General features: G+C 32.8%; 11 protein-coding genes, 2 long non-coding RNA genes, 1 other non-coding gene and 1 pseudogene across 17 annotated transcripts; 4 read left to right on the top strand and 11 right to left on the bottom strand.

Annotated features, from left to right (window-relative positions):
• Positions 1-19,546: 19,546 nt before the first annotated feature.
• LOC115882598 lies at positions 19,547-21,208 on the bottom strand (annotated as a pseudogene).
• A 294-nt stretch (positions 21,209-21,502) lies between these two features.
• On the top strand, positions 21,503-32,312 carry LOC115882596. Its single transcript, XM_030900792.1, has 7 exons — positions 21,503-23,102; positions 23,160-23,307; positions 25,083-25,328; positions 25,391-25,558; positions 25,617-25,771; positions 27,682-27,963; positions 31,243-32,312. Exons 1-7 carry the CDS (start codon positions 21,826-21,828, stop codon positions 31,301-31,303), a joined length of 2,337 nt encoding a protein of 778 aa, XP_030756652.1. The 5' UTR covers positions 21,503-21,825; the 3' UTR covers positions 31,304-32,312.
• On the bottom strand, positions 32,305-33,174 carry LOC115882597 (40S ribosomal protein S26). The gene is made up of 3 exons (XM_030900793.1): positions 33,061-33,174; positions 32,642-32,819; positions 32,305-32,584 (listed from the first exon to the last, which is right to left on the bottom strand). The coding sequence occupies exons 1-3, from the start codon at positions 33,061-33,063 to the stop codon at positions 32,415-32,417; spliced, it is 351 nt and encodes a 116-aa protein (XP_030756653.1). The 5' UTR covers positions 33,064-33,174; the 3' UTR covers positions 32,305-32,414.
• Positions 33,175-34,025: 851 nt separating this feature from the next.
• Positions 34,026-34,908, bottom strand: LOC115882602 (PEST proteolytic signal-containing nuclear protein-like). Its single transcript, XM_030900795.1, has 3 exons — positions 34,777-34,908; positions 34,365-34,638; positions 34,026-34,312 (listed from the first exon to the last, which is right to left on the bottom strand). Exons 1-3 carry the CDS (start codon positions 34,814-34,816, stop codon positions 34,189-34,191), a joined length of 438 nt encoding a protein of 145 aa, XP_030756655.1. The 5' UTR covers positions 34,817-34,908; the 3' UTR covers positions 34,026-34,188.
• A 209-nt stretch (positions 34,909-35,117) lies between these two features.
• Positions 35,118-41,684, top strand: LOC115882601. The gene is made up of 3 exons (XR_004050216.1): positions 35,118-35,379; positions 35,898-36,077; positions 41,572-41,684. It is a non-coding gene; the product is annotated as an uncharacterized LOC115882601 (long non-coding RNA).
• Positions 35,834-41,950, bottom strand: LOC115882599 (transmembrane protease serine 3-like). Its single transcript, XM_030900794.1, has 4 exons — positions 41,594-41,950; positions 39,439-39,694; positions 38,178-38,420; positions 35,834-36,062 (listed from the first exon to the last, which is right to left on the bottom strand). The coding sequence occupies exons 1-4, from the start codon at positions 41,816-41,818 to the stop codon at positions 35,863-35,865; spliced, it is 924 nt and encodes a 307-aa protein (XP_030756654.1). The 5' UTR covers positions 41,819-41,950; the 3' UTR covers positions 35,834-35,862.
• A 4,427-nt stretch (positions 41,951-46,377) lies between these two features.
• On the bottom strand, positions 46,378-47,367 carry LOC115882623 (heparan sulfate 2-O-sulfotransferase pipe-like). Its single transcript, XM_030900817.1, has 2 exons — positions 47,090-47,367; positions 46,378-46,543 (listed from the first exon to the last, which is right to left on the bottom strand). Exons 1-2 carry the CDS (start codon positions 47,365-47,367, stop codon positions 46,378-46,380), a joined length of 444 nt encoding a protein of 147 aa, XP_030756677.1.
• Positions 47,368-49,078: 1,711 nt separating this feature from the next.
• LOC115882606 lies at positions 49,079-488,656 on the bottom strand. Of its 3 annotated transcripts, none has more exons than XM_030900799.1 (11): positions 488,267-488,656; positions 456,049-456,094; positions 63,332-63,608; positions 61,530-61,813; positions 61,097-61,288; positions 60,666-60,913; positions 57,179-57,396; positions 55,458-55,718; positions 53,283-53,605; positions 51,612-51,823; positions 49,079-49,844 (listed from the first exon to the last, which is right to left on the bottom strand). In XM_030900799.1, exons 1-11 carry the CDS (start codon positions 488,321-488,323, stop codon positions 49,656-49,658), a joined length of 2,307 nt encoding a protein of 768 aa, XP_030756659.1. In that variant the 5' UTR covers positions 488,324-488,656; the 3' UTR covers positions 49,079-49,655. The 3 variants fall into 3 exon arrangements, with proteins under 3 accessions (XP_030756659.1, XP_030756660.1, XP_030756661.1); XM_030900800.1 differs by having other exon boundaries at positions 53,283-53,584; XM_030900801.1 differs by lacking the exon at positions 456,049-456,094 and having other exon boundaries at positions 488,267-488,655.
• Positions 488,657-530,543: 41,887 nt separating this feature from the next.
• Positions 530,544-531,454, bottom strand: LOC115882622. The gene is made up of 2 exons (XM_030900816.1): positions 531,079-531,454; positions 530,544-530,971 (listed from the first exon to the last, which is right to left on the bottom strand). The coding sequence occupies exons 1-2, from the start codon at positions 531,452-531,454 to the stop codon at positions 530,544-530,546; spliced, it is 804 nt and encodes a 267-aa protein (XP_030756676.1).
• Positions 531,455-532,266: 812 nt separating this feature from the next.
• Positions 532,267-534,551, top strand: LOC115882621. The gene is made up of 2 exons (XM_030900815.1): positions 532,267-534,146; positions 534,212-534,551. Exons 1-2 carry the CDS (start codon positions 532,267-532,269, stop codon positions 534,549-534,551), a joined length of 2,220 nt encoding a protein of 739 aa, XP_030756675.1.
• A 70,306-nt stretch (positions 534,552-604,857) lies between these two features.
• On the bottom strand, positions 604,858-604,930 carry Trnam-cau. Its single transcript has one exon. It is a non-coding gene; the product is annotated as a tRNA-Met (tRNA).
• Positions 604,931-613,783: 8,853 nt separating this feature from the next.
• LOC115882609 lies at positions 613,784-615,907 on the bottom strand. Its single transcript, XR_004050218.1, has 2 exons — positions 615,756-615,907; positions 613,784-614,142 (listed from the first exon to the last, which is right to left on the bottom strand). It is a non-coding gene; the product is annotated as an uncharacterized LOC115882609 (long non-coding RNA).
• A 113,779-nt stretch (positions 615,908-729,686) lies between these two features.
• Positions 729,687-730,022, top strand: LOC115882620. Its single transcript, XM_030900813.1, has one exon. The coding sequence runs from the start codon at positions 729,687-729,689 to the stop codon at positions 730,020-730,022; it is 336 nt and encodes a 111-aa protein (XP_030756673.1).
• A 110,502-nt stretch (positions 730,023-840,524) lies between these two features.
• LOC115882619 (pheromone-processing carboxypeptidase KEX1-like) lies at positions 840,525-948,495 on the bottom strand. Its single transcript, XM_030900812.1, has 4 exons — positions 948,152-948,495; positions 918,888-919,111; positions 863,435-863,480; positions 840,525-840,652 (listed from the first exon to the last, which is right to left on the bottom strand). Exons 2-4 carry the CDS (start codon positions 919,095-919,097, stop codon positions 840,525-840,527), a joined length of 384 nt encoding a protein of 127 aa, XP_030756672.1. The 5' UTR covers positions 919,098-919,111; positions 948,152-948,495.
• Positions 948,496-977,760: 29,265 nt separating this feature from the next.
• LOC115882615 (somatostatin receptor type 5-like) lies at positions 977,761-982,563 on the bottom strand. Of its 2 annotated transcripts, none has more exons than XM_030900807.1 (5): positions 982,404-982,563; positions 981,553-981,698; positions 979,805-979,922; positions 978,902-979,091; positions 977,761-978,842 (listed from the first exon to the last, which is right to left on the bottom strand). In XM_030900807.1, exons 1-5 carry the CDS (start codon positions 982,422-982,424, stop codon positions 978,097-978,099), a joined length of 1,221 nt encoding a protein of 406 aa, XP_030756667.1. In that variant the 5' UTR covers positions 982,425-982,563; the 3' UTR covers positions 977,761-978,096. The 2 variants fall into 2 exon arrangements, with proteins under 2 accessions (XP_030756667.1, XP_030756668.1); XM_030900808.1 differs by lacking the exon at positions 982,404-982,563 and adding an exon at positions 981,756-981,862.
• Positions 982,564-991,872: the final 9,309 nt, after the last annotated feature.

The following is a 991,872-nucleotide window of genomic DNA, read 5'->3' as shown; positions in this document are numbered from 1 at the left end:
ACTAAAATTCGTAAAATAATTGGCAAATAATAATTATTATTTTTACACACACCACTGGCACTAGCAGTAGATTGCCCCGTAGTAGTTGTTTGTCGCCGAATATATGCCCCGGCCCGTCTATAATAGAATTACAGCATCTTTTATCTTCGTCTCTTCAACCCTAACCGCGCAGATCTCGCCTATCTCTTTCTCACAGGATTGATTGTTGGACGGGCCGGGAATCCACGAACTTGCGACGTTTGACATCTTGATAGACACTGCAGACCTGTCGTGTCTTTTCCGTGCTTTTAATGAACACAAATAGAAAAAAAAAACGCTTAAAACGGTAAAATCGCAAAAAACGCTTGAGATGCAAAAAACGCAAAACGCTAAAAACGCTTTCTGTGTGGCTGTGGGCTTAGACTACTGAGTGAAAAAATATACATTTCCGTCATTTTTTACGTAAAAAAAGTATCTTGGGAAAAATGCTGCTAGTAAACGATATGTACTTTTCCTTGTTTACGGGTAAAACAGAGATTTTTCCTGTAGTTTCAGCCAAGGCTTTTACCACTATATGTCCATCGTACGAACTGAGGTTATGGAATATTACAGGCACAGTATAGATGTCGCTGTAATTTAAGTTACCATTTTTATGAGCCGGACCACGATACTTTCCAGTGAGATGACAATGATCCCTAACTTTGTTATTATCATTGGCAAACGGCTGTTCACAAATGTGACAAATTTCGGCCTTATAAAAAGCATTCCTCTGTTGTGGCGTCATGGGATCCATAAGTAAATCGCAAAGAAAAACAGTCTCGGCATTTTCAGCAAAGTCCTCCAATTCTTGAACAAACCATTTCATACAATTCGGTCCTGTATACGATTTATAAAAGGAGAGTGTATCATTATAACTACATTTAACGTAGTATCCAATGCTATAGGGTTCATGATGCTGGTACTTTTGAGTATTTTTCTCCAAATTATCTTCGATAGGCATTAGGAAACATTCAGTGTCAGCATATATAACGAACGGTGCCTTTTCCTTAAAGTTAAAGTTCTTAAATCCAAGCATTTTCTTATCGTTCGTAGGCATCCTAGGAACAGTTTCGCCATTATTTAATTTTACACAATCATTTAAATGTGCCGTTAATTTGACTTCAGTCTTGAAATAATGAAGACATCTGTCGCATATATTCTTCTTTCTATGGTCCCTGTTTACTTGGCTTGAAAGTAGGCGTGATAAGTTCTTGATCCATAAATAGTGGGTATTAACAGGTGGTATATCATAGGCATCACCTTCAAGATAATTATCCTGCATCATTAACAGGTTCACATGCTTCTCCAGTTTATTTTTCGTTAGATATGTAGGAATAACAGTAAATTTATTCTTGTTTTTCTCGAGCCTGTATACGTTTACGGAAACGTTATTTGGTTTTTCAAATCTAGGAACTTGCCCTAAAGTCATAGGAAATTGGATTCCCATTAAATTTAATACTGTTTTAGGGTCCGGGTACGAAGAAGTTCTATCTGAATGTATACGGGTCGGATACAGACAGGAAAGCACAGCCCAAACAAAGCACATATTATCCGTATTTTGAACGTTTACACAGGCATGCTTAAGTTTGATTTGTTTTGGAAGGTCTATATAGGTACCAACACGTAGAGGATTGTATTGATTTATGTTTATGGTTAAATTAATCACTTTACCAAGGGCCCAACCTGAATCACGTTCTTGGAATTCATCCAGGTCTGTAAGTAAAGGATCCAACACATGTTTCTTGAACCAGACGTCCAAATTCGTAGTACGGTATACAGGAGCATTCTTGGTGTTTATGTACTTGGTTTCGGTCACGATATCATCACTTTTCATCATTTGAAATTCACCACAAAGCACTGTATTTATTTTAAGCGAAGATTCCTGTTTTAAAGCGTTTTGTATTCGCCTTTTAAACAGAACAGCACAATCTTCTAGGAATTTAGTAGGATCGATATGTTGAATATTGGTAATAACACCAGTTCTGATTCTTGAACCAAACGCAGCTTGAAGATCTTCCCACTGCACTCTACAGTTAGGTGTTTCCTTTGTAGGTTTTGTTGCTTGAATTCCTTTTCCTTTCTTCTGGCAATATTTTAGACGGCATCGTAAACTTTTTATCTGTCCTAGACAGCTCATTAGATGCTGCTTTTCACCTAGGGTTTTAGTACTTTTCATTGCTATATTAATTCTGCGTACACCTTTGTTGCATTCCACTAAACCCTCCCGAAGGGCCTCATCATTATTTCTAAGGGCAAACCCTAAAAGGGTTGCAATATGTTTGATTAAGTTCATAAAAATAGCCATTTTGATATTAGCGACAGCAGAGCTAAATCAATACTGATATCCCAAATCGATCAAGGTATATATTTATAAACCCTTAAAGGGTGCGTTGAGAAAATAAAGTCTAAAGGATATGTTCCATATAAAACGATTGGTTGACATCTGAAAGGAAAAAACTTATTATCTTAATTTTCAGAACAAATATATCACAGAAAAAAACAAAAAAAAAATAGGTTAATAAAAAAATATAATATTAAGTTATTTTGAAATTATATTATTTGAAAAAAATAGTTTTTTTTTTTACTTAAATAATGTATAGTATGAAAAAATAAATTGTAATATTTTAGATAATAATTGAGTATGAAAAAAATATATTCTATCACGTTTAAAGAAGTTGTAAAAGTGTTACCAATAAATAGGAAACCTGATTTCTTATCACTATTCAATGCATACCGCCATTAAAGTGCAAAGTTAATCTTCTCGAATAACATAAATAACATGATCACAATTTCCGATCAATACGCAAAAAGCTGTCAAATTAAAACTATAAATGACGCTTTATGAAAATATTTTTCATAGATCGGAAATAATAAAAAAAACAAGATATGTATACTCATCACAGAAAATACACTAAAATACACTACATAATACAGAAAAAAAAATGTACCTAACCAAACTAATAATATGCGGTATTTATTCAATTAATTGAGGCTGCCAGCTCAAAAAACAATCTAATCTACAAACTTGTAAATTTGAGCTGAATGATATTTATTTTATTGAATTCAATTTGTATCTAAATAAAAATAAAAGTTTTAAGCTAGAAAATTTACTCTATTAGTACACAAAATTGAACGAAGTACACAATAGTTTGCACAGTCTTCTCGATTTCCTTTTTAAAAAATCGTCGTGATATATGGTTTAAAAATCTTTTGGTACTTCTGCGCCATCTATGCACATCTGGAAGAGTTTTGTTATATATCGGTACAGATTTTCCGTCCCATATTTTATTAGTTCTCCTGGTATATCTCCCGAGCCTGCGGATTTACCATTTTAAATTTTTACATGCCCTTCTTTAATTTTGTTATTCTGAGGGAGATGCGGCTACTGTTATCCTTTCTTGTGTTTCTTTACCTGTCTCAAAATATGTTCTGTTCTCGGTAAGTAATGTTTTAAAATACGATTCCCATTTGTCCATTGTTACTGTCGATATTATGTCCTTATTTTCATTTTGTCTTAATTGTTTTATCATTTTCCAGCTTTCAGTACTTTTTCTTACTTTTTCCAATACTTTTTCCTTAGGAAGTATAATTTGTGAAAATTCTAAAAATAAAAAGTAAATATTTTGATATCTTCGGAAGGTATATGTAACTTGTGTTATAATTTATTATTCAAGCTAATAAAACTTTTTAGATGAGTTCAACTACGGTAGCTAGCATAGTTTTACGCACCGATTTGGCTAGCGGAGACATAACTGGTGCTATTCTAATTATAAGAAGAGAAAGAATTTAGAAGATTTTCATAAAAAAATTAAGCATGTATATCATTAATATTGCAAATTATAATTTATCCTCTCATAGAGCCGAGTGAATAAAAACTAAGCTTTTGCTCTTAGTATTAAGTAAAAGCTTTAGCTTGTACTAGGTAGATTTAGCTTTTGCTAATAGCATTTGCTGAAATTGAAGTGAATAACCTTTTGCTTTTACTTACTAGCAAAAGCTAGATATTTTAAGTATTTACTTAAAAATCTTATTTGGTAAATCATTTAAAAAAACATGTTTTTATACTGATAAGGCCTATATTTATATTTTTATGACTTGAATGGTTCGCGACGTGCAAAAAACTACAAAAATGCAATATCGAGCACATGAAAACTTTTTAAACCAGTATCACGAGTGCTATTAGCAATGGTGTTAATAGCCGTGGTGTTATGCCGTACCCTTCATCGCCTAAAATAAGCCCATAGTTCTGTTGACGTCTTCTCATCATACCAAAAATATTTAATTCTCTTAAAATACGACTGTCGTGAACCGAGCGAGGCCATTGAGCATCTACGGATGTAAAAATTTATTTTCCGTTACCAGTTGCTTGCACATTTATACTACACCAGCCTTTCCTATTGATATACTCGTCACCATGTAGCGATGGCTTTATTATTGGTACAAGAGTGCAATCAATTGCACCTAAAGCACAGGGAAATCTATACAACTCTGCCCATTCGTTAATTGCCTGGTTTCTGTAGGAAATTTAATCCAAATTCCTATCTTTTCAACTATTTTTGGTAAAACGTGAGATATCGTTTTGCATATTGTTCTATGAACTCCTTCTTCTTTTCCGATCCCTATTTGAAATCCAGGATCACTTAAAAATCACAAAAATATTTGCATTTGTTTTTTTGGGCTCAATGTACCACCTCTAGTTTCCACTTTTGGCTCCAAAAAATGCTTAGCTATCCACTATCAACATTTTCTTCACTAAATCTATACAAACCGTGGTATTCTTCGGCACGACTTTCTTTTCTTTCGGGATAAAATTTTACAGATCTTATATTCATAAAAGCAGCCATTTCTGCCAAACTGTTTAATAATACTAAATTTCTAAGCCAGGGTTTAACAAGCTTGCAAAAATGTAAGCTTTTCCTTAATATTCTTAGTAATTGCATACTTTTATTCACAGTATTCACACCATTTTTAGACAATGATAAAAACTTTTAGCTTTTGCTAATTGCATATTTAGTAAAAGCTAATACTTATTTTTATTCACTGCAAACTAAGCATTTGCTAGGAAAATGTAAGTTTTAGCTTTTACTAAATGTTTATTCACACTGCCCATAGTATATGCTTATTTAAATTTTTGAATATGTAATGGTCACTTTGTTTACTCATTTATTTCGTTGAGCTGCTCGAATCCATTTTTGTTTGTGATCAAATCGGTGTCAGAAACTATGAAGCTATAAAATGTTATTTTGGGGGAGTTGAATATCCGGGAAAATTTGAGTTATTAACTGTTATTGCACCCAACAACTACGTAATTGCGCCTTTCTTTACGTGTTAACATTTTTTCGACAATTTTATTAACGCTTGAAATTGTCACAACGATTTTAATATTATTTCAATGCGATCAACATTGGAACTGCATGAAATACAGAGCGAAAACTTCTAATTTCTGCCGTATCAAGCGTTGCGGTCGGAATTTTTAAAATCAACTGAAATGCACCAAGCCTATAAGAAGTCGAATCCTAGGTAATCCACTGTTTTGATTTTTTTTGGGTGTTTAATTTGACATAGTTTGCCCAACGAAAGACAGTATTACATCGACATTGTTCTCTGTCATTATAATTCAAAAGTAGAAACTGAAAAAAAACTTTCCTTTAATGAAGGAGAGGTTCACACACTTCTTGAAACATTAACTGTTGTTTACTGATACAGGCAAATATGTTTACAAACTTTTTTCTTTCTGATTTGTATGTTTCAACCTACCGAGCCTTTCAGCATAAATTTATCATCCTTGCTCTAAATCCTACAGAAATGACCATAGATGTGGTTAATTCCTCACATAAAAATTAGCGATGTAAAAAAGTTTACGGACAATAAACTAAGTAAATTAAACTTCGAGAGGGCACTTAGGAGCGAAGCAAAACATAAAATTATACATGCCTTTTCTTTTTCCTAGTTTTATATTAAATAATTCCATAGTGCTGGTCATAAATTACATTGTTTTACAGAATTATATCCATTTAAACAATTAAGGATAGCAGATAATTTTTTAAAGAAATATACAAGGTTACCACAAAACTGTGGTATAAACCATCTTTTAATTAATTTTTGTCGAATATATTTGGTACTTAGACTAATTTTTTATATGAAAAAAAATCACTTTTCTGGCATTTCCAGATATGATACAAATCTACCGCGGAAATTAGAAGTGTCCTGTTAGTAGTCCTGTTACCGTTCATGTTGATCGCATTTAAATAATATTAAAAATTACATTAGTTGTTGGGTGCAATAACATTCAATATCTCAACTTTCCCGGATATTCAACTCTCCCAAAACAACATTTATTAGCTTCACAACTTCTCGCACCGATTTTATCAAAAGCAAAAGTGGATTCAAGCAGTTCGACGGAACAAGTCTACATGTTCTACATGTTTTTCAAATTCTCATTTTTTTTTCGAGAATAATAAGAAAAAAAAATAACACTCGAAACGAAATGGTCTCACGGCTCTGAAAATTTTATATTTATTCAACTAAGACCGATCAAATGGTGATTTAACTGTAAGACACTTTTGTTTTCACCCGGTATCTTACAAGGGTATGCGTTAAAAACGAGCCAGACAATGTTGCCTTTTGCTGTATTACGCTTTCTTGAAACTTCTAAACAGTAAAAGTCAAATATTTATAAATTTACAATTCACTTGCTGCAGTAAAGCTTGTTGCTTCTAGTCGGCTCTGTGCACACGTAACTAATTCACAAATTAAAACTCCCATAAACAATAATGCAACAGCCATAGTTTCACCTGACGTAGATTTAAGTACAGGCCTTAAATAATAGTTGGTAGTGTGTTGCTAATATGTTTTTGTATACATTTGTTTTGTCCAAAGTACTATTCTAAACTTTAGAGTTAACAGATGCTTTATCTGCCTCTATAAGTATACAAAAAGGTTAGTTGTTACCTCTAGAAATAAATCTTAGTGTAACGGTAAAACTTTACAATACTGTATTTTATTTTTCTCAATAAGGATATTTTTGTTATTAAATAGACTTTATATAATGGAATATATATGTACAGGGTGTTTCAATAATAGCTTAAAACCCCCAACATCCACTGCCCGTGATACATAACCACAGATAGTAGAGGATGCCTGGTATGACGGACAGGGTAAAAAAAAGTAAAGTTTATATACAACATTGACACTAACGCATCATGTGTAAAGCCCTGTATATGGAGTTTCATCTACCGTAACCCATTCTCCACAAATTAATTAATTATATCCTTTCATGTTTTATGTTTACTTAAAACAATTTCGCGTCTCATTATGGCGACGTTTAAACCAACTAAACGTTGCCATTAAGACCTTGTTCCTAGAAAGAAGGTACGTGACAAATTCGGCTGGACTTTCTTTTCTTTTAAAAACCATTTTAATTAGATTATTCTTGGGAAGATACGAAATTTTTCAGCCGAGCAAACTGATGCTTTTCTAACCGCAACCAAATTAAATTTGTGGTCGGGTTAATGGCGTCCAATTTTCGGTAAAAACACGCAATTTATTCATGATGGATTAGCGACGCTTCTTGAAGGTAGGGCTGTTGAAAAATATCGATAATAGTTATTTTTTATACAAGACGATAAAATAGTATTTTATCGTCGACCGAAAAGATTAATTCTGAATTAATTTCGGGAGACGATAATGCAATTTTATCGTCGTGTATAAAACAATATTTTTTTTTTCATAGCGAGTTACGTTTTAAAAAAATATTCAGAAATTATTATTTCAAGGAATTTATTACGAGTAGAAAAAATATTGTGCTGGGTTGGCGTTGGTTTCTATGTAATTTGACAAATAAATAAAGCTGTCTCTATAGTTGTCAGTTTTGAGTCAATATTTTTTAATTCTCTTTCGTGTCGATTGCTGATTGAATTGGAGCCAGAAATGGCTCAAAACGAAATAAGTAAATTACCAACAGATATTCAGGCTGAGGCGACAAACGCCATATCCAAACTACTTCCATTTAAATCCCGAATAACTTATGAAAATGAATACAAAAATTTTCAAAAATGGAAGCAATTAAAAAATGTGCGAGAAGAAATAAATTGTTTAACCTATCCTCGCTGTTAAAGTATCATTTTTAATCTACCCTTGCCGTTAAAGTACTATTTTATCTACTATTTTTCATAAATATAGGGCAATTTTAACAGTTGCTATGGAAAAAAATAAACTAATTTGTACAGGGTGGGTCAAATTCGACGCTTTTAAATGGAAACACCCTTTTCTATAGGAGATAGACGAAAACTAATATCGGTGTCTGGAGCCCAATTTTCATCAAAAACATGATGGTGAAAACCGCACATCAATATCTGTTACCGTTTCGGAGTTACGGGGTGTTTTTCAAAAATGTGCATTTTTAACAAATCGCTGTAACTTTTTTCCTATGGAAAATTTTGTATTTCCATGAAAACATTTCCAAAGCACCTTTTTACGTAGAAGTTAATGGTTTAAGTATAATTTTTTTAAAATTAATAATTTAAGAGTTACCAACAGAAAAATTGATTTTTTATTTGCAACACCCTCTATATTTTTAATTAACTGAAAAGAATTTAAAATTGCCTTTCCAAGAATATAGCACACTTGATATTTTGTTATAATCCCCTTCGAAATACAGAATTTTTAAAAGTTCGCCACTTTTAACTAGTAGGCTTTGGACCCCTTATTGATGATATGCCCTTAATGGAACTCGAAAACATATTTTTCCAGCAAGACTTGAAGTTATCAGCAAATTTTTGCATCCAATTTCAAGAATAATTGAATAGCTAACCAAGATTCCAGCCGTTGGCCGTCGAGGCCGCGTGACTTAGTGCCCATGAATCTAATCCTATGGATATATTTGCGGAAAAATAAAGGTTTCTTATTCTTCCGTATAATCTAGACAAGAATTATAAATACTTAGCAGTTATGAGAGGGTATCTTTCACCCCTACTGAGTTAATGAATTCCGCTAGAAATGTTCAAAAACTGCCCCGTCTGTCCATAACAGAAGATCCAGGTCGATATGTCGAACACCTGTAGCAAAGTCTTATGTCTTGGTTTGCTATTTATTTTTATTGTTATTAGATATAGTTTAAATGTGTTGATGTTGGTTAAATATATTTTAAATAGTTATAAAATTCTGCATCTCTCATAGCAAATATTATTTTCGTTTTAATTGATGCTCACAGCTAGATTTTTTTGCCGGTTTACAGCCGGTGGCGTTCAAAGCTTACTCATTTAAAGCGGGCGAATTTTTATATACTCTATATCTCAAAGAGAAATCGAGCAAAATATCAAGTGTGTTATATTTTTGGAAAGGTAATTTTAAATTCTTTTCAATACATTAAAAATATACAGGGTGTCCTATATAAAAAATCAAATTTTCTGTTGATAATTCTTAAATTATTAATTTTAGAAAATTATACTTAAAACCATTAAATTCTACGTAAAAAGGTGCTTTGGAAATGTTTTATAAAAATACAAAATTTTCCATAGCAAAAAGTTACAGCGATTTGTTAAAAGTGCATATTTTTGAAAAACACCCCGTAACTCCGAAACGGTAACAGATATCGATATGCGGTTTTCACCATCATGTTTTTGACAAAAATTGAGCTCCAGACACCGATATTAGTTTTCGTCTATCTCCTCTAGAAAAGGGTGTTTCCATTTAAAAGCGTCGAAATTGACCCACCCTGTACATGGATCACTGAGCGATGCCTTCCTAACAAATACAGGAGTTAAACAGAGATATGTTTTAGCGCCTCTCCTATTCAACATATTCATGGCAGCACTCTCCATTATAGTGGACAGCAAACTACAGGAAAGAGGAATAGGTATTAAGATGTATTCCGGAATAAACAACGGACAATAAACAAGAGACAATTTATACAAAAATATTTGAGAAACTTAAAATACCCTATGATAAAAAAAAACGGCGTCAAATACGGCTGGGTATAGGGTTGCCACCTGTGCTTTTTTGAAAAGGACAGTTCTTTTTTGGAACAAATTGTCCTTTTGACTTTTTTTACCTAAAAATTCTTTTTATTAGCGTATTTTCCATGAGAAAATTAAGAGAAGCTGAATAAATTAGGCAAAGAAAACAAAGTCCTCCTACACTGGGTGCCTGCTCACCAAGGGATAGAAGGCAATGAAAAAGCAAATAATCTAGCTAGGAAAGGAGCGAACACTCCACTAACTGGACCAGAACCGTTCTGCTTTCCAAGTGGTAACCAACTCAAGGCGGAACTCAAGAACTTGGAAGATTCCATCCGCAACCTGGAATGGAAATCTTGCAATGGTCTAAGACACTCGAAGAAGTTTCTGAGGGCTTATGATCAAGAAAAATCACAGACCTTCCTGGGTCTGAGTAAGAACAATCTTCGGATTGTCACGGGGTTTTTAACAGGGCACTGTCTCCTCAATGAACACCTCAGTAGATTGAAACTAAGAAGAAACGGCGAATGCAGATTCTGTGGGGAAGATGGGAAACACCAGTACACCTCATCACTGAGTGCGCCGAGACGACAAACATTCGTGCCATGAATTTTGGTACGACTGATATTGGAGATGGAGAACTACCCTCTATAAAACCGTCCCAGATACTGGCTTTTGTCAAAGCCCTGGGACTGTATGATGAGTTATGATTCAAGAAAGGGGGACACAATGGATTTGTAAGGTCAAAGTGATTAACCCCCCTCCCACTCATTCTAAATTCTAAAAATTCTAATGAGAAAATTAGCTACAGTAACCAGCAATATTCCTTTCATCCAAATTTAATTAGACATGTTATAAAACCTATAAAAAAATGTTTTTTTTCCAAACGTCAAAAAAGTATTAGGCAGAGATGTGTCTTAGCGCCTCTCCTATTCAACATATTCATGGCAGCGCTCTCCATTATAGTGAACAGCAAACAGCAGGAAAGAGGAATTTGGTACAGATAGGTCTGTTCAACATAAAAAAACTCAGGGCATAAACACGTACAAAATTCATTACAGAACTTCAATACGCTGATGACTGCGCTCTAGTTGCAAAAACGTTACAGCAATTACAAGAAATGAAACGTCAATTACAAGAAAAACCTCGGCATACTAGGCTTTGTGACTTAAGCTGAACATCAATAAAACTAAAATCATGTGCACTCCCCCGGAAGATCACAGTAATGCTATAAAAATCGGAGAAGAACTATTGGAATATGTAGCGGAATTCAATTAGCTCGACAGTTTGATTTCGGGAAAGACCAATATCGACTCAGAAATTCAGCACAGGATTAGCAGCGCCGCAAAAGCATTCTGGAAATTAAAAGACTAGGGTTTTCTACAACCATGACTTGACCATAGAAATGAAACTTGCAGTGTACCGAGCAATAATAATCCCCACCATGTTATATGGAAGCGAAACCTGTGTGCCATACCGCCGACGCACGGATGCATTAAACAAGTTACAACAGAGACAACTTAGAAAACTTTTAAGAATCAAATGGTTTCACCATGTCTCAAACGTATCGGTCCTTGAAAAAGTTAACTGCGAGAGTATTGAAATCATGATTACAAAATCCCACTTAAGATGGGCTGGTATAACGGATGCAGGATCCAAGAAAACCACCTACCAAAATCTCTTCTTTACGGTGAGCTTGTATACGGTAAGAGGAAACCGGGACAACTCAAAAGGTACAAAGATATTTTCCACGAAAACTTAAATGGGATAAGCATGCAAGATCAGTGGGAAGAAGCATCGTACAATAAAACGGCAATGGGGAAGAATTGTAAACTCAGTTAATACCAGTTCAACTAAGTTTAACTAAAAAGTAAAGAGGCAACAAAGCAATGAGATTTTTGAATGTCCGGAGTGCGGAAAAGATATAGCATCATGTATTGGGTTTTTACAGTCACAGAAAAGCCCATGAAAGAAAACGCCTTGCGTAATCATCTGATGCGTGTCAAATACTTGTCAGCGAGTAATGACAGTACTAGTAGTAGTCTTTGGTAGTAGTAGTATTTACGGTGACGACTCTCTTGCACATTCTTCTGTCACTTTTGCCCATAAGTTTCCTTTGCTGTGATATTCTGTCTGTGATCCTGCATGTCTCCTTTTTGGTCTTTTTACACAAAAGCTGATGCAATGTGTAGATTTTGTTAATCAGAAGAAACATGGTAGAATCAAGTTTATGTCAGTGCGATAGCTTGGCAAATATCAAGAACGGTAAACTAATAGGATTGCTCATCCTCATAAGACGTACGTTCGCCTCTTCCCGCGCTTCAGCTGACAGTTGTGACGTCATTGTAGTCCTTGTCAAAGCCTTGTCATGATAGTGTGTATTATTAGTTGCCTATGGTAAACTTATAAAAATAACAGCTGAGAAATTTTGAGTTAATTATTTTGTCAATTTTAAATGTGAAAAAGTTAAAGTTTTTAGAGCTAAAACTTTAAAGTTTTTAGAGCTATAGAGTGTATAAATACGTTCATTTTGAGTTGTGGATTGTGACGAAGTGCTTACTAAGTGCCCACGATTTTGTTTATTAATTATTTTAAAGCAAAATATGGAAGTACTCTAAAAAGAATGCTTGCAAAAGGTGATGCTGGTAACTGCTGTTCTTAAACATGCATTATCCGAGTATTAAATACGATTTATGCAGTTAATTTTCTATACTGCATACATATAAGGTGTTTAAATAAATAAAATAAATAATGAACGTTTTGCATTTGGCAACCAATAATGCACGTGTGTGTATTATTGGTTGCCGGTATAAGGACTAATAACCATGACAAGGACTACAATGACGTCACAAAGCGAGTAGTTTTCGCATGCACCTGGCGGACACTTTTGGCTGAATGAGCAGTCCTATTAGGTTAACTGTTCTTGGGCAAATATGCGAATCTTTGTATTAGCCATTGATAAAGAGGTGTATGGAAGGTTCAGTCCCTATGTTATTATACCTTTTGAAAATGATAAGACTGGAGAATATAACCTAGAAATCAGAAGAAGACCACAACAGAAGACCTCAAAGAATCCTGTAAAGATCGTAGTGGAACAAGTTACTAGTCAAAATAAAAACACTAAATCACCACAATACACCAAAACACTTTTACTTTTACACTGGACGCGCGTTTCGCTAACCATGTTAGCATCATCAGCAGATGATTATAAACTAATTTTATTTTGCTGATGTGTAATACCAGAGGTTCCAACCCTCAACTGCAAGTTACCCAAAAAATCTAATTTAATTAATAAAAAATAACTTCTTCATTCTTGTTTTAATGTCTGCGTTCCATGACTGTAGGATTCAGTATGTACGAGTTTAGGTATATCGGATATAATGTGTGCATGATATTCGTAAATTCACCTGTTGATGATTTTACCAATATATCGAAAACCGGGGACATCATTCATTTTCACTGATATTACTCGCTGACGAGTATTTGACACGCATCAGAAGATGGTTACTCAAGGCGTTTTCTGTCATGAGCTAACTGAAAAGACCGATACGTGTTATCTCTCTTCCGCACTCCGGACATTCAAAAATCTTATTACTTTGTTCCCTCTTTACTTTTTGGTTGTTGTTGTTAATTGAGTTTACAATTCTTCTCCATTGCATTCTGTTGTGCGCTGATTCCTCCCACTGAGTCTACATGCTTATCCGTTTTAAGTTTTCATGGAAAATATCCTTGTATCTCTTGAGTTGTCCATCTGATTTCTTACCGTCTACAAGCTCACTGTAAAAAAGAGATTTCGGTAAGCGGTTTTCTTGCATCCTGCATACCTGACCAACTCAAAAGAAGAAATCCGGCGTATCGACAAAAGAAGCAAATCAAAACGATATATCATATCGATATTTCTTTAATAAAACAGCCAAAACAGCCATCCCTAATCGAGCATTCATTGAGACGTGCATTTTAATGATGGACGATGAATGCAAAAAAGTTGCAATATTGCCACTTCTTTTTTTGTGACATCGGCGTTATACATAATTTTTCTTGCTTTCTACGTCAACCGACCTAAACAAACAGCCGGACATCGAAATATGGGTTAAATTGTAAAACCGCACTGTTCTAGATCAAAATGCATTTTATACAGTTCTTCTCAATTATTTTTAATACGCTATGAACAAATAAAAAAGTCCAGATTAAAGGAAGTAATTGATGCTTGTATTCCAGAATAAACAAGGAGCAATAAATAAGTGACACTTTGTACAATTATTTATAAATATTTATGAAACTTAAAATACCCTATGACCGAAAAAAAAACAGCGTCAAAGACAGCTGGTGAATGACAATCGATGATAATTTTGGTGAGGTCAATCTCTACTAATAATTCACAGAAAACTTCAAAAATTAACGTTAATTATGGAAAGATTAAAAAAGGACACATTAATCTATTTCCAAAAATTTTTTTTTACTTAATGAAAATAAATTACATATCCTTCTTAAATCCAGCTGGCAGTAAGCTCCATTAAAAAATAACGAAGAGTACGGGCCAAGGAACGCCTATTCCCAGCTGTCTTTGACGCCATTTTTTTTATCGTATGGTATGTCTTAAAAGGCTGCAGTGGGTGTTCTATGTTAACTATACAGGGTGTTAAGTTGGGTGAAAGTCGTCTAACTTTAGTAAGAAACAATTATTATTACTTGCTGGAATTATTATATCTAGTAGTATAAGGAAGATTATACTTTGAATCACATTTCACCATAATTATACAGGGTGAGTCTTAAATAAGTGCAAATATTTTCAGGGTTGGTAAAAGAAACATATTTTCTCTCTACCGTTTTTCATATAAGTTCAAAATAATCGAGTTATTTTATTTTGAAAATTTCCAAAAAAATGTTTTTTGCTTAAATTTTGAGTGCTGGATCTTTTCTGGGTTTTCTTTCTTGTAAATTATGTTGACATATTTTCAAGAAATTATGTTTTTTAACTAAAAACTAAAGAAAACTAAAAATAATTTTTCAAAAAATTCCACAAAAATTTCAATTTTTTTCATGAAAAGAAATCTCATAATCGTGTTTCCTGGGGTCGAAATATACTACCCCTAAAAATTTTTGCACTTATTTAAGACCCACCCTGTATATAAATCACTATCGTTTAACATATAAAACAAATCAGCCAAGCAAAATTGAAAAAGATTTTTCCTCTTGCTTTTTCCATCACTTCCCTCATCAAATGTGATTCGATACACTTTCCAACATTATTCTGTCATAGAAAATAAAATTTAAATAATGTTACACTCCGTTTAAAGAACATAATAACATTATTATTCTTGAGCAGATTCAATAAAGAGACGTTTTTTGTTTCATCTCCATGGTTTTCGTGTTCTTTGTTGAGAAAATTAATTATTCTATTAGTTTTTATTCTAGTTTATTGATATTTTTTAAACACATCTTGTTAGGAGAACAAAATATGGAAAATTTATTCCGTAAACTTTCATTTTATGCATTGTCTTCGATACTTTCAATTTTGTATAGAGCTTTAATTGATATAGTATCCACAAAAAATATGCAGCATCAAAAAACTCGATTTTATGTGAAGGCACAAGAAAATGTAAAAGTGAATTTATTATACAGGGTGTTAAATAAATTACGCTTATCGAATGGCTGTGTAATATAACAGAAATACATCACGAGCAAAAAAAAATAGCGTCACAGTAGCCTTTAAAATTGCCATGGACATCAGAAGTATATTATTTCGTATATTTTTCATTTTATTGATTTTATGGAAAGCACTGTTCATTAAAATGTTGTGTCCTATGTTATAGGGCTTGTTTCTCTCTACAATTTCCTGTCTCACAATGTACCGTTTGTGTCCGGGAAGGGTTCATATTTTCATAGTTGTCGATTTTCGAAAGAAATCAGTACATGTATATTATTTCGTATATTTTTCATTTTATTAATTTTATGGAAACCACTGTTCATTAAAATGTTGTATCATATGTTATAGGGCTTGTTTCTCTCTACAATTTCCTGTCTCACAATGTACCGTTTGTGTCCGGGAAGGGATCATAGTTTCATAGTTGTCGATTTTTGAAAGAAATCAGTACATGTATATTATTTCGTATATTTTTTATTTTATTGATTTTATGAAAACCACTGTTCATTAAAATGTTGTATCCTATGTTATAGGGCTTGCTTCTCTCTACAATTTCCTGTCTCACAATGTACCGTTTGTGTCCGGGAAGGGTTCATAGTTTTATAGTTGTCGATTTTCGAAAGAAATCAGTACGTGCATATTATTTCGTATATTTTTCATTTTATTGATTTTATGGAAAGCACTGTTCATTAAAATGTTGTATCCTATGTTATAGGGCTTGTTTCTCTCTACAATTTCCTGTCTCACAATGTACTGTTTGTGTGCGGGAAGGGTTTATAGTTTCATAGTTGTCGATTTTCGAAAGAAATCAGTACGTGCATATTATTTCGTATATTTTTCATTTTATTGATTTTATGGAAAGCACTGTTCATTAAAATGTTGTATCCTATGTTATAGGGCTTGTTTCTCTCTACAATTTCCTGTCTCACAATGTACCGTTTGTGTCCGGGAAGGGTTCATAGTTTTATAGTTGTCGATTTTCGAAAGAAATCAGTACGTGCATATTATTTCGTATATTTTTCATTTTATTGATTTTATGGAAAGCACTGTTCATTAAAATGTTGTATACTATGTTATAGGGCTTGTTTCTCTCTACAATTTCCTGTCTCACAATGTACCGTTTGTATCTGGGAAGGGTTTATAATTTCATAGTTGTCGATTTTCGAAAGAAATCAGTACGTGCATATTATTTCGTATATTTTTCATTTTATTGATTTTATGGAAAGCACTGTTCATTAAAATGTTGTATCCTATTATAGGGCTTGTTTCTCTCTACAATTTCCTGTCTCACAATGTACCGTTTGTGTCGGGGAAGGGATCATAGTTTCATAGTTGTCGATTTTAGTTTTCATAGTTGTTAGATTTAGAAGTTTTTTAACGTTGTTGAATTTTTGTCACATTTTTTCTTTTAACAAATACTTTAGGCAAAAATCGTGACAGTAAAACTGTTTTTAGCAGAAAATTAATGATGCTTGGAACATGTCGACATTACCATAATCAGAAATTCCTTTTAAACATATTTCTGTTATAGCTACGTAACAAATCGTCCATCCATATGGTCTGAAAACTTAATAGCGTATTTGAAAAACTGTTATTTGTTACCATACCATTAGAGAAGGCACAAAAACATTAATTACTGGTCTAGTTATAACAGACTGTTCGGAAAAAGATATTACTTAAATATTCATTTATTATTTGTAATTATATAATATCTATATATACAGGAAAAGCAGTCTATTCTATAATACATCATCATCATATACATAAGTTGTATAGAACATTTTAAAAAATGTTTAAAAATAGATAATTATAATGGCATGAAAATCTCAAATTATCCGCTTTCACAAAAAATCTTGTATGAAATTCATTGCGAAAAGAGTGTTTTAACAATACCACCTAAACAAGTTGATATCTAGGTGGTATTGGTTTTAAGCATTCGACGCATTGTCCAACTCGCGGATTTCGCCTCGTTGGACAATTTTGCGTCCCGTGCTTAAAACACATTCATTTTGCAACTTGTTACATATATAGCTATTTACCAAAGACATTATAAAGCTATTTACTCAAGCTACACCATTTAGAAATAATTTTTATCCAATATAAAAATAATAACAAGCATTATAGGGCTTGACCTCGCCAAAATGATCATAGATTGTCACATTGTCATTCTCCAGCCATCTTGACGTCTTTTTTTTCGATCGTATACTAGCATCTGGCTGTTGATGATATTTATAGTGCGAATTATAACAATTATTTTGGAGAACATGTATGCAATTAAGTACTTAGAACATGTTCGTTAAGATCACGTATTTGTTCCATATTTTTATGCGGCACTAACGAACCCAAACTAATTCGGATCTTTAATTATAATAGAAGCCAATTAATGCGTAACTTTTGCCCGCCTTAACAAATTAACACCGCGTGCAATTTACACTTTTTCGTTGGTTTTCGCCCAATTTAACAACCAGAACACAAGATGCGACTGAGTGGCAAAGCGTTAAGACGTGACTCGAAACGAAATTCTTACTTTAATAAGAAGTTTTTAAAGAAATTGCGGTGGTCTCAAGCGATTAAGTATCTAAATTATTTCTTTAAAACAGTTGATGTTCAAACGTATTCAAGAAGTCGGCTATGATTTCGACCATCCAAAAACCCACAGATATACAATTTACCTATGAATTAAAATGACAGGCTGAATGTCTTGTATGCTCTCGTGGGACAGTCTTTAGCAATATAATATCTGCATAAAATGGGTGGAAAACCATTTAAAATAGAAGATGACACAGTTTGAATCTAAATTTTCCTAAAAATGTCATTTATGACATTGGTCTATGGGTCTCTGAAATATGTGATTCTATTTGGATTCTATTCAATGAGGCAACAATGAGGTAAGATCAAAGAGCTTAACATTTCTGTACCTAGGTATATGAATTTAGATGTGATAACCATATCAATCATCAATTTCTATTATAGTCTACTTAATTCTAATTTTGGCATTGCTAAAATCTATTCTATGTCCTGTGTCCCATGAACGTTGATAAATCCATAGATAAATGAAACAAGTTATAAATCATTCTCTATAAAATTTCTCACATTCACATATTTTGTATATCTCGTATATCTTACTTTGTTGCTCATATTTGGTTAGTTGCTCAATTTTTATGGGCCAAAATTGGTTTAAGTTATACTGCAAAAGTCAGCTTTAACATATTAGTTATTATTAATTGTTACTATTATTTTCTGTTAGACAACTTTTTTATTTATATTTTTACTTATATTGAAGAATTACGCCATTTCGCAAGCCAATTCAAAATTTTTAGAGCAACTCTGTATACAAAAAAATATACTAAAACAAATGTTGACTAGTCTAGATTGTGAGGTTGCAAATTTTTAACAAGATTTAATATTTCTTAAAAAAATATTTTTATACATAAATTAACAAATTACTTGTCACACAGAGATGATAATCATTATTAGCCAACTAAGAAAAATTTGGTAATTTATATTAATAATAAAATTGCTTGCTTTCTTTATAAAAGAAACTTTAACTAATAATATTCATTTTTATTGATACCTACTTAAAATTGTTTAAAACACTTATTTCATCACAAAATGGTGAACGCGCCCTACTTTACATCTGTTTTTAAACTGCTGCAGGTAATTCAAATTCTTTATTGGACTTGACATCTAAAAAAAAATCTCACACCTTATTCAAAGTCTCACACGAATTATTTATCTGTCATCAAACAAAGCACGCTTATCAGAAAATTTTTTTCTGATGAAGAAAAAAAAAACAAAGTTACCTTGAAAGTTGACTTAATGCCATGTTTTGTCGATCATATGCCATACTAAAATTAAAAAAAGGTAAAATGTGAGTTTACTACCAAAGAGTTCAATATGAAGTCAATAAAACTACAATATTAAAAAATTATTCAATTTTTTTTAATTTACAAAAATATGTAGGTCCATAATTTTGTTTCATAGAAGGTAAAACCAGATGTCCTAATTTAACTGTATCTCTTTTAGCAATATTATAAACATTCCTTCCTTGCAGTAAGGCTATAGATAAGTCCCTAGAATATAAACAAATTAATAAAACAACACATAAATCAAAAGAGATAATTTACTTCACTACAATATTAAACTTTGTTTCCTCCCCAAATTCTTCTCAGTGCCATAGATACAACACCATCATTCTGTATAGGGCTTAGAGAACAAGTGGAATATACAACTACTCCTCCAGGTTTAACAATTTCTTAGAGCATTAAACAATAATTCCGCTTGCAATTCGGACAGTTTCAACCTTTCTTTTATTCTGAAGGTTTGAATATATTATTGTCGTTTTCTTTCAAAGAATGTCTATCTGTTGTACAAGGAACATCCACAAGAATCCTATCATAATACAGGTCTTCTATAAAGCTGCAGCATCAGAATTTTGGAGTCTTATTTTTCTTGTGTGTCTAGCCATTTTTCATTAAAGTCGTATAAAAAACTGGTTAAAAACACTCTGAATCCTGTTAACTCTGGAGTTTGATAGATCATTTGATACCACTAATTCAGGATACAATGTTTGTATAGCTAGTAGGCTTTTTACCACCCGGTGCGGCACACATATCTAATACTTTAGAACCGGTTTAAGATCCAAAGCTAAAACCGGTAGTATTGAACCACCATCCATTAGATAATAATTTGACACACCGGTTGAACTTTTTTTTCACTGGTTCAAAATCGTTATAGTTATCCATTTCATAGCAATATACATTAAGGTTGTCTGGAAAATTTAGATTATAGTCTTTTTCTATCTTAACTTGTGAAGAAGCAGTGCTATCGAACATTTGGTAATAAGTCGATTCAGGAATAAAGTCTTCTTTGCCTTTTATTTTAGTGGCTGGCACGAATTCATTAAGAATCTCTGTAGATAAGGCGTTTTTGAATCTACTATTCTTAAGTGATCTAACTCTGCATGCTCTAATGAAGCTTCTAATGAATAATTTTTCGTATTTTCAATTTTTTCACTTGGTTTCTCCTCTGTCTTTTTCGATTGCCTTGCCTGTTTTTCCAGTTGCTTATCAAGATTCATTATTTGTTTTAATAATTGCTTATTTGAATTTTCCCGTAATTCTTCCTTCATATAGTCCTTTTCAAGATTAAATAACGTCCTCATATTTAGAGCTCCACTAAGTTCAAGTTTTGACATGGTTTGCTCGCAATCTCCGAAATTATTAATAACAGCAACATATTTTGGTTTTGCTAGCAAACCCTCCCTTATCGAAGGCCATTGTTTTTTAAAAACTTGCTTATAAAAATCGTCGAAGTGGTCTAAAGCTTTATCAATGGGGTGAACTTTTTTACGCACAACCGACTAAAAAAGGTAAAATTTAAGATAATTATTTATTTATAAATGATAATGAGTACCCAGTGGTGAGAAGGATTTTTGTATCTTCTGAATGTCTTCGAAACTTGATTAATTTCTCTTAAAACACTATAAGAAAACATTTTTTTAGGTAAAAATCTTTTTAAATTATTTCTAACCTAAAAATTTGAATTTTGATTTGAATCAGCTGTTGTAATCAGCGCGAAATTTAAGTTGTTGTCCCTTCAATCTTTTTTAATTTTTATTTTCACTAAAATCTGCTTCAGTATTGGAAAATCCTTTTGTAATATGAAAATTAAATATTTTTCTAATTAATTAATAGAATTTGTTGCATTTCTTTGCGTATATTTTCTGGTTATTTGTGAAAAAACTTAAATTATTTTTGGAGTCAATACTATGTACTAAGAACACACGTATGTCGCCCACTGCATTCCATTTTATTTCTTCAGTTGGAGTGCGACGGAGATAAAATCGATTTTGAATCTGAATACAAATATTCCCGGGGTTGAATAAAAATTGGGTCCCTTGCCAGTATTGATTATCTTATGTTTCAAATGCTCATATATTGTGTATAGAGTGCAAAACCTTGTTAATTGATTTGTTTATAGCGTTACCACGGCCTATATCACGAACAGAAAGTGTAAACTCGTTGAAATTAACGACTGTGATAAATGATTGCGTACGAAATTTAAAGTGACTACAAACACGGAAATTTTAGATGTCCATCTGGCACAAAAAAATTACGCGTTTAAACCAAATTAAAATTTCAAACCCGTTAATTAACTTCTAATTCAAGCTTTTAATTAGTGCAGTATGGATGAGGAGGTTTTAAAATGGATTTTGGGGTTGGTGTGTCTCAAAGTGGCGGACTGGAAACGGTAAGAGCCTTGCACCAAACTATCGTAGCTTTAAGAACAGCTTTAGAACAGAGTAAAAACGAAATTTTGGAATTGAAATCAAAGGCATGGCCTATAGAATCGGTACAAGATGTTATTAGGGATTTATCCATTGAAAATCATATTCTTAGACAAAAAATAATTGAACATGACTCAAGCTTGCACGGGTCTCAAGTTTTAAACTCTGACAATGAAATAGATGAATTGATTGAAGAAAAAAATATAGATTTAGTCGATGAACATACAGTAGAACAGGTTTTGTCTGAAAAAGAAACAGATAAACATGATACTGATGAAGAAATATTAGTTCAAACTGAAGAAGATGCGCAATTAAATGTATCACAGACTCTAGTTACAAATGAGCCTATAAAAACTGATAGTACTGCAAGTACAAAACAAAAAAATGTAAAAAAAGTCACCATAATTTCACCTCCAACATCATTTCAACCCACTCCAAGACAGCTAGAAACAAGAATCATAATTAAAGCACTTAAAAAGAACAATAAAAATTCGAGATCTTTAGAGAGCCTCACAGTTCTTAAATCGCCTTTGGATAAGAAAATATCATTGTCCAAGACAATCAGTTTTGCAAACTTACTGTCAATTAAAAGGGAGCTTAATTTCAACACTGAAAATACTACAATGACTGACCAAGAGGACATAGAAGAAAGAGCTACTGGGAATCAATACAATGAGGAAATGATAAGCCCGCAAAATGATATGGATCAGGAGGTTGATGATATTGAACTGATTTTTACGACGGATGAAACTAAAGATCAGGATTTTAAGGAGGAATTGGTGCCTATAGATGCTACAGAGTCTAATTCAAACCTCCTCAACTTACCTTTAAGTGATCTTGATCAGATATCAGATAGAGAGTTAGATGATGATGTTTTTAATGAAGGGGTAGATGAGAATGCTCAGGATTTTCAGAATCAGTCCTCCTTTGAGTTGAAGAGAGAAAACTCGATATTCAACTCTCGATCCGACAATTCAATCAATCACGAGAAGAGCTTGAAAAGTTACTATTCATATCAGGATTCAAGTTTTGAGAACAAGTCTTTGGAGAAGGACGAGAGTTTTGATAGGTTTGAAGAAAGAGTTAGAATTGTAGAAACAGATATTTCGAAGTGTGGAATCCATGAAGTTGAATACGTTGGTGGTAGAAGAAATACCTGTCCTAATCCAATACAATATAGGCCTCTATCACATAGGTACATTGTTTTTTAATTGAATTTTTATTGAATTTTTTTTGGTCCTTTCTTTCGTAGGGATGTAATGAGTAAAGGTATAAACTCCAAACGAGTTAGGCCTATTCTAACTCATTCGAATGCAGTTAGAAGGGAATCCGGGGCCCAAACTGACATCTCAGCTTTACCAGGATCAGCATGGCGATCTGAGAGCAGTTTAGCTCATAAGGTTATTTCAATTTTATTATAATATTCCTTAATTTAATTATACATTTTCATAGAATTTTTAATTACACATATTATTTCATAGTTAATTGTTATTATTTTGTATTCGAGATTTTTTATACAATTCAATATTCAAACATATTTTTAAAGTTGTGGTTTTTAAAAATGAGGGTGATTTTTTTCCTAGCGCATTCGCCATAAATTTTCTATTACTAAAATTTAAAAAATTAATCTCAAGCAGTTTTTAATAAAGTTAGCTTTAATTTAACACCAAAAATAAACTAAAAAGAAGGCAAATGGATGTTTTTTATCAAAAATAATATTCTTTTTACGTTTTTAATGTAATTTTTGTAGCAATTTTATGAGAATCCTGTATAATATTTAATAAATTGTTGTAAAAATCTATACGCCCTGTATAGATAAGATACACCCAGAAATAAGTGCAAGTTTTTCAACTGGTAGTATAGTTCAACCCCAGAGACACGCCTATGAGGTTTTTTTTCACGAAAAAAAAAATTGAAAATGCGGAATTTTTTGAAAAATTTTTTGGAACTTTTTTTAGTTTTTATTTAAAAAACATAATTTCTTGATAATATGGCAACATACGTAGTAGATTAAATTTACAAAAAAGAAAATCCAGAAAAGATTCAGTGGTTCTCAAAATTTTAGCAAAAAATATTTTTCTTTGGAAATTTTCAAAGTAAAATAACTCCGTTATTTTGGACTTATTTAAAAAACGACAAAGAGAAAATATGTTTCTTTTATCGAGATCTACCACCCCTTAAAATACTTGCACTTATTTCTGGGACACCCTGTATAGAGCAAGACATTTTCCAACAAAGAAATAAATTTATGAATAAAATTCACTGATGCTGAAAAATATTTAATTATTATTATTTCGCATATATGACAAAATCAAAATGATTTTAATAGATTGGTCCCATAGAGAAAGCAATGAAAAAATTATCTTTCTCTATGATTGATCCTAAAAACTTCTAATGAACAGTTCTTCATTTGCTCGAAAAACTCTGTATAATGGCCATATTTCAGAGAACACCCGGTGTAGATTATGATGGCCTATGGTATTTTGAGATAATGTATGGTAAAAAAATACAACTTTACATTAAACATATGAAAATATACTATAGTATGTTCTGGTCTTTATTACAAAAGGAAAATCTTTTATATTGATATTTTAAGAAAAATGCATTCTTCATAAAAATTTTTGCTTGTTCTAAAAAGGTTACTCCTGTTTCTACTTTTCCAAATTTCCATTCTTTCCATCGTTTTAGAGAAAATTTAAAAATAAACATGAGAAAAAAACAAAAAAGTCCTAAAGATCAAAATGCATTTCCATGGTAATATAATTTCGTTTTCATTTTTTGTTAGATTGTTATTGATAGCAGTTGATAGTTATCGGGAAAGACTATATTAACAACAAAAAATATGACGTTAATCATAATTAATATAACCATCTATCAAAGAATGAAATGTAGGACTTCTAGGAAAAAATCATCAAACCATATTTTCACGTTTTTTTCTTTTTCTTTTTCAAGCATTTTAAACATTTTTATGAAGAATGCATTTTTCTAAAAATGTCAATAATAAAAAAAGTTTTTTTTTCCTAGTAAAGACAATCCGGGGACATACTGTATTTTTTTTAAAAATAATTTCAATGATTTGTAAAGAAATCTTTTTTGTTTAAAAATCTCAAATAGGAAGTCTGATATTTAACTTTTTCAGAACAGTGGACCATCCTGTATATAACATTTATTTTAGGCTAAATTAGGTGATCATTTCACCACTCTTCCATCAAAGTATCCAATGCCAGGATCCCGTTTACGGTTGTCCGAAAAGACAGTCGAGGCCAGAAGAGTTCTATTGTCAGATATTGGTTTTACTAGCATGGTGCCAGAATTATCCAGATCTGCCGACCATCTATGCCCTGGCGCTTTAAAACCACCAACAGTAACAAACTATGGACAATTTTTGAAAGCCACTGATTTATACTCACCAGGCTGTTTGGTAAATATAATCTTCTAGAATAGAAATATGTATAAATATCTTTAAAATGTTTTCACTATTAGTCACAAAAATTTACTTGGACTGCCAATACTGCTACTCCTAGCGAGAGCAGTCAAACCCAATCGCGTTACAGCAGTATATATCCATTGTCTCCCCCAGCACCTTCAAGGAGATGCTCTGTACCAGTCTCGCCATCCAGGAGAGCTGTTTTGAAGTCTACGTCTTCAAGAGTTAGTTATTTTGATTTTTAAAAATTTTAGTTTATTGTATGACTTATTTTTTGAACAGGTGAGGTTTGCAAATGGTTCTTTGCCAGAACTACGAACAGACTGGATAACAGTTGATAGTGGAGATAGTACAGATTCTTTGGTGGATGAGGCTGAAAATTTTCTTAGAAGATCTATAGATTGCATAGTGACCAATAAAGGATCTGTCTCATATGGGTAGAAACACAACTATCCTGTAGTACCTATACAGGGTGGCGCACCTCATTCGCCTCGGTTGATTATACGAAAACGGAAAGATGTAGAAACAAAATATTTTATGGGTATATGTAGGGAGGTAATGTGCACAATTTAAAATTATTTTGATCTATCACTATTTGATCCATACCAAAGTTATATTTTTTCTTATGGAACAGTGTTAAACAAGTGTTAAATATGTTTAAAATCTTTAGTTTTTGAGATATTTAAAGATATTAAAATTTGCATGCTACAGTAATAGAATAGACTATTAACACCCTGTACAAAACTTTTCAGAATTAATTCTTATGCTGACTTTAAAGGTAGAAAAATACACTTTACTGAAAAATGGTATTGGTTCGTTAAATTTCTACAGGGCTATCAAAAGTTGCTGCATCTATTTTAGGGATATATTTTATATAAAAACTTCGTTATTTCAAATGCAACACCCTGTATTTTTCTAAATAAATCGAAGTAGATTCAAATGCTCTTTTAAACTATATTTGGGTGTCCTATACCTATCTAGCTCAGACTTTGAATAAAAAGCGATTTTTAAATAAAATTGTAATCAAGATGGCTGGTGTCGCCATGGCAATTTTTTTAGTGACAGTTAGTGACTATTTTCAAAGTCGACATTAGTTTATGGACATTATTATTTATAATTTGTAACAGTTTACTTAAATTTACCTACAATAGTTTAATAAGTAGGTATTCATTATTTTATCAAGAAAAATAAAGCAGTATCTGCTGGCGGAACGAATAGATATGTTACTAATAGTGATATTATTTTGTGAGGAAAATTGCTTCTTGGCCTCAAGGGCTTATATACCACAGAATATCTGGCTTGCGTAGCTAGATATTCAAAGATATCCAAATAGTGCTTATACTCAAAGATATCCAAATAGGTATCTTCCTGATAAGCGTTTCTTTGAAAAACTTCTTATCCTATTTCCTATTAGAAAAATTCCGAAAAACCTATTAGGCAGAAACCTGCCGTTGAAAGTGAAGAAAATGAATTTGCCGTAATTGGCTCTTTTATAGAAAATCCATACATGCAAGTCATCGTAAAATAATTCAAAGAACTACTTCTTCGTTTTTCTTGATAGAATAATAAACATATATTTAATAAATATTATTTATTAAACTATTGTAGATAAATTAAATAAAAGTAAACTGGTATAAAATTTAACTAAGTCCATAAACTAATTTCGATTTTGAAAATATGTAGCTACTGTCATTAGAAACTTGCCAGGACAACATTTATTGAAAAATCGCTTTTTATTCAAAATCTGAGAAAGATAGGTATAGGAAACCCTAATATAGTTTGAAAGAGCATTTAAATCTGCTTCGACTTATTTGAAAAAATACATAGTGTTGCATTTGAAATAACGAAGTTTTTATGTAAAATAAATATTTAAAATAGACCAGCAATTTTTGATACCCCTGTATACATTTAAGCAAGGAATAATATTTTTCTGTAAAGTTTATTTCTCTGGCATAAAAGTCAGTATAAGAATTAATTCTGAAAAGTAATGTACAGGGTACAATAATCTATTCTATTGTAGCATGCAAATTTAAATATCTTTAAATATCTCAAAAACCAAAGATTTTAAACATATTTAACCCTTATAATAAATACCTTTTTTGGGCACAAGAATCCAAAAATGAAATAAAATACCGGGTGTTCCATAAGAAAAAATCTAACTTTGGTATGGATCTTAGTTCTGAAACAACCTGTACATTTCAAAATAATTTTAAATTGTGCACATTACCTCCCCACATATATCCATAAAATATTTTGTTTCTACATCTTTCCATTTTCGTATAATCAACCGAGGCGAATGAGGTGCGCCATCCTGTATGATAATATAATAAAAAAAACATCTTTTTAGAGAAATTAAAAAGACTGTGCCTAGAAGAGCCTCAGCCCCAGAACCAGCAAGGGACAACGTTCCTCCACAGGGCTGGCAACCGTTTTTGCCACGATTACCAAGAGATTTAAAATTGGACAACTGGGTGAAAGTGATTACGCTGGAAGGTAGAGTCAGGGGAGGTAGAGTTAGGTATATTGGGGTTGTAGCAACACATGGACAAGAGCAATATGTTGGTGTTCAATTAGCTTGTCCAGAGGGCGTTAGTGATGGTGTTTATGGAGGGAGAAGGTACTTTCAGTGGTGAGTAAAGATGTAATGAAAGTCTTTGTGAGATACAGAGGCCTAACTGTTTTGACAATTCCTCCAAGTGACGTCAATGGACATTTAAAAAATGACAATAGACACAATAGAACTTACTTTTGAATTAAAATGACATACAACTATGACCTATTTATTATCTCTTTTGACAGTTATAATAGTTATTTATCACTTTTTTCATCTTTTTGTAGCCTCAAAAATTATTAATAAATATTAATATTCCTGCAAAATAAAAAATATAAAATTCTGTAATAATTTGGTGACGTCATAAATTGTGTCAGACTTTTCAGGCCTTTCATCTTACCAAGGTTGCAGTCTTCAGATAATTTTTTTTAATATTTTTTTTGATCTTAAGTTTTTTTTATTGATTTAGTGTTTCTCTACAAACTTATTTTAGTTCTATAGAGTGAACCTAAATAGTTATATTATACAGGGTGAGTCTTAAATAAGTGCAAATATTTTTAGGGGTAGTATATTTCGACCCCAGAAACACGATTATGAGGGTTTTTTCGCGAAAAATGTTGAAAATTTAAAAATTTTTGGAAAAAAGTTTTAGTTTTTAGTTAAAAAACATAATTTCTTGGTAATATGCAACATAGGTAGTAGATTAAATTTACAAGAAAGAAAATCCAGAAAAGATCCAGTGGTTCTCAAAATTTAAGGAAAAAATATTTTTTTTAGAAATTATCAAAATAAAATAATTTGTTTTTTTTTGAGCTTATTTGAAAAACGGCAAAAAGAAAATGTTTCTTTTATCGAGATCTACCAGCCCTGAAAATATTTGCACTTTGCAAGACTCACCTTGTATGTAGACATATATGTAATTCAAAAATAGTTTAAATTAAACAAATAAAATTTAGTTAATCAACTTGCGTTTTTAGATAGAATACTTGTTTTGGGATATACAGGGTGTTCAATCAGCGACACCACTTGCAAAATTATTATTATTAATTTATAATTTTAGAGTTTCAAACTTTTGGGGCTATATAGGGTGCTACAAATTCGAGGTACATTGGCTACATTCGAGAGCATTGGTATCTCGGAAACCGTAATAGAAACGAAGATGGTTAAATTGGGGTGAAGTTGCGCTTTGGGGTGTTCGCCAACATGCTATTAAAAAAGTTTCAATGATTACTGAGTTTTTTGAGATTAACGGATTTTTTGAAAATTGATTTTATTTTTTCCTGTCGTTGCTTTTTAGAAAATCAAAAATCTAATTGCACATTCTCGTAGCCACTTTATCAGGGCTATCTGATAGTATTTTTAGATTTCAAATTAGCTGACAATTTGTGAGATACATAGGCCAACTTAATTTTTTTAAATACGGACCTGCATTTGATGTTTGAGACTTTGAAAGAATTCAGTCTCCTGAGAATAAGCTTTTTGATTTTCTAAAAAGTAACGACAGGAAAAAATAAAATCGATTTTCAAAAAAATCCGTTTCTCCCAAAAAACTCAGTGATCCTTGAAATTTTTTTGATGACATTTTAGTGAACACCAAGGCGCAACTTTGCCCTAATTTAACCAGGTTCGTATCTATTACGGTTACCGACATACCAATGCTCGTACCCCGAATCTAGCACCCTGTATATATTTTTTGTACAGGGTGGGTCAAATTCGACGCTTTTAAATGGAAATACCCTTTTCTATAGGAGATAGACGAAAACTAATATCGGTGTCTGGAGCTCAATTTTCATCAAAAACATGATGGTGAAAACTGCACATCAATATCTGTTACCGTTTCGGAGTTACGGGGTGTTTCTCAAAAATGTGCATTTTTAACAAATCGCTGTAACTTTTTTGCTATGAAAAATTTTGTATTTCTATGAAAACATTTCCAAAGCACCTTTTTACGTAGAATTTAACGGTTTAAGTATAATTTTTTTAAAATTAATAATTTAAGAGTTATTAACAGAAAAAGTAATTTTTTATTTGGGACACCCTCTATATTTTTAATTAACTGAAAAGAATTTAAAATGACCTTTCCAAAAATATAGCACACTTGATATTTTGTTATAATCCCCTTTGAAATACAGGATTTATAAAAGTTTGCCACTTTTAACTAGTAGGCCTTGGACACTTTATTGATGATATGCCCTTAATGAAACTCGAAAACATATTTTTCCAGCAAGAGGATGCACCGCCTCTGAAAGCTGAAGTTATCAGAAAATTTTTGCAGTCAATTTCAAGAATAATTGAATAGCTAACCAAGATCCCAGCCGTTGGCCGTCGAGGCCGCCTGAGTGCCCATGGATAAAATCCTATGGATATATTTGCGGAAGATTAAAGGCTCCTTATTCTTCCGTATAATCTAGACAAGAATTAGAAATACTTAGCAGTTACGAGAGGATATTTTTCACCCTCACTAAGTTAATAAATTCCGCGAGAAATGTTCAAAAACTGCCCCGTCTGTCCATAACAGAAGACGGTTGATATGTCGAACACCTGTAGCAAAATCTCATGTCTTGTTTTCCTATTTATTTTTATTGTTATTAGATATAGTTTAAATGTGTTGATGTTGGTTGAATATATCTTAAGTTGTTATAAAATTCTGCATCTCTCATAGAAAATATTATTTTCGTTTTAATTATGCTCACAGCTAGAATTTTTTTGCATTACAGTCAGTGCCATTCAAAGCTTACTTATTTAAAGCGGGCGAATTTTTATATACTCTATATCTCGAAGAGGAATCGAGCAAAATATCAAGTGTGTTATATTTTCGGAAAGGTAATTTTAAATTCTTTTCAATAAATTAAAAATATACAGGGTGTCCCATATAAAAATCAAATTTTCTGTTGATAATTCTTAAATTATTAATTTTAAAAGAATTATACTTAAACCATTAAATTCTACGTAAAAAGGTGCTTTGGAAATGTTTTCATAAAAATACAAAATTTTACGTAGCAAAAAAGTTACAGCGATTTGTTAAAAATGCATATTTTTGAAAAACACCCCGTAACTCCGAAAAGGTAACAGATATCGATATGCGGTTTTCGCCATCATGTTTTTGACAAAAATTGAGCTCCAGACATCGATATTAGTTTTTGTCTATCTCCTATAGAAAAGGGTGTTTCCATTTAAAACCGTCGAATTTGACCCACCCTGTGCATAAGATCATTTAAAAAGGTGTCTTAATATTTAAAAAAATTACCTTTTAGACATAATTTTTTAAAATGCAATATAGTACCGAATTTTTGGCATTTATTTATTAACTCAGCTCCAGTTATTATTTTTTATACTTAATGTGAATTATTATTGCAGTGAACCATATCATGGTATATTTGTACCATTCAAAAAAGTGATTATGGGTTGGCGACCATAATTTTGAAAAAAAAGAGCTGCTGATCAAGGGAACAGTTTTGGTTGTTGAAGATAGGTTGTAGGTAGTTAATGCATCTGTGTATAAAAAAAAAGAAATAATATAAACAAAGTATATGTGCCATAAACTATTTTCCTATAACAATTTCTATCCAATCCAAAATTTCTAGATTTCTGTTACATTTAGGCCTAAAAAACCAAAGATATTTTAGAGGATATAAACTTTTAAACCCCTTACTCAATAAATCACTTTTTGTATATGTACAAAGTTAGTACAAATACAATTTAGAACAAGATCTTCCAATTTAAAATTGTCTCTATTCTTGTCCAATGTTGGTGATAATTTTTTCTACCTAAAATACTTTTTTAAGTCTATTTTAGTTAATATGGCTCTTTAAAAAACAATATTATAACCAAGATTTTAAAAAATGATGCTTTATGAACTGCCGCTGAAAGGGAATTTTTAAAAATTAATGATTTTTTTTAAATTAAGTACTAAATAATTGGAGAAATATACCTAGTCATTTATTGGTGTTCTTAGCTAGTAAGGTGCCCTAAATAAATATTAAAAATATATGTTAAAAGCACTATCGTATTGGTTAAGTCATTCTAAAAGTCAAGTTAATGTGATTTGAAATGTATCCAAAGAAATTCTATGAAATTTTCGAATCTCGGTCTATGCCAAAGTTTCCAAATGCACTTATTTGCTTAAAGAATATAAATAATACATTTGAGTAGCCTATTTGGAATTGAAATATGTATTTTTATTATTTAAAACTGTTATCTTGCTTATGTGATCAAGAAAAGTTATACTATCATATAGCAAAGGAATAAATACATATGTAAATTGTTATTTTTGTAAGTAACAAATACGTTAAATTTCAATTCAGTTCTTTGTAGGCATAGTGTTAAAATGGAGAGATATATAGAATGCTATCAGTATTAAAAAAAAGACTTGCAAATATGTTACAATATCTTAATAAATTTAAGATGGAAATAAATGTTAAACAATACTTTTGTTTTATTTTAGATTAAGAAACAAATAGTTTCAATAAAAAACCTTACTTTATATCCACATTTATTGGAAAATTTTACTTAAAATAAAAGTATAATAACTACTTTCTTTGAGCGGCTTGGGCTCTGTTGTTGTCACGTCCAGGATAGTTCCTTTGTGGTGGAGTCCTGATTCTCCTATCCTTTTTGCTCCTGTTACGCACTACTTTGCTATGGATAGCACAGGATACGCAATAGTGCAACTTTGCGTATAACTTGGGGAGAACGTATTCTGTAAAGATTTATTTTTGCATTAAAAAATCACAATTTTTATTAAAATTTTACTTACGTGGGTACACGGACGCGTCGGAAATATCTCTAACAGCTGCGGCTTCGACGATATTTCTAATCACGAACTTTTTGATGGCTTTATCCTTAGGGACACATCTAGCACAGTTGGTACAGCGTACTGGTTGTACGTGTCCTCTTCCGTGCTTAGCACGACCGCCATTCCTTCTTTTGCAAGTCTAAAACACATTTTACCTATTAATTAAACTATATAGTCATATTTTCCACAATAATCGTGGCATTCAACATGCTTTCAAACTTCTTTTAGGTTAAGTTAATGAAATAAGCTCATACAAGGCTATTATACTCAAACAAATACCCTCTTTAGAATCTTATTAAAACTACATTTTTATAATAACTGAAGACTAACATATTATCACATTATTTTAAGGATTTATTATAAAATTAGGAAAAATTTACCATTTTATGTTTTCACTTGCACCACTGACAATTCAAAAGAAATTTTACCGGAATGGCCTGTCATAATAGTAACATTCCAGATGGCACTACTACCGGTATGGTTTAAGCGCGAAATTTAAAATGAGAAATTTGAAAAATATTCAAAGGAAGGTTGATGAAATGAAGCATGAAGTGTTTCTCTATTTATGATAAACGAAATATATCTATAAAGAATAATAGGTGTTTTTCTTTAAACGATTTGCAACCACAAATGGAATTTTTCTTGTTTTGATACAGATTTGCCTTTTTTTACAAAATGTTGCAAAGCTTTCTCAATAATATAGTTTTCAGAGAAAGTAGTCGTTTTTGATATAAATAGTAGAGAAAAAGGCACATTAATTTTAGTTTTGTATTAAATCTATAGAATGAAATACGTAAGTATAAATTAGTTTTAAATTTTTACTGATATTTTATGATTTTTACTTCATTTGAAAGGTTTTAGCTCTTTTGTATATCCTGGGATGCCTGTGTTTATGGATAGCAGCTTACCCGTCAGATTCAGAAGACGAATCTGATAGCAATCGTCAACAAAGACATGCAGAAATTAACAATGATGATGTAGTAGATTTTGGAGCACATACCGGAGACAATGGGGCATTTGGGTGGTACGCAGACTTCCCTGTTTAAGCTGATTAAAGTTTTTTACCTACCTACTTCTACAACTACCATGTTTCATGTACCACTCATGTACTTACCTTATTAAAGCATTATTATATTGAAACAATGTTTGCAAACCAAAGATATTAGGATAATATTGTACTAGATTTACAGCTAGATTTGTTTTGTATACATAAACTTGCTTTTCTCTATACTTTTCTAATACTAACATTTCATTTATATATATATACTAACATTTGTTAATAAACTTCCTGCATGCAAACAGATACTTTTATTTGCCAAGTAGGTACCTTAGAAATAAAGGAAACTTTTCAGGTGACATCTGTTAATTTTTATTAACTTATGTATCTAACAACAACTTAAAAAATATAAAAAATCCACAATACTATCTCGATGTTTAAAACTTCTGGTACTATTATAAGGAATTCACACTCAAAAAAACATTATATTTGTACTATGTAGAAATCTAAGTCAGTCATCTGCTCTGGCAGCGTCCATTGCTTCTTTTAGGTTTTTTTCAAATATTTTTTTCGCATCTGAAAACCCATGCTTTGTTTTACCAAAGGAGTTTGGTCCTGACGAAGTAGGCGTGTTTCTAAAAAGAGATTGAGTTTACATACAATTAAATTACATAAAAAATGTTTTACCTTCCAATATTCCTCATTCGCATTCTTGCTTCAGGTGGCATTTGTTCTGGTTCCTCATCACTATCCTGATTAAATGCTGCGGCTACAGTTAATTTCGGTTTGTTTACTATTTCCTTTTTCACTGAGCCAAGTTTCATTTGAATTTTCATGTTTTTCAAGCGATTCTTCACCCCCAAACCGACATTTTCAATCTTTTTCTCTTCGGGTTTTTCATCTTTTTCTTCTTTTATGGTTCGACTAATCGGCGAACGACTTCTCGATCTATCTCTGTGCCCTAATAAACACTGACAAAATTTAAAATATCAATTAGAGAAGAAATGTAGCAAATACATGCAAAACAGTCCTTAAGGAAAACAAAATAATTAAGAGGGTGTTCATATTTACGTTAAATTTGAAGTGTTATAACTATTACCAGGTGAGGTTTTAAAGTCTCGTTCGTATTTTCCACTCATTCTGTCCTTACAAATTAAGTTAATAATTTATTAGAATTAATTTCTAAATAATTAGGATGCCACTTTTTGTTTTTCTGAATTCCATGAAAATTGTCAATCATGACAAATGTCACAAAGTAATAAAAAAAAAACTGTAATTTACAGTTTCCTATAAGCCGTGATTTAGCTGACGTTCTGAATATTTCTACGAGATGGCGCAAAGAATGGCGCAATTTTTTTTGAAATCTGATTTTTTTGTGGTCTAGAAAAAAAGTTTTTATGTAGATATTTTTATATTCCCTTTGTTTATGAGCGTAGGTTAGTGCTTGAAGTTAAAAAAATTATCTTGAAGTAATTTATCGATTAGAAATATTACATAACATATCTTATAGCAGTAAATTTATCGTAAAATATTTTAAAAAGAAAATACGATTGTGGAAAGAAAAGGAGGCTGTGATATATTTGTTTATTGGAAACATTAAGATAAATTTAAGTTTTCTGCGTATGTTGTGATTTAGTGTGATATTACGAATATTGTTCGAACATTTTGTGGAAGTGGAAAATAATTTTGGAATAAGTGAAGGGTAAGTTTTAAAATATTGTATATAATATCCAAACTGGATATTGTTTATTGAAATAACAATCAAAATATAAACCATCTCTGATGTAACCTGAGGATTATTTTTAAAAGAAATAGCACTGTGCGCTGTGAGGTGAGGAGGCTTTGGAGGTGGGGAGTGCAAGGGAGGCTTTGAAATGTTTTTTTAGTACAAATAAAAAAGCCTTCAAATTTTATATTGAAATGATATTTGTTATTGCTATTTCTCGGAACTATGTCCGATATTTTTTGGAATAAATTATAAATAAATCCTCTTGGAATATTGATAGTAAGTTTTAAAAGTTATTTTTAGTGAATTTTATTAGAGATTTGAATGGACATTTTACTTAGTTATACATATTATGTAATAATTAGAACAAAAAAATTGATTTTTTTTAAAGATAGCATGGTGTGGGAATAAAAGAACGCTTTGTGTTGACTTCTTTTATTAGACAAATTATGTAATATTTTATATTTCATAGCGAATGTTGTTATTTATTGCAGTCTCTCTGATCCACGTCAAGAAATTTGGTACGTTTGTGTATACTCCTGGCCGGTCCTTTTTGGCACATCCATCTCCCCATGAAACCAAACCGACCACTTCGTATCGTCCGTGGTTTTGACAAATTAGTGGACTGCCTGAGTCGCCTCCACATGCATCAATTCCACCTAGAATTTTTTTAGGTAAGTACGTACCACACAACATTATTACTTTTTTAATTTATAAAACACATAATCAGGCGTTTTATCAAATATAATTTTGGAATCTCTTATCTTCCAAAGCTGTGCTGAAAAAATTAGTTGATTGGATGTAAAAATTTATGAAAATGGCGTTAATTTAATTTGCTTAATATAATAGAGGTCTTTATTTTCTGAAAAAAATGGGTATTCGCCAATGAAAAAAGTTATTTTTTGTAAAATATCACTGCGTAGAATCCAGACGGAAACTAGCTTGTCGGTGGCTTTTTACTAGTAAAAAAATTGCTGTTGATCGACAAAAAACTCTTAATTTTTTAAGCGAGAAACAAAAAATAAAAATCAAAGATAAAAAATATTTAAAATGTCTATTTCAGGAAAAATATTTTAACTTCTACAGGGTGGCTTAAAAAAATGCGAGTGAATCGGGATGATTTTTTTTAATTGTAACACCCTATATATTATTGCGTTTTTGGTTGCCTTTCAGATCACTTTACATCCTCGATATGAGTAAATATATTTCGATAGTTTCAGAGATATTAATAAATAAATAATTTATACTTTTCAGTCTTTCTTAGAAAAATCATTAAAAATACAAAAACTGTCCTGAAATTAAAAACTATATTAGTCATTTTCTTTAGACGGTCTGTATTTACTTTGCTTTAAATATCGTAATATTATATAATACAGGATGTTCAAAATTCAACGTCAAAACTTATTTTTAAATGGAACACACTGTATATTATTTTTTTATTAGATGGAGAATTGAAAGATAAACATATCTTGTATATAGAGTATTTTAAAAATTTTAACGGTATTGCAGATACTCACGGTTTATTTCATATGGCACTTTCAATGGTAAAATACGAGAGAAAAATCATTGTGTGGCTTTGACAAAAATTTACTGTGGAAAAAAAAAATAATAATTATTATAAAATAAATTTCGCAAATATCTGCGGAACCGGTCAAAATTTTGAAATGCTCTAAATACAAAAAATATTAACTTTTTAATTCTCCATCTAACAAAAAAATAATATAGAGTGGGTTCCATTTAAAAACCCGAAAAAAATTATATTTTAGAAAGTTTGGCATAGAATTTTGAACATCCTGTATGATTTAAGATTACGATATTTATAGCAAAGTAAGTACAGACCAACTAAAGTAAAAACCTAATATAGTTTTGATTTCAGGACAGTTCGTGTATTTTTAATGTTTTTTTTTTAAGAAAGACCGAAAAAATATATTTTTTATTTATTTATTAATATCACCGAAAGTACCGAAATATATTTACTCATATCTTAGGGTTATGTAAAGTGATCTAAAAGGAAGCCAAAAATACAATAATATACAGGGTGTTCCGTTTAAAAAAATCATCCAGATCCACTCAAACCTTTTTGAGTCACCCTACTGAGGTTAAAGTATTTTCCTGAAATACATTTTAGTACATAATTTAGGTTTGCACTTAACAGCGTATTCAGATGGAGCGGAGCGTCCGCGACGGACCGTCCGCAACTTCAAGCAAGTACTATGAGTTTATGTGGACGATTTCACATGGGTCGCGTATGCTCCGTCCGGACGAGCTATATTGAAAAAACATCCCCGCGGACGCTCCGCGCGTACTGTCTACAGCGCTTTTCAGTTGGAGCTGTCACAGCGCTTTTCAGTTGGAGCGGAGCGTCCGCGACTTCGATCAAGTGCCATGAATTTATATGAACAATTTCACATGGGCGCGTATGCTCCGTCCGACGGTTATCTTGAAAAAAACACGACGGACGGAAAGCCCTGTAAACAATATTCCCAATTTATTCTAGGAACTACAGATAATGAAAATTTTGGAATAAATATATTCTGATAAAAAAAATTCTTTGTAAAAATGTATCTATGTATGCATATTCATCGTCTATATTTATGAAAATACTTTTAAAATTTTGTGTAAAAATTTCAAGTAAAAACTTCATAATGAGGCTTTATAGAAACAACGGGCAGCTCTGTATAACTTTAAATGTTAACTATTGACAAAACAATCTTAATTTACTGACGCTTACACTTTGTTACACGTTATAACTTTTAGTTTATATATAAAACTACCTTTTAAATGACCAGCGCATATCATACTGTCCAGTATAGACTGATATCTACCACCATACACTCCCTCCTTTCTACAGGTATCCAAGGACAGTATTGGCACAGCAGCTGATTTCAGTATAGGGGATATTTTACCGGGACTTCTGGCATCCTGGGAACCCCATCCAGAAATTTCGCACCAGGTTCCTGGCGTGGGCGTTTCTTGAGTCAAGCAGGCCGGTTTTACATTATCATTGAATTTAAAACCTAAAAATTTGAATTAATAAAGGTGTCTAATTTTTTTGTTATACAGGGTGTTCCAGAAATAAGTGCAGATATTTAAAGGGGTGGTAGATCTGGTCAAAAGAAACATCTTTTCTCTTTACCATTTTTAAAACAAATTGAAAATGACCGCGTCGCGTCGTTATTTAACTTTGAACATTTTAAAAAATAATGGCAACATTTTGAGTTAGGGTTAGTTTATTAAGGGGTTTTCAAGAGGTTTATCAACTTATTCGACGCCCTGTGTTGCCAGATAGTCAAAAGAAGTACATAGTATATAATAGGTACGTACCTATGCTATAATTTAGTAAAATCTAAAAAATGTTGTATTTTCTTTTATGTTATCTAATGAATGATATATGGTGAATTATTTCATTAAATTTAGTTCTAAATAAAGTTATTTTTCGGTTTAACCATGATTTTCGTAAACCTCATAAGAATAATTTTACCCAGTTTGGTCCTCAATGAAAAGGTAACTAGAAGCAAAATATTTAAAAGAATTTTTTTTATTGAAACTACTTCATAATGTGGCAATGTTAAGAGTTATTTTCTAACTATAGTTGAAAATAAATATAAAAATGTGGTATGCGTAAAAATAATTAATGTGGTTTGTTTCTAGAATTATTGTTAGTAATAGATACTGATACGATTAAAATTAATACTCGTAATTTTTGGTGTACAAATTTAAAATTACACCGAATACAAAAATATATTTCTGAATATAGATATAGAATATAGATTTTTTTGAATATAGATAATGTAGGAGGTGGCAACACTGCAAGGTTTAGATACACTGTAGAGAATCTCAAATGAATAAACAAGTAGCACTAAGAAGTTTTTTAAAATTTTACGGAAAATGTCAAATATATAAAATTTTCAACAATTCTTTTTCTCAAAAAAATCTCGTATGGGTGTTTCTTTAACCTATATAATAAAGAATTAATAATTATTTCTGAATATTCTTATAATTATTAGTATCTCTAGATCCTAGATATAAGTTTACCTGGTTCAGCTAAAATAAGGAGGGCAATATCATGACTGTAGGGACCCAGCTTTCTGAAATCTGGATGCACAAAACCATCTAGTACCTTAAGGGATTGTCGATTAACTGTCGATTCTATTGAGTTGAAGTACCGGTGCTCGTGGGTACCGGCTACTACAATCATGTTTTCCGTGTAACAATGCCCTGCGGTTAGTACTATCCTTTTGGAAATCAGTACTCCACCGCATCGATGTTTTCCACGGTATTCCAAAGAAACCTGAAATTAAATAGACTAAAATGACAAATTTAATAAAATACTTTTAAATATTTTAATTTTTTAAGACCTATTTTTTTATACAGGGTGTCCCAGAAATAAGTGCAAATATTTTAACTGGTAGTATAGTTCAACCCCAGAAACACGCCTATGAAGTTTTTTCGCGAAAAAAAAAAAATTGAACATTCGAAATTTTTTGAAAAATTTTTTTGATTTTTTTTAGTTTTTATATATACCGGGTGAGTCACAAAAATGGCTCACCGCTATAACTTTTTTATTCTTTCGGATAAAAAAACGAGATTTGGTATGTTAGTATATGACATAAATAATTGGAATTGATTGACGTATTCAAATGTTTTTGGTGACTTTGTTTCACCGGAAATGACTAATTACTTTTGATTTTTAAATGGCACCCCCGGTATATTTTTACTTTATTCGATAGAAAATGATATTCTGAATAGAATGACGTATCATATGTTAACTTTTGACATTCTCGCTTAATAAAAAATCGTATTTTAAATCTCAATCTAGAGTGCCAATGGCTATGTTTAAAACACTAATTCTTAATCAAGGAGCCTTGGAAAAATAGATTTGATCGTCTAATGTTTTTAGTGTCTTATTGTCCTGGCCGGTTAAAAAATGCCCAAATCGTATTTTTAATCATATCTCAATTTTTTCTCTCATTAGCATATTTGGAAAAAGTATTTTTTTACGAATAATTTGATACCACACACTTTGTATTTCAAGTCAAATTTTCGTTACGCAGCGCAAGTTATAATTTCAAATAAACCATATGCGAAAACGTCAAAAGTTGACATGTGATATGCCATTCTATTCAGAGTGTTATTTTCTATCGAATAAAGTAAAAAATACCGAGGGTAACATTTAAAAATCAAAAGTTGTAGTCATTTCCGGTGAAACAGGAAGTGACCCAAAACAATTGAATACGTCAATTAATCCCAATTTATGTCATAAATTAACATACCAAATCTCGTTTTTTTATCTGAAAAAATAAAAAATTTATAGGGGTGAACTTTTGAGACGCACCCGGTATATAATATGGCAACATAGGTATTAAATTAAATTTATAAAAAGAAAATCCAGAAAAGATCTAGAGGTTCTCAAAATTTTAGGTAAAAATATTTTTTTTTGGAAATTTTCAAAGTAAAATAACTCTGTTATTTTGGACTTATTTGAAAAACCTTTGAAAAATATTTGTACTTATTTCTGGGGCACCCTGTATAGTACAAAATGTATACAAATTAAAAAAAAAAAAAAATAAACATATCTATGGAAAAAACTCTATGAAAAATTGCTCTTTTTTGGCTATTTTTTTACTTGATTTCGGAGTGTCTACAAAAATAGTATAAATAATAGAAATATACAGGATTTGTAGGAAACTTTATGTACTTTTAGAATATATAAACATTTAAAAGGCTTTAATGCTATTATTTTATTATAAAGTCGATTTTTTCAACCCTTGTTCTAAAACAATTTTTAATGATGGCTGACAGTTCGTCTACATCTAGTGACGTACTCATACGACCAAAAAGGAATGTATTTTCTTATTTTACACCCTTTAATTAGTTATTAACACTATCCTTGTCAAAATCGGCGACTTGACCAAAATAAAAAAAATCAAATTTACAAGAGGAAAAACTTTTTTATTATTGACATTTTGAGAAAAATGCATTCTTTATAATTTTTTTTAAGAAATCCCATAAAACACAGAAAAATCGGACACCCTGTACATGAACAGCACAAAAAACAACTACCTACCATACATAAAAATCTTAATACGAACTAGTAATTCTATTAAATACTCCACTAGTATATGTATTTTTGGATTATGTCAGAAACACATCTCAATATTTTTTTAGGTAAGATAGAAATGGTACTTACTTGCCATGGTACAGCACCGTAAGGAGGTTCCTCACCACCAACAATCCTTGGTTCCCTCGTAGGATGCCAGGCTACAGACCTTTTTCCACAACTGCACTCAGGAACAGGAAATTTGGGGTACCCGCTCTTGGCAACTTTCGCACAGTCATAAGGTACGGCTTTTAAATTAAGTAGAAATACGTTCACTGTCAATATCAAAGCTGATTTTTGTATAAAAAGGTACATAATATTTAAACTCTATTCAATTATTAATGGATTGATCGAGTAATATGTTAAATAGTACGCCCGGTTATTGTATAATCGGTGTCATGGTACTACTGAGTTATTGAAGATGGTGGTGGTACTAAAAAAATCTCTTTTAGCGGCTTGCATTTTATACGTGGAGGTGAATCGTTGGGTTCTCCTGATTCAGATTGGTATCGTATACGGGGTGATTTAGAAAATAGTGGGAATTTTAATTCAAAAACGAAGCAAAAAATATTCACAATTTTGAACTTGTACTTATAGTATAGTATGAGGTCTTCCTTTTCAGTAGTATTAAAAGTTGCAGGAGTAGAGGTATATGTTGTCTCGAAATTTGACGTTAAATATAAAGTCTGTTTAATGAGACAGTATACTTTACATACACAGTTGCTTTCTGTTATTTTTCGGAGTCTTCTGTCGCAATCTTTCCTGATGGATAGATTTGAGATACGTTTTGACCTAAACAAAAAATTCTATGCATATGATATATTTTCTGGTTGACCGCATTATTAGGTTGTATTTAAAATACTTTGATTTTCGGGATAGATCTTTTTAGGTGTCCAAGGTGTCCCAGCAATAAGTACAGATATTTTAAGGGGTGGTAAGATCTCGATAAATTGGAAATTTCTAAAAAAAATGATTTTTTGCTTAAATTTTGAGAATCACTGGATCTTTTCAAGGTTTTCTTTCTTGTAAATTTAATCTACTACCTATGTTGCCACAGTGGCGCATCTAGAGATTGAGACTGGGAGCGGTAGTGTGAATATTCAAAAAAGTATTAAATCTGAATTAAATTTTTGCTGGAAGGTATTGTAACTGTGGAAAAAAATCTACTTGGATTGGTTTGGATATTCTGTTTTAATTTGTATTATTAACTTTTTTGTAACAATTTTATTTTATACCAAATTTTATCTTATTAATTAATTTCTTTCTGGGAGGGGTAATTACCCACATTACCCCGCCTGTATATGCGTCCCTGTATAGGGTTTGTTTCTCTCTACAATTTTCTGTTTCACAATGTACCGTTTGTGTCCGGGAAGGATTCATAGTTTCATAGTTGTCGATTTTCGAAAGAAATCAGTACATGTATATTATTTCGTATATTTTTCATTTTATTGATTTTATGGAAAGCACTGTTCATTAAAATGCTGTATCCTATGTCATAGGGCTTGTTTCTCTCTACAATTTCCTGTTTCACAATGTACCGTTTGTGTCTGGGAAGGGCTCATAGTTTTCATAGTTGTCGATTTTCGAAAGAAATCAGTGCATGTATATTATTTCGTATATTTTTCATTTTATTGAGTTTATGGAAAGCACTGTTCATTAAAATGTTGTATCCTATGTTATAGGGCTTGTTTCTCTTTACAATTTCCTGTCTCACAATCTACCGATTGTGTCCGGGAAGGGTTCATAGTTTCATAGTTGTCGATTTTCGAAAGACATCAGTACATGTATATTATTTCGTATATTTTTCATTTTATTGATTTTATTGAAAGAACTGTTCATTAAAATGTTGTATCCCATGTTATAGAGCCAGTGGCGCATCTAGAGATTGAGTCTGGGACGGGTAGTGTGAATATTCAAAAAAATACTAAATTTGAATTAAATTTTTACTGGAAGGTATTGTAACTATGAAAAAAATCTATTTGGATTGGTTTGGATATTCTGTTTTAATTTTTATTATTAACTTTTTTGTAACAATTTTATTTTACACTAAATTTTTGGTATAGGGGTAATTACCCCCATTACCCCTCCCGTATATGCGCCCCTGTGTTGCCATATTATCAAGAAATAATGTGTTTTAACTAATAACTAAAAAAAAATCCAAAAACTTTTTCAAAAAATTTCAAATTTTCAAAATTTTTTTTCGCGAAAAAAATATAGGCGTGTTTCTGGGGTCGAAATAGACTACCATGTAAATATATGTATTTATTTCTGGGACACCCTGTATAATATCCAGTCTGATTGAAAAAAAACTGCGTCGAGTTACTTTCGAAATGACGATAGACAGTTCAGAGAGAGATGGTCAGATTGTTTTCTAAAGTTGTAGTTCCATCTTAGATTATTATTATTATTGTCAGTTGTATTGCTAGGTGAGTTGTCTATTGTCATTAGCGTGATTTAATTCTGTAGATCACACGCTTGTTGCCCGTGTCTTCTGTTTATCTCTCTCCTCTTGTGGTATCTCTTTGTTATTTCAAACATACCTTCGCTCTATGTACTTTTAGGATACCGGTGTTCCCTTATATTGTTACTATAATTTCTTCTATTGGTAAATATTTACAATTTTTTATTATTGAATAATAAAGACTAGAAATCTACAGAAAAAAATATAGAGCAACTTTTAACAACAGCCATTTCTGTCATGTATTTTTAGGTAATAAATCATGCTGGAGCCAAAAGAAATTCACTTTTTGAATACTCCTTACTTTCCCCAACCTACATTCTTAAATTTGTTTTGATTTTTTAATGCCATCAACCATTTATGACTTTGCAAAGCCAGTTTCAGATTATATACATTTATTATATTTTTTCATGAATATTCATCACCTGTATAATGCATTTGCTAATTAACATACAGTAATTTGTCATATGAAAACGATAAATAAAAACAAATAACAGAGAATATGGGACATCGAAATGATTTTAAGTGCATGAAGTGAATTTTGCAATGGGATGGCCTTTTTTGCGAAAGTATAATTTCTTAATTTATCTTGGTTCGTGTTAATGACTTTTGGCTGCTGCATTTTTGGTGATTAGACAGTTTTTTGCTTTCCCTCTGATTCACTTTAATGCCATTTCTTTTTTCATTTAAAGGGTTAAAGTTAGATTTACTTAAGGAAATTATAGCAAATAGAACCACTGAACAATGTACTCAAATTATCTCTTTATTCATAAATTAAATTAGTATAGAAATATAAGAGCAAGAAATTTTATTAAGTAAAGACCGAAAATACAAAATGATCGAAAAAAACGGCCTCAACGATGGCTATGAAATGAAGATATGTGTGATTCTATCTGCAAAATTAGAAAAAAAAAATGGAGAATATATTTTTCCAAAGCAGACTTACAGGGAGTTAAAAAATACAGGGAGTTCCGATAGTCTGTGGATATAGAACTACTAGGTACGTATTTTTTTCATCAAAATAAGTTAATTGCACAAAGTAATATTTGAAAATTTAATAAAATATTTGAAAAAATGCTTCTTTTAAAGTTTGATCCCCTCTGACGGACAAACAAAGCACTTTTGTATAAAAATAAATTGTGTCCAATGAACTTATTTTGATTCCAAGAATACGCAGTAGTTCTATGTCCATGGAATTTTGGGAGACCCTGTATACAGGGTGTCCCAGGAATAAGTGTAAGTATTTTAAAGGGTGTTAGAGCTCGATTAAAAAAATCAAAAATTAAAAAAATATTTTTTGCAAAATTTTAAGAACCACTGGATCTTTTCTGGATTTTCTTTCTTGTAAATTTAATCTAATACCTATGTATGTTGCCATGTTATCAAGAAATGATATTTTTAAACAAAAAACTAAAAAAATTTTTAATTTTTTTTTCGCGAAAAAAACCTCATAGGCGTGCTTCTGGAGTTGAACTATACTACCAGTTAAAATACTTACACTTATTTCTGGGACACCCTGTATAATAAAAATTCAGAATTTTTTATACGAAAGAAAATCGCTATTATATAGTTTAATAGTTTTCAAAATTTATAAAGAAGTAAATTTCAACCTATTTTTTAACATTATCTTATCAGAGGGACGAATATATTTTTATTTAGTAATAAAAAATAATACAAGGCTAAATTATATGATGGTATTGTCCCACATAAGATAAAAAATAAATAGGAATATCACAAAAATACAATACAGTCAATAGACTAATAATTTGTATTGATTTAGATATAGACTATTTTATACTTTTAATATAAATATAAGCTGTGCTTAAGTCTTTATTCGACGAAGAATAAATTAAAGATATTATAAAAATATGTCAAATAAATTCGTTAGAGTAGATTGATAATTTGGATATCAGATCACACACTGGGTGAATTTTTTCAAGGGTAAAATTTTTGTTTATATACATAATATACAGGGTTGTTCACCACATACGACACGGGGTATTGTAGCTAAACGATGAGATTTTTACAAATTGTAAGTTTTGGGTTCGATGAAGGACTATTAGAGGTACAATTTAAAAATAATTTTACAAGATACAGAGTGTCCCAAATAAGTAAAAAATATCAAAGTTGTATTTTTTTAAATGGAACACCCTGTATATTATTACATTTTAAGTTTCTACGATTAAAATAAAGGTAAATTTGATTAAGGTTTATTATACTTAAACCTTACTGTTTTTGAAATATTTTCAATTTTGTGAAATGTCAGTTTAAGTTAAGTCAAGTTTTTTATTAATTTAATAATAAATAATAACCTAGCTTTATAATAATTAATAACCTAGCTTTACATTTATCCGACAATTCGAGAGAAAAGAAAACAATAATAAAAGTAATAGTTAACAGATATTTCATTACTAAGTCAAATTACCTTTTTAAGCCATTTGGGATCTGGTAATGGAATGTCCGGAAATGCAATTTTCCTTTCAACGTAGTACCAAGGCGCTCGAACATAATAGTACCAGGAAATTACTCGTTCCACAGGATCACGTACTAAATTAATATAAATCGGTTCGGGCAGACCAAATCTACAACAGAGAATTTAATCAGTTTTGTTTATGTCTTTGTGGTTGGTTTATTTCAATTTATTGATTGTTTTAGAGAAAGTGCGTTCAAGTGTAGATAATAAATTTAATTATTTTAGCAAGAAAGATAAGGATTAATAACGTTCATAAAGAAATTGAAAATATTGGGAAATTCTGTTATCTACCTAGCAAAGAATTTTGTTAAAAATATTATGTTGTTGATTTCTACTAAAATAAATTTTAAAATCCGGTTCGAAAGATTTTGAACTGTATTTAAATTATACATTAAAATTAATTTTTCTTCAGATTTTCCGAAATTTGAACCAATTCCAGCATTTTAACAAAGTATTTATTTTGGTAACACAAAACTTATGAGAAATGATCAAGAAATCTTATGGTTTGATGTCATTACTATGGGTAAGAGGTAAAAGATTACTAGTATTTTTGAATAAAAATATTATGGAGGGAGTATTTATGCATAGTAATCGGACATGAGGACCTAGGGTGTCTTTACTGAGCCTATTTACGAATAATGAATATATTACTTACGATGACACATTAGTGAAACAAACGTGTTTTATATAAACCGAAGGAGGTTCATAGCTGGATACTAGACCAGAGAGCACTGCTTGATCTTCTGGAGCTAATCTGATGGTTTCCACCCTTTGAACTCGGTCTTGATGAAATCCAAACTCGTTTCTAATGCTCAGTCTTCTTAAAAGCTCCATTAAGGTTTGAGATCCTACCTTCGGTACTCTGTTAAAGAACACTATGTCTTGTTGAGCTTTTCTGGTGTTGTTTAGTTGGTAAGGCGCTAAAGTTGACATCTAGTAAAAAAAATATATTAGAGATATTATAAAAATATAATTATTTCTGTACTACAAATGCCTGTGTAATAAATTTATCTATATTATATTCATTCACTAATGTTTTTCTCTCCATTAAAATATTTATTATGTTCTAAAATATTTTGTGTCAATGTTGTATATAATGTTTTTCCTGTCACGTACTTGTTGAGTCAAAACGTTCAAGTAAACCGATGTAGCAAAATAAAATACTAATTCACCACAATACACTAAGCCACTATATTTTTGCACTGGATGCTGAAAAATAAATAGGTATAGTTTTAATAAGATGATTAAAACTATTTCTAGTAAAACTAAAAGTAGTTTGAATCATATGCTGATGATGCTAACAAGATTAACGAAACGTGCGTCCAGTAAAAAAGGAAAATGTTTTCGTGTATTGTGGTGAATTAGTGTTTTATTTTGCTGTTATAACACCAAAACTTTTAACCTTCAACTGTAATATAACAATGTATAGACAAAAAAGCACCGTTTTGCTTTTTACTCCGAACTGAATTAAGACTGAAGATCGTCTAGAGAACTAACGAGATCAATCAGTTTTACAACATAAATTGCCTAAAAAACAACATTTGCCTACACCAAAGAAAATATACAGGGTGCGTCTCAAAAGTGGCTCACCCATATACACATAAAAGTACATATATGTCTAGTTGCGCCTCTGATTAGATGATCAAATCTATTTTTCCAAGGCTTCTTGATTAAAAATTAATGTTTTTTGAAAATGCCAAAAGTTGCCATGTGATATGTCATTCTTTTCAGAGTATCATTTTCTATTGAATAAAGTAAAAATATACCGAGGGTGCCATTTAAAAATCAAAAGTTGTAGTAATTTCCGGTGAAACAGAAAGTGACCAAAAAAATTAAATACGTCAATCAATACTAATTTATGTCATATACTAACATACCAAATCTAGTTTTTCTTTTATCTGAAAACATAAAAACGTTATAGGGGTGAGTCACTTTTGAGACGCACCCGGTATGTAAATTCACAAAATTAATGTAATTTTACAATTTTTTTAGATATATTTAATAATTATCTAATATCTAACCTACAGATCTGCCGAGATAATTTATATTTGCAACATAACTGTCGGTTTTCCTACACTAAAGAATATTATATTATGTAAATTTATAAAAATAATGTAACTTTACAAATTTCTACCTAAGATATTACTTTCACAATGAGTTTACGTCTTTACAAATGAAATTTAAACCATAAAACAATTTTGTAGTAAAATATCATGTTTTTTCTTCACTAAACACAATGCTATAATTGATAGAATCGCAGGTAAAACTTCCAGTGTATACACTAGTGTTTAATATGTGTAGAGGAAGCTAAGACCAAAGGTCGCCTACAGAACTGCCGTCAGTTCTCTAGACGGTCTTCTGTTTTAGTTGACAGGCAAATCTGACAGATATATATTTATGTGTAGAATGGGCTTTCCTTTGTGTTTTATTTCATCAATAGAATTTCTTAATTAGGTATTTAAAAATTCAAACACGCAAATAAAGTCATTTAAATAAAAGAATAGCTTTTAGTATCTAATAGTACTATTTTTTAATATGTCAACACAGTTGGCGCACGTATTAGGTATAATGAAAGAAAGAAAGTTAAACAATACCTAATGACAATGAAATAGTAAATTTAAACCGTGTCCAACGAGAGAATAATATTTGATACAGCGTGATGGAATAAAATCGATGTCGTAGTAGGCGTAGAATTGACTATTTTGTACAAGATTTACTATCTCTACCCATGAAGTTGTGGATAGCGACAAAAAAAAATAGACAAAGAAAATCAATAATAGTAAACTACGAACTGAAATGTCATTTCTCCGTCTAATATGACGTCATTTTTATTCCATTTTACGGTACTTCACACCTATGGGGAATGTAGAAAAAGCAAGTTGTTGTAATAAAATCATTCTTCTTACCAAATCAACACAAAACTAAGTATAATATACAGATAATTTTTCCTAAACTAAATTGATATGTCAAAGTAAGAAAAACAACTTTATAGAATAATTATTGTTTAGAGTTTATAGTATACTTTTATCTACATTTTACAATATTTTACTGAGCTGCCAAGACATTTAAAAAGGTTTTCGTTAAATCGTATTGTTGCTTTATCTACATTATACAAAATTAAAATATTCTAATCGAATTTAAAAATAATGGTATCCATTATTGCTTGCTATTTTTCTGTTTTCTTTCTTTAGTATGACTAGTTTCTTTTATTTTTATATCTTCTAATGGTGCTCTTCAGGCACTGGCGCTATAAGTCGTTGCATGCTCAAGTACTCGTTCCCCGACCGAGGTCGCAGGGTACAAGATGGCGGCGGTGGTTCCACGCTGGAACTGTGCGAGGACAGGGACAGCGTTTCGAAGTAGTCGGACATGTCCGAGGTACCGCTGCTCGTACTGCCGTTTGGACACACCTGGAACAATAAATAAATGTTTGGTTTGAAAACAGAACATAAAAATGATTTACTACTAAAAGATTGTCTTTGGACTTCTACTATCTTTATTTTTAATAGTCATGGTCATCATTATTCTCAGCTTATTCAGCCATTTCCAATTATGGCGTAGCATCCCTCACATATGATTTAGATAATCTCTTTGTAGTATAGCCAACAATAGACAACGACGGGCCCAAGTTCTCCCCGCTATTTTTCTAATATCATGATCCCAAAACAGGTTGGGTCTTCTTTTTGGTCTCCTAATTCCTCGTGGGTACCATCACAGATTATACAGATTATAAACTTTGTTTTTTCTTTATTGTTTTTCGTGGTTCCAATTTTCGGAATCGGGCACTAGTTAGGTTACTAGTTTGCGCACATAGCACGCCCACTTATGGCCTCTAAAATTGTGCACAGCGCTTGACCGGACCATTTATTATAGAGATATCGGAAAACCGAATAGCGTCATGCAGTATTTACGCGTACCTTATCATGGTTACGATATGCGCGAGTCAATTTTTAACGCAACACCTTCTAATAACGTTACCGCCTGACGTAATTTGCGGATCAATTACACCAAGCGCTATTTCTAAATAACGTTTAAAAATTGCTTAAATGGGCATGTGCGGGTATTTGACAACCGGGGCCGGCCGGCGAGATCTTTTATTTTAGGTTATGTTTGAATTGTTTTGAATTATTACTTGAGTTTTATTAGGTAATTTGATATTTAAGTAGCTGGTTTTAATTAAATAAATATGGCCCAAAGTATGGATTCCACCTCTTCCAATATTAAAGAACCTATAAAGAGACTTAGGTTTACAGCAGATGACGACTTAGCCCTTCTAAGAGAATTTGTTACTTGTTGCTACAATAAAGCACTGGAAATAAGCATTTTAGCCCTTTAGTTTTAAAATACCTAGTAAACAAAACAATTTCAAAGTTTTAAATTCAAAGTTAGGTTAAGTTTAAATAGAGGGCGCGACGCGAACAGAATTTTTTCTTATCCGATAACTATAAATGAAGAGAGTTGATTATCACCTCACGTAAAGGAAATACCACCTGGCCTTATTAACGTCCATGCACATTTAACGATATCTCTCTATTACGCTGTTTATTGTTATTTTTGCGCACAGGAAATTTTACTCGTTTGCACATCGTCATAAAAAACAATTTTCGTACCACGAATTAGGGACAAGATTTTTATCTGTATACTTATAGGATACCTAATCTGTGGTACCATGCTGTAATTTTTGTGGTCCATCTCTTGTCCGTCCTTCTTGCGAGGTGTACGCATAGGTTATGACTGGTAGTACACATTTTTAATAGTATAGTATAATATTTTGATTACTACATGGTATAACATATAAAGCAAGCAATATAACATATAAAGACTACACGAGAAAAACCAGATATGTCACAAGTTCGTAGAAATTAAGTTAGCGACACACACATTTAAAAAAAAGAGAAAAAAACTTAAGTGGCAAATGTTAACGATATTCAAGGCACCATCAAAGAAAGCAATAATACACCTTTTTCCCAGAGATATTACAGCTCAGTTTTTTTGCCGTACAAGGCAATAAACGGAGTAGTCGACGCGTAATTGAATTTTTATCGGCTCCAGTTAAAATGGACAAAGCTGGTTTTTCACGTGTAGTCTTCATATGCAATCGTTTTTAATTGTGAGATAGATAGATGATAGATAGACCGGAGAATGGTTATTTTGTAATGGATAAAAATGGTACTTACTGGTACTTCAGCTTCGGCACTGGCCGATTTTCCTTCGGCTGCTTTGTTGAATTGGAAACTTAGGTCTCGCAAAGGATCCGAACTTTTCGATCTTCTGGGCAGGGTAACGTTGGCAGAGAACTGAGGACGTCGAGGTAGTTCGAAGACACCGGAATCGTTGGAACTTGATGAATCTCGATTCGATTTGCAAGGAACACTGGACGAACGTCTCACTGAAACAGTATAATAAATATAAATTTTACTGTATAACAAGAAACCCACTGACGGACATACAAAACGAGACATTATAATTTGTGGTACTTTTTACGATATAATATCTTTAGATCAGCTTAATGGATTTTTAAGAATTTTTCACTGACATGTAGCCCCCACTGACTGACTACACAGTGCTGTAGTAAGTTTTCATTTTTCTGTTAATTTAATTTATTATACAGGATAAAATAGGAAGTAATATTTTTTAACTAAAATTTAAACTGAGATACCGTTCTTTTCCGGTACATCTTGTTGTAATATTTAATTATTTTAATTATATTTATGCTTCTTTCTTATGCAACCCAATATACCCGACTTGTCACAACTTCGAGGTATTATGAGGAGTATTATAGAAAATGCTGGAGAATCCTGATATCGAATGTACCTGTGTCTCGGGTGTAAGTCTGTGAGATTCTGTCAATAAAACCCTTCAAAAATTGTTTTTCAATCTCAAAAACACAAAAAGGGCGAAAACATGGGGCCCCACGTTGGGCGCCATAAAATACTCGCCTTTCTTCTGGTGTTTTAGAAATATTTTTTTTTCTTTAGATATTAATGTACTAGTAAGAATATAGCAAATATTATCCTATAAATAATTAATATCCGAAAAACAATATTATTTTTTCCTATTCTATTATATTTTTAAATTTTGTATTTTATAAAAAATAATTTTTTCCCATAGCAACTGTTAAAATTACCTTATATCTATCAAAAATAGTAGATAAAATAGTACTTTAACCGCAAGGGTAGATTAAATGGTACTTTAACAGCGAGGATAGGTTAAGAACTTTATTTCTTCTCGCACGTTTTTTAATTGCTTCCATTTTTGAAAATTTTTGTATTGCTTTTCATAAGTTATTCGGGATATAAATGGAAGCAGTTTGGATATGGCGTTTGTCGCCTCAGCCTGAATATCTGTTGGTAATTTACTTATTTCGTTTTGAGCCATTTCTGGCTCCAATTCAATCAGCAATTGGCACGAAAGAGAATTAAAAAATATTGATTCAAAACTGACAACTAAAGAGACAGCTTTATTTATTTGTCAAATTACATAGAAACCAACGCCAACCCAGCACAATATTTTTTCTACTCGTAATAAATTCCATGAAATAATAATATCTGAATATTTTTTAAAACGTAAGTCGCTATGGAAAAAATATTATTTTATACACACGATAAAATTGCATTATCGTCTCCCGAAATTTTTTTAAAGAATATTTTCTTGAATAACTATAATCTGTTTTGTAAAATGACATATACACAATAGAAAGACAGACGATTGGTCAGTCAGTATCAAAGACAAATACAAAGAATCGCTGACGTGTCTTCAATAAAAATGAAGCGAATTTACTTATCCACAGAGTTTATAAGATCTAAGACAAAAGCTAGTTTTTAATAAAAGACAATTTTCAATCTTACCCAACTGAGCAGCTTGTGTGGTCTGAACAGCGCATTTACAAGGCGATGCCACATCTGGTTCGGGTTCAGGTTCCACCCTACTAGTACTAGAATCCGCACTATTTGACCTCTTTCTTCTTGCACTGTCCAAATCATCCGCGTTGTCCATGATCTGCTTCCTCTGGTACACGTCGCCCGCGTGCAACATGGCTGACCCAGGAGCCGGTTTGCTGGACCTGTCCAATACCGGACCCAGGTTCGGATTGCTGTTCGACAGGACTTTGCTGAGACGCTGTTTCACCGCTGGAGACATCGGGATATACCTGAAACAATGCTTCAGTTGACTGCCGAAGAGAAAGGGTTAGAGTTAGTGAAAGAAGTATAGGTACAAAGTGATCACTGTTCAGTAAAAGAAGCTGTAAATTAAGTTTCCAGTTTTAGAGATAGTTTACTATTTTAAAAATATTCTGTTTTTAATATGCAAGTTCACAGGAACTCAGATATGGATGGTGACATTTTGAAATAGATAATTTTGATTGGTTAAAAAGTTTTGGTGTGAAAGTTTACTAAATTTATAGGCTTGGTGCATTTCAGTTGATTTTAACAAATTCCGACTGCAGCGCTTCAACGGCCAAAATCTGAAATTATCAGTACCTATTTCACGCCGCCGCGCCGTCATGTTGATCGTATATAATACTGAAATCATAGTTTTGTCATAATATTTAAGTATTTTAGTTGTTTGCTAGTGCAGTTATTGAGACTATATATAAAACACTTAAGTACGGGGTTTGTGTGATGTAACGCTGTTTCGGGTAGTAAAAAATTGGCCCCGGGAGGCACGTATAGCCGCCCATACTAAAATATGTTAAAGTTGGTAGGCAGTTCTTTTAGTTTCAAAGTAAAGCAATTTTTCCAATTTTTTTTTATCTCAAAAACTGCGACTTTGACTGATTTTGATGTCATTACAAATTTTGTTGCAAATATTATTCCTAATCTTAAATTGAAAACCGCGTTTCGCTAACTACTGTAATTTTGGAGATATGATTTTTTAAAATTTTTAACCCCCTCTAATGCCCCCTTACCAACCCCCCACCCCCACCAAAAGCTAATAACCAGATTCTCGGGTGCTACAGTATTTTTGTGCCAAATTTGGTTAAAATCAGTTTAGCGATTTTTGAGTTATCGTGTTACAGACGGACAGACAGACACCATGAAAATATTTTGTATTTAGGTCATTTATGATCCAAATAACTCATTTTGAGTGAAATTAAAAAAACTTTTTTTTTGCCGATCTTAATAGCCTACCATACCTGTTGGTATGGTCGGCTAAAAAATAAGTGAAAAAGAATTTGAACTGGACGTCGTGTTGTGTTGTGACAATTTCAAATGTTAATAAAATTGCCGAAAAGATGTTAACGCGTATAGGAGAGCGTAATTAGGGCGTTGTTGGGTGCAATAACATTCAATAACTCAACTTTCCCGGATATTTAACTCTCCCGAAACAACATTTTATAGCTTCATACTTTCTCACACCGATTTGATCCATAGCAAAAATGGATTCAAGGCTCAAGCAGTTTGACAAAACTAGTGAGTAAACAAACTGCTCGTTACATAATCAAAACATTAAATAGACTTATACTATGAGAGGATAAAATATAATTTGCAATATTAATAGTATACTTTTTTTAATTAACTAGTGACTAAATTTTTTATGAACATCTTCTAAAATTATAATTATGTACCTTTAAAAAATTTCGTTATAGCCGAAATTGCCCCAATTATGGCCCACTAGCAAAACCGCCGATTAAAACTATGCTCTCTACCGTAGTTGAACTCATCTAAAAAGATTTTTTTAACTGAAATAAACAATTATAATACAAGTTAGACCTTCTAAAGATATCAAAATATTTACTTTTTTGTTTTTATTTTTAGAATTTTCACAAATTATACTTCCTAACACTTTGGAATATTTAAATAATACATTTTTCGTATTCTCTCTGTTTAAACCCGTGTATTTGTAAGTACTAGTTGTTTACGATATTCTCCGGTGGTGGCAGCACCGGCGGAGAATGCACCAAGCCGATAGATTTTTTCTCGTAGAAATGATCGAAGTTATAATCTCAACCATCATACCTAATATAAAGCTTTTATTTTGGAACACTGTTTATGGATTATGGATCAGGATAAGACACTTACCCTGGATGTGGTTGACTAGCGGCTTTAGACGGTTCCATGAGCAGATAGTCGCTTTGAGCGTGTCCGCATTTCTGGCACAGCGTTCGGGCCTTTTCCGATATCTCTTTACTGTTTTCGTATAGCTGAAGTGTTTGAGCAAATTCCATGTTTTCGTAATTACTATCTTTCGACGTTTGATTCGTTGTAGACGTGTTGTTAGCGTTAGAAACGCTCACCGGGGTTAGGTTGGCGTAGTTCGTGGTTCCAGGATTTGGATGGCAGCTGAATAATAAAATAAGAAATCAAAATCGTGACGTCATCAGTGACGTCACATTAGTAGATCACATCTCTGTCATCATTTGATTACACATTCATATTCAAATGAAATACTTAATAAGTCGTTAGTCAAAATTAGAAAAAATCGTGTATGTAATAAGTTGGGGGGGGGGGGAATATCTATTTTCTGTAATATCCATTCGTTACATATAATAATAGGTATATATTACAAACAAAAAAATACAAATAAATACCAACCCCAAATTATAGAGAGAATACTCACAATGATAACAATACACAATACTAAGGGCTGGCAAAAAGTTAGTCTTGGGTCGAGATTTCCGTATGTAAGAAGAGTACAACGCGTTTATAATGTACTGAACAAAGAGAGAACAGTAAACACGTTGCCAAACATATAAAATAAACCGAGAAACTGTGCACATTGCTAAGAGACGTGGAAGGGGATATAGGAGATTTGTTGCAATCGATCGGTCGATCCAATCAGTACCTCTATCAGTACTTCAAGGGAACGATGTACACCATGCGTTCCGCTTCACGATTTAATTACGTCTCGTGATACTTTATTTGTTTATTTATTAACGAGTTGTTGTAATTCTCCCTATAGCTTGAAAATTTTTAAGTGCAAGTTAGAAACACTTGCATTTTTGGTAAAAATAAGTGGAATTGAGTTGGTGTTCGACAGTGGTCGCGCTATTACTCTGAATTCAAAAATCGATATCTCGAAATCTATTAGAATAATTGATTTTAATTATTTCATAAACTGTCTTAACATTTTTTCGCAGACAGTATATGTGAAAATCTTTATAAATAAAAAAATTACACGATTGCTGAAAAAATATGCACTAAAAGTGAACGGATGGGTTGTTTAAAATTTTTGAATGAAGAAAAAACAACCTTATCGAATTTTTCTTTAGTTAATTTTGAAGTTTAACTTGATATAATGTCATTTTAACAGAACGTCAACGGATTTTAAAGACATATCTGTTTGAAATAACTAAAATGTTCTAGAATAGTTGTATTTAGATATTTTAGTTCTTTTTCTTTGTTCTTTGTGTGTTTTTGCTTCCAACGACGGAAAGAGATATAATTCCCGAAACGTACAGTATTTTTTTGTCCGATAGGCAAATTTGTTTATTAATAAACCACTGCTGACATTTAGTCTCCGTTGGATTAACCCAGCAGTGTTTACAAAAAATAACTATTTTATTTGATAAATTTTCTTACAGTGGCCAAATACCCATAGTACTTTTTTGAAGAGAATAGCCTGTTTCCCAACTAGTTACATATTACTATTAATATTAAATAATTACTCATTAATTATTAATTAAAATTGTCAACAAAATCATTACATTTCCCTATACGAGATACGTAATGCATAGACCTACTATTGTGACGTCACACTTTGATATCCCAGGCATCTACGAGTCGGATACGACCCTACTTACCGATAAGTTTTCTTACTGTAATCGACAGTGGCGTAGACGGCGTGAACTGAATCTTCGGGCGCTGACCAGCAGCTCATCAGGCGTTGACAGACGCACGGCCTCTCCGGCTCGGGCTGTCGGATTCTCAGGATACAGCCGCACGGTTTCTGTACAGTCTCGAAACCGATACACTCTTTCAGTTTTCGCGGGGTATCGTAGTGTTCCGATTGCGACGGTTCCTGTATATAACAGAGAAAATGTCATAAAACTCTACTACTAGGCCAGTAAGCGAGGGTTTTAGGGTCCGAATTCTGAACACCTGCACCGATTGACGTGAAATTTTAATAGTGAATAGAGATATACAGATTGTTATCTGGACGGCTACTTATTGGGGAAAAGAATGGCAACACTGCATCCAATTCCAAATGAGTACTAAGCTAAGCTGCCGACTCGTCCCGTCGCACAGTGCTTCGAACATATCTCTCTAGAGGACAAAAATCCAAAACTTCTCTTTTATTGTAGGCAATTTATTCAAACTAGGTTTATTTGACACAAATGATGAGTACTCTCATTGTACTAAATGATGATGTTCTTAGTCCCACGTTTATGAAAAGAAATCTTATAAATAATAAAAATGTTGGAGCTGTGTTCCATCTAAGGAAATAATAATTTATAGTATGAAAACGGTGTAAGTATTAAATAAATCCCTGTGATAAAAAAGAATTGAAATAATATTAGAACATCATTCCTACAATATAAGCCTAATATAAGATAAAAATGGTTTTCTTTAATGAGAAAGAAAAATTAATGTTATATCTAATTAAAAAAAAACTTAAGATACTATAAATTTACTTTACGACAACAAAATGCATAGATCGTAACTACTCTGATTCAGAAGAATCACTGCTGACAGAATCTTCCAAATTTATAGTATCTAAATCACAGGTAGATGAAGTATCCTCAGATATAAGATATTTTTGTATCATTTTCTAATATGTTACTTTTTGGCGTTGTTACTGTTCTTTTTGTTGGTATGAGGGGTTCGGATGTTAATAGTTAATAGACCTCTTTAATAGACCATATCCATATATTATTTTTTCCTTTTCTTGGGTGTGAGGTTTTATAATAAATTGAAAGGATGGAACTTTTTTTATGCGACGCTTCGCTCCAACATAGTGGACTTTTTCAGGCACAAGTGGTGTCTCATTTGACTGAAAAGTTCATCAATATCTAATAAAGAACACATTTTTTGAAATATAAATAATTTTAAGTTCTTGTCCTTATGATCAAGCCAAGTATTAACCAGATCGGCATTGCTTATCAATTTTACTCCATCTGAAAAGTATTATAAAATAAAGTTCGTCGCAAGCAGACGCAGGTGAACTATACAAAAATTAAAAGTGTATTAATATGACAACAAAAATATTCAATAAATACGATATGTTTTGATATGTTTTTTTTTAAATACCTTTTTGAAGTTTGAAAACGTAAAATTTTTTTACCCATTTAAGAATCACCTTAAAAAATAAAGAAAAACTAAACAATCACGAACTTGTTTAGAAATAAATTTAAAGTACATACCTTGTTTAACAATATCCATAGTGGCTTTCAATTAAGTACGTACCGTTTAACTCCATAATATACAGAACTACTATGAATGTTATTCTTTTCACTGATAAGACAATGATCGCAAAATTTATTTTTAGTGAAAATATTTGCTAACAAAAAACGCTGTTTATGAAAAATAATATACAGGATGGTTGAACATTGCTATAAGTATAAAATTACATATTCAGGTATTAGTAAAGTTTAACTTTTTTTTCGATTTTTGTCCATGGGACGAAGCACTGTGCGTCGCGTCGTCTTTCGACGAGCGGGCTGAGGTTGCCATATTTCAACCATAAAACTCTTGCCGCGGGTAATAAACAAATTAACAACCTGTATGTAAGAAACAAAAGATACATTGTAGCGATGTGTAATTTCAGTTGAGTGCCACCTCTTCTCGGGGGTGGAAAATAAATCACCCATTTAAATTGCGAAAATCAATAAAGGGGTCAATTCTAAGCAAAAAATGTTCTATAATTTTTTTTCAGAAAATTAATATTTTCCTAGTTATTTAGGATTGAAAATGTTGATTTTTCATCTAAAAACTGCATATATTTCTGCCATTTTTTATAAATAACTCGAAAACCTTGCGTTTTAACGCAAAAATTAAGCTTTTGGAACAGCTAAACGATTCATTTTTTGTTAATTACCGTTGGTGTAATAATAGCCGATTTATCACTCTGTAAAGGTGTTTTTTTATTTTTCGAAAACTAAATTTGCAACTTTTACCGCAAAATATTGGTGAAAGAACACATTTTTCTATGACTAAAATCACAAAAATAAAAACTAAGCGTAATACATGTACATACAGTTGGCTATATTTAGGCACTAACAATGGGCTCTGCCAGTTCGAGCGGTTTAGAATGCCTAAATTTGGAAAAAAAAATATTTTTTTGACATATCTCAAAAACTAATCAAGATACGTAAAAATGCAACAGAGTAAAATTGAAGGTCTTTTTCTTGCAATATTTTTGCTCTCTTTCAATTTTTCTGTAGATCTCGTTATTTCGTAGATATTACGTTTTTTTAGTTTAACTTGCGTGTAAGGACCACCTTCTTTGAACCCTTAAAACACAATAATCTCGTAAAAATGAAGAGTTCGAGACTGTTCAATAATAGAAGTTAAGTTGTAACTCGTGTAATTTCCTACAAATTGATAGTTTTAATTTTGATCATGATTTTAGTCATAGATTTTGTTGTTAATTTTTTTCCGAAAAAATGAGATGACCATTTTTTTATCATAACTCCGCGAGTTTTTGAGCTACGAACTTTTTTAGAAAAGCATTTATAAGGTCTTTTCGAGCACTTTAAAAACGGTCATATTAATTTTCTTTGAAAAATGTGTTCTTTCGCCATTATTTTACAGTAAAAGGTTGCAATTTAGTTTTCGAAAAATAAAAAAATCACTTTTACAGAGTGATAACTCGGCTGTTATTGTACCTACAGTAATAAACAACAATGAATCGATTCGTTATTCCAAAAGCCTCATTTTTGCTTTAATTGAGTTTTGCGATAAAACGTAAGGTTTTCGAGTTATTTATAAAAAATGGCAGAAAAATATGCAGTTTTTAGATGAAAAATCAACATTTTCAATCCTAAATAACTCGGAAAATATTAATTTTCTGAAAAAATGTCGTAGAACATTTTTTGCTTAGAATTCATCCCTTTATTAATTTTTGCAATTAAAATGGGTGATTTATATTTCACCCCCGAGAAGGGGTGGCACTCATCCCCAGGATGAAAGCACACATTGCTACTATGTAACTTTTGTTTCTTACATATATCTCTATTCGCTATTAAAATTTCATGTCAATCGGTGAGGGTATAAAGAATTCGGAAGTAATACCCTATTTTTATTCTCGCTTACTGGCCTACTACAACCAATGAAGATGAATAAACCTACCACTGGGAAAGGTATCTTTGGAATATCGTAATTATCGTAACATGGTGACGGAGCTATGGGTTTCTTTGGCGAGGGGGAACTAGAGGCTGGTTTAGGAGGTCTCTGTGGAGGTCTGGTGACGGCTTGGCTCCATCCCGAGCTATCACTGGAGCTGCTGATGGAGTGACGGTCGCAGGTGTGCTCCCAACATGGTGGACCCATCGTGGGACCTACTGTCACCGTAGCGGTCGACGATCTAGACATAGCACCTAAAAATGATGAGTAGGATTGTGATATCGTTTGCATAATCTTGCAAATTATGATACACTGATTATAAATTTTAAACGTGATGATTATTGAATAATTTCACTGAAATGTTTGGCAGATTAAACCCATTTTTATAAATTTATATTAAAAGAAAAGGATAATAATATGATGTATTTTGCAGTTACCTAATTTACTTATACAACTCATGCATCTCTCTATTGAAGGTTGGTTCCATCCGTCGTTAGAGATGCTATCGCCACAGCCGTAATTGCTTTCTAAATCTGTATAGGGCGAGTCCGCTCGGGATGTCAGACTTGCTTCACTCTCTCGTAGTTCATTCGTTCGTATTGCTGGTCTTCTAGCAGGACTATCCATTACTACAAATTATGAAAAATTATTATTATTACATTTTTCAGATTTTAACTGTATAACCAATAATAAGAATTGTATAAGTATTAGAAAAATTGGTGGTAAAGAACTGTTGATTCGGCTTTTTTAACTTAGTCTTATAATTTTATACAAATACAAATTGCTTAAAAAATTATAAAAATCTTAAGAGCTTTATTAGCTGTCCGTTTTTCGTATCGGTCAGTGTATTAGTGTCATAATTATACTCACCTGACATATTCCTCGACACTGGCCTTTTTCTGGAAGCGTGTAGGTTCCCTGTTGCCGCAGCTTGTAGTGCTGCCATGATCTCTTCACCCTGATCCGCTATTAATATATACAATCCCTCACCCTTGAGGCACCTTGATCCACCTTCGAAGCAAAACCTTCCGTCCACCACGCCGTACCTTCTCAAGTCCGCTATCTGCCATTGGCCAGCGACGCGAGGTGGCACACCCGTGGTAATACAGAAACTACGTTCTTGGACGTGTAATCTGGCTGGACCTGGTGGAAGTCTAGAAGAAACAAAATAATTATTTGAATTTATTTTTGGTTGCGAAGATTTTTTTTAATTGTAATTTGATATAGTCCAAATTCGTTCTGCTGTTATGCCTCTCCACTCTTGTGGTTATGTTGGGTGAGTGTAGTAATATTACGTTAGCCTGGATAGGGGTACAAGGGTAACAAGGATAATGAAAATATACATGAAATGGTCAAACAAGGATCCTTAATGCCATTCACAGGCACAGAACCCATCTTCCTCGGCCACCAATAACGAAGCAACAATGATATATGTTAGGCAATGTTCAGAAGCTAGAGGTGTGTAGGTCGTAAAAAAACTAGTTCCAACGAACTATTCCGACCTCGGAATGAAAGGAACTAGTTCCCGGTTGCTCAAAGAACTAGTTCCTCAGGACCTATTCAGGGATATATAATAATATGCGATGGCGACGGATCGGCCAGCGCGATCGTAGCCCGATGCTGGGCAGGAGTGGGGAGTGCCAGCCGTATGTTATCGGATCCGGACCTAGAGGAACTAAATAAAAAACTAATTTACGTACGGATCGGCCTAGGCCCGATGCTAGGCGGGAGTGGAGAGTGCCATCAGTATGTTACCTGTCCCGGACCAAAAGGACTGACAGGAACTAGAGAAACTAATTAAACTACTAGTTCACGGGAATCTATTTAGTCGGCAGATCCGAGATATAATACAAGGCGACGACGATGGATTCGGCCTTGTCTATTGCCACAGCCGTAACCGGTGTAATTACCACAGAAAATTGTCGTGGATACTGTTTTTGATTTTTAGTTTGTTCTGTGAATATTTTACGGGAATGTTTCACTTTAGGTCCCTAAAATTAAGAAATATCTTATAAAACGAAGTAGATATTCTGAATTTTTAGACAAAAACAAAAAGTTTAAATTGAGGAAAAATGCAGTTTTTCGTAAAATTTTCGTATGATTTGCTCCAACTGATTTGTGATATAGTTTTTTAAACTCTGATTTGAGTTTCATTTTTAATTTTTTTATCTGCAATAAAACTTACCTATATATTTTTAACATACGCAATTACACGTCTCGTTATATTTCGTACATTATAAAAATTATACAGATCATACTGTGAATAGTTCTGACTGACAACGAAACCTATTAGTAAGCAACGGGGATGTTAATGTTAGTCGGGAACTATTGTGAACTAAATACCAAGTTCAAGGAACTAGTTCCTCTCAAGGAACTAGAATTCTCACCTTTATCAGAAGCAGTAATCAAACTGATTGAAGTTCATGGTCACACAATGAATTTAAGTAATATGTCGCTCTGGATAGGATGTAAACAGAAAGATGTGATAGTTTAACATAATCTATGTGACTATGTGCCTTGTGAGTATCAGATTCTATTCTATATAGAGTCTACGCTGCTTGGTCAATAAGTTAATCATAAATTTAATGTTATGACATGACCGCATTATTATAATCAGTAAGTTATTATTTTAAGAAACCCTAGATTTTCCTATAACTATTCGGCACACTTACTTTGTTTTCAATGGAGAACTGGATACTAAGACTAAAAAATGAGGCCCGTCGTTGAGGTGAGTGCTCAGCTTGATCTGCCATTGCATGAGCCTCTCGCGATTGTCGAATGCCAGCACCACCACCACGTCCTGACATACTATAGCTACAGTATGCGATTCTTTATCCAGGGTGAACCCACTCTCCAGCCCCAGGAAATGTTGAAGCGACAGGGAAGCTTTGGTTTGGCCTTGTTTGTAGCGGTCTTTGGAGTCTCTGTACAGCTGAAGATGGAGGCAGTCTGGAAGAAAAAATACATTGGTTATTTGATGCTGAAGATGAAGGTATTTTAGGAATATAAGTATACTATGTATTTTTGATTCTTGAAGAAGAATTATATAATTGTTTCAAGATAAATAGATTTGAAAATAAAAAATATGTTAGTCTTCTTGCATGACGATGAAGATGAAGTTATTTTGATGTTGATGATAAACATAACCTGATCAAAGATGATGCCAGATATGGTCTAAAAATTTACAATATATATGTTTCAAGTGAGTGTTGTAAAGGCTTTAAAGGGTTGTAACTTCCTCAGGTTTCAAGTTTAGAAAATACAATTTGACAATGACAAAATTATAGGATAATAGGAGTTGTCTATTATTAGCTTTGTCTATTATCCCTGCTAATTTCCTAATATCATGGTCCCATCTCAGGTTCGGTTTTTTGCTAGGCAAAATAAAACACTAAATCACCTCAATACACCAAAACACTTTTACTTTTACACTGGACGCGCGTTTCGCTTACCATGTTAGCATCATCAGCAGATGATTATAAACTAATGATTATATAACTAACTTTTAACAGTTTATAATCATCTGCTGATGATGCTAACATGGTTAGCGAAACGCGCGTCCACTCTAAAAGTAAAAGTGTTTTGGTGTATTGTGATGATTTAGTGTTTTATTTGCTGTGTAACACCAAAGGTTCCAACCCTCAACTGTAATTTTCTCCACCTTACACTCAACTGTAAGGTCTCTGAATTCCTCGTGGATACCATGCTGTAATTTTTGTGGTTCATCTGTTCTCCGTTCTTCTTGCCACGTATCCTGCCCATTGCCATTTGAGGGATTTGACTCTGTGGCTGACATCTATTACCTGGGTATTTTGTTGTATCCTCTCTATTCTTTTACGGTCTCTCTTGGTTATTCTGCAGTTTCCTTATGATGTTCGTTTTATGTGTCCAGGTTTCGCATGCATAGGTCATAACTGTTAGTACACTGTCGAATGTTTTCTTCTTTAGATCAAGTGCATTCAAGATTTGAATATGATTGAGTTTCTTCCATAAGTACTCATGCAAACTTAATTCTTTTGTTGATTTCTGGTAGTAAAGGTAGTTCAGAAAGGAAGCAAGAATATATTGACCTAAATATTTTTTCTGTGATATAAATATGAAAAGATCGGTTTCTCTGTAAAGACATTTTTCAATTTCAACACGAAAGCTTTTAATAATGGGTCCACGTCCGACTCATCAGGAATTATCCAGGCATAAATAACGCCACGCCAGCAATCATCACCATCCAGGCCGGACGAGATAATATGCTGACCGGCGCTGATTAAAAATCGAGACCAATCCAAACAGACGTGGCTGCTTTCTCCCTGATGGTGGTGGGATGGGGTTATTTGAAGGCGCAGACTGGGTGGGAGGGTTTCTGGCGCTCTTTCGAGCGTATTTTAATATCAAAATTACACACAGAGCGACTGACGGGGCCGGAGAAAGAGTAGTAGCGCCGCCGTAGCGAACAAGGGCTGAATTCTAATGTCGGAGCTCGCTGCGAGCGCCTAGGGGTTGTAGACGCGACGCACACAGCGTTAATAGTTAAGAGGGGTAGGCGTACCGGAGGACCGCAGAACGCTACATTATTTATCGGTAATTACTAAAGAACGGGTCAGATTTTTTTTCTATAATCGTGCGACTTGTTTGTTGTTCTTCGCCCTGAATTATGGTACTTGCTCCTGTTTGTTTGGTGAAGTCATATATAGTATATAGATACAGTCAATCTGGGCATCAAAAAGGTCTAGACTCCCATTAAAAAAGCTTAAATTCAAAAATTCGTATCTCCCCACCCCACCGTTTTTGAGAAACTCAAAAAAATTTTGGATTCAATTTTCTGGCTGAACCGTAGGTCCCACAGAAAATTTTATGGAACAAAAAAAGTAACAAACTTCTAAAACCTACGGGGACAAATATGTATTAGATGAAAATCCACCAATTCTTGACTAACCCAGCAAATTCTGTCCAAAATGTATCTACTAAATGTTAAAAGTATTTTTGATAGCTTACTTTTTTTATATAGTATAATTTTTTTCTATACATTGTCGTTTCTATACAGTTTCTGGTCAAATTAACTAAAAATTTCAACTTGAGTTCTCATATAAATTTACATATAAAATGGCAGCAACCTTCATTTCATAGTCATCGCTGACGCCGTTTTTTTTTTCGATCATACGGTATATTCTTCCATTTATCAGTGACATCATTCCTATACAGGGTGAATTTAAAATAAGTTATTTTTAGGGGTAGTATATTTTGACCCCAGAAAACACGCCTAAAACTCAAGTTGAAAAAAAATTATACAGGGTGAGTCTTAAATAAGGGTAAATATTTTCAGGGCTGGTAGATCTCGATAAAAGAAACATATTTTCTCTTTACCGTTTTTCAAATAAGTTCAAAATAACTGAGATATTTTACTTTTAAAATTTTAAAAAATATATTTTGCGCTTAAATTTTGAGAACCACTGGATTTTTTTCTGGGTTTTCTTTCTAGAAAATTTAATCTACTCCCTATGTTGCCAGATTATGAAGATATTATGTTTTTTGCCTAAAAATTAAAAAAAAAATCCAAAATTTTTATCAAAAAATTTCGAATTTTCAAAAAAAAAACTCATAGGCGTGTTTCTGGGGTCAAAATATACTATCCCTAAAAATACTTGCGCTAATTTAAGACTCACCCTGTATAGGAATGATGTCACTGATAAATGGAAGAATACATATACAAGGCGAGTCATAAATAAGTGCAAATATTTCCAGGGCTGGTAGATCTCGATAAAAGAATCTAAAATAATCGAGATATTTTACTTTGAAATTTCCAAAAAAATGTTTTTTGCTAAAAATTTGAGGACCGCTGGATCTTTTCTGGATTTTCTTTCTTGTAAATTTAATCTACTACCTATGCTGCCCTATTATCCACAGATTATATTTTTTAATTAAAAACTAAAAAAATTCCAAAACATTTTTTCTTTGAAAAATTGTTTCCCAATTTTCAATTTTTTTTTCGCGAAAAAAACCTCATAATCGTGTTTCTGGGGTCGAAATATACTACCCTTAGAAATATTTGCACTTATTTAAGACTCACCCTGTATAATTGAACAGTTCATAAAATAAATATTTTTTCCCATCTAAATACTATTTAACTAAATATCTATAAATAAACATTTGATTAACAAACGGGATACCGTCAGTTATTTTTGCTTCTACCATGAGAAAAGACTGCCACTGGTTAAAAAAACGGTATACAATTTAAAATTGATACACATTTATGTAGCGTTGACAAAGAAACAAATTTTTTATCTAAAGTTTTTGAAAATCCCGAGAATGATTTCCTTATATGGCAAATTTGTCAGATATACAGGGTGTCCCAGAAATAAGTGCAGATATTTTAAGGGGTGGTAGATCTGGTCAAACGAAACATCCTTCCTCTTTACCATTTTTAAAATAAATTGAAAATTACCGAGTTATTTAACTATGAAAATTTAAAAAAATATGGGCAACATTTTGAGAACCGCTGGCGATAGCGGCTATTAAGGATTTTTCACGAGGTTTTTCAGCTTATTCGACGCTTCAGGTGAATAAACAAGTGGCACTAAAACTTTTTTAAAATTTCCCGGAAAATGTCAAGAAAAATTTAAACATTTTTTCGCAAAAAAAACTTAAAGGCGTGTTTCTGGGGCCTAAATATACTACCAGTTAAAATATTGGCACTTATTTCTGGAACATCCTGTATAAACTACACAGAATATTTTTTATGTCATTTTTAATCCAATTCATAGCAAAAGCTATGGCTGAAGTCTTCAGGAAAATAAAACATTAATTCACCACAATACATCAAAGCGCTTTACTTTTGCACTGGACGTACATTTCGCTAACCATGTTAGCATCATCAGCACATGATTAAAACAATATTTGACAATGGGGTATGTTGTTCATAGTTTAAATTCAATTTAGACGTTAGTTTTTCGAAGCCAATTTTCTCTTGAAAATGATTATTTTACGTTATTCTATTTAACACTGCAATTTTCTAATTATTCTTCAACTTTTTTCTTCCTGATTACTAACGAGAAGTTTCCAGCCCCCTTCTAATTACCCCTAAGACGCAGCACCAGCGCCACCTAGCGACGCTGCTCGCTAGATCATTATCCAATAACGTCCGTCAAAAATCCGCTTTGATCTTCGGCAAGACGACGCGTTAATTTCATTAGCCCGGAAATTAAATTACACTCGAGAAAGGGCCCGCTACCCCTCAACAACACACCCCCAACCCCCTTGTTAAGTCGTTAAATAATCATGAGCGATCTCATGGGGGTCGCTATGATCGTTCTTGCGTTTCGATCATCCTAATACTTCCAGTGGCGTGTCCTAGATGAAAGGAGGAAGGCTACTTATTTACTTTTTTTCCATAGCAACTGTTAAAATTGCGCCTTATATCTATCAAAAATAGTAGATAAAATAGTACTTTAACCCCAAGGGTAGATTAATATAGAAACCAACGCCAACCCAGCACAATATGGACACATATTTTTCTACTCGTAACAAATTCCCTGAAATAATAATTTCTGAATATTTTTTAAAACGTAACTCGCTATGGAAAAAATATTGTTTTATACACGACGATAAAATTGCAATATCGTTTCCCGAAATTAAGTCACACACAAGACTTCTTAGACTCTTCTTCGCTCGTGAATTAACCTTTTCGGTCGCCGATAAAATACCATTTTGAAAGAGTGAGACTTTTTCTTTGCATAATTTGTTCAGCTTCTTTAGCTATTCTTTGACCAACTTCGAATTGACGGTTACTGAGTCGATCGCTCTTAATGCTGCTTGACTATCAGATAAGATGGCTAGGTGGGCTCTGTATCATTTGATATCACTGTATACTTGTAAATCCTAGGCCACCTGTCGCATGTAGTTGTGATGCGTTCATCAATTTTTCTGGTCTTAAGGCTCCCACAGGGAGTAGTACAGATTAAAATGCACAAACTGGTGCACAGTCAGCCTGTGCTAAAGAAATGAGTGTTTGTGGCGTCTGTAGTCGTCGTTAGCACTAGTTTGTTTGCCCTTAACCCTCTGATCGTGACAACTTCAAGCAATCGCTCTTTACAAGATTCTAAAGCTACATCCTCTAATTTTATACAAATCAAGGAGATAATAGTATCTAGGTCCCTCTATTAAATTGATGAATTGGATATTCCGTGAGATCATATAATAAAACTATTCATACAGTGGAGTTATTTTTGTCCAATAATCTTACTCATTTCTTACTTACAACGTATTAGACATCTGATCCGCCTCTGATTATCCCCCCAATTCAATCTCACCCTTGCCGTTCGGTATTTGTCTGTTGCATATTTAAAGGGCTCGTATAAACCTATTCGACACCTGTACTGGGGGCACAGTTACCTAATGCCCCGGTAAATAATCTATTTGGGAACATCCCCAGGTGCAAATCTGGATAGATTCCTGTGCGAATAGGCGAGTGCGAATGTATGTACCAGATAGAGAGTTGGTGAAATTTCGGTCGTTTTATTTTGATTTTAAACATCGACTAAAGATTAGAGAATTATATTTGATAGAGAAACTCATGTTCGTAGAGAAAAGTACTTGTTGATTTTCAGAAATTTATCATATGTAATCCATTTTAATACTACTATTTTGTATAAGCTTTTATTTCAGTCAACTATCTTATATTTTCCAATGGCTGTTTAAATTAGATTGGATTGTTTTGAGGTGGGCTGATTCCTCGGTAAACTTTATAGATCTATTGTGGTATTCTTCTGATCCTGTTGAATCCTGATCAAAAACCCAGAACTTGGACACTGAATCTTCCATATAACTCTTCGCCAAATCCTTCAGCTTTAAATGCTTCTTGAGCTCGCAAACCCTTTTAGTAGAGCTCCTACAGTTTTGACAGTATTCCTGTCTTTCCCTCAGTTCTGCCCTCTTCAGAACCCCCGTGTCCTAGTACCCAAGCTAATCTATTATTGCTACTTTTTCTCAATATATTTAAAGCAGACACACAAAATCATACTATTCTAGAATTGATTTGTATGGAATTGAGTGCTTTCAACGCTGCTTGGCGATCTGTGATGATGTGTAACGCATATCACCTTCTTTGGATACCAACTCGTTGCACTACTGAGAGAAGGAAACGATACAAGTTTGAGGAAGTAGATACATTCACATATCTAGGAACAGTATTTATAAGAAAACCAAATATAACTCTGGAAATTGTGGCAAGAAGAATGGCAGGAAATAGATGTGTTAGCGCACTACAGAAAATTATTAATAGTAAGAACATCTATAGAAGCTTAAAAATCAGAATGTACCAAACAGTGATACGACCAATAGTGCTGAATGCATATGAAACATGGACGTTCAATGCAACAGAAAATTCGAGGCTAAGGATTTGGAAGAGAAAAATACTGAGGAAGATTTTTGGAGGAAAGAAGGAAGACAACATATGGACCAGAAGAATACAAATGAAGAATTAAAGCAACTATATCGGGCACCAAGTATAACGGTAGTAACAAAAGCTCAAAGATTGAGATGGCTGAATCAAGAGCTCCTAGAATGATAATGAGACGTGAAATAGGAGGAAAGAGAAGGAGGGGTAGACCGAAAACCAGATGGAAAAAGGATGTAGAAGAGGATTTAAGGATAAGAGTGGATGGGAAGAGAATAAAGGCGAAAGACAGAAATAAGTGGAGAAAGGTAATCTATCAGCCATGGGCCTTTTAGGCTTTTAGAGCTACTATATATTAATATCGAGATAGACAACATATAATATGTAATAAAATTCAACTTCAAAAATATGCTTAAATCCGTCCAATATCGTTCAATTCAAAATTTTTATTATTGTTCTTCCCCTGTAAATCTAACCTCAATTGGCGGTCGTTTGTCTTTGGGACACGTCGGTTCGGGCGCCATTACCGAAACTATTTCGTTCACATAACCTCGAATTTATGCCTCGGCGTCGGTATTATCGGTAAGCGTTCGCGTATAGGTACGACGGTCCTTACGCCTTCCTTATCTCCACCTGCAGATTTTCGTCCTGCTGGATTTAGAGACATCGATAGGTATAGGATAATGTATCCTGAAAGCCGGATGGCAATGCATTTACCACGTTTTACATGCGGGATATAGTAGTATTTTTTTAGAGGGATTTATCGTTTTTGTACTATGATTTGTAGATGACAGTAGAATAGTTTGATAGTTGTTCTTCAAATATGGTGGGTATAAATGTTGAAAAAGTTTATAATTTGAAATAATTATTGTCTTGAACTATAAAAACTCTAAGACACATGATGTGAACATGCATATAAAAGGTTTTTTACCACCCCCTCACCAAAAAAAAATATATATAGTTATAATCCACTCTATTCTATCCAAACAGTCCCGTTTAGAGATCTCCTGATCATCCGCATGAAGATAATTCATTTAAAGATCTTACTAAGCTAGTCAATGTAATGGAAAATCCACAATACGCGCTCTAACCGCTCCAGTCCTCTAATATCAATATCTGAGCGCTTTGATCGACCACCTAAGTACATCTGGGCACACATATTCACACTCGGGACGTTTATGACGATTTTCTGTTTGCCGACGCGTATACACTCAACATTGCCATAGTATAAATGTACTAGTAGCGTCACTCTCCTGAATATTTTCCGCTTGTCGATAAATTTCGGCAGATTGTTAGTAGCATGTAGAGCGCTTCAGTTGATTTCTGCTGAAGTCGGGAGCCTTGTGTCCAAGAACAGAGACGGATTGGCAAAAATACTTTAAATATTGGCAATTACTGCTTTAAAATTAATTGTTCTTTGACATTTTTAGATATATTACTCAAACAAATATTAAAATGGTGTTAAATTTAGGTGAAGATTTATAAAATTTATAATACGGCCCAGAGAAGCTACAAATAAAGTACCAGCAAGAATCTTATTGTGTTATTGTCAAATTCGATGGCATATTTTGTTTACAAAAATTTGAAGGTACCAAATAGAGTAACTTTGTATAAAATAATTATGAATTATGAATTTCCTGAACCGGAGAAAGCGTGTGAAAGACCTAAAAAGACTTCGAAGGAGGGTATAACAGAAGCAGTGAGTGCTAGAGATTTAACTGAGGGACAATGATTGAATGCCCGAATGACGTGGAAGATAGGCAGCTGTTAACATTTATGCAAAAGGTTTGTCCAGGGGCGGGAAAGTGAAATAGCAAAAGCGGTTCCACCGTTTCCACGGTCACGGTCACAAATTTCAAAAAAAAAGTTCCAGCCTCAGGCGCTAGGTGGTAGTGCAATTAATTTTTAGGTTAAGAAGTTGCTACTAGTTATTGCCATATGGCGTTAAATCAGAATTTTTTTGTAGTTTCCATAGTTTCCAACGGCCATTGTCATACTATTGTCAAATTCTCAAAAAATATTGTCGTTGTCATAGCGCCAATCATAATTATCAAATGATTATCAAAACGTTTTTCAAACTATAATTTGTTATATGTGTTTTAATTAGACAATTTCATTTGTTTGTGGCCCTAAAAACATAATTAAGTCTTTTATTTTTGCCATCATTTAGGTACCTATTTATATTTACTCCATTTACAAAACTTTGGGCGTATTACGTTGGTCTTAATCATAAACGATGTTTAAATATTTGACTTAAAATAAAAACTTTTAATAATGAATAATATTTGCACATGTTTGGCTTTAATTTTATTTAATAAGTGTATAAATTATACTGTTAAATTTTATTTTTTACACATCACAACGATACTTGTTATTAGTATTGTTGAATTTGTATAAAAAATAAGATTTAATAATCAAATTTAATTATTTTAGAGTAAAATTCAATAAATATGCTCATTTAAAAATTTTTTGATCCATTTAAAACAAGCCCTACTCAATAGATGGCGCCACTTCTGTAGGACCATTTTTCAGTATGGCAGAGTCCATTCTTTTTCTAGCTAGGTATATTCTTTGGGATTGTCTATTTGTCTGAGCACGGTGTCTGACTATCCTCTATCAACCGAAGCGTTCGGAAACTTCCGCAATAATTCGGCCATATCCGTAGGCACTAGTGAAACAGATCAAACGATTTGACGAGGAGTGATGCTACTAGTGATTTTATACTTTCCCATTACCTTCGTATTAGTGCATATGGGCACTGTAAGGGACCGTAAATAGAGTAAATTCTATTATGTAAATGTAGTATCTGATGGTTATACATTGTTAATGTCGGATTGCGGCCGCGGCGAATCGATCATTTTTAATGAAAACGCCCCGATGGCATACGGGCGCTCCAAATTGAGCCTAATGCCTGTCAACGAGGCATTAGAGACATGTTTTTTTTTCCCGTTTGATGTGTCTTAATTTAATTCCGGCTCGATAAAGTGGTTGCGGTTGGTGTGTATATTGTTTAATTCAATTGTATTTTATATACAGGGTTGTTCACCACATACGACACGGAGTATTGTAGCTAAACAATTAGATTTTTACAAATTGTAAGTTTTGGGTTCGTTGAAGGACTATTAGAGCTACAATTTATTTTTTTCAATTCAATTTCCAAATATTTTTACAAGATACGGAGTGTCCCAAATAAATTAAAAATTACAAAGTTGTATTTTTTTGTTTCTACGATTAAAATAAAGGTAAATTTGATTAAGGTTTGTTACACTTAAACCTTACCGTTTTTGAAATATTTTTAATTTTGTAAAATTGCAGTAAAAGTTTTAAGGCTTCATTTCTCCGAGGGTATCAAAGTTTTTAATACTAAATATTTACTGAAGTTTATTTATTGATCAGTTATTGTGTTGCAATAATAAAAATTATACTATCTTATACAGCGTGTCTAAAAATTTATTTTAAATAATTGTTAGCTTTAAACGGCAATAACTTGTTTTGTTTCCAGACAAATTTTAACTATTTCGTTTTCAGACATTTCTGGCTCCAATTCAATCAGTAATCGACACGAAAGAGAATTAAAAAATATTGACTCAAAACCATAGACAAACAAACAAAAAGACACTGACAAATCTCATGATAAAGAGTGGGACCGCGTTCCCGTAGCGCAACTCAGAATAACAATTTTGACACCAATTAGCAAGACCATGGCAGGACGTACGTCTTTATTGCTATCTTTCTTTATTATGTGTGCTTTATATGAAAAAGAAAGAGATAGGTATAAAACGTATCGTAAGACATTATCGCACATTCTGGCTGGCGGAAAATTTAAATTAGCCATTATTAGTAGTATTCTTTCATTCTGAAACTGAAAATTTTCACTTAAATTGATTTATTCCCTATACCACGTAAAGGGAACGTGGTGTAGGGAATAAATCAGTGTAAGTGAAAATTTGCAGTTTCTTTCAGAACGAAAGAATACTATTATAAGGGAAATTATAAAAAAAGCAAAAATTGTACTGTTTTATTAACATATTTATTTATACATAAAAATAAATAAAAATTTTTATAATATAATAACAAAAAATAACAGTGTTTATTCCACCCACCTACCAATTTTAAATGCAGAAGAACTGACTGTTGCAGGAAACGATCGTCCAATTTTTTAAAGGACATTAAAAATCTCATTTTCGAAAAAACGGCGTAATTGCAATAACAAAGTGAATATATGGATAACATATCTATCAGAGAAAGGGGGCACCAATACATATAAAAAATAGATGATACTGGCTCCTGCAGCAAATAAAATAACAAATAGTATAACCTAAAATTATAAGTAACAAAATATAAATACCTATATGGAACAAAGGAATTTGTTCCCTATCCATATTCATAAGTCAATAAAATGGAGAGTTTAGAAAAAAAGTAAATCACCAAAAGAAAAATTAACAAACATGGCAAATTGTCATGATGTTGTCAATTTCTATTTAGAAATTACGTTTTACATGGCTGCTTCTTTCTCTCTTGTTATATTAGAATAAGATAGTGGACCCAATAGACGCAATGCGCAGATCAACATAAATAGAACGAAATTTTGCGTTCTGAGTTGCGCTACGGGAACGTTGTCCCTCTCTTTGCCATTTAATTTGCCAGTCTCTTTTTATTTGTTTGTCTATGCTCAAAACTGAAAACTAAAGAGACAGCTTTATTTATTTGTCAAATTACATAGAAACCAACGCCAGCCCAGCACAATATTTTTCTACTCGTAATAAATTCCTTGAAATAATAATATAATATAATTTTGTATAGAGATATATCTTAATAAGTATTTACAAAGAAAATTTTAAAAGTTTGTTATTCAATTCTTCTTTATGACATTATGTCCGTTAACTTCTTTTAAGCTCCTTCAAAGCTATTTGACACCTGTACTGAGTGTTCGATTACTTAATACTCTCGATAAATAATCCTTTAGGGAAGACCTTCAGGTTTAAGAAGAGTTCATATAGTGTGCATAATATGGAGTTGAATTTCGCGATAACTGTTAAACTGGATTATATTTTTCCTGTAACAAACAAGATAATTTAATATGTAGAGGAAAGATTCATGACTGATTTAGGCTTGAAGTAATACTATTAAAAGTCGTCGTCTAGTTGTTGTGATATTAAAAGGACTTATTTAAATGTTTATTTATTTATTTATATTATTTCATTGTTTGAATATGAGAAACATGCTGGAGAATAATGTTAGATCACAGATGCTTAAGCGGCCTATACAGGTCCAACACACGGGCCAACAAATGATGCCTCCACAGATGGGATGTTGCCTCCACACTACCCGATTTCACAATTTTTACAATTAATGCTTGTGCAGGTCCTTGATAGGATATGAGCATAGTTTCACCAATTCTAGTGTTGTGATGCAGTGACACATAACAAAGACTTCCTTGATTCAGGTTGAGCTTACTCAGATAGTACTTGACAGCCATGTTTCAAGAAACCTGTCGTAATCTGAACTTTATTTCTGCTGATCATTGGCAGTTCCTTTGTAGTTTTGGAATAAGGGCCAATAATAAAGAATGAACACTATGCCTGCGCCCCTGTTTGGTTCTCCAGTGGATGGTTTGATTTTTCCTGATCTAGAGTTTTACTGTACTAAGGGTTATAGCAGTACCCAGTACTAGCTCTGGACCACGATAGGATTTGGATGATCCTGGCTTTGCTAGTTAATTGCCTTTTTCGTTGCCTTGGATGACCGGGCACCTAGAATAACTTAATTTTGTTTGTTTCTGCCAGAGTTCCAACTTCATACAGGCATTCCCAGACGATACCTTGGGCTTATAAAAGCCTTAAGTGCTGCCTGTCTGAGCATATATTAGTGAGCTCACCTGTTCTTTTTACCTTCTTTGTTGTTTGAGTCTCGACTATACCTCGGGCTCATAAGCACTTTAAGGGCCACCTCTCTGAGCACATATTATTGGTGAGCTTACCTGTTCTTTTTACCTTTTTTATTGTTTACATATTTTCTAATCTGCCATTTTAAAACAAATATGTTTTTTATATTGAGATTCTAGTGCTTTAGTTTTTTCTATTTAATGGATAATGCATTAAATAGAGATAAACAAAATTTGTTCTAGCAAAAAATTCAATTTATTTTTCTCTGCCCAACAAAAACTCAACTTAACCAGCTGTTGATATAATTGAAACCAGTTATTACTCGTTCCCTTTAAAATTAAAAATATTTCTTCCATTAATAAAGCGGACCGGAAACGGAATTTTCCAATAATTTTTCCGCCAAATTAACCCAATCTTCAAAAACCGAGACCGACGAAAGGTCAAAAACGTCGAGGGGGAATCCCTCAAAAACCAATTAAATGTAAATTCGCGAAATCGAAACCGGCGCTAGCAATAAACATTACGGCCACAGATGGCACTGTCATTAGCACGCCGAGCTACTCTTCCTCTTCTTGGGGGGTTGAGAAGGGGGGAGGGGGTGTAGAGTTAAGAGGGCGCTGCAAGACCATCAATCTTGTGCAGTCCCGGCCCCCTTTCGGCGTCATTAAGAAGTTCGGTAATGTATTTTTCCGACATGTCAAACTACCCGCCCGTCGCGTCGGCTTGATGCCAAGGATCCCGAGGAAAACTAATAATTTTTTACAGGCCGGATGTGTATCGTTTGAGGGATGCTTGTGGGATCAGCAAAAATCCGTGGTAGTCCAAGGAAATACGCCTTTAAATACTAAGTTTTGGAAAAAAACTTGAATTTTTGATAAAGTTACTTTGAAAGATCTAAAAACGATTGTGAAAGATTTTTTAAATTCACCCCCGAGAAGGGGTGAAATAAATAATTAAAATTATTTTTCGAAATTTCGGAGAAACGGTAAGAACTAAAAAAAATATTTTTTATCTCTATAGTTTTTTTGCTCAGATCAAAATTAACTAGTGATGGGAAAAACCGATTAATTTCAATAATCGAGTACTCGAGTATCAAGCGATTGCAAGAACCGAGTGATCACTCGAGCTAAATATCGCTCGTATTTAAAAATACGGTTTTTTGTCCGTCGCATGTTGTAAGTACTCGTTAACGCCAAGCGCCAAGCAGTAAGCTGCGTGCGCAGGGCACATATTCTTCCGGTAATGAACGGGAAGTAGTAAGCGGCGAGCGATTCACTTGATCGTCTGGTTTAGTTTATTTCGAAGTATCGGCGATGTAGGTCGTAAAATTTTGTTCCTCAGATATGCAACGGTTAAATATACCGGGTGAGTTTCAAAAGTGGTTCACCCCTATAACTTTTTTATTTTTTCAGATAAAACAACGAGATTTGGTATGTTAGTATATGACGTAAATTAGGATTGATTGACATATTCAATTGTTTCCGGCACTTCCGGTTTCACCGGAAATGACAGCAACTTTTGATTTTTAAATCGCACCCTAGGTATTTTTTTATTTTATTCGGTAGAAAATGACATTCTGAATAGAATGACATATCACATGTCAACTTTTGACATTTTTGCATATGGTTTATTTGAAATTGTAACATGCAGGTCATAACGACAATTTGACTCGAAGTACCAAGTGTGTGGTATTAAATTATTCGTAAAAAAATCTTTTTCGAAATATGCTAATGAGCCACCCTCGTTCAATTTGAAAAAAATTGGGCATCTTTTAACAACGGCCAGGGCAAGACACTAAAAACATTAGACCATCAAATCTATTTTTCCAAGGCTCCTTGATTAAAAATTAGTGTTTTTAACACAGCCATGGCACTCTAGATTGAAATTTAAAAAAACTTTTGAGACGCACCCGGTATATACGGCGTCGTACAAATTTGCTACCTGCAATGTATATAGACAATTCGCTGGGCTTTTTATCGAGTATGTAACATTAAAAATATTGATTTATACACGACGATAAAATTGCATTATCGTTTCCTGAAATTAATTAATCTTTTCGGTTGACGATAAAATACCATTTTATCGTCTTGTATAAAAAATAACTATTATTTCACCCCTTCCCGGGGGTGAATTTAAAAAAATCTTTCACAATTCTGATCTGATCTTTCACAAAAATCTTTCACAATTCTACAGATATTTCGAAGTAACTTATTAAGTAAGTATTTGAAGGCCTATTTTCTTGGACTATGTAATCACAAAATTAACGAATATAATTCATACAATTGGAGATATAATGACGAAAAAAACTAGAAAGATCTCCTGCTCCAACAGCGTGAAATCGGTACACTAACCAATCCTCCAGGGCCGGAACGAACAATTTTACAAATACGCCTCACGTAAAATACCACTTTAGGCCCAGATTCCCGGCATCATCAGCTTTTCTATTTCGTCGCGAACAAACAAACGGCATGAAAAATAAGAAGAAAAAAAAACGGTGAAGGAAACGGGGGAAGGAAAACTCGTCCGAACACGTCCGTATCCTCGAAAGGGTTTTCTCTAAAACGGCGCCATCTATCGTCTGTTCCTAATGACGTCACGCAACATCCTCGTCAGGCGCTTTTAGGAGATCCAACAGCGATATAACTTTTCTCGGGAAGTTTTTCGTCTTGCATCTCAGTCTGTTCCTTGAAAATTGTTTAGTGTAAAATAATTAAGCCATTATTATCGTCTATTTATCGTTATTTTTTATACAAGACTATAAAATGGTATTTTATCGTCGGCCGAAAAGATTAATTCACGAGCGATGAAATCGCGAGTGAATTAATTTCGAGAGACGATAATGCAATTTTATCGTCGTATAAAACAATATTTTTTTTTCATAGCGAGTTACAAGTTTAAAAAATATTCAGAAATTATTATTTCAAGGAATTTATTACGAGTAGAAAAAATATTGTGTTGGGTTGGCGTTGGTTTCTATGAAATTTGACAAATAAATAAAGCTGTCTCTCTAGTTGTCAGTTTTGAGTCAATATTTTTTAATTCTCTTTTTCCTGTCGATTGCTGATTGAATTGGAGCCAGAAATGGCTCAAAACGAAATACGTAAACAACTCAAACTCATAGAATATGCATTTCTTTTGGATAATCAAAATTGCCAGTCTAAATCGCTGCCTTTTTTAGACAGATGTCACTTGTCTTGTCATTATTCAATTCATTATTCGAATTTTCAGAATGTTGTTAACAAAAGTTTCATCCTAAAATAAAATTTTAATCAATCACAATGGGCTTTTTCACTATATTTTGGAATTAGCATAAATGAATAAAACAATTAATTCTAGAATTTTCTGCTATCTCACTTTTGAAAAATTTGAAGTCGTTCTTAAGAAAATAAATACAAACAAAAAAGCCCAGAATAAAAATCCGCACTTTATTTTTAATACGTCACACCTGGCATGTTAAAAAGCGGCAACAGGGCCGCGGCCGGGCCACCATGCTGACCCACCACCATCTCCACTCAAGGCCATTCAACCTTTTCCAATATGGCGGAGATAGAAGTGCTTTATTTGGCGCGTATTTTAAAACCTGTTTTATTTCCAAATAGACATTTTTCATACAAATGTCGGGTTAGATTACGTAATATTTCACTAATTTTTTAATATACAGGGAGTCTAAAGTTCTCCACATAAGTATGGAATTTTTTGTATTATTACTTTTATGAAAACATTAGTTAGTTACTTTTTATAAAAAGGTCTGCTTTCTCAGAAAATAGGTAGGTAGTGTACTAGTGTGTAAATATTCAAACTTGAGGTAGCATATATAAGGTGTTCAAAATCTTACTTTTTATAAAAAGGTCTGCTTTCTCAGAAAATAGGCAGTGTTAAAATATTCAAACTTGAGTTAGCATATATAGGGTGTTCAAAATCATCGGAAAAAGAAATAACCAGAAATATATGACAGAAAATAGCAATATAAACTAAATATTCAATTGCAAACACTTACCTACCATAGTTTAGAATTTACTGGACGTTTGATAAATATATACTATTATGGCCAGTATAGGAAGTTACTTGTCTTAGTAAAAAAGCCTTGGTAAATGCTCTTGGAATTATAAACTACACTGGCTTGGGTCAAAAAATATGGAATATTTTTCATATGTTTTGCAGCATTACACAAATGGGAATAAATTTAAACTATAATAGGTGAGGATAAATAAAAAATATAATATGTATGTCATTTAGGTGTAATATCTTGATAAATACTTCTAGTTCTTACCTTAAAATAATTAATAATAGAGGAGTACGACAAGCACAAAAGTTTGAAGTTCCCTATGTGGAATGTCTGGTTTGGATTTTTATTACACTGTTATTTTATCACAATTTTCTGATCACACCATGCACTGAACACTAAGAACTAAACAAACGTGTTGCAGAAGCACAACAAACTAGTGATAATTAATTATTTCTGGTATGCAATCGGAACGAGAAACCACTACCGGCTTTTCAGGTTAAAGGTAAACAATTTAATAATGCGCTGCCTTCGCTGCCATATTTGCCTTGCCCATATCATGTTGATTGGCCTTGAGTTGAGGTGGTGCTGGTCAAATCAAATTGCAATGTTGCCAGTTGTTGGCTGGCACACGAGCACGGTTCTGCAATGTGATTGGGCGTGTTTTTCATACGTCATCAATTGGCACTTTAAAATTATTTCAAATTAAAGCAATTTTGAGGGCCTATAAAAATATTATTCAATGTCAAGGAACTATTTTTTTTGGATAAATATACTGAAAATTGTCTTCTATTTCAGATTTTGTCCTTGAATTGGGTATTTTATTTTTTGTGAAAGAGCCTATTGTTTATTTTTATCATAAACTACCGTCTGTAAAATCGTCCCAGATACTGGCAGATAAAGCTCTGGGACTGTATGATGGGTTATAACTCAAGAAAGGGGGACACAATAGATCTGTAAGGTCGCAGTGATTAACACCCCTCCTACTCATTTTAAATTCAAAAAAATTCTAATTATCTCCATCATTAGGAGTCCTTTTCGACAGAGTTAAGACTGATTCCTGGGTAACATTTTTTTCCAAAAATGTAAACATCGGGAAGATTGCAACAATATTTTGCAGGTGGATTTTGAGTTTTTGTTTGAGAGATAAGCATTCTAATTGCAGGTCTGATAAAACAGAACTGACAAAACTTAACGCCCCATATTTTACGACAAATTTCAAACGAGTCCAACAGAAACGAAAACGCCAACCGCTAACGACGCGGACAAGAACGATCGCTCGTTAAAAGGAACCGTTAAATCTGGTCCAGGAAAAAAGGAGCGGTAAAACGCAGGACCGGAGTAAAGTAAATTACGAGGGAGGAGGCGTCTGCGGCGGCGGTAAAAAACCCGGTCAAAAAGCACTTTGCGCCTCGACGGGGTCCGACAGGATAAAGGGGAGCGGAACGGGGGACACCATCCATTGTCCCCCCCAGTCCCCCGCGCTCTAGTCTTCGTCCGGCGACTGGTGCACCGAAATTCCGGCGTCATAAATAAAGCGTTTGTTTTCCGCGACAGGACGTTTTCGGGAGATTCATTTGGCGACGGGATTCGGCCGATGCTGCAAGCAGGAAGTGGGAGGAGGCGGAAGAAGAATTGGACTGTCAAAGGTCTGGTGTACTGTTGTAAGATGTCTAATGCGCGGATTAGAATATACGTACTTAGACATTGAGATTATTTCACTGTTTTATTCGTGTTTGTTTGAAGACTGCGTCTATCTATTAAAAATAAATTATTAAAATACATTTAAATACTGCATTCTAGAGGAAGTGCACGTAACCCGTAAAATTTTCTGCCCCCTCTTGAGAAAATTAACTGATTCAGCACAAATTAGATGGTTTGGTTTGGTGGTCTTTTGTTGGTCCAGTCCAGTTGACGGAAGATTTCTTCTAATGTTGCTGTAAACAGCTTTGGGGATATCGCGTCTCACTGTCCTATTTTTCATCTATCTATTTTATTCATTATCCTTTGTTTATTCCCTCACAGAATCCTGACTGATAATCCTGTTTAGAATGTACTAGCTAAAAAATATGACTAACAAGTAAGTCTCTTTTTTAACAAAGCTCTACTCTTTGTCTCCCGCTCTGAATTTTAAACCTCCATATTTTTTCCTCGTCCAATCCAATTATTTACGTAACAACCATAGAAGAAAGGGACCAAACAAAGCCGTTTCAGCGTCAAAATAAGGAACGCTGGAAATTCGTTCTCTCATTACCGAACATCTTACTTCTCCTCAGCCGCGTCGTACGGAGGCTCGTGAATATTCTTTTGCCGCTAACGAGTCCATTACCGTTTTCAATTCCTATTAGCGCCGCTTAACGGGTGGCATATTAAGTAGCTCCTCTAATTAATGGAGCTATTCCCGCTTCCCGACTGCATATTAAACTCGGCGCCGGGTAAGTTTCGTTAGTCAATCTGGCCGGAGCTAAACGGGACGGATTCTTCAAGTTTTTTGTTTTTCTCTAGGCTATAATAATCGTTTTCGCGCCTTTTGTTGTCGGTAAATGGATTGAAACGACTCATAATGGCGTTAGAATGTCTATAAAAAGTTTTAGAGGATTTGGTTTCTAAGCTTTAGCTTATAATGGATTTAGAATTCATTTTGATCCAGGGTCTAGGTTAAAAGTTGGAGATACGTAAAGATATACAGGGTGCAAATATTTTTAGGGGTAGTTTATTTCGACCCAGAACCACGATTATGAGGCCTTTTTCGCGAACAAAAAATTTTGAAAATTTGGAATTTTTTTTTGTAAAAATTTCTTGATTCTTTTTAGTTTTTAGTCAAAAAATAGAATTTCTTGAGAATATGGCAACATAGATAGTAGATCAATTTTCCAAGAAAGAAAACCTAGAAAAGATCCAGTGGTTCTCAAAATTTAAGCAAAAAATATTTTTTTTGGAAAGTAATTTAACTCGGTTATTTTGGGTTTATTTGAAAAACAGTAAAGAGTCCTGAAAATATTGATAAAAAGTTTTAGAGGATTTGTTTTAACGAATTTTGGATTCATTTTGATACAGGGTCTAGGTTAAAAGTTAGAGACATACAAGGGGATAACTTCCTTATTATCACTTTTTAATGGCAATGTAATGAAGACACTCTAAAATTACTGTCTTTTCACATTGTCTGAATAATTTTCATTGGATAACTTTTAAAAATCTTCAGTTCTTAGGAGGGACCTTAACTCTGACTAGGACCAAAAACAAAGACATGATTTTAATGTAAAAATTACGAAAAAATGTTAGTGCCTTATTAAAAAGCGAATATGTTCAACCAAAATAAAGCTATTGAGATGAACCAGAAAACAAATTATCGAGAAAAGATGTACCTAGATGATAACGTAATTTTTAAATTTCTTACTCTCTTAACATGTTCTACAGAGTGTTTCAAACTTTTGAGGGAAAACATTTTGTTAACTTAAACTTTCATCTTTAATTTAAAATTATACACTAAAAAGTCAAATAATTTAGCTACATATTGCTTAAAAAATCATCAAAATTGGCCCACTAGAACAAAATATATTGAACTTTAAAATACATCAAAATATAAAACTTAGGCGGAACTTTAAATAATGGACTTTTACTGTATCTCGCGAACTACACATCAATTTCGTTCACTCATCTAACTCTTTATATTCTATTTTTCGGTGCCAATAAGGCATTTCTCTAAACCCGTCGAACACATACAGAGGCCACACCATTCATTTCCGAGCAATCGTGGGGTGAACTATATATATTTTTTCAAAGAGATAAACAATAAAGTTTTCAACTCGCAAATCGAAAAAAGGAACATAAGAAAAATACGTTCGCGCTATCCATATTTGTTGGAAGAAAGAGAGTGAGAACAAATAGAAACTGGAAAAGGTCTGTCCTGAGGAGTATTTTTCCTTCGCATTGTAGTCATTTGTCATCTGTTTTTGCCGTTTGCCGAGTTTATTTTTGTTTATATATAAATTTAAAAATCGAACGAAGAAGAAAGTGTTTTATTATCGACGCTTTTTTGTGTATTTTTTTCTGTTTTCGAACAACTTCGAGGGTGTTTTGTTTGTGTGGGAACAAAATTGAAATCTGATTTTTTTTTATTACGAATTAAAGAATCAATAATTTTGTTTTTCAATTGATGAAATTAAAATTATTTACATTGTATTGATTAAAATAATATTTTTATTAACTTGAATGGATTTATAACGATCTAATGTTAGAATCTAAATGAATGAAATCATTGTTTACAAGAAGGGACCTCAGTGCGGATCTCAGAACTCGAATGGCCAGATGCTACGTCTTCTCTGTGTTACTCTATGGATGTAAGAGCTGGACACTGGATTCACAGACCGAGAAGAGAATATACTCTGTTTTTTTTCTCAGGTAAGATTTCGACAGACGATGACAGAAGAAAAGCAGATGACGTCCCATACCAATCTATTTATTTTACTAAAAAAAGTTTCTAATAATTTTTAAGTTATCTATGGATGGGTTTAAATATAAATCCGTCATACGTCGTGTCTTCTTGTTTTTAACCAGTTTTATTGGTTTATTTAGAAAATGACAGATCGTATTTCATTTTTATTGGTTTGACGAAACGATGAACGACAAATGGACACCGATGCGTATGAACTCAGCCTATAGATTTTTGTCATTTTTGACGCTTGTCAAAGTCTTGCCAAATTATAGGTTATAATTTTCTGTCAACTTTTGTTTAATACCTTACGCAATACCCTGCGTTTTGGAAGATGATGCATTTTGATTCGTATTATTACGTGTGTTTTGTGTCTTTTGAAGTCAAGTGGAGGAAAAATCTAGTGAAAATTAACTCTAGACCCAGAGCACAGTTTATGGTTAATACTCGCTGCCCAGGCAGAAAGTCTTATACACCAATGAAGTTGCCATCGATAAAGTTTGTATACCATTTCGTCGTAGATAAGTGCATCTCGTATATGGTAGAAGGATCAAACTAAACAATACTAAAAACTGAGTAGCTGTAAAATATCGACATCACACGAGAGGTAAATAATGGATTTTAGTACTGCAGAAAAATAATGTCAAAAGGTACTGGTTTAAAAAAATTAAGATTAAAGTTAATTAATCAACCTGTAAGGTATAAAATTTCGTAGGTGTTATTATTATTAAAATAGTTTGTTTTATTTACCTATGTTGTTTTATTTATTCCTGTGGAATATTACAAATTTGTATTTGTACATAAGTTATATTGATAAATATAATCATAAATGCGGTTAGTTTCATAAAGCTTGAAAGTAAATAATAGTTCTTTTTATATATTTTTTGGTATGTAGTGTCTTGTTCTTTTTGTTTTGTATTAACACATACCGTTTTTATTAAATAAAATAACTCGATTACATTTTTTCAGTTTTATACAGTTTTTTCACAATATTTTGAAGTAATCACTTGTCATCTTGTCAATCAAATTTTAAATATATCCTGCTATGCGTTCCAGTTGTACCAACTTATTTCTTTGTAAAATAAAATAAACTACTTTGAAATTAAAATGACAGACACATCTATCACTGTCAAGGATCTTCTCGTTGGACAGACTATAGAAGCCTTCGAAATGTATATATACAGACGGATGCTGCGAATCTCATGGGTACAAAGGATCACCAACAATGAAGTACTCCAGCGCATGCAGAAACAAAAAGAGATACTGAACACCATCAAGGAAAGAAAAATGCAATAACTGGGTCATGTGATGAGAGGTGGTAGATACGAAATACTGGGCCTCATAATAGAGGGCAAAGCGCAAGGGAAAAGATCAGTAGGAAGACGCCAGAACTCATGACTAAAAGATTTGAGGAGATGGTATGAACGCTCGTCTGCGGAAATCTTCCGGGCTGCAGTTTCCAGAGCCACAATTGCCATTTGGATCGCCAACCTTCGGCAGGAGAGGGCGTGATAAGAAGAAGAATGTTAGAATTTTGAGTCTTAGAAAAAGAACAGTCTGAATTTTTAACGAATTATAATAGAACAAATCACCATAAAAATATATACAGTCTTAAATAAGTGCAAATATTTCTAGAGGTAGTATATTTTGACTCCAAAAACACTTCTGTGAGGGTTTTTTCGCAAAAAAATTGAAAATTAGGAACTTTTTGAAAAAAAATTTGGGTTTTTTCAGGTAGAGTAAACTGACTACCATCGGATATTGTTTACTCTACCTGAAGAAACGGCTACTATTGCTTAAAGAACATGACAATGATATTTCATCGTACATAAAATTAAACAAACCACTTAAAACAATTTTATTAAATAAAGAATCTCTAAATTTGAACAAAACCAGTTTTTAAAAATTAATTATTTTAGATAGCCCTTAGGAGGTGGAAGAGGTCATGTCAAGGAATGGGTATTCCAATTAATGTGGAACATCTTCTGACACTTAATTTTACAGACGATCAAGCAGTATTTGCTCAAGATTCCTTTTACATGGAGTTTATGCTCAGAGGACTATATACTGAGTATCAGGAATGGGGTCTAGAAGTCAGTTTAGAAAAAACAGAATATTTGGTATTCAATTCCGACGCCAAATTTTATATTCTAATTGACGACAAGGCAGAAATACAACAGGTAGACACATTCAAATATGTAGGAGCTATAGTTGATAAAAATGGAATCGGTGGGACAGAGATACGACAGAGAATACAGAACGCGAGGAGAGTGGTAGGGGCACTTAACTCAATCTGGTGGGACAAACATATTAATATAAAGAATAAAAAACATATTGGCCAAACAATGGTAGAATATGTCTTATTGTCGTGATCCTGGATTGGACCACCGTCGTCACCAATCTTGTAGTCGCTGCCACCAAATGTTGTAGTTCTCTATTTGACTCGTATCACCACTTGTTGGGAATGTTATTCTTTATTTTTTTTATAATTAAATTCTTACTAAGTTGTTATTACTTTTTTATTTTAAACTTTTTAATACAAAATATAAATTTAGCAGTATTACGTCTATGAAAAATTTTATGAATGTCCCCGGTCCCTTCTGTGACCGTGCTTTTATGAGAATGCCCTCTCCGAAAACTATCACGGGCGTACCTACTATTTTCTTAATAATATTTTCAGGTAGGTTTGCAAAGGGACAAACATGACCATTTCTTAAGTAAATAGAAACCAGACATCGCGTCTGAAAAGTAAACGAATTACAAAGGAAAACTAAAATGATGCAACTATTTATGACTATTTCTTCCAAATTTCATCTTAAGGTAATGGTTCTGTTTATTTGCATCACCCATCTTTCTGAGAAGAATAATAATGTTGATGGTATTTTTCGTACCTTAAATTCTTTAGGCATAGCCGTAGAATAAGGGTAAAAATAATATTTTATACAATTTGTCGAATATACATATACATATAACCATATTAAATGTATGTTCACAAATACCTCCCCCTTAATGAGAGATTTCGCGAGGTGAAAGTGATATGAAATCTCAAAACAAATGTTTATATAATTAATTAGTATAACTCAGATGGAAATGAATAAAAGTACATATATAAAAGTATTATACAAGTCTTAACTACTAATTATAACTAACTTACATTCTAACTTAACTAACATTTTTTTTTTTATAACTATTGCAGATTTAAAAATGTATCAAATGCGGAAATTATTTTTCTTTTAATGGTCGCCTTGATGGTACATACCCAATGGGTCTGCGCGAGGGCGCCTGTAAATTAACATTCTCTTCTTCGGAGTTTTCATAGTTACCTACATTTTCAGAGTTTTGGCTAATATTACGATTATAATGAGCAACATATCTATCACTATTTCTAGAAGATGGTTCCACAGACTGATTAACTCTAATGCATAAGTTTGGAATAATTCCGCAACAGGCTGTCTTGTTAGTACATTTTGTATACAATTTATAAATAATAAAAATAATAGCAAGAAGAGCTAAGATATAGGCAATTACAGATGCTGGAAATGTATAATTGTTTACAAGTTTCCTTTTTAGAATTTCATCACCTAACTTTTCAATATCTTCTAGCTTATGGCTCGCTACATTAAGTTCGGGGATGTGCTTTGTTAATTTCCTATAATGTTCGTTGAGAAATATTTCACTAATGTTTATTTTTCTTCCTTTATCCTTTCGCAACAATTATCACTAATGTGAATGGTGGAATAAAATCACTTGAAATATTGGACTGGACTGTATTTCCATGAGGGATTAGCATTGATGATGCGCTATAAGCTTTACATTGTTTACCTATAGTGACACTACCGCAATTTTTTAGTATTACATCTACGTGATTTTTTTTATTATTACATGATATCGTAAGAGTTTCTGGATGAGGAACTGCAAATAACCAAGTGTTACTGGTTTGTAGTTGAATAAAAATTGCTCTATCTGACTGAATTATACGTTTGTCACAGATATCAGGTATGATATTTGTGAATTGCAATAATTTAACTTCGCAATTATCTGCCAAATGAGCAAGAGAAACTGGTTTTTGTTGCTTGCAAATAAATTTATTTTCTATAATTTTTAAACAAGTATTAAATTCTATTTCCGACAGTGTAATAAACTGCTGTTTGCTTTCGTCAATTGCTATATATTTAGATGAGGGTTGAATTAATATAAACTGGTTATTTGACATTAATTTTGGAAAGGGTGATATTTTATAAATATAGAATAAATTTGTTTCAATTAAAGGGATGTTTATAATATATATTAATCGTTTGTTTTCGAAATAAACTTGCAACTCGATAACATTTAGAATGAGATTTGCATTGAGCGGATCTAATGGTACAGGAAATTCTAATCCATGAGGTAGAGATTCGGACACATCTTTTAATTCGTTAATTAACCTTAATGGCGTTAATATTGAGGGGTGTAAAACTCCCTTTCTTGCTACTAAAATAGCATTCGTAATCGTCATGATTTCTAATTGTAATTGATTTAGCATCATATTTAAAATAGTGACGTGTTCTTCTATGCCGGTTTTTATATATAGAAAATGAAAATTTTCTTTGACTTTGCTTAATTCATCGCTAATCTTTTTTATATTATTTTTTAATAAATTTTCGTTAAAATCTAAAGTTCCAATAGTATTATTGAAATTAATTATTGTTGATTGAACAATTTTTGTTTGTTCTTTTAAAAGTTGAAGGACTGAAGTTTCGTCTTTATTCATTTGTGAAATTTTATCATTATAGTATTTAGCATCTTCTTCATCTAAAACGCCGAATAAAACTTTAGTTGCTTTTCCTACAATATTGAACCAACCTCGTTTTTGTCTACTTTCTGATAAATGACTATGACCGATCAATTCGTGTAAGACTTCTAGTTCTTTTTCAATTTTTTCGAAAGTGTATTTAGAACTTTTCAAAAATAACTGACAAATATAATAGTGATATTGAGCATTCTCATTATTGCATAAATCTGTAGTATACTTACGGTAATTCTTTAATGATAATAACTTATTACTAATATTTTCTAATTCTACAAAAGTTACTAGTTTCCATTTGTTATTAAAAAACCTTAGTTCGCCCAGGTGCTCAAAGTGTATTCCAGGGTTCAAGTCATAAGTGGTTATATTGTATTCTGAGTGGACTACTGCTAGGATACTGGTAATTATTATAAATAAATTAACCCCGTCATCATCTGGTGAAAACAAAAGCTTCCCTGGAGACTTGCTGCTGCGTCTGGCGCTCCTTCAGTGTCCCCAATGTCTACGTCTCGTGTCGGGCTTCTTGCTGCTGCTTCTTGGTGCACCTTCAAGAACTGCCTGTTGCCTCTATCTTCTTCCAAAAAACTGGTAGGTTTTCTGCTGCGTCTGGCGCACCTTCAGGAAACCTTGGTAGTTTTTTACCGCTGCCACCAATGTCGTGATCCTGGATTGGACCACCGTCGTCACCCAATCTTGTAGTCGCTGCCACCAAATGTTGTAGTTCTCTCTATTTGACTCTCGTATCACCACTTGTTGGGAATGTTATTCTTTATTTTTTTTATAATTAAATTCTTACTAAGTTGTTATTACTTTTTTATTTTTAAACTTTTAATACAAAATATAAATTTAGCAGTATTACGTCTATGAAAATTTTTATGAATGTCCCCGGTCCCTTCTGTGACCGTAAGCTTTTTATGAGAATGCCCTCTCCGAAAATCCACGGGCGTACCTACTATTTCTTAATAATATTTTCAGGTAGGTTTGCAAAGGGACAAACATGACCATTTCTTAAGTAAATAGAAACCAGACATCGCGTCTGAAAGTAAACTGAATTACAAAGGAAAACTAAAATGATGCAACTATTTATGACTATTTCTTCCAAATTTCATCTTAAGGTAATGGTTCTGTTTATTTGCATCACCCATCTTTCTGAGAAGAATAATAATGTTGATGGTATTTTTCGTACCTTAAATTCTTTAGGCATAGCCGTAGAATAAGGGTAAAAATAATATTTTATACAATTTGTCGAATATACATATACATATAACCATATTAAATGTATGTTCACAACATTATGCTATAGGAGTGAGATATGGGCCCTAAGAGAAGAAGATAAACGGAGAGTATTGGCTGTAGAGATGGATTACTTATGGTCACCCACTGGAAGAAACAAAAGGGGACGCCCGCCTTATTTATTCTAATCCAAAAAAAAAACTAATGCCAAAACCAAATTTAGGAAAGCTAGAAATTATTATTTAATAGAAAAAAAATATATTTCATACTCATTTACTAAGCTCTTTACAAATATTAATTATAACCACAAGCACACAAATACAAAATATTCCTTTCTCATGATCTTAATTAAATAAATTTACACTTCAGGAACGATACAACTCATCTCCATTCTATTTACTCCTTATACCGTTCCTCCTAATGGCGTATTGAAATTAACATCCTCCTCTATATGTAGATATATAATTCCCTATTCTGCGTATACTTATTACTATACACATTCAGTATCTCCCTCTTCCATCTATCTAATTAGTTTAGTTTTAGTGTTTTAGTTCGTTTTATGTAGTAAGTCGCTTGTTAGAGCCTTTTCCGCGATATTTACAAAACAGTCGCGTCGAAAACAAAAGAATACGCGCGCCCTTAGGGCTTCAAATAGACGTAAGACGGTGGAAAATAATTTTCTTTGCGCTTTGCGAAACCCTTCGGTGTGTAGAGGCTTCGGTTAGATTATATATGTATATTGTTTTGGGTTCTTCTGCATTGTATTTGTGTTTGAGAGGTCGTTGACGTTTGTTTGAAAGTGGTAGATAATAATGAATTGTCGAATAAAATATTTTCTTTGGCAGACTTTGTCTTTAATTTGGAAAAAAAATCGCAACGTTTTGGTCAGGTGTTTGCCTGATTGTTGATTGTTCTCAACTGCGAATTATCTAAATCTTAAAACTATTAGTTGGTGAATGCAGTGTGCATTCACCAATTAATAGAATACTTAAATGCTCCTGATTTTATCTAGTCTGGGCTTTTTTATGGGGATATGTTAAAGACAGTGTTTACAAAACTCGACCAGCTATTGTCGATAACATGAGAGAAATTATTGTAGCTGCTTTTCGAAGTAGAACTCCACATATGCCTTTTAAAATGAACAAAATATTTTGAAAAGACAATCATTTTATGCAGTTAACAGGAAAGGAAGCATTTTGAGCATTTGATTTCATCTAGCTATTTTTTGTCACATATAATTCACTCTACATCCTTTAATTTTTGTTAAATTAACAAAAGGTATATCACAGCCACCTAGATTTTTTCAAATAATAAAAATCTAGTGACGCAAAATCATAAAAATGAAAATATCTGGGAAACTCTTTGTCTGAGGGGTAGGCAACCTTAATAATATTTTCAAGATATATGAATTCCCCATTGAACACCGCAATAATATACTGGGTGTTCTATTTAAAATACAGGAGTAATTTGCTTTTAAAAGTGACTAATGTTCCATATTCATTTTGTCTCACCATGTATAACTTTTCAGGTCAAATTTGAATTTGGTTTAACATGTACAATGGTTACTTTAATTAAATGTCAGGCTATACAAGGTCAACTAAAATTTAGATAGATATTATTCAAATTTCTAATTTACTCTTCATTTTCACAAAATGTGAAATATATCAAAATCCTACGTTTTAGGTATATGCTTCTTTTATAAAATTCACCTTTATTTTTATCCTAGAATCCGAAAATAAATTAATATATAGGGTGTTCCATTACAAAAAACACAACTTTGATGTGCAACTTTTTTTGGGGACACCCTATATAACTCTATATATTCTTATAAAATGCTTTCAATTAACCTACATATATGCTGCCAAAATTTCATTTCGATAAAAACTACCGTTCTCCTTGGAGTCTCCGCGTCGTATGAGGGGCGCCACCCTGTACATTGTTCCCTCAAAATGAACAAAAGTAGAAGTAGCTTTCACTTTCACTGAAAGCATAACTATCACTATTCATTTTGAACTGAAAACGTAACGTTCCTCATATTATTATGCACTATCACAAATATTATATACCTACTCATTATTTTTCCAATATGGTCAAATTAACCGTTTCCCTGTCCCATCCCTACCCACTAATCACCGATCTACCCCACTTCCTTTACCCACACCGACGTGACGTCATCACTTCGTCACGCTCGGGTGCGTTCGGCGTCACCGCGTCATTTGTCGGCGTCCCAGTCACGTGATTTATGGGCCCATACAAAGCGCCCGCGCGCGACACGTGCCCGTTAGTTCCGCCGTTTGCGGTGCCACGTGGCGCCGACAATTTGGAGACTCGTTTAATCCGAAGACAATGGTTTTCGGAAAAAGAAAGTCAAAAGGGGTGGGGCGCAGTCGGTCGGATTAAAGAGGGTGGTTAGTGTGACGTATAGTGATAAGTTTATTTAATCGAAGGAATACGAGCGTGTAATATTGATAATCTTATCTGGGGATGGTAAGGGATTATAGAAGATTATAGAGCCTCTGGAAGATTAAAATTAAACGGCAGTTATATCCGTTGCCTTTATTTTTGACGTTTAATACACTTTTGACAATATGCCAAACATGATGTATGTCATATACTAACATACCAAATTTCGCTTTTTTTATCTAAAAAAAAAATAAAAACTTTTGAGAAACATCCGGTATTGTCGGGTTATTTGTAACAGAATGGGATAAAAATGTTATCGTTTACTACACTTCTTGCAAGCAATCAACAGACAAAATATTATAAATATAGATATTATAGATAATCATATACTGGGTGTTGCAATTGTGTATGTTAATACTAAGGGCAAAGGCTAGTTTTGGGTCGAGATTTCCGTATGTAAGAAAAGTACAATACGTTTATAATGTACTGAACAAAGAGAGAACAGTAAAAATGTTGCCAAACGTAGGAAATTAACCGAGAATCTGTACAAATCAGTACTTACAATTCTAGAGAAGGGTGTATATCATGCGTTCAGCTTAACGGTTTAATTATGTCTCGTGATACTTTATTTGTTTATTTATTAACGAGTCGTTGTAATTTTCCTATAGCTTGTAAATTTTTAAGTGCAAGTTAGAAACACTTGCATTTCTGGTAAAAATACGTGGAATTGAGTTGGTGTTCGACAGTGGTCGCGCTATTAGAACTCGCAAAATTGAATAGGGAAAGGCGTACCGGAGAAATGTGGCTACGCCGCAACAGCACACCGTCGCATTTCTCTCACTCTGACTTAATAAGATCCCTATGCGCTTCACTTCCACACATATCTATACACACATCCGCAAAAGTAAGAGTTGCTAGCACGCTTTTATGAACACCCTGTAAATATTTTAGCAATTACTTTTTTTAAGAAGAATAAAAGAATTAAGAAGGATTTAAGAAGAATAAAACCTTTTATAGAAATAAAAACATAATTTATTTGTAAATTTTAGGATTTTTTGCTATAATAAAGCGAATAAGTGAAAACAATATCGGTAAAAATATGACAATTAATAAACGTCAGTGAAAAACGACGAATTATTGATTGTGCCCGAAAATGGTTCTAACGTTTGGGGCTTGTTAGTTTTGATTAATGCATGTATTTGATTAAATTCTGAATATTTATATGTAAAATTTTTATCCAAACAGATGGTTTGCAATATTTATTAGCGTCATTCTAGCATATCGAAAAATAAAATCGTAAAAATGGCAGCGCGTCCCGATCGCCATGCTACGATTGAATAAAAAATCGTAAATCGTGATACAAATACAAAAATAACACTTTATACATTTTTAAAATTTACGGCGGACCGTAATATAAACAATTTGCTTTACGAATCACTTAGCTGGTTCGCAACGACGGAAAATTTATGTTTGTCTAGCTGGAAAATAAAAATTAAACATTAAACCATATAAAAGTTCAGAAATATTGTGTGAAAAAATATTTTATATGAAGGTAACGATTTAATTGAAAAATTGTTTCTTGTTTGTTATACCGCGTGACGACAAAATTGTTCTACACATTTTTTATTTTTTGAGCTAGAATATGATGAGTTAGAACGTCATTTTGTCAAATTTGACATTTAAAGTAAATAAAGTGGGTTTATGGTAGTAGTGGGAACTATCGAATGAATACTATCGAAACATTCGATAGTTGGAATTCATTCGAATAATTCGATAGCTAGTAAAAAAACATTCGTTGAAAACTATTCGAATAAAAATTATCGAATAGATGCGTCATCTGCCTTGAAATATTGTATTCTAGTAATTCGGCATCAAAAACCATTCATTTATAAAATTTATTCATTTATTCGTCAGGATCGCTTATGATAAAATATTAACTGGATTTTAGTTGTCGCCCGGCGACGTGGGCTTCTTTCCGAGAAACCCGACAGCGGTCGGTGGCAATGCTATGAAAGAAGTCGGCATCTTTGATTTTTTGCGGAGTCATATAAAGATAAGGACACATTATTTTTTTTTATTGAGGTGCTAGTATTTACAAAGAAAATACATTATGAAGGGCGCTGTTGCCATATATTGGTATTAGTTGATATTAGCAAAGAATATTATTGTTTGGCTTTAGTTAGTTAGGGATAGTATGTCTATATATTTTGCATTTTTTTTTATTAATATTCTGTTGTTACACTGCAATAATACTTGATATTTTGGATGTAGGAAAATGATTTTTAATGTTTTTAAGCAAAGACTGGTGTAATAAAAATAATAATAACAGTAATAATTTGTTATACCTATTAACAACAAAATTTAAAATAATTTAATATAAACATTTTTTTTACGTAATAGCAAAATATAAACAACAAATTAGATGTCAAAATTATTTATATTAGATCCTATTTAAAAATAAAATAGTCTTTAAATTTTTTGTGGCAACGTTGGTTTATTAAATATTAATAATTACAGAATTAATTTGTTATATTAACAACAAACTTTAAAATCATGATATATAAACATTTATTAATTTTCTAAGCATGCAGTGTAATGGAAGGAAAATATAAATAAAAAATTAGAAATCAAAATTATTTATATTAGGTACTTTATATTACTGTTTAAAAATAATATTTACTTTTACTGGCATTTACTTTAAAAAATAAATGAAATATTTCTTCGCAAAAAACTACATGTAAGAGAATTAGCATAAACAAAATGCAAACATCTTTAACTTATTTTTTTAAATTGGCACGTGTCAAACTTTCAATTTAATTTTCTCACCCCATAGTTTGAGTTCGATAACCATTTATTTAACCACATTACTTAAATATGATTATTAAGTTCAACTAATTCGTATTATTAAAACATATAAAATACAAATATGTATTTTTAAAATTAATTCTAAGTTCATCTCATCTCTCTTAAAAATTGCTACTTCTCAAAATTTCCCATTAAAAAATAGACCATATATAACATATAAAATAAAATAATTGAAAGATCGGGCTACGGAAAATCACACAAATTTTCGGAAAAATTTTGACACCTGCACACGCACACAATGGTCAATTAAAAAAAACTACTATTTTAGTATTTTAAATATTTTAAGAAACGCAAAAATAGCACAGTATTTATAAGGTGAAGTTATAAAAATTTGGAAGAACTAATAATGCACTGACGCACACAAAAATCAAACGAATACTCTGACTAAATTTCATTTATCAAAAGCATTCGATAGTCCTGGCTGAACGATAACCATTTAGTTGCACGGCGAGGTTGTCACATATGCTTTAGTATACAAATGAATGAATGATTTTATTCGAATAAAACCATTCGATAGTTGAAATCATTCATTCAGTAACCATTCGATAGTCTAATTCATTCGATAGTTCCCATCGCTAGTTTATGGGCCGAATTTTAAAAAAACTGAAAAGGTTGTTTCGTCTTTATTTTACATAAGTGTATAGTATTTCCAAAGTTAATTGGAAATATTGGGACTCTTATTTAGTTTGTAAAGACGATGCCTACAATAACGCCGACAAAAACAATGCCAAAATTAAGAGTCCCAACATAAATAAGGAAGTTATTCATATTCACGTAAAAATATGATTTATTTTTCATATCAACATATGATTCTGCTTTGTTTCATAGCTACAGGGTGTTAAAGTCTTAATATTTTTCCGATTTATTATAATTTTCTTCCAAGTATTTTTAGAGTTTCGAATAATATTTTGAGGGTAAAAGTTACTATAAATGTGACATATTTTAATGCTTAAAAAGTGTCGACATATTCACCAGGGACGTGCATATGGGTTATCACTGGAATATATTTCTGTAAAAAAAGCATGTACGCCACTCGTTTTTTATTTCCTGTTAGCGAAATAATGTAAACTGTTTAATGTCGATTAAAAGTTATCTCTTGATATTTTGTCGATTTTGGCCTCCTTAATGAGGTAAACGCAATTTTATTAATTTTTAATATCATTAACTTGCAAAAGTTTTAAAAAGTAGTCATTGATTCCGTCATTGATATTTTTTTATTTGAAATTGCTGTAGGTTGAACTAGTAGTAATAATATTTAATACTAAATTAGTTAAAATATATAATTTATTAATTTGATTTTAATGTTATTAAATGTGGTTAATAAAATTGCGTTTATCTCATCAAGGATGCCGAATTCGACAAAATATCAAGAGATAACTTTTAATTGGCATTAAATGACCTACATAATTTTGATATCAAAAGAAAAAAGTCAGTGGCGCACATGTTTTTTTTAATATTCCAGTGATAACCCATAGGCACGTCCATGATGAATTTATCAACACTTTTTTAGCATTAAAATATGTAGCACTTATAGTAACTTTTACCCTTAAACTTCATTCGAATCACTAAACGTACTTGGAAGAAAATTATAATAAATCGAAAGATTATTAAGACTCTAACACCCTGTAGTAGTTGACATGAAAAATAAATTTGGAGGAATCTCCCCATGAGGGATGGCACATGTTTTATAGATAATTAATTAATACCATTAGATAAATATTTGACTAACAAATGGACTAATATTAGTCATTTTTCTTCTATTACGAGAATCGGCTGTTATTGATCGATTTCTATACTTATGTAGAAATGAACACAACTATTTCCAATAAAGTTTTAAATTTCTTGCATTTATAGCATTACATATTCCTCCCATATCTTTCACAATAAAACTCTACACAAAAAGTTAAGATTCATATATATGTATTCCTTTTTTTTCTAAAAATACTATATAGTTTTCTTGAATTCTCTTTCAAAAACTTTTACTTTCTTTAAGCGGTCCGCGGACTCTATAAATCTCTTCTGAAACATTGACTCCGTATGCTCAGTCAGTGTATCTGAAGAAAAGCCACGCTATCTGAAAAATCTGGAAACGGTACAAAATGTCTTTTGATTTCTATTATGGGCAACCCCTGGCATATACACAGTCCATAAATAAAAATACCCTCGTCATTTTCGAGTGGAGATGAAGACTCCCCTTTTTTTGACTTCCGGTATATCAATTTGATTGATGAGCATGCGTAAGTATATTTTAAACAAGTTATAATTCTTAGAAATGATAGATTCCTCGAGATATTTAAGAATTAATACTAAATATGGGCTTGAAGAGGTAATACTAATAATAAAACATTTAAATATACAGGGTGGTCCGAACTGTATTCCGCAGCATATTCTACAGTTAAAAATAAGTGAAAAAGTTCGTATAAATGTATGTCCTAAAATGGCTTAGTTTCATAGATACAGGGTGTAGAAGTTTCATTTTTATTTCGATTTTTTTCTAAATAATTTCTGAAGTAACGTCAATATTTGGATGACAATTGGTGTCTGGGAGTTTTTTGACATGAGAAATTTAATTTTGATGTCAATATGACTGCTACTTGTAGAGGGCGCCACCTACATATTTTTTAACTATTTTGAAGAATAATAACTTTTTCGTCCGTACCTGTATAAAACTACTGAGTAAAAAAATATACATTTACGACGTTTTTTACGCAAAAAAGGTCTCAAAAATCGCTGTGAGTAATGGTCTTGAGATATTTGGAATCTAAATTATCAATACCTGTCATCATTGACATAAATTAAACATGTTGACTAAATAGTTATTAGACTGAAATCATAAATTTATAATGTTTTTGTGCCAAAAGTCCAACAGAAACTGTTTTATTGTCATTTTTTCGAAGAAAAATTTATGACTAATTTAAAAAAAAGTTCCCAAATTTATCATTTCAGTCAAATCACTATCTACTTAACATGTTTATTTTTTGTCAATATTGACATGTATTTACTATTACCATTCTAAATATATTTTGATTGAGAGAACGGTTGCTCGTAGCGATTTTTTACCAAGAGAGATTTTTTGAGTAAAAAGTCACAGAAATGTATATTTTTACACTCAGTAGTTTTATACAGGTACGGAAGAAAAGTTATTACTCTTCAAAACATTTAAAAAACATGTAGGTGGACTCCCTTACAGGAGTCATATTGACAATAAAATCAAGTTTCTCATGTCAAAAAACTCCCTGACATCAATTTTCATTCAAATATTGACGTTACTTCATAAATTATTTGGAAAAAATCGAAATAAAAATGAAACTTCCGCACCCTGTATCTGCAAAACTAAGCATTTTTGGACCTACATTTAGACGAACTTTTTTACTTATTTTTATTTGCAGAATAAGCGGCCGAAGTTTCAGGAAGACATTCGGATCACCCTGTATATTGGCTTTCCTGTTGACTTTAAGCGTCTGGTAAATACACATGCCAAAATTGACCTAATTTAAGAAAAACTTTATCTATTTTTAAATTAAAACTGAACAGGTAACAATTCAAAACGAGACAAATGCCAACACACCTTCAGCTTTCAAACTATGATTTTGTCAATGTCAAATCATATATCCCAAATGTTAAGCTTAATTATTGTGGTCAGCATAATCGAATGACCTTTGCTTTTTGTCCCCCCTTTTATGATAAATCGAAACTGGCCATTTAATACACTCGTTCTCGAGAGGCCTATTTCCGGTGTCAGAGTCGGTGACGTCACTTTGTCTTGGAGAAAAATGAGCGCATTTGTTCCTTGGGCGGACCTTAAGCACTCCCTACACCCTCCGGTCATCTCGGAATCCTAGTTCTCGTCTGTTCTTTGGTCCGGTGCCTTGGACATTTGTCACTTTCAGCGCTTTTATATAAATGACATAACAGGGAAAGACAAGTTTTTTTCTTTTTTCGTATATAATACAGAGGGAAACTGAACTTTCTCTTTAAGTCTTGACCAAATGTGGCCATTTTCTCGATATTTACAAGGTATTCATTACTTCTAAATACATTCTGAATTATTTGGAAAGTTTGAAATTGCTTAAAAAGTTATTTGTGTCGTTTGAAAAATATAGCATGTTCTATTCGGAGTAAAAATGACTTTTTATGTCAAATGTACAGCCTCGCCGGAAAAAGTATCATTTTTACTCCTAATAAAACAATATACTTAATTAATAGTTTATAAACAATAATCAAATGTTACAATACAAGACTCTTCAAATAAATTATTCGAAATTAACACTAAAGTCTATAAACCTGACTAACTGAAATTGTGACCAAAAATGTTAAATTAAAGCTGCAAAAATTAGTTTAAAGCAAATTTTATTATCGCTATGTTGGTCACATTGTGGCCGTGTTCAGCAACGTTGTCGTTTATTATTTGACAATTATCATAATGTCAGTCATTATTTTGTATAATATCGTATTGTTGAATATTTGCGAGTAATTCTGTTTTTTTTTGTCTATTTTCATAGTCTTTTTCTAAAAATTGTACTTTGAAGCACAAACATTTCTTTTAAGGACTACATTTTCGAGTTTTTATATTGTATTTATTGAAATTGTGTGTTGAAAATGTGCGAAGCACAAATAATAATATATTGTTTAACTTTAATAAACTATCCTTATATCTCCATAGTACATATCTCTATAGTACATACCGGGTGGCCCATCGAAAACGTTCCGCAAGGCATAACGGCCAGGGTAATTTTTTTTTCAGAAAATTCAAAGACACGTCAATTTTGTTTGTGAGGGGGACAACTTTTGCCCCAAAAATGATTGCAAAATCTTCAACCCTCTAAGCGGGGGTGTCATCCCCTAACTTTTTTCAAATGGGAAGGGGGGTCAAGTGGTACTGCAATGAAAAGGGCTTTTTATTCTCTATACTTTCCCGCTTCGTTTTTGAAAATCGGTCCAGTCATTGAGAAAATATGAAGGATTGAAATTTGAAAAGTTTATTTAAACATTTATCAGAGTAAATGATAAGGATAAATTCCTTCGACCAATTTGCTGTTTTTTCTTATTATTTCTAGATGTTTACGCATTTTTTTCACTTGCCACAAGGTTGAACGATCGAACGAACGAACGAAGTGGAAATAATCGAACTTTATCACTTGCAGAAAAGTGAAATAATCGAACTTTATTTTAAAAATAATGAATGTAGCAATCGGGTTCCGCAGATATTCAATGAATGCCATCCTGAAAAACACTTTTATGGCAAAATTGTTCGCGAGTTAGTAGCAAAATTTCGCGAAATTGGTTCCGTTATGAATAAAAAGAGGCAGAAGGAAAATCCTGTAGTAAATGAAGCTATGGAGGTATTCGTATTGGGCCAAGTTGCCATGGATAGTACGCTGAGTACAACAAAATTAGCCAATGCAAAATTGGCCGGCGTGAATCGTACCAGTGTCCAAAGGATATTAAAAAAACACAAGTTCCACCCGTACAAAATTCAGTTGGTACAAGAACTCAACGAAGATGATTTTGATCGTCGCTTGCAATTTTGTGAAACTGTGAGTGAACGAGTGGCAAATGATAATAATTTCCTATTTAATGTGTGTTTTTCGGATGAGTGTACTTTCTTTTTGAACGGTGTAGTTAATCGGCATAACTGTCGGTACTGGGCTGAGGGGTTTTTCACGATGTGCACACACAAAACCCTCAGAAATTGAACGTGTGGGCTGGTATTTTTGGAAATTCTATTTTGGGTCAGTTTAACGATATTGAGAAGAACTTCAATGCACAAGTCAGCTATCTAGCAACTGCTATCTAGCAACTGCTATCTAGCAACTGCCATCTAGCAACAGCTATCTAGCAACTGCCGCATCTGATCGTTCAACCTTGTGGCAAGTGAAAAAATGCGTAAACATCTAGAAATAATAAGAAAAAACAGCAAATTGGTCGAAGGAATTTATCCTTATCATTTACTCTGATAAATGTTTAAATAAACTTTTCAAATTTCAATCCTTCATATTTTCTCAATGACTCGACCGATTTTCAAAAACGAAGCGGGAAAGAATAGAGAATAAAAAGCCCTTTTCATTGCGGTACCACTTGACCCCCCTTCCCATTTGAACAAAGTTGGGGGATGACACCCCCGCTTAGAGGGTTGAAGATTTTGCAATCATTTTTGGGGCAAAAGTTGTCCCCCTCTCAAACAAAATTGACGTGTTTTTGGATTTAAAAAAAAATATCCTGGCCTTTATGCCTTGCGGAACGTTTTCGATGGGCCACCCTGTATATCTCTATAGTCCTTGTAACCGACCAACCCACAGTATCCCTTACTGGTGAGTTAGATATTAAACAAACAGTTCGTATTTTTTTGAAATAATTAATAACACCGAAACCAAGAGTTAATAACAGCCTTAAACTATTCCTCAACGTCACTTTTTTCGGTAACACAGCTTCGGAAAACTTTTCCCCATTCAATGGCGATCAATTTAAACCGGTGCAGCGAAAGTGCGGCGGGCGCTGTCACTGGAATTAAATTAAAAACCGCCGAACCGCAGCTTCCTATCGGGCGAGTGGAGCCGCAGACCGGAGAAAGTCTCGTCACCGGAGCCCGGAGCACGCCGTCGGCGGTGCGGCTCCGGGCCTGTTCTTTCCTCTGCAGTAGATTCGGTGGCGGTCCGGCTGGCCGTGAAATTTCCCACAGGGTTTCCCGTTAAATGGAAGACAAAAACCGGAGGATAATGGTAAATCTTCGTGATGTAGTGTAGATTTGATTTGTACGTTTTTTTTTGAATCAATATGTGCTTTTCTCTAATAATTACTCATTTACGTGGCATGGCACGAATGGTTGTCCTCTCGGCGTACTCAGTGATGAGTGTTTTGGTGTTTCCCCATTTTCCCCACAGAATCTGCATTTGCTGTTTTTTCTTAACTTCAATCTACTGAGACCTAGAAGAAGACTCAATCTGAGATGGGACCATGATATTAGGAAATTAGCAGGGATAACTTGGGCCAACAATGGACCCAACTACAAAGAGAGTATATAAATATGTGAGGGATATTTATAGCCAACAATAGAAGACAATGGGAGGCTACACCATAATAAAATTGGAAATGGTTGAATAAGTTGAAAATGGTGATAATAATAGCTCCCGTATGTAATGTTTAACGTCTTGGGAGTAGCAAGGTTTGATGCTTGCCATGCTAGAGTCGTTCGGTATACAAGGAAGGTAATGTGGCTAGCACTACGCTTCAACCGCCTATTATTACCACAGGATTGTGAATCCCAAGTACTCATTTAAGGCTGAGTCGACATAGGTACCCAAACTATTTTTATTTTAATAAAAATAGTCAGCTGATGAAATGCTGGCTGTAGGATTCGAACCCACAACCTTTAGATTGGTAGACGAGAGCTGTACCTCTACGCCACCGGGCACCAAATGATTATGATGGTGATGATGATGAAGATTAGCATATTTGAAGTATATCTCCAAAAAAATATACTTGGAAAAAAAATAATTAACTTACTATTGAAGTTAAACTACTAGAGAAAAGTTGTTCCCGGTTTTTCATATTTTTTGACTACTGTTTTTGAAGCCTCTTTCTAAAATTCACAATAATCTCACTGTAATTCAATTTTTGACACAAATTTTTTCAAAATCTGTACCTTCAACAGAAAATTACAGAATTAGTTTTATTTTTCTTGTATCATTTTTCTTCGAATAAATTAAAGAAAATATCCAGCAATGGTCATTCAGGCGAAACAAGCATCGGATTTTCGCGAATTCGACGAAGAAAAATCCTTTCACGAAATCGAACTGGTTTTCCGTGGATATCGACGCAATCGAGTAAAACGTCTTGTTAAGGAAAGCTCGCCTTTATGTCCCTCAGGACTGTGTCCAGAAAAACCGGCCGGTCAGCGCAATACGGGCCCTTTTGATGTCGGATTTGAGGAAAGGACGCGGACAAAGAGGCGACGCCATAATTATCCTTTGAGGTTGAGAAACGTTCATCGTAGCGGAAAAAATGCCCCGATGTTTTTCCAATCGCATTAAATCGGCCGTTAAAGTTCGGTGAAAAAGAGTTTAAGATTGGAAAAATCGGCTCTGTATTGATTTCGTTTATAGTTTAAGTTAAACCATTTTATGAAGAAAAAAGAAAAAAACTATAAGACTTATGGCAAAAGTTAATGAACCAGCAAAGGGTAGCCTTACGGGGGAAGTTAATCACCGCGACCTTAAAGGTCTATTTTGTTCCCCTTTCTTGAGTTATAACTCATCATACAGTCTTAGGTTTTTGACAAATGCCAGTATCTGATGTATCCAATATCTCTGCGTATATCCTGGATGGATAGAATGACAAATGAGGAGGTGCTCAGGTGGATGGGCAAAGATAAAGACCTCCTATCAACATTGAAGGAAAGGAAGTTACAGTACGTCGGTCATATCATGAGGGGTGATCGATGCGAGGTGCTCAGACTGGTTATCGAAGGCAAAATTGGGGGCAGGAGATCAGTGGGAAGAAGGCAAAACTCCTGACTTAAGGATCTGCGTCGTTTAACCGCACTCTTTGTACACATTTAGAATTAGAATAAGTGGGAGGGGGGTTAATCTCTGCGATCTATTGTGTCCCCCTTTCTTGAGTTATAACTCATCATACAGTCCCAGGACTTCCTACGGAGACTCGTGTCCCTCACAGTCGAGAAGCTACGACCCAGGCCGGGTAGACGAAACGGTAGTTTGTGTCGCCTGTTGGGTTTAGAGGTAGGAGGTAGGCTCCCGACCCTTGGAGGAGGTGGTAGCTTGTATGCCACTTGCGGAAGATGATCTCACGCAAGTGTCAGCCACCTCTCCTGTAGTTCTCTTTGGGTTTGGCCCCTTGGAAGTTTCATTGTTACTGATCCTAGTGTCGCTAGGGGGTTTCCCCACAGCTTCACCGGTGATGTTTTTATTACTATTATTACCAGATTTCATAGTGTTCCTATGAGTCGCTAAGGACAGTCGGTCCACTTCTACAGAGCCCCGCATGTAGAAGTAAGGGGTAAAATACCATGGGGTGCCCCAAGGTTGAGGCTGTCCGTAGCCCCGCCCGGTATCGTTATATGTCTTGGTGCAATTCCCTGGCCACGACACTACAGTCAGGGACAAGACGATGAGTGAGATGCTTCTTAGACCAAGCTATGTGCTAGAGGGGATTCCCCCCAGCACCTGACTAGGAGCTTTCCCACCAACGACAAGGTCTTGGTGGGGAAGCTCCTGGTTTCGTACACATGAAAATCGGCATCCACGACCAGAAATGCCGACCCTAGTATAGGTTTAATGCCAAATAAAAGATTCACCAAAGTTTTTGTGTATTCCTTTCAAGTGTATACCTTTTGTCGAATTGTTTTTGGAGTAAATAGAATTAATGACAGAATGATAAAATTAAATTAGTTTTTTTCTCAAATAAGGGCATTCAGACGCATCACCATTGCTTCAATATGACCTACACGACTATTAAGTTGTGTTACAAACATGTTTGTATCCAAGTTTAATTATTTTATTTAAAAATGATTAAGTTTATTTTAAAAAGGCCAATTTTCAGGAAACTCAAACCGGAAATATATTTTTCCATTGTGGTGGCCGTATTTGGAATGGAAACCTATTGAATTTTCCTGTCATCGACAGATATCCGTCAAGTATACACAGCTCACCTCCACAGTTCCATTTAGCGAAAATTATTTTATTCCCCGTGTTCGACGGAAAACCAGTTGTAGGTAAGTGGGAAATTTTACGTTAAAGTATTATTAAAGAATTTCCTATACGGGGTGTGACATTTTTCGGATGACTGTTGTCTTTGGAAGATAGCAATGTTTTGAAGCAAGGACAATGCATCAAATAATTATGATAATTTAAAAAATATACTTTGTATATTTTTTGCATATTTGCGTTGTTAATAATCTCTTTTAAATGATGAATTGCAAGTTTATATTTTAGTTCATAACAGCATTGAAGATTTTGGTGAAATCTCACCCAAAATATAGTTTTTTAATAACATTCAAAAAATTAAGAAGACACTTTTGTAGCACCTATTTTAAAATGTTAAACGAGGACAATAAACCTAAAATATCTACAGTATGTTCCCGGATTGTCTTTACAAGAAGAAAAACTCAAATGTTTGTGAACAGCAAAGCGGGCAGTTATCAGCTAGTATGAACTATTGGTGTAGCCAATTTAGTATTAGATTATCTAGAAATACAATATTTTTTTCCATAGCAACTGTTAAAATTGCCTTATATCTATCAAAAATAGTAGATAAAATAGTACTTTAACCGCAAGGGTAGATTAAATAATACTTTAACAGCGAGGATAGGTTAAAAACTCTTCTCGCACGTTTCTGAATTGCTTCCATTTTTGAAAATTTTTGTATTCCTTTTCATAAGTTATTCGGGATTTAAATGGAAGTAGTTTGGATATGGCGTTTGTCGCCTCAGCCTGAATATTTGTTGGTAACTTACTTATTTCGTTTTGAGCCATTTTTGGATCCAATTCAATCAGCAATCGACACGAAAGAGAATTAAAAAATATTGACTCAAAACTGACAACTAAAGAAAAACTTTATTTATTTGTCAAATTGCATAGAAACCAACGCCAACCCAGCACAATATTTTTTCTACTCGTAATAAATTCCTTGAAATAATAATTTCGGAATATTTTTTAAAACGTAACTCGCTATAGAAACAAAATATTGTTTTATACACGACGATAAAATGGTATTTTATCGTCTTGTATTAAAAATAACTATTAATAAGTTGAAACCAAGATTTTGGTTGAAATATCCAAAGATTCAGCTTTTATAACAACTATATTAAATTCCCACTGTCTTACTGCCTTTCCTAACATAGAAAATCGTATAGCCGTCGAATATCTGCCAAAGCTAAAATACCGAATGCGGCTTCCTCTCTCCGAAGGCTTTGCGCTACTTGCGACGAAGATCCTCTCCCATTGTACTTACGTCAGATTAAGGATTAAAGGATTAAATAAAGATGTTCCGTATCAAACGACGGCTAAGGCTAAGAGGATATATCCGGAGGAGAGAGGCGAGCGGCAATTTATTTGGAGGAACAAAATTGCGGAGCAATTGGAAAGCGATTCCGGAATGCCGACGTTGCCAAAGACTGGTGGAAAATTGTCACTTTAAGTTATGTGCAATTTTTGCAAGCAATAAAGGGCGGTCGTAGAGGTTTTATTTAGAATGTTTTTGCTTGGCGGGGTGTGGGAACAAAGCTTGTAAAGTCTGTTCAGTGAGAAACCGGACGAATTTGAGACACAGTATTCAAAATGACAGAAGAAATTAAATTTACAAGTTATGTTTTATTCAGAATTAGTTGGAATATCAAAATCAGTTGGAAATCAAAATTAGTTGGAATAAATTTGTGGTTGCAATTAGCGTAGAGGTGGCTACACACACTATTGCAAGCTTGACAAGCATGCATGAACAATCTTTTTGTACAAGCATGCATAATTTATCTTCGCCGCCACCACGGTACATGCATGCTTGAACAAGCTTCAGTTTATACCGCGAAAAAGAAGAAGGAAGTCAGCGAAAAAGAAGAAGGAATCCTGAAGGCATTTATCTTTTTTTTAATAACGGCATCCTTATCGGCTTGGCTGTAAATTAATCTATACTTATTAAGTAAAATTTTGTATGCTGCATCCTTCTTCACCCTATCATGATTTTCTGGTGATTTAATTCGCCAAAGACACAGCTGATTTTCGTATGCGCGAATAAAATCTTCCAATAATCCTCGATTGCTCCTTTTCAGATCGCTAGACATGATGGCGACGCGACGTACAGGCCATTTACGATTATGGACTGAACTAATTGCTTGTACAAGCTGAATACATGTGGTACACACGTACCGTTTCGCTTGCGCAAGCATGGCTTGTCCAAGCTTGCATGATTCAAATTTAATCAATCATCAAGCGGCTTGCACAGTTAAAATGCTTGCGCAAATTTTTCCTACGGACGCTACATTATATATTTGCTTGTACAAAAAGGTTGTTCATGCATGCTTGTCAAGCTTGCAGTAGTGTGTGTAGCCACCTTAGGAGTTTGTTCCTCCAATTTTAACTACTTTTTAGGACAATTATTAATTTTCAATAGAAAAAGTTAACAAAATCTTAACTTTTTCCACTAATTATATTTCAAAATTTGCAAGTATTGTCACTTTGGCTTTTGATTATCATCTGCCAATAGATTCTTATTCCAATGTCCAAAGCTTCGTTCAGAACCTCGCAATTAGCGGAATACATTAGTGGTTTCAATTATACTTTATACTTTTTAGTTTACGATCGTTCACAATGTTTAAAAAAACACAATTAAAATTAATAAAATATAACAACAGCTTGCGTTAATCAGTTGCATCCATAGAGAAACCCTAATATTTAGCTTATAGAACAATCAACTTTTGATTTCTAACCACAATTTTTCTTGACGGAAGATAATCAAATGCCAAAATGACATTTCTCGCAAATTTTGAAGTATAATTGGTGGAAAAGTTAAAAGTTTGATAACTTTTTCTACTAATTGAAAATGTCTACCACTAATTTTGACGTTCTGAATGCTTACATTGAAATTAAAAGAACAAACTTCTACGCTAATTGAAACCACTAATTTATTCCACTAATTGCAAGGTTCTGAATGAAGCTTAAAGGGCAAAATAAATAAAAATGACTAATTGGTAGATAAAAAAAATATATTATTTTTTTAAAAATCATATTAATTAAAGAGGTGCTTCAAAGTATGACAACGTTAATTGATACAAAACATTCGTCATCTTCATATCATCTCTGTTTATGATAGAAAATTGTAAAAATTGTATAAGATATTTTGGATTATCAAATTCTCTTGCCTTAAGCAAAGAAGTGTTTATTTTAAAATACGGCAACGTCGCTGTGGAGGAGATAAAACAAAGTAGGTGGTGGTTTTTCTTAAGGCTCGGGAAATAAAAGCCTCTTATAGGGAGATTATCCCGACACTCGAGCAAACCCGACTAGAAACTTATCAGTCGGCGATGTGGAGGGACAAATTGCGAGAAAACTCAGTTTTCCAACGAATTTCAAGATGGTATTGCATTATTTTATTTTTCCTCTGAAAATAACTATCTGATGGAATCCTACTTCTTTGGAAGTCAGATATAAAATACTTAGATATATAGTGAAAGATTTATAAAAATCGATAAAAATATAAACTAATTGACTAAAACGTTTGTTTTAAAAGGATGTGTATTAATATACGGTATTATATATATATATATATATATATATATATATATATATATATATATATATATATATATATATATATATATATATATATATATATATATATATATGTTTTCCTGTTTTGATCAAAAGTAAAACCACTTTAATGATTGTCCAAATTTTGATTTTATACTGCCTCATTTGTCTCTTATGCCGGGTCCAGACCAAGGTGACAAAAAGTAAACACGATTTTGAGACAGAAACAAGACAAACTTGAGACAAATTGTCTACACCGCAAGGACAAAAGTAAAACAAAGTCAAAAGAGTTCTTGCGAATGAGTTTTCTTGACCATGTGTGATTTCACTGGTCTCCTACAGTTGGCAGCACACGCCATTCCTTAGACAAGGAAAGAGAGGGGACAGGTAACACGGCAGCTGAAAGTGAGGCAAGTTGTCACCACGCGAAATTCTCCAATGGCGTAGCATAAGAAATTGGCTTGTACCTAGACGGTATAAAGTATTTATTAAAACGTAAACTAATATATCGTTCATTTTTGAATAATGCATATACAATTTTGTATTTTATAGTCTCATCTTTATAATATTAGAATATCTCAGTCGATAATGCAAAATTTATTTAACAGTCACAGTGGACTGATTATCAAGACAATTATTTATTTATTAACGTGTGTATAATGCATAATTAAATAAAAAATAATGTAAATATATATGTTTTAAATGTGTATATACATATTACCGTATGATCGAAAAAAACGGTGTCTTGTTTGTTTGGAAATGACAATTTCACAAATTAATATTAAAAATTACATTATTCATTGAATCCGTAAGCAAGTGTGAAGAGGATTAGCTAGATTCATTATTATACTGTATGATCGAAAAAAAAACCGACGGCCAGTTGGCTTGTAAATTACGATCAATGACATTCCCCATATAATTCTACATATAAAATGACAAAAACTATACAAAACGACATCGAAAAAAGACGGCGTCAGCGATGGCTATGAAATGAAGATCGCTGTCATTTTATATGTAAAATTATATGGGGAATGTTGTCGATCGTCATTTACAAGCCAACTGGACGTCGTTTTTTTTTCGATCATACGGTATAATAATGAATCTAGCCAATTCCCTTCACAGTTGCGTACGGATTCAATGAATAATGTAATTTTTAATATTTGTTACCTTCAATCATAAGAATATTCTTATATTCCACCAAAAAAAATAAACAATTCTAGAAGCTTTTTGTGTTATTTTATTTATTTTTAAATTTTTATTAATTGCTTACTGAAGAAACTGTTATTATACACCTAAATTAGCAAATTTCTTGAAAGAATATTTAAAAAAATATAGTAACAAGTAGCCCACCACAAGTTTGTCAACCCCCAGCAAATCTTGGCAGGTAAATTTAAGTTTTATATAACAACTATATACATATAAATTTTTTATCACTAGAATTTTTCATTTTTTTTATAGTTTACAATTATTTTACTATTTGATAACAATACTTTATACATTTTTTTAAGTGTAAAATATGTAAAAAATGTTTATTGCAGAAATTGTATTTCTCTAATTATAATTCCCTACGCCGCTGGAGAAATCCATGCTGAGTAGCGTTATTTATAGTTTCAAACATTAATTATAACACAGGATATTGAAAATACTATTTGGAATTATTAAAAATAGTTTTGTTAGGATGTGGTACAAGACATATTAAAAGCATTTTACATATTTTTACTGCTATAATGGAAAAAAATTACATTTTATGACCACATAACAAAAGTTGTGTGTCGATTTTTACCTGTGAAATGTAATTCCAGCCACTTTTTTCTCGCTTCGGCCTTTGCAGCCATACGCTGAACATTTCACCATACTAAACAACACAGTTTATAAATTTAAAACAAAACAGTATTCACAAAAAGCATAAAAATTCGCTTGGTGTCACCTCGAAATCTTGTCACCAAAGTATGGCCGCCGATCAAATTTTGGCCTCAAAAATTTTTCACTGAAGAATATGCGTGTTAGCTGTCCCCTCTCTTTCCTTGTCTAAGCGCCATCCACACTGCGCCGATAACTTGTCGTAAAATATACGAACAAAACATAGATATCTTGATCGGGACATTGAAAAGTCCCCGAATTTTGAAACAATACAAAAATGAGACGAAAGTGTCGCAGAGATGTATTGAATTTGTCGCAATTTTGTCGTAAAACATGAATGTTTCTGTCTTGTCGTTGTTTTGTCTGCTTGATCTGGACCCGGCATTACATTAATTCCAAGTGATAGTAAATTATGTAATGTAGAACCGTTTTCTTTCTTTTAACATCGACCAAGCAATTCGTGTGACCGAAACGACAACAAAATTCAATTAAGCCGTATCGTAAGACCGCACCTTTATTTTAGCACACGCCGATATAGGGGCGATCTAATAGCTTTTTATATACCTTCGTCTCTTGTACCGTACGCACAGACATGTATAAGGTTACGCTGTTTGAATTTGCCGTCCTTTCATTTGTACTCTTTTGTATCGTACATAGTTAGAGACTTGTAACCCGTTAGGATACAAGTTATACATCTTTAACATGCTGGTTTACCCTGTATTTATTAAGCAGTGTGGTGTATTTCAATATGTTTAGTTGTGAAGAGCACACTAATATAATACTTCAAGTTAAGAAGCCATTAATAGGTTGAAATTTTAGAATTCTCAGAGAGTTGATATTGTGATTTGGATCAAACTTTTAAATGTAAATGTTATATAGGGTGGTCTGAACTAGCGATGGGAACTATCGAATGAATTAGACTATCGAATGGTTACTGAATGAATGATTTCAACTATCGAATGGTTTTATTCGAATAAAATCAATCATTCATTCATTTGTATACTAAAGCATATGAGACAACCTCGCCGTGCGACTAAATGGTTATCGTTGAGCCACAACTATCGAATGCTTTTGATAAATGAAATTTAGTATTCGTTTGATTTTTGTGTGCGTCACTGCATTATCAGTTCTTCCAAATTTTTATAACTTCACCTTATAAATACTGTGCTATTTTTTCGTTTATTAAAATATTTAAAATACTAAAATAGTAGTTTTTTTTAATTGACGATTGTGTGCGTGTGCAGGTGTCAAAGTTTTTCCGAAAATTTGTGTGATTTTCCGTAGCCCGATCTTTCAATTATTTTATTTCATATGGTCTATAGGTCTATTTTTTAATGGGAAATTTTGAGAAGTAGCAATTTTTAAGAGAGATGAGATGAACTTAGAATTAATTTTAAAAATACATATTTGTATTTTAGATGTTTTAATAATACGAATTAGTTGAACTTAATAATCATATTTAAGTAATGTGGTTAAGTAAATGGGGTTCTCGAACTCAAACTATGGGGTGAGAAAATTAAATTGAAAGTTTTACACGTGCCAATTTAAAAAAAAAGTTAACAATGTTTGTTTTTTGTTTATACTAATTCTCTTACATGTAGTTTTTTGCGAAGAAATATTTCATTTATTTTTTAAAGTAAATGCCAGTAAAAGTAAATATTATTTTTAAATAGTAATATAAAGTACCTAATATAAATAATTTTGATTTCTAATTTTTTATTTATATTTTCCTTCCATTACACTGCATGCTTAGAAAATTAATAAATGTTTATATTTCATGATTTTAAAGTTTGTTGTTAATATAACAAATTAGTTCTGTAATTATTATTATTTAATAAACCAACGTTGCCACAAAAAATTTAAAGACTATATTATTTTTAAATAGGATCTAATATAAATAATTTTGACATCTAATTTGTTGTTTATATTTTGCTACTCTGTAAAAAAAATGTTTATATTAAATTATTTTAAATTTTGTTGTTATAGGTATAACAAATTATTACTGTTATTATTATTTTTATTAAACCAGTCTTTGCTTAAAAACATTATAAAAATAATTTTCCTACATCCAAAATATTTTATTATCTAACCTAACCTAACCTAACAACAGAATGTTAATAAAAAAAATGCAAAATATTTATACATACTATCGCTAACTAACTAAAGCCAAACAATAATATTCTTTGCTAATATGAACTAATACCAATATATGGCAACAGCGCCCTTCATAATGTATTTTCTGTGTAAATACTAGCACCTCAATAAAAAAAATAATGTGTCCTTATCTTTATATGACTCCGCAAAAAATCAAAGATGCCGGCTTTTTTCATAGCATTGCCATCGACCGCTGTCGGGTTTCTCGGAAAGAAACCTACGTCGCCGGGCGACAACTAAAATCCAGTTAATATTTTATTATAATCGATCCTTACGAATAAATGAATTTCATAAATGAATGAATTTTATAAATGAATGGTTTTTGCTGCCCAATTACTAGAATACAATATTTCAAGGCAGATGACGCATCTATTCGATAATTTTTATTCGAATAGTTTTCAACGAATGTTTTTTTACTAGCTATCGAATTATTCGAATGAATTCCAACTATCGAATGTTTCGATAGTATTCATTCGATAGTTCCCACTACTAGTTTAAGGACATACCTTTATACGAACTTTTTTTACTTATTTTTATCTGCAGAATATGCTGCCGAAGTTTCCGGAATTCAGTTTGGACCACCTTGTATATAAAAATCCAGTTAATCATAATGTATATAGCATTCCTTTAGAACAGTTTTGTGTAAAAATATGGTTAAATATCGGTCTATATTAGAAAAAAACTGCTCTAATCTGGATATCTAAGTGTCCCCTGAGTAGTTGTAGTGTTTTTCTTTATTGTTTTAGTTTTGTTGCTTCTCATGACAGCGGTGGCAGTTAACCCTCTGAAATGTGAAGTATTTTTTCCAATTGGTTTAGGAGTGAATTGGTTTACGAGTAAAATCACTGACAAGCTAGTTGCCACTTGGATTCTCCACACTAGCATAACAAAAAAATAAAAATAGTATATTGTTTTATTAGGAGTAAAAATGACACTTTTTTTGGCGAGGCTGTACGTTTGACGGACGAGCGTTAGCCGAGGCACAAAAAGTCATTTTTACTCCGAATAGAACATGCTATTTTTTTCAAACGCCACAAATAATTTTTTAAACAATTTCAAAAGTTCCCACTTTATGTCACTTTAATAATATATTTTCGTACTTTTATGCTTAGGCCAAAGCTTAGGCGTTAAAATGACTTTTTTATATTGTCAATCACGTCGCAAAAATTAATACTTTAGCGACGGTCGAAAAAAAAAATTCTGAAATGTACAGTTTTACTAAACTCACATCCCGTTTCAGTCTCTAACGAAAATAGAGCTCGCCTTTAAAAATAATTCAGTTATTACCCATCCGACGCCTCTCTAGTCTCTTCTTATCTTCCCGAAGCGTTTCGGAACAAGAAAATCCGAAGCGGACGCGGAAGACGGAAAAAAGCTCGTTAAAATCGGAGGCGCTTTCCGAAGATTAATCAGCTAAGTATCGCCGCCGAGGAGGAGATTTCCCGATGCAGATAAGGCCCTAATTAGTCAAACTAGGGTGTCATCCGGAGATTGGCAGGCCCGATACTGGGGAGCTGGTCCTTATCTCGAGCGTTAGACTCTAGAATCGGAAGAAAACAGCAGCAAACGAACGATTTGTTTCGTTTGTGTGTCTTTGCGAACGTTGAAAATATTATTATCCAGTTCGGGTTTAGTTCCTGATTGAATTTTGGTAATTTGTGACGTTAGTTTTATTTTCGTGTTATAAATAAATTAATAATGTTAAATTTGTTATTTATTGCAAGTGTTTCTGCAAGATTCTTTCTTCTGATGATTTCTTTTCGGTATCGTCTTTGTTAAAATGGACCATAAAACTTTAAAATATAATACACTTTAGACATTCGACAAATACAGCTAAAATTCAGCAGAGTTGTTCATTATTTTTATTGGTTAGGTTAATTTGTAAGTGAAGAGTTTAATCTGGACTTTTGTAGCATTTTCAAAACACAAGTTACAGTTACTTTCTTGTAATAAACTTGCTATAAAGATATAGGTTTGGTGCATTTCATTTGATTTCAACAAATTCCGATCGCAGCGCTTCAACGGCAGAAATCAAAAATTATCAGCATATTGATAGCATTAAAATAATATTGAAATTGTGGTTTTGTCATAATGTTTAAGTTTTTTTGCTAGTGTAATTCTTGAGACTATAAAAACTCAAGTACGAGGTTTGTGAGATGTAACGCTGTTTCAGGTAGTAAAAAAAAGTGAAAAAGAATTTGAACTAGGTGTCGTGTTGTGTTGTGACAATTTCATTGTTAATAAAATTGTCAAAAAAATGTTAACGCGTAAAGGAGAGCGTAATTAGGGTGTTGTTGGGTGCAATAACATTCAATAATTCAACTTTCCCGGATATTTCATTCTCCCGAAACAACATTTTATAGCTTCATAGTTTCTCACACCGATTTGATCAAAAGCAAAAATGGATTCAAGCAGTACGACGAAACAAGTGAGCAAACAATAAAAAAAACATACTATGAGAGGATAAGATATAATTTCCAATATTAATGGATACTTTTTTTTAATCTACTAGTGATTAAATATTTATGTACCTTCAAAAAAAAATCGTTATAGCCGAAATAGCCCCAATTATGACCCCACTAGCAAAACTGGTGATTAAAACTATGCTCGCTACCGCAGTTGAACTCATCTAAATTTTTTTTAGCTGGAATAATAAATTATAATGCAAGTTAGACCTTCTGAAGATATCAAAATATTAACTTTTTTATTTTTATTTTTAGAAATTTCACAAATTATACTTCCTAACATTTTTAGAATAATTATATACTAATTTTTTCGTTTACTCGCTATTTAAACCCGTGTATTTGTATGTATTCGTTATTTACGACAGCACCGGCGGAGAATGCATCAAGTCTATAGGTATTATTTCCATTGAACAATTGCTTCAGAAGCTTTATCCTTACCGCTATAGTATTTCATCCCTACGATCGATTTCAGCTCTACAACCCCGTCACTTTTTCACCCTTATCCCCCTACCACAGATCTCACCCTACCTCACCCCTATTTCCAGTTTCAATCGCTTCAATTAGGCCACTCTTCGACGTTTCAATTGCACCTTCCCATCCCGGTTCCGGCCGGCACAAATTAGCCAGAAATGGACCCAATCTCGATCCGAAAAGATCGAGTGTGCTGTGCGACGCTCCGACGCTTTCCACCAATGGAACGGACAAATGACCCCCCATTGCAAAGAAAGGAGATTGGAGAAAAAATGACGGAGGTCATTAGAGTGGATTGGGGTTGGTCAGTTATAATGCGATGGAAGGAGAAGAACGGACTTTGTTCAAGATGGAGTGAGAAGGCTATTAAGAAGATAGTCGTTGGAAGAATGTTTTTAAAAGTTGGTCTGTGATTAGTTAGGGTATGGCAATAGTTTCAAGTTGAAAACTTTTAACTGTATTAATAAGGAGATACAGGAAATTTTTCTAATAAACAATAAATATTATCCTTTATAATAACTTGTTAAGTTAGCATGGAGTACGTATGGAAGAAACTTAATCATATTTAAATCTATAATGCCACTCTATCTAAAGAAGAAAACATTCGACAAATGTGTACTACCAGTACATGCTGGACACTTAAAACGGACATCATAAGGAAACTGCAGGTCGCACAACGTTCAATGGAACGAAATATGCGGGTAATAACCAAGAAAGACCCTAAAAGAATAGAGTGGATACGACAAAAGACTCAGGTAATAGATGACATCCACAAAGTCAAATCCCTCAAATGGCAATGGGCAGGACACCTGGCAAGAAGAACGGACAACCGGGACAACAGATGGACCACAAAAATTACAGCATGGTGTCCACGAGGAATTAAGAGACCTAGAAGAAGACCGAAACTGAGATGGGACCATGATATTAGGAAATTAGCAGGGATAACTTGAGCCCGCATAGCCAAGAATAGACAACAATGGACCCAACTACAAAGAGAGTATGTGAATGAGGCTACACCATAATTGGAAATGGTTGAATAAGCTGAAAATGATGATGATGATGAAAATTTGTGTATACCAAAAATTAATCGGCTAATTATTAATTTATTTTTCATTGACATACTTCTGATAACGTTTCTTAGTACTACCTTTATTAATTTAGAGACCAAACAATCCATTACTAACGCATCACGGAAAGTCACCTCAAAATAACACTTTATCATCCGGCGACTTAATTCGAATTTGCAAATTAAGGCGAAACAGAGGGCCTTTCTAAAAGGCCCCAAGGCTCGGCCGGTTGCTCTCAATTAGGGCATTAGCAGTCAAACGACGACAACGGAACACCTTGGCGTCCCTTAATGCCCTTGTTATGTGTCACTTAATTCGCCCGTCCCTTCATATTCGCCGGTGGGAATATATTATATCCTGAGGGCATTCTTATTTTATAAGGAATGTGCTTAATTTCAATCGTAAATTACGAGATGGAAATGTGAAATTGGGAAACTATACAGAGGCTTCTACATGTTGTTCCATATCAATAGTGGACTACAGGGACGAATCAGGGTGACATGAGCACTTGGGCAGAGATTGAACAACAGATAAAAGAATGACATTAGTCTAATATTAAACTTTAGTACGTGATCTTGCGACTAGTGCTAAATTTTCTAATTAATAGTTGAACAAGTTTCAAGCGAAAAACCAAAGTAGATTATATTACTCTTTAGCTCCTACTATTATTTGAAATTGTCATTTTCTTTCATATTAGTGTCTGTAAGAGAGAAACACGAGTAAGTAAGGGAAAATTGAAATTTAATAGACCTCCCTGCAGCTTTCCTCTTTGCCACTTCATTTTTCTGATTTCAATTCGTTTCGTTTAATTTGCCGAACAAAAGAAAACGCAGATTTCGTGGAAAACGCGACAAACAAGCGACCTAAGGAAATTGCTTTCGAAACGTAAACACGAGTGATTTACCTTAAATGAAACCAATTAGGTGCGAAGCGTGTGTACAGAAGAGACATTCTGCAAATTGAGTAAATTAAATACTATTTAATTTACTCAGATTTGAGGTGTTAAATATCAAAATTATTTTATGTACCTTTGTATGTTAAAAGATGAATACATTCTCACCAAAATACTACAAACAAATATAAATTCTTCTGTTAGTCTTATCAGTTATAGATAAGAATTGGCAAATATTGCTTTTTTGTCTTGGACAAAAGTAGATGAACCAAATATTTTTAAAAATCGTTAGTTTCATTTGTTCTGCTTTTATGAACAATTGCGATTTAAAAACATTTGAGCTCTTGTGATATATCATGCCAAGTGGAATTAACTTGTCTGCAGATCTTAAGTTGCGAGTAGTGAATGCTTTTAAGTATGGTTTGAAGCAATCGGAAATCGCTAAGCAATTACGCCTTGGAAAATCAGCGGTACATTATATTTTAAAGAGATATAATGAGAGAGGATATGTCTCTATAAAAATAAAACCAGGACGACCTAAAAAAGTTGGTCCCAATGTGATAAAAGCCATAAAACGAATTTCTTCACAAGATCCATTTTTGTCGTCAACGAAGATAAAAGCAAAACTTGAAGAAATGGGCTATCCACCAGTGAGTACAAGGACGATCCGACGTTAATTAGTTGACCAGAAGTTATTTTCCCGAAGACCCGCCAAGAAACCACTGCTATCAAAAAAAAATTTGAAGGCCCGATTAGCATTTGCCAAGGAACATCAAAACTGGACTGTGACACAATGGAAAAAAGTTTGTTTTAGTGATGAATCAAAGTTTAATTTGGTGTCATCAGATGGAATTCAACATGTAAGAAGACCTCCCAACTCCCAACACACGATTGCTACCAAAGTACACGCGACCCACTGTAAAACATGATGCGGGCTCAATCATGGTATGGGGCTGTTTTTCTGGGTATGGGATGGGGCCTCTCCATAAAATTGAGGGCATAATGGATCGGTTTGGTTACAGAGACATTTTACAAAACCTTTTAGTGCCTTATTTGGAGGAAAAAATGCCAGTTGTACACTACTTCCAACATGATAACGACCCAAAACATGCCTCACAATTGGTTAAAAGGTTTTTGGAAGATGAAATGGTGACTGTTCTCAAATGGCCATCGCAATCCCCAGACCTGAATCCAACAGAAAATTTATGGGAAATTTTGGATCAACACATTAGGACCAAATTCTACAAAAATAAGCAAGAATTATTTGCAGCTTTGGAAGAGTCTTGGAAAAATATCGATTTTTCAATAATTGAAAATCTTCTGGGATCTATGCCTAAGCGATGTCTGAAAGTAATTAAGAATAAAGGTTATTACACTAAGTACTAGTAAATTATAAGTTAATTTTTCAGTTTTTGTTAACATAAGATTTTTTTTTATTAAATATATATTTTGTTCATCTACTTTTATCCAATAGTTTTTTCAATTTAAATTTTTTGCTATCTTATTAAAGCACATTTAAAAAAAAACAATGCTATTTATTTTTATAGCACTGACACTAGACTTCAAGTAAATATAGCTCAAATTTTAATTTTAAACATATTAGGAAAAACCCATTATTTTAACAAAGTTCATCCACTTATGGCCAATACTGTATAGTTAACGTGTGGTGTGGTTTAAAACTTGAACATTTTATTGTCAGGGTATAATAGTTATTTTTTATACAAGACGATAAAAGATAAAATGGTATTTTACGACCGTAAAGATTAATTCACGAGCGATGAAATCGCGAGTGAATTAATTTCGGGAGACGATAATGCAATTTTATCGTCGTGTATAAAATAATATTTTTTTTCATTTTTCCATAGCATTTAGTTACGTTTTAAAAAACGTTCAGAAATTATTATTTCAAGAAATTTATTGCGAGTAGAAAAAATATTGTGCTGGGTTGGCGTTGGTTTCTATGTAATTTGACAAATAAATAAAGCTGTCTCTTTAGTTGTCTGGAGTCAATATTTTTTAATTCTCTTTCGTGTCGATTGCTGATTGAATTGGAGCCAGAAATGGCTCAAAACGAAATAATTAAATTACCAACTACTTCCATTTAAATCCATTCTTCCCTTTAAATAAGGTATGGGCATTATTTGATGTTGAAAACTTATTTTGGACAACCCAGTAGATGTAAAAATAAGGAAAAGGATGCGTTAATGTTTGGATTTGACTACGGATTTAAACGACTACTGCAAAAATTGGAAAATGCTGAAGGAGGAAGCGAAGACGCTGCATCGGAAAAACGCCTTTCGTAGATTTTCTTCCGTCGGCCGAGGAAAAAGGCGTAAGTAAAGGCGTTGCGAGAAAGAAAATAAGGAAATGAAATAGTGGGACGAGAGGGGGCGCAATGATTAAATTGAAACTCTTTTGTGTCCCAGGGAGAGAGTGAGAGACGCGGAGGCGATTCTAAGGAAGAGCTCGTTTTCGATAGAAATTCGCTCCGGAGCTAAAAAATTGCTTTTTTATTTAATAAAATCGCAATCGGGATAAAACAGGCTTTTTCTGTTTGTAATACTTTGTGCGTTACGTGATAATATAGTTCCTCTGATGTAACTTTCGATAATATGAGGAAACAAGATATGCGAAAGCAATCAAAATTGCTAATACTTTTACACGAGAATAAGATGGTATAAATAATCTGGTAATTAGGACTATTAAGGGATTATTTTTACTATAAATGAAGTTATCAAGACGTTAACGACTGAGGATATATCGAAGGTTAACATATACGAGGCATGTTTTTTAAGTAAGTACCGTTTTGCGATTCCGCCGCCGCAGCGCTACGGTCGGCGTTCCGCGCATGCGCGCTTGTTACCTACATCTCTTGTCTATGCACAGACGCCAGTACAGTCTGATTCTTCATTGTATACGTTGTTTATTGAGTGTTTAAGATGCCTCCGACAATCGTGAGCCCCGCCGATTGTGAAGTACGGGCTGTCATACGATTTCTTAGTGCTAAAGGCGTAAAACCGATCGATATTCATCGTGAGATCTGTGAAGTTTACGGACAAAACATTATGAGTGATGGAATGGTAAGGAAATAGGTGAGAGCATTTAAAGATGGCCGCACAAATGTGCATGATGAAGAACGGAGTGGGCGTCCTTCGGTCGTTAATGAAGATTTGGTGCACAAAGTGGACGAAAAGGTGAAAGAAAACAGACGCTTTACAATTTCATCCTTGTGTGACTACTTTCCTCAATGTTCTCGTAGTGTTTTGTATCGCACTGTAACCGAGAACTTGAATTACCGGAAATTGTGTTCACGTTGGGTTCCGAAAATGTTGACGGATTTGCACAAAACCCAACGTTTAGGCAGTGCATTGACTTTCCTTGAGCAGTACCACAATGAAGGTGAAGATTTTTTAGACAAAATTGTTACTGGTGACGAAACATGGGTGGCCTACGTCACACCAGAATCGAAACAACAGTTCATGGAATGGCGACATTCATCATCACCCAAAACAGTGAAGTTTAAGCAAACAATTTCTGCCCGGAAAATCATGTGCACAGTTTTTTGGGACAGAAAAGGAGTATTGCTAGTGGAGTTTCTGCCTCGTAAAGAGACAATCAATGCAGCATCTTATTGTGAGACATTGAACAATCTGCGCCGTGCAATCCAAAACAAAAGACGTGGCAAGTTGAGTAAGGGTATTGTTTTGCTGCATGACAATTCCCGTCCACATGTGGCTAATCGGAGCAAAGATCTCATCAAATCTTTTAAATGGGAAACTCTAGATCATCCTCCATACAGCCCTGATCTGGTGCCCAGTGACTACCATTTATTCCTGCACTTGAAGAAACACCTGGGCGGTCAGCGTCTTCAAGACGATAACGAAGTCAAAACAGTTGTGATACAGTGGTTAACCAGTCAGGCGGCAGAATTTTATGAGGAGGGTATTGAAAAACTGGTGCCACGTTATGACAAGTGCCTCAATATTCACGGAAATTATGTAGAAAAGTAGATTAAGGTACAGGCTTTCATGTAAAAATAAAATTATTGCGATATCTTTGCACGTTTTTTTTTAATTCCAAAACGGTACTTACTTAAAAAACATGCCTCGTACTTAGATACTCTCTTGGTAGTTGGGCCCATTGTTGACTATTGTTGGCTCTGCGGGCCCAAGTTATCCCTGCTAATTTCCTAATATCATACTCCAGTATGGTCTTCCTCTAGGTCTCTTGATTCCTCGTGGGTACCATGCTGTAATTTTTGTAGTTCATCTGCTTTCGGTCCTTCTTGCTAGATGACCTGCCCATTTACACTTGAGGGATTTTACTCTGTGGACGACACCTATTACCTGGGTTTTTTGTCGCATCCACTATATTCTTCTACGATCTCCCTTGGTTATTCCTAGCATATTTCGTTCCATTGAGCGTTGTGCGACCTGCAGTTTCCTTATAATATCCGTTAAAAGTTCATATGCATAGGTCATGACAGGTAGTACACATTGGTTGAATGTTTTCTTCATTAGATAGAGTGACATTCGAGATTTAAATATGAATGAGTTTCTTGCATAGGTAGTGCATGCTAACTTAATTCTTCTGTTGAATACTAGTAGTAGAGATCCCGAGCGGTGTAATAGTTGTCCCAATTATGTGTACTCTTCTACTATTCCCAGTATTGTGTTATTGATTAGAATGTCCTTTCTTTCCACTAGTCTGTCATACATTACTCTAGTTTTTCCTAAATTTAATTTAATACACACTTTATTCCTGGTTGGATTAGTTCATTAATTTGTGCTAGTAGTTCTTCAGGTCTGTTGGCAATTACGACTATGTGCTCAGCGAATCTGAGATGGTTATGATAGTCTCCATCTATTTTTAATCCTTTGTTGGTCCAGTCTAGTTGAGGGAAGATTTCTTCTAGTGTTGCTGTAAACAGTTTTGGGGATATTGCGTCTCCCTGTCGTACTCGTTTGCCAGTTGGGAACTCTGGGGTTGTTTTATATATCATTATTCTTACTTTGGCTTCTTTTATATTGGCGAGAGTTTCTATGTAAGGCCTCCCAATACATTGATTCGATAGGGCTTTTTATCGGGATATTGGTGCTTAAATGTAAGAAACATTTTTGAAAACTAATAATTCTGACTTACTCTTAGACAGAATGAAATATGAAATATATAAAATCTTTCTGATAATATTTTTTCTAATAAAAATATTTCCGATTGCTACTTTTAAATTCGCCAACTGCACTACTCAAAAGAATTATCGCATATTTGAATAAAAGTAATTATTACACATTTTTAAATGAAGTATGCATTTTTCTGCCTCTTTCTTGTGAGTTTTTTTAGGATAATTAGGGTACGCACTGACATGTACTTTTTAGTCGGCCGACTATTATTTAGTTCTAAAAGTGAAAATAATACATTTTTATGGAGCCGATCGGCCCAATATTTGATTGCATTGCGTAGCCTTAGGATATACGCCGACATGCAATTTTTAATCGGCCGACTATTTAGTTGCATAGTTGTAACCCATATATTCCTATGGAGCCGTGCTCACATGCAATCAAATAGTCGGCCGATCGGCTCCATAATTATGTATTGTTTTCACTTTTGCAACTAAATAGTCGGCCGACTAAAAATTACAAGTCCACGCGTAGGCTTACTGTTTCGAATTTCCCTTCACAGTATCCAAACTATTTAAAACTGTAAGTCAAAGGGAATTCAAAGGGTCTTGTTTTTCAAAATAATATATTTTTTTTTAGAAAATATGCGATAAATTCATCTGAGTAGTTTATTATAATAAACCCAGTTTATCCATATTATACTCCCAATAGATTTTTTCAATGAATACTATTTACTTTATCAACCCGAGTATAACGATCCCCATTATTTCTGTATTTGCGTAAGCGTTTCGCGGGCGAACGACACCCAGCTCTTGAGGCCTCTCAACGAAAGGCCAATTATTTTAATGAAATCAGAACTGTCAATGGTGAAGTTCATTCCAAACATGGAGCGGGCCGAGAGGCAGTCTAGGTAACCTTTCCCAGCCGAAGTAATTAGGAGTTTTGGAGAAGAGACAGGAGTGTGGGGGAGATTGTTCCATTTTAGTAGGGGGAAACGACGAAACTGACGTGAGACAAAAGGGGAAAGATGGAGGCGTGAGGGAATGAGTAGTTTGTTTGTATTTTTTTGTAGGGTGGGAAAGTGAAATATGGGATAAGGTTGAGGGTTAAATTCTCTAAAAAAGTTATTATTAGTAATATTTATTGTTATATTTTTGTTATTTTTAGTCCTATTTTCATGATTTTTTTAGGAAACTGTATATAATTATATCAAATTTAATTCGTAAACTAAGTTTTTTATAAACTTTAGTATTTAGCATATTATACAGGGTTAATCGAAGGGTTGTTTTTTTTACCCAAATTTTAAAAAAACCTGCGCAATAGTTTCGTTTGTAAATTATCCTAAAATATAATTTCACCGTCAGAACCATGACTACTGAGCATTTTGTTTTTTGATTCATGTCAATACATGTTTTGGTTAATTTTTAAGAGCGAAATGAACTGATCACGATCAATTTGCAATCTTTTCAATTATTATCATGACTTTTTGATGTATTTTTTTAATGACGAGATGGTTTTGGTGACTATTATCGTAACGTCATATTACGCTGCATTGGATATTATATATTAAATTAAAAAAAACATTAAATATCTGGTTTTAATAATCATTAATAACGATATTAAAGAACATCTTAATACTCAAGCATACAAACAGAAAAAAATTGTAAAAAATACCCTAATACTTTGAATTGTCTCCCTTGACTGCTGTAACTGCCTGTATACATTCGTTCATACTGTCATTGAGGCTGCATATACCATATTGCGTTATGCTTTCCCATTCTTCTTTAGGAACTAAGCGAAGTTCATTTAATGAAGCTGGTACCGTTTCGCGACCTCTAACTCTCCTGCCAAGCATTTCCCAAACGTCGAACATGATGGGTACTTCATAGTAGTATATAGTTCACAATAATCACCAAATCCGCCTTGCCATATTGAAAAATAACTTCAAAAAGAAATGATAATTGAAAAAATTGCAAATTGTTGGTGGCAAGTCCATTTCACTCTTAAAAATTAATCAAGGCACGACATGATCCAAAAACAAAATTCCCAGGAGACATGGTTCTGACCATAAAATTATATTTTAGGAAATTTTACACACAAAATTATTGCAAAAGGTGTCTTAAAGTTAGGATAAAAAATCAACCCCTTGATTAATCCTGTATAATATGCCAAATACTGTATGTTTATAAAAAACTGAGTTTAAAAACGAATTAAAGTTGAAATAATTATATACAGCTTGCTAAAAAATTCATGAAAACAGGGCTAAAAATAACAAAATTATAACACTTTAAATTTGGTCAAAAATTTCTCCGTTGCGTTTTATTGCATCTGTGTGTATAAAAAAATAGGTAACAATGATAGTTGAGTATAATTTTAATTCAAAAGTAGATGATATTTTCTGTATTTTTTTTTATGTTACTTGCCTTTAGATCCTATCAACGTATGCAAGTATAATAAAAAAATTGTGTAGTTAGTTTTAAATTTTCAAAAAAGTTTCGCGAAACTAATGATGTTAAAGGATCGACCAGAAAGAGGTAGGAAAAGCTTACTATTGCAGTACAAGATCGTCAGTTATGAAATATATCTTACCAAGAGCTCTCCTAGCTATTCTAACTGTCGGCTTACCTGAAACAGAAAAGAAAACACATTTAGCAAAATTATTACCAACTTTGAAGACACAGGGCGTTACGTAAATATGATTCGAAAAATAAATGCGCCAAGGATTATGCAAACGAGGGCAGCGCACCGGTTGGCGGCGCTAAATCCTGTGTGCGTTATTCAGGAATAACGTATTTATGCTGACAGACCGGCGAGGACCTTTTGCTTTTAGCATAGGTGCAGCGAAATTCGGCTTTTGAATAATTTACATACATATTTGTTCATAACGTTATGCGACACGTGTTTTCGATTACAAGGGGGAAGAACAATCTCTTTTCTTCTTTAGATTTCTGGCTGTCGTCAGTTATTTTATAGGTCGATAAATATTAGTTAGTAACAGCACAGATTAAGTATACTATATGTATACAGATAAAAATCTTATCCCTAATTCGTGGTACAAAAATTGTTTTTTATGACGATGTGCAAACGAGTAAAATTTCCTGTGCGCAAAAATAAACTCGCGTAAAATAACAATAAACAGCGTAAGAGAGAGATATTGCTAAACCGAATAGCGTGCATGGACGTTAATAAGGCTAGGTGTTATTTTCTTTACGTGAGGTGGTATTAACTCTCTTCATTTATAGTTATCGTATCGGAAAGAATTCTGTTCGCGTCGCGTCCGCTATTTAAACTTAACCTAACTTTGAATTTAAAACTTTGAAATTGTTTTGTTTACTAGGTATTTTAAAACTAAAGGGCTAAAGTGCTTATTTCCAGTGCTTTATTGTTCAAGGTTTGCCAGTGGGTTTAGGGCAACAAGCAACAAATTCTCTTAGAAGGGCTAAGTCGTCATCTGCTGTAAACCTAAGCCTCTTTATAGGTTCTTTAATATTGGAAGAAGTGGAATCCATATTTTGGACCATATTTATTTAATTAAAACTAATCCCAGCTACTTAAATATCAAATTACCTAATAAAACTAAAGTAATAATTCAAAACAATTCAAACATAACCTAAAATAAAAGATCTCGCCGGCCAGCCTCGGTTGTCAAATACCCGCACATGCCCATTTAATCAATTTTTAAACGTTATTTCGAAATAGCGCTTGGTGTAACTGATCCGCAAATTACGTCAGGCGGTAACGTTATTAGCAGGTGCTGTGTTAAAAATTGACTCGCGCATATCGTAACCATGATAAGGAACACGTATCCGGTTTTCCGATATCTCTCTAATAACTGTGCCGGTCAGGCGCTGTCAACAATTTTAGAGGCCATAAGTGGGCGTGCTATGTGCGCAAACTAGTAACCTAACTAGTACCCGATTCCGAAAATTGGAACCACAAAAAACAATAAAGAAAAAACAAAGTTTATAATCTGTATAATCTGAGGTAACAGTGTCAGTTGCTTAATATGCCCAAAAGTGGCTCTTTTTGGGCGTATTTTTATCAATTTTTATAGCTTATTTCTTTATAAATCAAAATAAACCAAGCTGCAACAAATCATGATTTTTTTTTAATTTTAATCAGATTTTTTTTTTATTTTAGTCGGATTTTTCAATCAATTTCAATTAATCAATTTTCTATTTCTGTCCGATATTGACAATATTAACATTTCTACGGCACGTGTTATTTCTCCATATCGGTCACCGATATATTTTATTCTGTAAACTTTGCCGATGCCCCTATTTTCGCAAAAAAATCGGCCCCTTAGATCAAAGGGATTTTTTTTGGAAATAGTCATGACTGTCTTAAGTCGAGAATAAAATTAGTACCATCTAATGTTCAAAGTGCAAAGTACTTATTGCAAAATAAAATGTCGGTAAAAATTTGGAATGAACTAGAAGATAAATTAGGGAAGGTGGAAGTTAGCTTGATCAACATTCAGCTGTTTCAAAAATGGTATAAAACAGCCTTGACTGCAGCTTATCTTTTAACATTGATTAGTCCTCGGGAATAAAAATATAACCTGACATCAGAAGAAACTAGTTTTGCACTAGAGTTTGCGAATGAAATGTATTCAAATACCGGATTTCTGGTACTTCACAATTTCAGAATAAATCTCTGCCATTTATAAGTGTAATGGATTCACAATAAATAGCGTCAAAAATCGGTCCAATATTTTAATAGATGAATAGATATTATGGATATGTGTTATATCTTTTAACAATTATTTTTTAATTAATTAAAGTACCAATTTAAACGTTACAACAGCAATTGTAACTTTGTACTTATTTGATGAATAGATATAGGGTATATTACTTAGATATAGGAATACTTTTTTATAGCTACATAAGAAAAGTTTTTACAATTTTTACAGTTATCTTTCGATTTATCATTTATCAAGTTTTTAAACAAGTTGATTTTTTTATTTAAATCCATGATTAAAATAAATAAAATTCGTAACTTTAAATCACGATTTAAATCTTGATTTAAATCGAGTTGATTTAAATCATTGCACCCTGAAAGAAACTACTTTAAATTTAAAATGACAGACACATCTCACCTTGCCAAGGACTTTTTACGTTTACAAACATGTTACGACAAAAAACGATTATTCTGGCTGAATTATTTTTAATTCTGTGAAGTTTCAATCAATTCTACATACGTCCTGTACCACTAAAATCATCTTAACATCTCTATTATTTTACAGAGCCAAAAAGGACCCAATTCAAAAGTAGTTCAACTTTTCCCGCCAATCTTACAACCCAGACGCTAACATACAAGTTTCTCCATCATCGTATCCCCGACATCAAGTTACAGTCGCCTAATAGCTTCACGTCAAACCAGACTAGGCTAATTTTGGCGGATAGTTTTAGATGGAAAAGTTTCTCCTCTATCCCGAGAGATAATCTTCGAGACGTGCGGGTGGTAAGATGGAAACCAACCTGAGGACGAGAGGAAGGGAACAACCGAAACGAGACAGGGGAACAGTACACGCATCCTATTCGCTTCCAAGAGATAATCTTCGAGACGAGCGGTTGGTAAGATGGAAACCAACCTGAGGACGAGAGGAAGGGAACAACCGAAACGAGGCAGGGGAACAGAACACGCATCCTGTTCGCTTTAGTGAGGCAGTTTCCGCAATTAGGCGGAGGAAAATACAACAGAGAGGTAAAGAAAGGGGTTGTTTAGTTCTGGATAAACTGGATGCGAGGTTTTATACCTTGATATAATTAGAAGCATTAAGTGTAATGGTTTAGGGTAATAGGGTTTGGTCGATTACGGAAGAGAGTAATGTAGTAGAATAAACTGAGTTAAAGAAGCTTAAAAAACGGCATAGATACCAGAAAAAAAATCTCAAATCAAACGTTTTGCCAATGTTCTTAAAAATAAACAAATTATATTATTTTTATTTAACCTTTTTTTTAAAGGCTGTATTCTTCGCGAAGCATTTTGGGGCATATGTTCATAGGAACTTTTTATTTTATTTTTATCTGTAGAACAAATAATTAATCTGGTAATCAAAGAGGGTAAGAGAGTACTTAAGTAGACAAATGTTTGCTCAAATATTTAAAAAAGCTTATTCAAATTATGTTTAACTTATTAACTATTATTCATTTACAACTTATTTTGAATCAGTCTGTGTATTTAGAGTAATTTAGAAGCCTCTATATTATTTACAATGCCGCCAGGCAAGTCTAGTTTACAAATTTTATAAGAATTTCAATTTTTCTCAACTTCCATCTAAAGGCTGTACTCTCGTTCGCCAGGCTGATTGCATCAAGTCGAGCACATACAGTATAAAAATCGGAACTGATTTTTATGAAATATACCGAGCGGTCGATAAAGAGCGATACGCGATCAGAATACCGAATTTTGAGCGTTTTATAGGGTTAAACTTTAGACCATAAACATACTCTAGAACAGTAGTTCCCAAACTTATTTTTCTCGTGGACCACTTTCAAAATTTTACTGGTTTCGGTGGACCCCCTGCTGCTACATTTCTATCACATTCTTAAAGTCGCCAAAAAATAAAAATTGTGTCACTTCTGAGTTCTGTCCCTATATTCCGATATGTAAAATAAGAACGAAAAATGGTACATTTTATATCACTTTATTTATTAAAAGAATAGAATTACAAGAAAAAATATTAAGGTAATATAGGTTCAGGTCATAATTTTAATTAATGGGAAGGATGTATCTGATGGAGTGTCAGCAAACGATCAATGTTTGGCTTTATTTTTAGAGCAATAACCGCAAATCCCCGCTCTGTGATGTTTAATTTGTTCTTTTTTGTTAAGAAGTTTGTAACGGCACTAAAACTCCTTTCGACAAGGTATGACGAGGGAAAAGCTATTAAAAATTTCCTTGCGATTTCCCACAGTCCAGGATATTTTTCGGGTATTTCTGCTTGCAGCCAAAATGTTGGGTAGCCTTTTCTAAATTTCACCTTCAGCTCCTCATTAGTGCTTAGCTCGAGCAGCTCCTCTTGTAATACAACATTGGCCACTTCCGTTTCATCAAATGGATTTATGATCCATGGTGGTATATCCATCGTCAGTATATCTTCAAACCTGGTTTTGAAGTCATCATGCAGAGCACTTAAATGTTGACTGTAGGTATGGATATCCTCATCAATACATTCTACCTGCGACAAGTTTGGAAATTGAGAGAATTCGCGCCGACTAATGTTTTGCTTCATAAATTTCAATTTCCCAAGAAAAGCCGAAATTATCCCCTTTGTTTTTATTAAATTCAGGCTGTCCCCTTGTAACTGCAAGTTAATATCATTAAATTTTTTAAACAAATCTGTCAAATACGCAATGTCTGCTTTGAATTTGATCAAGTTTTCTTTTAAATCTGGATCTCTACTTTCTAAGAACTCTAATATGGAATCGAAAACAGAGTAAAATCTCGTTAAGCATGCACCTTTCGACAACCAGCGTACTTCAGTATGTAAGAGCAGTCGTTGGAAGTCTTCATCATTTTCGTCGCACAATTGAGCAAATAAACGCGTATTCAATGCATTGCTTCTGATTTTGTTGACAGCTTTTATTACAAAATGAAGAGATTGGTTCAACCTGTCACTTAAATGTTTTGCCACAAGATGTTGTCGGTGGATTACGCAATGAATAGCTGTAAGTCCTGGTATAATTCTTTTGAGATGACTTATAAACCCACGATATCGCCCGACCATTGCAGGAGCTCCGTCTGTTGCCACTGAAATAATGTTTGTAAATGGGATCGATTTTTCCGTAAAAAAATTACTCAGGACATTAAATATTGATTCGCCTTTAGTGTCAGTCTCCAAAGTTCTGGCAAATAGCAATTCTTCGTGAATTTCTTCCTCAACAATAAATCGGACATATGCCAATAGTAATGCTTCATTACTGGGTAACGTTGACTCGTCCAGTTGTATAGAAAAATGAGTTTTTTGCAGATGATTGCACAAAAAGCTTTCGATATCAGAGCTCATTTCATCAATGCGTCTTTGTACAGTATTGTTACTTAATGGAATTCTTTTTAGTACGTCAAATGGAGATTTGTGCAAAACAGTTTTTAAAACCTCTTCAACAGCGGGTAAAATTAATTGTTCTCCGATAGTGTGCGGTTTTCCAGATTTTGCTATAAGTAATGAGATATTGTAAGATGCCCGCAAGCCATCATCGTTACTTTGAGATGTTGAAGCGAACATACTGTGCATGGTGGGTCTCTTTCCATATTTTTCTTTCAATGTTTGAAAATATTTTAAATCTTTACCTATTTTATCAGTATGACACCTTTTTAGATGATCTTCGAGCTTTGATGGTTTCATAGAGTCATTGCTCAAAACTTTGTTGCATAATAGGCACATGGGCAATTGTTTGTCTGCCTCTGATGGAACAAAACCATATTTCAAATAATCGATACTATATTGTCGACATTTTTTCTTTGCTGTAGCCATGTTTCGTGTCAGTTACCTTACCTGTAAAAAAATGTTTTAGTAACCAAGTTTTTTCTGAATATAGGTATCACACCGCAGCCTTTGTCAGCACGCGGAAATAGAATTACGGCTTGTAAAGGACCAACTAATAAACAGCTGAGACAAATACAGACGTTTTCACAAAACGGTATCAATTTTAAAGTACATAATTTACCACTAATTTTTAATAGTATAAATAAAATTGGTGTACTCAGTATCGAATACTGATCATATTTGTGTAGGAAAAAATAAAAGTCGAAATCCCAAAATTGTCCATAAAAACGATAACTAACATTTTATTAAATCAATGAGTTCACGCGCTCCGTTTATTTGCGTATTTTTTGTCTGCGGCTTCATTGTTAAAACGTGACAAACTGGCATCGAAGTCCAAGCCCCGCCCTTTTCCCGTCGCCCGCGCACCGCTCGCTCTTTCCGAAAAGGAATAGTTTTGATAAAATAGTTACTTCAAAACCAATTTAAAATGATTATGAAATTACTGTTTTATAAAATTAGTAGTTATTTGCAAGAAAAATTACAAAATTAATTGCTCTGCAATATTGCTTATTCGGCCTTTTAGAGAGGCAGTGTTTCTCTCGTGAAAAACAATTGAATAAAACGTGCTGTGTTTGTCTTCAAATCGAAAGAGGACAATTAAAATATCTGTAAGTTACTAAGTTACCTATCTATACAGGCCGTTGTGATCAACCGACTAGTACACGTAAACAAAATACTTAAGTACTATAACAAAAAAGGTAGGTTACTTACTTTTCTCCGGCACTAGCAAACACAGATATAAATTTTCTCACAACTTTTTTTCCAAATTCCGCCTTTTTTTCGAAATTCCGGAAACAAATGAATGCGTTTGCCTTTGGCATCAAGTATTTATAGTGGTGATCAAGTTCATGTCTGAACAAGCATTAAGCATTGTCGGGCGGATAGCGCTTTGCAAGTCTGTACACGAAATTGTACGTAATATCGAATACGCAAGTTTGGACAAGTAACAGTCGCTTGCCTTATTAAAACATTATCTGCTTAGATAGGTACTTAAAACAATGTAGGTAGGCCCTTATAAAAACTATGCTTACATTTTTGCTCTTTACTATCAAAAGCAGATAAATTTTCGTGGACCCCCATTAACATCTTATGGACCCCCATTTTTTGTTCACGCCTACGTAGACCCCCAGCAAGTCTCCCGTGGACCCCTGGGGGTCCACCTGGACCACTTTGGGAATCACTGCTCTAGAACAATGTTTCAATATTTTCTTCTGAGGTTTTTTTTTCGCAAAAAAATGTTGAAAATTTTGTATTTTTCAAAAAAATGGATTTTTTTATTTTCAGTTAAAAATTATCCAAAAATATCCTTATGGGTTTTTCGCCACTGCGCTGCAAGAAAAATCTACAAAATAAAATAGTTATTTTTTGTAAACACTTCTGCGTTAAACCAAAACGCTGCTGCTTGTCAGAAGTTGTGTTTACAGTAATAAAAATTTGCCTAACAAAGAAAAAAATGCTTAACGTTTCGGAAAGTTTTCTCTTTCCGTCGTCGGAAGTAAAAAAATATAAAGAATCAAGAAAAAAACTATTTAAAATATTTAAATTGAACTATTCGAGAACACTTTACTTTTTAAAACAGATACGTCTACAAGAAATCGTTGACGTTCTGTTAAAATGACATTATATTAAGTTAAACTTCAAAATTAACAATTACTACCTGATAATTACTTAATAAGGTAAAACCAAAAAGCCCAAACTTTCTGTATGATTATTTTTAAATTTTACGTATGTTATGTTTATTTATGTAATGTTCTTTAAAATTAAAGAAGCGATTGCCATACATTACTAACATCTACAGATGCATGACCAATACATTTATTTTTATTAGATTGTATTAAAAAAGCCTCTTTTATTTATATATTTTAGAGGCTATCGCTTCTTTCATTATAATTTGGCGTTATTAAAATTTATTCTGTACCCTGTGTCCCATGAATGCTGACAAATCTTAGATTTGTGAAAATTTCCCTTTCTTAAATAATCTTTATGTTCTTTAATTCTAACATTTAAAGGTCTAGATGTTTCACCAATGTAAAATTTATCGCATTCACAGGGTATTTGGTATATTATGTAATATATGTAATGTATATTATATAATATATACTATTGTATATATTATATATATGTATGTATATGTATATTATATAATATATACTATTATGTAGTATATTATGTAATATACCAAATACCCTGTGAATGCGATAAATTTTACATTGGTGAAACAACTAGACATTTAAATGTTAGAATTAAAGAACATAAAGATTATTTAAGAAAGGGAGATTGTTATAGACGTATGCTCCGTATCCCATGATCATTTGAACGCCGTACAAACGTTTCCATTATAAATGAACTTAATATTACTAACAGGCTTTCTTGTAAAATCCGACTAAAACAACTAAAATATTTTGGACATATAATGAGGAAAAGTCCGGACCATATGGAAAGACTCATAATTCAAGAGAGCGAGAGAGAGAGCGAGAGAGAGAGAGAGAGAGAGAGAGAGAGAGAGAGCGAGAGAGCGAGAGAGAGAGAGAGAGAGAGAGAGCGCGAGCGCGAGAGAGAGAGAGCGAGAGAGAGAGAGAGAGAGAGAGAGAGAGAGAGAGAGAGAGAGAGAGCGAGAGAGCGAGAGAGAGAGAGAGCGAGAGAGCGAGAGAGCGAGAGAGCGAGAGAGAGAGAGAGAGCGAGAGCGAGAGAGAGAGAGAGCGAGAGAGCGAGAGAGCGAGAGAGAGAGAGAGAGAGAGAGAGAGAGAGAGAGAGAGAGAGAGAGAGAGAGAGAGAGAGAGAGAGAGAGAGAGAGAGAGAGAGAGAGAGAGAGAGAGAGAGAGAGAGAGAGAGAGAGAGAGAGAGAGAGAGAGAGAGAGAGAGAGAGAGAGAGAGAGAGAGAGAGAGAGAGAGAGAGAGAGAGAGAGATCCATGTATGCTATAGGAAGCAGACACTAATGTATCTATACTCTGTTTTTTTTCTCAGGTAAGATTTCGACAGACGATGACAGAAGAAAAGCAGATGACGTCCCATACCAATCTATTTATTTTACTAAAAAAAGTTTCTAATCATTTTTAAGTTATCTATGGATGGGTTTAAATATAAAACCGTCATACGTCGTGTCTTGTTGTTTTTAACAAGTTTTATTGGTTTATTTAAAAAATGACAGATCGTATTTCAATTTTATTGGTTTGACGGAACGATGTACGACAAACGGACGCCGATGCGTATGAACTCGCCTTTAGATTTTTGTCATTTTTGACGCTTGTCAAAGTCTTGCCAAGTTATAGGTTATAATTTTGTGTCAACTTTTGTTAAATACCCTGCGTTTTGGAAGATGATGCATTTTGATTCGTATTATTACGTGTGTTTTGTGTCTTTTGAAGTGAAGTAGAAAAAAAATCGAGTGAAAATTAACTGTAGAGCCAGAGCACAGTTTATGGTTAATACTCGCTGCCCAGGCAGAAAGTCTTATACACCATTATACACCAATGAAGTTGCCATCGATAAAGTTTGTATACCATTTCGTCGTAGATAAGTGCATCTCGTATATGGTAGAAGGATCAAACTAAACACATACTAAAAACTGACTAAAATATCGACATCACACGATAGGTAAATAGATTTTAGTACTGCAGAAAAATAATGTCAAAAGGTACTGGTTTAAAAAAATTAAGATTAAAGTTAATTAATCAACCTTTAAGGTAGAAAATTTGGTAGGTGTTATTATTAATAAAATAGTTTGTTTTATTTACCTATGTTGTTTTATTTATTCCTGTGGAATATTACAAATTTGTATTTGTACATAAGTTATATTGATAAATATAATCTAATAAATGCGGGTAGTTTCATAAAGCTTGAAAGTAAATAATAGTTCATTTTTATATTTTTTTGGTATGTAGTGTCTTGTTCTTGTTTCTTTTGTATTAACACATACCGTTTTTATTAAATAAAATAACTCTTATGATTACATTTTTTCAGTTTTATATAGTTTTTTTCACAATATTTTGAAGTAATCACTTGTCATCTTGTCAATCAAATTTTAAATATATCCTGCTATGCGTTACAGTTGTACCAACTTATTTCTTTGTAAAATAAAATAAACTACTTTGAAATTAAAATGACAGACACATCTATCACTGTCAAGGATCTTCTCGTTGGACAGACTATAATTAGTTATTATAGGTAGACTGAGGATTATTGTGCGGAGAAACCGTGAATGTTTTACAAGTTTTCCATTTTATTTTTTGGGTTGAAAATTCAGATGCCATTTTCATGCCGGTAGAATTGATAGGATTTTATCTTGTTAGCGTCAAATTTTGAGATCGGGAAAAATTAGCATAAGATCGAGAGGTGCGGAAGTTTAATGCCCATTGATGTTAAAATTTAATAATAAAGTTTTACAGGTAGATAGCGAAGACTGGCGTTCGAAGAGCACTGGAAGTTTTTCAATTTCTTGCTGATACAGGTCGACAGATATTTCATACAATCGAATATAATTTTAGTTTCCAATCTAGAATTTGTTTGATTTTATGTTTGCTATAATTGATGTTGTTACATAAGTAAATATGTCTGGTAAAAAAGGTAAATGTTCTGCCATTGAAACAGAAGTCTAAAGAATAAAATTATATATTTTTTTGTATTGAGCGTAATAATAAAATTAATCTGAACTACAAGTCATAATTAGCAAATTCTGGTTAATATCTCGTCCAAGTATGTCCAGCCGGTTGTCCCGTGTAGACCCTTAAGTAACTAATTAAGGTAAAGATATCGCGTGCCAATCTTGGGACGACACAGGGACAAATTAACCCTTTGCAGCTGAGCCTTGTCCGACCAGAGTCCCAAACACGGAGATATTAATCATGCGCTACTACAACGGGAATATAACTCTATCGCAATCTACCTGCAACGTTGCGTTGCCAGATTTACGACGCAGATATGCAAATTGTCACTTTTAACTTTAAATTGAACCGTACAGTCGTCCCAAATAAATTACACGGTTGTGGAAACACTGAGAAGTACAAATAATTAGATTTTCTTTCGAAGGAAAGTTTTTGGGATGTCTGCTAATATCTATCTATGATTAGAAATATTTTTTTTTAATGTCACAAAAGTATTAATTTTTGTAAATGAAATATGTGAGGTTATTTTAAATAGTAAATCCAAAAAAAAACATGATTGAATTTAAATAAATCTTAGAAGTAGGCGGAAGATTTATATGAAACTTGCATGGTGCTGAATAAACTCCCCATGGTAAACCCAGCAAGGGTAAAAACCCCAGGTAAAAATACCCGATCCCCCTCAACACCTGCGAATAATAAAATGCATCTATCCGGGCGATAATTCTGTTTGGATGGGGGACCGCCGCCATTTATAAGAAGCCCGGAGTAGAGGTAGTTAAATTCAAAGCAGACACACAAGATTAAAGAAATAATTTATCGCAGAAAGGGGAAAGGATTAATTAGAGTGTTAGGGGGTAGATTTTCATATAATTTCCCCCTTTGTGAAGATTTGTATGCCGTTGTTTGTATATGGAAAGTTGTAAACTAAAGTAATTTGCCAAATACTGGGCTAAATAGTAGGCAGTTTAGTTGAGTAGGTTATATTAATAACAATGACATTATTTACTACAATTGTAGGTTGTGGATTTAATGTATTGTTTAGGCTAATGCCTTTTGTCATGTTTCTTCGAATGTACTAGACAGTGACAATGACTCGGTAGAATGACTTGGTAAAAGAATTTCGGACTTCCATTGTCATAATTTATGTTAGTTTACGCAGCGGTTCAGGGCCGGATACAGGAATTTATTTTAAGGGGAGCCCGGGGTTTGTTTTAGGGGGGGGGGCAAATAAAAAGTAATGTAGAATATGCTTTTTAGAGCGTTATTTTTTACCCAAAAGCCTAATATTTAACCCAATTTATAAATTTTAGGGGGGGGGGGGGCCTTGGCCCCATGGGCTCCCTTCTGTATCCGCCACTGCAGCGGTTTGGTCAGATATTTCACTGACCGTTATAAGGTGTACACTAATCTAAGGCCTAAAACTATTGAAATTATACAGGGTGTCCCAGGCTGAATGTACATTAGAACTTTTTGGAGAACTACAATACCTAGATAGGAGATTTTTTGCACATCATTGTTTCACAACGAGATCTATCGATTAAAAATATTTTCAATATGGGGGCACTTTCGGAAATACCGGAAGTTGACAGTAACTTTCTTATTTTAAACTAAAAAACTATATATGTGTATTAGGGTGTCCGTTATTTACCAAGTTGATCATTTCTCTCACGACGCGACGCCCTCTAAATTTTTAGTTTATTGTCTAAATAAAAATAACAGACCATTGTAAACAGATTGTGTACAGAATTAAACGCTCTAGAAAAAAGGTCTCTTACAATTTTTCGAGAATCCTACTCTTTCAAAAGTTATTCACGTCTAAAGTTAACCACTCGGTAAATCACTAAATTTTTCAACTTTTTTGAAAAAATTATGATTATTTTTGAAAAATTTAATCTATTATTTGAAAAAATAGCAATTTTCATGATACCATGATAAACAATTTTAGATTATGGAAAACAATTGAATGCATAACAGGTTTTTAATTCTAATATAGTCTGTGAAACGAATAACTTTGAATTTGACAGTTCCCGCGGGCTTTTCTAGTGATAATTTTATTACGTTAGCAACTTGCGGCCATGCTAACGCAATGCCGTCTCTAATAGAACAGTCTCGGAGCAAGATTTATGACGTCACGCTAGTTAGATATTACGGATTAGTAAATATGTTATAGAATACATGGAAAACATAATTATTTTTCGTATTTATGGTTTGTATTTTAAAAATGATATAGTTTACAGTTAGTAAATACAATATATATACTTATTTATAGTAATAAATACTTTGGCAAATAAACTATGAACCATATAAATGCAGCAAATGTTTTACAGTATGGCTGAAATCATATTCCATAGTCAGTGTGGATAGTTTGTGTTAAGAATAATAATTTAAAAAAATATGTGGTTATCTTTTGACAAGTTTATATTAGTTTATTAATTGCAGTAAACATTATGTTGGGTGTGGGGTGAATATTTTATATGTAATTTTTTGGATTATATTTGACACTATTTTTTTCATATGACATACATGAAGGCTATAATGTTAGCGGAAACGTTTTTTTTTAACCAAATAAAAATAATGAAAAATCAAATGAAAACTTTATCAGCGTTTTTCCCGAACCTAAATCCCAAGAAAATCAAAAATTTTAGAATAATTTTACATATAAAATGACAGCGATCTTTATTTCCTAGCCATCGCTGACGCCTTTTTTCTATGATATTGTATTATTTGCAAATATAATTTTTCGAACATTAATAACAATACATCATTATTAGTAGATATTGAATATTTTTTGTAAAAATAAGATCGATTTTCAAACCCCAAAATTTAAAATATATTTAACATTTTACCCATTATCTTATGTACCTATTCATTATTTGTATATTGTAAAACATTTGCTGCATTTGTATGGTTCATAGTTTATTTGCCAAAGAATTTATTCCAATAAATAGGTATATTGTATTTATTAAATGTATATTATGTATATTTCATGTAAACTGTATCATTTTTAAAATACAAACAAAAAATACGAGGAATAATTATGTTTTCGATGTATTCTACAACATATTTATTAATCCGTAGTATCTAATTAGCGTGACGTCATAAATCTCGCTCCGAGGCTGTTCTACTAGAGACGGCATTGGTTTGATATTTAGAAATGCCCAAAGCTGATGACATTTTACTTTTGACAATTATGACATTTCGTGTTGATTTTTGCTTTGGAAGAGGAAGAACTGTCACGTGTTTTATTATTTTCCTTTTCTACTTCACGAAAGTAAAAAGGGTTACCTATTTGATTCGTTTAGGCATTCAATTTAAAGAATATCAGTAACTTTTTTGACAGAGGAATTTTATATTTGCCATGTTGGTAAAAAATAACGGTCAAATTTCAAAGTTATTCATTATATAGACTATACTTTATTATTTTTTTGACTATATTATTTTTGAGCTTGTATTCTTTTGCAGTACCTACTTAATTAACCAATTTTAAGTAAGTTCGGTAAATTTCTGTTATTTTCCTAACATTTTTTTCTACTGAGTTGACGATTTAAATTTATTTTTACAAACATTCTTGCCAACATACAAAAAAATATCAAATCCAACTAATCCAACTTTTAAAAACCTAACCAAGAATGTTTATTAAAATAAATCAGCTCTACTTAAATGGTTTAAACTTCATTAGACTTGAAGATTTCTTAATTCCCAACCTTAAAACCATCAGAATTGTATAGTTTGACAGTAATAGATTAAATTTTTCAAAAATATTCATAATTTTGTCAAAAAAGTCGAAAACTTTAGGAGTTTACCGAGTGGTTAACTTTAACCGTGAATAACTTTTGAAGGAGTAGGTTTATCTAAAAATTGTAAGAGACCGTTTTTGTGGAGCGTTCAATTCTGTATAAGATAGGTATTATGTTATGGCTCCGAGAGAACAAGATCGAGAGAAAAAAAATTATTTGCAAAAAGTGGCAAATTCCCATGTAATTTAAATGGTAAACGAATCGTCTTTGGGGCAAGGTTTGAAGTAAATATTCAGGGTTTACAATGGTCTGTTTTTTTAGACAATAACCTAAAAATTTAGAGGGCGTTGTGAGTGAAATGATCAACTGGTAATAACGGACACCCTAATGTGTATGGCTCCCTTTAACCGACATAAATTCTCATATTTTAAATTCAATTTTTCTTTTCAGTTTTCCCTTATTACAGGTGCTTAAGAGTCTTATTATTTCAAGATTTCGCATTCGAATATGGATTTGTTATTTCAACAGTCGACTTCTTTGCGTCCTCAACTTCTCCTCTCGACTTGAAAGTTAAATCTCTAAATAAACCCGCGCGCCGTAGTAAACTCCGTTTTAAGCTGTTTACATTAGTACCGGCGCTCGTTGTTATGGCGCTGCGGTTAAATCCAAATATAATTTGTTGTTTATGGGCAGAAAGTTTAGTGGAGGAGGGACTCCTCGGCTTTCCAGATTATATATTTAAGGAGTCCGTCCATATTTTCGGATTAAATTGGTGGAAAATTGGATTGCACGATGCTGATTGTATGGGTATTGAAAGTTTTTGTTTCGAAATGCATAATACAGGGTGTTCCAGAAATAAGTGCAAATATTTTAAGTGGTGGTAGATCTCGATAAAAGAAACATATTTTCTCTTTATCGTTTTTCAAATAAGTCCAAAATAACGGAGTTATTTTACTTTCAAAATTTCCAAAAAATGATTTTTTGCTCAAATTTTGAGAACCACTGGATCTTTTCTCGATTTTCTTTCTCGTAAATTTAATCTACTACCCATCTTGCCATATTATCAGGAAATTATGTTTTTTTAACTAAAAACTAAATAAAATTTTTTTCGCGAAAAAACCCTCATTGGCGTGTTTTATAATAAAAATAAAATACTTGCACTTATTTGTGGACACCTTGTATAGTCTGGGGGCTAGAGCCTAAATATTAGTGGAATTTTTGGAATACCTTTGTAACTTTTCTCTGTTGCTTAGTTATGGTGATGAACAAATGCAAGACCAAGACAAAAATTCCCATAGTCTTGGCCTTGTAGTCTAACCAATAATTTTGTTCTTAGTCTTGCTGCAAGATTCTTGCAAGTTTTGCATTTCTTTAATAGATTTTACCTCGGATTTTACTATAGGCACTTTGTACATAGAAAATCTTACAGAGTGTCCCAGAAATAAGTGCCAAGTTTTCTAACTGGTAGTATAATTCAACCCTAGAAACACGCCTATGAGTTTTTTTTGCAAATTTTTTTTGAAAATTCTTTATTTTTTGAAAAATGTTTTTGATTTTTTTTAGTTTTTAGTTAAAAAATATAATTTCTTGATAATATGCCAACATAGGTAGTTGATTAAATTTACTAGAAAGAAAACCCAGAAATGATCCAGTGGTTCTCAAAATTTTAGCAAAAAATATTTTTTTTTGGAAATTTTCAAAGTAAAATAACTCCGTTATTTTGGACTTATTTGAAAAACGGTAAAGAGAAAATATGTTCCTTTTATCAAGATCTACCACCCTTTAAAATACTTGCACTTATTCCTGGCATTGGCGTAAATACAGGGGTGCCAGGGAAATCCTCAATTATGACTCTTGGCTACGTATTAATTTTTATTTGCTTGTGATTCAGTAAAAATGACGTTTTCTAGTTTTGTTTAGTTAATATTATTTTGTTGTGTTCAAAAAATGTTTTTAGAAAATGGGTAGGTATTTAAGTAATCTACGGGAACACGGTTTGATAACCAAGTCTATGAAATTTATTGATAGAGAAATTCATGAAAACGTCTTATTCAAAAAATGTGTTTTTTTAAATTATTTTTAATTAAAAGAAAAAAAAACAAAAGCCCTATGCCCACCTGGGCTCAACCCCCCCCCCCTTAGTCGGATGAATCAAAATCGTCCATTTCATGACGACAGATTAAAGAAACACGCCGAACAAATTTTCGCAGAGAAAAAAAAATCAGAAATTGTATTTTTTTATTATGTTTCCCATAATAACACTTTTAAACTGTACAAGATTAAACATTCTTCTTGTAAAGGTAAACAACGTACCTACGTAAATTACATTTTGTAAAAAATTAATTTAAATCGAATTTTACGTTAACGTGCAATTTAATAATTTCTAGTTGGCGTTTTCTATGTTTGATTAAAAGCTGATTTGAAAAGTATGTTTGTCGCCAAATCTCATTATAAATTCAATCAGCGACACTGAAGTTGGCCCGTTTTCCATTTTGATTTCCGTGTGCCAATAAATAAATTTCGTTTAATAAAATTGCGTTTATTGGCCATTGTTTCATTGCAATCGAATGAAAAATATTATACCGTGAGATTTTTTATTATTACGATAAATACTTCATTGTTATTCATAATTTTTTGCTTATTTAACCATTTCTAATTATGGTGGAGCCTTCCTAACATTTTTAAATACTCTCTTTGTAGTTAGGCCCATCGTTGTCTATTGTTGGCTATGCGGGCCCAAGTTATCCCTGCTAATTTCCTAATATCATGGTCCCATCTCAGGTTTGGTCTTCACCTAGGTCTCTTCATTCCTCGTAGGTACCATGCTGTATTTTTTGTGGTTCGTCTGTTGTCCATCCTTCATGCCAGGTGTCTTGCCCATTGCGACTTGAGGGATTTGATTCTGTGGATTCTGTGGATGACATCTATTACCTGGGTCTTCTGTCGTATCCACTCTATTCTTTTACGGTTTCTCTTGATTATTCCCAGCATATTTAGTTCCATTGAGAGTTGTGCGACCTGCAGTTTCCTTATATGTTCGTTTTAAGTGTCCAGGTCTCGCATGCATAGGTCATGACTAGTAGTACACATTGATCGACAGTTTTCTTCTTAGGAAAAGTGGCATTCTAGATCAGCACATAAAATATTATCAAAGTAAAACCTCTGAAGGCGGGTAAGGGGACAAATAACTCACAATCTTTAAGATGTTTATTTAAATTTAAATGCTTCAAAAAAAAAGCACGGGACTTAAACAATTCCCATCATCAGGCCCAGAAAGCTAAAACAATTACAATCAGAATAATAGAAAATTCCAATAGTCAAACAGAGGTCAAAATTATAAAATACGATCAAAAAACAAATTAAAAAGTAAAAAAAAATTTTTTAAAGGTTAAAAGGTTATATCTATCACAATAATTGTTCAATCACAGATAACAATATGGTAAGCTTAATTTGAAAATTAAAACAACTAGACTAAAATCATAAGGTGAGGGGAGCCGTATAATCCACTATAATGAGGAAAATGCATGTTTTTAAATAATGGTTTTAAAAAATAGTTCATATAATTACAAATTGAACAAAAAAAAATCGTTGATATCGGTTAAGAAATGCCTCTAATATAAAATAATTAAATATTGTTAATTTAAATGGCCGGGCAAACGCTCTCTACCGCGCCTTGCCGCAGTGACGTCACCCGCCGTTCTTCTGGTTGAGTGGAGTCAGACGCGTGTTTATTTTACACAGTTTGCTTTTAAACGCGGTTGAATCCGAGTCAAAATTTTAGTTATTTGTGTTAATCAATACATAATTAGTAATTAGCGATATTTATAAATAGTAATGGATGAGCGAAAACAGAAAAAAATGGTCCAAGGCCATGAGAAGAGATGAAAAGAAAAACGTTAAATTATCCTCTATTTTTACGATTTATTGTTATGAAGATCATTTCATGTAAGTTCATATATTTATGTATATTGTCTTACATAGGTATATGAAATTTGAATGTACAGGGTTATTCAATATATTTTGACACCCACATACAGCCTTAACTGCAAGTTTTAGAAGAAAACATTAAATAAAAAAGTTGCACGGTTTTTCATATACTCTCTTTTAAAATTAATTCTAGTTATACAGGGTGACTCAAAAAAAGTGGTGCAGAAAATTGTAGGTATTTTTCGCTTTTCAACTGTCAATATTTCGTAAACATTTGAATTTTTATAGGATATTATACATGAAATATATCTAGAATATCTAGAAATTTCCGAAGAATCCAAAAATATATAGGGTGTTTCACTTAAAAAAGTAACTTAATTTTGGCGTTTGCTTATGGGACACCTTGTATAATATGTTCATTACTGATAAACAATTTATTTCCTATAATTTCGTAAAAAAACAATCTTTAAAAATAACATGGGTAAGGGGGTGTCAATATATAAAAAAAACTTTCTTTTTCACGCTGTTCTCTGGAGTTATTTTTCCGCGTACTAAACAAATATTTTTGTCTCTTTTCACTTCTACATAACCTACAGCATTATCTCCATACGTCTCCCTACCTGATCTGAAAAATTAGTTTATAACATTAATTTATAACTATATAAAAGTTCGTAACAGTAGGTACCTACTTATACTTAAATATGCCTCAGTACTACAAAGAATAAATGTTACATACCTCTCTGTTTTTTTCCTCGTAATTCAGCACCAATAAATTGGGAATTTGTATTTATAAAAGCAGCCAACATAAAAGCATCGACTTTTGGCAAGTTATCTGATTGTGCTTTTACAAACCCGGAATCTGCCAATACTTAAAAAATTCTCAGAACACACAACACATACAAATAATAACTGCACAAAAAAGCATAAAAAGCTCCTCGAATCAACGCTAAAAGCAACAAAAATATCTTGCTGGCCATCGCGCGTCGACGAGAACGGCGGGTGACGTCAGACCAATAGAATATCGTTTCAATTCGCGAGGCGTCGTTTGCGTTATCCGTAGTATTTTAATGGCCCGTTTTATAAAATTGTGGTACTGCTTTCAAGAAAAAAGTTTTTTTGCATTTACACATATTTATTCTAATAAATTGAACAGTTTCTCGCGAAAAATAAAATATATGCATCTTCCTCATTAGATAAATTGACAGAAAAAACAAACAAGGCAATAATCAAATCATACCTCAATGCACAATTCAAAGAAATTTACTTAAACATTAGTCAAATGTATTTTGAGGGATAAATTTTTTATGTTTTGTATTAGTCATGTAAGTTAAGAATTATGATTATTTCAATTTGTATATGTAGATATTTAATTTTGTAGGATAAATTTTTTAGTTATGTTAGTTAGGAGTAAGTTAAGAATTATGTTTATTTATATTAATTTGTATATGTAGAATTTTAATTTATATATTAATTTATATATTGTAGAAAATTAATGTTTATTTTAGTTTAATTTTTAGAAATTTAATTTTTATTTTAATTTACATATGTAGAAAATTATTTTTAATTTTAAAGAACACAAGTTTAATTAAATTAAATTAAAATTAAATTAAAATAAAAAAAAAATAAAAACTAAAAAAATGTAAATTAAAATAAAAATTAAATTTCTAAAAATTAAACTAAAATAAAAATTAATTTTCTACAATATATAAATTGAAATATAAATTAAAATTCTACATATACAAATTAATAAAAATAAACATAATTCTTAACTTAATAACTAAAAAAAATATCCTACAAAATTAAATATCTACATATACAAATTGAAATAATCATAATTCTTAACTTACATGACTAATACAAGACATAAAAAATTTATCCCTCAAAATACATTTGATTAATGTTTAAGTAAATTTTTTTGAATTGTGCATTGAGATATGATTTGATTATTGCCTTGTTTGTTTTTTCTGTCAATTTATCTAATTATAGTGGATTATACGGCTCCCCTCACCTTATGATTTTAGTCTAGTTGTTTTAATTTTCAAATTAAGCTTACAATATTGTTATCTGTGATTGAACAATTATTGTGATAGATATAACCTTTCAACCTTTAAATTTTTTTTTTAACTTTTTAATTTGTTTTGTGATCGTATTTTATAATTTTGACCTCTGTTTGACTATTGGAATTTTCTATTATTCTGATTGTAATTGTTTTAGCTTTCTGGGCCTGATGATGGGAATTGTTTAAGTCCCGAAATATGTCGCCCCCTGCTTTTTTTAAAGCATTTAAATTTAAATAAACATCTTAAAGATTGTGAGTTATTTGCCCCCTTACCCGCCTTCAGATGTTTTACTTTGATAATATGTACTCACACTGGATTAGAGAACGTTTAGTTTCATAAAATATTAAATTCTTTTTAATGATTTTAGAATATACTATATTATATTTGACCTAGTATAGTTATTTCCTGTATTGAGATAAAAAAAAGTGAAAATATAACATTAAATTTCGAATTTCCACCAATGTTTATTTAATTTTCGATCGGGAAAACTCGGGAAAATAATTTAAACAAAAACAAAACGTACGACAATTCGCGAATAAGTTCCTATACGACCGAAGAGAGTTTTATATTAGTTAATTAATTTAAAATACCCGCCACCTGCACGAATTAAAATGGCGTGAACGCTTGACGGTGGAAAACCGGCATGACGGGGACTGTCACGATTCTCACGCTTTCGGTTTGCGGAATTTTCCGAAACTACGTACTTTTCCGAGAGAAAAAACGACGAATAAAAATTTCCACACGGCACAACTTTTTAGTCACGTATAAACGCGGAACGTGGGTCTTCAATTTTACCAATTTTACCGAATTATGTCTCTTTTATTCGCTAAGTTTTGCCGTCTCGCTCTGTCCTGTTACGGTGAACTGGCTTGTCAGAACTGCGAAAACAAGAATTTGACTTTTTTTTCAAATTAGAAGTCAATAGAGCTATAATTACAATTGAATGTGTAAAAAACATATAAAACGTTAGATTCTTTATTCAGTGTTAAGCTCTGTACAGATCTAACATCTGACAACATCCAAAGAAATGACAGAATATACAATTTATGCGTGTATTAATACATATTTACGATACACAATTACGATTACGATCACAGCATCATTAAGATACGCGTTTGAAAGTTGCACACATTTTGTGTAACCACACAAGTAACTTAATGGAGTTAACTCGCGGGTATGAAGAATTTATAAAAACTTTACTACCGTTTTTAACTCAATTTTCGTAAAACAGACATCTATATCCTTGCGTAATATTATCCTTACTTTTTCCTTATCATTTAGTATCGTAATATCGCTTTAATTTTGCGTTCAGCTTCCATGATCGACTATTTTCGAACCATGTGCCCTTATTACCGAAATTCCGGGTATTAAGATTGTAATCGCGCAATTTAGTGGCGGCAGTCGACGGAAAACTGAAGGGTGGAGGAAAAAGCGAAAATTTATGCCCCAGGCCGGAAGGCATCTTGCCCTTATTCCCAACCAATGAGGAAATTAAAAATTATTTTACTTCATCCATTGCAAAAAAGTATTTCCGTTTTGAAAATGTTTTTTGTCCTCTGCGATAAAGAAAATTAAGAAATTTGACGATATCACTTATCTATACCACATCTATACTAATATACAGGGTGGCTCCATCGAAAACGTTCCGCAAGGCATAACGGCCAGGGTAATTTTTTTTTTTTCAGAAAATCAAAAACACGTCAATTTTTGTTTGTGAGGGGTCAACTTTGCCCCAAAAATGATTGCAAAATCTTCAACCCTCTAAGCGGGGGTGTCATCCCCCAACTTTTTTCAAATGGGAAGGGGGTCAAGTGGTACCGCAATGAAAAGGGCTTTTTATTCTCTATACTTTCCCGCTTCGTTTTTGAAAATCGGTCGAGTCATTGAGAAAATATAAAGCATTGAAATTTGAAAAGTTTATTTAAACATTTATCAGAGTAAATGATAAGGATAAATTCCTTCGACCAATTTGCTGTTTTTTCTAATTATTTCTGGATGTTTACGCATTTTTTCACTTGCCACAAGGTTGAACGATCAGGTGCGGCAGTTGCTAGATTGCTGTTCTGTGACTTGTGCGTTGAAGTTCTTCTCAATATCGTTAAACTTTTTAACAATTATAGTGTACTCACTTGCAGAAAAAGTGAAAATAATCGAACTTTATTTTAAAAATAATGAATGTAGCAATCGGGTTCCGCAGATATTCAATGAATTCCATCCTGAAAAACACCTTTATGGCAAAATTGTTCGCGAGTTAGCAGCAAAATTTCGCAAAACTGGTTCCGTTATGAATAAAAAAAAAGGCAGAGGGAAATCCCTGTAGTAAATGAAGCTATGGAGGTATTCGTATTGGGCCAAGTTGCCATGGATAGTACGCTGAGTACAAGAAAATTAGCCAATGCAAAATTAGCCGGCGTGAATCGTACCAGTGTCCAAAGGATATTAAAAAAACACAAGTTCCACCCGTACAAAATTCAATTGGTACAAGAACACAACGAAGACGATTTTGATCGTCGCTTGCAATTTTTTGAAACTGTGAGTGAACGAGTGGCGAATGATAATAATTTCCTATTTAATGCGTGTTTTTCGGATGAGTGTACTTTCTTTTTAAACGATGTAGTTAATCGTCATAACTGTCGGTACTGGGCTGAGGCGTTTTTCACGAGGTGAACACACAAAACCCTCAGAAATTGAACGTGTGGGCTGGTATTTTTTGAAATTCTATTTTGGGACAGTTTAACGATATTGAGAAGAACTTCAACGCACAAGTCACAGAACAGCAATCTAGCAACTGCCGCACCTGATCGATAAACCTTGTGGCAAGTGAAAAAATGCGTTTTGGGGCAAAAAGTTGTCCCCCCTCCCAAACAAAATTGACGTGTTTTTGGATTTTTGAAAAAATATCCTGGCCGTTATGCGGAACGTTTTCGATGGGCCACCCTGTATAAAATCCTTAGAGTGATTGACTCACTGATTAATCACGATCCTGCTCAAACCACTCAACGCAAGAAGCTCAATTTTGGCATACAGGTTGATTCTAGGGTGTAGAGTTTCGATAAGAAGGGATTTTTCGAAATTCCAGGTTCCAAGGGGGTGAAACCACCCCTCAAATATTACAATATTTTTTATTTAAAAAACGTTCAAGTTTCCGAAAAAAAACGATTATACACGTATATTTTATTTTGTTTTTTACATATTTTAAGATTTTTTAAAAATGTATACAGGGTGTTTCTTTGAAAAATCTCGTCATTGATTAATCATGATCCTGCTTAAAGCGCTTGATGTAAAAGCTGATTTTTGGACAACGGATTGACTTTAGGGTGTAGAGATTCGAAAAGAAAGGATTTTTCGAAACTCAAATTTAGGGTGAAACCACCCCTCAAATATTAGAATATTTTTATTTAAAAACCGGTGAGTTTTTCGGAAAACTCTTAAACACGTATATTTTATTTTGTTGTTTTACATATTTTAAGATTTTTTAAAAATTTATACAGGGTGTTTCATAAAATATGACCATTGAGTAATCACGATTCTGTTTAAACTGCTTGACGTTTAAAGCTGATTTTTGGTAAACGGATTGAGTGTGGGGTGTAGAGGTTCGATAAGGAGGGGTTTCTCGAATCTCAAATTCCAAGAGGGTGAAAACGCCCCTCAAATATTACAATATTTGTTATTTAAAAAACGGTTAGTCTTTCGGGAAAACGCTTGGACACCCATAATTTATTTTCTTTTTTTACATATTTTGAAATTTTTTAAAAAATCATACAGGGTGTTCCAAAATAACCACGATTCTGCATAAACTGCTTGACGTAAAAAACTTATTTTTAGCAAACGGATTTTTCGAAAGTCAAATTCCAACGAGATGAAACTACCCCTCAAATATTACCAAGTTATACATAATATCGCCATATTGTTTTTTCTCATGCTCACATAAATGTGAGAAAATTTTATCCAGTTTGTATGTTAATGGAAATTCTTGCTTTGCATTATTATCACCATTAAAAATGATTAATTCGACGCGAACGAAGTCGCGGGTACACGCTAGTAATATTTATATAGTAGTTTACGCCTTATTTGAGAGTCAAAGGATCCTAAACACCAGTTCAATGAAGTCAGAACCAACCAATCGAACAAACTTGATTAGACTGATTAATTAATAACTAGGGGGAACAAATGAAATCAACGAGTTTGTCCAAATATTTGAACGAAAATTTCGAAGGATCAACGGAGCTGATGGAAAATTAATGCGCGGAGCTATTTTATTATACGCTGCGGAGAGGCTTTGTAATTTAAAACAGTATCGTACTAACAGGGCCGTTTTATAAATATTAAATGCATTTTATCGAAGATATTAACGGTGTATATACATTATTACGTTAGCAAGTTCGTAATTTGATATTGGACAGAGTAATAAATAATTTATTCGCAAAATAATTCGACAATAAATTAAATACGTTTGTAAAAACAAACAGAATAAATTAAATACATTATTGTATAATTACAATTAGAGATAACAGATATTGCTTTTGCCGTTATCCCTACAACGTTATTAACAATGATGTATTTTTATTTATTGCCCGACATCAAGATTTTTGAACGTTTATTGTGTAAAATTTTATTGGTACATATTAGGTTAAAAGGGGAGAATATTATTCGGCGCCAGGTGCGGATTTCTTATTAAATATGTCCATAAAATAAGTCATTTGCGTTTAATATCTACTGGGAGGGATGCTGCGTCTTTGAAACGTCTGAGGGTGCAGAATATTTTAAGCCTCATATACAGATATACCGGCCAGCAAGTTGATTCTGATGGAGATCTGCAAAAAATCGCTAACTGTGATTTTTTCATAGTGAAATAATTTACAACCAAACCAATGCACAGCTCTTAACAATTTAAAAATAAACAATGAATGATTAAAACTATACCGGGTGATGCCAAATGGTGATGTAAAAACTGTCAAAATATTGGTTCCCCTGTTATTTTACACCGAATTTGTAAATAGGTTTTTAAAGATCTTTGTATGCTGAATAAAGTTGAACCAAAGTTGAAGAATTTTGGACCAGCCGATTTTAAGTAATTTAAAAGTTGTCATCCTATAATTTTGCCATTTACAAAAATAATGTCAAATTGTATTTTCTAAAAGTTATGCTTTTGCCTCATTGGAACCAGTTTTATTATTACAAATATACAGGGTGTATCAAAAAACATATGCCATCTCCCGTGGGGAGATTACTAGCGTAAAAATTAGATTTATTTTTCATATCAACATAGGTCCTATTTTGCTTTGTTTCGTAGGTACAAGGTGTTAAAATCTTAATAATTTTTCGATTTATTATAATTTTCTTCCAAGTACTTTTAGGTAAAAGTTATTGTAAGTGCTACATGTTTTAATGCTAAAGAAATGTTGATAAATTCATTAGGGACTGGAATCTTAATGCCAATTAAAAGTTATCTCCTCTTGATATTTTGTCGAATTCGGCCTCCTTGATGATGTAAACGCAACTTTAGTAATCACAATTAATAAAGATGATAAATATTTAAGATAATTACAATAACCATAATTTTAAAAAGTTTTAACATCCTGTAACTCTGAAACTATGTATTTCCATACCCATGTTTATAGGACCTTTTTTTCATATTTTTTGATGAGGAATCAATAAGTAGTTATTTAAAACTTTCGCAAGTGAATGATACTAATTTTTTTAAAGGTTTCTATTAGACTTGGATCAAGGAAAATTAATAAAATTGCGTTTATCTCATCAAGGAGGCCGAAATTAACAAGATATGAAAAGACAACTTCAATCGGCAATAAAAACACCCTGTATATTTCGGGGACGCTAAGCGTAGGTACTATATCATGTATAGACGGCACATTTGAAAACGATAAAATCATACACTGATAAAAAAGATAGATTTGAACTAAAGTCGTCATCGTTCTTGAAAAGAAAAATTTAGTGGCAAGAGAATTTATTTTAGTGTAAAAGAAAATATTTTGCCTGAAGAAAAACTCTCTTAACTCAAGAAAACTGGTTCTCTTGAAAAATTCGAAAATTTCTCTTGAACCTATTTTCATTCAACCAAGTGCAAGTTACTTTGTTTTAAGATAATAAGAAAAATACGCTAGGAAGTACTTCATTCAAGAAACATGGCCATTTTTCCAATAGCTAAATACTCTTTTGATGAAAAATAATAACGACACGCAAAGACGATGACGAAGGACGGTATATACAATCAGTCAGAAGTGTCTAGTTCTAGCAGTCAACTATTAAGCTTGACCAATCAGGTTCGTTAGCGTGGTTATTTGGAGTGTGTTAATTCATTTGTGTTTGTCAAAAACTCTAACGTGATTGGTCGGGCTTAACAGTTGCCTGCTAGGGCTAGACACAAGTCAATCAGTCGGCAGTCCGATCAGTCGTATGTCGCATTTCATAGGTCGCACATCATAGTACGCACGGGTTTTGTTGCTTGGAATTTTCCACTTGGAATTTTGCATAATTTGCTTTTTTAAGCGCATATCTTATAACAAATTAATGATCGTTATTAACATGCATTTGTCATTTTTATGGACAAATTTCAGGATATATGGATTTTTTAAAAAAGTTTCTGAAAAAAATGGAAATTAGAGCATTTATTTGCTATATATTTGAAGTAAGAGACATTTACCTAATGCACCTGTTTAGATAATGCATGCGTGACTATAGATAGAATAAGAATAATAAATAAGCAAATAATTACAAAAATTTTAGATTTTCAAGTCGTCGCGTCGTATTAAAAATTCAAAATGTGACCAAAGCTTATAATTTCAATAATTTATTTGCTTTACTTTGATTAATCGTGATGTAACATTTTTTTGTAATTTGAGAGTGATGAACCACCCCAAAAGATCCAAGGAGTGAAGAAGCAGAAATAACTACTATCGAGGAAAATAATACCACTTTACTTACTACAGACCAGGAAAACCTAAATTTATCAGAAAATAATATATCTCGTAATATGCCTGATATGATGTATAGACTTCTCTTAGATCAAAATAAATTTTAGTTGAGTCAATAGTATTCGCTATTGGTTTAAGAAAAGTGTCTCTTTAATCAAGAAATGTCTCTTTTCAATCAAGAATTTTTGCATGAATCAAAGAGACTATTGTTCTTGTAGCAAGAACTTCTTTGCATATTCATTTTGGGTCAAGAGTGAAATACTTTAGACAGATAGATTCTTTTATTCTCTAAAGTAATTTTTTAAAGCTTATGAAACGATAGTTAATGCTTTGGGCAAAGAAACGTCGTTCTTGGCCCTATTGAAAAGCGCCAATTTTTTGGGTCAAAGTCATATTCATTTCGACTGAGAGATCCTTTTTTTCAGTGTAGCTTGACAACTTATGATATGTTGACATTTGACTGAATTTGTACTGAATACTAAATAGATACAGTTTTACTTATGTTACCTGAAATCGGCTTATTTTATTTAAAGAAAAAACATTTCATCCACTAAAGTGTATTTTTTACCCTGTTTTTACCTTTTAGACTAAATACACGAAACTTTACCTCACCCCCACGCCATCCGATTTACTCCGGCCGACGAATTTGCGAGTAGGCCTTTCCCCCCAGCCAAACTTGTCTATTTAGGAAACAGATAGACTAAAGCCAACCGCCCCGGCAACAGCGGGGTAATCTCCCGTGGGCAACGGACACCTGTGCCCGAAAACCATCGGCCCCTCAAGTCGTATTTTACGTTTTCTTTGACCGGGCACGTTTAATTTTAGGCCAAATTGTACGTACGCCAAAGGGGAGGTCTGGCCTTAACTTTGACAGGGGAGAATGGGGAAGAGATAAGGGAGAAAACGGAAACGGTATTTGTTTTTTCCAAGTTTCGCTCTGGCTGCGGGTCTAACCGGAGGATTTTTTTATCTGCTGGGGGTTTGTTTCGCGTAACTGGGTTTTGATTGAGTTTGAATACGATGTTGTGATAATATTTTGGGGAGGGATTATGTTTGTGTGTTGAAGAATTTTTTTTTCGAAACAGAATTTTGTTAGTTTAATTTTTGTAGTTGCAGTCTTTTCAGAATACTTATATTTATCTGTTTATGTCTGTTCTATATAGGGTGAGTTTTCTACGATGTTCTCTATGGGTATCTCGGAAACAACTGGAGATAGAGAGTCGGTTAAATGAGGAACGAATTGCAGTTTTATGAGGTCATAAATATGGGCCTTTGAGATTTTTGAAAAATTTCATGGGTTACTAGATATTTCGAGAAAAACAAATTTCGGCTATTCTAAAAATTGTCCCTAATTTCATTATAATTTATTTTAGACAAAAAGGTTTCATATAAAAATGTAGATAACCACATCCTTAATGAGATTGTGTCCTCACATCATTGGTTTTTTCCAAAGCCTGTCATTTTTGACATTTGCAACAAACATATGTTGCTTTAAGTGAAAACCATAGTTGACCATGACTTATGAAAAGTGCTATTTTTTAAGCTTTCCAGCGATATAAGCTATAATATGTTTTTTTTTTCGAAAAATTACTGAATTATAGCCAATTCTTATCATTTTTAAACAATTTCACTAACTTGTTTCCATGGCTAACAAGTTCAATCGTCGTTGTTCTCAGAAATGTGAAACTGTCACATCCAAACTTTGTAAATTAAAATAAACAAAAATTGTAAATATGATTCTTTCGAATGAAGAAAAGCGTGTAGGACATGTTAGAAAAGTTAAATTTAGATACTCGCGCATCAGCAGAGTGGTCCCAATATGACTTTCATTATGACACCCCCCACCCCCATAATGAAAGAAATGTTAAAAATTATTTATATCATAATTATGCAAACTCAGGAATAGGAAGGGGTGGACCAATTGCATGGGCCTCCTCGGTCACTTGACCTATCCATATTAGATTTTTTTATGCCATATGGTTTAACAACAAGGTTTACAAAAGAATTTATGAATTAAGAGAGGCACTCGAAGAGGCAGTACTGAAGAAGTTTAATTAAGTCGACCGATCGTTCTGTGAGAATAGCTAGTAATTCAGTTTTAAAAAGATGCATTTATGTACTCAAAACAATGGCGGATTTTTTGAACATTTTCGAAAATAACTTAAAGTGTATGTAGTGATATAATTATTAAGATTTAGTGTTTATAATGTAAATTGTAAAGAATCGTTTAATAATATATTCTGTCTTTTATAAATTATAAATCATAACAGAATAAGAATATCATGGCAACTAAGTGAAATTAGTCAAGAAAAGAATTAGCTGTAACTCAGTAATTTTTCGAAAAAAACATATAGCTTATATCGCTGAAAAGTTTAAAAAATGGCACTTTTATGAAGTCATGGCCAACTATGGTTTCCGTTTAAAAAAAACATATGTGTGTGTCATACTCAAAAATGACAGGCTGTAGAAAAAATCGGAGAACACATACTCATTAGGGATGTTATTATCTACAATTTTTATCAGAAAACTTTTTGTCTGAAATAGATTATAATGGAATCAGGGACAATTTTAAAAATAGCCAATATTTGTTTTTTCGAAATATCTAGTAAGCCATAAACTTTTTCAAAAATCTGAAAGGCGCATACGTATGACCCTACAAAACGGCAATTCTTTCTATTTAACCGGATCTCTATCTCCATTAGTTTCCGAGATACCCATAGAGAACATCGTAGGAAACTTACTCTGTATAAAAGCAATAGATTTATTATAAAATAACCTAATTATTAAGGTAAATTTCAATACAATCTTCTGGAAATATGGCTATTAAAATACCATTTCTTAGTTAAAATACATCTTGAGGTACGGAATCCTAAAAAAGTACATTAGTAATTTGCAAGCAAATCATTCAGTAAAAACTATTTTTTGGAAATATATTTGTGCTATTATAAAATATGATGACGGAAATATTTAAAACCATGATATAATCCTCAACAGCGTCTTAAAATTTCCAGTTATTCTAAAGGAATCCTTAAAAAGACATTTATTCTCCTTTTACCACATGTATCCCGCTCGCGAACAACGTATAATATACTGCAGCCACTTGTTGCACGCCGCTGATAAAAACCAGAACATCTTCTAGTCATATTTAAGCTTGTAGTTACAGCACTAAGTTCCATAAAAGATCAGAGTTTCTAACTTTCGAAAATTATATCAAAGCGTCTCTGAAAGTCCGCAGTGTAAACGAAGATATTAATCATTCATTAAAGTTTCTGGGAAAAAAGTTGGTAAGAGATTTAAAACGTTAATTTTTTCGCTCTTTGAAGATGATAAAGTGGGGTAAAAAAGAGAGTAAGAAGGATATTAAGTAAAGAAGTAGTTAAAAATTTGTTAGTAAAACGCCTCTAGCCTTTTAAGTATTTTCTGTTGGGGATCTAAATTGCTGTAGAGCATGAAAGACATGCTTTAGCATTTCAGAAGGAAGTTTTCAATATTTTTTCCATAGCAACTGTTAAAATTGCCTTATATTTATCAAAAATAATAGACAAAATAATACTTTAACCGCAAGAATAGATTAAATGATACTTTAACAACGAGGATAATTTAAAAACTTTATTTGTTCTCGCACGTTTTTTAATTGCTTCCATTTTTGAAAATTTTTGTAGTCCTTTTCAAAAGTTATTCGGGATTTAAATGGAAGTAGTTTGGATATGGCGTTTGTCGCCTCAGCCTGAATATCTGTTGGTAATTTACTTATATCGTTTTGAGCCATTTCTGGCTCCAATTCAATCAGCAATCGACACGAAAGAGAATTCAAAAATATTGACTCAAAACTGACAACTAAAGAGACAGCTTTATTTATTTGTCAAATTACATAGAAATCAACGCCAACCCAGCACAATATTTTTTCTATTCGTAATAAATTGAACCCTTTATGCTAAGGTCAGCAGCAGGACAAAATAATGCAAGTATTGTATGTTGTAAAGAAAAACATTCCAAAAACAAAGTAACATTAAAAACATTTTATACTTTTTAATTTGAAAATCAGGACAAATAAAAAAATGATTAATTGAGTTTGATGTATTAATTAATTAGCAAATGTATCATTCAAGACGAGCCACGTTTGCTGTCAAAGATGGCGGTTTGGAAAATATGGAGGCGCCGCCCGCGCCGTTTAAGGGTAATGGCTAGAATAATTCGATACCGGCGGGCAATTAAGGGCTATAGAGAAGTTAGTTCTATCAGCGGTTTTACGTAATTGGCGTTTATTGGCTGGGGTTAAAAGGAGGTATCTAACAGCGAAAAACGAGCAGAGGGCAAAGGTAACGTAGAAGTTTGTTAGGTAATTTGTATAATCGGAAAATACTAGCTTATATACCGGGTGCTTCTCGAAAGTGGCTCACCCCTATAACTTTTTTTCTTTTTTGCAGATAAAAATGATTTTCCTCTTTTTATTTTTCTTTTAGAGGCTATCGCTTCTTTTCATGAATGCTGACGAATCTTAGATTTGTGAAATCTCCCTTTTCTTAAATAATCTTTATGTTCTTTAATTCGAACATTTAAGGGTCTAGATGTTTCACCAATGTAAAATTTATCGCATTCGCCTTCTCGCATGGTATTTTATATATTACATTTTTGTTTGTTATTCTGTATGCATTGGTTAATAAAATGGATCTAAGTGTATTTTGTGTTTTGAAAGATGTTCGTATGTTATATTGTTTTCCTATCTTTCATATTTTTCAAGAAACGCCTCGTATGTATGGAATTGTAAGTTGCATATATTGTGAATTATTATCATTGTGTCTATGATAATGTCTATTTTTTGTAGATTTTGTAGATTTTCTTGCTTGTGGTAACTAAGTTGTTTAGTATTGATACAAACAAAAGCTTGACGAAATAAAATTCGGAGCTTGTGCCATAAGAATTTGCAAAGGTTTCTTAAAAACCACGAAAAATGCAAAAAGATGATGATAATAGTCTTGGAACAATTTTAAGCTTATGAAGCGACTAGCCATTCACTGCCTGCGATGTTTAGAGATCATTAAGAAAATGTATTCTACTAGTGGAATAAGTTTATTTTAAAAATACGGCTTTTAAAAATGTTACATTAAATGCTACATATGATTATGGATAAAGGCTGATACTATATTTTTTCCTAAATTGGTCGAAATCATTCAACTAACTGAAAATTTAAAACAATATTCATGAATTAATATTTACTAAAGATAGCTGTATCGGAAAAGGGTCCGAAATGTAATTAAACCTTCAACCAATTGACGCTTTTTCGTTTTCCAAACACACACACCGTCCAGAAATACGTTTTACACACCATTAAGTATCCTTTCACTGGGTCACGGTCGTCCTTTTTCCCGATCGTGTTTTTTTTCGCGTAATTACCCACAAATAGCGAATAAAAATCCATTTATTTACTTGTATAGCCGTCCGTGAGTGCGTCCGTATTTTTATTTTCTCTCTATATCTAGCCTATCAAACGGGCCATCGGATCCGGCTAATTGCCGTGCAGTTGGCCCGGCCGACGAAAAACCTTTTGACGGTGATAATTGGCCAGCCTTTCTCCCAGAGGACGACCATTTCGTTCATTTAATAACAGTTTTTTCATTTCTGTTTGAATTAGTCGGTGTTCGTAGTAATTCAATTTCTCTGGAGCGAATGATTGTGAATAATAACGAGTAAATCGCGTTAAAGTTTCGTGAGGCTGGAAAATAATCGACAGTTTTTTTCGTTTGGTGAAGGGAATCATAGTTAAATATGGAATGGTCAAGAGTAAGAGAGAGCATCTTCCTTTGGGGGATGCTAATCATAAACAGTCACTATTTTATGTCTGGGACTATTCTAATGCCGCGTCCAGACCAAGACGACAAAAAGTAAACACGATTTTGAGACAAAAACAAGACAAACTTGTGACAAAAAATGGGGAATTCTGACAAGACAAATTGTCCACACCGCATCGCAAGGACAAAAGTACAACCAAATCAAAAGTTTAGTTGTTGCGAATGAGTTTAATTAACAATGTGTGATTTCACTGGTCTCCTACTGTTGGCAGCCACACGCCATCCACACTGCGCCGACAACTTGTAAAATATAGGAACAAAACATAGACACTTTGATCTTTACCGACTCGAGACGGGACATTGAAGTCTCCGAATTTTGAAACAAAACAAAAATGGGACAAAAATGTCGCAGAAATGTATTGGATGTGTCGCAATTTTGTCGTAAAACATGAATATTTCTGTCTTGTCGTTGTTTTGTCTGCTTGGTCTGGACCCGGCATAAGAAGTGTCTTAACATAAACAAAACCGGAGACATTAAAGCAAGAAAAAGAGTGTATCTACCAAGTACGTTGTGAGTACGAGTGAGGTGAGTCGTATATAGAAAGATAAAACGCTGTCCACCAGAAACCATATTGAAAGAAACAATAATTTAATGAAGTCGTTACTATATCAAACAATAACATTATTAGGAAATACGATGATGAAGATAGTAATGAAATGGAATTTACCATGTATATGATTGGATAGTCCCTAGTACCTACATGTCCTACATAGTGATGATATAGTCCTAATTACCAATAGTCCTGAAGAAGACATAGATTAATAAATAGATAAGTACAGAATAACAAACTAAGTACAATCAGCAATAAAGTAGATCTCAAAATGAATTTCGTAAAAGCTAAAGTAATGACAACGAATCGGTAGACGGAAAAGACATTCTAATAAATAACAAAACACTGGAAAGAGTAGAGGAATATAATATATATTTGGGACAATTAATACAGACCTCAGGATCTCTACTACCAGAAAAATCAAGATAACACAATTAAGTTAGTATAGAGTACATATAGCAGAAACTCAATCTTAATCAAATCTACAATGCCACCTTATCTAAAGAAGAAAACCAGGGCCGTATCTGGGTTTTTTTTTGGGGGGTTCAACCCCCCCCCCCCCCAAAAAGGACAAGATTTTGAATGTTGTGTGTTTTGCTGGTCATTAACGTGATTAAAGTTTGTTATTTTTCTGCTATTAGACAAAGAATTCTTGGACTTTGACACTTCAGCGGCAGAACTAGACTTGTGGCGGCAAAAATTGAAGCAGCTACTTGCAGTCGACCGACCTAAAAACACAATCGAAACGATAATCGGAGTGTAACCAGTGTATATTTCCAAATATTTACATTTTATTAATGATCCTAGCAACTCTACCAGTGTCAACAGCTACACCAGAAAGGTCTTTTTCAACCCTAATACCGCAACCGCACATGCGGTATTCGGCGATCTCCGATCGGGGCTTCGCCGATTTCCTATATGTGTGGATGAGGAAGTCGGAGTTCGGCGACTCGATCGGCGACGAGAACGAGCGCTTGTCTCTATGTTGTTGCTATCAGAGCCCGCATGTGTGGATGGAAAGGCGAAGTCCGATCACGAGCGTTCGGTAGTTGACGAGCGTTAGGAGTTCGCTAAATTGACGATTGAAGAACTTCCTACGTAACTCTACAGGTCAGGAGCGATTGACAGGACTTGCTCTATTAAGCGTACATAGAGAAATAAATATCGATATCGAAGAGGTAGTCAACCGTTTTTTCAGGGAAAAGACCAGTTTATCCTTTAAGATTAATAATTTTTACCTGTTACTTTTTTAAAATTTATTAAAATTTAATTTTCAATTAAGATTTGAGTGTAGCCCAAAGCGATTTTTTTGGCGATGCTTTTTTCCTAGCAGCTTTTGTACCCCCCTCAAGCCAAACTCCCCGAAAATTGGTCTAGATACGGCCCTGAAGAAAACAATGTATGACCTATGAATGAGGAACTTGGATACTTAGAACAGACATCGTACAGGAAACTGCATGCTACACAACGCTCGTTGGAACAAAATATTGTGGAGTAATAAGGAAAGACCGTAAAAGGATAGAGTGAATACGGCAAGAGACCCCGGGATATATGTCATTCATAGAATCAAACCTCTCAAGTGGCAATGAACAGGAAACCTAGCAAAAAAGACGGAAAATAGATATACCCCAAAAATTACAGCATGGTACCCACGAGGAATTAAGAACCTAGAAGAAGACCCAACCTAAGATGGGACCATAATATTAAGAAATCAGCAGGGATAACTTGGACCCAACTACAAAGAGAGTACTCATATGTGCGGGTGGTTACACCATAATTGGAAATGTTTGAACAAGCTTAAAATTATTATTAGATTATGACGAATCTCTAGTACTTTTTTTCTTTATCTCGAATTCAGTCTAATACGGATTTGGATTAAAAACAAAACTCATGGAAAAGCATATGTAAATAATTCAGGGAAGTACTTAATAGATGTATGATCCCGTAGATAGTACTAGTGTCTAACTACTACTAATATTGAACTGCACTAAGTAAGATGAATCTGGTAAGAGAAGTATTTTACTTCACACGGATTGAATTTATTAAAAGTACAAACACCCTCTATAACTCTCATACATTGTATACAATTTTGAGTGATACGAGCCTCAATTACACCGCACACAAACCCAAATCCCTCTTATCTTTACTTTGAAACTGTGGGGGATAAAGGCGCAACTCGACTATCGGAAATCGTGAAAATGTCTAGTGCAGTTTTAAAGCCGCCGCACCGCGGTAGCGAAATTGTTTGGCTTAAAGCCTCGCCGCAACTTCAAACCTCTCCAGTGCGGATGCATTTCGTCCCTCCACCATTTATCATCTAAAGTGTTTCGGATATTTTAGGAAATATATTTGCGGACGGCAACGTTCGTATCAAAGTGAAAATTTCATCGAAATTACAAACGAGAGAGATAAAAGCGGACGGACGGAACACACGGTTGCATTTGAATAATTTTCAAATTGCAAAGAAAATCATCTATTAAAATGGTAATGGGGAAAATAGTTTATGGCCCAGCCGGTAATGTTTATTGCCGCTGAAATAAGGTTTTGGGATGCGATGCATTAGTTTCTTTTCGCGTGGGAAGCTGCAAAGCGACGGATGTAATGGAAAGAGTGTAAGGAAGGGGTATCGTAAAGTGATGCTCAATAATAACCAGTTGTTAGTTTACTTTGAGTCGTTAATTTATAGATCTTACACCGTAAGGTTAAGAAACTGAAAGAGAGAGAGAGACCATGTTGGCTTTTTGAACAAAAAAAAATATTTTGGGAGTCGAACTTAAGCTAGTGTTAAAGTTCGTTTTTTTGCCTTTTGCTGCGTTTTTCAACAAAAAAAGTTATGAATAAATTGGTAGATAAATGAATTTTCTATAAGTTTGCGTAAGTAATCCTCTAAAAATTGCAATTAATTAACAAGAAGTGTCAAACATTATGATATGAATGTGTTTTCCCAGATTTCAATTATTTCTCTATAAATAAATAGCTTAGGTCCCATTAGTCTCAGCCATGATCCAAGAACAGATCGACTAACAACGGCAGTCATCCAGGAAAACATTGATGCTGTACGTAAGCCGATCCAAGAAGATCGACATTGCACATGTCGTGAAATTGAAGCAACATTGGGCATTTCAAAAAAGACGTCAATTTAAAAAAAATTACATGAATAATTATCTGAATAAAATTAGTTTCTCGTTGGATACTGCACCTGTTGACGGAAGAACCGACAATTACAGCAATTGGCACCAAAAAAACTCTACACCGGTTTAACGAAGAAAACTCAAAAAATATATAGAGTATATTATCAGTGGTGATGAATCCTAGATTTACTCTTATGAACTCCAAAATAAACGCCAATCGGCTGTTTGGGTGTTTCGAGATGAACCAAAACCGACCAAAGTTATCCCTTCTCCGAGTGTTTCCACAAAGATGGTGGGGATATTTACCTCAAAAGCAGGTCATATAGCAACAATTCCTCTGCAAGATCAAAGAACTGTTACTGTAACTGTTAAAAACCAAGCCTCCATGACGAATGATCCCTCACCAAGAAAATGCAAGGTCCCATACAGCTCGAAAAATAATCGAGTTTTTAAAGCAAGAAAACTTCGAATTGTTTAACTATCCTCCATACGGTCCCTGTGAATGTCTATGTCTTATCGACTTTTTACTTTTTCGAAACATAAGAATGAACCGCGTGATCAAAGGTTCCATTCCACAGAAAGTGCAGTCAGCGCCTTCAAAGATGTAATTTTGAAGGTACCAACAAGTGAGTGGAATGACTACTTTTTGAATTAGTTCCAGTAGATGCAAAAATGCATTTCTTACGAGAGAATACTTCGAAAAACAATAGGTTTTAAAAGTTATCTACTGTTTTCTACTACCTATAATAAGAAATATACAGGGCGTTTCCCAAAACATGTGCCATCTCTTGTGATGAGATTCTCCATTTAAAAATAAAATTTATTTTTCATATCAACATAGGTCCGATTCTGCTTTGTTCCCTAGCTACAGGGTGTTAAAGTCTTTATATTTTTTCGATTAATAAAAATAATAAATAATTTAAATAATTTTCTTCCGTGTACTTTTAGCGTTTCGAATGAAACTTTGAGGGTAAAAGTTACTATAAATGTGACATATTTTACAGCTAAAAAATGTCGACATATTCACCACGGACGTGCATATGGATTATCACTGGAATATTTTTGTAAAAAAAGCATGTACACCACTGACTTTTTTTTCTCTTGTTAGCGAAATAGTGTTAGCAATTTAATGCCGATTAAAAGTTGTCTCTTGATATTTTGTCGATTTCGGCCTCCTTGATGAGATAAACGCAATTTTATTAATTTGTCTTGATCCAAGTCTAATAGCAACCTTTAAAAAATATTAATATCATTTACTTGCGAAAGTTTTAAATAAGAACTCATTAATTTCTCATCAAAAAATCTGACAGAAAAGTTCCTATAAATATGGGTATGGAAATGCATAGTTTTAGAGTTACAGGATGTTAAAACTTTTTAAAATTAGGTTTTTTGTAATTATCTTAAATACCATTATTTTCTTATTTGAAATTGCTGTAGGTTGTACTAATAGTAATAATATTTAATAATAAATTAGGTAAACTATATACTTTATTAATTTAATTTTTATTTTAATTTTATTGTGATTAATAAAATTGCGTTTATCTATTCGACAATATATCAAAAGACAACTTTTAATTAAAAATATGTAGTACTTGTAGTAACACTTAACTCTCAAAATTTTAATCGAATCACTAAAAGTACTTAATATATAAAAATAATAAAGTATATAAATATAAAGTATATATACTTTATATTAGTAAGTATAAGCAGAATCGGACCTATGTTGATATGAGAAATAAATCTTTTTTAGGGCAGGAGTCTCCCCATGAGAGATGGCACATTTTTTTTGAAACATCCTTTATAAAAGACAAACCTCGTAATTGTAAAATAAAAACTAAATGCGTCAAAAGTTCCATCTGTCTAATTTTTTTGTTCAAAAAAAGCTAAAGTGATTGTAGATCAGTAAATTCGATCCTAGAAAATCTGGATCTGGCACATTTCCCAAAGGAGAGAAAATTAAAACGAACATAAACACGTCGACGGTGGCTCCTCGGCGAACTTTCAATATTCACCGGGAAAATCCCGCGAAGGAAAAAGCGATTTAATCCCTTTTCTGTACGTTTCCCCCGAAGGCAGAAGAAGTTCTTATCGTATTATGCGAGGTTATATATTTTACGACATTATCCCGAAGGCACTAAATTCGGAAGGCGGGACGGGATGCACATCGATGCCACGAATAAAACTAATTTCGAAATTCCGCTCGCGTCCCGAATATTTCCATACCCGACGCGCGGGATAGGTTCCTCTTTCCTATTATGATATTACGAAGTTTTTTTTATTAGGACGAGTTTATATAGAAAAAATAAGTAGGCTCGAGAGGAGACGTGGGAGTTTGAATAAGAAAGAGTTTGGAAAGCAGCGAAAAGACGTTTTGTTTATTGTTTTTACGGGAATGTAGGTATATTGCTATTTTTATGCTATCCGTTTTTTTTAATAGTGTAATGTAATACCACTTAAGCTGATATGAAAAATCAAAAAGAGTGTATTTAGAAAACAGTTACCGATGGTAGATTAAATTGGCCTTTCCTCTAAGGTCACACAAGAATGTTTAGTTTTAATCATTGTCAAACGTTATTAATTACAATATAATAAAAAATATATTTCCAAAACTTGAAATCGTAAAACTGCAGGGCAATACGCAATGACTAACTGTTCTGGCGGTCCGCCTTTTATAGGTTTATGATCCACGGTGTTAAACTTTTTAAAAAATCTTCTCATTATTTCTTATTTTTAAATGGATTTATATCAAACCATGTTATTATTATACATAAAAGTATCTTTTATTGACATCGGGTCAATCAGTAATTTTCTCAATCAGCTCGATATATTGATGATGTTGCCTGTATTACTCCTCAAGCAATACTACTGTTATATTAATCAATTAAGGCCGCGTAAACAAACATAACATATACAATTTTATATATTAATACATTATAATAAAATTAAATAACAAACATATTGTAATTATGTTCCTGCAGCTTGAGTAAAAAGTTTTGTTCTGAAATATCTACTCTACATATTATTAACGCGTGTTCAAATATTAATCTTGTGGAATATATATTAACATAAAACGAGATGCTATTTAGAAACGTCTAGGTTTACTTATTTCACTGAGATTTATGAAAAAAAAATCCTTTGCCTCGGGTACAGTACCGCCACGTTTTGGAAATAGTTCAAAACGAAACAAAATCGAACGAGGCAACAGGAAACGCCAAAAAAATAACCCCACGCCCTTCTCACGAGTAGTTATCAGGCGCTTTTAAGAATCGAAAGTAGGTCGAGGCAAACCGAAGTGGATCAAGATAACTGGAAATAAACCGAAATGCGACAAAGTTGGGCGAGGAAATGCGACCTTAACCTGCTTCGAAGAATTTTCCGTATACTGTAGAGGCTGTTTATGATATTAGATTAAAATTATATAATATTAAAGTTTATATTAAATTCACGAACATATTTTTTTGCGTATGCAACTTAATGTTGACAAATACTCAGTTTCAGGAGATTTCAAGTTTAAGATTTTCCAGAGTTACTTACTTTAAACGCGGCATCTATAAAGATCGAGATATACCTTGATGATGATTGCTGCACTTTCGCTACCACTACAATGTAGCGCTTGCCGGAGCCGATTTGAAGTCGTAAAACCGGGAGGCAAATGAATTCCATTAAGTTTATGGATGGCGTTCAATCGTAAACCGTCGAAAATTGCTTGTTCGTCGTATCTAAAATCACGTCGTTATCTGTAATATTTGATATTCCGTCGAAAAACAACCGTAAAACTGGGAAGGAGTACAAATTTTCCGGTGGAAATGCATTAAAACATGTTTTTCTCAAGTTTCAGTAATTTTCTAGAGTCTTAAAATAATCGTGATGACTTTAGCCGTAAAATTCAAAACTTATAGGACTAGAAGAGTGAGTCATTATCGATAAAGACAAATGTTATCGTCAGATTCTATTAACTCAACTCAACTAGTTTAGGAATAGATTATTATCTCAGACTGAATAATATTACTTTAAGATAAACTTTACCAACATCTGACAATCAGACCATCTCGTCTTTAGAGTCCATTAAAATTATACGAACCTCAATCAGCTTTATTAAACATTAGAACATAAAACTTATCAGAGATATAGGTGATTTCCAGTGGTATTGCAGTGCAATTCAGCTTAAAGACGCTATTAGACATAGAAGATTCATAGAACAATTTAAGAGATCAACAAAAATACTTTCAACCATGACATAGTCCACACGTTTAGCATGTATAATGAAAAAACTTCAATAAACACATCTACAGTTAGTTTTCAGTTTATTTTTCTTCTAAAGATCAACTCGGTTTTATAGTCCCTTACAATACTATACAAAATTATACCAGAATATAAACACTAATTTATGATAGTATTGTAGTGCACTTAAGCTTAAAAGACGCTATTAGACACCGAAGATTCAATCGACCAAATTTGCTAAACTCCCAACAATTAGCTGTAAGACTATTAACCAACAGGGGGGAGATTATTGAATATAACAATTCAGAACTTATAACTTGGCGCATCCCGAGTCAAATGGGCGCAATAGACAGACGAAGGCGTCCTTTCATTCACACCCTCTTCCCAATTGTTATTCTCTAGCCAGTTCCGCAAATTGTTACACAAGTAATTAGAGAATCGACCATAGAATCAACTTTATAAACTCGTTAGAGGCCAATTCTCTCGCTCTGGGTCCGGAACTCAAGATATTCCAAAAGGAACAATACATATTAAATCTCCATTACATTAATTTCGGGCGGTAAGAGCAGACCAGTAAGCAGTAGCAACGACGAGGAACTTTCTGGAGAATTTAAGAGATATGCGCCAATAAAAGCGGATCCGGATTTAAGGCGATTCGAGCAATTTCAATTTTCGATAATTAAATCTCATTTAAAGAATCTCCGGAGGATGAGGAGGGGCGAGGTAACGGGAGAATCGATAAGGAAAAGAATGAAAGCGTGCTTTAAATTTCAACTTTTACTTTTAGAACTTTTCCAGAATCGAGGTCTTTTAGTTAGAGTAATATTGGATGTTATTTTATGTTTTTTTTCCATAGCAACTGTTAAAATTGCCTTATATCTATCAAAAATAGTAGATAAAATATTATGATTATAACAATATATATAATGATTCTTTAACAGCGAGGATAGGTTAAAAACTTTATTTCTTCTCGCACGTTTTTTAATTGCTTCCATTTTTGAAATTTTTTGTATTCCTTTTCATAAGTTATTCGGGATTTAAATGGAAGTAGTTTGAATATGGCGTTTGTGGCCTCAGCCTGAATTTCTGTTGGTAATTTACTTATTTCGTTTTGAGCCATTTCTGGCTGCAATTCAATCGACACAAAAGAAAATTTAAAAATATTGACTCAAAGCTGATAACTAAAGAGACAGCTTTATTTATTTGTCAAATTACATAGAAACCAACGCCAACCCAGCACAATATTTTTTCTACCCGTAATAAATTCCTTGAAATAATAGTTTTTGAATATTTTTTAAAACGTAACTTTGGAAAAAAATATTGTTTTATAGTCGACGATAAAATTGCATTATCGTATAATTAATTCACTCGCGATTTCATTGCTCGGGAATTAATCTTTTCGGTCGATGATTAAATACCATTTTATCGTCTTGTATAAAAAATAACTATTATTTGCAGGGTTAAATGTTTCATTATTTAAATCATTTGAAATGTAAAATTACTACGACAAACTATAGTCGACACTCAAGGAATAATATTTTCTTTTCAAGTAAATACCTAATAAATTTCAGTTAGAGATTAATATTGATCTCTAACTTTTGCATAAAATCCTAATATTAAAAATTAATATACCCATTCTTGAAAAGATTATTGGTTCCTTTGGAATATCTTCTGCACAGTTTCGAAAACAAGAGAACTTAGTCGATTCTCTAATTGATTGTGTAACAAATTGCAGCACTGGCTAGCGAATAACAATTCGAGCAGGGTGTCAACGAAAGGAAGCTTTTGGGTTGTCTTCTGCGACAATTTCACTCGAAACTATATAAGTTATATAAGTTCTGTATTGTCATATTCAACAATATACGTCCTGCAGTTTAATAGTCTTAGGGCTAATTATTTGGAGTTTAACGATTTCAGTCGATTGGATCTTGTATGACTAATAGCGTTTCACAACTTCAATGCAGCGGTACATTAATGCAAATTTGCTAGTACTTTGATAAAAAACTAATTTAAACTTTGATTAAAACTAATTCCAGATTTTCATCAATAGAGTCGTCATGGGTTTGTTTGTGTCTCATTAGAGTATTGGGCGCTAGGCAAGATACCTACAAAAAAACAGCCATTAAAAAAGGGGAGACGATAATGCAATGTTATCGTCGTGTATAAAACAATATTTTTTTCCACAGCGAGTTACGTTTTAAAAAATATTCAGAAATTATTATTTCAAGGAATTTATTACGAGTAGAAAAAATATTGAGCTGGGCTGGCTGGTTTCTATATAATTTGACAAATAAATAAAGCTGTCTCTTTAGTTGTCAGTTTTGAGTCAATATTTTTTAATTCTCTTTCGTGTCGATTGCTGATTGAATTGGAGCCAGAAATGGCTCAAAACGAAATAAGTAAATTACCAACAGATATTCAGGCTGAGGCGACAAACGCCATATCCAAACTACTTCCATTTAAATCCCGAATAACTTACGAAATGGAATGCAAAAATTTTCAAAAATGGAAGCAATTAGAAAACGTACGAGAAGAAATAAAGTTTTGCGGTTAAAGTACTATTTATCTACTATTTTTGATAGAAATAAGGCAATTTTAACAGTTGCTATGAAAAAACTATACGTAAAAAAATACAGCAAAGCAATACCTAAGTTGCACTTTACTCAACAAAATAACTATTTATTTTGTGCGAAATCCTAATAACTTTAGCGTGTACAACGCAAACAAGAGAACTTCGGTTGTAAAGTCGATTGGTAATTGTGTGTAACTATTTGTAGACCTGCGAGTTAACATTTGTCGAACTATCGAGTGCGAACGGCGGAAGCCGCAAGCTGTGTACATCTCTAACTTTCAACAGTTTAGTAGATCTTATTGTGTTGGCTCATTTTATTAGCACAACCGTTAATATAAACGATAATCACGTTTACTATAATCGCATTTGCTCGAACTGTTCAAGTTAAACGAATCCATTAAGACTATTCAATGTTATTTTGGTTTCCTTTGTTAGGATTATGGCTTAGAAAATATTCTATTTTTTCTAGACCCCCCAATTTCATCATGATCATTTTCAGCTGATTCAACCATTTCTAATTAAGGTGTAGCCTCCCTCACATTTTTACATACTCTCTTTGTAGTTGGATCCATTGGTGTCTATTGTTGGCTATGCGGGCCCAAGTTATCTCTGCTAATTTCCTAATATTATGGCCCCATCTCTGGTTCGGTTTTCTTCTAGGTCTCTTAATTCCTCGTAGGTACCATGCTGTAATTTTTGTGGTTCATCTATTGTCCGTCCTTATTGCCAAATGTGTCCTACCCATTGCAACTTGAGGGATTTGGCTCTATTACTTGGGTCTTTTGTCGTATCCTCTCTATTTTATACGGTCTTTCTTGGTTATTCCCAACATATTTCGTTCCATTGAGCGTTGTGAGACCTGCAGTTTCCTTATAATGTCCCTTTTTAAGTGTCCAGGTTTCGCATGCATAGGTCATCACTGGTAGTACACACATTGGTCGAATGTTTTCTTCTTTAGATAAAGTGGCATTCCGGATTTGAATATGATAGACCCTCAATTTTTTATGTGATATTTTATATTTATCTAAATATAATTTTTCTTTAGGGAGACTTTTTTTAGTTAATCAATAATACACTGTGAAAATGACATTTCAACATGTTTAGAACTGATACCTTACGATCAATGGGATCAATTTTGGATATGAAGGTCGCTGTCATTTTATATGTAAAATTATATAGAGAATTTAATTTTCAAGCCAACTAGACGCCGGTTATTTTTTGAATTCTAAATTTTATCCAAAAAATATGAAATATGATTGCATAAAAAAATGAAACTATATTCAGGATTCTTAGTAATTTAATCTAACTGCATAAAAACTGTGCCGTTAAAATAAAAAGCAACTGTTAAAGCAATAATTATTCGAAACGTTTAAATAAAGCTTAAAATTACCTCTAGCTTCATTATTATTTTAGCCAGAGCTTACGTGAATGTGAAAACTCTAATTTAAAATAGAGTTTGTTCTTTTTACGTTCAACCCATATAATAATGAATTTTTAATCGCTATTCGCTCTCTCTGTCTCTCCCTCTCTCTTTTTCTGTACCAACGAAATTAGTTTCACACAGAGCCGTCACATATTGTGTTACAGAGAAGTTTCAGCTGGGCCTTTCAAGAGCACGTTAGCAAACTCTATCAAAACCAGGGTTGGAATATTTTAAAAAAGAATTTTTGTACTAAAATTTAAAGCTGAATATACTCGTATATCATAAAAGGGCTATATGTATATGGTGTGAACGTGCTATATTGTGAGTTCAGTCTCCAAGTTGCTAGACTTTTTGAAAAGGATAGGACTAAAGAATTTAACTTAAAACAGCCTCTACACTATGCGGAGAACTCTTAGAAGCAGGTCGAGGTCGCATTTCGTCGCTCAAATTTGTCGGCTTTCAATTTATTTCCAGTTGTCTTGACATACTTCTGTTTGCCTCGACCTAATTTCGATCCTTAAAAGCGCCTGAAAACTACTCATAAGGAGGGCGTGGGCGATCTTTTTGGCGTTTCCTGTTGCCTCGTTCAATTTTGTTTCGTTTCGAACTATTTCCAAAACGAGGCGGTATCTGTACCCGAGGCAAAGAACTTTTTTTCATAAATCTCAGTGAAATAAGTAAACTTGGACGTTTTTAAAATAGCTGTTGTTACGATGATATTTTGTTAATTACATCTCGTTTTACCCGTCATACCGACGTTGATTTTTGGCTGTGAAAGTTGGGTTTTAACTAAAAGATTGAAGAGTAAGATCCAAAGAATGGAGATGTTATATCTACGAAGAGTACTTGGGGTAACAAGGAAAGATAGACTAAGGAACAGCTTTATAAGAGAGGAACTAAAAGTAGATTCGATCCTGAATAAAATTGAGCAATGCTTAGGTGGTATGGACATTTGATCAGAATGAACAACGAGATACCAGTAAAAGGCGTATGGGAAGCTAAAATGCAGGGAAAGAGACCAAGGGGAAGACCAACTAAAAAAAGGAATGACACAATAGAGAAGATAGTGCAGGATAGAGGACTAACATTAACAGAGGCCAAACGTTTAGCAAGAGACAAAAATAAATGGAAACAATTTGTGTATAGTGTAGCAATTAAGTGATTTTATTTAATTTAGTATACCTTACACCTTAGGGTAGAAAGGTTTTTGATTATATACCGTATGATCGAATAAAAACGGCGTCAGCGATGGCTATGAAATGAAGATCGCTGTAATTTCGTATGTAAAATTATATGGAAAATGTCAGCGATCGTCATAACCCAGCCAACTGGACGTCAATCATACGGTATATATACATCTGGTTTTATGTTGATATATATTCTATAAGATTAATATTTGAACACGCGTTTATAACATGTAGATATTAATATTAGAACAAATAGATATTATAAAAAATAGATATTCTAACAAAACTTTTCACTCAATCTGTAGGAATATAATTACAATATGTTTATTATTTAATATTATTATGAATTAGTATATAACATTGTATGTTATGTTTGTTTACGCGGCCTTAATTGATTAATATAACACTAGTATTGCTTGATGAGTAATAATGGCAACATTATCAATATATCGAGCTGATTGGGAAAATTATTGATTGACTCGATATCAAAGAAATATATTTCTATTCTCGGAGATTGAAAACTTTAGGAAAGATCCTTAACTTATGAAAGTGGACCACAATAGATCTGTTTTACGGTCATACCCTTGATTATATTTCGTACTAAAAGCACTACTTGAACCTTGTTTGTTTCATCCCTGGTCGGAATATTTCGCTTTCTTTTGATGTTGCAGCTAACAGGCTTCTTCCGACATGGGCACGCTTGATCCCGGACCCTTAGGCAAATTACGTAATGGACCTTTCCTGATTTCTTTCTTTTCTCCCTTTCTCTGTGTAGATGTTGCACATCCTGCGTCGTTCTTTTGTAGATAGCGTGGCTGTCATAAAATGCTGATGAACCGGTTCGTTGAGAGGTTTGATTGTTTATTTTTGGTTGAATGGAATTGGAAATAAAAAAAGACAATATTTTTTTGTCGTGGTTATTTTTGTCTAAATAATTAAGTTATAAAAGGGTTAATTTATGAACAGTTTGTGTTTTGGCGTCATATTGTATTTAATTATTGTATAGATTATATGATATTGTTACAAAAGATAGTAGATAATTTTCTTTGAAAATGTTTGAACTGCTATTGGAATGACAAGTAAGATTGACTTATTTATTATTTGTTTGTAAAAAATTAAAATACTATGTTTTATTCTTGAAAAATTGAATAAAAAAAAACGTGCTTTTTCTTACTAAGAAAAGCACAATAAAAATTCTCCAAAATTCTAATAATTCATTGACACAACTGGAAATCGTAAGAAACTTTTTCCAACCGCCTCAAAGCATAAAAATGTCTCCATTCCTACCCTAAACTGCCCTCGAGATAAACGACAGCGTTCGAGGAAACCTCTTTTTTCCAATATAGCTCAGGCTTTCCCGAAACAATTCACCTAATGTACAGGGTGTCCTAGGAAGGTATGTTTAAAACTTTATCACAAATTCTCTCATTTGTTTGCTTATTGTAGAGTATTTGTAAATCTAATTTCATGCTATCGTAACCAGGTTTGAGCCTAGTACTCAGTGGTAACTTGAACATTAATAACATAGTTTGGAACAAGTGCATATACAGAGAAGACCAGGCTACTAGTAACATAGCAAGTTGCCGGACGAATTTACGTTTACCCGATTTGCGTTCGTAGTACGAACTTCGTACTCGAGATTCACTGCCGCCTAGTCGGCTGGTCAGACAGTACGCAGTACGCAGTTGCAGTTGTGCTTGGACGGGTCGGTCGTGACACTAGGAATACGACGCGAGGAGTGCAGAGTATTTATTATTTTCATTTTGAGTGTTTACCTTCACTTAAGGTAACATTTAAAAAAAAAATACTTAAATATTTATTATTTGAGTGTGTTTACAAGCCAAAACTAAAAATAAATAAATTCTCTAAACCCCAAAAAACTAAAATATTACTTTAAATAAAAAAAAAGTTATAACAAGTGTTCAAAAAGACCACCTGTGCTAGACAGAAGCCTAGGCGGTCGTAAAATCCCCGTCTGACATTGGCTAACATATTAGGACCAGTCATATGCTCCCATACAAAACCACCCCAAACACTTAGCTTTTGAGGATATTGCGTGCGTACCTCAAAATATCTGTCCAAATTTTCCCGAGACCAATATCGTACTTGTGTAGAGTTATGACGACTCAATAAAGGAAAACTTGATTCGTCGATGAAAACTATACGCCGAATAACAAATAAATCTAAATTGACCTTTTCCATTATAGATTCACAAAATGCCATACGCCGAAATTGGTCTTCATGGAAAATTTCTTGAGTTTTGAGCGCTTTATACGATCGGTATCCATTCTTATTAAGGACTCTTTTAACAGTACTAGATGTAGAATCTGTTACCTCAGCAATTTGATTACTTTAAAACGTGGGATTTTGATCCGCGGTAGCACAAACGAACACTTGTTTAACTCCTGTTCTTCATTAATCACCACATCAGGCTTTTTGTGTTTTTGAGGGGACACGCACCCATGTGTTTCAAAATTATTAATAACTCTTGATATAGTAGGTAAAGATGGAATTGGCCTGTTTACAAAAGTTTGTGGAAAAATTGTTTGTATATCCCGATAAGACCTATTTTGGAAATACCATTTTACAATTTGAACTTCGTAAACATCCATTATTTTACTTAAAAAATAAATTTTACACGAGAACTGTCGCGAGAATCTATGTATTCATTTTGACTATTAAAACACGAATAAATACAAATTCTGAAACATTCTTATCACATATCTACCTATTTTTATTTTATCGCATTTTTTCGCCTGCTTTTTATCCGGCGGACGGGTATACGCTAATTCGTCCGGTTCTGCCTATGTTACTACTACGGTGGTCCGGTCTGTATATAAATGCTTAGGACATGAGATCGGTATTAGAAGGGATAATCAGACACACGAAATTCTACAAAGAGTAGGTTTGTCGTGGGCGGCATTCGTTAAACTAAAGCATATATCTGATCTTCCAAAAGGTCTTTAACCAGTGTGTCTTGCCTGTCCTCACGTATGAAGCTGCAACACTTACTTTGACAAAAAAGAAAATACACAGAATACAGGTCATGCAACGGAAAATGGAAAGGCCCATGTTGGGAGCCTTGTGGAATGGAGACCAAGACACGATACTTTTAGAAGCAGGGGAAGACCTCCTAGTCGATGGAAAGATGATATTAAGAGAGTAGCTGGAAACTGGATTCAAGTGGCACAAAATAGGAAGAAATGGCTAGAGTTGAGGGAGGTTTTTGTTCAGCAGTGGACGGAATAAGCTAAGTGATGATGATGATGATGATGATGATAATAACCAGGTTTGAAATTGTCAGTCAAATAAATTGGGCCAAAAACTTAAAGTGAGCCTACCAAGATATTATCAGATATCCGTAAAAAAGACACGATATAAAACAAATCTTGTTGGTAGAAAAAAAACATCTCTACAAATCTTTCGTGGACACTCTGTACTATACACTAGGTACACTGGCAACGGTCCATTTCAATAAATCGGTGTGCGAAAGGGGGGGGGGGAGTTCCCCAGCCTAGTCACCAGCCGCCAGTTTCGCTATTAACGGAGGCAACGAAAAAAGACGGAAAAAAACGAGAAAATATAAATCAGAGCGGCGTCCAATAAGGCCGTCGGGGCGCCGAATAGCGTCGAGGTGCCGCTTTGTTTTTGCCGCCAAATAATTTCGGTCGAATTCGGCCCGGAGAGGAGTTGGGAGTAAGGGGGGAGAGTCTTTTGTGTTGTCTGACCCTCGTTTTGTAGCCCTACACGCAGAAAAAAAAGGATTACCTTGTTTTGGATTGTTTAGTTTAATTGGTTTATTTAGAACAACGTATCGTCGGTAAGATAAAACACTAATTCATTAAAATACACGAAAACATTTTACTTTTAACGCTGGCTACGCATTTCTTATTTGTTTTGGCGCTTTTTTTTCTGAGACGAATTTTGTCAAGCTTAGTCAGTACCAACCGAATGCCTATGTAAAGGTTCAATTTTTAGATAATAGTTTAGTTTAAATCATTTGCTGATGATGCTAACATGTTTAGCCTGCCGGATAGCCCTGGCAGCTGTGGCCATTGAACCAAAATACTATTAAATCTATATCTCTGAGTACTACGAACTGCTACTAAACAACAACTTGTTTTGTGTGGTCTGTGGTCTGTTTTTGTTTAAATGTTTTTTTCATTATCCATGTTCGGGATTTATTTTTAAACTAATGTTAATCGTTAGGCAACCAGTAAACTTATAGAATATGTATTTCTTTTGCATATTCAAAATTGTCAATCTAAATCGCTGTCTTTTTTAGACAGATGTCACTTGTCTTGTCATTATTCTATTAATTATTCAAATTCTTAGAATGTTGTTAACAAAAGTTTCAGGTTAAAATAAAATTTTAATCAATCACAATTGTTTATCTCCATCATTGTGCACGGCCTTGAATCGTGCGTCACGACCTTGAATTTTTACACCAACGCGCATAATTTCAAAATTCAAAAACACAGTCAAATAAGCCCAAAAACGAATAATTTGTTAATGCTCACCAACCCAGCACTTGGTTTTGGGACCATAGAAGCTATTAACATCCTTAATAAAAATTCGGTTTTAAAAAATGTTGATGATAGCAACTCAGAGAAGAGACGTCAGTTTGAAAACCTATTAACACCATCGTGTGGAACAAAAAAATAGCAATGATAATAATAATTTTAAATTTTTTTTATATCTATTCAAAAGAGGCTCCAAAGCTGTGTTATTCCAAAAATCCTTAACCAACCTCGCATCTCTTCTAGTCTCTGAGGTTCTAATGTTATTTGGGACACCTTATATAATGCTCAACCCTAATTCACTTCGTTGTTCGCACCAGACACTGAAAATGTTAAAAGTCAATTTTTTTCATGTACTTACATTATTTTAGAAACCCTATTTGTAACAAAATATTCCAGACACGATAACCCTCGTTATAGGCGACGCATCCTTTGAAAAATCCGATACTGTTTTCCAGCGTACTAACGCGGCGTACATCGAACAAATTTCGGCGCTCTCTTTTTGTGCGGATTCGCCTCCATGTTCCGCCGAACCATCCTATTTAATCTTTGGACTTGACAAAAGCTTTATAATTAGACCTTTCTTTTCATTATGCTCTAAAATTTCAAACGTATCGCGTACGGCGGTGAAACACTGCGCCTAACTTCATTCCATATAGTTTGTGTGTCGCTTTTGTGTTTCCATTGTATTGTTTTTGCATGGGATCGAATTGAAAAGTATTTTTTTCGTGTATCAGAGGTGGGATCTGTACGGGCGGTACAATTAGCACTGTTTCGGGTTTTGTGTTCTCTATTTGTCATTTTTTTTTGGAGTAGTTGTAGGTTTCAATTGGCTCTGAAAAAGTTTCGTTTGTCGATGTCGAATTTCAAAGACTGTATCCAATGTGTCTCTAAAAATATACCCTCAGATGCCAAAAAAAACGTAATGGAGAAATTTTTGGTCAAATTTAATAAAAATGTTACATTTTTGTTATTTTTTGCCCTATTTTCTTGAATAATTTAGTAAGCTGTATATAATTATATCAACTTAAATTCCTAAATTAAGTTTCTTATAAACTTTAGTATTTGGCATATTATACAGGGTTAATCGAGAGGTTGTTTTTTTACCTTAATTTTAAAACACCCTGTGCAATAATTTCGTGTGTAAATTTTCCTAAAATATGATTTTACGGTCAGAACCATGATTCCTGAACATTTTATTTTTTGAATCTTGTCAATACATGCTTTGATTAATTTTTAAGAGTGAAATGAACTGATCACGACCAACTTGCAATTTTTTCAATTATAATAATTACATTTTGATGTAATTTTTTAATATAACGAGATGATTTTGGTGACTATTGTCGTAACGTCATATTACGCTGCATTGGATAGTCATATACTAAACTAAAAAACATTTAGAGGATAATGATACAGTCCTGGTTTTAATAAACATTAACAACAACAACAGAATCAACGATATTATAGAAAACATCTGTAATACTCAAGTATACAAACAGAAAAAAAATTGTAAAAAATACCCTAATACTTTGTATTGCCTCCCTTGGATGCTATAACGTAATATATGTCCGTTCATACTGCCATTGAGTATTTTGATCCTAAAATTGTATTTTACGAAAATTTATAAACGAAATTATTGCACAGGGTGTTTTAAAGTTAAGGTAAAAAAAACAACCTCTCGATTAATCCTGTATAATATGCCAAATACTAAAGTTTATAAAAAACCGAGTTTAATAATTGAAGTTGATATCATTATATACAGCTTACTAAAAGATTCATAAAAATAGGAAAAAATAGAAAATATAAATGACCAAAATTTTCTCCGTTGCGTTTTTTTTTGCATCTGAGTCAATTTAGATTGTAGAGGGATGACTTTATCTCATAAAATCTTATTTATTGTTAAAAAAATAAACTCATTTTAAACATTGTTCAATTGGCTTTATTTTTGATGATTGAATAATGAGGCTTATTTTTTCCCAACCGGTACACTCCAGGGTAATTTCCGTGGTGCACGTTGCGAAAACCGAAAAGCCGCGGACGTTTGTGCGTACAACTGTAGCGACCGCGGCCGGGGAATCCCCGTTCTGTTGACTTCTATTAATATTTCGGTTCGGATTACTTTGTGTGCTTAGGTTATTTGCCTTTATGCCCCCGTAATTTCCCGTTTAATTAAATTTTACACACGGATTAATGAACGTAATTATGGCGCTTAAATAAGAAAACGTTCAACAGAATTAGAGAAAACGTGCGAATGAAATTTCGCTTTATACGAACGATATTGGGGAAATGAAGTTGAAAAACTTAGTTAGCTAATTCTATGTTTGCTCCCTACCAATACGATACTCCTAGTTTAATTTACCTGTATATTTTATATACAAATCTCTGGTATTTATCATGCAAATATAACGCTTCTATAAAGAAAATGAAGAAAGGTTCCTTTAATTCAAGAAAAAAAATGAATCTGCGAATCATAAATTCAAAGATTATGATGTGAAAGTAATTGTTAAGTGTAACTTATTTAAAAATGTCTAAAACATTTATTCAACTCTCATGAGCCATTATTTAACAAAAATTTAATATACTTTCATAGACAAGGAAAAATCAAATGATCTAGCTAGAAAAGGAGCGAGCACTCCACTAACTGGACCAGAACCGTTCTGTTTTCCAAACGGGAACCAACTGAAAGCGGAACTGAAGAATCTGGAAGACTCCATCCGTAACTTGGAATGAGTGTCCTCTAACGGTCTAAGACACTCGAAAAAGTTTCTCAGAACTTACGACCGAGAAAAATCAAAGGTTTTCCTTGATTTAAGTAAAAACAATCATCGGATTGTCACGAGGTTTCTAACAGGACACTGTGTCCTCAACGAACACCTCAGTAGGCTGAAGCTGAGAAACAACGGAATGCAGATTCTGTGGGGAAAATGGGGAAACACCAGAACCCCTTATCACTGATTGCGCCGAGACGACGACCATCCGTGCCATGAATTTTGGTACGGCTGATGTCGAGGATGGAGAGCTGGCCTTTGTGGAGCCGTCTCAGATACTGGCTTTTGTTAAAGCTCTGAGACTGTATGATTAGGTATGATTCGCTGTATAATTCGCTAAAGGGGAACACACAATAGATCTGTAAGGTCGCGGTGATTAACTCCCCTCCTAAACATTCTACATTCTAATATACTTTTCTACATAATTATGCTTCAACAGGAACAAATACCTTACAAAAATATTAACTTTAAAATATACCAATTTATTTGAAAGAAACATTTTTTGTTATTTATAGTGTAGTAGTAATCTTAAGTTAGTCAGCATTAGAGATGTAACTTAATATACGCAGCCAAAGCTTGTTATATTGATTAAAACTGCAGCTACTGAGATAAATAATGTTGCAAAGACATTGTTTGAAAATTACACCATCAAATTTGCAAGGTGGGACTTCTAGGACTGACTTTATAGGTCCTAACCCAGCAATATTATATCAGTGCATTTGATTGTTACCTTATCACTAAATGGCTTTTATAGAAAAACTAATTTTGTATTTAAATGGTGGTAATTAAAAAAAACTAAAAGTTTGAAACATGTCTTATTTTTACACCACTGATTCTTTGCAAAAAAAAAATTAGGAACAAAATAACACAAAATCAGACCGCAATTTTCTTCATTATATCGTATTATTCGACGTTTCTAAAATTGCCATTTCACACCGAGACTACCAGAACTTCGATAAAAATAAATTTTATTGCGCCGTATATAACCACCGAATCTAAACGTCTTCATCGAAATACAAAAGCTTCCGAAAGCTAAATTAACGCTCCTTATCGGGCGGCAATATCCCGAGCTTTAGCGCCATATTAGATGGTTCCGTCCAGATAACCGTTTAATTCGCTGATGTTTTACACGGTCCAATTCACTCCGAGGCGGAAAAGTGTAGTTTTGGCCAGATGGAAATCTTTTCCCAGTTAATTTTCGTTCCTTTTGTTACTATTCTTCACTTCGTTTAGTCAGTTTTATTAATATGTTAGATATATTATTGTAATTATGTTATATAAAATCACGATACACAAACAGCCGATGTCAACCTCTTTCCCAGAGAATCTGCATTCGCCGTTTTTTCTTCGCTTGAACATACTGAGGTGTTCATTATGAAGACCCGTGACAACCCAAAGATTGTTTTTATTTAAATCAACGAAAATCTTTGGTGTTTCTTGGTCATAAGTCCTGAGAAATTTTTAAGATAAATGTCTAGTTATATCTAATATTTCAATTCAATTATTTGTTATGGTCGTTCCATTCTTATACTTAATTTTGTCAATCAATATAAGAATTCAACGGTCGAAAAATCTGAGATGCCTTGAGAAAGATTTGCATAAAATATCGAAACGTCGCGTCGGCAAATATGATTGAAATGAAACCTATATCCAAGAAAAGCACAATTGAAATATTGAATAAAGGTTTAAGAAAAAGAAAGATATCTATAGTTATATCTAATTTAACTTACCTATCAAATCATGAGCATTAAATTGAAATGACAATGGATACTGACCTGAAACAAATATAAAAATTAATAACAATGAAAAAAAAAGCAACGCACGAGATATTTAACAAATTCTCCCCTCATCAATATCAATAAAAATTCGCTAACCAAAAAAAAAGCGATCTAAACAATGTCAAGGGTCAATCAAGCAGACAATTGTAACATTTTTACAGCTGTTTGAAGGACTAATTTTCGGCCAATCTATCATTCTAATCGTGACAGATTTGAGTGAGTTTTATTTAATATTCCGATTGGTTATTTGACACTTTGTGATTAATACCATCGGCAGAAATTACTTGGAAAAGATAATTCTTGATCTGTTATTGGGTTTGTTATAGAAAGGTTGATGACATGGGGTAAATTTTTAATGAAACAAATACTTTGTTTTTATAATACCTTACACTTAAAAGTATAAAGTAGTTTTTATTAGACTGAAGTCATAGAGTAAAAAAATAATAAATATAAATCAATTAAATAAAACTAAGTCGGGTTAGTACACTTCATGAATGGAAAATACAATGATTAATGGAAAATACATTACACAGGGTAAAGTCTGTCCACCGAAGGAAGGAACGATTCAGTAAAATGATATCCAAAAAATGAAAAAAAAGGTGGTTTTTCACAAAAGTACCTGACCCCTATAATAAGTTTTTTATTTTTTCAGATAAAATAACGAGATTTGGTACTTTAGTATATGACATAATTCAGCATAAATTGACGTATTCAATTGTTTTCGGTCGCTTCCTGTTTCACCGGAAATGGCTGCAACTTGAGTTTTAAATGACACTCTCGATATTCTTTTATTTTATTCAAAAAACTCAAAATTTAAGTGAGTATGCAGTCAATAATCACCACATAGGCTAATAAAACTACTTTTTGAAAATTTTCAAGCTATCGAGAATTTTATTCCCATCATCAGGACAGTTTGACTGAGTCACTGTTTGATCGAGCTCGAAAAAACAATGTAGAAATTAGTTTAGTAAATTTTATAAAAAAAATTGTTTTGTGTTAAAGAAAAGTAATGTCGTTGGATATGTATTTTAATACTTTATAAAGGAAATGTCCTTGTATTTCAATGTCATATGATGCTAGTTTTAAGGCCCTTTTGTGCAGAGTCAAACTGTCCTGATGATGGGAATAAAATTCTCGAAAGCTTGACAAATTTGAAAAAGTAGTTTTATTAGCTTATGTGGTGATTATTGACTGCATCCTCACTTAAATTTTGAGTTTTTTTTTCTTAACTTAGTCAGTCACGACTAACCTGCTATTTTTATTTTATTCTGTAGAAAGTGACACTGTGAATAGAATGCCATATTATTTGTCAATGAGGTTTTAAAATTTGATTAAATTTAATTTTTGTGGTACCAAATAATTCGTAAAAAATGCCTTTTCCAATTATGCTATTGAGTCACCCTCGTTCCATTTGAAAAAAATTGAGGTATGATTAAGAATACAATTTTGAGCATCTTTTGACCATCCAGGAAAAGATACGAAAAGCATTAGACGATCAAATCTATTTTTCCAAGGCTCCCCAATTAAAAATTAGTTTTTAACACAGCCATGGCATTCAAGATTGAAATTTAAAATACGATTTTTTAAGCGAAAATTTCATTCTATTCAGAGTGTCATTTTCTACGGAATAAAGTAAAAGAACCTAGGGTGTCATTTCAAAATCAAAAGTTGTAATCATTTCCGGTGAAATAGGAAGTGACCGAAAACAATTCAATACGGCAATTAACCCTAATTTATGTCATATACTAAAATACAAAATCTCGTTATTTTATCTGAAAAAATAAAAAAGTTATAGAGGTAAGCCACTTTTGAGTAACAATCGGTAGAAATGAAATAATATATTCTTCCTATATTAATAAATCTAGGGTACTTGCACATGGGAACCAAATAAACGAACTAAAACTATTTTAACTAAATCTGGTTGAGAGATTAACGTATATTTATAATTGCAGTTATTATTTGATTTTCGTGTATTTTAAAGATTAAATAATTAATTGGAAATGTTATAGATAATTAATTAATATTGGTAAATGCTTTCGAAATCGATTAAACATTACAAAACGGCTCTTTATATACGGAAAACGGTCCACAATGGTCGTTGTAAGTTGATTATTGCCATTACGGCGGTCGCTTTTGTTTGTTTTTAAATTCATTATTATAATCGTCAATATTTATTCGGTCAAAATTTGCGTTTTCGGATATGTACGAATTATAACAGGGTTGTTTTGGTTATAAAGGTAATTATATAGGTTAGTCTTAAATAAGTTCAATACAGGGTGTTCCTTAATGACATGCTAATATTTAAGGGGGTGATTCTATGAGAAAATCTTCATATGAATGTGTCCTAAACATCTTAATTTCTGAGATACAGGGTAGTAAAATTTTGGAAAAACTATTTTCCTCTATCTGCTAAAATAAAGTAGTGAGGGATTTAAATGTTAATAACTACGGACTGATTGATCGGAATCCAACAAATGAGAGCTCGTTGAAAAGAGCGTTTCTTACTCTATATTATACCACATAAACAATACAAATAAGCTTTTGAACGTAGACGCTAGGGGGCGCTGTCTTACAATTTAACAAACATTACACGTTTTTTCAAAAAAAAAATAAATGCGGTAGTATATGTAGTTTTACCTGATACTTATTAACTAAAGTTATTAGCAAAATTATAATAAACAGGAAAAAATAAGCCCTTAATTACCTTATTTTTTTAACACGGTATAACTAGCTCTCTTGATTATGACCATTCTAATAAAAAGTAAGATGAAAAAGCTAATTTTATTAAAAAATCGACAACGTGCTAGAATATTATAATACTAGGTGTATTAATATCTAATAATTAAGATAGCAATGACAGTGACTAAGAAACGAGGCCTCAGTGAATTCATGGTAGGCTTTGGAAAAAAGTCTCTTTTAAAGAGATAGTTTAAACATCAAAATATTATATATCAACATTTTAATAGTCTCAGCAGCGCTTTTTATCTTTTGATTGCTTTTCTAAAAATGCCTTTCTTCAAAAGAGAACAAAAACGCTGCTAAGACTCTCAAAATGTTGATTTAATAACGCTCTGACGTTTATACTAATAAGTCAAAAGCATATTTTTGTCCAAGGCCTACCATGACTTCACTGAGGCGTCGTTTCTTATTCACTGTAGTGATGGGCAAAACTGTTATTTTTAGATAACAGTTGAAACTGTTATAGTTATTTATAAAAAACAGCTTGAAAATAACAGGTTTCTTTATTTTACTGCTAAATATCTGAAAGAGTATGAGGCGGTCACCGCCAGGCGTATTAACGCAGTTGCAAGTAGCAACAATGACGTGCTTGGTGGTAGTATTTCCAGGGTGTCAAAACATTTCTAAATATCGATTGTTATCTAAAATACCTCTCTAAAAACGGTGGTTGTCTACAAATAAGCGCTGTTTACAAATTGCGATATAAAAAAAGCCAAAATTCCGCCACTCGTCTATACCTATACATTCCGATCTACCTACGCCCTGCCCCTCGATCCGCGTAGATCCTGAATTGAGTAGCAGTGTACAGGGTGCATCTCACAGGGCGAGAAGCTTTTAGTTATGATTTTACCATTTGCGGTCAAAAAATAGCAATATAAGAAAATGTGTAGTATATTCTTCATAAGTAAACCAACTACACATTAGAGTTCGAATTTATTGTACACTTAAACTAGCGTGTACCCGCGACTTCGTTCGCGTCGAATTAATAATTTCTAAGGGTGATGATAAAGCAAAACAAGAATTTCCATTAACATACAGACTGGATAAAATTTTCTCACATGCGCCAAAAATAAGCTTTAAACGTCGAGCAGTTTAAGCAGAATCGTGGTTAATCAATTACTCAACTTTCTGAAACACCCTGTATGATTTTTGAAAAAATTTCAAAATATGTAAAAAAACAAAATAACTTATGCGTGTCCAGGCGTTTTCCCGAAAGACTAACCGTTTTTCGACAATCGACCGATGCAGCAGCGTTCCTTTCCCACTCCGATTATCTCGACCACCGCCCTGTTATGCTCGTAACAGGTTGAAAAACAACGTATCTAAAATGACTGCTTCTCCAACCCGTTGCGAGCCTCCATCGACAATCGACCGATGCAGCAGCATTCCTTTCCCACTCCTGTTATCTCGACCGCCAGGCGTTATACCCGCAACTGTTTCAAAAAACCTGGTTCTTTTATATCCTATTATTTTTAAGCTGTTGCAAACCCAATACGACCATCGACGGTATCGACCGAAGCAGCTACGTTCGCCGTAGCGCATTCCCCACTCCGTTGTCCGTATCGATGGTTGACGAAATAACATGTTTTCCATCCATACTAGTTGTTTTTTGGAATTGCTTCGAGCAGCATATAATTTCGTTTCGTTTTCGTTTCACGAGCGGCCGATCTCTACGTGTCTTTATTTTATATCTGTTATTTTTTAGAAGTAGTACGGTTGCGTTATGCTATTTACAAATAATTGTTATAAAATAACAGATAGTTAAATAACAACCCATCACTAATTCACTGTCATTGATATCTTAATTATTAGATATTAAATACATCTGGTATTATAGTATTCTGGTATATTGTCGATTTTAGAATAAACTAATCGTTTCTATCTTACTTTTTATTAGAATAGTCATGATCAAGAGGGCTACTGTAACCGTGTTTATAAAAGTAAGGTAATTAAGGGATTATTTTTTGGTATTTATTATAATTTTGCTAATATCTTTGGTTTGAAAGAGGATATCAAGACGCAGATTTCGCTGACTTTTTAAGCTTTTATTACTCCTTACTATCAGCCAAAATTACATATACTATCGCATTTATTTATTTTTTTTGAAAATACGCGCAATCTTTGTTAAATTCTAAGACAGCGCCCCCTACATTAAAAAGCTTATTGTTTTGCTTGTTTATACGGTATAATATAGAGTAAGAAACGCTCCGTTCATCCAGTCCGGAGTTATTAATATTTAAATAAAAACAGATCTAACCTTTCCCTATCACTTTATTTTGGCAGATATGGGAACATGGTTCTAACAAAACATATTCAAAATTTACTGAATATTATGAATCTATTATTTATAGTACCCATTATCTAGGCAAAATGGTGTAAAAACCCAGTTTTCTTATTTTTTATAGCAGTTGCGCTCTCACAAACTAATAAAATAATTTCCAGCAATTTCTCATAGCCTCTTTAGTTATAAATATTTTTTTTTCCGCAGGTCCTAGGGCTAATATCTTCCGAGATACAGCCGAGAGCTATTCTTAGTGGGACACCCTGTATTTGTACGAATCCTAGAGACGATATTTTATGAGATAATTTGGTAATAGCGCATTAAACCCATTTGCTTTGATTATATTATTTTCTCCCATAATTATTCGCGTGCGTTTCAGCACAAAACGTTTTGTCAATTGAAAAGTTTCGATTCGGCTCTAATTCGATATTCGCCGATTGCGTAGATGAGCTGGAAATATCAACAACGTGTTTTGAGATAGAGAGAAACAGAACAGAGAGACAGAGAGGGTGGGAAAATAACGATAAATCCGATAAAACAGTTCGGTCTGTCATTAATATACGGAATCAGTTGAATAAATAAAGGTCGTGTATACACAAGCAGCCCTACAATGACGCGGTCCAGCTGTAATCTACTAGAGGATTCGTTGATGATATTAATTTTACCGCGTCAACGATTGGATGTATCTATTCAAAGTGGTTATGTTGTTTCTAGCACTGAAAGCTCTGATATTGCTTTTATAAAATTATTACTTTGAGAAAGTAAACAATTTTGTCTATTTTTCTCTCTTTCAAAGTCTTTTTTCGTACTTTCATTACATGGTGGGATATATAATTTGGTGGGATAATGTTAAACTGACAGGGAGCGAAATCTGGGTGCCGATGCCGTACCCCCGACACACGTACGCATTAAACAAGTTGCAACAGAGACACCTTAGACAACTCTTAAGAATCCGGTGGTTCCATCATGTCTCAAACGTATCAGTCCTTGAAAAAGCTAGCAGCGAGAGTATTGGAGTCATGGTTACAAAATCCCGCTTAAGATGGGCTGGTCACGTATGCAGATTGCAAGAAAACTGTATAACAAAATCTCTGCTTTACGGTGAGCTTGTAGAAGGTAAGAGGAGGCCGGGTGGACAACTGAAAAGGTACAAGGACATTTTCCACGAAAACTTAAAACGTATTAACATGCAGAATGAGTCGGAAGAAGTAGCTCACAATAGAACTCCATGGAGAAGAATTGTAAACTCAGTTAACAGCGACAACCAAAAAGTCATTAGGCAACAAAGCAATGAGATTTTTGAATGTCCGGAGTGCGGTAGACAGATAACATCACGTATCGGGCTTTTCAGTCACAGAAAAGCTCATGAAAGAAAACGCCTTGCGTGACCATCTTCTGATGCGTGTCGAATACTCGTCAGCGAGTAATGGCAGTATGTATGTATGTTTCAATTAGTATTATAGAGAAATATTTATCAATTATACTTCTCGGAGATATGGTGCAAATTAGAGATATTCGTACATAAAAAATCAACACCTAAAAACGTAATTTATTTTTCACGAGACTAACAAAGAGACGTTTGTTCTCGACAGTTCCGAAATTATTTTCTCAAATTATACCGTTACACCTTATAATCGTTTACGACCTCGTCCAACAATTACGTCTCCAGTCCTTTGATTTCCTCCGTTCCATTTTGCCATTCTCCTGCTCCACGACCGTCCGAGCCTTTGTTTGTTTACTCTTTTTCCGCCCCGGTGCACTTTTGTTAATTAGAAACCCTTAGAATCTCCTTCGAAACAACACTTTTTGAATTCCCATCCCGTTCCTGCCCTCGAGAAAATACCAAATTTCGAGAACCCTCCTGCAAAGAGCGAAATTATTATATTTCGGTATTCATATTCATTTGTGTGAGTCCGGAAAGTCGTGGCAAGACAATGACTCTTTGAAATAAAATTAAATTTCTTGACAAGATCATAAAAGTGGATTTTACCCTTTCACGCAGTTTTCGTTCTGTTTTATAACCCTTTAAAACCCAAAGAATAATTATTTTGACAGCTACGAATATAAGAGGTTAAGGTCACTGGTGGTTGCTTCTTCAATAGATTGTGTGAGAGGAGGAAGTTAAACACTACGATCTTACAGATCTATTGTGTTCCTCTTTCTAGAGTTATAACTCATCATACAGTAACAGGGCTGTGAAAAAATCCAGTATCTGACTCGGTTTTACAGAGGTTAGGTCTCCATCTCCGATATCTGTCGTACCAATGTTCATGGCACGAATGGTAGTCGTCTCGGCCCACTCAGTTATGAGGTCTTCTGGTGTTTCTCCATTTTTTCCACAGAATCTGCATTCTCCGTTGTTTCTTAGCTTCAATCTATTGAGGTGTTCATTGAGAAGACAATGTCCTGTTAAAGACCCCGTGACAATCCGAAGATTGTTCTTAGTTAAATCCAGAAAAAATAATTGATTTTTCTCTATCCTAAGTCTTGAGAAATTTCTTCCAGTGTCTTTGACCGGATAATTCCCATTTCGTGTTACGGACGAATAGTTTGACATTGAGAAGCTTGTTTCTGTCTGGGTTCCACGCAGTGTAACATACGGCCTTAAATGACGGCCGCGACACGGCCGTAACGCATGCGAGACGGCCGTGACGCGCGAGCTAGCGAGAGGTAAAGTGATAGCGGTAGTGTTGCCACAGCTACCCCATTCGGTGTAGATCTACCCCTTTGTAAAACAATTTAACCCCGTTATCTCTGATAATCTACCCTGATGAAAAATAAGCTTGTGGCAACACTGCGTAACGATCTGTTCCCCCCGATACGCGACTAAGAAAATTCCTATAATAAACTTAAGGTTAGGTTTGTAGCTTCTGAATAACGAGTATTGAATAATTGCTTCTGAATTCATTTTCTTCTGAATTTCATTTCGAATTAGGTTAGGTCAAGAACGGTAAACTAATAGGATTGCTTATCCCCATAAGACGTATGTTCGCCTCTTCTCGCGCTTCAGCTGACAGTTGTGACGTCATTGTAGTCCTTGTCAAAGCCTTGTCATGACAGTGCGTATTATTAGTTGCCTATGGTAAACTTATAAAAATAACAGCTGAGAAATTTTGAGTTAATTATTTTGTCAATTTTAAATGCGAAAAAGGTGTCTTTAAAGTTTTTAGAGCTATAGAGTGTCTAAATATGTTCATTTTGTGTTGTGGATTGTGACAAAGTGCTTACTAAGTACCCACGATATTGTTTATTAATTATTTTAAAGCAAAATATGGAAGTATTCTAAAAAGAATGCTTGCAAAAGGTGATGCTGGGAACTGCTGTTCTTAAAAACGCATTATTCGAGTATTTAATACGATTTATACAGTTAATTGTCTATACTGCATACATATAAGGTGTTTAAATAAATAAACTAAATAATGAACGTTTTGCAGTCGGCAACCAATAATGCACGTGTGTGTATTATTGGTTGCCGGATAAGGACTAATAATCATGACAAGGAATACAATGACGTCACAAAGCGAGTAGGTTTCGCATGCACCTGGCGGACACTTTTGGCTGAATGAGCAGTCCTATTAGGTTAACTGTTCTTGAGGTTAGGTAATTGCATTTTCATTGGAGGACACTATCATATTTATTTCAAACCAATAATCAACGAGAATATTCGTATAATTTAATAAAATTACTGTAAATCACTATAAATAATGAATTGTTTGTAATTGAGCTATAATTTCTGTATTATTATTCCGGTAAATGATGGAGATGAACAATTATTGTGATTGATTAAAATGTTATTTTAAGTTTAAAAATAACAACAAGACAAGTGACATGTGTCTAAAAAGACAGCGATTTAGAATTTTCTTGCAAAACTTTCTGTCTTTGGCAAAATATACAGTTTCTTGCGCCTTAAATTAGCGTAATCTACATTGCAAATTTTTCCATTAGCTCGTTGTTCATCCTGCGGACCAATCCCTTCCCTCTTAATAATGCTTAATGCGGATTCCCTCCCTTTTGTAGTTCCCCAGACGAGCCGCGTCGAGCATTCGCCCGATAGAAAATGCCGGGCCTGTAGTAGTTGCTGGGATTGCGCCCGGCAAATGAATACAAACAAGAAAAACTAAATAAGGACGAGGAAGGAGAAAAGGGAAACAAGTCACTAGCCCTGCCTCTCTGAGGATTTTCTTTCGAGCAAGTCCTAAACAAATACCACGGCTGATTGCCTCTTGTAAATCTACAAGGAATTTCTTGTATTTGTTTGGGTTTGATTGATGAGAAGGTTGGTCGAAGAACAACGGGTAAATGATGTATAAACTGTAAGAATTACTGGGTTGATTGTGTGTATCAGATACAAAATTAAGTGTGTCATATTTTATTATTATGATTACGTTCTGATGTAGAATGTAGAATGATTGGGAGGGGAGTTAATCACCGGGACCTTACAGATCTATTTTGTGTCCCATCCCCTTTCTTGAGTTATAACAAGTTATCATATCTCTCGTCATACAATCTCAAGGCTTTGACAAAAGCCAGTATCTAAGACGGCTTTAGAGAGGCTAGTTTTCCATCTACGATATTGTGTTACAGTGGTCCGATTTTGATAATTCTTAAGCAATTTGTAGCTAAATTATTTGGCTTTTTAGTATCTCTTTGGAAATTAAAAATTGAAGTTGCCATCTGTCAATTATACGATGAAAAAGAAAATGTTGATATTTTGGTGAAAGTTTGAAACACCCTGTGGAGTACGTTAACAAAGCAAGGAATATAAAAATCATTTTATCATGAGATATTCGCTTTTGAACAAGACACTAACATTTTTTCGTATTTTTTCATTAAAACCGTGCCTTTGCTTTTGGTCCTAGTCAACAGATCTATAAAGTAGTGTTTATGATTTATATAATGTCACTGTCTTTGAAAATTCATATTATTATTATGTCTGTTGAGCAGTTACTATAGCAGATATGGTTTAAAGTCCAAAAGTTGATCTTTACTATGATCAATAAAAGCAGCAATAGCCGATAATTCAGAACTTAAAACCATATCTACTAGAGTAAGCGTCAATAAACAATAATAATATGACTTTTCAAATAACAGTTATATTACAAAAACAATAAACACTATTTCATTCGTATAAGTGTGTGGATGAGGATACAAGATCAATGCTAAAGTTACTGTAAATAGTTACTGTCTTATTCAAAAGTGTATATCTCCAACAAAAATAAAGCTATTGCTTAGATTATACAGGGTGGTCCAAACTGTATCGTATAACATTATGTCCTAAAATGCTTACTTTCGGAAATACAGGGTGTAGAAATTTCATTTTTATTTCGATAGTTTCTAAATAATTTATGAAGTAACGTCAATATTTGGATGAAAATTGGTGTTTGGGGATGAGAAATTTGATTTTAATGTCAATATGACTCCTACTTATAGAGACTTATAGACACCTACATATTTTTTAACTGCTTTGAAGAGTAATAACTTTTCGTCCGTACCTGTATAAAACTACTGAGTAAAAAAATATACATTTACGACGTTTTTTACATAAAAAAGGTCTATAAAAATCGCTACGAGTGATGGTTTTCGGGATATTTGAAATCGAAATTATCAATACCTACCTGTCATCATTGACATAAATCAACTGTGTGACATGTTCACTAAATAGTTATGGGACTGAAATCATAAATTTAGAATGTTTTTGTGCCAAAAGTACAACAGAAACTTTTATGATCATTTTTTCGCAAAAAAACTTATGGTTAATTTAAAATAATACAAATTTTCAGTCAAATAACTATCTACTCAACGTGTTTATTTTTTGTCAGTAATGACATGTATTGACTGTTTCCATTCTAGATATCTTCAGAACGATTGCTCTAAAAATCACGGAAATGTACAGTGGCGGACAAAAGTATGGAAAGATTTTTTATTTCCTATTTTATCTCGCTCAAACAAATAATACAGCTTAAATATTTTCGTATGCTAACAACCGCATAAATATATCAAATATTCACAAGATAATTTTTTCATATTTTGTTTACGCTTCGGACAAAAGTATGGAAAGCTTTTTTTCTTGTTCATATTTTTGCTGTTGTGATCGATTTGTTTAGTTTGATTTTATTGCAAAGGCAAGCAACATATTGTTAAAAATGGGTAAAAATAAGTATTTGTCTAAGGACTTACGCAACAGAGTTATATAGTTAAAAAATAGAGGTGTTAAACAGTGTACAATTGCCAAATCATTAATGATTTCAGAAGGAGCAGTTTCGAAAATTTTAAAAAAGTATCGAACATTGGGAGCTACAACTAACCGGTCAAAATCGGGGCGTCCCCGATAAACTACCCCTTTGATAGAAAAATCCATTAAAACGATTTCTCTAGCAGACCCACACAAATCTTCCCGGCAAATAAAAGAGGAAATCTGTGACAATTTTAATATCAATGTTACTGATCGCACCGTGAGACGACGCTTGTGTGAGGTAGGACTTCTGGGAAGAGTGGCCGTTAAAAAACCTTTGCTCTCAAAAAGAAATCGGAAGGACAGAATTCGGTTTGCTCAAAACCATTTAAATTGGACATCTCAAAATTGGAACACAGTGCTCTGGAGTGATGAGAGTAAATTTAAAATATTTGGTTCTGATGGTAGATCATTTGTGAGAAGGCCAGTAGGTAAAAGATATGATGCAAAATACCAGAAGCCAACAGTAAAGCATGGTGGTGGTAGTGTTATGATCTGGGGGTGCTTTTCTCGAGCTGGGGTTGGTCCGCTAGTAAAGATAGAGGGAAAAATGGATCGCTTTATGTACAGAGACATTCTGCAAAATTCCATGTTACCATTTGCCGAAGAAGAGATGCCCCTAATATGGAGATTCCAGCAGGACAATGATCCCAAACACGCGTCACGATTGGTAAAAAAATGGTTTTTGGAGGCAAACGTGGATGTCTTGGAATGGCCTTCTCAGTCGCCAGACTGAAACCCAATTGAACACCTTTGGGAGCATTTAGAAAGAAAAATTCGATTAAGGGCTATTCACAATACGACAGATTTGTGGGAGATACTCCAAGATGAATGGCAGAACATTCCTTTGGAAATTTGTCAAAACCTTGCGGATTCCATGTCAAGAAGTTGTAAAGCAGTCCTTCAGGCCAAAGGTTACGCAACCAAATATGAGATTTTAGGATTTGTTCCTTTATAATTTTTTTTCCATACTTTTGTCCACAGTAATTTTTATGTTTTTTAGTAAAAGAAAAATAAGAAATTATTTTTGAAAATTAAAACTAAATATCCATAAATTACAAAAAGTTGTTTCATTTAATATATTTAAAATAAGTTTAAAAAGAAAGTTACACAAAATATTTTAGAAAAAAATCTTTCCATACATATATGTCCATCACTTTATATTTTTTCACTCAGTAGTTTTATACAGGTACGGACAAAAATTTATTACTATTCAAAACAGTTAAAACAAATGTAGGTGTCGCCCCCTACAAATAGAAACCATATTGACATAAAAATCAAATTTCTCATGTCAAAAAACACCCAGACACCAATTTTCATCCAAATATTGATGTTAATTGTACACCCTCTCTCCAAAACTAAGCAGTTTAGGACATACATTTATACGAACATTTTTTTGATCTGCAGAATATGCTGTCGAAGTTTCCGGAATACAGTTTGGACCACCCTGACATATTCCGAAGAAGATTTTGGTCGGGATGGCTGCTCCTCGAAACGACAATATTTATAATTATTAAGAGTTATGCGTCGCACGAAGACCCCGTTATATAGGCGGAACAAAGCCAAAAGCGAACGAAACGAGGAAACTTCAATTGCGTCAGCGGGAGTTCTTGGCTGGTTTTCCGGGCGGGCGCCCAGAAAAGACGTTTTCATTATTTTCCGGCTACAATAATTCATCATAGACAATGAAAACGTTACGGTTTTGACAAATCGCACAATCCTTCCCCCTTCGCGCTGTCTGTTCTCGAGATATTCGCGCTAATTTGTCCATGGAAATAATGATTATAATTGTATAAGCGTTGCGAGGATACAAATCCGATTTGTCTTCGAATTGAATCTGGTTATTGTTAGAGAAGTATACAAATTCATTGAAAAATATAAATATTTTTTTCTATAGCAACTGTTAAAATTGCCTTATATCTATCAAAAATAGTAGATAAAATAGTACCTACTTTAACCGCAAGGGTGGATTAAATTAAATGATACTTTAACAGCGAGGATAGCTTAAAAATTTTATTTCTTTTCGCACGTTATTTTATTGCTTCAATTTTTGAAAATTTTTGTATCCCTTTTCATAAGTTATTCGGGATTTAAATGGAAGTAGTTTGGATATGGCGTTTGTCGCCTCAGCCTGAATATCTGTTGGTAATTGACTTATTTCGTTTTGAGCCATTTCTGGCTCCAATTCCATCAGCAACCGACAAGAAAGAGAATTAAAAAATATTGATTCAAAACTGACAACTAAAGAGACAGCTTTATTTATTTGTCAAATTATATAGAAACTAACGCCAACCTAGCACAATATTTTTTCTACTCGTAATAAATTCCTTGAAATAATAATTTCTGAATATTTTTTAAAACGTAACTCGCCATGGAAAAAAATATTGTTTTATACACGACGATAAAATTGCATTATCGTCCCCGAAATTAATTAATCTTTTCGGTCGACGATAAAATACCATTTTATCGTCTTGTAGATATAAAAAATAACAACTTTTTTCAAACGTCACAAAAGTATTAATTTTTGCGACGGATGAAAGTAAAGTAGTTTTACGCCTAAGCATAAAAGTACGAAAATATATTATTAAACTGACATTAAGTGTCAAATTCAACGAGCGTAACCTTAGTTTTTCGATATATAATTACTTACAAGGTATTATTTTTAGTCATAAACAATATATGTACCTACTATTATTTTCAACTCTGGTGAATGAATAAAACTGTGTATGGAATAACATATATTTACGTTATATGACCGGTAAATCAACTTTTGCTGTATGAGTAAGATGTACAAACATCCTCCAAAGGTATTTCCAAAGGAATACTATAAAACTTAATTATGACGGAAGAATGACGTACAATGCTTTATTTTATAGGCTTGGTGCATTTCAGTTGATTTCAACAAACTCCGACCGCAGCGCTTCAACGGCAGAAATCAAAAATTATCAGTATGTATTTCACGCCGCCGAGCGCCGTCATGTTGATCGTATTAAAATAACAATTAAATCGTGGTTTTGTCATAATGGTACGTATACATTGGTGCGCTGCGCCGAGAACGAGCAGCGCGCGCGCCGAGCATTGTCCGCGCGTTACTTTTATTTTTTAACGAACATCCCGCGATCCATAAAAATCCCGCCATCATTCGTTTCGTCGTTAATCATGTCTCTATCGTCCGAGAAGAACTACGCAATTTTAGTGATGAGTAGTGCGACTCTTTAAACACTCCATTAATAAACAATATTCAAAAAAAGCCAAAAAAGGGAATTTATTCAAAGAAAATACACATAGTACACGATGTCTTCACCGGCCGTCCCAATTGAACAACGAACATAAAAAGCGGAGCGTCGAAAAACCGACTGGAGATTAGAGGTGTGTATATAGTTCGTGAACGAACTAGTTCCAATGAACTATTCCGACCCCGGAATGACAGGAACTAGTTCCTGGTTTCTCAAAGGACTAGTTCCTCAGGACCTATTCCGGGATCGAGACTGTGTCCGATATAGAATAATATGCGACGGATCGGCTAGCGCGCGTAGCCCGATGGTAGGCAGGAGTGGGGAGTGCCAGACGTACGTTATCGGATCCGGACCTAGAGGAACTAAACTAAATAAAAGACTAGTTTACGTACGAACGGATCGGGCCAGCGCGATCGATGCTGGGCAGGAGGGGGGAGTGTCAGCCTTATGCCGTATGTTATCGGATCCGGACCTAAAGGAACTAGAGGAACTAAATAAAAGACTAGTTTACGTATGGATCAGCCAGCGCGATTGATGCTAGGCAGGCGTGGGGAGTGCGAGCCGTATGTTATCGGATCCGGACATAGAGGAACTATTAAAAGACCATTTCACGGGAATCAATTCAGTCGGCAGATCCGAGATAAAATACAAGGCGACGACGATGGATTCGGCCTTGTCTATTGGCGCAGCCGGCGCGGCGTAATTACCACAGAAAATTGTCGTGGATACTGTTTTTGATTTTTAGTTTGTTTTTTAAATATTTTATGGGAATGTTTCACCTTAGGTCCCTAAAATTAAGAAATATCTTAGATATTCTGAATTTTTAGACAAAAACAAAAAGCTTGAAGTGAGGAAAAATGCAATTTTTCGTAAAATTTTTGTAATATTTGCTCCAATTGATTTGTGATATAGTTTCTTAAATTCTGATTTGATTTTTTTTTATAATTTTTTTTATCTGCTATAAAACTTACCTATATGTTTTTAACATACACAATTACACGTCTCATTATATCTCCGTACATTATAAAAATTATACAGATCATACTGTGAATAGTTCTGACTGACAACGAAACGCATTAGCGAGCAAGGGGAATATCAATGTTAGTCGGGAACTATTGTGAACTAAAGACCTAGTTCAAGGAACTATTTCTCTGGAGGAACTAGAACTAAGGAACTAGTTCCTCCCAAGGAACTAGAATTCCTACCTCTACTGGAGATGGCTCGCCGGTAGCTGTTTGCGCGCGGAGCGCGCGCAACTTGAAAACACGTACCAATAGAGGCGAATCGGTGAGCGCGTTTCGCGCTTTCGCGGCGCAGCGCGCCAATGTATACGTACCATAATACTTAAGTATTTTAGTTTTTTGCTAATGCAGATTTTGAGACTATAAAACGCTCAGGTGCGAGGTTTGTGTGATATAACGCTGCTTCGGGTAATAAAAAATAAGTGAAAAAGAATTCCAGAAACTGTGACAATTTCAAATGTTAATAAAATTACCAAAAAAAATGTTAACGCGTAAAGGAGAGCGTAATTAAGGCGTTGTTGGGTGCAATAACATTTAATAACTCAACTTTCCAGGATATTCAACTCTCCCGAAACAACATTTTATAGCTTCATAGTTTCGTACACCGATTTGATCAAAAGCAGAAATGGATTTAAACAGTTCGACGAAACAAGTGACTAAAATATATTTTGCAATAAATATAATTTGCAATATTAATGGTATACTTTTTTTTAATCAGCTAGTGATTAAATGTTTTATGAACATCTTCTAAAATTATAATTATGTACCTTTTAAAATTTCGTTATAGCCGAAATAGCCCCAATTATGCTTCACTAGCAAAACCGGTGATTTAAACTATGCTCGCTACCGTAGTTGAACATTCATCTAAAATTTTTTTTTAACTGGAATAATAAATTATAATACCTTGTGAAGATATATGATGAAAGTGAAGAAATATTTACTCTTTTATATTTATTTTGAGAATTTTCACAAATTATAACATTTCACTTCCTAACATTTTGAGAATAACTAAATAATAAATTTTTCGTATACTCGCTATTTAAACCAATGTATTTGTATCTACTAGTTGTTTACGATATTCTCCTATAGTGGCAGCACCGGCGGAGAATGCACCAAGCTTATACCAATAATTCACATAATAATATTTTCTTCTAATTTGATATATTTTTGACTGACATCACATTAAATTAAGACAATTTTTTTTTTCGTTACATACCATGTTTGTGTATAAAAGTCCATTTAACATGCCACCATTTACGTATTAAAACCAGCACCAAAAAAAGACAAGACAAAAAAAGACCGCAAAATAAAGCCACTGTTATGGCCGGCATGGAATAACGCGAGACAAGCGCCGCAAAAAAAAACAATTTTGTCGGCAATTTTCGTCGTTAAAATGACCAACCGTCGCCGTCACTCTAAATAGACGTCAAATCGACGTCCGAGAAATTAAATCGCCTCCACGGATCGGACGGCGAAAAATTGCTATCGATCAGCGGATAATTTCGAATCGTTCCCCTCCCGTTATATCCTTTTTCCCACCCAAAATACCCCTGTAACCTGAAGGGATGAAAATGACGGCCTGGAAAGAAAGGAGATAACTAGATTTCCTAATATGCGTATATCGGAAATGATTATTTTGCAGTTTGGGAAAGGGAAAGTCGGACTTCTGGTCGACCCTTGTCAGAGGTGTGTCATGATCGAAGTGGACATTTTCCGATTTATTTGTCCTAGAGTAGTCAGTAATTTCGAAATTGTATACAGTATGGGCCCGGATTGTCTTTACAAGATGATTTTTTCCAAAAAAATATTATGAACATGTTTTGAAAAATTCTATGAAAATATCTAATCAAAAGCAAAAACCAATTTAAACTCAGGCCAACTAAATTACTAACTTTCCCCTCCTAAAGGTCCGTGTTTTCCTCTCATTTCCGCCCGAAAAACACGAGTCTACGATAAGAAAGCCAAACGTGAAAGTGGGGAAATGCAACTTTAATGACCTGACCGTCGAGAACGGGCTTAAGTGAGCAGAAGGACTTGATTTCGCTTATCCCGAAGTAATACGTGGAAGGAACCGGCAACTTATCTGAATCGTTCTGGATGGCTAACTCGACGGTTAGCCAAGAGGGTGAGGTGAGGTTTCTGGATAAATATCCTCGATGCGGATTATATGGGAGAAACAGGAAGTGAGAAATCCTTCGGTATTTGACTAAAACAAGGATATATTTCTATTTAATTACTATGCAGGGAATATGTTTATTTTTTGTATGATGTCTTTTCGAAATATTCGCCCTTAAGGTCCATACATTTTTGCATACCCTCAAACCAATTCTGGAAAAAACTTTTCCATTCTGAAGCTGATATCATAGAAACATGGTTTTGAAAGTCTTGGTTTTGAAAAGCTTCTTGAGATGCTAAAAATCGCTGTCCGCGCATCTTCTGTTTGACAAAGGGAAACAAGAAAAATTCATTAGGCGATAAATGGGGTGAATACGGGCAATGAGACGTTAATTCGATGTTTTTCGCCTTCAAATATTGAGTTGTTTAACGTGCTTTATGGGAGCTGGCATTTTCGTGATGAAGAATGTTGCCACGTTTTTTATTCTTTTCATTTCACCGTTTCGTGAAGCGATTAAAAACCGCAAAGATCAAGACAGCGAATACCACAAAATTCAAAAGTTGTAGTCATTTCCCGTGAAACAGGAAGTGACCAAAAACAACTGAATACGTCAATCAACCCTAATTTATTTCATATACTAACGTACATGCCAAATCTCCCAAATCTCGTTTTTTTATCTAAAAAAATAAAAAAATTGTAGTGGTGAGCCACTTTTGAGACGCACCCGGTATATAAAAATGTTTTCTTCTACCATTATAAACATTGTTCTAATATTAAAATAACTTAATCTAAAGGTTATCAGTGTTTGAGGATATTTAAACTATGATATAGTTCAATTTGTCTTATTTTATGGCTACTTAAAAAGATAAAAAGTGTCATTATAAACTATAAAATAAACACACATGTAGATCTACAGAATTCTTCTTAATTAAAAACATATAAAATACATTTTATATTCATTTCATAACAAACTTTGACGATAATGTCAACACATTAAACACATTTTTAACATATTTTATTATAGATTTAACAATATTAACTGGTTTTCCAGTACACTGAAAAACAGTTAATATATTTCATAACATCATTTTTATTGTCTATCATAACCAAAGTAGTATACAATAATAGTATGTATTATTAATAGAAAACTATTAATAAATTATAGGTCCTCTAGAAGACTGACTAAATACAGGGTGAGTCTTAAATAACTACAAATATTATTGGGGTGGTATATTTCGACCCCAGAAACACGTCTATGGCCCTTTTTTCGCGAAGAAAAATCTTGATAGTTTGGAATTTTAGGAGAAAAGTTTTTTTTTAATTTTAAATTAAAAAAACATAATATCTTGATAATATGGCACCATAGGTAGTAGATTAAATTTACAAGAAAGAAAACCCAGAAAAGGTCTCTAGTGGTTCTCAAAATTTAAGCAAAAAAATTATTTTTTTGGAAATTTTCAAAGTAAAATAACAAGGTTATTTTGGAGTTATTTGAAAAACGGTAAAGATAAAATATGTTTCTTTTATCGAGATCTACCAGCCCTGAAATTACTTGCACTTATTTAAGACTCGCCCTGTATATATGAAACTGAAAGTAGACGATATTTATAAATCAACTAAAAGAGCAACTATCGATTTTTTTAAACAAAATTTGGTATGGAGTTTGTTAACTATAAGGTATGTATACTTTATTGCTTTAAGAGTAACGTTGCAATATTTTTTTAAGTTTAGTGATAATTTAAAATAGTTCAGACAAAAATACTCCAAAACCAAATAAATCGAAAAATGTCCGATCTTTCCAAATAAAATTCTCTTTTGGAAGAATTTTATTTTCCTATATCTAATCTTCGCTGACCGTTGTGCAAAGTTCTTTCGCTTCATTTCCATAACGAAATTCCTTCAACCCGTCAAACTCGCCCTCAAAAGGTCTTGTACCTTACGGGCAATTTGCCTTTTTTAGTTCCCTCTAACTTTACAAAAGGTCGGTCTTAACATATTCATCAGAAGAGTAAACACAATATAGGTTCACCATATCCAAGAGTCTCGGTGAAATATTAAATGAACAAATTATTCATAAATAGATTTTGTAATTGTATATTTTTTATGTTCAGACTACAAGTTATTACAAAAATATCTACATAGTGAAAGAAAATACGCCTTCAAATATGAAATTTTGGTTTTATATAAGTTACTTTGAAAGATCTAAAAACGAATTGTGAAAGATTTTTTTAAATTCACCCCGGAGAAGGGGTGAAATAAATAAATAAAATAATTATTTCGGAATTTCGGAGAAACGGTAAAGTCAAAGTGTCAAATCTTACATAAAAATGGTTTCTATACTTTTTTTGCTCAAATCAAAATTAGAAGCTAGGGGACATCTTTTATTGAAATATTTTTTCCGTACCGTTTCTCCGAAATTAAAAAAAACTCTTTATATTTTTCACAAAAAAGATTAATTCACGATCGCGAGTGAATTAAATTCGGGAGACGATAATGCAATTTTATCGTCGTGTATAAAACAATATTTCTTTCCATAGCGAGTTACGTTTTAAAAAATATTCAGAAATTATTATTTCAAGGAATTTATTACGAGTAAAAAAAATATTGTGCTGGGTTGGCGTTGGTTTCTATGTAATTTGACAAATAAATAAAGCTGTCTTTTTAGTTGTCAGTTTTGAGTCAATATTTTTTAATTCTCTTTCGTATCGATTGCTGATTGAATTGGAGCCAGAAATGGCTCAAAACGGTATAAGTAAATTACCAACAGATATTCAGGCTGAGGCGACAAACGCCATATCCAAACTACTTCCATTTACATCCCGAATAACCTATGAAAAGGAATATAAAAATTTTCAAAAATGGAAACAATTAAAAAACGTGCGAGAAGAAATAATGTTTTTAACCTATCCTCGCTGTTAAAGTATCATTTAATCTACCCTTCTGGTCAAAGTACTATTTTATCTACTATTTTTGATAGATATAAGGCAATTTCAACAGTTGCCATGGAAAAAAGGATATTATTAACATAAATAAAAATTCATTTATACTTTTCATTTTGCTCAAGAAGAAGAAAAGTGATAAATCTACCGGATCCCTAACCGAAGCCTCGTAATATTCTCTTCTTGGCATTACTAAAACTGTCCATTACCATATGGAAATTAACGTCTCTATCTAGCGCTACACAGAGAATCTCTGGCCCAATCTCTGTCTCTCTCTCACTCGTTTTTTTGCGTTCTGATTTATAGAGTCGGAGTCACGCTACACCCTGCCGGCCCTAACAAGCAAAAACCCCGTAAAATATTCCCCAGAACTACATTTCATGCGAAAAGGATGGGGCAAAAAATAAATAAAAACCAAGATGAACATTGTTAAACAAGATATGGAAAGCGGCGTTATGCCAGTGCATATTTTTTCCTCTACGGTTCGGTTTGCTGATAAAGTAACGTTAAAATTAAGAGATTAAAGCGTTTTGTAATCCTTTTTGTGACACAGTTTTATTTAATTTTGAAAATATGTTGATATTAACTCCCAACTATCATAATAAATGTGTTAAAACATATTTATTTCAAAATTTGGTAGAATCATAATTCAAAATAATAATTAGATTTTTATTAAAAAGCACATAGGTATTTGGTACCATATGATCGAAAAAAGAACTGGACCAACAAAGCCAAGAGAGACCGTAAAAAAATAGAGCGGATACGACAAAAGACCTAGGTAATACATGTCATCCATAGAATCAGAGAAGGACGGACAACAGATGGACCACAAAAATTACAGGTGCCCACGAGGAATCAAGAGACCTAGAGGAAGAACCCTGAGATGGGACCATGATATTAGGAAATTAGCAGCCCGCATAGCCAAGAATAGACAACAATGGGCTCAACTACAAAGAGAGTCTCTAAATATGTGGGGGAGGCTGCACCATAATTGGAAATGGTTGAATAAGCTGAAAATGATGATTGAAAAAAACAGCGTCAAGTTGACATTTAAATGATGATCGATGACGCTCCCCATATAATTTTACATATAAAATGACAGTGATCTTCATCTCAACGCTATCGCTGACGCGGTTTTTTTCGATCATATTGTATATGGTGTGATATAATTTACTAAAAGCTTGCTAGTTTATCTTACCGAATGCAGAATTGAATATTTTGACATACCTGAAAATAAAAATAAAAAATATATTAGCAAAGTTTTTTGACTTGTTACAAAAAAAAATAATTGTAGGTAGTAAAACAATATAGTTGTACAGGGTGATCCAAATTAGAGCCTCCTCATTGGTATCTCGGAAACTATATATTATAATACAAATCAAATCAAAAAGTAACGAAATGAAAAACCTTTTGGTCTGTTGACTAGGACCAAAAGCAAAGGTATGGTCTTAATGTAAAATATTAGTATATATAATAGTACTATACAACATTAGACACTATATTATTATAAACTTTTTTTCCGATTTAGCTGAAATTTTGTATGCGCGTATAAGTAAATTAAAAAAAATAAGAAGCACATTACTAAAAATTGTATTAATCAATAATAAATATGTAAAAAGTAAAAATAAATATGTAAACATATGTAAAAATTGAAAAAAAAACGATTAAAAAAAAGTCGCCTTGGCTAGGATTCAAAAACTGCCTTACTACGGCTCCAACGTCGTAGCAGCGTAAAGTCCTAACGCTTTAACCACGCGGCCACCGAGGACTTGAAAGATTCTATGTAAAATTCTTACTTAAAAAATAATATTTAGTGAAAGTACTTTTTAAAACAGAATTAAATAAATGTTTATAAATAAAACATTTATTTAATTCTGTTTTTAGTATTTGCTCTTATAGCGGCAACATAGATACATTATCTGTGAAAATTTCAACCGTTTAGCTATAACGGTTCATAAGATAGACCTTTGTAACAGACGGACGGACAGCGAAGTCTTAGTAATATGGTTCCCGTTTTTACCTTTTTACCCTTTGGGTACGGAACCCTAAAAATGTTAGTCTTCTTCAAAAGCGAATATCTCAGGTGAAATATTAAAGATACTTTTTTATATAAGATTTGAAAAAATAAATACATACTTAATAAAATTGTCTATTTACCTTGTATTAATTATAATTAAGTTAGATGCGAGGATAAAAGTAATGTATAATACGATTTTACAGGAATGTGCCGATTTTCATTAAAGTATAAAAGCTAAGTGATGTATTGGAAAAGCTCTATTTATAATAAGCTCTATTTTAAGTTCTATAGCTAGTCTCTAATGAGTAATCACAAAAATATATTTTAAAATTCATTTCTTTTATTTATACAGAATCCTGGCCATTTAGAGAACATGCCGCATCCCTTTTAATAACGTTCGCCGAAGTCGCAAGGACCCGAAAGAAGAAGAAACGGTCCTATATTTTCTACGCCGCTGTCCGGCTTTGTACAGAACCCGAAATCCTTTCCTCGGAGGCTACAACTTTGTAGATCTTGAAGATGTTGCTGGGAAGAGCATAAAGGATGTTTCCGTTACCTCAATACCATCGAATGGTTATAAATCATTCTGGAGCAAATTGAGGTTCAACAAGCGGTGGTATTCTCTACTTTAACCAAACGTTTTTTAACTGTAACCTCCAAGAGATTTGTTTTTTAAACGGTTTTATTTAGCTCGACCCGTACGGTATTTATTTGTTTGTTTATTTGGGTCAAAATTAGAAATTGAAATTTAAGTACCTTCCTGTTGTCAGATTGATCTGAAATTTGGTACACACTTTAAGTTCCGATGACATTACAATATAGTAATATCAATAACATTGTAAATCTAAGATGGCCGCCGGTATAAAATGGCGGATTTCATATTTTTCCACAACCCCCTCAATATGGGTATCCAATGAAAGGGCTACACTAGTAGAATACTGTGATTATGACAACATTTAAAATCCAAGATGGACGTTGTTACAAAATGACGTATTAGGTGAGGGCATGAGTAGTCGTGTCCAGAACAGTTGTGTCCAACATTGTGTGACGTTAGAAGGACAGATAAAAAAAATAGGTGATTAGATGTACCTACGTAGTTAGCGGTAGCTTTACCACCCAAGTTAAGGTAATAGGTTAAAACGTGCTGAGAACTGTATGGCATTAGGGTGGCTAAAAATGTAATATCGCAAGCGTTTTCCCCTCAAGATTGGGCGCCTCTTGTTGTATATTATAGCCTTGCCCCTCTACTGGACCTCTGGGGGGGGGTCGACCGTTAAAATTTCCATTACGGGTGGGAACAACATGGAAACAATAAATAAAAAAACAAACAAAAATAAAAACGAAACTACTACACAACGAAAAAGAAGGCTCGAAAAGGCGAACGCAAAGTATAGAACGAAACGTGCAAAAGAAAGTGAAAATGAAACCTATAGTCAACTACAGAAACGAAGAGAACGGTTAGCAACAGAAACACCTGAGCAACATGAAGCCAGGTTAATAGCACAACGTGAGAGACAAAGGCAGCTGGTAGAGTCAGAAACACCTGAGCGTCATGAGTCCAGGCTAGCATCACAACGTGACAGACAGAGAGAGTTGTTAGCGGTAGAAACACCTGAGCGTCATGAGTCTAGGCTGGCATCACAACGAGAGAGACAAAGAGAGTTGTTAGCGTCAGAAACACCTGAGCGTCATGAGTCTAGACTAGCATCAGAACGCGATAGACAGAGAGAGTTGTTAGCGTCAGAAACACCTGAGCGTCAGATTGTAATAAATTATCAGGTAAATAACCATGTAATAATGATGCACTAAATGAATTAAATAGAATGAGGAATATTCAGTAGGCATTTCCGTTAAATACTAAAAACTAGAAAATAAAAAATCGGTAAAAAAACTTTTAAGTTAAACGGTTTTATCTTATGTGCACTGAAAACTAGAAAATAATAATAAGAATTAGGTATTTTGAACTTCTAGTTCAGAAATATTTTAGTACTAGGCAGAATATAGCTTTTAGACATATTAGACTAAAATAAAAACGTGGGGCCCATTAATTATTGCTGTAATACTTTCTTCTATACTAAGTGTGGATTGCATCGACTTACTATAATCGTAACTGGAGATTTTGACATTCAATAACCAGCCGTGGCGGCTTCACCAGCGAACGCCGAGCTCATTATCTACCAAAGTATAAAGATATGCTTTGCCATAGGTAGGATTTCAGAGGGGCCCCACGTTTTTATTTTAGTCTAATATGCCTGAAAGCTATTCTGCCTAGTACTAAAATATTTCTGAACTAGAAGTTCAAAATACCTAATTGTTATTATTATTTTCTAGTTTTCAGTGCACATAAGATAAAACCGTTTAACTTAAAAGTTTTTTTACCGATTTTTTATGAACTTTCAACCCACTGGCTTTTTATAAAAAAAAACAAATATTTTATATTTGAACCATTATTTTTTGTTAAATTTATTTCTTTACTAAGGTTCATGTACGCCCATGCATATAATTCAGAAAAAGAATAAACACTGGCTTTCTCGAAATGCAGTTTTCTTGTTCCCTATTTATTTATCGACTTCTTCTTCTTCTTTCTTTTCCTTTGCCTTTCTTCTTGTTCTTCCCTTGTGGCAACCGACACAGTTAGCTGAAAAGTGACACAATTTTACGGTCATCGAAGCTCGCGACGACATTGTACGCAACATCCAGTTTGAATAGTCAATCTGATTGATTTTATCTTTTAACGGAAGTAATGGCAAAAAGTTTTTGCATTTAGATTCAGCGTCAAAGTAAATTGCAGTAAAGCAGTTTCTTTTTATCTTTGTTTTAACTTTGTTTTAAGTAGAACATTAGCTGTAAATACAAGTGAATGGATTAAATGGATTGAATCGTATGAATGGCATTTAGGATTCTCTTAATTATGATTGCATCCCGCCATCGGAAGTAGAGAATGGAAAATAATCAACGTAAACAAAGTGGTCCAATATGGGTCGTTGTTGATAAAATGTGAAATAAAATTAAGATAATAATATAGCCTATATTCCCAACCCTAATATTCTGGTTTCAGAGCTTCAGCATAAGCCATAAAATCGCCAGCAATTTGTTACAAAACCATATAAATTATATATCACTGTAATCACAAAACTTCAATCTATTTCCGTATTGTAATGGAATTTTAAATTATATCTTTATTTTCGAGAAAATTTAGTCCAAACATAAAAAAGAAGTTGTCTAAAAAATGTGCTACAATACGGATGTAGTATAATTCTTTATCTTTAATTTCCTTCTTCATTTGTGTAAAAATACCTAGCCAGTTATATACTATAAGACGTTAAATACCGAACGCTTATTTTGTTACTATTTCAAACTAGTGAACTGGGCTCTTAAGCTATAGTTGTTTTGTAAAAAAAAATAATTACTCTTGACTAAAATGATAGTTTGTTTTTATAATGGAAACATACGGTGTAGATAACGTATGGAGAATAAATTGTTGCAATTTATGTTTAGCGGCATTTTACATTTTTAATGTTCTTGTGCGCTGTTTCATCAGTGTGTGTTTTGCTTTTAAAGGTGAACATTATGTTTTAGTTGAGTTTTTCACACAGGCCTATAAATTTTAGATTCAAATTGATCGTTTGCGTTTGGCATCGATGCTAAACGAACGTAATAAGTATGAAAATTTAATGGCGATTTCGGAATGGCGAATAACGATCAGTATTTTTCACTAACGATGAATATTTTTACGGGGGACATTTGCATTTATTCCTCGTTAGAGGGTTTAGAGTAAATGTTTATCGATATTGTTCGGTTAAATCCAGCTGGTTATCCTCAATCACCGATAGAAGAGGTTTCAGGTCGGATGCTTAAAAATAATGCAAAGAAAATGAAGTTATTGAGGAAAATTTATTTCAGCTCTCTGGTGCGATAAAAAATACAATATTATGATTATTTTGTATAGTTTTTACTTTTAAGTTGCTTCTTGGGTTTATGTTGTTGCTTTAATGTAATGCTTAATAATTAATTTACCTTTTTTTAATTACCTTCTTCTCTATTCGGTCACAAGATTTTTTTTATTATACAGTATGTATCCTGATTGTCTTTCAAAAAGGAAAAACTTTTGCTTGTTCTAACATGGTTAATCCCGTTTATGCTTTTCCAAATTTCCATACCGTTTTAGAGAAAATTAGAAAAAAACATAAAAATATAGTACTTAAAGCAGAACTCAAGAACCTGGAAGACTCCATCAGTAACCCGTAATGGGAATCCTCCAACGGTCTAAGACACTCGAAGAAATTTCTTAGGACTTATAACTGAGAAAAATCAAAGATTTTATAATAATAGCTCCCGTATACAGAGAAGACCAGGCTACTAGTAACATAGCAAGTTGCCGGACGAATTTACGTTTACCCGATTTGCGTTCGTACTCGAAGTTCACTGCCGCCTAGTCGGCTGGTCAGGCAGTACGCAGTTGCAGTTGTGCTTCGACGGGTCGGTCGTGACAGACTAGAAATACGACGAGTGCCGAGTATTTATTATTTTCATTTTAAGTGTTTACCTTCACTTAAGGTAACATTTAAAATTAAAATAGTTTACAAGCCAAAACGAAAAATAAATAAATTCTCTAAACCCAAAAAATACTAAAATATTACTCTCAATAAAAAAAAAGTTATAACAAGTGTTAAATCCCGTCTGATATTAGCTAACATATTAGGGCTAATAGTTTGGGAAGCCTCTCGTATTTTTACTTGAAGCTCATCCAGATTATTAGCCCAATTATGACCATACACTTTGGATTTTACATAACCCCACAAAAATAAGTCATTGGGAGAAAGATCTGGTGATCTAGCGGGCCACAAAATAGTTCCATGTCCACTAATTAAACGGTTGGGAAAAGTATTGTTCAAATATTCGTGAACAATACGGGCATTGTGGGCAGGACAACCACCTCAGCAATTTGATTACTTGAAAACGTGGGATTTTGATCCGCGGTAGCACAAATGAACACTCTTGCTTTAATTCCTGTTCTTCATTAATCAACACATCAGGCTTTTTGTGTTTTTGTGGGAATACGCACCCATGTGTTTCAAAATTATTAATAACTCGATACAGTAGGTAAAGATGGAATTGGCCTCTCTACAAAAGTTTGTGGAAAAATTGTTTGTATATCCCGATAAGACCTATTTTGGAAATACCATTTTACAATTTGAATTTTCTCACGAACTTCGTAAACATCCATTATTTTACTTAAAAAATACATTTTACACGAGAACTGTCGCGAGAATCTATGTATTCGTTTTGGCTATTAAAACACGAATAAATACAAATTCTGAAACATTCTTATCACATATCTACCTATTTTATAATTCGTCCTATACTCTAATTCGTCCGGTTCTGCCTATGTTACTACTACGGTGGTCCGGTCTGTATAACGTTTAACGCCTTGGGAGTAGCAAGGTAGAGCTTGCCATGCTAGAGCCGTTCGGTATACAAGGAAGGTAATGTGGCTATCACTACCTCTGTAAAACCGTAGCTATCACCACCTCTGTAAAACCGTCTCAGTTACTGGTTTTTGTCAAAGCCCTGAGCTGCTAAACACAAGAAAGGGGGACTTGTATCGATTCCAAAAATACATAAAAAGTAGTTCTATGTCCACGGAACTTTAGAACACTGTATTGTAACCTTAATTTGTGAATTTTACCAATTATTATAAATAAACTTTTTTTTTATTTTTTGCTATTGTAAATTCCAACAACATTAACCATATTTAACATATAAAATAGCCAAAAAACGTCGATTTTCAGTGAGAAAGAAGCAGCCGTTTTCGTCATTCGCCAGAGGCCGTTAGTGGCGTCATAAATTTGACAATAAAATGCAGATTCTTACAGAAATCGCCGGGGATAATGGCGCACTCCTTTTAAGGCTTCTTTTTGCCACCGGAAATGTCCCGGATAAGTTTTTACATAAATCTGGTCCTTTGCCTTTGCTCAGAAGTGAGAATCCTCGTAGAAATTCGATGGTAAACACGCAAAACTCTTTGATTTATCGAAGGATAAATCTGTTTTATGTTTTAATCAATACGTTTAGGTATAAGCCGAGATTTTATATTTTTTAACCATCTGTGGAAATGTTAATTAATAGTTTAAAAATACATTTGTACAAAACAAATAGAGATAAAAGATTTAAAAATAAGTTTATCAATACTGGGTGCATCTCAAATGTGGCTCACACTTATATAATATACAGGGTGGTCCGAACTGTATTCCGGAAACTTCGGCAGCATATTCTGCAGATAAAAATAAGTAAAAAAAATGTATATAAATGTAGGTCCTAATATGCTTAGTTTCGGAGATACAGGGTGTAGAAGTTTCATTTTCATTACGATTTTTTCCTAATAATTTCTGAAGTAACGTCAATATTTGGATTAAAATTGGCGTGTGGTAGTTTTCTGACATGAGAAATTTGATTTTGGTGTCAATATAACTCCTATTTGTAGGGGGCGCCACCTACATGTGTTTTAACTCTTTAAAAGAGTAATAACTTTTCGTCCGTACCTGTATAAAACTATTGAGTGAAAAAATATTCATTTTCTTGACTTTCTACGTAAAAAATGTCTCTTGGTAAAACTCGCTACAAGCAACCGTTCTGAAGATATTTAGAACGGAAATAGTCAATACATGTCATTATTGACCAAAAATAAACACGTTGAGTAGATAGTTATTTGACTGAAATAATAAATTTGGGAAATGTTTATTTTTTTGTATCAATCATAAATTTTACTGCAAAAAAATGCTGAAAACTTTCTGTTGAACTTTTGGCACAAAAATATTTAAAATTCATGATTTTAGTCTAATAACTAATAAGTCAATATATGTTTAATTTATGTCAATGATGACAGGTATTGATAACTTCGATTCCAAATATCTCGAGAACAGTTACACGTAGCGATTTTTACCAAGAAACGTTTTTTACGTAAAAAAAGTCGGAAATGCATATTTTTTTATTCAGTAAATTTATACAGGTACCGACGAAACGTTATTATTCTTCAAACCAGTTAGAGAATAGGTAGGTGGCGCCCTCTTCAAGTAGGAGTCATATTGACATCAAAATCAAATTTCTCATGTCAAAAAACTCCCAGGCACAAATTTTCATCCAAATATTGACGTGACTTCATAAATTATTTCGAAAAAATCGAAATAAAAATGAAACTTCTACACCCTGTATTTCCGAAACTAAGCATTTTAGGACCTACATTTATACGAACTTTTTTACCTATTTTTATCTGCAGAATATGCTGCCGAAGTTTCCGGAATAGAGTCCGGACCACCCTGTATATTATATAACTTTATTATTTTTTCAGTAAAAAAAATGAGATTTGGTATGTGAGTGTATGAAATAAATTTGGGACGGATTCCATTGTTTTTGGTAACGTCAACTTTTGACATTCTCGCATATGGTTTTTTTGAATTTGTAACATGCGGTTCATAACGACAATTTGACTCGAAATACCAAGTGTGTATAGTACCAAAGTATTTGTAAAAAAATGCTTTTTCCAAATATGCTAATGAGCCACTCTGGTTCCGTTTGAAAAAATTGAGATATGATTAAAAATACGATTTGGGCATTTTTTAACCGGTCAGGAGAAGACACGAAAAACATTAGACTCTCAAAACTATTTTCCCAAGGCTCCTGGATTGAGTGTCATTTTCTATCGAATAAACTAAAAATATACCGAGGGTTCCATTTAAAAATTAAAAGTTGTAGTCATTTCCGGTGGAACAGAAAGCGACTAAAAATAACTGAATACTTCAATCAATCCTAATTTATGTCATATACCTACTAACATACCAAATCTGGTTTTTTATCTGAAAAATTGAAAAATTATAGGGCTGAGCCACTTTCGAGACGCACCCGGTATTGTTCAAATCCTTTGGATTTTATCGTTAATGGCAGGTTAATAACAACAACGCCCAACCTAGAGGTGGAGAGGGGGGGGGGCACATAAAAAAATGACTGATCAATATTGTTAAAGGCCGGTTTTACATCTTTGTCCTAAACATAGACATTATTTACACTTGGGTGGTCTAACGTATATATTTATCTCAATTTACACGACTTTGTTTTCACAATTTACGCACTTCCTAACAGAAAAACAGCAGTTTATTTTCATTTCGGTGACGATTAGGATGTAAACTATCTTACGCGCAAGTGGTTAAAGTTGTTTCCTAAAACAACACGAGACCTAAATAGTAAAAGTTCACTTCTTGTCGATCTAAAAACAAACAGGCAAACAAACAGATAATAGACCGATCAGTTGTGAAGCTCTTTAAATTGTTTGTCGTTGAACGATAGCAGTAATAACGTGTTAAAAGCTTGCATGCGCTTATCTTACGCAACGTAAGTGATGTTTCTTGTACCGGAACATTTGAGCGATTGGTTACCTAATAGGGTAAAAAGGAACGCATACGTGTATTTCATGAAAATAATAGTATATTGTTTTATTAGGAGTAAAAATGACACTTGCACAAAAAGTCATTTTTACTCCGAATAGAACATGCTATTTTTTTCAAACGCCACAAATAAGTTTTTAAACAATTTCAAAGGTTCCAAATAATATAAAAAAATTTAAGTCATATGTTGTATGTAAACTTTTTTATTTTTTCAGATAAAACAACGAGATTTGGTATGTTAGTATATGACATAAATTAGGATTGATTGACATATTCAATTGTTTTCGGTCACTTCCGGTTTCACCGGAAATGACTACAATTTTTAATTTTTAAATGGCACCGTCGGTATTTTTTTTTCTTTATTTGATAGAAAATGTTACTCTGAATAAAATGACATATCATATGTCAACTTTTGACATTTTCGCATATGGTTTATTTGAAATTATAACATGCGGTTTATAACGAAAACTTGACTCGAAATATCAAGTGTGTGATATCAAATTATTCGTAAAAAAATGATTTTTCCACATATGCTAATGAGCCACCCTCGTTTCATTTGAAGAAATTGAGATTATGATTAAAAATAAGATTTGGGCATTTTTTAACCACAAGACACTAAAACATTAGACGATCAAATCTATTTTTCCAAGACCCCTTGATTAAAAATTAGTGTTTTTAACATTGCCATGGCATTCTAGATTGAAATTTAAAATACGATTTTTTATTAAGCGAAAATATCAAAAGTTGACGTATGATATGTCATTCTATTCAGAATGTCATTTTCTATCGAATAAAATAAAAAAAATACCGAGTGTGCTATTTAAAAATCAAAAGTTGTAGTTACATCCGGCGAAACAGGAAGTGACCGAAAACAACTGAATACGTCAATCAATCCTAATATATTAGGTCATATACTACCATACCAAGTCTCGATTTGAGACGTATCCGGTATTGTCAATCACGTCGCAAAAATTAATACATTTGAAACGTTTGAAGAAAAACATGATTTTCTAGAGTTTCTTTTTGTTTTCCGTTTTTGAAAGAATGTTTTAAAATAATTAAAACGATCTACACGAAAAGAAAAACTCTCTTATCATAGCAAAGAAAAACTGTTTTAAGTATACAATCGTTGATTTTGGAAACAAGGGGTTTCAATAGTAGACTTTTCTTCGGTTTCAGCGCAGGAAAATTTTAATTTAAACTAAAATAGAGCGACTCGGTTTTGTTTTCTGGTGAAACTCGAATTTTTAATTCGAATGACGAAGGAAAGGCAGGGATCGAAAAAAAAGGAATAAGAGGTATAATTATATTTGGGAAAATTTCGTTAGCGAGCTACGTGAAGTAAAAGAAAAAGAAACTGATAACGCGGAATAATCAAGCTCACAAAATACATAATAAACACGCCGAGTTTTCCTGACTTGCTTTTTTCTTTTTAATAAAGAAAATACTAGAGAGAATTTTATATTCTGTTCGTGGCGGATGAAAAAGTTTTCGATATTTCCATGAATACTGAAAAGATAAATGGAATGTTGTAGTGTTGCAAGTTGTAGAACAGCGATGTTAACGCCATGTTTTAGACAATTTATTTTTGAAAATCAATTGATTTGGTAATCGACATGTCAAAATTAAAATTAACATATTCAAGAAAAACACTAAGAAACGGATTTAAATCATATTCTAATATTGATAAATTAAAGATGGAATATGGATAATTGTAGCTTTTTTGAAACATATTTTTAGTTTTATTTGACTTTTCTCTTGACATTTTTCACTTCTTGTAAGGCTGTTGCCTTTTTTGTATTTGTTAATAATGTAATATCTTTATTTATACCGGGCGAGTCTTAAATAAGAGCAAATATTTTTAGAGCTGGTAGATCTTGATAAAAGAAACAGATTTTCTCTTTATCATTTTCCAAATAACTCCAAAAAAATCGAATACTCAAAACAATTATCGCATATTTGAATAAAAGTAATTATTACATATTTATAAATAAAGCATGCATTTTTCTGCCTTTCTCTTGTGAGTTTTTTTAGGATAATTAGGGTGCGCACTGACATGTAATTTTTAGTCGGCCGAGTATTTAGTTGCAAAAGTGAAAACAATACATTCTTATGGAGCCGATCGGCCCAATATTTCATTACATTGCGTAACCTTAGGCTATGCGCTGACAGGCAATTTTTAATCGGCCGACTATTTAGTTGCATATTTGTAACAATATATCCTTATGGAGCCGTGCTCACATGCAATCAAATAGTCGGCGTTCGACTTCATAAGTGTGTATTGTTTCCACTTTTGCAACTAAATAGTCGGCCGACCAAATATTACAGGTCAGGAGAATTCAAAGTGTCTTGTTTTTCAAATTAATATTTTTTTACAAAATAGGCGATAATTGTTTTGAATAGTTTATTTTTAAAAAAATTGAGAGCAATCGGATTTTTTTTGCATTTGCATCCCTATTAGTACCGTAACTATACCAGAGATTAAGAAATTATACCAAATGTGGAAAAATTTGTACAGAACAGGCTTTTCTAAAATATACAGGAAAATTTAAAAGAAAATGCACGATTTTCTACTTCTTTTTTGCGAAAAAAAAACTCATAGACGTGTTCCTGGGGTCGAAATATACCACCCCCTAATATTTGCACTTATTTAATTTCTTTATTATTTGCAACCTGTATAATTACTAAAAATGCTTTATTTTTTATATTATTTCGTTTGAAATGGTTTGACTGAACTTCCATCGAGCAGTTGACGTAACTTCAAAAGAATCGTTGTTTAGTTTTATTATACAGTGACCAAAAGAAAACACAGGACATTACCTTCGTTTTATCATAAAATATTTTTTTTTCTGCTGCCGTCTACAAAGTAGCCGTTCTGTTTCTTTTAACATCGATGTTATCCTACCGCGAACAAGAGTAGACGAAATTTTAAACCCGAGATATTATTCTTCCTTTAATCTTTCCTCTTTTAAGAAATAAAGTAGAGAATTATACCCGAGCCATAAAGATAAAAGAAAACATTTGCATAAAGAAATAAAACCGAAAAAGTAGAACGTAAATACGATCCAGGAATAATACTAAGAAGAAAAAAAGTTAGAAAAGGGCACATTCTCATTGATCTTTACTGAGACAGAAAATTCTGTTTAGGTTTGATAATATGTATGAATATCTTCTATATCTTTATAATAAAATAATTCTATGTATTTAGAAATGTATCTATCGTATGATCGAAAAAAAAACGGCGTCAAAGACGGCTGCGGATTGACAATCCATAAAACAGCTTAAAAACAACAAATCAGCTGGCTGTGACGCGATCCCGGCGGAAATCTATAAGTGTGCAAGTAAAGAACTTATTGGTCATCTTAAGGCTCTCTTCGATGTCATATGGGAAAGCGGAGAGGTACCTCAGGACTTTTGCAACGGGAATATATTTAAGAACAAAGGAAGTGCATCAGACTGCGCAAATTACCGGGGAATTTCACTATTGGCTGTCGGAGGAAAAATTCTTGCAAGAATTATGTCAAATTGCATTCACCCACCTATAGAAAAAATCCTTCCAGAATCGCAAACGTGGTTTCGCACCAATCGTGGAACCGTCGATTCCATATTTTCCATCCGCCAACTACAGGAAAAAGTAAAAGAGCAGTCTAAACTTTATGTTGCATTCATCGATCTAACAAAAGCCTTCGACTCTGTGAACAGAGATGCACTTTGGGCAATTATGAAAAAGTTTCAAACCCACAAGTTTCTTACAGTGTGTAAAAGCCTCCATAACAACAACCAGTCAAGATTGTCACATCATGGATCACTGAGCGATCCTTGCCAAATACAGGAGTTAGGCAGGGATGTGTCTTAGCACCTCTCCTATTCAACATATTCATGGCAGAGCTCTCCATTATAGTGGACAGCAAACTGCAGGAGAGAGGATTGGGCATTAGATACAGATATGACGGCGGTCTGTTCAACCTAAAAATTCATCACAGAACTTCAATACGCTAATGACTGCGCTCTAGTTGCAAACACGTTACAACAATTACAAGAAATGTTGAACACATATAACACATATACTCTCACACTCAATGGAGAAGAATTGCAAACTCAGTTAACAGCGACAACCCAAAAATAAAGAGGCAACAAAACAATGAGATTTTTGAATGTCCGGAGTGCGGTAGGCAAATAACATCACGTATCGGGCTTTTCAGTCACAGAAAAGCTCATGAAAGAAAACGCCTTGCGTGACCATCTTCTGATGCGTGTCGAATACTCGTCAGCGAGTAATGGCAGTATGTATGTATGTATGTATTTGCTAAAAATTGACACAAAACTTAAAACTAATTATAAAAAGATTAAAAAAGGAGACGAGACACACAAATTTATTTCCAAAAATTACTTTCTTTCTCAAGAATACGGGTCAAGTAAAAGACGTCTAGAGCTTGACCTCGCCAAAATTATCATCGATTGTTATTGCCCAGCCGTCTTTGACGTCGTTTTTTTTTTCGTATAGGTGCTCTTAAAAGTAGTCACCAATAAAATCTCTAAGCTATATCGAAAAGAGCTGGATTTCAAACATTTTTTCTTTATTCTCCAATATTTACGAGCCGTCTGTCGTATTTTAATTTAAACATTAAAATAACACATGCTAGTGCGTGTAACACGTATAGAATCCAATAGGTCCCAGACAAACTTAAATCTTCCTATTTAAATTCAGTCAGAACGACAACAGTCTGATTTATAGAACTGTATCCAGAGTGAATAAAAAACTATTATTTCCTAGACCATCTCCCGCCTTTTTTTTATTAGTTCCATTTAAATTTACACACGTTAGGGAATAGGATTGTTAGACGGCCTAACTAGTTTGACGAGTAAGAATCAGTGACGTCACACATGTAGATCCTTTATTTATGTCTTTTACATGTGATTAAATTGTTTTTTGAATCTTTTCTTTCTCTACGAACTTTAATAATAATGTTACTTGGTAAATCATCATTAGCATATGCAGTTCCAATATAGCCTAAATTACGAGTGGTATCACTGGAATATTTATGTATTATCCCTGCTATTTTGGTATTCATTTTTAATGGAACCGCTACTCTAGAAAAGATGGATATATGTTAATCTGTTTAAAACGTTCTACGTCTTCCGATGCCATCTCTCCATGCCTGTCTGTCTCTCCGTGCACCGTCTCCGAGAGCTCTTTCCTCCATAAACTTGTCAATTCCTTCCTGCCAACTTCTTCTCAGTCTACCCGGTTTTCTTCTTCCTGCAGTTTTCGAGTTTATGATTTGCTTTGGGATTCTTATTTCTGCCATTATTTGGACATGCCCGTACCATAATATGAGTTGTCTGTTCTTTATCTCGTTCACTATTGTATGTTTAACTTCCATAATCTCTCTTATGCGTTTACTAGTTATTCGTTCGAGTCTTGGTTTGCCTGCTGCTCTCCTCCAAAAACCCATCTCTGTAGCTTCCAGCAGTCGTTTTGTTGTTTCCTTAATTGGCCACACTTCACAGCGGTATGTTGTTATACTCTTGATGATGGTGTTATATATTAATGTTTTGTTCCTGTTGTTTGTGCTTCTGTCCCACAGTATCCCATTTAATACCGTGACAGCATTACTTCCAAGTTGGTTTCGTTCTTTAATTGCTGTATCCAACAGCCCATCATTTGTGATTTACAAACATTGACATTACATTACAAAAGATTGATAAAGTGTATTATTTATATGGCCTCCAAGGCACATTTTGCATTTTGAGTCTTAAACTTTGCACGAAACAAAATTTACAGTAAATCCTACACTTATCATCGCTCTATGGATGATTCTTCCAAGATAATCATTAAAAGTGACAAACGTAAATGAGCCTTAAAGATCGCGCACACTATACCTACACGGACCAGTATGGACCAGCACAGCACAAACCTGCATCCTGCATGACGTCGCACACTTTACCGCCACAGACCAGCAACATAAGCGAGAGTTTCGAAAAAAGTACATTTGTCAAGGCTCAACTACTAGAGCGTATAACATAGAAGTATTGAAAATGAGTAGTTCAGAGAAAGAAATTATTATTTTAGCCATGTTGTGTGAAAAAGACGAGGAAGCTAAGAAAAAAAGAAGATTTTGGGTTCACCCTATAAATCAAAAGAGAAAGCAATATGGCGAATTTCATCATTTGTTTCCAGAATTAAAAAGATTCGAAGAAAAGTTTTTCCAATATTTTCGAATGTCACAAATCAAATTTGATTAGTTATTTTTTGCTAGCTCCTCCCATATTGCATCTTTTCATTCTTGGTCTCTATAAAATGCGTGGCTCGTATCCCACAGCTCTGGATACTTTTGTACCAGTAAAATAAGCTTTTCTTCATTCATATTTAAAACGATTTGAAGGTTCGAACAAAAATAAACGAAATCTAACCTACATCATGCGACTTGAGCCAGCTAGCGTACTCGAAATACTGACAAACCCTTCAATATTTGCATGTTTGTGTAGGTGTGCTGGTTCGCCGGTGCGCACATTAGGTCGGACCAGCACGACCAGGCATAAATATTGTTGGTCATATTTGTCCCTGACCGACACGACCTGTTTTGACGGTCGTGGCTTGTGGCGGTACGTGCTGGTGCTGGCCTAGTGTGCTCTACTCTATTAAATAACACGGTCACCTTCACCGGTAGATTCTACTGGTCTGGTCCGTGCCGGTCCGTGTAGGTATAGTGTGCGCGATCTTTTATTATTACATACGATAGATACGAGTCTACGTGTTCGACGTCATGGATTCTTTCCTTATGCCTCTTTCATCACGTGGGCGTCACCTAGACAAACCATCTCTCTCCCGCGTTTTATTTTCATTTAACTTTACAGACGGACGTTCGTCGAGAGTGGGCTTAACGAGTCTCGCGGCTTCCGAATGAAAGTGCGTCTGTGTGTGTGTGCATCGTCTCTATTATAGACGGTAATAAAATTGAAGGAAGTGTGGGACCACCTATACGCCTTGGCGCGTTAACGCGCTGGTGCTAATGATAGGACCAGTTTATTATTATATGCAAATTAATTCTACGAGCCACGCGACTCTAATATATGTTAATGACGATAAACAGAAAAATAATCGTAGGAGATGTAAAATAATAATTATCTTGGAATATCATTTAAGTTTTTAAGAGTTTAGTGTTTAGTGATTTTTTGTTGGATAAGTCACTTGAGTGTTAGAGTTAAATTATTTTTCCTGTAAAATTGTTATTGTTATAATTTACAAATATAATTCTTTGAATATTTTAAAACCGGTTTTTTGGAGTTTAGGTTTCTTGAAAAGAGTTCTAGTTTGTTCACCACTGGGAGAAAATCTACAAAATAAAAATGTATTTTATGTAAACACCTCTGTGTTGAATCCAAACGGAAACCAGCTAGTCAGTTCACTAGTCCAAAAAAGTAGCAAAATAAGCTTTCGGCATTTAACGTTTTATGTAAAACTGGCTAGGTATTTTTATACAAATGAAGAAAGAAATTAAAGATAAAGGAACTTCTTTATTTTTAAGATTTTGATGGTCAATCATCAACAAAATATTCTTTATGTTTGGACTAAATTTTCTCGAAAATAAAGAAATAATTTAAAACTCCCTTACAATACGGAATTAGATTGATGTTTTGTGATTACAGTGATATATAATTTGTATGGTTTTGTAATAAATTGCCCCCTATTTTATGGCAAATGCTGAAGCCTGCAAACCTTAATCAAGCCTTAATCAAAGCACGTGTGTTTGGAATTTTGGGTGTGACTTAATACGACAGGATCGGGCTAAGCCTTAGGCAGATTTCTGAAATATAATATATATTTTTTCGGCCACACTTATCCGATCCCTGAGAGCGACCTGAAAGTACAGCGCAGGGTCCAGTCACTCTTATGGAGCGTTAAATTAGAAATTAACGATACGGCCCACTATAGATGGCGCAACTAAAATCGTGTATATTTGGTTGCCTGACTATTGCATATCAATTTTAAACGTTATGATTGGTTCGATTGACTCCCCACTCTTCAAACCCTTATTCAAACCATTAGTTGCCCGCGCTCTTATGCGTTACGCGTCGCGTCAGTTTTATACGAGCGTTTACGTGTGTAGTTTGTTGTTTGGCCAGTTCCATTTTTCGTGTCTCGTCTTTACTTGTGTATGTGTCTCGATATTTATCCCGATAATAAGAATTCAATCGAGCAATTATTGTTATAATCCCGTCCTCATTTTAATCAAATTTGTAATATTAGTTTAGGAATGTCCCATCTCTAATAAAAACCTTCATACCTTAGAGGTCATAAACGACCCTACAATATAATTCTAATTGATAACTTTAACTATTACTGTTGGGAATTTTGATCATAAATTTATATAGCTTTCGCAGACGTCTGTCTATCTGAACAATGTAAGTTTAGGGCAGTGTCGTCCACTGCTCTGAATATTAGATTAAGGATATATAAATTGTACTGTACGCCTCTGGCATTTCTGTAGCTTAGATATTATTTAAGGAACTGCAAGACAGGCCCTCAATCTCTTTGCTAAAACCCTGTTTCAGTCACATACTTCTTTTGCTCAAAACTCTTTTGCTTTTGCTCTTCAACTCTCTTTTTACTCTTCAACACGTTATTATTTTTCACAGTTTCCCTCAGGGTAACTATTGTAATTAGTTTATCATAATTAAAGTTAAGTTATATTAAAAAACAACAGTGTACATTAATTCCACACCCGAAAAGACCCTCAACAAGTTGGCCCTTCTGAAGAGGACCACAACAAAAATTGGCGCTGCGGACAGGACGGGATAGTACGGGACAAAAGGATTCTCAAGGAGGAAAAACAGGAAACTGGTCCAGGAGAATACCGTTGGTAAGTGGAATTTGTATATTTGTTTAGATTTTGTATCGAGCGTTTTATATAACTTACTAGTATTTTTTTTAACTCCGTTAAAAAGTACTTTACAAAATTTTATTAATCATTTTTTTTAACTAAATTTATTAACAAAATTCATCATGAATACCAATTCGAATACTGATCCATTATCGTTAGATTTTATTTGTAAGTTGATTCCTTTCGGATTTAGCGGTGATAGAAACGAATTAGGACAATTTTTGGCAAATTGTAATAGTGCCAATGAGTTAGCCAGTCAAAATCAAAAATTGCCTCTATTATATTTTATATTATCAAGAATATCAGGTACAGCAAAAGAGCAACTAACAACACAAAGCTTTGAATCTTGGGAAATTTTACGACAAAAGTTAAAAGATTTATATAAAGAGCGAAAACATTATGTCCAATTAATAGAAGAACTAAATAACTGTAGACAGAATTCTAATGAATCCGTAGATGATTTCTTTCAACGTTTAGAAGTTTTATACCATCGTACGATTTCTTCTGCTCAGCAGAGTTATCGAAACGATGCCGAATTACCGGGTAAAACTCAAACAATACGCGAATTAACTTTAAACAGATTCATTTACCATTCTAAACCAGAAATTTCACAAATGTTAAGATATAAAGGATTTAATTGCATTAAGGAGGCTCATAATGCTGCCCTCTGTGAAGAAAGGATATTAAATATGTTAAAAACTAATAAAAGCAACCAATACTGTAAAATATGTCGTAACAATTCGCATTCTACAAATAATTGTTGTAAAAATTATCCGCAATCTAATGGAAATTACCGAGTTCATGTTAACAATTCTAATAAATCTAATAATCATAATTTTAATCATACATTTAATCAACCTTCTTCAAATAGTCAACATAATAATATTAAACAATGCAAATATTGTAAAAAGTACGGACATACAATAGATGAATGTAGGAAATTGCAATATAAAAATTCTTACAATGTATTTAACAAAAACAAAAATCCTAATGATATACAAAATAAAAATTTTAACAGGGTATCGAATCAGAATCAAATACCTAATGAAGTATCGAATATTAGATCCGTAACAAATAATCAACTATCTTTAAACTCCCATGCTCCTCTGGCGGAGAAGACCCCTCTGGAGGAATCGATCAAAATGTTACAGGTCTTCGAAAACTAAAAATTCTTAGTGACGATAACAACTCTATATTTTTAGAATTTAAGTCTGATTTTTCTAATAATAAAGATAAAATATTTCGATTTTTATTAGATACAGGTGCTAGTGTATCTTTAATCAAATTAGATAAGTTAAATCCTGAAATTACTAAATTTTTTCCTAGCGAGAAATTAACCTTACACGGTTTAAGTACAGATTCTCCTGTATTAACGGCGGGTAGTACTATAATTCCATTTAATATTAGAAATCATACATTGAAAATAAAGTTCCATATTCTAAATCAGAAAACAAACGTTCCTTATGACGGTCTGATCGGATACGACTTTATTAAATCACAAAACGCGCAAATTGATTTAAAAAAACAATTATTTTCTATTGACTCGCTACCTTTTCCGCTACATCTAAAAATGAATATTAATCCTTATAATAATAATTATCTTATTTTAAAGCCCAGAACAGAAACTGTTATTGAAGTTAATGTATTAAATTCTGATTTAAACGAAGGAATATTACCTAATCTAGAACTCGAAAGGGGTATTTACTTATCAAAAGCTATTACTAAGGTCAATTCTAATAAAAAGCTTTTGCTACAATTCTAAACACTAGAGTAACGGAATACGAATTAAAACCATTTTCAGTTTATTTAGAACCATTAAATAATAATGCTAAAACTCTTAATATCTTTACTAATTCAACAGATTTATTTAGCAGAAATAAATTATTAAATCAAAACCTTAGACTAGAACATTTAAATATTGAGGAAAAAGAACAGATTTTAAATTTATGTACGGAATATAATGATATTTTTCACCTACCTGGCGATAAATTAACTTGTACTCAAACTATGAAACACGAAATTAATTTAAGTAATGAAAAACCAATATCCGCTAAAACTTATAGATATCCGAAAAAACAAAATGTATCTGGACAACAAAACTTTCAGATTGTTTATAAACCAGGCAGAATAAACTCTAATGTAGATCCTCTATCACGAAATATCAACATTAATATAATATCTAAAGACGACAATTATCAAAATTTTATTAAATATCATTATCAAACCTCAGAAATTACCCCGAAACTTGATATTAAAAATTCAAATTTATTCGATAATTTACCTGCTGCTATTTATTTTTCTTCAGATTTGGACGAAGATAATCCATTTTCACAACATATTAAAGATAATTTCGACTACAATATTAATCAGATAATATCTCCTAACTTACATTCAATTTACAAATTAAAAAATCATAATAAATTATGCTATTTAATGATTACAAAACATTTTCATTTTGATAAATTAAGCTATAAGGATGTATTTTATTCTCTGCGTAATTTAAGAACTCAGTTAATAAAAGATGATATGAAAACAATAAATTTACCTGACATTTCACTTTATTGTACACATTTAAAAAAATCTATGTACTACGAAATAATTCATTATTTATTTAAAGATACTAATATTAACGTACATGTCATTAATAGAGAAAAGTATAAACCTGAGACTAGGGAAGAGATTGAACAAATATTAAAAGAAAATCACGATTCTAAATTAGCCGGACACTCTGGTTATACCAGAACTTATAAAAGGATTAAGGAAAGTTATAAATGGAACAATATGAAGAAAGATATCAAAAAATATATTAAACGCTGTCCTTCGTGTCAAATAAATAAAACTAATTATAAACCAAATAAGGCCCCTATGGAAATTACATCCACCAGCCAAAAGGCCTTCGAAAGATTAGCGATTGATATAGTTGGTCCATTACCCATTACCGAGAATGGAAACAGATTTATTCTTACAATGCAAGACGACCTAACTAAATACTCGTACGCTGTTCCAGTTCAAAATCACGAAGCGCATACTATAGCGAATGAACTCACTAAATTCATTGTACTGTTCGGAATACCAACTAAAATCCTTTCTGACCAGGGAAGTGATTTCATGTCCAAATTAATTAAAGAACTTTTTAAATTATTTAAAATAGGGCATTTAACCAGTAGCCCATATCATCCTCAAACAAACGGTGCTCTTGAGCGATCGCATCTTACGCTCAAGGAATATCTTAAACATTATATAAATAATAAACAAAATAATTGGGATGAACTTATACCATTTGCAATGTTTGCGTATAATACACATATTCATACTTCCACAAATTTTTCACCGTATGAATTATTATTCGGTAATAAAGCTTACCTTCCAACTACCTTAACTCAAGAACCAGAATTTAATTATTCATACGATGATTATGTAACTAGTCTCAAACAAAAACTTAATTTAACACAAACCCAAGCGAAAGAAAATATAATTAAATCAAAGCTTAAATCAAAAGAATATTACGATCAAAAAATTAAAACGACTATTTATAAACCTAATGACCTAGTATATATATTAAATAAACAAGTTTCTCCAGGCTTAAGCAAAAATTATCCCCTAATTTTAAAGGCCCGTATAAAATAACAAAAAGTACTTAATGAAAAAAATGTTCAAATTCAAATTGGGAAAAGACATATTATCTATCATACTAACATGATAAAACCCTTTGTTTCAGATTAAAATGTTCGCCTTATTTTTATACCTTATTGTACTTTTTCCATTAATCTACCTGGATAAACGGGAATATATTATCATAAATTGGGAAATGCAAAGATATCCGGTTCTGAAATCATTCTTTTCACACACCTAAATTTATCTTATTATAATGATAAACTAAATTCGTTCTCTCACGCATATTAAAAATCTTTTAAATTATGTCATAAGTAATGAAGATACAGGTCTCGATAATAATTTTTGATATAATAATTTGAAAAGAGGAATTTTTAATGGCACTTCATACGCTTTTAATTGATGGTTTGTATACCTGATGCAAAATTTTATGATCAAGCCATAAAATAACTATTTACCGTTAATTACGAAACTCGACTTACTATGAAACAACAAATAAGAATTATTTCAAATACTATTCAAAATTTTAAAGCTAGTATTCACAAGTTTTAACTTAAATTAACAATTTTTAAATATAAATACAAAATTCTTTAATCAATTCAGTAATCAAACTAGTAAGATATATTACGTAGCGATGTGGGATCTATCAAGTTGTACGAAAACCACCGAAAACGAATTCATATGCAAGCATCCTCAAGTTATAAGAATTCAAGAACTTAACTTAACCCCATCAAATCTCGAGCCAGTGAAGAGAACAAATTTAAAATTGGATGAACTGAACTTCGCTAATCACAAGCTTAAACAGATGGACGATCTTTTAGACATACAATTGAAGAAACCATTTATTGTGCAACATTCACACTGGTATACTGTTGGACTATCAGCAATTGGTTCAATTGTAACGATCATCTTATTGTATAATATTCTAAAATGGTGTGGACTGTTCAACCTGCTAAGAAGATTACTATGTTGTACCAAGGAGCCCAGGACCCTCTCTGAAGGTTGCTGTATTAAACTATTTAATACAAATATTAATACTCCAAATCCAATAACTCAGGCCCAATTCGAACAAATATTGGAAGAAGAAGCTGGAAGAAGTGGACTCCCAAGTAATCGTTCAGCCGTGGAATTTTTAAACTTAAGTGGTCGACGCTCGACTAGAACACCATCGGTTCATATGGACTAATTAAAGACTAAAATGTTCAGTGTATATTTAATTTTTTTTTATTTATGTTCAAACTTTTACTCTTAGAATAGTGTAGTTATTGTGTGTATTGTTTATTGTTTAATTTGACGATTTTTTTTTTCTCTTAATTTTTTTTTGTTATGAAAAAAATTTTTCTTAGGGGGGAGGTGTTATAATCCCGTCCTCATTTTAATCAAATTTGTAATATTAGTTTAGGAATGTCCCATCTCTAATAAAAACCTTCATACCTTAGAGGTCATAAACGACCCTACAATATAATTCTAATTGATAACTTTAACTATTACTGTTGGGAATTTTGATCATAAATTTATATAGCTTTCGCAGACGTCTGTCTATCTGAACAATGTAAGTTTAGGGCAGTGTCGTCCACTGCTCTGAATATTAGATTAAGGATATATAAATTGTACTGTACGCCTCTGGCATTTCTGTAGCTTAGATATTATTTAAGGAACTGCAAGACAGGCCCTCAATCTCTTTTGCTAAAACCCTGTTTCAGTCACATACTTCTTTTGCTCAAAACTCTTTTGCTTTTGCTCTTCAACTCTCTTTTTACTCTTCAACACGTTATTATTTTTCACAGTTTCCCTCAGGGTAACTATTGTAATTAGTTTATCATAATTAAAGTTAAGTTATATTAAAAAACAACAGTGTACATTAATTCCACACCCGAAAAGACCCTCAACAAGTTGGCCCTTCTGAAGAGGACCACAACATTATGTTCTAATATGTTTAGATCTAAAAAAACGACACAAAAGTAATAAATATATTATAATTAATTAATGTGTTTTATTTATTTAAAATAAAATTGTTATTACTCCGAATGGGCATCTAATTAAATAAAAAAAATTCAATATAGGTTCACGAGTAGGCCCGTGAGCCTATATTGACATTTTTTATTTAATAATAAGATGCCCATTCGGATTAATAACAATTCTGAATTAAATATGAAATTAAAATTTGATTTAGCGGGACGAGGAGCGAGGGGAGTGTACATAATTTAACCTTGAAGCCCGGAGCCGCACTCGGCCCACTATAGATGGCAGCAAAAATTTTGTTCGCTTTTTTATTACATTGACTGACCGTTCTGTAGTTATTCTGTGGTACAGCGTAATAGATTGTTAAATCTAAATTCTAAAGAATGCTTAACGTTTCAGCAGGTATATCTCCTCCCATCATTAGAATCAAAAAACAAAAAGAACAAAGAAAATAACTATTTAAAATATTTAAATACAACTATTCAAGAACACTCATTTTTAAGAGATACGTCTGTTACTAACAGATGGCTGAACAATACATTTGTTTAGGTATATTAAATTGGATCAAAAAAGCCTATTTTATTTTTATTTTAGACGCTATCTGTTCTTTCATTTTAATTTTTGCGTCGTTAAAATCTAGTCTGTGCCCTCTGTCCCAAGAAAGCTGAAAAATCTCCATTTTTTAAAATAATCTTAATGTTCTTTAATTCGTACATTTAAGGGTGTATATTATTATGTTTCATCAAAATAACACAAAATAACATTTCCCACATCTTTTGTTTGTTATTCAGTGTTCAGAATTTCAGTGTGAAGTATTTTTATTCTTTCAATTAGAAAACTTAACTTCTGGTTTTATCGTTTCTAATTTTAATTAAGACATGTTAAATTAGGATATACTCAATAGTTTGGTGGTTTTGTTTAATATTGTTCCATTATTTTCCATACTTTGTTGTCTGGGAACTATCACACGCTGTTCAAGCAAGTTTTTGAATACTCTTTACAGTAATTTCACTCTAATCCAAGTCCTGTCACAGTGTCTTTCAAAATTGCGACGCCTAGAATAAAACTAATTATAAATTAAACAAGAAATAACGTAAACCAAATTCGGAAAAAAAGCGTCTAACAAAACTGCCAAGAAATGGAGTATGTCGATTCCATCCCCAGTGCATGAAAATAAAAATAGGATCTATTACTTAAACTTATTTTTTTCTATTTTATTCAATGATATAGTTAAATATTAGTTCATTAATCAACCGAGTCAACACTAAACACTGCGCTATCGAAAAGATGCGAACAACTTATTTTAGATAGGAACTATCTGAAACAAGAAAGAGCCATCCTGTCCGATAGTCAAGCAGCCTTAAGAGCGATCAATTCAGTAACAATCAATTTGAAGTTGGTCAAAGAATGTCTAGAGAAGCTCAACAAATTAGACAAAGAAAATAAAGCCTTCCTACTCTGGATACCAGCTCACCAAGGGATGGAAATGAAAAATCAAACGAACTAGCCGAAAACAGGAGCGAACACTCCATTAACTGGACCAGAACCGTTTTGCTTCCCTAGTGGAAACCAACGTAAAACAGAACTAAAGAACCAGCAAGTCAAGTTTTTATTCAAAGATATAATTGAATTGTAGTACTTGTCATTAATCAACCACGTCAGTAGCTCGGTTTGATGCTTTCAACAAAAAGTCTACACCGAATTGTTACACGAATAAACAATCGAAAATCGTTCCGAGAAAGCCTACAATAAAACTTCCAAATTGCTCTCTCATTACACATTCGCGCCGTAATTCAAGTAGTCCCTTAAAAATTTAAATAATACTATTAAATTACTCGTAAAAATTTATTTATCTCAACATTTACATGACACTAAGCGGTAATCTTTTAAAAAGGAACCTCTTTACGAGCGCGGCGCATTTAATATTCTGACTGAGTAGAACGAAACAGAATACATTAGAAAAAAAAGTATGCAACTGGATATACAGGGTGGAATTAACGGAGTACCGCCAGAGATTGTTATACTACGATCAGTACGATATGACCATATTGAATAATTTTTAGCCGACCATACCAACAGGTATGGTAGGCTATTAGGATCGGCAAAAATAAAGTTTTTTAATTTCACTCAGACCTAAATACAAAATATTTTCATGGTGTCTGTCTGTCTGTCTGTAACACGATAACTCAAAAAACGCTAAACCGATTTTAACCAAATTTGGCACAAAAATACTGTGGCATCCGAGAATCTGGCTATTGGTTTTCGGTTGGGTGGGGGGTTGGTAAGGGGGCATGGGAGGGGGTTAAAAATTTTAAAAAATCGTAACTCCAAAATTACAGTAGCTAGCGAAACGCGGTTTTCAATTTAAGATTAGGAATAATATTTGCAACAAAATTTGTAATAACATCAAAATCAGTCAAAGTCGCAGTTTTTGAGATATTCCGTAGTCCGTTTTTGAGAAAATCCCTGTGGAGAACTCCAAACTCCCATCGGACGCGACCCCAGGTGGCGGATAGGGGAAATAACCGCGGGCCAAAATTGGAAAAATTCCTTTACTTTGAAACTAAAAGAACTGCCTACCAACTTTTTATTAACATATTTTAGTATGGGCGGCTATACGTGTCTCCCGGCGCCAATTTTTTTTATAGTAACATCGCTAATTTAAAATTTATAGAAAAATCAACAACGAACTCTTAAACAGTTATTAAAGTACAGTCGAACTTCAAGAGTATCCGGATTACTAGAGGAATATTTTTATAATGTTATTGTTTCATCCTTTTATTGTTTTCCACCTAAACACAAAGTTTAAACACATTTTTATTTAAACCAAAATGCAAAACACTTTATAAAACTTCATTTGGTTCTTATAAATCTTAAGTATTTGCGCACCTTAATACACATTAAATACTTACCGAAAATTGTCAATAAATGTGAAATTAGTATTTAATTTTAATTGAATTGATTGATTTGAATTAAATGTTTAAAAAATATATCTGCATATGTATTTATCGATTTTGCTGCCGCAACAGCCTTCTCTTTTACTCCTTTCGAAAGCAAAATATCTTGCGTACAAACATCGTTTTCTTCTACCCAGTTAATACATTTTCATAAAGATTTTACAGCATTGATAAGTTTAATTTTCAACACAACACTGTTATCCTTTGTTTTCAGTGCCTAGTATTTTCTATTCAATTTGTCTCTGCCTTATTACACTCTTCAGTCAAACCAAAAACATTTTTTTTCTCCTTTAGTTCATTTACAATTTTTTTTATTTTTATTTGTTCTTGGTAGATATGATTTTTTTGTTCTTGGTATGTTTGATTTTTTTTACATCTGAAATGTTAAATTTCGGAACAGCAAAAAATGGAATGTTACATACGGAATAGAAATTTTATGTATCCTTCCTTGTCAATGCAATCCAATATCTTGCATTTCCTCAGGAAGTGTCGTTTAGTTGGCTTTATTTTTTAACAATATGCGATAATCCTGACTCCTGTACTACAAAGAATAGACTACATACTGCATCTGTGTTCTCCATCTTCCAAGAAAAATGCGGACTTTCATTCATTTGTTTTTGAATTTTGTTGGCATCCGGAATAAAGAGGTAATGTTATCGTTGAGGCATATTATCTTCAACATAAATTGCGTATTTATGTTGTCTTGAATATGGATGACTTTTTTAAAGCCATTTTACTGATGCATCACCTGGTAAAACACGGGAACTCGAATGACATTTGAGATTTATTGCCTGCACACCTTCTGAAGCTTTATTACATGGAAGCCCACTTACAACTATTAAAAAATTAAGTACTAACTACTCGGAAACCGTGATTATATGGCTAGCATTTAAATCTTAATTATTATTTACCATTCGACTGTTTATTGATTAGTTACAGATAATCCATTAAAAATGTTGACTTTTACTACTAGTTCGTCCAGTAAATATTCATTTTATGGCCTCATTAAAATGAAATATGAATTATTTAAGACTGTCCAGCGAGTCAGGAAGGTATTCGATAAGCGATAGTTAAAAAATAACAGTTGCAACTGTTATTTACCTGACAGGGATTTTTTTCCGTCCTCTGCCGGAAACACTGTGACCTGTGAGGCCTATTGTGTATGTCCCATTTCTATATCTCCACCCATTCTCCTATTCATGTACCCTGCACTAACTTATGCAGGTCCTCGATAGGATAGGAGCATAGTTCCTCCGGTTCTAGCCTAGTTTTCCCAAATAAAAAGTGTCGCTTGCCATCCAGAGCCTCGCAGTGACATATTATGTGCTCCGCTTCCTTGATACAGGTTGAGCTTGTTCAGTTAACACTTGACAGCCGTGTGTCCTGTCAAGAGGCCTGTTGTAATCCGCACTTTATTAATGCTCAGCATTAGCAGTTCTTTTGCGGTTTGAGACTTAGGTCCTTGGATAAAAGCCTTGCTGTGCCTGTGCCCTTGTCTGTTTTTCCAGTGGAAATTCTGCCTTTCCCTGATCCAGAGTTTTAGTGCACTACGGACCATACATTTGGGTATTCCCAGTACTGGTTCTGGACGAAGATAGGATGCCGATGATCCTTGACTAGCTAGCTCATCGGCTTTTTCGTTGCCTTGAATGCCGCTGTGGCCCGGCACCCAGGATACCTTAATTCTGTTCCTTCGTACTCCCACTTCACCTAGCCTTTTCCAGACGAGTCTCGGCGATATCTTTGGGCTCATAAGTGCTCCAAGTGCCACCTGACTGACTTGACAGGGACAGGGATATTTGTACATATTGTAGTTATTGTGCATTGCAAAATAAAACAATATTACACCAAAAACACTGGGAACAGTGTTAAATGTAAAGATTTTTGTAAATTAAAAAAACTAACACCAAGGGTTTCAAAACTGATCTTTAAACGTTTATTGCTGTTTATAAAGTGAAGAAGCATCTGGATCCAGAACGTTGTCGGTTATCCAAGATATTAATCAATCTAATTACCCAGAATCGCAGCCCGAGGGAGAAAAACTACAAACTCCTAAAACAGTAGAGTTATTAAGTCACAATAGTATAGGAAATAGCAAAGATCTACTAAGGGAAGAAATACCGGATTCCGAAAGAAAACGCAAGGCGCAAGAGATACTAACATATTCCGTGAAGGGACCGCGAAACGGGCAGCTCCGTATCGGACTCGAGCAAATTCTAACAATTCGTCATAAATTATTTTTTGTAAAACTACTATAAAAAGATTGGGCTATTTTTAAATATAGATTAGTATTATTATGTTTTTTATTAGTTAAATGTTTTTTGTTGATAATTACTCTGTAAATTAAATTTTTAATGTATTTAAAGGAATGTTAATATAGATAATTGTAGATATTTATAGAAATATATGAAAAAGAAAGGTAATCTAAAATAGTGTATTAAATATTAGTCATTAAATCGGGATGGATACTTATATTAGAGAATTTACAGAGAATAAAGTAAAGCCTACTGTAATTGAAAAGATTGGGGAGTTTGACACAATTACTAAAGGAAAACAGTTATTTGGAGTGTTTCACACCAATATTCGTAGCTTGTCAAAGAATTTTGATAGCTTGAAAATATTTTTGGCGCGGATTACTGTTAGTTTTGATGTGATAGTTCTTACTGAAACTTACCAACTGCTAGATATTGATGTATTTAATATGGATGGTTATGATATTATCTACAACAACGGTAACATTAACAAGAATGATGGTGTCATTGTACTCATAAAAAATAATTTGGAATACACATACCAAATTGTTGAAATTGGACCTATAAATGCATTACAATTGAACATAAATGTAAATAAAATAAAATATGAAGTCCTCTGTATATATCGGCCCCCATCGACATGCATAGAGACATTCAATCGAAACCTATGTGATTGTTTAAGTAGTGAAAAATGCAATGTAATCCGTATACTAACGGGCGATATAAATATTGATATTTTGAATGACTGGGAGGCTACCGAGGAATATAAAAATATTCTAAGTTGTTTTGGATATACAGCGTATATTAATGAGTGTACCAGACCACTAACTGGGACGTGTTTAGATCATTTATATATTCAAAACGTTAGGGAAGGGATAAATGTTGAATCTTGTATATTTCATTACAATATAACAGATCATTATCCAATTGCTTTAATGATGGATCAAGAAAAGAATGTAACGAAAAATACTAAGGTAAAATTGGAAAAGAAATATGTAAACTATAAAAATTTAAGAAATGATTTGATAAACGAAAAATGGGAAAATTTATATAATACTTTTAATATTGAATCGGCTACTATTGCGTTTATTAACAAATTGAAAGATTATATCATGAAAAATACAAATACAGTTTCAAAAAATTGGAAAAATAAACCACGTAAAAGCTGGATAAATCAAAAAATAATAGAAGAAATAAATGTTAAAAATGACTTGTATAAACAGACACAGCAGTTTCCTAATAATCCTGAAATAGCGGCAAAGTATAAGAAACAGAAGTATGAAACACAAAAAATGATTACTATATCTAAGAAAAAGTATGCGGAAAAATTAATAGAAAAAAATCGTAACAAAACAAAAGGTCTTTGGGATACCGTTAACAATATACGAAACAAAACAAAACCTCAATCCAGCATAACGCGTATAATAACAGAGAGTGGAATAAACTTAAATAAGCAACAAGACATATGCAATGCATTCAATAGATATTTTAGTTCTATAGGGAAAAAACTGTCACAAAATATTACTGTTCCTAAAAATTACAAGGAAGAAAAGAAAAGTATTTTAGAATCAACAATGTACTTATTCAACACTACTGATTACGAAGTGGAAGATGTTATAAAACAGCTAAAGTCAAATAAAAAACCTGGATATGATGAAATCTATTCTGAAACATTAAAGGAAATTAAGTCGGAAATATCAAAACCTTTGGCATTTTTAATTAATCTCAGCTTTAACAATGGTTACTTCCCGGAGGTGTTAAAAACGGGTGTCGTTATACCCATCTACAAGAGTGGAGATAAGTATGATATTTCTAATTATCGGCCTATTTCGTTAATTTCTAATGTGTCTAAAATCTACGAAAAAATTATTAAATCGAGAATTGTTAAGTTTTTGGACAAACATCGAATAATATCAGAGAGACAGTTTGGATTTCGGAGGGGTAGATCCACAGAAGATGCAATACAATACGTTTCGTCTTGTATTTACAATGCCGTGGATAAAAAAATACCGGTCTTGGGTATCTTTGTAGATCTGTCAAAAGCTTTTGATACGGTGAGTCATGAGATATTACTAGAAAAATTAGAGAATTGCGGGCTTCGAGGTAATGTGTCAAAACTAATAAAAAGCTACTTATCTGGTAGAATGCAGGTAGTTAAGATTGGTGAGTATAAGAGTAATTACGAACGGATCTCTGTGGGTGTACCCCAAGGAACCGTGCTGGGACCTCTTCTGTTCACGCTTTATATAAATAATTTACTACTTATTGATAGTCCTGGACAAATTATTAGCTTTGCAGATGATACAACAATTCTTTATTCTGCAAATACTTGGGCGGAATTAAAAACTATAGCAGAAAGAGATTTTTTAGAAATAAAAAAGTGGTTCCAGTACAATAAATTAACGCTAAATGTGAAAAAAACCAAATACATCTCATTTACTTCGTATGCCAATAATCTTCCACATATGGGTTCTCTTATAATAGATAAAGAAACAACTATTCCAGAAGAACAATGTATTTCTTATTTGGGTGTTATGTTTGATAGTCATCTGCGTTGGAACAACCACATAACAACACTAGTAAATAAATTGCGTAGACTCGTGGGCACATTTAAATATTTACGCGAATATCTAGACGAAAGACATCTCATAACAATATACTATGCACTATTTCAATCACAAATTTGTTATGGAATAATTGGGTGGGGAGGCGTAGCTGATAAATATCTAAAAAAATTAACTGTTTTACAAAGGTGGGTATTAAAAATTATACTAAAAAAGCCCTTACTGTATCCATCTGATAGATTATTTTCTGATAGTAATGTTCTCGATGTTCGCAAATTACATTTTTTAAAATTAGTTATTTTGATACAGAGAGGAGGTTTAAAAAAAACAGAACTATCACATCAATATGACACCAGAAAAAAGTCGGAAAATCTACTAACACTAAGATGTAAGAAAGTAATTGGACAAAAAGGCTCGGAGTATCTTGCGCCGAAGTATTATTCGAAATTACCTGTTGAGATAAAAACTCTAAAGAACTTAAAACAATTTAAATTTTTAACAAAGAAATGGCTAATGGATTTAGATTCATATCAAATTGGAATTGTGACTTGTTAAATCAGGACATAAATGGTTGTGTCATTCTCTCCAATCAGGCAGAGCAAATACGTGTAATAATAATGGAAAAAAACTACTGTTTCATTTTCTATTTTTTATATGTATGTTGATTGTATTTGGTATTCAGGAGGTTTTTATTGTGGAAGTATTTTTTACATATTACCGGTTTGTTGAATTTTAGAGTGTATTTATAATTTAAGTGTTTTCTAAAATTATAGTTGTAAATCTATGCCTCGCACAAAAAATGTTTCATTTTTTCTGAGGTAAATTTATGTTTATTGTATGTTTATTTATTGTAACATTGTAATTTAATAGGTATATAAATAAACATTATTATTATTATTATTATTATTATTATTATAACACGAAAACCTTGGTTTCTCTGAGATTTCCAAATCATCCAAAGTTTCTGTTCACAAATCCAATTATTCTATTAAACCTACATATATGCACTGTAAAAAATCAGCCTGAGTGAACACATATTTCTCAGGGAGTGAATTTTTTGAGTGAAATAATTGAGTACATTTTTATCTAAAATAGAGTAAATTCATCATTTTACTCAAATATGATCTCTATTTAATCAATAGCTATTGAATAAGCTCATGTTCGAGTTATAACCCCTATCTTTGAGTAATGGACTAGAAAAAATTCACTTAAAAACTCATGTTATAGTTTTACACAATAAAAAAATTTGAGTGAAATCACCCAGTTTAGAGTATTTTCGCTCATTACTAATCATACGTCATACGCGCTTCTTCGATACCGAATAAGCTATTTCCCTGTTCCTCAGTTTTTAATTATCTGTTCGAGTCGTAGGTTGTCTTGTTCCTTCGAAGGTGCCCAGGTTACAAGTCCATAGTGTATGTGTGTGTGATGTAAAGTGTGACAGTGGCCGCGTGGCGTGGTGAAGCGAATACGAACTCATAACTCCTAAATATGTTTTATGTTAAGAACATTTTTTTTCACATCGCAGAAATCCGCCTAACATATATTCAAATTCGACTGCGTCTACTGATTGCCGCAATGCTCGGATGTTTCCTGGACTAATTAGCGTAGCGAAAATCTAGGTACTTTCCCTCAATCTGGAACTGGGAACTGGAACATTTGGCAGAATAACATTTTTTTTTAATTTTCAGGAGGAAAAGTATCTGGATTTTCCGGAGGATTTTCGTTATTAAAAGTTAGTTTAGAAATTAGAAATATTCGAGAATGTTGGTAGCCGAGCTGACGAATGCTCTTAATAAAGCGGATTTTTGCGATGTGATGCAACTTTTCTAGACATCTAGCTTAAAAAGTTCCTGTATTTTTTCCAAAAAGAGTTGAAAACTTTTTAAAATGTTTTTGATATTATAATAATAGTGTTATATTTGGTTTTATTTGTTTTTTTGTCAAATAAAAATGACAAATAAAAATATTTTTGAAGGTTCTACAGTTTTTTATTTGGTTTGTTAAAAAAAACGAAATATTCTAAATGATTTTTTTAAAAGCTATGTAAGCTAACTTGTTATTTTATTACAAGTGACCAGATGCCTCCCAAAAGTGAATTTTAGGAAATGGACATGTTCGAGACCATGTCCTAAACTGAAACTTACCTTTGAAAGGCACCTGCCCACCTGTTATAAAATAACAAGTTAGCTTACATATAGCTTTTAAAAAAATAATTTAGAATATATTTCTCAATACTGAGTGAAATTAATACTCAGATATGAGTACTAATCGAGTTAAGTGTAACACAAATTTGAGTAAAAGTCACTCAATAAAAGGTGTCTTGAACTCAACACTTAGTGAGTTCACTCATTTTAAAGTGAATAAATTATCAAAATCGATCAAAATCCTACTCAAGGTAAACAATAATGAGTAAAAAAGGAGTCTTTCGTCTAATCTCGATTGAGTGAAAACACTCAGTGCTTTTCACTCTGAGAATTGAAGATTCACTCGGTTCTGTAGAGTGGAAATTTCACTCAATCGGGTGTGGACAGAAATTGAGAAAGTATTGAGTGAAATCTGAGTGAAATTTCACTCATTTTTTTTTACAGTGTGGTAGGAGATTTCGCAAATAACAATGAGAATAACTAGTTAGAAATTTATTTAATCTAATTATAGTTATTGAACATACCACATCTCCGAAACTAGACAAATTTCTGTTCGAATTCAAAGCGAAATATAAAGGTCTAATACCCACAGAAGTAATCTTTCCTAAAACCTCGTTATAACTAGATCCGATAGTACGAATTTTACATAAAAGACCAGAGTAAAATATCCGGCCAATTTCTATATATACTCATACCCAAACATTCCAACTTCTCTCCGAGTATTCTCTAATTAAAGGAAATTAATCTGTGGCCGATCGATTCCAGCTTGTTCCAAACTTGCCCCCAGGACTAATTTAAATTTATTACTACCGGAAATGAAAGAGAATCGATAAAAAATTGTATAGCAAGAAAGTTTTACTTCTCCCGGAAAAATGATGCTAAGTAAGACGGATTTTAGGAAAAAGTTGGCAAGGCCAGAGTTAAAGTTCTTGGTTCGTTTTTGAAAAGTTCCCTGTTACTAGAGATAGTTTACTTCTATTAAATTAAGGGGAATTTAATCAAAGCCTTTCTTTTACGGAATTTCTAAAGGCATTGGTTTGGCGTCAAAGGAAATGTTTGCAACGGAAAGATTTTGAATAAATTATTCGGTTGTAGTAATTAGAATTCTTTAGTTATACAGGCTGGCCCGAATAGTATTCTTTCGTAACTTCGGCAGCATATTCTGCAGATAAAAATAAGTAAAAAAGTTCGTATAAATGTATGTCCTAAAATGCTTAGTTTCGGAGATAAGTGTTGAAGTTTTATTTTTATTTATATTTTTTCCAAATAATTACTGAAGTAACGTCAATATTTGGATGAAAATTGGTGTCTGGGAGTTTTTTGACATGAGAAATTTGATTTTGATGTCAATATAACTCCTACTTGATAATACCTACATTGATAATTTCGATTCCAAATATCTCGAGAATCATTACTCGTAGCGATTTCTACCAAGAGACTTTTTTTTACGTAAAAACGTCGAAAATGTATATTTTTTTACTCACTAGTTTTATACAGGTACTGACGAAAAGTTATTACTCTTCAAACTTGTTAAAAAATATGTAGGTGGCGCCCTCTACAAGTAGGAGTCATATTGACATCAAAATCAAATTTCTCATGTCAAAAAACTTCCTGACACCAACTTTCATCCAAATATTGACATTACTTCAGAAGTTATTTGGAAAAAATTGAAATAAAAATGAAACTTCTACACCCTGTAGCTTCGAAACCAAGCATTTTAGGACATACATTTACACGAACTTTTTTACTTATATTTATCTGCAGAATATGCTGCCGAAGTTTCCGGAATACAGTTTGGACTACCCTGTATACTGAGTATCTTGTTGGTATATTCTGATCATATATTACTGCAATAGTGTATGATTAAATATAGCACAATGATGATTATATTTTGTAAAAAAAGAAACAGAAATATATAAACTAAAAAAAGGCACATTCAGTTCATGTTCCAAGTAGCATTTTAAATATTTTTTTATCTATTATTTTTCCTCTGTGCTGCTGATGAGGTGATACTTCCTTCAGCTAGTATATTAATCTGGCATTTCTATAATTGGATATTAACACTCGGTTAATACTTAATAACTATATCACAAATAAACTAATTGTAATCCCAAATATGTAGATAACAATTAGTTACGACACATCCTAGATTTACGACAGTATTAATTCCGACGTCGTCTAGACATGAATAATGACCAATATCTTCGTTCCTAGTCTTATAAATAGAGTCGTAAAAAGACATAATAAATGTGCTTGCTGGAAAGAGTAGCAGGAAGTAGTAAAAAGTAATTAAGTACAAATAACCGAAAGGTCGAAATGAATACTCGTCTTTTTACTGGCAAGGGCTGGTCATTGAAAGGGGTGAAAAACTCATTTGCTGAGTGTAAACCTTTAGATGAAGTGAATAAAAATATACGTATACAGGGTGCTTCACTAACTTGGCATAAATTAATTAAGAGCGGCAAAATCCATATTTAGTCGGTGGAGTTCCTGTGAGACCAGTGCTGTGTACCGTTTTTGTCCGGGAAGGGTTCATAGTTTCATAGTTGTCGATTTTCGAAAGAAATCAGTACATGTATATTACTTCATATATTTTTCATTTAATTGATTTTATGGAAAGCACTGTTCATTAAAATGTTGTATCCTATGTTATAGGGCTTGTTTCTCTCTACAATTTCCTGTCTCACAATGAATCGTTTGTGTCCGGGAAGGGTTCATAGTTTCATAGTTGTCGATTTTCGAAAGAAATCTCTACATGTATATTATTTCGTATATTTTTCATTTTATTGATTTTATGGAAAGCACTGTTCATTAAAATGTTGTATCCTATGTTATAGGGCTTGTTTCTCTCTACAATTTCCTGTCTCACAATGAATCGTTTGTGTCCGGGAAGGGTTCATAGTTTCATAGTTGTCGATTTTCGAAAGAAATCAGTACATCTATATTATTTTATATATTTTTCATTTTATTGATTTTATGGAAAGCACTGTTCATTAAAATGTTGTATCCTATGTTATAGGGCTTATTTCTCTCTACAATTTCCTGTCTCACAATGTTATCGTTTGTGTCCGGGAAGGGTTCATAGTTTCATAGTTGTCGATTTTCGAAAGAAATCTCTACATGTATATTATTTCGTATATTTTTCATTTTATTGATTTTATGGAAAGCACTGTTCATTAAAATGTTGTATCATATGTTATAAGGCTTGTTTCTCTCTACAATTTTCTGTCTCACAATGTACCGTTTGTGTCCGGGAAGGGTTCATAGTTTCATAGTTGTCGATTTTCGAAAGAAATCAGTACATGTATATTATTTTATATATTTTTCATTTTATTGATTTTATGGAAAGCACTGTTCATTAAAATGTTGTATCCTATGTTATAGGGCTTGTTTCTCTCTACAATTTCCTGTGTCACAATGTTATCGTTTGTGTCCGGGAAGGGTTCATAGTTTCATAGTTGTCGATTTTCGAAAGAAATCTCTACATGTATATTATTTCGTATATTTTTCATTTTATTGATTTTATGGAAAGCACTGTTCATTAAAATGTTGTATCATATGTTATAAGGCTTGTTTCTCTCTACAATTTTCTGTCTCACAATGTACCGTTTGTATCCGGGAAGGGTTCATAGTTTCATAGTTGTCGATTTTCGAAAGAAATCAGTACATGTATATTATTTCGTATATTTTTCATTTTATTGATTTTATGGAAAGCACTGTTCATTAAAATGTTGTATCCTATGTTATAGGGCTTGTTTCTCTCTACAATTTCCTGTCTCACAATGAATCGTTTGTGTCCGGGAAGGGTTCATAGTTTCACAGTTGTCGATTTTCGAAAGAAATCTCTACATGTATATTATTTCGTATATTTTTCATTTTATTGATTTTATGGAAAGCACTGTTCATTAAAATGTTGTATCCTATGTTATAAGACTTGTTTCTCTCTACAATTTTCTGTCTCACAATGTACCGTTTGTGTCCGGGAAGGGTTCATAGTTTCATAGTTTTCGATTTTCGAAAGAAATCAGTACATGTATATTATTTCGTATATTTTTCATTTTATTGATTTTATGGAAAGCACTTTTCATTAAAATGTTGTATCCTATGTAATAGGGCTTGTTTCTCTCTAAAATTTTCTGTCTCACAATGTACCGTTCGTGTCCGGGAAGGGTTCATAGTTTAAAAAAACTCGACCAACTATTGTCGAGAGAGTAATACATAGCACCAGTTTCAATTTCGTTTAGGGTATTGTCTAATTAGTAGAAATACTAATAAAATATAGTTTTGTATAAGAAAAATGTACATATACATTTTTTAACCTACACAAATTTTATACGAACTATCCCCTTACACCAAAACCAACACTGTATTATTAGGAACTGTCAACAGACCCATATTTTTTCCTGCCATTTTATTAGTTATGCTCTATGGATTTTTTCGGGGCAGTATGGGGTGGGAAGGACAAAAAATGCCAGGTGGCGAACCTTTTTTGTTTGTGTGAACCCTAACTAACACGCGCGTATAGGGAGAGTTAGTTTTTGTTAATAATTGACCTTCGTGTAAGTGGGCAAGTGTGCCAGAACGGCATGTTTATGCACGCTCCGATCGTTTTAAATCATATTTGGACGGAAGAACTAGGGATGGTCATCTTTTTAAAAAAAATATCGATATTTGAATATCGATAACTTGGAAATTACACCGATGTATCTTTGAACATATTATTAGAGTATCACAAGCATATGTCAAGAATGACTAAACCCAACAGCAGCCTTTTATAATCTAGATCTAAACTTATATATACAGGGTGGCCCATTGAAAACATTCCGCAAGGCATAACAGCCAGGGTAATTTTTTTTCAGAAAATTCATAAACACGTCAATTTTGTTTGTGAGGGGGACAACTTTTGCCCCAAAAATGATTGCAAAATCTTCAACCCTCTAAGCGGGGGTGTCATCCCCCAACTTTTTGCAAATGGGAAGGGGGGTCAAGTGGTACCGCAATGAAAAGGGCTTTTTATTCTCTATACTTTCCCGCTTCGTTTTTGAAAATCGGTCGAGTCATTGAGAAAATATGATAGATTAAAATTTGAAAAGTTTATTTAAACATTTATCAGAGTAAATGATAAGGATAAATTCCTTCGACCAATTTGCTGTTTTTTCTTATTATTTCTAGATGTTTACGCAATTTTTCACTTGCCACAAGGTTGAATGATCAAGTGCGGCAATTGCTAGATAGCTGTTCTGTGACTTGTGCGTTGAAGTTCTTCTCAATATCGTTAAACTTTTTAACAATTATATACTTGTGTACTCACTTGCAGAGAAAGTGGAAATAATCGAACTTTATTTTAAAAATAATGAATGTAGCAATCGGGTTCCGCAGATATTCATTGAATGCCATCCTGAAAAACACCTTTATGGCAAAATTGTTCGCGAGTTAGTAGCAAAATTTCGCGAAACTGGTTCCGTTATGAATAAAAAGAGGCAGAGGGAAAACCCTGTTGTAAATGAAGCTATGGAGGTATTCGTATTGGGCCAAGTTGCCATGGATAGTACGCTGAGTACAAGAAAATTAGCCAATGCAAAATTAGCCGGCGTGAATCGTACCAGTGTCCAAAGGATATTAAAAATACACAAATTCCACCCGTACAAAATTCAGTTGGTACAAGAACTCAACGAATACAATTTTGATCGTCGCTTGCAATTTTCTGAAAATGTGAGTGAACGAGTGGCGAATGATAATAATTTCCTATTTAATGTGTGTTTTTCGGATGAGTGTACTTTCTTTTTGAACGGAGTAGTTAATCGGCATAACTGTCGGTACTGAGCTGAGGGGTTTTTCACGAGGTGCACACACAAAACCCTCAGAAATTGAACGTGTGGGTTGGTATTTTTGGAAATTCTATTTTGGGTCAGTTTAACGATATTGAGAAGAACTTCAACGCACAAGTCACAGAACAGCTATCTAGCAATTGCCGCCCCTGATCGTTCAACCTTGTGGCAAGTGAAAAAATGCGTAATCATCTAGAAATAATAAGAAAAAACAGCAAATTGGTCGAAGGAATTTATCCTTATCATTTACTCTGATAAATGTTTAAATAAACTTTTCAAATTTCAATCCTTCATATTTTCTCAATGACTTGACCGATTTTCAAAAACGAAGCGGGAAAGTATAGTGGTACCGCAATGAAAAAGCCCTTTTCATTGCGGTACCACTTCACCCCCCTTCCCATTTGAAAAAAGTTGGGGGATGACACCCCCGCTTAGAGGGTTATTGATTGATTCTTCTTATCGATATTTAAATCGAATCGATACATTTGGTACATCTCTAGTGAGAATCGGCAGGTGCTCTTTAACATTTGTCATCGCGTTAGCGAATGCTGTTGAGTTTTACGTACAAAGCATATAACGGGTTTGATTGCATATGCGAATTATGCACAGCCGATTTAAAATGGAATTGAATGATTAACTGATCTGCTTGTTACCAGCAAATATTGTGTACGGTTAAAACAGTATTGCGTTTCAAGCAGTAGCGGTTTTTCAATAAGCGCACATGGGCACGTAAACCTTCAAATTGAATGCCTCTTATACTATCCCAAAAACAATTCGTCATAGACTCTAAATTTATATACAAAAAACGTCTTTCCATATTTCCTCTGATCTCACTAACCACAAAAATGAAAAACTACATTAGCATACAATATTTAAATACAACAAATTCAGTTTTTTTCTAAATAAAATAAGATTCTCTAATTTTAAGCATTAGATTGACGATTTAATAGCTCAAAAAGAGTCTTTTCAGGACATGACAGCGTGACAACTCCTTTTAAGGTATTGCAGTCCCAAAGACCCACGCAGATTCACAAATTCCAAGTATAGGCTTTAAAAATTTATTGAAATTCAAATGTTGTCGTATCCTGTTTCGGTTTAGGTTTAAAAACCTGTTCCGCGTTACCATCTCTGTATTGGTCGTCCAATACTTCTCCTTCCTGGAGTGTAGCATTTTTTGTAGAATTCTATGGTCTGACATTCTTTCTACATGTTTCTTCAATTTGTTTTTATATACTCTCACTTTTTCTTCTAATGGTTGTATTTTAGTTCATTTCTTATTGTGTCATTTGTTATTCCATTTTCTCTACTTATTTCTTTTCTTCTTATTATCTCCGTTGTTCTGAGTCTTTGTTCTTTAACTTTTGTGGGAGTCCAGGCTTCACTTCCGTATAATACTATCGGTACCGCTAATGTATTATAAAGTCTTACTTGCATTTCTAGTCGTGCTTTGTTTTCAAAAGTTATTGCGATAGTTCCATACACTGATAGGATTTTTTTTCATGTAGTCATTATCTTTATCATAGGTTATGTGGCATCCTGTGGTTTATTTCTTAAAACTATTTTGGTGCGGTATTTTTAAAACATCTTTGCCCCAGTGTGCGATCACTTTTGTTTTTTCGGTAGATATTTTTTCATCATATTTTGTTATTATCTTGTCTAGGAGATGAACCTGGCTTTGTAAGGTATCCTCGTCTGGTGCGCTTGGTCGTCTGCAAACTGTAGTATATTCAGAAAATATGAACCTATTCAAACCAACTCTGCCTGCATGGTCACTGGGTGAATTGAGTAGCTCAGTATCCATGTTGCCGGTCCCAAGCCCGGATAAAAGAGGAGGGTTTTGCGACAGGGCTAATAACCTATCCATGTAAAAAAAAATATTAAAAACTTCACAAGTAGCCTAGGAAATGAAATTCAAAGGATATAAGTTAAAGCATTAAATTTTTTTTAATATTGCCTCAAATATCTAAATATTGATAGAATCAACTCGTCCGATTCCTAGATTCATCTGCTTGTAAGGAATAAAATTACATTTTTCGGAAAAAAAAAACTGTATTATTTGGTCGATTCGTATGCGCTCGTACAAAAGAGACTCTCGTTCAAAGCGGATTGGTTCGGAGAAAAAGCCGGGCTAGTAAAATATACTTCCGGATATCCGTAATAGGAGATCTGTTCCGAAATATTTATTATCAGTATTTTCCATCCTTTTGTGTACGCCGTTCCACTGAAATATTCATGCCATGCATCAGTGGGATAAGAATGTTGCAATGCTGGTATCTCTCTGTGTGTATGTGTCTGTTTTTTTTGGAAACGATGTTGTACAAACAGCATAATAACAGCAAATGGAATACTTTATGTAGATAACGCTAGGGTAATAAAAATGAAGATAAAATAATTTTTTCTCTAAATATAAAGTATTTAACACAGACTTTTAGTATCCAAACTGATTTTTTTTATACTGCTGTTAAACTCTTACTGCATAAATTTTATTTCTGTATATCTGGAGAATGACAGTCGATTATAATTTTGAGGAAGTCAACCTCTAGACGTCATTTACTAAAAACTGACATAAAACTTGTCAAAAATTAACACTAATTATAGCAATATTTGGACGATAGAAGGTTTCAAGATACACAAATCTATTTCCAAAAAGATATTTTTTCTCGAATTTTAAAAATAAATTAGAACCTTCTTAAGGCCTACTGCCAGTAAGCCCAATTAAAAAATAAAGAAGAATACGGGCTAAGTAAATGACTTCCAGGGTTTGACTTCGCCAAAATTATCATTGATGATCATTTCTCGGCCGTCTTTGACGCCGTGTTTTCCATTGTATGGCATAAATATACAATTTTTTTTAGTATATTGTTTGTATATGTTGAGTCAAAATCACTGCATATGGTTACTATATCTTTGATATATACAGGGTGGCCCATCGAAAACGTTCCGCAAGGCATAACGGCCAGGTTTTTTTTTCAAAAAATCCAAAAACATGTCAATTTTATTTGTGAGGGGGACTTTTGTGGCCCCAAAAGTGATTGCAAAATTTTCAACCCTCTAAACGGGGGTGTCATCCTCCATTTTTTTTCAAATGGAAAGGGGGGTCAAGTGGTACCGCAATGAAAAGGGATTTCTATTCTCTATACTTTCTCGCTTCGTTTTTGAAAATCGGTCGAGTCATTGAGAAAATATGAAGGATTGAAATTTGAAAAGTTTATTTAAACATTTATCAGAGTAAATGATAAGGATAAATTCCTTCGACCAATGCTGTTTTTCTTATTATTTCTAGATGTTTATGCATTTTTTCACCTGCCACAAGGTTGAAGGTGCGGTAGTTGCTAGATAGCTGCTGTTCTGTGACTTGTGCGTTGAAGTTCTTCTCAATATCGTTAAACTTTTTAACAATTATGGTGTACTCACTTGAAAAAAAAGTGGAAATAATCCAACATTATTTTAAAAATAAACTTTATTTTTCTTTATTTTAAAACGTCTTCGTTGAGTTCTTGTACTAACTGAATTTTGTACGGGTGGAACTTGTGTTTTTTTAATATCCTTTGGACGCTTGTACGATTCCGCGCAGCGTACTATCCATGGCAACTTGGCCCAATACGAATACCTCCATAGCTTCATGTAATACAGGATTTTCCCTCTGCCTCTTTTTATTCATAACGGAAATTAAAGGTGTTTGTCAGGATGGCGTTCATTGAATATCTGCGCAACCTGATTGCCACATTCATTATTTTTAAAATAAAGTTGGATTATTTCCACTTTTTCTGCAAGTGAGTACACCATAATTGTTAAAAAGTTTAACGATATTGAGAAGAACTTCAACGAACAAGTCACAGAACAGCTACCTAGCAACTATCGCACCTGATCGTTCAAACTTGTAGCAAGTGAAAAAATGCGTAAACGTCTAGAAATAATAAGAAAAAACAGCAAATTGATCGAAGTAATTTATCCTTATCATTTACTGTGATAAATGTTTAAATAAACTTTTCAAATTTCAATCCTTCATATTTTCTCAATGACTCGACCGATTTTCAAAAACGAAGCAGGAAAGTTTAGAGAATAGAAAGCCCTTTTCACTGCGGTATCACTTGACCCCCCTTCTCATTTGAAAAAAATTGGGGGATGACACCCCCGCTTAGAGGGTTGAAGATTTTGCAATAATTTTTGGAGCAAAAGTTGTCCCCCTCCCAAACAAAATTGAAGTGTTTTTGAATTTCCTGAAAAAAAATATTACCTTGGCCGTTATGCCTTGCGGAACGTTTTCGATGGGCCACCCTGTATATATAAAAATATACATTAAAGTCTGTTAATTTGAGGACTCATTCTACTTTTTTTTTTAATTTTGAACAGAATACCAATAACTATACCTAGCTCTAATTTTATATCTAGCCTTAAATACAGACAAAAAGTGATATAAGTAAGTGCAAAAAGAGATATAATAATTACTGAATTATTACATCACTTTATGCATAACTTTGCGCTTTTTCCACTTGAATATTTTCTTGAATAAAGGAAATACCACTCCTGCAACTCCCAGTGGACGATATGCCAAGAACGTACAACTTTGAGAAACATCTCAATGTAGTATTGAGCAATTTGAAGAACACATTGGCACAAAAAGGATTGGAAGAGCGAAACGCTTGCCCAGCAGTTAAAAGACCATACCATAACTTGGTATACTGATGCTTCCAAAACCAATACGGGAACAGGGATCGGAGTGTTTGGGTCGAGAGCTAAATACTCCGAACCAATGGGCACTTACCCTAGTATCCTACAGGCAGAAATCTACGCTATCGAAAGATGCGTACAACTTATCTTAGATAGGAACTATCGAAAGCAAGAAATAGCCATCTTGTCTGATAGTCAAGCAGCGTTAAAAGCGATCAACTCAGTATCAATCAATTCGAAATTGGTCAAAGAATGCATAGAGAATGAGAGGCAAAAAAAATAGAGGCAAAGAAAACAAAGTCCTCCTACTCTGGGTGCCTGCTCACCAAGGGATAGAAGGCAATGAAAAAGCAAATAATCTAGCTAGGAAAGGAGCGAACACTCCACTAACTGGACCAGAACCGTTCTGCTTTCCAAGTGGTAACCAACTCAAGGCGGAACTCAAGAACTTGGAAGATTCCATCCGCAACCTGGAATGGAAATCTTGCAACGGTCTAAGACACTCGAAGAAGTTTCTGAGGGCTTATGATCAAGAAAAATCACATATCTTCCTGGGTTTAAGTAAGAACAATCTTCGGATTGTCACGGGGTTTTTAACAGGACACTGTCTCCTCAATGAACACCTCAGTAGATTGAAACTAAGAAGAAACGGCGAATGCAGATTCTGTGGGGAAGATGGGGAAACACCAGTACACCTCATCACTGAGTGCGCCGAGACGACAACCATTCGTGCCATGAACTTTGGTACGACTGATATTGGAGATGGAGAACTACCCTCTATAAAACCGTCCCAGATACTGGCTTTTATCAAAGCCCTGGGACTGTATGATGAGTTATGACTCAAGAAAGGAGGACACAATGGATCTGTAAGGTCGCAGTGATTAACCCCCCTCCCACTCATTCTAAATTCTAATTCTGTTCTATTTGGCCAAGATTTTTGACCAAAATTTTAAATTAACAGAAGAGAAAAAATAATAGAATATAAACACTTCCACAAATTTATCCAAAATTCTTGAGGTTTCAATTAATATACTACATTAATTAATATTTTGAGAATCTTTAACCAAACAACTTCACAACAAACTTTAGTTATAACAGCACAACAGAGTAATAACAAATATAACGGTTATAGGCAAACTTTACATAATACTGTACATATATTACATAATACACCATAATCTAACATAATCCTCCATCTTACAAGGTTCTCATCTCCCCCGCTCAACACAAATTTCTTCCATGTCCCCCCTAGTATAATATAAATCGAATTCAATCACAGCCTATCCCCCTCCCCTGTTCTCTCCAATCTAACCCTGCTCGAAAATTCTCCAAACCACAAAATCCAGCGTATCAATTAAAGTTTAATAGCGATTCGTAAGTTAGTCGGTTATCGATTTTCAGCCATATCTATTCCGCCTATATCTCCCACGAACCCCCAGGATGGGGAACGTGGTACAATGCTATGTAGAGGAGAGACTGTATTAATAACGAAGCAAGTTGTTTCTTGTATGAGGAATATTGTTTTCCCTTTGATAAATTTTTGAAACTATATCCAGGAATTCTTTTTCCAGAAATGAATCGATCACAGAAGTATACATAGACATTATTTATATACATTTATTAGTTGTTTTAGTCTATCCAACGAGAGAATCCATGACAATGCCAGTTGTGTCTGTCATTTTAATTCACAGGTAAATGGTATTTTTCGTCAATTTTTGGGATGTCTGTCGAAATCTTCCCTGACTCGTTGAACGAATTTTACCATTAGAAACATACCCGTGAAAACAAATATATCAAATAAATGTCACAAATTCAGGTCACGTCTAGTTGAAAGAATAAGGTAACATAAATATATCTGAAAAAATATATTTATTTTAGGAATATTCTATTATTGAAAACGAGGTGTGTCCCACCCTCGAAAACCGTCAAAAACCGAATCGCTTTTGATAGATTACGTTTCCGTGTGTCACAGGCGGATATAAAAATAATTTCGCCAACACGTCGTTATATACGTTCGCCCCGTTTATCCAGTGGATCGAGGAAGAGCGACAACATGCGTTAGAAACGCCGCCAGACGAAGATAAATGGCGAATAAATAAAAATATAAACAGTTTTTTTTTCTCGGCCATATGCGTCTTATTATTGCAACCTTGCTGGAAAGGTGTACAAAATGGTAAAACATTTCGTTTTTAGAAATTGAACGCCGAGTTACACGTATCTAGTAGATACCTGGCGACAGTTTCACTGGTATAGTATTTCCGAAGTTAGTTGGAAGTACTGAGACTCGTAAGTCCTTTGTCCAGCCGACGCGATGCACGACGCCTACAAAGGCGCAGACAAAGACAGTGCCAAAATTAAGAGTCCCAATCTATTCCAACCAACTTCAGAAGAACACATTGGCTTGGTGGAGGCACCGTTTAAATGCTTTGTTTCGTATCAAATTAATAATTTCATCTAAATATTATGTACATGTATTTGTGGATAAAACGTTGCATTACATTCATCTTTTAATTGTATTTTATCCACATTATATCAACTCAGTATCTATCAATACCGAAGTTGGTCAAAGAATGCCTAGAGAACCTGAACAAACTAGGTAAAGAAACTAACGTCCCCCACTCTGGGTTCCAGCCCACCAAGGGATAGAAGGTAATGAAAAAGCAAACGATCTAGCTAGAAAAGGAGCGAACACTCCACTAACTGAACCACAACTTTCTGCTTGACAAGTGGAATTCAACTTAAATAGCTACTTAAGAACATGGAACGTAACTTGGAATGGGAATCCTCCAACGGTCTAAGACACTCGTAGAAATAGATATAGAAATAGATATACAGGGTTGTTCACCACATACGACACGGAGTATTGTAGCTAAACGATTAGATTTTTACAAATTGTAAGTTTTGGGTTCGTTGAAGGACTATTAGAGCTACAACTTAAAAATATTTTTACAAAATACAGAGTCTCCCAATTAAATAAAAAATATCAAAGTTGTACTTTGATAAAGGTTTATTACACTTAAACCTTACCGTTCTTGAAATATTTCCAATTTGGTGAATTTGCAGTCAAAATTTTAAGGCTTTATTTCTCCAAGGGTATTAAAGTTTTTAATACTAATTACTTACTGAAGTTTATTTATTGATCAGTTATTGTGTTGCAATAATAAAAATTATACTACCTTATACAGAGTGTCTAAAATTTTATTTTAAATAATTATTATTTTTAAACGGCAATAGCTTGTTTAATTTAAATAGAACACCCTGTATATTTTATGAGAATCAGATGCACAATTTAATTGTCTATCAAATTGTATTATTCCATTTTTTACCTATCGCTTCAAGTTTCCGTAGAAAATGCATTTTCTTGTAATTTTAAATTCATTTATCAATATACCCATGGAATACTGACATTTTAGATTATTTTTAAAGATGCACCAAATTTTTAAAAAGTACAGATACTAATATTGTCGATATAGTTTGTTTATTTCATTAAAAAATAAAAAAAACTGTTTAAATATTTGTTAAAGAGGACCAATTAATATGATTCCAGTATTCAAACTACATTAATTGACTGTTTGCGTTGATTAATAATAATTGCTCCAAATACTATAAGACTGAATTTTTTATGTGTATTAGACAGTGTGGTAAAAAGTAACACCTTAAAAATGATATTTAATTTTTTGACAAATGCTTATTTATAACAACAGAGACATTCATTTTTATAACTTATTATTATATTGATTTCTGATTCAAATCCATATTTTTTATTTAGAATAATTTATTAATGAACATAATTAAGTATGTAATTAATTAGTATTTGGGCGGAAATAATGGTGGTATATTTAATTAATGGTATACTCTTTTATAAAGATTTAAATAGTTTTCTTTTTGCATACAAATGGGCTAGTAATATTATTATTGTGCTAAAAACGATAATATTACTAGCCTGTACATTTTGTACATTTGTTGCTTTAAAAACAATCTAAAATGTCAATATTCCATGGGTATATTGATAAATGAGGCCTAAATTATAAGAAAATGCATTTTCTACGAAAACTTGAAGGGATAGGTAAAAAGTGGTATAATACAATTTGATAGACAATTAAATTATGCATCTGATTCTACTAAAATATACATTCGCGTTCCATTTAAATTAAACAAGTTATTGCCGTTTAAAGCTAGTAATTATATAAAATAAAATTTTAGACACTCTGTATAAGGTAGTATAATTTTTATTATTGCAACACAATAACTGATCAATAAATAAACTTCAGTAAATATTTAGTATTAAAAACTTTGACACCCTTGGAGAAATGAAGCCTTAAAATTTTTAGTGCAATTTGACAAAATTGAAAATATTTCAAAAAACGGTAAGGTTTAAGTGTAATAAACCTTAATCAAATTTACCTTTATTTTAACCGTAGAAACTAAAAATGTAATAATATACAGGGTGTTCCATTTAAAAAAATACAACTTTGATATTTTTTATTTATTTGGGACGCTCTGTATCTTGTAAAAATATTTTTAAATTGTAGCTCTAATAGTTCTTCAACGAACCCAAAACTTACAATTTGTAAAAATCTAATCGTTTAGCTACAATACTCCGTGTCGTATGTGGTGAACAACCCTGTATAGATTGAAGCTAAGAAACAACGACGAATGCAGATTCTGTGGGGAAAATGGGGAAACACCAGAACAACTCATCACATCCGCATCATAAACTTTGGTACCACTAATATCGGAGACCTAACCTCTGTAAAACCGTCTCAGATACCGGCTTTTGTCAAAGCCTTGAGACTGTATTCACTGCCAGAAAGAAAAAAAGTCCAAAATATTTTATGAGCTTCTATATCCAACCCAACATACACTCATATCTGAAACGTAGGAAAAAATATTTCGTATTTTAATTTCCTCTCGACAACGTTTTAGGAAATTCTGTCGCCATTTCACTCGTCTAATATCTAGAGGAAAAATCTCAATTTATTACATTTCGGCCCAGTGAAATACATCCAAGCAGAGCGTGCGGTGGAGGGGATGCGCGAGGTTGAAAATCCTCCCCTTTTTAATAAAAGTTTGAAGAACCTACTTTAGAGCATTAACTGCGCCAGAAACGCGTATAATAAAAAACTGAAACTTTAAAGGATGCATATAGAGATGTATTCGAGAGCTGTGAATTGAGCTTGGTTTTTAAAAAAAGTTATGTTAATTAATAATGTTGCATTAAAATGCGAGATATTTTATTTTAATGAAATTGGAGTAGTTTGAAATTAGGAATAATCGTACAGGCTAGTAGTGGGAACTATCGAATGAATACTATCGAAACATTCGATAGTTGCAATTCATTCGAATAATTCGATAGTTAGTAAGAAAACATTCGTTGAAAACTATTCGAATAAAAATTATCGAATAGATCCGTCATCTGCCTTGAAATATTGTATTCTAGTAATTCGGCAGCAAAAACCATTCATTTATAAAATTCATTCATTTATGAAATTCATTCATTCGTCAGGATCGATTATAATAAAATATTAACTGAATTTTAGTTGTCGCCCGGCGACGTTGTAACCCGACAGCGGTCGGTGGCAATGCTATGAAAGAAGCCGGCATCTTTGATTTTTTGCGGAGTCAGATATAGATAAGGACACATTATTTTTTTTATTGAGGTGCTAGTATTTACACAGAAAATACATTATGAAAGGCGCTGTTGCCATATTTTGGTATTAGTTGATATTAGCAAAGAATATTATTGTTTGGCTTTAGTTAATTAGGGATAGTATGTCTATATATTCTGCATTTTTTTATTAATATTCTGTTGTTACACTGCAATAATACTTGTTATTTTGGATGTAGGAAAATTATTTTTAATGTTTTTTAGCAAAGACTGGTTTAATAAATAATAATAACAGTAATAATTTGTTATACCTATTAACAACAAAATTTAAAATCATTTAATATAAATATTTTCTTTTAAGTAGTAGCAAAATATAAACAACAAATTAGATGTCAAAATTATTTATATTAGATCCTATTTAAAAATAATATACTCTCTAAATTTTTGGCAACGTTGGTTTGTTAATTAATAATAATTACAGAACTAATTTGTTATATTAACAACAAATTTTAAAATCATGAAATGTAAACATTTATTAATTTTCTAAGCATGCAGTGTAATGGAAGGAAAATATAAATAAAAAATTAGAAATCAAAATTATTTATATTAGGTGCTTTATATTACTATTTAAAATTATATTTACTTTTACTGGCATTTACTTTAAAAATAAATGAAATATTTTTTCTTCGCAAAAAACTACATGTAAGAGAATTAGCATAAATTAATACAAACATATAAAATACAAACATCGTCAACATTTTTTTTTAAATTGGCACGTGTAAAACTTTCATTTTAATTTTCTCACCCCATAGTTTGAGTTCGATAACCATTTACTTAAATATGATTATACAACCACATTACTTAAATATGATTATTAAGTTCAACTAATTCATATTATTAAAACATCTAAAATACAAATATGTATTTTTAAAATTAATTGTAAGTTCATCTCATCTCTCTTAAAAATTGCTACTTCCCAAAATTTCCCATTAAAAAATAGACCATATACCATATAAAATTAAATAATTGAAAGATCGGACTACGGAAAACCACACAAATTATCGAAAAAATTTTGACCACCTGCACATGCACACAATCGTCAATAAATAAAATTAAAAAATAACTACTATTTTAGTATTTTAACTATTTTAATAAACGCAAAAATAGCACAGTATTTATACGGCGAAGTTATAAAAATTTGGAAGAACCAATAATGCACTGACGCATACAAAAATCAAACGAATACTAAATTTCATTTATCAAAAGCATTCGATAGTCGTGGCTCAACGATAACCATTTAGTCGCACGGCGAGGTTGTCACGTATGCTTTAGTATACAAATGAATGAATGATTTTATTCGAATAAAACCATTCGATAGTTGAAATCATTCATTCATTAACCATTCGATAGTCTAATTCATTCGATAGTTCCCATCGCTAGTACAGGGTGGCGCTTCAACATACGCCGCGGAGGCTCCAAGGAGAACGACAGTTTGTATTGAAATGAAATTTTGCCAGCATATGTAGGTTAATTCAGAGCACTTTTTAAAAATATAGAGAGTTCTACAGGGTGTCCCCAAAAAAAGTTACATATCAAAGTTGTGCTTTTTGTAATGGAACACCTTATATATTAATTTCAGAATTAAAATTTTCGGATTCAATTTTTAAATTACAATAAAAGCTATCTAAATTGGAATTTACCGGGTATAGTCTAATATGTAGTTAAATTAACCATTGTACTTTAAATCAAATTAAAACTTGATCCAAAACGTTATACAGGGTGAGACAAAATTAATATTGAACATTGGTCACCTTTAAAAGCATGTTACTCTTTTATTTTAAATGGAACACCCAGTATATTATTCCGATATTCAATGGATAATTCATGTCTCTTCAAAATACTATTAAGGTTGCCTACCCCTCAAACAAAGATTTTCCTAAATATTTTCATTTACATGATTTGAGTAGATCTTTATTATTTGATAAAATCTAGGCTGTGATATGTCTGACGTTACCCCAGAGAGAAATGATATGATTCTATTAGTTGGTGAATGCAATGTTCATTCACCAATTAATAGAATACTTAAATGCTCCTAATTTTATCTAGTCTGGATTTTTTTATGGGGATATGTTAAAGAGAGTGTTTACAAAACTCGGCCAATTGTTGTCGACAATATGAGAGACATTATTGTAACTGCTTTTCGAGGTAGAACTCCACATATGGCTTTTAAAATGTAAAGATCCTTTTGAAAAGACAATTGTTTTATGCAGTTAACAGGAATGGAAGCATTTAGACCACTTGATTAGCTAATTTTTGTCACATAATTATACGTTTATATCTAGTTTTAATTCTGTAATTTAAAGTATGTTTTAAACCTGTATTTTTTATTACCGTTGCATATTTCACTCTACATCCTTTAATTTTTGTTAAATTACCAAAAGATATATCACAGCCACCTAGATTTTATCAAATAATAAAGATCTAATAACTAGTAGTGGGAACTATCGAATGAAAACTATCGAAACATTCGATAGTTGCAATTCATTCGAATAATTCGATAGCTAGTAAAAAACATTCGTTGAAAACTATTCGAATAAAAATTATCGAATAGATGCGTCATCTGCCTTGAAATATTGTGTTCTAGTAATTCGGCAGCAAAATCCATTCATTTAGAAAATCCATTCATTTATGAAATTCATTTATTCGTCAGGATCGATTATAATAAAATATTAACTGGATTTTAACGTAGGTTTCTTTCCGAGAAACCCGACACCGGTCGGTAGAATGCTATGAAAGAAGCCGGCATCTTTGATTTTTTGCGGAGTCATAAAGAGTATTGAGGTGCTAGTATTTACACAGAAAATACATTATGAAGGGCGCTGTTGCCATATATTGGTATTAGTTGATATTAGCAAAGAATATTATTGTTTGTCTTTAGTTAGTTAGGGATAGTATGTCTATATATTTTGCATTTTTTTATTAATATTCTGTTGTTACACTGCAATAATACTTGTTATTTTGGATGTAGGAAAATGATTTTTAATGTTTTTAAGCAAAGACTGGTTTAATAAAAATAATAACAACAGTAATAATTTGTTATACCTATTAACAACAAAATTTAAAATAATTTAATATAAACATTTTTTTTACGTAGTAGCAAAATATAAACAACAAATTAGATGTCAAAATTATTTATATTAGATCCGATTTAAAAATAATATAGTCTTTACATTTTTTGGCAACGTTGGTTTATTAAATAATAATAATTACAGAACTAATTTGTTATATTAACAACAAACTTTAAAATCATAAAATATAAACATTTATTAATTTTCTAAGCATGCAGTGTAATGGAAGGAAAATATAAATAAAAAATTAGAAATCAAAATTATTTATATTTGGTACTTTATATTACTATTTAAATATAATATTTACTTTTACTGGCATTTACTTTAAAAAATAAATGAAATATTTCTTCGCAAAAAACTACATGTAAGAGAATTAGCATAAACAAAATACAAACATCGTTAACTTTTTTTTTTAAATTGGCACGTGTAAAACTTTCAATTTAATTTTCTCACTCCATAGTTTGAGTTCGATAACCATTTACTTAACCACATTACTTAAATATGATTAAGTTCAACTATAATTCATATTATTAAAACATCTAAAATACAAATATGTATTTTTAAAATTAATTTTAAGTTCATCTCATCTCTCTTAAAAATTGCTACTTCTCAAAATTTCCCATTAAAAAATAGACCATATATACCATATAAAATAAAATAATTGAAAGATCGGGCGGGCTACGGAAAAGGGGAAAATCACACAAATTTTCGGAAAAATTTTGACACCTGTCCTTGTCAATTAAAAAAAAACTACTATTTTAGTATTTTAAATATTTTAATAAACGCAAAAATAGCACAGTATTTATAAGGTGATGTTATAAAAAGTTGGAAGAACTAATAATGCACTGACACACACAAAAATCAAACGAATACTAAATTTCATTTATCAAAAGCATTCGATAGTCGTGGCTCAACGATAACCATTTAGTTGCACGGCGAGGTTGTCACATATGCTTTAGTATACAAATGAATGAATGATTTTATTCGAATAAAACCCTTCGATAGTTGAAATCATTCATTCAGTAACTATTCGTTAGTCTAATTCATTCGATAGTTCCCATCGCTACTAATAACGCTAAATCATAAAAATAAAAATATCTAGGAAAATATTTGTCTGAAGGGTAGGCAACCTTAATAATATTTTGAAGCTATATAAATTCACTATTGAATACCGGAATAATATACTGGGTGTTTCATTTAAAATAAAGGAGTAACTTGCTTTTAAAAGTGACTAATGTTCACGTTGTTCATGTTGAGCAGAATACTTTAGAATCAAGTGTGATAACCGTCAGTGATATTTTCGACACACGTATTTTATTTCAAATATATTTAACTTGTAAAATAAAATAAAACAATTTAAACTTACGTGAACATTTCAATGTATCAAGCCAAACTATAGAGCCAAACAATTGAAACGACGAGCTTTCTTGACGGTTCGATTTTCATTCCGTGAATGAAACAGGCTTGCCACAATAATGGCGAGCTTGTCGAGAAGATCAGGATTTCCAGGCGAACGTTTTCCAGACCGGTTATTGTTTAATGTGAAGGTGCACGTTTATGCTGGATGACGACGGTTCTAGTCCGGGTGACATTGCCGTTCCGATGAATATGCAAGCCTAAACTGTGTCTTTGTATTCGGCGTGACGTCTAAAGCGCATTGTGTTATTTCAAGTGTCTCGTTTTAAGTAGATTTGTGTTTAAAAGTTTCTTCTGAAGCAGATTTCGCGGTATGTAATCGATGGTGATGGCAAAAACGTCATCAGCATGGATTACTATTCTCATAAGAGCAGTAAATAACAGCAGTTTTAACAAAATCGGTGTCAAAATGTAGTGTATGGAAAAAATTTTACAGCAAAAAAGCGCATTTTCGAAGGTGTTAGAAGGATTATAAACATAGTCACAAAATTATGAAAATTTCAACATTTAAAGAACATTTTATGTAAAATTAGAATATAGACACTATTGAAGGTTGGAATGTCTTGATTTTGTAAGAAAATTAATTTTGTGAACCTTTGTTGTTAAGTTATTTTTAATGACGTTTAAATCGTCCCCAGCATCCGTTACTGTTCTCGTAAGACTAGAATGGCGTTTTTTTTCTCATTCTACACATTTTAATTGATAAATAAAATCGGGAACATAATGGAAATCGCCAAAAAAGTCCATGGAAAAATGTCCATTTTTGGCGATTTGTCTACTCATTTTCAAACTTACTTTACTTTTTCGTGTCCGGATTATATTATAGTTATTAACCTAGTAATGGGCTACATCAAATGCTTCCCGTTTAGCCAGCCATAGGTCATCGAGGGTACATCTGTGGAGGCACGCAGGACACTGAAGAAGATGTTCCATGTCCTGAAAGGCACCGCAGTCGCATTTGTCGTCATTTCTTTCCAGAAAACCCCATTTGATCAAATTGGATTTTACTGGGGCCACCACAGTTCTGATTCGGTTGAGCATTCTCCAGGTTTTCCAGTCGCTAAAAACACCATTTGATGGGTCCTCTCTAAGTGGGTAGTGGGAGGGAGGTTCATCCAGGGGGTGGCTTAGGAAACGGCGTCTGGATTTAAGTCTACCTGGCCAAAAATTGAGTGACGAGCATCAAAGGTTTGTTTTAGCTTATCAGTATGTGTACATGAGCTTTTCTGCATAAATCGGGGCTTGTAAAACCTGCGGCTTTGTAAAGGTTTTCTAAGGGGGTGGGTTTCATACAACCTGTCACTATTCTGCATGTTTCATTCAGGCTGGTGTTCACCTTTTTTCCATGGGCAGATCTATACCACACTGGGCAGGCATATTCTGCCTGAGAAACATAGAGCTTGAGCAGAAGTTCATTTTCAAAGGCATTAGAAGAATAGAAAACATTGCCATAAAATGATGAAAATATCAATGTCTCAAGAAATTTTATGTTTATTTAGGATATATACATCGATGAGGACTTAGATGCTTTGGTTTTTTTAAGTTAAGTTATTTTTGGTGATGGTTGAGACGTTTGCTACATCCATTACAGTTCTCGTAAGACCATAATGATCTATATTTTCTTACTCTGCGCCTTTTAATTGGCAAATAACAGCAGTTTTAATAAAATCGGTGATTTCATACGGGAAAAAAATCGAAAAATCGCTAATTTTTAGCTATTTTTTCGTATTTTTTTGCACATTTTCAAAAATGTTATATAAATAGTAATATAGCCATAAAATTATTCTAAGAGATCAAACAGGATCATTTTTGAATCATGACAGGAAATTATGGTGTGTTTGTTTTATGATATAGACACAACATAGAAATATATTAAGATTCAAAGCTTAAAAAAAAAACAGGTGTCAAGAAAGTGAAAAGAAAAGCTTTTACCACAAACATGATTATAAAATATCGTAAAACAGTTATCATAAAGCAATAAACCTATAAAACAACCTTCTTACTGTTACTATTAGAAATGCGGCGAAATTTCCTTCTTTTTCCTTCCTGTTCGGAGACCTTATCTCTAGACTAGATTTACGACCTTAAAAGACCCCGGTACCCGCTTACTTTAACAGTCCTTGTGCCCCCTGGTGTCGGTACTACTTTGCAATAGTGCATCTTGCGATGTGAAAATCAAATAGACCGTGTTATGGTAGAGGTGGTGCGTGCAGTTAGTCGTATCAGATGTTCGAGTTGCACTTGCAGTCTTGCAGTGAATAGAGGCGTTGTCTGAAAACGTCGGATAGACATTTGTAAGGCGCTTGTTTAGGCGGTTCTAGGATTTATAAGAGAATGGAGTAGCTTCCTTTTCCCCTGTATACTGTTTCTGCTTGTTTGGTTTATTGGCGTTCGTCAGTGAAATTGTATTGAAAGAAAACAAATAAATATCTGTGCCCCCACTAAGTCGAGCACAGATGTACCATCCTTTTCTAGAAGCAACTTATGGCGCTTTTGATCCAAATATAAGTTCGTTGTGGATAGAGCCAGAATCTTAATTTTTGGTGGACAAGCTGACATACTATCGCTAGTCAAAAATCTTTAATTTTGACAGTGACTTACTCACTAATCATCAAAATTATAAGGTGCTTCTAGAAGTCTCTCAAACCTCAACTTACAAACTCCTAACTTTAACTTTAACTTAACTTTTTTTTTGAGTTTTTAACTTCTTTTTTGTTGACATTTTGAGAAAAATGCATTTACTTGTTTTAACTTATGGTTAATCCCGTTTATACTTTTCCAAATTTCCATACCGTTTTAAAGAAAACTAAACTAAAGAGACATGAAAATATGGATGGATTTTTCTGGATGAAAGTCCTAAAAATCAAAAGGCGTTTCTATGGTAAACGTAATTTAGATTTCATTGAATGTGGTAGACAATGATTAAAATAAATAAAGACAATGGAAGTCTGAAATTCTCTTAGTTTTAATATTAGATTTCATATAGATGAAATTTATAGATAGATCATTCTTTGATAGATGGATATTATTAACTTTGATTAACGTCATATTTTTTGCTGTTGTTAAAGTATCACATTTTTCATTTTTACATAAAACTGGCTAGACATTTTTACACAATCTTTAAATCATAACAGTCCTTTTATTGGAAGACTTTCTGTAGTAATTTGCACTTGTTTACTCAATATGACAGTTTGCATCTCCCATAAATACCTAGATACCATTTTCTCATCGAACACATCTAAACACTTAAGAAGAAATTAGATTTTCTTAAATATTGTCACAAAGCACACCGAAATTCGAAAAAGGCAAAGATAAACAGACCAGACCAGCAAAAAAACGGTGACAAAATAAGAGTGTGTATCGGCCGGCCCGGCCTATCTATCCGATCGAGGCGATTATTCCCGTAAATCTACTTTGTCTCGCTCGGATATCGTCCTCAGGGTCCGTTTTTCCTCCTCCTCCTCCTCCTCTTCTTTTGTCGGCCTTTTGTTCCAGAATTCCGGCTCTCCTTTCACTCGACTCACCCTCCTCCTTAATCTGGACCGCTCCGGATCGCCGGAATTTCGTTCCGGGTAAAATTTGTTGAGGAATTGGTTTCTGAGAGCGCCCGCCGTTGATTCCAAAGAGAAAAAGTTCTATGGCGCGATTGTGGGAAAGCTGATGGGAGAGGAAAAACAATATTGGAGTTTCTCGCAGAGGTCGGTTGGCTTGCGGTGTAGCTAAATATGTTATTAACACAATATCGATTGCAATTGTATTGATCTAAATAGTTGTATTTTCTCTCTGGCAGACATGGTTTTCAGAAGTTGATCTCCACCATGTTCAATTAAAGTTACACTAGCCGATTCAATTTCTAGGCTTAAAACTATCTGTGTTAGTGCAATTGCTGACAAACAACAATATTCTTTGTGTTGACTGGATAGTCAGTTCCAGCGGCTAGATGTTTGGTTTGGTCCGGATTGTCTTTACAAGAAAAATGCATTTTTCATATGGACTATATTTTCTCAAAAATAAAGACATAATTGAAAATTCCGTTACAATACGCAAATACCTCCTAAATAAGCAATAACAGGCCTTTCTTCCTTCACACTTTCGATATCTTGTTCAGAAATAGTAATGTAGATGTTAAACCAATCTGATTCGATGAGACTTGTATCGCGTGGTATTTCTTTAGACAAGGTATTGTCATCATAAAATCATAAAAAGTATCGATTTCTATAGAACCAAAACAAGTAGATTTTAGGGACATTAATCACTGAATCCTAAGTTTCTTTTCGCCGTCATATAAATGTCGAACACAAATATTGTACTGACTCCCAGCTAACTGTCTATATTTTCCAAACCTACTTCCAAGAAGATCAGGTTGCAAGTTCTCTAGTAAAACATACTTCATATTTTACTCATTAAAACAATATTTTATTACTTTAAGCTCAGCCTGTTACTCAACTGAAGTTAATAACTTTAATATTGAACACAGATAAAAGTTAGGAATTTATTATTTTCATCGCATTTAAAAGAATTTAGTAAATAATAAGCATAACTAATAATTTGATCAGTATTACTATTACTATTAGCTTTGTAAAACTAGAGAATCAAGTAATAAACTATCAATTTCATTTATAATAAATCTTTCAAATGGTGTTTTTAGTTCATTTACCTGGACTGTAGTATATTGGCCATATAGATAGGTTTCTAATTTCAGATCTAAATGTCCTATAAAATATTCCTTTATTAAATTTGATTGATAAAAAGTGAGAGATAAACATTTATTGACTGTTATGATTTTTTCCGTATTCTGTTAAAACTATTTTTATAGACTATAATATTTTTAAAAACTCAGATAAAGACATTTTAAAACTTCGAAACATATCTACCGAGTGAAAAAAGATCCACAATTTGAACTTTTATCGGGTAATTATCAACGCTGCTAAATAGAGGTACGCCTCCAGTTGGTGACGTCACGAGATTTTTACGTCACAGCTGGATAGCCTTGTTATTACGGTGGTTACGGCTTTACCCGACCCCTGAAAGCGACCTGAATAGTACAGCGTAATAGACACACAGACTTAAAAACATCGATTCAAATTTAACCCCCCCCCCCCCCAAACAATAACATTCGAAATCATTGTAGGAAAAAGAGAAAATGACTGGCGGCACTTTTCATAAACCCATAATCATCCAATTCCAATTCGTTTTTCAAAATAAAGAAACTCGACATCGGTTAACTAAGCCACTTAAGCGCTGTCCGACTAATTGACTCCATTTGCTCGAAACTTCGACAAAGGAATCGTTAGGAGATTATAATCGTGTCAGGATTTGTCGCCCATCATCCTCATTCCGTTGTAAAAAGTCGCGAGAACTTTTAATTGATCGGCAAAGTTCGGGACGTTTCGCGATTTGTGCCAGTTCATTCGTCTTGGCCTTGCCATCGAATCCATTATGGCCAGGGAACGGTTTTTTTTTGATCGCTAGAATTAGAGCCTTTTATTAAAAAAAGGATGATGGATGAAGTGATTGAAAAGGAAGCTTATGGAAATCAATTTGTCCTTGTATAATAAAGAAATATCCGTTCTAAGAAATGCCAAAAAATCGGCCGATATCTGCGAAAGAGAAGACTAAATAAACATCTTTTTAGAATATGAATTTATTTTTTTCTTTATTTACGAAATTCACAGTCCTTCAAAAATAATATACAGGGTGGGCCACTGAAAACTTACAATGGCTATAATTCTTAAACCAAAAAAGATATAAAAAAAAATTTTAATGAAAAAAGTGATTTTGTGACCCAGCTAAATTAGTCAAATGAGGTATTTTTCAAAGCATCCCGACCCACCCCTAGGTGGCACCCCCTCACTCCTAATCTCATCAATGCCATTTTGAAACCATTGCCATTTTGAAGCTAAAAATAAAAAATGTAGATAATAAGAAAGGCAACACAAAGATGTTTTACTAATCGTTCAGCCTAATTTTGCGATAACGCAAATTCTTTCTTATTTTTTTACTTTCAACAAACAGGAATCTTAAAACGTTTTCTTAAAAAATCTTGCGTTTTTGCGCTGTCTTCTATCGATTTTCAATCGTTTGCAAATTTGGTGTTATTTTAAACTTTTATTTGATTCGCTTATTTGAAAGAAAAATGGTTTAGACTGTGGAAGGTATGTGCTATTTGGAAACGGTTATGTTACGTTTATGTTAGAGATGTGATTCTAAAGTCTGGAGAAAGAAGAGATCAGAAACTGGATCGGTCAAAAATAAAAAAAGGACAGGGCCCAGGGTACTGAATGAAGAAATGCAGGTGGAAGTTATTGGTCAGGTATCGGTCAATCCAGAAGCATCAACACGCCAGTTGGCATCAATCACAGGTATACCTCGAACATCTGTCAGAAGAGTATTGAAAGTATTGCAAGTAGTGAAGAGTATTGCAGGTAGAACAAAAATATTTATTTTAAACCTTTATCAAAACTTTTTTTAATAAACACAAAATTACGACACGTTTGCCCCATATTTTTATATTAAAAAAAATCTTTATAAACCCGTACATAAATTTCCAGAAAATATTAAAACTCTCATTAAAGAAACCCCATTCATTAACAGCGCAATATAAGAGGGAAAGATAGAGAGAAAGAGAGAGAGAGGGAGAGAGAGCTATCATAGTACGAGAGAGACACCTAGCGAAAATTCATAAAAGATACACCCACCTTCTGATTTACTGAAAGCTAAATTAAGCGTCCTAATTTTTCAACGTCGTCATTTCAAAGATCTCTAAATTAAATTAAATTAATTATCGTTTTTGACGTTATATGCGGGATAGTATAAGGGTATTGTATGGTTGGAAATGCAAAAAATACGGATAATTGTTCCTACAAAGCGAGAGAGAAAGCTTATCTGTTTCCCATACATTATTATTAATAGTTGTTTTTATATACTGCATCTGGTGTATACGTTAGGGATGAAATGACTTTGTCGATGTATCAAAATATCGATGCAGTGTTTTCAAAAAATGTAAAAAAAATACTAATAAGAAAGAAGTAGACCGTAGCAGGAGTTAATTAAGACTATTTGCTGATATTCCCTTCACGCTTTTGCCTCCAAACCACAATGTCACCATATTTCACATAAATGGAGTGGTCAGAATTAAAATAGATCAAGTCCAAATTCCTATTTTAAGATAATCTAATCGTCTTTATCTATACTAATATATAAAATCCTTAAGTGACTGACATACTGATTAATCATGATCCTGCTCAAACTACTCAACGTAAGAAGCTCAATTTTGGCATACAGGTTGATTCTAGGGTGTAGAGGTTCGATAAGAAGGGATTTTTCGAAATTCCAGTTCCAAGAGGCTGAAACCACCCCTCAAATATTACAATATTTTTTATTTAAAAAACGGTCAAGTTTCCGAAAAAACGCTTAAACACGTATATTTTATTTTGTTTTTTTTACATATTTTAAGATTTTTTAAAAATGTATACAGGGTGTTTCGAAAAATCTGGTCATTGATTAATCACGATTCTGCTTAAAGGGCTTGATGTAAAAAACTGATTTTTGGAAACCAGATTGACTTTAGGGTGTAGAGGTTCGATAAGAAGGGATTTTTCGAAACTCGAATTCTAAGGGGGTGACACTATCCCCCAAATATTAAAATATTTTTTATTTAAAAAGCGGTGAGTTTTTCGGAAAAACTCTTAAACACGTATATTTTATTTTGTTGTTTTACATATTTTAAGATTTTTTATAAATTTCTACAGTGTGTTTCATAAAATATGACCATTGAGTAATCACGGTTCTGCTTAAACTGCTTGACGTTTAAAGCTGATTTTTGACAAACGGATTGACTGTGGGGTGTAGAGGTTCGATAAGGAGGGGTTTCTCGAATCTCAAATTCCAAGAGGGTGAAAAGGCCCCTCAAATATTACAATATTTGTTATTTAAAAAACGGTAGTCTTTCGGGAAAACGCTTGGACAAGCATAATTTATTTGCTTTTTTTTTAAATCATACAGGGTGTTCCAAAAAGTTGGGTAATTTCTTAACCACGATTCTGCTTAAAGTGCTTGACGTAAAAAGCTTATTTTGGGCAAACGGATTTTTCGAAAGTCAAATTCCAACGAGATGAAACTACCCCTCAAATATTACCAAGTTATATAATAATATCGAGATATTGTTTTTTCTCATGCTGACATAAATGTGAGAAAATTTTATCGAGTTTGTATGTTAATGGAAATTCTTGCTTTGCTTTATCATCACCATTACAAATGATTAATTCGACGCGAACGAAGTCGCTGGTACACGCTAGTACATTTATAAAATATTATTTTTTCCAGTAGAGAAATGAATCAAGTCATACTTCACGCATTAAGCAGCTATAGCTTATTGTTCCTGTTTGGTTTCTGAATATTCTGTGTGTTGATTCCTTTGAAAGAAGTGAACTGGATCACTCCAGAAAATTGAACGCTATGCACGATTTTAAACCACGTGCTAAATTTTAGAGCTAAAAAATATTTTTTTGATAAAATGGATGACAATGAAACAAAGTCTGAACCATTTGCACCAAGTCAATCAGATTATCAGCCATCTGAAAGGTCTGATTCTATCCATTCTAAAAGTATAGTTTGATTTATCATTATTGTCACTATTACTACATCAGTAAGTAAGGCTGTTTTTCTTACAAATACTTAACTGATATGTTATTGATCTGAATAAAACTGCACGAGGAAGAAAAATCTTATCATTTCATATAGACGTAACGTAACACACTCTAAACGGCAACACATGAAAGATCTTCTTCCCTTTATCCCGCCTGTACACCATAATTTTTATAAAAATCGAAGAAAAGACTATTAATAGACAATGTGAAGCCAACAAATCCCTTAATGACAAAGAAAAATGTACCCGTGAACCAATTTATATCTAGAATTTCAAATATTTTCCGAGATAAAATGGTTCAAGTCCAAAAAAGTATAAACAAACATTCTTAAAAATGACCACAGTTGTATTTTGAGTTACTTCAATACTCAATAGAAACCCAAAGTATCGATTTATTTATAAATATCCACATCCCTAATTTACATTGAGGCTGTATGTAGTAAGCTGTAATAGCACGCTTAAAAGATAATTTATCGCTGCACGTAAAAAAATGAGATATGAGATAGTGGGTGTGTAGAAATTAGACAGAACAAATTTATTACACATATATTTTTTGTCAGTAGGTTAATAAATGTGAGTAAAAATTAATTTATGTAGTAATATTTCTCGTCGCAAGTAAATAACAATTTTCGTTTGAGATTCTGATTATTATATACAGTTATGAAATGCAAAGCTGATTTTATTGTATGTTTTTGAAATATCAAAAAATAAAATGTTGCACTAATATTACTAAAGCTTATGAAATATTAAATTAACCCTTCAATTTTATCTTCAATGATAAGGTGTAGTAGTTTCATTTTGAGTAATGTGCTACATGTTCTGCTTCTAGAAGCAGAGGACGACCTCCTAGTCCAGGGTTTCTTAAACTTTTTGCAGTCACGGACCACTTTCGCAATTTGTACAATTCCACAGACCCCTATCAGAAATAATAGAGGAAAATAAAAAAAGCCTTATTTGCATAAAAAGAAAACGTTTACTAGTAGATTTATTACACGTAAATTAGTGAGAAGGATGCTGCTGTTTAGCCTCAATGAGAACGTTAAATTGTGGGGTTATCTTCGACAAGGCAATATATTTTATTTTTGTTTTTATTGAGACCAGAGCCGTGAACCCTGCCTCGGGCAAAGGTAAGTACTAGCAAATGGTATCAGAACGGACATAGCGTGCTTGACAAAAAGAGGGTAAGCTTGACTTAAAGAACACCAAAACGGCCAAGATCTTTTGCATGAACTTCAGCTTTCAAAACTTCTTTTGATCTCAGGTCAATTAAGTCATCTTTAATGAGATCTTCATCCCTGATATTATTCGTGTCGTTTATAAATGGACCCCGCGCCTACGTTTCATTTTCAAGCCATCCTAAGTTAAAGTAGCCTTCAAAAGAAGTTTGCAATGTATCCAAATGCTTAGACACCTCTTTCTGTAGCATTTTTGATATCGTGTTGCCGTCACCTTGTGCTATTAACTCTTCAAACATCGGAAAATTTTCAAAGTTACGAGATTCCACCCTATTTTTCCAAAGTGGCAGTTTACATATGAAACCTTTCAACCAGATATATTCACGATTGTCACCGCAGAGCCCTGAAGAGATAATAATCTCATTCAATTGAGTAAATATATCTGCCAAATACACTAGACCCCGTACAAAATCTTCGCTCTCAAGATATTCAGACAGTGAATTTCCTTTATCTTTTAGAAAAAGTAACACTTCTGTCCTCAACTCAAACAATCGCTTTTCGACCTGTCCCCTTGACAGCCAACGAACTTCTGTGCAGTAAAGCAGTACTTCATGTTCTGACCCCATTTCTTGACAAAGCCTTTTAAACAGGCGGTGCCGTGGTGGTTTAAGGTTCTTGCTCTGATGCAGATGATGAATTATTTTGACACATGTAGACATAACTTCCTTCAGAAATGTAGGTAAAGTCCGTGAAGCCAAGGCATGTCGATGTAAGACCCAATGAGTTATTATGACATGAGGGATCTTGACCAAAGCCGCGAAACCAGACGTATTACCAAGCATAGCGGGAGCTTCATCGGTGCAGATACTACCAAGTTTAGTCTTCCAGTCTATATTTTGTTCGTTGAAAAACCTTTTTGTCATTTCAAAAACATCTGAAGCCTTTGTAGGCTCCAAAAGTGAATTGCAAAAAAGAAACTTTTAATGCTACGTGTGTCTTGTTGTACGTAACGGACAAATACCAAGAGTTGGCTACATTGTGACAAATCGGTGCTTTCATCCAATTGAATGCTGAATGGAAACGGTGAAGCAATTAATTCTGCAACAACATGTAAAACATTTGACGACATTTCAACAATTCTAGAATGAATAACATCATTTGATAAGGGAACAGCTTCAACTTTGCTTTTTTTGATCCTTACGCGTAGTGTTTAGTAGTGATTAAATACCTACTGAATTCGCTGCCCTACACTATTTATTTTCTTAATAAATATGTTTACAGTTAACTGGCGTAATGCGGACCGCGGACCCCTGATACACTTGCTATGGACCCCCAAAGGGTCCGTGGACCACACTTTAAGAAACCCTGTCCTAGTCGATGAACAGATGATATTAAGAAAGTGACTGGAAACTGGATTCAAGTGGCACAAAATAGAAAGAAATGTCTGAGTTGAGGGAAGCTTTTGTTCAGCAGGGTACGGAATAAACTAAATGATGATGATGCTACATGCTAGCTCTATCCTGGCTCTAACCTCTACACTCTGATCTAAATCCTCAGTGATCCATTATTAAAAATACTGAGTCTAACACCAGCTATTGTTAAATTCATGTGGTAACTTTAATACGTTAAACTACGACATACAAAAAATACAACGCGCGAAATAAAAATTGAAAAAATGAACGAGCGAAACACGGGCAGCCGACGGACGTAAACGTGTAACGCTAAACCTACACGCTAATAAATTCATTGCCATAACCGTCTATTTCATTCTCCCCGGTTCGCGTTTCGTTTAAAGCGCGGCGACAACATCATCATTATCAATTTGAATGGTTTAAAATGTCAAAACTGTGAGCGGGTGAAGCTCGGCGTAAAAATACGGCCGAGCGCCGGGCTGCGAGGCCGCGAGTTTTTACCCAAGTGCGCCCTCTCGGGGTTGCCAAACCTTTCAAATTTAAAAAACTTAGTATAAAACTATCATTGAATATAGACTTGGTGTATTTCAGTTGATTTCAAAATATCGGCAGAAATTTTCACTATGTATTTCACGCCGTCTCGGTTACAGTTCATGTTAATCGCATTAAGATAATATTGAAATCGTGACTTTGTCATAAGTATTTTAGTTTTTTTTTGCTAAAGTGCCCGGTGGCGTAGAGGTACAGCTCTCATCTACCAATCCAAAGATTGTAGGTTCGATTCCTACAGCCGGCAGTTCATCAGCCGACTATTTTTAATAAAATAAAAATAGTTTAGGTACCTAGGTCGATTCAGCCTTAAATGAGTACTTGGGATTCACAATCTTGAGGTAATAATAAGCTGTTGAAGAGTTGAAGCATGGTGCTAGCCACATTACCTCCCTTGTATACCGAACGGCTCTAGTATGGCAAGCTATACTACTCCCAAGACGTCAGACGCTATATACGAGAGCTATTATTATTATTATCATAGTTTTTTGCTAGTGCAGTTAGGATTTAGGTGAGGTTTGTGTGATGTAACGGTGTTTCGGGTAGTAAAAATAAGTGAAAAAGAATTCTAACTAGGCGTTGTGTTGTGGGTTTGACAATTTCAAATGTTGATAAATTTGCCGAAAAAATGTTAACGCGTAAAGGAGAGCGTCAATTAGGGCGTTGTTGGGTGCAATAACATTCAATAACTCAACTTTCCCGGATATTCAACTCTCCCGAAACAACATTTTATAACTTTATAGTTTCTCACACCGATTTGATCAAAAGCAAAATTGGATTCAAGCAGTTTGACGAAACCAGTGAGTAAACAAAGTGCTCTTTACGTAATCAAACAATTAAATGGACATGAGAGGATAAAATATAATTTGCAATATTAAAGGTATAATTTTTTTAATCAACTAGTGATTAAATGTCTTATGAACATCTTCTAAAATTATATTTACACAATCTACAACCAGTCTCTACAAAAAAAAAACTTTCAAAACGTCAATACAATATGAATTAAAATATATCAAAACACCAAATACACAATAGTACCTACAGCCAAAATATCAGCAAAATTATATGAAAATAATGTTGAGACGATTTTTTACAAAGCATGGCAACGCTGAATATAGTTTTTTTCATTCTCATTTGACATATCGAATGGCGGCCGAACAGCTCAAATAGAGTATTTCGCCATTTTAGGTGTGCATATTGTGCAGAGTGCATTTTTTTTCGAGCACGGTGCATAGTTGACTCGATAAAAGAGCTCATTGTTTTCGGAACGTTGTTGTTGTTGTGACATCATAAAGAAAGTACGGAATTTATTTCTAGTTGAAAGAAAATTGCAAAAGTTTTGCAAAATATATAGTTGATAATGATAATATAAAATGCTTATTTGTAACAGTTCAGTAATTAAACATATCCTTCAAACATGCATATTTCTAGAAATATGGTAGTAGTATATTATTAACTTCTAAACTAACCCGCAGATTTGAAACTGGGATATGCCACTAAGATTTGAAGTTTGGAAATGTTTAACAAAAATAAACTCAACTTCCGCAATGAAGTTAGTGTAGTCGAGCCCCAAGTTTCCAGACAAATGTCTGAAGAACAGAAGTGACGGATTTCAGTAGGAAATTTATAATGAGGAATAACTAAATCTGGAAATTCAAAGTGCCAAGAATATCTTGAACTAGTTTCTTTATCTGCATATGGATCATGTTTATACACATATGCTGCTATAAACAACCAGAAAAATAATTATCAAATTTAATAAAGAAGTCTAGAAAGGTGGAGTGCAGAAAATTAATTGTTTGTTTATTTACCTAGAAACGTCATTCCTGGCTTTTTCTTCTGAATACGGCTATTACACTTGAAAATCATCATTGTCATAAAGTTTATATAAAGTTAACTACACACAAAAAACTATTTAAAATCGCTAAAGTTGTCCATGGTGTCACCTCTCTTGTTTGACATAAAAAAAACTGGCCCGAGCTAAGGTTCCAGCCCGAATATGTGAATTCGCGTCCTTGTATTCTTTTGTCATTGGTTGGAGACTATTTTTAATTAAGGGGATGAGATGAATATGTGTCAATGTGTCAAAATACATATATTTTTATTATTTTTAAGAATTTTTTAATTTTTTTAATTACTTATTGGTAGTCTTACACACAATTTAATGTCAAAGCGAATGGCGATAGTGTAAAACCTAACATATAGTCCCTAACAGCCCTGAAAGGGTACTTTCCGGAGGGTAGAGAGGACTACTGGTGGTACTATTTCATCCTTATAGCACAGTTTAAAGATACAGTAATTTCAATAACTGAAAATTAAAGCTGGGACTTTTTTTATGTAAATCGAACTAAACGAAGAGCACATTTTTTTCGTAAAAAAGTTCTAGCTTTTTGTTGAAATTATTGTATCCATAAGAATAAAAGAATTACCACCAGCAGTACTTTCTACCCTAATGGAAAGTACCCTTCCAGGGCTGTTAAGGCATTTTTCGCAACCGCCATTTTGCTTTGCCATTAAAATTTGTATAAGAGTGCCAAATTTTAGGAAAAACGGTTTACCAGTGTTCCTAAAAATAAACAAAATATATTATTTTTATTTAACCTTTCGAGGGCTCTAACTTCTTCGGGAGGCATTCTAGGGCATATGTTCATAGAAACTTTTTGTTTTATTTTTATCTCTAGAATATACTATATTTTGACATCCTGTATTTACCATTTTAGATTAAGATTTTTTAACTTTTACATAGTGAAATATATAGTCTGTCCAACGAGAAGATCCTTGACAGTGATAGATGTGTCTGTCATTTTAATTTCAAAGTAGTTTATTTTATTTTAGAAAGAAATAAGTTGGTACAACTGGAACGCATAGCAGGATATATTTAAAATTTGATTGACAAGATGACAAGTGATTACTTCAAAATATTGTGAAAAAAACTGTAAAAACTGAAAAAATGTAATCGAGTTATTTTATTTAATAAAAACGGTATATGTTAATACAAAACAAACAAGAACAAGACACTACATACCAAAAAAATATAAAAAAGAACTATTATTTACTTTCAAGCTTTATGAAACTACCCGCATTTATGATTATATTTATCAATATAACTTATGTACAAATACAAATTTGTAATATTTCACAGGAATAAATAAAACAACATAGGTAAATAAAACAAACTATTTTATTAATAATAACACCTACCAAATTTTATACCTTAAAGGTTGATTAATTAACTTTAATCATAATTTTTTTAAACCAGTACCTTTTGACATTATTTTTCTGCAGTACTAAAATCCATTATTTACCTATCGTGTGATGTCGATATTTTACAGCTACTCCAGTTTTTAGTATGTGTTTAGTTTGATCCTTCTACCATATACGAGATGCACTTATCTACGACGAAATGGTGTACAAACTTTATCGATGGCAACTTCATTGGTGTATAAGACTTTCTGCCTGGGCAGCGAGTATTAACCATAAACTGTGCTCTGGGTCTACAGTTAATTTTCACTCGATTTTTCCTCCACTTGACTTCAAAAGACACAAAACACACGTAATAATACGAATCAAAATGCATCATCTTCCAAAACGCAGGGTATGGTGTAAGGTATTAAACAAAAGTTGACAGAAAATTATAACCTATATTTGGCAAGACTTTGACAAGCGTCAAAAATGACAAAAATCTAAAGGCGAGTTCATACGCATCGGTGTCCGTTTGTCGTTCATCGTTCCGTCAAACCAATAAAAATGAAATACGATCTGTCATTTTTTAAATAAACCAATAAAACTGGTTAAAAACAACAAGACACGACGCATGACGGATGTATATTTAAACCCATCCATAGATAACTTAAAAATTATTAGAAACTTTTTTTAGTAAAATAAATAGCTTGGTATTGGACGTCATTTGCTTTTCTTCTGTCATCGTCTGTCGAAATCTTCACTGAGAAAAAAAAACAGAGTATAGTTAGCAGTAATGAATAAATACATATTGAAGAACTTTGCTTGAACTTTGAAATTTTTAGATAAGTTTTGCCTTTTTCTAGAACGATAAGAATAAGAGAGAAAAAAAAAGGAAATCGTATCTGTACCGGGGAAAAAGTCAAATGTTGGCGAAAATAAATGACCCAGGCCGAAAAAAATATCCCTCTCTCTGGACTGTTGACATAGAAAACATAATGATCTTGCGTTGGGGAATTCTAAAGTATCGGGGCCTCAAAGTCTGCCCGACTTTTTCTTTAGGGCTTCTTGGGTCATTTATCACCCACCACTATAAGTTTACACCCATTACCAAGTCAGAGCTTGGGAATGGGACATAGATTACTGCAGTATATGTCGCATTCCATAAAATGAAATAGATTCTCTTTATTTTCTAATAGAGGTTCGAAAATTTGACGAATTTTGGATTATTGACAAGAAATAATATACAGATAATAAAAAATTGTTTTTGGACCATCCAAACACCAAATCTTATGCCGGGTTCAGGTCCAGACCAAGGCGGCAATAAATAAACACGATTTTGAGCCAAAAACAAGACAAGCTTGCGACAAAAAATGGGGAATTCTGACAAAACAAACTTGAGACAAATTGTCCACACCGCCAAGACAAAAGTACAACAAAGTCAAAAGTTTAGTTGTTGCGAATTAGTTTTATTTACCATGTGTGATTTCATTGGTCTTCTACTGTTGGCAGTACACGCCATCTACACTGCGCTGACAACTTGTAAAATATACGAATAAAACATAGACACTTTGATCTTTACCGACTCGAGACGGGACATTGAAAAGTCTCCGAATTTTGAAACAAAATAAAAACGAGACAAAAATGTCGCAGAAATGTACTGGATTTGTCGCAATTTTGTCGTAAAACATGAATGTATCTGTCTTGTCGTTGTTTTGTCATCTGCCCGGCATTAGTTGCATATTTCAGTTTCAAATTTGCGAAACTAGGGTTAGTTAAGAAGTTAATAATGTACTATATTATTATATTTCTAGAAATATGCAGTAAAAAATATAGCTTTAAATTTTTAGCTTTCTACAGAATTTGTTAGTTGTGTTGTTTATTATTTTTAATTTGAGTTGAAATGCCAATGACAAAAAATAATTTTATGCAGATTCTACAAACTAATACCGCATGATCGAAAAAAAACGGCGTCTAGTTGGCTTAGAAGTGACGATCAATGAAAAATCAAGGATATTCAGTAAGGACAATCTTCGACGAATTGTCACGGGGTTTTTAACAGGACTCTGTCTCCTCAAGACATGTCTCCTCACATCTCAGTAGATTGAAGCTAAGAAAAAACAGCGAATGTAGATTCTGTAGGGATAATGTACAAACACCAGAACATCTCATCACCCTATATAATTTTACATATAAAATAAGAGAGATCTTTTCATTTTATAGCCATCGTTGACGCGGTTTTTTTTCGGATCATATTGTATTTCTTTTGAGGTCAATTATTGAGGGAATAGAAGAAGACCAAACGCCTATAACGTGAAGTGAAGTGAGACTCTTTTCTGTTAATCAGAGATTATTAAAACCACTTCAGCAGCTCGTGAGTAATAAATGGGGAATTAATAGTATTTAGACTGTATTTATTAAATAAAGAGTTACATAGTTATTGTTTGTTTAATTAGTAAAGCAAATAATTCTAATCGATTTAATTTATCAAATACTGATGAAAACACGCAAATAATAACAAAATCTATAACTAGAACCATTAATTAAGTACTCATCAAGTTATAATATTGGAAATTATTGCTGAATCTACTAATAATATAATAACAACAATTCAACTATCGGTTTTTGAATAAATTAATACCCAATAATTAAATCTGATTTAACCGAACAATATCTAGTTTATATATCCTTATTAGAATATTAATTTATGAATTTAGGTTGCAGGTTTTTTTCTCTTCCCTACACTCTGTATAAATGAATAAGGTATCTGGCCTGTTCCTATTGTTTGGTTTTGTATACGTACAACAGCATAAATTTTCAATAAAACCTGTATGCATCGCTTCACCTCGATAATGGCGATGCCCTTTAATAACAATAATAATTTTATTGCGTGTGATCTAGTGCAAACGTAATTGCACTCGATGGTATTTCATTTTGGCTCGTGAATTTTCATAATGTACGGAATTTGTTGGCTGGGGAATGTGAAATATTGTTCCGTAGCATATATATTTTTATAAAGGAATAATTATAGTATAATCAAGGATTTCATAAAACTGACCTTTCCTGAATGGTATATAATTTTAATTCTAGTATACGTTTGAAAAATTGTATTGGTGGGTATAGTCTAAGAGCTAGCCAACGTTTTCGAGAAAGTATTTTAAGACGTCTGGCTCTTTGATATATCTTTTAATATGCTCTCTGGAACAGCATGCGGCCCGTCTGGCTGCCGATACCCGTTGCGTTCACTACTGCGCATCGGAAGAAGATCCTATATTTTTTTATTAATTTAGTCCTATAAATTCTAGTATTGAATATAAATCGAACATGTCTCCATAGCGCAGTGCGTAGAGTTTCCGACCACGAACCGACGAGTCACAGTTCGAATCCGGGTCAGGGCAAAGTGGGGCAAAGACTTTTTTATTTTATTTTCGTTTATATTCTGATAGTAATTCTGGTAGTATTCTGATAGCAGTTTGAAAATAAAATAAAAAAAGTATTTGCCCTGACCTGGATTCGAACTCTGAATCGTTGTCGGAAACTCTACGCACAGCGCTATGGAGACATGTTCAATTTACATTCAATACTAGAATTTAAAGGACTAATGAAAATATAGGATCTTCTTTCAATGCGCAGTAGGGAACGCAACGTTTACCGGCAGCCAGACGGGCCGCATGCTGTTCTAGAGAGAATCGTAAAAAATATATCAAAGTGCCAGACCTAAAATACTTGTTTTTCCGACGTTGCTAGCTCTCGTACTAATACAACTAATGCCTGTCCCACACGCTGTGTCAAACGCCTTGAGGAGAATTATAAACTCAGTGATCAAACCACAACCAAAAAGTGAAGAGGCAACAAAGTAATGAGATGTCCGGAGTGCGGAAGAGAGTTAACATCACGTATTGGGCTTTTCAGTGACAGAAAAGCTCATGAAAGAAAATGCCTTGCGTGACCATCTTCTGATGCGTGTCAAATACTCGCCAGCGAGTAATGCCAGTAAGTAAGGAAGACTGTATGTTCACATGAACATTTACCACATCGTGTAGAAGACACACTTGTGAATTACAATATTGTCCAAGCATATGCCAAATGATACGTCCAGCGTTGGTTCCAACCAGGGGCGGATACAGAAATTTATTTTAGGGGGGGCCCAAAATAAAAAGTAATGTAGAATATGCTTTTTAGGGCGCCATTTTTAACCCAAAAACCAAATATTTAATATAATTTATGCTCCATGGGCCCCCCTCTGTATCCGCCACTGGTTCCAACGTTGGCACCAACGTTGGTACCAACGTGTAGGACCGGATTAACAGGGATGTTATAGATATTTATATAATTTTATTACTTTATGGATACACAGTGGCTGCCCTACGTCAAAATGACATAAGAAAATTTGTTGCTTTCCATTAAATTTGACATAATGGTCGTTTATATTCGTTGCCAGAACTTTGAAAAACTTTTTGTAAATTTTTTCACAGTTTCTCTCAAAATTTTTTCTCAAAAAAACAGAAAACAATTTTAGCCATTTATTTCTTTAAATGTCAAATTTGACAGACATCTGAAAGCAAAAGGTCAATTTTTAAATGGTATTTTTAATCAAAAACTATCACTGAAGCTACCTAAAGCAAGGCACAAAAAGACTCCCATAAGATGCGACCTTTATCTGTGACACTCTAATATAAAATTAATATACCGAGTGTGTCTCAAAAGTGGCTCATTCCTTTAACTTTTTTATTTTTTCAACCCCCGGTATATTTTTACTTTAGTCGATAGAAAATGATATTCTGGATAGAACATATCATAATATGAAATGTCAATAGATTTAATTAGTAGTATATAGAATAGGATATGAATGATATAGGTATATGATATGTCATTCTATATATGTAGTTGACATATTATTATGTCAACTTTTGATATTTTCGGATATGGTTTATTTGGAATTGTAATATGTGGTTCATAACGACAGTTTGACTTGAAATACCAAGTGTGTGGTACCAAATTATTCGTAAAAAATGCTTTTTTCTAAATATGTTAATGTTCCACCCTTGTTCCATTTGAAAAAATTGAGATATGATTAAAAGTACGACTTGGGCATCCTTTAATCGGCAGGACAAGACACGAAAAACATTAGATGATCAAAACTATTTGTCCAAGACTCCTTGTTTGAAAATTAACACAGCCATGGCACTCTAGATTGAAATTTAAAATACGATTTTTTAAGGGAAAATGTCAAAAATTGACATATATATGTGATTTTATTCAGAGTGTCATTTTCTATCGAATAAAATAAAAAAATATCGAGTGTGCCATTTAAAAATCAAAAGTTGTAGTCATTTCCAGTGAAACAGGAAGTGACCTAAAACAATTATTGAATACGTCAATCAATCCTAATTTATTTAAGATATTGACATATCAAATCTCGTTTTTTTTATCTGAAAAAATTAAAAAGTTATGGGGGTGAGTCACTTTCGAGACGCACCCAGTATAATATTAACAATTTTCGTTTTGCTCTGACACTGGCCAGAACTTTTCAATTAAATGGAAGAAAATCTCGCACTCCAGTGGTATTAACGTAAAACGTGCACCTATAGAAACCGTTCCCCTCCACGCGGACAATTCCAAATTCCGCACATGTTTCATTAATTTTTACCCCCGAACCGAGCAACATTAAATTGCTTTTCAACCCCTCCCCCAGTATGTGCGAGGGATTAAGTATTTATTGCCACCGGCCCTGCCCCCTTGAACCCCTCTTGTTTGTCGCACATTCTGTCATATTTTGCGGTCGTCAAATATTACTGAACTTTTAACACATTTTTATTTATTAATTTAAAAGTATTTCGAGGGAGTATAACATGAATATTGCTGGCAAAACTCACTTGAAACTGAGGTGAATCTTGGTTGTTTATGCAATTAAAATATTTTTTATAATAGTAGTTCATAATCATTAATCATTTTATGTTACTGCTGCACAATATAATAGTTATTTTTTATACAATACGATAATGCAATTTTATCGTCGTGTATAAAACAATATTTTTTCCATAGAGTGTTGCGTTTTAAAAAATATTTAGAAATTATTATTTCAAGGAATTTATTACGAGTAGAAAAAATATTGTGCTGGGTTGGCATTGGTTTCTATATAATTTGACAAATAAATAAAGCTGTCTCTTTAGTTGTCAGTTTTGAGTCAATATCATAGATAAATGCAACAAGTTTAGATTGGAAAGCCCGTAAAAATTTTGGGTCGCGAAATTATTTCGGGTCGCGACCGTTATACGCGATTTGGCGCTGCTATAGCGGTTGCTAAGAACAACGACAAACAGAAACAGAAATAATTTTCTCTTGTCAAAGTCAGGGTCTTCAAAAATCATAATATAATCTTTCAAAATCTAAACCGCTCTCATTAAAGAAATTCCGAAAAGTGTTTATAGCGTCCATTTCCAAAGTAATAATTGCTATCTTGTGAGTTTAATCCAAATTTTATTTACTCCAACCGGTGATAATTGTGAAAAAGTGGCATTAAAATCTTAAAAAGCTGTGCTGTGAACTGTGAACTGCAAAAACCATCGTGGATCGTGGCATAACGTCGGTTTCCAATGTTTCATAGGTATTTCATACATGTGTCCTAATATAAAATAAAGTTTCTTGTATGCAACACACTGTCTTTTATTTATAAAATTAAACGAAAATAATAATAAATTTGAATAAACAATATTTGGCGATATAATTCCGGAAAAAGCCGAACCGCTCCGAAATTTTCAAAAGTTTTGGGTCGCGACCGTTGCAAGAATAGCGCCAAATAGTGTTTACATTGTCCTTATGGGCACTCTCCAATCTAAACTTGTTTCATTTATCTATGGTCAATATTTTTTAATTCTCTTTCGTGTCGATTGCTGATTGAATTGGAGCCAGAAATGGCTCAAAACGAAATAAGTAAATTACCAACAGATATTCAGGCTGAGGCGACAAACGCCATATCCAAACTACTTCCATTTAAATCCGGAATAACTTATGAAAAGGAATACAAAAATTTTCAAAAATGGAAGCAATTAAAAAACGTGCGAGAAGAAATAAATTGAAGAAATCATTTAATCTACCTTGGCGGTTAAAGTACTATTTTATCTACTATTTTTGATAGATATAAGGCAATTCTAACAGCTGTTATGGAAAAAAGTAATATTTTTCACCTTACGCTATTATACAATATTCTTCTTATTTCTATATATATATATCCTTTACGTGTCGCACCAGTTTTGTTACAACGCTTTACAAACAACTTTAATCAATTCTTACACCTGTTCCACAACCACGATTTCTTGTCCTCTCCGTCTCATGTCCAAAATTAGCATCGGTGATATACGGGTTTTGTTGGCGAAATATGCGATGGCCTAACGAAATTAGCCCGTCCCGAAGAGGTAGACAAACTTTATCTTTCGACGTTCTTCGTTCGTGTTTCGACTTCCCGAAAATGCACAGAACGCATTCCGATTAGGTTTTCCTTCGGATAAGACTAATTAAAATGCTTGCAGCATGTTGTTCGTCTTTGGAACAAAGAAAAGGAATGGACGAAGAGAAGTTTTTTTTTGGTGCGGTTTAAGAGAATGCGCTTGCATGTGCAGCAATTAAAATTTCTGTTTAAAATTAGACTGAAGATGAAATATTTACTTGACATCCGATGGTTTAAATGAGATGGTGTTTTTTTTTCATTTTTACTGGCAAGCAATTCATTAGTAAAAAAAGTCAGAAGAGAAAATACAATAAACTGTAACGTTTTTAGTTCGTTACATGTCTTTTTTATATATAATATATGATGTCTGGCCTATCATCACCCGATTCCGTATCGTTCAGGCCTGATAATTTATTTGGCACGCTTGGCGTAATTTTTACGTTCCCTAGTCGCCAACCCTGCTATCGTTTCACTGTTCTGTGGAGGCGCGCGCTGTCAAGTTCCTTTCAAGACGCCTCTCCGTGCTTAACCTCACTTTTTGTCTGGCCTCGGGACAGACTGTCACCTTCAGAGCCCTGCTTTTAGAAATGGTGATTATTTAAATCTTGCCGTATAATCTGAATCAGCTGCTATTTTGAAGCAACAGGTAAAGATGAAATTTAGATTCGTTATTATTACTGCGTATTTTTAGGGTAGAGTTACGGATGTCCCAACCTAACTTGTATTTGTATTTTGCTGGCACGTTGGCATTCCTTCTCTTTTGTCCTCCAGAATGTCACATGGAAGAAAGGACAGGTTGTTTATTATTTATTGAGCCCTCGGAAGTATTTCGAGGTAGGTTCATTTTGTTTATTAGACCTTGTTTGATTTTAAACAAGAGTGTCATGTTTTTAGGGTCTTATGGACGGACATTATCTTATGGACGGACATTATCTTATGGACGGACTGTGTCCAAGGTTATAGTCCTAGGTTTTGGTCCAAGGTACGGTTAGTGTTCCGTTGTACCATTATCCTATGTACGGATGTCCTGTGGACGAGTGTCCCCAGTAGGAATGATTTTTCTTACATATAAAGTGCTCCAGCGTGGATGTAGCTTGAGCCCCCTGCTGCTTCGTTCCCATCTATAGGCTAGTTAGTTACGGCTGTATCAATTCATGGTGTCCTCATTCTGGCCCCTTTTGTTGTATTGGATGGCCGAGTACAGAGATGCGAGACCACCTCACGCTGTTACTGTTTGAAGCAAGATTACATAAAGAACAGCTAAGTGTAGATTTAAGTTCTAGTTTTACATTCAACATTTAAAACCTTTTCAGTCTTAAACAATAACGTACATCTTAAGTAATATCGTACAGACTATGTTTAGTGGTAAGATTGTTAAGAACATTCATGTCGATTTAATATTTAAAATATGATTTAGATCTTAGGTTTCATTACATTACGTCTTCTAATGGTATTACTTTCATAGATATTTAGTACAACTCTTAACACCATTTTTTTGATATATAACCACTGTATATTTATTAGAATTCTACAATGTCATGTACCAGCAAAGAACATCATGAAATATAGTCATTAGTTTCAAGTAATATACAACTGTGTTTTCTTTCTCTGTACATGCCTGGCGCCCAATATCTATATTTTTTTGTTTATTGTTATTGATTGGTTTTCTCTCTAGTGAAATACCTTACCCACGAATGCTCTCCGATGAAAAGCTGCCGTTCCCAGTGGTAATGTTTATAAAAAACGCTACAAAACAGTAGTTTTACACTTTTGGAAAACTTGAATATGAAGAAAATATCGTTGTATTTCGAAAACTATTTTTCTTACACCTACAGTACGTCTATCCGTTCTGTAGCTACGGGGCATCCATAAGGGGGGAAACGATATTCTCTGTTATCGTTTAATCGATGTTTCTCGTAAAAAAAATTAGACGACGCGTCCCATCAGTAAAAATTGTGATATACTCGTCAAGTCCAGAAGTGTCTAGCTCTAGCAGTCAACTTTTAAGCTTGACCAATCAGGTTGGTTAGCGTGGTTATTTGAAGTGTGTTAATTCATTTGTGTTTGTCAAAAACTCTAACGTGATTGGTCGGGCTTAATAGTTGCCTGCTAGGGCTAGACACAAGTGTCAAGTCCACGTGGACTCTCTGCCGCTTCTACATAGGTAGCGATTTCTAAAATATATTGCTGTTTATTTAAATGTTTTTTTTGTCTGCATTCTGTTCATAGACACAGATCAAGTGTCTACTCGAGTAGACGCACTTTACATGATATTGTCGAATCCAAAAAGCACCATTTAAGAGGTTGTACTACTCAAATAACTCAATGTTGTTTGCTATTTTGTATTTTATTACTTGTTTTTGAATTTTCATTTTAAAATATGCAGTAATTACGTGTTGATGGTCTCTAAAGCAAATATTTATACATGCTTATTTAAAAATATAATACATAGCTCAGGGCACCTACTACCAGAAACCAACAAAAGAATTAAGTTAGAATAGAGTACATAGGGAAGAAACTCAATTTACTAAACTATACTGCCACTTTATCTAAGGAGGAAAACATTCGATCAATGTGTACTACCAGTCATGACTTATGCTGGATACTTAAAATCGACATTATAAGAAAACTGCAGGTTCCACAACGCTTAATGGAAATAAATATGCTGGAAATAACAAAGAGATGCCGTAAAAAAATAGAGTGGATACGACAAAAGACACCGACAATAGATGTCATTAACAGAATCAAGTTTCTTAGTGGCTAATGGGCAGGATACCTAGCAAGAAGAATGAACAACAGATGGACTAGAAATATTACAGCATGAAGAAGAACAAACAGATAAGATGGAACATAATAATTAGAAATGGATGAATAAGCTGCAAATGATACTATTTTTAGTGGGTCACCTTGTATAACCACCTCGTCACCGTTGATCATTTCTCATTAAAAAAAGAACGAGACCAACTTAAATTACGAATTTCACGACTATTCGTTGCGGCGCTTTTCTAGTTATTATAGTTGAAGAGACAAGAGTAAATAAAAACCCGAACAACAACTTATCATTTCGACTTCTCTTGGAGGTATTCCGACGTTTATAAATTGGCCAACTTTTATTATTTCTTACTTGTGATAAATTACATTTTCTTCGATGGAATGAAACGTCATTTCCCCCTCCATCCAGCTCTCTTTCTTTCTGTATTCTTTTCTTTCTCGTCTTTACGCGATCTGATGTTTTCATTTCGTTTGATTCGAGAATTTTGACTATCGAGAAAGAAGGCATTGCCTTCTGTGTTTTAGGCGTGAAAAGGAAATAGAAAAATAAAAGATAAAATGGATTTTTTTGTGAGGGAAACATCGAAAATAGTGAAATTTAAAAAAGTATTTTTAACACAGTGCATCAGCGGCGGCATTGAAAACATAGGAAATCACATGCAAATTTTAAACTGTCCAAATAAGTCTTGAATAGGTTTTTTAAAGGTCTGGGTATGCTGAAATTTTTAAATTAAAATTGAACAGGTTAACGATGCAAAAGCAGACAAATGTCAATATACCTTAAGATGCCAACTTATGATTTTATCATTGTCAAATATAAAATGAAATTCCTAGAACCGACAACTTTTACACATCCTGCGAAAGTACTAAGAAGAGCAGTTAGTCAGAGGAAAGAACCCCGAATATAAACGAGTTTATTTTAGATAGGCCAGTACGAGACATCGTGCACATTATCGCTGTTTTATTCAACCGGACCGCTTGCTGTGTATCTCTCTGCTCTGCCCGTGTGTATGTGCAAATACTTTAATGCGTTTGACTGGAACTCGAACCGCGGTCATGTCAATCGTGACACGACACGGTTCCGACCGTGTCTTTTGATGTCATTTCGCATTCTAAAGGATGCTCGCCGGCAATAAAGTACGCTAACATGGCGCAATTAGTTTTTGAATGTAAATATAGACTGGCATATAGGTGCCGTTTCGAATATATCAGCGCACGATGACGGTGATCGATGCTGACATTTTATACACTGTGTTATTAAAACAGATACAATGTATACGTTTAAGAGATTATTACGCTCGCTGTACTGTTCGGGATCGGGTAAAGCGGGTGTGTAGCCGAAGGAAATATATATTATATTTCAGAAATCTGCCTAAGGTTTAGCCCGATCCTGTCGTGTTAAGCCACACCCAAAATTCCTAACACACGTGCTTTGATTACGGCTTGATTAAGGTTTGCGCTGGATGTATACCATGATAGTAAGACCCATGATTACTTATGGAGCAGTTGCTTGGTATACAAAACTAGAGCAACGTACAGCAAGGCAAAACCTGTGCAAAGTACAGAGACTGGCATGTATCTGTATCACAGGTGCCATGAGAACATGTCCAACAGCAGCAATGGAGGTCATTCTAGACCTAACACCACTGCACATTGTCGTCGGTAGTTATGCCAATGCGACAATGATTAGAATGGTTACTGACGGAAACAGTACTGGGAGAATTTTCAGGTCAGGCGCTTGGAACACCCTCAAAAAGAAAATTCCATTTCTACAACTCCCAGTGGATGACATACCAAGAATTTACAATTTTGAGAAACACCTCACTGTAGTATTGAGTAATAAAAAGGATTGGAAGAAAGAAACGCTTACTCAGCATATAAAAGACCATACCATCACGTGGTATACTGATGCTTCCAAAACCAAAGCAGGGACAGGGATTGGAGTATTTGGGCCGAAAACTGAATACTCCGAACCAATGGGCACCTACCCCAGTATCCTTCAGGCAGAAATTTGCGCTATCGAAAGATGCGTACAATTTATCTTAGATAGGAAAACAGGAAATTGCCATCCTATCCGATAGTCAAGCAGCAATTAACGCGATCAACTCAGTAACCATCAATTCGAAGTTGGTCAAAGAATGCCTAGAGAAGCTCAACAAATTAGGCAAAGAAAATAAAGTCCTCTTACTCTGGGTGCCTGCTCACCAAGGGATGGAAGGCAATGAAAAAGCAAATGATCTAGCTAGAAAAGGAGCGAACACTCCACTAACTGGACCAGAACCGTTCTGTTTTCCAAACGGGAACCAACTGAAAGCGGAACTGAAGAATCTGGAAGACTCCATCCGTAACTTGGAATGGGTGTTCTCCAACGGTCTAAGACACTCGAAAAAGTTCCTTAGAACTTATGACCGAGAAAAATCAAAGGTTTTCTTTGATTTAAGTAAAAACAATCTTCGGATTGTCACGGGGTTTCTAATAGGACACTGTCTCCTCAACGAACACCTCGGTAGGCTGAAACTGAGAAACAACGGCGAATGCAGATTTTGTGGAGAAAATGGGGAAACACCAGAACACCTTATCACTGAGTGCGCCGAGACGACGACCATTCGTGCCATGAACCTTGGTACGTCTGATGTCGAGGATGGGGAGCTGGCCTCTGTTGAGCCGTCTCAGATACTGGCTTTTTTTAAAGCCCTGAGACTGTATGATGAGTTATAACTCGTTATAACTCAAGAAAGGGGAACACACAATAGATCTATAAGGTCGCGGTGATTAACTCCCCTCCTAAACATTCTACATTCTAGAAGGTTTGCAGAGCTTCAGCATTTGCCATAAAACAGCGAGCAATATGTTACAAAACCATATAAATTATATATCACTGTAATCACAAAACTTCAATCTATTTCCGTATTGTAACGGAATTTTAAATTGTCTTTATTTTCGAGAAAATTTAGTCCAAACATAAGGAATATTTTGTTGATGCTTGATCATCAAAATCTTAAAAATAAAGAAGTTGTCTAAAATGTGCTACAATACGGATATAGATATAATCTTTTATCTATAATTTCCTTCTTCATTTGTGTAAAAATATCTATGCCAATAAGACATTTTGGTGACCCTTGAAAACATTTTTATACACCAGATAATAAAATAAAATACTTCTTTCGATGAAAAAAAATCCAATCCCATACGTTCTTATTATCATAAAAGAAAAATCAAAATCAATATTCCGTCGAGGATGCTGTATCCCTATCCCAACCTTTTGTATCACTGACCACCTCATCTATATATTGGCCTCGTTCAGATTCAGGTCATCGATATGTAATAAAAACAGATCGGCCCTTGTTCGGCCCTTTTGTTCGAATCCAGACAGAGAGATAATCGAAATTCTTGCCCGTTTTTGCGCGAAATTGTTTGCTTCCTTTCGTTTTAATTTGTTCTGTTTTTCGAATACCAAGCGGTTTTTTATGATTGATATGCTTTACGCGGCCCATACATTATCAAACAAATTGCGCAACAAAGCGATGCGCAACGTTCCGTTGCACAACTGCATCACCCATGCACTTAAAATTGCATCACCCATGTACGTAAAATTTTGATCAAACTTGTTATTAAAAGTTGTGCATTGTTTGAGAAACAATCATGTCCTCAATTGCCATTGCGTCAATTATTATCGTATATACCCTAGATGTCGATGATGAAAGAATTAAAATATTGCACAACAAAGCACAACACACACCTACACTACACAACGCGTTGCGCAAACATTCCTGTTGCACAAAAGAATTCAAACATTCCTGAAACTCATCAAACAATTGCGCAACGCATCAAACACTACCATACATTGGCAACTCGTTGCGCAACAGCCTGCGTTGCGCAATTTGTTTGATAATGTATGGGCCGCTTTAGAAGAGCTTGGACTTATTATTTTAATAATGTGGATATTCTTCTTCTGGTATTTAATTGTTTATCGGGGTGAGCAAAAAAAATTAACCTATGGAATTTATAGGTTAAAATGAACCTAATAACCGAGAAAAAAATATCCCCGGAAAGCAGGATTTTTAGCTCAATTTTAAAAGGTGTCGGTGAACATTCAAAGTTTTTCATTTAAATAACACGTAAAATATATTTTTCCATTAAAAGTACTATAACTTTGAAACGGTTTAAGATAAAAAATATTTCATCGCGGATTCTTGTAGAGCATAAAATTTACTAAAAAATCTATTGAGTTCTGTTTAATTAACTTATTAACTACAAAGGATGTGATGTTTGATAGATTACTTAAAGATTACACGAAAAGTGTATTTTGTTTATATTATTTTAAGTAAAACGTGAAAATAATTGTTTGTTATATACTGGCTTACCAAAATACTGAAGCTGATTGTGGTACTAACCTGAAAAATAAAATAAAACAAAATTAGATAACTGATTTTATAAAATATGAAAAGTAAAGATACAAAGAGAATATTCTTTTTATAATCTTTTTTCAATATTGACATCTGTCTTATATCAACTGTCTTCCTAATTAAATAATTTTTTAGTACCTAATCTATTATTATTTTTTTATGACTTGAAGATCTACAAAAGTCATTAGATAAGAACTTATACATAAAAAATCGTTATCAACTATACAATAATTGGAGTTTTATTTATATATTCCTAGACTTCGCAGGCAGTAAATGGTTGTTTCTTGAGCTTCCACAAAAGGTTGCTGCAAGAATAACCTTCTTCTTAATAATAATCTTCTTGCATTTTTCTTGTGGTTTGTAAAAAAACCTTTGCAAATTCTTGACAAGCTCCGAATTTTAGTTTTGTCAAGCTTTGTTTGTTCAATACTAAACAACATAGTAACCATAACAACAAAGGCTATCTTTAATTCGATTTTTAAAGATAATGCTTCCAGTTTTTTCTTGTTAATTCTATTGTTTGTTTGAAATCGTTTGCTATCCAACAAAATGAAATATTGTTTTCCTTTTTCCCATCTCCTGCTAAGAAATATTTCATTTCTATACAACTAAACGACATCAGAACAAGATAAAATCAAATTATACTAAAACTTGACACTACATCAAATAAAAAACACTCATTCGTCAACGACATCTCCTTCGAAAATAATAATAAAGTAGAGTGTTTCCCTTTCGCTTTCCGAGACATTATCACATCACGAATCTCTGGATCTACAACAACACTTCATACATTATTCTCCACAATATAAAGTGCACGTCAGGAACCCCGTCTCCCTTTGGAAAACTAGATAACGCATCCTGTCTAGGAATGTGTAAAAATATCGATACAGAATAGTATCGATATTTTTGATATATTGAAATTATTATTCCCACATAAATTGATGTCTGTAGCTAAATTTAAATTTTAGCTAGAGACATCGGAGCTACAGAAAATTAAATTTTAGCTACAAAAAAATCGGATTTTTTTGAAAATCAATTTTATTTTTTCCTGTAGTTACTTTAAAGAAAATCAAAAACCTAATTACACATTCTCATAGCCACTTTATTAGGGCTATCTGATAGTATTTTTAGATTTTCAAATTAGCTGATAATTTGTGAGATACAGAGGCCAACTTAATTTTTTTAAATAGGGACCTGCATTTTTTATTTTCGGTTTTGAAAGAACTCTCCTCCAAAAGAGAAGGTCTCCTGAGTACAATGATATGCCACACTTTATACTTTTTTTTGTTTTTGGTACCTTAACAACAAAAAACTATATAATTATTATTTAAAATAATTTCAAGTCTGACTCGTTTTTTTTAAATTATTTAATCTGATTATATTCATCGTAATATACATATTGATCAGCGCTAATTAACATTGAATAAGGAAAATCGAGCCAATTGGAAGATTCAAATAAATTATATCCAGGTCAGCAATTTAAAGATATTATTTTTATTTGTTTTATTGTGAATTTGAAATCTCAGTGTGGGATCTAATAATACGCGTAATATTCATCGTAGTTATTACAAATAAATAAACTTCTACAAACTAGTTTCTAATGTTCTACGAAAGGGTTACAACCCTCCCTATCGCACAAATTTATTTTTCGTTCAATTTTATTTATAGCTCTTTGAACTTTCTTCTTATACTTCCGAAAGAATTTTATACTCTTTATTGTAAATGTTGAGATGTATTGATTTCACTTTTACAAATGACGTGAAGTAATGTATTCATTTGTATATTATTTTTTATTATTTTATTGCATTTGATTTTCAATATTCAATGTTTCACCCCACGTCATTTTTAAGTTTGAAAGCTTATCGATATTGTAACGATGAATAGATTAAATATTTAAAAAAAAAACAGAGCCGGACTTGAAATTAGTTTAAATAAATTGTGTTCAAATGTTTAAAACAAAAAAAAATATCGAGTGTGGCATATCATTGTACTCAGGAGACCGAGTTCTTTCAAAATCTGAAATAAAAAATGCAGGTTCGTATTTAAAAAAATTAAGTTGGCCTCTGTATCTCACAAACTATCAGCTAATTTGAAAATCTAAAAATACTATCAGATAGCCCTCATAAAGTGGCTTGTGCAATTAGTTTTTTGATTTTCTAAAAAGTAACGACAGGAAAAAATAAAACTGATTTTCAAAAAAATCCGTTTTTTCCAAAAAACTCAGCAATCCTTAAAATTTTTAAAACTTTTTTGATGGCATCTTGGTGAACATCCCAAGGCGCAACTTTGCCTTAATTGAACCATCTTTGTATCCGTAATTACCGAGATACCAATGCTCGTACCTCGAATTGTAGCACCCTGTATACATTGTCCTTAAATAATCATAAATCGATATTTTTTCAAAAAAGAAAAAGAGAGACATCTCTAATGTCTGTCATCGTCATACTTCTCCAACGGTGTGTTGGATCGATATATCTACTCTGCACCTCTTCGCCCCCTCGATCGAAAAGCCTCATTAGTCATACTTACCACCCCAGAGGCTTCGGCCTGCCTCCTTCACCCCTCAGTGAGCTACGAGCCCCAACTTAAACATGTGTTTGTCAGTGACAAACAGTAACACTAATCCCGAGAAAAAGAGAAATTGTTATTTGGTAAAGCAGAACGACTGCAGTGTGAGACCTGTGTATTTTTTCAGAATTTAAAAGTTCAAAAAAGTTTTTTTTTCAAATCTCCAATAACTGAAAATGATTCTTAAGAAGCTTTAAACTATACAGAAGCTACCTTAGAACCATTATAAGTTGTTTTCGCAGGAAAACCAATACTCTTATAACTCTCTTTTCTATATAAAATTGGTCTCGTTGATGAGTCAGAGTGTAGCTTTCACATTGAAGACGATGAATCAACAATACATATAGTCCATGAATAAAAGCATTGGTCGATATCAGACCAGATATCTAAAACCAAAAAATGTATCTTATCTTCTGCTATCTAAAACAAGCAAGTCTTGAGAACGAATACGTCAAAATCAGAGGAGGATGGATGTTGTAAGCTTCTCTTTACAAGAAGGATAAAAATTCAAAATTCTAATGTCATAAAAGTAGTAATAAAAGGTAAACATGATTTTTTCAAAGGTGATACTTCTTCTAAGCCTTTAGCTGTTTTCTTATTCCAGTTTTAATAAAGATTACCTTCTCAACAGAAATTAAAATTACAAAAACCACCTTTCAAAGTCTCGAAAAGGATATTCTATATTAATAAGAACTATGATAAAATAATAGAAACAGTAATATCGTATCGTTCAGTTAAAAGGAAACCCTAAACGTTTATTTCAATTATTCATAGAATTTTCCTAGTCAATTTCCTCAAAGGTTAGAGTCGGTTTTCCATTTACAAGCTCGGTCTATAAGCGGTTATGAGCTAAAAACAGTACAATTTTAAACTTGTGCTGCTTTCTCTCGCGGAAACTATTAAACTTTTGCCCGACCGGAAGTTTTACCACGGCCAAAAAGAAAAAAAGTGTAACGAGATAGAGGAAAAAAAAAGACGGTTTTTGGTATCATCCTAACTCGTTTAAGTTGTAATTTAGAGATTAATGTTTGTCAGTTAATGATGATAGATAAGAACGATTTCTAGTTTTCTAGTTATGAAACGCTTATAATAAAATTATTAAGACTGTGTACACGGGTTAGCTCAGGGCCGATACATCGTTTTACATGGGTGACCTTCAACAAATTAGAGACCAGCTGCAATTTTGCATTGGGCTTCATTTTGTAGATCTTTAAACATCTTGAAACCCCAGCGATGAACCGTTGAGCCCGTCACCCCAAAACCACCCCTACAAGGGGTAAAAATGGCTCTTTTTTTTACTTTTTCTTCAATAACTCTAAAACTACGAATTTTAGGAGAAAAAGTCACGAGTAAAAAATTGAAGAGAAGAAAATTTCCTACCACATGGGTCAAGAACAAAAATTTTTAGAATTTCAGTGGCGCAGGTGCGAATTCTTTAATTTAAGAGCATTGGTTTTAATAACCCACCATTCTGTGTTTAACTTCAAATGAAAGGATTTTTGAGATAAATCTCGAGACCAAAAAATTTATTAGGATACAAGTTCCTATAAAAATGATCTTTTTTAATAATAAAGCTAAGTTACCAGTGGCGGAGATAATTTTTTTAAATGTGCGTTTTTTACATTTTAATAACATTGAATAAGAAAAATTGCAATTTTACAAACAATTTTCCATGAAATAGGTATATTGAAAAAATTACACGTTGAATAACAAAATAAGAAAAACCTTGGCTCAAAAATAGGATAACTTGTCTTAAGGATAGTCCTCATTCACTTCCACATTTGTTGGGTTCATACATGTAATGCCATTGCATTGACCACATGCCATGGTGCAGGTGAGTCCCATTCGCTTGCATGTACATGCTTTTTACAGCCTTTACAAAAAATATTCTCTAAAACCCATGTATGAGCAATGGGCTGATCTGAATATATTAGATTCATCTCTCGATTATTCAGATTCCAACCCCAATCTTGCGGTGGTAAATTGTTATTTAACCAAGCCTGTACCCTGCGACATTTTCACATCTGTTTTCTCAATACTATAATTATATAACATATCACTATGGTAAAAATGTCACTGTTGTTTTTGATGGCTATGAAGAGATACAGACCAAAATTGTGGAGCAGAATCGCAGATCTGCAGGTAGAAAAATGGTACCAATTGTATCTTTCTCGAATTTATCTGCAGTGAAGGTACCAAAAGGAGATTTTTTGTCAAACAACACCAACAAAAGCAACTTCATTCGTGCGCTGGGAAAAGTATTGTTGGAAAATGGAATCAATGTTAAATTCGCTGATGGTGATGCCGATACTTTTATTGCAACTACAGCGGTCGCAATAAGTGACATTTTACCAGAAGGGACCTTAGCAGTAGTTAGCGAACGAGAGAAACAAATGTGGAAGTGAATGAGGACTATCCTTAAGATAAATTATCCTATTTTTGAGCTAAGGTTTTTCTTATTTCGTTATTAAACGTGTAAATTTTTCAATATACCTATTTCATGGGAAATTTATAAAACTGCAATTTTTCTTATTCAATGTTTTTAAAATGTAAAAAACGCACATTTAAAAAAATTATCTCCGCCACTGGTAACTTACCTTTATTAAAAAGATCGTTTTTATAGGAACTTGTTTGAACTTCCTAAAATTCGTAGTTTTACAGTTATTGAAGAAAAAGTAAAAAAAGGGCCATTTTTACCCCTTGTAGGGATGGTTTTGGGGTGACGGGCTCAACGCTTCATCGCTGGGGTTTCAGGATGTTTAAAGATCTACAAAATGAAGCTCCATGCCAAATTTCAGCTTGTCTCTAATTTGTTAAACCTCGGCCTGTATAGGCTCTGGGCTAGGTCGTCTCAAACTCAAAACGGAAGCGTCTCGAACTCTACTTCCTACATAAATAATAGTAGGTCCGCGAACGGGTCGTTTGGCGGGCGATGCAGAGTCGATGTGATTGATACTATTATATAGATGCGAAGGTTCTATAGGGTATAATAATAATTGTCAAACATTATTACTTAACATAGAAAATAGTAAAAAGTTTCCTTACCGAAAATATCCTTACCAAGAAATAAGTAAAAAACACCCCCTCAGGAACTTAATTAGAACCATTAACCCCCCGACCCGACTAAAAGCCGTTTTTAAGTGGTAATCTGTTCCAGTTGGCCTGCGTAAACAAAACCCGACTTAAACGTCACCCGGGTTATCAAGCGGTAGCGGAGAACGACTCGGCGCGATATGCAGATATTTCCCAATCTCCATTAAGAGAGCAAGAATTAGCATGAGGCATTAGCGATGTCGTCGTTACAATCGCGATGAATTTACCATATTCGTCGTCGACAATAAAGACGTTAGTTCGGCTCGCAATCCGCAGATAAGTTACCTTGCACGGGCGAATGGTAACGTTGTCGGTCCTTTCATGTATATATAAGGAAGAAGTCTGCAGCGCTTTAAGGTTGAAACGTTTTTTCAGTCATTGTTTTCATGTTAAATGACTTATTTGACTTGAGACGTTTGTGGGGTTTTTGTTACTTATTAATTCTTGGATAACCTATTCAGGAAATAACTTTGTATGTAAAAACTATGGTCTCATGGACAAATGACATAACTTAGATCGAAAAAAGGTCAATCCCTGTATTTATAGTTCATATGCGTTCAAAGTGCGTCTGTTCGCGTCCAATCTGAACTGACGAGAGCAGTGAATATCAAACCAGGAGTTAGACAGGGATGTGTTCTTTCACCACTCCTTTCGTCTACTCAGATAAAATCTTTAACAAAGCTCTCGAAAATGATGCTGGTGAAATACGAGTTAACGGCATACCACTGAACAATTTGCGCTACGCGGACGATATAGTCCTTCTCGCTGAAAACATGCAAGACCTTCAGAATATGTTAAATACCGTCATCACAACTAGTCGAGAATATGGTCTGACATTCAATGTTAAGAAGACCAAATACATGATTGTCACTAAAACTGGAGTGCCCAATGAACATCTGTACGCGGAAGGTGAGGAGCTCCATAGAGTAGAGAGGTAATGACTACCTGGGTACATGTGTCGACTGCACCGCGGATTATTGTTCAATAATAAAGATTCGCATTGAGAGGGCCCGTGCATTCTTCGTGAAGATTAAGAAGCTGCTCTGTAGCCGCGATTTGAGCCTAGATCTAAGAACTCGTATGCTTAAATGTTATGTATTCCCAGTCCTTTTGTATGGTATGGAAGCTTGGACCCTCAACAAGCTTTGCGAGCGGAAACTGGAGGCATTAGAAGGTATGAGATTTTGCAACTCAGAATCCAGATTGTAGGAAAAAGATCTGTTGGAAGGAGAAGAATACCTTGGCTCAGTAACCTGCGAAAATGGTTTAATGTCACGTCATCTGACCTATTTAGGGCCGCAGCTTCCAAAGTCAACCTCCGATATGGAGACGGTACATGAAGAAGACGATTTTTTCAAAAATTGACTCTTTTCCTTAAAAAATAAGAAAAAACTTAGACCCGTAAGGCCTATTGTGTTCGTCCCATTTCTATTTCCTGCATCCACTCTCCTATCCCTGTACACTGCACCAACTTGTACAGGTTCTTGATAAGATGGGAGTATAATTCTACAGGTTCTAGCCTCGCTTTCACAAACAGAAAGTGTCGCAGTGACATATAATGTGCTTCGCTGTTTCATCAGGACCTTTATCGCAGAGTTTACAGCAAAGACTTCTTTGACACATATTGAGCTTCTTCAGGTAATATTTGACAGCCGTATATCCTGTCAAGAAACCTGTTCTAATCTACATTCTATTCCTGCCAAGCATAAGCAGTTCCTTTGTAGTTTTAGAATTAGGTTTTTGGATTGAAAATGATGAATTTGAAAATAATTTTAATGTTAGTATATTGCTTGGCTATCTTTTCAGGTATTCCTTTTACATATAGAATAGTCTACATTCAAACATATGACAAGATTAATTTGCGAACACTATTACTTATTTCTTCGCGTTTATTTCTTCCCTTCGTAATTAATTTTGAAAAAATATACAAGAATTTGGTTGTTTTCGTTTCTTTGGAGCCGAAGAGCCGAACGTGCTGATAGTTTTAAGCGTAATGAAATAGGTTCGGTAGCGCTTCTTCCTAAAATAAACAAGAATGAGTGTTAAACGGGCTCCAAAGGACTGGAACGACAGAATTTAACGGTATGCGTGTTATAACGAAGCAAGTTATTTTCGTTAAACCTTTATTAATGTCGCTTTCCGAACGGCTCCATTCTATGGATATTAAAAGAAATAGATTGTAGATGAGAGACGGGTTTACAGAGGTTAGTTCTCTATCTCCGATATCAGTCGTACCAAAGTTTATGGCACGAATGGTTGTCGTCTCGGCGCACTCAGTGATGAGGTGTTCTGGTGTTTCCCCATTTTTCCCACATCTGAACTTGTCGTTGTTTCTTAGCTCCAATCTACTGAGGTGTACATTGAGGAGACAGTGTCCTGTTAAAAACCCCGTGACAATTTAAAGATTGTTCTTATTTAAATCAAGGAAAATCGTTGATTTTTCTCGGTCGTAAGTCCTGAGATAATTTTAACCAATAAAATCAGAGGATAGCATAAATACCTCCTGGGAGAAACTAAAGAACAACATCAAAGAGGCCGCATGTGAATCTTTAGGCATCCGGACTATAAAAAGAAATAATAGCACCAAAATAAATAAAACTCCATGGTTCAAAAGTACCACTAAGATGCAAACTGGAAGTCGAGGGCGATGTTATCCAGCAAGAGATGAAGTTTATGAATCTAGTCATAGAAATCTCAGGATATGGTGATGTAGAAGCGGAGGTGCGAGAATGGACAACGAAGGCAACCAGAATAGCAGGATGCCTGAATGACACAATATGGCGAAATAAAAACATTGAGGTGGAAACTATAAAGCGAGAATTTACAAGGCAACGGTACGACCAATAATGACATACTGCAGAAACTCGACCTGATACAGCGAAAACTAAACAACTATGACAACCGAAATGAGAGTACTACGTAGAATAGCTGGAAAGACGCTTCTGGACAGGGAGAGAAATGAAAGCATAAGAGGGGCATGCAAGGTGGAAAATGTAAATGAAGGGGTACTCATCTGAAAGGAAGAATGGAACGAGCATATCAGCAGAATGGACAATAGAAGGATAGTGAGAGTTGCACGCGACAAATCACCGCTAGGTCGCAGAGGCTTAGGACGAAAACGGTGATGAAGCGAGAACTTGTCAGTCTGACCGGTAGAGACGACGAAACCAAACAGGCGATTTGCCTACTACGAAGAAGGAAGAAGAAGCAAGTCCTGAGAAATTTCTGAACGATTCTTAGATTACGGATTAGAGGTCCTGGAGTTCTGCTTTAAGCTGGTTTCTACTTAGAAAGCAGAACGGTTCTGATCTAGTTATTAGAGTGTTCGCTCCTTTTCTAGCTAAATAGTTTGCTTTTTCATTGCCTTCTATCCCTTCCTGGGGTGGCACCCAAAGTCAGAGGACTTTATTTTCCTCGCCTTTTTTTTCAGCTTCTCTAGTCATTCTTTGACCATCTTCAAATTGACAGTTTTGAAAACCAGTAAGATTACACTGGATGAATGTACAAATATTTTTGTTAATATAAAGTAAACATTTTTTTAATATAAGTTTTAATTTTACACCACGTATTATCACTAGCGATGGGAACTATCGAATGAATTAGACTATCGAATGGTTACTAAATGAATGATTTCAACTATCGAATGGTTTTATTCGAATAAAATCATTCATTCATTTGTATACTAAAGCATATGTGACAACCTCGCCGTGCGACTAAATGGTTATCGTTGAGCCACTATCGAATGCTTTGGATAAATGAAATTTAGTATTCGTTTGATTTTTGTGTGCGTCAGTGCATTATTAGTTCTTCCAAATTTTTATAACTTCGCCGTATAAATACTCTGCTATTTTTGCGTTTATTAAAATATTTAAAATACTAAAATAGTAGTTTTTTTTAATTGACCATTATGTGCGTGTGCAGGTGGTCAAAATTTTTCCGAAAATTTGTGTGATTTTCCGTAGCCCGATCTTTCAATTATTTAATTTTATATGGTATATGGTTTATTTTTTAATGGGAAATTTTGAGAAGTCGCAATTTTTAAAAGAGACGAGATGAACTTTTTGAATTTTAAAAATACATATTTGTATTTTAGATGTTTTAATAATATAAATTAGTTGAACTTAATAATCATATTTAAGTAATGTGGTTAAGTAAATGGTTATCAAACTCAAACTATGGGGTGAGAAAATTAAATTGAACATTTTACACGTGCCAATTTAAAAAAAAAGTTAGCGATATTTGTATTTTGTTTATGCTAATTCTCTTACATTAGTTTTTTGCGAAGAAATATTTCATTTACATTTTAAAGTAAATTTTAAATAGTAATATAAAGCACCTAATATAAATAATTTTGATTTCTAATTTTTTATTTATATTTTCCTTCCAATAAACTGCATGGTTAGAAAATTAATAAATGTTTATATTTCATGATTTTAAAATTTGTTGTTAATATAACAAATTAGTTCTGTAATTATTATTATTTTATAAAACAACGTTGCCACAAAAAATTTAGATATTATATTATTTATAAATAGGATCTAATATAAATAATTTTGACATCTAATTTGTTGTTTATATTTTACTACTACCCAAAAAAATGTTTATATTAAATGATTTTAAATTTTGTTCTTAATAGGTACTATAACAAATTATTACTGTTATTATTATTTATTAAACCAGTCTTTGTTTAAAACATTAAAAATAATTTTCCCTACATACAAAATAACAAGTATTATTGCAGTGTAACAACAGAATATTAATAAAAAATGCAAAATATATAGAGATACTATCCCTAACTAACTAAAGCCAAACAATAATTTTCCTTGCTAATATCAACTAATATCAATATATGGCAACAGCGCCCTTCATTATGTATTTTCTGTGTAAATACTAGCACCTCAATAAAAAAAAATGTGTCCTTATCTTTATCGGACTCCGCAAAAAATCAAAGATGCCGGCTTCTTTCATAGCATTGCCACCATTGCCACCGATCGGGTTTCTCGGGAAGAAACCTACGTCGCCGGGCGACAACTAAAATTCAGTTAATATTTTATTATATTCGATCCTGAGGAATAAATGAATTTCATAAATGAATGAATTTTATAAATGAATGGTTTTTGCTGCCGAATTACTAGAATACAATATTTCAAAGCAGATGACGCATCTATTCGATAATTTTTATTTGAATAGTTTTCAACGAATGTTTTCTTACTAGCTATCGAATTATTCGAATGAATTGCAACTATCGAATATTTCGATAGTATTCATTCGATAGTTCCCACTACTAATTATCACAACATAATAATTACAGAATTATTATGTTTAATTAGAAGCGACTATCCCTTGACGATTTAGTATGGGAATCGGCAATCTATATCTTTTAATATTTATGACCAAGTCCGGCACAGACCAAAGGGAACAATTAGAACGCTCGCTAATGGATTAATTATTCGCTAAATTCCTGTTCACACTCGTTTGTTTAATTATTTTAAAATTAGTCTTTCAACTGTTCCAAGCCAATGTCAGTTGTAGTTGTACTTAAAAATAATCTCATTCTTTTATTGATTTTGCTAAAGTTTGATTTATGTCTTCGTAAAGTATAATAATCTTGTATAGTAGGTATCCCTAATGGATATCCCTCATTTTCAAAGTTCCTTCAAAAACAGCGTCCAAAAGTTTCAACTTCTAACAAATATAAACTTGACACGAGCATCAGAACAAGACTTCGGTAATTTACACCTTCACAAACACAACTGCTAAGTACATACATGCTACATACTCTCTACGTAATATAAAGTAAACCATGTACTTAGTAGCATATCTCTCTGTATAAAGTCGTATGCATCTAACTTTGTCAGTCAATAGAGGCTGGAGTTGAGGAGAGAGTTTGTCGAAGGAAGATTGGAATACTTCGCTAAATTTGCATAGACAAGGAACAAGAGAGGGAAAGAGATAGGTATATGTAGGCTATACAGATATGTATAAAGATCGAGAAAAAGACGGTAAGTTCGTTTTATAGGTTTCAGATTTTTCTACCAGTATGAAATTTAAAAGATCGTCTACGATTTTACTTTAATGGAACGGTCAATATCTGAATATTTGAATATTTCTCTTTAATCATTTAAGCTTCATTCAAAACCTCGCAATTAGTGGAATAAATTGTGGTTTCAATTAGCGCAGAAGTTTGTTCCTTTAATTTCAATGTAAGCATTCAGAACGTCAAAATTAATGGTAGACATTTTCAATTAGTAGACAATGGTTAGTCTCACAATGTACCGTTTGTGTCCAGGAAGAGTTCATAGTTTCATAGTTGTCGATTTTCGAAAGAAATCAGTATATTCATATTATTTCATATATTTTTCAATTTATTGATTTTATGGAAATCACTGTTCAGTAAAATGTTGTATCCTATGTTATAGGGCTTGTTTCTCTCTACAATTTTCTGTCTCACAATGTACCGTTTGTGTCCAGGAAGAGTTCATAGTTTTATAATTGTCGATTTTCGAAAGAAATCAGTACATGCATATTATTTCGTATATTTTTCATTTTATTGATTTTATGGAAAGCACTGTTCATTAAAATGTTGTATCCTATGCTATAGGGCTTGTTTCTCTCTACAATTTTCTGTCTCACAATGTACCGTTTGTGTCCAGGAAGAGTTCATAGTTTCATAGTTTTCGATTTTTGAAAGAAATCAGTACATGCATATTATTTCGTATATTTTTCATTTTATTGATTTTATGGAAAGCACTGTTCATTAAAATGTTGTATCCTAACTTATAGGGCTTGTTTCTCTCTGAAATTTTCTGTCTCACAATGTACCGTTTGTGTCCAGGAAGAGTTTATAGTTTCATAGTTTTCGATTTTTGAAAGAAATCAGTACATGCATATTATTTCGTATATTTTTCATTTTATTGATTTTATGGAAAAGCACTGTTCATTAAAATGTTGTATCCTAAGTTATAGGGCTTGTTTCTCTCTGAAATGTTCTGTCTCACAATGTACCGTTTGTGTCCAGGAAGAGTTTATAGTTTCATAGTTTTCGATTTTTGAAAGAAATCAGTACATGCATATTATTTCGTTTATTTTTCATTTTACTGATTTTATGGAAAGCACTGTTCATTAAAATGCTGTATCCTATGTTATAGGGCTTGTTTCTCTCTGAAATTTTCTGTCTCACAATGTACCGTTTGTGTCCAGGAAGAGTTCATAGTTGAGAGATGTTCCATCTTCGATATCAGTCGTACCAAAGTTTATGCCACGAATGGTTGTCGTCTCAGCGCACTCAGTGATCAGGTGTTCTGGTGTTTTCCCATTTTACCCACAGAATCTGCCTTCGCAGTTGTTTCTTAGCTTCAATCTAATGAGGTATTCATTGAGGAGACAGTGTCCTGCTAAAATCCTCGTGACAATCCAAAGATTGTTCTTACTTAAACGAAAGAAAATCTTTGATTTTTCTCGGTCGTAAATCCTGAGATAGATGATATTGTACAGGAAATGTAATACTATGTTACACTTTGAGAAACTTTTATCTTAAAACATTTTGTATCTAAAAAAAATTAATGAAACTGTTACGAGAAAATTCCTGTATAACAATAAACATTTTTAACATTTGACATTCCTATAAACAAACACTCTAAACATTATATTAATTCTTACATAACGGTTAAATTTTGAATAACTGAATATCAACTTAAGCTTTCCATATCTAGGATCGTAAAGCGAAGACCATCAAAAATTTTACTGTCACACAACGAAAAATAAAATCATTTCGCTCTTAAACAAATTCAATCTCAAAATGAAATTTTTCATATTTGCGAACTTAGATTTTTAGTGGGCCATGAATTCGAACTGAGTAATATAAGGAAATGACCGTTCCAGTACTATACTGCAAGGGCAGAGACGATATTTTAAATTTTATGCCGTTGGGCAAATTTGAAAAGGGTGAAACTAGTTTGATATTGATTTCTATATATATTAATCGGTTTAAAACGTTCTACGTCTTCCGATGCCATCTCTCCATGCCTGTCTGTCGGAGAGACGGTGCATGGAGAATGCACCGTCTCCGAGAGATCTTTCCTCCATGAACGTGTCAATCCCTTCCTGCCAACTTCTTCTCGGTCTACCCGGTTTTCTTCTTCCTGCAGGTTTCCAGTTTATAATTTGCTTTGGGATTCTTCTTTCTGCCATTCTTTGGACATGCCCGTACCATATGAATTGACTGTACTTTATGTCGTCCACTATCGTATGTTTAACTTCCATAATCTCTCTTATGCGTTCATTAGTTATTCGCTCGAGTCTTGATTTGCCTGCTGATCTTCTCCAAAAATCCATCTCTGTAGCTTCCAGCATTCGTTTTGTTGTTTTCTTAATTGGCCAGACTAAACAGCTGTACGTGGTTATACTCTTTATGGTGGTATTGTATATTAGAGTTTTGTTCTTGTTGTTTATGCTTCTGTCCCACAGTATCCCATTCAATACCGTGATAGCATTCCTTCCAAGTTGGTTTAGTTCTTTAATTGCTGTATCCAACAGTCCATCATTTGTGATTTGCATACCCAAATATTTGTATTTTGTGCAGCACTTAATTTTCTTCCCTTCTTCTAGTATTAGATCTTGTTGTTCTCCTCCGATACACATATATTCTGTTTTGTTAGTATTGATCTCGAGTCCCCATTTCTGATATTCTTCTATAAGCTTACGTGTCATATAATTTATGTCATCGTCATCTTGTGCTATGATCACCTGATCGTCCGCGAAGCAAAGTGTGTAGAGCATGTTATCCCCTATGGGTACTCCCATATTTCTACATTTTTGCTTCCAACCTTTGATAACTTGTTCGAGATATATCTTGAACACTGTTGGTGAAATACAGCACCCTTGTTTCAGACCTTTGGTTCCATTAAATCCTGTTGTTAACTTTTTGCCGTATTTTATTCTTGATATTGATTTCTACATTCTCTAATAATTATTTAAGTTAATAAAGGATTCCCTGATTAATATCATAATTAGAAACATGTAGAAATGCTTTTTAATATCACCAATGAGATGATGAGATGATAAATGATGAAGTCTTACGAACGCGAACAGATAATAGTTATTTTTTATACAAGACTATAAAATGTTATTTTATCGCCGACCGAAAGGTTAATTGAATTAATTTCGGGAGACGAAAATGCAATTTTATCGTCGTGTATAAAACAATATTTTTTTTGCATAGCGAGTTACGTTTTAAAAAATATTCAGAAATTATTATTGCAAGGAATTTATTACAAGTAGAAAAAATATTGTGCTGGGTTGGCGTTGGTTTCTACGTAATTTGACAAATAAATAAAACTGTCTCTTTAGTTGTCTCGAGCCAATATTTTTTAATTCTCTTTCGTGTCGATTGCTGATTGAATTGGAGCCAGAAATGGCTCAAAACGAAATAAGTAAATTACCCACAGATATTCAGGATGAGGCGAAAAACGCCATATCCAAACTGCTTTCATTTAAATCCCGAATAACCTATGAAAAGAAATACACACATTTTCAAAAATGGAAGCAATTAAAAAACGTGAGAGAAGAAAAGAAAAGTTTTTAACCTATCCTCGCTGTTAAAATATCATTTAATCTACCCTTGCGGTTAAAGTACTATTTTATCTATTATTTTTGATAATTACACTTGAGGGTTGGAACCTTTGAGGTTACACAGCAAAATAAATAAATAAATAAACTTTATTAACTTTTAGATTGGTACATAAAATAACAGCCGTTTCTTCAATAAAGGCACCTAAGACAATGTCTTGCGTTGTGCCTTGTTTTGAGAGTTACTTTCTTATTAAAAGTTAACTACACGCAGAAAGAAAGAGAAAAAAAAACATTATAAATATGTAATAAAAGTATACAAGCTATAATTCTAAAGGTTGATAATAATGGTTTGTCCTAGACCAACATGGAGTGCATTATCACATAATTGACAACTATATAAGATTTAATGTTCTTTTTTGAAAATACGGCTAGAATATCTCCTGTATAACAAAGGTAAACTGTTATATAATTTTATTCCATTATAAGATATACTTTTTTGGCAGACTGATTTACTAACACGATCTATAGGAGTCATCTGTACAGCTTGACTTCTGGTATTGTGTGAGTGGTGCGCATGATACAAATTGTTCTTCGAATGTATTAACATTAATATAGATTTAATATATAGACCTCTTACATTCAGGATACAATTTGTTGTATAGATATCTCTTACACTTATTCTACTTTTAATCTTGAATATGACGCGTATGATAAAATTCTGACAAATTTGTAACTTTTTTAGTGTGGTTTCATACGCCGAACCCCAAACAGATATGCCGTAACTAAGAATTGATTCGGCTAAGCTGCTATAAACGATAAGAAGTAGTTTTTGAGCTAGTACATTGCGCAATTGATAAAATCTGTATATAAGCTTTCTGATTCTTTTAGCCAGATAATCTATATGGAAAGTCCATTTTAAGTAGTGATAGATGAATACCCCCAGGTATTTCACAACATTAGTTTGGATTACTCCGTCATTAAAACCTTTAATATACATGGGACCTAATTGTCTACTCTGCCCTGCAACAGTCGGTGAGAAAGCCATATATTTAGTTTTTGAGACATTTAAACTCAGTCTATTAGCATCCAGCCATTCTTTCACGTCTTGCAGTGAGGCTTGAGCTTTGTTCCACGTCCTTTCCCATGAAAAATCTTCACAAAGCAAAATCGTATCATCCGCATAAGAAATAATTTTACATTCATTATAGTTTAATAAATCATTGATAAATATAAGAAATAGGGTAGGTCCCAGTATAGTTCCCTGTGGAATCCCAGTTTTTATAATTTTGGTATTGCTGAGTATCCCGTTTATGTGTACCTGTTGATATCTTTCTGTCAAATAACTTTTAAATAGTGAACAAATTTTACCTCTAATACCTATATTGTTAAGTTTTTCCAGTAATCTGCTGTGATTCACAGTATCAAATGCTTTTGTAAATCAAGAAAATACCAATGGTCTTTTGTTACTATTAAAATTACTCAGTATGTTTTCTATTAGAATCTGAAGTGGTTGTTCAGTGCTAATTCCCTTCTGAAAACCAAACTGACAATTTGATATAATTTTATGTTCGTTTAAAAAAGATGTCAGTCTCTTGTTAATGCTTTTTTTCAAAATTTTAGACAGACCATTTAGTAATGAGATAGGGCGATAATTAGTCATTTCCATTTTATTTCCATCTTTGAATATAGGAATAACAATACTTTCTTTAAATTGCGTTGGTACTAGTGATGTTTCAAATATTAAATTTATGATATATGCTAGAGGTTTTGAAATTACATTTTTGATGGATTTAAGAGTTTTAAACACTAAATCACCACAATACACCAAAACAGTTTTACACTGGACGCGCGTTTCGCTAACCATGTTAGCATCATCAGCAGATGATTATAAACTGATTATAAACTCAATTTTTGATAGATATAAAGCAATTTTAACAGTTACTATGGAAAAAAATAAGTTTATCCCATTCTAGTAAAAATCAGCCAACAAGTTGTAAAAAATAAAGTCGACATCAAATTATAACAAATAAGCTACAAAGGTGGTTGACGTGACCTGTCAATTGCGGAAGATGACGGAGTTCCAAACCTAATTTATTTAAAAATTAATTTTCTGTATAATTTTTTCCGAGAAATTTGACTGAGCCTATACCAAATGGGGGAATAGCTAGGAATTTCAGGAAATTTAACAAGTCTTTAAAGCTGTTTGGTATAAAAAATCCCCTATTTGATAACAAAATTTACCGACATATGTTTATGATAAGACCTAACCAAATAAATAACATAATATGTACTTATATCGGAAAATAAGACTCATATTTTAAAGTAACTTTTAACGGATACTAACGATTTTTTAGTTTAAATCCTCACTTCTTAGAAGAGCAGCTTGTAACAACGTACTGAAGCTTTCTTATTTCCAGGATCGATAAAAAAGATAGGGGACCCAGTCGATTTTTAGAACACCAAATCATCGTAAAAAAAGAATGAAACATATGCAAGCACTTAACATTTTTCTATTCCAAAACGGTTCGATATAAAAGCATCCTACTTATTCAAAAACCTTAAGCCTCTTAAATTTTTTGACTTCTTTATCGATTCTTTCTGATTTCCCAATAGTAAAAAAAGCTATTCTTAAAAAAGACATAAATTCCGATCATGCCGATCTAAGATGAAACGTCTAGATATAAATCTACCCTTCTATAAATAAAGTCTACTTCGATTGTATTTCAGATTTTAAGAAATTAAGTTATTTTCTAAAAGAGCCAGAATAATAATACAGGGTTGTTCACCACATACGACACGGAGTATTGTAGCTAAACGATGAGATTTTTACAAATTGTAAGTTTGGGGTTCGTTGAAGGACTATTAGAGCTACAATTTAAAAATATTTTTACAAGATACAGAGTGTCCCAAATAAATAAAAAATATCAAAGTTGTATTTTTTTAAATGGAACACCCTGTATATTATTACAAGTTTAGTTTCTACGATTAAAATAAAGGTAAATTTGATTAAGGTTTATTATACTTAAACCTTACCGTTTTTGAAATATTTTCAATTTTGTGAAATTGCAGTAAAAACTTTAAAGCTTCATTTCTCCAAGGGTATCAATGTTTTTAATACTAAATATTTAATGAAGTTTATTTATTGATCAGTTATTATGTTGCAATAATAAAAATAATACTACCTTATTACAGAGTGTCTAACAATTTATTTTAAATAATTATTAGCTTCAAACGGCAATAACTACTTTAATTTAAATAGAATGCCCTGTATATTTTAGGAGAATCAGATGCACAATTAAATTGTCTATCGAATTGTATTATACCATTTTTTACCTATCCCTTCAAGTTTTCGTAGAAAATGCATTTTCTTATAATTTAGACCTCATTTATCAATATATCCATGGAATATTGACATTTTAGATTGTTTTTAAAGAAACAAATGTACAAAATGTACAGACTAGTAATATTATCGTTTTTAGCAAAACGATAATATTACTAGCCCATTTGTATGCAAAAAGAAAACTATTTAAATCTTTATAAAAGACTATACCATTAATTAAATATAACACCATTATTTCCGCCCATATACTAATTAATTACATACTTAATTGTGTTCGTTAATAAATTATTATAAATAAATGTGGATTTGAGTCAGAAATCAATATAATAATAAGTTATCAAATTAAAGTCTCTGTTGTTATAAATAAGCATTTATTAAAAAATGAAATATCATTTTTAAGGTGTTACTTTTATCACACTGTCTAATGCCCATACAAAATTCAGTTTTTAATATTTGGAGCAATTATTATTAATCAACGCAAACAGTCAGTTAATGTAGTTTGAATACTGGAATCATATTAATTGGTCCTCTTTAACAAATATTTAAACAGTTTTTTTTTATTTTTTAATGAAATAAACGAATTATATCGACAATATTAGTATCTGTACTCTTTAAAAATTTTGTACATCTTTAAAAATAATCTAAAATGTCAATAGTCCATGGGTATATTGATAAATAAGTTCTAAATTACAAGAAAATGTATTTTCTACGGAAACTTAAAGAGATAGGTAAAAAATGGTATAATATAATTTGATAGGCAATTAAATTGTGCATCTGATTCTCGTAAAATATACAGGGTGTTCCATTTAAATTAAACAAGTTATTGCCGTTTGAAGCTAATAATTATTTAAAATAAATTTTTAGGCACTCTGTATAAGGTAGTATTATTTTTATTATTGCAACACAATAACTGATCAGTAAATAAACTTCAGTAAATATTTAGTATTAAAAACTTTGATACCCTTGGAGAAATGAAGCCTTAAAATTTTTACTGCAATTTCACAGAATTGAAAATATATCAAAAACGGTAAGGTTTAAGTATAATAAATCTTAATCAAATTTACCTTTATTTTAATCGTAGAAACTAAAAATGTAATAATATACAGGGTGTTCCATTTAAAAAAATACAACTTTGATATTTTTTACTTATTTGGGACACTCTGTATCTTGTAAAATTATTTTTAAATTGTAGATACCTCTAATAGTCCTTCATCGAACCCAAAACTTACAATTTGTAAAAATCTCATCGTTTAGCTACAATACTCCGTGTCGTATGTGGGGAACAACCCTGTCTATTCATAAAAAAATATTCATACAAATTTAATATCATTAACTTAGCAGTGAAATTATATAATTTTTACGACCTTTTTTTGTTTTCTTTTATCATCTGACAATCCCTTTATTCAAATTGCCTTGAATTTTATTCATAAAAAACACAGAGACTCGGGAGATTAAAATACGTAAACAACATCATATTTATTATTTATTATCGCATTTATATTCTTATAAGCATTAAGCGTCATGTAAAAATGTCAACATGGATGTTTTAATGTGTTTTCTATTGTGTGGGACACAATAGAAAACATTATGTGTCCTTATTTATCATCTCCATTCTATATTTAGTGACGAGACATATAATTTATTACATATTAGTATTTAAAATGTTTATATAGTCTTAAGCCAGCCATATTACATTAATTTTACTATACCATCGAGTAAGGAAAGATTTAAAAAGACGACAAAAAAATGGCGTTAAATACAGTTTACCTGTGAGTTGAAATGACAGACCAACTTCTATAGAAGATTGAATTTGAGAAGAAAATAAAGCCTAGGGCTTGACCTCGCCAAAATTATATTGATCATAATTCTCCAGCCATTTCATTTGCCAAAGAAACAAAGTATCTTGGGATATTTTTTGATCAAAGGCTTACATGGAATACTCACATAGCGAAGGCAACACAGAAGGCTGCCATCTCTTTAGGTAGGTGCAGAAGGATGTGTGGAAAAAACTGGGCACTTAACCCTAAAATGACTCTATGGCTATACACAAGGGTAGTAAGACCCATGATAACCTACGGGTCGGTGGCGTGGTGGACAAAGACATCGCAAGTGGGTGCGGTAAGGCTGTTAAGTTCCACACAAAGGCTTGCGTGCCTGTGTGTAACTGGGGCCATAAAAACCACTCTTATGCGATGGAAGTCTTGTTGAACTTACCACCACTACATATTTTCATACAAGACGAAGCCAGATCTGTCATGCACAGGTTAATTCACGGTCAGCAGCACATAAGCCAAACGCATAGTGCTGCTAACCAGAAGCTAATCGAAGAGCTAAAAGCAGACAAAGTACTGGGATTACCAATTGATGCAACAGCTACTAGGTATAGCTTCAACAAAAAATTTAATGTAACCATACCAGGAAGGGAAGACTGGAGTAAAGGTGTACCCATTCAAGCTGAGGCAACCTGGTATACAGACGGCTCAAAAACGTCAGAAGGCGTAGGAGCTGGGATAGTAGGGCCGAAACAAGGGAGATCCTTCCACGTAAGCCTATCTAAGGATGTCACAATTTTCCAGGCAGAAATAACGGCAATCCGCTATTGTGTAGAAGAAATAATAAGGCAACAAAGAACAAATCGTTCTGTGGCCATCTTCACAGACAGCCAAGCGGCGCTAAAGGCACTCGGCTCCGCGGAGGTCAATTCTAGACTAGTGTGGGACTGTGTGCGTGCTCTGAATACTTTGGGCGAACGTAGCACTGTTACGTTGGCCTGGGCGCCAGGGCACGGAGATCACAAGGGTAACGAAAAGGCAGATGAAAGGGCCAAGCAAGGCTCATCAATGCCATTCATAGGCCCAGAACCCTGCGGCGTTGCAAAGGCGATCACGAGAATGGCCACGGAACGATGGGTGGCCAACAAATCTCTAGAATGGTGGAGAAACTCACCAGGGCAGAGACAGGCGACAAGGTTCATTGTAGAACATTCGCCAAAATTCACGGTAGACTTGATCAGCACGGACAGAAAGACAATCAAAGCTGTAGTAGGTCTACTAACAGGGCATTGTAAGCTAAATAGGCATCTAAAGCTGATGGCATTGACAGACGAAGCTATGTGTAGGTTCTGCCAATGAAGAAGAAACATCAGAACACATTTTATGTCGGTGTGACAGCCTGGCAAATGTGCGGTTCCCGGTAATAGGCAATGATAGGCCATGACCAAAGAGCTACATGGAGGGTTCAGTCTTCAAGTTGCTAAACTTTGTGAAAGGTATAGGACTGGAGAATGTAATCTAAGGGTCAGAAGAGGACCATAATAGATCTGAGAAGGTCGCAGTGGATCAGGCCGAAAGCCACCTCTAAGAATCTAATCTAATCTAAATCTAATTCTCCAGCCGTCTTTGACGCCGTTTTTTTATATCGTATATGGTAGATATTTATTATCTAATTTAGTAAAATAAAATATTTCTTACAAAAAGGAAAGGATAATATTTTTATATTTTTTCCATAGCAACTGTTAAAATTGCCTTATATCTATCAAAAATAGTAGATAAAATAGTACTTTATTCGCAAGGGTAGATTTAATGATACTTTAACAGCGAGGATAAGTTAAAAACTTTATTTCTTCTCTTACATTTTTTAATTGCTTCCATTTTTGAAAATTTTTGTATTCCTTTTAATAAGTTATTCGGGATTTAAAAGGAAGTAGTTTGGATATGGCGCCTCAGCCTGAATATCTGTTGGTAATTTACTTTTTTCGTTTTGAGTTATTCTGGCTCCAATTCAATCAGCAATCGGCAAGAAAGAGAATTAAAAAATATTGACTCAAAACTGACAACTAAAGAGACAGCTTTATTTATTTGTCAAATTACATAGAAACCAACGCCAACCCAGCACAATATTTTTTCTACTCGTAACAAATTCCTTAAAATAATAATTTTTGAACATTTTTTAAAACGTGGAAAAAATATTGTTTCATACACGACTATAAAATTGCATTATCCTCTCCCGAAATTAATTCATTTCTAATTTTTTCAGACGACAAGACATTTTATCGTCTTGTATAAAAAATAAGTACTACTTTTATTAAAAAAACATTCCAATTAAAATTATTGATACTGTTATACTTATCATCATCTCAATCATATTTGTACTTATTCTACCGATAAATTTATGAAGAGTCATTATTATATTATTCATTATCAGTTGTTTCTTTTGTTTAAATTTACTATTACTTTTTTTTCCAAAAACAATCGAGTTAACTTAAACATTAAACTAAATTTAACTAAATTTCTACAGCCTAACTTTATTTTGTGGAGCTTATTTAAAAATACCTTCGCCGCCAGTGTTCATAATTTAAAGAACCCCAAGCATATCATCACCACTAAATGCTGTAAAACTATCTTTCCTCGCTCGTGTTTTACATTCTCCAGAAACAATTAGGCTCCGCTATTTATGACGGGATGTTTCCACTGAGCTAAATGAAAATGGGAAACAATAATCTCCCCCCATGTATAAAAATACCTCAGCCGCAATAAATCTACTTATTTTTACCCGAATTTGTCTCCAATTTCTAAACATTTTTAGATCTAGATTTTCGTTTATGTAATTTTTGGTTTTTTTCAGTGGCGGACTAAGCCTGTCGGGGGCCCGGGGCGGCAAAGCTAAATGTGGCCCCCGGTCTGCACATTTTTTAAAGATTGAATGACGTATGAATAATGGTTGACAATTTTTAGGTATTTATATACTGTACTAATTGTAATAAAAATCGGTATATATATACAGAGTGTCACAGAAATAAGTGCAAGTATTTTAAGGGGTGGTAGATAAAAGAACCATATTTTTTCTTTATGGTTTTTCAAATAAATCCAAAATAACGGAGTTATTTTACTTTGAAAATATACAAATACAAAAATTTGCTGTTGTGAATTTGTTCTTGTAAATTTAATCTAATACCTATGTTGTCATATTAACAAGAAATTATGTTTTTTAACTAAAAACTAAAAAAAATCCCGAAGTTTTCAATTGTTTTTTCGCGAAAAAAACCTCATAGGCGTGTTTCTGGGGTTGAACTATATTACCATAAAATACTTGTACTTATTTCTGGGACACCCTGTATATTACAGTCAGTATGTCCCCGGATTGTCTTTACAAGAGGAAATTTTTTTGAAACTTTTCTTTTTGAAAAAAATGCGTTCATAAGAATTTTTGCTTGTTGTAAAATGGCGTTTATAATTTTTTCTAAATATCCATACCGTTTTAGAAAAATAAAAAAACATAAAAATGTAGTTTTTTAATGTAATTTTCCCCCCAAAAAATCCTAAAAAAACTGAAAGTCCTAAAAATTAAAACGCTATGGTAATATAATTTCGATTTCATTTTTTGATAGATCGTTATAATTTATTTTGATTAACGTCATATTTTTTGATGTTAAAGTATCACATTTTCCGATAACTATTATCACCCTTTCCGTAGCATTGAACTAAATAAATTTTGTGCTTCTTTAACATTTTAAAACAGCAAAAAATATAACTTTAATTAAAATTCTGTCAATAATAATCTATCAAAATTATCACGAAGTTATATTACCATAGAAAGGCGTTTTATTTTTACTCATGTTTTTCTTATTTTTCTTTAAAACGGTATGGAAATTTGGAAAAGACAGGAATTACCATTTTAGAACAAGCAAACATTTTTATGAAGACAATCCGCGGACATACTGTAGATATAAATATCTTATTCATCGGCAGTACCGTTTTTACGTAGGGACCCGACGCGCGACGGGCCCCGACCAAAGAATTAAGGGCCCCCTTGAGGGCCCCAGCTTCAAAAAAGTATCAAAAACGATAACATCATTTTTTTAAAGCTGATAATAATACATTTAAATTGAAAAACGAATGCAATTTGACGTAATAAAACAAACCCCGAGCGAATGTTTACATATATTTAATGGCAATTTATGATGACAAAGTGATGGGAATACCGGTTCCACATATAAGCCGCGTTACTTTCGCGACCGTTCCAGGTAAATACCGCGATTTTGTAAGGGGCCCCTTACAAAATCGCGGTATACTCCTATATAGGTCCAAGAATAAATAATAATTAATTATTCGAATATAAAAAATAATAATTATTCGATATTCTAAACAAAGAAAATTACCCCTTGATTTAATTTCGTAAATAGAAAAATTCCATTGAGAATTACTGGGGCCTAATAATTGATAATTAAGTAAATATCTGCTTCCATTTATACTGTGTTTAGTTTGCGTATACTTATTAACTGAACATACTTATTACTTAACTACTGAACACATAGTGGCCTGTTTGCCAGTTGAATAAAAAATTACTTATTAAGATTTGGAGGCCCCCTAGAAGAAGGGGCCCGGGGCGGACCGCCCCTTCGGCCCCCCCCCTTAGTCCGCCACTGGGTTTTTTATACTCAATTTTGGTTTGAGTATAATTATTAAGTGTTTTTCTATTTTTTTTTTGCAGAAATATGTATTTTTTATTCAAAAATAGCCTTTTTGCTATTGTTTTCATATTTAAGTTTTTTCATGAGTCATCATCATCATCATCATTTGAGGCCAATAAATAATTTTCCTCACAAAATAAAATCACTAGTAACATATCCATTCGTTCCACCAGCAGATACGGTTTTATTTTTCTTCATAAAATAAAGAATACTTACTTATTAAACTGTTGTGGGCAAATTTTAGTAAACTGTTTAAATAATAATGTCCATACCCTAATGTCGATTTTGAAAACAGTTACTAACTGCCATTAGAAAATTGCCATGGCGATACCAGCCCTCTTGATTGCCATTTTATTTAAAAATCGCATTTTATTCAAAATCTGATATAGATAGGTATAGGAAACTCTAATATAGTTTGAAAGAGATATTTGAATCTGCTTCGATTTATTTAAAAAAATACAGGGTGTTGCATTTGAACTAACAACGTTTTTATGTAAAATAAATCCTTAAAATAGATCAGTAATTTTTGGTACCCCTGTATAAATTTCAGGAAACAATAACATTTTTCAGTAAAGTTTATTTCTCTACCTTTAAACTCAGCACAAGAATTAATTCTGAAAAGTAATCTACAGGGTGTTGATAATCAATTCTCTTGTAGCATGCATATTTAAATATCTTTAAATATCTCAAAAACCAATGATTTTAAACATATTTAACCCTTATAATAAATGCCATTTTTTGGGCCCAAGAATCCAAAAATGAAATAAAATACCGGGTGTTCTATAAGAAAAAATATAACTTTGGTATGGATCTTAGTTCTGAGACACCCTGTATATTTCAAAATACTGTACCATATTTTCCATCCGCCAACTACAGGAAAAAGTAAAAGAACAGCAGTCTAAACTTTATGTTGCCTTCATCGACCTAACAAAAGCCTTCGACTCTGTGAACAGAGATGCACTTTGGGCAATTATGAAAAAGTTCGGAGTACCCAACAAATTTCTTACAGTGTGTAAAAGCCTCCATAACAACAACCAGTCAAGAGTGTCACATCACGGATCACTGAGCGATCCCTTCCTGACAAATACAGGAGTTAGGCAGGGATGTGTCTTAGCGCCTCTCCTATTCAACATATTCATGGCAGCGCTCTCCATTATAGTGGACAGCAAACTGCAGGAGAGAGGATTGGGCATTAGATACAGATATGATGGCGGTCTGTTCAACATAAAAAGACTCAGGGCAAAAACACGTACAAAATTCATCACAGAACTTCAATACGCTGACGATTGCGCTCTAGTTGCAAAAACTGTACAGCAATTACAAGAAATGTTGAACACATATACCTGGGCATACGAGGCTTTGGGCCTTAAGCTAAACATCGACAAAACTAAAATCATGTGCACTCCTCCGGAAGATCACAACAATGCTATAAAAATCGGAGAAGAGCTACTGGAATATGTAGCGGAATTCAATTATCTCGGCAGTTTGATTTCGGAAAAGGCCAATATCGACTCTGAAATTCAGCACAGGATTAGCAGCGCTTCAAGAGCATTCTGGAAATTAAAAGACAGGGTTTTTTACAACCATGACCTGAGCACAAAAACGAAACTTGCAGTGTACCGAGCAATAATAATCCCCACCATGTTATATGGGAGCGAAACCTGGGTGCCGTACCGCCGACACATGAACGCATTAAACAAGTTGCAACAGAGACACCTTAGACAACTCTTAAGAATTAAATGGTTCCATCACGTCTCAAACGTATCGGTTCTTGAAAAAGCTAACTGCGAGAGTATTGAAGTCATGGTTACAAAATCCCGATTAAGATGGGCTGGTCACGTATGCAGAATGCAAGAAAACCGCATACCAAAATCACTGCTTTACGGTGAGCTTGTAGACGGTAAGAGGAGGCAGGTGGACAACTGAAAAGGTACAAGGACATTTTCCATGAAAACTTAAAGGGGATTAATGTGCAGAATGAGTGGGAAGTAGCAGCTCACAATAGAACTCAATGGAGAAGAATTGTAAACTCAGTTAACAGCGAGAACCAAAAAGTTAAGAGGCAACAAAGCAATGAGATTTTTGAATGTCCGGAGTGCGGTAGAGAAATAACATCACGTATTGGGCTTTTCAGTCACAGAAAGGCTCATGAAAGAAAACGCCTTGCGTGACCATCTTCTGATGCGTGTCAAATACTCGTCAGCGAGTAATGGCAGTATGTATGTATGTAGTTCTGAGACACCCTGTATATTTCAAAATAATTTTAAATTGTGCACATTGCCTAACCACATATACCCATAAAATATTTTATTTCTACGTCTTATCTTTCCGTTTTCGTATAATCAACCGAGGCGAATGAGATGCGCTACCCTGTATATTCTTCTGCTGTTTCCAGTGTTGTGTTATTTACTAGAATGTCTTTTCTGTTTACAAGTTCGTTGTACATTACTTTTTAATGAATTACAATCAATTTATTTAAGAGTTTCTAATCACGTCAATAAAAAAAAATCTTGTAGGACTTGTTAATATTAAGAAAATTGTGATGAGAGACTGTGTGTTGAGACTGGTCTTGGTCTTGCACAAAAAGCAACTTCAAGACCAATACAAAGTAGAATTTGATTTAGAACACCAAGACCAAAACCAACCAGTGCAAAACTTCCGCAAAACTAAAACCAAACATACAAGTCTCTTACATGTTACATGCTTTATTTCCAAAGCTCTTAAAACTCTTAGGAATTTTTAACCTACATTGATGACGTCACACAGAAAAGTAAAAGCCTTCGTCCTTTAGGTGCTGATAGAAACCAACAGATTTTAACACATAGACATACTTAAACCCCGTGTAATAATCTAACCTTTTAAGTCACATAACTCGATCCTAAGCCTGTTCTAATCCGACCCAAACAACTTAAACTCCATAAAGAGAAATCTATTTATCAGGAGAATGAGGTTGGGTGGAGAACGATTTACTAGCCCCAAACAAACCGCCTAACGTACACATAGACCACCCTACGATCCACATAAACAAGATCCAATAAGCAAATGTATTAATTCCATTGTCCAGAGCCGTGTAGCTTTAGGCTGCTGGGTATTTCTTGTGGTCTGGAGAATGGGGATGTTAAGAGGGGATGTTTGGGGGGTAAGAAAAACAGGTTTAGCCTGCCCCCGGCTGAATCAACGGTTCCCCAAATTGGATAAACTCGCGCCGATGGGCACGGGGTTGATTAGTGGAAATGAGATTTTTGTCCCCCTTTTGTCGATTCGTATAATTTATGTGGAAGAGGAAGAACAGGATTCTGTAAAAAAAAGAATGTTTTTTGTTAGTGTGAGACCAAGGAATATTATGTTATTAAATTTTGTTATTTATTAGGGATTATAAAGCAGCATAAAGCTTCATTCTATCATTATATTCTTTAATTTAATTCAATTTAATAAAAAAAAACGAAAAAATATTTCTTGTCGTTTCCAACCAATATTGATATATGAATTTGTTGATCTGAACTTTTCGATGGATTTATTTTAATTTAGAGTTTATTTTCTTCTATTTAGAACATTTAAATAAAAACTTACTTTTGAAAAGATTATTTTAACTAATAATTTTATTATTATTGTTGTTAATTATTCAAGGTTATAGGTTTAATTTGGTTTAAGAAAATTTGCAGGAATTGAATATCCGTAAAAATAGTATATTGTTTTATTAGGAGCAAAAATGATACTTTTTGTGGCGTAGCTCTACGTTTGACAGTTATTACAGGCGAGGCACAAAAAATCATTTTCACTACTAATAGAACATGCTATTTTTTTAAACGCCACAAATAATTTTTTAAACAATTTTAAACGTTGCAAATAATATAAAAATATTTACAAGTAATACCTTGTAAGTAATATATCCAGGAATTATAGTTACAGTCGTTGAATTTGACACTATATCAGTTAAATAATATATTTTTTCTACGATCGTGCGAAAAGTTGCTGTTATTTACACTATCTACTGTATTAAAAGTCATATTTTTTACACTAGTGCCAAGAGTAACTTGTTTTTTGCACTAGTACAAAAAACACCTTGGCACTTTGGCAATTTGAAAATTTTTGTATAAATTTGTCAAATTTAGAAAGATAAACTAAGTACCAGAACTGGACACCTCGCAGCAACATTCCGTAAAAGAGTGAAGAACAAGAACCCGAAACCGCCACGAGCAGAAATGAAAATAAAATTCAAAAGACTACTCGAACTGAAGTTTGTCCATCAATTACCTTAGTAAATTTTTCAAAATTTTTCAAACTGCGACATTAAAATGAACTCAAAAAAAGTTATTAAAAAACATAAAAGTGTCATTGTTACTGGTAATATTATTCTGTGAGTTACTGTAAAAACTTTTTAATAAATATTTAAATAAGAATTTCAATTCGATGGTAGAAAAAATGTTGTGTGCAACATGTGCAAAAAGTATATTTGTTGCACTCAGCATGATTGACGCAAAACTCATGCATCGTGCAACAAAGATGTCCTTTTTGCACTAGTTACACAAATAACTATTTGTACTTTTGTGCTTAAGCATAAAAGTGCTTTACTTTTATGTCTAGGCGAGGGGCAAACCGCTGGTGGTATTTATTGTACAAGCACTTGGTAATACTGGTATTTTTTTCGTACTTTTGGTACTAATTTGGTATTTTTGGTACTAATTTGGTATTATTTGGTAATAAACTGGTATTATTTGGTAATAAATTGCTTTTATTTGGTATTAAACTGGTATTAAACAGGTATTTTGTTGGATATCTGGCAACGGTGGATGTGGATTAGACGCACGTGGCGACGCGACGGCCGGCAAGCTGATTGCATCATTTCTAGTCCATTTGCATTGAAAATGAGCCGCCTTCGCGCTTTTTACACGATCAAAAATTTTTGGTGTTGACCTATTTTATATGAAGTATTTTAAAGTTTTTATATTTAGTATCCAAGATAAGTACCTACTTAACAATAAAATATACCTCGTAATATACATACTTAAGAATAATTACTTGTGTTTCGAGGTTAGGTTACCCCGATATTAATTGCCGAGCTTGCAATTTTTCAATGCATAAAAATGGGTTTTATGCAAAAACGGTACATAGGGTCATACGAAAAAATGTCAAGAAATTAAAAAACTCGCATCATGGAAACATAATATGGATCTCGTTAGAATTTCTTATTTTGCTTGTGCATATAATTATATTTTTGAGCTTATAAGTAACAAATAGCGCAAATAACAAAAAAATCAATTACTTTTTATGTCTAGTTTTTATTTTATAAATTTTTGAAGTATCGATGTTAATGGAACCGTTAAAATGACTTTTTAGACGTGTCATGACAGTCAGTAGCTTTATCCGAGTTCCCAAAAAGTACGGTTCTAAAACGGTTCAAAACACTGGCACAATATGATTTTTTGCAACTTTTGGCGTGAATGAATGTCGTAATTAGACTGTGCGATTGTTTTAAACCGTTGTAGAACCGTACTTTTTTGGGACTCGAATTAAGCTTATATGTTTTTTTGACCTAATTATCGTAGTGTGACATGAATAGGCCCTAAAGCTCCAAATATTTTAAATTCTTTAGGTACTAAAAAGAATAATACTAATTTGGTATTTTTGGTTCTAATTTGGTATTTTTTTGGAAATAATTTGGTATTTTTGGTACTTTTTTCCAAAAATTGGTATTTATTGTACACCATTTTTGGTTTACCTCTCGTATCTAGGCGTTAAAATTACTTTTTAATATTGTGAATAAAAGGGCAAAAATTAATAATTTTGTAACGTTTGAAAAAACTGCGTTTATGGACAGAATATTTGATTAAACATTTCAGTTCAAAATTATGTAATTTCCGAATCATTTCAGCGAAATTTTATATACGAATAAAAACCGTCAGACACCGATGATAATAATAATAATTTAAAACATACTGCTTTATCCCGAAATGTCATGTTATTATATTAATCAAAATTAAATATACACGATTTATGCGACGAGGACACTTTTTTCCTATTTCCGCGAGAGCGTATTTGCTATTTCTGTTAATAAAACAGAAAATTAATTTTTGCATTTACATAAAATTATTCGTAAACGTAAAACGCTTCATTAATCAATGTTTCGCGATACACAGTCCGGGATTTCATAAAAAGTTATAAATGTCCCGCCATTAAAATATATAATATTTCGGAAATGATTTACTCCCCTAAATTATTTTAATGAATTTTATTATGTGCTGGATGTAGTTTTGTTGATTTTATGATTAGTAAAAGTTTTAGATTTTGCGATGTACGTAAACGAAGTTGCATAATTAAATTTTACAGTGTCGCAGATAATTAATTTCTTTTTCGAAATTATACAGGGTGTCCCAGAAATAAGTGTAAGAATTTTAACTGGTATACTCTGTTTTCTTTCTCAGGTAAGATGACGTCCCATACCAATCTATTTATTTTACTAAAAAAAGTTTCTAATATTTTTTAAGTTAACTATGGATGGGTTTAAATCTTTGAATAAGAAGACTAAGGAAGGAGCATATCAAAAATCTTAGGTACACCGCGATGGGCCTCAAATATGGCCGACTTAAATTCCGGTTTATCAGTGTCGTTCTAATTTTATTTAAAAAATGTAAAACTATGATGTAGGGTAGACGTGGGGTAGACTCAATAATTTGTTGTTTTATTTTACGTTGTGAATAAATGTTGGTAGTTATTAAAATTGTTATAAAAATATATAATTCTAATAAAAATAGATAAGTTATAATAAGTATTTACTACCACAAACATCCGATACGCTACTGAAGCAGGTAAGTCAAATTAACGTATCTAAATTCTTTGACATCTAATCTTTGACAAGTAATAAATAAAAGCTAAAATGCAAGAAAAATATATAATTTAGTTAATTTAAGTGAATTTCATAAATGATCGGTTTACTACACGTATGTATATTATATAGTCACTTACTAGCGAAAAGTTGTTCCATTATTTCACTCAATTTTTGCCGAGATCTACCGCACGCTACACAACCAACTATTTTAGAGTCTTTTTCGATAAATCGCGATAGTGTCACTGTTAATTTAAGTGCTGCCACAATTTCTATCTAGATTTACTACCTTTATACAACTATCAGTAGTAGAATAAATAATAAATAACATAAAATAAGCTGCGTAAAGACTGACAAATCCACAAAATTTCAAATCAAATTCAAATGTGTCAAATGAATCGTCAAACAGAACTGTCAAGGATCCCCATCCTAGAGTGCTTTTATGGCGCTTTTTTCGCCCACCATGCATGAATACATGGATAGCATTATGCTCCTTCCTTAGTCTTCTTATTCAAAGCATTGGATAGACTATAGTATAGTTCGACCCCGTTCGATAGTTAAAAGAAATTGACATTAGTCGACAAACTTTTTGGTGATCACGGTATGTAGAGCAACGCAATTCAACAGACACAGTCCTATACAAAGAGATTAATATTAAAAAGGTTGTAAGCTTTTGTATCTTCTGAAAGAAAAATCTCCACCAGACAAATTGCGAAAGGCTGACAAGGGAAAAAATAAGTGCACCAATGCGCGAAAAAACCTCCTCATTATTGTTAGTTGACGTATAAAAACGTCATTGCTCGAATGGGATTAAATTTATTTTGCCGTTTTCTCGTGAAAGGCCCTGGGGCTTCATTATTTTTGATTACGGCTCCGCGCTGATGTTTTCAGCCTTTTGATTCAGTGGCGTCAATTAGAAAAACATCGACAAATTAAGCTTTAGGGAAAGCAGCGGTGAAGGAGCAATTGAAAGAAGATATTTAGGAGCTCGAAAATTTATTTAAACGCTTTTAAATTTACGTAAGAGTCTATTCCACTAGTCCGAAAAATAAGCGTTCGGCATTTAAGGTTTTATGTAAAACTGGCTAGGTATTTTTACACAAATGAAGAAGGAAATTAAAGATAAAGGATTATACTATTCCGTATTCTAGCACATTTTTAGACAACTTCTATATTTTTTAAGATTTTGATGGTCAAACATCAACAAAATATTCCTTACGTTTGGACTAAATTTTCTCGAAAATAAAGACATAATTTAAAATTCCGTTACAATACGCAAACAGATTGAAGGTTTGTGATTACAGTGATATATAATTTATATGGCTTTGTAACAAATTGCTCTCTATTTTATGGCAAATGCTGAAGCTCTGCAAACCTTAATCAAAGCACGTGTGTTTGGAATTTATAGTTTTTCTCACTTTTTTTACTTAGTTTTTAAAGTCGTATTTTTTACAGATAACAAATTATTCGAGACCAATAACCACAGATTTTACTTATACATTATTCAAAGTCTAGATTATAATTTTAAGCTACTACCTATCTATTTTGTCATTGAAAACCCAGATGAAAAATATAATATTAACATTTATTAACGACATTGAAAATAACACAAAGATTCTATCCAAACATTTGACAATATACTGACGATACTCTCAATATGAGATGCTTTCAAAAATAAAGATAATATAACAGAACCTTCACTACTCAAACATCCGCTACCTAAAGTATTTATTAATCAAACTTTGCAATCTTTATGGCCTAAACAATAGCTTGTTAGTTAACTGTATAAAACTTTAAAAAGTTTATCAAAAATACCATTAAATAACTTTAATAAAACTTTATACGTCATTATTGTATGATGAGAAAATATCGTACGATCAAATAAAATTGACGTCACAATAGACGTAAATATATATTTTTTTTTAAATACCTCTACTACGTATTACAGAGATGATTTGTTTTAGGAATATAATAATAATATCTCCCGTATATAGCGTTTAACGCCTTGGGAGTAGCAAGGTACAGCTTGCAATACTAGAGCCGTTCGTTATACAAGGAAGGTAATGTGGCTATAGCACTACGCTTCAACCGCCTATTATTACCTCAGGATTGTGAATCCCAAGTACTCATTTAAGGCTGAGTCGACCTAGGTACCCAAACTATTTTTATTTTAATAAAAATAGTCGGCTGATGAAATGCCGGGTGTGGGATTCGAACCCACTACCTTGAGATTGGTAGACGAGAGCCTGTACCTCTACACCACCGGGCCACCGTTTTAGGAATAAATATATGTAATAACAGCTACTACCCATACCCAACAGGAGACCGAAGTAAAATGTTACCAGCAAAAATTCCCTTTTTTCCACTATGGAATACATGTTTATATGTTTTAATTATGTCATAATAAGTAAATAAAAATGTTTTAATTATTTTGACCAGAAGTTTTGATTGGCGTTGTTGACAGGTCACTAGTTCAAAATTTATAGACAGATAGCGCTAAATTGAAACATTTTGGAAACAAGGTTTCTATTTATTGTCGATTCATTTTCGAAACACGAGTTTCTCTCTTTTTAGACGCAAATATGATATAATGTAGATGATTTATGTGTGACTCCATATCAATTTTATAAAATAATGAATTAAAATTCCGCCATGTTGGCTAGTGATAGCGTTTTTAACTAAAAATGTACGTTTTTATCGGCTATTGAGCTTTTAAACTCATAAGAACGCGTTCTACTTACGTTGATTTATATATTTTTATTTTCAGAACAATGATATAGAAATAAAAATAAAAATCTATATTTCAAACAAAAATATTTTGTAGCAACAAATAGTGATATATAGAAGGAACATTAACAATATGAAAGTACATTATGAAATTAAACGTTGAATTTGCTTTTGCCAGACATTTTTTTGTGCGAGAAAACCTAAAAACAAAGATTTAAGGCAAAAAAATATGGCGGAGGTCGACATTGTTGATGGTTGTTCTCATTTTGAAATCCACATACAGACATAGACTATTTTAGTTTGGTATTTTGTTTCTTCTCATTCAGAAACAGTGGCTGCTGAATACGGAAACATGTTGGACACAAATTGCAGAAAATGTTTCGAAACATTTCCTCTAAAAGTTTTGATTCCGCATCGAAACATTTCAGGAAATGGCTAGTGCCACCACATTGGAAATACTTGTAGTAAAGCCATATAAAATATATACACTGATAAAAAAGATAGACTTGAACTAAAGTCGTCATCGTTCTTGAAAAAAAATAGTGGCAAGAGAATTTATTTTAGCGTAAAAGAAAATATTTTGCCTGAAGAAAAACTCAATTAACTCAAGAAAACTGGTTCTCTTGAAAAAGTCGAAAATTTCTCTTGAATCTATTTTCATTCAACCAAGTGGAAGTTACTTTATTTTAAGATAATAAGAAAAATACGCTAGGAAGTACTTCATTCAAAAAACATGGCCATTTTTCCAATAGCTAAATACTCTTCTGATGAAAAATAATAACGACACGCAAAGACGATGACGAAGGACGGTATATACAATCAGTCGGCAGTCCAATCAGTCGTACGTCGCATGTCATAGGTCGCACATCATAGTACGCGCGGGTTTTGTTGCTTGGAATCACTTCACTTGGAATTTTGCATAATTTGCTTTTTAAAAGCATATCGTATAGTAAATTAGTGATCGTTATTAACATGCATTTGTCATTTTTTATGGACAAATTTTAGGATATATGGATTCTTTAAAGGAGTTTCTGAAAAAATGGAAATTAGAGCATTTATTTGCTATATTTGAAGGTAAGAGACATTTACCTAATGCACCTGTTTAGATAATGCATGCGTCACTATAGAATAAGAATATAGGTATCGATTTTTTTATGCAAATAATTACAAAAATTTAAGAATTTCAAGTCGTCGTATTAAAAAATTTAACATGTGACCAAGGCTTATAATTTTAATAATTTATTTGCTTTACTTTGATTAATCGTGATGTAACATTTTTTTGTAATTTGTAGAGTGATGAACCACCCCAAAAAATACCAAGGAGTGAAGAAGCAGAAATAACCTAAATTTATCAGAAAATAATATACCTCGTATCTAATATGCCTGTATATGACGTATAGACTTCTCTTATATCAAAATAAATTTTAGCTGAGTCAATAGTATTCGCTATTGGTTTAAGAAAAGTGTCTCTTTAATCAAGAAATGTCCCTTTTCAATCCAGAATTTTTGCATGAATCAAAGAGACTATTGTTCTTGTAGCAAGAACTTCTTTGCATATTCATTTTGGATCAAGAGTGAAATACTTTGCACAGATAGATTCTTCTATTCTCTAAAGTAATTTTTTAAAGCTTATGAAAAGATAGTTAATGCTTTGGGCAAAGAAACGTCGTTCTTGGCCCTATTGAAAAGCGCCAATCCTTTGGGTTAAAGTCATATTCATTTCGACTGAGAGATCCTTTTTTCAGTGTAGGTTTCGAAAATGTTTCCTATTTGTGGCATGCCGTTTCCAATTTGTGTCAAGAAACAGACACGATTATTAGAATCATTACCTAAAATGTGTCCAAAAATGCTACTTGGGACGCATTTCAATTTTTGGATTTCGTATCCTTCCTTTTATTCCTATTTCCTTCCTTCCTGAATACTTTTCCCTAAAAACATACAGATGACGAAAAAGTTAAAAAGTCTCGAAAGATCCCAATTAATCCCTATCAAATAAGACAGAGCAAAAAAACGCCCGCGTTCCCGAATCTATCAAGAGGATTTAGTACTAGATAAGGCGCAGAGAGAGAACGGAAGAGAATAGAACCGGAGAGAATGAAGGAACGGGTCTATGACAGAAGCAGGGGGCGCCTTATCAAACGCAAGGCTCAAAGAAAAATAATTAATGATCATCGAAAGAAACGATAAATTCGGGCCCTGCTGAGGACAAAGACGCAAAAATTGGAAACGATAGCTTTTCCATGGAGCGGAAAGAAAGAATGGAGGAAAAATGGAACGGTGGTGGCAGACGGAAGCAAAAAATAAAACGATTTAATGTTTCGCGTCAAGTTGACGGCGCGGCGGTTTAGTTCGATCGGTGTGGTTACGTTTAATGTGAACTGTGAGAAACCAATGAACCTAAAAAAAGGCTTTCGACAGCTCCATCCTACCCTACCTGTGCTTACGTATAATTTAGAGACTATGGTAATTACCCGAAAAACAGCAGAACAATTACGAGTAGCACAAAGAGCCATGGAAAGAATCATGTTAGGAGTCACCATGGGAGAAAAAATGTGGAACAACCATATACGTCAAAAAACAAAACTAATAGATGTTGTTAAAAGAGCGGCAAGTCTGAAGTGGTAATGGATCGGACATGTGGCAAGACAGGATCCAGACCGATGGCCCCAAAAAGTCATTCTATGTTGACCTAGGGGAACAACAAGAAGTGTGGGCCGACCAAAAAGAGATGGGTTGATGACGTCAAGACAGTGGCAGGAAGACAATGGATAAGATTGGCTAGAGATCGCGAAGCATGGAAAAACCTAGAAGAGGCCTATGTCCAACACTGGATGAAACCAGGCTGAGAAAGAAGAAGAGAAGTGAGAAACTATTTATTTGAAGCCACTAAATGGTATTGATAATTTGACAAACAGGTCTGCAATCTCTGATATTGAGGCCTTTCCATTTTCCTGGGTTTTAGAATAATGTTCCTTAAATTGAATTTCTAGTAGTCTCTTTTTTTATCTACATCTACTCTATGTATGTATTCTTTAGTTTTAGTACATTATACAACAAAACAATTCTTATTTGTTGTAACCAAACGTCTAGTTTATATTTTACTTAATACTTCTGCAAACCTGGCTAAATCTTGAAGTATTTGATTAGATATATCCAAATAAATCTAAATATTAACGCAAAACAGACCGATATCCATTAATATTTTACTATTTGTTTCTCATTAGGAATTCCATGATCAAATAGTCAACCCAGGTTAGTTCTGTGTTGACTGTTTTAATAAATCTATACGTAACGCAATTAGGTAAAGAGAACACGACGAACCAACAAATGATTTAAGGTGGTAGTCGCGAATACGGGTTTTCAAATAAATAATCTCACTCAAGCCTGTCCCTTTTTTGTACAGATGAATCTCTGGTAATTAGTATTAGTCACTAACAGATGTTAGCAAAACATACTGAAGCTCGACAAGACTAAAAATATAGATAAGGCCATATGTATCTTGGGATATTTATTTATACCAAAATTTGTAAATTTCTCTTTGAGAATAATGTGTATGTTTTACAGATGATGTCGATGTTTACACGAAAAATGATTACTTCGGTATTATTAAGCAGAAAATCTTTCTATTTTATGTTTGAGATTTATTGACGAAACCGAATCAAATAAAATATCTTTAAAAGTAACAAAATATGTGGTTTTTATGTTCGGAAATGTAAAATTCCTTTTACTGTTTTCCAACTACCATTACTGTATGTTCCGAAACATTGTTACAATTCGGTTCAATTATCCGAAACTTTTCGATATCGACATCAAAATGTACTCTATCGTAAACGTTACTGAACTTTAGATGTGATTTCGAAAACACTGTGTTACTTTTCCCGCTTCATATCGCAATTTAAACTTTTTTAAGATGAAAACCAAAAAGAAACAGCATCTATATAACTTTTATACTTTTTTCGACGAAATAATATCCATAAGAATGAAAATAAGATACCTATTAAACTTGTTTTTATCATATTTTATATCTAGTCATTAAGAATGTTGTTCTTTGGATTTACAGTAAATTTCGAAAATTTATTTTATTTCTATTTAAAAAATTAAATTATTAAAAAATATTTTATTAAAAATGATTAAATTATTAAATTAAAAATTATTAAAAAAGTCAATGAATTTAATATATACAGGGTGAGTTTCCTATGATGTTCTCTATGGGTATCTCGGAAACTACTGGAGATAGAGAATCGGTTAAATGGGGAAAGAATTGCAGTTTTGTGGGGTCATAAATATGCGCCTTTCAGATTTTTGAAACAGTTCATGGCTTACTAGATATTTCGAAAAAAACAAATTTCGGCTATTTTAAAAATTGTCCCTAATTCCATTATAATCTATTTTAGACAAAAAGTTTTCAGATAAAAGTTGTAGATAATCACATCCTTAATGAGATTGTGTTCTCCGTTTTTTTCTAAAGCCTGTCATTTTGACATATGACACAAACATGTGTTTTTTTAAATGGAAACCATAGTTGGCCATGACTTCATAAAAAGCGCCATTTTTTAAGCTTTTCAGCGATATAACCTATAATATGTTTTCTTCGAAAAATTACGGAGTTATAGCCAATTCTTATAATTTTTAAACAATTTCACTTAGTTAGCCATGGAAACAAGTTCAATCGCCGTTGCTCTCAGAAATGTGAAGCTGTCATATCCAAACTTTGTGAATTAAAATAAACAAAAATTGTCAATATGAATTTTTCAAATGAAGAAAAGCGTGTAGATACTCGCGCATCCATCAATAGAGTGGTTCCAACACGACTTTCATTATGACCCCCCCCCCCATAATGAAAGAAATGTTAAAAATTATTTATATCATAATTATGCAAACTCAAGGATAGGAAGAGGTGGACCAATTGTATGGGCCTCCTCCGATCACCTGGCCTATCCATTTTATATATTTTTTTATGCGGTATGGTTAACAATAAGGTTTACAAAAAACCTTATGAATTAAGAGAGGCACTCAAAGTGGCGGTACGAGAGAAGTTTAATTAAGTCAGCCGGTCCTTCTGTCATAATAGGTAGTAATTCAGTTTTAAAAAGATGCAACTCGAAACAAACGGTTTTTTTGAACATTTTCTAAAATAATTATTTTCTAAAGTTTTAGTTTGTGTAATGTAAATTGTAAAGAACCGTTTAATAATATTATTATATTCTGACTTTTTATAAGTTATAAATTATAACAGAATAAGAATACCATGCGATCTAAGTGAAATTAGCCAAGAAAGATAAGAATTGGCTGTAACTAAATTTAACTTCTCTAACATGTCTTGAAAACCGTTCTCTAAAAAACGTAACATTCACCGGTCAACGTATCCTCGAAAATGTGTGGTCAAGAAAAGTTGAACCAACTATCCTACACGCTTTTCTTCATTTGAAAAATTCATATTTCCAATTTTTGTTTATTTTAATTTACAAAGTTTGGATGTGACAGCTTCAGATTTCTGAGAGCAAAAACGATTTAAACTTGTTTCCGTGGCTAACTAAGTGAAATTGTTTAAAAATTATAGGAATTGGCTATAACTCCGTAATTTTTCGAAGAAAACGTATTATAGCTTATATCGCTGAAAAGCTTAAAAAATGGCGCTTTTTATGAAGTCATGGCCAACTATGGTTTCCATTTAAAAAAACACATGTTTGTGTCATATGTCAAAAATGGTAGGCTCTAGAAAAAAACAGAGTCTCAGTCTCATTAAAGATGAATCTACAACTTTTATCTGAAAACTTTTTGTCTAAAATAGCTTATAATGGAATTAAGGACAATTTTTAAAATAGTCGAAATTTGTTTTTTTCGAAATATCTAGTAAGCCATGAACTTTTTCAAAAATCTGAAAGGCGCATATTTACGACCCCACAAAACTCTAGTTCTTTCCCCATTTAACCGACTCTCTCTCTCCAGTAGTTTCCGAGACACCCATAGAGAACATCGTAGGAAACTCACCCTGTGTGTCTGTATTATTTTATAAAACACACAACCTTAATTTATTTTATTCATAATATAACAGAGATCATAATAGCACAGAAATCAAATCAAAAAAATCGTCCGATTTATATGAAATTTGGTATGTCAATAGATTGGACCAAAGCCAACTTGACCGTGTACGTTAAGTGTCACAGTGACAGCTAGTTTTGACGTAAGAAACGTCAAAAGTTGATGTCGTCCGATCGCGACCAAATTTGGTGGGTAGGCTATGTGAGCAACTGTGCACACGGTCCCACCCTGCAACGCCGGATACAACGTTTCGTTTACATCTTCATCAGGGTGGGACTAACGATTTGATATTATAGAATAATGTGGGTCGATTTCGGCATAATTGTGGATGGGCTACAGGATGACGCGCTGTATGTTTCAAACCGATGTCTCTAAATGGACGAAATCATCAGGGTTTTTCTCTTAATTATGAGTGGATTGGAAGCAAACTCGGCACGTGGATAGAGGTACCCGAATGGAGTCCTCAGACGGATAAATGGGCAAACGGTAAGAAGACAGCGCCCACCCAATTTTTTTATTTACATCTAGTTTATATGTCATTGATGGCTTCGTTTTGTACAAAGTTTCATCAATTACATTAACTGCAGAAATTCATGCTTTGCATTTAATTATCTAAAATTACCTGTGTATGTATCTAAACATATCAAGTAACAAATCTTTCTTAAGTTGTCTATACTTAATATTCAAATTTATCGCATAATAAATTCTATTAATTGAAACAAACACCCAGGTATGCTGTACAAATAGGTCTAAAAATAAATTTGCTAGTTTCTTTATATCTGGGTAGTATCCATCATCTCTGAAGTACAAAAACACCTTATAATATTGTAGTGTATCGCAAGCTTTCCTGTTTATGTTCGCCGTCTTGCATCAAAGTTAAGTTTAATATGCTGTTCGATGGTGTCGAGTCGTTTATTGATTACACTCTATAATAAAAATTGTTTTATAAAGTGTTTATAGAAATTATGTAAACAAACCCAATTTTTTTAAAATGTATTACATGAATAGGCTGAAAAAATAATCACATAGAAAGAGAATTCTATTATGGAGATTTCAAATAGATATTTGGGGATTGATTGGAGAAAGGATATTCGTTTTATTATGTGTATTTGAGGACTTTATGATAATTTTTTTTGTCTAAGGTAAAGCTTCATGCAGAACCTCGCAATTAGTGGAATGCATTAGTGGTTTCAATTAGTATAGAAGTTTGTTCCTTAAATTTCAATGTAAAACTTTATTCAGAACATCGCAATTAGTGGTTTCAATTAGCGTAGCAGTTTGTTCCTTCAATTTCAATGTAAGCATCCAAAACGTCAAAATTAGTGGTAATTACACTTTAAAATTTGCGGCAAATGTCATTTTAACACACATAAATTGAATTTTATAAACATTGTTAGTGAACGTAAACTAAGAAGTATAAAGTATAATTGAAACCACTAATTTATTCCACTAATTACGTGGTTATTATTTTTCAAATTTCTTTTAGAATTTTTTTAGAATTTAGAATGAGTGGGAGGGGGGTTAATCGCTGCGACCTTACAGATCCATTGTGTCCCCCTTTCTTGAGTCATAACTCATCATACAGTCCCAGGGCTTTGACAAAAGCCAGTATCTGGGACGGTTTTATAGAGGGTAGTTCTCCATCTCCAATATCAGTCGTACCAAAATTCATGGCACGAATGGTTGTCCTCTCGGCGCACTCAGTGATGAGGTGTACTGGTGTTTCCCCATCTTCTCCACAGAATCTGTATTCGCCGTTTCTTCTTAGTTTCAATCTACTGAGGTGTTCATTGAGGAGACAGTGCCCTGTTAAAAACCCCGTGACAATCCGAAGATTGTTCTTACTTAAACCCAGGAAGATCTGTGATTTTTCTTGATCATAAGTCCTCAGAAACTTCTTCGAGTGTCTTGGACCGTTGCAAGATTTCCATTCCAGGTTGCGGATGGAATCTTCCAAGTTCTTGAGTTCCGCCTTGAGTTGGTTACCACTTGGACAGCAGAACGGTTCTGGTCCAGTTAGTGGAGTGTTCGCTCCTTTCCTAGCTAGATTATTTGCTTTTTCGTTGCCTTCTATCCCTTGGTGAGCAGGCACCCAGAGTAGGAGGACTTTGTTTTCTTTGCCTAATTTATTCAGCTTCTCTATGCATTCTTTGACCAATTTCGAATTGATTGATATTGAGTTGATCGCTTTTTTTTCAAATTTCTTTGTTGCTTACTTTTTAAAACCAAATGTGTGGTTATTGCCAATATTTTTGGTCTCTTCCACAGCTTATAATATATACTTTTCAGATTTTTATTAGCACTATTTCAACAGGAACATATTTTTTTCAAAAGCCTAGCAAATGGTACGATTCAAGATAGCGGTTACCGAAATCCTACCACTAGGTTCCTATATCGTACAACTGATAGAATTATCTGAAATAAATCTGAAACATATCTATTTATCTATTCATACTTAACCATAATTTTAGAATAGTGTAAAGAAATCACATCAGATTCCACACGTTAATAAATATCATCATCAACATAACATGTTAATTAAACTCATTTTCTGATATTATTTTTATCTGCTTTAATGACTACCACTGTCAGTACATTTTGCAGGTCATCTGGTACCTCAAATTAGAACATGTGTAAACATTTCTGTCTGCAGACTAAATGCTACACCGTGGCTAACGTCATATTCAAGGCCTGACTGTTTTGACAGTTCTACCGAAGTGGTCGAGAATTGGTAGTCGTAAACAAACCTATTGTTTTCATTAGTTTCGCAACAAAGCTGTGTTTTTTACGCGTTTCTATGCTAATAAAATTATACTAAATAATTTTTAGTGTACTCTGAGTGAATAGTGAACTATCTACGATTCATAACATCGTACCCGCGAAAAAAACCATACTTTCGGTAAAAATTATAGTTATTAACACCGGCGATGCGGGCTGTGTGTCCGGGCTAGGAAAAAGTTGGGCAATTTATATAAAAACATAATTAATAGCGTTAGTGTTAGTGTATAGTGTTAAACCAACGTAAGTGACGTGTATTTTTAGATAAAACAGTTTTCGTTTCTTTATTTTTTCTTTGTGAAATAAAAAATGCCGCGACATTGCTCTGTGCCTTGTAGCAGCAATTATAATAAGTACTCAGGATCTGTCTACATTCTCTTTTCCAACAATATTAACTGTAACTAGGTCACGTCCAAAACCTACAGAAGATACTGTGCCTACAATTTTTCCAAATCAACCCTCTTATATGACTGTGCATGTTTCCAAACATCCCGATGAAAGAAAACAAGATTTGGAAATTCAGAATGAAATAAATATTGAAAATTATTATTATTATCATGAAATATATATTATTATTATGAAATTGCAATATATTTTAAAGAAATTAAATGAATTGTACTTTATTTCAGTATTTTATATAAAAAAATGATATACCTATTTATCTTTTTATTTACGATATATGGAGATGGTTACTTGATGAACGTCGAACTAAAAAGTACTTAATGATAATAGTTAATTCTACCTGATATCCACATTTTTTAAATATGTTAGGCAAATTTTTACAATTATTTTTAATTAAACTTTAAAATGTATTCTGCCCTTATCATATACAATACATTTTCTTAACTTGTCGATAAAGTATAGTTTTCAAATTTTTTAATATTTGGAAACACTATCATTATTACTAGTTGCTAAATACTCGCTAACGCAATTTTAGGACATGCTTTTTATTATCTGGATTTTATTCTGTTCATCTTATGCTGTTGTTTATTTCATATTAATATTCGTGTTTTAGATCTAAATTTTAATGCTATTTATTACTTTAACGCGATAAAAAGTTAATGTTATTTTTTAATACCTTTGTGTATAATATTTTTCATATTTATATCTGGCAAAACTATCAATAAATACTATTATTTATGCAAAAACTATATGCAGTACCATATGGCACAATACAAAAGCCCGACTATTGCGGTGACGTCACAAATCGATGTCTCTGGCCTGTATCTCATGTTGGTTATGGCTACACTTCCAAAATCCATTTTAGGCATTTGCAATAATTACAGATCTACTGTATGATTCCCCTATTAAAACTATATGAAAAACAGAGATGACAATCTGAAGATTGATCTTAATTCAAGGAAAATCTTTGATTTTTCTCGGTCGTAAGTCCTAAGAAATTTCTTCGAATGTCTTAGACCGTTTGAGGATTCCCATTCCAGGTTACATATGGAGTTTTCCAAGTTCTTGAGTTCTGCTTTAATCAGGTTTCCATCTATGTGAAGTAAATGATGTAACAATGTTCACCGACTATTAACTAGAAATGACCAGATAAAAATATAGCACTATAACTGGCAAAAACTTTTAAAAAGCAACATCGGTTTTAGATCGCTTTTGGTCTCGAAATAAAACGCACAATTACCTCTGTATGCCATCGTAACAACGTTAATTCGAGCCGATGGTTAGCTGGAGTTTTTGGCGTGTGGCGGCGCGCGCGGTGAAGTTAAAAGCTCGCGGGAGACCATTTTGCGCTCGTAACGTTTCGCTATGGATTAAGCTCCCAGCTTCAAATTGCGGTAATTTGGCCGCAAAAATTGAAATAAAAACCGCCCGAAACGGAACGAACGATAAAAACTGCACGTGTGTTCTGGCCGAATTAGATTTAAATACGTAACTAGATGTGTTAATGGATATGTCGATGAAAAAAAAAACTTTATATTAATCTATGTGTAGAAATAGGTATGAAATATCATCATCATTGTCATTATTTGCTGACGAGTATTCGACACGCATCAGAAGATGGTTACGCAAGGCGTGTTCTTTCATGAGCTTTTCTGTTACCGAAAACCCCGATACGTGATGTCATCTCTCATCCGCACTCCGGACCTTCGGTCGTTGTCAACTGAGTTTACAATAATTCTTCTCCATTGCGTTCTGTTGTGCGCCGTTTCCTCCAACTGATTCTGTATGCTTATCCCCTTTAAGTTTTCATGGAAAATAACCTAGTATCTCTTGAGTTGTCCACCAGGTTTCCTGTTACCGTCTACAAGCTCACCGTAAAGAAGAGATTTCGGTAGGCGGTTTTCTTGCATCCTCCATACGTGACCAGCCCATCTTAAGCGGGATTTAGTAATCATGGTTTCAGCGCTCTCGCAGCTAGGTTTTTCAAGGACCGATACGTTTGAGACATGGTGAAACAATTTGATTCTTAACAGTTGTCTAAGGTCTCTGTTGTAACTTGTTTAATGCGTTCAAGTGCCGGCGGTAGGGCACCCAGGTTTCGCTTCCATGTAACATGGTGGGGATTTTTATTGCTCGGTACACTGCAAGGCTCGTTTTTGTGGTCAAGTCATGATTGTAGAGAACCTTGTCTGTAGTTGTCTAAGGTCTCTGTTGTAACTTGTTTAATGCGTTCAAGTGCCGGCGGTAGGGCACCCAGGTTTCGCTTCCATGTAACATGGTGGGGATTTTTATGGCTCGGTACACTGCAAGGCTCGTTTTTGTTGTCAAGTCATGATTGTAGAGAACCTTGTCTGTAGTTGTCTAAGGTCTCTGTTGTTACTTGTTTAATGCGTTCAAGTGCCGGCGATAGGGCACCCAGGTTTCGCTTCCATGTAACATGGTGGGGATTTTTATGGCTCGGTACACTGCAAGGCTCGTTTTTGTGGTCAAGTCATGATTGTAGAGAACCTTGTCTGTAGTTGTCTAAGGTCTCTGTTGTTACTTGTTTAATGCGTTCAAGTGCCGGCGATAGGGCACCCAGGTTTCGCTTCCATGTAACATGGTGGGGATTTTTATGGCTCGGTACACTGCAAGGCTCGTTTTTGTGGTCAAGTCATGATTGTAGAGAACCTTGTCTGTAGTTGTCTAAGGTCTCTGTTGTTACTTGTTTAATGTGTTCAAGTGCCGGCGATAGGGCACCCAGGTTTCGCTTCCATGTAACATGGTGGGGATTTTTATTGCTCGGTACACTTCAAGGCTCGTTTTTTTGATCAAGTCATGATTGTAGAGAACCTTGTTTTTTAATTTCCAGAATGCTCCTGAGGCGCGTGCTGAATTTGAGAGTCAATATTGGCCCTTTCCGAAATCAAACTGCCGCATGCCGAGGTAATTGAATAAAATATGTATAGTTAGTAATGGTAAAATGCAATACAAGTCTTTCATTTGCTGTTATCATTGCTTATTAGGATGTTTTGTTATCAAACTCTGATATATAAATAATTGTCCAAAGTTTCCAATTTTAAGTTTTGTCATTTTCATGAACTACCAATTTTTTATTGCAAACTAAATTAGATTATTGAGGTGACTGTTGGGCTGTTCCATTGAAACATTTTCAGATTTTCAGTTGTGCTTCTCTTTTGATCTCTAGGTTACAGTATTCAGACGATAAAGTCTAGCAGCTTAGAGACTCAATTCTCCATATAGCTCTTTGACAATGAGTTTTATCATTATCTAATGCAAAGAATCGCACATTTGTCAGGCTATTCCACAGACGTGTGTTCTCTCGTTTCTTCTAACAAAATCGGCTTCGTCCGTCAATCAAATAGCTTTAAATGCCTATTGAGCTTAGCCCAGACGAAGCCATGTGCAGATTCTCAATCAGATAAGAAGAATAAATAGCTGAATACATTCTAATGTGCTGTTCTTGATACTAGAATTATTAATGGATTTATCATCATCATCATAATTTGCAGCTTATTCAACCATTTCAAAGTATGGTGTAGCCTTCCTCACATATTTGGATATTCTCTTTGTAGTATGGCCCATTGTTGTCTATTGTTGGCTATGCAGGCTCAAGTTATCCCTGCTAATTTTCTAATATCATGGTCCCATCTCAGGTTCGGTCTCTTAATTCCTCGTGGGTACCATGCTGTAATTTTTGTAGTCCATCTGTTGTCCGTCCTTCATGCCAGGCAACATCGTCCTGCCCATGCAACATATTTCGCACAGGACATATTCCTCACTCACTTAAGCGTACAAAAATCATTGCAATATTAAAACCAGGGAAAACGAGTGATGGGCCAGAGAACTACCGTCCCATCGCCCTGCTAAGTATGGTTTATAAACTGCTCGAGAGAGTGCTACTCAACAGAGTCAGTCAAAGAATTTTAGACAGCATTCCCATTGAACAAGCAGCCTTTCGCCCGCATCGTAGCTGCACAGATCAAGTCTTATCACTGACAACATTTATAGAGGCCGGATTTCAAAAGAAACATGTAGTCGCTGCCGCATTTATAGACCTGACAGCAGCATATGACACCGTCTGGAGACAGGGCCTAACATATAAACTCACTCGCGTCATTCCTTGTGTAAGAATATCCAACCTCATTAACAATATGCTGTCAAATAGAACATTCCAGGTTATAATGGGGAATAACAGGAGCAAAACTATGAAACTGAATGACGGTCTTCCTCAGGGGTCGGTTCTTGCCCCCATACTCTTCAGTCTATACATCGCGGACATGCCTGCAACTGAATCACGAAAATTTGGTTATGCAGACGACTGGACATTGGCAACGGCGCACAGGAGGGTGGAGGATGCTGAAGTTGTACTTACCAGAGACATAGCAACCATTAGCGAGTATTTTAAAAAATGGAGACTCCAACCAAGTATCGTAAAACTGAAGTATCTGCCTTTCATCTTAATAATAAGATGGCAAAGAGAGAATTGCGAGTGTACATGGACAACAAACTATTCACTCCCAATAAATATCCAAAATATCTCGGAGTTACTCTGGACAGGACGCTTACATTTAAAGAACACGTGACAAGAATGAGGGCAAAGTTGAGAACACGTAACAACATACTTAAAAATTATGTGGCACAACTTGGGGCTCATCAGCATCCACCCTGAGATCCTCTGCGCTGGGTTTGGTGTATCCTGTAGGAGAATACTGTACTCCAGTGTGGCTTAATAGCAAAAACACCCGTATGGTCGATACTCAATTAAACCAAACTATGCGCACAATATCAGGGACAATTCAACCAACACCTACAATATGCTCCTCCCAATTTGCGCCGAGAACATGCCTTGGTCAGAGAGTTTACTAAAATAATGAATAACCCTCAGCTGCAGGTCCATGATGACGTACCACACATCCAGGGAAATCGACTACGATCAAGACACCCTCCATTGAAGACTGCACATGAGCTGCACCAAAATCATTTTGATATAAATAAGCGATGGAGAGAGAAATGGGAAAATGAGGCAGCTCCAATGTACCATGGTCTACCGGACGTTATTAATGAACCTGCAGGATTCAACCTTCCCCGTCGAACATGGACAACTCTTAACCGCATCAGAACTAACTGCGGAAGATGTGCCGACTCTCTAAATAGGTGGGGAAAAGTCCCTTCAGCCGCATGCGACTGTGGAGCTGACAGGCAGACTGTCAAACATATAGTGCAAGACTGCCCAATAAGAGCATATATGAGCAACTCAGAAGATTTCCTTATGGCTACTCAGGAAGCAATTGATTATATACAACGACTGGATATCTGTTTATGAGACGAATTAGCCTATTTTTTTGTTGTGTATGTTTTTTTTTCTTTGTTTATGTAGTTTTTTTTTATCTACATTTTTTTTCTTGTTTATGCAGTTTTTTTATATACATTTTTTTTGTTGTTTATACCATTTTGTGTTCTATAACTTAAGATACTGTGTAAGCCATAGGCTAAATAAATAAAAAATATGATGAAGTTATACAGGGTCCGGCAATAGTGCGTTGGGCATCTGTAGCTCATAGAATAAAATACTTGAGAATTTTGTTTTCGTGGAAACCTAAAGTATGTACCAGGATGTATTTCAGGAAAATATTTTAACTTCTATAGGGTGGCTCAAAAAACTGTGAGTGGACCTGGATGATTTTTTTTAAATGGAACACCCTGTATATTATTGCATTTTTGGATTCCTTTCAGATCACTTTACATACACCTAAGATATAAATAAATATATTTCGATAGTTTCAGAGATATTAAAAATAAATCAAAAATATATATTTTTTCCCCTTCTTAAAAAAATTATTAAAAATACAAGAACTGTTCTGAAATCAAAACTATATTAGGTATTTACTTTAGATGGTCTATTCTTACTTTGCTATAAATATGGTAATCGTAAATCCTACAGGATGTTCAATATTCTACGTCAAACTTTCTAAAATATAAAATATGTTTCCTTTGTTTTTAAATGGAACACCCTGTATATTATTTTTTATTAGATGGAGAGTGTAAAATGAACATTTTTTGTATTTAGAGTATTTCAAAATTCTTAACGGTTTCGCAGATATATGCAGTATTATTTCATATGGCGCTTTCAATGGTAAAATACGAGAGAAAAATCATTGGGTGGCTTTGATAAAAATTTACTGTGGAAAATGCCATATGAAATATAAAACCGCAAATATCTGCGAAACCGTTAAAAATTTTAAAATACTGTAAATACAAAAAATGTTCATTTTTTAATTCTCCGCCTATTGAAAAAATAATATACAGGGTGTTCCATTTAAAAAAACCAAAAAAAATTATTTTATATTTTAGAAAGTTTGGCGTAGAATTTTGAACATCCTGTATAATTTACGATATTCATATTTATAGCAAAGTAAGAACAGACCATCTAAAGTAAATACTTAATATAGTTTTGATTTCAGAACAGTTCTTGTATTTTTAATAATTTTTTTAAGAAGGGCTGAAAAATATATATTTTTGATTTATTTTTTAATATCTCTGAAACTGTAGAAATGTATTTATTCATATCTTAGGGTTATGTAAAGTGATCGGAAAGAAAGCCAAAAATGCAATAATATACATGGTGTTCCATTTAAAAAAAATCATCCCTGTCCACTCACACTTTTTTGAGCCACCCTATAGAAGTTAAAATATTTTCCTGAAATACATCCTGGTACATACTTTAGGTTTGCACTTAAACAAAATTCTCAAGTTCTTTATTCTAGAAGCTACAGATGCCCGACGCACTATTGCCGGACCCTGTATGTAAGGTTTAGTCTCCAAATTATTAGACTTTTTCAAAAAATAAAAAAAGAAAATTGGGTGAAAATAGGGTGAAGAAAGGCAATATAACAATAACGATAATAAATAACCAACAATATTAGATGGCATTTTATTTCGTCAGATGGCAAAGAAATATGAAATCGTAACTATTTTAATATGGCGTCTTTATTTGTTTCCCCTGACGAAAGGAACAGCCCAGAAACATATAGGAGCAAGGAGCAAGCTTCGATCCGAATGCTGTTTGACAAGCGGCAGCATATGCGACTTGTTTAAATTAAATTCGAGAGATATCTTGTTTCCCCTGTTTTCTTCCTCAGGTTACGCGAGCAGCCAACGAGGAATATTGTGTTATTTTTGTTTTAGAATTGGAATAACGACGACACACACACACAGTCGTTTTACGTTTTATCTTCTGTTATAATGCCCAATAACTATATCGTTGAGTTTATATATTTAGGTATAAAGATTTATGTTTTCTTGAATTCGATACGTTTAAGAGAAGCCGTTTTCCGCATTTTTTCTTTTAATATTTGATATTGGGAACAAATAAATATCTCAGTTTGGTTTTTTGATGATATTTTAACTCTTTGTTTTACAATAAGATTTTTTTAGGTCGGTCAAGTTTGCCCCCCGTATTAGAGGAAATTCAAAAATAAATATACCACTACTTTGCACACATTTTGCACAATTTTGCACACCATAAATGATATTTTGCACACTTACCTAAGGGAAACCAGGGCCGTTTTTTAAACGAGGGGCAAACTTGACCGTTCCACCCCATTTATTACGAAATTGATTTATTTCTATGTACATCGATTCGGCTAATTTTGCACAATTTTGCACACCTGTTTTTGAATTTTGCACACCTTTCTGACGAAAGTTATAAGCGGTTGAAAATTTGAAATTTCCCCCCCATCTGTGACTAAATTAAATTTTGTTTATATCTAACGAATCGGCTAATTTTGCACAATTCTGCACACCTGTTTTTGAATTTTGCACACCATCCTGATGAAAGTTATGAAAGTTTGAAAATTTGCATTTTCCCCCCCATCTGTCACGAAATTGAATTTTGTGTATATCAAACAAATCGGCTAATTTTGCACAATTTTGCACACCTGTTTTTGAATTTTGCACACCATCCTGATTAAAGTTATGAAGGTTTGAAAATTTGCAATTTTCCCCCCATCTGTCACGAAATTGAATTTTGTGTATATCAAATGAATCGGCTAATTTTGCACAATTTTGCACAGCTATTTTCGAATTTTGCACACTCTCCTGACAAAAGTTATAAGAGTTTGAATATTTAAAATTTGTCCCATTGTGTGTGAAATGTCCCATTTAAAAATACATAAGTATGAGTCATATTTCGAAAATGATAGATCTCAGCGACGTGAAAAACTGCACGGAACTTAGATTTCACCTTTTCGATAATTTGTAGCTTGCATAGAAGAACATTTATGAAACTAAAGATTCTACACACAGATTTGTCTTAGCCCTCTTACTTCCTGAAATACCTGGCAAATTTGAAAATTTTGCATTTTTCGACAACCCTCATATCTCGGTTATTCTATACTTATCGAAAAGGTGAAGTCTGGATTCCGTACAGTTTTCCACGTCGCTGAGATCTTATCATTTTCAAATATGACTCATACTTATGTTTTTTAAATGGGACAATTCACACACAATGGGACAAATTTCAAATATTCAATCCCTTATAACTTTTGTCAGGAGAGTGTGCAAAATTCGAAAGTAGCTGTGCAAAATTGTGAAAAATTAGCCGATTCGTTTGATATAAACAAAAGTCAATTTCGTAGCAGATGGGGGGGGGGGGAATTGCAAATTTTCAAACCCGCATAATTTTAGTCAGGAGAATGTGCAAAATTCAAAAACAGGTGTGCAAAATTGTGCAAAATTAGCCGATTCGTTTGATATAAACACAATTCAATTTTGTGGCAGATGGGGGGGAAATTTCAAATATTCAAATCCTTATAACTTTTGTCAGGAAGGTGTGCAAAATTCTAAAATAGGTGTGCAAAATTGTGCAAAATTAGCCCATTCGTTTGATATAAACAAAATTCAATTTAGTTACATATGGGGGGGGGGGGAATTTCAAATTTTCAACCCCTTATCACTTTCGTCAGGAGGGTGTGCAAAATTTAAAAATATGTGTGCAAAATTGTGCAAAATTAGCCGAATCTGTGTACATAGAAATAAATCAATTTCGTAACAAATGGGGGGGAACGGTCAAGTTTGCCCCCCGTTTAAAAAACGGCTCTAGTTTCTCATTGGTAAGTGTGCAAAATATCATTTATGGTGTGCAAAATTGTGCCAAATGTGTGCAAAATAGTGGTATTTCTCTTTTTGAATTTCCTCTAGTACGGGGGGCAAACTTGACCGACCTGATTTTTTTTAAATAAAAGACAATGATAATTCACTATTAAAAGATTGATTTTTGAGTTTTATTGTCATTATTACAAACTTTTTCCTAATCTACAATGTTTGTTGTTAATGTAAAAAAAATTAAAGAAAGATCTATAAGGTCGCCATGATTAACTTTTTTCCTATACATTCTAGTAATCGAAATAGTATAAGATTTTATTATAATTGTATTGCCGTAAGCCATTATAATTAAGCTGAAAAAATAGGTAACTAAACAATAGGTACGACTAAATAACAATTTATTTATAACAAAAGTATTGAATATGTGCTTTCATAGATACTAATTAAAATAACTGACTTACTTTTACATCAGATCTCACATCTCTTTGTAGTGGAAGAACTGAGTGGCGTGATGTACAACAGGTATCTTTGGACACGTTTGGACACGTTCAATTAAGATCGGCAAAAAAAGTTTTTAATAGTAAACTAAACTAAGTAACTAGCGAACGCGGTTTTCAATTTAAGATTAGGAATAATATTTGCAACAAAATTTGTAATAACATCAAAATCAGTCGCAGTTTTTGAGATAATTCAAACTAAAAGAACTGCCTAGCAACTTGTTATTAACATATTTTAGTATGGGCGGCTATACGTGCCTCCCGGCGCCAATTTTTTTTATATAGAGTCTATCACCTTTTTCCCCTATGAAAAATTTTCGAAAACGGGAAAGTCTCTTACTTTCATCTGTAGTCATTATAATTATCTTTTATCTCTAGCTTTGACCAACTTATCTCTATCACTTCCAAACCTAATACACCGAAAGACTGAACTTTTGCTCGTATGCAAGTACGTGCCTAAGTTAACAACATCAAACTTCCCTATAAGCGGCTCTACTTTATTTAGTTTTCTATTTTCTATTAATAAAACCCTTCCTAAAGTCGGATTCCTGCAGAACACGTTCAGAACCGCGCCGGCAGGACTGTTATTATTATCTTTCCATATTAGTTCTCGACGCGGCGTTTTTCGCACCTTTCTTATAATTCCGCCCTGCTGGTTTCCAAGTCGTTGGCTGCACTTTATCAAGATTTCGCATTCCTGCGAAGCGGCATAACTGAATATTTATGAAGAGCTCTTTTATCTGCGTACCGACATGTGTCTGTTCTCGATTCGAAGTAATTCAATACGTATTGTAATTGGTAATTTATTGAAGTCAGTTTGAAATGTCAGGGTTACAAAAATGTAGGCGTTTTCTATGATCGTATAGAAAAGGGTACAAAATTATCGAAATAAATAAAATTAAAATGATTTTCCAGAAAATATCCTTTAAAACTGGAACAAAAGAATAAACATCTAAAGCCTCAAACCGATATCTTTTATAGTTCTTAAGATATCTGAAGAAGAATATTTCCATAACTTTTCTCCTAGACGAGGCTTTGGAGAGTCGAATTAAAGAAAATGACTGTACCCGGAATCTGAAAAAATAAAAAAGTTATAGGGGTGAGCCACTTTTGAGACGCACCCGATATATCGACAAGAACAGCAAAACGTTCCTCCGGAGAATTTCAAAAATTGTTTAAACGCGCTGCGGGAATTTTCGAAAATTATCATTTTATCCGCTGCTTTTATTAAATAATTCATACCTCCAACTTTTCTATACGCTTATTCATACGTCCGCATACAAGGAAAAAAACGAGATTTAAAGTACGGATAATCTCCGGCGTAATACCAGCCCGCTGCCGTTTTGTACCAGCAGACGAATTAAACTTGTGTCTCCAGAGGAAAGAGGATTACGATATTTACATGAAATTCGAATAGTTTTCTGTTGCTATTTTGGTGTGCTGCACACTTCAAAGCTCCCCAGGAAATTACGACCGACTGTGGAGGACGGGAGTGTACGCGAAGCGACATCTTTTGAGTAATCTGAGATGATTTAAAGGGGTTTTAGTCGGGTAGCACATGAGCTTATTAAGAGTTTGGTTACACATACTTCTTACTTACTGTAAATTTTAACGGTTAAAGCTTGATTTTTATGCATCCGGTGTCCGACGATACGATGATACGATATTAATTTTATTGGTTGAGATTTAGAATTTTTTTTTTAGAATTTAGAATGAGTGGGGGGGGGGGTTAATCACTTCGACCTTACAGATCCATTGTGTCCCCCTTTATTGAATCATAACTCATCATACAGTCCCAGGGCTTTGACAAAAGCCAGTATCTGGGACGGTTTTATAGAGGGTAGTTCTCCATCTCCACTATCAGTCGTACCAAAATTCATGGCACGAATGGTTGTCGTCTCGGCGCACTCAGTGATGAGGTGTACTGGTGTTTCCCCATCTTCCCTACAGAATCTGCATTCGCCGTTTCTTCTTAGTTTCAATCTACTGAGGTGTTCATTGAGGAGACAGTGTCCTGTTAAAAACCCCGTGACAATCCGAAGATTGTTCTTACTTAGACCCAGGAAGATCTGTGATTTTTCTTGATCATAAGCCCTCAGAAACTTCTTCGAGTGTCTTAGACCATTGCAAGATTTCCATTCCAGGTTGCGGATAGAATCTTCCAAGTTCTTGAGTTCCGCCTTGAGTTGGTTACCACTTGGAAAGCAGAACGGTTCTGGTCCAGTTAGTGGAGTGTGCGCTCCTTTCCTAGCTAGATTATTTGCTTTTTCATTGCCTTCTATCCCTTGGTATTGGTTGAGTTTAAAGACTTCGATTGGTTAGAAAATTACGCATTACGAATTTATTGCATTTTCATGCCTCCATTCATCGGATATACCTACGATTTGTTTGTGATGGGTGTCATTTTATATTTTCATTTTCATAACGATTTCGCTGTTTTACTTACAGTCTAAGACTTGGCAACGTTTTCGAAAAAGAACTTTAAGAAAGCTGGTTCTTTAATATACACACTCCGGAAAAATCTAGGGATAACAACCACATATTTGTAGGCCGATTCTTTCTACTTCGATTGAAACGAAGTAGTCACACTAGTTATTTCTAAATTTGGGATATTTGCAGAAGTGTTTGTGCATTTTTTGTCAAATGTATAAAAAAGCACCTAGCATCAATTGTTCGAATTTAACCTGTACTGGCTATGCTTTTATGATAACTGGCCAGAATTCATTCAAATAACTCTGTTTAGTGTTAAACGACATTATGGAGCGTAGATATCTTAACAGAGACGAAAAGCACCAGAGCTTAGTTTCATTCTCCAGGAAACACATAATGTAACCGTTAGTCCTGACACTGTTCGCAATAGATTAAGAGAGGTCAACTTAAGAAGCAGACGCCCCTGGAGAGCTCAACCCTTAACGAGAGGAAATCAAGAGGTACGATATTTGTGGGCTCGAGATCATGTTCAGTGGTCGAATGAACAATGGGCCAATGTTCTCTTAACGGATGAGTCACGCTTTGGAATTCATCCGGATTCGAGAAGGCTTAGGGTATGGAGAGAACCGGGAAATCTTATTCTGTTGGATCATGTTCAGGAAGTGCACCCTTATCAAGGTGGAACAGTTATGGTCTGGGGAGGAGTCCAGTTAGGCCGAAAAACCGATCTCGTTTTTCTTGAAAGGTTTCAGGAATCACATATCGTGATTTAATTCTTGAGCCTGTCGTGCTACCATATGCCAATGATTTTGGGAGAAACTTCATTCTCATGCATGATAATGCACGGCCTCATACAGCCAGAGTGGTAAGTGAGTTTATCAATGCTCATCAATTAAAGATCTTACCCTGGCCCCTGGCCGGCACAATCTCCTGACCTCAACCCTATCGAGCACGTATGGGACGCGGTCCAAAGAAGAATTTTGAGAATGGGTATGCCTCGTGAAACTCGTAGGGATCTGCTTCGGGCCGTTAATGCAGCGTGGCAGGCTGTACCTCAAGAAGAGATCGACAACCTGATCATGGAGAGACGATGTAGGGCTGTATATATATAATGAACAGTAGAGGAGGCCATACTCTTTATTAAGTAAAAATGGTTTTATCTTTTTTTTTTAATTCACAGTTTAGAATTTAAAAAAATGTGTGTCTTTTTTTAAGTTCAATAAAAATCAAGGTAAATTTGAAAAATTTGGTAAATTTCGCATTTTTATTTCCAATACGTCCTGTAAACTATTTGATTATTCTAATTTTATTATATCAGAAATGCAAAAATAAAATAATTGACACTGGCTGAACAAAATTGTAATATCCCTAGACTTTTCCGGTGTGTGTATCTTTTGCTATGCTCTCACGAACAGAGTGCGGACCGTCTGGCTGCCGGTAGACGTTGCGTTCACCACTGCGCATCACAAATTCGCATCGTATTTCAGGAACTAAGGAAGATGGGATAAACTTATGTGTAGCATATTTGGTTTCATAAAAAAGTAACAAAGTAATGTGAAAATCGCATCATTGTATCTCTACTTATAAACGAGAAATCCCATAAAACACACGAAAATGGGATACCCTGTACAGTCTACCCCCGGCAGCCAGACGGCCCGCCGTTTGGTCAGGAGAGCATAGAAAAAGACATATTAAAGAGCCAGGGGTGGAACTCTATGAAGAATATTGTCGCTTGCCGTTTAGTTTGTATGGCCAAGGTCAGTATTCTTCATCGCTACCGATCGCTATTTAGTTACAGAGTTCCAGCCCAGCTTTCTTAAAATTCTCGATTTCGCGACGATGCTAGCTCTTGTACTATTATATTTTTATTAAGGTTAGAATAAATTTACCAAAAAAGTGTAAAAGCGTCCGTTATTGTACGATCTTTCTCTGTACCTACAGTAAATTAAATGCTGGAGGTGTCTGTGTTACTGTCTTAAGAAGGTCTACCATGTATTATAATTTAATATTCCAGCTAAAAAAAAATAGATGGGTTCAACTACGGCAGCTAGCATAATTTTTCGCGCTGGTTTTGCTGTTCCGGTCGTAATTAGGGAGCTATTTCGGCTATAACGATATTTTTTAAAAGTACATAATTATAATTTTAGAAGATGTTCATAAACATTTAATCACTAGTTTATCCTCTCATAGTATATGGCTATATAATTTTTGGATTATGTAACGAGCAATTTGTTTATTCACTTGTTTCGTCGAACTGCTTTAATTCATTTTTGCTTTTGATCAAATCGGTGTGAGAAACTGTGAAACTGTAAATCTGGTTTCGAGAGAGTTGAATATCTGGGAAAGTGAAGTTATTGAATGTTATTGCACCCAAAAATACCCTTATTACGCTCTCCTTTACGCGTTAACTTTCTTTCGCGAATATTATTAACATTTGAAATTGTCACAACACAACATGACGTCTAGTTCGGGTTCTTTTTCACTTATTTTTTACTACCATATATAGCGTTACATCACACAAACCTCGTACCTGACTGTTTTATAGTTTCAATAACTGCACTAGTAAGAAATCAAATATTTAAATATTATGACAAACCCACAATTTCTGCCGTTCGAGCGTTGTGTTCGGAATTTTTAAAATGAACTGAAATGCACCAACCGTATAAGAAAATTAAAACATTTAATAGTGCTTGAAACATAATCAAGTTCCTTTTTTGAGCTAAGTTTTTTTTTATAAATATCAAATTTCAATTTCACAAAGGGTAAAGACACTGCAACCTAAAAATTCCTCTCCATACACAATTCCTTCAAAAGCCAAGACCTGAAAAGAAGAAAAAAACTTAACATCGTCTATAGCGCATTTCGAAAAAGGTCGATAGTTGAAAGCTTACACGTCAAAAATTATTGTTCCCGCGGGCGTCCCGTCCCAAGTTTTGTTTTGTTTAAAGTCGAAGCATGGCGCTGTTGCCAGTTCTCTCAATCGCTCGTTTTGCGGTTCGAGCCCCTCAGGCGAGCGCACCAAGACCCTCGGTCGATTTAAGAATCGCTTTGGCCAAGGCGGCCGTGGAAATATTACCTGTAGGGCGCTCAAGTTTGGACGGGTCCGGATTAGAAAAATGAAAAGTTTGGTGCGATCGTGGCCGATCGAATTTGCGGAAGTTTTTCGGATGAGTTTTCCAAGTTTTCGCGCTTCGGTTTAGAACTTAGATCGATGTTTTATAAGGGAAAATGTAGTTTATTAATTGCCTTGAAGGACAAAGGAATTTTGGTTCGTTGCTTTTAAAGGAATTGTGTATGGAGAGGATCTTTTAGGTTTGTGTCTTTATATAAAATCTATTATCCCTCGAAATGATGAGATCCTTGATGAGATGAACGCAATTTTATTAATTTGTCTTGATCCAAGTCTAATAGCAACCTTTAAAAAAAATTAATATCATTAATTTGCACAAGTTTTAAATAAGTACTCATTGAATCCTCATAAAAAAATATGAAAAAAAGTTTCTATAAACAACAACAAACAAATAGAGTTACAGGATGTTAAAACTTTTTAAAATTTGTTTTTTTGTGATTATATTAAATACTATTATTTTTTATTTGAAATTATTGTAGGTTGGACTGATTGTAATAATAACTAATAGTAATAATATTTAATAATAAATTAGCTAAAATCTACAGGGCGGCGCACCTCATTCGCCTCGGTTGATTATACGAAAATGGAAACACATAGAAACAAAATATTTTATGGGTATATGTGGGAAGGCAATGTGCACAATTTAAAATTATTTTGAAATATACAGGGTGTTTCAGAACTAAGATCCATACCAAAGTTATATTTTTTCTTATGGAACACCCGGTATTTTATTTCGTTTTTGGATTCCTGGGCTCAAAATTAATTATAATTCCTTTTTATTCAAAATCTGAGCTAGATAGGTATAGGAAACCCTAATATAGTTTGAAAGAGAATTTGAATCTGCTTCGAGCTGTTTTAAAAAATACAGGGTGTTGTATTTGAAATAACGAAGTTTTTATATAAAACATATTCTTAAAATACATCAGTAATTTTTGATACCCCTGTATAAATTTAAGGAAGCAATAACATTTTTCAGTAAAGTTTATTTCTTTACCTTTAAACTCAGCACAAGAATTAATTCTGAAAAGTAATGTACAGGGTGTTGATAATCAATTCTCTTGTAGCATGCATATTTAAATATCTTTACATATCTCAAAAACCAATGATTTTAAACATATTTAACCCCTATAATAAATGCCTTTTTTGGGCCCAAGAATCCAAAAATGAAATAAAATACCGGGTGTTCCATAAGAAAAAATATAACTTTGGTATGGATCTTAGTTCTGAAACACCCTGTATATTTCAAAATATTTTTAAATTGTGCACATTGCCCCCCCCCCCACAAATACCCATTAAATATTTTGTTTCTACATCTTTCCGTTTTCGTATAATCAACCGAGGCGAATGAGGTGCGCCACCCTGTATAATTTATTAATTTTATTTTTATTATTGTGATTAATAAAATTGCGTTATCTCTTCAAGGAGGCCGAATTTGACAAAATATCAAGAGATAACTTTTAATTGGCATTCAACGGCCTAAACAATTTTGATATCAAAAGTAAAAAAGGCAATAGAGCCCATGTTTTTTTTTTTGAAAAATATTCCAGTGAAAACCCATAGGCACGTCCCTGGTGAATATGCCAACACTTTTTTAGCTTCAAAATATGTCGCATTTATAGTAACTTTTACTCTCAAAATTTTATTCAAAACGCTAAAAATACTTGGAAGAAAATTATAATAAATCGAAAAAATATTAAGACTTTCACACCCTGTAGCTACGAAACAAAGCAGAATCAGACCTATGTTGATATGAGAAATAAATCTTATTTTTACGAGAGGAATCTCCCCACGAGAGATGACACATGTTTTTTGAAACACCCTGTATAATAATTGATTGTGATATTCTCTATCTACCCTTGCTTATTGCATTTTTCATGTAATTGTCACTCTCTTGGCGGATGCTTAGAATCTTTACTAGCCTTATGAGTATTATTTACATATTGTATATTAAAGTTCTTGCTCTCCTCATTGTTATTTACTCCTTCGGGGTGATCCAGGTGAAAATGAAATGAGCTAAATAAAGATGGATTTTCACCTTTCAATCAATCTAACTTAGGCAGTTTGACTGATTCCACTTTCAAAGAGTAATACATCTACTACTCACTCGCTCCATAATACTTGTTTCTATGCTTTACCTGAAACAAAAGAAAAAACAAAGGTTAAAAATTTGTTCCATTTCTATAATTGTGTTATTAGAGATCGGCCATTGTTTGGAGAGTCTCGCAAAACAACCAGCGCAACATCGTATCGATAAAATTCCACTCCAGGAGCTGTGATTGCGGGGCGCAAACTAAACCGTTTCCACTGTTACCACCGTCAAGATACGTGAGATTTTTCGACAATTAAGGTGTTAACAATCGTTCAATAAATCATTTAACGGTTACGTGACGGGTTTGCGAAATTTTTGTCTTAGCTAAACCGCTAGGTCTTGTTAATTTAGAAAAGGGAATTTGAAGAAAACTTCAGCCAGTTGCCAGTCAGAAAGCTGATGCAAGATGAGATAAAATTTTAAGCAGGTGTCCATAAAAAATTCGAATTTGTTAATTTCAATTGAAGGGGTTAGAATCATAAGGGTCTAGGTACATCTGCCAAGGTTTTGAGATAATTAAAGTTAAAGTTGATTGCTTATTGTAAATTCTGCATGAACGCATTTGAAATGATTGTTGCGTAAAAGAATGCAGTTCATGTAACTATTTGATTGCTATATTTACTAATTGCTATATTGCTATATTTATTAATGACATCGAAATTAATTTATTTAGAGGTCATTGATATTTTGCTATAAACTGGCTAAATATTTTTGAATATTATTTTAATTTTTTTTGTTCTTTGACATTGTAAACATTTATATATGTTTATTTTAACAATAAGACTGACAATATTATTTGTATAATGTTTTGTATTATCTTTTGTTTGTTTGTATACCTTGTTTTTTTTTACTTTGTTTGTTAGTTTACCTTTGTCCACAAATTGAAAAATTTTTTGACAATAAAGGCATTTATTTATTTATTTATTTATTTATTTAGATATACCGTTTGCCACAGACTGAAAAAAACTGTATTTAACTAGTTTTATGTCACTTGGATCCATATGCTTCTGACAACTTTGATCAATTTCTGGACAGCCTTCCTGGACACAAACGGTACATTGTGAGACAGGAAATTGTAGAGAGAAGCAAGCCCTATAACATAGGATGCAACATTTTAATGAATAGTGCTTTCCATAAAATCAATAAAATGAAAAATATAGGAAATAATATACAGGTACTGATTTCTTTCGAAAATCGACAACTATGAAACTACGAACCCTTCCTGGACACAAACGGTACATTGTGAGACAGGAAATTGTAGAGAGAAACAAGCCCTATAACATATGATGCAACATTTTAATGAACAGTGCTTTCCATAAAATCAATAAAATGAAAAATATAGGAAATAATATACAGGTACTGATTTCTTTCTAAAATCGACATCTATGAAACTATGAACCCTTTCTGGACACAAACGGTACATTGTGAGACAGGAAATTGTAGAGAGAAACAAGCCCTATAACATAGGATACAACATTTTAATGAACAGTGCTTTCCATAAAATCAATAAAATGAAAAATATAAATTATTTGATACAAAAATCTAATTTTAATACAGTTTAATACAAAATCGCAGACCTGAGCTTAGGAAGTTCCTGTGAATTTTGAAAAATCTATACTAATATATAAAATCCTTAAGTGACTGACTCACTGATTAATCACGATCCTGCTCAAACCACTAAGTAAGATGCTCAATTTTGGCATACAGGTTGATTCTAGGGTGTAGAGGTTCGATAAGAAGGGATTTTTCGAAATTCCAGTTCCAATGGGGTGAAACCACCCCTCAAATATTATAATATTTTATATTTAAAAAACGGTAAAAACGATTTCCGGAAAAACGCTTAAACACGTATTTTATTTTGTTTTTTTACATATTTTAAGATTTTTTAAAAATGTATGTCATTGATTAACCACGATCCTGCTTAAAGCGCTTGACGTAAAAAGCTGATTTTTGGAAAACGGATTGACTTTAAGGTGTAGAGGTTCAATAAGAAGGGATTTTTCAAAACTCGAATTCTAAGGGGGTGAAAGCACCCCTCAAATATTAGAATATTTTTTATTTAAAAACCGGTGAGTTTTTCGGAAAAAATCTTAAACACGTATATTTTATTTTGTTGTTTTACAAATTTTAAAAATTTTTAAAAATTTATACAGGGTGTTTCATAAAATATGACCATTGAGTAGCTAATCACGATTCTGCTTAAACTGCTTGACGTTTAAAGCTGATTTTTGGCAAACAGATTGAAAACGCCCCTCAAATATTACAATATTTGTTATTTAAAAAACGGTTAGTCTTTCGGGAAAACGCTTGGCCACGCATATTTTAATTTGTTTTTTTTTACATTATTCTGGATAAACTTCTAACTAATGTAATAAAAGTTGATTTACCGCAGTTATAACGTAAATATCTATATCAAAGAATCCAATACTTTTTACAACACAATCTCCAACCAAAAATAATCCCGCATCCATACCGAAAGCTCTTTGCCGATTAACAAAAACAAATAGCTCTGGAAGAGCGGCACTTTGAAAATCATATCACTTTTTGACGCGGACGGATCGCTCTAACGACAGGAAACATAAACCTCGGGGCCGACGAGGCTAAATATCAAAGATAGACATAGGTCTAATTCGTGGGCACGGCCGCTCCGTATGTTAACAACATCAAACATGAACGAGCGCTCCCGGTTGATTTTGAGCGAAAAGGACCGAGAGAAGAGGAACGTGTCATGTCAGGTGACCCGAAAAAGCCCAAACTCTGACAGCGAATTTATCTTTGGCTTCCGCTAAACGCTGCTCGCGGCGATTATGCGTTTGACAATGCCGAGGTTTGAGATGAGGCAAAACGGAAATAGGTATTAAATCGGTCTTAAAATAAACCGGATAGTTCGATTTTGTAATTAAATTTTTGAATTTGATTTAAGGATATTTGAATTATTTACTTACAACTACCTAGGAGAGAGTAGCTTATACTGTAACGCTTTCAATAAACGTTAAACAAATTAACAAATTTTTTGCACTGGCTGATTGTGGTTGTTGTGAATATTTAATTTAATCTCTTCCAAATCGCATAATATTTTTTTTTTATTTTTATTAACATTATTTTTTCAAAAACCTTGCAAATGGTATTATTCAGCAAACCAGTTGCCAAAGTCTGTTAATCCCATCACTATATTGTACTGATCTGAATCAACATGCGCCATGAGATGCCAGTGTTGAAATCTCCTCCCGTTGTTGAATAGTTGGAGGAGTGGGGAATTACTACTAGATTTTTAGTCGTAATAGCGCTTGTGAGGGTATAAAGCCTTGTTTTTGCTCTTCAAGTAATAGAAATCTGAAAAAGCAATCAAAAGATAACAAACGCTGCTGAGACTATCAAAATGTTGATCTAATAACACTTTGACGTTTATACTATTACGTCAAAAACAACGTTTTTCCAAAACAATACATGACTTCACTGAGTCGTCGTTTCTTGTTCACTGTCATTGATATCTTAATTATTAGATATTAATACATCTGGTAATCTGGTATTATGGTATTGTGGTATATTGTCGATTTTAAAATAAACTAATCATTTCAATCTTATTTTTTATTAGAATGGATATAATCAAGAGAGCTACTGTAACCGTTTTATAAAAATAAGGTAATTAAGGGCTTATTTTTTTGTATTTATTATAATTTTGCTAATATCTTGGGTTTGAAAGAGGATATCAAGATGGGGTTTTCGCTGACTTTTTAAGCTTTTATTACCCTTTACTATCAACTAAAATTATATATACTATCGCATTTATTTTTTTTTTGAAAAAAAGCGCCACGCTTGTTAAATTGTAAGACAGCGCCCCTAGCGTCTACGTTCAAAAGCTTATTATTATTGTTTATATGGTATAATATAGAGTAAGAAACGCTCTTTTAAACGATCCCCCGTTTGTTGGATTCCGTTCACCCAGTCCAGAGTTATTAATATTTCAATAAAAACAGATCTAAGCTTTTCCTCCATCACTGTATTTTGGCAGATAGAGGAAAATGGTTCTAACAATGGTTTACTGAAGATTATGAAACTTCAAAAAACTTTATTTTATTTTTTACAGCAGTTGCGCCCTCTAGCGGCTGTTCTACAAACTTGAAAATAATTTCCAGCAATTTCTCATAGCCTCTTTAGTTATAAATATTTTTTCCGCAGGCCCTACGGCTAATACTTTCCGAAATACAGCCGAGAGCTATTCTTAGTGGGACACCCTGTATGTACATAGCGATGCAATTAATAAATGCGTGTTAAAAATTCTAAAAGCTAGTAGAAATATGAACAGAAGTTGCTTTATAACATAATTTCTAATATCTATATCACCCACTAAAGCGAACTGTGCGTGATATTATTGGAAATTAATGAGCTTATAGGCGTTCTTTTCAAGAGCCACAACACTTAACCCGATTTCTATTGAAACGGCTCGTTCATTATTCGCACCCGATAATGGCGATGGTGTGTTTTAAACCTGTCACTTGTCCAATTTAGAAAACACTTTAGAATCGTTTTCATTTAAATAGTACCCGTTGTTAATTCTGTACATACACTAGAAAACACGATCATTACTTCGTATTAGAACGGCACTATAATAATAATTAGTATTAACAGTTGAGGCGCCATATTCGAAACGTAATTATGATTGATGGTGTGGTGCAGTGCACTTAGATTTTTCCGTTTCGATTAATAGGTTACGATTTTGACAGGCTACCATTACAGCCTTTTTAACTATTAATAATTCGAGTTGGAATCGGCCGATGTCCTAGCGTGTCCGTTACAGGCATAATTGATATATCAAATAGAGATTAGAACTGCAATAAAGTATTTATGGGATGTCAGAATTTATATTTTATGTTTCTGTTTTTAATATACCGCATGATCGAAAAAAACATGGCCTCAAAGAAAGCTGGGGAATGACGATCGATGATAATTTTGGCGAGGGCAATTTCCATACGTTATTTAACAAAAATTGACATAAAATTTGCCAAAAATCTTAAAAGAAAGATTAAGAAAGGATGGAACGTTTCCAGACACACAAAAATCTATTTCCAAAAAAAATATTTTTTCAATTATTTTTGGTCACTTCATGCTGCACCGGAAATAACTACCGGAAATAACTTTCATTTTTAAATGGAACCCTCGGTATATTTTTACTTTATTCGATGGAAAATGACACTCTGAATAGAATGACATATTATATGTCAACTTTTGATTTTCGCTTACAAAAAAATTGTATTTTAAATTTCAAGCTAGAGTGTAATGTATGAACTGCATGTTACAATTTCAAATAAACCATATGCGAAAATGTCAAAAGTTGACATATGATACGTCATTCTATTCAGATTTTTTTGGAGAGATGAATCCGCCACATAGGTATAGACATTTTTTATAAAACTTTAGTTTGAAAATATGTTGTTTGAATCACCCTGTATATGTTTAAACATCAATAATTAATTGTACTATATCAGTCTAACTCAATTTCCAATTATATATTGCCAGTCAGTTACATTAAAAACATTAATTAACTTTAATGATTCGGTAATTTATAATTTTTTGTATGACGTATAACCAAAAATTGTTTAAGGTGTAGTTTTTTTTGGTCAAATTGGTACACCTGGACTTTGGTACCATGCGAGCAATCGACTGTTAAAACGAGTACGTCAGGTGTGGCTTTTGTTTTTTATTTATTGCCTTTTTATATTGAAGAAGCAGTCAAAGCCGTACGTGATCGAAGCCAAGATATGTATTTTATGGCAATTATTAATTTAGATTTGGAGTATTTAATCTTCCATCTGTTGTTTTCTGTTATGGGCATTACAATACAGCTGAGATAAGAGTATAGAATTTAACGGATATAATTAATCTTATTAAACATTTTGATTAAGAATATTAGATAATGTTTAACACACAGTTAGTTGTTTAATGATAAGGAGTAGAAACAAATTATTAGGATATTACCGAATTACTTGGTTATGAGATTGTAGTGTAACAACCCAAATTCGTCAACAAAGTTGAAGAGGTAATATTTTGGCCAACTGTATAACAAGAAATTTAAATGAAAGAAAGGAACCTACGTTGTGTTAAATCTTTTTTATTACGATTACCTCGGATGCGCCTCGACAGAAGCAATATTTTGGGAAATTTGAGGAGAATAGGTTTCGTAAATAAAACGCTAAATTTGTAAATAGCCCTACTTATTTTATTAAATGAAATGAAAAGAGTGCCGTACTCTGCCTGGAATTCACATGTAAAAGAGCACGGCAGAGAAAACCATGATCACTATTCCAGAGAATTTAACTATGCTGTCCCACCCGTAGGTACGAAGTCCCTTGTTGCGGAATCGACGCTAAAGTTGAAGGTTTGGTGCCAATATCTTATAATTTAATAAATTGTAAGTTATTCTATGAATTATTTTATTTATTGTTTTTGTTTGTCCTTTTGCGAGCTAAGATATTCGCCCATGCAAGGTCGAAAATTGTTAGTACACTCAACAAGGCTCTTATTCGCACAAACCACAAACATCGGCACGAAGGAACAGTAAACGATTTTATTTAGATTACTTTTAAACTGAAATTATTTACAGCATAAATAGATTCCATTAAATGCATACACATGTTATATATTGTCTTTGTCAGATCGAATGAATAATGAAAAAGCAAAGAAAAAGAATTACAACAAGAAAACAAAATAATATGATTTAGTTAACATTAGTTAAATAATGAGAAAACATTTACTTTACCTTTAATAACATTCTTTGTCACAGAACTCAAGAACCAAAATAATATTAATGCGTCTCGAATGGTAGTATAGAAGCTATTATCTAACAATTATCACCTCTGTTTGTCGCCTGATTTCCCTCTCCCTAGTTTGTGAATAATATTTTAAAAATCAATAATTTTGTTTATGTATACAGAGTGTCTTAAAAATAAATGTTTTGAATTTAAATAAATATGTCTATTTTCAAATAGGCGGTTCATCTCAAGATTTATAATAAAAACATTTACAATTACACAATTAATAAATAGTTGGTACATTATTTTATTTTGAAAATAAAAAATTCAAGAAATAAATGTTAATTCAAATTTTGTACCACTAAATTTTCTTTTTTTAAACATTAAAAATAGTTTTAAGAAATTATAGATTATTTTTTCTAGTTTTAGCTTTCAAATAACACTTAGAACTAATTTCAACAAAAATCAGCATAATAACACTTAGAACTAATTTCAACAAAAATCAGCATAATAAACGCAAACTTCATATACAATTCATGAACAATATTACTCTCAATGTATACGAAACTTCTATTTTACGCTGGCAGAGTGAACTGCATGTTATTTACTGAAACAGCACTAATTTGTTTCACATGGAGCCTGTTAAAATCTAATCAAGATACTAAAATTTAATTTGCCCGTATTTCACGTACTGCGATTTTTTTTTTCAGCTTGTTTCATTTAACGCAACTGCAATGTTATAACTATTAACTTTTATAACTGTTGTGCGCCGACATGCCGCTCTCATTTTCTATTTGAAAAAAAGCAGGATTGAACACAAACAAACAAATAACAAAGGGAAAAAACTATATCTTGCATTGCGATGCGTGCAGTCATGTTCAAACAGAAACAGCGCCATTTTGCAAATTAAAAATTACTAATTTACATCAACGGCTGCCAATTTTACATTGCGCCATGCTGTTGCAGTAAGTTTTTGATTATTTTTCAAAAAAAAAATGTTTTTTTTTATATTCCTAGAAAATAAATTATTTCTGTCATTTCTAGTGTAAATTTTATTGTTACAATAAAATTTACAATATATAATTGGCCCCTTCTGAACAGAAGCAACCCCTAAATAAACATTAACACTACAAAAGCCGAGCAAATAGAAGAATATAAATAGAAATTTTCCATTTTCACTTCGGGCGCATCAAACTGGCCCGATAGATCCGCAAAATGATTTAAACGGTCTATCAGAAAATTCATCTTTCACTTTATATACCTTTATGTGTGGTACATATCGATTGGACGTGAAAAAGGCATGGAAACCGCCAATATTTCTGACCAGAATGGCAGCCAAACATTTGAATTTCAAAGCGAATGTGATTCGCACGCGGTGAAACGCGAGCGGGGCTGATGTGGATTGAAAAATTTCGCCAAGATAAAATATCGGTATCGAAATTGGTCAAAATGACACACGAATTGTGTTTGACAAGCGGACTGAACCGAGGATGGTTTGTTTATAGTCGTTTTTATTACTGAGCGTTATTTCTTTACAGTTTTATTAACAGAATTTAATATCTGTGTTTTGGGATTCTTATTTCTCACTTTGTATCTATCTATTTTACGAAAATTAAAACAATAGTTTCCTGATGAAAGCCTGGGTATTCTGGATTGCATCGAATCTACATTCGCCGTTGTTTCTTAGGGCACAAACATAGTGAGGCATCTCGATGCGATGCTCGCCAAGATGCTGGCCGTCCTGCTCGCCAGGATGCTAGCCGCGATGCATCCTACGATGCATCCTATACGCGCACTGTTTTAAAACGGCGAGTAAGTGCGCGTAGGATGCATCGCGACTATCGTACAAACATAGTGCGGGGCATTTCACCTCGACGCGATGCGCGCCATTCACCTCGCCATCCGGCGATGCTGAATCAAACATGTACAAATTTATGCGTCAAAATATACTGGAGCCTCGCACCTCGCCACGCACCTAGATGTTCAGCGCGATGCTTCCTAGGAAACAAAATTTTTGTTTTTTGCGAGAAGCAGACGCGGATGCCTGAAACTTTACATTTGATTGGTCGGTTTAGGATCACAATTCGTTGAGCATATGTCGAACTAGAGTCAGGTGGAATAAAATGTTCACAATACTAGTATTTAATTTATCACCAACAATGTAATCAACTTGATTCTACAGGGTCCGGCAATAGTGCGTCGGGCATCTGCAGCTCCTATAATAAAAAAACTTATGAATTAATTTTGTAGTCCAGACATAAAGTATGTATTAGGATGTATTTGAGGAAAATATTTGAACTTCTAAAGGGTGGCTCAAAAAAGTGTGAGTGTATCGCGAATATTTTTAACCAAACCAAAACACCTAAATATACAGAGTGGAGCAACGCATTTGCCTTGGTTGATTATACGAAAACGGAAATATGTAGAAACAAAATATTTTATGGGCATATGTGAGACCATGTGCATAATTTAAAATTATTTTGAAATGTACAGGGTATGTCAGAACTAAGATTTACACCAAAGTTATATTTTTTCTTATGAAACACCCGGTATTTTATTTCATATTTGAATCCTTGGACACAAAATAAGGCCTTTATTGTAATGGTTATTATATATTAATATGTTTACAAGCTTTGGTTTTTGAGATATTTAAAGATATTTAAATATGCATGCTACAATGGAATAAATTATCAACACCCTGTGCATTATTTTTTAGAATTAATTATTGTGCTGAGTTTAAAGATTAAACATTTTCGATTTAAAATAAATCGAAACAGATTCAAATGCTCTTTCAAACTATTATTAGGGTAGCCTATACCTATCTAGCTCAGATTTTGAATAAAGAGCAATTTTTCAATAAAATGGCAACAAAGAGGGCTGATGTCGTCATGGCAAGTTTCTAGTGACAGTAGCCATTTTCAAAATCGAAATTGGTTTATGGACTTTATTTATTTATAGCAAGTATAGTACTTTAATCGCTATAGTTGATTAAAAAAAAGTATACCATTAATATTGCAAATTATATTTTATCCTCTCATAGTATATGTCTTTTTAATTTTTTGATAATGTAACGAGCACTTTGTTTACTCACTTGTTTCGTCGAAATGCTTGAATCCATTTTTGCTTTTGATCAAATCTATGAAGCTATAAAATTTTTTTTCGGGAGAGTTGAATATCCGGGAAAGTTGAGTTATTGAATGTACGTAATTGCACCCAACAACGCCCTAAGTACGCTCTCCTTTACGCGTTAACATTTTTTCGGCAATTTTATTAACATTTGAAATTGTCCCAACACAGCACGACGCAACGCCTAGTTCGAATTCTTTTTCATTTATTTTTTATTACCCGAAACAGCGTTACATCACACAAACCTGGTACCTGAGTGTTTTATCTCTTTTTTGTCTCAATAATGCCACTAACAAAAAACTAAAATACTTAAATATTATAACCAAACTATGATTTCAATATTATTCTATGCGATCAACATAACGGCGACGTGAAATAGGTAGGGATAATATCTGATTTTTGCCGTTGTAGCGCTGCGGTCGGAATTTGTTGAAATCAACTGAAATGCAACAAGGGCCCATACTAATTAATTAATTAATAAGTACTTTATAAACTGGTGTTTAATAAAACGGCGATGGTAAATGCTTCAGTATGCCTACGCGCACCTATTCGCCTTTATAAAACAGTGCGCCTAGGATGCATCGCAGCTACCATCCTGGCGAGCAGCGCGGCCAGCATCTTGGCGAGCATCGCATCGAGATGCTTCACTATGTTTGCGCCCTTAGCTTCAATCTACTGAGGTGTTCATTGGGGAGACTGTGCCCTGTTAAAAATCCCGTGATAATCTGAGGATTGTTCTTACTGAAATCAAGGAACATCTTTGATTTTTCTCGGTCGTGAGTCCTGAGAATTTTTTTTGAGTGTATTAGGCCGTTGGAGGATTTCCATTACAGGTTTTGGATGGAGTCTTCCAGGTTCTTAAGTTCTTTTTCAAGTTGGTTCCCACTTCGGAAGCAGAACGGTACTGGTCCAGTTAGTGAAGTGTGGCTCATTTTCTAGCTATACCTATCGTTTGTTGTTTCATTACTTTCTAACCACACTAATTTTGCCACTAAAAAATATAAAAATAAAAAAAAGTTTTTTGTAAAACACCATTGCGTAGAATCCAAACGGCCGAATGGACACCAGGTTGCCAGTGGCTCTTACCTCATAAAAAATTGCCTTATTAAGAAAAAATGCTTAATGTTTCAGAAGATATATCTCCCCTCATCTTCAGAAGTAAAAAAAATCAAAGTAAAGGATAAAGAAAAAAACTATTAAAATAACTAAATATATCAGAAAACACTAATTTTTGCAGAAACGTTTATTAAAACTGACATTACATAACCTCAGTTTTCAAATTGAAAATTACTACATGATGACATTTACCTGACTGTAAATGAAATATCTTGTTTTTTTACAAAGATTTATGTTTTATGTTATGGATATTTTTGCTTAAGATATCAAAGAAGTCATAAAGTTGGTTCAACGGGAGATTTCTTGACAGTGACAGTTATCTGTCATTTAATTTCACAGTTAAATTGTATTTTCTGCTATTTTTTTATGTCGTCTGTCAAAATCTTTCCCGACTAGTTAGACAAACTTTAGCCATATATTACCAACATCTATAGAGATGCTTTTTTATTTTTCTTAGAGTTATCTTCTTCTTTTTCTTTTTCTTACAGTGCAATATTCTACACAGGGGGTAAGTACGTATCGTATGTACTTGGAATGTGTATCAACAGTTTTTCACAAGTATACAGGACCTACAGTTTATCGCCGAATCCGAACGGCACTATTTGAGAGGCTGTACAACAAGGTAGCAGAGTTATGACCTCTGACCCGTGTTCCATGAATGCTGACAAATTTTAGATTTCGAAAAATATAATTGTTTTCAAATAATCTTTATTTCATTTAATTTGATCAGTTAATCAGTTGGGTAAGAATCATTTCATATGATCTTTGTGCACAATTCTACCCATTTTACTCATATACATTAACCGTATTTTATTTTTATAATAAATCTCCAATCTTTCTCAACACAACCTTTTAGATTCTTGTAATTTTAACATATTTTAATTTCATCCAAAAGACAAAAAATAATACGCTGTTTTGTCTTGAAATACCAATTATGAAACAGAATCAATGCCAAAAATAACATTTTTCTTTCTGTACTTGTCAAAGGAGTGGAGAGTTGTATTATATAAAATAACGACACTCTTAAAATTGTTTTATTGTCTCGTCCCCTCTTTTTAATTGCTTTGCGTTCCGTTTTGACTGCGTTTCACTCCCTCACTTCATCCCAGGACAGGGTTGGATCAGTTAATATAGGAATTTATTGCTTCATTCAATACGCTAGTGAATTTCATATTTAAAATTGGATTTGAAATAAATCTTTTCATATTTTGGATTTCATAGTAGATGGAACTAATTTTTTTTTATTAATAAAAGAGTAGAGAATGTAGAATAAGTAAGAGGGGAGGGGGGGTAATCACTGCGGCCTTAAAGATCTATTGTGTGTTCCCCCACACAGTCTATAACACATCATACCCCTGTTGTAGAGCGGACAGGGTATTTCCCATCTTCCTCTGACAACAGTTCTTCCTCCGAGTGTACACAACCTTCCAAGAGTTTGGCCCTCCGTGCCGCCCTTCACAGTCGAGGAGCTTGACTCTGGCTGAGGAACCCGTGAGGTGGAGGCTAGAGGATCTGTCTCAATTTTCTCCACCTCTTTAACTTGGTCTCTCCTTGGACCTAATACCGGTGTTGTCCCGTATCTACAATAGAGGATATGTCCCTCTTTCTCTATCGCCTCCTTGGATTTGAGGTCAATTCCTATTGTGAGGACCTGACCATGACCCTCCTGTCTCGAGTTGATGACTCGCCAACTCGATGTCCTTATATTCAAGTTTTGAGCCTGGATAAGGCTCAGCAGGTAGGTGGTGTCTTTCCCCTTGATCCTCGGCAGAAAGACCGTGATGGCCGTCCCTTTAGAGATGTTTCCTCCCTTCACTGCAACCAGTTCCGGCCCTTGCTAATTTTTAAGCTTTGGTGCGATTTTCACCAACCAATTCGCCGATTTTTGAGATACACAATCTATGAGGATCATGCCCACCCGAAAGTGAATCACCGCAAAACGCAGCTGACCCACATTTTGTAGATCGTTGTGTTGCGATCCGATCGGCACTACTTCGTCCAGTGTAGCCTCTTCTAGAAGGCAGCGTGCATATTGCAGCATATTTGCAGCACTACATAATTACCTTTACAAATTGCACTGATGAGCACTACTCTCTTGAATGAAGACTCTGCAATATTGACAGCATCACACGCACGGCATGATCACGTGTGACGTAATGTTTTAACCTTGTGATTCTTATATAGTGTATAAAGGGGTGATAAAAAGCGACAAGCGGCTAAGCTTCACGAATTCGGCATCATCCACCATCCAGAATGAGCCAAAGTCATCCTCGTAGCGTACGAAACAGTTGTGGAGGGTTTACCCAAGTAAAAATGTTTGGCCATTTCATTTGCTTATTCGTTGCACTTGTGGCCCTCGTGTTTCGGTATCGTATACATATATTGGTACTCGGTACCAACATTGATACGATTACTGAATGTAGTAGTTATTTAATAGTAATGTTTAGAGCACGCAAACGTTAGCACATCTGTGAAGATCGTAAATGAAAGTTGTGCACCCTTTCCTCCTTTGTTATTTCTGCCGCACAAGAATGGATTGCAGTTAGTTTTTCGTCTGGTAAATTGTGACATCCTTGTGACAGCCCTACGATTCCTGTCTCTACACATTTTGACGTTTTTGAGCCATCTGTCTGTATAGTTAGGTTATGTTAGCTTGAAACAGCGATAAAAAGTCAAATAACAACTGGATAGTACCAAATACATTTCAGAGAGTTTAAAATAAAAGAAAAACGATAAACAAAAAAATACTGAGAATGGTTGAAATACTTTATCACTCAGTATTATTTTTCTGGAAAAACTTTCTAGAAATTATGTTTTTTGAGTCAATTTTTTACTGCTTGCAAAAAGTTTGTGTCCAATTACAATCTTGCATAAAAATATTGAACTTAACAAGTTTCATCCACTATTTTCTTTTTCTTCATAAAAAAATAATTTAATATGTAGTAAATAAGCTGAATTCAGGAACGCTGATATTTACCCATCCTTGCTTCTTTATTCATCCCTTTAACGTTTCTTTAATAAACTCCCTCTTGGACCGATTTTATTCGAACACTGCTTTTGAGGAATTTTCCAGATTAATTATTTATTAGCGCGGGGAATTTTGAGAAGATATTTTCGAAATTTGAATTGGTAATTACCGAAATTACTACAAGTTTGGGAAAAGTATACGGTTGGGATAAGGATCGGACGCTACAGGGAAGTAGGTAACTGACGAGGTTTATTTACATCTTTCTGTCATTTCGGTAAAAGAGAGGTAATAAGAAGTTTAAATTATTTTATACATTTATTGGTAGAATATCAGAGAAGTTTAGTTCATTATTCTTGGTTATTAAAAGCTGTACAAAAATAAAAACGAAATTTATTATATAATTATTCAAAAAGTGTTTAAGTCTATAATTTGTGAAAATTCTAAAAATTAAAAAATAAGGGAGTAAATATTTTGATATCTTCACAAGGTATAACTTTATATTATAATTTATTATTCCAGCTAAAAACTTTTTAGATGTGTTCAACTAGGCAGGGTAGCGAGCAGAGTTTTAATCACTGGTTTTGTTAGTGGGGTCATAGCTGGGGCTATTTCGCCTATAACATTTTTTTTAATGGTACATAATTATAATTTTAAAAGATGTTCATAAAACATGTTCATAAAACATGTAATCACTAGTTGGTTAAAAAAAGTATACCATTAATATTGCAAATTATATTTTATCCTCTCATAGTATATGCCTATTTAATTTTTTGATTATGTAATGAGCACTTTATTTACTGACTTGTTTGGTTTGGAACTCCTTGAATCCATTTTTACTTTTGATCAAATCGAATCGATCAAATCCATTTTTACTTTTTTCCTTGAATCCATTTTTACTTTTGATCAAATCGGTGTGAGAAACTGTGAAGCTATAAAATGTTGTTTCGGGAGAGTTGAATATCCGGGAAAGTTGAGTTATTGAATGTTATTGCACCCAACAATGCCCAAATTACGCTCTCCTTTACGCGTTAATATTTTTTCGGCAATTTTATTAACATTTGAAATTGTCACAACCACAACACGACGCCTAGTTCGGGTTCTTTTACACTTATTTTTTACTATCCGAAGCAGCGTTACATGACACAAACCTCGTACCTGAGTGTTTTATAGATTCAATAATTGCACCAGTAAAAAATCATATACCTACTTAATATAATAGATGCAATAGAGAGAGAATAGGTTGGTAGCGTTTTTTAAACAACTACCACTGCGAACGGCAGCTTTTCATCGGAGAGCAGTCGTGGATAAGGTATTTCACTGGAAAGAAAACTAATTAAGAACAATAAACAAAAAAATAGATATTGGGCGCCAGGGAACCATGGTTGCCATGTACAGAGAAAGAAAACACAGTTGTATAACACTTAAAACCAATGACTATATTTATTCATGATGAATTCCGATGGTAAATAGCATTGCACAATTTTAATAACTATTATAGTGGTTATTTGTTGAGTAAAACTATGTATGTAAATAATATTAAATATGTTCTATGAAAAGACTATGAAAAAATACAATGCGTGTAACGTTATAGAAAATATAAGAAAAGTAGCATTACTTTATTTAAATTGTTAAATTTTATGCGGTGTTAAATCTGATGTGTTGCAACCTGTAGATTCTAGAATCTATGTCTCGTTATTCATCTGTTAATATAGCGCAATAATAATATCTATCGCAAGTAATACTATTACAAGGCGTAATATAATGAAACCTAAAATCTAAATCACATTGTAACTACTGCATCGACATAAATGTTCTTAATAATCTAACCACTAAATATAGTCTGTACGATATTATTTAAAATGTACGTTACTGTTTAAGACTGAAAATATAGAAAATCTAAAACATAAAAACTATAACATAAATCTACACTTAGCTGTTCTTTATGTAATCTTGCTTCAAACAGTAGCAGCGTGAGGTGGTCTCGCATCTCTGTACTCAGCCATCCAACACAACCAAAGGGGCCAGAATGAGACACAATAAATTGGTACAGCCGTAACTAACTAGCTTACAGCTGGGAATGAAGCAGCATGGGACTCAAGCTACATCCACGCTGTGGCACTTATATGTAAGAAAAAATCATTCTTACTGGGGACACTCGTCCACAGGACATGGTGCCGTGACCAGGATGTGAAATATGAAACTCTTGTTTAAAACCAAACAAGGTCTAATAAACAAAATAAACCTACCTCGAAATACTTCCGAGGGCTCAATAAATAATAAACAACATGTCCTTTCTTCCATGTGACATTCTGGAGGACAAAAGAAAAGGGACGCCAACGTGTCAGCAAAACACAAATACAAGTTGGGACATCCGTAACTCTACCCTGTTGCTTTGAAATAGCAGCTGATTCAGATTATACAGCAAGATTTAAATAATCACCATTTCTAAAAGCTGGGATAAAACAGAGCGTTAAAACAAAGTGAGGTTAAGCCCGGAGACAGTTGACAGAAGCGATGTTGACAGCGCCTCCTCAGAGTAATAACAGGGTTGTGTCGAACGATAACAGGGTTGGCGACTAGGGAACGTAAAAATTACGCGTCAAATAAACTATCCGGCCTGAACGAGAGGGAATCCGGTGATGATAGGCCCAGACATCATATATTATATATAAAAAAGACATGTAACGAACTAAAAACGTTACAAGGTAATTTATACTGATTGAATTATTGTGATGGCTAAATATTTTTGAACATATAATAGTATAAACCTATACGTTTCAAAAGAGACTTTTGTTAAATAAATTGAATATTCCCAGTCTATTTATCCAAACGGAAATATTGCATTCAAAATTCTCACTATTGCCAATAGTAAGAAAAGCTCCATTTCAAAATATTTTCACCTTATCGTCTGCCGAAACGAATCCATCGAATCGCGAATGCCAATAACGATACTTTCTCGCCATATAACTTTATATTCATGTATTTCTACCTCTCTTTATTTCCCATTCTCCACAAAGACGACGTATTTTTATTTTTAAACTCATCCGCAAAAGCTTTATCTATTCTAACTGGATCTGTAAACCGCACGCCACCTGAAATTGAAGGAAGAGAAGTAGGAGAAGGAGAAATAGAGAAATAGAGTGAGGTTAGAGCAGCTGCTGAAACCGCTGGTGAGCTGCCGTTCCTGAAACGTTCTGAAAGATTGACGAGTTGAAGGGGATAAACTGAAAAATAGAGGATCCGTGGTGCTTGTTGAAAACTTGGGTGTTTGTTAGATTTTGACAAAATAATCGAATTAATTTTGTGGTAAAAATGTAAAGGAGGTTCTTTTTACTCATTTTATTGTTTGGTTTCAGTAAAACTGTAATTAAAACGTTTAAACTATCAATTATCAGATTGACAACCCAAACCTAACCTAACTGTCCTGAAATCAAAACTATATTAGATATTTACTTTAGATGGTCTGTACTTACTTTGCTGTAAATATGGTAATCGTAGATCATACAGGGTGTTCAAAATTCTATGCCAAACTTTCCAAAATATAAAATAATTTTTCTTCGTTTTTTTTAATTGAACACCCTGTATATTATTTTTTCAACAGATGGAGAATTAAAAAATTAACATTTTTTTTTATTTAGAGTATTTCAAAATTTTTAATTCTCCTACAATTTAAAATTATTCCCAATTAAATTGCAAAGGTATAATTATCCAAATATTTTTTATAAAATTTTTGGTATCAAATTTTACCATTCTTCCTTATTCTAAATTCAAAGAGAATCATCATATTATATTCAATATTTAGACAATAATATATCATTCAGGTAGGAAATTCCTTTCAGCTATTCTCAGAAGAAACATTTAATTATCACTCTGTCTATGTATTCGTTGCATCAGAATAATTTTAGTTCGAACAAAAACGACTTGGCAGTTTTATTTACTAGAAAGGTCAATTTTTTGTCATCGTGTCCTTTACAAGTCCAACAAAAACTTAACTGCAATAATTCGTTTGTCTATTCATTTGTATTTTAATAACTTCAAGGCAAACATTTTCTCAAACGTTTTAAAGTTAATTGACTTAGGTAATAGTTTAATTTTTTTAATGATTGCAATTTATTGACATTAATAGGTGAAATCTTCTTTGAAGCAAATTATATGAGAAACTTTTTAAATTATTGTACTAACGAACAAATTTCTATATACACGTTTATTTACTGACGTATTTCCTGAATTTCAAATCGTGGTATGTGCCAAACAAAATTCCAGGTTTTGTTCGATTTTTCTGCCTAACAAAACGGCATCACTTTTTATCCAGTTGCCAGGCTAGCCGGGAGCTATTTAAAAAAAAACCTACCCCCCATTAAATCAAAATTTACTGCGTTCTACCCTTCGTGTTTTTCGGACAAGAAAAATATTCGTGGAGATTTATCACGACACGTCTAGAAATGTACGGTTTAAACGAAAATCATTTTTCAGTGGGAATATTTAAATAAGCCTATTATGCCTTATTTAACGTGAAGTACGAGGGAAAAAAACCGCCAGCTAACAGCGAAGAGAGGAATTTTAAATTGGTTTTTGGATGGATGAAATATCATATGGAAAAATATTTCTTTTTGCTATCAATTACTGTCGATTTGTAGCGTTTTACACTGTTTATGACCTCACGCATAAATAGATGGGCTTATTTATAAAAAAAATGATCATGAAATTATCTAACCTAACCTAACTTCACGACATGCCAAAGCGAGCATGTTGTCCAATAGTTTTCTTATGGTATCTGGTTTAATGGAATTCCAGGCGTCTTTCAAAATTTTTATCAAATCTTTCTTATTGCTAATGTGAATTCGTCTTACCCGTCTTACCCGGATTCGTCTTACCCGGCGATCTAGTTCCTCCCACAGGTTTTCAATAGGGTTAAGGTCTGGACTTTGGTCAGGAAAGTCCATAACCCTAATTTGTTCAGACAAAAACCATTCTTGTAAGACTTTCGATTTATGCTTTGGATCATTATCTTGCTGAAATATCCAAGTTAAAGGCAAATTATCATCAGCAAACGGAATCATCACTTTCTTTAAGATGTCCAAATACATAAATCGATCCATTGTTCATTCTATTACATGCAGTGGTCCCATGCCATAGTCCGAGAAGCATCCCCACACCATGCAAGATTAACCACCATGCTTTAGAGTGGTCTTGGTATACTTTGGATAAAATATTTTCCCTCCTGGGCAATGTATCCACGATATGCCATCGGATCCAAATATATTGAATTTGCTTTCATCTGAAAACAGGACCTTTTTCCAGTCATTCGTCGACCAGTGCAAATATTTTTTTGCAAATGTATGTCGGGCCTTCTGGTTCTTCTTACTGATGAGTGGTTTTTTGGCTGCTCTTCTGCTAAAGTCTTCTTCTTAGCCTTCTTTGGATGATCTTAGAGCTTATATTGACATCAGGTAGTTCACTCAAAATTTGATTTGCCGATTTATGCGGATTAGTTAAGGCGATTTTTTTAATTATAAATTATCATTTCAATTTTTTTCGTTGTTTTCCTTAGCCGACCACTTTTTTTAATAATCTTTAAGGAATTGCGAGATTTTAAATTGGAAATCGTTTTGCTAATGACAAATTAAACATTGTGCTTGAATTGAATTTGGTTCAATTGAAGCAAATTCAGGCTAAAATTAACGGGGTCCTGACCGAACCAATAAATGTAGGCTGTGGTATCCGACAAGGTGACTCCCTGAGCCGTCTTCTTTTCAACATCATTATGGACGAAATAATAGGAAATGTACGTTTACTGAAGGGATACAGTATGGGTGACCAGGAAATTACTATTCTATGCTATGCCGATGACGCCGTATTGGTAGTTGAAAATGAGAACGATCTACAGCGCTTATTAGATCGATTTAATTGCACTGCCAAATCACTTAATATGATAATATCGACCTAGAAAACTAAATGTATGACGACATCAAAAGTACCACTAAGATGCAAACTGGAAGTCGAGGGCAATGTTATTCAGCAAGAGATGAAGTTTAAGTATCTAGGCATAGAAATCTCAGGATATGGTGATGTAGAAGCGGAGGTGCGAGAACGGACAACGAAGGCAACCAGAATAGCAGGATGCCTGAATGATACAATATGGCGAAATAAAAACACTGAGGTGGAGACTAAAGCGAGAATTTACAAGGCAACGGTACGACAAATTATGACATACACTGCAGAAACTCGACCTGATACAGCGAAAACAAAATAGCTACTAAAAAATGAGAGTACTACGCAGAATAGCTGGAAAGACGCTTCTGGACAGGGAGAGAAATGAAAGCATAAGAAGAGCGTGCAAGGTGGAAAATGTAAATGAGTGGGTACTCAGCAGAAAGGAAGAATGGAGCGAGCATATCAGCAGAATGGACAACAGAAGGATAGTGAGAGTTGCACGCGACAAATCACCGCTAGGTCGCAGAAGCTTAGGACGTCCACGAAAACGATGGAGCGACAACTTGTCAGTCTGACCGGTAGAGACGACGAAACCAAACAGGCGATTCGCCTAGTATGAAGAAGGAAGAAGAAGAAGAAACATTGTGCTTATGCCCATTTGCCGTACACCATTCCGATGTGTGTTGATTATTTTTTCGCGAAGATCCTCAGGCAAATATTTTCCGCGTGGGATATTTAGTAAAAATGTAAATCAGAATATCAAAAGTTTTCACCTTAAGCAAATAACTACTATGTATGGTCAATTTGTATGTTGGTTTCTTTATTTATGTTCTTTATTATGTTTAACACCTGATAAATTTGGAATGTGGACAAAAAATTATGGTATTCCTAAAAGGAAATATGTTTAAAACAAACATTATTTTAAATATTGGAGGTTTTTGAAATCCGACGAGTTTTAAAAAGTTTCTCCACTTTTGTCTCATAGTGTAGGTTAAAAAGAGTAAATTAAGCACCCCTAGATACACCTCCAGAAGGTGTACAGGAAGCCCTCCTTGTCAGATGTGGATAAAACATGCAATCTTGAGCATTGCTTTAATAAAATTCTCCTCTAATGACGGTAAAGATAGTGAAAGTTAAACAAAATGGGTTTATTATAAATTCTACATTATCTAACATCTTTACGTATATATGTGAGAATTTACATATTTAAAAAAATTTGAATTTTAGAAATATTACCTCTATTGCAAATACACATATATCTGATACGTTCGACATTTTAAATTATTTCTCACGACTCTGGTTTCCTATGCAAATAAAACTGTTAAATATTTTGCTATTATATTGACTATTTATCAAAAACCCCTTCTGTATTTAGTAGGTCGATTTCAAAGAAGAATAATTTATTTTCTAGTAAGCGGTTTGGAGTAGCAATCCCTCTATTTACCTTACGTAATCTCATTTTTCTCAAAGAATTTTCCGTTATTAATGTAAGCTTTTAACGTGAAATCAACCGTGTTCAGTATATTAACAGCTGCATAGAATTACTGTATCAGTTTCAAATTGAATAAATCGTCTTTTTCCAAGCGCAAAAATAGAAAACAAACGTTTCTGTTAACCTTTTTACGGTTGTTTTTTTATGCAATCAGTTCAAAGAGCACACACGTCGAATCAATTTGCAATTTGTATGTCGTACGGTGGTACTGTATAAGCCAAGGTTTTTTATACTTTTAATATTACGTAGAATAATCCAGAGAAGTAAGTAAACTTAGAGAAGATTTCCTCTGTCTTATCATATTATTAATTACATCTGTCATGATGTAAAACTGGCTAGGTATTTTTACACAAATGAAGAAGGAAATTAAAGATAAAGGATTATACTATATCTGTATTGTAGCACATTTTTAGACAGCCTCTTTATCTTTAAGATTTTGATGGTCAAACATCAACAAAATATTCCTTATGTTTGGACTAAATTTCCTCGGAAATAAAGACATAATTTAAAAATTCCGTTACAATACGGAAATAGATTGAAGTTTTGTGATTACAGTGATATATAATTTATACGGTTTTGTGATAAATTGCTCGTTTTTTTATGGCAAATGCTGAAGCTCTGCAAACCTTAATCAAGCCTTAATCAAAGCACGTGTGTTTGGAAGTTTGGGTGTTGCTTAACACGATAGGATCGGGCTAAGCCTTAAGCAAATTTCTGAAATTTAATATATATTTCTTTCGGCCACACACCCGCTTTACCCGACCCCTGTGAGCGTCCCGAAAGTACAGCGTAATAGCCTCTTAAAGTATATTTTTTAATAAAAAAGGAATTTTGGGTATATGACACCTGTAAAAACATAGAGAAAGTGAGGGAGACAGCGATAATACGACAAATAAAATCGGCTTTTTCTCCCCGAAAAACTTTTCTCTTTCCCATTTCTCCTCTTTAGCTTCTTACCATAACCTTAAAAATTCCCGCTACGCCTACTCTCGCCGAAAGTTTGTTTATCTAATTCACTGGCTGAAAGCCCGTGATCCTGAACGGAATCGAATTATTCACCGAAAAAGGGGGCAAAGTTCGGCAGCTGCTTTTATATTTATTAGCCTGCCCTTCACCACCACGCTCCAGCCCTGGATGTACGCTTTGGGGGGAGGCTATGATTCCCCCCTTCTGTTCGGTATCGGTATCGTTTTAAATGTCGGCAAACACTCGATGTAATTCAATTAGTTCAGTTTGCGCGTCCACGACAAAATCTGTGTCTCTGCGATTCAGTAGCGTCGTTTTCCCAAAGCGGAAAATTAAAGAATGAAATAGAAATATTATTTTTTTGTAAAGTCTACGTCAAGTCATGGTAAATAACAAAATATTTTTTATATATGCATTTTAAAGCCATTTGGCTGCTACTTAATTTTACAAATACTTGATTTTTTTGAATTAACGGCTGCTATTGGTTAAAAAATCTGAAATAAATCATCTATATAACTGAAAATTGGCGCATTTATGTTAATTTAAAAAAGACACAACTTTTTCAGATAGACATTTCAAAATTCAGTGAATAAACCCATATTGTAGTCATATATTTCTCTAAGTGTCATATTTGACACCAAATTATCATCGATTATCATTCCCCAGCCATCTTTAACGAAGTTTTGTTTCGACTATAGGATATTTAAAGTTGAATATTTTATATACCTTACTAGCGTGCACCCGCGACTTCGTTCGCGTCGAATTAATCATTTGTAACGGTGATGATAAAACAAAGCAAGAATTTCCATTAACATACAAACTGGATAAAATCTTCTCACATTTACGTCAGCATGAGAAAAAACAATATGGCGATATTATTGTATAACTTGGTAATATTTGAGGGGTAGTTTCATCTCGTTGGAATTTGACTTTCGAAAAATCAGTTTGCCAAAAATAAGCTTTTTACGTCAAGCAGTTTAAGCGGAATCGTGGTTAATCAATTACCCAACTTTTTGGAACACCCTGTATGATTTTTTAAAAAATTTCAAATATATGTAAAAAAACAAAATAAATTATGCGTGTCCAAGCGTTTTCCCGAAAGACTAACCGTTTTTTATATAACAAATTTTGTAATATTTGAGGGGCGTTTTCACCCCCTTGGAATTTGAGATTCGGGAAACTCCTTCTTATCGAACCTCTACACCACACAGTCAATCCGTTTGCCAAAAATCAGCTTTAAACGTCAAGCAGTTTAAGCAGAATCGTGATTACTCAATGGTCATATTTTATGAAACACCCTGTATAGATTTTAAAAAAAATCTTAAAATATGTAAAACATCAAAATAAAATATTCGTGTTTAAGAGTTTTTCCGAAAAACTCACCGGTTTTTAAATAAAAAATATTCTAATTTTTGAGGGGTGGTTTCACCCCCTTAGAATTCGAGTTTCGAAAAATCCCTTCTTATCGAACCTCTACACCCTAAAGTCAATCCGTTTTCCAAAAATCAGCTTTTTACGTCAAGCGCTTTATGCAGGATCGTGATTAATCAATGACCAGATTCTTCGAAACACCCTGTATACATTTTTAAAAAATCTTAAAATATGTAAAAAAACAAAATAAAATATACGTGTTTAAGCATTTTTTCGGAAACTTCTCCGTTTTTTGAATAAAAATATTGTAATATTTGAGGGATGGTTTCACCCCCTTGGAACCTCTACACCCTAGAATCAACCTATATGCCAAAATTGAGCTTCTTACGTTGAGTGGTTTGAGCAGGATCGTGATTAATCAGTGTATCAGTCACTTAAGGATTTTATGTATTAGTATAGATTATTTACTTATTATTTATATACTGTTTTGGCCCCCAAAAAATATCGGGACGCCGCTGAGCTTCTTATTTCTAGTCAAATTTAGAAAGTGTCAGTAGCATCCAGCTAGGGGATGCTGGCGCAACACCTCCCCCGCCATTTATCATTATAGCAGTTAATAGGGGATTCCCAAGTGTTTGAAGAAGCTCGACAAAAGCTTTTTAGACGGCGCGTCAAGATCAAGGATTCGGATGGTTACTTCGCTGCACTTTATCCACTAGGACGCCGGAATTTATTAGGTGTTCAAGTATAAATAAACTTTAATTAAATATTCTTGCTCTTGGAGAAGGTAATTAGTAGTGGAATTTCGGAAAGTAATTGAATTTGGAGACTAATAAATAAAGTATCAACTAAGTTATTGCGTTTTATTAAGAATGCGCTTCATGATGGAGTTAAATTTGATCCTAGTTTGTTTGAAAGTGGTTGACATTGATGAATTATATGAGGAGCAGACTTTCTAGACAACAAGAAGAAACTGCTACGCTTTTTGCAAAAAACTTACCGAAAAACTTGCCTTGAAAAAAAGCCGATCTTCTCTCCTAACGATGAGAAAAATACAGAAAAAAACTAACCAAAAATGCAGATGCAGATTCATTTCTTTTTTTACAAGCCGAAGCTGCCAAGTAGGAAAATAAAGGAGAAGGTGGTCTGAAAAGGTCGAGATTTCACGACTCCACTAAACGCTGACCCCGGACTTTTCCCTACGCAACGGTTCCCGCTCCCTCGGGACCTTTAAAACTCGAATGAGTATTACTTTTGGGGAAACGGCGTCATGATCAAGATGCGAGAAGAAAAAAAAAAGGGAAAGAACAGTAGAAAAGAGGCCGGATATTTTTTTTATTTTATTTTTGTTATCGTCGAGATGAAGGCGTGGCGGAGAAAATTTGACAGCTGTTATTACGGTGCGGGAGGCCCTTGACTTTAGAAGTTTTATCATGAGCCCTTTCAGCACAGAGTTTTGGTTTTCGCCACCGTCACAGTCAACGATGTGAACGTCATCGAGATACTGCTGGGCATATTTTTGTAAATAAAATATTTTGCTTTATTTCGAAACATAATGTTTATATAAAAGCCAAAGACGTTTTCGAGTAAAACAATTTAGATTTATCTGTGCGCGTCCAGCCCAAAGCAAATTACGGTTTCAACGAAAAGGAAAGCGTTTATTTTTGCGCGTAGGTGTACACCCGTTAAAGTGTTTTAAGTGTTTTGTATGCGTTTCATCCAATTGCCAATTACCCCGAACCGATTAGTTTTCGTGCTGTCGTCATAAATCAAAGTTATTGACAAATAAGTCCTATTTGCTAATGCGTTTCACTTGAAAGAAAAGCGAGAAAAAAGGGCACACAGAGCAATTTGTTAGTGTTTTTTCGAATCCCGAAGTTTTTGCCTCGCAGAATGATTTATGTGGAGTTCAACTATTCGCGTTACGGATCTGTTATTTTTCATTTTCGTTTTTAAAATTAATTATTTTCTATCGTTCCGGTTCATGTGTGGCTGCCAAATTTAGTTGAGGTTTTTTTTATAGAAACAATATTTTGGTCGATTCGAATCAATGATTTTTGAGCGATTAATTTTTTCTGAGTCTGAATAAAATATCTTATGGTTCGATGATTCAGAATCGATTTTTTTGTCTTAAATAAATGCAAATATTTTTAGGGGTAATATATTTCGACCACACAGAAATACGATTACGAGGTTTTTTCGCGAAAGAAAGATTTTAAAAATTTGGAATTTTTTGAAAAACTGTATGGAATTTTTTTCGTTTTTAGTTAAAAAATATAATTCCTTCGTAATATGGCAACATAGGTAGTAGATTATATTTACAAGAAAGAAAACCCGGAAAAGATCCAGTGGTTCTCAAAATTTAAGGGAAAAATCATTATTTTTGAAATTTTCAAAGTAAAATACTTGGTTATTTTAGACTTTTTTGAAAAACGGTAAAGAGAAAATATATTTCTTTTATCGAGATCTACCAGCCCTAAAAATATTTGCACTTAATTAAGTCTCACCCTATAGACATGCATAAAATATTAAATTAATTCTTAAATTACAATGGACAAATTTTAGTTCATGGTAGGTATCTTGTATAAAAAATACATTTATTAACTAATTTTGAGGTTTTGAATGAACGAATATAACAATAAAATTAAAATTATAGTTTTCGTTTTCAAGAAAATGTATTTTCAATTTTATTTTGCATAAAATAAGAAAAAATTGGCGCCGGGAGGCACGTATAGCCGCCCATACTAAAATATGTTAATAATCAATTATCTCAAAACTGCGACTTTGACTGATTTTGATGTTATTACAAATTTTGTTGCAAATATTATTCCTAATCTTAAATTGAAAACCGCGTTTCGCTAGCTACTGTAATTTTGGAGTTACGATTTTTTAAAATTTATAACCCCCTCCCATACCCCCTTACCAACCACGCACCACCACCAAAAACTAATGACCAGATTCTCAGATGCCACAGTATTTTTGTGCCAAATTTGGTTAAAATCGGTTTAGCGGTTTTAAAGTTATCGTGTTACAGACGGCAAACGGACAGACGGACAGACAAGCAGACAGACAGACAGACAGACAGACACCATGAAAATATTTTGTATTTAGGTAATTTATGACCCAAATAACTCATTTTGAGTGAAATTAAAAAAACTTTTTTCACAAAAACTACTTTTCTCTTTGTATTGAAGAAGAAGAAGAGATATAGAGAAGAATGAAGAGATATAGAGAAAAGGAGGAAGAAGAACAGAATAGTTTTAGAGCAGGAAGGTCGTGTACAGATAATGTGTTCTGTTTAAAACAAGTTACAGAAAAAAGATCGGCAAGAAACACACATATTGGACACACATATAACATTTGTTGACTTACGGAAAGCGTACGACACTGTCTCAATATCAAGACTATGGAGGATACTAGAACAATCTACGATCAACCATACTTATATAACAGCTCTTAAGGAACTATATAAGGACGCAAAAAGGTAGGAAAAGAGCTTACAGAAACATTTATAACCGACAAAGGCTTGCGTCAAGGTTGTTGCATCTCCCCTACTCTCTTTAAAATATACGTTGCAGTCGCTTTAAAAAATTGGAAAAGAAAGATCCGTGGTATGGGCATAGAGACTGACAATGAATGTTTGTTCACACTTCAATTCGCAGACGATCAAATCATAGTTGCCAATGACAAAGATGATATGCAATATATGCTAAGAAAACTTATTGAAGAATACGGAGAATGGGGCTTGACAGTTAACATAGCCAAAACAAAATATCTATGTATAGGCGCACAAGAAGGAAACTTGAACTTGGACAACGGTCACGAAATTAAGCAGTGTCAAGAGTATGAGTACCTGGGAATTACATTTGATAACACTGGAACTGACGGCACAGAAATAGAGATAATGGAATCTTATGGAGCAAATCAATAACAAAGCGAAGAAAATTCAATATATATGAAACCATGATAAAGAGCAACCTCCTGTATGGAGCAGAAACATGGAGAATAACTGAGAGATACAAGAAGAGGATAGAGGCCGTAGAAATGGATGTCATTCGAAGATCAATGGGAATTTCAAGACAACAACGAATAAGAAATAATACCATAAAACAACAAATGGGTATAGAAGGTACGATAACACAGGATATAGAGAAAAAGCAGCTGATCTGGTACGGACATGTAAAGCGAATGAAGGACACTAGATGGCCCAAGAAAATAATCAATTGGCAACCAAAGGGCAGAAGAAAACAGGGAAGACCGAAACTGGAATGGCAAAAAAGCGTACACAAAGCGATGAGTGAAAGAAACCTGTCAACAGAGGATTGTACGAATAGAAGAGGATGGAAATTGGGTATCGGACAACGTAGAAAAACGTTCTAAACCGACTAATATATATATATCTTTTCTCCATTGTTAATAAGTCTTGATAAAAGCGTTTGCCGTGTTCATTACTTACAGCTCCTCAGTTATCAGGAAACAAGTCTCTGTGTGAGTGTAGAAAATTAATCTTCAGAGACATATTTTGATACGATTACAGTATGTTTTCAGCAAGAGCAACGAAATCATCAGCTTTTTTTATTTCACAAGTGAAGCGACAATTTTGTCTAGGCAAGTATGTAAAAACTATACTAAGGTACGCTTTATTTTTTTTTTTTGGTTAAGGCTTACATTCTTTTACGGTCTCTCTGGGACGAAAGACTGTAAAAGAATAGAGTGGGTACGACAAAAGACCCATGTAATAGATGTCATCCACAGAATCAAATTCCTCAAATGACAATGAGCAAGAGGAATAGAAAACAGATTAAAATTACAGCATGGTACCCACAAGGAATCAAGAGACCTAGAGGAAGACCAAACTTGAGATGGGACCATGATATAAGAAATTTAGCAGGGATAACTTGGACCCGCATAGCCAGCAATAGACAGCAATGGGCCCAACTACAAAGAGAGTATCTAAATATGTGAGGGAGGCTACGCCATAATTGGAAATGGTTGAATAAGCTGAAAATGATGATGATGATGATGCTGAAGGCTTACATCCATTGTTATTTAATGAAAAAAATGTAATTGTAATTTAGTAACTAGTAAATCCCTGTTCTATCATGAAAAAGCTCGATAATAGTGAAACAATATTTACCGTTATCTATCTATAGAACTTCATCGTCATCGCTAAATGATGATTGCCGTTAATTTATGTAATCTAGCAAGGTTAAACACACACATACCTATTTATTGCACATTAAATCGCCTGCCGAAGCCATAACGATTTCAATAAAATATGTCTGTGGTTGAACACGAACAGCATATTAGCTTTAAAACAGAATAAGCACTCTAGATAGTGTATCGATTTATTATATAACCATAGGCTTTACATAACTAAATGAAAATGTTATATTTCCTGTACCTGAACCTGTTGAATTATTAATTCGAAAATATTAAAATGTTACTATAAGATCGATCGCATACGTTAAAAATGCCAAAACCCTTGTTTTCAAGTCGAGATTGAGAGATTAACGGAATCAAGATATTTTGACGACGTTTCGTGCACTATGAAACCCTATCATCAATGGCGAAAAAATCGTCCGGTTTAACGTTTTTTTTTGGAGCGTCGTAACTCGGGCCCTATGTGAGCTAGAGGCCTGAAAATCGGAATGTAGTATCTTTTCATGATATTTTGACGACGTTTCGTGTACACTACAAAACCCCATCAACAACGAATCAAATCAAAAATCTTCCGATTTAAATGAAATTTGGTATGCCGATATATTGGACCAAGACCAACTTGACCGTGTACGACACGTGTCATTGTGACAGTTAGTTTTGACTTAAGAAACGTCAAAAGTTGATGTCGTCCGATCGCGACCAAATTTGGTGGATAGGCCGAACCTGGGTCACATGGGCTGTCCCACCCTGCAAAGTTGGATACGACGTTTCGTTTACATCTTCATCAGGATGGGACTAAGGATTTGATATTCAATAAAAATATGTCGATTTCGGCATAATTGGGGACGGGCTACAGGATGACGACCTCGACGTTTGGAACAGATGCCTCTAAATGGACGAAATCATCAGGATTTTTCTCTTAATTAGGGGTCGATTGGAACCAAACTCGGCTCGTGGATAGATGTACCCGAATGGAGACTTCAGACGGACAGACAGACTAAAGTAAGAAGATGTTTCACTTCAAATATGCGCACATAGTGCACACGCAATTTTTTTAGTTCAAAAATTATTTATTTTATAGTAAATTGGACAAGATAACCTATTCAAATTTGAAAAAAAATCACATTTAGAATGTAATGGGTCATAGATACTCATATAAAAATATATTGATGTATTGCATCAGAAGAAAATGTCAATTACTCTAACGAGATTATATTGTAACTCAATATAGATAAAATGATCAACTTTATAATTGTGTTAACTCCATTTATTATCCGAAAATCTCTGATAAATCTCGAAATACTTAAACTCTTCGATAAAATCCGGCTTTCTTAAAGAAAATTTATTATACTTTGGAAAAACAAGAAAGTAAATTAATTCCTTTTATTCTAACAGAGAATCGACGGGCCTGAGAAGAAAATTAATCGGTTCCCAGATTTTTGTAATCGATACCAAGGAAAAATCTTAATAAAAATCTTGCCTAAGCTTTTAAGCTTTTATTTTTATACATCTGAATATAAATGCTTGTTTTTCTCCGAATTTTTTCTTATAGTATCGCTTATAGAAAACCTTTTTCAACATCTTTAAAAAATATATTGATTTATATTTAAAAAAAATGCATTTTTTGTTATCTGTGGTGTTTAGGGATAATCTGTAAATTATATTTAAATTTGCGATTAAGCAAATTTTCGAAACGAGAACGTCAAGCACTCTATATTTCAGTTCTTTTTTGCGACAAACAATCAAATTATTCTGTGTTCGATCGCACTATACACTGAAATAAAGTCTGGGTCCAAGATTTTTTTCTCTAGGCCAGAGATTCCCAAAGTGGTACAGACCCCAGGGGTCCACGGCATGACGCAAATGTCCCTCGTTATATCTAATTTTCACATTTTTTATGAGTTTGGGGAATATGGTAGAAATATAGCAGTACAGCGTCCACCAATATCGGTAAAATTCTGAAAGCGGTTTACCAGAAAGGCCATAAGTTTAGAATTAAAAAATATGTAACAAAAACACATCAAGATATACCATTTCAAGCCTTCTTTATTGCACTTATGAAACGTTCAATAGGTTTGTCTTTTTGGTGAATCTTACTATGCGCATGCACATTAAAAGTTGCACGTATTTCCAAAATAATCACAATTTTATACGGTTTAGAAAGTACAAATTATACATTGTTATGGAAACCAACTTTTCATTGTCATAATATTGTCATAAACTTGTCTTAATCATATGTCATAATCTTATTTCCATTCTGTAACGACGCTTGTTTTTTGCGTTTTTTAATTTAAAAATTGTATTAATTACTCTTTTATCGACCTTTTTTATATAGCCAAGGATGCAAGTGTGTTCAGTGAGAAGTTAATTTTAATTTTGTGCAGTTATATTTCTATTTTTTTCGTTGGACTTTCTAATACTCGTAAAAATGACTAGAAAGTGTTTGGTGTGTGGAAGTTCTAATATAAAGGTCCCCGAATTATTTTTTCATAGGCAAGTAAAGTATTCAGTTGTTCTTTTAATTATATGTATTAAACCACATGCATACTTTCTGGTTAGATTTCCTAAGAATATTGATATTCGTACGGAGTGCCTAAATGTATTTTTTATATAATTTAATTTTTGTGACAGTAAACGTTCAAAAATTTATTTATTGTTCAAATATAAGCATTTTACGAATTAAATTTTTAAAATTAATGGTCAAATTTGGCGCGTGGACGATAGGTCCTCGACAAGGATAGATAGAGTAGAAGCACCGCGTGTGCAACAAAAAAAAGAAGATAAATGGAAGTCGTTGATATGTTTGCGACAGTTTCCATAGTGATTTACTTATCCACGTAAGTATATATGATCTAGGGAACGTACTTAAAATTTTCTAAACAATATGAACTGATCTCAGACACGCCCTAAAACTCATATTTGACAAATAATGACGACGTAACGGTGAACGATGGCTGAACTGTCTTTAAAACAGTTTTTTCTCAGTGTACTTTCTGTCTGCCACCTCTCTACGTTTCAATTATGCTTTTATAATTGCGTACGTGTATTTTTCCGTTGCGATTTCGTGCAATCAACTAAAGTTAATGCGAGCCAAATTAATTGTTTGGCTTTGGATAATTGGAAAAACGGCCAACCGATGAGTAGAATGAAGAGGACAAAGAGGTGAAAAAAACTATCCTAGTCGAAAAAATAACAATGAAATGCTTTATAAGGTGATTTTTTAATACTTACGAGTAATTCTGGGTTAGGATTGACTGATTTGTTGGAATTCTTACCTAAAAAAGAAAAAAAAAACTATTAATATATAGGATAAAAAATGCTATAATGTTGTCAAGGTGCTTAACTCTCAACATACTCTATTGTATACAGAGTGATAAAAGTCTAAAACTCTGTTTAAGTGTCGTTAACTTTCTGTAACTAGTTAATTGCATAACCAAGCAGTCATGCCAAGCCAATGTAATATATGCATACCATTCTGAATGGTGATTCCATTCTGACTAAGACTTTTGATGTCAAATACTATATGCTTTTACTGGTCATACGTTATAAGTTGCAGTTCAAAGGAAATTTGCAGGATCTGATTTAAATGTAAGAGACTAAATTAAAAGGATAACATGTGAAAAGAAAAAAACAAAAAAAGTTAGAAATAAAAAAAAATCACAAAGTAACAGTTGGAATAGAATCATCCATATATTGTGGACCTACTTATCAGGGTTAATTATACAGAATATATCTAGTATATACAAGTGGTATATCCCCAGCGTGTGAACTTCCTTTAAGAAAACTTTATTAGTTAAGTGGTGTTTACAACTGCGCCAGTAAACGGGACCAGACTATACGGTTTCAAAGGACATCTAAAGACTGCGGTTTATTTGTTAGAAGAAGCGTTTTGTAGTGAAGAGGAGACGATCGTTACAGTTTAAAGTTTAAGGCTTTGAGAACTCGGAAACTAAGACACCAGTTTTATTGTCTAGTTCGGACAATGGAGAACAGAGGTCGCTCTATTGTAGAGATTTTATTCGGGAAATAAAACGTACATCATATTTTCGTGATTTAACAATGTCTGTTTTGTCACGACGCGACGAGACAAAAAAAAATAATTTCTTCACCTTAATACCTTGGAAATCAGAAACTTAAAATTTTTGTAAATACCAAATACTGTGTTTATCATGATGTCCCAGTGTCTAGAAGTCTATGTTGGAGAAACAAGAAGACTATTAATTGAAACATTTCTTACTGTTCAAAAATGTAAGAAATGCATACATACATATATACTGCCATTACTCGCTGACGAGTATTTGACAGGCATCAGAAGATGGTCACGCAAGGCGTTTCTTTCATGAGCTTTTCTGTGACTGAAAAGCCCGATACGTGATGTTATCTGTCTACAGCACTCCGGACATTCAAAAATCTCATTGCTTTGTTGCATCTTTACTTTTTGGTTGTCGCTGTTTTTACAATTCTTCTCCATTCCGCTCTATTGTGAGATGCTTCTTCCGACACATTCTGCCCCTTCAAGTTTTCTTGGAAAATATCCTTGTACCTTTTGAGTTGTCCACTCGGCCTCCTCTTACCGTCTACAAGCTCACCATAAAGCAGAGATTTTGGTACCTATGCGGTTTTCTTGCATTCTGCATACGTGATCAGCCCATCTCAAGCGGGATTTTGTAATCATGACTTCAATACTCTGGCAGTTAGCTTTTTCAAGGACCGATACGTTTGAAACATTATGGACCCATTTGATTCTTAACTGTTGTCTAAGAGTGTTGAAACTTGTTTAACGCGTTCATGTGTCGGCGGTACGGCACCCAGGTTTCGCTTCCATACAACATGGTGGGAATTATTGTTGCTCGGTACACTGCAAGTTTTGTTTTTGTGCTAAAGTCATGATTGTAGAAAACCCTGTTTTTAATTTCCAGAATGCTCTTGAGGCCTGCTAATCCTGTGCTGAATTTCAGAATCGATACTGGCCTTTTCCGAAATCAAACTGCCGAGGTAATTAAATTTCGCTACATAGTCCAATAATTCTTAAAATGCATATGTCATAGAAAAGCTGCCAGTGACTTACTATTATTATATTATCTTGAAAAATTGACATGATATATTCAAATGTAAAATCTTCCTATTGTAAATGGGCTGAATACATAGACCTGCGACTTAAGTACATATTCAAACACAAGAACAGGAACAGCGTATGTAGTAACGGTTGTTAGGATGTGCGACATTGCAAAATTGTGCCTTTCTCACGAATCCGACGACGACAACTACAAAGACTAATGGAATACGGCGTTTAACGTTTCTTATTACGAAGAATATCTCATTTAGAATCGCATATATTAAGGTGTTCGGTCTGTTTCCGAGTATTTCGTCCGTTTCAATAGAAAAAATGAGGCCGACATATCCTCGTTGACCTTGTTGTCCTTCATAATTAATAGCAAATAGAATAAATTTTCAAATACCGTGTGATCGAATGAAAACGACGTCACTGCAGGAAAGAGAAAAGTATAGAAGTAACATTCATAACTAAAATTTTTGGACGAAAAAAACTACCTGTCAAAAAAATTTGTATACACAGTCATTGTGACATAGAAAGGCCATGTGCTTATGTATTTCAAAAATTAAATTGTTCGAATGTCATATAATGTTGGCCGTGGCTGTCATGCAATTGAACGAATAAAAAATTGTCATAAATATTTTTTTTTCAAATGGAAACACACTTTTTTATTTCACTAGTGAAAAGGTTTTTCAATTCTTTACTTTTTTATTATACATGTTGAAAGAAATTGTCTGGCCAGTGTGTAACTTTGAACGTTTTAATTGTTATCCGTTATTTTTAAAATATACATTATTAATATTGATAAATAATAGTTATTTTTTATACAAGACGATAAAATGGTATTTTATCGTAGACCGAAAAGATTCATTTCGGGAGACGATAATGCAATTTTATCGTCGTGTATAAAACAATATTTTTTTTCATAGCGAGTTACGTTTTAAAAAATATTCAGAAATTATTATTTCAAGGAATTTATTACGAGTAGAAAAAATATTGTGCTGGGTTGGCGTTGGTTTCTATGTAATTTAACAAATAAATAAAGCTGTCTCTTTAGTTTTCAGTTTTGAGTCAATATTTTTTAATTCCCTTTCGTGTCGATTGCTGATTGAATTGGAGCCAGAAATGGCTCAAAACGAAATAAGTTTATTACAAATATTTATTCAGGCTAAGGCGACAAACGCCATATCCAAACTACTTCCATTTAAATTCCGAATAACTTATGAAAAGGAATACAAAAATTTTCAAAATTGGAAGCAATTAAAAAACGTGCGAGAAGAAATAAAGTTTTTAACCTATCCTCGCTGTTAAAGTATCATTTAATCTACCCATAGATAAAAAACTTATACTATTAAATAGATAGGCAACTTATAATACATTTCAATTTTATTATACAATGGCGCCTCTGGTAGACGGAGGAAGAAATACCAACGAAAGAGAGGGGTGCGGGGAAGGGGGGTTGTTTTAGTTAATTTAAAATAAATTTAGACATACATGTAAGAACACTTTGTGTGCTTTTAATTAGGTCGAACATATTATAAACGATAAATCAACTGAATTAAAAGCATACAAAGTGTTCTTATATGTCGGATATTAATTAAAAAATATATTAAAAATACTAGAAATAGTATATATTAAGTTGTTACAGTTATAATTCAATCTTTGGCGGTTTTCAGCAAATAGCAGGCAGTTTTACATAATTTTCCTCCCTTTGAAGTGAATTGGAAACGGCTAGGTATATAATTTTGGTGTAGGCAAAATTCCCAGTTTGTTTCCGTTTGGGACCTGAAATAATAAAAACAAATTAAATCAGATGTAATCATCTGCTGATCATGCTAATATAAAATGCGCGTCCATAATTCCTTACATGCACCGTAAAAAAAATTAAATAATTGCTCTGCAAGTAGCATTTATTAGCAGTACTAATTTAAAAAATCTATAACTGTAAGTAGATATGTTTAATTTACTTACCATTGTATCTTTCGGAAACCAGGTGTACAACAATTAAACTCCATGATCAAAAATAATTAAGAGTTATTACAAAACACAAATTGTCCCATCATTTTTAAAAAACATTGTCTAAAACAGAATACTGGCAAAAAATCTGAAGGAATTTAATTTTACAATAATTCGACAAATCAAAACGAAATCAAACCGTAAAATCACAACAAAAGCGTCTCTGAGTGACAGTTAAAAATCAAATTTTATTATTGTCAGATATTGACATTTGCATTGTTAATATTGACAGTTTTAATATTTTGCGCCTCTGCATCATGGAGGAAAAACTATTTTTAATGAACTGTCATTTCCATTTAAGTTTCCCAGCCATGAATCTACCCTTGGAGTTAAAGTACTATTTTATCTACTACACGGGGGTGTCACTTGTATTGGAAAACAGGCAACAGTCAAATTTAAACGTGCCAGGACCAACGACAAAGAAAGCAACATCTGCCAGGCATTGGCTTTCTTTGTCACTCACATTGCTTAAATCATGATACCGCGGCCATTTTGTCAACAAAGAAGCTGGCCGGGCTGTCCTGGCAAGTGATTTAAAACAATTTTTTTTTTACAATATTAAATTACCATTTGGATGTATTTAATGCGATTATTCAGTTAACTGGTAAGTCAGAAATTACACACAAATACTTTATTCGTAAATACAACTAAGATGTAAACGTATTTTGTATTTTAGATTTCAACTCTTGCAAAGACCTGCCGATAGAACTTGCCTGGCAGCGTACCTGTTTAACTAAACGTATTATTTCCTGATCAATAATATCAAAACACGTAAGTACCTCTATAATTTATGATGAAAAATGATTTTGATTATGTTTTATATTATTTAAATACTTTCTAACCTCAAATAATAGTAAGATCCTTGTTTATATCGCACAGCCCGTTCAAAACTGTATTGTCTACAAAAAATGTTTACAAAACAAACAATTAAAAAAAACAATGTCCTTTTTAATCTGATTTATACCTCAGAAGGATGCCAGTAAAATTTTATTAAATCAACATTATATTATTTGGCCATTAATATGCAAAAAGGAGCATATTGCCTTAACTTAAATTTTCTTTTACTTCTCCTGACAATGTTCTCTATATTCTCTATTTTGAGTTAGTAAACTTTTGAAGGGGATGTGCGATATATAAAATACATAATATATCCAAGGGTATGATCTGATAAAAGTATTTTTTGATGCATTTTTTGGTTGTTTATGCACGTTGGCTTGGTTTATGTTTTTATTCAGCTTATATTTATTTGGTATAACAGTTTTTTTTTGCCTTTGGAATGGCATGCATTGAGGCTAGATAGTGTTTCATTAGATCATTAAAGGAATTTAAATTAGCATATATTTTTTGTCATATTAGTGTGTTATTATGATACAGGTAGTTGTAACATAGTGCCTTATGCATGTTATTTACCTATTATATACTTATGTAATGTATTATCAGTAAATAGATGATAACATACTACTAAAATGTCTTTTTAATAGTATGTTTATCTTTCCAATTCACTAGTTATTTGCAAAATGTATTTTGAACTAATTTAAGTCATTAATTGATCATTTTTTCTTTTTTCAGGTTCGGTGATATTTTTCAAAAAAGTTTCTAAATAAACTAAACTATCAAAATTATTTTTTTTGCATGTGTTTGATAAGATTTTTTTAAATTTCATTAACAAGAATGATAGAGGGTAGTTTATTTCAACCCCTTCCACTCATTTTAAAAAAGTGAAAAAATTACCAGAAAGTGTGTTTTCATAACAGTAATGCTTCCGTAAAATTTCATTAGTCTATCTCTTTTCGTTTTCAAGATAAAAAATAAAAACATTATTTTTCCGCTATCTTTGTACCGCGATATCTCCCTAATGGTTGACTTTTGACCCAACGTTTATGAAGCAAACTACCCTTTATTTTGAACAAGGAATCACCCCCTGAAGTTTTTCGCATTTGTTTTGAAACACCCTGTATAATTTGCACAAATCTACAGAGTGGTCCGAACTGTATTCTGTAAACTTCAGCAGCATATTATGCAAATAAAAATAAGTAAAAAAGTTCGAATAAATGTATATTCTAAAATGCTTAGTTTCGGAGATACAGGGTGTGGAGTTTTCATTTTTGTTTCGATTTTTTCTAAATAATTTCTGAATCAATGTCAATATTTGGATGAAAACTGGTGTCTGGAAGTTTTTTGACGATTTTTTTGATGAGAAATTTGATATCAATACGACTCCTACCTGTAGAGGGCGCCACCTACATATTTTTTAACTGGTTTGAAGAGTAATAAGTTTTCGTCCGTACCTGTATAAAACTACTGATTAAAAAATGCGACGGTTTTTACATAAAAAGGTTTCTTGGTAAAAATCGCTATGAGTAATGGTTCTCGAGATATTTGGAATCGAAATTATCAATACCACCATTGACATAAATTAAACATGTTGACCAAATAGTTTAGACTGAAATCATAAATTTGAAATGGTTTTGTGCCAAAAGTTCAACAGAAACTGTTTTACCACCATTTTTTCGCAGAAAATTTTATGATTAATTTAAAAAAAAAAATTCCCAAATAATCTACTCAACGTGTCTGTACTCAACATGTTTTACAATAATGACATGTATACACTATTTCCATTCTAAATATCTTGAGAACAGTTGCTCGTAGCGATTTTTACCAAGAGATATTTTTTACGTAAAAGGTCACGGAAATATATATTTTTTCACTCGGTAGTTTTATACAGGTGCGGACCAAAAGTTTTTACTCTTCAAAAGAGTTAAAACTTGTGTAGGTGGCGCCCTCTACAAACAGGAGTCATATTGACATTGAAATTAAATTCCTCATGTCAAAAAACTCCCAGACACCAATTTTCATCCAAATATTGACGTTACTTCAGAAATTATTTGGAAAAAAAAATCGAAATAAAAATGAAATCTCTACACCCTGGATCTCCGAAACTAAGAATTTTAGGACATATATTTATACGAACTTTTTTACTTATTTTTACCTGCAGAAAATGCTGCCGAAGTTTCCGGAATACAGTTCCGACCACCCTGCATAACAATCCTCCAAAAAACGTTGCTGAAAATATGTTCTTTTTATTTCCTCTAACTTCCTCTAACCATGATGAAGAATCACTAACAGATGATGAAAAGAAAACAGTTGATTGATTCCTTAAAAACCTGGCCAATAAAAATAGAACAACTCATTTGACATTTTACATTGAACTATTGACCACGAACTGCTGGTTTCAATCACATTGCAGGGACCGACGTGAAACCCATTATATAGCGCTGAAACACAAACGTTACTTGGCATTTCGAAACATTAGTCAAGTCAGAGTCCGCGATATTAAGGGGTTCAGTCAACAACTCAATCTTTCTCTAGCTGAAACCTAGCTGCTCACGACTAACAAGTGAAACGCCAAAGGTTACAAGAGCCGGCATCGTTTAAATCTATCACTCACTGTATATCCCGTTCTCAACACTAACGACGTCACAATTTATTCCCGCTTACACGGCAGGACAACATCCTGCGAATACGACTGCGTTCTAGAATCGTGTAGTAAAACACGTCTATCTGTTTCTGTATTTCTAAACTGTATTCAAATTCAAAATGCACCAGTATAAACAAATGCACAGTGCGTGATCAGCACGTGTCAGGCGAGAGCCAGCGGCAAAATCTACCCTGATTTGCCGGCCAGCCATAGAGCCGTTGAGGTAGGCGGTTGAGATTTTTTACAGGGTCGGCTTGCATAGCGCGTTAAGGAATACTGTTTGATAACATAAAAATGCTTTTTAAATTTATTCCCAACCAAGCGAGTAAAATCAGAACAGTCAACTATTTCAATAATAATTGTTGATCACTTCGTAAAAGTTACAAGTTACAAATAGAGAAAATAATATTTATGTTTGCATAAAATATTTTTACAATTAGTACACACGTACCTACTACAAAAAGTCAAAAGTTATATATTTTATATAAAATTATTATTTTGTAAATGTTAATAAAATTATAAATTTTGTAAATCTAATGTTAATAAATGTTATGTTTAAAAATAGAAGTTTTATTTGACTAGTTTTTCAAAAAAAATGTCGTTATACTTTAAAACGGATAATACAGCAGGCTACGAAAGCAAGTTAAAACTAAGAGTTTTTGACAACTAAAATTTTTCCTGGCGGTCTCTTACCGTTTTTCAGAAAAACGGAAAATAGTTTCGACATAGAATTTTACTAAATTTCTCATGTTTTTAAAGTTTTCTAGCACATATTTTGTTAGGTATTCAATAAACAATGAGGTTTTTGCTATTTTCTGTTACTTTTTTAACCAATTCTATGCATAATAGAGGAAAATTTGCTAAAATAAATTTGTAAACAATCTGAAAATGTTGGGTTATGTGTTTCTGGCATTTAAAGCAACGTTGCCAATGCTGAACGTAAATTTAGCGTGTTTTTTTCGCTCATTCTGGGATTACGAAAGGCGGTTGCCTTGTTGAACAGCTCCTTCCCATAACTGCTATTTTACCAACGATATCTGACTATTTATAACCACGAAGTGGCATGAAAGAGTTTTGTTTGCATTGGTTACAACTTCTATGCGGAGGGTGTTAATCTTTTTTTGTTATATTATATAAAAAAAAGATTAACCCCCTCCGCAAAGAAGTTGAAACCAGTGCAATCAAAACTCTTTCATGCAACTTCGGGCTTATAAATAGTATTTATATAACTTCTTTGCGAAGGGGTTTAATCTTTTTTTAATATAATATAACATAAAAATATCAACCCCCTAAGCATAGAAGTTGAAAGCAATGTAATTAAAACTCTTCCGCGTAACTTTGTGGATATAGGTATATTTAACTATTGTCAAATCTCATAATAGGTAATTTATTTAAAATCCCTAATCACCCAAAAAAAAATCAAATATTTGTCTCTCTCATTACATAGGAGAGAGAAAGAAGAATATATGAAATGTCAAACTTCCATCTGGTCTCAATTTTCTTTGTTATTTTGTTAAGAAAAGTGTTTTTCAGTAAAATTTTGGACATTAAAATATAAATAATTTGAAATTATTTTCCGTTTTTCTGAAAAACGGTAAGAGACCGCTGGTTGGTTCGGTTTGGTCAGATTCGTAATCTACGACCTCAAAATAGGGTGTATACCAATTTTGGTGAAAATAGGACGATTTCCAGTTTTCCCAATAATTACCCCTTTATATAATATAAATTTCCATCATAAAATATAAACAATAGTAAAAAAAATCATAAAAATATACATAATAATTTTATGATTTGAAATATCCGACCTTAGTGCGGTCCTGGTTATATTACTACAGCGTTCCTGTTCACGTGCTTGCCTCATGTCTCTGTTTACGTTTGGTGCATCTTGGGGTTGAATTTACTATAGGTGATTCTTTCCTAACGGTTGAGATTTGATTTTTTGAGGTGCCTGTTAGCCCATTCTACTGCAACCTTTACAGATCTATTGTAGTCCTTTTCTTATCTCTATGTTATATTCCCCTGTTGTATCTTTTTCAAAAAATCTAATGTCTTAGAGACTGAAAGTTCCATATAGCTTTTTGTCATAGTTATATCATTGCCTAGTACAAAAAAAATGCATATCTGCCATGCTATCAATCTATCGTGCTATCAAATAAGCAGTTTTATTTTTCATAAAAGCGAAAATGCAAGAAAAAATATATAATTAGTTAATTCTAACTTCACTTTATAATTAATTCCTTTACTACACTTAATTCTACTATACAAATACAGTTAAAAACTACAGAAGAGTCGCAGGTAAAACGCAGTTCTTCAATTCTATTGAATTCGACAATTCGAGAACGCAGTTGTTGTCCTTCGTTTTTAAAAACGTCACTGATGCGCGCATATCGTGATCGTACCATTGAGAAGAGGATGATTTGCGTGAGGGATGTTTTGTTCGATTATGGCACGACAGAGATCCGCTAGCCTGGTTCCGCTATGATTTATGTCAAACGACATGACGTCACATTGTACCTACGCTATAATGACAAGGCTTAGTCTCAGGCTCTTCTTGTTTCTGCTGTCTCTATTCTGCTAAATACAAACAAGATCACGATATCTTATACACTATAATTTTGATGTACTTGTATTAGTTGATCATTTGTGTTAAATATAAAATTCCGATATATAAACTACACAGGATTAATAAATGTGTCTAAATAAATGAGGATTTTTTAATTCAACGAAAATTAAATCGTGTTATTCATATTATTCTTATATGTATTGCTCAGGTACTATACAGACCGGGCCACCGTAGTAGTAACATAGGCAGAATCGGACGAATTAGCGTATACCCGTCCGCCGGATAAAAAGCAGGCGAAAAAATGCGATAAAATAAAAATAGGTAGATATGTGATAAGAATGTTTCAGAATTTGTATTTATTCGTGTTTTAATAGCCAAAACGAATACATAGATTCTCGCGACAGTTCTCGTGTAAAATTTATTTTTTAAGTAAAATAATGGATGTTTACGAAGTTCGTGAGAAAATTCAAATTGTAAAATGGTATTTCCAAAATAGGTCTTATCGGGATATACAAACAATTTTTCCACAAACTTTTGCAAACAGGCCAAAATTCCATCTCTACCTAGTATATCAAGAGTTATTAATAATTTTGAAACACATGGGTTCGTGTTCCCACAAAAACAAAAAAAGCCTGATGTGTTGATTAATAAAGAACAGGAGTTAAAGCAAGTGTTCATTTGTGCTACCGCTGATCAAAATCCCACGTTTTCAAGTAATCAAATTGCTGAGGTGGTTGCCCTGCCCATAATGCCCGTATTATTCAAGATATTTGAACAATACTTTTCCCAACCGTTTAATTAGTGGATATGGAACTATTTTGTGGCCCGCTAGATCACCAGATCTTTCTCCCAATGATTTATTTTTGTGGGGTTATGTAAACTCCAAAGTGTATGGTCATAATAGGGATAATAATCTGGATGAGCTTCAAGTAAAAATACTGAGACCCTTTCCAAACTATTAGCTCTAATATGTTAGCCAATGTCAGACGGGGATTTTACGACGTTCGGTCTAGCACAAGAAGGTGGTCTTTTTGAACACATGTTATAACTTTTTTTATTTAGAGTAGGTAATATTTTAGTTTTTATGGGGTTTAGAGAATTTATTTATTTTTAGTTTTGGCTTGTAAACACACTCAAATAATAAATATTTAAGTATTTTAATTTTAAATGTTACCTTAAGTGAAGGTAAACACTTAAAATGAAAATAATAAATACTCGGCACTTCTCGCGTCGTATTTCTAGTCTGTCACGACCGACCCGTCGAAGCACAACTGCAACTGCGTACTGCCTGACCAGCCGACTAGACGGCAGTGAACTTCGAGTACGAACGCAAATCGGGTAAACGTAAATTCGTCCGGCAACTTGCTATGTTACTAGTAGCCTGGTCTTCTCTGTATAACCACCATGGCTTAGCCATTTGTAGAAAATATATGGTTATGGATTGTTCAAAAAAGGGGTCTAATAGATGAACGTATAGCTTAAGTGGCGAACGTCCAAAATACAATTTTTATGAGGTGGCCGGTAAATATTTATTTGCATCCAGCGAGCATTTTTACAAGTCAAATTAGAGAGTTGGTGTTCGTTACGTTTGCAAATCCGACCGACGACGACGCGACGCCGGCCATGTTTTATTTATGTTTGTATCCGTTAAAAATGGCGAATTTATGGAATTTTATTTGCTCCGGAGTGGATGTTTATTTTCTTAACGAGTTTTTGAATTAGTGTCTTTCCAGGCTCTTCTCTTTACGTAATTTCGACTTCAAAAACAAAACTGAAATGATATTTTGAGAAAGGTGGAATATGTTAAATAAACAGTGCAAGTGCTGTCTGTATTGGCCCTTATTTTTGCCGCATACTAATTTATTTCTGATTACGTAATCTGTTAAGAGTTAAGATATATTCTTCAAATTATTATAAACCAAAGTATACCGGGTGTTTCTCAAAAGTGACTTACTCATATAACCTTTTTTCAGATAAACAAAATTGTGTGTGCACTATGTACGCATATTTGAGGTGAACCTTCTTATTAACAGCTATTAAACTGAAGAATTTGAAGCACATGATTGAAAAAGTGTAGTTTGAAATGTCGAAAAAGTAATAAATTAAAAAAAATATTTTCTTACGCGTAAAAAATAGTTTTTTAAGTATAACAAATAGTTTTATACGCGTGAAACATATTTTTGACGTATAACAAATAATTTCATCCGTGTGACAAATCGTTTTTAAGCGTAATTAATAGTTTTATACGCGTAAAATAAAAAAAAAATAAAATACAGGGTGGCGCACCTCATTCGCCTCGGTTGATTATACCAAAACAGAAAGATGTAGAAACAAAATATTTTATGGGTACCTATATGTAGGAAGGCAATGTGCATAATTTAAAATTATTTTAAAATGTACAGTACGTCTGCTGGATCTGTGTCTATGAAAGGAATGCGGACAAAAAACATTTAAATAAACAGCAATATATTTTATACGTCGACTTGACGAGTACGTCACCGCAAATCGCTCCGCCCACTCATTTTATTGGCTACTTGCAAATTTGTCGAATTTTTATTGATGGGACGCGTCATCTAATTTTTTACGAAAAACATCGAGAGAATATCGTTTCCCCTCTCACGGATACCCCGTAGCTACAGAACGGACAGACGTACTGTATACAGTGTGTCAGAAGTTAGATCCATACCAAAGTTATATTTTTTCTTATGGAACACCCGGTTTTTATTTCATTTTTAAATTCTTGAATATAAAATAAGGCATTTATTATAAGGGTTTAATATGTTTAAAAGCTTTGGTTTTTGAAATATTTAAGAATATTTAAATATGCATACTATAATAAAAAAGTTTGTCAGCACCTTGTACATATCACCTTGTACTTTTCAGAATTAATTCTTTACCTGACTTTCAAGCCAGAGAAATAAACTTTACCAAACAATTTGAGTCCTTCCTTAAATGTATACAGGGGTATCAAAAATTACTGGTCTATTTTAAATATTTATTTTACATAAAAACTTTGTTATTTTACATGCAACACTATGTATTTTTTTAAATAAGTCGAAGCAGATTTAAATGCTCTTTCAAACTATATTAGGGTTTCCTATACCTATCTGGTTGAGATTTTGAATAAAAAGCGAATTTTCAATAAAATTGTAATCAAGATGACTGCACTGATAAAAAAGATAGACTTGAATTAAAGTCGTCATCGTTCTTGAAAAAAAAAAATTAGTGGCAAAAGAATTAATTTTAGCGTAAAAGAAAATATTTTGCTTGAAGAAAAACTCTCTTAACTCAAGAAAACTGGTTCTCTTAAAAAATTCGAAAATTTCTCTTGAATCTATAGTCGTACGTCGCATTTCATAGGTCGCACATCATAGTACGCACGGGTTTTGTTGGTTGGAATTTTTCACTTGGAATTTTGCATAATTTGCTTTTTAAACGCATATCGTATAACAAATTAGTGATCGTTATTAACATGCATTTGTCATTTTTTATGGACAAATTTTAGGATATGTGGATTCTTTAAAGGAGTTTCTGAAAAAATGGAAATTAGAGCATTTATTTGCTATATTTGAAGGTAAAAGACATTTACCTAATGCACCTGTTTAGATAATGCATGCGTGACTATAGATAGAATAAGAATATAGGTATCGATTTTTTTATGCAAATAATTACAAAAATTTTATAATTTGAAGTCGTCGTATTCAAAAATTCAAAATGTGACCAAAGCTTATAATTTTAATAATTTATTTGCTTTACTTTGATTAATCGTGATGTAATATTTTTTTGTAATTTGTAGAATGATGAACCACCAAAAAAAAATACCAAGGAGTGAAGAAGCAGAAATAACTACTATCGAGGAAAATATTATCACTTTACTTACTACCAGGAAAACCTAAATTTATCAGAAAGTAATATACCTCGTAATATGCCTGTATATGATGTACAGTATGTCTGTTCGTTCTGTAGCTACGGGGTATCCGTGAGAGGGGAAACGATATTCTCTCGATGTTTTTCGTAAAAAAATAGACGACGCGTCCCATCAATACAAATTCAACAAATTTGCAAGTAGTCAATAAAATGAGTGGGCGGAGCGATTTGCGGTGACGTACTCGTTAAGTCGACGTATAAAATAAATTGCTGTTTATTTAAATATTTTTTGTCCGCATTCCTTTCATAGACACAGATCCAGCAGACGTACTGTATAGACTCTTCTCTTAGATCAAAATAAATTTTAGTTGAGTCAATGGTATTCGCTATTGGTTTAAGAAAAGTGTCTCTTTAATCAAGAAATGTCCCTTTTCAATCAAGAATTTTTGCATGAATCAAAGAGACTATTGTTCTTGTAGCAAGAACTTCTTTGCATATTCATTTTGGGTCAAGAGTGAAATACTTTGGACAGATAGATTCTTCTATTCTCTAAAGTAATTTTTTAAAGCTTGTGAAAAGATAGTTAATGCTTTGGGCAAAGAAACGTCGTTCTTGGCCCTATTAAAAAGCGCCAATCTTTTGGGTCAAAGTCATATGCATTTCGACTTAGAGATCCTTTTTTTCAGTCTGGTGTCGCCATGGCTATTTTCTAGTGACACTTACTAGTTATTTTCAAAATCCACATTAGTTTACGGACATATTGTTTATGCCGCTCTAGATATACCCATAAAAAATTGTTTCTACATCTTTTCGTTTTCGTATAATCAACCGAGGCGAATGAGGAGGTGCGCCACCCTGTATAGTTTGACTCACTTTCAGAAAATTTGTATTAAAATATCAATATTTTTGATAAACACGTGGACTGCTCACAAATACACGTCGCGTCACTACGTATTTCTAAGTTTTTTTTTATTTACATTATTAGTCTGAGTTAAATACTTATTCGTTTATTAGTACCATATCAAGTCAAAGATGGATTGGAAATGAAGATATCAATCTGTCAATTTATATGTAAGATTAAATGGGGAATGTCATGGATCATCTTTTTCAAGCCAACAGAAAGTCTTTATTTTTCGATAATACTGTCTTGTGTCAATTAAGATTCCATCCATTTTTTTTAATCTCTCCATCAATTAAACGAAACAACGAATTCGAAACTGGGGAAAGATAAACAGCAGTATATTTACACAAGCTAAAACAATCTTAAAGTAGGCTTCTTCAGTCTCTCCAACTAATTAAAACATATTATAATTACCATACATTTTCTAACCGAACTGTCTGAAGGATTTATTAGTTTTTGACGTTCTTTTTCTCTTTGAACATAACGAAATATTATAAAGGAAAAAGTGATGAATAATTAGCGTCTTAAAAAAGATTTTTAATTAACCGATGGTAGTATTTGCATTTCGGCTTTAATTAATATAAGAAGAAGTTGGAAACTGAAAAGGAAAACCGAATTTGAAGTTGGGGTCGGATTTAATTAAAAATGACAGAGAGGTGCGAAGGTCGTGGATAGATGTAATAACGCAAAAAAAGATGAATATAACTTTTTTAATAAACCGGCCGTAACGTGGGTCTAAGTTGACGTTTAGCGTTTTCCATTTCGCAAAAAAATGTCTTATTTTTTGAGGGAGAACATCCTCCTTTTTCCTCTCAATTAGTCCAATAATAAAAAGTCCTTTAAATAAAGTGAATTGTTTGATCAGGTTGTATCTTTTCAGTAACAGGTTTCTAATATTACTTTCATATTGGGAAGGAGGAAGTAAACCCCCTTTTTTGAGTTATAACTCATCATACAGTCTCAAGGTTTCGACAAAAACTAGTATCTGAGATGGTTTTGCGGAGGTTAGTTCTTCATCTCCGATGTATGAGAATTTTCTTTGACTGTCCTAGACTGTTGGAGGATTCCCATTCCAGGTAACGGATGGGGTCTTCCAAGTTCTTAAGTTCTGCTTTAAGTTGGTTTCCACTTGGGAAGCAGAACGGTTCTGGTTCAGTTAGAGGTGTGTTCGCTCCTTTTCTAGCTAGATCGTTTGCTTTTTCATTACCTTCTATCCTTTGGTGAATTGGGACCTAGAGTAAGAGAACTTTATTTTCTTTGCCTAATTTATTCAACTTTTCTAGACATCTTTTGACAAACTTCGAATTAAGGGTAACTGAGTTGATCGCTCTTAAGGCAGCTTAACTATTGGATAATTATATGACTCTTATAGACGGAGAGCTGGCTACATAAAAAACCTTATCATCGTTACATGGCTAATTTTTTGTGTGAAGTATCCTAAAGTGTGGGATGAAGAATGCAAAGAAATTAATACGTATATAGGCGGAAGAAGGAATACGGAAGTATGGAGATTTATAAAAACAACAACAACTAGTCAGCCCCTATAGAAATAATAACCAACAAAGAATGGGTGAAATATTATTCCAAATTGTTGTCAGAGAACAGACCTGAGTATCAAGAACCGCCACAGCCAGAAATAAACTTTGAAGGAGAGGAAATTTACGTGGATACCAACAAAATAAAAACCTATAATGTCTTTAAAGAATGGAAGAGCATGTGGCCCAGAGGGAGTATATAAAATGTGTTCTAGGTTACGTCCTTGTTACGTTACCAGGCTTTTCTCGTGCCTAAAGAGCAGTAAAACGTAGATACATAACTGTTCTCTAGTGTTCCCTAAATGTGACAAAACTTTGCTCACTGCACTGAAAAAAAAGGATCTCTCAGTCGAAATGAATATGACTTTGACCTAAAAGATTGGCGCTTTTCAATAGGGCCAAGAACGACGTTTCTTTGCCCAAAGCATTAACTAACTTTTCATAAGCTTTAAAAAATTACTTTAGAGAATAGAAGAATCTATCTGTCCAAAGTATTTCACTCTTGACCCAAAATTAATATGCAAAGAAGTTCTTGCTACAAGAACAATAGTCTCTTTGATTCATACAAAAATTCTTGATTGAAAAGGGACATTTCTTGATTAAAGATACACTTTTCTTAAACCAATAGCGAATACCATTGACTCAACTAAAATTTATTTTGATCTAAGGGAAGTCTATACATCATATACAGGCATATTACGAGGTATATTATTTTCTGATAAATTTAGGTTTTCCTAGTCTGTAGTAAGTAAAGTGATATTATTTTCCTCGATAGTAGGTAGTTATTTCTGCTTCTTCACCCCTTGGTATCTTTTGGGGTGGCTCATCTCTCTACAAATTACAAAAAAATGTTACATCACGATTAATCAAAGTAAAGCAAACAAATTAGTAAAATTATAAGCTTTGGTCACATTTTGTTTTTTTTTAATACGACGACTTGAAATTCTAAAATTTTTGTAATTATTTGCATAAAAAAATCGATACCTATATTCTTATTCGATCTATAGTCACGCATGCATTATCTATACAGGTGCATTAGGTAAATGTCTCTTACCTTCAGATATAGCAAGTAAATGCTCTAATTTCCATTTGTTCAAAAACTCCTTTAAAGAATCCATATATCCTAAAATTTGTCCATAAAAAATGATAAATGCATGTTAGTAACGATCACTAATTTGTTATACGATATGCGTTTAAAAAGCAAATTATGCAAAATTCCAAGTGGAAAATTCCAAGCAACAAAACCCGTACATACTATGATGTGCGACCTATGAAATGCGATGTACGACTGATCGGACTGCCGACTGATTGTATATATCGTCCATCGACATCGTCTTTGCGTGTCGTTATTATTTTTCATCAAAAGAGTATTTAGCTATTGGAATAATGGCCATGTTTCTTGAATGAAGTACTTCCTAGCGTATTTTTGTTATTATCTTAAAACAAAGTAACTTGCACTTGGTTGAATGAAAAAAGATTCAAGAGAAATTTTCGAATTTTTCGAGAGAACAAGTTTTCTTGAGTTAAGAGAGTTTTTCTTCAGACAAAATATTTTCTTTTACGCTAAAATAAATTCTCTTGCCACTAATTTTTTTTCAAGAACGATGACGACTTTAGTTCAAGTCTATCTTTTTTATCAGTGTAATTGTTAGCATTTCCTAGTGATTGTTAATATTTACTGAATTTCCGACAATTACATTGTAACAATATAGACATATATATTGACAAATATAAAAATATAAAATTGTATATCGGCTTTTATCGAAAAAATAATAAAAATATACAAATGTTACAACCCCACAGTAAACGCGATCTTTCCACCGAAATAAAAACCGTCCAAATTTCCCTTCGCCATTTCCCAATAAATTCGCCATAATAGTAAACAAAACGGCGTGTCGCGGGCGAAAAATACAGCCCCGGAATATATTCGTTGGCAATTTTTATTACGGAGTAGGACCCGGCCTGGGCGATACACAAAAGGCACTCGAAAATATAAATCATAAACACGGGCGTCGGCCATTGTAAAAATTTAATTTCGCAGACCATAAATATTAGTTATAGGGTGACGGCACTTTCTGGATTTTAATCGGTGCCGCGTCGTCTTGGAGAATGCTCGCGAGGCAGAGCGCTCACATTTTTTCAGTAAAAGCCTCTTCGGCTTGACATAATTTCTGGATGAGAGAGGCGTCGGCAAGACCGCTCTCGCTTATTAATGGCTTTTTAATTTTATATAGAATAAATTACGACACATTTTCCTCTTCCTCTTCTACTTCTTTATCGTTTCAACGTGGGGCAATGGCCTAGTTACGTTGAAGCACCAGTTCTCGATCGATCAGCGAATTAGACAACGTTGATATTTTGACGGGTTGATGTCGGGAAATTTCCGTTTTTCTGTAGGTTCCAAGGTTACCATCATCATCATCATCATTTTCAGATTATCAACCATTTCCAATTATGGTGTAGCTTCCCTCGCATATTTTGATACTCTCTTTGTAGTTGGACCCATTGGTCCTAAAATCATGGTCCCATTTCAGGTTTAGTCTTCCTCTAGGTCTTTTGATTCATCGTGAGTACCATGCTGTAATTTTTGTGGTCCATCTGTTGTCCGTCCTTCTTACCAGGCTTTACCTGCCCATTGCCACTTGAGAGATTTGATTCTGTGGATGACATCTATTACCTGGGTCTTTTGTCGTATCCACTCTATTCTTTTACGGTCTCTCTTGGGTATTTCCAGTATATTTTCGTTCCATTGAGTGTTGTGCGACCTGCAGTTTTCTTATAATGTCCGTTTTAAGTGTCCAGGTTTCGCATGCGTAGGTTATGACTGGTAGTACACACTCACAATGTACCGTTTGTGTCGGGCAAGGGTTCATAGTTTCATAGTTGTCGATTTTCGAAAGAAATCAGTACATGTATATTATTTCGTATTCATTTTAATGATTTTATGGAAAGCACTGTTCATTAAAATGTTGTATCCTATATTATAGGCTTGTTTCTCTCTACAATTTCCTGTCTCACAATGCACCGTTTGTGTCCGGGAAGGGTTCATAGTTTCATAGTTGTCGATTTTCGAAAGAAATCAGTACATGTTGTATATTATTTCGTATATTTTTTATTTTATTCATTTTATGGAAAGCACTGTTCATTAAAATGTTGTATCCTATATTATAGGGCTTGTTTCTCTCTACAATTTCCTGTCTCACAATGCACCGTTTGTGTCCGGGAAGGGTTCATAGTTTCATAGTTGTCGATTTTCGAAAGAAATCAGTACATGTATATTATTTCGTATATTTTTCATTTTATTCATTTTATGGAAAGCACTGTTCATTAAAATGTTGTATCCTATGTTATAGGGCTTGTTTCTCTCTACAATTTCCTGTCTCACAATGCACCGTTTGTGTCCGGGAAGGGTTCATAGTTTCATAGTTGTCGATTTTCGAAAGAAATCAGTACATGTATATTATTTCGTATATTTTTCATTTTATTGATTTCATGGAAAGCACTGTTCATTAAAATGTTGTATCCTATGCTATAGGGCTTGTTTCTCTCTACAATTTCCTGTCTCACAATGTACCGTTTGTGTCGGGGAAGGGATCATAGTTTCAGAGTTGTCGATTTTCAAAAGACATCAGTAAAAAACATTGTGTAATTAATGAATAATATAATACAAACAACGTTAAATAATATTGTTGCAAATCATTATCAGTTTTAACACCTCATATACCTTTAAACCGAGATCAAATAGATCTAAGAAAATCGATAATGCTTTATCACAATTTTGTTAATGCACTTTATCGTTTACCTGTTTTTTTTTCGCTTAATAATCTTTGTATTTATCAACTATCAATACATTCCGCTGATTCAAGTTTCCGAGACTTTTACCTCAGACCTGATAAAGATCACGTAAAATACACCATTAATTGCATTTCTATCGTATTATTTATTGTGTCCGTCTATCTGACCAGATCTAAACTCGTGTGACCGAAAACACAATTAGTACGATGCGAAAACGTTTGACCTGTGGCGTCCATATCGATGGATTTTCCCATGATCCCAATTTAATGATCATCGAGTATTAATCACAATCATTCTCACAGTTTCTTTTAATTTAAACTTCTGGTAAAACATAAAACTTAAAAAAAATTATAAAGAAATCTAAATATATTTGAAATTAAAAAAAAAACAGTGTGTACACTGTTGCGCATATTTGAAGTGACTAGTAATTTGAAGCATATGTCTGAAAATTACCATATTATTTTAATATAAAATAATATTCTACTTTTTGAAATGTTTCGGGCCCTAATTGTACCTAAAAGTAATATATTTTTACAGTGATATACCATATTGTAAACAATTTAATATTTCAGTCACTTAAAAAGTTAATTTGCATTGAATAATTGCCTACTATTAAAGGAAATTTGAGCTATAATGCTTGATGGGCATATTCTGGGTATGCAAATACTTCCTCTAAATTTTGGGTTTCGTTCAAATGATTTATTCTCAAAACCTGAAACATCTACATATAAAAAGAAGCACAGGTCACTAATTATAATAAACTTCACCCTTGGAATTACTTCAATCAAGAATCAATCACAATTACATTCATCTGCATTGGCATTTTCTACTTTTCGATGGGAAACAATCAACTTCCCAACCTTTTTTAAATGATGTAACAATTCCTCGTGGTTACTTTTCCATAGATATCCTCATCTCTGTCCTCATGTGAATTCAGAGACAATGAACATGAAAATTATTTACCATAAACATCGCAAACTAAAAACCGAATAAACAATTTTATACCGAATATAGAAATAAATTTAGTATTCTTACCTATTATCGTCCAAATCCATGTTAATAGATAATTAGTATTTTGGATTTTTGTCTTTTATTTTTAAATATATTTTTGGAACTGCTGGTTTTAGTAATTATTAAATTAAACGAACTAAAAAGTCTTAAAAATAAACAATTCTTAACCATAACCCCAAAAAATACAAAAAATGCAGATCTCCTGTCAACTCTCTTTATTTTTTATTTATTCCTTATTTTCCTAGTAACGTCACAGGTGGTATGCGCGAACTGAACGAAATTGGAGCCTCTATCGATCATAACTTGTTTTCTTTGTACCATGGTACAGTATCAAGTTTATTGCAATAATTTTCTTAGCTTTAAAAAATCTTCAAAAACGCCTCACATATTTTATGGACGCCAAATTACTTGAGAACTTAATCCTAAAAAATATGTTAACCCTGAAATGTTTATGAGAATTTTCAGTAGAGGTTTATTCCTTATTGTTCGAAGTTTAATACCCGAAACAAGAACATCCCCGAAACCCTTGTTCCGGTCTGATTTACCCCAATACCCATCCCCCTTTAATCACTTCTTTCAGGATTTCAAATTAAAACCCCGTTTTCTTGCTACAAGAAAGGAACGCTTGGGCTCTAAATATTTTAGCGGATATTTCATGGCAAATGAATTTTAATTAACAGACCTCCGTGCGATTTAGTGTCTCGCGGTTTTGACTGTTCAGAGAAATAAGTCAAACTAGAGCAGCTCTAAATTATTTGTTGATACGAGCATCACATATCTGTTTGTATTTTAAAATGATGCACCGTTTCATAAGAATGATTCGCCAATTCTCCTTTTTTACTACCATGACCTTCCTTCCTTCTCAAAATTTTGATGTATTTTAATGTTTAATATATTTTGTCCTAGTGGGCCGAATTTGATGATTTTTTAAGCAATTTGTAGCTAAATTATTTGACTTTTTAGTATCTCTTTCTAAATTAAAAATGAAAGTTTCCATCTGTCAATTATACGAGGGAAAACAAAATGTTAATATTTTGATCAAAGTTTGAAACACTCGGTGGAATATGTTAACAAAGCAAGGAATTTAAAAATCATTCTACCATCTAGGTATGTCTTTTTACGATAGTTTGCTTTTTGATTCATCTCAATAGCTTTATTTTTATTGGAGATATCCGCTTTTGAATAAAACAGTAACGATTTACAGCTTTTTTAGCACTGATTTTGCATCCTCATCAACATCAACACATTTATAAAATAGTGTTTATTGATTTTGTAATGTCACTGTCATTGAAAAGTTCTGAAATATCAACTTTGGTATGAAAATTGGTGTCTGGGAGTTTTTTGACATGAATGATTTTGATTGAAAGTATTTAAGTGTGGAGAATGTTTGAAGATCATAATTATTGAAACACTTTAACCAACTCTGTAACTCGTTACCCAAGGCAAAAAAGTTAAACGCAAACAACTTTATTGATAAATGTATTGTTTCTACTTTGAAAAATACTAATGGGCCTTAAAATTAAAGAAGTTTTAAAAAATTTATTGATTTTTTTTTTTAGTAAAATGAGAATAATTTATTTGCAGTCGAAAAAATTGTTTCTACGTGTTGTTTAGGGTCAAATATTTCAAGTTAATGTATTAAAAAAGCAGGAATTGCTATTTTAGGTACGAAACATTTTCTTATTCAACAACATGGCGGCTTTCACTTTGTTGTTTTGGAGATTAAGATGGAGTAGTTCGAGTAGTCGCATACTGGACTAATAAAGTCGCAGTTCAGCCTTAACAGGTAGTATACTAGTCGCAAGATTGCCTAATTTAGTCATCCTAGAGTCTAGCTTGTGCCGCTCTCTATATTCTAAATAAACGAGGGAGTGGATGAAGTATCGGTAATATGTCGATGTATATTTAAATTTAGTTTTATATGTACCTTTCATATGTCCCATTCTAATAAAGTTTTTTTATAAAAACAAAAACAGCACTGAACTGTCTGGCTGAACAGAACAATGAAGTGAAAATTTAAGATTTAAGGTTATGGTTCAATACAGTTGCAAAAAGGTAGTGGCTCGACGTCCTACCAACGTAAGAATAAGGAAATCTAAACAACGTTGGAATTAGTAAAACAGACGACGTTTGCATAACGTTGGAATAGGTCCTGAAAGTGACGTCGGAAAACTCTTGATTGCCCAACATTGTAACTACGTTGTCCGAATCACCTAAAGGTCACTTAAGCAAAAAAGGTTACAAGACAACGTTTATTCGACGTCGCAGAAGCTTTTACTTTGTTGTAGTACTAGTTCAACGTCGGCACAACGTTACAACAACGTTTACATTTATTTTAATACCCAAGGTACGGAGCTAACTATTTTTTGTAACTAATCCAACGTTGTGTTTAGTAAACATTTGGTCGCAAGTCGTGAAAATGCTACTTGGGTGTGTATCCTATTATGTGTGGTGATGTGCTTTACCCGAGATCATTTTCATTTTATTGACAATAACACTTATATATCAGAACCTTTCTGTGGTGATGCACAAGCAATTACATAAATGATCACAAAACGGTGTGTGACCAACAAAACTCTAAAATGATGGAAACATTCATCAGAACAGACGCACGCAAAATATTTTATAACACTTGCCAAAATTTACAGCAGATCTGATAAGCCAAGACTTATGTCCGATATCAGTCGTACCAGTTTACGGCACGAATTTTTGCCGTCTCGGCGCGGCGCACGCAGTGATGAGGTGTTCTGGTGTTTTCCCATTTTCCCCACAAAATCTTTATTCGCCCTTGCTTCTTAGCTTCAATCTATAGAGGTGTTCATTGAGAAAACAATGTCCTGTTAAAAACCCCGTGACAATCCGAAGATTGTTCTTAGTTTGGAGCAATTGATTACAAACCAAACTTTATTTATTCTGTCAGGAGAGTCCCTCCACATTAACCTAATTCTCTGAGGTTCGTCCGTACTGAGTTTCTTTATCGTTGTTCGTCGATATCGTTAAAATTCTGCACGCAAAACAGATGGAAATTTCGACTGGTATTCCGATGGGATACGAACCGTTCCAAAAGAAATTAGATTACAAATGGGGCCATTGTGCGTGTACGCAGTAATTTAGTGATCGAGTTGTTTTTTTTGTGAAAAAGAATGCCGTTATAATTTTCTCGTTTTTGCGCCTTTAATTTGCGTTTATTTAAATGTCATTAGCATTAATTTGTAACTGAGACTGCGACAGAAAAGAAACGTTCAATGACGGAGAATCTGAGACCGAGACTTAGTTAACCCTGTGGATGAATATCTTTGGTTTTATTATACTTCCACATTTTATATTTATGTCGATCTATTATTTGTGCTTTCATTTATTTTCTTCTCAAGAATTATGCTTTCTTTTTACACTGTTTCTTTCTTGATATTATGTTTTTCCTTAATAATAAACTTCCCGGCACAAAATTCCGCCACCTTAAAATTTTGACTAAGTTTGATATTTTTAATAACTTTTTAATTTGTAATCCGATTTTTTTGATTATTAGTTTGTAGATAAAATTGGCATTATTTTTCATTATTGTAGTGGCTTATATATTTCGGTTAGGTGGCTTTATACCGGGGTAAATCAAAACTTCGTTTTTGCAATGAATTCAAGACACCCTGTGAAAAAAATGGGACGGGTATTTTGGATAAAAAATACTTTCCTGTAATCTTAGATGCGTTCCTAACATTTCATTTTTTGAATTATCCTATTATCTTTATTCTTTTATGAGCTACACATCTTTAAATAAAGTACTAATATTTTTACAATCTTGAACTTGTTGAAAATGGAGCTCTCAATGCCCACCGTTATAGTGAGGATTTTCTCCAAAAAGGTGTTGTTCCATTTGCTCCTTTCATTGGAAATCAGTTTATACCGATGTATGACAATGCCAGGCCCTACGTTGCGCGGGGTAACGAGTTAGGAGTAAGAGTAGTTAACAAGTACCTGGATGAGGTTGGATTACGAAGATTGGAATGACCTCCTTGTAGTCCCGACCTCGATCCAATCGAATATTTGTGCAATGAACTTAAAGGAGCTGTTCGTCGTCGTCTTATTCCACCACAAACTTTACAAAGCTATGGCTAGCCTTAGCTCTTGTAATGGGTTTTCTTGATCTATAGCTTCATATTCATCAAACTGTAGATCAAGAAAGAAAAACTACCCTTATTAATTAATATCGATAAGACGAAGAGCTCGAGCTGTTATTGCTGAGAGATGTGGACATACACGCTATTATAAATTATAAAATTATTGTTTTTTAGTTTTTGTCAATAAAAAAATCTCTGAAATCAATACTTTACTTAAAAATGTGTAGCTCATGAAAGAATAGAGATAATGGGATAATTCAAAAAATAAAACGTTGGGAATATATCTAAGATTACAGGAAAGTGTTTTTTATCCAAAATGCCCATCTTATTTTTTCCACAGGGTGTTTTGAATTTATTGCAAAAAACAACGTTTTGATTTATCCCGGTATAAACCCACCTAACTGAAGAATAGAAGACATTAAAATACTAAAAAATAATGCCAATAAATTTATCTTCACACTGAATCATAAAAATCGGATTCAAAAAAAAAAAAGCTTATTAAACATCAAACTTAGTCAAATTTTTAGGGTGACGGAATTTTGTGCGGGGGAGTATATATTACTTCTATTTTTTTTAGTATGGAACACCCTGTATGCAAATCGCAATTAAAGAGCTCGATAATTTGCCAACGGAACGAAACTTTACGCTCAATTGATCTTTGAAATGGTAAATTTAAACCTGCAATCGCGGGGCTAACACAATGTTGACTGTTCGATGGGCATAGCAGGGGCTAAGGGGAAGGAGAGGGGGCCGTATAAATTATGCCGCAGTTGTAACAATGTTCTAATTGGCACGAAATATTAGGATTTCGGTTCGAATGCACTCAAACTTTTAATTGTAGTTGCGCATTAATTTAATGGTGTTTTGATGGGAGGCATAGGTCTCGATTTCTGCTTTCCCTAGTTGCGATAGATTTAAATGCCTATTTATTATATTTTTTATGCAGATAAAAATGACATAATAAGTACAAGGCCACGAAGAAGTATGATTAGGTCATGTCAATTCCTGTAATATAATCAATGCAAAAACTTGAGAAGACTTTCAACGGCACGAAAAACGGGTACCTTAAAATTTTGATTTAATTCAAAGTTTAATTTGTTTTGTTCTAGAATAATAATTTTGTAAGAAATTTGTAGCAAAATTATTTGGCTTTTTAGTGTCTCTTTCTAGATTAAAAATGAAGTTTTTTTCTGTCAATTATACGAGGGAAAAAAAGATGTTGATATATTGGTGAAAATTTAAAACACCCTGTAAAGTAAGTTTATAGCAATGCCAGCAATTTAATAATAATTTTATCATCTAGGTACCTCTTTTCTCGATAGTTTGTTTTTTAATTCATCTCAATATCTTTTTTTTTATTGGAGATATTTTCTTTTAAATAAGACAGTAACGACCTACAGCAATTTTAGCATTGCTTTTGAGTCCTGATGAACACAGTTATAAAATAGTGTTTACTCTGTTTTTGTAATGTTTCTGTCATTCAAAAGTCATATTAATATTGTTTATTGACGTTTACTCTAGTAGAGATAGTTTTAAGTACTGAAGTATCGACTGTGGCTGATTTAATTAATTATGGTAGAGAACAACTTTTGGAGTTAAAACCATATCTGCTGGAGTAACCGCACAACAGACAATAATAATATGATTTTTCAAAGACAGTGACATTATAGTCTGTCCAACGAGAAGATCCTTGACAGTGATAGATGTGTCTGTCATTTTAATTTCAAAGTAGTTTATTTTATTTTACAAAGAAATAAGTTGGTACAACTGGAACGCATAGCAGCAAAGATAGCAGGATATATTTAAAATTTGATTGACAAAATGACAAGTGATTACTTCAAAATATTGTGAAAAAAACTGTATAAAACTGAAAAAATGTAATCGAGTTATTTTATTTAATAAAAACGGTATGTGTTAATACAAAACAAACAAGAACAAGACCACTACATACCAAAAAAATATAAAAAAGAACTATTATTTACTTTCAAGCTTTATGAAACTAACCGCATTTATGATTATATTTATCAATATAACTTATGTACAAATACAAATTTGTAATATTCCACAGGAATAAATAAAACAACATAGGTAAATAAAACAAACTATTTTAATAATAATAACACCTACCAAATTTTATACCTTACAGGTTGATTAATTAACTTTAATCTTAATTTTTTTAAACCAGTACCTTTTGACATTATTTTTCTGCAGTACTAAAATCCATTATTTACCTCTCGTGTGATGTCGATATTTTACAGCTACTCCAGTTTTTAGTATGTGTTTAGTTTGATCCTTCTGCCATATACGAGATGCACTTATCTACGACGAAATGGTATACAAACTTTATCGATGGCAACTTCATTGGTGTATAAGACTTTCTGCCTGGGCAGCGAGTATTAACCATAAACTGTGCTCTGGGTCTACAGTTAATTTTCACTCGATTTTTCCTCCACTTGACTTCAAAAGACACAAAACACACGTAATAATACGAATCAAAATGCATCATCTTCCAAAACGCAGGGTATGGCGTAAGGTATTAAACAAAAGTTGACAGAAAATTATAACTTATAATTTGGCAAGACTTTGACAAGCGTCAAAAATGACAAAAATCTAAAGGCGAGTTCATACGCATCGGTGTCCGTTTGTCGTTCATCGTTCCGTCAAACCAATAAAAATGAAATACGATCTGTCATTTTTTAAATAAACCAATAAAACTGGTTAAAACAACAAGACACGACGCATGACGGATTTATATTTAAACCCATCCATAGATAACTTAAAAATTATTAGAAACTTTTTTTAATAAAATAAATAGATTGGTATGGGACGTCATCTGCTTTTCTTCTGTCATCGTCTGTCGAAATCTTACCTGAGAAAAAAAACAGAGTATACATAAATCACAAACACTATTTTATATGTCTGTTGACTATTAATTAATTAATAAGGTGCCCGTTATTTATAGTTATAGTATGAAACAATACCATGGTCACATTCAATTGCAATAAACGATCATGTTAAACTTATTGACACGTCAAAAATATCAAAAATAAAATAATAGCGACCTCCTTACCGTCATATCTAAAGAAAAAAAAAACAAGCGTTGCTGTTCGAAGTCTTGTTTCTATAGGAACAAACCGTGCGTCCACCTTGGGCAAACAATCGAACATAATATATCAAGAAATGCAATTTATTTAAAAGTCTTTTTCGTACCACGCCTTAAGTTGGCTAAGTACAAGCGGAGATGAAATTTTGCTTCAAGGATAACGAAAAAAAAATCTATACTATGCAAATGTTTGCTTGTTTGTTATATGATAAATACTGTAGTTTCCTGGTAAAATTTCCGAAAATGTAATAGTTACTGACTAATAGTTACTAATTTAAAAGAATAAAACACTATAGAGATACTCCGAAATACAGGGGCATACAGGATCAGCAAGAGATGATCTATGGTGGGTATTTACGTAAGTCCAATTATAAGTTAATTCCAATAGGTATTTATAGGTATCTATATTAGGGTAAAATAGAAATAATTTTCTAATCATCCTTCCATAGATTCCGTAGTTACACTATAGTGAGATGTTTGGACTGCATCTCAATGTCTCCAAGACCAAACTATTGGTCTTTTCTAAGACTCCAATAAATGCACACCTGCGTGTCAAGAGACAAACAATCGAACAAGTTACCTCAATAAAGTATTTAGAACCAGTACTTATTATTATTAAAGTATTTCCCATCAATAGTTAGTGCGACCCGAAAAGATAAATATTTTCAAGAATTGAGCAAGCGAGAAAAATCTTCGTGAGTATGAAATCATTTTTTACAAGACGAGACCTCAGTGCGGAACTGAGACCTCGAATGGCCAGATGCTACGTCTTCTTTGTGGTTACTCTATGGATGTGAGAGTTGAACACTGGATTCACAGACCGAAAAGAGAATAGAAGCCTTCGAAATGTATGTGTACAGACGGATGCTGCGAATCTCATGGGTACAAAGGATCACCAACGATGAAGTACTCCAGCGCATGCAGAAACAAAGAGAGATACTGAACAGCATCAAGGAAAGAAAAATGCAATACCTGGGTCATGTGATGAGAAGTGATAGATACGAAATACTGCGCCTCATAATAGAGGGCAAAGTTCAAGGGAAAAGATCAGTAGGAAGACGCCAGAACTTATGGCTAAAAGATTTAAGGAGATGGTTTGAACGCTCGTCTGCGGAAATTGCCATTTGGATCGCCAACCCTAGGCAGGAGAGGGCGTGATAAGAAGAAGAAGAAATCATCCTTCAGTTCTATGGTGTATTCAGAAAAAACTAAAAATTATTGAAGGAGGACCTCCAAAGCATATTTTGAATATTAATACTAAATTAAAATCGTGTATTTTAGTGAAAATTTTTATAAAAGTGAGTAAAATACTAGTTATGTGGTTGTAAGGCACTGAATATACTTTTTTGTTGGCCTTGTCTACTATTTTATCTAACACATAAGTTCACAGCTTTGTTTTTTTTACCTAAATTTAGTTCTTTCTTTAAAACGGTTTGATTATACTTTTAGCCTGCTACATTTTATTTTTGTAACTTCAAAATTAAAGACTTAAATAAAAATAAAATAAAAAACTACTTTAAAAAAAATTGACTCTAAGGTAAGATCCCTAAATATGTAAACCCGACATGATTTTATACTATTTACTATTACTCCTAATAACTAAATAATTTTACATCATTTTCGAGTTAAGCTTCAATAAATACATCATGTTTTTAATAGTGCTTCTATTAATTGATTTAGATATAGTTTAAAGTACACAACGCACGCCCAATAAACATATATTAAACAAATAAAGTCGTGCAAAAAATGCCCTTGGCGTAATAGGAACTACCATAATTTCGCGTGCTGTTTGCACAAGTCGCCATTTTTTAGTTGCTCCGATCTCGAAAGTAAGTCAATAAGCGATTCAATAATTAAAAAAAGAAATAGTTATATGGTTCTCGACGTGTCGTGAGCTTTAAGTCTTATCTGCAGTGTTGCCTTATTGCAAAATACGCGAGCTAGTACATACAGGGTGGCCCGAATAAGGTAGACCAGATTTTGATATATTAAGTAAAAACAAATCAAGAAGATTTTGGTATCTGTAAAATGATTTACTTGTTGTTTCGTTGCAAGAACGGTTGTAAGAGTAAACTAATAGGATTGTTCATCATCCTCATAAGACGTACGTTCGCCTCTTCCCGCGCTTCAGCCGACAGTTGTGACGTCATTGTAGTCCTTGTCATGATAGTGTGTATTATTAGTTGCCTATGGTAAACTTATAAAAATAACAGCTGAGAAATTTTGAGTTAATTATTTTGTCAATTTTAAACGTGAAAAAGATGTTTTTAAAGTTTTTAGAGCTATAGAGTGTATAAATACGTTCATTTTGTGTTGTGGATTGTGACAAAGTGCTTACTAAGTGCCTACGATATTGTTTATTAAATATTTTAAAGCAAAATATGGAAGTACTCTAAAAAGAATGCCTGCAAAAGGTGATGCTGGGAACTGCTGTTCTTAAAAATGCATTATCCGGGTATTTAATACGATTTATACAGTTAATTTTCTATACTGCATAAATATAAGGTGTTTAAATATATAAACTAAATAATGAACGTTTTGCATCCGGCAACCAATAATGCACGTGTGTGTATTATTGGTTGCCGGATAAGAACCAACAACCATGACAAGGACTACAATGACGTCACAAAGCGAGGAGTTTTCGCATGCACCTGGCAGACACTTTTGGCTGAATGAGCAGTCCTATTAGGTTAACTGTTCTTGGTTTCGTTGTATCTTAGCTTCAATCAAATGAAGTGTTCAGTGAGGAGACAGTGTCCTGTTAAAAATCCCGTGACAATCCCAAGATTGTTCTTACTTAAATCAAGGAAAATTATTGGTTTTTCTAGGTCGTAAAACCTAGGAAATTTCTTCGAGTCCCTTTGAACATTGGAGAATTCCCATTCCAGTTTACGGATGGAGTCTTCCTTCCAGGTTCTTGAGTTCCTCTTTAAGTTTCCACTTGGGATGCAGGACTGTTTCAGCTAGTAGACTGTTCGCTACTTTTTTACCTAGATTGTTTGCTTTTTCATTGCTTTCTATCCCTTGGAGGGCTGGCACCCAGAGTAGGACTTTTTTATAGTTTTGGGTTTTCTAGGTACCTACAAGTAAGTATGAAGATTGATTGATGAAAAATATTGCAGGAAAAATCTTTAAAGACTCTATTCTCGTGGAATTAAATGCAATTTTTTTAAAACCAAAACTTTCAAGAATATATTTTGAGGATAAAAATTGAATGCAGTGGATATAAGAACACCCTGTACAACATATACGTTAACGGGCGGTACGTTTCTATAGAAATCTGATTATTTTATTGATTTTAGATAGCGAATGGTGAAAGATATACGTACGTGCACCGCGTGATGCCTTTTATCTGCTATTTGCTAGGATATGTTTGTGTTTTTTCTCTTTGGCAAGATAAGTTATCTAAAACCTGTACACCTACAACGTCTCGTATTGATTTCGATGTATCGTATGCAAAATTAATATTTAACGTGTATTTTCCTGTAGCAATATTACCGCAATTTTTTTCTCTTAATTTCAGGTCAAATTTTTTAGATTTCTCTTCATCATTTTGTCTATTATTCTGTGAGATTCACAATTTTTTCAGTTACCATTAACCTTTCTGGATTATATTATTTCATGTTATTATAAATACCAAAATCAAAATATTAAACGCTAAACAAAAATAAAGACACAATCAAATATAATTAAATGCATTTCATATGCATCTATAGATGTTAGTAATGAGTTACTAAATGTAAGATAAGTTAATGTTAGTTCGAGAACGGTTAGAAGATTAAAAGAAGTGGGTTTAAAGCCAAGACGACCTGCCAAAGTTCCACGTCTTCTCTAAAATCACACAGCTCGTCGATTGTAATTTGCCAGAACACATATTCAGTGGAATATCGAGGACTGGAAAAAAGTTCTATTCACTGATGAGAGTAGGGAAGCCAGATGGGCGAAATCATGTCTATAGAAGAGTGGGGGAACGATACAGAAGCTGCAACCTTATACAGTTAGTTTTGGAGGTGGCGGTATAATGGTTTGGGGAGGCATTCATTGGGAGGGGTGCACCGAACTCTCTATATTGAAAATATCCTCAAAGATCATGTTTTACCATACTTATGTAGGTCTCATTGGATACGACAGATTCCTATTTATGCACGATAATGCCCGACCACATGCAGCTGGCATAGTGCCTAATTATCTTGATGTAGTCCAGATTCAAAGATTAGATTGGTCACCATATAGCCCAGATTTAAATCCCATTGATCATTTGTGGGATGAGCTAAAACGTAGAAATCCTGTTCCAAATACACTAGAAGAGCTTCGATATGCGATACAACACGAGTGGAATGCAATTCCTCAAGAATATATTCAAACTTTAATTAGTAGCATGCCGAGAATGATGCAAGCAGTAATTAGAGCTCGAAGTGGGAATAGTCGTTGTTAACTATTCCCTATTTTTCAAAGGTTTTACTTACTTACTTCTGAAGCATTTAAGTTGAAACTAAGTATCCTTCATTTTCATAAATTTAACATTATTTTTTTACGATTTACTGTCAATAATAATTTAATATTCCTTATTTAAAATGCGTCAAGTACATTGTTCTTTCTTGTTTGTTGCATATTATTCATTAAAATTTATATACATGAAAAAATTCTGAAAATTTGAAATATTCGATAATTTTGTCCATGAGTGTAATTTGACTCACAGCCTATCAAAACGTCAACGGTTTTTCCTTTGTTCTTTTTAATTTTTGGCTTCTGATAGCAGGAGAATGTATATAGCTCTTAAAATATTGAATGCTTTTGTCGATTAGGTAAGGCAAATATGTATAATAACAAAAATCTTCTATAGAGGTTTCCATTTGAATTCTAACCCAGTAACATTTTACAAATAATACATCTCTTATTTTTCTAATTTTCTTCTTTTTAGGTAAAATATTTAGACGCTTAACTGATATTTTTCTGAATTCTATACTGTATGCTATTATTTTAACCTTCACAAACTGTAAAACTATCTTTCCACATATTCAAGATTTATAGCTTTAAATGACCTAATCCTCTCTAATGACCCAACAAACTTTTTGCACATGTGCCTTCATAAAATCAAAAGCACCGTTCCGCTTGCGACCTTGTGACCATCCCCCACATTTTAAACGTTATTCCAGATGTCTTCCCGTTTTTTTATTCCTTTCTTCTTTTAGGTACCGAGAGAGACTACTAACAAGGAAAACCCGTCTCGATTTCACCAGTCGTCCTAATTAGGAACTAAAAAAATATCGCTCTTAATTTATGTCCTAAAAAGTTAAGTAAACTTTCGATCGCTCGGGGAAACATGTCGCGTTCGTTTGTCAGGAGTTTTGAATTATGGCCTTGTGTAGATACGATGTTAATGAGGGTTTAATATTTCCAGATTTATGGGATATTTTAGCTGTTGTGAATGAGGCGCGTTAAATTTAATTTATCTGTGTTTGTCTGAACTGCATATTTTTGCGCAACAGAAAGAAAGTCATGTTACAGTAAAAGCAGAAATAGAATTTAAGTTCTAACTTTACCATATTTTTATCAAAGAGATTCTTGACAACAATCGCAGTTGATGGTGAATTATTTTTATTTGTGTATTGTAAGTCTGCCTGAAATATTAAAAAACAGCAATAAAATCGGTCACAGATATACAGGGTTGTTCACCACATACGACACGGAGTATTGTAGCTAAACGATTATATTTTTACAAATTTCAAGTTTTGGGTTCGATGTAGGACTATTAGAAGTACAATTTAAAAATAATTTTACAAGATACAGAGTATCCCAAATAAGTAAAAAATATCAAAGTTGTATTTTTTTAAAGGGAACACCCTGTATATTATTACATTTTTAGTTTCTACAATTAAAATAAAGGTAAATTTGATTAAGGTTTATTATACTTAAACCTTGCCGTTTTTGAAATATTTTCAATTTTGTGAAATTGCAGTAAACTATTTAAGGCTTCATTTCTCCAAGGGTATCAAAGTTTTTAATAGTAAATATTTACTGAAGTTTATTTATTGATCAGTTATTGTGTTGCAATAATAAAAATAATACTACCTTATACAGAGTGTCTAAAAATGTATTTTAAATAATAATTTCTAGCTTTAAACGCCAATAACTTCTTTAATTTAAATGGAATGCCCTGTATATTTTAGGAGAATCAGATGCACAATTTAATTGTCTATCAAATTGTATTATACCATTTTTTACCTATCCCTACAAGTTTTCGTAGAAAATGCATTTTCTTATAATTTAGACCTCATTTATCGATATACCCATGGAATATTGACATTTGAGATTGTTTTTAAAGCAACAAATGTACAAAATGTACAGGCTAGTAATATTATCGTTTTTAGCAAAACGATAATATTACTAGCCCATTTGTATGCAAAAAGAAAACTATTTAAATCTTTATAAAAGAGTATACCATTAATTAAATATAACACCATTATTTCCGCCCATATACTAATTAATTACATAGTTAATTGTGTTGTGTTAATAAATTATTCTAAATAAATGTGGATTTGAGTCAGAAATCAATATAATAATAAGTTATCACAATTAAAGTCTCTGTTGTTATAAATAAACATTTATTAAAAAATGAAATATCATTTTTAAGGTGTTACTTTTTATCACACTGTCTAATACCCATATAAAATTCAGTTTTTTAGTATTTGGAGCAATTATTATTAATCAACGCAAACAGTCAGTTCATGTAGTTTGAATACTGGAATCATATATTAATTGGTCCTCTTTAACAAATATTTAAACAGTTTTTTTTTATTTTTTTAATGAAATAAACGAATTATATCGACGATATTAGTATCTGTACTCTTTAAAAATTTGGTACATCTTTAAAAACAATCTCAAATGCAATATTCCACGGGTATATTGATAAATGAGGTCTAATTTATAAGAAAATGCATTTTCTACGAAAACTTGAAGGGACAGGTAAAAAATGGCATAACACAACTTGATAGACAATTAAATTGTGCATCTGATTCTCCTAAAATATACAGGGCGTTCCATTTAAATTAAACAAGTTATTGCCGTTTGAAGCTAATAATTATTTAAAATAAATTTTTAGACACTCTGTATAAGGTTGTATTATTTTTATTATTGCAACACAATAACTGATCAATAAATAAACTTCAGTAAATATTTAGTATTAAAAACTTTGATACCCTTGGAGAAATGAAGCCTTAAAATTTTTACTGCAATTTCACAAAATTGAAAATATTTCAAAAACGGTAAGGTTTAAGTATCATAAACCTTAATCAAATTTACCTTTATTTTAATCGTAGAAACTAAAAATATAATAATATACAGGGTGTTCCATTTAAAAAAATACAACTTAGATATTTTTTACTTATTTGGGACACTCTGTATCATGTAAAATTATTTTTAAATTGAACCTCTAATAGTCCTTCATCGAACCCAAAACTTACAATTTGTAAAGATCTCATCGTTTAGCTACAATACTCCGTGTCGTATGTGGTGAACAACCCTGTATTTTATTCTGTAAATTTTTGTCGATGCCCCTATTTCCGCAAAAAAAATCGCCGGCTGAGATCAAAGGGATCTTTTTTTTTGAAAATAGTCATGACTGTCTTAAGTCGAGAATAAAATTAGTACCACCTAATATTGTACCACCAAAGTGCAAAGTATTTATTACAGAACAAAATGTCGCACGGTGGGGTATTAGCATGAAAAAGGTGATCGAAATTCGAAAAAGCAAATGTGTTTAAGATTTCCCAAAAAAAGATAAATGATAAGTTAAGTCATGTCTGCAATGAATGGCGTTGCTATGGGTGTGTTTAGTTGCATTCATCTGTTTCAACGAAACGTCAAAGTTGTTACTTCTCACAGATAAGAGGTAATGGCTAAATTTTATGTTTAAAATTATAAATTGTTGTTGTTCTTGTGCTCCTTTTACGTTTATATTATTGTTTTGATTGAAAATGGCTCAGCAAGCTGCAGGTATGTATTCTACAAAAACATATTATTTATTTTGATATTCTCTATACTAACAGTTCAGAAAATTTGATTAAATTTGTGACATTTTTATTATACTTAGAGATTTAGTTGCGCATTTCGAAGAATTCAGCATATTGTCTATATACGTTTTACTTAGTAAACATTGGGCTTTCATACAATAAAATAAAATACTGCGACTTTTTACGACTTTGCTGATAAAATAAGAAAAACATTCTTTGTTTCCTCTAATTTGCAAATCAGTGATATACTAATGCGAGGTGTAAACCGCGATGGCATTGTTGTGTACAAAGCGATCGCATTAGTGCCATTAGCAGTATAGCACAATTTGGCATTAGTAGCGGCTTTAGTGGTATGGGCATTGGTCGCGGATCAGTCGTAGCATTAGTAGTATTAGTTGCGATATTACTACTGGCATTAGTGGCATTGATCGTGGAAATAGTGGAACAGTGATTTTTCTTCCTTTTTTTTAGAATCGACGAATTATCCTTTATTTTGTTCATATTATTTCCTCTTTAATGAAAATATCAATAATTTATATAAGGTCTACATAAAAAAAAATCGATCAACTATCGGTGTTAAATACCCCACTGTGTGTCGGTAGAAATTTGGAATGAACTAGAAATAATTTATTTTCTAGTTCGGGTTAGCTTGATTAGAAGTTAGCTTGATCAACATTCAGCTGTTTCAAAAAACATATAAAACACATATTATGACACTAGCATATTTTTTGACATTGAATATAGTCCTCTGGAATAAATATATAACCTGACATCAGAAGAAACTAGTTCTGCACTAAGGTGCAATGATTTCAAAATAAATCTCTGCCATTTAGAAGTCTAATGGACTCATAAGAAATAACTTCAAAAATCGGCCCAACATCTTAATAGATAAATAGATATTAAGTAGGTATATATGTGTTATATGTTATATCTTTACAATTAGGTTTAGTTAGGTCTAGTATCTATCATATTAAATTAATATAAATATTTATCTATAATTATTAATCTAAAAACAATTCAACTTTCACTTCCCAAACTAATTCAAAAGTCATGTTTATTTTAAGCATTGTGTGTGCCGTATAAAAAATAAATTTGCAAAATTATCATGGGGTTTAATCAATTAATATCGATTTTACGGTTAAGGAACTTGTTTTGATTGACCGCTCAGTAAAATGAGCGAGGCCCGTAATGTAATGGTTCAATTAGGCGGATGCGAGTTGAATCTGCCTTTGTACATTAACCGACGTATCGGCAGTGACGTCCGTCAGTAGGGAATATAGGGTGAAACACAGCTTAAACGGCCACCTGAAAATTTAATGCCCTGTTTATTGGGATTGGATGTTTGGTGTAATTTTAATCTCTCAAATTTACTTATATGTTAATTGGTTTTTACTAAGATCTACTTTAGTTTATTTTAAAGTCGTATAATTTTACATCCAAAAATATTACATTTTTCCAAATAAGCATCTAACAAAAAGGCAAAATATTGTATATACAGGGTGGTCTGAACTTTATTCCGGAAACTTCGACAGCATATTCTGCAGATAAAAATAAGAAAAAAGATCATACAAATGTATGTCCTAAAAAGCTTATTTTCGGAGATACAGGGTGTAGAAGTTTGATTTTTATTTCGATTTTTTTTCCAATAATTTCTGAAGTAACGTCAATATTTGGACAAAAATTGGTGGGGTTTTTGACATGAGAAATGTGATTTTAATGTCAATATGACTCCTACCTTGTAGAGGGCGCCACCTACATATTTTTAACTGGTTTGAAGGGTAATAACTTCTTGTCCGTACCTGTATAGAACTACTGACTAAAAAAATATACATTTATGATGTTTTTTACGTAAAAAAGGTATCTTCGTTAAAATCGCTACGAGTAATGGTTCTCGAGATATCTGGAATCTAAATTACCAATTCTTGTCATAATTGACATAAATTAAACATGCAATATTGACTAAATAGTTATTAGAATGAAATCTTCTTCTTCTATCGGCGTATCGCCTGTTTAGTTCCGGTTTCATCCTCGTCTAAGCAACTCTTGCGAGGTTGACTGCCAACTGTCTTGCCAACGTTTAGGTGGTCGTCCAGTAGGTCTTCTGCCATGGGGTACGTTGTTGCGAATTATTATGGCCATTCTGTCGGGGCCCATTCTATTGACATGCTGGTTCCATTCTCTACTTCTCTGCCTTATCCATCTGACAACGTCGTTTGTTTGGCATTTTTCTCTTATGTCTACATTTCTCTGTCTGTCTCTCAATGTGTATCCAGTTATCATTCTTAAGGTCTTCATTTCAGTAGTTCGTAGGATTCTATTTGTTACTGATGTTTCAGCTCTGGTTTCCGCACCATAGGTCATCACTCGTCGTATGCAGGTTTGTATATTCTTGACATTCTGTACTCAAATGTTTGTTTTTCCATATGGGATATTTAAGATGTATATATATATATATATATATATATATATATATATATATATATATATATATATATATATAATGTATATATATTGCGGCAGCTTTATTGGCTTCTTCCAGGAATCCTGAGCTTGTAATTTTGCATCCGAGGTATTCGTGAGAATGAAATCGAGAATGAAACCGAGAATGAAATCATAAATTTGAAATGTTTTTGTGCCAAAAGTTCAACAGAAATTGTTTTATCATAATTTTTTCGAAGAAAAATTTATAATTAATTAAAAAAAAAGTTCCCAAATTGATAATTTTTTTCACTCAAATAACCACATCTACAACTTAACAAGTATAGCTAGTGAGAAATATAAAATAACACGCGACCGGTTCTATCCACAAGTCTCTTCCTATATTTGTACAACTTTTTTGTACTCAACATGTTTATTTTTCGTCAATAATGACAACATGTATTGACTATTTCCATTCTAAATATCTTAAGAACGGTTACTCGTAGCAATTTTTACCAAGAAACATTTTTTATGTAAGAAATAACGGAAATGTTATCCAAATATTGACGTTACTTCAGAAATTATTCGGAAAAAATCGAAATAAAAAGGAAACTTCTACGCCCTGTATCTCCGAAACTAAGAATTTTAGAACATATATTTATACGAACTTTTTTAGTTATTTTTATCGGACCACCCTGTATTTTACCTGTTCTTGTTTGAGAAAATGAAAAATATAGCTTCCTGGACTAACTGGACTAACTGTAACATGTTTCTAATTTCGAAATTTTACGCAAAGTTTCTGTCAACTGTAAAAACAATGTATCATTGATCGTTAGCAAGTCTGAACCAATCTAAATTAAAAAATTGCTTAGCTTTTATTTGTTACTGAATAAAGTAGATATAATTTAAAAAATCTACTCTTTATAAGCGGCAATGTTTTACCACTAGCAAAGTGAAATATTACGTGTCACGTACTTTTCAAAACGCCGAAAAAAAGAAAACACAAATTAGAGAATATGCAACTGAATTGACATCAATCATTCCGAAATTATCCATTTTTTATTGGCCCGAAATCCTTTTTCGCTCGCTATGTACGGATGTGCCTTTTGGCGAATGTCCATATGTGTCCATCGACATGCGACTACGATGATTGAATAATTGAACAATAACTGAAAAAACAGTTTGATTTTCTTTCCACTGCACCGGTCATAAAGGTAAATTCACAATAACAATGCTTTTTGTGCGTTGGACAATATTCACTGAAACATGCCATTCAAGTTGCGTAACAATGTTGGTGAATTTACTAGATTTTAGCGTTAAAATGAAATTATGAGGAACAATAATGTATTTGCGTTAACTAGCTTTGTCACTATTTCTAAGTGAATATTTCTAATATGATAACTCATTTTTTATAAACTTTTTGTATAAAATAAACTAAAATCGACTAACCAACATATTAGTAGCTATACAGAACGTTTGCTGGATCTGTGTCTATGAAAGAAATGCGGACAAAAAACATTTAAATAAACAACAATATATTTTATAAATCGACTTGACGAGTACGTCACCGCAAATCGCTAAGCCCACTAATTTTACCGACTACTTGCAAATTTGTCGAATTTTTATTGATTGGACGCGTCGTCTAATTTTTTACGAAAAACATCGAGAGAATATCGTTTCCCCTCTCACGGATACCCTGTAGCTACAGAACGGACAGACGTACTGTATCTTATAAGAAATTGCCTGCAGCTTGTAACAAGAAAACTTACCTCGAGTCCTTGCTGAAGTAGTATGATTCTTGAGTTGGGGGGTATAAATACATTATTAAATAACATTATTATCATCAATAGATTATATTAAAACCGAATTATAACGAAAAAACTTTCCTCGAGTGGGTCCTTTCGAACTGGATGGCATGTGTCCATCAGCAGTTTACCATTAGCTGAAGAAGTATGATTCTTGAGTTGGGGTTATAATTCGGTTTTAATATATTCTTTTAATGATAATAATGCTATTTAATAATAAATTTATACCCCCCAACTCAAGAATCATATACTTCTTCAGCTAATGGTAAACTGCTGATGGACACATGCCATCCAGTTCGAAAGGACCCACTCGAGGAAAGTTTTCTCGTTATAATTTGGTTTTAATATATTCTTTTGATGATAATAATCTTACTTAAAATTGAATTTATACCCCCCAACCGAAGGATCATACTTCTTCAGCTAATGGTAAACTGCTGCATATCATCCAGTTCGAAAGGACCCACTCCAGAGAAGTTTTCTCGTTATATTTCGGTTTTAATATATTCTTTTGTTGATAATAATGTTATTTAATAATGAATTTATAACACCCAACCGAAGAATCATACTTCTTCAGCTAATGGTAAATTGCTGATGGACACATGCCATCCAGTTCGAAAGGACCCACTCCAAGAAAGTTTTCTCGTTATAATTCGGTTTTAATATATTATTTTGATGATAATGATGTTATTTAAAAATGAATTTATATCCCCCAACTCAAGAATCATACTTCTTCAGCTAATGGTAAACTGCTGATGGACACATGCCATCCAGTTCGAAAGGACCCACTCCAGAAAAAAATTCTCGTTATAATTCGGTTTTAATATATTCTTTTGATGATAATAATGTTATTTAATAATGAATTTATACCCCCCAACTCAAGAATCATACTTCTTCAGCTAATGGTAAACTGCTGCTGGACACATGCCATCCAGTTCGAAAGGACCTACTCCAGAGAAGTTTTCTTGTTATAATTCGGTTTTAATATATTCTTTTGATGATAATAATGTTATTTAATAATGAATTTATACTCCCCAACTCAAGAATCGTACTTCTTCAGCTAATGGTAAATTGCTGATGGACACATGCCATCCAGTTCGAAAAGGCCCACTCCAGGAAAGTTTTCTCGTTATAATTCGGTTTTAATATATTATTTTGATGATAATAATGTTATTTAAAAATGAATTTATACCCCTCAACTCAAGAATCATACTTCTTCAGCTAATGGTAAACTGCTGATTGACACATGCCATCCAGTTCGAAAGTTGGACCCACTCCAAAGAAGTTTTCTCGTTATAATTCGGTTTTAATATATTCTTTTGATGATAATAATGTTATTTAATAATGAATTTATACCACCCAACCGAAGAATCATACTTCTTCAGCTAATGGTAAATTTCTGATGGACACATGCCATCCAGTTCGAAAGGACCCACTCCAAAGAAGTTTCATCGTTATAATTCGGTTTTAATATATTCTTTTGATGATAATAATGTTATTTAATAATGAATTTATACCACCCAACCGAAGAATCATACTTCTTCAGCTAATGGTAAACTGCTGATGGACACATTACATCCAGTTCGAAAGGACCCACTCCAGAGAAGTTTTCTCGTCATAATTCGGTTTCAATATATTCTTTTGATGATAATAATGTTATTTAATAACGAATTTATACCACCCAAAACAAGAATCATACTTCTTCAGCTAATGGTAAACTGCTGATGGACACATGCCATCCAGTTCGAAAGGACCCACTCCAAAGAAGTTTTCTCGTTATATTTCGGTTTTAATATATTTTTTTGATGATAATAATGTTATTTAATAATGAATTTATACCCTCCAACACAACAATCATACTTTTTCAGCTAATGGTAAACTGCTGATGGACACATTACATCCAGTTCGAAAGGATCCACTCCAGAGAAGTTTTCTCGTTATAATTCGGTTTTAATATATTCTTTTGATGATAATAATGTTATTTAATAATGAATTTATACCACCCAACCGAAGAATCATACTTCTTCAGCTAATGGTAAATTGCTGATGGACATATGCCATCCAGTTCGAAAAGGCCCACTCCAAGAAAGTTTTCTCGTTATAATTCGGTTTTAATATATTATTTTGATGATAATAATGTTATTTAAAAATGAATTTATACCCCCCAACTAAAGAATCGTACTTCTTCAGCTAATGGTAAACTGCTGATGGACACATGCCATCCAAGTTCGAAAGGACCCACTCCAGAAATGTTTTCTCGTTATAATTCGGTTTTAATATATTCTTTTGATGATAATAATGTTATTTAAAAATGAATTTATACACCCCAACTAAAGAATCGTACTTCTTCAGCTAATGGTAAACTGCTGATGGACACATGCCATCCAGTTCGAAAGGACCCACTCCAAAGAAGTTTCATCGTTATAATTCGGTTTTAATATATTCTTTTGATGATAATAATGTTATTTAATAATGAATTTATACCACCCAACCGAAGAATCATACTTCTTCAGCTAATGGTAAACTGTTGATGGACACATGCCATCCAAGTTCGAAAGGACCCACTCCAGAAAAGTTTTCTCGTTATAATTCGGTTTTAATATATTCTTTTGATGATAATAATGTTATTTAAAATGAATTTATACCCCCCAACTCAAGGATCATGCTTCTTCAGCTAATGGTAAACTGCTGATGGACACATGCCATCCAGTTCGAAAGAACCCACTCCAGAAAAGCTTTCTCGTTGTAATTCGGTTTTAATATATTCTTTTGATGATAATAATGTTATTTAATAATGAATTTATACCACCCAACCGAAGAATCATACTTCTTCAGCTAATGGTAAACTGCTGATGGACACATGCCATCCAGTTGGAAAGGACCGACTCCAAAGAAGTTTTCTCGTTATAATTCGGTTTTAATATATTCTTTTGTTGATAATAATGTTATTTAATAATGAATTTATAACACCCAACCGAAGAATCATACTTCTTAAGCTAATGGTAAATTGCTGATGGACACATGCCATCCAGTTCGAAAGGACCCACTCCAAGAAAGTTTTCTCGTTATAATTCGGTTTTAATATATTATTTTGATGATAATAATATTATTTAAAAATGAATTTATATCCCTCAACTCAAGAATCATACTTCTTCAGCTAATGGTAAGCTGCTGATGGACACATGCCATCCAGTTCGAAAAGACCCACTTCAGGAAAGTTTTCTCGTTATAATTCGGTTTTAATATATTATTTTGATGATAATAATGTTATTTAATAATGAATTTATACCACCCAACCGAAGAATCATACTTCTTCAGCTAATGGTAAACTGCTGCTGAACACATGCCATCCAGTTCGAAAGGACCCACTCCAGAGAAGTTTTCTTGTTATAATTCGGTTTTAATATATTCTTTTGATGATAATAATGTTATTTAATAATGAATTTATACCCCCCAACTCAAGAATCATACTTCTTCAGCTAATGGTAAGCTGCTGATGGACACATGCCATCCAGTTCGAAAAGACCCACTTCAGGAAAGTTTTCTCGTTATAATTCGGTTTTAATATATTATTTTGATGATAATAATGTTATTTAATAATGAATTTATACCACCCAACCGAAGAATCATACTTCTTCAGCTAATGGTATATTGCTGATGGACACATGCCATCCAGTTCGAAAGGACCCACTCCAAAGAATTTTTCTCGTTATAATTCGGTTTTAATATATTCTTTTGATGATAATAATGTTATTTAATAATGAATTTATACCACCCAACCGAAGAATCATACTTCTTCAGCTAATGGTAAATTGCTGATGGACACATGCCATCCAGTTCGAAAGGACCCACTCCAGGAAAGTTTTCTCGTTATAATTCGGTTTTAATATATTATTTTGATGATAATAATGTTATTTAAAAATGAGTTTATACCCCCCAACTCAAGAATCATACTTCTTCAGCTAATGGTAAACTGCTGATGGACACATGCCATCCAGTTCGAAAGGACCCACTCCAAAGAAGTTTTCTCGTTATAATTCGGTTTTAATTCTTTTGATGATAATAATTTTATTTAATAATGAATTTATACCACCCAACCGAAGAATCATACTTCTTCAGCTAATGGTAAACTGCTGATGGACACATTCCATCCAGTTCGAAAGGACCCACTCCAGGAAAGTTTTCTCGTTATAATTCGGTTTTAATATATTATTTTGATGATAATAATGTTATTTAAAAATGAATTTATACCCCCCAACTCAAGAATCATACTTCTTCAGCTAATGGTAAATTGCTGATGGACACATGCCATCCAAGTTCGAAAGGACCCACTCCATAGAAGTTTTCTCGTTATAATTCGGTTTTAATATATTCTTTTGATGATAATAATGTTATTTAAAAACGAATTTATACCCCCCAACTCAAGAATCATGCTTCTTCAGCTAATGGTAAGCTGCTGATGGACACATGCCATCCAGTTCGAAAAGACCCACTCCAAAGAAGTTTTGTCCTTATAATTCGGTTTTAATATATTCTTTTGATGATAATAATGTTATTTAATAATGAATTTATACCACCCAACCGAAGAATCATATTTCTTCAGCTAATGGTAAATTGCTGATGGACACATGCCATCCAGCTCGAAAGGACCCACTCCAAAGAAGTTTTCTCGTTATAATTCGGTTTTAATATATTCTTTTGATGATAATAATGTTATTTAAAAATTAATTTATACCCCCCAAGTCAAGAATCATACTTCTTCAGCTAATAGTAAGCTGCTGATGGACACATGCCATCCAGTTCGAAAAGACCCACTTCAGGAAAGTTTTCTCGTTATAATTCGGTTTTAATATATTATTTTGATGATAATAATGTTATTTAATAATGAATTTATACCACCCAACCGAAGAATCATACTTCTTCAGCTAATGGTAAATTGCTGATGGACACATGCCATCCAGTTCGAAAGGACCCACTCCAAAGAAGTTTTCTCGTTATAATTCGGTTTTAATATATTCTTTTGATGATAATAATGTTATTTAATAATGAATTTATACCACCCAACCGAAGAATCAAACTTCTTCAGCTAATGGTAAACTGCTGATGGACACATTCCATCCAGTTCGAAAGGACCCACTCCAGGAAAGTTTTCTCGTTATAATTCGGTTTTAATATATTATTTTGATGATAATAATGTTATTTAAAAATGAGTTTATACCCCCCAACTCAAGAATCATACTTCTTCAGCTAATGGTACACTGCTGATGGACACATGCCATCCAGTTCGAAAGGACCCACTCCAAAGAAGTTTTCTCGTTATAATTCGATTTTAATATATTCTTTTGGTGATAATAATGTTATTTAATAATGAATTTATACCACCCAACCGAAGAATCATACTTCTTCAGCTAATGGTAAACTGCTGATGGACACATTCCATCCAGTTCGAAAGGACCCACTCCAGGAAAGTTTTCTCGTTATAATTCGGTTTTAATATATTATTTTGATGATAATAATGTTATTTAAAAATGAGTTTATACCCCCCAACTCAAGAATCATACTCCTTCAGCTAATGGTAAACTGCTGATGGACACATGCCATCCAGTTCGAAAGGACCCACTCCAAAGAAGTTTTCTCGTTATAATTCGGTTTTAATATATTCTTTTGATGATAATAATGTTATTTAATAATGAATTTATACCACCCAACCGAAGAATCATACTTCTTCAGCTAATGGTAAACTGCTGATGGACACATGCCATCCAGTTCGAAATGACCCACTCCAGGAAAGTTTTCTCGTTATAATTCGGTTTTAATATATTATTTTGATGATAATAATGTTATTTAGAAATGCATTTATACCCCCCAACTCAAGAATCATACTTCTTCAGCTAATGGTAAACTGCTGATGGACACATACCATCCAGTTCGAAAGGACCCACTCCAAAGAAGTTTTCTCGTTATAATTCGGTTTTAATATATTTTTCTGATGATAATAATGTTATTTAATAATTAATTTATACCTCCAACTCAAGAATCATACTTCTTCAGCTAATGGTAAACTGCTGATGGACACATTCCATCCAGTTCGAAAGGACCCACTCCAGAAAAGTTTTCTCGTTATAATTCGATTTTAATATATTATTTTGATGATAATAATGTTATCTAAAAATGAATTTATACCCCCCAACTCAAGAATCATACTTCTTCAGCTAATGGTAAACTGCTGATGGACACATGCCATCCAGATCGAAAGGACCCACTCCAGAAATGTTTTCTCGTTATAATTCGGTTTTAATATATTTTTCTGATGATAATAATGTTATTTAATAATCAATTTATGCCCCCAACTCAAGAATCATAGTTCTTCAGCTAGTGGTAAACTGCTGATGGACACATTCCATCCAGTTCGAAAGGACCCATTCCAGAAAAGTTTTCTCGTTATAATTCGGTTTTAATATATTTTTCTGATGATAATAATGTTAATTAATTATTAATTTATACCCCCCAACTCAAGAATCATACTTCTTCAGCTAATGGTAAACTGCTGATGGACACATTCCATCCAGTTCGAAAGGACCCACTCCAGGAAAGTTTTCTCGTTATAGTTTTACTATATTATTATTCTACAAACAGTCTAACTCAGCATGTTCTCTTTCTAGTTGTCTAAAACAAAAACAGATCAAAGCTTAATAAACTAATGTATGCCTTCTACAAAGCTTTCTTTAGTAAATTGTTAATTCTTCTTATATATTTACTTATTTAAATCGTTTTATTCTTTTTGTCTGATTGTCTGCGAGTAACGTTATTATATAGGATTATTGAAGTAGTGGCTGAGAGTATCTAAAGTAGCTGCTCGGCATTATATTTTAACAATCACTCTTTTGAATAATTTATGATTGGAACGCAGATCCGATCTTGTCGATAATTATTTTGGGCGTACTTGCCTGTCAGTCGTACTGATACATCTTTGATTATTTTACAGGGTGTGTGTTGCTTACTTAACAACAATAATTAAGCTCGAACTGAAGTGTTTCAGTTATTTTATTCGGCTAGACAGTATTTGTAATATTCTAAATTATCCAAAATTTCTAAATTTTATTAAAAAAAAGGTATTTTGTCGTCGACCGAAAAGATTCATTCATGAGGGATGAAATCGCGAGTGAATTAATTTTTGAGACGATAATGCAATTTTATCGTCGTGTATAAAACAATATTTTTTTCCATAGTGAGTTGTTTTAAAAAATATTCAGAAATTATTATTTCAAGGAATTTATTATGAGTAGGTAGAAAAAATATTATGCTGAGTTGGCGTAATTCGACAAATAAATAAAGCTGTTTCTAGTTGTCAGTTTTGAGTCAATAATTTTTAATTCTCTTTCGTGTCGATTGCTGATTGAATTCGAGCCAGAAATGGCACAAAACGAAATAAGTAAATTATCAACAGATATCATAACAGAAATAAGTAAACTCTCATCAGGCTGAGGTGACAAACGTCATATCCAAACTACTTCCTAACTTATGAAAAGGAATACAACAATTTTGAAAAATGGAAGCAATTAAAAAACGTGCGAGAAAAAATAAAGTTTTTAACCTATCCTCGCTGTTAAAGTATCATTTAATCTACTATTTTTGATAGATTATAAGGCAATTTTAACAGTTGATGTGGAAAAAAAGATATTTTATTTCACAAAATAAGATGTGGAAAGGTGGAATATTCGCGTGATTTCTTTTATAATAAATCAAAACAATACTAAATGAAATTAATGGTATCAGACTTCACAAAAAAAACACCCTATTAAGAGGGGTAGGTAAAAAAGGGAAGAAACATCAAACTAGACGTATCTTCGAGGTCACGCAAAACCCAAATTACGCTACTGTAATACGTGGAATTCTCTTAATTGCTGCATAGATGTGATTTATTAGTTTTCGCCGCTGGGGGTTTGCTTTCGACAATCGAAGAAATATTACTTTGGGCCTCTCGTCTCATTCCGAATCCTAATGAAAAAAATGTGTCGGTGGTAGGGGAGGCTACATCCATTTTGGACCCAGGAACGAATTTATCCAGTTTTTGGATGATTTCTAACTTCATTTCTTATTTGTGATAGTGTAACAAAGTCAGTCGAAAAGCTGTCTATACCTATGTGGCGGATTCATCTCTCCAAAAAATTGTATATGGGTATTTTTTTTATTTTTTACATTGGTGAAATATCTAGACCCTAAAATGTTCGAATTAAAGAACGTAAAGATTATTTAAGAATGGGAGATTTTCACAAATCTAAGATTTGTCAGCATTCATGGGACACAGGGCACAGAATAAATTTTAATAACGCCAAAATTATAATGAAATAATCGATAGCCTCTAAAAGAAAAATAATAGAGGCTTTTTTAATACAAACTAATAAAAATAAATGTATTGCTCATGCATTTGTAGATGTTAGCAATGTATGGCAATCGCTTCTTTGATTATAAAGAACATTACATAAATAACATACGTAAAAATTAAAAATAATCATACAGAAAGTTTGGGCCTTTTTGGTTTTCCCTTATTAAGTAATTCTTATCAGGTAGTAATTGTTGAAGTTTAACTTGATATAATGTCATTTTAACAGAACGTCAGCGGTTTTTGTAGACGTATCTGATTACAGTTGAGGGTTGGAACCTTTGGTGTTACATAGCAAAATAAAACACTAAATCACCACAATACACCAAAACACTTTTACTTTTACACTGGACGCGCGTTTCGCTAACCATGTTAGCATCATCAGCAGATGATTATAAACTAAAGTACAATCTACAAGTTGAGCGTAAAATGGCTAGTCTAAATTTCTTAGTTCATAGATTACTTAGTTTCCCACTTTCCAACGAAAGATATGAAATAGAAAGAGATTATATTAGGCATGTAGCTGAGTGTAATTGATATTCTCCTTCACTAGTTGATAAATTAATTAGAAAACGTAGGTATAGGTTAATGATTTCTGAAAATTCGACTTTTCAAGTGGAGAAAGATACGTCTAAATATTTTTCGATACCGTTTGATAGAGAGTTATCCCGTGGTCTAAAAGGAATTTTTAAGAATGTCAATTATAAACTTGTGTATAGTGCTAATAATAAATTACAACAATTATTAGGTAATCCAAAGGATAAAACACCTCCACTGGAAAGGTCGGGTATTTATGAAATTTCTTGTAAAGATTGTAATCAGAAATATGTTGGGCAAACTAGAAGATCAATATTAACTAGATTTAAAGAACATTTAGTTCAGATAAGATATGGTAGACCGGATAAATCTTGCGTTGCCGAACATATTGTTGATAAAGAACATTGTATAGATCTTAATAATTTAAAATTAATTAAACAAGTCTCAAATTACAGTCAATTAGATGCATATGAAAGCATCAGAATTAATAAATGTAAAGATAGTATGAACAGAGACAACGGTCCAATTACTTCAAGTTCTTTGTTCCTACTACTCTAGTGGCGGAAATCTTACTGTTACGCTCAGTGGGCTTTGACTCGGTTGGCTAGATTTTGCCACGCCCACTCGGTGCCCACTGAGCGAGTATATAAACGCTCAACTTGTAGATTGTACTTTAGTTTATAATCATCTGCTGATGATGCTAACATGGTTAGCGAAACGCGCGTCCAGTGTAAAAGTATTTTGGTGTATTGTGGTGATTTAGTGTTTTATTTTGTTAGACGTATCTGTTTAAAATAAAATAAAGTGTTCTCGAATAGTTGAATTTAAATATTTTAAACAGTTTTTTTCTTTATTCTTTGTATTTTTTTTTGTTTCCGACGACGGAAAGAGATAAACTTTCCGAAACGTTAAGCATTTTTTTGTTCGTTAGGCAAATTTGAAAAAATCTGTAAACCTGACTTCTAAATAATAATAAATAATTTATTTTGATTCCAATAGTACGGTGGTAGTTCTATGCTCACGGAATATTTCGACACACTATATTACATGCAATTGATCTTACATTTATTCTTACACTTCTGATAGTGAATATATCTCTGGGAATAAATTTAGATGGTGATATATTTTAACGACATGTCAAGAGTCCAATTTGAAGAAAAATTGACTGAGCGCTTCCATTACTAGTGAGTTTTCGTATTCCAAGGGCTTTATTCTTCCAGATGTATGATGTATATATTGGATCAGCGGAGAAAAAAAACGCGATAGAAAATAGGGATGTACTAAAATATCGATTTATTTTTTAAAAGTACATCGATAATTTTGGCAAGGTTCAAGTTTAATTTAATGTCAATTATTGACTTAGTTTTAAGTCGATGAGTAGACTTCTTTATCAAAATTCATCATCATCATCATTTTCAGCTTATTCAACTATTTCCAACTATGGTGTAGCCTCCCTCACATACTCTCTTTGTAGTTGGGCCCATTGTTGTCTATTGTTAACTATGCGGGTCCAAGTTATCCCTGCTAATTTCTTAATATCATGGTCCCATCCCAGGTTCGGTCTTCTTCTAGGTCTCTTAATTCCTCGTGGATACCATGCTGTAATTCTTGTGGTCCATCTGTTGTCCGTTCTTCTTGCCAGGTGTCCTGCCCATTGCCATTTGAGGGATTTGACTCTGTGGATGACATCTGTTACCTGGGTCTTTTGTCGTATCCACTCTATTCTTTTACGGTCTCTCTTGGTAATTCCCAGCATATTTCTTTCCACTGAACGTTGGGCGACCTGCAATTTCCTTATGATGTCCGTTTTAAGTGTCCAGGTTTCGCATGCATAGGTCATGACTGGTAGAACATTGATCGAATGTTTTTTCATTAGATGGAGTGGCATTCTAGATTTAAATATAATTGAGTTTCGTCCACTATCAAAATTAAATAATACCATTAAAAACAGTGTATGTAAGCAAGTGTGGTATATTTTTGTAGTCCACAAAGACTGTGTTATCGAATATATTTCTTATGTATAAAAAGTCACATTTAAAAATAGTAAGGGCTGGCAAAGGTTAGTCTTGGGTCGAGATTTCCGTATGTAAGAAGAGTACAATGCGTTTATAATGTACTGAACAAAGAGAGGACAGTAAACACGTTGCCAAACGTATGAAATAAACCGAGAAAATGTGCACATCGCTAAGAGACGTGGAAGGGGATATAGCAGATTTGTCGCAGTTGACCGGTCGACCCAATCAATACCTCTGTCAGTACTTAAAGTTCTAGGGAAACGTGTAAGTCATGCGTTCAGCTTCATGATTTAATTACGTCTCGTGATACTTAATTTGTTTATTTATTAACGAGTCGTTGTAATTTCCCCTATAGCTGGAATTTTTTTAAGTGCAAGCTAGAAACACTTGCATTTTTGGTAAAAATAAGTGGAATTGAGTGGGTGTTCGATAGTGGTCGCGCTATTAGAACTCTGAATTCAAAAATCGATATCTCGAAGTCTATTAGAAATAATAGATTGTAGTTTTTTCAAACTTTGTTAATATTTCTGCTGTTTTTTCTTTGTAGATAGTTTGTGAAAATCTTTATCAATAAAAAAATTACACGATTGCTGAAAATTGCTATGCTCTAAAAGTAAATGGATGGATTGTTTACAATTTTTGAATGGAAAAAAACAACCTTATCGATTTTTTCTTATGTAAACAAATTGTAAAATATCCGATCTTGAAAATAAAAAAAGTTTCAATATCTAAAGTGGTTCTTCAGTTATGGCCTGTTATGTGTTAAAAAGTTGAGCTTTTAAATTATCGCGATTACTGGCGTTTTCTCTAGTTTAAGTAATGCATATTAAAATCTGACTAAAAACCCTGTAGGTAATTTGTTTTTTAATGAATGTTCCAAGCTAAATCAAAAATAATAAACCTGTTCAATATGGGCCAAAATAAAATATCGATATATTTTTTAAATACCATCCCTAGGAGGAAACAAACGAGATATCCATCGATTTTATTTTCTTTATCTGGGAAGAGGAAAGGTGCAGCTTCAGAAAACTTTATGTGTGTTGTGTGTGGAAAATAAAAACTTTTATTGTCAATCAATTTACTACGTCTCGGCGTAGTTTAATGCCGCCGTAAATATCAAATAAAAGGGACGGTGTAATATATTATGTATGATGTTAAATGATCTGATTAGAAGTTTTAGCCGTAGTGTAAAATCTCGGCACCGTAAATAATAATCAATTCAATTGAATTTGTTCAATTGTAACTAGTGAATTCTTAAACTAGGCTTTATAGGCTTTGATTTCAACAAATTCCGACCGCAGCGCTTCAACGGCAAAAATCAGAAATTATCTCTAGCTATTTCACGCCGCGCCGCACTGGACAGAATGGACAGAAATCGAAAAAAAGTTAAAATTTACTAATACCTGAATATGTAATTTTATACTTATACAATGTTCAACCATCCTGTATATTATTTTTCGTAAACAGTGTTTTTTGTTAGCAAATATTTTCACCAAAAACAAATTTTGCGATCATTGTCTTATCAGTGAAAAGAATAACATTCATAGTAGTTCTGTATATTATGGAGTTAAACGGTACGTACTTAATTGAAAGCCACTATGGATATTGTTAAACAAGGTATGTACTTTAAATTTATTTCTAAACAAGTTCGTGATTGTTTAGTTTTTATGTATTTTTTAAGATGATTCTTAAATGGGTATAAAAATTTTACGTTTTCAAACTTCAAAAAGGTATTTAAAAAAAACATATCAAAACATATCGTATTTATTGAATATTTTTGTTGTCATATTCATACACTTTTAATTTTTGTATAGTTCACCTGCGTCTGCTTGCGACGAACTGTATTTTATAATACTTTTCAGATGGAGTAAAATTGATAAGCGATGCCGATCTGGTTAATACTTGGCTTGATCATAAGGACAAGAACTCAAAATTATTTGTATTTCAAAAAATGCGTTCTTTATTAGATATTGATGAAGCTTCCAGTCAAATGAGACACCGCTTGTGCCTGAAAAAGCCCACTATGTTGGAGCGAAACGTCGCATAAAAAAGTTTCCATTTTTCAATTTATTATAAAACCTCATACCCAAGAAAAGGAAAAAATAATATATGGATGTGGTCTATTAAAGAAGTAACTATTAACATCGGAACCCCTCATACCAACAAAAAGAACAGTAACAACGCGAAAAAGTAACATATTAGAAAATGATGTACAGAAATATCCTATATGTGAGGATACTTCATCTACCTGTGATTTGGATACTATAAATTTGGAAGATTCTGTCAGCAGTGATTCTTCTGAATCAGAGTTGTTACGATCTCTGCATTTTGTTGTCCTAAAGTAAATTTATAGTATCTTAAGTTTTTTTTTAATTAAATATAACATTAGTTTTTCTTTCTCATTAAAGAAAAACATTTTTATCTTATATTAGGCTTATATTGTAGGAATCATGTTCTAATGATATTTCAGTTCTTTTTTATCACAGGGATTTATTTAATACTTACACCGTTTTCATACTATAAATTATTATTTCCTTAGATGGAACACAACTCCAACAGTTTTATTATTTATAAGACGTTTTTTTTCATAAACGTGGGACTAAGAATATCATCATTTAGTACAATGAGAGTACTCGTCATTTGTGTCAAATAAACCTAGTTTGAATAAATTGCCTACAATAAAAGAGAAGTTTTGCATTTTTGTCCTCTAAAGCCATATGTTCGAAGCACTGTGCGCCGGCGCCGTCATGTTGATCGCATTAAAATAATATTGAAATCGTGGTTTTGTCATAATATTTAAATATTTTAGTTTTTTGCTAGTGCAGTTATTGAGATTATAAAATACTCAGGGACGAGGTTTGTGTGATGTAACGCTGTTTCAGATACTAAAAAATAAGTGAAAAAGAATTCGAACTAGGCGTCGTGTTGTGTTGTGACAATTTCAAATGTCAATAAAATTGCCGAAAAAATGGTAACGCGTAAAGGAGAGCGTAATTAAGGCATTGTTAGGTGCAATAACATTCAATAACTCAACTTTCCCGGATATTCAACTCTCCCGAAACAACATTTTATAGCTTCATAGTTTCTCACACCGATTTGAGCAATAGCAAAAATGGATTCAAGCAGTTTGTTACATAATCAAAAAATTAAATAGACATGTACTATGAGAGGATAAAACATAATTTGCAATATTAATGGTATACTTTTTTAATCAACTAGTGATTAAATCTTTTATGAACGTCTTCTAAATTATAATTATGTACCTTTAAAAAAAATCGTAATAGCCGAATTATGCCCCTCTAGCAAAACTTGTGATTAAAACTATGCTCGCTACCGTAGTTGAACTCATCTAAAAAGTTTTTTTTAACTGGAATAATAAATTATAATACAAGTTATAGTTACTTTTTCACAAAGTATTTCCTAACACTTTTACAACAATTAATTAATAAATTTTTCGTATTCTCGATATTTAAACCTGTGTATTTGTAAGTAATAGTAGCTTACGATATTCTTCGATGGCGGCAGCACTGGCGGAGAATGCACCAACTCTATAACATGACAAAATATATTCTGAGCTAGTTTTAACCTAGTTTTTTTTTATTTCTGCACCTCAAGCCGTCAATGCAACCGCAGGCTTAAACTATACAAACTTGTCTGGTCGCGGTGTGTTCTCGGAGTATGTTTTAGAATATAAGCAGTGTTTCAGTATGACAGGACATATTGCCGAGCCGTAGTTTTCACCGGAATTTTCATTAAAACTTTCAAAAACAAACAGTTTCATACACACCCGCACGACTTGGTGAAGAAATTTTAAGTTTAAATATTTAGAAAGTTCGCAATTCCAACTTTTCTGCCGTATATGAGCCTGTTTCAATCGTCACTTGTGTTTGACTTGTTTTCAGTTTCTGTGAATTGTATATATTTCATTAACTCTTAAAGTATATTTTGATTATTCTCATATATATTTAAGGAAAAAAGAGTTTCATTAAAATAGACAAAAAAAGTAACATTTACATTTACATTTAGATTTATTTAAATTATTTCAATACAAATTTTAAAGAAGCTCCGTATCGAATAAGAAATAAAATATCAAAAGTACAATCATATAATCATTCCAATAATAAAATAATTAATAATAGCTTATATTTATTCTCTTTTTCTGAAGCCGAATTATTTAACTTAATAAACACAAAACTAAAAAATAAAAAATCGGCAGGGCCTGATGAAATACCACCTTTTATTTTACGTAAGGTATCAGCAATAATCTCAGTACCATTGCCTTTTCTCATAAATATGTCTTTCAACTCTGGAATATTTCCTGAAGTACTAAAGACTGGTAAAGTATTACCAGTTTTTAAAAAAGGTGACCCATTATCTGTTGATAACTATAGACCTGTGACGATTTCCTCTAGTATATCCAAGATTTTTGAATACAGTTTTATAGATAGGCTACAGCCATTTTTGACCAAGTTTAACGTAATTCCTGAAAGTCAGCATAGATTTGTTAGAAATAAATCTACCATAACAGCATTAACATGTTTTTACTAGAAAATTGTGAAATTTGTGGAAGCAGGCGAATGTCCTATTGGAATATTTTGCGATCTAAGTAGGGCATTTGACTGTATCGATCATAAAAAAATGATACATAGGCTTGAGAACTCTGGAGTGCGTGGCTGTGCGTTAAATTGGCTCAAGACTTGTCTGATAAAAAGACGTCAGTACGTCCAGTTATCGCACTTTCAAAATGGTAATTCTAAGCAGTACAACTCTAGTACTGAATATGTAAATATGGGTGTCCCACAAGGTTCAGTCTTAGGGCCTGTGATGTTTTTGATTTATGTTGCCGAAATGGATTTATTTTCGCCATTGGCACATATAACTGTTTATGCGGATGATACATCAGTTATACTATCCGATTCTGAGGATAGCGTTTTGGAAAAAAAATGTATGGATATTTTGCAAAGTTTGCGTTCGTGGTTTAGTGATAACTCATTATTTTTTAACACTGAAAAAACAACATACCTGAGATTTCATAATCGTCAAAAAAACTGTGAAAAAATTTTAATATCACTTAATAACGCTGTCTTACAGCAGGATAGTAGTAGTGTAAAATTTCTTAGTTTAATTCTAGACGAATGTCTTACATGGAATCTTCATTGTGAAAGCTTATTACCAAAATTAAATTCTACATTATACCTTTTTAGAAATCTCAGAGATATTATATCTAAACAACAATTAACAAATATATATTACGCATACGTCGAATCAAGATTACGCTATGGCATAATACTGTGGGGAACATCCACTAGGATTAAGGAGGTTTTCACTGTCCAAAAAAAATACTTAGGTGTATTGCTCGTGTTTCTCCAAGGCAAACTTGTCGAGATTTATTTAGAGAATATAAGTTACTAACTTTGACGAGTATCTTTATTCAAGAGCTGTGTATATTTATTTATAAACACCAGCATAAATATAAACTAACTTCTGAAGTCCATAATTTTAATACAAGAACTAATCATAAATTTTATCAAATACCATGTCGTACTAATGTAATGTTAAATTCACCGCAGTGTTTAGGATTAAGAATGTTTAATTGCTTACCAACTGAATTTAAAATAAGTAAGAATATAAATATTTTTAGAAATAAGTTGACAAATTTTTTATTAGAAAAAGTATATTACAACATAAATGAATTTTTTATGGAAAATGTATAATAAATTGTTAAAATCAAACGAAGAAAAAAGAAAGATATTGTTTGTATTAGTATTTTTTCGTTTTCACATAGATGCATAGGTAAAAGGTTTATTATTGTATTTGTTTTGACTATTCTATCACAATTTTATATTGTAATTTAGAAATAAAGTTTATTATTATTATTATTATTATTTAGTAAGTAACTCTATATCAATAATTGTTTGGCATATGCAGAATGTACAAAGCTTTTTGTACCATTTAGGGCCATACGTATAACTAAAAATGCATATTTTTCGAAAAAACGTCGTATTTTCCTTGAAACAAAAAAAAATAAAAAACCAATGAAATTGTTTTTTCTAATTTCAATACAGATTCGTCGCACTTGTTAAAAATTTCGATTTTTTAAAAATTGTAAATTTGCGGTAAAAAAGATTCTTGATCAAATTTTCACACTCTTATAAAACACCCTGTATACGAGAATTCGCTAAATATATTTTCGAAAGCCACATCAGCATCTTAATTACAATAGATTCATCTAAAACCTGGTCCAAACCGCATCCCAAAATCTTTTTTAGTTCAAGAGATATTCAACTTTAAATTTACCCTAAAATTTTGATGGTCCCAATATTTATGTCCGGCAATTTATTTGACGAAATTGTCCACAAGTACTAGTTAAACGCTTTTCTTCACTTACGCACATACGCTAGAAAGAAGTCTAACAACTAGCCTGTTTGCTTCACTTATTTTTAATGGCCAAGCCGTAATGGGAATCCACCGGGTTCCGAGCGTCGACGCATCGGCCCGGAACGAAGCGGTTTGATCTTAATCGAGATCGATTCGGTAACCCAGTAGTAATGTCTGGTAATGTGTTGATCCCGCGGATCCCGCACGGTAAATCCCGCAACTTTGATCCCGCGGAATCTTAGGGGGATCCCGCATTTGCGGGATTGCATTCCCTATTACCAGCAACGTTTTTTTTTCGTTTCATTGCTTTTTCCAGACGCCTCTATTACAGCGTTTTCAGATGGAGCGGAGCGTCCGCGACGGACCGTCCGAGATTTCGAGCGAGTACCATGAGCTTATATGAACGATTTCACATGGGTCACGCACGCTCCGTCCGGATGAGCTATAATGAAAAAACATCCCCGCGGACGCTCCGCGCGTACGGTCCGCTCCATCTGAAAGCGCTGTTATTTGAAGTTGCGATTGATCAACCTACTCAATCTGAACACGATTTTTATTATGATAATCAGATTTTTCTTTATATTAACATACTCATAAAGTAGTATAAACTTGTGACCAACATAAATTAAGTTTATAAATACCTTCCCCACAATTTCTCGAGTACCCTTTCTGACATACAACTCCAAGTAATAAACATCAGGAGATTAATTTATTTTAAATTTCTTTACATATTACCAGCTAGGGAATACAATCCCGCACCAAAATGTCAATCCCGCAACCCCGCGGGATTAAAGCAATCAATCCCGCGGATCCGCAAAATTGCGGGATTGTAAACAATAGTCATACATTGGGTCCTAAATGGTACAAAAGGCATTGTACAGTTTGCATAGGCCCACAATATATTGATATAACGTGTATCTTAAACTAGCTGTAAAGAAATTTGGACACCGAAGTATACAGGGTGTTCAAAAAATATATTTAATATTAAGTAAACTTAAATTTTATTATAATTTATCTACTTATTTTATAAATAAAAATATTATTCTGATTTAAGTTTTTTTTTTAACTTGTGTTAGTTATCTGGTTTTAGATACACTCTATATCAATAATTGTTTGACATATGCAGAATGTACAAAGCTTTTTGTACCATTTAGGGCCATACGTATGACTAAAAATGCATATTTTTCGAAAAAACGTCGTATTTTCCTTAAAACAAAAAAAAAATAAAAAACCAATCAAATTGTTTTTTCTAATTTCAATACAGATTCGTCGTACTTGGTAAAAATTTCGATTTTTTAAAAATTGTAAATTTGCAGTAAAAAAAGATTCTTGATCAAATTTTCACACTCTTATAAAACACCCTGTATACGAGAATTGGCTAAATATATTTTCGAAAGCCACATCAGCATCTTAATCACAATAGATTCATCTAAAACCTGGTCCAAACCGCATCCCAAAATCTTTTTTAGTTCAAGAGATATTCAACTTTACATTTACCCTAAAATTTTGCTGGTCCCAATAATTATGTCCGGCAATTTATTTGACGAAATTGTCCACAAGTACTAGTTAAACGCTTTTCTTCACTTACGCACATACGCCAGAAAGAAGTCTAACAACTAGCCTGTTTGTTTCACTTATTTTTAATGGCCAAGCCGTAAGGGGAATCCACCGGGTTCCGAGCGTCGACGCATCGGCCCGGAACGAAGCGGTTTGATCTTAATCGAGATCGATTCGGTTACCCAGTAGTAATATCTGGTAATGTGTTGATCCCGCACGGTAAATCCCGCAACTTTGATTCCGTGGAATCTTAGGGGGATCCCGCATTTGCGGGATCCAGCATTTGCGGGATTGCATTCCCTATTACCAGCAACGTTTTTTTTTTCATTTCATTGCTTTTTCCAGATGCCTCTATTACAGCGTTTTCAGATGGAGCGGAGCGTCCGCGACTTCGAGCAAGTACCATGAGCTTATATGAACGATTTCACATGGGTCACGTACGCTCCGTCCGGATGAGCTATATTGAAAAAACATCCGCGCGTACGGTCCGCTCCATCTGAAAGCGCTGTTATTTGAAGATGCGGTTGATCAACCTACTCAATCTGAAGACGATTTTTATTATGATAATCAGATTTTTCTTTATATTAACATACTCATAAAGTAGTATAAACTTGTGACCAACATAAATTAAGTTTATAAATACCTTCCCCACAATTTCTCGAGTACCCTTTCTGACATACAACTCCAGGTAATAAACAAGCTATTCATAAACGAAAATCCGACTCTCTCATTTTATTAGGCACAGCGAGAAAGAGGCTCGCTCTAAGAAGAAAATATTTCTTCTTTTTTCTTCTGTTCTTCCGTTATTGACCATTGTGCCGCGTCGGCTATGGCCCTATTAAATGGTGGAGTTTATTATATTTGGGGCCGATCCTGTTTTATATAATAAAGTGTGACTTAGTGTGGTCTAGAAAAGAGCGGAAAGGGAAAAATAAGAGCCTAAAGGTCCATCTACACTTAACGTTTTACCTGTCAGTCTTACTTATAAATTAATCAAAACCGAATGAGGGATTACATATATCGTCGGCTTTATGACGAAAAGGCGTATCTCGATTTTTGGCGATTTTGAGATATCAACGTCATGACATGCCCAATGGGTCATATTTTAACATAGCGAATTTGCGCATCTCAATATTGTACCTTTTTCATTTTATATTCGTTTAAAAATTTCCCCCATCTCAAATACTACCGTATGATCGAGAAAAAAACGGCGTCAAAGCGGCTTAGGAATGACTATCGATGCTATTTTTGACGAGATAGAACTCTAGACGTCAGTTACTGAGAATTGACATAAAATTTGTCAAAAATTAATACCTCATATAGAAAAACCAGAAAAGAATAGAAAGTTTCCAGATACACATATCTAATTCCAAAAAATTGTTTTTTCAAATGTTTCGATCTGCACCAGTTCTACTCAATAAAAAATCGATATTAAATAATCCTTAATGCAGTAAACGCCTTTTTCAAAATAAAGAAGAGTAAGGCCAGTAAGACTCTAACCTAACTAAATCTCGTCGTCCGACAACCCTCCGACCCCTCCAACCGAAACATTTCGACAAAATTTTTGATTATTGTGGTGTTAAAATGTACGGATTAGCCTTTTATTATTGTTTCATACACACTTGACCGTTCAGATTTACTAATATTGCATTGATTGTAGCTGTAAATAAAAATGTGTGTTTAATACCAGTAAATAATCCGTTAGTTGATGAAAAAAGTATGGTGTTTATCGACAAAATTAATTGTAGGCTTTTAAATTTTGCTTAATATGGTCATATTTTACAATATTCAACTCATAATTGTTGATAATTCTGGTGGATGATGTTCAATTTATACATATATAAATTATAAACAAACCAAATTGAAGTACTAGAAACAATAAGGTGAGATAGTAATTTTTACGAAATCTCTGTATTATTACTTCTTTACTTATAGAGTATCTGTTCCTGTGTATGCCCAAGTTTCTGTTTTCCAAGAAGCATATTAATTAAATGAACAAAACTGTGTCCAAGAAATAATCTGTTGCATAGAGGATTTAATGAACAAAATTGGTGATGCTGTAATCACAAAGTTCCATGCAGGAATCAATGGTTATTGCTAAAATATGTTATTGGTGTATTGTCAATTTTATTTACTTATATATTACGTTATTTAATCTAAATAATTTTAGGCTGGTAAGTCATTTATTTACATACATAACTTTTAACGTAACTACTGGTAGATTGTAGCAAATAATATACACTTTGGAACAATTGAAGTAAATAAATGAATTAATATAATACATACATCAAGAAGTAATGTATAACTTTGGAAAAAGCTGTATTAATCACTTTCGAAAATCATAATTGTTTTTTTTAGTAAGTCGCAGAACTTAGACAAATAATTTAGGTTTGTTATTAAATTAAATGTAATAAGTACAGATTTAGACTCTTGAACCAGGCATAGTATATTGATTAGTAGGGTCCACAGTAAAAAATATTTTGTAATACCATTCGAAAGAAAATACAGACCTATATTATACTGTTTATAAAGTGAGTTTCATTGTAACATAACTTAAGAAAACAATTAATATGCATATGTCAATCATAAGAATAGAATCTATTAATTTAATGAACTATACCCATAGTACTCGGCAAACAGTAAACCAAACCAAAGAAACTAAGACTTACAGTGTTAGATCATGTAGTATATAAGTATTTTAATTTTATCATTTAATAAATAAATACAATATAAAATTTAAAATGCCAATTTTTTTTATTTTTAAACAAGTGATTTATATATGTATAAACAATTTACAATTCTTTATGATTTAATTTATTGCCCACATCTTCCGGGATTATAAGGCTAATATTTTGCTGCTTATAGTGCCTATATCTCAAAAAAAATTAATTAGATTAATTAATGATTAAGTATCCCTGTATTTTTAAATGTTGAATCTTATGGACTGAAAAAACTGCTGATGATATTTCTACTTTCACTGACTGAAGATGCAGAAACCTAGAGGAAATTCAAAAACAAATTGTACAAACATAACGTATGCCTATACATTTCGGTAAGTCAATATCGACAAAGCTTTGATTACAGCATCACCTATTTGGTTTTCTTTAAATCCTCTATACAATAGACTATTTCTTTGACATAGTTTTGTTCATTTAATTTGTTTCTTAGAGGTTATACACAGGGGTAGATATTCTATAAGTAAAAAAGTAATTTATAAGTAATAATACAGATTCTTAAAAATATCTCACCTTACCGTTTCTAGTACTTGAATTTAGTGTGTTTATATTTTATACATGTATAAAATTGAACGTCATCCACCAGAAGTATCAACAATTATGAGTTGAATATTACAAAATATGACCATATTAAGCAAAATTTAAAGGCCTACAATTAACTTTGTTGATAAACACGATACTTCTTCCATGAACTAACGGGTTATTACTAGTAATTGAACACACATATTGGTTTACAGCTACAGTATTAGTAAATCTGAAGGGTCTAGTCTGTCTTAGACAATTACAAAAGGATAATCCATACATTTTAACAGTAGAATAATCCAATTTTTGTTAACTCTAGACGTTATCGAAATGCCTAGGACTGGGACGGGCGATTGTTAGATTAGAGCCTTTTTGATTTTTCTCTTCTTTACTTTTAAAAACGCATTCTGTATTAATTACGATTTACTGGATTTACCAAATATAGATTTTTTATTAATTAGAACTGGTATAGTTCAAATTACCAGAAAAAAATATTTTTTGGATATAGATTTCTGTATCCGGAAACTTACTATTATCTTCTAGATTTTCTACATTTAGTATTAATTTTAATTAAAATTTAATTTTTTTGAAGATCTTTAAAGTGAAAAGAAGAAGAATTTTAATTAACTAAAAAAATCAAAATAAAGTTAATTAACTTTGAGCAGAGTTCGACCTCGTCAAAAATAGCATCGATAGTCATTCCCCAGCCGCCTTTGACGCCGTTTTTTCTCGATCATACGGTACAATTCTTCGTTATGACGAAGAGACGTATGTTGAGATAGGGCTCTTTGTTATATCAATTGTTATACTACAAGAAAGATATATTTTGAGATAGGTCCTTTTGTTTTAAGTTATGAAAATGCATGCGAGAGAAAATCACACCATTCTACCTAATTATTTTCTGATGGTTGCTTGGGACAAAATAAAACTTCTATCATGGCAGCAGCTGTCTTTTACGGTGTGATTTTGAGTCTGTTTTTTGACAAAAAACATTGTTAGAATGAGCTAGACTCTGCACATATCTGTATCGGGTATGCAAAAGATTGTCCGAGAATAAATGGCCGAAGAAAAATTGATAGAAAGCAAAACAACGAAACGAAAATTGCCCTAATGGAAAAATTCCCGAAATTATAATTTCCCTAAGAACATTTTAGCGAACCAAAAACTTGCCCGAAAAATACAATAATTTTTATCTCGTTATCATTGTCGGGCCATTGGCATTGTCATCCCTGTCAATTTTTGGAAAATTGTATTTATTGTGCCTATCATCATCCTGCATGAATACGTAGAATGGAAGTCGAATTTGTTATCATTGAACAGGGAATACAGAAACTGTTAGTCCACAGTTATTTGTATCAAAAAAGCACGAATGAAGAAACATGTTTTGTTTTTGTTTAGTTTGGTTTTTAATAAATGGACCGTGAGTTTAAATGCCTTGTATTAATGCCCTCAATTAACTGAATAATTACTAAAAATATATTAGTTAAAAAAATGTATTTTTGTATAAAAAATAATATTATTAAAATAAGCTAGATAAGTGTATTTTAATTTGTTTCTGATTTTTTGGTGATTTTCAGATTTTTCTGTATGTATGTATTGTATTTTCTTGTATGTATTCCATAATGTGAATATTGTATTTTTTTTCCTTATTGAGAACACTTTACCATCATTTTTAAATTTATTTTACATGGGCGTATGTATACTATTCGTTCGGAAATAAGTTTATTATTATTATAACAAAAAGGCCTATCTCTATTAAACATCTAAAAAGAAATTATTTATTAGAATTTACGCACAATTTATCTTCAGTTAATACAAAAACACTATTAAAAAAATTAAAGACTTAACATTTATTGGCGAAATAAAGTAAGTGATTTTCTTTAAATTGCTCTCCTGAAAAGTAGCAAAAATCGAGATACGTCTTTTCGTCATAAAGTCGACGATATGTGTATCTGTATTTACTATATTTATAGACCGATCTTCGTATATTAATAGCAGCATATCATCAAAACAATTTTGATATTTTTCATGCATAAATTTATACAAAAACAAAATTCTTTTGCAAAGACGCTCTCGAAATTGGTGTTAAATATGACAAATTTTAATGTTTTGGGAAGACCAAACGGTCTGTTAGAAGGCGTTTAAATACTGAAGAAGGCATCAGAGTCACAACTGTATTGCAGGAGGGTCGGTCGCAACAATATGTGTCGCAGCTTTTTCATGTTACATAATCGGTCCTTTCCAGACTATGGAATCAATACAGAGAATATCTTGTTGTCCGCAGACCATACCCTGAACGAATAAGGCGGAAACCAGGCGGGAAGATCGGTATCTGGTTCAAGCCACTCTTCCTAAAAGAACATTTACCGCAAGGAACTTACAAAATCTTCTTACGATCGCCAGAGGAACTCGAATTTCAACTCAGACTATAAGAAATAGGCTGCATGAAGTTAGCATGCGGTCAAGACGGGCAGTCTTTGTGCCGCATTTAACTGCTAATCATCGTAGGACACCAAAGAAATTTGCTCAAGAACATCTTCACTAGGTCGTGGATCAGTGGAGGCACGTCTTTCTTACGAACTAGTCCCGTTTTCGACTAAATCATAATGATGTCCGGCGGAGAGTTTACAGAAGACCGAATGAACGGTATCTGGACACAACAGTCAGAGAAACGATTCAATTTGGTGGACGTTCCGTCATGGTATGGTGAGGTGTAACTTTAAATGGGCGTACGGACTTGCATGTGTTAATCCAGGCATAATTAATCCTTAAGCAAACGGCATAATTAATCCTAAAAGATACAGAGACGAGATTTTTGAACCAAATGTTATTCCATTTGCAGCTCAGCATTGTCCAGGGTTCATCTTACAAAAGGATAATGCCAGGCCTCATACTGCAAGAGTATAGTTACTCAATACCTTCCCAAGTAGCATTTTCACGACTTGCGACCACATGTTTACTAAACACAACGTTGGATTAGTTACAAAAAATAGTTAGCTCCCTACCTTGGATATTAAAATAAATTTAAAAGTTTTTATAACGTTGTACCGACGTTGGACTAGTACTACAGCGAAGTAGAAGCTTCTGCGACGTCGAATAAACGTTGTCTTGTAACCTTGTTTGCTTAAGTGATCTTTAGGTGATTCGGGCAACGTAGTTACAACGTTGGACAATATAGAGTTTTCCGACGTCAGTTTCAGGACCTATTCCAACGTTATGCAAACGTCGTCTATTTTACTAATTCCAACGTTGTTTAGATTTCCTTATTCTTACGTTGGTAGGACGTCGAGTCACTACCTTTTTGCAACTGTATTGAACCATAACCTTAAATCTTAAATTTTCACTTCATTGTTTTGTTCAGTCAGACAGTTCAGTGCTGCTTTTGTTTTTATAAAAAAAAACTTAATTAAAATGGGACATAAGAAAGGTACATATAAAACTAAATTTAAATATACATCGACATATATTACCGATAGTTTATCCACTCCCTCGTTTATTTAGATTATAGAGGGCGGCACAAGCTAGACCCTAGGATGACTAAATTAGGCAATCTTGCGACTAGTATACTACCTGTTAAGGCCGAACTGCGACTTTATTAGTCTAGTATGCGACTACTCGAACTACTCCATCTTAATCTCCAAAACAACAAAGTGAAAGCCGCCATGTTGTTAAATAAGTAAATGTTTCGTTCCTAAAATAGCAATTCCTGCTTTTTGAATACATTAACTTGAAATATTTGACCCTAAAAAACACGCAGAAACAATTTTTTCGACTGCGAATAAATTATTCGCATTTTACTAAAAAAAAATTCAAGAAAATTTTTAGAACTTCTTTAATTTTAAGGCCCATTAGTTTTTTTCAAAGTAGAAACAATACATTTCTCAATAAAGTTGTTTGCGTTTAACTTTTTTGCCTTGGGTAACGAGTTACAGAATCGGTTAAAGTGTTTCAATAATTATGATCTTCAAACATCCTCCACACTTAAATACTTTTGTTTTGTTTTCCTCCACTGCCATCTGACATATGTCTCTAACTTAATTATCCCAATTTAGGATAAAACGCGACTTAGACGCCATATTAGTTTTGTATTTCTGTGAATTAGGATTTTAAACAACGTTGCAGTTTGTACTAAATTAGGCTTCTAGCCAACGTCGGTATCCAACGTCGTTTCGACCCAAAAATTATTCTCCAAACTAGTGCAGACTAGGGTTGGCACGAGGTTGTGCCGACGTTGCGCCTCGACGTTTGGTCGCCTGACACAACGTTGTCCCGACGTCCAAATGCTGCTTGGGTTGAAGAGTCCAATAATATCACAATTATGGATTGGCTTGCTAATAGCCCTGATCTCAGTCCTATTGAACGCCTTTGGGACCTACTAAAGAGAAGACTACAAAGTCGTCCACAAGCACCAGATCTTCAGACTTTGGGAGAAAATCTTCGAGGGGAGTGGAACGTCTTTCCTCAATATATTATTCGGAGCCTCATTCAGTCTATAACAAATCGGTGTCCAGAAGTGCGTAGAAACCGTAGAGGATACACACATATTACTTCCGTATATTTCCATTGACAATTAAGATAAGAGGGTAGCAGTAGGGTAGAAACGGTTTACCAATGTTCTTAAACATAAAGAAAATATATTATTTTTATTTAACCTTTGGAGGACTGTAATTTCTTCGGGAAGGATTTGATCATCTGGGGCATATGTTCATAGAAACTTTTTGTTTTATTTTTATCTGTAGTTTATCATCCACCGAAGTTAGATACACTATTTTTGACATCCTGTACAGTTTTTTATTAGAAAATAAAAAATACAATATATTTTATTTATCTTTAGGAACAAAACAAAATCTTTTTTTTAATTAAAACATAACTGTTTCTTGCAGACGAAAAATAATATTCTAGAGTGAACGTTAACCAAGTTCTTAGAATTATGTTTATGATGATTAGTTTAAGCAATAAAGCTAAAATACTAAAATAGGTGTACTCATTGAATTGACACATAAAATTCTTAAACCTCTATTTTTAATTAGGAATACAGTTATAGTATAATGCCATTAAAAATATGATTTAAACTCTTTAACCTGAGACAAATAATATAAATAGAGAAACACTACCCCAGTACTAAAAGTACCAAAGATCAAAACAAATCAATGTATCAAAAACTCAATTTTTAATAAGAAATATAGTTATAATACTGTCAAAAACACAAATAATACTAATAAACCCCTCTCGATTTGAAGAAAACTGAAACTTTAACTCACTGACAAACAATAAAGAACAATGACTATCTATAGACGCCGACCTCCCACTAAGAATAAAGGAAAGTGTGAACTTCTCAAAACACAAAAAGGAACAGTTGTTGCCAAGTACAAAAGTCGAAAAATAAAAGCCCTAATGACTTTGGGTTTGACGCCGACAGATTTTCGGTTGAAGAGAGTGTTTTGATATTTTGTTTTGTCATTTGGTGCCTATTAGTCAGCCTATCGTGTAAAAGGTTTGTTTATATTAAAAATAAGGTAATTATTGGGAAAACTGGAAATCGTCCGATTTTCACCAAAATTGGTATATTTTGAGGTCGTAGATTACGGATCTGAACTTTTTCTTGGCGGTCTCTAACCGTTTTTCAGAAAAACGGAAAATTATTTCAACATTTAATTTTTCTTTATTTCGGCCCTATAAAGTAATAATTTCACTATATTTTCATTATATTATAGTTTATCTAAAGGCCACACTTAATTGAGGATAGAAAAATGTCCAAAATTTTACTGAAAAACACTCTTCTTAACAAAATAACAAAGAAAATTGAGACCAGATAGAAGTTTGACATTTTATATATCCTTCTTTCTCTTTCCTATGTAATGAGAGAGACAAATATGTATATTCTAGACCTAATCTAGAAATTTGAAAATTTGCAACGTTGCCATAATATCTTCTATTTTTTCGGGTGATTAGGGATTTTAAATAAATTACCTATTATGAGATCTGACAATAATAGTTAAATATACCTACCGATGTCCACAAAGTTACACGGAAGAGTTTTGATTGCATTGGTTTCAACTTCTATGCGGAGGGTGTTAATTTTTTGTTGTTATAATATACCAAAAAAAGATTAACCCCCTCCGCAAAGAAGAGTTATGTAAAGAGTATTTATAACCACGAAGTTGCATGAAAGAGTTTTGATTGCATTGGTTTCAACTTCTTTGCGGAGGGGGTTAATCTTTTTTTGGTATAATATTACAACAAAAGATTAACACACTCCGCATGGAAGTTGTAACCAATGCAATCAAAACTCTTTCGTGCAATTTCGTGGTTATAAATAGTCAGATCTCGTTGGTAAAATAACAGTTATGGAAAGGAGTCGTTCTTCTGGCGACCGCCTTTCGTAATCCCAGAATGAGCGAAAAAAACACGCTGAATTTAGATTTAGTAGTGGCAACGTTGCTTTAAATGCCAGAAACACATAACCCAACATTTTCAGATTGTTTACAAATTTATTTTAGCAAATTTTCCTCTATTATGCATAGAATTGGTTAAAAAAGTAACAGAAAATAGCAAAAACATCATTGTTTATTGAATACCTAACAAAATATGTGCTAGAAAACCTTAAAAATATGAGAAATTAAGAAAAATTCGATGTTGAAATAATTTTTCGTTTTTCTGAAAATAGGGTGTATACCAATTTTTGTGAAAATCGAACGATTTCCAGCTTTCCCAATAATTAGCAAAAATTAAAATAAAATTGAATCATATCTATCTTATACAGGATGGTCCAATTGTATTCCGGAAATTTGGGCAGCATAATATTCTGCATATAAAAATAAGTAAAAAAGTTCGTATAAATTATGTCCTAAAATGCTTAGTTTCGGAGATACAGGGTGTAGAAGTTTCATGTTTATTTCGAGTTTTTCCGAATATAATTTCTGAAATAACGTCAATATTTGGATGAAAATTGGTGTCTGGAAGTTTTTTTAGCGCCACCTATATGTGTTGCGCCCGTAACTGTATAAAATTACTGAGTGAAAAAATATACATATATTTGTGATTTTTTATGAACAAAATATAGCCAATAACAAAACAACCAGTAAAGTATTATAAAAATAAATACAAAAAAAGGAATATTAGTAATATTTGAAATTTCTTGGTAAAATAAAAGTTTAAAGATAAGCACTTTGCTATTGAAAAGTTGGAAGCAGCCCCTAGACCCGATTATTACGAAACATCTCAACTATTTCCTCTATTCTCTCTCCGAGAGAAATAAATAAAAGTTGACGGCATGGGAGAAGAAAACATTTTAATCAACGAATTTTGTTCGGAAAGAGCCTTTTCCCATTTTAAAAGCTTCGAAAATATAAGTCGCTGTATATAGAGACTTTATAAAAAGGTTTTTGATAGCGGAGAATGAAAATAAAAGTTCAGTGTTGATATTGATTTTCAAAATTTATTAATAGTATGTAAGTTTTCAAAATCATTTTCCATTTTTTTATAATGATATAATTTCTAAACCCTATTAGCAAGAACTTACATGTATGTCTAGGAGTGAATTGTTATGCTGATCTTGTAAGAAGGAGAGGGAAAACTCTGTAAGAAATGTTAAGTTGCCACACTAGTATTTATTTATTTCCTGACATTGTCATTCGTTTTGACATTTTAGTTTTGTATTAGGCGTTTTTAGTTTAAATGATTTATGTTGTGATACTATAAGCTTAATTTTTTAATTTAAACAGACTTTGCAGTGGACCATTGTTCTTTTTAAACCCTCTTTTAGTGCGAAGATACAGTGTACAAGATAAGATAGCTTAATAGCCGTAAAAACTCATCGTAACTTTATTAGAATATTTTGAACGGGAAAGCGGTAGTAGGTATGTCTTCTTAATGTCCTTTATGTCACTTTATGTTACGCCCTAAATGCTGTTAAGGAGGTGGGTTTTGTTGATGTAAATAATAACTGTTTATATATTTATAATTAATTTATTTTTGTTTCCTAAAATACTTTGATTAAAAGAAAATATATAAAAATGGACAACGCTGTGCCGGTCAAGCTTAATCACGCGACTAAAAGTTTATTTGCTATATAAAATATAATAATTAAACACCATTATATTATTTTATTACTGGCATGAATATAAAAAACTATCATAATGTAATCGATAGCAAAATATTTCATAGCTATAACAACGTAGTACACAAAACAAACAATACGTTATTCTATGAACAAAAAATGCAGCACAATCAGTTTTGAATTGCAGGTATATAACGGTAAAACCATACCAGCATTATTTCAAATCAAATAAAACGATTCTAGGAAAATTATTTATACCAGAGGGGCGTTCGTTGGCAATCAAAATTATAACGGATCATACCACTTTAGAAGTAAAAGATATTTTTGATTTAAAATAACCAAATAAACCTAATATTAATTATTCAATTGAGTATTTATTTAGCAAATTTATCAAATTATTAAGCATGATTATTTTAATAATTATAAAAAGGATTAATAAATAAATTAAAATGATTAGTAACTTTCATAAATTTAGTACAGTTATACAGGGCGAGTCTTAAATAAGTGCAAATACACTACTCAAAACAATTATTTGAATAAAAATAAATATTACTTATTTCTAAAGGAAGCATGCCTTTTTCTGCCTTTCTCTTGTCAGTTTTTTTAGGATAATTAGGGTAGGCACTGACATGGAATTTTTAGTCGGCCGACTATTTAGTCGCAAAAGCGAAAACAACAAATTCTTATGGAGCCGATCGGCCCAATATTTGATTATATTGCGTAGCCTTAGGCTATGCACTGACAGACAATTTTTAATCGCCCGGTTATTTAGTTGCATACTTGTAACCAATAATATATCCTTATGGAGCCGCGCCCACATGCAATTAAATAGTCGGCCGATCGACTTCATAAGTATGTTTTGTTTTCACTTTTGCAACTAAATAGTCGGCTGACTAAAATTACAGGTCAATTGCATATACAATTAGCAGGAGCTAAAATACATAATCAACGAAGATTTCGACAGATGATATGCAAAAATTGACAGAAAATACAATTTATAACTGCATGCATCCTGTCGTTGGGCAAAATGTTAGTTTATCCAATGACAAGGCTTCAAATTTTTAGACACTATCTTTTTAATTATAATCGCAACTACAGTATGTCCCCGGTTCGTTTTTACAAGAGGGGAAACAAAATGATTACAAATAGAAACTCCCCAAAAAGTTAAACTGCTCGTTTTTGGAAAGAAGAACAAGTTGTTGTGAACATACATTTAATATGGTTATATGTATATGTATATTCGACAAATTGTATAAAATATTATTTTTACCCTTATTCTACGGCTATGCCTAAAGAATTTAAGGTACGAAAAATACCATCAACATTATTATTCTTCTCAGAAAGATGGGTGATGCTTTTGCCCGGGCAACAAGGAAATTGAATTTCGCTGAAATAAGAGACCAAAGAAATTAAGATCCGAACGGATTCTAAATCGGATTTTTATAAAATGTCTATTAAAACGGGGGATTATATAAAGGCCAGTTGAAATTACGACTCTCTTGACTCTGAAAAAGCAACGGTAATACGAACATTTCTTATAACAAGATGACTTTTCGCCGGGTTTTTACAATATTAAGCGGTTTTAATAATAATGAGTTACTTTGGATGAGTTAGGGAAAGAATTAATGGATGTTGAAAGAATGTGCAAGAAGAATGATCAATTTTGGGAATTTAAATTGTTGCAAGAAATTGTTCCAATAAAATTATAAAAATACATGTTTTGTTTAAAAATAAAAAAAAATGCTTTTTAACCCTGCAAAAAATATTATCAGGACCAACACAAATACATATACTAGGGCTGGCATTTCGAGAGACATGTTATAATCAGCACAGTATAACTGCTAAGAATTAGCATTTCCTTTGTTGTTTTAGATTTAGGTCCTTGGGTGAAGGCCTTGCTACGACTGTGATCCTGTTCTCTGATCCAGACTTTTGTAATTGTTTTATAGAAGGTGTTTCAAATTGAACGGTGACCATCGAGATTTCGGAAACTACAAGAAATATACGAAAAATGCCAAATTGATGATTGCAAATGCAAAATATCCGTATACTTTCGAAGATGTTCGAAAAAAAAAACGAAATATTGTAAAATAATTCTATTTTCTAATATTGTAAAATAATTGCGGTATTTTTATACGAGGTGAAAATTTATTATCTTTTTCTCTTTTCGAACTGTTACGAGTCGTTCAGTAGCACACTGGCAGCCGGGATATAAATTCGGCAATAAACGCCATCGTTACTTCCATGTGGTCGGCGTTTCCGCGAAATCTTCGACTGAGAAACGCATCCGCAGCCATTTATTTTTAAAGATTGCATTTTGTCAGAACGAAGCGTCCGTCGTCCTCTTCGGATCGCAAATCTGACGTTTTATGTGTACCTACGCTGCCGCCATAAACGCTTTTATCTCTTTTTCTAGCCGTTCGTCATCGGCAAGCGCTTCATTTTCGAATAGCCGATTTGTTTATGTCTCTAATAACGGTACCATGTGCACGAGCGTAGTCTGTTTTTTAGTGCTTGTTCTGTTAATTAAAATACTTTAATTCCATAACTTAATTTTTTTTTATTTAACATATATTTTTAGAATTCTTTTTGTTCTTTCACCAATCATTTGTGTTCTAATAAGTCAAAATAAATTCATAGATGTATAGGGTTTTTTCCAGTTGACACAGAACTCTAGTTTACTAAATCCAGAGTCTAAAATCCAAAGTCTTAAATAAGTAGGTATAAATATTTTCAGGGCTGGTAGAACTCGATAAAGGGAACATATTTACTCTTTAGAAATTTATCGTTTTAACTAAAAACTAAAAAAAAATTAAGGTTCCAAAGTAGCAAAAAAAAATTTTCGCGAAAAAAACTCATAATCGTATTTCTGGGGTCGATATAGCAATCACATCCGATATATCACAACCTAACCGAAATTTATCGTTTTAACTAAAAACTAAAAAAAAATTAAGGTTCCAAAGCAGCGAAAAAAATTTTTCGCGAAAAAAACTCATAATCGTATTTCTGGGGTCGATATAGCAATCACATCTGATATATCACAACCTAGCCGAAATTGCTGAAAAAACAAACCTGACTGTTCTTGAAATACTAGTACTTTACAAGTAAAAATACTACCTACTTAGTGCAAAATTTTGTAAAATTCCCATGTTTTATTTAAATTAGCCCTCGCGATCAACTTAAAATATATCTCCTGAGCCCGAATAAATGTCAACAGGGCTAAAACTTCATTAAATTAAGTCCTTAAGTCTGCGCATAATGTATTTCGAGATTATTAATCAATTTTTTCGCTGGCGGTGGTGTTTCATGGAAACTTAATGAGACTCTCGCAGCGAAAGCTCCTTTATTTTAATAAACTTGTGCGCGACTTAATTTGTATAAATTTTAAATTTTAATAACGATCTTGGTTGGTTCGGGGCTGAACCGAAATACGCTTAAATGGCGGAAGGCATACGAAATGAGATCGTATATCGTGGAGCTGTGACGGGTTTTGTCACGGTTTTTCAAACGTATAATGTCTTATTATTTAATAATTAGAAGCTCTTGAAGGATTTAGTTTGTTGTCAAGAAAATTCGTAAATAGTGTTTTTGTCAAAGTTTCTAAAAGCTTTACCCAAAAACTCGTAACGGCATCATACACTGTGATTATATAGGTTTTTGTCAACTGTTATGAAAATAATCTTATTATCAAAATATTTAATATGAAAAAGCTATTTGAAGGGTTTATTATTTAATAATTTATATGAGTTTTCAAGCAACAAATTCTATAATATAAAAAATTGTTAGAATTTGATTCTTTGACAGGACTTCCGAAAGAATCTTTGATAGATTCAAGTGTTTAATTTTTATTTTAACTGATTTAAATGTATCTATAACTTTCCTATTTAGTAAACTTGGCGGGGTGGTTAGTTATGTATTATATTTTAGCAAAATAAAAACACTAAATCACCACAATACACCAAAACACTTTTACTTTTACACGGGACGCGCGTTTCGCTAACCATGTTAGCATCATCAGCAGATGATTATAAACTAAAGTACAATCTACAAGTTGAGCGTTTATATACTCGCCCAGTGGGTACCGAGTGGGCGTGGCAAAATCTAGCCAACCGAGTCAGAGCCCACTGAGCGTAACAGTTAGATTTCCGCCACTAGAGTAGTAGGAACAAAGAACTTGAAGGAATTGGACCGTTGTCTCTGTTCATACTATCTTTACATTTATTAATTCTGATGCTTTCATATGCATCTAATTGCCTGTAATTTGAGACTTGTTTAATTAATTTTAAATTATTAAGATCTATACAATGGTCTTTATCAACAATATGTTCGGCAACGCAAGATTTATCCGGTCTACCATATCTTATCTGAGCTAAATGTTTTTTAAATCTAGTTAATATTGATCTTCTAGTTTGCCCAACATATTTCTGATTACAATCTTTACAAGAGATTTCATAAATACCCGACCTTTCCAGTGGAGGTGTTTTATCCTTTGGATTACCTAATAATTGTTGTAATTTATTATTAGCAATTAGCACTATACACAAGTTTATAATTGACATTCTTAAAAATTCCTTTTAGACCACGGGATAACTCTCTATCAAACGGTATCGAAAAATATTTAGACGTATCTTTCTCCACTTGAAAAGTCGAATTTTCAGAAATCATTAACCTATACCTACGTTTTCTAATTAATTTATCAACTAGTGAAGGAGAATATCCATTACACTCAGCTACATAGCCATTTTATGTTCAACACTATGATGTGATTCATTAGGAATATATCTGCGTGTGGTCGTATTTTTCCTATAGATATCAAATTCCAGGCAATTATTAGTATTTCTACTAACTAATACATCTAGAAATGGTAATCTGTCGTTGTTCTCAACTTCATGCGTAAATTTAATGGAAGGAAAACGATTATTTAACTTAGAAATAAAATTATCTATGGTATCTGAATGTGTATCAAAAACAGCAAAAATATCATCCACATACCTAAACTATACTCTTGGAAAATACTCAAACTTATTCCTAGCCTCCACTTCAAACCTGCTCATGAATAAATTAGCCAAAAATGGAGACAATGGATTACCCATTGCTGTACCTTCCCGCTGTTCAAAAAAGTTGTTATTAAATTGAAAACAATTTTGTTTCATACATAACGATGTAAGCTCAATATATTCAATCACAGTTTTGTTGTCAAGACCATTTGCCTTCAGTAATTCCTTCAAGTAGCCTAAAGTATGTGGAATTAGAACACTTGGGAACAACGAAGATACATCAAAGGAGACCGAAATTTCACCTTCATGCAATGTTATATCTTTAATTTTGTTAATGAATTCAATATTATTTTTAACTGAGAAAGAAGGTTCATGATCAGGTGTTTTAAGAAATCTTGCTTGCTGAAAACAGCTTCAGGAGCTGCCATAGTTCTTGCTACAAACCGAAAGGCTACAAACCGAAAGGCATCACAAAATAAGGTTGCCATTTATGTACTATTAAATGGACATATCTGATTGTTGCAAATGGAGCTGGCTGGTTATTGGAGCCACCCCCTCAATTGTAATCACAGATATGTTGGACAAACTTAGTGCAGATCAATAATAAATAGATTTAAAGCGTATTTGGCTTAATTAAGAAATGGTAGAGCTGATAGATCTTGTGTTGCTCAACATATTTTTGATAATATGATGATTAAGATGGTCTAGATGTTAATAAAATAAATCAAATATATCTTAAATTATCGGCACTTAGATGCATATTATAAATCTAGAAAATAAGTACATTAATATGTATATGATTAAAAAATCACTTCTCTTTATACTGTAGTGAAACTTCTTTGTATTAAAACAAAAAAAAATAAATCATTACCTGCAACTGGTGACAGTTTCCGCATGACACACCATCTCGATTTCCACTAAAAAACAAAAATAAACAAAAGGTCAAACGAAACAGTAACCTCAAAAGATTAATTACACATTCTGTAAGTTGTATAAGTGTTATGCGGGTTATATAAATATAAAACGTTGCTGACATAGTAATTTCATATCGTTTTTGCACGGGACGGACGTCATGGTTATTTTCTGCAACTATACAGGATGCAATAACAGAAATTGCATATTTAATAATAATAATAGCTCCCGTATATAGCGTTTGACGCCTTGGGAGTAGCAAGGTACAGCTGGCCATGCTATTGAGCCGTTCGGTATACAAGGAAGATAATGTGGCTAGCACTACGCTTCCAAACCAAACCGCCTATTATTACCTCAGGATTGTGAATCCCAAGTACTCATTTAAGGCTAAGTCGACCTAGGTACCCAAACTATTTTTATTTTAATAAAAATAGTCGGCTGATGAAATGCCGGGTGTAGGATTCGAACCCACAACCTTGAGATTGGTATACAAGAGCCTGTACCTCTACGCCACCGGGCACAATAAATTGCATATCTAAGCATCGAAAAAAAACAAAGATTCCTCCAGCATCACAAGTTAATTTTTTTGCACTTGTTCACCCTGTATAAACAGTTAATAACATGTGTATGCACACGACTTAATTGAAAAGACATTTGATTTAACTTAGAAATTATTAGAAAAAGTTGATGTAAAGTATGTGGCGGTTTCCTTGACATAACTACAAGGCAACTTACCGCAAGTATGGAGAATGGTATAATAATGAATATTTTTCAAATAAAAATACAGTAAAATATGCGTGCAAATTGTAATTAAGCAACCTTTAAAACTGACACAAAATAATCATACGATTTTATTGTTTCTTAAAATTAATATATTTATTTTTATTTATTTGTACTGTGGTAATGCACTCTTTAGCAGGCTATGCCGATACTTATTTCTTTCCTTTTTTAAAAATAAAAAATACATTATGTATTTTTTTTTGTAAAAGCCACTGGATTTAGAATTCAGGAAGAAAAATCCCTTAGTAACATTTTTTTTCGTTAATACTAGGATAAATTAAGTGTCAACCTTATAAATCAGATTATTGTACAAAATCACAAACAATAACCAAATCCTAGTGTCTATTTTGACATTATTTTATTTTAAGCTTCTTAAATTGTCAGAGCAGAACTTCTCCCTATTTTTATAACACCGATAAAAGTGCCTTAATAAGCAAGTGTTTCTGGGACGATAAGATAAAGACACACGCACATCTTGCACATTGCTGTTCGGTTTTCTACCCTAAAGAAAACCTTCCAGACCTAATCGATTGTCCCTTGTCGTTATCTCAGATTCGGTTATGAGCGGGTAGGTATAATACTCTGAATTAGAGATGTTCATTTCTTTAAAAAAATATCGATATACATATCATTTTGATAATTTTTATCTTCGATTACTTACATCGATCATATTTCGATATTTTTATAGCATTTTATGTTAAAGAATTATATGGCAAATGTTGAATTTTAGCCACAGTTGTCTAGGATCCTCGCTAAGGACTTAAAAACAAGTTTTTATAAATTTTAAAACTTAATTACATTTAGAATTTATTACACAATATGCCAATTAGTGATAAGCAAATGTAAGACCTCTCTTGGTCTTGCAATCTAATACATAATTTTGGTCTTTGTCTTGGTTCTGCAGGGCCCAGTCTTGGTGTTGGTTTTGTCACAAAACTCTTGCAAGTCTTGAATTTTTTTAATATATTCTTACTAGAGACACTTTTTACATACCTAGAAAATCTTAAAATAAATAATATTTTAAATAACTTAGTGGAAATGAAACTATAAAGAAAGAAACTATATTTGCCTAATGAAAAAATTGAGACAAAAGCAAAAATCTATGAAAAATGAAATGTAAATAAAAAGTGTGAGAAAAAAATGCAAGACTGCAAGACTGCAGATCTAACGCTAGCCCAGGTCTTGATCTTGTTTTTATGCAAAATCGAGATCAAGACCGCAAGACCAAGAAAAAAACTTCTCTAAGGCCAATATTAGTAGTAAAAACAGAAACAAGGAATAAAAAAAATCAAATAAAAGTTCAAAATCACTGGCGTTTGCTTTAATTAACGACACAATAATTTTACTACTATATAGCTCTAAATTTAAAGCATGATTTCTTTATAAAAACCTCAAACTGATCAAATATTTACCGATACTAAAAATTCGTTATCAACATTTAAAAAAATATCATCGATATTCTGTTGTATCGATAATTTTGGACATCCCTACCGAGCCTTGTGTCATATCTAGACAAAACCCTTATCTGGAGGAACCGTCCATCTGAGAAGAAGTTTTAACACCTCACTATCTGCAGGGCTGCCTTTGACAGATTTGTGTGGGCAGGGACTCGCCCCATTTTACGGCTCTAGACAGTGGTGGAGACGTGGAATCTAATTTAGGACAGAATTATAGGATAGGATCAGAATATAATAGCTCTTGTTAAAAGTTATAAAAGGATAAAAATGAATTTTAAAATAGCTGTGGAAAGAAGCTTTACATTAGATATATTAATCGGAATCAAAAAAATGCAGGTTTTTTCATGTTTTCATCACAATTACGCTGTACTGTTCGGGTCGCATTCAGGGTCGGGTAAAGCGAGTGTGTGCTCGAAGGAAATATACTCGTATATATTATATTTCAGAAATCTTCCTACGGCTTAGCCCGATCCTGTCGTGTTAATCCATACCCAAAATTCCAAACACACGAGCTTTGATTACGGCTTGATTAAAGTTTGCAGAGCTTCAGCATTTGCAATAAAATAGCGAGCAATTTGATACAAAACCATATAAATTATATATCACTGTAATCACAAAACTTCAATCTATTTCTGTATTCCAATGGAATTTTAAATTATGCCTTTATTTTCGAGAAAATTTAGTCCAAACATAATGGATATTTTGTTGACGTTTGACCATCAAAACCTTAAAAATAAAGAAGTTGTCTAAAAATGTGCTAGAATACGAATAGAGTATAATCCTTTATCTTTAATATCCTTCCTCATTTGTGTAAAAATACGTAGCCAGTTTTGCATAAAACGTTAAATGCCGAACGCTTATTTTAATACTTTTTTCAGACAGCGAACTGGACTCTTAAAAAGAACAAACTGATTTTTTAATCATTTTTTCTAATAACTAATATTTATTGCTATTTATAATAATTAGCATGCAGAAATTTAAAAATTTCCATAATTTATTTTGTATTATTTCTAAAAATAAACGAACTAAGCTAAACCCACTCAGGTAACTTTAATTGGTTAGACTCGAAGTTCTTTAATTTTTCCTGTTTACTATTTTGTACCTTTTGCGAAGCGGGCTATTAAAAAGAAAACTTAATTTGTTTCACTTTGTGTTTTCCTAACTCTTATTAAAAACAAACAAGAACCGCACCAACTGGCTATAATTAAATATTAATTGAAACTATGGTGAATTACGTGAAACTCGGCCAAACGGTAAGAAGTAGTCAGTTTTAATTTTGAAACTTTAATATCCAAAAGATAAATAGAAAAATGAAAAAGGAAGAAAATAGACCTTTCAATTAAAAATCGACTTAAATATTAACTAGAAAGATTTGAACATATTTTAAATATTACGCTGGTGTAGACGTTTAACTGTAAAGATTATTAATGCCCTTCATAGGTCCAGAACCCCTCTGCAGTTCTGCTAAATCAATGACAACATCCGTACCAAAGTTCATGGCACGAACGGTCATCTGCTGTTCTGGTGTTTCCCCATTTTCTCCACAGAATCTGCATTCGCCGTTGTTTCTCAGCTTCAGCCTTGTCGTTCGTTGAGGAGACAGTGTCCTGTTAGAAACCCCGTGACAATCCGAAGATTGATTTTACTTAAATCAAGGAAAATATTTGATTTTTCTCAGTCGTAAGTTCTGAGGAACTCATGACTGACGATGTGAACTTTTTCGAGTGTCTTAGACCGTTGGACTCCCATTCCATGTTACGGATGGAGTCTTCCAGGTTCTTCAGTTCCGCTTTTAGTTGGTTTCTGCTTGGAAAACAGAACGGTTCCTTTTCTAGCTAGATCATTTGCTTTTTCATGGCCTTCTATGCCTTGGTGAGAGGACACCCAGAGTAGGAGGACTTTATTTTCTTTGCCTAATTTGCCTAAGTGGTAAGATTCAAAATGATTATAAAGTTTCTCTTAAAGATGCTTAAAAGTAATTGCAAAATTACCGAAAAAACTTGGAATGGCCCATAAAGGAGAAAATATAAATAAAGATGACAATATTGGTACTTTTTAAATATTATCATTATCAATTATAATACTACAATAAGCAAAATTTGAAAACCATGTAACAAAATAAGCAACAAAGTATGTAATGAATATTAATCTTTGATAGGTACTCATAGCTTTAACACAAAACGGTATTTAAAAGTGTTCGGCATGGCTGAGAACGGATATTGAAATTAGATATGCATACACCTCGCAAAAAATTCCAATTTATAAAATGTTTAAAAAAAGGTCAATAACTGGCGATATATAATGCGCGAGTATAATATTTCATTTTGTGATATTCCAAGGCCCTGCTCATTCGGCGTAACGTTATTCAGTTGAAAAAGTTGTGGATGATAAACAATAATAATATACAGGTCTTTGTAATGCTACATTATTTTTAGTCTTCATTAATTTATTGGTAAAAATTATGTATTAAATCAAAAATACAGATCCTTCTCTCTCGATCTGTTGACAAAGTTTCTTGAGAGGTGGACACCCAACTGTCTTTCCATCTTTTTTGGAGGTCTCCAGGCTGTCTCTTATCCACCGGTCTCCCTTCCAGAGCTATATGTGGTAGCCTGTTTTCTTCCATGCGTTTTACGTATGCAAACCATTATCTTTTTCTTTATCTAACCCATCGTATTAAGTCCTGCAAAGAAAATAAAGTTCTTCTATTCTAGGTGCCTGTTCACCAAGGGATAGAAAGCAAAAAGCAAATCATCTAGCTAGGAAAGGAGCGAACACTCCACTAACTGGACCAGAACCGTTCTGCTTTCCAAGTGGAAACCAACTTAAAGCAGAACTGAAGAACCTGGAAGACTCCATCCGTAACCTGGAATGGGTGTCCTCCAACGGTCTAAGACACTCGAAAAAGTTACTCAGAACTTACGCCCGAGAAAAATCAAAGATTTTCCTTGATTCAAGTAAAAACAATCCACGGATTGTCACCAGGGTTTCTAACAGGACACTGTATCCTCAACGAACACCTCAGTAGGCTGAAGCTGAGAAACAACGGCGAATGCAGATTCTGTGGGGAAAATGGGAAAACACCAGAACACCTTATCACTGACTGCTCCGAGACGACGACCGTTCGTGCTATGAACTTTGGTACGGCTGATGTCGATGATGGAGAGCTGACCTCTGTGGAGCCGTCTCAGGTACTGGCTTTTGTTGAAGCCCTGAGACTGTATGATGAATTATAACTCGTTATAACTCAGGAAAGGGGAACACACAATAGATCGCAGTGATTAACTCCCCTCCTAAACATTCTACATTATATTAAGTCCTGTATTCCACATTGTTATCTGATATCTTTGTTTCTAATTCTCTGTCTTCTAGTATTTCCCATAATGGTTCTTAGTAGGGTTCCTAAGTCCAACAGAAATGCGAACACTTCGCTCAATTACAGGCTATACTAAGGAATGCAATCCCGCAAATGCGGGATCCCTCTGTGATTCCGCGGGATCAAATTGGGGGATTCCCCTTACGGCTTGGCCATTAAAAATAAGTGAAACAAACAGGTTAGTTGTTAGATTTCTTTCTGGCGTGCGTAAGTGAAGAAAAGCGTTTTACTAGTACTTGTGGACAATTTCGTCAAATGAACTGCCGGACATAATTATCGGGACAAGCCAAATTTTAGGGTAAATTTAAAGTTGAATATCTCTTGAACTAAAAAAGATTTTGGGATGCGGTTTGGACCAGGTTTTAGATGCATCTATTGTGATTAAGATACTATGTGGTTTTCGAAAATATATTTAGAGAATTCTCGTATACAGGGTGTTTTATAAGAGTGTGAAAATTTGGCTAAGAATCTTTTTTACCGCAAATTTACAATTTTTAAAAAATCGAAATTTTTACCAAGTACGACTAATCTGTATTGAAATTAGAAAACAATTTGATCGGGTTTTTTATTTTTTTAGTTTTAAGGAAATACGATGCTTTTTCGAGTAAATATGCATTTTTAGTCATACGATGGTCCTAAATGGTACAAAAAGCTTTGTACATATTCTGCATATGCCAAAAATTAATATAGAGTGTATCTAAAAGCAGATAACTAACACAAGTTGAAAAAATCTTCAACATCAGAATAATATTTTTATTTATAAAACAAGTAGATAAATTATAATAAAATTTAAGTTTATTTAATAGTAAATATATTTTTTGAACACCCTGTATACATCGGTCCAAATTTCTGTACAGCTACAAGATACACGCTATATCAGTATATTGTGGGCCTAGGTAAAACGTACAATGCCTTTTGTACCATTTAGGACCAAATGTATTGTTTAGGACTATAAATGCATATTTTTCGAAAAAAAAACTCGTATTTATCTTAAAACAAAAAATTTAAAAAAACACCAATTTGTTTTTTCTAATTTCAATACAGATTAGTCGTACATAGTTAAAATTTAGATTTTTCAAAAATTAAAATAAAATTTCAAAAATTAAAATAGAAGTAAATTTTCGGTAAAAAAAAATTCTTGACCAAATTTGTACACTTGTATACGAGAATTCACTAAATATATTTTCGAAAACCACATAGCACCTTAATCACAATAGATGCGTCTAAAACCTGGTCCAAACCGCATCCCAAAATCAAAGAGAGAAAAGAAGAGCATTTATTGTTGACAATCCCGCAATTTTGTGGATCCGCGGGATTGATTGATTTAATCCCGCGGGTTTGCGGCACTGAGATTTTGGGCCGGGATTGCATTCCCTAGGCTATATCTTATATGACTGGAAAATTGAAAAAAATAATAGATATAATATGTAAAATATAGGACCTAGTAAGACAGACAAGAAACGACAGGTTAGCGAAAATTAACTTTATTGAATAAAGCTGGTCTTCGTCATCCGAACTATTTCTAAGGAACCCTTGAAGAAAACACAGGACTTGATCCTAACGAATACGAAGAAGATGGTCAAAACTTGTAAATTTTCAAGAAGAAAAAGCAAAGCCAAAAAAATTGACATAATATTGCTAAGTAGTTTAAATCAGTGTTGAATATCAATTTCGTCTTCACCCAATGACGCCATCGCAATGATATTTTATATTGCAACTGACATTCAGCATAAATCAGCCTGCGGCATCTTTTATTTAAGATTTGCATGCGCTCTCAGCCGCACATATTCGCGTATCGTAAATCGATATACGTGATTGGAGAATGAAACAAAACGACTTATTGTCTTCATTGTAAATGCATAAAGGCGCCACTTTACTGCCGCTAAAAACATTTGTTATCGCAGTTCGCATCACAAATTCCTATAAATTACGATGAATCAATAAACTCGGGAGTAAATTGGTATCTTCCGACGGCTTAGCGGCAAGTTTATATAAACTATCGATATATTCGTTTAAAAAACGAATTTAATTGAGTTAATAATAGAAAATAAGATATATTGATTGATTACTCATTGTTTAACAATTTGTTATTGTTGTGAATTATTTAGATTAGATTAGATTAGATTTTTTGAGTGGCTATCTGCCTGTCTCTCTGCGTCCCTTTTACTGATCTATTGTGGTCCTCATCTGATCATTGGATTATATTATCATAGTATAAGCACGGCACATAAAACAATCGGCACGCCAACTCTACTCAGATTCCATTGTTTAAAATTTCTATAAAATTTGACCTTGTCGGCGCCATTATGGTTTCCTAGTCAGGGCCGGATTAAAACGTATTAAAAAATATCTCAGAAAATACGACAGGGTCGTATTAAAAAAATACTGTAATTGACTGAAACTGAATTTTATTTACAATACTTTTGTCCAAACAAATGAATCGTTAACCGCGCATACTTCTCGAAAAGTAAAAATGAAAAAATCAATTAAATATTTTACTGTAGAGAATAGACAATTAAAATTAAAAAACATGCAACTAACAAAAACATGCCAGGAGTTACAAACAAGAATTAAAAAAATACCAATAAAATATTTATTGAACAATATAAAGAGGCTACGTACAAATTATGCCCATCAATGGGCGTAGCAAATTTTATTAATATTCAAATTTCACAAATTAATAAATCCACAATTTTTTTTGAGAAACTTCTATTTTTTTCATGGCAGGAAACAGTAGGTACCGCATTGTATTTTATACGGTTACAAAGTGAATTGGTAAACATTTTAAATTCAAAGTGAACAGAACGCAACCTGTACTTGTGGGCCTTATTTATATCTTCAATCAAGTCTTCTCTATTAGCTGCAATTGCCCATGTTCTTGCCCTAAAAATGTATTGTTAACTTATTTTTGATATAATCATTTTATTTATTTTTATAATTATATTTAAATGAATAATATAATGATTTTTAAAATTAATTTTTAATGTCTAGATTCTAGATACAACATTAAATTTATTTTACTAAATATTTAACATTAAATCTTACTAATATTAAAGTTTGTTAAGATTTTTAATTAGATCTTCCTATTTAGCTGAATGTCCTAATATGTATACTACTGTTTTTTTTTACAACTAAAATATGTTAAAATAATTAATCACATATATACATACCTAATAGGATCTCTAGGAAACAGAAAGAAACTTTTATTGAACAACAAAAATAAAACTACTAAAACAAATTATATTATATAATAATAATAATAGCTCCCGTATGACGCCTTGGGAGTAGCAAGGTTCAGCTTGCCATACTAGAGCCGTTCGGTATACAAGGAAGGTAATGTGGCTAGCACTCTACGCTTTAACCGCCTATTATTACCTCAGGATTGTGAATCCCAAGTACTCATTTAAGGCTGAGTCGATCTAGGTACCCAAACTATTTTTATTTCAATAAAAATTGTCGGCTGATGAAATGCCGGGTGTGGGATTCGAACCCACTACCTTGAGATTGGTAGACGAGAGCCTATACCTCTACGCCACCGGGCACCTATTGGCAACTATATTACATAAGAAACGAAAATAAAACTAGAAAAACCAAATATATCACATAATAAACAAAAATAAAACAACAAAAACAAAATATACCACTCAAGAAAAAAATCAAAATAAATTAAGCCGCACGCTACTGACTCGAATCTACCGTAACTGTGTGTTGTCGCTGAAAAAACTACGACACTGGTTACTTTCTGTTGATGGAAACCCAAATGGCGGCGTGCGCGAGGATATGCGCGTAGCGTTCCCGCCAAAGCGAGTTAGCCTGCCGTGTGATTTATATGCCGTGGTATAAGCACGGCATATAAATCACACGGCAGGCCAACTCGCTTTGGCGGGAACGCTACGCGCATATCCTTGCGCATGCCGCCATTATGGGTGCCAGCAACAGAAATTAACCAGTGTCGTAGTATATGTATATCGATTTTCATTAAAAAAGGAAAACTTAAAAAAAACGACAGCTGTCAAATTTGACAGTTCAAATGTGAGACAAATAAAATGAAAACCGACTATGGAGTAGGGAGCATCCAATATATCGATTTTTATTAAAATCGGACAACTTTGAGATTTTTTGACAGCTGTCAAATTTGACAGCTCAATTTTTTTTCTTTCATTTTAATCCATGGCCATCATATATATAGATTTTTATAAAAATCGGACAACTTTAAAATTTTTTCGACAGCTGTCAATAATTCGGGTCAAGCTTTGCAAGAAAATGTATTGTCATCGGGACTGAACCTACATGCCAAATTTCAATTTCCTACAATGAAAGGAAGTTCTTCTAATTTAGCTTACAAGATTTGCCCCGAACAAACATACATACAAAACAAGTTAAATAGAAGCGTGTAAAATAAGCTAGAGACTGCTTCCCATTGGTAAAGATACCTCTTACCATAACAACATTAGACACCCGAGCTGGTTTAAACTCTCTGTTCCCCTTCTGGTCCTCAAAACCTACAATATTATCACGACCACTATTATAAAATAAATTGCACTTGATATTCATATTATATCATCAATACATAGAACACAATATCGATTAAGTTCATCCGGTTCATTGAAACTTTCAACTTTTCTTTTTCAGAGTGTCAAATACACTAAGAATTTCTAAGCCAGGTTTGATATCAATGTCATATATTCATTATCTTAGTGTCTCTGGGTCTCTGGACGTGGAAGGCAAAATAGATTTCAAGAGCGTCTTGTACCGTATGATCGAGAAAAAACGGCGTCCAGTTGGCTGGGAAATGACGATCGATGACATTTCCCATATAAATTTACATTTAAAATGACAGCGATCTTCATTTCCCAGCCAACTGGACGCCATTTTTTTTCGATCATACGGTATATTTTAGGCCCGGAAAAGTCTATAGCCAAACATTTATATTTAAATTCATCAGTTACTTTTCTTCCTTTAGCTGATTTGTTAATTTGTGCAATTTGAATATTAACAAAATTTGCTATGTCCATTGATGGACATAATTTGTACGTAGCCTACGTCTTATTTGTACGTCTTTAGATTGTTCAATAGATATTTTATTGGGTATTTTTTTAATTCTTGTTTGTAACTCCTGGCATGTTTTTTTTTTAATTTTAATTGTCTATTCTCTACAGTTAAATGTTTAATTGATTTTTTCATTTTTACTTTTCGAGGAGTATGCGCGGTTAACGATTCATTTGTTTAGATAAAAGTATTGTGTAAATAAAATTCAGTTTCAGTCAATTACAGTATTTTTTTAATACGACCCTGTTTAATCAATAGTTTATTTTCTGGGAAATTTTTTAATACGTTTTAATCCGGCCCTGACTCGGCACCCATAATGGTGATTTCAAGGTCAAATTTTATAGAAATTTTAAACAATGGGATCTGGGCAGAGTTAGCCTGCCGTGTGATTTATATGCCGTGGTATAAGGAAACTAGTAGCTTTACTCCTTGACAAATCATTTGTTCTTTTTCTGCCACTTTACATGACCTTGTTCTCGCGTCCCGTGACCACTGACGTAGCTGTATACTCATGGTCTATAACTAGGTAAAGTATAGTCGTGGCACTCGCCATAGTTTCACAGAGATGTATTTAGGAAAATATGAGTTCACAATAAAATAAAATAAAATACATTGATCATCGAGTCAAAATTTGCTTGAAAACAAAATATTTTCACATTTCGTGTAAGTGACAATTCTTCTGTTCAGATACAATCTTCTGATGGGAGGAAATGCGGAAAAAATATATAATGACATATTTTTATATTATTATCTATTTTAAAGATTTTCTACAACTTTTTATATTTAAAACAAATTTAATTTTAACATTAATGTGTTTGTTTTGTAATAATATATTGGTTAGGTGATTTTCATTGGATAACTAATACATTGAACAACACATTGTACTAAATGATAAAATAACATATTTAAACTTCAATAATTGCTAATAAATATTACAGAAGAGAAAAGAAGCAAGAACAAGGAGAAATAGCATCACTACTTTGTCACGTAATAAAAAAATAATTTTTTAGTTATTGTTACCGAGTCCCGAAGGTACCAAAAGAACCGGGAATTAATAATTTCGTGTCCCGGTTCTTTGATATCTCAAAAGAACCGGGAATTTTCGGTTCTGAACCCTAGTTACCATATGATCAAGAAATTATGTATTTTAACTAAAAACTAAAAAAAAATCCAGAACACAAACATGACACAAATGACTCTCAAAAAAAACTGAAAGCACAATTTTTTGAATTATTACTACAACCAATAGCAGCAGACAGTAAGGCACTCATTTTTGTCAATCCGTCTCGGTGCTGGGACGCAACGCTCGAACCTCGCAGGTCGACGGTCGGGACTCAACTGAAGCGCTCTGCAATCTGCCGATATTCGACAGATTGTAAAAACTGGCAGAAAATATTTGGGAGAGTGCAACTACTCTTTTCCTTCTACTATGATATTATCTAGTCTTGTCAATGGTCTATCATTGCCTATTACAGAGAACCGCACATTTGCCAAGATGTCGCACAGACATAAAATGTGTTGACGTTTCTTCTTCAGATTTAGAAAGTCTGCAAATCCTTTTGTGCATTAATCCCATCAAGTTTAGCTCCTTACTGAGCTTACAATGCTCTGTTAGTAGACCTACTACTAAATTTAAAAAAAAAATCGCGTAGAAAAACTCATAATGATGTTTCTGGAGTCGAAATATACTACTCCTAAAATATTTGCACATATTTAAGACTCACCCTGTATAATGTATTCTGTCGTTTCTTCTTCCGATTGACAGAACATGCTCATAGTTTCGTCTGTTAATGACATCAGCTGCATAAATGCCCAATGAGCTTCCAATACCCTGTTAGAAGATCCGCTACTGTTTTGGCAGTTTTTCAATTTTTGCTTATAAGGTCTCCAATAAATTTTGGCGAGCGTTCAATGATCAATTTCACATGCTACTACGACGGTGAATTTTTTCACCATTCTAGAGATTGAATGACCACCCACTGTTTTGCGGCCATTTTTATAATTGATTTTGCGTCATAGACAATTGTTTTTAATTGTAATTTTATTCGCTAAAAACAAATTGAACTAAAAACGAAACCATAAAACATATAAAATTTAAATTTCGTTACTTTTTTAATACTCTCGCCACATTCGTGAATAATTTGCATTTGTAATACATAAAACTTATCAAAATACATGTTAGCAAGTGTTATTAAAAATGTTAGTATATCAAGTGTGGCAAGAAGTCAAGGTACATGGTTCAAATATTACGATAATTTTCTAATTATCTGCAAGATACATGTATATACATTTTTATTTTAAAAATGAAGTTTGATAATTTGGTGCAATAGCAGTAAACAAATATTACAGATTAAACGAAAAACATACAAATATTTATAAGAGATTATTAAAAATTGATATCTATCGGTGAAGTATTTTATTTTTAAATAACTACTCAAAAAATTCATTGAAAATTTATATTTATATAATGGACTCTTTCACTATATTTTGGAATTAGCATAATTGAATAAAGCATTTAATTTTAGAATTTTCTGCTATCTCACTTTCGAAAAATTTGAAGTCGTTCTTAAGAAAATAAATAAAAACAAAAAAAAAACAGAATAAAAATCCGCACTTTATTTTTAATACGTCACACCTGGCATGTTGAAAAGCGGCAACACGGCCGGGCCACCATCCTGACCCACCACCACCTCCACACAAAGCCATTCAACCTTTTCCAATATGGCGGAGATATTATATATTGTTTTATTTGGCGCGTATTTTAAAACCTGTTTTATTTCCAAATAGACATGTTTCACACAAATGTCGGGTTAGATTACGTAATATTTCACTAATTTTTTAATATACAGGGAGTCTAAAGGTCTCCACATAAGTATGGAATTTTTTGTATTATTACTTTTACGTAAACATCAGTTAGTAACTTTTTATAAAAAGGTCTGCTTTCTCAGAAAATAGGTAGTGTTAAAATATTCAAAGTTGAGGTAGCATATATAGGGTGTTCAAAATCATCGGAAAAAGAACTAACCAGAAATATATGACAGAAAATAGCAATATAAACTAAATATTCAATTGCAAACACTTACCTACCATAGTTTAGAATTTACTGAACGTTTGATAAATATATACTATTATGGACAGTATAGGAAGTTACTTGTCTTAGTAAAAGCCTTGTTTATATATATACAAGGGTAAAATCCTTGGTAAATGCTCCTGGAATTATAAAATACACTGGCTTGGGTCAAAAAATATGGAATATTTTTTCTATATTTTGCAGCATTACACAAATGGGAATAAATTTAAACTATAATAGGTGAGGATAACTAAAAAAATTCTGATCACACCATGCACTGAACACTAAGAACTAAACAAACGTGTTTCAGAAGCACAACAAACTAGAGATAATTAATTATTTCTGGTATGCAATTGGAACGAGAAACCACTACCGGCTTTTCAGGTTAAAGGTAAACAATTTAATAATGCGCTGCCTTCGCCGCCATATTTGCCTTGCCCATATCATGTTGATTGGCCTTGAGTTGAGGTGGTGCTGGTCAAATCAAATCGCAATGTTGCCAGTTGTTGGCTGGCGCACGAGCACGGTTCTGCAATGTGATTGGGCATATTTTTCATACGTCATCAATTGGCACTTTAAAATTATTTCAAATTAAAGCAATTTTGAGGGCCTTTAAAAAAATTATTCAATGTCATGGAACTATTTTTTTTGGATAAATATACTGAAAATAGTCTTCTATTTCAGATTTTGTCCTTGAATTGGGTATTTTATTTTTTGTGAAAGAGCCCATTTTAAAATAAATAATTTTTAGAGATTTGGTTTAAATTTAAATAGAAATTATATTTACAAATGTACTGAGAACTACAAAAAAAATAAATTAAAAAATACAAATACAGACAAAATACATTAGAAACAAGTTATAAAAATCTACTTCCGAGAATTTTTTAAATAGTTTTTAATAGATATATGTATGTCTAATCGTAATAACATAACAATTTACTTTATTTTTTCGTGTTGCTCTAATTGCAGTGTATCTAATTGGCTTGCAATCAAGCAACAAACTGTATTTCTTTAATTAGAGTTGTCGATTGCGTTTTACAGATAACATATGTTATTTTAAATGGAATATTCTGACCAGAAAACTAGCAAGGGCTTACATTTTTACAAAAAATTAACAATCTTAATGAAACAGGCATGATTGACAGTTTTTTGAAACTCTTTGTTTTGAGACATCCGGTATAGATGAAAAGGATTAAATTTCATGTGCCATAAACTGTAACTATTTGCTATACTTACAAACCCATAAAATAATATAAATATCAACATTGATCTGCTCTGAAAACTGTACGCTAGATAAACAGCCCAATATTATTATAGTATTTATGATGAAGTTATTTACGTTTGATGTTTGTGTATGGTTTGTCATACATATGTAGGTTGTATTTAATTATAAACTATAGAAAAACAGAAAATATTTAAATGGGCTTCGATATAAAAAATATATCCATCGATATATTGAAATCGTCGAAAAATATGGCGATTGCCACAATTCGATAACGTACGTTTTTGTTTATTTTTCAACGGGCATTTTGTCTTTACAGATGATTAAATAAGCATTGTGGCGAAACACAAAAATGTTCGCTTTGCCAATTTTAGTTGTAATGGCGTTATCGACATCTATGTACGAAATTGAAAACTAAAAAAAATGCGTTGTTTTTTGAAATTTGTTATAGATTTAAATTGTGATTAAAATCAAGAGAACAATACTACTCGTACAATAAGCTAACGATAAAATTCGAAAAAGAAAAAAGAAGAACAATAAATGAAGAAATAACAAAAAAAATCAATTAATCAAGAATAAAAAAAATCACGGACTATAAATTTAAGGAATAAGACATCATTACACCAAATAATCAAATCAGCACTAACTGTAAAATATCTTATTCAAAACTATTCCAGCTTCAGTATTTTTTTTTCTAGATAAAAATCTGTTATTTTCTTATTCCACTGAACGCTTTCTTTGTTTTCTATTCTTTTTTAAATCTTGAAATTCTCCTTCAATTATTTCAATCACTCTCTAGATCTGCCATAAAACGGCATTGTTATAAATTTGTATACCGGAACAGACACATTTGCCAATGTTTAATGTATAATTTATAAGATTGCTATTGAAAGTGACCTCAATATTCTTTTTTGAGGTGAATATCAAGTCTATTTTGTTTTATAAAGCTTTGATTTTCAGAGAAATTGGTAAACGTAGAGCAAAACCATATAAATGTTACAAAACCATATAAATTATATATCACTGTAATCACAAAACTTCAATCTATATCTGTATTGTAACCGAATTTTAAATTATCTTTATTTTCGAAAAAATTTAATCCAAACATAAGGAATATTTTGTTGATGTTTGACCATCAAAAGCTTAAAAATAAAGAAGTTGTCTAAAAATATTTCCTCTATTGGCGAAAACCCCAGAAGTCTTTTCAAAAAATAGACCCACCACAAAGTTATAGACATTATTTAAAAATTACTGTCGTTTTCTCTAGGTTTACTTATTTCTCTGTGCTTAGTTTACTAAAGAGTTTTATATAAACTCCTTAAATTAAAATATACAATTTATTAAAAGTTTTATAAACAACTGAAGTATCAGTCAAACTCGAGGAACAATCCACTCAGTGATACGTGCGTTAGGTTTTTTTTAAATTCCAGGTCAAGTAATTATCTTCAAATCATGTTTGTGAGATGGTTATTAATCAAACTATGTTTATCCAACGTTAATTTTGCGTGACTACCTTAATATGGAATCATACCACTTACTTTGGCCGTGTTTACATAAAGTAATATGTTCAAAACTACCAATTTAGGAGGATTTTAGAAGATATATGTTTATTTTATAAACAAATACGAAGAATTTTTAGACTCTGTTACCTACTAATTTAACACTGTAAAGGTAAGGAAGTAATTCTGAGTAAAACATCTAAAATTAGTGATGTCTTCATTTTGATGTCCTACTTTTACAAAATTTGGTTAGGTGATATTTTAAAAACATATCTATAAAAAATTTCGTGTTTTAATGTTAAATTAATTAGATTTGTTTCATATTTAAATAAATGGATAATGATTACAATAAAATTTAATTTCAGTAATATAGGCAATTATAATATCTATATCTTCAATATTATCTTGTTTATAATTACAATGGCAAGACAGTTTGCGGTATATTTAGTAAGCCCATGATAAGTCCAGTAATTACAGTTAGGAGTTGGAACCTTTGGTATTACACAGCACAATAAAACACTAAATCACCACAATACACCAAAACACTTTTACTTTTACACTGGACGCGCGTTTCACTAACCATGTTAGCATCATCATAGACTGATCAGTCTTGATCATGCGCTGATGATGCTAACATGGTTAGCGAAACGCGCGTCCAGTGTAAAAGTAAAAGTGTTTTGGTGTATTGTGGTGATTTAGTGTTTTATTTTGAAGTCCAGTAATACCTAAACATCTTTTACAAGTAGCACCGAGTGCTTATAGAAAAAATATACATCAAATATTCTTTGTATCGGTGCTCTAATATTTCGATGACTTATGATAAGTGATTTTGTCTTACAACCTATGTGGGGAATGTAACTGAAGATGATTATTTTTTTCTCAAACTAGAAAGTATTTCCTTGCATTCCACATGGTTAAAATCAAGGGTACAAAGTTGTCTCTTCAATTTTTTTTCTGTGCAATAATAAAGCACAAGTGACAATAAAGAACATTAGAATACAAAAAGTTTACAATACCGCAGAAATGTTTGATCAGAACACAGAAGTGTAACTATCATTTCTACTCCTTGTCCATATGGCATAATTTATAAACAATTTGAATCTCATTGACAGAACAAACAAAAACCAACCACTGACCAAAGAAAAATTAATTATTTCGCATGCCTTCAAGCTATTTTCTTAATCATACCAGAGTGTCACTCTATCGCGCCGTTCGATCTAGAGCTCGTTCACCACAAAAACCACTCTGGCTCGTATGTGGGCATACCTTAGGGCCAGTCCTTAACCAGATGTCGTAACACGATACCCTAAACCAACTGAAGAAACCGAAGAAAGAAGGCAGGCAGGCCGATTTTTCTAAGGGTCCGTGCAGTTGGCGCGAAATAAATCATTTATTTGTGCATGGGGTTGGTTTAGATTTCATTCAACTGAAAAAATATGTCGGTGAAGTACAATCGGGGTCCTAACTATGTGGTTTCTTCCAGTCTTTTTTCGCTGTTTTGGTCACAGAATCCATGTAACTAACTCTTGAGTAAGCGAAGCATTTTAAGTATTCTATTATTATCTATTATTTTATTATCAGCATCACCTGTATGTATGTATCTATGTAACGTAATTTTTGTTTGAGCGTTATTTTCACATAATTTTGGTAAAATAGTAATCAAAAAATATATACAAAAGCCTGGGGTATAAAAAACATTTTTAGGGGCTCCCACAGATTATTAATATCACATTTTCTATTGCTTTTTTCTGTTTGCCTCTATCATTGATTGATTGATCATCTTTGATCTTTGATTGATTGATTTACTTTGATCTCTTCCACAGCTAACATATTTTTTTGAGATTTTTATTAGTATTATTTTAGCAGAAATATCAAGTTTTCAAAAGTCTTGCAAATGGTACGATTTAGGAAACCGGTTGACGAAGTCGTACCGCTAGGCTTCCTAGATCGAACCACCATCTGAAAATATAACTACATATTCATACTTAACCATAATTTTAGAGTGATTTAAAAAAAATCACATGAGGCTTTAACTTGTTAATGTACAGGATGAGTCTTAAATAAGTGCAAATGTTTTTATGGGTGGTATATTTCGATCCTAGGAACACGTCTATGAGGTTTTTTCCCAAAAAAAAAGATGTTGAAAATCGTGCATTTTCTTTTAAATTTCCCTGTATATTTTTCGAAAACTTTTTAGAACTGCCTGTTCACCGCAAATTTTACCACGGTATAATTTCTTAATCTCTGATATTAGATGCAAATATAGAAAAAATCCGGTGGCTCTCAAAATTTTTTCAAACCTAAATAACTCGGTTATTTTGGACTTATCTGAAAAATGGTAAAGAGAAAATATGTTTCTTTTATCGAGATCTGCCAGCCCTGAAAATATTTGCACTTATTTAAGACTCACCCTGTATATCATAAAAAATATACTCATTTTCAGAATCATTATTTTTATTTGCTTTGACGACTACTAGTCAGCTTGCAGATACTCTTGTACCTCAGTGCATAAACATTTCTGTATACAGAGAGTGTAGAAAATTCTAGTTTTATAACCCAAAGGCTTTTTTATTTCAAATGATAACATAATGTAAATGTTATTTACCAATGTGAAAGGTAATATTAAATACTATCATTAGTTTAAATATGCAAACTTTTTGTTCCAAACATATTTAAATAATTGGAGACAAGAATTTTACAACACAACAAGTTAACAAAAATAGCTAAAATCTCATAGGATTAATATTTTTTAAATTAAATATAGGAAATAATTATTGATGTATTTTTGGATGTATTCGGTTTGTTATCAATACTATTAAAAAATTAATTATGATTATTTTTAATTTCAGATTGCAAATTATGTAATTTAAATAAATAGAAGACCAAAAAACAAACGTTCTGTACCTATAAATTAGACACGTGTTTGAAACCCTCTAAAACTTTTTTATTTAATTTTAAAACTAAATCTCTACTGTCTGTTTGCCTCAATTCCGCACTCCCTATCAGGAAAAACTTGGGATAAATTTCAAATGGATAATGGAAAGCCTCCATCGCTTCATCTTAACCATCCTGGACCTAGTGGCGTCGAAAAAAAAAGGTCTAAAAGTCCATACCCTTAAAAAGGTTTAATAATTTATTCAGTTGAACCTCATCGGTAGCGAGATTTACGCGATTGGTCCGGTTCGAGCTTCCCCCAACTGTATACTCTATCGATTAATTCCTAATGGTTACAAGAAGAGTAGAAAAAACTCCCCCCATTGTCCCCGGGGATATTCATGGGACATTTTTCGACAGTTGTTCGGGGATTACGTTATATCGTTGGGAAGATAAGTGAGTTTATAAATGAAATATGACAACTGGTCATTATTTTTGTGTATTTATCTGGATGGTGCACGAACCAACAGTGCCACTTGTGCAATATTGCAAGATATAAATAATAAATAACGCTTTTTTGTACAAAAAACCAAAATAGCTTCATCGACAAAGCATTTACAAAACAAACAAAAACACAAAAAATATATAAATAATAAAAAATAGCATACAATACAAATCATACAATTCAAAAAAATTTACGTCCTTAAAATTACAAATAGAACATGCATGGACATTGCAGAACACAAAAAAGCGTATCAATAAAATTTTACAATAGGAAAATTGGAAATGGATATAATTATTTAATAAAATATTAATACTAGACATTTTACCAGTTTGTGAGATGATCAAACTTTTAAAATTCAAAATTGTTCATGATTAACCATCAACAAAAAAGTCGTTTACCCCGCATATAGGGCTCTCCCCAGTAAGTATGATTTCAGAGCTTTGCGAAATGCGGGAGAGAATGAAAGCGGCTTGATATTCAAAGGCAGATGATTGTACATTTTTTGGCATTGTACAGTATTGAGTTTTTAACTAGTTCTGAGCTCGGGGTTGGCAGATAAAGATCGTGCTCCGCATTCCTAAGTGGATAGTTATGGGATGGCCTTTCGGGAATAGCAGATATGTGCTTGCGGATTAAGCAAACAGATTCAAAAATGAATAAAGAAGGAAGAGTCAGTATTTTGAAATGTTTAAAGAAATTCTGCCAGTGAGTTCTACTGTTCAGTCCCAATAAATATCGAACTGCTCTCTTTTGAAGTTTGAAAATACGACCAAATTTTGTTGCGCAGCAAGTACCCCAGAATGGAAGGGCATAACGAAGATGTGACTCAAAAAGGGCATAATAGGCTATTCTAGAGGTTGATAAGTTAAGTTCTTTAGAGTCTGATCTTAGGGCAATTAATGAACCTTGATGAATGAAATTGAATGAAAATGTTTTTTTCACTTTAGAGGTTTCTTCCTTTCTAATTTCTTTAAATTTAGGTTAAGTGTTAAAACTGTAATATGTGTGCGCGCGCTATCTCTCTATTCTGTGATGGTACTAACTCCTGAGGACAAGAAACAGTAAGACCTCTTTCAGACAAGGACGCAGTATCCCAGACGCGCGTATCTCAGATACAGAAAAAGCATGTAGTTAAATTGTACCTTACACATGGCATTCGGCGACGCATACAGTATCGCGCGGCCGAATTTTTGAATGTGGAATGTTCAGCCGCCCGGCGACGAAGGAGTATCCGGGATACAGAATTATCATAGTAGCTTATGGACCTGTTCAGATTTGCATACTTTTGCGATACAAAAAGTTCGATTTCACAGGCGAACAGGATATTTATTGTAGGTTTATTATAGTAAAATAATAATTCAGTAGTGAGAGTGAGTTCGAACAATAAATAAGAGAACCATGGATCGTGCCGCTTTTGATAAGGAAAAATTTATAAGCTTTTTATTATTATATATATGCCACAGCCAGAACGCACTCTTCAATATTCATTTTATAATACAATAATACGACTGCACCGCACTGAAATATGTTTTAAACTAGAATATTATTTTGTACCTAAAAATAAGTATACCAAAAGAGTATCTCGATAGTATTCGACTGTAATTCTGTATCCCGTATACAGAATCTCGCATACAGTGTCCTCATCTGAAAGAGCTCTAATAGATCTGAAGACTATTAGAATATTTTTTTTTGTTTAATCTGAAGACCGTACAGAAAAGTCTGATTTTTTTTCTTTTTTCAAACGGACAACGAATATTTTCGTTGTCCGTTTTTATATAACAGTTATATATATTAACACATATACATATAATAATAAGTATTGTAGTTTGTAGTTCTTCTAGAAAAATTTCGACGGACGACATCCAGAGAATGACAGAAAATACGATATGCCGTGAATTATAAGAGAAATACGATATATGTGAATTATATTGACACAACAGTTACTGTCACGCATCCTCGTGTTGTACATATCAATTTAAAAGAATATGGAAGTGAGTTAGTTAAGCTTTTTTTGATATACTATATACTATCCATTTGTTAAATAACAAATAACAATTAAGAGATATCGTTATTCGTTTATTTCTTGTACTAAATCGTTGTGATTGAAGTATTTGAAATAAATATAAACTCAAAAAAGTGGCTTACAATATACAAAACTAATTTTTAATGTCTGGAAATGTAGAAAATGTTGAAAATTAGTTGGTGTAGAAAATTAATTTTTTACGTGTAGAAAATACGGTAGAAAATATAAAATTTTCTACCTACACAACCCTGGCTAGAATACATCTACTCCGATATCTGTGTTGAAAAACGTATTACTTTCTATTTGATTAAATAAACCATTAAAATATAAATATCTTTCTTCAGTGAAAAATATATTAAAAAATATAAAAAAATTAAACTTTTTTTAAATCCTTCTCTTCCCTTGATAACGTAGGCCCGTCAAGAAAAGGTTCGTTCTGCTTTCGTTTAAAAATCCCCGAATGAAATTAAAAGAAAAATTCAACGTTTTCGCCAAATTGGAGATTTTCTTTTTGCCTATATCCCTTCCCTCACCATTTTTTGCCCAACCCCGCACTGTTTATGTAAAAAGGGCCACATAAAAAGACTTTAGGAGCTTTTTTTAGCAGTTGGTCTCTTTCCCCAGTTTGCCAGTTCCAGGCAAAATTTACTGGAAAACTGTTCAAAAAGGGGAGTCTCGGGTCACCGGAAGTCTTTAGGAGTAGGAAAAAAGTTTTTCGGATTAAGATTTAAACGGGGTACAGGGTCATAAAAACGTTATTTAAAGTTTTTTTTCGGAAAGTTTTTGATCGAGGATGGCTGCTTTCTAGTTCGAAACTTTTTTTAGTTTAGTTAATAAAGGGGAAGTATGCTTTTGACAGTTATTTACTCTAAATTTTCTGATTCGGTAAATTTAGGATCGGAAGTTTTAACAATGACACTCTTTTTTGATAGTTTATAGTGCCTAATTTATGGTATTGGAATTTTTCTCATTTAGTAGTAGACCATTCATATTATAACCTGATATTTTTATGATTATATTATAATATATTGCTAATTATCAAAATTTATTGTCTATGGATAAAAAAGTCAGAAATCAATTTACAAAATTTAATTTTTTTGAGCAAACAATCATTGTAAAGTAGACAACTGTTTTAAATGTCTGAGCCTTCCAAAAAGATTATAATTTCTAGTTTTAAAGCTATTCTATACCGGGTGCGTCTTAAAAGTGGCTCACACCAAACCTAACTTTTTTTATTTTTTTGGATTGGTATGTTGGTATATGACATAAATTAGAATTGATTGACATATTCAATTGTTTTTGGCTACATCCTGTTTCACCAGAAATAAATCCAACTTTTGATTTTTAAATTACACCCTCGATATTTTTTTACCTTGCTTGATAGAAAATGACACTCTGAATACAATGACATATTATATGTCAACATTTGACATATTCGCATAATATGGTTTATTTCAAATTGTAACATGCGGTTCATAACTACAATTTGACTCGAAATACCAAGTGTGTGGTACCAAATTATTCGTAAAAAATTCTTTTTCCAAATATGCGAAGGAACCACCCTTATTCCATTTGAAAAAATTAAGATATAATTAAGAATGCCATTTGGGCATCTTTTAACCGGCCAGGACAAGACACGAAAAATATTAAACGATCAAATCTATTTTTCCAATGCTCCTTGATTAAAAATTAGTGTTTTTAACACAGCCATGGCACTCTAGATTGAAATTTGAAATACGATTTTTTTAAGCGAAGATGTCAATCTATTCAGAGTGTCATTTCCGATCGAATAAAGTAAAAAAAATATACCGAGGGTGCCATTCATTCAAAATCAAAAGTTGAGGTCATTTCCGGTGAAACAGGAAGCGATCAAAAACAATTGAATACGTCAATCAATTCTAATTTATGACATATACTAACATATCAAATCTCGTTTTTTTATCTAAGAATATAAAAAAGTTATAGGGGTGAGCCACTTTTGAGACGCACCCGGTATATGAAAAATCGATCGAAAAAGAACGATCTGGGTTTTCCGTAAAATGCTGAATTTTTACGGTTAAATCAATTGACCATAAAGTAAGATGAAAGGCACGAGTGACGAGAATTACAGAAGCAATGAGGTTATAATTTTAATTCTTATAATACTGACAATAGACATTCACTTTATTTTTTTTTGTTCTCCCCAGTACGATTTCACATTTAAGAGAAATATAATCTATCTATATATTTTGCAATAGGTACACCACTGCTTTAAGACATTTTTTTTTATTTCTCTGAAAAAAAAAACATTAAGTAGTTATTTTTTATACAAGACGATAAAATGGTATTTTATACGATAATGCAATTTTATCGTCGTGTATAAAACAATATTTCTTTCCATAGCGAGTTACGTTTTAAAAAATATTAAGAAATTATTATTTCAAGGAATTTATTACGAGTAGAAAAAATATTGTGCTGGGTTGGCGTTGGTTTCTATGTAATTTGACAAATAAATAAAGCTGTCTCTTTAGTTGTCAGTTTTGAGTCAATATTTTTTAATTCTCTTTCGTGTCGATTGCTGATCGAATTGGAGCCAGAAATGGCTCAAAACGAAATAAGTAAATTACCAGGCTGGGTTATTCAGGCTGGGGCGACAAACGCCAAACTGCTTCCATTTAAATCCCGAATAACTTATGAAAAGGAATGCGGACAAAAAACATTTAAATAAACAGCAATATATTTTATACGTCGATTTGACGAGTGCGTCACCGCAAATCGCTCCGCCCACTTATTTTATTGGCTACTTGCAAATATGTTGAATTTTTATTGATGGGGCGCGTCGTCTATTTTTTTACGAAAAACATCGAGAGAATATCGTTTCCCCTCTCACGGATACCCCGTAGCTACAGAACGGACAGACGTAGGGGAAAACCGCTATGAAACGGATGGGTGTTGAAACGGACATTTGTCTTAAGTCCTATTTGATTGAATAGCCGAAACTTTTACGGTTACATTTGGCAACCCCGCGCGCCGCTTCCATTACCACCAAAATTGCGGGCTGAACTGGCCGATCGTGTCTTGGCGGCAAGAATTTTAATATTAGGTGTTAAAAAACTAATTTTCTTTGTGAAAATATCGAACTATGTCACAGGTAAGCTATTGAAATTTTGTCAAATTCAGATTAATAAGTTTAAAACTAAGTTATTATAGTACACAAATGAAGGTTTAGACCGTATAAAATATTTCTCTATTTACACTTTATATTGTCATTTATTGGTTAAGTGGGTGTTGTCTTGCAATGGACACAAGACGCCGTATTGAAATGGACGTGTCCGTTTCAATACTACATGTCCTTTTCAAGGCTTTGTGACAAGTTTGTTAAGGAATAGTAGATAAATTTTAAACTTTTCATTAAAATTAGTTGTTTATTTTTCAGATCAATATTTCTACACGAAAGAAAAGGTTACGACCAGCCAGTGATGTGATCGAAACCGCCGTAAGAGAAGTTTTTGATAAAAATCAATCTATCCAGTCGGTAGCGGCAGCCCATAACTTTTCCAAACCTTACTTAGCTTCAATTTGTAAAAGAGCTAGAACTCCGAAGGAAGATTACCGTCATCGACCTAACATAGTTAATAAACGTATTTTCTCCCTTGTACAGGAAAAATTATTGGTCGATTATCTGAAAACATCATCAAAGATGTGTTACGGTCTCACAACCGTGCAAGTCAAGGAACTTGCCTACCAGTATGCAAAGGCTCAGGGAATTTTACCGAAACCTTGGAAATAAAAGAAGATGACATCAAAAGACTGGCTACTTGGTTTTATGAAAAGAAATTCAACATTAAATTTAAGAAAACCCAGAAAACACTTCTCTCTCTAGAGCGACTTCATTCAATCCAACGAATGCCAGTAATTTTTATAGCAATTTGGAGCGAGCTCTGGAAAAACATAAATTTAAGCCCCATATGATTTGGAATTTAGACGAAACCGGCTGTCTCACGGTTACAAATCCTCCAAAAGTTTTAGCAACTAGAGGTTCAAAACAGGTCGGGCAAGTGACTTCAGTCGAAAGAGGTAATTTAGTTACGATGCTTGGATTTATTAATGCCTCTGGAGGAACAATTCCTCCCGTTTTTATATTTCCCAGAGTGCACTTTAAGGAAATTATGCTGAAAGAAGGCCTAGTGTCGCAAAAGGAATTTCCAATCCAAGTGGTTGAATGACGGAAGAAGGATTTTTGGATGTGAATTACTTCCACCGGAAGAAACTTAATGATAGTGAACAGTCAAGTAAGAAAGTTCCTCTATGCCAATTTATACCAAGAGAAAACAGAGAACCCAACACTCAACCTAACGAAAACAATAACGTAATAAATCAAGATAATTGTGTCTGTTGCAAGGAAGCGTATCAATGTAGCAAGACAGACTGGTTAAAGTGTTTCTTATGTTCTTCTTGGGCACATGAAACATGTGGTATACAGGGTATTCGAAATTTTTATTGTAATACTGCTCTTAAGATATACTTTGTTTAAATTAAAGTTATTTTTGAAGCAATTAATGTCTTTTAACATAAATGTCCTTTTCATAACCACTACTGTCCATTCCAATACATCGATGTTTTGAAATGGACAAAAGCAACTTTTTTCAAACTTAGATATTACACCCAATTACAATATTTCCAAAATAAATTTAGTAATATATTTTAAAAGCATATTGATGAAGCTTTCAACCTATGTAGTTTTTAATTCATTTCATTATCGATTAATAATTAATATAACTCCTTTTAATAATATGTCCACTTCATAGCGGTTTTCCCCTACTGTACAAACATTTTCAAAAATGGAAGCAATTAAAAAACGTGCGAGAAGAAATAAAGGTTTTAACCTATCCTCGCTGTTAAGTACTATTTTATATACTATTTTTGATAGATATAAGGCAATTTTAACAATTACAACAATATTTTCTATCTAAAAATATCTTTATTACTAAATTTGTTAAAATTATTAAAATAAAAATTTAATAACGCAATCAGCCCTGTATATATTCAGTTCAATTTAACCTCACATCTATTATTGTCATTATGGGCTAATTAATTCATAGAAACATTCGATAACGAATTGTTCCCTATTATCACAAATTAACTTATATAATTAGTTGGACACAGCCAATGACTACATTACAATAAATTATTTACTAATAAATCGAACACACATGTCCGTCCATGTTATATACAGAGTCGTTGCCAAATGAATATTAATAATCCTGACCGGTACACTGTTAACAGACTGTTTGACGTCATTTAAAACAATTATTTAAATAAGTGTGTATACAGGGTGGTACACAGTCGTTGGAAACAGAAAATCCCATGCAAATTTTGAACTGTGCAAATATTTTTGGACCAGCCGATTTTAAGTAATTTAAGAAAAACTGCATAAAAAACAGGCAAATGCCAACACACCTTAAGTTGTACACCTTTGACGCCTTATTTTTTTCAACACAACCTTATGTATATTTCGCGGGCGTAAGGACTAACTCGGCATTTTGCAAAAAGACTAGGCATCTACATATACTAATATATAAAATCCTTAAGTGACTGACTCACTGATTAATCACGATCCTGCTCAAACCGTTCAACGTAAGAAGCTCAATTTTGGCATACGGTTTGATTCTAGGGTGTAGAGGTTCGATAAGAAGGGATTTTTCGAAATTCTAGTTCCAAGGGGGTGAAACCACCCCTCAAATATTACAATATTTTTTATTTAAAAAACGGTCGTTTCCGAAAAAACGCTTAAACGCGTATATTTTATTTTGTTTTTTTACATATTTTAAGATTTTTTAAAAATGTATGCAGGGTGTTTCGAAAAATCTGCTCATTAATTAATCACGATTCTGCTTAAAGCGCTTGACGTAAAAAGCTGATTTTTGGAAAACGGATTGACTTTAAGGTGTAGAGGTTTGATATGAAAAGATTTTTCGAAACTCGAATTCTAAGGGGGTGAAACAACCCCTCAAATATTAGAATATTTTTATTTAAAAACCGGTGAGTGTTTCGGAAAAACTCTTAAACATGTATATTTTATTTTGTTGTTTTACATACTTAATATGTAAAACTAATATCATTCTAAGATTTTTTAAAAATTTATACAGGGTGTTTCATAAAATATAACCATTGAGTAATCACGATTCTGCTTAAACTGCTTGACGTTTAAAGCTGATTTTTGGCTAACGGATTGACTGAGGGGTGTAGAGGTTCAATACGGAGGGGTTTCTCGAATCTCAAATTCCAAGAGGGTGAAAACGCCCCTCAAATATTACAATATTTATTATTTAAAAAACGGTTAGTCTTTCGGGAAAACGCTTGGACACGCATAATTTATTTTGTTTTTTTACATATGTTGAAATTTTTTAAAAAATCATACAGGGTGTTCCAAAAAGTTGGGTAATTGATTAACCACGATTCTGCTTAAACTGCTTGACGTAAAAAGCTTATTTTTGGCAAACGAATTTTTCGAAAGTCAAATTCGAATGGATAAAACTACCCCTCAAATATTACCAAGTTATGTAAAAATATCGCCATATTGATTTTTCTCATGCTGACATAAATATGAGAAAAGTTTATCCAGTTTGTATGTTAATGGAAATTCTTGCTTTGCTTTATCATCACCATTACAAACGATTAATTCGATGCGAACGAAGTCGCGGGTACACATTTCTTGAACTTCTCTTTCAAAATTTGGAAATAATGGCACAAAAAGTGATAATTCTGTTAAATAGAGTATGGTTGAGGACGATTACTATAAAGATTTAAATTCATTTTATTCTAAAAGAAAGCAAAGTTCGACAAAGAAGCAACCCTGAACACAGAATCGAATTACAGAGTATAATAATTAAATGAGATATTAATATTAAGGTTTTAATATATTTTGAATTTAAAATTATGTTTTTATAATTAAAATTTATGAAATAGGATTCAAGTTGTTTTCGTCTAAACATATAATAAAATTTTGACATACATAATTATTGTTTTTGTATAGGAAAATATAGGGTATTTTTATTAAAACATAAATTATTCAATATGCTTATGCTCATAGACTCATGACTTAACTTTGATCATTTTTTAATCTGCCTGGCCTCGATTCTCGATTTGGCATTTTGTAAAATAACTGAAAACAGGCAGTCTTTTTGAAGAAGTGTACAGAAAATATCATCATTGTTTAATATGCCTAATTCTGATTAGGCTTTTTGAAAAGTGGCTTTTGAACAAAGAGCTTTTGAACAATTTTTGTAATTTTTTAAATTTCATTATCCTGTTTTTTTACCGTTTACCCATTACCTACCTTGACGAACATGGGAAAACAAAGGTCCTTTTCAGGACCACAAATATTTTGATTGAAAAATTTGTTACTTTTATTTATTTTTTTTGGGCATTAAAAAAAACAAAAGTTGTTAATATAAAACCAGTTTAAAAGTGTTTTAGTAGTTTTAATACACACTATGATATAAAATTTATTATTATTATAATGTACATTATTAATACTATTATTCATTCGAAATGGCATTAAGGCCCAATTGCACCAATGATTTAAATTTTTCTTAAAGATAAGTAGAGCTTAGAATGAGCTGTATTTATATTTACTTTAATATTCACCTTAAATGAGGGTATTTGACTGATACAATTTTTGAATTTGAATTGTTTTTAATGATACTAACAATTTTAGTTCAATTTTTAATAAAATTTATTTAATATTAATAGAAATCCAAGAGATTTGAAACCTCTCTTAGCGATTTATAACATTCTCAAATGAATTACAGGTGCCCTTATTTTCTATGAAAACCACACAGCTTTTTTCATAGTCGCTGCAGTTGCTATAGCTATAAAAACGTAAATAAATGAATAGGGACACTCTTTATTCTCTTAGTTTCATAGTAATTACGTTTTTAAAGAAAAAGTCACGGTTATAACTCGACTTAAGCTAAGATGACCTTAAATATCGCGGTGCAATTGGCCATACATTAATGTCAAAACTAACTTTTTAAGGTGTGAAAATTGCGACATACGCTAAATGGACTTGATTTTTCCTATGTCTCGAAGTCTGTGGACCTTTCTGTATATGAAATAATTTTACTTTTTAAAATAAGTTTTCTATCGATTGTTAATAAAGTCATATACTATTAAAAAGTTGACCTTCCTGTATAAGTCCATCAAAAAACAAAGGAAAAAAATTCTAGTATTTCTATTGTCTTGTTTAAACTAAGATAATAGTTAAGGCTGTATTAAGATATTATATATCTGCATACACGTATAATATACATACATGAATAGGTTTCCCATTCTAATTCAATTCAATACATAGATAATGCGCCGGCCTATTGTAATACACTTACTAATGGATAATTTTGTGATATATGGATTAACTAAACTTAGCTAATTATAGCTATATACGTAGCTGTCGATACGCGAATGACATTCGATATTCCATCATCGCATCATATATGTATAAAGAACTGATAAATGTGTTTACTGAGTATTAAATAGGAGTCGAAGTTCAATATACAAGGATAGTTGCAGAAATAAATTTAAATATAAATAGAGAAAAAACGCTTTAGCCAAAAATTTTTCGTCATTATTTTTATCTATACCGGGTGGTGCATTGTGTTTGGAAAGATATGAAATCCCATGCAAATTTTGAACTGTCCAAACATTGGTTTGGTTTGGTGTTTAATAATAATTGCTATTTTTAATATAATTTTTTAATTATTCTTTATTCTTAAATTATACAGAGTGTCTTAAACAAGTGCAAATATTTTCAGGGCTTGTAGATCTCGATAAAAAAATATTTTCTCTGTATCGTTTTTCAAATAAGTCAAAAACAACCGATTAGCTTTGAAAGTTTGAAAAAAAAATTGTTTAGCTTAAATTTAGAGAACCACTGAATCTTTTCTGGGTTTTCTTTCTTGTAAATTTAATCACCGACCTATGCTGCCATATTTATGAAGATATTACATTTTTTAACTCAAAATTAAAAATAATTCCAAAACATTCTTCAACAAATTCTAAATTTTCAAAATATTTCTTTCGCGAAAAAACCTCACGTGTTTCTGGGATCGAAATATACTACCTCTAAAAATATTTGCACTTATTTAAGACTCGCCCTGTATAGATTCCAAAAATAAAAAGTACCTAGAAAAAAATAACTGTATAAATAAATCAGTTAAATCTGAAAACTTTTCTTTGTATTTCTCTAATAACTAATATCTAATTCATAGATTTTTTTATTATTAATAATATTAATTAATTAAAATTTAATTATTTTCAGCATATTATATTTCAAAAAATCCCAAGATGAACTGAACTCCCACATCCAAAATTCTAAAATTGGATAACAGAGTAAAATGCAAAATTAAAATAAGCTCTGTTTAATTTAAATTTGATATAAATAAATTTAGACAAAATAGAATTTTAAAACCAACAGATTTTATACATATTTAAACTTTAATAGAAAATAGTCTATTTTACATGTTTTTTTATTCAAAAAATAACTGATTTTAAAAATTTACCACAAATCCTGACATAAAGATAGAAAAGAAATATACAAAAATGAAAAATACATCAATTTTAACAAAAATAATATTTTAATTAAAACCAACAAAATTAAAATTTCAAATATTTGCGAATTAAAAATATATTGTTTTATTAGGAGTAAAAATGATACTTTTTGTGACGAGGACACAAAAAGTCATTTTTACTCCCAACAGAATAAGCTATAAAATAAATAAAAAAAAAATGATTTTGTAAATAATTATTATTATATAACGAAAAACTATGGTTACGCTCGTTGAATTTGACACTTTATGTCAGTTTAATAATATATTTTCGTACTTTTATGCTTAGGCGTAAAAGTTCTTTACTTTTATGCCTAGGCTCTAAAATTACTTTTTTATATTGTCAGTCACGTCGCAAAAATTATGCCGTTTGAAAAAAAAATATTATGTTATAATAATTATTGTACTAAAATAAACCAGCTAGTTTTTTTTGCCAACTCATTGGATTTAATTATACCAAAACACGTAAAAATTGACGTATTTTTATTGCTAGTTGCTAAAAATTAGTTATTAGCTTGTAGAATATTACCCAACCAATCTAACCAAACTCCTATTTACATATTATCGTAATTTTATTATAATGTCAACAGTTTCATAACAAAAAAAAAGTTAAAACATGTCAGCAATAAACAGTTCTACGTCCGCTTTATCAGCGAGTTTACATTTACACTTATATCAGCAACGTTTTATTTTATATGCCCTGAATCTGAATATTTTTTTATAAAACAAATAATTTACCTTTTTTCCATCACGAAATTTAACAGTTCCCTCGATGATACAGTTGTTGTCGCACATAGTTTGTAATTATTCTTCCTATAAATCCCAGTAGTATTTACATAATCCACCTTTTTACATCACCAAAACACTGTAATCAATTACACACTAAAATTAATACGACACTCACAACGACGAGACCAAATTTCAGACTGATTTAAATATATCTACAAAAATAAATGTGTGTGTTTTTTATAAACAAATCCCGAGTTTTTTTCGCGTAAAGAACTGACAAAAACTGAATTTTGTTGGAATGCCGAGCGCGACGCGATGTCGAGCGTGTTTTTTTTGAAACCAGGCGACGCGATCGTGTGCGCTGGGTAGATGGCGCACGACTGGCGATTCCAAGACCGCCTTGGTGGATGGGGCGCGTATTTGAATTTACGCGCCTGTCTAATATAAATGCTTTTATTTTTGATAGCGTGTAGAGATGCTTGGAGATAAGTTGGGATGAAATAAAATCAAGTACGTCGAGGGAAAAAATAATTAAGTTATTTTTAGATGTAATAAGTAATTTGTTATAAATGGTATTCGTCGATATTTTTATTAAAAAATAGATAATGAATTGTAGGGATTATATGAAAAATGTTATAAATTATTTTTTTTTGAGTTATTTTAAATACTATATGTAAAATAGTCAAGTAATATTACAGAATATGAATAATATATAAATCTGTAATTTCAAATCTAAATTAATTTTTTCCTTTCTAATATAAATTTATCAAGAGATAACAAGTTGATAAAATAATCAGGTTTGCGAAAAAATTGTTTAATTATTTTTAGATATACAGGGTGAGCTGGTAGATCTCGATAAAAGAAACATCTGTTCTCATTACCATTTTTCAAATATGTCCAAAATAACTGAGTTATTTTACTTAGAAAATTAAAAAAAATGATTTTTTTATTAAATTTTGGGAACAACTGGATCTTTTCTGGATTTTCTTTCTTGTAAATTAAAATCTATTACCTATGTTGCCATATTAACAAGATATTATGTTTGTTAGGTAACTTAAAATTAAAAATTAAAAAAAAAACTTTTAAGTTTTTTCAAGGTATTTTTGAGTAGTAAATTGTTTATTTCTGTAAATACAGGGTATTTCATAAGTAATATAAAAAATTTAGGGTTCTGATCTACACAAATCGAAAACTGCTTTAGATACTTTCTTCAATTTTGGTATGTGGTTTCCGGTAGTTTTTTTTTCATTAGCTGCGTATGTCAGGTTAGGTTAAAAAAATCAGGGTTAGAAGAAAATTGTTTAATTATTTTTAGATATACAGGGTGAGTGAAAATGTTTAAAAAAACTTTTTAGTTTTTAAAATGGTTTTTTTTATGTAGTTAATTGTTTATTTCTGTAAACACGGGGTGTTTCATAAATACTCTAAAAAAATTAGGGTTCTGATCTACAGGGTATTCAAAATTTAAAACAAATCGATTTTTTGCAATATGGCGGAAACTGTTCCAGTTATTATTTTTTTAAATTTGGAAATTCTTATTTTTCTCCTTTATGGAAATTGTTATTTTTCCCCTTTATGGGAACTTAAGTGTTGAACTGTTAAGTGTCAGTTAAAAACCCGTTTTTACGTAAAATATGAGGGAAATAACAGTGTTTTAAGATATAGGTACTAACTAGTTTTTCATAGAAGATTACAGTTCTGTTTGTAGCGTAGAAAGTATACAAAATTCGTAAAATATCTACACCTATTTATAGTTGACTTTTGAAATGTTAATAAACATGCAGTGATCATCGCAGAATTGCTAGATTAGGTTGTTTAGTCGTATTTTAGTTACCTTTTAATAGCATGAAGTAGAGATAACTTTACTGTTAAAAATGACGAACATACCTACATTACACCATGTGAAAATATGAGGAATGTACCAAAGTTGAAATGCGAAATGCTGAATGAACAGTGCTTTCCATAAAATCAATAAAATGAAAAATATACGAAATAATATACATGTTCTGATTTCTTTCGAAAATCGACATCTATGAAACTATGAACCCTTCCTGGACACACTTCCTATTACCATAGGACATTGTGAGACAGGAAATTGTAGAGAGAAATAAGCCCTATAACATAGGATACAACATTTTAATGAACAGTGCTTTCCATAAAATCAATAAAATGAAAAATATACGAAATAATATACATGTACTGATTTCTTTCGAAAATCGACAACTATAAAACTATGAACCCTTCCCGGACACAAACGGTACATTCTGAGACAGGAAATTATAGAGAGAAACAAGCCCTATAACATAGGATACAACATTTTAATGAACAGTGCTTTCCATAAAATAAAAAATATACGAAATAATATACATGTAGGTACTGATTTCTTTCGAAAATCAACAACTATGAAACTATGAACCCTTCCCGGACGCAAAGGGTACATTGTGAGACAGGAAATTGTAGAGAGAAACAAGCCCTATAACATAGGATACAACATTTTAATGAACAGTGCTTTCCATAAAATCAATAAAATGAAAAATATACGAAATAATATACATGTACTGATTTCTTTCGAAAATCGACAACTATGAAACTATGAATTCTTCCCGGACACAAACGGTACATTGTGAGACAGGAAACTGTAGAGAGAAACAAGCCCTATAACATAGGATAGAACATTTTAATGAACAGTGCTTTCCATAAAATCAATAAAATGAAAAATATACGAAATAATATACATGTACCTACTGATTTCTTTCGAAAATCGACAACTATGAAACTATGAACCCTTCCCGGACACAAACGGTACATTGTGAGACAGAAAATTGTAAAGAGAAACAAGCCCTATAACATAGGATAACACATTTTAATGAACAGTGCTTTCCATAAAATCAATAAAATGAAAAATATACGAAATAAGCACACAAAGCTACCCCTGTTTACGGTAAATTATTAATAATTTTTAACTTTTAATTAGTGCTTTAAATTTAAAAAACATTATTTACTTTAAAGCACTTTAATGCACAATTAATTAATTATATCATATAATCAGAAAACATTTTTAACGGTTTATTTTACATATTTTTAAAGCTCTGAATATTCAAAGGAGCTTCAAAGCTTTCCATGAGGACATAATAATTACCAAGTAATTATTCTGACTAAACAAAAAAAATCGAAAAACACATAACACTAAATCACAGTCTAATCTCATTCATCCAATTACTGATTTTTTTCTCTGATGTTAAATCAACCTGAACCAATCTTGAATATCAACGCACACGTGCTCGTATAAAAAAAAACTCTCTAAACTTTTCAGGAAAGCCCAAAACTAAATTGTGTTTCGTTTTTCTTTTAGTGGATTTCCAAGTTTTCAGTCCATTTGCACCGCTTACAGTTAGTGGAAAATAATAGCCTCCAATTATTCAAATAAATTGGAAGATATTTTTTTCCGGGAAAAGATCATAGCGGCGCGGCAGTTCTAACAAGACGTTGGATTTCCTTTGCCATGCCCACAGTCGTTTGTTATGTCCTGATTAATTTAATATAAGATGTAATTAAATTTAATTTTGGTTCGGTTTTAGATCTTGTTATACAGCAGCACAAAGAAAGTATTGTTTTTTATTTAAATTTTTAACATTGAAAATGTTTCTGTTATCCTATTATAAGGGAGCCCAAATCGAATTAAAATGCTACATTTGCCACACCATGACGTCATATATACAAGGGTATAGGAAATCTCGGCGCAGCGGCGGCAGTCGGCCAGCGCGCGCAAAAACCATTACATCGCTAATTGTTTATTGATATATCTTTATTAGTTTAAAAGCAAAAAATATGGGGTTTGCTTTGATACCTTCCGTGTCAAGACATAAGCGAAACTTTTAAATTGTCTCTTTTTTTCATTTAGGCCTTCGTTTTTCGTTAAATGAAAGTTATATTAAAAAAAGTCTATTTTTAAACCAAATTTTCGCATGATTGAAATGAGTTATTCATGTTTAAAGTTTTTTTTGGTCATAAGCGCTAATAGAAATGTTTTTTTGTAAATAATTATAAATAATTACTCCCTACAAAGACTTTATTGTGTACTGGATCAAAAAATAAGTATTTGTTTTCTCTATACGGTGGTATTAATATATCGATTTTTGATGATAGTGCCCTTTTACCCGGTCTAATTTTGTACTACTTTTGGAATAAGGATCCCCATATCACGTACTTGTACTTCCTTCCCTGAAAAATTCAGCTTGTGACACCGAAGTGGGATACATATAGGTACATATGTATAAAAGCTCAAAGGGTTTTTTTGTTACATCCATCCCGCCGAAACCGCCTCACTAATCTTGATAATTCTTTTTTTAAATGGAAGGTATATATGTCTAGATTTGTTATGAAGTATTATTATATCGTTTAATCGGTATTTCTTTATGTAAAACGAATAAATATTAAAACATACCTGAAAAACATCTACACACAATACCTCCAGAAATAACTTATTTTTCATTGTCAATGGTGTGTCAGTTAGATTATAGAGATTATATATCAAGTTTTTAGATATTTTAGGGGTCAGTTTATACCACTAGCTTTAGATACATCAATATTAGCACAAAGGTTCGTTTACAGGACATTAGTGATTAGTGAATTAGTTGTGCAAAGCGATTTTAGAAAATGTATCCTCTTAGAGTGTAAAATTATGTCGTACGATTTGTTGTATGAAAATCATTTACTAGAAGAATGAAATTCTACAGAAAGAAGAATAAGAAGAGATTTTTGAAATTCATCAACCAAATGGATAAAGTTAGTAAAAAATTATATAAACCTTCGTGACCTCTGGATTATACACATAAAAATTTGCACAAAGGATCATTTAAAAGACATGAGTTAATTATTTGGACATAGGAATTTATGAAATTCATACCCTTAGGGAGTAGAATAGGGAATGAAAGTTTGCTGTACGAAAATGCATTACTATAACATCTAGAAGTATAACATATTATACAAGGGTTTATTTAGTGACATCAATAATATGAACGAAATATTTCTTCTTCAAATCATCGTTCTAGCAATAAAAAATAACATAAAGAGAGTATTAGTGCTCTGGAAAAATAAAATAAAATCAGGGAAGTATATCAAGAAAAACGACAATTATATGTCAAAGCTATTTATTTTAGTATACAGTTTATATGGGACCATAGGTAGGGTTCTATCCATAGAGGGTAAATGTCATTTTACTATTTATTATTTTCGAGAGATTTTCTTTCTTGAGATTTTGCAAAATTTCGACTTTGGTTCGAGTTCTAAAACACCCTATATATAATTATTAAGACATAAAAAGCCGTCACAGAAGAGCGCCATAAACTTCGTTATTTAAGATTCATCCATAACGTTCGTTATTTAAACATATGTATGTAATACACTCATATTAACACTAATCATATTTTTACGTTTTTATTCATCATTTTCAATGATGAATAAAAACGGAAACATTTCGGAAACTGAAACAAAAAGAAAATAAAAAATAGAAAGTTGAGCATTATAATCTAATTCTATTAATGTTTAAAAATATCATAATAGTTTCTATTAATTTTTCACTTGGCTTAGACAAAACTGTAAATATTGATAGTGGAGTAGGAAAATCCATTTCAATAAATTTTTGATATAAATCCAAATTAAACAAAAAATTTATAGGACATTCTAAAAAGATATGATTTAGGTCTTCAACAGAGCCACACTCACAGAATGGATCTTCCTTCACTTTAATTTTATATAAATTGTTTTTTGTTAAGCAATGGCCTGTACGCATTCTAATTAACGTTGTAATATGTCTTCTATCTAAATACTGGAAATTTTTAAACCATTGTTTATCTGGGAAGATTGTTTGTATATTAAAATACAAATGCTTTTTTCCTTTCATACGAGATTTCCAATTTTCCTTATAATTACACAAAATATCAGTTTTAATTGAATTAAAAATATCTATTGAATCCATCTCATCATCAAATTTAGCGATTATCACAGCCCCTGTGACATAAAGAAAAGACATGTGGCTATCAATTTCAAAAATTAAATTGTTCAAATGTCATATAATAATGGCGGTAGCTGTCATGGAATACTTAAGCAATTAAAAAATTATCATAAATATTTTTTTTTTCAAATGGAAACCCACTTTTTTTATTTCACTAGTGAAAAGATTTTCCAATTCGTTACGTTTTAACTAGACATATTCCTATACCTAAAATAAATCGTTTTTAAGTTATTTTTCAACGGTTTCATTATTTATTTTTACTGAATAAACATTTATAGATATACAACCAATAATTACAACCATAAATTACAACCAATGCATTTTTAAGAAAAAAATATTTAACATTTTTGGACGAAAAAAACTACCTGTCAAAAAAATTTGTACAGCCTAAAAGTCAAATTTAGTGATTATCACAGCCCCTGTGACATAAAGAAAAGACATGTGGCTATCTATTTCAAAAATTAAATTGTTCAAATGTCATATAATAATGGCGGTAGCTGTCATGGAATTAAGCAATTAAAAATTATCATAAATATATTTTTTTCAAATGGAAACCCACTTTTTCTATTTCACTAGTGAAAAGGTTTTCCAATTCGTAAATAACATAAATCGTTTTTAAGTTATTTAAGATTTAGTTTGAAAACGTATATTTTTCTTGATTTTATCTAGCTTCCTTTGACATTAAGTGTCAAACAGTCAGACAATTTATTTCCATCTGTCAGAAAATGAATTATTTGAATTTCCTATAACTATATACTGCTGCTTAAAAGTTTAAAAAGTGTATTTATATAAATATATCTCGTATTTTCGTTCTAGTAGTTGATATTTTAATAATATACCGTACGATCGAAAAAAAAACAGCGCAAAGTTAGCTTGGAAATGATGATCGATAATATATACTGTCATAGGCTACTGGTTAAAATCAAGAAAAATATACGCTTTAAAGCTAAATCTTAAATAACTTAAAAACTTAGGTAGTAAACTTATATATAGTATATAGAGTGTTTAATATCAAAATTCATAAAATTTTACAAAAAACGTGGGGCCCATTAACTATTGTTGTAATACTTTCTTCTATACTAAGTGTGGATTGCATCGACTCACTATAATCGTAACTGGAGATTTTGACAATCAATAACCAGCCGTGGCGGCTTCACCAGCGAACGCCGAGCTCATGATCTACCAAAGTATAAAGATATGCTTTGCCATAGGTAGGATTTCAGAGGGGCCCCACGTTTTTATTTTAGTCTAATATGCCTAAAAGCTATTCTGCCTAGTACCTACTAAAATATTTCTGAACTAGAAGTTCAAAATATCTAATTGTTATTATTATTTTCTAGTTTTCAGTGCACATAAGATAAAACCGTTTAACTTAAAAGTTTTTTTACCGATTTTTTATTTTCTAGTTTTTAGTATTTAACGGAAATGCCTACCGAATATTCCTCATTCTATTTAATTCATTTAGTGCATCATTATTACATGGTTTTTTACCTGATAATTTATTTATTTATTGTTTCCATGTTGTTCCCACGAGTAATGGACATTTTAACGGTCGACCCCCCCAGAGATTCAGTAGAGAGGCAAGGCTATAATATACAACAAGAGGCGCCCAATCTTGAGGGGAAAACGCTTGCGACATTACATTTTTAGCCACCCTAATGCCATACAGTCCTCAGCACGTTTTAACCTATTACCTTAACTTGGGTGGTAAAGCTACCGCTAACTACGTAGGTACATCTAATCACCTATTTTTTTATCTGTCCTTCTAACGTCACACAATCTTGGACACAACTGTTCTGGACACGACTACTGCCCTCACCTAATACGCCATTTTGTAACGACGTCCATCTTGGATTTTAAATTTTGTCATAATCACAGTATTCTACTAGTGTAGCCCTTTCATTTGATACCCATATTGAGGGGGTTGTGGAAAAATTTGAAATCCGCCATTTTGTACCGGCGGCCATCTTAGATTTACAATGTTATTGATATTACTATATTGTATTGTCATCGGAACTAAAGGTGTGTACCAAATTTCAGATCAATCTGACAACAGGAAGGTACTTAAATTTCAATTTCTAATTTTGACCCAAATAAACAAACAAATAAATAAATACCGTACGAGTCGAGCTAAATAAAACCGTTTAAAAATCGAAATAGATTTAATTCTGAAATTTCTTTGTTTTTTTTTTATTTTTTGGTTTCATCATATCTTTTCAGATAACGTAGAAATTTTCTATAACATTGATTCAATTCCCATTTAACGAAAATATAGAAATAAATCAGTAATCAATAGAAAGCTATGATTGTAAGCAGGCGGCAGCTAGACTATACGTGACCTTATCCAAAAAAAAACAATTTTCTCGATATTTCCAGCAAAAATGTTCAACTAAACTTAATTTTTTGGTCTCCTTTTTACGTGAATCTCGTTATTTTGTCTTGCCTGTCTAACGATCCAAAAAGAAATATATCGAAAATTATATAATTTTGACAAATAAATCTATCGGGTGCGTCTCAAAATTGACTCACCCCTATAACTTTTTTATTTTTTCAGATGGGAAAATACTTGCTTTTCTTTCTATATATTGTATATTATATTGTATATATGTATTCGGTACCTCTCATTGTACTGACCGTATTGACGGTACTCTTCATACACACGAAAATCGACACCCAAAGCCAGAAATTCAGAATGAAGAAACAAAGAAATTAGCACCCACTAAATAAAAAAATAATAAATTGTTATTTAAGATAGTGATTTTAGATTATATTATAATCATCATAATCATAATCATATAATCATATGCATCTGAAAATAAAAAAAATAACAAGCAGAACATGAAAGAGGTTTTAGTCAATTCATCTGTTGTTCTATAAATTTCAAATTCCAAATAATATTTTATTTAGTTTTCACTGTGTATCTTTGTTTGACATTACACAAGTTTCTTCAGCAAAGAAGCGTTAAACATTGGATTTATTTTAGTTTTTTCTATAAATTAATTTCTCTAAAACAGCTGCGACAAATTCCACAGAAAAATAAATTTAATTATGTTTGTCTGTCTTTCTTTCACCCCAGAAAGCGATCGTTGAAGAATTTATTTTGATATTTTACTTCGTCTCCACACGATCCAGATTTGTCTGCTGATAGTTCCTTCATTGAAATCGTCTAAATTTGATAGTTTTTGGTGTTTTAACATTTTGTGATTATTCTCATTAAAACTAAAACTGAATATTAAAAGTATCTGTGTATAACTAAGATTTTACGCCGTGGAAAAATCTATGATGACCAGTTTTTAATGGTTCATAAGGATTTTCAGTTCAAGAAGATGCTTTGATGTCTAAATATGTTATCGTAATATATGATGAGATGATAGGAAGATATATATTAACATTGATTACCTTATTACTAATTCATCATCATCATCATCATTATCAGCTTATTCAACCATTTCTAAATATGGTGTAGCCTCCATCGCATATTTAGATTTTTTTTAGAATTTAGAATAAGTGGGAGAGGGGTTAATCTCTGCGACCTTCGAGATCTATTGTGTCCCCCTTTCTTGAGTTATAACTCATCATACAGTCCCAGGACTTCCTACGGAGACCCGTGTCCTTCCCAGTCGAGGAGCTACGACCCAGGCCGGGTAGACGAAACGGTAGTAGATTTGAATATGATTGAGTACTCTATCCTAACTTAATTCTTCGGTTGATTTCTGGTAGTAGAGATCCAGAGCTGTCTATTAGTTGTCCCTAATATATATATTCTTCTACTATTTCCAGTTTTGTGTTATTTGTTAGAATGCCTTTTCCTGTCCACTAGCCCGCTGTATATTACTTTAGTTTTGTTAGTAAGTAATTCATTTTGAGATCTAATTTATTTTTGAATGCTTACCTGTTGCCCTCCATAGGTCTAGATTTACCTATGTTGTTACCTATGAGAATATTTTCGCGCCTTTTAACATTTCGAAGATTAATAAAGTTATGGAATTCTTAGACAGCATCAACATAACGAAAAAACTTTAATTTCTAACCTAAAATAATTTAAAATAACCTCATATTGAGTAAAGCTTGTTATTGAGCGCTAAAAAAACCCCTCTGTTGACGCGCTCTATAAATCAATACCTTTCTCTGTCTCTCTCCCTAATTTATTGCTGGCTGTATTTAGTATTACTAATTATCACTAGAAATATAAGTCTTTTCTTGGTCCTGCCTTTGCTCATCATTATCAAAAATAGTTAACTTTTTACTAGTAAGTGATTATATTCTTCATTCTAACTAGCCCTAAGTGCATTTTTGCCATATTCATTAGTCGAACTTATATAAAATCAGCGACACCCTGTATATTATGATAATTATATTTAATTATGATGCTACTACGTTACTTTTTTTAGCCATTAAACAACGTCAAATAAATATAACAACACTTAACTAAGACCTAAGGACCTAAGTACAAAAAAACATGTTATTAATTGTATGTATTGTTTGGTACGTTTTTCTTGTCGTTTAGTTCCATTTATCCCAACTTTTTCCGGACAAAATCTTGCAAAAGACATCCAGATTAATTATATACGTTTTGGTGGCTCGTATTTCTATGACGGGGCGCAAAAAAGGGCAGAGCTCGTGCTCGAGATAATGCACGAGGGAGATGCACAGATGGCGCTATATATCTATTTTATAAAACGGCTAACTGGGGCACTAGAGAAAAGTAATGTGTCCTACACGCGGTGCTTCTTTTTAACTATATTAGTGACACAGTTAAATTATGTATTGTTTGAAAGATTTTTTTTAATTATTTGAAAATCAGAAAAATAATACTTCAAAATGAACATCTATTGTGTCCCCCTTTCTAGAGTCATCATACGATCTTAAGGTTTCGGTAAAAACCAGTATTTACAGAGGTGGGTTCTTCATCTCCGATATCAGTCGTACCAAAGTTTATGGCACCAATAGTTGTCCTCTCGGCGCACTCTGTGATGAGGTGTTTTGGTTTCTGGTGTTTCCCCATTTTCCCCATAGAATTTGCATTCGCCGTTGTTTCTTAGCTTCAATTTACTGAGGTGTTTATTGAGGAGACAGTGTCCTGTTAAAAACCCCGTGACAATCCGAAGATTGTTCATGACCGGAGAAAATTGTTCTTGAAGAGGACCACTACAGAGCTGTAAAGGTCTTAGTAGAATACACCAATAATCACCTTAAAAAATATAGATCAGGGCATCTCCTTGATTTTTTCACGCCTTTCTGGTACCATTTTGTAACTTTAGTTGATTTTTCAACAGATTTTTTTACTAGGTGGCCATTGCTGGTTTAGAAACTTAATTCTGTAGTTCACGTCTGTTGCCCAACTATAGTTCATATCAAATAAACTTTTAGTCACGTGATTAAGCTTGACCGGCACAGCGTTGCCCACTTTTACATATTTTCTTTTAATCAAAATATTTTAGGAAACAAAAGTAATTTAGTTCTAAATAAAAAACGGTACATTGTGAGACAGGAAATTGTAGAGAGAAACAAACCCTATAACATAGGATACAACATTTTAATGAACAGTGATTTCCATAAAATCAATAAAATGAAAAATATACGAAATAATATACATGTACTGATTTCTTTCAAAAATCGACAAGTATGAAACTATGAACCCTTCCCGGACACAAACGGTACATTGTGAGAGAGGAAATTGTAGAGAGAAACAAGCCCTATAACATATGATACAACATTGTAATGAACAGTGCTTTCCATAAAATCAATAAAATGAAAAATATACGAAATAATATACATGTACTGATTTCTTTCGAAAATCGACAACTATGAAACTATGAACTCTTCCTGGACACAAACGGTACATTGTGAGACAGAAAATTGTAGAGAGAAACAAGCCCTATAACATAGGATACAACATTTTAATGAATAGTGCTTTCTATAAAATTAATAAAATGAAAAATATACGAAATAATATACATGTACTGATTTTTTTCGAAAATCGACAACTATGAAACTATGAACCCTTCCCGGACACAAACGGTAGATTGTGAGACAGGAAATTGTAGAGAGAAACAAGCCCTATATCATAGGATACAACATTTTCATGAACAGTGCTTTCCATTAAATCAATAAAATGAAAAATATACGAAATAATATACATGTACCTACTGATTTCTTTCGAAAATCGACAACTATGAAACTATGAACCCTTCCCGGACACAAACGGTACATTGTGAGACAGGAAATTGTAGAGAGAAACAAGCCCTATATCATAGGATACAACATTTTAATGAACAGTGCTTTCCATAAAATGAATAAAATGAAAAATATACGAAATAATATACATGTACTGATTTCTTTCGAAAATCGACAACTATGAAACTATGAACCCTTCCCGGACACAACCGGTACATTGTGAGACAGGAAATTGTAGAGAGAAACAAGCCCTATAACATAGGATAAAACATTTTAATGAACAGTGCTTTCCATAAAATCAATAAAATGTCAAAACGAATGACAATGTCAGGAAATAAATAAATAAATGCGGCAACTTGACATTTTTTACACCAGAGCTTTTTTACACCAGAATTTCAGTTAGCCAGTTAGGCGCCGAATATCTCCATGTTTGGCAACAATGGATTTAAAAATCGCGTCCTCGAGTACGTAACTAAAAGTTAAATTGGTATCGAATATAGGTCTTGAATCTTATCTACTCGCTACCAAGAGTTTCATTAGAGGTCCCTGCTTGTATTTTCAATTTCTTAAATTAACATCTAAGAAATTCAAAACACCTTATAGACTTAACCGGATTCTCGAAGACAAATTATTATTGAAAAATTTGCGTTTTTTCGCGTACGTTTTTAAATTAGTCCACAAATAAAGGCACAGGGGGCGCTAGTGCATTGTTCCAACTGGCACAAAACGGCGACCCGTCATTAGTGGGCCGAAGCGGAGTGTTTTCAGAACTCAATCCGCTTTTCAATTGAAATTCGGCGTGGCATAATTAGGGCCGCCATTGTTTTTGCCAGTCAAAGTGCAATGGAGAGGGTGAGAGCGCTTTATATGTATTTGTTAAGAGTTCAATGTGTTTGGGTTTGAAGAGAATTTCAAATTGGAAATGTACTAACTGTAAAGTGAATATTAAATACTTATTTCTTTTTTCTTATTTATAGATGCAGAGAAATGTATAATTAATTATCTGTTAATTGCCAAATGTCTTCTTCTTCATTTTACAGTGTCATTCATAGACAATCTCCCGCATGAGAATGACCGTACATAATTTTTAAATTATACAAAATAACAATTTCAGTCAAAATGCCATCAGTCAACATCAATGGAAAACTTCAAAGCAGTAATGACGGCATTTGAGAACGCATTTCGTGCCCAATTTTAAGGGTAGCGTAAACACACGCGTGGGCATAACGCAATATTAAAACAATAACAAGTAAAGGACCAATCTGCATGTTTAATTTCCGCAGTCCTTAGTACCGATGTCCAACTAAAAAGGGACGAAATTACCCTAGAGACAAAATAAGTGGTGAGCCAGTGACGTAGGCTGAACAAGACCAAAGAGTACAATTTATCAGAAATCAAAAAAATATATATAAATATCAGTTCAGATCAAAAATAATACATGTATAGAGAAGTTATTACCAAATTATTCGGACTGGTTGTTTGTGATTATTGTGAATATACAGGGTGAGTCTATATACAGGGGGTAGTATCTTTCGTCCCCGGAGCACGCCGATCTGGATCGATATTCAGTGTGGCAGAGTATTGTGCACTAGTGTGGTTGAACAGCCACCACACAAATCTCATAGACAGACAGCTGAAAACACCATACGGCTGATGATAGGGACAATCAGATCCAGACCTAGTTCCAGACCTACTTGCTTCCAGTTTTGAGTGACATTCTACCTCCAAATCTACGTAGAAAGTATTCTGAGAGAATTTGATAAGAAGTGTTTATTAAAGAGCTAGAAAGCACTGTTTATTAAAATGTTGTATCCTATGTTATAGGGCTTGTTTCTCTCTACAGTTTCCTGTCTCACAAAGTACTCTTTGTGTCGGGGAAGGGATCATAGGTTCATAGTTGTCGATTTTCGAAAGAAATCAGTGCGCATGTATATTATTTCGTATATTTTTCATTTTATTGATTTTATGAAAAGCACTGTTCATTAAAATGTTGTATCCTATGTTATAGGGCTGGTTTCTCTCTACAATTTCCTGTCTCACAATGTACCGTTTGTGTCGGGGAAGGGATCATAGTTTCATAGTTGTCGATTTTCGAAAGAAATCAGTACAGGTATATTATTTCGTATATTTTTCATTTTATTGATTTTATGGAAAGCACTGTTGATGAAAATGTTGTATCCTATGTTGTAGGGCTTGTTTCTCTCTACAATTTCCTGTCTCACAATGTACCGTTTGTTAGGGAAGGGATCATAGTTTCATAGTTGTCGATTAGAGAATTTCTTAGAGAATCTTCTTAGAGAATAATAGCTACCAAAAATAATAGCTTCTATAAGCACTCGAAAAATGTTATATGAAAAAAACATGCAGTTATTGATTTACTACCCTGTGTAATAATATATAGGTACTCTCCCTTATATAAATATATAAGTACTCGTGTTTCTTCTTAATTTAAGGTAAAAATAATTTTTTGTCCATCCAGCTGCGCCACTGACTCCCAAAACAAAACACAATCGTTAGGACTACGACATATCTGGATCTAGTTCACCCTCTGTGTAAAATTAAAATTATATATGTGTACCTCGCACCCTTCGCTTCACTAAGTGAATTACCTAGATTAGCCGGGATTATTGGGATCGGGATTTGAAAAAGGCCGTCATGTGCTTTACTCTGCTCTCCAGGGAGATTACAAGGAAATAGGTAAGTTTATTTTAGGAGAAATTGTCGATACAATATACTATATACAATATAAATAATACCTAACAATAATATAGAGTAGTTAATAATAAAATATTTTTTGTTGAAAGTAATATAATATGCTGCTGAAAAATGTCATTGCACTTTTCCATTAAAATCATCATCATCATCATCATTTTCAGCTTATTCAACCATTTCCAATTATGGTGGGGCCTCCCTCACATACTCTTTTTAGCTGGGCTCATTTTTGGCTATGCGGGCCCAAGTTATCTCTGCTAATTTTCTAATATCATGGTCCCATCTCAGGTTTGGTCTTCTTCTAGGTCTCTTAATTCCTCTTGAGCACCATGCTGTTGTCCGTTCTTCTTGCCAGGTGTCCTACCTATTTCCATTTGAGAGATTTGACTCTGTAGATGACATCTATTACCAGGGTCTTTTGTCGTATCCATTCTGTGCTTTTACGGTCTCTCTTGGTTACTCCCAGCATATTTCGTTCCATTGAACGTTGTGCGATCTGCAGTTTCCTTATGATGTTCATTTTAAGTGTGCTTCCATTAAAATATTAACCATTATATCACATTTTCTTGATGCAGAAGAAGATACTATCAGAAGAAAATAAAGCAAAGAGGTACATCCCTAAAAAATCATCAGAAACTTTTCAAAAACAAGGGTTGAAAAATTCAACATTCTAGTAGAAGCACAGCATTCAAGCCTTTAACAGTTTAAAACGACTTCTAAAAGTCCATAAAATTTCCTACAAATTCTGAAATTTTGAAATTTTTACCACTATATGGACTATCTTTCAGAGAGACTTAAAAATGTGTCAAAATTAGCAAAAAAGCAAAAAATAGTCAATTTTTCGACGGTTTTGTATACATCTAGTCATGAAAATTCACGATTTTAGTCAAATCACCGATTGTAATGAAACTACTGATACTAATAGATAATAATTATCCGTAGAATAAAGAAATAGAATCATTTTTGGCCTCATCAGTATGGTATTGATTGTATTGACTAAGAGTGGGTCCCATGGGACCCTCCACTGCAGTCGCGAGGGCCTATTGTGGCTCAGTTTCTATAAGCTCTTTAATATACAAAGAGCGTTAAAGTTCACCCTCAAGACCCAGGCTTTTAACATAGGCCGTTATGTCCGAGGGTGATATGTCTCCTAGGTCTGATAGGTCTAGCATAGGTTTGCTAAACATCTCAAACCTGGTCCTGCACCTAGCGGGGCAGGTACACATAACGTACTTCGTTGTTTCGTCATCTTCCATACAGAGTCGGCGTCTTCCACCAGTCCCATCCTCTATAGGTGTAATCTTAGTCGGCAGTGGCCCGTGTACACTGCAGTGAGTGTACGTGTACGCGCTCCATTCCTACCAGCCTTTAGGAGTTCTCCTGTTCTATGTTTGGATGGCCCTGCTAGGATTTTCTTGGCATGTGTCATTCCAGTCCCGAAACGTCGCACCCCTAACCCATTTACAAAGCCTGTCTCTTGCGAGGTTTTTTGGAACGCTAAGTGTGGGTTCTGGGCCCAGAAATGGCGAGCCTGCACCAATTTTGGGGAGGGAATCAGGACGTTCATTTCCCTCTAGGCCGATATGTCCCCACCAGTATGGTTCTCGATTTATATAAACAAACTTTAACCATCATTAAAAATTGTTGATGAAAGCAAGGGTTGAAAAATTCAATTTTTTAATGGATCCGCAGCATTCAAGCCTTTAATAGCTTATACAGGGTTGTTCACCACAGGCGACTCGGAGTATTGTAGCTAAACGATTAGATTTTTACAAATTGTAAGTTTTGGGTTCGTTGAAGGACTATTAGAGCTACAATTTAAAAATATTTTTACCAGATACAGAGTGTCCCAAATAAATAAAAAATATCAAAGTTGTATTTTTTGAAATGGAACACCCTGTATATTATTACATTTTTAGTTTCTACGATTAAAATAAAGGTAAATTTGATTAAGGTTTATTACACTTAAACCTTACCGTTTTTTAAATATTTTCAATTTTGTGAAATTGCAGCAAACAATTTAAGGCTTCATTTCTCCAAGGGTATCAAAGTTTTTAATAATAAATATTTACTGAAGTTTATTTATTGATCAGTTATTACGTTGCAATAATAAAAATAATACTACCTCATACAGAGTGTCTAAAAATTAATTTTAAATAGTTTCCATCTTTAAACGGCAATAACTTGTTTAATTTAAATAGAACGCCCTGTATATTTTCGGAGAATCTGATGCACAATTTAATTGTCTATCAAATTGTATTATACCATTTATACCTATCCCTTCAAGTTTTCGTAGAAAATGCATTTTCTGATAATTTAGACCTCATTTATCAATATACCCATGGAATATTGACATTTTAGATTGTTTTTAAAGCAAGAAATGTACAAAACGTACAGGCTAGTAATATTATCGTTTTTAGCAAAACGATAATATTACCAGCCCATTTGTATGCAAGAAAAAAACTATTTAAATCTTTATAAAAGAGTATACCATTAATTAATTATACCACCATTATTTCCGCCCAAATACTGATTAATTACATACTTAATTGTGTTCGTTAATAAATTATTCTGAATAAATGTGAATTTGAATCAGAAATGATTATAATAATAAGTTATGAAAATGAACGTCTCTGTTGTTATAAATAAGCATTTGTGAAAAAATTAAATATTATTTTTAAGGTGTTACTTTTTACCATACTGTCTAATACACATACAAAGTTCAGTTTTTTAGTATTTGGAGTAATTATTATTAGTCAACGCAAACAGTCAATTAATGTAGTTTGAATACTGGAATCATATTAATTGGTCCTCTTTAACAAATATTTAAACAGTTTTTTTATTTTTTAATGAAATAAACGAATTATGTCGATAATATTAGTATCTGTACTCTTTAAAAATAATCTAAAATGTCAGTATTCCATGGGTATATTGATAAATGAGTTCTAAATTACAACAAAATGCATTTTCTACGGAAAGTTGAAGAGATAGGTAAAAATGGTGTAATACAATTTGATAGACAATTAAATTATGCATCTGATTCTCATGAAATATACAGGGTATTCCATTTAAATTAAACAAGTTATTGCCTCTTAAAGCTAGTAATTATTTAAAATAAATTTTTAGACACTCTGTATAAGGTAGTATAATTTTTATTATTGTAAGACAAAATTCAGTAAATATAAATACTTGAGTAGAATATTTGGTTTTAAAAACTTAAATACGCTTAGAGAAATGAAGCATTAAAATTATTACTGTATTTAAACCAAAATATTTCAAAAACGGTAAGGTTTAAGTGTGATAAACCTTAATCAAAATTACCTTTATTTTAATCGTAGAAACCAAAAATATAATAATATACAGGGTGTTCTATTTAAAAAAATACAACTTTGATATTTTTTATTTATTTGGGACACTCTGTATCTTGTAAAAATATTTTTAAATTGTAGCTCTAATAGTCCTTCAACGAACCCAAAACTTACAATTTGTAAAAATCTAATCGTTTAGCTACAATACTCCGTCTCGTATGTGGTGAACAACCCTGTATAATCAAAAAGTTCGTAAAATTTGCTACAAGTTATGAAATATGAGTCTGAGATCTTTAAAAATTATCGAAATTTTTATATCGATCTCTACATTCATCTCTATAGCGAATCTCGTATTGTGTCTACATGTTTTGAGATAATAACACAGCACCAAACTCCAACTATGTTATTCATAAAGTTTTCCTTCAACGTATATAGACATTTAAATTTTAAAATCGCTTTAGGGCTGATTTTGGACAGCTTTTAACTTTAAGTGCCCCGATCAAAAATTTATAAAGTGTTAAAAGCAAAACACTTATATGGGATTTTGTTGCTTTAAAACGAGTTTCATTTGAGACAGTTTGGCGGGCAGATTAAAGTCTTACCGGAAAGTTGTTTCTTTTAATTATATATATTGACTTATATAGGAGAGTAACCAGTATGGTGCGTGGTTCAGAAATATGGGGGTGGAAAAGTTTAGAAAAACAATTAACATGCACATTTTTTTTTTGTTGGCCTACCAAGGGATAGAAGACAGAAAAGGAGCGAACACTTTACTAAACCAGAACCGTTCTGCTTCCCAAGTGGAAACCAACTTAAAGCAGAACTCAAGCAACTGGAAGACTCCATCCGGAACTTAAAATGGGAATACTCCAATTCGAAGAACATTTAAGTAAGAACACGACACTGTCTTCTCAATGAACATCTCAGTAGATTGAAGCTAAGAAACAACGGCAAATGAATATTCTGTGGGGAAAATGATGAAACACCAGAAAACCTCATCACTGAGTGGCCAAGACGAAAACCATTCGTGGCATGAACTTTTGAGAGACTGATATCGGAGATGGAGAACTAACCTCTGTAAAACCATAACATAACTTGGTATACTGATGCTTCCAAAATCAATGCGGGAACAGGGATCGGAGTATTTGGGTCGAGAACTAAATACTCCGAACCAATGGGCACCTACCCTGGAATTCTACAGGCAGAAATCTACGCTATCGAAAGATGCGTACAACTTATCTTGGATAGGAACTATCGCAAACAAGAAATAGCCATCTTATCTAATAGTCAAGCAGCGTTAAAAGCGAACAACTCAGTATCAATCAATTCGAAATTGGTCAAAGAATGCACAGAGAAGCTGAATAAATTAGGCAAAGAAAACAAAGTCCTCCTACTCTGGGTGCCTGCTCACCAAGGGATAGAAGGCAATGAAAAAGCAAATGATCTAGCTAGAAAAGGAGCGAACACTCCACTAACAACTGGACCAGAACCGTTCTGCTTTCCAAGTGGTAACCAACTCAAAGCGAAACTCAAGAACTTGGAAGACCCCATCCGCAACCTGGAATGGAAATCTTGCAACGGTCTAAGACACTCGAAGAAGTTTCTGAGGGCTTACGATCAAGAAAAATCAAAGATCTTCCTGGATTTAAGTAAGATCCATTTAAGTAAGAACAATCTTCGGATTGTCACGGGGTTTTTAACAGGACACTGGCTCCTCAATGAACACCTCAGTAGATTGAAACTAAGAAGAAACGGCGAATGCAGATTCTGTGGGGTAAATGGGGAAACACCAGTACACCTCATCACTGAGTACGCCGAGACGACAACCATTCGTACCATGAACTTTGGTACGACCCCATATAGCACAACACAATCCTATAGATATCTTGAGGATATCCCCCAAGGATATAGTAAATATCTTAGGGATATCCAAAAACCAGAGGAGGATATTTATGGGATATCCAATTGGTACAAAAAAAGTCATCTTTAAGACATCCCTAGGCAAGCCTTTTACGATTATTTGGGATATTTCTAGGATAATACAAGGATGCTGTTGGGAACATTATAGAATATTTTTAGGACATTATATGAGGACTGTTATTTGACAATACTTACTTCATCCTTAGTTTATAGTAAAAACGTTCGCGGTTTAGTTTTATTTAGCCACATTTTGACGTTATTCATTGGATATTTTTATTAACAGCTCTAAAATATACCTACATATCGTCGGCTTTATGACGAAAAGGCGTATCTTGATTTTTGGCGATTTTGAGACATCAACGTCATGACATACCCAATGGGTCATATTTTAACATAGTGAATTTGCGCATCTCAATATTGTACCTTTTTCATTTTATATTAGTTTAAAAATTTGCCTCATCTCAAATACTACAATTCTTCGTTATGAAGAAGGGACGTATGTTGAGATAGGGCTCTTTGTTATATCAATTATTGTTATACCAATTGTTATACTACAAGAAAGATGGAATTTGAGATAGGTCCTTTTGTTTTAAGTTATGAAAATGCATGCGAGAGAAAATCACACCATTCTACCTAATTATTTTCTAACGGTTGCTTGGGACAAAATAAAACTACTATCATGGCAGCAGCTCTCTTTTACAGTGTGATTTTAGAGTTTATTTTTTTGCCAAAAACCATTGTTAGAATGAGCTAGACTCTGCACATAGCTGTATCGGGTATGCAAAAGATTGTCTGAGAATAAATGGCCGAATAAAAGGAAAATTTTTATCGAAAGCAAAATAACGAAACGAAAATTGCCCCAATGGAAAATTTCCCGAAATCATAATTTCTCTAAGAACATTTTAGCGAACCAAAAACTTGCCCGAAAAATCCAATAATTTTCATCTCATTATCATTGTCAGGCTATTGGCATTGTCATCCCTACCAATTTTTGGAAAATTTTATTTATTTTGCCTATCATCATCCAGCATAAACACGTAGAATGGAAGTCGAATTTGTTATCATTGAACAGGGAAAACAGAAACTGTTACTCCACAGTTATTTGTATAAAAAAAACGAATGAAGAAACATGTTTTGTTTTTGTTTAGTTTGGTTTTTATTATATGGACCGTTTTTTATTAAATGTCCTGTATTAATGCCTTCGATTAACTAAAAAATTACTAAAAATATATTAGTTAAAAAATGCATTTTTGTATGAAAAACAATATTATTAAAATAAGCTAGATAAGAGTATTTTAATTGATTATTGTCTTTGGTTCTGGCATGAAAATTGTCTTTGTTTTCAGTTGATCTAATTCAACGCGAATAAAAGTATTTAAAAATATTTCTTTCTGATTTTTTGGCGATTTTCAGATTTTTTCTTGTATTGTATTTTCTTAAGTATTTCCATAATGTGAATATTGTATCATTTTTTTCTTATTAAGAACACTTTACCGTCATTTTTAAATTTATTTTATATGGGCGTATGTATACTATTCGTTCGGAAATAAATTTATTATTATTATAACAAAAAGGCCTATCTCTATTAAACAACTAAAAATACATTATTTATTAGAATTTACGCTCAATTTATCTTCAGAACGTTTCCTCAATGTCTCCGTTTAAGTGTTAATACAAAAACACTATTAAAAAATTAAAGACTTTACATTTATTGGCCAAATAAAGTAAGTGATTTTCTTTAAATTGCTCTCCTGAAAAGAAGCAAAAATCGAGATACGCCTTTTCGTCATAAAGCCGACGATATTATGTCAATGAATTTTGCGTCAAATTTTTGAAGTTTATTTGTATGAGTTAAGAGCTTTCAATTTATACTGTACCATCGAAAAAAACGGCGTTCAATTGGCTTGAAAATTACGATCGATGACATTCCCAATATAATTTTACGTACAAAATAACAGCAATCTTCATTTCCAAGCCACCTCTGACGCCGTTTTTTTCGATCGTATGGTATTATTCCAGATTATACTACCCTTTATGGAGTCTAGCAGTTTATGTCAAGCAGCAACAGTTTACATCAAAGTTAGCACACAAGATACAGGTATAATTTCTAACACCACACATTCCAGAAACTCACAATTTAAACACAAAAATAGGATTTCTGTTTGAATAGATCAAACACGAAAATGGGTTTAGGGATAAAGAACAAGCGCTTTCCAACAAATTTTTACCTACAATTTTGTCACAAATTTTTCATTGTGAGACTTGAGTCGTTCGTCGTTTTTCGACATTAGTTGAGGTTAGGATAGAATTTCTGCTGGAACAAGGCTAGAACTATGAGTATAAGAAAAAACTACAACTAAGTGAAACTCAACCAGTTTTGTTAGTTTCAGTCATTTTTAAGCCTATCCTATATCGACAAACGACCGAATTTACCTCGAATTTCACTAAATCAAAGAACTGAATAACGCACGATGCAAAAACAACTGTCGAGATGGATTGTGGGAAATTTTTTGCGCGGGCATTTTAAATTCTCTGTATTACTGGGAGTGGCCAAGCTCATAAATATCCAGATTGTCCTGAAGATACCAACAGGATATTTTGTTGCCTTGACGTAATATACATCTATCTGTATGGTTTATTGCATTTTATGTAATATAAAAAGTAGTACATTATTTATTTTTCCTAAATATCTAGACGATATTGTTAGGATATTTTATTATCATGAGCATGTTTGGATATCTCAGCTGGATGTACATTAGATATACAACAGAGATATCCATAGGATATTCTATTCTGAGACATCTACAGGATTTCAGGATGTCTGAAGGATATCCTATAGATGTCTTTATAAGATGATCTTATAATGGGACATTCCGACATTCTATGAATATCCTGCGGATATTGTGTATTATATGGGACTGATATTGGAGATGGAGAACTACCCTCTATAAAACCGTCCCAGATACTGGCTTTTGTCACAGCCCTGGGACTGTATGATGAGTTATAACTCAAGAAAGGGGGACACAATAGATCTGTAAGGTCGCAGTGATTAACCCCCCCTCCCACTCATTCTAAATTCTAAAAAAACCTCTGTAAAACCGTCTCAGATACTGGCTTTTGTCAAAGCCTTGAGACTGTATGATGAGTTATATTTCAAGAAAGGGGGACACAACAATCATAAAAGTATGTGTTAAAAAAAGTATGTAAATGATTGATATTTCCATTAATTTTTCAATATAAATATTTTAAAAGGATCTGAAATTAAAGCGAAACCTGAAATAAAAATAATCTAAATTATTTTTTAAGTCTCCCCCATTCAATCAATTTTCCAATTTCTGGTCAATGACCGTTCATAACTTGATTCCTTTTCCGAAAATAATAGAAAAAATGCGGGCCCATATTTAGAGGATTTAAAAGAAAGGCAATTTTCGAAAATAATATATCGACGATCACTTCTGTATCGTATAATTGGTAAATTCATATTCAAATTGGAAATCGGAATGGTCAATTTTTTTTACATAATATATTTTGGATAAACAACTTTAGCTTTTTAGTAATTATAATTGTTAATAAAATTATAAATTATAAAGAAAAAAATAACAAAAGTTGCAAAATATTTTTACTATCTACTGAATTATAAAATTACTTTTTGATGGCATATATACTTCAGCATGACCTACTCATATAATAACCTATTTTGAGGAGTACATGTTAATTTTTAACTAAATATTAATATTTCGTTATTTTAGCATGACATATTCCTCTATGTTTCATTTTAAAAATTATTATACCATGTAAAGTTTATTCTAAAACTTCATATTTTTTACTCAAGCTAAATTTTTTATTATGCATATATGAATTTTTATGCAGAACAATAAACATTTATTTTAACTATATATTATTATGTACAGTAGAACATTGGGCACACAAAAATATATGGCGCCATGTTTTCTATAGTAAAACTAGATTTATGAAATTGAAATAAAAATAGAAATATAATAAAAAGGATTTAAACATTAATAACCTAGAATGATTGTTTTGGTAAAACTTTATTGCCTGGCTTTAAAATTATGTTTTAGTTAAATATAGAAATGTTCAAAACTATCGATATAGAGAAATATCGATAATGTTTAAAATTTTAGATAAAAATAAATTCATGACTACACTAATATGTAAAATAATTGACACTAATTTATAAGCATAAATATTTAATAATGGTGCCCGGTGTCGTAGAGGTACAGCTCTCGTCTACCAATCTAAAGGTTGTGGGTTCGAATCCTACAGCCGGAATTTCATCAGCCGAATATTTTTATTAAAATAAAAATAGTTCGGGTACCTAGGTCGACTCAGCCTTAACTGAGTACTTGGGATTCAGAATCCTGAGGTAATAATAGGCGGTTGCAGTGTAGAGTGCTAGCCACATTACCTTCCATGTATACCGAACGGCTCTAGCATGGCAAGCTGTACCTTGCTACTACCAAAGCGTTAAACGCTATACCGTGCTGGCAACTGTTACTTTTGGGTCGGCATTTACATGTGTGGAAGGAAATCGCATAGGGATCTTATTAAGTCGGAGTGAGAGAAATGCGACCGACCGACGCGACGGTGTGCTGTTGCGGCGTTGCCGATACGCCTTTCCCTATCAAGTAAAGTAAAATATCGTTAAGGTGTCATTTTTTTATAACGATAAAACGTCAGTAATCACGATAATTTAAAAACTCAACTTTTTAACACATAACAGGTCATAACTCAAGAACCACTTTAAATATTGAATTTTTTTTTTTATTTTCAAGATCGGATATTTTACAATATATTTACATAAGAAAAATTCGATAAGGTTGTTTTTTCCATTCAAAAATTGTAAACAATCCATCCATTTACTTTTAGAGCATAGCAATTTCCAGCAATCGTGTAATTTTTTTATTGATAAAGATTTTTACATACTGTCTACAAAGAAAATACAGCAGAAATATTAACGAGTTCTAATAGCGCGACCACTATCGAACACCCACTCAATTCCACTTATTTTTACCAAAAATGCAAGTGTTTCTAGCTTGCACTTAAAAAAAATCAAGCTATAGGGAAAATTACAACGACTCGTTAATAAATAAACAAATTAAGTATCACGAGACGTAATTAAATCGTGAAGCTGAACGCATGACGTACGCCTTTCCCTAGAACTTTAAGTAGTGACAGAGGTATTAGCTTTTTTCGGGTTCTTGTTATTAACGATTCTGAACCGTCCTAGAGCTCTACAGCGCATGCGCAAATGAAATATTGTCTTCATATTTCCTTCTGCGCATACGCATCACAGTTCTAGGACGGTTCAGAATCGGTAATAACAAGAACCCGAACAAAGCTAGAGATTGGGTCGACCGGTCAACTGCGACAAATCTGCTATATCCCCTTCCACGTCTCTTAGCGATGTGCACAGTTTCTCGGTTTATTTCATACGTTTGGCAACGTGTTTACTGTCCTCTCTTTGTTCAGTACATTATAAACGCATTGTACTCTTCTTACGTACGGAAACCTCGACCCAAGACTAACCTTTGCCAGCCCTTAGTATACTGGAGCTATTATGTTATAAATATTTAAACAAAATACAGGGTGTCCCAGAAATAAGTGCAAGTATTTTAAGGGGTGGTAGATCTGGTCAAAAGAAACACTATTTCTTTTTACCATTTTTTAAGTTATTTTACTTTTAAAATTTAAACAAAAAATGCTTTTCTGCTTAAATTTTGAGAACCACTGGATCTTTTCTGGATTTTCTTTATTGTAAATTTAATCTACTACCGATGTTGCCATGTTATCAAGAAATTATGGTTTTTAACCTAAAACTAAAAAAAATTCCAAATTTTCAAATTTTTTTTTTCGCATAAAAAACCTCATAGGCGTGTTTTTGAGGCCAAAATATACTACCAGTTAAAATACTTGCACTTATTTCTGGGTCACCTTGTATAAACATATAAGATTGTAATATTATAAAATAATATTAAAAGTAGATGTATCGATAGTTTTTCATAGGACATTCTTAATTTAGTAGGTATTCAAACAAGAGCTACTTACTTCTTTACCTCGTTGCCTATTTATGACGGTAATAAAGACTTCTATAAAGTTTTGAAAAACTTTTCTACGAATCCAAATAAAATTTTCGCCAAAGTTAAACAAAACAGTTATGAAACTGAAAAGGATGAATTCGAAATGAATTTTAGTTTTAGTTTAAAATTATTTTCTGCTTTTTCGGCTTAGGAAGTTATAATCCTGATAGAAAATTTCTTTAAAATAAAAATTATTACCTAATACCTAACCAAAAAAAAATGTTTTTCTACGACTAGCCTAGAAAATGCAGTTTGACACACGGAAAACTCGATCTGAAATTGACGTTTTGCAAATTGTCGTGTGCAAAGGATTTAGCGTACGACATTTGTCTTAGTGTACACGACATGTGCCAATTTTAACATTTTTAACCTCCAATATTTAGCTGAAACGCCAAACGCAACGCAACCGTCAGAAAAGCGTAATCATTGCATCGCAAATTATTCCACAAAACTGGCAAAAAATGAGTGAGTCTGCTACTTAATATTTGTAGTCGTAGAAAAAATAGCGTAAAAAACTCGTTCGAAAACTTCTTTGTTCACTCGTTCGACTTGTGGCTTTTGCCTGCGGCTCGAGCCAACAAACTGTCGAACTCGTGTACAAAACGTCGTTTTCGAAATTCGTTGTTTAATATACTATTTTTGGCTTAAATTTTGAAAACCCCTGGATTTTTTCTGGGTTTTCTTTCTTGTAAATTCAATCTGCTACCCATGTTACTATATTATCTAAAAATTATGTTTTTTTAACTAAAACCACAAAAAAATCCAAAAAATTCTAAATTTTCAATTTTTTTTCGAGAAAAACTAATAATCATGTTTTTGGGGTCGAAGTATACTATACCAAACCTAAAAATATTTGCACTTTTTTTTTAGGACTCATCCTATATTTATATATCGGATGTTGCATCGTCGGACGGGACATAGGAAATCCCATGTAAATTTTAATGGGGTCAATTATTGGCTTCCCTAATTATTTTAGAGAATAATTATATTTAAGTTTATTGAAGAGCACTAAAACCCACATTCAAAAAAATAACTTTAGATATTTTTGATTAGCTCGTTTACGAGTTATCGCCGATTTCTTTTTAAATCTCTACTTTCTTATGGCCTTGTATTTACTTATGAGCACCAGTCAAGGTAAAAGTTAACTGTCAAATGAAGTTGTCATTTCAGGAATTTACCTATTTAGTGCTCTATTATTATTGAAAACTCATTCCTACATCGGAAATCTTAAAGATGTCTTTATAAATACAAATTAATATGAATTAAAGTAAAATAAAGTAATCAATTACAAGGTAAATTATAGTATTATTACAATATTCAATAACTTATTAATTTAGGTACTATTAAATTGTTAGAACTTTAAGATTTAAGAAGATGTTAAATATTAAAATATTCCTCCATCGACTGCTAGACAATAACCCAGGCGATCATAAAATTCTCTTCTTACATTCGTTAGTTGGTAAACTGAAATTCTATTGCATTCGGCAGAAATAGCATTTTTAACTCGTCTAGATTTGGGTATTTGTTGTCCTTGTATATCCTGTTTTTTAAATGGCCCCAGAGAAAAAAATTATTTGGCGAAATATCAGGAGACCTTGCTGGCCAATTTACTGTATGATTTAGGCCAATAACGTTTCCGTTAAAACTATTGTCTAAATATTCCCGAACAGCCAGGGTACTATGTGCCGGGCAGCCATCCATTTGGTACCAAACTTCCTGATTTCTCCTAGCGGCATCATGTAAAGCAGGTAAAATATGATTTTCGAGTAGTTCCACATAATATTCTGCATTTAAATTTCGCGTAAGAAATAATGGCCCGATAATATTGTGTCCGAATATCCCTGCCCAAACATTTACTTTCTGTGGATATTGCGTCCTTGTTTAGACAAACCTGTGTTGGTTTTCTTTGTTCCAATATCGATAATTTTGAACATTGGGTTCATTATTTAAGGTAAACGTGCATTCGTCAGTGAAACATATGTTTTTAAAAATTCCCTATCCGTGTTTGCTCTTTCCATCATATCAAAACAAAACGCCTGCCGCCGTATTTCGTCCCCATCTCGTAGCTCTTGGTGCTTTTCATATTTGAAGGAATAGTATTTATGTCGTTTCAAAATTCGAAACGCTGTAGTGTGATCTATTCCTATTTCATCCTCAAGTTTCCTTGTGCTGATCTTTCCATCGTTCTCTTCCACGCACAATAAAACTTCCAAGTTGGTAGCATTTTTTGCATCTTCTCTTTGGTCGTGCCTTGCTTCACATCTGCAGTTATTTATTATTGTTTGGTCTCAAATCTCTGAATATTCCTTGCGATTGTAGATTTTCCAGGTATCGGTCTATTCGGATACACAGCAGCAAACACGTCCGACACCTTTTGATAACTATTTCCTTGATAATACCATTTAATCATCAATACTTTTTCTTCGGTAGTGTAATTCATGGCAAATATTTTCGATGTAGGTATGAGTTTTTAATAATAATAATAAAGCACTAAATCATAGATAAATGAAACAAGTTTAGATTGGAAAGTGCCCATAAGGACAATGTAAACACTATTTGGCACTATTCTTGCAAAGGTCGCGACCCAAAACTTTTGAAAATTTCGGAGCGGTTCGGCTTTTTCCGGAATTATATTGCTAAATATTGTTTATTCAAATTTATTATTATTCTCGTTTAATTTTATAAATAAAATACAGTGTGTTGCATACAAGAAACTTTATTTTATATAAGGACGCATGTATGAAATACCTATGAAACATTGAAAACCGACGTTATGCCACGATCCACGATGTTTTTTGCGGTTCACAGTTCACAGCATAGCGTTTTAAGTTTTTAATGGCACTTTTTCACAATTATCACCGGTTGGAGTAAATAAAACTTGAATTAAACTCACAAGATAGCAATAATTACTTTGAACATGGACGCTATAAACACTTTCAAACAATTTCTTTAATGAGAGCGGTTTAGATTTTGAATGATTATTATAATTTTTGAAGATTCTGACTTTGACAAAAGAAAATTATTTCTGTTTTTGGTTGCCGTTGTTCTTAGCGACCGCTATGGCAGCGCCAGATTGCGTATAACGGTCACGACCCAAAATAATTTCGCGACCCGAAATTTTTACGGGTTTTCCAATCTAAACTTGTTGCATTTATCTATGCACTAAATAAATAAATTTCTGAAATGACAACTTCATTTGACAGTGATCTTTCACCTTGACTGTGCCATAGGGTGCTCATAAGTAAATACAGGGCCATAAAAATGAAGAAATATTTAAAAAGAAATCGGCGATAACTCGTAAACGAGCTAATCAAAAATATCTAAAGTTATTCTTTTGAATGTGGGTTTTAGTGCTCTTCAATAAACCTGATTTCCTATGTCGCGCTCGATGATGCAACACCCGGTATATACAAGTATTATCTGGTAGGTAGTAGGATCTGGTAGATCTCGATAAAAGAAACATATTTTCTCTTTACCGTTTTTTAAATGAGTCCAAAATAACTGAGTTATTTTACTTTGAAAATTTCCCAAGAAAATAATTTTTTGCTTACATTTTGAGAACCACTGGATCTTTTCTGGGTTTTCTATCTTGTAAAGTTAATCTTTTACCTATGCTGCTATATTATCAAGAAATTATGGTTTTTAACTAAAAATTTAAAAAAAAATAATTTGTTTTTAAAAAATTTCAAATTAAAAAATAATCGTGAAAAAGACTCATAATCGTGATTCTAGGGTCCAAATTATACTACCCCTAAAACATCTGCACTTATTTACTTAAGACTCACCATGTATATATATTTTTACAAATCTTTCTAATTTCTAATAAAATCTATCCGAAAAAAAGAGAAATTCAGCAGAATTCCTAAATTTTAATTCGATAAAAATATAACGGTCTAAATAAAAAAAAACGGCGTTGAAGACGGCTGGGGAATATATCGATGATAATTTTTCCGAGGTCAGGTCCTAGAGGTCATTTACTTGGCCTATACTCTTCTTTAATTTTTAATGGCCATACGGTGCTTTAATTTTACTACGCCAAAATTATCGTCGATTTTCATTCCCCAGCCGTCTCATTGGCCTTTTTTTTTCGACCGTACGGTATATGGTCCGTCTATCTTTCATACATCTCTACGGTCGTAGGTATTTTGTTTCTCTAATGAATCAAAGGCACAGCCAACATGATTTATTAAACCGTCTTCGGTAAAGCGCCAGTCATTATCCTCTGGACATGCAAATCCTAGACAAGTCGTTCCACTAGCCGACGCTGCACTTTAGACCGCCGTCAAACGTGCATTGTGTGTCATTTTCCACGAATTTCCATCGGATAATTATTCGTGAAAAGCCGCTCTCTCCATTGCTCTCCACGTCTTTCCACCGTTCCGTCCCTCGTTCCTGTAATTATGCTAATTAAGCGTAATTATTATTTCGCTAGATTAACGAAAATAGAGTCGAAATTGTTTCTTCTTCAGTTAGAAGCGATGACGCAGAAAGAAGTGCATTTTTGGCATTTCAAATTAAGCTAATTGGGCTTTTAAAAGAAGGAAAACAGAATGGGGATTGTAATTTGGAGAATTAATGGGCTAGGATGCAATTTACAGTTCATTCAACAAGTTTCCTAAGTACAAGGTTTACTTATAAGGCAAGTATAGAATTAAATAGAGACCAATAAATATTTTATTAAGAGTATCGAATCTTCGTCTACAAATAACGATTTACCTTCCGTTTTGCCTGTAAGTTCCCATATAGCACGTCCAAATGAAATTACGTTTCTACAAGGGAGACACATGAGAAACAACATATGTTAAAGTGAACCTAAGTGTTCATCTAGTTCTAACATACACATATGAGATACACGCAGGTTTATATTGATAGAATTGTGTAACACAGTGTTTACTAGTTATATACGGTACACACTCAAGATTCTAAAGAGTTTTTTGTAACGTAAAAATAATTATTAAAATGATGAAATCTGACGTCGGTATATGAGACATACAATGTATAAGTCATATGTATGTGTGATACTTCGTATCATAGTTGTGCCTACAGTACACACCTTGTAAAAATGTGACGTATACACATAATATAAATATCTATATAGACACTTTGTAATAGTGTACTGTTGTGTCTATATTCTACACCGACCAAGTGTATCTTATGTGTCCTCTCTCCTTTCTCCTTTCTAGGAGTGGTATGTGTTTAGCAGCCATTATTGTTTTATCATTCGGAAGCTCTATATAAATGTTCTGTTTGTGTGTAGTTTAAAAGAGATTTTAAGGTAAGTACAAGTTTTGAATTACCTTGTTACACCTTCCTAAGAGTATTATTAATATTATAGCAGCGACTCTTCCCTTACTCGATACCCAATTTACCAAATTTTGACTCCAATGAATGAAAACTCCAAATACTCTCGTATAATGATAAAGAGGTTAGCTGAGTTGGCTCTGCAATATAATTTTTTTTAATTTGGAAATAATAAAAATCTAAATGGACCAGAGATAGAAAGATTTAAACAACTCACAGAACTTCTTACACTGATATTCGGTAAGTTATTGATGGATCAATATACAAATATGTTTAATATTCAAGAATCAGTTTCATGTAAAATTTAAGGGTGAGATTGTTAATCTGGAAATAAAATACAACAAAGTCCAACAGAGTGCTCGATGAATGAGTATGGTAATAAACCAACTACTTGGAGGGAAAAGAGGAGAAAAAAATGACTAAGCGAGGTCCACCAAATCGTGGAGATATACCAGTGTTTACCATTTTAGTATGTTGTTATACTAGGTACTTATATTTTTAATACATTTTGATACAAATTCTGTTCTTTTACAGTGTTTTCTTACTTCTGGTTTCTGCAGTGTAAATAATAATTATTATTGTGTTATTTGCGCTATTGCGTTCCATGATATAAAGAAATATAAGAATTTTATTTGTTAACCACTTAATCCATTTTATGGAAGAAAAATGGTACATTTAATACAAAACAAAAATGGAACAATTTTAAGGCTACTTCTCTTGAACTTACGATCGAGATACTTTTGGAAAATACAAAGTTTTGCCTTCCTAATTTTCGTTCTAAAAGAGATATAATTGGTATCATTGAATAAATATTTCTTAAAAAGAACGAAAAGTTAGGCATCAAAACTTGTATTATTTCCTAAATTCGTTCATAAGAAGTAGTTTTATCTAGCACAAGATGTATATACGAAGCAAAATACATACGTATACACGCGGTAGTCACAACTGCAATGTGTAAACATAGTTTAAACGTAATACACAAGCACTGTCTATCCTACGGCACACTGTGTATCCCTTATTTTGTGTATACGTAAATGCTATACTGTGGCTACATTGTGAGGCGGACGTTTAACCTTTGTGCATACGTGTTGAACTACAATGTGTAAACGTAGCATATTTACATCGGGGGAATTGTGTCACCCTGTGTCTACATCTAGTAATGTAAATACATCATAAATGTGATTTGATGTGCTGTATGGGGAAGCTCTGCAAAGTTTAATCAAGCCTTAATCAAAGCACGTGTGTTTGGAATTTTGGAAGTGGCTTAACACAACAGGATCGGGCTAAGCCTTAGGCAGATTTCTGAAATATAATATATATTTCCTTCGGTCACACACCCGCTTTACCCGACCCCTGAGAGCAACCCAAACAGTACAGCTTACTAAACTCTTAAAATGATCAGTTAAGACAGACTGAAGACTAGTATCCACAATGGTTTACTTAAAAGTTTTACACAAGATTACCTACGGTTTTAGATCAGTTTTTGGTTAATGATGCTTAATGATGAGTTTCTTTTTAGAGGCACAGAAAACACTTAAAATTCCTTGTACTCTACATGATCGAGTTTTATATGCACCGCAACCTGACCAGCACTGCTCGACTTTTTAACCATCTTTCATTCTCACCCTCGAATAACCTATCAGCACGTTCGTATGGCCTCTGTGCCTGTCAGCTACATAAAGCGGAAAGGGCTCTACCCTACGATAACAATAAAAATTGGCTGGCACATGTTCATACGCCGGATCCAAACTTTTTTTACGATTTTCGGAAATCGAAAGTGGCCGACGTGAGCATTGCCTGTCGATATTCCGCGTAATGTCGATATCACCTTAGACCATGTAATATATAGACACCCTTTATTGGTTGATATCTTGTAGCCTATAGTTATAAAAATGTGATTTATATCACATAAAACACATTTTTCATGTTACATCATTAATGTTGATTTATTTTTGGTTTATGTTTCCGATTTTAACCATATCACTAACATTTATTCTTAACATTATCCTTAGTCCTAAGAAATATGGGATATTTTATATTCTTTGGGCTAATACTAATACAAAATTAACTTGCTCGTGCTGAATTTAACATGTTGAATTTGACGGTTTTTTAAATGTTATATCATAATAATAATAGCTCCCGTATATAGCGTTTGACGCCTTGGGAGTAGCAAGGTACAGCTTGCCATAGTAGAGCCGTTCGGTATACAAGGAAGGTAATGTGGGGGCTAGCACGTACTACGCTTCAACCGCCTATTACTACCTCAGGATTGTAAATCCCAAGTACTCATTTCAGGCTGAGTCGACCTAGGTACAGTACCAAATCAAACCAAACCAAACTATTTTTATTTTAATAAAAAATAGTCGGCTGATGAAATGCCGGGTGTGGGATTCGAATCCACTACCTTGAGATTAGTAGATGAGAGCCTGTACCTCTACGCCACCGGGCACCTTTTATTAAATGTTAATAAATTATATTTTTTTGGTCTAGAAATGATTGATATTTATTCACAGACAAGTGAACGCTATCACTTTGAAAATAAGACTCTCTGGTTTTCGAAATTCTAAAAATATATGTGAAGTTAGGTTAGCCCAAAACATAATGAGCGCAAGCGCACACTAGAATATTCTTAAGTCAAGTAGGAGTAGTATGGTATTTTTTCAAGTTCTTAAGGTTAATTTCTTAGGGATAAAGGTAAAGTAGGCTTAGTATTCGCGAAGTATGAACCAAATATGGAGTGGTCAGAATTAAAATGGATCAACTCCAATTACCTACTATTTTAAGATAATCGTCTTTATACGTTTATAAAATATTGTTTTTTCCAGTAGAGAATTGAATCAAATCATACCTAAGTACGTATTAAGTAGCTATATCCTGTTTCTGTTTGGTCTGTGAAAATTCTGTTGATCCCTTTCAGAATTGAACGGGATCAAGTCCATAAAATTTAACGCTATGCGCGATTTTAACACACGTGCTTAAGTATAAAGCAAAAAAATATGTTTTTTGATAAAATGGATGACAATGAAACAAATTCTGAACAATTTGCACCAAGTGAATCAGATTTTCAGCCCTCTGAAAGATCTGATTCTATCGATTCTGAAAGTATATAGTTTGATTGATCATTATTTTCACTATTACTACATCAAAAAGTTAGGCTGTTTTTCTTACAAATACATAGATGTCTGGCATGTTGTTGATCTGAATAAAACTGCACCAGGAAGAAAAATCTTATCATTTCATATGTAACGTAACATACTCTAAAAGGCAACACATGAAAGATCTTCTTCCCTATATCTCGCCTGTATACCATAATTTTTATAAAAATCGAAGAAAATACTTTTAAAAGGCAATGTTAAGTCAACAAATCCCTTAATGACGAAGAAGAATATATCGATGAACCAATTTATATCTAAAATTTCAGATATTTTTAGAGATAAAATGGTTCAAGTCCAAAAAAGTATAAACAAACATTCTTAAAAATGACCACAGTTGTATTTTGAGTTACTTTATTTTGCAATTATACAATTTAAAATACAATAAAGCATTCTGACAAGTTTTCTTTTCCAGCTTGTTTTATTTTAATTAAGTTACATTAAAAAAAATTTAACTCTCGTTTTCTCTATAATTATCTACTGGGAATTGCTCCAGTTCACTTCTGAACCCCTCATATAATACAGATGCTTTTGTTTCGAAAAAAGGCTGCTACTAGTACTTACTACTAGTACTACGCACTTATTTCAGAAACACCTTTTCAAAATATTCTATTCGCTTCTGATTTATTAACGTTAATGTTTGATAAATAATATAAGTTTATAGCTTTCGGTGTCTAGTCTAGCTAGATCTAACAATATGGTCCAAAATTAGCTTATCTGGTATGCTGTCTGTGCGGAAGTGAAAACGCAAAAAAAGTAAGTATAGTAAGCATGAGTGTGTGTATGGATGTGTTTGCGTTTATATATAAAAGATCGAAGGGTAAGTCTCGCGAGAACGCATAAAAGATATATGTATATATTCCCGTCTATAAACCGGGAAATCAAAGGATACGGGTGCATAGGAAATGGGGATACTTCGGGCATTATTTGACACTTATGGAATCTATATCGATTTGAGGGGAAATAAAACGTTCAAGTCATTTGAATGATAGTCAAAAAAGAACATGCTTTGCCATTTTTATATGCATTTAAATAAATGTGGAATGTATATTAAGTGTATGGCATCTTGTATAAGCTTTTTTTTGTTCGAAGCATGGAGTATTTATGGAAGAAACTCAATCATATTGAAATCTAGAATGCCATTTTATCTACAGAAGGAAACATTCGACCAATGTGTACTAGCAGTCATGACCTATGCATGCGAGGCGACACACAGAGGGGATTTTTTCGAAATTCGTGGCTTAAAAAAAAATTAAAATTCTGAAATGAGCAATATTCTCATAATTAATATTTGAAATGAAAGGCAACATATATATCTATAAGCTAAAAAAAAGTTATTATAAATTTTCACCGTATTCTCTAGTTACGTTGATCCAAAGTTAGCCTTGGCAAGACAAAATGTTATGCTGGTTGTCATTACTTAAATTTTCGTTACTAATGACGTTTGGTTTTATTGTGTTTCCAATAATTTTTTGCGAAAAGTGAAACATGGATTGTGTACCTTCATGTATGTAGAATATCATAATATTTTACTTAGTAGTATTTTAAAAATGCATATATAAACTTTTATTGGTTTTGTTTTCTCTTGTTCAAAATGAAAAAAGAAAAAATTAAGCGTTCATTCGGTTAAGCATTTAGTACCCTATTAATGCGTATTAAGCTCAATGCTTTTCACTGTCTTATTTATCAATGCTTAATCTTATTAACTGTGTTAAAACTGACTGCTAGTTTTTGCTAATCTGTTCAAAATAACAGATTTTTGGCTCTAAACATAATGTGAAATCTACTTATATAATAGAATAAACCACTAACAGCCACTTGTATCGACATTTTTTTAAGGGACCGTTAGGTTAAGGGTCTTTTAAATACCATTTTAACACTGATTGATGACCTGTACGTCACGTCAAATAAATTGCACCTTTAAATTTAATTGTCTTTTAGTTAATGGACACTTAAAAAAATGTCTGTGAAAGTGACTGTAAGTGACGGATATAGGACATATCAATGCACAGCTTAAACCTCTGGGTCTAGAGACTCGAAATTTTGCACAAAGGTTTCTTATACAAAGTAGGCGAGCAATAAGAAAGAATTTTATAAAACTTGAATTTAAAGGGGTTGTAACCACCCTTTCAATATTGTAATATTTTTTATTTAAGAAACCACTGGTTTCGCGACAAAATGCTTGAACACGTATTTTTTATTCTTTTTTTTGACATACGAAGATATTTTTTTCCACAACGATTGTCCCATAGGGGGTGAATACAACCCCCTTTTCATCAAGCTGAAACCAACGGGAGTAAAAAGCTGAATTTTGGCTTACGTATAGATTGTTAGGTGTAGAGGTTCAATAAGTAGGGATTTTTCGAAACCCAAATTTTAAGGGATGAACAACCCCTTAAATATTTTTTATTTAAAAAAACTATTGATTTTGGTGAAAAGCGATAGAAAATACGCGTTCAACCATTTTTCTGCAAAATTAACCAATTTTTAAAATAAAACATATTTTAGGGGTTGTATCACTCCCTTAAAATTCATATGTAATGAAAATGAAAAACATAAGAACAATTTTCAAAAAATACATGTTTAAAGATGAAAACTACTGAATATTTTCTTCTAATAATTAATATTACCTCTGTTTCGAACTTTGCAATTTTTTACCACCCTGTATAGCATCAAAGTGTATAATAAACATTTTCTTAGTAAATATGACTCACTTTTAATGTAAATACTAGTTTCGAAAAGAAATAGTAAGTTTATGCTACAAAAATCATTTTGGCCATGAATTTGGAAAAAATCCCCTCTGTGCGACACCTGGACTCTTAAAATGGACATTATCAAAAAAAATGCACACTCCTGCTCAATGGAACGAAATATGCTGGGAATAACCAAGAAAGACCGTAAAAGAATGGAGTGGATACGACAAAATACCCAGGAAATAGATGTCATCCACAGAATCAAATCGCTCAAGTGGCAACGGGCAGGATATTTAGCAAGAAGGACGGACAACAGATGGACTACAAAAATTACAGCATAGTATCCACGAGGAATTAAGAGACCTAGAGGAAGACCAAACCTGAGATGGGGCCATGATATTAGAAAATTAAGAGGGATAATTTGGGCCCACATAGCCAACAATAGACAACAATGGGCCCAACTACAAAGAGAGTATCTAAAAATGTGAGGGAGGCTACACCATAATTGGAAATGGTTGAATAAGCTGAAAATGATGATGATGATAATAGCTTGATCAATTCTAGTATCAAGAAAAAATGTCTTTTCAAAATACACACAACCAAACTTATATGGAATCATCTATTATTTTTCATATGTTTGAGATGTATGAAAAGTTTGTGTTTATGAATAAAACTCAGTCCTTACCAATGAATTTTAATGAAAAATAATCCATATAGCACTAAAAAAATGAATCAGTTCTCAAAATAAACAAAATGGTATTTTTTTGATTTCTGAAACGAAATTAAGATTTAAATTTTTCTCCTATCTCTAAAACTCCTAAAAACTCCTATCCGCGCTGGCATGCTTCTTATTAAATTATAACGTTGTCTTGGGGTATGTTTTCCCATTCTGCTAATGCTGCATTAATAAGCTGTGCAAGATTTCGTGGATTGTTTCGACGAGCTCTAACCCTTCTTTTGAGCTAGTCCCACAAGTGTTCGATAGGGTTCAGATCTGGTGAATATGCAGGCCAGTCCAAACTATGACACCATCCGTTTCAAGATATTCTCTAGTCACTCTGCTGGTATGGGGAGGTGCACTATCGTACAAGAAGTTGAAATTATCTCCAATTGCAGCTCTCCAGAGACTAACAATTGGTTCTAGCACCAAATCAAGATATCTCCGACACGTTAAAATTTGTTGAAGTAGTAACAATGGAGTTTTTGCTCCCGGTATAATACCTCCCCAGGACATTACAGTTTCTCCTTTATATCTTGATACATATTTGGCAGCCTGAAGTCTCGTTCGTCTTCCTGGAGCTCTGAGAACCCGAGTTTGATGGTTATCTGATCTTAGGCCAATTCTGGTCTCATCTGAAAAAAGAACACATTTTGCCAATTCTCATTTGTCCAGTTTTGATGTTGAAGACGTCAATTTTGCCGGTCAATTTTATTTTGCCGAGATAACTGTGGGATCCGTAACTCTCTCCTACTGTAAAACACTCGAGCACAAAGCCTTTTTCTTATGATTTCAACTGAAACGTTAATACTTGTAGCTGCCACAAGTTGTTTTTGTAGCTCTGGATGAGAAACATTGGGATTTATTCTGGCAATTTGGCACACAAGGCGGTCTTGTTGTTCAGTTGTGACTCTTTGACGACTTTGTCTGGGCCTATCCTTGTTTGTTCCTAATTCTAAGTATCTTGCATATGTTTTCAATACAACACCCTGGGTAACGCTTACTATCTCTGCTACATTTCTTTGGAGCATTCCTTGTTGGCTGAGAGCAATAATTCTTCCCCTCTATACATCTGTTAATCCAACATAAGGCATTTTTTATTTTTTTGGATCGAATGAAAATTACCGGACAATCGTGATTTTACTACTGAACACAAAATTCAAAAGAAAATAAATCGCAGCGGTCGTTTATTGTTTATTATCATGTTTATTTACAACAAAAAGCCTTATCTTAAAGTTGTATACCAATTAAAAAAATCCTTGCAAGAAATTTAGTCAGAAATAAAGAGTGATTCCTTATAAGTTTGGTTGTGTGTATGCTGAGCCACGCTTATGCACAATATTCTTAACCAACCTTGTTCCATTTGAAAAATTTGAGATATGATTAAAAATACGATTTGGGCATCTTTTAACCGACCAGAACAAAACACGAAAAATATTCGAGACCACTTTCGAGACGCACTTGGTATAAGAACTAAAAAGCTAAATAGTTTAGCTAAAAATTACTTATAAAACCACTAAAGTTCTAGTGCGTCAAGTTTAGTGGTCAAGAAAATTTAGTCAACAAAAATTAGTCAAGAAGTTTTTTCCTCTCTAAGAGTCGTTCTAAAGAATATACTCTTTCCTGACCAATTCAACACACTCGTTCTTAACATAGATCTCGTATCTAATTTCTCTAAAAATATCTAACTAGCCCATATATTCAACGTACTTGCTAAGGTGCAAAGTTGACACTTGCATCCGAAAATATCCGCCATTACACTGGCGGTTCTAAGCTTCGTCACTAAAATAGTGAACCGACCGCATTAATAAAGTGAGAAAGGGGATCTAGCTGGCGAATGCTAATTATAAATTATGTGAAAAATAATTGGCGTGGCGTTCATTCGTTTGGTGCGTTGGAGTGAGTCAGAGCCCACCCTTCTTCTTTGAAATTAATGGTGGGGATAATTTAGAGGGAAGACCGCGGTGCACTTGGATATTAATATTAATTTCGGAATTCATATTTGGATTCAATCTTTATGCAAGTTTTTCGAAAAAATTAGTAGTTTAGTAGTTATTTTTTTATATTTGACGAAGAAATTTCTGAGCAATTTTAATAAAATCTTCATTCTTCAATTTTTTGTGCACTGTTTAGCCATTAAAACGCTATACAGGGTGGTCCGAACTGTATTCCGGAAACTTCGGCAGCATATTCTGCAGATAAAAATAAGTAAAAATGTTCGTATAGATGTATGTCCAAAAATGCTTAGTTTCGGAGATACAGGGTGTAGAAGTTTCATTTTTATTTCGATTTTTTCCAAATAATTTCTGCAGTAACGTCAATATTTGGATTAAAATTGGTGTCTGGGAGTTTTTTGACATGGGAAATTTGATTTTGATGTCAATATGTCTCCTACTAGTAGAGGACGCCACCTATATATTTTTTAACTAGTTTGAAGAGTAATAACTTTTCGTCCGAACCTATATAAGACTACTGAGTAAAAAAATGTACATTTCCGACGTTTTTTACGTAAAAAAGGTCTCTTGGTAAAAATCGCTACGAGTAATGGTTTTCGAGATATTTGGAATCGAAATTATCAATCATCACTAACATAAATTAAACATGTTGACTAAATAGTTATTAGACTGAGATCATAAATTTGAAATGTTTTTGTACCAGAAGTTTAACAAAAACTGTTTTATCATCATTTTTTTGCAGAAAAAATATGATTAATTTAAAAAATTAAAAAATTCCCAAATTGATTATTTCAGTGAAATAACTATCTACTCAACGTGTGTATTTTTCGGTAATAAGGGCATGTATTAACTATTTCCATTCTAAATATCTTAAGACCGGTTGCTCGTAGCGATTTTTACAAAGAGATATTTTTTTCGTAAAAAATCACAGAAATTTATATTTTTTCCCTCGGTAGTTTTATACAGCTACGGACAAAAAGTTATTACGCTTCAAAACAGTTAAAACACACGTAGGTAGCGTCCTCTACCAGTAGGAGTCATATTGACATCAAAATCAAATTTTTCATGTCAAAAAACTCCCAGATACCAATTTTCATCTAAATATTGACATTACTTCAGAAATTATTTGGAAAAAATCGAAATAAAAATGAAAATTCTACACCCTGTATCTCCGAAACTAAGCATTTTTGGACATACATCTATACGAACATTTTTACTTATTTTTATCTGCAGAATATGCTGCCGAAGTTTCCGGAATACAGTTCGGACCACCCTGTATATTTAGTTCATAGAGAATGACTACTGAGGTTGAAGTTTTTCATATGATAAGTATCTTAGAAGATTTTAACACAAGATTTCCTAAACCTTTTTATAACAGAAATAAAAAGCAAAATATTTCCCTAGTTTTCTAAGTACTTAAACTAACTAAAAGAATTTTATATTCCCCATAGAAGGAAAAATCTTTTTACTTCCATATTTCTTGTTAGGTGTATTTCATATAAAACTAAAATAAAATGAATGTAGATTTAATAAAACTTGCAGCTTTTCATGAAGTATAGTGGGTATATATTTAAAAGTTTAGACGAACTGCGCGTGGAGTTATATTACACTTTATATTTCAATGTTTTATAAAGAAATTTTAGTGAGATGGTAATATTATGTATTTTCTATTTCAAAAAAAAAACGTTACAAAATATTTCTTTTGTAATTAATCTGTACTAATATATAAAATATTTAAGTGACTGACTCACTGATTAATCACGATCCTGCTCAAACCACTCAACGTAAGAATCTCAATTTTGGCATACAGGTTGATTCTAGGGTGTAGAGGTTCGATAAGAAGAGATTTTCCTTAAACACGTGTATTTTGCTTTGTTTTTTTACATATTTTAAGATTTTTTGAAAATGTATACAGGGTGTTTCGAAAAATCTGGTCATTGATTAATCACTATCCTGCTTAAAGCGCTTGACGTAAAAAGCTAATTTTTGGAAAACAGATTGACTTTAGGGTGTAGAGGTTCCATAAGAAGAGATTTTTCAAAACTCGAATTCTAAGGGGGTAAAACCACCCCTCAAATATTAGAATATTTTTTGTAGTAGTTTAGGCTTTCGCGGCCATCGTTTGAAGAATTTTGGTTTTTCGGGTTATTAGGCCGTCGTCGGTTAGAATTGCTTCCTAACGTTTCGCTAGCACGAGTGGCTAGCATCTTCAGAGGTGTGTTTGCTCCGATTGCTCACACTAGACTGATGCCTCCGCGTCGGCGTAGCGCGTATTTATGCGTCGGCGGAGGGGCGTGGCTTGTTCGGGTGGTAGTTCTTCCGGAACTGGTCTACTTCTCTGTGCTGCTACTTTGGTCCTAGATATAGCTGGATGCCAAATTCTGTTAAGGTAGAAAGTTTCTTCCTTCCTGTTGAAATTATTTGGATGTTTGAATTTCAACAGCTTCCTGACCAGACGAGGATGATATCCAGATGTTGTGGCAATGACTTGGGTGTCTTCGAATTGGATTTTGTGGTCACCATCTCTTAGAGCATGTTCTGCTACGGCTGACTTCTCTGTTTGCCCTAATCTGCAGTTTCTCTTGTGTTCCGTAAGTCTCGTTCCTACTGAGCGTTTGGTAGTTCCAATATATACGCTACCGCAGGAACAAGGTATACGGTAGATCCCTGCAGAGGATAATGGTTCTCTTTTGTCTTTTGCTGGTCTTAAGCAGTCCCTTATTTTTCGGGTAGGTTTGTATATGGTTTGATGTTATGCTTCTTGAGAACTTTACCAATCCTATCGGTGACCTGGGAAACATATGGAAGGAAGGCCTTATTAATGATGTTTTCCTGTTCATTGGCGTCAGGTCTCCTCTGCCTAGGTGCCAGCGCCGCCTTTATTTCTCTGTCATTATAGCCATTGGCAAGAAAGGCTTTATTTAAATGACTTAGTTCCTCTTGGATGTGTTCATTAGCACAGATACGTCTTGCCCTATTTGCTAATGTTCCGATAATCCCCTGTTTTTGGCTTGGATGGTGATTTGATAGTTTGTGTAAGTACCGGTCTGTATGAGTGGGTTTTCGATACACGGTGTGATCCAAAAGGTCGCCATTTCTCTTGACAAGCACATCGAGGAAGGCCAGTTGGTTGTTTACTTCGGTTTCCATGGTAAATTTTATGCTCGGGCTACAAACCTACCCGAAAAATAAGGGACTGCTTAAGACCAGCAAAAGACAAAAGAGAACCATTATCCTCTGCAGGGATCTACCGTATACCTTGTTCCTGCGGTAGCGTATATATTGGAACTACCAAACGCTCAGTAGGAACGAGACTTACGGAACACAAGAGAAACTGCAGATTAGGGCAAACAGAGAAGTCAGCCGTAGCAGAACATGCTCTAAGAGATGGTGACCACAAAATCCAATTCGAAGACACCCAAGTCATTGCCACAACATCTGGATATCATCCTCGTCTGGTCAGGGAAGCTGTTGAAATTCACAAACATCCAAATAATTTCAACAGGAAGGAAGAAACTTTCTACCTTAACAGAATTTGGCATCCAGCTATATCTAGGACCAAAGTAGCAGCACAGAGAAGTAGACCAGTTCCGGAAGAACTACCACCCGAACAAGCCACGCCCCCTCCGCCGACGCATAAATACGCGCTACGCCGACGCGGAGGCATCAGTCTAGTGTGAGCAATCGGAGCAAACACACCTCTGAAGATGCTAGCCACTCGTGCTAGCGAAACGTTAGGAAGCAATTCTAACCGACGACGGCCTAATAACCCGAAAAACCAAAATTCTTCAAACGATGGCCGCGAAAGCCTAAACTACTACATTAAACGGCTCTACGGGGAGGAGCTATTCAGATTGTACCAACGCCTGGACAAGACACGGAAGCGAAAAGCTCACTTGCTATCATCGCTTGCTTTTCTGTGCCGCTGCCGAGACCAAAACGTAATACCAGGATTTCTCAAAATGAAGAGGGTATTCTCATCTACTCAGGCAAATCGCCTTTACACCAGGATGGAGAAAAATTTTCTTCGTGAGAGGATTCATACATCTAGACGAGACTTAGCAAAGGTAGACAGGGAATTGATCGACCTATTTTATATCCTTACCGCCAACATGCAACCTGTAGACTGGGACAAGATTGACGGAATAACATACCAAAATATGCAAAATGAATTGGAAAGAACATCAGCTCGCCAGAAGATCAAATATGAAAAACTGCAACCAAAAACCAAGCCGGAATATAGGATATCTCTTGAACCTGCTCGAACCGTGGTGAATCTCACAGATAAGACCCTTACGACATCAGAAGTAACATTATTAGCGAAGGGAGGAAACTTTGCCATAACACCGAAAGTGGTTCCAGTGGAAGACATTATTGCCGGAACAGAAGCTGCCATACGTAACCTTCCTAACAGTATCGCAGACGAAATCCGATTTGAAACGGTCAACATATTGAGAACTGCTAAGGCTCCAAAAAGTAATCTGTCTAGGGAAGAACATCAGGCTCTAAAATCGCTGAATGCTGACAAGGACATTCTGGTCTTACCGGCAGACAAGGGGAATGCTACGGTAGTAATGAAGTCTGAGGATTATAGGTCCAAAATCGAGGATCTACTGGAGCCCCAGACTTATAAGTTACTGAAGAAGGATCCTACTGCCTTAATTGTCAGAAACACCAACAGACTCATCAAGGCCTCCTCACTCCCGGAACATCTGAAATCAAAATTAATTAACTCGGAAGCTCAACCACCACGCCTTTATGGACTACCAAAAATTCATAAAGCTAGTGTCCCACTTAGACCGATAGTGAGTGCTCCAGGATCGCCTACTTACAACTTAGCTAAATACTTGACTACGATCCTACAACCGAAAGTCGGCAACACAAACTCTTATGTGAAGGACTCAACGCATTTCGTCCAAAAGCTAAAAGATATAAAACTGGAACCATCTGACATCATGGTAAGCTTCGATGTGGTATCTCTATTCACGAGAGTACCCCTAGGCGAGTCAATGGATCTAATCAAGGAATCATTCCCACCTGACATCGCGGAGCTCTTCCGAGTGTGTCTGACTGGTAGCTATTTCTTATGGAACGGCAATTACTACGAACAAACAGAAGGTGTCGCAATGGGTAGCCCAATCAGCCCAATAATTGCTAATTTCTTTATGGAGAGATTTGAAGAAAAAGCGCTAGAGTCATCCGTTCTGAAGCCCGCTGTATGGTTTCGTTATGTGGACGATACATTTGTGGTTTGGAAACATGGACGTGACAGCCTAGATGACTTCCTTCATCACCTTAATTCGCAGAGCCCGAGCATAAAATTTACCATGGAAACCGAAGTAAACAACCAACTGGCCTTCCTCGATGTGCTTGTCAAGAGAAATGGCGACCTTTTGGATCACACCGTGTATCGAAAACCCACTCATACAGACCGGTACTTACACAAACTATCAAATCACCATCCAAGCCAAAAACAGGGGATTATCGGAACATTAGCAAATAGGGCAAGACGTATCTGTGCTAATGAACACATCCAAGAGGAACTAAGTCATTTAAATAAAGCCTTTCTTGCCAATGGCTATAATGACAGAGAAATAAAGGCGGCGCTGGCACCTAGGCAGAGGAGACCTGACGCCAATGAACAGGAAAACATCATTAATAAGGCCTTCCTTCCATATGTTTCCCAGGTCACCGATAGGATTGGTAAAGTTCTCAAGAAGCATAACATCAAAACCATATACAAACCTACCCGAAAAATAAGGGACTGCTTAAGACCAGCAAAAGACAAAAGAGAACCATTATCCTCTGCAGGGATCTACCGTTACCTTGTTCCTGCGGTAGCGTATATATTGGAACTACCAAACGCTCAGTAGGAACGAGACTTACGGAACACAAGAGAAACTGCAGATTAGGGCAAACAGAGAAGTCAGCCGTAGCAGAACATGCTCTAAGAGATGGTGACCACAAAATCCAATTCGAAGACACCCAAGTCATTGCCACAACATCTGGATATCATCCTCGTCTGGTCAGGGAAGCTGTTGAAATTCACAAACATCCAAATAATTTCAACAGGAAGGAAGAAACTTTCTACCTTAACAGAATTTGGCATCCAGCTATATCTAGGACCAAAGTAGCAGCACAGAGAAGTAGACCAGTTCCGGAAGAACTACCACCCGAACAAGCCACGCCCCCTCCGCCGACGCATAAATACGCGCTACGCCGACGCGGAGGCATCAGTCTAGTGTGAGCAATCGGAGCAAACACACCTCTGAAGATGCTAGCCACTCGTGCTAGCGAAACGTTAGGAAGCAATTCTAACCGACGACGGCCTAATAACCCGAAAAACCAAAATTCTTCAGAATATTTTTTGTTTAAAAACCGGTGAGTTTTTCGGAAAAACTCTTAAACACGTATATTTTATTTTGTTGTTTTACATATTTTAAAATTTTTTAAAAATTTATACAGGGTGTTTCATAAAATATGATCATTCAGTAATCACGATTCTGCTTAAACTGCTTGACGTTTAAAGCTGATTTTTGCCAAACGGATTGACTCTGGGGTGTAGAGGTTCGATAAGGAGGGGTTTCTCGAATCTCGTATTCCAAGAGGGTGAAAATGCCACTCAAACATTACAATATTTGTTATTTAAAAAACAGTTAGTCTTTCGGGAAAACGCTTGGACACGCATAATTTATTTTGTTTGTTTTTTTGCGTGCTGTAGATTAAGTTCGCGTAATAGCTTGGCTATTTTACAGCCAGAAAATGCAACAAAAAACTAAGGCTATTTAAGTACCTTTTTATATCTCTTTTGTTATTGCAGTTATTTTTTTCAAATCTACTCCTAAGGAGATGAAATGGGGTGAAAATGAAGAAAAAGAAAATTTATTAATCACTTTTTATTTCGATTTACTATAAGTGTTTTTTTTTTCTAGTTTTTTTTTTAAACTATTATGCTAAGTTATTGCGATGAAAACTTTTTAATATTTTAGGAATTCACTTTGAATAAATTATTTCAAATTTGAAGCATATTTTATTCATCTTAAAAACTAATAATTGCCTGGTTGCTGTTCTCCGTGACGAGCAAGCCCGAGGCAATTTTTTTATTACTGCTTTTAATTATAAAAGTTATGACACACTCTGTCCGAAGAAATTTGTCGACAGCAGTCTTCAATTAGCCGGTTGCCGGATTTATTGCCCGGAGGAAAATTTGCAAAAATTTACAATTTAGAATTTCAGTTTTCCGGCTATCGAACGGAACAAAGAAACTTTCGCAACGTTTTAATTGGATATCGTCAGTTTAAGAATGCCGCTTGGGAAATAAGTACTCAGTTCCGGATTATTTTCAAAAAGTTTGTTTCAAATTTTAAAATTAAATACCTATTTCGTTTTTTTTTAAATATAGATATTATGATATATGTAGGTTAAAAAAAATCGATTTTGGCCTTTTTGATGAGGTAAACGCAATTTTATTAATCATAATTAATAAAAATAAAAATAATAAATTATTTGTTTAATATAGTTAATTATCATATTTTATAACACTGATGCTCAGTCCTACCTACAGCAAATTAAAAAAATAGCATTTAAGATAATTTCAAATGAGATATTTTTTAAAAGTTTAAACGTCCTGTAACTTTTTTTCATATTTTTTTGATGAGGAATCAATGAGTACTTATTTAACACGATTAGACTTGGATTAAGGCAAATTAATAACATTGCGTTTAGCTCATCAAGGAGACCAAAACCGACAAAATATCAAGAGGCAACTTTTAATCGGCATTAAACGGTCTATACAGTTACGCTAACAAGAGAAAGAAAAGTCAGTGGCGCAAATCTTTTTTGCGCCAATTTAAAAAAATTGGCGCCAGGAGGCACGTAGGTATAGCCGCCCATACTGAAATATGTTAATAAAAAGTTGGTAGGTAGTTCTTTTAGTTTCAAAGTAAAGGCATTTTTCCAATTTTTTTTATCTCAAAAACTGCGACTTTAACTGATTTTGATGATATTACAAATTTTGTTGCAAATATTATTCCTAATCTTAAATTGAAAACCGCGTTTCGCTAGCTACTGTAATTTTGGAGTTATTTTGGACGGACGGACGGACGGACGGACGGACGGACGGACGGACGGACGGACGGACGGACGGACGGACGGACGGACGGACGGACGGACGGACGGACAGACAGACAGACCGACCGACCGACAGACAGACAGACAGACAGACAGACAGACAGACAGACAGACAGACAGACAGACAGACAGACAGACAGACAGACAGACAGACAGACAGACAGACAGACAGACAGACAGACAGACAGACAGACAGACAGACAGACAGACAGACAGACAGACAGACAGACAGACAGACAGACAGATAGACAGATAGACAGACAGACAGACAGACAGACAGACAGACAGACAGACAGACAGACAGACAGACAGACAGACAGACAGACAGACAGACAGACAGACAGACAGATAAATGTAATTCTGTTAAAAATTGTTGATACATTTTTGAAGTGAAACTTCTTAAGGCGCGATGGGAGTAAAAATTCAAAGCCTTGAAGTGACATGACCTTGGCCATACTTTGACGCACAAGCTAGCGAGAAAAAAAAGTGGTAAGGGTCCCGCAAACACCAAAAAACCTTTGATTTAAAGCTAAGAAAATCATTATAATAAACTTGATACTGTACCTGATGGTGTACCAATATTCTCTGGCTGTGTGCTAGAAAGTAAATTGTCATGAATATTATCATCGATAGGTTTGTAGCTTCTGAATAGCGGTCTAGGTAAAACATTTAGCTTATTTGCTAGCTCAGAATTAGAATTATTAACATTAAGCAACTCGCATTTCCATTTTTATTTCAATAGCTATGTTTGATATCTACGGATGAAAATCAAATTTCTCATCTCATTTTAATTAAGACAAGTTCCCGATATTCAGTGTTTTTAATAACAAACAAATGCCGAAAATGTTATTAATGAAATAAAGCAGCATTCTGTTGTTTAATCAGACAATAAAATATTTCAACTGAACTGTTTCATGCCGAGAATAAAAATCTTACCGCCATAAATTTCGGGCTTCTTGATTCCGAAAGAAACAACAAGCGACTTATTGCTTTAATTTCGTTTAATGCCCTTGTTACAATGTTTCGAGGGCCATAAAATATTTTGCCAACGGGGTGCGTATTCGGCGGTAATATAAAAAAGAGTTAAATTGGCTGTTTCAAAGAAATAATGACTTAAATTATTAATTGTGACATTAATTGGTGTCGGAGAGGATTTTTTTAAAGACAAATATATATTGGATGTCCCATTTTAATAGTGACATTTAAATAATTTGTCATTAAATAAAGGCAGCTTTATTTTTTGATCAAAATGTCAAAACTCTGTTTTTTGAATTTTAGAATAGGTACCAATATAACTGATTTTATTGACGGCTATCATTAATTATATACTCGCTTACCATAAATTATAAATTTTGGCATTAGTTTCCGAGAAACCATTTTTATTATTTTTTTTAAATAAATTTTACAGGGAGGGACATGAAAATAAAAATGTCGTTATTTTTTTATTATTATCTATGAAATAATAAAAAATAACGAAAAAAGTCGAGAATATAAATAAAATAGAAGCTTTTGAAATCTGGTACTACCGGAGAATCCTTAAGATTTCTTGGACCAAACATACAAGCAACGAAGAAGTTCTTGCGGACAGCTAAACAAAGATCGGAAACTGTTAAGCACCATCAAGGCCAGAAAGGTTAGCTACTTCGGACACATAATGCATGGCACAAAATATTATATTCCTCGTTTGATCATTCAAGGAAAAGTCGAAGGTAGAAGATGGGTAGGTCGAAAGAAACTGTCCTGGCTCAGAAATATACGGAACTGGACCGGTCTGGGGGTGGAGAAGATGTTTCATGCAGCAGAAGATAGAGAACTCTTCCACGAAATATTGATGGAAATCGCCAATGCCTGAAGACAGGCACGGCACCGCAAGACAGGATAAAATAGGCCAATTAAATTAGAGGGTTCACTTGGAAAAAAGTGTTGGAAAGCTAATTATGGTCTTGATTTATTCAGTTGACATGAAAGATAAGTATCCTAATTTTGCACTCCCTGGAGAACCAAGGGATGGTAAAATTCTTGGACTTTTTTCAGATTTTCTCTTATACTTACGAAACGTTGTGCTCTAGCCACTATTTTAATATTACAAAAATTAAAGACCATTAAATTCTGCGTATAATGAGTATCAACTCGTTCAATTCGTACTATGGAAGAAATCGAAAGATGAAAAATGGTGACATTTACCTATTTAGCTAATAAACGCATTAAAATGACATTCAAACATTCGTTACGAGGAAATGATCATTCTAAATAATAAACCATACAATAAAAGTTACAGAGCATCAAACTAGCATTTTACATCAAGTAATACATGCCGAGAAAATAAATATTCTCACGTTCCGTCGTCCAACAATTCTGCGTAAAATGAGTACCAATTCGTATAATTCGATTCAGAAGTATAGATAAAATTGATGCTTAAAAATAATTATTTTTACCAGTTTTGTCACTTCAAAAGAGCATTTCTTATCCAACTACCTTAATAAGAAACGTCTAATTAGCATGCTCCGTGAACAGCTAGATGATGAAGGATTTATTGTAAAAATAGCAGAGAAGAAGATGCTGACATTGTTACGACTGCAATTCACTAATCACAGAGTTATCATCAGTAATAATTGTTGGATAGGACACAGACCTATTAGTTCTACTCATAGCATTAGCACCTACCACTTCAAAAATTGCACTAATGAAGCCTGGGAAGGGTGCGAAGGAAAATAATTTGTGCTCTCCAATACCCAGTGCGTTTAAAATCAAACATTCTGTTCCTGCATGCTTTCAGTGGATGTGATACAACGCCATCATTGTATCAACAGGGAAAAATGAAGTTTGTCTTTGTACAGAAATCTTCTAAATAACTTTTTTGGAGAAATCATACATTTTTAAGCTATTCTTCCTCACCGTAACCCCAGTTCAAAATTTACAGAAATAAATCTCTTTCTTATCCAAAAAAACCCTTTATATTGCTACAATTTACTTTGGAGTCTTAATTATATCCAAGCTATCCCGAAAAACTCCATTCCCCACTTAAGGCCATTCAAATTATTACATCCAATAACATCAACAAAAGAGAAGCATTCCATTCCTCCAGGAGCGTTTAATAGTACTAAATAATACTCTCGCATTATTCTTTTCCAAAGAAATGCCTCGCAACTAAAACATTCGCTAATAACGTTAACAAATCGTCTCGGTAACAAACTGGATACGCTCAACCGCGGTCTCAAGGATAGACAGAGATAAATATAAAGGACTCCTCTTTTCCAGCAAGTGGAAATTATAAATATGGAGCCGGAAAAGATGTATTTTTAAAGCCCGCACTTTTTTACTTGTCGCCAGCATCTAATAGAATTAGATTTTAGGTTTCTAAACTAAGTTCGTGGATCTTGCAATATACAGGGTGGTCCGAACTGTATTTCGGAAACTTTGGCAGCATATTCTGCAGATAAAAATAAGTAAAAAGTTCGTATAAATGTATGTTCTAAATAGCTTAGTTTCGGAGATACAGGGTGAAGAAATTTCATTTTTATTTCGATTTTTTCCAAATAATTTATGAAGTAACATCAATATTTGAAAGAAAATTGGTGTCTGTGGTTACGACGTTTTTTTTTACGAAAAAAGGTCTCTTGGTAAAAATTGTTACTTGGTTAATTGTTGTTGAGATATTTGGAAATAAAATAAAAATTTCCCAAATTTTTTGTTCAGTCAACTAATATACAGGGTGTCCCAGAAATAAGTGCAAATATTTTAAGGGGTGGGAGATTTCGATGAAAGAAACATATTTTCTCTTTATTGTTTTTCAAATAAGTCCAAAATAACTGAGTTATTTTACTTTGATATTTTCCAAAAATATTGATTTTTTTCTAAAATTTTGAGAACCAGTGGATCTTTTCTGGATTTTCTTTCTTGTAAATTTAATCTAATACTTATGTTGCCATATTATCAAGAAATTATGTTTTTTAACTAAAAACTAAAAAAAAATTCAATTTTTTTTTCAAAAAACTCGAAAAAACTTCGATTTTTCAAAAAAAAAAAATTTCGCGAAAAAAAACTCATAGGCGTGTTTCTGGGGTTGAACTATACTACCAGTTAAAATATTTGCACTTATATCTGGGACACCCTGTATATACTGAGCGTGTTTATTTTTTGTCTATAATGATATGTATTGACTATTTCCATTCTCAATATCTTGAGAACGGTTGCTCGTAGCGATTGTTACCAAGAGACATTTTTTACGTAAAAAGTCACGGAAATGTATATTTTTTCACTCAGTATTTCCATACAGGTACGGACGAAAAGTTATTACTCTTCAAACCAGTTATAACACATGTAGGTGGCGCCCCCTACAAATAGGAGTTATATTGACATCAAAATCAAATTTCTCGTGTCAAAAAACTTCCAGACACCAATTTTCGTCCAAATATTGGCGTTACTTCAGAAATTATTTGAAAAAATCTAAATAAAAATGAAATTTCTACACCCTGTATCTCCAAAACTAAGCATTTTAGAACATACATTTATTACTTACTTACTTTTTTACTTATTTTTAGCTGCAGAATATGCTGCCGAAGTTTCTGGAATACAGTTCGGACCACCCTGTATAAAAGTAATAAATACAGAAATCGAAATTTTGAAAACACCAAGTAACTTTTTATTATATGAACTATACAGGCTAGTCCGAATTATATTCGGCAGCGTATTCTGCAGATAAAAATAAGTAAAAAAGTTCGTATAAATGTATTTCCTAAAATGCTTCGTTTCGGAGCTACAGATTTTTTCTAAATAATTTTTAAACTAACAGATATTTGGATGAAAATGGTTTCTGTTTTTTTTTGGACCTGAGAAATTCGATTTTGATCTTGGTATGACTCCCACGTGTAGGGGGCGCCAACTACATACTTTTTAACTGTTTTGAAAATTAATAACTTTATGTCCGTACCTGTATCATACTACCGAGTAGAAAAAATACATTTCCGCCGTTTTTTGCATAAAAAATGTCTCTAGGTAAAAAGCTCTACGAGTATATAGTTTTCAAGATAATATTTTGACAGCAATAGTATCAAAATTATTCTTTACGAAGTTTTGTATAAACTTCAATTTTTCTAACCTACGCTGATAACCTAATTAAGAATGTAAATCAGAGACAATAGGCTCAGACAGCGTAGCTGTTTGTTAGCGCTCGTTCGCCTCCTTCTCAGCTTACACATCGATGTGCTTCCGGAAAATGACAGTCCAAATAAGGCGCGAGCCGCCATTGTCAGTGCCACAGATCCGAACAAAAGATACGGGGTAATAATAATAATAGGCTTATTCATCGTAGCCGGAAAAAAATCATCTGTTTTGTTTTGGGGGCGTTATAAACAATCCGGCTGCTTAGCAGCGAACGGTGTTGCCAAGTTGAGGTCAGTTTCAGTAGAAGACAATCTTTTTTTAGTTCAAAAATTATACCTACATATGAAATGACCTTGCTTTCTCAAATGGTCTTTTATAAAGATTTAAATAGTTTCGTTTTGTATACAAATGGGCTAGTAATATTATCGTTTTTAGTACCTGTATATTTGTTGCTCTAAAAATAATCTAAAATGTCAATATTCCAAGGGTATACTGATATATCGAAATTATTGGTTATAAATGAGGTCTAAATTATAAGAAAATGCATTTTCTAACAAAACTTGAAGGAATAGGTAAAAAATGGTATAATACAATTTGATAGACAATTAAATTCTGCATCTGATTCTCTTAAAATATGCAGGGTGTTCCATTTAAATTAAATAAGTTATTGCCGTGTAAAGCTAGAAATTATTTAAAATACATTTTTAGACACTCTGTATGAGGTTTAGTATTTTTTTATTACTGCAACAGAATAACTGATCAATAAATAAACTTTAGCAAATACTTAGTATTAAAAACTTTGATACCCTTGGAGGAATGAAGCCTTAAAATTTTACTGCAATTTCACAAAATTGAAAATATTTCAAAAACGGTAAGGTTTAAGTGTGATAAACCTTAATCAAATTTACCTTTATTTTAATCGTAGAAACTAAAAATGTAATAATATATAGGGTGTTATATTTAAAAAATACAACTTTGATATTTTTTATTTATTTGGGACACCCTGTATCGAGTAAAAATATTTTTAGATTGTAGCTCTAATAGTCCTTCACCGAACCCAAAACTTATAATTTGTAAAAATCTAATCGTTTAGCTACAATACTCCGTTTCGTATGTAGTGAACAACACTGTATAAAACTTATTTTGTTTGATATAAAAACGGCCTCTTTAAAATTACGCTTTTTTCTGGTAAGGTTCCCTGTGAACAAACCGAGGTTTGAACCACTTTATGTTGTGCTGCTTGTATATTTTTATTTTCCAAAAATTCTAAATTTAAATGAATCTTTTAAGTAAACTATATTACAAATAAAAACATAAATACACACACATAGCGATGGCTGTTTTGGAAACAGAATTGAATGCTGTTTTAATCAAACCGTAATACTGCCGAAGCTTAAAATCTCATCTGGCAACCCCGACGGCATCTTCCATCTCTATTTCAGTTTATAATTCAGAAAGTGCTATAGAGTTAAACGAACTTTCCTATACAACAGTGACGGTTCGGTGACAGTCTATTTTACATTTTATTCCATATTCCACGGTCATTAAAATACACGTAGTGTAGTAATTGTTAGTCTCTTTTGGGTGTAAATTTGAATGTTAAAATGGATGCGGGCGGCGCGTCGCACCGTTGTTGGCAACGTTGATAAAAAGAAGAACAGAAAATATCAGTAGAGGAATAAAATGAAAAAAAAAAAGATAAACAAGAACAATGCGGGAATTCTTCTCGCTGTAGGTGTTTTAAAAATTGTGATAAAAAAGTTTTTTTCAAACGTCACAAAAGTATTAGTTTTTACGACGTGACTGACAATATAAAATAGCTCTTTATATAACAAGTTGCGAAATGAATGTGCTGTAAGCACGGGACGCAAAATTGTGGACAATTCGTCGAGTTTTTAAAACACTCTTTTCGCAACGAATTTCAAATTTGAAAAGTGTCATTTTTACTCCTAATAAAACAATACACATACTTACTTTAAATGTCTTTAGTTTAAAAATTCAGCGAAAGTTCAAAACTTTCGTAGAATTATACCATTTTAATTTTCATTCCAAATTTAACATGTTTAGATAAAAATAGCACAAATAGAAACATTGTGTCTTAAAGAAGTAACAAAGTAGATCTTAATTACAAAAAGTTCAAAAGATATTTCGCCATAAATACGAAATAATTGCGATGTACAAAGTAATTCCCGTATTTTCAAGTTTGTCACAACTTTTTTACTTTAACTAGTCTTTTTAACCCATTAGCAATTGTTTTATTTTATCGGAAACGACGACTGCATCTGAACTAATTGAATAAAAGTAGATTGGAAAGTTGTTGAACTGCAGAATCTGGTTAGCAAAGTTTAATGAGCAGTTTAAAAATCCCGGGAAACGCCGGTTTGCGGTCACATTCGACCCATTCATTTGCAAAATTAAATTCGAAAATTTCAAAAACCGCTTAAAATTAAGTAAGTAATATTCATTTGGAGCGTTCGTTCGAAAGTAGACTCTTAGTTTATTTCTGATTTACATTTTGTAAGCTCATTAGTCATTCGAAGAAAATTAAGCGTTTTATTTACTAAATTATATTGCAGAAAAGGACTGATTGAAAAAACAAAGCAATTATAAAAATATTTTGCTTTTATTCTTAGAGTGTCATACTCTATATAGAGCGTCGGCTACCTCTCGCATGTACTTGTGATATGTGTCATCAGTACAAGTGCACGGGACACAAGTACACGGGACCTACAGTTTATTGCCGAATCCGAACGGCACTATTTGAGAGGTTGTGCAAGGCAAATATACTCAAGGTGGTTTGCCATTGCCCTCCTTGAGGTGGCGGCTCGTTGGTCGCTCTATTTAGATAAATAAATATTTGTATTTAAATAAATAAAACGACCGTACTGGCTGGGGATTGAATCCAATACTTTCCGCTCCGCAGATCTATACACTAACGCTGGAGCAACGGCCGGCCACTTGCTCTTATTATTTATGCACAAATAATAATAAATAACGTTTTATTGTACAAAAAGCCAAAATAGCTTCATCGACAAAGCATTTGCAAAACAAAGAAAAGCACAAAAAATATACAAATAATAAAAAAAATATCATACAATTGCAGAACACAAAAAAGGTGTATCAATAAAATTTTACAATAGGAATATTGTAAATGGATATAATGATTTAAGAGTTGTAAGGGCTAATTTTTTTTTTTTTCAAGCGGTCAACTCAAACTTAAAAATAAAAACCATAAACCAAATTTAAAGGGCGTAAATGTTGTATAATAAAATACAACTAATAATATAAAATAAAAACAATACTAATAGATGGTACGTTACTAATGGTAATAGCGAACTTTGATCTGGGCGCTGCTAATGGACAAATGTTGTATAGCAACAAAAGTCTTGTATGACCTGGCTACCGAGATGACCTACCTGCAATTAAAGAGAAAAATGGTGTGAGCAACAATGTTACCAGTTATTATTAAAATGAGGTGAATTTAAAATTAAACAGGTACTTGATTAGTTTCTTAATATTCCAACATAAAATATACATGTTTAAAAACTATAATAATATGCCATAAAGGCATGTAGTCACACAAACTTCTCACATAGAGAATATAATGCACAAGTTAATAGGCCAAACTACGCTACGGGACTAACTACGCTACACGGGGTAGTCACAAAGAGTGTTCTCACACAGAGAATATGCCACACAGGCTAGTCGAAAAGACTGTTCTCACACAGAGAATATGCCACAGAGGCTAGTCACAAAGACTGTTCTCACACAGAGAATATGCCACACAGGCTAGTCACAAAGACAGTTCTCACACAGAGAATATGCCACACAGGCTAGTCACAAAGGCTGTTCTCACACAGAGAATATGTTGTGAGATGGTCTTTCGGGAATAGCAGATATTATGTGCTTGTGGATTAAGCAAACGGATTCAAAAATGATTAAAGAAGGAAGAGTCAGTATTTTGAAATTTTTAAAGAAATTCTGGCAGTGAGTTCTACTGTTCAGTCCCAATAAATATCGAACTGCTCTCTTTTGAAGTTTGAAAATACGATCAAATTTTGTTGCGCAGCAAGTATTCCAGAATGGAAGAGCAGAACGATGTGACTCAAAAAGGGCATAATAGGCTATTCTAGAGGTTGATAAGATATATATATATATATATATATATATATATATATATATATATATATATATATATATATATATATATATATATATATATATATATATATATATATATATATATATATGCTATATATATATATATATATATATATATATATATATATATATATATATATATATATATATATATATATATATATATATATATATAAGATATTTACTTATCATTTATCAATTTTGCGTTGGATGTAAATCATGATAGTAAGACTCATCAATTACTTATGGAGCAGTTGCTTGGTACACAAAACTAGAGCAACGTACAGCAAGTAACAACCTGTGCAAAATGCAGAGAGTGACATGCATCTGCATCACAGAAGCCATAAAAATCTGCAGCCTTAAAAGCGATCAACTCAGTAACCATCAATTCGAAGTTGATCAAAGAATGCCTAGAGAAGCTGAACAAATTAGGCAAAGAAAATAAAGTCCTCCTACTCTGGCTGCCAACCCACCAAGGGAGAGAAGATAATGAAAAAGCAAACGAATTGGCTAGAAAAGGAGCGAACACTCCACTAAATGGACAAGAACCGTTCTGCTTCCCAAGTGGAAACCAACCTAAAGCGGAATTTAAAAACATGGAAAACTCAATTTAGCTGATCAAGGAGACTGAAAACCTGTATCTACGAAACAAACCAGAATCTATGTTGATAAGAAAATAAATCTTATTTTTTTATGAGGAACAAAGAGCCGGTAAGATGCAAACTGGTAGTAGAAAACAAAATTATTGAGCAAGTGTCACAGTTCAGATACCTAGGAATAGATATGTGGCACTACCATGATCCAGAGAAAGATCTGAGAAGCCAGATAAACAGAGCAACCGCCATGTCAGGATCTCTGAGACAAATAGTGTGGACAAAGCCCTTTTTGCGAACAGACAGAAAAATTAAAATTTATAAGACCTGCATCAGACCAATAATGACATATGGCATAGAAATCAGAGCGAAAACAAACAAGACCAAAAACATGTTAAGAGTCGCTGAAATGAAGAACCTAAGAACCATAATGGGGAAGACTAGAAGAGACAGAATTATAAATACAAGTATCAGACAACAATGTGGAATACAGGACGCAGAGATATGGGGTGGGCAAAGAAAAAGACAATGGTTCGCACACGTAAAACACATGGAAAAAAACAGTTCTTGAAGGGAAATCCATGGGTAAAAGATAGAAAGACAGTTGGCAGTCCATCTCCCAAGAACTCCTACAGAGGCAACCTTAAAATTAACAGATCGAAAGATCTCAAATAAGTGAAAGAAGAAGAAGAAATTGAGGAAACTTTCCCACTGGAGATAGCTCATGTCTTTTGAAACACCCTGTATATTACAAATTCGTGTTTAAGTAAATTAATATACGGCTGAGTTAATGTACTCGTTACCTCAATCTCTCCATATACATGCTCGGTACGTCTATACTATACACGTAAGGAAATTACCGCAGAAAGGAACGATTTATTCTCAACTAAAACTAAGCGTATCGCTCAATGTGCACTTTGTTGCATCTGCTTCCTACATTAAAATTATTCATTAGGTAATGATGCACCACTTAGATGGATAATGCAATACCGCCAGCGTTGCCGGATTATGCAAATTGTCATTAAACATTTTGTTTGTGTTATAAAACGATAATACATTACTCGACATATTATGTATTTAGATTAAAGCGTCATTTCCTTGAAATCATATTACTTATACCGTATGATCGAATAAAAACGGCGTCACTATGAAACTATGATCCCTTCCCCGACACAAACGGTACATTGTGAGACAGGAAATTGTAGAGAGAAACAAGCCCTATAACATAGGATACAACATTTTAATGAATAGTGCTTTCCATAAAATCAATAAAATGAAAAATATACGAAATAATATATTGTACTGATTTCTTTCGAAAATCGACAACTATGAAACTATGAACCCTTCCCGGACACCAACGGTACATTGTGAGAGAGGAAATTGTAGAGAGAAACAAGCCCTATAACATAGGATACAACATTTTAATGAACAGTGCTTTCCATAAAATCAATAAAATGAAAAATATACGAAATAATATACATGTACTGATTTCATTCGAAAATCGACAACTATGAAACTATGAACCCTTCCCGGACACCAACGGTACATTGTGAGACAGGAAATTGTAGTGAGAAACAAGCCCTATAACATAGGATACAACATTTTAATGAACAGTGCTTTCCTCAAAATCAATAAAATTAAAAATATACGAAATAATACACATGTACCTACTGATTTCTTTCGAAAATCGACAACTATGAAACTATGAACTCTTCCCGGACACAAACGGTACACTGTGAGACAGGAAATTGTAGAGAGAAACAAGCCCTATAACATAGGATACAACATTTTAATGAACAGTGCTTTCCATAAAATCAATAAAATGAAAAATATACGAAATAATATATACGTACTGATTTCTTTCGAAAATCGACAACTATGAAACTATGAACCCTTCCCGTACACAAACGGTACATTGTAAGACAGGAAATTGTAGAGAGAAACAAGCCCTATAACATAGGATACAACATTTTAATAAACAGTGCTTCCCATAAAATCAATAAAATGAAAAATATACGAAATAATATACATGTACTGATTTCTTTCGAAAATCGACAACTATGAAACTATGATCCCTTCCCCGACACAAACGGTACATTGTGAGACAGGGAATTGTAGAGAGAAACAAGCCCTATAACATAGGATATAACATTTTAATAAACAGTGCTTTCCGTAAAATCAATAAAATGAAAAATATACGAAATAATATACATATACTGATTTCTTTCGAAAATCGACAACTATGAAACTATGAATTCTTCCCGGACACAAACGGTACATTGTGAGACAGGAAATTGAAGAGAGAAAGAAGCCCTATAACATAGGATACAACATTTTAATAAACAGTGCTTTCCATAAAATCAATAAAATTAAAAATATACGAAATAATATACATGTACTGATTTCTTTCGAAAATCGACAAGTATGAAGCCTTCCCGGACACAAACGGTACATTGTGAGACAGGAAATTGTAGAGAGAAACAAGTCCTATAACATAGGATACAACATTTTAATGAAAAGCTCTTTCAAACGGCGTCAGCGATGGCTATGAAATGACGATCGATGACATTGCCTATATAATGTCCTATATAATTTTACATACAGAATGACAGCGATCTTCATTTCATACCCATCGCTGACGCCGTTTTTATTTGATCATACGGTACTCATATTACAAGCATTTTCTACCGGTTTGAAAACTCATAAATATAAGTATAAAAATTATATAAATATACAGAGTGTTTTTTTTCGATAAATCCATATATTTTAGAGGGTGGTAGATGTAGACAAAAGAAAGATATTTTCTATGTACCAGGCCATTTTGAGCACCCAGCCGACTCTCAGCTTATTCGACGCCCTGTTTTGCCTCATGGAACAGAAAACCAAACCAACAAAAATATATAAATGACCGAAAATTCTTCGTAATATGGCGGTAAGAGAATATGTAATAATTATTGTTAATATTTAGTTTTCTTTTAGTTTATTTAGTATAAAAATAACTATAAAAATGTATTAATGTGTGTTAAAAATGTGTACACTGCATCTGTCTAGTGTCATTAATAATGTTACTGATACAACTCAAATTAATTTTTCCCCAATTTACTGTGTAGAAAATTAAAATTACTTTGAACTTATAACACACAAATATGCAGAAAGTGGGTAACATAGAAGGATGGCAACATTGCAAGGCGTTGAATGAGAATGAACTTGGGGCACTAAAAGTAAAAGTCTTTAAAATTTCCCAGAAATTGTCAAGAAAATTGAAATTTTCCACAACTTATTTACAAGAAACTCATGGTCGTGTTACTATAGTCGAAATTTACTATCAGTTATAGTAAAATAAATATAAAGAGAGAATAAAAAAGAATATAGAAATAAAAAAACCCATAAATAAATGTGAAAAAATACACAAATATTATGTTACCACTTATGAAAAAAAGTAGCAACTTATGACATGTAACATGAGTCCGATAAAAACCGCATTTAAAAGTCTTTTACATAGCATTATCTGCGAACTTCCTCTCTTCTAAATCACCAGCATTATGTCGCTCATTTTCTCCGTTTTTTTTTCCTCTAAATTTACATTTAATGTCCTCTCTTTCCCTTAGTTCACCCCATGACCGGATATGTGCGTCATATAACCCTAGTGACTCTGCCGAAATCTACCCTTCGACGGTTTAAATACAGTGTTGCCAAATTTAGAATTATTGTAAATATAAAACCATTGGAACAAAATACTACGTCTTTATGAAATAATTAATTTTCTTGGGCTGATTTTATCTTAGTTTAGTTGATATATGTATGACTTACCGTTATCAAGTGTCAGCTAATCTAAATCCTACAACTACTGACCTTTCACTGCAGCAAGCCATTATCTCGTGATGGGGTTGGTTGCAGTTGGTCACGGTATTTCTTTAAAGAAGCCTATTTAGCAATAACTATTTCGCAATCCTCCAGGTATGGAATTTTGTACAATATGGCAACTATTTATCAAGCGTACTAAAACTTTATGCACCCAAGCAATATCTCCATCATCACGACATACTATTTTCACACCTTCTTTTTTGCACCTTACTTTTTTTTCCATAACAAGGGGCCATCCGTTTCCAGCAACACTGCGACCTGTGAGGCCTATTGTCTTTTTCCCCTTTCTATATCTGCACCCATTCTCCTATCCCTGTGCCCTGCACTAACTTATGCAGGTCCTTGATAGGATGGGGGGGGAGCATAGTTCCTCCAGTTCTAGTCTAGCTTTCCCAAATAAAAAGTGTAGCATGCGATTCAGAGCCTCGCAGCGACATATTATGTGCTCCGCTGTTTCAGGATCTTTATCGCAGAGTCTGCAGCAAAGACTTTCTTGATACAGGTTGAGCTTGTTCAGGTAACACTTGACAGCCATGTGTGCTGTCAAGAAGCCTGTGGTAATCCGCACTTTATTCCTGCTAAACATTAGCAGTTCTTTTGCGGTTTTAGAGCTAGGTCCTTGGATGTGCCTGTGCCCCTCTCTGTTTCTCCAGTGGACATTCTGCTTTTCCCTGATCCAGAGTTTTAGTGCACTACGGGCCATATATTTGGGTATTCCTAGTACTGGCTCTGGACCAAGATAGGATGCTGATGATCCTTGCCTAGCTAGCTCATAGGCTTTTTCGTTGCCTTGGATGCCACTGTGGCCCGGCAACCAGAATAATTTAATTCTGTTCCTTCTTGCCAGAGCTTGCCAGAGCTCTCGCTATGAGATTATCTACATAGTGAATCTATCGTCGGTTATGAAATTATGAAATACTCAGTAGGTATATAATATACTATTTTCAAAAAAAAAAAAGAATATCATAGACTTTCTAAAGAAAATTTAGAATATATTTACTAGGTCCGCTATCCGAAATGATATAGTGCCCTTCTTTACCTCAGAGGGCGCGACTTTAAATATATCGTTCGACTTAACAGGCACCGCATAAATCGCTTCCTTTGGCAAGATGATTTAAGCAGAAAGAAATCCGCCCGTCTAATGTTTGCCGACTTCCCCTAAAAGCGCCGCATTTAGAGCCACTTAATCGGTCCCGCGAGGGTGTTTTCGCAAAATTACAAAAGGGTTGTCTAGGACTAGATTTTTAGAGGTGTCGGTTGAGGGGAGACAGGGTTAAATTTAGTAAGTTCGGTCGAAGAATTGAATGAGTCTAGTTTTGCCTTTTGACGGTGTGTCAAAATTTAAAAAAATCATTACACAGCCACACAAAAAAAATGGTCTATGCTGAGCACGAATCCACTATCAGAATTAGTTCGATCAGTTAGATCTCGTTGTGAAACAATGATCTGCAAAAAATCTTCGAACTAGATATTGTAGTTCTCTAGAAACTTCTAATGCACGCTCAGCCTGGGACACCCTGTATATAATATATGGGCTTTACAGCTAGACTCCATAAATTTATCATTGAATGTCTATCATTTCTGTTCTTCTCCATGATTGTTATTCATCGCGGCACAGTGGCGCCCTTAAAGAATAATTGGTTATAGATTTTATTATCCTGGTATTGTTAGATAGTTTTACAACTGCTTTTAATGGGCTTCGTGGAGTCACTTTATGAATAATTTCCATTTTGATGTTTCCATTTGATTTCCACGCATGGGAAACTTTATTTTCAGATTTGCAGGGATTGTTATTCAAACGTAGGAAATATTTATTTTTTTAAATATGTCTGATTATTTTTGAAAAGTTATTTGTTATTATTCATAGAATCATTTAATAGCCGAATAGTTCAATAAAAAATAAGTGCAATATATTTTATTCTAGTCAGCCAATTTTGATGATTTGATAAGCAATTTCTAGCTAAATTATTTGACTTATAGATTTATTTAAGGTTGACTTAAAAATTAAGGCCGTTATCCGTCTAGATGTACCTACTAGATGTAGATTGTATAGAAAGAAAGATGTTAATCACTGCGACCTTATAGATGTCTTGTGTCCCCCTGTCTTCAGTTATAACTCATCATACGGTCTCAGGGCTTTGACAAAAGCCAGTATCTGAGACGGTTTTAAAGAGTTTAGTTCTCCATTTACCAAAGTTTATAGCACGAATGGTTGTCGTCTTGGCGCACTCAGTTTTGAGGTGTTCTGGTGTTTCTCCATTTTTCCCACAGATTCTGCATTTGCCGTTGTTTCTTAGCTTCAATCTACTGAAATGTTCATTAATGAGACAGTGCACGTCCTGTTAAAAACCCCGTGACAATCCGACGATTGTTCTTACTTAAATCAAGGAAAATCTTTGATCTATGGTCGTAAATCCTAATAAGTCTTACGAATAGGCTAATTTCTATAATAGTTCTTTCTAGAAACAGATACTGCACTAATATTTGAAAGGAAATAATTTTTGCTATTGCCGATTATACTCAAAGCAAAATTTATATTTAACGAGCGAATAAATCACACCATCTCAAAGAGCGTTTGTTCCAGAAAAATCCTTTAATTTTCGGTTATATTTCACTGCCGTATCGATTTCCACTTGAAAGAGGACCTAACAACGAGCAGCAGTTGCACAAACAGAGAAGGAACTAATAAAAGAGCGAAAAAATAAAAAGATGTGGAAATCACATAAGCCGCGAAACGTAATCCTATACCTCTACTTGTAAAATTAGGATATCTGAAGAAGGAACCACTAAGATAAATAGAGGATCGGATTGCGTGCTGGGGCTTCACGGACCTTTTTTTATGAACGGCTTTTTTGAGTCTGGATCGTGTTGAAAATTTGGTTTGCACTGAAGTGAAGATTAGCTCACGAACTTGAAAACGTCTTTCAAATTATTTCGTCGATTCTAATGAAGTAAAACACAGTTAATAAATTAGGAAAAAATTAATACCTACAAGGAACACATTAACCATATGTTCTTTAACCTATTTTTTATAGAATTAGCCATATCATACAATAGTCTTTGGCCATATACACTAACAGGCACGAGAAACGTCCGCCTTAAAATTCATGTATTTTAAAGTTCAATATACAGGGTGTTTCAAAAAACATTGCCATCTCTCATGATATTCCTCATGTAAAAATAAGATTTAGAAGAATTTTTAAGAAGAGATATACACAATTTTATTAAACACAAATAAATATTAAAATTAATAATAACAAGACTTCAATATATTACCAATACTTAAATTGAAAAAAAAATGATTCTTGAGAAAAATAGTATAAAAGTTGTTCCAAAACTTTTAGAACTAATTCTTAAGATGTCATAAATCCCTATAATAAAACTCCTTCATTATCCCGAAAAACATAGTTACTTTAAAATATAAAAGCGATACCTAAGTTTTATGATATATCCGCTTTAATACTAAAACAAGTTTTCTTGTGTTCTTACTATATCTTTTTATTTCTAGGTAAGATCACGTTACGAGTTGGCCTGCATCAACGGGTTTATGTGTAAGTTACGTTTTACTACCAGAGCTCCCTTTTACGTTATCAAATAGAATCGTTTATTTCTTGATCGCAAATAAATGGGTTTTATATTCCGACTATATTATAGAACTTTAAATCTTTTACTACTTTTAAATCCCATCAACTGTATGGCCTCCTCATTTTATTGGAGCGGTGGAGGGTGATAAAGAAATCACTGGCTACAAATTTTCTGATGAAGCCATTTCGTTTTTTTTTCGGTACTGAAATAAAAAAAAACAGAAAAGTTAAACAGTTAAAATAGACATACTAAATCCTTTGAAACTCCTTTTCTAAAGTTCCAATTTTTGGTTGAACAATGATTCAAAATGTATAAGATCTTCCTAAGTATATATTTTTAGTGCTCATATTCATCTTATATTCAGAAACGCAGTCATAACATAAAGAAGAAAACATGCGACCAATATGTACCTACTACAAGTCATGACCTATGCATGCGAAACAAGGACACTTAAATTGGACATCATAAGGAAACTGCAGATCGCACAACGCTCAATGGATGAAAATATGTTGGGAATAACCAAGAGAGACCGTAAAAGAATAGAGGGGATACGACAAAAGACCCAGGTAATAGATATCATCCACAGAGTACAGAGTCAAATCCCTCAAGTGACAATAGGCAGGACACTTGGCAAGAAGGACGGTCAACAGATGAACCACAAAAATTACAGCATGGTACCCACGAGGAATTAAGAGACCTAGAAGCAAACCAAATCTGAGATGGGATCATTATCTAAATATATCATGGAGGCTACACCACACATAATTGGAAATGGTTGAATAAGGTGAGAATAATGATGATGATGATGATTATTTTGACATATATATAACCCGAGAAGAAAAATGACGTTGTACTAAAAAATGAGATTCCTTCAAAAACATAAAATGTAAAAAAAATATTTCACATCATTATAAAAGATTTCGATTATACTGTAGAATAAAATGTTCTATCGATTGCTATAAAAAATCATTTATAAAACCGTTTTTCTTATGTCAAAAGGCACTGACAATTTAAAATACTCGATAGATAACAGACAAAAAAAACTTCTGATTTCTTTAAAAGCTTTTAAAACGAGAAAGACGGTCAATTTTCAATTTGCAGTCGTAGAAAACCTAATGGCATTCAAATATATTCATTGGATTTTAAGGAATTACTTCTGTCAGTTGCCCTTATCCCATTTAAGCTTTCCCATCAAATATTTCCTGCAAATTATGAATATTCAACTCACTTTACGGAATTGAAAAAGATACAGCTTGCTAACTACATAAAATATATTTTTTTTCTTTAAATAAATTTAAAAAATAATGAATATAAAATACTTAACCTTTAAAGAAAGAACTTGGTGAGAAATTTGACTTTTTTTCGGTCGAAATTGTTTGTTTAATAGAAAATCAGCAGCGCATGCTTATTTAATGAGCTAGACTCCATTTCATTATATTTAAAAGGTTCGTTGGAATCGTGTTTTTTGAAGTGTCCTTTTGTACTTTTCTCTTCCTTTATTCAAGGGATTCTTAGGGTCTCAAAGCCTCATTTAGTCTATTCTACTGAAATTTTTGTTGTAAAGGGCACGCAACCTTTATTAAATTATGTGTATCATTATTACTACGAGAAAATACAAATAAAAATCAATAAATGTGGGTTTTTTAGATAACTAATAATTTATTGACTCAATATAGATTTAGATTTATCAAAGTAAAAAAAAATATTTATTTGGAATAATGTAGTTATTCTTTTTAGTTTCTACAATTATTGTAATAATCTCCACAATTATTGTAGAAAACACTGCTGCATTTCTAGGAATTTGTAGGTCTCCAAAATAGTTAAATATGCTTGATTTTATACGAAAATAGCCAACAAGTGTGGTGGTAATTCTCACAATTTGTGTCAGAGAATATTCAGATTGTATTCATTGAAATTTAAATGAAAATCATTATTACAAATTTTGGCACAACTGACTATATTTTATCACACAATTGGCTGTTACTAAGCACTATTGTAAACTGATTTTAGCTACAAGAAAAAGAAGAATGTAGAATGTTTTGGAAAAAAAATGCTCTCTCTTGAGTTCTAAGGAGTTGTCTCATCATAGTCTCAGGGCTTTGACAAAAGCCAGTATCTGAGACGAAAATTCACAGAGGCTAGTTCTGCATCCCCGATATCAGTCCTACCAAAGTTTATGGCACGTCGTCTATAGGCGCACTCAGTGATGAGGTGTTCTGGTGTTTCCCCATTTCATTGTTTCTTAGCCTCAATCTACTGAGGTGATCGTTGAGGAGACAGTGTCCTGTTAAAAACCTCGTGACAATTCGAAGGTTGTTCTTACTTAAATCAAGGAAAATGTTTGATTTTTCACGGTCGTAATTTCTGAGAAATTTCTTCGAGTGTCTTAGATTGGTTGAAGAATTCCCATTCCAGGTTACGGATGTTCCGCTTTCAACAGGTTCTTCAGTTCCGCTTTAAGTTGGTTTCCACATGGAAAGCAACTGGCTCTGGTCGAGTTAGTGGAGTGTCCGCTCCTATTCTAGCTAGATCGTTTGCTCTTTCATTGAGGAGGAGGACTTTATTTTCTTTGCCTAATTTGTCCAGCTTCTCTAGGCATTCTTTGACCAACTTCGAATTGATGGTTACTGAGTAGTACTGCTTGATTATCGGATAAGATAGCTATTTCCTGTTTCCGATTGTTCCTATCTATTTATTCTATTATTATTTTAGCTAATACAACTAGTGTGTGTTATATATTTGTAAAAATGTAAGTACCTACAATGTTGTAGTTTTTTATTTTTAAATGTTTTTTTGATTGTATAATAATGTCATTCTTTTTGTGTATACATCGTCGTTTAATCCAAATTAAACATTTGTTTTTCTAATACTTACAATGCCGTAACCAAATATCATATCATATGAACGTCCAAATATTGGTTTTTCATGGCCACAGGTCCCCAGCTGTAATGATATGAAAACAAAGGGGCAAACTCGATATTCAAGATACATAAATACGGCAGAGATGAAAAAATGCGTAATTGAATTTCAGCATTACGGAAAGATTGTATTTAAATTGAACAGCAATAAATTGCTTTTGATTTATTACAGTTTTTTTAGTACGCCTGTTTAAAATATATGTTTTTGTTTTTAGTATTGAATTAAGTATTTTTGATTAATAACTCATAAAAATTAATTAGTTAACATAATTATTTATTAACAAAAATACAGATACGCTACTGAAATAATCTAGCCAAATTGACGTATACTAATTATTTGTGAGAAATGTTAAGCAAATGCAAAAATGCAAGAATAAAATTATTAGTAAAAACGTTTTTAATTTTTTTAGTAAAGACGTGTTTTATTATTTTTCATGTTTTCTGGAACCATCGCAGGCTTTTTGAATAGTATGCAACAAAAATATTTCTGCGGAAATGCATAATTTTCAGTTTTTCAAATTTAGAATAGTTGAATCCAGCTAAATGAAAACACCGTTTCTGTTTTTCAGTGAAGAAATTTTTCTAAACATAGACACGCCAAAAAAATTCTTGCGGAAATATATCATTTTCATTTATTGATAAAATTGGAATTCGTAAACAGACGCATTTTAGCTTACAGCGTGTTTTGATTGCTTTGGTTAGGTTTGTTTTGATTTGATTTGGTTTGTTGGTTCATTTTTGTTTATATTCGTTTTTTCTCGGTACGGTATAAATATCTAAATTACAGAATCTACTAGGTTAAGATCATACCTACACAAGAAAAGTGTTTAGAATGTAAAGCAGAAACACGTTTTCACGTAACTGATTTCATTTATTCTAAAGTCGGATAAAGAGAATAATGGCATTTCCGCAGAGAAATTTTTATGATTTTGTGTTCGGGGAGGCTTCTATATACTGGATGTTTTGTTGTTTTTGTCAAGTTATTTCAAGTAAAAAAAAACTTCACCCCCATACAATATATACAAGTGACCATTTTTGAAGTTCTGACATAATTTTTTTCAAAATTTCTACATTTTTACTTAAAATCAATAATTATAAAATAAACAAAAAACCAAATAAACTAATGAAATCAACTTCAAATACATCAAGTAAAACGTCTAACAAAACTGTCAAAAATAGAGTGTCATGATGTAAATTCCATCTCTAATGTATTAATTAATTATATGAATTATTGTATTAGGTATACTCCTTCGTTAGTCAAAGATCTAAATCTATTCAGGATTTTTCTTCGAAATGTTTGTTTAGAGCCCGCCATTTCTCCGACGAAAAATCACGTCGGCTGTGAAATGGGCTTTAAAACTTTGCGAAATAATCGAGAGTCGCATCAAACATCGTAATCCGCACATTTATTTAGCAAATTGAAGAAGGAAAGTAAGAATAAGGAGCCGACTTAGCCGTTTAATCCGATCGAAATATTTTAAACTTCCTTGCGACCAGATAAGGGAAGCTGGCAACCGTTTAAAGGGGGATGGGTCAAGTGTATCGACATTTATACATATATCGATATTTTTTTAATTCGATTTTAACTCTAGATTTTGGTGTCCAAGCGGAACTTGACATTTGCCAGAAAAATCCTGTACCTACCTCTTCTGCAGTACTTTGGATATTATGCAGGGAGATCAAAAATTATATTTATGTCCGTTTGTTGTAAAAGTGTCTAAATCTTTGTTATCTTAAATTCAAACCCCTATGAGGATTTTTTTAAAAAATCAAAAGACTATAATAGATATCAAAGACTAATATATAAATCAAAGATAGTCCGAGAAAATATGCCTTTAAATATGAAGTTTTGCTAAAAACTTGAATTTTTGATATAAGTTACTTTGAAATATCTAAAAATGAATTGTGAAAGATTTTTTGAAATTCACTCCTGAGAACAACAGAATTATCGCCAAGAAATTTTCGTCGAGAAAAAGCACCTGAAAAAAAAGAAGAATAATGTCGATATAAAAATATCGATAGTTTTCCACATCTCTACTCCTACAACTTGGCGTTTGGGCCAGATACGGCTCTGAAGAGCGGGGAAAACGCGCGGGGTTGTGTTATTGGACTTCCCCGGAAAGCCTATTAGCCATCGAAGGTGGCGATAAAAGGGAGTTTAGCAAGTTTCCTCTCTTCGCCTGCAGGAGCGAATTTATTCCGATCTTCTTCGATCGGCTGCAAAGTCGCCGATTGCCGGCTGTTTGTGTAGGGATTTTGAAAATTTAAAGGATGGCAAACAGCTTCTTGAAGGAAGAGAAATTGTCGCAGTTGACTCTTTTAAAGTCGTTTTTTTTTATTTAGTGATTGTACTTTATTTTGTGATAAAGGCGTTGTGAGTATTTTTGTATTGCCTTAGTGTATTTATAAATGAGGCGTCAAGTTGCAAAACCCTCCTTATCCATTAAAAAAATTACCTAATGATATACAGGATGGTCCGAACTGTACTACGGAAACTTCGGCAGGATATACTGCAGATAAAAATCAGTGGCGGCTCGTGGCCAGTGGGACTGGGTAGGCGACAAAATTTTAATTACATCTATTTGTTCTCCAAAATTTACATAATATCTTAACCCAGTTCGTAAAAACCAATATGTTATAGGTTAAAACATAGCTTAAGAATATTTAGGATAAAACTAAACTAACAGCATTCAACATAATGAGATAATGATTAAACATAATGGATATGTGTGTTTTATTAATTTCCTCAGATAGCATGCTAAATGCTAATGCTTGATAAATAAGGTAGATAATAGTACCATGCAGTTCATCATAGAATTTTATTTTATTCCTATTCATCTGCGTAGCTTAACAATAAGTAAATATATTTACTAAGACAAATTAGACAAATAAATTTACAAAGAAAAACAGATTATCTTATTCATATACATATTTTGAGACTCATAAACAAATGAAAAGAATAATTACTTTTTATATATTAAATTGATTCGTCGATCTCTTAATAATGAAAATTTATTTATTATCAGTAATGTTATCAGATTGTTGAAGGGCTATGCAAATATCATTTTCGATTGAAAGTAAGGCCAAATGACGATAAACATTTATTTTTCATTGAATTTCTAGTGTAATTTTTAATGCGTTTCAAACATGAAAAATGTCTCTCAACCGAAGTACTTGTAAATGGTATGAATGTATTGTATACGTCGCATAAATTGTATGAATTGCATTATACATATTGAAAATCAACATTAATTACTCCAAATTTTAATTTAAATTAATACTTATCCGTATCTCCTCCTTGTTAACTTAGAAATTAGCATCCAAATGTCCTGTACACTAACAGGAACACCAAATGCACTGTACACAATAATTCAAATCGATAAACAGATTTTAATTAAAGTTTTAAATACTGATAACGTATGATGAATAATATATTATGGGAACTTGGGAACCACTGAATTTCTAAAACTTATCGAGCTCCACGCGCATGCCGAGGCGATCGAAGATATCGCCTAAACCCCGCTACCGAGCGATGAGTTAGAGAGAGAGAAAAGACAGACACATCGACAGCTGAGTGGGAACATAGATGAATACATTATACACCAACGGTCAAAATTATTTTGATTTCTAATGTTGCAATACGCCAGCGGTAGTTAATATATTAATATAAAAGACTACAAATATTAAATTAATATTAATTGTTACAACTCATTTCCGTGTATTAATAGTATTTATATATGTGTTGGCAATATTAATAAAGATAAATAAATATTATAATGTAAAAAAAAATCTGACAAAATTGTAGGGTGCCTACAATTGCAAATATAAAAACAAGGGGGCCTACCTTGTTTACCCTGACGAGCAGCCACTGTCCTAAAATGCTTAGTTTCGGAGATACAGGGTGTAGAGGTTTCATTTTCATTTCGATTTTTTCCAAACAATTTATGAAGTAACGTCAATATTTGGATAAAAATTGTTATCTGGGAGCTTTTTGACATGGGAAATTTTATTTTAATGTCAATATGACTCCTACTTGTAGAGGGCGCCACCTACATATTTTTGACTGATTTGAAGAGTAATAACTTTTTGTTTGTAGCTGTATAAAACTACTGAGTAAAAAAATATCTTTGTAAAAACCGCTATGAGTAATAGTTTTCTTCCATACCTGCGGAATGGAAGGAATATATCATTGTTCCACTACTAAAACATGGTAAAGACCCGTTTTACCACGAATCTTATAGACCGATTGCTCTTTCCTCTTGTTTATGCAAGATATTTGAAAATATAATAAAAAATAGAATACAGCATAAGTTAGAACAGGATAGGTTCGAGATATTTGGAATCTGAATTATCAATACCTGTCATTATTGATATAAATTAAACTTGTTGACTAAACAGTTATTAGACTGAAATCATAACTTTGCAAATTTGTGTGCCAAAAGTTTAATAGGGACTGTTTTGTCATCATTTTTTCCAAGGAAAAATTATGATTAATGTAAAAAAATGAAAAGTTCCCGAATTTATAATTTCAGTCAAATAACTATCTACTCAACATATTTATTTTTTGTCGATAATGATATGTATTGACTATTTCCACTCTAAATATCTTGAGAACTGTTACTCGTAGCAATTTTTAACAAGAGACATTTTTTACGTAAAAAATCAAGGAAATGTATATGTTTTACGGACGAAATGTTATTGAAAGAATCGAAATAAAAATGATAATTCTACACCCCGTATCTCCGAAACTAAGCATTTTAGTACATACATTATACGAACATTTTTTATTTATTTTTATCTGCGGAATATGCTGCTGAAGTTTCCGGAATTTACTTAAAAAATGTTGTCTGTAACTGAAATATTTTAACAGTATGTTATCAGAACTTATTGATCGGCAATAAAACACACAGAGTTTTCGAATAATAGCCCATCTGTCCAAAAAAATGATCGTTAACATCAAATAATATTTGGCTTCCCACTGGGTATTTATTACATACATGGTTTATTGCAGGGGGGCTTAGATCTATTAGGGGATCTACCCCGTGTGTGTTTCTCTGCGATAATGTTAAGTTGTTGCAGACAGAAAAGACAGAAATGCATTACAGTGTATATAACTCTGTCACTGAAGGAAAATTAAATGAAGGTAATGTAAGTTTCATTTAGAAAGTAATAGATAAGTTTAAGTTTTCGTTTATAATTTTCATGTCTTTGATGAGTCGTTTTTGGAACAAATAGAATTATTTAAATAATAAAATTAGTTTTACTTTCAACAAGAGCCATTAAATTTAGGTGTTCAGGTGCACATGTGCCACTGTTTGGTTTCGAAATACTCAATTTTTTTTAAGAAATAAACCAATGACATTATTAACTGATTCCTAGTCGTAAAATATACTAATTAATTGCATGTCCTATTAATTCATGGATATTTCTTGACCTACGCCTTTGGACAAAATTCGGCAATGTGGGCCTAGCTGTCGCTGTGTGTGTACGTGAGGGTGTGTGTTTAGTTTAGGGCAGACGTAATTCTATTTGGGTAATTTGCATGCGGGTCCAGACCGAACAAATTGGAAACTAACCAGAATAATTTAGAGTACTATAATTGATAAATTAGCGAATTTTCAGGACGAAACATTACACAATTTCAATTTGGAATATTTGACTAAGTTTTTTTACAACGCTAAAGTAAAACATATAACTAAAAATGTAAATAAAACATTTAAAGAGCCATATTTTAATAGTTCATTTTACTAGCCGAAAAAGTAAAAAAATAAGCGTTTGGCATTTAACGTTTTCTGTAAAACTGGCTAGGTATTTTTACCACAAATGAAGAAGGAAATTGAAGATAAAGGATTATACTATATCCGTATTGTAGAACATTTTTAGACAACTTCTTTATTTTTAAGGCTTTTATTGTCAAACATCAACAAAATATTGCTTATGTTTGGACTAAATTTTCTCGAAAATAAAGACATAGTTTAAAAATCCGTTACATTACGGAAATAGATTGAAGTTTTTTGATTACAGTGATATATAATTTATAGGGTTTTGTAACAAATCCCTCGCTTATTTATGGCAAATGCTGAAGCTCTGCAAACCTTAATCAAGCCTTAATCAAAGCACGCGTGTTTGGAATTTTGGATGTGGCCTAACACGACAGGATCGGGCTAAGCCTCAGGAATATTTCTGAAATATTATATATATTTACATTAACAGTACAATAACATACTAATAACGATTTATATATAAAATAATTATTTTCATTTATTTCAGTATCACAATATCCTCAGAAGATTTTCGAATCTCAGCTAGCACAATCTGAATTTTTAACTTTCAAACAAACTAGGCAACTAGGCCATTCTCTATTATTTACCTGTACAGCGTTACTGGCACCTCTTTCAAACTGAACTTTTGAACACATAATGGAAGAATATAATTGGCAATTACAGTGGCGCCCTCTGCAGGGCTAATGGGCTTCGGCGGAAGCTATTCGTTCGAGGCACCAGTATCGCGAATATTTAATCGTATTTTAGTTAGTAACCTCGATTAGGGCTGAAACAGTACCGAGTCTAGGTATCGATACCATTAGTTGAAAATATAAGGGTGAGTCTTGAATAAGTGCAAATATTTTTAGGGTTTGTAAACCTCGATAAAAGAAACATATTTTCTCTTTACCGTTTTTCAAATAAGTCCAAAGTAACCGAGATATGTTATTATAAAAATTAAAAAAATATATATATTTTTTGCTTAAATTTTGAGAACCACTGGATCTTTTCTGGGCTTTCTTTTTTGTAAATTTAATCTACTACCTATATTGCCATATTATTAAGAAATTATGTTTTTTAACTAAAAACATTTCAAAAAAAATTGGAAAATTTTCAAATTTATTTTTTTTGTTTTGCAAAAAATACCTCATAGACGTATTCATTGGGACGTAATGTACTACTCCTAATTTTTTAAATATTTGCACTTAATTAAGACTCATCCTGTATAAACCGGGTGCATCTCAAAAGTGACTCACCCCCTATAACTTTTTTATTATTTCAAATAAAAAACGACATTTGGTATGGTAGTACATGACATAAATTAGGATTGATTGACGGTATTCAATTGTTTTTGGTCACTTCTTGTTTCACCGGAAATTACTACAATTTTTGATTTTTAAACGGCACCCTGGGTATTTTTTTACTTCATTCGATAGAAAATGACATTTTGAGTGACCTATCATATATCAACTTTTGATATTTAAAAAAATCGTATTTTCCATTTCAATCTAGAGTGCCTTGGCTGTGTTAAAAACATTATTTTTTAATCAAGGAACCCTGGAAAATACATTTGATGGTCTAATGTTGTTCGTGTCTTCTCCTGGCCGGCTAATAGATGCCCAAATCGCATTTTTAATCATATCTCAATTTTTTCAAATGGAACGAGGGTGGATCATTAGCTTATTTGGAAAAGGCATTTTTTCATGAGTAATTTGGTACCACACACTTGGTATTTCGAGTGAAATTGTCGTTACGAACCGCATGTTACAATTTCAAATAAACCATATATGCGAAATTATCAAAAGCTGACATATGATATGTCATTCTATTCAGAGTGTCATTTTCTATCGAATAAAGTAGAAATATACCAAGAGTGTTAATTAAAAATCAAAAGTTGAAGTCATTTCCGGTGAAAGAGGAATTGACCAAAAACTATTGAATACGTCATTTAATCATTATTTATGTCATATACTAACACACCAAATCTCGTTTTCTTTATCTAAAAAAAAATAAAAAAACTTATAGGTGTGAGCCAGTGTCGAGACGCACCCGGTATAAATACCTCCATCTCTCTTCAGTTGTTATTTCATGTCTTGATGTATCATGGCACTGAAAGAAGAAGAAGTCATTACATATGATGCTTGCTCGATAACATAATGTTATGACTTATGACTAACACTTTTTTGGTTGCTTTAGAATTCTATTTTTTTTTTAATTTCAGTAAATAGTGGGTGTCCCAGAAATAAGTGCAGGTATTTTAAGGGGTGGTCGATTTCGATAAAAGAAACATATTTTCTCTTTTTCGTTTTTCAAATAAGTCCAAAATAACGGAGTTATTTTACTTTGAAAATTAAAAAAAAAAGATTTTTTGCTAAAATGTTGAGAACCACTGGATCTTTTCTGGATTTTCTTTCTTGTAAATTTAACCTACTACCTATGTTGCCATATTATCAAGAAATTATTTTTTTTAAATAAAAACTAAAAAAAAAATTTCAAAAATTCCGATTTTTTTTTTGATAAAACCTCATAGGCGTGTTTCTGGGATTGAACTATACTACCAATTAAAATACTTACACTTATTTCTGGGACACCCTATATAGTGACGTAGGTACCCCAAACTCTTGCTGTGGTGCTCTCGGATCAGCGGTTAATCATATTTGCTACTGGTCTACTGAGTTAAAAGTCGATAATAAAAACACTTGAGATCGACTTTATACTCGTATATACTTGTATCGTTACATCTCTAATTCGGTTGCTTTTAGGTGAGGATGTTCCCGTTGGATGGGAGCGATCGAGTAGAAAAACCGTATTAATATCAGGTGGATGTCTAATCGAGGGAATAATTAAAATAGTTAATGGCCAAGTCGTGTTTCGTGAGATTTCACGTCCGAACGAATTTTCGAAGCGTTTTCTAGACACAGACTACGTGTGAATGATTAAAAGCACCGGTACGGTATTGATCTTGAGTCCATGTGCCCTAATGAAATCTATTAGAAGTTGGCATTTTTAATATAAAGCATATTTATACCGTACGGTGCATCGGAGCGCGAGACATACGAAATCGTATGTAAATTTTGAAAAAGTTAAATATTATCCCCCCAAATAATTTTATGAAAAAATTGTATTATGTAGTATACTTTTGACGAGACGTTAAAGTTGTACTGTCGTCTATAATTTCGTTTTATTTTGAAATAACTTTTAGAATCTTGCAAAAATCTACCTTCAAATTACTAAAAATTTATAATATGGCCCAGAGAAAGCTACATTTAAAATACCAGCAAAAATATGATGTGACATTTTTTTTGTTTACAAGAATTTATGTGGTTTGAAAAGGGTAGTTAATTTTTTTCTGAATTGGAATGATCAAATCAACAAAAGAATTAGTTGAACTTATATGAGATATAAAGCTGCGGTTTCCTCTTCCATTCTGGGGTATACTTGCTGCGCGACAAAATTTGATCGTATTTTCAAACTTCAAAAGAGAGCAAGCAGTTCGATATTTATTAGGACTGTACAGTAGAACTCACTGCTAGAATTTCTTTAAAAATTTCAAAATACTGACTCTTCCTTCTTTATTAATTTTTGAATCGGTTTGCTTAATCCGCAAGCACATATCTGCTATTCCCGAAAGGCCATCTCATAATTATCCACTTAGGAATGCGGAGCACGATCTTTATCTGCCAACCCCGAGGTCAGTGCAAGGTCACAAGCTAGTGAAAGGCTCAATACTGTACAATGCCAAAAAATGTACAATCATCTGCCTTTGAATATCCAGTCACTTTCATTCTTTCCCGCATTTCGCAAAGCTCTGAAATCATACTTACTTAACTGGAGAGAGCCCTATATGCGGTAAACGACTTTTTTGTTGATGTTTAATCATGAACAATTTTGAGTTTTAAAATTTTGATCATCTCACACTGGTTAAAGGTCTAGTATTTAATATTTTATAACTCTTACATGATTATATCCATTTACAATTTTCCTATTGTAAAATTTTATTGATACGCCTTTTTTTGTGTTCTGCAATGTCCGTGTATGTTTTATTTGTAATTTTAATGACGTAATTTTTTTTGAATTGATTTGTATTGTATGATATTTTTTTTATTATTTGTCTTTTCTTTCAAAATTTACATGTGCTTTCCTATGTCCCGTGTTCCGATGTACCACACGGTATATAAAATACTTACTACACTGACCGACACGAAAAACGGACACCTTCAAATTTTCATACATTTTAAAATTCAGTATATTTGTTCAAACTTGTGGACTTAACCATATCTGCTCAATTAACTATCAACAAACAACAATAATATGATATGACTAACAAAAACAATAACCATTATTTCATAGGTATCTTGATGAAGACCAAAAGCAAAGACTACTTCAAAAGCGAATATTTCCAACAAATATAAAGTTATTCAGATGATTCAGATGATTCAAAAACAAAATATTAAGGAAAGATGCACTTTGCTCACTTAGTGGTGTTTAAATTCCTAAGTTTGTTAAACCAGTCTACAGGGTGTTTCAAACTTTTGCCCAAATAACAAGAACTTGGAACTTGCTGGAACGGAAGCGTGTCGGAAACGATACATGTATGATAATGTGCACAGACCTTTAAGCATAAAAATGTGCAAATTTTTGTTTTCTAGCAGTAAACACTTTGTTCGAATCGATAGTCGACCACCACCGCAAAAGATTTATCTCCCTTTTCGAATACCGAACGGTAAGTGTTTTACAAAGCAAAAACCAAAAACAATCTCCTAATGTAACGGTCCATCACATAGTTTTCTCGTTAGATTTATAGAGGCGGCGCGCCCAAAAGTTACGCGTAACTTTCCATTTTTCCCCCGTCGCTGAAAAATTCCCAAAACAAACCGAACTTCAAGTTGTTCAAACTCTGGAAATTATGAAATTTCTACGCTGAGAGCAAAAATTCGATAGACGTGCATGGTGGTATATATTTGTAGATAGATTGAGTTCAAATTTTTTTATTTCATTAGCCGTTCTCTATTTCTGTTAATTTATTTCATAAATAAATAAATTATTTCACATAACTATCAGGTAATCTATGCTAATGGAGTAACATAATATACAGGGTGTTTCAATTGTCAATCAACATAGGTCCGATTCTGCTTTGGTTCGTAGCTACTATAGTCTTAATATTTTTTCGATTTATTATAATTTTCTTTCAAGTACTTGAAGGGTAGAGTAAAAGTTACTATAAGGAAGACATACACACATGGCCAAAATTATTGCATATACCGCTTAAAAATATACGGAAAATAATTTAAAGAATCTTTTTTATACATAGCTGTAATAAACATTTTTTTGTTAAAATAATGATATGGATATGGTAAACAATGTTTATCGTTCAGACCCAATATTATTAGAAATTCTTGCACATCGATTTGTGGTCTCTTGCGTTTCAGAAGAAATTTGACCATTGTTTTGGCCTTAAAATGCCTAGAAACATTATTTCACAGTTTAATAGAATCAGAATAGTAACACTGTCTTAACATGGCTACCGGCAAGTTGCAATAGATAAAATTGTAGGAGTTACCCAAAATGATGTTTCGCGAATATTAAAAAAATTCAGGGAGACAAACGAGGTTACAGACAGGCCTAGAAGAGGTAGAAAGAGAGTTACTACTGCTGTGCAAGACTGTCAAATATCACTAATTGCACGACGCAATCCCCTGCATTCTAGTACTGCTATTAAAAATGAGTTAGCTGGCCTTGAAGGAGTAAATGTTTCAAGAAAGACCATAGCAAGAAGACTACATGACAGAGGATTACATTTAAGGAGGCCTCCGAAAGCTTAATTTACAGCACAAAATTACGGGACTACAATGGGCTGAGGAGATGAGAGCAAATGGACCTAATTGGAATTTTGTCATGTGTCATCTTTGTCATGACGAGCACCTTTTATTAATTTGCCTTGATCCAAGTCGAATAACAGGGACGTGCTAACAACATTTAAAAAAAATTTCTCATAAAAATATTTTTATAAGATTTCTCATAAAAAATATGAAAAAAAGTTCCTATAAACATGGGTATAAAAATTCATAGTTTTAAAGTTACAGGATGTTAAAAGTTTTCAAAATTAGGTCTTATATAATTATCTTAAATATAATTATTTTTTTATTTTAATTTGTTTTAGGTTGGACTAATAGTAATAATAACTAATAAAATATATATATTTAATATATATTTAATTATAATAATATATATTTTTAATAACGAAAAAAATCAACAGATAAAAAATGTTTAGAAATGAATGAAAATTTTTAAAACAGTTTTTATTTTAAAAGAACTCAATGGTGTACCACTTTTTTCTCTAAAAATATTTAATGCAAAATCCGTATGGACCGCACTGGTTGAAATATTTAAAATTCTCTGTACACCAAAAAAGGTATTTTGATGCATAGAAGACGTATATCAAGTTTCATAAAGATATCTATAATAAAATCAGAGTTATTATGAAAAAACATTTTTTTTAGAAAACTTATTTACCACCCAGTATCTCAGAAATTAAGACGTTTAGGACATATATTATTGATATAAAGTTTTTTTCTTAGAATTGGTCCTAGAATCACACCCTTAAAGATTAACATGTCATTAAGGAACAGTCTGTATTTATGATAATTATTTTATCGAATACAGTATCGATGAAAAATACTTTTTGTAACGTAATGTTCCATTTCTTGCTGTGCGTATCCAGAATCAGTTTCTTCCTCTGCATCCGAACAAAACGATCGAAATTGTTTTGCTTACGCTATAAAACCGCTTTTAGTTAATGAAAATCCGGCATGGGCGGGCAGTAAAATTCCCAGCCGGCGGCGTATGTGTCGTCTTTAAACATCCTCTCAGCCCGATTTGACTTTAATTGATTTCGGTGGAAGTTCATTACCAGTTTATGTTTCTATCTGGAGCTGGGAGGGAACAGATTCTGTAAAGTGAGAGATATGTCATTGATTCGTCAGTAAAGGATGGTGGGTACGAAATGTCGTAAAAAGCGTATTTATTTAACAGTTCCGTTTAATGGTTGTTTTAAGTTTATTACCTAACTTAATATATCCGCCGTAGGTATAATATAATTAAACATATATACTTCATATACGATATCAGTCATTTTCGCAAAAAAATTGAAAAATTAGAATTTTTTTAAAATATGGCAACATATGTAGTACACCACATTACCGACACGACCGACACGACCGGTCGGAAAGTCGATTGTAGCCGCGCACTGAAGTCGCACGATCGACGGTCGAGAGTACGTCACCAGCATAAATTTGAGCATAGACGAGGAGAAGTTTATTCAAATTTAGTCAAATTCATTCGACATTTCAAAAAATTATAAAGTATTATTACTATTTATATTTTTATGCAGCTTTTTATATTTTATGCTTTATGATGGAAATTAATTTTATTTAGATCTTAACCAAACACACATTAATATATTTAGATCTTAAGAAACCACATAAAATTAGTGAAATAGAGTGGAAGATGGGGATAACATATACTACATGACTCTTAGCTTAACCGATTTTAACAAATTTGGTATCATTCAAAAGGGTTTAATTTGTTCTTTAAAAACTAGGCTAGATATTAAAAATAGTCAAATAAAACTTCTATTTTTAGTTTTTTAATCTAAATAAGTGTCATTACAAACATTTATATATAGCTTTTATTTTAAGTTTTTAAAATCTTTGTTTTAAGTCAGTGGTAAATAAAAGGAAACTTGTATTTACATTTTGTTTAATGATTGACGTTTGGACCAATTTTAATTCGGAATCTATAATATACAGAAAAAATTATATATTAAACACATTGTTAGTGATAAAATTGTATTGTATATTATAGATTCTGAAGAAGACCGAATTAAAATTGGTCGAAACGTCAATCATTAAACAAAATGTAAACACAAGTTTCGTTTTCATTCACTACTGACTTAAAACCAAGATTATAAAAACTTAAAATATAATAAAAAAGTCAAAGAAAATCGAAAAAAGAAAAAATATAAATAGTTTTTATAGTACCGTATTTTCGAAAAGGAACGGCATCAGCGATGGCTATAAAATGAAGGTCGCTGCCATTTTGTATGTAAATTTATATAGGAAATATCATCAATCGTCATTTCCCATCCAACTGGACGCCGTTTTTTTCTATCATACGGTAGATATATGTACAAATATTTTATTCAAACATAAATATTATTTTCTCTATTTGTACCTTGTACGGAGCGATCAACATAGTAACATAGGATGACTATTTATCAGCTGTTATTACTAATGTCAAAACAAACCAAAAATTAAATAATACGATAAGTTTTATTTCCATAATAATGTGAGATAATCAAAACGATATGAGAAATAAATGGGTTTAATCGGAAGGTTGTGACTTATTCATTACTCATTCATATAGTGAACTTATTTAAGACTCACCCTGTAGAGTATGGCACTGCAAGAAGAAGAATATGAATAGTATAATTAAAACAACCTCAATGTTTAACATATCTAGAACCTACTTTATAAAAATTTTAAAATAAATTTAAAATTTTGACTAATTAAAATAATTATTGTTCAAAAAGTAATTTAATGCCAATAATAAATTGAAGCAAAGGAACAAAGTTATAAAACTAGACTACTATAGCTTAATCTGTCCCTTGTGTTTAAGTTTACCCATTCTTTTTTTAGTAATTCTCTCTCCACTTTATACAGATATGCACTAATATCCAAAACGAATCGTAGAACTAGTACACCATTTGAGTTATAACCAGTGCAACTCTTCTGGTCCGGCGATATCTCTGCGTTTCCTGCCTCTGCAACTTCCGTCTCGTCCGATGGCATATTCATAATGGCCCCGGCGGGCGACAATGACGCACGCCACTGTATGACGGATGGCCATTGGCGGCCGCGGCTGCAGGTGAATTATTATCCTAGGTCTTTTGTGCCGTGGCGGGTGACGTAGCGCCACCGCCACGCTTTAATTTCCTTTGTCGCAGGTCCCATTTTTTCCGATAGTTATGGTGCTTTTTCAAGCGAAGATTCGGATAGTTTGCTGACTGTTAATTATTGCTGATAAATTTATGTACTTTTTTGCAATTAAATACTGCGATCTTCGGTAGAAATTCTAGATTGTAGGGGGTGAGCCAAAAAATTGATTTTTTTTGTTCACTTTATAAAAAAGACTGATAGACAACTCAAAAAAATTATCTCCAAGAATGAGCTCTTAATTTTAATAGGAAGGTCCTTCGCTTTTCAGTTTTCCATTTTTTCCTTATTAGAAAGAAAAATTCATATCGCAGTATTTACTATTTGGAAAAAATATCTCGTCTCATATATTTGTAGGAAATTAAAGTCTCTACAAAAAAGGCCTCTTACAACCTCACAGTTCGAAAGCAGATTTCGTTTTCTTTTTCTTTATAATAATAAAAATTCGAAGAATTTCAATTTAGTTTATGAATTTCTGGTAAATTTTTACAAATTTAAGTTTCTGTCGTGAAAGTAACTACTATGGAAGTTCTATGTTGGAAAATGTATTTGAAATTTAATAAATCATTCTAAGTTAGAAAAAATGCAATAATTTCTTGTTTCAATGTATCCAGACATACTTAAGACTAAAAAAAACTAGATAAAAAAGTGTAAAACATTCCTTTGTTCATAAAAACTCAAATTTTCCCAAAACTCGTAAAATAAATTGGAATTTTTCGAATGATTAATCAAAAATTGTTAAAATTATTGTGTATTGAAGTTTGACGATGAATATCTTTTAAACGGTTAATTTAATAGACTAATCATAAAATCATTTTTGTAGAGCAGTGAATTTTCTACAAAACCATGAGATGAGCGTATCATAATGATTTTTTGTTAACGAGTTATAAAATTCAAAAGAAACAAGAAATCTGCCTGAAAATAATCAAACTTCAACCTTTAATAACTTTCGAACGATGAGGTTTACAAAAAAATTGTTAGAAACCTTTTTTCACTGAACATATGGGATGATATATTTTTTCCAAATAGTAGATACCTAGATATGATTTCTTTCTAATAATAAGGCAAAAATAGAAAAGTGAAAGGCGGAGGACCTTCCTATTACAATTAAGAGCTCATACTTGGAGAGAATTTTTTTGAGGTGTTTACCAAACTTTTTCTCGGTATCTGAGTTAAAAGTGAAAAAAATTGTAGATTGTATGGCAGGAGAGAAATGAATCATCGCGACCTTACAGATCTATTGTGTTCCCTTTTCTTCAGTTGTAGAATGTAGAATGAGTAAGAGGGGGGGGGTTAATCACTGCGACCTTAAAGATCTATTGTGCCCCCCTTCCTTGAGTCATCACACAATCTATAACCCATCATACCCCTGTTATAGAGGGAACAAGGTATTTCCCATCCTCCTCTGACAACAGTTCTTCCTCCGAGGGTACACACCCTTCCACGGTTTGAGTTTGGCCCTCCGTTCCGCCCTTCACACTCGAGGAGCTTGCCTGCGGCTGAGAAACCCGTGAGGTGGAGGCTGGAGGATCTGTCTCCATTTTCTCCATCTCTTTTACTTGGTCTCTCCTTAGACCTGATACCGGTATTGCCCCGTATCTATAATAGAGGATGTGTCCCTCTTTCTCTATTGCCTCCTTGGATTTGAGGTCAATTCATATTGTGAGGACCTGACCATGACCCTCCTCTCTCGAGTTGATGACTCGCCAACTCGATGTCCTTACATTGAAGTTCCTTTTCTTCAGTTATAACTTATTATGTCATTCAGTTTCAGGACTTGGACAACAGCCAGTATTTGAGCCGGTTTTACAGAGGTTAGCTCTCCATCTCCGATATCAATCGTACCAAAGCTTAAGGCAGGAATGGTTGTAGTCTCGGCGCACTCAGTGATGAGGTGTTCTTGTGATTTCCCACAGAATCTGCATTCGCCAATAAAATTTAGAGGTATTCTGTTAAAAACTATGTGACAGACGTCTCAGATACTGGCTCTTGTCACAGCCCTGAGAGTCAATTATGATATATAACTCAAGAAAGGGAGACTCAATAGATCTATAAAAAAGAGAAACAAGGGACATTAGAGCGTCCACAAAGGTTTTTTTCTATCAAACTCAAAAACAAACAAATTAAACTGTAAGCATGTGATATATGTCGTAAAAGTAGACACGCCAACGGATTAAATAAGTACAGAGGACGAACGTTCGTCGAAAACGATGCAGAAAAGATAAATTGGAGTGTGTGCGACCGAACACTAGAGCCCGAGATTTCGTCGGTGGTCGTGGCCCGTCATCAATTTGGAGAAGTGCAGGCAGGATAAACCGACGTCAGGGATGCAGGCGCGGGGGCTGACAATCCGGGGAAGAATGCACCATTTTCTCCAGTGAGGGAGGAAACCTTAGAGACGTATATCAACTAGACACTTTTTTCAAATAAATTTGAATTCGTTATTTTGAGTTAAAATAATGATTTTTTTCTCGATAACAATGTGCTGTCCTCTGCCGGAAACACTGCGACTTTTGGGGCTTATTGTGTTTGTCCCCTTTCTATATCTGCACTCATCCTCCTATTCCTGTGCCCTGCACTAACTTATGCAAGTCCTTGATAGGATGAGAACATAGTTCCTCCGGCTCTAGCCTAGCTTTCCCGAATAAAAAGTGTCGCTTGCGATCCAGTCTCCCAGTGGCATATTATGTGCTCCGCTGTTTCAGGATCTTTATCACAGAGTCTGCAGAAAAGACTTCCTTGATACAGGTTGAGCTTGTTCAGGTAACACTTGACAGCCAGGTGTCCTGTTGCAATCTGCACTTTATTCCTGCTAAGCATTAGCCGTTCTTTTGTCGTTTTAGAGCTAGGATCTTGGATAAAGGCCTTGCTGTGCCTGTGCCCCTGTCTGTTTTTCCAGTGGACATTCTGCTTTTCCCTGATCCATAGTTTTAGTGCACTACAGGCCATACATTTGGGTATTTTCAGTACTGGCTCTGGAGCAGATTCTCTCTGGATTAGAATTAATATGAAACCGTATACTATTCTAGCATTATAATTTTATAAGTTTTTTTTTAATTTTTATTAAAAAACGATAATTCTATCACCCGGCCGGATACCTGTGGCCATTAAACCAAAATACTACTACATCTATATCTCTGAGTACTATACTAACTAACTGCTACTAACTAACAATTTGTTTTGAGTGGTCTGTGGTCTGTTTTTGTTTAAATGTTTTGTTCATTATTCATGTTTGTAGGGGATTTATTTTTAAAATAATGTTAATCGTTAGGCAACCGGTAAACTAATAGAATATGTATTTCTTTTGCATAATCAAAATTGTCACACTAAATTTTACATAACCAAATTGTCACTCTAAATTGCTGTTTTTTAGACAGATATCACTTGCCCTGTCATTATTTTCAATTCATTATTTTAATTCTGAGAATTTTCAGCTTAAAATAGAATTTTAATCAATCACAATTGTTTATCTCCATCATTTACGCGGATTAATAATACAGAAATTACAGTTCAATTACAAACAATTCATTATTGCTGGCAATTGAGCTAGATGCTTTACCTAGACCGTTATTCAGCAGCTACAAACCTTCAGTTTACAATCATCTGCTGATGATGCTAACATGGTTAGCGAAACGTGCGTCCAGTGTAAAAGTAAAAGTGTTTTGGTGTATTGTGGTGATTTAGTGTTTTTATTTTGCTACAAACCGATCGATAAAAATAGTCTTAGCCACGTATGGCACAGATCGTTACCCAGTGTTGTCACAAATTTCTAATAACAAATCTAATCGAAACATCTAATAACAAAAACATCCCAAATGCGATGTTATACTCCATAATAGGAACGTTACTCTGAAGGCTTTTCAATTACTTAGCACGGTGTCTCCTTGATCTACCTTTAGAATTCCTCCCTCCTTGCCCAACACGTTGAAACTTGAGTGTATATCTTGATGATAGTCTTTAACATACTACTAAACTCTCATTAGAAATCGAAAGATAATGTCGAAACGAAAACATGTAACGTTGGAGCTCAGAAAGCGAAGTTATTTCAAAATTATTCATAAAATGGAGATTCCCATCCCCAAGAGTGGTAATGTTGACCTCCAAAAGTCTGAAGGACGGAATGATTAATATAATGATTATACATAGAGAATTAAATAGAATGTTGTGTATGTTCTTCTTACAGTGCAATACTCTATACAGAGCGTCGGCTACCTCTCGCATGTACTTGGGATGTGTGTCATCAGTGTTTCACAAGTACACGGGACCAACATTTTGCGCCGAATCCGAACGGCACTATCTGAGAGGCTGTACAAGGCAAATATACTCAAGGTGGTTTGCCATTGCCTTCCTTGAGGTGGCGGCTCGCTGGTCAATCTAGTTAGATAAATAAATATTTTTATTTAAATAAATAAAGCGACCGTACTGGCTGAGGATCGAACCCAGTACCATCCCATCTCTCGCACCGCAGATCGACACACTGCTGCTTGCGCTACGGCCGGCCACTTATGTGTAGGTTAAATTATATAAAAAACAAAGGAAGCTCAATTCTTCTAGTATCATATTAGTTTGCTGCTTTATACTGATGAAAATACCTCATTGTATGAAACTGTTTATACTGGCTACAGAAAATATTAACCAACCAGAGTGTCTAGGAAATTTTGTAGTCTACGGTCGTACGTGCTGCCGTTTTATATTATCTCGACGTCGATTTCGACAGCTCGAATTCAATCGCACTGAATAAAGATCTAGGAAGAGGCGAATTTTATTCAAACTCCGACTGCGGATTTTTAATGGGAAAAAGTCGATGGTCGATTTTATTCCTGCTGTAACTGGACATGCGTTTGCAGAATTAATTACTTACAGCTTTATTTTAGAAGTTTTTAATCAACGTAGACCTAAACGATATAACGTCTTACAATGTTTATTGAATAAAAGCAATACTTTCAAATATTTTAAAAGTTAATTTCTTTACAAAAATATGGAGCCTATTTCGAAAGTAGAATTCATCATCATCATTATCATCATTTTCAGTTTATTCAACTATTTCCAATTGTGGTGTAGCCTCCCTCACATATTTAGATACTCTCTTTGTAGTTAGACCCGTCATTGTTGTCTATTGTTGGCTATGCGAGCCCAAGTTATCCCTGCTAATTTCCTAATACCATGGTCCCATCTCAGGTTCGGCCTTCTTCTAGGTCTCTTAATTCCTCGTGGGTACCATGCTGTAATTTTTGTGGTCCATCTGTTGTCCGTTCTTCTTGCCAGTTGTCCTGCCCATTGCCACGTGAGGGATTTGACTCTGTGGATGACATTTATTAACTGGGTCTTTTGTCGTATCCACTCTATTCTTTTACGATTCCTCTTGGTTATCCAGGACGTCCAGGTTTCACATGCATAGATTATGACCGGTACTAGTGATGGGCAAAACTGTTATTTTTAGATAACAGTTTAAACTGTTATAGTTATTTATAGAAACAGCTTAAAATAACAGTTTAAAAATAACAGGTTTCTTTATTTTATTGCTAAATATCTGAAAGAGTATGAGGCGGTCACCGCCAAGCGTATTAACACAGTTGCAAGTTGCAACAATGACGTACTCGGTGGTAGTATTTCCAGGGTGTCATAACATTTCTAAATATCGATTGTTATCTAAAATACTTCTCTAAAAACGGGGGTTGTTTACAAATAAGCGCTGTTTACAAATTGCGATATAAAAAAGCCAAAATGCCGCCACTCGTCTATACATTCCGATCTACCTAGGCCCTTCCCCTCGATCCGCGTAGATCCTGAATTGCGTAGCAGTGTACAGGGTGCATCTCACTCGACGGGCGAGAAGCTCTTAGTTATGATTTTACCATTTGCGGTCAAAAAATAGCAATATTAGAAAATGTGTAGTATATTCTTCATAAGTAAACCAACTACACACTAGAGTTCGAATTAATTTTACACTTAAACTAGTATGTACCCGCGACTTCGTTCGCGTCGAATTATTAATTTGTAATGGTGATGATAAAGCAAAGCAAGAATTTCCATTAACATACAAACTGGATAAAATTTTCTCACATTTGCCAAAAATAAGCTTTAAACGTCGAGCAGTTTAAGGAGAATCGTGGTTAATCAATTACTCAACTTTTTGGAGCACCCTGTATTATTTTTTAAAAAATTTCCAAATATATAAAAAACAAAATAAATTATGCGTGTCCAATCGTTTTCCCGAAAGACTAACCGTTTTTTAAATAACAAATATTATAATATTTGAGGGGTGTTTTCACCCTCTTGGAATTTGAGATTCGAGAAACCCCTCTTTATCGAACCTCTACACCCCACAGTCAATCCGTTTGCCAAAAATCAGCTTTAAACGTCAAGCAGTTTAAGCAGAATCATGATTACTCAGTGGTCATATTTTATGAAACACCCTGTATATATTTTTTAAAAATCTTAAAATATGTAATACAACAAAATAAAATATACGTTAAGAGTTTTTTCGAAAAACTCACCAGTTTTTAAATAAAAAATATTCTAATATTTGAGGGTGGTTTCACCCACTTAATATTTGAGTTTCGAAAAATCCCTTCTTATCGAACATCTACATCCTAAAGTCAATCCGTTTTCCAAAAATCAGCTTTTTACGTCAAGGGCTTTAAGCAGGATCGTGATTAATCAATGACCAGATTTTTTAAAACACCCTATATACATTTTTAAAAAATCTTAAAATATTATTCTGAAATTTTTTCAGAATAAATAAATACCTAAATATTGAAACTTAATAACAAAGTACTCAAACATACAGCGCCATAATATCTCGACCTCCGCCCGTTATGCTCGTAACAGGTTGAAAAACAATGTGTATCTAAAACAACTGATGCGTTATTCTCCAACCTGTTTCAAACCTCCATCCACAATCGACCGATGCAGCAGCGTTACTTTCCCACTCCGATTATCTCAAACGCCGCTCTGTTATGCTCGTAACAGGTAAAAAAACAACGTAGCTAAAACAACTGATGCGTTATTCTCCAACCCGTGGCGAGCCTCCATCGACAATCGACCGATGCAGCAGCGTTCCTTCTTTCCCACTCCTGTTATCTCGACCGCCAGGCGTTATGCCCGCAACTGTTTCAAAAAAGCTGCTTCTTTTATATCCTATTATTTTTAAGCTGTTGTAAGCCCAACACGCCGCGCCGCGCCGTAGCGCATACCCCACTCCGTTTTCCGTTGTATCTCGCCGCCTCTATCGATGATTGTCGAAATAGCATGTCTTCCATCCATACTAGTTGTTTTTTGGAATTGCTTCGAGCAGCATCGAATTTCCTGGCGGTGTAGAGCGCCGACTTCGTTTCACAAACAGTCGATCTCTGCGTGTCGTTATTTTATATCTGTTATTTTTTAAAAGTAGTAACGGTTGCGTTATGTTATTTCTAAATAATTGTTATAAAATAACAGATAGTTAAATAACAATCCATCACTAATTGGTACTGGTAGTACACATTGGTCGAATATTGTGTTAAGCCACACCCAAAATTCCAAACACGCGTTCTTTGATTAAGGCTTGATTAAGGTTTGCAGAGCTTCAGCATTTGCCATAAAATAGTTACAAAACCATATAAATTTTATATCACTGTAATCACAAAACTTTAATATTTGTCGGTATTGTAACGGAATTTTATTTTTTTTATTTTCGAGAAAATGTAGTCCAAACATAAGGTATATTTTGTTGATGTTTGACCATCAAAATCTCAAAAATAAAGAAGTTATTCTAAAAATGTGTTACAATACAGACATAGTATAATCCTTTATCTTTAATTTCCTTCTTCATTTGTGTAAAGATATCTAGCCAGTTTTACATAAAACGTTAAATGCCGAACGTTTATTTGCTACTTTTTCGGACTAGTGAAATGGACTCTTAATGAGTTTTTGCAAACAGATGAAATCAATACCTTTTGTTTCTACAGATGTGTCTTTCTATGTTTACTACACCGCTGAACTCTAAAGAAAACCCTAAAAGATAAGTTCCGCATCGGAAAGTCAGCCGAGGTGTTTGGAAGGTTTCTGATTAACGCCGGATCTCCCAGTAACGACACACAACCAACTCGTTATTCGCTTGTTTTCGACGAAAAATGCCCGAGAAACTTCTCCAATTCGTGATTATTTAACAAAAGGTGACTGATTACTCGGTAAACTTTTCTAATTAATAGGGGAGGGAGGGGTATTTGCGCCTGTCGAGGAGGATTTAGTCGCGAAAAGCCGTTCCGCACGATTCAAATTCCGATTTAATTGCAGTTGCGGTTCTGCGATGGAAAACAACTGTCCGCCATCCGTTACGGAGTCGCTAAAAGGGCTAATTCCCTAATTCCGTGCGTGATGGACATCTGTAAGGTACGAGTCAACTACGGTTCATATCAAATAAACTTTTAAATTTTTCTATTCTTTATTCTTTTTAAATTAATTGTTGCCAGCCATGGACATATTCGGTGCCGTTGTGGTGGACCGATATTTTTGCAAATACGTATAAATAATTAAAAATAATTAATTACATACAAGGTCAAGCTTCCTTGATAATCTGCAAAGTCCAGGAAGTAAAAAATCGTCACATGCTGAGAGAAAATCTCAGGAACCGAAAAACGTTGGATTCCGTTCGAGGTCAGTCGAAAAATTCAATGTTATAAAAAATGCTCCAATTAAAACGCACCTAGCCATCCTAAAAAACGGTGGGGACAATAGATTATTCGAGAGTAGTGGCAAATTCGCCCCCTTCTCGGGGGTGAATTTAAAAAAAAATCTTTCACAATTCGTTTTTAGATCTTTCAAAGTAACTTATATCAAAAATTCAAGTTTTTCACAAAACTTCATATTGAAACGCTTATTTTCTAGGACCAAATTTTGTATTTTTAACTTAGACCCGTCTGACCGTTATCCCTAAAAGACAGTGTAACAGTTAAGTCAACAAACTAATTATTTTTAATTACTAAATTATTTTATTTTTTTAGCGTCTATAATCCAGCCACCCTCTGACACTCTTCCCTACCCTTATCACCACTACCCTCTCTGGCCACATGACACAAGCCTCCCCTCAAAGGGTGTGACCAGAGAGAGAAATAACGGCGGGGGTGCGGAGCAATTAGCGATCGGCCACCTGCGACCCTTTAACGGTGACACGAGTCGCGCCGCCAGCTTTTGTTTCTCGCGATCGGCAGGCTCGTTCTTTTGTCTCGCAGGCGACTAGATTCGTTAGGGACCGGTGTGCAAAACGTCACGTTTCTCTCAGGGAGCTTTTTGTTTTTTTGTTTTTTTTTTTCGGTCGAATTCTGTTTTCGACTTTTCCAACTGGGAAAGGGGTGAGATACTTATTTGTCTTTTAGGAAATAGAGAAAAAGAGATTTTGAAAGGTTGGTGTTTTATTTAATTGGGCATAAGAGTTGGCTTGTTAATGGGACGTATATTTTAGAGGCTGTTTAATTTTTTTTTGTTAGTAGAATGTTGAAGTAATGTAGAAGTAAATTCTAGTAGATTCACTTGAAATTTAATTCCTTGAAATCTAATTGCAATTACTTTCAAAAATGTCGAAATTCCCAATAATTTAAAACTCAAAAAAACTAAAGTTTCTGATTTACAACAATTTATTAAAGTTATCTATTGCCGATAATACCTTGGACATGTAGAGAAACTAATATGTCAATAATGAATTAGCTTAACATAAGCAGAAATTAGAGCAGAAAATTGGAAATATTAGCGATATTTTCAAAGGTAAAAAAGTGCCCATCAACCTAAAGAACAAGGTTTACGACAGTTGCATCCTACATGTGCTTGCGTATGGCTTAGAGACTATGGCAACAACTACCCGAAAAACAGCCCAACAACTACGAGTTGCACAAAGAGTCATGGAGAGAATCATCTTGGGAGTCACCATGAGAGAAAAAACACCCACATACGCGAAAAAATGAAAGTAATAGATGGGGTTCAAAGAGTAGCAAGTCTGAGGTAGCAGATCGATGGCATAAGAACATAAACAGCCGACTTTCAGCAATATGTTATGACGTATCCATGAGTATCTTGGACATATTGTGCGAAGCCTTGTTGTCTACATGAAAATAATTGTTATAACTGGGTATGTCCAAGGAAAAAGATATAGAGGTCGATAAGATAGATCGATTAAGTCAGACAATGGGTCTACCCCTACACTCCGCTATCCATCGAGCTGAAGGCCAGATTAGCCTGGAAAGAACTTATCAACCGAAAACTATTATCATAAAAGTCACGATGCTCAGTCATAAAGAAAGATTTTGGTTATTTTCTTTTCTCTTCTTCCTCTTCTTCTTTCTTTCGAATTCTTCTCATCTTTCTGCCGTTCTCAGAAGTACTTGAACATTCATTCTTGTCCAATCCTTTATGTTTCTCATCCACGACGTCTTCTACCTGGACCTTGCTTTTCTTCGATTTTACGTTTGAAGAAAGGTGTAGTAGATGGTATTTGTCTTTCCTGAGAATATGTTCAAAGTAAGCAATATCATAATAGTAACCAAGCATACTTTAAAATAAATTTGCTTTAAAATGGTTACTCTGAGAAATCTCTTGACAGAATTATCTATATCAAATTGCAGAACAGACTCAATGGTCTATCATCTTAAGAAACATGTTCTCTCCCTTCGTGATTCCATATTTGATAGGAATATCAGGAAAGATCACGAAAAGCCAAACAATGTAACATAAAAACTGTATTTATGTATCTGTCTAACGTCACAAAAAGAAGAACAAAAACTGTGTAGTGGAAAAGGCGTAAATTTTAGAAAAAATAGACAAAAAAAATATTTAAAATAAATACCAAGTATTACTATCTATGACTAGCAGAGCTATTTCTTTCTCATCATAAATACCAATACTTATCTTTTAAACTCCTTCTCCAAACACAACATTTTTCATTGTGAATCACAAACTCTTTAAACCCCATCTCTTAGGATAAGCTCAACTGTATTTGGCAAGATTAAAACCGATTTATGGCACCTTAAAATCTATTACTCATCTTTATCCGCCCCCCAATCGGTCCAGCACTGACCTGACTCCCTCCCATCCCGACTATCTCCCCCAGTTTTCCCCCAGTAACTATCCATCGAAATGCAAAATATGGTCCCGAGAGCATCAAATATGCACAAATTATAGAGGCCGTAATCGTTATGGACCCCGCATTCTATTTTAGAAACGTGCGGAATTACCATTAGAGGCTTTTGAAGTTTCAATTACCGGGCAAATATATGACCGATGCGATTTAGATAAGGCCCGCGGAGAAAGAATAGGGATTCGATTGCGGTTGGACCTTCATCCCTTTGTAGTATAACAAAGAAGATTTTATTCTTATGGAGGATTGAGAAATAATAATCAATATTTTATATGTACTCTGTTTTTTAAAACCGGATAAAATTTGAGTGTTCAGGCTATAGTTGTTGGGGCCTCTCGTCTTGTTTTGTAAAATACTCAGATTCTAATTTGTAAAGTGACTCAAAGTTTCTTTAAAGCTGAAAGCTTATGATTTATTGGAGACTCATCTCCATCACCCAAATAGAGTTTTTACTCTTTTAAGATGTGAGAGCCTTTAAGGAATCCTACTAGTGATAAGCTTACTTACTTACTGCCATTATGGCGAGTATTTGACACGCATCAGAAGATGGTTACGCAGGATGTTTTCTTTCATGAGCTTTTCTGTGACTGAAAAGCCCGATACGTGATGTTATCACTCTTCCGCACTCCAGACATTCAAAAATCTCATTACTTTGTTGCCTCTTTACTTTTTGGTTGCCATTGTTAACTGAGTTTACCATTATTCTCTATTGCACTCTATTGTGCGCTGCTTCCTCCCACTGATTCTACATACTCATCCCCTTTAAGTTTTTGTGGAAAATATCTTTGTACCTTTTGAGTTGTCCATCCAGTTTCATCTTACCATCTACAAGCCCACCGCAAAGAAGAGATATTGGTAGGTGGTTTTCTTACATTCTGCATACGTGACCAGCAGCGGGATTTAGTAATCATGATTTCAACGCTCTCGTAGCTAGCTTTTTCAAGAACCGATACGTTTGATACACCGATACATAGTGGCACCGATACTTCCGATTGAACCGATACATGGTGGCACCAGCTGCTTCTTAACAGTTGTCTCAGGTGTCTCTGTTGCAACTCGTATAATGCTTTCATGTGCCGACGGTACGGCACTCAGGTTTCGCTTCCATATAACACGTTGGGGATTACTATTGCTCGGCACTGTCTTTTAATCTAGTGAGTAAACACTGTCTAGTAATCTGTAACTAGTGATGAGCAAATGTAATACCAAGATTCCCTAGGACTCCGTCTTGGACTACGCAATTCCCTAGCCACGACACTACAGCCTTGGACAAGACAATAAGAGGCTCCTTAGAACCCACCTAAAATGCTAGAGGGGATTCCTCCTAGCACTTGACTAGGAGTTTCCCCACCATCGACATATTCTCGCATCTCCTAGAGTAAGTTCCAGGATCCTGGTCTTACCCCAAGACCCTTGGAAGTCTTGCACTTTTTTTATTAGATTTTTACTATAGGTACTTTCCACATAAACAATTTTTAGTTAAATCATCAATAATTCTTTAATGGATTTTGTCTATCATTCTGATTAAAAAAGGCACGTTTTATTTTCTGTCTATTTGAGGATGTCGTCTATCAAACTAACCCATTATCTAGCCGAACAAACTTGAAGACGACAAGAAAGGGCATCTGTCAAAATCTTCTTTGTCCTCTTTAATAGCTATATAAATCATCAGACATCATCAACAGACGACTTCAAAGAAGATCCAGACAATAACAGCTCCATCAAGCACAATATAATTGCAGTTAAATAAACTTCGATTTCAATATGATTTTTTTAATAAATCTTTAGAAGAATAAAAAGGGCCAGTGTCCCCCGGTTAATCGCTATTAAGGATAATTCTCCGTTAATCGGGCGTCCATTAAAACGTTTCACGGTCGACCGGAGCCCCTTTGTCAGGTCGAAAACAAACGAAAATCGCCCCAGGAACGACCGGTGACGTCACGTAGCCACCGGAAGCTAGAAGCAAGCAGGGTCGACGGACCTCAGACGATCCGTTTACGGTTTTTACGGTTTTTTCCTACCGAATTCGAATGATTTACGGTGGTTTGTAGGCGAGGAAGCGAGGAGTCACGTGCTGATTTGATTAAAAAATCGCCATCGTTTGGAAAGAGTTATCTATGACCTCCCATCGAGCTGTTGGCGCCACGTTTGGTGAAAACAACGGACGTGATTCGAATATTGTTGGGGTTTTTAGTTTTCACTTCGATCATAGATTTCCTTATTAGTTTATTGATTTGATATGTATACAGGGTGTTTCAAAAAACATGTGCCATTTATCGTGGGGAGATTCCTCACGTAAAAATAAGATTTATTTTTCATACAGGGTGTTAAAGTCTTAATATTTCTTCGATTTATTATAATTTTCTTCAAAGTACTTTTAGCGTTTCGAATGAAATTTTCAGGGTAAAAGTTACAATAAATGCGACATATTTTAAAGCCAAAAAAGCGTCCATATTGACCAGGGACGTGCTAATGGGTTATCACTGAAATATTTTTCTAAAAAAGCATGTACGCCACTAACTTTTTTCTCATGTTAGCGAAATAGTCCGTTTAATGCCGATTAAAAGTTGTATCTTGATATTTTGTCGATTTTGGCCTCCTTGATAAACGCAATTTTTTTAATTTGTCTTGATCCAAGTCTAATAACAACCTTTGAAAAATTGTAATATCATTAACTTGCGAACAATTTAAATAAGTACCCATTGATTCCTCATAAAAAAAAATATGAAAAAAAGACATAGGGGTATATAAATGCATAGTTTTAGAGTTACAGGATGTTAAAACTTTTTAAAACTAGTTTTTTTTGTAATTATCTTAAATACCATTATACTTTGTTTGAAAACGCTGTAGGTTGGGCTAATAGTAATAATAATTAATAGTAATAATATTTAATAATAAATTAGGTAAAATGTATAGTTTATTAATATTATTTTTGTTATTAATAAAATTGCGTTTATCTCAGCAAGGAGGCAGAATTCAACAAGATATGAAGAGATAACTTTTAATTGGCATTAAACAGCCTATATAGTTTGGATATCAAAAGAAAAAAAGTGTGAGCCACTAATCACATGTTTTTTTTGGAAACCAAAAATTCGACATATATTTTTATAAATACACTTTATAAAGTTTTAAGCGGCAATATTTATAATATATTAGATTCAAATAATTAGTTTTCTGACAGAAGAAAATAAATCGTCTGATTGTTTGACATTTAATGTCGAAGGAAACTACTATCAATTTCCGATTTTTTCTGGATACGACTCCATGTTCAACTAGAAACACCAAGTATAATCTTGCAAATATTATGAACCAGCTGATAGGGATCTGAAATAAATGTAACTTCATTCTCGAAACTCACTTTCCTATTCGCTCTGCGTGTCTCCTTTCAAACTCGAGTGGCAAAAAATATTTATTCCCCGGTATTTCGAGTAAGAGAGAAAACTTGTGAACAAACCACTCCACTTTTATACAGTTCTTTTCGCGCTTTGTATTCCTGAGTGTGTGTGTTTGTGTAATACGAAGTGGAGTTTGGAAGTTATACCACCAGAGCTCCACCACCGTCAGAATTACGTGTCTGTAAGTAATTCGTCGGGAACTTTATTTCGGCTCCAGTGCATCCCCGTATTTTCAGAACAAGTAGAAGAAAGAAGAGTTGTGCCTTGTTTTTAATAATGTATCTGGTACCTGGAGAATTCTTCTTCGAACAGTATCGTCTTGAGCAGGGCCGTATCTAGACCAAATTTTCGGGGGGGGTTTGGCTTGGAGGAGGGGGGGTACAGAAGCTGCTGGGAAAAAAGCATAATAAAAAAATCGCTTTGGGCTACACTCAAATCTTAATTGAAAATAAAATTTTAAAAAAGTAACAGGTAAAAATTATTAATCTTAAAGGATAAACTGGTCTTTTCCCTGAAAAAACGGTTGACTACCTCTTCGATATCGATATTTATTTCTCTATGTACGCTTAATAGAGCAAGTCCTGTCAATCGCTCCTGACCTGTAGAGTTGCGTAGGAAGTTCTTCAATCGTCTTATGCCGCAACCGCACATGCGGCATTTAGCGAACTCCGAGCGCTCGTCAACTACCGAACGCACGTGATCGGACTTCGCCTTTCCATCCACACATGCGGGCTCTGATAGCAACAACATAGAGACAAGGGCTCGTTCTCGTCGCCGATCGAGTCGCCGAACTCCGACTTCCTCATCCACACACATAGGAAATCGGCGAAGCCCCGATCGGAGATCGCCGAATACCGCATGTGCGGTTGCGGCATTAGGGTTGAAAAAGACCTTTCTGGTGTAGCTGTTGACACTGGTAGAGTTGCTAGGATCATTAATAAAATGTATATATTTGGAAATATACACTGGTTACACTCCGATTATCGTTTCGATTGCGTTTTTAGGTCGGTCGACTGCAGGTAGCTGCTTCCATTTTTGCCGCCACAAGTCTAGTTCTGCCGCTAAAGTGTCATAGTCCCAGAACTCTTTGTCTAATAGCAGAACAATAACAAACGTTAATCACGTTAATGACCAGCAAAACACACAACATTCAAAATCTTGTCCTTGTCAAACTTTTGCTGTTTTAAACACTTGAATGTTGAAAGTCGAAAATCGAAAATGACATTTGCTTTCAAAGTGGAAAAGTGAGGTTAGGGTGTATAATGTATATTCATCAATGACTAAAGAATACAAGGACAAATAGCACCCGAGACCAAACTGTGACCATTCTTCCAAACAGTGCCGTAGCACATATTTTACTTAACATTGCCGCTTGAAGGGATATTTATATTTTTGATATTAGATTTTTTCACTACGCTTATGGTGTATCGGGTGGTATCATACTAATTAATTACGAAAAAAAACGTATTAAAATGTTGACAAAAGGTACATAACTAGTATGGACGTATAGTAATACACATATCATATAGTACATACATATCAATATAGTACATACATATCAAGTACATATAATATCAGAAAAATAATTATTGAATTTAATAAAAAAAACGCTAAAAAGGTGTAGGGGACTGTTTATTTCCCTATAAAACGTAACTTCTGGCTCTTTCTTATCATTGCGCCTTCTACACTTGAAAGCTGAACAAATTACAATTGTAATAAAGTTTATATAAAGTTCACTACACACAATCAACTATTAAAAATTGCTAAAATTGTCGCTGATGACCAGCTGATGATGTCGTTATGTCTAAAAAGTTGGCGTCTAAGGTCACAAATTCTGCTGCAGCCCATATATGGGTGTTATATGTCTTTGTATTCTTTAGTCATTGATATTCATCCATCTTCTTCTTCTTCTTTTTTGTTTCGTTCTTACTTGCTTACTTAATGATCATTACTTTTTAAAAAATTTCGGCCATAATTTCGGGGGGGGGGGGTTTGAACCCCCAAAACACCCCCCCAGATACGGCCCTGGTCTTGAGAATAACTTTGCAATCGCTACTATGAACTGTGTTTTAAAGAAATGGAAAAATATATTTTTATTCGAATATATACAGGGTGTCTCTTAAATAAGGGCAAGTATTTTAACTGGTAGTATAGTTCAGCCTCAGAACCACGCCTATGAGGTTTTTTTCGCGAAAAAAAAAATTTGAAAATTCGAAATTTTTGAAAAAAATGTTTTGGAAATTTTTTAGTTTTTAGTTAAAAAACATAATTTCTTGATAATATGGCAACATAGGTATTAGATTAAATTTACAAGAAATTTATTTGAAAAACGATAAAGAGAAAATATGTTTCATTTATCGAGATCTACCACCCCTTAAAATACTTGCACTTATTTCTGGGACACTCTGTATACAGGGTGAATCTAAATAAGTGCAAATATTTTCAGGGCTGGTAGACCTCGATAAAAGATTCATTTTCTTTTTACCGTCTTCTTAATAGTTATTGAAATATGATTTTTTTTAAATTGATTTATTTTAAAATAAAAACGTTTCGTATCTATGGAAGTTGTATACAGGGTGATCCGAACTCTATTCTGAAAACTTCGGCAGCATATTCTGCAGATAAAAATAAGTAAAATACTTCGTATAAATGTATGTCCTAAAATGTTTAGTTTCGGAGATACAGGGTGTAGAAGTTTCATTTTTATTTCTTTTTTTCCGAAATAATTTCTGAAGTAACGTTAATATTTAGATGAAAATTTGTGTCTTGGAGTTTTTTGACATGAGGAATTTGCTTTTGATGTCAATAAGACCCCTATTTGTAGGGGACGCCACTTATATGTGTTTTAACTGTTTTTAAGCGTAGTAACTTTTCGTCCGTACCTGTATAAAATTAACGAGTGAAAAAATATACATTTCCGTGATTTTCTACGTAAAAAATATCTTTTGATAAAAATCGCTACAAGATATTTAGAATGTAAATAGGCAAAACATGTCATTATTGACAAAAAATAAACATGTTGAGTAAATAGTTATTTGACTGAAATGATAAATTTGGGAAATTTTTATTTTTTTAAATTAATCATAATTTTTCTTTAAAAAAATGATGATAAAACAGTTTCTGTTGAACTTTTGGCACAAAAACATTTTAAATTTATGATTTTAGTCTAATAACCATTTAGTCATATTTAATTTATGTCAATGAGGACAGGTATTGATAATTTCAATTCCAAATATCTATACCAAGAGACTTTTTTACATAAAAAATCACGAAAATGTAAATTTTTTCACTCAGTAGTTTTATACAGGTACGAACGAAAAGTTATTACACCTCAAACCAGTTAAAAAATAGGTGGCGCTCTTTACTAGTATAGGAGTCATATTGACATCAAAATCAAATTTCTCATATCAAAATACTCCCAGACACCAATTTTCATCCAAATATTGACGTTACTTAAACTATTTGAAAAAAAATCGAAATAAAAATGAAACTTCTACACCCTGTATCTCGGAAACTAAGCATTTTAGGACATACATTTATACGAACTTTTTTTACTTATTTTTATCTGCAGAATATGCTGCCAAAGTTTCCGTAACATAGTTTGAACCACGCTGTATATTGTGACAACATCCTGACATTGAAACATATCTTTAATTTTAGGAATTTCTGTATTTACTTTATACCTATTACCTTATTTATTGCTACCAAAATGTTAAACTACTTAACACAAACGTTATCAGATCAATTAGCCCACCCCCGATATAGACCAAACATTAAATCTAATCAAATTATCCCGCCAGATGTCGACTGTATCGCCGAAGACACGTCAACATATGCCTTGGGTATATCTCTCCCTAACTTTACGTGTTCTAGCACTCCACAAATGTACAGTGCTCGAGATATTTTGTCATGTGTGGTGAAATTGGCAAGGCCGTATTCATAGCTATAAATTGTCGTTATCGCAGATATTACAGGAAATTCGAAATGATAGTTTCAGATACGTATCCGCCTTGAAACCGACTGCAACATCTCCACAATCTACGATATTAGGTTTAGAGTGCTTTAGGTTATGCTGGAGATATGTGTCGAGAAACAGAGTTAAGATAAAATATTGTAATTCGCGTTCTGCATATACAGGATGAATTATTAAATGTGGTACAGAGCAGTGTCTTGAAGACAATTTAAAATATTTTTATCTACGTCAGTGAATTAAGAAGCTCTTAACTCACGCATTTTGAGTGAGTGAAGAGCTTCTTAACTCACGCATTTTCATTACCGCACTCCTTGTTTAGATGACTACCAAAGAGAAAAAAATATTTTGTAAAACATTTATTTTGCACTAAATTTGAAAAATATGTTATGAGTACCTTTTCATTTCCATAGTTGTGTACTTTTTTTTCGGTGCACCCTTTCTCATACCTAAGAGTATGTATATTAGTAGGAGATATTAGCCGATTGGGCTCCTCCACATGCGCAGTTCGCTTGACCTTGACATATGTGGCTTTCAAACCTCCTTGAGTGATTCCAGAAAGAACCTTGTTGTGAGACCTTAAACGACCTTTAAGGTTGACTTTCAGATGTATTTGAAATGCGTTTGTGTACCCTTCACAAGAGTGACATTAATATTATTTACTGTCATATTGACATTGCCATGCATGGTGTTATTTGAACAAAGGTATTAAGGTAATTGGTTTTTAGGATAGATATATATTTAAGTACAATAATTTTTAAAATTCATTGTGTGTTTTTATAGTTAGAGTTAACTCCATTAACATACTTGTGTAGTTATACAACTCGTTGTGCAACTTTCACACGCGTATCTTAATGATGCTGTTAACTCACTTGTATCGTAAATATCTATTATGAATCTCTTGTGAACTAAAGGTAATGGAGGACTGGATTTAAGCCCGAATATTTTTTTCTTAAGGGTTTATACAGGGTCAAAGGCGAGTCTTAAATAAGTGCAAATATTTTTAGTGATAGTATATTTCAAACCCAAAACAATGTCTATGATTTTTGTTTTTTGCAAACAAAATATTTTGAAATTTTAAAATTTTTTAATTTTTTTTTAAATTTTTATAGATAAAAACATAATATTTTCATACCATGGCAACATAGATAATAGATTAAATACTACAAATACTACAAGGAGGAAAATCCAGAAAGGATCCAGTGGTTCTCAAAATTTAAACAAAAAATCAAGTGTGTAAAAAATATCTCGGTTATTTTGGACTTATTTGAAAAACGGTATAGAGAAAATATATTCCTTTTATCGAGATGTACCAGCCCTGAAAATACTTGCATCTATTTAAGACTCACCCTGTATAAAAACTAATAATAGTAAATATAACCTACGAATATTGAAGTTGTCACTAACATTTTTGTATTTTAATTTTCCTGCTTTGCATGACAATTATATCAACTTATTTCTTTATAGAATAAAATAAACCACTTTGAAATTAAAATGACAGACACATCTATTACTGTCAAGGATTCTGCCTTGAACAGACTATAATATCTTCTATAATTCGTAGAAGAAATATTTTTTTTAAATATGCTCTGTATTGCCCGCATGCACACGTGGACACCATTATCTGCATTATACACGCATTAGAATGGGAAAAAGGGTTGTTAAACAAATACACTAACCCCCTTACATACTCCATTAAATAGAGATGTTATTTTAATAGAGATATATAAGTTTATATTGACGTTTTAAATGAACACCGAATGGACGTTTCGAAGGAAATGAAGCCTGACCAAATAATTTATCTTGGCCGGATCGGTTAGAGCTTCCGCAATGAGCGCAGATGGGGGTATTAATTATAAAAATTATAGATGGGTAATATTAAATTACACCGTTAGGTTTTCGGCTTGCGCGCGAGACAACGTTAAAAACTTTGGAATAAGGGGGGTTGGTATAATGAATTGCTGGATTAGTGAGTTTATGTGCATCTGCCTTTTTGTCATGGTGTCTATATTATTATAGGGTTGTGTTCAAATATATATGGTTTTAATAAAGTAAGTTAAACTACATAATAATTTGAAAAAAATAATATACAGGGTGGTTCGAACTGTATTCCAGAAACTTCGGCAGAATATTCTGCAGAAAGAAATAAGTGAAAAAGTTCGTATAAATGTATGTCCAAATAATTTCTGAAGTAACGCCAATATTTGGATAAAAATTGGTATCTGGGAGTTTTTTGATATGAGAAATTTGTTGTTGATATCAATATGACTTCTATTGTTGGGGCGCCACCTAAATGTGTTTTAACGGTATTGAAGAGTAATAACTTTTCGTCCGTACCTGTATAAGACTACTGAGTGAAAAAATATAAATTTCCGTGACTTTTTCCATAGAAAATGTCTCTTGATCGAAATCGCTACGAGCAACCGTTCTCAAGATATTTAGAATGGAAAAAGTCAATATATATCATTATTGACAAAAAATAAACACGTTGAATAGGTAACTACTCAACTAACTAGTTATTTGACTGAAATAATAAACTTGGGAAATTTTAATTTTTTTAAATTAATCATAAATTTTCATGCAAAAAAATAATGATAAAACCGTTTCTGCTGAACTTTGGGCACAAAAACATTTTAAATGTATGGTTTCAGTCTATAGTAACTATTCATTCAACATATTTAATTTATGTCAGTGATGACAGGTATTGATAATTTCGATTCCAAATATCTCGAGAACTATTACTCCTAGCGATTTTTACCAAGAGATTTTTTTTTGTAAAAAACGTAAATGTAATTTTTTTACTTAGTAGTTTCATATAGGTACTGATAAAAAAATATTACTCTTAAAACCAAAGTTAAAAAAAAGGGTGATGCCCTCTACAAGTAGGAGTCATATTGACATCAAAATCAAATTTATCATGTCAAAAAACTCCCAGGCACCAATTTTCATCCAAATATTGACGTTACTTCATAAATTATCTGGAAAAAATCGGAATAGAAATGAAGTTTCTACACCCTGTATCTCCGAAACTAACCATTTTTGGACATACATTTATACGAACTTTTTTACTTATTTTTTATCTGCAGAATATGCTCCCAAATTTCCAAAATACAGTTCGGACCCTGTTTAATTTTTATCATCATATGCATCTTTACTTTACCATTAATTATGATGAGGTCTCTCTTTCATATTCTCCCTTAATTTAAAGGGTCAGGGGAAAAACAGGTAAGGTCAATTTTTTTACTATAATTAAATTTGCTATAATTAAAGATTCGGTGCATTTGATTCAGACTGAGTGCAAGTATCTTTAGAAACCGCTAAACTGAAAATAAAACAGCCTAGTCAGAAAATAAATTTTATGACGAGCTTATGGAACTGGAAATGGCTGAAAACACAGATATAGTGGGATTTGCAGATGATATTGCTGTTGTGGCAACGGCAAGTAAAACAGAACAACTGGAGATTGAAGTTAACGATAGTTTAGATAGAATACACCGTTGGCTGAAGATGAAAAATTTGCAACTGGCTGTCCATAAAACAGAGGCTGTACTGATAACGGATAAGCGATCTTTTACGTATCCAAAGATTGTGTTGGATGGGACGGAAATCAAATGGTCCAAAAGCCTCAGGTATCTGGGAGTGCAAATTGATAAAAAGCTGAATTTCAAAGAACACATACATGCAGTAGTGGTAAAGGCTCAGACAACAGTGGCTAAATTAGCAAGAGTAATGCCAAACATCGGAGGTCCAAGGCAGGAGAAAAGGATACTTTTAAATGAAGTGGTCCACGCCAGTATTTTGTACGCCGCTCCAATATGGGCAAAGGCACTGGAGGTTAAAAAAGAAAAACAGAAACTTCTATCAGTTCAGCGACGGAGCGCCTTGAGAGTTGTTTCTGCCTACAGAACTGTAGCGGAGCAAGCGGTATTCGTAATCGCAGGTATACCACCAATAGACCTCGTAGTAAAGGAAAGGGCTTATATATATGATCAAAAAACTACAGGAAGAACAGATAAGGCTGATATCAAAAATGAAGCGAAGGAGATATTATATCAACTGTGGCAAAGAAGATGGGATGAGGCGTACGGTGGAAAATGGACACATATGTTAATCCCGAATATAAGAAGATGGACTGAACGAAAACACGGACAGGTAGACTATTATCTTTCCCAGATACTTAGCGGTCACGGAGCTTTCGAACATTATTTATATCGTTTCAAGAAAAGAGCTAGTGCGGCCTGTAAATATTGCAGCAGTGCCATCGACGATGTCAGTCACACCATTTTTGAATGCTCGGCCTGGGAACCAGGTAGATTAAAGATCAAGGGGATTTTTAAGGTACCCTTTAAAAAAGAAAACTTAGTACCATCTATTGTGGAGGACGAAGATATATGGGAGGCTTTCGTGGCGTTTATATCAAAAATTCTACGACAGAAGGAGCTGGATCAACGGAGGGTTGAAGAATGACCAAAGTCTAACGTAGAGAGGGGCATCTGCGCCGAAGTAATGCGTGAGCAGTTCCAGCGCAGTTTGTCTACCAATAGGGTGGAATTTTTTAGTCGGTAGGAATCCGGCACACCTCGGTCGCCAGAACAACAGACCAGGCGTCTAAGAAGATTTTTTACCATCCTCAGAAAAAAAAAAAAAAAAAAAAAAAAAAAAAATCAGAAAATAAATAGTGTCAAAGTTATACTATAAAGGAAAAAAGAGTAAGTATTGCAAAAAGAGGAAAGAACCAGGCAAGTCATTGTTGAGTTCGTAAACTTTATATGTTACAATGGTATTTTATCTAATAAAAAATACATTTAGAAATACCATACCTAGTTCGAACAATTCTCTATCACTATTTCCAGGCCTGCTGCCAACTTCCGTGTTAAACATTAAATCGTGCTTTGATCAGTGAGATCTTAATTTCGACACTGCCTTTGTTGGCATCATCTGGACAAACTTCGTAATAAATTATATACAAAGGTATTAAGAGTATTAATAATAATTAAAATAATATAATAAGAAATAAGTATTACAAGTTTCATAGACATTTAATTAATTAGAATGATACATTTTTGGACAAAATCTTTGATCTGGAAGTAACTACTATCTGGTTCCATCTGTATCACCTGATATTCTTGTTAAAAGTACACATTTCTTCTTCTAATTTAAAGAAGGCGTCTATTTTTCTCAAAGAGAACTCATTTTTTCAGGAGACTTTGTGTCTTTTTTCTTTCTAATTTCTTTTTCTATTGTGCCTTATCTTAAATTTGCCTAACTAAAACCTACTTGAAGCTTGAGGGTAGTCATGCATAATTGTATGTTGAATGAAAATGAAAAAGAAATTGCACTCTGTTGTAAAATTACCTCATGCCAAATATAATGGCGTAGGTAGGTTTTTATATAGTCAATTTTTATTCTCAACCAAAGAGTAACTTTATTTCAAAAGTAATCTGTGAGGGTTCTGGCGTTAGTTCTGGCTATATCGTGACAAAATTTCGATTTCAAATTTAATTTTCGTACTTCTTTCCTTCTTCATTCCACTATATCTTCTTTCATCATAAAACTGTACTTAGGGTAATTGGTAATTTGGTTTGCTCACACTAGAAATAATTCCTGTCATCTCACAGTTTCACTAATGCATCATTTTCATCCACAATCCCCTACACCTAGTTGTACAGTATACGTTTTGTATTAACCCTCCTCACTGTACTCATCGATGTTTTCCATTACCATAATCTCCCCCATATTAATTAGTAAAAGACATTATCTCCGTTCCGTTATCTCATCTAAATGTAATTCCACCCCTATAGTTATCTGCGCGTGTTAAAATTTTGGATAGGGCCTATGTATGTATGAGGCATTATATCCACTGCTTATATTTAGAAATTTTGAAATATATTTTTAAGTATTTTTTTAGTTATGAATCGGGGACACAACACCTGATTAGTTTTATTAGAAAACAGAGAACCTGACAAATAAACATAATTAAAAATTGAAATCCAACAAAAAATACTCATATACAGAAAGGTTAAAGTTTCCTTTTTTGGTTTTACCTTATTAAATAGTAATTGTTATCAATTGGTTTATTTGGAGTTTGACTCTATACACCCAGATGCAAAAAAACGCAACTGAGAAATTTTTGTTCAAATTTAAGGTGTTATATTTTTGTTATTTTTATGCCTATTTTCATGATTTTTTTAGCACACTGTATATAATTATATAAACTTTAATCCGTAAACTAAGTTTTTAATAAACTTAAGTATTTGGCATACCATGCAGGGTTAATCGAGGGGTTGTTTTTACCTTAACTTTAAAACACCCTGTGCAATAATTTCGTGTGTAAATTTTCCTAAAATATAATTTTACGGTCAGAATTTTGTTTTTTGTTTTTTTTTTGAACTTCTTACTAGTAAAATACCACTAACAAATTAGTTTCAGTTTAGGTTCAACGCAGTGGTGTCAAATCAATATCTTTTTTTATTGTGGAAATTCACTTCTAGTGGCGAAATCCAAAAATTCTTTACAAGGAACTAATATTTTATATGGCTTTTAAAATTTGTTCGGCCGCAATCCGAACGAGTAATCGTCGTTCGCGTTCGCATCGCATAACATGGCAAAGTACAACGAGGAAAATCCAGGATCTGGCCATAAATAATCGTCCCGCATGTAAATGCGGACAATAACATTATTGTAAAATGCAAATTGGCCGACTGGAATCCATTATGGCCCAAATAATACGACGTATCGTCCCCGCCGTCCCTAAGGGAACATCGCAAGGGGGACGGTTTCGCAGAGTGAGAGAGATGGCAAATTGAAATCTGAATAAAAGAAGACCGTTTAGATATTAAGCGGGTTCGTTACGGGGAATTCGGGGGTGTTATGGCAAGTATAAATAAAAATATATTAGATTTATTTAAATCCTCCTTTTATATATATATGTTTAGGAATCATTCTTTTGTCTCTTTGTGTCTATTTCTTTACTCTTTGTCAATGGCCTATGATAAAACTAAAATCATGTGCACTCCCCCGGAAAATCATAACAGTGCTGTAAAAATCGGAGGTGAACTATTGGAATATGTATAGCGGAACTTAATTACCTTGGCAGTGTGATTTCAAAAAAGGTAAATATCGACTCTGAAATTCAGCACAGAATTAGCAGCGCCTTAAGAGCATTCTGACAAGGTTTTGTACAATCATGAATTGAGCACAAAAACGAAACTTGCAGTGTACCGAGCAATCATAATCCCCACCATGTTATATGGAAGTCTGGAGATTGAGTGTGGAGATGCGAGAACATGTTGATGGTGGGGAAGCTCCTAGTCCAGTGCTAGGAGGAATCCCCTCTAGCATTTTAGCTGGGTTCTAAAGAGCATCTTATTGTCTAGTCCAAGGCTGTAGTGTCGTGGCTAGGGAATTGCGTTATACCCAGTCCAAGTCCAAGTCCAGCCCTGGGGAGTCTTGGTATTGCATTTGCTCATCACTAGTTATAGATTACTAGATAGTACTCACTACATTGATTAAAAGACAGTGTTGGTTTACAATCATGATTTGAGCACAAAAACAAAACTTGCAGTGTACCGAGCAATCATAATCCCCACCATGTTATATGGAAGCGAAACCTGGGTGCCGTACCGCCGGCACACGAAAGTATTAAACAAGTTGTAACAGAGACACCTTAGACAACTGTTAAGTGTCAAATGGTACCAACATATTTCAAACATATCAGTCCTTGGAAAAGCTAGCTGCAAAAGCTGCTAAATCCCGCCGAGTAATGGCAGTAGTAGTAGTAGTAGTAGTAGTAGTAGTAGTAGTAGTAGTTCAGTCATTGGGGATTTTTGCTTGGAAAAAAGTCCGGAAGTTTTGCAACTCTGCAGGTTTATAGGTTTTGGGGTCCCTAACTAAAATCCATAAAATGCACATTTCCAGACTTGCCGCCGGCGCCGCCATGTTGCCAAGATGGCGTCCAAAATCGGTATTTTGTAAATATCTCGAAAACTATGCGTTTTTTGTAAAAATTTGAAGAGAGCAAAATTAAAGAGAATAAAATTTCCTATAAAAAATGTGTTATGAAAATTTTCGTTAAAGTCAACCGTTTAGACACAATATTCCTGGAAATTTTACAATTTTGCGTAAAATGTGATATATTATGTAATAGTCGATTTTTCGAAATCAAATGTCGATTAGGGTTCACTAAAACTAGTTTTAGTTTAGTTTCACCAGTTTTGTTATAAAACAGTGGCTTATAATTAATTCGCTCATTAATTTATGAATAATTAATTTTAATTACTAAAAATGTGTACTTGTTTCCACACCACCCAAGAGGTAAAGTAACGTTCATTTAACGGAGGCCTCTCCACTAGAGAAATTAAACACTTATCTGCAACTTATTTGCACAAGCCCGACGAATCTGGCTCATTGATGTCAAAGTCGATCGTGTCTGCTGTGCTGGGCTCATCAGGGTGGTCTCTCAATACATCCTACTCTTCATCTTCAGCCACCAGAGGAATATTTACAGGCAAGTCCAACTCTTCTTCATCGGATTCGTCGAGTGACACTTCAGTGACGTTGTCACAGGATTTTCCATTGCAGTATGCACAAATCATTGAACATTTTAATCCTGCTTTTCTGCATCCGCAGACTTTACCATAGTTATTGGTTTTGCATTTACAGGATAAAAATGCCAATAGGGATTTTGGAGCTGGATCTTTCAACGTTGTGACTGGAGTAATGTCTGTCTTTGTTTTCTTTCAACCCAATTCTTCGGCATCTTTGGTACAACCAGACCAATGCTGAACCTGATCAATGAATGCTGTGCAGCACGACAATTAATTATTCATAAATTAATAAGCGAATTAATGATACGCCGCTGTTTCATGACAAAATTGAAGAAACTAAACTGAAACTAGTTTTAGTAAACACTAATCGACATTTGATTTCGGAAAATCGATTATATGTATCATATATTACATACATATTCATATATATCATACTTTACGCAAAATTGTAAAATTTCAAGGGATTTTGTGCCTAAACGGTTGACTTTATGTACCTATCATTATGGTAAAATTTGTTCGATGAGTTAAGGAAGATTTCGACAGACGTCAATCCAAAGAATGACAGTATATTTAATATACCTATAAATCAAATCGACAGAAACAAAAGTCATTGTCGATGTATCACTTATTTATTTTTATTTGAAATGTATTTCTTTAAGAAGTTTGATAACTAATAACATTTTTTTGGCTCAACGTAAATCCAAAACAACAAATTATTGAGTCTACTCTAATGTATATTTTAATATGTTTTAAATATAATTAGAACACCGAGTGAGGCATATCAATACTTCATCGCCATCATTTCGTTGATATGCTCCTTACTTAGTCATTTTATTCAATACCAAAACTATAATCTGTCAAACGAGATGATCCATGACAATGACAGTTGTGTCTGTCATTTTAATCTACAGCGAACCGGTCTTTCTTGTCAAATTTGGATGTCGTCTGTCGAAATGTTGTCTGACTCGTTGGTACATTGGTTTTTGAGAACATATATACCATAGACGATAAAAAATACCCCTACCGATAGTGATTTATCACTCTAAAGTCTCCAATTTCAACCGCTCTGTAGGTATATATTTTTTTCCACCCCAGTTGGGGTGAAATATATAATTGCAAACACATTTAAGGGGGCATTTTTCATCGGAAACACTTTACACGTTTTTAAAAAACCGTCTAAAATTTTAAAAAGGTCTATTTTTCTTCTTTTTTCCCTCCCTTTCAGCCGTGTTCGACGTGCGGTTAGATAAATATGGCGGTAAAATATTTATCACTTTAAAATAGACGCGTTGAATGATGGGCTTTTAACAGTTGGTAATTTCTAGAGAATGGGAAATTAATGTATCTTGATGAAAGGTGTCAGAACGCTTGCTTATGTTACACTTTGTTATGAAGAATATTGAGGTTATTGCAAAAGTGCATTTTGTTTACCTATAGTAGAAGGCAAAAGATGTATTGAGTTATCTTACATATCTTTATGTATACAACGTGCTACAAATTCGGTGTACCAGTACAGGGTGGCAAAGTTGTGCTTAAGGTTGTTCACCAAGATGCCATCAAAAAAGGTTTAAAAAATTTATTGCTAAGTTTTTTTTTAAAAAAACGGATTTTTCTGAAAATCAAATTTATTTTTTCTTGTCGTTACTTTTTAGAAAATCAAAAACTAATTGTGCAGGGTGGGTCAAATTCGACGCTTTTAAATGGAAACACCCTTTTCTATAGGAGATAGACGAAAACTAATATCGGTGTCTGGAGCTCAATTTACATCAAAAACATGATGGTGAAAACCACACATCGATATCTGTTACCGTTTCGGAGTTACTGGGTGTTTTTCAAAAATGTGCATTTTTAACAAATCGCTGTAACTTTTTTGCTATGGAAAATTTTGTATTTCTATGAAAACCTTTCCAAAGCACCTTTTTACGTAGAGTTTAATGGTTTAAGTATAATTTTTTAAAATTAATAATTTAATAGTTATCAACAGAAAAATTGATTTTTTATTTAGAACACCCTGTATAGTTTTAATTAACTGAAAAGAACTTAAAAATACCTTTGCAAAAATATTGCACACTTCATATTGTGTTATAATCCCCTTCGAAATACAGAATTTTTAAAAGTTCGCCACTTTTAACTAGTAGGCTTTGGATCCCTTATTGATGGTCTGTCCCTAAGGGAACTCGAAAACATATTTTTCCAGCAAGACGAGGCAGCGCCTCAGAACGCTGAAGATATCAGCAAATTTTTGCAGCCAATTTGAAGAATAATTGAACAGCTAATCAAGATCCCAGCTGTTGGCCGTCGAAGCCGCCGGACTTAGTGCCTATATAAACAAGGCTATGGATATCTTTGCTGAAGAATGAAGATTCTTATTTTTAAATTGCCCGTATAATCTAGGCAAGAATTAGAAGTACTTAGCGACTAGATCGACAAGAATTAGAAATACTTATAAATACTTAAAAATCCTATAAAAAAGGGTGTTTCCATTTAAAAGCGTCGAACTTGACCCACCCTTATTAAGACTATCTGATAGATGTTTTTTAATCTAACAACTTTTTACTGAAAGCACACCCCACAAGAAAAATATTGTCGGAAATAGCCTCTAAATTGGCCAAAAGACATATTGATAAAGTTCCTACAAGAATCGCATATCGATTTCAATTTTCTTTTCATCCCCTTTCGATAAGTATAGGAAGCACATTAAAGTTTCTCACGTATCGCGCACACATACGCAGCCCTCCGCCCTTGGCTATACACAGAGGGTGAAATAATAGAAACCCATTGTCCCATCAGAATCTCTGAGAGATTAGAGTCCAGTCGTATTATAGCTGATTAGAAGTTGAGACTGTGTGGATAAAAAGTTTTATAAAGAGATTAGTCGGGTATAGAGATGTATTGGAAAACAGTAACACTTGGTAAGGTTCCTGAAAGGGTGATCTCTGTAAAGAAATACTTCTTGTTGAAAATTAAAATCAGAGCAGGAGGGAATTCTAGAAACCTATCTGGCTTTGAGTAGATAGTAAGTTATTACTTATAGACTGAAATAATAAATTTGGGAATTTTTTTTTAAATAATCATAAAGTTTTCTGCGAAAAAATTATGATAAAACAGTTTCTGTTGAACTTTTGGCAGAAAAATATTTCAAATTTATGATTTCAGTCTAATAACTAGTCTACATGTTTAATTTATGTCAATGATGTTAACGATGTTGATAATTTAGATTTCAAATATCTCGAGAACCATTACTCGTAGCGATTTTTAACAAAAGACGTTTTTTACATAAAAAACTTTGTAAATGTATTTTTTTTTACTCAGTAGTTTTATACAGGTACGAACGAAAAGTTATTACTCTTCAAACCAGTTAAAAAAATATGTAGGTGGCGCTCTCTACAAGTAGGAGACATATTGATATCAAAATCAAATTTTTCATATCAAAAAACTCCCAGACACCAATTTTTATCCAAATATTAACATTACTTCAAACATTATTTGGAAAAAAATCGAAATAAAAACGAAACTTCTACACCCTGTATCTCCAAGAATAATCATTTTAGGACATACATTTATACGAACTTTTTTATTTATTTTTATGCTGCCGAAGTTTCCGGAATACAGTTCGGACCACCCTGTATATTATTTTTATTTAACCTCTTGAGGGCTGTAACTTTTTCAGGGAGCATTTTAGACCATATGTTCATAGAAACTTTTTGTTAATTTTTATGTGTATAATCACCCACCAAAGCAAGATTTTTTTGACACCCTGTATAATAATAAATAGAAAAGCATTGAAGAGCGCCATAAACCCTCTTCCCAAACCGTTTTAGACAATGAAAAGAAAAATTTGAAATAAATATATAATGGTAAGATTTCAAAAACAGTTTTGAGTTCATAAAAATATTTATTACCGTCAGAAATTGTGTAGTAAATTGTTAGTTTACTATACGAAATGTTAAAAGAAGATAAAACCTCCTCGTTGCTTGCAATTAATTTTAAAAAAATATATTTATTACCGTCACAAATTATGTAGTAAATTGTCATTTTTCTCCGAAGTCAACTCTGAAGAAACTTGTTAAGTTGAACTGATTTTGAAAAATCTGTCATAAATAGCGCAGTAAATTTTTAATTTGCTACAAACACATCCCTGACGAAATATCGTATATCGTTGAAAATTTCAAGAAACTGCAATGGAATCTAAAAGAGTTATCTATAAAAATCTATTTATTACCGTGGAAACTTGTATAATATTTTTCTAATTTATTACGTCCCCAACCCTGTTTGAATCTTGCTGGAAAAATCCAGGAAATGGGGGCCAGCGGAGTTGATTTTAATCATCCAGACGGCCGTCGCGCGAGCCGACCAAAGGAAAGCCAGAATGCTGGAAATTTATTTTGACACAAAAGCCTTTATTCGCAAATTATAATGGAATTATGTTTGTAAGGTTCGGACTTTTTTCATCTTCTTTTATTTTTCCGTTTTCGCTTACCTAGTTACCCTTTTTTCCTCTGAAATTATATGGAAATTTTTTTACGTCTTTGGAAAAACTATGTTTTTATTTTCTTTTGAAAAACTTTTTGTTTTATTTTTATAATTTAATTGAAAGGAAGAATTGCAGAAAAATAAAATTCATGTGAGACACCATAATGTATCAACAATAGTACCGAATGATCGAAAAAAAAAACGGTTTCCAGTTGGCTTGGTAAATGAACATCAATGACATCTCCCATATAAATTTACATATAAAATGACAGCGATCTTCATTCCATAGCCATCGCTGACACCGTTTTTTCTCGATCATACGGGATATATTCGTTTTATTAGGAGTAAAAATTATACTTTTTATGACGAGGCTGTACGTTTGACATTACAAATGAGGCACAAAAAGTCATTTTGACTCCGAATTGTGTGAAATTATTGATGAATATCGATATACAGGGTGGTCCGAACTGTATTCCGGAAACTTCGGCAGCATATTTTGTAGATAAAAATAAGTAAAAAAAGCCGTATAAATATATGTCCTAAAATGCTTAGTTTCGGAGATACAGGGTGTAGAAATTTCATTGTTTTATCATCATTTTTTCTAAAAAAAATGTATGATTAATTTAAAAAAATAAAAAGTTCCCAAATTTATCATTTCAGTCAAATAACTATCTACTGAACATGTTTATTTTTTCTAATAATGACATGTATTGAGTATTTCTATTTTAAATAAGCTTTCTAACACTAAAATGCAATCGATATTGAAAATATGAGCCTTCAGAAAACTCTTGCATGTTTTTGCAACCGGCGCGGCCCTTGGATTATTCTTTATACAGGGTGTCCCAGAAATAAATGCAGGTATTTTAACTGGTAGTATAGTTCAACCCCAGAAACACGCCTATGAGGATTTTTCGCGAATTTTTTTTTTGAAAATTCGGATTTTTTTGAAAAAAATTTTGGAAATTTTTTTAGTTTTTAGTTAAAAGTCATAATTTCTTGGTATCATAATATGGCAACATAGGTAGTACATTAAATTTACAAGAAAGAAAATCAAGAGAAGATCCAGTGGTTCTCAAAGTTTTAACAAAAAATCATTTTTTTTTTGAAATTTTCAAAGTAAAATAACTCTAATACTTGCTCTTATTTCTGGGACACCCTGTATTCTTAATCACGTCGCAAAAATTAATACTTTTGTAACGTTTGAAATTTTTTTTTCACTGTAAATACTTTAGACCGTCTTAGTGATTTCCCGTCTGTGAATCCCCAGCCGTCACTTGGACGCCTTTTTTTCGATTGTATTGTATTTTAATTACTATATCATGTAGCCTTCAAATTAATAGCACAACAAAAAGAATAAAACTTCTAGAATTACTGTTAATATTTAAAGAAATATTACACAAATCTGGTAAAAATAATTATCTACATTTTTTCCCTTTGTCTCAATTTTAATATAACTCCATCTGGACATTAATGTGTTTAGAACTCAAAAAAGAAAATGAAACACAAAAGAAAAGAACGAAATTATGGTTTGTGCCTTTTTTAAATGATTTTTCTCATTAAAATCAAACAATACCCCGAAGCAAAAAGTGCCCGCCCCTTAAAGAAAAAGGGAAACATCAGAGAAAATAAGATAAATTAAAAATTTCATCTTTTTATTTTGTGCCACGATACAAAAACCGAGTACCAACTTACAGACGAGTAAATACGCTAAAAGGGCAATTTTCCTTTTTATTTTTACTGAATTTACAGTGTCTGTTATTAAAATGAACAGAGAAACTGTTTTTAACAGTTTTTTTTTCCAATTTTCAATAGAAAACCTTTTTTCTTCAGAAGCCATTGAAATGTAGTAATATTATTTTATTAAAAATAGTAAAAAAAGGTATTATTCAACTAGCGTGTTTTTTTATATAAAAAAAATAATTATTTTAATTTTATTTTAAAATAAAAAAGTAATGCCCCGGGTGAGGATCGAACTCACGACCTTAAGATTATGAGACTTACGCGCTGCCTACTGCGCTACCGAGGCCTGGTGAAATTAGGGTCAAACCAGCTATATAAAATTTGATGATAAAAACTGAAAGTATATTAATCAAATATAGAATGCTTTTATTACCATTTATTTAGATTCGGATCACTGATAACTGTAACAGTATTTAATTATTAGTAAAATCTTTTATTAAAAGGAAATAATCTCTATTTTCTGTTTACAGTTTGCTGCGCCATCTCTCGTAAACTACACAAACCCAGCGTCTAAATCAATAGAGCAGTTTCCTTCAATACGTGGCTGAGAAGATTCCTGTTCTGGGGATCAATAGCGAAGTTACAGCTACTAACCAGCAGATGGCGCAAGAAAATACAGTTTTAAAGATTGTTCAATAGATGGCAATAAGAAATTATTTTTTTTTATTCTTTTTAAAATAATTTAAACTTAAATATGTAATTTTTAGTAGAACTAAAGTGAAATATAGAGTATTTGTGTTAAAATCATGGGTTAAAAATGTTTCTATAATTTTTAACAGAGTAAGATTTTAGGTTTTATGTAAAATTAGAAAAATATTTTTCCTGTCCAAACTTTAACTCGATTTCAGCCCAGTTTTTAGAAGACTCATTTTTAAATTAGGAGATTAAAAGTTAGGACCGGAAACTGGATCTAGAAGAAAATTTAAAGAATAATTTTAGAAAAAAAAATACAGATTGAAATAAAATTAGTTAAAATTAATTAACTAATGGATCAAATGTCTTTACAGGTAAAATAAAGAACAAATAGATTATGTCGAATGTTAGTCCAGTAAATAAGACACGGAAAGACCCAAGTCTTGCTAAAATTCGTCGATCAAGGCTTTTTAGGTGGATTGTGTACTTTTAGGGAGTAGTTTTAGCGGAAAAAAAGCTGCCAAATGGTCTAAAAATCAGTTTCTCGCAAATATCTGTCAAAATATGCAATTTACAAAATTTTTCCTGGAACAAAAAATGAAGCTTAGGTTATTATCTTCTAAAAAAAGGTCCTAAAACGGCTCTAAAGGGTCAAAGAACGTGTTTTTCGGCAATATTGACCAAAATATGGCATATAGATGATTTTCATGATCAATTGGAAGATTGATGGGTCCTTAACTAAAAAATGATCCTGACACTTTTTTTGTAAAGTTGTTCGTAAAAAGAAACCAATTCGACTATTCGTAATTATGCATTTTTTTTGTTTACGATACTTTCCGGAAATCCCAAAAAAGCGGAAAAAAAACACCCACGAATAGTTGTTTTTTTTATTAAAATGTAATTAAACAAATACTTTAAACTTTCTTAGTTACTTAAAGAGAGTCTAAGAACAACTGTTAAAAAAATATTGACAAATAAGCTATTATTAGTGTAAGTATGATAGGTTTGCTCGGTTATTTTTTATTATCATAAAATATGACACAATTCAAACAAATTTCAAAATATGGTATGGCTGTTGATTGTACCTTTTAAATGAACTTTGAATTATCAAAAAATATTAAATTTTAGCCCTGTTATTTTCAGGGATCAATTCAAAGATTCAGGGATCAACAAATTCAGGAATCTTTGAGGCGGAATATCTCGAAAACTACTAATTCTACGTAAAAATGATAAAGTCCATTTTTGTAGGTATTTACCTAAGCTTCATTTTTTATACCAGGAAGAACAATGTAAATTGCATATTTTCGCAGATATTTGCGAAAAAACTGATTTTTTGGCCAAGCTACTCCCCAAAAGCTACACAATCCCCATGAAAAGTCCCGATCAATGAATTAAGTAGTGGTTTCAACCTTCATTTACTGGACTATAATATACCGGGTGTTGCATCATCGGACGGGACATAGGAAATCCCATGTAAATTTTAATGGGGTCAATTTTATTGGCTTCCCTAATTATTTTAGAGAATAATTCTATTTAGGTTTATTGAAGATCACTAAAACCCACATTCAAAAGAATAACTTTAGATATTTTTGATTAGCTCGTTTACGAGTTATCGCCGATTTCTTTTTAAATATTTCTCCTTTCTTATGGCCCTGTATTTACTTATGAGCACCAGTCAAGGTAAAAGATTTATTAGGTTAGAAATTTACCTATTTAGAGCTTTATTATTATTGAAAACTCATTCCTACATCGGAAATCTTAAAAAGATATATTTATTAAATACAAATTAATATGACTTAAAGTAAAATAAAGTAATCAATTACAAGGTTAATTATAGTATTATTACAATATTCAATAACTTATTAATTTAGGTACTATTAAATTGTTAGAAATTTAGGATTTAAGAAGATGTTCTAATATTCCTCCATCGACTGCTAGACAATAACCAGGCGATCATAAAATTCTCTTCTTACATTCGCTAGTTGGTAAACTGAAATTCTATTGCATTCGGCAGAAATAGCATTTTTTAACTCGTCTAGATTTGGGTATTTTTTATCCTTGTATATCCTGTTTTTTAAATGGCCCCAGAGAAAGAAATCATTTGGCGAAATATCAGGAGACCTTGCTGGCTAATTTACTGTATGATTAGGCCAATAACGTTTCCGTTAACACTATTGTCTAAATATTCCCGAACAGCCAGGGTACTATGTACCGGGCAGCCATCCATCCATTTGGTACCAAACTTCCTGATTTTCCCTAGCGGCATCATGTAAAGCAGGTAAAATATGATTTTCGAGTAGTTCCAAATAATATTCTGCATTTAAATTTCGCGTAAGAAATAATGGCCCGATAATATTGTCCGAATATCCCTGCCCAAACATTTACTTTCTGTGGATATTGCGTCCTGGTTTCGACAAACCTGTGTTGGTTTTCTTTGTTCCAATATCGATAATTTTGAATATTGGGTTCATTATTTAAGGTAAACGGGCATTCAGTGAAACATATGTTTTTTAAAAATTCCCTATCCGTGTTTGCTCTTTCCATCATATCAAAACAAAACGCCTGCCGCCGTATTTCGTCCCCATCTCGTAGCTCTTGGTGCTTTTCATATTTAAAGGAATAGTATTTATTTCGTTTCAAAACTCGAAACGCTGTAGTGTGATCTATTCCTATTTCATCCTCAAGTTTCCTTGTGCTGATCTTTCCATCGTTCTCTTCCACGCACAATAAAACTTCCAAGTCGGTGTCATTTCTTGCATCTTCTCTTTGTTCCTGCCTTGCTTCACATCTGCAGTTATTTATTAGGGTACCTTTGGTCTCAAATCTCTGGATATTCCTTGCGATTGTAGATTTTCCAGGTATCGGTCTATTCGGATACAGAGCAGTAAACATGTCCGACACCTTCTGATAACTAACTAACTTTCCTTGATAATACCATTTAATCATCAATACTTTTTCTTCGGTAGTGTAATTCATGGCTAATATTTTCGTTGTAGGTATGAGTTTTTAATGTCCAACTGATTAAATGATGACAACTTCATTTGACAGTTATCTTTTACCTTGACTGGTGCTCATAAGTAAATACAGGGCCATAAGAAAGGAGAAATATTAAAAAAGAAATCGGCGATAACTCGTAAACGGGCTAATCAAAAATATCTAAAGTTATTCTTTTGAATGTGGGTTTTAGTGCTTTTCAATAAACCTGAATAGAATTATTCTCTAAAATAATTAGGGAAGCCAATAATTGACCCCATTAAAATTTACATGGGATTTCCTATGTCCCGCTCGACGATGCAACACCCGGTATAATCTTTTTCTAACATGAACTCCTATTTATCTCTTCCCTTCAAACTCAACCCTGTAGCTATGTAAAAAATCCTAATAAAGTAATACTTCCTCTAACTATAACTCTACTCCATCATTTTTTTTGCTCTCCCATTACGGACTTTGCTCGCGCTGCCATTCTCCGCATCTAGCTTTGGCTTTTTGTCATGCAAATTTTCCATGCTTTCTTTTGGGTCTGAATGCTGCCGCTGCCAGGCCGAGGTTCTATGAGGGAAGGCAGTTTAGAGGATAAAATAAGAACGTGACTATGCGGTAATGTCGAATCGGGAAAGATAGAAGAGATTTCGACAGTGCATTTTCGGAGTTGCCGAAAAGAGGAAAAATAAGTTTTTGCAAGTCTAATTATATCCGAAAAAATAATAGAAAGTATTATTTTTTGTAGTAAGGTTGTAGAAAAGCAAGAAATAGAATAGACATTACTGTTTCAAAAAGGAAGTATATACTTTAAGGACATAGAATAGGCATTTAATATGGAGTATACAGGGTCGTCCCAACTGTATTCCGGAAACTTCGGCAGCATATTCTGCAGATAAAAATAAGTAAAAAAGTTCGTATAAATGTATGTCCTAAAATGCTTATATAGTTCCGGAGATACAGGGTGTAGACATTTCATTTTTATTTCGATTTTTTCCAAATAATTTATGAAGTAATCTCAATACATTTGGATGAAAATTGGTGTCTGGGAGTTTTTTGACATAAGAAGTTTGACTTTGATGTCAATATAACTAATATATACTTGTAGAGGGCGCCACCTACATATTTTTAACTGGTTTGAAGAGTAATAATTTTTCGTCCGTACCTGTATAAAATTACGAAGTTTCTACGTAAAAAAGGTCTCTTGGTTAGAATCGCTACTACGCATTAGTAATGGTTCTCGAGATATTTGGAATACCTATCATCATTGATATAAATTAAACAACATGTTGATTAAATAGTTATTGGACTGAAATAATAATAATAATAATAATAATAAAGAACTTTATTTGTACAACTGTGCCATAAAAAATAATAGAAGAAAGAGACAATAATAGGAGAAATCATAAATTTGATATGTTTTTGTGCCAAAAGTTCAACAGAAACTGTTCTATCATCATTTTTTCACAAAAAAATTGATGATTAATTTAAAAAAAATAAAAATTTCCCGAATTTATTATTCCAATCAAACAACTATCTAGTCAACTGTTTATTTTTTGTCAATAAAGACGTGTAATGACTATTTCCATTCTAAATATCTTGAGAACGGTTGCTTGTAGCGATTTTGACTAAAAGACATTTTTTACGTAAAAAGTCACGGAAATTTATATTCTTTCACTCAATAGTTCTATACAGGTACGAACGAAAAGTTATTACTGTTCAAAACAGTTAAAACACATATAGGTGGCGCCCCCTACAAAAAAAAACAGGCATATTGACATAAAAATCAAATTGCTCATGTCAAAAAACTCCCAGACACCAAATATTGACGTTAATTCAGAAATTATTTGGAAAAAATCGAAATGAAAATGAAACTTCTACACCCTGTATCTCCGAAACTAAGCATTTTAGGACATACATTTATACGAGCTGATTTACTTATTTTTATTTGCAGAATATGTTGCCGAAGTTTCCGGAATACAGTTCGGACCACCCTGTATATTGGCGGATTTTATGAATATTTGCTAAAATAACTTAAAATGTATGTAGGTAGTAATATAGGAATAGTTAAGTTTTAATTTGTTTAATATAAATGTAAAGAACCATTTAAAAAATATTATGTCTTCTTATAAGTTAAAAATCATAATTGAAAATAGAATAAGAATACCATGCCAACTAAGTGAAATTATTCAAAAAAGATAAAAATCGGCAATAACTCGGTAATTTTTGAAAAAAAAAAAATAGTTTATATCTCTGAAAAGCTTGAAAATTACGCTTTTTATGAACTATGTTTTCCATTAAAAAAACATATGTTTGTGTCAAATGTCAAAAATGACAGGATTTTGAAAAAAAAACGGGCAACACAATCACATTAGGAATGCGATTATATACAACTTTTATGTGAATTTTTTTTGTCTAAAATAGGTTATAATGGAATTAGAGCGCATTTTTAAAATAGACGAAATTTGTTTGTTTTTTTGAAACATCTACTTAGTAAGCCATAAATTTTTCAAAAATCCAAAAAGCGCATATATTTGACCTCAGAAAACTGCAATTCTTTCTCAATTTGACCGACTCTCTAGTTCTAGTAGTTTCTGAAATACCCATAGAGAACATCGTAGAAAACTAACACTGTATGTGCTCTAGCCCCTAATCTATTAAAATAATAAATTTAAAAAAAATCAGTAGATACCATAATAAAATAAGAGTGTTTTTGAGTTTTTTTGATTAAATTCAGTAAAAATTAAAATTAAATAAAACAAATTGTGCAAATTTTTCCTAGCCGTGCGTGCGGCAAAATTTAATGAAAAATTAAACAATCCATCTCGAAATTAATTCCTTTTCGAGCTGTTAGAGCTCCAAGCCGATAATAACTTAGTCTTAATTAAAATAATAGCACTCCCCCCTCGCAAATTCCTCTCACCATCCAGCGGAAAAGAAAAGCAATTATTCAAAAATCTAAGACGATGGTCCTAATGAAAAAGCCGATGTTTTTTTTTTCGTTTTTCTCGCATTTTACTCTTGGACCTCTCTCTGTCTTTGTTTCTCTCGCGTTCTAATAAAGGACGCACCGAGCTTTGAACAGCGACTTTTCGGAAATTAAAATGTTGAACTAGGAAATTAATTTTACGAGTTTCGTCTAATCGAATTGGTTGGTGGCATCATCGGGGTGAGCTCCTGTAGATCTAGCAATAAAAAATACGTATTTCAGTTCGATTGGAGAGATTGTTCCGTAAGCCTGGTTTATGATGGCTGTAAATTTCGTGATAAATAAGTTACAGTTCTTTTAATTTCTACTGCTTTCAGTTATCTTCGGTTGGCTTCCATTATTCTCTATGTCTCTGCATCGTAGACCCCATCATTACTCTAAAGTACCCCTTTCAGAAAGTTAATGGTTTTTCTAGCTTGTGTTATTCGTCTTTTAATCTCCGGAGATATCCTATACAGCACATCAAATCACATTTACGATGTGTTTGCATTATTAGATGTAGACACAGGGTGACACAATTCCCCCGATGTAAATATGCTACGTTTACACATTGTAGTTCAACACGTATGCACAAAGGTTAAACGTCCGCCTCACAATGTAGCCACAGTATAGCATTTACGTATACACAAAGTAAGGGATACACAGTGCTTGCGTATTACATTTAAACCCTGTTTACATATTGCAGTTGTGACTACCGCGTGTATACGTATGTATTTTGCTTCGTATATACATCTTGTGCTAGATAAAACTACTTCTTATGAACGAATTTAGGAAATAATACAAGTTTTGATGCCTAACTTTTCGTTCTTTTTAAGAAATATTTATTCAATGATACCAATTATATCTTTTTAGAACGAAAATTAGGAAGGCAAAACTTTGTATTTTCCAAAAGTATCTCGATCGTAAGTTCAAGAGAAGTAGCCTTAAAATTGTTCCATTTTTGTTTTGTATTAAATGTACCATTTTTGTTCCATAAAATGAATTAAGTGGTTAAAAAATAAAATTCTTATATTTCTTTATATCATGAAACGCAATATCGCAAATAACACAATAATAATTATTATTTACACTGCAGAATCTAGAAGTAAGAAAACACTGTAAAAGAACAGAATTTGTACCTAGTATAATAACATACAAAAATAGTAAACACTGGTATATCGCCACGATTTGGTGGACCTCGTTTAGTCATTTTTTTCTCCTCTTTTTCCTCCAAGCAGTTGGTTTGTTAGCATACTCATTCAACGAGCACTCTGTTGGACTTTGTTGTATTTTATTTCCAGATTAACAATCTCACCCTTAAATTTTATATGACACTGATTATTGAATATTAAACATATCTGTATATTGATCCATTAATAACTTACCGAATATCAGTGTAAGAAGTTCCTTGACGTGTTTAAATCTTTCTCTGGTTCATTTAGATTTTTATTATTTCCAAATTAAAAAATTGTATAGCAGAGCTAACCTCTTTATCATTATACGAGAATATTTGGAGTTTTCATTCATTGGAGTCAAAATCTGGTAAATTGGGTATCGAGTAAGGGAAGAGTCGCTGCTATAATATTAGTAATACTGTTAGGAAGGTATAACAAGGTAATTAAAAACTTGTGCTTACCTTAAAATCTCTTTTAAACTACACACAAACAGAACATTTATATAGAGCTTCCGAATGATAAATCAATAATGGCTGCTAACACATACCACTCCTAGAAAGGAGAAAGGAGAGAGGACTGAGAGGACACATAAGATACACTTGGTCGGTGTATCTACGCTGAGGCTATCAGCGCGTGCGCACACCTTCATTTCATGCTAGAATGTAGACACAACAGTAAACTATTACAAAGTGTCTATATCATAGACTTAGAATAAAATATAGACTGAGCATCTCATTCATAAATAGCTGGAAGATGCGGACAGACAACGTCTTGTTATTGTTGTGTTATTGTTTTTGGCTCTAACGAGTGCGACACGAGCGATAGATAGGCTGTCTCCGTCGTAACGGTCGTTTCCTGACGGCTCTGCCGCCCAACGCAACACTGTCTTTTGTTTCTTCAGTGCACCTGCACTCTCCGTATCATAGGCGGGTATTTTTTTTATTTTAATGAAGCTATAATTCAATTAAAAATATATCGTATTTAAACTTTTTATATTATTAAGATTTAGGATAAAAAAAATAGTTTAATATAAAGCAAAGTTTAGGACTTAGAAAAAATACGTCTTAGAGTCTAAAAACGATAAAAATAATAAAGTACGTGTTATAGAAGAAATTTTAATAATCGAAATTATTTAATTTTTGAAATTGATGATAAATTATTAATTTAATAAAATATTAATTTTAGTCAAACATTTACAACTCTAATATTAATCAAAACAGGATCTATTCTATAGATATAATAGAACAGAAAGAGAAAAAACTTTATAATTGTTTAATTTTTTTTTCCGGTAAAAGTGATGTCTTATTATGTAAATTAGAAAAAACAGGAATCTGTTCCATTAAAGCAAGCTTTTAGGAAGTGAATAAAATGAAAACTACATTTATTTAACTCGTTACTGTCTTTATTATAGAGTAAGTATAATAATGGTAATGGTGACTATACTTTATTCAATGGAAATATGCACCAAATTCAAACAAATATAAAAGGCATGAGTATAAACAGTATTACTACAGTAATATTGAACATTGGTTCAAAAATATTACATTAATATAATACAATATTACTGTAGGTATTACTGTCAACGTGCAAGCTTGTTTGAAGCTTGATGTATTTGTATGCGCTTGGTACATCTTGGCGTTGGAAAATGTATAGAAAATTATTAAGAAAAACTAGTACGTAATGGGGGATATCTTGATATACAGAGTGGTCGGAATTGTATTCAGGAAACTTTGGCAGCATAATCTGCAAATAAAATCAGTAAAAAAAATAGTATAAATTTATGTCCTAAAATGCTTCGTTTCAGAGATACAGAGTGTAGAAATTTCATTTTTATTTCGCTTTTTTCCAAATAATTTATGAAGAATGTATTGATTAATTCGTTTCCAAATATCTTGAGAACTATACTTGTGGCGAGTGTCAACAAGAGACCTTATTAAGTAAAAAACGTTGGAAATGTAAATTTTTCTCAGTAGTTTTATATAGATACAGACAAAAAGTATTACTCTTCAAATAACTTAAAAAATATGTAGGTGGCGCCCCCTATTAGTAAAAGTCAAATTGACATCTAAATCTAATTTTTCATGTCAAAAAACTCCCAAACGCCAATTTTCGTCCAAATATTGACGTCACTTCAGAAATTATTTGGAAAAAAATCGAAATAAAAATGAAACTTCTACACCCTGTATCTCCGAAACGAAGCATTTTAAAAACTTACAAGTTCATTTTTTTAGAAAGCCAATGCAACATTTCTGAGTTTCAAATAAAGATAAAAAACAGTAAAACATATAATAATAATATGTAAATTATTTTCTTGGATACATACATATATGGCAAATAATAACAGATTGTTTTATTAAAGATTTACGTTTTGGTTAATTCTAAAACTATCTTCAGATTATATGTGATATTACTTAAGTGATATTACATTATAAAAGAAAAAATGAAAATTATACCTTATAATCGAAAAAAAACGGCGTCAGCGATGGCTATGAAATGAAGATCGCTGTCATTTTATATGTAAAATTATATGGAGTATGTATCGATGGTTTTTTCCAAGCCAACTGGACGCCGTTTTTTTCGATCATACGGTATTACAAATTAATAATAGATTAACAGTCGAGAAAAAAAAAGAAAAAACTCTAGGTAAGTACTGGATAAATTTTAAAATGGCATATTTATTTTATCTTTGTTTAATATAAAAAAAACGAAATATCTACCTGGTTTACATAACCCTGTATAATTTGTGAAATAATAATGGACAAAAATGCAAGCGGTAAGAAAAATATTTACAAAAAATATGTACTTGTTTACATTTCTGGACCATTGTTCGTCATTTTTGTTATCATAATGGTGACCCTATCATAAAAACGTAGTTATTTCTATACCTGATGTGAAACTATAGGGAAAAAGTAATGTTTGTAAAATATTTTAGTCTTGAAAAAAAATAAGGAATGTTTGGTATTTTAAAATGTTTGGTAGCTTGTAATTTTTTCGACTTTCTCGATTGTTTATAGTTTATAATAAGCCTTAAAAATTGTTGTTTCATAATGGAATATCATTCTGGAATTCCTGTATGTTATTTTAGATTCTAAGGATGGTTTTAGAATAAAAAGAAACACATTTTTCATAAAAAAAAGCATTAAATTAACCAATGCCCAAGAAAATAATGTGTCTACTTCTTATGTACTTAATAATGTATCTACTCGTTATATTAATAACGAGGTTAGTAAGAACCTTTACGTAAATGATAAATATAAAAAATACAGATTTTCCAGGGTTTATAATTTACTAAATTATTATCTAAATAAGCGCCTTTCTACAACGCCACTGACGCCAAAATAGTAAATTTGACTTACCTGTGGAATGTTGTTCCAGGACTTAAATAGTCCAATTTCTTACAAATTTGGCACTGACGAACCTGTTTTATAGTTTTTAAATAAAAAGTAATCAAAATAAACACTAAACCGACACTACACACTAAGAAAATCGAATCCAAAAAATACAAAATCAAAACATCCAATAAAAACAATAAAATAGCCATGGCGAAACTGTGACAACAAGGTTTTACGACACGTGCTTTACTCTACTATGGCTCTACTACGAGAGAATAAAGAATGAACAGGCGACCCGGCGATTGATGGGTGTTGCCAAATTGTAAAGAATTTGTCATTTTTAAATAGTCTCCGACTTATAATTTAGTAGTATAGGGACTATTTAATACATCTTTCTACTATTAAACACTACTTTATTAAAATACAGTTTTAATATCTCAATATATGTGTATAACAACAAAAAAATATTAATAATATTTTAGACGTGACAACATAGGCTGGAGGCGAAAGACTCAGACGGCCGAGGTCAGCTGCACCCAGGAGTAAACATGTTTACAAAAATTAATATTGGACCGCGCTTAAATGTAAATAGTGTAGTCTATATTTTATTCTAAGTCTATGGTCTATATAGATATTTATATTATGTGTATACGTCACATTTTTACAAGGTGTGTACTATAGGCAGGGTTCGGAAGTAGTTAATTAAGACGTAATTTACCTGATTAACTACGTGTAGTTTTTCTTCAAAAACTACGTCTTTTCCCGTTCATTAACTACATGAAAACTACGTTAATAAACTATGTATTGATATTATGAATAATTTTCCTTTGTATGAGGTGTTATAGAGATAATATGATGTAAATATTATATTTAAAGCCATATTTCTTCTGTTTTCTTAAATTCATTATGTGTTTTTAAAGCTTCAACTTATTATAACCTCACCTCAAACCTTTGATATTTGACATAGGTTACATAAACTACACCCTCTACATAAACTACATTAACTACCTGTAATGTAGTTTATGTAGTTTTTAAAAGTAACATGTAGTTTTCCGAACCCTGTATCACACATACATATGAAGTATCACACATACATATGACTTATACATTGTATATATTATATACCGACGTCAGATTTCATCATTTTAATAATTATTTGTTACATTACAAAAAACTCTTTAGAATCTTGAGTGCATACGGTATACAACTAGTAAACACTGTATCACACAATTCTATCAATATAAACCTGCGTGTATCTCATATGTATATGTTAGAACTAGACGAACACTTAGGTTCACTTTAACATATTTTGTTCCTCATGTGTCTCCCTTGTAGAAACGTAATTTTATTTGGACGTGCTGTATGGGTAGTATGTCAAAAAAAGCTTACAATAAGGGGGTGGGGGGCATTACTTGACGTCATTTGTAAAAGTGAAATCAAGATATCTCAGCATTTACAATAAAGTACCTGTACAAAATGCATTCGAAAGTATAAGAAGATCTGTTCAAAGAGATATAAATAAAAATGAACGAAAAATAAATGTGTGCAGTAGGGAGGGTGATAACACTTTCGAACATGTAGAGCATTAGAAACTAGTTTGTAGAAGTTAATTTATTTATAATTGCGATTTTAAAAATTATGTGTGTGTGATTTTCCTTATTCAATGTTAATTAATGCTGATCAATATTGTTGCGATGAATATAACGAGATTAAATAATTAAAAAAAAACAGAGTCGGACTTATTAAATTTTTATTATTAATTTAAATAATAATTAAATAGTTTTGTTGTGGTTAAGGTTACCAAAACAAAAAGATGTATATGTGTGGCATACCATTGTACTTAAACGACCGAGTTCTTTGAAAACCTGATATAAAAAATGCAGGTCCGTATTTAAAAAAATTAAGTTGGCCTCTGTATCTTACAAATTATCACCTAATTTGAAAATCTACAAATACTATCAGATAGCCCTAATAAACTGGCTATGAGTATGCAATTAGTTTTTTGATTTTCTAAAAAGTAACGACAGGAAAACATTAAAAATTTTTCAAAAAAATCCGTTTTTCTCAAAAAACTCAGTAATCTTTGAAATTTTTTTAATGGCATCTTGGTAAACATCCCAAGGCAGAACTTTGCCCCAATTTAACCATCTTCGTATCTATTGCGGTTTCCGAGATGGCAATGCTCGTACCTCAAATTTGAAGCACCCTGTAGAATTTAAAGAAAATAGAAAGGAAGTAACCTCTAAACTGAAGAAAACGGCTTTAAATATACAAAACTAATTTTGTACCTGTTCTGAGGTTTTATAATTTTTTACTTAATATACTACAAATTCAACATTTTCTACGCACTTTTCTACGTACACGTCGAAAAATAATTTTCTTCCAACCCTATTAGTGGGCAAATAAGAAATCGATCTTTTGCTATCGTTTTTCTATGGTGGCAGGTGCCAAGGTGACAGAAAATTCTCTTAGTAGCTCCCTGCCTAAGATCATCCTGTACATCCACACATTGTAAATCAGAAGGGCAATCTCGCTATCTCCTGCAAAATCCACGACGCATTCCTGGCCCTGTTTTAAATGCATCGCGACACTATGTCCCAAATAATACGGTAGCGGAGGAAATTAAGGCTCTTACGACCGATTATTTATTTTCATTGGCTCTCCCCGCTTGTCAGAGTGGGACTTAAGGGGCTGCTGTTGCAGTAACCCCACGGGGATGATCGGTTTAAAATCCCGACTCGCTTAATCACATGGCGAGGGGTGAATGTTGATTTGAGTGAAACTTTTAAAGTTGCTAGGCTTGGCACGACCGAAATACTAACCCCTAAAAATAGTTGTACTTATTTAAGACTCACCCTGTATATATTAAAAAATAAAGCATTTATTTTCATTTTGGGAATTTTTTAACAGTGTTTTTTTTCAGGCACGTTTTTTAGGTGTTTTTTTTGTAATACCAGTATATAGTAAACGCCACGAACGTTTAGGAGTGATTCATCGGTCGCTACCATGTGAACTAATCTGTTGAAGGTCACATACAACTTAATTCCAGTGCCGTGGTGTTTCAAGTCATATAATAATCAATATATAATCTGTTGTAATTTGTTGTTTTAACTGTCAAAGTCTTGTCAAAACATATATTTAGTTATAAATAAAAAATGGAATGCCCCATTGGTCGCACTGCAAGCACACTAATGGACTGACGCACAAAAACGAATCAATCAAAGAAACGCGATATAGTATCGTCTTTGTCAATGACGCTAACATTTTAGAATAAGTAGGAGGAGCGCAGGTAGATGATTAGACCGGGTTTTAAAAACCTACGTCTGCGGTAAAAATTTACGTTTTTAATGTAAAAATGGCGAAGAAGGCACTCCGAAACATTCGTGGCGTTTACTATACCAGTAGGCCAGTAGAATATTCTGGTTTGTGACAGAGAATAATAACAATTTTTGCTAGAAAATCAGGTAAATCATTTTATTTAAATTAATCGTTTTAGTGCTAGAAAAATAAAATCGTTTATAAATAAACTACTTTCAATAAATAAAATTGGTATCTCGGTAACCGTAATAGATACGAACATAGTTATATTGGGGCAAAGTTGCGCTTTCGGATGTTCACCAAGATACCATCATAAAAGTTTTAAAAATTTGAAGGATTGCTGAGTTTTTTTGGAAAAAAACGGATTTTTTTGAAAATCAATTTTATTTTTTCCAGTCGTTACTTTTTAGAAAATCAAAAAATTTATTGCACATTTTCATAGCCACTTTATTAGGACTATCACATGGTATTTTTTTTTGAAAGAACTCGGTTTTCTAAGTACAATGATATGCCACACTTAATATATACCGGGTGCGTCTCAGAAGTGGCTCACCCCTATAACTTTTTTATTTTTTCAGATAAAAGATTGAGATTTGGTATGTTAATATATGACATAAATTAGGATTGATTGGCGTATTGAATTGTTTTCTGTCTCTTGCTGTTTCGCCGGAAATGAATACAACTTTTGATTTTTAAATGGTTTCCCTCGGTTTTTTGTGGCTTTATTCGATAGAAAACGTATCTATACTCTGAATAGAATGACATATCATATGTCAACTTTGACATTTTCGCATATGGTTTATTTGAAATTATAACATGCGGTTCATAACGATAATTTGACTCGAAATACCAAGTGTGTGGTATCAAATTATTTGTAAAAAAATGCTTTTTCCAAATATGCTAATGAGCCACCCTCGTTCCATTTGAAAAAATTGAGATGTGATTAAAAATACGATTTGGGCATCTTTTAACCAGCCAGGACAAAACATGAATAACATTAGACGATCAAATCTATTTTTCCAAGGCACCTTGATTAAAAATTAGTGTTTTTAACATATCCATGGCACTCTAGATTGAAATTTAAAATTCAATTTTGTTTTAAACAAAAAGTCAAAAGTTGACATATGATACGTTATTCTATTCAGAATGTCATTTTCTATCGAATGAAGTAAAAAAATACCGGGGGTACCTTTTAAAAATCAAAAGTTGTTGTCATTTCCGGCGAAACAGGAAGTGACAGAAAACAAATAAATATGTCAATCAATCCTAATTTATGTCATATACTAACATACCAAATCTCGTTTTTTTTATCTGAAAAAATAAAAAAGTTTTAGGGGTGAGGCACTTTTGAGACGCACCCGGTAAAATTAATCTATTCATCCTTACAATATTGAGATAAGCTTTCAAACAATGACGTGTGGTAAAACGTTGAATACGGAAAATCAAATGCAATAAAATAATAAAAAATATTATAAAATAAAAACATAAATATAACATAATATAAACAGTCAAATCATTTACCCGGAAGATGGATTGGAAATGGTAGACAAGTATAATGGCAATGGCTATAGCGAGGTTCCTGTAGCCAAGGGTCGAAGGGGGGGGGGCGTTACTTGACGTCATTTCTAAAAGTGAAATCAATATATCTCAACATTTATAATAAAGAGTACAAAATGCATTCGGAAGTATACTTATAAGAAGTAAGTTCAAAGAGCTATAAATAAAATTGAACGAAAAATAAATTTGTGCAATAGAGAGTGTAACCTTTTCGAACTTGTAGAGCATTAGCAACTAGTTTGTATAAGGTGATTTATTTATGATAACTACGATTAATACTATGCATAATATTGTTAGATCGCCACACTGAGATCTCAAATTCACAATAAAAAAAGTTAAAAATAATATCTTTAAATTGCTGATCTGGATATTATTTATTTGAATCATCCAATTGGCTCGATTTTTCTTATTCAATGTTAATTAGCACTGATCAATATTGTTGCGATAAATATAATCAGACTAAATAATTAAAAAAAGGTAGAGTCGGACTTGAAATTATTTTAAATAATAATTAAATATAGTTTTGTCGTTGTTAAGGTACCCAAAACAAAAAAAAAAGTATAAAGTGTGGCATTTCTTTGTACTCAGGAGACTAAGTTCTTTCAAAACCTGAAATAAAAAATACAGGGCCGTATTTAAAAAAAATAAGTTGGCCTCCGTATCTCACAAATTATCAACTACTTTGGAAATATAAAAATACTATCAGATAGCCCTAATAAAGTGGCTATGAAAATGTGCAATTAGTTTTTTTATTTTCTAAAAAGTAACGATAGGAAAAATAAAATTAATTTAGAAAAAAATCTGGTTTTTCTAAAAACACTCAGCAGTTTAAAACTTTTTTAATGGCAAACATCCCAAAGCGCTAAAAAAACATCCCAAGATACCAATGCTCGTACCCGGAATTTGTATTACCCTGTATATCTTTATAGAATCTATATTAATAGAAATTCTTAGTGTTTTCTAGGACTGCGATTGGTTATTTTTTCCACTTATACTAAAATGACATCCTCTAAATGTTTCTTTGTTTCTATTATAATAGATAATAATAGACTAATAACTGTAATCTTTACTAGAAAATTCCTAGTAAAATAATAGTTAGGTACTCTCCGACATTTCGCAAATGTGCCAATTAAAAATGGTAAAATATTTCTTTTAAATTCAAATTGCCGGACTTAGAACGAGAACGAAATGATGAATGGGAGCGCGGCTTAAAAATCCTGTAGTTAAAAAAATAATAGCTTTAAAAATGATTGCTTTCATTCCAGAGATACAATCGTTACGGACTTGAAAGTAATTTAAAAACGATTAGTTTTTTATACTCTATTTTTATGGAATCTATTTTTAATATTTTCTTTATAGAAACACAACATTTTTTATAGTTCTATAAAAATATGTATGTTGCCAGGTTGCAATGGTCTTTTGCTTCAATAAAACCAGTGTTACATTATTTAACACAGCTGTAAATATATAGGGTGATTCCATACTATCGTTTTTTTATAGGTTTTTATATATATTTTTTACAATACATAGATGACTTCTTGTTCAAGCTAAAAAATACATAATATTTAATAGGTAGACCATAAATTACATATAAAAAAAGCTCTGCAATGTACTACATTAAAAAATATGTAATACAAATGGGCACTGTATTTGTATTAGTTAATAGTGTACGGGATCACTCAAATAATAATGCTGTTTAAGGGAAAACAAGTAAATCTTTTTACATGCTAAATTTATTGAAACGTCTGAAAACGGATTATATTTATTACTGTCCTTTTTGAACCTTTGATTTCGGGCTATCCCTTTTCTAAACCTTCGTATCTTTTCTGTCAATAAATAGAATCATTTGTTCAAATCCCATAATCAACTTCCTCTTGTGCTCAGAGTTTTTGTGTTTGAAAATTGTTTTACTAGGCAAATTTAACAGAGGCTTTGTCTGTTTAGATTATTTACCTCTTAAAAAGAATCAATAAGTAGTATTTTTTAACGAAAAAAGAGTTTCAAATATGAAGAAAGGTTAATAAAAAAATGGTGTAAAGTGTAGTAAAGTATATGAAGAAAAGTTAATCTAAAAATGGTCATATTTCAAAAACCACTAGGTAGAGAAGTAATAAAATACAGAAAGTATATAGAAAGAGTAGAAAATATAGAAAAGTATAGAAAAGCATAAAAATCGTAGAAAAGTATAGAAAGTAGAGAAAATTACAGAAAAGTATAGAAAAGTATAGAAAAGTATAGAAAGGTATAGAAAAGTATAGAAAAGTATAGAAAAGTATAGTAAAGTATAGAAAAGTGTAGAAAAGTGTAGAAAGGTATAGAAAATTATAGAAAAGTATAGAAAAATATAGAAAAGTATAGAAAAGCATAGAAAAGTATAGAAAAGTATAGAAAAGTATAGAAAAGTATAGAAAAGTATAGAAAAGTATAAAACAGTATAGAAAATATAGAAAACTAGGTTTGGTCCAAAAAATGTGAAAAGCTGTATAGAAAAATGGCTTAGTTTATAAAGCTTTCGCCTAAGATGATCCTTATTGCTCTTTTATTTCTCTCCCACTCGCTGTCTCTTTCTTTCACACACACTCCTTACTAGGTGACGCAATTTACGGACCAGTGCCAGACTTTGATATTAAGAAAACAAATCCGAGAAACGGCCTGCTTGATAAGAGGGATGCCATAACAGCCGGACTGGCGGTGATTATTATTTCTTCGCCAGGCTGGAAAGGATATTGGAATTGGGGATTTGTTATTAAAATGTGAGGTGGATGTATAGGTTCTCGAATTATCCCGAGTTTCGGTGTTTTTATTGGCTCTGTTCAGGAGGCGATAGCGTTGAATTATGCTGGTCTTAAAAATAAAGTCTGTATAGTGGTGATTGCGACAGACGATATTCAAGAATTGACAAAAAAGAAAGTTTTCGTTTGATTTAAATTATTAACATCTCTAGAAAGGTATCTGTCAAATATATAGTGAGCAACAAAAGATTTATATGCTCTACTATATCTCATTTTAGCCATATGCCCTCTGAATCTACACTGATGCAAAAAAAACGTAACGGAGAGTTATATTTTTATTTTTAGCCCTATTTTCATAAATTTTATGGCAAGTTCTATATAATTATATCAACTTTAATTCCTAAACTCTAATAAAAAAGTTTTTTTTATGAACTTTAGTATTTGGCATATTATACAGGGTTAATCAAGGGATTGTTTTTTATTACATTAACTTTAAAACACACTGAGCATTTTGTTTTTTGGATCATGTCCATAGATGCCTTCGTTAATTTTTAAGAGCGAAATGATCTTGCCACCAACAATTTGCAATTTTTTCGATTATCATTTCTTTTTGACGTTACTTTTTAATATGACAAGGTGGCTTTGGTGATTATTGTTAACTATATACTACTATGAACTATGCCTATCATGTTCGACATTTGGGAAATGCTTGACAAGAGGGTTAGAGGTCGCGAAGCAGTACCAGCTTCATTAAATAAGCTTCGCTTGGTCCTTAAAGGATGGGAAAACATAACGCAGTATGATATATGCAACCTCAATGACAGTATGAACGAACATATACAGGCAGTTATAACATCCAAGGGAGGCAATAAAACGTATTAGGGTATTTGTTACATTTTTTTTTCTGTTTGTATAATTGAGTATTACAGATGTTTTCTTTAATATCGTCGGTTCTGTTATCGTTATTAATGTTTATTAAAACCAGGACTGTATCTTTAGTCTTTATCGTTTTTTTTTCATTTATTTAGTATAGAGTATCTAATGCAGGGCGTACTACGACGTTATGACAATAGTCACTAAAACCATCTCGTCTTATTAAAAAATTACATCAAAAAGTAATGATAATTAAAAAAATTGCAAATTGACCGTTATCAGTTCATTTCGCTCTTAAAAATTAATCGAAGCATGTATTGACATGAATCAAAAAACAAATTGCTGAGGAGTTAGGGTTAGTTTATAAATTAAAGTTGATATAGTTATATACGGCTTACTAAAAAATTCATGAAAATAGGGCTAAAAATAACAGAAATATAACACTTGACTAAATTTGACCAGAAATTTGAGTGTAGTTATTCATATGTTGTATATTTGTTATTCGTTACTGTTACTACCCGTACAATAATAATTTTTAAGTAATTTTCCCATTGCAAATAATCGAAAATAGTGTTGAAATCTCCAAATCCACGGCTCCAAAAACCGGCCCGAACTGGGGAAAAAGGAAAGAGTAAGTGCCTTACAATACGGAATTTAAGTAAAATTGTTAATTGAGCCCCGACACGCTAAGCAGATATTAAGATGCTCGTTAAGATAGGCCCGGCCGGAGCGCCGGGGGTTGCGGGGAAGGTTATAGGGGCCGTGTCGAAGGGAAGCGAGCGGAAAAGTTTTCGGGAAAGCGGGAAAAACGCTGCTCGTCCGACACGCTGCTGCTTCTATCGGTGCCGCGGTTATTTTATAAGTCATTAGACGAAATTATGGGGTGAAAATGGGGTTTTGGGGGTAAGATTTGATGGGGTAAAGAGAGTAGAGGGTAAATAGATAATTTTTTATTGTTTATTTATTCAAATTTAAAGAGTGTGAAAAAAAATTCACAAATTATCATTAACGATCTACAAAAATTGAAATAGCGGGCAGGTCTGATTTTCCTCGCTTGGTTGGCAAAAAATTTAAGGTATTCGGACATTTATCAGCTGTTATCAGTAGCAAAAGCATTTTACAAGAACATATATTTTTTAATTTTCAGATATTTTTTTTAGTGGCGAAATATGGATAGAAAATTATAGAAAGTATAGAAAAGTATAGAAAATTAAAGAAAAGCATAGAAAAGTATAGAAAAGTATAGAATTATAGAAAAGTATAGAGAAGTATAGAAAAGTATAGAAAAGTATAGAAACGTATAGAAAGTATAGAAAAGTATAGAAAAGTATAGAAAAGCATAGAAAAGTATAGAAAAGTATATAAAAGTATAGAAAAGTATAGACAAGTATAGAAAAGTATAGAAAAGTGTAGATAAAATAGAAAAGTATAGAGGAATATAGAAAAGTACAGAAAAGTATAGAAACGTATAGAGAAGTATACAAAAGTAAAGAGAAGTATATAAAAGTATTGAAAAGTTAGAAAAGTATAGAAAATTATAGAAAAGTGTAGAGAAGTATAAAAAAGTATAGAAAAATTGAAATAGCTGGCTATTCTGATTTTCCTCGCTTGGTTGGCAAAAAATTTAAGGTATTCGGATTTTTATCATCTTTTATCAGTAGCAGTGACATTTTACAAGAACATAATATTTTTTAATTTTTAGATTTCTTTTGCAGTGGCAAAATACCCTGACAAAGAAATACCACGAGTACGAAAAATACTAAAGTTGTTGTACCCAACCCTTGTTATTTTTTTAGTATATCTTGTTTAAACGTTTCCGTAATAATATTTTGGAATAAAATATAAAACAGCTCGCTCTAAACCCCAGATCTGTTTTACCAGATTACAGCATTTGGATTAATTTTTTAACGCAGTCAATGCCCCTGCAGCGATTAACATTTAAATACTTCAGCCCATCACATTTTAATCGGAAACAAAAATCAAACAAATTCGGCTCTATTTTTATTTTCGTTAGGCTCTTTAAAACATGTCGCTTCCAAATACAAATGGACATGGAGGTTCCCACGGGAATTCGTCCATCGGGCGTGTGACGTTTCAGGATGTCTGTCTCTATAATGCCTTGAAATAAATGTTTGCTAGTAACATATACATTTAACTTATTCGCTTCTTTATGTTTATTCCTGAAGTGTGTGCATTTTTTCTCGATATTTAGTTTTTTGGTTCATCTCAATAACTTTCCTTTTTATTGGAAATATTCGCTTTTAAAGAAGGCAGTAAGTTTTATAGGAATTTTATCATTAAGAACATTACTATTTTTGATCTTTAACTGCGTTAGTATTGAAGTCATGATTATAAAATCACGCTTAAGATGGGCTGGTCATACAAAAATCTGTGCTTTACGGTGAGCTTGTAGACGGTAAGAGGTGGCCGGGTGGACAACTCGAAAGGTACAAGGATATTTTCCACGAAAACTTAAAGATTATTAACATGCAGAATGAATGGGAAGAAGCAGTTCAGAACAGAACGCAGTGGATAAGAATTATAAACTCAGTTAACAGCGACAACCAAAAAGTAAAGGCAACAAAGCAATGAGATTTTTGAATATCCGGAGTGCGTTATACAGATAACGTCACGTATCGGGCTTTTTAGTCACAGAATAGCTCATGAAAAGCTCATAAAACATTTCCATGACAGTGACATTAGAAATACATTAAAGTCTATTTGGTAGGTGGGTTGAAGAGGACCAAAGACAAAAGCATGTTTTTAATATTAAAATTTCTGTGAAATTTATACTCTTCTTCAAAAGTGTATACCGTGCTGGCAACTGTTACTTTTGGGTCGGCATTTACATGTGTGGAAGTAAATCGCATATGGATCTTATTAAGTCGGAGTGAGAGAAATGCGACCGACCGACGGGACGCGCGACGGTGTGCTGTTGCGGCGTTGCCGATACGCCTTTCCCTATCAAGTAAAGTAGACATGTTTCTGAGCATCTGAAATGGAATTATAAGGATATCGTTAAGGTGTCATTTTTTTATAACGAGAAAACGTCAGTAATGGCGATAATTTAAAAACTCAACTTTTTAACACATAACAGGCCATAACTCAAGAACCACTTTAGATATTGAAACTTTTTTTATTTTCAAGATCGGATATTTTACAATATGTTTACATAAGAAAAATTCGATAAGGTTGTTTTTTCCATTCAAAAATTGTACACAATTCATCAATTTACTTTTAGAGCATAGAAATTTTCAGCAATCGTGTAATTTTTTTATTGATAAAGATTTTCACATACTGTCTACAAAGAAAATACAGCAGAAATATTGACAAACTTCTTGAAAAACTACTATCTATTATTTCTAATAGATTTCGGGATATCGATTTTTGAATTCAGAGTTCTAATAGCGCGACCACTATTGAACACCCACTCAATTCCACTTATTTTTACCAAAAATGCAAGTGTTTCTAGCTTGCACTTAAAAAATTCAAGCTATAAGGAAAGTTACAACGACTCGTTAATAAATAAACAAATTAAGGATCACGAGACGTAATTAAATCGTGAAGCTGAACGCACGACGTACACCTTTCCCTAGAACTTTAAGTACTGACAGAGGTATTGATTGGGTCGACCGGTCAACTGCGACAAATCTGCTATATCCCCTTTCACGTCTCTTAGCGATGTGCACACTTTCTCGGTTTATATATAAACCGAAACTCAGAAATATTAACAAAGTTCTTGAAAAAACTACAATCTATTATTTCTAATAGACTTCGAGATATCGATTTTTGAATTCAGAGTTCTAATAGCGCGACCACTATCGAACACCCACTCAATTCCACTTATTTTTACCAAAAATGCAAGTGTTTCTAGCATGCACTTAAAAAAATTCCAGCTATAGGGAAAATTACAACGACTCGTTAATAAATAAACAAATTAAGGTATATAAGGCAACAGAGGTATTGATTGGGTCGACCAGTCAACTGCGACAAATCTGCTATATCCCCTTCCACGTCTCTTAGCGATGTGCACAGTTTCTCGGTTTATTTCATACGTTTGGCAACGTGTTTACTGTCCTCTCTTTGTTCAGTACATTATAAACGCATTGTACTCTTCTTACATACGGAAATCTCAACCCAAGACTAAAGGTACTGAAATGAATTAAAAAACTTAGTTCTCATTAAATTCCTTATTTTGTTAAACCATTCCACATGTTGTTTGAATCTTATGCCGAAATAACAACATTTAATTGAGATAGAGGCATATTAGTAATGTTAAAGACACCTAAGAGCGAGATTAGATTGAAATTATTACAGTAAAAAACAAAATTAATTAAAAAATTATGAAAATAAGATTAAAAAAAATAAAAACTAATTGCCAGCCGATAAACGATCAAACGCTAACAAGAAAGTCGAAACAAAACGATCTAGCTTTTCTAAATAGCAATCGGGAAAGAGATACAAAGAAACTAATCGGACGAAATAAGATTTTCGTTGGGTAAAAACCGCTTCCGACTAATCGAAGTCTATTAACCGGCGCTGATATTTTAAATTGAATCGGGAAGCAATAATAGCAGACCGGGTATCTATTTTAGGTTCTTATCTTTTATTTGTCTAAGCCGTTTGTCGAGAGAAATAGAAGGAAACGACCAAAGGGAACACCTGTGTGCATCGCAACTGAAAATTGCGGACGGAAAAGCTCCGACCGAAAATGGAAACAATTTTAAAAAATTGCAATTTTATGGTCCGGTAGTTCGTTTCTTTCCTAGCTAGACACAAATAAAATTTAGTAAAATATTGATAGTTTTTAATTTAATTTGAACACAATAGTTCTAGAATATAGTTAAATAACTTGATGTTATACGTTATACTTGGTCTGCAAGACAATCATCATGATTTTCAGCTTATTCAACCATTTCCAATTTCCAATTACAATGGTGTAGCCTCCCTCACATGTTTAGATACTCTCTTTGTATTTGGGCACATTGTTGTTTATTGTAGGCTATGCAGGCCTAAGTTATCCTTGATAATTTCCTAATATAATATGGTCCCATCTCAGGATGGGTTTTCTTCCAGATCTCTTAATTCCTCGTGGGTACCATGCTGTAATTTTTCTGGTCTTTTCTGTTGTCCGTTCTTCTTGCCAGGTGTCCTGCCCATTGCCATTTGAGGGATTTGACTCTGTAAATGACATCTATCAACTGGGTCTTTTGTCGTATCCACTCTATTCTTTGACGGTCTTTCTTGATTATTCCCAGCATATTTGATTGCATTGAGCGTTGTGCGACCTACAGTTTTCTTATGATGTCCGTTTTAATTATCTAAGTTTCGTATGCATAATTTATGACTCGTAGTACACATTGGTCTAATGTTTTCTTCTTTAGAGTTCAAATTCTAGATTTAAATTTAGACGTGTATCAGGGTGATTAGTTCATTTGCGCAGGTAAATATTTAGATAAGATTTTGTGGTGGCTATCGTTCTGTTCCACTGCGACCTTCTCAGTTCTATTATGGTTCTCTTCTGATCTCTAGGTTACATTCTTCAGTCCTATCCTTTTCAAAAAGTCTAATAACTTGGAGACTGAACCCTCCATATAGTTCTGTGTCAATGTCCTAGCATTGCCTAGTACAAAGAAAGGCACATTTGCCAAACTGTTGCACCGACATAAAATGTGTTCTATCGTTGCTTCTTCAGACTGACAATACAGATTTAGATCTCTATTAAACTTACTGGCATTAAGTTTACTAGGATTAGGTACGTTTGTTAGTAGAGCCATCAGAGATCTGCCTTAAATTTAGGAGAATGTTCTACAATGAACATTCCCTCTCCCCATGGGTGTCCCAATCTCTACTCTAGCGAATTTCTCAAACATTGTAGAGATTTGTTGTCATAATATCATTGTATATATATATATATATATATATATATATATATATATATATATATATATATATATATATATATATATATATATATATATATATATATATATATATATAAACGGGATTTGGTTTAAGTATTTAATACTCATTTCCAACTACAGCCTATTGCTGCCTTCCCGTTACCCTACGCCACACATCTCGATTTAGAGCGTCATCAGCTTCTAGGTTACAAGCTTCCATTGCTTCCGTAACCGTTCCGTTCCAGGATTTTCTAGGTCTACCTCTCTTTCTTCTGCCCTGGGGAGCCCATTGAAAAACTCTTTTTGGCCACCTGTTCTCCGGCATACGCAGAACGTGTCCAAACCATTTTAAGCTGGATTTTTCGATTCGATCCAGTACTGTCTCCTCCGATGCATTCATGATACGCCTGACCTCGATGTTTGTCTTTTTTTCCATTGGCTTGATATACCTGCGCTTCTTCTAAGGTAGTCCATTTCAACAACTTCGATTTTGCGTTTCGCGTCTGCACTCAGAGTCCATAGCTCTGAACCATAGCAAAGAACTGACTCCACCAATGTTCTTCCAAGTCTCTTTTTAGTTGTTGCAGATAAGTTTCGGTCCCACCAGAGGCTGTTAAGACATCCAATAACTTGTTTGCTCTTCTGAATTCGGGTTTGTATTTCTTCTTTGCCCAAACCCTCGTTGTTGATAGTAGCACCAAGGTATTTAAATTTGTCTACTTGTTGAATCTGGACGTTATCATTAATGAAGACTTCAAAACGAGCGTTGGAATTGACAGCTAAGTATTCGGTCTTCTTTAGACTAACCTGAAGTCCCTATTTGTTGTATTCTTGATAAAGCCTCTTAGTCATGAACTCTAGATATGAGTCCTGCGCTATATCATTGTATAAATATTAATATATTAATTAGTATTTTATTTTTACTGTTGTAACATCAAAGGTTCCTACCCCAACTGTTCTTATCTACTAGTAGGTGTTTTTATTGTAGACCTGTAGGTGTTACGGGATATTACAAATAAAAGTTAATAAAAACGCGGTTTGTATTTTTATAGCATTGCTTTGAACTGTAATAGTAAAAAAAAACACCGAATAGAATGAACTGTTCTGCACAAAGGCGAAAACGCGAAACAAATAGAGTTTTTTAATTAGAAATTTTCGACACTGATGAGTGATGTAAATGTCACATTGTTTTTGATTTTGGCCTTTTAAAAGTCAGTTAATTTCATTCCTGTTTTAATTTCATTTTATCGTATCACCAGAAAATATACAACTGTTCTAGGATTAATTATTTGATTTTGTATATACCGGGTGCATCTCAAAAGTGGCTCACACCTATAACTTTTTTATTTTTTTTAGATAAAAAACGAGATTTGGTATATTAGTATAGGACATAAATTAGGATTGATTGACACATTCAATTGTTTTGGTCACTTCCTGTTTCACCGGAAATGACTACAACTTTTGATTTTAAATGGCACCTCGGTATTTTTTACTTTATTCGATAGAAAATAACACTCTGAATAGAATGACATATCATATGTCAACTTTTGACATTTTATTTGAAATTATAACTTGCGGTTCGTAACAAAATTTGACTCGAAATACCAAGTGTGTGGTATCAAATTATTCGCAAAAAATGCTTTTTCCTATTATGCTAATGAGCCACCCGCCATTTTTAAAAAGTATAATTTGATAATTATAATATAAGTATAAAAAGTTCCATTTGAGAAATTGAGATATGATTAAAAATACGATTTGAGCATTTTCTGACTGGCCAGGACAAGACACTAAAAACATTAGACGATCAAATCTGTTTTCCAAGGCTCCTTGATTAAAAATTAGTGTTTTTAACATAGCCATGGCACTCTAGATTGAATTTTAAAGTACGATTTTTGTTAAGCGAGAATGTCAAAAGTTGACATATGATATGTCATTCTATTCAGAATGTCATTTTCTATCAAATAAAGTAAAAAAGAATACCGAGGGTATCATTTAAGATTCAAAAGTTATAGTAATTTCCGGTGAAACAGGAAGTGACCAAAAACAATTGAGTACGTCAGTCAATCCTAATTTATGTTTATATACTAACATACCAAATCTGGTTTTTTTTATCTGAAAAAATAAAAAGTTATAAGGGTGAACCACTTTTGAGACGCACCCGGCATTTTGTCTTTGATTTTGTGTATTAAAATATTAAATATAACTTCTTCAGTTACACAGTTAATTTCTGTAAACTGTACTAAAAAAGTGTACTATTTGAAATAATAAATATAAAAAATTACAGCGTTTTAGTTTAGAATGCGATAAAATATGGCGGTGCAACAGTGGCACCGGCGCACATCAGATTAGAAGGAAACAAATCTCCGAAATAGATTGCACTTACATGACCGGTCATAAAACGTCGTATGAACGTCATCTATTTCCACGGTTGCCGCTGCCGCTGCAACAACCACCAGCGGCTCTTAAAAAAAGACGAACGGCTGAAAAAAAAGCACCGTTCTCTAGGGATGGGGCGATACCATCTTGGTATCGATAGTTTTAGTGCTTGATTGTGTTAGGAAATGGTGTTGATAATTACTTCTATCGATTCTAGAGACTTTTAAGTGTCTTACTATGATCATTATCTATAGATCATACAAAATACATTTTTTAACTTTTTAATATAAATGAACCTAGTTTATGAAGGTATTATCATTTTAAGGATTTTTGTAGTAGTCCTAGACCTAAAAATAGTTCTAATTTTATATTGTTTGACTATTTGCATGATGTTCCTGTTGTCTTTTTATGGCTGGCGCACAAACGAGCCTGCTTTGACATTTAATATAATCTTGTCCACAATCTAATCTTGTCTCAATCATTAGACAACCAGCCAACCTACGATCTACTGAGTTTGCGTGCCTACTCAGATATTCGCTTATCTTACGTTATACAGGGTGAGTCTTAAATAAGTGCAAATATTTCAAAGGTAGTATATTTCGGCCTCAAAAAAACGCATAATATGGCAACATGGGAGTAGATTAAATTTACACGAAAGAAAATCCAGAAAATATCCAGTTGTTCTCAAAATGTGCTAACACAAACATCATTTTCAACTTATTTAACCATTTCCAATTATGGTGTAGCCTCCTTCACATACTCTCTTTGTAGTTAAGCCCATTGTGGTCTATTGTTGGCAATACGGGCCCAAGTTCTCCCTGTTAAATTGCTAATATCATGATCCCATCGCAAGTTTGGTCTTCCTCTAGGTCTCTTGATTCCTCGTGGGTACCGTGCTGTAATTTTTGTAGTTCATTTATTGTCAATCCTTCTTAGGAGGGTGTTCTGCCCATTGCCGCTTGAGGGATTTGATTCTGTGGATGACATCTATTACCTGGGTCTTTTACCATATACACCCTATTCTTTTATGGACTCTTTTGGTTATTCCCAGCATATTACGTTCCATTGAACGTTGTGCGATCTGCAGTTTCCTTATTATGTCCGTTTTAAGTATTCAGGTTTCGCATGCATATGTCATGACTGGTATTACACATTGGTTGAATGTGTACTACCAGTCATGGCAGACATGTGTAATTAGAATATACGAAGAAAATATATCTTAACATTAGTTAGTTAACAGTTACGAGATGCTTGGTCGAACAAGCATACCAGAAGCCTTAGTACGAATACTGACGCACTGTCGATACCTAAAGATACCAAAAAAAATTGTCGATACCAAAAGCACTGAGGATCGAAAAATTACATGGGAGTAATGCTCAAATTTGCTTGTATTGTTTCATCCCTACAATCTCTCCTTCATCCCAACACACAAACAACGGTTATTATATTTCTTTGATAAATCTATAGGCGACGCTCGGTGGAGTGGTGCCGGCGCTCTACGTGTGTGCATTGTCCGAGAGAGGTCGCCACCGCCGAGAAAATACTGCCTCATGCCGCCCGCCTGTATCGCAATAAAAAGTCTAATAAAACATGTAATAAACGTGAAAAGTCTAGTGGAATGGTCGGGGGCAGAAAAAGAACGACGCGAAGGGAGAAAGATGATTCTAGATGGAGAAAAAAGACAGAGGTACACAGATAGAAATAATGTTCAAAATTGAAAATATTCAAAAAATTAGAAACATTAGAAACATCTAAATAGAGATGTGTTGGTATTAGGGTAACCGATTTTGGAGCGGTGTTTTGTTGTAAGAAGGAAAATATACATCTCTGTGTATTTTTACGTAAGAAATATTTCTTTGTAAAAATCGCTACGAGCAACCGTTCTCAAGATATTTAGAATGGAAATAGTCAATACATGTCATTATTGACAAAAAATAAACACGTTGAGTAGATAGTTATTTCACTGAAATAATTAATTTGAGAAATATTTTTTTTTAATTAATCATAAATTTTTCTGCAAAAAATTGATGATAAAACAGTTTCTGTTGAACTTTTGATATAAAAAAACAATTTAGTCATCATGTTTAATTTATGTCAATGATGACAGGTATTGATAATTTTGTTTCCAAATATCTCGAAAACCAATACTCGTAGCGATTTTTACCAAGAGACATTTTTAAGTAAAAAAGTCGTAAATGTATATTCTTTCACTCAGTAGTTTTATACAGGTACCGACGAAAAGTTATTACTCTTCAAACCAGTTAAAAAATATGTAGGTGGCGCCCTCTACTTTAGTACCATACCATACCATACCGCCATTACTCGCTGACGAGTATTTGACACGCATCAGAAGATGGTCACGCAAGGCGTTTTCTTTCATGAGCTTTTCTGTGACTGAAAAGCCCGATACGTGATGTTATCTGTCTACCGCACTCCAGACATTCAAAAATTTCATTGCTTTGTTGCCTCTTTACTTTTTGGTTGTCACCCTTAACTGACTTTACAATTCTTCTCCATTCCGTTCTATTGTGAGGTGCCTCTTCCCACTCATTCTACTTTAGTAGGAGTCATATTGACATCAAAATCCCAAATTTCTCATGTCAAAAAACTCCCAGACACCAATTTTCATCCAAATATTGACGTTACTGCAGAAATTATTTGGAAAAAATCGAAATAAAAATGAAACTTCTACACCCTGTATCTCCGAAACTAAGCATTTTAGGACATACATCTATACGAACTTTTTTACTTATTTTTATCTGCAGAATATGCTGTCGAAGTTTCCGGAATACAGTTCGGACCATCCTGTATATACCGTGCTGGCAACTGTTACTTTTGGGTCGGCATTTACATGTATGGAAGTAAATCGCATAGGGATCTTATTAAGTCGGAGTGAGAGAAATGCGACCGACCGAGGCGACGCGCGACGGTGTGCTGTTGCGGCGTTGCCGATACGCCTTTCCGTATCAAGTAAAGTAAAATCACGATCGCAAACCGCTTATTTTTAAAAGACTTTTTTCAAGAGATAACTAGATAAAATCATTAGACATGTTTCTGAACATCTGAAATGGAATAATAAGGATACTCAAGAACCACTTTAGATATTGAAAGTTTTTTTTATTTTCAAGATCAGATATTTTACAATATGTTTAAATAAGAAAAATTCGATGAGGTTGTTTTTTTCCATTCAAAAATTGTAAACAATCCATCCATTTACTTTTAGAGCATAGCAATTTTCAGCAATCGTGTAATTTTTTTATTGATAAAGATTTTCACATACTGTCTACAAAGAAAATACAGCAAAAATATTAACAAAGTTCTTGAAAAAACTACAATCTATTATTTCTAATAGATTTCGAGATATCGATTTTTGAATTCAGAGTTCTAATAGCGCGACCACTATCGAACACCCACTCAATTCCACTTATCTTTACCAAAAATGCAAGTGTTTCTAGCTTGCACTTAGCTGCAAAAAATTCAAGCTATAGGGAAAATTACAACGACTCGTTAATAAATAAACAAATTCAGTATCAAGAGACGTAATTAAATCGTAAAGCTGAACGAATGACGTACACCTTTCCCTAGAACTTTAAGTACTGACAGAGGTATTGATTTGGTCGACCGGTCAACTGCGACAAATCTGCTATATCCCCTTCCACGTCTCTTAGCGATGTGCACAGTTTCTCGGTTTATTTCACACGTTTGGCAACGTGTTTACTGTCCTCTCTTTGTTCAGTACATTATAAACGCATTGTACTCTTCTTGCATACGGAAATCTCGATCCAAGATTAACCTTTGCCAGCCCTTAGTATAAGTAGAAGTACTAGGGGTCAATCAAATTAACTGTAAGGAACACTAACTATAATCAAAATACTTGACAATTTATCCCTCTTAACCATCGATTTCTACCCGTGTAGGAAATCAGAAAACAGAGCGGGTTCGAATGACTAAGGCTTATACCCTGGTCCAGTTTCAATGTTACGGAAAAATTGACCATTACGCTAAAAATAAATAAGGAGAGGTTCGAGCTGTGGTCGCCGGCCGTAAATCTGATTTTCGTTCGCATTGAAAGGAGAGAAAGGGACGCGAGCTACGACCGAGGTTATTTTTCTGGTTTATGGGAAATCGGTTCGACGATATTTCGTCGAACTAGATATAAATTGCGAACGTTAAAGGTAACCAGGCAAGATAGTGTTTACGTCCAACCTTTTAGTTTACGATTTTCGATATTTTTTAATTTTATTTGTAGTTGATTAATTTTCTGTGTAACAATACATTGTAACCCTGTGTTCCGATAGGAAAATATAAATAATGTGTATATATACAATACAGAAAAATATCCCGTAATCCTCAGCATGGCTCTCATGACACTCGTAGGGCGGAGCACCTCGGTATCTCTATACATAGGTTAGAAAGGTCTCGAGATGGACCTAGATACTGGGGTGTGAAGTTTTACAACAAAATCCCGGATGTTTACAAGATAAAAATTAATTATTAAAACTCCTAAGTTTACAAGATAGCTTAATAACCGTCGCAAAAAACTCATCATAACCTTATTAGAATATTTTGAACTGGAAAGCGGTAGTAATGGCCCTTTATATCCCTTTAGTGCTGTTAAGGAGGTGAGTTTTGATGATGTAAATAATAACCGTTTATATATTTATAATTAACTAGCGTGTACCAGCGACTTCGTTCGCGTCGAATTAATCATTTGTAATGGTGATGATAAAGCAAAGCAAGATTTTCCATTAACATACAAACTGGGTAAAATTTTCTCACATTTATGTCAGCGTGAGAAAAAACAATATGGCGATATTATTATATAACTTGGTAATATTTGAGAGGTAGTTTCATCTCGTTGGAATTTGACTTTCGAAAAATCCGAATTTGAGATTCGAGAAACCCCTCCTTATCGAACCTCTACACCCCACAGTCAATCCGTTTGCCAAAAATCAGCTTTAAGCGTCAAGCAGGTCATACTGGACTCAATGGTCATATTTTATGAAACACCCTGTATAAATTTATAAAAAATCTTAAAATATGCAAAACAACAAAATAAAATATACGTGTTTAAGAGTTTTTCCGAAAATCTCACCGGTTTTTACATAGAAAATATTTTAATATTTGAGGGATAATTTCACCCCCTTAGAATTCGAGTTTCGAAAAATCCCTTCTTATCGAACCTCTACACCCTAAAGTCAATCTGTTTTCCAAAATCAGCTTTTTACGTCAAGCGCTTTAAGCAGGATCGTGATTAATCAATGACCAGATTTTTCGAAACACCCTGTATACATTTTTAAAAAATCTTAAAATATGTAAAAAACAAAATAAAATGTACGTGTTTAAGCGTTTTTTCGGAAATTTGACCGTTTTTAAATAAAAAATATTGGAATATTTGAGGGGTGGTTTCATCCTCTTGGAACTGGAATTTCGAAAAATCCCTTTTTATCGAACCTCTACACCCTAGAATCAACCTGTATGCCAAAATTGAGCTTCTTACGTTGAGTGGTTTGAGCAGGATCGTGATTAATCAGTATGTCAGTCACTTAAGGATTTTATATATTAGTATAGATTTATCCTATTTTTTTTAAGGTTTTTGAAATATTTTGATGAAAAGAAAATATGTAAAAGTAGGCAAGGCTGTGCCGGTCAAGCTTAATCACGTGACTAAAAGGTTATTTGATATAAACTATGCCTTTGTAGCGGCTTCATTAATTATACAGGGTTAATCTTAAATAAGTGAAAATATTTTCAGGGCTGGTAGATCTCTAGAAACCACTAATTTATTCCACTAACTGGGAGGTTCTGAATGAAGCCTAACTACGCACACACGTATAATATCTAATACTCGTTAATATAATTCCAGTATCCCTCTTACTCACCTAGACCTCGACCCGACGCCGGGAGATAAATAGCCTATTCTACGCAGCCTAATAAAGATGAATTATAATGGCAACCTCCGCCACTGTAACCGTATGCAGAATCAAGTGCGCCCGGTGCCGTGTGCGGTCTGGAGGTGAACACCGAAATGCACTTAGCCAGGGCCGTCATCGGTCGGATTCCTACGCTAATGATGGATGGCGAGATACGGATTGATTGTTCTTGGAAACGGTTGTTTATTTATCGGAAGACGATTGCTTTGAGGTTGGCTTTGAGGACGGATTTGTGTCCAGTAGGGAGTAACTTAATCGGTTTAAAGTGAGAATTGTTGAGAGAATTTTCGAAACATAAATAATATTGTAAAAATTAAAATGTGAAAAGAGGAATTTGATGAAAATTTGTTAAAATATACACTACGGAGGTTACGTAGAAATAGTTAATTTTAAATAGTAAATACAAAAAAAATTCAACTAATTCAGTGCTTAAATAGCTGTACGTGTAAAAAGGTATTTGAAATTTCTTGAAAAAAAATCTATGCTTAACTTTTCGAGAGGTATGCTTCTTACAGTTATCAGGAGCCAAAACTATTTATAGCTATTTATTTCTTTAATTTAAACTTTTAAATTAATAACTACCACCTGATGAGAATTATTTATTAATGAAGAAATTAATTTATCCTTTAATACATACGGTATACAATTCCTTATTAATCATTGAAGGCTATTAATATTCATTACTTCAACATCTACAGATACATGCGTAATAATTTTATTATTTATGTTGGATTGGTTTGGTTATTATATTTTTATATTATATTTTTTGCATTATTATAGTATACTTTGTAACGTGTATCCACTCTATTATTTTACGGTCTCACTTGGTTATTCCCAGCATATTAGAAAATTTACTCATAATATACATAAAATTTAATACTCAAAAAATAAAATTAATGTTTTGTCATAAAAATATGTGATAAGTAATGTTTATGCCTTGGTAGTGCTACTAAAGCAAAAAAACAATGAAAACCAAAATATCTGTTTTATGTATAGAACAACTGGATTTAAAAAAAAACAACAAATTTTTGTTTAGAAAAAAAGTCCAACAAAAATACTTTTTTGTCTCTTCTGGCGTGGGAAGTAAAAAACACTTAATGATTAAGTTATTTATAAATTACAAGTTGTCCTCTTTTCCTTGTCCCTAAAGGGTTCATTAAAAATAAGCAAGTGTCTTAATCCAGGTTTGCCATATTTCCCTATCATAATGCCAAAGGACATGATTTACCGTTTCTTTTAAAGATTTAATAAAAATTGCGTGTTTATCCTTTAACTTTATATTGTTAAGAAAAGTATTTAAAATAACTAAAATAAGATTAAGGAAAACAAATTCTTCATTAATAATTAAGTAATTTATAAATTTTAAATTGTTTTTCTTCTCCCTCGATAATTCACTCAAAATTAAACAGGACGAATGGTACCACAAATATTTTCATTTATTTTTATTTCAAAAGCCAGTGTGACGCTATTTTTTTCTCTAGACCGTATAATATATTTTGCAAATATCTACAACATAAATTAATATACTAAACGTTGTTAAACATCATACCTGTAAGTAATACAAGATACAGTATATCCAAAGCAACCCTTCTTAGCTACTTTTCCTGTCATATCTTTAACAATAACTTTTAAATTAACATTCTTTAGAATAGCAGGGCCGTAACTTAAGAACAATGGCACCGAAGAGGCAATAATTCATTTCCTTTGTTAAATTTCCTAAAGAACGTCGAATTTTAACTTCATTCTACAAAAGCCCCAACATCACATCGTTCTGATTTATTAATGGAAGCAAAGCTAGCTTGAATACCACCATTTAGTAAAAGGCGCGGCGTACGCGTATATAGCCGCGCGTATACTGCACGTACAGGGTGGGCCAAATACATATAATTGAGTCAAGCACCAATTTTAAAAAGATACATAAAGGAAATTTTCATTCTTGTGACACACATGACTACGAATGCTTTTTTCAGCTAGGAATATCGGAAAACCCTTGTAGACATTGAAACTAACACCGTGACTGTTTTCTAAATTTATATTTACTTGCACAACGTTTTATATTCATACTTTTCTTTTCATAAGGAAACTGCAGATCGCGCAACGCTCAATGAAACGAAATATGCTGGAAATAACTAAAAGAATAGAGTAGATTCGACAAAAGGCCCAGGTAATAGATGTCATTTATAGAGTCAAATCCCTCAAATGGCAGTGGGCAGGACACCTGACAAAAAGAACGGACAACAGATGGACCACAAAAATTGCAGCATGGTACCTAAGAGGAATTAAGAGACCAAACGTGAGATGGATCCATAATATTAAGAAATTAGCAGAGATAACTTGGACCAGCATAGCCAACAATAGACAGCATTGTGCTCAAATACAAATAGAGTATCTATTTAGACATATTTATGTGAGGATTAGAATTTTTTTTTAGAATTTAGAATGAGTGGGAGGGGGGTTAATCACTTCGACCTTACAGATCCATTGTGTCCCCCTTTCTTGAATCATAACTCATCATACAGTCCCAGGGCTTTGACAAAAGCCAGTATCTGGGACGGTTTTATAGAGGGTAGTTCTCCATCTCCAATATCAGTCGTACCAAAATTCATGGCACGAATGGTTGTCGTCTCGGCGCACTCAGTGATGAGGTGTACTGGTGTTTCCCATCTTCCCCACAGAATCTGCATTCGCCGTTTCTTCTTAGTTTCAATCTACTGAGGTGTTCATTGAGGAGACAGTGTCCTGTTAAAAACCCCGTGACAATCCGAAGATTGTTCTTACTCAGACCCAGGAAGATCTGTGATTTTTCTTGATCATAAGCCCTCAGAAACTTCTTCGAGTGTCTTAGACCGTTGCAAGATTTCCATTCCAGGTTGCGGATGGAATCTTCCAAGTTCTTGAGTTGGTTACCACTTGGAAAGCAGAACGGTTCTGGTCCAGTTAGTGGAGTGTTCGCTCCTTTCCTAGCTAGATTATTTGCTTTTTTATTGCCTTCTATCCCTTGGTGAGCAGGCACCCAGTGTAGGAGGACTTTGTTTTCTTTGCCTAATTTATTCAGCTTCTCTATGCATTTCTTGACCAATCTCAAATTGATTGACACTGAGTTGATCGCCTTTAACGCTGCTTGACTATCAGATAAGATGGCTATTTCTTGTTTCCGATAGTTCCTATCTAAGATAAGTTGTACGCATCTCTCGATAGCGTAGATTTCTGCCTGTAGGATACTAGGGTAAGTGCCCATTGGTTCGGAGTAATTAGCTCTCGGCCCAAACACTCCGATCCCTGTTCCCGTATTGGTTTTGAAGCATCAGTATACCAAGTTATGGTATGGTCTTTTTAACTGCTGGGCAAGCGTTTCGCTCTTCAATCCTTCTTATTGCTCAATACTACATTGACATGTTTGTCAAAGTTGTACGTTCTTGGCATATCGTCCACTGGGAGTTGCAGGAGTGGTATTTCCTTTTTGAGGGTGTTCCAAGCCCCTGATCTGACAATTCTCCCAGTACTAATTCCGTTAGTGACCATTCTAATCATTGTCGCATTGGCATATCTACCAATGACAATGTGCAGTGGTGTTAGATCTAGAATGACCTCCATTGCTGCTGTTGGAGAGGTTCTCATGGCTCCTGTAATGCAAACACATGCTAGTCTCTGGAATTTGCATAGGTTTAGCCTTGCCGTCCGTTGCTCTAGTTTTGTGTACCAGGCAACTGCTCCATAAGTAATCATGGGTCTTACTATCATGGTATACATCCATGTGAGGATACCATAATAGGAAATGGTTGAATAAGCTGAAAATGATGATGATGATGACCCAACGTTTCAGTCAGTGATACATCTGAGTTGAGTGAGTTCTTTTAGTCAGTAGAGATTAATTAGTTATGCATCCATTGAAACCAGTTTTGAAAGCAATTATTCTATTTGCAATACACCACTTGTGGCTTGTTGGTTCCTTCACAACTGCAGTTTTGAAGGCGTTGAGTGTATCTTCTGGTGACTTGAACCTTTACCAAGCAGTTTATTCTTAATTTTTGCAAAAGTAAAAAAAGTGTTAGTATATATGTTGGAATAACATAAGAGATGGTCAAACAATTCAATATTTTCTTGCTTTAAAAACTTAATGGTTTTTCGAGCTGTGTAGGAACTTGTATTGTCTTGGTTGAGAATCACGTGTCGTTCAAGGTTGTTTTTTCAAAACTTGGCATTACTTTCAGCAAACAGATATTGTCACGGCCCATTTTGTGGGTTATGACTAGGGGCATAGCAAATAATAAATACTTCAATTTAACTTAATGATCAATTTAATTAATCTACGAATAATAAAATAATTATAAAACTAAATGTGTACTTACATATTATATTTATGGACGAACATCATCACTGGCTCGGGGGTAGTGTCAGGGTAGTGTAACCCAATGCCGGAATCTCGACCGCGACCTTATCGAACTTACTATCGACTATCCCCCCAACAGGTGACATTTTTGTATTTATTGGTTCGTTACGTCGAATCATCGAATCAGCATTATTGGTCTATCGGTGCGATGACCGGTGCGATGACCGCGTTAGTGCTGATTTGATGATTTTATAAATTCGTAGTATTGAAAGGAAATATTTTCGCAATTGCCAATTATGCTTATAACTTTGATTTTAAAACTTTACTTTTGTTGCGTAAATGCCAATGAACTTTAATTATTTTATACTTCCTTTCAATCGAATTATTAATTTACGAAATATATTAATATTAAATATGTTATTTTATATATCGAATAATTCCATCCTTGACACTTCCCCACCTCTAAAGCTGGACCCCAGCGATAATTCAAGATTTATGAAATTATACTTTTAACAATAATTATTATACATTGCAATAAATTGTGCTTAACGTTTCGTAATAAAAAAATGTTTTAAGTATACAATATTAAAAAAAAATTAAAAAAAAATGTTTTTAAAGAAATTACTAACTAAAAAAAAAATAAAAAAAAAGCTTCTCTATAAGTTTAAGGATGGCGATTAGCCGTTCACATATAGACAAAAAAAAATGTCTTTTAATACTGGCACTAACGTGAACTGCACAATACCTATATAGTTTTTAAGTTTCATTACTTTGCACTGACTTCGTTCATAAAACACCCACCCACAAATCTCGTCGGCTGCTCACGGAGGCTGAAAACTGAAGTTTTGATTGTAGTATCCACCTTCACATCATAAACCTAACGAATGCACACATGCCTCCCGTTCCCTGCACTTTGAAAAGCTCTTTGTTTTGGTAAGCTGTTTCTCAATACTTGCGTCCTTGGGAGTTGTTTCTTGATATCGGTGTAGGCTGACAATGGAAACAAAATTCCAGTATGATTTTGTTTGTCATCTGGATTGGCGTCGAATTCATCTTTCGAAGAAGAGACCAGTTTTTAGACAAGACAATAACTCTTCCTGTAGCTGCTTATATCGCCAAACCAAATTTGACCGCACGTTCTGAACCCATTTTTGAATTGGACTACTTGCTTCGGACTGCATTACCATAGTGTACTGTTCACAAAGCTTCATAAACAAGGGTAGGCAGTTTGCATCGTATAGGCATGATGGTGTGGTACTACATTCTTCTTTCTTCTTTGGGGTTGAGTCCATACGTCGATTCTTCTCAGTGGTGTTCCTTGACTTGTTGCTTGGTATTGGCAGTTTTGACCAGTGATTACATGAAAAAAGAGAACAAAGAGTAAATATGTGCTCTTACTTACAGCTGATTGTATTAATTTATTATGACTTATAAACTAGTTCTTAAAGTATATCAAACTTAATCCTATTTTAAGTTTGTTTGTTTAATTTCATTTTTCAACTTAGTTCAGAATATCATTTTTTTTTTGTTCTTGACGGCAAGAGAGAATATAAAATTTTTATATGATTGGGCGTAAAACAAACAATAAACTTATATTTTCATTGCAAATTTGTAGGATTTATAAACACTCCTACCTAATTTGTGTGAAATATTCTATTAGTTAGACACGCAAGAAAGTTAAAAAAAATATTTTCATTTTAAAAATTACATCTATTTAAATGTTTTAAACGCCTACTATTTCGTCTTTTTAACTTTATAAAGTGATTCCAAATACTATAAATAATTAAACATAAAAAGAAAAGAATAAAAAGTGCAAACTATCACATAAAGTATGTCATGAGACGTATCGTTATCATGTTTCACAGCTTAACTTTAAATCATTTGAATTACGTTTCCTAGTTTCATCTACTAAATTTAATTTTTGCTATAAATTGTGGTATAACGGTTTTGAATATAAAACTTTACTTCAAACCTGAGATTATACCTATTATAATTACGATTAAAATTACGATTTTTTTAATTATTTATACTTCTGTCACATAAAATTACTGTGTCAGCTAATGGTATATATAGAAATTAGAAATATATCACTCGATTTTACCTATTTTATATATTGAATTAAGAAATCTAAAAAAAATTTTGTGTATGTTCAGACTTTTGACTAGATAATTAGAACGAAAATGTAAACTTAAATTCTACTTTTATCGGTTTTCCTTTTTCGGGTACCTATTCTTCGCATTTTACATTTAATTTTGACTGTAAAATTTGACTATCTACAGCAATTCCAGGGAGGGTGGCTAGGGTGGATAATAATATCCTTTGCCATCATGACGTTTCGCTTCCTAGATATTATCTTTGTCCTATGTCTTCTTCTCGATGTATGCTCTTTCCATGGCATTGTATTATCTGTTTCAGGTTTATATTCTAAAACCTTTCGCTTTCTTGTAAATGGTAGTTCTTCATTTATGTTTTCTGACTCAATTATCGATTGAGGTTCAGGAAACTGTCTTTTTCTTCTTCTTCCAGGAATATTGTCAGAGGAAATAAATCTATTTTTTGCCTTATCTCTACTTAATATAGGCAAACTTGAGGAATTGCATTCTACTTCTAAGAGCTCATTCTGAATATTTTCTATTTTCGTACATTCTATTTTGCTAGGGAGGGTATTATCCCCATCCTCTACCTGCAAATATTCTCCAGCAACAGGGAGGGTATTATAGTCTTCCTCTGCCTGTGCATATTTCAACGCTACAGGGAGGGTATTATCATCTTCCTCTGCCTGCGCATTTTCTAAAGTGAGGAAATCCAACGTTTCCTCTTTATAGTCATTTACAAAATCATCCTCTTTTTTAAAAATATCCTCTTTTGACATCATTAAAATATTTTCCTCCTGGTTACTATACATTTCGTATGGGAGAGTATCCTGATTATCACAACATATATTATTTGACGACCTAGTTGATTGTGAAAAATTACTGTACTTAGATTGACCTGCATTGTTTATTCTATCTGAACCATAATTATTATTATTATTATTATTTATAAAACTAGTTCTGCCCTTTAAGTTCGAATCTAAATGATTAGTAAAATATTCGTATTGAAAATCATAGCGCCTCTGACTGATATTTGAATTTACTTGCTGTGATTGTCTTTTATTTATGTTAGAATTTTGAGAATGATAAGAATTTCTGGAATATGCTGATGTTTTGGATTCTAATAATATATCTTTTAAATCGCTTATTTTATAGATTATATTTTTCAAACTCTGGAAATTCATATTTTCAGTAAGCAGAAGATAATAATGATAATCATACGATTCATGTAAACCATATTCGAATTGATCTTTAAATATTTCAAAATTTATTTTACCATAGATTTCATGTGCAATTGATAGTAAATCGTAATAATAAGATTTTATATCTTCATTTTTTCCTGTTTCCGTGTACGGAATTTAGATTTTAGTTTGCGTAGTGATATTTCACTTCCAAACTCTAAAATAAAATCTTTTTTGATATCGCTCCAGACTTTATTAAAATTATTTTTGTCATTAACATATTCCTTATACCAATAAAAGCAGCGTTTTCTAAGTAGCATTCTAAATATTTTATCTTAAAAGCATAATTCCAGCCATTCTTACTAGTTATTTTATCATATTCTCGAATAAAAGAGATTGGGCAGTCGATTGTAGGGTCAAAAGTAGGTGGCGGTATAAATTCCGGTAGAACAGGTGCTTTTACAAAAGACATTAAAATATATTTAAAAAAAATCAATTTAAATAATAATAAAATAAATAAATTCTAAACTATCATTAAAATAATTATCGCTCAGTATATCATGTAATGAAATACATTTTTCAACACACACAGACGTATAATGCAGTTCCAACTAAGTCAGCAGTTTTTGTAAAATGAATCAAATAAATATGGTCGCCTCCTTTACCACTCATATTTCAAAATATTCCTAACAAGAATAATATTTTCTAGGTCAGTGTCATCCTTGATAATGATATTCAACCAACAGGTTAAATTCTACAGTTTAAATAACTGAAATAATAAAATTCTCATTTAAAAATTATATTTATCATTATATATTTATCATGGCAACACTAAAAATAATTTAAAATATACTGTCTATCAATATACTGGATGTCGTTTTATGTGTCCTTATAGAATTATATTTATATATTATACCCGGATTCGCACAGTTGTATTAATGAAGTTTTCTAACTCGAAGTCGGCTCGTGCTATTTCCTTCCAATTTACAATTAAAATGTCAGCATAATACTTAATTTCTCCGTTTAATTTTTTCAGTTTGTATACGGTCTTTCCTATTAACGTTCTTTCTAAACATTGTATATCTATTTTAATTTTTAAGAGTTTCTTGAGAATTTTAACTATTCTTTTTTCATTCCCTTGATTTTTATAAAAGGTAATTTTATCTCGGAGATATTCTAAAGCCTTAATTTTATTTATTTTTGCCATAGATAATATGAAGTTATAAATACGTGTTTAGAAATAAAATTAAAAAAAAATAAATAAGAAAAACTGGAGTAGTATACTGTAATTAAATTATCTTAAAACATTATAGTTATAATCTGGAAAGAATAGCATTTGTAAATCAATAAACATAAACATAATTATTATTCGTAAATTAACTAACATCAATATAATTATAAATAGTATATAATTTTTATTTTATTATAATTATTCAAAAAGAGAGCTTGGCGCCTCCACCACATACGGAGGTGTATAAAAAGTTGTTATTAAAAAAGCATAGTTTTATTTTAATAGTTTTATAGAAAAAATTACATATTATCGCCGGGTTCGGCGCCTCCATCATATATGGAGATGTGTAAGAAATTGTTACTTAATAAAAACCGGCGCCTCCACCACATATGTCACGGCCCATTTTGTGGGTTATGACTAGGGGCATAGCAAATAATAAATACTTCAATTTAACTTAATGATCAATTTAATTAATCTACGAATAATAAAATAATTATAAAACTAAATGTGTACTTACATATTATATTTATGGACGAACATCATCACTGGCTCGGGGGTAGTGTCAGGGTAGTGTAACCCAATGCCGGAATCTCGACCGCGACCTTATCAAACTTACTATCGACTATGGACTGTCGACTGTCCCCCCCAACAGGTGACATTTTTGTATTTATTGGTTCGTTACGTCGAATCATCGAATCAGCATTATTGGTCTATCGGTGCGATGACCGGTGCGATGACCGCGTTAGTGCTGATTTGATGATTTTATAAATTCGTAGTATTGAAAGGAAATATTTTCGCAATTGCCAATTATGCTTATAACTTTGATTTTTAAAACTTTACTTTTGTTGCGTAAATGCCAATGAACTTTAATTATTTTATACTTCCTTTCAATCGAATTATTAATTTACGAAATATATTAATATTAAATATGTTATTTTATATATCGAATAATTCCATCCTTGACAATATGTACCAATCAGCAGTAACAGTTTTTTGATCTTGCAAAAAAATTGTTGCTACATAGTCCGTTTTTCAGACTAATATCGCCACATTTTTTTGGAAACTCGGTAAGTATATTTTAATTTAATTTCCCTAGGCAATTTGACTCACCCTGTACAACGGGAGCTCACTGCGAATATATGAATGAATGCTAAAATATCTTTTGCCGAGGGAATTTTAAAATAAGGGCAATTTAACTTTTAGTCATCCTCTTTCTTGTAGTATTATTAAAGCAATTAATTGAAAAGGGGCTTAGAACTCTCCACCGTTTTAAACGTTAAACACTTCCATAAGTAATACGGGTTCTTTGTTCGGATGTGGGGCGTAGTAACATAATAACGGCGAAAAGTTCTGTATCGTGACGGCAATAAAGGCCATAAATTAGAATCGAATTATTAATTTTGTATTAAATGTCCAAAGGAAACGACTCTCATATCCTGTGGCATTATGCTAAGGAAATATGGCAAAACTTCTATAGGGGCACTTGCTTAATTTTTAGCGGGTTTAGGAAGAAAGAAAACAATTTAAATTTTTAAATAACTAAAATTTAAAAATAAAAATGTCTAGAGTAACTAATAGATTATTTTTTAGAAAATAAAGTTTACAAAATGAAATCAATTTTCCAATATTTTTAAAATATAACATTGCACCTTTTAATATTTTATCTACCCTTGTAAACATATTTCTTGTTTATTACATTTTGTACTATTGTATTAATTTGTACTAATTTTCTCTAAGCCTATTGCGCTTCTATTTTTTCAGTTGGCAATTTTCTGGTGCAAGATAAATCCATATATGGCATGATTTCCGGCACTTAAACCAACACAGACCTTTAAAGCTTAAATTAGTAAAGTAAAGAGAATAGCGCTGTATCTAGCACTTGTCATTTCCCACACTAAAGAAGTTACTTTCCACAGATTCGGGGATTATAACCCTCGATGTTGCGGCAAATTTTCGTGTTTTATGGAGATACGACTGTCGGAATAGCATAATTGACACATGCACAGACCTAGAAAAGGTATTTTTATGGAATATTCTGTTTAAATTAATATTAGTTTATCTTACACACTATAGTCTGTCCAACGACAAGATCCTTGACAGTGATAGATGTGTCTGTCATTTTATTTTCAAAGTAGTTAATTTTATTTTACAAAGAAATAAGTTGGTACAATTGGAACGCGCTTTCAGCAGGAAATTAATAATATATTTAAAATTTGAGTGACAAGTGATTACTTCAAAATATTGTAAAAAAAAACTGTATAAAACTGAAAAAATCTAATCGAGTTATTTTATTTAAAAAAACGGTTCTATGTGTTCCCATATGCATTTATTATAATATTTATCATATAACTTATGTACAAATAAAAATTTGTAATATTCCACAAGAATTAATAAAACAACATAAACAAAACAATCTATTTTATTAATAATAAAACTTACCGAATTTTATACCTTAAAGGTTGATTAATTAACTTTAATCTTAACTTTTTTAAACCAGTACCTACTGACATTATTTTTCTGCTATACTAAAATTCTTTATTTATCTATCGTGTGATATCGTTATTTTACAGTTACTCCATTTTTTAGCGTATGTTTAGTGCGATCTTTGTACTATATACGAGATGCATTTATCTATTACGAGATGGTATTCAAACTTTATTGATGGTAACTTTAATGGTGTATAAGACTTTCTGCCTGGGCACCGAGTATTAACTATAAACTGTGCTCTGAGTGCACAGTTAATTTTCCCTCGATTTTTCCTTCACTAGACTTCAAAAGACACAAAACACATTTAATAACACGAATCAAAATGCATCATATTCCAAAACGCAGGGTATTTGACATAAGTTGATCCAAAATTATAACCTATAATTTGGCAAGACTTTGACAAGCCCATGACAAGCCTCAAAAATCTAAAGGCGAGTTTATACGCATCGGCATCCGTTTGTCTGATCAGAAGAACATCGTCAGTGATCTGAAAGAACGCCAAAAATGCAATAATATACCGGGTGTTTCATTCAAAAGAAAATCATCCTGATCCACTCACACTTTTTCTGGGCCTTCTTATAGAAGTTAAAATATTTCTCTGAAATACATCCTCGTACATACTTTAGGTTTGCACATAAAAAAATTCTCAAGTTCTTTAATCTAGGATCTACGTGAACAAAGAATAAAAATCTTATCATAAACCAACAAATACTATAAAACGCTGATTAAAAGATTGTAGATTTTCTCTAATCACAATAAAGTTTGACAATGTAATCGAGAACTATTCCTTCTCTACGCTTAAACAAAAGCCCTCGTAAAAATACAACGTGCCGTAATAAAATCTTATCTAGGTTGAATAAATTTTACGATTCCATCTTTAGGCCAGCGAGCGCAGTGCCGCCATCGAATCAGACTCTTTCATAACGTAAATTCTATCATAAAATCAAATTTGAAAATTTAGTGACAGTGCCGCGGACTCGGCCAGTCCCTACGAACCCGACTTAAAATGAATTATAAGCGTAATGTGATATACCGACGAGTTATGAGCGTATCCTGCAATTTTAAAGCTGTTCGGCGCGGGGCTCTATACACAAGATGCCCATCTTTCTTCTTATTTTTCTCTATTTTATGGTCTGCTTAAAGCCGCGTCTGCCTCGCCGTTCCACAGCTTTTCCATGGCTTTTAGCTTATTAGGATGCGGAAGTATGTAATAACGTATATTTTATTGCTTACGTATTTATTACTATGTCTTTTAAGTTTAATATGACGTCGAGTGTAGATAATACTTTTATTTATTTTGCTCATATACTAGAATGGCACTTTATCTAAAGAAGAATACATTCGACTAATGTGTACTTAGGTTTGCTACCTAAGCTGGTGTACTGGTACTTTTGCTATGTGCTTTAACATTTGACTCGTGTCCGGCAATAGTGCGTTAGGTATCTGTAACTCAAAACTTAACTTAAAATTTTTGTTCAAGTGCAAAATAGGTATGTTCTAAATTCTATTCCAGGAAAATATTTTAACTTCCATAGGGTGGCTCAAAACAAAAAAATTGAGTGGATTGGGATCTTTTTTTTAATAGAACACCCTGTATATTATTCCATTTTTGGCTTCCTTTCAGATCACTTTACATAATCCTAAGATATGAGGAAATATAAAATTTTCTAAATTTTAAAATTTAAAAACTTTCTTAAAAAAATTATCAAAAATACCAGGAACTGTCCTGAAATCAAAACTATATTAGCTGTTTACTTTAGGTTCGTACTTACTTTGCTATAAATATGGTGATCTTAACTTATACAGGATGTTCAAATTTTACGCAAAACTTTCTAAAATCCAAATTAGTTTTTCTTCGTTTTTTAAATGGAAAACTTTGTATATAATTTTTTCAGTAGATGGGGAATTAAAAAATATTTTTTTTTGTATTTAGATTATTTCAAAATTTTAACGGTTTCGCAGATATTTACGGTTTTATATTTCATATGACATTTTCTATAGTAAATTTTTATCAAAGCCGTCCAATGATTTTTCTCTCGCATTTTACCGTTGAGAGAGCCATATGAAATAATACTGCGTGTATCTGCAAAACCTTTAAATATTTTGAAATACTTTAAATACAAAAATGTTCATTTTTTAACTTTCCATCTAATATAAAAATAATATACAGGGTGTTTCATTAACAAAAAAAAAACAAAAAAAAAATGATTTTATATTTTAGAAAGTTTGGCGTAGGATTTTGAACATCCCGTATAATTTAAGATTACGATATTTATAGCAAAGTAGGTATCTAGAGTAAATACCTAATATAGTTTTGATGTCAGGACAGTTCTTGTGTTTGTAATATTTTTTTTAAAGGAGATTGAAAAAAACATAATTTTTATTTATTTATTAATATCTCTGAAACTATTGAAATATATCTACTCGTATTTTAAGATTATGTAAAGTGACCTGAAAGGAAATCAAAAATACAATAATATACAGGGTGTTCTATTTAAAAAAAAAATCATCCCGATCCACTCACACTTTTTTGAGCCACCCTATAGAAGTTAAGACATTTTCCTGAAATACATCCTTGTACATACTTCAGGTTTGCACTTAAACAAAATTCTTAAGTTTTTTTATTCTACGAGCTACAGATGCCCGACCCACTATATTCGAACAAAAAAAATAAATATACATACAAAAGAGAAAAGTAAAATTCCCGTGAGATTTGTAAGGGAGCCCAGCCGCCCTTTGTCTCATTTCCCCCCTATTGCACCTGATTAAGAGCTACTGAATTATTAACAAACGCACAATTCAACTCTCCGACGAATCTATCCTTCGGGACTCATCAATAATGCAACGGCCAGTCGTATCTCGCCGCGTGGCAGCGGTGGTGACCCACTCCTGTCAAATATTAGCAGTGGCTGATTGAGTAAACACAACCCTGGGGGTGTAAAATAGCCCAATCGGCTAGTGGAGGTGCATCAGCGAGGGTCAAAGGGGTAGTGAAAAAAAGGGAATTAGCTGACAAAATCAATTTAAAATGCTAACGTCCCATACAGCACGTCCATATGAAATTACGTTTCTACAAGGGACATATGAGAAACAAAATATGTTAAAGTGAACCTAAGTGTTCATCTAGTTCTAACATACAGATATGAGATACACGCAGGTTTATATTGATAGAATTGTGTGATACAGTGTTTACTAGTTGTATACCGTATGCACTCAAGATTCTAAAGAGTTTTTTTGTAACGTAACAAATAATTATTAAAATGATGAAATCTGACGACGGTATATGAGACATACAATGTATAAGTCATATGTACGTGTGATACTTCGTATCATAGTTGTGCATATAGTACACACCTTGTAAACATATGACATATACACATAATATAAATATCTATATAGACACTTTGTAATAGTGTATTGTTGTGTCTATATTCTAGCATGAAATGAAGGTGTGCGCACGCGCGGATAGCCTCAACATAGATACACCGACCAAGTGTATCTTATGTGTCCTCATGGTGTCCTCTCTCTTTTCTAGGAGTGGTATGTGTTAGCAGCCATTATTGTTTTATCATTCGGAAGCTCTATATAAATGTTCTGTTTGTGTGTAGTTTAAAAGAGATTTTAAGGTAAGCACAAGTTTTTAATTACCTTGTTACACCTTCCTAAGTGTATTATTAATATTATAGCAGCGACTCTTCCCTTACTCGATACCCAATTTACCAAATGTTGACTCCAATGACTGAAAACTCCAAATATTCTCGTATAATGATAAAGAGGTTAGCTCTGCAATATAATTTTCTTTAATTTGGAAATAATAAAAATCTAAATGGACCAGAGATAGAAAGATTTAAACACTGCACAGAACTTCTTACACTGATATTCGGTAAGTTATTGATGGATCAATATACAGATATTATGTTTAATATTCAATAATCAGTTTCATATAAAATTTAAGGCTGAGATTGTTAATCTGGAAATAAAATACAACAAAGTCCAACAGAGTGCTTGATGAATGAGTATGCTAACAAACCAACTGCTTGGAGGGAAAAGAGGAGAAAAAAAATGACTAAACGAGGTCCACCAAATCGTGGCGATATACCAGTGTTTACCATTTTAGTATGTTGTTATACTAGGTACTTATATTTTTAATACATTTTGATACAAATTCTGTTCTTTTACAGTGTTTTCTTACTTCTGGTTTCTGCAGTGTAAATAATTATTATTATTGTGTTATTTGCGCTATTGCGTTCCATGATATAAAGAAATATAAGAATTTCATTTTTAACCATTTAATCCATTTTATGGAAGAAAAATGGTACATTTAATACAAAATAAAAATGGAACAATTTTAAGGCTACTTCTCTTGAACTTACGATCGAGATACTTTTGGAAAATACAAAGTTTTGCCTTCCTAATTTTCGTTCTAAAAAGATATAATTGGTATCATTGAATAAATATTTCTTAAAAAGAACGAAAACTTAGGCATCAAAACTTGTATTATTTCCTAAATTCGTTCATAAGAAGTAGTTTTATCTAGCACAAAATGTATATACGAAGCAAAATACACACGTATACACGCGGTAGTCACAACTGCAATGTGTAAACAGAGTTTAGGCGTAATACACAAGCACAGTGTATCCTACGACACACTATGTATCCCTTACTTTGTGTATACGTAAATGCTATACTGTGGCTACATTTTGAGGCGGACGTTTAACCTTTGTGCATACGTGTTGAACTACAATGTGTAAACGTAGCATATTTACATCGGGGGAATTGTGTCACCCTGTGTCTACATCTAATAATGTAAACACATCGTAAATGTGATTTGATGTGCTGTATCGGGTAGTGACTGGCAAAAAAATCGCAATTTAAAAAAAACTGACAATGACCTTTATAATGTGTATATCTTTGCATTACATACGTTTATATCTAGTTTTAATTCTGTAATAATTATAATATGTTTTAAACGTGTATCTTTTTATTTCCGTTAAGTATTTTACTCGACACCTTTTATTTTTTGTTAAACTAAGTATAGGCATATCACAGCCACCCTAGATTTTTTCAAATAATAAAGATCTACTGACGCGAAATCATAAAAATTAAAATATCTAGAAAAAACTTTGTCTGATCGGTAAGCAACCTCGATAATATTTTGAAGATATATGAATTTTCCATTGAAAAGTTACCAATATTCCATAATAATTTTGCTTCACCCTGTATAACATTTCGGGTCAAATATTAATTTAGTTTAATATACAGTGCTTATTATAATTAAATATCAGTCTATATAGGGTAAATTAAAATATAGGCAGCTTTTATTAAAATTTAAAATTTACTATTCATTTTCACAAAATGTAAAATATGTCAAAATCCTTACATTTTCGGCAAATGCTTCTTTAATAAAAATTATTTTCTTAGAATCCGAAAATCAATTAATATACATAGGGTGTTCCATTACAAAAAAAAACAACTTTGATGCGTAACTTCTAGATTGTTATCATTATATTGCAACTATACGTTGATAACTTCATTACAAAAAGGAGTTTGCTATTCTTTAAAACAGCAAACTTACGTTTTTTGTTCTTTGACACAGTAAAAAAAAATGAGGTGAAATAAAAATAAAACATTATACGACTGCATAACGATTGCACCATTGAAACCGATCTTCTTTGTTGTTAAATTTTGTGTACATTGTCTGGCCAATTCAATTAAAAAATGCCCTTCTTTAAAATAAATATGGGTCTCTTGGGCGGCCGGCGCCATTTCGAATTCAGCGAAAGAGCCGCTCACGGTGCAATGCAGTTGTAAAGCTGATCGTAAAATGGGCGAAATCTTCACCGTAACGCGAATTTAATCAATTTCAAGCCCAGGTGGAATTTTAAGGGAAAAATCAAAATACTAGACGTTGAATTTTCTATAAAAACGAGGTTTAAGAGCCACAATTATAAAATTTTACACTATCACCATTCGCTTTGTCATTAAAATGTGAGAAAAAGTACTAAGTTTCAAGAAAAACGGTTTACCAATATTCTTAAGAGTATACCGGGTGTTGCATCGTCGAGCGGAACATAGGAAATCCTATGTAAATTTTAATGGGGTCAATTATTGGCTACCCTAATTATTTTAGAGAATAATTCTATTTAGGTTTATTGAAGAGCATTAAAACCCACATTCAAAAGAATAACTTTAGATATTTTTGATTAGCTCGTTTACGAGTTATCGCCGATTTCTTTTTAAATATTTCTCCTTTCTTATGGCCCTGTATTTACTTATGAGCACCAGTCAAGGTAAAAGATAACTGTCAAATGAAGTTGTCATTTCAGAAATTTGATTTTTTTGATTTGATTTGAAGAAAATTGATCCTAATTAACATTCTAATAAATAAAACCAACAGTGGAAATAGTAGAATATATATATAAGAATATATATATATATATATATATATATATATATATATATATATATATATATTTGGGACAACTAATATACAGAGCTCGGAATCTCTATTACGAGAAATCAACAGAAGAATTAAGTTAGCATGGAGTATACAGGGTGTCCCAGGAGTAGCGTACATTAGAAGTTTTTAGAGAACCACACACACAAAATCTAGATCGGAGATTCTTTGCACATCATTGTTTTACAACGAGATCTATCGATTAAAAATATTTTCAATATGGCGGCACTTCCGGAAGTACCGGAAGTTGACAGCAGCTTTCTTATTTTAAATAGGTACCCCTATTTTTTATTACATATTTCAATTCTCTGTAAAATTTTATGAATTTTGATATTAAAGACTCTATACCTAACATTAACCGTTTATGAGAAAAAAAAATATTTAAAATTTTTGAACGAAAAAAACTACCTGTCAAAAAAAATTGTATAGCATAAACGTCAAATTTAGTGATTACCATAGCCACTGTGACATAAAGAGAAGACATATGACTATCTATTTCAAAAATTAAATTCTTCAAATGTCATATAATAATGGCGGTAGCTGTCATGGAATTGAGCGATTAAAAAATAATCATAAATCATTTTTTTTCAAATGGAAACCCACTTTTTTTATTTCACTAGTGCAAAGGTTTTCCAATTCGTTACTTTTTGAATATACATGTTCCTATACCTAAAATAAATCGTTTTTAAGTTATTTTAGATTCAGTTTGAAAACATATTATATTTTTCTTGATTTTATCAAGCTTCCATTGACATTAAGTGTCAAACAGTCAGACAATTTATTTCCATCTGTCAGAAAACGAATTATTTGAGTTTCCTATATTATAAATACTGACTGCCTTGAAAGTTTAAAAAGTGTATTTATAAAAATATATCAGGTATTTTCGCTCTTTAGTGATTTCTAATAGTTGATATTATTAACAATATACCGTATGATCGAAAAAAAAACAGAGTTGGCTTGGAAACGATGATCGATAACATACTGCTTTTTGAACAAAGTGTCACAATATGACATGGCCAGATCTATTGTTTTACATCACTTGACGTTTAAAGTCATAGGCTACTGATGAAAGCTACCTAGATGAATGTACCACAAAAATTCAAACCTAATTTAATATTCCTTATACAACTTTAAAATAATTTTTATAAAGAATGAAACTAAAATTGGACCAGATTATTTGAATACAGAATTTCTCTAATCCAAAACGGGTCACATTTTCGATCTTTTATCGAACTTTTCGCTAAATTTATTTCCTAACCTCACCTCGAGAAATAAATTCCATTTAAACTTTCCTGCGACATTTTTAACCGAAAGTAGGCGAAAGTCTAAATTCCATCTCAACTTCCTCGGCGTATCGCAAAGTATTTCTGTTTAAGGCGTGCCAGAAAACCTGAAAAAATTCGATAAATACCCGTTCCTGAGCCCAAGGTGGCCTAATACGGGAAGAAAGAACTTCTGTTCGCGATTTTTTCCGATTTTTCACCCGCTCTCCTACAAATTGTCTCGATTTTTCAAAGGTTTTTCGATAAAAGCGCTTTCACTTTGTTTTATTAAAGGGATCGCCAAGGTTTGGGGTGGCAGTAAATAATTTGGCAATAAATTGGGATATCGATGTGGATTCAAGGATCACACTCCGAATATAAGACGACCTAAAATCTGTTCTAAATACAATTTTTTTTTGCTGAGTTCCGTGTATTACACTATGGGCTGGCAAAGGTTAGTCTTGGGTCGAGATTTCCATATGTAAAAAGAGTACAATGCGTTTATAATGTACTGAACAAAGAGAGGACCGTAAACACGTTGCCAAACGTATGAAATAAACCGAGAAACTGTGCACATCGCTAAGAGACGTGGAAGGGGATATAGCAGATTTGTCGCAGTTGACCGGTCGACCCAATCAATACCTCTGTTAGTACTTAAGTTCTAAGGAAAGGTGTACGTCATGCGTTCAGCTTCACGATTTAATTACGTCTCGTGATACCTACTTGATTTGTTTATTTATTAGCAAGTCTTTGTAATTTTCCCTATAGCTTGAATTTTTTTAAGTGCAAGCTAGAAACACTTGCATTTTTGGTAAAAATAAGTGGAATTGAGTGGGTGTTCGATAGTGGTCGCGCTATTAGAACTCTGAATTCAAAAATTGATATCTAGAAATCTATTAGAAATAATAGATTGTAGTTTTTCAAGACCTTTTTAATATTTCTGCTGTATTTTCTTTGTAGACAGTATGTGAAAATCTTTATCAATAAAAAAATTACACGATTGCTGAAAATTGCTATGCTCTAAAAGTAAATGGATGGATTGTTTTCAATTTTTGAATGGAATTCCTTATGTAAACATATTGTAAAATATCCGATCTTGAAAATAAAAAAAAAGTTTCAATATCTAAAGTGGTTCTTGAGTTATGGCCTGTTATGTGTTAAAAAGTTGAGCTTTTAAATTATCGTGATTACTGACGTTTTTTCGTTTTAAAAAAATGACACCCTAACGATATCCTTATAATTCCATTTCAGATGCTCAGAAGCATATCTAATGATTTTATCTAGTTATCTCTTGAAAAAAAAAGTCTTTTAAAAATAAGCGGTTTGCGATCGCGACTTTACTTTACTTGATAGGGAAAGGCGTATCGGCAACGCCGCAACAGCACACCGTCGCGCGTCGCGTCGGTCGGTCGCATTTCTCTCATTCCGACTTAATAAGAACCATATGCGATTTACTTCCACACATGTAAATGCCGACCCAAAAGTAACAATTGCCAGCACGGTATGCTTGGTGTCATATACATACATTAGAAACTCTATAATATTGATTAATTGAGATTGATGATGCTACCCCATCATCAGGTGAGCTCGGGTATTTCCACAAAATGACGAGCACAGCGCAGAGTATATAAATAGGACTTGTCGTAAAGTAGAGCAGTGAGATATTAGCTTAATTCGGGCTTCTCTTATTACCGATTCTGAACCGTCCTAGAGCTGTGATCCGTATGTGCAGAAGAAAATATGAAAACATTATTTTATTTGCGCATGCGCTGCGGAGTTCTAGGACGGTTCACAATCGGTAATAACAAGAACCCGAACAAAGCTATTAAGTCCCGCATCGGCGAGATAGCCGCCTGCGTGTGATAGTAGTATTGTCCCGCACTATCCCGCACACTGTCCGTTTCTACCGTATGATCGAAAAAAACGGCGTCAGCGATGGCTATGAAATGAAGATCGCTGTCATTTTATATGTAAAATTATATGGGGAATGTCGACGATGTTCATTTCCAAGCCAACTGGACGCCGTTTTTTTTCGATCATACGGTATATTAGCAGTTCAAGGCAAGAAACTCTTATAAAATTTTATTATATACCTAAAAACTGCAAGAAATTTATTTTCCATTAGGTATTTAATTTAGATGGTCTGTATTTACTTCGCTATAAATATGGTAATCGTAAATCATACATGATGTTCAAAATTCTACGCCAAACTTTCTAAAATAAAAAAGTAATTTTTCTTCTTTTTTTTTAAATGGAACACCCTATCTATTATTTTTTCAGTAGATTGAGAATTAAAAAATTAACATTTTTTGTATTTAGAGTATTTCAAAATTTTTAACGGTTTCGCAGATATTCGCGGTTTTATATTTCATAATATGACATATTCCACAATAAATTTTTATCAAAGCCATCCAATGATTTTTCTCTCGTATTTTACCATTTAAAGAACCATGTGAAATAATACTACGTATATCTGTAAAACCATTAAAAATTTTAAATACCAAAAATGTTCATTTTGTAACTCTCCATCTAATAAAAAAAATATTTTAGATTTTAGAAAGTTTGGCGTAGAATTTTGAACATCCCATATGATTTAAGATTATTATATTTAAAGCAAGGTAAGTAGAGACCATCTTAAGCAAATACATAATGTAGTTTTGATTTTAGGATAGTTCTTATATTTGTAATAATTTTTTTAAGGAAAGTTGAACAATAAAAATAATTTTTATTGATTTGTTAATATTTCTGAAATTATCGAAATATATTTACTCATATCATAGGATTATGTAAAGTGATCTGAAAGAAATCCAAAAATGCAATAATATACAGGGTGTTCCGTTTAAAAAAAATCATCCCGATCCACTCACATATTTTTGAGCAACCCTATTGAAGTTAAAATATTTTTCTAAAATACATCCTATTACATATTTTAGGTTTGCACTTCAACAAGATTCCCAAGTTTTTTTTTATTCTAGGAGCTACAGATGCCCGACGCACTATTGCCGAACCTTGTATATTATTTCTCCTGTAATAATTAGTTTGAAGTGAGTCAATCAAAGTTCTCTATATTTTAATTTAATCAGTGTTTGTACTAATAAAATATTGATATATAACTATTATTATTATACTACATACTATTTCACTTACAAAAGAGATCACACAGGAACAGCAAAGTACTGGTTACATACCTGAAATAAAAAACATGGATTTAGAAATGTTGTAACATAAAACAGTGATTAATATAACTACACGAAAAAACAGACTCAAACAAGCAAAACCCCATTAAATGTTTAACTGCAGACTACACAGACGATGACAAAGAAGACTTGTGGCTTCTTAGAAAGCGAACTAAATCGACATTTAAAAATGGCCTCTCGAATAGGACATGTCAAAGAATCATTAGTTCTGTAGCGATCCTCGTCCCAGCAACACAATGCTAAAAGGATGGTATTCGGAGTACTAAAGCCTTACACGATTTAGTCGGATTGCTAAAGAGAAGTTTAATGCAAATGTCGGACTGTGAGGTTTGTTGGCGAGTTCGTTACAGTAAACCACTTAATTTAATTGAATAATCGCTCCGAGTTCAGTACAGTTCGATTCTTTGTTTGGAAATAGTTGAATTCTTATAATAAATAGTCAAAGTAGAAATTTAAACTTCGGTAATTTTGTTTGCTATAAGTGCCGTTAAACAACTTTTGCACAATGATTTAATTTTTTTTTCAGAATTTTGAAACAAATAATGTAAAAGTTGGTACTGTACAGGGTGTCCCATTTTGATTGAAATCATACGGTATCACCGTTATTCGTAAATATAGAAGGGTGTGGTTTGCACAAACCTGTGCCACTTTGTTGTCAAACAAAAGATGCCTTAAACAAAATTTTCATAGCTCTCTTCGTTTCTGAGCTACAGGGTCTTTTTGAAAATTTTGCAATTTGGGACACCCCCTGTATCTCTGTTATTGTTAAAGGTATCGAGAAGGTGAAAACTGTTTATTGTAGAACTTTTTACGTAGAATACAGTGGCGTAATCTGTTATTCTAGAAAAGACTATTTTTAAAGATATGAATTATAGTTATATTTTCTTAAATAGAACACTCTGTATATTTATAAATTATATGATCTGGCCTGCCACAAGCTTCTCAAAAATATATATCACTCTATATTTATTTTCAATATTTACTGCAATATTTAAAAAATATATTAAAAGATTATTTATTAATAGGCCATGATTGATAATAAAAGAAACTAAAGAATTATTAAAAGTATACTGCTATCTGTCTTTTGTTTTATTTTGAGAGCCACTAATAAATTCTTTATATATTAGGGAAACTTAACCTTCTACCGCTATTTGTAAATCTTGAAAGCTATCGTATCGGAACTTTTAAATATTCCTTTAGCTAATTTACGTGAAATATACTTTCAGAAAGATGGAACTCCCATTCACTCTCATTTACAACTTAATTTATAACGAAAATATTAGAATTTTGTTAAATTATTATTTCTCAAATCAAAGAAAAATTGGAACCAATGGACCCATATGATGGCCCAAATATGAAATATGTCGTGACAACTAACACAATGCAAGCTTTTAGATATTTGCAAACCCGTCCCGTCATAATTCCCATTCCTCTGCATAAAGGAGGAGATAAAGAAGCTTCGAACTATCGTCCAATTGCACTCCTGCCCACATTATCTAAGATCATTGAAAGATCTCTATCTTTTCTACTTAAATATAAAATACTTATTACCCATCAATTGGGATTCCTAAGTAATAGTTGCACAAATGATGCTATATTCGACCTTTTTAATAATGTATACTCTAGCCTGAATAACCATCACTATACAGCTACAATTTTCTGTGATTTCTCTAAGGCTTTCGACTGTGTAGATCATAATATCTTAATTAACAAATTGTAATACTATGGATTCAGAGGAGTGCCGCTCGAATGGCTTAAGTCATATCTTGGCAACAGAAGGCAGCTTGTGAGAATTGATATGTCTATGTCTTCTTGCAAGCCTATAGAATGTGGTGTCCCTCAGGGTTCAGTACTAGGCCCTATTTTGTATCTGGTGTTTATCAACGACATTGCAAATCTAGACAGTAGCGGAAAATCTGGCTCTTTGCGGACGATACTAGTTTCACATGGAGCGGCCCAGATGTTATGGCACCATTAAATATTGGTGCGATTCTAATCTCCTATGCCTCAACCTATCAAAAACTAAAGTTTTGTCATATAAAAGTACTATACAACCTTTTGTACTTAACAACACCACTATTGACGTCGTGGACTCAATATGAAATTCTTAGGACTTGTTGTAGGCAACTCCTTAAAATGGGACTTGCACATCGAAGCTTTATAAAAGAAACTAAGCCCTGCCTGTGTTTTGTGCTAACATCAGTTTCTAAGGAACTTAACTTATCAATCTCTAGATTAGTCTATTATGCCCTTTTTGAGACGCATCTTCGTTATGCCCTTCCATTCTGGGGTACTTGCTGCGCGACAAAATTTGATCGTATTTTCAAACTTCAAAAGAGAGCAGTTCGATATTTATTGGGATTAAATAGTAAAACTCTGCCAAAATTTCTTTAAAAATTTCAAAACACTGACTCTTCCTTCTTTATTCATGTTTGCTTAATCCGCAAGCACATATCTGCTATTCCCGAAAGGCCACCTCACAACTATCCACTTAAGAATGCGGAGCACGATCTTTATCTGTCAACCCCGAGCTCAGAATTAGTTAAAGGCTCAATACTGTACAATGCCAAAAAATGTACAATCATCTGCCTTTGGATATCACGTCGCTTTCATTCTTTCCCGCATTTCGCAAAGCTCTGAAATCATACTTACTGGAGAGAGCCTTAACTTTAATTATAATTTAGCTGCAAAAAGGATTGAGACTGTTTTGTGCAATATTGAAATATCGTTTAACCCGACATTCCCAAATTAATTAAGTACACCGAGACATAATGCATCGTTAAGGATAAAGGTAATTAACTTATCGGCATAGCCGCAATATATTATTACAGTATAATACCGTAATGGAACATGTCGCTTTTTTACATGACTGGTTACAGCGCCCGAGGTAATTCAGTAATAGAGAGCCACTTCCGTGTCCTGTCAATCTTTCATAATTTATTTGGTTATGATTGATCTTTTTTAATCACTTACTTAGTAACAATAAATAACTTATGTAAAGATTACTGCGATAGAATTTTTACTTTTATTGGTGTGAAATATTCTAAAGTGTATTCATTACAGTCAAATTTAACCATTTCAGATAGTTTGTATTCATTATTTTTGTTTTTATTTTTTCTGAGGATGCGGGAAGAATACCTACTGAAACATTAAGTTCTTTTTGTTAGTTGGCTAAATTTACTTACAAGTTACCGGTTTATGTTTGGATTCTAAGTAATTTTATATAAAAAATAACTTCTTTAGAAACTTCTAAGGAAGGCAATAGCAATCTATATACAGGATGAGATAACGATGGTGTAATGTTAATTTTGTCAATTCTGATTATTATGAAAAAACGACAAATAGAAAAGTTTTAAAGAATATCAAGAAGCACAATTTATTTTTGAGTATACTAGGTGATTCAAAAAAGTTTGGCGGATATAACATATGTCTTTTGTTAAATACTGTGTTTTTATTTTTAGATTTTTTGTATATTTAATACTAGTACTTCCTGTAATCATCATCTTCAGCTCCTTATTTATCCATATTTTCGCCAACTAGATTGAGAGATTGATCATAATAGATTTTATGCGCCTCCATAGGTTGATGTGACAGAAAACATTTTTTTTGGAAATAAGCTTCGAAAAATTCAAAAAAAAAATAATTAAATAAAAATCGGTCGTCGATGGAGTTCAGAAATATTTATACTAAAATTTATATAGGGGTGGGGATAGTTTTCGGCCTTTCCGTAATTTTTCTAAATTTTTGTGAAAGTCAAATGTGAAAAAAACTTATCCAGCTTTTCAAATTTATAATGAATACCCTAAGGAACCCAGTGGAACCCAGTGGGCAAAGTTTTGTCACCTTTAGGGAACAGTTACGTATCTGCGTTTTATTGTTTCATATTAGGCAAAAAATGGGCTTGGTAACGTAACAACGACGTCACCCAGAACACATTTCCCTTAAAGGATTAAAATGCTCACTGGGAACGTACAGGGTGGGTCAAATTCGACGCTTTTAAATGGAAACACCCTTTTCTATAGGAGATAAACGAAAACTAATATCGGTGTCTGGAGCTCAATTTTCATCAAAAACACGATGGTGAAAACCGCACATCAATATCTGTTACCGTTTCGGAGTTTCGGGGTGTTTTTCAAAAATGTGCATTTTTAACAAATCGCTGTAATTTTTTTACTATGGAAAATTTTGTATTTCTATGACAACATTTCCAAAGCACCTTTTTAAGTAGAATTTAATGGTTTAAGTATAATTTTTTTTAAATTAATAATTTAAGAGTTATCAACAGACAAATTGATTTTTTATTTGGGACACCCTATATATTTTTAATTAACTGAAAATAATTTAAAATTACCTTTCCAAAAATATAGCACACTTGATATTTTGTTATAATCCCTTTCGAAATACAGAATTTTTAAAAGTTCGCCACTTTTAACTAGTAGGCTTTGGACCCTTTATTGATGATATGCCCTTAATGGAACTCGAAAACATATTTTTCCAGCAAGACGACGCATCGCCTCTGAACGCTGAAGTTATCAGCAAATTTTTGCAGCCAATTTAAAGAATAATTAAATAGCTAACCAAGATCCCAGCCGTTGGCCGTCGAGGCCGCCTGACTTAGTGCCTATGGATCTAATCTTAAGGATATATTTGCTGAAGAATAAAGGTTCCTTATTCTTCCGTATAATCTAGATAAGAATTAGAAATACTTAGCAGTTATGAGAGGGTATCTTTCACCCCCACGAGTTAATGAATTCCGCGAGAAATGTTCAAAAACTGCCCCATCTGTCCATAACAGAAGACGGTCGATATATCGAACACCTGTAGCAAAATCTCATGTCTTGGTTTGCTATTTATTTTTATTGTTATTAGTTTAAATGTGTTGATGTCGGTTAAATATATTTTAAATTGTTATAAAATTCTGCATCTCTCATAGCAAATATTATTTTCGTTTTAATTGATGCTCACAGCTAGAATTTTTTTGCATTACAGCCGGTGCCGTTCAAAGCCTACTTATTTAAAACGGCCGAATTTTTATATACTCTGTATCTCAAAGAGGAATCGAGCAAAATATCAAGTGTGTTATATTTTTGAAAAGGTAATTTTAAATTATTTTCAATAAATTAAAAATATACAGGGTGTCCCATATAAAATATCAAATTTTTTTTTGATAATTCTTAAATTATTTATTTTAAAAAAATTATACTTAAACCATTAAATTCTACGTAAAAAGGTGCTTTGGAAATGTATTCATAAAAATACAAAATTTTCCATAGCAAAAAAGTTACAGCGATTTGTTAAAAATGCATATTTTTGAAAAACAAATATTCATTCGCAAGAAGCTGAAGAGAATCCCGATATCCTTATTATAAAAAAAAATGATAAGTTTGTCTCATTAATTAAATTAATTTATTAATTAGTAGTGGGAAAGATATCAATCTTTTGATGGTTTTGATTGTTCCGGATTGAATATGTAGTAATACACTGAAAATGGTAGCAAAATCGTAAAATTTTCTCAATAGAGGAATCACACAAAGAAATGCATCTTAAACATTGGCTGATCCTCATTTTGCAGCCGACAAAACTGTCTGATCATAATACTGATTCTGCACTAAATATGTAATTGTTTATGAAAAAGAAAGGAAAATTTTCTTAAATTCTTAATAATAAAATATAATAAAAAATAATGCAACTGCTTGCAATTAAATACTGTTATGTTTTCAAAGATCACTTATACCAGAACGAGACTGCCGAAGTTGGAATTCTATTTCTTATGCTCTATATACCGAGTGCGTCTCAGAAGTTTCTCCCCCTATAATTTGTTTATTTTTAACACAGCCCTGGCACTATAGATTAAAATTTAAAATACGATTTTTTAAACGAAAATGTCAAAAGTTGACATATGATATGCCATCCTACTCAGAATGTCATTTTCTTTTGAAATAAAGTAGAAATATACCGAGGGTGCATTTAAAAATCAAAAGTTTTAGTCATTTCCGGTCAAACAGGAAGTGACTAAAAACCATTGAATACGTCAATCAAACCTAATATATGTCATATACTAACATACCAAAAGTCGTTTTTTTATCTAAATAAATAACTAACTAACCGTAACTCCGAAACGGTAACAGATATCGATATGCGGTTTTCACCATCATGTTTTTGACAAAAATTGAGCTCCACACACCGATATTAGTTTTTGTCTATCTCCTATAGAAAAGGGTGTTTCCATTTAAAAGCGTCGAATTTGACCCACCCTGTACATGTAAGTGAACGGACTGTAAAAAGAAGATTGAACGAAACAAATCCAAAGTCAAAAAGGCCAGCTTTGGGACCACAACTTACTGTAGTAGGTCTGTTGACTAAATAATGAATAGAAAAGCAAAGGCATGGTTTTAATATAAAAATTACAAAAAAATGTTAGTGACTTTTTCAAAAACGAATATCTCCAACAGAAATAAAGCTATTGGGAGGAACCAAAAACAAAAAAAAAATCTTTTTAAATTATTAAAGAGTCAAATAATTTTGCACCATTTTACTTAAAAAATCATCAAAATTGGCCCACTAGAACAAAATATATCAAACTTTAAAATACATCGAAATTTTGAGGGGATCGCTTTCCGTGCCGGTGGGTGTAGTTTTATTTTAGAGTATAGCTGTAAACCCCACTTTTACCCCCCCCCCCCTTTGTAACGTTGTAATTTAAGCAGCAATAATCTTAATTTTTAGTAATCAAAAGGATTTTTTCTTTTAAAAGTACAGACAATACAGGAAATTGTAATTAAAATATGATCAGCATTTTAAACATCATACAAAACGACTAAATTTTTAATATAATTTAATTAATTTTAAATCGATAGACAGAGGTACGGTTGATGTCGCGGCCTCCTTTTCAATTCCGCGCTCGATTTTCAATTGTACGGGTTTGCGGCCGGGAACACTCATAATTCTCCCGATCCCTGTTTTATCCTTTGCCGCTCGCGAAGCTGAAACGAAATTCCGAACGTACAAGTGTTCGAGGGAGGCGTATTAATGCATTTTGAGGCAGGTCGAGGAATGCGGAATGACCGATTTGAAATAATGACGGGGAACAGAACGACAGATATCGGTCATAATCGACAAACGGTTCGATTTCGTCTAGTATTAAAAGCACCGATGAGAATAGAATATAAACTTTTTAAAGTGTTTGCTAAAATACTTTAATGAAAAATACCCTGTTTTTTTTTCTCAGGTAAGGTTTCGACAGACGATGACAGAATAAAAGCAGACGACGTCCATAGCAATCTATTAATTTTATTATATAAAAAAAGTTTCTAATATTTTTTAAGTTAACTATGGATGGGTTTAAATATAAATCCGTCATACGTCGTCTCTTGTTTTTTCAACCAGTTTTATTGGTTTATTTCAAAAATGACTGATCATATTTCAATTTTATTGGTTTGACGAAACAATGAAAGACAAACGGACGCAGATGCGTATAAACTCCTTTATGATGATGCGTTTAAAACCTTTAGATTTTTGAGGCTTGTCATAGTCTTGCAAAATTATAGGTTATAATTTTGTGTCAACTTATGTCAAATACCGTGCGTTTTGGAAATACCTGTGTTTTGTGTCTTTTGAAGTCAAGTGGAAGAAAAATCGAGGGAAAATTAATTATTGACTAAGAGCACAGTTTAGTTAATACTCGGTGCCCAGGCAGAAAGTCTTATACACCAGTAAGTAACCATAAATAAAGTTTGTATACTATCTCGTCATAGATAAGTGCATCTTGTATATGGTACAAGGATCGTACTAAACATATCCTTAAAACTGGAGTAGCTGTAAAATGTCATCATCTGTGTGATGTCGTTATCACACGATAGGTAAATAATGGATTTTAGTACTACAGAAAAATAATGTCAAAAGATACTGGTTTAAAAAAATTAAAATATTAAAATTAATTATTCAACCTTTCAGATATAAAATTGGGCAAGTGTTATTATTAACAACGGCGTTTCTTAGCGATAAACTTACAATAACTCGATCGTCTCGATTCGAAATTCTCAAACATTAGAAAACAATGGACGTCTAGCATATGAACTTGTCTCAAAAAAGCCGTACTGTACTTCATGCATATCTAAATCTCTTGGCGAGTTAATTTTGATCTCTATCATCTTCAGTTAAAGCAACTATAGTGGATACAACTTCTGGACTTAAAACCATCTATGCTATAATAACTGCCGAACAGCCAACTGACTGGAACCAAAAGCAAAGGCATAGTTTTAATGTAAAAATTACGAAAAAATATTAGTGTCTTCAACAGCCAATATATCCAAAAAAAGCTATTAAGAATATCTCCATTATAGACTATCGAGAAAAGGGGTACCTAGATAATAACATGACTCAAATTTCTTGCTTTTTTAACATATTCCACAGGATGTTCCAAACTTTCACCAAAATAACAACATTTTGTGTTAGATAAAAGATACTAAGAAGTAATTTTGCTACAAATTGCTTAAAAGATCATCAAAATCGGTCCACTGGAACACAATATATAAAACTCTAAAATACCTGAACATTTTAAGATGCAAGTTTTTCCTGCCGGTGAACTACGCTCACCTAGAATAATAAAGGTAGAATCCTAATTTATAAACTTGCTGATCCCCAATAGTTTCCTCTATTATTTCTGACTTAACAGATAACAGGCATAATAAATTCATGTCTCGCCTTGTGCCTTCGCCCCAAGCCAAGACAGACACCGCCGAAATCGATAATTTTAATCAGAATTGGAAAAGTGCTGGGCAAAAATTCCCAGAAGAATCGTAGCGGCGAATTAAGGTGAAGTTCGCGAACTCGTTTGTAACAATTGGAGTGGCGAAAGAAGACGGACTTATTGCTAGATAATTGCGCTATTAATTTTGTCGTTAAACAGGGCCGTTTGTCTAGCGGCGCTAGTGCGGAATTCTTTATGGCTTTAATTTGCTTGAGGTGGAATATGTTCTTAGCCGTTTGCGGTTGGTAATCTAACAAGGGCTTTGTTTTTCGAAGAAATGTTTTTATTACCTTGAGAAATTTCTACATGATTATATGGTTTAACTTTTTTATTTGTTCTTTTACCTAATTTATTTTAGAGAACAGTAATTAAACGTCAAACTTCTGGAACTTTATTTTTGTTTTGTAAATCGCCACAATATTTAAAATTTAGGAAGATAAAATTCCTGGTACACTCTGTTTTTTTTCTCAGGTAAAATTTCGGCAGACGATGGCAGAAAAAAAGCAGATACCGTCCATACCAATTCATTTATTTCACCAAAAAAGTTCTTTTAACTTTTTAAGTTAACTATGGATGGGATTATATATAAATTCGTCATAGCGTCGTCCTTTGTTGTTTTTTTACCAATTTTATTGGTTTATTTCAAAAATGACAGATCATATTTCAATATTATCTATTGGTTTGACGGAACGATGAAAGACAAACGGACGCCGATTCGTATGAACTCGACTTAAGATTTTTAAGACTTGTCAAACTCCTGCCAAATTTTAGGTTATAATTTAGTGTAAAATTATGTCAAATAGAAATGATAAATATTTTGCATTTTGGACTGTATTATAGGTACGTGTTTTTTTTAATTAAGTGGAGGTAAGCTCAAGGGAAAATTAAGTGTTGACCCAGACCATAGTTTACAGTTAATATTCGGTGCCCAGAGGCAGTTTGCCAGAGAGTTGTATTAGCCACAGATAAAGTTTTTATACCATCACGTAAACTGGAGTATCTATAAAATAACATCACACGATAGGTAAATAATAAGTTTTAGAACTGCAGAGATAACGTCAAAAAATACTGGTTTAAAAAATCAAGATTAAAGTTAATTAACCAACTTTTAAGGTATAAAGTTCAGTATGTGTTATTAATAAAATATTTTGTTTTATTTATTCCTTTGCAATATTTTTTTTATTTGTACATTAGCTATATTGATAAACGTAACAATAAATGCAGGAAGTTGCTTGAGCTTGAAGGTAAGAAATAGTTTTTTTATATTTTTTTGCTAAGTTGTGTTTTGTTTAAAATACACCCTTTTTTGTTTTGTATTAACACATATCCTAATATTTTATACAGTATTTTTCAAAATATTTTGAAGTTTATCACTTGTCACTCAAATTTTAAATATATTAATTTTCTGTTATGCGTCCCATTTGTACCATCTTGTTTCTTTGTAAAATAAAATAAACTACTTTGAAATTAAAACGACAGACACATCTATCACAATCAAGGATTTTGTCGTTGGACAGACTATAGTTCTCTAGTTATTTATAAAATTAGTAAAGAATTAAAAAAATGATTATGCCCTGGACATGTCATATTAGATGGCATACTGGAACTGCTAGACGATACTAGCAGTAACCAGAGTGACCAGAATGTCTAAAAGTTCAATTTTAGTTATGCGGCTTTAAAAGATATGAATATATATTACATAAAATTATTTAATACCTAGTCTTATCCTGACACTTTACAATCTACAACCTTTAGTGTATCCTTGGATTGGACATGAGATTATGAATCTCACAAGCAAGTGTCCTCACACGCGAAAATATTCATTTGGTCCTTCGTGCCGGATAAGTTAGCATCCTTCGATTTACTCTCTACAATACCAAACATAAAAAGTGTAGTTAAATAAATATTTCTAATTGTCTGGTTTTAATGATGATATTAACAGAATTTCATTGCGATTGTAACATTATACTATAAAAATCAAATATGGTATGATTGAAAAAAATTTGCGTCAAAGACAGCTGGGGAATGACAATCAATATTAAGTTTGGCGAGGTAAATCTCCAGACGGAATTTACTAAATTTTTTTTTGACTAAGTAATTATAGAAAGATTAAAAAAGGATAGGACCTATATATTATGTTTCCAAAAAATGCCTTCTTAAATTTTAAACTGCATCATTTTAAATCATTTTTTTTTTCAAAAAAAAATTACAACTTTCCTTAAGCCAGTAAAGTGCCAAAATTATCATCGTTGGTCATTTCCAGACGTCTTTGACGCGGTTTTTTTCGAATGTATGGTATTATGATCTAAACAAAAACGTATCATGTACTGATAAATTATGAAAAATGTAATCCTCTTTTCACTTATACCTTAAATATATTTAAATGTATTTTTTTCCAATAATTCCCCATTAATCTATCAGTAATTCCCACTATACTTTCCTCACTGCATCACAGCCACACAGCTGACACCAAAACCTCCCCAAATATTTTAATAAGCAGAATGTTTTGCACGCAGGGGCGCAATAAGAAGTATTAAATTTTCGCCCCTCTTCTAGAACTGTAAAACGAACCGTTTTACAATTCGACCAAAAGAAAATTTGACGTGAGAGTGACAGTTGACTGCCGGTCGTTAATTAAAGCTGGCATTATTTTCATTCCCAACTAAAATAGGATAAACCTCTAGGGGAATTCTTCAGAAAGGGGCATAGCTACAGTTAAATTATATCTTTTTCTGTGTAGTGTTATGTTATAATGTTTTCGTCATACTATATTGTTATATTATTATAACATAAGCAAAATCAGAATGGAAAAGATGCATATAACGTCCGCCGGACGTTATCATAACGGCCGGCGGCCGTTAAGTTTCTAAGGTAATCGTAACGTCTGTCACCTGCAACAATGACTATTTATTGTCAGTTGGACTTTTCAAAAATTGGGAAAATAGACCATAGCGAGATGTCGCGAGAAATTCCGTTGGAAATACAGGAGGAAGCGGCTGCGGCTACTCAAAATTTACTTCCGACTATAACCAGAGAGAGATATCAGCAGGAATATGACAATTTTTTGAAGTGGCGGCAGGATAGAAGTATAAACAGCGTAAATGAAGCGGTATTGCTGGCTTATGCTAAAAGAATGTCTGAAATGTATTCTCCTACATCACTGTGGACAAAGATATCCATGCTGAAGCTTGCGTTGAGAGTATATGAAAACATCGACATATCAAGGTAAAAAGCCATTATATTCTTCGATATTTAATCATACTCATCTAAATTATATTTGTTCATAGATTTGGTAAACTGTTCATGTTTCTGAGGCGCAAAAACGAAGGTTATTCACCAAAAAAGCCAAAGTTCTGTCGGAGAATGACATAAATAATTTTCTACTGGATGCCGATGATTACACCTGGTTACTCGAAAAAAATTGTATTGGTGCTTGGTATTCTTGGAGCTTGTAGGCGCAGCGAGCTTTGGTCACTCACAGTTGATGATTTCGAAGATTCGGAGAAAAATATTCTTGTCTCATTAAGAAATACTAAAAATAAGAAAGATAGGAAATTTCTTATTCCAAAAACGGGCCTTCCGTTTGATGCCTATGGTTTATACAAAAATACATCAACCTGCGTCCTCGTAACTTTGACAATCCAAAATTTTTCATTGGTTACAAGAAAGGCAAGTGTGTTAAGCAAATCGTCGGTATACATACCATCGGGAGCGTACCGCAGAAAATTGCAAAATTTTTGAACTTGGAGAATCCAGAACGTTATACAGGGCATTCATTTCGTAGATCATCAGCAACCATGCTCGCCGAAAATGGTGGTGATTTACTATCGCTAAAGGAGCTAGGAGGATGGGAGTCTTCAACAGTGGCAGAAACTTACATAGAAAAATCAGTTTCCAAAAGAATGAAAATAACAAATCAACTTTTTCATGATAGCTCCAAAAATAATGTGTCTTTAGTGGATACAAATATTTGCCATTCTTCAGTAGCATCATCTTCTTCTATAAAATCTGTAAATCCCTGGGAAGGATTACAGATTTCTAAGAACAACAAGTGCACTTTTAATTTCCATGTTCATTATCATGAAAAATGAATTTTAGTATAAGACATTATGTATTTTTATCCTTACTTGTGTTATTGTTCAATAAAATTTGTTATTAAATAGTAGTGTTTATTGCTCTAAAAAATCTGCAGTATGACGAAAAATCTAGAACGCAACACGGCCGATAACAAATAACGGCCTTGGCTGCTTATGATCCTCGGCTATCGCCTCGGATCACAAACTTCAGCCCGGCCGTTATTTGTTGTTTATCGGCCTTATTACGTTAATAACTATAGGTTTAATTCTATGCGTTTCAGCTTAATTTTGGCATTAAAAAGTTAAGGGTATTTATTATTGTTTCGGACATTAACTATATTTATTTTCTGTAATAATTGTTTAAAAATATTTTTATAGTTCAATCATATTTATGTTCATTTATTATGGTAAAATAAAAATAAAATCTAAAATTATACACCAAAAACACTATATTTTAAATTCTGATGGACACACGTTTTGCTGACAATATTAGTATCATTAGTAGATTTGCTAATATTGTTAGCAAAATAAAGATTTAAAGTTTAGAGCAAATTGATTGGGTATACCTATCGTACAACACCAAGTATTCTATACTAAATTGTATTCTTAATGATGTTTAATGGCCCTGTTTATTCAAGATATTATTGTATAGTTTTAAAGTTTTAGATACCTAATCAAATTCTAATAATTATTTCTAGCTACTGCTATAGTAGTTCTACAATTTTTATGCTTCTAATTATTTGAGATCTAGTCGATTAGTCTCCATTATGGTTCTTAGGTTCTTTATTTCAGCTACTCTTAACATGCGTATTTGGTTTTGTTTATTTCTTCTCGGATTTCTATGCCATATGTCATTATTGCTCTGATGCAGGTCTTATAAATTTTAATTTTGCTGTCTGTTCGCATGAAGGGGTTTGTCCACACTATTTGCCTCAGATATCCTGATATGGCTGTTGCTCTGTTTATTTGGCTTCTCAGATCTTTCTCTGGATCATGGTAGTACAACATATCTATTCCTAGGTATCTAAACTGTGATTCTTGTTCAATAATTTTGTTTTCTACTACCAGTTTGCATCTTCCTGGCCGTTTAGAGAAAGTTAATCATTTAGTTTTTTTCTATAGAGATAGTAATATTTAATTCTTGGCTTACTTATTAGAATTTATGAAGCTGTCTCTGCATATTCACGATAAGGTTTGACTTGGTTCCTCGATTTTATAGTATAGTAGTTCTGCTATTATCTACTAAATAATCTAATGCATATTTTACTGCTAAAACTTCATCTGAAGAGGGTTCTAAAACGTTCACTACATGATTCTCTACAAAATAATTAAAAAATTAACTCATACAAAGTTGTAAAATATAGGATATACGTGTACAAAATTATTAACAAATTTTTAATTACTCATAAATTCCCGTGTGATTAAAACATTTTATTTTAATATTTTAATAATTTCTTTATTATATTGTACTGTTTTACATATTGTTCAATATATGTATAAAGAACTAAATTTTTAAATAAGCAACTTTATAAAAGTATGAAACAAAAAGGCGCATTAATTAATGTTATTGGGCAATGCATATAAATGAGTCGTTTTTCAATTAGCGATATAAATATAAACATCGGCTTTATAAAATATATAAAATTCGTATAAATGCGTATAAATAAACTACGCTAATTAAAAAATGTCCAATCTATTTTTAGAATTGGCATATAAAAATGTAACATTATAAAGAATTGAACAATTTTAATTAACATAGTGACTGTAGGTGCAAGTTAGAGATAAATTGTGATTTATGATCAAAATATTGACAAATTACATTTATATTTTTATTATGCAGATTTGTTAATATATATTTTTATAGTCATATACCATCAAAAGTATAAAATGAAAAAAATGTCAAGTCTAACAACGCTGTCCTTCCACTACAAAAAGTTATTGTTATTTTTTAACTAGTGTCTATGGAATCACTTAATCAACGATTTTGTTAGAAATTGCCATCTAATCAATTACCTATCAACATAAATATTGACTTTATCAATACTGAATATCTTTATTTCTATTATTTCTATAAAATTGAAATAACTTGGCGCTCACACGGCACCATAATGTCGCTTCTTCTTCAGTTTCTTAAAATCTGCACATAGCTTTATCTGTCAATTTTATCTGTTTTACATCCTTATTAATCTTAGCCCTGTGAGTATACCCACAAGAACTGTGTTTTTTTGTTTTTGGTTATCAGGTCTGCTGGAAATTTTGGCGAATTTTCAAATATAAAATTTTTGACGTCTCTTGTGAATTTTACAAACCTACAAAACCCACTGTTTTTTAGTCATTCTGATGACTCTTCTTGCAGCACAACAGAAGTATTCTGGACCTATGAATGGCATTAATGGGCCATGACTTGCTATTTCATCTGCCTTTGGAGTACCTAAAGAAAGAAGATTAACAAAGCGATTACTAAAGAGTTGAAAAGACCGGTGTAAGGCATCTCTCAAATACTAATGTTGTTTAGAGGAAAATAGGTATTTAATGGCATCAACTGATCTCTACAAAGGTTTTGTTATTGAATAATGAATATATTTCTTATTCTTATAAAACGCAGTGTTTGTGGATTGACTTAGTTTAAATCATCCTAATTTTCATGGAACCTTAGACTATAAGATATGCTCGATTCTACAGGATCTCTAATACTGGCAATAACAGAATAGTAAGTAAAATTAAACATTACCCAGTAAAACACGGGTCATGCGTAAACCAATATAGATAAATTGTAAGTTGTAATTAACCATTATAATTAACCATCTAAGATTCCCTGATGACATAGTCTTAATTACCAATAGTCCTAAAGAACTAGTCAGCAATAAAGTGGGTCTTAAAATGAATTTAGCAAAAGATAAAGTAATGAACAACGAACTCGTGAAAAGAAAAGACATTCAAATAAATAACACAACACTGGAAATAATAAAAGAATATATATATTTGGGACAACTAATACACAGCTCGGGATCTCTACTACCAGAAATCAACAGAAGAATTAAGTTAGCATGAAGTACTTATGGAAGAAACTAAAATGCCACTCTATCTAAAGAAGAAAACAGTCGTCCAATGTGTATTACCGGTCGTGACCTAGGCATGCGAAACCTGGACATTTAAATGGACATCATAAGGAAACTGCAGGTCGCACAACGTTCAATAGAATGAAATATGCTGGGAATAATCAAGAGAGACCGTTAAAAAAGAGAGTGGATACGATAAAAGACCCAGGTAATAGATGTCATCCACAGAGTCAAATCCCTCAAATGGAAATAGGCAGAACACCTGGCAAGAAGAACGGACAACAGATAGACATATAAAAAGAGAGTATGTGAGGGAGGCTACACCATATTTAGAAATGGTGGAATAAGCTGAAAATGATGATGATGATGCTGACGTGAACTGAGAACTTTCAAAATTTAAGCAATTGGAGTAAAGTTAAAGCGATATACTTCGATGTAAATGCACCCAAATCTGCAAACGCATCTCTCGTTCCCTAGACAGAGACAGATCCGATGTTCCACACCCAACAAAGGGGGACAGGTGAGCAGCCAGAGAGAGCGATACACAACGGCATCGAGAATCGGTGACATTGTACGAGAGCAACGTGTAACGTTAATCGGATAATTAATAGGGCACATAAATCAGAAGTTATTGCCGAATCGAACAGTACATGAGACGCGTGTAGGGGGCGCCACCGGGGAGCATAGAACGCTCTCGCTGATATTCCGAATTACGCCACGCATTGTTTGGCGGTTAGTAATAGCGGGATTGAGGGATGTAGAGGGTGGGTAAAATTGGGTCAGGTTTCAGTAAGATATTTCGTATATTATAAGATAAGTAGTCAATTAGACCGAAAAACATATAAGTAATTTTACAAAAAAGATATTGTTACATTAGAGTATTTTAAATAGAAATTTGAAAAAATAAAATATTTTTGCAAAGTTTCACAAAAAAAATTAATTTTGCAAAACATTTCAGTTGAAGAGACTGTATGATGCATTCTAACTCAAAAAAGGTCGCGGTGGTTCTCAAACTATTTTTTTTTAATCTTTTAGTTTGTCTAACAATCCTTACATGAAATATTAAGCTTTTAGAATCTACTATACCCAAAAGAATATTCTCAGTAAAAATATTTTAATAATAAAACTATCATTTTTTTTATGAATTATAATTTTCCATTTGGCATGGGTAGCATTTGGAACTATGAGCGATATTTTCAAGGATAAAAAGGTGCCCATGAACCTAAAGAAAAAGGCTTACGACAGCTGCATTCTACCTGTGCTTACGTATGGCTTAGAGACTATGGCAATTACCCGAAAAACAGCAGAACAACTACGAGTAGCACAAAGAGCCATGGAAAGTATCATGTTGGGAGTCACCATTAGGGAAAAAATACGGAATACCCACATACGTCAAAAAACAAAATTAATAGATGTCGTTAAAAGAGTGGCAAGTCTGAAGTGGCAATGGATAGGACATGTGGCAAGACAGGATCTAGATCGATGGCTCCAAAAAGCAATCCTATGGAGACCTAGGGGAACAACAAGAAGTGTGGGCCGACCAAAAAATAGATGGGTCGATGAAGTCAGGGCAGTGGCGGGAAGACAATGGATAAGATTGGCTAGAGATCGCGAAGCATGGAAAAACCTAGAAGAGACCTATATCCAACATTAGATGAAACCAGGCTGAGAAAGAAGAAAGAAGAAGAAGAAGAGAACCAAAAAGAGTCCCCAAAGTGAGAACTAATATAATTTATTCCTTTTTATTGCACATCTTGACAGTCCCTGTATATACGAACCTAAATATTTTTATGTGATAATATCTCTTTCACATTCATATGTTTTTAAATTACTGCGGAATATTTAACGGGATAATAAAATATTTTTATAGGATATAAAATTTCTTATTTTACAGTTCCAATATTAAGAATATTTTATATTTGCCATCAGAAATTCTATTATAGGTTTAAAAAGTCATAAAGAAGTATCGAAAGTATCTCAGATTCGGTTGTTGGGTATTTTTATTTTCTTTCATCTGCATAATATAACTTAAAATAGTCACACACACATACAGTTTTTCTTAAAACTTTGACTGCGAAGTTAAGTGAAAAGAAGTAAGTGTAGACCCAGAGAGTTGTATCTGCTACCAACAAAATTTCTATACCATCATATATGGTAATATAAACAGAAGTAGCTGTATTAACTGTATAATAAAGACATCGTGCGATAGATATAGATAATACTTTGCTACTTTGCATTTTTTTCAGAATCGATTCTGAATCGTCATAGAACTATGATACGCGTGCGCAAAAAGACATATGCGGCAATTCTTTCACCTGCGCATGGGCTGTAAAGTTCTGGGACGGTTCAGAATCGGTAATAGAAAAAACCGGAACTAAGCTATTAATAGCTTTTAATACTGTAGAGAGATAAGGTCAAAAGGTACTGGTATAAAAAATTAAGATTAAAGTTAATTAATCAACTTTTAAGGTATAAAACTCAGTAAGTGTTTGTAAATTATTAAAATTATCTGTACTAATATATACAATCCTTAAGTGACTGACATACTGATTAATCACGATCCTGCTCAAACGACTCAACGTAAGAAGCTCAATTTTGGCATACAGGTTGATTCTAGGATGTAGAGGTTCGATAAGAAGGGATTTTTCGAAATTCCAGTTCCAAGAGGGTAAAACTACCCCTCAAGAAGAAGAAGAAATTTTTTTGAAGTTTGAAACTAAGAAATATTCTTTTTATATTTTTTTGTATGTGGTGTTTTGTTTAACACACACGTTTGTTTGTTTTGTATTAAAACACACCTCAAAATACGTTTTTTTTAAATAATATAAGTTCGATTAGATTTTATGAGTTCTATACAGTTTTTTTCGTAATATTTTGAAGTAATCATCAGTCACTATAATTTATAGTTCATATGAAATAAACTTTTAATCACGTGATTAAGCTTGACCGGCCATGCACAGCGTTGCTCACTTTTACATATTTTCTTTTAATCAAAATATTTTAGAAAACAAAAATAAATTAATTATAAATATATAAACAGTTAGGGACATAAAGGACCATTACTACCGTTCACCCTTTCAGAATATTAATTCAGTTATCAATAATCAATTAAATATAAATAAATTAATAAAGTTGCGACGAGTTTTTTTAAGACTATTAAGCTATCTAGTACAGTTCGCATTAAAAGAGGTTCTAAACAGAAGAATGTTCGACTGCAAGGTCCACTAGTAAAAATTTTAATACTTAAAGTATCCAGTGGCGGCTCGTGACCCTTGTGACTGGGTAAGCGACAAAATTTTAGTTGCATCTATTTGCTCCCCCCCCCCCCTAATTTACATAATACCCTAATGCAGTTTGTAAATATATGTTAACTCGGGTTAAAAATATAACTCAAAATATTTAGGACAAAACTAAAGCAAAAATAACTGCTTTCACCGTAATGACATAATGATTGACATAATGTACAAATATATATTTTTTTATCTATTACTATGGAGTCACTATGGAGTACGTAATAGAATTTTATTTTATTTTTATTTATTTACGCAAACTTAAAAATTGGTAGTATTGAGAGAAAGAATAATTATGTTTTATATATTAAATTGATGAGTCGGTCTCTTAATAAAGAAAAGTTATTTATTATTATATCAGTAAAATCTTCAGATGTTGAAGAGCTGTGAAAAGATCTTTTTAGATTGAAAGTAAGGCAAGTGACGATAAACGTTTGTTTTTCATGGAATCTCTACTATAAATTATAATGCATTTCAAACATGAAAAATGTCTCTCAACCCAAGTACTTGTAAATGGTGTAGTAACAAACAAAAGAAACAATTTGAAAGCCTCTGGAAATATATTTCCAGGATTATTCTATTTAAATTATTTTATAATCGAAATTATCATATCTATTATTAATACCTGCAATTTATTCATTAATTTACGTTGATGAATAACATTTTTTGTTTGTTAAATCACTATTAAATGCGTTGGAAATGTATCAATATAACAAGTTTGTTAAATCAGATGTTAAATGCGTTGGAAATTTTTTACAAAATTTTTTAACTTAGAGTACCTATCTTACTTAACCTTATTTCTAAATGTATAACAATCTTATCTAATATTTCATAAAATTTTATAAAAATTATGATATATCCCCTTATGAAATATCGGGAATATCCCTTTAACTTCTAAGCCTACCGAGCCTCCACGACTTCATGCAAAAGCGACCGAAGATTTCGCCTAAGCCCCGCCTTAATACGATACAACTCCAACTTACGTCGCGTCGCTATCGCACGATGAGTTAGACAGAGACAGAAGACTGCCGTACGTCGTGCATCGACTCTGATAGTAGGCGATGGAGAAATCGACGAACAAAGGCACTTCAACGGTCAAAATTATTTTGTTTTCTAACGCAGCGGCACAGTCAGCGTACGCCAGTGATACTGATTTAATATACAAGACCACAAATATTAAAATAATATTGATTATTAAAACACACTTCCGTGTATTAACAGTATTTTTATGTACTGGATAGTAAATAATGTAATGTAATAAACCGCTTAAATTCTGGCAAAATTTTAGGGTAGGCTACCTTGCCTATCCTGACGAGCAGCGACTGAAAGTATCACAACATAAACCACCTAAACCAAAAACTCGTAATACAAAACTAAAGTGTCAAAACAAACCAAAATGTCAGGAAATAAATAAATAAATGTGGTAAAAAAATGTGTTTAAAATAGACATTTTTTACAGCAGAGCTACCACCTGAATCCCAGCGGGAAATTTAAATTGCAGTTAGTCCGCGCCGAATATGTCTATGGTTGGCAACAATCAATTAATCATTGGCTACAATCAGTATCCCACTTTGGCATTCCCTGCGTCAACTTATTTCTTAGTAAAATAAAATAAACTACTTTAAAATTAAAATGGCAGACACATCTATCACTGTCAAGGCCTCTGTTGGACAGAATATAGACTAGTATGAACTATTTAATTAAATATCAAACCTATCTAATGAAATATTGCTACCAATACTGGCACACAGTACAATACAATAAACCTAGCCACTGCAAAGCTACTTCTGCCGCATATTTATAACACCAAGAATCGAGAATGGCTCGCGGCGCAATATTGTGTATCGTTATTTGAGTTATTCGCGACATTTGTCAAATCAAATCGAAAAGTTTGACAGAAGGATAAAAGGGAAACGCTTCGGTAGGGCGAGGGATGAAAGCACCCTACAACTATTTAGCATACGCCCCTCTGTATTATTTTAAATTAGAGTTACAGCGTGACTGAAAGCATGTGAGTTTAGTTTGATTTAATAGTAGTTTCTTATTGTTTTATCTCAGACAAGTAGTTTCCTACTCCATTCTACGTAGGGTACTAAGAATATTACTACAGTAGAAATTTGATATTTTAAAATATACTAAAATTTTTTGTCAATCTTATGGTAGAAAAACACTTCATCAACCCTTTACTATTACAGACCTATTTAGCTGCTATTATAGAGCGGTTTAGCAGTTCAATAGCTATTACAGACCTGTTTTTTTATGGATGGTTGTTGTTAGAGTCATAGAATGTTAGATTTAAAAAGGGTGTAATACACATTCATTAGTGTTAGTAAATTTAAAGTCATTATTTGTGTTTTCAAAATTATTAATTGTAGTTTGAGTGTCATTTTGTGTGTTAAGTTGATTTGTATTTGATTGTATTACCATGTTTTGGTGTCAAACTTTGTTTCCTGAACTTGTGTCCATTTTTTTCATCACTTTATTTAGTCTAGTATTAGACGAACTTGGTTTATTTTGTCTAAAACTATTCGAATTAGGTCTTTGTCCAAAATTAGGCCTACTAAATTGTTGATTATTATTTGGAAAATTTCTTTGAAATGGATTAGATGTACAGGGTGGTCGAAATTGGTCTGTTTTAACAGAGAAACCCTATTTCCTGACTAGACAGAGCAAAACCGACATAGATGTCATGGGTTCAATTTCTGAGACACGTCTAATGGCGCAAACCGCCTTTTGATATTTTCACTGCCAACTGAGATACGGGGTCTTTTCGAATTTTTTACCATTTGGAAAATTGCCTATAACTTTTGTATTTCGCGGAATGATACAATTCTGTAAATACGTTCTTAAGGCACTTTTTTAAGCACAATCCAGTGGCGTAGCCAATTTTTTTCTATACTTGCTCTTTTTGTCAGAAATAATAAAAAATATAGTTTTTTAAATGGAAATCACAGTGGGCTATGAACTTAAAAAAATGCTAGCGTTTAACCCTTTCTAACGATATAAAGTTGTGTGTATTTATTTCTAAGAATGAGATAAATATTAGGTTTTTTATCTTTGTATCGAAGCGGGCCTTGATTTTGTGTTGACCTAGTTGCCTAATTATTTTTTATCACAATCTAATATTCTATATTATCATTTATCTGCATAATTAAAGACTTTTGAAAAGGTAAATCAACATTCTATATTAGTATTACCAATTACAACGCCAGGGTTACAACTGAACTATTAAATTGAGAATTTAGAGAGAATTGGATTGGAACATTTAGTTAGGCCAACACAAAATCAAGGTCCGCTTCAATATAAAGATAAAAAACCTAATATTTTTCTTATTCTTGGAATAAGATACCCATAACTTTTTATAGTTGGGAAGGGTTAAATGCTAGCATTTTTATAAGTTCACAGCCAGCTATGATCTCCATTTAAAAAATTATATTTTTTATTATTTCTGACAAAAAGAGCAAGCATAGAAAAAAACTAACTACGCCACTGGATTAAAAAAAGTGCCTTAAGAACGTTTTTACAGAATTGCATTATTCTGCAAAATACAAAAATTATGGGCAATTTTTCAACTGGTAAAAAATTCAAAAAGACCCTGTATCTCAGTTGGCAGTGAAAATATCAACAGGCGGTTTACGCCATTAAACGTGTCTCAGAAATTGAACCCATGACATCTATGTCGGTTTTGCTCTGTCTAGTCAGGAAATAGGATTTCTCTGTTAAAACAGACCAATTTCGACAAACCTGTACATTGGTTGATTATTAAAAGTATTATTTTAAGGCAGATTTTTTTCTCTTACGAATTTTATAACTCGCTAACAAAAAATCATTATGATACGCGAAACTCATCCTTTTGAAGGAAATTCACAGCTCTATAAAAATTGTTTCTTATGATTAGTCGATTAAATTAACCGTTTAAAAGATATGCATCGTCAAACTTTAATGCACAATAATTTGAACAGTTTTTGATTAATAATTCGAACAATTCCAATTTATTTTATGAGTTTCGGAAAAATTTGTACAAATTTCAGTTTCTATGAACAAAGAAATGTTTTAAACTTTTTTTCTAGTTTTTTTAGGGCTCGAACTCACTGACGACCAGGTCGCAACGACCTGGCCGTCGGCTGGCCGGACGTATTGCGTTTTTAGCTGCGGCCAGATGAACGACCAGTTTCTACAGAATTGTCAAATCTAACGATTTTTTACGTTTTACCAACTAGAAAATATTGTTTCAGAAATGTTAAAATATCCGAGTTAACTAAAAAACGAAGTTGCTATTCACAACAAACAAAAAGCATTGTGTACGCGCGACCGACAAAAAGGGAGATATTCTGTTTCTTTTTTCTACTGATATGGCGCACTTATCGACTTTGGAAGTAAATATATTAAGGCCATCGTAAAAAAAGATCGTCAGACACTGGCTCTAAATATAAGCAGGTAGAAAGTTTAGCTTCCAGTTATTTCAATGTTTACAATATAACGAAGAATCTACAACAGTAATTACCTCTATTTTTATGAATGTTTAAGTTACTTTCTTAATTTTTTTTTCAAAATAATGTACCTAGTAGAAATATAGTCTAATGAACCCTGTTTGAAAAACGTTAAATTAAATATAATATTTAAAATACAGTTGTCCTCCTTGTACATGACTACAATACAACTAAAAAAACTAATTTAATAAAAAAAAACAAGTGGTTGTAGAAAAACTTTAAATATTATTTTTCTAATTTTTTAACATCGAAACTCAAAGGTATAATAACAGGTATCATACCAACCATAAATAGAGCAGGTATGTCATATAAAAATGTTTTGAGTTTTTACTAGAATCGACCCTTGATAAAAAAGGGATTAGATTTAAGTTTACATTTGATCCAGTCTGTATAGTATTTCTTTGGATTTTCTGCACGTGTGCAAAAACTACACTAAAACACTACATCTTATAGAAAATAAAATATTGTGCGTTGAATTTGAGGGATTTCATCTGAAAAATTATTAATTTGGAAGAAAACCGGCAACAAGCGGCAGAAAATAATAATATTTCCGTGCAGTCTTCTGGTCGCAACGACCAACGGACGGCCAGGACGTTAGTGTGCGCTATATCATTTGAATTAATGGTTTTAGAGGTAGCTGCGGCCTGGCCGGTGCGACCTGGTCGTCAGTGTGTTTGAGCCCTTAGTCTGGATGTTTGAGTACATTGAAACAAAAAATTATTGCATTTTTTCTAACTTGACTGAACAATGATTCATTAAATTTCGAGTAAATAACGTTTTTGTGTTAAATTTAACATAAATAGTATTGAAATAGAAGGAAAAAAAATCAATTTTTTATCAAAAAGTTTTTTTTTATTTAATTTTCAACTGAGATATAATTGTAATACAGGGTCGCTTTTATGTATGGAACCGGTCGATTATTAGGTAAAATATAGGAGGTACCTCAAAAAGTTTAAAAACAAAAGTTATATGGTTTAAAAATATCTATTAGCGGGTAATAAATTTAAGTATACAGGATCGGTCATAAAGTCGTGGCACATCAAAGTTTCATTTTTTTAAATGGAACCCCCTGTATTTTATCTAAAGCTAAGCAAACAAAGTATATTTCTATTATTCTTCCAGTGTTAAATAATGTATTTTTTAAATCGGAAATAAACCACTTTTTATTCGTTTTTCTGGCGGTGTTAAATTTTTCATTTCGAACCAGGTGAATACCTTTATCCATGAGGCGCGCTTTAAAATCTCGGTTAATGAATATAAAAGTGTTAAAACCGGCGTAAAGTAATAAACGGGCTGCTTTCCGCGCGCCAAACATAAAACTAGCTTTAATAAAACGACAGAGCCAACACCGAACCCGAAAAAAATGAGCGGGAGCGAGAGAGATAGCGGTACAAAGGCAGAGATGATGGTAAACGAACAATGCTCATTTACGATATACAATCTCAATAAAGCAAACATTATGCGACCTTTATACTAGAAAATCCCGAGCGGGTTACCTATTCAACACCTGCGCGTTGCGGCACAATCGACAAAAATAAAAGCTTTTTTAAATGCGAGGATTAGCACATGCCGAGAGCTTTACGAATTTTCAGGGAAATTATTGTGCGGAAAAAAATATAGGGGCAGTAGCGAAATGTACAGGGTCTGGCAATAGTGAGTCGGGCATCTGCAGTTCCTGGTAGGAGGTCATCATCATCATCATCATGTAGCCATCGTTGTCCACTGCTGAACGTAGGCCTCCTCCATATTTCTCCATGTCTCTCGATTTTGGGCCGTCATCATCCAATTTCCAGCAATCATCCTCTTTACATCATCGGTCCAGCGTGTCGGTGGTCTGCCTCTGCTACGTTTAACTGCTCGAGGTCGACATTCTAACAATCTTCTAGTCCACCTGTCTTTAGATGTTCTCGCCACATGACCTGCCCATCTCCATTTCATTCGAGTTACGTGTTCCACTATGTCTTTAATTTTGGGTTTTTGTCTGATGAGTGTTATTAGGAATTTTGTCTCTTTTAGTTATTTCAAGCATGGCTCTCTCCATGGCTCTCTGGGCTACTCTTAAATTTTCTGCTAACTTTTTCGTTAATGTTAGAGTTTCCGCTCCATATGTAATTACCGGCAAGACGCATTGTTCATAAACTTTCTTCTTCAAGCATATGGGTATATCACTTTTAAAGGTCTCCCGCAGTTTGCCAAAAGCAGCCCAACCCAAACCTATTCTGCGCTGTATCTCGTGTGTTTGGTTGTTCTTTCCGATTTGTATTTCGTGCCCGAGATATTTGTATATATGTGTTTCTTTTATGTCGGCGTCACCTATTCTGATGTTCTGTGTCAGCACTAAGTTTGTCATTATTTGCGTTTTACTCGTATTTATCCGGAGACCGACTTTTAATGAGGCCTGCACTAATTCTTCGAGCATCTGCTTTGAATCTCCAATGTTATCTGAGACAAGGACGATGTCATCTGCGAATCTGAGTGTGATGTGTCAACCTTTCACCATCGATATTTATATATATTCTTCCAAGAGAGTGATTTCATTGCGTATTCAAGGACAGCTGTAAAAAGTTTAGGCGAAATAGTATCCCCTTGTCGAACTCCTCTGCCTACCTCAATTTTATCTGTTGTTTCGTGAAGTTTTACAGTTGTGGTGGCATTACTATATATGTATTCTATAAGCCTTGTATACCTATAATCTACTCTTCCCTGCTCCAATGCTGCTATTATTGATGTTAATTCTACTGTGTCAAATGCTTTCTGGAAATCAACGAACACCAATGCTAGGGGCCTGTTATATTCCACAGATCTATCAGGACTTTAATTACTTGAAGATGATCGTTTGTTCCATAACTTTTAACTAAAGCCTGCCTGTTCTCTTGGTTGATAGAAATCTAGTTTACGTTCGAGACGTTTGGCAATGATTTTGGTAAACAGCTTATACAAGTGACAAAGAAGGCTTATCGGTCTATAATTTTCAAGCTCGGTGATATCGCCCTTTTTATGGAGAAGTATCGTTATGGCGTTGTTCCATTGAGACGGGATTATTGTCGTCTCAATGGTAGGAGGTATTTCAGGAAAATATTTTAACTTCTACAGAGTGGCTCAAAAAAGTGTAAGTGGATTGGGATGATTTTTTTTAACGGAACACCCAGATCATTTTACATAATTCTAAGATATAAAATATATTTCGATAGTTTCAGAGGTATTAATAAACAAATAAAAATAATATATTTTTTGTGAAAGCGTTTCGAAATTGACAATTTTTGATATTTATTTGAGATTCGGAATGACATTCTTTTAGGCACTAGTATCTAAAATTGACACTTGTTTAGGCACTAGTACCTAAAAAATGAAACAATGATAATATTTATTTATTATAAATCTTAAAGGTAAAATTATTTAAATTATTAAAGTGAATACATGAGGCTTCCAACTTTTCGTCTCTAAGAGAAATGCACGCTCTAGGAGTCGGAATAAGTAAATTTCTTGTACTGGCAATGCTGGTAGCTTCTGCTTCTACGTAAACTGCTTTTAATTTCTTATTTGGCGTATCTTTCTGTCCCATGCCCCATTTTTGGTATTTCGGTTTTCTGTTTATTGAATTTTCAATGTAACCTTCAGCAACCGAGCAACCAATCGCCAACCTCCATATCGCTTTAAAACTGTTATGTCCGCTCCTGAATGTGTCAGCATTGTTGCAGAGCTGTACCGGAAACAATGACCAGTGTATTCAATGGCGTTGGAGAGTCCAAGAAATTCCGCTATCTTTTTTGGCATACCTCCAATTGTATTGATTCCAACTGGCAGGATACAGCATTGATTTTTTCGATACGTCAAAAAAAATCGCTGATGTGGCACATTGAGTGGTCGAAGTTTTGCGTACTTACGAAATACAAGTAAAAAATTGATACCATCTATTGGTCTCTCAGTAACCGTAAACACTCTTGAAAATGAGTTTTTGTATTCGGAATTTTCACGCTAATAAATGACTGACAATCTTTAATGGCATCTACGGTCGTAATTTCTTCCCTCCTACATGCTCCAAATTAAAAATGAGAACGATCTACAGCGCTTATTACATCGATTTAATTGGATTGCCAAATCACTTCATATGATAATATCGACCCAGAAAACTAAATGCATGACGACATCAAAAGTACCACTAAGATGCAAACTGGAAGTCGAGGGCAATGTTATTCAGCAAGAGATGAAGTTTAAGTATCTAGGCATAGAAATCTCAGGATATGGTGATATAGAAGCAGAGGTGCTAGAACGGACAACGAAGGCAACCAGAATAGCAGGATGCCTGAATGATACAATATGGCGAAATAAAAACATTGAGGTGGATACTAAAGCGAGAATTTACAAGGCCACGGTACGACCAATAATGACATACACTGCTGAAACTCGACCTGATACAGCGAAAACTAAACAACTACTAGAAACAACCGAAATGAGAGTACTACGCAGAATAGCTGGAAAGACGCTTCTGGACAGGGAGAGAAATGAAAGCATAAGAAGAGCGTGCAAGGTGGAAAATGTAAATGAATGGGTACTCAGCAGAAAGGAAGAATGGCACGACCATATCAGCAGAATGGACAACAGAAGGATAGTGAGAGTTGCACGCGACAAATCACCGCTAGGTCGCAGAAGCTTAGGACGTCCACGAAAACGATGGAGCGACAACTTGTCAGTCTGACCGGTAGAGACGACGAAACCAAACAGGCGATTCGCCTAGTATGAAGAAGGAAGAAGAAGGAAGATGCTCCAAATTAATACTCTAACGATTAAAACAACTTAAGCTAACAGGAATTCTTTGTCATCGGCTTCTTTCATAAAGCATTCTATTTCCAGTTTTGTAAATACTTTTGATTTCTTTGCCTGATATCCGGAAGCTTTTCTTTTTAAAAATGCAATAAGGTTTGTGAATTTGCTAATATCTACGTTTCTGTTCAGGTAAATCATGGTGCGGAGCATCGAATATTTACGCTACAGAGTTGACGGCTTTAAGGTAGTGGATAACTTCAGGAAATAGGCTAGCAATACCTTTTCTGTGAAATTCTCAACATGTTTTTCTTTGACCCAGGTTTCAAAGTTGTTGTAGGTGATCTCGTATAAGTTTTTCGACTTTTCGAGCACTAACTTGGATAGCGCAGTTTCAGCAGCTTGTTGAATATCCAAAGACTCATCATTATCACTCATTTTTTCACAAAACAACAAAGGAAATACGGCGACGTTTGAACCTAACAGAACTTTGTCATTAAACAATGCATAAACAATGCCTTAGAAACCGATTACCAGAACGTTTTAAAAAATGTTTAAAAATAAATAATAATAATAGCATGAAAATGTCAAATTATTGGCTTTCACAAAAAATCTTATATGAAATTCATGCCCTCGACGCATTATCGAGACAATTTTGCGTCCCGTGCTTAAAACACATTCATTTCGCAACTTGTTACATAAATTGCTATTTCATAACCATATTTTCTGTTATTTTAGTTTTATAAAACGTACACTCTCAGAATATTAATAATGCTTATATACAATATATAAAATGTTTTAAAATATATTTGTCAACTTTTGATTAATTGGGACCCATTGTTAACAGCCTCGTAATATTTTTCGCAACATAAAAAGTTATTAAAAAACGATTCGAGCACACAAACTCACATCGAGTATAGGAACGTGATTGGAACAGTAAAATAAATAAATACCTGCACAATAAAACGAAATTTATATTAATAAAAACGGCCTCCCAAATGGACGATGCGTGTTGTGCTCTGTCATTTGTGCCAAAATCCGTTCGAGTATTTAATGGTGTTTGTTGAAAAGGCCCCAGAGTTTAACTTTGCGAAGCCTCTATCGCTAACAATTGAGGCCCTAATCCGATGTGCTCTATGCGACATGGTAAACTAAGCAAATATGAAGATATTAATGCGACGCCTGCAGTCAATTTTGTCTAGGACATTTATTGTGCAATTTATTACAATGGGATTGTCATAGTGTGGCGTGTATTATGTCATTTCAATTTCAACGTTTTGTCGTTTTAGCCTAGACGAAGTATTTATCGTTTTGATATTTTAGTTTCTGCAGTTTTTGTTTTGAACATATTTGTAATACCTATACTAACCGGTACGAAAATACTATATAAGGTGTTCCGTTTAAAAAAAAACCAAAGAAAAATATTTTATATTTTAGAAAGTTTGGCGTAGAATTTTGAACATCTTGTATGATTTATGATTACCATATTAATAGCAAAGTAAATACAGAACATCTGAAGTAAATACCTAATATAGTTATGATTTTAGTACAGTTCTTGTATTTTTAATAATTTTCTTAAGTATCAAGCTGAAAAATATACAATGTGTCCCGGAAATAAGTGCTAATATTTTAACTGGTAGTATAGTTCAACCCCAGAAACACGCCTACGAGGTATTTTTCGCGAAAAAAAAATTTTGAAAATTCGAAATTTTTTGGATTTTTTTTTAATTTTTAGTTAAAAAACATAATTTCTTGATAATATGGCAACATAGGTATTAGATGAAATTTACAACAAAGAAAATCCAGAAAAGATTCAGTGGTTCTCAAAATTTTAGCAAAAAGTATTTTTTTTTGGAAATTTTCAAAGTAAAATAACTCCGTTATTTTGGACTTATTTGAAAAACGATAAAGAGAAAATATGTCCCTTTTATCGAGATCTACCACCCCTTAAATATTTGCACTTATTTCTGGGACACCCTGTATATTTTTATTTATTTATTAAAACCTCTCAAACTCTCGAAAAATATTTACTCATATCTTAGGATTATGTCTAGTGATCTGAAAGGAAGCCAAAAATGCAATAATATACAGGGTGTTCAATTTAAAAAAAATCATCCCGAACCATTCACACATTTTCGAGCCTCCCTATATAAAAAAGTTTTTGGAAGTTTTCAAAGTAAAATTTTTGTTTTTTTTCTTAAATTTTCAAAACCACTAGATCTTTTTTAGGTTTCATTTCTTGTAAATTTAATCTACTACCTATGTTGCCATATTATCAAGAAATTATGTTTATTAACTAACAACTAAACAAATTTCCAAGACATTTTTCAAAAAATTCCAAATTTTCAAAACTTTTTTCGCGGAAAAAACCTCATAATAGTCTTACTGAAGTCAAAATATACTACCCCTAAAAATATTGGCACTTATTTAAGATTTACCCTGTATAGAAAACCAACTCACATTGGATATAATATTTTCCTGTTTATTTTCGAAAACTGATAAAATTATCAGATCATTTTAAATAACTTGCAAATTATTTAAAGCCAGACGACCTTAAAAAGAATTATTCCTTTATTTAGACCCTTATTAGGCAATTTAATTTCAAAAAGTAAGGCATTTTAATATTTTAATGAAATAAGAAAAGGAAAAAAAGTCCCTAATAAGGTTTTCCCAAATTAAGATGCTATTGTGGCCGGAGGAAAAAAGAAAAGTTTACAGCTTTAATACAGTTATGAATATAAATTTCATATTAATAGACTTCTGAGCGATACAAAGGATCGGGTTGGTTGAAAAATTATGGTAATGAAGAAGTTTACGGCGACTTTACTTCCTAAAAAGTTGGCGGAACTGCTTTATTTAATAATCGGGTCTGGCCAGAGGAAAATTTGGATCTGTGGCCTGGTATAAGAAATTCTAGTACTCAGGTTGTTGTTTATTTAATTAAATAAAATTGATAGAGTGTAATACGCGTATATAATATTATAATAAAAATAGGCTATACCTGGTAAATTCCAATTTAGGTAACTTTTATTGAAATTTAAAATTTGTTCTTCATTTTTAGAAAATCTTAAATATGTCAAAATCCTTCTCATTTTAGTCATATACTTCTTTAATGAGACTCGCCTTTAGTTTTCTCCTAGAATCCGAATATCCCTAATATATAGGGTTGTTCACCACATACGACTCGGAGTATTGTAGCTAAATGATTAGATTTTTACAAATTGTAAGTTTTGGGTTCATTGAAGGACTATTAGAGCTACAATTTAAAAATATTTTTACAAGATACCGAGTGTCCCAAATAAATAAAAAATATCAAAGTTGTATTTTTTAAATGGAACACCCTGTCTATTATTACATTTTTAGTTTCTACGATTAAAATAAAGGTAAATTTGATTAAGGTTTATTACACTTAAACCTTACCGTTTTCGAAATATTTTCAATTTTGTGAAATTGCAGTAAAAATTTTAAGGCTTCATTTTTCCAAGGGTATCAAAGTTTTTAATACTAAATATTTACTATAGTCTATTTATTGATAATTTATTGTGTTGCAATAATAAAAATAATACTACCTCATACAGAGTATCTAAAAATTTATTTTAAATTATTTGTAGCTTTAAACGGCAATAACTTGTTTAATTTAAATGGAGCGCCCTGTATATGTTAGGAGAATCAGATGCATAATTTAATTGCCTATCAAATTGTGTTATACCACTCTTTACCTATCCCTTCAAGTTTTCGTAGAAAACGCATTTTCTTATAATTTAGACCTCATTTATCAATATACCCATGGAATATTGACATTTTAGATTGTTTTTAAAGCAACAAATGCATGTACAGGCTAGTAATATTATCGTTTTTAGCAAAATGATAATATTACTAGCCCATTTGTATGCAAAAAGAAAACTATTTAAATCTTTATAAAAGAGTATACCATTAATTAAATATACCACCATTATTTTCGCCCAAATACTAATTAATTACATACTTAATTATGTTCGTTAATAAATTATTCTAAATAAATGTGGATTTGAATCAGAAATCAATATAACAATAAGTTATGAAAATGAATGTCTCTGCTGTTATAAATAAGCATTTGTCAAAAAATGAAATATCATTTTTAATGTGTTACTTTTTACCACACTGTCTAATACACATACAAAACTCAATTTTTTAGTATTTGGGGCAATTATTATTAATCAATGCAAACAGTCAATTAATGTAGTTTGAATACTAGAATCATATTATTGGTTCTCTTTAACAAATATTTAAACAGTTTTTTTTGCTTTTTTAATGAAATAAACAAACTATATTGACAATATTAGTATCTGTACTCTTAAAAAATTTGGTAAATCTTTAAAAATAATCAAAAATGTCAGTATTCCATGAGTATATTGATAAATGAGTTTAAAATTACAAGAAAATGCATTTTCTACGGAAACTTGAAGAGATAGGTAAAAAATGATATATAATTTGAAGACAATTAAATTGTACATCTGATTCTCATAAAATATACAGGGTGTTCCAATTAAATTAAACAAGTTATTGTCGTTTAAAGCTAGTAATTATTTAAAATAAAATTTTAGACACTCTGTATAAGGTAGACTAATTTTTATTATTGCAACACAATAACTGATCAATGAATAAACTTCAGTAAATATTTAATATTAAAAACTTTGATACCCTGGGAGAAATGAAGCCTTAAAATTTTGACTGCAATTTTACAAAATTGAAAATATTTCAAAAACGGCAAGGTTTAAGTGTAATAAACCTGTATCAAACTTACCTTTATTTTAATCGTAGAAACTAAATATGTAATAATATACAGGGTGTTCCATTTAAAAAAATACAACTTTGATATTTTTTATTTATTTGGGACACTCTGTATCTTGTAATTTTTTTTTAAATTGTAGCTCTAATAGTCCTTCAGCAAACCCAAAACTCACAATTTGTAAAAAATTAATCGTTTAGCTACAATACTCCGTGTCGTATGTAGTGAACAACCCTGTATAGGGTGTTCCATTACTAAAACACAACTTTCTAGTGTAACTTTTTTTGGGACACGGTAGAACTTTCTATATTTCAGTAAATGCCCTAAATTAACCTACACATACTCATGAAATTTTATTTCAATATAAACTGTCGTTCTCCTTGGAGCCTCCGCGTCCTATGAGACGAGCCACCCTGTATGTATAGAGCCCAATCACACATAGATGTTGTTACTTTAATGCCCTTTAGTTATATTTTAAGTAAATCCACAAAAAGCAAGATAATTTTCGTTAGGCAGTAGATGCTAATATAATATATAACTTTATCTTTTGTCTGGTTATTATTTTTATATATCTTATTTTTTTAGGTAGTATTCAAAAGGTCTTTTTATTTTGTAATTGTAAAAATTTATTTCCACTTACCATAGACATGTTTCAATCTCCGTATTTATTTTCTATAACATTAGCTATGTATTTTCACTAAATTCATAACAAATACTTTTTTATTCGTATTTATATTATTATACATCGATTCCATTCAAATTGTATCAAAATGTATTGCCAATTATCACTTCCAATCAATTAATATCGTTTAACGGCTTTGAATAAGCCACCCCTTTAACAACATTTCATTAGCAATATCCGCAAAATAATGCACTATTGAATTAGCGATCTGTATCAGTACAAAATTTGAGCGGATCGGCTTTATAATTTTTGCGCCCCCGCTAATTGTTTGGACTGCCGTGCACTAGTAATTTTGCATATTAACAAAACCACCCCAGTACAACACAAACACTGCAATTTAACCAATTTGCCAATTCAATAGGACGTAAGCCATTTATATATGCAGTCAGGGTTGGGGGTTAGTACATTTGGTTGAAAAATTGTACTTTTGACAAATTAAAATATTACAAATTTATTTATATATTTTTTTTTAATTTGTGTAAACCTGAGTTTTATTATATAATTTTTAAGATTTAAATTCTTCTAATAATTTATTTCTTTACAAATGCATTTATAGCTTTTCTAGTTTTAACACTGAATATTTAACTTATATACAGGGTGGTCCGAACAGTATTCCGGAAACTTCGGCAGCATATGTTGCAGATAAAAATAAGTAAAAAAGTTTGTATAAATGTATGTTCTAAAATGCTTAGTTTCGGAGATACAGGGTGTTGAAGTTGTATTTTTATTTCGATTCTTTCTAAATTTCGGAAGTAACGTCAATATTTGGATAAAAATTGGTCAATATTTGGATAAAATCTGTGAGTCTTTTGACATGAGAAATTTTGATGTCAATATAACTGCTACTTGTAGAGGGCGCCACCTACATAAGTTTTAACTGGTTTGAAGACTAATAACTTTTCGTCCGTACCTCTATGAAACTACTGAGTAAAAAAATATACATTTACGACATTTTCTATGTCAAAAAGGTCTCTGGGTAAAAATCGCTACGAGCAACCGTTCTCTCGATATTTAGAACAAAAATAGTCCATACATGTCATTATTGACAAAAAATAAACATGTTGAGTAGATAGTTGTTTGACTGAAATGATAAATTTGGGTAGGTACAGCTGGTTCCAATAAAATTGAATACGATTTAAAACATATTTTTATTATTTCGGGCAGTATATTCTATGATACCAGTCCCCCTATTTCTCTACTCATGTCATACTGACGTTCTGAAAAATTTATTTGCCACTTTGTCAAAAGCAAAGTTGATTTATGCAATGTCACTATAACCTTGACATGTCAAAATACTTGACACATAAATATACACTTCCCAAATATTCGAAAAAAAAATTGTAAAGAGTCGTATTAATTTTTTTGGAACCAGCTGTTCTTTTTATTTTTTTAAATTAATCATAAATTTTTCTTCGAAAAAATGATGATAAAATAGTTTCTGTTTAACTTTTAGCACCAAACATTTCAAATTTATAATTTCAGTCTAATAACTATTTAGTCAACATGTTTAACTTATGTCAATAATGTCAGGTATTGATAATTTAGATTCCAAATATCTCGATAACTATTACTGGTAGTGATGTTTACCATTAGACCTTTTTTACCTAGAAAACGTCGCAAATGTATATTTTTTGCTCAGTAGTTTTATACAGGTACGGACGGAAAGTTATTAGTCTTCAAATCAGTTAAAAAATACGTAGGTGGCGCCCTCTACAAGTAGCAGTCATATTATCATCAAAATCAAATTTCTCATGTCAAAAAACGCCCAGATACAATTTTCATTTAAATATTGACGTTACTTCAGAAATTATTTTGAAAAAATCGAAATAAAAATTTCACAACACCCTATTTAATATTAAATATTTGGATTATTAAAAAAATTCTAGACATATTTCAAATTAAACATTGATAAATTTTTTGTGAATATGTTGTAATATTTTATAAATTCATACACTTTATTTATACTCCTCCCTATTCTAGTACATTATTTTTAGAATATTATCTACACAACCCTACTACATACACTCACCCGCCTGATTACAATTGTTTCAGTTTTTATCGTCCCCAACATTGGGCCTAAATGAGAGGTATTTTTCATTTTAGATGGGCCCTGTGATTTGTACGGGCTGGCCATAATGGCCAATTTTAAACTGATGGCCTGTGACAATGCCGTTGATAGTCTGATATCATTCCAATTAATTTTTGTTTGGTCCGCTCTTTTTTATCTTTTGATATTTTTTTCTATCGGTTTCGTAACAATCATTCAAAATTTTAATTGTTCGATTTTTCAATTTGAGGTTTATTTATTATCTAGTTGATATATGGATAATTTCAATGTTATCCTCGTGCATTTAACGTAATGGTTAAAGTAGTTGATAAATTTACTTCTATACATATATGAGCAATTGTGTTAGTTCATTTTACTTTGATTGTAAATATTTTTTATAAAAAAATCTCCCCTGACTTTCTGACTGTAAAATAAAATGAAGTTGAGTGGTGTCCCTTGAATGAAATAACGTCCCTCTCTGTCTTTGCAAAAAAAATCGTGATTTATTACAGAAGAATGATTTTAAACTTTCCCAGTTTTTGAAAAGTTGGACAGAAGTGGTGGAAAATCACACAGCTAATCAATTAAATTCAGATTTATGCGTTTTAATGGCCCCTTTAGAGAAAAATGTTTTTTTTTCACAAATAATTAGTTATTCGAGCGAAAATTCGCTCGAGTACTCGATTATTGAAATAACCGACATCGCTCGATTATGAGCGAGCGATGCAAGTAACGAGTACCAAGCGACGAACACAAGTGATCCTAGAATGAAATAAATTGAAATCCGATTTTAATGTGACATACTCGATAAAAAGCCAAATCTCATTTTTTAGATAAAAAATGAGATTTGGTATGTTAGTATATGACATAAATTAGGATTGACTGACGTATTCAATTGTTTTCTGTCACTTCCTGTTTCACCGGAAATGACTACAATTTTTGATTTTTAAATAGCACCCACGGTATTTTTTTACTTTATTCAATAGAAAATTACATTCTAAATAGAATGACGTATCATATGTCAACTTTTGCCATATTCGCTCAAAAACAAATTGTATTTTAAATCTCAATCTAGAGTGCGATGTCTGTGTTAAAAACGCTAATTTTTAATCAAGGAGCCTTGGAAAAATTTGATCGTCTAATGCTTTTAGTATCTTGTCCTGGCCGGTTTAAAGATGCCCAAATCGTATTTTTGATCATATCTCTTCTTTTTTTTTCAAATGGAACGAGGGTGGCTTATTAGCATATTTCGAAAAAGAATTTTTTTACGAATATTTTGATACCATACACTTGGTACTTCGAGTCAAATTGTCGTTATGAACCGCATGTTACAATTTCAAATAAACCATATGCGAAAATGTCAAAAGTTGACATGTGATATGTCATTCTGTTCAGAGTGTCATTTTCTACCGAATAAGGTAAAAAAATACCGAGGGTGTCATTTAAAAATCATAAGTTGTAGTCATTTCCGGTGAAACCGGAAGTGACCGAAAACAATTGAATATGTCAGTTAATCCTAATTTATGTCATATACTAACATACCAAATCTCGTTGTTTCGTCTTAAAAAATAAAAAAGGTATAGGGGGTGAGCCACTTTTGAGACGCACCCGGTATTATTTATCCGTTGCGTATCTGAGGGACAAAATTTTACGACCTACATCGACAATGCTTCGAAATAAACGAAATCAAAAATCAAGCGATCAAGCGAATCGAATACCGAAATACCGAAATAATACCGGTAGAAATACCGAAAGAATATGTGCCCTGCGCACGCAACTTACCGCTTGGCGCTTGGCGTTAACGAGTACTTACGACATGCAACGGGTGAAAGAAAACCGTATTTTTAAATACGAGTGATATATCGCTCGAGTGATCACTCGGTTGTTGCAATCTCTTGATACTCGAGTACTCGATTATTGAAATTAATCGATTTTTCCCATCACTACAAATAATATCAAAACCACTCTTAGTAATAATACATTTGAAGTAAAATAACTTTTAATAATTTGGTATAAATAAATGTATTGCTTGAGCATCTGTAGATGTTAGATATAAATTCTTGGGTTTTTCAAGTTTGAAAAACCAACTTAAAGTGGAACTCAAGAACATGGAAAACCCTATCCATAACCTGGAATGGGAATCCCCCAATGGTCTAAGACGCTCGATGAAAGTATGCCATACGCGACTAAGAATATCACTGAAATAAACTTGATACTGTATCTGTATACCGATATCCTCTAGTTGTGTGCTAGAAAGTAAATTTTTATGCATATTTTCATCGATAAATTTGTAGCTTCTGAATAACGGTCTAGGTAAAGCATCTAGCTCATTTGCTAGCTCAGAATTAGAATTATTAGAGTTAAGCAACTCGCATTTTCATTGAAAGACATTGTCATATTTATTTCACACCAATAATCGACGAGAATATTCGTATAATTTAACGAAATTACTGTAAACCACTATAAATACGAATTGTTGGTTGGGTTCAAATTTTTTCCCTTCTTAAATAAATTTAAGCGTTAACATTATTAGGAAATTGCATAAAAGTGTGAATTTTGGATGGTATTCCATAAAATTTGCAGGCTATTGAGGAAACATAAAATGTACAGATTATAGAAATAAATTGAAAATAATATTTATATTAAAACAGTATTATACAGGGTGTTTCAAAACAAATGCGAAAAACTTTAGGGGGTGATTCCTTGTTCAAAATGAAGGGTAGTTTGCTTCATAAACGTTGGGTCAAAAGTCAACCATTAGGGAGATATCGCGGTACAAAGATGACGGAAAAATAATGTTCTTATTTTTTTATCTTGAAAACGAAAAGAGATAGACTAATGACATTTTTTGCAAGCATTACTGTTATGAAAACACACTTTCTGGTAATTTTTTCACTTTTTTAAAATGAGTGGAAGGGGTTGAAATAAACTACCCCTATCATTCTTGTTAACGAAATTTAAAGAAAAATCTTATCAAACACATGCAAAAAAATTAATTTGGATAGTTTGGTTTGTTTAGAAACTTTTTTATCTCTTGTATTTTTTTCATAAAACTCACCGATTTGAAATTAAAAAATAAAATGTAAAGCATTACATGTCAGGACTAAAAATATTTTTAGATTAAGAATCTAGTGATAATAATGATAATAATAATAATCTAGATAATAACGCATTGCAGTAGGGTAATGTCAAATAAAACAATATTAGAAACATCCTAAAAAGTGACAGCGGCCGACTAGATTTTTTCCTAAAAAATTACAGCTGCCCACTAGATTCTTTATCTAAAAATGTTTTTTGTCCTGACATGTAATGCTTTACATTTTATTTTTTAATTTCAAATCGGTGAGTTTTATCAAAAAAACACAAGAGATAAAAAAGTTTCTAAATAAACTAAACTATCAAAATTATTTTTTTTTGCATGTGCTTGATAAGATTTTTCTTTAAATTTTATTAATAAGAATGATAGGGTTAGTTTATTTCAACCCCTTCCACTCATTTTAAAAAAGTGAAAAAATTACCAGAAAGTGTGTTTTCATAACAGTAATGCTTTCGTAAAATTTCATTAGTCTATCTCTTTTCGTTTTCAAGATAAAAAATAAAAACTTTATTTTTCCGCCATCTTTGTACCGCGATATCTCCCTAATGGTTGACTTTTGACCCAACGTTTATAAAGCAAACTACCCTTTATTTTGAACAAGGAATCTCCCCCTGAAGTTTTTCGCATTTGTTTTGAAACATCCTGTATATCACTTTTTCAAACATATCCTTCAAATATTTCAATTTAATAGCTGTTAGTAAGAAGTTTCACTTCAAATATGCGCATTAGAAATATCAAGAAGTTTAACTACTGTAAATACTTCTAAGTATATCTCGCCAATTTCAAGCCGAATAATAAGAAGAAGAAAATTGCTTAATGAAGCCGTTGTTTTAATTAAGTTTACTAAATTTGCGGCTATCGATCAATTACGCCCGCCCAAAAAAGCGTAGATTTAATATTTAAACCCGCCGACCGACCAAGTGAATATTCTCTCTAGACCGGCGATCGTTTTCGGCTTTTTGTCGGGCATTTTCGGGCCGAATTTCGACCGCAACGTCGTCAGATCCCTTGGGATAGCGCTAATCCAGTTTTTAATTGGGAGAGAGCGTTGTTTGCTCGCCGCACTATCGTTTCAATTCCCAATCTAGTCGGTTTTAAATAAAATTCCCACCGACAAATCGCATCGAAAACTTAAATATCCCGTGAATCTTTTTTAAACAGAGGTCTAATTAGTACTAAAATTGGGGGATAGTGTATAAATATTTTGTTAAAAGAATTTAAAGATCGATGATGACATAATTTTATGGAGTATGATACTCACTTTATATTTTAAAAGATTAATTTTTGTATTCAATTGTGCGCATAGTTTGAAGTGAAACTTCTTCTTCTTCTTCTTCTTCGTACGTTAGGGCGAAGTCCTGTGTTTTCTTTGATAGTTCCCTAAGAACAGTTGGGATGATGAAGACCAGCTTTCATGCCATCTTATAGGTGGTCGTTCCGGCGGTCGAGGCGTATTGGGTATTTTGTCCTTAGCAATTTTCGCTAACCGGTCGTTTGGCATCCTGTCCAGATAGTATCTCCACTCTCTTTTCCAGTTTATTGCCCATCTTACTACATCCTGTACTTCACATGTTTCTCTTATATCCTCACTTCTTTTCTGTTCATATAAGGTAGATCCTGCAATTGATCTAAGTGCTCGCATTTCTGTTGACCATTGGAGCCGTTTTGTTGTTCTATTCTGTGCTCTAGTCTCTATCGCATATGTCATAACCCAAGCAGCATTTAGACGTCGAGACAACGTTGTGTCTTAAAATGGGCCTTAAAATTAAAGAAGTTTTAAAAAAATTCAGGATTTTTTTTTAGTAAAATGAGAATAATTTATTCGCAGTCGAAAAAATTGTTTCCGCGTGTTGTTTAGGGTCAAATATTTCAAGTTAATGTATTCAAAAAGCAGGAATTGTTATTTTAGGAACGAAACATTTTCTTATTCAACAACATGGCGGCTTTCACTTTGTTGTTTTGGAGATTAAGATGGAGTAGTTCGAGTAGTCGCATACTGGACTAATAAAGTCGCAGTTCAGCCTTAACAGGTAGTATACTAATCGCAAGATTGCCTATTTTAGTCATCCTAGAGTCTAGCTTGTGCCGCCCTCTATATTCTAAATAATCGAGGGAGTGGATAAAGTATCGGTAATATGTCGATGTATATTTAAATTTAGTTTTATATGTACCTTTCTTATGTCCCATTTTAATTAAGTTTTTTTTATAAAAACAAAAACAGCACTGAACTGTCTGACTGAAAACAGACGACGTTTGCATAACGTTGGAATAGGTCCTGCAAGTGACGTCGGAAAACTCTTTATTGCCCAACATTGTAACTACGTTGTCCGAATCACCTAAAGATCACTTAAGCAAAAAAGGTTACAAGACAACGTTTATTCGACTTCGCAGAAGCTTTTACTTTGTTGCAGTACTAGTTCAACGTCGGCACAACGTTACAACAACGTTTACCTTTATTTTAATACCCAAGGTACGGCGCTCACTATTTTTTGTAACTAATCCAACGTTGTGTTTAGTAAACATGTGGTCGCAAGATGTGAAAATGCTACTTGGGAACCGGTCTCACGCATATCCCTTAATATTGATAAAAAAAAAATATGGACAAAAATGTTTCGTAATCAGAATTTTAAAATGACAGCAATCAATGCGGGCTGTTTTAACGTCTTTATAGACAGTCGTGAGTTAAACGCGGTATACTTTTAAACCCTCCGGAATCGAATTATACCGAGGGTGAGTCTTTCATTTGGGCCCTCATCGGCTCGTCCCTGTCGCTCCAAGCCATCTAATTGCTTCGTCCCAATCGAAAATGCGTGCGTAATTTTGCTTGGCTTGCAGTTTTTGTTACGATTTACGATGGGAGATAGAGTGCGATCCTTCAGAATTGTCGATTGCTTCGAAATAATACTTAATTTTTTTGCAAAATCTAGCATAAAAAACGAACAAAGAATTATTTTTTTGTTATCGTTTTTCAAATAAGTCTAAACCATGGACATATTCGGCCCTGGGCCCTGGGCTAACTAACTGGAATTTAAATTTCCTGCTGGGGATTCAGGGTAGCTTTCCTGTAAAGAATGTCAAATTGCCACATTTACTTATTTATTTTCTGACGTTGACATTCCATTTGACATATTAGTTTTGTATTACGACGAGTTTTTGATTTAAATAAATTGTCTTGTGATATTTTAAGGTTAGAAATGTTTACTAGCAGACCTTGCAATCGAACATTGTTCTTTTTAGAACGTCTTTTAGTGCGAAGTGTACAAGATAGTTTAATGGCCATAAAAAACTCGCAACTTTATTAGAATATTTTGAACAAGAAAGCTGTAGTAATGGCCCTTTATGTCCCTTAAGTGCTGTTAAGAAGGTGAGTTTTGTTCATGTAAATGATAACTGTTTACATGTTTTTAGTTGATTTATTTTTGTTTCTTAAAATATTTGGTTTAAAAGAAAATATATAAAACTGGACAACGCTGTACCGCTCAAGCTTAATCACGTGACTAAAAGTTTATTTGATATAAACTATAGATGCAAATATGTAAAGATGCTAGGCAGCTAGGCAAATGGTACAACTAATTAACTCAATATAATCTTTCACCCCTTCAAATATTCCAAGCAATTAATAAGACCAATTCCCCAAATTCATCTGCATATAGACAATTAAGATAAAAAGTCGTTAGGGCTCCTAAGAGGCCATTCCCTTTTATTAAAATACTTCCTTAACTCCCTTAATATCTTCTTTCATCGTTGACCGAACCACTTGATTAATCGAAACCAGTTCGCTTTTGTTTTAGCCCCTTCCCCCACTTCACCCTTACTACATCCCTCTATTCATTATGAACTTTTTGCATTGTAAGTGTCGAAGAGAACAGAGAATGGAAATGTCGAGTTGGCGTCGGAACTGCGCGCGAGATAATTTGGGGAACCATTAGTTAAGTTTCTGATGGATTGGAAAGTGTGGTAGGAGTTCTAACATAATTTTGAGAGAAAAAAATATAGATATCTGAATTTTATGTTAAAAATGGTATTTTCAGAAATAAATCAGTTTTTTTTAAATCAAAGTTGAATAACTCGGTTATTTTAGACTTGGTTTTACATAACACCTCACAACGACATTCACTAAAGTTTGTCAAACAATATAAATATGTGCAAGAAAAAGAGAAATACAACACATTTTGTTTAAAGAGTCTATTACAAAATTGGACTTCTACCAACCTAAAGAGCAAGCTGGTTTCCGTTCCGAATTTGGTACCAACGATCATCTGCAGTGTTTAAAAACCTTAATAGAAAAAACCATCGAATACAATCGTCCACTAGCACTGATATTTGTCGATTTTAAAAAAGCGTTCGATACGGTAGAATTACCGGCCATCCTAACAGCGCTACAAGAATGTAGAATCGACCATCGATATTGTAACATAATAAAAAACATATATGACAATGCTACAACAACTGTAAATCTACATTCCACAACTAACCAGATAAAAATAAAAAGGGGCGTTAGGCAGGGCGATACGACGTCGCCAAAATTGTTTATTACTGTTCTTCAGCATGCATTCAAAATGCTGGCTTGGCAACAAAAAGGAATAGTTATCGATGGAGAGAGACTCAACCACCTACGCTTTGCGGATGTTATCGTTATGGTGTCAGATAGTCTGGGAGAGATCAAAGACATACTTCAAGAACTTAACGATGCATTACACGAGATTGGACTAACAATAAGTTTTGACAAGACTAAGATAATGACTAATATGGTACCCAGCGAACACATACAAATTCACAACAACAGAATAGAATTAGTCCACAAATATGTATACTTGGGCCATGAGATCAAAATAAGCAGATATAACCAAACTTGTGAACTGGCTAGACGAATTACCTTGGGATGGGCGGCTTACGGAAAAATGAGGGACATCTTTAGAGCAAATATCCCAATACACCTGAAAAGAAAGGCATTTAACCAATGTATCCTCCCGGTTTTGACCTATGTCGAAGAGACAGTCACTCTAACAAAAGCAACCGCAGAAAAATTGAGAGTGACACAGAGGCGGATGGAGAGATCTATGATTGGCCTGACTTGGAGAGTTCGAGTAAGAAATGAAGAGATACGCCGACGTACGGGAGTGGATGACATTATCCAGCGAATCACAAAACAACAGTGGAGATGGGCTGGACACATTGCTAGAATGGCAGACGGGAGATGGACCAAAAAACTTATAGAGTGGAGACCAAGAGCCGACAAGCGTAGCCAAGGCAGACCTCCCACCTGATGGACCGACGACCTGAAACGAATAAAAATTAACTGGATTGCAACAGCTAAAAACCGCGAGAACTGGAGACGTTTGGAGGAGGCCTATGTTCAACTATGGACGTGAAAGGGGGCTGCGTGATGATGATGATGATTACACTGTACTTTCGGGTCGTTCTCAGTGGTGTGGCCGAAGGAAATATTATATTATATTTCAGAAATATCCCTAAGGCTTAGCCCGATCCTGTCGTGTTAAGCCACATCTAAAATTCCGAACACACGTGCTTTGATTAAGGCTTGATTAAGGTTTGCAGAGTTTCAGCATTTGCCATAAAATAGCGAGCAATCTATTACAAAACTATATAAATTATACAGGGTGTCCCAGAAATGAGTGCAGATATTTTAAGGGGTGGTAGATCTGGTCAAAATAAACGTATTTTTTCTTTACCATTTTTAAAATAAATTGAAAATAACCGAGTTATTTAACTTTGAAATTTTAAAAAAATAATCGCAACATTTTGAGAACCGCCGGCAGATATCGCCAACTACATCCAATTACCCGGATCAAGCCCGGATTTCAGTTAATTCGACGCACTGTGTTGCCATAGGGACAAAGTATATGTTAAAAGTAAGTCATAAAATCACAACACCTGAGGAGTTTGCAGAGATGCATTACATTTTTAAGATTGTGATATTATTACATAAAATAAATTAAAAGTTAAATGTTTAATAATGTGTTAAAAAAGTTAAATTAAAAAACTTACCCAACATTAAAAAAGATACTTATGACAGATCGATGTAACTGTGACAGTTCTCTTGTTCGATATACACTTAACTAAAATACACTTCACTGTGCTGCTTTACTTGTACATGCTATTATAATAACTACTAAAATAACAGTCCCCATTTTTAACACATTATTTTCATATAGGCCTCATCAGAATTTGAACCACTGATTTACAAAACACCTTGAAAAGCACACATTACTTTGAATACCTTTCTGAATGAATAAATGTTGAGAATTATTATCTCTTACCGCCACTTTCCGAACTACTTTCAATCTAAGAAAATACATGTTTCACTCAACAATTTTAAATACGTATTTTGTTTTTTCGCTATTTTTTCTATGTATTTCGACAATTCCATCGACAGCACGACCGTCGCGTCGGGCAAGAGACCCGCGCATCACTGGTAACTGTAACTGCTCCTTTGTCGCGCCGCCGTGTCGAGCTTGCGTCATGCGAGGTTGCCGTAGTTTCAACTATTTCAAATTCAAGACACTCGAAGCAATCAAATTCTTATTAAATTTTAAAAATAAAACAGAAAAACATGAAATGAAACAAACAAAACACAAATGAATTGGTTATTGATAAGGTCACAAAAAAGAAATTTCTAAAATGTTTATCGTAATTCAGAATTCAATACATCGTAAACAGACCGACGAATAATCAATTAATTTTTGTTTTGTTTGTTTCCTTTCATGTTTCTCTGTTTTATTTTTAAAATTTAATATGAATTTGATTTCTTCGAATGTCTTGAATTTGAAATTGTTGTAACTACGGCAACGTTGCTTAACATCGTCGTCTGACGCAAGCCCGCCACGACGGCGCGGCGACCGGCGATTCAAAGGACCAGTTCACACGCGGTGTTCTTGGCTGACAGTTAGGCTGTCGATGGAATTGTCAAAATACATCGAAAAAATAGCGAAAAAACAAAATACCTATTTAAAATTGTTGAGTGAAACATGTATTTTCTTAGATTGAAAGTAGTTCGTAAAGTGGCGATAAGAGACTCTCAACATTTATTCATTCAGAAAGGTATTCAAAGTAATGTGCGCTTTTCAAGGTGTTTTGTAAAACAGTGGTTCAAATAAAACAGAAACATGAAAGAAAACAAACAAAACAAAAATGAATCGATTATTCGTTGGACTGTTTTCTAAATTTCTTGAATTGACGATAAACTAAATTACGATAAACATTTTAGGAATTTCTTTTTTGTGACCTGATTGTGAATAATATGAATCATTTTATTGAATTTACTCCAAAATAAAGTTATTTTGCAGCATAACAAAGATTTTCGTAAACGTCATAAACGTAATGTTTTAGTTAATTTTCGGTGGTTTTTGTTAAGTTTTCATTGAAAGGGTAAGTACTAAAAATAATTAATGTGTTTTTTCTATAATTATTAATAATGAGCACTGATAAAAGATTAAATTTAACATTCCTAATTTTTTGAGTAGAAATTTGTCTATGAATTTATAAATGTAGAACTATGTTCCGCCGAACTATGTAGAATGTCGATAACATAGGAGGTTGCAACACTGCAAGGTTTAGATACACCGTAGGGAAATCTCAGGTGAATAAACAAGTGGCACTAAAAAGTTTTTTCAAATTTCCCGGAAAATGTCAAGAAAAATTTTAAATTTTCAACATTTTTTTTTCGCAAAAAAAACCTCATAGGCGTGTTTCTTGGATTGAACTATACTACCAGTTAAAATATTTGCACTTATTTCTGGGACACCCTGTATATCACTATAATCACAAAACTTCAATCTATTTCTGTATTGTAACGGAATTTTAAATTGTGTCTTTATTTTTGAGAAAATTTAGTCCAAACATAAGGAATATTTTGTTGATGTTTGCCCATCAAACTCTCAAAAATAAAGAAGTTGTCTGAAAATGTGCTACAATACGGATATAGTATAATCCTTTATCTTTAATTTCCTTTTTTGTTTAAAAATACCTAGACAGTTTTACATAAAACGTTAAATGCCGAACGCTTATTTTGCTACTTTTTCGAACTAGTGACAAGACGAGAACTGCGGCGTTCCAAGACGGGATAATAAAATAATACAAATTATTTTTTATAAACTTTCAGATGGTTTCCTTCATTAACTAGCACACGAAACATCCAACTCCATAAAAACCGTAGCTATTTCATTTTTTTTTGTCTTTTTTTCGATGACCGGGCGTCAGACATTACTGGCTTGGCACTGAAAGGGCCCTTTATTGCGATTCAAAGGAAACGGTCGAAAATTTCGAAACAACCCGTGCATCAGTCGAAATATTTCAACCTGTCAACTGTACGGGAACTTATAAAAGGCCCAGCGGGATGCATTGTTCTATATAGAAGCAGCGCTGTTAAATATCAGTTCGACGATACGTTCTGAACTATCAAGCATTTTTTTGGTTTTATTAGAGAATTGGACTTAAAATCTATATAAAAATGTGTAAATATAGTTCATACCAAATATACTTTTAGTTACGTGATTAAGCTTGACCAGCACAGCGTTGCCAACTTTTACATGTTTTCTTTTAATCAAAATATTTTAGGAAGCAAAAACAGATTAATTATAAATATATAAACAGTTTCAGAAATGTTTCTTTTAATATCATAAATAAGTAAAAGGTGTAACCAACTCGAATAATACTTGACAGTGACAGTTGTGTCTGTCATTTTAACTTGCAGATAAATATGATTCTCAATAATTTTCTGGAGGTCATCTTCCAAAATCTTCCCTCTCGTCGGGCAAACTTTATCCATTATTTAAAATTATAAATTATCTATTATTTCTTCCTCTTTTGTTCCATTGCCAAATTGAAATGGACTTCTGGCCCCCGATAATTGACGAAAAATATCCTCGCCGAAAACCGTTCAGGAAGCCGTGTTCTAATCCGACTTTTACGACTTATTTGAGGGAAAGTCCATTAAAAATGCGCGGCTAACGATAAGCAGACACGCGAACTACCGCCACCACCGCCGACCGCGATTAAATTTGCGTTGCGCTAGTGTTTTGTTGCCGACATAATTAATGTAAAAAGTTACGATGTGATTGAAGCCATTTTTTCCTTTCCTTTACCGGATAACCAAGTTTATTAACTGTATTTTCCTTTGTATGATTAGAATGTTCCTGATTAAATCGGAAATAATGCTTCATTCCTCATGATCAATGGGCATACATGGCCTGTTTAGAGCTTTAAACCTTATCTTTCGGCAGTTTTTTTACTTAACACGATTTAATGAATTCGAACAGAGGAAGAAGGATGTTTCATCATCAGTGGAAGAGGAGAAGCAAATGATTTAAAATAGGTAACAACAAAGATAAAAACAAATAAAAAAATCGCTAATAAACAAGAATAAACCGGTTTAGCGAAATAAAACATTAATTCTCCAAATATTTAATTAATTTAAAATTAATTACATAAGTCTCAAATTACAGGCAATTAGATGCATATGAGAGATCCAAAATTAACAAATCTAAAGTTCATATGAAGAGAGATAACGGTTTAGTCCCTTCCAATCCTCTGTTCCTATTACTGTCATCATCATTATCATCAACCAGCCACTAAAGTCCACTGCTGGACTTAGTCCTCCTTCGGTTGCGTGCATAACTCCATATTTTGAGCTATTTGCATCCAGTTACTGTGGATGTGGATACGCCTTAAGTCGTCGTCCCATCTGGTTGGATAACGGCCTCTGCTCCTGAATGCATCATGTCTTGGTCTCCATTCTATTATCTTCTTCGTCCATCAGTCATCGTAAAGCCTTGCAAAGTGCTCCGCCCAATTCCATTTCAAAGCAGTTATTTTCTCTATGGTATCCATGACTTTTGTTCTGTCTTGTACTTCTATATTCGGTACTTTGTCTCTCAGAGATAGCCCCAACATTGGTCTTTCCATTGCTCTTTGCGTTATTCTGATTTTGCTTACAATTTTGTTGGTTAATATTAATATTAGAGTTTCCGCACCATATGTTAGAACAGGCAGTACGCATTGATTAAATATCTTTCTCTTTAAACATATTGGAAGAGCCCTTTTGAAAATGTATTTCAATCATCCATAGGCGGCCCCAGTCAGTCCTATTCATCTGTTAAGCTCGCAAGTTTGGTTATCGCGGCTTATAGGTATTTTATGTCTCAAGTACTTGTAAGCAGTTGTATCTTCTATTTGATATTGGTTAATATAATATATTATTCCACCGACAGTTACTAGGTTCCTCATCACTTGGGTTTTTGAGATATTGATTTTTAGTCCCATTTGTTCAGAGGTTGCGTTCAATTTTTGTAACATTTCTTGGGCTTTATTTACTCAATCGGATATCAAGAAAATGTCATCAGCAAATTGCAAGTGGTTCAAGTTTTCGCCATTTATATTTATACCCAATTCATTCCATTCCATCTGTTTGTACATGTATTGGAGCAAATTATCAAATACCTAATTTTGGAGAGATGGTGTCGCCTTGGCGAACGCCTTTTTTATATGGAAGTCGTTAGTATCTTCATGAAGAACTAACACAAGCTGTAGCGTTCTCATATATATGTTTAATTGCTCTAACAATCAGAAATATCATATCCAAAACTTTTGATACTTTTTTAACTTTTTTGCAAAACATTATCATTTTCAGCTTATTCAACCATTTCCAATTATGGTGTGCCTCCCTCACATACTCTCTTTTTAGTTGGGCCCATTGTTGTCTATTGTTGGCTATGCAGGCACAGGTTATCTCCGCTTATTTCCTAACATCATGGTCCCATCTAAGGTTCGGTCTTCTTCTAGGTCTCTTAATTCCTCGTGGATACCATGCTGTAAATTTTGTGTCCAGATTTCCCATGCATGTCCAGATCATGACTGGTAGTACACATTGGTCGAATGTTTTCTTTGTTAGATAGAGTGCTATTCTAGATTTGAATATGATTGAGTTTCTTCCATAAGTACTCCATGCTAAGCTAATTCTTCTGTTGATTTCTGGTAGTAGAGATCCCAAACTGTGTATTAGTTGTCCCAAATATATATATTCTTCTACTATTTTGCCTAAATACTTTTCTATATATCATAATAACAATGGCGTGTCGTATAGGGGGCCGGGGGGGCGAACGCCCCCTCCGCCCCTATGCGCTTGGCGCCCCTGGCGCCCTTTGAAAAAAACAGAAAAACTAAATTTAACGCTAAAACAAACGGCGCCCTTCCGTGCCCTGAGCTCTTCAAGATAAAAAAATGACGTATATATTTCTCACATTTTATTTTTGTTTTTTAACTTAACTTAAATATGCAAACATTCTTATATTTAATAATTTAAATCGCTAATGAAGTAGGCGTATATACTACGTACGAAAGTTTCCATATGAGTTTGAAACTTGAAACTACGCTACCGCTAGACCATTGTCTATAAATAAAAATACAATGGCTAGACATAACGTTGCACCGGCGCGGCGCCGCCAAAGAAGAAGAGGAAAGCAGTCGCGATAGAAATAAATTCGGGGAATCACCGACCAAAATATAATCGATTATAATGAAGTGCTGAATAAAATTAATATATTGTCCAATCGCACTTGCAAAAGGTTAATATCAACTTATGTACAGCTGCTCATATGAGTACTGCAGTAACTATAGATCTCAAATCATTAAGAAGTGAAAAATATTTTGAAAATTTTTAAAAACAGGCTACTATTTTGGCAAATAAATGCAATACGTCAACATCGTTTTCCAAAAAAAGACAAAGATTAAAAAAAATTAATGATGAAATCCAGAATGATTACCTACATCAAAATTCTGAAGATAATTTGAAGATATCAGTGTTTTATGGTACTTTAGACATTTCAACTGGTACTCTAAAGAATCATTTTGAAGACTTCCTTAATATGTGCCAAAAATTTAATTGTTTATTGGATATGGACCAATATGGATGGATATGGACGCCAATGATGACAATTTAAAATGTCTTTATGGATTGTTATGGATTATTCTTTAGTTGATGAATATAAACATTTTTGCAGTTTATTAGAAGAAATTAATGCAATGAAAACAAATTTGCACCTGACGAATATTTATCATTTTTAATTTCCAATGTCCTAGAGTCATATCCTATCTACATAAAGATGTGCATTACTGAAGATTTTTTACACTATAGCCACCATCAGTGCTGGTGCAGAAGGATCTTTCAGTAGATTAGGAAGAATTAATAATTACCAGAGGATTATTTATCACTTCTCAGTATTGAAGCAGACACAGCCCTGTATCTAAATATAGACGAAATAATTGATTCTTTTAAATCGGTTAAAACAAGACGCTTGCATCTCTGAAATAACTGTTTTGTATACTAACTTTTTTAATAAACAAATTTATAATTAAAAAAAAAATAAAAGTTTTCATGTAGTCTTATTATTTAAAAAAAGTTTGTAATTTATTTGATCCTTTATTGATCATTGCGCCCCTTAAGGTCTTCGCCCCCTCCGCCCATTTATCCACGACACGCTACTGCATAATAATTGATGAAAATATCTTTATTATTACACCATACAAACAATAAGGCTTTTCACTTAACCAATTATAACGATAACATCCCTAATAACTCCCGAATACAAAACGCTTACCGGCAGGCAGGTAGCAGCCGTTTATACTAATTATTTTGCAATTTAGCAGACGGGTGTAGTTTTAATCGGGACCAACCCTCGCCTTCGCAATTCATACAAAATTACAAATACGAGCATCCTGCAACGTTTATCTTCGAGTTGCATAGTGCACGTCCCGCAGCATACAAAGCCTCGCAGGCTTTTGCTTTACGATTCCTACTGAAACACGAGTCTATAGGTATTGTTAACATCTGGAGAGCGTGATTGATCGAGTCGATAGCGTGATTTAAACTTAAATGAGCTTATTTATTTGCTTCGGATTCGAAATCGATCGACTAATTCTAACTTGAACTAGAACACAATCTGTGTTTCTGTTCTAACTGTCTTTGGCCAATTTATACAGGGTATGCCAGAAATAAGTGCATGTATTTTGGCTGGTAGAACTTGGCAAGAACTTTCTAGTCAGAATTCCAACCAGAAAAGAGTGGCAGACTGACAAACTACTAAAGGAATTTGATATTGCGCTATTTACTGACGGATCCAAGATGGATTCAGGTGTAGGTTCAGGGATGTTTTCGAAGGGTCTTGACATCGAGGTCTTACCGGCTTCCGGATAGATCAAGTGTTTTTCAGGCCGAGCTACTTGCCATTTGGAAGGCCTTATGGGCGGAAAACTACAATAATCACTGACGGCCAAGCGTCATGTCGGCTGCTTGGCTGAACTCTTCTACCATATATCTAGTTCCTCAGAACTTACGACCGAGAAAAATCAAAGATTTTCCTTGATTTAAGTAAAAACAATCTTCGGATTGTCACGGGGTTTCTAACAGGACACTGTCTCCTCAACGAACACCTCAGTAGGCTGAAGCTGAGAAACAGCGGCGAATGCAGATTCTGTGGGAAAAATGCGGAAACACCAGGCTACCTTAAAACTGAAACTGTGGAGCCGTCTCAGATACTGGCTTTTATTAAAGCACTGACTTATGTGACTGCAGTGACTGTATGATGAGTTATATCATAGTATAAGGAAACTAGTAGTTTTACTCCTTGTCAAATCCTTTGTTCTTTTTCTGCCATTTTATATGACCTTGTTCTCGCCTCCCGTGACCACTGATGTAGCTGTATAGTCGTGGTCTATTAACTAGGCAAAGTATAGTCGTGGCACTCGCCATAGCTTCACAGATATGTATTTTGGAAAATATGAGTTTACAATAAAATAAAATAAAAAAATTGATCATCGAGTAAAAGCTTGCTTGAAAACAGAATATTTTCACATTTCGCGTAGGTAAAAATTCTTCTGTATCTGAAAATCTTCTGATTGGAAGAAATGCGGAAAAAAATATAATGACATATTTTTATATTATTATCTATTTCAGAGATTTTCTACAACTTTTTTTTTGATTTATAACAAGTTTAATTTTCAGTAACATTTTTTGTATTTAAAGTCTTCTTAAATTTTTAGCCGTTTTGCAAATATTTTCTGTATTTCATTACATGTGGGATTTCCAACGATAAAATATTAGACAAAGATCATATTAGGTGGCTTTCATAAAAATTTACTGTTTAAAGAGCCATATGTAATATAATACTGCGAATATCTGCGAAACCGTTAAACATTTAGAAACCCTTTAAATAAAAAAATGTTCACTTTTTAATTCTGCATCTGACAGAAAAATAATATACAGAATGTGACATTTAAAAAAATTGAGATATACCATTTTAAGTATTCCGATTTTGGTGACGCCATAAAAAATACCCTATACAGGGTGTCCCAGAAATCAGTGCGTAATAAATGAGGCTCCGGTGAAATAATCCTCTTTCAACGGTAAAATGAGTGCGAAATAGAATAATGTATATAGAATGATGTAAAATAATTTAAAAAAAAATAAAACTAACTTTACCATAACTTTTTTGTGACACCCTGTATATAACAAAATATTTTAGGATACGCCCCTTTATAAACCTTGAAACATATGAATAAAACTTTTTTCACATCTTCGACAACGACGACGATATTGGACTTCCTCGCACTAATGGGCCACCCTGTATATTTAAGGTGGTTTAAAGCTAGGTGTGGCACTTTTCTTCCCTCAAATATAAACTCAATATTTTGTCTATAATATTTTGAATATTGTTATATTACGATCACTTATAATAAAAAATAAATAAAAAAACATAAAAAAAATACAGTCCACTAAATTTATAAGAGATTATGCTATTATAAAATTCTTTCATTTAAAAAATATGAATAATTTGCGGAGACTTACAAAAGTAGATGTACAAAATATTTACTCTAAAATTGTTTCAAAAATAAATCTATATAAATTATCTCGTAAACTATTATTGGAATGAAAATTTTATGGCAAATCCCCTGACTAAAAAATATTTTCATGCGAATTTTCATGCGAATCTGCCCACATGCTAAAAAAAATAATAACATTTAATTAATTACATAATATCTCAGCTTTTAAAATAACCAAATATAATTAAATGTTAATTGATAATTACTATCAGCTTGCCGATTTATATCCGATGGAAATCTAAAAAAACTCATAGAACAATTTTTTGAATTATTACTACAATTAATAGCAGCACACAGTAATGCACTCATTTTTTATCAATCCGTCTCTGTGCTGGAACGCAATGCTCCAAGATCCACGGACGGAATTCAACTGAAACGCTTTGCAACCTGCCGATATTCGACAGCTTGCAAAAACTGGCAGAAAATATTTGCGAGAGTGCAACTACTCTTTTCCTTAAACTATGGTTATATCTCGTTATAACTCAAGAAAGGGGAACTTATAGGCAAATGTTAGATAAGCCAGTAAAAATACTTTTATTATTAAAATAGAAATATCAATTATTTTGGTGTTTTTCACAAAAACAAGAGTGTGAGATAGAAAAACAAAGGAGTTTAAATACTCAAAAAATCGAATCACGCTTTTCCACAACGTTACAAAAGTATTACAGGGTGGTCAAAGGTACCGTGATTTGCTCCGAAAAAAGCAAGGGATAAAGAATAAATAAAATAAAACAATTACAATCTAGGCTTCGTCATATTTCTAATTTTTTTGCTTATATCTTAGTTTGAAAAAGTTGAAAAGAGAAATCGTTAATGAAATTATTATTCATCGAACCATTACTAATTAAAACTGATAACTATTTCGGTTTAGTTATAGTAAAATGGTTACGAACTTTACCTAGGATAATTGGTCGACGGTTGTGGATTTTTCACCTGCGTGACAGGGTAATATAGTAGGCCCGTCAACCATGACCTAAGCTACGCAATTTACCTGGGTAATTGAGGCATTTATTTTATGCCGTCATCTAGAACAAATTCATTACTGTATCCACAGTATCTAACCGAGACGATTTAACAAGAAAATCTATATTTTCTCTTGATAGAGAAAAATATATTTATATTATACAGTATAATTCAAAAATATTTTAACTAGAATTTTTCTTTGAATAAAAAGATTAAGGAAGAAGTATAATGCTATCCATTTATTCATGCATTAGAGAACGACATCAAGAATTTGAATCATATCTCAAATTTGGTCCTCTATTGGTCCTTAAGAAGGCTAACTGCGAGAGTGTTGAAGTCATGATTACAAAGTCCCGCTTAAGATGGGCTGGTCACGTATGCAGAATGCAAGAAAACAGCATACCAAAATCTCTGCTTTACGGTGAGCGTGTAGACGGTAAGAGGAGGCCGGGTGGACAACTCAAAAGGTACAAGAATATTTTCCACGGAAACTTAAAGAGGATTACCAGGCAGAATAAGTGGGAAGAGGCAACTCACAATAGAACGGAATGGAGAAGAATTGTATACTCAGTTTTTTGGTTGTCGCTGTTACAACCAAAAAGTTACGAAGCAACAAAGCAATGAGATTTTTGATTGTCCGGAGAGCGGTAGACAGATAACATCACGTATCGGGCTTTTCAGTCACAGAAAAGCTCATGAAAGAAAACGCCTTGCACGACCTTCTTCTGATGCCTGTCAAATACTCGTCAGAAACGCGTCAAAAACTTGACTCAAAAAATACAATATACCCCGACAATAGAATGGACTGTCCACTCACACTGCCATTCACCCGTGAAATAATACATTCCATACACACGCATCCCAATCTGTCTTATCATGACTCCGGCTTGATTGTTATGCAAAAAGGCGGCCATTGTTCGCGGTTGTTTATCGCGCCAAACCGCGCCGTTATTTGTTTTCGCTTTTTGGGCGTCAAGTCACGTGACCTCGGCCCGCAGTCAAATCAGGTTGCCTTAATTTGATAAATAAGTCGGCGCGTCGAAAAACAAAAGAGGCCCGAATTAAAAATGACGCGGGACAATTTATTTTTATTAGGCGGCGGTGGTCGTGGGATGAGGACGCCACAGAACAAAAACAATAACGGCATACTTAATTTTATCGGTGCTGTGGAGTTTTCTTTAAAGAAAAAAGTTGGAAAATAAAGGCTTTGTTCTTGTTTTTAATTATTTTTAGATATGGAGAGCAAATTAATAGTCGAGGAATGGACTTATTTTCAATCAAACCAAAAAGAGAAATTGAAAATATGGTAAAAATGTTAGTGTCACCGAAAGAAGAAGACAAAGTCACTGGCCTTGCCATATATTGTATGTTAGTACAATCACTGGCAAGCGAAACCTTGGGCATGTGCGATTGCGGCATTAGGTATATATTTTTTTAATTTGTTTAAATCAAAAGTTGTCTTGATGTAAAACTTGTCTCAGAATTCGAATATACAGTCTACAGATTGTGGCAACGGCCCAGCTACGTCGAAACACCGGTTCCCATTAGAACACCGAAGTTAAGCGTTAAGCGACGTAAGGCGATACTAGTTGATGGACGGCTGACCGGTTCGAAACACTGTATCGTGCTGTTGTCCAAGGCAAAAGTGTAAAATCTATTGACACACACTGCTCTTTCACGCCAGTTCGAGGCCGGATGAGATCGGATATCTCGTGAGTAAGAGTCGATTTAGACACTTGCTAAGTCGGTAGGCCATTGACCATGATATGGCCGGGGACCGCGGTTCGGATTCCGCGTAAACAAAGTAGGCCCCGTCCAGATTAGCCCTGGCAGCAAAAAGGAGACGTTAACTTGAAATCTTTACTTACTTGTAGATTGTTAGATAAAAAGAGCTGTATCTCTAAGTTACCGGTCATCTCAAACCTCAGTTACTGAAACAAGAATTCATAAGAAAAGCTTAGGTAGGTAGTTCAAAGGACTCTGGAGCAATGTACCTATATGTTTGAAATAGCAAAAAAGAACCACAATATTCCAACATGCCATACAGAATTAAATCAATGAAATGGTAACAGGCATACCAAGCGAGAACTGACCAAAAATTTACAAAAAAGCTGGAATAAAATGGCATCAAATAGTGTAAAAAAGTACATGGGTAGAAATAAAAAGAGGATTGAAAAAAAAAAGAATATGATGGTAATATTTATAGAATAAAAAGAAAGAAATATAGAAAAAATATTGTTATCAACATAAAGCTCAGTATCCTTTCCATGTATCCGGTCCTGAATCTCTAAAGCTACACAACCAAGGTTTTTAAAAACACGTTTAAGTTAGTCTATAGACTAAATTGTTCCGGCTTTACAGTCAGTTATTTATCGAAAACTTTTCGTGAAGAGATTTTTGTTAAAGTAATGAGTTCTATTACCGCTTTAATTGTTCTAAACAAACTTTTACAAAGGTCTATAAAGCAAAATATGTTTGAGAATATCAAAGAAGGATTACAAGAGAACAGAGTAGATAATACAGTAGGATCAATAGGTAACAAAAGAAATATACAGACTTAAATACCTCAAACGTCAACGAGCAGGGCAACTACCGAGATGGACTAATTAAAGATGAGGCTTTAAAAATTGCAAACTGGTACCCAAAAAGTATAAAAACTGTTAAGGAGACTCCTTAATCTAAAAACAAGGTGCAAAAAATTGTACTAAATAACATAACTATGGAATGTGTTCCATAGTTATGTTATTTAATACATAGAGGAAAATGTAGGAATACGAGTAATATGTAATCATTAGGATAAAGTTGAATATGATAAAGTTAAGTAACAAAGGATTAAAAATAGATGGAGAATATCTCAATCATCTAAGATTCGCTGACGACATAGTCCTAATTGCCAATAGTCCTGAAGAACTACAAGCAAAAATTAATGAACTGAATACAGCCAGCAATAAAGTGGGTCTTAAAATGAATTTAGCAAAAATTAAAGTAATATACAACGAACTAGTGGTAAGAAAAGACATTCTAATAAATAACACAACATTGAAACTAGTGGGAGAATATAATATATATTTAGGACAACTAATACACAGCTCGGGATCTCTACTACCAGAAATCAACAAAAGAATTAAGTTAGCATTATGGAAGAAACTCAATCTTATTTAAATCTAGAATTCAACTCTATATAAAGAAGAAAACATTCGACCAATGTGTACTACCAGTCATGAACTATGCATGCGTAACCTGGACACTTAAAACGGACATCATAAGGAAACTGCAGGTCTCACAACGTCCAATAGAACGAAATATGTTGGGAATAACCAAGAGAGACCGTAAAAGAATAGAGTGGATACGACAAAAGACCCAGGTAATAGATGTCATCCACAGAGTCAAATTTCTCAAATGGCAATGAGCAGTGACAATGGCAAGAAGAGCGGACAGATGGATCACAAAAATTACAGCATGGTACCCACGGAATTAAGAGACCTAGAAGAAGACTGAATCTGTGTTGGGACTATGATATTAGGAAATTAGCAGGGATAACTTGTGCCCGCCTAGCCATCAATAGACAACCAATGAGCATAATTACAAAGAGAGTATCTAAATATGTGATGGAGGCTACACCATACTTGGAAATGGTTGAATAAGCTGAAAATGATGATGGTGATAATGATATAGATAAATTTATTTTGACTTAAACAGTGTATTGATATCAACGTAAAATTAGTAGTGTTTCATAATATCTAAAGCTACAGATAGAGCGAAAGTTTTAAAAAATACATTGTTTACGAAAGTTTGTCGATAGAGCAAATTGTTTCGGCTTTACAGCCAATTATTTATCGGAAACTTTTCGTTAAGAGCAATTTGTTAAAATAATGGACTCTATTACCGCTTTATTTGTTCGAAACTAACTTATCCTCGGCAAGACCTTACCACTTAAATCTCATAAAATCGGACGACCGTAATTCAGAAAGAGTTATTATCCTGGCGAATCCAATTTCCTCACACAGGGCCTCACACACACACATGCACCTATACACGTATGACCATATTTGTGACAACCGTGCAGTAAAGACATTTGTGGTAGCATCTCTATTTTTGTACGAAATGATACGAACTCGCTGTCCACGACCTAAAAATATAATTTATATGTATATACACTCCACCGTAAGAAAGTTATTGGCATTTATTAATTGTGGAAACCTGTTCCACAAATATTATAATTTTAGAATGTGTATTTGTGCTACCACAAATACCTTGCACCATAAAAGTGTGTAATATAGATACCACAAATATACAAATTTCAACTTCCTGTGAAAAGGACTCCACAACTATTGTCGAATGTGAGTAATTATCAATTAACCTTTTAATATAAAATTTTTAGTAATTTCCGTGTAGCTACGCTGATTCAGAATTAGTGTTTGTGGATGCTACATATTGCTATTTGGAATCAATATTTTCGTTCAAGCAGCTATATTATATTATCACATATTTACCGAAAAAAATCGTAACGTACCATACGATCGAAAAGAAAAACGGTGTCAAAGACGGCTGGGGAATGACAATCAATAATTATTATTATGAGCGAGGTCAAGCCCTAGATCTCCATTTACTTGGCCCGTACTATTCTCTATTTTTTCATGGCGGTTACTGCCAATTGACTTTACGAACGTTGTAAATTATTTTTATATTAGTAAAAATTATTTTTTAATAATGTAATTTAAAATTCGAGAAAAAAATACTTTTTTGGAAGTAGATTTGTGAGTCTGGAAACATTCAATCATTTTTTAGATGTTAGAAAATTAGTATTAATTTTTGATAAGTTTTATGTCAATTTTTAGAAACTGGCGTCTAGAGATTGACCTCGCCGAAACTAGCAACAATTATCATTCCCCAGGCGTCTATGACGCCGTTTCTTTTTCGATCAAACGGTATTTCTAACCCATTGTTCACAAATATTTAGCCAATACAACTAACGATATAAAAAAAACTTTCACTCAGTGTAAGTAGGGTTTCCAATTATTTAAAATCCCGGAATAAGAACCTATAATCTCGGAATCGCGGGGATCAGAATGAGAAATTTAATCTAAAGAAATATTTAATAAAAATGCAGCTACATAATATATCAAAAAGAAAATGAGGAAAGAGCTTTATTAAAATAGAATAAACAAAGTAATTTTCCATATGTAGTTAGTAAAAAAAATAAAATTCTTGTTGCAAAAATAATATAGCAAACACGGAAATATAACACTTAGATATTGACGTTCGGCTTACAACGCTTTCAGATGGAGCGGACCGTCCGCGCGAATGTTTTTTCAAGATAGCTCATCCGGACGGAACATATGCGATCAATGTGAAATTATGTTCATTTAAATTCACGGAACTGGTGGACGGTCCGCGCGGACGCTCCGCTCCATCTGCAAGCCCTGTAATGGAACTCGCGGACGGTACGCGCGGACGCTTCGCTCTATCTGAAAACGCTGTAACAGCGCTTTCAGGACTCAGCGCGACCGTACGCGCGGAGCGTCCGCACGGATATTTTTTCAAGATAAGATAGCCGTCGACGATCTCATCCGGACGGAGCATACGCGCGACCCATGTAAAACTGTTCATTTGAACTAGTGGAACACGCGGACGGTACGCCGGACGCTCCGCTCCATCTAAAAGCGCTGTTAGTATAAATAAAATATGATATTTGAAAGACTAACTCGAATCATTTTAGATTGGGCATTAAAATTTTTCGACATTTTCGGAATCCTGGGATTTAATATCGGTATTTCGGGGATAAATATGCACCGGGCACCCGGTTTGGTAACCCTAAGCGACCGACTATCATATCATTTAGAATATGTTCGGGATTTTCCTCTCGGTACATTTTAATATGTTATGGTAATAATATATAACTAATATACAGTATGTCTCCGGATTGTCTTTACAAGAGGAAAAACATATTTATTATTAATATTTTGAGAAAAATGCATTCTTAATAAAAATTTTTGCTTGTTCTAAAATGGTTAATCCCGTTTGAAAATGATAAACATGAAAATATCGTTGATTTTTTCTAAGCCCTAAAAATGAAACCGAGTTTTTATGGTAATATAATTTAGATTTCATTCTTTGATAGATGGGTATTATTAATTTTGGTTAATGACATATGTTTTGCTATTGTTAAGGTATCACATTTTCCGATAACCATTATCATCCTTTCCGTAGCATTCAACTAAATAAATTTTGTGTTTCTTTATCATTTTAAAACGCAAAAAATATGACGTTAATTAAAATTCTATCAATAACAACAAAGAACGAAAACCATAGAAACGCGTTTTGATTTTTAAGACTTTCAAAAAATTCAACCATATTTTCAGTTTTTTTTTTAATTTTCTCTAAAACGGTATGGAAATTTGGAAAAGTATAAACGGGATTAACCATTTTAGAACAAGCAAAAATTTTTATGACGAATGCGTTTTTCTCAAAATATCAATAATAAAAAAGTTTCTCCTCTTGTAAAGACAATCCGGGGACCTACTGTATAATTAACCTTTTAATAATATATTATGATATAAGGGTGTTCCTCAATGAGATTTAGAGGCGACTCTTGAGTTAATTTTCCGCCAAAACGATTCTAGGAACCTTGTCCACTCTGTATCTCAGTTATCAAGTTGATAGGTTTAGGAACTAGTTTCCTGTGAAGTTTTTTTTCTTAAAATTAACCAATAATTTTCCTCGTGAACCCAACTATTTCATTAAGAAACACCCTATATATATTTTTATTAAATATTCTAGGATATATTATGTAGTTTTTTTGGCGCATTTATATTTATATAAAGGAGTACCTGAAAGACAAGATAAAACCGATCAAAATTGAATTGTTTTAAATGGAGAAACTCATAGCAGATATTGATTCTAAAAAAAAATTTTGATTTGATTCCAATCAAATTTTTTTGTAATTTTTCATTTAACGTACCATACACTGATTCAATTACTTTTGAATTATTTATGTTTGAAAATTATATTTTTTTATTATTTTTAGATTTGTCTATACCATTAAATATTAACAGCCAAACCAGGTTGTGTCTATGTTCTTATATCATTCTTTAAAAGTCTTTCATAAGGCACATGAACTGCTTTTCAAAATCTGAAAATGTCAATTTTCAAATGTAATTAATTAAAAACAGTACAATTATTCATAATATTAAGTTAAATGAATAATACTTATTTTTAATTAAAATCATAATATATCAAAATACGGGGTGCTCCATTTAAAAATGCATTTGTGTTTGTCCATGCGCAGCTAAATGATTGAAAATCTACCTTATACAGGATGGCTCCTCTCATACGCCGCGGAAGCTCCAAGGAGAACGGTAGTTTATATCGAAATGAGATTTTGGCATCAAAGTTATGTTTTTTCTAACGGAACACCCTATATATTAATTGATTTTTGGATTCTAGCAAATAAAAAATAAATGTGAGTTTCATTAAAGAATCTAAGGATTTTGACATATTTCACATTTTTTTCTAACGGAACACCCTATATATTAATTGATTTTTGGATTCTAGCAAATAAAAAATAAATGTGAGTTTTATTAAAGAATCTAAGGATTTTGACATATTTCACATTTTTTGAAAACGAAGAATTTTAAATTTCGATAACAGCTACCTAAATTTTAGTTGATCTTGTATAGCCTGATATTTTTTACAGTAATTATTGTATGTTAAACCAAATTGAAATTTGACTCGAAAAGTTATACAGTGAAACCAAATTAATATGGAACATTAGCCACTTTTAAAAGCAAGTTACTCGTTTATTTTAAAAGGAACATCCAGCATATTTTCCCGGTGTTCAGTTGGGAATTTGTATATCTTCAAAATATTATTAAGGTTGCCAACCCCTTAGACAAAGATTTTCTTAGATATTTTATTTTTTATGATTTTACGTCAGTAAATCTTTATTATTTGAAGAAATCTAGGGTGGCTGTGTGATACTACCTTTTGTTAATTTAACAAAAATTAAAGATTGTAGAGTAAAATACTCAACGGTAATAAAAAGATACACGTTTAAAACATATTTTAATTATGACAGAATTAAAACTAGACATAAACCTATAATTATGTGACAAAAATGAAATGAAATACTCAAAATGCTTCCTTTCCTGTTTGCATACTACTAACTGCATAAAATAGTAGTCTTTTCAAAAAGATCTTTTCATTTAAAAAGGCATATGTGGAGTTCTGCCTAGAAGAGCAGCTACAATGATTTCTCTCATGTTGTCGACAATAGTTGGTCGAGTTTTGTAAACACTGTCTTTAACATATCCCCATGAAAAAACCAGACTTGATAAAATCAGAAACATTTAAGTATTATATTAATTGGTGAATGCACACTGCAAATACAACCTAACTTAACAACACCAACTAATAGAATGATATCAATTCTTTCTGATGTAGGATAAGTTTGCATTTTCGGCAAATTTCTGAGAAATTTTTTTGTTTTAACTGACACAAAATGATAACTAGTTGTTAAAGTTTGATTAATTAGACAGCTATGTTGAAGTAACGTTAGACATATCAGAGCCACCTAGATTTTATCTAGGTGACTATTTTACACCTAAATAATAAAGATCTACTTAGATCAAATCATGTAAATGAAAATATCTAGGAAAATCTTTGTTTGAGGGGTAGGCAACCTTAATAGTATTTTGAAGAGACATGAATTCTCCATTGAATATCTGAATAATACATTGGGTATTCCATTTAAAATAAAAGAGTAACATTCTTTTAAAGGTGACCAGTGTTCAATATTAATTTTGTCTCACCCTGTATAACTTTTTGGATCAAGTTTTAATTTGATTTAAAGTACAATAGTTAATTTAACTATATATTAGGCTATACCAGGTAAATTCCAATTTAGGTAGCTTTTATTGTAATTTAAAAATTGTTCTTTATTTCTAGAAAATGTTAAATATGTAAAAAACCTTACATTTTAGTCATATACTTCTCTTATAAAATTCACCTTTATTTTTCTCCCAGAATCCGAAAATCGATTAATATATAGGGTACATACATATATAATACATTACAAAAAATACAACTTTGATATGTAACTTTTTTTGGGGACACCCTGTAGAAGTCTCTATATTTTTAAAAAGTGCTCTGAATTAACTACATATGCTCACAAAATTTCATTTCAATACAAACTGTCGTTCTCCTTAGAGCCTCCGCGGCGTATGAGAGGCGCCACCCTGTACATTCTCAAATATTTCTTAAAAATTTGGAACGCAACAGAAAACATAAAAGAATAGAAATTACATATGGTGTGTATTCTGAATCGGTACGTTTCGGGAATGTACGCATCTAAACGCCGGATTTACCACAAATATGAGTGTGTATAAAAATGTAGATGGCGCTGCGATACAGGGAACTTTAGGTTACCACAATTCTGAAAGTGTGTGATACCAATAAATATTATGATTTGTGGAAACTTACACACGTAATTTTTCGGATCTAGCCGACCAGACTAATTTTGACCCGAGGATATCGAATTTGCTATCAGAAAATTGTGGTATACGCGTGTATGTATACCATAATTGAGACGTATGTCACAAATACTACTACTGCACACACAAGGTGTCACAAATATGGTCACACATACACACCAGGGGTTTGAATAAGTCAAGAGGTAGATGGAGAAGGAACGGTTGTCTCCAGAATATTTTTATTTCTTCTGCCTTCCGTGATAATTCGTTTTGTTTCAATTTGTTTTTAGGTAAATTCCAACATTGTTTTAATAAAGATTATAAGAATTTATAAAAATTTGATATATACATTTAGTGCCTAGAGCACAACTCAAGAAAACTTGTCTTTTTTGCATTTTTTCGAGGTAAAATTAAAATCGCAAAGTACAAATTTTACTGTTTTTATATACCTTGTGATAAAATGCACACTTAATAAGTCTTACTCACTCTTAAACTATTCCACTTGTTTGAAATTTTCGCCCAAATAAAAATATTTTGATTTAATAATAATTTAGGTAAAGCCTTTAGCTTATTTGCTAGCTCAGAATTAGAATTATTAGAGTTAAGCAACTCGCATTTTGATTCGAGGACATTATTATAATTATTTCAAACCAATAATCAACGAGAATCTATACTGATATATAAAATCCTTAAGTGACTGACTCACTGATTAATCACGATCCTGCTCAAACCTTCTTCTTCTTACAGTGTCTTCTCTTTGGATGTTGGCTATCACATTGGTCCATATTACTTTGTTCACTGCCGTTCTGAACAAAGCTGTTGACGTCATTCCGGTCCATGTTCGTAGATTTCGCAGCCACGATATTCGTCTGCGTCCCGCCGATCTTCTGCCTTCTATTTTCCCCTGCAGTATGAGTTGGAGTAGGCGGTATTTCTCGTTCCGCATGATGTGTCCGAAGTATTCCAGTTTTCTGCGTTTGACATTCACCAGAAACTCCAAGACCTTGTTGATGCGGTGTAGTGCTGTCTCATTTGAGACGCGATGCACCCACGAAATCTTAAGCATGCGCCGATAGCACCACATCTCAAATGCCTCCACACGCTTGCATGATGCGTCGGTAAGGGTCCATGCCTCTGCCAGCTCAAACAGCTGAACGTAAAAAGCTCAATTTTGGCTCATATTTGGCAGGTTGATTCTAGGGTGTAGAGGTTCGATAAGAATGGATTCTTCGAAATTCCAGTTCCAAGGGGGTAAACCACCCCTCAAATATTACAATATTTTTTATTTAAAAAACGGTCAAGTTTCCGAAAAAACGCTTAAACACGTATATTTTATTTTCTTTTTTTACATATTTTAAGATTTTTTAAAAATGTACAGGGTGGATCAAATTCGACGCTTTTAAATGGAAACACCCTTTTCTATAGAAGATAGACAAAAACTGATGATCAGCTCAATTTTTGTCAAAAACATGATGGTGAAAACCGCATATCGATATCTGTTACCGTTTCGGAGTTACGGGGTGTTTTTCAAAAATATGCATTTTTAACAAATCGCTGTAACTTTTTTGCTATGGAAAATTTTGCATTTTTATGAAAACATTTCTAAAGCACCTTTTTACGTAGAATTTAATGGTTTAAGTATAATTTTTTTAAAATTAATAATTTAAAAATTATCAACAGAAAATTTGATTTTTTATATGGGACACCCTGTATATTTTTAATTTATTGAAAAGAATTTAAAATTAGCTTTCCAAAAATATAACACACTTGATATTTTGCTCTATTCCTCCTCGTGATATAGAGTATATAAAAATTCGCCCGCTTTAAATAAGTAGGCTTTGAACGGCACCGGCTGTAATGCAAAAAATTCTAGCTGTGAGCATGAATTAAAACGAAAATAATATTTGCTATGAGAGGTGCAGAATTTTATGAAAATATATTTAACATTTAACCAACATCAACACATTTAAACTATATCTAATAACAATAAAAATAAATAGCAAACCAAGACATGAGATTTTGCTACAGGTGTTCGACATATCGACCGTTTTCTGTTATGGACAGACGGGGTAGTTTGTGAACATTTCTCGCGGAATTCATTAACCCCCTCAGTTGGGGGTTTGGATATAAAGATACCCTCTCTTAACTGCTAAGTATTTCTAATTCTTGTCTAGACTATACGGAAGAATAAGGAACCTTTATTCTTCCGCAAATATATCCATAGGATTAGATCCATGGGCACTAAGTCAGCGCAAAAGATTGGCGCTTTTCAATAGTGCCAAGAACGACGTTTTTTTGCCCAAAGCATTAACTATCTTTTCATAAGTTTTAAAAAGTTACTTTAGAGAATAGAAGAATCTATCTGTCCAAAGTATTTCACTCTTGACCCAAAATGAATATGCAAAGAAGTTCTTGCTACAAGAACAATAGTCCCTTTGATTCATGCAAAAATTCTTGATTGAAAAGGGACAATTCTTGATTAAAGGGGCACTTTTCTTAAACCAATAGCGAATACTATTGACTCAACTAAAATTTATTTTGATCTAAGAGAAGTCTATACATCATATACAGGCATATTACGAGGTATATTTTTTTCTGATAAATTTAGGTTTTCCTGGTCTGTAGTAAGTAAAGTGATATTATTTTCCTCGATAGTAGTTATTTCTGCTTCTTCACTCCTTGGTATTTTTTGGGGTGGTTCATCACTCTACAAATTACAAAAAAATGTTACATCACGATTAATCAAAGTAAAGCAAATAAATTATTAAAATTATAAGCTTTGGTCACATTTTGAATTTTTTAATGCGACGACTTGAAATTCTAAAATTTTTATAATTATTTGCATAAAAAAATGGATACCTATATTCTTATTCTATCTATAGTCACACATGCATTATCTAAACAGGTGCATTAGGTAAATATCTCTTACCTTCAAATATAGCAAATAAATGCTCTAATTTCCATTTTTTTCAGAAACTCCTTGAAAGAATCCATATATCCTAAAATTTGTCCATAAAAAATAACAAATGCATGTTAATAACGATCACTAATTTGTTATACGATATGCGTTTAAAAAGCAAATTATGCAAAATTCCAAGTGGAAATTCCAAGCAACAAAACCCGTACGTACTATGATGTGCGACCTATGAAATGCGACGTACGACTGATCGGACTGCCGACTGGTTGTATATACCGTCCTTCGTCATTGTCTTTGCATGTCGTTATTATTTTTCATCAAAAGAGTATTTAGCTATTGGAAAAATGGCCATGTTTCTTGAATGAAGTACTTCCTAGCGTATTTTTTTTATTATCTTAAAACAAAGTAACTTGCACTTTGTTGAATGAAAATATATTCAAGAGAAATTTTCGAATCTTTCAAGAGAACCAGTTTTTTTGAGTTAAGAGAGTTTTTCTTCAGGCAAAATATTTTATTTTACGCTAAAATAAATTCTCTTGCCACTAATTTTTTTTTTCAAGAACGATGACGACTTTAGTTCAAGTCTATCTTTTTTATCAGTGTAGAATTTGACAATAAAATTAGTTAAATTACTTTCCAGAAACACCCAGTAAACATAAATAAATATATAGGTCATCTTAACCAAGCCTGTTATTACTCCACCATGGTTCGTTCGAGCTCCAAATCATTCTCCACTTCTGCCCCAATGACGTTTATTAGAGAACTACACAAGAGCGGGAGCTCTAACGTTAGATGAAAAATGGAGGCTCGGGACGCCGTAATTCAGCGCGGAAATAATGGGTTTAAATTAGAAAATAGAGCCCGTAGTTCTGAGGCCGGCGCTACTTTTCCAGGATTAAGGCAGGAATATAGAGCCGTTGTGGAGGTGGTGCGTCGCGCACACGAAGAACAGTCTTAGTTGCGAAGTTATTTTCCTGGTTTTAAGGAGATATTTACACGTCGTAAAGAAGAATGAATCTACGAAGTTTAATGAATTCATATTTGGTATAGTTCGAGGTTTTTAGGCAAAATATGATTTATTACCCATATTTACAGAGGTTTTTACGTATCTTGTTTATTAAAAGTTTTTTAGGATCGAATCTAATTATTTTTTGCCCTGAAAATGTAATTTTTGACATAAGATTGACATGATAGAAATATTTTAAAAGGAAAGAACAACTAGATATAAAAAAATAAAAAAGTTGTTTGTGCACTATGTACGCAGATTTGAAGGGATACTTCTTCGTATGGCACAGATCGATACCCAGTGTTGCCACAAGCTTATTTTTATATTTTTATTATTTTTCATCAAGGTAGATTATCATGATAAAGATGATTTAGAGTACATGACAAGAAAACTACAAGAGGAATATCAACGATGGGGTTTGAAAATAAACACACGGAAAACTAAATATCTACCTATTGATGCAGAATTATCTGGCGTACATCTAGAAAATGAAGAGATAGAAGCCTGCAATGACTACACCTATTTAGGAGTGATAATTGATACAACAGCTAAAGATGACAAGGAAATTAAAAAACGAATATAACAAGCTAGAAGAGCAATTGGCTGTCTGAATGGAGTATTTTGGAGTAATGAAATAGGGAGGGAAAAAACGCAAGATCAATATATACGAGACCCTGGTAAAGAGCAGTGTACTATATGGCGCAGAGACTTGGCGAATAACGGAAGCCAACCGAAGAAAACTGAAAGCGGTAGAAATGGATGCCTATAGAAGAACCCTAGGAATTTCCCGAAGAGATAGAGTCCGAAACGAAGAAACCCGACAGAGAATAGGAATAGACGGATCTTTGGCAACCGACATCGAACGCCAACAACTTGTGTGGTACGGACATGTTCAGAGGATGGATGACACCCGACTTCCAAAACAAATTATGCAATGGACACCCCAACATCAAAGAGAACGTGGAAGACCTAAGAAGACTTGGAAGAAGGGTGTCACAAGAGCAATGAGTGCCAGAAATCTAAACGAGGGACAATGGAACGATCGGAAGACGTGGAAGTTAGGCATCGGACAACGTCGCAAGATATTCTAGACCAATATATATGTATGTAGATTATCACGAGATAGCGGTGTTAAATTGTTTTGCAAAGGGGTAGGTCTACCCCGAATGACGTAACTGGGGCAACACTTTTCCTCTCGGCGTTGACTTTTTAATTTAATTTTAATGGGACGTAAGAAAGGCACATATAAAACTAAATTTAAATATACATCGACATATTACCGATACTTTATCCACTCCCTCGTTTATTTAGAATATAGAGGGCGGCACAAGCTAGACTTTAGGATAACTAAATTAGGCAATCTTGCGATTAGTATACTACCTGTTAAGGCAGAACTCCGACTTTATTAGTCCAGTAAGCGACTACTCGAACTACTCCATCTTAATCTCCAAAACAACAAAGTGAAAGCCGCCATGTTGTTGAATAAGAAAATGTTTCGTTCCTAAAATAGCAATTCCTGCTTTTTGAATACATTAACTTTTTAAAAGTGAAGAAATATTTGACCCTAAACAACATGCGGAAACAATTTTTTTTTTCGACTGCGAATAAATTATTCTCATTTTACTAAAAAAAATTCAAGAAATTTTTTAAAACTTCTTTAATTTTAAGGCCCTTTAGTATTTTTCAAAGTAGAAACAATACATTTATCAATAAAGTTGTTTGCGTTTAACTTTTTTGCCTTGGGTAACGAGTTGCAGAGTTGGTTAAAGTGTTTCAATAATTATGATCTTCAAACATCCTCCACACTTAAATACTTTTGTTTTGTTTTCCTTTACTGCCATTTGGCATATGTCTCTATTTATTTATAATTATTCCAATTTAGGATAAAACGCGACTTAGACGGTATATTATTATAGTTTTGTATTTCTGTAAATTAGGATTTTAAACAACGTTGCAGTTTGTACTAAATTAGGCTGCTAGCCAACGTAGGCATCCAACGTCGTTTCGACCCAAAAATTGTTCTCCAAACTAGTGCAGACTAGGGTTGGCACGAGGTTGTGCCGACGTTGCGCCCCGATGTTTGGTCGCGTGACACAACGTTGTCCCGACGTTTAAATGCTGCTTGGGGAGTCAACTATTTGATTGCTTAATCAATTGACTATTTTGATTGCTTTATCAATAAGTTCAATTAAATAACTGTATAATTTATACAAATAAAACTTGGAATTTAGTAGGTAAGTGATGTTGAAAAATAAAACTTTAACCAAGAAATCCTTTTACAAAAAAATACTTTATAAAGACTTTTATAGTCATTTTAAAAGAACGAAATATTCTTTCACAAATTCTCTATGCGTGTATTTATATTCCAGACAACAGGTATCTGTCTAGGGGATTTATGTTTCTTGCTCTAAACTGCAAAGCACATTATTTGTGACATTAAATACTTTATATAGCAGATTGTTCGCTGGCGTCTCTTTATCCGACTGCTCACTTTTATTTCTCCACTTTTTCCTTTTAATCGTTTTCTTTTAATGCTTTCTGGTGCTTCCATTGTTTCCGCTCCGCCATTAAGTAGAGTGGGAACGAGTTATTTCTTTCAAAATGTCGAAGGCTGTATTAAAATGTTGCTGTAGCTTTACTCTAATTCCTCTTAATTTAAGGTTTTAAAGTAAAATGGATAGTAGAAAATGATATTGATATAATAACTTAAAAAAGAACTGCACACATCAGATAGGGTCGTTGACACAGATATTAATGTACAGAGTCAGAATCAGAATTCTTATATATTGGTCTAATTACATTGGTGGAATGTTTTCTTCTTTAGATAAAGTGGATTCTAGATTTGAATATGATTGAGTTTTTTCCATAAGTACTCCATGCTAACTTAATTCTTCTATTGATTTCTGATAGTAGAAATCCCGTGTTGTATGTTAGTTGTCCCAAATATATGTATTCTTCAACTATTTTCAGGGCTTCTATTATTACCTTAGAATATATCGACTCGAAAGCCTTTTCAAAGTCTATGAAGGCTATGGCTATTAGAAATTAGTATTCTTTTGTTCGGCTGATAGTTTCTCTTAGTGTATGTAAGTGATCAATCATGCTGCAGCCGCTTCTAAAGCCTGCTTGTTCTCGTGGTTGTGCAGCGTTTAACGTGTTTTGTATTCTGCTGTTTATTATTTTTGTGAATATCTTGTATATTTCGGGTAATAGGCTTATTGGTTTATAATTTATGTTGTCTTCTTTGCTGCCTTTCTTATGAATTAGAATTATTATTATTAATAATATTTTAATAAGGCAATATATACGCTATTCAGAACCAGGTGCAAGAAAACATAACGGACAGATGTAGAATGTGTAACGAATTTTCAGAATCCATACAATACATAAGTTCTTGTTGTCTCACGTTAGCACCAACAATTTATACAAAAATGCATAATAGCATAGCAAAAATAATTCATTTATAACTGTCACTAATCCTTGGTTTACAATCTGTGCAGACGAAGTATTTTAATTATACCCCAGAACCTGTAATGGAAAACAGCATAAACTATATTGGGATACACTTATTTCAACAGGTAAAACAGTATTACATAATAAACCCGATATACTCTGGATAAACGAGAACAAGAAAAAATTCTTCATAATTGATGTAGCCGTACCAATAGACCATATGCATATGAATTAAAGAGAATATTATACCAGCTCAGTAAAGCCATGGTTTTACCTTTTGTAATCTCTGCCAATGGACTTATTCATAGAGATTTTACAAAGAAAACGCAATTATTAAAATTAAACCCAAAGCTTACCAAGGAGTGCTTAAAAGCAGCCATATTGGGAGCAGTGGGAATTGTCCGAAAAGTGCTTAATATTTAAAAGACCATGAACTAGAGCAGTTCTGGTCAAGAAACCAAACCATCCGAGTTAATCGTGAATTAAAAAAAGGCCAAAAATATATTTGGAACCATTTAGTTTTCACATTATTTTTTTATCGTGTTTTAAAATTCAAAAGAACCGATTATGTGGAATAAAACGGTAGCAGTAACTTTTTTTTTATTTCATCTTGATAAAGTTTTTCGAGCAAATTCAAGAACCGAAAAGGAAGGATTTTAATTTCGGCCAGAGAGAAGTTTTCAAGGGCTGGACGGACGGATTGCCCCGAACCATAACAAAACCCTTTTTAGCCCTCCTATAAAATTGTTATTGTGCTCCAATATTTCGCCGAAAGCGTCAAAAGGAACACTTTCTCCGTTCTTGGAAAGGGACTCGAAACGTTTCTCTTTTCCAAATGTCACTTTAACGAAGTACAGAAGTACCCAAGGAAATAATACAGTTCAGAAGTTGTCTTTTTACATGTTACTTCCACTGTGCTTTAGACAAATTGACTCGGAAACATCGATCGTTTTTCAAATCTTTTTGTCTGGGTTTTAAAAAATCGGGATTTGTTTTGATAGAAGAGTTATTTCTTTTATGTTATTTGATAATAAATATTTTATTTATATTAGAATTAATTCATTTATTTATATAAATATATTATTATTCAATTATACAGTAAATATTGTAAAAAATATCTATACCTATGTTGCGGATTGATCTCTTTAAAAAACCTATGGGTATTTCCCCACATGCAAAGTAAAACAGCCTCTACACTATGCGGAGAATTCTTCGAAGCAGGTCAATGTCGCGTTTCGTCGTCCAACTTTGTCTCATTTCGGTTTATTTCCAGTTGTCTTGACCAACTTCGGTTTACCTCGACCTACTTTCGATTCTTAAAAGCACCTGAAAAGTACTCGTGAGGGGATTGAGAATGTGAGGGGATTTTTTTGGCGTTTCCTGCTGTCTCGTTCAATTTTGTGTCGTTTCGAGCTATTTCCAAAACGTGGCGGTATCTGTACCCGAGGAAAAGGACTTTTTCTTTCATAAATCTCTGTGAAATAGGTATACCTAGACGTTGTTACGATTATATTTCGTTAATTACATCTCGTTTTGTGTTGATATATATATTTCACAAGATTGATATTTGAATACGCGTTTATAATATGTAAAATAGATATTTAAGAACAAAAATTTTCACTCAATCTGCTGGAATATAATTACAATATGTTAATTTGTCAAATTTGTCAATTTGAGAAGTATAAAAAACACAAAGTACAAAGAAAAAACTATTTAAAATATCGAAATATAAATGTTAAAATGACATTATATCAAGTTAAACTTTAAAATTAACAATTACTTTCTAATTGTTTTTCTGTTCTTATTTTTTCCCAAACGCCTCGTATGTATAGAATAAAAATGGTAGAATGTAGAATGAGTAAGAGGGAGGGTTAATCACTGCGACCTTAAAGATCTATTTGTGCCCCTCTTCCTTGAGTCATCACACAGTCTATAACCCATCATACCCTTGTTGTACAGGAGACAAGGCATTTCCCATCCTCCTCTGGCAACAGTTCTTCCTCCGAGGGTACAAACCCTTCCACGGTTGGAGTTTGGCCCTCCGTGCCGCTCTTCACAGTCGAGGAGCTTGCCTCCGGCTGACGAACCCGTAAGGTGGAGACTGGAGGATCTGTGTCCATTTTCTCCAGCTCTTCAACTTTGTCTCTCCTTAGACCTGATATCGGTGTTGTCCCGTATCTATAATAGAGGATATGTCCTTCTTTCTCTATTGCCTCCTTGGATTTGAGGTCAATTCCTATTGTGAGGACCTGACCATGACCCTTCTCCTTCGAGTTGATAACTCGCCAACTCGATGTTCTTACCTTGAAGTTCTGACCCTGGATAAGGCTCAGCAGGTAGGTGGTGTCTTTCCCCTTGCTCCTCAGCAGAAAGACCGTGATGGCATAAAAATGGTAAAAAAAATTCTAAAATTAAAAAAAAAATAATAACATCTAAAAATTCGCCGAATATGTCCTTAGGAATTTTAACACTAATCAATATATTTTTAAAATTCCTTGCTCGTTTAACATCTGCTATTAATATTGCGATATTAAACACGAAAATATTCGGTTGCCTAATGTGTTCTTTATTCTCTCGGTGTGCCGGCCATCTCGGCAATAAAAAATACCTAGTCATAATCTCTCTTCCGTCTGGTGGACCGAACCGGGGAAGGGTCCCGATATTAAATATAATATTTCAAGCAAATATTCCATAAATAATAAATTGTCGGGGCCGTTAAGGACCGACGGCTTTTTCATATTTACGACGGCTATTATGTTGTGAGCTGGTTTATTATTTTGTTAAGAGATGTGACGGAGATCCGACCAATTTTTTTCTGCCCTCGCGAATATTTCAAATTCTCACTATTTAAAATTTGTGGGTAAAATGGTTTTGAAATATGCTCTTCTATTATAAAGGTAATACAGAGGATAATATTTTTATTAGTTATATAAAACTAGCTGTGCCAGGTAACTTTGTACAGGGTGGGTCAAATTCGACGCTTTTATATGGAAACGCCCTTTTCTATAGGAGATAGGCAAAAACTAATATCGGTGTCTGAGCTCAATTTTCATCAAAAACATGATGGTGAAAACCGCACATCAATATCTGTTACCGTTTTGGAGTTACGGGGTGTTTTTCAAAAATGTGCATTTTTAACAAATCGCTGTAACTTTTTTGCTAACGAAAATTTTGTATTTCTATGAAAACACTTCCAAAGCACCTTTTTACGTAGAATTTAATGGTTTAAGTATAATTTTTTTTAAATTAATAATTTAAGAGTTATCAACAGAAAAATTGATTTTTTATTTGGGACACCCTCTATATTTTTAATTAACTGAAAAGAATTTAAAATTACCTTTTCAAAAATATAGCACACTTGATATTTTGTTATAATTCCCTTCGAAATGCAGAATTTTTAAAAGTTCGCCACTTTTAACTAGTAGGCTTTGGACCCCTTATTGATGATATGCCCTTAATGGAACTCGAAAACATATTTTTCCAGCAAGACGACGCGCCGCCTCTGAACGCTGAAGTTATCAGCAAATTTTTGAAGCCAATTTCAAGAATAATTGAACAGCTAACCAAGATCCCAGCCGTTGGCCGTCGAGGCCGCCTGACTTAGTGCCCATGGATCTCATCCTATGGATATATTTGCGGTAGAATAAAGGTTCTTTATTCTTCCGTATAATCTAGACAAGAATTAGAAATACTTAGCAGTTATGAGAGGGTATTTTGGTATTGGTACTTTCACCTCCACTGAGTTAATGAATTCCGCGAGAAATGTTCAAAAACTGCCCCGTCTGTCTATAACAGAAGAGGGTCGATATGTCGAACATCTGTAGCAAAATCTCATATCTTGGTTTGCTATTTATTTTTATTGTTATTAGATATAGTTTAAATGTGTTGATGTTGGTTAAATATATTTGAAATTGTTATAAAATTTTTCGTCTCTCATAGCAAATATTATTTTCGTTTTAATTGATGCTCACAGCTAGAATTTTTTTACAATACAGCCGGTGCCGTTCAAAGCCTACTTATTTAAAGCAGGAATTATTAGTTATATTTAGAGGAATCGAGCAAAATATCAAGCGTGTTATATTTTTGGAAAGGTAATTTTAAATTCTTTTCAATAAATTAAAAATATACAGGGTGTCCCATATAAAAAATCAAATTTTCTGTTGATAATTCTTAAAGTATTAATTTTAAAAAAATTATACTTAAACCATTAAATTCTACGTAAAAAGTTGCTTTGGAAATGTTTTCATAAAAATACAAAATTTTCCATAGCAAAAAAGTTACAGCGATCTGTTAAAAATGCATATTTTTGAAAAACACCCCGTAACTCCGAAACGGTAACAGATACCGATATGCGGTTTTCACCATCATATTTTTGACAAAAATTGAGCTCCTGACACCGATATTAGTTTTTGTCTATCTCCTATAGAAAAAGCGTCCAATTTGACCCACCCTGTACAGACTATCAACGAAGTGAAGTGAGCTTTTTCAAGTAAAACTTCTATACGCGCGTTGAGAGTAAAAATTCCGTGACACATGGCCTTGAATGAAGGCCGCGAGAGGCGTGCGAGACGGCCGTGACGCGCTAGCTAGCGAGAGGAAAAGTGATAGTGGAAATGTCGCCATAGCTGTCCCATTCGGGGTAGATCTACCACTTTGTAAAACAATTTAACCCGGCTATCTCGTCATAATCTACCCCGATGAAAACTAAGCTTGTAGCAACACTGGGTAACGATCTGTGCCATACGGGCTAAGAAATAACTACCACCGGGCTGTGGCATATGGGCTATAATAAACTTGATACTTAACCAATCTTGATGTGTACCAATGATCTGGTTGTATGCTAGGGAAGTAAATGTTCATGTTTGGGAAGTAAATGTTTCATCGATAGGTTTGTAGTTTCTGAATAACGGCTTAGGTAAAGCATCTACCTCATTTGCCAGCTCAAAATTGGAATTTACAGTTGGTAACTGAAATTTTTATTTTTATTAGTGGCGTACTATTTTTTTTGAAAAAATTACCCGATACGTTTCACATCTACGCCACTGGTTAAAACTGAAACCTCTTCTTTTTACATTTAAAGTGTCTCTGTTAGGTAGACTCCTATTATAAAATTTTATAACGATACCTTCAATTATTAAAAAACTATTAAAGAATATCTTTAATTTTTCAAAAACTTTAACACCCTGTATCTTGCGTAAGAGGCATTTCCGGCCCATAGTTTGCTATATCAAAATTAATATTTCGACGTCCCCTATCATTCCCCGAAAGCATGACCGACTTACAGGAATCACCCTGTATAGTGCACAAACAATTTTTTTTTAAATTATACTAAACAGACACATATACGTTATTTCCATTAGGAACCAACAATATAAAACATATATATGCCAACCCCTATCATTATCTCTTCTCCCCCGCTCATCTAACCACCGATAATTTATCCAGAAATTGGCTATTTCCACGCGGCCAGCTCCATCTTCATTAACTAACCTAAAAAAAATCTAATTAACCGAATCCGTGGGGATCAGGGAGGAATCCGCAAAGAAAGGAGATATTGCACTCGATCAATTCCCCCCATTCCACCCCTCGCGCCCCTTTGTGCTGCCTTTCTTTCGTCCCACTCGCCTACTCGTTTTTTTGGAGAGCTATCGCCAACCACACAACTCTCTTTGCGAGTTGAATTGAAGAAGAATGGGAGGTCATCGATTTTAGAATTTTTTTAAAGTTTTTTTAACTTGATTTTTTACTATACCTACTTTAAATGAATATCGATAGTTTGATATACAGTCAACGGCCCGAAAAATGGGCACCTTAAAATGTTACACAAATGATTTTTTAAGCAATCTGAAGCTAAATTATTTAGCTTTTTCTCGTCTAAAGTTGCTATCTGTCAATTATACGGAGGAAAACAAAATGCTGATATTTTGGTGAAAGTTTGAAACACTCTGTGGAATATTATACATAGTATTTATTGTTTTTGTAATGTCACTTTCACTAAAAGGTCATATTATTATTGTGTTATTATTTACTCTACTAGAGATGGTTTAAAGCTCTGAACTATCGGTTATTGTTGCTTGAATAGATAATAGTAGAGATTTTTTGGACTTAAAACTATCTCTGCTAGAGTAACTGCCCAACAGACAATAATAATATGATTTTTCGGAGACAGACAGTATTATATACACTATTTTATAGGTCTGTTAACTAGGACCAAAGCAAAGGTATGGTTTTAATTTAAAAAATACGAAAAAAGGTAATGCCTTCTTTAAAAGCAAATATCTCCAACAAAAATAGAGCTATTGGGATAAACCGAAAAACAAATGATCGAAAAAGGTTACACCTAGATGACAAAATGGTTCTTAAATTCCTTGCTTTGTTAATATACTCTACAGAGTGTTTCAAACTTTCACCAAAATATCAACATTTTGTTTTTCCATTATAATTGACAGATGACAATTTGGTTTTTATATAGAGAGACGTATTAAAAAGACAAATAATTTAGCTACAAATTGCTTCAAAGATCATCAATATCGGTCCATTATAACACAATATATAAAACTTTGAAATATATGAAAAAATTAATTCAAAGAAACCATTATTTTAAGTTCTTAAGAATTATTATTAGATTCTTCTATATTATTAAAAATTCTCGCAAATAGTTTAAACAATGGTGGCTAGTTTTGAGATTTTTTTTTCAGTTCCTAAGGTAAAAATATGATACCGTTACTTCTTAAATCAAGTATTAATAAAATAAAAAATATATAAAAAAGAGAACCTCCCAAAAATATCCCCATAATGGGGATATAGCAAAAACAATATACACTGGATCAGCGCTTCACGCACAGAAAACTTCATCCTTCTTCAATCTAGTGTCTCTATAGACATTTTTTACATAAAACGCACAGGACGGTCTACTGTTTTGCAGTTTACCAATTTCTGTCAACCCTCATCAGGATCCTAACCCTTATTTACTCTGAGGGGTACTGAGGGGTGAAATTTTGACCAGCTGGGAGAATTAAAAGCTTCAGATTGGGAAGGTTTTGTTTCGTAATACCTACTACTCTGTTTCTGTAATTTTAAATAAACAATCTAAACAACTATTATACAGGGTGAGTCTTAAATAAGTGCAAATATTTTTAGGGGTAGTATATTTCGACCCGAGAACTACGTCTATGAGGTTTTTCTCGTGATTTTGTTTTGGAAAATTTGGAATTTTTTGAAATTTTTAGTTGAAAATCATAATATCTTCATAATATGGCAACATAGGTAGTAAATTAAATTTACAATAAAAAAAAAGAAAAGATCCAGTTTTTCTCAAAATTTAGGCGAAAAATCATAATTTTTAAATTTTCAAAGCAAAATATCTCGTTTATTTTGGACTTATTTGAACTTATTTTCTTAAAGAAATCAGAACATGTATATTATTTCGTATATTTTTCATTTTATTGATTTTATGGAAAGCACTGTTCATTAAAATGTTGTATCCTATGTTATAGGGCTTGTTTCTCTCTACAATTTCCTGTCTCACAATGTACCGTTTGTGTCCAGGAAGGGTTCATATTTTCATAGTTGTCGATTTTCGAAAGAAATCAGTACATTTATTTTATTTCGTATATTTTTAATTTTATTGATTTTATGGAAAGCACTGTTCATTAAAATGTTGTATCCTATGTTATAGGGTTTGTTTCTCTCTACAATTTCCTGTCTCGCAATGTACCGTTTGTGTCCAGGAAGGGTTCATAGTTTCATAGATGTCGATTTTCGAAAGAAATCAGAACATGTATATTATTTCGTATATTTTTCATTTTATTGATTTTATGGAAAGCACTGTTCATTAAAATGTTGTATCCTATGTTATAGGGCTTATTTCTCTCTACAATTTTCTGTCTCACAATGTACCGTTTGTGTCCAGGAAGGGTTCATAGTTTCATAGATGTCGATTTTCGAAAGAAATTAGAACATGTATATTATCTCGTATATTTTTCATTTTATTGATTTTATGGAAAGCACTGTTCATTAAAATGTTGTATCCTATGTTATAGGGCTTGTTTCTCTCTACAATTTCCTGTCTCACAATGTACCGTCTGTGTCCAGGAAGGGTTCATATTTTCATAGTTGTGGATTTTCGAAAGAAATCAGTACATTTATTTTATTTCGTATATTTTTCATTTTATTGATTTTATGGAAAGCACTGTTCATTAAAATGTTGTATCCTATGTTATAGGGCTTGTTTCTCTCTACAATTTCCTGTCTCACAATGTACCGTTTGTGTCCAGGAAGGGTTCATAGTTTCATAGATGTGTTTTATAGATGTATATATTTAAGACTCACCCTGTATATTAGCACTTGACAGCCATAGGTCCTGTCAAGAGACCTGCTGTATCCTTACTTTATTCTTGCTGAGAATTAGCAGTTTTTTGTGGTTTTAGAATTGAGAAATACAGTTGGTTTTGATAAGATTTTTCAAATTTTATAGTTGATAATTTAGGTAATTTATTTATTGTACCAGAAAATACATGGTCACAAATTTTATGACACTGCCTATACCATAATGGTTCTTTCATAGTAAAAATCTTCATACTGCCCCTACCATACACAAATAATATAGGTTTGGTTTGGTATGGATATATGATATCAATTAAACTTTTAGTTACGTAATCGACGGCGCGATTTTTAAATTCATTGCTGCCAACCATGGACATATTCGGCGCCGAGCTGACTAATCGGAATTTAAATTTCGCGCTGGGGATTCAGGTGGTAGCCAAGTTGCCACATTTATTTATTTATTTCCTGACATTGTCATTCGTTTTGACACTTTAGTTTTGTATTACGAGTTTTGGTTTAAATAAATAGTGTTGACATACTTTAAGCTTAAAAATGTTTACTAGCAGACCTAGCAGTCGAACATTGTTCTTTTTAGAACCTCTTTTAGTGCGAAGTGTACAAGATATCTTAATAGCCGTAAAAAACTAGCACAACTTTATTTTAAGCGGTAGTAATGGCTCTTTATGTCACTTAAGTACTGTTAAGAACTTAAGTTTTCCCTTAAGTACTGTTAAGAATTTAAGAGTTTTGTTGATGTAAATAATAATTCTTTATATACTATTTATATTTAATTTATTTCTGTTTCCTAAAATATTTTAATTAAAAGAAAATATGTAAAAGTGGGCATCGCTGTGGCGGTCAAGCTTAATCACTTGACTAAAAGTCTATTTGGTATGAACTATACTTAAATTATGGCATTCTATGAAACCATCTATTTGTACTCTGTAAAATGACAAGTTTATATTTTATTTTCGAAACGGGAAAGAAATGAACTATACTCGTATCGCTCGAGAGCTAGAAAATAGATTTTCGGTCCCGCTAACAGCTCTCCATTTGTCAGCGTTTTCAATTTTATGCCTGAGGCATTGCTCTCAACAGGCCAATAAGTAATCATTTATAGTTCGATTTTGCCAGTCGATATTTTAAATTATTTCACTTTGACGATGCGGAGCCAGTGCTATAAGAGAAAGCTATTTCGGTATAGAGAGAGCATTTCCGTATTTTCGATTCATGTATTACAGAGTTTACAGGCATTTACGTTGTTTTTAATAACTCTTTCAGTAATAAATTTTGTCAAAGCAAGGTAATGATTTTTTTGCCTTGCATTTTAGTGTTAAATTATAATAATGATATGTCGAATGTCTGCAAAACAGCAGCCAATCTGCAACTAAATTTATCAAGCGTTCAATATATTTTTAGAATGTCTTGCAAAAAATAGGACTATTATTTCTTATCATACTTTTATTAAAAAAAGTAAGCAGGTAAAAGAAAAATGAGTATTGGAGAGAAAACAATTAGAGAAATTAATTATTTATCTTGAATAATAAATCTTCAACTGAATTTTGAACTCAATTGTTTGGTTTGTTAGAATTCTTAGGGGTAAATATTTAATTGTTTATTTTACAGTCTAAAATATTCAATTTTACCAAATGTCGATAGATATTCAATAGCAATGTAAAAAACTTTCATTTTTAGTTTGGATGGACGTTCTTAATAATTATTAAATGTATGAAACCCATTTTGCAATATACAGGGTGGTCCGAACTGTATTCCGGAAACTTTGGCAGCATATACTGCAGGTAAAAATAAGTAAAAAAGTTCGTATAAATGTATGTCAAAAAATGCTTAGTTTCGGAAATACAGGGTGTAAAAGTTTCATTTTTATTTCGATTTTTTCCAAATAATTTCTGACGTAACGTCAATATTTGGATAAAAATTGATATCTAAGAGTTTTTTGACATGAAAAATTTGATTTTGATGTCAATATGACTCTTATTTGTAGGGGGCGCCACCTACATGTGTTTTAACTGTTTTGAAGAGTAATAACTTTTCGTCCGTACCTGTATAAAAATACTAAGTGAAAAATGTATATCTCCTTAGTAAAATGTCTCTTAGTAAAAATCACTACGAGCAACCGTTCTCAAGATATTTAGAGTAGAAATAGTCAATACATGTCATTATTGACAAGAAATGAACGAGTAGATAAAAAGTTGAGTAGATAGTTATTTGACTGAAATAATAAATTTGGGAAATTTAATTTTTTAATTAATTATAAATATTTCTGCGAAAAAATGATGATAAAACAGTTTCTATTGACCTTTTGACACAAAAATATTTCAAATTTATGATTTCAGTCTAAGAAATATTTAGCCAGCATGTTTAATTTATGTCAATGATGACAGGTATTAATAATTTCTTTTCCAAATATCTCAAACCATTCACATCTCGAACCATTACTCGTAGCGATTTTTACCAAGAGACTTTTTTTACGTAGAAAACGTCGTAAATCCATATTTTTTTACTCAGTAATTTTATACAGGTATGGACGAAAAGTTATTACTCTTCAAACCAGTTAAAAATATGTAGGTGGCGTCCTCTACAAGTAGGAGTCATATTGATATCAAAATCAAATTTATCATGTCAAAAAACTCCCAGACACCAATTTTCATCTAAATATTTACTTTACTCAGAAATTATTTGGAAAAAATCGAAATAAAAATGAATTCTATGCCCTGTATCTCCGAAATTAAGCATTTTAGAACATACATTTATACGAACTTCTTTACTTTTTTTTATCTGCCGAATATGCTGTCGAAGTTTCCGGAATACAGTTCTGATTATCCTGTATACATCCAGGAGCTTATCCCTATAAGTTTTTTTAATTTTTTTAGATAAAAAAACGACATTTGGTAAGTTAGTATGTGCCATAAATTAGAATGGATTGACGTATTTAATTGTTTTTGGTCATTTCCTGTTTCACCAGAAATGACTACTTTGAAAACTTTTGATTTTTAACTGGCATCCTCGGTATATTTTTACTTTATTCGATAGAAAATGACACTCTGGATAGAATGACGTGCGATATGTCAATTTTTGACATTTTTGCATATGGTTTAACCTTGAAGTAGGAAATATGGTTTAATCTAAGTCTCGTTTTTTTTATCTGAAAAAAAAAATAAAAAAGTTATAGGGGTGAGGTACACCCGGTATATTTTAAGGACTTTTTTCATTGTATTGGCGAAATGTATAAGAAATTTCTTTTCATATTTCCTCTAACTACCTGTTTGGGTTCAAAATTTATGGAATCATTCTGAACATAAATAAAAGCTAGTGGAGTATAAACCCTTCCGGTATTTTTAGCGTCATGCAACATTTCTGAACAAAATTGGGTGCTATTTTCTTACATCAGGAAGAAAATAATTTATGTTGTGCCCAATATTTTATCGACATATAAATCAAACAATAAAAACTAGAGATTTTTCTAATATATTTAGTTTTAGTCGAATACTTTCTTCCAGTGAGTTAAAAAGAACTCAAAGTAATTTTAAGAGGTTTTTTTGATTTAACTAAATAATCAAAATTTCTCTACTTTTTTTTTAAACAAATATGAACGAAAAATAATATAGACTGGGGATTTTTCAAGAATGGCTTACTCCTATAACTGTTTTATTTTTTCAGATAAAAAAAATGAGGTGTGGTATGTTATGTTTGAATGACGTATTCAATAATTGTTTTGTCTTTCCAAAAAAATCCTTTATGGGTATTTTGCCACTGCACTGCAAGAAAATCTACAAAATAAAATAATTATTTTTTGTAAACAGAAATTATGTTTACAGTAATACAAATTTGCCTAGCAAAGAAAAAAAAATGCTTAACGTTTCGGAAAGTTATCTCTTTCCGTCGTCGGAAGCAAAAAAATACAAAGAATAAAGAAAAAAAAACTATTTAAAATATTTAAATTCAACTATTCGAGAACACATTACTTTTTTAAAACAGATACGTCTACAAGAAACCGTTGACGTTCTGTTAAAATGACATTTTTAACTTGATCAGATATATCAAGTTATTTTAAATAGTTTTTTATTTCTTTATTCTTTGTATTTTTTTGCTTCCGACGGAAAGAGATAACTTTCCGAAACGTTAAACAATTTTTTTTTTCTTTGTTAGGCAAATTTGTATTACTGTAAATATAACTTCTGACAAGCAGCGTCCGTTTAGGTTTATCGCAGAAGTGTTTACAAAAAATAATTATTTTATTTTGTAGATTTTCTTGCAGTGCAGTGGCGAAATACCCATAAAGGATTTTTTTGGAAAGATTAATCCGCCACATAGATATAGATATTTTTTAATAATTGATTTGGTCACTTCCTGTTTTACCGGAAATGACCATAATTTTTAATTTTTAAATGACACTCTCGGTATTTTTTTCCTTTATTCGATAAAAAATGATACTCTGAATAGAATGACATATCATATGCCAACTTTTGACAATTTCGCATATGATTTATTTGAATAATAAATTTAATGCGGTTCATAACGATAATTTGACTCCAAATTGTGTGTGGTACCAAATTATTCGTAAAAAAATGGTTTTTCTAAATATGCCAATGAGCCACCCTCATTCCATTTGAATAAATTGAAATATAATTAAAAATACGATTTGGGCATCTTTTAACCGGCCAGGACAAGACACGAAAAACATTAGACGATTCAATCTATTTATCCAAGACTCTTTGATTAAAAATTAGTGTAGTAGACGGAGATGGCCGATTCTGCATCAGGAAGAGCAGGAGGAGCAGGAGGAGCAAGGAGCCGGAAGTGACGTAAATCGCCTAAGAACATGTAAAATAGGTTAATAAACAAGAATAAACATGTTTGAACAAGAAACAACCGCTTTAAAATAGAAATAAACGGGTTGGAACAAAAAATAAACAGGTCTGTTGTTTTAAGCAACAGAGCGGTTCAAAGCAGTTCAAAAGCGGTTCAAAGTGATTCAAACCAGTTTCTTCTTGTTTATTAGCCTATTTTACATGTTCTTAGGCAATTTACGTCACTTTCGGCTCCTTGCTCCTCCTGCTCCTCCTGATGCAGAATCGGCCATCTTTCTCTACTTAGTGTTTTTAACACAGCAATGTCACTCTAGACTGAAATTTGAAATACGATTTTTTAAGTGAAAATGTCAAAAGTTGACGTATGATATGTCATTCTATTCACAGTGTCATTTTCTATTGAATAAAGTAAAAAAATACCGAGGGTGCTATTTAAGAAGCAAAAGTTGTAATTTTATTTTTTGTCATTTGAAACAGTGAAACAGGAAGTGAGTGAAATTTAGTAAAATCAGTTATATTTTTACAAAAACAATACATTAGAAGATATATATCATATTTTTTATAATTAAGAACTTTGAGACTAAAAATTAAAGGTTTTTATATTACAATTGAATATAATGATATCCACATAGAATAAACAATAAATAAATATTTGCCTTTAAGAACTCTAAAAAACTAAAAAATATTAGTTCAAAATTCAGTTGAAGATTTATTATCCGAGACAAATAATTAATTTTTCCAGTTGTTATTTCCCCTATAATTAATTATCCTTTTTCCTATCCACCTATTTACTTTTTTCCCAAAACCCCTTGGCCCAGACAATGAAAAATACAATTTTCTCTCTCATCTAACGTATTAGAGCGGCACAAAAGCAACTTTGCTTTGTTTTCTCCTCGTCCCCACGGCCGCCTGCGACTCCTCTCACAAAAGCGAAGCCCTGCGAGTTTCATCATTGAAAATGTCACGCTAAGTGTGTTGTTTTTGAGGGCTTATTTCACGGAAAATGGTGGGAAATAACGTAAGAGCAAAGGAAGAGTAACAATTATTGTGTTCGTCCCTTAAGTACGCGAATCCATTTAGATGATTACTGGGAGCTGATCGACTTATGACTGTTATTATGCGGGGAATGGGCTTTTAATTCGAGTTGAGTTTCTTTCTAAGGCCGCGCCGGATCGATATTTGAGTAATAAGTGTTGCATGTAATATTCTACCGTGCTGGCAACTCTTACTTTTGGGTCGGCATTTACATGTGTGGAAGTAAATCGCATAGGGGATCTTATTAAGTCGGAGTGAGAGAAATGCGACGATGTGCTGCGTTGCCACATTTCGCCCGGTACGGTTTTTTTCAAGTAAAGTAAAATCACGATTGCAAACCGGTTTTATTTTTAGAAGACATTTTTTTCGAAAAGATAGCTAGATAAAATCATTAGATATGTTTCTGAGTATCTAAAATGGAATTATAATATCGTTAGGGTGACCTTATTTTTTATAACTAGAAAACGTCGGTAATCGCGGATTTTTTACAAGATGTTTAAATGAGAAAAAAGCGATAGGCTTGGTTTTTTTTTCATTCAAAAATTTAAATTAAAACAAGCTATTTACTTTTAGCGCATAGCTATTTTCAGCAATCGTGTAACTTTTTTATTTGTAAATATTTTCACGTACTGTCTGCGAAGAAAATATAGCAGAAATATTAAGAAAGTGTTTGAAAGAAACTACAATCTAATTATTTCTAATGGATTTCGAGGGATCGATTCTTAAATTTCAGAGTTCCAATAGCGCGACCAGTGTTGAACACCAACTCAATTCCACTTACTTTTTACCAAAAGTGCAAGTGTTTCTAAGTTAAAAATTTACAAACTGCTATATCCCGTTCCACATCTCTTAGCAATATGCATAGTTTCTCGGTTTATTTCATACGTTTGGCAACGTTTTTAATCTTCTTTCTTTGTTCAATACATTATAAACGCATTGTATTCGTCTTACATACGATATCTCGACCCAAGACTAACCTTTGCCAGCCTTTAGCATAATATTTTAGCGGTACCGATAGCATGACAGTGAAGCCTGAACCACCACAAAACTTAAAGATCAAAGACCCATTATAACGAAGATGACATTTTTAAAAAAAGAATAAGTTCTATAACGAGGCCGAATAAGAAATGGCATAATAAAAAATAAACTAAAAATACAACCGCTAGAAAAAAGTAATAGGATAGAAAAACAAATGGAAGGAACACGTAGAAACAATGACAGATGATAGAATTCTAAAAAAAATCTACAATATCAATCTCCAAGAAGGAGAAGTATTGGACGACCAATACAGAGATGGCGAAGCGGAACAGATTTTTAAACCTAAACTAGAAAAGGATACGACGACGAAGTGTATTACGTTGTAATTCATTTTGAAAAAATACTCAATATTTCAGCAATTTTACATTTCCCAAAACTCCTTCCTGTTTCCACAAATACGTTGTTTATATCCACACAAAGAATACACGCATAAAAACTGACAAACTTAATTCTGGACTTGCCACAAATGAAAAAGGCATCGGCATTCTTCCATGGCTGGCAGATTGAAACAGACGGCCGAAACGCAGATTGAAATGGCTACCGCGTAATTGAAAAAGCTCCTTTCAAAAGAATTTTAATTTCCATCGAACTATAACTTCCATAAACAGTGATGTAATCGCTGTTTTACATAGCTATTTCGTTTTTGTCGATTTTCGTACTGAATAATAAATGTGGAAAATATTTATATTAATACGTCGCTTTTATTGTGTCTTTTATTTATTTGGGACTGGTTTATTCGGGACTGGTTTTCATTAGTGTTTCTTTTATATTGTTGTTTAACAAATAGATATTTTTAAATATTACTAATAAACTAAAACATATAGCATTATATAGGGTGATGCATGGTGATGGTAAGTTAGACGTTTAAGGAGAACCAATTGATTTAAAAAATTGGGATTTTTACATTAAAGGCACCTGCCTCATCTATATAAAAGATTTGCAGAGTTACAATGTTGGTGCATCATTTCAAAAGTGGTAACATCTTTCTTACTTTAAATAGGACACCCGGTATACTATTATATTTTTGGAAACTACTTTCATATCTTATAATTTTTCTATTATACTAACTCTAAAGTTTCATTCAGAACCTAGCAATTAGTGGAATAAATTAGTGGTTTCAATTACACTGAATGAAGCTTAACATTTTTTTGAGATAATAAATAAAACATAAATATGTAAAATTGACAAAAACATGATCTTGAATGAGCATTGGTAAAATCATAAATTGAACATTTTAAAAGGTGAAATTTGGGTTGTGGGAAGTTAACGAAAGTCTATATATTCGATCTGTCTAAATCAACTCATTGGTTAGGTATAAGATACAGGGAGAGCCAAAAAATTATTTATTTCCGTTTGTTATAAAATTGCTCAAATCTTGGTTATTTTAAATTCAACATATGTATGTTATTTAAAAACTTAAAAACTATAGTACAGCTTTTCAATAACATCTATGACACCGGTCACATCCCTGAAGACTGGCTTCGTTCTACGTTTATCACGCTACCCAAGTCAAGTAACGCAACTTTGTGTAAAGAGTATCGTCTTATTAGTCTAATGAGCCATTTCTTAAGCTCTTTTTACGGGTACTGCATACAAGACTCTACAAAAAATGTGAGGAAGTAAGTGGAGAAAGTCAATTTGGATTTAAGAACGGCTTTTGTACTAGAGAAGCCATATTCAGTCTTCAAACTTTAGTACAGAATTGCCAAGATCAGAGAAAAGATGTCTTTATGTGCTTTATAGACTATGAAAAGGCGTTCGATAACGTTAAATATAACCTCCTTATATCATACCTCAGAGACTTGGGACTTGATGGAAAAGATATAAGGCTCATCAGTAATTTGTATTGGAACCAAAAAGCTGAAATTCGTATACATAGCGTGGGAGTAACAGAAGATTTTGGAATAAAAAAGGGGGTAAGGCAAGGGTGTATTCTATCTCCAATGTTGTTCAATTTATATGTGGAAAGAGCATTCACTGAGTCAATCTCCGATAGTCCCATTGGTTTTAAAATAAATGGTATTCCAATTAATAATATCCGATATGCGGATGACACTGTGATATTGCCAGACAATGCAAATGATCTCCAAATCCTTCTAAATAAGGTTAACAGTGAAAGTCAAAGACTGGGTTTAAACATAAATACTACAAAAACTAAATTTATGGCTGTTAGCAGAAACAATATTCCAAACACCAGAATTTACTTAAATGGAGAGGTCATCAAGCAGGTCACACAATTTAAATATTTGGGATGCATGGTTAACGAAACGTGGGATCCGGATCAGGAGATCAAATGCAGGATCGAACAAGCAAGATCTACTTTTCTGAGACTGCGAAGATTTCTCACAGATAGGAATTTGAACTTCGGCGCCTTAGATACAGAATGGTGAAGTGCTATGTCTGGTCCGTTTTGTTATATGGTGTGGAAGCATGGACACTGAAGGTAGCAACAATAAACCGAATTGAAGCCTTCGAAATGTGGACCCTACGACGAATGCTAAGAGTGCCCTGGGTCGACCGTGTTAGGAATGAAGACATTCTCAGAAGAGCTAGTCTGGAACAACGTGAACTCTTCGAAATCATCAAGGAGAGGAAGATAGCCTATTTGGGACACATACTACGTGGAGAACGCTATCACTTTTAGCGTCTGATTCTCCAGGGTAAAATAGAGGTGGGCAAAAGGGGGATAGGACGAAGGAAGCTATCCTGGCTGACAAATATTCGTCATTGGACAAGCATACAGGACTTCCAAGCACTCCAAGTCGCGGCAGTTAACAGAACCATCTGATGAGGAAGAAAAAGATGAACGCCTACGCAGGAATCTGCACGGCACCTTAAGAAGAAGAATGTTATTTAAAAAATTAAAAGACTAATAAAATAGCTTTTCAACGATATATTATGTTTCTATACCTAAGCCTTCCTGTTTTTTAAGTAGAATTAGTTAAAAAATAATAATTTTATTATTATAATGCCATTTCAAAAATTTCGTTACCATCACAATTTTATAAATTTAGCAAATAAACTCTAATTCATATTTATTATAAAGTTTGAATATTTGTCATGGTTATAATTTTCTTTAAACAAAACAACTATAATAAACAACTTAACTTTTAAATGGCATTACTGAAGAAATCATATTTTTTTCCTTGATTTTATCATCTGTAGCGATATCTGTCGTGTTCACTTGAGCCACATTTTCTGTGAATTACATCTAAGAGTATAGCGCCCAATTAGGAATCTTGTAATGTGCTTTAAAACGATTCTGGTTTAACTTGTGAAACTTTTTTTTACTCCAAAAGTCTTTCAAACTTTTTGAATTGTGCTGTGGGCAATTTTCTCGGTAGTTTCTCATTTAGTGTCTTTTTTTTTATTTGCTAATGTTTTTATTTAAGTATTTTTAATTGCTTTCAATGGAACATGATTTGCCAGTAAACTTTTCTTAGTGTAATATAATTTGAGAATATTTTATATGTTATACATGATGTGTATTAAATAAGTGCAAATATTTTTGGGAGTAGTATAGTTTTTAGTTAAAAATCATATTTTCTTTAAAATATGTCAGCATAGGTAATGGATTAAAATGTTACAAAGAAGAAAATCCAAAAAAAATCCAATAGTTAAAAATCCAATTTTTAAAATAAAATAACTTGGGTATTTTGAACATAAATAACTTAAATTTGAAAAATGGTAAAAGAGAAACCATTTTTCTTTTATCGAGATCTACCAGCCCTTAAAATATTTGTACTTATTTAAGTCTCACCTTTAAATTAATTTTAACTATACTACTTCAAGACGCTTAAACAAACCTAAGATTACATATTTTAATTGTATTTTTAGAAATCTTTTTTATACTTGCTTAATATGACTATTTAACGAGATATATTTTCTGTTTAACAATATTTGTATAAATGGAGATATTGCATGTCTGCTATCAATTTGTATTAAAGAGTTTCGTGTAGATAAAAAAAACTTAATGTTTTTTCAATCACTTTATTTAATAGGATATAAAAAAAGAATCCTTTATTTATGTTGGTTATAAAACACATTTATCTGAATTATACAAAATGTAGCTCTTATTAAATGCGATAAAACAAAAAAAAAACAGACCAATAATTTTAATAAACTAATTTATACAAAAAAACAATTTTAATAAAAAATAAAAAAAAACGAAAATTGACAAAATAAAATTCTTCTCTTGTTTTCCCAACAATTTCCCTTTAAACATTAACTCCGCCGGTAGAAAATAGACAGAGGGAAACAAAAGTAATATTTCGAATTGTCTGTACTTCCCAACGTGAGACAATTGTTTTCGGCTTTGGTCCCTATTGTTTCCGATTTAGAGAAACGAATGTCAGTAATATTGCTACGGTTGGGATAGGAGGAGGATTGCAAAGGGGGACGAAACACAACAAGAAGTAGGCATATAATTTTACTATTCTTCTGCCGTGACTCGGCGCTTGGCTTCTAATGAATTACGTCTGAAGGAGATTATCCCTAGAGCATTAATTTTGCGGGGCGAAAGGGTAATATTTAATCATCTCGTCGCTTTAAGGAAACCCAAATTAATCGTGTTAAATAAGAGATTAGGAGGCAAAGTCACTCGGAATTTGTACAAATAGTTTATATAAATATGAAATTTTTGTTCATAAATTATTTTTAATTTTGATTTTTAATTAATATTAAGATAAATATTGTTTTCAAAATAATACCATACTCTTCTTTATTTTTTAATTGGGCTTATTGCCAGTTGACCTTAAAAAGGTTGTAATTTATTTCATCATCCTCAGCTTATTCAACCATTTCCAATTATGCCTCCATGTTTATATACGTTCTTTGTAGTATTGTGTTCATTGTTGTCTATTGTTGGCTATGCGGGCCCAAGTTATCCCTGCCTATTTTTTAATATCATAACCCCATCTCAGGTTTGATAGTCCTCTAGGTCTCTTAATTCCTCTTGGGTACCATGCTGTAATTTTTGTGGTCCATCTGTTGTCCGTCCTTCTTGCCAGGTGTCCTGCCCATTGACACTTGTGAGATTTGATTCTGTGGATGACATCTATTACCTGGATCTTTTGTCATATCCACTCTATTCTTTTACGGTCTTTCTTGGTTATTCCCAGCATATTTCGTTTCATTGAGCGCTGTGTGAGCTGCAGTTTTCTTATAATGTCGGTTTTAAGAGTCCAGGTCGAATGAATTGGTCGAATGTTTTTTTCTTTAGATAAAGTGGCACTCTAGATTTGAGTATGATCAAGTTTCTATGTACACCATGCTAACTTAATTCTTCGGTTGATTTCTGGTAGTAGAGGTTCCTAGCTGTGTATTAGTTGTCTCAAATATATATATATTTCTATTATTTCCAGTTTTGTGTTATTTATTAGAATGTCTTGTCTGGATGTTGGTGATAAGCAAAGCGATTTGAACTTTACTGGCTGCTGCTCTAAATAATCCGTTTGTAGAGAGGGAAAACCTTCTGTAGACAGGGAAAAAAAAGTTCTGAGGTTTTTCAACCAGAAGATTCTGCGTCCTCTTTTGCCTAAGACCTTTCCCTGGAGTATCAACCGTAGTTCAAACAAAAAGTAGACCATAAAAACCATAAAACCGACATTAAGGAGTAATAAAATTTTGTTAGATTTCTAAGGTAGTTGTCTAAGGTAACGTTGTAGAATTAAGCAAAGCCCAAGTTTTCACTGATTTAAGCATTATTATAATTCTGTATCTTTTATGGTTTACGAGGTTCCTGGAGTGTTCATTTTGTATATTGTGTGTGCAAGTATATTTTCGGTAAAATGTCATAATTTGTAATATTATGAGACGCATTTTATATAATTCAGTTATATGTATTTTCATAACAAATAGTAATGATAGAGATTGTTTTTATGTATCCCAGTACACACAAAATTCTTTAATAGTGCAAATTGTTAGCAATCATGCAATATCTCCATTTATACAGGGTGAGTCTTAAATAAGTGCAAATATTTTCAGGGCTGGTAGATCTTGATAAAAGAAACATATTTTCTCTTTACAATTTTTCAAGTAAGTCCCAAATAACCGAGTTATTCAAGTGTGAAAATTAAAAAAGCATGATATATACAGGGTCTCCCAGAAATAAGTGGAAATATTTTAACTAGTAGTATATTTCGAGCTCAGAAACGCGCCTATGATGCATTTTTTGCGAAAAAAATATGAAAATATGGAATTTTTTGAAAAAAAATTTGGAAATTTTTTTAGTTTTAAGTTAAAAAACATGATTTCTTGATAATATGGTAACATAGGTAGTAGCTTAAATTTACAAAGAAAATCCAGAAAAGATCCAGTGGTTCTCATAATTTTAGCAAAAAATCATTTTTTTGGAAATTTTCAAAGTAAAATAACTAATATGACTTATTTGAAAAACGGTAAAGAGAAAAAAATGTTTCTTTTGGCCAGATCTACCACTCCTTAAAATCCTTGCACTTATTTCTGGGACACCCTGTATATTTAAAAAAAATTGGGAGCCACTGCATTTTTTCTGTATTTGCATCCATTTTATTGCCGTAACCATGGTAATATTAGATATTAAGAAACTATACCGTGGGAAAATTTGTGGTTAAAAGGCAGTTCTAAAAACTTTTCTAAAATATACAGGAAAATTTAAAACAAAACGCACGATTTTCAACATAATTTTTTCCAAAATAAACTCATAAACGTGTTCCTAGGGCCGAAATATACCACCTTTAAAAATATTTGCACTTATTTAAGACTCCCTGATATATACAATGTATAAAATTATATAAAAACTCAAACGATCATCATTTCCAAGTTAACTCGCTAATGTATAAGAATATTAAAAGTATGCACAAAATTCCATTATAAACTCTTGTTTTGCGATTTGAAGAAGGCAATCAAACTAGGCTTAAACTCTAATCTCCTGTTTCACAAGGCAAATAGCCCAGGCACCGGGCCAAAGTCCATTTCCAAAAGCCGAAACGTTAAACCGATGTTTTAGCAGTTGGGACGCGACGAATTTATGAGCCGCAGAGGAGCGTACAGCGTTAGTACCGCACGCCGTTCATCTTTATATCGGCGAGATTGTTTAAATAAACCTTTTCCTGTTTAGACTGCCGGACTAATTAAACAAACTGAGCTTATGTGCTGAGAGAATTTGCCAGAGAAATAGAGGGTGTATTATTTAGTTTTCTATCAGCTTTAGTGTAGCCATTGATTTTAAGTTTATTTGTGTGCCAAGTAAAACGATTTGTATCTAGTATCTGCTATAAAACAGTGCTACATTTTTATTGCTACAGTAACTCTAAAACTAAGATGTCTATTTATTTGTAAAAAATATGTCTATACCTCTGTGGTGGATTCATCCCGTCAAAGAAAATCCTATGGGTTAAATAGTTAATTTTTGTAAACACTGCTTCGTTAATGGCAAACACTGCTGGAGTCTAACTTGTCAGCAGTGATTTACTAATAACCACATTTGCCTAAGGAACAAAAAAATGCTTTACGTTTCGAATGTAAAAACCGTTGAAGTCTCGTTAAAATAACCGATTAACGCAGCAAAAAATAACTATTTTATTTGGCAAGTCGCGAAATGCTCACAGGACTGTTTTGAAAAGAAGAATAATTATTGTTTACAAGTATTACAGTATATATTATACCCCCTAACTCAAGAATCATACTTCTTCAGCTAATGGTAACCTGCTGATGGACACATGCCATCCAGTTCGAAAGGACCCACTCCAGGAAAATTTACCCGTTATAATTCGGTTTTAATATATTCTTTTGATGATAATAATGTTATTTAATAATGAATTTATATCCCCCAACCGAAGAATCATACTTCTTCAGCTATTGGTAAACTGCTGATGGACACATTCCATCCAGTTCGAAAGGACCCACTCCAGGAAAATTTTCTCGTTATAATCGGTTTTAATATCTTCTTTTGATGATAATAATATTATTTAATAATGAATTTATACCCCCCAACCGAAGAATGATACTTATTCAGCTATTGGTAAACTGCTGATGAACACATTCCATCCAGTTCGAAAGGACCCACTCCAGGAAAATTTTCTCGTTATAATTCGGTTTCTATATTATTCTTTTGATGATAATAATGTTATTTAATAATAAATTTATACCCCCCAGCCGAAGAATCATACTTCTTCAGCTATTGGTAAACTGCTGTTGGACACATTCCATCCAGTTCGAAAGGACCCACTCCAGGAAAATGTTCTCGTTATAATTCGGTTTTAATCTATTCTTTGGATGATAATAATCTTATTTAATAATGAATTTATACCCCCAACCAAAGAATCATACTTCTTCAGCTATTGGTAAACTGCTGATGGACACATTCCATCCAGTTCGAAAGGACCCACTCCAGGAAAATTTTCTCATTATAATTCGCTTTTAATATATTATTTTGATGATAATAATGTTATTTATTAATGAATTTATACCCCCCAACCGAAGAATCATACTTCTTCAGCTATTGGTAAACTGCTGATGGACACATTCCATCCAGTTCGACAGGACCCACTCCAGGAAAATTTTCTCGTTATAATTTGGTTTTAATCTATCCTTTTGATGATAATACTGTTATTTAATAATCAATATATAACCCCCAACCGAAGAATCATACTTCTTCAGCTATTGGTAAACTGCTAAAGGACACATTCCACCAGTTCGAAAGGACCCTCCCCAGGAAATTTTTCTCGTTATAATTTGGTTTTTAATATATTCTTTTTATGATAATAATGTTATCTAATAATGAATTTATACCCCCAACCGAAGAATCATACTTCTTCAGCTATTGGTAAACTGCTGAAGGACACATTCCATCCAGTTCGAAAGGACCCACTACATGAAAATTTTCTCATTATAATTCGCATTTAATATATTCTTTTGATGATAAGAATGTTATTTAATAATAAATTTATAGCCCCAACCGAAGAATCATACTTCTTCAGCTATTGGTAAACTGCGGATGGACACATTCCATCCAGTTCGAAAGGACCCTCCCCAGGAAATTTTTCTCGTTATAATTTGGTTTTAATATATTCTTTTTATGATAATAATGTTATCTAATAATGAATTTATACCCCCAACCGAAGAATCATACTTCTTCAGCTATTGGTAAACTGCTGAAGGACACATTCCATCCAGTTCGAAAGGACCCACTACAAGAACATTTTCTCATTATAATTCGCATTTAATATATTCTTTTGATGATAAGAATGTTATTTAATAATAAATTTATAGCCCCAACCGAAGAATCATACTTCTTCGGCTATTGGTAAACTGCAGATGGACACATTCCATACAGTTCGAAAGGACCCACCCCAGGAAAATTTTCTCGTTATAATTCGGTTTTAATATATTCTTTTGATGATAATAATGTTATTTAGAAATGAATTTATACCCCCCACCGAAGAATCATACTTCTTCAGCTATTGGTAAACTGCTGATGGACACATTCCATCCAGTTCGAAAGAACCCACTCCAGGAAAATTTTCTCTTTATAATTCGGTTTTAATATATTCTTTTGATGATAATAATGTTATTTAATAATGAATTTATGCCCTCCAACCGAAGAATCATAGTTCTTCAGCTATTGGTAAATTGCTGATGGACACATTCCATCCAGTTCGAGAGGTCCCACTCCAGGAAAATTTTCTCGTTATAATTCGCTTTTAAAATATTCTTTTGATGATAATAATGTTATTTAATAATGAATTTATAGCCCCCAACCGAAGAATCATACTTCTCCAGCTATTGGTAAACTGCTGATGAACACATTCCATCCAGTTCGAAAGGACCCACTCCAGGAAAATTTTCTCCTTATAATTCGGTTTTAATATATTCTTTTCATAATAATAATATTATTTAATAATTAATATATAACCCCCAACCGAAGAATCATACTTCTTCAGCTATTGGTAAACTGCTGATGGACACATTCCATCCAGTTCGAAAGGACCCACTACAGGAAAAATTTCACGTTATAATTCGGTTTTAATATATTCTTTTGATGATAATAATGTTGTTTAAAAATGAATTTATACCCCCACCGAAGAATCATACTTCTACAGCTATTGGTAAACTGCTGATGGACACATTCCATCCAGTTCGAAAGAACCCACTCCAGGAAAATTTTCTCGTTATAATTCGGTTTTAATACATTCTTTTGATGATAATAATGTTACTTAATAATGAATTTATACCCTCCAACCGAAAAATCATAGTTCTTCAGCTATTGGTAAATTGCTGATGGACACATTCCATCCAGTTCGAAAGAACCCACTCCAGGAAAATTTTCTCGTTATAATTCGGTTTTAATATATTCTTTTGATGATAATAATGTTATTTAATAATGAATTTATACCCTCCAACCGAAGAATCATAGTTCTTCAGCTATTGGTAAATTGCTGATGGACACATTCCATCCAGTTCGAAAGGACCCACTCCAGGAAAATGTTCTCGTTATAATTCGGTTTTAATCTATTCTTTTGATGATAATAATGTTATTTAATAATGAATTTATACCCTCCAACCGAGGAATCATAGTTCTTCAGCTATTGGTAAATTGCTGATGGACACATTCCATCCAGTTCGAGAGGTCCCACCCCAGGAAAATTTTCTCGTTATAATTCGCATTTAATATATTCTTTTGATGATAAGAATGTTATTTAATAATGAATTTATAGCCCCCAACCGAAGAATCATACTTCTTCAGCTATTGGTAAACTGCAGATGGACACATTCCATCCAGTTCGAAAGGACCCTCCCCAGGAAATATTTCTCGTTATAATTTGGTTTTAATATATTCTTTTTAAGATAATAATGTTATTTAATAATGAATTTATACCCCCAACCGAAGAATCATACTTCTTCAGCTAATGGTAAACTGCTGAAGGACACATTCCATCCAGTTCGAAAGGACCCACTACAAGAAAATTTTCTCATTATAATTCGCATTTAATATATTCTTTTGATGATAAGAATGTTATTTAATAATAAATTTATAGCCCCAACCGAAGAATCATACTTCTTCGGCTATTGGTAAACTGCAGATGAACACATTCCATCCAGTTCGAAAGGACCCACCACAGGAAAATTTTCTCGTTTTAATTCGGTTTTAATATATTCTTTTGATGATAATAATGTTATTTAAAAATTAATTTATACCCCCCACCGAAGAATCATACTTCTTCAGCTATTGGTAAACTGCTGATGGACACATTCCATCCAGTTCGAAAGGACCCACTACAGGAAAGTTTTCTCGTTATAATTCTCCTTTAATATATTCTTTTCATAATAATAATATTATTTAATAATTAATATATAACCCCCAACCGAAGAATCATAGTTCTTCAGCTATTGGTAAATTGCTGATGGACACATTCCATCCAGTTCGAGAGGTCCCACTCCAGGAAAATTTTCTCGTTATAATTCGCTTTTAAAATATTCTTTTGATGATAATAATGTTATTTAATAATGAATTTATAGCCCCCAACCGAAGAATCATACTTCTCCAGCTATTGGTAAACTGCTGATGAACACATTCCATCCAGTTCGAAAGGACCCACTCCAGGAAAATTTTCTCGTTATAATTCGGTTTTAATATATTCTTTTCATAATAATAATATCATTTAATAATTAATATATAACCGCCAACCGAAGAATCATACTTCTTCAGCTATTGGTAAACTGCTGATGGACACATTCCATCCAGTTCGAAAGGACCCACTCCAGGAAAAATTTCTCGTTATAATTCGGTTGTAATATATTCTTTTGATGATAATAATGTTATTTAAAAATGAATTTATACCCCCACCGAAGAATCATACTTCTTCAGCTATTGGTAAACTGCTGATGGACACATTCCATCCAGTTCGAAAGGACCCACTCAGGAAAATTTTCTCGTTATAATTCGGTTTTAATATATTCTTTTGATGGTAATAATGTTACTTAATAATGAATTTATACCCTCCAACAGAAGAATCATAGTTCTTCAGCTATTGGTAAATTGCTGATGGACACATTCCATCCAGTTCGAGAGGTCCCACTCCAGGAAAATGTTCTCGTTATAATTCGCTTTTAATATATTTTTTGATGATAATAATGTTATTTAATAATGAATTTATAGCCCCCAACCGAAGAATCATACTTCTCCAGCTATTGGTAAACTGCTGATGAACACATTCCATCGAGTTCGAAAGGACCCACTCCAGGAAAATTTTCTCGTTATAATTCGGTTTTAATATATTCTTTTCATAATAATAATATTATTTAATAATTAATATATAACCCCCAACCGAAGAATCGTACTTCTTCAGCTATTGGTAAACTGCTGATGGACACATTCCATCCAGTTCGAAAGGACCCACTCCAGGAAAAATTTCTCGTTATAATTCGGTTTTAATATATTCTTTTGATTATAATAATGTTATTTAATAATGAATTTATATCCCCAACCGAAGAATCATACTTCTTCAGCTATTGGTAAACTGCTGATGGACACATTCCATCCAGTTCAACAGGACCCACTCCAGGAAAATTTTCTCGTTATAATTTGGTTTTAATCTATCCTTTTGATGATAATACTGTTATTTAATAATCAATATATAACCCCCAACCGAAGAATCATACTTCTTCAGCTATTGGTAAACTGCTAAAGGACACATTCCACCAGTTCGAAAGGACCCTCCCCAGGAAATTTTTCTCGTTATAATTTGGTTTTAATATATTCTTTTTATGATAATAATGTTATCTAATAATGAATTTATACCCCCAACCGAAGAATCATACTTCTTCAGCTATTGGTAAACTGCTGAAGGACACATTCCATCCAGTTCGAAAGGACCCACTACATGAAAATTTTCTCATTATAATTCGCATTTAATATATTCTTTTGATGATAAGAATGTTATTTAATAATGAATTTATAGCCCCCAACCGAAGAATCATACTTCTTCAGCTATTGGTAAACTGCAGATGAACACATTCCATCCAGTTCGAAAGGACCCTCCCCAGGAAATTTTTCTCGTTATAATTTGGTTTTAATATATTCTTTTTATGATAATATTGTTATTTAATAATGAATTTATACCCCCAACCGAAGAATCATACTTCTTCAGCTATTGGTAAACTGCTGAAGGACACATTCCATCCAGTTCGAAAGGACCCACTACAAGAAAATGTTCTCATTATAATTCGCATTTAATATATTCTTTTGATGATAAGAATGTTATTTAATAATAAATTTATAGCCCCAACCGAAGAATCATACTTCTTCGGCTATTGGTAAACTGCAGATGGACACATTCCATCCAGTTGAAAGGACCCACCATAGGAAAATTTTCTCGTTTTAATTCGGTTTTAATATATTCTTTTGATGATAATAATGTTATTTAAAAATTAATTTATACCCCCCACCGAAGAATCATACTTCTTCAGCTATTGGTAAATTGCTGATGGACACATTCCATCCAGTTCGAGAGGTCCCACTCCAGGAAAATTTTCTCGTTATAATTCGCTTTTAAAATATTCTTTTGATGATAATAATGTTATTTAATAATGAATTTATAGCCCCCAACCGAAGAATCATACTTCTCCAGCTATTGGTAAACTGCTGATGAACATATTCCATCCAGTTCGAAAGGACCCACTCCAGGAAAATTTTCTCGTTATAATTCGGTTTTAATATATTCTTTTTATAATAATAATATTATTTAATAATTAATATATAACCGCCAACCGAAGAATCATACTTCTTCAGCTATTGGTAAACTGCTGATGGACACATTCCATCCAGTTCGAAAGGACCCACTCCAGGAAAAATTTCTCGTTATAATTCGGTTGTAATATATTCTTTTGATGATAATAATGTTATTTAAAAATGAATTTATACCCCCCACCGAAGAATCATACTTCTTCAGCTATTGGTAAACTGCTGATGGACACATTCCATCCAGTTCGAAAGGACCCACTCCAGGAAAATTTTCTCGTTATAATTCGGTTTTAATATATTCTTTTGATGGTAATAATGTTACTTAATAATGAATTTATACCCTCCAACAGAAGAATCATAGTTCTTCAGCTATTGGTAAATTGCTGATGGACACATTCCATCCAGTTCGAGAGGTCCCACTCCAGGAAAATTTTCTCGTTATAATTCGCTTTTAATATATTCTTTTGATGATAATAATGTTATTTAATAATGAATTTATAGCCCCCAACCGAAGAATCATACTTCTCCAGCTATTGGTAAACTGCTGATGAACACATTCCATCGAGTTCGAAGGACCCACTCCAGGAAAATTTTCTCGTTATAATTCGGTTTTAATATATTCTTTTCATAATAATAATATTATTTAATAATTAATATATAACCCCCAACCGAAGAATCGTACTTCTTCAGCTATTGGTAAACTGCTGATGGACACATTCCATCCAGTTCGAAAAGACCCACTCCAGGAAAAATTTCTCGTTATAATTCGGTTTTAATATATTCTTTTGATTATAATAATGTTATTTAATAATGAATTTATACCCCCAACCGAAGAATCATACTTCTTCAGCTATTGGTAAACTGCTGAGGGACACATTCCATCCAGTTCAAGAGGACCCACTCCAGGAAAATTTTCTCGTTATAATTCGGATTTAATATATTCTTTTCATAATAATAATGTTATTTAATAATGAATATATAACCTCCAACCGAAGAATCATACTTCTTTAGCTATTGGTAAACTGCTGATGGACACATTCCATCCAGTTCGAAAGGACCCACTCCAGGAAAAATTTCTTATTATAATTCGCTTTTAATATATTCTTTTGATGATAATAATGTTATTTAATAATGAATTTATACCCGCCAACCGAAGAATCATACTTCTTCAGCTAATGGTAAACTGCTGATAGACACATGCCATCCAGTTCAAAAGAGGACCCACTCCAGGAAAGTTTTCTCGTTATAATTTGGTTTTAATATATTCTTTTGATGATAATAATGTTATTTAATAATGAATTTATAACGCCCAACCGAAGAATCATACTTCTTCAGCTATTGGTAAACTGCTGATGGACACATTCCATCCAGTTCGAAAGGACCCACTCCAGGAGAATTTTCTCGTTATAATTCGGTTTTAATATATTCTTTTGATGATAATAATGTTATTTAATAATGAATATATACCCCCCAACTCAAGAATCATACTTCTTCAGCTAATGGTAAACCGCTGATGGACACATGCCATCCAGTTCGAAAGGACCCACTTCAGGAATGTTTTCTCGTTATAATTCGTAATTATCTTAAATACCATTATTTTTTATTTGAAATTGCTTTATATTGAATAATAACTAGTAGTAATAATATTTAATAATAAATTAGGTAAAATATATAATTTATTAATTTTATTTCTATTTTATTAATTGTATTTAATAAAGTTGCGTTTATCTCATCAAGGAAGCCGAATTCGACAAAATATCAAGATCTTTTAATTAGCATTAAACGGTCTACAAAATTTTGATATCAAAAGAAAAAAGTCAGTGGCGCACATGTTTATTTGAAAAATAGTTTCCAGTGATAGGCCATAGGTATGCACGTCCTTGATTAATTTATGGACACTTTTTTAACATTAAAATATGTAGCACTTACAGTAACTTTTACCCTCAAAATTTCATTCCAATCACTAAAAGTACTTGGAAGAAAATTATAATAAATCGAAAAAAAAAATTATTAAGTTTTAACACTCTGTAGCCACGAAAAAAAAACTGAATTGAACCCATGTTGATATGAAAAATAAATCGTATTTTTACGTGAGGAATCTCCCCACGAGAGATGGCACATGCTTTTTGAAACACCCTGTATATTAAATTGCATAATATATATTATCGAAAAAACTTTTCCATCAACCCCTTTTTGCAAAAAAAAAACTTTTTTAATCAACCAAATGCGAAAAACTAAAGCGAGAATAAGAGAATAATAAAAACTTTTCCACTCCTTTTTGCTCTGGATGGGCTCGATTCACCCAACAAAGACAAAGAACGCAGCGAGAGCAAGACGGAAAAAGGCAGTCGTAATGAAAATCCATCGGTCCACAGAATAACTTTCGAACTTGAAAGTTGCGTTTATTAAAAAAACGGAAAAAGAGCAACAGCCCAACAGTCCAACGGCCGGAATACACTAGTGCCGGACCTGCATCGGTAGCGGGCCTCCAAACACAACCATTTTGGTGTGCGGTAGAGTGAGTTTCATAGCGAAAGCGCCAGTCGAAAAAAGGTCCTGCCAAGCGGAAGGATCCGCTTCCTCTCTCAGAATTTTATTTTTGTTTTATTTTATTTGGAAAAAGTTTTAACTCACCAGTTTTTCGTTTTTGTAAATTAGCTGTAAAGCGGGCACAACTGTGCTGGCTCTAAAATACTTTGTAAGGGCTTGTTTTTAAATAAAGCTGATCACAAAAAATATCCGTAGGAGTATTTCGATTTACACGGAGGTTATGTTTCCTGAAAACACCGTCTAAATCGAAAATATATATCTATTCTATACTAATATTTAAAATCCTTAAGTGACTCACTGATTAATCACGATCCTGCTCAAACCACTCAACGTAAGAAGCTCAATTTTGGCATACAGGTTGATTCTAGGGTGTACAGTTTCGATAAGAAGGGATTTTTCGAAATTCCAGTTCCAAGGGAGTGAAACCACCCCTCAAATATTACAATATTTTTTATTTAAAAAACGGTCCAGTTTCCGAAAAAACGCTTAATTTTATTTTGTTTTCATATTTTTAGATTTTTTAAAAATGTATACAGGGTGTTTCGAAAACTCTGGTCTTTGATTAATCACGATCCTGCTTAAAGCGCTTGACGGAAAAAGCTGATTTTTAGAAAACGGATTGACTTTAAGGTGTAGAGGTTCGATAAGGGGGTGAAACCACCCCTCAAATATTAGAATATTTTTTATTTAAAAACCGGTGAGTTTTTCGGAAAAACTCTTAAAACACGTATATTTTATTTTGTTGTTTTACATATTTTAAGATTTTAAAAAAATTTATACAGAGTGTGTCATAAAATATGACCATTGAGTAATCACGATTCTGCTTACTGCTTGACGTTTAAAGCTGATTTTTGGCAAATGGATTGACTGTGGGGTGTAGAGGTTCGATAAGGAGGGGTTTCTCGAATCTCAAATTCCAAGAGGGTGAAAACGCCAATATTACAATATTTGTTATTTAAAAAACGGTTAGTCTTTCGGGAAAACGTTTGAACACACATAATTTATTTTGTTTTTTTACATATTTTGAAATTTTTTAAAAAATCATACTGGGTGTTCTAAAAAGTTGGGTAATTGATTAACCACGATTCTGCTTAAACTGTTTGACGTAAAAAGCTTATTTTTGGCAAACGAATTTTTCGAGTCAAATTCCAACGAGATGAAACTACCCCTCAAATATTACCAAATTATATAATAATATCGCCATATTGTTTTTTCTCATGCTGACATAAATGTGAGAAAATTTTATCCAGTTTGTATGTTAATGGAAATTCTTGCTTTGCTTTATCATCACCATTACAGATGATTAATTCGACGCGAACGAAGTCGCGGGTACACGCTAATTAAACATAAAATAAATAAACGTAGGAACTACAAATACATGTCATAATAAAAAAATATAGAAATAAAAAAATAAAAAAAAATAAAAAAAATAAAGTAAAGGAATAAAAAAATTAGAATTAAATTAATACAATTAGACAATTACAAATTATTATTGAAGTTTCTCTATTAGCTGTTTGATTTTATTCTTTCTATAAGGTGTTTCTGAATCACTTTAATATATGCGAAACAGTTAATTTTCTTCATTTACCAATACGTTCTTCTCTCTCTCTCTCTCTTTCTGTATTGCTCAAAAGTCCGTCTTTACCGACACTCTAAAGACATCGTTAACTCCGGCGATGGCCCTTAATTAGGCCGTCGGGGCTCTACCGACGACTCCTTATACATTTCCAGACGGTTAACTTAACGAGCCGGGAATCTGTTGACCGGAATATTAAAACATCTCCGACTCCGGGGACGATACACACGGAAACAGAACGGAGATGTTTACTTTATTAGTTTTACCTAACATCGTTTTCTCGAAAACTTTTCTCTTGTTTTTATTACTATTGTATTATATGACTTAATAATTTTAACAATATTTGAAAGATAGCACATGCTTTTTAACATAAGTTTAATTAGCCGATATTTTTGGTGTTTCGATTCATTTCTATTTTGTAGCTAAAGTGTGTTTCTACTACACAGTTTAGCTCGGCAAAACGTAAACATATTTTTATTTCATTGAAAAAAGCAAGTTCTGATTATTTTAAATAATATAGTACCTAGTAAATACTCTGTGTATAATTTAAAAAAAGTTAGTATAAATGTATATCCAAAAATGCTTAGTTTCGGAGATACAGGGTGTAGAAGTTTCATTTTTATTTCGACTTTTTCCAAATAATTTCTGAAGTAATGTCAATATTTGCATTAAAATTGGTGTCTGAGAAATTTGATTTTGATGTCAATATGACTGCTAATTGTAGAGGGCGCCACCTACATATTTTTTTTTTTCGATCATACGGTATATGTTTAATTTATGTCAATGATGACAGGTATTAATAATTTAGATTCCAAATATCTCGAGAACGGTTACCCCTAGCAATTTTTAGCAAGAGACCTTTTTTACGTAAAAAACATCGTAAATGTATATTTTTTTACTCAGTAGTTTCATACATGTACGGACTAGTACTAAGTTAATAGTGTTCAAACCAGTTCAAAAATATGTAGGTGGCGCCCTCTACAAGTAGGAGTCATATTGACATCAAAATCCAAATTTGTCATGTCAAAAAACTCCCAGACGCCAATTTTCATCCAAATATTGACGTTACTTCATAAATTATCTGGAAAAAACAAAAATAAAAATGAAACTTCTACACCCTGTATCTCCGAAACTAAGCATTTTAGAACATACATTTATACGAACTTTTTTTCTTATTTTTACCTGCAGAATATGCTGGCGAAGTTTCCGGAATACAGTTTGAACCACCCTGTATATTCTCCTACTATTTCCAATGTTGCGTTATTTATTAGAATATATTTTCTTTCCATTAGTTCGTTGTACATTACTTTAGTTTTTGCTAAACTCATTTTGAGACCCACTTTATTGCTGACTGTTTTAGTTCATTAATTTGTGCTTGTAGTTCTTCAGAACTATTGTCATTTAGAACTATATAAGGAAACGTATTTCTAATATTGATAAACATGACACCCCATCGCTACAAAAATAATAAAATTACACACCCATGAGTGTAAACACTTCTTAATTAATTATTTGTAAATTTAAAATACATTGATGTTATTTTTTCAAATTAATTAAATTTTAACTATTCTAAAACTTACAACCAGCCATCAAAGAACACTCTATCTCTATCGACATCAAAATCCAACGGTATTCATATCCGTGTAACCAAACAATTGTCATATTATTATCTTTGCACGTGCAATCAATACGAATTTGCGTCGGCCGGTTTTACGTTACGTATAGCAGACGTCACATTACGTACGTATCTCTGCGAAATTACCATATCATACCCCGGTGCTAATTGCGTCAGTGCGAGCCCAATTTCACCCAAAGTATAGTGAGAATCGGATCGGTCGATATGCATTATGCAACCCCCATGTGCGAATGATCTCGTGGGACATCGCGACAGACACGTTTTCATTTTCTTCATGGGTTATTCTTTTTGATATGTCTATCATTAATAATTTGATGTGCTCCTTGCTTAATCTTTTACTTCAATGTCTGGTACTATTAAAATTGGATTTTCAGCAATTTTAATGGCGCTAACAACTTTCCAAGTACAGATTACAACTGTACTGTAGTACGGAAACAAATTAACTTAAACTAATAAATGACCGTGGAAACGAAGAATAAAGCAAAGCAAATTTAATTAAGAGCACCACAGAGTGTCGTTCCGACAACTACATGTATATCTCCGTTTTGCTCTAGACGCCTTTTATCAGATCCACTACCAGGACTACTCAAATAATTAGAAAAAAAATATAGTATAGAGCTTGTCATTGCTTGGAAATTAGATACGTGTAAAGAGCAATGTGACTTTGAGAGGTTCAGCAGCCATACAGGACTCCATGGTTCAAACAATATAAATCCTTGACAAAGCAACAAATAACCACCATGTGTCGACTCAGATCAAACCATTGCTTATTCCCGTCACATCTATATAAAATCAGAATCAACAGAGACAGCTTGTGTCAGTGTAGAGATGTTGCTGATGTCTTTCATTTGATAATTGTTTGTCCACACAATTATAATCACCAAAAAATCTTATACTCCTATTTGGACAACGAGATAGAGCCAATTTTCCTGCATGACATCATTTTAAAATTCAACAAGACAGAACACATAAAACCAATCGCTTTGTTTTTGAATGTTAGTAATTTAAAACTCTAAATATTTACTAATAACAAAGCTAACATTAACCTTATAATCAAGAAAGAAAAGCAAATTTGAAATGTCATAATCACATTTTCTTGAAATGCACAGTAATTATTGGGACTTAGAGCTGCTTAGTGCTTGTAGAATGCATGCATAACTGAATAGTCGCAGAGCTTAAAGCAACCTGTTTAATAGCCTCAATAATTGTTAGTCGTTAAGAAAGATAAATCAGTGAAGGTCCATAAAGCGTGACCACCCAGAAAAAAGAAAAGCAGAAAACTATTTTGCCAGAATGGCCCGGGCAGCCTAGGCAACGCAACTCTCTCCTGAAAAGGAGAGTTTGAGAAGAAGCTTATTAGAACTATCATTGAGATTATAGTTGAGGGTTGGAACCTTTGGTGTTACACAGCAAAATAAAAACACTAAATCACCACAATACACCAAAACACTTTTACTTTTACACTGGACGCGCGTTTCGCTAACCATGTTAGCATCATCAGCAGATGATTATAAACTAAAGTACAATCTACAAGTTGAGCGTTTATATACTCGCCCAGTGGGCACCGAGTGGGCGTGGCAAAATCTAGCCAACCAAGTCAGAGCCTACTGAGCGTAACAGTTAGATTTCCGCCACTAGAGTAGTAGGAACAAAGAACTTGAAGGAATTGGACCGTTGACTCTGTTCATACTATCTTTACATTTATTAATTATGATGCTTTCATATGCATCTAATTGCCTGTAATTTGAGACTTGTTTAATTAATTTTAAATTATTAAGATCTATACAATGTTCATTATCAACAATATGTTCGGCAACGCAAGATTTATCCGGTCTACCATATCTTATCTGAGCTAAATGTTCTTTAAATCTAGTTAATATTGATCTTCTAGTTTGCCCAACATATTTCTGATTACAATCTTTACAAGAAATTTCATAAATACCCGACCTTTCCAGTGGAGGTGTTTTATCCTTTGGATTACCTAATAATTGTTGTAATTTATTATTAGCACTATACACAAGTTTATAATTGACATTCTTAAAAATTTCTTTTAGACCACGGGATAACTCTCTATCAAACGGTATCGAAAAAAGTTTATCCTAGTTTTATTAAAGTTGATATTCCGAAAAGTAACGTTAGTGATAAGGTAGAGAAAATTGCAAAACAAAAATGGCTTGAATTAGAAATCAAATTTCTGTATAGTAAACGAAGTATGCTTGAAATTGAAGCCTATGGACTTTACAAAAAACTTACTTATAAGCTAACTAATGTAGAGTATGAATGTTGATGTCTCTTTCAGAGAAATATGTTTGTGGTTATCAATTCAAAATTTGTTAAGAAAATGTCCATTTTGAATAGAAAGTTTAAAAAATTAAAAAGCTCTAAAAACAAACATGTTTTCCAAAGAGACATAAACATAGTAGAGAATCTTTCTTCGCAGACTTTTGATAAACAAGAGCTCAGTTTATTAAACAAAGGTTTAAAGTTAGCATTGCCCAACTCTGGTAGCGCTTTGGAGGAAATCGTCGTTGGTGTTGAAACTGCTATTCAGCACTTGCCCGAGGCTTCTAAAGTATTTGCAAGAGAGGCTTGTAGAAATCAGTTATCAAAAAATATCGTTTCAAGTAAATCATTAAAATCTAACAAGGAGCACAATATTGTCAAGAGTTTGCGTAACAAAGATTGTTTCTACCTAAAAGCTGATAAGGGAAATAAGGTTGTTATATTAGATAAAAAAGACTATTACGATAAGGTTAACAACTTAATCGATAATGGCCCCTACATAAATTTGAAAAAGAATCCTTTGTCAAGATGGTAGCAGACGTTAAAAAAACTCTAAAAGAATGTAACACCCTTATTGATCTTTCTTTAAAGAGGAAATTGCAAGTATCCAATCCCTCATTACCAAAATTGTATGCTTTGCCAAAAATTCATAAACCGGACAAGTCTATGCGCCCAATTGTTTCGGCTGTAGGTTCTCCGACTTATAATTTGACAAAATGGTTATCAGGGGAGTTCGAAAATTTACCTGATCATGAACCTTCTTTCGCAGTTAAAAATAATATTGAATTCATTAACAAAATTAAAGTTATAACATTGCATGAAGGTGAAATTTTGGTCTCCTTTGTTGTATCTTCGTTGTTCCCAAGTGTTCCAATTCCACATACTTTAGGCTACTTGAAGGAATTACTGAACGCAAGTGGTCTCGACAACAAAACTGTGACTGAATATATTGAGCTTACATGGTTATGTATGAAACAAAATTGTTTTCAATTTAATAACAACTTTTTTGAACAGCGGGAAGGTACAGCAATGGGTAATCCATTGTCTCCATTTTTGGCTAATTTATTCATGAGCAGGTTTGAAGTGGAGGCTAGGAATTAGTTTGAGTATTTTCCAAGAGTATGGTTTAGGTATGTGGATGATATTTTTGCTGTTTTTAACGGAGGAAAGCAAGGAATGCATCATTAAACCTTTATCTTGGGTAATAAAATTTATCATTAACTTGAAACAACACTAGAGAGCTTTTTCACTCCCTGAAGAGGCAGCGAAATTCTTTCAGAGATTACTATGTTTCCTCTTAATGTAGCCTCGATGATATCCACTGCTTCGCCTAAAGGGACATATACAGTAGTCACGTTAGTCAATAATACTCAACGTGGTTTGCCATTGCCTTCCTTGAGGTGGCGGCTCGCTGGTCGCTCTATTTAGATAAACCAATATTTTTAATTAAATAAATAAAGCTACCGTACTGGCTGAGGATCGAACCCAGTACCATCCCATCTCTCGCACCGCAGACCGACACACTACTGCTTGCGCTACGGCCGGCAACCCTATACTCTGCATAACCCTACTCAAGTATATCTACAAAATGTTTTAAATTCTTAACAAAGATATTTTTCCTATAAATACTTGGGACAAACTGAAAGTTATTTTTAGATTAGTCCTCGTATAGTAAACTTTCTAGCTGACTCTCAGCTACAAATTGTTTTAACTTCACTTTTGCTATTACCTCAATTCTCCAGAGAATTTACTTGCTGATTACATGGCTAAAATCCCACGAACGTATTTAATTTATGGTTTGCATACACCGACAGCACTTTTTGTGCTGTTAGAGTTGTGTTCCGAGAGAATTAATTTTCGCACCAAATTAAAACTCAACTTAACTCGTTAGATTATTTTTTTACTGGTAAAGTCTTTATTTTTAAAGCTTTAACAATTACGTAGTCCATCGTTTTTTGCGACATATTTATACGCGTTTAAATTTTTGTCACCAGTAACTTTAAAAACCCTCAGAAATTGAACGGTTGGGCTGGTATTTTTGGAAATTATATTGTAGGTCAGTTTAACGATATTGAGAAGAACTTCAACGCACAAGTAAGAGAACAGCTATCTAGCAACTATCAAACCTGATCGTTCAACCTTGTGGCAAGTGAAAAAATGCGTAAACATCTAGAAATAATAAGAAAAAATCTCAAATTGGTCGAAGGAATTTACCCTTATCCTTTACTCTGATAAATGTTTCAATAAACTTTTCAAATTTCAATCCTTCATATTTTCTCAATGACTAGACGGATTTTCAAAAACGAGGCGGGGAAATATAAAGAATAGAAAGCTCTTTTCATTAGTTATTCGCTCGAGTCTTGATTTGCCTGCTGATCTTCTCCAAAAATCCATCTCTGTAGCTTCTAGCATTCGTTTTGTTGTTTCCTTAATTGGCCACACTTCACAGCTGTACGTGGTTATACTCTTTATGATGGTATTGTATAATAGAGTTTTGTTCTTGTTGTTTATGCTTCTGTCCCACAGTATCCCATTCAATACCGTGATAGCATTCCTCAATTCAAAATATTTTTTTTTACTGATTTTAATAATAAAGTCAATAATTTTCCAACACAAACTTTTAGTTGTAAAATTTGATCGGTTTTTATCTAAAATAATAACCCCCCAACGTCAACAGAGACCAATCGGTCGCGTAATGCACTTGGAGAGTGGATTCCAAGACCGAACGACAAATATTGACATAGCAAAGTCGACCGACCGACAGACCGGGGTCGGGCCAAACTGTTTACGCTTGTTATATCCGTTAAAACAATATAACTCCACTTAGAGCACGCCGAACAGAGCGGGAATTGATGGTCAAACATACTATACAAAATTGCTCCGTTGTCGCGCAAAAAGAAAGGACAATTTCTTTCACTTAGTTTTTTTCTCAGATAGTATTTCACGCGGTTTGTCTAGAATGTCTTTACAAGTTCAATGAAACTGAAACGTACGTGTAAGAGTCTTCATACGTAAAGTATTTTTCGAATAATATTGTCCACAATAATTTTCTTTAAAAACCAAAAGACTCTTTAAGCTACCTGACAACCGTCTAGTTTTCAAAAAGCTGAAGTCCAACAATATTTGTTAGTAATGTATGGCAATCGCTTCTTTGATTTTAAAGAACATAACATACGTAAAAATTAAAAACAAATTAAAGAATAATCATATAGAAAGTTTGAAGCTTTTTGGTTTTACCTTATAGTACGAGAGCTAGCAACGTCGGAAAAACAAATATTTTAAGACGTCTGGCTCTTTGATATATCTTTTACTATGCTCTCTAGAACAGCATGGCGGTAAACGTTGCGTTCTCTACTGCGTATTGAAAGAAGATCCTATATTTTTATTAGTCCTTTAAATTCTAGTATTGCATATTAATCGAACATGTCTCCATAGCGCACTGCGTAGAGTTTCCAACCACGAACCGATGATTCAGAGTTCGAATCCGGGTCAGGGCAAAGACTTTTTTATTTTATTTTCGTTTATATTCTGATAGTAAAGTATTAAATATATTTTTTTTAAAGACTGGCAAATTAAATGGCAAAGAGTGGGACAACGTCCCCGTAGCGTAGCGCCAATTCAGAACGCAAAATTTCGTTCTATTTATGTTGATCTGCGGATTGCGTCTATTGGGCCCACTGTCTCATTCTAATATTACAAGAGAGAAAAAATATAAATATAAATATTCTAAATAGAAATTAGAACAATCGCCTTTCGTTTTCGTCATCATGACAACCAAGATGACAACATCATGACAATTCGTCATGTTTGTTAATTTTTTTTGGTGATTTACCTCATATTTAACTTTTCTTCTAAACTCTCCATCACTCTCCATTTTATTGACTTATGAATATGGATAGGGAACAAATTCCTTTGTTCCAGATAGGTATTTATATTTTGTTACTTATAATTTTAGGTTTTACTATTTGTTATTTTATTTGCTGCAGGAGCCAGTATCATCTATTTTTTATATGTATTGGTACCCCCTTTCTCTGATAGATATGTTAAAGACACCCGGTAAAATAAAAGTAAGTAGTTATATTTATCATCTTATTAAGAAAAAAGTAGAAGTAGTAGTGTCAAAAATATTTCGAACCTCTCTTAACATAACAAATTAATACGATTATTTTTTTTCATTTTTTGGGTAGGCAGTTTATAGCTGGTTTATAGTAACCAACAACTTTATTAATATACCTATTTTACTTTTGTTTTAGGATTAAAACTGGACTTGAAAATGGTTCAGGATCATGATTCTCGTAAAGTCTTCTTTGCTTGGATATTCACTTTGTTATTGCAATTAGGCAGTTTTTTTCGCAAATTAGATTTTTAATGCACTTTAAAAAAATTGGCCGATCGTTTCCTGCAACAGTCAGTTCTTCTGCATTTAAAATTGGTAGGTGGGTGGAATAAACACTGTTATTTTTTGTTATTATATTATAAAAACTTTATTTATTTTTATGTATAAATAAATATGTTTATAAAACAGTACAATTTTTGCTTTTTTTTATAATTTCCCTTATAATAGTAGTATTCTTTCGTTCTGAAAGAAACTGCAAATTTTCACTTAAACTGATTTATTCCCTACACCACGTTCCCTTTACGTGGTATAGGGAATAAATCAGTTTAAGTGAAAATTTTCAGTTTCAGAATGAGAGAATACTACTAATAATGGCTAATTTAAGTTTCTCGCCAGCCAGAATGTGCGGTAATGTCTTACGATACGTTTTATACCTATCTCTTTCTTTTTCATATAAAGCACACATAATAAAGAAAGATAACAATAAAGACGTACGTCCTGCCATTGTCCTGCTAAATGGTTTCAAAATTGTAAGTCTGAGTTGCGCTACGGGTCCCACTTTTTACTATGAGATTTGTCAGTCTCGTTTTATTTGTTTGTCTATGGACGTACCTATCTGTTTCGAATTTGTTGAAATCAACTGAAATGCGCCGAGCCTATAAGTTTATAAGTTTCGTATAATTTAATTTATTAACATTAAAATGTATTAATGGAAAACTGCCTCGCATAAACGTTATCCTAGAGTCCAAAGGCATTGTATCTCTGTTTAACTATCTATCTGTTCTGGCTCGAGCTCAAACTAATAGCGCGGCAGTGCAAATTGAATCTTTTTTGAGACATTATTCTAAATAAAGCCGCGTGAAACTGAAACTGCGGCAATACGAAGAATTCTACTGCAATGTAAAGTTGGACGAGTTTATACGAGTTTCGTATCAGTTAGTTATCGTAAAAAATTACGATAATCTACGCTAGAATTTCTGCAGAATTTTAGGAATATTGCTGCTAAAATAACTAATAATTTAACAATAAGTCATTATGCACGTTAAAAAAAATGTCAGTAGATTTTTTAAGTAAGATATTTTTAAAAATTTGAGAATGTTTTTTTAATAGGTGTAAGAGTATATTACGCTGTACTTTCGGGTCGCTTTCAGGGGGTCGGGTAAAGCGTGTGTGTGGGCGAAGCAAATATATATTATATTTCCGAAATCTGCCTAAGGCTTAGCCCGATCCTGTCGTGTTAAGCCACACCCAAAATTCCAAACACACGTGCTTTGATCAAGGCTTGATTAAGGTTTGCAGAGCTTCAGCATTTGCCATAAAATACCGAGCACACGTTTACAAAACCATATAAATTATATATCACTGTAATCACAAAACTTCAATCTATTTCCGTATTGTAACGGAATTTTAAATTATGTCTTTATTTTCGAGAAAATTTAGTCCAAACATAAGGAATATTTTGTTGATGTTTGACTATCAAAATCTTAAAAATAAAGAAGTTGTCTAAAAATGTGCTACAATATGGATATAGTATAATTCTTTATCTCTAATTTCCTTCTTCATTTGTGTAAAAATACCTAGCCAGTTTTACATAAAACGTTAAATGACGAACGCTTATTTTGCTACTTTTCTGGACCAGTGAAATGGACTCTTAAGTAAAATACTTGTTAAAACATTTTTCAATTTTTGTTTTGCTTGAGTCCATTTTATTCATTTTTTCCCTAAAAAAGTTTACATATAATGCCGGTAAATCAATAGGGTGTTAGGAGTGCGAACAAGGGAAAGTGAAAATTATTTTTGACAGATTTTTTGTTGAACCGAAATTTATATATTTCAAAAAAAAAGAAGTATCCGCAAGGGATGAGTTTTTCCTAACTTAGAGAGGGAATTTTTCTTGTAAAGGTTTTTCCCAGCTCAAGGGTAGAAAGGTAATTTCTTGTGTTAAAATTCATTTTTTTTCTCTTTTGATAGACTGTTTTAAGTCAGTGAATTTATTACGTATTTTTTTATTGTTTTTCGGAAAAGGTCAAAAATAAAAATAATAATCAAATATTCAGTATATATTCTTTAAAAAATATAAATTACTAACGTGTACCCGTGACTTCGTTCACGTCGAATTAATCATTTGTAATGGTGATGATAAAGCAAAGCAAGCATTTCTATTAACATACAAACTGGATAAAATTTTCTCACATTTATGTCAGCATGAGAAAAAACAATATGGCGATATTATTATATACCTTGGTAATATTTGAGGGGTAGTTTCATCTCGTTGGAATTTGACTTTCGAAAAATCCGTTTGCCAAAAATAAGCTTTTTACGTCAAGCAGTTTAAGCAGAATCGTGGTTAATCAATTACCCAACTTTTCGGAACACCCTGTATGATTTAAAAAAAATCAAAATATGTAAAAAAACAAAATAAATTATGCGTGTCCAAGCGTTTTCCCGAAAGACTAACAGTTTTTTAAGTAACAAATATTGTAATATTTGCGGGGCGTTTTCACCCTCTTGGAATTTGAGTTTCGAGAAACCCCTCCTTATCGAACCTCTACACCCCACAGTCAATCCGTTTACCAAAAATCAGCTTTAAACGACAAGCGGTTTAAGCAGAATCGTGATTACTCAATGGTCATATTTTATGAAACACCCTGTATAAATTTTTAAAAAATCTTAAAATATGATAACAGCAAAATAAAATATACGTGTTTAAGCGTTTTTTCGGAAACTTGACCGTTTTTTAAATAAAAATATTGTAATATTTGAGGGGTGGTTTCACCCCCTTGGAACTGAAATTTCAAAAAAATCCCTTCTTATCGAACCTCTACACCTAGAATCAACCTGTATATTAAAATTTAGCTTCTTACGCTGAGTGGTTTGAGCAGGATCGTGATTAATAAGTGAGTCACTTAAGGATTTTATATATTAGTATAGATTTCAACACTGACGATTCTAAAAAATATTTTTTTTGACAACTGTCTGTTACTACTACTAACTACTTACACTTCGCACTAAAAGAGATTCTAAATAGAACAATGTTTGACTGCAAGGTCTGCTAGTAGAATTTTTTTTATTAATTTAATTTTTTTTATTTTTTTTTAATTTAATTTATTTTTTTATTATTATTTTTTATTTTGGGTGGTATTCCACAAAATTTGCAGGTTATTGAGGAAACAGAAAATATACAGAAATAAATTGAAAATAATAATAAAAACCGAATTATAGGACACTTTTTCAAACGTGTCCTTCAAATTCTTCAATTTAATAGCTTAACCAAACCAAACTGTTCTTTTTTTATTTTAAAATTCAATATATTTTCTCCGTTTTTCGTACCAGTTAGCGTATCCTACACATTGCATCAACTAACTCCAAGTTGTGAAATAGGAAAACTCTCTTAATAACTTTGATATCTTCCCAAATCTCCCTTTTTATATAAACATATTTTAATCGAACTTTCCCAACATAAATGTGTCGCGCACGCTCCCACCGAATAAATTCCATCGAAAATACCCGTAAAAATCACCGAATTCCATTAATATTCTATTTGTGGAGAGGGCATATTGGGAAAACTCCGGAAAAAAGTTTCACCGCCAAGCACCCGACTCCTTTTTTCCCGCATCCGGAGCCAACTATTAAGAAGCGATTCGATTTTAATAGAGCCGCGTGCGTTTAAAAGTCTAGCGGGCAAGAGCCAGCCAATTTGAAGTTTTGCCGCCGGCTTTAATGACTTGAGCAATTTGGACCGTACGGCTGAATATAAATTGGTGGGACTTGCGGCCGCTAGAGAGCGCGACGCAAGCAAAATGTAGATTTTCTCTAGACCCGAACGTGTGCCTTTAGTTTTTAGCTAGTAGAGCTGGCATATAATACTCAGAAGCGTTTGTTTTCCATAAAAGATTCTAGATCCTACTTAGTAGTTATGTTAAGAAGTAGTTAAAAGTAGTATCTTAGTAGTTAAAATTAAGAATTTTCAATTCATAGAGAAAGTTGACAAGCTTTTAACTTTATGCCACATTCAATATGTGCACATGTTGATTTATTATTAAAGACAGATATAGTTTGTGTTTGGAATTTTTTGGATAAATTAATATATTTAGGAATTGATATTTGCTTGCAATATAAATTTAGGCATTTATATAATAGAGTAAACGCCAAAGAGTATACATATGCATTTTAAAATATATTAAAAATCCAAATTAATCATATATTATATCACGAGACCTATAAATTTAATCGATTAAACTATTCAAATATATTTTGCGCGTGATTTTGGTTGGAAAATAGTTGATTGGCACAATAATTTAATAAAAACCCGAGACAACGAAGCGGTCGAGGGTTTTTATTCTAAAATTATTGTGCATGAAACTATTTTCTAAAAAGCAAAATCATGCAAAAAATTATTTGGGTAGTTTAATCAATTAAATTTATAGGTTGAGTGATATACGGCTAGATTATTTCCTGAATGACTTAGAATGAAGCGAATGACTTAGGATGGAGCAAATAACTATAAGAATTTTATTAACTATAAAATTTAACATTTTCGGACAACGTTTTTTTTACAAACAATTCATTTCACTACAGCAGTAAATAAAAGCTTTTTTCGTTTTCCTGTTATTACCAATTCTGAACCGTTCTAGAATTGTGATGCGTATGCGCAGAAGGAAATATGAAGACATTATTTCATTTGCGCATGCGCTGGAGAGTTCTAGGACGATTCAGAATCGATAATAACAGGAAAACGAACAAACCTAAAATTTAAAGACGTTTCCAAATGACGCCTCGTAAGTAATGTTTGTGCTTCTGCTACCTTGGTTACGCATCCCAACAATGCATCGAGGACCGTTTCGCATGTCAACATATCAAATTCTGACCTATTTTTCTCCACTTATTTGTTGAAATAATATCGAATAAGGGGTTAGGTTTACATATGAGTTGTAAATCAATGTTTTTAAATGAACTGTTGCCAAAATCTCTCAGAATTAGTGATAAACGACAAACAGAAAACCCAAAAGGAAGCCGAAAAAATAATCGCGGTTAAACTGGTCTTGGGATTTAATCACTTATCTAAACAAAATTTATTCGAAAAATTAGATTAGCTGATTGGTCCATTTCACGATGAGGGAAATAGTTCTCCTTAATGCTACTTTAAACATGGATTTAAATTTAACTTTCAAAAATAAGAACATATACGTCATCAAACTTATTGTAAAAAATTCACAATTTTAAACAACTCTAAAACACCTGATTTTCAAGCCCTAAAAACATATTACTATCACCTATTTTTTAAAAGTAATTAAATAAATTATGCAGATAAATACTTCAAAAATATGTAAATAATAATAATTGACAACCATGATTTTAATTTTACATTTTGTCAAATGTCCAAAGATTAACAAAGGCTCTTTCGACTGTGCGGCGTAAATAAGCAGTGTGTGCTAGTATATTTTACACTCTTCCGGAACAACAGCACGACAGAGTTTCTAGATATTCCTCCATCCACTCACATCGTTTAACGTCGATTAACTTCGATGCTCTATGGACAATAGGTGTTTCAACATAGCTGAGCCTCTTTTGTGTATAATTCTGATGGACAAAACCCTTGTGTATAATTTTAAAATTACCCACCTATCTGTTCAAACATACATAATTCTATTTGCAAAAAATCAAGAGCCATATCAAGATGTAGATTAAAATGCAAAATTTGAATAATATATTCATATTCAACGGACAATAACGATTTTCTATAGTGATGACTCACCGACACGCCATCTTTTGTTATATATTTATCAAAAATCCCGTATCAAACACCGTAACTAAATTACCGAGGCCCCAAAAATAAGCCTCTAGTTAGCCGGACCCGAGCCCCCTTCTTTCCCGTAGCAAAAAGCCTTCATTCAAATATAATTCCATCACATTTTGACCACAAAGGGCCTTAAAAAGCGGACACGTAAGTTTATTAGGCCCACCGAATGAGAAACGTCAATTTTAATATACCCGGCGTTCGTGAGTGTGTGCATGCGTACGCATTTGATTCAATAGACTTTCAAAGAATTTATAAACGTTTTGTTAAAACAGAGACTTTGATTATATAATAATATATATATAATATCTGTAACTACATAAACTTGAGGGGCATAAGAAGATTTTAAGTAATTTTTTGGAAAAGTCATTAAAGTCTTAATATTTAAGTAATTCTCAAAATGATTTGAAATGTGTATTTCAAAATAGAAAAAGAATTAAATAATTAAAAAAAGCTTAAACATTTTAAAAGATTTAAGTGTCTATTACACTTTACTTTTCATCTCTCTCTCTAGGGTCGGGTAAGGCGGGCGTGTGGCCGTAGGAAATATACAGGGTGGTCCGAACTCTATTCCGGAAACTTCGGCAGCATATTCTAGACATTAAAATAAGTAAAAAAGTTTGTATAAATGTATGTCCTAAAATGCTTAGTTTCGGAGATACAGGGTGTAGAAGTTTCATTTTTATTTCAATTTTTTCCAAATAATTTCTGAAGTAACGTCAATATTTGGATGAAAATTGGTGTCTAAAAGTTTTTTGACGCGAGGATTTTGATTTTGATGTAAATATGACTCCTACTTGTAGAGGGCGCCACTTACATATTTTTTAACTGCTTTAAAGAGTAATAACTTTCTGTCCGTACCTGTATCAACCTACTGAGTAAAAGAATATACATTAACGATGTTTTTTACATAGAATAGGCCTCTTGGTAAAAATCGTTACGAGTAATGGTTCGAGATATTTGGAATCGAAATTTTCAATACCTGTCATCATTGACATAAATTAAACATATTGACTAAATAGTTATTACACTGAAATCATAAATTTTTAATGTTTTTGTGCCAAAAGTCCAACAGAAACTGTTTTATCATAATTTTTTCGCAGAAAAATTTATGATTAATTAAAAAAAAAAAAATTCTGAAATTTATTTTTTCAGTCGAACAACTAACTACTACTCAACGTGTTTATTTTTTGTCAATAATGACATGTATTGACTATTTCCATTCTAAATATCTTGAGAACGGTTTGTCGTAGCAAATTTTATCAAGAGACATTTTTTACGTAAAATATCACCGAAATGTATATTTTTTCACTCAGTAGTTTTATACAGGTACTGACGAAAAGTTATTACTCTTCAGAACAGTTAAAACACATGTAGGTGGCGCCCCCTACAAATAGGAGTCATATTGACATCAAAATCAAATTTCTCATGTCAAAAAACTTTCACACAACAATTTTCATCCAAATATTGACATTACTTCACAAATTATTTGGAGAAAATCGAAATAAAAATTAAACTTCTACACCCTGTACCTCCGAAACTAAGCATTTTAGGACATATATTTATACTGACTTTTTTAATTGTTTTTATCAGCAGAATATGCGGCCAAAGTTTCCGGAATACAGTTCGGACCACCCTGTATATTATATTCAGAAATCTGCCTACAAACGTAACGATTTATCGTACTGCGCGTTGAACTGCAGATCGTAAAGAAAATCGTACGGCTTGCAGTACAGCCACTTTTTGTACACACGATGCAACACATTGTACTGCCGCAGTTCAGATTATTCACTTTTCGTCGAGAAGGGCTACCATTATGTCAAGAATTTCAAAGAAGAAAAGCTGCCGTGCTTGTAGCTGCCGTATTGCTGATAGATGAAGATGATGAACAAAAAGAAATCAAAGAGCAAAAATGGTGTAATTCACATCCCATAGGCATCTATTTTCTCTATATACATACGATATCCATCGAAACTGCCGCATTAACGATAAATCGTAGCGTGTGTAGGGAAATTGGATGATTTGCAGTATGCAGTCGTCAAATCGTTTGCAGTACGGAGCTTCCGTAAAATATCGTATCAACGGGTCGTGTCAGGGGTGGGGTTTGAACGCAAGACTGAACGTGTGGAGTGTATTCCCTGCCGCCAGCGCGCAGTTACGATATAAATTTTATTTATTTTTGGTTTAATCAATATTATGGATTTAAAAAATAAGACGTTCTGGGAAGACTTTATTGATTTATATTTATTATCTTTTCGTCAGTACCTGTATAAAACTACTGAGTGAAAAAATAAACATTTCCGTGATATTTTACGTAAAAAATGTCTCTTGATAAAATTTGCTACGACAAACCATTCTCAAGATATTTAGAATGGAAATAGTCAATAATATATAATAAAAAAATAAACACGTTGAGTAGTAGTTAGTTGTTTGACTGAAAAAATAAATTTGAGAAATTTTATTTTTAAATTACATAATATTTTAATTACAACATAATTTTTTTCTGCGAAAACCACACGTTCAGACTTGTAGACCCACACGTTCAGACTTGCGTTCAAACCCCACCCCAGACACAACCCGTTGATACGATATTTTACGGAAACTCCGTTCTGCAAACGATTTGACGACTGCATACTGCAAATCATACAATTTCCCTACACACGCTACGATTTATCGTTAATGCGGCAGTTTCGATGGATATCGTACTGCATGCAGTACGATAAATCGTTACGTGTGTAGGCCGTTTAGGATTTGCCCGATCCTGTCGTGTAAAACCACACCCAAAATTCCAAACACACGTGCTTTGATTAAAGTTTGCAGAGTTTCAGCATTTGGCATAAAATAGCGAGCAATTTGTTACAAAACCATATAAATTATATATCACTGTAATCACAAAACTTTAATCTATTTCCGTATTGTAACGGAATTTTAAATTATGTCTTTATCTTATTATCTTGTTTTTTTATGCGAGCAACTCTCTACTAAGATACGTCTTATCATAAGGTTTTACGTTACTTCCAGCGATATCGCTGTTTCGGTGTCAATTTGCCATGTCGAGGTCGCGACAGCCAATGTCCATTTTCCATAAAAATGATCCCCAGTAGTATTTTCAATACTTAAAATTTCTGGATTTAAAATAGGTATTTATGTAACAAGATGCGAAATGAATGTGTTTTAAGCACGGAACGCAAAATTGTCAATGACATGCGTCGAGTGCTTAAAACACTTTTTTCGCAAAGAATTTCATACAAGATTTTTTGTGAAAGCGGATAATTTGAGATTTTTATGCTATTATTGTTATTTATTTTAAAACATTTTTTAAAATATTCTGGTAATAGGTTTCTAAGGCATTGTTTATGCATTGTTTAATGACAAAGTTCTGTCAGGTTCAAACGTCGCCGTATTTCCTACAAAGTTTTGTGAAAAAATGAGTGCTATATATATATAAATAAAATATATATATATATATATATATAAAACTGCGCTATCCACGTTAGTGCCTGAGAAGTCGAAAAACGTATACGAGACCACCTACAACTACTTTGAAACCTGGGTTAAAGAAAAACATGTTGAGCATTTCAGAGAAAAGGTATTGCTAGCCTATTTCCTGAAGTTATCCACTACCTTAAAGCCGTCAACTCTGTTTAAGATTTGTAATAAATAAATATTTTCATTGTTTCTAACGTTTAATTTTTTAATTTTAGGCACTAGTGCCTAAACAAGTGTCACTTTTAGATACTAGTGTCTAAATAATAAATCAATTTTGAGTAAAGCCAATTTCAAAACGCTTTCACAAAACAAAATAAATTTGACACCATTATTAAAAAGCTAGAGACACTTTTATTAAGAAACTTTATATTTTCGCTTGTTGGTTAAATATTTTGTGGTTCATCTTAAGTTATTTTCAAATTTTAAAGCTAAAGGAGAGTATATTGAGCTAGTAGACCGTGTCTCAGGCAGATGAGACAACGGTGCACGTAACTCCAATTTTAAATTTAGCCCATTTGGGGGATTATGAGGCTCAAGCTGCTTCTCCTTTAAACTAACGAAAAGGTACGAGACAGCATGAAAACTCGTCCGTTGCCGTGAAAAATACGACGACGGTGAAAATTTTGAAGAATACGTCCTGGGATTTCCCGAGGAACAAGGAGAATAAAGTTTTGTGGCTCGTTTTCTTTTAAATTTTCCGGTCGTTATTAGGAATGGGACTGCGAATTTTTATTATATTTTATAGGTTTTTTATTCGTACGTCTCAATTTGCAATATTTTCATAAAAATAGGCTATGTAACGAAGTAAGTTGGATTTGAATGGTTTATTTCGACAAAATATCCCATGCAGCACGTCCAAATGAAATTACGTTTCTACAAGGGAGACACATGAGAAACAAAATATGTTAAAGTGAACATAAGTGTTCATCTAGTTCTAACATATACATATGAGATACACGCAGGTTTATATTGATAGAATTGTGTGATACAGTGTTTACTAGTTGTATATCGTATGCACTCAAGATTCTAAAGAGTTTTTTGTAACGTAACAAATAATTATTAAAATGATGAAATATGACGGTATATGAGACATACAATGTATAAGTCATATGTATGTGTGATACTTCGTATCATAGTTGTGCCTATAGTACACACCTTGTAAAAATGTGACGTATACACATAATATAAATATCTATATAGACACTTTGTAATAGTGTACTGTTGTGTCTACATTCTAGCATGAAATGAAGGTGTGCGCACGCACGGATAGCCTCAGCGTAGATACACCGACCAAGTGTATCTTATGTGTCCACTCTCCTTTCTCCTTCCTAGGAGTGGTATGTGTTAACAGCCATTATTGTTTTATCATTCGGAAGCTCTATATAAATGTTCTGTTTGTGTGTAGTTTAAAAGAGATTTTAAGGTAAGCACAAGTTTTTAATTACCTTGTTACACCTTCCTAAGAGTATTATTAATATTATAGCAGCGACTCTTCCCTTACTCGATACCTAATTTACCAAATTTTGACTACAATAAATCAAAACTCCAAATATTCTCGTATAATGATAAAGAGGTTAGCTCTGCAATATAATTTTTTTTAATTTGGAAATAATACAAATCTAAATGGACCATAGAAAGAAAGATTTAAACACTTCAAAGAACTTCTTACACTGATATTCGGTAAGTTATTGATGGATCAATATACAGATATGTTTAATATTCAATAATCAGTTTCATATAAAATTTAAGGGTGAGATTGTTGATCTGGAAATAAAATACAACAAAGTCCAACAGAGTGCTCGTTGAATGAGTATGCTAACAAATAAACTGCTTGGGGGGAAAAGAGGAGAAAAAAATGACTAAACGAGGTCCACCAAATCGTGTGGCGATATACCAGTGTTTACCATTTTAGTATGTTGTTATACTAGGTACTTATATTTTAATACATTTTGATACAAATTCTGTTCTTTTACAGTGTTTTCTTCTTCAGAACCTTTAATTTTATTTAGGGGTTTCTATCTGTAGATATTGTTTTGAAAAAATTCGAAATAAAAATGAAACTCCTCTTACGAATAAAATTCGGACCACCCTGTATAATGAAAATTACCCCATTGACCGCAAAAACATAATTTTCTATATGTAAAGCTGTCACATGCAAAAAATACTGTTTTTTATTTTCCTCCTAGCATGAATATTCCTGCAGGCAGTGCTCCGATTTTTTTCCGCGTGTTTATACAGGGGCTGCGTCCGTTAATTTTACTTTCTTAATTTCCTGAACCCATTTGTCATCGTTCTAGTGACAGACGAACAGGCCCCGGCAGGAGTTTTACAAGAATTTCATTGCCACTTACGTAAGTTAAGCTATTTCAGATTGATGATAACCGTGTGATACGAAATGAATTATATACGACATTTTTATTTTTGTTAGCGTGAACGTATATAATATATTTTGCTATAATTAAAATATTTTTTCCAGTGGTATATTGCGTATGTCATCGTGTGTCAGCTGTGAAAAGGAAGTTTAAAGAAGGAAATAAGATTAAAAAATAATTCAATGCCATTTTTTATACAATTTTTTTTTTCAAACGTCACACAAGTGTTAATTTTTGCGACGTGATTGACAATATAAAAAAGTCATTTTAAAGCCTAGGCATAAAAGTAAGGCACCTTTACGCCTAAACATAAAAATAGGAAAATATATTATTTTTTTCCATAGCAACTGTTAAAATGCATTATCTATCAAAAATAGTATATAAAATAGCACCACAGATTATACAGATTATAAACTTTGTTTTTTCTTTATTGTTTTTCGTGGTTCCAATTTTCGGAATCGAGCACTAGTTAGGTTACTAGTTTACGCACATAGCACGCCCACTTATGGCCTCTAAAATTGTGCACAGCGCCTGACCGGCACAGTTATTAGAGAGATATCGGAAAACCGAATAGCGTCATGCAGTATTTACGCGTACCTTATCAATGGTTACGATATGCGCGAGTCAATTTTTAACGTAACACCCGCTAATAACGTTACCGTCTGACGTAATTTGCGGATCAATTACACCAAGCGCTATTTCTAAATAACGTTTAAAAATTGCTTAAATGGGCATGTGCGGGTATTTGACAACCGGGGCCGGCCGGCGAGATCTTTTATTTTAGGTTATGTTTGTATTGTTTTGAATTATTACTTTAGTTTTATTAGGTAATTTGATATTTAAGTAGCTGGGATAAGTTTTAATTTAATAAATATGGCCCAAAAATATGGATTCCACCTCTTCCAATATTAAAGAACCTATAGGCTTAGGGTTACAGCAGATGACGACTTAGCCCTTCTAAGAAAATTTGTTGCTTGTTGCCCTAAACCCACTGGCAGACGTTGAACAATAAAGCACTGGAAATAAGCACTTTAGCCCTTTAGTTTTAAAAAACCTAGTAAAAAAACAATTTCAAAGTTTTAAATTCAAAGTTAGGTTAAGTTCAAATAGCGGACGCGACGCGAACAGAATTCTTTCCGATCCGATAACTATAAATGAAGAGAGTTAATACCACCTCACGTAAAGGAAATAACACCTGGCCTTATTAACGTCCATGCTTGCTATTCGGTTTAGCGATATCTCTCTATTACGCTGTTTATTGTTATTTTACGCGAGTTTATTTCTGCGCACAGGAAATTTTACTCGTTTGCATATCGTCATAAAAAACAATTTTCGTACAACGAATTAGGGACAAGATTTTTATCTGTATACTTATAGGATACTAATAATCTGTGATAGTACTTTAACCGCAAATGTAGATTAAATTATAATTTAACAGCGAGGATAGGTAAAGAGCTTTATTTCTTCTCGCGCGTTTTTTAATTGCTTCCATTTTTGAGAATTTTTGTATTCCTTTTCATAAGTTATTGGGGATTTAAATGGAAGTAGTTTGGATATGGCGTTTGTCGCCTCAGCCTGAATATCTGTTGGTAATTTACTTATTTCGTTTTGAGCCATTTCTGGCTTCAATTCAATCAGCAATCGACACGAAAGAGAATTAAAAATTATTGACTCAAAACTGACAACTAAAGAGACAGCTTTATTTATTTGTCAAATTACATAGAAACCAACGCCAACCCAGCACAATATTTTTTCTACTCGTAATAAATTCCTTGAAATAATAATTTCTGAATATTTTTTAAAACGTAACTCGCGGTGGAAAAAAAATATTGTTTTATACACGACGATAAAATTGCATTATCGTCTCCCGAAATTAATTCATCTTCTCGGTCGACGATAAAATACCATTTTATCGTCTTGTATAAAAAATAATTAAATATAAACGTTCTCTATTTTTAATTTTCTTAATCTTAAGAGTTTAATTTATACAATTATTGTTTAATTATATGATCTTAAATAATAAAAAAAAAATTTACCAAAAAAAATCGAAAAGAGCAAGGAAACCAGGAAAAAGGAAAACACATTTTCCTCTTAATTTGGCACACTTTCCATTCTCCATTTTAAGGTAAATTAGAAGAACAATTTATTTTCATTAAATACTTTTTTCGAGCTTCCTCGAATTCTCGGAGGAAAGTTGATCTAAAATGGAAAGTTTTTACATAAATCAAGCGAAAAATTAGCTAGCTAGCCGGCTACGGTGGATCGGAAAACGTTTTCCTAGGAGGAAAATTTTCGAAACTTTCCAAAATATTTATGTACACAAATAAAATTCATGGAACTTTTAAATATATGTCTGTAATTTTAACATAGTGGAAGTTTAGATACATGATTTTAAAAGACATTCTAAAATGAAAAAAAATATATTAAAATACACCTATATAATACAAATATCATTGGTATACAACAGAAAGTGACCAAGCCCATTAGTTACAACAATTGTTGTACTAGTGTTTTATTTACGTGTATTTTTTTGTTTTTTTTACATACGGACTTGAATAATTATGTAATATCACATTGTGGATTTTATGTACAAAAAAATGGAGTTTGTCAATTTTTTTTGTAAAAATATATGAAATTTTAAATATTATATTGTTAAAAAATAAAATTAACAAAAATTTGGTCACTTTCTCTTATACACCGACGATATGTACAGCCAGAAAAAATACATATGTATTTTTCCTTCTAAAATTAATAATTTTTTAGCTCTATAAGGCAAATATAAAAATAATTATATTTGTTATCTAATACCACTTTATACAGAGAAGACCAGGCTACTAGTAACATAGCAAGTTGGCGGACGAATTTACGTTTACCCGTTTTGCGTTCGTACTCGAGATTGCCGACTAGTCGCCCTAGTCGGCTGGTCAGGCAGTACGCAGTTGCAGTGGAGCTTGGATGGGTCGTTCGTGACAGACTAGGAATACGACGCGAGGAGTGCCGAGTATTTATTATTTTCATTTTAAGTGTTTACCTTCACTTAAGGTAACATTTAAAATGAAAATACTTAAATATTTATTATTTGAGTGTGTTTACAAGCTAAAACTAAAAATAAATAAATTCTCTAAACCCAAAAAAAAAACTAAAATATTACTCTAAATAAGAAAAAGTTATAACAAGTGTTGAAAAAGACCATCTTCTTGTGCTAGACAGAAGCCTAGGCGGTCGTAAAATCCCCGTCTGACATTGGCTAACATATTAGAGTTAATAGTTTGGAAAGCCTCTCGTATCTTTACTTGAAGCTCATCCAGGATATTAGCCCTATTATGACCATACACTTTGGATTTTACATAACCCCACAAAAATAAGTCATTGGAGGAAAGATCTGGTGATCTTGCGGGCCACAAAATAGTTCCATATCCACTAATTAAATGGTTGGGAAAAGTATTGTTCAAATATTCTTGAACAATACGGGCATTGTGGGCAGGACAACCACCTCAGCAATTTGATTACTTGAAAACGTGGGATTTTGATCCGCGGTAGCACAAATGATTTAACTCCTGTTCTTCATTAATCAACACATCAGGCTTTTTGTATTTTTGTGGGAACACGCCACTCATGTGTTTCAAAATTATTAATAACTCTTGATACAGTAGGTAAAGATGGAATTGGCCTGTTTACAAAAGTTTGTGAAAAAATTGTTTGTATATTCCAATAAGACCTATTTTGGAAATACCATTTTACAATTTGAATTTTCTCACGAACTTCGTAAACATCCATTTTTTTACTTAAAAAATAAATTTTACACGAGAACTGTCGCGAGAATCTATGTATTCGTTTAGGCTATTAAAACAAGAATAAATACAAATTCTGAAACATTCTTATCACATATCTACCTATTTTTATTTTATCGCATTTTTTCGCCTGCTTTTTATCCGGCGGACGGGTATACGCTAATTCGTCCGGTTCTGCCTATGTTACTACTATGGTGCGGTGGTCCGGTCTGTATAGTTCATATCATAAATAAACTTTTAGTCGCATGATTAAGCTTGACCGGTTCAGCGATGCCCAATTTTACATGTTTTCTTTTAATCAAAATATTTTAAGAAACAAAAATCAATTAATAATAAATATACAGGGTGAGTCTTAAATAAGTGGAAATATTTTCAGGGCTGGTAGATCTCGATAAAAGAAACATATTTTCTCTTCACCATTTTTCAGATAAGGCCGAGATATAACCGAGTTATTTCAGTTTGAAAATTAAAAAAAATATATATATTTTTTTTTTAATTTTGAGAGCCACCGGATTGTTTCTGTATTTGCATCCTTTTTAGTGCCGTAACCATGGAGTAAAGCCGTAACCACAAAATAGAAATCAACCAGAAGGTTGACTCCCAAAATGCGCGCGAAACGATGGCTAACCTAAAAATTCCTTTATGAGCGGGTAACACCTGTCAATGTAGCGGCGTTACCGGTTTAATCAGGGCAGGTCAGGGTTTAGTTGAATTCTGACCATCGCATAATATGAATATATCACATAAATACGAATTTTAAAAGCGGAAAAATAAAAATAAATTGTTAATAAGGAGAAATAAATAGATATTAAACAAATGCATAGAGAGTTTTATTTTAAATACTGTATTAACCCATCTTAACACAATACTTATTACCTACCTACCTAATCATAATTTTATTATTATAATGAGCCCGATTTATCTGGGTAACATTGTGTTCAAGAGAAACTTTCCCAGCATTAAAAAAAACATTTTTATTTTGATAATGTGTACTCAAAACGCAGAACGTGCCTCTAACAAATAAATTTAAGATTGTAAACTGTTACACTTTAGAACGTATCTATAGCAACGCAATTCGCGTAATTTCCCAGACCATAAAAACTTCTAAGAAAGGTGTAGGGATGACCACGGATTTTTGCCAACCAGTAAAACGCAGCTCAAGGGTTCGGTAGAAAGTTGACCTTTAATTAATTGGTTTAGTTTAGTTTTAAAATTCACGATCTCTACCCATTTCCAAATTTTTGACTACGCATATATTATCTGCCTACCTACTAATTGCAAAAAAAAACCGCTGCATAAAAATTACATGTGGTGGTATCTATACAATACAAACTTTACCTTTCGAAATAACGTATTACGCTCAGTCTGTAATCACATACCTATCAGATAATAAAAATACTTATTCAATATAACCCTGACAACAGCCTGCGAAAGCGTTTTAATCCGGCCCTGAGAGTTACCCGCTGCCAATATGGCGTCGCGATTCGTGAAACGTCATCAAATTCTGCAGAGTCGGCGTTCTGGTTGATTTCTATTTTGTGCCGTAACTATGGTAATATCAGAGATTAAGAAATTATACTGTGGGAAAATTTGCGGTGAACAGGCAGTTCTAAAAAGTTTTCGAAAAATATACAGGGAAATTTAAAAGAGAATGCAGGATTTTCTACATCTTTTTTTGCTAAAAAAACCGAATAGACGTGTTCTTGGGGTCGAAATATACCACCCCTGAAAATATTTGCACTTATTTAAGACTGACCCTGTATAAAAGGTAATATATGATGACTATATTTAAAAGTTTCTTTTTCTTCTGAGACAAAGCGCATTTGCACCCGATTCGTATTACAAACTCGTTCTTAGAGAAGCAATAAGCCTTCGAATGTTCGTGAATTATTTTTACGTTCAGGTAATATCAATGAATCAAGGAAAACATTGTTACGAATCTCCATAAAAATCCAATAAACCTGTGCTTTGAATTTGAAGTGCCGCGTAGCTTAGACGCATTTCTGTATTAGAAGAAAAGGGCTAAAGTAATGTTAATCTTGTTATTTTTAAAATATTAGATTTATTATGGGTTTATGGAAAATTCTCGTTCCAAAAATATATCTATAATGCAAAATGAAGCTCAATCAAAATGATAGTTTTAGTAATCGATACTTTTAATACTAACTAGTATACCGGGTGTTGCATCGTCGAGCGGGACAATTTTATTTTATTTTATTTTTTTATTTTTTTGTTCTTTGACATTGTAAACATTTATAAATGTTTATTTTAAACAATAAGAGTGACAATATTATTTGTATAATGTTTTGTATTATCTTTTGTTTGTTTGTTTGTGTACCTTGTTTTTTTACTTTGTTTGTTAGTTTACCTTTGTCTACAAATTGAAAAATTTTTTGACAATAAAGGTATTTATTTATTTATTTATTTATTTACTTATGAGCACCAGTCAAGGTAAAAGATAACTGTCAAATGAAGTTGTCATTTCAGAAAGGGATCTATTTAGTGCTTTATTATTATTATTAAAAACTCATACCTACATCGAAAATATTAGCCATGAATTACACTACCGAAGAAAAAGTATTGATGATTAAATGGTATTATCAAGGAAATAGTTATCTAAAGGTGTCGGACATGTTTGCTGCTCTGTATCCGAATAGACCGATACCTGGAAAATCTACAATCGCAAGGAATAGCCAGAGATTTGAGACCAAAGGTACTCTAATAAATAACTACAGATGTGAAGCAAGGCAGGAACAGAGAGAAGATGCAAGAAATGATACCGACTTGGAAGTTTTATTGTGCGTGGAAGAGAACGGTGGAAAGATCAGCACAAGGAAACTTGAGGATGAAATAGAAATAGATCACATTACAGTGTTTCGAATTTTGAAACGACATAAATACTATTCCTTCAAATATAAAAAGCACCAAGAGCTACGAGATGGGGACGAAATACGACGGCTGGCGTTTTGTTTTGATATGATGGAAAGAGCAAACAAGGATAGGGAATTTTTAAAAAACATATGTTTCACTGACGAATGTACGTTTACCTTAAATAATGAACCCAATGTTCAAAATTATCGATATTGGAACAAAGAAAACCAACACAGGTTTGTCGAAACAAGGACGCAATATCCACAGACAGTATATGTTTGGGCAGGGATATTCGGACACAATATTATCGTGCCATTATTTCTTACGCGAAATTTAAATGCAGAATATTATTTGGAACTACTCGAAAATCATATTTTACCTGCTTTACATGATGCCGCTAGGGAAAATCAGGAAGTTTGGTACCAAATGGATGGCCGCCCGGCACATAGTACCCTGGCTGTTCGGGAATATTTAGACAATAGTTTTAACGGAAACGTTATTGGCCTAAATCATACAGTAAATTGGCCAGCAAGGTCTCCTGATATTTCGCCAAATGATTTTTTTCTCTGGGACCATTTTGAAAAACAGGTTATACAATGATAACAACCAAACCAAACCAAACATTTTAATAGTACCTAAATTAATAAGTTATTGAATATTGTAATAATACTATAATTAACCTTGTAATTCATTACTTTTAATTCATATTAATTTGTATTTATAAATACATCTTTAAGATTTCCGATATAGGAATGAGTTTTCAATACTAATAAAGCACTAAATAGGTAAATTTCTGAAATGACAACTTCATTTGACAGTTATCTTTTACCTTGACTGGTGCTCATAAGTAAATACAGGGCAATAAAAAAGGAGAAATATTTAAAAAGAAATTGGCGATAACTCGTAAACGAGCTAATCAAAAATATCTAAAGTTATTCTTTTGAATGTGGGTTTTAGTGCTCTACAATAAACCTAATAAGAATTTTTCTTTAAAATAATTAGGGAAGCCAGTAATTGACCCCATTAAAATTTACATGGGATTTCGAATTCGGGGAACGCCCGAGAAAAATACTCAAATCTAGTTTTGAGCAAGGAATATTTCCCAAACCCGAAAAATTTATTTTATTCGATTTTTTTTTTGCTTATAGTGTGATTTGATTGCATTGGTTTCACTCTTTTTGGTTGGATTGGTTTAATTATTTGGCGAGTTGGTTAGCGAGGTTATTTGGAGGGTGTTAATTTATTGGTTAGTTGGTTTTCGGGTTTGGGAAATATTCCTTGCTCAAAACTAGATTTGCGTATTTTTTTGGGCATTGCCCAAATTCGACTATTGTTATATCGTTAACTATGTCAGGCATGTCAACACATGCCTGACGTAGTTAACGACAAATAACGTCATAACCTAACGAAATTCATTTTGCCCTTAAAAATTAACCAAAGCGTTGATATAAGTCAAAAAACAAAATATTCAAAAGACTAGTACAGAACATAAAGCAATATTTACAATAATATCGCATTTACATAGAACGGTTTGAAACATCATCAAAAAACCATTGTGTATCAACCTAAAAATATAAAAATCATGCACTATCATATCAAAAAAGTAAAGAAAAATTAGCAAATGTTCTTTTTCCAGCAATCGGGTTTGTTGACCTCTCGATTAATCTGCCACCAATATCGAGAAATTGTAATTGTCACTCAGCGTAATTGTTAAGGCGTCTAAGCTCTCCCTTAACAATCGTTATTAAAACTGATCCGTTTAATATAAATGCAAATTAGGAAAATCGTTCGCAAAACGATATGGAATCGAATCCTTGGCTAGGACTATCCAATCTGATTGGACTCTGGCACTTACAACGTTGCACTTCTTCTGCATTAAAGTTACAAATTAAACAGACTTTTTATACTCACCATTTAGATTGGGATTTATAATTTTATGCGGAATCTGAAGACACTACTTTTTTCTTAATATGTATATTTATATGTTCTAAATCTTGTCAAATAAGCTATTATTACTGAAAATATGAATAAGTTTGTAAAAATCTGAAAATTTTTGGGCTAAGGAATGTTTGCCCGCGTTTTTTTTTATTATCATAAAATATGACAAAATTCAAACAAGTTCCAAAATGTATTCGAAGAAAAATTTTGTAAATTGTATATTTTGGCAGATATTTGCGAAAAAAAAATGTTTTTTGGCCATTTGCGATCATTTTTTCGGCCAAAGCTGGCCGAGCACGGTATTACAATTCTTTGCCCCAAAACTACTCCTCAAAAGGTACACAATCTGCTTGAAAAGTCCCGGCCGACGAATGAAGCCGTGGTTTCAAGTTTTTTTATATTTTATATTTTTTTCTGTTATTCTCAGTCAAGTATAATATTTCAAACGGCCATCCGATAGCACACACTTGACAAATTCATTTTTAATTGTTTCTCTTGTACAGTCGACCTTTCGTGCGTCGTCCCTAGGGACCAGGGACACACAGGACATTATTTGTCCCTAGTCGAATTCCACCAGGCTTGCCTCCTCCTCCTCCTAACCTCCTGTTCCCCCACCCTACCCCTGCCATGGTATGTGACCGCGGTCGGATAATAATGCCGAATTCTGTTCCGTTTAATGACGTCACTTTGTCTTTTATTCGCACAACCGGCCCGGATTTATTACCTCGAACACCTCTCCGGTTAAGTTCCGGTGGCCGGAGTTTAATCTTTTACTTTTTGTGACCGCCAGGTGTCCCTAGAAAAAAAAATCAGTTGTTCTTTTTGGTGTCTTTGTTTTTCGAAGGTTAAAAATGCGTATTTATGTACAGTTCATACCAAATAAACTTTTAGTCACGTGATTAAGCTTGACAGGCACAGTGTTGCCCACTTTTATATATTTTCTTTTAATCAAAATATTTTAAGAAACAATAAATTAATTATAAATATATAAACAGTTATTATTCATATCAACAAAACTCATCTTCGTAACAGCTCTTAAGGGACATAAAGGGCCATTACTACCGCTTTCCCGTTCAACATATTCTAATAAAGTTGCGATGAGTTTTTTACGGCTATTAAGATATCTCGTACCACTTCGCACTAAAAGAGGTTCTAAAAAGAACAATGTTCGACTGCAAGGTCTACTAGTAAACATTTTTAAGCTTAAAGTTTCACAACACTATTTATTTAAATTAAAAACTCATAATAAAAAACTAAAGAATGAAAACGAATGTCAATGTCAGGAAATAAATAAATAAATGCGGCAACTTGACAATTTTTACAGCAAAGCTGCCACCTGAATCCCCAGCGGGAAATTTAAATTCCACTTAGTCAGCACGGCGCCGAATATGTCCATGGTTGGCAACAATGAATTTAAAAATCGCGCCTTCGATGACGTATCTAAAAGTTTATTTGATATGAACCGTAGTAGAGTATCAGTAGACTTGGCTAAAACCCTAAACAAACATAATGAATATAAAATTCAAGCAATGTGAAAGTTATTAAAAAAATATCTATTTATACTGTGATGTAAAGATGAGCGAATCGTAATGGTCAATTCATTATGAGAAATTGAATAGTGTGAGTCGATTCACTAAAATAAATAAACGTTATTTATGTAGTAGACAATGATTCAGTATTGAAAGGTAGTTATTAAAAAGATTAAATAAAGAATTTTGGACATCCATTGTCTTTATGTATTGTAGTTACACAACCTTTCGGTCAGAAGTTTCAATGTAGGGCTGAGCTTATATACTAGAGCGGAGCATTTACCCTTGAAAATGTTGGGTGCAGTCAACCATGAGATTGTTAGAAATGAATACAGCCTGTTTAAATTTGCGCTTTTTTCAATGGGGTTTCTTGTAGACAACCCGGGCTTCCGACCATTTTATGTTCTGGTGCTTAAGCCACACATGATCTGTAATACACGATTTCATTGTTTAACCCCTTTGCGTATGTTTTTCATGTTTGTCAAGTCGTCATTTAGAAGATGTTTTGTCTCTCCAATATACGACTCACCACACTCGTAAGGTACCTGGTAGATACACTCTTTCTCTTGCTTTGATAATTCCGGTTTTGTTTCTATTAGGACACTTTTTAGAATAGTCAAAGAAAATTAAAAACAGTTTTAATTTTATTCTGCTTAGCTGTTCATCTGATCTTCTTCGATGATCCTTTCACATATGGAATCGTAAGAGAGAGAGCGCATTCTCCTCTGACTGGAGCACCAATTAATCCGACTGGCAATTGGACATTATCTTGTCGAGGGACTTTGCTGTGTAACCATTCTGAAGTAAATCAGTAATTAATTAATATTACTTAGTTCAGATTTCATAGATTCTTGGTCACTACATAATATAGTGATTATTCGATGGCATAATATTTTAACTATACTTCTTTTAGTTGCTTTAGAATGGTTCTACTGAGAATTTTAAATACTGTCCCGTATGTGTGGGTTTTCTATTTACAGCAGTGCTAATGGATTCATCGCTTCTACTGACAGGAACACCCAGAAACGGTAGACAGAAAAATTTCCAACTGTCTATCAGTTCCCTTTCAGATATATAAAAGTATCGTGAACATATCGAAGCCAGATTTGGGGTTTGACGAGAAACGCATAGGTAAACCATCGTTTTGAGCATAAAACTTATCTTTAACTTGAAAATAAGAAATATGACAGCACCTCAAGAGTTCCATCATTTCCCTAAGAGGCAGCCAAGTCCTTTCGGAAAACGTAACGTCATCCCTCAATCTAGCCTCGAAGATGCTTAACAATTTTTTAAAGGGATATTGTCCAGTGTGTAAATACGTGCAAGAACAACATATAACGACAATGGAAGACCGAAATTTTTTTAGTTTAAAAAAAATCGTAATGCCGATCACTAATAAATATACAGGGTGGCCCGAACTGTATTCCGGAAACTTTGGCATCATATTCTGCAGATAAAAATAAGTAAAAATGTTCTTATAAATGTATGTCCTGAAATGCTTAGTTTGGGAGATACAGGGTGTTGAAGTTTCATTTTTATATCGATTTTTTCCAAATAATTTCTGAGGTAGGTAACGTCAATATTTGGATGAAAATTGATGTCTGGTAATTTTTTCTCTGACTCCTACTTGTAGAGGGCCCCACCTGCTTATTGTTTTATGTGGTTTAAAGAGTAATAATTTTTCGTCCGTACCTGTATAAAACTATTGAGTAAAAAATATACATTTACGACATTTTTTGCGTAAAAAAAGTCTCTGGGTAAAAATCGCTACGAGTAATGGTTCTCGAGATATTTGTAACAGTCAAATTTCCTCGCAACGACCTCTGTGTGCTAGCTCATAAAATATCGCAAATAGCTATTATTTTTGCATCATGTTTACTATAATTTTATTGTTAAATATTATTTTATTTAAATTTTACAATTATGCAACCCGATATACACCGCGCTATAGAGCCACGGAATATTATCACTGGATGCCGCCCAGCATTAGAATTTTTGTCCATCTCTCTAAATCTTTGGTCATCACTTGTCCCTTGTCACTGTCAGATCAAATCAGATGTTTTTGGATTTATTTATCCTTTGTTTTGGTTATTGAAATTTTATAATTATCAGATAAAATTTCGTAATTAAATTGGTTATTTTTGATGTGGATCGCAGTGTGCAATTCGTTCATTTAATTGTGGGAATTTGTGAATAAATTCGTTCATTGACCGGATATGAAATATGACAATGAAAAATATTCTAGAACGTCGTTTTTTATTTATGCCTTTTTGTGAGTTGGACTAGTCGAGATATATAGTTCTCTATCTATATCCTGGAGGGAGATTTCCGGTTGAAATCTGATTTTGTGAAGGAAATCGAATCCTTGCATCACTTCTTGTGTACTCCCAGGCTGAAGAGTGTCGTCGTGAAGAACTGGCTGCCGTTTCGTGAAGAATTCCCTGTGAGTGAATAGCAGGTCTTCCTAGAGAAGGATTAAGGCTTCCGAAACACCTTTGGTCAGAGGCGTGGTTGGATTTTGATGATTTTTATGGACCGCCGACCAATTTCCGTAAGGAATTAAATAGCCAAATTTTTCCGACCGATATTCCGATTCCACGTGCCCAAGAAGTCCCCGATAGTTCCAAGAGCAAGAAGACCGATCCAGACCGTAGCACAGAACAGTCCAGAATTCCATCCGTTCCTGTTGCCCGTGTGTAGAGTTACCCATTGGACATCATAAACCCTCGTTGAGGGTTTTTTATGTTCACTTCTTGAAGTCCTACACCTGGCCGGCATCCGTACGTCTGCTGACATCCGTGGGCTCCAGTGACAGTACACCGAGCTGCTGTGCACCGCCGTAGCCACCCTGTAGCTATACACCATAGCTCAGCCGGAGGAACTTCCGAGTTGTTTCAAGATTGTACATCGATTAGAGTAAGACTGTTTAGATTTAGATTTGCTATTTATCAACCATCCTGACTGTATCTAGTATAAGTTAGCTAAGGGGGATGACGTCTTAGATTTAATATAGCTTAGATCATTTTCGTATTTTTAGTAATTCTTATCGATTTTAAATTTCTTAACACATTTCATTCATTTCTTTATAAACTTTTAATATTTTAATAAATTACTTGATCATTTTTAGTAGTATTATTTGCAGTCTAGTCTCATAGTTAAGTTAGAGTCACTTAAGTACAAATAGTTATAGTAAGATTTGAAGTTCATGATAGTTACACTCAACAGTTCGAGGTTAGTGTTGAAGTCTACTTAATAGTAACATCTGTTATGCCGAGTTCATAGAGTATAATCTTGTGGCGCCCTTTTATTAATATCTTTGAACCCCGACCACCCGGCTGTTAAAATTAAAAAGCTAGTGGCCTCTATGTCACTCATTCAGATTAAGTAAACTTTGTGTTTTATTGAACTTCGAATTAGAAAGGGCGTGGCATATTTAGAATCGAAATTATCAATACCTGTCATCATTGTCATAAATTAAACATGTTGACTAAATAGTTTAGATTGAAATCATAAATTTGAAATGTTTTTTGTGCCAAAAGTTCAATAGAAACTGTTTTATCATCATTTTTTGAAGAAAAGTTTTTGATTGATTTAAAAAAAATAAAAATTTTCCAAATTTATCATTTTAGTCAAATAACTATCTATTCAACATGTTAATTTTTTTGTCAATAATGACGTGTATTGATTGTTCCCATTCTAACTATCTGTAGAACGGTTGCTCGTAGCGATTTTTACCAAGATATATTTTTTAATTAAAAAATCACGGAAATGTAGATTTTTTCACTGAGTAATTTAAGACAGGTACCGACGAAAAGTTATTACTCTCAAAAACAGTTAAAATACAGGTAGGTGGCGCCCCCTACAAAAAGAGACATATTGACATCAAAATCAAATTTCTTATATCATAAACTCCCAGACACCAATTTTCATCCAAATATTGACGTTACTGCAGAAATTATTTGGAAAAAATCGAAATAAAAATAACTAAGCATTTTAGGACATACATTTATACGAACTTTTTTACATATTTTTATCTGCAGAATATGCTGCCGTACTTTCCGGAATACAGTTCGGACCACTCTGTATAGTACTGAAACCACACATACCGCTGTGAATTTAGAAACACAACTTATATTACTAAATAAATTTGTTTAGGTAGGTATTGAGTTTTATTAGGCCACAAAGCCCATTTTAAACTGATTTAAGTTAATAAAGCGAAAGGGAGAGGTTGATAAAACAGGTTAGGAACGGGTAAATTTATTAGGTGGCGGTTACCGACAAGGGGCGAACAGTTAAAATCGCTCCCGGTCAATTTATCTTTTCCAATTTTAGGGTTAGTGGAGGAAATTTCGAAATTTCCAGGCCGATACAAAACGAGTCGGATTTTAAATTGGACCGAAAACGCAAATTAGATCGATTTAGGATTAGTTTCCTTCCCATGACGGTATAGTTTGTTTGGATAAACGGAACGTGTTAGTGGTTTAGGAAACTAACCCAAAAAGTTGCCGGGACTATTAGTGAAAATTTAGTAGTATCCATGGCAGGTTTTCGTTTGCGCTGGATCAATAAGAAATTTAGGATTATTTGTTAGATTATATTATGGGACTATACCTGGCTGCTGAGGTCACATTAAACATTAAAAAGACAGATAGTCTTTTCTGCTTTAATTCAACTGTAAGAAAAACAATAAAAGTTGAGGTCTTACTACATAAACACGCATTCATTATGATTATGAAGAAGGCGTTAAATTATAGTTTTTTTTCACTCTATTTTCATGACTTTTTTAGCAAGCTGTATATAATTATATCAACTCTAATTCGTAAACTCACTTTTTTATAAACTTTAGTGTTTGGCATATTATGAAGGATTAATCGAGAGGTTGTTTTTTTACCCTAATTTTGTGTGTGCCCTGTGCAATAATTTCGTATGTAAATTTCCCTAAAATATAATTTTACGGTCAGAACCATCTCTCTTGAGTATTTTGTTTTTCAGATCATGTCAATACATGCCTTGGTTAATTTTTAAGAGCGAAATGAACTTGTCACCAACAATTTGCAATTTTTTCAATTACCATTTCTTTTTGAAGTTGTTTTTCAATATGACAAAACGGCTTTGGAAATTATTGTGAACTATAAACCACTATGAACTGTTCAACATGTTCGAAGTTTGGGAAATGCTTGGTAGGAAGGTTAGAGGTCGAGAAGCGCTACCAGCTTCATTAAATGAACTTCGCTGGGTCCTTAAAGAAGAACGAGAAAACATATCGGAATATGACATATATACAGCCTCAATGACAGTATAAACGAAAGTATACAGGCGGTTATAACAGCCAAGGGAGGCAATACGATGAATTAGGTTATATTTTACATTTTTTTTATGTTTGCATACTTGATTATTACAGATGTTTTCTTTAATATCGTTAGTTCTGTTATTGTTATTAATGTTTATTAAAACCAGGACTTATTTAGAGTATTTAATGTTTTAATTTAGTATAAGGTATACAATGCAGCGTAATATGACGTTATGAAAATAGCCACCAAAACCATCTCGTCATATTAAAAAATTACATCAAAATGTAATAATAATTGAAAAAAAATTGCAAATTGATCGTAATCAGTTCATTTCGTTCTTAAAAATTTACCAAAGCATATATTGACATGAAGCAAAAAATAAAATGTTCTGGAGTCATGGTTCTGACCGTAAAATTATATTTTAGGAAAATTCAAACACAAAATTATTGCACAGGGTATTTTAAAGTTAGAGTAAAAAAAACAACCCCTCGATTAACCCTGTATAATATGCCAAATACTAAAGTTTATCAAAAACTTAATTTAGGAATTAAAGTCGATATAATTATGTGCAGCTTGCTAAAAAAATCATGAAAATAGGGCTAAAAATAACACAAATATAACACTTTAAAATAAAATTGACCAAAAAACTCTGCTGCGTTTTTTTTGCATCTGACAGAAATCTACAAATACTTTTTTTTATATCAACATTATTACTTTGTTTATGAATATTAGACAAACAAATTCAAATTAAATAATGTTATTAGCAAGTTTTCTGAATAAAAGCTGAAAAATATGCAGTTCTAATTGGTTATTAGTCACTTTTTGTGAGATTCTACTCCCAGTCCATAAAATGATATTGAGCGCAGCTAGAATACACTGAAAGATCTATGTATTTTAAATAAAAGCCGAAAAACTTACGCAACAATATTAATTTTTACATCTCAAACACAGATCAACGGCAAAAAGAAGCCCGCCGCGCCGCGCCGTGATCCTTTTCCTGTTCAAAATAATTGAGTAGACATGAGACAAATTGCTGATTCCGACTACATAGTGGTTTTGTAATTTTATTGCTATAAAAATTGCAGTTTTAACTAAACAAAACGTTGATTCAATTTCAACGTTATCAAAGAAAACTCAAAGAACAACATTGAAAATGGTATAAATATGAAATTAAAAAAAAATAAAAACAGACCTCATGACGACTTGAAAAATAATAAAAAATATTAGTATTAAGTTGCTAGAATTTTTTCTTGTTATTATTGTTGTTAGTATGTTTTGGTATGTTTTTTGTTTGTTGAAGTTTTTTGTGACGGATTTTTTGTCATCGTACATCCTCATGGACTAGCAATAAAACCTATTGTGTGTTAACATTAAATTTATCATTAAAAGAATATATTAAAAGCGAATTATAACGAGAAAACTTTCCTGGAGTGGGTCCTTTCGAACTGGATGGAATGTGTCCATCCGCAGTTTACCATTAGCTGAAGAAGTATGATTCTTCGGTTGGGGGGTATAAATTCATTATTAAATATCATTATTATCATCAAAAGAATATGTTATATATATTATATTATATATATAGAAGGCATGGTACAAAGAATACAAGGTATGATCGATAGCGGCTCCAATTTCGTTCGGTTAGCGCATACCACCTGTGACGTCACTAGGAAAATAATGAATAAATAAAAAATAAAGAAAGTTGACAGGAGATCTGCATTTTTGGGGTTATGGTTAAGAATTGTTTATTTTTAAGACTTTTTAGTTCGTTTAATTTAATAATTACTAAAACCAGCAGTTCCAAAAATATATTTAAAAATAATAATTATCTATTAACATGGATTTGGACGATAATAGGTAAAAATACTAAATTTATTTCTATATTCGGTATAAAATTGTTTATTAGGTTTTTAGTTTGCGATGTTTATGGTAAATAATTTTCATTTATATTGCCTCTGAATTCACATGAGGACAGAGATGAGGATATCTATGGAAAAGTAACCACAAGAGGAATCGTTACATCATTTAAAAAATGTTGGGAAGTTTATTGTTTCCCATCGAAAAGTAGAAAATGCCAATGCAGATGAACGTATTGTAATTGTGATAGAAGTAATTCCAAGGGTGAAGTTTATTATAATTAGTGGAAGTAATACCAAGGGTGCAGTTTATTATAATTAGTGACCTGTGCTTCTTTTTATATGTAGATGTTTCTGGTTTTGAGAATAAATCGGTTGAACGACGCCCAAAATTTAAAGGAAGTATTTGCATACCCAGAATATGCCCATCAAGGGTTATATAGCTCAAATTTCCTTTAATGGTAGGCAATTATTCAATGCAAATTAACTTTTTAAGTGACTGAAATATTAAATAGTTTACAATATGGTATATCACTAAAAATATATTACTTTTAGGTATAATTAGGGCCCGATACATTTCAAAAAGTAGAATATTATTTTATATTAAATGAGGTATTGTACTAACAATCAATTTATATTAATAACGGAGATTAAAAAATAACAGAATAAATAGTTCTTTTCTTTATACTACAAAAATAAACTATAGAATACAACAGTATTTAAAAAAATAAATAAAAAGTGATGTTCCGACCGAGATTCGAACTCCGGTCTCTCGCTTCCTAGCCCGACTCCTTATGCACTGCTCCACAGTAACTTGCTTAGCGATAATTCAATGACGGTATATAAACAAAAAAAAACAGGTTTATAACAATATCTTGACGATTTGAACTGGCGCGCGGAGCGTGCTGACCAATAGCGCCTGTTATCACCTGTGACGTAGCGACCAACCTGCGCAATATCATACCTTGTATTCTTTGTACCATGTATAGAAGGGGTATAAATTCATTATTAAATAACATTGTGGGAAACGTATTTTAAGAACAGAATATCTCCACTCTCCAAATAGCGAAAGACTGTTGTTGTCGATCGTTTTTGCTGAACGCAAGTTCGGGAGATAGACAAGAAAAATTACTTTCCCCGATACAGGCAAGTTTAAGTAGTGATCTTTTTGCACATTCTTTGTACAGGCATTACGAATTAATCAAATTGAGTGATGCCTAATCGATCGCCTGGGGTGGAAAAACAAGCTATTATACTTTAAGAGTTTGTGAAAGAACTAGAAAAAATACTGTGGAAAAAATTGAGTGATGTTTTTTTTTGTATGACATAAAGTGTAATAAAGCTCTTTAGAATGTATAGCTTATAAGGGTGGCATAAGATTAAAAGTATGGAAAGTTTACATCATTATATAGAGGGTATTGAATAAAGTGTGGGTGTTTTCCTGCTGAAAACAAACATCTAAAAAATAAAAAAATATTTTTTTGTAAAATACCATTGTAAAATTAAACATTAATTCGCCACAATACATCAAAACACTTTACTAGCCATTTTAGTATCATCAGCAGATGAGTAAAACTGTCTTTTACTGTTCGATTCTATTTTGTTCATCAACGTTTTTTAATCGTATAGTCTCATATCTTAAGTTGTATATTTTCCTGATCTTTTCTCCATCTTTTTTGCTAAGTGACCTTATTCTTTCTGGTATTCCCCGATCTATATGAAGTCTCCTTTTGTAAATCCAAGCATAAGTTTCCCCATAGACCATTGAGATATCTGTATACAAGGTGTTTTAAAAAACATGTGCCATCTATCGTCGGGAGATTCCTTACATTTTTATAGAGGTCATCAAACATTGCCATAATATCAATCTTCTTTATCTATCGATTCTTCATATTTTTTTAATTTGGACTGAATTTTAAGAAAAGTTCTTTAACCCATCTTTACGTACCTATCGAACTGAGACAGAAACCCAGACACCAGAAAGAGAAAAACAAAAAATAAAAAAACGTCATAATTTGTCAGGAGAATATCGAGGAAAATCTGGAAATCTGAAACTTTTAAAGTTTCTAACCGAAGTTATTTTGTGTGTTTGCAGCTGACGAAGGAAGAGGCGCAGAGCGGGCAACGTAAAGTTGACAGATTGCGTGAGATTTGTTTAGTTGTTTCGAGTTTTGAGCAAGGCGGACGGAGTTTCAGAGGCATAATTAATACTTTCCATCCATCCAGGGCCTCGATATAAAGTAGAGATGATTCGTACCGTCGAGGGAACGGAAGATTTCGCATTCTAATATATTTAGATTTTGTTTAAACATAAACGACAGACAGATGTCGTTGACTAAACCACTTTCTGGAAATTTTGGAAAATTAAATTAGTGTCGCTTTCAGTTGAATTGCTAATAACGTATAAGTTGTTTTTATTATTTAATGTTATCATTAATACTCATATATGGAAATATTCTTTAAAGTATTTTTTCCTCATTACTACCCTTGATATACCCAAAACTATGCTGGGAATAACTAAGAAAGAACGTAAAAGAATAGAGTGGATACGACAAAAGACCCAGGTGATAGATGTCATCCACATAATGATTCTGTGGATGACATCTATTACCTGGGTCTTTTGTCGTATTCACTCTATTCTTTCGTATCCACTCTATTCTTTTACGTTCTTTTGGTTTTCCTCTAGGTCTCTGACCTAGAGGGAAACCAAACCTGAGATGGAACCATGATATTAGAAAATTAGCAGGGATAACTTAGACCCGCATAGCCAAGCATAGACAACAATGGGCCCAACTACAAAGAGAGTATCTAAATATGTGAGGGCGGCTACACTATAATTGGAAATGGTTGAATAAACTGAGAATGATGATGACGATGATGATAATGCCCAAAACAATGCACCATGCGAGGCTTATTTTCTTTTTCCTCTTTCAACTGCATCCTGTCTTCTATCAATGTGTCCACCAGCTTGTGCAGGTCCTCGATAGGACGAGAGCATAATTCCCCCGCTTCTAGCTTTGTTTTCCCAAATAGAAAGATTCGCTTGGTATCCAAAACCTCGCAGTGGCATGTTATGTGCCCTGCTCTTCAGCTATCTTTATTACAGAATCTGTAGTAAAGGCTTCTTTAACACAAATTGAGCTTGTTTAGGCCATATGTCCTTTCAAGAGACCTTTTATATCCACACTTTATTTCCGCTTAGCATTAGCAGGTTTTTTGTGCTTTTAGGATTATTTCCTTAGATGAAGGCCTGGCTATGTCTGTTCTCCTCTCTGTTTTTCCCTGACCATTTTGCAGTTTTACTAAGGGCCATACCTTTGTATATTTCTACTACTGACTCTGGAACAAAATAGGACTCTGAAAACCCTTGCCTCACTGTAGCATTGGAATGGGGTCTTGCTTGATTATACATGTCTTCACTTATTTTTTATGTTTCGTTTTTGGACTGTTGGGTACTATTTTGTTCATCAATGCTTTCTAGTCTTATATTTTCATTTTAAATTGAATGTTTTCTTGATGTTTTTACAGCTCCCAAACCCCCCAGTATATCTTTTCCCAATCCTTCTTGCTAAGTGACCTTCCCTGTGTTACTACTCTATCATTCTTTAGTCTTTTGTAATTTCAAGCATAAGTTTCCTTCTAGACGCTAGAAGTTTGAAAGCCGAATGTAATAGTCAAAATACTTATTGTAGATAACAAATCTGATGACATTTATAAGTATCATGTTCGTTGTCCTTAAAAAATATTTTAATTTGAATGTTACTGTAGAAAAACTGTTGTGAATGTTTGAAATGAACATAATGCTGAAATGTCAAGTAAACTCATTGAGTATATCAACTATCAAACTACTAAACTAAAGTTTAGTAGTTTATAATCATCTGCTGATGATGCTAACATGGTTAGCGGAAGGCGCGTCCAGTATTGTGGTGATTTAGTGTTTTTATTTTGCTGTGTAACACCAAAGGTTCCAACCCTCAACTGTAATCATTGAGTATATGTTTGGGAAAACCACAACTTTTCCTGTTCTAAAGTTTCATAATACAAATTCAATATATCTGACACCTGTAACTGAAAATGAAATTATTCAGTATATTGCCCAATTAAAAAATAATAGTTCTTCTGGATCCGACGGTATTTCAGTTAAACTAGTAAAGAGAATAAACCACTATATTTTAAAGCCATTAACACATATTATTAATACTATTTTCCAAAGCGGCAATGTTCCGATATATTTAAAGTTTCTGTAGTAATTCCTATATACAAGTCGGGAGATAAATGTAATGTTACTAACTATCGACCCATCAGTTTAATAAATAATTTTAGCAAAATTTTAGAAAAGGCACTAAAAACCCGATTGTTGGCTTTTCTTGAAAAAAATGACATTATATCAAATAATCAATACGGTTTTATAAAAGGAGTTAGTACTGCAGATGCAATATGGAAACTGATCTCCGAAGTGTCACACAGTCTTAACAATAATGAGAAGGCTATCGCAATTTTTCTGGATTTGGCAAAAGCATTTGATACGGTCTCCCACCACATTCTCCTGGGAGTCCCATTTAAGTATGGTATAAGGGGCCTAACTTTGCAACTATTTAAATCATACCTACAAGACAGAAAACAAATGGTCAAAATAAATAATCAGTTCAGTAACCCCAATACAGTAAGAATAGGTATTCCTCAGGGAACAGTGTTGGGTCCTATCTTATTTATAATATATATGAATTCCCTTCTTAAGGAGGTAAGTGTCGATGGGACTCTCTTATCTTATGCCGATGACACGGTTTTGATTGTCAATGGTAATTCCTGGGAAGAGGCTAAAGAAATAGCAGAAAATAACTTCAGTAAGGTTTGCAATTGGCTGAACAATCTTCAACTTTCTATTAATGTCGAAAAAACAAAGTTTGTAGCATTTTCATTGACCGAAAAAACAGACCCGAATTTGACACTATTAATACAAATCAAAACTCAAAACGAATACAAGGAGTCAGCGAAGTAAAATACCTAGGAGTTATTATTGACAAGCATCTGAGATGGGATAGACACGTGTATAAAGTTGCAAAATCAGTTAGAATTTTGATTTATAAGTTTTATCTATTGAGAGAATTTATGAACAAATCTCTGATGATCCTAATATATAGATCATTTGTTGAGTCTATTCTGAGATATGGCATTCTCGTGTGGGGAAATGCATCCAAAACAGTTTTAAAGCCTTTGAACATCCTACAAAATTATATATTAAAAGTAATATTTAGAAAACCGAAGTTATTTCACACTGAGTGGCTATATTCGGAGACTGTCCCCAATCTTCGACATATATACATCTTAAATGTCGTTAGATTCATGCAATTAGGCACCAAAAAGAAAACAATACATCATAATTATAGCACTAGAGCTAATACAAAAAAAACACCTTATGCTCCCGGAAAACAGAACTGCGATGAGTCTAAACTCAGTAAATAATATGGGTCCAAAATTGTATAATTGTATTCCTCTGGAGATACGCAGAATAAGTAACATACATAAATTAATCTACAATGTAGAGAATATGTTTATAAAAATTACAAAACAGTCTTTCAACACATTTTTGAGTAGAAACACAATGTATGCCTGTCATATTTTTAGTTATATTTTTCGATTTATAAACCTTATGTTATTTACCTTTCCTTTATTTACGCTATTTTTTATTCTAGTTATTAAGTAAATTATAGCTAGATTCATTTTTATTGGTTATTAAGTTTAATTAAGCAAATCTTTACTTAGATGTAAGACAATTAAATATATTAATTTTATAGTCTAAGAAAAAGCTAAACAATGAGACGCCCACAGGTTTCACATAGAAACCTAGGTGTCTCAATATTTATTTAAAATTTAATATCTGTATAATGGTAGTAATAGTGAGTTAAAATATCAAAAATATTAAATAGTAATAAGTTATTTAAAACAAAAATTAAAAAAAACCGGTAAAATCAATACACCACATCTTTTTTAAATAAATATTACATTATATAAACACATTATTTACACTGACATACAATTAAAAATATTGCAGTGATCGTCAAATTCCGATGGTGTAAATTTTCTAAGCAATTTACGTAAGGCTATTTTTGTAAATATTTATATTGATATCTATTATGAATTCACGTACTTGTATAAATTATATTACTGATTAGGTAACTAGGTTACTACTATTTATATTTTATTATAATTTGTAAAACTATGTACCACTCTAGAAATAAAGATTTTTGAATTTTGAATTTGAATGTTGTAAGCTTGTAATATGGCATATAACAAATCAACAATACATCTTTTTATGTGCGTATTCCCAAAGTGAAAGTAGTCTTGAGTTAAATCATCCGGTGCAATCACCATCCATGTTTACATATTCTCATTCAGTTTGCTGTTTGGTTTGGTTTGACTGAATTAATCTCGCTGTGATACCAGATAGTAGGATGTCTGGTTCGAGAAGAAATGCATAGATTAGATAGATAAATAAAATTAGAAATAGTTATACACTTATCAGTTTGAATAATTCGTCTAAGATGATCATTAAAAGTGACAAATGTAAATAAGCCTTCAAAAGCAATTTTTTTTATATTTAAATGCACCAATGCTTCTTTAACACAACAAAACTTCCCTATTTTGTAAAGTCTTTGATCCGAACCCATTCACAATTGGTTTCAGTGAAAACAAAGTTTCGAATAAATATTTATAATATCGTAGGGGAAAAAGGCCCACGAATGCCGTTTTCATTTCCCTGGAGCTTTAAAAGATCTATTTAAAAACATGTAAGAAAATGTCAGGTGCTTGATTTTTTGCTTCTCTGTGCAGAAAACAAAATGGAAATGTATAAATCTTCTGTTAGGGTTGAAAATTTTATTACATTTTGTCAGTTAAAGTGACGTATTTTCCTGTTTCATCAAAAATTAAACAAACACTATATTATTTTTTTTTTCGAAGGGAAATAAGTAAAAATCTCAATACTTTACTTAGTTTTAGAAACTTAAAATAAGCCTAAACAAATGACGCATTAACATTTTCTCATAAAAATGCAAATTTTTCAAAAACGATTTATGTGAGGTAAACCTTAATCAAATTTTCCTTTATTTCAATTCGTAGAAACAAAAATAATGTAATAGTATACAGAATGTTCCATTTCAGAAATATAACTTTAATATTTTTTATTTATTTATTACCTTATAAAAGTCATTTAAATTCTAGCTCTAGTTATCATTAACAACCAACGATCATACTAATATAGGCTGATTCATGGTACACCGGGCCGTACCCGAGCCGGGCACGTTCCGTGCAGTAGACACCGGGCCACGTCCGGGCCTTCAATATATGCTACACCGAGTGGACAACGGGGATCATGTCCGTGCCGATTATATTCTAGAAAACAGTGTTGTCGCAGTGGTATATTTGTACCAAATTTGATACTTTTAATTCTATTTGGTACAGTGGTACTACATTTTCAAATCCAGGATGATTTGGTACAATAATTATTTCCCACGCGCACCGAAAATGAATAGATATTTAATAATTATTGTCGTTGATATTGCATTAAACGCGCTTACCGATACCATTCGGAGACAATCCGCATTAATTAACGACGTATTATAAACGTTGTAATGTCTATAGCGTTGCCTATATTAAATAACCCGAAGAAAAAACTTGAAAATTTACTGTTTCTAACATGCTTCTATATTTGCGTTTTTTTTAAATAAAATTTAAGTTTTCCAAGTATTGTGTGTAGTATTAGAATTACTTAGAATTCTTCAACCTATACATACTTATAATTGGGTTTTCTGAATTTCTATTTCATGTTTTTCGTCTCGATTTGTGTCTTTCTCCAGGAAGTTTTTTTATGTAGAAATTTATGAAGAAATTCACAGCGACCAAACCGGTTAAAGTCATATGCAGATGTATTTTGTTGTGCTTTAAAAAATTGTACCAAAGTGGTACATTTTTAGTTTATAATGTGGTACGCGCTAAAAGTTGGGTGCGGCAACACTGCTAGAAAACAGCCGCTATAGGCCCGTAGATGAACGAAGTATTTAGCCCGGGCGACTCATTTATGTTTGCCGCAACGGGGCCGGACCGTAGCGGATCCGAGGAAAAATGTACACCGACATTTCTCGGACGGGGCACGGACGGGTTCCGGCGAAGCTCGGCCCGTGCTCGGCTTAGCATGAATGCATAGGTATAAATAACATTTGACAATGTTTGGCCGTGCCTTCACCGTCGCACGGCCCCGGCCCGTCACGGTGTACCATGAATCAGCCTTATCTCGTAAAAATTTAATAATCTATGTCGAGTAGCATAAGTAAAACTGTATACAGGGTCTTAAATAAGTGCAAATATTTTCAAGGCTGGTAAATCTCAAGAAAACAAACATATTTTCTCTTCAGCATTTTTCAAATAAGTCCTAAATAACAAAAAAAAATATTTATTTTTGAAAAATTTTAAGAGCCACTGGATTTTTTTCTGTATTTGCATCCCTTTTAGTGTCGTTGCCATAAAGCAAACCCGTAACTATGGTATCTAATATCAGAAATTAAGAAAATTTGCGGTGAACAGACAGTTCTAAAAAGTTTTCCAAAATTTACAGAAAATTTTAAAAAAGATACACGATTTTCATTATCTTCTTTTTGCGAAAAAAAAACTAATAGACGTGTACCTGTGGTCGAAATATATCACTCCTAAAAATATTTGCACTTTGTGATGAATTTTGTACGTGTTTTTGCCCTGAGTCTTTTTATGTTGAACAGACCGCCGTCGTATCTGTATCTAATGCCCAAACCTCTCTCCTGTAGTTTGCTGTCCACTATAATGGAGAGCGCTGCCATGAATATATTGAATAGGAGAGGTGCTAAGACACATCCCTGCCTAACGCCTGTGTTTGTTAGGAAGTGATCCAGTGATCCATGATATGACACTCTTGATTTGTTGTTGTTATGGAGGCTTTTACAGACTGTAAGAAATTTGATGGGTACTCCGAACTTTTTCATAATTGCCCAAAGTGTATCTCTGTTCACAGAGTCGAAGGCTTTTGTTCGATGAATGCAACTTAAAGTTTAGACTGCTGCTCTTTTACTTTTTCCTGTAGTTGCCGGATGGAGAATATGGAATCGACGGTACCGCGGTTGGTACGAAAACCCGTTTGCGATTCTGGGAGGATTTTTTCTATATGTGGGTGCAGGCGGTTTGAGCACTATATTCGCGTTGCAAAAGTCCTGAGGTACCTCTCCGCTTTCCAATATGACATCAAAGAGAGCCTTAAAATGACCAATAAGTTCTTTACTTTCACACTTATAGATTTCCGCCGGAATCGCGTCACAACCAGCTGATTCGTTGTTTTTAAGCTTTTTTATGGAGTCCTTTATTTCCTGTTCTTTTATTGGAATGTCTAATACATCGAGGCTGCTATACTGAGGTATTATGTTGAGTGCTTCCATATTGGGGTTATTTTCTTGGTTAAGGATATGGCTGTAATGCTTTTTCCAGCGGTTTCTGATTTGCTCTTCCTCTTTTAGAAGTTCGCCATTTTGTGCCATGAGTGGGCATCTTGCCTTCTTAGTTGGACCGTATACTTCTTTTACAGCCTCGAAGAATTTAAGATAGTCGTGATGCGTGGAATACTCCTGAATCTGACTAGCTTTTTGCGACCACCACTTATCCTTTATTAATCAGTCCCTTAGAATTCGAGTTTCGAAAAATCTCTTCTTATCGAACCTCTACACCCTAAAGTCAATCCGTTTTCCAAAAATCAGCTTTTTACGTCAAGCGCTTTAAGCAGGATCGTGATTAATCAATGACCAGATTTTTCGAAACACCTTGTATATATTTTTAAAAAATCTTAAAATATGTAAAAAAACAAAATAAAATATGCGTGCTTAAGCGTTTTTTCGGAAACTTGCCCGTTTTTTTAAATAAAAAATATTGTAATAATTGAGGGGTGGTTTCACCCCCTTATTGGAACTGGAATTTCAAAAAATCCCTTCTTATCGAACCTCTACACCCTAGAATCAACCCGTATATCAAAATTGAGCTTCTTGAGTGGTTTGAGCAGGATCATGATTAATCAGTGAGTCAGCACTTAAGGATTTTATATATTAGTATAGATAGCAATTTTTGATAGTTGTTAAACCATCGTCATATCTACTGTGACACTCGTATAAATAAAAGTATCAGATAAAACACAGAAATTAAAGAAAACAAAACGAAATACAGTCTAAATAAGTAACTAAGAATTTAAGGTTAGTAAAAACGATGTAACTAATAATAGTGTGTGTCAAATAACACAATTCCAATCAACATCGAAAACATAACGTCACATACTGCACACTTCAGCTATCTTTATTACAGAATCTGTAGTAAAGGCTTCTTTAACACAAATTGAGCTTGTTTAGGCCATATGTCCTTTCAAGAGACCTTTTATATCCACACTTTATTTCCGCTTAGCATTAGCAGGTTTTTTGTGCTTTTAGGATTATTTCCTTAGATGAAGGCCTTGCTATGTCTGTGCTCCTCTCTGTTTTTCCCTGACCATTTTGCAGTTTTACTAAGGGCCATACATTTGGATATTTCTACTACTGACTCTGGAACAAAATAGGACTCTGAAAACCCTTGCCTCACTGTAGCATTGGAATGGGGTCTTCCTTGATTATACATGTCTTCACTTATTCTTTATGTTTTGTTTTTGGACTGTTGGGTACTATTTTGTTCATCAATGCTTTCTAGTCTTATATTCTCATTTTAAATTGAATGTTTTCTTGATGTTTTTACAGCTCCCAAACCCCCCAGTGTATTTTTTATCTATCTTTTCCCAATCCTTCTTGCTAAGTGACCTTCCCTGTGTTACTACTCTATCATTCTTTAGTCTTTTGTAATTTCAAGCATAAGTTTCCTTCTAGACGCTAGAAGTTTGAAAGCCGAATGTAATAGTCAAAATACTTATTGTAGATAACAAATCTGATGACATTTATAAGTATCATCTTCGCTGTCCTTAAAAAATATTTTAATTTGAATGTTACTGTAGAAAAACTGTTGTGAATGTTTGAAATGGACATAATGCTGAAATGTCAAGTAAACTCATTGAGTATATCAACTATCAAACTACTAAACTAAAGTTTAGTAGTTTATAATCATCTGCTGATGATGCTAACATGGTTAGCGGAAGGCGCGTCCAGTATTGTGGTGATTTAGTGTTTTTATTTTGCTGTGTAACACCAAAGGTTCCAACCATAGACTTAAAATAAAATATAGACTGAGCATCTCATTCATAAATAGCTGGAACATGCGGTCAGACAACGTCTTGTTATTGTTGTGTTATTGTTTTAGGTTATAACGAGTGCGACACGAGCGATAGATAGGTTGTCTCTGTCATAACGGTCGTTCCCTGACGACTCTGCCGAGAAACACAACACTGTCTTTCGTTTCTCAAGTACACCTGAACTCTCCGTATCATAGCCGGGTAACTTTTTTATTTTAATGAAGCTATAATTAAATTAAAAATATATCGTATTTAAATATTTTATTAAGATTTAGGACAGGTTTTTTGAATAAAAGTTTAGAAAAAAACGTCTTAGAGTCCAAAAAGGATAAAAATAATAAAATACACGTTATAGAAGAAATTTTATAATCGAAATTACGTAATTTTTGAAATTAATAATAAATTATTAATTTTAGTCAAACATTTACAACCCCTAATATTAATCAAAACAGGATCTATTTCACAGATATAATAGAATCGGCGACAGGGAGAGAAAAAAAATATGATTTTTGTAATTTTTTTTCTGGTTAAGTGACGTCTTATTATGTAAATTAGAGAAAACATAAATCTGTTCCATTAAAGCAAGGAAGGTGATAGGAAGTGGATAATATGAAAACTACATTTATTTAACTCGGTACTGTCTTTATTATACCGGGTGCGTTCCAAAAGTGGCTCATCCTCATAATTTTTTTATATTTTCATATAAAAAATTACATAAATTAGGATTGATTGACGCATTCAATTGTTTTTGGTCACTTCCTGTTTCACCGGAAATGAATATAACTTTTAATTTTTAAATGGCACACTCGGTATATTTCTACTTTATTCGATAGAAAATGATAACAATTTAATTTTTAATAATAATATTGACTTCTGAATAGAATGACATAGCACAAAATTTCTTGCATATGTCAACTTTTGACATTTTCGCATATGGTTTAATTGTAATTGTAACACGCGGTTCATAACGACAATTTGACTCGAAATACCAAGTGTGTGGTATCAATATATTCATAAAAAAATGCTTTTTCCAAATATGCTAATGAGTCTCCCTTGTTCCATTTGAAAAATTGACATATGTATGATTAAAACTACGATTTGTACATCTTTTAACCGGCCTAAACAAGACACGAAACCCATTAGACGATCAAAACTATTTTTCCAAGGCTCCTTGATTAAAACTTAGTGTTTTTAACAACACCATGGCACCCGATTGAAATTTAAAATACGATTTGTTTTTAAGCGACAATGTCAAAAGTTGACATATGATAGTCATTCTATTCAGAGTGTCATTTTTTATCGAATAAGGCCATATCGAGGGTGCCTTTAAAAATCAAAAGATGTAATCATTTTTTTCGGTGAAACAGGAAGAGACCAAAAACAATTGAATACGTCAATAAATCCGAATTTATGTCATATACCTACTAACATACAATTTTTTTTTTGTATCTGAAAAAATAAAAAAGTTATAGGGGGTGAGCCACTTTTGAGACGACCCGGTATCTTAAAAAATTTTGTTTCATAATGTAATATCATTTTAAAATTCTTGTATGTTATTTTAGATTCTAAAGATAATTTTAGAATAAACCGGAATATATTTTTAATAAAAACATTATTAATTATTAACAGGGTTATAATTATGATTTTGTTACAATGTAAGTAAGTAAATAATGTAATGTAAGAGAAAAAATTCAGATTTTACATTTTACTAAAATATTATCTAAATAAGCGCCTTTCTACAACAACGCCACTGACTCCCAATGGGTAAATTGAGAGTTGCCTACCGGTCAAAAGTCGTTTCAAGACTTAAATGGATTATTTAAGTCAAATTTCTTGCAAATTTGGCACTGGCGAACCATATTTTATAGTTCTTGAACAGAAAAAGTCAATAAAATAAACACTTAAGCACTACAAGCTAAGAAAATGCGTTAATACAGCCGGGGAGATAGCGGCAACAAAGCTTTACCGCACACGTGCGACACGTACTACAAGGTAATAAATGAATGAATAGGCTCCCTCGCCTCTAATCGGTGTTGTCATATTGTAAAGAACTTATCCTTTTTAAACAGTATCCGACTTATAATTTAGTAGTATAAGGACTATTTAATACATCTCTGGAATATTAAAACCTACTTTATTAACTGTAGTATTAATATCTCAATATATGTGTATAACAAGAAAAAAAATATTGATAATATTAAAGACGTGACAACATAGGCTGGATGAGGAAGGCTCGGTCGACTGTACCCAGAAGTAAACATGTGTACAAAAAAGGTTGTTTGTCCGCGTTGAGATGTAAATAGTGTAGTCTATATTTTATTTTAAGTCTATGGTTCCAACCCTCAACTGTAATCATTGAGTATATGTTGTAAGCTTGTAATATGGCATATAACAAATCAACACTACATCTTTTTATGTGTGTATTCCCAAAGTGAAAGTAGTCTTGAGTTAAATCATCCGGTGCAATCACCATCCATGTTTACATATTCTCATTCAGTATGCTGTTTGGTTTGGTTTGATTGAATTAATCTCGCTGTGATACCAGATAGTAGGATGTCTGGTTCGAGAAGAAATGCATAGATTAGATTCAAAAGCATTTTTTTTATATTTTTAAATGCACCAATACTTCTTTAACACAACAAAACTTCCCTATTTTGTAAAGTCTTTGATCCGAACCCATTCACAATTGGTTTCAGTGAAAACAAAGTTTCGAATAAATATTTATAATATCGTAGGGGAAAAATGCCCACGAATGCCGTTTTCATTTCCCTGGAGCTTTAAAAGATCTATTTAAAAACATGTAAGAAAATGTCAGGTGCTTGATTTTTTGCTTCTCTGTGCAGAAAACAAAATGGAAATGTATAAATCTTCTGTTAGGTTTGAAAATTTTATTACATTTTGTCAGTTAAAGTGACGTATTTTCCTGTTTCATCAAAAATTAAACAAACACTATATTATTTTTTTCTCGAAGGGAAATAAGTAAAAATCTCAATACTTTACTTAGTTTTAGACACTTAAATAAGCCTAAACAAATGACGCATTAACATTTTTTCATAAAAATGCAAATTTTTCAAAAGCGCTATGATTTAAGTGAGGTAAATTTTAATCAAATTTTCCTTTATTTTAATTCGTAGAAACAAAAATAATGTAATAGTATACAGAATGTTCCATTTCAGAAATATAACTTTAATATTTTTTATTTATTTATTACCTTATAAAAGTCATTTAAATTCTAGCTCTAGTTATCATTAACAACCAACGATCATACTAATATCTCGTAAAAATTTAATAATCTATGTCGAGTAGCATAAATAAAACTGTATACAGGGTGAGTCTTAAATAAGTGGAAATATTTTCAGGGCTGGTAAATCTCAAGAAAAGAAACATATTTTCTCTTCAGCATTTTTCAAATAAGTCCTAAATAACAAAAAAAAAATATTTATTTTTGAAAAATTTTAAGAGCCACTGGATTTTTTCTGTATTTGCATCCCTTTTAGTGTCGTTGCCATAAAGCAAACAGAAATTAAGAAAATTTGCGGTGAACAGACAGTTCTAAAAAGTTTTCTAAAATTTACAGAAAATTTTAAAAAAGATACACGATTTTCATTATCTTCTTTTTGCGAAAAAAAACTAATAGACGTGTACCTGTGGTCGAAATATATCACTCCTAAAAATATTTGTACTTTGTGATGAATTTTGTACGTGTTTTTGCCCTGAGTCTTTTTATGTTGAACAGACCGCCGTCGTATCTGTATCTAATGCCCAAACCTCTCTCCTGTAGTTTGCTGTCCACTATAATGGAGAGCGCTGCCATGAATATATTGAATAGGAGAGGTGCTAAGACACATCCCTGCCTAACGCCTGTGTTTGTTAGGAGGTGATCCAGTGATCCATGATATGACACTCTTGATTTGTTGTTGTTATGGAGGCTTTTACACACTATAAGAAATTTGATGGGTACTCCGAACTTTTTTATAATCGCCCAAAGTGCATCTCTGTTCACAGAGTCGAAGGCTTTTGTTAGATCGATAAATGCAACGTAAAGTTTAGACTGCTGCTCTTTTACTTTTTCCTGTAGTTGCCGGATGGAGAATATGGAATCGACGGTACCGCGGTTGGTACGAAAACCCGTTTGCGATTCTGGGAGGATTTTTTCTATATGTGGGTGCAGGCGGTTTGACATAATTTTTGCAACAATTTCCTCCGATAGCCAGTAGTGAAATTCCTCGGTAGTTTCCGCAGTCTGATGCACTTCCTTTGTTGTTAAATATATTCACTACATTCGCATTGCAAAAGTCCTGAGGTACCTCTCCGCTTTCCAATATGACATCAAAGAGAGCCTTAAAATGACCAATAAGTTCTTTACTTTCACACTTATAGATTTCCGCCGGAATCGCGTCACAACCAGCTGATTCGTTGTTTTTAAGCTTTTTTATGGAGTCCTTTATTTCCTGGTCTGTTATTGGAATGTCTAATACATCGAGGCTGTTATACTGAGGTATTATGTTGAGTGCTTCCATATTGGGGTTATTTTCTTGGTTAAGGATATGGCTGTAATGCTCTTTCCAGCGGTTTCTGATTTGCTCTTCCTCTTTTAGAAGTTCGCCATTTTGTGCCATGAGTGGGCATCTTGCCTTCTTAGTTGGACCGTATACTTGTTTTACAGCCTCGAAGAATTTACGATAGTCGTGATGCGTGGCATACTCCTGAATCTGACTAGCTTTTTGCGACCACCACTTATCCTTTAGTTGGCGCAGGTTTCTTCGGAGCGTGTTGTTGGCTGCCTTAAAGTTGTCTGCTAGTCTTGGATTGTGTGGATTTGCAGTGACGGCTTGATGTGCTCTATGCTTTTGTTCCAACAAAGCCTGTACATGCGGTTGATTTTCGTTAAACCGTCTGGTTATTTCTTTTTGTTGGATTTTCCCAGTACTGCTTCGCTGGTTTTGTGAATCGCATCTCTTAGTTGTGTCCAGCCATGTTCAGCATCCATGATTGAGACTGAAGTTATCGGTGGAAGTGATTCTTTGATGGCTTCCCGGAGGGCGTCGGCGGTATCGTTGTTCTCTAGACCCCGTATGTTCAATCTGGTCATGTAGCTTTGCTTTTGACAGTGTGGATGTTTGGGTTTTAACTGGATTTTCATTTTTGAGATTAAAAGTCGGTGCAAGATTCGAGAAACCCCTCCTTATCGAAACTCTACAGCCCACAGTCAATCCGTTTGCCAAAAATCAGCTTCAAACGTCAAGCAGTTTAAGCCGAATCGTGATTACTCAATGGTCATATTTTATGAAACAACCTGTATAATTTTTTAAAAAATCTTAAAATATGTAAAAAAACAAAATAAAATATGCGTGTTTAAGCGTTTTTCCGGAAACTTGCCCGTTTTTTTAAATAAAAAATATTGTAATAATTGAGGGGTGGTTTCACCCCCTTATTGGAACTGGAATTTCAAAAAATCCCTTCTTATCGAACCTCTACACCCTAGAATCAACCCGTATATCAAAATTGAGCTTATTGAGTGGTTTGAGCAGGATCGTGATTAATCAGTGAGTCAGTCACTTAAGGATTTTATATATTAGTATAGATAGCAATTTTTGATAATTGTTAAACCATCGTCATATCTACTGTGATACTCGTATAAATAAAAGTATCAGATAAAACACAGAAATTAAAGAAAACAAAACGAAATACAGTCTAAATAAGTAACTAAGAATTTAAGGTTAGTAAAAACGATGTAACTAATAATAGTGTGTGTCAAATAACACAATACCCCAATCAACATCGAAAACATAACGTCACATACTGCACACTGTAGGGAGAGAACTCTATGTCGCATGCTGTTTAACCACAAATTGACAGTCCCTTTGGTATAATATGGGTAGTAGCGCACTAATGGAGAGGTTATTATACCGAACGCGCGCGGGAGGGCTCCCCCTCAATTCCCCCCGATTTAATGACCGCGGCCATCTGTAAATTCGGCTAATTTGTCCGAAAAACCATTCGAGTTAATCGCCGTGTGCAGCCGTCTCGCATTTGGATGACGCCCGTCTTCAAGTTTGGCAATTATTCATTTACGGTTAGGCGGACCGAGACGTCGAAGTGCACCAGTCAAAATGGCGGTTTTTCTTTATTGCGGAAACTTCAAAGAATAATGAACCCGCCTAGCGTTGTGTTTTAGCACTTGCAGCTGCAGTATAGAGTGACTAGATTGTTAGGTTTTCGTCTTTAACAGTCACTTTTTATTGCTACATTAATATTGACAAGTCATGAATAGAATTTTTGATACACTATTATTCTTTTATGTTAAGTGTATGCAATGATATACACTGGTGCCACTTTTAAAGTCAATTTTATTCTACATTAATTTGTATATTTTGAAAATAAATTGTGCAAAAAGTTCGGAGTACCCAACAAATTTCTTACAGTGTGTAAAAGCCTCCATAACAACAACCAGACAAGAGTGTCACATCATGGATCACTGAGCGATCCCTTCCTGACAAATACAGGAGTTAGGCAGGGATGCGTCTTAGCGCCTCTCCTATTCAACATATTCATGGCAGCGCTCTCCATTATAGTGGACAGCATACTGCAGGAGAGAGGATTGGGCATTAGATACTTTATATGACGGCGGTCTGTTCAACATAAAAAGACTGAGGGCAAAAACACGTACAAAATTCATCACAGAACTTCAATACGCTGATGACTGCGCTCTAGTTGCAAACACGTTACAACAATTACAAGAAATGTTGAACACATATACCTGGGCATACGAGGCTTTGGGCCTTAAGCTAATCATTGACAAAACCAAAATCATGTGCACTCCCCCGGAAGATCATAACAATGCTATAAAAATCGGAGAAGAACTTTTGGAATATGTAGCGGAATTTAATTACCTCGGCAGTTTGATTTCGGAAAAGGCCAATATCGACTCTGAAATTCAGCTCAGGATTAGCAGCGCCTCAAGAGCATTCTGGAAATTAAAAGACAGGGTTTTCTACAATCATGACTTGAGCACAAACACGAAAATTGCAGTATACCGAGCAATTATAATCCCCACCATGTTATATGGGAGCGAAACCTGGGTACCGTACCGCCGACACATGAAGGCATTAAACAAGTTGCAACAGAGACACCTTAGACAGCTCTTAAGAATCCGGTGGTTCCATCATGTCTCCAACGTATCGGTCCTTGAAAAAGCTAACTGCGAGAGATGGGCTGGTCAGAATGCAAGAAAACCGCATACCAAAATCTCTGCTTTACAGTGAGCTTGTAGACGGTAAGGGGAGGCCAGGTGGACAACTCAAAAGGTACAAGGACATTTCCCACGAAAACTTAAAGGGGATTAACATGCATAATCATTGGGAAGAAGCAATTCACAATAGAACTCAATGGAGAAGAATTGTAAACTCAGTTAACAGGGACAACCAAAAAGTAAAGAGGCAACAATGCAATGAGATTTTTGAATGTCCGGAGTGCGGTAGGCAAATAACATCACGTATCGGGCTTTTCAGTCATACAAAAGCTCATGAAAGAAAACGCGTTGCGTGACCATCTTTTGATGCGTGTCGAATACTCGTCAGCGAGTAATGGCAGTATGTATGTATGTGCAAAATCATGGTTGAGAATTTTTTTAAATAATCTGCAAGCATTTTCCTTTGTTATTTTCCATTACCCTCCATGTTTCGGCCATATATAACTCTTTCTTTCTCTCTTGATCATAAACATTTAGTTGTAAATATTTGATTTATACAGGGTGAGTTTTCTTCGATGTTCTCGATGGGTATCTCGGAAAATACTGGAGATAGAGAGTCGCTTAAATCTGAAAAGAATTGCAGTTTTGTGGGGTTATAAATATGCGCCTTTCAGATTTTTGAAAAAGTTCATGGCTTACTAGATATTTAAAAAAAAACAAATTTCGGCTATTTTAAAAATAGTCTCTAATTCCATTAAAATGTATTTTACACAAAAAGTTTTTAGATAAAAGTTGTAGATAATCACATCCTTAATGAGACTGTGTTCTCCTTTTTTTTCTAAAGCCTGTCGTTTTTGACATATGAGACAAACTTATGTTTTTTTTAAGCTCTTCGGCGATATAAGCTATAATATGTTTTTTTTCGAAAAGTTACTTCTAAAAAAAGTTCTAAAGAGTTCTAGCCAATTCTTATTTTTCTTGACTAATTTTACTTAGTTGGTATGGTATTCTTATTTTGTTATGTATTTAATTATTATAATTTATAACTTATAAAAGGGCAGAATATTTTATTAAACGGTTCTTTACAATTTACAATGCACAAACTAAAACTTAAAAAAATAATATCACTTCATACACTTTAAGTTATTTCAGCAAAGGTTCAAGAAATATACCGCATAAAAGATCTAAAATGGATAGGTCAGGTGATCGAGGAGGCCCATGTAATTGGTCCACCTCTTCCTATCCTTGAATTTAAATATTTATGATATAAATAATTTTTAACATTTATTTCATTATGGGGGGGGGGAGTGTCATAATGAAAGTCATGTTGGAATTACTCTTTTGATGCGCGAGTCTCTAAATTTAACTTTTCAAACATGTCTTGAAAACCGTTCTCTAAAAAGCGTATGTAACTTATCCTCGAAAAGTTGGACCAATAATCCTACACGCTTTTCATTTGAAAAATTCATATTTACAATTTTTGGCTATTTTAATTTACAAAGTTTGGATTGTGATAGTTTGGCATTTATGAGAGCAACGACGATTGAACTTGTTTCCATAACTTACGAAGCAAAATTGTTTAAAAATGATAAGAATTGGCTATAACTCAGTAATTTTTCGAAAAAAAAAACATATTATAGCTTATATCACCGAAAAGCTTAAAAAATGGCGCTTTTTATGAAGTCTTAGCCAACTATGGTTTCCCTTTAAAAACACATAAGTTTGTGTCATATGTCAAAAATGTGACATGTTTGACATTCATCAAAGATGTGGTTATCTACAACTTTTTGTCTAAAATAGACTGTAATAGAATTAGAGACTATTTTTTTTAAATAGCCTAAATTTGGTTTTTGGTTTGGTTTGTAAGCCATGAACTTTTTCAAAAATCTGAAAGACGCATATTTATGTCCCCACAAAACTGCAATTCTTTCCCCATTTAACCGACTCTCTATCTCCAGTAGTTTTCGAGATACCCATAGAAAACATCCTAGAAAACTCACCCTGTATTTTATTGTTTATAAATATTTTCTTTTTTAAAACAATTTTCCGAAAGTCTTTAATGTTTCTCTGATATAAAATTTGAAAAAAAATAGTTAACAAAATTATTTATTAAAAATATTTTTACATTAATATTTTCTTCATTGTTCTCATAATAAATCATTAACAACTCAACATCTCTAATTCCTTGCGCATCATCGCCAACGATACGGGTATACTTATCTCTCTGCCCTCAGCAAAACAACCCCACGAAAGTGCTACTGCTGTTATTCGAACATAAAGATAATCAGAAAAAGTCCTTTGATAAATGGGCCCCGACCTCAAACACAATCCATTAGTTTCCAGGTGTTGCCAGACTGGCAACCATCCCCTTCTCGAAGAAAGGGTGTGTTTTTCTTGGCCATTCTTTTTCGGTCAAGCTTATTATCTAGAGGATTATGTTTAATTGCTTTTGAAGGAAGAAAATCTAATAAGTGTGAAATTTTTACAGACGTTTTTTAAATTTTTTACTTTTAAGTGCAATTTTTTTATAGTTTTTAGACCCAAATTATTTTATTCTTAGATAAATTATTTTATAGTTGAATCGTAATTTAAAACTTGAGTTATTTAAAACGAGTAAATCGTAGACAGAAAAATTATGTAATATTTTTTAAAAATGTTATTAAAAGGAGTAATGTATTTTTTTCATAGCAACTGTTAAAATTGCCTTATATTTATTAAAAATAGTAGATAAAATAGTACTTTAACAGCAAGGGTAGATTAAATGATATTTTAACAGCGAGGATATGTTAAAAACTTTATTTCTTCTCGCACATTTTTTAATTATTGCTTCTATTTTTGAAAATTTTTGTATTCCTTTTCGTAAGTTATTCGGGATTTAAATGGAAGTAGTTTGGATATAGCGTTTGTCGCCTCAGCCTGGACATCTGTTGGTAATTTACTTATTTCGTTGTGAGCCATTTCTGGCTCCAATTCAATCAGCAATCGACACGAAAGAGAATTAAAAAATATTGACTCAAAACTGACAACTAAAGAGACAGCTTTATTTATTTACAATACAAATTACATAGAAACCAACGCCAACCCAGCACAATATTTTTTCTACTAGCTTTGAATAAGAAGACTAAGGAAGGAGCATATCCAAAATCTTAGGTACACCGCGATGGGCCTCAAATATGGCCGACTTAAATTCCGGTTTATCAGTGTCGTTCTAATTTTATTTAAAAAATGTAAAACTATGATGTAGGGTAGACGTGGGGTAGACTCAATAATTTGTTGTTTTATTTTACGTTGTGAATAAATGTTGGTAGTTATTAAAATTGTTATAAAAACATATAATTCTAATAAAAATAGATAAGTTATAATAAGTATTTATTAACACAAACATCCGATACGCTACTGAAGCAGGTAAGTCAAATTAACGTATCTAAATTCTTTGACATCTAATCTTTGACAAGTAATAAATAAAAGCTAAAATGCAAGAAAATATATAATTTAGTTAATTTAAGTGAATTTCATAAATGATCGGTTTACTACACGTATGTATATTATATAGTCACATACTAGCGAAAAGTTGTTCCATTATTTCACTCAATTTTTGCCGAGATCTATCGCACGCTACACAACCAACTATTTTAGAGTCTTTTTCGATAAATCGCGATAGTGTCACTGTTAATTTAAGTTCTGTTACAATTTCCATCTAGATTTACTACCTTTATACAACTATCAGTAGTAGAATAAATAATAAATAACATAAAATAAGCTCCGTAAAGACTAACAAATCCACAAAATTTCAAATCAAATTCAAATGTGTCAAATGAATCGTCAAATAGAACTGTCAAGGATCCCTACCCTAGAGAGCTTTTATGGTGGCTTTTTCGCCCACCATGCATGAATACATGGATAGCATTATGCTCCTTCCTTAGTCTTCTTATTCAAAGTCTACTAGTAATAAATTCCTTGAAATAATAATTTCTGAATATTTTTTAAAACGTAACTCGCTATGGAAAAAATATTGTTTTATACACGACGATAAAATTGCATTATCGTCTACCGAAATTAATTATTTTTTATACAAGACGATAAAATAGAATTTTATCGTCTTGTATAAACAATAACTATGATTTCAGAAATCTATTAATTATTTTAAAGCATTCTCTTTTTAGAAACGCCCTGTAAACAATCTTAATAATATTTGATATGCCGTGTTCCTATCCAATCTAAACACGAAACTACTGATCAAAATATTTGTATCAAGTTATACATGTACGGTTCTAAGATAGGAAACTGAACATTTCCGTATGTATTATTAAACACCTCATTGATAAACTTATGAATAAAGCATGAGGATATGCTGAATTTTAATGAAACCGCTGCGCTTATAAATTTGCTGACAAAAATATTTAACGTGAATTTTATATTCGCACGGTTTTCCGCTGCGTTGCGGTTTAAATTAATTTTTCAACGATTTTCATAAAATTATTGTAAAATAAATAATAAATGAAAAAGTGTGGATATGGATTATGAGCCTGAAACGTATTGAAATATTGATTAAAATAAAAAAGGACATCTATCAAATTTATTTATATAAAATATATTATACTCCAATATATGTAATTTATAATTTGTACTCGCTGACGAGTATTTGACACGCATCAGAAGATGGTCACGCAAGGCGTTTTCTTTCATGAGCTTTTCTATGACTGAAAAGCCCGATACGTGATCTTATTTGCCTACCGCACTCCGGACATTCAAAAATATCATTGCTTTGTTGCCTCTTTACTTTTTGGTTGTCGCTGTTAACTAACTGAGTTTACAATTCTTCTCCATTGAGTTCTATTGTGAACCGCTTCTTCCCACTCATTTTGCATGTTAATCCCCTTTAACTTTTTGTTGAAAATGTCCTTGTACCTTTCGAGTTGTCCACCCTGCCTCCCCTTACCGTCTACAAGCTCACCGTATAGCAGAGATTTTGGTATGCGGCCTTCTTGAATTCTGCATACGTGACCAGCCCATCTTAAGCGGGATTTTGTAACCATGACTTCAATACGCTCGCAGTTAGCTTTTTCAAGGACCGATACGTTTGAGACATGATGGAACCACCGGATTCTTAAGGGCTGTCTAAGGTGTCTCTGTTGCAATTTGTTTAATGCGTTCATGTGTCGGCGGTACGGCACCCAGGTTTCGCTCCCATAATATAATTTATAATGTCTATACACAAATTTTCCTACAATATAATTTCTTGATCTCTGATATTACCATGGCTACGGCTTTCCTCTATGATTACAGAAAAAATCCGGTGGTTCTCAATTTTTTTTAAAACATATCAGTTTTCAGATTTGAATAACTCGGTTATTTTTGACTTATTTGAAAAACGCTAAAGAGAAAATATGTTTCTTTTATCGAGTTCTACCAGGCCTAAAAATATTTGCACTTATTTAAGACTCACCCTGTATAAATAACACTGTATTGATGTTCGTGGATAACCAAATCATTCCAAAGCAATTGATTCAATTAAGTTATATTTTATTTATTTAGTTTAAGATTATTTATGTCTTCTTTTTGCTGCTAGGGATAATCTTCACAGAGACTAACTTGTGTTTACTTTGCTAAATAGAATAAAATTGACTAAACTAACTACTTATGTATCAAATTATTTTAGATAAAATACTAAAAACAGTTGAGAAAAATAAAAAAGCGGTTTATATCAGTATACAAGTTCAAAAAACACAAAAAAGTAGTCATAGAAATTATCAGTTGTTACTATTACTTCTTATTGGTCTACCCTGTAGACCTAATAGAATGTTTAAATCAACTCTTACTCACGAGATATTGAATGCATTTCCTTATATTTTTATCTAAATTATATTAGCAAACCGTTCCAAAAGAGGTCAATTTTACAAAATATAGCTGACTGTTTTATTATTCTAATTGGTCAATACGAAAAAGGCACACCGAAAAATCCGCCATATCCGCTTGATTATCGGATTCAAGGGAAAATTCGACACGTCGGGATTTTTCACATTCTACCAGACACACATATACGTCCGAATAAAATATTCACAAGTCCGTAAATAAATCAGTACATGGGAAACACGGAAAACAGGCTCTCTTTACTTTCAGCCATTTTATTATTATAATCGAAATAATGCTGCAACTGTCTGTCAATTTACCGTTGCTCTTCGTTTTTTCTAACGCTCTCTATCATTAGAATATTATTCCCATGACGTGACAGTTGAATCGTCGTTCAATGACAGCCTGCAAGACGGTCTTGGTATATTTTAATAATGGAGAAATTCACATGTGGCTTAAGAATCATTGCTAGGTTTATGAATTAAAAGGTAGTAATTTTCTGAAAAAAAATGTGAATAATATCTGTAAAAATTCTTGGGTGAATAATTTTTGAATAAAAAATTTACTGTATAAGATTATTTGTCTTGATATTTTATTAAAGTTAAAATTTCTGTAGGACTAAAATAACTGCGGTTCATAATACCATTAATTATGATACTCATATTTTATTGTACGTTATTTAGCTATGTAAATATATACGGGGTGATGCTATGTAAGTTAAATTTTGTGGTTTCCAGCAATCTTATTAGTTTTTAGAGATAACAGAAAATTTGTATATATATACCGAGTGCATCTCAAAAGTGGCTCATCCCTGTAACTTTTTTATTTTTTCAAATAAAAAAACGAGATTTGGTATGTTAGTATACGATATAAATTAAGATTGATTGACGTATTCAATTGTTTTTGGTCACTTCTTGTTTCAGCTCGGTATTTTTTTACTTTATTTTTTTTACTTATTTTTGACATTTTTGCATATGGTTTAAATGAAATTGTAACATGCAGTTTATAACGAAAATTTCACTTGAAATATCAAGTATGTGGTACCAAATTCTTAGTAAAAAATGCATTTTCCAAATAAGCTAATGATCCAGCCTTGCTCTATTTGAAAAAATTGAGATATGATTAAAAATACGATTTCGGCATCTTTTAACCAGCTAGGATGTAACAGTCAAATTTCCTCGCAACGACCTCTGTGTGCTAGCTCATAAAATATCGCAAATAACTATTATTTTTGCATCATGTTTACTATAATTTTATTGCTAAATATTATTTTATTTAAATTTTACAATTATGCAACCTCGCGATATACATCGCGATTTTATACGGCTACAGCTCCACAATATTTTCACTGACCCAGCATTAGAATTTTTGTCGACCTCTCTTTATCTTTGGTCATCACTTGTCACTTGTCACTGTCAGATCAAATCAGATGTTTTTTGATTTATTTATCCTTTGTTTTGGTTATTGAAATTTTATAATTATCAGATAAAATTTTGTAGTTAAATTAGGGTTATTTTTGATGTGGATCGCAGTGTGCAATTCGTTCATTTAATTGTGGAATTTCTGAGTTTAGTTCGTTCATTGACCGGATATGAAATATGGCCGAGGAGAAAATATTCTAGAACATCGTTTTTTATTTATGCCTTTTTATGAGTTGGACTAGTCAAGATATATATTCTCTATATATATCCTGGAGGGAGATTTCCGGTTGAAATCTGATTTTGTGAAGGAAATCGAATTCTTGCATCACTTCTTGTGTACCCACCGAGAATATCGTCGTGAAGAACTGGCTGCCGTTTTGTGAAGCATTCCCTGTTGGTGAATAGCAGGTCTTCGTAAAGAAGGATTAAGGCTTCCGAAACACCTTTGGTCAGAGACGTGGTCGGATTTTGTTGATTTGTATGGACCGCCGACCAATTTCCGCAATGGGATTAAAATAGCTAAATTTTCCGACCGATATTCCGATTCCACGTGTCCAAGAAGTCCCCGAATAGTTCCAAGGTATGCTCTAATTCTTCTGCCTATTCTAAGTCAATGCTCAACTGATTTTTATTCGTATTGTTGACTGGTTTTCGACTTTTCCACGCCCACGTGGTGTAGTAAGATTAGTTGAGTGTTATCTTGCTTAAGTCTTATTTGGTTGTTCGTAATTGTAGAGCAAGAAGACCGATCCATACCGTAGTACAGAACAGTTCAGAATCCAATCCGTTCCTGTTGTCCGTGTAGAGGTACACGTTGGACATCATAAACCCTCGTTGAGGTAAAGTTCAGATTTAATTAGTCCTTTATCACCTTTATTATCTCCTACACGTTGTGCTAGTCGTTGTTCTATAATTGCGGCTCTTTTCTAAGACAACCAATATGATTTAGGGTTTTTATGTTCACCTTTTGAAGTCCTACACCTGGCCGGCATCCGTACGTCTGCTGTAATCCGTGGGCTCCAGTAACAGTACACCGAGCTGCTGTGCACCGCCGTAGCCACCCTGTAGCTATACACCGTAGCTCAGCCGGAGGAATTTGCAAGTACAATCGAATAGAGTAAGACTGTACAATTTTAATTTAGATTTAGTTTGATATTTGTAATCCACCCAGGATATTATACTTAGTTTAAGTAAGAGGGATTATGACGTCATACTTTTAGTTAGTTTTCTTGATTTAAATTTTATTCTACTTTTCAACGTTTATTCATTTCCATTTCTTTAAATATTAACTTTTAATATTTTAATAAATTGCTTAAACATTTTTAGTAGTATTATTTGCAGTCTAGTTTCATAGTTAAGTTAGAGTCACTTAAGTTTAACGAGTTATAGCATATTTGAAGTTCATGGTAGTTACACTCAACAGTTCGAGGTTAGTGTTGAAGTCTACTTAATAGTAACACCTTTTATGCCGAGTTCATAGAGTATAATCTCGTGGCGCCCTTTTAATAATATCTTTGAACCCCGACCACCCGGCTGTTAAAATTAAAAAGCTAGTGGCCTCTATACAACTCATTCTAATTAAGTAAACTTGTGTTTTATTGAACTTTTTACGAATTAGAAAAGGGCGTGGCAAGGACAAGATACGATAAACACTAGACAATCAAATCTATTTTCCCAAGGCTCCTTGATTAAAAATTAGTGTTTTTAACTTAGCCATGGAGCTATAGATTGAAACTTAAAATACGATTTTTTTTGAAGCCAGATTGTCATTTTCTATCGAATAAAGTAAAAAGTCGTTTTTTAAGCAAAAAAAAAGTTATTGTGGTGAGCAATTTTTAAGAAATACCCGGTATATTTTTTCAACCGACTTATACCTAAATTCTGATAGCAATCTCCTCCGCCCTTAAAAAATAATAATGTTGTTAGGAAGAGGGCCATATCAGGCAGACGCCATATTTTACGCCTAAGGTCTTGATTGTTCGGAAAGCTGTCGGCATACGGCACCTATATCACTCCCCCATCATCTTTTCTTTCAATATAGTGTGATGATATGCTTCAGCATGCCAGTATTTTCCCGTATAATAAATAAATCGAGGAAAAAGTGGAACGAAGAACATATTGGAAAGGAGAGTTTTGGCGGCAACTTTCAGCAAAGTAAAAATGAATATATAAAAAATATATTTTAACTTATTTTTTATATTTGAAAAAAATCATTTTTTAATGAATAATTTGATACCATATACTTTTTATTTCGAGTCAAATTGTAGATATGAACAAAGCACTGTAGAATGAAATTTAAAATACCATTTTTAAGCGAAAATGTCAAAAGTTGACATATTCAGAATGTCATTTTCTATAAAATAAAATGAAAAAATATTGAGGCATTTAAAAATCAAAAGTTTGTAACGTTTTTAGTTCGTTACATGTCTTTTTTATATATAATATATGATGTCTGGCCTATCATCACCGGATTCCCTCTCGTTCAGGCCGGATAGTTTATTTGACGCGTAATTTTTACGTTCTCTAGTCCACAACCCTGTTATCGTTTGACACAACCCTGTTATCGCTCTGTGGAGGCGCTGTCAACATCGCTTCTGTCAACTCTCTGTGCTGTCGACTGACTTTTGCTTTTAGCGCTCTGTAGCCTAACCTAACCATCCCGGCTTTTAGAAATGGTGATTATTTAAATCTTGCTGTATAATCTGAATCAGCTGCTATTTCAAAGCAACAGGTAAAGATGAAATATTATCCTTTTAGATTCGATATTATTACTGCATATTTTTAGGGTAGAGTTTTGGATGTCCCAACCTAACTTGTATTTGTATTTTGCTGGCACGTGGGCGTCCCTTTTCTTTTGTCCTCCAGAATGCCACATGGAAGAAAGGACATGTTCTTTATTATTTAGTGAGCCCTCGGAAGTAATTCGATGTAGGTTCATTTTGTTTATTAGACCTTGTTTGATTTTAAACAAGAGTTTCGTATTTTTAGGGTCCAAGGTACGGACTATTTCCAAGGTACAGGCATTATCCAAGGTCCTAGTAATGTTCCAAGGTACGGGTAGTGTTCCCTTGTTCCATTATCTTATGGACGGATGTCCCGTGGACGAGTGTCCCCAGTAGGAGTGATTTATCTTACATATAAAGTGCCCCAGCGTGGATGTAGCTTGAGCCCCATGCTGCTTCGTTCCCATCTATAAGCCAGTTAGTAGTTACGGCTGTATCAATTCATGGTGTCCTCATTCTGGCCCCTTTTGTTGTATTGGATGGCCGAGTGCAGAGATGCGAGACCACCTCACGCTGCTACTCTTTGAAAGAGGATTGCCTCAAGAACAGCTAAGTGTAGATTTAGGTTCAGATTTTCAGTCGATTTTCAGTCTTAAACAGTGACGTACATTTTAAATAATATCGTACAGACTATACTTAGTGGTTAGATTATTGAGAACAATTATGTCGATTTAGTAGTTACAATATGATTTAGATCTTAGGTTTCATAACATTACGCCTTGTAATAGTATTTAATCACTATAATAATTATTAAAATTCTACAATGTCATTTACCAACAAAGAACATCATGAATAAATATAGTCATTAGTTTTAAGTAATATACAACTGTGTTTTCTTTCTCTGAACATGCCTGGCGCCCAATATCTATATTTTTTTGTTTATTGTTATTGATTAGTTTTCTCTCTAGTGAAATGCCTTATCCACGACTGCTCTCCGATGAAAAGCTGCCGTTCGCAGTGGTAATGTTTATAAAAAAACGCTACAAGTTGTAGTAATTTCCGTTGAAACAGGAAGTGAACAAAAATAATTTGTCGCCAATACATACATAAAAATAAGTAAACTCGACAATAAATCCTGATTTATATCACATACTAACATACCAACTCTCGTTCTTTTATCTGAAAAAATGAAATGAGTTATTAGGGTTAGCCACTCTTAAAAACCACCCGGTATTGTGATAAAGAAAAACCAAAATCAAACTTCCAAACTTGTATTTAAGTTTTCTACATAAAGTTCGTTTTGAACATAGCGACTGGACTAAAAGTTAGGAAATAAGACTGGTCTTATCTAAAAGGCAAACACAATCGTTTTAAAAGACTCGATTGTAAGCTAAGCCAATCTTAAAATGGATTAGTAGAATCCAATTACCTGTTATAAAAGTGTGTTTTGTAGAGAAACAGGTTAAAACTTTTTATCTTTTGTAAGTAAATTGTCTAGACATTTTCGCGTGTTTTTCATCAATTGAGATTATTTTTAACTACACTGCTCAAAATAATTATCGCATGTTTGAAAAGTAAAGTAATAAAATTAATACATGTTTCTAAATAAGGCATGCCTTCCTCAGAGTCTTATGAGTCCTTTAGGATGATTTTGATTTAGAATTTCCTTTTGCTATATCCACACTATTTAAAAAGGTAATTCAGAGAGTTTAAGGTGTCTTGATTTTCAAGTTAATATATATTACTTTACATATACGATAAATGTTTTGAGTAGCTTTTTTTCTTTAAAATTGAAACTCAAAAATAATTAATTTTTTTATTGATTTTTATTTCATATGACTTTAATGTCTTGTCGCATCAATATTTGATAAGATAAAGAGGAATAGTAAGCTGTCACTGTGAAACAGAATACAATGATTAATAATCTGACAACCAGTATACTTGAACCGCTTGAAAATCATAAATAATTGAATAAAGCTTACTCTATCGACCCAAAACTATTTCCATTGCTGTTTCATCAAAAAACGAGGGAAAATAATAAAATACAATTGAAAACCTTGCGGTTAGAGGCTAAATAAAAAAATCACTGGTGGTTAGATTGGTACAGAACTGTCAAAATGTATTAAATCTGTTGGTACGATGTTAAAAGGTAAGAAAATAATAAAATTTCGAGAGAGATTAGTTTTAATTTTAACTGTTAGGCTGTCATTGAATGGCATCATCAATTATCGGTAAGTAGAGTTGGTATATTAGAAATGCGTTTGAATTTTCTGGTTTATTTAAGAAAAAAAATGTCCCTGAGGAGAACTGGTAAACAGAGATGACGGTGTTTTTTATTTCATTATATTTTTTGAGAAATCGATTGATCTCAATCATCAAATATCTACTAACCTATATCTGTTGACAGAAGTGGGTTAGTAAAAAACAAGATTGAAATGAAAAATGTCCCAAAAGGAATAAATTAATTACTTGCTAATAAAAATATGTCGAACTATAATTGAATTTTATTAAACATGGTATAATAAATTTCAACTAGACTAGAATTGAATGTTTTGTTTAACAAACTATAAATTTGTGCATTCGTACTTATACTTTTGCAACCATTGTGGTACTTCCAATACTCCTTCTTTTTATCCAAGGATCAATATCATAAAGAATCGTATTACTGGGATAATATTAATCACCGCGACCTTATAGATCTATTGTGTCCCTCTTTCTTGAGTTATAACTCATCATACAATTTCAGGTATTTGACAAAAGCTAGTATCTGAAACGGTTTTACAGAGGTGAGTTCTTCAACTTCGATATCAGTTGCACCAAAATGATGAGATGTTCTGATATTTTCCCATTTTCTCTACAGAATCGGCATTCGCCGTTGTTTCGTAGCTTCAAAATAATGAGGCATTGAGAAGACAGTGTCCTGCTAAAAAACCCGTGAATCCAAAGATTGTTCTTGATTAAATGAAGGAGAATCTTCGATTGTCTTCGCTCGTAAGTCTTAAGAAACTCCTTCGAGTGTCTTAGACCGTTGGAGGATCCCAATTCCATGTTACGCGCGGAGTCTTTCAGGTTCTTCAGTTCCACTTTACGTTGGTTTTCTCTAAAAAAAACTTGGTGTCTAAAAATATGATAATTGAAATGTTACGATTTTTCTTCCAAAATACCTTCTAATATTTTATTGATAATCCAACTATAAATTCAGTACAAATCTGGGGTACAAATATATATGTTACAGTAAAAGTTGGAAATCAGTGATTGTTAATAATTACTAGTAAAAGCTCACATTCACTGATTTGCTAATATTACGCCAGTAAAAGTTGAACAGCTATTTTTGAAACCAACTTTTACTAGTGAATGCTAGCATTCCCTGGACGATAGCAGTGAGTTTAAAAGATTCAGTTAGCTCTGTTACCACGTGTTGTAAAATATAAAGATAAGTTGAATAAAAGGCAATATAAGGATAGCATTAAATTGAGCTAAAGGTTTGGCAACGTTGACAGACATCAGCCGTAAATTCGCTTTGTTTTTTGTGATTATGTATAATTGTTTTGTTATAGTTGTAAAATGTGCTGTGTGGTATTTTCCTTATGGAACAAATTTTCTGTGAAAAATTAAGGTAAACTAGGCACTCACAAAAATGTAATAGTGCTTGATTTGCAATTTTGCAATATAATGAAGTCATAGCAAAAGTGCAAGAGAAAAAGATATTAAGGAACCTAGTGACTATAAACTTATTAAAGGTTTTGATATGCTTGAAGTAGCGGGTTTGAAACTTACTCCCATTGAAGAAAATTCGGGCATACTTTATTTTGTCCACGATGAAGAACTTTATTTAAAAAAACCTTGGTGATACCAATAAGTAATCTTATGTTTATGAATGTTTTTTTTAATTGTTTTGTACGCTTTAAAATGTTTTATATGTTTTCCCTTTTGATTTAAGTAGTGGTGATTTTCTATAAATTTTAATAAATATACTGAAGAAGTAAATTGTAATTTTAAGATATGTGGATCAGCTTGAATATTGAGGTAATCCAATATTCTTAAAAGTTTTATTTGTTCTAACTTCCACCAACGTTCTTCCTCACTACACTCGCACTTTACAATAAAATAACTTTTACTGGCAGCCTTTAGTAAATGTTACTTTCACTAGTGAATGTTAGAAACTTCTAGGAAAAGTCGACAAATATCTTTAAAATACCACATTCACTGGTTCAATGCGTAATTGCTAGCATTTCCTAGTGAATGTTAACAATCACTGAATTTCCGACTTTCACTGTAACATATACACTCTTTCCATGTTTTCTGATGTATATAAAGTCCAGAAACCGATTTGGATTAAAACACAGTCAGCTCAGAGAGGAAATAGCCAACCTCAATCGCAAACACAAAGAACCAGGCACAAAAGGAGGATTCCAATTAACGATTTTGCAAATAATTTTGGCGTGCCGACCGGAGCGAGGCTTCAAAGATAGCAAATAAACATCTCCCGTAAGTTGTAACCGAAGGAATTTTGTAAATAAAGCCCGAGATGCAAAGAAATCTCCACTCAAACAGAGGGAAATGGCGACAAAAGAATTTTAAATGAGCAACAATGACATCAAGAATTATACTTAAGGATAAAAGAAAGGGACATAATTGATTTTTGAATGCTGGAATTTTATTACGATGATTTTCTTTGAATTATGTTAAGCAGGTACACAAAAAAGACATTTATTTTTATCTCTTGAGAGAAGAAATTATTTTAATATGACAAAGATTTAATATATCAAATAACGAAAATATAATCTTTACGAATATAAAGAAAATAGTGTTTGATACTAGAATTTATTACATTTCGCAAATAATTTAAATATGTTATACAAAATGGTAACAAATAAACATTAACTTGAAAAAGCTCTGTAATTATCTGGAAATGTCAAATAAAAACTGCACTAGAGAAACTGAGTGTATGTACAAGGTATGTACATATAAGCGATACCAATTGAACTTTTAGTTACGTAATCGAGGGCGCGATTTTTAAATTCATTGTTGCCAACCATGGAAATATTCGGCGCCGGGCTGACTAACTGGAATTTAAATTATCCGCTGGCTATTCAGGTGGTAGCTCTGCTGTAAAAAATGTCAAATTGTCATATTTATTTATTTATTTATTTCCTGGCATTGTCATTCGTTTTGACACTTTAATTTTGTATTGCGAGTTTTTGGTTTAAATAAATTGTGTTGTGATACTTTAAGATTAAACATTTTTACTAGCAGACCTTGCAGTCTAACATTGTTCTTTTTAGAACCTCTTTTAGTGCAAAGTGGTACAAGATAGCTTAATAGCCGTTCTAAAAGACTCATGGCAATCTTATTATAATATTTTGAACGGGAAAAATGATAGTAATGGCCCTTTATGTATCTTAAATGCTGTTAAGAAGGTGAGTTTTATTGATGTTAATAATAACTGTTTATATATTTATAATTATTTTTTTTTCCTAAAATATTTTGGGGATTAAAAGAAAATATTTGAAAGCTGGCAACGCTGTGCCGGTCAAGCTTAATCATGTGCCTAAAAGTTTATTTGATATGAACCATAGTTTCCCATTTTGTTTGGAATTGTTTTTTGGTTTATTAGCAAAGAGGGAACCTTTGGAACCTTGCTTTTATGAATTTAGAATACTTCTTTGTGAAACCTAAGATGTACTAAACAACTGTTGCAATTTTAGACACCTCCTGTATCTTAGTTATCTGATTGAACTTTTCAAATAGATAGAAATAGATTTAAATTTTAAAAATATATTAACAGTATGTATTCATTTTAATAAACAATAACAAAAATCATATTTTTCATATTAAACATTTAAAGTTTTGTGGTAGGTTTTGCAAGAACAATGCTTTTACTTATCGTTGATGTGAACAACTCCTAATTTCACCAAAAATGGGTCATTCTGGTAAACTGTAGCTAATTTATTGGAAAACGTATGCTAATTAATAAACAGCATACCATTTTCCCGCTATTTTACGACTTCTAGTTTCTTGTTTTGCCTAATTGCGATTGGAGCGATAGCTGGGGTTAATAAAACTGCGTAGGTGTGTCCAGCTTGACTGATTTGTAATGTCTTTAAACTCGACCTATGGCTGGAACACTTTTCTGCGTGTTCGTGTCAAATTAAATCCAATTGAAGCGCATAAATCTTCATGTTTAGTATGTTATTATATAAAATATCGGGTATTAATAATTAGTTAATTGTTCCACATAAAAAGAATAGGGTATATTTAACCTTATTAATTTTAACCTTCATTAATTTTAATAAAATGCTTAAAAGAGCTTATTCAACCATTTCCAATTATAAAAAATGTCTATACCTATGTGACGGATTCATCTCTCCAAAAAAATCTTGATGACACCTATTACCTGGGTCTTTTACCGTATCTGCTCTATTATTTTTTCTTGCAGTGGCAAAATACCCATACCGGATTTTTTGGAGACTCATATATTTAGATAATCTCTTTCTAGTTGGGCGCATTGTTTTCTGTTGTGTATGCAGGCCCATGTTATCCCTGCTAATTTCCTAATATCATATTCCCATCTCAGGTTTGGTTTTCCTCTAGGTCTCTTAATTCTTCGTGAGTATCATGCTGTAATTAATTAAAACTAAAACCTTGTAAAAATACAAAGTAAAAAACATCGTTAGTCGAAATCATCGAGTATAAAATAAAATAGACACTTGCGTCTGAAATATTAGAGGAACGTGCCGTCTTAGCTGGAAATTTAATTTGTTTGTCCGCGTCGATACAGCACCAGTCAGTGCAGCGAGCGACACCAAACACCGATTTTAACACGAAAATCACGGCCCCTACATCCATATCCAATCGAGTTTTACAACTTTTTCTCGAGCGCGTCGAGCTATTTTCCGGAAACTTTTCGCATCGGATCGGAACTTAGACCATCGCATGTCTAGACACCTAATTGTTTCATCGTCATATATTATAACTATGGTGTACCCTCGACTTCGTTCGCGTCGAATTAATCATTTGTGATGGTGATGATAAAGCTAAGCAAGAATTGCCATTAACATACAAACTGGATAAAATTTTCTCACTTTTATGTCAGCATGAGAAAAAACAATATGGCGATATTATTATAGAGCTTGGTAATATTTGAGGGGTAGTTTTATCTCGTTGGAAGTTGACTTTCGAAAAATCCGTTTGCCAAAAATAAGCTTTTTACGTCAAACAGTTTAAGCAGAATCGTGGTTAAACAATTTCCCAACTTTTTGGAACACCCTGTATGATTTTTTAAAAAACTTCAAAATATGTAAAAAAACGAAATAAATTATGCGTGTCCAATCGTTTTCCCGAAAGACTAACCGTTTTTTAAATAACAAATATTGTAATATTTGAGGGGCGTTTTCACCCTCTTGGAATTTGAGATTCGAGAAACCCCTCCTTATGGAACCTCTACACCCCGCAGTCAATCCGTTTGCCAAAAATCAGCTTTGAACGTCAAGCAGTTTAAGCAGAATCGTGGTTACTCAATGGTAATATTTTATGAAACACCCTGTATAAATTTTTAAAAATCTTAAAATATGTAAAACAACAAAATAAAATATACGTGTTTAAGAGTTTTTCCAAAAAACTCACCGGTTTTTAAATAAAAAATATTCTAATATTTGAGGGGTGGTTTCAGCCCCTTAGGGTTCGAGTTTTAAAAAATCCCTTCTTGTCGAACCTCAACACCCTAAAGTCAATCCGTTTTCCAAAATTCAGCTTTTTACGTCAAGCGCTTTAAGCAGGATCGTGATTAATCAATGACCAGATTTTTCGAAACATCCTGTATACATTTTTAAAAAATCTTGAAATATGTAAAAAAACAAAATAAAATATACGTGTTTAAGCGTTTTTTTCGGAAACTTGACCGTTTTTTAAATAAAAAATATTGTAATATTTGAGGGGTGGTTTCACCCCCTTGGAACTGGAATTTTGAAAAATCCCTTCTTATCGAACATCTACATCCTAGAATCAACCTATATGCCAAAATTGAGCTTCTTACGTTGAGTGGTTTGAACAGGATCGTGATTAATTAGTGAGTCAGTCACTTAAGGATTTTATATATTAGTATAGATAAGTTTAAAATATGTATGGTATTTTAAATATACGTTTAAAAATCTTGTTTATTTATAAAATGTTTCAAATATTAGAAACTTGATTCATATTTTTTAAACAATTAACAAACTATAAAGTTAAAAGGCCACACAGAGTCTAGTGACTATGCATATTTATACTCCAAGGTTTCGATCGTTTCAAACTTCGAGCGACGCTATTTCCAGACCCGTCTTCTCAGTTTTCCGTCTCTTTTTTTCCCAAAAAGCGCCTTTTTTCTAGAAATTGGCGTCCCGGATTAGGTCGACTCCGCGACACGGCTCTGGATCCCAGCGACACTCGCCGTTAGAGGCGCAAATTGTTTTTCTATGAGCCCTGAAATTGGAACTGCTTATAAAACCGAGTATCACAACAAGAATGTTACTTTTATACATTGTTTATTTTATAAACTGGATATTTATATGTAGTCTGTGAGCTACCTACATATGGGTGGAATTATTTAGATGCTTTTGTAACTTTCTGTGTTGCTGTAGAATTTAGAATTTAATTAATAATGAGTGGGAGGGGGTTAATCACTGCTACCTTACATACCTATTGTGTCCCCCTTTCTTGAGTTATAACTCGTCATACAAAGCCAGTATCTGGGACGGTTTTATAGAGGTTAGTTCTCCATCTCCAATATCAGTCTTACCAAAGTTCATGGCACGAATGGTTGTCGTCTCGGCGCAGTCAGTGATTTCCCCATATTCTCCACAGAATCTGCATTCGCCGTTTCTTCTTAGTTTCAATCTACTGAGATGTTCATTGAGGAGACAGTGTCCTGTTAAAAACCCCGTGACAATCCGAAGATTGTTCTTACTTAAATCTAGGAAGATCTTTGATTTTTCTTTGTCGTAAGCCCTCAGAAAACTCCTTGTGTTGCTTACTCATGATGACTCTACCACTTTTTTCGTATGGAAAAAATTTTGAAACGGTTTGTTTTACTGCCAATAGTCCGGTTACCAATAGTTCTGTTGCCAATAGTTGCGGTTTGATTGTCAATAGTCATGAAAAAACTGAAGTAATGTAGAACGAACTGGTAGACAGAAAATATTTTCTAATAAGTATCATTAAAACTGAAAATAGTAGAAGAATATACATCAAGATTATACAAAATCTTCACATTATCAGAAATCATCAGAAGAATTAATAATGGAGTACATATGGATGACACTCAATCACATTCAAATCTATATTGCCACTTTATCTAAAGAAGAAAACAAAGATTACCAGTCATAACATATGCTGCAGATCACACAATCTAGTATCTTTTACACACACCAATATAATTAGTTAACATATTGATTGGTTTACTATTCCTAACTTATATTCATCATCATCTTTATCATCATCTTCATCATCATCTTCATCATCATCTTCATCATCATCTTTATCATCAGCTTCATCATCATCATTCTCAGCTTATTCAACCATTTCCAATTGTGGTGTAGCCTCCCTCACATATTTAGATACTCTCTTTGTAGTTGAGTCCATTATTGTTGTCTATGCGGGTCCAAGTTATACCTGCTAATTTTCTAATATCACGGTTCCATCTCAGGTTTCGTCTTCTTCTAGATCCTTAATTCTTTGTGTCTAGCGTGCTGTACTTTTTATGGTCCATCTGTTGTCCGTCCTTCTTGCCAGGTATCCTGCCCATTGCCACTTGAGGTATTTGATTCTGTGGATAAATAAAGTAATTAAATTTGAAGCTTCTTTTATAGTCCTGACACAATGTATTTCCAGATTTATACACTTTGTATAAAACGAATCATAAAATAAACCAGAAATAATACAAAATACTCGTAAACATTGAAAATTAAATTTGTCAAATATATGTCTTATACAAAACTTCAAAAAAGTTTTCCATTATGGTTCCTATGACGTATCTTCCGTTTTTAATATAGGTATATTAAAAATAAATTACATTAATCTCTTTATATTTTATATTCAATGATCTGCATGACACAACACTGATTAATAAGACACACCAAGCGCGAACACAATCAAAACGACGTCACTTTTTAACCCTGAAAAACTCAATTATTATGCCTTTTCCGCCACATTGCACACAAATCATTCCTCCGGGGGTGTCTAAAACTCAAGCCGAGAAAAAAACAAGGCATTTGCCAGAAAATTACATAAGTTTTTCCTCCAACCCCGATTCGCCGTCGGCGCAGACAAATATTAACACAAGACATGCAATTTGGACCCTTTAGAATGGGGGGTGTGCTCGCTGTTCTTATTTAAATTGCGCAAGGTTATGACGAGGGGTTTGGTTTTAACGTTTTGTTCTCCAATACAGAGTGTCGAAAATTGTATACTATAACAAATGAGGAGCAGACGTTTAAATGTCTTTGGTCCAGTCAAAAAACACCTAGATACTAATTTACATCTAAATATGGAATTTAATTCAGAAATTATTTAGAAAAGAATCAAAATAAAATTTACTTATTTTTATCTTAAGGCGCACTCTAAAGGCGGATTCTCACGACTGGCGTACTTGACAAATATTTGTTATTGGAATATACTTGCCATGCCGTGAGAACGGGTTCCTTGGTCACTTGTCGCGTCCCCACTCTCTGTCGGTAAATATAGCCTGAGTCAAACCATTAATCCTACACTTGCCAAGTATACTTGGCCAGCCTGGGCCAGCCTTGTTTAGAATGGCCGAAGGGCAAAAAAACGACTGCGCAAATAATGTTACTGTTATAGCATATGTCCGATTTATTTCCGGATCGTAGTGTTTTTCGAGTTAATTGTGGATAATTTAAAACGTTAAAACAATAATAGATTATGTAATATCAAATTTACATTAATAACTTCAATATTGGCGACATACCTAAATCGTTTTCACAGCAATAAATGGAGTGTGGACAAATGAAGACTACACGGGAAAAACGAGATATGTCACATTTTCATAGAAATTAAGATAGCGATACAACTTTATAGACAAATGTTAACGTCGTTCGAAAAAAGAAAGCAATAATACGCTTAGTCCCAGAGATATTACAGCTTGGTTATTTTGCCCTACAAAGGAAAAATCAGAGTAGTCCACGCGTAAATGGCAAAAACCAGAGATTTACTTACGCATGGGCGACAAGCATGCATCTTGCAATTAGTATTATATTATAAAAACAAGGGATATTACAGGAAATAAACGTCGAAAATCAAAAACACAAACAAATTTATTCCGTTCGAAACTTGCCGAAGCTTACAATAAACAACAATAATCTCGACTGACCGAAAAACATAGATGAATCAACAAATCTCTCAAAAACATCATCTGACACAATCGATAGAAAACTATTATCCTTATGTAACAATCTTAAAGGTACACACATACGTAATTAATTTATGTACGTATATACAGAATATTTTTTTCGTTATCAATATGGTTATAAATTTATGTATTGTAATAAAAACCTACTTAAATATAAATTTTCAACAAAAAAATAATAGTTTAGATTAGGTTTTATACAACCTTTAATTAATTGAACATCTCTGGTTTTCTTCTGTTTTGTTTTGCATTTTGACTATTTTTTTTAGATTATCTATTTAGATTTTTATTTCAATATTTCAGAATATGGCGATAATTCACAATATTAATAATTCAGAATTGGTAGTAATATAAATATTTTTCTAATTATTCAACCGAAAATAACATATTTCTTTAAAAACACTAAATTGCATTTTTCTCGGCTCCAATTAAAATGGACAAAACTGGGTTTTCCCGTGTAGTCTTCAAATGATGTTTTGGAATTTAGGAATTTATACGAAAATGAGCCCTTCATATGGATGGCCAAACATAAAGAACATAGAAATCGTATTGCGGTGTACAGTAAAAGAACTTAAAAAGAAAAAAGAATCACTAGCAACGACAATTTCGGGACGACCAGTATCCATCGATGCGACTATACTGTTTACTTGCCAATGATTGTAGGGGTACTTGGCAAATACGCAAATATTGGCGTACTTGCCAAGTACACTTGCCAATATAGTACAAAGTGGGGACTGGTGGGGATACTTGCCAAGTACGCAAATATTGGCGTACTTGTCAAGTACGCCAGTCGTGAGAATCCGCCTTCCACGACGACGTGGCCATTTTAAAGCACGCCAGCAAAAACATTGTTTAAATCCTTGGCAAGTAAACAGTAGAGTCGCATCGATGGATACCGGTCGTCCCGAAATTGTCGTTGCTAGTGATTCTGTTAAGTTCTTTTACTGTACACTGCAATACAATTTCTATGTTCTTTATGTTTAGCCACTCATATGAAGGGCTCATTTTCGTATAAATCCATAAATTCCAAAACAACATCATTTGAGGACTACACGGGAAAAACCAGTTTTGTCCATTTTAATTGGAGCCGAGAAAAATGCAATTTAGTGTTTTTAAAGAAATATGTTATTTTCGGTTGAATGATTAGAAAAATACATGTTACTACCAATTCTGAATTATTAATATTGTGAATTATCGCCATATTCTGAAATACCGAAATAAAAATGTCAAAATGCAAAACAAAACAGGGGAAACCCAGGGATGTCCAATTAAAGGTTGTACGAATATAAAACCTAAATCTAAACTATTACTTTTTTGTTGTAGGAAGAAAATTAATATTTAAGTAGGTGTTTATTGCTTGTCGTAGGTGCTTATCGCTTGTTCATGCTTGTCGCCCATGCGTAAGTACATCTCTGGTTTTTGCCATTTACGCGTGGACTACTCTGGTTTTTCCATTGTATGGCAAAATAACCAAGCTGTAATATCTTTGGGACTAAGCGTGTTATTGCTTTCTTTTTTCTCGAATGATGTTAACATTTGTTTATAAAATTGTATCGCTATCTTAATTTTTATGAAAATGTGACATAAAATCTGTTTTTTCCCGTGTAGTCTTCGTTTGTCCACTCCATTTATTGCTGTGAGAACGGTTTAGGTATGTCGCCAATATTGAAGTTATTAGTGTAAATTTGATATTATACAATCTGTTATTGTTTTAACGTTATAATAACAGTACACTTATTTGCGCAGTCGTTTTTTTGCGCCTCGGCAAGTATAGACAAGTCTGGCCAAGTACACTTGGCAAGTGTACGAATAATTATTGTGATCCTTTGACTCTGAGTGTTATATATTTTCGAGAAGCCCATGCCAAGCTCAACAAAAAAATTTAAAAATATACAAGGGGTTCTATTTAAAAAAAACATAAGTATAGTTAATATCTCAAAAAATATTTTTTTCGAAAAAAGTCTGACTACGCCACTGCATTCTACACAGAAAAGTGCCTTTAGAATGCATAATTCATTTTTCCGTGGTTGCTGAAATAAACAAACTATCGAACATCTTCAAAAAGTACAAAATTTGAGAATCCCCCTATAGCTTCGAAACCGATCAAGATAGCCACGATCCGTTTGCGCTATTGAAATTTTTTCAAAAAAAGAACCCGAGACTGCAGTATCAAAATTTAAATATTTCTCACGGTTTCCTAGATACCCTATAGAAACAACCAAATTGGTCCACCCTGTATACTGACTGGTGTTATTATTTATTTATTTAATACATAAATAGCATTAGTCAAACGAACACGACGTTCAGATTTCATTAATCATATTTAATTTTAATAAAATATATTATATAATATAATATGTAAATATTTAATAGGTAATACAGTATGTTTATATAAAAGCTGTTTGTAATATTATAACATTATTTTATATACTTTATTGATATAAGTTACTTTTTCAGATAAACATCTTTATCTTACTTTGTAGATATTCCATCACAATTTCGCCTCAAGTACACCGATGCATTTGCCAAACTTGACAGAGTATCTCGGAAACACATCGAGAAGCTCAGGTGCTCTCGGCTTCATCAGTCGATTTATCCTTCGCCCTTGCGACGCCGCTTTTTTGACACAACCAATTTATTTCCAAACAACAAATTTATATTCTCGAAACAATTTAGATTTAAAAGATTTACGCACTTTCCAGTCCAACCAGTGCGAAATTCTATCTAAAACTGCATATTTTCGTGTTTTTCTAGATTTTTTATTTAATGTATGACCGGGGGAAATTAAAAATTGAAACATTTAAATCGTTTTTTTCCGACGCCGCTGCCTGGGAAATGTAACACCAAAAGGGCGGAGCCGTGGATTCATTAATTATTTTGGCAACAATCAATTTTAATGGGATAAAATTTGTTATTACGTATATGTGTGTATGGTAATACTCTGTTCATAAGGCCTGTGTATATTTAATAAAATCTTCTCTCAGATTTATATACAGGGTGGCGCCTCTTATACGACGCGCAGACTCCACGGTGAACGACAGTTTGTATTGAAATGAAATTTTGTGAGCGTATGTAGGTTAGTTTAGAGCATTTTGTAAAATTAGAGTTCTAAAAGGTGTCCCAAAAAAATCTAACTTGTATTTTTTGTAATAGAACACCCTATATATTAATTGGTTTTCGGATTATAGAAGAAAAATAAAGGCGAGTTTTGTAACAGAAGTATATGGATAAAATGTAGGGCTTTTGGCATATTTAACATTTTCTACAAATAAAGAATAATTTTTAAATTTCAATAAAAGCTACCTAAATTGGAATTTACCCGGTATGAGGAATTTAAATTGGATTTTACCCGAATTTACAGCCTAATATGTAGTTAAAATAACCATTTTACTCTAAATAAAATTAAAATTTGACCCAAAAAGTTATACAGGCACATTTAAAAGCAAGTTACATTTTTATTTTAAATGAAACACCCAGTATATTATTCCGGTATTTTATGGGGAATTCATGTCTCTTTAAAATACTATTAAGGTTGCCTACTTACAACCTCAAATAAAGATTTTCGTAGATATTTTCATTTTTAGGATTCAGTGACAGTAGATCTTTATTATTAGGTAAAATCTAGGTGGGCTGTTATATATGTTACTTCAACATAGAGGTCAAATTAGTTCAATTTTAACAACTAATTATTAATTTGTTTTAGTTAAAACAACAATAATCCTCAGAAAATTGCCGAAAATGAAAACATATTCTATATCAGAGAAAATTAATATGATTCTATTAGTTAGGGACTGCAGTGTGCATTATAATTGGGTCCGTTGCTGTCTATTGTTAGCTAGGTGAGTCCAAGGCATCCCTGCTAATTTCATCATATCATAGTCCTATCTTAGATTTTGTCATCTTCTAGGTTTCTTAATTTCGCGTGGGTACACAAAGCTGTAATTTTTGTGGCCCATCTGTTGTTCGTCCTTCTTGCCAAGTTTCCTGCTCGTTGTCATTTGAGAGATTTGACTCTGTGGATGACATCTATGACCTGGGTCTTTTGTCGTATTCACTCTATTCTTCTACGGTTTCTCTGGTCTCTTTGTTATTCCCAGCATATTTTGTTTCAAAAAATTAATATTCTTCCATTTACTTCATGATGTCGGTTTTAAGTATCCAGATTTTACACAACTTTGCAGACGATCAGGTCGTGATTGCGCAGGACTCATACGATCTAGAGTTCATGACTAAGAGGCTTTATCAAGAATACAACAAATGGGGACTTCAGGTTAGTCTAAAGAAGACCGAATACTTAGCTGTCAATTCGAACGCTTGTTTTGAAGTCTTTATTAATGATAACGTCCAGATTCAACAAGTAGACAAATTTAAATACCTGGGTGCTACTATCAACAACGAGGGTTTGGGCAAAGTAGAAATACAAACCCGAATTCAGAAGAGCAAACAAGTTATTGGATGTCTTAACAGCCTCTGGTGGGACCGAAACTTGTCTGCAACAACTAAAAGAGACTTGGAAGAACATTGGTGGAGTCAGTTCTTTGATATGGTTCAGAGCTATGGACTCTGAGTGCAGATGCAAGCGCAAAATCAAGTTGTTGAAATGGACTACCTTAGAAGAAGTGCAGGTATATCTAGGATGGAAAAAAAGACAAACATCGAGGTCAGGCGTATCATGAATGCATCGGAGGAAACAGTACTAGATCGAATCGAAAAATCCAGCTTAAAATGGTTTGGACATGTTCTGCGTATGCCGGTGAACAGGTGGCCAAAAAGAGTTTTTTAATGGGCTCCCCAGAGGGCAGAAGAAAGAGAGGTAGACCTAGAAAATCCTGGAACGGAACGGTTACGGAAGCAATGGAAGCTCGTAACCTAGAAGCTGATGACGCTCTAAATCGAGATGTGTGGCGTAGGGTAACGGGAAGGCAGCAATAGGCTGTAGTTGGAAATGAGTATTAAATACTTAAACCAAATTCCGTTCATATATTTCACACAAATCGGTCATCACTTTTAGTACTCATTGGTCGAATGTTTTCTTTTTCAGATAAAGTGGCGTAAAATATTTGAATATGATTGAGTTTGTTCAACCTATACTCCATGCTAACTTATTTTCCCGTTATTTTTAGAACCTTATTTTATCATTTTAATGACACCCCTCTCGATAAACAACTTCTAACTTTTTCCGACATCAATTTATCGACACAATTTTCCACCCGCGCCATTCACGCACCCCTCTATCTAATATTTAACGTAGCTAGATAAGGGTGAAGTTTTCTAGAAAAACTTTCTCGACGAGCTCCTCCAAACGCTTTTTGCCGCCGCGCGCCGTGTCGTCCTCATGCGTCCGAGCACTCTATAATTTATCAAATAGATTTCGGGCCTTTTAGAGTCAATGCATCAATACTTCACGAATGAAATATGGTCGCCACGACTTTCTACACCCTATCTACAGAACCGGTCTATCGAAAAACACCTGTTTCGATTTATTTTTCGGTTATAGAGAGGAACACACGCACCTTGAGAGCGTGTCGTGATTTGTTGAGCTCGAAAAAAGGTTAGAAAATCAATAAATCTATTTAGGGTGTATGTTTTAGTTCGTTGTTTAACGGAATAGATAGATGATACTTCGTACAAAAATTAGAAAACTGGCATCTTTCTAAATTTGTCCTCTAAAGTGGCACTTCATAATTCTTCAACCTGAAAGATTTTTCATTTCTAGTTGCAAAATGCTTAGGTTGGACTAATAGTAATAATAAATAATAGTAATAATATTTCTTAATAAATGATGTAAAATATGTAATTTATTAATTTTATTTTTATTTTATTAATTGTGATTAATAAAATTGCGTTTATCTCATCAAGGAGGCCGAATTCGTCAAAATTTTAAGAGATAACTTTTAATTGGCATTAAACGGCCTACTCAATTTTGATCTCAAAAGAAAAAAAATCAGTGGCGCACATTTTTTTTTGAAAAATATTTCAGTTATAACCCATATAAAATTTTATTAAAATACATTAAAATATTATTTAGCTATTAATTATACTTTATTAGCACTTATAGTAAATTTTTGCCGTTAATAAATAAATATTCAGACTCGCCAATATCGTAGCCCCACCAAACCAGCCTGTTTAGCCAAACGTAGACCGATTCCTCTTCGGCGGCGCGCGGCTTCGTTACCCTGGCCGATGGAAGAGTCTTGAAGACGTTCATCCGCGCATAGGAACAAGTTGACTGCGTAGCGTATTGCGTATTAATCGATTCTGAAACTTTCTATCTCATGTATAACATGTTACGCAAGTGTATTATTTTAATCTCGATTTTAATAGATAAATATGTGAAATGCCACCTGAATATCTTCCGCCATGATATGTTTTACTTTTTTGTTATGGTAAAGTGATTTGTATAACCTTTATTCAATAACGTATATTTTCCTCCATTTGTGATTTTTTAATTTTAAGCGAAAATTAACTATAACATTTTAGGAAAAAGAAACACTGTAATATTTAAAAGAATAAGAAGAAATTAGTCTTATTTTGAAGGAAAAATATAGAAAAAACTCTTTCTATAGAAAAAAGTCTTTATACTAACCAGAATCCGGTGACATATACGCGGTCTCACCGGAAACATTACTTATTACTTCACATAACTTGAAGAATATCTACTTGTAATAATGAACACTTCAGAAATACACCAGTAAAAACATTTATTATTTGAGATTAAAACTCGAATGAAATTATAAATATTAGTTACATACCTATGTTGTTATAGCTTTTATAGGCCTGTTTAACGACTTAATAAGTTCATTCGAATCACTAAAAGTGCTTGGAAGAAAATTATAATAAATCAAAAGATTATTAAAACTTTAACACCCTGTTATGTTACGAAACAAAACAGAATCAGACCTATTTGTATTGTATTGTATTGACTAAGAATGGGTCCCAGGTGGGACCCTCCACTGAGGCTGCGAGGGCCTATTGTGGCCCAGTTTCTACAAGCTCTTTAATAGAAAAAGAGCATTAATGTTCACCCTCAAGACCCAGCCTTTTAACATAGACCGTTATGTCCGAGAGTGATATGTCTTCTAGGTCTGATAGGTCTAGCGTGGGTTTGCCAAACACCTCAAACCTGGCCCCTGCCCCCAGCGGGAACGAGGTACACATAACGTGCTTTCATTGTTCCGTCATCTTCCATACAGAGTCTGCATTCGGCGTCTTCCACCAGTCTCTGTAGGCTGTAGGTGTGATCTCAGCCGGCAGTGGCCCGTGTATACTGCAGTGAACGTACGCGCTCCGTTCCTACCAGCCTTTAGGAGTTCATCGGTTCTACGTTCGATGACCCTGCTAGGATTGTCTTGGCATGTTCCATTTCGTGACTGTCATACCAGTCCCGAAATGTTGCACCCCTAACCCATTCACAGAGCCTGTCTCGCGAGATTTTTTGGTACGCTAAGTGTCGGTTCTGTGCCCACGAATGGCGAGCCTGCACCAGTTTTGGAGGGAATCAGCACGTTCATTTCCCCTTTAGGCCGACATGTCCCGGTATCCATATTAGCGACACTTTGTTCCTGTCTCCTAATATATTGAGTAGTTTCTTACAATGAAGAATCGTCATAGACGTGCTTTCGTTGCTTCAAGTGCTTTCAACGCGGCCTGACTATCCGAAAATATGCTTATTGCTTTCCTGGTGTATTGCTGTTTCTAGCAGTAGTTGCACACAGGTTTCAACAGCATATAGCTCAGGTTGGAAAAATTATAGTGTATTTTCCAAGACTGTGGTAGATCTCAGTCTTGGATCTCAGCGCCAGATCCTTTATCGTTTGAATCAGACCTATGTTGAAATGAAAAATAAATCTTATTTTTACGTGAGGAATCTCCCCATGAGAGATGACACATGTTTTTTGAAACACCCTGTATAAAGAGTACAATTTTCTCAAAAAGTTAATAATAAAAAAGATTTGTATTAATAACTCTTTAAGAAAAAAGTACATAACAATTTTTATTTTCACTACGGTAAACATTTTTTTGATTGGGGATTATTTTTTGATTGGGGATTTTTGATTTGGGATTAACAACTCAATAAAAAACACAAAACTTACACACTAAACAAAGGAAATTTGCTTACTTTTTAATATAAACTCTCTGATTTATTCTGTTTTTCAATTCGAACTAAACATTTTGATTTACAAAACTTCAACATTCCCAGTTATTGAGGTATTCTGACAAGATCTATTGTTTCTACAACGAATGGCGATCTTTGTCTAGATTGTCATGTATTTTTCATCGGATTTATTGAATTCTTGACTAGGGATTTCTGCGAGTGGGAATGAACTCTGACGTTAGGTAAACCGAACAGCAGTCTGTGAAAAATTGCCAAAAAGAAAGTCGGTCCATTGGAAAGTCAAATTCGGGATTTGAAAATCATTTGAATTTATTTGGGCCTTTGTTATTGCGGTACTTAGCTTTTGATGTGAAAATTTTTATACTAGGCAAAAGGAAATCGCGAACAAACCGAATATTGAATTGTGTCAAACATTTGTTTAAAAATGATGAAGAAAATGATTAGCCGTCTCTAAAAACATTTATATAATACTGGCATGTATCCGGGACTTCGTTCGCGTCGAATTAATCATTTTATCATCACCAATGGTGATGATAAAGCAAAGCAAGAATTTCCATTAACATACAAACTGGATAAAATGTTCACACATTTATGTCAGCATGAAAATAAACGATATGGCGATATTATTATATAACTTGGTAATATTTGAGGGGTAGTTTCATCTCGTTGGAATTTGACTTTGGAAAAATCCGTTTGCCAAAAATAAGCTTTTTAGAAGTCAAGCAGTTTAAGCAGTTTATCCAACTTTTGGGAACACCCTGTATGATTTTTTAAAAAAATTCAAAATATATAAAAAAACAAAATAAATTATACGCGTCCAAGCGTTTCCCCGAAAGACTAACCGTTTTTTAAGTAAATACTGTAATATTTGAGGGGCGTTTTCACCCTCTTGGAATTTGAGATTCGAGAAACCCCTCCTGATCGAACCTCTACACCCCACAGTCAATCCGTTTGCCAAAAATCAACCAAAAAAACGTCAAGCAGTTTAAGCAGAATCGTGATTATTGAGTAATCACGATTCTGCTTAATCGAGTAAACACCCTAAAATATAAACAATTAATATTTTTTTTCAAAAATCTTAAAATATGTAAAACAACAAAATATTCTAGTATTTGAGGGTGGTTTTACCCCCTTAGAATTCGAGTTTCGAAAAATCCCTTCTTATCGAACCTCTACACTCTAAAGTCAATCCGTTTTCCAAAAATAAGCTTTTTACGTCAAGCGCTTTAAGCAGGATCGTGATGATCCTAATCAATGACCAGATTTTTCGAAATACCATCTATACATTTTTAAAAAAATTTAAAATATGAAAAAGAAAACAAAATAAAATATACGTGTTTCAGCGTTTTTTCGGAAACTTGGTCGTTTTTTAAATAAAAAATATTGTAATATTTGAGGGGTGGTTTCACCCCCTTGAAACTGGAATTTTGAAAAATCCCTTCTTGTCGAACCCCTACACCCTAGAATCAACCTGTATGCCAAAATTGAGCTTCTTACGTTGAGTGGTTTGAGCAGGATCGTGATTAATCAGTGAGTCAGTCACTTAAGGATTTTATATATTAGTATAGATTTCGTTTAGCGAGTTTTGTTTTTTGTTAAATTCTTCAACGACACGATGATAACTATTATCATAGAATTGATTTATAACAGCAAGAAATGTGACATTAATCCAAGATTATCAATAATGGATGAATGAAAACTAAATGATATCACCACAGAAACGCGTCTTGATTTTTAGAACTTTAAACAATTTTCACATTTTTTATTTTTCTCTAAATCGGTAAGAAAATTTGAAAATGTATAAACTCACTTAATGAGTAGCCATTTTATACGATAAAATGGTATCTTCTAATCGAAAAAAATTAATACTTTTATGACGTTTGAAAAAAAAGGCTATTTTATAAGGATGTTTATTCTCTTCACAAATTCTCTTGCAAATACTGATCCGGGGACATAATGCGGGGACATAATGTACTTACAGTTACAAAATTCATTCATTATTACACCCTACTAAAAAAATTAAATGCTTTCGAGGACCTGATCTGCAAGAGCCCACAGCTAAATTTCCCAAACAAATCTCTTTACGACAAGGGCCATACAAAATCCCTTCCCGAAAAATTCGACAAGTGTTTTCCCTCTGTCAAAGAACGAGCACGTGCACACACCGAGGCCAGTATCTCGCAGCTCCATTCAGCCATTCACAACCTGGAAATTGACCTGCCAGGCATGATAGTCCTTCTCTCGGCGCGTCGTCTTGGCAATCCTGGTGCTGCCAACCTATCGCCGAACGAGATCTTGCACTTGTTCACTTGTGCAGGAAATTTAAAAAGCCGCGGCTGCCGTGTACGCTCGATAGCAGGACAGAGACGAGACCTCTGGGCGATATATTTATTCATCTATCGGTAGGTAGAGACGAGTGTATTGAAATAATCTGCTAGTTCTGTCGATTTCTATCAATTATTTGCGTTATATACTGTGTCATCTGTAAAGTACATGTCAAAGTTATACTATATTAGATACTATATTATACAAGGTGGTCCAAATTGTATACGGGAAACTTCGGTATCATATTCTACCGATAAAAATAAGTAAAAAATTTCGTCTAAATTTATGTTCTAAAATGCTTTGTTTCAGAGATACAGGGCGAAATTTTATTTTTATTTTGATTTTATCTTAATAATTTCTGAATTAATGTAAATATTTGTATGAAAATTCGGCCCTCGGTGTTTTTTGGATATGGGAAATTTGATTTCAATGTCAATATTACTTCTACTTGTATCAGGCTGATTTGAATGGTTATAACTTTTTGTCTCTACCTGTAACAACTAGTGATGGGATCACTCGAGCGAAATTTCGCTCGAGTACTCGATTATTGAAATAACTGACATCGCTCGATTATGAACGAGCGATGCAATGATGACGAGTACCAAGCAAGCGATCCTAGAATAAAATAAATTGAAATCCGACGATAGCAAGCGATCCTAGAATAAAATAAATTGAAATCCGATTTTAATGTGACATACTCGACAAAAAGCCGAGCGAATTTTCTACATACATTGCAGGTAGCAAATTTATACGACGCCGTATATATATTCATCCGTTGCGTATCTGAGAGACAAAATTTTGCGACCTACATCAACAATGCTTTGAAATAAACTAAATCAAGTACCGTCAATTCATTTGTTAATCTTGACAAACAATCAAACTTTTCAAACAATAAGTGGACGACTATAAATTACCGTCCCAGAATCGGTTCTCGGTCCGGTTGGAACGAACCTCAAGCGAATCGCTCGTCGTTTGCTAGTTGCCATTCATCACCGAAAGAATCTGTACCCTGCGCACGCAACTTACTGCTTGGCGCTTGGCGTTAACGAGTACTTACAACAAGCGGCGGACGAAAAACCGTATTTTCAAATACGAGCGATATTTCGCTCGAGCGATCGCTCGGTTATTGCAATCGCTTGATACTCGAGTACTCGATTATTGAAATTAACCGATTTTTCCCATAACTAGTAACAACCGAGTGAAAAAATATAAATTTTCGTCGATTTTAAATTCGAGATAAAATTTCGTAGTTAAATTAGTTATTTTTGATGTGGATCGGAGTGTGGAATTCGTTCTTTTAATTGTGGAATTTCTGAGTTTAGTTCTTTCATTGACCGGATATGGAATATGGCTGAGAAGAAAACATCATTTTTTATTTATGCCTTTTTGTGAGTTGGACTAGTCAAGATATATAGTTCTTTATCTATATCCTGGAGGGAGATTTCCGGTTGAAATCTGATTTTGTGAAGGAAATCGAATCCTTGCATCACTTCTTGTGTACTCCCCGGCTGAAGAGTGTCGTCGTGAAGAACTGGCTGCCGTTTCGTGAAGCATTCCCTGTTGGTGAATAGCAGGTCTTTGTAAAGAAGGATTAAGGCTTCCGAAACACATTTGGTCAGAAACGTGGTTGGATTTTGTTGAGTTTACATGGACCACCGACCAATTTCCGTAAGGGATTAAATAGCCAAATTTTTCCGACCGATATCCCGATTCCACGTGCCCAAGAAGTCCCCGAATAGTTCCAAGGTATGCTATAATTCTTCTGCCTATTCTAAGTCAATGCTCAACTGATTTTTTTATTCGTATTGTTGACTCGTTTTCGACTTTTCCACGCCCACGTGGTGTAGAAAGATTGGTTGAGTGTTATCTTTCTTAAATCTTATTTGGTTGTTCGTAATTGTAGAGCAAGAAGACCGATCCAGACCGTACAGCACAGAACAGTCCAGAATTCCATCCTGTTGCCCGTGTAGAGGTACCCGTTGGACATCATAAACCCTCGTTGAGGTAAAGTTCAGATTTGAGTAGTCCTTCTTTATTACCTTTATTAACTCCTACACGTTGTGCTAGTCCTTGTTCTATAATTGAGGCACTTTTCTAAGACAACCAATGTTATTTAGGGTTTTTTATGTTCACCTTTTGAAGTCCTACACCTGGCTGGCATCCGTACGTCTGCTGACATCCGTGGACTCCAGTGACAGTACACCGAGCTGCTGTGCACCGCCGTAGCCACCCTGTAGCTATACACCGTAGCTCAGCCGGAGGAACTTCCGAGTTGTTTTCAAGTATGTCACATCGAGTAGAGTAAGACTGTTTAGATTTTAGTTAGGTTTAGATTTGCTATTTGTATTGCGCCCTTAGAGCATACTTAGTTTAAGTTAAGGGGGATGACGTCTTAGTTTTAGTATAGCTTAGACCATTTTCATTTTTCATTTATTCTTATCGATTTAAACTTTACTTCATTTCATATACATTTCATCATTTTCTTTATACATTTAACCTTTTTGATATTTCAATAAATTGTTTAAATATTTTTAGTAGTATTATTTGCAGTCTAGTCTCATACATGAAGTTAGTGAATAACCTAATTATATTTATATCATAGTTTAAAAAAATGTGTCTCCGATTTTACAACTTTTTACCAAGATATTGGTAAGATTTGTCAAAGAAGTTATTACAACTTAAACCAATGGCAACTTCATTCTAAGAGTTATTGTTATTACAGTTGAGGGTTGGAACCTTTGGTGTTACACAGCAAAATAAAAACACTAAATTACCGCAATACACCAAAACACTTTTACTTTTACACTGGACGCGCGTTTCGCTAACCATGTTATTGTTCTTCACAATGTAAATTTAAACATTGGTTATATTTTAAACTTTCTATTGTTTCAACTTCTTTACTAGAAATGAACAGTTCTATAAAATTTATTTAAATAATTTAGACTTTGGGAATTTGATATTTCTTGGATCAAATTTGGTAATAAGGTGCTTGTTTTTAATTTTAATTATAGGTAACTTTTTTTTATAGTTATGAGGCTATCTTACTGTATTAATTTTGATAATTTTAATTTCATTTTTCAACAGATTTAATTTATTGGAGTATTAATTTTAATTATGCCTTTAAAATTACAAACAACCAATAAAAAATTTTATATTCTTAATTGATATCTGTGTACTTATCTTATTCGAATGTATCCTCCGGCGTTTTATTTTCTTACTGTTTTAGTTCTTACATCAACATGGGCACTCAAAAAATCTATTTTAACAAATATAACTTGTAGTCTTCCTCATTTTTTCATTTTTCATCCCTGGCTCTTTTTTATAATGTCCTAATTAAGACCAACTGGCAACGGAGTGACCGATGCGATGATCTGATAAAGTCAGATTCGAAAATTAAAACGCGGCTCGGCAAAATGAATTTGCGGAATTCGTAGAAAGCCTAAATGAGTTATCGGAGCCGGTCTGGTTGCGTTTAAAATTTACGGCCTACGGTTACCATTAGGGAGATAGAGGTAGAGATAGAAGGAGGGAGAGGGGGAGCTTTGAAAAACGGTTATTAGGTTTTATTATGTGCTGCAGCGAGAAAAAAATATGAAAATATTGGGGATAGCTTCTTTATTTTCCGCCGGTTGTTGTTGTTTTTTATATACTGTGGAGGCCGCGTTATGTAATATGTTCGCTTGGGTTTATTAATCTTCGTTTGGCATAATTATGGCTGGATAAAGCGAATAAAAAAGTGTTTAGGGTTACTTATTTTGTTTATTATGGTTATAAATTTTGATTCTTGTTTAGTAAACTAGAACCATAAAGTGTACTATAATTATTATTAGTAGATTGAGAAAGGGGTTTCTGCATCGACCACAAGAAACAGGAAGTGACGTTAAAAACAAATAAAAATCGCTAATCAACATGATAAAACAAGAATAAACTAGAGTAAACCGCTAAATAACAGAAAAAAGCTAAAATACAAAAATAACGCGAAAAAAATTAAATTAATATGAACTGTTTTTTTCTTTCTTATTTTCTGTTTAATCTTTTTGATTAGCGGTTATTATTTGTTTTTCAATGTTTTTCTCTAACGTCACTTCCTGCTCCCTTCTTCAATTACTAATGTTACGGGTATAATTTCTATAAATAGATCTTTAATACAATATTCCTTATATATTTTAATTCATTTACCTTTACTTTTTTCGCTGTATTATGATGTTTCATTAATAAGTGTTTTTCTATAGCAAAAAAAAAGAAAAATATTTAAAATAACAAAATGTAACTAGGTATTTAAAACACTTTAGTTTTAGTAGTTGCTCATTTGTCTAGCAAATACGCAACTAAATTGTTCTCGAAGTAGCTACATTTAGACATTTTCTCTAGTTTTTAAATTTTTAGAAGTTTTAGATTTTTAAGTAAATTTGTTTAGGAGTAAAAAATCACTTACAAACTGGTTTTAATTTTTATACTAACGCTGCGCTGTAGCATTTTATAAAAATTACTTTTTTATATTTCTGTTCCTGCTTCATAAAGATGTACATACACATTATTTACTAACTCGAGTTTTTTAAATTTATTTTTATTAATATTATATTAGATTAATATTTATTTCTAAAGTTTTTAGTGTTTATCACTATTATAATTACTGTTAAATATAAAAAAAATAATTTAATGTGTAAAATAAAGATTATTTTTTTTGTATCCTCTGTTTTACTTTCAACTTTTCTGTCGTTTTGGCCAAACGACTAGCAATAAACGTTTTTACCGCACGGAAATATGGCCCAGAAGGGCAGCAACATATTACGAAATATAAATGAAAATTTTTTAACACTTGCCAGATGCTGCATACATGTTAAGGTGAAATATTGTGTGTACAGCCAGGGAATGAGTAGAACGTTGCCAGATAAATTTGGCTGGCATACTGAAACGTCAGGATATATTAGCTTTTAAACATATTAAATTTATGCTAAGTACGTTAATACAGCAGAAATTAAATTAGTAAATATATTTTTTTTAAATAATAAAAGTAAAAATAAAGAATTATACCGTGATATTTAGAGCTTTAACAGGATTGGGGCTTATCAAGAAATTGACTAAAATGATAAAATTGACACTCCAAAAACTACTGAGTAAAAAAATATACATTTACGACGTCTTTTACGTAAAAATGGTCTCTTGGTAAAAATCACTACAAGTAATGGTTTTTTAATGGATATTTGGAATCGAAATTATCAATACCTGTCATCATTGACATTGTGCGGAGCAGGATCTGCCATTCCTGCCGTACAGACATACTAGGATATGTGATCCTAGTATTAGCTTGTAAGACAAGCAGGTAGTGCTACGTATACTACCTAGTTTAGTATATACTGTATTATCAAGGATACTGGTTGAATATTTGAATAAAAAATAAATGTAGAACTATAATAGCAAACAATATTTAATTCAATAAAAAGAATAAACACAATTTCCTACTATACTAAATCCTTACACTCTTATTCATACTCTTTATGCTAAACAAAAATTTATACTATCTGTTACAAGATCTTTGAAAATATAAAATCGAAAATATAATATAACTAAAACTTGACAAAAAAAACTTTGCATGTAAATGTTCCAAAGTCACTCTCGTTAAATTGTCATTAAACCTTGTCATAAATGTTCAAAATTCGTTACCTCACTTCTGCATTTGTATTGGCGGTGAAAAGGTACAGCTGACCACAGTATAATACCTAGGGGTTATATTATACTGCGCTATAAACTTCTTTTGGTCGATTTCACACACTTTTGGTCGGTTTACACACTTTGTCGCACTCACGGTTCACTGTTCGAAAGCTCATCGCTGACATCGTTTTTATTCGATCATAAGGTAGTTATTAGACTGAAACCATAAAATTGAAATGTTTTTGTGCTAAAAGTTTAGCAGAAACTATTTTATCATCATTTTTTCGAAGAAAAATTTATGAATATTTTAAACAAATAAAAAATTCCCAAATTTATCATTTCAGTCAAACAACTATCTACTCAACATGTTCATATTTTATCAATAATGACATACGAGTATATTGACTATTTCCATTCTAAATATAGTCCGTCTAGAAAGTATCCGGAAAAAAGAAAGCAAAATTAAAGACTTGAGTTAAAAAAATTATAACAAATTATTAATTTTATTTACTTATACAACCTCCATTTAACTCCAAACACTTAACTAAACGTCCAGATACACCCGAAACTAGGTCCACACCATAATATTCAGTGGCGGTATTCCAGGCCTGTAAAACTGAGCGAATCAAGTCTTGTTTATTTCGTGAAGCTGCTCGTTCCACTTCAATCTTCATTAGTCCCCATATGTTTTTAATGGGACTAAGGTCTGGTGAAGCTGCTGACCATGGAATTGTTGCCAAATGGTGTTCTTGCATCCAAGCTTGAGTATAGGCAGACGTATCGCATCTTGCATTATCCTGCTGAAAACGCCACCCCTCTATAAACCACCCCAATATAAAATTTCAGACCTTCCAATTGGAGCTAATACAGAAAATCTTATTTTAGACAATAATATGGAAATTAGGGCATGTGAAGATTACAGGTACCTGGGATCGATATTTACAGGAGATGGAACGGACGATAGAGAAATAAACAACAGAGTAATACAGGCACGAAGAGTTATCAGATGCATAAATGGCATTCTATGGAGCACTGAAATTACAAAAAACAGGAAATATAATATATATGAGACACTAGTTAAAAGCATATTACTCTATGGATGTGAAACATGGCGACTCACTGAAAGGAATAAAAGGAAATTAGAGACAACAGAAATGGACGCGATTAGAAGAGCAATGAGAATTTCACGGAGGGATAAGATCAGAAATGAAGACATTAGACAACAGATGGGACTAGAGGGAACAATAGTAAATGATATAGAACAAAAACAATTAATATGGTACGGCCACGTTCAGAGAATGCACAATGAAAGAATTCCAAAACAAGTCATTCATTGGATAACACCTGGTAAACGAAAGAGAGGACGTCCCAAGAAAACATGGATGGAAGGAATAAGAAGGTCGATGAGCGAGAAAAATCTGACCGAAGATCAATGGGAAAATCGCACAGGGTGGAAGTTAAGCATCGGACAACGTCGAAGGACGTTCTGATCCGAATTTATATATATATATATATATATATATATATATATATATATATATATATATATATATATATATATATATATATATATATATATATATATATATATATATATATATATATATATATATATATATAAAAATCAGATACTTTCTAGACTATATTTTGAGAACGGTTGCCGCGTAGCGATGTTTACCAAGAGACATTTTTTACGTACAAAATCACGGAAATGTATATTTTTTTACTCAGTAGTTTTACACAGGTATGGACGAAAAGTTATTACTCATCAAAACAGTTAAAACACATGTAGGTGGCGTCCACTACAAATAGAAGTCATATTGACATCAAAATCAAATTTCTCAAGTCAAAAAACTCTGAGATACATTTCATCCAAATATTGACATTTGATTTCATCCAAATATTGACATGATTTCATCCAAATATTGACATTACTTCAAAAATTATTTAGAAAAAATCGAAGTAAAAATGAAACTTCTACACCCTGTATCTCCAAAACTAAGTATTTTAGGCCATACATTTATACGAAGTTTTTTTATTACTTTTATCTGCAGAATATGCTGCCGAAGTTTCCGGAATACAGTTCGGACCACCCTGTATAGCTGTTCTCTAATAAAATTTTAAGTTTATATTTTTTCGTCCGTCAGATATACTTCATAATAACCATGAACGTGAATTATTATATTAATAATTTTATTTGTAAACTTTTAGATTAAATTATTAAACTTATCCGACTCCAAGACAGTAAGTCGCGTTGCCATTCAACATTTCCAGACGCAGCGGCAGATATCTCTCGAGCGTCGATGATAGACTGTTTTGTGCCTCGTTAGAATTATACACGGTTTAGACTCGAGAATAATGTCTTAACTGTCACAATCGTTGAGTAGCACGGCGTGAAGTAGTTTGTTTTGTTGCGCGATGCTAGGAAATGAATTTTAATCTTACGTCGGGCCGTATTACATGTTTTGAGTAGTGAGAGGTTTGAGGAGGAGGAGGAACGGTGGAAATGTGCGCCGCGGTTCTTAGCTGTGACGTTGTTTGACTTTTGGATGAATAGGGAAGTGCCAGATGGCATTTGTCTTCCTGTTGTGGGTTTCGGGAGTTTAAACTTACAAGATTTAACGATATAAAGTACAGAAATTTAAAAGGATATTGAAATTAATTGTGTCTATAAACCAGGCCACTCATAGGGGAGCATGTTGGACGTGGGCAACATGTTTGTGTTGGTTGGTCAACATGGTCCTAAGCACATTGACATACATGCTTAGCATACCCTCTAGTGAGTGGCCAGATACCTCGATTAATGTTTTCAGTTGCATATTTTTTGCAAAAAAAATCTTAAAGTGTGGAGGATGTCATGGTGTAAGAGTAACAATTTTCTAATTTTAGACACCACACTCTGTATATTATTCATTTCTTACATACTGCACAAAATTCTAGATATAATTTCTGTGTATCGAATATTTCCGGAAATATTAAATGTCCTAACAAATCGATAAAAAATTTTTTTGTTTAATAACCAATGTATAAGAACAGGCGGTGTCTCTGTTGAGATTTTTTTTTCAATACAATTTAATAGTCGGGCCACTTAGCGCTTTATACAGGATGTGTTTGTAATACGTGCAAATATTTTTAGGGCTGGTAGATTTTAATAAAAGGCTCATGTTTTTCCTTTACCGTTTTGCAAATAAATCCAAAATAACCGACAGGGTGGTCCAAAATGTATTCCAGAAACTTCGACAACATATTTTCCAGATAAAAATAAGTAAAAAAGTTGGTATAAATATGTCCTAAAATGCTTAGTTTCGCAGATACAGAGTGTAAAAGTTTCAATATTTGGATGAAAATTGGTGTCTGCGAGAGTTTTCTAACATGAGAAATGTGATTTTATTGTCAATATAACTCCTACTCGCAGGGGGACCACCTATATATTTTTAACTGGTTTGAAGAGTAATAAATTTTCGACCGTACCTGTATAAAACTACTTAGTAAAAAAATATACATTTACGACGTTTTTTACGTAAAAATGGTGTCTTGGTTAAAATAGCTACGAGTAATGGTTCTCGAGCTATTTGGAATCTAAATTACCAATTCTTGTCATAATTAACATGAAATAAACATGTTGACTAAATAGTTATTACAATGAAATCGTAAATCTGAAATATTTTTTTTGCAAAAAAGTTCAACAAAAACTGTTTTATCATCATTTTTTGAAGAAAAATTTATGATTAATATAAAAAAATAAAAAATTCCTAAATTTATCATTTCAGTCAAATAACAATCTATATACTCGGTTGGGTAATAACTATAGAACGGTTTCTCGTAGAGATTTTTACGAAGAGATATTTTTAAAAAAGTTTTAAGTTTTTTAAAAGTTATTACTCTTCAAAATAATTAAAAAATATGTAAGTGGCGCCCTCTAAAAATAAGTCATATTGATATAAAAATTAAATTTCTCATATCAAAAAACTTCCAGACACCAATTTTTATCAAAATAGTGACGTTACTTCAGAATCTATTTGGAAAAAATCAAAATAAAAATTAAAATTCTACACTCTGTATCTCCGAAACTAAGCATTTTAGGATATACATTATTTTATCTGCAGAATATGCTGCCGAAATTTCTGAAATACAGTGCAAACCACCTTGTATTTTACTTCAATTTTCTTTTTGAGGATTTCCAAAAAAAAATAATGTTTAAATGTTGAAAACCGCTGGATCTTTTCTTGGTTTTCTTTCTTGTAAATTTAATCTACTGCCTATGTTGCCATATTATGAAGAAATTATGTTTGTTTTTAACTAAGAGCTAAAAAAATCCAATTTTTATTCAAATATTCTAAATTTTCATTTTTTTTCGCAAAAAAAACTGATAATCGTGTTTTGGGGGTCGAAGTACCTATACCAACCCTAAAAATATTTGCACTTATTTAAGACTTACCCTGTATAACAAGAGAAAAATAAAATCGATTTTACAATATTTATTTTTTTTTAGAATATCTTCGAAAGTTTTTATATTTCTTTAATTTTCAAAACACCATTTTATTGGCCAAAAATTGCGAAACTTCCTTTACGTACCTCTCATAATTTCCTAGATCCCAGTCGACACAAGACGGTACGGAATTGCCTTTCATTTATTATAAATATCTTTTAGAGCTACACCAGACACCTAAATAACAGTTGTTGATGAACGATGTCCGTGCAAAGAGCGCTCCCAAACTACATTACCATTCATAATTTCGCGTCGCCCAATCAAAACCAGATCCCTTCCGTTGTCCCCCGAAAACGACCGACAATATCTCAGCAGCATGCTCGCTCTAAATGTAACTCACTCACCTGCAGCCGGCGACAGTTTGGTGATGACTCCCCATCGCTGTTTCCACTGTAACAAACAATAAGCGGAAGATTAGTAGGGTTCATTTAATAGAATGCAGGGATTTCGGCCTGCTATTAGCCATTTTCAGCTAGGTAATGCGATACAATGGGATGTAGAGCGAGTGGGATGGTCAGATAACGCAACATATTGGATGCGTCTATTAATTTTTCTGTTTAAGTTTCACATTTCAGAAGTGGGATATTTTTTAAAAGTTGCTTTTCATCATAACTTTTTTACTTTTTCAGATAATAAACGAGATTTGGTACGTTAGTATATGACATAAATCAGGATTGATTGACGTATTCAATTATTTTCGGTCGCGTCCTGTTTTACCGGAAATGACTAAAATTTTTGATTTTTAAGCGGTACCGTCGATATTTTTTTAATTTATTTGATAGGAAATGGTATTTTTAATAGCCATCATATGAGAAATTTTGACATTTTCGCTAAGAAAAATAGTATTTTAAATTTTAATATAGAGAGTCATGGCTGTATTAAAATTACCAGTTTTTAATCAAGGACCCTTGAAATCATGTGTCATGAAAAAAATTGGCATTTTCTCATTTCATTTATCTCGTATTGTTTGATATTTTGTAATTAATAAATATATAGATTTTTCATATAGAATGCTGTTTTAATTAAAAAGATTACCTAGTACCTATATTTCAATAATAAGTATCATTTAACCAATAACTGTAAATATATAAATAGACGGGAAACTTTTACAAAATAAGAAGCATTACTTTATAAAGCAGGTAAAAGTCATTTATAAAATAATAATAAATATGTTATAAAATTGAATATATTTCAAGCTGTTGAATTTAGGCTTAGAACATTATACCGGGTGCGTTTTAAAAGTGGCTCACCTCTATAACTTTTTAATTTTTTTACATATAAAAGAAACGAGATTTTGTATGTTAGTATACGACATAAATTAGGATTGTTTGAAGTATTCAATTGTATTTGGTCACTTCCTGTTTTACCGAAAATAACTACAACTGTTGATTTTCAAATGGCACCCTCGGTATATTTCTACTTTATTTGATAGAAAATGACCCTCTGAATAGAATGACATCATATGTCAACTTCTGACATTTTTACATATGGTTTATTTGAAATTGTAACATGCGGTTCATAACGACAATTTGACTCGAAATACCAAGTGTGTGGTAGCAAATTATTCATAAGAAAAGGCTTCTTCCAAATATGCTAATGAGTCACCCTTGTTCCATTTGAAAAAATTGAGATATGATTAAAAATACGATTTGGTTGTGACGAAAAAAAAAGACACGAAAAACATTAGACGATCAAAACTATTTTTCCAAGGCTCCTTGATTGATAATTAGTGTTTTTTTACACAGCCATAACATTCTGATAACTCTAAAAAAATACAACATTTAGGCTTGTATCTCAATCAGATTAAAAAAAAACATTATGTGTTTTAAACAACTGTGTATAACATACCATTTTAGAACATTTAATAAATTATTTTTATACGGTGGACTTCCCCCATGACAATTTGTTACTTTTTAATATATTTAAAAATAAATGTTGTTGCGTCTGTTTCAGACAAACCAAAAATAAATGGCACTGACCCTTCAGAAAAATGCTGGATATATTTTTATGACACGTTATTATTTAAAAACTAATATCACAAAAGGAATGAATAACTTTCATAATAATCGAATAAACATTTTTGTGACAGAAAATCGATGGTAATATATTCATATATGAGTGTATGCCCTTAAAGGGCTGTTTCGCTATTTATGTATAGGATGACTACATATATTTAACTCAGTATAATAAAATATCGGAATATATTTATAAAACTAATTAACAGTAGATTTAATTGTATAATTTATTAATATCCATTACAATTATATCTAAAACCCCCAAAATAGGTTGATATATTTTTTTCAGATAGCTTCATAACATTTTAATGCATAATTTATGCTTCTATGAGACACTTTTTATAATAAATATATTTATGAAGTATAATAAAATATACTATATACCGGTCGGAATATAGTATGGCGTTGGGAGGTACCAAATTTCGAAAAAAAAACGGTTTACCAATGTTCTTAATAACAGCCAAAATGTATTATATTTATATACCATTTCGAGGGTTGTAACTTTTCGGGAAGCATTTTTAAGGCATATGTTCATAGAAACTTTTTGTTTTATTTTTATCTGTAGTATCAACAAATGGAGTTAAATACACTATTTTTGACACCCTGCATACAAATAAACCAGCTACAAAAGAATAAACAATATTTAAAATAAATGTAAGTATATTTCACAAAATATATAATTTAAAAGCATAACAAAAAACTAATCTTAAAACAAAACAAAAAATAAACCAACCGATATAAAACTGTTATCTTTAATATAGGTTTTTATTAGAAATTTGTAACAGCACACCTATAACTTTTAATACAAGCCACGACGACATCTTGAATATACGATAGGTCGAAGTTGCTACAACGCCATCCCCTATCGATATCCTATATATCAAGGCCACTTGTGTACATAGTTTGTCTGGCTAGACCGGCTCACTCGCATCTTAAACCATAAAACCGATATCTTGGGCTAGTTTGGAGAAGATATTCGGGCGGGGGCGGCTACTTTATACAGATTAATTTTCCCTTATCGCCGAGCAATATCTGTCAGAAATTTAACCGATAGTTAAATCATCAATTTATGAGTGAATCTATATTTTAGTGTGTACTTGAATTAATTTGATCCCTTTATTCTATAGATATAGTATACTGTAAAATACAGGGCGGATAATAAAAGTGATAATTAATATTATAATAAGAGTTTAATTGTTCACTAGGTAATGCTAAGTATAGTGGAGTGCCCAGAGACTTTTACCTCGGAATTCAATTACTGTAAACTTAAAATTAATTTTATTTTTCAGAAACTATTAGAGACAGAGTTTACCAAAAATGCTTTTTATAACTACTAGTGGGTAAATGAATTTGTAGATATATTACGACTTTTCTTGGAACTTCAGTTTCGGAGATATACATTTAAACGGACATTTTTAAAAAAATTAATTTTATTTTTCAGAAACTATTAGAGACAGAGTTTACCAAAAATGCTTTTTATAACTACTAGTGGGTAAATGAATTTGTAGATATATTACGACTTTTCTTGGAACTTCATTTTCGGAGATATACATTTAATCGGACATTTTAAAAAAAATTAATTTTATTTTTCAGAAACTATTAGAGACAGAGTTTACCAAAAATGCTTTTTATAACTACTAGTGGGTAAATGAATTTCTAGATATATTACGAATATTTTTGGAACTTTAGTTTCGGAGATTTTGATCGGACCTTTTTAAAAAAATTAATTTTATTTTTCAGAAACTATTAGAGACAGAGTTTACCAAAAATGCTTTTTATAACTACTAGTGGGTAAATGAATTTCTAGATATATTACGAATATTTTTGGAACTTTAGTTTCGGTCTAACTAAAATGTTTACCCATCTTTTTTCGTTGCTTTTAATTTTTTATTTTAGTAATTTTAGAAAATTCTTAATTATATCCTCCTTAATTTTTTGATTTTTTTTATTCTTTTTCTAAGTAAATTTATTGAAATAAATAAGTCTAATGCATAAGCTATACCTATATTCTTATATTCTAATCATTGAAATTTTGATTGAAATCGAATTATACAGGGTGGCGCGTCATATACGACGCGGTTTTTACAAGGAGAACAAAAGTTTGTATTGAAGTGAAATTTTGTGAGCTTATATAAGTCAATTTAAAGCATTTTCTAACATTATGTAGAGTTCTACAGGGTGTCCCGTTTGGCATATCAAGGTTTTGTTTTTTGTAATGGAATGCCCTATATATTAATTGATTTTTTGATTCTATTAAAAAAATAAAGGTTTGCTTCATTAGAAAAGTATATGACTAAAATGTATAGTTTTTGAAATACATTCAGGCGGCACGAAAAATGGGTACCCTAAAACTTTGATATATTTTAAAGGTTAATATATTTTGTTTTAATGGGCCAATTTTGATGATTTTTTAATCAGTGTGTAGCCAAATTATTTGACTTTTTAGTATATTTTTCTAAATTAAAAATGAAACTCACCATCTGTTAATTATACGAGGGAAAACAAAATGTTGATATTTAACAATATTTATAAAAAAACAGTGTAATTTTGTAACACATTAACAAAATTACTAAACAATGCACGGCCTAAAATTAGAAAACAACAACACTATAAAGAAAAAGTATTCTTATTCCATACATAATTTTCCATACTCATTCTAACATTTATCTTTGTGGTATCCAAGTATTTTATTACTGAATATGTCTAATATAATACACATTCCAAAAGCACCGAATGAATAAGAACAATATTAAATTTTTCGACGCATAAAAGGAGAATTTGAACAAAACACTCAAGGATGAAAATTCTTGGGCGAAAACAGTTTAATAATGTTTTTGGAAATCCCTGCGGATAGGCGGTCAGCATGCCCGGCTTTTGATTTGCGCCTCACAAAGATAAACTTTGAAGAGCACGGATTTTGGCGGATTTTGGCTTAAGTTAAGGCCTACAAAAATGAAGGCTTGCTGCATTAGATTTCGTTTTTAAATATCAAATCTATGAGGAATAGAAATATCAACTCTATGATCAATTGAGATGTTTGGTGCCAATATGTTCAGACTGAATTATTCTATATTTTTGTTTTGACTGCTCCAGTGACCGTTGGAAAATATTAGTACACTGAACAAGGCCTTTATTGTCACACTAAGTCATACTGAACCAAACCTACCTCTTTTTTCCACAATGGAATACATGTTTCTATGTTTTAATTGTGTTATAATAACTAAATAAAAATGTTTTATTTTGGCGTTGTTGACAGGTTATGATTGGCGTTGTTGACAGGTGACTAGTTCCAAATTTCTACACAGATAGCGCTAAATCGAAACATTTTGGAAACAAGCTTTCCATTTACTGTCGATTCATTTTCGAAACACGTAAACTCATAAGAACGTGTTCTACTTACACTAATTTATATATTTTATTTTCAGAACCATGATATAGAAATAAAAATAAAAAATTTTATTTTATACAATAATATTTTGTAGCAACAAATAATGATATATACAAGAGGCATTAAAAACATGAAAGTACATTATTAAATTAAACGATGAATTTGCTTTTGGCAGACATTTTTTGTATGAGTAATCCTAAAAACAACGGTCGACATTGTTGATGGTTGTTTTTGTTTTGAAATCCACACACAAATATAGACTATTTTAGTTTGGTATTTTGTTTCTTCGCACTTAGAAACACAATGGCTGCTGAAAACGGGCACATCTTGGACACAAATTGTACAATTGCCACTTGGGGAATGTTAAATAGAAAATTAATTATGAAATAATTTTCAATCAAGTACAATAGTACAGATTCTTATATCGTTATACGGTCAAGCCTTTAGCATCGTGTCCGTGCTAGGCCTTTGTTAAAGGCATTTTCGGTCTAAACGTTTATTGAAAGCCTTATTGCTCGATCGCACGATAACTAAGCATGTTTATAGGGCCGAAGATATTTCGGATATTTTAGGAAAAACATCCGACAGAACGAGTAAATCGAATACCTTTCAAGTTGACTTAATAGATTTAGAAGGAGCCCTTAGAACGGATGTAGAAATTAAATTTATTTCCGGATAGATAATTTTACGGATATGTATTTTATTTTTCTCTTTTTATATATACCAACGTGTTCTTTAAAGATATTGCGATGTGACGTATATATATTTAGTCTTTTATCTGGCTGGGGTGTAGAGAAATGCTCACAAAGCATTAGCATATAAATAGATGAAAAGATTTGAGTTTGTATCGAGTGCATAACTCAGTTAGGAATTTGAATTTTGCGTTTTTTTTTCGGTACATTTTGAAAATAATGTTGCTGTGTACAGAGATAAATAGATTGAAGACCATATAAAGATTCTAAAATTTATAGCAGACAGAAAACTACTGCTTTTTTTCTATTAGAATTGGTTAGAAAAAAAAATTATCGTAGAGAGAAAAATTATTAAGAGATTATGACACTTATAATAATGTTATTACTACTTATTATAGGCTATAAAGTTGTTTAACATAGCTATAACTTTATAAAATATACCTATTTTTGTCAATATGCCAGTCATATTTTGGCCTATTATGTTAAAAAAAAACATCTTGGCAAATGAGTTATAATCAGCGAAAATATGAATAAGTTTGTAAAAATTTGAAAATTTTTGAGCTAAGGAATGTTTTCCCGGTTTTTTTATTATCATAAATTTGACAAAATTCAATCAAGTTCTAAAATGTGACAGCTCTTGATTCTACCTCTTAAATGAACTTTGAATCATCAACAAATATTAAATTTTAGCCGAGATATTAAACAGTTTGTTCTATTAATCAATGATACGTCATTAGATAATGCCAGCAAGTCAGATTTTAAATAAAAATGATTCAGGAAGATCTTCCGCAAGAAATGATTAACCAGGCAGAGGCGACTACAGCACAAATACTGCCAGAAAAGTCTTGTGGCGTATATGATAGGGAATTCATAACTCACAGTTTGTTGTAACTTCAAAAACTCACGTGTGTGTTACTTATTTTATATGCATGTATACATGTGAGTAATGTCTGTATAAGTAGTGGCTATTGGATAAAAGATATATACTTGTATGTTTTTATTTTTTGGAAGGGCGCCTAGATTAAAGACTCCTCATAGCGGTTATATAATTCGGTCAAATTTTATCACTGCTAAATAACCATTTTATATTTAATGCTCCCCTACATATTTACACTTAACTACATTTTGCTCTATATCTACCAAAAGTTTTCCTAAATCTAAACCCTATACAGTAAGATAATCAAGTTGAGTTTTAAAGACTAATAACTAATGGTATACAAAAATGGATAGAAAGATGCATTTCTCTATCTCTTCCTTTATTAAACTTCTACGCTCCGTAAACAAGTTTCTGTTGGAGCTTGATAAATAGTACAAACAAAATCGAATTCCGATATTTTGATTTACTATCTAACTAATTTCTTATGGAAAAGAGTACAGAACCAACCGCAAGCAGAGAGATACAAGAAGACGTATACAATTGAAGACGAAGTCAAAGCGCTTTTCTCTTAAAAGAAATTTCTTTTGTCTTAGGATAAAAGAAAAAAGTTGGACGGCTTTAGGAAGTTTAGCGCATAAATATGTAAGTTGAAAAATAGATGGGAAGCTTTTTTATTTTTTTAATTTTTTATTTTGTTTAATTCTTTAATATTTTTTTAGTTTTTATTTACTTTTTTTTCTTTTTTTTTAGTTTTTATTATTTTTTTTAATTTTTTTTGATATTTAGTTTTAATTTTTTAATATTTGAATGTGTGTAAATAAAAATTAGATTATGCTAGATCACATTCAATAAATTTTATATTTCAATATTTTTTTAATATTTGTTTTTTTAGCTTAATTCTTTAATATATATTTTTTCTTTTTTTTAGCTTTTCTTGGTTTTTTTGAGCGAATACACTACTAACTGGACCAGAAACGTTCTGTTTTCCAAACGGAAACCAACTGCAGGCGGACCTGAAGAATCTGGAAGACTCCATCCTTAACTTGTAATGGGTGTCCTCCAACGGTCTAAAACATTCGAAAAAGGTCCTCAGAACTTACGACCGAGAAAAATCAAAGGTTTTCCTTGATTTAAGTAAAAAAAATCGGATTGTCACGGGATTTCTAACGAGTCACACACTGTCTTCTCAACCAACACCTCAGTAGGCTGAAGCTGAGAAACAACGGCGAATGCAGATTCTGTGGGGAAAATGGGGAAACACCAGAACACCTTATCAGTCACTGCGCCGAGACGACGACCATTCGTGCCATAAATTTTGGTACGGCTGATGTCGAGGATGGAGCGCTGACCTCCGTGGAGCCGTCTCAGATACTGGTTTTTGTTATAGCCCTGAGACTGTATGATGAGTTATAACTCGTTATAACTCAAGAAAGGGGAACACACAAGAGATCTGTAAGGTCGCGGTGATTAACTCCCCTCCTAAACTTTCTTCATTCTACATTAGTTTTTCTTTAAAATTTGGTTTTAATTTTTTAATATTCGAATGTGTCTAAATAATAATTAGATTTGGCTAGATGACATTCAATATTTTTTATAATTTTTAATTCTCTTTATTAAAATAAATTAATAAAATCCTTAAGGAACAAAGAGAGAAATTAGAGAAAGGTATGTAAATACATCTTCAGTAAATAATCCTTTTTGCGACAAAATTAACGTAAAGTCAACCTTAATAAAACCAAATTTTGTATTAAATATTATTTATTAGCCAACCCTTTCACGTTGAATAAAACCTACCTAAATTGAAATACAAAATTATAACCTTGTTTGATATAATTCTAACGAATTGTGTCACTTTGATTGCATGATTGTAAAAATAATTAAACGGTAAACTTCTGACTTTAGTACACGGTTTTTGTCACGTAATATTATTAACATGTAATAACAAAAAAAAATGCTGTGATAAAACTTAAGCATGCATAAATACGCTTAAATTTTATATTGAAATTTCGCGTTTTCTTCGATACGATTTTAACTTCCATTAATCTTATTTCACTGACAGCATGATGGATTTCCTTGCATTTATTTACGAAAGAATTTCGAAATTTATTATGTATGCATTTTTAGAAATGTCTCCTTCCGAATTCTAAAAGCCATATGACACGTTGTCGTTTTCAGGAAATGTCGTAAAGTCAATATATAAATTTGCTAAAGAAATATTTATTTATTATTAATTAATATTTGTTTGTGTCCGGGAAGGGTTCATAGTTTCATAGTTGTCGATTTTCGAAAGAAATCAGTACATGTATATTATTTCGTATATTTTTCATTTTATTGATTTTATGGAAAGCACTGTTCATTAAAATGTTGTATCCTATGTTATAGGGCTTGTTTCTCTCTACAATTTCCTGTCTCACAAAGTACAGTTTGTGTCCGGGAAGGGTTCATAGTTTTATAGTTTGATTTTCTTTTTAGTCGATTTTCGAAAGAAATCAGTACATGTATATTATGTCGTATATTTTTCATTTTATTCATTCTATGGAAAGCACTGTTCACTTAGTTCAAAGTTATTTTTATAAAATAAATTTGTGCGATTTTAAACCCAATTTGAAAAATTAGGCGAACAACTATTTTCAGCTGGTTCCGTTTTTTGAAATTGATTTAACATAGATTTACTATTCAATCATAGCGAGTTATACGATTTAAATGGAACACCCTGTATATTATTGCATTTTTGACTTCCTTTCTGATCACTTTACATAATCCTAAGATATTATTAAATGTTTTGATAGTTTCAAAAATATTAATAAAAAAAATAAAAAAACAAGTGTTGAAGCTTTTTTTAAAAAATTATTAAAAATACAAGAAATTTTCTGAAATCAAAACTATACTAAATATTTACTATTGTTGGTCTGTACTTACTTCGGTATAAATATCGTAATCTTAAACCACACAGGGTGTTTAAAATTCATTGCCAAACTTTATAAAATATAAAATCATTTTTCTTCGTTTTTTTTAATAGAACACCCTGTATATTATTTTTTTGTTAGATGAAGAATTAAAAAATTAATATTTTTTGAATTTAAACAATTTTAAAAATTCTTATCTCTTTATCATATTAACACCTGATATACATCCTAATATAAACTTTAAGTTGGCAATTATACAAAATTCCTAAGTTTTACCAGGCCAGTAGGAAAAACTTTGAAGAGTGGCAACCCCTATTATTTGCGGCAACATTTTGATAGGCAGCCTTATAACATCATGCATAAAATAAAAATAGCTTTACTTTGACATATAAATGATCATTTTATGAGCATAATGTCGTCTCCAAAATCAGTTATTATTATTATTAATTAAACACAGTTGCTATAAATTTTTGATAGGCTGTAGTTAAAACTGTTAAAAGTTACCATGTTAAAAGTGTATTCTAATCATAAATATACGTAAAAATTAGTTTTTGATTAAAAATACGATGAACCTATTAATCCTGCAGCCGGATCTTAGACTATTAAAGAAGTAGTATCGTTACTTGTTTTTTTTTTAGTAACTAACATGTGTAATTATATGGTTGAATATTAAATAGGTATTAGAAGCTCTGGAAATTAAAAGACAGGGTTTTCTACAATCATGACTTGAGCACAAAAACAAAACTTGCAGTGTACCGAGCAATAATAATCCCCACCATGTTTTATGGAAGCGAAACCTGTGTACCGTACTGCCGACACATTAACGCATTAAACAATTTGCAACAGAGACACCTTAGACAACTCTTAAGAATCAAATAGTTCCACCATATCTGAAACGGATAGGTTATTGAAAAAGCTAGCTGCAAGAGCGTTGAAGTTATGGTTACAAAATCCCGCTTAAGATGGGCCGGTCCCGTATGCAGAATGCAAGAAAACCGCCTACCTAAATCTCTGCTTTACGGTGAGCTTGTAGACGGTAAGAGGAAACCGGGGTGGATAACTCAAAAGGTACAAGGATGTTTTCCACAAAAACTTAAAGGGTATAAACATGCAGAATGAGTGGGAAGAAGTAGCGCACAATCAAATTGGAGAAAAATTGCAAGCTCAGTTAACAGCGACAACTAAAAAGTAAAGAGACAACAAACCAATGAGATTTTTGAATGTCCGAAGTGCGGAAGAGAGATAACATCACGTATCGGGCTTTTTAGTCACAGAAAAGCTCATGAAAAAAATGCCTTCCGTTACCTTCTGCTCGATAGAAAAGAGCTAATACTCGCCAGCGAGTAATGACAGTATGTTCTATTAGAAGTTCTATTTTTAATCCAATTTTTCAATCAGGTTTCTTCCTGCTCTGATAAACTAGTGTCGTCATTAAACGACCGAACCAATTTACTCCGAAACCGCACTGAAAATTACAAAGAACGCCGACCAGAAACTTTTTCTCAACAATCCCTAACTACATTAGCTATTTAAAAGCTTATTACAAACGATTTACTAACTTTCTCAATTTAATTTGTTGTTTTCATTAGAACTTCACGGTATAATTTTGCGGAAAGTTTAGAGCGCGCGCCTGCACAAAGGCTTTTGCTACTCCCCTACTACCCCCAAATTCCCACCAAATTCCCCCCAAACTCCCCTTTTTCCGTTTTGGAGCTTTCGATAAAACGAGACGTACCGTTACGTTTTAATTGAATAAAAATACGGTTCTGCCGCGACAAGTTCTCCTTGTTTCTGTCAACGGGCTTGTGTTGCTTTTCAATTTTAGTTTTTGAAAAGGAACGGTTAACAGTTTTGGTGTGTGAAGTTATTAACTGATTCAGTCTAATAAATACATAAGTATAGGGTGGTGTGGCATTTTTATTTTCCAAATGCTACTTTGTTTTATTATAGACGGTATTTTATTATTGCATCGATATTCTTTTTTACATTTCTACAACGGTTAATTTTCGGAACGCTCTCTATCGAAAATATTGGATCGTACCCTGGTGTATCGACAAGGCGGGAAACGTCAAAATCGTCACCTCGGATTTGGCCGGCCGAGGTCACGGTGCCATTTTGAGAATTAAATTTATTTGGCTAATATTTTTCACAATATGGGAAAAATATTGTGATTTTGTTGTCCTATAGATGGATGAAGGTCCCATATAGATTTTGATTGTTGAGATTTTAATGGATCTATAGTTTTGATTCCAGTTTTTTTGATGAGAAGTGTCCAGCCCTTATTTGAGCAGAAATGTTAAATTAATTATTGATTGTGTGCCTTCACAATGAGGTAAATTAATACCTTCGTAAATTTTTTCGAGTTTTTTAAAATGTAAGGTTAACTAATACCGTGCATTTCTTTTTTAGGTTTTTCTACGTATTTTTCTACAGATTTTTCTCAGCTTTTTTCTACGTATTTTTCTCAACGTTTTTCTTTGGATTTTTCTCCAAGTATTTCTAGACATTTTTCTAGACGTTTTTCTACAGTTTTTCTACACTTGTGTCTAGAAGTTTTTGCCAAGTTTTTTCTTCGAGATTTTCAACCACCGAGTTAATCAGTAGCAGCCTGCTCAGTTAGATTTCAGCCCTGCACCCCTCTGAGGAAAAGTTAGATGCTGTGATGGTTTTGTATTATTAAGAAGATCCTTTTTTAGTATAATTTGGTATACAAGGCCAGTATATTTTTTATAGTAAACTAAAATTTTATTAATTTGATTTTAAATAATCATTAGTGTGTTAAGAAATTAACTATTCTTAACATTTTACATTTAACTGGTTAAGTACTTGCCTTCAGCATTACATTAACCCTTAATTTATAAAATTTAACGGTCTGTTACATTTTATTATTTTTTTTAACACTTTAAGTATTTGCCTTCAGTATTGCTTAAATTTTACTTGTACTTGATTATTAAAATAATTATGTTATATTGATTGATTATTCATATTTCTCATGAATCTTAGTAATAAGTCAATTGAAATTTAGATATTTACTATTCGAATAAAACCAAGACCGTCTCTAAAAGTATTCTTTTTATATTATAATTGTTTGAATAATATCTGAAAAGACATAATTTGATTTTAAACAAGTTTTAAGATAGAGTTTCTTAAATATAATTCTTGTATATTAATGTACATAGCTGCTGTGCCGAATAGGTACCGAATATTTCTAACAAGTAATAAATCTTATTTTTTTGGGTGTTTGAATTGTTTCATTGGTTGATCCAGTTTCTCAAAATATTTAATAGCCATACTAATTTTAGTTTCTTTTCAATTAATACACTTGTACAAATTTTCTTATTTCAGTTTGTACTATCCTTTGTAAGTATTAGCATCTTTTTGAAATAAGTGGCGCCCTTTGGTATGCAGTGTAAGGTATAGGTGGGTATCATTTTTTTAGTCAAGTGCAGAAGCAAAAGCTTGTTCCCACCGCCTCCGATATAAGAGTAGCCGTTCGCAATATTTTGACTTAAATTTTCAATAAAAGGAAAGTTTTTGTCGCAGTAGGTCAAAAAAATCGACAATTTTTTTTTCACTTTACACTCTGAACAAAAGTATGAGCCCTGGATTTTAACAGGAAGGTCCTCCTTTCAGTTTTTTTTTCTATTTTTTCCTTATTTTGGAAAAGAAAAATTCATATCTCGTTATCTACCATTTAAAAAAAATATCTCGTCTCACATATTTGCAGGAAATTTAATTCTCTACAGAAAAGGTCTCTTACGATTTAGAGTCACTATATCTACAGGGTGAGTTATCTACGATGTCAATGGAAATTACTCAGTAATTTTTCGGAAAAAACTTATTTTAGCTTATATCGCTAAAAAGCTTAAAAAATGACGCTTTTTATGAAGTCATGGTCAACTATGGTTTGCATTTAAAAAAACATGTTTGTGTCATATGTCAGAAATGACAGGCTTTAGAAAAAATCGGAGAACCGAAACTCATTAGGAATGTGATTATCTACAACTTTTATCTGAAAACTTTTTGTCTAAAATACCGGGTGCATCTCAAAAATGGCTCACCTCTATAACTTTTTTATTTTTTCAGTTAAAAAAACGAGATTTGGTATGTGAGTATATGACGTAAATTAGGATTGATTGACGTATTCAATTGTTTTCGATCACTTCCTGTTTCACTGGAAATGACTACAACTTTTGATTTTTAAATGGCACCCTCGGCATTTTTTTACTTTATTCGATAGAAAATAATACTCTGAATAGAATGACATATCACATGTCAACTTTTGACATTTTCGCATATAGTTTATTTGAATTTATAACTTGCGGTTTGAAACGAAAATTTGACTCGAAATACCAAGTGTGTGGTATCAAATTATTCGTAAAAAAATGCTTTTTCCAAATATGCTAATGAACCACCCACACTCCAGTAATTTCCGAGATACCCATAGAGAACATCATAGAAAACTCACCCTGTATATATAGAAGGATATTGTGTCAGAACTTAAATGAACAGAGACATTATTGCTAATTCAAAAAAAGCTAAAATTGTTACAAAATAGTTATGTTTTAAAAACCAACTTGTAACAAAACATTGTATTTTATTGCCAAGAAATAGAAACATAAACAACTTTTTTAGTTCACTTCGTACACTCTGTAACTTTTAAACTTAAAATAATTAAAAAATTTCCATTAACATCCTAAATGATGAGCTTTTATATTGCATCTCCAGACGTTTATGTATAATAGGAAATGGAGCTATGGAAACTTTAACGATATACTCTTAGCACTTTTATCACTTTCCAGAGAAAAGTCAATCTGGAGAACACTAACTCCTTTTTATAACTTGCTTCACGGGTTTGGAAACATTAAAAATTAAAATTTTATTTTGAGTTATAACGTTTATGCTTCCGTCTGGCTGTAATTTAGTTATGACAGTATTTAAATGACACTTTTAGGAAATATAAAAATTTTATGTTTTATTTCTATAAAATTCTCTTGGACATCTGTTTCTATATAATTTAAATACATGATTAAGTAATCACGATTCTGCTTAAACTGCTTGACGTTTAAAGCTGATTTTTGGAAAACGGATTGACTTTAAGGTGTAGAGGTTCGATCAGAAGGGATTTTTCTAAACTCAAATTCTAAGGGGGTGAAACCACCCTCAAATATTAGAATATTTTTTATTTAAAAACTGGTGAGTTTTTCGAAAAAACTCTTAAACACGTATATTTTATTTTGTTGTTTTACATATTTTAAGATTTTTAAAAAATATATACAGGGAGTTTCATAAAATATGACCATTGAGTAATCATGATTCTGCTTAAACTGCTTGACGTTTAAAGCTGATTTTTGGTAAACGGAGTGACTGTGGGGTGTAGAGATTAGATATGGAGGGATTTCTTGAACCTCAAATTCCAAGAGGGTGAAAACCCCCTCAAATATTACAATATTTGTTATTTAAAAAACGGTTAGTCTTTCTGGAAAACGTTTGGAGACTCATAATTTATTTTGTTTTTTTACATATTTTGAAATTTTTTAAAAAATCATACAGGGTGTTCCAAAAAGTTGGGTAATTTCTTAACCACGATTCTGTTTGAACTGCTTGACTTAAAAAGCTTATTTTTGGCAAACGGATTTTTCGAAAGTCAAATTCCAACGAGATGAAACTACCCCTCAAATATTACTAAGTTATATAATAATATCGCCATATTGTTTTTTCTCATGCTGACATAAATGTGAGAAAATTTTATCCAGTTTGTATGTTAATAATTCTTGCTTTGCTTTATCATCACCATTACAAATGATTAATTCGACGCGAACGAAGTCGCTGGTACACGCTAGTAAATATATAAACAGTTATTATTTACATCAACAATTTATATAATTTTAATTATATAATTTTTTTCACAATATTTTGAAGTAATCACTTGTCACTCAAATTTTAAATATATTAAATTTCTGCTATGCGTTCCAATTGTACCAACTTATTTCTTTGTAAAATAAAATAAACTACTTTGAAAATAAAATGACAGACACATCTATCACTGTCAAGGATCTTGTCGTTGGACAGACTTATAGTATTGTAAATCCATAGTAAGATAAAAATGTCACCATTATAGAGAGAATAAGTAAATAACTTTAATTTAAAGAAAGAAAAATTGTATCTGTATTTTACGGATTTGCGAATAAAAATGAAACAACTCCTTGGGCAGAAATCTCTACATAGTTACGGATAATAAACTATTTCTCTCGCTCTTTTCCTTTCATTTTCAGGCTTATTCTGTAACACGCTTAAGATGCCACAGTGTAACGAACGCGACATAAAGGACAATACTATAAAGGGATTTATTTAGACCGGAATTTCTTCGTTTCATTGAGGGAAAAGCCAGATAGTGTCGTCGTCGTGTTATACCAAAGAAAAACTGCAAAGAAAATAACTTTTTCTCTACGAAAATGTCGTAGAAATGAATACTCAGAGGGTTGATATCGTTATATAAAAAAGATTAAATAAAAATTGCATGTAATTTATGAATATAATTTACATTTCAATACAAAATATATTTTTGAGGATACTGCAAACAAAACTAACTCTTCTTCTTCTTCTTTTAGAAGGCGTATCGCCTGTTTAGTTCCGGTTTCCTCCTCGTCTAAGCAACTCTTGCGAGGTTGACTGCCAACTGTCTTGCCAACGTTTAGGTGGTCGTCCAGTAGGTCTTCTGCCATGGGGTACGTTGTTGCGTATTATTATGGCCATTCTGTCGGGGCCCATTCTATTGACATGCTGGTTCCATTCTCTTCTTCTCTGCCTTATCCATCTGACAACGTCGTTTGTTTGGCACTTTTCTCTTATGTCTACATTTCTCTGTCTGTCCCTCAATGTGTATCCAGTTATCATTCTTAAGGTCTTCATTTCAGTAGTTCGTAGGATTCTCTTTGTTACTGATGTTTCAGCTCTGGTTTCTGCACCATATGTCATCACTAGTCGTATGCAGGTTTTGTATATTCTTGACTTACATTCTGTACTCAAATGTTTGTTTTTCCATATGGGATATTTAAGATGCCCTGATATTGCGGCAGCTTTATTGGCTTGTTTCCTTACTTCTTCTTTCACGAATCCTGAGCCTGTAATTTTGCATCCGAGGTATTCGAATGACATTATCTGATCAATAGTTTTGTTTTTTATTATCAATTTGCACCGTAGAGGCTCCTTTGTAATGGTCATGCATTTGGTCTTATTTGTGGAAATTTGCATGTTAAGTTTTTCTGCCTGTCTGTTAAAAGCTTGTAGCATTCTTTGGAGGTCGTCCTCTGACTCTGCAATAAGTACTGCGTCATCGGCATAGCATAATATGTTTACTTTATGCATTCCCATTCGATATCCTAATCCAGTATTCTTGACGGTTTTATTATTTGATCCATGATTGTGTTGAATAACAGAGAGCTGAGGCTGTCGCCTTGGCGAATACCAGTAAATAGTTCGAAGATGCTGCGTTAAGGTAAAGATTTGTTCTTATTTGAGTTGTTGTGTTTGTGTTTAAGTCCTTGGTAAGTTCTGTAAGTTCTTTCGAGACAAAACTAACTCTGTACCACTTAATTGTACATAATATGTATAGTAGTATTACTCGGTTTTACAGAAACAGTAGAAGGTGAATCTTAAAAAAAAAGAGTAAAGTATTTTAAGGGTTGTATATTTCGATCCCAGGAACACGTCTCTGATTGTTTTTTCGCGGAAAAAAGTATTTTGAATTTTCGAATAATGTAATCATAGACATATCTGTGTAATCTAATATCAATATACTCAGGAGACCGAGTTCTTTCAAAACCTGAAATAAAAAATGCAGGTCCGTATTTAAAAAAAATGAAGTTGGACTCTGTATGTCCCAAATTATCAGATAATTTAAAAATCTAAAAATACTGTCAGATAACCCTAATAAAGTGGCTATGAGAATGTGAAATTAGTTTTTGATTTTCTAAAAAGTAACGACAGGAAAAAATAAAATTGATTTTCAAAAATCCGTTTTTCTAAAAAACTCAACAATCCTTGAAATTTTTAAAACTTTTTTGATGGCATCTTGGTTAACATTCCAAAGCGCAACTTTGTCCCATTTTAACCATGTTCGTATCTATTACGGTTACCGAGATACCAACGCTCATACCTCGAATTTGTACAACCTGTATACTAAGGGTCGGCATTTCTGGTCTTGGGTGCCGGTTTTCATGTGTACGAACAGTACGGTCAACACGCTTAGTAAAATAAGATGTACTGAATAAATATAGAAGGCAGTATTTTCCCAAGCGCATGGAATCTAGCGTCAGATGAAGTAGTTATGTAATAAATACTTCGTATTTTACTCACTCCGACTTACTAGATTGCCATAACGACTCACTCCTATACATGTAAACGCCGACCTAAAAGTTTGCTTGCCAGCGGGGTATACAGGGTGAATAATAAGTGCAAATGTTTTTAGGGGTAGTAGCTAATTTCGACCACAGAAACACAATTATGAGGTTTCTTTCGGAAAAAATTGAAAATATGGAATTTTTGGTTTTAGTTAAAACTGTAATTTCTTAAAAATATGGCAACATAGGTAGTAGATCAAATCTACAAGAAAAAACCCAGAAAATATCCAGTGGTTCTCAAAATTTAAGCAAAAATAATTTTTTTAAGTAAAATAGCTAGGTTATTTTGGACTTTAAAGAGAAAATAATATGTTTCTTTTATCGAAATCTACCAGCCCTGAAATATTTGCACTTATTTAAGACTCACCCTATATATATGATTAATGTTGTACAATCTGATGTATATTATAAACGCGAAAGTTTTATGTATGGATGTTTGTTGCTCTTTCACGCAAAAATTACTGAATGGATTTTAATAAAACTTGTCAATAATATAAGCTTATTCACAAGAATAATTAAACGCATAATAATATATTAATAAAATAATAATCACATAGACTATAACTTATAAAGATATTGATTGAATTGTCCAAAATATAACGATAATGTTGAAAAAACACATCTTTATTCATAGACCATCAATTACAACTAAACAAATATTATAGGTACTTTCAAATATTGCCTCTAAGTACTGTAATAATTATTACACTTTATATTAATAAAATTTGAATTTTTATGCGATCTTAAGTCGCGGGAAAAAATTAGTTAGAAATATCTTACCTATAAAAAATAAAACATACTATTAAACATAATTATTAATTACAAAAATAACACTAATTTTTAAATATATTTTAACTTTTTAAGCAAATGATCCCAACTTTATAATATAAAAACGATGTGAAAAATAAGAAAAAATAATAAAAGTACCAAAAAACCTTGTATAGCAATTATTTTAATAGAAATTCTTCCTTTTAATTTTAAGCTAAATTTCCTTAAACTTTTTCCAGTTAAGACATGGTCAAGTCGGATGAAATTGTATTAGGGTTATAACGCTCCGCCTGGAAAAGTATCCCCTTTAAGTTTACGGCCAATTTGGAATTCTTATTAGGTCTAAACATCAAGTAACTGTCAAATTTATGTCGGGATCGAGTAAAAGGTTGCTAGTTTATTTCAACTCAAGTCTGGAATGGGCCATGAAAAAAGTACATGATGTACGTTTCCAGAGGAAGTGCAGAAGACGTAAAGAAAAAAAATTAAAAGTCTAAAAAAGTCAAAGGTAATGTATAATTTGAATTTAAATTTGTCAGATCTTTTTTAGTATGATACTATTTTGTATTCAAACTGTTTATATTATGAAAGTCAAAGTCTCTTTATATAGAATAAGTTATTTTGAACTGTAGATATTTAAATCAACACAATCTTTATTGGAATTATGTTTTGATTTTTTTAAAAAAAGATAAAATAGTTGAATTTTGAAATTTTACCACATTATTGAACCAAAAATAATTTAGAAAAAGATGTTTGTGTTTTTATATCAAATTTCATACACCTGGAATTAAAAAAAAAAGTAGCGTGTCAACTGAATTTCTTTTACGGCTTTAAATTTATACAGGATGTTTCTGATAAAGGTGCAAGTATTTTTTTGGTGCAAGTGTTCAGCATCCGCATTATCATTTTCAGCTTTTTTATTCAACCATCTCCAACTATGGTGTAGCTTCCTTCACATAGTTTGATACTCTCTTTGTATTTGGGCTCATTGTTGCCGATTGTTGGCTATGCGGGCCCAAGTTATCTCTGCTAATTTCCTAATAACATGGTCCCATCTCAGATTCGGTCTCCTTCTAGATCTCTTTATTCCTCGTGGTTACCATGCTGTAATTTTTGTTGTCCATCTGTTGTCTATCCTTCTTGCCAGGTGTCCTGCCTATTGCCACTTGAGGGATTTAATTCTGTGGATGAAATCTATTACCTGAGTCTTTTTTTGTATCCACTCTATTCTTTTACGGGTTCTCTTGGTTATTCCCAGCATATTTCATTCTATTGCCAAATTCCATCATCCAAATTTATATATTCCTTTTAAGTATAATTACCTCAATAATATTTAACACAATTTCCAACTAAATCGTTTACAGTTTCATAAATTTAAGTCTGACAAAAAAATCAACGATAAAAACAAACAAAAAGCTACCGTGTCTATAATTACAGAAATAAGGCAGACGAATTTAAAACGCTGGGCTTTATAGCGTTAAGAGCTTTTAATCAAGGACCCAGGGCAATTAAGAATATTTCATTAACCGAAAGAACAAAGTGTAAGGGATCCGTCAATAGGTAAAATTCATAAAAATTCATGAGGTGCGTCATAATACTAACCTACCTTCCCTCTACTTCCTATCTCTTCTCTTTCCTAATGATTAATGCAAACCGGCTTCGAAGTTTTAATTAAAAGAAACTTGACGATCCAAAATCTAAAAAGATGTCTCCAGGTAATTCTGCTGTGGCTAGAAATCTCGTTTCTTTCCAAGGTAAACATTTCGGTGGAGTCAAAGAGAATAAATAACCACAGGAACTAACTTTTTCGGATTCCTTGTTGGATAGCTTAAATCCAAAAAGAAATTTAAACTTGTGATTATTTAAAGTTTTAGTATTGACATTCTACTCCAAGGAAAAAACAATTTCAAAGTAAGATAACTCAGTTATTTTGGACTCATTAGAAAAACGGTAAAAATAATATATATTTCTTTTATCGAGATCTACTAGCCCTGGAAATATTTGCACTTATTTAAGACTCACCCTGTATATAATGACTAACGGAATTATAAATTTGTGTCTCTCATAGTCTATTATATTATGAAAACAAAATTTGTAATAAGCCATTTTACAATATAACATACTTTTGTCAGATACATAAAATACTTCAAATAATCCATGAAAAAGTAAAGGTGAAAAATGCTTTCTAAAGTATACTTTCTAAAAAAAGTGAAATATACTTTCTACATACATACATGCATACCACCATTACTCGCTGACAAGTATTCGACACACATCAGAAGATGGTCACGCAAGGCGTTTTCTTTCATGTGCTTTTCTGTGAATGAAAAGCCCGATACGTGATGTTATCTGTCTACCGCACTCCAGACATTCAAAAATCTCATTGCTTTGTTGCCTCTTTACTTTTTGGTTGTCGCTCTTAACTGACTTTACAATTCTTCTCCATTCCGTTCTATTTTGAGCTGCCTCTTCCCACTCATTTTGCTTGTTAATTCCCTTTAAGTTTTCGTGGAAAATATCCTTGAACCTTTTGAGTTGTCCACCCGGCCTCCTCTTACCGTCTACAAGCTCACCGTAAAGCAGAGATTTTGGTATGCGGTTTTCTTGCATTCTGCATTCGTGACCAGCCCATCTTTAGCGGGACTTTGTAATCATGACTTCAATACTTTCGCAGTTAGCTTTTTCAAGGACCGATACGTTTGAGACGTGATGGAACCATTTTATTCTTAAGAGTTGTCTAAGATGTCTCTGCTGCAACTTGTTTAATGCGTATATACTTTCTACACCTACTGTAACTTCCTATTCATATTTTCAAATATTATACCAATATTATTACAAAAATATACTTAGCTCTTTATAACAACCTTCTGGGAATATTGTCACTAAACGAGTTTCTTAGAATTTAAAAATATTTGTAGTTACCTTGCAATTAGCTTGCACTGATTTAAGACTCGTCACCAAAAAGACCAATACAATATTATGTCTAGGATCTGGATATAATATACAATTTAAACAGAACAGTGTATGAATTCCAAACTATTGTCTTTATGCTCAAATATATTTCGGTACAGCAAAAAGGATAATTTACGGTTAGAATCAGTGCGCCGTACTTGCATCCGATATTTTTTTTGCTTGCTTTCTGTAGCTGAGAAGCGGCGAAATTTACAACACCAGCTTATGAAATTATACCGTCCTCGCAGCGCGCAGTTTTTGCGGAAGTCGGACAAAACTGGCCCAGATAAGCCACTAATATACGTATTTGAGTATGTGTAGGTACGTCGTTGTGCCGGCCTTAACAAATTAAACCAAGTGGTAGTTAAGATAATGCCCTGAGAGCAACAGAGCGAAGATAATGAAACGGCACCGCGAACAATAACTTTTCTCCAAATGGAGAGGTTTTCGCCCAGATTTCGCATCAAGAAAATGAACGGGAGGCATTACAACGTGAATTTGTCGCGCGCTTTTGTGAGCAGACGCTTTGAATCTGGTGGTTGCTGCGTTTACATGCATCAAATGATCATTTATTTTGTTAATTGATATCCCGAGAAATTACGGGAGAACGTCAATATTAAGTGTTTAAAAACTTAAATATACCATCAGGTTTCTTTTAATTATAACTCCAAAGTCGTATTACATTAATCCTTAGAAAATAAAAGAGATAGAAAGTTTGTAGTTTAGTATTATGACGCTTCTCATGAATTTTTATGAAATTTTCCTATATAAGGATAGTATTCTTTACGTTTCGTTCTTTCGGTTAATTAAATATTCTTAATTGGTCTGGGTCTTTACCTAATAACTCTTAACGCTATTTAGCGTTTTAAATTTATTTGCATTGTTACTGTAATTATAGTCACCGTAGCTTTTTATTTCCATTCTTGCAAGACTTGAAACTTATGAAACAAAATAAATAAGTGTCTAATTGAGTTAAATAATATTAAGATGACTGTACTATAGAGGAATACCGGGTGCGTCTCAAGTAACAATGTTAAGCGTCTGACAAACCTAATATAAACTAATAAATTCTCATTAAATTATTCCTGTAAATCAACATTACACAAACCGCTAAATTTATCTAAGATCTCGTCTTAATTACACTGTGCCTTAGATCAGCCGCACGTCTACCGAAAATTAACGGTTGATTAATTGGGGTTAATTAATCGAAAACTAATTGTATGAATATGCATTAACCGCTAAATATTCTAACAGTTTGCAAAGAAATATTCATCTTTGCCAAGTCAATAGCTGCCGTCCGCTTTTAAAGTGGTAAAAATCAGAAATCCATTATCGGCAGAGGAAAAAGTTTCCCTCGATTTTTCTCGCTTTTTCTCTTTCCCTTCCCTTAAAATATACACAATTAAACGGGAGAATCGTTCATATAATCTGAAGTTTGCAGCCATTATCGGAACTTTTCGCCAGTTTTCGCTTCCGAATGGAAACGGACTCATGTTTTTATTAAATTATAAAGTCAGGAAGAACTCGACGTGCTGTTTTATAGATAATAATTGAAAAAGTTGATTTATATCTATGTAATAGTTTTTTTAATAATTTCTACTTGGGGTTAATTTTACTATAGATTACTTTTTTACTGTATATTATTTTTATGAAATACCCTAAACTTTATACAAAGATGTGGTAATCGTAAAAATCGAAAAAGTTCGAATTTAGGTTAAGTTTGGAATTATTAATCAAAAATTGTCAAAATTATTGTGCAATGAAGTTTGACGATGAATAGTAGTAGAAAATTAAATTTCCTGTAAATGTATCGTGGAGATATTTTTATCCAAATGGTAGATACCACCTGATTTCACTTATTTCTTTCGAAAATCGACAACTATGAAACTATGAACCCTTCCCGGACACAAACGGTACATTGTGAAACAGGAAATTGTAGAGAGAAACAAGCCCTATAACATAGGATACAACATTATAATCAACAGTGCTTTCCATAAAATCAATAAAATGAAAAATATACGAAATAATATACATGTACCGATTTCTTTCGAAAATCGACAACTATGAAACTATGAACCCTTCCCGGACACAACCGGTACATTGTGAGACAGGAAATTGTAGAGAGAAAACAAGCCCTATAATATAGGATACAACAATTTAATGAACAGTGCTTTCCATAAAATCAATAAAATGAAAAATATACGAAATAATATACATGTACTGATTTCTTTCGAAAATCGACAACTATGAAACTATGAACCCTTCCTGGATACAAACGGTACATTGTGAGACAGAAAATTGTAGAGAGAAACAAGCCCTATAACATAGGATACAACATTTTAATGAACAGTGCTTTCCATAAAATCAATAAAATGAAAAATATACGAAATAAAATAAATGTACTGATTTCTTTCGAAAATCGACAACTATGAAAATATGAACCCTTCCTGGACACAAATGGTACATTGTGAGACAGGAAATTGTAGAGAGAAACAATCCCTATAACATAGGAAAGAATCCCTATAACATTTTAATGAACAGTGCTTTCCATAAAATCAATAAAATGAAAAATATACGAAATAATATACATGTTCTGATTTCTTTCGAAAATCGACATCTATGAAACTATGAACTCTTCCTGGACACAAATGGTACATTGTGAGACAGGAAATTGTAGAGAGACACAAGACCTATAACATAGGATACAACATTTTAATGAACAGTGCTTTCCATAAAATCAATAAAATGAAAAATATACGAAATAATATACATGTACTGATTTCTGTCGAAAATCGGCAACTATGAAACTATGAACTCTTCCCGGACACAAACGGTACATTGTGAGACAGGAATTTGTAGAGAGAAACAAGCATTATAACATAGGATACAATATTTTAATGAACAGTGCTTTCCATAAAATCAAAAAACCTAACCTAACACCTAACTGAAAGGCGGAAGACTTTCCTATTAAATTAAGAGCTCATACATGGAGAGAATTTTTTTGCGGTGTCTACCAACCTTTTTTTCATTATTTTCTCCGGATAATATTTGACAGACTTGCTTTAAAAATGAAGTGACGCCATCCCTAAAGCTAAACCTTCCACCATTTGACCGATAATTTTGTAGTTTGCGCTCTCTGACAGTCGAATGAGATAAAATTTCATTATGGCGTTTGTTCCGTGCAATGAATGGCGGGCATTAAAGTCCCCGTGGCTTTTATTAAATTTACTACACGTCCAGTAGCTTGACCATAATTCATACGTGGTTAATATGCGCCGGTCGGGATTTCGCATTGTATTTATGCGATAGGCTTGTTCTCGTCCTTTTATTTCGGTTTTTATTTTACGCGAAGCACTAAAACCAAAACGGAAAAATGCTTTTAAAACTATCGAAAAATAAATCATAGTTTGTATCTGCTAATATTGAGCGAATTTTTATAGTAATATATCTATATATGAAATGAAATTTATATACTTATACGTCTCTACATCATTCGTTAAATTATTACTATAAGTCAATTAAATAAGTAGCAGTATAACATCCCAAGTAGCATTTGGACGTTATCTAACGTCGGGTATACGTCGCGTTCAATAAACCCGACGTCGGGTACCAACGTCGGTTCGACCGCCTGACGACCCTTATTTGCACCTAAATGGGGAATACAGATTCGGGTCGCCTCGACGTCGGTATCTGACCTAATAGGGAATGTAATTCTACCAATTACCAACGTCATATTACGTTGGATTTTAGTCACTTAAAATTCGTCGCTAAGCACTTACGTTACGTTTGGTTTCATATTCGCTACCAAGAATACATAAAAACCTAACCAAACTACCTAATTACAAATGGATTCATGATCACTCCTCGAATATAACTATAAGTGCCTATCTAATTTCATATTATAATAATTCTGAATCATTAATCCAGACATCAGTTTTGTCAACGGAAGTCACTTTTTTGATATATCTGATTAAAATGCTCCGGAAAACAACGAGCGCCTTCAAAATTAGGTAGATTTATGAAATTAAAAATAGCTATAAAAAAGTTACTCGCAAAATATTTTTTTAATTTTCTAGCTGGTTTAATCATAAAACTGTACTGTCGTTCCTCCCAAACTCAACCTTATCAATATTATTCTACTAGAAATCGAAATGTGAATATAAATTTTAAAAACAAAAACGATTTTAAAATGGCTGACAATCGGATACGTGTTAAGAATGGCGGATTTCTGTGTCCGACTTAATATGAACTACCAATATACCAATTCCAACCGGGTCTCCAACATTAGTCGTCTCACACGACCAAAGTCATCAAACCGGACGACCGGTAATCGTATTATGACGTATATAATTCCAACGTACGCCACGTAACCTCACTTTGTGTATCAGTGATTTGTGGATTTGTGCAACTATATATTTTAGTTTTTGTTTTCTCTATAAAACAATGGGCAGTCACTTTTTTAAGATAGTATATACAAAATTTAAAAGAATTGGAACCAGTACCTCACATGTGGGAGGAGGATGGGGTCTGCTGGTTTCCTAAGCTAAAAAATGAAATTAAGCTGCACCAGTGTAATGCAGCATCTCTTCCGGAGTAAAAAGTATTTGTGGGCGGAGGGAAGACATGACTACTACTATTATTATTTTGCAAAAGCCTCGACCTCTTTCTGTAAAATGTAGATGAATGTCTAAATGTATTTTTAGTGTTTTTTAGGCATAATAAAAAAAATTAAGTTTGTTTACAAAAACTTTTTATTAGGTTATGTTCATGATGTTTATTAGGCCGCATATACTACTTAATGGGTTGTATTTACGGACGTAAATAGAGATACGTAAATTAGGTTAAAAATATGAACATAAAATACAACAAAATATAATTGGACTTTAGGAATTATCAGTGAGACGTATCCTATTCGGACAACGGGTAGACGTCGGGCTAGTTCACGTATAGGTACGTCGTGCAAGCCAACGTTGGAACGACGTTGGGAAATTAATAAAAATGGTACGTTGTTATTTTGTACGTCGACAGATCGTTGGATTTACCGACTTTTAATAGGAAAGCGACGTCACCAGTCGTATCACCAGAACCCGACCTAAATTTGCACAAAGTCTGACGTCGCTTCAGGTCAGATTTAGTTCGAAGTCAGATAGATGCTGCTTGGGATATTTCTTACTTCTGTTCATAATATTTTAGACCCTGATGCACACATCTTTACAGTTTGTTTTAAAATCATTATCATCATTAGCATTAGCTTATTAACCATTTCTAATTATAGTGTAACTTTCTTCGCATATTTAGATACTCTCTTTGTAGTTGTGTGCATTGTTGTCTATTGTTCGCTATGCGGGCCCAAGTTATTCCTGCTAAGGTTATCTCTTAGGTCTCTTAATTCCTTGTTGGTACCATGCTCTAATTTTCTGTGGTCCATGCTCTAATAATCTGTGGTCCAGTCTGTCCTTCTTGTCAGGTGTCCATTCACTTCTGCCTATTGCCACTTGAAAATTTTGATTCTGCGAATGACATTTATTTCCTGTTTTTTTTACGCATCCACTCTATTCTTTTACGGTCTTTCTTAGTTATTTCCAGCATATTTTGTTCTAGTGAGCGTTGTGCGACCTAAGTTTCCTTAAAGTGTTCAGTCGCTATACATTTATTTAAACAAAAAACAGCAGATTTAGTTGCAACTGACTAAATTAATAAAAAACTGCTAAATTTAGTGAGGATGCGGTTAATAGTCACCACAGGCTAATAAAACTACTTTTCAATTTGTAAAGCTTTCCAGAAATTTATTTCGTAGGTATTTTTTAGGCCGAAAAGATAGCCTGAAATGACTGAAAAATAAGTTTTTTCGCAAATATCTGCCAAAATATGCAATTTGCAACATTTTGGAATAAAAAATAAAGCATAGGTAATTACCTACAAAAATGGTCATCATTTTTTAAGTAGAATTAGTAGTTTTTGAGATATTCCACCTCGAAGATCCCTGAATTTTCTCTCCAAGTCTTATTAGAGTTAAAATTTAATATTTTTTGATGATTCAAAATTTATTTAAAAGAGAGAATCAACAGCTCTCACATTTTGGAACTTGTTTGAATTTTGTCATATTTTATGATAATAAAACAACTGGGCAAACATTCCTTGGCCTAAAAATTTTCAGATTTTTACAAACTTATTCATATTTTGACTGCTAATATCTTATTCTTATAAAATAAGAATAGCGCAACGAAGAATGGAACGAGCCATATTAGGCCTATTTATTATAAATAAAGTGTTTAATGCAACTTAACGCAGGATGACTGGGTTGTTAGATGCGGTGGAAAGAATCACTCACTTGAAATGGAGTTGGGCCGGACACCTGGCAAGAAGATCGAAGAATCGGTGGACTAAGAGACTTATCGAATGGAGGCCTAGGCAAGACTTTTATCATGGTAGAGGTTATCCACCCACACGCTGCGCTGGTCCGACGATACAAAAAGAATCGAAAAAATTTGAATGATTTTTGCGAGAGATCGTGAGGAGTGGCAGAGATTAAAGGAGGTCTATGTCCAGCAGTGGACGCGAGTGGCTGTATTATGATGATGATGATGATGATGATTATATTCATACGAAATGAATGACTCGTGCAAACACACCTTTATAATTACTTTGTTGACTGAAACAATCAGATATCTAAATAATTGTATTTAACCCAAAACACAGTAAAAATCGATTTTGGATTAAAACTTTTATGTCGGCGAAACGGCACCAGTAAATACCCGAATCCCGCTAAACAAGGTAAAACAAACGGATTTCCTCGAACACGTGAGCTTTTAGTTTTCAAGAGTAATAACAATAAATTAGGTAAACTTTTGTAGTCCCAGCGGTAAGCCGCAACGGCCGAACCCGAAAAGTTTCTCTGTACTGCGATGCTCTAATTATTAACAGAACGGCTAAATTGTACGAGCCGATGACAGGCGACAAAAGTCGAAGAGTAATAAAACCACCAAGTGGGTCAAATTCCGGCGAATTTTCGAAATAAAATATTGACTGAGCAGTTGAAACATGCGATTTGAAGTTTTGAGTGCATCGACAGCATTCGCATTGAATGTTACGATAAATTTTAAAGTTGTTCGTTATGAATAATTTTCTAACTCTATTAGAGTGACACTAATAGTGATATAATTATGTTTGACTTTGTCTATGTTCACCTAATTCTCGATATTTTTCTTGCTTTTAAAAATAAAATATAAAAAATGTATATAGGGTGTCCCAGGCTGAGCGTGCATTGGAGATTTTTTACACATCATTGTTTCACAAAATAACAACACGTGGGTTCACTTATAAACAACACGGGATCGTTAGAAGGAGAAATAAGAAAAAGATGTGAAATGACAAGAGTGGCAGTGCGAAAACTCTCAAAGATATGGCGAGACAAAAACATATCTAAACACTTAAAAAAAGGCTTATTCACTGCCTATATTTCCTATATTAATGTATGGCTCCAAGTCCTGGACGACGAGACAGTCAGAAATGAAAAAAATTGACGCAACTGAGATGTACTGTTGGCGACGAATGCTCAGAATTCCCTGGACTGCCCGGCGAACCAGTGAATCCATAATCCAAGAACTGAACATCACAGAACGCCTCTCAACTTCTATACAGTAGCGTATACTTAAATATTTTAGTCACGTTATGAGAAGGGATACTGACTGTATGGAAAAACTCATTATACAGGGCAAGGTTCCGGGAAGAAGACCAAGAGGCCGCTCGCCCTCCCGATGGATAGACCAGCTATCAAAAATCACCCACAAGCCACTGCACACGCTTGTACATGAAGCACAAGACAGGGAATTATGGAGGCAAACCTCACACATCACCTGACCACTATATTCCTTTTGTAGGAATAAAGACAGAGAGAGAGAGAGAGTTTCACAAAAAAATCGATTAAAAATATTTTCAATATGGTTGCACATCCGAAAGCAATAGTGCGGCAGAGTCCGGCGATAGTGCTTCGGGCATCCGTAGCTCCTAGAATAAAAAACTTGGGAATTTTTTTAAGTGCATACCATACCTGAAATATGTACTAGGATGCATTTCAGGGGGAAAATATTTTAACTTCTATAGGATAACTCAAAAAAGTGTGAGTGGATCGTGATGATTTTATAAACACCGAGTTACATATTAAAAAAATATCCAGAAATTATTATTTCAAGGAATTGATTACGAGTAGAAAAAATATTGTGCTGGGTTGGTGTTGGTTTCTATGTATGTAATTTGACAAATAAATAAAGCTGTCTCTTTAGTTGTCAGCAGGGGGGTGACAGTAAACCGGAAAATTGGAAACAGTTGTGGCGCGGTTCTACCCAGGCAGAAAGCATGGCCTTCTAGACTGTCCTAGACAAAAATCTGAATATTTCTATATGATTTCTGTCAATTTCTGCTACGGAACATTTTTATGCACGTCGGGGTCCTGTTCTTTTGTCTTTTGTCTGTGTGTCAGCGTCAGCTCCCGAGGCCTCTGGCAAGGTCGGGTGCCATTTTAATTTTTGCCGTTTATATTTGATCGGAAGTTTGTTTCTGATATTTCGGCTGAAATTTATAAGTACAAAGATGTTTTTTGATATAAAGTTCCTTGTTAACACTTTAATAAAGTATATATGATATTAATTACATGAAGAAAATGATGAAATCGACGTTTCTGCGTGTAGTAGGTATGGGCCATATTATATGCAGGGCCAGTCAACTGAGATATACGACCTTGAACGATCTTTTTTTGGGGTAGTAATTTCCTGGGGCGCTAGATGGCGTATTTTTATTTTAATTTTTCTAGTTGCCTAACAATTGCGTACAAAATTGTTTTTATAGTTGCCTAAATAGGCCTATTAATTATGTTCTGTCATTGTTCTGTATGTCAAATCAGTTTTCCGTTTCCGGCTTCCTCCTTCCTCTTCAGTTGTGTTTTGCAATTGAACGGAGATGTGCGTTTCGCTGTTTTCTGGTTGTTTGGCTGTGCTTTTTGCAATCTTCATTTTACAATCGTGATTTTGTATTTTTGAATTTTTTTGAACTTTGTTTTGTGTTTGATTTTTAAGATCTTTATTAAAGGTAAGGTTTAAGTTAAAGGTCTTTGATTTATCTAACAATTTTATTTAATAATCCGAGAAAGTGAGGTGAGGTAACCTAACCAAGTCCAAATGTTCGTGAATTTTATTTTTTAACAATGTAATATTTACAACGCCATATATTTTTACAAAAAAAACTTGATCAACTCCATATTTTTGTACATAAACTCCACAATGTGATATTACACAATTGTTCAAGTCCATATGTAAAAAATACACGTAAATAAAACATTGTTTCTAATGGACGTCACTTTCTGTTGTATTCAAACGATATTTGTTATGTGTTCTTAAATCTGGTACTATAATAAATATTATACTTTTTAATCTGTTGTTTTATTTGTTTGTAAAATGTTTCATGGTATAATTTTCTGTAAATTAAAATAAATTATTTATTGTAGGTTTTTATGCACATAAAATGATATAAGCAAACCATTTAACACTTAACAATAGTTTAACCTGGTTTAACCTTTATATATAAATCCTTGTTTTCTACAATTTGACTTGTTTGCCAACTTGGGACCAATCAGATGACTACACATTATTTTGTAGAAATCTGATTGGCTCTAACTGGCGAACAAGTCAATACGTCTTGCTTAAAAATAAATTGCATCTATTTAAATTTGCCGCCAGCCGCCACATTTGTTACTTTCCTGGGTGGCTAGATGGCGCCACTTCAATATACAGATTACAGATTTCTTTACAAATTTGAAACCGTTTTGAAACTAAAAAATGCATGGGAGTTAGCGTTCTTCTTTAGTGTGTTCTGTGATTATATGTAAAAATAGGTAATATATTAACTGTTTTTATATTTTTTTAGCTTTAAACCCAAGGATCTTGGGATATTCTTTGCCAAGGATTTTCTCGTATCTCTACTTTAAAGACTGATCGGTGATTTTGAGCAATTGAAAGTAGTTATACAAGGTAAATTATGATTATTGAACTATTATTAGCCTACATTAATTTTCTAAAGATGAACAGAAATGCGTAATTACATATCACATAGGTACATAGAGGTCATAGCAATAATGCTATAAATCTATGTATGTAGATTATTTTTAAAATACAAATGAGGTATTAGATGTATATGTATCATATTTTTTATTCATTTTATTTTCATTCAAGTCCTGTTTGATTTAATTCACAAAAGTCGTATGTACTTATATTTATGTTTTTTACATATTTTTTTTTGATTCCAGGTTTTGTGTGGGTTCCGGTTGCCTTTTTCCTGCTTCCAGTTATTTAGTTTTATGCCCGTGAAGCTGTGAAAACATTTATTTATCTTCAAGTTTCTGTAAGTCAATGCACTGTTACTTTACTAATTCACTTTAACACAGCATCTCTGATATTATTTAAATATTTGATATTGATACAGTAGTTTATTGGTTTATAGCTCTTTAATTGTGTTGATTTGCATATTTTCATTGTTCTAAATTCCAAATAAATATTTTTGAGTAATTTTGTTGTATTATTTACTACTAGAAAGAGTAAAAAGTATATTAACCCTCATTTAAACCTCCTGAACAGCCCGCCATTAAAAACCGGAAACGGAAATAAATTTCATAAAATTGAAATTGTCATGTCAAATGTCCCAGCCGCCATATCTGAAAATTAGTTACCCAGGCAGCCACGCTGTTTCCATAATTTAACATTGACTTGACACTTCTTCTTGTATTTATTATTTTATGGTTGTCACTTTTGAGTCAATATTTCTTAATTCTCTTTCGTGTCGATTGCTGATTGAATTGGAGCCAGAAATGGCTCAAAAGGAAATAAGTCAATTACCAACAGATATTCAGGCTGAGGCGACAAACGCCATATCCAAACTACTTCCATTTAAATCCCAAATAACTTATGAAAAGGAATACGAAAATTTTCAAAAATGGAAGCAATTAAAAAACGTGCGAGAAGAAATAAAGTTTTTAACCTATCCTCGCTGTTTAAAGTATCATTTAATCTACCCATGCGGTTAAAGTACCATTTTATCTACTATTTTTGATAGATATAAGGCAATTTTAACAGTTGCTATGGAAAAAAGTAATTCTTATTAATAAAAGAGAGAAACCAAATACAATTAAAAGTTTTTTATACATTCCGAAACCCGAAAACCGAAATATATTAAACCGCCTATCAATTAATCTTGTATCTCATGAAATATTCTTGAATTTAATCCGCTAATTTCACAACATCGTACTCTGACCCTCTCTTGCTTTAAAAATTTACAACCTCGGCCCTGTTTAGGTATTCCCTACGCATCGCGTTACCAAGCGGCTGCCGCTGTCAGAAAAAAAACGATATGCTGCATTTTTAACCACGAAATTACTTTAATGCTACCAACGTTGTCGTGCAACAGGCTCGCATGCGTCCGCATAGTTTAATGCTGCTGTCAAGGATCGTTGTTTGTCATTGGTTAGAAATTGATCTGTCGTTTGGTAGACAAACAAAGAGGGCTGGCGTGACGTATGATCGGTCTTGGGTAAATTTTTAAAGTTGTTTGTGTTATCGAGGTGCATATCGTGAATATTTTAGAGCTAATTTGCATTTTTAATAAGGTAGATGAAAGAAATGTATTGTTTGTAAATACACTCAGATGCAAACAAACGCAACGGTTTTTTTGTCAAATTTGAAGTATTATTTTTTTTTATTTTTAGTTTTCTTTTTATGAATTTTTAGTAACTGTATACAGGGTGGCCCATCGAAAACGTTCCGCAAGGCATAACGGCCAGGGTACTTTTTTTTTCAAAAAAATTCAAAAACACCTAAATTTTGTTTGGGAGGGGGACAACTTTTGCCCCAAAAATGATTGCAAAATCTTCAACCCTCTGAGCGGGGGTGTCATCCCCCAATTTTTTTCAAATGGGAAGGGGGGTCAAGTGGTACCGCAATGAAAAGAGCGTTCTATTCTCTATATTTCCCCGCCTAGTTTTTGAAAATCGGTCGAGTCATTGAGCAAATATGAAGGATTGAAATATGAAAAGTTTATTTAAACATTTATTAGAGTAAATAATAAGGATAAATTCCTTCGACCAATTTGAGGTTTTTCTTATTATTTCTAGATGTTTACGCATTTTTTCACTTGTCACAAGGTTGAACGATCAGGTGCGGTAGTTGCTAGATAGCTGTTCTGTGACTTGTGCGTTGAAGTTCTACTCAATATTGTTAAACTGACTCACAATAGAATTTCCAAAAATACCAGCCCACACGTTCAATTTCTGAGAGTTTTGTGTGTGCACCTCGTGAAAAACCCTGGGGTTGTCCTCAGCCCAGTACCGACAGTTGTACCGATTAACTACACCGTTCAAAAAGAAAGTACACTCATCCGAAAAACATACATTAAATAGGAAATTATTATCATTCGCCACTCTACTCATAGTTTCACAAAATTGCAAGCGACGATGAAAATCGTCTTCGTGAGTTCTTGTATCAATTGAATTTTGTACGGGTGGAACTTGTGTTTTTTTAATATTCTTTGGACACTTTTACGATTTACGCCAGGCTCATTGGCTAATTTTCTTGTACTCATCGTACTATCATAGAATAATGTAGTTACCACAGTTGTTGTTGTGGTAACTACATTATTTTATGGTACTATCCATGGCAACTTGGCCCAATACTAATACCTCCATAGCTTCATTTACTACAAGATTTTCTCTCTGCCTCTTTTTATTCATAACGGAATCAGTTTCGCGAAATTTTACTACTAACTCGCGAACAATTTTGCCATAAAGGTGTTTGTCAGAATGGCGTTCACTGAATATCTGAGCAACCCGATTGCCACATTCATTATTTTTAAAATAAAGTTCGATTATTTCCACTTTTTCTGCAAGCGAGTACACCATAATTGTTAAAAAGTTTAACGATATTGAGAAGAACTTCAACGCATAAGTTACAGAACAGCCATCTAGCAACTACCGCAGCTGATGGTTCAAATTTGTGGCAAGTGAAAAAATGCGTAAACATCTAGAAATAATAAGAAAAAGCAGCAAATTGGTCGAAGGAATTTATCCTTATGATTTACTCTGATAAATGTTTAAATAAATTTTTCAAATATCAATCCTTCATGTTTTCTCAATGACTCGACCGATTTTCAAAAACGAAGCGGGAAAGTATAGAGAATAGCAGTACTACCTACCCATTTAAAAAAATTGGGGGATGACACCCCCGCTTTGAGGGTTAAAGATTTTGCAATCATTTTTGGGGCAAAAGTTATCCCCCTCACAAACAAAATTGACGTGTTTTTGAATTTTCTGAAAAAAAAATTACCCTGGCCGTTATGCCTTGCGGAACGTTTTCGATGGACCACCCTGTATAAAATGAATGATAGGATTTTTTTAGAATTTTTTGAAGTGGTGGAACAATATGAAAAAAATTAAAAACTCATTTTTTTCTAAAATCTTCTGTTTAAACTAACTAATAATAATAATATATTTTTGTTCAGTTTAAAAAATTGAGTAGAAAATATTTTTTCATTAAAAATACATGTTTGCCAGAAATAAGCATAAAGATTATTATAAAAAAATGAGTCAGAGAAGATTTTTTTCATTTTTTTCAAGAGTTTTTCATTTTTTTCATATTGTTTCACCACTTCAAAAAATTCTAAAAAATTCCTGAGTGTAAAGAAGTATAAAAGACATTTTCGGACAATTTTTAGTGAGTGACATATTTCACAAAGGTTAAAAAAATTAAGATTTTAATTTTCTTTATCCGCTAAAAATCGGCTTTTCGTTTAAGAATCATGATCATATTATTTTTTCATGTCTTAAACTTTTAAGAATTAGAAAAAAATGATCATTAATTAATTTTGAATTTTACTATAACAATAAAAATAAAATTGAAAAAACAGTTTTTTTGGAAATCTCGAAAAACCGTTTTAGTTAAAGAGCTAAAAATTTAGGTGAGTAAGAGTCAAAAAAAGGCGCGGGTACAGATTTCCTATATTAATCCGACTATACCCTTTATTACTGGTTGACTAAATCAATAATTAACTGTATTTATACAATAAAAAAACAAATATTCTTGTAAAACTACCTAAAATATTTGAAGTTTTCTCTCTTGTATGTACATGCATCTCTGTAATATATTTTCTCAACAAAGCAGCATTTTTACAGCAGCTTTATTTGCATTTATGTTACACTCCTACTCTATTTTATCGCTTGCAATACCGTCTCTTGCTCCTATTTCACGTTGAACTTGTTACAATTGTAGTTAAGAAAAGAACTTCCTTCAATAATGTAACCTTATGCATCTTCGGGGAGGAATTTCAAAGACATCATGTTCTGCTATTTCACGCGCTCTGGGCAAATTTGTATTCTTTGAAAGTGGTATTTAGAAGAGAGAACATCTTGTCGGATTTTTCGTTCGCTTACATAAAATTGGTCCTGATGGAATATCGTTTCGGAAATCGTATTTTTAATCATAACTATGTAAAACTCCAATTACCGCCACTGCCCTAATTGTCGTCTTATTCCGATATTTTTAAAAAAATTTCATAATAAATAATTTTAAATAGTTGTTTTATATATATCTGAAAACGCTGCAATACATTTTTTTTTTAAATGGCGCACTTCATTTACGCGGAATAACGATTATTTTAGTTGGAAGTTAGACGTTGACGAGAAACCACACATTTCTTATAAGCTAAGCAGAGCAGCAGTCTTCTTGATTTTCTTTCACAATACTGTAATTTGTATTTATACAGACCGGACCACCGTAGTAGTAACATAGGCAGAACCGGACGAATTAGCGTATACCCGTCCGCCGAATAAAAAGCAGGCGAAAAAATGCGATAAAATAAAAATAGGTAGATATGTGATAAGAATATTTCAGAATTTGTATTTATTCGTGTTTTAATAGCCAAAACGAATACATAGATTCTCGCGACAGTTCTTGTGTAAAATTTATTTTTTAAGTAAAATAATGGATGTTTACGAAGTTCGTGAGAAAATTCAAATTGTAAAATGGTATTTCCAAAATAGGTCTTATCGGGATATACAAACAATTTTTCCACAAACTTTTGTAAACAGGCCAATTCCATCTTCACCTACTGTATCAAGAGTTATTAATAATTTTGAAACACATGGGTGCGTGTTCCCACAAAAACATAAAAAGCCTGATGTGTTGATTAATGAAGAACAGGAGTTAAAGCAAGTGTTCATTTGTGCTACCGCGGATCAAAATCGCACGTTTTCAAGTAATCAAATTGCTGAGGTGGTTGTCCTGCTCACAATGCCCGTATTGTTCAAGAATATTTGAACAATACTTTTCCCAACCGTTGGTGCGGACATGGTACTATTTTGTGGCCCGCTAGATCACCAAATCTTTCTCCCAATGACTTATTTTTGTGGGGTTATATAAAATCCAAAGTGTATGGTCATAATAGGGCTAATAATCTGGATGAGCTTCAAGTAAAAATACGAGAGGCTTTTCCAAACTATATTAGCCCTAATATGTTAGCCAATGTCAGACGGGGATTTTACGACCGCCTAGGCTTCTGTCTAGCAAGAAGATGGTCTTTTTGAACACTTATTATTTTATTTATTTTTAGTTTTGGCTTGTAAACACACTCAAATAATAAATATTTAAGTATTTTCATTTTAAATGTTACCTTAAATGAAGGTAAACACTTAAAATGAAAATAATAAATACCTACGTATTCCTAGTCTGTCACGACCGACCCGTCCAAGCAACCAGCCGACTAGCCGGCAGTGAATCTCGAACAGTCTCGAGTACGAACGCAAAACGGGTAAACGTAAATTCGACCGCCAACTTGCTATGTTACTAGTAGCCAAGTCTTCTCTGTATATGTTTTTTTCTAAAATATTAATAAAAAAAATGGGTGACGGTTTTTAGGACACGTCGCAACGGAACGTGCCATATTATCGTCACCATTGACGAAGATTGGGCCATTATAGGCAGAGATATTTTTAGTATAAAATTAATTTTTCTGTAATTCAATATTTTTTCCATAAATGACAGTATGAATATGGGATATTTGATGTGCCCAATTTTCGTCACCCACTTCTATCATTAATTCTACCTTAAATCATCAATTAAAAATGGATCACGAGAACTGGATGTCTGCGACGGAATTTAGGCCATTAAACATGTCAGCCATATTAAAATAGGCTTCCTGTAAAATACCTGTGATTTTAAAAATGCGAGAAAGAGGTGTTTATGATATACCTGATTTTGATATTATATTTTATTGTTATACCTGATATTATATCTTAAACTGATATGCTAAAGTAAAACTAATTTTTCAAGCTAAAAGTTTATTTACTAATTAAAAATTAATTATTTACTAATATGATGTTACTGTTTTTTTTGTTTGTTTCTTTTTATAAAAACGTTTAATACTTTGTATTTACTAATTATTACTATGCTATTATTTTTGAGCTGATATCGGAGATATTCTTAATTAAAATTTTATTTTGTATGCTTATTTTTTTAATTATTTGATTGTTTATGTTTTATTTTTTGCAATGTGTCGCAGCTCCTAAATAAACTTTTGTAAAAATCAATGTTTTTTAGTGTGAAATAACAGATATAAAGATATGGCGAAAATTGGGACAAGTTGGTGATGGTATATAGGTAGAGAGGTGACGATATTTAGGGCAATTGTAGTTTTTTAGTATTATTTGCTTATTTTTTTAATTATTTGATTGTTTATGTTATTTTTTGCAATGTGTCGCAGTTCCTAAATAAAGTATTGTAAAAAAACAATGTTTTTAGTGTGAAATAACACATATAGTGTGAAATAACACATATAAAGATATGACGAAAATTGGGACAAGTTGGTGACGATATATAGGTAGAAAGGTGACGATATTAAGGGCAATTGCAGTTTTTAAGTTTTTCTTGAAAATAATCGAAAATATCGGTCAAGTTACTAAAGTTTTATTTAAATTTTAAATAAAATATCCCCTAGTGTCATATTTAATTTTTTTGTAAACCTTATACTAATAATTCGGATTTTATAGCTAACTGAACTGAGATATTCCCTTAATGTGATGGTAACTTGGACAGTTACCATATTTTTTTTCAAATAGAACGAAGGTGGCTTATTAGCATATTTGGAAAAATCATTCTTGTATGAATAATTTGGTATCACACACTTGGTATTTCGAGTCAAATTGTCGTTACATTTATGGCAATATCACTCTAAATTTAAAATGCTATTTGTTTTAATTCAAAATGTCAAAAGTTGACTTATGATATGTCATTCTATTCCGAATGTCATTTTCTCTCAAATGAATTAAAAAAATACCGAGGGTTTCGTTTTAAAATCAAAAATTAAATCATTTCCGGTGAAACAAGAAGTGACTGAAAATATTTGAATACGTCAATCAATCCTGATTTATGTCATATACTAACATACAAAATCTCGTTTTTTTTTCTGAAATAAATAAAAAAGTTATACACTATGTCCCCGGATTGTCTTTACTAGAGGAAAAACTTTTTTATTATTGACATTTTCAGAAAAATGCATTCTTCATAAAAAAATGTCTTTGTTCTAAAGTGGTTAATCCCGTTTATATACTTTTCCAACTTTCCTTACCGTTTTAGAGAAAATTAAGAAAAACATGAAAATATGGTTGAATTTAAAGTCCTAAAAATCAAAAGGCGTTTCTATGGTAATATCAATTCGATTTCTAAAAATAATAATAATTATTTTTCGTATTAATGATTACTGAAAATTACTTTGATGCTTACATAATTTAAAAAAGATTCTTTCTAATAGGTTTCTTTTTAATTATTTTAAGCTCTAAACCCATTTTAATCTAAACTTTTACGATTTAAGGAATACTCAAGTGGGAGGGATAAATACAAACCTTGGCATCCCTTCCTCAATTTCATTAAAATTCATCAAGTCGCTTTTATTTTTTCCATCTCCTTGTCCGCTACACCATAAAATCAACTTAAAATGGGGGTCCCCCGGGGATGATATAAAGGATTATGCGTACCGTTAGACGCATAGGGGATGGGATGACTGTAGAATGAGGGTGGGGGCGAAGATAATACCTTTCTGTTATTGTTTGAGTCTCGCAGTATTAAAGGAGCAATCACGTCCTTTTTTAGGCTTTCCCTTTCTTATAATCATAGGCGGATCCAAATAACTAACATTTTAAAAAAAAATATTAGTTTTTTTAAACATTTAAATCAAAAAGTTCAAAGTTAAAATGTTACTTACTAAAATATTTTTAAAATTTTAAGCAAAAAATATTTTTTTTTATTTTCAAATTAAAATAACCCGATTAAAAACGGTAAAGAGGCAATACAGATCATAACAAATAAACTTTTAGTCGCGTAATTAAGTTTGACAGGCACAGCGTTGTCCACTCTTACATATTTTCTTTTAATCAAAATATTTTAGGAAACAAAAATACATTAATTATAAATATATCAACAGTTATTATTTACATCAAAAAAACCCACCTCCTTAACTGCACTTAATTGACATAAAGAGCCATTACTACCACTTTCCTCTTCAAAATATTCTAATAAGGTTGCGAGGATTTTTTTTCAGCGGCTATTAAGCTATATCTTGTACATTTTGTACTAAAAGAGGTTCTAAAGAGAACAACGTTCGACTGCAAGGTTTGCTGTTAAAAAAATTTAAGCTTAAAGTATCACAACATAATTCATTTAAACCAAAAACTCGTAATACACAACTAAAGTGTCAAAACAAATGGCAATGTCACGGTTTTTGAAGGACATTGTAAATTTTAGACCCCCCCTAAAAACATTCTAGTGGCGCCTCTGTTTACAATAATGAAAAGGAGAAAGTGAGTAAAAGACCCAGGGGTGTGTTTTGCACTGAGCAAAACTAACAGACAAACTTTCTGGGATTTGATGGATTATGACACCCCTTAAGTTGTTTTGGAATGGAGGGGAATGTCGGTTTAAATCGATATTTATCGTTATAAATCGGATTACAAGTTAGGTTATGAATTTCAAGTTTTTCAAGACAATGGAAACCCTTGCCGTGGCATTAATCCTTTTAAAAACAATGTTCAGTCACTGATAAGAAAATATATTTGTCTTGACAATTTTGTTTTTATATGTTCAAATTAAACACTAAATTACTTTAGATTTAATATTTTTTGCTGTATATAGAACACAAAATTATGTATTTTTCGAAAAAAGAAATAGTTATATTAATTTTTAATTAAAGAACATAATATCTTCATTCTTAATAAATAAACAAATGAAGTATCGCGAAACGTAATTAAATCGTAAAGCTGAACGCATGATATACACCCTTCTCTAGAATTTTAAGTACTGACTGGGTCGACCGCGACGAATCTGCTGTATCCCCTTCCACATGTCTTAGCAATGTGCACAGAATCTCAGTTTATTTCATACGTTTGGCAACGTTTTTACTGTTCTCTCTTTGTTCAGTACATTATAAACGCCACTGTACCTTTCTTACATACGAAAATCTCGACCCAAAACTAACCTTTTCCAGTCCTTAGCGTAATGATTCATTAATTGCACAAATTGTAAGGAGCTATAATAGGAAATTTGAAGCGTGTTACCGCGAAGTAAACTTTTTTTAATTTCTTGCATTCAGAGATTTCTCTTTCTTAAGATTTTACAGCTACCTATAACTCCCCGACTCCAGCTTTCTACCTCCAGTCTGCGGTTATTACTGGCCACGGTCCAGCTTTTCAATGCTGCTCGTTTTGGCTACACTTCCCCCTCTAAATCAGAGCGCTATTCTCAGACGTAATTTGAGTGGAGAAGCACATTTTTATTTCCTCCTGCTTCCCTCTCTTTTTTTCTCTCGAAATGTTTTGTGCCTCCGACTGGGCTCTTTCCCAGTCTCAAAGGAACCGAATGGGCATAATTATGATAATTGGGCGCATTAGGAGGATACCAGGTGAAGTGCATTTTAAAGAAAATTGAATATGTCTGTCTGGTTCGGAGCTCTGTTTTGAACATGGGATGGCTTTAAGAGAAATTTTATTTTATTTATGTAGTTTTTATTTTTATATATTAGCGGGGTTATAAATAATCTGTTACAAGGTTTGAATTCAAATGATATTATTAATATTGAAGCTTGATTGATTGTCCGACGGCGCTCTGATTGGTCATAGCATTTTCGCACCACTTTTCATCCGTAATTTTTTTACTCCAGCCCGTCCATGGAGAAAGATCGAAAGTACCGGCAGTCTGGCTGCCTGTTAACTATTGCGGTACACTACTGCGCATCACATCTGTACAGGGTATCCTATTTTCGCATGGTTTATAGGATTTCTCGTTTATGAGTAGAGATACAATGATGCGATTTTTTACTTTCCTAATTATTTATGAATCTAAATATGCTACACACATTATGTTTGTTCTAGCCTCCTTAGTTCCTGAAACACAGGACAAATTTGTGATACGCCGTAGTGAACAGATGATGAATACAGACATGATGCGCAGTAGTGAATGCAACGTCTACCGGCAGTCAGACGGTCCGCACTCTGTTCAGGAGAGCATAGCAAAAGATATATTAAAGAACCAGCCTCCTTAAAATTCTCTATCGAAAACGTTGCTAGCTATTAGACTATAAGTAAAACAGCGAAATTGTTAGGGAAGTGAAAATATAAAATGACATTGGTGTCAATGGTCACAAGCAAATCGTATATCCGATGAACGGAGGCATGGAAATACAATAAATTTAAAAACTGCGTAATTTTCTCACCAATCGAAGTCCTTAAATTCAACCAATAAAATTAATATCGTATCATCGTATCGTCGAATAATGGATGCATGAAAATCAAGCTTGACACTGCTACTTCAAGCAATCGCAACTGCAAATCGAGAGTGATCGGATCATTGGAGGACTACTAAAGCTCTAATTTAAAATTATTTTCAAAAGGTCCAGAGTGTCCCAAATAAATAAAAAATATCAAAGTTACATTTTTTTTAAATGGAACACCCTGTATATTATTACATCTTTAGTTTCTACGTTTAAAATAAAGGTAAATTTTATTAAGGTTTACCGCGCTTTAATCTTATCGCTTCTGAAATATTTATGTTTTTGTGAAAATACAATAACAATTTTAATGCTTCATTTCTCTATATTTAAGTTTCTAAAATATTGTACTGAAGTTTTTCTATTTAATAAATTTTGTGTTGCAATATTAAAAATAATACTTCCTTATACAATGTCTAAAAATTTATTTTAAATAATTACTAGCTCTAAACGGCAACAGCTTGTTTAATTTAAAGATAAAACTCTGTATATTTTACGTGAGTCACATGCACAATTTAATTGTCTATCAAAATGTATTATACCATTTTTTACCGATCTCTTCAAGTTTTCATAAAAAATGCATTTTCTTATAATTTAGACCTTATTTATCATATTTTTTATTAACTAATATTACTAATTATTATATTTTAAAGTACATTATTTTTATATTTTTTATCTAAATTATTGTAGTCACTTAAAAACTACGCTTAGAGATAATCGTACAAAATTACTGAACAACACTTTAGAGCTTACCAATTCATAAAGTTATAATTGGGACCGTCTAGGTAAAAAGCAGCTTTTAATAAAATTGCTAACAATTTTCCTTGTCCTAACTCATTCACTCCAAACTTTTATCCTCATTTACATATCTTTCAGGAATCGGGACATAGTTTTCAGCGATTTTCAGGCGAGTCTAATTGCAGGAAGGAATTATCGAAAATTGTTTAATTCTCTTTTTATTGCTTAATTATTTTCAAATTGGTGTTTTATGAAGGAGGCACGTAATGCGCTCTTGAACACGAATAGTCAAAAATTAATCGAAAATCAACAAGAAAATGTACAAAAAATCATATAAATAAAACTGAAATATTTGACTGTGGAGAAATTAATGATTTTCGTTAGTTTTGACGGTTTATGTAGAGTAAAACTGAAACTTTAACACTTTTACTTAAAATAATTTAATATTAATTTTTAAACTTCTTAAACTAAATTAAAGCAACAAACATAATTTATTTCCTCCACCATTCTTTACAACGTTCAGCTACGTAAATATTTTATAGGGTATGGCTATTTAGAAAGCTCATGCTGCCGCATAACAAAGTAAATTCCATCGTAAAACTAGAAAAAAAGAAACAAATATTTTATTTGCTCCGTGGCTGGCTTTTAACTCCAATGGAGTTTACCTGAAATCTATTTTCGATATAAGCGATAGTTGTGTACATTAAGTTAATTGACGTTAGTAAATAATAATGGAGTGTATTGAGGTTCTTTTGTAGGTTGTTTATTTGACCAAGTTAATCGATATACACACTAAAAAATAAAAACAGGTGATAAATAAACAGCGGACTTTTTCAGTTTTAGTAGTAGCTTGTTGAAATAATTCTGTAAATTAGATAAAACACAACTATATGCAGGTAGCTATATAGTGTTTCATATCATTTTCATTTTAAGGTACAATGCAAAGTGTGAAACACTATGATTCTGTGTTTTTTTTTAAATACGAAGAGAAAGTTAATTCAGCAAATCAAATATTATATATAAAAACGAGGACCAAAATTAATATAAATACATAAAAATATATTTGTCAATAATAATCAAATATATGTATCAATTAAACTTTTAGTTACGTAATCGAGGGCGCGATTTTTAAATTCATTTTTGCCAACCATGGACATATTCGGCGCCGGGCTGACTAACTGGAATTTAAATTTCGCTTTGGGGATTCAGATGGTAGCTCTGCCGTAAAAATGTCAAGTTGTCGCATTTATTTATTTATTTCCTGACATTGTCATTCGTTTTGACACTTCAGTTTTGTATTACAAGTTTTTGGTTTAAATAAATAGTGTTGTGATACTTTAAGCTTGGAAATGTTTACTAGCAGATCTTGCAGTCGAACATTGTTCTTTTTAGAACCTTTTTTAGTGCAAAGTGTACAAGATAGCTTAATAGCCGTAAAAAACTCATCGCAACTTTATTAGAATATTTTGAACGAGAAAGCGATAGTAATAATCCTTTATGTCCCTTAAGTGCAGTTAAAAGACAAGTTTTGTTGATGTAAATAATAACTGTTTATATATTTATTTTTTTTTCTAAAATATTTTGATTAAAAGAAAATATATAAAAGTAAACAACGATGTGCCGGTCAAGCTTAATCACGTGACTAAAAGTTTATTTGGTATGACCTGTAGTTTAGATGTAATTAATGTTCAATTGCTGCATAATTGTGAAAACTATGAGACACATTTTATTGTAACCCCGAACAGTAACCCCGAACTGCTCTTAGACCTAAAAGTGTAAAAGCAGTCATATATTTCAATACTTTTCTTATTATTTAATGTTACTTAAAGGCAATTATACCGGGTGTTTCTCAGAAGTGGCCCAACCCCTGTTATTTTTTTATTTTTTCAGATAAAAAAACGATATTTGGTATGTTAGTACAGGGTTCGGCAATAGTGCATCGGGCATCTGTAGCTTCTAAAAAAAACTTGAGTGTTTTGTTTATTGCCAACCTAAAGCATATATGAAGATGTATTTCAGGAAAATATTTTAACTTATATAGGGTTGCTCAAAAAGTATGAGTGGGTTGGGATGATTTTTTAAAAGGAATAACCTGTATATTATTGCATTTTTGGCTTTGTTTCAGATCACTTTACACAATCCTAAGATATGAATAAATATATTTCGATAATTTAAGAGATATTAATAAATGAATAAAAAAAATATTTTTGACTTACCTTAAAAAACAATTACAAGTACAAGAACTGTCCTAAAAACTACTATATTAGATACTTACTTTAGATGGTCTATACTTACTTTGCTATAAATATAGTAATCTTAAATCATACAGGGTGTTCAAAATTCTACATCAAACTTTCTAAAACATAAAATAATTTTTCTTCCCAAAGAATCCCCAAGTTTTTTATTCTAGGAACGATACACTATTGCCCGACACACTATTGCCGGAACCTGTATATGACATAATTCGGGATTGACTGACGTATTCAATTATTTTCGCTCACTTCCTGTTTCACCGGAAATGACTAAAACTTTTGAATTTTAAATTTTACCCCCGGTATTAGTTACTTTATATGATGACATGATATAATGACATTCTGAATAGAATGACATATCATATATCAACATTTGACATTTCCAATTAAAAAAATAGCATTTTAAATCGGTGTATGTGTTTTGTGATTTTAAACTTCTATCTGTGAGTGCAACGGTCGTGAATGTAACTACAACTTGACTCGAATACCAAGTATGTGGTTCCAAATTATTCGTAAAAAAATGATTTTTCCAAATATGCTTATGAGCATTTTTCTATAATATTTAGATTTCTTTTAAATATAAATAAAATAATACTTAAACAATAAACTTACAATAAAATACTCCAGAAAACAATAAATATTTATTTTTATATTACAAAAAACAAAATAAAGAAATTAAACAAAAAAAACAAACAAAATAAAATTAAGAAACGATTTTAAAAAATATATTTTTAAGAAATTTTTACTAAATAAAGAATATATTATATTCTTATTCAAATTAAATGTATTTCTTATACACGCCTTCACATAATAACACACCAGCATAGCGTGCCTTTTCTCATGGTAATAAAATATGACCCCGATTATCATAGTTCTTTTTTATCCGGTGTATAATTAGCGCCTGTAGATTTCTATCTGTGCGCTTTAATCTTTGTAATTCTGTTTACGTTTAGCTTTACACGTGTAGAATACGCGTTTTAACTGATGATATTTACATTAACTTAATGAGGATAAATCCGCGTGTTTTGTTTTGTCGATGCTCATTCCGTAATTTTAGCTTGTTTTCGAAAAAATGTGTATTTAATGTATATTTGTTTATCAATATTTTCATTAAATATTATAAATGTAATGACGTTTTATTTAATATTTTAACAATATTGGAATATACAGGGTCTACATCACATACGACACGGAGTATTGTAGCTAGACGATTAGATTTTTACAAATTGGAAGTTTTGGGTTCGTTGAAGGACTATTAGAGCTACAATTCAAAAATATTTTAATAAGATACCAATGTGTGTGTACCAGGAAGTGTCTCAAATAAATAAAAAATATCAGAATCGTATGTTTTTAAATAGAACACCCTGTATATTATTACATTTTTAGTTTCTACGATTAAAATAAAGGTAAATTTGATTAAGGTTTATCACACTTAAACAATACCGTTTTTGAAATATTTTCAATTTTGTGAAATTGCAGTAAAAATTTTAAGGCTTCATTTCTCCAAGGGTATCAAACTTTTTAATACTGAATATTTACTCAAGTTTATTTATTGATCAGTGATTGTGCTGCAATAATAAAAATAATACTATCTCATACAGAGTGTCTAAAAATTTATTTTAAATAATTTCTAGCTTTAAACGGCGATAACTTGTTTAATTTAAATGGAAAACCCTGTATATTTTGAAAAAATCAGATGCACAATTTAATTGTCTATCAAATTGTATTAAACTATTCTTTACATATCCCATCAAGTTTTCGTAGAAAATGCATTTTCTTATAATTTAGACGTCATTTATCAATATACCCGTGGAATATTGAAATTTTATATTGTTTTGGTTTGGTATCAATAAAGTTAAATTCATTCCAGAGATTTTTACTACTTTTCGGATATACTATTTTAACCAACCAAAGTTTTAATAAATAAGAAATAACAACTATATTATTACTTTTTTTAGGATGTCCTCTATGAAAACAAATAGTTTTAGAATATACACCTTTATAAACCATGCAACATTTACAAAATAACTTTTAACAAGGACGAAATTGGAAAAAAATCATACCCAGAAGAAAAAGTTTTATTTTTTCATTTATTTTGTCTTTAATCTACTAGACATATGAATACATCCACTTAAAAAATAATCAAACAAGACAGTATACAGACTGTTTACGACAAATTTTATACTGTATCCAAACCAATGACATGACAATTCCAACTCCCCCTCGCAGCAGAGACAATCGGCATTAAACTTCCATCGCCACTACAAAAAGCGCGCGAACAAACACTCGAACACGTAGTCCTCGGCTCAACTTTCCGACATCTTTATCTAACCAGCTGACGCTAACTTCACTTTTTCTAACCGGAAACTTTCCCCCGGAACAAGTTTTAAGTACCTGAACATTAACAGAAACCGTACGTTCGCACATAATTAGTGGGCGGATTGGGGGGCAAGAAAGTTTCGCAGCCTATTTTACAGCGGGATTTTCTTGATTATCTTCATGATTATCTCAGTTGGAAATTTGTTCTTATGTTCCGGATGTACGTAGTAAGCAAAGTACAGTTTATTTTCCAGTGGAAAACAAGGTTTTAATTTCTTATCGTAGTTTTACATGTGCTCGCCAGTTTTTATTTGACTTTCACTTGTTTATATTTTTGATGTGTTAGAACTGTCTGTTTATGTACTATTCTCTTGTTTGGTTTTTTTTACATGATTGTATACCGGTAGTTTCTCAAAAGTGCCACACTATAAAAATTAGTGTTTTTAACAGATTCACGGCACTCTAGACTGAAATTTAAAACACATTTTTTTTTTAAACGAGAATGTTAAAAGTTGACATATGATATGTCATTCTATTTAGAGTGTTTTTTTCTTTTAAATAAAGTAAAAAAATTGGCGCCGGGAGGCACGTATAGCCGCCCATACTAAAATATGTTAATAATCAATTATCTCAGAAACTGCGACTTTGACTGATTTTGATATTATTACAAATTTTGTTGCAAATATTATTCCTAATCTTAAATTTAAAACCGCGTTTCGCTAGCTACTGTAATTTTGGAGTTACGATTTTTTTAAATTTTTAACCCCCTCTCACACCCCCTTACCAACCCCCCACCCCCCACCAAAAACTAATCGCCAGATTACTGGTATCACAGTATTTTTGTGCCAAATTTGGATAAAATCGGTTTAGCGGTTTTAGAGTTACAGCATTTTCAGATGGTGCGGAGCGTCCGCGACGTCGAGCAAGTTTCTCCAAATCTTGTTTATTTATCTGAAAAAATAAAAATGTTATAGGGGTAAGCCGCCTTTGAGAAACACCCGGTATATCTAGTAGATTCTTTAATAATAAATTAAGATACTTAAATAATAATAATGTTATGAAACTAAATTTATTATATAATACTTTTTCTATGGAAAAATATGATTAGTTATTATGAAAACTTAGATTTTTTAATAAAAAAAGCGAATGGTTATTATTTACAGATATGTATAAGCAAATTTAATACATTTAAAAAATAGTGTCACAGTATTATAATATCAAGAAGTAATAGTAATATAATATATCTAATAATAAAAATTAATCCTGGTATATTATAATAACTGGGGCACATGTGCACGGGGTAAATCCCCAAATTTAAGGCTTCAAGAAAAAAACTACTTTTATTTTTTTCATTATTTCATTAATTCTATTTATTCCAAAAACGATTTTTCCTAGATTTGAAACTAATATACAAAAACTTTGACAAATTTCCGAATTTTTTAAAGACTTAACTATCTTTACTTTCAATCGTTATTTGCTAAAATCTAATCAATGCACTTATAACTTAAGATTGATTTTATCAGAGTCGTTTTGATTTTACGAACTTACGAAAAATAACATTAGCGTACAATATTTAAAAACAAATATCAGTAGACAAAGTTATTAGTAAAGGTTTGTTTCAAAATTAGTTTTTGAATTTTTACTGGCGTAGTCTCAGCAAATCACCGAATGTAAGTTTTTACTAGTAATTTTTATATTTTCTTGATTTCTGTCAACAAACAACATACAGGAAGTGCAGTATATGCTGGATATGCTAAATGATGCTTTGGAAAAAGTCGGTTTCAAAATTAACTTATGAAAGACACAATACATGACAAACCTGAGTGGGTGGTACTGAGTGGTAATTTAGACATTAATAACATACTTTTGAAACAAGTGCATATATCTAAATACTCAGGACATGAGATCGGTATTAGAAGAGATAATCAGACACCTGAAAGTCTACTAAGAATAGGTTTGTCGTGAGCGGCATTTGGTAAACTGAAGCATATACATTCACTTCATTTTTTTCTCATTTTTTTCTTTCTCGTTGACTTACATTCTTCTATATAGACTGGTGGTAGCAAGGCGGCTGCCGCTTCAAGAATAAAGTGCCTGACAAAGCCCACCATGATGAGGCGAAACGTCGCATAATAAAAAAAATGTTTCCATTTTCAATTAATAAAAAAAACCTCATACCCAAGAAAGAAAAAAAATATATATATGGATATAATTCTAAAGGTTCAAGAAAAAGAAAAAAAATAAACTCTAAAGCATATACTGAGATCTGATATTCCAATATGTTTATATAGTGTATTAAATTGTTAAAGACACACTTTAACCAGTGTGTCTTTAACCAGTGTGTCTTGCCTGTTTTTACGTAGGAGCTGAAACACTTACTTTGACAAGAAAGAACATACATAGAATACAGGTCACGCAACGGAACATGGAAAGGTTCATGTGGGGAGTTACATTTAGGAATAAAATACCCAATCATACCATACGAAATCGAAGTAAGGGATGCGGTGATATATGTCTTATATCTTAAATGGAATTGGGCAGGACATGTGGCTAGAGTAACAGATGAACGGTGGACAAAGAGACTTGTGGAATGCAGACCAAGACACGAGAGCTATAAAAGCAGAGGACGACCTCCTAGTCGATGGACAGATGATATTAAGAGAGTGTCTGGAAATTGGATCCAAGTGGCACAAAATAGAAAGAAATAGCTAGAATTGAGGAAGGCTTTTGTTCAGCAGTGGGCGGAATAAGCTAGATGATGATGATGATGATTTTTGTTTTTTACTGTAACATACAAAATATTTGTAATTTTTTGCAGCTACAATTAGGATATAAATGATTCAAATACAGAACATTTATTTACTCTTCATTACACAGTAATTGCATCTCGAACGCATTAAACCCTACAAATTGGAATTTCGTGTTGATATTTAAGTGATTAGAACGACGCTGGTTGATAGTATCGCCGAACTTTGCCGAAACCGTCATCAATTAAACAACTTTGAATTACTCTAATTGTCTAAATAGACATATTAAGATCTCGCCGAGGCAGTCGACTTCCAAAACACAACCTAATTAAAACAGAGTCAATACTAATTTCTACCTCATTACGGGCACGCTTTCCAACAACTGCCATTAGAGCCGAAACTCTATTCTACTTATATATGTCTTAGTTGGTCTTCCGATTCCCATCGAGTCGAGAGTAACTGGTAAAAGTAAACTTGTGTTTGTTGTCAAGGTACGTAGGGGACTTAATTTGATTCGTAGTAAATTAAAAAGAAAATTCCATAGCGAGTTACGTTTTAAAAAATATTCAGAAATTATTATTACAAGGAATTTATAACGAGTAGAAAAAATATTGTGCTGGGTTGGCGTTGATTTCTATGTAATTTGACAAATAAATAAAGCTGTCACTGTAGTTGTCAGTTTTGAGCAAATATTTGTTAATTCTCTTTTGTGTCGATTGTTGATTGAATTGAAGTCAGAAATGGCTCATAACGAAATAAGTAAATTACCAACAGATATTCAGGCTGAGGCGACAAACGCCATATCCAAACTACTTCCATTTAAATTCCGAATAACTTATGAAAAGGAATACAATTTAATTATAAAAATTATATAAAGGCCACACTACCATGATAACGGACAAAATCTTGAAAGTTTTGTCACACTGTTAAAGTATCATTTAATCTACCCTTGCTGTTAAAGTACTATTTTATCTACTATATTTGATAGATATAAGACAATTTTAACAGTTGCTATGGAAAAAATGATTTTTGCACCTCCATTTTCTTTATTTATTAACATACACAACGTTTTCATAACGTAACATATGTGTACAGAGTTGTTCATTTCATTTGATACGGTAATTGTAACCACACGATTAGATTTTTACAAATTGTGAGTGATGCGAAATTTGGAGGACTACTAAAGCTACAATTTAAAATTATTTTCAAAAGGTACAGAGTGTCCCAAATAAATAAAAAATATCAAAATTGTATTTTTTTAAATGGAACACACTGTATATTATTACATTTTAGCTCCTACGATTAAAATAAAGGTAAATTTGATTAAGGTTTACGCCACTTTAATCTCACGGTTTTTGAAATATATACGATTTTGTGAAAATACAGTAACAATTATATGGTTTCATTTTTCTAGGTGTATTTAAGTTTTTAAAACCAAATATTGTACTGAAGTTTTTCTATTTACTAAATTTTCTGTGGTAATAATAAAAATAATACTACCTTATACAGAGTGTCTAAAAATTTAATTAAATAATTACTAGCTTTAAACGGCAATAACTTGTTTAATTTAAATATATTACCCTATATATTTTAAGGGAATCAGATGCACAATTTAATTGTCTATCAAATTGTATTATACCATTTTTACCTATCTCTTCAAGTTTTCGCAGAAAATACATTTTCTTATAATTTAGACGTCATTTATCAATATACCCTTGGAATATTGACATTTTATATATTTTTTAAAGATGTAACAAATTATTATATGATTAATATAATATAGATTTCTGACCCAAATCCATATTTATTTAGAATAATTTATTAACTAACACAATTAAGCATGTAATAAATTAATATTTGGGCGGAAATAATGATAGTACATTTAGTTGGTATACTCTGTACAAAGATTTGAATAAGGTTCTTTTTTTAAAGGTTTTATACATCCAAAATTACAAATTCTACTTTCTAGAAGTAAGCTTCTTTTAAACGTGCATTTAACAACTTACACCTGCAAAAGTTTACAGAAACTTTTATCAGAACACCTCAATCTCGTTTCATTGTAAAGAGTGTAAACTTTCTTTCACCCAATCCAAAATTCTCCGCCAATCTTTCCTGTATACATAAATTCCGAACCGGAGTAGTGGATATACACGCGTATACATGTAGCTATGCTGCTTTCATAGAAAACGTCAGCTCCTCTCAAAGTGCTATAAATTCCTTTTTGCCCAAAACCCCGGCGCGACTAAGTTAGAGAAGTTTGAATCCTTTAAAGGGCTGGTAATACGTAAAGTCCGGCACTTCGTTTGGTGATAAATACTCTGGGGGAAGATGTTGCGGACGACTGTTGTCGCGCTATGTACGACAGTAATGTTGAATGCAAGCCAAATTTTGCCCGGAGGATCGCCAGAGGAGGCAAAAAAAGGAATTTAAGCGGAAAAGTGAAAGGAAAATGTATAAACTTTAAAAAATAATGTTATAGGAAAAGTTACTCACGAAATTATTGCACAGGGTGTTTTAAAGTTAGGATAAAAAACAACCCTTCAATTAACCATGTATAATAAGCCAAAGGCAAAAGTTTATAAAAAAACTGAGGTTATTAAAAAAAAACTAGGATTAAAAATAAAACAAATATAACACTTTAAACTTGACGAAAAAATGTTCCGTTGCGTTTTTCTTGCATCTGAGTGTATATCGTTACAATGTAGTCAGAAAGTTAATTTACTCTTATTAAACGTTTTTATTAAGAGTTAAAACAAAAGGGCTACACTACGTCCTATAGAGGGCGAATCATACGACACAAAAACTATTTTATACGTTTAGCAGAGTTATGGATATGTTTGATTCACTCCGTATTATTATCGTAATCTTTGAACCAGGCGGATGAAACTGCCATTTGAATTTTGGAAACACGGCGGAGTTTCTGCCAGTAGAGGGATAGATGGCGCTGCGTAGAAATTTCATCTAAAGTCCCTAGATATTCATCTAGGGACTTTAATTTCATCATGATTTTAGCAAGTCATCCACAAAGTATAGTTTAATTAACAATTCGTTTGATTCTCTGTGGAGTAATTGGAGTAGTTGAAAAATATAAATATTTATATAAAATGTTGATAATTTAACAGTGATGTGCTTTGTTACCCTATGAATAAACATTGATATGAAGTTGCTTTCGCCAGAAACAATTATAATTAAATAATTTAATAAAAATTTAATTTCTAAGTGACCCGGATCAGTTAGATCAGTAAAATAAATTGAAAAATAAACGTCATTCCATATTTGGCAATGTCTGTCAGCATAAATCTGTCAGTTTCTGTGAAGTGGAAGTGAATTGTGATTTGTTTTTATGGGAATATTTTACGGATTTTTGCGAATTTAGAGTATTTTGGACGATAGGATTGTGAAATTTAAAAGCCAAGTAGTTTAATATATACGATTAATTAATCCCGGTGATAATTTTTATGAAATTTCTCACAATCAAAACAAATTCTTTCAATAAAATGGCTGTCTCAGAAATTTGGAAGATCATTAATTTTAAAGTTTTATTTAAGTGTATTTATATCGAATCAAGAATTTGTATAACATATTAAAAGCTTAATTTTAAAGGTTGTGCAGTAATTTATGTAAGTGTACGCTTTTAGATATATATTAAATATACAAATTTGCAAAGGACAAACAAGTAATTTTAAAAGATCATTTATTTATTTAAACACTAGTATAATCATTAATCATTAGGTTGAAAATATATTTGTATTTACTTATTTATATATATCCTATACCCTTGTATTATTTATAAGCCCTATATGTCCTGTTTTATTTGAAAAAAAAATGCTTCGAGTCATCGAGAATAGATTTAATAACAATTTTGTCCCTTGGCTTTGTGTATTATATAATGTGAATTGTAAGATGTTTCTATTTGAATAGGTCATTAAAGTTGAAATTAAAGTTATACCAAATTATATTCACGGTAACTATATGTCTTTTATATAATGAATTATTTATTTATAGTTACTTATAACTGATTGTATAAATTCTGATAACTTTTATATATACTTGTATAGTGTTGAATGTGTTATATGTAATTTTATTAACAATTTTATAATAAAATAATCAAGTTAAAAATTTTTCGTGTTTTATTCTAATTTCAGGGATAATTTCAACCTAGATTATTAATTTATTTGTATCAAAATACATTATTTTTATTTTGTAAAATGTTTTGTTTCAAATAAGTTCATAATCTAGATTGAAATTACCAAATATAAGTAAAAAACTTATGAACTGGCAGTAAAGGTCCATTTAAAAATATGGCGCGAACTTTTAGCTCTGCCAGTAGCCCGCTTGGATCGCGTCGAGCGCGTGTTTCCAGGCTTTAACATAGGAGTTTTCATTTCTTTCAGTTAGTTATTCTATGCTTTGAACCATTCAGGAAACCACTTTGAGCCATGCTATAGTATAATGCAACCATGAACACTTGTATTATCGTAATATATTTTAGAATTAAAAAATATGCATGTTTAATACCGCAGGACCGATAATACTAGATACCGCAAAAAACGGCATGCCAAGTTGGCTTGGAAATGACGATCGATGACACTTCTCATTCTCTCTTAGTTTTAATGACAAATCAATTCTCCTCCAGTTTCACAAAGAACCAATGACAAACTCAATACTATTTATTAAAGGGGTTTTAATGAAATATGATTTTTCACTTAATGAATAAAGAAAAACGTTCAATGTCACTCATTTTATTTCTAAATCACGGGACCAAAAAAAGATAACCCCGAAATCCCAAAATTGAAGTTTTCGCTCTACACGCTAAATTACTTTAGCCGCATTGTCTGTGGTCGTCAGACTAAATCAGTCTACCACCTAAAATTAGAATATTAGCCATGGTAATTACCTTCTTATTGTCTCGGAACTTGAGCCAGCCGGAAATAACGGTTTGGTCGGGCGTGCCCGGCGTCTCCGTGACCAGATCGAAGTCGCTCTCGCCATCGGAATCGGAAAGAATATCGATATGGTGGCTGCGGATGCTGCGAGCGGGGCTGCTGCAGCAGGATTCGGTCAGTCTTCTGGTTGGAAGCGGCGAGTTGTAGGCGCTCTCGCACATGGTTCTGAGCAAATCTGAAATACAAACAACAACCGTTTTGAAACTCATAGTTTTAGAAAATTTAGAATAAAAATTGTATAGGTTTTAAATCAAAAACTTTCTTTTTTTTCAAACGTCACAATAGTTATTTGTGTAACTGGTGCAAAAAAGAACATATTAGTCTCTCGACGCTTGAGTTTTGCAGCTCGAGACGAAGTCAAGAGCTGCAATCATGCTGAGTGCAACAAATATGCTTTTTGCACATGTTGCACACAACATTTTTTCTACGATCGAATTGAACTTCTTATTTCCATTGTTTATTAAAAAGTTTTTACAGTAATTCACAAAATAATATTACCACTAACAATGACACTATAAACAAATATATTTTTATTTTTTTAATAACTTTTTTTTGAGTTCATTTTAATTTTAATGTCGCAGTTTGAAAGGTTAACTAAGATAATTGAATAATTACTAAGTCAAGCTTCATTTCCAGTAGTCTTTTGAATTTTATTGTCATTTCTGCCTGTGGAAGTCTCGGGTTCTGGAATGTTGCTGAGAGGTGTACAGTAGTGGTACCTTGGTTTATCTACCAGGATTTAACAAATTTTTACAAAAATTTACAAATTTTTTCTCTTTAGTTAAAGTTATCATTAATAATTTCAAAGTGTTTTTTACACTAGTGTAAAAAATATGTTACGTTTTGCACTGGTGTTTAATACAGTAGGTAGTGTAAAAAATAGCTACTTTTTCACAATCGCAAATAAATATATTATTAAACTATATCTAAAATGTCAAATTCATTACCATATTTTTTTTATATATAATATATTCTACTTTACTTGATGAAATTTTGATACAAAATCTAAACCGGGAACATCAAAACAAGGGAAAGTCATATATTAAGGTGAGTCATATATTGTAGTTAGAAAACTTTCTTGAAATTTACAGATATGTGATGTGAAGAAACAGCTGATACATCCTCTGGAACCTTATTCCTATGACTGCTGGTTTGGAAAATGTGTTTACACCTAAAAAAAATAACAAAATAAAAAAATAATAAAATAAAAAAAATAAAAAATAAAATAAAAATTAAATGAATAATTCACAAAACTATAATAGAAGAGAGAGAGAGGAAAAAGTGCAGATTGGTTATACAAAAAAGCCAATTGTACGCGTAAGTAAGAAGCTACTCAGAATGACATAAATAAATATTTTCATGAAAATTACACAATGTAAATCTAGTTTTATAATTTTACTTTACTTCACTTTTATAGCCCTGTATCACAGTGACTCGAAATGTTTTTAGCTTTAAACTTAAATTTTACATCCTCAAATCCTATTTGTAGATCTAAACTAAGCTTAAAGAAAACATGAAAATCTCTTTTTATGAACACAAAAACCAATCTGATCAAGAATACCCCTCTTAAATCTAACTAAATTCTGTTTTTTCGTTTCAATAGCCCCATTTTGAGACCGAAACTACCCCCGAACGCACCATACGTTTATTCTCCCCATCCCTCATAATAATAAACCAATAAAATTATCTTTTCTTCTTCCCCATACGCCAATCAAGTTGAGCCCTTGCCTCGTGGGTTACGCTCGGTCCTAAATTTTACACCGTCTTGCCCTTATCTCGCGCGCCTTACAACCTGAGGGCATTACGTAATAATATTAGCGCCCTTGTTTCGTCTCTTGTTCCGGAGACTTGACGTGGAAAGTTGCCTTGTTCCTTGTTTACATGGGATAGAAGCAGGAATCTATTTTTTGGTTTACCAAGATAGATGGTCTGCCCCTATTAACATTCAATTTGAGTGATATTTGATGAGATTTAAGTGTAAACGATCTTCAAATAGTTCTACGATGGCTCTAAAATCACTGATGGATTGCAGAAAATTTTTTGATGTGAAACTTTTTTATGCACGATAGGAGTAAACATTGAAGGCCGTGAAAAGTGGTAACGTTGACGTCTTAAGGTTTTAATTTGGACGACCTCAAAATATGCCATTTATTTTATTTTATTTAAACCAAAATTTTTGAAAACATCTTTTTTGAATTATACAGGGTGGACCGAACTGTATTCCGGAAACTTCGGTAGCATATTCTGCAGATAAAAATACGTAAAAAAGTTCTTATAAATGAATGTTCTAAATGCCTAGTTTCGGATATACAGGGTGTTGAAGTTTCATTTTTATTTCGATTTTTATCAAATAATTTCTGAGGTAACGTCAATATTTGGATGAAAAGTGGCGTTTAGGGTTTTTTTGGCATGAGAAATTTGATTTTGATATCAATATGACTCCTACATATAGGGGGCGCCATCTACATGTGTTTTAACTGTTTTGAAGTGTAATATCTTTACGTCCGTTTCTGTATAAAACGACCGAGTGAAAATATATGTATTTTCTCTTGGTAAAAATCTAACCTAACCTAGCAACTGTCCTCAAGATATTTAAAATTCAGTCTAATAACTATTTAGTCATCATATTTAATTTATGTCAATGATGATGAATATTGATATCATTTCGGTTCCAAATATCTCGAGAACCATTTACTCGTAGCGATTTTTTACCAAGATACCTTTTTTTACGCAAAAAAACGTTGCAAATTTATATTTTTTTACTCATTAGTTTTATACAGGTACGGACGAAAATTTATTACTCTTCAAACCAGTTAAAAATGTATACGTGGCGCCCCACAAATATAAGTCAATTGACATTGTAAGGCTATTTCTTTGGTTCTGTAAAAAATAGCCTTATTGACGCCCAGTGAGAAATCTAGATCTCTCGGGCGCCACCTCTGTTATTTATAGTGGTAGAGGTCCACATTTGCCAGTACGGGTAGCCTTTAAACAGTGGAGACTCCAGGTATGAAGGGGTGCAGGTAAAGTCAAAATAAAACAATAAGTTTCAATTAAAATAATATAAACAATCTTTATTAAACTCTAGCGCAGGCGTGGCAAGATCGCGAAATCAAAAAGTTACTAGTTAAACTCTATCTTAACCCGGAGAAGAAACTTGTCTTTCATTTGTTCACTAGCCCACAATCCAACCGTACGTGAAAACAGTACCCCACGGTCAAAATTGTAGGTTTTTCACGCTTTCCCTCCAATCACGGATGGATTAGGCACAGGAAGCGCCTTCCGACAGTACTTGTGAAAGTACTGACCAAAGGACGCTACCTAACTGCTCTGCATAGTCAGCCACCTTTTGAAAGACAGAGAACGGCCTTTCACAATTTAATGTAAAGCCGCTCACCGCTTTTCCGAAGGCGTTGGCTAAGACACACGTTCACGTGACTGAGTGAGGAAAACTGAAAGGAAAGTTTTTAAACGACAAGCTTCACTTGATGAAAAACGTGGCGTAGCACTATACTAGAAAAGACACTGCGCAAGACAGGATATTGCGGAGGGTGCGGGGAGTAGTCGGGTGAGCACTTTCTAGAAAGCGAGGCTTTCTATCGTATTCTTCGTTCGGCGGAGCAGGGTGGAGCTGTCGTCTATTCGCCAACCCAGGTACCGAGCATTGCACAAAGAATACAAGGTATGATATTGCGCAGGTTGGTCGCTACGTCATAGGTGATAACTGGCGCTATTGGTCAGCACTCTCCGCGCGCCAGTTCAAATCGTCAAGATATTGTTATAAACCTGTTTTTTTGTTTATATACCGTCATTGAATTATCGCTAAGCAAGTTAATGTGGAGCAGTGCGTAAGGAGTCGGGCTAGGAAGCGAGAGACCGGAGTTCGATTCTCGGCCGGGACATAACTTTTTATTTATTTTTTAAATACTGTTGTATTCTATAGTTTATTTTTGTAGTATAAAAAAAGAACTATTTATTCTGTTATTTTTTAATCTCCGGTATTAATATAAATTGATTGTTGGCACAATACCTCATTTAATATAAAATAATATTCTACTTTTTGAAATGTATCGGGCCCTAATTGTACCTAAAAGTAATATATTTTTAGTGATATACCATATTGTAAACTATTTAATATTTCAGTCACTTAAAAAGTTAATTTGCATTGAATAATTGCCTACCATTAAAGGAAATTTGAGCTATATAATCCTTGATGGTCATATTCTGGGTATGCAAATACTTCCTCTAAATTTTGGGTTTCGTTCAACCGATTTATTCTCAAAACCTGAAACATCTACATATAAAAAGAAGCACAGGTCACTAATTATAATAGACTTCACCCTTGGAATTACTTCTATCACAATTACAATACATTCATCTGCATTGGCATTTTCTACTTTTCGATGGGAAACTTCAACTTCCCAACATTTTTTAAATGATGTAACAATTCCTCTTGTGGTTACTTTTCCATAGATATCCTCATCTCTGTCCTCATGTGAATTCAGAGACAATGAACATGAAAATTATTTACCATAAACATCGCAAACTAAAAACCTAATAAACAATTTTATACCGAATATAGAAATAAATTTAGTATTCTTACCTATAATTATCGTCCAAATCCATGTTAATAGATAATTATTTTTAAATATATTTTTGGAACTGCTGGTTTTAGTAATTATTAAATTAAACGAACTAAAAAGTCTTAAAAATAAACAATTCTTAACCATAACCACAAAAAATGCAGATCTCCTGACAACTTTCTTGATTTTTTATTTATTCATTATTTTCCTAGTGACGTCACAGGTGGTATGCGCGAACTGAACGAAATTGGAGCCGCTATCGATCATACCTTGTATTCTTTGTACCATGGGTACCGAGTAACTGACGACTTTTGATTTTCTAACGGTACTGCTCTCGTCTACAGGAGTGGGGAAAGCAGCACACAGTAGGGACAACGGCGCGCGCCGTATCCCCGCGAGTATCAATCGATGCGAACCAAGACTCTACTACTTGCTTTTAACAAAATAATTATCTTATAAATAATTTGATAATTAAAAGCTAATTAATTTAATCACTACAAACTAATTATCACAAAAATGAATAATTAATAATCAAAATCAAATCCTCATGTCAAAACACTCCCGGACATTAATTTTCATCCAAATATTGGCGTTACTTCATAAATTATTTGGAAAAATTCGAAATAAATATGAAATTTCTACACCCGGGATCTCCGAAACTAAGCATTTTAGGGCATACATTTATACGAACTTTTTGACTTATTTTTACCTACAGAATATGCTGCCGAAGTTTCTGTAATGCAGTTCGGACCACCCTGTATGAAAAATACGTTTTTTTTTCTTTAAAATATATTTTAAAAATTTGCTGATTAAACACCTTGTTTGTCTGAATTTGTTTAAACAAAAAATTACAATCTCGCTGAATCTACTCAAATTCCACACCGAGAACGAAGCGGCCAATTTATGAAACTTTCTCCCGAAAATTATCCGCGTCTTCCGCTCGAGCAGTTCGAATGTTTTAAGGCCCCCAGTTTTTAAGGTATGCGATTGAGGCGTATTTAATTTTCCTCTTAAATTTTCCAGGTCTTTCTCTTATTCTTCTTCTTCTTCTTCTTCTCTTTTTTTATGACTTAAAGAGTCCGAAGAGAAGAGAAAATTAGGGGAGAGTTTTAAGCGTTTTGGAGTATACTAGATACCCCTCTTACTCCCCAGGAACTTCACTACCACCACCTGAGGGGACGTGCTCCATTTTTTTATTTGATTAAGTGCAAAGACGATTAGGCTTAAATATGAAAGACGCCGAATTAGATAATAAAAAGCTTTAGAATAAATGAGCCATAGATTAGTATAAGGGTATTTGATGGTTTTTTTTTGACTGATGATAATTATTAGTCAAATTGTATGTAAATTCTATATATTCCGGAAACTTCAGCATCATATTCTGCAGATAAAAATAAGTCAAAAAGTTCGTATAAATGTGTGCCCTAAAATGCTTAGCTCCGAAGATACAGGGTGTTGAAGTTTCATTTTTATTTCGATTTTTTCCAAATAATTTCTGAAGTAACGTCGATGTTTGGATAAAAATTGGTGTCTTTTGACATGAGAAATTTGATTTTGATGTCAATATAACTCCTACTTGTAGGGGAAGCCACCTACATATTTTTTAACTGGTTTCAAGAGTAATAATTTTTTGTCCGTACCTGTGTAACAGCCAAATTTGCTCGCTACGACCTCTAGCGTGTGGTAGCTCATAAATTATCGCATATAACTATTATTTTTGCATCATGTTTACTATAATTTTATTGTTAAATATTATTTTATTTAAATTTTACAATTATGCAACCCGATATACACCGCGATATTATACAGCTACAGCTACACAATATTGTTACTGGATGCGGCCATCAGCATTAGAATTTTCGTCGACCTCTCTTTATCTTTGAAATCACCTGTGCGTCACCTGTCACTGTCAGATCAAATCAGATGTTTTTGGATTTATTTATCCTTTGTTTTGGTTATTGAAATATTATAATTAACAGATAAAATTTCGTAGTTAAATCGGTAATTTTTGATGTGGATCGCAGTGTGCAATTCGTTCATTTAATTGTGGGAATTTCTGAGTTAAATTCGTTCATTGACCGGATATGGAATATGGCAGTGAAAAATATTCAAGAACATCGTTTTTTATTTATGACTTTTTGTGAGTTGGACTAGAGTAGATACATCGTTCTCTATCTATATCCTGGAGGGAGATTTCCGGTTGAAATCTGGTTTTGTGAAGGAAGTCCAATCCTTGTGTGACTTCTTGTGTATCGCCCGACTGAAGAACATCGTGTGGAGAACTGGCTGTTTTGTGAAGCATTCCCTGTTGATAGTTAACAGGTCTTCCTAGAGAAGGATTACGGCTTCCGAAGCACATTTGGTCAGAGACGCGGTTGGATTTTGTTGATTTGTATGGACCGCCGACCAATTTCCGCAATGGGATAAAAATAGCCAAATTTTCCGACCGTTGTCCCGATTCCACGTGCCCAAGAAGTCTCCGCGAGTTCCAAGGTATGCTATAAGTCTTCTGCCTATTCTAAATCAATGCTCAACTGATTTTTGCTCATATTGTTGTCCGGTTTTCGACTTTTTCACTCCCACGTAGTGTAGAAAGATTAGTTGAGTGTTATCTTTCTTAAATCTTATTTAGTTGTTCGTAATTGTAGAGCAAGAAGACCGATCCAGACCGTACAGCACAGAACAGTCCAGAATTCCATCCGTTCCTGTTGTCCGTGTAGAGGTACCCGTTGGACATCATAAACCCTCATTGAGGTAAAGTTCAGATTTAATTAGTCCTTCTTTATTACCTTTATTAACTCCTACACGTTATACTAGTCCTTGTTCTATAATTGAGGCTCTTGTCTAAGACAACCAATGTTATTTAGGGTTTTTTATGTTCACCTTTTGAAGTCCTACACCTGCCTGTACATTTGCTGACGGGCTCCAGTGACAGTACACCGAGCTGCTGTACCCTGCTGTAGCCACCCCATAGCTATACACCGCAGCTCAGCCGGAGGAACTTCCGAGTAATTTCAAGACTGTAGAGTAAGATTGTTTAGATATTAGTATAATTTTAGATTTGATTTATTGGTATAAACCATCCTGGACTGTATCTAGTATTAAGTTAGATAAGGGGTTTGACGTCATAGCTTTAGTTATAGCATTTGATTTAAATTCTATTTTCTCTTCCAACCTTTCGATTTAAATTTCTTAACATATTACATTTTACATTTCGTTCATTTTTTTTATATATATTTAACTTTATAATAAATTGCTTAAATATCTTTAGTAGTATTATTTACAGTCTAGTCTCATAGTTAAGTTAGAGTCACTTAAGTTTAACGAATTATAGTAATATTTGAAGTTCATGGTAGTTGCACTCAACAGTTCGAGGTTAGTGTTGAAGTCTACTTAATAGTAACAACTTTTATGCCGAGTTCATAGAGTATAATCTCGTGGCGCCCTTTTATTAAGATCTTTGAACCCCGACCACCCGGCTGTTAAAATTAAAAAGCTAGTGGCCTCTATGCAACTCATCCCGATTAAGTAAACTCGTGTTTTATTGAAGTTCAAATTAGAAAAGGACGCGGCACCTGTATAAAACTACTGAATAAAAAATATACATTTACGACGTTTATGTAAAAAAAGTATCTTGGTAAAAATCGCTAATAGTAATGGTTCTCAAGATATTTGGAATCGAAATTATCAATACCTGTCATCATTGATATTAAACATATTGACTAAATAGTTATTAGACTGAAATCATAAATTTGAAATGTTTTTGAAAAACAGTTGTATCATTATTTTTTCGCAAAAAAATGTATAATTATTTTAAAATAAAAAGTTCCCAAATTTATAATTTCAGTCAAATAACTATCTATTTAACATGTTTATTTTTTGGCAATAATGACATTGTATTGACTATTTACTAATTATTTAATTACGTAAAAAATCACGGAAATGTATATTTTTTTACTCTGTAGTTTTATACCGGTACGGACGAAAAGTTATTACTCTTCAAAACAGTTAAAACACATGTTGGTAGCGCCCCCAACAAATAGGAGTCAGATTGACATCACAATCAAATGTCTCTTGTCAAGAAACTCCCAGACACTAATTTTCATTCAAATATTGACGTTACTTCAGAAATTATTTGGAAAAAATCGAAATAAAAATGAAACTTCTACAACTGGTATCGCCGAAACTAAGCATTTTAGGACATACATTTATACGAACTTTTTTGCTTATTTTTATTTGCAGAATATGCAGCCGAAGTTTCCGGAATACAGTTCGGACCACCCTGTATTTATATAAAGAAATAGAGATTATTAAAATTTCACCGTTAATCACTAGTGTTTTTAAGGCTTATATTATTTAATAGTTTATGCTCTACCGTTTTGAGTCTACAGTTTTATTAGCAATATATATTTAAACTTATAAATAAATAAACGGTTCCTTTAATGGTTAAATATAAAACTTTAACACGCGGAATCGCACATTAAACGGCTCGTTAATTCGAATATATACAGAGATATTAAAGTTTGGACTAGTTGGAATTGCTTTAATTGCACTTCTAAGAATACTGTCGAAGACATTAACTACTGGAAATTTAATTAAAAGCATCGCCACGAGTCTTGTGTTTAATGGTAGTGAGAAGGGCAGTATAAGTCAGTTATGTCCTTTTCTGTTGTTACATAGCATTAACTAATAGTAATTTTGAATCACAGCCTATTCATACGAAGTATGTTGACTTACGATCATTTGCATCAAAATCTGTGGCTTATGTAGATATTTCCTTATTTTTTGTTATTAAGGGAATGCCAGAACGGTTAACACTTTGCACTAACAATATGTAGCCTCAATGACAGTATGAACAGACGTATACAGGCAGTTATAGCAGCCAAGGGAGGCAATACAAAGTATTAGGGTATTTTTTACAACTTTTTTTCTGTTTTTGTATACTTCAGTATTACAGGGGTTTTCTTTAATATCGTTAGTTCTGTTATCGTTATTAATGTTTATTAAAACCAGGACTGTATTGTTACTTCTTAAAGTTATTCTTAATTTAGTATAGAGTATACAATGCAGCGTAATATGACGTTACGATAATAATCACCAACATCAAAAGGTAATAATAATTGAAAAAAATGCAAATTGTAGGTTGCAAGTTCATTTCCCTCTGAAAAATTCCTTTAAAACCAAGGCATGTGTAAACATGAATCCAAAAACAAAATGCTCAGGAGACATGGTTCTGACAGAAAAATAATGTTTTAGGAAAATATGGTCACGAAATAATTGCACAAGGTGTTTTAAAGTTAAGGTTAAAAACGCTAATCAAATTTTCCTTTAATCAAACTTAAATTCAAAGTCATATAAAACTTTCCCCTTTATTAGACCCTCCAAAATTACGAATATACCCCATTTTTGATTGAGCATACCTTTTTCGCGATATCCAAAAAGAGGAGAAGTAAGTAAATAAATAGGAAAAGTTTTAAAATGCGCTCGATGGCAAAAGACTTTAGAGGCTTTGGAGGATCCGCTCTTAAATTCAATTAATTTTGTTTGACTAATTGGTCTCAACTTCTTGATTATAGCTTTGCTCTCCGCAGATATACAATTCCGAAGATTAGGTTTATCTTTCGTTCAAGTTTCTTTATTAAGCGTTGAAGGTATATTCGCAATTAAAGTTGACAGCAAAACATTTATTACTCTTTGGTGTTTTGAAAATATGTTTAAAATTTTTGAGAAACTTGATATAGTTCCGAAATTTCTTATTCTGTGTTTTTGTTTTCTTAAAAGCAGAGAACTACAAGATAATGTTTGATTTGGAACCTTTGGTGCTACTTCAAAAAAATAAATTATTTTACCGTAGTATATTAAAATTAATTAATGCTTGGAATCTTTAAAACAGCTTCTACACTATCCCCGAAATGTTTTCGTGAGGCTGACTATCACTGAGATATATAAAAAAAAGTCCTTTGCCTCGGGTACAGATACCGCCAGGTTTTGGAAATAGCTCAAAACAAAACAAAATTGAATGAGCCAACAGGAAACGCCGAAAAAACACGTCCTCCTCACCAGTAGCTTTCAGACGCTTTTAAGAGTCAAAAGTAGGTAGAGGCAAACCGAAGTGGGTCAAGACAACTGGAAATAACCTAAATGCGATAAAGTTGGACAACGAAATGCGACCTTGGCCTGCTTCGAAGAGTTCTCCGCATAGTGTAGAGGCTGTTTAAGACCGGACCACCGTAGTAGTAACATAGGTAGAACCGGACGAATTAGCGTATACCCGTCCGCCGGATAAAAACCAGGCGAAAGAATGCGATAAAGTAACAATAGGTAGATATGTGATAAGAATGTTTCAGAATTTGTATTTATTCGTGTTTTAATAGCCAAAACGAATACATAGATACTCGCGACAGTTCTCCTGTAAAATTTATTTTTTAAGTAAAATAATGGATGTTTACGAAGTTTGTGAGAAAATTCAAATTGTAAAATGGTATTTCCAAAATAGGTCTTATCGTGATATACAAACAATGTTTCCACAAACTTTTGTAAACAGGCCAATTCCATCTTTACTTACTATATCAAGAGTTGTTTTTGATAATTTTGAAACACATGGGTGAACACGAATATTTGAACAATACTTTTCCCAAGTGTTTAATTAGTGGATATGGAACTATTTTGTGGCCCGCTAGATCAGCAGATCTTTCTCCCAATGATTTATTTTTGTGGGGTTATGTAAAATCCAAAGTGTATGGTCATAATAGGGCTAATCTGGATGAGCTTCAAGTAAAAATACGAGAGGCTTTCCAAACTATTAGCCCTTATATTTTAGCCAATGTCAGACGGGAATTTTACGACCGCCTAGGCTTCTGTCTAGCACAAGAAGGTGGTCTTTTTGAACACTTGTTATAACTTTTTTTTATTTAGAGTAATATTTTAGTTTTTTGGGTTTAGAAAATTTATTTATTTTTAGTTGAAAATGAAAATAATAAATACTCGGCACTCCTCGCGTCGTATTCCTAGTCTGTCACGACCGACCCGTCCAAGCACAACTGCAACTGCGTACTGCCTGACCAGCTGACTAGCCGGCAGTGAATTTTGAGTACGAACACAAATAGAGTAAACGTAAATTCGTCCGGCAACTTGCTAGGTTACTAGTAGAATGGTCTTCTCTGTATAAGTGATAGGTCCTGACAATCCTCGTCAAAAAATTTTCTTGATTTAAATAAGAACAATCTTCGGGTTGTCACGGGGTTTTTAACAAGACACTGTCTCCCCGATAAACACCTCAATAGATTGAAGATAAGAAACAACGCCGAATGCAGATTCTGTGGGGAAAATGGGGAAACACCAGAACACCCAACCACAGAGTGAATCGAGACGACAACCATTCGTACCATAAACTTTGGTACGACTGATATCGAAAATGGAAAACTAACCTCTGTAAAACCGTTTTAGAAACTGATTTTTGTCAAAACCCTGAGACTATAGGATGAAGATTGAAGAAAGAGGGACACAATATACACACCTCCCATACAATCTACCTCCTACAACTATTTTCAAATTGTATTTTTGTTACACCGATTATCCCAAGTCCTCTTTTATGCAATCGCTGACTCACTTTCCACTTTAAACAACGCTCCTGTTTCGGAATTTCTGCACCGACGACTACGCCAATACGAATGCCCTCCCGCCGCTCCCGATATTATCTGGGATTTATCTAAATTTGCACTTTTATGGAAAGCGGGCGGAAGCGGGAAGGGGCGTGTTACTGACCTGAACTCCGCCGAGACCCGCAAACTTTTAAAGTTATTATTTGGAAAGTTTCTGGCAAATCTCGCAGCCCGTCTCAAATCTTTATTGCGTTGCGAATATTTATACAACCTCGCCGTACGTTCTGCATAGTTTTTTTCTCCGTACTTTTCTGCCAGTTTGTTTATTTTTTCTTAGCGGGCGAGGTCGGTAGGAACATGAATAATAAATGTCGCGAAAAGGAATTTTTCTGAATAAATAAAGTTTTGCATCTACGTTTCGGGAAATATGGACATTAAAGAGTCAAATATTAATTTATTGGAGAAAGTTTTTGTTGTTTAAGAAATAACCAGAAATATACAGGGAAAAAGACATTCTAATAAATAAGACAACACTGGAAATAGTAGAAGAATATACAGGGTGTTTCAAAACAAATGCGAAAAACTTCAGGGGGTGATTCCTTGCTCAAAATAAAGGGTAGTTTGCTTTATAAACGTTGGGTCAAAAGTCAACCATTAGGGAGATATCGCGGTACAAAGATGGCGGAAAAATAATGTTTTTATTTTTTATCTTGAAAACGAAAAGAGCTAGACTAATGAAATTTTACGGAAGCATTACTGTTATGAAAACACACTTTCTGGTAATTTTTTCACTTTTTTAAAATGAATGGAAGGGGTTGAAATAAACTACCCCTATCATTCTTGTTAATGAAATTTAAAGAAAAATCTTATCAAACACATGCAAAAAAAATTAATTTTGATAGTTTAGTTTATTTAGAAACTTTTTTATCTCTTGTGTTTTTTTGATAAAACTCACCGATTTGAAATTAAAAAATAAAATGTAAAGCATTACATGTCAGGACAAAAACATTTTTTAGATAAAGGATCTAGTGGGCAGCTGTATTTTTTTAGGAAAAAATCTAGTCGGCCGCTGTCACTTTTTAGGATGTTTCTAATATTGTTTTATTTGACATTACCCTACTGCAATACGTTATTATCTAGATTATTATTATTATCATTATTATAACTAGATTCTTAATCTAAAAATATTTTTAGTCCTGACATGTAATGCTTTACATTTTATTTTTTAATTTCAAATCGGTGAGTTTTATAAAAAAAATACAAGAGATAAAAAAGTTTCTAAACAAACTAAACTATCCAAATTATTTTTTTTGCATGTGTTTGATAAGATTTTTCTTTAAATTTCGTTAACAAGAATGATAGGGGTAGTTTATTTCAACCCCTTCCACTCATTTTAAAAAAGTGAAAAAATTACCAGAAAGTGTGTTTCCATAACAGTAATGCTTCCATAAAATTTCATTAGTCTATCTCTTTTCGTTTTCAAGATAAAAAATAAGAACATTATTTTTCCGCCATCTTTGTACCGCGATATCTCCCTAATGGTTGACTTTTGACCCAACGTTATGAAGCAAACTACCCTTTATTTTGAACAAGGAATCACCCCCTGAAGTTTTTCGCATTTGTTTTGAAACACCCTGTATATATTTGGGACAACTAATCACGCACAGCTCTGGATCTCTACTACCAGAAATCAGCAGAAGAATTAAGTTCGCATGGAGTACTTATGGAAGGAACTCAATCATATTCAAACCTAAAATGCCACTCTATCTAAAGAAGAAAACATTCGCGACCAATGTATAATACCGGTCATGACCTATGCATGCGAAACCTGGACACTTATAATGACATCATAAGGACACTGCAGGTGGCACAACGTTCTATGAAACGAAATATACTGGAAATAATCAAGACGGACCGTAAAAGAATAGAGTTGATATGACAAAAGACCGAGATAATTGATGACATCCACAGAGTCAAATCCCTCAAGTGGCAATGGGCAACAAATGTCAGATTTCAGTGTAGTAAAAATTAGCGATGGGAACTATCGAATGAATTAGACTATCGAATGGTTACTGAATGAATGATTTCAACTATCGGATGGTTTTATTCGAATAAAATAATTCATTCATTTCTATACTAAAGCATATGTGACAACCTCGCCGTGCAACTAAATGGTTATCGTTGAGCCACGACTATCGAATGCTTTTTATAAATGAAATTTAGTATTCGTTTGATTTTTGTGTGCGTCAGTGTATTATTAGTTCTTCGAAATTTTTATAACTTCACCTTATAAATACTGTGCTATTTTTGCGTTTAATAAAGTATTTAAAATACTAAAATAGTAGTTTTTTTAATTGACGATTGTGTGCGTGTGCAGGTGTCAAAATGTTTCCGATAATTTGTGTGATTTTCCGTAGCCCGATCTTTCAATTATTTTATTTTATATGGTATATATGGTCTATTTTTTAATGGGAAATTTTGAGAAGTAGCAATTTTTAAGAGAGATGAGATGAACTTAGAATTAATTTTAAAAATACATATTTGTATTTTGGATGTTTTAATAATATGAATTAGTTGAACTTAATAATCATATTTAAGTAATGGGGTTAAATAAATGGTTATCGAACTCAAACTATGGGGTGAGAAAATTAAATTGAAAGTTTTACACGTGCCAATTTTAAAAAAAAGTTAACGATGTTTGTATTTTGTTTATGCTAATTCTCTTACATGTAGTTTTTTGCGAAGAAATATTTCATTTATTTTTTAAAGTAAATAAAAGTAAATATTATTTTTAAATAGTAATATAAAGTACCTAATATAAATAATTTTGATTTCTAATTTTTTATTTATATTTTCCTTCCATTACACTGCATGCTTAGAAAATTAATAAATGTTTATATTTCATGATTTTAAAGTTTGTTGTTAATAAAACAAATTAGTTCTGTAATTATTATAATTTAAAAACCAACGTTGCCAAAAAATTTAAAGACTATATTATTTTTAAATAGGATCTAATATAAATAATTTTGACATCTAATTTGTTGTTTATATTTTGCTACTACGTAAAAAAATGTTTATATCAAATTATTTTAAATTTTGTTGTTAATAGGTATAACAAATCATTACTGTTATTATTTTTTATTAAACCAGTCTTTGCTTAAAAACATTAAAAATAATTTTCCTACATCCAAAATAACAAGTATTATTGCAGTGTAACAACATAATATTAATAAAAAAAATGCAAAATATATAGACATATTATCCCTAACTAACTAAAGCCAAACAGTAATATTCTTTGCTAATATCAACTAATACCAATATATGGCAACAGCGCCCTTCATAATGTATTTTCTGTGTAAATACGAGCACCTCAATAAAAAAAAATGTGTCCTTATCTTTATATGACTCCGCAAAAAATCAAAGATGCCGGCTTCTTTCATAGCATTGCCACCGACCGCTGTCGGGTTTCTAGGAAAGAAACCTACGTCGCCGGGCGACAACTAAAATCCAGTTAATATTTTATTATAATCGATCCTGACGAATAAATGAATTTCATAAATGAATGAATTTTATAAATGAATGGTTTTTGCTGCCGAATTACTAGAATACAATATTTCAAGGCAGATGACGCATATAAACTATAATAAAACACAATTATAATAAAATAATTTAATTAGTCATAGAGACAGACAGAAAAAAGAATAAAGATAACCAGCTCTTTTCAATAAAAATAAATCACATCTACGGAATAAAACGCTCTAATGCAATTTTTTACTCTTTTACGGTGTGTTTCGAACCAACAAATGCTCGAAACCGCACGCCGGAGCTCAATTCTTGTGCCGCTTCCCTTCAACCGATCTCCTTAAGACCTAAATTATTCACCAAGAGAGAGAATTGCTAGACGCAGGGGCGCAACATCACAGCGAAAACCGCAGCCTTTTGTATTATTCAAACACGATGCGACACTATTATGAAATGACGTTATTTAGACAATAACTAGATTCGATTTCAAACAGATGGAGTATCATTGTCTTCAAAGATATTAAACATTAAATGCTCATAATGATTAACCAATGTTTCTTTTTTAAACCCTAGTCCTGCATTGCCTTTTATTTGAAATTTTGCACAAACATCAGAAAAACTTATCAACTGACATCATTATGAAATTTCAGTGTTGCGTTGGTTTCTCAGTGGTTAGAGATAAACAAATAATTATTGAGAGTAATATAAATACATAAAAGCGGTTATTTTAGACTTATTTGAAAAACGGTACAGAGAAAATATGTTTCTTGTTTCGAGATCTACCAACCCTGAAAATATTTGCACTTATTTATGACTCACTCTGTATATAAAGAAGTTATAGAATTTTACGCAGAATCTAAAAATAAAATAAAAATAGGGTTTTGTATTTAAAAAACATGTTATATCCGCATACTCTGTAATAATTTTAAAATATGTGTCTTAACCTTTACTATAACTATTATATTTAACGTTTTCTTGTAAACCTCGAAAAAATAAGATTATTCACTTTACTCTGTTGTTGACTCACCCTGTATAATGGAAAAACAAAAGTATTTGTAAGAGTGTATTCCAAAAGACATATCCAAATAGCCTTAATGATACTCTTTTCACTAGGTCTCCAAAAATAACAGACTAATTTTTTTCACTCTTCTTTTCAATTAACATTAAAATTATCGGTTCATAAATGCCGTGACATTACGTGCCCTATAATCAAATTGAAATATTTATGATATTCTATTAAGCAGACATTCATTCTTCCCCTAGCTTATTTTCAGAATGGCGACCAGATAATAAGAATAATGTTTAACTATCCGTATATAATGATAAGGCCCAGACTATGTGTGATGACTCATGGGGTCTTTTGCCAAGATTCTTTAGTGCTCTATTTTTCTCCCGACTTTTAATAGATTAATGTAAACTTTTATATATCAACAATGTGCATTTTTGTAAGAATACGAGCCAATTGAACGTCTACTACACTTTTGATAGACAGTGTCTCTGCTTATTAAGTTTAACCAGGTAATTGTGGCGTTTTTTTTAGTTTTTAACAATATGTTATTTTGAAACTAATATTTGTCTCCTTGGAAGAAATATGTTTAATATTTATAAAACAAAACCATCATAGTAATTTTTGCTCTACTTCTGATTTGATTAACCTTTTCACACTACAACCTTTTCCCGGAAAAAAAAACTCTCATCATACAAAAAAGGGTAACCCACATACATATAAATAAAAAACTGAAATCAGCTATGTTTTTCTAATTCAATCCGACTAAAAGGAGAGAGCAGCTCCGGAGAGCGCTTTTGTTCGAGTGACAGGTGTCCGAAATCCGACATTTTCACAATACAAAATTTATACGACACACAGCAAGAACTCGCTGGCGGCCGACCGGTAAGTCGATCCAACAATATTTATGTATCTGCTTTCCGCTAGCTAGCTTTTATTTTCCGTCTTTCCATCTCATAAACCTCGGCCATATACTTAAATCCGTTTTACGCGCCATCCATACTTCTTTAATCCAGAACTAAGTCTGAGATATACCGAGCGAGACTTTCTTACTTAAATCCTTCTTCGTCTTATATTTTGGTTAGATTTAATTATAAATTCTTGGAATGAAAAGGTTACGGACGCAATCTACGAAATCGTAAAGCTGCCATCGCAACATTGAAAAATATTTTTAGCAAAATTTACACTTTTTATGTGAATTTACACTTTTTCTGAAAATCTACACTCTTTTTCTGTAAATTCGCATTTTTTCTGTAAATTTACACTTTTTCTGAAAATTTACATATTTTCTGTAAATTTACACTCTTTCTGAAAATTAACAGATTTTCTGTCAATTTACACTTTTTCTAAAAATTTACAGATTTTCTGTAAATTTACACTTTTTCTGTAAATTTGGACTTTTTTTGAAATTTACATCAAATTTGTAAATTTACACTTTTTTAAATTCAGAGATTTTCCGTAAATTGACACTTGTTATGTAAATTTACACTTTTTCTGAAAATTTACAGATTTTCTTTAAATTTATACTTTTTTTTTAAATATACACTTTTTCTGTAAATTTACATTTTTATGTAAATTTACATTTTTTTTTGTCAATTTACACTTTTTCTGAAAATATACACTTTTTCTGTAAAATACACTTTTTGTGTAAATTTGCACTTTTTCTAAAAATTTACAGAAAATGTGTAAATTTATACTTTTTTTGTAAATTTACAGATGCTCTATAAATTGACACTTTTTCTAAAAATTTACAGATTTTCTATAAATTTACACTTTTTTTGTAAATACACTTTTTCTGTAAATTTACATATTTTCTATAAATTGACACTTGTTTTGTAAATTTACACTTTTTCTGCAAATTTACAGATTTTCTTAAAATTTATACTTTTTTTTGTAAATTACACTTTTCTGTAAAAAAATACACTTTTTCTGTAAATTTTCATTTTTATGTAAATTTACACTTTCTCTGAAACTTAACAAATTTTCTGTCAGTTTACACTTTTTTGAGAATTTACACTTTTTCTGTAAAATAGGTACACTTTTTTTTTAAATTTGCATTTTTTTCTGAAAATTTACAGAAAATGTGTAAATTTATACTTTTTTTACAGATTTTCTGTAAATTGACAATTTTTCTGTCAATTTCAGCGGTAGTTATTCTAAGAGTAGTTCCCATCGAACTCCATTCTATACAAATTTTTAAGTATAATCAGTAGATAAATTTAAAAGTGTGTTAACTAATTTTTGATAGTTTGGTATTATCTGAAAATTACTACTACTAATTTTGACATTCTGAAGGCTTACTTTGAAATTAGAGAAACAAACTTCTACGCTAATTGCAACCAATCATTTATTCTACTAAATTCGTGGCTCCGAATGATGCTGTAATTTTTAAAAACTTATTCTCTTATATTTTAAATGTATAGAATATAGAACTCTTTATAGAATGTAACTATTATCGGATTAACATCTGATTTGTATATTCTCGGCAGCTTCCTTTTTTTATTTGCCTTTAATCCATGGTATAAAAAATGTTTTGGTATGCAATGATTAAGCTGTGTATATTTATATTACCATCAAAAGTAATCCCTATATAAATTTTATTTCTTATTTTAAGACATTTAAGAAACCAACATTGTTTCAAGCTATTTTAAATTATATTAAACACATTAGATATAAAACTATACTCGCAAATTTGCCATTGCTGTCAAATATTTTTCCAACCGTCTCGTAACAGAAAAATTCTCCAACAATAAGCGCGAAAACTACGAGCGAAATATAGCGATTTGCCTTTTCTTCGCGCAATTTAAAAGTCGATTTTATTTCGTTTTATTCCTTGTTTGCTCCTCTACTTACCGTTATTCCTTTTTTATAGTTTTTACGATTATTTTTCCACTTCTTTTATTCGAACGAATAAACTCTGAAGGGAAAGATCATAGCGCTCCAGTTTTCTCGCACGCTTTTCACTTAGTTCTCCCCATTTATTGAATCGTCCTTTTCTCGGCGTTTTGTTTTAAGGAAAACTATGTTTACTTTTTCTCCGGCGGTTCTCGGTGTCCATTTCAGCGCCGGATATGGAAGGGCGCACGAGCCTAGACAAACAGCGTGGTGGGCCGTACATGAAAGATAAGTCAAGATATGTCTGGGAATATCTGTGGAATAATATGAAGGGGGTGTTTTTGAAATGCGATAGCAGAAATAGCTGTTGGTGTTTAAAATAGATTCTAACATCTAACATCATTTCTGTATGCATTTAAATATACAGTATGTGTCAAGCAAGAGGAACAAATTTGATAATAGATAAATATTGAGACGTGTTCCAAAAAAAAACCGCTCAGACAGGTAAATTGGTAAATTTTTGTGGTTCATTTATTTTCAACAAATAATTTTGGCTGTAATAGTCCTTCAACATTTTTTTTAAGGTAATAGAAAATGATTGAGCATTGAAATTAAAAGAATTTGGGACATCTATTGTATTTTTTATTTTACATAACGTTTCGGCTTGTTTAGGTTAGGTTACATCCTCAATCATCCAAATTCACAAAGTAACTCAATCAGATTTAGAAAAGAGCAAAAGAAAAATTTCTGTCTACCGTTTCTGGATGTTCTTGTCAGTAAAACTGATGAATTCATTAGCACTTTTGTATATACAAAACCTACACATAACGGGAAAGGGTTTAAATTCTCAGTTGAACCATTCCAAAGCAAAAATATATACAGGGCGAGTCTTAAATAAGTGCAAATTTTTTAGGGGTAGTATATTTCGACCTTAGATACACGATTATGTTTTTTTTGCGATCACAACCTAACCTAACGGAATTTTTTTTTTGGAAATTTTTTTAGTTAAAAAACATAATTTTTTGATAATATGGCAACATAGGTAGTAGAAAAAATCATTTTTTTTATATTTTCAAAGTAAAGTAACTCTGTTATTTTGGACTTACTTGAAAAACAGTAAAGAGAAAATATGTTTCTTTTATCGAAATCTACCAGCCCTGAAAATATTTGCACTTAGTTAAGACTCACCCTGAATATATACCGTATATTAAAACATTATGTCATCGAGCTATCACTGTGTGCAGTCATAAAGAAGCTTTTAATCCTGAACTAAGTAATATTGAAACGGATTTGTTACAGAATGGTTACTCTGCGAAATCCTTGGACTCATTGGTGCTCTAGCCTGAAAAAGATGCTTTCTCTCTCCCTTGACGATTCCATATTTGAAAGAAATATCAGGAAAGATCAGGCGAATAACAATTATTATAAAATTAAAACTGTTTGTAAGTCTAGTCTGAGACTACTCTAAGAAGTGGCTTAACAAAAGGAAAACCGGAATCATCAAAACAAGAGAAAAAGTGCACCGACCAGCTAACTTATGAGTGCGGTGAGTTGTATATTGGTGAGATAAAGCGTTCTCTAAATTTACGAGTTAACGAACATAAAAAAGATACACTGAGATGTTATTACCCTATTTTATATTTTAACATGTTTTAAATAAAATTAAAATTCCACTGATAAACTGGAATTTGTCAGCTATATTGAAGTACTTTCGCGGTAGCCCTAATTATGTTAATATGCTCTTTACCCTGTCTTATTATTTGGCTACAAAATCCCACTATAATGGCATAAATAGCAATGTATACTTGACTGCCAGAATATAGTGACACACGTCATGGGAAAAATGGGTGTCAAGACAAAGATTTGAACAAAGGATTTTACAAAAGGGAGAGTTAGTACTCATAAACTACTAATTTAAGTTTGGAAGCCTGAACGAAGAAGTCTGTAATTATAAAACCAAATATAACCCTTACAGTCTTTAAATTCAAACCGAAAGTTTCAAAAATATTTCATTGCTGTCCATCTAAATCAAAATCACTTAAAGCAATAATAAAAGTAATTAATAACAATAATTACATAAAAGTAATTTGAAAATTAATATTTCAAGCTTAAATACTTGCAAAAAAGTGACACCCTTATACAGTGTGACCCACTCAAGACCGGGCACCCTCCATAAAATCTGTGTTTATAGTCCGATTTTGATGATTTTTTTTCAAATATAAAGTTTCAAAAAATATACTTTAGGGCTCAATGTCATGTTATTTCACAAAAAACAGGGCCTACTTAATAAAGTTTTTGTGGTGAAAAATTTGCAAAATCATATTAGCGATTTTTTTTCAAAAAATTTGAGTACACCCCAACATTTGGCATCCCCCAAAACAGTTCTGTACCAAATTTCGTTTAAAAATATTAATTATTAATAATTCTGCAGTTAAATTAAATAATTCCCTATTTTTGCCAATTTAACGATGAGTTATCAAGTAACCCTTGAAAAAAACAATCCACGACAACGAGTTTTATTACAAACAATGATAAAAATACTACAAGCAACACAATAACCGAATAATAAGTTAAACATATTCAAATAATTCTAGTTGCTTCTACCAGCCCTCCATTCAGTTCAATACATTTGTCGCATCTTTTTCTTAGATTAACAGTTACATTCCTAAGCTGCTGTGGTGTAATATTTCAGAAGCCTCTGTAATTCTAATACGTAATTCATCTACAGATTGAGGTCTAGACTTGTAAACTTGTTGCTTTAAGAAACCCCAAAGAAAGAAATCAAGGGGTGTTAGGTCCGGGGATCTCGGTGGCCACTCAATTAGCGGGCTATTTCGACCTATCCACTTATTTTCAAAATTTTCATTTAACCATTCCCTGACAACTGCCGCGTTATGCACAGGTGATCCGTCCAATTGAAATTTTAAATTCAAACGGGTTTGGCATGGTAAATTATGTATTGCATCCCAAAAGTCATTAATCAGAAAATTCAAAAACGTTGGACTATTCAAATTTCTCTCAAAAAAATATGGACCAATGATTCTATCATCAAGTATGCCACACCACACATTTAATTTCTGAGAATACTGTCTTCTTGTATTGATCACCCATTCAGGGTTTTCGACTGCCCAGAATCGCGAATTTTGAGAGGATACTACTCCGTTTGTACTAAATGTTGCCTCATCACTAAATAAAATTTCTTTTAAGAAATTTCTATTATTTAAATACTCTGCTTGAGCCCATAAGCAGAATTCTAATCGTCTAACATCATCTCCGTTTTCCAAAGTGTGTAAAATCTTTGGTTTAAAGGGTTTAACTTTATTAGTTCGCAAACATCTCCTAATATTTTCCCTTGGTATATCCAAATCAACACTGGCGCCTCTAATGCTTGCACGAGGATTGTTACGAAAATATTCTAATATTTCCTCATTCCGCCTATTTATTCGATGTTCCGGCCTTCTGTTTTTTAGTAAGTATTTTGACACACAACCAGTTTCATTAAAAACTCTATTTATTCGTTGAACCGTGCTTCTACTTACTGCAGGTCTGTCGGGATGTCTGTTGTTAAATTCTCTGGCAGCTTCTCCTGCTTGAAGATAGTTATCACCCACTAAACGAATAATTTCAATTTTATCCCTAATATTTAATTGTTCCATAATGCAAATAATATTTCTTGATACAACACTTTTCTGCGTGCTATTAAATTAATATTCAATTCTACGCTGCAAGAATTGACAGCTAATAAAACCCATTGTGTGGATTGTTTTTTTCAAGGGTTACGTGATAACTCATCGTTAAATTGGCAAAAATAGGGAATTATTTAATTTAACTGCAGAATTATTAATAATTAATATTTTTAAACGAAATTTGGTACAGAACTGTTTTGGGGGATGCCGAATGTAGGGGTGTACTCAAATTTTTTGAAAAAAAATCGCTAATATGATTTTGCAAATTTTTCACCACATAAACTTTATTAAGTAGGCCTTGTTTTTTGTGAAATAACATGACATTGAGCCCTAAAGTACATTTTTTGAAACTTTATATTTAAAAAAAAAAATCATCAAAATCGGACTATAAACACAGATTTTATGGAGGGTGCCCGGTCTTGAGTGGGTCACACTGTAGATATATTTTTTGTATACAGACAATATCCATAAAGGAAATACTTCTGATGGACTTTATTTGTACCAGCCTAATTTTCCCCTTCAAGCAAATAAAACATCCCAATCTACAGATTCCGTTTTTTCTTTCTCTTTCAAAAAAACTTTGACCCCCCACTGGTTGGTGTCAATTTATAAGCGCGTATGTGAACACTCTATCACCCGAAATTGCCATTCTTATGATACGAAATTTATTTTTTATGTTCTTCCCCCACTTTTTGCTGTTTTTCTTTTGAAAGGAAAATTTATAACCGGCCTATTTTCACCGAGAAAAATGACGTAATAAGGAACAGAGAGTAGATTTTAAAGAAGAATTTTCTTGTAATTTTATTACGTGAAAAATGGCCTATTTGCGGATAGTTATCTTGCTGCATTATGTATGATCTCGGAAATAAAATCTAGTTAATAGAAAAAATATATAGACAGATTTTAATAAGGTGTCTCTTTGACCTATTACACTACGATAATTTCAGATCTATTGTCTACATCTATGTAGAAGGTGTCTCAGAGGTGCAGATATTTTAAATTCGACCGATTCGATTCGTAGTATATTTCGACACCGGAAACACGCCTGTGGTTTTTTTTACGAAAAAAATTGTTGAGAAATTTAAATTTTTCTTGACATTTTCCGGGAATTTTAAAATACTTTTTAGTGTCACTTTTTTCATTTCCTTGAGATTTCTCTACGGTCGCGGTGCCGGTGTATTTAAACTTTGCAGTGTTGCAACCTCCTACGTTATCTACGTTCTACATATATCTATATTTATAAATTCATAGCAATTTTAAATTTCTACACAAAAAATTAGGAATGTTAATTTTAATCTTTTATCCAAAGCTTCATTCAGAACCTCGCAATTAGTGGAATAATTTAGTTGTTTCAATTGTTCCTTTAATTTCAGTGTAAGCATTCAGAACGTCAAAATTAGTGGTAGACATCTTCAATTAATAGAAAAAGTTATCAAACTTTTAACTTTTCCACTAATTATACTTCAAAATTTGCAAGATATATCATTTTGGCCTTTGATTATCTTCCGCTAAGAGAAATTGTTGTTAGAAATCAAAAATTGATTATTTTATAAGCTAAATATTAGGCTTTCTCAATGGATACAACTGACTAACGCAAGCTGTTGCTAGGATATTATATTAATTTTAGATGTGTTCTTTAAACATTGTGAATGATCGTAAACTAAAAAGTATAAAGTGTAATTGAAACTACTCATTTATTCCACTAATTGCGAGGTTCTGAATAAAACTGAAATTTGTTTGGTTGAAAAAATTCACTAATTTTAATTCGAATTTTGATTTATACTTACTCAATATAATCTAATATTTTTAGATACCTATTGATTACAGAGTTTTGTTTGTTTCCTTTCGTATTTCTCTGTTTTATTTTTATTATTACAAAAAACTTGAATAGTACAGGCTTCTATTGATTTCTTTGAAACGCCAAATTTTAGTTTTTTTACTAGATAATTTTCTATTGCAATAAAAACCGACAAATAAAAAGTATTTAAGATTTATTAATTTATTAAAGATTTTTATCTCATTAGATTAGTAATTTTTAAGTAACTTTTAACTAAATTGGTACTCACCTTGACAAAAATTTCAAGAAGAATACTTTTTAACAGAATGATATACATTTTCCCTTTTTTAAAAGTAAAGTAACAGAGTTCTTAAAAAGTATATAAGGCGAAAGACTGGAAGGAAGAAGATTATAGCTCATAAAACAAGTTATATTTCGCGGATTTTTAAAATATACATTAAGCAAACCTAAACTTTATATAAGACAAGAAATCCCTTTCTTTCTTTCTAAACTTTTAAGTTTTAACAACTTTCAGCTACATTCTTTCATTCGCGGATGACAAAGCTGTTTTTTAAATCTTTAATCTAGTTTTAATCTTTGAATAAAAGACGCGAGATATTCTGTCTTATTTTTTCTTCTAAAATTGTGATAATATAAAACATGCCAAGTATCCTTAAGACCTTAACGCTAACATAGTAATGTTGATATTTAGTATAGGGTACTACAGCAATTAAAAGAAAATAATACTTCTAAAAATAACATATAAAAGTCCAAAATATCTACTTTTGTATTAAACTAAAATTTGTATGTCTGCTTGAAAACTTTTTATTGATGCTACAATACCAAAAACATTTTTATTTGTATAATAACACCAGTTAAAATGGATATTATTTTATATAAAAGCAAATAAAAAACCACTTAGCAACTAACTAGCTAAAGCCAGTAAAAATAATTTTCTATGTTAAATGAAAATTACGACATAATAAATATTTAATTTAAATAAAAAGGGTTGCAGTTAGAAACGATATTAAAAGAGAAATAAACATAAGTCATAATGAAAATGAAATAAATATAGATATCTTTATTCTGCTTATTTCTAGCGCTTTTATAATAAACTTTTATTACTAAAATTCACATTGATTAAAATGCGACCGTATAATAGTAAAGAAATAAACTAATTTAACTAAATAATATATAACGTAAATGAGGTATAATAAAATTTTGAATTTTATGTTCTTCCATATAGTTCAGAATAATAGTTAATTTGAACAGTAATTTAAAACCATGAATAAGTAAAATCTCTTTTATTTTGTTTTTGGAATGAAATTAAAACTTTAAAGTAAATAGTAATAAAAGAGTAGATGGAGATTATTTTTACAAGTTTTACTTGAAAATTTGAAAACAATAAACTAGAATGATGGATGAATTTACAGAAGTAAATCTAAAAAACAAATTTTAAAGTTTTGGAAAAGGTATAAAAAACTCAGAATAAATAATTTTTAGAATTGAAGTAAATAAATAAAAATTAAAATGATATTTTGTAAAATTCTTAAGACGACTTAATATGTAGTTATTATACAGGGGGTGAGTCTTAAATAAACGCAAATATTTTCAGAGGTAGTATATTTCGACCGTAGTACCACGATTATAAGACTTTATTCGCAAAAATAAATTTATGAAAATTTGGAATTTTTGGAAAAATTTTTTTTAGTTAAAAAACATAACTTCTTGATAATATGGCAACATAGATAGTAGATTAAATTCAGAAGAAAGAAAATCCAGAAAAGATCCTCAAAATTTTAGCAAAAATCATTTTTTTGGGGGGAATTTTCAAAGTAAAATAACTCGGTTATTTTAAATTTATTTGGAAATCGCTAAAAAGAAAATATGTTTCTTTTATCGGGATTTACCAGCCCTCTAAATATTTGCACTTATTTAAGACTCACTGTATAATCCTGTGTTATATAATACACGAGTCGAAGTATTCGATCTTTCAATTTTTATAATAAGTATAATTTTAATTATGAACTTAAATCAAGTTAGTTGGGCATATGTCATAAATATAAACTAGATTATAAAAAAATAAAATACAGAAAATAAAAATCTAAACAAGAAGAAGCGTGAATCATAAATTAAAAAATTATGAGATGGCTAAATATATATTATTTTATATACATAATTTGTAATAGTAGTAAGGTGTGACCATTTTATTGTACAGATTTAGCAATTTGTTTTGTACAAAACTTTAAAGGGCTATATATCTTTTTTATTATTGGTTATAGTTGTAGTTAGTTGGCATGTAGTTGTTAACTTTCATTAAACAGCAGATTATAGGGGTTTTAGTGAAGCATAACTAAAAAACTAACAAAGTAATAAATGTTTCATCTTTAAAAATAAAAAAGTTATAACTTGTTAAAAGTGGGATTAAATATAATGTTAACACTGTACAGATTACTTGAATAATACGAACAATATTTTATAAAGGGATCTATAAGTATTTAATCAACAAAACCAACATTCCCAAAATGTGTTGAGTGTATAAAAAAAATAATATTTTATGTTTCATATTATACTGTACTAGAATATTATTACAGTTTAATAAAAAAATCGACAGTAATTATTCTTATCGTGGCTAAATTGGCCGGTTAAGTCTTGCATGCTTTACTTGACTCTTAATTAGTGTTATAAAATTAATCGACAGCACACAACTCGTCTAGGGATTAAATTAAGTATACACATACAAGTCACGTGCATACATACTGCAATCTTAGTTAGGTTATTTTAACTACCTAGAATTTGTATACATACATCATAAATATCTATTTATTTCCGAGCGATACACACCTCAATATAACTTATATTTACATATAAAGTCAAAAACAAGTGTTATTATTTGTATACAAGTGTTATGATAATTATACCAAAAGTAAATTGGTACTATACAATCGAAAAAAAAACGGCGTCAAAGATGGATGGGGAATGAAAATCAATGATAATTTTGGCGAGGTCAAGCCCTAGATGTTATTTGCTTGGCCCGTACTTTTCTTTATTTTTTAATGACACTTACTACTAGTTCGGCTCAAGAAGGTTGTATTTTATTTTAATACTGAGTAAGAATTATTTTTAAATGATGTAGCATAAATTAATTTTTGAAAATAGATTTGTGTGTCTGGAAACGTTCTATCCTTTCTTAATCTTTCTATAATTAGCGCTAATTTTTGACAAATTTTATGTCATTTTTTAATAAATGGCGTCTAGAGATAGACCTTGCCAAAATATTCAGCGATTATCAGTCCCCAGTCATCTTTGACGCCGCTTTTTTTCAATTGCATGGTATAATATCTAAAGGAAGTAATATTTTTTTATAAAAATAAATTGACGCCTATGACAATTATAGCAGAGGTAAATTGGCATGTTAAAAATTAATTGTTCAAACATGTTTTTACATTTTGGAAGCTAGCCATATGGTTACACACAACAGAAGTAAAAAAGTCGGTCTATAGAATCATACACACTATTTTGCGTTACTATAACTAGAAATATTTTTAACAATTTTTTTCTGTTAATATAATAATAAAAAAATATTAAGACTGTGTAAATTCACACTAATTTGGCTTGACAAATAAAAAATATTAATTATATGATAAGTAGAAACTTCAAAAAGTTAATAAAAAACGTGCTTCATAAAAAGAAAGGTTATGTATAATATAGTAGTATATTGTTTAATTAGGAGTAAAAATGATACTATTTGTGGCGAGGTTGTACGTTTGATGCGCAGACGAGGACAGAAAGTCATTTTTACTCCAAATAGAGCATGCTATTTTCTTAAAACGTCACAAATAATTTTTTAAATAATTCTAAACCCGTTAAATAATTTTTAAGTAATTATACGTCGAGAAACTATGGTTACGCTCGTTGAATGTGACGCTTTATGTCAGTTTAATAATATATATTTTCGTACTTTTATGCTTAGGCGTAAAAGTGCTTTACTTTTATACCTAGGCGTTAAAATTGCTTTATTATGTTGTCAATCACTTCGGAAAAATTAACACTTTTGTGACGTTTGAAAAAAAAATATATTAGTGAGATTGTTCTAATATATTTATATATTCAAACAAATTTAAACATAACAAAAATGACAGTAATTATTTTTAACGCAATTTAAAATAAAGTGAAAAAAATTAGATTCTCATGGCATTACTTACTTAGTTCGCAGTAAAATGTTAAACGACAACACACAACTCGTTTAGACGCTAAATATAAACACACTAGTCACATGCACATACACTACAACCTTCTGTCACAATAACTTGAAGTAATTTGAACACATTTTTCTGTTTGTAAACAACACGCGCGTGATATATGTTTATAAATACGGTAATAACAATCGAAAAAGTCGATATAAAAGTATGAAAAGTTCTCGATATGTTTCGTTGTTTGGACGATATAAGTTTTTAATCAAGTTTTTCCGCGTTGATATCCCCGGTGAAAGTTCGACGTCGGCGCTACTGTGCGATAGAGCGGTACGGGCGTCCGCGAGTGTGACGGGCGTCGGTGCGATACCGAATGAGCGTCAAGGAGCGTCGCGCTTTGAGCGTCGGCACGCGGCTATCGGACGCCGCGTATAAATGCGCATGGTAAAGAGAAGTTGATATTTTTCATATTTTACAACATTTTTGTGGAATATGTTAACAAAGCAAGAAATTTAAAAATAATTTTATCATCTGGGTACGTCTTTTCTCGATAGTGTGTTTTTTTATTCATCTCAATAGCTTCATTTTTATTGGAGATATTTGCATTTGAATAAGACAGTTACGATTTACCGCAATTTTAACATTGGTTTTGGGTCCTCATCAACACACTTATAAAATAGTGTTTATTGTTTTTGTAATATCACTGTCATTGAAAAGTCATAATATTATTGTTTATTAACGTTTACTCTAGTAGATATGGTTTTAAGTTTTGAAATATCGGCTATTCTTGCTTTAATTGATCATGGTAGAGATAACCATAAACACTATTTTACAGGTCTGTTGACTAGGACCAATACCAAAGGCATGGTTTTAATGTAAAAAATACCAAAAAATGTTGTGTCTCTCAACTGTCTCTCAAAAACGATTATTTCCAAAAAACTAAAACTAATGAGATGAATTCATAAACATAACAAACTCATAAACAAAGTATCGAGAAAAGACGTACCTAGATAATAAAATGATATTTTTAAATTTCTTACTTTATTAACGTACTCCACACAGGAACTATCGAAAACAGGAAATTGCCATCCTATCCGATAGTCAAGCAGTACTTAACGCGATCAACTCAGTAACTATCAATTCGAAGTTGGTCAAAGAATGCCTACAGAAGCTCAACAAATTAGGCAAAGAAAATAAAGTCCTCCTACTCTAGGTGCCTGCTCACCAAGGAATAGAAAGCAATGAAAAAGCAAATGATCTAGCTAGAAAAGGAGCGAACACTCCAATAACTGGACCCGAACCGTTCTGTTTTCCAAACGGGAACCAACTGAAAGCGGAACTAAAGAATCTGGAAGACTCCATCCGTAACTTGGAATGGGTGTCCTCCAACGGTCTAAGACACTCGAAAAAGTTCCTCAGAACTTACGACCGAGAAAAATCAAAGGTTTTCCTTGATTTAAGTAAAATCAATCTTCGGATTGTCACGGGGTTTCTAACAGGACACTGTCTCCTCAACGAACACCTCAGTAGGCTGAAACTAAGAAACAACAGCGAATGCAGATTTTGTGGGGAAAATGGGAAAACACCAGAACACCTTATCACTGAGTGCACCGAGACGACGACCATTCGTACCATGAACCTTGGTACGTCTGATGTCAAGGAAGGAGAGCTGGCCTCTGTGGAGCCGTCTTAGATACTGGCTTTTGTTAAAGCTCTGGGACTGTATGATGGGGAACACACAATAGATCTATAAGGTCGCAATGATTAACTCCCCTCCTAAACATTCTATATTCTATATTCAACGTACTCCACAGGGTGTTTCAAACTTTCACCAAAATATCAACATTTTGTTTTCCCTTTTATAATTTACAGATGGCAACTTTTACTTTTAATTTAGAAAAAGGTACTAAAAAGTCAAATAATTTAGCTACAAATTACTTAAAAAATAACCAAATCGGTCAACTAGAACACAATATATAAAACTTTAAATTACATGAATATTTTAAGGTGCCCGTTTTGCGTACCGGTGCGGTGATTGTATTCAACAATTTTAATGCTTTATTGCTCTAGGCGTGTTTAAGTTTTTAAAATCAAATATTGTACTGAAATTTTCTATTTACTAAGTTTTGTGTTGCAATAATAAAAATTTATAGTACCTCATACAGAGTGTCTAAAAATTTATTTTAAATAATAACTAGATTTAAACGGCAATAACTTGTTTAATTTAAATGGAACGCCCTGTATAATATTATACAAAAATCGGACGCACAATTTAATTGTCTATCAAGTTGTAGTACACCAATTTTACCTATCTCTTCAGGTTTTCGTAGAAAATGCATTTTCTTATAATTTAGACCTCATATAACAATATGCCCATGATATATTGACATTTTAAATAAATCTCTGATATTTTTATTTATTTGGGACACTCTTGCCCTTTTTGAAAAGAATTTTAAATTATAGCTTTAGTAGTCCTCCAACGATAACATCATTCACAATTTCTAACTTCAATTTGATTTTAACAATTAAAACACAATTTTTAATATAAACCAAATACACAAAATTTCTCTCTTTACTGATAAAATTACAAGTTCTTTTCTGTTCTAAGCTAGGCTTAAACGACTAAAATGGATTGCTCTAATAAACATGGAATTTAAGCCAAGTTCTACAGCAAACTCTGTTTACAACCAGTGACAATTCTCTAAATTTAGTTGTTTTATTTTAAGCTTTGCCTAGATTTATATTGTACAAGCAGCACTAATTTTTTATGGTAGCACGAGTTTACGAGATTTCTAGTTCATGTATATTTTAATCATAATTTCAAAATATATTATTCAAAAATTACCTACAAAATCTACTATTTAAAATGTATAGTAGAAAATTCAAAATATATAATAAAAATAAATTTAATGCCATTCTATCCAAAAAAGAGAACATTCGACCAATGTGTACTACCAGTCATGACCTATGCATGCAAAATCTGTAAACTTAAAAGGGACATCATAAGGAAACTGCAGATTGCATAACGCTCAATTGAACAAAATATGCTGGGAGTAACCAAAAGAGACCATAAAAGAATATAGTAGATACGACAAAAGACCCAGGAAATAGATATCATCCACAGAGTCAAATCCCTCAAATGGCAATGGGAAGGAAACCTGGCAAGAAAAACGGACAACAGATGGACTACAAAAATGACAGCATGGTACCCACGAGGAATTATAAGACCTAGAAGAAGACCGAACCTGAGATGGGACCATTATATTAGAAAATTAACAGGGATAACTTAGACCCACATAGCTAACAATAGACAACAATGGGTTCAACTACAAAGAGAGTGAGGGAGGCTACACCATAATTGGAAATGGTTGAATAAGCTGAAAATGATTACAAAATTTAATTGTGAAAAAATCTTAAAAAGTAAGAAATGCGTCTCATAATCTAAAAATTATGAAATTTACAAAAAATACACTTAATTCCAATACATTTCATAGCTTACCAGACCCTAATTAAAAAGAACTGCTGTACATTTTATGGCATTTCGAAGTCAACTAAGCGGAAAGATAAGCTTATACATCGCTCACCGCTGCTACTGAAAACTCTAATTGCTCTCAATCCAGCAGTGCGTGCCTTCATGTCACAATAGGGCTCTAATACGAATTAAAAGACTTGGCTTAATGTTTGGAGAAGGTCACGTGGCGCTTTATTAGAGGTCCGGCGTTCCAGTAAAATGGCGATTGTCCTCGAATAATACGCGGTGTAAGCTGAATAATCCTTAATAAACTATGTGTCATTGCATTGTTAGCATGGAACGCGTCATAATGTTAGTTAATTTTATTGGAGTGAATCTGTATAAAAGTCTGTAGAACTGGAAATCAGCAAAAACAAATATTTCAGAATTATGCTGATCTATCAAAGGTTTTTTTAAAATTTTAGAACAGGTTCTTGTATTTGTAATATATTTTTAAGGAAGGTTGAAAAATATATATTTTTATTAATTTATTAATATCTCTAAAATTATCGAAATATATTTACTCAGATCTTAGAATTATATAAAGTGATTTGAAAGGAAGCCAAAAATGCAATAATATTGTGGCGACTTTTCTGTCGTTACCCAAATAGAATGAAAAAAGAATCCGTTGCTCAGGGTTAGAGGAAAGCCGGGTTCGTAGGTAAGGCTTCTGACTCACAGTGACTTTCTAATGTTGTTAAAAAATAAAAAAATGATAATATATAGGCTGCAGAGATTTTAATATTGATGTTAAGAATTCAAATAGGTATGGTCAAAGACAGTGAAAAGGGCGCCACTTACTTTGTTTATGAGAGTGGTAAAGTAAGAAACCAAAAAGAAAAATACGATATCACAACATAGCTAAAATAAAGTAATCAACAGCATTAAGGGTCTATTATGTTTATCAGGAATAAAAGTCAGAAATAACTATCCTACATTAAACATTTATTGAAAACAAACACAAGTATCATCAATTAGTCACAGTGATCCGAATAAAACCGCAAGTTATTTTAAATAGATTTGAATTTAGTAACTGCATTCTTTGAACTAAGTAAGCTACTTAATAAAAACAGGTGAAATTTATGTATGTCTCAATACGATGATGTTTCGAAACATGTCGTGTACAAAAACCTTTAAAATGAATACGTGTTAATAATTTTCATATAAAATATCATAGCTAAGTAAGAGTGTACTGTACGAATCAAATTATAACTTATAACGTTAAATAAAAAAATAATTTTGACTACAAAATGTGGGATAAATAGTGATAATTTACCAGGTTATTAAATCTGTTGTCTCAAAAATTATAAAATAAAAGCGTACCTTGTGTATCAAACTTAAGAGAGAGACTTATCTGTATATAGTTTCTTATGATGTAAACAGGTAGTTAGGTATTCTCCAGACTAACAGAAGTGGATGCAGATAACTATGGCAGGAGAAGTCTTCGATATCAGCCAAAAGAACGATTGTAATGTCAGGAACACTGTCTTAAGCTCAGCATACAAAAAGAAAGTGGGTGAAACATACAATAATTACTGCATTATTACTGCATACTATGTGGTAATTACTGAGTACCATGTGGTAGTTACTGAGTACCATGTGGTAGTTACTCTATAAATAAAAAATAGTTCTCAGGACAGATACTCAATAAAAAAAACAACTTACGGTCTGAAAATCAGCTTTACATAAATATATTCAAACCATATGCCGATCCAAACCAGTAATTAAATACTCAAATAAACGAAATAAAAAACGGAAATAACTGAAATAGAATTTAGTTAGATAGGGCTATATAAAATGGCGGATAAACTTACGGTGATCATTCCAAGAAGAAACCAAACAAATACGATCTATACTCTGGATTGCATACTTTAAAAGGTTTTCAAATTGCCAAATCGGATACCCATGCAATGGAAATCGAAAAGTGGATTCAGAGTGCTTTTCACTGGAAAATTTGTCGGACGCCGAAACACGCGTCTTCTTCAGATCCAAATTCCCAGAAAGAAAGACCTTCTTCTCAGTTTCAGAAACGAAAACAAAAAAAACCCTTTTCACCACAAACAAAATGAGAGAGAAAAAAGTGATATCATATGATTGAAATCATTAGAACAGAAAATCGCAATCCACAGCGAAGTGAGATTTGGACAAGTGAAATGCAATTAAGGAAGTTTGGCATATAGCGAATAGATGGCGCTAATAAACAAGACAAGTGAACTGTAATAAATGAAGTTTAACATCTAGCGAATAGATGCGCTAATAAAAATTAAATATCGAGACAAGTGAGCTGTAACAAATGGAGTTTGGTATCTTTGGCATCTAGCAAATAGATGGCGCCAATACTAAGAAATTTAAATAAAAATAGAATTTTAAATTCAATTTTATTAAAGGAAATAAAAATGCTACAATATACAGGGTGTTCCATTTAAACGAATCATCCCGATCGACTCACACATTTTTGAGCCTCCCTATAGAAGTTAAAATATTTTCCTGAAGTACATTACACTTAAACAAAATTCTCAAGTTTTTAATTCCACGAGCTACAGATGCCCGACGAACTATTGCCGGACCCTGTATGTTGTTGGTTATGGAACTTAGGACATTTTACAAATAAAACATGACAAGTCGATTTTCTGGCTCTAGAGAACATTATTTACTTCAAGTTTTCAAATGACAACTGTCAAATAGACCGGTCTCAATAGTTCCAGATCATTTTGCCAATCAATCATCTCTACTACAAGATTGACAAAAAAATCTTACTTCACCTTACGGTTAGGTGGTACGAACTTATTCTGGTCATTTAGTAGTTAACGTAAATATTAGAATTTCCGGTTTGTTTTATAATTAAATTATTTTCTATCTCATTAAGACCGTTCCATTATTTATTGTTCTCCTCCTTCCTGCGCTTCTAATTGAACCTGGAAAAAATCGAACGAAAGTCAATGGCGCCAAAAGCAATTAAAAATTGACAATTTTACGTTGGCCATAAATCGTCTGCCGGCGAGTGCAATCGAACAGCATAAAATATTGATAAGATCCGCTTCCGCTAAGGTGCCGGCTAAAGCGTGAATTTATTCCCTTCATCTTTATCCCCACGGTGTCTACGTTAAACGGTCACCGATAATTGCTCATCTTTTATAGAACATCTTTTTACTATCGCTAAAAGTGTTCTCTTTCTCTGAATTGTCTCGATTAGAAAAGTAAACTAAAGTAATTTATTTCTCGTTAATAGTCTTTGTTCTCGAATAAAATTAAAATAAAATCAGAAATTGAGAAACATTTTAATTACATTACAATGTTACAGTAAGTTTTATAATCCTTATCAAAATTACCATCAACATCATTCTATGGTCTACCATTAATACGGAGATGCAGACTTCTGTTAGTAGACCCACTGCACTTCTCATAGTCTTTCTGTCGTTGCTTATCAGATCTTCTTCTTCTTAAGCTGCCGTGCTAATTCCTGCGTAGGCGTTCATATTTTTCTTCCTCATCAGATGGTTCTATTAATTGCAGCGACTTGGAGTGCTTGAAAGTCCTGTAATCCAATCGACTATTTGAATATTTCTCAGTTAGGATAGCTTCCTTCGGCCTATTACCCTTTTGCCCCCCTCCATTTTACCCTGGAGAATCAGACGCTGAAAGTGATAGCGTTCTCCACGTAGTATGTGTTCCAAATAGGCTATTTTCCTCTTCTTGATGATTTCAAATATTTCACGTTGTTCTAGACCAGCTCTTCTGAAAATGTCTTCATTCCTCACACGGTCGACCCAGGGCACTCTTAGCATTCGTCGTAGGGTCCACATTTCGAAAGCTTCAATTCGGTTTATTGTAGTTACCTTCAGTGTCCATGCTTCCACATCATATAACAAAACAGGCCAGACATAGCACTGCACCATTCTGTCTCAAAGTTCAAGTTCCTATCTCTAAGAAATCATAGAAGTTTTAGAAAAGTAGATCTTGCTTGTTCGATCCTGCATTTGATCTCCTGATTTAGATCCCACGTTTCGTTAAACATGCATCTCAAATATTTAAATTGTGTGACCTGCTTGATGACCTCTCCATTTAAGTAAATTCTGGTGTTCGGAATGTTGTTTCTGCTAACAGCCATAAATTTTGCTTTTCTAGTATTTATATTTAAACCCAGTCTTTGGCTTTTCATTGTTAACCTTATTTAGAAGGATTTGGAGATTATTTGGATCATCTGCCAATATCATATAAGTTGTGTATATCAATATAAGTTGCATTATAGACTTCAAAATTATGAATTTCAGCTAAATATTTAATTTTATTTTGTTAATTTCTGAAGAAAGTGAGTCAGAGCTGTGTTTCAATTGATTCTAAGGAATTAATCACCTTTCAGTGTGAAGAATGATTGTAATGTAATAAACCAATATCACTTTATTTTACATAATCTTACTAAAAATTTACAACCACAATTCCCATTTATGGATACTTTTATCCAAATTAGCATAATCCAAAAATGTATTGTAGGTGCTAAATATTTTTGAAAACAACTAAAATTTACAATATTTTAATTTTGATTAGAATATACCTTCTTTTAATTATTCTAAGATTTAACTTTGGGAAATAACTAACTTTAACTTTGGGAAATATAATAAATTATTTTTTAAATAAGTCATATATAAATAATATAGTCTGATATAAATTTATTTTAAATAATCTTATATAATTTTATTTTCAGATCTGCTATATTTATACCGATGTCCCTTTCGATGTTCCTCAAATCAATTCCTACCCTCTGTCCCCTTTATTAAATCACATCACCATCATTAGTCTAAACGTTCATCCATAGTGCAGAAGTCTCAAAGAGAGACTTGACGTTGGAAGACCACCCTTCTCGAGACCGAAGAAAACATCCCTTAATTTTAAACGGCGGGCACAAATACCGAGCTGTGGCTCCGTAGATTACTGACTGCCGCCTTGTCGAAGTCTTAAGCAAACGCATTATTCACCCACGCATCCTATCAAGTGTGCCGTGCCAATAATGTCGGAGTAAGAATTCGAACTAGGCCTACTATGAGCTTTCCAGGTCCTAAATAATGCATGCAACGTAAGAAGGTAGAGAGTGGGTATAGATTAGAGAGTGGGGATAAAGCTATTGTGATTTTATTATGGGTTAATGCTATGATCAAAGGCACTACAGATCAAAAGATTTTCAGTACTGAAATTGATGTGGTAAAATATTTTTTTTTTTAAATAAAATTATTATTACAGGGTGACCCGTTTTATGCGACATATTTCTAAGATGTTATGTTTATACGCTTTTGCATTTTTGAAACCAGTTACTTAGTTTATGCAATGACCCAATTGCAAGGAAATTATACAAAAAGGTAAGCGAGGCTACACCATAATTGAAAATATTTGAATAAGCTGGAAATTATGATGATTTCATAAATAATAATTGAATATCTATTTCAATCAAAATTAGAGTAGATATTTATTCGTATAAATATAGTATTAAAATAGTGAAGAAGGAAGTAAGTCTTAAGGACCAAAACAGGAAAGATAAACGAATATAGAAAAACGAAACATAGAAAATTTAATAGTTATGTTACTCATAAAATATTAAAGTCGCTTTTAGCAGAAAAACAGAACATAAGAAAAATAAATGAACCTAGAGAATTTCTAATAATTATTAAATAAAACAGTCAAAATAAATATTAATAATTATAGTTTTTAACTTGCATTTTATTAAATTTTATTTACTTGTGGTTTGTAATTAATAATCGTAGTTCACTGATTTACTGGTAGCCATTTTATAAATATATAAAAATATGTAGATATTAAACATTGAATACGAGACAAACGTAATTACTTTATATTCGTAGAATAAAATAAATTTACCGCCAGATACTAAATTTTAATTAACAATTTAATGTAACCCTTTTATGCCACTTTTATAGTTTGTAATAAAACACGAAGTTTCAGGAACAATAAATCTAAAATAGAGCATTATTAGCTTTTGTTGCCTTTCATTAATTATGCTACAATTAAAACAATTCTATAATAAACAAATATTATGTGCATACAAATTTATATAGCACATATATAGCGACTAATAAATATATGTTATACAGAAAAAAAATAAATCAAATCAAACTAAATTTTTAGACATATACTTTCAAAATACTAGAACACCATATAGTTAATAATTACGCAGACACTAAGTTCGGAGAAAAACTTCATAAATATGTGCACAAGCACAAAGGATTAAAAATAGAAGTTTTAGAAAATAAAGATATAACCTCACACTTATGGTCCAAGAGTCCAATATAGAGCACTGGGTCTCCAGAAGTCATAGCGAAGTTGAGCTAACACAAGTATTATCCGGACATGGATACTTTGAAACTTATTTTAAACGCTCCCACTTTAGAGATATGGATACTTGTCGGAACTGGCTGACAATGTCGAACACACATTTTACCATTGCTCAAGATGAAGCTTTATTAGACATGCTGTAGAAGAGAAACTAACACCAAATAACCTAATCGACACCAAGCTGAAGAACAAAATATTTTGGAAGGAAATAAGCAAAATGGCCAAGGAAATCCTTGTGGAAAAAAGAAGAGAGAAAGAACGTATGATCCGATAGGTTCAAACCAGCTACATAGAACAGAACATTTATACAGAATCCTCCTTCTAGAGTAATACTAACGCGGTTATAGAAGAAGACATATAAAGGTTCTGAAGGTTGTTTTAGTCAGTACGAGTCTGACACTATTTCGGTTATCTTACCAAGTACCCATGATGGGTTTTTCCTTCAAAAAAATATATGGTCCAAGTAATGCTATAGAGTCGATTATGTTAGCTTATATCTAGCAATCTGCTATTTTAGGTGACTAAAACTACGAAGCATAATAACAAAACTCTATTTGTGCAACATCGACTGGCTCTTAAATAATTTTTCATAATATGTCTTAATATGATACTCTTTTATTTTCAAATATTGTTTTTCTTGTAGACGATAGTGCTAATTCTAATATACAGGGTACAACAAATTCGAGGTACGAGCATGGGTATCTGGGAAAGGGTAATAGATACGAAGATGGTGAAATTGGAGCAAAGTTGCGCCTTGGTTGTTCACCAAGATGCTGTCAAAAAAGTTTTAAAAATTTCATGGATTGTTGAGTTTTTTGGAAAAAACGGATTTTTTGAAAATCATTTTTTTCCTGTCGTTACTTTTTAGAAAACCAAAAAACTAATTGCACATTCTCATAGCCACTCTATAAGGGCTACCTGATAGTGTTTTTAGATTTTATTTTATTTTTCTGTTTTTCAAATTAGCTGAATCTTTCAATTGGCTCGATTTTTCTTATTCAATATTAATTAGCGCTGATCAATATTGCTGCAATGAATATAATCCGATTAAATAATTTAAAAAACCACAGTCGGACTTAGGAGACCGAGTTCTTTCAAAACCTGAAATAAAAAATGCAGGTCCGTATTTACAAAAATTTAGTTGGCCTCTGTTTCTCACAAACTATCAGCTAATTTGAAAATCTAAGAATACTATCAGATAGCCCTAATAGAGTGGCTATAAGAATGTTTAATTAGTTTTTTGATTTCCGTTTTTGAAATCCGTTTTTTTTTTCAAAAAACTCAGCAATCCTTGAAATTTTTTAAACTTTTTTGATGGCATCTAGGTGAATATCCCAAGGCGCAACTTTACCCCAATTTAATCTTCCTATCTATTACGGTTTCCGAGAATACCAATGCTCGTACCTCGAATTTGTAGCATGTATTTTTTATAAATAAAATAAATAAATAAATGTCTTTATTGTCAAAAATTTTACAATTTGTAGACGAAGGTAAAGTAAACAAACAAAGTAAACAAACAATGTACCAAACATACAAACAAACAAAAGAGAATACAAAACATTATTCAAATAATATTTATAAGTAATACATTCTTAAAATATTACTAATTATTAATAGTAAGTTAAATAATTGTAAAATTATTTTCTACATGGTAACAACCCTTACTAATATCGTAGGCTTATTCACTCCGCTATAGTTCACCCCTCTGCACCAGCCATTAAAGCGATTTACAGGCACAGTGGGCAAAAATGCCCTTTTGCCTCTAAACCCTGTCTTCTAAATGTGCCATTCCCGAAAGTATTTACCGTCCCTACACGTAGATTTTTGCGGTCAAAAGTCCAGTATTTCGAATTCCGCCGAATTTACTACATATTGGTCTAAAGAGGCGTGGGTACGTATATGGGGAAATTCACAGTGACATTCTAATGCAGGTGGGAATTTAGGTGCATTCGTTAAATAGCACTGTTTGCTATATATTGTAGTTAGAAACAACTGGGCTTAACTTTTTAAATTGCATTTTTAAAAGTTTTTTTGACAGACTTTTAACTATCAAATTCCAGTTTTATAATTTAGTTTTCTTTTTAATTTTTATAATCAACTGTTTCCTAACAAATTTATTAAATACCCTGTTGAACTCATCAATATCATCTCCAAAATTAACAATAAACTGAGACATGGTATTGTTCTTGATTTTATACTTTGTCCCTATTTCAGTTATATAGTCACATTTCATTCGCATTGTTATTTCTGCTGAACAAGTATATGCCATTTATTATTTCCCTTTTTAACCCTATTATGCACAATGGGTCCTTGAAAATTGCTGACAGATAATTTCAGGATTATTAAAAGAAATAAAAATGTATCCACCATATTTTGTTTTATTATTAATACATAGTTATTATTGATAAATATTTTTACTTAAATAAATTGTTATTATACTTTACAATAAGAACAATTTTGGATTATGTTACTACAACATTTTTTAAATCTTAGATAAAAATACTGAAAGAGTCATATTTCCATATATTTTTCCATCACAAAGAAATCGTAGAAAACATTAACTATAGAAACATCTTATAGTAATCTAGATTTTTTATTCAAAAACACAAGACTCATTTCTGCTGTCATTTATTTTTTCTTTCTTATGTAAAATTGTTCGAACATATTTTCAAGCAATAACAATTAAACGAAAAATGTCTTTACGATACGAATACTTTTTTTATACTGCCAAATATAAAACTTGCTTAAAAGTTATAATTAAAATTCTAAAAGAACATAACGTTTGACAATTACACTTTAAAAGTCTAATAATTTTAGCTGTTTCAATTTACAGTCTCTAATAAAACTTTTAATACTAAAATTTTAAGAACCTATTACAGACACTATCGTCTAGAAAAGAAATAGTATCTGTTAATAAGGGAGAATCATAGTAAAATATATTATGAAAAATTTGTCAAGAGCAAGTAGGAGTCACAAATAATGTTACATTATATCAACTGACCTCAATATTTATTTATATATTCAATATAATTTTATAACGTTTTTCTGAAGGAAGAAAACTTAAGAAGAAAAAAATAATTCGAAAATATTTTAAAACCTAATTTTTGCAGTTAAAAATAATTAAATTTTCTCTATTTTGTCGTACTTTTAAATAATGTAGTCAAAAAATTTGAAGCAACCATATGAAATGTAATTTATCTTAATAATATAGTTTATTTTTTAGTTCATTTATTTCAATGATTTTATTATTTTGGGAGTTAAACTAAAATGATATAAACCTGTAACTAATACTAATAATAAAACTTTCGATCGAGAAAAATCAAAGATTTTCCTTGATTAGTTGAACAATCTTCGGATTGTCACGGGGTTTTTAACAGAACACTGCCTCCTCAATGAACATCTCAGTAGATTGAAGCTAGGAAACAACGGCAAATTCAGATTCTGTGAAGAAAATGAGGAAACACCAGAACACCTCACCACTGGCGACAAACATTCGTGCCATAAAGTTTGGTACGACTCCTATCTCAAACATGGAGAAATTACCTCTGCAACACCGTCTCAGATACTGGCTTTTATCAAAGTTCTGAGACTGTTTGATGAGTTATAACTCAAAAAAGAGGGCACAATAAATCTGTAAGGTAACATTCTAATACTACTAATAATAAAAAATGTATATCATAGTCAGAAAAGTTGTGAAAATTATAAAACTTCAGTGCAATATATATTTTTTCTCATTGATTTACTCTAAAAATCAGCAACAAAAAAGTCCTAATCTACTAATCAGTATGTCAGTAAGCTATCAGAATATTCTAATATATTGGTTAAAATACTAGAGCGTGAAATTATGGGTTCATTGAGACCGGTCCCATCAATTGTGTATTAGCGTTCTGCATTCGGGCAACAAGGAGTCACAATAAGCCGCATCTATAATGGCCGGCCGGGTCGGTAAACACAGCATCGAAATGTATGACGTGTAATGGAATGCGAGATGTGCAATTTACTGTGGCCATGGAAATGATTCAATTCGAATTTCCATACACAATTTAAGTGGCACTATTCTATAGTACGTATTTGCCTTCGATTTAAAGAAACGCTGTTTATATTTGATTAGAATAATTACTCTAAGTACCGTAGAGTATTAAATAGTATACAAACTAATATTTTTTATTATACAGGGTGTTTCAAAAAACACGTATTGAGCCATCTCTCGTGGGGAGATTTCTCACGTAAACATAAGATTTATTTCTTATGTCAACATAAGCCCGATTCTGCGCTGTTTCGTAGCTACAGGGGGTTAAAGTCGTCATTTTTTTTTCGAATTGTAATTTATTTCTAAGTGCTTCTTCAATAATTTTAACCCTTAACTGGTCCGGTAATAGATATGTATCATAAACGGTCCGGCGTAGTCTTTGGGACTAAGAAGTAGCCTTCTAAAAAGCAAAAAAAAAACACAAAAACTAGAAAATAACAAATTTATATTTTATTATATATTATATTATGTAGTATTGAACTAATCTAGACAAAAATGGGTTCAAAAAAACTAATAAGAATGAGTTAATTATTTGGCGTAGTCTGTCAGACGACGCCGGACCAGTTAAGGGTAAATGCTAAAGAAGTGTCGACAGATTCACCAGGGACGTGGAATATTTAAAAAAAAATGTCCGCCACTTACTGTTTTCTCTTGTTAGTTCACGTTGCGTGTGAAATATGTTTGGAATATTTTAATTAATACTTAATAATTTAAAATTAATTAAACAAGTCAATATTAACTAGATTTAAAGAACATTTAGCTCAGATAAGATATGATAGACCGGATAAATCTTGCGTTGCCGAACATATTGTTGATAAAGGACATTGTATAGATCTTAATAATTTAAAATTAATTAAACAAGTCTCAAATTATAGGCAATTGGATGCATATGAAAGCATCAGAATTAATAAATGTAAAGATAGTATGAACAGAGACAACGGTCCAATTCCTTCAAATTCTTTCTTCCTACTACTCTAGAGCGTAAATATAACTGTTACGCTTGGTGGGTTCTGACTCGGTTAGCTAGATCTTGCCACGCCCACTCGGTGCCCACTAAGCGAGTATACAGACCGGACCACCGTAGTAGTAAAATAGGCAGAACCGGATGAATTAGCGTATACCCGTCCGCCGTATAAAAAGCAGGCGAAAAAATGCGATAAAATAAAAATAGGTAGATATGTGATAACAATAGCTTACTTCGGGTTTCTCTTATTACCGATTCTGAACCGTCCTAGAACTGTGATGCGTATGCGCAGAAGGAAATATGAAGACATTATTTCATTTGCGCATGCGCTGCAGAGTTCTAGGACGGTTCAGAATCGGTAATAACAAGAACCCGAACAAAACTAATGTTTCAGAATTTATATTCGTGTTTTAATAGCTAAAACGAATACGTAAATTCTCGCGACAGCTCTCGTGTAAAATTTATTTTTTAAGTAAAATAATGTATGTTTACGAAGTTCGTGAGAAAATTCAAATTGTAAAATGGTATTTCCAAAATAGGTCTTATCGGGATATACAAACAATTTTTCCACAAACTTCTGTAAACAGGCCACTTCCATCTTTACCTACTATATCAAGAGTTATTAATAATTTTGAAACACATGGGTGCGTGTCCCCACAAAAACACAAAAAGCCTGATGTGTTGATTAATGAAGAACAGGAGTAAAAACAAGTGTTCATTTGTGCTACCGCGGATCAAAATCCCACGTTTTCAAGTAATCAAATTTCCCACAATGTCCGTATTGTTCAAGAATATTTGAACAATACTTTTCCCAACCGTTTAATTAGTGGATATGGAACTATTTTGTGGCCCGCTAGATCACCAGATCTTTCTCCCAATGATTTATTTTTTTGGGGTTATGTAAAATCCAAAGTGTATGGTCATAATAGGGCTAATAATCTGGATGAGCTTCAAGTAAAAATACGAGAGGCTTTCCAAACTATTAGCCCTAATATGTTAGCCAATGTCAGACGGGGGTTTTACGACCGCCTAGGCTTCTGTCTAGCACAAGAAGATGGTCTTTTTGAACACGTCCAAGCACAACTGCAACTGCGTACTGCCTGACCAGTCGACTAGCCGGCAGTGAATCTCGAGTACGAACGCAAATCGGGTAAACGCAAATTCGTCCGGCAACTTGCTATGTTACTAGTAGCCTGGTCTTCTCTCTATAAACGCTCAAATTGTAGATTGTAGTTTAGTTTATAATCATTTGCTGATGATGCTAATATGGTTAGCGAAACGCGCGTCCAGTGTAAATGTAAAGGTGTTTTGGTGTATTGTGGTGATTTAGTGTTTTATATTTATTAATTTATTTTCTGACATTGTCTTTTTGGTTTAAATAAATAGTGTTGTGATACTTTAAGCTTAAAAATGTTTACTAGCAGATCTTGCAGTCCAACATTGTCCTTTTTAGAACCTATTTTAATGCAAAATCTACAAGATAGCTTAATAGCCGTAAAAAACTCATCGCAACTTTATTATAATATTTTAAACGGGAAAGTGGTAGTAATGACTTTTTATGTACCTTAAGTAGTGCTGTTAAGAAGGTGAGTTTTATTGATGTTAATAATCACTGTTTATAAAAAACAGAGATTATACTTGACTAAACTCTGCACAGTTAGTTTAAGCATCACAAAAAGTTTTTAAATTTTATATAACTTCAAGGACAATTAATTAAACAACTTTACCGTGTCTCTTTGGAGAGTATCGATTTTATATTTTGGAAGCTTTCAGCTCTACTCAACTAATGATTAAATTATCACCAATCGAAAAGATAAGAAATAATAAATAATATATAAAGCACAGCTCTTCACCGTATCGATTTCTTACCAGTCACCACAGACTGACCTACATTTCCAAAGACCAAACTAAACCGAAATTCGAATTGATTGCATTAGCACCGACACATTTCAATACGAAAACCTGTTACCTGGAAAAAATTCAATTATTCCCCTCGCCTGACACTTTGAATCGCAGACACGTGTTTCACCTTTCAAATATGACCGATTCAGGATAAGGCCCATTATCTCTACAGGCGAGTATCTCGGGGATGACCTGGGAGTGACCCTTACACTCCGATTACCTTGCCGGCAACGTCATTGTTTGACAACGATAGGACCAAGTTTGTCATTATTCTCGGGCGGATGCGATATTGCCCGAAGTCTGGCGGAGTTACAAATGATGCTATCAAGACGAAGGAGGGTACCGAGAATGAAAAGAATCAGTTTGGATTGTCGGTCTTAATGTTGGTGGGGTGGTTTTTATTAAATTCTGTAATTTATTGATTTGACCATATTTAGTTATGTCTCTATTTTAATCTTTATGATGATATGTAATTTGATGAGCAAGCTTTTTGCTTGTAGCAAGTTATGTGACTAACAACACTATAGAGGGTGAGTCTTAAATAAGTGCATAGTATTTTAAGGGCTGGTAGATCTCGATAAAGAGACTTATTTACTCTTTACCGTTTTTCAAAAAAGTCCAAAATAACCAGAGTTGGAAAAAATCATGATTTTTTTAAAAAAATCAAAAAAATCAGATTTTTTTGATTTTAATTCAAAACAATATTTAAATCGGATTTCCAAATGACTAGGACTTATTTCCAACTAAAGTCCTATCCTAAATGGCTTAATCTATACTCCGATACCGATAACATTAACAATTCTACAGGGCGTGTGATTTTTCCACATCGGTCACCAATATATTCCGCAAAAAAAGTCCTTCGCTTCAGATCAAAAGGATTTTTTTTCAAACGTCTCAAAAGTATTAATTTTTGTCATTTTAACGCCTAGGCATAAAAGTAAAGCACTGTTACGCCTAAGCACAAAAGTACAAAAATGTATTATTAAACTGATAGTAAGTGTCAAATTCAACGAGTGTACAAATTGTTGCTCGATTACTGTTTATATTATTTGCAATGTTTGAAACTGATTAAAAAATTATTTGTAATGTTTAAAAAAATAGTATGTTCTATTCAGAGTAAAAATGTACTTTTTGTGCCTCCCTGTAACGTCGGAATAGGTTTACGATGGTCCTTCAAAGATACAGCATCGTCAAAAAAAGTATAATTTTTACTCCTAATAAAACAATACAGTATTGTTCGCAAATATAGCCTTAAGTCGAGAATGAAATTAGTATGTACTATCTAATGTCAAAGTGTAAAGTACTTACTGCAGATCAAAATGTCGGTTCAAAAAATTTAAAACAACATATATTTTCTGACAACGATTATAGATTCCCGGGAATGAACATATAGTTTCTATATTAGAAGAACTTAGTTCTGCACTAGACTTTGCAAATGATATGTATTCAAACAGCGAATTTTTGACACTTAAACATAAATTTTAAAATAAATCTCCCTGCGTTTAGCCGGTCTTTGGTTCAAAAATCGGTCCAACAATTAGATTGATGAATAGATATTTTTATATAGTTTTATAACATTTACAATTATTTTTTGCAATTTACTATCCGTTATATATGTTATAGAAATATTTTTTATAGGTTTTTAGGACACATTTTTATAACTTTTACAGTTTTTTTATTTATAATAAAGTTTCAATAAAAGTAATAAATCACATGATTAAAATTAAAAAAATCACTTGATTTAAATCATGATTTAAATCATTTGATTTAAATCATGCCAGCCCTGATAATAACGGAATTATATTACTTTGAAAATTAAAAAAAATGATTTTTGATTATATTTTGAGAACCACGGGATTTTTTTCAGGATTTTTGTCCTTCTAAATTTAATCTACATCCTATATTGGCATATTATCAGGATATTATGTTTTTAATTAAAAATTAAATAATATTCCAATTTTCTTTTCAAAAAATTCAAAATATTCAGGAAAAAATTTTTACGGAAAAAATCTCTTAGATGTGTTTTAAGGGTCGAAATATACCATCCATAAAAATATTTCCACTTATCTAAGACTATCTAGAACTATAACACTAAAAGCTACCTTACAATAAAAAATAAACAAAATAAACGGCTTCCGGGTGGCTTGGAAACGTCGATCCATGACACTTCCCATATAATTTTACTTTTAAAATGACAGCAATCGTCATTTTCAAGCCAACTCTGATGCCGTTTTTTTTCAATTGTACGGTATTTATCGGTGTAAAAATGAGTTAATTTTCATTTACTCAAAATCATTTTTTATGTCAAAATAATCTGAAAATTTTAATATAATTATTGCCCTCAAAATTAAAAAAAAATAATTATTTTGCAGTTAATAAGAATTCAAAAATTTGTATTAGATGTATATTTAATGAAAAAATATAAATAAACAATAATTTATAAACTCTATACAACAAACACAAATTTCAAGAAATTCTAAGCTTTATTTTTTTTTGTGAAAAAAAACTCATTGACGTGTTTCTGGGGTCGAAATATACTATCCTTAAAAATATTTGCACTTATTTAAGACTCACTCTGTATAACGTTAGTAAATAACACAAGTTTACAAATTCGGGTCAACTTTTGGACCCGAGTAGATGAGAACGATTCTTAACGTTATTTGATGCCCTGTACTCAGATCTTCAATCCGTTTGTCAAGATTGGCTCTAGTTTTCGGTGTGGCCGAGTCGTACCCACTATGAGCCAGGACAACAAAATGTGTCCTCTGTACCACTTGTAAACCCACAGGACGTTTTACTGCCACCTCTTCACATTAAACTTGGCCTTATTAAGAACTTCGTCAAAGCGCTCAATCGCGAAGGACCGGCTTTCCAGTACTTAACCAAGTTGTTTCCAAAACTGTCATACGCAAAAATCAAAGAAGGAATATTTGTCGGACCTGATATTTGAAAACTAATTGCTGACGCAACGTTTACAAAATGTTTAACGCTTGATGAGGCAGCAACATGGGAATCGTTTCAAAGTGTTGTTCACAACCTTCTCGGTAATCATAAATCACCGGATTATAAGCAAGTAATCTACAATTTGTTACAAAATTACTACAAGATTGGAGCTCGAATGTCTCTCAAGATACATTTTCTGCATTCACATCTTGATTTTTTTCCACAAAACTTGGGCGACACGAGCGACGAGCAAGGAGAGCGGCTACACCAAGATATATCGAAAATCGAAAGGCGATATCAAGGATTTTGGGACGAAGGCATGATGAGCGATTACTGTTGGACCCTAATCCGTAAAACAGATCCCAAGCGGTATAAAAGACTCAGTTCAACCTTTGTTCATTTCTGATTTATATTGTTTAATTCAATAAATGGCCGTTAACGGTCAAAAATAGTAAAATAATGAGGTTATTGAATATTTCGAAAACTAGAACCAATCTTAAAAAATGGACTGCTGATTTGGATTCCGCTCCAAAAATTATCTTAGAAATTGCTTTTAGTTGCTCAGGTCCAAAACCGTGTATACTTGTGTAATTAATCAAGAAACTTCATATAAAGAAGATCAAACTTCAGTTTAAAGATGTTGATTCCTTTTTAATAATATTAATAGTTTAATAAAAACAATAAATAATTAAACTAAAATTGTAAAGAAAGAAACATAACATCGTATATATTAAAAATACATACTATCGAGCTGCGGGCCCCGAGACAGACAAAATAACAATAAAGATCACGACATATCACGCAATTTCGAGTCCCGATTCTCGATTGCTTCCCTTCTTTTAATTTGGAACGTTCCGAAGCAGTCCTGATTGATGGCCACGGCCATCGATTGTCAATTGTTCCGTCTAATAGTCGTCGTGGCTCTCTCTGCAGATAAAAATCTTTTTCCCCAGCGAGCCGTAATTGCCGGAGCGCAATGCCGAAATCGGCACCCCGCTACAAATCTGGCAAAAAGTAAAAGACGTACACATGGGGATGAGATTGGAGAACTTGGATTACGAGGGATAGTTTATACAGGGTGAGTTTCCTACGATGTTCTCTATGGGTATCTCGGAAACTACTGGAGATAGAGAGTCGGTTAAATGGGTAAAGAATTGCAGTTTTGTGGGGTCATAAATATGCGATTTTTGAAAAAGTACATGGCTTACTAGATATTTCGAAAAAAACAAATTTCGGCTATTTTAAAAATTGTCTCTAATTCCATTATAAGCTATTTTAGACAAAAAGTTTTCAGATAAAAGTTGTAGATAATAAAGCCTGTCATTTTTGACATATGACACAAACATATGTTTTTTTTAAATAGAAACCGTAAACCAAACCATGACTTCATAAAAAGCGCCATTTTTTAAGCTTTTCAGCGATATAAGCTATAATATGTTTTTTTCGAAAAATTACTGAGTTATAGCCAATTCTTATCATTTTTAAACAGTTTCACTTAGTTAGCCATGGAAACAAGTTTAATCGTCTTTGCTCTCATAAATGTGAAGCTGTCAAATCCAAACTTTGTAAATTAAAATAAACAAAAATTGTAAATATGAATTTTTCAAATGTAGAAAAGCGTGTAGGATTATTGGGTCAACTTTTCTTGACCATACATTTTCGAGGATACGTTGACCGGTGAATGTTACGTTTGTTAGAGAACAGGTTTCAAGACATGTCAGAGAAGTTAAATTTAGTTATAGCCAATTCTTATCTTTCTTGACTAATTTCACTTAGATTGGTAGTCTTATTCAGTTATGATTTATAACTTATAAAAAGTCAGAATATATTACTGAACGGTTCTTTACAATTTACATTACACAAACTAAAACTTAAAAAATCATATCACTACATACACTTTAAGTTATTTTAGAAAATGTTCAAAAAATCCGCCATTGTTTTGAGTTGCATCTTTTTAAAACTGAATTACTACCTATTCTCACAGAAGGATCGGTCGACTTAATTAAACTTTTCTCGTACCGCAACTTCGAGTGCCTCTCTTAATTCATAAGTTCTTTTGTAAACCTTATTGTTAACTATACCGCATAAAAAAATCTAAAAGGGATAGGTCAGATGATCGAGGAGGCCCATGCAATTAGTCCACCTCTTCCTATCCCTGCATTTGTTTAATTATGATATAAATAATTTTTAGCATTTCTTTCATTATGGGGGGTGGGGGGTGGTGTGTCATAATGAAAGTCATGTTGGAACCACTCTATTGATGTGCGAGATTTACACGCTTTTCTTCATTTGAAAAATACATATTTACATTTTTTGTTTATTTTAATTTACAAAGTTTGGATGTGACAGCTTCACATTTCTGAGAGCAACGGCGATTGAACTTGTTTCCATGGCTAACTAAGTGAAATTGTTTAAAAATAATAAGAATTGGCTATAACTCTAATTAACGCTTATATCACTAAAAAGCTTAAAAAATGGCGCTTTTTATGAAGTCATGGTCAACTATGGTTTCCATTTAAAAAAACATATGTTTGTGTCATATGTCAAAAATGACAGGCTTTAGAAAAAAACGGAGAACACAGTCTCATTAAGGATGTGATTATCTACAACTTTTATCTGAAAACTTTTTGTCTAAAATAGCTTATAAAGGAATTAGGGACAATTTTTAAAATAGCCGAAATTTGATTTTTTCGAAATATCTAGTAAGCCATGAATTGTTTCAAAAATCTGAAAGGGAATCTGAATTTATGACCCCACAAAACTGCAATTCTTTCCCCATTTAACCGACTCTCTATCTCCAGTAGTTTCCGAGATACCCATAGAGAACACCGTAAGAAACTCACCCTGTATACTAAATAAATCGTCTACTATTTTTATAATATGTCCAAGAATCACCTCCATAAATATTAGCATGTCATCAAGGAACACCCTGTTTTAATATAAAATCTTTTTTATAATGCAATAAACAACTTCAGCTACCCAACATCAACATCCCCTTGAATCAAACCCCGGTTTTTCCGTGCCACACTCACCCATCTCAACTCCATATTTATATTCGGTGCGACCGAGCGACCAGCGGGGACGAGACAATCCGAGCTCGGCTAAAACGCACTCGAAATATTTATGCAAATCCATATCTGGATGCCATTGTTGCCAAACGGAGTGTAAGATATGAGCCGCATCCAGGCAGAGCAGGGGGTGCGGCGCGGCGAAGGGCCCGGCAATCTGGAAACAAAAGGACCAGAGAGTATTTTGCTGTTCCGGAACGCGAACGAAAGTGAATCCCGGTTAGGAATTATAATTAATAAATCTTGGCCGAAGGGACGGAAGAAGGGCCTTTGTGTTGGGCTGCGGGTGTTTTATGCAACGACTTATATATACGAGCCCGTTACGTTGCGGCTGTTTTTTCTTCACGCCTTTTCAGAGTTGATAAATATTCATGCTTTTAAATGTTGCGTCTTTATTACGCGAATAATTTTGGAATATTTTATAATAACACGTATTTTACATTTGCACATTTACTTTCTCAATAAAATATTCTTATCTAGTATGCCCCTTGATGCTCTTCCCCCTTTCTAAGCTTTCTAAACACAATGCCCCTTGATACCCTTGATTAGAGGCGGGCAAAGATTGAACGAATCATACATTTGAACGAGTATTAAAAATGAACGAACTACGTTCATTGCGATTCACAACATAACGAAAAAAATTGGACGAAAAAAAACTACCTGTCAAAAAAATTTGTATAGCCTGTAGGTCAAATTTAGTGATTACTACAGCCACTGTGCCCTAAAGAGATGACATGTTGCTATATATTTCAAAAATTAAATTGTTCAAGTGTCATATAATAATGGCGGTAGCTGTCAGGGAATTGAGCGATTAAAAAATGTTCATAAATCATTTTTTTCAAATGGAAACCCACTTTTTTTATTTCACTAGTGAAAAGGTTTTTCAATTCGTTACTTTTTAACTGTACATGTTCCTATACCTAAACTAAATCGTTTTTAAGTTATTTAAGATTTAGTTTGACTACGTATATTTTTCTTGATTTTATCTAGTTTCCTTTGATATTAAGTGTCAAACAGTCAGATAATTTATTTCCATCTGTCAGAAAACAATTTAAAAAACAAAATTATTTGAATTTCCTATAATATAAATACTGCCTGCCCCCCTTAAAAGTTTAAAAAGTGTATTTATAAAAATATATCTCGTATTTTCGCTCTTTAGTGATATCTAATAGTTGAAATTATTAATAATATACCGTAGATCGATTAAGAACCGAATACGCATAATTATAGGTGTCGTCACTGGAAACTGTCCTACGGGTGTAAACCTCGTGAGATGGAAAATTTTCAACGACGACTACTGCAGAGAATGCGGAGAGGAAGAAGAAACCATAGAGCACCTGCTGTGCCACTGTCCGGCACTTGAATACCGACGCTTTAAAACTTTAGGGCAAGGTTTTTTGGAGGGACTAGAGGAAGCAGCAAAAACCAACATCAGCGACATCGGAAACTTTGCAAAGAGCGCAAAGAAAGAATGAGAGAAAGGTTTGGTACAACAATACAGGGGTATTGGGCCCAAGGCTTCCGAGTGAGAGATCAAACATGAGCCCAAACCCCAGCAACCTAACCTAACCTAACCTAAAAATGAATCGTGAGATTCGATTCATGCTTAGAATACGGTTCGCTTATTGTATCGTGGCCAGCACAGATCCATAAAATTTAAACGAACGAATTGTAAAAAAGAGTCGCGAGAATTGAATCGGATCACAATGCGATCGTTCGTTTCTACGGCTCGTTCGTTTACAGAGTCGTGAGAATTGATTCATTGCTTACAATACGGTTCGTTCAATCGAATCGTGGCCAGCACGAATCCGTAAAATTTTAACGATGAGCCGTAAAAAAGAGTCGTAAGAATTGAATCGGATCACAATGCGATCGTTTGTGTCTACGGCGCGCGGCGCCTGGTTTGAAAGTTAGAGTTAAACTAAAATGATTTTATACAGAAACTCGCATTTATGATACCGTCACGATTAATCCTGATTTAGCACTAACTAGATTTACCCCAATAAGTCGTTATAAATATTAAAGAATCAAATGGGGATTAAATCCGTTCCAAAACTACATCGACTCGATCCCTTTGAGTAACTTTCGACGTCCCAAAGCGCGGCCAAAATGCTAAACAGCCGCCCCTATCAATGCCGTTACATCTTCTAGGCCTAAAGAGCCGTGACGCCACTATTTTATTAATCAATATGGGCCTCGTTTCGCACACAGAGAGATATTTATGCTGTTGCAGGAAGAGGCAGGAATTGTCGGAGAAGGGACTGACGTAAAGGTAAAGGGCCTCCGGCAGAGATATGTTCGCGTGGAAGGCAGATAAGACATGCAGAAAAAGACGGGGATAAATAATAATGATCTGTATAATTTTGGTTGAATTGTATTCTGTTTGTGGATTAAATAGGGGTGATACGAGTATTATTTTATTTAGTTATATTTCTATTGATTAAAAATATTTTCAATATGGCGGCACTTCTGGAAATACCGAAAGTTTACAGCAAATTTCTGATTTTAAAGAAGTACCACCATTTTTTATCACATATTTAAATTCTCTATAATTTTTATATCAAACACTCTATACCTAACATTAACAATTTTTATTGGTAGAAAAACGGGATACAAAACAATGATTCCACTCAGTGGATACGTTTTTTTTTGTAAAATAACGCTTCAAACGTTTTCTAAAACAGTTTTGCATATTATCTCGGAACAACGGTCTTGGGATAAGGTTTTGCAACTTGATGCCTCAATTGTTGTCCAGAAGTTTGTAACGTTTTTAGTTCGTTACATGTCTTTTTTATATATAATATATGATGTCTGGCCTATCATCACCGGATTCCCTCTCGTTCAGACCGGATAGTTTATTTGACGCGTAATTTTTACGTTCCCTAGTCACCAACCCTGTTATCGTTCGACACAACCCCGTTATCGCTCTGAGGAGGCGCTGTCAACATCGCTTCTGTCAACTCTCTCCGTGCTTAACCTCACTTTGTTTTGACGCTCTGTTGTATCCCAGCTTTTGGAAATGGTGATTATTTAAGTTTTGCTGTATAATTTGAATCAGCTGCTATTTCGAGGCTACAGGTAAAGATGAGTTATTACCTTTTATAGATTCGATATTATTATTGAATATTTTTAGGGTAGAGTTACGGATGTCCCAACTTGTATTTGTGTTTTGCTGGTACGTTGGCGTCCCTTTTCTTTTGTCCTCCAGAATGTCACATGGAAGAAAGGACATGTTGTTTATTATTTATTGAGCCCTTGGAAGTATTTCGAGGTAGGTTTATTTTGTTTATTAGACCTTGTTTGGTTTTAAACAAGAATTTCATATTTTTAGGGTCCAAGGTACGGACTGTGTCCAAGGTACGGGTAGTGTCTTATGTACGGACATTATCTTATGTACGGATGTCCTGTGGACGAGTGTCCCCAGTAAGAATGATTTTTTCTTACATATAAGTGCCACAGCGTAGATGTAGCTTGAGTCCCATGCTGCTTCGTTCCCAGCTATAAGCTAGTTAGTTACGGCTGTATCAATTTATGGTGTATCATTCTGGCCCCTTTTACCAAAGGGGCCAGAATGATACACCATAAATTACACCACTACTGATACAATGATACACCATAAAATACACCACTACCGTGTTGGATGGCTGAGTACAGAGATGCGAGACCACCTCACGCTGTTACTGTATAAAGCAAGATTACATAAAGAACAGCTAAGTGTAGATTTAAGTTATAGTTTTGCATTTAACATTTAAAACATTTACAGTCTTAAACAATAACGTACATCTTAAATAATATCGTATAGACTATGTTGAGTGGTTAGATTGTTAAGAATATTCATGTCGATTTAGTAGTTAAAATATAATTTAGATCTTAGGTTTCATTGCATTATGTCTTGTAATAGTATTACTTTTTTATAGATATTATTATTGCACTCTAACATCATATAAAATATATCAAATTAATTAAAGTAATACTACATTTCATACAGTCTCTTAAACTTTACATGTCTTGTATTTTATCATAGTCGTTTTCATAGATATTTAGTACAACTCTTACCACCACTTTCTTTGACATATAACCACTATATATATTTACTAGAACTCTACAATGTCATGTACCAGCAAAGAACATCCATCATGAGTAAATATAGTCATTAGTTTTAGGTAACATACAACTGTGTTTTCTTTCTCTGTACATGCCTGGCGCCCAATATCTATTTTTTATTTATTGTTCTTAATTAGTTTTCTTTCCAGTGAAATACCTTATCCACGACTGCTCTCCGATGAAAAGCTGCCGTTCGCAGTGGTAGTTGTTTAAAAAACGCTACAAGTTATATTTACTCAATTTTCACACGTTGGTGATTAGCTTAACTATCTTTAAGAAATTCAATTTTAACTTGTTCAAAAAAATGCAATCTAAAATTCAAAATACTTATCATCCTATGCCGAAACTGTTGTGAAACTACAGAACAGATGCTTCCTCTCACCAGGCTTAAAATCCCCAAAAAATAAACTAATCGTTTTATGTTAATTTTAATAGTCTATTACCATTTTCTTGCCTCGGGCGGCTAGGCCATGAATAAAATGAGGAAATCGCCTGTCAAAGCCGACTCGATTTGTTTTGCGGCCGACGCGCGTCGTCTAGTTGTTTTTTGTTCGGAGGCCTATTTATATTAATTAGACAGTGACGATATCACTGTGCATCGTTTAACCATTAATAAAAGAAGAAAAGCAGGGGTGGAGATAATAGAAAAAAAGAGGGAAATAACGAGCTATTTTGGTCCTTTTTGGTATTTTATTGTTTTAGTATAAAATGCTTGTCAGGACCCAATAAATTATGAAGATAAATAATAAGATCTGATTTTTAGTTTAAGATTTATTTAGGCATATAAGACCGTAAAAAATAGAGTTGATACGACAAACTACTTTTATATAATAAATCTTGGGAAAAAAATGTAGATGTAATTTATAAAACTACGGCCGACTCGTTTGCAGTAAAATATTGCAAATCACTGTTAATTAAATCCTGGCGTACTTTAGTCGCTATAACGGCATGCCTTCGTGCTATGCAGTAACTCCGCACAATTTTGTTTCAATTTATAGTGGCTAAACATGCCAATATTTTAAAATTACGTATAGCATACGGAGGAAAAGCAGCAGAGCTCAATACACCACTACAGCATAGCAAATATATTCAAACAATTTTCAGTAAATAGTTTTGTGGTGACTACAATTTGCCCATAAAAATATAATAGATTGAGTTATCTGTACTTATTTTAAGATTTTTTGTTATTGTATGCTTTAACTTTCTTGACTCCTTTAAAGAAAATCTGTCAAATATCTACAATTAAAAATGACACCCGATTTGTCTGAATTAGATCCGCATTAATTTCCTTTCGTATATCATTAGGTTAAAACGGTCTGTTGACATTTCTAAATAGACCCACCTCAAACCAAAAACCTCAGCTTATACGCCAAGATTATTGCTAAACCCCTCGGATATCATTAGGTATGAAAAGTCCTCGAGGCATTCTCTATCCAGTAGATATAGAGTATCTAAGCCTCTTAATTGGAATAAATTATATCGTAAAAGGGTTAAAATAATATAATCGATTACTTTTGAAACATTTATTTAAACCCTATGATTAACTTTACATATAAATTACTTTTAGTTTGTTTAAAGTAAGTTATAACGTGATTGTAGTGTATTTCAAATAAATACAAGCAGCCTAGATTATTAAATTTTATTTATATCTCATTTCTAATTATTTTAATATTTTTGGGTTATTTCTGTCACCACAATCGTCTAAAATATACATATAGGACATTTTATTACTGATAATGTTGATATATTTACTTCAAAATAAATAATCTAATAAATAAACATAATTTTAAGTATATACAGGGTGTTTCATAAAACATGTGCCATCTCTCGCGGGGAGATTCACTTAAAAATAAGATTTATTTTTTATATCAACATAGGTCCAATTCCGCTTTGTTTCGTCGCTACAGGGTGTTAGAGTTTTAATATTTTTTCGATTTATTATAATTTTCTAATTATTAATTAAGTACTTTTTGCGTGTCGAATGAAATTTTGAAGGTAAAAGTTACTATAAATGCGACACGTTTAGAGCTAAAAAAGTGTCGACATATTCCCCAGGGACGTGCATATGGATTATCACTGGAATATTTTTCTAACCAAAGCATGTACGCCACTGACTTTTTTTCTATAGTTACCGAAATAGTGTAAGCAGTTTAATGCCTTTTAAAAGTTGTCTCTTGATATTTTGTCGATTTCGGCCTCCTTGATGAGATAAACGTAATTTTATTAATTTGAAATGCATAGTTTTAGAGTTACAAGATATTTTTTTCTTAAATTAGTTTTTTTGTAATTAAATAAAATTCTTTTTTTATTTTACATTGCTGTAGGTTGGACCTAATAGTAATAATAACATAATAATATTTAATAATAAATTAAGTAAAATATACAATTTATTAATTTTATTTTAATTTTATTAATTGTGATGATAAAATTGCGTTTATCTCATCAAGGAGGCCGAATCCAACAAAATGTAAAGAGATAACTTTTAATTCGCATTAAACGGCCTACCCAAGTTTGATATCAAAAGAAAAAAATCAGTGGCGCACATATTTTTTTTAAATATTCCAGTGATAACCCACATGCACGTCCCTGATGAATTTATTGACACTTTTTTAGCATTAAAATAATGTAACACTTATAGTATTTTTTACACTCAAAATTTCATTCGAATCACTAAAAGTACTTAAATAATAATAAATCGATATATTATTAAGATTTTAACACCCTGTAGCTACGAAACAAAGCAGAATCGGACCTATGTTTATATGAAAAATAAATCTTATTTTTACCTAAGAAATCTCCCCACAAGAGATGGCACATGTTTTTTGAAACATCTTGTATAAGTTTGTTCTTAGCATACTCCATTGCTATGAACTCGCTGGAGAAGATATTCCATTTCTAGCAGTTGATTTTGCCTAATCACAGTAAATATAACTTCTCGAGTCTTGGGAAATAATTTATATAGACGCTCGTGGTTTAAGATCGATTAGACATGCTCAATATACCCCGATTTCAGTCTCTACGATCCATTCTAATTTGTATTAAGATAACATGAAGTAATATTCACAAAATTTAATAAAAATAACAGAAAAATCAGTTTCAATATCTTTCTTTTTGGGTGTATTTTGGCAGGCATGCAGCAAACGTGACTTTAACATCTGCAGATTTGTTCACCATCTTATTTTGCTGATTTCCATTATTCTCGTTTTGTCTATAGTCCATAAAACCTTGACCAGTCTCGTAATCCTCAAATTCGGCATTCGAGCAGCAACAGCAGCAAATTTTACACATAAAATCATTAATTTTTCTGAAAATATATATAGTTTGGCCCAAGTAAGTGTACAGAAAAGGGTTTAAAACACAGTTGAACAAATTCAAAGCTATAAACGAAAACCTCAAGTTCCATGCTATGCTGGCAGGTACTTCTTTTAACAAATTATAAAGCATAAACAGCCAGTGAGGCATTCTGCAGCCAATAAAAGCAAAAATAAGGACAACGACTATTTTGAACGTTCTCATTTTTCTTTCCATCTGAAGATTGCGTTTCTTCATGATGGATTTGATTCTAGGAACAGGAGATCTAACGGACGTAGTAGAGATATCAGTGACTTCTTGACATCTTTCGTTTGTTACTGGTTTTCTGTGACGCCAAATAAGTAAAGCAATTTTATAGTAGAACCAGAAAAACATAGAGATGACCGGAAAGAAGAACAATACGTTTATTGAGCTGTAGTAAGACAAAATTTCGGATTTGGTATTTGACGTTCCTGAACATAAGAACACATTTTCGTTGTTTACTACCAGAGGTATATAAAAGTAAAATGTCGACATGGGGTATGACATTCCTGAAATAATTTTTATGTTAGTAATATAAAAATTTATTATATTTTAGTTCTAAAATTACCTGCACAAACGAGCCATAAGGCTAACGCTCCAAGGAGGCAGTATAGTAGACCTGGATCCCATTTTTTACTAAAAGCATGGATTACGTTATGGTATCTATCCAGAGCTATCACGAAAAGTGCCAAGGAACTAGCAAAATTACCCAACACTTGTCCTACTGGTAAGTAATAACATAGAAACTCACCAAAAGGCTAAAAAAATAAAATAAATACTCCATTTAAAATATTTGATACTTTAGGAGAAAAAAATAACAATTATTATTAAACGGTAACTACCTAATCCAACGACATTACTTTTCTTTTAACAAAAAACAAAAAATCTTACTAAACTAATTTCTACATTGTTGTTTCGAGCTCGATCAAACAGTCACTGTTTGATCGATCACTGTTTGATCATACATTGTATGATCGAACTCGAAACAACAATGTAGAAATTAGTTTAGTAAATTTTAAAAGATTTTTTGTTTTTTGTTTAAAGAAAAGTAATGTCGTTGGATATGTATTTTAAAATTTCATAAAGGAAAAGTCCTTGTATTCCAATGTTATATGATGCTAGTTTTAAGGCCTTTTTGTGCAGAAGATATTTTTTTTTGCTAATTAACTCAGTCAAACTGTCCTGCTGATGAAAATCAAATTCTGGAAAGCTTGACAAATTTGAAAAAGTAGTTTTATTAGCCTGTGTGGTGATTATTGACTGCATCCTCAATTAAATTTTGAGTTTTTTTATGTAAATGAAAGATATGTAAATATACTATTCAACCAAAAAGTTACTTTCATAGATAAATCAGCATCAGCATCAAAGTTATAATTATCAAAAATTATAAATTAAATTTTGAAATTTCAAGTTTAACTGTTTTATATTTATGGTATTGATAACCTCTAAGTTATTATTATTATTTGCTTACCCATGTCATCAAAGGTTTAGAAAGAAGATCCAAGTTACTAGTAGCAAAGAGTACCACAGTCAGAAGATCGGATAAAGCCAGTGATATTATGCAAGTCTTTTGTAAATATTTATATTTCCTAAAAAACAAAGCCAAAAATTGTTTAATGTTAAATGTTTGGCAAATAAATTACCAAGAAATCAATTTAATGGTATAAAATTTTGATTGAAAATATGAATACAAGTATATTATTATGAAAGGTTTTCTAAAACATCTATTTATAAATACAAAATATTATACAGGGTGGTCCGAACTGTATTCAGGAAACTTCGGTAGCATATTCTGTAGATAAAAACAAGTAAAAAAGTTCTTATAAATATATGTCCTAAAATGCTTAGTTTCGGAGACACAGGGTGTAGAAGTTTCATTTTTATTTCGATTTTTTCTAAATAATTTCTGAAGTAACGTCAATATTTCCACCAAAGGTGTCTGGGAGTTTTTTGACATGAGAAATTTGATTTTCATGTTATTATGACTTCTACTTGTATAGGGCGCCACCTACATGTGCTTTAATTGATTTGAAGAGTAATAACTTTTTGTCCGTAAATGTATAGAACTACTGAGTGAAAAAAAAATACATTTTCGTAATTTTTTACGTAAAAAATGTCTCTAGATATTTAGTATGGAAATAGTCAATACATGTCATTATTGACAAAAAATAAACATGTTGAGTAGACAGTTATTTAACTAAAATGATAAATTTTGAAAATTTTTATTTTTTTAAATTAATCATAAAATTTTCTTCGAAAAAATGATGATTGATGCTGATTTGGCACAAAAACATTTCAAATTTATGATTTCAATCTATTAACTATTTAGTCAACTTATTTAATTTATGTCAGTGATGACAGGTATTGATAATTTCGATTTCAAATATCTCGAGAACTATTACTCATAGCGATTATTATTAAGAGACCTTTTTTACATTAAAACCGTCGTAAATGTATATTTTTTTACTTAGTAGTTTAATACAGGTACGGACGAAAAGTTATTACTGTGCAAACCAGTTAAAAATATAAAGGTGGCGCCATGTACAAGTAGGAGTCATATTGACATCAAAATCAAATTTCTCATATCAAAACTCCCAGATACCAAATTTCAGTCAAAAATTCATGTTACTTCAGAAATGATTTTGAAAAAAATCGAAATAAAAATGAAACTTCTACACCCTGTATCTCCGAAACTAAGCATTTTAGAACATACATTTATAAAATGTTTTTTACTTATTTTTATCTGCAGAATTTGCTGCAGAAGTTTCAGGAATACACTTCGGACCACCCGGTATATTTGGCATTTAAAAAAATAAATTGTTAAATAACGTGCTCTCTAACCGAATTTTGAACAAAAATATACTTCAGAATGTTAATTATATTTTATTTTAACGTTGGTTTACTTATTTGCATCATATGGCTGATTTTTTCAACGTTTTTGACCATTAGCTTATTCTCGTAGTAGCAAATTATGAATAAGTCTTTCATTTATAAGGCTGATCTCATTCCTGTTTTTTTTTCTCTATAATACTCAACTAAAGTTTAGATTTTTTTAATTTGGCTTGCTATAATAATAATATTTTTATAATACTTTCTTTTTTACATTATTTTTTTTTGTTTTTATACATCACGCGTCAATTCTTTATATTTAATAGTAAATAAATAATGCAATTACATTAATATTGGTAGATAATACTAATAATAATGTAATACTCTCACCTACAGATTACTGTCCTAATGACTATCAAGTTTCCAAAAACTGCAATTATAGATATTATCAATATAATCCAATAGTGTAAGGTTTTGTTTATTGTTATTACTTTTAGTATATAATCTGGTACCACCGTTCCATTATATCCATCAACCTAAATCAAAAATTATAAGAATATAATTAATTTCAAAAATAACACTGCGATAATTACCCAAACATTTATATACATATGTACATAGTGGATTTAAACTTTGATTACAATATAAAAAATACAATTTTCTATACATACAACAAATAATTAAGATAATTAAAAAAACTCTTTTAATATAATATGGTAGATAGAGTACGTAAAATATTAAAATTGGATTATCGCCATGTACTCCCAAAAGCATACACCAAAAATAAATTCAAATATTTCAGACTGTTAAATGCATTTGAAATCGTTAAATGAATATATGTTTTAAAATGATTTGAGTTACATCCAAAACCTTTGTGGACCAAAGCTTCATGTATTATTTAATTATGATAATATAAATATTCAATTCACAATAAATAAATAATGTTTGTGTATAATTTTAACCATGTCTAGATTATTGTTTATTTATAATAATTTTTATATGCAATATCTTCCATCGGTTGTTTTTTTAGGATGTACACAGTAATTTAAAAATGTGCTTTAAAATTAAAAAAATTACAAAGTTGGTGTATGATATCCAAAAGCATCTGGTCTATGTATTTATTTTTTGTGTCTTAGATTAGACTCTTTAAATAATAGCAAATATGATACTACGAAAACTATTTCTCCCTCGAATAAATTATAATAAAATAAGACATATATTTCATACTCTAGGTATTTTACCTTTGAACTGCCAGTTCCCATAGTTTCACGATCATTGGAAACACTAATCACTAATCAGTCAAAGCACAGTACAAACTGATTAATTATTAATAGCGCAAAAAAACAGAAGTTACAGAAAATCTATCGAGATACGTATGCGATATGTACAAATTTGCATGGTGCTTATTGGGCGTATCAGCTAACGATATTAAACATTCGTTTGCTTTACCAGATTTCCCTTTGTCACAATCCATTCCTATGAAAATATATACAGTATGTCCATTCAATATTTAAGCAACCTTCAGAACGTCAGTATTTAAATATACCAATGTGTATTTGTAAAAGGACTGGACCAGCAAAAGATTGAAAATAGATGGAGAATATCTGAACCATCTAAGATTCGCTGATGACATAGTCCTAATTGCCAATAGCCCTGAAGAAGTACAAGCTTAAATTAATGAACTAAATATAGCCAGCAATGGAGTGGATCTCAAAATGAATTTAGCAAAAACTAAAGAAATGTACAACGAACTAGTGGAAAGAAAAGACATTCTAATAAATAGCACAACAGTGGAAATAGTAGAAAAATATATACACAACGAAACTTATATGGAATCATCTATTATTTTTCATAATTTTTGAGGCGTATGAAAATTTTGTGTTTATGAATAAAACTTAGTCCTTACCAATGACTTTTAACAAAAAATATTCCATATAGCAATATAAAAAATCAGTTCCAAAATAAACAATATGATATTTTTCGGTTTCTGAAACAAAATTGAGATTTAAATTTTTAATGCCCAAACAGCACGAACAAAAAGAAAATTGATAATTTTAATATTACTTGTTGCCACCTCTAGCCCCTATGCAAGCTTCTATTCGCGCTGGCATGCTTATTAAATTATCAACGTTGTCTTGGGGTATGTTTTCCCATTCTGCTAATGCTGCATCAGTAAGCTGTGCAAGATTTCCTGGATTGTTTCGACGAGCTCTAACCCTTCTTTTGAGCTAGTCCCACAAGTGTTCGATAGGATTTAGATCTGGTGAACATGCAGGTCAGTCCAAAACTATGACACTTTCCGTTTCAAGACATTCTCTAGTCACTCTGCTGGTATGGGGAGGTGCACTATCGTACAAGAAGTTAAAATTATAACCAATTGCAGCTCTCCAAAGACTAACGATTGGGTCTAGCACCAAGTCAACCATATCTCCGACCCGTTAAAGTTTGTTGAAGTGGTAACAATGGAGTTTTTTCTCCCAGTATAATACCTCCCCAGAACACTATAGTTCCTCCTTTATATCTTGGTACAGATTTTGCAGCCTGAAGTAGCGCTCGTCTTTCTGGTCTCATCCGAAAAAAAGAATATTTTGCCAATTCTCAGTTGTCCAATTTTGATGTTGAAGGCATCAATTTAGCCGGTCAATTTTATTTTGCCGAGATAACTGTGGGATCCGTAACTCTCTCCTACTGTAAAATCCTCGAGCACAAAGCCTTTTTGTTATGGTTTCAACTAAAACGTTCACACCTGTAGCTGTCAGAAGTTGTCTTTGTAGCTCTGGATGAGAAACATTGAGATTTATTCTAGCACTTTGACCCGCAAGGCGGTCTTGTTGTTCAGTTGTGACTCTTTGACGACTTTGTCTGGGCCTATCCTTGTGTGTTCCTAATTCCAAGTACCTTGCATATGTTTTCGATACAACACCCTGGGTAACGCCTACTATCTCTGATACGTCTGTTTGGAGCATTCCTTGTTCAGTGAGAGAAATAATATTTCCCCTCTGTACACCTGTTAATCCAACATAAAGCATTTTTTTATTTTTTGGATCGAATGAAAATTACCGGACAATCGTGATTTTACTACTGAACATAAAATTCAAAAGAAAATAAATTGCAGCAGTCGTTTATTCTTTATTATCATGTTTATTTACAACAAAAAGCCTTATCTTAAAGTCGTATACCAATTTTTATCCTTGCAAGAAATTTAGTCAGAAATAAAGAGTGATTCCATATAGGTTTGGTTGTATGTATATATTTGGGACAACTAATACACACCTCAGGATCAACCAGAGTACTACCAGAAATCAACAGCAGAATTAAGTTAGCATGGAGTACTTGTGGAAGAAACTCTTCTTCTTCTTTCTCAGCCTGGTTCCATCCAGTGTTGGATATAGGCCTCTTCTAGGTTTTTCCATGCTTCACGATGTCTAGCCAATCTTATCCATTGTCTTCCCGCCACTGCCCTGACGTCATCGACCCATCTCTTTTTTGGTCGGCCCACACTTCTTGTTGTTCCCCTAGGTCTCCATAGGACGACTTTTTGGGGCCATCGGTCTGGATCCTGTCTTGCCACCTATCCATTGCCACTTTAGACTTGCCACTCTTTTAACGACATCTATTAACTTTGTTTTTTGACGTATGTGCGTATTTTTTCCCTAATGGTGACTCCCAACATGATTCTTTCCATGGCTCTTTGTGCTACTCGTAGTTGTTCTGCTGTTTTTCGAGTAATTGCCATAATCTCTAAGCCATATGTAAGCACCGGTAGAATGCAGCTGTCGTAAGCCTTTTTCTTTAGGTTGATAGGCACCTTTCTATCCTTGAAAACATCGCTCATATTTCCAAATGCTACTCATGCCAAATGGATCCTGGAAGAAACTCAATAATATTCAAATCTAGAATGCCATTCTATCTAAAGAAGAAAACATTCAACCAATGTGTACTACCAGTTATAACATATGCATGTCCATCATAGGGAAACTGGAGGTCACACAACGTTCAATGGAACGAAATATGCTGGGAATAACCAAGAGAGACCGTAAAAGAATAGAGTGGATGTGGATATGACAAAAGACCCACGTAATAGATGTCATCCATAGAGTCAAATCCCTCAAAAGGCAATGGACAGGACACCTGGCATAGATACCTGGCACAAGAATAACAGCATGGTACCCACGAGGAATTAAAAAATCCAAAAGAAGACTAATTAGTGTTAATTTTTGACAAGTTTTGTGTCAATTTTTAGTAAATGACGCCTAGGGCCTGACCTCGCCAAAATAATCATAGATTGTCATTCCCCAGCCGCCTTTGACGCCGTTTTTTTTTCGATCATACGGTTGTTATTGTTTTACAACAATATTCCATTACATCGTTTATTTGCATATATGTTGGAAATTGTTATAGGTATATCCCTTTACCAAATATTGATATATCAATTATCTATTTATTAATTATTCGTTAATAACGTAATCATTCGTAACGATAACAATAAAAGTCATTATTCTGTGCCAGCATATGTTTAAACAGAGATAAAAAAAGATTAAAAATCTTATGATACTTTTTTGATTTGGCAAAAAACCTAATATATCATATTAATGTCATGCTGTATATAACCTTCTTGAGTGTCCTATTACAGCGTAGACCATAGATATGTATAAAGTATACAGGGTCGGCAAGATCTGGTTTTAGGTGCCGATTCTCCTGTGTTCGAAAATTACAATCAATACGCTCAATATAATACGATTAGGGAACGCAATCCCGCACCAAAATATCAATCCCGCAAACCCGCGGGATTAAAGCAATCTATCCCGCGCATCCGCAAAATTGCGGGATTGTAAACAATAGTCATACATTTGGTCTTAAATGGTACAAAAGGCAATGTACATTTTGCATAGGCCCACAATATATTGATATAGCGTGTATCTTAAACTAGCTGTACAGAAATTTGGACACCGATGTATACAGGGTGTTCAAAAAATATATTTAATATTAAATAAACTTAAATATTATTATAATTTATCTACTTATTTTATAAATAAAAATATTATTCTGATTGAAGTTTTTTTAACTTGTGTTAGTTATCTGCTTTTAGATACACTCTATATCAAAATTTTTTGGCATATGAGGAATGTACAAAGCTTTTTGTACCATTTAGGGCCATACGTATGACTAAAAATGCATATTTTTCGAAAAAACGTTGTATTTCGTTAAAACAAAAAAAAATAAAAAACCGATCAAATTGTTTTTTTCTAATTTCAATACAGATTCGTCGTACTTGGTAAAAATTTCGATTTTTTAAAAATTGTAAATTTACGGTAAAAAAGATTTTTGATCAAATTTTCACATTCTTATAAAACACCCTGTATACGAGAATTCGCTAAATATATTTTCGAAAACCACATCAGCATCTAAATCACAATAGATTCATCTAAAACCTGGTCCAAACCGCATCCCAAAATCTTTTTTAGTTCAAGAGATATTCAACTTTAAATTTACCCTAAAATTTTGCTTGTCCCAATAATTATGTCCGGCAATTTATTTGACTAAATTGTCCACAAGTACTAGTTAAACGCTTTTCTTCACTTACGCACATACGCCAGAAAGAAATCTAACAACTAGCCTGTTTGTTTCACTTATTTTTAATGGCCAAGCTGTAAGGGGAATCCCCCGGGTTTCGAGCATCGACGCATCGGCCCGGAACGAAGCGGTTTGATCTTAATCGAGATCGATTCGGTTACCCAGTAGTAATGTGTTGATCCCGCAGATCCCGCACGGTAAATCCCGCAACTTTGATCCCGCGGAATCTCAGAGGGATCCCGCATTTGCGGGATTGCATTCCCTAAATACGATGTACTGAATAAAGAAAGGAAAGCAATTTTGCTCTTTGCGACTTACAAGATAGCCATAGCGATTCACTCCCAGACACGTAAATACACTGAAAAAAATAATTTGTGAATTTAATAACAATATTGATAGTTATTTCTTGCCACAGATTATTGTAGTAAATTTACCATCCGTTCTTTAGCTTTACAACTCGTTTGTAAAATTGCTGTATGGCTCATTTGTGGCATGTATCTGAATATATTATATCTTTATATTCACCAATATTCTTTATTAATTTATGTAAAAATGTGTATCTCATAGTAAATTTACTTATTTATTGTAAATTTATCTTTTAAAATCGCCAACTTCTTGTACTAATACTATAGAGTAACAACAAATTAAAACATTTTATTATAGTGAATTTACAATTACTTTTGTAAATTCACAAAGCGTTAGTAAATATTAATAAATTTAATAAAACACGTATTTATAATTATAGTATTTATTATAAAGTTAATAAAAATCACAAAACAGAACTTAAGTATGTAAGATACCCATTTGCCATCTCTTCTTGCCTAGAAGAACCTTATATACTGGAATTCTGAGCCTAACCAAAATAGGAACAAAATTACCATTAGATACAAAATAAAAAAACATGCAAGAAAAAGGTATCTAATCAAAACAGTCAACTTACCAACTTAGAGACTATGGATATATAGAGTCCTCTACTCCGGTCCTCTGTGAAATTTGTTCCCAGAAACACAGTCTGAAAGAATAAATAATACTTGTGATATGTTGATATACAGAGATCATGGAACAATTATGTTTACAAAATCACTAAAATTATAATGAAAATAATTATAATAAATGGTGATTGTGTTTTCTTATTTGCTTTGATTTGATCACAGACAATTTTTTTACTTCACTCGACATAACGCTACAATGGAGCATGAAAACTTCCACTACTGAAAAAACTTTATGTTAGACAAAACTGACATGTAAGACGTTATGTGTAGACAAGATTTTAAACAGTCATAAGGATCCGCTATAATTTTTAAGGACCTATAAACTTTTTTGATGCATTTATCAACTTCATTACATCAGGACATTGTCATTAAAAAATATAGTTATGTTTTCTAACAGGACAGTAAAAGTTTATGACAAAGTTTTAAGTACTTATATATGATATAAATAGGTACCTATAAACAGGTATCAAGAATACCCTTACAAAATCTAGGATAAACTTTTGAATTTCATTTTTATTGAACCCCGTAATTAAAGTGTGTTATATAACAGATATAAACTTTTTAGTTTCGTTTTGCCAGCTTTTATAGGGGACATCATGTAGCAGCTTTATGTTTAGTAGCTGCAACTTTAACAACATAGTTTAAAACAACTATTAAGGCACACTACTAAAGCAGATCATTACGATGGGGAATGACTGAAAACTTCGATACTAAAGAAAGTTACGATGAGAGTTTTGTTTGGCGTTTGTTTTTGATAAATAAAACTGCATTTGAATGTAGTAAACAGGGTGATATTCTTTAAGTAAAAACTGGAATATTATACAGGGCTTTTTCAAAATGTTCATCAAAAATCACATAGAAACTGAACGTTTTAAGGGGCAACAGTCCAACTATGTGAAAACACCATATTTTGAGTAACTAATTCTTGATGCAGTATACTATTATTTATACAGGGCGAGTCTTAAATAAGTGCAAATATTTTCAGTGCTGGTAGATCTCGATAAAAAACATATTTTCTCTTTGCTGTTTTTGAAATAAGTCCAAAATAACCGAAATATTTTACTTTGAAACTTTTCAATAAAATTATTTTTTACTTAAATTTTGAGAACCACGGGATCTTTTCTTGGTTTTCTTTCTTGTAAGTTTAATCTACTACCTATATTGTCATATTACCAAGAAATTATTTTTCTTAACTAAAACCTAAAAAAAATTAAGGTGCCTGGTGGCGTAGAGGTACAGCTCTCGTCTACAAATCTAAAGGTTATGGGTTCGAATCCTACAGCCGGCACTTCATCAGCCGACTATTTTTAATAAAATAAAAATAGTTTGGGTACTTAGGTCGACTCAGCCTTAAATGAGTACTTGAGATTCACAATCCTGAGGTAAGAATGGGCGGTTGAAGGTTGAAGCGTAGTGCTAGCCACATTACCTTCCTTGTATACTGAACGGCTCTAGCCTGGCAAGCTGTACCTTGCTACTCCCAAAGCGTTAAACGCTCTATACGGGAGCTATTATTATCATATTATAAAAAAATTCAAAAATGTTTTGAAAAAATTCAACATTTTCCAAAAACTTTTTTCGTGAAAAAAAAAACATAATCGTGTTTCTGGGGTCGAAATATACTACCCCTAAAAACATTTGCACTTATTTAAAACTTACCCAGTATTATTTGCTGGAAGTAGTCTCAATTATTAAAGAGTATAAAGACTTCTATTAGTAATAAAATGTAATTCAATGTACTCTGCCTGGAATTCACAAGTAAAAGAGTACGGCAGAGAAAACCTTGATCACTATTCCAAAGAATCCAACTATGCTGTTCTGAAATTTAATAAAGGAGGAATAACAATAATAAAAAACTGTCTTCATACCAAGGTTTATAGTTTAATACATTCAAAATATGCCACATTTATTACATTCAAAACGGAATAGGTTTTTTCTTTGAATAAGAAGACTAAGGAAGGAGCATAATGCTATCCATGTATTCATGCATGGTGGGCGGAAAAAGGACTCTAGGATGGGGATCCTTGGCAGTTCTGTTTGACGATTCAGTTGACACATTTGAATTTGATTTGAAATTTTGTGGATTTGTCAGACTTAACGGAGCTTATTTTATGTTATTTATTATTTATTCTACTACTGATAGTTGTATAAAGATAGTAAATCTAGATGGAAATTGTGGCAGAACTTAAATTAACAGTGACACTATCGCGATTTATCGAAAAAGATTCTAAAATAGTTGGTTGTGTAGCGTGCGGTAGATCTAGGCAAAAATCGAGTGAAATAATGGAACAACTTTTCGCTAGTAAGTGACTATATAATATCCATACGTGTCGTAAACCGATCATTTGTGAAATTCACTTAAATTAACTAAGTATAGATTTTTTCTTGCATTTTTGCTTTTATTTACTACTTTCAGAGATTAGATGTCAAAGAATTTAGATACGTCAATTTGACTTACGTGCTTCAGTAGCGTATCGGATGTTTGTGTTAATAAATAATTATTAAAACTTATCTATTTTTATTATAATAATATGTTTTTATAACAATTTTAATAACTACCAACATCTATTCACAACGTAAAATAAAAAAATAATATTGAGTCTACCCCACGTCTACCCTACATCATAGTTTTACATTTTTTAAATAAAATTAGAACGGCACTGAAACCGGAATTTAAGTTGGCCATATTTGAATCCCATCGCGGTGGACCTAAGATTTTTGATATGCTCCTTCCTTAGTCTTCTTATTCAAAGGGTTTTTTGTTAGTTTATAAGGTCCCCACCCGGTAGATACTAAGGTCTCTTGTTGCGAGTCTCGAAGACAAAGTTGAAGGTTTTGTGCCAATATTTTTGGATTATAAGTTATTCTATTTATTTATTTTTCTTTTCCCTTTTGCGAGCTAAGATATTCGCTCATGCACGGTCGAAAAGTGTAAGCACATTCAACAAGGCCCTTATTACACCGTAAAATTATTACTTTTCTCTGGTTCTCTTTAAATAAATCCTTCCTTCAACTTAGTCCCTTCCTCATCACCGTCTTATCGTCTGAAGGACCGTACACAGAGAGAGGAATCGCGTTACATCTCGGCCTCATCTTCTCTCTGTGGCAAGAAGTTTCTTCGCGATTTCCCTAACTTTGTTAGCTGTTTCCGGTGGTGGTAAAGTTGTGCATCGGCAACTACCGCAGATCGACCTGTGCCTGTGCCGAAATTATCTGGAAATTATATGCTCTCGGGTTTCGTTGCAGCAGCGGCACGAAAAGCCGAAGTAACTGTTGTAACAATGGGCCCGAAAACTCCTCTTCTGCTTCGATGGGAAATTGCTATTTTACGTTAAATTAGATTACGGCACGCTTCAGTACATGTAAATAAGGAGATATGAAAAAAGTTCTTAATAAGAATTGTTAATTATTCTTTTTTATATGTAGAGTCGTTTGATTGATATATCTGTAAGCACAGCAACATGAATATAGTTCATGTCAAATAAACTTTTAGTCACGTGATTAAGCTTGACCGGTACAGCGTAGGAAACAAAAATAAATTAATTATAAATATATAAATTATTTTTAGGTTATTATTTACATCAACAAAACTCACCACTTTAACAGCACTGAAGGAATATAAAAGGCCATTACTACGGCTTTCCGGTTCCAAATATTCTAATAAGTTTGCGATGAGTTTTTTAAGGCTATTGAGATGAACCGCCTATTTAAAAATAGACATATTTATTTAAATTCAAAACATTCATTTTTAAGACACTCTGTATACATAAACAAAATTATTGATTTTTAAAATATTATTCACAAACTAGGGAGAGGGAAATCAGGCGAAGAACAGAGGTGATATTTGTTAGATAATAGCTTCTAGACTACCATTCGAGACGCATTGATTTTATTTTGGTTCTTGAGTTCTGTGACAAACAATGTTATTAAAGGTAAAGTAAATGTTTTCTCATTATTTAACTAATGTTAACTAAATCATATTATTATGTTTTCTTGTTGTAGTTCTGTTCTAAAGCTTTTCCTTATTCATTTGATCTGACAAAGACAATATATAACATGTGTATGCATTTAATGGAATCTATTTATGCTCTAAATAATTTCAGTTTAAAAGTAATCTAAATAAAATCGTTTACTGTTCCTTCGT

This window comes from Sitophilus oryzae, unplaced genomic scaffold, assembly GCF_002938485.1.
Source record: "Sitophilus oryzae breed Bouriz unplaced genomic scaffold, Soryzae_2.0 scaffold_178_pilon_pilon, whole genome shotgun sequence".
Lineage (NCBI taxonomy): Eukaryota > Metazoa > Arthropoda > Insecta > Coleoptera > Curculionidae > Sitophilus > Sitophilus oryzae.
The sequence above is the reverse complement of the archived record's forward strand: the minus strand, read 5'-3'. Positions and strand labels throughout refer to the sequence as shown.

Coding starts and splice junctions, on each gene's coding strand:
- LOC115882596 (XM_030900792.1), top strand. CDS start 21,826: ATGGATTTTGGGGTTGGTGTGTCTCAAAGTGGCGGACTGGAAACGGTA. Junction 23,103..23,159: donor TATAGGCCTCTATCACATAG/GTACATTGTTTT, acceptor TTTCTTTCGTAG/GGATGTAATGAGTAAAGGTA. Junction 27,964..31,242: donor GGGAGAAGGTACTTTCAGTG/GTGAGTAAAGAT, acceptor TTATTATTGCAG/TGAACCATATCATGGTATAT.
- LOC115882597 (XM_030900793.1), bottom strand. Junction 32,585..32,641: donor CGACGCGTCCGTGTACCCAC/GTAAGTAAAATT, acceptor AAATCTTTACAG/AATACGTTCTCCCCAAGTTA.
- LOC115882602 (XM_030900795.1), bottom strand. CDS start 34,816: ATGAGTGGAAAATACGAACGAGACTTTAAAACCTCACCTG. Junction 34,639..34,776: donor AGACTTTAAAACCTCACCTG/GTAATAGTTATA, acceptor AGTGTTTATTAG/GGCACAGAGATAGATCGAGA. Junction 34,313..34,364: donor CGAATGAGGAATATTGGAAG/GTAAAACATTTT, acceptor ATCTCTTTTTAG/AAACACGCCTACTTCGTCAG.
- LOC115882599 (XM_030900794.1), bottom strand. CDS start 41,818: ATGTACCTTTTTATACAAAAATCAGCTTTGATATTGACAGTGAACGTA. Junction 39,695..41,593: donor ACGGTGCTGTACCATGGCAA/GTAAGTACCATT, acceptor ATTTAATTTCAG/GTTTCTTTGGAATACCGTGG. Junction 38,421..39,438: donor CCTTATTTTAGCTGAACCAG/GTAAACTTATAT, acceptor TCAAATTTTTAG/GTTTTAAATTCAATGATAAT.
- LOC115882623 (XM_030900817.1), bottom strand. CDS start 47,367: ATGTCAACTTTAGCGCCTTACCAACTAAACAACACCAGAAAAGCTCAA. Junction 46,544..47,089: donor TGTTTCACTAATGTGTCATC/GTAAGTAATATA, acceptor TCTCTGTTGTAG/ATTTGGTCTGCCCGAACCGA.
- LOC115882606 (XM_030900799.1), bottom strand. CDS start 488,323: ATGTGCGACAACAACTGTATCATCGAGGGAACTGTTAAATTTCGTGAT. Junction 60,914..61,096: donor GAGTTGTATAAGTAAATTAG/GTAACTGCAAAA, acceptor CATCATTTTTAG/GTGCTATGTCTAGATCGTCG. Junction 57,397..60,665: donor CAAAGATACCTTTCCCAGTG/GTAGGTTTATTC, acceptor TGTTATATACAG/GAACCGTCGCAATCGGAACA.
- LOC115882622 (XM_030900816.1), bottom strand. CDS start 531,454: ATGGAAACCGAAGTAAACAACCAACTGGCCTTCCTCGATGTGCTTGTC. Junction 530,972..531,078: donor CCAGGTCACCGATAGGATTG/GTAAAGTTCTCA, acceptor TATCCTCTGCAG/GGATCTACCGTATACCTTGT.
- LOC115882621 (XM_030900815.1), top strand. CDS start 532,267: ATGAAGAGGGTATTCTCATCTACTCAGGCAAATCGCCTTTACACCAGG. Junction 534,147..534,211: donor TACCTTGTTCCTGCGGTAGC/GTATATATTGGA, acceptor GAGAAACTGCAG/ATTAGGGCAAACAGAGAAGT.
- LOC115882620 (XM_030900813.1), top strand. CDS start 729,687: ATGGATGCCTATAGAAGAACCCTAGGAATTTCCCGAAGAGATAGAGTC.
- LOC115882619 (XM_030900812.1), bottom strand. CDS start 919,097: ATGTGCGAGAGCGCCTACAACTCGCCGCTTCCAACCAGAAGACTGACC. Junction 863,481..918,887: donor AGTTCCGAGACAATAAGAAG/GTAATTACCATG, acceptor TGTTTGTTACAG/TGGAAACAGCGATGGGGAGT. Junction 840,653..863,434: donor CAAACTGTCGCCGGCTGCAG/GTGAGTGAGTTA, acceptor TGGTTGAATAAG/CTGAGAATGATGATGATGAA.
- LOC115882615 (XM_030900807.1), bottom strand. CDS start 982,424: ATGGGAACTGGCAGTTCAAAG. Junction 979,923..981,552: donor ATTAGGACAGTAATCTGTAG/GTGAGAGTATTA, acceptor TTTGTTTTTTAG/GAAATATAAATATTTACAAA. Junction 979,092..979,804: donor CTAAACCTTTGATGACATGG/GTAAGCAAATAA, acceptor TTATTTTTTTAG/CCTTTTGGTGAGTTTCTATG.